The following is a 1,081,755-nucleotide window of genomic DNA, read 5'->3' as shown; positions in this document are numbered from 1 at the left end:
GGCACACTAGAATTTGTGCGTGTGTCAAGTCCACTGCAAAGATCATTCCGTTGAGTCCTCATAACACCCTTGTAAGCTAGCCATCATCACCCTCCCGGTCAAGGAATTAACAACCCCGGTCCGGAATTGTTCCTGAAAAGCGCCCCAGTCCTCCTGTGTGTCTCCCTCCCTCAGACGCCAGGGCCACACTCATGAGACTTCTGATACCAGATGTGGGGGGGCCCAACAGCAACTGTGTGACACCAGCTGGGGGTCTGACGATCTCACTCAGCTCTGACGTTGAGCACCTGCAGATAGCCTCCGAGCGATCCCACAGGTTAGGGCTCAGTCCTGGAAGACTGAAGCTACCCCCAGCCCCCAGCCCCTGCTTCGGACGACAGCCGCAAAGCCAGGCAGTGGTCTGTACTTCTGACCAACTGGCTGTAGATCGGAGGTTCCCACCACCTCTCCTCAGGTTCAGTTAATTTGCGAGAGCCGCTCACAGAAAGAGGAACATTTGACTTACTAGATCACTGGTTTATCACAAAAGGATGCAACTCAGGAACAGCCAGATGGAAGAGATGCACAGGGCAAGGGCTGGGGAAAGGGCGGAGCTTCCAAGCCCCCTCCAAGCCCCCCACTCTCCCCAATCCCCATGTGTTCACCCTCCTGGAAGCTCTCTGTACCCAGTCCTTTTGGGATTTTTATGGAGCCTTCACTATGTAGGCATGACCAATCATGAACTCTGGGGAGGGGATGGGGCCAACAGTTCCAAACTTCTCATCATGGCCTGCACTTCCTGGGGAGCCTCCCCCCATGCCATCCAGGAGCCCATCTAGAGTCGCCTCATTAGAACAAAAGTCACTCCTATCACCCAAGAAATGACACAGGTTCTAGAAGCTTTGTGCCAAGAAGCGCCACAGACCAATATACATATTTTTTCTATTATCTCACAGGAATCAAGGCTTAGAGAAACCCACTCGCATTGTTCTTGGCTGGGGCCTTGTGGCCACAAAGTGCATCTCTAACAAAGACCCTAGACAGCGATTAGCGGTTCGCTATGCAGGAGAACACCTGCCTGCTCTCTGGGGGGCTAAGATCCTGTCCCAGGAATAAAGCAAGCATGGGCAACGAGGTTTCCAATTTGGGGGTGCAGATCTAGTTGTTTTGGGAGAAAAGGTATATCTTGACTGTGGGAAAGTGAAGGTCATCTAGACCTACACCAAAGGGTGTATCATGTCCGGGCGGAAACGCACTCTTACTTCAGGGAGCGGGGTAAAGAAGCTCTGGGGAGTTTCACGAACCCCTTTGCTTCCGGTGGCTTGCGCAATCCAACGGTCTGTCCCTGGGTCTCTTAGGAAGCCTGCTGCTTTCTTGTCTCTCTGCTCCTTTTGCCCTGACCCAAGTCCGGTGAAACCCATGTCCTGGGGAGCAGGGCTGTCATCCTCCCCTCATCACCAGCCCTCCATGCCCAGTGAAGCCTCCTTGTTCCTTCCAGATTCAGGGTCTCTGTCCGGGTACCAAACAGTCCTGGGTAGAAGGGGGAAGCCGAAGAGAAAAGTAAAAGCACATTCTCCTAAGACAAACCGGAGCCGCCTCTCCACTGAAAGATTTTGCTGACCTTCCCCAGGGGGCTCCCTCTGCCCGCGCAGGGCAGCCCGGGGTGCCTAGCCGGGCCCTCAAACCACGAGACCTGACGACTCCTGGGTGGATGGCCGAGCTGCCCCGGGGTGGGGGGCGGGGGTCCCGGCAGGCCTGGCACCGTCTGGGCCCGCACCGTCAGGCTCTCTTCTGTCCCGGGAGAGGCCCGGGCACAAATGCGTCCTGCCACACGGAGGAAGCCATCTGAGGCCTTCACCGCACAAGAGAATATTGTGACAGAGCGTTAGCGTTGAAGCATTCATGATCTTTTCCTCTCTCCCTTTGCCCTTTCAGTCAGAGGGGCTATTTGCCCTTCCCTCTGGGGAGGGTGTGAAGGGGTGGAGGGCAGCAAAGAATCTTCCAGACTCTGGTTTCCAAAAGCTTAGCCCTTAAGGGCAAGGAGAGAGCTCTGGGCATAAACAGGATGTTGAGAGGGAGGGAGGAAGGGGGAGAGAGAGAGAGAGAGAGAGAGAGAGAGAGAGAGAGAGAGAGAGCTGTTCTTGGTTCTCCAGAAAAAGAGCCTTGGTCTCTGGTCTGTGCTTAATCATGGAGCCAGAGGCCAGGCCGGGCTGGGCAGCCTCTGACGTCACGGAAGTAGGACTTGCTGGGGGCCCATCGCCTCCACCTCCTGCTTTCCCGTGACCTTCAGCTGCTGTGCCTACCAGGTAGCTGTAAGCGAGTTAGTTCACTTCTCCCAGCCACAACCTTCCCACCTGTGAAATGGGGAGCCGGAGGCCACTCCCCGGTGCTGTGGTTGCAGCCTTGAGCGGGGAGGGCGGTCCAGCAAAGCCTGGTCCCCACACGCCGCCTCTCTCTGCTCACTGACTACCGGGTCCTTCTGCTGTCCCTATAACCAGCAGGACCGGGATGCTTCCTTCTGGGTCCCCCCACCCCCAGCACCGCACACAGCGGCTGGCGTGCAGTGGGCCCCAAGGAAGTATTTGTTTAGTAAAATCTGTCCATTTTCATAGGAAGAGGAGGAGAGTGGAGGGTGAGAAATAAAACCCCGGAAGACCAGGAAGACCAGGTGTAGCCTCTGCTGGGTGAGGAGTCTCCCGCCCACTGCCTGCCCTCTACCGTGGCCATGCGGATCCGGGGGCGGCCACTGTCCCTCGGCTGCGCAGCAGGTAAGGCTGCCCTTTCCCGTCACGGTCACCGGGATGGAGGCAAGGAGGCAGCCGGGCTCGGTGCGCGCCCAGGGCGCGGGTCTGATGGGAGGAAGGGCGCCTGCCCCGGAGGTTCGCAGAGCTTGAGGTTGAAAGGGAGACAAAGTGGAAAGAAAGCAGTGTTTTTCAGCTGTCAGCCTCAGCCACCTCCCCCCTGCTTGCCACCCCGGCTGCTGGGCTCCCCTCACCCCTTCCCCACAAACGCGCAGGCCCGGGCCCAGAACCTCGCTTTGCTGTGCTGCATATGCTTCCACTCATTTGTGTCTTCATGCAGGGTCCAAGCGGCCAGTATTTACCAAGTGCCTCGTAAGTCCCGGTCCGAAATGGTCCCGGACCTCCCCGAGCGTACCCTGTCGTGGGGGGAAAAACACGTGGCGGGGAGAGAACAAACAAGGTTATTAGAGAATGTGCCCCATGCAGGGCAAGATAAGCAGGGTGACAAGAAGGGAGAGTCCCAGGGAGTGGCATGGGGGGCATTCTGCAGATCCGGTGGCTGGGAAGGTCTCCCTGAACGAGGAGATTTGGGTTGGGCCTGGGGGGGGAGATGATGGGCTGCAGAGAATAAAGCAGGAGAAGGAGCCGAGGTGCAGGGAGGAGCCTGGGCCAGGGCCCCTCGCGCGGAGCCTGCGGTGTGTGCGGAGCAGATGCGAGAGGCTGAGGTGGCCTCCCAGGAAAGCAGCCGCCCGACTGAGGGCTGGCGGCCGTGGGAGGGAGCCGCTGTCCCGGGCGGGGGCCGGAAGGACCCGTGGGGTGGGAGGCCTATTGTGACGGCCGGGGGTACAAGCAGAGGCCAGCTGGGGCCAGGGCTGTCACTCCCAGAGAGGGGATGGTGGCTGGGCCCAGGGCGGCCGTGGGCGTGGAAAGATGTGGGAAGTTCAAGAAGGTTCCAGATCCAAGGAATGACAGGATTTGTGGTGTGATTGGATGCCAAGAATGAGAGACAGGGAGGGACAAGCGACGACCCCTGGGCGGGAGCTGGGGATGCCCATGTGAGCTGGGAGGCCCAGGACAGAGCTAACATCGGCAGGGGGATCTATGTGTGTCAGACGGACGGTGGGACGCAGACCCAGAGCTCAGCGCTGGAGGCTGGAGTCTGGGAGGCAGCAGGACACAGTGTTTTTAGCCGGTGTTTCTCAAACTGCGAGTTGTGACCCACTGGGTCCTAAAATCGACTGTGGGCCACAGTCAGTGATTTTAAAAAATTAAACAGAATAGGATAAAAAACATCAAAGTGAATCACACATCATAAGAAAGAGTGATTTCTTTTTTCCCGTTCCCCTTCTCCGATGCAGGGATCCTCCAACTTTTCTCAGCCACGGGCAGCATCTTGGACTCCGGTGGGTGTGAGGAGCTTCACCCCGTGTGGCAAGTGTCCCGTCAGCCCTTTCCCTGTCCTCCCGATCGTGCCCATGTCGGCCACTGTGTATGCCCAGTTCTTCAGTCTTATTTTCCTCTCCTAGGGCATCTTGCTTGAGGCTGATCCCTTAAGGCCTAGGACCCGCCCCCCCCAACCATCCTGGCCCCTCCACCCCCCCACACAGGCAGGGTCTGGCAAGGCAAAGTCGTCCTTGACGACTTCTGGGGGGACCCACAAGGGCAGGGAGTCAGGAAGGAAGGAAGCCAACATGGAGATTTTGGGGCTTGGGGTTGGCTCCTGGGAGAGGTTTGACTTGTTCATTAGTTCATTCATTCATTCATTCATTTTCAACACATTGAGTCCTTCTGGTGTGCTGGGCACTGCGAATATAATGATGAATAAGGCACGTTCTTTGCTCCCAAGTTGCTTGCACCTGGTGGTGAAGACAGACAAGCAAAAAGGTCCTTTCCCCGGGGGCTTTTACAAAATTCTGATGCAATCCCAGCAAATTCAGATCCTTGGTGTAGGGTGCACTGGGACATCAGTGTATTTGGAAAGCTCCCCAGGAGGTTCTAATGTGCAGCACCAGGGACGAGCCCCGCCTACCACAGGGCAATGCTGTGCTATGATCAAGGGCCCAGACCTGGGAACTCCACCCACGTCCTTACGTCCCACCTCCATCCCTTCCCACTGGGGGGCCCTGGCCAAGTCACTTACCTCTCTGTGACTAGGTTTCCTCATTTGTAAAACAGACATGGTAATGTCTATCCTAGAGAGTTGTTGGAAGGATTCAATGAGCTCCAGGCGCTCCAGGAGTGCTCAGTAAACTCGGGCTTTATTAAGCACTAACAGAAGCCACTGCAGCAAATGGAAGGGGCGCCTGCCCAGGAGGGGGCGGGGGGGGGGGGAGCCGTTAGTTGGGCAAAGGGAAAGGGGAGATGAGGGCATGGGAGAGCGAGGGACTGGGGGAGCAGGGCGTGGGGAATGGCCAGTCCTTCCAGGCCAAGAGGGCAGCCTGTGCAAAGGCCCAGAGGCAGAACCGCGTGTGAGTGGAGAGCCCACGGTACGCGGTGGAGTGCGAAAGAAGAGGCTGGGGAGGCTGCCTGTGTTGAGGCTGAAAGCTCTTTGGGGACCAGGGCTGGGAGGGGGCGGCCGGGCAGGCAGGCGCTGACGGCCTCTCGCGTCCCAGCCCGGCAGCTGATGAGCAGCGGCAAGAACTTCTCAAGGGTGGAGGTGGGGCTGAGCTGGTCCGAGGCCCTGCGGTACTGCCGGCTGCACCACACGGACCTGGCCGATCTGCAGAGCATGAACAGCGTGCGCGGCATGAGCACCCTCTACTCGCTCACCAGCAGCGCCCAGGCGTGGATCAGCCTCTTCTTCGACGTGCGCATCCAGGGCCTGAGCTGGTCCAGCGGCTCCACCTTCATGGCCCCGGTGTGGAGCTCGCTGCCCGTCTTCAAGGAGGGGGTCTGTGCCACCCTGTATTCCATCTCCATTTTCCCCAGCCTGGGGGCCGCCTCGTGCACGGCGCGGAAGCCCTTCATCTGCTACTACGGTGTGTTCCCAGTCCCATTCTCCAGAGCAAGGCGGGCGCGGGGGGGGGGGGGGGGAGGGTGCGGGGGGGGGCGTGGGGAACATTCTCGAGTCTTTCACGGGACAACTGACGAGTAGCCTAACCCCCTTTGCTAGAGTCCTCTCTGCAGCCTGAGGGTCTATCTCCTCTCATTCCTGAGATTCCGTCATCAGAGAGACAGGTGTAAATCAGGGTAGAGAGAAAGTAAAATCTGGAAGGTTCCACAAGTCTCCTCCTGCCAATTAGGGACTTGGGAGACGAGGAAAACGAAAGGGAGGAAAAAAGGAAAAGACAGGCTGGGGGTCCACTTGCATCTCTGCAGCAGTGAGAGCCGAATTCCGTCTCTTCCTGCTCCTCACCGAGCGCGGGGCTGGCTTTCCGTCCCCCGCCCGCGCCCGTGGCGGGGAGCGTGGAGCAGCCACTCTGCTCCTGGGAAGGAGTGAAGGGAGCCAACCCCTTCAGGCCTCCCCGCAGGAAATCCGGGGTAATCAACGCGCCTCCATCCTGCCCCCTGCTGGCCCCTCTAGGCCCGGCAGCCCCTGCCGCTGACCTTGTTAGGAAGGTGCTCGGATCTCGCAGCCGGGGATGCTTATAGACCTGACGGTAATTTTCTGGTCAAAAGTGCCAGTTTCTGCTTTTCTCTGTCAGCTGAAGCCCAGCCCAGCTCTTCGCCCCTCTAAGCCCTCGAATAGGGGCATGGAGCACCAACCTGATGTGTCCCCAGTTCTCTACCACACTGTGCCTGTCACAGGGCCTTGAAATGTAGCCCACAGGGGCGAGGTGTGACCTTGGGATTCCCAAGCCAGCAGAGAGATGTTCAGGGGTGGTGAATGTGCAGGGGTGGGAGTCCTCTCGAAGAAAGGGCCATGGGTGCAGGCTCTCCCCTCCTCCCTCTGTGTTTTGGGCCCCAGGGAGCCAGGTCCTGACTCCACCCACTTCTCTCCTTCTCCCCAAGCCCACCGCTGTGGCCTCTGTTGGGGAGGTGGGGGTGGTCTGCTCTGCCCCGACAGTCAGTTCTCAACACAGAGTGAGCTCCAAAAAATGCAAATCAGGTCACTCTGCTTGAACATATTCAGTAGGTCCCCTTAGCACTTAGAATCACATCCCTTCTGAGGCCAACCAGGCCTGCTTGACATTTCTGGCTTCCTCCTCATGCCGGGCCCTGGCCTCGCTGGCTGCTTTCTGCCCCTCCCATGCTCGCTGGCCCTTCCCACTCAGGGTCTTGGCCTTGGCTCTGCCCGTGGTATTCCTTCCTACCACTTTGCGAGGCTGGCTGCTTCTCATATTCTCTTCAAGAGCAAGGATCCTGCTTCTCTTATTTCTGCTCTTTTCCCAGGGCCTAGAATAGCGTCTGCCACAAAATAGGGGCACCCTCCCTCTCTCTGTATGTGTTTCTTAAATAAATGTAATAGGAATGGATGAGCCTTGAGCTAGGCTTCCCCTTCCCCAGTCTCAGCTCGGTGGCTCCTGTGCCTGCAGAGGATCCTGGGCAGTCCTCTCCCTCCCCATAACGCGTGGTCTGTTTCTCTTTTACAGACCCTGCTGTGGGTCACCGCATCTTCACGGAGCCTGCTCTCAGTCCGACCACCTTTCCAAAGCCAGGTACACACCGAGGAGCTCTGCCTTCCTTCTGACTCGTCCACCTGGACCTGCCGCGGGGTCACGCCACCTGTGTCCCCTCTGCTTCCCCGCACCTTGTCTGGCTGAGGGATCCCCTGGCTCTGCTGTCCCTAGGCTGGGCCCCATGGAGAGAATCAATCCAGTGTTACTATTCAGATTATTATTTTTTTAAAGATTTTATTTATTGATTTGAGAGAGAGAGAGAGCGCATGCACGTGCGCATGAGCAGGGGGAGGGAGAGAGAGGGAGAAGCAGACCCCCGCTGATCGTGCAGGACTCCATCCCACGACCCTGAGATCATGGATCATGACCTGAGCCGAAGTCAGAGGCTTACCCAACTGAGCCACCCAGGCACACCACCCCCCACCTTTTAAAGGTTTTATTTATTTATTTGAGAGAGAGAGAGTATGCAGATTATTTATTATTATTTTATTATTCAGACAAGGAGGTGACTTGCTCAAGGTCTCCAACCAGACAGTGGCATTAATGGCTGAGGCTGCATCCCAACCACCCCACTCAGTGGTTTGGGGGTGGGGGAGAGGGAGCACCTCTTCCCAGCCCAGGCCCATCCAGCGGGTGAGGGGGACTTCCCTTCTGATTATTACTACCCTGAACTTCTTTTTTTTTTTACTTTCTTCACATCTGGTGTAAAGAATCCATGCAAAGGAAATATAAACTCCTCACTCCATCTGCTTTGTAGAGTTGGTTTTCCGCATGCTCTGGAATGTGGAGTTGTAGAGTGAAGATGGCCCGGCTTCCAAGGCTGAATCTCGTCTTGCCGTTTAATATGGCATGAGTTTGGGCAAGTCATCACTGACCCGAGCCCCCCTTTGCCCACCTGTAAAATGAGGTTCATAACATCGACCTCTCAGGAGTATAGTGAGGATTTAAATGGATGACAAATGCCACACCATAGCTCGGGGCTGGGCAGCAGTGGTTGCTTAATAGAGGGTAGCTTTAAAAAATCGGTTTAGATAGGGAAAATTAGGGAACCATCAGGCAAATCTTGACGGGCTTAGATGAACAGGCATGTGTCAGAGAGTTTGGGAAGCCCGATTTGAATCTGAGGATGTGGCTCTCTGTTCTGCAAATAGAGGCATTTCCTTCAGCAGGGCTCCGGAATCCATCCCTCAGGATCCCACAGCACATCCTTTCCCGCCTTCCATTGTTTAGAATCAGATGTGTGGGCTTGTGATGAGACAGGACTGGCAAGGGGCAGGGCAGGTGGGGGCCGTGGGGAGTGGCCCAGGCCAGCCTCGGGCAGAGACGGGGGGTGGGCGGGTAGGGGCTGTGGGAGGCCGGCGTCCTGGGCTGTCTGAGCCCCACCAGCAGTCAGGGCCGCTGGGGACAGGCCCACTCTGCCTCCTGTCCGGCAGGTCTTCCCTCACCAGGCTCTTCTTTTCTCCCTGGCTCTCCTGATAGGAAGAATATCACATACTTTATTCTGCCTCAGCCTCCTGAGAGCAGCACCAGAGGCTCCTGGAAACCACAAAAGAGGCTGCCTCTAAAGTAGGATTATCCTATCTTCCTCATCACGTCCCCACAAAGTTTAACCACCATTTAATTAAGTGCTAATTATTTGCACGCGCTGTGCGAACCCACTTGTTTACAAGGTTCTCATTTAAGCCTTTAAATTCATTCAGGTGATACTGTTCTCCCCCTTACACAGATGACGAGATGGAGACTTAGACTTCACTTACGAGGCCTTTAGCCACGAGGAGAGCTCTTCACCCTTGCTTTTCCTAAATTTCTTGCTCCCCGCGGCTGCCCTGAGAACTCATCCATTCTCCCAGGCTGGTAGTTAGTCCTGTAAAATCAGGGGTTTCATCAAACCTAACACCCAGGGCCCCGGGGGGAGGGCCTGGGCCGGACCAGAGAGCTCTGTCCCCGGGGAGCAACGAGGCCTGGGCTGTCAGAGGCCAGCACCTCAGGCCGGGGGTCTCCCTGTTCTTTGCCCGCAGCCGTGGTCCAGGTGGGCCGACAGACCTTCCTGCGATTTGCACAGGAGGTGACGTGGCAGGCGGCCCGGAGTTACTGCCACAGGCACCACACGGACCTGGCCGACCTGCAGCTGGTGACCGACGAGGCGGGCGAGGAGGCCTTGAAGTCCATCACCAGCGAGACCGAGGCCTGGATTGGCCTCTACTTCAACGCGGCCTCCGGGGCCCTGAGCTGGTCGAGCGGCCTGGGCTCCAGCATCCCCGCCTGGCTTCAGGTGCCCGAGTTGGGGACAGGACTGTGCGCGGGGCTCCGCACCTACGCGCGCTTCTCCCCCAGAGTGTATTCGCTGGTCTGCTCTGCCCTGAAACCCTTCATCTGCTTCTCCGGTGCGTGGCAGCCCCCCCCCCACCCCCGACCCTGGGCTTGCCGTGGCTAGGACGGGACGGGACATGGGTTTACTTGGCAGCAGGAGACACTGAGGTTAGACCCAAGGAAGCGCTTCTAGACTCCGAGGGTAACAGGAGCAGGCTTTGCTTTAATTCTGAGGGAGCTTTCAAGAATGGAATGGACCCTATCGAGTCTCAGGGCATTAGCCAGCAGCAGTGGCTAGTAGGTTGGGGGCGATGCAGAGATGAAAAGCATGCACTTTGGAATCAGAGTCTACCACTTGCTAGAAATAAGGTGCAAGGCATCTCTGAGCTTCTTTTTCCTCTTTTGGAAAATATATTTAACAAAATGGTATTGGCGATGCCCACCTCCAAGGATGGCTTCAGAGACTGAATGAGAATGTATATAAAGGAGCTAGTAGAGACGTGGGCAGAGTAAGCCCCCAGCACATAGTAGCTCTTGTCACTGCTGCACCGTAAGTCATGGGAACCAGGGGCCCGCCTGGTTCTTCTGGATCCTGTATATCGTATGTCCTCAGCAACAGGTGGCATCCGGCTTTGCCATTTCCTGCTTGCTTGCTTTCTTTCTCCTTCCTTCCTTTCCTTTCCTTTCCTTTCCTTTCCTTTCCTTTCTTTCCTTTCTTTTTTTTCCTCCCTCCCTCCTTCCTTTCTAGCCTTCCTAATTTTTTGCAATAGCTTTATTGAGATACAGTCCACATACCTTAAAAATCACCCCTATGAAGTGTCTGACTCAGTGGGTTTTAGTAGTTATAGGGGGGTGCAAACATCACTGCTATCTAATTTTAGGACATTTTTATCACCCCAAAAGGAACTCGTTACCCTTGAGCGGTCACTCCGCATTCTCCCCCACCCTCAGCCCCGGCAGCCGCTAATGCACTTCCTGTCTCTGTGAATTTGCCTGTTCTTGGCTGTTTCTATTCGTGTTTTGGATTTGATGAGAACTGTGATCCTTATCTGTAAAGCAGGAAGGATGGTTCCTCCCTTGCAGGGCTCCTGTGAGGATTAAAGACCCCGCAAGCCCCCTCCCGTGATTGGCACACACAGGTGCATGCAAGCGCGGAGGTGGCTGAGATGGGGGCGGCTGAGCGCCCCCCCCCCCGGTGAGACAGACCTGGGGGCGCTCTGTCCCATGTCAGCCCTGCCCTCACCACTCTCCCTCCTTCCTTGCAGACCCCACCATTGGGCACCGGGAGTCTGCTGCTCCCTCCTCAAAAGTGACTGTGGAGCCAGCGCTCAGGCCAAGTACATCCCTGTTTTCTGTTCTGTGTGGGTGCTTCGGACCTGTTTTTGGCTGGGTCCCGGGGTCCCCAGGGCCTGCACGGTGGAGAGGTCGCCTGCAGGCAGCAGCACAAGGTCGGCCCCATGGGATCCTCCCTGAAGAGGATTTTCCAGCCCACCCCCAGCCCCCTGCGGGGCCAGCTGGGTTTGGAGAAGGGGGACTTGGTCACCATCAACCTCCTTCCTTGAACTGGGCCACTAATTTGCAGCTCCAGAGCCAGGAGGCTCCAGAGAGGCTGTGTGGCCCCCCGCACAGTGATGAGGCCCAGCCTGGGAGACTGAGGGAAGACGCTGGGCGGTGCTCCCCAGAAGTCATCAGAGGCCTTTGAGGTTTGGCATCTAGAGAGGGAAGCGCAAGAGAGGTGCCTGTTGAATCCCTTGTGATTTCGGGCTCTTCCGGGTGGAGAGAAGATGCGGGATGAGTTGTTGGGACTATGGGGGGACATGTTGGGAATGACAGTGATTGCATTCCTATAGCATTTTTAAATTCCGGAAACATCTTCACAGCTATTACCTCATTTTGCTTCCCAAGAGTTCTGAAGCTAAGTAGGGTAATTGAGGGTAAAACACAGTTCTCCTGGCGTCGTTCCAGATCCATCCATCTGACAAAGGCATTATTGACTTTGCTGAGGACACAGAGAAGTTAGGGGATTTATATTCTGGGGACACAAAGTAAAATCAGGAGGAGGAGTTAGCTCACAAAGGGGAGTGGGGGACTGATTGCAGGTGGAGTGGGGTGCTTAACGCTGAGTGGGGACACCCTGGTCCTGCAGGGGAACCCTCTGTGAGCTGCAAAGGAACGTGGCCTCACTCTGAAGGCAACAGCGCCAGGGCTGGGCCAGTGGTCAGATTTGGCTCAGAAACTGGGTGAGATCCTGTCATCTGCTTCCCATCTAAGGTCTAGCGTGGCCCCTGCCTGGCTGCCCCGGACCCGACCGGGCGGGCAGGGCCAGGCGTGGAAGAACCGGACGGCCGCGGCAGGGCCCCGAAGCCGAGGCCGGCGCCGGCTTCCCCACTCCGCGACGCACCCGGCGGGCCCGGTTGGGGCGCACCGCTCGTCCCGCCTCGGCCGCTGGACGCCACCCGTCGGCGTCCTCGGCCCGCGGCCCCGGCCTTGGCAGGGGTCGCGGGGCGCAGGGGCCCCGTCGCGAGCCTTCGCTCCTGCCGCAGGGACCAGCGCCCGCAGCCCCGCCGAGCTCGGCCCCCGCGCCCCCGCCCCTGCGGGCCCCGCGGCTTCCCAGCCCTGGGGGACCACGGCCGCCCCGGGGACTCCTAGCCCCGCGAGGAAGAGCCCCGGCCCCTGCGGGTAACTGTGCTCGCCCCCAAGCCCGCCTGGCCCCCCGGGGACCCTCTCTGTCCTGCAGGCCGGGCCCGCGGGGCCGCTCTGGCCTCCTCTTCGAGCCCTGCCCGGGTCTACGCGTCCCCGGGCGGGGGGGGCGTCACCCAGGGTGGGGGTGCCTCCCAGCCTTTCCCGGGAGCTCCCCGGGGACCGAAGAGAGCGCCCCGCAGCCTTTGGACGCACGCCGGGGAGCCCCCTGGGAGCTGGCCAGGGCCCGACACAGGTGCCCGCCCGCGTCGCTGCGGGTTGGGGACGCCACACCGGCCAGACCCCCAGCGCCTGGCTCCTCCTGGGGGTGACGGAGCCCTGGGCTCCACCCGCAGGCTGCAGGCCGGAGGCCGAGGGCGGGGGCTGTGTGTGTCCCAGTCCACTCTCCGGGGGACCGTGTGCCGCCAGGGCCCGTTCGCCCGCTCCTCCTCGCCGGTAATAATTTAGGGTGGGGGGTCTCAGGGAGAAGTCCTCGGTTTTGGCTGTAGGAGGCTGACGGCCAAGGGTTGGAATGTTGACTCTCCCATCTACCGTGTGGCCGTAGGCAAGTTTCCTAACTTCTCAGAACTTCGTTTTCCTCATTTTTAAAGCCAAGAAAAATACCAGTGTCATGAAGTGCCTTCCAGTGCCCGGCACGTGGCAGACCCTCAGTTATCAGCAGTAACTACCATTCTCATCTCAGTTCACTAGTGAAATGTTTACTGACTCATTCCATCTCCTGCCTGTGTCCCTACTCAGTAGACAGGGCTGGCCTCATTCTCGTTTTACTAATTATAAATGATTATGAATGATCAGATTATGAATTATTGAGACTGAGGAGTCTCATAGGGCAGGGGCTGTCTTACGCCTCTTTGTATCTTTCCCAGGCCTTGAATAGTGATTTACACGTTGGTGGATGATTTCATTCAACAATCACTTCCCGAGGACTGGGTGTGAACAAGGCACTGAACTGTGGGTACCACCATGAGCAGGGCCCGGTTCCTGTTTTTAATAGAGCTTGGTCTAATCAGGGACAACAGTTCGCTAAGGGCTGAGCCAGAGGTGTGACCCGAGGGCCCCTGTTCACTCTGCCTGGGAAGGTGGTGGCTGTCGGATGAAAGCTAACGGAGGATTTCAGGCAGCAAACACTAGCACATTCTTCCTGGCGGAGGGAACAGCATGGGCAAAGGCAAGTAGATGAGACAGCGTGTGGTTTGCGGATGACGAGCAGTCTGATGTGGCCAGAGTGGAGGCCACGTATTTGGGAAGGGAGTGGGGCAGGGGGAGAGGGAAAGAGGGGTGGAGTCTGAAGCACAGGACCCTGCAGTCCACAGAGGTGTCAGAGGCATCGAGCGAGCCAGCAAAAGGCTCAGCACTGTAGTTCACACCCGGACGAGGCGCGAATCAGGGTCTGAAAGGAAAAAGGCACGGTTCAGCATCATCCGTGGGACACACTCACACCACCACCGAGAGAAAACCACCACCCATGCTTGGAAGAAAATGCTGGAAGGAAATGTGTAAAAACCTTAACAGTGGTTACGTTCAGGTGATGAGACCATGAGTGTTCTCTGGTTCCGTGTTTCTGGATTTTAAGGACAGTGCTTTGGGTGGGGAGAGAGGGGGGCATTTGGAGAGGAGAGGCAGGAAGGGCACGTGGGGGCAAAGGCTGTTTCACCCACTGGGACGAGGGACTGAGGCCAGGGGTAGGCTGGCAGCGTGAGGAGGGCGGCGAGGGAATTGGTTTTACCTCGTGTACAAGTGACAGTAATTGAAGAAACAGAAATACACATTTTTAAAAAGGCTCAGCTTTGTTCATTGAATCACAGAAATACAAACTAAAAGCAAGATGCATTTTTAAAATAATTTTTTTGAGGAGGGGGAGGGGCAGCGGCAGAGGGAGAGAGGCAGCGGCAGAGGGAGAGAGAGAGAGAGAGAGAGACTCTTAAAGCAGGTTCCACGCCCAGCATGGAGCCCGACCCAGGGCTCGATCTCAAGACTCTGAGATCATGACCTGAGCTGAAATCAAGTTGGACGCTTACCCGACTGAGCCATGCAGGCGCCCCTTAAAATAATATTTTTACTTACCAGTTTGGTAAAGATTTAAAGGGGTGATAATGCTGGTGCTAATGTGGGGAAATCAGCGATCCCAGACCCTGGACAGGAATGTAGGGTGCTAGCCTTCTGGCAGTGTGTCAGTTCTGAGATGTGCAAACCCTTCCATACAGACATTCTATTTTGGGGACTTTATTAAGAAACAATAGGGGCACCTCAGTGGCTCAGTTGTTGAGCGTCTGCCTTTGGCTCAGGTCATGATCCCGGGGTCCTGGGATGGAGCCCCGCATCCAGCTCCCTGCTCGGCGGGAAGCCTGCTTCTCCTTCTCCCACTCCCCCTGCTTGTGTTCCCTCTCTCGCTGTGTCTCTCTCTTTCAAATAAATAAAAATCTAAAAAAAAAGAAAAGAAAAGAAACAATAGTACAAGGCGCACACATACCTATGCACCCTGCACACGGGGCTGTTTATTGCAGTGTTATTACGGTGAAGAACTGGAGGCAATCGAATGTCCACTGAAAGCAGGTGGGTTAAATACGGTATGGTACATTCAATGAAATACTGTGCAGCCTTTAAAGAGAAGAAGGTAGATCTTTACGCATTCAAATAAAAAACTCGAGTGTGTGAAGAATATTCTATAACAAACTGAACGGTGGTTGTCCCTGGGTCAAGGGAGGGGATACTTTTATTTCAGTAATTTACAATAATATACCACAAAAGCAATATGGTTATTTCCATATTTGGAAGAAAAAAATGACATCTGCAAGGCACTGACAGGACTTTGGTGACTGAACATGAGAGGGAGTAAGGAAGCAGCTCAGGGTACCTGGGGTCTCTGGGCCTCAGCAGATGGGCAGCCACACAGGGGAGAGGAGGTTGCTGAGGGGAGGCTGCACTTGGTTTTGGAATATGTTGAGTTTGAAGTGCTACCTCTTATTTTTTTTTTTTTTAAGATTTTATTTATTTGAGAGAGAGAGAACGAGCAGGGAGAGGGACAGAGGCAGAGGGAGAAGCAGACTCCCTGCTGAGCAGGGAGCCCGATGCGGGGCTCAATCCCAGGACCCTGAGATCATGACCTGAGCCAAAGGCAGATGCTTAACCGACTGAGCCACCCAGGTGCCCCGAAGTGCTACCTCTTGATGGAAATGTCGGGCGTCCCTGGCTGCCATAGTGGGGTCTCTGTGAAGCTGGCAGACAACATAAGGGCATCGCGCCCCTGGGGGCAGGGCCTACTGAAAGACATTTGCTGCTGGGAAGAATTCTCATACTGTTGCCCAAGCCCCACACATCCTGGTGGCAGGGCCACTGAGAACGGGGTAGGAACTTGAGGGCTGGGTGCGCGAGCCTGTGGGAGTAAGTCAGGGTGTGGCCGGGACTGAGCTTCCCCGACTGGCTGGTTTCTGCATCAACCAGTGCTGCCCATGCCTGGCTTCTAGCTCAGGGGCTGGCCCCAGTCTCAGACCCCCTTTGCTCCTGACAGACTCCTTCATTTTCCCTCCGGTAGCTGTGGCCACTGAAGAAACTGGCAGCGAGAGGAGAGACACGGCCACGGCCGCTCAGGCCCAGCGTCTGAGCGCATCTAAACACCCAGCGTCTAAAGAAACCACCGCGGCACCCGCACCAGGTAACTGCCTCTGGTCACCGGGGTCCCACTCTTCCCAGTGGAGCCGTCCAATCTGGACAGCCACTCCTTAGGGCAGGGCACTCGAGACCTTTTTATGACAGATGGCAGGAAGCGTTGGGAAGGGAACGGGAACAGGAACAAGGCCGAGGAGCCTGGAGTTAGCGCCTTGACTACTGCGAAAGCCTGGGGAGCAAACTCCCTCACTTCATTCACCATCTCTTCTTCCTCATCTGCAAAAGAGGGACAGGGAAAACTCCCCGGCGCACGGCCCCGGCTTGCTGCAAGCACCCACTGGGGGAATTACGCGAACGTACTGTGTATCGAATGCTGTGCAAACAGAAAGCAGTCCTGGCAGGAGGCTGTCCCTCCTGTGGTGAGGACGGTGGCTCACGGCCCAAGGCTGAGCTGGTTTATAGGCGCAGAGAACCCACTTAGGGTTTTCTGGGCGTAGAGCTGGCCTTTAAAATGTGGGTCCACGGAGAGGTGAGTATTTCCAGCGTGGTGTGGAGTATCTATCTAACAGATTTGTTAAAAAGGAGGAGGAAAATACAGGCGAGACAGAAAACATCGGCCTGCGGCCTGCAGCCGGCAGGGGGCCAGGACGTGGGAGGGGAGCCGACCTTACCGCACCGCGGCCTGAGGCCCTTTCCTGTCGGCCACTGGCTGCACCTTCTCCTGCCAGGCAGCTTCTTTCGTCTTCCTTTCTGAAATCCGAAATCACCATGGAGCGTCTGCGGTATCCACTGGGGGCAATCCTGACTGCTAAGAACTTAGTTTCCAAATGGCAATAGGATCATTTTCCCCCGAACCGGACAGCACTTTCTTTTCCAGGGCAACTCTTTGGAATCCTGAAAGCAGATTTTACCATCCCAGCTCTGATGGACCCAGAAGATATGAAAGACCAATTTTTGAGTGAGGTGAGACTTCAGACCACTTCTGATTTTGATCAGTCAGGTGACTTTGACAATGCAAGGCAATACTGTGGGAACCAATATACCTAGAGAAAAAGCTTTGGAAAATTAGCTCATCTGTTCCCATTGCCGTCACTCTGGCTCAGGGTGACAGGTTGGTGCATGTGCTGAGACTTTCAGATCTTTTTCTTAGTCTAACATTTTTTTCCTGAGTTTTGTTTTTTTTTTTTTAATCAAGATAGCATAGTCAGAAGGACCTGAATTGGGGTCTTGGCTTTCTACTTATTAGTTGTGTGACCTTGGGCAAATAACTTAACCTTTCTGTGTATCAGTTTCCTCATGAATTAGGGCCAACAAAATCTACCTCATATGGTTGGTATTGATTAAGTGAAATATTCCATATAAAGTGCTTAGTAAATTGGCACGTAGTAAGTGCTTGATAAATACAAACATTAACTGTTACTATCAATTATTATTGTTTTGGATATACATTTGTTCTAGGCTCCCCCTACCATCCTCTGTTCTTTTAAAGGATTATAAGGTAGGACATTGTGAAGAGGAAGAATCATTCCCAAATATTGCAACAGAAGCCTCAAACCAATTTTTGAATATGGCAAAAGGGCATATTTTTCAGTTATACCGGATAATAACCATAGATGTCAGAGCTAGAGAGTTCCTTATGGGTCATCTAACCAAATCATAATGTTACAGACAAGAGAACAGATTGGCATTTATCTAGTAGCTTACTGCAATTTATTCACAGGCCAAAGAAATAGCACCCAGGCAACTTGTTCTAAAACCTCACAAACTCAAGCGTCTGGAAAGAACAGCAGTGTGTGTGCGTGTGTGCACACACGCGTGCATACGTGCACTGGCCTGCCGGGGACTGGGGAGAGGAACTAGAAAGTTCTCGGTGCATTTTGCTATTGAAAGAAGAACAGGTGCAAACGATGCAATTCGACATCGGATAATTTTTTTAGTAGAAGTTCAAGTAATAAGACTGCAATGCTCAGTAGAAGGTTTTCAAAAGTCAAGGACCCTTTTTTGGGGGGTGGGTGGGGGGAACCAAACCAGAAATCATCTTCCTTCTGTTTCAGAGTAAAGCCAAAGTCAAACATCTTTGAATTCCATCTTTGTTAGGATGTATCTATTCCCTGTTAATGGAGAGAAGTTCTACCTCACAGATTTAAAGGATGGAAAGTGGGGACAATGTGTGTCTGTGTGTAGGAAGGTAGAGCATATATTATTGGTTTTAGCAGCATTTTAAATTCCAAACAGAAGGCGAGGAAACACCTGGAGCCAACTTACCCCAGTTCCAGGGACAGGGACAGGGACAGCGCAACATGGTGGCAGACACACACAGTGTTCAGGGCTCACTGTGGACCAGTGGTTGTTAACCCCAACGCAAGTTAGAATCCCCTGGGGAAGTGGAAAAAAGAGCTCAACCCCAATCTATAGAGAGATATAGTTAATTGGTCAGTGGGGGAGCTCAAGAGGCATCCCCCCTCTTTCCTGATTTCAAAGTTCGGTAGTGATTCTAATTAACAGGATTGAGAAGCCCTGAGTAAGTCCTTTGTTTTAGCCCCTTTGTCATCAGACTACCCCCCCCCCCCCCCCGGGCCCCGGGGCCGCGGGGTGTGTGTGGTAGTGGCGGCGGGCGAGCGCTGGCGGCCATAGTGTCCTAACCAAATTGATTTATGTACTTTCCCATTAGGGGAGCTGCTAAGGACAGAAGGCAGGCAACTGGAGGGGGGCTAAGAAAAATAAAGGGCATGGCTGGACATAAAGGGTAGAGGTGGGCAGTTTAGGCCAGGAGGTCACAAGAAAGCAACGGCAGTTTCTCTCTTTTTGATGTTTCAGATCCAAGAAGTCTTAAAGTTTACATTAGGTCATGAGCAATTCAGATTGAAATGGGTTGGCTTCGAAGTAAACAAAAAAGTGCCCACGTCGACTGATCTGGAGTCTCCTTCTCATACAATCTTCTCCGGATTTTGAGTGAATTTTAGTCTTTTCATTCCTGTAGATTAGACTACACATTTGTTCCAGACTTTTAGAAGTAACTCCAGCTATGTGAAGGGCTAACTGGTAGGAATGATTTCAGACCCGCACCTCACACACAAGAAAATTATGTAAGAGAAAAAAAATGGCCTTCCTGGATTTTATAGAAATAGGTAAGCAGAAGCAGATGGAAGCATTTGGGGACAGTAACCTGGAGAATGACAAGCAAACAAGAACACAAAACCCCAACGAAGCAACAAAAATCCTGACACAAACCCCATTAATCTACCTAGGGAATTAAGAGAGGACAGTAGTGGGCTGGCTGGGAAGCTAAGTGAGGCATCGCTTCCGAATGACGTGGAGGACACTTTCCTTCCGAGCCACGAGCTATTAAAGAGATTTCAAGTTCTTCCAAATGAGGAGTTCTCTAAGGGCATCATCACAATATAACATAATAATGCGAGCTATTTGTCCTACTACACGTAAATATTTTTTACTTGTCAATTGGGAAATTCTCTGACACATCGTTCTCAATGTTAAACTATTAACTTCAGAAAAAAAATATAACCTCAGAAGAATGTTCCTGCATACATTTCCTTTCTGGTTTTTCTCCAAGTGTTCTACTCACCCAGATACATGCTAGAAATAAGGTGGTAAATACGTCAAATACATTAGCAACTTTAGTCTGAAATGTTTAAAGTTTATTTATATTCTTTGTAGGAATATCAATAAAAGACCTCAAACGTATCTGTATCTGTACATGTACAAGAACCATCAAAAATTATTCACAGAACAAAAATAAATCTTCTTTAGAACAAACCCAGGTAATGAAATGCAGATATGGATCTCACGTATGGAACAATCTAAGTGCTACCAGCACAAAAATATGGCTTTAAAAATAAAATAAAATCTTGGGTTTTGTTTTTCTAAGGTGTACTTCTCTTTCTTGAAATAAAAAATAAATTATTTAGAGCTATCATTGTAAAATAGTCATGTGTATTAACACATTCTTATTAAGGCCCTGGAGATGAAAAACAGAATCAAATTTAGAAGGTAAATTCCTCACAGGTGTGACTCAGGTTAGTGTGCTGCTGTCTGTCTGCTTGGGTTAATTTTAATGTCACAAGGAAATATCTAAGCACCAGTCAAAATTTAACCTTTACTATTTATTTCTACCTTTCTGCAGGATAGTGGTCATTGAGTCAATTAGTATTTTAACCTTTTGGTGAACTGGGAACTGAAATTTCTCCCTTGAGAGTTTAGAAATGACATAAATACAATATTTATACACGAACATTTGAACCCCTCCCACAGATGATGGAGGCCCCTAAAACACAGCTTCTGTGGACATCTTTCTACAACAAGAGATAAATCTGGTTTTAGGTCCCAAACGAAAACACTTCCCAGTGGAACATGAGGGCATCTGAATGAAAAGGAAGAGAGGAGTAGGAAATGAAAATGCAGGCTGAGACACGGGCAGAACGACCACTTTGCTTTCCTGGGGTGGCTTGCTGTCATTGCCAAGTCCCGCTGGCTTGGTTTCTCAAACACCTGAGGATTAACTGACCAGGAACCAAAGCTCCTTCTTTCTGGAACCTACTCTCAGATCAGTGATATTCAGCTTTCTTTCTATGACCCTCATGGTATCAGTGACGATATCTAGGATTCTTGAGACAATGTCAGACCAAATCAACCTCAAGTCACTTTAACTTATATATACATATAACACATATGGTACATACATTTTAAGGAGGAACGAACCACAGTCATAACATCTAACAAATGAGAGCACAAAACCTAAAAAGCTCAAGAAAGTCTGGGAATCACTGTTCTGTAAGATGGACCAACATTCAGAAAAAAGAAGCCCTAGGAATTGTGTGTTTTGTGTGGCTGTGCACGTGCTGTCTCCAGAGACGGCCTTTCCACTTATCTGTGCATATTAAGATCAGGCAAAGGATATAAATCCTGTTTCCTCGAACCTTTGGGCTACTGAGACGGCTGCTGTCCCCTTTCGGATCATGTATCTTCCTCGCGTTCTTTCTCTCCTCATAAGATATTTATTCTGTCTCATGCAAATTTCATCACTTTTTTCTTTCCTAAACTCAAGAGAATTCATAACTGGGTCATGACAACAAGGGAATGCTTCTAGAACTAATAACAATCACTCGAACATGGAAAGAGATTCTATTTAAAAATTAACACCCCAACATATATCTTGCTTTTAAAAGACTAGTAAAATAGGTTCTTCCAATTGACAGATTGATAAGAACAAAGTATCCCAAATTCTTGGCTCTCAGGTAATGGGTGGGAAGGCAGATTTACTGTTGGGGCAAGCAGGCGATTTCACACGCGACTTGAGAAGGGAAAGGGGACTGGAGAGGGCAGGCCCTTTTGGTTTCCACAGTCCGTGCGAGAAGGTGGCCCCCGTGGGTGTAGCGGACAGCGCGCTGAGGCGGCAGTACGGCCTCAGGAGCTGCTGGGCCAGGCCCAGGGACCAGTCTAGTCTGGTGTCCAGCCTCGGCTCCGGTCACACGGGACTTAGGCAATCCCGAAGGGGGTTCCTTCCCCAAGTTCAGCCCCACAACCAGCCTTCTCAGGAACTCCAAACTGGAGCTAACTAGAACTCAATCCAGGCGGAAGGCAAAGCAAATACTAATGCAAACTCACTCGATGGCCACGGTCTTGCCCTGGGACGTCCGGAGAAGAATTGCTCCCTACCTGGGGCACCTCTGAGGGCACAGTGAGAGCCAGGGGCCAAAAGAACCACAGCTCCAAGAACAAAGGCTGAGGTCGACAAAGATCTGGAAAGCTCTACTTTTAAAGTCCAGCAAATTCTCAAGGTCATACAGCAGTCGGAGACAGAAACTCTTGCTCTTTCTTTCACTGTCTAACACCATCACAGGGAAAGGTCTCGGAGCAGACCAGAGAAAGCGACTTGTCACCATCTACAAACTGAGTGAAGACAACGAACAGCGAAGACAGCACAATGAGCTCATTTTACCATAGTCTCCTCACGAACGGGCTGCCCTGGACCCCGATGGCACCTCGGTGAGGGTGCCTGGGACACGGTGGGCGCTCAAGTGTCTGTTCTAGTTACCTGGATGCCATCTCCTAGGTCTCGGCTTATGTTGTAGAGACTCGGGGAATGCGAGGACCTGGTGGAAATGTCACTCTTTCTTCTGCTTCGGCCCAGAAAGCCTGTCGCTCCAGTGATATAAAAAGGGAGTATGGAAGCCCTTTCCTGAATTCCTAAATCCCACCCACGTTGTCCTTGTCAATGGCCAAGCCTGGCTGTCAGCTTAGACGAGCGCTTCGCAAGCACTTCCCCTGAACCCCAAATGCCAGTGGACCGTGGCCCAGCTGCAGCCCGCAATGTGGCTGATGTGTGGCTGAAGGAGGAGCGCGGCCACGGCGATCTTAACCCGCCTGCCTCGCCTCGACCAGGCCCTCCTCCTGCCGAACAATCCGGATGGAGTTATCTGGGCTGAAGAAAAGCCGAACTAAGCAATACCTCCATAAAAATTACCAGCTGTTTGCTGCAGTCTTATATACTTAAAAAATCTTTCGGAATAAGTTCTACAGATGACAGCTTCTCTAAAGAAATACTCAGAAAAATGTTTGGATAGGAACAGGCTCAAAGGATCATCGAAAATTTCACATCTGGCAACAAATCTGAACTTCTAGCTGACTTCTGATTTTTTTTTTTTTTTTTACTCTTTTCTCTTCATTCAAGATAACCTGATAAGAGAGGGCTGCATCATGTTTCCAAACATTTTGGGCATTAAATCTTCCGGAGCAGGCAGCCCTCTAAGGGGCTCCCACAATGCCTCCAAGCTGGAGGCAGCCATCAAGGTTTTTTTGTGTCTCCCCCAAACCCCCAATATAGGTAAGCTGATCGGCCCTCTGTAATCCATAACCAACACTTTGAGCTTCCAAACCTCAATGCAAGACATCCCCCGAGTTACATACTTAAGGCCACTGAGACTGACTCTTCTTTTACCAGGCTTTCTGCGGCACAATGGAAGGCTTTACAAAGAACAGATTAAATGTGACTGGAGCTAAGAACAGCTCTAAACGAGGACACCTATGTTTACATCCCCCCCCCCGCCCCCCCCAGCCAACACAGGGCACACCTTCAGAATTAGTAAAGTTGTTTTCCTAGTAAAGTGATTTTGACCGCAGTGTGCCCTCAGTTTCGAGGGAGGAGGTAAGAATTTGTAAAACAACTACCAGGGGTCAAGAAATGAACCAAGTGCCCAAAATCCGAGGGCATGAAAACTGTAGATCAGATAAGTAGGAGGAATAGCCCTGATTTACAGCTCCGACCGGCAGAGACGAGAAGATTATGAACAGAAATGTTTTAAAAGGTTGTGGGTTGGGGGCCGTTGGGAGATTGCTGAGATGCAAGGTCCAACACAGAGATCCAACTGGGAGAGGGCAGGGCTCAAGAGGTCCGAGCGAAAGCCGGGGGGTGCCTCGAGAGGGAGGCTATTCACAGATGTCGAGGCTGGGCCTCACCCAGCAGAGGACCCAATAAATGTCCTCCTGTTTCCTTATAATACTCTCTTCGGTAGAAACACTCACTCCGTGCATAGGGCTCCCTCGGGTCTTTGTTTTTTCCCTCTCCCTTTTTCCTTTTCTTTTTTAAAAATTTCCTTAAAGTTTATAATTTAAAATAAACATCCTTAACTTATTTGAGAAATGTTGTTGCTTTCTCAGGATAAAGAGCTGCTTAGATCTTGTTTAAAGAGATTCAAAACCCTTTTAACGTTATATCTGACAGCAGAGAAGGCATGAACTTTTCCTATTTGTGCAGTTTTATGTACATATGTGTGAGTATATATGTATATATATTTGTATATATAATGTCTGTTTTAACACATAACATTCCATACTTCTGATAATCAAGTTTGCATTCAAGTTGACATTTCACACCTCTGGAAAAAAGGAAGTAAATTAGCTTCCACGACTGTTTCCGTCCTACAATAAAGCCAAGGATGACAGTTGGTGAAATGGAGTGATTATTGCCAAATCTATGAAGAACATGGGAGTAATGACTGGAACGCATGGTCCTTGCGCTTTTAGTTTTCTTTGTTTATAAGCAGAATCGTGACTCCTGGATTTCCTTTCTAAATTTTAGTGAGGGAATTAGAAGAAGAAGCCATTTCAAAGCTAAAGACTGAGATAAAATTACCCTGCCCAGAGATTTACTAGTACAATGGATAAAATCTTTATCCCAAACAAAAATTGTAAGTTACAAATAGAAAAGTTGTTTTTTTTTTTAATAGGAAATATTCAGAGATTCCCGCTATGGTATGGTTAGCCCTTTTCTGTGTGGAAGAAAGGGTGTTTATTTTGGATGGCTTATGGACAGCATATTTGAACAACCTCTCCAGGGGACAGTGAACCCTGTTGGTGAAGACTGCTCCCACCAGGGGTTTGGAAAGGGCAGTGGGTGTGTGAAGATGAAGATGGTATGCAGAGACACAAATATTTATAGTTCTGTAAACTCTAAAGAGGAAAAAGAACACCCTTTATTACAACTGGGGTTAAAAAAAGCCCCCTATCTAAAATGGAAAATTCCCATCTGCTCTAGACAGAAGGAAATGAACATTAACAGGAGTTCAATAGAAACCACTCCTAAAGTCCAGTTTTGATGCAACAGCTCTTATCTGTGTCTTCTGAAACAGTGTATCCCCAAATCACATTAGCTGTCCATTCAGAACCAGTCTTGGTTGATCAATGGGATCGATTGTTTTGGTTGGTTCTTGGTATTTGCATGTTCTCCTAAAGGACAAGGGGGCCAGAGTGGGGTTTTTAGACTGGCAGATGAATCCCTGAAAAATTCATTCTGACGATGTCCTATTGCACTCCACGTGCTTCTATCCGATAGACACTTGGTCTCTACCTACCGAGCCCGTGGGCTCATCTCTCACTCACATGTCGTTCCTACTTTTTCCTCCTCTAACAACCTCAGTGCTCTCAACAAGAGGAAAACAATAATAAAAATAGTAATAATTAAAAAGGTAATCTACATTATTCACTTCCTTTTGGTATATTACAGTGGTATTTTCTGTACATGGCCCAGAACTAAGTTCCCTATGTACATAGAGACATGGGGGGAAAGCATCGACCTTGGAAGTCTTAGCCTTATGCCCTGAAAGACAAGGTTCCTTTCTTCATTTGAGAGTGTCTCGCCACTCTGCTGTTCGGAAGTAGCAACATTCTGTAAACCTGGGGGGGTCGGGGAGAGGGCTGGGGCCAGGAGAGCGGGGACATTTCCTTCTGTCTCCTCCCACAGTCTGTGTGGTCACAAAGGCCGTCAGCAGCTGCTGTTTTTGAATTCACCATTCTCCGTGATGGAAAGCTTGGTGGGGTTGGTGGGGGAGATGCCATTGCGGACCTGCATGCTGTACCGCTCCTTCACTTGCGTCAGCGCGCTCATCAGTCTGGTGTTGGCCGAATCCAGGGACACGATCCGCTTTTCCTGCAACACACCAATCGGGGCTTTATTCAGGCCACGTGCAGGAAACCACATGGTAATGCGCCACTGAATGACTGTTCTAATGCTTTCTATCAAACAGCAGTACGCATGATGCTTCCCAGACAAATGGAACGTCTCTGCCTCTTTCTGCACCCTACTCAGGCTCGGCTTCCCCTGAGCCCAATGCATCTGTGTTTCTTTTCTCTCTCTTTTTTCCTTTCAGCACAGCAGGACTGGTTATTAATAATCCCTTGGGACGCTAGGATGACGTGAACAAGACACCAGGTGTTACTTCAGACTGTGCAACAGGGCTGTCAAGCTGCCTTACGGTATTAAGTGCTTTGGGTCAAAATTAAAACATAGAAATCAGGTGGCAAAGAAAGAAGCACCAGAGGTTTCATTTCACAGAGGAGAAGTGCATGTGCTCTGCGGGTTCTTGGCCCCTCAAGAGGGCACATCAGTCACATTTGGAGAGAATTCACATTGTGCTCAAAATTAAAACAATACATGGTGGCAGTTTCTAGTCACCAACAAAGTGAGGATGCAACAGCAAGAGGGGAAAAAGCAGCCAGAAGCTCAGACCAAGGGGTCATTTGAATATGGGAAGGGAGATGTGGCCGAAGGGGGATGCCAGAAACATAACACATGAAAACAAACAGAGAACACAAGCTTCTCGACTCATTCCAGCTCAGAGTTACTCCAGGAAAGCTACCCAATAACGAGATTGCTTTCATTTTCCTTTTGAGTCTCTGGGGAAAAAAAAAGTGCCTTAGGACCAATATTTTGGAACCAAAGATTGTTGAATACACACACATGGAAAAAAAAAACAAAAAACAACAAAACAAAAAACCAAGAGAGAAAAAAGGGCCACCCGACCCCATCAAAATATGGCAATCTAAAGGGAAGTAGGCTCATCTCAGAAAAAAAATCATCCCGTCAAAATATTATCAGTCTCACAAAGATTAGGAGAGAACCCCTAATCTTAGTTTCAGCAGGTAGGGAGATCATTCCAGAACCTTTCCAACATGAAGTTGTCACTTTTCAGAAAAGAGGCTAACGCTGAGAGGGGTGGTCTTCACTTATGTCCATGAAATTAAAAAGAAAAAAAAACATGTGAGGAACAAGCCCGAAAGCCAAAAGCAGCTTTCCTCCCCTGGAGTATCTGAATTTACCCCGGGAAAAGCGTGGTAAGGCGGGTCACGGGGAGGTGCAGAGAGGGCAGGAAGGGCTGAGGGTTGGATGCTGCTCCTCGCTAGCGGGCAGCAGCCCCCCAGGGCCATGTCGGGGTGCTCCCAGCAACGCGCCACCAGGAGGGGGCTGAGGGAGGACCACTGCCCTCCACTGCCCTGGGGGATGCTGGAGGCAAAAGCATTACGGACAACAGCATCAAGTAATGCTGCCCTTTAATCTCCTACTTTGGGAATGGGTCAGGGCAGCAGGGCTAGGGGTTTCAAAAGTACGAAAAAAGACCCTTGTTACTGGCATTAAAAAAATGTTCTCCTTTTCTCTGATGGAGGTCTCAGGTGGTAAGATACATAAAATCAGCATTATTAGGTAAGCATTCATCTAGTATAAGATGCTTTTTATTTTGGGAGTAACTCATTTTGAGGGTAGGCAAAACTCAATGAAAGAAAGATCTGTGAGGCTTAAAAAAAATAGTAATTAAAAAAATCATAGCCAATGGAGTTTATTGGGATAACAAGTCTAGATCTTTAAAAAGCCAGCAGGTAAGGACTGGTCAGTGGTTACCAGGAAACAAGGAGTGGGGGGCCAAATACGATGGTTCCCCCTCTGGTTAAGAATGGTCTCTGAACGGAGTAACTGTTAATATCCTGAAATGATTAAAAAAGAAATTTCAGTATTAGGATAAATAAGGCCCCAATAAGAAGGAAAGTAGGATTCTTCAGGTTTAACCCCACCCCCCTAAAATTTTTTTAGGCATTTGTAAAAAGTTATTTGATTCTTAAAGGGTCAAAAAGAAGGCTAAGAATGATTGCAATTATTTATTTCCTACAAGAGTAACAGCTGAAGCCAAATAACACCCCTGCTGAACAGCTGAAAGTTTCCAAGTGGACAAATCCCCTTTTGTAATTCCCCCCACTGCCAACGTCTCAAAATAAAACAAAAAGTAAAAGAAAAATCATCAAATAGGGACTTTTGAAAGTCAAGGTCAGTTGGCAAAAGATGCTCTGACATTTTGATTCCGCTTGGGTTGACAGGCAAAGCAATCCACGCCTGACAGGAAGGCTTTCCAGGGTGGTTGCTGTAGGAGCTGGAATGGGTAGGAGGCCGGTGTCCTGGGCCAGGGCTGGGACTGCTCAGCTACAGAACGACCGGGTTTACTTGCCTGTTTGAATAATCTCATCTCCATTTATGACCTGTAATTTAACACAGCGGAGATATCACTTGCAACAGTAACTAGGCAGCTGCTTGCTTCTCAGAGGAGGAAGCCCTTCTCTGTTCTCCATCTGATTCACATGGAGAGATCCTGGGGGGGTGAAAGTGGCACAGTCCCTGGTCTGATGCTTCAGAAATGGTCCCCTTAGTTCCATCACCAGGATCCCCATGGCCGTGCTACAAGGTCCAAGACAGCTGGTTCTGGCCTGGCCAGTGCAATGCTCATCATCCTGCAGTGTAGTTAGAAGGTGGCTGACCCAGGCCAGGCCTCATGGCATAAAGTCCAGGAGACGGACAGGCTGACTTCAGCGACAAGCCTTGCCCAGAGGGGCGCAGGACTGCTGGCACAGATGAAAGCCAGTTCACTGGGCACCAGGCCTTCAGTGCTTTGGGAAATGCTGGGCTCAGCTCGAATATAAGGAAAGCAAACCGTATTCATAGGAGAAATATTTTCCACTACCAGTGGCACCAAGGAAGATGCCAGGGACCTAAAAGGATGGGCTACCTCACTGGGAAGCTTTCACCCCAAACGTGTGTGCGTTCTATTAAATGAGCCAGAAGGACTGCTCTGCTCCATCAGACACTTAGGATGTAAGATTGATCCCGACAAAGGACAGGCTCTGATGTAAAAAGTCATTCATTACAAAGGCTGCCCCAAGATGTTCAAAGGCTGCCCCAAGATGTTCAAAGTCTTTTGCTATAATAAGACTTGAATGTACCAGTAAGACAACAGCTGGAATTGGAGGTCATAATTTTTTTTTAAATTAGCTTTAGTGTTTATGATTTGTGCTATACACCGTACACTGTTTTTCAAAATGTGGTCCAGTGAATTCTCCAAGTATTCTTCAGGGATCCCTGGTGGGCCTCTGGTAGAAAGCTTACTGTACAGTGACGCCGTGTCTGACAAGGTAATTTACTATATTTAGCCAACCTCAGTGTGATTTCATCCCTGAGCTGAAAGTGGTCCTTGCTGGTGGTGCTCAGTACGAGCAGTTGGAAAGTGACCTATGGAAGGTCCCTCTGGTTTGACCAAAATAGTCCACGGAATCAAAGCATTTGAAAACCACTGCCTTGAGGAATGGACCCAAAATATCTAGTTTAGCCAGACCACAAGCTGACGCTGACTAATGCTCTGAGGATCACATTTCACCCGTCCCTGAACAGCAACACCCTCCTCCTGGTTAACTGACAGATGGTCCTTACTTTCCAGAGCTTTTGAGGCCTGATAGATCCTACTCCCTTCCTTGTGTTCACCGTCCATGCCTGACTCCAGCATCACACCCAGTCATCTGGCCCTCAATGTCAAAAGAGGGGACGGGAGGGGCGCCTGGGTGGCTCAGTCGGTTAAGCGGCTGCCTTCGGCTCAGGTCATGATCCCAGGGTCCTGGGATCGAGCCCCGCATCGGGCTCCCTGCTCGGCGGAGAGCCTGCTTCTCCCTCTCCCTCTGTCTGCCGCTCTGCCTACTTGTGCTCTCTATCTCTGTTAAATAAATAAAAATCTTAAAAAAAAAAAAAAAAAAATAGGGGACGGGAGCGGGTAGAAACGGCCAGAAGCTAATGAGGCTGTCCTGCGGGCAGCTGAGAAGAGGGAAATGCTCTGTGCCCAGAGCCACCACTGTGACACACCCAAGCTTCCTCTGCTCAAGACTGACACAGTTTTAGACCAGCTGGAATTATGAAAATGGTCCGTTTTATCTCAGCAGAACCAAAATCTCTCCTGGTGTGATTATTAATAGGACTCTTCCTGCACCCTTTTGTCACACTGAAAACCTACCAGTGAAAACTTATTAACAGTGGTTTTCCTGACTAAACTGCTTTCTGTATCCAGGTTGTTTCTCTGAAGGCTCTGGGATGAGTTTTTTATAGTATGTATGGCAAGATGGCCTTGTGTCCACTACCCCTCCCTCACCCACCTTGGGGTTTAAAAAAAGGACCAAGTCAGATAATTACAGCAGACCTTTCTTCTGATTCTTATGAGGTCCAAATATCCAGAAACTACAGAGTCCAAAATATTCCAGGAGCTACGCTGACGAGAGTGTCACAGCTCACACTGGCCTACAAGTTGGGTGTGTCTGTGGAGCATCGGGCCCAGGAAGCCTCCTGCCACGACTCTGCTTTCAGCCTCCCTCCCAACTCCTTTGAAAAATAAACCCCACCCCACATTAACCCTGTCAGGAAACCAGATAGGGGGTGTTAAGTGCATGCTTAATAATGCCAGGGGCTCCGACACAGAGGGTCCCCTATGCAGAGAAGGTCCCCGATAAAGTCCTTGCTCCCATTTTTATTCCATAGCTTGGGGATATGATAAGGTCTTTAAAGGTGAGAAATGCAAACCCGTATGGGTTGGGTGTTTCTAGGAAGGGGACACATTTGGTGGCTAGACCAGCCACTATCAAAACCGCACCTGCCTTTTGCTATTTATTTTGCTCTAAGAAATACAACCGTATTTTGCAATGATAAAAAGAAACCAAATCAGCAATGTTTCCTGCCTCCTGGATTGGCTCTGATCACTGATGTGCCCTGTGAGGTGCTCTTGGCAGTCATCATGCCATCAGTGTCGTAGGGATACGCTACAGCAAGCAGAGGCCCAGGTTCTGATTTCATCAAGACTAAGAGGTTCTCTAAGCACAGTGCCAACAAAGGAGGGCAGCCAAGCAAATCCCAAGCATCACTGCCAAACCCTGCACCGAAAGAACAGGAAGGAAAGGTACCTGCCACAATCCTGTCTTTCCCCTACAGTTCCACTCGTCTGTGGGGCTAGAGGTCGATGGCACAGTGGACGTGACTAACAAGACCGTGAACATCACAGCCAAGCAATGGGCAGTGGAGGTCACAAGCCAGACACATGCGGTGTACTTTTCACAGTTACCCCCTTAGAGAATGCCCTCCTTTCCATAAGGAAAGAAGGAAACCCCATCATGCATTAGGTTAAGATTTGTCCAGCAACTGCTCTAAGCACGCTAATACTTTGCTGGGTTAACAGACTTGTCACCAGTCAAAGAAAGAAAAAGTAATACAGGTCACATAGAAACTCTTTTAATCTTCAAAAGGTAATGCTGAGAACTTCCCAATGACCCATTTTTTGCAGTACATGCCTTGGGCACTTCCTGTCGGAAGTCAGGAAATTTAACAGTCATTATAAACAAGTGCCTTCTACTAGATTCAAGGCCTGCTCACCTGTGCATCGATTATTTTTTGCTTTGCATCAATAACTGCTTGCATCTCAGCATGATCCTTCTTCAGTTCCTCTTCCACAGCCATCAGCCTAGAACGTGGCAGCAAGGAGACATCGAGAACGTACGTCAAAGAGAGGCCAGCTGACGTAGGGGACAAGAAACCCAAACTCGGCAGAGTCCAGATTTCCACCCCTCCCCCATGAGAGGTCCGTGATCCTGCTTGCTTTCTTCTCTCCCACCTTGGAAGGAGCCATCCAAGGCTGACCTCTCTGCTGGTGACCAGATCCCGTGCATTTTCATCTCCTCTGGGACAGGGTCCCCAGAATCACTTCCTCCCTCTCCTCTGTCAGATCCTTCCCCCGGCACAGCCTGGTTCATCGCAAACTAGCAAACCACCCAGAAAAAAACAAATGACCCCCCTCTCATTCTCAAGTTCCCCGGGGACAGCCGTCCCTCTCTCCCTGCACGGCTGAGTTTCTCAGAGGGGGCTACACTTAGTCAGCCTACTTTCTCTCTCGGGCGCCACTCGCATCTTAACCCACAGACGTTCGACTCCATGAAACGGCTCCAAGACTGCTAATTCCCTCCATACTTCTGAAACGACAAAGCTTTTCTGTCTTCATTTTGCTTGACCCCTCGGTAGCATCCGACAGGAGTGAAGCACAGTGGTTCTGAGCCTGGGCTCCGGAGCCTGACTCCCTGGCTTCAAGTCCTGGCTGCCCCGCTAAGTGACCTCGGGCAGGTGACTTCATGGCTTCGGAGCCTGTTTCTTGATTTATAAAAGGAGAATAACGCCTGCCTCAGAGGTTGGCATTAAACACATCTTTATGGACAGATTAAACCAATTATTATTTGTAAAGTGCTTAACAAAAGTGCCTGGCCCAGGGTGAGTGCTATGTAAGTGTGTGGTAAAACTGATCCCTCCCGGAGACTCCCTGGACATCTCGGCACTCTCTCTCTCTCTCTCTCAGTTCTCTGGCCCTGAAGAGATCCAGTGGTGCTGCCCTTCCATGTCTCAAGACTCATGAAGACCTAAGTGACTCCTGGACATTGAATACTAAGACCTTTCAAGTGAGTCGCTACATTTTCATTTTTTCTGATTATTACGATGAAAGAAAAACCTACCACCTCTGTCTTCAAAGGAAGGGTAGGAAGGTCTCCCATTTAGAAAATGTTGAGAGATATGGTCATGCATCACATCCGTATGAAGTCCCAGAGCATATGCAGAACTGAAGTGGCTTCTGCTGCCATGACTTAAGGATTCTTTGGATCATCTTCCGATCTCTTTGTGCCCCTAACTGGCCCACACCCCCCAGCGGCTGAAGGTCTGACCTGCTGATGATGCTCTTCATCTGGCTGTCCTTCTCCTCCTGCTGCCTGCGCAAGCGCTCCTCGCTGTCCTCCAGCCTGGCCTTGTACTCCAGCAGCAGCTTCTGCATCTGCTGTTCCTGCACCAGCAAGCGGCGTTCATATTCCTCCAGCCGCCGGCTGGACACGCGCAGGCGCTCCTTCAGCTTCGTGATTTCCTGCTCATACTAGAGCATAAGACAGGCATCAAAGACAAGGGGGGGGGGGGAAACTGGAGTTACGTTGGTTTTCGAAATCAAGGTGGTTGGATGCTGTCTGAGCTGCCATTCCACGTGCTCCTAATATTCTTAAAAATGATCAAAAAGCATAAATGGTAAAGGAGCTCTGTCCTCTCTCCCCTTAAAATCACATTTTTAATCTGAACTTGGCATTTCGAATCTATATGTTATGTATCTCTTTCCACATTCACTACCAGTTGCTGCAAGCTACATCCAATCTGTATCAAATGGGGGCAGGGGAAAAAAAAAGATCAAGTACTTAGAAGCCTGATAAATCACTTAAAATAAGCCCAAAGCCAGTTGTCTACCAGAGAAAAGATCTGTGTTATCATCAGCTGTACTGGAGGCTCTCTGACACATCCTGGCTCATCAGACTCTCATTCCTTCATTCTACTAGAATCAGCCCTTTAGAGAACAAGCGAATTTTCTATACTGTTACGCTACTAACTCAATAAATAGAATCTGATGGCAAAGTAAGCTATTGCTGCTTTCTCCCCAACTATACAAGGGTAAAATATTTAGGTCACAAGCACTAAGCAAAAGGCCCACATATTCTCCAGGGCTGATTAATACTGCCTCTTGGCCCCTTTTCATGATGTGGTTCATCGGCTCAATTTGGTTCCGCTGGCTGGAACATATATGTCTGTTTTCTCACTAAAGCTTTATATAAATATATATAAACTAAAGCTTTATATAACAAATTCTCACTGAAGCTTTAGAGAATCCCAGCCCTTTCTCATACTGACAGTGCAGTAGCTGAGGTGTGAGTACACTGGAATGTCACATTTCTAGGTGAGGTGAGAAGCATAAGCTTTCTTGCATATGGTCTACTTAAATTCATTAGTAATTTATGATAAATCTGTACAGTAAAATGCAAACTATTTTCACAGAATATCCCATTTAATTGACAATCAGGCAGTTAGCTTCTGCTTACCCAACATCATGATCCTAAAGTACATTCTTTATCCAGAAGGTCAAAGATGACAATTTTCATGGCAGTTTAAAAAGGCAGACTGCATCAATAAGCGTATTTTAGGATCATGCTGCTAAGTAAGCAGGACGAGCGGTGTGGTGGTAATTAAGTGAGAGACTGCCATACATGCTGTCAAGCCTCTTATTTGATAACCCTTTTTCTTCATGTCAACTTTTCTTTAAAACAAAACAGAAATAGATAATATCTGTTTAAAAATCAATATAGAGCTAGAAGTTCTTTATCCAGTGAAGGCAAAAAGGCAAAAAAAAAAAAAAAAGACAAAATCATTAAACAAGATCTGGGAAAGAAGTCTAGTCCAAGGATAATTTTGGCCTTGGTTGAAGACTAACAACCAGTTTATAGAAACAATATTCCCCTTCAATGACTGGAAATGAATAGCAGAATGTCTCCAAATTAAGGTAACTTACGTGAAAAGAAAATTAATCCTCCCACCCCAGCCTAGTAGACATTTTCTGCATATCTTCGCACAGAGACACTGCTGACTTGTTATATACAGATGTGCATATGCTGGATAACGTAAGAGGGGGAGCTGAAACCGGGGAGGGGAAGAGATCATGTTGGCTAGACTACCCTTCTGGTGGCCTATCCCTGTGGGCGCCAGAAGTTAACAAAGACAGGCTAGTTCTACCTTCTCAGCATGCTTGGATTCATCTTGATTTTGCTCCGTCTCTTCCACATCCTCTTCATACTGCCCATTGTTCAGCACCCAGGCTGCTGTCCTCTCTACTGGGGACATCGTGGCAGAGTCCACAGGGGACTGCACCTGCATCAGAAACACTTATTAGCATGTCCCCAAACAGCTCACTAGTTCGGTTTCTCAAACAGAGTTATTCTTGGAGGACAAAACTGTGACCTAATAAATACTCTCAGTTCTAAGTAATATTTTATTAAAGACAGGGCTGGGGGTGAGGAATGAGAATATCTACTTGCAGAAGAATTAACTATTCTGAATAGAAATTCCTATGCATCACATCCAAGAAAAGAAAGCCAAGGCCTTAAAATTGTTCATTTGTCCAGTGGTCCAATTACCAGTGAAATTTCAATGATGGTAAGAATGAGAGAAAAGACCTGACCTGATGATTGCTCAGCTGAGGAAATGACTGTGTAACCCAGAGACGATCGGGAACCAATAAACTGATTAATGCTAAACTCACAGGGTACCCATTTATTTATCAGAATGCCAAGTCCATAATTTTCACATTAATCATTTAGACAAAGAGAAAAAAACAAGCGATACTGCTCATTTTTACAGAGTGCTGACTTCTTGATGGATGAAGACCACTCAGAAGTCTATATTTTATTTTATTTTATTTTATTTTAAAGATTTTATTTATTTATTTGACAGAGAGACAGCAAGAGAGGGAGCACAAGCAGGGGGAGTGGGAGAGGGAGAAGCAGGCTTCCCGTGGAGCAGGGAGCCCAATGCGGGGCTCGATCCCAGGACCCTGGGATCATGACCTGAGCCGAAGGCAGACGCTTCACAACTGAGCCACCCAGGCGCCCCCAGAAGTCTATATTTTAGACCAGTTTCTTGATGAATACAGGATCAAAACAATAGATATTGGATTAGTTTAAGGGATATTTCGATCCAGTTAGGATAGCCAGATAAATTGTCCTTTTCCAATATTAATATACAGAGTGATAAGAATTCTGGCCTTAAGTAGCAACCCTGGGGCACCTGGGTGGCTCAGTCGGTTGAGCGTCTGACTTTAGCTCAGGTCATGATCTCTGGGTTCTGGGATAGAGTCCCACATTGGGCTCTTTGCTCAGCAGGAAGTCTGTTTCTCCCTCTGCTCCTCCCCTGGCCCATGCTCGCTGGGTCTCGCTCTCTCTCTCAAATAAATAAAATCTTAAAAAAAAAAAAAAGTAGCAACCTGCCACTTAAACTATCCCTTAATCTCTTCAATACTCTTTTCTTAATCTACTGATTAGGGATATCACCACCATCACCGACACTATCACCATCACTCTCTGATACAGAGAGTTGAAGGGACGGAATAAGATAATGTATGTGAAAGTCCTTTGGAAACTACAGAGCTTGGATGTTACCATATTTATGTTTAGAAAACTGGAATTGGATATTACAATTTATATTAAGCTATTGAACATTAAAGCTTTCTCTACAAATGATGCTAGAAATATAAAACAAATTATTTTTCTCTGGTGTGCTTGCGAGAGAGAGAGAGAGAGAACGAGAGAGGCTGGGAGGGAAAGAAAGACGGAGAGAACACAGCATTGTATGTGAGTTAGCTTATTTATTTATTTATTTTAAAAGATTTTATTTATTTGACAGAGAGAGAGTGCGAGAGCGAGCGAGAGTGCACATGCACGAGCAGGGGGATCGCCAGGCACTGAGCCCAAGGCAGATGCTTCACTGAGCTACCCAGCTGCCCCTGAGTTAGCCTTTTTAGAATTAAAATAGATTTCTATTTTGAGGACCAACACTGTGTAATCTCATAATTGGAGGGAATTTTCTCTCCCATGCAGAGCTATCTACCTTAAGATTATCTTTATGTCATTCTGAAATAGAATCCAGTTAAACTCTCTATAGATAGCTATTTTAAAAGAAGGTTTTTTTTTGATGACTTTGCAATTTAGAAAGACTAGATGAAAAATACTGGTTGGGAGAAACTCTACAAAATACACATACACAAGTCATAGGAGGGTGGTTCTTAAAGGTGTGAAGCAGAACCTGGTTTGACTGATTTGCAAACAGATTACAGATATGTATCAATAAAAAGTGGCATCATGCCTGAGGCACAAGCAAAGCAATTGTTAATGGACTTCTAGAAGTTCCTCCTTTAAAGCCATTTTCTCCACTGTGTCAAGAAACATAAACATGTCTTAAATGTCAAGATCTTCAGTTTTTAAAAGTCTATTTCCATCTTCACTCTGTTATCTAGGTATGTTGCATACTTCATTCATTTGTGTATCACTTTATTATTTTTGTCATAACCACATCATCACTGATATATTACTTATCCCTTTAAAACAACTTTTTCCTGTCAGCGGAGTCCTTATGCTAAGCAATAACATCAGTACAATCATGAGTTTGAGGTTATATATATATTATATATTTATAAATATATTTTAATATTAATAGTTACATATTTTTCTAACACGTGTTAAAATAATGACGTGATTAATTAAATAAACATCTTGTATACTTAAATAATTTTGAGTATCAAACTTTGGAAACACTGGCCTATAGGATAGAGTATCATCTATAAAGGAAGGTAATAATTATCCACATCAGAAGTTACTATGAGAAACAAATGAGTCAGCATGTAAAAGCATTTTGGAAATGGCAAGGTACTTCACACACACACACACACACACACACACACACACACACACACACATTCTCCCCCTACTGGATTCTAAAAGCAGAGCACAAAAAATTGTTTCAGCATTGGCAGAAAAAAATAGTTTTACAAGAGGTTTAGGTTTTTATTTGATATATGTACACCTGAAAGACAAAAGAATGTGATTCTGAGTTTCAAAAAATTAATAGAAAGCCACTATTTAAAGGAGACAAACCCTTTTTAAATTTTATAATCTTATCACGTTAGCACATAGGGCACAGAAAAGCTGCTTGTCTATGAAACCAGGATTTTCTATTATTCAATAGTGGTTTGAGATAAAGCAGGTACTAAAACTAGTAACAACTTTACTGTTTGGAATTTATTATTTCAAGGCAGCTAATTCAATAGCTTTCTGCTTTATACAGTTAACAAGATGCTGCGTGAATGGACTTTCTTTCCCTGTGATTTGTCATGGGGTAGCTATTTATTGAGTGCCTATAAATGCACTGCACACTAAAGATATTCCTAAAACACACTAAGGAGAGATCTTAGCCCCTAAAAGCATATTAAAACAACAGTGACGACTCCTTAGCACAATCTAGGCTTTGACTGTTAAGTGAGAAGCTGTAAAAACAAGAGTTGGTTCATTCCACTGGTGATGGTGGTAGCTACCGTATCTTCAGAAGGACTAACAATGTCCAATGAATTATAAGAGATTGTGTGATGGAACTGGACATTTGGGTCTATTCCTATTTTATTGGTCGAATCTGATTTTCAACCACTTCTAATATATCCGAGCATTCTGCATGGCATATCGTAGGAGGTCATTAACTTTGAAAAAAATATTAACTATTCCTTGTATTCATGGCAAAACCTTTACAACATGATAAAGAACAGAAAAGTAATATTGAACAAATAAAAAATAGTTAAAATAGAGGGTTTTTTTTGTTTCTTTATTTAGAAAACTATATACTGTCTCTTCCTTTTTTTTTCCTATTGGTTTTATGTGTGCTGGTCTTATTTCCCAATTAGATGGTCAATCCTTGATGCATGGCACCATATTATACAGTTTATTTTTGAATGGTGGCAATGTAATTGCACAATATATGCTCAATAAAATATTCATTTATTAATACTCTGGTTCTCTTTAGAATTTATTACTAAACTATACTGTATTACTAAGAGAAAGATACTATATGTTTTTCCTCTAATCCTTTGGAAGTGCATCAAAGGCTTTTCTTCAATGATTGCTCCATCTCCTTTACAAGCTAGCAAAGATAGCAAAATTTGTTATCTCTAGTTTTCATTACTAGTAGTTATTTAGTTATTATTTAGGCATTATTACAGATAGGAAATTTTATTATCTCTAGTTTAGAGTCAAAGAGATTGGGAAAAGAGGTTGGGCAAGGGCTTCAAATCCCATTTTGCTTAGCTATAGCCTTAGGAAGAGTATTTATATCCACTGGCTTTCAACGGTGGATCATTAAAGAAAAGGAAGGATGAAAAAGACAAAAAGAAAAGCAGGAGGAATTCCTACTAGGAATATCTCTGCTTTGAGATAAAGCCGTCTAGGGTTTCTCTGGGAAAAATACTAATGCTTTAGGGCAAAAGGGCCTGAGACAGCAGTTTCTCGGATCCTGTCATCAGCCAAAGCCTGGCTACGCTGAGGACAATGGAGAACAGGCCAGTCCCCCTTACGTGCTAGTATTTACTAGCTATAAATAAGGCTTGTTGGTTTCAGCTTCTCCAAATCTGAAACAGTCTGGTTCTCATAGTGAAGAGCACTTCTGCTGTCAACACCAAGAGAGGGCTGACTAAAGTCAACTCTGAGGGTCCCTGAAGAGGCTGGTTAGGAGATGGTTCAACACATCCCCACGTGATAGCGGCAGCATCCTTCCAACAGGACTGTTAAATTTGAATTTTTTATTTTAAAAGCCTCTTCAAGTTTGAATTTTTAAGGTTCCGTAACATGCTATATCTGAACACATACACTGTAAGTACAGTCTATTATACACAGATAGTACATGATACATGAAAAACAAAATGGAGGAAAATGAGGGGGAAAAAATCCAAATAAAGGCTGAAAAGGGTAAAAAAATTTGAAGGCAGTATCCTGAAAAAAAAAAAAAAGACAAAACAAAACAAAAACCCCTCTCTTTCCTATAGATTGTTTCACTAGGAGTTTATTTCCTTCCTACTCAGTACGTATATGAAGACCAAAGCCAGTAATGCCGCCAACAATGGGCACTCCTTTGTGCTAAGATACAGATGGAATTTGCACGGGACAAAGCCACCGATAATTAGAGACGCCTACAGAACAATCCCCACAAAGAAATCCTCTAGTTTTGGGGATAGAAGAATTCCCCAACACAATTTGCAATTACAATATGCAAAGGAATTTGCCAAAAATGTGCTGATTATATAGAAATTCAGAGGCTTCATGGGAGTGAGAGGAGAAAAGCAAGAAACCAGAAGATAAGGAATAAAAAATAACAACATAAGTTTGAAAGAATAAACCATCTGCATAGAAAAAGCCCATGTAGAGAAACCAGAAACTTGAGCAATAAAAAACCCGTGATTTATGCTTGAACTGCTGTGATGGCGGCATTACCAGCAAAAGCATAAACAAAGATGAATACATAAAGCCGTACTAGGCCGTCTCACTCTGTGCCTCACTTCCACCAATGTAAAACAGACATACCCCAATTCATTGATGGCTTGTGGCACAAAACACTTTTAAATTGGTTTGTAGACTGTATGCATTTCCTGCTTCCCGTCTCTCCAGACGGCCTTCTATTCACCCATAGAAACATGTACTGACTGCTTGTGTGATGGGTGCTAGATTTTCCTACACCTAAATATTATAATGACAATTGGTTCCAGATGGTCCCACAGAAGGCTGTGTAATTTGTAATATTTATAAACCATCAGTCTGAGTCTCGGGCCCTGGGAACTGAGGACTACATGATACAGGGGAATGGGTTAGCATTCCTCTTTTCTGTCCAGGGCTGGGCCCGAGTCAGCTTTTGAAAAGCAGGTTGGAGGGCCCTTTCCGCTGTCCTGTCCCTCTCTGCCAATCCGATATTCTTCTCTACTCCCTATCCCATCCTCAGGAACCCCATGCTACAAACCCCCCCACCAGCAGATGCCTGCCTCCACACAGTACTTCATCTCTGAAATTACTTATCTTTTCTTTCTCCTCTCAGTAAACACTTCGATTCTCTGAAAGTAGTTGATCTCAACTAGAAGCTAGCATAAATGTATCGTGTGGAAATGATGATGATAAGGTGTGAATGACTGCCTTCTGACAAATTAAATATATTGATATAATAGGACATACATACGAAAGATATGGGTTTGCATAAGCATTTTCATTATATGTAATCTTCTTTCCTTTTCTTTAAATGAAAAAGCTTATTAAATCAAAAATGAATTGGGGGAGTGCCCGGGTGGCTCAATGGGTTAAGTGGCCAACTCTTGGTTTCGGCTCAGATCATGGTGTCGGGGTCCTGGGACTGAGCCCTGTGTTGTGCTCTGTGCTCAGCGGGGAGTCTACTCAAGGATTCTCCCTCTCCTTCTCCCCCCGCTCATGCTCACTCTCTCTAAAATAAATAAATCTTTAAAAAATCAAATGAATTGGGGAAATATAAACAAAATGAAAATGAAAAATTTAAGACTGAAGGAATTTCTCTGGAAATTTCTCCAGAAAGAATGACCAACTAGGAGGTTCTGCTCAGGAAGTCGGCTGCGGGAATCCGCTTAAGTTAGTCGTGCTTTTCATCTCTTCCTCTACTTCTGCATCCCAGGATTCTGTCAGTGTGCTAATTGTTTTTAAAACAATAACTATCAAACTAGGGGCAAGGCCTCTGATTACAGCAGAATGGAGGCAGAAGCAGCCAAATCAGTAAATGCCTTACCTATAAAAAAAGCCAAATATATTAAAAAGATACACTGGGGTTTTATTGCAGTCTCCTCTGACCAGTGGTTTTGCTGACAAAAGGATCTGTCATAGAACTCTTTCAATCACAAAGCTCCCTATTACTTATAAAGTATGATTAGGTTTCAAAAAAAGGTCAGCAAATACAAAGGAGAAAAATCTTTTTTATTTTTTTTATTTTTTTATTTTTTTTTAAAGATTTTATTTATTTATTCATGAGAGAGAGAGAGAGGCAGAGGCAGAGGGAGAAGCAGGGTCCCCGCGGAGCAGGGAGCCCGATGCGGGACTCGATCCCAGGACCCTGGGATCATGACCTGAGCCGAAGGCAGACGCTTAACCGACTGAGCCACCCAGGCATCCCGGAGAAAAATCTTTTTTAGATGAAAGATATTAATGTATACATATACATATACATGTATTGCTCAGGTTATTAGTTTGTTCCCAAAAGCAAAATATGTATTGGTGCCTCAAAATGTAGTATGTAGGGAAGTCATGAATAATTAAATTCTTGGGAAAACTTTTTATGTGTCAAGAAGAAAAGTCCGGAAATCTTAAGATTGGGTGTGACACTACCTGGGCTTACCAATGCAAATAGAAGGGATTTGTAAATGGTTAGTGTACCTGTCAACCACCTGTGTTTCTATCCTGTTCCCTCTCTCCTTTACCTTGCCTTTAGAGGTGTTCAGTTGTTTATTTTTCTAGTCATTTCCAGGAAAAGGCACATGAGACTTGTTATGTCCAGAGGGAGGTGGGGGATGGAGTAGAGAGCAGTTACATTAAATGCTTGGCTCAGAATGCCAAAGTTTATTCTGGAAACTTAAGGGAAAAAAAAAAAATTAAGGAGGATTAATGTTCAGATTCCCCAAATATATTCTAGTTGATCTGGCCTATAGGTTTCGTAGTTCATGTGTTCTAATTATTCATTCAACCCTGACCTGTTCTCAGTGCAAACCCAGGTAGCAGCTCAGCTGCTTGAAGAGAAGGAAAAGCCCTCTGCGTGGCTGTCAGTCTCCTGAGGGGAATGAGTCAAGCTACGTGCTGCTGCCTCACCTCGCCAGAAGCCTCCCAGACTTTTCACTTCCTCTTTCCATTTCAAAGTTGCAGAAACTATTTTTCAGTGGAAATGCTGCTAGCAATTGGGTTTCCTAATGATTTCTATACAAAGAACCAGGGAGACAGCTGGACCAGTAGAAGCCAGACCCCTCCAGCCCTCGCCCCTACCTGCTGTGTCTGTTGTCTCTGGATCGCTCTCACTTTGGGCACGGGGCTCTCTCTAGAGGAGGAGGACTGCTGCCGGGACCGGCTCCCGTTCTGCAGAGGTTCGGCCACCAGCGCGGCAGACGCCACCGACATGCTCCCCGTGCTCCGTAAGGAAGCGCTGTGCGGCAGGGACGGCGGGGCTTTGGCTCGGGCACCTAACCCAGCCTGGTCCATCTTCCGGATGGGGGCCTGCCCGGTACTGCTCTGCCGTGGCAGAGCAAGAGGTATGTGTCTGTCCGGCACAGTGTGCCGCCTCGAGAAATCCTCGCTCTGGGTGCTGCGTTTGGTGAAGTCTTCCATGCTGCTATTGCTGGGCCCGCTGAGTTTGAAATCTTCGCTGTTACTTTGGCTTCTGGAACTGGCAGTGCTTAGATTCTCCAAACTGGAATCCACAGAGGCCTTTGGCATTGCTGGAATTGGGTTATTGAGGTGATAGACAGGGTTCTGGAATGACAAGGGCTGGAGGCTGCCTGGCTGGTTCAAGGCTGGGTGCAGGGGCCTTCTCACTTGGGGTGCACTCTGGGGGGTGCTCTGGGTTTCCCGCAGTTGTTTGATGCTGGCCACCTGGGTGATGGAAAGCTGGCTTCCAGTTAAGCGCATAGGCACATCAAGCATGACAGACGCATGCTCTACTTGAGCAGTGTGAGGGTCCTGAAGGTCCATGAGGGAGATGCTCCGACCATTAGGAAGGCTACTTTCCTTTTCATCCTTTTCAGAGTAAGTCATGCTCTGGGAGGAGGCTTGCTGAACCAGCAATAATGTTTTCCCTCTGAAATAGCTATCTGTGTTGTCCTGGCTTGGAGATTTTAGCTTATGCAAATCACTGTGGAAAAAGAGGACCCTTAATTACTCTGGAGGCAAATTCAAAATAGTTAGGATTTCTCAATCCAAGGCATATGAACATTTCTGAAGGCTCCAGGCCCAATGTGGATACTTATGTTGGTTTCTAAACTCAGATTTCATCATTACAATTCTTAAAAATCCACATTTTTAGTTTCTCTCTGAAGGTGGGGAATAACACTGTGTATACCACTCCATCATTGTCTTTGATTTTTACTAGAATTCCAGTCATTTCCTAGTTAGGTTTTAAACCCTCCCGAGGTATTCCAATTCATAGTTAATTGGTTCTGTCTAAACCTTCAAGAGGAGGGAGCAGCGCTGTGTGTACAACCAAAGGGTGCCTGCTAAAGGCCCAAGTCTTGCCAATCCAGAAAAGAGGGTCAGTCTAAACATCAACATTGCATCTACCTATCCAGCTGACACAGTTAAAATGACATTAACTGAGGTTCTCTAGATTTTTGAGTGCTACAATATATGAAAATATAAATTTAATCTTCCCCCATTAAGGTGGACTTAGGTTTTTTTTATGTTTGTTGAATATAACTCTACAATATCATTCTAGAAAATAAGTATCCTAGATCTTGTGTATTATTATGATAAACAACTGGATTATCTCAGGCCAGATGATTCTTTCCAATTGATGACTTTCAGATTGTAAATTCAACAAATAAGTTAAATAGATTTCTGCCAAATCTCTAAGCATTATCTCTCTCTGAGACAACAGTTTCAATTCTCTCTTTCATACCTGTCAGTGGGGTCTTCAAATATTTTCTGCAGCCCAGAGGAGAGGCTTCCACTGACATTTGGACTGGAGTTATGCTCAGTGAAGCGTCTCAGTTGCTGTTGTATTGGTGTAGGATTAGTCAGAGACTTGGTAATATCAGCAAGAACTCGAGGCAGAGGTCCCAATTTTGCCACGGTCGCCTGTAGGAAGGAATTTTCACCCTAATTGGATAATAAGCATTGCGACATCCACCAAGGATTGTTTTTGGGACAACGATGCCCATTGATGGAGGGGTGTAGGTTGGAGGGAAGGGTAGGTGTTTGCATATGGGAGTGGCAGGTTCATAATGCATTGTTATGGAGCAGCAGAACCATGGCGTCGAGATGAATGGAGGAGGCGAAACAAGGTGCAGCAGACATCGAGGAAAGAAAGGAAATAGAAATTAGGATTATGCAAATAAAAATTAAAAGACATGCTCAAAACAACCAAACTATTGCCATTCCAACTAAAATAGGCATGCAAAGCAAACTAAATCTTTGGGAGGCTAGTAGATCAAGGTGGGGGGGGGTGGGTAGGGGAAGAACCAAACACCTTCTAACCAAAGGACTTCAAGACCAGAGGATTGGCTAATGTGATGGAACTTCCAAAGAAAAGGCATCGTGTGAGAAAAGAAATGCATGCCAACATACAAGAAGGTGTTGCATTCAGGGGTCTGGAGCACTGCAGGGCACACAGTTGATATTGCCATCCATTATCCCATTTGCTTTTGGGAACTCTGATCTATTGTCAACTGGGTTTGCATCAGCAAGACAATCTTTTTTTAAGCAGCAATATCAGGTAAACTCTCTCTATGGGATGTATCTAAGATTCACCCCAGTTCCCAGGACCAAACACAGATGAAAAAGGAGAAGTCATGTTTACTTAGCAAAGCCCGTTAAAAAGGCCTTGACCCTAAATCAACCAGGTCTATTTCACAAAATTACTGTATCCGCATCCCACTGATGCGGTTACTCGACAAAAGAGTCACTTTTTAGTATTGGCTTTATCCATCTCAATCATTTTCTTCTTTGGGGAATTCTTATTCTCATGGAGTCTTATGCGACTCCTCAACTCTAGGACAGCTTTACACGGCTGCTTCTGGGTCTCCTGTGTCTTCTCCACAACTGAGACTCTTCAACTCTGCTCAGATGGGTAGAGTGGCTGGTCAAATGCCACCCAAAGAATAGCCTTTACTTGCTCAACTTTCCTGAGCCATGATTCATATTCAAGGAATTTATCCTCAGTACAGCTGCAACTCAAAGTCTAGCTAGCATTTCTACAAGTGAAGAAGGGGTCCTCAAGAATACAAAACAGTTTATTATTTTACAAATGATAGGACACCCTACCATTTACATTGCCTCAGGAAAGTGGTCTTTACTAATAAGTCTTACTCCCCCCATTTTATTGGTACAACATTGTTAAGGATAATAGGAAAATGGAGGAAAACAAATACATTCTTATCACAAAAAAAAAACTTTGTCTTTTGAAGTTATTCTAACATACCACCACACCTATTTATGAAGTACCTGTAGCAAACAAAAACATCAACAAATAATTATTGTGATAACCTAGCTAAAGTCTAAGACTACTTTCCATTACAAATTCTATTTCTCTTTGAAAAATTCCAGAAGGAAGAAAATGATTGGCATGGTATATATTTAGTTATCAATATGTAATTCTTAGCTTATACTCAGAAGATAAATGATTAGAAGTATTTTGTTTTTTAAATTCATATCTGTAGAGAAAGAAAACATCAGAATTTTCAGATCCCATGTAACTCAGTAGTCCTAACAGTTATATTGAACCCTCTGACTTGCATAATAAAAGAGTCTCGTGAGTAAAACTAATTAAACACGATAATCTCAGCATTTTTCTAAGTCCACAGTTTTGTTAGAATTATTATAAGAGGTTTCATCACCTCATCCTGCTATACATGAATAAATCTGCACTTAGCAATGTTTGATGTTAGTTTCTAGGGAAGTTTTTAGACATGTTATATATAATGTTCCATACATATATTTATTTATTTATTTATAGAAATATATACTCCATTAATTCAGATAATTAGTTAAAAATATACGTTAATAATTTCACGGCCTTCTAGAATTTTTGGTTTGCAGGGCACATATTTTACTCGGAAATGATAACTATTTACTCCCAGACTTCTAGCACAAAAGGTTGCTTTCAACTAGCAGAAAGCATGAATGCTGTCACTCTGTAGATACTCTCCAGAATTCAGGTATATTCAGGTTCTCTAACTCCCATCTCCCATTATGCTTCCAGCCTACTTTACCTTATCAAGTTGGGAAACTACTTCCCACAGTAAGGAATGCAAAACTGAAAGCTCTCGGCCCAGATCAATGTAACCATCAAAGCCTGGGGTGTTTGAGATGGTGTCTGGATTAGAGATCTCCAAAAGAAAGCGCTTCATTCCACCCCATTCATGCTCTAAAAAATCATTCATGAATGCCATGTATTCTTCTTTGTTACCAAATCTGAAGTAGAGGGAGAGAAAATGGGAAAGGACATATTCAGGAAAAGAGATGTTTGAGTTGATTTTACACTGAGCTTTAAATTTTTTATTTATTTTTTTAAATTTAAATTCCATTAGCCAACATAGAGTACATCATTAGTTTTAGATGTAGGGTTCAATGATTCATCAGTTGCATGTAACACCCAGTGCTCATCTCAGCATGTGCCCAATTTTTTGTTTTTATGTTGGGGAGGTAAGTGACTAATTTATAATCTGTAAGTGATAAATGCTAAAACATACTTTCTTAATACTGATGTAAAACTCAAACACTTTGCATAGCTTTCTATTCTCTGTCGGCTAAAGCTAAACCTCTTTTTTTCTGGTATTTAAAGCTCTCTGTAAATAACCTTCATTTGCCTACCAAATGCTCATCAGTATAAACCTTCAATATTGCTAGCTTCTTCAGAGTCCCCCAAATATATGGTGCTTCTCCAAGCCTTTGCTCATGGTATTTATTTTCGTTATAGAGGAACTTCTCTTCTTTGTCTCTCTAAATTCTAGGTATCTTCAGGGCCTTGCTTAAGCCCAGAAAACTTCTTCCAAAATAAAATAGAAATAATTTTTACCAGAATTAACTCAAATAGGGTAAATATGTCTACTTCTGTGTTGGCTCTTAAATAGGATACACAAAGTTAAAATAGTGCACTTCTAAAAAGCCACTATTTATACTAGAAAACAATCTGTCTCACCGAAGTTCTAATTTTTTCCTTCAACACACTGCTAATAGAGAATCTTGTCTTTTTAGAAACAATGAAAAGTGGCAAGAAAAAGGTGTGAGTGGACACACTCTGCCACCCAAACATATCTGCTGTTTACAATTCAAGTGCATTTCCTCCCCAATGGTTTCCTAACTCCCTTTCAAAAAATTTTAAATCTATCAAAAAGTTGAAAGACTATATAACAAACAACCATATGCATTCGTCTACATTAACCAACTGTTAACATTTTGCCAAGTTTGCTTTCACTTTCTCTCTCTGCACACACTTTTTTTTGGCTGAACCATTTTAAACTAAGTTGCAGACATAAACTCTAAATACATTAGCACCCATTTCTCCAGAATAAGGAATATCTCTTACATAAACCAATGCCATTATCACACTAAAACTTTTTAAAAACATTATCCATAAATCATCTATATATAGTCCACATTTAATTGTCCCCAAATGACTTTTATAGATTTTTTTTTTCCAATTCAGATCCAATTAAGATTCAAGCATTGCAGTGTTTTAAAATCTAGAACAGTCCCTCTCCATCTTTTCAATTTTTCATGACATTGACTTTTTCTGAAGGGGACAAGTCAATTGTCTTAGATAATGTAAACATTGAGTTTTGTCAGATGGTTTTTATACTTAGGTTTTTGTATTAACATATTTTCTAGTATCCATTTTCTTTTTTGCTTAAGTTTTTAATAGCACTTTTCATTGAGTATAATTATATCTTCATCATATTCCATATTACTGGATATTTTTTATGAACACTGTGGTGGCTGCAAATATTCTACTGAATGCACGTACCATGGGTTATTTAACCACTCCTATAAAGTGAATATTTAAGCGGTTTCCTTCTTTTTTCCTTATTTTTAATACCACCGCGATGAAAATCTTGTAATATGAGTGATGAGGCTTCCCCACCCCCATCCAAATTTTATGTATCACGTATTTTTTAAAACAATGTTTTTAAAAAGTGCCTAAGGTAGTGACACCTACTTGGCAAAGTTAGCCAGGTTCTGAATGACCTTGGCAATCAGAGTCAGGGTACGAGATGTGCGGTCATCAGGATACTCCTGCATAAGGTTGAAGAGACTGGGAGACATGATGGCGGGGCACAGGAAACGGAGGAACAATGAGGCACTGATGAGCCGCTCACTGATGTCCTGCTTGCCGCGGTTCAGGCACTGCTGCTTCCAAGATGCAAACACTTCTTTCAACTCACGAGGGAAAACACTGGGGAAGGAAAAAAGATCAAACCTCTAAATATAAAAGGACCACAACCCAAGAAAACACAAGTGATCGCACTCTGGCCCAACACGCCTCTGCTCTAGAGACAGGCTAAGAGGAGAGCCTAGTAGAGAGAATTCTGCCTGATTCATGGCTTAGAGTTGGTGGAAAATTGACAAAAGTCCAGATGGAGACTGGAAACCCAAAGCTACAAAACTCAGGGATTAGTGTAAATTTAGTTTTGCAAAGTGGGAAAATGGCATGAGGCTCCTGACTAAACCATCTGGTTTAATAGAGCTTACCATAATCTCTCTAAAGAGTGTTCATCAAAACTCTTCCAAAAATCTCACTAATCGCTGGGGTTGGAGCAATGCAAAAATCATTAACACAACCGTTTAACACTAGTAAGTATTTTAGAAAGCCATTAAAATACTTTTGGTATTAGAGGATGTGGTGCTAAGATTCTGGGGAAATATATTTATGTAGAGAGTCAGTTCACAGGTACTGCTGCTTACACTGGAGATTTGGATCTTCGAGGGCACTCTATCAGGGAAACCTTCCATCTTCCCCCTCAGCCCTTCCTTTGGTTGGGAAATGGCACCGTTAACACTGTGATGACTTTTGCATGGAAAAATGTCAATTCCATACGCAGGGACGGAAGCATTGACACCTGCTCACCAGTAGGAGTTGATGATCTTGCAGAAAGCCAGCTCACAGCACATCTTCAGGTTGCTCTGATGGTCTATCAGTTCACTAGAGGAACACTTGCTGGGGTCCACTTCGCAGTTCTCATCTGACTCATACAAAGCTTTGATGAACTCCCCTGTTTGAAGAGAGAAGATGACAGACAGTACAACTATGAATAGTGTCCTCCTGAACAGAATAAAAGGATTTCGGATTTCTGTCCTTAACGTAGAATGGGAATTTCTTTCTGAGACCTGACGTGGAGGGCACAAAGGATTGTTACTGCTTTAGAACCCAAGGGTTACTACCTCCCATATATCATGTTTATTTTCCTCATCCTGGAAGTGGAAAAACTGCAATCACTAACATCACCATAATGGTATTTATAAAAATAATAATGATACTAGTTTAATCAATGATACAACTTTAAATCTATTATCTAAAATCACGAATATATTTTATTAGCAGGAACTCATTATTTGTTATAAGGCCCTTCTACCAGGGTGAATAATGTTATTATTTTAGAAGACAAAAGAACCCAAGCTTGACTGAATAGCCCACCTAAGGTTTTTAGTGCTAAAGCTGGTGCCAAACATAGATTCAAGTAAGGGTCTCTAGACTTAATCTCCTGTGAAGGGGACAGTCATTCAACATAGCACAAAACTGGAGCAGAACATTTCTTTATATAATGTTCGCCCAAATAAATTTAGTTTAGCAGCACTGTTCATATATTCCATCCTCTACAGAGATATGTCCATATTCCCTAAAAGAACAAATCCTTACCTTCCCTGTTTTTCCTCCACTATACATTATACCTTGTGTATGTTCTAGTGTTCCATGTCTCACACTGGTGATTATTTGTTTACATGTTTGTCCCATGTTCACCTCTCTGGGATGAATACCCTCGGAGGTCAGAGGCCTGCTTCGATTCATGGTTGAATTTCCAGCCTATCAAACAGCTCCCAAAGCACTGCAGATGCTCAATATTTATCAGAGATGACAGTATGTATTCTTGGGTTTTTATAGGTCTCTACGATCCTTTCAAATCTGCTTATATCTCTCGAGGTTTAGCCTAGTTCTAATAAATTTCACGAAGCGAACAAAAATTTCTGCAAAATTAAGTAGCAGCAGCAACATGCGGGGCATTTTCTATTAAAAGGGTTATAGTGAGGTAAGCGAAAAATTTTACAAAAATGCTATAATAGAGGCCAGAAAGTGATTATTTGGAGGAAAAGTGCTTGGAGAACAGGAATTTAGTGCATAGAAAAAGTAAAGGTTTTGGAGCCAGACAGATCTAGGATCTAGCAGAGAGGACCTGTACTTTCTTTCTTTTTTTTTAATGTTTTTATTTACTTATTTGACAGAGAGAGACACAGCGAGAGAGGGAACACAAGCAGGGGGAGTGGGAGAGGGAGAAGCAGGCTTCCCACAGAGCAGAGAGCCCAATGTGGGGCTCGATCCCAGGACCCTGGGTATCATGACCTGAGCAGAAGGCAGATGCGTAACCGACTGAGCCACCCAGATGCCCAAACTGGCAACTTTTAACTAAATTTTCTCTGAGAATTCTTCAGGCAGCCTGGAAACAGCATTTATTTTTTTGCCCAAAGTGCATGAAATATAATTAAACTTTAATTATTCTGAGTGCTCAGCTGTCCTTATTAATTTTTTGGTTTACTGAGACTTCACTGTGAAGTCTCTTTATATAATAATTATTATAAAACCTTCCTCAATTGTAGTATTAGAGGCTCCTGCCACAGTAATTACAGTTTCATATGCAAATAATTGAATTTTTCTCAGGTAACTGAAAATTGTGCAGTTCTTTCTTCAGGGTTACTATTTGAAAAATCGCATTACTATCTCAAACCATATCAAATAAGTCTGAATTTACACTGGCTCCAAGACACACTCTGTAAGTTGTTTTCAAAAGAGAGTTTTTGTCACAAAAGTAAAATATAGGAGAAAAAATAGCCACTGAGCATCTAGGATCTTAAGGCTAACTAGAAATGTGGGAAGTTAAGCGGGAAGAAGACAGTAAAATCTCCATCCTGAAGCATCTTACCAATTAATTTTGTTTATGCTCTTGTAGCCATTTTCACTACCTTGGTCCTTGCTCTTGGGTTATGAATCTGATCATAGAGATCTGTGTGGGGTTATTTGAGTTTCTTCTCATGCTCACTGAATTTTCATGTCTCATATAGTCCATCAGCTATTTAATTATTCTCTGTTCTATCAAAGCACTTGCATCTACTTTTCACTTTGGAAATTATTTATTTGGAAATCCTGTTTATTAGTACACTGAATGGCAGAATATAGATTTTGATTTTTAAGAAGTAGGTAGTCAACACATATTTATCCCTAGGTCCACAGAATGGAGACTATGGTTTGAGATGCTTCATCATTGCCTTTTATAAGGCAATACAAATCATTAAAGCAAGCCATGAGATATACTTTAGGATAGGACTGTAATAAGCCCTTTTGGTGAGACTATGAACCTCTCTGTACCTTTCCCAATATCAATGAAAATCCATTTTCACTATTTTTACAAATTCCCATTAGATCTTAAACTAAAGCACATGACTTAGAGAAAAGACTATGAAGCTAGGAAGCAGGAAGAGAAGAAATTTAATTCTGCAGAGTAGGAATTAATCGCTACTACACTGAGTCCACTTCATGTAAACACAGTGGGCCTATTTCTTGAACAGTCATTCATATTTTACCCCGTACAACCTGGTCCCTGTCCTCCTGATAGCAGTCCCAGCCACCACTAGTGATCTTTATTTTTTTTAAAGATTTTATTTATTTATTTGACAGAGAGATAGACAGAGCCAGAGAGCACAAGCAGAGGGAATGACAGAGGGAGAGGGAGAAGCAGGCTCTGCACTGAGCAGGGAGCCCGATGTGGGACTTGATCCCAGGACTCTGGGATCATGACCTGAGCCGAAGGCAGATGCTTAACCATCTGAGCCACCCAGGTGCCCCAATAGTGATCTTTAAGTTGCCAAATGTGATAGCCATTTTTTTTTTAACCTCTGCTTTCCTCAATCTCTGACTCTATTGATGCTTTCTTCTCTTTTGGTGTCTAAGAGTCAGTATTTTCTTGGTTTTCTTGCTTTGCCTGCATGTGTGCACACGTCCTTTCTCTTTGTGATCACTTCCCTGATTCCTCTTCTTCCTTCCATCTATATCATAAACCTAGGTGCACTGGAAGATCTGTAGCTTCATTTATCCCTCCACATGGGTAACTTAGTCCTAAATTTCCAAGAGACACCTAGACAGATGTCTTGGGATTTCTCACCTAGAACCCCTGGGATTTCCTACTAGAACTTCAAATTGAATACCCATGAAGTGGAAATATCACTTTCCATCTCTCAAGCCTACTGCTTCTGTGTTCTTTATTTCTGTCGAGAATCTCATCATCCTTCTAGTAACTCAAGGCCCAACATTCATTGTAATATCTGGTCTCCAACCCCTACCCCGGCCCATTCTCACAAATTGACAAGTTGCCATGTCCCCTCAGCTCAACTTCTTTAATATTTCTCAGATCCCCCTTTCCTCTTATTCTTGGTGATCACATCATTCAGAGGCTCCTGATTTCCTGCCTTCCTTCTTACAATGGCTTCTTAACTGGTATCTCTTTTCAGTCGCTTTCTTCACCAACACATTTTAATCATTTTGTTAAACTAATTCTCTTGAAAATACCCTGCTCAAAACTTACAGTGGCTCACCAGTGATTACTGTAAAATCTAAACTCCTCAGCCCAGCACTCAAGGCTCTCAACAAATTGGTTCTAATTGTTTTTCTTTTTTTTCTTTTTTTTAAAAGATTTTATTTATTCATTTGAGAGAGAATGAGATAGAGAGAAAGCATGAGAGGGGGGAGGGTCAGAGGGAGAAGCAGACTCCCTGCCGAGCAGGGAGCCCGATGCGGGACTTGATCCCGGGACTCCAGGATCATGACCTGAGCTGAAGGCAGTCGCTTAACCAACTGAGCCACCCAGGCGCCCCCTAATTGTTTTTCTAATCTTTTTTGTTGTTGTTGACTTACTTATTTCATTTTTCAGCTAATTAATTTTATTTCATACATGCCTGGTTCTCTCATACCTTTACGCCTTTTTGTCCGTGTGCTTCTTTCCCCTCTGCCAATTCCTACTATTTCCCTTATCCAATATCTGTTTTTATATAGCCTTTCTACTCTTCAAGCTACACACACACTATTTATGTATCTTACATGGGAAATTTCATAATTCCATCAGCTAGAATTAATTTCTTTAATTCTTTGGGAAAGCACAGGATCTCCGTCTCTCTCTTTTTGGTTATAGGGATATCCTTATCTTCCTCATCTCCCTATCTTATAAACTCCTTGAGGGCAAAAATCTCTCCATTCATTCAACATAACTTACTGTCTACTCTTGACCGTCACATGTGATTACTGAGCACTTGAAATGTGCTAGCGCCAATTGGAATGTGTAACAAATGCAAAATACACACCAAATTTTAAAGAGTTAGTATGAAAAAAAGTATTATGCCTCACTAATAGTTTTTATATTGATAACCTGCTAAATAACATTTGGATATACTGGGTTAACTATAATGTTATTAAAACTAAGTTTACCTATTTCTCTTTACCCTTTTCATTCTGTGACGACTAGGAAATTTAAATCACTCACATTATGTTTCCATACGATGGTGCTGCTCTACATTCTGTGGGAAGTACTAGGGATATGAAGATAAAAGAAATGACTATGTTCTTCAAGAAACTCGTGTCTGCTTTATCATGATGTATGTCACCCAGCACAGTGCCTTACTCTAGTGGTTTTAATGCCTGAATTTCATGACCAGATCTGAAATTCCAGGTAAGTGGCCTAGTCAGCAAGAACTACTGATTGGTAGGGGCGCCTGGGTGGCTCAGTCACTTAAGCATCTGCCTTCGGCTCAGGTCATGATCCCAGGGTCCTGGGATCGAGCCCCGCATCACTCCCTGCTCTGTGGGAAGCCTGCTTCTCCTTCTCCCACTCCCCCTGCTTGTGGTCCCCTTCTCGCTGTGTCTCTGTCAAATAAATAAAGAAAATCTTAAAAAAAAAAGAAAAAAAGAACTACTGATTGGGCAAAATGTAGTAATTATTAAAAATTCTAGAGATCTTTAAGGCAGAAATTGGGAGTTGTGGGAACTGGCAAGAGTTTTTTTACCTTTTGATGCATGATAACAAATGTTAACACTTTCAAGATTTCAGTAATATATTTATATCATAATGTAAATAATCAACACTTTGGGGGAAACAGGTACCATCAGATCTAGTAGTGACATCCACTCATATTGTGTATCTTAGTGTAAAGAACTTGAGGGTCCTGGGGGTAGCCGCATATGCTGATGAGCTTTCTCTTTCTGTACATATTGGAATAAATCAATGTGTAATAAAGCAGTACTACTTGTGAGTACTAGAGAGACTTACAGCTGAAAGTCAAACTTTAACACTCTCGTCAGCTAGAACTAAGTAACATGCTGAATTTGAGCTCAATTTGTTTGTCCTACGAGGGTGAAATAACAAAGTCGAAAGGCAAAAAAAAACAATGCGCTTCTTCTCCATACCCAATGCGTCATGAAGATACTGTTGTCCCACCAACTTAAGGTATTCCTCAATGGATTTGGTGGCAATGGTGTTCTCTCTGAAGATCAAGACGTCATGCTCTCCACAGCGATCCACCTCAGACATCACCAAGTCGGTGAGAAAATCCTGGTAGAAAAACGTTCAATGAGGCACAAAGCAAATGAATAAGTAATACACATTGCAAGAAACTGAGGAAATATCGGACATCCTGGGAATGCTGCTTTAAAACTAAAGCTGCCTGATTCATTTGAAAGAAAAAAGTCAATCAGGATAAAAGCTTAATCACCCCAACCCGAAGTTTAAAATTCCTCCAAAGGTTTTCCATTGCACTTTTGATAAAGACCATACTTCTGCATGCGGCCCACGAGTCCCTATATTTTCTGGTTTCTGTCCACCTTCCCAGCTTCCTCGTATACCATTCTCTCTGCATTCCATTCCAGCCGCAAGGGGCTTCTCTTTAGGCCCTTGAATAACACCAAGCCCTTTCTAACACATGATGCCGTCTATTTACCACAAAGCTTCTGCAAATACTGTTCTGCTTCACTCCTACCCTCGCTCCTGCCCTCACTGTCATGGAGTTAATTCCTCAAATCCTTCGGATCCTCATTTGTACCTCATTTCTTCAGTGAAGCCTTCTTTGAAGCAGCATCAGTCAGGTCTCCTATTCCCCACTCTCATAGTGCCATATATCTTTCCCCCCTCTGCATTTCTCACTGTAATCACACATTTATTTCTGTAAGTACTTAATTATTATCTGTTTTCCCCCAGAAGACTGTAAACCCCATGAGGCCAAAGACAGTGTCTATTTTTAGTCATTTCCAGATCTTCAGCATTTAACAGTTTCTGGTACATATTAGATGTTCAATATATAATAGTTATAAATTGGTCCATGGTGTTAACATGGAATTTCTTAAACTTAACACTTGAACTCATTTTCTATCTGTCTGTCTATCTATCCATCTATGTATCTCCATCCATCCATCCACCCATCTATCCAGAAAAAAGGCATAAGGAGAAATAAAGCCCTTAAGGAATAGTTGGTTCATTTCTCAATAGTCTTAAAGATTAACTTGATGTAAAATTCAATGTTTATTATTCTTTAGTTTAAATGCAGTAACATCATATGTGGAATGTTATATATTCATTGGATATTTCAAAGTCTCCAAAACCAAAAACAAAGGAAATATGCTGATTTACTTTTACTTGAAAATTAAGCATTTTGAACATTAAGGGGATTTACTCTGTGGCAGCTCAACAAAGTAAGAGTTACAAATGTAGGAATCACTATTACAATTCATGTGCTAAGGAACAGGAGGAAACTTACGGGGGTGATGGTAACATTCTGTATCTTGACTGTTGTGGTTTCCATGGGTGCATAATATGTCAAAACTCATTGACTTTCCACTTAAAAGGGCGTATTGTACATAAACTGTACCTCAATAAAGTTGTTTAAAAAATATCATATACATATGATATATATATATATATATATATATATATATATATATCTTGAACCTTAAGCAATGGAAGAGCAGAATGAACATATCCATACACTTTCAAAGATGAAATTCAAAATTTCAATGGCACCTCATCCCAAACTCATACGCGTTTGTAACACTAGAAAACTCAAAATTATAATCAAAACTTTCAACTACAAAAATGATAATCAGTAGGAAGGCATTTAGATAAGGGACTGTAGATTGAATATACTGATATATTATTCTGGTTTGTATCATGAAATCTTAAAAGCACTTACTTTTATTGTTTGGTTCTAAATAAATTATTCTAACTGTGAACTCTAGATCTAAAATACAATTTTACCGTGATCCATTTGCATACAATATAATGAAGACTCAGCCTAGCAAATATGCCTCACAGAGATGGTAATTATCATAGTTTAGGCTGATCAAAGACTATCAGTTGGTTGGTTTTCTTCATATAATTAGCATATTTCTCTTTTTCCATCTTCCTGAATTTTTACTTCTATCCAGGATGAAATGAGGTTAAGATTATCATGAAACAGCTACTAATCAATATCCCTTGGTATTTTAATTCCATGAAGACTCTTGTCGATGTCTACCGTGCTTCTGGAGTACCTCCTTCTGTGACTAGGGAATAGAGTCATCAGTTAATCTTAACTTAAAGTATAGCAAGGAGTATAACCATCATTCAGCACACTCTGGAACTAATCTTGAACACACTGTGGGATTAGCACACCAATGGTACCACTTCTTCTGTCAGACAATAAAGAGCTCGTCCTGGTATCTATGTTTCATGCAAATGGACTTTAAAGAAATATCTGCTCGTTTCTCCATGTTACTTCCTTGTTTTATAATCCCCAATCCTTGGATCTACTACTACTACTACTAGACTTCCTTCCTAATTTTTTTTTTTTTTTTAACCAATAGCAAAGCATACTTCTCCAATCTGGATCTCTACATGAAACATAGTATATATGCTTCTTCATAAAAGGTAGGGAAGAGATTTTGGCTAATGCAGCCCTCCTTTTCCACTTACCTTGGCTCTGCCAGTACTCTGAAGAATGTGCACTAAGGCACAGGCCAACTCCTCTTTATTTCTCACACTAATTACTGGTTCAAGGACAGAACACAGCATGGTGTAGTTGCTGGTGACAAATTCTGCAAATTCTTTGTATTGCTCCATAGGCAGAATGGTGATAGTTTGGAAACGTGATTTAATCCGAATAGAAGGTCCTCCTGTCTTTCCTTTGTTGGGTGTAGGGGTACTCACTGGATACCACTTTTCTACAAATTGGCGACCAGTCACACTGGCAGTGGGAATGTTGACTAGCCCTACATAATTATTCTTGTCTTTTTTCTTCTTTTTTTCCACATCTTTATAAATGTGAACTGTGATGCTATGAAGAGGTGGAAGGCTGTAGAATTCAAAATGTTCACCCCAGAAAATATTATCTGCTTTGGTCTTGCTGGTTGTACGAGCAAAGAGGGTATCATCAAGGCACAGTTCACAGAAATATTTCTTTTTAGGGGCAAGGTCCTTGGCTTCAATGATCCATAAACGAAGAACATTTTCAGCTCGTCTGCAATTGTCCTATAAAAAAACAACAAAGTAGAGTTGGAAAGCTGAAGTCCCAGAAAAACAACATTTTCCTTTTAAAGTAGGTGATACTGACCAGGCACTTTATTAAGGGTAGTCATTAAATAATGAAAGGGATTGCTTTCCCTTTGTTCAGGATAATAGCAAGCTCTAAATAAGAAGATATTAGAATCTTAGCCTTATACACTCAATTTATTTGGGTTAAAAAAAATATCATCCTGTAATGTAAGTTCTAATATAGCCAGTCTAGTGGCAACTGGCCCAGTTTATGCAAATAAAAGAAGAGATAAGTAGTTAAGAAACTAGTGTTCTAGTCCCACTTCCGTCATGCACCAGCTTCCGACCTGGGCACGTGATGTAACTTCTGAGTCTTCTTACCCACACTGGTAAAATCACAAAAATATCTGCAATAAGATTATTTTGAGTGTAAAGTGGCATAACACGTAAATAAAAATTAAGGCGTGATTGCCGCATTTATTTTCTATCAACTTACTGCTTATAGAGTTAGACGTTTTTTAGACACTCAAAGCCACTGTTACCTTATTTGGCTGAACTGTCCTACGAAGGTTTTCCATCCACTTATCTCTCTCTGAAGCGGAGTTACAGCTGAAGCATTTACTTCCACTTAAGTACGTAACCTTCAACATAAAGATTAGGGATAAGGAAAAGGAAACAGGGTTTGGGGGCTCTATTTTTGTGATTCTATCATTTATGAGTTAGGAATATGCTATGAACCCAAATCATAACACACAAAACGGAAATGATATTTTGTAGTCCTGTGATATCTCTATTCTACATCTGCATCTACTTTTTGTTCTCTCACGTAAGGAGCATCTGCACTCATTTCCAGGTAGGAGAACAAAAACCATTGAGAATTCAGGTCAGGAAACTAAAACTGGCCTTTGGTTCGGAAAGATCAAAAATTAAAAACCTTCCAGGCTTGTAAACAAATACACTCAATCCTGAGTGAATTAACAAAATAATAACTGAAAATGCAAGAGAGCCTCTAAAATAGCTTGTCAAATTTCTTGGGACTGCCTTCGCTATAATATTACAGAAAGGGTACTCCATGAAAGTGAGAAGAATTAGCAGTACTGAATTAATGTTTTGGAACCCATTTCTCCTCCACTAGGCAACCGGCTTGTTCATTTCCAGTTACTGACCACTATTATCGTTGTCCTTTAAAAATGAACTATGCTCTTTATATACTTAGCACCTAACACTGGGCCTGGTACACAGCCTGTTGAACTGAGCTCCACAAATAGGGAAAATCCACGTGACTTTTGTAAAAAAGAACACCAATAACTGACCTGTTCGAATACTTCGAGTGTGCTCACATATTAACTCAATCTATGGTTACAACCTAGTGAATCAGATCAGATTATGTGTACTGTTCAGTATGGTAGCTACTAGCCACATGTGGCTAGTGAACACCTGAAATGCAGCTAGTCCAAAACGAGATGTGTTGTAAACGTAAAATAGACATCAGCTTTTGAAGACTTAGCTTAAAAAAAAAAAAAAAAAAAAAAAGAATGTAAAAAAATCTCATTGATAATTTTACATTAGTTACCTGTTAAAATGATGATATTTGGTTTAATAAAATTTTAGATTTTAGATTACATATTTGGCTAGCATTATATTTCTGTTGGACAGGGTAGATCCATAAGAACAGGGGTCAAACACCTTTCAACTCCTACACGATCTATCACAGGATTCGTATTAGTCACTTAGTAAAGTTCATGTTAATTAATTAAATCTTAACCCTAACAATCATACATACATACATATATGTATGTAATATAATATATATGTATGTATACGTATGTGTGTGTGTATTTATATGTATAGTTTTACACTTTAAATTACAAATGGTCAATTGTGTATATTTAGTTTGGGAGGGAGAAATTACCTTATAAAAAGTGATGGTCATAATTTATTGGTGAAGAGCAATTTATTCATTCAAGAAATTAGGTACCTGCAATGTGCCAGGGACCAGGCTGTGTGCAGGGGATTACAAAAATAAATAAGACACAGTCTCAGATCTTGAACTGCCTAGGTTATAGTTAGAAAAATTATGGTTTTGGGTTAATCTTCTCAAAGAATCATTAAAATTGGGGGCTTAGGTTTTCAGGAGAAAGATAACACAGTGGGTGATATCTTTATCAAAACTAAAAAATTATTGAACATAATAAAAAAATAAATAAAAGAATAAAAAAATGTTAAAAAAGGAAAAAAAAATAAAAAAATTAAAATACCAACTCAGTTAAGTTATTGTTAGGCTTGTGACCTCTGCCGAGAATATAATAAGAACCCATTTATTTTGGAAAGCAGACTAGGCCAAAAGGAATGAGAAGCCATCATCAATAACTTTAATGACCAATATAATTAGATTAATAGATTTCCAACATTTTCCTATAAGTAGGCAATTTTCAGCAACTGAAAGTCACTTAAGACGATCAAATCATCAATACCATAATAATGAAATCATAAAATTATTGGATAGAAAATCTGTTTGGTGTTTAACCTCTCTTCCTTCTTTCTATACTTTTTACCTCAAAGCAGAAGTCTTGCCCAAGGACGCTACTATGGAGAGGTTTCACTGATACAGGCTCTCCTCTGCCGAGATCCAGACATTCCACTGCACTGCAAGGGCTCAGCAAGGACTCATGGGAACGTGACTCTTTCAGTTTAGGAAGACCACGAGCCCTAAAAGTAGAAAAAGATATTTTAGACAGTGTAACTACTTGGCCTACAATAAAATGAAGGACTAATGCACTGGAAGCTAACAACAAATGTATAAATTCCTAAGGGAAAAGTAAATAAGGAGCAAATTAATAGTTAATCCATAATAATAATAATAGTAGCCATAGTCACATGGCACATATAAACCACATATGTATTTGTGTGTGTACACACATATACACACTTTTTTTTTTCAGTACAACACAAAAACATATTATAACTTTACCAGTCTCAAGGGAGTTCAAAAAGCTCCACTACGGACATTGTTTTTATCCTCATTCCTATCTTGAAGATGAAGAAATACATACTATTCAAGGTAGCTTATATATTCTTTTTTCATGCAAAGGTATTATCAAAAGACATGTTTTATTTTTTTCCTTTTTTTTTTCACGTTATAGCTTGAACCTTTTCTCTCCTTCACAAAATAGTAGTGGCTGAACCCTCATTCTGTTTCTTTCTGCTTTGGCAGAATAAACACACTCACACACAGAGTCAAAGCCAAACTTTTCAGCACAAGACCCTGCCTTTCAAAAGATCTGATTTCCATCTCAATGCGGAATTCTTTTCTGGCAAGCATTTGGTCATATCCATGCTTTACTGTACAAACATGAATAAAGAATAAAATGCCCGAAGAAACCTCCCACCCTCAAAAGAAATGTTCAAACTCTCATCTAGAAGAACAAATCTTTGTCAACAACATTCAGGCATCCTGACCGATTCTGTTTCTCAGTTGTTTATTTTTATTTTTTTGTTGTTGTTTTATTTTATTTTTTTTGAATTTTTAAATTAACATATAATGTATTATTTGTTTCAGAGGTACAAGTCTGTGATTCATCAGTCTTAGACAATTCACAGCACTCACCGTAGCACATACCCTCCCCAATGTCCATCACCTAGCCACCCCCTCCCTCCCACCCCCCACCACTCCAGCAACCCTCAGTTTGTTTCCTGAGATTAAGAGTCTCTTATGGTTTGTTTAAAAAAGAATGTTGGGAATGACTCCTGCATGACAGGAGCTGGCCCCTCGCTGCCTTCCAGCTTGGGAAGAATTAATGAAGTCAAATGATATCAAGTAAAATATTCTTGGATCCAGAACTGGATAGCCAAGCAGTTTTACTCAGTAATTACAGAATTTATTGACTAAAATACCCAGAGTTAAATAGATATATGTTTCGAGTAGAACTACCCAGGAATAGGGATAAAAAGAAATGCCTGTGTAAAGACATTTGTTTTTGGAAAACACATTAAATAAGGAGCTTCACTTATTTCCTTGAAACGACTACGTTAACATTAATATCAGAGTGGCTTTCGGTTAAATTATAAAGCAATGAGATACAGGAAGCGAGCACTAAAGGCAGCTCTTTGCCTTTTGTCTCCATTCTCACACTGTTTCATCAAGCTCCATACAGTAAGAAACACCTCAAGCAGTAAGACTTCGCATCCGTTCTTCTTTCCACACACATGAAAAACAACTACCATTTAATGTTTACACTGAAAAACATGTGTTCTGATACTCAGCAGCCTTTCTAAGGTCAAAAAGCCAATATGTGTATTTCCCATGGATAATACAAAGCATGTACGAAAGGGACAAATGCCACCGAATGTTTTGTACATGAAAATATAACAAGGTGACATTTCTTTCCCTTTGTCCTCTTGGACAAGACAATGACATGTTATATACCGCAAACACAGCACCGCAACTCTAACTAAAGGCTACAACAAATTTTACTTTCATATAATTACCATATAACCTTTCTCAGTATGTTTCATAGGGAGCCAGTGGAGCGAACAGGGTACTGTAACGTTTTTAAAACACATATAAAACAATCATTGCAGCCCCTTTTTCCCAGCAAGAGCTAAGGAAAGCTGCTCGTGCTCTGGGAAGGAGCCTCCCGATAGGAAAGATGAAGGCCTATTTGAAATCGAAGCACGTCTGACAAAGGGCTTACTTCTATTTTGAAAATTCTCAAGGAAAATATTCTCAAAGCAGAAATTAATTTTGTTTTCACCAGAACAAACGCCTACCTACATGAAGCAATTGTACAGCCACCCAGCAGCGCAACCCCAAACCATAGCGGAGCCGCATGTCCCGGCGTCGTGAGGCACTTTCTGCGCTACCTCAGACAACAGCTCTCTGCTTAGGAGACAAGAACCAACAGAAGAGATTTTCCCTGCTGCCTCCGGTGACTGATAACATCTTTGGATAAACGTTTTCCAGGTGTAATTTCAAGTCTCCAATAGAAGTCGAACAGAAACCCAAACAAGGCAACATGAAGTCATCTTCCAAAGAGGCAGCAGGATAGGTAATATTCCTTCGTCTCTTCCTCAGGCTGCATCCAGCCAGCCCCTCAGGTAACACAAACAAGGTTCTGGGCTCTAGGCTGGGCCTGTTGCCATGGTGCTCCACCTAGAAGGAGAGCAGGGCTGGGAGGCAGCAGGGAGAAGCTGTCGTTTGAAGGACTCGGGAGCATGCTCTGCGAATGTGACCATTTTAAGACAGGAAAGAAGGAATGGCAACGTCCCTACTCATTTCCACTCAGAGTTTCTCAAAGTCAAAGGCTGTAGGAAAAAACCAGAGGCAACTCTGCGGGTGGAGGAGAATCTCTTAACTCAGGGACAAATCTGAGCTTTGGCTCGCCTCCTCCGTGATTCCCTGCCCTCCCCTAGAAGGTATTTGCTACATCCCACTTGCAAGAACAATCCTTCTCTCACATCTGTTCTATTTATTTTGCAGTGTTTACCCTAGTTTAGTGTCCCTAGATATTATTTTATACTAACTTATCTGGATTACACAATTTTTTTAAAAGAGAAAATTGGATAAAATTCTTATTCACTGTATTTCCAATGCTGAACAAATTTCATTTCAATTCGATACTCACATCTAACTTCCAAATGCAGCCATCAACAGATATTACAACCAAGACATCTGGAATTAGAATTCAAAACTTCTCCTCGGTATTGAAATTGCAATTATTAATATGTAGTTCAGAACCTCCTATTGTTCAGCACATATGTATGTGTGTATACACACATGTACACCCTCACACCCATGAATTGAACACCAAAGTCACTAGGATGTTCAACATTACTACTGAATAAATAAGCAAGCCCTACCTCTTTGGGAAGAAAGTCTCCGGGAAGACAGAAGTAATTCCCAGAGAAGCAGGATTACAGTAAACAGGAAGATCAAGCAGCCTGGGAATGGCCTGAGGTTGGGGGAAGGTATTATCTGGGTAAATATTTCTATGTAATAGCATTAGTAACTCAAGTCCCCTCTAAATCATGTTTACCTCCTCCTGTACCTTCATGTGAATGGATTTTTCTTAGATCTTCTAAGTAGAGAGTTTTAACAGCCCTGTATGCCACTGCAGGTACTTCTCTAATGTAAAGCAGAACGTGGATTTATTGAGAGAATAATTTGAGTTTAAAGCCATTTTTCCCAGTCCAGTCTGACAATGGCCTTCATCAAGGAACCCAGCCTTGAAAAGTGAACCTTGCGAATCCCTTGACGACTAGCCATGGTTCTCTTCCCACCACCTGCACTTCTACCCCCAACCCCCATCATCCCAAACGCTATGTAAGAATAATTCAGGGCTCCAATATAATTATTTCTTGGTTTAATTGGGAAACTGCTTTCCAGAAGCAATTTTACTTTCAGTTAAGGAACACCATATTCTTTACATTTTTGTTTTAAGGTGAGCAAACAACCTTGATTGCTATGTAAACTCCAAGGCCTCTAGCAACGTGATAGGTAAGGGTTAACAATCTAATTGCTTTGCTGATGAAGATTACCTGCTGCTTCTGACCTATTTAAGAGATAAACTACAAGACAAGAGAAGCCTTCAATTACTCACTATAGTGAATAAGTATTCCGTTGCTTTAACCCACATCCCTATCTTAAAATCAGTCTTAAAAGACGAAAGTGAAGGGTTGGGGGATGGGGAGCCAATACACACACCACTGGATAGACTGATAGACAAAAAAAAAAAAGGAGTCAAAGAACTCTGATTAGTGTGATGTTAAGTAAAACACAGCTGGATTTTTCTCAGCATAACCATTCAATTTTTTTAAAAGCCATATTTCCCCCAAAGTGCCAATGATGCTTGGATGTGTTAGCTCAATCCGCCACGTGTTTACAGATTCAGTTCCAAATCATCCGGGAAACTTTTAATTAAAAATGCTTATTGCCACACAAAATCCTGCACGCCAGCGCAGGTGAATTTCTGCTGGGCTTGGCAGTTATGATTCCAGATTGCTTCACTGAATTCTTGAAGAAACAGCTCAGCCATAAGGTGGGTGCAGCAATCTATGCTTATATTCACCAGTATGTATTCCCAAGGCACTTTACCTTGTTTGAGAATTTCCCAGGTAGTAACTAATAACGAGATTCAGTATCCTAATACTCTACCAATAAATATGCATAGGGTCCAATAAGGTTTTAAAAATTGCATCTGAGATCTCACTTTGGGAAAAATGTGGCTTTACGTGCACCCTACATTTTATTGTTTTTTGACCTGGCAGATCTATTGAAAAAGCAGATCTTTCCCTGTACTATAATTTTAAAGATTTCCTCCCTTGGACTAAAAAACAACAACAAAGAAGAAATTAGAACTCATTCACCAGAATTCTACTGTGGACTCAGAAGAATGTCCTCCCTGAGGATCCTAGCTGTACTGGTTTATCTGCTGCAGTTAAAGCCAGTCCCTCCTGCTTAAATTACTCACTGATTTTTATGTTAGCTTTAAAAAATATACCACACAACCACTCACACAGAAAGCTATTTATGGCAACATGACATATATTGCTGATCTTCCCTTTCCCTACTCTCAGCCTCTAGACAGGATGGTCTAATGAGCCCAATTGCTAATGGCAAAAAAGGATATTTGTCAGCCTGAGCTGTCACTTAAAACAAACAAACTCATGGTAAGGAAATTTATCATCATAGACAAAAATGACATTCAACCTATTTTGGTACATATACATGTATACATGCAATGAAGGAAGACACCAAAGAAAGACAAGATCATAAATATTAAACATGTTTAGGAGGGCAGAAAACTCATCTAACCTCCAATATGACAGACATTAGGAACAATCCCTTTACAGAAACTATACCAAAAAACAAACAAAAAAAAACCAAACCAAACCAAACCAAAAAAAAAACCCAGAAACTGTACCATACTGTAATATACCTATTACTTTTTTTTGTCCTTAAATTGCAAATGGAATAAGATCTCCCGGTGCCTATTAAATTAAACACAACTATACTGAATTTTTAATACCCATGAAATGATGTGGAGAAAAGGGAACCTTCTTACACTGTTGGTGGGAATGCAAGCTGGTGCAGCCACTCTGGAAAACAGTATGGAGGTGCCTCAAAAAGTTGAAAATAGAACTAGCCGATGATCCAGCAATAGCACTATTAGGTATTTGCCCAAAGGATACAAAAATACTGATTTGAAGGGATACATGCACCCCCATTTATAGCAGCATTATCAACAATAGCCAAATTATGGAAAGAGCCCAAATGTCCATCGACTGATAAATGGATAAAGAAGTTGTGGTGTATATACACAATGGAATATTACTCAGCCGTAAAAAAAAAAAATCTTGCCACTTGCAACAATGTGGACAGAGCTACGGAGTATTATGCTAAGTGAAATAATTCAGAGAAAGAAAAATACCATATGATTTTACTCACATATGGAATTTAAGAAATGAAATAGATGAATGTAGGGGGGAAAAAAGAGAGGAAGGCAAACCATAAAACAGACTCTTAACTACAGACAACAAACCGAGGGTTGGGGCGCCTGGGTGGCTCAGATGGTTAAGCATCTGCCTTCGGCTCGGGTCATGATCCCAGGGTCCTGGGATCGAGCCCCTCGTCTGGCTCCTGACTCAGCGAGGAGCCTGCTTCTCCCTCGCCCTCTGCCTCTCCCCTGCTCATGCTCTCGCTCTCTCTCTGTATCTGTTTCAAATGAATAAATAAAATCTTTAAAAAAAAAAACAAAAACAAACCAAGGGTTGCCGGAGGGGAGGTGGGCGGGGGATGGGCTAAACAGGTGATCGGCGTTAAGGAGGGCACTTGTTGGGATGAGCACTGGGTGTTGTATTTAAGTGATGGTTCACTCAATTCTACACCTGAAACTAATATTACACTGTATATTAACTAACTGGAATTTATTTATTTATTTATTTTTTTTTTTAAAGATTTTATTTATTTATTTGACAGAGACAGACACAGTGAGAGAGGGAACACAAGCAATGGGAGTGAGAGAGGGAGAAGCAGGCTTCCTGCGGAGCATGGAGCCCGATGTGGGGCTCGATCCCAGGACCCTGGGATCATGACCTGAGCTGAAGGCAGACGCTTAACGACTGAGCCACCCAGGCGCCCCTAACTAACTGGAATTTAAATAGAATTTGAAACAAACAAAACCAACTAAACCAAACCATACTCACAAACAACTCAACTAACATACTTATTAAAGAGTGATTGGAAAGACTAATAACTTTTCTCTTTCTCCAAATTAGGTTAGACTTTTAGTCTCATTATTGCCATAAATTAAATATGGGTGAAAGGAATATAAATGAGGAAAAACTGGTGGAATTCAATGACATTTACTTCTTACTCATTCTTAAACTCGTGACTATTTGCTTTCCCATTACTTTCTCCTTTGGTTGAATATGTATGTATGACCCCCTCTATCCATCCAACAATTACTTGGTGCACATTATACGTCAGGCACTATACTAGAGGTAGATGCAAGGAATACAATGGTGAAGAAGAAAGGCATGGTCCTTGTACTCACACACAGTTTACAATCTAGTTATCCATTACAACACAATGTGATAAGACCTATGAAAAAGGATGCGAAAGAGGCTCTGTGAGCATTTAGCAGGGGCACTGGATCTTAACTGGGGATTCAGAGAAACTTTCTTGGAAGAAAAAATAATGTGAACCTATGACCTCAACTTAGCTCCATGCAGACATGGAGGTGCAGTTCTAGAGGGAATGGCTAGCCTGAGAGAAGGCCTGTGATGAAAGTATACAAGTCTGGGGTGTTTGAGGAACGGACGAGAATTCAGCACTGTGGCTCTGGTGCAGTGTGGGTGAGCACAGGGGCTGAGAGAAGAGGGGTGGGGAATACTGAGGCTTAAGAGCTACCATGATGGGACTTATAGTAATGTGGGTGCTTCAATTTGATCAAAGGCCTGTGGATGGACATAGAAAGGTTTTGGGTGGTGGAGGGGGAACAACATGATCAGATGTGCCTCAGTAGGAGTACTTTGGCTAAGGTGTGGAGAAAAGAGGGGCACATGGAGAGGGAGAGAAGAAATGGAACACTTAGAGACTAAGTTCACAGATTATGGAAGTAACCTCAGTCAAGATCATGAACTATAGATTAGCAGAAGTGGAAAGAAGTGGATGGATTTGAGAGAGAATTAGAAGGTCAATAGGTCTTAATGATGGAATGTTGGAGCCATCAGGGAGAGGGTAGAACCAAGGATGAGCCCCTGGGCAGAAAGATGGTGATGTCCTTTACAGAGATGGGGAATGAAAGGCAACACTTGTTGAGGTGAGGGTGGAAACGAAATCAAGTTACATACAAGGTAAGTTCGAGGTTTTTCTGGGTAGATGTTTGCTGTAGACTGAATGTTTGTGTCCCCCCCCTCCATTTATGTTGAAATGCTAAACTCTAAGGTGATAGTATTTGGAGGGGTGACCTATGGGAGGTGATTACATAATGAGGGTGGAGCCCTCATGAATGAGATTTGTACTCTTATAAAATAGAACCAGGAGAGATCCACTGCTCATTCCCCCATGTGAGGACACAGTGAAAAGGTGGGACTTTTGAATCAGAAAGCAGGTCCGGACCAGACACCAAATCTGCCCAAGGCTTGATCCTGAACTTCTCAGCCTCCGGAACTGTGAGAAATAAATTTCTGTTTATTATAAGCTACTTAGTCTATGGTATTATAGCAGCCTGACTAGACTGACACTATGACTACTGCAAGACAACATGCAGATCAAGAAAAGGTCCTAAGAAAATAACCCAAGGAATGCTAACATCTAAATCTATAAAACTGACAAAAGAGACTGTAGAAGTTAAAAGACCGAAGGAAAATTAGAAGACTGGAATATCATAAAAGCCCAGGGAAGAGAGCTCTCAAGAAGTGTGGACTGTCCATTACTGCAGATCAGTGTGTTAAAATATTAATAGTAGCTACTGGATATACGGACTGAGAGATAATTGAGACTTCGGTAAGAGTAATTTTAGTGAAGCAATAAGGACAAAGATGGGATTGCAGTGGGCAGAGATAATGAATCGGATGTGAAAAAGTGGAGACTAACTCACGGAGTCTGACAGTGAAGAGGTGGTAACTGGGAAATAGCTAAGGGAGACATGAGATGGAAATGGGCTTGAAGAGTTTTTTTTTTTTTCCTAATTAATCACTTTCTTCCCCTTAAACAATGAAGAAATAAACACTCAGGGGTAATAAATTCCAAGAACCCAGAAGGATAGAAGGTGAAGAATATAAGTCAATATAGGTACTTTCCTCAATCTCCTGGAGAAAATACTATTAACAATGTGACCCCTCCTTTTACACACAACCAAATATATACACATACATTTCACACACACACATGTATATACGTATTCACACACAAATGGAATTCTACCATACTTTTTTTCCTTAAGAGTGTATTTTGGACTTCTGTCCATATTGGAACATATAGATATGATTTGCCTTTTTAATAACCATATAGTATTCCCTTGTGTGGACCTATAGTGGTTCAACCAGTCCCTGAGGACCATCTCAGTTTTTTCCTCTTTTCTTTTCTTTCTTTCTTTTGTTGTTGTGATCACCATCCAGTTTCTAAAAGTATCTTAGTATACATATCTTTATGCACATGTGCATGATTTATGGGTTCAATTTCTAGATGTGAAACTGCTAGATCAAGGAGTACATACATCTAAAATTTTGATACTGCTAAATTAATCTACACAAAACACGGCATCAATTTAAACTCCTACCAATGGAGCATGTTTCTATATGCTATCACCAAAACCGGATATGGCTGAACTTGAAAAACTTTTGCCAGGATAATTGGTGAAAAATGTTATTTCATTATTGCTTTCTTATGCATTTCTTTATGAGGTTGAGACATTTTAATATTTTATTGGCAATCTCAGTTACCTTTTCTGTGAGTTACAAACTGCTATTTCATGTTCTTAAATCTTTTTTCTAATTGTTGAACTTAACTGATATGTAAATGTTCTTTGTATGTTAAATAAATTAGTACTTTTCCTGTCATATGCATAGTTACTTCCCCCAGTTTACGCTTAGAAAGGATTCTTCCATTCCAAGATCATAAGAAATCCAGCTACTATATTTTCTTTTAGTGCTTTTATTTTTTCACCCAATACATTTGGATTTAGGGGGAGGAGAGATGAAAAGGAGTACAAAAGGGAGTCAGCTTTTTATTTCAACAAATTGTAGAAATATCATGGCCACAAATTGGCACATTCATCATCACTGCATTCTAGTCTACTCTTATTAAGAGCTGTTGTTTTGAGTATGTTTGTGTGTATGTCTATATGTGTGATTTTTACCTTTCATTTTTCCTTCTCAATCATTTCCTCAGCAAGTCAGGATTCCTATCAACACATGCAACAGAGAGTATAATGGAAAAGGTACTCAACTCGGAGCCAAAAGTATATATTTATGTCACCTCCAACCACTCGCTAGCTATATGTGATGTGGAACAAATAATTTATTCTTTCTGAACCATAGTTACCTCATTTGTAAAATGTGGATAATGATTTCTCTTCCTATACCTCACACAGTTACTGTGAGAACCAAATGTTATAACATGATTTCACAAACATCTCATAAACTACAGCACCATAAAAATGGGGCTACCATTGCAGACATGGGGCTTTTTCACAGTGATATGACATGTATGAGTTTATTTTATGTAAAGTATTCATCTGGTTGAGATCAAGATAGTTATTCTTCAAAATATTCTTTGTTGGAAGAATATGAAGACAGAAGGAATAAATGTACATAAACAACTTTTCTATTAAGATAAAGCATTCTAATGAATTATAAAATGCTATCATGATACAATTGGATTGGATTTTAGTTCATAAAACTATGGGATCCTTAATTGGCCTACAGCAGTAAACACTGATAAGAGAAACTATAATCTACAGCCAGACTGTATTGATTAATTAATAACCTGAAATTCAATAATTTCTGAGAAACTGTCCTTCTATCCAAGTATACCATATTAAAAAAGATTATTCTTTATTATCTAGAATTCATTTGCAGTCTTCTGTTTCAGGCTAACAAACATTAAGTTCCTTAATAGGACAGGCATTGTACAAGGGGATGAGGATACAAAGGCTGTCTGTACTCTTGAGGAGCTTCCAATCTGCTGCAGTAAGCAGAAACGTGAAAAGATAAATTCAATAGAAAGTAGCCCTATAAAAGTCCCATAAGTTTGGCCATTAGTGGGTACATGGGGTAGGTGCTTAGTTTAGGATGATGGATGGGAAGAACAAGGCAAAGAAGTCCAAAGGCACTGGACTCCTGATTTGGGTGGCATGAGTATGAGTTAGAATGTTATAAATTATGACAAAGGACAAGGGGTAAGAATAGGAAATGGTATTTGGGATAGAGAGGGCAGCAAGATCAAAAGCAAAGAAATACAAAACAGTGTGGTAAGTAAAAGACTTGTCATAGAGTGGTAGGAGACAATGCTGAGAGTTAGGTATGGACAGGGCCATGTTGCACTTTGTATGTTTTGCTAAAGACCACAGATTAATAAAAGTATTATATGCATATCTGATGAGATATCAAAATTGAAGTTTCAATTGAGACATTAAGAGAAAACAGATTTGTATACTGAAGTCAAGGACTAGACAAACTGTAGAATTTACAAAGGAAATGTTCTGGAGCCAGTTCTATTACCTTGAACCTCTCAGAACAAGACTATAAAAAGTGGTCAGAGGGGTGCCTGGGTGGCTTAGTCAGGTAAGCATCTGCCTTCAGCTCAGGTCATGATCGAGCCCCTCGTCGGGCTCCCTGCTCAAAGGAGAGTCTGGTTTCCCTCTCTCTGCCCCACCCCCAGCTTGTGTGCTCTCTCTCTCTCTCAAATAAATAAATAAAATCTTAAAAAAAAAAAAAAGTGGTCAGAGTGTAGAGAAGGGAAAGGATTTTGTGAGAGACAATTTTTGGAGAAAGCTGTGAGGCTCATCTCCCTGCCTCCCACCAGGGAAATGGCTAGATGATGCATATAGGGTGAAGTTTGATTGTATCTGGAAAATCTAGATGATAAATGATTAGCTGTTGGTGGCAGAACCTAAGAGGGTTGACGCTTTTAGATTAGCAAACCTAGAGGTTTGTCAGGGCAGAGGAATTGTGGATATTTCCTGTGGACCAAAGGACTAGAAGGACTAGAAGGGTAAAGAGACCAGAAGAACAAGAATCCCTCCCCAGAAATTGTGAAAGGAGTTGCTAGTGAACACCTGGGATAGACATATACCCACTAACCTCAATGAAACCATAGATGCGAGCTCCTCAGAGATGAGACATTTGTGAAGAATTCCGCAAAGTACCCCATGAGGGAACAGTAAGCTTTAAACATTGGCCAGGCTCAGACAGCATTATGGAAGGCTAAGATAGTACTAGAACTTTCTTATCCCCTTTTTCCTCCTTTCTGTCTTCTCTTGCCCAGGACCTTCTGGCAACTTCTAAAACCATGGTTAGTAAGCTGGAAGGGAAGAGCAGATCAGGAGAGAAGTAAGTAGTTTACAATATTTCCCTCTCCAAAGGAAGGCAGACTCCCTGTAACTGGCTTGGCTGGGGCAAGTTCTTAGTTTTGATATCTTGGACTGAACGCCAATAAGTTCTGAGTCAAGACCTTTCATTTAAAGCCAACACAAGATTAAATAAATGGATTGGCAACCTAAATACAAAAGCTAAAAATCATAAAACTTCTAGAAGACAGCATAGGTGACTATCTCTTGGGACATAAAAAACTGTAAACATAGCTGGTGGGAATGTAAAATGGTTACAGATACTCTGGAAAAGAATATGGCAGTTTCTTGTAAACCTAAACATGTGCGTGCCATCCTATCCAGCAACTACACTCACATGCATTTACACCAGAGAAGTGAAAACTTATGCATATGCAACTTTTCTTCATGTGTACCCAATGTTCTTCAGCGGGTGAATGACTTCACAAACTCTGGTACATCCATACAGTGGAATACTACTCAGCAATAACAAGGAGCAAACTATTGATAGATGCAACAACTTGGGTGGTTTTCAAGGGCATCCTATGCACTGAAAAAAGGGCAATCTTAATTGGTTATATGCTATATGATTCCATTTATATAACATTCTTGAAATAGCAAAACTATAGAGATGGAAAACAAATTAGTGGTTGCTAGAGGACAGGGATGGTTGTGGGGAGGTGGGTAGGACTGTGAAGGGGCAGAAGGAGTTCTTTTCTGGTAATGGAACAATTCTATATCTTGATTGTGGTGGTGATTACACAAATCTATACATAGGATGAAATTGCATAGAACTATGCAGAGTATATGAAAATTGGTGAAAACTGAGTAAAGTCTGTAGTCCAATTAATAGTACTGTACCAAGATCAATTATCTGGTTTTTATATTATAGTACAGTTATAAGATATAGCTATTGGGGGGAGTTGGGGGAGGGGTTTACAAGACTCTACATACTATTTTTACAATTTCTTGTGAGCATATAAATTCAAAGTAAGTTAAAAAATTAGTTCTAATTAGGAGAAACTCAAGAAGCTCAGTATATTGTCCCAAAATTCTCCCTACAAATGAACACCACACTTAACTTTTAGGTATCTCCTGACAATGAACAAGCCAACTGCTTTAAAACCATGCTTTGTCAGTGGGCCTCAGAATTGAGGACATCAGTGTGAAGGTTTTTATTTGAGGGATGTGTGAAGAGGTTAAGAAAATTCTACTCCATGTGTTTATCTTTACTTCAAGATCAGTAAATTTAAGTAGCGTTTCCAGGCAAGGTTGGCCACCCGGCAGACAGTTGGAACCTTGGAATGTCTGATAATGTAGTATGACCACTGTTCTTCAGCATTTCCTCATTTTTTAAACCTTTTAAAAATGCATTTGAATGAAAGGTATAAATATCAGTCTTCTCCTGTCCCAACACCCTTCCACATGACATGGCTTTAATTTGAAAATGTTGCCAATATTGATTCTAGGAAATCACTTTACTGGCTTTTATCTGATTAGATGGCTTTGGAACTATGATGACTTTGTGACATCCTATTGATTTCACCTCTAAAATGTTCCTCCTATCTTGACTCTGCCTCTTCATTCCCAGTGTCACTATCCTCCTTATAGCCTTCATTATTTCCTACAATAGCTCTTTGCTAACTGGTTTCCCAAACTTAGTATGTGCACACCAAGTCATTTGAAATCCCATTCCTGGATTAATCTATACATGGCACAATTCTGATTAGGTCATTCCCTTGCTCAAAAGTGTTTAAAGGCTCCCCACTGCTTATATGATAAAATCCAAACTCCTCCGTGTGACTGACATTCAAGGATTTCCCTGTATAAGGAATATTAGGTTGAAAATAATTTTCACTCAGAATTTTAAAGACATTTCTCCATCAACTTCCAGTTTTCAATATTTCTATGAGAATTACAATGTGATCCTCCCACTCTTCCTCTGTATGTAACCTATTTTTTTCTTTCCAGAAGCTTTTAAGATTTTTTTTTTGTCTTGGTGATCTGATATTTCTTGATGATGTGAATTGATGTGTGTGTGTGTGTGTGTGTGTTGGGGTGGGGGGTCTTTTGTCTTTTTTCATTCACTGTGCTGGGAATTTGATGGCCTTTCTAACCTGGACATTTATGTTTTTTTGTTTTGAGACATTTTCTTGTATTGTTTCTTTGACAATTTCCTCTCTGAAGTTTTTCTATGTTCTCTTTTCCTAGAATCTTCTGGGTTGATTTTCTCAATTTCTGTTCTACTTTCTGGGACAGTGACTTGACTTCAGCTTTTATCTTTTTAATTCTTAAGCTCTCTTTCTTGTTTCTTTGATGTCCCTTTTCTTGTATCATCTTGTTACTGTTTCATAGATATACAATCTTATCTTTTGAAAATATTATGCTTTAGGGGCGCATGGGTGGCTCAGTTGTTAAGCGTCTGACTTCAGCCCAGGTCATGATCCCGGGGTTCTGGGATTGAGCCCCGCATCGGGCTCCCTGCTCAGCGGGAAGCCTGCTTCTCCCTCTCCCACTCCCTTGCTTGTGTTCCCTCTCTTGCTGTCTCTCTCTCTGTCAAATAAATAAATAAAATCTTTAAAAAAAAAAAAAAGAAAAGAAAATATTATGCTTTAAAGTTGTTTTTGGCTCTGTGCAGTGTTTCTGTTTCTCCTGGGTTGTTTTTTTCTCCCTCCTATTTATTTGTTTTGCTCTCTTTTATGTTGGAGACTTTCCTCCAATATCTGGAGATTCTTGGTTATCTGTTTATATTTAATAGTAAAGCACTTAAAAAACACGATGGAAGTTTTGTGCACTGGAACGGAGCTTATAGACTAATGAGCTTCATTGTAGAGTATTTCTTGGCCAGCTGTTTCTTGTTTTTTTTTTAATTTGACATTTTTATTGAGGTTGAGATATGATTCACACACCATAAAATCTATCCATTTAAAGTATACAGTTTTCAGTATATTCAGATTTGTGCAATTGTCACCACAATCTAAGCTTAAAACATTTTCATTGCTCCAAAAAGAAGCCTCATGCCCATTAACAGTCATTCCTCATTCGTGACTCCCCCTACCTTATATCCCCAGCCTCTGGCAACCATTAATCTACTGTCTCTATAGATTTGCTTATTCTGGACATTTCATATAAATGGAATCATACAAAATATGGTCTTTTGTGATGGTCTTTTTCACTCAGCATAAAGTTTTCAAGATTTATCCATGTTGTAGCATGTTTTAGTACTTCATTCCTTTTTATGGCTGAATAATACATTTGGCCTTGAACAATGCATGTTTGAACTGTGCAGGTCCACTTACAGTGGATTCTTTTTCAGTAAATACAGTACAGTACTGTAAATATATTTTCTCTTCCTTAGGATTTTCTTTTTTTAAGGATTTTATTTATTTGACAGAGAGAGACACAGCTAGAGAGGGAACACAAGCAGGGGGAGTGGAAGAGGGAGAAGCAGGCTTCCTGCGGAGCAGGGAGCCCGATGCGGGGCTCAATCCCAGGACCCTGGGATCACGACCTGAGCCGGAGGCAGACACCTAACAACTGAGCCACCCAGGCACCTCTTTAGGAACTTCTTAATAACATTTTCTTTTCTCTAGCTAAATGTATTGTAAGAATACAGGATATAATATATATAACATACAAAATATGTGTTAATTGACTGTTTATGTTACCCGTAAGGATTCTGGTCAACAGTGGGCTATTAGCAGTTAGGTTTTTGGGGAGTCAAAAGTTATATGTGGATTTTCAACTATTACAGAGGTGGGGGGGGATGGTCAGCACACCTAACCCCTGTGTTGAGTTCAAGGGTCAATTGTAATGCATTGTAAGGATATATCATGTTTTGTATATCCATTGATCAGCTGATGGACATTTGGATCATAACCACTTTTTGGCTATTATGAATAATATTGCTATGAATACTCATGTACAAGTTTTTGCGGTGACATATGTTTTCATTTCTCTTGGATATACTTAGGAGTGGAATTACCATAGAGGTTTGTAAGAGGCGAACACAAATGTTGCTGTCTGTAGGTCTTTTTATCTGGGTTGGTTCAGTTTCTCAAATTTGCTATGTGACAAATGTAAGCCTGACTGCTGGCCTTCTAGAGCTGGGTGGGAGCTGAATCATTGCAGAATTCTGGAGGTGGGTGGGTAAATCAACCTCATTCTTTTGTTACAGACTGTTAGTTTTCTTTCAAATGTCCATCTCTCCCTCCTTCCTTAATAACAGACTCTGGCATTACTGGGGGGAAATGATGTACCCAGGTATAACATTTTCCAGCCTCTCTTGCAGAAAGAGATGGTAATGAGACACAACAGAAGTCACTGGATGGGGTTTCAGGGAAATGGCTTTAAAGGGAAAACACTTAGCTGGAAGACAGGTGCCCTTTTATGATACCTGAAACATGGGTGCTATGGCTGAAGCTTTAGTAGCTACACTGTATCCAGAAAGAGATCCTTGAAGACCCTAAGGATGGGAGAGGAAAAAGCTCACAAAGTGCCTTGGTCCCTTAACCCTGGACTGTCCACCTTCAGATTTCTTTTAGGTGAGGAAAAAATAATTTTACTTGTTTAAGCCATTACTATTTGGAGTTATCTGTTAACTACCAGCCAGTGTGAATCCTAAGTGATAGACTTCTTTTCAGAATTTCACTCTGTAGGCAACTAGTCTGATCGTCCCTTAATTTTAAGTAATCTATCATTCAGCTTTCTCCTCGTTTCATCTAAGATGGAGTTCATATTTCTTTTCTTATATTGAGTAATTTTTAAGACAAAAAAAGCAGAAGCTTTTTACCTACCAACTTCAAAACTGGAATTTTACCTTTCCAATCTTATTTCCTACCTTCCTGCTTTATATACCATGAACTATTCAGAATTTCTCTTTAAGCGCCATCATTTCTTATAATCTGTTTTTGCTCATTATTTCTATTCTGAGAAAAGCTCTCTCCCTGTATCTGTTTCTAAGTTCAAATGAGACCTGTTCCATTCATGGGCCACTGCCCAGTAAGGCTGTTTCCTGAATATCCAGCAGGAAGTCATCTCAGCCTACCCGTACCATCTTCTCCTGGACACTGACTTCTTTTACTGGACTCTCCTGAGGTCGGGGGCCATGTCTTTAGTTCTCTACACTCCTTTGTAGCACACAGCTTTCTGGAATGTACCTAACCATCACACATGTTACTGTATATCAAGAAATTTGGTTTCTAGAAATATTAATTGGCAAAAGCTGTACTTCGTATGCCTGTGCCCCACAAGTTCATAAAGGAAATTCTGAGTTTAAGGACTACTATAAACGGACCCAAAAAGCAACACTGGTAACCAAATTCCACCACAGCCTTATAGCAGAGTTTATGACCAGTAGATCATTGGCTAGACAAACCTGGAGCTGCGAGGGTCTTTCTGATCAGTCAAGTCTGCATGTTAAAATACCCTATTGTATTTTGCATAGAAAAGCTTACTGATCATATTTAGCAAAACTCATTTAAAACTGTGTCTCAGTCATCTTAAGCAGTAACTCAGACCTCATGAGAAAATTTTACCTTTTTAAAATGCTATGAGTGCAGATAAGTTTTGTGGTTATCAAAAACCTGTAAGAATTCCTATCATGATCACTACTGCATTATTCTCTGATACTTCAAGATAGAATCTCTCTTCGTCTTGAAGGGGGGAGAGATGAAGTGATTTGCACAGGATCATAATGAGAAATGTAATGAGAAATAGATCTCTGACTTCTTTTGTGTTCTGGTCAAATTTGTTGAGGTAGGTCATAAAGAAAAAGATTGGCATATTAGACCAAATGAAAATCTAACACTTTGGGCGCCTGGGTGGCTCAGTCGTTAAGTGGCTGCCTTCGGCTCAGGTCATGATCCCAGAGTCCTGGGATCGAGTCCCACATCGGGCTCCCTGCTCAGCGGGAAGCCTGCTTTTCCCTCTCCCACTCCCCCTACTTGAGTTCCTGCTCTCGCTGTCTCTGTCAAATAAATAAATAAAATCTTTTAAAAAAAAAAGAAAAGAAAATCTAACACTTCTATATAATTTACTGACACGATTTTAATTTTTCATTATTTATTTATGAGAGAGAGATAGTGTATGTGTGTGTGTGTGTGTGTGTGTGTGTGTGTGTGTGTGTGTGCAGGTGGAAGGAGGAGCAGAGGGAGAGGGACAAGCAGACTCCCCGCTGAGCGTGTAGTCGGACATGGGGCTTGATCTCATGACCCAGAGATTATGACCTGAGCCTAAATCAAGAGTTGGATGCTTAAGTGACTGAGCCACCCAGGCACCCCTAGAGACATGATTTTTAAAAGACAAGAAATAGACTGGGAGATAATTTTAGCAACATGCATAATAGTGGCTTACAATCCCTAGTAATAATAAAGCACTACTACAAATCAGGGAAAAAAGGACAAAACAGCTCAACAGAAAAATGGGCAAAGCAATAAATAAACAAGTCATAGAAGAAGTGAAAAGATGTTCAACTTATTAGACATTAGGGAACCACAAAACAAAAAAATGCATCCCCTTGCATCTTTTTTTGAGAGGCAATATAGCATAAAGTTTAAGAATGTAGACTCTAGAGCCAGACTTCCTGGATTTGAACCACAGGTCTGCCATTTTCTCACCTTGTACAATTTACTTATTTCTCTGTGTCTCCGTTTCCTCATCCTCAAAATGAGGTCAATACAGTAACTACCCCATAGGATTTGTTGTAATGATTAGAGTTAGTTTATATAAAATGCTTAGAACAGTGTCTGGCACATAGTAAATACTATATAGGTGTTTATTATTAGTATTTATTCCATCATATTGATACAATGTAAAATGTTATTTAAAAGATTAAAGTAATCCATGGGGTGCCTGGGTGGCTCAGTTGGTTAAGCCTCCTACTCTTGATCTTAGCTCAGGTCTTGATTTCAGAGTCGTGAGTTCAAGCCTCTTGTCTGGCTCCAAAAGATAAAAATAATCCTACTCTGTTGGTGGAAATGGTAATTACTACAGCTTTTTTGAAGGATCATTTGATAAATGTGCATATGCTATATCTAGTAGTTTTACTTCACAAATCTGACTCAATCACATAAGGACAAAAAAGGTGTATGTTCAGAAATGTCCACTATATCGCTAGTTTGTGCCCCAAAGGGGGAAACAATTAAAATATCTATCACAGAAGTGGAATATGTTACAAAAAACTGTAGCATACCAAGAAGGCAGCTGTTAAAATAATGTAGATTTACATGTACTGACATAAAAGTTGTCCAAAATATTTGTATTAAAAAGTAAATCACACAGTAATATGTGTAATATGATTCCACTTATATGAAAATAAGCAAAACATATATATGTGTGCATTTATGTATGGATTTTTAAAGAGGTGTGAAAATATACAAACTGCTAATGAGGTTATGTGTATGGAAAGATGGGCAGGGTGAAGGGGACTTCAGCTTTTTGATCTGTACTTATGTACTAAAACTTACTTTTTTAAAAGATTTTATTTGTTTTTGAGAGAGAATGATAGTGCACACAAGCCTGTGGCAGAGGGACAGAGAGAGAGAGAGAATCTCAAGCAGACTCCCTGCTGAGTGCTGAGCCCAGCGCTGGGCTCCATCTGAGCCACCCAGGTGCCCCTGTAGTGAAAGTTTTTAAAACAAAGACATATGCATTTTACTGTATAATTTAAAAACTGAAAAAAAGGGTTGCTTACTAGGTCTGCCTAGAGTTTCTATGGATTTGATATAAGAACAGAAATGTTTTGCTACTGAGATTTAGACACTATATACCATTTTGGAAGAAATGGCCTGACTTGGGCAATCAATGCATATAACCCAAGAAAACCACAGTTTTTGAAAAAAATCTTTGGTCTCACCTATAAGGGTACTGATTCAAAGAACTCAGTTGATTAATATCTTGTACCTTAATTCTATTTATATGCATCTGCAGATGATCTGAAGGCAAGAGAGCTTGTTTAAAAAAAAAAAAATTATATATTCAAACTCTAGTGAGTATATCCCTTTATGGGAAGAATAAAGTTTTTGAAAGCTTTCTGTATAAGAAACTTCTATAATTCAAATGGATTTGAAAAATATAAATATTTGAGATTTACTGGCACCTTTTTATTATGCTGTATTTGAGATACAAAGATACTATTGATTGAAGCAGAACTGCATGGAAGGCACACATAATGAATTTAGGTCATCGGAAAGGCTAAATAAAAGTGCACTAGCTATATAATAGCATATAGGAGACTCTAGGAGAATACAATCTAGTGGTAATTCAATCTAAGCATTCCTTTAGGCTACCTAAAGCAAAATGGAAGAGGAAGGAGCAATTCGAAATTATGAAAGTGATATTTAGTGTAAGTTTAAAAAATAAAGTACTCCTATAAAAACTATTTCCTTGTCACCCAAACATACACATGATGCTGCAGAGTTTAAGAAAGTGGCTACTGAACTGGGAGTGTTTCAGAGGTTGTACAATGTCCTTGTTCTTAAAAACCAATATTTTGGGGGGGGTGCCTGGGTGGCTCAGTTGGTTAAGCGGCTGCCTTCAGCTCAGGTCATGATCCCGGGGTCCTGGGATCGAGCCCCGCATCGGGCTCCCTGCTCGGCAGAGAGCCTGCTTCTCCCTCTCCCTCTGTCTGTCGCTCTGCCTACTTATGCTCTCTCTCTGTCTCTGTTAAATAAATAAATAAATAAATAAATAATCTTTAAAAAAAAAAACAACAATATTTTGAAAAAATTTGTCATTCCATTTTATTGAGACTTTAAAATGTTTTTAACTCTTAGAAAAACAATCAGCTTTTTAATGATTACTTTAAAACAAAGAGGTATAGGGCGCCTGGGTGGCTCAGTTGGTTAAGCGACTGCCTTCGGCTCAGGTCATGATCCTGGAGTCCCTGGATCGAGTCCCACATCGGGCTCCCTGCTCGGCAGGGAGTCTGCTTCGCCCTCTGACCCTCCCCCCTCTCATGTGCTCTCTCCCTCTCATTCTCTCTCTCTCAAATAAATAAATAAAAATCTTTAAAAAAAAAAAATAAAAATAAAAATAAAACAAAGAGGTATAAAAGAGATAATTAACAACACAACTTTTACACGGCAAATTGGACAGACTTGCAAATTTCACAGAGCACCTCTAAAGTGGTTCAGGGATAAGAATCGCTGATAAAGCAGTATACTGTCTCATCAGCTAAGTATGGGGGACAAGTTACTTCATCCATTAAAAAAGGAGAGGAATTCTCTGCCTGGCAAATCTATAATGTGCCATTACAGAGGCTGTAATCTATATTTGCTTGTTATGTAGATAACTGAAAATAATGGACTTACTAAAAGAAAAAAAATCCAGTATAAATAAGAGTATCAGATATGAAGGGCAGACAGAACTTCAAATCCAAGCTCTACCACCTACTAGCTGTGTGACCTTGGGCAAGTTTCTCAATTTCTTTTGTCTTAGTTCCTCATCTGTAAAATGAGGGTAATAACCATATCTAGGGTTGTAGTACATGAGAGACTACATTAAAAATGCTTGGCAAACAGTAAGCACTCAGTAAATGTTGGTGACGTGTCAAAATACAGCAAGTACCATTTCCTAAATTTTGAACAATGTGGAGATACGAAGTATTAAAAATGTGTTTTAAAAACATTCAACGATTTTACAAGGTTGTTATCCTTAATGAGCTACACTTTTGAGGGTTACTCAAGCTGATAGTCCTAATAATCAAAATCTTCCTTTTCATACGTTTTCTAGATGTGACTGCAAATCAATACAACTGATTCCATATGCTTTACACAAAGAACAATGGAGCAGTGAACAGCATGGACTTCAGCCAAATTGCTCAAGTTCAAATACCATTTTTGCTATTTACTAAGCTGTATGACCTTGGGCAAGATTATTTAATCTCTCTGTGCCTCGGATTCTTCATCTACAAAGTGGCTATAATAATATCTATCTTATAGGGTTACTATAAAGATTAAACAAGCTAATGTATATAAAGCATCTAGTGCAGTGCTCAAGACATGTTTACTATTGTCATCATCATCCTACAGTCATTCTACACAAGAAAGACATCTCTGACCACTAGGATTTGATTCTATAGAAACAGCACTTAAATTAGTTCTTACTTTCCAATATTGTAAGATTCTTAAACTGCCTGGGCATTTGAGCCAACACTTTGTACCTTGCCTCAATATGAACAAGACAAAAAAAAAAAAGTGAATTTAGTATTGCATCTTTCCATTGTCATTGATGCAAAGTCAGAGATGACTAAAAATGCCTTATCAAAACCCACTGTAGAACTGCTTTCCCTGTTTAAAACAAAAACAGAAACAAACAACAAAACTGCTTTCCCTGTTTTAAGAAAGCTTACTCCTACCTGTCATCTGCGTTACGAAGGGATGGAAGCCGAAAGCTAGTGTTTCTGTCAAGTTTTGATTGGCTTTTGGTCCTCTTGATGGAGCCTTTCAGGCGCTTGCTGAAGAACCCCTAGAATGAAAAGGCAGAAGGTGATGGAAGAGAAAACCAAAAGAGCACTTTGCTGTCTCCTTACTCCTCTGTACCACCTCTGGAAAAGATATTAAGATTTTTATAATGAAGACCAAAACAAGAATCCAGCTTTTAATTTTTTAATTTATAAATAATAGTTGCTTGAAGCCACCTGGTAATGTGATGAAAATTTTTTTTCTTCTAGGATAACTGGGATAATTCAACTTTTTGATAACACTTAACTTCTTATTTCTTAAACATTTTCTATACCAGCTATGGTAGAGAAACTTCTAACTTTGATAACAGAGTTTTAAAAACACAACAATGTAACAGAAAAACATATTCCTTTCTATGAAGAAGTTTTCAATAGAAAAGGGCATCCAGTAGGTAGTTTCCTGAACTAAATTAAGGGAGAAAAGGAAATGAGAATAGCATGTGCAAGGGCCCTGAGGTGAAAAGGTACTTAGTGCATTAGAGGAATTTTAAAGAATATACTGATAGTGAGAAGAGAAGCTTTATTATAAGAGCTCCCCGCCCCGCAAAAAAACAAAACAAAAAACCCAAACCAAAACAAAAACTCAAAAATAAAAACAGAAAAAACCCTACAATGCCCGTACAAAAATTCCTCAAACAAACAAAAAAGAATTATGTAATTAGTATAAGGTAATGTGTTGGTAGTCTCAAAAGCGTTAAAATTTGGTTTATATCACCTTGGATACGTTACTTGTAAACTTAAGTTTTAATGTAGCTAAACTATCTTGAAATAGGTATCATTTATGAAACTACTGAAACATCTAGACTTCAGAAGAACAAAGTAGTTTACAGTTTTTGGCCCCCTACTTGCCTCCTACCACTTTCACTAAACTATCTAGAGCTCCTTAAACATTTCCTAGTCTTAGCACCTGGCAAACAATGAGCATCCAATAAAAGTGTGTTGAATAATGGAATAAATGCGCGCATGAATGATGACAGTCACTGCTTTCAAGTAACAATTCTATTGTTGGCAAATGAATGGACATCTTATGGAAGCATATCAAAATGTCTTGAGAAAAAGTTCTAATTCAAAGAAAAGTATTTTGATGCTGGGAAAATGACTCTTTCTAATCACCATGAGATGAATATTATCTTATAAAAGCTATGTACAATAAACATTTCCATAAGGAAGAGAAAGAAATACTGGGTCAGGATCAGCATGTCAAATCTTTTATATTCTTTTAGTTATCACCAAAGCCCACTGTTTTGGGTGAAGACTGTATTAATCAAGATACACTGGGTTATGTTTATCTTATCATCTCAATATCTTAGTAGCACAAAACATGTTCCACATCTATCTATGAGCCGATCAACTAAGGGAGATGGGGGCTTCGCTCTGTGCTACTCTCACTTAGGGACTTAGGCTACAGGAGGCTCTTCCTCTGCACATCTAAAGTTGCTTCAGAAGAGAAAGGAAATGTGGCAAGTTATGTACTAGTTCTTAAACCTTTATGTCACTTCCGGTCTCATTTCATTGGACAAAAAGTCACATGACCACACGGGATCTCCCTAGGGAAAGGATATACGATTGTATCATGTATCCAGAAAGAAAACTGGAGAGGGGGTATAGCTCAGTGGTAGAGCATTTGACTGCAGAAAGAAAACTGGGAATATCTGGTGAACAGTAATGTGGACTACCACAGTGCTTACCCATGCCAAGTATTTTGCAAACACAGAATGCACTGCTCCTTTCATTTGAGAAAAATGGAAACAAACTTATTTGAATCAGAAATAAAACTATTTAGCTGACTGAAAAAAAAATGCTTATGTTATTTCTTGTTATTCCCGTAGCCCAAGAATAAGTGTAAAGACTCCTAGAAAATACCACATAGACATAATTCCCTAGGCTGTTTTTTATTATAGGTGCATAGAGATTGACTGGAGGGAAGAAAACAAGAAAACAAAAACTGTTTTTTAAAGTACTACATTTCTTTTTGGTTTTGTTTTTTAAATTTTTTTATTTAAGTTCAATTTAGTTAACATATAGTGTATTATTAGTTTCAGGGGTAGAATTTAGTGATTCATTGGTTGCATACAACACCCAGTGCTCATTACATCATGTGCCCTCCTTAATGTCCATCAGCCAGTTACCTCATCCCCCCACCCCCTCCAGCAACCCTCAGTTTGTTTCCTATAGTGAAGAGTCTCTTATGGTTTGCCTCCCTCTCTGCTTTTATCTTATTTTATTTTTCCTTCCCTTCCCCTATGTTCATCTGTTTTGTTTCTTAAATTACACATGAGTGAAATCATATGGTATTTGTCTTTCTCTGACTGACTTATTTCACTCAGCAGAATACCCTCTAGTTCCATCCATGTCGTAGTACATTTCTTTTCTTCTTTTTTTTTTAAGATTTTATTTTTAAGTAATCTCTATACCCAACATGGGGCTTGAACCTACAACCCCGAGATCAAGAGTTGCGTGCTCTACCGGCTGAGTCAACTGGGCTCCCCCCTAAAGTACTGTATTTCTTAGAGACAGGCATTTATCTGGTCTCCTGTCCAATCTGAGCATTGCTAGGGAAAGTCACTGTCATCTGTTCTCCAAGGCAAAGGCTTTATTTACTACTTATTATGATTCAATCAGAATGAGTCACCACATTTGCTCATAAATGTAGTCAGCAAACCAGACCCAAGTTTATGGAATGCTACTTGGACTGTTTATGGTTGGTTCCAAAACCACTCGCCTAAGTTGAGATTTGGCCCAAGGACCTGCCCAAATATCATATATAAATATATTTCTAGCAAAAATACAGTTAAGCAGTTAACTGAGAATGTACTAGTAGATGTTCACTCATGCAGTATTTTACTTTTTGTGGAACTTACTATATAATACTTTCTTGTTCTAATCCATTTATTTAATAAATATTTGTTTTATGTCTATTTGTTGTAAAGCACTATACCAGGTATTGTAAAGGAATCAAAGATAAAGCAAACACAAACTCTGCCCCCAAGGAGCTTATAGTTTAATATGGGATTTGGAAACTAAATATAATTATATATGACACAATTAGGGAGGTAAGTGTTCTTAATGTCTGGCATATTTAATCACAAAATACATTTCTTTGAATCTAGGACACCGCTGATGGTAAGTCATGTTATTATTTTATGTACACTAAGAAAAAAGCTGCCAATTAAACTATAACACAATGCTTTATCACTTAAAATTTTTATTTTGTACTAAAGAAGTTTTTAAAAGACTTACTTAGGCAGGTTTTGTCATATATAGCATAGTGTACACATAAAAAGAATATATGCAAAATAAATTGGTTAAGGTATTCCTAATGCTTCTTTCTTCTAAACTATTTTTTGACTTGGAGTTGTTCATGTTTTTCCACAGAATATCATTCTGAATCCTTTCAAGAATGTTGATGACAGAGTATCTTAAAAGAGTAACTTACAGGGATGTTAAAATGTGAAAAAAATGTGCATCTTAGAATTGATAATATGGTATTATTTTAGAGAGGTATATAGGAACTAATTTCAGGACTTCAGAAAAAGACAAGGTTACATCACCTGGAGAAATAAGCGGAAGTTATATGGAAGAAGTGGAATATGGTAGGTCCCAGTGGGTAGACAGGATTTGGATTTGGAGGTGCTGGGGAGCTAGGGTACTGTATGAACCAAAGCCTGAGAAATGTCATGGAGATAAGAACACAATGGGTATCCATTAAGTAGATTTAATCTGGCTTGTATATGATTAGAAGTAGCGAAAAATAAGGTTGGGAAAGTAGTTTGTCCACCTACTAATGCATACTTATTGCTCCCATTGGCCCTTAAGCGTTTGGGGAAGGTGTAATGCTATATCTATCTTAACATCTACCATAGTGTCTAAACTTTAGTAAGCACTCAATATATATGCGAAATTACAGTTGTTCTGGGAATATAGATAAGGGAAAGTTTAAGATAGCCCGGAGTAGTCAGTAATGTTTCACAGAGGTAGTAGAATCTACAACAAAATTCTGTTTTTATCTCCTTGATAAAATTGAAACATGGTTTTCACCTGAGAATATTGTTTAGCTTAGGCTATAAAGGTTGATCTGGCATCAGTCTATTCGGCCATGTGGTCTCCCACGTGTTCAGGAAGACCACTTAAGTGAACAGACGATGCCACTAAAAACTCACTATCTCCAAGCTAGCCTTAGCTCCTACTATGCCTCTGTCCTGGACCAACTATGCAGCGAGCCAGCCTTCCAGTGACATTACCCCCACTAGGAAACCTCGGAGTATAAGGCATGCCCACTTGCCCACTGCCCCTTCTGAGCAATTCCTTATGAACAGATCACTATCCTTTGCACCAAGTAATTCTTCTGCCCTGACTATAGCTTATTGGACCAAGGATGGATAACTGACCTAACAGTCCCTAAAAGAGGGGGCCTGGTAAGAGTTCTGCCTGTAGGATATGGTATCACCTGGTAGCTACTAAATATTCTAGCCTGATTCCTGGCCGTTCCCTGCTTCACGCTTTACCCTCCAGCAACTCTGAGAGCCTGAAATTTTCTACATTTACCATGCATCTCTGCTACTACTCATATTCCCTCCCTTTCCCCTGGCTAAGTCATCCTTTCAGACGCAGCTAAGGCATGATCTCTTCCAGAGTGTTTTTTGACACGTCCTACACCTTACTCTAGAGGAGGTGGCCCTCCTCTGTGCTCCTGAGTATTCCAAATAAATAGAGCTAATCTTACATTTAGCACACTGCATGTCCACTTATGTGCCAACAGCCTTCCCTCTAAATTCTGAACTCAGGGCAGGGATTAAACAATCTTTGCCTTCCCAGGGCAGGTCTGATAACAGGCAATTTGTAGGGGCTCAATAAGTGTCTGTAGAATGGAAATAAAATGGGCAGTGAAATGAATAAAAGCCACTGTTGCGTTTTTGATGCAAGTACCAGTGCAGAAAGAGCAGGCAACTCTGAGTCAGAAAGTGTGGCATCAAATCCTGGCTCCAACTTCTCCTATTGAATGACCTTGGACAAGTCATAACTTCCAAGTTTCGGATTTCTTACCTGTAAAATGAGGAATAAAAAATCCTCTTCCTAGGGCCATTCCAAAGAATAAGATAACTGAATGGAAAAGTATTTTTAAAATAATGGAAAATGGGTCCCTATAAATATTAACTGAATGTGAATCTAGGGGGAGAGACTACTGAGTAGGTGAGGTAGAATCACGACTTTCCCCCTTAGAAACTACCACATCAAAGGAAGGGAGGAAAACTGGAGGTAAGTTCTACAAATAGCAGGGATTTTCGGCTCTTCTGTCCAGCGATGCACGCCAGCGCCTATAGGGAACTTGGTACATCACAAGTGCTCAATCAACATTTGTTGACTGAATGAATTTACTGAAGGTTTCCTGGATATGAAGCACTGGCTAGGTGCTTTCCAATACGTAATACTGTGTAACTGATGCAACAACTCCACAAAATAGCCAATCAGCAACTTGCTTTAGGTCACACACTTAATAGATGAGGAGTCAGGATTTAAACCCAGTATATTGAAAACACTTAAAAAGTTTCATTCATTCATGTATTTATTAAGCACCTTTTATTGGTTTGAGGCACTTGAGATGCTATCGGTGAACAAAACAAACACAAATCTTTGCCTTCATTAGGCTTCATATACTAGTGGAAGGAGACAGACCATAAACCAAGAACATAACAAATTAGTAAAAGACAAGTGCTATAGAAAAATAGAGCCATGTAAAGAGCTGAGAATATAAAGTGGTCACGATAGGCCTTTTGGAGAAAGATTACACTGACTAAAGACTTGAAGGAGGTGAGTTAGCCTGCAGGTATGAGAAGGGAAAAGCATTCCAGGCAACAGGAATGGATTGGGCAAAGGCTTTAAGGCAGAAGAACTCCTGGTACGTTTCAGAAAGAGCCAATAAGTCAGTGTGGCTGGAGTGGAGAAAGCAATGGGAGGGGTTGTGGAAAATGAGCCAATGGGTAGAAGTGCTGGTCCCAGTAGCAGGGTGAGGGGCAGATCCATTGTGAGGACTTCACCTTTTACTCCGGTTTCTAAGGAAAGCAACAACAAGTAACAAGACCATCCAAAACAGTCATAAATAAGCATTTGTTTTTCTGAGAGAAATAACCTTAGCTATGAAAATAGAAATGTGTACTGATTTAATACGGTGTTAAGTAAGAATGTGCGTTATGTGAACCGTTCACTTTCTTTATCAACAGTAGATCACCTGTCAACAGCTGGGATACAGACACGATGTCTGACTTTTCCCAGGGCACATGGCTGCCAGGTGGCAGAGTACAACTTCAAGCCCAGGCAGCCTGACTCTGGAACCTTGCTTTTTAACCACTATACTACACTGGTTCTGCACATTCTCATTCCTCTTCAAAGTACTGTGGAAGGAGCCGAGATGGCCTTCAACAGATGAATGGATAAAGAAGATGTGGTTCATATATACAATGGAATATTACTCAGCCATCAGGAAGGATGAATACTTCCCATTTACATCAACATGGATGGAAATGGAGGGTATTATGCTAAGTGAAATAAGTCAATCAGAGAAAAACAATTATCATATGGTTTCACTCATATCTGGAATATAAGAAATAGCACAGAGGATCACAGGGGAAGGGAGGGAAAACTGAATGGGAAGAAATCAGAGAGGGAGACAAACCATGACAGAATCTTGACTCTGGGAAACAAACTGAGGGTTGTGGAAGGGGAGGTGGATGGGGTAACTGGGTGATGGACATTAAGGGGGGCACGTGATGTGAAGAGCACTGAGTGTTATACGCAACTAATGAATCACTGAACACTACAACAAAAACTAATGATGTACTACTCTATGTTGGCTAACTGAATTTAAATTAAAAAATACAAAATAAAGATATATTCCTACAAAAGGTAAAAACAAACAAAATACTCTAGGCACTATAATATAACGCATTTTCTCCATGTGTGTTGTACTTAATTTCTATGCATTTATTATTACAGAATTATATACCACAAAAAAGAAAGAAATGCACTATGACAATTTGAAAATATGAGGGGAAAAAAAGAAGACAAAATGCCCACTAGTGCGACATCTGACTTAGAAAAATTTGCCACCAGGGCTCCTCCCTATATAATTAAACTGAAGTAAAATTGAAACCCTACTGGAATTACTTTTATTTTTATTTTTTTATTTTTTTAAGATTTTTATTTATTTGTCAGAAAGAGAGAGAGAGCACAAGCAGGGGGAGCAGCAGAGGGAGAGGGAGAAGCAGGCTCCTCACTGAGAAAGGAGCCCGATGTGGGACTTGATCCCAGGACCCTGGGATCATGACCTGAGCCGAAGGCAGACGCTTAACGACTGAGCCACCCAGACGTCCCTGAAATTACTTTTATATGTAACTGATTCTGTAGTCACTAGGAGACAAAAATCCAAATATAAGATTTAGAAAGAGATGGATGTCAAGAGGAAAATGCTTCTCTCTTTTACATCAAGTTATGACATCTATGTCTTATGTGAATGTGAGGAGTAAATGATGCTGACTTTAAAATCCAATAGCATCAGTGGAAACAAAGGAAAAGACTACAAATAAACTGATTTCATCCTTCAGACACCAACCTAATCTGAAAACACACTAATAAAACCCTCAAAACAAATCCTACCTCATCCAGGCCTCCTTGGAAATACTGTAACTGCAAGCTACAATTCTGAAAAATAGTAGAAAGCTTATCATTTAAACAACTCCATTGTCATAAAGCAAATGATACAACTAAAATGACTTACTTTAATTAGTCGGTACTCCCTCTTTTCTGCCAAAATAAGGCTTAAATTTAGCAACTGCCAGTGAAAGGAAAAGCCAAATGTTGCCTTAATCTGGAGCTTGGGCAATGTTAAGAGAAGGATAAGTTGTTCACCACCTACAAACTGGAGTAACCCCCGAAGACTGAAATTGGCTATCAGGGCCTGATTGGTAACTGAAATGAAACGGCTGCCAGGCAACCACTCTCAGAAGCCTCCATGACGGTAACGAGAGCCGCTGACTTGCCCGCGTCCCTTAAGACGTGGAGAAGTGGAGGCGGAGAAACATGTCATCACCTTTCACACAGAAGCAGGGTGATGTGCAACACAAGGCCGGGGCCATCCTGTGTGAGACTTTTTCTAATCAGTGGCCACACCAGGGATTAGGGAAATCTAGGTGATTCAAGCAATTTTAAGAGCAGTGCCTTAAAATACTACATGACTCATAGTAAGAAAATGCTACCTTGTCAACTAGAAAGGACCCAGGTGAGAATGGTCTCATTCTGGCTTTTCTAAGTTTTAATTAGTAAATTCATTTCTGTGTATTTGTGTATTTTAGCAGGATGGAATTATGGATTGCAATTACCTGAGAAGGGTGATGTCCTGTATAAATTATTTCCTTCCTTACTCTTTTAATAGACCTTAGGAACTTATAGATGTTCTGAAAATGTTCACTAGAATCCAGTTGTAGGCAATTAACAAGGAAGAAGGAAAAGGAACGGTAACTGGAAACGTTAAACTCTACTTTCCAGTCATATTTTACTTCCTTAGTTTATCTTCCAGTTATTGGAAGTCCAAATACGAAGGGAGACTCTAGGTAACAAGGATAACGACAAAACAAATCATTGCAAAGTGCTTTGTAGTTAACAAGCACTTTCAGTGTGGGGATTTCCCCCCTAGTGGGGACTTTTGTTTGTTTTTGTTTTTTGGCAAATTAAAGTGTCAAAGGGAAAAAAAGAAGGTCCTATAATAAATCACAATTGTTTTTCTAGCCCAGAGCTGATGAATCACAATCTTTGGGCGTGAAGCACAGTGATCTGCATTTTTAACAATTACCCAATGATTCTCTGGATTCTCTGGATTATTACGTTCCTGTTAAATTTTTTCAAACCTTTTACTTTCAACTTTTGTTTTAAATGTATCTTTAAAAAAAAACATTAGGTCTATTGAGGTATAATTTACAAAAGGAAAATTCATTATATTTGGGTGTGCAATTTGATGAGTTTAACAAATGTATATACTACTGCAACCAAGATACAGAATCCTACCACCCAAAACATTTCTTTGTGCCACTTTACAGTCAATCCATTCCTCCCACCTCAGCCCCTAGAAACCACTAATCTGCTTTGTCCCTACAGTTTTATCTTTTGCATACTCTTATATAAATGGAACTATGCAGAATGGAGTCTTTTATCACTTAAGCACACTGTTTTGGGAATTGATCCATGTTATTGCATGTATCAGTAGTCCGTTCCTTTTGATTCCACATATGGATATTCCAAAATATGTTTACCCATTTGCCAACTGACGGGCATTTGGGTTGTTTCCAGTTTGGGTCTATTAAGAATAAATCTGCTAGGGGTGCCTGGGTGGCTCAGTTGTTAAGTGTCTGCCTTCGGCTCAGGTCATGGTCCCGGGGTCCTGGGATCGAGCCCCGCATCCGGCTCCCTGCTCGGCGGGAAACCTGCTTCTCCCTCTCCCACTCCCCCTGCTTGTGTTCCTGCTCTCTCTCTGTCAAATAAATAAATAAAATCTTTAAAAAAGAATAAAAAATAAGTTAAAAAAAAAAAAAAGGATAAATCTGCTAAAAAAATGTGTGAACAAGTCCTTACATGGACATATGGTTTGGGACCCACCAAGTTAAAAGCTTGGTTGGAAATTCACAAATACCATGGAGAGATGGCAACTTTTTAAAAGGATACGATGTTAGTGAGATGGAATAGTGGAAGCAACTTGAGAAGGGAAGGAATCCCTGATGTTTTTTCCTTTCTATGTAAAATAATTTTAGATTTACAGAAAATTTGGAAAAATAGTAGAGTTTTCTCTTACCAAACTTCCCCTAACGTTAACATCCTACATAACCATAGTAAAATTATGTAAATGAGAAAATGAACATAGGGTAGCATATCAACAAATTACAGATCCAATTCTAACGTCACCAGTTTTTCCATCGTATTCATTTTCTATTGCCACTGTAAAAAACTGTCACCACATGGTGGCTTAAACAGTACAAATCCATTATCTTACAGTTCTGTAGGTCAGAAGTCCAACACAGGTCTCACCTGGCTAACATTAAGGTGTCTGCAGGGCTTTATTCCTTTCTGAAGGCCCTAGGAGAGAATGTTTCGTGCCTCTTCCAGCCTCCAAAGGCCACCCACACTCCTTGGTTTATGGTCCCCTTCCTCCATCTTCAAGGCCAGTAATGTTGCATCTTTCTGAAAGGTTCTGTTTTTAAAGCCTGTGATTAAATTGAACCGACCTAGACAATCTAGGGTACTCTTCTCACCTCAAGGTCTTTAGCCTTACTCCTATCTGCAAAAGTCTCTTTTGCCACGTAAAATAACATATTCACAGATTCTGTGTCTTAGGATGTGGACATCTTGGAGGCCATTATTCTACCTTCCTTCCATACATAGTTTATGTAATTACTTTCTTACGAGTGGGCATCTGGGTTGTTCCCAATATTTTTGTAATTATAAACAATGCTGCAAAGAATACCTTGTGCATCTGTGTTTTCATATTGATGGATGTGTACCTTCAGGGTAGACTGCTAGAAGTGAGATTGCACATCGGTAACTTTGCCAGAATCCCCTCTAGAAGGGTTGTTCTAGTTTGTACTCCCATCAGCAATGTATGAGTCTCTGTTTCCCATGATCTCACCAACTAACTTTGTTGTCAAACTGTATAGTTTTTGCTAGCCTAAAAGGTGAAATAGTATCAAAATATTGTTCTAATTTGCATTTCTCTGGTTATAAGTGAGTTTGAACACTCTTTTTATATGTTCAGGATAATTTTTATAGCATTTGGGAATTACTGTTCATACTTTTTCCCCCCAGTTTTTCTATTGGGTTTTAGTCATTTGTCCCTCAATTTTTAATAGTTCTTTATATGTTGTGAATGTTTTCTCTCAGCTGGTTGTCTTTTAACTTTGTTATGATGTTTTTTTGCCACACAATTTTTAAAAAAAAGATCTACTTATTTTACAGACAGAGAGAGAGAGAGTGCACGCACGCACTAGGGGAGGGGCGGAGGGAGAGAGAATCCCGAGCAGACTCTGCCCCGAGCATAAGCCGGGTGTGGGGCCGATCCCACAACCCCAAACCAAAACTGAGTCGGATGCCCAACTGACTGAGTCACCTAGCTACCCCATCACAGAATTTTTAAAACCATTTTTGCCTCTGGCTTTTCAGTAGTAACCATTACCAAAAGTTTTTTCCTACATTAAGGTTATCAATGTTTCCTTCTAGTACTTGTATGGTTTATTTATTCATTTTATTTTACATTTAGATCCTTAATCCATTTGGAGTTCATGCTTATGTGAGGTATGAAATACATATCTAATTTTATCTTTTTTTTCCAAATGACCACTCATTTGTCCCTACACTATTTCTTTCAAATGCCAACTCCTCAGGAAGCCATTCCTGATCTCTCTAATAGGAGTTATAGTCTCTTGCCTCTGATTATCTAAACTCTTTTGTTTATATTACTGTTTTCCTCTGTCTTGACCAATAATTAGTTCTATTCCTATGCCATATCCCCTAGTGAGTCTTAACTCCTATTTTATATTCCCTACAGAGTCTTAACTCCTGAAGGCAAACATTATTGAGCTCATCTTTGTATTTCTTCAATGCTTAGCATACAGTGGGTTACTTAATACATACTTGCAGAATGCTAATGATTAACCTGAATTATTAAGAAAAGTCCAATACATTCAAGAAAGCGAAAATATCTAATACATTCAAGGGAAAAAACTCCTTAAAATGATTAAAATTAAGCTAAATCTGTGTTTAAAGAGGAAAAGTTTAGTATGAGGAATATTCACTTCTGGAGACCACCTCAGTTCCCGCTAATGAGATGTATGTTGATTTTCTTATGACTGGCAGAGACTGCGGATTTTAAGTTCAGCGAGTATGAATATAAGAAAAATGGCTTTGAGGGATAAAATAATGAGAAATGATGGGTCAAAACTAAGAAAGAGAACATTCTCCCAAAGTGAGGTCTATTAGTCTATTGGACAGTCTCCCAGAGGTTATCATGGAAGCCTGAAAAAGCATCAGATAATATAATGTGAGAGATACTTTTTCATTGTCAGGGGAGATGGACTAGATGAATTTAATTGAAGTTTTCCATCTCTCATTTCTAGGCCTCTAAGAATAAAAGCATCAGAGATGGAGGGGGGCTTTGGAGCCTAGTAGTTATTTAAAAAAATAAAATTCTTACTGTCTCTGGTGAAACAAAATGCACCTGAAACCCATATTATGGAAATGGCAGTAATGCAAAAGATACAAATAAAATAATATAATTATTCTTTACTAATGTCTATCAGGATGGCTTTTTTTTTTTTTTTTAATATAGAATAAAATGGGGAAGGGAAGGAGAAAAACATCATGGAAAGGATTTTATTAGGCATATTTATATAACTTCTAGCAGCTATTTCCTAACTGTACTGTTTATAATGCTGCAAATATTTTTTTTTCATTATAAATTTAGGCCCCAAATATTAACCTATTGATCTTTAGTATATAGTAGCTTTTTTTTTCCCCCTGCAAACCTTCAAGGATCTTAAAATACCCGTGTAGTATTTCATTACCATAAGAAAGGCATCATAGCCTTAGAGTAGGTCAAACAATTTGCTCTTGGTCACACATGTGAGACACTAACTAAACGTACATTAAACAAATACAGCTCTTCTCACTCCTTTGCCTGTTTAGGTACAAGTTCCTAAATGCTAATAATATAAAATCTGATACTCTGGCAGAATTCAAAGGCAGGTAACACAGACCCTAGATCATACGGTCAGAAGAGTGCAGAGCCTTTTCCAACGGTAGGCACCCGATTTTAATGGAGAAGAGCTCTTGAGTGACAACGGTCTCACTGACTGCATAAGATATGAGCCCAGGTAGCTAAGGACGGATCATGGGGTTCTGACCTTCACTTCTGCCGGAGCTATTGTCTTTTCCTCATTTAACTTGTAAAGAGTTGAGAGCAGACCATATTCCTATACATCCAATTATTCCTTGAGTAAGAAGCCAACTAAGATAGTCCCCATTAGTTACTCTATCATTTTTTTTTTTTAAGATTTTATTTATTTATTTGAGAGAGAGAGAGAGTGAGATAGAGAAAGCCCAAGACAGGGTAGGGTCAAAGGGAGAAGCAGACTCCCTGCTGAGCAGGGAGCCCGATGTGGGACTCGATCCCGGGACTCCGGGATCATGACCTGAGCCGAAGGCAGACGCTTAACCAACTGAGCCACCCAGATGCCCTAGTTACTCTATCATTAATCTCACAGGACTTCCACAGAAAGAAAATTATTCCCTTCTATTCACTACATTCCTCCCTTAATTCTATTTTACTTAACAGATTAATATACACCCTTAAAAAATTTCACAATGTTGATTAATTTTAAAGTAATGACGGAGATGTTACGGCTTAAGAGGTTAATGTCTTTGCAATGGGCGTACCTTAGGTAATCATGAGTCACCTATACATTAAGTGAGTTTTCATAAACAGGTTAGAAAAAAGAAAAGGTCAGTCCTGGAATTATAAGATTAACAAGATACAGTCCTGATCTTCTAGAAGACTGGTTTCTAAATTGTCTTGACTATGTATCAAATGAGTAAAATATTGTTGGTATGCATTCCTAAAACTGTTTACTTACAAAATACAAGAATGTTCTAATGTATGATTATAAAGCATTCAATAACATAACAATTTAAAGAATGAAATTTAAAAAATCAAATATTTCTTATTTTCTTTCTGCAACTCAGATGGATTATATTGAGTACCCTTCTGAGGTATATACATCCTATTCTGGAGACCACCACCTAGAATATCACAGGCCAGGGAAAGCAACCATGCAAATAATGACCCTACAATAAGGGTCTATATATAACCAATAAATGCACATTCCTATGGAAGGACAGGGAAGGTGAAGGCTAATGTTGCCTAGAAGAGGTAGTGAGACACTGGAGCTGAATTTTAAAGGATGAGAATACTTTTAGGAAGCATAGAAGGTGGCCTTTTTAGGCAGAAATGTGCAAATATAGCCGAAGAAACTTGTTTGGGGAACTCTTTAAGTTTGCGAAAAATGGAGCACTAAGATGGAGCACCCTCTAAGTTTGGAGGCTGAGAGATCTGGGGGTGGGGATGGGGATATTGGGTATTATACTGGAAGGGCAGCCAAACACTTGACAATGAAAGGTTCTCTATGCCAAGTGAACTTCGGTTTTTATCATCCTATAAAACATGAGTCAAACTCAAAAGCTTTCAGCAGGTGACTGATGCTTTTTGATGGAAAAGCTAGGTCTGTCTGGAAATATTTAAATGAGGGGAAGAAGGAAGGGAAAGAAAGAGGAGAGTGGAAAGAACTCACTGTGCAAGCCAAATAAAATGTATAATATTTGGTCATGTCCATGGGCACAGGACCATAGAGAACTACTAAATGACTTTGAGCAAGGGACAGTCAAGTAATGATCAGAGTTAGAACAGCAGTGCGAAGGCTAAAGTGGGGACAGAGGTGCTGGAGGCCAGGAGATGAGTTAAAGTCTCTACTGTACTAGATGGAACTGGCTACATATTTTGAGGGGTTCAGTGCAAAATACAAGGGCCCTTGTTCAAAAGGCAGGAACTCAGGGCCATTAAAAGTACTAAAAGAAAAAACTTTGCTTTCTTGGCCATCTCTCTCTCCATCTGCTCTGGTGTTTTTCATTCGCTATTTAATGTCATGCTCCCTCAGGCACCAGGGCAAGGGCAGATCTTCACAGGTACCCAGGGCCCCTGCCCACGACTCAGTATATGGGTGGCCCACTGGTTGCCAGGTTGCCCTTCCCTAGCCAATAAACCCACGTGCCATGCCCAGGCCCAGGGCAGGGAAGTTGAGCCAGGCTTCTTCCCTTCCCACGGCTGCCTCTGCAACTCACTAGGTATCTGACTTGGGGATGGGCAAGAGGCTTGCCCCAAATGAGTTGTGGCCTTTGGCCACCTGCCAGACACCAGTGAAGCTGACAAGCAGGAGCAAAGACAGTCCTGCCAAGCGCTGCCTTGGGGTGCCACAGAGTGTGCAGGTTAACCCCTATTTTTTTTATGCTTGTATAAAGGCCCATGCCAGGGTCAGAGAGTGACCGCTAGGGCTGGATGCGGCAGATGGGAGAGGCTGGTTGGGGTTCCAGGGGTGGGGAAATGGGCAGTATAGAATCCATCCCAGGGAGGCAACAGGAGGTGGTGCCAGGCCTTGGCTCCAAGTCCCAGCACATGCTCCACTGTCCCATTAGACCTCACTTAACAGAACATGAATCCAAAAACGGATCAATAAGAATCTTAGGATGGAAACCATAGAACATTAAACATGCATAAGGCCTTTCTGAGTCTAGGTCCTGTGCACTGCACTGGTCTCATGCTCATGAAGCAGGTCCTGGTACTGGTTCAGGGGAAGAATGTTTTAACAGGCACAGATAACTGAAGTAAGTGGCAGTGGGGCTGGGAAACAGTTGGATGGATGAATTTGAAGAGAGGAGAAGAGAAGAAGATCTGGTAATTGAATATGGGAGGAAAGAAAATACTATGGTTCTGGGAACTGAAGAAATAGTACTACAAAGTTGGAAATTCAGGGGGAAAAACATAAGTGAATACAGTTTGGTGTAAGCTGAATTTACATTACTATGGGACATCAGAACTAAGTGTTAGTTGAATCCAGAGGACTATTTGGAAGAAGATTCTCCAACAAAACAACATCGCTAGGGGCACCTGGGTGGCTTAGTCAGTTAAGCGTCTGCCTTCGGCTCAGGTCATGATCCCAGGGCCCTGGGACTGAGCCCCACACTGGGCTTCCTGCTTCGCAGGGAGTCTGCCTCTCCCTCCGCCTGCTGCTCCCCCTGCTTGTGCTCTCTCTGATAAATAAATAAATAAATAAACAAAAAAACACATCGCTTCCTATTTCCTGATTTGTTGATCATTAATTTCATTACTATACAAAAAATCATGGAAAGGTCCTTTGAATATCTCAGCTTTAACCCATTAAACGAGCCCACATCTAAAACATCATAAAAGACTCTAGAGGCAAAGGTGGACTATACACAAAATGAAAAAAGTCAAGCAGTTTATTTAATAGACATGAACTTATGGAAGAGATTATAAAGTATACTAGATAAGATACGAGTAACGAGATACAAAAATTTGCAAAAATTAAAAAATATTCATATGACTGCCATAATTTTTTTCTTTTATAACCAAATGTCATGCTTCCTATTTCGATATCCAGTAAAAATGTATGAAGCTATACTAGCTTCCCTATAGCAGGCAAAATTATGGTAGTTTGCATAAAAATGCAAATATGCAACGTATCACTAATGAGCACCTAAAAAGAACTTGTAGAAAAGCAGCAGCCAATATATAACGAAATGCATTTTGTTGTCCTTTTTCCTCACCAAAATAGATTTCATTTAACCCAATATTTCCAAAATATTGTCACTTCTACTTGTAATCAATATTAAGAAGTATTCAGATAACTGTCTATGCTTTTTTCTCAAGTTTTTTAACAGCTTTATTAAATTCACACACCACCAAACTCACTCTTTTAAAGTGCACACTTTAGTGGTGGTTGTCTATTCAGAGAGGTGTGTAACAGTCACCACAGTCTAATTCCAGAATATTTTCATCACTCCCCAAAGATATCCCGTATGAATCAGCAGTCATTCTCTCCTTAACCCTTGGCAACCATTAATGTAGTTTCTCTCTCTACGGATTTGCCTATTTTGGACATTTCACATAAATAGATCCTATACTGTGTGGCCTGTTGTGTCTGGCTTCATCCACTTAGCATCATGTTTCCAAGGTTCTTCCATGTTGTAGTGTATGTCAGCACTTCACTCCTTTTTATGGGTGAACAATGGAGAGAGCACGTTTTGTATATCCATTCTTCTTCAGCTGATGGACATTGGGCTGTGTCCAATTTTTGGCTGTTACAGATAATGCTGCTAGGAACATTCATGTACAAGATTTTGTATAAACACATGTTTTCAATTTTCTTGTATATGTACCTAGAAGTAGAATTGCTAGGTCATATGGTAAGTCTGTGTTTAATCTTTTGAGGAATTGTCAAGCTGTTTACAAAGTGGCTGCACCATTTTAAATTCCCTTCAGCAATATAGGAGGGTTCTAATTTTTCCACATCCTTGTCAACACTTATTATGTTCTCTCTTTTTGATTATCGTCATCCTAGTATGTATGAAGTGGTATCTCACTGTGGTTTTGATCGGCATTTCCCTAATGGCAAATGATGTTGAGCACCTTTTCATGTGCATATTGGCCATTTGTACATCTTCTTTGAGGACATGTCTATTCAAATCCTTCTGGAACCTTTTCTTTTATAGCTACAACAGACTGACAAAAAATTTTGTAGTGACATTATAATCAAATAATAACCTGGGAATGAAGTTCTTTTAAAATGAAATTAGTACGTGCTTAATATAAAACATACATTTAAAAACCCAGTGGAATGGTCCTGGCTGTGGTTATAGAATTAATGGGCCTGACAGTAGGAAGGCCCTCAGTGTTATTATTTACAGCAATGCTCGTACCCTGCTGAGTACAGGTATAGCTGAGAAGTACAAAAATATCTTCTTGTACAGCTAACACCAGCAAAACTGAAAAGTTGGCAAGGTTTCATTGCCCTATCTCTGGCTTCTTAAGTTTGGTCAAAGAGGAAAGCATCTAATATCAGTTGTACTTAGAGGTTAACTACTTGTTATTTTAAGTGGGCATTAGCCCTTCAAAACATTTATTTCTAATTGTGAAATGAAAGGTGTTAAGCCTCCACTCCCCCATTAAAGCAGAAGAAAAATATCTTTGCTTTGAGGAAGAGGGGCTTATAGTATACTACCCATAAGAATGAGCTATAAGTGAGTTCATCTCATTCTCTCTCAAATAGCCCTCTTTCTTCTCCTGGGCAAGATACACTGGCATATTCACTAGTTAGCACTGCTGCAAACCTATTTTATGAATAACCATAGATTGAGGAGAGTTCCCATCATTTTTTCGATTCTTTCGAGTTGAGAATCTTGGCAATATTCCCTGCCATGCCTGTTACCTTTTCCCCTGGGTTTTTTGCTATCTCCTTTCTATCTCCCGTAAGGGGTCATATCTAACCTTATTCCTTTTGTCTCTGCTTCAAATTTTATATTTTCTAGGATATTATTAAAAAAATTAAAAATTAGGGACGCCTGGGTGGCTCAGTTGGTTAAGCAACTGCCTTCGGCTCAGGTCATGATCCCGGAGTCCTGGGATCGAGTCCCGCATCGGGCTCCCGGCTCAGCAGGGAGCCTGCTTCTCCCTCTGACCCTCTCCCCTCTCATGCTTTTTCTCTCTCTCTCTTGCTCTCTAATAAATAAATAAATAAAATCTTAAAATTAAAAATTATACCCCTTCTGATTATAGAATGATTTAAAGGTATAGTTAATATTCAATATCTACAGACTATAATTTTTCTGACATTCTTGTTTATTATATTATTTTTACCTCTGGTAGTATTATTTTGATAGACATATAATACGAATATATCCATATATTATATATTCATACATACATGAATATAAATACACTCTCTATTAAAAAGAGGTACCACTGCAGGGTGATCCACTTTGGATTTTAACTCCATACAGATGGTCAGCAAAGAGAAGAAAAGTTGGATATAGAATCTTTAAGTAGCAGAGAACAGAACTTTAAGCGTCCAGGAATGCAGCTGCAACGAGGAATACAAAAGTTGAAATGGTATTGCACCTTGCTGCTATGAATTCAAATTGATTATTTCACCCCTAAGACTGAGATTCTCAGGCTGGTCAGAGGTCACTGTGCCACAATAAAGTATTCTGTAAATTTAGACTTGTCATCTGAACTGATGGTGTCAAACACTTGGAAGGACAACTAATATACAATGCAGCATTTGTGAGCAATAACAGGGCACTGAAAAAATATCGCTTATTAGTTTCTTATGCCAGACCTGAAGGTACAAAAGAAAGTACTGATGTCTACCAGGAAGACATGGACTAAAATTAAAATGTTCCTAATACATTAACCAATCATTTGGACAAACAGTTTCTCAACCCTGGGTACATGTTAGAATCACCTGCGAAGATTTCAAAAAATACAAAATACAGGGTTCTAGTCCAGAGATTTTGGCTTAACTAGTTTGAGGTGGAGCCCAGGCATCAGTTTTTTCCGTTTGTTTGTTGGTTGGTTTTGGAGATGTTCCTTAGGTGCTATTTAGGTAAAGCCAGAGTTGAAAACCACTGGTTTTGACAACGAACACTATTTGACCTTTATCAAGTGGGTATGAAGCTTCATCTCTTTGTTTAACTTGGAAAAACAAAAATCTTATTGAAGATCTTATTGATCTTATTGAGGATTCTATTCAAGACAGAGACCAATACCAACTGAGCCTCACATCTCAATACTTAAGAAAGAATGTAACATTTCTTTTTACATAAGAATTTAACTTAGTCTATATTTATTCTTCCAAAGCTTTGCTTTTTCTAAAAACTAGGCAAAGTTTTCATCTGTTGACAGTCTTCTGTATCTACTCTACCTTATCGGGAATGCTCAGGTGTCACTGTGACAGGAACAAGAAGGGTTACAAAGGAACAGTCAGCTACTGCCTTAGTTCAACTATGCTTTCTGGTTGTCTTGGCATATATTTTAGTGCCTGAATTCTTTCAGAGCCAAGCTCAAAGCTAATACAAACGAAGCAGCTGCAACTGCATTGTGTTACATTTACATGGAAGGCCAACTCAGACCATTGTGTTATGGAAATGAGAACACTAAGCCAAGCACCTGGCCCGGAACACAAGCAGCTTTCTTTTAGCCAAAGCTAAATTGATGGCACCGTCTAAGGAGAAGCGATATAAAAATCATAAATATCAATAGTCACTTTATAAATAGAACATTAAAGAAAGAAGCCTGTTCCAAAAACTCAGGCAATATGAAACAAATATATACAATTACAAGGCGTGATCATTTTCCCTTTCTGAATTAAATTTAAGTACCTGGATAACTTTCATTAGTTTACTCATTTCTTCCTAATCACCCCTGTAATATCAAACGAATGTAGTTTTAACATGTATAAGACATACAATGGATGTTTTACTTAAAGGAAAACACAAATATGACAAATGTAAAGTCTAGCAAGGTGCTAAAGAAAAAAAGTGAAAAATAGCATCTTTAAGAGGGGAAAAACTATTCAAATGACAAAGGGTTCTTGCAGAAGCTAATAGTCAAGACTCAGATCTGCAAAAACATTGTGAGCTTATACATATGTATGGCATCTAAAGGGCTCAAAGAAATATCCACAGAAACAAACCATTAAATAAAGAATTCTATGTAGTTTCACTTCCCAATGTAAGTAGACACAGTATACACTATATACATAAAATACCATAGCCCTGAATTCCAAATATATATTAAAGTCTCTCTTGGTTGAAGAAAAAATGTAACTATTCTGCATAGGTGTACTCATTTACTCCAAATGATCGCTTAGTGATTATTAAATGGTTTAGTAATCCATTCGACTGAGATATCATCAGTAATACTAAGAGAGTAAATGTGAGATACTCACTTGATGCTCGTCATTCAATAATTCACACATATCTTATCCATTAAACAATTATTTGCCCAGTGCTTACTGTGTGCAAAGTACTGTTAGGCATTGAGGCAGCCACAAAGATGAGAGGAGATATTTATTGTCTAATGAGGGACACAGTCCACAAACAAACAATTGCAACTGGAATTAAGGTAAAGAAATATGGAATGAAAAGAAGAAACAGAAAAACTACCCTGCAGATCTCTGCTTTTCCTTATGGCTATGATTAGATAAAAGTACAAATACACTGAAACATTCCTAAAAACAAAGACCTTGCCTTACCTATGCATTCAGTGGCCACATGAGTCCCCTCTTATGTCTATTTTTACTTTTTAAATTTATTGACTCTGCTGTCTACCACTGCTGTAAAGATGGCTTAGACTAAGTAAGAAATATACATGAATACACTGTTGTACTGGTTATCCATTTTAAGTTTTTAAAAACACACATTTTGGGAGATGAGAAAGATATACCAAGGTTTTGGGCTTCCCTGCTTTGGGTTCACCGCTATAGTTATTCCTTGTCTCCTTCCTGTCACACCAGCAGCACTCAGCAGGGTATAAGCGACTGCTACCCACCTGTTTCTCCTGGATCTCAAGCTAACCACTACTCTAGAACTACCAGCAGGCTCAGCTGATAGCCTGGGGGGGGTGCTGGGCTGGGCCTCTACTGAATGGCCGGCAGTCCCTGACCTATCACCCTGAGCTGCGACATTGACAGTAAGAGGGAAAGAGTCACTTGGGGAAAAGTTAAGTAATTTACCAGTACTTCCACAGTATTTATACAAATGGAGGTGGGAAGAAGAAGGCCCTTTTGGAGAGTCCAAGACTAGCTCCTTTTTGGTTTAGCTTTTGAGCCAAGATAAATATTTCAAAAAACAAATCCCTAATGCTTGCCAAATTTAGTTAAGCTTGACAAACAGTCACAGTCTTGCCCCAACCTACCTCCCCATCCTTCTCTCTTGCCATTTTTGCCTACATGCTTCTTGGCTCGTGCCTCACTGAACCCTTTCTATGTTCCCTGGACGCCTCAGTCACTTTATGAAGTGTGTCTTTCTAAAATGCTATTGCCTCAGCCTGGAATACTCGTCTTCCTGTCAATTATTTTCATTCAGCCTTTGAAACAGCCCAAATACTGGCTCCCCAGCAAAGCCTTAGCTTACACAATGCGTTGTTAAAAATCTGTGTCACCACGCTTATCCACCTCCTTATGAATCTGGTCATTTTTCTGTCTCTTGCTACTAGACTAGAAATGCTCTGGGAGTGGAAAATTCTGTTGTGTTCATTTCTGTTTACCCAGGACCTGGTGCCAAGAAAGTTTCGATAATTGGTGAATCACTAATACTCTGCCCAGAGTAAGCACTCAGTAAGTGTGTCACTGTCAATAATTTCAGGCAAGGCCTGCTAAAAACTATTCATCTGCTCTTCAGTATTTGCCTGAAAATGGAGCTGGGAAGAACAGGCCCTTTGGAGAGTCCACCAGGTAAGTAGTGAACCTGCTGTTCACCACAGTAAAGACACCTGAATCCTAGAACCACAAGAACTTATGCTTAAATCTCACTTCCGCTCCTTCAGAAAGTTAACATGGATCACTTCCATGGAAACAATCATGTTAATAACATGAGCTACTGTATAATTAACTTAGTTAAGTATCTCAAAGTTTGGTTCCTTTTTGTAGTGCTTTCCCATATTCAGAGACTCTGTTGTGATATTAACTACAAAAATATTTTGTGTTGACCTGAAAACTAGACATAATTCTTATTGGCATTACATTTAAGTAAGTCACATTAGCTAGTGGTATTATATAGAAATTTAAAACATACAGTGGACTTCCACAGACATCCAAGTACTGCAGTGCCTCATCTAGTCAGCATATTCTGGTTTCTTTTTAAAAGAATATAAATTATTTATCCAGCATTATCATGGAATAAGGTATTTCACAAACCAGATTTTTCTGGATAACAAGTTTTATAAGCATCGCATATCTTCTAGATTTAAAATACTCTCAATGGATATGTATCACACAATACTACACAATTATACTTAAAAAAAAAAAAAAGCCCAGCACAAGAAATATAATTTCACTTTCTTTTAATGATTCAGGATCATTATTATCAATGTCAATTACTGCACTATGCACCATCCATCCTGTAATACAATGGTACTCTTAAGGACTACTAATAAATATTGGGCTATCTGCCTTTATCCTAAGTGGATTCGGATTGTTTTTATGACTCCTTGCTTCTCATTTTCTCTGCCTCCTCCCTTAACTCACTGTCATCTTTTGAAAAATTACAACAGGGTGTTCTGATAGTTATTTTTCAACTAATTGTCTAGATAAGGACTGGTTAAATTCTCCTAGAGAGCTAAGTGCATGGGCTTAGTGACTGTAGTTTGCCAGTCAGAGGTCCCTCTTTCCTTCAATATTTCTAAACGCATGAGGTGGCTGAGATTGTCAGAAGAATAACAACTGAGTAAATGGTTTGTAAGTAGTGCCAGCGGTCATATATATGCATCATTGGTTTATTACTTTTACTCAAGAATAATTAGCTTTATTATTAAGGTAAACCTTAAATTAGCTATCACTGTTTAAATATAAATGAAAATTGTTGTTCTTAATTAATTTAAATTTAAAAAGCCCAGTCATGAACTTCAGATTCAATATAAGTACTTGAATGTTCTTTATTATAGAGGGATATCTTTCTTCAGTTATTGACTTTTAAAAAAATTTAAATTTATTCTAGCATGATGGTATCAATATTTCAAATTCTAACTCAATCCTTTTCACCACTTTGTATGTATAGTCAGTTTCACTATATTTGATTTCTGTTCCATCAGGAAAACAAGAAGGGGAGGGAAGAGGGAAAAAAAAATGTATTTTTCATTCATTAAAAAATAAAACAAAAACCCAAACATTTAAGTGGGAAGCCATGTCTATGGAACAGAGAAATTCAGTAAAAGGGATGAAATCTGTTATTTTATAATTCCTGTCATAATTTGGTTAGAATATTAATCCAGTCTTGCTTCTGATCTTTAAAAACGAGAGAACTGGTAAACATTTGAAAGGTGTCACAGTAACAGATATCCACGAACTCTACAAGGCACTGAGATACAATAAGGGCAAATCTTGCTCCTCAGGGTTAATCCAAAATAAAACATTCATTTTGGTTAGCTTACAAATCAATGCCAGCTTATATATCTCAAAATATTAGTTCAAATTAAAAAGTCATCCCAACTAAAAAAAAAAAAAAAGAAGTATTGGAATATATAAAGAATACAACATATTAACATAACAGAATTAAAAGAAAAGAATTTTTTTTCCCAATAGAAAAGTCTACTTCTATTCTATAGTGATTTCCATTGTACCTACAATAATGACCAACTTCATGGCAGTAATTTTTTTCAAGTTTAAAAACAATAAATTTTAATAAAATGATATAATTAGTCTATTTCTTATTCAATAAACAAAGAAAATGGGTGGATTAAAATCTGGGTTACTCAGAGTTATATCAAAAAGGTCCCGGACTGCAACTGGTGGTCAGCTGACCTGATCACTTATAGCCTTCCAAACTCAGCATTCAGGATTTAATACTGATTCTTAGTACTGCCTCGTCAGTTTAAGGAATATTTTAAACTGGGTTATTTCTTCCAGGGCATTTCTTAAGCACTTAGACGGTCATCTACAAGATGGCTTAAGGAAAGCACAGGCCAAGGTCTCAGGATTAGAACTCACAATTGTCTAATTCTCTGATAGTCTGTTCTGCAACTTTAGGAGTCCCATCATTCACTGTTTATGCTCCCGCTCAAGAAAAATAACACAAAAAACAAAAAACTCCTTCCATTTGTTAAAAAAAAAAAAAAAATCCATCTTTATGGAACCGTGACAGGTTTTCGCCCGTAACTTGATAAAAGGGCATCCTGCAAAGATTTGCACTCTATAGATCAGAGGACTTCGAATTTAACATATTTTGTTATACATTTTAGAAATTTCCCACAAGTATAAATAATTATTCCCTAAAATCTAATAAACCTCCTGCTGAAAGTAGTGGATGTTAACCACAGTTAATCTATGTAAGTTGATAACTCTGTCCTTAAACTTCAGTATTCTAAGGAAATTCTTGAGCAAAATGTTTTGATTCCCTAGTAACTGTCTCTAACTCTAAGGAGAAAGGAGAGAAAAGTAAAATATCTTTTAGAGAAGAGGAGCACTTACTGGTACTTTGAAGGGTGAGGTATTTACAGTGTCCATGGAGTTGGGTTTCTCTGATGTACTGGTCCCTGAGATGCTCCGTCTGCGGGGGGACCTTTCTGCCGGCACCTCTGGAAAAGAAGAAATAAATGCCATGAAGAAAACAAACTTGAGGATCTTTGACTACATTGTAAAATTAGTGGGATTTTCTTCCCCCACAAAAAAATCAGTTTGCTTTAAAGGTACATTACATTCTATCTCCACATGATTTATCTATCTCTGTGGTATTTGAACTATTGAGGCACTAGGGAGACCTGGTCATGCTTAAGAAATCTGCTTTAGCATGACAGGTTATAATTATATCTGTGCACATGTAAAAAGTAATTTTTTCTGAGCTATGTTTAATATCTATAAATTCATTTACTATTTCTATCTCACAGCGTATGAATCTACTTCTCTATATGTCAGCAATATAGGAGTTAATAGAATCCAAAGAAATTTTTGATATTCTTGTTAACAAAATACAGTCTGGTGTTGCATATGATTTGATGGTGTCTGCACAAAGGTCAAAGTTCAGTTCTGTGCAGATAAGATGATTCACCAGACTGCAGCCAAAGGGCCACGAGACAACTGAAAGCTACTGCTAGGATAAAATAACATATATGCCTATGCAGATATAAAAATAGATCAGCTTCTCCTTGTGCTGGCAAGATGACCTTACTAAAATCTTACTCTGGAATCCTAAATCTGTTCAAACTGACCTAACAAGCTTCGGATTTTACAGATGAGGTGATATTTTCTCATTTAATTACTATACACTATATTAAGGTTACATTTAAACAATTTTTTTCAGAGAGTGATATAAATATATGCATATATATATGCACATACACACGCACACACAGATGATAGATATATACATATTATACCTTTATCACAACTGCTTCCCATCTCCACTTCAACTGACAGACATATAGGAATCCAGCTTCTCAGATAACATTAGATAATCTCAACATGGACAAGGAAAAAAAACACATCCTAAAAAAAGTACTCTGTATTATCTTCCAGATCTTAAAAAATAAGCCGGAGACTGACATTTTGATTCCTGCTGTTCTCCCTTTAAAAGACAGATGCAGTTTAAACTTCCATTTCTGGCCTCCTGGCCCCTGGGATCCGTGCTACTTCCACTTAAGAGAAAGCGTTTTTTCTCTCGCTCCCTCCCTGTGTCTTGCTCTTCCCCTCCCTCTCTACAGCTTGCAGAGAGCAAGCGAGAAAGAAACACACAGGACTGCAGCTATTCAATCAATCGTTCCGAATGCACATCCTCATTAGTTACTTTCAGGCTATTAGCAGACGCCCAACCACTGCCTCCCCTCAGTTACAGAAAATTTCACTGTATTACACTAATCTGCAGCAAGAAAAAACATTTACTGAAATTTATATTCAGCTAGTGCCAAAAGGACACCATTTTACACAGACCTAGTAATGCACACAAATCAATCCCTCCCATGAAAATCCAGTTGGAAGTGCTTACCCTATTACTATCTTTGCATGATGGACACTGATTTCCTTTCCATGACTAAACATATCTTCTGTGTGACATCTTGACCCGTAAGACATAGGCCAAATTGCAACATTCCTAATGACTGAGAGGTTGCCAACATAGCGTCTTATCTGCCTGCAGTACAAGAAAGTCCCATGCTATCACTGTTTTAAAATTACAACCAATAACTGTAAGTCTCTCAACTTCTCTGTCACCATCAGTGGTTAAATGAGCCTTAATGTACAAAGTCATTTTCAGAATTAGACACACACGACTTCTAAAAAATGGCAGTATAATTAGCTAAAATTCACGGCAATGGCACACAAAGCACCAAATTTAAACAAATCAGTTTTGAAAGCACACGGAACAAGACCTTCAGACTTTAGGAACGTGACTTTAAAGAGTGATTATCCAAGTTAGGCATTTCTACTGTATGGGGGGCAGGCTGGTGGGGAGAGGGGCTGGTGAAAATAAAAGAAAATTTCATCCTTCCTCTGATAATGACCTATAATTAGAAGATACATGAGATTGAATATTACAGTATAACATATTTTAATATCTTAATAATTGATGGAGAAACCAAACTGGAGAAAATAAGTTCCATTAGCAAGAATAAAATGATCCGGTAAACAGTTTTCCTTAATTTGCAATGTTCTGGATAAGGTAAAAAATGGAACCTTATTTCCTCATTTTCTTTCAAATATCTAATTTTAGTTTTCAGGCATCTGAAATCACTAAATAAATATATTTCCAGGCTTTTAACAATGTGAAATTATACTGGCTAAAATGAGCAGCTACATTTTAAACTCTACAAATATGTTATTTGTTGTACTTCTCTTTCTCTTTTAGGTTCTCTTTCTGCATCATGAAAAAAATCACAACTCTGGCATAGCTTAAAGAATATCACTGGGTTCAAAAAGGAGAAATTAAATTTTTCTTGAAGTTTGAACAACTGCCACTAAGAGGGCAAAGAGGAAATAAGCTAAATCAACTACTGATGAGAGGTCTACACTTCCTTTCTCAGCCCCCACAACAATGCAACTTATCTGATGATGCACACAAGGCCCTTGAATACCCAAGTTCTTTCGTTTTCAGAAAATTCAGAACTATTTCAAAGCTGAGAAAAGAATATATACCCCAAGCACCAATGGCCACATAGAACCAGGTAGCAGCATCAGCAAGAACCGAATTAACAGCACGCTGGATTAGTCACAGGCAAGCCTGCTTATTAAACTGGTCCAGGTACCTTTAACTTTAAATCTCCAAGCAGAAAGGAAAGCTGCTACTATGCTCTTAAAGCCACATTTCTGCTGAGTTGGAAGGAAAATCTATACTGGTTCCAGTAGACCAAAATTAGACAGCTCTCTCCCCTGGCCCCACTCATGCTACATATACCACATTATTTTCACTCGCTGTAAAAATTATTGTTCCTTTCATAGTCATAATACTTAATCACAGTCATTTTTAAATAGGCTCACTCTCTAAGACTGAGACAGAGACTTACAATATTGTTTCAGTAAAGGTCTGAAACTGTTTTGTTCACTTTCTCATCCTCTAAAAATATTTTTCACCTTCAGACTGAAAGGTAAAAAAAAAAAAAAGTTATAAAATATAAAAGCCTGGTTAAGTTTTAAATTTATTTCTTTATTTCCTTTGCCACTGGGTATGAACCAAGGTAAGGTGACCACTTCTCTTGATGAGAGATAACCTGCAATACAGCTCCATATGGAACATGCATTGAACAAAGAGAATGTGTGGGTGCTTTTCTTAGCAGCTCTACCAACTATCTGTGTGATCCTGTGTAAGCCATCTCACCTTTTCTGCTCTGGTCTTCATTAATAACCTGGGTTATTCAGACCAACCAGAGATGAAGACAAGATGAATGAGTCTATATGCTTTGGTGCAAAATTAGCTTTTTCGAAGAAAGGGGCTCTCTAAATCCAAAGTCTGGTATCATAACAACATTTATTCTACGTAATAGCTATCTTCCTCTCTGTTGATGTGCCTTCTTTGGAAAGTGTGGCAAAGAAATTGACAGCTGGAGGATTATAGGGGTAAAGGCACTTTTGGTGGAGGATGTGCTTGTTCAACAGACAGAAGTCAACCTCTGCCTTTAGAGCCTAATAGTTGTGTTGTTCATGGCCTTAATTCACTTATCAGGTAGCAACTCTCAAAAAGTATTTCAAGGAGGACAAAAAAGTAGGACAGTGTAAGGGAGATGAAGAGGTGTAGTAATTTCATTACAATAATTATAGTGAATGGGTAGATGTGTTGAGAAGAGGAGATGTGGAAGTCATCCTTCTAGGTTTATTAGGGAAGAACACTACAGGCAGAGGGAAGCCAATACGAAACTTCTACGGTAAAGTGCAGCACGGAGGCCAGTGTGACTGGTGTTGGTAGGGACAAAGAGTAGCAGAAAGCCTGAGACTGGGGCAGGTGTGCTTGGGCCATGTAGGCTCTATAGGCCTATGTGTAAAGACCTGAGCTTTCTACTCTGAAGTGAAAAATCACCTGGTCAAACATATTTCACCAAAAGGTACAAATCACATAGAAACCTTATGGAGATATATTTACTGGCACTTTCTTAATTATTTTCTTTTCAGGACTTTGAAAAGTGACTGACTGAAATAATTCTGGAATATTATTACGTTTGGAAAGACAGTAAAGGTTAATACTTTTATCATATTGACTGAGGGTTAGGTTCCAAAAGCCTCTGAAAATATCTTAAATGAGAAAGGTATCTGTTATCATTATGCCCAAATATCGATAAGCATCAACTGCATTTATTTTGGTTCAATCACATTGAACCAAAGTTCGTATACCATCATGTCATATATGCATATACTAACCTAAATAACAGGGCTCAGATGTCATGAATTCTGATAGTCTGCCACTCTTGGGATGAGTTACCATTGTTAAGAAATGATTCAAAATACTTTCTCTAAAGAGAAAAAGAGGTACTATAAAAGTTATTTAAGCACCTCTTTGAGGCAGAAGTATTTTTATGATAATTTGAGCTAATACTGAGTGTTTGTTTTGTGCTAAGTGCTGGATCTGGAATCTATCTTTCTTCGTCCTTGGGGCAGCCCCTGAGATAGTAACAGTTATTACTCTCTTGGATGAGCATATCGGGGCCAAATTTAAAAGAAGAAAATAATACTTACCAATGTGAAAGTAATTTCAGAAAATTCAACATAAAAGATGAACAAAATGCAGAAAGACATTTATAAAGTTTTAATTTGGTGGACAATGATGTAAGAAACCAAAATAGCCTTCTTACAGCAAAATTCTCTAGTTAATGACAGATCAGAAAACCATTACATGCTCCTGGGTGCAGTCAATGTGGCATATATAGTATGCCTCAATACTTCCCATGAATGGCAGCCCAAGCCAATTCCTAGTAATTTTGTGTACAGAATTATAAAACATGAATGAATGTGAATGCTCTGCCAATTATAATTATTCACAGACCCCTTTAATATTTTTGGTATTATATTTAGGAAACAAGTGTTCTAGTATTATTCTCAAAAGGGGAATTCTTCAGCTCACTTCAAAAACCTTTTTAAAAATCAATAACATTCCAACAAAGCATGACAGAAAATTGAATACACACCAAACTGTGTTCATGCACCCATTCATGTCACTGAAATTTCAGGGTGCTGCTGTGAATGAGCCCACTTCACTATCATCTATTTGCCTTTATATTGTGCAAATGATGACAATAAATAAGACAGGATATGTCACTGGCTCAAGTTATTAATGAATAAAATAAACAAATAACGTTATTTCTTTATGCTATGAATTCTAAATTAGGAGGATTCTTTTTCCACAGGAACAGAGAAGATGTTTAAGGAACAGAATGGGAAGGAAGAAGTAGTATTGGGCAATGGGTTTGTATGGATTCAGTAAAGGACCTCAAAAACAAATGGCAAAAGGTGAAAGAGAAAAGGCTTCACGTAAACGGGATTGCATGTTTTGCTGATGGACTCCTAAAGGTAATGAGACCTTAAAGATTTGGGCAGAGAGCAATTTTGTAAAGGAAAAGTGACAAGAACAAAGAGAAGAAAATTACAGACTGCATTTACAGAGCTGCCAACACCATAGCACCTGGGCGTTTTATAGACTTCATCCACCTGCTTTTCAGTAGGACATTTTCTGCTGTATCCCATTTTTACAGCTTTAAAGCGTATGTACTGACAGTCACTACCATTCAGCTGCTCTAAAATACAAATCCCCAGAGCCACTTTAATCCATCCAATCTGTATCACTTAGACTGCAGGACCTCACTCAAACAAGCAGATCTTTCAAGTTTGCATGCCCTCAACACTTACTTCAATCTGAACAAATTGGTGATAAATACACAAATGTGGTGACTTCTCAGTAAGTAAAGCCATTCAGTCTCCCCACCTTTTCTTTACTTCAGCAAATTTATTCTTTATTTTATTATTTTAAAATTTTCTTATTAATATAATAGGAGGAAGGATTTCTCTCTGGTCAAGGAGTCTGGACACCCACAAGTATTCTATTTCTTCACATGATGATATTGGATGGGATAGTGGAGAATACTTTTAGTGCAAGTAACAGTCTCAACCAGAAAGGCTAAGAAAACAGCGCAGGGATGTTTACATGGTAGCTTAAGTTTCAAATACAAAGTGTATCTCTGGTTCTTAGTGATAACCAACAGGGATCTTAATAATTATAATTATGATAAAAACATAATAAGGATACCTGCAACACCAAACTATCATTTATGATTCCTTATCACATGCTAACTGTTTTATTTGAGTTATCTCTTCCATTGTCACAACAATTCTCTGGAATTGTTAGTGGGACTATCACCACCATTTACAGATAAGGAAAGAAAAAGAGGTTCTATTACTCTGCCCATGTTTGCACAGCTGGTCAAGGGCAGAATCAGGATTGGAACTCACGCAGTCTGGATCTAGAGTCGGTACTTTTTAATTACCATGCATGCTATCTTGTTCTCCCAGTCTTTTATATAATGGGCTGTAACGGAGAAGAAATAAGATAATCATGGAAACTCCAATTTTCCTCTTCCTAAAAATAACTCAAAGAACTTTAACAATATGCACACGATTCTTCATATTTTAAAGATAATTAAATCACTTAGCATTATATTATTGTGCTGAGCACCGAGTAATGTATAGAATCGCTGAAACTAATATGACACTGTATGTTAATTATCCTTCAATTTTAAAAAAGTGTGTTATCACATTGCATTCCACTTAACCAGTGATTTGCCAGCCTGGCTGTGAATTCAAATCAGCTGTGGAGCTTTTAATCAAACATAGATGCCCAACTCAGACCCACTGAATCACAACCTTTGGGGAAAGGGAGGGTATAGCATAGGCATAAACATTAAAAAAAACTTTTTTTTTTTTTTTTTTTTAAAGATTTTATTTATTTATTTGACAGAGAGACAGCGAGAGAGGGAACACAAGCAGGGGAGTGGGAGAGGGAGAAGCAGGCTTCCCGCCGAGCGGGGAGCCCGATGCGGGGCTCGATCCCAGGACCCTGGGATCATGACCTGAGCCGAAGGCAGACGCTTAACAACTGAGCCACCCAGGCGCCCCTAAAAAAAACTTTTTTTTTAAACTTGGCTCCAGGGGTGCCTGGGTGGCTCAGTTAGTTTAGCATCTGACTCTTGATTTTGGCTCAGGTCAAAATCTGATCTCAGGGTGGTGGAACTGGGCCTCGTGTCTGGCTCCATGCTTAACGCAGAGTCTGAGGTTCTCTCTCTCCCTCTGCCCCTCGCCCCGCTCACACTCTTTCATAAATAAATAAATAAATAAATAAATAATAAATAAATAAATAAATAAATAAATAAATAAATAACATCTTAAAGAAATAAATAAATAAACTAGGCTCCACGCCCAATGTGGGGCTTCAACTCACGACTCCGGGATCAAGAGTTGGATGATCTACCGACTGAGACAGCCAGGTGCCCCTGCATTTCTTTTTTTTTAATTGAGGTGTAACTGACATATACAATGATACTGGTTTCAGATGTACAACATAATAATTCAATACTCATATACATTGCGAAATGATCAATAACTCTAGTTACCATCAGCCACCATATATGTACAAATTTTTTTTTCTTTTTTTTTTTTTTTTAAAGATTTTATTTATTTATTTATTTGAGAGAAAGAGAGAGAGAAACAGCATGAGAGGGGAGAGGGTCAGAGGGAGAAGCAGGCTCCCTGCTCAGCCGGGAGCCCGATGTGGGACTCGATCCCAGGACTCCGGGACCATGACCTGAGCCGAAGGCAGTCGCTTAACCAACTGAGCCACCCAGGCGCCCTGTACAAATTTTTTAAAAAGACAGAATTAAATCATACTCTTTGAGGGATAATTTATTGCAAAAAAAAAAAAAAAAAGCCATCAAAGAAAACTCTCAATCCTGCAACACTGATGCTAATAACAATATTCTAGTTAAGAAACAAAGAGAAGTAAGGAAATGGGCTAAGGAGAGAGAAAGGTGTCTTAATGCAATGGTGAAAAAATTTGAACAAAACAGGAAGCAACTTATAAAAAATATCTACTACTGATTCCTTCAATTAAAAAACCCTCCAAAAAATAACCCACCCTTAGGTGTAGGGATGAATAGATGGAGCACAAAGGATCTTTAGGGCAGTGAAAAAACTCTGTATGATACTGTAATGATGGATGCATGTCATTATACAGTTGTCCAAACCCAAAGGATGTACAATATCAAAAATGAACCCTAATGTAAACTATGGACTTGAGGTGATAATAATGTGTCAGTGCAGATTCATCAACTGTAACAAATGTAATATTCTGGTGGAGGATATTGGTAATGGGGGAGGCTGTGCATATGTGGGGATAAGGGTATATGGGAAGTCTTTCTACCTTCCTCTTAATTTTCCTGTGAACCTAAAACTGCTCTAAAAAAATAAAGAATTAAATAAAATAAAACCCTGTCTTTCTATCCTCCTAGAGCAATCCTGAGTACACCTAAGTGGAGAGGTAACTACTTAGGCTAATTCTATGAGACAAAAGTAGATAAACAGCATTAAAGGCTCAGGTTTTACAAAGAATAATCTTTAAATAAGAAAACATTGTTCAGCAAAAAATGACATTTTTGAGCATTTCAACCTAGTTAGTTGTAAGACTTTCTTCATTTCACAGCTTCATTTTGGTGAGTAAGATTTTATGTTCAACTCTGGAAGGCACTATGTTTTCTAACTTTACAGAGATGTAAGAACTTTAAACTTTTCTACAACCAACTTAACATGTTCTCATTATTAGTATGCTTCATATATAATTGTAGGGATAATCTTTGATTTACTCATACCATGATTTCAGTATTCATCTTTAAAAATTAAAAAAAAAAAAAAAAAGATTTGGTCCTTGATTATGCCAGGGTCTTTTAAGACTAGTTCGTGGAAAAGAAACAAAACAGAGGATCATAGGGTAAGGGAGGGAAAAATAAAATAAGATAAAATCAGAGAGGGAGACAAACCGTAAGAGACTCTTAACTATAGGAAACAAACTGAGGGTTGCAGAAGGGGAGTGTGGGGGTGATGGGGTAACTGGGTGATGGGCATTAAGGAGGGCACGTGATGTAATGAGCACTGGGTATTATATGCAACTATGAATCACTGAACTCTACCTCTGAAACTAATAATATGCTATATGTTAATTAACTGAATTTAAATAAAATTAAAATTTTAAAAAGGACTAGTTTGGGTTTTATTCCAAAACAGACATTAATAGAAAGTACTTAAAAGTACTGAAGTATTGAAAACACAAATATTTGGCCTCTAATATAAAGATGAGAACTTAATCATGTACTGAGGGTCAAATATACATATAGCACTGTACAAAAACAAAAAATGTTTACATTGGACATCACTTCTTAGTGAAGGTATCAGAAAAGGGTGTAGCCTGCGATGTTGATTTGTACTCCTTATGCCATCAACACTGCCAAGTCTCATTTCAAAATGTCTGTTGACTTCATTTACACTACCATCTATAACCCTAGTCCTGGACTTTTTATCTTCTCATGCAGATCATGGCAGGACTGCCCTAACTGATCTCACTGACTCCTCTGTCTTTCTCTGCTGAAAGCTATCCTGCTCGCCATTACCAGATTAGTTTCCCTAAAACATTACTTTCTTGGTGTAATTACCTTCCTAGAGATCTTTAGACAGTCAGGCACTGGAAAAAAACACCTGGCCCCACCTTTCTTTTCTGTCAACACTCTCCAACAAATTGCCTTAGACAGATGATCTTTGATCTCAAACTGGCCATATTCATTCCCCTGCATTTGTGTTTGCTAATGGTTTTCACCTATATGCCAAATCTTAGGTGACCTTCAATACCAATGTCAGTTCATCTACTTCCATAAAACCAGTTCTAATTGTTGACATTTCTTTGATTTCCAATTAATACATTTGTAGAAGTTCATATTACTTGATTATGTGTTCTTTAGTTTCGGGTACCAAACTACATTCCCGCCCAGTACAGTGTTCTGCACTGCTGTCTTGAATAAGGTTTGAATAATGCAAGATTTGAATAATGGTGATCTTTGTCTCAATTTTTAAATAAAACAAGTTTCAGTAAAAAGAATTCTCTCCATTTTAAACATGTCTCCTGCAATGTTCTCATAAACCATTTGCATCAATTCTTGTTTGTTTGCAGGGAGTATAAAACAGAAAAGAATAGGGGCGCCTGGGTGGCTCAGTTGGTTAAGCGACTGCCTTCGGCTCAGGTCATGATCTCAGGGTCCTGGGATCGAGCCCCACATCGGGCTCCCTGCTCGATGGGAAGCCTGCTTCTCCCTCTCCCACTCCCCTTGCTTGTGTTCCCTCTCTCGCTGTCTCTCTCTCTGTCAAATAAATAAATAAAATCTTAAAAAAAAAAAAAAAAAACAGAAAAGAATAATTAGTAACAAATTTTAACTAAACAACTAAAAAATAGTTCAGCATAGTCTGGACACCTTTTTTTTTCTCCTTTAATAAACACATTGGGTCATATAGACTTGCCATTTTTTTGTATGTTCAAATGGTAAAATATCATTTCGTATACAACTTCATGTAGTTCAATTTAATACACAGTAAAATTAATAAATTTTCTAGTTATTTCTAATTCACATATGGAATTAAAGTGAAACATCTAGTTAAGTTTAAGAATCACTCTTTTTATGTATATTAGTTTGACTCTTCAGCTATAATTGAGATTTTGATAAATAAGCTTCATGAGAGCTTAGATTTAAAAGTTTTGAGGTGTTTCCTGGGATGCCTTGGGTGGCTCAGTCGGTTAAATGTCTGCCTTCGGCTCAGGTCGTGATCCCAGGGTCCTGGGATCGAGTCCCGCATCAGGCTCCTTGCTCAGGGGGAAGCCTGCTTCTCCCTCTGCCTGTTGCTCCCCCTGCTTGTGTTCTCACATGCACGCTCTCTTTCTCTCTCTCTCTCTCTCTGGCAAATAAATTAAAAAAAAAAAATCTTTAAAAAAATAAAAAAATAAAAGTTTTGAGGTGTTTCCTTCTATGCATATTCTTTTTGAAAATTCAAAATTTCCAGGTTCTCTTAAGAAGCACATTTAAATGTAATAAGGTTTAAGTCTTGATATCTTACTCATTTCCATTTTCTTTAGATATCTGTTCAGCTTGATTTTCTTAAATTTTTTATTTGCACATCCCGTTCAGAAAATTTTTTGAAAGAACTTTTTTTTTCTTTTTCTAAGGAAATCCCCTAAATAAAGGGTGTAAGACCTAAACACAAAGGGAACCATGACCACCTGTGGGACTCAATAGGGATTCAACTGCCATGTTTACGGGTTAACATGACTCTTGGGATTTTTTGCTTCTTTTTCAATTTAGATATCAGGATGTCAATTTATTCATTTCTGATGAAAAACTGAATTGCCACTGATTGGAAACAGTAATGTAAGTGTAATCCAGCATTTCTTTCTTTTTCAGAAGTCAAGCTACATGAGCAAACTACAATAGATGGTAGATTTTAAAATACTGATTCAATTTCTTTCATGGTTAAGTTACAAGCCCACTTGTATTTTCTGTTTCTTCCATAGTCAGTTTAATAAATTACATTTTTCTTTAAAATATCCATTTTCTCAGGGCGACTAGGTGGCTCTTAAGTGTCCTACTCTTGATTTTGGCTCAGGTCATGATGTCAGGGTTGTGAGCCTGTGTGGGGCTCTGTGCTGGGCATGGAGCCCGCTTAAGATTCTTTCTCTCCCCTTCCCACCTAAATAAAATAAAATGTCCATTTTATCTAACTTTTCAAATATCATAAAGTTGTTCATGATAAATTCCTATTTTTCAAGTCTCTGATTTTCTATAATTATGTTCCCTTTTTTATTTCTAACATTGTTTCTTTGTGCTTTCTTTTTCATCTTGATCAAATCTTGACAGTTTTATCTATTTTCATTGAACTTTTTAATAAAACAACTCTTGGCTTTATTGATTCTATTACATTTATTTCTGTCTTCCATTTCATTATCATCTGCTATTATCTTCATTATTTCTCTCCCTAAACTTTCTTTGGGCATGCATATATATATATATATATATATGTATGTATTTTTTTTTTTAACTTGTTGAGACAAATGATTAGCTCATTAATTTTCAGCCTTTCTCCTTTTCAATATAAAGCGTTAAGGCTGTTAGGTTTCACTTAATAACTATTTCACAATATCCTACAGGTTTTGATATGTACTGTTTTCAGGATGTTCAGTTCTGCTTTATAATTTTTATTATTATTTCTTCTCTGACTGAAGAGTTCTGGATAAGCAACTTTAAAAGTTTCCAAAAGTAAAGGTTTTTTTATTTTTTAAAGATTTTATTTATTTATTTCTCCGAGGGAGAGCACAAAGCAGGGGAAGAAGCAGGCAGAGGGAGAAGCAGGCTCCCCACTGAGCAAGGAGCCCGATGTGGGACTTGATTACCAGGGTGGGATCATGACCCAAGCCGAAGGCAGATGTTTAACTGACTGAGCCACCCAGGCGTCCCAGTAAAGGTTTTTCACGTATATTTTTGTTACTAATTTCTAACTTAGTTCAACTATGATCAAGAGAATGCGTTCTGTATGATATAAAGGCTTTAAAATTTATTGAGATTTGTTTATGCCCCCAGTCTATAGACTGTTTTCATGAAGATCCCATATGTGTACGAGAAGACTATATAATTGCTGGATTCAGGATTCTATACATGTCCATTAACTCAAGCTTATTGTGTTTTTTATGTCTAGCTTTACTACTTTTCATGGACAGGATTGTAGATTTATCAATTTCTCCTTATATTTCTGTCAACTTTTGCCTTATAAATTTTGAGATGTTGTTATTGGGTGCATGTAAGATTGTTATATCTTTCTAGCAATTTCTATATTTTATCATTAAGTGACCTCTTTTATTCCTAGAAATGGTTTTTGACATAAAGTTCCATTTTATCTTGTTTTCATGGCTATGCTAGCTTTCTTTAATTTGCCAAAGATATCTTTTTCCAAACCTTTTACTTTTAACCCTCCTGGGTCCTTATGTCTTTCTCATTCACAACATTAAAAAAGAAATTGAGTCTGGCTATCTTTACCTTTTAACATTTTCAACATTGTGTTCTCTGATGTAGTTGGATTTTATTTCTACCATCTTAGTGTGTTTTCTATTCACTTTGTAAAATGCTTTTTTCCTGATTTTCTGTCTGCTCAGATTGATCAAGGTTTAAAAACTCATTTTCTCCTCTACTGCTTTTGAAATCATGCACTCTATTTCTATTCTTTTAATAGCTGTCCTTAACATTTCAACACATATACTTAAAGCCTAATGCTAATCTTGATTTCTATCCTTCTCTTGAATAATTCAATGATACTAAAAAACTTCAGTTTGAATTACCCCCTTCCTATCTAACACATATATTGTTGTCCACTATTTTAGTTTTACCTTATCAGAACTGTGATTATAAATTCTCAGAGGATTTTTATCCTCTTCCCTCCCTGACCAGTAGTCCACTCTAAGATAAGGAAGATTTGTCAGTTTTTGTCACTGACCAGATTTTTTTTTTCTTATTTTTAGTCATCAAGGGACCCAGTCCTATGAGAAACAATGGGGTGAGGATTTTGGTTCCTTTTTTTGGTTTCTAAAGTTTTATTTATTTAAGCAATCTGCACACCCAATGTGGGGCTCAAACTCAGGATACCAAAATCAAGAGTCGCATGTTCCTCCAACTGAGCCAGCCAGGTGCCCCAAGGATTTCCATTCTAATTCCTCACTTTGTTTGGACCCCAAGCTCATCTCCTACCTTGTGGCTATTAAAACTTAACATTCTGGGGGTGCATGAGTAGTTCAGTCAGTTAAGTGTCTGTCTTCTGCTCAGGTCATGATCCCAGGGTCATGGGATCGAGTCCCGCATCAGGCTCTCTGCTCAGCCGGGAGTCCGCTTCTCCCTCTCCCTCTGCCCCTCCTCCCTGCTCATGCTCTCTCTCTCTGACAAATAAATAAATGAAATCTTTAAAAAAAAAAAAAAAAAAAAAAGGAAATTCAAAAACAAAACAAAACAGCAACAAACCCCAAAACTTAACATTCCGGAATTCTAAAACTGGCAAATGCCCCCGGGACAATTTTACTACCTGGATATTTAGTTTCATTTTTTTCTCTCCAAGAGGATTTCCTTTCTTTCCCAAGAGAAGAGGTCAACCATGTAGTTTAAAATGTTTGTTTCATTAATAGGACATTTCTAGCTGTTTCTGTTATTTTTCAGGATATCTGCCATTCTGCCAGAAATGAGAGTTTTAATTTTTGAATATACTTTCCCCTTGAGGTTAGGTATAATTTTAGGAATCTGATAATAGTTATCAATACCAAATAATTAACCATAGTCAGTAGAGTCATTTAGAAACTCGAAAATGTTTAGGTTTTAGGGCGCCTGGGTGGCTTAGTTGTTAAGCATCTGCCTTCGGCTTGTGATCCCGGGGTCCTGGGATCGAGCCCCACATCGGGCTCCCTGCTCAGTGGGAAGCCTGTTTCTCCCTCTCCCACTCCCCCTGCTTGTGCTCCCTCTCTCGCTGTGTCTATCTCTGTTGAAATAAATAAAATCTTTACAAAGAAAATGTTTAAGTTTTGCCAAAATTATATTCTTCTTTTATAGACCTCTTCTATCAAATAACTTCACTTAACAAAAAAAAATCACTTAAATTCAGTTTAGAAAATGCAAAGTAATACAAAATATTTGAGTATTTTCCTTCTTATTCTAGAATTTAGAAAACACAATTACAACCTACTGAAATAACTGCAAATGCTACCAATGTACCTTAAATGTTACTTGCAAATATGAGAATAGACAACAGTGTAGAAAAGGAGGAAAAAGGATAGCGCTAACAGAACAATTTGGTTAACTGTGAAAATGGCTGAATCTCAAACTTTTGGGTATCTGAATAGCATTCACTCATTCAAAAATTAAGTGTTTACTTAAGCACCTCTTCGGTGCTATTCTGGAAGATGCCAAAATATGAAGTGAAGGTCCCTACCATGCAGACACAGGGGAGTGCTAGGTGGACAGACAAATAACTAACCGCAATGCAAGACTGGGACAGTTACATGCTGTAAGATGACTACACCTGCAGTATCGCCCTCATCTTCCCTACTTGCCACTGCTACGTCTCTACAAGCATCTTTGATTCCTGTATGAGTTTCTCCTTTCAAAAGGTTAACGCTGCACCCTTAATCCCACACTCACTCTCAAACTCATAAAGGATTTTGTGCCCTCAGTTATTCTAATAGGCTCAATATCTTGCTCTCTCCTATACCAAAAATATGTACAAGTCTCCCCAATCTTTAAAAAGGCACTTTTCCTTTTTATTAGTCAACAGATTTCTCCAGGCAAGAGATGTAACCTGTGGCTTTCACTATCTCACCATCTGCTGTCTTTCTCAATATTATAAAATCTGACTTCTCTTCCTTCAACTCTAATGAATGAAATGGAACTGATAATTTCACAAGTTATCAAAAGTCTCCTAATTACCAAATCCAGTGGTCTTTCCTGACTTTTTTTTGTCTTTTGTAACCACTGACATTGTTGACCTTTTTCTACTTTAGCACTTGTAATACCATACCATCCTGGCTTTCCTTCTACCATTATGATCATTCCCTCTGCATCTCCTCTTCCTCTCTACCCCACCCCTACCCCACTCCCCCAAACTGGTGTTCTTCAAGGTTCAGTCCCTCACCTCTGTTTTTTCCTTGACAGTTTCTCAATAGTAGATCACTGACAGATGCTTAGAGCTTCAACTATCTTTCTTCTCTAGATGGCTCCCAAATGTTGCTCTCTACCTGTGACTTCATTTCCAATCATTAGAACTATATTTCTATCTGAATATATACCAGTCACCTCAAATTCAATATATCTAAACAGAACTCATCTTGTTCCCTCAAAAACTGGCTCCCTTTCCCAACTTTTCTATTTCTGTTAATAGTAACCACCATCCTCCCAAATTCAAAAAGTCTTTGATTTTCTTCCCCATTCCTCCAATCTGTCAGCAATTCTGTTGATAGATCCTTTGTAATCTCTCCATCTTTTCATCTCAGTTTTTCATATCAGCTGTGCAAATATTCCTCTGTACCTGGAGTGTACTGGGTGCTGAAAAGACAGGGGATTGAGCCCCCGTTATGGAGGCATTCACAATCTAGTTTCAATAACAAATAAGCAAACCACTAATAATACTATAGGGAGTGAAGTGTTAAAATAGAGGCACTTAGTCCATATCTGGACTTCCCTGATAGCTTTCAAACAGGTTTAACTGCTTCTGGTCTCATCCCCTTGTTGAGACACTTTCACATGTCCTCCTAAGAAATTATTTTGGTCACATTTTTTTTCTTACTCAATAATCTTTAATTCTTTCCAACTGCTTTCCGGATAAAATTGTTACTTATTAGATTGTCAGAGAAGGTCCTACCCAGTGAGCCACCAAACATCCTTCAAGTATTGTCTCTCATCACTTCTTTACACAAATTTCCCATTCCTTTCAAATCAGTTTGTTCATTAGACATGAACATAATTTAATATTCCTCATGATACTCTTTCCATACAGAAAACTCCATTTCTATAAAAATCTACTCTTTTAAGATTCAAATTAAATCCTATCTGTGTAAAGCAATTTTCAGTGTTCCTAATTGAAAATGATGTCTCCCTGCTTCAAATTTCCAAGGCAATTTTTGCCTAGATAAATCATTTCACAACCAGGTACTGCTTTATTTTATTTTCTCTGTTGTCTTGAATTATCGTTAAATCTTTCTCACTTAATTATACATAGTTCATGTTTTCTCTCCAACCAAACTCTACATTTCTCACAAGCAGCTTTAACTTATACCTCTTTATATCCAGCCACAGTACCTAGCACAGTATTTTGTTCATGAACAAGATCTGAAACAGGGGCAGGGTTATGGAAAGTTCAGTTTAGAGGAAGGGACACTGCCAAATAGAAGAAATAGCATGTGGGATGGTAGCAAAGGGCAACGTTTGTGTAAGATATAGAAAGTTAATCCACTTGGTGAACGAAGGGCCCCTTGGCCCCTCCTCAAAGGAATATGGATGTCAAATAGAAGGGCCAGAATAAGTTCCAGAGTAAGGTGTTTTGATTTTATCTGGTAGGTGGTGAGGGAGCCATGGAAGGCTTTTGAATAGAAAAATGCACAGCACAGTTTTATGAAGTTTCATCAAACCAGCATTGCACTAGATCAACAGAAAGGCCTGAACATTAGTTAAGTTGCTATTGTTCAAAAGTGAAGTAGTAAAGTCTAACCAACACAAAGAGCTTTCCTTTCATTTCCTCTCCTAGAGAGAAATCATTCCTTATGGAAAGAAAGCATAATTTGATAGGTTCTTTGACACAACTCTTTTGGTTCCATTCATCCTAGATTCACCATAAAGTAGATTCAGGTTTCTTATTTTTCTCTTGGCATCTTCATTGAGAAAAGTATGTTGTAATTAATGGTAACTATATTAGCCAATGACATCATAAGAGCTTTGCTTAATCCGCAAGCTATTACAAGCTATATTTGAGATAATTTTCCTCATTGTTCCTCTGGAAGAACTTAGTAAATTTCTGTTTATCCATATATGGAGGTGTTTGCTACCCATGTTCAGGAGAGAGATTCAATCCCCCAAATAAGACTTGCTGACGTCCAGGTTCAGCACTACCACAGTAGAGCAGGGGACCAATAGCTATCTACTCTCTCAGCAACTAAACTTGTAGCCCTTGAGGAGAATCATGACTGACTTATCTGTGTTTTATCTATTATGAATGCTAAGGTTTCCTCCCATTAGTGGATAATTTGTAGGAATTTGCATTTTTCTTCAAAGCATGTTCTAACATCCTTTGTCTTTACCACCTCCATTTGTGAATAAAGAGGAATTCATTAACTCTCCTAAACAGAGGATGAGAGTGAAGGAGGGAGGGGGCATAAACTGTAGTTACCTTTTATCTGCCCAACTCTGTATTTGAGTGAATTCTTTTTAGACATAGTGGGGTAATGGCCAAAAAAAGCAATAAATTAATCTTGAGGGTAGATAATTAGAATACAGAAAAGTATCATGCAAGATCAAGGGAAAGATGTTTAGCGATGACTCTACCTTCCTTTCCCATGATGCAATAGGGTCTAAATGGTTGGTTTTACTTAGGGATATTTGTATTTGCTTTTCTTCACTGGTGTTTCTCTATGTATGTGGAGGGGAGGGGAATGGGAAGTAAGTAGAATAGGATAGGCTTCAGAGAAATGAGGATTTAAGAAGTACACATATTTCTTAAAGTCACCCAAATACCCAAGACAAGTGAGGCTATGATAAACAAATTAAGAGTAGGATTAATATAAAAATATATATACCTGAGTCTTTATAGAACTAGAAAAGATCTGATTAGGATGACCCTTTACATCTAAACTGCACAAAAAAAGAAATCATGTACAGAATGTTAAGATTGACAACATAATTGAATTAAATAAAACGAAAACTTATGCTAAATATGATAAAAAAATTTTAAAGATAGATATCTTTTGAAATGGCAGAAGACTATTTTTAGGTTACAGGTAATACTCATGAGGAATAAATTAGAAGACCATAAATTTTGCTCATTTATAAGAAAGGTATATCTGTATTTAGTGAAATATATTATAAGACAAATCAAATTTATTAAAAAAATGTCAAGGCAATTATTAATCTAACAAAAGTATTCACAAACAGGATTTGTGTATCAAGCTCTCCTATTACACTGATGACACAATTGGATTTATAACCTAACTTTCTTATGAATTTATTATATCAACAATTCCATGATCAATAATTGCTTTACTCAGAAATTTATTAGAAAGCATCCATAAATGGGAAGTTTAAGTAACTGCTGGTCCATGTGTCCTATTTTATATACTCAGTAGAAATCTTGATATGAACATTACAAATATTTCACACCTTGCATAAAAGCTACTTCTCAATCCATATGTTGGCTTTTCTTGCACACAAAGCACACTGCCACTCTTACAAGGCAAGCCTCATCATCACTGTACAAAGAGGTATAGTAAAACAATAATGTATTTTGGCTGGTAGAAGTTGTCTAAATACCACGAACAGCTGACCGGATGATATAGTAAGCTTTGCACGGAGCTAGAACTCTTTGTTAAAGCAAAGCAAACTGTCTCTTTCTCATAGGCAATGTTGGTGACACTCTTTCTATAGACATAAACAAACCTTGAAAAGCAAACAACTTAAACATATCCTCTTAATTCCTCTACCCCCTTTTAAAAATATAAAAGTGGATTTTAGAAAATCTGGGGTCTTACTCCCCAAAGTCAGATAAGTTCAGACAACAAACGGTTAAAAGAACAAGCGGAGCCCTACCGTACCCAGAAATGACAGAAGGCTCTTCTCCTCTTCGGTGCTACTATCCAACCACTCGGCCACATCACCGGGGGAAAGGAGACTCATTCTCCAGCCAGAAAACTTTTCCATACAGAGCACAATTACTGAATGATGGAATGGGAAAAGAAAGACACAAAGACTAAATTCTTGGGGGTCCAACACTTAAATTGCTGGCTAGGCGGTAATGATGAAAGAGCAAATGTGATCCTCCCTCCACTCTGAATTCTGTCTCAGTGACATCAATCTAACACCAACGGGGGGAGGGGGAAGGAAACAGAGGGTTAAAAGAGGGTGACAGAAGAGAAGGGAAGGGAGATTTGTCCTTCTGTCTCTTAGTGTTAAGCTTTAGCCTGAAAGAGAAGCCAGGATAAAATTGAATAATGATTTGTGTTTAATGACAGGAGAAAGCAAAGGAAAATAAAGAATAAAGATACTCAAAGAAAAAGAAACAGGTTCCTACACTGAAGCAGCTTAGATAACCAGACAGCACAATAGCTAATCAGTTAAGTAAAGCATATCATCAAACAAAAACAAAGGCAAAAGAACAAATTCAGCATTTTGTTTTGTTCCGAGAAGAAAGGTTGTCAAATTTCCTTTCAGCGAACCAGAGAGAACTGCAGCCCCCTAACCCCTTCCTGCTTTAGCTATTTCAACAGCATCTCAGCCCCCTTGGCGAAGACTTCCTGCGAGCAAAGGCAGGTTGATAAATCCGTGAATAGGAAGCTCTCATCCCTCCTTTCTCCTCCTCCTCCTCCGTTCCTCCCCCCACCTCGCATGGCGACGGCATTGATCGACAATAATGGAATCTGGAACTGACTGCCAACAGCAACATTAAGGATATTACAAGTCCACTTCATAAGAATTCGAGCCGGTGGTCGGAACTTGGGGGCAACTCTGGGCTTCTAGTCAATAGCTCTGTCTTTCTTAGCGAGAAAGAAAAAGGGGGGGGGTGGGGAGAGAGAAAGAGAGAGAGAGAATAGGAAAGGGGGCTGAAATCTGAAAGAAGTCAGAGAAGTGAGCTTGTTGGGCTGAAGGTTCAGAGATCCGCCAACGTCGGGAATGACTGTCCTTCAGGTCCTATCACTTACACTGTCATTGTGAAGGAGTCAGAGACAGATGGATTTTCAACATGATTTACATTACATACTTACATGCTTGGATTTAAGATTATTTCACAGGCTTACACTTCATTAATAGGCAGAGAAAAATCAAGCAGTAGAGGTATTTTCAGAGACCCATAAATCACTAATATCCCTTTTCTCTGGAGATTGATTAGGTTTGCTATGAGAAAACAACACTCTTAAAAAGCTAAGCGTTTTCCCCTGCGTTAGCAAAACATTAGCTCTGTTCTCAGTAATCTACTTTCTTTCTATTCTAGCAGTCTGCCTTCTGTGAGAGAATTCTCACTGCTTAAGAGTTACCACCTCCAGATATCCTGAATCCAGACCCTCCTCTTTATATTGACTTCATTGTTCTCCATATGGACTCCAGTTAACTCTGACCGTAAGTTTCCTGAGGACACAGACCTTTGTTTTATATTAACCTCTATAATCCCAGTGGCTAGAGCAGTGCCTGGCACTTAGAAAGTGTTCGCTTAATATTTACTGAAGTTTTGTTTAGCTGCTTTAAAAGTATTAAAAGCTTCAACACTGGGAGGAGTTAACTAAATATTTTAGGATCTCTTTTTTTTAAAATTAGTCATTTTAACAGACAGCAACTTAAAAGTAGTTATAGCAATATTATCAATTGAGAAGACAGAAAATGTAAAAAATAAAAAGGTATTATGAATTCATGTTTAAATAAATCCAAACTTTATTATTCAAAATTACATAAAATTGAAAAGTAGTGACATATATATATATATATATATATATATATAACACATTTTATTAAAATCCACAGTCTATGTTTGCCAGTTTCTAAACATGAATTGATATTCCCTTTGTAAGAACCTAATGACACAACAGTATCTCTGGAGCTCCCAGGTTGAAACCACTGGCCCAGAGCATCAAGTTCAAACTTTTTGGTGTGACGTGGCTCCTTCTTCTTTCCTGATAGCAGCTCCCCCAGACTCTCCTTGGCTTACCTATGTTGTGGAATCTACCTCACTACCATGCATGTTCTTTGCATGTTCCACAAGAAAGTAATCTACACAATTCATCTGTTTTGTTCATTGGTGTATCCCCACTGTCTACAGACAGATAATGTCTACAGCATCATCTGGCACATAGCAGATGCTCAAAAATTGTGTTGATTGACTGGTGAGGTATCATTCTTTCTACCATGTACACCTGACAATATTAAACTGATCCACTGAGACTCAGCTCAAATATTACCTCTCCAGGTTTTCCCTGACACCTTAAGGCAGAGTTAATAGCTTTCTTATCCATACTTTCATTGTTATTGCTCCTATTACTTTATTGAAATTATTTGTTTACATACTGATTTCTTTCACTACACCTGGTGAATTTTAAAGGCAAAAACTGTGCTCTACTAACCTAAAACAAATGTTTTAGTGCCTAGCACACAGTGGATGATTAAATGTTTATTGAATGATTAGTGAAAGCAAGACTGTGATTCTATATAGATAAGTACTAAAAAAATCCATATATTCCTGATGTAAGGATCCACACCATTAGTCTCCAAATCAACAACCAAAAATAAAACCTGGGAAATGAAAAAAATAAATCTTTTATTTTATGTATTTTACTAAAGAAAAGGCAGTATAAGCAGAAAGATATCATCAAAATAATCCGGTACTAGAACCTTGATTTCTCTAAACAGAGTCAGCAAATGAGGCACCCCTAGAAAAACCTCTGGATTGAAATTTTGTCATAAAAGGCATCACACTGTTTTTCCTTGCTTACAACCAGAACATAGCATGAATTAATCCTCCTTATGTAAAATTTTCCTTAAGAATAAAGCAACAGGGGCGCCTGGGTGGCTCAGTCGTTGAGCGTCTGCCTTCGGCTCAGGTCATCATCCTGGTGTCCTGGGATGGAGCCCCGCGTCGGGCTCCCTGCTCGGCGGGAAGCCTGCTTCTCCCTCTCCCACTCCCCCTGCTTGTGTTCCCTCTCTCGCTGTCTCTCTATCAAATAAAATCTTTAAAAAAAAAAAAAAAAGATGAATTTTTTTAAAAAGACTTTATATTTAGGGGTGCTTGGGTGGCTCAGTCGTTAAGCGTCTGCCTTTGGCTCAGGTCATGACCCCAGCGTCCTGGGATCGAGCCCCACATCAGGCTCCCTGCTCCGCGGGAAGCCTGCTTCTCCCTCTCCCAGTCCCCCTGCTTGTGTTCCCTCTCTCACTGTGTCTTTCTCTGTCAAATAAATAAATAAAATCCTTAAAAAAAAAAAAAAAGAATAAAGCAATAAAACTTACCTGAAGATGTAAACATTCTATAGCAGGCTGTACATTTTGCTAAAATATGAGTCAAGGGCACCACAATACTGTGAGTAGGACTGTTAGAAATGATTGACTATAATCATCTCAACAAATGACCAAATCCCATACATTCTGGTGGTGATTATGTGTAGTACGTACTTACTATTGACATTTGTTGATTTTATTTTTATTCATTATTTTCCTAAAATATTGGTAAGTATCTGGAAAATGCTTGGTGACTGAGTGTTTCTATTTGAGGGTATGTACATTTCCTTGTATCCATGTGTATGTGCAATAGACGTGTGGGCACGTGACACTTATTGGGGGGCAACTTAAGTTTTTTAGGTACTTCACTAAGTGCTTTACATACAAAATCTCATTTAAAATTCTTAAACAACAAACAAGTGGGATAGGTATTATCTTCCTTTTACAGATGAGAAAACCAAAGATCAGAAAACTTGTCTTAGGAACAGGTAGTGATAGAAATGAAATTTGAATGTCTGAACGTTTGACCAAATTCCCTACTATACTATTCTGTATCCTACAAGGGCTGATATAGGCAGAGGACAGCAGTTTTTCTGTACAAGATCAGCTAGTAAATATTTTAGGCTTTGTGGGCCATATAGTTTCTGTCACAACTATTTTAATTCCACCACTGTAGGACGAAAACAGTCACAGACAATATGTAAAAGAATGGGCATGGCTGTATTCCAATACAACATAGATAGATAGATAGATAGATAGATAGATAGATAGATAGATAGATAGATAGATAAAGCTGTGGGTCACAGTTTACTGATTCCTGATTTAGGCCCACACTGTCAATTCAGTCAACATTTTTTGAGTACTTAATGTATTTGTGGATCCCAGCCAGGCCTTAATGATTAAGAAATAAACAATTATTTGCCTGGATCAAATAAAGTTTTCTTTTCATTTTAATGACTGTATAATTGTCTCTATTATTTTACTTTTAAGACACTAAAAAAAACCCCAGTTCTTTCTTTCTTCCCACTTCCTTAGTCTCACAGTCCTAGAGGAAACCTAAATTTCATTTGGAAAAAGGGTATAAAAAATGTAGCTCCCTCTTCAATTACTTATATTCCTGATTTTTGTTCACTCATTTACAACATTAGTGACAGTATGTGCCAAGCACTGTTCTAAGCCCTGGGATGCAGTTGGATAAAAGAGACAAAATCTCTGCCCTTATGGAGCTTACATTCTTGGGGGAAGAGAAGACAATACATGAGATAAAAAGGTAAAATATATATTGTGTTAGGGTGAACAGTGCCAAGGATAAGAATAAAACAAGGAAGGGGTATAGGGAATGTTGGAGAGCTTTACAATTTTGGAGGGTAGTTAGAGAAGGCATCTCTGAGCGACTGACTTTTGAGTAAAGGGTTGCTGGGTTTTGGCGACGAGGGAAAAAAGAGTTAAAAAGGCCTGGAAGCAGTAATAGTCAGGAGATCACTGCAGGTAAACTGGATTGACTAAGGTGGAAAAAAGCAGATGAGGTCTGTGAAGCAATAGGAAGCCAGATCACGTAAAGTTGTAAGGTCTTTGGCTCTTATCCTTAATTAGATAGGAAGACTTTGAGGCAGAGGTGCTTTGTTAGGCTTACTTTTTTTTTTTTTTTTACATGAGCCTTATTGAAATATAACTCCCATACCATAAAATTCATCCTTTTAAAGTAGTTTAAAATATATTCACAAAGTTATATGAATATCACTGCAATTTAATTCCAGAACATTTTCATCACCTCAGAAAGAAACCTTGTGCCCATTAGCACTCGCTCTCCCTTCCTCCCAACTGCTAAGTCCATAGCAACTGCTAATCTAAGTTTTATCTTTATGAATTTTCTGGTTCTAGATGTTTTATATACATGAAATCATATGATATGTGGTCTTTTGTACCTGATTTAATTTAGTTTTATCCATGTTGTAGCATTTATCAGTACTTCATTCTTTTTAATGGCCGAGTACTCCACTGATGGACATTTGGGTTATTTCCACTTTGCAATAATACAAATACAGGCATACCTCAGATAGACTGTGGGTTCGGCTCCAGACCACTGCAATAAAATGAGTATCCCAATAAAGGAAGTCAAATTAGTTTTTTGGTTTCCCATTGCATATAAAAGTTATGTTTACAGTATACATGTATTAAGTGTGCAATGGCATTACATCTAAAAAAATGTATATACTGTAATTTAAAAATACTTTATTGCTAAGCAATGCAAGTCATCATCTGAGCTTTCAGTATACTGTAGTCTTTTGCTGGTGGAGGGTCTTGCCTTGATGTTGAGGGCTGCTGACTGCTCAGGGTGGTGGTGGTTGAAGGTTGCAGTGGCTGTGGCAGTTTCTTAAGTAAGACACCAGTGAAACTTACTGCATCAATAGACTCTTCCATGTCAATTTCTCTGTAACATGATGCTGTTTGATAGCATTTTACCCATGGCAGAACTTCTTTGGAAATTGGAGTCAATCCTCTCAAATCCTGCCACTGCTCTATCAACAAGTTTAGGTAATATTCTAAATCTTTTGTTGTCATTTCAACAATCTTCACGGCATCCTGAGTGGGAGAATGAGGGCCTTGCTCTGGATAAGGGTTTGGCTTAAGCGAAAGCTGTGGCTGGTTGGATCTTCTATATAGACCCCTCAAACTTTCTTCCTATTTGCAGTAAGGCTGTTTCACTGTCTTATCATTTGTGTGTTCACTGGAGTAGCACTTTTAATTTCCTTCCAGAACTTCTCCTTTGTATTCACAACTTGGCTAACTTTGGTGCAAGAGGCCTAGCTTTCGGCCTACCTAGGCTTTCAACATGCCTTCCTCACTAGGCTTAATAATTTCTAGCTTTTGATTTAAAGAAAGAGGCGTATGACTCTTCCTTTCACTTGAACACTTAGAGGTCATCACAGGGTTATTAACTGGCCTAATTTGAATATTGCTGTGTCTCAGGGAATAGGGAGGCCCGGGGAGAAGGTGAGAGGGAAGGAATGATGGGTCAGTGGTACAGTGAGAAAACACAAAACATTAAGATTGCCATCTTATATGGGTACGGTTTGTGGTGCCCCAAAACAATGACTATAGTAACATTAAAGATCGTTGATTACAGATCAGTAGAACAAACATAATAATAATGAAAAAGTTTGAAATATTCCAAGAATTACCAAAATGTGACAAGAGACATGAAGTAAGCCAAGGCTATTGGAAAATGACACCAACATACATGCTTAATGCAAGGACTGCCATAAACCTTCAATTTGTTAAAATATACAGTATCTGCAATCATAACAAAGTGAGGAAGAATAAAACCAGGTATCCTTGTAATGCTCTTATAAACATTCTTGTACAAGTTTTTGTGTGCAATCCTTACACTCTAAGAGGATATCCAAATAAGATGTATTATATAATCTGCTTTTTCTGTACCAAGACTTTTAAAATGCTACAGCAGAAGAGAATTATTTTCCAATTTTACAAGCACCAGTTTTCCTTCTAATTCATCTGGGATTTCTATCCTTCTTGAAGAAACCAAAACTACTGACTTGGTCTCTTTACTCCTGCTCTATTATTCTTGCACACAGGAAAAGATTAATGCTAGATACTCAGAAATGAACAACGGCAGGTAACATATGACAAGAGAAATTCTCCTAAGTTGATAACTAAAACTGATAAAGTTGATGGATTTTTTTGGTTAATTTTATATTTTGATATGGTTTCAAACTCACAAAAATGGTGCAAGAAGAGTACAAGAAACATCATATACCTTTTATCCAGATTCCTCAGCTCTTTACATTTTGCTACCTTTGCTTAATCATTCTGTGTATATTTTTTATTATATATACGCATTTTTCCCAAACCATTTGAGAAAAGTTGGAGATATTATGGATGCCCTTTCCCCAAAACAGCTTCAGTCTGTATTTTCTAAACCAAAGGACATTCTTTTATATAACCCAGAAAAATTATCAAAATTAGGAAATTTAACACTGAAATTGTCTGATATTTTAAAGATAAAATTAAATATTCCTCTATGTGCAAAATCCACTATACGAATTCTATTTCAGTATCATACCAAGTCCTTTGTTTTTTGGTTGTTGTTATTTTTTAAAGATTTTACTTATTTATTTGACAGAGAGAGAGAGTAAGAGAGCACAAGCAGGGGGAGCAGGAGAGGGAGAAGCAGACTCCCCATCAAGCAGGGAGCCCGATGCGGGGCTCAATCCCAGGACTCCGGGATCATGACTTGAGCCGAAGGCAGACATCCAACCGACTGAGCCACCAGGTGCTCTCCACATCCTTTATTTGAAAAACGAACTGTCTTCAAGGAACAGTGACTAAGATATCAAAAGTATTGACTGCAAGTATAATTCAAAGGAATAGTCTGTATCATATTAAAATAATGTCTATCAAATTTCTGAAGGATTACTACTAAACTTATTAGTATTCAATATACTATTGTGATAAAGGATTGAAAGTAAGAATAACTAGTTTTCAAGAAGGGCAACTAAAGGACAAGTAAAGTGATCGATTGCATTTCCATCTTGATATTCCTTTGGATATGTCCAACCCTTTGCCCGAAAAAAGCTTAAAGTAAATACCAAAGTATGATTTTTCCTTATATTTTGGTGAGGAGAATATTTTACTGAAATAGAAACAGAGGTAAATCCTATGAAACTTATAGTTTAACACTTTAAATAGTACCCCAAATATATATATAAACCTGAAACCATTTACATACAAATTATATATCAATAAATGCACTCACATTGTTTTCATTTGCCATGTTATCTTACATGATTAGAGGTGAAGAAACTAATAAAGCTAAGGTGAATTTTTTGCTCATTCAAATTTAGGAAGCAATACTTCTGGTATGTGAAGCCATTGAGTACGAAGGTTATTATTATTAAAGGCATTCCTATTTAAAACATATAATAGAAGGTACTTTGATGTCCTCTACTGAAAAGGGGTATCAAAATGTAAAGTAGTTTAAAAAAAAAAAAAAAGAAGGTAAGGTTGTTAACATTATTATAAAACAGATGCTCAAGAGTAATGTGTCAATCAAAGACTAATAGCAATTCTGTTTAGGGAAGTTAACGACTATCTAGAATTTAAGATAATCAGATTCCTTAAACACTAAAGCTATTCTTTCAAGGAAAAAAAATGTAAATAAAGTGACAATTGTAGTTAATGAACAGGTAATTCCTTCTCAAAAAGATCCAGAAAGTGGCTAATGTATAATTATTTTTTTTTAAAGATTTTATTTATCTGAGAGAGAGAGAGAAAGAGAGCGAGTACAAGTGGTGGGGAGGGAGGAGGGGCAGAGGGAGGAGGGGCAGAGGGAGAAGCAGACTCCCCGCTGAGCAGGGAGCCCGAATTGGGGCTGGGTCCCAGGACCCTGGGATCATGACCCGAGCCAAGGCAGCACCTTAACCTACTGAGCCACTGAGGTGCCCCAATGTATAATTATTCTTGAAAGAATTATTTTTCCTAAAATAAAGTTAAACTTTACAACTAATTTGACTCAAAGTGAATGCAATTCTTGGAGTCTTATTATTTAGCACCAAACACACTATCAAGCAACTGTAGGTACTGACTATTTACTGAGTGGGCAGACAGATGCATACACCTAACGCATGTAAGATTATAACTACGGCATAAGTACACTGAAAGCCATTAGGGTAATATTTCCTCTAATCTGTCCCTACAACCAGCAATAATTTGAACATTTGTATCAAGAAAAATAAAAGATCAAATGTATTGTACACTGACAGTGTACTAGGTAATACATGAAGTGCTTTACCTGTTTAATCCTTTTACTACGGAGAACAAGCCTGCGAGGTAGTAGTAGCATTTTTCCCATTTTACATCCAGGAAAACTAAGGTTTAGAGAAGCAACAAAGTCACACAGCCAGTAAGGGGTTGGGGTGTTAGGACTTAGATATTTCTATTTCAGAGCTGACATTCTTAGCCACATTCTATATTTGAGTTTCTCTCTATAAAATTTTTAGATATTTTGGAAGAGGTTTGAAGGGTGAAGGTGAACAGTCATTAAGTGGAAAGTAAAATTGTTTTATTTGCTCAATGATCTAAGATACTGCAACAAGGTCAAACAAATTGTGTAGAAATCCAAAGATCCCTACAAAATCAGGAGGCCAGACCCCCACAGTCTCTAATGTGAAGGTATGAAAAGATCAGCTTGAATGTTTCATTCCTTTCCACAGTAAATGATTCTGATAACCTGATTGTTTTTTTATAAATATCTCTTAACAAAAGGATTTCACTGAACATTAGTGCAATGCTTGGCACACTGTAAGTGCTCATTATTTGTTAAATGAATGAATAAATGAAAATATTTTCTCATGCCTGCTCAGGATACTTGACATAGTTTGACCCGATGGGCATTTTAATGAGGCTGTCTGATGCTGTGCTTGACAAATTTATTATTGCTAATTTTACAATGGAAACTGTGTCAATTTTTATCCATCATTTTAAGTAATGTCTTTAAAGTTAGAGAATGTAACACATTTGGAGGAGAAAATAAGTTGGTTTTAAGAAAAAACTGAACTTTGGACATGTGGTGCCTGACAGAAGTTAATGAGTGCTAATAATATGAAGAATGTATATGGTACTACAGAAATGTTTTTGGCAATTTAAAAGAAAAAATCAAGTGGTTTCACACCTATGTTTTACATTAAAAACCGTAACTATCAAAACTTTCAATACATTTATTTTTACCTAGGTTGTTAAAACACTATATATAAATGTGCCCAGAAAACATCTCTGACTGAAAAAACAAACATTACCGTCAACTCTTTAATTTCTTTTTGGTTAGTATTTTTTAAAAAGATTTATTTATTTATTTGAGAGAGACAGAGACAGAGAGAGCAGAGGAAGGGGCAGAGGGAGAGAATCCTAATGAGGGACTCAATCCCAAGATCTGGAGATCACAACCTAAATAGAAATCAAGAGTCAGCTGTCCAACTGATTGAGCCACCCAGGCCCCCTGGTTAGCATTTGAATGTATTGCAAGTTGAGCTTTAGCATAAGAATAAATCGGAACAAAACAGATGAATCAATAGATAAATAAAACATGCTCCAATTGATCTTAAATGAGTTTCAATGACAGAACTTCTATAATATTATCTACCTGGGAAGTTTATTCACACAAAAATGGGACACATAAAATATGTGGAATATAAAGATGAATCAGAAAAAGACTTATTCTCAAGAAGCTCGAGGTCTATACTTCTCTGATGGTTTACCTTTATCACTAAAAAATGTAACTTCACATGTCTAGTATACGTACATTTATTTGTAAGTTATGTGCATGGGTTCCCACTATGTAGTAAATACTAGTGAAGTGTAGTTTTTCTTATTTTTGGTTAAAAAAGTAAAGGAATAAAAGCTCTTAGATTTTTCTTCTCACCCACAACGGACTGCCTTCTGCTTTATGCTGGGATGTACCGACTTTGGAGAGATAGCAAATATGGCGCTTAAGTGTGGCCTTAGCAGATATCCTGGAATGATGACCACATTCTTCCTTCAAAACTGAAGTACAGCCTTAGAATTCTTCGAAACCACAGTACTCTGTCAGTTACTATTGAGCTACCAGAGTCAGTATACAAATTGAAACAGATTTGCCATCTTTAGTCCATATCAATTTAACACTTAACAGAAGCAAGATAGGCAGTCCACTGTTTAATTCACATTCACGGAAGCATTTAAGTATACTGGACTTATTTTCTGGATACCTATTTATTGACAAAGCCATTTAAAAATGCTATATTTACTGAGGGATGCCCTCAGCCCTATCAACTACTGTCAGATTTGAAAACCTATCCAGATTTAAGGAGACAAAGTATTTTTAAGGTCTTTCTCATTTAAACTAAGCTGATCCCTAGTCAAGAGTACATTAAAAGAAAAAGTATAGGTACAATCTATAAGGGTAATGGAATACTTCATTACTTGAAGCAATTTTATGTTACAATTGTCTGGACAATCTACTCACTACAGTAGATCTGTGCACAGACTGACATGATTCTTCCCCTCCCTTTCTTCCAAAAAGAATATCAAGCAAGATAGTTCTTATTGCCCCCCAATTTTAAATAAACTCAGAGTGGAGTAAGTATCCCCACATTGCAAGGAAAGTGGAAAACGAGAGCCAGATTCCTCCTCAGGGCTTACCAGGAGAAGCCGCTCTCTGCTACCTCAAGTTCTCAGTCTTTATAAGCGGGGGAAGGAGGATTCGAAGATTACCTTCCAAAAAGTTAGTGCTGCTCTAGAAAGGAGTGCTTTTCCTACTTATCCTTCCCCCACAACCTAATGAAGAAGCACCAAAGAATCACTGATAAAGCCTGGGGGTGTCTGACTAGTAATTCATTCCAGGTTAGAAAGCCTAGGCAGTGCATTAACTGGAGAAAGGCAAGGGAGAGGAGAAGGAGGATGATAGGGTGAACTGTGTCTCCCCAGAATACATATGCTGAACTACTCATCCCCAGGACCTTACAATGTGGCATTATTTGGACATAGGGCATTGCAGTTGTGATTGGTTAAGAGGAGGTCATTAGAGTGAATCCTAATCTAGTATTACTGGTGTCCTTATAAAATCAAGAAGTCTGGAAACAGAAGCACTCATACAGGGAGAATATCATGTGAAAATGAAGGCAGAGATCAGGGTAATGCTTCAACAAGCCAAGGAACGTCAAAGATGGCCAGCAAATCACCGGAAGCTATGCCTGAGGCCTGCAACAGATTCTCTCTCACAGCCCTCAGAAGGAAGCAACACTGTGGATACCTTGATCTTGGATGTCCAGTCTCCAGAACTGAGACATTAAATTTCCATTGTTTAAGCCACCTAGTTTAGTACTTTGTACAGCAGCCATAGCAAAATAATACACTGACCAAGATACAGCCGAGGAGCAGCCTAGAGCCTTGTGATCATATGTCCAACTAAGTAAAAACCTGTCTCTTTTCTTCATTCCCCTTTCCCAGCTCCAACACCAAATGAATTAGAATCAGGAAAGGAAGGGAGGAGGTGGAAGGAGTGAAAAAATCAGCTGGGCATCTCCCACTCCAAGTTGGGGTGGTGGCAGGGGAGTTAATTTGGACACGAGACAGAATTTTAAATTGAAGTAGACTCAATGGACTGTTTCATTACTGAAAGTAACCAAAAATAACCATTGGCTCCCCATGGTATTATTAGAGAGCAGCTTTCTAGCAGTGATAGCACAGTTGGGGGCAAGAACTTGGGAAAACAAAACCACCCCGCTTCCCCGCCTCTTGGCTTACACTCAAAGCAGACTCAGGGGTTGTAGGGCCTGAAATTGGTTCAATTTGTAGGACTATCTTTAAGAAAAGTTACACCAAATTACAAACACAAATCTCTCTTTTCCTGTTTTCTCTCCTTCATGAAGGTCCCATACGCTAATAAGATCTGGAGGCCTGGAGCAGCAGACGCTGCCGTAAGACAGAGAAAAGTTACTTCAACAACAGTAAGGTAGTCAAAGCCTCATCAAAGTCCTGCTGCCATTTCTAAGAGTCATTCACAGTTCACCTAAAGACATCATCAACTGGCTATGGTGTAGCACCTATGGTAGTAAGTCATTGTCTTGCATTCCTCAAATGTATCCTTAGGTTTCAGCAGTGATGCATTTAGTCAGCATGAAGAGAGACCCCTGGGTTTTTCTGCAAATAATAAAACTTTAAATTTTGGGAAATTCATTAGTGATGTTTTATAAAATACAATTGGATAAGCAGAGTAAAATGATAAGCATAAAGGTCAATATGCTGGATAACAAAACACTTAAATAATCTAAGGGTTTTAGAGAATACTAAAAAGGATAATGTTTATATTATCAATGACTTGCTGGATTTAAGTTTCTTGCCTTTACATCTACGACTTGGAGGAAATGAATAAACATCTTAATATGATAATATTATGATAGATTAAAAGATAAAAACCCAATGATCATAGCAAGAGATGCTGAAAAGGCAAATGACAATGTCTAGGATCCCTTCTGATAAGTAATCTTAGAATATTTTAAATAGATGGAAACTTTCTTAATAAAGGATATGGACCAGTAACCAAGAACAATATTATGTACAAATTTAAAACATTAAAAATACTTTTATTAATGGTAGGAGCAACATAGAGATATGATTTTTCATATCTCTGATTTTTCAACAGGATGTGGGTTCACCAGGGTTTGTTATGTGTTACTGCTAAGAGGTTCCAGTCAATGTGGTTAGAAAAGGTAAGCAATATATAGATATCTGATATAGGTATATCTGAAAGAAGGGATACAGATATCTGAAAGAAAAAAACAAATGATAAATATTTGCATAAAATAAGATACATTCCTAAGTGAGGATGGCAGCAGGGGCCAAGAGAATCAATTGAAAAACAACAGAAGGATTTAGTAAGATAATTAAAATAAAGATAAACATACAGAAATTAAGAGTTTCCATACATACCATCAATTACCAAGTAGAAAAATTAATGAGAAAAAAGATCCATTAAAAAAACAACAAAGCTTAATAAGAAAAATTTAAGACAAATGCAGAAAAAAATATGAAATGTATGACAGGGTGCTGTGAGATCCATGGGGAAAAAGAAGGATTGTTCAATAAATATAGCAAGAAAAGTTCATCAATACATAAAAAAGTATAGAAGTATAAAAATCAACTCCTGGTAGATTGAGGACTTCAATGTCAAGAAGAAAAATTTCAAACTCCTAATAAAAAGTATCTTGAGACCTTGGGGTAGGAAATGATTTTGTAAATAAAAAACAAGAAATATTAACTATAAAATATTGATAGGTCAATCTATATAAAATTATAAACTTCTGTTCATCCAATGACCTTTAAAAAGGAAAGTATAAGACTAGTTACAAATTGAGAATATAGGGGAGCCTGGCTGGCTCAGTTGGAAGAGCATGTGACTCATCATCTCAGGGTCATGAGTTCAAGCCCCACGTAGGGTATAGAGATTATTAAAAAAATAATAATAAACTTAAAAAACTTGAGAATATATTCATAATACAACTGTTAAAGGATTACTATCAAGAACATAGGAAGAATGTACTGGGAAGAAAACTAAAAATCATGAAGCCTATATTTTTGGCCAAGATCATCCATTAATTTGGAGACTTTGCCTTAATTAAATCATTTGGTGTCTATCCTTTATGGTTCTTTTATAATAAGAAAACTTTTAAATAAACATCTTTATGATGCAGAAAAAGAACATATAAAGAACTCCTATATATTAACAGAAACAGCACAATTCAATAGGAAAATGGGCAAGAGATAAAAATAATTTCATAGAAGCATTAACATATATAGCTACAGACTTATGAAAAAATGTTCAGTATCACTGGTAATCCGATTATGCACATCAACTATTTTCATTACATGACAAAAATTTTTAAATTCTGACAATACCAAATATTGGGCAGAATGTGGATTCCTGAAGGTTTCATATAAATTGTCGGTTTGGCATTATTTGCTAAAGTTGACCATTTAGGACCCCCTAAGACCTAGAAGTTCCACTCCTAGAAATATAGCAAAGAGAAACTCCTGCAAATAGGTAAAAGAAAATATGTAGAAGAATGTTCACAGTGGCACTGATACTAATAGCAAAATTCTGTCAACAAACCAAATACCATTCAGTGATAGACTGAACCCCAATATCAAACTCAATCTAAACTCTAAATTCTTTTAGTATTTTCAAACAATGTAAAAATCATACAGTACTCAAATAAATGAACTATAGCAACAACATGGAAAGATATTAGTAATACAATATTTAAGTGAAGAAGTCCCAAAAGAATATATAATATTTGCCCCTCATATAAAGTTAAAAACAAATAAAACTTAGAAACATATATGAAAGCTAATTCTCCCCCAAATAATCTACATGTTCACTGTAATTATAGTTGAAATGTCAATACACATTTTTCTTTTTTTGGCTAGGAGTGGGGAACAACTTGATTCTATAGTTCACATGGAAAAATAAATGCATGAGTTATAAAGCCAAACACATTTTGAATGGAAGAACTAATTAAAGGGAATTTGCTATATCAGTTAAGAGAGAAACACATTAAAATCTATAGTCATTAAAACATTGTGATATTGATGTAGGAATAGAACAACAGATCTGTGGAACAGAAAAATAATCCAGAGAAAGACATGTAGACATTTAGCTGGTAATAAAGAATACCTTTCAAATCAGTGTGGAAAGAATAGATTCGTCAGTATAAGTAGTGTTGAGATAACTGACTATACAGTTGAAAAAAATCTCGTTTCACAAAACCAAAAATAAATTCCAGATAAAGAACCTAATCTTGTATTGAAAAAGGCCTTTCTAAGCATCTCACAAAAGCCAGAAATTACAATGGAAAAGAGAGACAGACTGAAAATCATAAAAATTAAAAGCTTCAAATAGCAAAAAAGACATCCTGAACAAATTTGTAAGGCTATTTTACAGTGTCTATCAAAATATGAAATGCAAACTACCTTTGATTCTGTTTCTAAGAACCAATTCTACAGAAGTATCAGCACAATGAACACAGACATATGTACAAAAATGTTTAACACAAAGTTGGTAATGGCAAAAACTAAAAACACTAAGCGTTCATAAGGAAGGAAACAGATAAATCTACAGTGAAATAATATGCAGCCTTGAAAAATCTATAGGTATAGATGTAATAAAATGAATTGGTCTTCAATATATTCTTTTCATTTATAATGTCCTACAGAAAAGACCATCCAACGTAACTATGGAGTTTAATGAATTATAATACCACCAAAGCAAGAATTAGAACATTGCCAGTAACTCATAATACCCTATTATCCTAAATATCCTATCCTGATTCCAATCCAGTTCCTTCCACCTTGCAGATAATGACAACCCTGACTTCTATAGTAAACATCCTTTGCTTCTATTTACAGTTTTAAAACCTGAATGTGTATCCCTCAATACATAGTTTTGTTTTCTCTTGAATTTTACGTAAATGGTATAAAAACAACATACGTATTTTTGCATTTGGTTTCTTTTACTCAAGATTATGTTTTTAAGATTTGTTAATGTTGTAAGTCACTATCGTTTCTTCATTTTCATTGCTGTATTCTATTGCATGACTATCTCACTTTTTAAAAGATTTTATTTCTTTATTTGAGAGATTTATTTCAGAGAGTATGTGAGCGCGGGTGGGGGGATGCTGGGAGGGTGGAGGGGGCAGAGGGAGAGGGTAAGAGAGTCTTAAGCAGACTGCATGCTAAGCACAAGCCTTCTTCGTGGATAAGATCTTAATCACAGATTCAATTTCTGTAATAGTTATAAGAATATTGGGGTATTCTACTACTTTTTTTATAATGATTTTATTTATTTGAAAGTGAGCGGGAGCGTGAGCATGAGCCGGGGGAGAAGAAGAGGGAGAGGGGAAAAGCAGACGCCCTGCTGAGCAGGGAGCCGGACTCGGGGCTTGATCCCAGGACCCTGGGATCATGACCTGAGCTGAACAGAAGACACTTAACTGACTGAGCCACCCAGGTGCCCCAGTATTCTACTACTTCTTGTATCAGTTTCAGTAAGTTGTATTTTCCTACAAGTTTTACTATTTCAACTGATTTTAAAATTAATTTTCATAAAGTTGTTCATAATATCTTGTAAATACTTTTATTGTATGCAAATTCAATAGCAATGTACCCTTTTCCATTCCTGATAATAATTATATTTTTCTTGATCAGTTTTGCGAGATTTCTCAATTTTAGGTCTTCTCAATTAACTGCTGATTTTCTCTACTGCATGTTTGATTTAATTCCTATTCTTTTTTAAAAATTTTTTTATTGTTATGTTAATCACCATACATCATTAGTTTTAGATGTAGTGTTCCATGATTCATTGTTTGTGTTAATTCCTATTCTTACCTTTCTTTTCTACCTTCTATTTTCTTTACTCTGCTATTTTTCTAACTTCAAGTTCTCCTCTAGCTAAATCATACAAGTTTTGATATGTAGTATTTTTATCATCATTCAGTTGAAAATATTTTCTAACTTCCATTACAATTTCTTTGTTGATCTTTGCGTTATTTAGAAGTGTCTTTTTGATGCTTTTAAGAAGATAGATTAAAAATATTTTTATTTATCCCACTAGTTGCTTTCAGGGGATTATTCAGAAACCCTTGCCCACCCTTACTGAGACAAACAGTGTACAGTATATTCTGAAGTGAAAAACATAAATTGAACTACAACATGTATTGTTTGATTCTGGTGAAAACAACACCCAGAAAAAAATATCTATACTCCTGTGCTATTCTCTCTCTCTCTCACACACACACACAGAATCTGGAAAGATAAATACTAATTGTTAATTGTAGTTACATGTGCAGAAAATAACAATTCCTGGAGTGTAAGGGAAGGAAGACCTTTTACACCTGGGCTTGATTTAAATTTGTTTTACAAGCAGCAGCTATTATTATTATTTTTTTAAATTAAGGTTTGATTTAAAATAGACCCAAGGCACCTGGGTGGCTTAGTCAGTTAAACGTCTGCCTTCGGCTTCAGGTCATGATCCTGGAGTCTCCGGATCGAGTCCCATGTCAGGCTCCCTGCTCAGTGGGGAGCCTGCTTCTCCCTCTGCCCCTCCCTCTGCTCATGCTCTCTCACTCTCTTTCAAATAAATAAAATCTTAGGAAAAAAATAAAATAAAATAGACCCAAATAATACATTCTATTATTAAAATAGATTATAAAACTATGCATCATCAGGGTAGCACTGAACTTGAGCCTTTATTCAATTAACTTCTTTGGCCTTCAGGAAACATATGAATTTATTTTACTTATGATGTCTCACAAAGAAGATCCTAAGACTCTCAGTTTTAGAGTCAAAAATCTGTATATGTCTTCTTTCTGTGTCATTCAGATTTTACATACTACCACATTCTCTTTTTTCCTCCCTTAATGGATAGGGAAAATATTTAGTGAAAAATACTGTTTTTATACAAGTTCTGTATTTCTGTTCTTCATGATGAACCACCTCAGTGTCTTTAAGTTTTCTTCAGAATCTTATTTTCTAGCCTTTCCATCCCAAAAACATGTCCAAAATTTCTTAGATATGGTACACAGAAAAGACCACAATGCTCTAATAGGGACTGTAAACTAAAACAGAAAGTTACTTAACATCTCTTAAATATTTAATGCTTATATTATGCATGTAAGTATCACCACTGCTTTCTTAACCATAATAAGGCATTACATACTGACTTCTTATCTACTGTGACCCTTAAATATCTGCATATGGTTTAACCTTTCTACCTTTTCAAAGATTTTATTTATTTGACAGAGAGATAGAGAGAGAGCACAACTAGGCAAAGTGGCAGGCAGAGGGAGAGGGAGAAGCAGGCTCCCCGTTGAGCAGGGAGCCCGACAACGTGGGGCTGGATCCCAGGACCCTGAGATCATGACCTGAGCCGAAGGCAGACGCTTAACTGACTGAGCCACCCAGGCTCCCCTAACCTTTCTACCTTTATTTATATAGAATTTTTCACTAGAAATTCTATTAACTGTCTTTGTTTTTCTGTGTTTGTAAGAGATACTTTCCAGGACTTAAAATTATACATTGAGCCTGTGAACAGCTATTTCTGCTGCTAAGTATTTAAGATGGCAACATACCAAGCATATTCAGAATTCAAAGAGTAATTGGCTTATTAGTTCATAATCTAATACAAAAATAAGTAAAAGTAAATATTCTAGAAAGATGAGTGACACAGGTTGTCAAGAATTATGAGGCATTAAATGAAAGGCATTTGTAAAGGTCTGTAATTGAAAGGCAGAATGGAAAATGGGCAGGAAACTGTCACGATGGTGAAAATATATAACATCTTTATAGGCCTAGCAGACTTAAGAGTTCCGATCTTTCTTTGACAGCAAAATAATTTGAGAAAAGGGGCGCCTGAGGGGCTCAGTTGGTTAAGCTTCTGCCTTAGGCTCAGGTCATGATCCCAGGGTCCCAGGATTGAGCCTCAAGCCGTGCTCCCTGCTCAACGAGGAGTCTGCCTCACCTTCTGCCCCTTCTCATGCTCTCTCTTTCTCTCAAATAAATAAAATCTTTTTTTTTTTAAGATTTTATTTATTTATTTGACAGAGAGAGAGATAGCGAGAGCAGGAACACAAGCAGGGGGAGTAGGGGAGGGAGAAGCAGGCTCTCTGCCTGAGCAGGGAGCCCGATGCAGGGCTCGATCCCAGGACCCTGGGATCATGACCTGAGCCGAAGGCAGACGCTTAATGACTGAGCCACCCAGGTGCCCCTCAAATAAATAAAATCTTTAAAAAAATAATTTGAGAATGGGTAGGTCTTTAACTTTTTAATTGTTTTTTTTTTTTTTAAATTCAGGACTGTTATTCATCAGTTGCTGATGAATAGGAGGTGGGGTCACATGTTCATCAACAGTTAATTTGGCATTAGCACAATTAAACACTTGTGTTTTCTATTTTATTAAAAATGGCTGGCAAACTGAATATAAAAATGCTGATATAAGAAAAAAACACAGGCCTCATAAAACTAATATAATTTAATATAATTTAATTGAAATAAAGATGAGAAATTTTTTTAAGATTTTATTTATTTGACAGAGAGAGAGAGCACAAGCAGGGAGAGTGGCAGGCAGAGGGAGAGGGAGGAGCAGGGAGTTCATATGTGGGGCTCAACCCTAGGACTCTGGGATCATGACCTGAGCCGAAGGCAGATGCCTAAATGACTGAACCACCCAGGTACCCCAAGATGAGAATTGTTAACCATGCTAGAATTGGAATATCATTAACTTCAATGGAACAATTTGCATGCAACTGTGAGGGAGGAAAAAAACACAAGAATCTTGTACACAGGCTTGGTGCTTAATATGTGGGTATGTATGGTACCCACATTCTAGTATAATCCCCTACCCTTGGGTGTAGGTGGGGCCTAGGATCTCTTAATATGATGGACAGCCACACTTGATTAGGTTACATTATATGGCAAAGATGATGGTATATTCACTCTCATGATTATGTGACGTTATATTGAACTCCATCACTGCAGACTGGAGTAAAATTCTCTCACTGGCTTTGAAGAAGTAAGCTGTCATATTTTGAGAGTGTCGTGGGAATGAGGCCCATAGATGGTTTCTAGAAGATAGTATTTATTTATTTTGAATATTAACCCCTTATCAAGTTTCATTTGTAAATATCTTCTCTCACTCAGATTTCCTTTTTGTATTTTTTTAAAGATTTTTTTTTTAAGTGATCTCTATATCCAACATGGGGCTCGAACTTACAACCCTGAGATCAAGAGTTGCATGCTTTCCCAACTGAACAAGCCAGGTGCCCCTCCTTTTAGTATTGTTGATGGTTTCCTTCGCTGTGTAAAAGGTTTTTAGTTTGATGTAGTCCCAACTATAAATCTTTGCTTTTGCTTCCCTTGCCTGAAGAGACAGATCCATAGAAGTACAGCTAAGACTGCTGCCCAAGAGTTTACTGCTTATGTTTTCTTTTAGGACTTTTAATGATCTCATGTCTTACATTTTTGTATATAGTATAAGAAAGTGGTCCAGTTTCAAGCTTTTGCATGTAGCTTTTGAATGTAGTTTTCCCAACACCATTCACTGAAGAAACTGTGTTTTCCCCATTGTGTGTTCTTGCCTCCTTTGTCATAGATTAACTGACCACGTAAGTGTGGGTTTATTTCTGGGCTCTCTATTCTGTTCCAATAATCTACATGTCTACTTTTGAGCCAGTATCATACTGTTTTGATTACTACAGCTTTATAGTATAATTTGAAATCTGGGAGTGTGATACCTTCAGCTTTGTTCTTCTTTCTCCAGATTGCTTTGGCTATTCAAGGGCTGTTCATTTTTGTTCTGTGAAAAATACTATTGGTATTCTGATAGGGATTGCGTTGAATCTATAGATTGGTTTGGGTAATATGGATATTTTTATAATATTAATTCTTCCAATCTATGAATGTGGAATATCCTTCCATTTGTTTCTGTCATCTCAATTTCTTTCATCAATGTCTGACAGTTTTCAGAGTATAGGTCTTGTACCTCCTTGGTTAAATTTATTCCTGGGTCTTTTATTCTTTATAATACAATTGTAAGTGGAACTGTTTTCTTAATTTCTCTTTCTACTAGTCTATTAGTGTATAGAAATGCAACAGATTTCTGTATATTAATTTTGTATTCTGCAATTTTACTGAATTCATTTATTACTTCTAATAGGTTTTTTTGGTGGAGTCTTAGGGTTTTCTATAGCATCATGTCAGCTGCAAATAGTGGCAGTTTTACTTCTTTCTTACCAGTTTGGCTGTCTTTTATTTCTGTTTCTTGTTTGCTTGCTGTGGGTAGGACTTCCAGTATATTCAACATAAAGAGGAGATAGTGGACATCCTTGTCTTGTTCCTGATCTCAAGAGTAAAAGCTTTCGGCTTTTTACCATTAAGTATAATGTCAGCTGTGGGTTTGTCACATATGTCTTTATTATATTGAAGTATGTTCCGTCTAAACCCAATTTGTTGATAGTTTTTATATGAACGGATGTTGAATTTTATCAAATGTGTTTTCTCTATTGAGATGACCATATGATTTTTATCGTTCATTTTGTTAGTGTAGTATATCATGTTGATTGACTTGTGGATACTGAATGATCCTTGAATCCCTGCAATGAACCCCACTTGATCCTAGTGAATGATCCTTTTAATGTATTGTTGAATTTGGTTTGTTAATATTTTGTTGAAGATTTTTGCATCTGTGCTCATCAGGGATACTGGCCTGCAATTTTTTTGTAGTGTCTGTCTGGTTTTGGTATCAGGGTTAATGCTGGCCTTGTGAATAAATCTGGAAGCCTTTCTTCCTCTTCTATTTTTTTGTAACAGTCTGAGAAGGATAAATATTAATTCTTCTTTAAATGTCTTGTAGAATTCACCTGTGAAGCCATTTGATCCTGGACTTTTGTTTGTTGGAAATTTTTTGATTACTGATTCAATTTTGTTATAAGTAATCTATCTGTTCAGATTTTCTATTTCTTCCTGACTCAGTCTGGGGAGATTGTATGTTTCTAGGAATTTATTCATTTCTTCTAGGTTATCCTATTTGTTGGTATATAATTCTTCATAGTAATCTCTTCTAATCATTTGTATTTGTGTGATGTCAGTTGTAATTTGTCCTCTTTCATCTGTGATTTTATTTGAGTCTATTCTTTTTTCTTGATGATTCTGGCTAAAGGTTTATCAATTTTGTTTTTCTTTTCAAAGAACCAGCTCTTAGTTTCATTGGTCTTTTCTAATTTTTTCAGTCTCTATCTCATTTATTTCTGAACTACATTATTTTCTTCCTTCTACTAACTTGAGCTTTGTTTGCTCTTTTTCTAGTTCCTTTAGGTATAAGGTTAGATTGTTTGAGATCTTTCTATTATCTTGAAGTAGTCTATAAACTTCCCTCTAAGAACTCCTTTTCCTACATCTCAAAGTTTTTGAACTGTTGTGTTTCCATTTTCATTTGTCTCCAGTTATTTATTTATTTATTTATTTATATTTGCTCTTTGACTTCCTTGTTGACCCATGGGTTGTTTAGCCTCCATGTGTTTGTGGTTTTTTCCAATTTTTTTCTTCTAATTGATTTTTAGTTTCATACCATTGTGGTCAGAAAAGAGGCCTGATATTATTTCAATCTTCTTAAGTTTACTGAGATTTGTTTTGTGGCCTAACATGTGATCCATCCTGGAGAATGTTCTATGTGCACTTGAGAAGCATGTGTACTCTGTTATTTTTGGATGGAATGATTTGTATATATCCATTAAGTCTGTCTGGTCTACTGTGTTGATCAAAGCCACTGTTTCCATATTGATTTTCTGTCCGGATGATCTATCCATTGATGTAAGTGGGGTGCAGTCCCCTACTATTACTGTATTACTTTCAATTTCCCCCTTTATATCTGTTAATATTTGCTTCATGTATTTAAGTGCTCTAGTGTTGAGTGCATAGATATTTACAATTGTTACATCCTCTTTCTTAATTGATCCCTTTACCATTATGTAATATCCTTCTTTGTTATTTATTACAGTCTTCCTTAAAGTCTGTTTTGTCTGATACAAATATTGCTACTCTAGCTTTTTTTCTCCATCTATTTGCATGAAACATCATTTTCCATCCCTTCACTTTCAGTCTGTGCCATTAGGTTTGAGGTTAGTGTCTTGTAGGCAGCATATAGATATGTCTTTTTTTTTTTTAATCCATTCAGCTACCCTATGTCTTTTGATTGGAGCAGTTAGTCCATTTATATTTAATGTAATTATTGATAGGTATGTACTGATTGCCATTTTGTTCATTGTTTTCTGATTTTTTTTTGTAGTTCTTTGTTCCTATCTTCTTCTCTTGCCCTCTTCCCTTGTGATTTGATGACTTTCTTAGTATTATGCTTAGATTCCATGCTCTTTTTTGTGTGTGTATCTATTATAGGGTTTTGATTTGTGGTTACCATGAGGTTCATATGTAACATCCTATGTATACGTACAGCAGTCTATGTTAAGTTGATGGCTGCTTAAGTTTGAACACATTCTAAAAGCACCACATTTTTACTACTCCCCTCCACATTTTATGCATGCTATATTATACATTTTTTATTTTGTGTATCCCTTAACTAATTTTAGTAGATATAATTGATCTTAGTAACTTTTGTCTTTTAATATTTTAATCTTCATATTAGCTTTATAAGTCTGATCTACTTACTACCTTTACTGTAGATTTGCTTTTACTAGTGAAATCTTTTCCTTTGATAATTTTCTTATTTATAGTTACGGACTTTTCTTTTTTGCTTAAAGAAGTCCTTTTCACATTTCTTGTAAGTCCAGTTTTGTGGTGATGAACTCCTTTAACTTTTGTTTGCCTGGGAAACTCTCTCTCCTTTAATTCTGAATGATAACCTTGCTGGGTATCATACTCCTGGTTAGTAGCCACCTTCTTCTGGCCTACAAAGTTTCTGTTGAAAAATCAGGTGATAGCCTATGGGCTTGTATAGCAAATGTAACCATTTGCTTTCCTCTTGCTGCTTTTAAGATTCTCTTGTACATAATTATTTGCTTTTATCTTGCTGCTTTTAAGATTCTCTCTTTAATTTTTGACAGTTTCATCATTATTTATATTGGCTTGAACTTCCTTGGGTTCATCTGGTTGGGGGCTGTGTTTCCTGGACCTGGATGTCTCTTTCCTTCCCCAGGTTAGGTAAGTTGTCAGCTATTATTTTTTCAAATAAGTTTTCTGCCCCATTTTCTCTCTCTTTTCTCCTTCTGGGAGGAAACCCTATAAGGCAAATGTTTGTATGTTTGATTCTGTTTCCCAGAGATCCTTTAACCTATCCTCATTTTTTAAAATTCTTTTTTGTTGTTTTTGTTCAGCTTGGGTGATCACCACTACCCTGACTTCCAGATTGATGATCTGCATCCTCTAATCTGTATCCTCTGCATCCTCTAATCTGCAGCAGATTCCCTCAAGTTTATTTTTCATTTCAGTTATTTTTTCAGCTGATTATTTTTAAATATTTTTTTCTCTTTTTGATGAAGTTCTCACTGAGTTCATCCATTCTTCCCTCAATTTCGATAAGAATCTTTATGGCCATTACCTTGAACCCCTTATTAGACAGACTTCTTACCTCAGTTTTGTTTAGTTATTTTTCTGAGGTTTTGTCTTTTTCTTTCCTTTGGAACATATTCCTCTCTTTATTTTAGCTGATTCTCTGCATTTCTTTTTTTTTTTTTTTTAAGATTTTTATTTATTTATCAGAGAGAGAGACAGAGGCAGGCAGAGGGAGAAGCAGGCTCCTTGCTGAGCAAGGAGCCCGATGTGGGACTCGATCCCAGGACCCTGGGATCATGACCTGAGCCGAAGGTAGAGGCTTAACCGACTGAGCCACCCAGGCATCCCGATTCTCTGCGTTTCTACATATTAGGTAGATCGGCTATGTCTCCTGGTCTTAAAACTAGTGGCCTTATATAGAAGGGCATCCTGCCCCCAATCATCAGAAGTAGGAATTCCAGGGGTGTCCCCTGTGTGGGCTGCAAGAAGCCTCCTATTGTGATTGAGCCGGGACAGCTGTGGGTGTGCTGGTATGCAGGGCTGGACTCTCAGCCAGCTGCACATGTTGCAGGTGTACTAGTGGGTGAGGTTGGCCCGTACCGCACTGGGTAGGAGTAGTAGGTAATCATTGTGGGGGGACATTGGTCCCGACTGAGGCTGCCCGCTAGGTGTGGAAGGGTTGGAGTCACTTTGGAGGGGCATCTGCCAGGGCAGACAGGTTGGGTGGGGCAGGTCCACAGGGGAATGCCAGAGCAGGGCGAGTGGCGCTAGTAAAAGTAGATGAAGAGTGTCAGAACTGACTCCTGCCAGCATCCAGCCAGCTAGGCTAAGAGGGGGCAAGAGAAATGGTACCCACCAGCATTTCTATTCCTGGAGAAAGTTCCTATAGAACCCTTATTTCCAGCACATGCCCTAAAATTAGTCAATAAATCTTCATGTATAACCCAGGTGCTTTTCCAACTGCCACCTCTGTGCTGGGTCTTGAACCAGGTGATATAATGTGCTGGCGCTTTAAGAGTAGAGTCTTAGTTTCCTATAGTCCTCTGGCTCTTCTGGAGTTAAACTCCAATAATTTTCAAAGGCAAACACTGTGGGAGCTCATCTTCTTGGTGCAGATTCTCAGGGTTGGGGGTGCCCGATATGGGGCTCGATCCCCTCACTTCTCAGGGAGGACATTCTATGCCTGTGATATCCCCCAACTTGTGGGTCACTGTGCCAGGGATTTGGTTCCTGTGTTTCTGCCCCTCCTACCATTCCCAATGTGGCTTTTATTCTATATCTGTGGAAGAGCTGTTCTGCTAGTTTTCAGGTCATTTTCAGAGTGAGTTACTTTATATGTAGTTGTATCCTTGGTGTGTCCATGGGAGGAAATGAGCTCAAGATCCTCCTACTCCACTATCCTCCCCCTTCCTTATTATAAAATATTTTTAAAATTGAGGTATGACATATGAAAATTAGTGTTTTATATGGTACACTCAGAGCTTGCAAAAAAAATCTATGATTTACATAGTGCAATTTTATTTTGAAAATATATATGCAAGTCTGGTCTCTCAGATACCTTCACCATCTAATCCTTTAAATGACCCAAAATGTAAAGTCCTTTACAGTACACACAGACTAGACAACTTTCAATATGAAAATAAACATGGCATCATTCCTCAACCCCTACATAAACAAAAAGGACTTTCAAAGAATATCAACATCTTAGAAGTTTGCTTAGTTTTCTGGTTTTGTTTTTTGGATTTTTTAAAATCAAGATGGAGAAATTATAGAAATACCTTTTCTCAAACACTTTGCTGAAGTATAAGATACACTCAGAAAAGTGTATAAATAATGAGTATACAGGTCAATAAATTTTCTCAAATGTAACTCATCCCAATAACCAGCATCGGGATTAAACAAAATAAGACAAAACAGAACATTGCCAGCAACCAAATGCCTCCTTTATATACCCTTTCCAGTCATTACCCCATACAGATAATCACCACCCTGACTTGATCACCTCCGATGAGTTTGAACTATATATAAATGGAATCATACAGTGTATATATTCTTTTGAGACTTTTTATGCTCAACATACATTTGTGAGATTTATTCTGTTGCATGAAGCAGTAGTTTATTCTTTGCCAATGTTGTAGAGAATTCCATTGTGTAAGCAAACCATTCTATCCATTCTGCTGATGAACATTTGGGTAGTTTCTGATTTTTAGCTGTTTTAAATGGTGCTATTATGAACATTTTTGTACAGGTTTTTGGGTGGGCCTATTTATGCATTCTTTTGGTACATAAATAAGTCTGGACTTGCTGAGTCATGGAGCATTGTTCAGCTTTACTAGATATTGTCAAACAGTGCTCCAAAATAGTTATAAAATTTATACTTCCATCAGCAGTATAAAAATTCCTTTTGTTCTAGATTCTTGTCAACATTTGGTGTTTTCTATTTTTCTTATTTTAGACATTCTGATGGCTACGGAATTCCATTTTGGTTTAAATTTGCATTTCCCTGATAACTAATAAAACCGAGTATCTTTCTGTACGCTGAATGGCCATCTGGTTCGCTTCTTTTGTAAAATGGGCATTCAAGTCTGACCTTTTTCTCACTGATGTGTAGGAGTTTGTTATATATAATCACTGGATAATAAAAATTTAAAATTTCTCTTTTCAAACAAAACAAATGAATAAGCAAATGAAAAGCGGAATCTGACCTATAAATATAGGGAACAAACTGATGATTACCACAGCAGAGGGGAGAAGGGAGTATGGGGAAAATGGGTGAAGGGGAATGGGAGATACAGGCTTCCAGTGACAGAATGAATAAGTCACAGAAATAAAAGGCACAGCATAACGAACACAGTCAATGATACTGTAATAGGTTGTATGATGAGAGACGGTAGTTACACTTGTGGTGAGCATAGTATAACACATAGAGAAGTTGAGTCACTATGTTGTACACCTGAAACTAATATAATATTGTATGTCAACTATACTCAAATAAAAAAATAAAATAAAATTTTCTTTTTTCAGATTGTCAGAGAAAAATGTAACATAAGCAACATCTGGATTAAACTGAAGAACGTTAAAACAGTTTCTATTCTCCTGTAACATGGGTTTGACAGGGGAAAAGAGAAATAAAAAGTCTATCTTTAAATATTTAAGAACTAAGCAAAATGAAATGGGATTATAATTTCTGACGCTGGGAGAAACCTAGTGGGAAACTGTCATAAATTACTGTACTTTGTAGCAATAAAATAGTCATACCCTGAAGCTCACTATTTCTTGTTAATTAAAATTTCATTGTCAAATACATTTTGCAGTTTGCTCACAGGAACATGTTTCTGAAAATAAAACAACAACAAATAAAACAACAACTGGTAAATAATTGGTTGGATCTTCCTTTTAAAGGACCAGACAAAAGCCTGAGTTCTGATTTTAAATACCCTTCCATTTAAAAACAAAATAGGGTCGCCTGAGCGGCTCAGTCAGTTAAGTGTCTGACTTTTGTTTCAGCTCAGGTCATGATCTTAGGGTCGTGAGATTGAGCCCCACGTCAGGTTCTGCACTGGGTGTGGAGTCTGCTTAGGATTCCCTCTCTCCCTCTCCCTCTGCCCTTCCCCCTGCTTATACTGTCTCTTTCTCTCTAAAATAAGTAAAATAAAATCTTTAAAAAAAATGAAAACAAAACACCCCACCCCACCCCCCAAAAAAACACCCCTGAAATAAAGTGGTGTCATCATGGGTTTACCTAAACAGTTCCACTGAGGCACCGGTGACAAACAAATCTAGGTCCACTAGGCTGCTGCCTTTCTCATTACAATAAATTCCCTCTGCATAGTATATTTTGGTTTTGTATTAGCTAAAAAATGTTTCTAAGGGAGATTAGTTTTCATTCCTGTAATGACAGCAGTAACTCCTAGGATTTTTTTCTTTATACCATGTTTTTGGTTTTGTTAATAAAAATGGTTGACACCAGGTCCAATTGAAAAAAATAAACTACTTTTTTGAAAATTTACCTTTAGAGATTGACCATCAACAAATATAAATACTGAGTGCTACATTTGTAAGGGAAGGAAATGAAGAAAATGACTAAAAATGTATTTCAAAATTTTAGCAATTGTAGCTATGCAAATATATACAATCAAAATAATAGTACTGGTAAAATAGAGTGACATTTATTGTTTCAGGAAACTACTGTGCTGTTTCACCGAACTTCATTCAAGTGGAGGCAAAATGCTTCAAGGAAAATCTCACGGTGTATGTAAGCAAATTCTATAGAAGATAAAATAAAGACTTTAATTCATTAAAACTCGTCTTGAATTTCAGCTGTGTAATGGTGACTCACAAAAATGAGACCAACTACTATGTGATGCTATTCCTCTAACCACATGAAGAAAACAATTAATCTGTTACCTTTCTTTGAATGATTATTTCTTATACTTTGAGAAAATGTTAATAAGAAATATTGTATGATCATACTGAGCTAACTCTTAGAAATGAGCTCTTTACAACAAGCTCTTGGTATGCAAAAGATGATTATCATTCCCTGTTAAGAGACTTATCATACCTTGTCCTGTTCTTTGACTGAACAAACCCATTTCTTTCTTTTTTTTTTTTTTAAAGATTTTTTATTTATTTATTTGAGACAGAGAGAATGAGAGAGAGAGAGAGCACATGAGAGGGGGGAGGGTCAGAGGGAGAAGCAGGCTCCCTGCCAAGCAGGGAGCCCGATGCGGGACTCGATCCAGGGACTCCAGGATCATGACCTGAGCCGAAGGCAGTCGCTTAACCAACTGAGCCACCCAGGCGCCCCAAACCCATTTCTTTCTATATATTCACACAGGCTAGATTTTTTTTCTGGCTCTTCTTGCACTCACTTTGACATATCATTCCTTTTTTTTAAAAAAAAAAAAAAGGAAATAAATTATTTTATATTCTATGTGTTTCTGGCAACAGGAGTTGTAGAAGTAGAGACCCAAACATCTTACTTTCTCCTATCTGACCCAACAGACGAGAACTCAAATCAACTACACTACACACCACCCATTTGAAGTATAATTTAACAAAAAAGTTACCAACTAGAATATTAAAGAGTAGAAGAATATCCAGTTTTTCTAGTCTTCACATTAACTAAAGGTATTGTCTATGAATAGTTAACTATGTAAAAGTGCTGTTAACATTTTTTCAAAGGCACTCCACAGTCTTTGGAATTAGATGCAAGACATCAGAGTTAGCAACTCGTCCAACAGGTTGGCTGTCCTATGTGACACCTGATCCTGAATGACACTTGCTTGATCCTGGCAGTTTAAGTTGCTTACTTTAGAAAGCCTGACATAAGAAAGAGCAAGCAGAACAAGGTAGCTTTTTCTTCTTCAAAGAATAGCACTGCACTAACTTAAAATAACTTTTCAAGTTGCTGCTTCAGCAATTCATTTACTCCTAAAATACTGTAAACCTGAGAATGACAGAAATATGGAATCTCTATAGAGTCAAATTATTCATAAGAACTCCTCACTGGTTCCCTCTCTAGTTTTTAACTTCATAGTACTCCGAATTCAACTGAATGGTAAAGTCTGAGTAGGGGCATGGAGGACACTAGAGAAGATAAAGACCATCTGAATTTTAATGACTGATTCACTAAATCTCTCTTACTTGTCAAGTATGTACAAAGAAAGTATTATCACCGGCAATGCTTAAGGCTTCCAAACACAAGCTGAGATCATACCCATAATTAAATGTGGAATCTGGTAGACTGAATCCCAATAAGCACTAAAAAAAAAAAAGGAAGAAGAAGAAAGGCAACTATAAGAGGAGTCATATTGCTGAGTCACGACTCATTTTTTTTTTTGAATCATTGTTCACAGTAAACAACAGAACATAATCATTTTTTCCCCTCTCTTCACTAAAAACTAGATATTTTAAGGAAATTTACACAACTCAAGTATAAGAATCTGGTGAAATTTACTTCACAATAATCAACTACTCCTTTACTAAAACCAATGTACAGGGAATTAAAAACAAGAACCGCCATGAACAACCACTAGAGAGCATGAAAGAACAGGAGAGAACAGAAAGAACAAAGCCAGACTGTAACACTTTTTCTCACTAGAGGCCAGTGAAGGTCAAGAATGAAGCAGAAGGGGAAATACATCCATCTTGTATACATAAAAGGATTCTCAGAGTTTTGAGTGAATAATCAGGTAACTTTTACAAGTAAACAATTAATCTGACAACTCAGAACGTTTTAGATGTCCAGCCTCAAGCCCTTGCTCTTGGTCTGTCTTTTGTTTGAAAAGATTTCATTCTTACAGTTTTAACTGGGATACAAAACACAAAATTATATCTAAGAGGTAGAAAGAAACTGCAGCGAGAAAGAAGAAAGAGCAACTCCTTTGAAAGAGACAAAAGTTTTAATCAACTATAGCCAACCTTTTATTAGACAAATGTCATCGCTATATTGCAAAGCTCTTTACCTTTGAAAATTTAGTATAAAAACTGTATTTCTATGGAGAGAGAAATGTATATATATTTCATGAAAAAATATTTTAAAGAAATTAATATCAAGGAAAAGCCATCAGGAGAGAAAAGGGGTCTGCCTCAAGAAAACACTGGTCAAAGGAGAATTATTTCATATCCATATGAGAGCTTCTTTCCTTATGCCACTCATTTCGCTCCACCCCTTCTATTCCCATTTAAATACTGTCTTTTGTCACACAATTGCTTATAATTGCTTTTCTCGACCATGTAAAGTATAAACCTGCATAATCTTATAACTGTATTCAGGAGAGGAAAAGGAATATGTGTTTCCTTCTAATATTTTCTCTTTCTAAGGCATGGTAGTGAGTTTTATAAAGGTTAGTTTGGTTAATAAAATAGCTTCTTTCATTTTAGATTAGTAAAATACCAGCACTAGATTAATGACATCTGACTGTTTCTGACGTGGAGAAATACACTCAGGCCAAACGTCCAACCTAATATCTATCCATCTATCTAACTATCTATCTATCAATCATCTATCTATCTAGCAATCATACACACACATAACACACACATATCATGGCAGTCCCTTCACATGCTCCATGAAGGATAAAAGACAAGAGAAAAATCTAAGCTGTGTGTAATACAACATGAACAGTGCTAATTGGAGAGAGCATTATGTCCTCATTCTCACAGTCATCAAGTCCTCTTATAAACAGTGTGCTTAAATAATGGATTCTGCACTAAGACAAACAGTCTCTTGTTTCCTACTGGGTGGAGAATGCACTTTGTAATTTGGTTTCCGATAGCCAAGAGCAGTAATGAAACTATTCCTTACAACTTACTGCTCATCCCACACAGACTTGTAAATCACCACACAGGCCCTGTCGAAAACTGGAATGAGCAGGTCAAGCTTTAACACAAAAGGGCCACATCCCTTCACTGTGCTTATAGCCACATTGAGCTAACTTGTTCCCAGGAGCTGTAAAGAGCCATGACAGATCCTTTTGACAGCGGCTATCTCTACTATTTAGCTCACTAGAATAGTGTGGCCTCTCTCAACCCCACAACGGTCTGTGCAAAAATGGAAAGGGCAGCAACCTTTTTTAGAGACTACATGAAAATGTATGAAGACAGATGTCCACTGTCTGTGGTGGCTCTCGAACTTCTCCACTTAAGTTATCCTCTAACACATAATTCATGAGAGGGAGTAAAAGAGGACCCTTACAAATGGAGAGAAACAGAGCTGGACCTTGGATAAGGAAGCAAGTGGTCCACAAACGGCTGGATAATTTAAAAACATTCTCTCACATTAAAAAATAATAATAATAAACACAGAGAAGGCACTGAATATGGAATAATTTTTTGCTTCCTGTAAATAGATACAAATCACAAAATCAGAGAAAAGCTTACTAAAAGTATACAGAAAATTGCTAAGTCCTAAAGTCTTCAAGAGAAATTAAAGTCAATTTGAAAGGATTTTAATTTCACATACAAATATTCAGAATATGCCACAGCTATTAATTGTTTATATAAAAGCAGAATGCACACTATAGCCATTTTCCTTAACTGAAAGCCATTTTTTTCTTCTGATACTTTGTTATATATTTTTGGTTTTGATTGAGAGTGTGGTATTAATACTGATTTGATGACATCCAGCCCCCAGTATCTCTTTCCCATAAGATTTTAATCTAGGTTTATAATGCATTTGATCTATTTATGCAATAACTCATGCTACTTGAGGCCAACAGATACAGTATAGAGAAAATATACACCCTAAAAATAACTGGTACCATGAAAACAACAGTAAACTGAAAATCAGGAGATGTAGATTTTCATTTCAATTCTGTTTCTTGAGCATGCACTAAATCCCCTAGTCCTCAATGTTCTCATTGAAAATGGAGAGACTGGCCTGTAGATGATCTCTAAAATCTTGTTCAGATTTAATTTTCAATGAGCTAATTGCTTAAAGTCTCTAACTTGTCATCTATTGGCAAAGGATATTAAAAGTCTACCTTGGACGGAAAGAACAAGCCAAGTTCTCATCTGAATGCTCTACTGTTGTGTACAGATCCAACCTGTTGAACTTTCTGAATGACAAAGATTTATTTATGTGCTTCTGAGACTCAAGCAAGGCTATTAAATTCTTACTGATGGTCAATATATTTTGTCTCCTTCAAAGAGAAATGAGCTGCATCCATTCCCAGTCATCTTAATATTTCATAAAGGATTTTGGGGAAGATCCAGAATAAGAATCCACTTCAAATTATTAAAGGAACAAGTAAATGCTGCATTGTTAATATTTTGCTATGACTGTTGCCCTTTTAATTTATCTGGCTCTTCTTGGGCTGGATTTTGTACTGGAATGCTGATAGCTTCCACACAATATTCCTGTGAACTGACAGGAATGAAAACCAACCTATTTCTTTAAAGCCAATAATCACAAAGGTTAGCAGTCATTGTATTTGTGTAATAAATATAAACCTCCACATTCCCTTTAAATATATACAAACTTAATTTCAGACTCAGACAGACTCGAGGAACTCTTACCTGGGACCTGCATTCTGCGAAGTTTCTGGGTGTTGCTAACATGATCCTTCCGGCATGCCAGTCAGAAATTCAAAACACTTGTATACCGTCCTCGCCCGAGCTCGCTCTGGCTGGCGCTCGTGCTCTCTTTTTGCTCTCGCTCTGTGCCTCAGACAGTTTGGAATGCAGAAAAGCCAGAGCCAATGCTAGTCAAACTCAAGCCTTTTTTTCTTTTCCCCAGTTCTTTTGCTACAGAGCGCTAAACAATAGCCACCCTTTCTTACTCACTGCATCTCACTTGCACAGCACTGGGTGCAGGCAATCTACTTTAGGAGAAGCAATGGATTTACCAAGCTAGAAAATTCATTTCTTTCTGTCCCAAGAGGCAGTAGGATGGATGTGTGCATCTCTGCATTTTAAGAAGGGACTTTTTTTTTTTTTAAAGAAATCTATTTCAAAATCTGTCATATTTTAGGGAAACAAAAAATAACACAAATTTCAGAGATGCTTATTTTGAATGTTACTATGATGAATTAAAACATAAACTTTTCAAAGTCCAAAAACCAGGTAAATATCTTACAACTAATGTGGTCTAATACACATATTAATATATTAAATTCACTCCGTAGATCACCTTGTTACAACAGAAATATTTCAAATGTGGAAAAGAAAAATTGTATATCCCAAAATCTTTCATTTAGCTCTTAAGCTAGAACTTCATTAAAAAAAAAAAGTTAATTTTATAAACCAAGTGGCTCTTAACTCATTAAGTCAACTAGATATGAGGAAATTATAGATAGTATCATTGTTCTTAGTTATCACTTCAACTTGTTTTAAAATCAGACATATTTCTAGGGTTCTGCCCCCCCTACATTCCAAAAAAGGAAGACAGGTCAATGATGTAATCTTCATTACTGGTATGATGACCTAACACATTATGCAGCCGCTCAGTTGCTGAGGTTAGCATGTCACGATTGATCAGTTAAAAAATTCGCAGTTTGAACCACTGAGCAGATCCCACCTGCCACTCCAGACAGAGGAACAGGACAGACATGAGAATACAATATAATCTGGTATCTACCATTTAACAAACAGTTCATGGAAAGACATATTCTCCGTCTAGCTATATTTATGTATATATTATATATGTAATATATCTCTCACATACTATCTAGTACACATAAATATGCACACATATATACACATAGGTGTGTGTGTGTGAACATATGTATATTACTTTTTTCCTCCCCAAGTCTCAAAGATTCAAATTTAAAGTCTCCTTTAATACCATCTGATTTGGTTTTGGTTATCTAGTCTCATCTTCCTTGAAAAATCATTAATGTTTTAACATTGCATTTTCCTCTGCCTTTACTTTTGGTTTCCTATTTCTACTTCAGATGAACTATTCCTTTAAACCCTAGTGCTACTCAGGTAAGAATAAACAAAAGTTGTACAGAAAGGAACAAACTACGGGTCTGACTAGGAGGACTTTCAGACCACAGATCCCACCTTGCCCTATATGAAACAACACACGAACAATGACTACGCTCTTCTCCCCAAAGGTAATACAGCTTTATCAGTATTAAATCATTTATAATCGACCTTAAAATTCTGCAAAGCACACTGAAATTATTTTTACTTGTTATTCCTATTTTGAAATAGATCACGATTTCCATAACCCAGGAGTCAGAACTGAGGACAGTGAGTCGAAGTTACAAGGCAGAGAGATTTCAGGTCAAGAACAGCAAGTCAGAGCCCCTGGAAATAGCTTTCTGCAAGGGCTCCCTGCTGTAAGAGACAGTGGCTCCCTAATTCTTCCCACACAGGTGACTGTCCATTTGCTGAATACACTGTAGTGCTGTAGGTCTCAAACTATGCTACTGAACAACGCTACTGCTCTGATGAGAAAACGGAGTAACAGCAATCTTTTCCCAAATGACAGAAAAAGTTCACGTATACAATTTTCTCAAGTGTGAATTTTTCTTCTTAAATATATTTTAAAATGTTAGAATCTGTTACTGTTAATTAACCTTAAAGAAGCCTAGACTGGCTCCAAAGTCAGATCAAAAATGACATTTTCAGATATATGAAGGTTAATTGTAACAATGGTTTATTGTGTTCTGCAAAAAGCACTTTTAATAACCTGGAGTTCTGATATCTGATTAAATCTGAGAACCACTGTTGACGACAGGAACCCAAATATGATGTTATTCCGTTATTCAACACTCTTCAAAGAGGCTCCTATGCCATACTTTATTTTTACACTAAATCTTTTTTTGCAATCTTTTATGCATTACTATTTTTAATTCCCGGTTTTATGCCTTCCAGCCTTGGCGTTGCTGCTTCTGTCTGGAAGTCCCTTCCTCACCTGGTCCACTCTTATTTCTCCTTCAAAAGCCAGATTTAAAATTATTTTCTTTACCTTATTTCCTACCAGAGTTGATCACATTCTCCTCTGTGCTTGTTTTTACACCCTGTACTATTTTTTCTCTTCACAGCCCTCACCATTACCCAACATTATATTACGTACTGATGTTTAATGTCCTTTTCCCCATCAGAATGTGAGGTAGATGGGGGATGGGGGCTGTGGGGAAACAAAGTGGGGAAGCGGAGGCTTTGTCTTATTTTCAGTTTATCCACAGAGTTTAGAATGATGTCTGGCATCAGCAGGTACTTAATGAATGATAGACAGATGGATAGATGCATGAAAGAATATATTTCACTTAGCAAACCTTTCATAAGTATCTAGAGTTAGGAGTACCTTGGAATATCTTGAGAACAGGGAGCACATCACACATATTTCTGATGCCAGAATCTAGCGCTGTATATGTCATGTGGTGAAACAAGAACGTAAAGGAATACATCTCAGGCTTGTGTGGTTTCAAGTAACTAACTGAAGGCAAAAGAATTATACACCAAGGGAGGGCAGTCATTTCATCATTTACCCATTTAGGACCTACTTGGACCAGGTGAAATCCTGATCTGTGAAAGTTGCTCGTTGGGGTCATTTTCCCCTTCTACCAACCCACAGCCATGTGTTGTGCTACTATGGAAGGGAAATGCAGCTTCTAAGGTAGAGACTGAAGAGACTGATAAAATCTTTTTTAATTTTTTTATTGTTATGTTAATCCTCATACATTACTTCATTAGTTTTAGATGTAGTGTTCCATGATTCATTGTTTCTGCATAACACCCAGTGCTCCATGCAGAAGGTGCCCTCCTCAATACCCATCACCAGGCTAACCCATCCTCCCACTCCCCTCCCCTCTAGAACCCTCAGTTTGTTTCTCAGAGTCCATCGTCTCTCATGGTTTGTCTACCCTCCGATTTCCCCGCCTTCCTTCTTCCCCTCCTGCTACCTTTTTTTTTTTTTCTTCTTAACATATATTGCATTATTTGTTTCAGAGGTACAGATCTGAGATTCAACAGTCTTGCACAATTCACAGCGCTTACCAGAGCACATTCCCTCCCCAGTGTCTATCACCCAGTCACCCCATCCCTCCCACCCCACCCCCCACTCCAGCAACCCTCAGTTTGTTTCCTGAGATTAAGAATTCCTCATATCAGTGAGGTCATATGATACATGTCTTTCTCTGTTTGACTTATTTCGCTCAGCATAATACCCTCCAGTTCCATCCACGTCGTTGCAAATGGCAAGATCTCATTCCTTTTGATGGCTGCATAATATTCCATTGTATATATATACCACCTCTTCTTTATCCATTCATCTGTCGATGGACATCTTGGCTCTTTCCACAGTTTGGCTATTGTGGACATTGCTGCTATAAACATCAGGGTGCACATACACTTTCGGATCCCTACTTTTGTATGTTTGGGGTAAATACCCAGTAGTGCAAATTGCTGGGTCGTAGGGTAGCTCTATTTTCAACTTTTTGAGGAACCTCCATACTGTTTTCCAGAGTGGCTGCACCAGCTTGCATTCCCACCAACAGTGTAGGAGGGTTCCCATTTCTCCGCATCCCCGCCAAAATCTGTCATTTCCTGACTTGTTAATTTTAGCCATTCTGACTGGTGTGAGGTGGTATCTCATTGAGGTTTTGATTTGGATTTCCCTGATGCCGAGCAATATTGAGCACTTTTTCATGTGTCTGTTGGCCATTTGGATGTCTTCTTTGGAAAAATGTCTGTTCATGTCTTCTGCCCATTTCTTGATTGGATTCTTTGTTCTTTGGGTGTTGAGTTTGATGAGTTCTTTATAGATTTTGGATACTAGCCCTTTATCTGATATGTCATTTGCAAATACCTTCTCCCATTCTGTCGGTTGTCTTTTGGTTTTGTCGACTGTTTCCTTTGCTTTGCAAAAGCTTTTTATCTTGATGAAGTCCCAATAGTTCATTTTTGCCCTTGCTTCCCTTGCCTTTGGCGATGTTTCTAGGAAGAAGTTGCTGCGGCTGAGGTCGAAGAGGTTGCTGCCTGTGTTCTCCTTTAGGATTTTGATGGACTCCTGTCTCACATTGAGGTCTTTCAACCATTTGGAGTCTATTTTTGTGTGTGGTGTAAGGAAATGGTCCAGTTTCATTCTTCTGCATGTGGCTGTCCAATTTTCCCAACACCATTTGTTGAAGAGACTGTCTTTTTTCCATTGGACATTCTTTCCTGCTTTGTCAAAGATGAGTTGACCATAGAGTTGAGGGTCCATTTCTGGGCTCTCTATTCTGTTCCATTAATCTATGTGCCTGTTTTTGTGCCAGTACCATACTGTCTTGATGATGACAGCTTTGTGATAGAGCTGGAAGTCCGGAATTGTGATGCCGCCAGCTTTGCTTTTCTTTTTCAACATTCCTCTGGCTATGCGGGGTCTTTTCTGGTTCCATACAAATTTTAGGATTATGTGTTCCATTTCTTTGAAAAAAGTGGATGGCATTTTGATGGGGATTGCATTGAATGTGTAGATTGCTCTAGGTAGCACTGACATCTTCACAATATTGGTTCTTCCAATCCATGAGCATGGAACGTTTTTCCATTTCTTTGTGTCTTCCTCAATTTCTTTCATGAGTATTTTATACTTTTCTGTGTACAGATTCATTGCCTCTTTGGTTAGATTTATTCCTAGGTATCTGATGGTTTTGGGTGCAATTGTAAATGGGATCGACTCCTTAATTTCTCTTTCTTCTGTCTTGTTGTTGGTGTATAGGAATGCCACTGACTTCTGTGCATTGATTTTATATCCTGCCACTTGACTGAATTCCTGTATGAGTTCTAGCAGTTTTGGGGTGGAGTGTTTTGGGTTTTCCACATAAAGTATCATATCATCTGCAAAGAGTGAGAGTTTGACTTCTTCTTTGCCGATTTGGATGCCTTTTATTTCTTTTTGTTGTCTGACTGCTGTGGCTAGGACTTCCAATACTATGTTGAATAGCAGTGGTGATAGTGGACATCCCTGCCGCGTTCCTGACCTTAGGGGGAAAGCTCTCAGTTTTTCCCCATTGAGAATGATATTCGCTGTAGGTTTTTCATAGATGGCTTTTATGATATTGAGGTATGTACCCTCTATGCCTATACTCTGAAGAGTTTTGATCAAGAAAGGATGCTGTACTTTGTCAAATGCTTTTTCTGCATCTATTGAGAGGATCATATGATTCTTGTTCTTTCTTTTGTTAATGTATTGTATCACGTTGATTTGCGGATGTTGAACCAACCTTGCAGCCCACGGATAAATCCCACTTGGTCGTGGTGAAGAATCCTTTTAATGTACTGTTGGATCCTATTGGCTAGTATTTTGGTGAGAATTTTTGCATCCATGTTCATCAGGGATATTGGTCTGTAATTCTCCTTTTTGATGGGGTCTTTGTCTGGTTTTGGGATCAAGGTAATGCTGGCCTCATAAAATGAGTTTGGAAGTTTTCCTTCCATTTCTATTTTTTGGAACAGTTTCAGAAGAATAGGTATTAATTCTTCTTTAAATGTTTGGTAGAATTCCCCTGGGAAGCCATCTGGCCCTGGGCTTTTGTTTGTTGGGAGATTTTTAATGACTGCTTCAATTTCCTTAGTGGTTATAGGTCTGTTCAGGTTTTCTATTTCTTCCTGGTTCAGTTTTGGTAGTTGATACATCTCTAGGAATGCATCCATTTCTTCCAGGTTATCTAATTTGCTGGCATAGAGTTGCTCATAATATGTTCTTATAATTGTTTGTATTTCTTTGGTGTTGGTTGTCATCTCTCCTCTTTCATTCATGATTTTGTTGATTTGGGTCATTTCTCTTTTCTTTTTGATAAGTCTGGCCAGGGGTTTATCAATCTTGTTAATTCTTTCAAAGAAGCAGCTCCTAGTTTCATTGATCTGTTCTACTGTTCTTTTAGTTTCTATTTCATTGATTTCTGCTCTGATCTTTATTATTTCTCTTCTCCTGTTGGGTTTAGGCTTTATTTGCTGTTCTTTCTCCAACTCCTTTAGGTGTAGGTACTTGAGACCTTTCTTGTTTCTCGAGAAAGGCTTGTATTGCTATCTACTTTCCTCTTAGGACTGCCTTTGCTGCATCCCAAAAATTTTGAATAGTTGTGTTTTCATTTTCATTGGTTTCCATGAATTTTTTTAATTCTTCTTTAATTTCCTGGTTGACCCATTCATTCTTCAGTAGGATGCTCTTTAGCCTCCATGTATTTGAGTTCTTTCCGACTTTCCTCTTGTGATTGAGTTCTAGTTTCAAAGCATTGTGGTCTGAAAATAGGCAGGGAATGGTCCCAATCTTTTGGTGCCGGTTGAGACCTGATTTATGACCTAGGATGTGATCTATTCTGGAGAATGTTCCATGGGCACTAGAGAAGAATGTGTATTCCGTTGCTTTGGGATGGAATGTTCTGAATATGTCTGTGAAGTCCATTTGGTCCAGTGTGTCATTTAAAGTCTTTATTTCCTTGTTGATCTTTTGCTTAGACGATCTGTCCATTTCAGTGAGGGGGATGTTAAAGTCCCCCACTATTATTGTATTGTTGTCGATATGTTTCTTTGCTTTTGTTATTAATTGGCTTATATAATTGGCTGCTCCCATGTTAGGGGCATAGATATTTACAATTGTTAGATCTTCTTGTTGGATAGACCCTTTAAGTAGGATATAGTGTCCTTCCTCATCTCTTATTACAGTCTTTGGTTTAAAATCTAATTTGTCTGAAAAAAGGATTGCCACCCCAGCTTTCTTTTGGTGTCCGTTAGCATGATAAATGGTTTTCCACCCCCTCACTTTCAATCTGGGGGTGTCTTTGGGTCTAAAATGAGTCTCTTGCAGACAGCATATCGATGGGTCTTGTTTTTTAATCCAATCTGATAGCCTGCGTCTTTTGACTAGGGCATTTAGCCCATTTACAATCAGGGTAACTATTGAAAGATAGGAATTTAGTGCCATTGTATTTCCTGTAAGGTGACTGTTACTGTATATTGTCTGTGTTCCTTTCTGGTCTATGTTGCTTTTAGGCTCTCTCTTTGCTTAGAGGACCCCTTTCAAGATTTCTTGTTAGGGCTGGTTTCGTGTTTGCAAATTCCTTTAGTTTTTGTTTGTCCTGGAAGCTTTTTATCTCTCCTTCAATTTTCAATGACAGCCTAGCTGGATATAGTATTCTTGGCTGCATATTTTTCTCATTTAGTGCTCTGAATATATCCTGCCAGTCGTTTCTGGCCTGCCAGGTCTCTGTGGATAGGTCTGTTGCCAATCTAATGTTTCTACCATTGTAGGTTACATATCTCTTCTCCCGAGCTGCTTTCAGGATTTTCTCTTTGTCCCTGAGACTCGTAAGTTTTACTATTAGATGTCGGGGTGTTGACCTATTTTTATTGATTTTGAGAGGGGTTCTCTGTGCTTCCTGGATTTTGATGCCTGTTTCCTTCCCCAAATTAGGGAAGTTCTCTGCTATAATTTGCTCCATTATACCTTCTGCCCCTCTCTCTCTTTCTTCTTCTTCTGGGATCCCAATTATTCTAATATTGTTTCGTCTTATGGTATCGCTTATCTCTCGAATTCTGCCCTCGTGATCCAGTAGTAGTTTATCTCTCTTTTTCTCAGCTTCTTTATTTTCCATCATTTGGTCTTCTATATCACTGATTCTCTCTTCTGCCTCATTTATCCTAGCAGTTAGCGCCCCCATTTTTGATTGCACCTCATTAATAGCCTTTTTGATTTCTACTTGGTTAGATTTTAGTTCTTTTACTTCTCCAGAAAGGGTTTCTCTAATAACTTCCATGCTTTTTTCAAGCCCAGCTAGTATCTTTAAAGTGATGATTCTGAACTCTAGATCTGACATCGTACTAATGTCCGTATTGAGTAGGTCCCTGGCAGTCAGTACTACCTCTTGTTCTTTTTGTTGAGGTGATTTTTTCCATCTTGTCATTTTGTGCAGAGGAGAATAGATTAATGAGAGAACAAAATGCTAGCAGGGTAACAACGTCCCCAGAAAATATACTCTAAACAAATCAGAAAAGACCTGAATCAGGGGGAAAAGAAAGGGAAAGAGAGAAAAAAGAAAAAGAAAGAAAAAAAGAAAAAGAAAAAGATAAAAACAAACAAAAACAGAACAAAACAAAACAAAACAAAAGACAGAATGTGATCAAATATGATCAGGCTGGTATATAGATCAGTGCCACTCACTAGATTTTGGGTGTATTTTGGTCTGTTCGAAGAAAGTGCCTCCCAAAATTTTAAAGAAAGAAAAACTTATATATGTACAAAAATAAGGGTTGATATGATGAAGGGATGGAATATGACTGTAAAGATGGAAATTATAAAAAATTTTATAAAAGGAATTGATAAGAAGTTGTTTGAAAAAAGAAAGAAGAGGATTTAAAAAAAAAAGGAAAAAAAAGGGAGAGAATGTGATCAGGCAGGGGAGTAGAAAAAAACCATACACTAGAGATTTAGGGTATATTTTGATCTCTTAGAAGAAACTATCTCAAAATTTTAAAGAGAGAACAACTTATATATATATGCCAGAAATACGGGTAACTACTATGAAGGGATAGAATATGACTCTAAAAATGAAAAATAAAAATGTTTTTTAAAAACGGGATTGATAAGTTGGTTGAAAAAGGGAAAAAGAAAAATTCAAAAAAAAAAGAAAAAAAGACAGTTAAAAAAAATTAACTTTGAAAGACTAAAGAATCATGGTAAAAAAAGCCATGAATTCTATGTGCAGTATTCCCCTAGCGCTGGAGTTCTGCCGTTCTCATTGATTGGTAAACTTGCTCTTGGCTGGCTGTTCTCGCTGATCTTCTGGGGGAGGGGCCTATTGCCGTGGTTTCCAAATGTCTTTGCCGGAGGCGGAATTGCCCTGCCCTTGCCCTGTCAGGGCTAAGTAATCTGCTCGGGTTTACTCTCCGGAGTTTTTGTTCCCTGCAAGCTTTCCATACAGCTTTGGAGGTGGAGAGTGAAAATGGCGGCCTCCCAATCTCCGCCCCGGAGGAGCCAAGAACTCGGGGCCCCGCTCCTCAGTGAGCCCCCAGACAAAAGCCGTCGGTCACTCCCGTCTCCCCGGTCTCCGACCGCACTCCATGCTCACCCAGCCTGTGACCGCGCGTTTCTATCTCTGGCACCCGACCCCAGGTGGAGTCTCCAAACCCAGCAGATCCCTGCGGCGCGCTGCCGTGCCGCTCCTCCCGGGGGAAGAAGGTGAGTCTCCCCGGATCTGCCACTTGTTGGGTCCCTGCTGGAGGAGCAGGGGCCCGACTGTGCCGCGGATCACGGTTTATGGCAACCCCGAGCTGAGAGCCCGCGCCTGGGCTCCGTCTCTGCAGCCAGCTTCCCTGCTCCGATACCTGGGAGCTCTGCCGCACTCAGGCACCCCTGGTCTTTCTGTGACCCCAAGGGTCCTGAGACCACACTGTCCCGCGAGGGTTCCACCTCCCACTTAGCCACCGGAGTGACGTCCCTCAGCGGAGCAGACTTCTAAAAGTTCCGACTTTATGCTCCGCGGCTCTATCACTTGCCAGAAGCGGCCGAGGGAGGCCCCTCCCCCGCCGTCTATCCTCCTGAATATCGCCTCGGATTCACTTCTCCGCACGTCCTACCTTCCAGAAAGTGGTCACTTTTCTGTTCAGAGAGTTGTTGCTATTCTTTTCTTCGATCTCCTGTTGAGTTTGTAGGTGTTCAGAATGGTTTGATCCCTATCCAGCTGAATTCCTGAGAGGAGATGAAATCCAGGTCTCCTACTCCTCTGCCATCTTGCTCCGCCCCCTGATAAAATCTTAATCTCCTACAACACTAGGGAGGAGTTCTCCAGGAGGCTAGAGAAGCATGAGTAAATATCTCACCCTTTAGCCATCCACTCAAGTTAGACATTGGCCGAAATTCATGTCCATGAAGGAGCTTGGAGCTGATGTATTGGATCTCAGATTCAGCATGTTCATTTTGGATATGTCAGGCCACTTAAGCCATTTTATTTCTGCTAATAATCACTACATTGTAATTATTTGGTTTCATATTTCTTCTCTGTATATAGAGTTGGGTAGGGTTGTCTTGACTAATCCATCTTATGTAGCCATGATCCAACATCATATTTAATAAATAGTGCGTTAGGTTGAACTACATGAAAATGCCATTTTTTGTTAGCCAGTCATGGTCAAATATCAGCAATGATCAAACGAATATTTAAAAACATTCAAGTGAAGGGTTGGACCAGATAATTTTCTTTTTTTTTTTTTTTTTTAAAGATTTATTTATTTATTTATTTGAGAGAGAGAGAATGAGAGAGCAAGCACATGAGAGGGGGGAGGGTCAGAGGGAGAAGCAGACTCCCCGCCAAGCAGGGAGCCCGATGCGGGACTCGATCCAGGGACTCCAGGATCATGACCTGAGCCGAAGGCAGTCGCTTAACCAACTGAGCCACCCAGGCGCCCTGGACCAGATAATTTTCAAGATCTCTTCCAGTTCTGGAATTCCATGATATTATAATTCAAACATAAATGAGAGAATCATTCATTTTCAATGCTTGGTCACCTTGACAAACTATGGTCCTCCTATTGCACACTAACATAGCACTCTGTTCTTGTCCGTTCTGGAACTTATCACAACTACAATTTAGTTATTCATATGCTGGATGTCTACCTGCTCCTCATCTTGGTGCCTACAAACTCCATGGTGGCAGGGACTATACTTGCTTTGCTCACTGATGTATCAGTGCAAAGTACAGCATCTGCCACAGAATAAGTACTTCATAAATATTTGTTGAATAAACAAATACTCTTGAAGGCTATATCTATGTGAGTTTCCAAATTCAGTATCAACAAATACTGTTTTTTTTTTTCTTTTTTAAAAAAGATTGTATTTATTCATTCATGAGATGGGGGGGCATGCAGAGGCAGAGGGAGAATGAGCAGGCAGAGCGGCAGGCAGGGGGAGAGGGAGAAGCGGGCTCCCTGCTGAGCAGAGAGCAGAGAGCCCGACGCGGGACTCAATCCCAGGACCCTGGGATCATGACCTGAGCCGAAGGTAGATGCTTAACTGACTGAGCCACCCAGGAGCCCAATACTGCTCTTTTTCCCTAAAAGGCTAGGATAATATTTTTCTAGTTATGAATCAAATAAGTAGCACGCTTTTTGAATTTTAATGAATAAAGATAGCATATTTCCCTGTACCCCTTACAAAAGTAATTATGAAATTTTGACTTTGGTATAGTTATAGAAGTCAATGTGAGAACCATTTAGACACCCTGACTGCATAATTTTCTGCAAATGCCTGATTTTCTGAAAATCAAAGAACACAAAAAATAAGCTAACTGCATATAATTAAAAATGACATGCACGTCACTTTTATTTCTTACCAAACAAATTAACAAATATAAAAAAAAAACAAAACAACCCTGTTAATACCCATCTTCTCCTCTTCCAAGCACAAACACATCTCAGCAGCAGGCAAGCTGAGGTACACACCAGCCTGTCTGTGTGCTTCCTCTTTTGAAGCAGGTGATCAGAAACACAGCTGCTTCTAACCATAAACACAATTTCTATTAAGGTCTCCCCATAAACCAGATTGGCATTCTGATACTGTGGTCTTCCCACGGCATTCTTTTTAGAGTTCATACTAGAAAAGGAAATCATTGTCTATAACTGGAATAACAAACACTAAAGTCACCCACTTCTTCAGAAATGCTTCTGAAATTCTCATTTTTATTTAAGTTTATTTTTGTATATTGGGACCACAACAAGCACACATACATATATGCTTCTCTTCTGATAAAAAAGCATTAAAAAGACTTGAAGACCTGTTAGTTGTAAGGTCTAGCAAAGTACTTATAAGTGTTTACAAAAGGCACATGCCAGTAAGTGACAATTATGACAGGCACACAATATTTCCCAAACTTCTGGCTAGGCAGTAGAGCTTTACCTTGCTCTTCCAGCTACGAGAATTTAGTACCCTGCATTTCCTCACCTGAAATGGCAACTGGCAGAGAGGAAGCATTATAGGGAGAGGGCAAAATCAAAGATCAGTCAATTTCCTAGTACTCAGGTGTTCATATGAATAGGACCGTATTTCAAAGAAAAATAAGCTAAACTTAAGTGGAAAAATACAAGCAAATCTTTTTCTAGTTCTATTTCATCATGTGAGTAAGAATATGCTACAGGTACAAAAGCAACACTTCTATTTCTATGGGAAAAAATCATTAAGAAACAACAAAAAGCAACTACAAGCATTCGGGGATAGGGTTGGGTATTAATGGACAATATCTCTGAATGTGCTCAGAGAGCCAAAGACAAGCCTGTGATATTGTCCCTCCTCATTTAAAAAGAGAGCTTAAATTGTACTTTAATAAAGCCTTCAAAAATTCATTTTCTTCAGCGGCTTCAAAACCTATTCACAATTATCTGTGAAGCTTGATAAGTTCCTATGAAGCTAATCCCATCACAACTGAAGCACTACTGGTCTACCTTTCCCATATGTTGCACATACTGTTTCCATAAAGTAAGTCACTAGGCATTTGTTTTTGTCTTAGTTTTAAAGAAAATTCACAACTGTGGGCTACTGTTTCCATAAAATCCACTTGGAAAAAGCATAGATGTGAGAGTATAGTCCTCTTCAGCATCCCCCTGACACAACAACACACACACATACTACATAATTCAAAATACTACTGCATACCTCAGGTTCATTCAGTTTCACTCAATTTCCATTATTCCCTTGCAACTAACTAAAGCAAGCTAAAATCTAGTAGAACTCCAAGAGATAAGTCATGAAGCACCAAAAAAAAAAAAAGAAAAAAGAAAGAAAAAATTAGAAAATTCTAACAGCAGTTTCCTAGGAAAAAGAGTTCTAAAGTAGACAACATAAGAAGTAAATGCTATTGTTTTGTCCATGTTACATGTGAGGAAATGGAGACACAGACAGGTTTGAGTGAGTAACATGCCCAAGGTCACAAAGTAGTAGAGCCAGAATCCATATTTCAGTTGGCTCTGGAGTGCTTTCTCTTAACCACTATGGTATACTAAATTAAACTACTTTTCCAGATTTATCTTAAGTGGCATTTTGGGGTTATTATTTTTCCTCTTCACAGCTTTCTGTATTTTCCCAAATTTCCTGTATTATTATTAATTTTATAAAAGAGCTTATATATTGCTCTAGATTTGGTTTTATCACCAGCTGTGGCTCTTTTCTTTATTGTATATGAATCCAGACATCATGAAACATATGTCTATTAGAACAATATACTGAATTTCATTCCACTTGTGCTGTTTCATTTCAGCAATCGGACACAGCTCTATTCCCCACAATCTGAGAAGAGCTCCTGACTTGAGAATGATAATTTCGAGTGATAATGTGTGAATGTTTTCTGAACATCTGGGTCCTAGGATATGGGGGATAGAAGAGAATAGAAGAAAGAAGAGAACACTAAGGAAAGGGGAAGGGAGATACTCTTAGTCACTTGGCCCCAGACCGTGTGTTCTCAGGAAAAATCCAATCAATCTTGAAATCCAAGAGAATGAGGGGCCCCTTTTCTCAGTTCTATGGATATTCTTTTTCCCTTATACAAAAAAAAAAAAAAAAAAGCTCTATACTATAAGAAATGAATTAGATATTTTTCCAGAAAAGGCATAATCAAATAGTATAAAAGGCACCAGAATTACAGCACAAGGCATGTAATCAATTCACGATCAATTCCAAAACAGTGATTCTACAAAAAAAACACAATGCAGTTCAGCAACACAAATACTGCATGCAAGGATATACCATTTGCTTTGAAACAAGCCAAATTTTTCTGTCTATCACAAGGCATAACATATTTTCTCTTGGCAATAAAATATGATATCTAAATTTATTACAAAAAAATTTCACTACCAATAAAAAACTTGAAAATCCTCTGAGGGATTTGTTTCAGTGACAGTAACAATGAATTCCAATAAAAACAAAGAACTTAGTTTTCAGCATATTCAAGAATTAGGAGTATATGGCCGTACCATTCTTTAACCTACTTTCAATATTAACAGATAAATCTGCCCCAGGATATAGTAAATTTAGAGAGCAAACGGCTTTGGTTTTTGAACTAATTTAAAATGAAATAATGTATTTAACCTGCTGGTCTTAAAATGTCATACTGACAAGCATAACAATAAGTGAAAAATAGCTATATTTTAGGGAAGCCTAACATTTGAGTGATATTTTATGGGTGACAAAAATTGAGAGAGAAAAAATGAGATTAATGAATTTGCTAAGGAAACGGTCATTGGTGACTAAGGGCAGAACCACACTCTCACTATTACATCTCTCAGGAGGCCATCCAGAGAAATAAGAACAGGGATATCTACGCATGGGAACTGGAGACATCCCTTTACCCCTCACGTCAGGAAATAAATAAAATGGTTTCCATGTCATTGGCAAGAGAAATCGGGCCACAGTATTGATTTTAAAAATATGGTATTATCCTTAAAGAAGTTCTAGGCTTGAATTGATAAGATTTGATTATTATAGACCACCCTTTATCCTGTAACATCAGTTGCTGCATAATTAAAATTATCCCCTACTAAGCTTCAAAATTTCTTACAACTTTTATGATGTACATTTTAAATTCTACATTATACCCATACACGTCAACATGGAATTTAAAAGAATATGATGAATTGGAGAATGCTGAAAATATACTGTGCTTTCTTGTTCCATGTTTAATCGTACTCGATATTAATTGAGTACTGTTAGTGCCAAACATGCTCGTTTGTTTGGTTTTTGTAAAGAAGTTCTCTAAATGATGCATGAAGTTTAATAGACAGAATTCATTCATCACCGGCTGCTACCCCAGCCAGCACATGACTGCCACCCTGAGACTACCCTTCACCAATATTCTGGGGATGCTCTCTGTCTTCTTCTCACCTTTCTCGATCTACCCCTTCTATTACTTGACAGATACGTTAGCCTGGAACACAATTTCAGGTTAGAAATCATGTGCACTTGGAACTTTATGGGATTCATACCCTTTTAAGAGAGACCCCAGAGAGCACCCGTGCCATCTTCCTGCCGTGTGAGGATACAAGAAGTCAGCGGTCTGCAACCCGTAAGAGGGCCCTCGGCAGACACTACACCTTGGACCTGCCAGCCTCCAGAACTGTGAGAAATAAATGCTTCCTGTATAAGCCAACCGGTCTAGGGTATTCTGCTACAGCAGCCTAAATTAAGACAAGTCCTACACCTGAATGTATTACGTAGTCATAAATACAGCAGAGCTGTTAAATTTATTGCTAAGCCTTGGAAAAGTTTATGAAAATAAAAGTGTAATTCTAATTTTAATCAAAGTAACACATTTAGTTGTAAAAGCTCATCTTTCACCTATAACCCTATGCTATATCACTGATGTCAAACCTTATTAGAGGAGGCCAAATTTTCTCCTCACTCCCATTGTGCCTGCAGTTTTTTTTGGGAGGCTTATTAGAACTTTCTAGTTGTGGTGGCTACTCCAAGGCTATTTTTATCTAATTCTTATGTGCACTAAATGTACTTTTCTGTCTCCATTTCCTTTCAGTCACAGTCAATGAATTACTTCCGTGGCTCTCTTCCCAGTTCATTTGGCTCCTAATACATACATCTGAATATTTCTCTACAATTCCTACTTTTGAAAATTAATTACAAAAAAGATTTGTTTAATATGTTTTTGACTCTTTGATGGCACTACTCTGATTAAAGTGAGAGGGAAAAAATCAGAAGGCCTTTAAGTGAAAAAATGTACTGAGATAAAATAATAATCTTTCTTTATTACCAGCTCTCTTTCTTTCTTATTCAGTCTTTTACTTCCTTTCTCTCTTATGAATTCATGTTCTTTTTACTCTTCTCTACCTTGAATTTCTTCCTGTTATCCTCTACTCTCTAGAGTTAGAAAAAAACATGCCAAACAACAGACAAAATACAAATTATTTTTTATAAGCAGATAGAAAAAACGAAATGGATGGAAATTTCCTGTTGTGCTATATTAAATATCAATTAAAATGGGGGAAAAGTTAACATTCAAATTTCTGAAGAGGAAAGAAAATGGGCTGTAGATTTCAGAGGAAAGTAAGTAATCAAAACAATTCAGTAAACACAACACCTTAATGAGAAACCTGGGAGCTTCTCATGTTAAGTATTGTTACTATAAAAATCAGATGACAGGTGGGTGTCAAGAAGGTCTTAACAAAACGTTCTTCATCCCTGGAGGCAGCTCCAGTCTGTTTTGGACACAAACCCAATAGATTTTCCACCAATCTGATTCATAAATCCTGTGTTTGAAGCATAAACTAAAACGGCTTTGGTAAATAGTTTAGTCAATCCTGGACTACCAAAAACGGGGGTGGGGGGGTGGGGGGTGAAGAGAGAGCACAAGTGAGAGACCAACTAAAGTAAGCAATGTTTAGTTAATTTTGTTCAAAGTATCTGAATCATATATCTTCCTTTTGGAAAAGGTTCCATGGCAGCCATGTTAAATCTCAAAAATAAATCTTGAGATGCATTATAAACAACTCCATCCCCATCCTTCTACCTCTATTATATAACAGAATGGTGTATTATGAATACACTTTAGAAGAAAGGAATTTGCCCAACTGTGCAAGTAAAAGTAAAAAAAACAAACGAGGAAAGTCATGAGGGACAGAGGCAGGATGTTTCCTAATATGTCACACTTCAAATTTCTTTATGGGTTGACTTAAACCCATCCAAGCAAACTGAGAAATATAATACCTACTCTATTATCTCACTGGTTCCATGATTTTATAAGAATCAGAGAAAAATGAAGTTTGTCTCAAATCAAAATTTGTTGTTGGTCCTGCATTCCTCTTTCAAATCATAATAAAAATCTCATCTGATAAGGAAGCTGAGGCTCAGAGTTAATGATGAGAAGAGATGGAATTTGAATCCAGGTTAGGGCAACTTCAAAGCTTGTGCCATTTCCACTGCCCCACAAGTGCCTCTGATAAAGGCAGTCCTTCCAGAAGAACAGAGAGTTCTATTCACAAACGTGAATTTTCTTTCTTAAAGCAATAAACCCTCTGTCTGTGAATTAGCTGCTAAAACTGCTCGTGTGATTTTGATATGCTAATTAATCGCTTAATAACCAAACTCCAACAATAGCACGCATGTTTATGCATGCTATCAAGCTCAAATGCAGCAAAAGAATAAAAAAGTCATTTTCTTTCATTGAAGGAATTTATTTTCTATTACATTCTGTATAGAAACAAGAAAATACCAAATACACACTATTTACTACTAATAAAACCCTAAACATAAGCGTAGATACCTTGCTCACTACCACAAGCACGACGTCAACAAGCAGCTCAGTGTCAGGGTTCCTATCTGACATCAGCAAACAGGCACACCCGACAGCGTGAGCTGCTGCCTCGGACCACGGCAGTTACCAAGTTGTGGCTGTGACGGTCCGGAGTTCTTGGGGCTGCACAATGATATTTATTAAGTCTCTAACTGCATTCGTAAAATATTTCTCTGGAGTGGATGTGGTTTTCCCTACAGGAAAAAAAAACATATTTCCCACATCTAAGATGATTTTTCACTTTGAAGCGCTTCACCTGAAAATGTCAAGCAAGGGTTTTGCTAACGTGTCTCACTCGGTCACTCACTCAACACACACCCACTAAGCCTGCAACAAAGCACAAAACCTGCTGGGGGCTGTGGCGATAATCACATGAAGAAGCAGCAGTCCTGCCTGCTAAGAGGTTCCAAGCTAGTAAAGAAGATACTACCAACAGCTTGCTGCAAACATTACGGACATACATTCAGTATTAGAGGGACAAAGAGTGGTTTCTCAGATGGAAATAAATGCTGGTGAATTCTGATAAGTGGAATGAAGAAAAAGACTGCCAAACTTCAGGATACATGGGGTTATCATACATACCCCCAATACTGAGGAAACACTAAAAAGTAATTTTCCCAATATTTAGGGGGAAAAAAAAGAAATAAAATTTTAACATGAGGCTAACAAGAGAACATTAGAAAGTAGTCCGGATTCATAAAATGGTGGTTTGAAATACAACAGCTGTCCAATAACCCTAGTTCATATTTTATTTAGTTTTTGTATAGGTCACTGGCAAATCTGTAATCTGAAGTGGGAAGCTGGGACCATGTTAAGAGCTGGAAGAGGATTATTTTGTTAGCCTAATATGATTTATGACTAATACTACTTGGAAAACTGTGAAATGAAACAAAATAAAATTACTTATAAACAATTTTTCTTACTAATGGTCTCTGAATTCTCATTATCCAATGTTATAAGAAACATAGTAAAAAATAATCCTAACTAAGGTAAAAAAAAAAAAACTGCCTTCTCCAACCTTCTCATATTTTACTATCGTGGTCTTTGGGTTTTGAATTTGTCTGAAGAAATACAAACAAAAAATGATACATTAAATCATAGGCACAGCATTTATGATCCACAAGAAAACTTGTTCCCCAGCATTATTTCAGTTAGGTCTTATTTAACAAAGAGGTAAAGAGAAGAAAATATCCTTTCTAATACTCCTGAAAAATCCAGTAGAGTTACTTTTATAATCTATTACGTTATAATCATCTAACATAAAAATGTCAAAGAGTTTCTAGTCTTCTTTAGTCAGAGTCAATTTCTCTTCTTCACTGGAGATAAGTAAACACTAAGCTGTTTTAATGGTCAACTTAACGTCCTGCTACAAATTCGTGACCGGAGGGTGAGATGAAACCTAGCTAATTTTAAAGCAGCGTATTTTAGTAATGTGAAACTCACTGGTTGGCATCAATATAACATACCTTTCCAGTTAATTGTATAAGATTTGAATTCATTGTTTTCCCTGTGTTTGAAATTCAACATAAAGAACTGAAATGTCCCTTTAGGACAGGTAGGTTTCTTCTTTCCCTTTCTCCCTCCCCCTCTCTCTCTCTCTTCATCTTTATTAAAGTTACGATTATTTCTGTCATTATTACTACTTAAGAATACTAACCCATTCATTGGATTGAAAGCTCAAAGGTTAAGAAGGGTCAGATAATGACGAGTTTGTCTCCCTCACATTCTGACCCATCAGGTCCCCAGTTTTCTCAGAAGCCACCTCTGTCTGCTAAAGGCTTCTTCTGTAGAGTTCTAGGTTACACACACACGTGCACGCATATACACTCACACACGGTTATGTGCATTTGGCAATTTTTACCCAAATCATAGTATAATATACACACACATTTCTGCACTTGCTCCCTGCCCCCAACTCCTTAACAATGTATCTTGGAAGTTGTTTCAAATTCCTACACATGGAGCTACTTCTCCATAGGTGCATGCATGGTAGTCCAGTATGCAGATTTAACATGATTCATTTAAAGAATCTCCTATGGATGTATATTTCGGTTGGGTCTGCTCTTGTGTTATTATAGACAATGGTACAATGACCGTGTGAGTAGATGTGCAGGACAAATTCTTAGACGTTAGACTGCTTCTGGAGCAAAAAGAGTGGTTATTCTTGCCAAAGTGCATCCTGCAGAGGCTGCCCTCTACAGAAACAATTTGGCATTAGAGGACTACAATGCTTGTTTCCTTCTATCCTTCCAAAACATTTTTAGATTTGCTAATCTTATAGGTAAAAATTGGCAGCTTATTGTAGTTTTAATTTGCTTTTGTTGACTATAAATGAGGTACAGCATCTTTTTCTTGTGTGTAAATGACATACTAATTTTCGGTTGAACTGTATGCCTTTCTGTTTTTTACGTTTTTATGTTAATAAAACATATGCACATAGTTTAGAGTCTATTAGTTTCACAAGACTTGTTAATATAAATGGCAATACCCAGCCCTCCTCTTCTAACACTGTTCTAACAGCTACTTTCATCTGTCTTAGCCAATTCTTTTGGTAGTTACCATCAAATCTTAAATAATATGGTTGTACTGATATTTACAATTTTTCCCATTTTAGACATTATCTTTTGACTTTCCACTGTGGAAGATGAGAATTTGATTCTTTCCTCCCCCATTACTACCCTAGAAGGTGCACAGACATTTCCTCCTCTCTCACAGTCCCTATTTAGTTCTGTAGTAATTTTGGTAAGGACAAGCAATATTGTGACTACGTGTGCTATACAGAATGCAGCCACACAGTGAATCCCATGTAGAATACGGCACTGTGGTCAAAAGGAGAGATCCTGAAGGCAGACTGCCTGGGTTCAAATCCTATCTTTGCCATTTACTAGCTGCCTACGTATTTAGACAAGTTACTTAACCTCACTGTGCCTCAGTTTCCTTACCTGTAAATCAGTACCTTTTGGATTTACAAAGACTAAAAAATTAATATATACAAAGTGCCTAATATATAGAAGGTGCTATACAACCATTCTCTATGTCCTGAACTACATTTTTGTTTTTCCTGTAATTGTTGCCTGATTATTCATTTGTTTAAATTTCTATGTGCTTGTTGCTGATAATCAATCCAAATTTACTTCAATCCTAAATCTCTTGTTTAAATTCGTTCCATTATATCAATTTTATCTTCTTGGAGAAGTCTTCACTATACCCTTCCGACTGCTGTAATCTGAACTGGTCGTCCTCATTTTACAGCTGGTATAGAGTTGTTTAACTCAGTTCTCGCTACAGTGTTTTCCTGAGGGGTCCCTTTGTCTGCTCCCCTGTGTTGGATCTCCTATCCTATATTCCACATCCTACTCACTCTTGGTGAAGAATAAATTCCATTAGCTTTAGGAGAAATGATGTGTAGGCGGTAATTTTTTAAATCTTGCATGTCTGAAAATGTCTATTTTATTCTCATGTGTGAATAATGGCTTATAGCTAAACATAGAATTCTAAGTTGGAAGTTACTTGCCTTCAGAAGTTTGAGGACACTCCTCATTGTTTTCTAGCTTCTGATGTTGCTGATAGGAAGTCTCATACCATTCTGATTCTGATCCTTAGAATATAATCTGTTTGTTCTTTCTTTGGAATTTTGTAAGACTGTCTCTATGTCAGGACACCTGGGTAGCTCAGTTGGTTAAGCGTCTGCCTTCGGCTCAGGTCATGATCCCAGGATCTTGGGATCAAGTCCCACACCGGGCTCCTTGCTCAGCAGGGGAGCCTGCTTCTCCCTCTGCCTGCCGTTCCCCCTGTTTGTGCTCTCTCTGACAAATTAATTAATTTGTTAATTAAAAAAGAAAGAAAGAAAAAAAAAAAAGACTGTCTCTATGTCACCAAAGACAAATTAAAATAGAAATTTCCCAAAAATGTGCCTTGCTATAGGACGCTCTTTCAATCTGGAAACTCCTATCTTTACTTATGGAAAATTTTCTTGAATTATTTTGCTAATGATTTCCTTTCCTTATTTTTCTTTTTCTGAAACTCACTGTTTTGATGCTGGACTTCCTAGACTGGCACTCTAATTATTTTATCTTTTTTCCTCTACTTTCTGGGATATTTCCTCATTTTCATCTTCCAATACTTCTACTGAGTTTTATTTGTTACAATTTTTTTCAATACATGGCAGCTCTTTGGCTTTGTATCATAATCAGTTCTGGTCTCATGTATGTACTATTTTATCTGATACCGATGCTTTTTCTTTAAGTTTTCTATTCCCTGCCTGTCTCTCTTCCTCCAAGTTTCTTTTTTCCTTTCGTTTTGTTTTTTCTCTTTCATGCTGGAGGCTTTTCTTCAGATGTCTGCTAGTGTTGGGAATGTCCGTATCTTGAGATCTTTCCTCTTGGGCTGGTTAAATACTCCAAACGGTACCCTTCCAATCTCTTGCCTGAAGGGTAAAGGCAAGTGAGGAAAGACAGGTGGAGGGGTCTCATCATTCTGTCTGCAGATGTTCACTTAATTTCCTTGTATTTGGTAAAGTGTTCCGTGCTCTCAATTTTGCCTGGTATGCCCCAATCCAGAGACTCTTGGATTCCCCCCCACACCCTGGAATTAACTTGCCATCTTATATTAGAATAGAGGCAGGGGTGGGAAGAGCAATTATTCAGTGGAATGAGGAAGAAGAGACCTAGAGACCTAGGTACCATTTGTTCCTCATACCAGCAATTCCTGAGCTATTTAAAGATTCTGTAGTAAAAATCAGGTTCGTTCTTAGCTTTCTTCATTGCCAGACTAAGATTTGGCTTTCTCAAGTCAGCTAGGTTATTTACCACATTCCATTTGCTTTTCAGCTTTGAATTTATTGTTGTTATTGTTGTTATTATTATTTTGTCTGGTTGCTTTCTTCCCTCTCATTCTCCTTATCCTTCAAGGATCATGTCTTTAAAAGAAAATCCCTTTACTATATAGTTATAGTGGGGTTTCTGGAAGGAATACAATTAGATGCTTATGTTCAAACCACCTTTTTTCTTCCCAGAAGTCCAAGAATCTAAAAACCATTCCTGAGTGCTCATGCCACTCAGTCCTCCTTCCCACTCAATTCTCCAAACACCACTGTGGTGTGCTATGATTAATATTGCATTAGGACTAGTCTAAAGAGGCCCCTCACCTGGGCATCACATGTTAGAGGATTCTACTCTAGTGCTCTTGGGCACGGATCCCCATAGAACTTGAAGGTACAGGCTGGGTTGTATTGAGTTGCATGTTTGTGGGGCTTCTCATGATGTGGAACCAGATTTGAAAATTCTAGCCAGGAATTCCAGATTGTTACAAAATATATAGTCAAGGTGGAGGCACACATCTATTTTATTTAGGTGTGTTAAAAAAAAAAAAAAAAGTTTAACTTATATTAAGACACAGGATACAGCTTTGTAATAAACCTAGCAAGCAGCTGGCCCACAGCTTAGTGTTGACTTCCTTCATGGTTTCTCCTTCCCCTGGTCTTCTGGCTTCATAACAACCGTGACAATAGCCTATACAAATGACCTACACAAGTCAGAAAAGGAATCTCTCATTTAGGAACTTTACTGCCATCTGCTGGGAATTTTATGAAATAACTACAATCAATAACCTGAGCCCACCCCTGGTTGTTCGGCAACAGCAACTAGCACTGCGTTGGAACCACCTTGACAGAAGTGAGCAAATCTCTGCCGTGCCGAGACAGGGGTGGGAGGAGATAAGAGAACAAATCGGGACCCCAAACTTGCATTTACAAGTTGGAAGGAATTGTGATCTGGCACCTGGACTTAAAATGAGAACTGACTTCCTCAGAGAAAAAAACTGTTCTGCTCATCTAAATCCAGCTCATACGAGTAAAATAAAGATTGGCTTTAGCTGGTTAGCTTGAGAACTTAAGTACTAGTTTTTTTACTTTATTCGTACTAGTTTTGAGTTCTAAATAACTTCCAAAAGAAATTTAGGAATATGTTCAAAAGTAACCAACATTTTGGAATTCAGTTGGCTAATAAATGCGAGCTACTTCTCTCCACTGGACAAACCTGATTAAATCAGATTGGTAGGCAAGTCGTTTCTGTTATAATGCCTGCTTTGAAAATGTGAACGTCACGCCACAACGGATATAACAGGGCACAGTCTGTGACTACGTGAATTTGTTTGTTTATGCATGATTCATCTGAGAGACACGAGGCGAACAAAGAACACTGCACCCAGCTGAAGCAAGCCACGTAGGAATACACAACATGCTCGAATACATACATACTTCGGACACGACCAGCTACCTTCACTTCACCGCATGTGCTCTGAGCCACACTCATGCACATCTCGTGTAACAACAATGTTCTTTTCAGTTTCCAAAAAATCCTCTTTCCATCACTTCACAGTCAACTTATAAACTACTCCGATGCCTACTACCATAAGTAAATTTCTCAGATTTTTTTTCAAGGTAAAGTACTATATTTATTGTAGTATTTATATATTTTGCAACCATTTAACACATGTAAAAATGTGCTACCATCTTTATTTAGTTCCTATCCTTTTTAATGTGTCATTGAACAAGTTTTTTAGTATAGTACCTCTGATCCCCCTGTCCCTTAAGCCCTGTGATTTTTATTGTACAATTTTGCATAGTGTTGTGATTTTTAGAAATACACATGTCACATTATAGAACTGACTGGGTACGTGGCTATTTTAACCTAGAGTCAAGCCCATTCTTCTAGAATATTATCATCAGTATTACCTGTTGTATCTTATAGAATCTTACAGACTTAAAAGAATTTATACTGGCTCATGGTTTTTAAGAAAACTCAAAACTACCCAACCAAAAGCTTCCAGGGACATTATTCTAGGGTCTTCCATCTTAATTATCCATAATATTTTTGATAATTCTTGAGCTCATTTGACCCTTCCTCAAATAACGTATGTTATCACTGAAATCTAGAAATTACAGAATGCAAGTATAAAGGCTAGATATTATGCAGCTATCTTAGCATGAGCTTACTTACTAGATGTGGGTGATATAGTCTTAGTTTATTTCTTAAGACATTTCAAAAAAAAAAAACCCAAGGGCTGCCATTATTCACTGAGCTCTAATGTTCTGAGCTAAAAACATCAGGCTACTGATTCTTTTTCATAACTGTTTTGGTCATTTAAATATATATTACCCTAAAGTGCAGCTCTGCCTCTATTGATTATATTATATATATAAAATATATCCAATGTATGTATGTATGTATATATTATAAATTCACTATATACTATGTCATAACATTACATATTAGATACATTTAATATATACATAAAAGTTTAGTATTAGCCAATTTATATTACCCTAAAGCACAAGACCTGCTTCTATATATATATAATAAATGTATCTATATATATATAGAACATATATAACATTTTATTATGTATATTTTATATATATGTTTATTAGCCAATCTAAATATTGAGTACTATGCCATACACAGGAATTATTTATTGGCATTTTTAATTCTATTGCTTGAAAAGTGGAAGGATATGTTTTTTTATAATATTAAATCTTCACTATTCACATGTCCCTTTCTTTCAATATTAGTACCACCCTATATATTTATAGAAAATTCTAGCACCTTGAAAATATCTCATAAATTATCTAGATACCCCTAATAATGTTTTGGGAATAAAAAGAGACTTATCAATGGTTTATACATAAAATTAGAACTGAGACTACTTTAATACAGAAAGAAGGTCAGAGTTAAAGCTAAGGTCTGAATAATCAATATCCTCTAATAATTTTGATTAAAAGAGTTAACTTTTATAATAATTTTATAAATGCCTTAGAGAGGACATTCTGCTTTAATATTAATTTTCTTCAAAGTTTCCTCAAATTTTTATCACTTAGGTTAATAAACTTAGCAACCCATAGGTACAGGGTTGGCTTTTCCTCAATGTTTTTCTAATTTGGTTCCTTTATTGGTGGTGGTATTTTAAAATTTTTGGCTCCTTCATTTACATAAACATAAAAATTGTGGACAGCTAACTTTGCCTCTAAAAGACTTGATATAATCTCTCTGAAGGCTTGCTAGTGTATATCAAAGGCGTACTATGTTAAATTATAATTTTATGCATATTTATCAAATGCTTCTGGGTTTTGAGGATTCCATGATAAGGAAGCATATTTACTTACCACAAGCACAGTTTTTCAAAAATCCAGGACTTTGTAAGTAGGACCACTGGGGAAACTTAAAGATTTTATCATAATATAATACAACACAGGCATGAGACTCTGCAGTTTTGAATCACCAGATGTCCGGCTTTGAATTTGCCCGTTCAGTTTGACCCTTCTGTCTGAGAACTGAGAAAGCATGGAGTTATATTTGGCATTTTCTAATTAAGCCAGCTTTTTGGTTATGTTTATGTTTACATTATGTTTATCATGTTTATGATGTTATCTGCAAACAAGTATTCTTGCTCATTTCAAGCTCCAACTTTGTACTGCCCATCTGAGCATGAGAGCATGAACCTTCCTGTCATGTCAGAAAAATGCTGTAAACAGAATGGACAGTTGCCAGCTCACCTGTGTGCTATCCACCAGCCAGGCATAGACAACATGCAGTAGTAGATAGTTTCTTCCATCAATGGACACTTCGTGAAAATGCTACCCACTGCTCAGCTTTCCCCTTTCCCCTATTTCACAGTGTTCTTGGAAGGTACCTGATGGCTTTTCTTTTTTTATGATTTTATTTATTTATTCATTCATTCATTCGTTTATTTTAGGAAGAGAGAGCAAGAGTGTGAGCAGGGGGAGGGGCAGAGGGAGAGAGAGAATCTCAAGCAGACTCCCTGCTGAGTGTGGAGCCTGACGTGGGGCTTGATCCCACGACCCTGAGATCATGACCTGAGCCGAAGGCAGACACTTAACTGGGTAAGCCACCCAGGTCTTTTTTTTTTTTTCTTTAAGCTGAATTCATGTAGGTTACATTGAAAATTAACCTTTACTAGTTCTAGTTCATACAGTTAATTTAGATACCTCCCAATATTGTTAGTATGCAAAGACCCCTAATATCTAAAGAAGTAATTTCCTTTTGAAAATTCAGCAAATCATGCTTTGCATGGTCTGAATTTGAAAAATCTCTGATGAACAAATTAAAATCTGTATATTGTCACCAAGAGTAAGTAGTTTTTGCTAGGTTTTCTAAATCTGGAGATGGGTACTCTAGAGATGATGTTCATATACCTTAAGAAAACATCTCATTTTCAGTGGAGAAAAATTTGGTGTATCAAAATCTGTGTCAAATGCCAGTGCATATGTAAATTTTAGTACCTTGGGTAATATGTAAACTGCTGAATGCAAGAGTCTGAGAAGTGCTGAGTGAGAAGTACATTCTGTGCTTAACCACTCCCCACTCTGCTGCCTCATACCCCATACACACTTCTTTTCCCTAAGTTTTTGACATTTATTAGGTTCTCATCAGTGTAAATTTGCCCATGTTAAACAGTGTAGGAGGCACAAATATATGCCTTCCCATCTTACATTCCAAAGTTCTTTAACCAGTTTGAAATCTCTGATGTACACTGGCAGCCACTACAAACGTTCTTCACAGATCCTTTAGAGTCCCAGAGCTCCTTTCTGTCATCAGTTCTCTGAAGTAGAGTAAAAGGGGTCTGTTTTTCATGAGTGGGCATTTCTCCACAGATGACTGTGTACTATGATTTGACATCTGCAAAACCAGATCAGTGTTTGGAGTTCCTCTACTGGAGAAGAGCAAAGAGAATCCAGAGCTTGCAAAGTGCAAGAACCATGCAAGACCAGAAGGTTTGCCCCATACACACTTGACACAACTGTCTTATCTGGAAACAAAATTCTGGATTTTTGTTCTCTTTTTTTTGCCACTGCTTCTTCATCTTCCTAACCTCTACAGGTCGTTCCAGGCCTTCATCTTCTACCTGCACACGTTTCCCTGGTGATTTCATTTAACCTCATAGCTCTGAATACCATCTATTTGCTAAAGGCCTACATTGTTATCTCCAGTCTGTATCTCTCTCTTGATTTCCACTTGGGTGTCTACTAAGACCAGCAAACTCAGTATGTCCAAAATTGAGCTCCTGATCAATCCCACTTTCAAATGTGCTTCTCCCAGTCTTTCCCATTTTAAAAAATCACAACTTTATTCCCCTAGCTGTTCTAACCAAAATTCTCCACTCTTCTGTTTCTTAACGTCCCACAGCCAATCCAACAAGCATATTCTGTTGGCTCTACCTTCAAATCCAGAATCTGGCCACTTCTCAGCCCTTCCACTACTACCACTGTGGCCCAAGTTCTAGCATCTCTAGTTTATTGCAATAGCATCCAAACTGGTCTTTGAACTCTCATTAGAGAGTTTTTTGCAATAGCATCCAAACTGGTCTCTGAAGTCTCATTCTTGCATCCCTACTCTTTATCTAGAGAAGCCAGTGGCTCCCCATCTCACAAAGTAGAAGTCACGACCCTTATCATGACCTATGACACCATCATGATCTGCTTGCCAAAGAGCTCAGTGATGTCATGTTCTACTACTCTCCTCCTTGTTCATTCCATGCCAGCCTCACTGGCACGTATGCTGTTCCTGTAACACCCCAAGCATATTCCTACATTATACTAGCTGTTCCTCTGGGTGGAACACTTCACCCTCAAGTATCCATATGCCTTACAGTCATTATTTTATCAGATCTTTACTCAAACGTCACTTAACAAGAGGCATTCTTTGGTCACCTTAGCTAACATTATACATCCTTGACACTTCCTATCCCCATTCCCTACTTTATTTTCTTTGTACTTATCACCATCTAGCACAGCATATATTCCACTTACTACTCTTGCTTATTGTTTGTCACTCCTCAATAGAATGTAAGCTCCACAAAGGGACAGATTTGTGTCTATTCTTTTCACTGTTGTATCTTGAGTGCCTAGAACAGCATCTGGCACATAGTTGTCACTCAGTAGCTATTTGCTGCATAAATGAAAGGGTTTTTAAAAAACAAAAAATAAAAGCCACACAATATAATATACCACAATTACAACAGGTACTGTAATTAGTCATCAATAATCTCTCTTCCTAACTACATAAGAATTTCCAAAGGCAGAAATCATATCTTACATCCCTTTTCATTCTTAGGGATTGGGACAGAATGTTACATATACAACAACTACTCAATTAAATACTTGACAGCAAGAAAATTTTGCCTAAAGACAAATCCCTAGGAGGCAAAAATAGAACAGAATAATTATCTAATTCAACATTAGACTGGCATGTAAGGAAGGATGGCTCTAAAAGCAGTCTTTTCCCCTCTGGTACTTATGAGCCCTAGCTTCCAGTGCTAATTTAGGACAGCCACTCCAAAAATGATCATGGACACCATGAGTCTGGATGGCTAACACACTTGTAGTCAAGGAGAGGTAGAAGGTTGGCTCTTCTAGACAACTTGGCCACTCATCTTAGTTTATCTTTGGGACCAGTACCTGGAATGGTGGAGATTTTTAAGAATCACTATATAGTTCTCTCTTCTATAAAACCGTAATAACTCTTCAGACTATGATTACACTTCCTCAAAAGCCACGACTTTTGTGGACCAAAGCTCGAACAGTCAATGGTCCGTGGAGAAGTGGCAGAGAGTCAGCAACATAACATTACAAATAATGACAGCAAAAGAGGTGAAAGAAGGTGACTCTGAGCCAGTCCGAGCCACATAGAACCTGTATGAAATATAAATAGGCTATAAAATGGTTACACCCAGACAGGTTTGCAACATAATTTAGGTTCACATTAAACTGGTTTGAACACATACTAAAGAAGTACAGTGTAAATAAGATGAGAGGAAATCTTATTTCTCCAAAAATGACTCTTTGGAGAAAAGTGTTTGCTCACCTGACTAATCTCTAGGAAACAACTAGATTACAACAACAAAACCCAACAAAAAACCAAGAACAAAAACAAAAAAACCCAACCCAAACAACCAAACCCTGATTTTCAAAAATACAACCCAAATCACAGAATGATCCATATTAAACAACATAGAGACAATAAATGATTCCATATTATCTACCTATGAAATGTCCATGACTTAATGTCTAGGTTCACTAAGCAAATAATAATACAACAATGCAAAACACCAAAACACTCCCTACTTTTCAAATTCTTTTATTTTATTTAATCTTAATTATGTTTCTTTAAAATTACCTGACCTGTCTAATAATCTAATGATATATCCACTGGTAAGCACACAAATCATCAAACAGAACACACTTGGTAGGAAACAGGGAAAAAGTTGTTTTGATATTGACATTAATTCCTTTGGTGTGTTAACAACTGAAGTGGTTTGTTTTTCTTTCCCCATTTCTCCTTTCTGTCACCCACTCCAACCATGCATATAACTTACTAAATTACCTGATCCGACATCACATAAGGCAGCATCAGTAGCTGTGTGAACAGGACACAAACTACGCAATACCAAGTTTCTACACAACACTGGCCCCCAACCAATCTCAGTGCTTCAACAAGACCACTTAATGCTCTTTCAAAATTTAAAGGCAAGGAATAAACTCAGAAACAACACTTGACCCAGGACTGGCAAAGGTACTAGCACTCAGATAAATGTTATCTCTGTAAAATAACTTTGTTGCCACTTGGTTGTAAAGAACAGAACTTTCTAATGACTATTAACTGTACATTAACATACTATATTTCAACGTCCTTAGCAGGAAAAGCAGGATGTTTTATGTTATTCTAACACTCAATAACAAGCCCATAAATTACCAGATAAAAGCTAGGAATTTTTTCCTTTTATTAGCTTACCCAGTTTGGTGGCGCCCTCTGGTGGGTACTCAGGAAACTGGCCCTCGGAAGGGACACTGACCGTTCTCCTCAGGCATCGCCCTTTGCTGGAATCCGTCTGTTGCTCCTGTCCTCCCTCCACAGGTATCTAATGGACCCAAAAGAAAAAGGAGATGAAACTTAATAGTGAACTTGCCATAACTACCTTCTGATTGAATAATATTTTTAGTTAATAAAGACAGGAGTTTGTATTCATTAGAGCAAAGTAAACAAAACTTAGAAATCAAGTATTTACAATGGTAAGATATTACCAACCCCTTGTCAGGAAGTTTTTCTTTAAAAAGAAACCTGAAAGATCAGGAAAGGTGAGTATGTAAATTAGCTTACCTAAGTACGTACAAGTCATACCCAGGTGTGTACCTGCTTAGGGAGCTCTGAAAACAAAACAAAACAAAACACCCACACAAATAAAAGATTCTTTTGCATCAGAAACTAGTTCACAAACTCCAACTCTGGCCAATGCTCAAGAAGGAAAATTGAGGGGCACCTGGGTGGCTCAGTCGTTAGGCGTCTGCCTTCGGCTCAGGTCATGATCCCAGGGTCCTGGGATCGGGCCCCGCGTCGGGCTCCCAGCTCGGCAGGAAGCCTGCTTCTCCCTCTCCCACTCCCCCTGCTTGTGTTCCCTCTCTCGCTGTGTCTCTCTCTGCCAAATAAATAAAATCTTTGGGAAAATTGAAATCAAAGCCAACCAGAGAGACTTAGCTCCCAAACTCCATTTAAAAAAGGTTTTGTTAGATAAAAGGAGTAAAATCAGCCAAATTTTCTTCAATTTTACAATTAAGCACTTGGAGATAGAGGATAAAACACATTTCAGCAGAAACTTGTATAGATACATAAAATGGCATATTTTCTTCTAAAAGTGAGATTAGTTTTTAAAATCCTAAAAAATTTTTTGCGGGCATAATTTCAGGAACATTTAAAGTGTTGTTTGTATATATGGAATAAAAACTATGAATGGTGCAAAAGATCTCTAATACCAATAACTATCTTAAAACTCACTCACAGGTTATCATTGTAAAGTAATGGGATGACCCTAAGTTCCTTTCTCTCTCTCTTTTTTTTTTTTTGGTAATATGCTAAAAGATCAAATCATTTTAGTTTAGTGGTAAAAGGCACAGACTTTTCACAAAGGTTTTTTTTTTTTTTTTAAGATTTTATTTATTTACTTGACAGAGAGAGAGACAGCAAGAGAAAGAACACAAGCAGGGGTAGTGGGAGAGGGAGAAGCAGGCTCTCCACCGAGCAGGGAGAGCCCGACGTGGGGCTCGATCCCAGGACCCTGGGATCATGACCTGAGCCGAAGGCAGACACTTAATGACTGAGCTACCCAGGCGCCCCTCACAAAAATATTTTACCAGTAACCTTTATCAGAATTAACAATAGCACTGGTAACATCTTAAATAGTCTGGCAAAATAGGTCAGTAATTAAACATAGTTTCCAAATTCTTCTGGCTCCAATACTGAAATTTCAACAAATTTCAATAATAATGATTAGCACTGAGTTCTTACTTTGCACAAGGCTAAGGAATTTACATGTGTGACATTATGAGCAAGCTATTTTTATTACCATTCCCTTTTTACAGATGAGGAATAATTTATATCTCCAAATGATGACAGTGGACACATAGGATAGACATCAACTAATCCAGCAAAATTGAGATAGATAAAGGCTTAACTGTATATGCCTCCTGCCTTGCCTCAGTAACCCAACTGCTATGACTGGGGTCACGGGGATGATAGCAAGGGAAACTCTCTGTGTTACAGAGAACCTGAAGGGCCAACTCCTAATGTCTTCATAAAAACTGAATAGGACCAAAAATTCCTGTAACTATGGTTACTGCTTGCACGTTGAGAAACCACAAGGCAGAATGAAGGAAAGGTAAAATTCTAAAAAATAAGAGACCAAATAATAGCATCAATAAAGACATGAACTCTTCCAAAAGTACTCTCTAAGACTTTACGAAGAGTAAGCTGAATCATCCATCCCTTTCAAGATAGAAATTATATTATCTCTACTTAAATAATTAAGAGAGTAGTACCAAGAGGTCAGATAACTCCTTCCTAGTAAGAAAAGCAAAAATGTATTCTCTACCCACCTTCAAAGTAGGATAGATGGGGGTAAGCTTTGGAAAAAAATAGTTTGAATCTTTGAACAAACAGATGAACCTAAATAAACACAACCATTTTTGCTATAGCTCTAAAAATGCCAATAATCTGAAATAATGAAGGCCTAAGCCACGCAGAAAAAAGACAGTGGTTATTTTTTATGTTTTAGGAAGGAATGACCCATTATGATCTTTTCTGTGGAAATTTATACTGACCATATCCAGAAAAAAGAAAGAAATAGCTTCTATTATCATATACTTTGTCTCTAACATATCTAAGGCAGAGAAAAATAAAATATATCAAACTATTTTGTCAAAGTTTTAATGTAGATTCTTTGTTTCCCATTCTTAAAATATGATCAAAGGTTTTATTCAAAGTATCACTCTTAAAGGTTAGGGCATTTAACTGCTGACTCAGAATATTGAGGGAGAACAGTGTTGACTTTTATTCTAAACCTGCATTTCTTAAGAATATTTTACTTTTACAACACTATCAATTGATTCTTACCTAAAATATTTTTTTAAAACCTATTGATCTACTCTCTGAAAATCAGAGGGATCATATTCCAAATATCTTCAAATGAACTAAGCTGGAGTTCACAAATCTTAGAACACAGCCAGAGAATCAGTTTTAGAAAGTCAATTTTAGAAAAGCAATCTTGTTCTTTCTGATTGCCCTAATTTAGTTTACTAGTCCACATTTGCTTGTTTATACTGAATAAGTCCTTAAATATTACATATCTTCCCAGTTTTAAAACATGAGAGGAATTTTTCTTTTTTTTTATTTAACCTCTTTGCCTTTATACTGTGGTTCTGAATGCTCTTTTTCCTCAGGGGAGTGGGGAGGATGGGTCAAGTGCTTTAATTCATTCAACTTTAAGGATTTATTTATTTGAGAGAGAGAGAGAGAAGGAGTGTGGATGGGGTGGGACGGAGGGAGAGAGAGAGAAAATCTGAAGCAGACTCCACGCTGAGACGGAGTCCAACGCAGGAATGGATCCCAAGACCGCGAGATCATGACCTGAGCCGAAACCAAGAGTCGGACGCTTAACCGACTGAGCCCCCCAGGCACCCCTTAATTCATTCTATTTTAGATAAGGAAAGAACATAGTAAGGTGTAAATGACTTCTCGGGTATCTAAGACATGTTAATAACAAAGTCAAACTGAATCTCTGACTCCTAGTCCTCAACAAAGTCAAACTGAATCTCTGACTCCTAGTCCTCTTTGTTAGTTCCAAACTATCAATGACAATGAGGAGCAATATGGCACAAATAAATCAGGTTACTTAGAAAACATTATATATATAACATATACCTCTATATTGTCTGCAAAAATCCCCTTTCATTTTGTTTAGAATTACATAGGAATTAATTTTGATTTCAATCTGAGTACATACAGATTACACAGATAGTCAAGTACAAGAAACCAAGATCACACTAATAGCAAAAGAAAGCAGCGCTGGGGCACCTGGCTGGCTCAGTTGGTAGGTAGAGCATGCAACTCAGGGTTGTGAGTTCAAGCCCCATGTTGGGTGTGGAGCCTACTTAAAAGAAAAGAAAAGAAAGCAGTTCCTAAAGAATGCTTAAAAAATGTTCGGGTCTACTATATCCTTAGAAGGACTTTTTAATCCTTTTAAAGAAAAAAAAAAATACTTCCTCAGCTTTCTTATCTCCTTAAGTAGTGGATCTCAAAGCAAGCGGGTGTCCAGGCCCCAGCATCAGCATCACCTGGGGAACTTGTTAGAAATACACATCCTGGGCGCCTGGGTGGCTCAGTTGGTTAAGCGACTGCCTTCGGCTCAGGTCATGATCCTGGAGTCCCTGGATCGAGTCCCGCACCGAGCAGGGAGTCTGCTTCTCCCTCTGACCCTCCCCCCTCTCATGTGCTCTCTCTCATTCTCTCTCTCTCAAATAAATAAAATCTTAAAAAAAAAAAAAAAAAAAGAAAAAGAAAAAGAAATACACATCCTCGGGGCACCTGGGTGGCTCAGTCGTTGAGCGTCTGCCTTCGGCTCAGGTCATGATCCGGGGGTCCTGGGATCAAGCGAGCCCCGCATCAGGCTCCCTGCTAAGCGGGGAATCTGCTTCTCCCTCTCCCACTCCCCCTGCTTGTGTTCCCTCTCTCGCTGTGTCTCTCTGTCAAATAAATAAATAAAATCTCAAAAAAAAAAAAAAAAAAGAAAGAAAGAAATACACATCCTCAGGCCCTACCCCCAACCTACCGAATCAGAAACTCTGGGGGTGCAGCCCAGAAACCCAAGTTTTAACATGCCTACAACTGATTCATATGCTTACTAGGGCTGAGAATCGCTGCCCTAGGGTGGTGTTTCTTTCCTTCCTATCCTGGCTAAGCTTCTCAAAGTGTCATCCCTAATAGAGGTTCTCAACCTTGGCTGCAAATTATAATCACCTAAGGGAGCTTTAAAAAACACTGACGCCTAGACCACTCCTAGACATTCTGAGTTCAGGGGCTGGAGTGTAGCCTGGGTATTGAAATGTTTAAAACTTCCCAGGTCACTCTAATGTGCAAGCAAAGCTGAGAACCACTGATCTATTCTCAGTACCTCCAGCTATAATTATTCGTTTATTAATCCTTGACCACCAGTACTATGTGGTGTGGAGGTATAAATGTGGCGACATAAATAAAATCACTTGGCTTTACTAAATCTCAACTTCTGCATTTCTCAGGCAGGATCTTTCTGGTCTCTCAGCTGGATGCCTGGGGTAAGGCTTTAAAGAAGTTTCTCACTGGCAGAGCAGGTCTCTGTCATTGTTCAGTACAACACTGGTATCTCTATTTTGTTCTCAACACTTCAGTCGCTCTCTGGAAAACCTAGGTAGTCTTGCCCTGAGCATGTGTAGTCCAGCCCTTGGCCAAAGACTTGCCAGTATCCTTTCCAGCAGATTCTAGCATGTTCCCCTGTAGAATTCTGCTCTCTGCCTCCTCAGTTCAGTGGGACTACCGCACTATGCTTGGACTTCAGGTAGAAGAGCACAGTTGGGAAATGGTACACAGCAGACAGTCAAGGCAATGGAGATGATCACTGTCTTTGGCTGTGTATTGTCCAATGCCTGAAAACATTATATATAAATATATATAATCTCTAGTTTTATGGTGTTTTTTTTCAATGGGAGGGCTAGTCTTGTACCAGTTAGTCCATCACGGCTAGTGCCAAAACCTCTTATTATCTCTTATCCAAACCACTAATATGGTTTCTTCATTGGTGATGTTCTGCCCCTTAGATCTATCCTCTACACTGTCATCAGAATATTTCCAAAATGCGAATTTGATCGTATCGCTGTGAGCCTTAAAGCCCTTCAATTGTTCTCCTTCACCTCTAGCAGTGGTTTTCCAAGGCGTGACAGTATGTTTGTGTGTGGAAGTATGTGAGGATAGGGAGGTATCTCTCTGCTTCCACCAGAGCATAATTCTGTGTTTATCTGCTATATAGGGCTTCTGCATAAGCTTCTCCACAAAGCAAAGGTTCTGCTAAAAGAGTGTTTTGAAACTATTATCTTATAGAGTAAGTGCAAACTCCCTAATACAGTATACCAGGTTTTCCACAATCTGGCCACTCAGTGTCCAGCTTCATTCAGATTTTACATTCTAGGAATACCAAATTGCTTGCATTTCCCTAATATATTCCCTATTTTGTAGTTCAGTGCTTTGCTTAGTTGGTTCTCTCGGCCTGAAATATCTTCCCTCACTTTCTTATCTATACCTGCCAAGCAAACTCCTATTCATCTTAACGCTTAGGACAGGCATCACCTCTTCCAGAAATCTTCCCCTTCCACTAATCCCCTAAGGGAAGGTTAAGGTACACCTCCTTGAGGTTCCTCCAATAATAGATCTTTCTCTGTCACTTATTACACTGAATTATAATTACTCATTTGTACAACTAATTCCTTGTCAATAGCTTCCAAGTCAATAGCTTGTACCTTAAAAGTCAATCCCAAACCTTAAAATAGCTCCAATCCACAAATGAATGAAGGAAAATTTGATAGCTAGAGATGGGGGCCATGTTAGGCAAAGGAAAAAACATAACATCAGCCAAGAAGTTGTAAACATATGACATTTGCTTTGTTTTGGAACAGGGGGTAGGCCAATTTATTAAGAGCCTCTAGAAGTGTGGTAGACTATAGAACACCAAAATATATTATGATTGCATTGGGAGGGTTTTAATACCAGGTCATACATAATTCAGGAAGCACTGGGAAACTACTCCAGTTTTTAGATCAGAGGAATGGTTGTCTCTTCCTTGGTCTGTCTCCTTCCTATCTCTCCCTTTTCCAAGACATTCTACAGATTAATATTCATAACACATAGCTTTGATCAAATCGCTTCCTTTTTTAAGCTTCCCTTGGTAATGTCCCATTGCCAATAGCATCTTAATGACACAGACTACAGTCCTTTAGAATAAATGAATTTATTTCTTTTATTCTACCAAGTTTACTTGTGCTATTTATCAAATGTCATTTAAAATCTGTCTTATTTCCCCAACAAAGTTTGGTATGGGGGATAGAGAGGGGAAGGAACTGTGTTTTATCCTTTGTAACTCCTCTAACTAGTGAATGCACAATACAGGGGCACATTATGTATCTGCTGAATAATCTGAAAGTGGTTCTGAAGGAAATATGCCATGGGTAGTTTACCCCAGGATAAATAATAGTTGATTTTTGGCTGTTTGAACAAAGCCTAAATGCTGTTTTCATCAATATATCTGAGTGTAAGTATTGCTTTCCAAAAGCAATAAAAATATTCTAAGATGTTTTTTAATTGCATTATTACTACCTTGCTGCCTATACGCTACCATCCAGCTTTCAAAATTCCCACTACAGAAAGTAGAATCTGGATGGAGAAAAATGGAGCCAGGTTTATCCTTCCTAATGGTTTATTATTGCCAAAAAAAAGAAACTCACAAATTCAGCTTTCTTTTGTATTTTTATGCTGGCTGTACCCTGAAGGGGTTCATGATTGTCCTCTCTGCCATTTCCCTCCACTCCTTAATCTCTCGTTTACTTGGTCCTATCTCTTGCAAGCAAAATGGAATTCAAATGGCCTGCTACACCCTCTTTGAACTGGGCTGGTGCCAAGCCAGCTGGGGCCTTTGCTGGCATCCGGGCAGGGAAGTGTATTTCATAACACATAAGCAATGTCTATTTGGCACAATCTGCATGAAGCAATTTACTGAACCAATGAGTCATTTCTCAAGGTGATACTCCTGGCAGACTTCTCTTTCAGCGTTCTGCCCAGACCTACCCTTCTGTTATATTCTCAAATTGGTAAGTGGTGTATTTAACACTCTTCCCATGTATATCCCCCAAGCAGACTTGTTCCCATTTCTGACAGGAAACATGCAGAGTTAGGAGAGAGCGCTAAAAGATCCCACACACTGAATACATGAGTGATACTAGACTAATATAATCCTCCCACATTCCAGCAGTGCCTGGCTAAGGCTTCAGTTTAAATCCTTATAGAATCTCTTAATTATCTTCTGAACACAGCAATAAACACCCTGGTGATTAGTTGATTAAGGTTTAAAACAGCCTTTTTAGGTAATTTTAGCAGGAAATCCCTTAAACTCCTTGTTTCAATGAATTCTAAATTTTCAATGCATAATTCCAAAGGTAAGTGTTATACTCTTCATGATAATGTGGGTGAAAGGTAGAAGCATGACAGCATACTCTGATCCTTCCACCAAAAAAGTGGCTTTCTAATCCTTTCCTGTAATGAAATTAACAATATATTAAGTTTATCATTTAAGTAGCAGGCACAGCAATGGCTTTACATTTTATCAGAGATTTAATCCAGTTTTTCCAACTTAATGGCAGAACACACCTGTCTCAGGGCATTAAACTGTCTCTGTATCTGCTTTGTACCTTCATCATCCCTTCATCATCCCTTACCAGGTCTACTGCAATAATCTTACTCATGTACTCATGTAGTTCCTTCCAATCCCTTCACTCAATTTTCCACATGATCAACAGAGTTACTTTTCTAAGAAGCAAATCTGATGATGTTATTGCCCTGTTAAATACCTTTCCATGGTCTAAATCATTTCCAGGATAACATCCAAATTCTTTAGCATGGCCTTCAAGGCACTTTATTATTTTGTTCTTGCCAGCTATCAGCTATTTTTTTTTCCTCTTGCAAACTTTATTCCAAAAATTCTGAACATTTTGCAGTTTGCCAAAGAGATATGTTTCTTGACTTTGTATCCTTACACATACTTGGACTATCCTTCCCTATTTTTCCTCCAGCTGAGCTTCTATTTGTCCCTAAAGACATGGTTCAATCAAAAATTTCTCTGTAAAATCTTTCTTGGCGTTCTTCATTTCACATCACAACCCACCCAGGCAATATGTCAGTTAATCCTTCCCTTATGGTTATAATTTTTGAAATAATTTATTGAGGTGAAATTCACTTAACCTAAAATTAACCATTTTAAAATGAATAATTCAGAGACATTTAGTACATTCACAATGTTGTACAGCTATCACCTGTTGAGTTCCAAATGATTATAGCTTTTAATTTACCTCAACGTGTCCCCAAATAGACTACATCTTTGCAACCACAATACTGCACACAAAATAGATGCTCAATAAATAAATAAAAATGAATCAAATATTCAACAATGGAAAAGCACCTTATGGATTATTTTTCTCCTTTTTTATTACCTAGTTTTAGAAAAAATATGGAATTAAGCCTCATGTTCTGGGAAGACTTATAACATAAAAGGAAAAGATAGAAAAGTCTCAAATTTATATTAAGGAAATGGATATTCAGAATCAAAGTTTATAATTTGCCTTTTAAAAAATCTATTGGACAAATATTTATTGAGAATTTACTTAGGTGTCAGGAACTTTTCTAAGCACTGAGGAATACAGCACTGAACAAAACAGACAAAATCCCTGCCCTAAAGCTTACATCCCTTGTAGGGGAAGGGATACAATAAACATAATAAATTAATTATAAGGCATTTCAGAAGGTGGTAAATGCTATGGGGGAAAAAAATATCAGAGCCAAGTAATTAGATCAAGGTTTTAGATGGGAGATATGAGGAGGGATAGTAATTTTAAATAGGTTGGTCAGGGTGGGCCTTATTGAGAAGGTGAGCAGGTGTAAGTAAAGAGCTGAAGGAAGTGAGAATGTGAGTCATACAAATATTTGAGGGAAAAGGCAAGGCTAAGGCCTTGAGGCAGGAACATGCTGATGTGTTCAAGAATCCTAACAATACCAGAATGGCTGGGACAGAGTGAGTTGGGAAAGTTTCTGGCCTTGAAAACTTACAAGAATGGAGTTACCATTAATGGAGATAGAGATGGCCTCTGGCAGGTTTGGGAGGGAAAATTAGGGGTCTAGTGTGAGGCATGTTAGAGATGACTATTTCTCCAAGTAGGGGTGTGATGGGAGATGGATATATGGGTCTAGAGAAGAGAGAAGTATAGGCCTGAGATGTAAAACTAGGAATCACAGCACTAGAGGGTACTGAAAGTCTTAAGACTGGATGAGATTCTAAAGAAGTGAGGCCCAAGGACTGAATTCTGCAGCACTCCCCTGTTAAGATTTAAAGAGAAGAGAAATCTGCAAAGATGACTCAGGAGGAAGGATGACTCCAGAGAGGCAGGAGGAAAACTAAGAGTGCAGGAGGTCACAGAAGCCAAGAGAAGAAAGTGGTTCTAGAAGGAAGGAGTAATCAACTGTATTAAATGCCACTGACAGATGAAGTAGGATGAGAATGGAGAACTGACCCCTGGATTTAGCGAGGTGGAGGTCACCAGTGAGCTTAACAAGAGTATAAATGGTGTAAGAATCTGATGGAGCAGGTTTAAGAGAGAATGAGAGAAGAGGAATTAGAGACAATGGGTTTAAAAGTTTTTTTTTTTTTGTTTTTTTTTGTTTTTTTTTAAAGATTTTATTTATTTATTTGAGAGAGAGAGAGAGAGAATGAGAGAGAGAGAGCATGAGGGGGGGAGGGTCAGAGGGAGAAGCAGACTCCCCGCCGAGCAGGGAGCCCGATGTGGGACTCGATCCCGGGACTCCAGGATCATGACCTGAGCCGAAGGCAGTCGCTTAACCAACTGAGCCACCCAGGTGCCCGGTTTAAAAGTTTTTAAGAATTTTTACTGTTAAGGGAAGCAGAGAAAGAGGAGTGAGATTAATCCAGGCTTATTTCTTCATTTAAGATGGGAAAAATAATAGTATGCTGATGGGGAATGATCCAGTAGAGAGCAAAAAATTAAAGACATAAAAGAAGCAGGGGAGAATTGCTAGTGATCCATCCTTGAATAGGCGAGAAGTAACGGAATGCACACACGTGGAGGGGCTGACCACTGGATTGTAGACAGGTCAACCATAGTTAAAAGAGACAAATCAGGATATAGGGAAATGCTTGCTGGTGGATGGGCAGACATGGTATATGGTAATGAAGTATGGAGAAGTTCTCTTCTGGGTGCTTGAATTTTCTCAGCGAAATACGCAGCAAAGTAACCAGCTATAAGAGGGTAATAGAGAAAGGATTAGAATAGAGGAGATGTAGAAAAAAAAAGTCATTTTATAATTTTTTTGAAAAGATTTTATTTATTGGGGGTGCCTGGGTGCCTCAGTCGTTAAGCGTCTGCCTTCGGCTCAGGTCATGATCCCAGGGTCCTAGGATCGAGCCCCACATCGGGCTCCCTGCTCAGCGGGAAGCCTGCTTCTCCCTCTCCCACTCCCCCTGCTTGTGTTCCCTCTCTAGCTGTCTCTCTCTGTCAAATAAATAAATAAAATCTTAAAAAAAAAAAAAAAGATTTTATTTATTTATTTGAGAGTGAGAGAGAGAGCGCATGCACAGAAGGAAAGAGAGAGACAGACCCCCCGCTGAGCAGAGAGCCTAATCCCAAGACCCCAAGATCATGACTTGAGCGGAAGGCAGACACTTAACTGACCGAGCCATCCAGAGGCCCTGAGAAAAAGTCATTTTAGAAATCATTTTGGGGGGCGCCTGGGTGGCTCAGTTGGTTAAGCAACTGCCTTCGGCTCAGGTCATGATCCTGGAGTCCCTGGATCGAGTCCCGCATCGGGCTCCCTGCTCGGCAAGGAGCCTGCTTCTCCCTCTGACCCTCCCCCCTCTCATGTGCTCTCTCTCTCTCATTCTCTCTGTCTCAAATAAATAAAAAAAAAAAAAAAAAAATCTTAAAAAAAAAAAAAAAAAAAAAGAAATCATTTTGGATTGTGCTACTCAAACTGTGGCCCAAGGTCTTGTGTAAACTGTTACTGGTCTGCAATAAATAATTTAACAGTGCAGAAATTGAGAAGTGTGCCTCATGTGATCAATGGGTTTCACTGTACAGCTCACTTTCCATGAACATGTACAATTTTCATGATTTTATTTCTTCTTTTCCTGTGTTATGGTTATTCTGTGTATATTTGTTGAATTATAATTTCATTTTGGTTAAATCTAATTAAAAATTGGGACTTGTGTATTTACATCTTTTTAAAATTTCAATTTTCTTAACTATTCATTTTATTGTATTTTGTTCACAGTCGGGTGGAAAAAACACTGGTCCTTCACCGCACATAGATTGAGAAGCATTAGTTCAGGAGACCTGGACAATAATTAAGCTAGGAAAATGCTTTGTGATTGCCACGCAGCATTAGGGGCTCACATGAGGTTTGCAGCCATTAGTTTAAAGACCGTCAGCATGATGGATCTTCTGCAGACACATTATGCTGCATGGAAGCAGGGCAAGACAGAAGAGGGGCAGGATTTGACTGAGCTATCGCGTTGCCAAGTAAGCATGATAATGCATGAGAAGGGCAAGGAAATAGTATGCAAGGGATTGATCAGAATGGCTGACCATGGAATTCAGGCTGGGTGAAGAGGGAAGAGAGGATATCAGAGGTCTAAGGGTCAGAAAAGGTTATAGCATCAGTGGACCATGGGTCTCAAAAGGACTGAAGGATTGTTGGAATAAGGGACGAGCTAGAAAGCAGAAGGTGATGAGGAGAGTGTAAAATGCGTGAAATTGAGAATATGAAGAAGTTGTAGCGATGAGGTGGGGTAGAGGAAAAGATTCTTGGAGGAGAGAGGTCAAGGACCTCAGACCCAGGGTGTTGGAAGAAGCGTCTCTGCAGATTTTGGAATCATCACAAAATAAGGCCAAAGTAGTGTTGAAGCTAATGATAATGAGCCAGGAGCTCAAATCAACAAAAAATGAAAAGGAATGACTGGGGGTTGGAAGATGACTATAAGAGGAGATGCAGGATTTGGACTTTTTAGGGAAAATGAGGGAGGGCAGGAAGCAGTCAGAAAGAGGAAGAACAACTACTACAGGCAGCGTGGTATGAGGGCTGTGGGAGAAAAACAGCCATCACTTGACAGGACCTCACAGAAGATGGTGTTCTCAGGGAAAACACAGGTTCTCTTGAAACCAAGAAGTTAAGGGATGCCTACAAAGAACAGCTGGAAGAAACAGCTGGGTTTGCTGATGATGGACTGTGACTTGCAGAGGGTATAGTGATAGGGTTTTAAGAGGTGGTAAAAGATAAGCAGAAGGCAGGGACAGAGAAGAGGATGTACAGAGCCATATACAGACTGGGAGATGAGGGGTTCCCCATTTGTCCAGGGCTACTCAGGATGACTGGCATAAAAACAAAGCATGCAAGATATTGTTTCAGAAAGTTACTCCTCATGGACAGTTATTTTATGAGACAAAGGTGGGGCCCAGGCCTGGAATACTCAATTGATCAGTAATCTTTAATCAGTGGATTTCATCTTGGTTCTAGATAGGGCATGTTTCTTGACCTTATGCTCTCTATCCTGACTATTTAATTTCTTACAGTACTAAATTGAATAAAAGGTAGATAAGGGCAGAAAGACAGCAAATGATCTATTCATAACACTCCTTATTAATAGCTCTGATAAATGACTGCTGACAAAGCAGGTTGGTTAAAATGAACATTTTCAATTATCTGTTTATTCAAACTGGATAACTAGAAATCTTCTATACTAATATTCACTCCACCAATTTTTATTATGTATTAACTTAATATAAACACAGCAACATGTACTAGACTATCCCAGAAAAGGCTGACCTTTATTACATTATTTTAATAAAATAAAACTTAATAATATTAAAATACTGGAAAAGGGTCATGGGTAGGGAGATGGTAACAAAAGCAAGGCAGATTTTTCAGTAGATGGAGAAAAAGAATAAGCATCATAAAGAGCACCTGAGCTAGGCCCTCGGAAGTAAGAATTAAAATAAAAGGGGGGTGCCTGGGTGGCTCAGTTGTTAAGCGTCTGCCTTCAGCTTGGGTCATGATCCCAGGGTCTTGGGATGAAGCCCCGCATCGGGCTCCCTGCTCAGCAGGAAGCTGGCTTCTCCCTCTCCCACTCACCCTGCTTGTGTTCCCTCTCTCGCTGTCTCTCTCTCTGTCAAATAAATAAATAAAATCTTTAAAAAAAAAAAAAAAAGAACTAAAATAAAGAAACTAAAATTCTTTTCTTGTTATTACCTTGGCTTTACTATATTAAAGACTGCTGAGTAAGAGAAGGGATGGAAAAGAAAAGGGACAGAGACGGGGGAGAAGAGAAAAGGGAGACAGGGATCCACAGCCGAGAGCTGAGAAACGTATTTGCTGTTCACTGCTGCCCCTGAACTCACTTCTCAGGAAGGATGACTTACTAAACTGATATTTTACCTACAGCTTTTTAGGTATTTACCTCTATTTTTGGCAAGTAATCTTTGTCCTTTGTTGAACCAGATCTTTTCTTCTCCTCCCCTCCCATTAATCCCTCTTCTTTGTCAAGAACGTATTGTTTATGCTGTGGAGGTAGGGGGTAAAGCGGGGTTATGGACCTACCAAATCAGAATGATCTCAACTCTCTGACAGATCAGCAATAAGCAGATGAGTTATTTGGATGTGGAAGGACTTGTACACTGTCACAGTTTGAGTAAAGTAGTAAATAGCATATGATAAGCTCAAGGGTTTTCTTCATTTAGAAGGACAGAGAGTTTACCGAGAGCTCGATGCCGGGCTAACTACATTCTGCCAACCTCTCCAGATGTACCCGCGGCCCTTCTCTCCCTTTGGTGCAAGAGCAATCTTGTTTTCCTCTGGCTTCAAGTTACGTCTGGCTAGTAGGTAACAACTGGCAAGAAATCAGAAGGCAGGAAAAGAGCTGGAGGGTTTCTTCTCCTTTGCTTCCTCCCTGCTGGCCATCTTTGTTTGGGCAGAAGCTGTGCTCTTCTGGGTAATGCTACACTAACTGCCAAGCAGCCCTCTCGTGCAACCCATCCTCTGGTTTCCAGAAGCACCGCTCCCTTCTTGGCCCTGAAAGTCTAGGGTGATAACAAGATTTCTGCTGTTACTAGTTCATGGTGCTTCACACTCTTTGGTGGGTCCCTTATGCTGTCCATGTCTCTGTCAATAGTCCCTTCATTAAACCTCTCTCAGTGAATCCCTGAGAGTGCCATCTATTACAATAGCTACAGGGACATCACGTCCCATAGCCCTTCCAAGCAATTTTTGGAGCCAGGTCTACCAAATCCAATCTGTTCTCATTCCAAAATACTCAACTCAATATCTATTTCACTGTTCCTCAGTGAAAATCCAACCCTATCTTGTTGAACTCGCTCCTTCATGACAAGTGGATATCATCATGACGCGAGCAACCCGTTAGACTTACAGGCATACCTCAGAGACATTTCAGGCTCAGTTCCAGACCACCACAACAAAGCGAGTCTAATGGATTTTTTGGATTTCCAGTGCACATCAAAGTTGTGTTTATGTTCTACTGTAGTCTATTAAATGTGCAATAGCAGTATGTCTAAAAAACAATGTACATACCTCAATTTTAAAAAACTTCATTACCAAATAATGCTAGCCATCATCTGAGCTTTCAGGGAGTCATTATCTTTTTGCTGGTGGAGGGTCTTGCCTCGATGTTGATGGCTGCTGACTGATCAGGGTGGGGGTTGCTGAAGGATGGGGTGGCTGTGGCAATTTCTTAAAGTAAGACAACAATGAAGTTTGCCACATCAACGGACTCTTCCTTTCTCAAACAATTTCTCTGTCGCATTCGATGCTGTTTGATAGCATTTTACCCACAGTAGAACTTTTTTTTTTTAAGATTTTATTTATTTATTTGAGAGAGAGAGAATGAGAGAGAGAGAGCACATGAGAGGGGGGAGGATCAGAGAGAGAAGCAGAGACTCCCCGCCGAGCAGGAAGCCTGATGTGGGACTCGATCCTGGGACTCCATCCCGGGACTCCAGGATCATGACCTGAGCCGAAGGCAGACGCTTATCTGACTGAGCCACCCAGGCGCCCCACAGTAGAACTTTTTAAACTTGGGGTCAGTCCTTTCAAACCCTGCTGTTGCCTTATCAACTACGTTTATATAATATTCTAAATCCTATGTAGTCATTTCAACAGTCTTCACAGCATCTTCACCAGGAGTAGATCCCATCTCAAGAAACCACTTTCTTTGCTTATCCCCAAGAAGGACTCCTCATCCATTCAAGTTTTACCATGGGATTGCAGCACTTCAATCCCATCTTCAGGCTCCACTTCCGAGTCTAGTTCTCTTGTTATTTCGATGACATCCACAGTTGCTTCCTCCTCTGAAGCCTTGAATCCCTGAGTCATCCATGAGAGTTCGAATCAGCTTTGTCCCCCAACTCCTGTTAATGTGGATATTTTGACCTGTTCCCATCCATGAATCACAGGCATTCTTAAAGGCATCTAGAACGGTGAATCCTTTCCAGAAGGTTTTCAATTTACTTTGCACAGATCCATCTTTGGCAGCTATAGCCTTATGAAATGTAGTTTTTGGGTTTTTTTTTTTTTTTTTTGAGAGAGAGAGCACGAACACACACACAGGTGGGGGAAGGGGCAGAGGAAGAAGGAGAAAGAATCTTAAGCAGGCTCTGTGCTAGGCATTGAGGCTTGATCTCACGACCCTAAGACTATAACCTGAGCCGATATCAAGAGTCAGTCGCTCAACTGACTGAGCCACCCATGAAATGTATTTCTTAAAGAATAAGACTTGAAGGTCAGAATTACTCTGTGATCCGTGAGCTGCAGAATGGACACTGCGTTAATTAAAACAACATGAATCTTGATATACATCCCCATTAGGATTCTTGGGGGACCAGGTGCATTGTCAATGAGCAGTCATATTTTGAAAGGAATCTTCTTTCCTGAGCAGGAGATCTCAACAGTGGGATTAAAATATTTCAGGAAACCGTGTAGTAAACAGATGTGCTGTCATCCGGGCTTTGTTGTTTCATTTCTAGAGCACAGGCAGAGTAGAATTAGCATGATTCTTATGGGCCCTAGGGTTTTCGTAATGGGAAATGAGCACTGGCTACAACTTCAAGTCACCAGCTGCATGAGCCCCAGACAAGAGAGTCAGCCTGTCCTTGGAAACCTTGAAGCCAGGACTGACTTGTCCTCTCTAGCTATGAAAGTGCTAGATGGCATCTTCATCCAACAGAAGGCTGTTCGTCTACCCTGAAAATCTGTTGTGTCGTGTAGCCACCTTCAGGAATGATCTTAGCTAGATCTGCTGGAGAACTTGCTGCAGCTTCTGCATCAGCACCTGCTGCTTCACCTTGAACTTTCATGTACTGGAGGTGGCTTCTTTCCTTCCTTAAGCCTCATGAACCAACCTGTGCTGGCTTCCAGTTTTCTTCTGCAGCTTCCTCACCTCTCTCAGCCTTCACAGAATTGAAGAGAGTTAGGGCCTTGCTCTGGAATAGGCTCTGGCTGAAGGAAATGTTGTGGCTGGTTTGATCCTCTATCCAGACCACTGAAACTTGCTCTGTCTCAGCAATAAGGCTGTTCCACTTTCTCATCACTCCTGTGTTCACTGGAGTAGCACTTTTAATTTCCTTCAAGAATTTTTCTTTTGCATTCATAAGCTGGTTTGGTGCAAGAGGCCTAGCTTTCAGCCTCACTTGGCATTCAACATGCCTCCCTCACTAAGCTTACTCATTTCTAGCTTTTGATTTAGAGTGAGAGATGTGAGAGTCCTCCTTTCACGTGGAACACTTAGAGGCCATTGTAGGGTTATTAACTGGCCTATTTCGATATTGTTGTGTCTCAGGGAATCTCAGACAGGCTAGAGAAGAGGGAGAGAGATGGGGGCAGCCGTCGGCGGAGCAGTCAAAACATACACATTTATCAATTAAGTTCACCGTTTTAGATGGGTACGGTTCATGGTGCCTCAAAATGATTACAACAGTAACATCAATCAAAGATCACTGATCATAGATCACCATAACAAATACAACAATAATGGAAAAGCTTGAAGTGATAATTACCAAAATGTAACACAGAAACACGAAATGAGCATATGCTATTGGAGATATGGCGCCAACAGACTTGCTCAGCACAGGCTTGCCACAAACCCTCAAATTGTTAAAATGTGGTATCTGCCAAGTGCAATAAAGTGAGGTTCAATAGAAGGAGGTATGCCTGTACTTATAATTTATCATTCATACAGCCTCCATTTCTATAAATGTCTCATAACAAAATGCAAATAAAAACTAGCTTTCAGGAATCTGGTCAGAAAGAGAAGTAGTGGGGCGCCTGAGTGGCTCAGTCGTTAAGCGTCTGCCTTCGGCTCAGGTCATGGTCCCAGGGTCCTGGGATCGAGCCCCGCATCGGGCTCTCTACTCAGCAGGAAGCCTGCTTCTCCCTCTCCCACTCCCCCTGCTTGTGTTCCCTCTCTCGCTGTCTCTCTCTCTCTGTCAAATAAATAAATAAAATCTCTTTAAAAAAAAAAAAAGAAAGAAAAAAAAAGAAAGAGAAGTAGCTTTCCTCAGAAATATCCATCTCACCTCCTTCTCCTTGTTGAGCAACACCAACTGGCTGTCTGTGAGGATGCAATACTTCCGCTCCCATGTTGTGGTCTCTGTGTAGGGTGACTGGCCACAAGACAGACGATGGGTAGGTGGCCCCTTGACATCTGAGTGACAAATATGAAAAACAAAAGGGAGAAATCAGTATCATGCTTACTTAGTAGACTAGTATTTCAAATGTAAAATTCTTCAAAATTGAATTAAATAGTTTTAAACATGAACCTAAATGCTAAGTTGAAAACTTAACCTCCTTTGAAGAAAATAAACTATTATAAACAGAGGGGAAAATTGGTGCTTTAGTCTGAAGAAAAGGCTGAAACCCTAGAAAGAATTGTTGGCACAAACCTGACACAGTAATCACCACTGTACATGTACTAAAACAATGGGAGGTTGCTTCACAGCTAAACTAACATCATTCAAAATAAAGAGGTGGGGATGACTCAGAGACAAGAACAAAAGAGAGAGCCTCTCGTCTTCAGGAGGACGACGTTGTACGTACACTTTGAGAGTACTGCTGACCCCAGACAAAGAATGAAGCTATTATCAGCCAGTGTCTTCAAAATGGCTTTATTTCTAGTCACGCGCAAAAATTAAAAATATTTAAACTATAGCATCATATTACCACTAGAGGCCAGTAAGATCTTAAAAACACAGAAAGCAACTTCCTCAAGGCAAGATCTAAATATATTACCATCAGGTCTCCTAGAGGTGGAGGTACACATCAGAGCTAAATGTCTGACTCTTCTCAAATGTCTCATTTCCCTATTAAATACCAAGTGGTTACTCTTACTTTGTTAAATTTTTTTGATATGAACTGTTTACTCATTTAGGCTGCTATAAAACTTGCAACACATCTTAATCAAAACTACACATTAGATCCGCTAAAGAAGGCTTTTATGACAGTTGAATATTAAAAGTTCTTTAGCCACGAAGGACTAATTCCTGTCAGGAATATACTGAAGGGATGATTTTAAAGACATTATTTATTACAATGTAGTTATTATGCTAGAGGAGCATCTCAAACTGGAGAAATTAGAAAACAAACACCTATGATGAGGGCAGGAGAGTTGTAAATCATAAAATAAGCACATTTTATCTATTACATGAGTGTTTTCGTTACTATTACTTTCTACAAGACTCTTTATCACAGGACGATAGGCATTGCTGGTACTGGCTTTGAGGAAATACAAATAATGTCCTAGATATTTTATATGATAATCACCCAAATAAGCAAAGGGATAGCCAGAATTCTGTCAAAAACAAACAAGTCCGTAACTAGGGCACTTAGGTGTAGGTCTCTCCTTTCGCATCGCCTTATTTTCATTGCTCCTCCTGGCTTAACTTCCTTTGCTCTCTAAAAATCTATCTAAACTTGTTGCTCTGCATATTTAGGGGAGCTTATCAACTACCCTACAAATAACTCAGTCACAGAACCCATGTTACTGGGGCTTGGCTGGACATGCTACTAATTCTTAGTTCACTGCTTTCCTTTATCCCCCCTCATTGTTCTGGGTCTGTCTCCTCTGCACTGTGCACAGAAGTACATCTATAGCTTCTCCAGTCCACAAACTCTCTTCCCTACCCTCAAGTCTCCCCTTGTATTCTAAAAGAGCATCTAAAATTATTTTAAAGTTTTCTTTAGACTTCAAAATGTCCTGAAATTATCACAAAAAGCTTGAAACGAGGTGACTCTTAATCCTTTTTGACACATATAGAAGATTCTTGCCTGTACTTAAAAGCCATGTCAAAGCTGATTTTCTTCACATGATTTGGACAAACAAATGGGTTAGATTTTTACCACAATGCAGGCCTATTTTTAGAGTCAAATACCAACTCCACTTCAACAGAGAGGGATGCACCTACTTTATGTGGAAATGTGGTGGTTTTGTGGCCTAGACAAGTTTTCATTCAAATGACTAACCTGCTTACGTAAGTTAGCCATGGGTGACCTAAGCTGCCCACTGTAATTTAATTTGAACAGTAATCTTAGGATCTATACTAAGCAAGAAGACACTGATAGCCTCTGTCCAATAAAATTAGAACACAGGATACTATATTTATAGCATAACTCAGGTTTCCTGACCAAACAGAAATCTGTATCAACACTGAATTTAAGAAAGCCTAAATTCCCTTCCCTGTGTCATCCTAAGTAATTCTCCTACAGTCTCACTGTCTCATGTTCTCCCTTCCTTCAACCTGGGCTTTGTTGTTGGTTTCTTTGTGGTATTGTGAAACAAGACAGTGTCTCACACAGCATTTTGGGACCCCAAACTATTCCTCCCCAGTGCTAAAGGTAGAATGAAGTAGGGAGCAATACCACTGTATTTAAAAAATAAATAAAAAAATATTCTGTCTAAAAGATGAGATTGGTTAGCCATGTTATAAATTTTACAGTTTCACATTTATTATCTAATACCCACTTTTTGATCACTTTGTATGAATGTATACCAAGGAAGAAAACATGAGAGAAGTTAGAATAAGTGATTTTGGGGGGGTTCTTTTAAGCACTTCTGGTGGATTAAGGTTTAAAAGGCATTTTAAATAAGATAAAATAAGATTCTAAAATAACCTATAGATTTAACTCATTCATTCTATCATGTCCTTGTTTCCATGTTTACGTGAAGATTTAACAGTACACTTGTAAAGCCTATATACTAAGATTATATTATATTACCACAGGACAGGCTCATCTTACCAATACTACCCCTCAATCAGTCAATCAATCAATCAATCAATATCAATCTCTCTCTCTCTCTCTCCCTCCCTCCCTCTCCCTCTCAGCTCTAGTAACATACTTCGAACTTTTGACTTCCAATTATATTTAGTGTCTAAAATTTATTAAAGAAAAGGATAACAGAATTACAAATAAGAATCTTAATAGCAAAACTGGAAAAAAAAATTTAGCTTTCCATTGTCCCAGTCCTATAAAGCTCCTAAGGGCACTGGATGCTGGCTTTACTACAAATATTGAATAATTTTAGAAACATTAAAAAGCATCAGAGGTGGGCGCCTGGGTGGCTCAGTCGGTTAAGCGTCTGCCTTCAGCTCAGGTCATGATTCCAGGGTTCTGGGATTGAGTCCTGCGTCAGCTCCCTGCTCAGTGAGGAGCCTGCTCCTCCATCTCTCTCTACCCCACCCCCGCCCATGCTTTTTCTCCTGCTCTCAAATAAATAAATAAAATCTTAAAAAAAAAAAAAAAAGCATCAGAAGTTACTCACTGGATCCCTTTGGAAAGCACTTCTCTAAGACTGGCTATTATCATGCGGGAACTAGTAATTCTCAAATTTCTTTTGATCTTAGGGTCCCTTTAAACTCTTAAAATTATTGACGACTTCAAAGACTTTTTATTTGTATGGGCCATATTTATCAATATTTACCATATTAGAAATTAAAACTGAGAAATTTTTTAAAAATAGTTATTTAATGGTAAGAAACCTACTGCATATTAATACACATAACATATTTTTAATGAAATGTAACTATTATCCAAAACAAACAAACAAAAATAAGTGAGAGGAGCGATACTGTTTTAAGTTTTGGAAATCTCTTTTTTGAAGTCTGGCTGAATAGAAGACGACTGGGTTCTTATATTTGTTTCAGCATTCCATCTATTGCTTCATGTTGTTTGGTTGAAGTATATGGAGAAACTCTGGGCTCACACAGACATGCAGTTGGAAGGGAAGGGTATTTTAATAGCATTTTTAGATAACTGTGGATCATCTTTTTTAATACTATACCAAAGCCTGACAAGAGGATACTTCGTAAAAGTGAGTAAAATGTGGAATCTGACACCACAGCAATGAACTTTTCATACTCTGTTACATTAAAAATCATTGGTGTACCTTATCTTTGAATGGATTTTTTTTACCCATATGCATGAGTTTTTAACATCATACACTGATCATTTCCAAAACACTGGGTTAGTTTTGCAGATTTTCCAAATTATGGCACTTTTCATTATGTAATATCAAAAAATCATATTCATTAATCTTCAGAAAAGTCTTGACCTTACCACAGAAGTCTTTACTGGGAAGCTATCAAGCATTTTTTGGCTTGAATTTTATCACTAGCAATAAATACTGTTGGCTTTTTCTCCTTAAATGAGACCTTTATGTCTTTCTTTTTCCAGAAAATGTCTGCCAAATAGCCAAAACCCAAGAACTATAGTCTTTCAGTTGTTGTTTCAAAGTAAAAGCGGTGTTCCATGAAAACAAGAGGCAAGTTCAGCCATTTGCACAAAATGCTTTCTGTTGTGGTAGCGGTCATACTTCAGTATGCAGCTCATGGGTGCTTCTCAATGTCATCAGACAGAATGTTAAAAAGATGTGAACTCTAGCGTTGAGAGTCAATAAAATTAAGGACTTTCGCTGAGTTCTCCAGGATTTTCTGAAAACTATCTGTTTGCCCCTCCTGTGTGTGGCGGAGAAGAATGCAATGACTGTTGATAGTTTGGAGGCACCTCCTTGATCTTACTACTACTGCCTCAGTGGGTCTACTCATAATTGCTTTTCCATCACCAGTGCCAAAGTCCATACAGTTTTTTTTAAAAAGGGCAAGTTTACTGTGAAAATAGTTTTAACCTAACAGATCAGGGGGATCCTTGGGTTCTAGGGTTCCACAGGCCATACTTTAAAAACCACTGCTTAGACACGGGAAGCCAGTGAGGATTCTAAGGAAATCTGGTAACAGCTTGCTAAGATAAAGTAAGCAGAAAAAAACCAGAGGTCTTATATAATGGATGGGAGACTAATGTAATGGCCTGGCATGGGATAATTAGGGTCACAGACTGGTGACAGTGAAATAGAAAGAAAGGGTTCATGTGACCCTAATTTCGAAATAGGAATTTAGCAGGGAAGTCCGCAACCAATTTTTTCAAAACAGGAATAAAGAAAACCTAAAGGGAAGCTTTTGAATTTGAAATGAATTAGAAGGAGTCACTGTAATCCATTATATCCAAATCACTTCAAAACAGCATTCAAAATGCCAGATTACTTAGTCTACCTGTCAATCTAAAAGTCAAACCCTGGGCCTCCTCAAGCACTAATATAAACTTAGTAACTACCTGGTAAGGAAACAACAGCAACAACAATTTTCTTGTGTATAACCCTTCCTCATAACCCTTCCTTGTAACCAGAGAAGGCGGCATCAGGGCCTGTCACACCCTTTGACAAAGATGATGAATAAAAATGGAAATTCTAGTAGGTATAATCTGTAACTAGTCTCGCTGTAACTTTTCTCTTAGAGGGTAAGCATCTTCTTGTCTCTTCCAGACTTAGAAAGCATCTCAAAAGACTTACAGTAGGAAAGTATTAAAGAGATCTGACTGAAAGCAGAAATAGGAGTAAGGAGAGTGGAAAAGAACAAGTCCATGACCAAATATGGAGAATGTCAAAGAAAAAACAGCTGTGAGAAATTTTATTATTTTATCATACAGCTCCATAGAAGTTCATCTGAGTTGCTTTTGTATCACATCATTTACTAGCCACATGTTCTTTTAAAATTCCAACATTATAAGTTAAATGCAATTGGTAAAATCCTAAACCTATTTGCTGCCATCCAAAGCAAGCTTTACAGAGTATTCTACAGAGAGACTCTTCCAACTAACACAGGCCCTAAGGTTTCATTCAATCTCAATAGCCTTTCATTGATTCTTAGTACCAACCTAAAAAAAGCAAAAACAAAACACGGTTTTGGGAAATCTATCTCTACAGGTGAGATTTTAATGTATTAAAAAAGAAACACATTTCTAGCATGTAGTTTTTATAAACTGCAGAGGTCTGAACTACTTAGACAGATCTATATTTTCATGTGTGTGTGTGTTTATTTCCAAGCCAGAGCCAACCCGGTTTATTAATGGCAAGTTCTTCCCAACATTCAAAATTCAATCATCAGACTCATTTTCATTCTGAATTTGGTTAGAATTCAAAGTCAAAGTATAAACATTACTTTATTAAGTCTCGGAACTGGAGTGACCACTTTTCTTACAGAAGTAAAAATACATCTAAATAACTTTACCACAGAGCTATGCCATTCAAACTAGCTAAGAACGTGTCAATTTCCGGAACTACACAAAGGGCTATTTTTCTCCTCACCAAAATGTTCAAAACAGTTTTAACAGAAGTTCAAGTTTAAATATCATTTATATTCATAGGCCAACTAACAAGCTATATTTTCAACAGATAGTTCTTTATTTTTCTAAAAAGAATAAAAGCCTTGCCCTGCCATACAGCTTTAAAAATGTGGTATATTCTTGGCTATTTTCTACAGGCAATTTCTGTTGCAACAGAAGAAATGTTAGAGTTGCCACGTGAAGACGGTTTTTAATCATAATGTCCATAACTGTAACATGCTGCTCAGCAGCAGCCCCCTGACGTTAGATATATGACCAAATAATTTTATAAATGTGTTAATGCTGTCTGCTCAAGACTTAATGTGGCTGCCATCAATTACTGCATCAATATATTTTAAGTCACTCTCATTTTTATAGTATTGAAAGGAAAGACAAAACCAACCAGGACATTAAAGTTTAATTTTCTTTATTTTCCCCTCCTTACATTTCCACCCTCCATATTCTGTCAAAATGTCAGAAAAATACCTATTTGCAGAATAAGCAAACAAAAATCTTATAATAATAACTACCCAAACATAAAATTATTGGCTATGCACTCTGCTTTGTCCTGACATGCAATGAACCCTTGGGCTGGCAAATTACATTACAGTGCATACAAATCGATGGCCCCAGTAGATTTAAATATGGTCACACTCACCTTGGTGAGTAATAAGGATACTAAGTAATAAATGATTCAGTATGTTTAAGATATAAAATCATTGCTAGGTTAGAAATGTTTGCCTTTACGGAAATACATTTTAGTCTATCATAAATTCACTATGAGACCGTAACTATTTGTTAAAATGAATTTATATTGTGTCTTTTATGCTTAGCTAGCCATTTATGTTTCCTTCTCAACTCTGGAGGCTTAATTGCCATGCTACTTGATCACTGGTGGCTAGTCAGTAAATCCCCTATGCTGCCCATTACCCTTTTTAAGAGAAAGGGAGGGCAGGTAGGAGACATCAAGGGACACTTCTTTCTGGTGAGTGATTTCCTTTAGACTAAGATTTGCAAAGGCTCCCTTTGCTGCCTGCCTCTCAGTCTCAGCAGCACCAGGGCCTACGCCTGGGGCTTCTACCTCTGCTCCATCACAGGCCAGAGTTACCTGATAACAACGTAGTAAGTTTCTTGAAGGCCTGACCTTTAAAGTAGACAATCAGATGTTTGATAAAGGTAACACTTCTTTTTTTAGAAGAACTAATTTTAATTGGATGCTATTATCTACCTATTTTAAAGAAGATGACCGGGGTGGGAAACGATTACCACGATGGTTCCACCTTGCGTCTCCTTCCATGTCACTAGTACAGTTTGCACTGCACCTGATCACGTGTGCCGTTCAAGAGCAGGCAGAACAGATGATACAGTTTTCTGCTGCTTTTCGGACATGCATTAGAAGGAATAAGTCTCATAATTCCCACACAGGGCCAAGTACTGCTTAAGCAACTCCATGGCTTGGGTAACTGAATGGAATGTAGTGGATAAGGCCACGTTTGGATGACAGATGGCAGTCAATCACATGCTGTACTTCAACCCCAATAGGACCACTTACATCTACAGTTCATACTCTCACCTAAACAGAAAAATATAAAATACTCAAAACAATTCACTTATATACTAATCCTTAGAAGGAAAAAAAGGTCTATACGCCAGTTTTTCTTAAACAGCCAAGTATTGTGCAAATTTAAGAAAAGTGTAAGAAAATACTAATCTGTCCCTTAAAACATAACCATGGCCTTATAGAAATGATCAAAACTCAAGATGCTTTTTATGTCTCATTGCTGCTACTGGTAGAAAAATGAACTATACTAAGAATCAATCTCAAACACCATGTAATACTCATTTCTTCTGTTATATTTAGCACCTCTTCCTATATTAATATACCCCCACGCTTGCCTCTTTTTGAATTGAATCTCTTCACTTTCCTTTAGGGGCAGCTGCTGTGGGGAAAGAATCAGAGCTTTAAAAGGAATGTGATTCTTAGTGGAGAAGGAAAAACAGAGTAGTTTACCACTATTGAGAGATCGGTTTCTGAGGTTTTAGCAATTGGTTATACAGCCAATACTGTAAGAGTATCTCTCTATCTAAAGGAGCAAAGAAGGCAGACTACATTAAAAATAAAACCTATCAAGAGTTTGGCAGCATTAAAAAATTTTAATAGGCCTACCTCTCTCCACAGAATCAACTGAAATAGAATTACAGAGCTAAATATGCATCTCTTCTGAATTGTGACCTGTTTGAGTCACAAATCACTGAGCTTACAGTGAAAACTATCAAAGAGATAATATAGGCTTCTCTAAAGAATCCTATCAGTCACTCACTGCTAAGTCGACAACCCAATTGAGTCAGCTCAGTCCTGACGCAACTTAGCTGACTTACATAAGGAGTGAAAAACCTTTCTTTTTATCAAAAACCACTGACCTCAAATCAGGCGGAGGGAACAAATACCTAAATATGAGACTATAAAGCAGTAAAAGGAAGCATTTAGCATATTCTCTTCAATACATCCAATACAAATAGAACTGACACCCCTCTTATCCAAATCTAATCCATGCCTGCAAATGTGTTGGATGGCAAATTTTCATGTAACAGGAGACTATATTCTGATTTTAAGTGAAAAAAGAAATTTAGTTCAAGCTCACCTAAAACTCCCAATTAATTTCCCCAAATATTAAGTATTCTTAATACTTCATATATACAATATTACAATTGTACATACCTATATGCAATCCACCAAAAACTTCTAAATTAAAAATAAACAAGCAAAATCATTAATATTTAATGAACTTGTTAGTGGGTATGTTTATGCACAATACACAGTATCAGATACAAATTACATTTTCCTCTTAGACTGCAGACATATACTGTAAGGTAAACAATAACCTGTTAAGATGCATAGTGAATGCAAATAGCACTACAAAATAAAATTAACAAGGCTTTCTAAAACTAACACCACTTCCATAATTTTATTGTTTCTCACAAATAGGTAAGAACCACATGCATACGTGCACAGTACATGGGGACATATGCACAGCAAAGCTTATGTCTTTCATCTTTTGTCTCTCATTAGCCTTTATCATCTCCATCATTTCTCCTACTGTAAGAGGTTTACTAATCCTCCTTGGCTCACCTACTTTTCACAGGCTTTTCCATTATCTTAAAAGATATTTCGACTGCATGAAACCTTTAAACAACACGATCACGAAATACTATCCTGTTGGGAAAACAACTGATATAGGGGATGGCAGTCTACTCCACTTTCTCTTACCCAGATTCACGTGCAACTTAATGTTTTTGGCCAGAATACATGTGCGAATTTCTTTTAATGGTACTTCAATTTGGATGGTCAATTTTAGGTTAAAAATTTCCAAGTCATTGTAGCAAGTATTTGGATGATGAGAGTTCACATATCAAGAGAGATTTTCGGGGCGCCTGGGTGGCTCAGTTGGTTAAGTGACTGCCTTCGGCTCGGGTCATGATCCTGGAATACCAGGATCGAGTCCTGCACCCGGTTCCCTGCTCAGCAGGGAGTCTGCTTCTCCCTCTGACCCTTCCCCCTCTCATGCTCTATCTCATTCTCTCTCTCAAATAAATAAATAAAGTCTTTAAAAAAAAAAAAGATACTTTCACATTACAGACAGTAAAGAGAAAAGAATGGATAGAGGGAAGCAATTGATGATAAGTGTAAAGTAGAAGAAATAAAAACAAAGGTCAATACAAAAAGAAATGCAGGTAGAGGGAGGTCCTTTGGGAAACAAATTAGAGTTGAAAGAGATGTTAAAGGCTAGTAAATCACACTCCTTCAGTTCATAGATCATTAAAATGAGGCTCAGAAAGAGAAAATTACTTGCTCAAAGTGATGCACTTAGCAAAGTTATCTTGTAATTTAGTTCTTTGATATGTAATCTAGAATTTTTTCTAGCATATCAGTAAAGCTTCTTCTTGCTTTTTGTTTTGTTTTTAATTCAGTGAGTATTTATTTATTGTGCATACAGTACTGTACTTGAGCCTGGGAAAATAAGAGTGAGCAGGACAGACCTACTCACTAAACTCATAGAGCTTTAATTTAGTAGAGGGGTAAAATACTGTACAATTAGAATACAGTTAATTTAAACAATTATGATAAACACTGTAAGAAGCAATAGAGGGTGTTGTGAGAGCATATAATAAGAGCAATGGACTTAAGTCTGTGGCATTGTAGCAGCTGGGAAGATGGTCAGTGGGAGGGGGAAATGTAAGTACTAGCATTTCAGGGGAATGAAATCACAGGCCCAAAAGCCTTTGAGGAAGAAAGTGGTTCTGCTCCATAGACACCTAAAAAGGAGGCCTCTCTGGCTACTGCACAGGGAACAACAGGGTAAGGGCAGGAGCTAGGAAGCTGGTGAGATAGCCTGGGCCAAGGTCATGCAGAGAGATCTTGGAACCAGACTAAGGATGTTTGTTGGTCTGGATGTTAGAAAGGAAAGGAAGCCCCTGAAGAATTTTAAACAGAAGAGTGACACTACAGATGCACATTTTTGTCAAGAGGTGAATGGGGTTTCCATTTACTGAGATTTGGAATTCTGGAAGAAAACCAAGTTTGAAGAGTAAGCTGATGAATTTAGTTTGGGTCCAATTAGGGCAAAAAAAAAAGATCAAGTCAAAGCTAGATCTGCTATCCAGGTCCAAGACCTCTAATCCTGGCCTACAAACGAACCTGGAATTGCTTCAGGGAGTCCACAAATGCCTTATTCAAATTTCATTTCAAGAAATACATGGCAGCTACTAAGGTTAAAATGGAAGACTGGACATATATAATTTCATTTCTTCTCAAAACTCCACTAAAACTAAAGATAAGTTTATATTTATAGATAGAGACAGAGCTAAAACTCCACATAGATGGAAAGAAACAGAAATAGGGGAAAAATTAAATAAAATTTTAGAAGCTATGAAGAATATGTTCAAGTGTTAACTGACTTAGCAGGCCTGAGAAAACTGAATCCTAGTCGAAGAGTGAGGAAAGCTAAGAACCAACCCAATTTACATCAGAGAATCTTCAAAAAGTTTATGGATAGGCTAGTACTAGGTATCTCTCAATGGGGAGGAGGGATGGTCTAAAATGAGACCTGGGTAAGTTAATTTAAGAATCAGTGTCCCAAGATCTTCTTTCCAATTAATTCTATAGGCAACTGTCACTCCCCAACCACCCAGGTGAAAGAATGAAGGTTTGCTCTCTTGGAAGGGTAAAATCAAGGATGAACTAAAGGATGACTGTCACAGTTGAGAAGAGCATAAAATGCTAAGAAGTGCTTTCCACAAAATTCTCTTAAAGCCACTCCCCGCCCCTCAACTGATTCACAGAACTGGCAGATAGACAAATTGCCCTGTGGCAATTAGAAGAACATTCTGTGGGTATCACATCAGCTCAAGAGGAAAGAACCAAAGGGAATTCTCCCAACAAATAGCTCATCTAGATCACCTCACACAAAAGCCTTCAGTAGACAAGCCCCAACTCTACACTCAGATCTTCTAGGCAAATTTCTCACCTACAATTCTTAATCTGGAGTAAAGATACCAGAGATCAAAGAAAAGTCCCTACCATGAGAAAACAGAGATCAAAACAAACAGGAAAAGGCAATATGAAGGAGACACAAATGATACCAGAAGAAAAAATACAACCAACCATCATTATCCTCAGAGGTATGAGAAGAAATAATGTCCATTAAACAAAAACAGGATGCTTTTTATAAAAAGCAACAATTATAGAACTAAAAAGAGCTTTTTGTATATTAAAAACATGATAGCAGAAATGAAAACAAAACTCAATAGTACAGTTAGAAGATAAAGTTCAGAGAATATCCCAGAAAAAAAAAAAAAGACAGAGATGGAAAAGAAAGGGAAAAGAAACTCGAGAAATTAATCCAGGAGATTCAACATAAAAATATTAGGAAAAAAAGATATCCACCAAAATACATCGCTAATAGGGCGCCTGGGTGGCTCAGTCGTTTAAGCAACTGCCTTTGGCTCAGGTCATGATCCTGGAGTCCTGGGATCGAGTCCCGCATCGGGCTCCCTGCTCAGCAGGGAGTCTGCTTCTCCCTCTGACTCTCCCCCCCTCTCATGCTCTATCACTATCTCTCTCAATAACTAAATAAAAATCTTAAAAAAAAAATACATCGCTAATAAAAAACAGTTTACATGAAAAAGCTCAGGAACAAGAATGGATCCAGACTTCTCAAATGCAACCCAGGAATTTGGAAGACAATGGAGTAATGTCTTTAAACTTCCGAAAGAAAATTATTTCCAACCTAAATTATTCACTTAGCCGAACAATCAAGCATGTGAATAAAATAAAAATATTTTTGATATTCAAGGCCTCAAATTTTGGGGAGTGTCCTACTCTGCATGGCTTCCGTAACAAAATACTACAGACTGGGTGGCTTAAGCAACAAAAATTTATTTTCCCATAGGTCTGGAAGATGCAAGCTAATTTGGTTCCTGGTGAGAGCTCTCTTCTGGACTTGCAGATGGCTGCTTTCTTGCTGTGTCTTCTCATGATGGAGAGAAAGAGGTATCTCTTCCTCTTCTTATAAAGGCACCAGTTCTATCAGATTAGGGCGCCACCCTAATGACCCCATCTAACCTTTATCACCTCCTTACAGTCTTATCTCCAAGATATAGTTACATAAAATAATTGGGGGGGAGGGGACACAAACTTTCAATCCATAACAGGGAGTAAACCAAAAAAACAGCACACCATATTTTTACAACAGGTGTTCTAAACTCAGGAAGAGAATCGAAGAGTATTTCAAAGTGATGGTGAAGAGAAATAGGAGGCTGATAACTATGCACCAAATATAAGCAATCCTGACTGGAACAGTGTGAATAAAGAGACTGGCATGCTGAAGACATCACACCATGCTTTTTGCTACTTTACCATTTTTTAAAATACTGGAGCTTGTGCTTGAATGAAAGGAGGAGGTAAATAAAAAGAGAGAAAGCCTTAAGATCCAGGAAATAGAGCTTCCACCCTAAGAAAAAGGCAAAGAGAATTCTAAGGATGATAGCAAAGCAAATACCTAGGATAATAGCTATGCAGGGAACAGTCTTAAATATAAAGACTAGGGGGATTCCAAGAGGGATGTCACCAAGAAAAAAGAAAATGAAACAAAATAAAGCTGGATCTGATGAATTACCTGATATTACTGACCTTGAGTAAAGACTGTATTGCACAACTACAAGAAAGCATGGGAAGAGTAAGTAATAGGTACAAAGAAACCTACACAAATGAAAAAAACAAGGCAATTATTAACCTCAGAAAAAAAGCAAGCAAAAAAAAAAAGGTAAGAAAGTAAACGTAAGGATGACATTCAACCATGCCCAGTTTAGGCATAATAGTGTAAAGTACTGAATACTGAATTTATATATATATATAAATTATGGTAAGGCAGTTGGGATGATTTTATTTGAAAGCCAACTCATCATCCACCATAACAAAAAAATCAATAAAATCTCAAGAATTGATGAATTAAATAAGCAGCAGTATATTCATGTTATTTAGAATTAAGGAGGTATGTAAATGCCAGAATGAAAAATTAGAAGAACCAAAATTTTTGCCTCAGAAAAAGGAGGATGGGGTGAGGAAAACCAATATATTCTGTTAAGAAAAAGGCAGACAATCCAATCAAACAATGGGCAAAAGACTTGAACAGTCACTTCATAAAAAAGAATATCCAGGGCTGGGTGGCTCAGTTGGTTAAGCGTCTGCCTTTAGCTCAGGTCATGATCTCAGGGTCCTAGGATTGAGCCCCATGTCAGCAGGGAACTTGCTTCTCCATCTCCCCGTCCCCTGCTCATGCTCTCTCACTCTTGCACTCTCTTTCTCTCTCTCTCAAATAAATAAATAAAATCTTAAAAAAAAAAAAAAAAAGACCATCCAAATGTCCATTTAACATGTAAAATGGTACTCAACTTCATTAATCATCAGGGAAATGCAAATTAAAACCACAGTGAGAGATTACTACTACATACCGACCAGAATAGCTAAAATGAAAAGATACTAAGTGTTGGTGAGGATGTGAAACAACTGCAGGTGGGAGTGTGAATTGGTACAATCACTTTGGAAAACTATTCAACAATATTTACAAAAACCAGACATATAAATATCCAGCAATTCTACTCCTAGATATATATACCCAACAGAAATAAGGACACATTTTCACCACAGGACATTTATAAGATTGCACACAGTGACACTATTCATAATAGCCAAAACTAGAAATGATCCGAAATGTCCACCAATAGTAGAATGGGTAAGTGAACTGCAAAGAGAGTGAAAGCACTACAACTAGATGGAACAACATGTATGAAGCTCGCAAATATGATATTGAGCAAAGGAAGTCAGATAAAGATGTATGATTTTGCTTATATAAAGTTCAAAAACAGGTAAAACTCACCTACAATATTAAAGTCAGCAACATAGTTACTCTTTGGATGAGCAGTGACTGGGAAAGGGCATAAGAGGGACTTCCGGGATGCTATCAATGTCCCATTTCTTCAGCAGGGTGCAAGTTACTCAAGTATGTTGCCTTTATGCAAATTCATCAAGCCGTACATGAATCTACAGGATTTGTGCACTTTTCTCTGTGTACATTATATTTCAATAAAAATAATCCTTTCTATTTTTCAAGTAAGCTCTACGCCCAACGTAGGGCTTGACCTCACAGCCCCGATATCAAGAGTCACATGATTGAGCCAGACAGATGCCCCAATAAAAATTATACCCAGTTCTACCACTTATAAGTTGTGTGACCTTGGATAAATTACTCAACCTAAGTGAACTTCAATTTCTTCATCTTTAAAAAATGGATAACAAAACACCTACCCTCAGGGATTTCTGTGAGGTTCAAATGAAATAATACACATCAAATACTTAACAAAGTGCCGCACATATACTAAGCACACAAGTTTGGTATTACGATTAACCATCTGGGCACTGAAAGGGGGGAGTAAATCATTATATAGTCTCATTTTGAATGAATTTGACTTACATGAAACACAACTTCAGCTGTGTAGTCAGATGACTAGATTCAAATCTGCCACTTACTATTTCCATGATTTGGGGCAAATGATTTAACCTGAGACTCCACTTTCTCAATTATAAAAGGGAATAATAAGATCATGGTCTTGTGTGTATATGTGTGCGTGTGTGTGTGTGTGTGTGTAGAAAAAATTTTAAAGTTAAATTAAAAGTGAAAGTTCCAAACAAAGAGTGTTTGAAATATAAGTGTATCTATATTTTCATGTGTGCATATGTGTAGGTGTGAATGCATTAGTTATTTAAAAATATGAAGGTAAGTAGTGGAGGAAAACTCTAAAGGAGTTACAAGTGTTTGCCTCTATGGAACAGAAACCAGCTCAGGCATTGGGTAGAGAATATAACTGTTCTTTTTCATTTCAATTCTTGTAGTACACACTTGTAATTATGTGCATCTATTACTGTGACTAAAGATTACATTTTTTTAAAGATTTTATTTATTCATTTGAGACACAGAGAGAGAGAGAGCATGAGCAGGGGGAGAGGGAGAGGGAGAAGCAGGCTCCCCGCTGAGCCAGGAGCCTGATGTGGGGCTCCATCCTAGGACCCTGGGATTATGACCTGAGCCGAAGGCAGACACTTAACCAGCTGAGCCACCCAGGCACCCCTTAAGATTACATTTTAAAGTGACATTATTCATTTTCAAAATATACAGCTAAGTCCTACCAAATGAGAAAATGGTTAAAGGGAGGCTCCACCAAACTAAGTTGATCAATATCAAGTTCATGGACAAAGAAGAAAACAAAGTTTAAAGCACTTCAACACATTCATAATTCAACTTCTCTATCATGATACATAGCGTGGGTAGCATAGAAATGCTAACTTTGAGTCCACAGATGCTTAACTTCCTCTATTATTAGTTAGAGAATCACCTGTTACTAGGGAACCACCTATTTTTAACTAGTTCAAGTCTACTTAAAAATCCTAGGAATAAGAAAAGAAATGCTGGCTATAAGGCTTTTTGTTTATTTTATTAATATCTAAGCAGCATTTGGAATATCAGGTTGAAACTTACACTTCTCATATGACTCTCTAAGGTTTTAATTTCCCCCATAAGATAAGTAATACAGTACTTGAATATGCAGGAAGGTGATACTAACTTAGGGCCCTGGTACATACTGACCTCTGCTAGGATTCTTATATAGAGCTGCTTAACATAACTCCATCCTGATTTAAGCACGTACAAACTGTTTACAAAGATCTCTTAGACGCTACCCAAGCACAGGAATTTGGCAGAGTAAGATTCAGAGTCACGGCAGGACCACGTCCCAACTTGGGTTATTTGATTAAGTGAGTTAACACACTAGAAAAAGATACGAACAGTTTCTCGATTTCTGGCACACAGGGAAGTGCTCAGTAAATGTCAGCTCTCATTATTATCCTTGCTACTGAGAAGCATCATGTTAAGAACACAAAATCTGGAGTCAGACTGCCTGAAAAGGAATGGCTGCTCTATTGCTTACCAGCTATGAGCCTGTAGTCAAGATACGTAACCTCTTGGGGCCCCAGCTTCCTCATCTTTAAAATGGGAACATTATGGGGCGCCTGGGTGGCTCAGTTGGTTGAGCGACTGCCTTCGGCTCAGATCATGATCCTGGAGTCCCGGGATCGAGTCTCGCGTCGGGCTCCCTGCTCGGCAGGGAGTCTGCTTCTCCCTCTGACCTTCCCCCCTCTCATGTGCTCTCTCTCTCTCACTCTCTCAAATAAATGAATAAATAAAAAAAATCTAAGAAAAAAAAAAAAGGGAACATTATGGTCTCTACCTCACAGCAATGTGGTAAGGATTACATGAGAAATGTCCAGCATTTAGAACAGGGCCTGGCATATATTAAGCCTTCAATAAATGTTAGCTCTTATTATTCTTTATACCTGCCACATCTGAAATAATGGGTTAGTTTCTTATTCCAATTCAAAACTACTGATGCTAAAAATACTGTTATGAAATGTCAGAGGGAAAAAATCCCGATTTAAACTATGAATGATCTTCAGGATTGTATGATGTACGTAAATAAATCTTCCTTGGAAATACTCTGAGGAAAAAAAACAACTACACAGGTTTGCTCTAATAAAAGGAAACTTCCATTGGAAAGGGTCTGGTACACCTCTGTGCCATGAATCCACACATCATTCTTGACATAAACAAAGGAAGAGCCAATAAACTTATAGGCTTTTGACCACAGAAACAAGATAAGAAGAAGTGAATATAAGGGCAGAAACACATTCTTTTATTTAAATTGGTTTGGCAATTTAATGTACATCAGTTAGGTCAGTCTACTGATGTACTTCACATATTTAAAAAAAAAAAGAGAGAGAGAGGGAGAAAGAGAAGAGGAAGAAATAAGAAAATAATCTTTTTAATGGCACTGTTTTAATCTAACCAATTAGTTCAAATACTCCCAGCTCTATAAGCCTCTTACAACCACACAGTTGATGGCTAAACTTGAGAAGAGCAATTAATCCTCATCTGTTTTCTACAAAAAGGTGTATATACTTCTCAAATGCAATTACAAGAATGCAAAACAATGAGAAATTTGGTGGGTGATATATTTTGCCTTTTTTTTTTTTTTTTTTAAAGAAAGTTGAATCCATCGGGGCGCCTGGGTGGCTCAGTCGTTAAGCGTCTGCCTTCGGCTCAGGTCATGATCTCAGGGTCCTGGGATCAAGCCCCACATCGGGCTCCCTGCCCAGTGGGAAGCCTGCTTCTCCCTCTCCCACTCCCCCTGCTTGTGTTCCCTCTCTTGCTGTGTCTCTCTCTGTCAAATAAATAAATAAAATCTTTAAAAAAAAAAAAAAAAAAAAGTTGAATCCAAATTCAAAAGATTAAGCAATAGAGAAAGGCTGTCACTGCTTCTTAAAACTAAAACCTGAGAGAAATCTCTCTCTCTCTCTCTCTCTCTCTCACACACACACACACACACACACACACACACACACACACACAATTAAGCCTCGATTCCTATGGGTATTCAGGTGCTTTCCCAAAATTGTCAGAACTCCTCTGTAGGTCCACAAACAAGAGCTCCATTGTGTGGATCTGTAAATTGTATGACATCATTGAAACACAAGCACCAATTGGTATCACAAACAGTTTGTGTTGCCAAGGATACCAGGAACTTTAAATACCCTGCAGTTGTACAAAGCCCAGGAGCACGACCTTCCGAACAATACCAGGAGCCTGCCCACTTTCTCTCTTTTTAGTCACTGTTTCCAACAGAGAAAGGACACTGATTTTGCCCCAATAATTCCTCCAAATAATATACTCAGGAATGTTCCTCAATCATTCAATTATTCATTTTTATATTCTCAACATAATGACAGCAAAGAAGAGGATTAAGAATTTACATAGGCCTATTAACGGCGAGACTCTCAAAAGGCCAGGCTGGAGTCCTTTAGTGAAACTTCACATTAGAGATTTTTAAAATGCAATGCACATAAACACTTCTGATTAAGCCCTACAGTAACGTTCCTCTATGTTATGGAGTACCCCTTCAGTAACACAGAAAATAATTTTTTCCTTGTGTGCCTTTCCTGGAAAAGTTAGTTTCCCTTACTTCCTATTAACTTTGAACTAACATATGAGTTTAGTATGTAAAATTGCTTATTCTAGCTAGAGTAACTACTACAACACAGAAAAATAGGCGAAGCGTGAGCTATTATTATTAACTATATTACTGTTAAGAGATGAACAAGTTTATAATCCTTTATAAAAGTAAGGTGGTACTTCGGGCCAAGTTGTTACAAAAGGCCTATGGCTAAGCTCTTCTCTAATATCTATCTATCCAGAGTTAGAACTATTTGTATCATATTTACATCAACTTTACTTGCGGAATGTTTTGGATTAATTACACGTGCCATTGAGATTTTAGTTCCAGAGTTCTTATTTTTCTATTGAGGAGATAAATATTTTATGCTATTATTTCTCAAAATGCAAGCTGCAAACTTACAAGGAAAACAGAAAGAACTCACAGAGACTGCAATTAGAGAGTCCCAAGAGCTGTCTGATGATGCTGGTGGCAGCAGGGAGCACAGAGCTAAATGAATGGAAAGACACACCTTGTGGCTTCTCTCTTTGTATTACCTCACATTCAGATTGTTACAATGCCAGGATTACAGGGCAGAGAAAAAGTATCTCTATTTAGAGATTTTTGTATATTTCTTTAAAACACCATCTTTTAGGGCACCTGGGTGGCTCAGTTGGTTAAGCGACTGCCTTCGGCTCAGGTCATGATCCTGGAGTCCTGGGATCGAGTCCCGCATCGGGCTCCCTGCTCAGCAGGGAGTCTGCTTCTCCCTCTGACCCTCCCCCCTCTCATGCTCGCTCTATCTCATTCTCTCTCTCAAATAAATAAATAAAATCTTAAAAAAAAAAAAACAAACCATCTTTTATTACAAACTCTTTCGAGTGAAGGCTGTATTAGATACTTATTTTATTTCAAGTTACTAAGTAGTGACTATATTTTAAGGAGCTTATAATTGCTTGAAACTTTTGAAAAATACATATTACATTGTTCTAACCCTTACAAAAGTCAGAATCTCAATGAAGATAAAAATGATTTACAATGTTGTGCAAAATTTTTTTAAATAAACAGTAATGGGAAGAATTAAATAGTGTGTGTAAAGAGCCAACTACAAATATAGAGAGAGATATAAATGTTAGGGTTTTTTGTTTTGTTTTGTTTTGTTTTGTTTTTGTTTACTTTAGAAGCCAGTGTGGGAGCTTTATATAAGTTCCTAAGAGATTCCAAAAGTAACAAATATTACCTTGTCATGAGTGTCCATATGAAACAAAATTAAGTGTACTTTTTTATAAGCAAAGTATGTTCAATCATATCTTATGATCGTGGTCTACTAGATAAAGAAACATACCCGCATATAAATGTTAGCTTGGTAAAGACAAGTGCCCTGGCAAAATTCAACTTAGTGAATTAGAAGGCACAGCAGCCATGATCTGCTTCTGTGTTCTAATTACTGCCACTGAGAATTATATTTTAAATTTTCTTTTGCTTCAAAATTATACTAGTGCTTCACTAAATTTAATATATACTTTTCTCTACCCTTCCTCATTGTCATAGAACACTTTAAAAAACACCAACAACAGGGGTGCCTGGGTGGCTCAGTCGGTTAAGCGTCTGCCTTCAGCTCAGGTCATGATCCCAGGGTCCTGGGATCGAGTCCCCACATCAACACTCTGGCTGCTGCTTCCCCTACTTGTGCTCACACGTGCGCTCGTGCGCGCTCGCTCTCTCTCTCTCAATATAAATAAAATCTTTTAAAAAATAAATTAAAAATAAAAAACACCAATAAAAATTAAGTGGAAGCATCTCATCTTTTTGTAAAATTTCAAAATTTCATCAATTAACCAGTTTTACTGTAAATGACAGTGCTTTCACACTGTCAAATTTGGGCAAAGGGAAATAGAGCAAGAGCAAATGGGAAAAAAATTAAGTCTGGAGCAGCTAAGAAGCAACTTAATCACTATTACAAGTCCATACTTTCCATTATACCCAAGGGGAGAGAAGGAAGAGTGGAAAAAATGGCCTGCAGCCCAATGTAACAGGACAAATGGAAGAAGCCATGTCCCCTGAAGCACAGGGCACAAAGAAATGTGGGATATTACTTCTAGAGGTTAGACACGTTGACTCCTTCCCTATTGGACAAAGATGCCACCTAGCACCTTCATAGCTAGAGAGGACAAGTCAATCCTGGCTTCAAAGTTTCCAGGGACAGGCTGACTCTCTTGTCAGGGGCTCATGCAGCTGGTGACTTGAAGTTGTAGCCAGTGCTCATTTCCCATTACGAAAACCCTAGGGCCCATAAGAATCATGCTAATTCTACTCTGCCTGTGCTCTAGAAATGAAACAACAAAGCCCGGATGACAGCACATCTGTTTACTACACGGTTTCCTGAATATTTTAATCCCACTGTTGAGATCTCCTGCTCAGGAAAGAAGATTCCTTTCAGAGTATGACTGCTCACTGACAATGCACCTGGTCCCCCAAGAGCCCTGATGGGGATGTATAACAAGATTCATGTTGTTGTCATGCCTGCTAACGCAACGTCCATTCTGCAGCTCATGGATCACAGAGTAATTCTGACCTTCAAGTCTTATTCTTTAAGAAATACGTTTCATAAGGCCATAGCTGCCAGATAGTCATTCCTCTGATGGATCTGTGCAAAGTAAATTGAAAACCTTCTGGAAAGGATTCACCGTTCTAGATGCCTTTAAGAATGCCTGTGATTCATGGATGAGAACAGGTCAAAATATCCACATTAACAGGAGTTGGGGGACAAAGCTGATTCGAACTCTCATGGATGACTCAGGGATTCAAGGCTTCAGAGGAGGAAGCAACTGTGGATGTCATCGAAATAACAAGAGAACTAGACTCGGAAGTGGAGCCTGAAGATGGGATTGAAGTGCTGCAATCCCATGGTAAAACTTGAATGGATGAGGAGTCCTTCTTGGGGATAAGCAAAGAAAGTGGTTTCTTGAGATGGGATCTCCTGGTGAAGATGCTGTGAAGACTGTTGAAATGACTACATAGGATTTAGAATATAAACATAGTTGATAAGGCAACAGCAGGGTTTGAAAGGACTGACCCCAAGTTTAAAAAGTTCTACTGTGGGTAAAATGCTATCAAACAGCATTGAATGCGACAGAGAAATTGTTTGAGAAAGGAAGAGTCCATTGATGTGGCAAACTTCATTGTTGTCTTACTTTAAGAAATTGCCACAGCCACCCCATCCTTCAGCAGCCCCCACCCTGATCGGTCAGCAGCCATCAACATTGAGGCAAGACCCTCCACCAGCAAAAAGATTATGACTCCCTGAAAGCTCAGATGATGGCTAGCATTATTTGGTAATGAAGTTTTTTAAAACTGAGGTATGTACATTGTTTTTTTAGACAATGTTATTGCACATGTAACAGACTACAATATAATGTAAACACAACTTTTATATACACTAGGAAACCAAAAAATTTATTTGACTTGCTTTATTCTGGTGATCCCACAAAATCACTGAGATACAGATATGTCTGTACTTGCATACCTTAAAAAGTATATTTTAAAATCACGCATATAAAAGTAAACCCATTGGCCAATTTTTTGATGTAGAGCCAAGCATTTCCTTGTGCTGTGAATATGCTCATTCATAGCTCTGCATGGTATTTTTGCATAAACCACACCCATTACAATCCAACTATTACTTCCAATTATTGTTTTATTTTTTGAAAACTTAAAGACACTGCAGAAATAATTGCAGCACAGAGTCCTCCTAGATTTTTTCCCATTTTTTATAGTTCATTCACCAGATTAAGAGCAATTATTCATAAGCAACTCCCTTAATTGAGCCCTCCCAAATTTTAAAATTTAACTTAATGGAATCGACTTTCTGTACCCACATTTCATCAATTCATAAATAATTAAAAATAATGTAGTTACAACAACAAGAAGAAACTGGCAGGTCTGGAAGCAAACATCACTGATTCTCTCTAAGCTTCCAACTTCAGTGAAGGGTACAGAAGTGAGTGGGCTTGTTGGAGAGCAGCATGCCAGCCCCAACCGTGAGGGCACTCTAACAGTCAGAAGGTGTCACAGAAGAAATGGGGAACTAATCGTAGCAGTTAATACAGCAAGTCTCACAAAATACTTTAGATAGTTCAGTGAAGTTGCTCACTTAGGATATACAAAGACTCTTGAGTTACTGAAATACAATAATGTAAAATAATTTTACTTGTAAGTGAATTTGTTTTTTCTCCTTCTGATTATAAAAAGGCACTGTGTGAATCATTCATATAATTGATTTTAAAAGCCGAAAGCAAAAGTCATAATGTAAAACATAATGAAAACTTTAAATGAATATATTGTGATTCAATCACCTTAATAAAAAATAAGATGAAGAAAAAGGATTCTAAAATCATAAGATCCATTACATTTCTCCTTCCCCTAAAACTGGGGTGGAAAAAAAAAGCAAACTTTTTTATTATACCCATTTTCTAAAGAACACTTGGTCTTTTATATATCTTTCTTTGGTTTACTATCACATCATCTTTCATATTCAGGTTTAAATTTCTACCTGACAAATGATGTTTTTCATGTCACTATTTAACAACTTGATTTGTACTGAAGTCTTAATGAGAACTCTAAAAATGTAACAGAAGATTGTAGGGGAAGATAAAACTGGAAACATGTACAGACAAGACAAAAGACACCAAATGTTCTTGGATCTCTGAGTGTGCTAAAACAACTATTATCAAATTTATTTTTAAAATAATAAAATTGATATATTTTATGATGGCCAAACAAACCTCACAGTTGAGGCAATTTGTAAGATCGCTAAGTCTAAACCAGGAGATATTTTTCTTTAGTAACTCAAACTGCTAAGTCTGTTTATGGCTGTACTCTATACTCTAAAGTCTAAAATGCAATATAATGGTTATAAAACAAACACTATCTGTGACATCAAAACACGTGTAATTTACTTGGGAAGACAAACATTTCTTTTATAACACTTTTGTTGAAATATAATTCAAACAAAATAAAATCCACCCATTTAAAGTATGCGATCCAATGGTTTATAATATGTTCATGGATCTGTGCAATCAATTACAGTCCTTGTTGATTTTAGAACATTTCCATCACCTCAGAAGAGAGTTTTGTCATGCTTTAGCTATCATTCTCAATCTCATCCCCCTCAGACCTAAGAAACAACTAACCTACGTTCTGTCTCCATGTATTTCCTTATTCTAAATATTTGATATGAATGGAATCATACAATCTGTGGGTTTTATTCTGCATATTATTTTTAAAAATCATTCGTCAGGGCGCCTGGGTGGCTCAGTCGTTAAACGTCTACCTTCGGCTCAGGTCATGATCCCAGGGTCCTGAGATCGAACCCCACATGGGGCTCCCTGCTCCAAGGGAAGCCGGCTTCTCGCTCTCCCACTCCCCCTCCTTGTGTTCCTGCTCTTGCTATCTGTCAAATAAATAAATAAAATCTTAAAAAAAAAATCATTCATGTTGTAACATTCTTAAGTACACCATTATACGGATATACCACTTTGGGCTCCCCATGCACCAGTTAATACACACTGGAGTTATTTCCAACCTTTTGCTCCTATGAATAACGCTGCTATAAACACTTGTGTACAAGTTTTTTTATGTTGACCTATGTTTTCATTATCTTCGGTAGTTATCTAGAAATGCAACTATTGAGTTATATGATTATTCTATGGTTATTGAACTGCCAGGACATTTTGCAAAACACCTTTACCATTTTACATTTCTACTGGCAATGTATGAAGGTTCTCTAGATCTTCATCAATATTTATTATTATCTGATTTCTTTTTTTAATCTGGCCATTCTAATATGTATGAAGTGGTATCTCATTGTGGAATTTTTTCCACTTTGATGAATTATAATTGACAAATAAAATTGTAAAGTATTTAAAGTGTTCACCATGATGATTTGATACATGCGTCACGGTGAGAGGTACCACCAAGTTAATCAACATATCTAACACCTCACATTTTTACCCCGTTTTTATGAGAATGCTTGAATTCTGTTCTCTTAGAAAAATCTGATTATACAATATAGTATTATCAACCATAGTTACCACATTATACGTATTAGATCCTCAGACCTTATTCATATAATAACTGAAAGTTTAGGGCCAACCTTCTCAGGTCCCCTCCCTCCTCAGGAGCTTTGTACTATCACTTTGCTATCGCTCAATAAAGTTGCTTTGCTGCCCACCCCCAAATAAATAAATATATATATAAATAACTGAAAGTTTATACACTTTTACCAATCTCCCCTTATTTCCCTCAACCTCTGCCCTTAGCAACCATAATTCTATTCTGTGTTTCTGAGTTCGACTTTTTTTTTTTTTTTTTTATAATTAGATTCCACATATAAGTGATATTATGTAGCATTCTGTCTGGCTTATTTCACTTAATATAATTTCCTCCATGTTCATCCATGTTGCAAGTGGCAAGATTTCCTTCTTTTTCAAAGCTGAAAGATATTCCATTATACATTTATATTTTATAACTCAATTTTTACATATATTGTTATGTATATATAAAATATATATACTTATTATACACATTTCTTTCTTTATCCATTCATCTGTAGCAGGTATTTATGTTGTTCCCATACCCTTGTTATTACAAATAAAAGCTGCAATGGATATGGGAGTACATTTGGATATTCACCCAAAAGTGGGATTCCTAAAATATATGGTAGTTCTATTTTTAAATTCTTCAGGAACCTCCATACTGGTTTCCATAGTGGCTGTACAAGTTTATATTTCCATACAGTATAAAAGGTTCCCTTCTATCCACATCCTCAGCAACATTTGTTATCTCTTGCCTTTTTGATACTAGCCATAACAGGAGGTGATTATCTCATTTTAGTTTTGATTTATATCTCTCTGAATATTAGTGATATTTAACACCTTTTCATACAATTCTTGGCCATTTGTATGTCTTCTGTGAAAAAATGTCTATTTAAATCCTTTGACCACTGTTTAGTTGGATTTTTTTTTTTTTTTTTGCTATTGAATTATATGAGTTCCTTTGGATATTAATCCCTTATTAGATATACCATTTGCAAGTGTCTTCTCCTATTCCATAGCCTGCCTTTTCATTTTATTGATGATTTCCTTTGCTGAGCAGCATTTTAGTTTGATGTAGTCCCACTTCTTTATTTTTCCATGTGTTGCCTTTGCTTTTGGTGTCAAATCCAAAAAAATCAAGACAAATGTCAAAGAGATTGCCCTCTAGGTTTTTCTACTAAAAGTTTTACATTTTCAAGTCTTACATTCAAGTCTTAACCAATTTCAAGTTGATTTTTATGTATGGTATAAGACCAGGGATTCAGTTTCATTCTTTTACATGTGAGGATCCAGTTATTCCAACACCACTTATTGAAGAGGCTATCCTTTCCCCATTATATATTCTTGATCCTCAGTCGAAAATTAAATGATCATATATGCATGGGTTATTTTCTGGGCTCTCTAATCTGTTCCATTGATCTATGGCTCTGTTTTTATGCCAATACTGTACTATTTTGATTACTATAGCTTTCTAATATAGTTTGAAATCAGAAAGTGTGACTCTTCCAGCTTTGTCATTCTTTTGAAGATTGCTTAGGATACATGGAGTCTTTTGGGGTTCCATATGAATTTTAGGATTGTTTTCCTATTTGTATGAAAAATGCACTGGAATTTTGATAGGGATTGCACTAAATTTGTAGGTGACTTTGCGTGATCTGGACACTTTAACAATATTAATTCTTTGAATCCAGAACACAAAATAACATTCGATCTATTTGTACCTTCTTCAACTTCTATCATCAATGTCTTATATTTTTCAGTGTACAGATCTTTCATCTCCTTTGTTAAATTTATTCCTAAGTATCTTTCTTTTTGATGCTATTGTAGATGAGACTGTTTTCTTACTATCTCTTTCCAGTAGTTCATTGATAGCATATAAAAATGCAATTGATTTTTTTATATCTATTTCTATACTGGAATATTACTGAATTTGTTTATTGGTTCTAGCAGTTTTTTGATGAAGTTTTCAAGGTTTTCTATATATAAGATGATATCATCTGCAAGGACAATTTTACTTCTTCCTTTCCAATTTGGATACCTTTTATTTCTTCTTCTTGCCTAATTGCTCTGGCTAATATTTCCAGTACTATGTTGAATAATAGTAATAAAGTTGGGTTTCCTCGTCCTGCTCCTGATCTCAGAGGAAGACAGTTTAGCTTTTCACCACTGAGTAGGTTACCTTCAGGGCTCTCATATACAGCCTTTATTATGTTGAGGCACAATGCTTCTATACCTAAGTTGTTGAGAGTTTTTATCATGTAGGAGTACTAAATTTTGTCAATACTTTTTCTGCATCTATTGAGATAATCATGTGATTTTGATCCTTCATTTTATTAATGTGATGAACAAAACTTATAGATGTGGGCATGTTTAACTACCCTTGTATCTCGGGAATAAATTACACTTGATCATAATGTATGATCCTTTCAATATATTATTAAATTTTGTTTGATGATATTTTGTTGAGGATTTTCACATTTATGTTCATCAGGGATATCAACCTGTAATTTTCTTTTTTTCTGGCATCCTTGTCTGGTTTTGGTATCAAGGTAAATTGAGTTTGGAAGAGTTCCCTCCTACCTTTTAGATGAGTTTCAGAAGGACTGGTATTAATTCTTTGAAAGGTTGGTAGAATTCACCAGTGAAGCTGTGTACTGGGCTTCTATTTGTTGGAAGATCTTCAATCACTGCTTCATTCTCTTGAGTAACTGATCTGCTCAATTTTTCTATTTCATCATGATTCAGTTTTCATAGATTCTATGTTTCTAGGAATTTATCCATTTCTTTCAGGTTTTTCAATTTGTTAGGGTGTAACTGAGCACAGTAGTCTCTTATCCTTTGTATTTCTGTGGTAAAAGTTATAACATCCCTTTCATTTCTGATTTTATTTGAGACTTCTCGTTGTTTCTTGATCAGTCTATATTTTTGTTTATTTTTTCCAAGAACCAGCTCTTACTTTCATCGGTCTCTTCTATTCTTACTCTTTATTTCATTTATTTCTGTTCAAATCTTTCTCATTTCCTTTCTTCTACTAACTTTGGACTTCATTTTTTCTTCTTTTTCTAGTTCCTTCAAGTGAAAGGTTACTTGAGACTTCTCTTATTTTTTGAAGTAGGCATTTATTGGTGTAAACTTCCCTCTTAGAACTGCTTTTGCTGCATCTCCTAAGTTTTGTTATGTTATGTTCCCATTTTTCTTTGATTCAAGATATTTTGATTTCTTCTTTGACCCACTGATTGTTCAAGGACATGTTGTTTAATCTCCACATATCTGCAAATTTTCCAGTTTTCCTTTTCTGATTTCTACTTTCATAAAATTATAGTCAGAAAAGATGCTTGATATGATTTCAATCTTCTTAAATTTATTAAGACTTGTTTTTTGTCAAAAGAGGTAACTGCCTGTGTTCTCCTCTAGGATTTTAATGATTTTCAGTCTCACATATAGGTCTTTCAATCCATTTTGTAGTTATTTCTGTGTATGATGTAAGAAAGTGGTCCAATTTCATTCTTTTGCATGCTGCTGTCCAGTATTCCCAACACCATTTGTTGAAGAGAGTGTCTTTTTTCCACTGGATAGTCTTTCCTGCTGTGTCAAAGATTAATTGACTATATAGTTGTAGGTCCATTTCTGGGATTTCTATTCTGCTCCATTGATCTATGTTCTATTTTTGTGCCAGTGCCATACTGTCTTGATCACTACAGCTTTGTAATATAAGTCTGGAATTGTGATGCCTCCAGCTTTGCTTTTCTTTTTCAAGATTGCTTTGGCTACCTGGGGTCTTTTGTGGTTCCATACAAATTTTAGGGTTGTTTGTTCTAGGTCTGTGAAAAATGCTGCTGGTATTTTGAAAGGGATTGCATTAAATGTGTAGATTGCTTTGGGTAACATAGATATTTTAATAATATTTGTTCTTCAGGGCGACTGCTTCTCTCTCTCTCCCTCTGACCCTCCCCCTGCTTGCACTCTGTCTCTGTCTCACTCTAAAATCAATCAATCAATCAATCAATCTTTAAAATAGAGAAAGTTGGGGCACCTGGGTGGCTCAGGCGTTGGGCGTCTGCCTTCGGCTCAGGTCATGATCCTGGGGTCCTGGGATCGAGCCCCACATCGGGCTCCCTGCTCAGTGGGAAGCCTGCTTCTCCCTCTCCCACTCCCCCTGCTTATGTTCTCTCTCTGTGTCTCTCTGTCAAATAAATAAAACCTTTAAAAACAAAAAATAAAATAGAGAAAGTTTCATTTTTTTCTTCCTAATCTGAATGCCTTTATTTCTTTTTTTTAAGATTTTATTTGTTTGAGAGAGAGAGCACGAGCGGGGGGTGGGGGGGGGGTAGGGACAGAGGGAGAAGGAGAAGCAGACTCCTTCTGCTGAGCAGGAGTTTCACTGAGCTCGAGTTTCACTCAGGCTCGATCCCAGGACGCCGGGATGATGACCTGAGCCAAAGGCAGACACTTAACCCACTGAGCCACCCAGGTGCCCTGAATTCCTTTATTTCTTTCCATTGCCTAACGACCCTGTCTTGGACTTCCCGTAAAATGTCCAGTAAAAATGAGGTCACACTGGAGTAAGACTCATGTTCTTATAAGGAGAGAGAGATCTGAAGACACAGAAAAGACACACAAAGAAGGCGGCCATGTGATGATGGAGAAAGAGATTGTAGTGATGAAGCTAAAAGCTAAGGACTGCCAATGAACACCTGAAGCTAGGATAAAGTCATGGAACAGATTCACCCTCAAAGCCTTCAAAAGGAACCAACCCTTCTCACACCTAGATTTCAGAATTCTGGCCTCCTGAACTGTGAGAGAATAAATTTCTGTTGTTTTAAGTCACTTGTAATGTAATGTAATTTGTTACATTAGCCCTAGGAAATAAATACAGAAGCTAAGATGGTCAACTGGAACCAGCATGGTGGTAGAAGAAATTTTAAAAAGGTCATAAAAAATAAATTTTTAAGTGCTAAAAACAAACAAGCAAAAACACACAAGACTTGATGATGAATTAGATTTGGTGACAGAAAGGGAAAATGAGGTATTAAAAAAGAAGCTCGAGTTTATGGATTAACAAACTGGATGGTAGACTGTGATTTCATAAAGTTTCTTGGCATGTGATCTATTTCTAAATATTATAATAAACTTTTTGCCTTTAATTTCTATCTACAAATTCCTTCTTGAGTTTTCTGGGCCAAAGCCTGTGTTCTAATCTTAATAATTAATAGACTATTTCATTCATCTTCTTTGGTAGCATTTCAGAGATCTGTAGCTGAAGCAAAAAAATATAAAGGGACTGACTGCCAGTCCCAAAACATACCAAAAAGTACTCTTAAAAACAAAATAAATATTACCTTTAATTTTCTAAACCTCATGCAACTATAAACATTAAAATATAGCATTTACATCTTATTTAAATGTCATTGTTCATATTGCCCTATCACTGAGATAAGTTATTCCTATCCTAACATTCTCTTTCATGTATAAGCGAAAAGAAAAATCTCAGAGTAAGTAAATTATTTGAATATTCATAACCTATACCTGGATTTTTATTATTCCAATTTTACATTTAAAATACAACATTTCAGGGATGCCTGAGTGGCTCAGTCGTTGGGCGTCTGCCTTCGACTCAGGTCATGGTCCCAGGGTCCTAGGATCGAGCCCCACATCGGGCTCTCTGCTTGGCGGGAGGCATGCTTCTCCCTCTCCCACTCCCCCTGCTTGTGTTCCCTCTCTCAGTGTCTCTCTGTCAAATAAATAAATAAATAAAATCTTTAAAAAAAATAAAATAAAATACATTTTATAAGTTTAGAATATAATTTTCCAGTTAATTTTATTTTCAAATCTTGAATTTCTTTCAATTCTTCAGAATTACTTTTGTAATAAAAATTATTCAGACTAAATCACAATCTCAAAGTGAATTATGGGGAAATTATCTGAAGAAAAAAACCTCCTAAGATAGTTTTTTAGATTACAAGTTTTCAAGCATTTTATTCTCTTTAATAATATAATTTTTTCCTTTATTAAAAAAATTATAAATTAGCACTGATTCTAGGGCACCTGGATGGCTCAGTTGGTTAACATCCAACTCTTGATTTTGGCTCGGGTTATGATCTCAGGGTCATGGGATGGAGCCCCATGTTGGGCTCCGAAGTCAGCTTGAGATTCTGTCTCCCTCTGCCCCCCACCCCTGGCCACTTGCGTGCTCTCGCTCTCTTTCTAAATAAATAAATACATAAAATCTTTTTTAAAAAATTAGCATTGATTCTGGACCCCAATGAGAAATCATCTGGCAAATTTGAAACTTTTATGTATATGTTTTCTGATCTGACCATTTGACTCTCTGAACCTTTTAAAAAATTTTAGCTAAATCTAGCTAATTTAAAATAGTCAAACTCTTCTGTAAGATTTTATTTCATATACTGCCTCTATTTCCAACCAACTTTGAAAAGATTAGCTATACTATTAATGATAATGAAAAATAGTTACATTTTTATTTTCCTCCTAGACTATAAGCATCTGAGGAAAATAACTCTCTCACCGTTTTTAGGCACATAGCAGCCACTTCATCAATAATTGAACTGAATTCATTAAAATACAATTCTGTGGCAGAAGCTAAATGTTCTTTTAACGTACTTTTTAGCGCATATTTTATTATCATTATAATTATTCAACCATTCCTTGTCACTACTTTCATCCTTTTTTGTTTTTGTTTTTTTTAAAGATTTTATTTATTTATTTGAGAGAGAGAGAGCACATGAGAGGGGGGAGGGTCAGAGGGAGAAGCAGACTCCCCGTTGAGCAGGGAGCCCGACGCGGGACTCGATCCCGGGACTCCAGGATCACGACCTGAGCCGAAGGCAGTTGCTTAACCAACTGAGCCACCCAGGCGCCCCCTTTTTTGTTTCTTTAAAAGAAATCAAAACTACATTTGAATTAAAACTAAGTAGAAAATAAGGAATTATTCACTTAATATCTAGAACTTATACACACTGATTTTTATGTAGATTTCTAATATAATGTGACAACAAGGAAAACACAAAAGGAAATTTTTTTTAAAAGAAGAAAACACAAAAGGAAATTTTTTTTTAGTTTTTTTTTTAAAGATTTTGTTTATTTGACAGAGAGACACAGCAAGAGAGGGAACACAAGCAGAGGGAGTAGAAGAGGGGGAAGAAGGCCTCCTGCTGAGCAGGGAGCCCGATGCGGGGCTTGATGTGGGGCTCAATCCCAGGACCCTGGGATCATGACCTGAGCCGAAGGCAGAGGCTTAACAACTGAGCCAACCAGGCACCCCCAAAAGGAAATGTTCTAACAGAAGTATCAACACTCCCACATTATACATATATAGTAGCTTTGGATTACTAGTTAAGCTGATTAAAAACTGTATACATATTTAATGAGCAAGTTAATGTCAATGCAGAGATGAATAAAGCTATCAATTTATATAGCACCTTTCTCTTACAGATCTCAAAGCATTTTCAAAAATTTTCTTTACCATCTTCCATGAAGTGAGCAGATGGTAGGACTCTTCTAGCTTTAGATGGCAAGATTTAGACACAAAAAGGTTAAGCCGTTTCCCAAAGAGTCCAAGAGAATCAGGAGCAAAACAGAAATAGAACCCCATACTGACTCTTAATCTCCCATTAAAACAACCAGACCTCACTTTTAACCCTTGTATTTTCTGATCCTAGAAGCTTACAAATAACAGTAGTGATAGCACCAACAAACATGGTGCTAAGAGCTAGCCACTGACTGTACGAAGGACTTTACATGCACAATCTCATTTAAGCCACACAGCAGCCCTGTTAGGTTGGTATTATCACTACTTCCATATCACACATAGAGAGACTGAGGCTCAGAGCATTTCAGTAAATTGATCATAGTCACACTGTTAATAAATAGTAAAGTCAGAACTTGAACCAAAGTAGTTTGACATATGACCACAATCATATGCTACATCTGAGTTACCCCCAGGAGTCAAAAGATTTGTAGTCTCATCAAACTAGATTTTGTACTTACTGGCAAATTGGTCTAGGTAGATGACCACTTGTCCCAGATTACACCTGTTGTCCCTAAGTAATTGTTAATGGTGCCCCTTTCAAACATCACAAGCCTCTCTGCTTAGATTATAAATTATAAGGTCAGCTTAATATTAGGCATGTGTTTTATCTTCTCTTGACTTTATTTTACTGAACGGTAGTTTGATTAGAGGACTTCCAAGTTTTTTTTTTTAATTCTATAATAATGTAACAACTTAAAAGCATAAAGACACAGGTATCTAGGAAGGTTTTCACTTATATAAATATTCACCATAGTCCTCACAGTTATAAATTTTCACAAAGAAATTAAAGTTTACCAAACACAAAAATGTTCACTAGTTAACTGACCCCTTATAAAAATCAATTCCCACTTGAACCCATTCCTGAACCTGTTGATCATTGCTGAATACTGTATGAGTGCAAAATAACTGCACAGCTAAACTGCTAGTCTTCCAAATGAGACAGAATTTCAAAAAACTAGTGAGATCTATGTTGGAAAAGAGCTCAGATCCCATGTAAAAGCTGTGATAAGGAAGGATATAGAAGAGTCATATCATTTAACAACTGCAGAAAACTGATATGGATGATGGCAAGCTAGTCTCTCTAAAGAAAATATGAGAAACGATTAAGAAAGAGTCTTGGGCCAGACAGCATGGTGTAGACTCAATTCTTCCTACTACTCCCTAATAAAGATCACTATAAACTTCGAAACTTCAAAAGGTAGCCACAGAACTCTGAAAATGGAGGGGCGCCTGGGTGGCTCAGTCAGTTAAGCATCTGCCAGGGTCCTGGGATCGAGTCCCACATCAGGCTCCTTGCTCAGCGGGGAGCCTGCTTCTCCCTCTCCCTCTGCTGCTCCCCCTGCTTGTGCTCTCCTCTCTCTGTCAAATAAATAAAATTTTAAAAATCTTAAAAAAAAAAAAAAGAAGGAGAAGAAGAAGAACTCTGAAAATGGAAATACGGCTGACATGCTGAGGGCCCTAGGTCTGGAGGAACACCGCAGCAGGACATCTTGTAACCCTTCTTCAGGAGAAGGTGACCCAGGCCTTGCCCCAAACCTAGCAACAGAAAGCAGCCTACATAGGCTCATTCCTTTCAACAACATTAGGCAAGCCTAACAGCACTGGTGAGGGCATATTGATAGGGAGTGCAAACTGAGCAGCCCAGAGAAACACTCCCCTCCCCCACTGAGACACACTAGGTAGCTAAGTGATGCACACCACAACATGGGCCCAGGCTGGGAACTGTTCTCCGTCTCCTACAGTCAATGGAATCCTGCCACAGCAGCCCAGCCTGGAAAACCTCTCTGTCCCCATGGGCTGGAGACAACTTTCTCCCTCCTAGAGGCACAGATGGCTTATTCTGGGGAAGCTCATTTCAATCCCTCACCTAACACCAGCAGGGACTATTAGGAGGCCCAGATAAACCAAGGAGACCAAACAGTATTGCAATGGATCTGAAACCTAAATTGTCAACGGAACCATACCCTTTAACAGAAAGCTTGTAGCTACATGCTAACCTAAATAGGGTGACTGCCTGCTAAAATAAAAGATTAAAAAAAAATTTTTTTTAATAAAAGATTTAAATAGGACCCAGAGTTTCCTAACATAATAGCTAATTATTCAAGATTCAATTAAAAAAAATTCTGTATTATACCAGAAAACAGGAATATTACAATTTGAATGTGACAATCAACTGAGATGAATCAGATGTTTAAATTGAGAAGGAATTTAAAGCAGCCATCATAAAGTGCTTCACAATCAATTGGAAATTCTGTTGGAACAAATTAAGAAAATCCCGACAAAGAAATAGAAGTTACAAAAAAGAACCATATACAAATTATAGAACTGAAAAATAAAATAACATTGATAAAAAGCTCACTGGAACAGCACAATAGTAGAATGGAGATGACAGAAGACAGATTCAGCAAACTTGAGGACAGATCAACAGAATTTACTAAATAATGAGCTACAGAGAGAAAACAGCCTGAAAAAATAATAAATTTCAAAAGAATAAAGACCTGCAGGACAATGTTAAAAGATCAAACATCCATTATCACTGGGGTCCCAGAAGAGGTGAAATAGAACAGGGATAAAAGAGTATTTGAAAAAATCATGGCTGAAGTCCTCCCAGAACGGTTAGCAAAAGATATAGGTCTACCCTTCAAGAAGCTGAGCAAACCCAGATAGGACAGACCCAAAGAAATTCAAGATAAGATGTATCATAATTAAACTTCTGAGAACTAGACAAAGAATTAATCTTGAAAGCAAACAGAGAGATACTACCTACTGGGGAACACCAATTCAAATTCCAGTGGATTTCTCATCTGAAACCACAGAGGCCTGACAGAAGTGAGACAACATTTTTCAAGTGCTGAAAGAAAAAAACTGTCAACTGCAAATTCTGTACCTGGTAAAACTACCCTTCAGAAATGAAGGGGAAATAAAAACATTCTCAGATGAAGGAAAACTAAAACAACTTTTTACTAACAGATGTATCCTTAGAGAATGACAAAAGGGAGTTCTTCTAACAGAAAGAAAATAACAAAAAGAGGAATTTTAGAGAATCAGGAAGGAAAAAAAATAGTGGAAAGAGCAGAAATATGACATATAATAGTTTATCCTCATAAGCTTTATAAATATTTTTTGATTGAAGCAAAAATTACAATACCATCTGATACTCAAGGCAATGATATTTTAAAGTGGGAAGGTTAAAGGGACCTAGATGGAAGAAAAGATTTCCATACTTCACTCACTCAAAGTGGTAAAATGTTGACACCAGTAAAGTGTGATGTCACACATGAATATTGTAAAAGCTCTCGAGCAATCACTAAGAAAACTATACAAAGTAATACACTCGTCTCCAGCAATCACTAAGAAAACTATACAAAGTAATACACTCGAAACCACTGTGAGCAAATCAAGAAACAAACCTATGGTTGAAATAAGGTCTCAATCCTGGTGCTCTGGATAGTGAGTGACCAACTGAATTGAGGAGAGAGCTAAAGATAAACACCATAGCAAGAGAACACAGATCTTCATTTGGAAAGAACTTTACAGACTAAGCAGTCCAACTACAGCCTCTAAATATACTTCTCTGCATAGGCATATGTGTTTGGGGAGGGAGGCAAAATTCATCTGTACTATTATCATCTGCATTTAACAGCCAAATGAAGAGTAAGTAAAGTCATCCAAGATACTGCACTGATATTGGTAGGTTGCTTGCCACCCTTTGATCACTTTTCCCATTATAATCTTTGGTCTATCTCTGTCAGAGGAAGGGAAGGCATTCAGTAAAAGTTACTGAATCTTACCCATGATCAAGGCTCAACTTATTGTAGTTAAATTAAAGATAGAAGAATAGAGATAGTAGATCGCTAGAATATTCAGGTCAAACTCTCAGGGTCTTCCATTTCTCATTTCTAAATCCAAAGTTGCCTTAAAAGGGGAAAGAGCTTCCTTCAGGAAATATATTTATCCCCACATACAAAATGTTTCTCCCCATAAAATAAACTTATTACTTTCTCCACAATGTACTTATTATGAAATAACACATGTGAAAGGGTCTAAAAACTACAAAGAACCCCCAAAATATGCAGTACTTTTGTTGTTTATTTTATAACATAGCTCGGAGATCTTTTGATATCTATAGATAGAGAGCATTTATTTATTTTTTTTAAAGATTTTATTTATTTATTTGACAGAGAGAGACATCGCGAGAGAGGGAACACAAGCAGGGGGAGTGGGGGAGGGAGAAGCAGGCTTCCCGCCGAGCAGGGAGCCCGATGTGGGACTCAATCCCAGGATCCTGGGATCATGACCTGAGCCAAAGGAAGACGCTTAACGACTGAGCCACCCCGGCGCCCGATAGAGAGCATTTAATTCTTTAATATAGTTACTCAGCACTCTGTATTTTACCCCAAGGGTTGACACAATTTACATTAATAATATTCATTTAGGATATATACATACTAAAAATATAGAACTCCACATGGAAGCATGATTATCAAAATCTAAATATTCAGATATATTCATAACTTCATCCTATTTCACTTTTTATAGATTATTAACTATTTATTCTTTCCCCAGAATTCTACCTTGTGCTTTACCTCTCTTACACTTTTATTTTAAAACTGTGTTGTTAAATTAAAACAATGCAGCAACAGAATATAGCACAAGGGCCTAGTTTTCCAATAAACTGAAATAGGTATAAATTTTAAAATGTAGAAAGAACTAATAGATTCTTCTAATGGTTCTGTTATATATACACATACTCACACAATTATATATAGTAATAAAATAACTGCACAGAGAAAGTAAAATGTGAAGAAGGATGTCATACTGCAATCGCACACCTTTGTTCAGAAAAAAAATTCCAAAAAAATTTCACTTCTAGTTCTTGGTTTATTTTAATAATGAATGCATAGTTGCAATTGCAATTATAACCCAAATTTTGTTTAAAATAAAAAACTTCCATAAATTCCCACTTCATACTTTTTCAAGATAAATTCTCAACCATCCACCACCTCCTCCCTCACCCACTGCCATACACACAACATATACATTATTTAGTATGAAATTCTGGCAACTGCTTTAAATTATTTAAGTGGTATTTTTCCAATACTATTTACCCTTGGATAAAAGGTCCCTTTGCATCTAATATTTGAAGTAATCTAATGCTGACAAAGAAAACCGACTAAAAATAACAAAAATGGTCCTATTAATAGGGTTTCAATAAACAGTCCTCATTATTTAAAAAAAATGTAATGAACACTTAGCTTCAGAAGAAATGGGATTCAGAAGAAAATATTAAGTTCCCTTTGGCTGAACAAAATGATACATTTAGAATTCAACAGAGGACAGGAACAGGAAAGCATTATTCAAAGGAATATAATCTCAAACTGGAGACTAACAGCAATATCTGAGGCATAACTGTCGATCCAATAAATTGGAGTATAAATTAGAGAGGATTAATAAACCAGTTACAATCATGATTTCTACTAGCAACCAACCCCTGTTCACTGTGGACAATAGGTATTCATAAAACACTGTTTGAAAAGCCATGTCCTACATGTTGGGATGAGCACTAAGTGGTGTATGTAAGCGGTGAATCATTAAATGCTACATGTGAAACTAGTATTACACTGTATGTTAACTGGAATTTGAATAAAAACTTGGAAAAAGGAAAAAAAAAAAAAAGCCATGCCCTAAAGCTAATTCATAGGCCAAAAAGCAACTCAACAAGTTACTGTTAAATATAAAATCATCAAATCTATAAATTTGAATTCATTTAAATACTTTATATTTTATTACAGACATAGCCAGTTACCAAAATGTTAAATATTTTAAAATTTTTAAATTGAAAACAACTTTTAAATGCCATCGATCTATTTTTAATAAACTAGAAAGGGACCTTTATTACCTTATTTTAAAAGCAGAACACCTCCATCCAACTCAAGGACCAGTAATATTACAAGAAGGCTTATTGTTTAAAACTCCTGGTTTAGGATGCTGTCAAGAGGATAGAGGTAAATAAAATATTAATACTAGAATATCAATGCCTAGTCTCCACACATCAGAATCATCACACAATCTTAAAAATGTTCCTTACTCTAAGATTCTGGCGAGTTCTACTGTGAAATGGATGAGTTCCATAAGGTAGAGTTTTCAGTAGTCCCTTGGATAGAGAGCAATGTCTAAACACTTTGAATAAAAAAGGTTCATTGTAAGTTGCTTAAAATACTATCACTACTACTTGGGAATGTTAATCATGCCTTTCTCAAAGACAGTTTGAAGAATGGAATCACTAAATACCCACGAACAGTGATCATTATATTGTCAGTAATTTGCTGTATATTATTCTGCCAGTAGTATAAAATCATCACTAGTATTTACTCTACATCTATAGTACATAAAACACTGTACTAAACATATACCAGGCATGGGCTCTGCCGCTCTTTTAAAAAAGCTTAGATCTGGGAATAAACCCACAAATGCTGACAGCAACTCATATGTTCTAACCACCAGATACCACTTTTCTTCAGAACAACAAACCACACACATAGCATTCAAAATACCCTTTATTTTGGCCAAGGTTATGGTTATATACTGTGCTAAGTTATAATTGTACTGGTATCCCTTAAAGCCTCAAACTATTTTGACATTTTGGTGACAATAAAGAAAAAATGGACAGAACACATGATTTCCGTTTTGTAAAAGCAAGTGAATAAATAATCATCATCAAATCCATATATTAGAAACTAAGAGACAAACTAAGGATACCTCAATGAGAAAATTCACATGAGAATGGCAGGAAAAAATGCCTGTGGTTTACTGACTCAAGCTCAGTCACTAAGAACCTGTATACTCATATGGATAGGGTTTCATAATCAAAGATTCAGAGTCATTACTCATCTTACTCCTCTCTTTGCTTCCTCACAAAGATATACCAGCCTTGAGCATGAGAAATTGACTAAAAACTGCCTGAGGCAGATAAAAATATGACAATCATCCTGGCAATGAAGACAAATTGCCATGTTCATTAATCAAGCTACCAGTGGGAAACACTAGATCACGATGAACTAAAAACACAAGTGTAGGAAATTGCTAATTACTCAAAGTATTCAAATTAAGACTAAAATCTTATAAATATCTTGCACATTTATTAAATGAACACACAGATATGAAACACAAATCAAATAGCAAAACTGTAACATGTTTAGATAACAAATGGAAAACTGAATATGATTAGAAGTCTCAAAACACCACATCCTTATTTTGGATGCAGGATAGATCCTTTACAAAATACAAGGGCAAATACCCAAGAGAAATGAAACACAGGTCCACATAAAAACTTGTTTATGAATGTTCATAGCAGTATAATTCATAATAGCCAAAAAGTAAAACAAGCCAATGTCTACCAACAGATGAATATATAAACAAAATGTATTATACCCATATAACAGAATATTATTTGGCCATTAAAGGAAATGGAAGTACTGACAGATGCTATAACATAGATGAACCCTGAAAACATTATACTAATAAGAGGCCATACACAAAAGGCCACATATTATAGGATTCCATTATATGAAATCTACAGGCACATCTATGGAGACAGAAAGTACTTTAGTGGTTACCTATGGTTGGGGTAGTGTGGTGGGCAATTGGAAAATGCTAATAAATACAGTTTCTTTTTTCATGTTATAAAATTTATTGCAGTGTGGTTACACAACTCTTTGAATATACTAAAACAATTAAATTGTACAAGAGGGAAAACATTGTGATTCAACATACATGAGATACCTAGAGTAGTCAAACTCATACAGACAGAAAGTACACTGGTTACCAGGGGCTGGGGAGAGAGAAATGGGAGTTACTGTATAATGGATACAGAATTTCAGTTTGGGAAGATGAAATACTCCGAGATGGATGGTAGTGATGGTTGTACAGAAATGTGAATGTACTTAATTCTACTGAAACTCTACACTTAAAAAGATTAAAATGGTAAATTTTATGGTATGTATATGTTACCACAACTCGAAAGTTCAGTTGAGTTGTATACTTTAAGTGAATAAACTGTCTGGTATGTAAATTATATCTCAATAAAGCTGTTAAATAAAAATAAATAAGATATATGTGTGTGTATAAAAGAAAGAATAGTAAGCCTGCCACCACAATGGGTAAACTCCTAATCTATAATCACAAAAGTTCAGTGGCTCTGCTAATAGACTCTGGTTAGCCTCAAATAAGATGGCCAGATGTGCCAGGGTCAGGGTGCTAGCCTTGACACTCTCACTACCCCCACAACCCCTGCCTGAGTGATTTCACCCACTCCTGTGGCTTCAGCATCCATGTGCTCATGATTCCCAAATGTAAATCTTCACATGGAAACCGATCTCTGCTGTTGAACTGCTGCCCCATTATCTCTCAGTGCTCAATGGGCAGATACTCCCAGGTTCCTGAAAACTTCGCAGACATCGTATGCTCAGAAAGCCACAAAATGGAGAGGTAAGAACGGGGGCTTGAAGTCAGACCTGGGATTCTACCACTTCCTAGCTGGGCAGTCTTAGAGATGTAACAGAGCCTTTCTGATTCTCTAATTCCTTACTTTTAAAAGGAGAATTCTTCCAACTACCCACAGGACTATTCAGAGGAGAAAACCAGATAAATGAATATAAAGTACTCAGAAAAACCAAGCATTTAGAAATTACTAAACACATATTCACTGCTTCCCCCTTTAAACTTGCTCTACTTCTTTATTCTCAAATTCAGTTAAAAATGTCATCATGTTCCAAATCTATAAACCTTGTTATTATTGATCTCTATTTGCCTTCTGAATTATTCTAGAAATTCTATCCATCTCAGAAATGCCTTTTTACTGGAATTTCTACCCTCATTTATTTTTGACATTTCTTTAATTTAGGCTTCTATTATGTCTTAAACTCTGACACAATTGTATCTCTTCATCATCAGTCCATCATCCATGCTAACATAAAATTGTCCTCCAAAAAATGAAACTTATCTCCTACTTTAAAATCTGTTACCTTTGAAATCCAAAAGCCTTAGCTTGGTGTTCAGCATAGAACTCTTTGAACACTAACTCGCTTTCCTTTGTAGTCACATCTACTCACATTCCCACCCTCTATGTTTTTCACTTTGTGAACTTCTCATCATTCCCTAGATGTACTCCTGACACATTGTTCCCTTTGTAGAATACCCCTAATTCCTTTCCTTAACTTGCGAGACTTTTATTAATCCAAACCTAATTCAAATGACATGTTGTCAGAGGCTGTGTTATTTATCTTTTACATATCCGCCTCCTCACCATGTTGTAAACTACCAGAACATGGATGATGGGCTACATTCATTCTGTATCACCCTTGGTTGCTGGTGATGAAGGAAAAAAAGAGGGAGTCAACACTGAAGATCCAGATCCAGTTACATTAAGAAATTTTTGCTCTAAGGTAAATGCCAGAGACAACTAGTGTTGGGTATAAATCACATCATAAAGTTTCAGCCAGTGAAATAAATTATTAATCACAATATTTAAAACCAAAACAGAATCCTGTTTTGTTATTATTGTTGTTTGCTTCTTGTTTCTTTAAGACTTTACTAGTAAACCAAGGAACAACTCATTTTTAAAGGACTGAGGAGTAAAAAACTGACCCAGTTGCAACATACATCAAAAAATATTTCTTGGATGACAAGGCAAGTTTTAGAATGGTTAATTGAGAATTCTACTGGTTTTTAGCCTAGGCCCTAACATTAGAATCTCTGATTTTGGAAACTGAGATTAATAGCAAATTCGAACACTGAGAGACAGGTACAAGTTTTTGGCATCATGCCCCTAAGTGGACCACCAGATTACTTACCTATGAAGAAATAAATTCTATCCTAGGTTAGAGGTGGCTCAGCACTCAAGATTAGGCATAGTCTTGAAAAACTACTCTATGGCTGATGTCACCATTAACTACCATTGACCACACTGGACTGGATCCTTTGCCTAATATCTCAACAAAGAATATCTTCTGATTATCTCAGGGCTTGGTAATGAAAGGCTCAACAACTCAAATTTCCAGATATTTAGCATGAAAAAAGATACTGGCAGCCAGAACATGGGATAACAGCTAAATAATCTTTTTTAGGAAATGAACTAGGATATTTCAGATAAATAAATAAATTGGCTAAGAAATTTTATTACTTAGGATACTGGGCTCTCTCTTATACATTTATTTCTCAACGACTTGGTGAATATAAGCTAAATAACTTTGTTTTAGCTAAAAAAGTCAAGCTAGCCAGCTTTTTGTTAAGGAAAGTCTTCGCACATAAAACACATATTTTTTTCATTTTATTTGTCAGATTGCTCAGAAATTGCAAAACCACATGGAAAGAGTGAAATCTGATCATTTAAGCATGAGACAAAAAGAACAAGAAAATTTTACTTTCAAGAATAGCTTCATTGGAACCTTTGGTACAAATTCAATAAGGGAAGTAAACTAAAAATAAAAGTCTTTTTTTTATCAATTATACCTAATAATTAGCTTGAATTTTTATATTAGTTGGATTTACTTAAGTATGAGGCAAAAATAATTATTCATTTTGTTAACACTGGAGGTACTTAGCACATATTAATGAACTAAAAATCCAGGTGAAAATAATTTTAAAAACATAAAGTACCAAAATGAAAAACAAGCAGAAAAAATTATCAATAGTGACTGCAAAAATTTAAATCATTTCAAAGTAAAATTGCTAAATAATAAAAGCACCATGAATGAATTCACTAGAGATAATTTTTTTCTTTTTTTCTTTTTTCCTAGTAGGCGCTGGGCTTGGCACCTAACATGGAACCTGAACTCACTACCCTGTGATCAAGACCTGACCTGAGATCAAGAGCCAGATGTTCAACTGACTGAACCACCCAGGCGCCCCCACTAGAGGTAATTTCTACAGCGTTATTTACATTTTAAAATTTAGAAGAGGATTACATTTTATTCAGTGGGCTAAAAAAGCAATACACAGTTCTGATCTCAAAATCACTTGATAATAAGATCCAAAAAAAATTACTGTGTAATCTGAGAGGTAGGAACATAGTTACAGGTGACTTACCAAAACAAAACTAAAAAAATGATCTTAGCAAAAAGTGCTAGCATACCTCAGCAAAAAACACCTTAAAATAATTGTCCACTGTACATAGGTTATCCCAGACATTTCAATGTTAGTTAAATAACAGGAAAAAGTATGATAAGAACAATACGTCTCAAGAGATGCCTATTTAATACAACTCAGTAGTCAACTTCGATTGATACTCTAAACTATCAAATATAGGGGCGCCTGGGGTGGCTCAGATGGTTAATCGTCTGCCTTCAGCTCAGGTCATGATCTCAGGGTCCTGGGATCGAGCCCCGCATCGGGTTCCTGGCTCAGCGGGGAGCCTGCTTCTCCCTCTCCCTCTGCTGCTCCCCCTGCTTGTGCTCTCTTGCTCTATCAAATAAATAAATAAAATCTTTAAAATAAATAAATAATCAAATATAAAATTTCTTAATGTGAGAAACATTTAAATCTAGAGTCAAAATCCTATTTTTTGTAATACTGGTTATTAACTCTAAAGATTTAAATAATAATAGGTGTTACCAGTGGCATGTTGCTAAAAATTTAACAGCTACCACTTCTGAAACACTACCACCCACAACCATTATCATCTTTTGATTTGCAACATTTCTGAGGTATTAATAGCCCCACCATGGTTAATTTGAAGGTATCAATGCAATGTCATTTCATGGCAATTGAGAATAGATACACATTAATAGACCGGCTTCTGCAAGCTGGCTCCAGTACATCACTGAGCATTAACTTCCACCGAGCTCTTACTACTTGACAAGCACTGTGCTATAGACTATACATAGCCCATTTCATTTAATCCTCACAATAACCTACAAAGCATATATTACTTCATCTTACAAATGAGGAAACCGAGCCTCTGAGAGATAAAGTAATTTGCCCAAGGTCACATTACTAATGAGTGGTAGAGCCAGAATTTAAAAATATTTTTAATCATTTTAATTATCATTCTTCACTCTGACCCATTGTTATTAATGGGTCTGATTTTTAAATGAACTGAATCCATTTGCCTACTTATTTGTAGTACTACAGTAAATATCAATATTTTTTGATAAGAAAAATGAGATGACCTGAACCAATATTTTTTATTGATATTTATTGTAGTACTATTACTGATGACGTACAAAGAGTTTAGAAACAGGTCTTCATGTCTCCAAAGACTGATCTTCTTTCCCCTAAAATATTATGCTTCTAAAATAAGGGATGCTGATTTTAAATATCAGATAAATAATCAGTAATAAAATAGAGCTCAGTACAAAAATCAACATACTTCATTATCATCTTTAAAATTAACTTTAAAGTATGCAATAAAAACAGAGCTCAATCACAAGTATAAAATATGTGATGGTTAATTTTTTCTTTTATTAAAAACATTTTCAAAATCCTGATGGAAAAAATAAAGAAGTCATGAACAAATGGAAGTATACATACACACACACAGCTCTTGGGTGGGAAGTCCACATATTGTAAAAAACATTGCAATGGTTCTTCTACTGACCAAGCAGTTAGTGAGTAAGAAGCTAAAATAAAGTACTCCCAGAATTTGAGAACATATTTAGAAAATACCACTTAGACAAAACTGGTTATCTTAAGAAATGATTTATAGGGGTGCCTGACTGGCTCAGTTGGTAGAGTACGCAACTCTTGGTCTCACAGTTGTGAGTTTGAGTCCCACATGGGGTGTAGAGATTACTTAAAAAATAAAATCTCAAAAAAAAGAAATGATTGGGGCACCTGGTGGCTCAGTCCCGTCTGACTTGATTTCGGCTGGAGTCATTATCTCCAGGTTATGAGATCAAGCCCCATCTCAGGCTCCGTGCTCTATGGGGAGTCTGCTTGAGACTTTTCTCTCTCCCTCCCCACCTGCTCTTTTGCTCTCTGTCTCTCTCTCAAATAAATAAATAAACCAGAAAGAAAGAAAGAAAGAAAGAAAGGAAGAAAGGAAGAAAGGAAGAAAGGAAGAAAGGAAGAAAGGAAGAAAGAAAGAAAGAAAGAAAGAAAGAAAGAAAGAAAGAAAAAGAAAAAAGGGTTTATAAATGTACAATTAAGATTGAAACATTTCTTACATCTACTCCAAGAAGATTCCAGGATGTATCCTCATGAACAGATGGCTTTATTTTTATTTTAAAGCTACTATTTTTTAAAAAAAATTTATTTATTTATTTGAGAGAGAGAGAGAGAGAGAGAGAGGATGAACGGGGGAGGGGCAGAGGGAGAGGGACAAGCAGACTCCCTGCTGAGGCAGGGCTCAATATCAGGACCCTGAAATCATGATCTGAGCCAAAGTCAGATGCTTAACCCACTGAGCCACCCAGGTACCCCTAAAGCTACTATTAATTGGGCTCCCACTGTAAGTTCAGCAAAGCACTTGACACATATTATCTCATTTAATCTTTGTTACAACTTCATAGCATCTATATCACAGCTCTATTGTCTTTTACTAAATTTTTAATTTTTATTCCAGGATAGTTAACATGCAGTGTTATATTAGTTTCAGCTGTAAAATAAAGTGATTCAACAGTTCTACACATTATCCAGTGCTCATCATGATAAGTATACTCTTTAATCCCCATCACCTATTTCACCCATTCCCGCCCCCGCCCCACCCCGCCACCTCCCCTTTGGTAACCACCCGTTTGTTCTCTATAATTAAGAGTCTGTTTCGGGGCGTCTGGGTGGCTCAGTTGTTAAGCGTCTGCCTTCAGCTCAGGTCATGATCCCGGGGTCCTGGGATCGAGCCCCGCATCGGGCTCCCTGCTCAGCGGGAAGCCTGCTTCTCCCTCTCCCACTCCCCCTGCTTGTGTTCCCTCTCTCACTGTGTCTCTCTCTGTCAAATAAATAAATAAATAAAATCTTTAAAAAAAAAAAAAAAAGAGAGAGTGTTTCTTGGTTTGTCTCTCCTTTTTTTTCCCTTTCCTCATTTGTTTTGTTTCTTAAATTCCACATATGAGTGAAATCATATGGTATTTGTCTTTTTCTGATTGAATTATTCTGCTTAGCATTATACTCTCTAGCTCCATCCATGTTGCTACACACGTCAAGATTTCATTCTCTTCATGGCTGAGTAATATTCCATTGTATATATATACCACTTTATCCATTCATCTATTGGTGGACATTTGGAGATAGCTCTATTTTTTTTTTTTTTATAAAGAAAAGAGAATTAGGTAAGTTATATCTACTTCACAGCTAAAAAGAAGAGCCAGAATTTAACCTCAGATCTAACTCCAACATAAGGACTAAGCAGTATATTACATAACTCTCATTGACCTGTTTAGTACCTGAAAATAAAATTAGAAATTTTAATTACTTAATTAAAATTAAAATCCTTAGTTTTTACTATGGATTATGACCTGTATTAATGGTCTTCCTTCTATTTTTCTCTGAAAAAATTTATACAATGATTTTTTACTTTTATAATTGGAGGAAAGTTTATTTGATTTTGCAGGGGAAAAAAAAAACCTTACTGCTTACAGAAATAGAAAAATCTGTGAAATAAGAGAAACTCCAGGAAACATTTTTAAACACAGAGACACTCAGAATATTTTAAACATATGCTGAAGTCATGTAGAAAAGAATAATTTGGTACATATTAATATACAATATGCAAATATTAATACTGCAAATATAAATAGCTAATATAAATAGCCAATTAATAGCAAATATTAACAGCTAATATCCTAGCAAGGTGTTACACTAAATCGCTGAAATGCAGTGATTTTTTTTAAAGATTTTATTTATTTTTCAGAGAGAGAGAGCACACACACACAAACAGGGGGAGCGGCAGGCAGAGGGAGAAGCAGGCTCCCTGCTGAGCAAGGAGCCCGATGCAGGACTCGATCCCAGGAATGAGCCAAAGGCAGACGCTTAACCGACTGAGCCACCCAGGCATCCCTGAAACGCAGTGATTCTTATAAGAAATGGCAGAAAGTAACATATTTCTCTGTATTTTGCAAACATCTCTTTTAATTTATAATGAAGAGTAAACAGAAGGTCCAATTATAGAGATCTGAGGCACTAAAGTTCTTATGCTAATTAATCCTCACCACTATTTATTAGATGTACATGTTACGAACTTACAATACGTTTATTTTTTTCTAATTTGGTTAATGATTTCCTATAATAAATGAGGAAGCTGCTAGTTACTTAATAAAATAATGTGTTATATTCCCAGCACTAAGAACAGTGTCTTAGGAATTCAATAAACAGTTGCTGAATTAATGTATAAGATCTTTTCCAGTAGGATTTTTTAATGAAAAATTTGTTTAAAAATTGAATGAGCATATTAAAAGAAAATTATCTAGAAAAAAAATAGTCTTCTAATTCCCAAGTTAGGGGTCTTTAAAAACATAATTAACAGTGGGGAGAGAATATTCTTATTACTATGGCATTATAAATAATGTCAGCTTAACCAGACATACACTGTAATCAGAAAGAGAGAACTACATGGGGTATATTTAATTTCCTTTTCTACTTTTTTTTAAAGCTTTCATTCCTGTATCTACCTACTGACAGAGGAAGAAAAACAATTTAGGAATGAAACTGTCTCCTAGTAACTTAGAGTTTACATTCCATGCATGTTTACAATTACCTGATTTTTTTCTAAGTTTCACATAGCTAGTAAGTGGCAACTAGTAGGCCTTATGATATTTTGTTGATTTGATATGCTGTGATGGGCTTATGGTTACTCCTCTCTTACTGGGTGTTTCAATTTACTTCCACTATTGCAAACATGTTGACTCAGTGCTTAGACATGGGCCCAAAGCAGTTGGAATTACTTTTAGCTATAAAAAGTTATTATTTTTTATATTGTATCATTTGACCTACATATTATCTGACCTACATCAGATAAAGGAATATATATCGCACAACTGGGGGGTTGAACATGGAATAGTAGTGAAGACTCTGAGCCTCTCCCTCTTAAATTGTTTAGGGACCCTGAGCATGATATATTTCACTGCTTTAAGCATGAGGGTAATTATGGTCAGCTAGGGCACAAGAAGCTTATTTATGCTCAGAACATACACATGCTCAGAACAAGTGTGGGTGCACAGAATTTAAGACTAGAACATTGCAATTTACTTACATTTGTTAATTTTAACATTCAACAATCAGGTATCCTCTTTCTCTTTCCCATTTAAAAAAAAAAACTCTATCAATGTAAGTTCATTTTCTTAACAGAAACAGGACCTAATATACATCGAACAAATGCTATGTGCCAAACACTGTTTTACATGCTTTAAATACATACTACATTACTTAATGCCTCCTACATCTTGCAGTTCATATTGAGGAAGAAAAGTAACAAACACTAGTGGGCTTCAAATTAAGAAGTACACTGATTTTCTTAACAGTCTTAAAGACATCTATGGTTTAATATTCCATACCTTGCCACAATACTATAATAGCAACCCTGATGAGAACACTTTTTATTCACATGGCATCTGTGAATAGATGTTATGTAAATTATAATGTACATAGCATTTTCAAATTTCATGTATCACTTGTGAGGAAGGAATAGTAATTCCACAAAGTGTAAAGACAGATTCAGAGATGAAACATCACAGATGGTAACTGGCATAGATGGAAGTAGAATTCAGGTCTCTTGGGCCACTCTTGTGGGGAATGAGAAATGCAGGAAGGTTAACACCTGCCGAAGGTTAGAAAAGCATGCACACGGACTCTCTGCTGGTGCGAGCTACTGCTCACTAAGAAAAGGAGATCTCCAGACAAGAATGAGCTCCAATCTTTGTATTAAATAGCATATTTCAGTTTTAAGAGCTTGAATCTTCACTGGTGAAGCGCTTAGGGGATATCACAGTGTTTGTTAATAAAAATTACTGATCTGACTAGAAAGAATACTGTGTACTGTTCTTTAATTATTGGACTTGAAATCCCTTCTAATAGCACCTTAAATGGTTTATGTTTCCACATGTATAATTATTCTATGATTATAAACGATGAAGAATATTAGGAAATATATTAGGAATATAATAAATACAGAATATTTTGTATCTCCTTAAGTAAACCATAAATGTATAAAAAGTAGGGACAGAGTCTTTGAGTACATCACACATACTAGGCAGACAACAGCTTGGCAAATTTACTAGAAACTGAAAGTTAACTACAAAAGCCCAAAATCTTTATGAACACAAATATTTAAAAAAACAAAACAAAACAAAACCCTAAACCCCCCAAACCATAATAGCTTTCTTTCATCAAATGCACACATATTAACTATTGAGAGGCACTGATCCTAAGAATTTATTCCAAGCTCTTAATTTCCTTTAACACTCCTTTACACCATCCTGTCATCACCTGACAAGGAAGCACATATACTGGCATCCAAGAAAATCCAACAACCTAGTTTTCCAAAAATTTCAACAGAATGTTAATACAGGCACATCAAAAATATTTTACTGTTGGTAATTATTTATAAGCCAAGGGTAAGAAGAAAATTTTAATACTATCATTAAAATTTACTGAGCAAAAGAAAATCTAGGGAGGACAAGGTTTCGGAGGAATATTGAATTACTGGCACACATATATTTGGAAAACTCTTTTCAGTGATATGTCACCCTTTTGCATTCTTCATCTTCATTTTAAAAGAAACTAAACTGTACTCCAAAAACAAAATTCTTCAACAACTCCCATAATTTGCTAAAGTGTTTAAACTTTCATGATGTGGTCAACCTTACAGTAAAGATAAACTAAATTATTCTAATAGCAAGAGCTTGTCCAAAAATGACCTCAATTGGATGGAGATACTATCAGAGTTTCAGTGCTGAAGTTTCCAAAAACAACAAACAAACAAACATGGGTTGTAACACAGAACTAAAATAGTTTAGCAGATAAGGTCAGTCATTTCCAAGGCAATCACATAAAACTTTAAGAGTTCTTTTTTTGGGGCGCCTGGGTGGCTCAGTTGATTAAGCGACTGCCTTCGGCTCAGGTCATGATCCTGGAGTCCCTGGATCGAGTCCCGCATCGGGCTCCCTGCTCGGCAGGGAGTCTGCTTCTCCTCTGACCCTCCCCCCTCTCATGTGCTCTCTCTCATTCTCTCTCTCTCAAATAAATAAATAAAATCTTTAAAAAAAAAAGAGTTCTTTTTTTGGATTTAATAATGCTACCATTAATATAAAACATTTTTAAATTTAAACAAGTCTTAAATGAGGTTTTAAAAGCAACTGATGATTCTTTTGTCTGAAATGAATCAAACACAAGCTTCTATATTGTCACCTAACAAATTCAAGATTTGCATCTCTTGCTTCCATATTCAAATTGTGGATTTTTATGACATAAGCAAATCAAATTCCAACCAATTAAAAGCTATCAATACAATTCGCCTCTAAATAGTTCTCTCTAATAATATTTGTTAGTTTTTATGAAAAGATAATACATAAATTGTTTAATTCTCAACTTTTGCATGAGGAAATTATTTGATTATTTCTCCTCTAAATCTCATTTAACTTGCAAAAGTATATCAATGGAGATAAATAAGGGTTAAAAAACAAAGCAAAACAAACAAAACCCTTTTACACAGGCTCCAAAATAGAATTCAAGAGTATACCATACGAAAAAAAAATTCCTTAATTTAACCAAATCTATTCTTTACTATTATTTACTAACATTCATTGAAAGAGGACCTCTGTAGTATTTATCACTTGTTAAAAATTATACAAATTAAATAAATTTGTCTTATTCTGAGCAAATACAATGGTTTATCTTATTATAAAACACAAATAATTAAAATTCCAATAGTAATTAAAATTGAGCCATCCCTTCTTTCTCCCCTTATTCATCACAATATACCTTCTCTTACTGGCTCATTGGTTGATTCTCCTTTTAGACTCAGCATCCTGGAGAAGCCATTGGAAAGAGTAGAGAAAATGCCACGGATGAAGTATCCCTGCTGCTCAGACTCCTCTGACCTCCCTGAAGTCGGCCACGGTCTAACAAATCTGATATTGCAGTGGGGTTCTGGCTCTGAAATAGATCTGGTGAATGGAACCCGAAGTGACCGAGTGTTGACCAGGTTCAGCTTCTCTGTTGATGTTCCAAGGACCTCGTTAGCAGAGGAAGAAGCATTATTGCCAACCATCTTTGGCAGGACCTTTTGTTGCAGTTCATCCAAGTCTTTCTTATTAGTCTCCAATCTCTCCCTTTTGCCCCCTTTCCACCTAAAGCTGGGATGTGTTTGCCACCGATAAGCACCCAGTGGCTTTCCTAGATTGGAAACAGCATGTTCATTTTTCTTCCTCTTGCTTTTCACTGGACCACGCCATGGATAGCTCTTTAAGCTTGTTCCTATCTCTGCATTTGCATAAGCAGGTTCTGACAAAGATCTTCGATAGCTTGGAGGACAAGGTGATGTCTGTCTTTTAAAGATGCTCATCTTCCACGACTCCATTTTTTAACAACTTCTCTAAAACCTTAAGTTTCCTCTACTCTGCAGTCTTTGCAGTCGAACCACACTTGTCCGTGCAGTCCAAAATATTCAACTGCTTAAGCAGCTTTCTTTGTGTGGCTTTGAACCACAGCAGATGTTGCTGCTTAAGAGTTGGTGTCATGTTATTACCCCATTTTCCCAGATCTCCGAAATTTCAGCAGCACCCAAAAATCTCTTGCCTGAAGCAAATAATCTTCAGAGTGTAGCAAAAGTAAAGATTTCCAGAAGATCATCTCGCTTCCTGCTGTAGGCTACATTTCTGTACTAAGTTTTCAGGAAATGATTTTAAAGAAAATGAGAAGTGAAATAAAAGCGACAAAAAACCCACAAACACCTTTATGGACCAATAGCAGTTAAGTGTTCACCATGCAAATGATAGTGGGTTAAAAACAGATTGTGAAAGTACTCAAGCTGACATCCACACTTGACAGAAGAAGAAAGAAAACTTGCCTAAAAGCCTGCCCTTTAAGCGACAACTCTTCAGAATAGTTTCTAAAGTCTGTATTTCAGAAATTTAATTTCAAGAAAATCACTGCTATTTTTACCACAACTTCTCTCAAAATTAATACTGTTTTTCAATCAATAGGTAAAGTCATATACTGTTTTGTTCAAGTAGGCACTACAAGGAGGAGGAAAAATGAGCAAAGGAATGCCAAAATTTAAAGCCATTTTAAAAATAAAATATACTAGGGAGAATTTTAAAAGCATAAACGGACAGAAAAGAGAACAGGGACAGAGGATATTTGCTATGAACTACAGCAAAGGAAAAGCAAAGTCTTGAGGCACTATCTTGTGGGAACTGGAACACAGGAACATACATATTTCGATGACTTCTAGAAGGGGAAAGTTTGCTTTGTAAATCTAGTTGGGATAAGCTGTCTGGAAATATATTCCCTATCTGTTTAAACAAAGAAATTCCTTTACTCTTCTTTGTGCTGCTTACAACTTTAAAAAAAGAGCTGACTATTCAAAATTTTGTTAAAGCAAGTACCTTATAGGGAACCAAGATCATGAATGCCAAGTTTTTGGCTGGTTAATTTTTTTTTCAAATGTCTGCTCATAAACTCCTGAAAACAGGGGTTTCAAATGGAAAACCTGACAGACTTGGGCCACCAATAAAAGAGATATAACATTGTAATCAAATCACTCTGCAAGCTGTAGAAAAAATAATTTCATCTGGAAAACTAAAAACCTATTCATGTAGTTGCAGAACACGTACAATGAAAAACCGTTCTCACACTAAGTCTCATTACTATAGAAATAGGAAATTTACTACCTTACCTATTCTTTTAAACATATTAAAATGTTCTAGTTATTTCCATCATCATAAGGCAATAGTCTCATTTTTGTTTGTTTATATAGGTTCGAAATGTATATGTCTATATTAAAGAAATGCTGAAGTACTTGGCTTTCCCAAAAGCGTAACACATCAAACTAGTAAAGTGTCTTACAATCATAAAATTTTCTCTTGTTTAAACTGAGGGTTGCTGGAGTGGTGGGGGGTGGGAGGCATGGGGTGGCTGGGTGATAGACATTGGGGAGGGTATGTGCTATGGTGAGCGCTGTAAATTGTGTAAGACTGTTGAATCACCTGTACCTCTGAAACAAATAATACATTATATGTTAAAAAAAAAAGTAGGAAGGGAAAATGAAGGGGGGGAATCGGAGGGGGAGACAAACCATGAGAGACTATAGACTCTGAGAAACAAACTGAGGGTTCTTGAGGGGAGGGGGTGAGGGGATGGGTTAGCCTGGTGATGGGTATTAAAGAGGGCACGTATTGAATGGAGCACTGGGTGTTACACACAAACAATGAACCATGGAACACTACAACAAGAACTAATGATGTAATGTATGGTGATTAACATAACATAATTAAATAAAAATAAATAAATAAATAAGTACAAAGTTAAAGAGTAATGTTTTAGAATCTTGAACACATCATTCAGTTTTAGATGATATTTATCCAAATAAAATTAAATGTCACTGGACAAAAAAAAAAAAATTTCTCTTGTTTAAGAAAAAAAATAGCAAAAAAAAAAACCCCCCAAAACCCAGAAACCTGACTTTGCACAGAGAAAAACAATAAACATTAAGCTCTAATCTCTATTAATGGCACATCACACCACCTACAGAAATTAATCTGTGATGAAAATAAACCTAAATGTAACATGTAAAACTGTAAAGCTTAAGAAATAAACCACAGGAGAATATATTTGCAAACTGAGGGTAGACAAAGATTTCTTAGAACACAGAAAAGTAATAACTGTGATAGGAAAACATGAATAAATATAAATGCACAAAAATCAAAAACTTCTGTTCAGTACAAGACATATTAAGAAAATCAATAAGTCATAAAATGGGAGAAAATATTCACAACACAAACATCTCACAATTTGTACCACAATATATAAAGAACTACAACTAATTAGTAAAAAAAAAAGAAACCTAATATTTAAAAGTAGTCAAAAAAGAGTTGGACAAACCCGGGCGCCTGGGTGGCTCAGTCATTAAGTGTCTGCCTTCGGCTCAGGTCATGATCCCAGGGTCCTGGGATCGAGCCCCGCATCGGGCTCCTTGCTCTGCGGGAAGCCTGCTTCTCCCACTCCCACTCCCCCTGCTTGTGTTCCCTCTCTCTGTCAAATAAATAAAATCTTTAAAAAAAAAAAAAAAAAAAAGCAAAAAAAAAAAAAAGAGTTGGACAAACCCTTCACAAAGAAAGCTATATGAATGATCAATAAGCATATGAAAAAGTACTCAACCTCATTAGTAATTAGAGAAATGCAAATTAAAGCTATAATGAGATATCACTGACATCCAATAGCATAGCTAAGATTTAAAGGGCTAAGAACACAGGTATTGGTGAGGATGTGGAGCAACCAGAAAACTCGTAACTGGTTAATAGGAACATAAAATGGCTCAATTACTCTGAGACAAATTTGACATTTTCTTTATAAAGATAGACCACATCTACCCTATCACCCTGAAGTTCTACTCATAGGCATTTATTCAAGAGAAATGAAAATATACACACTTGTACTTCAATGTTCACAGCTGCTTTATTTAGAACAGCCACAAACTGGAAACAACCCAAATGCCCATGACAGAAGAATGGATAAACAAATTGTGGTATTTTCATACAATGATGTACTACTCAGCCAGAAAAAGAATGAACTATTAACAACAAGAAAAATGTAGATGAATATCCCAGATACTATGACACCAAAAGGAACTGGACACAGAAGAGTACATACTGTATGATTCCATTTCTATAGAGTTCTAAAACAGGATAAACTAATCTATAATGGAAAAAAAAAGTCAAAAAAGCAGTTGTCAGTGGTGGAGGACACTATTAACAGGAAAGGGGCACCAGGAAGCTTTCTGGGGTGATGAAAACTTTCTAAGTCTTGATAGAGATAGGAAAATGTGGGTTTATGTAATTATAAAAACCCACCCAAGTATTCGCTTAAGATTTATGTATTTTGGGGGGCACCTTGGTGGCTCAGTTGGTTCAGCATCTGACTCTTGATTTTGGCTCAGGTCATGCATGATCTCAGGGTTGTGAGATCGAGCCCACATTGGGGCTCCATGCTCAGCATGGTGTCCGCTTGAGATTCTCTCCTTCCCTCTGCATCTGCCCCTCCTCTTGCTTGTGCACGCGCCGCACGCTCTGTCTCCCCCCCAGATAAATTATTTTTTTTTAAAAATGTATGCATTTTTCCATAAATTTTACCTTAAAAATTGTAAACAATACTGAACTTTTAGTTAGTAGGTTTGCTTAGCCAGTGTTACAGTTATCGATTCTGAAACCACTTTCTGTGTATTTTAGGCTTGAGGAAAGGAGTAAACACATCAAAAAGAATAAATGGATGGGGGCGCCTGGGTGGCTCAGCTGGTTAAGCGACTGCCTTCAGCTCAGATCATGATCCTGGAGTTCCTGGATCGAGTCCCGCATCGGGCTCCCTGCTCAGCAGGGAGTCTGCTTCTCCCTCTGACCCTCCCCCCCATTCTCTTTCTCTCAAATAAATAAATAAAACCTTAAAAAAAAAAAAAAAGAATAAATGGATGGATGAATAAATGAATGAATACATACATATATACTAATACTAGAACTAACACTATGTGCCTCCTGATATGTTGAACTGTGAACGATACATACTGTGTATTATTCTGCAAAAATACACAACCTAAATTTAATCTAATCACAAGAAATATCAGATAACCTCAAATTAAAGATCTACAAAAACTGTCCTTGCTTCAAAAATGTCAAGGTCAAGAAAATCAAAGAAAAGCTATGAAACTGTTGTAATTCAAAGGAGACTAAAAAGAGACTATTAAAAACAATGCATGATTTTGGATTAGATCCTGAACTGGGGAAAAAAAAAATAGCTATAGAGGACATTATTGGGACAACTGACAAAACTAAAACATGGATTATGGATTAGATAACAGAATCCTATCAACATTAAACTTCCTGATTTTGATAATTTTCCTTAAGATTGCAAAAGAGAATGTTCTTATTCTTAAGAAATTCACACAGAAGTATTTAGGGACATAGGGACATGATGTTTCCAACTTATTCTCAAATGATTCAAGAAAAAACTATGCATAGCAAAGTAGATAAAATATGATAAAGCAAATGGGGCAAAATGTACATAATTATTGAATGTAGGTAAAGGGTATATGAGAGTTTCTTGCATTCTAGCAAATTTTCTATAGGTTTGAAATTACATCAAAATAAAATATTGAACAAGTGAAATTTTTAATTCCACAACTATTTTGTTTGGGTCTATAATACAGGTAGAGACCATTTCAGAGTATCTTTTGACTAATATAAAGAAATATCTAGTTCCACAGGTTTTATGGGAGAGGGAGATTAATCAAGATCATCCCCTATTAAAATACCTCAATGGAAAATTAAATTAAGACTATAATTTTGAGGGGGCGCCTGGGTGGCTGAGTTGGTTAAGCGTCTGCCTTCAGCTCAGGTCATGATCCTGGGGTCCTGGGATCAAGCCCAGAACAGCGCATCGGGCTCCCTGCTCACCTGGGAGTTTGCTTCTCCCTCTCCCTCTGCCCCTCCCCACCCCGATTAGTGTGCTCTTTCTCCCTCTCTCGGCCCCCCCATCTCCCCCCTCTCTCTCACAAATAAAAAAATAAAATGTTAAAAAGACTAAATAATTTTGAGAAAAGTTGCACAGTAGGAGAACTTGAGCCCTGTAATCAACATTGTGAGACTCAATGTTAAATTAGAAAATTCTTTTATACACTAAATAGGTAAGGTAAAAATAATTATCATAGTTTCTAAACTCATCAACTCAATTCTTTTGAGGAAGTACCACAAACCTTCTTACCATAAACTTCCTTATTTAAGGAATATGGAATTGGAAAATACTAAATAACAGAGAAAAAGATTCAAGAGAAATCAGAAAGCAAAAGAACTATAGACCGAGTCAGTGACAGTCTCTAAGAATAGCTAAAGGAGAAGACTCATCTCTCTCATAGCTGCTAAAGTTTGAGTCAAGTGCTTCAATTATCTCATCATTATGAAAGCCTAAGATTATTTATGTTAGTTATTTCTCCAAGTTTTATCTTTTATCTGAATTTAAGACAATAACTTGCCACTCTACATTTTCTGAATTTCTCAAAATATATATAATGAATTCATGAATTTTTAAGAAAATATTCACAGGATTTATAGTTTCTTGAAATTAGAAACAATGACAGTAGTACCACTGAATTACCACATTCACTATAAATCCTACTGTAAAAATTGGCTGTGGACTGAAGTGTCAGTACAAGAACATTTCTACCTCAAATTTCAATCAACTACTTTAAAATTTTCACAATAATAATACGTAATATGTAAAGCACAGCTTTAGGAACCATTCTGGTTGCTAAGTCAAAAGAAACATGTGAATTCTCTAAATAAATATGCAAGTACTTACATCTGCATAGATATTTCAAATTGTAATTGAGCACCTACCATATATCAGGCACTGTATTAAGATTATAGGAACAAAAAGAGCACTGGGTGTTATACGCAACTGATGAATCATTGAACACTACATCTGAAACTAATGATGTACTATATGTTGGCTAACTGAATTAAAAAAAAAAAAAAAGAACAGGGCAAACACTGTCCCTATCCTCTTGGAACTGCCTATTGATCAGGAAACGCTTACATTAGGAAGGGAAAAGTATACAAGTGTTAGAGAGGTATGTACTAAGAGGATTTTTACCAAGTCTAAGGCTTAAAGATAGAACCAACTTCTGAGATTCTCTTGATCTTGAGATTCTATTATTATAGTCAATTCTACTATCATGTGACATGCATTCCTAAAAATCACCACACTATACAAAATTGCACAATAAAACTACAGAGCTTATGGGGAAGATGGTGTTGGGGAGCCACACAAAGGAACTGCAACAATGACACATAAGAAAGGTAAGAAGCTAATACAAACTGTAGACCATTTTATACATGTTAAATGGTTAAGAAACACCAATGTGCTAAAATAAATATGGCAGGTTAGTCTGAAAAAACCTTTAAGTTTGCCTGTGGAAGTGGGTGTCAGAAGGGTTGCAGCTTCTGCTTTTTCGTGAAGTAGTGGAAGGAGGGTTACCTGAAATCTAAAAGAGAGCCGCAGTACCCTGGGTGGATGCACGTGGCTCATAACTCAGTGGAGAACTGAGGCAGCTGCTAGCTGGCTGACATGTATACTTTCTGAGTATTTCCTATACGATATAGTTTAAGTGGATACAGTTTTCTGTGTTCATCTAGTGTTTCTCAGACGAATGGCATAAGCAAACACAAAGTTCACGCAATGCTCAAGTTGTTCCTTAATATCAAGCACATGGTACAAGCCCTGCTTTTGAAAACAAGCATGATAACAGAACCAACTGTGTTTTGTCTCCCCTTCCATACACAACTGACCACTGAATAACCACACAGGTCCACTTATACATAGGGTTTTTTGTTTTAATATAAATACAGTACAATACTGTAAATGTATTTTCTCTTCCTTGTGATTTTCTTAACATTTTATTTTCTCTTATTTTTTATTGTAAGAAAACAGTATATAACACATAACACAAAATATGTTATCGGTAAGGCTTCTGGTCAACAGTAGGCTATTACTAGGTAAGTTTTGGAGGAGTCAAAAATTATACGTGGATTTTTGACTACACAGGGGTCGGTGCCCCTAACCTCTGCATTGTCCAAGGGTCAACTGTAAAAAGGAGGTAAAAATCTACAGGAGACGTTACCACTGGCAAGCAGAATAGCAGCAAAGGAGAAGTGGCTCTATTTTTTTTTTAACTGAAGTATAATTAACACACAGTGTTATATTAGTTTCAGGTGTGCAATATCTCAACAATTCTATACATTATTCAGTGCTCATCATAGTAAGTGTACTCTTAATCTCCTTTATCTATTTCACGAATCCCCCCACCCCTCTCCACAACTGTTCTCTGTATTTGAGAGTCTGGTTTTTGTCTCTCTCTTTTTTGTTCATTCGTTTCTTAAATTCCACATATAAGTGCAACTGTAAGGTATTAATCTTTCTCTGACTTTTTTAACTCGGCGTGATACCCTCTAGGTCCATCCATGTTGTTGCACATGGCAATTTTCATTCTTTCTTATGATTAATATTCCTTTTTATATATATATACCACTTCTTTATCCATTCATCTATCAGTGGATACTTGGGTTGCTTCTAAATCTTGGCTATCGTAAATAATGCTGTAATAAACATAGAATTGCATATATCTTTTCAAATTAGTATTTTCATTTTCTTTATGTAGATACTCAGTAGTGAATTACTGGATCATATGTATTTCTATTTTTAATTTTTTGAGGAACCTCCATACTGTTTTCTGCACTGGCTGCCCCAATTTGCATTCCCACGAACAGTGCACAAGGGTTCCCTTTTCTCCCCATCCTTGCCAACACTCATTATTTCTTATGTTTTTGAGTCTAGCCATTCTGACAGGTATAAGGTGATAATCTCATTGCGGTTTTAATTTGCATTTGCCTGATGACTGGTGGTGTTGAGCATCTTTTCATGTGTCTTTCGGTCAGCTGCATTTCTTCTTTGGAAAAATGTCTATTCACGCCCAATGCCCATTTTTAATAGGATTATTTGTGGGTTAAAAAAAGGATTATTTGTGGGTTTGGGGTTGAGTTGTATAAGTTCTTTACACATTTTGGATATTAACCCCTTATTAGATATATATATCCTATATATATATAAATATATATATATGGATACCGGAGATATATATATATGTATCATTTGCAAAATTTTATCTTCTCCCATTCAGTAGGTTGCCTTGTCATTTTAATGGTTTCTTTGCTGTGGAAAAGATTTTTATTTTGGACTAGTCTCAATAGTTTATTTTTGCTTTTGTTTCCCTTGCCTGAGAAGACATATCTAGAAAGATGTTGCTAAGGCCGATGTCCAAAAGATTAGTGCCTGTGCTTTTTTTCCTAGGAGTTTTATGGCTTCAGCCGTCACATTTTGGTCTTTAATCCATTTTGAGTTTATTTTTGTGTTTGGTGTAAGAAAGTGGTCCAATTTCATTCTTTTGCATGTTGCTGTCCAGTTTTCCCAGTACCCACCACCCGTCACATTTTGGTCTTTAATCCATTTTGAGTTTATTTTTGTGTTTGGTGTAAGAAAGTGGTCCAATTTCATTCTTTTGCATGTTGCTGTCCAGTTTTCCCACCACCACAGGAAAAGAGACTGTCTTTTCCCCATCATATATTCTTGTCTCCTTTGTTGCTATTTTCTTTTAGTCATTTTCTTTTTTAACAATAAAATCTATTGAGATTTTCATATGTAATTTTACAATGAGCATGCGTATTCTGCTCCTTTTGAAAGCAGAAAACTTATATATATATAAAACTTATATATATATACATAAGGCTTTATACAAATATGTATACAGAAAATCGACAAATAGCAAAAATAAAAGCCTTAACATTAACCCAAAGAATCTGAATTAGAGAACAGGGAACTAGAAAAGTCATCAGAGATCAACTTAACCAACTCTTTCACATCATCAGACAAGGCCAGAGCGAAGAGATTTGTCCATTATTACTTAGTTAACAGCAAAACAAACAGACAAACGAACAAAACCATGCATATCCCAATTCCCAGTTCAGGATTCTATAATCTCCTTAAATTAGAATTTTCCAAATTAGCCCTCCCAAGAACACAGTTGAAAATTTTAGACTTAAAGTGCATAAGTGTGACATTAAGTCCAGTTATTGTAGTGTTAAAATTCTTTCTTTTTTAAAGTTTAAAATAGGCTACCATTTTGTCATTAAAATGTCCTTTCAGATTTACTTCATCTAAGGGAAGTAAGCAGAGATGAAAAGGCAAAACTTGAGCTTTCTCAGTGTACAGTCTGTCATCACTTCCTATCTTAAGACATACCTTTTCTACACTGAAATTCTATTCTATATATCCCACATGCCTTTTTGTAATAGAAGACATGACATATGCTACAATTAACAAAGAGTTCTGGAGTTTTGTTACTAGAACAAGAAAGTACATACCTTCTTAGATCGATTTGTGAAAAGCTTTAAAAATAGGAGCCATTTCTACTAACTAGAAGAAGACATCTTTCAAAAATATAAAGTCTTTGTTTATACAAAGCTAACTAATTAATAACAAAACATCCCTTTCCCATCTCCTATCACTGGAGCACATCTGCTTCCCGATGAAACACTTCCTGTGGCAAAAACTACCTCCCTCCTAAGTGTAAAAGTCAAAGACACACCTGACACGTACACAACTGCTTCTTGTTGAAGAGACAAAGATATGTCCAAAAGGCCAAAGGGAGATTATTTTTATCAGACAAGTGTTAGAATCAATGATCTTTTAAAATAAGGAAGCATTTTAAAATAAAAACAAAAACGATGATTCCTAATGCTATTATTAAAGTCTTTTTTAAAAAAATTAAAAATAAAAACTCTGGTTTCCTCTAACCTCTCTGATCACACCTTCTCTATCTAGTCGAAATGTTGGGGAGTTTTTCAAAGCTGGGTCCTTAGCACCCCCTCTCACCATGCACATCATTCCCAGTTACCATATCATATCTCCAGTTCAGACCTTGTCTCCACTGAGCAACCTACTCATATACTCAATTTGACATTTTGCGATCTCAAAATCAAAATGTATAAAACCTAACCCATGGTCTTTTCTTTAAAATCTGGTCTCATTCCAGTGTTCCTTATCCTAATAAAGGGCACCACATCCATTCAGCTATTCAAGCCCCAAACTTCAGTCATCCCCCTCTTACCATTCAATATACAATCCATGAGTCTTGTTGATTTTCCCTCCTACGTATTAATCTACCTACTTCTTGCCTTTTCCCCTAAATTAACCTACTATTATTTCTCACCTGTATTACAACAGCCTCCAAAATTCATCTACCTACCTCTACTATGGCCCTATATAAACCATTATTCTCACTATAGTCAAAAGAATCTTTTCAAAATACAAATTTATGGCATCCTGGTTAAAACCTTTCAGTGGTTTCCCACTACTCTTACAAAAAGCAACACAAAACAAGCCAAAATTCCTTAACATACCCTGGTCCCTACCTACCTACCCTTCAGCTTTCCTCTTTTTTTTTTTTAAGATTTTATTTATTTGACAGAGAGACAGTGAGAGAGGGAACACAAGCAGGGGGAGGGGGAGAGGGAGAAGCAGGCTTCCTGCTGAGCAGGGAGCCCGATGCGGGGCTCAATCCCAGGACCCTGGGACCATGACCTGAGCCAAAGGCAGACGCTTAACAGACTGAGCCGCCCAGGTGCCCCCCTTCAGCTTCCCTCTTAAAGACAAACTTAAATCCTTTTAGTCCTTCATACTAGCCACTCTCCTTCCCACCACAGGGTTCTTGCACACACTGCTCCCTCTATCTATGGAAGGATCTTTCTCCCCTCATCGCCTGCCTACTCATGCTTCTGATTGCAGTTCAAGTGTTACCTCTTGGAGGAGGCCTGTCCTGAACTCCCTCAGTCAGATCTCCCTATTATAGGCCTTCACAGCCTCTCATGCATCTACTACACCTGCATTTGTATTTGGACATTTCCTTGTGAGATTATTAATCAATGCCTGTTTTACCCACAAGGCTATAATCTCCATACGTTTTTATTATTCATAGAGATCCCCACTGCTTGGCAATGATGGGCACTCAATAAATATTAAATTAATAAAATCTGAGAAAGATCTAGAATTAAAGTACCTAACTTCAGACTAATAGCACCTACTTAACATTATCTCTGATACCATGAAGATCACATCAAAATATATACTGTGGGGAGAGAGGGGCAGAGTAGAGAGAGAAAACAGTCCTATAATACACCGCAGGCAGTTGTTTTTCCTTGAACCAAAGTAGTTGTTTCTTCAAGGATATGGATAGCAAGAAGTATTAAAGGAGGAAAATAAGAATAATGCAAAATGTAAGGAGGACAAGAAAGAGGCATGAAATACTCTTCTAATTGTTAAGAAATTTTTTTTCCAGAAATACAAATTTAGTTGATGCAGAAGCTATTATCTTAAGTCACATGTATGTACGAGGCAATATAGGTTGTAAGTTACAAGGAAACAAAGAGTAGATCCCTCTCAGGCCACGTCAATCTAAGTAGAGAAGTGGTATATCAAGTACCTGTGTTAGCTGCTGAAAGAAAAGAAAAAATTTAAAGAAACAAAGAAAGGTGAAAGAATTTTCAAATAGTATTAAGTTTTATGAAGCATAAGCCATAAAATCATGTCCTCAGCTTTTCAGGACAGTACTGATTATTTAATTTTCATTCTTTTCAATATAAAGGACTCATACAGATTATAAACAAAAGTAATTTATTTTACTGTTGTAAGACTTTCCAGCAAATAAACTTTTAATCAGAAAAAAAGACAGAAAGGAGGATTTGTGGCATTTATTGTGGTCTTTAACATTCGCTTAATATGTGACCCGTGTTTATCCTATGAACCATACTTAAAGGGCATTACAGAGCTGGTAGGTGAAGTTAAAATGTAACGGAAGATTATCAGTCAATGTTTGTGAATGACAATCAATAAGGATAATTACTACATGAATCTACACTGATTTATGTCATGGCAGAATAATCTGAAATTATTGGGACGGATTCCCTCAAAAGTGATCCAGATTTAAATCTATTTTTTCATTGCTTCCTGTTTGGCTACAGAAATCTGATCCTACTAAGGGCCTTTATTCCTTTAAAAAATAATTTCCCTGGTTCTCAAGTTGTGACTCAGTCTGACTGTGTCTATGTGCCTTCTGCCAGGGATCAGCTTCTCTGTGGGAACTGGAAATGTGTGCATACCCAAGAAGTGATGCAAGATCTGAACTTTCCCCAAGGGCAATGCCAGCATCCTAGGACTTCAGACTTCTATACTTCTTCCTCTCCTGAACCACTCTCTAGGAGATGGAATGCAAAAGAAATAGTTGTGCAGCCTCAGAGAGGGAAGTACTGAAAATTATACATTCATTTGCCTATTTAGTCACACTTTCAAGGGAAAAGACTGTAGGCCTCTACATTCCTTCCCATTTTCATCCCCCGTTAGAATCATTTTTAGCTTTGGAAGCTAAATTTGTCCATTTATTGACTGACTGATTAAGCTAGGTAAATATGATCCATGTATCTATTCCTCTATCTCTGAAGTACTGGATTTTTTATTAAAAGAAAATTTTAAATCCACTTCATTATAGATGTGTCATCTGTAACAGCTGTCCTAAACTTATCCCAGACTGACTCAGAAGAGACATAAAACTATGAAAAGCATTCTGTAAACACTTTTAATTGTAAAGTATTTTATATGTTTTTAAAATTTCTTCTTCCTTCATGCTTCTATTGTACTAATGCATTTTCCTTTGTCTTTTAGTTTCATGTATTTCTGACTTACAAGACTTTAATCTCCTCATGTTCAAGCTCCTTTGTATTCTCCAAGGTACCTAGCAGAGTACTCAGTAGGCTGTCATCAAATTTGCATTGCAATAAATTGAAGGAGTATGATAGCATACCAGACTTTTACAGTTGGTCAAGGAGAAGAAAAAAAGAAACATAGCACAAAGTTACCTTAAAACTCTTGGGGCACTAGCTTTCAGCCCATTCCTCACCCTAACATCTATCTCCTCTGCCAAAAATTATTTAAAACCACTGTTGCCAGCAAGTTAGCTTAAGTGGTTTGAGTTTTTGTTTTATTTGCACCCATGTACTTTTTTCTCCCAATCTGTGTTATACAGTTAAGATATGTGTGTGCGTTTGTCTTTCAATCAAGAGTTCTTTTTATAAGAACTTAATTCACATAAGTCTAACTTCTGAAACTAAGAAACTAGTCCCCCTTCTTTCCACAAAATGAAGCTTTCCTTCATCCAGAATGTGTAATGAGCCTTGACGTTTTGCTGCAATTTATTCATTCATTTCTCATCTCATTAAGCTGATTGTTTTCATATTGTCTGCTATATGCCACAAACCACCATAGGTCCCCAGTCTTAATGACTGTTTTTACATTTTATTTAAATGAAATATATAAATTAAAATGATAACTGATATAATGGAGGCCTCTATGGATGAAGTGAAAGCACAGAGGATGGATTACCCAAGTCAGCTTGAGGAAGTCAAAGAACATTTTGCAGAGAAGGTAATATTTCAACTGAGATTAGGCAGGTATTTACACTTAGTGAAGGTAAAGATGTAAACAGTAGAAAAGGAAATCTTATTTCAAATAATTTCTATTGAAATCAGCCCTATTCAAAGCTTGGTTCTCAGATCTCTGGAAGTCCAAAAACTATTTGCCATGAGGCTGAGTCAAGATGAATACAAAAACTGGGCACCTGGGTGGCTCAGTAAGTTAAATGTCTGCCTTCGGCTCAGGTCATGATCCCGGGGTCCTGGGATCGAGTCCCACATCGGGCTTCCCTTCCTCTGCGAGGAGCCTGCTTCTCCCTCTCCCTCTGCCTGCCACTCTCCCTGCTTGTGCTCACTCTCTGTCAAATAAATAAATAAAATCTTAAAAAAAAAAAAAAAGATGAATACAAAAATAGAGAATAAGTGTTTAGAAACCTTCACAGAAATGTAATACAGCAATTTTATGTCTGTTGAATCTAATAAAAAAATATAGCTCATTTTTTATTTCATCTATCTAGTTATTAATTTTTATTGTATTTTGCTAAAGCATTGGTTCCCAACAGATTGAAAAATTTAAAAAAAAACACACAGATAGTCTGAGTAAGGCTGTTACTAAAATGCATCTAATTCTGACTATACCTCTCAAATTGTTCCCTATTTTAAGCTTCTTTTTGGATCTGCGGGGAACTTGGAGAGGCTTATCCTCTGACTTCAGGAAGAACTTTATGTATCAATTAGATGATCTATTTTAATTAAAGGATCAAGCTAACAATTCAGCTATGCTGACCAAACTCCTTAAATATTTCAGTAGAGGGAGGAGCAGCTGGTTCACATTCTTTGGCACATGTTATCAAAAGTAGAAGCAACTAGATGGTGGTAGAATATTGTTCTACTTAATTTTTCTAATACTTGAAGCCATTAATCCTTGCCACTCTTTTGTGAAGTAGACCTTTGCACCTCTTTGGAATCATCTTTATTTAAAGCATACAAGTACATATAGAAATAAGACATGTTTGATTCAGATATAAACTCAAATAAGGACAGGTCTTTACTATCTAAAAACATAAGCTCTAAAATTGAAAACTCACAGTGAATGCCTATTCCTGCTATAAACAGGGTTTCCCCCGCTCCCCAGGGGTTGAAACCCAAAGTTGAATATGCACAGGATCATGTACCAAAGACACAGAAACTCAGAAATAAAAACTCAAGTTAAGTCTTTCACCAAAATCATTAGATCATATAGTCTTTGTTCTTTACTTTGCAAAACAGCTCATTCTAGCTGATGATGGCTTCTCTTCTGTCAATCTTATCAGTAGCCACCTTCTTTTTAGATTTCAGTGAATCAGGATACCAATTTAATTTATAAAATATCTAAGGATTTGGGAGGATACAAATACACAAGGTAGCACTTAATGAACATATTTAGGTAATCTCAGAAGTATGAAACCACACACATATTTAAGATACTACTATTTAGGGCTTCATATATTTTGTTACCTCTTTTCCTCTAATTATTCAGAATATTATTTTGGTTTTACAAAGTTCTGGATGTTTATAAGTACCTTCAATTCTTTTGGTACCTATTTTTAGTTATTAGAAAATATAGATACACACATAGGAAAGCCAAGTAGTTAGTCTATAGTGAGATGAAAAATAAAAGAAAGATAAGCTAGACTCACTTCTTTGCTATCTGTCCATCAAAGAATAGGAAATACAGGGACGCCTGGGTGGCTTGGTTAAGCGTCTGCCTTCGGCTCAGGTCATGATCCCGGGGTCCTGGGATCAAGTCCTGCATCGGGCTCCTTGCTCAGCGGGGAACCTGCTTCTCCCTCTGCCTGCCGCTCCCCCTGCTTGTTCTCTCTCTCTCTCTCTCTCTCTCCCTCTCTCTCTCTCTGACAAATAAATAAATAAAAATCCTAAAAAAAAGAATAGGAAATACAGTCTGTAGCAAGTTTTCTCAAATTCATTTAGGTGTAATCATTTTTTGTGCTTGTTAGGGTGTGTTCTGGGGAGAACTGTCCTGTGACCTGAATGATGTTTAGCAGCATCCATGGCCTCTATCCACTAGATACCAGAAACACACCCTTCACCTCCCTAGTCATGACCATCAAAAATGCTTCCATACACTGCCCCCAGTTGAGAACCACTGTTCAGTAATACAAAATAATAGTTTCAAACTTTTTTTTCCAACACATACCATCAGTTAAAAAAAATCTGAGCATACATCTCTATATATATTTATTTATAAGTTACATACATGGACTTGTACTAATGTTATATACATTGTAAAAAATAAATAAATTTAAACAGGATGAGATAAAAAATATATTAATAGAAGTGCTAATAAATTATAACCTGAACCCCAGAGGCTTATCTTCTGTACCTCCAGGGACGTACATACCACACTTGAGACAATCAGTATAAATTATATTCACAGGTAGGAGCATTGTTTCTTTTACTGGCTTAGTTACTGATTATGACATATTCATGCCATTTATAAACTGAATATAACTCTAATATACAGTATAAAGGGATATTTTGATCTTTGTTGAAAAATGGAAATTCTAAAGGTTCTAAGAAAATATATTAATTAAATTCTTGATATTGTGAAGAAGCATGACCTTGAGACCAATGATTGAGGATGAATTCTCTGGTTGACTATGATCTTTCCTTCTCGTTTCTGGCTCAAAAAATGACAGATGCCAGTACTCATACCATTTCCCACAAAGTTCCACAACGCTTATTTTCAAACTAACTCCACTACTAGACCAGCAATTAGTTATTTTATCCTCACATGACAATCAATTCTTATTACAAGTATTTTGGGTATATATACCTGGAATTGAGCCCCACACAGGGCTGGATGACAATAATTGCCACGGTTATTTGCCTTTATCTTAGATGCTTCTACGTGCCATATGGGTCTTAATTTTATAATGGGTGCCAATGAATGTGGCGCCACATTATTAAGCAAACTTAGTATTCCCATCTAGGAAACACTGAATGAAAACAAAAGAAACAGCTAAGGGATAGCACTCAATTTGAGGGGGGGGGGGTAAAAATTTGAGAAATTAGGTACTTCTCATGACACCTGTAGTTCTTCATCCAAGAACAACACAATCTAGTTCACATTTAGGCTAATATATAGATATTTATAAATACTAAGTATAATTTACCTCCTATTAAATAGTAATACTCAGTCTATAAATGTTTGAATTAAAAATAGAATCAGAAAGTAAGTTAAAGGATTTTACTATTGTTAGGTCTTATTTAAACATGCTTTGTGGTAGGAAATATTTTAAATAATGTGTGAAGTCAAATTACTTTAGTGGTAGACTTTTTGGTGACATAATTAATATTCTGCTAAAAATGAAACTGTAGTCATTCATTTCCTGCCATGACCAAGTAACTGATACTGAGTTTGCCATCCTGCTGTAAACAACTAGAAAACCAGACAAAACATTTGACACAAGTTTTCAGATATTAGAAAACAGGAAGCACAGGACTACGATCCCTAGTAGAAGGAAAACATATCAGATAAACCTGGATTTCAAGCTAGAGACACTTTCTGAATACTGGCATATGGAGAGGAACACAAGCAGAACACAATGGTCTCAGTGAATATGAGGAGACAGAAGTGGAAGTTCAGGGAGACCGAGGCTGATGGAATTTGCAGGGTAAAGTACTAGAGAAAAGGAAATTACACAAAGAGATCCAGAAATCTGCATGGGGATCTGAGTTACTGGTTGCATAATTAGGCTGCATGTGTGTAGGATTAAACTTCATGACTACTAGCAAAGAAAGCTGCTAAACAGCTATAAGCTGGAAAGTTTTCACAGCTCACTCAGGACTGGAGGATATTTGAAATCCCTCAAACAAAAGAAGACACCTTGTTTAATATCCAAAACATTTGTACATATCTTCAAAAGGTAACACATTGGTAGTAGAATTAAATTAGCCCAAGAAAAAAGGGTATTTTAGGGCACCTGGGTGGCTCAGTTGGTTAAGCGACTGCCTTCGGCTCAGATCATGATCCTGAAGTCCCGGGATCGAGTCCCACATCGGGCTCCTGGCTCAGCAGGGAGCCTGCTTCTCCCTCTGACCCTCTCCCCTCTCATGCTGTTTCTCTCTCTCTCTCTCAAATAAATAAATAAAATCTTAAAAAAAAATTTTTTTAAGGTTATTTTATTTTTTTAATTATTTTTTAAAGATTTTTATTTATTTATTTTGTCAGAGACAGAGAGCGCACAAGCAGGGGGAGTGGCAGGCAGTGGGAGAGGGAAAAGCAGGCTCCTCGCTGAGCAGGGAGCCCAATGCGGGGCTTGATCCCAGGACCCTAGGATCACAACCTGGCCAAAGGCAGCCACTTAACCAACTGAGCCACCCAGGCGTCCCGATAAAAGGCTATTCTAGACCCACGCATATACAGCTTGAAAATCAAGCCTCAAAATTAACAGCTGATTCTCAAGAAATGTAAACTCAGTCATAATTAAAGACAACAAAAAGCAAAAATTCAACAATGTAAAATTCACAATGTCCAATATCCATTCAAAAATGACTACCCATAATATGAAGTAGGAAAATGTGAAACAAAAACAGGAAAATTAATCAGTAGATAATATACCAGAAATGAAAGAGATGATAAACTGAGCAGCCAAAGACTATAAAAAGTTATTATAAATGCTTAAGGACTTAAAGGAAGATAGGATAACAAAGAGAAATGGAAGATAGTTTTTAAAGAACCAAATGGAATTTATGGAACTGAAAAATACAGTATCTGAAATGAAAATTTTATGTAATGGTCAGAAGAGCAGATTATATTTCATAAAAAAAAAATCAGTGAACATGGAGACAGAGCAATTCAAAATATAAAAATTAAAAAACAGGAGTTGGGAAGGGAGACTGAAAATAATGACCAGTAGTCTGTGGAACCATATCAAGCAATTCCTGAAGGAGAGAAAAAAAGAGAGGGAACAGAAATAAAGTTGAAGAAATAGGCTGAAATTTTTTAAAATTTTAACTTAAATTAAAATTTACTTAAAAAAAAAAATCCACAAAACCAACAACAAATCCCAAGTAGGATAAACCCAAGGAAACCACACCAAGACACATAATAATTTAACTGCTAAAAAATAGTTATGAAGAGAAAAATAATAAAGTCAGCCAGAGGGTTGGGAGACATAACAGGAAGAAGAACAAATATGAGAATGACTGTTGATTACTCAACAGAAAAAAATCAAACTTCAAGATGATGGAACAACATTTTTATGCAGAGAAAAAAAATCTGTTATACTAAATTCTATGTTTAGCAAAAAACCTATTTAAAAATGAAGGCAAGGGGCGCTTGGGTGGCTCAGTCATTAAGCATCTGCCTTCGGCTCAGGTCATAATCCCAGGGTCCTGGGATCGAGCCCCATATTGGGCTTCCTGCTCGGCCGGGAGCCTGCTTCTCCCTCTCCTGCTTACCCTGCTTGTGTTCTCTCTCGTTGTCTCTCTCTGTCAAATAAATAAATAAAATCTTAAAAAAAAAAAAAAAAAGAAGACCAAAAGAAAAAAAAAAGACATTTATGGAAAAAAACAGATGCTGAGTGAATTCACTGTCAATAGACCCCACTGGGGCCTAAAAGAAGCAGAGAAAAATAAAATTTGAACAGAAATCAATGGAATTGAGCACAGGAAAAAAATTGAAAAAAAAAAATTAACAAAACCAAAACCTAGTCTTTTGAAAGGAGAAACAAAAGCAATAAGTCTCTATTCAGGATAACCAAAAGTGAGACAAAAGACACAAATTATTAATATCAGGAAAAAAAGAGAGAAGTCATAACTGCTGATCACATGAACATTACAAGGATAATAAATGAATATTACCAACAACTCTTTGCTCACAAAAATGATAACAAATGAAACATTTCTTGAAAGACATAACTTTCCAAAACTGACACTAAATACAATAGATCATCTTAACAGTCTATGATATAAAGGAAATTGAATAATTAAGAATCTCCCAAAAAAACAGAAAACCAGGCCCAGATGGTTTCAATGTTGAATTCGACCAAACATACAAGGAACAAGTAATGCTAATTCTCCATAATCTCTTTAATAAAACAGAGGCAGAGAAACCACCTTCTAACTTATTTGACCAAGCCAGCATTACATCAATTCCAAAATCAGAGACATTACCAGAATGAAAAAACATCTCTCGTAAACAGACAATAAAAATCCTCAATAAAATATTAGCAAGTCAAATCCAGCAATGTATAAAAACTGTACACCATAAGCAAATGGGATTCCAGACATGCAAAATTAGTTCAACATCTGAAAATTACCTAAACCTACCATACAAACAGGACAGAGAAGAAAAATCATACAATCATATCATCTGAGGACAAAAAGAAAAAAAAAAAATTTGAAAAAAATATCCAATACTCATTCATGAATTAAAAAACAAACCCCCAGCAAATTTATTCAACTTCAGAAAGAACATCTACAAAAAAACTTATAGCTAACATCCTATCTAATTTGAAAAACTGACACTTTCTCCCTAAGATGGGAAATAAGGCAAGGATATGCTTTCTCTCCATTCCTATTCAACATCCTACTATAAGTTTTAACAAGTGCACTAAGACAAAATAAATAAAAGTCATCTAGACTAGAAAGACAGAAATAACACTGCCTTTATTTACAGATGACATGAATGTCTGTGGAGAAAAATGCAGAATCCACAAAAAATTGGAACCAATAAGCAGGTATAGCAAGGTCACAGGATACAAAGTTAAAACAAAAGTCAATCATTTCCCCTTATATCAACAATGAACAACTGAAATTGCAAATTTCTTTAAAAATACTGTTTACAATAGCATCTCTCCTAGACCTAAAAAAGAAAAGAAATACTTAGGTATAAATCTAACAGAATATGTACAGACTCTGTATGTAAAAACTACAAAATACAAATGAAAGAAATCAAAGATCTAAATAAATGAAAAGATATTCCATATTAATGAATTGGAAGACTCATTATTAGAAAAGTGTTAATTCTCCAAACTTGATCTATACATTCAATCCAATTACAGTAAAATTCCCAGCAAGTAACTTTTTGGATACCAACAAACTATTTCAAAAGTTTGTATGAAATGGAAAAAAGATTAAGAATATCCAACATAATACTGAAAAAAGAACAAAGATAAGAGGATCACACTACCAGATCTTAATACTTATTATAAAGCTACAGAAATCAAGACAGCATGTTACCAGCAAAAGAATAGACAAATATATCAATAGAACAGAATAGAGAGCCTGGAAACAGACCCATGCATATATAGTTAAGTGATTTCTGATAAAAGCCAAAAAGGCAATTCAGTGGAGAAAGTACAGTCTTTCAACAAATGGTGTTAGAACACTGGATGTCTACATGTAAAACAATGAACTTAGACACAGGTCTAACATCTTTCATCAAAATTAGCTAAAAATGCAAATGCAAAACTATAAAACTTCTACAAGAAAACATAAAAAAAATTCTACATGACCAGTTTCGATTAAAAAAAAAAACAAACCATTAAGTAGGACTTTATTAAAAACTGCTTTGCAAATGGACACTGCTAACAAAAAAAGAGAAACCAGAAACTTTGGAGAAAATATTTATAGAACACTTACCTGATAAAAAGACTTGTACTCAAAATACACAAACAACCTTTAAAACCCAACAGTAAGAAAATAACCCAATTAAATGGGCAAAGGATCTGAAGAGACACTTCACCAAAGAAAATATACAAATAGTAAATATGCATATGAAAAGATGATCATCTTCAATTGAAGAAATTCAAATGAAAACAACAATAAGATATCACTACACACCTATCAGAATAATTAAAATCCAAAAAACTGATAATACCAATTGCTGGTGAGGATGCAGAGCAACAAGAACTCTCACTCATTGCTGATAAGAACGCAAAATTGTACAGATGCTGTGAAATACACTTTGGCAATTTCTTACAAATCTTACAAAAAACACACATACACACACACACACACACACACATAATCTTATATAGTCGCACAACCCAGCAATCTTGCCCCAAGGTCTTTACAAAATTATTTAAAAACTTATGTCCATACCGGGGCGCCTGGGTGGCTCAGTCGTTAAGCGTCTGCCTTCGGCTCGGGCGGGTCATGATCTCAGGGCCCTGGGATCGAGCCCCGCATCGGGCTCCCTGCTCGGTGGGAAGCCTGCTTCTCCCTCTCCCACTCCCCCTGCTTGTGTTCCCTCTCTTGCTGTGTCTGTCTCTGTCAAATAAATAAAATCTTAAAAAATAAAAAAAATAAAATAAATAAAAAAACTTATGTCCATACAAAAACCTGCACAGGAATGTTCTTAGCAGCCTTATGTATAATAACCAAAAACTAGAAACAACCAAAAGTCCTTCAATAGATAGTGGCTATTCAACAAAAGAAAGGGATGAGCTATAAAGCCAAAGACATGAATTTTAAATGTACATTAAGTTAAAAAAAAGTACATTAAGTGCACAAAACCAGTTTGAGAATTCTATATAATCTATGATTTCAACTGTATGACATTCTGGAAAACAAAACTATAGTGATGGTAAACAGATCAATAGCTGCCCAAAAATTGAGACAATAGGAATGTTAAATAGCTGAAGTACAGAAAAAATTTTTTAAGTGGTACTCTCCTGTATAATACTGTAATGGTCAATACATGACACTATATATGTGTCAAAACCCATAGAAGTATATAGCATAAATGAGCACATCTTAAAGGATACATATTAAAAATAAAACATTTAGGGGGCGCTTGGGTGGCTCAGTCGTTAAGCGTCTGCTTTCAGCTCAGGTCATGATCCCAGGGTCTTGGGATCGAGCCCCACATCGGGCTCCCTGCTCAGCGGAAAGCCTGCTTCTCCCTCTCCCACTCCCCCTGCTTGTGTTCTCTCTCTCGCTGTCTCTCTCTCTGTCAAATAAATAAATAAAATCTTTAAAATAAATAAATAAATATACCGTTTAGGCAGCTGGGGGATCCCAGGATTAAATGCAGAATGTAATAAAACAATCTATCTCTAACATGAATGTGTGAAACAATCTCACTAAAGCAAGTTGGGGAGGGGACAGATGTTACCCTAAGTAACTCTGGAAATTAGTGAAGTCTGTAACACTAAAAGAAATTACATACATACAACATACTTTAGCAGATAAAGCTGCTTCCCACAGGGAGCTCTATTAACAATTCTGAGATCTCGGTGGCGCCTGGGTGGCTCAGTCGTTAAGCGTCTGCCTTCGGCTCAGGTCATGATCCCGGAGTCCTGGGATCGAGCCCCGCATCGGGCTCCCTGCTCTGCGGGAAGCCTGCTTCTCCCTCTCCCACTCCCCCTGCTTGTGTTCTCTCTCTCGCTGTGTATCTCTCTCTGTCAAATAAATAAACAAAATCTTTAAAAAAAAAAAAAACAATTCTGAGATCTCTATACATGTATATTGGAATTGAACAAGTAAACGGCCATCAGATTGTGGGAGCAAGGTTTCTCAGGGTTGGAATGGGAGTTTACAGATAAGCCATGGTAGGAAGGTAGAATGATCTATGCGGTAATAAAGGAGTTGGAGACATCAGCGTGAACTCATGTTTCTCATGAGTTTATATAGATACAGACGGTTATATCTGAAATATTTACTAATATGTGTATATACAAAGGTTAGTATACAAGCATCTGTCCACTGAGAGGGCCTAGAAGCAACAGTGCCCCAGTGTAAATAAGCACACACCGTGCCCAAATCTTGAGTTCTAAGACCATTCTCCAATAAAAGGAATGGGGCTCTTTGGAGAAATGGCTAACTCTAGGACAGGGGTAGGAAATATATTAGATGAGTCTGGAGCATCTTGTAGTGCCAGAAAGTAAAAGTGCTCAAACAAAAGCACAATGATGAGGTATGTCAAAAGGACAAGAAGCAAACTGAAAGCACTCTCCATGGCTAAAGTTAGAAAAATGTGAAGAATAGAAAATATAAAGTACTACTGAATTATAACCCAAGTATGAAATAAATATCCATGAATTTATAGTGATAAAAATAAATAAATGAGGGGGGATGGACAAGTAGGAAATAACAAATCTCCTATGCACAACAATTTCAAATAATTTATGTAGATGTTCCATCTTCAAGGAGATAGACATAACTCCATCATTCCTTAAGTGTACTGATCAGTGGACTTCCTTCCAACAGTATAGAAAATAAAGAAAAAAAGTAATTACAGTGAAGAAACTTAAACACTACCTCAGTCAGGTGATCAAGGTCAACACCAAAAGTGTTACAACATTTTCTTAAACCTAAGACCTGAAATAGTAACAGTACTAGATGAAAACATAGCAAAAGAACTTCTTGACATTGGTCAGGGTAATGATTTGGGGGACATGACCTCAAAAGCACAGGCAACAAAAGCAAAAATATTGACAAACGGGATTACAGCAAACTAAAAAGCTTCCACACAGCAAAGAAATAAGAGAGTGAAAAGGCAGCCTATAAATGGGAGAAAATATTTGCTTACCATATCTACTAAAGTGTTAATATCCAAAATGCATAAGGAACTCCAACAACTCATAGCAAAAAACCAAATAAGCTGATATTAAAAAATGGGCAAAGGCCCTGAATACACATTTCTCAAAAGAAGACATACAAAAGGCTAAAAGATATATAAACGGGTGTTCAACATCACTAATCATCAGGGAAATGCAAATCAAAACCACAATGGGGTATCACCTACACCTGTTAAAAAGGCGATTATCAAAAAGACAAGAGATAACAAGTGTTGGTGAGGATGTAGAAAAAAGGGAACCCTCGTGCGCAGATGGTGGGCATGTAAATTAGTACAACCACATGGAAAATAGAATGGAGGCTCCTCAAAAAATGAAAAATAGAACTACCATATGATCCAGCAATCTCACCTCTGGGTATATATCAAAAGGAAATGAAATCTGGATCATGAAGAGACATCTGCACCCCATGTTCTCTGTAGCATTATTCAAAATAGCCAAGATATGGAAACAACCTAAATGTCAATGATAAATGGATAAAAAAAAAATCTCACACATACACACACACACTCACACATACACACATACACAGGAATATTACCCAGTCTTAAAAGAGAATGAAATCCTATCATTTGCAACATGGACAAACCTGGAAGTCATTATGTAAAAAAAAAAATAAGACACAGAAAGTCAAATACTGAATGATCTCTCTTTTTTTTTTTTTTTTTAAAGATTTTATTTATTTATTTGACAGAGAGAGACACAGCGAGAGCAGGAACACAAGCAGGGGGAGTGAGAGAGGGAGAAGCAGGCTTCCTGCCGAGCAGGGAGCCCGATGCGGGACTCGATCCCAGGACCCTGGGATCATGACCTGAGCCGAAGGCAGACGCTTAACGACTGAGCCACCCAGGCGCCTGAATGATCTCTCTTATATGTGGAATCTAAAATGGTCAAATTCATAGAAACACAGACTGGAACGGTGGTTGCCAAGGATCAAGGATTGGGGGAAGTGAGATACTGGTCAATAAGTGCAAAGGTTCAGTTATATAAGATGAATAAGCTCTGGAGATCAACTGTACAGTACAGTAACTATGGTTAATAACACTGTTCTCTGGGACACCTGGCTGGCTCAGTCAGAAAAGCACGCAACTCCTGATGTCAGGGTTGTGGGCTCAAGGCCCACACTGAGTGTAGAGATTACTAAAAAAAATAAACTTAAAAAAATACTGTTTTCTATACTTGAAATTTGCTAAAAAGGTAGATCTCCTATATTCTCAACACACACACACACACACACACACACACAAAGGTTAACTGTGCGAGGTGGTGGATATGTTAATTAGTTTGGCTTCACAATGTATACTATATCAAAACACCAAGTTGTTTCCGGCTGGGTGGTTCGGCCCCCACGAACCACTCCACTGTGGCCCATCAAAGCTGGCTGGCACACCCAACCCAAACAAAGGATATCCCTTGAATGCCTGGCTCCAGTGGCCAAGGCAAATTGAGTTTCTGGGCCCTACTGGTCTGAAAAAATTGGAGAGAAAGTTCTTGGCAGGCTACTATCCCCAAGGCACTGCAGACAGCAGTAAAATACACACCTAGCACTCCTGTACAACAGGCCTATTTACTTAACTTAAAGCTTCAGGCTGAGGGGCAAGCTTAAGGTATACCACACACTTACAAGCTACAGAAGTCTTTTCATGGAACACAGGCCAGCAGATACCATCTTTGAGCTCTCAGATGGCCTCCTCACAGACAGAAGCTCATATACTTGTTTAGAGCCCCAAATTTTTTAACTGTCACTAAGGAGACACCTCAAGATTATTTGGTCTAGAGGTCAGCACAGTCTATGACTGCAGTCCCAAAGAACTGTATGTATTTGCATACTTTAAAAGCTGCTGCCTAGAGGTCTAGTTTCTAATCAGCCTGAAACTAGGTGCTGAGATCCTTCCCTCTGGAACAAGTCTTGGCACACCCTCAATAACTGGGACCTATCAAGAAAAAAATCAGGCTATTTATACAATCACAATGGCTCAAGAGACAACTAGGAGTTAGGACAAGATTAAATGATAAGGTTCATCTTCTACTCAAGGCCACTCATGCAAGACTGGGAGATAATTGTTTCTTGCCTACCACACAGAAAAAATACAGACTCAAACAAAATGAGGAGACAGAGGAATATGTCCCAAATGATAGAACAAGATAAAACCTCAGGAACAAAAAAACAAAACGTTAATGAAACTGAAATAAGTAATTTACCTGATAAAGAATTGTAAGTAACAAAGATGCTCACTGAACTCGGGAGAAAAATGAATGAACACAGCAAGAGCTTCAACAAAGAAACAGAAAACAAAAAGTACCAAACAGAAGTCTCAGAACTGAAGAATAAAATAAACTAAAATATACACTGGAGGAGTTCAACAGCAGATTAAATGAAGCAGAAGACAGAATCAGTGAGCTAGAAGACAGGGCAGTGGAACTCACCCAAAAAAAGCAGGTAAAAAAGAAGTGAAGATAGTTTAACAGACCTATGGGGTAACATTAAGTGGAACAGCATTTGTATTATAAGGATCCCAGAAAAGGAAAAGAAAAAGGCAGGAAACTTATTTGAAGTAATAATGGGTAAAAACTTCCCTACTTGGGAAAGGAAACAGACATCAAGATCCTCAAAGCCCTTGGGGTGCCTGGGTGGCTCATTTGGTTAGGTGTCTGCCTTCAGCTCAGGTTATGATCCCAGGGTCCTGGGATCAAGCCCTGCATTGGACTCCCTGCTCAGTGGGGAGTCTGTCTCTCCCTCTCCTTCTGCCTCTCCCCCATCTCAAGCTTTCACTCTCTCTCTCTCTCAAATAAATGAATAAAATCTTTTAAAAATATTTTTAAAAAAAGGTCCTCAAAGCCCAGAAAGTTCTAAAAAAGATGAACCCAAAGACACCCACACAAAGAAACACTGTAATAAAAATGTCAAAAGTTAAGGATAAAAAGAGAATCTTAAAAGTAGCAAGAGAAAAAGAACTTGTTCCATACAAGAAAATTCCCATAAGACTATCAGCAGACTTATCAGCAGAAAATTTGCAAGCCAGAAGGGAGTGGCATGATATATTCAAAGTGCTAAAAGGAAAAAAAAAAAAAAATCCCACCAAGAATACTCTACCCGGCAAAGTTATCACTCAATTGAAGGAAAGATAAAGAGCTTTCCAGGCAAACAAAAGCTAAAGGAGTTCATCACACTAAACCAGACATACAAGAAACATTAAAAGGACTGCGTTCAGCTGAAAAGGCACTAACTGCTAACAAGAAAAAAATATGAAAATAAAAATCCCACTGTTAAAGGTAAATATATAGTAAAGATAGATTAATCACTTATAAAGCTAGTATGAAAGTTAAAAAAGCAAAGTAGTAAAAACTATAGCTACAATAATTACTCAAGGGATACACAAAATAAGAAAATATAAAATGTGATAATCAAGAACATAAAACGTGTGGCACCTAGGTGGCTCAGTCGTTAAGCATCTGCCTTCGGCTCAGGCCATGATCCCTGGGTTCTGGGATGGAGCCCCACATCTGGCTCCCTGCTCCATGGGAAGCCTGCTTCTCCCTCTCCCACTCCCCCTGCTTGTGTTCCCTCTCTCGCTGTGTCTCTCTCTGTTAAATAAATAAAATCTTTAAAAAAAAAAAAAAAAAAAAGAACATAAAACGTGTAGGTGGGTAGGGAGTGAAAATGTAGTTTTAGAATGCCTTCAAACTTGGGGCGCCTGGGTGGCTCAGTTGGGTTAAGCGGCTGCCTTCAGCTCAGGTCATGATCCCAGGGTCCTGGGATCAAGCCCCACGTCAGGCTTCCTGCTCAGCGGAGAGCCTGCTTCTCCCTCTCCCTCTGCCTGCTGCTCTGCCTACTTGTGCTCTCTATCTCTCTGTCAAATAAATAAATAAAATCTTAAAAAAAAAAAAAAAAAGAATGCCTTCAAACTTAACCTGCTATCAACTTAAAATATATTGTTACACAGTTGACCTTTGAAGAACACACGTTTGAACTGCACATTTATATATGTGTGTGTGTGTGTGTGTGTGTGTGTACACAGTACAGTACTGTAAATGTATTTCCTCTTCTTTATGATTTTCTTAAAAACATTAATTTATCTAGTTTACTTTATTATAAGAATACGGTATATAATACATGTAATATACAAAATATGTATTAATCAACTGTTTATTTTATTGGTACAGCTTCCAGTCAATAGTATGCTATTAATATAGTTAAGTTCAAGGGGAGTCAAAAGTTATACATGTCTTTCAACTGTACAGGGTTCTGTACTTCAAAGCCCTGTGTTGTTCGAGGGTCAACTGTATACATACTGTATAAACTGTATATAAGCTGTTATATATGAACTTCACAGTAACCACAGGCAAAGACAAATGGTAGATACACAAAAGATAATAAAAGGAGAATGTAAGCGTAACACTACATAAAGCCATCAAACCACAAAGGAAGAAACCAAGAGAAGGAGAAAGGAACAGAGAGAAACTAAAGAGACAAAAAAACAATTAAAATGGCAATAAGTACACACCTATGAATAATTACTTTAAATGTAAATGGGCTAAATTCCCTAATCAAAAGATAGAATGACTGAATGGATAAAAACAAGACCCATCTATACACTGTCTACAAGAGACTTAAAACATACAAGGATACACACAGACTGAAAGTGAGGGAATGATAGAAGATGTTTCATGGAAACGGAAACTGAATGAAATCAGGGTTACTCTACCAGCTATACTCATATCAGACAAAGTAGACTTTAATACAAAGACTGTAATAAAAATTTAAAAAAAAGATGGGCATTACATAAAGGGGTCAATCTAACAAAAAGATATAACATTTGTAGATATTTATGTACCAAATGCAGGAGGATGTAAATACATAAAGCAAATACTAACAGACCTAAAGGGAGAAATTTACAATACAGTAATAGTAGGAATTTTAATCCCCACTTACATCAGTAGATCATCCAAATAGAAAATTAAAAAGGAAACATTGGGCAGATGAACTTAATAAATATATACAGAACATTCCATCCAAAAGCAGCAGAATACAAATTCTTCTCAATTCTCCAGGACAGATCATTTGTTAGGCCACAAAACAAGTCTCAATAAATTTAAGAAGACTAAAATCATATTAAGCATCTTTTCTGACCACTGGTATGAAATCAAATATTATTTACATGAAAATTGGAAATATCACAAATATGTGAAGATTAAACAATATGCTGCTAAATGACCAATGGGTCAATGACAAAAGTCAAACAAGAAATAAAAAAAAAAAATACCTTGAGACAAATGAAAATGGAAATGAAGCATACCAAAATCTACGAGATGCAGCAAAAGTTCTAAGAGGCAAGTTCATAGCAATGCAGACCTACCTTAAGAAAAATCTCAAATAAACAATCTAACTTTAAACCTAAAGGAACTAGAAAAAGAAGAATAAACAAAGCCCAAAATTAGCAGAAGAAAGGAAATAGTAACGATCAGAGTGGAAACAAATGAAACAGAGACTAAAAAGACAGTAGAAAAGACCAATGAAACTAAGAAGAGATTAACAAAATCGACAAATGTTTAGTTACACTCCCTAAGAAAAAAAGAGAGGGCACACAAAAAAATAAATTCAGAAATTCAAAAGGAGAAATTACAACTGATAACAAAGAAATGCAAAGAATCATTAAACCACTATGAAAAATTATAAGCCAAAACTGGACAGCCTAAAAGAAATGGATAAATTTCTAGAAACACAATCTTCCAAAACTGAATCCTGAGGAAATAGAAAATCTGAATAAAGCAATTACTAAAAGGATATTGAATCTGTAATCAAAAAACTCCCAACAAACAGAAGTCCAGAACTAGATAGTTTCACTGGTGGATTCTACCAAATATTTAAAGATTTAATACCTATCTTTCTAAAACACTTCTAAAAAGCTGAAGAGGAAGGGGGTGCCTGGGTGGTGCAGTCGATTAAGCATCCAACTCTTGGTTTTGGCTCAGGTTGTGATCTCAGGGTTGTGACACGTGGGGTTCTGTGCTCAACACCAGTGTGCTTAAGACTCTCTCTCCCTCAGAACCATGAAAGACTCTTAACTATAGGAAACTGAGGGTTACTGACCCTTGACATAATGTAATGAAAATGGCATTTTATCCATGTGTCTTTCTCCAAAAAAATCCCTAAGCCCAGTCTAATCATGTGAAAAACAATATACAAATCCCAAGTAAGGCACCTGACCATTACTCCTTAAAACTCTTAGGGTCATCAAAAGCAAGGAAAGCCTGAAACTGTCACAGTCAAGAAGCACCTAAGGTGGTATGGTGACTAAATGTAATGGTGGTATCATGGATAGGATCCTGGAACAGAAAAGGTACATTAGGTAAAAACTAAGGAAATATGAATAAAGTATGAACTTCAGTTAATAATAATGTATCAATACTAACTGGTTCATTAATTGTGACAAATGTGCATTAGTAATGTAAGATGTTAGTAATAGGAAAAAACAGATATGTAGTATATGGGAACTCTGTGGTATCTCTGTGATTCTATAAATCTAAAACTACTGTATCATTAAAAGATTTTTTAAAGAAATCATAAAAACATCAGTAATACAAAAAGGTTCTTTGAAATTAATAATATTTTAAAGCCTCTATGCAGATAATCAAGAAAAAAGATACAAATTACCAGTATCACAAATGAAATGGGGACACCACTACAGTCTATACACTAAAAAAATAAGGAAATATTATGAATAACACTATGTCATTAAATTGAACTTAAAAGGGAATGTGTATCTGTTTCTTATCTGATATGAAAGTTGGCCAGCAGAATTAAATTTCAGTGGTTTCTTTTCTCCAGTTTCAGTTGGTATCTTTGGTTAGGAGCTATGGTTATTTGTAACAGAGTAAACCATACTTCTTTTTTTTTAAAGTCTCTGTTCAGGATTACTTTAATATTTTTCTGTGTACAAACATTTTAGATACTTCTAGCTGTAAAACTAATTAAAAGGTGTGGTTAGGGTAGCAATGGTGCCCTTTTCCTCTTCTTCCAATGTCATGTTTTTGGTACCAGACAATTTTGCAAGAGTGAAAAAAGGAAAGATTTATAAAATTAACAATGTGTTGTGTTTCTTGTTGAGCATTACTGCTACTTGGCTCAACTCAGACTTTATATGCTTTATGAAAGAAGCTAAATACCATTAAGATAACTCAGACCATTTCAGTAAAATATATGGCCTTTATGTGACTGGTTATAAACACATGGAAAAACTAAAAAAAAAAAAAAAAAGAGAGAGAGAGAAAGAAAGAAATGTATGGAAAAGCTTTTTATCTGGCACCTTATACACCTCAAAGCTACACATAATAGGATTTTACTGTAGGTAGAGCATCCAGATTAATAAATATTTCACAATCAGTCTGAAAAATTCAAGTGAATGGACACTCATTCTAGATGTGCTTTGAAGTTTTCTCTCTCCTTGTTACTTATAAAAATAAGCAATTTTGTAAATGCTGAATGCAAGACAGCATATTTGGCTTTCTTTTTTGTTCCCGGAAAATTGTGGTTATTGTCTGTGTCATACAAATAAGAGATTTTTTCTTATCATCCACATTAGCTACTTTTGGTCTGTTTTTGTACCCAGTGATGTGGTCTCTGGTTGAAGCTGGTGTGACTAAGAGTGGCAAGAATAGATCATCAGTGACAGGAAGGGGGTTGTCTAAATACAATCCCACGTAAGACGTGGTAGGCATTATTACCAATTCTGTGTGCTGTGTTTTCAGAGTGACAAAACCACAGTAGAGTGCTACCTATTTTGATAAAACCTGAGTTACCACTTTAGCAAGACTTATGCTCCAACATGGTCTACATTGGTTGCTCTCAATTTTCAATCTTAAAGCTCCTTTCTTCCTCCTTCCCTCACTCCCCCTTTAATTTCTCTTCCCCCTGTCTCTTCTAGCTCTTTCTGTCCTCCTCAAGATTAAAGGGCAGTACTCTCCTATTTTTTATCCAGAAAGGAAAAAGAGTATTATAGAAAGAACACAGTGTTTAGAAGTGGACTGATCTGAGTGTGAATTTTGGCTTTTTCAAAGCAAAGTTACTTTGTTTTGAAGAGTCTCAGAAAGTGGTATGCTAGAACTGGCTCATACTGCTGGAGAGCCAACTTTCCCCCAATCCCCTCCACTGACTCCATTTTTTGGCAGCTTGATGGGAGCATTTATACCACAGAAATGAGCAAATGCCCAAATCAAAGACCCCTTTTTTTTTTTTTTTTAAAACCCAAGCAGCCAGTTGTTAAACATTCACGAACACATCATGAGCTCAGTTTCCACATTTCTCAAACAGGACTAATAACATCAATCCTGCAAATTTGTTGTAAAAATTTCAAATAATTTAAGTAAAATATCTAGAAAAATGCCAGATACACAGAAGACACTTAGTATATGATAGATACCAATATTGTTACAGTATTACAAACAGAGTCTGGTTATATGAAACCTCTACAAGCCATGAGACCAATAATGTAAAAGTATATTAGGGCAGTTGAATTTCATTTTAGTAGGGTTGTTGGGTGCTTTAGAATTTATACACGGAAAAAATTAGCAGAGTATTCCATATAATAGCCAACATAATTGTTAATGAGAACAATTTACTTTACATTTTTTCCTATTTTCCATGTTCCCTTTTAATTATGATCTCCACTAATCATCATATAAATACAACTTCTTGAGTAGTGATGTGGAAGGATTCAGAAAACCCCAAGACCTGTGAGGAAGTACCATGAAGGGTAAAGTCATAAAGAGAGGCAATTCAGTAACTATAATTAAGCATCTAAAGAACTCTTAGGTGACCACCTGTTCACCATTTCTTCTGACAGCTGAACCAGTATTTTGGCTTCCACTGGAAAAAGAGAAATTTAGATTGGCTATGGCAAAGCAATCTCAAAAATTAGCCTTATGTTCCAGGGCTTTTTCCTCTCTCATTGAAAGTATATGAAAACAGTGTGTGTGTGTGTGTGTGTGTGTGTGTGTGTGTGTGTGTGTGTGTGTGTGTGTGTGTGTGTGAGAGAGAGAGAGAGAGAGAGAGAGAGAGAGTGAGAGAGAGAGAGATTATCCTAAATGAGGAGGGCAAGAGAAGAGTATGACCAATAATCTTGGACTGTAACCTCCACTTCTGGGACTTGTGTTTGAGGCTTTCACAAATTCATTTTACTGAAGCCTTCAGAAATTTGAGCAAAATCATTTGCCTATAATTTATGCATAATAAAATGACTTGCAATAAGGCCTCCAAAGTGTCTCAGAGTAAAAAATGTTTATGAATCTGTTTAGAAAGATGCCATTTTCTCTCCCTTCACTAAATAATGATATTTTTTTAAAGATTTTATTTATTTATTTGTCAGAGAGAGAGGGAGAGAGAGACAGAGAGCAAGCACAAGCAGGGGGGAGCAGCAGGCAGAAGAAGCAGGCTCCCCGCGTAGCAAGGAGCCTGATGCGGGACTCGATCCCAGTACCCTGGGATCATGACCTGAGCCAAAGTCAGATGCTTAACCGACTGAGCCACTCCGGCGACCCTAAATAATGATTTCAATGGTATTTTATTTTAGCTCTTATAAAGAGATATGAGGTCTTCATTTCTGATCATCACTGCATTGCAAACATCACACAAGTAAAATAAATTATTAATTTGTTATTTTTACATTCTTTAAGTAGTCAGTACCCACATTTCCCATTCAGTCCTATATGTCCTCTGATGTTGATTTAAAACTTGTATTAGAGTTAAATTTTTTTTATTGTAATCTAATGTCTAAATGTTTGCCCTAGTGTGTTAAGCCCTCAAATTCCTTTCTTACCATTGACATGAGTCTTAAGATCACTTATGCTCTTGGGGCGCCTGGGTGGCTCAGTCATTAAGCGTCTGCCTTCGGCTCAGGTCATATCCCAGGGTCCTGGGATCGAGCCCCGCATCAGACTCCCTGCTCCGCGGGAAGCCTGCTTGCTTCTCCCTCTCCCACTTCCCCTGCTTGTGTTCCCTCTCTCGCTGTGTCTCTCTCTGTCAGATAAATAAATAAAATCTTAAAAAAAAAAAAATCACTACTGCTCTTAAAGTCAAAAATCAATTTAATAAGCAACACTGAACACAAAATTTGAAAACTGTAATCACAAGAGAGATAACAAAACCCTTCGACAACGAGATTCAAGTTTTAGCTATGAATAGTATGAAACTTTATGGAAATAATGAACATCAAAACTGGCTATGTTTTTCTAGTCTAAAACATAATTGCAGTATTGACATTATTATTAATTCCAGAAAGTATTTACAAAATATTTTAGAATTAATCACGTCCTGTCATTTAAATTATTTAGACTACAGCTGTAGGCCTGTTCCCTGCCTACCTCTCTGGAATCATCTTACACCACTCCCTCATTTACCCTCCACACCCAACATTATTTGCCTTTTTTTTTTTTAAGATTTTATTTATTTATTTGAGAGAGAGGGAAAGTAAGAGAGATCACAGAGGGAGAGGGAGAGGCAGACTCCCTGCTGAGCTGAGAACCTGATGCAGGGCTCAATCCCAGGACCCTGGGATCATGACCTGAGCCGCAGGCAGATGCTTAACCAACTGAGCCACCCAGGCGCCCCCATTATTTGCTTTCTTTAATTTTTCTAATACACTATTCCTCTTTATTCCACAGGGCCCTTCTCACGCTTTTCCCTCAGAATAGAATGTTCTCCCAATGCCCCCTCCACTTTAAAGCCCAACTCAAATATAACTGTCTCAGAGAAGGCTTCCCTTATCTCTGAGTGAAAGTCATATTCCTTTCCTTGACAGCAATTACCAGTTTATATTTATACATTCATTGTCCATGTAACTAAAATTTAGGCTCCACAAGAGCAGGGACCTTGTCTATTCCTACTCACCATTATAACCTTAAGATGTACGCACGGTCTCTAGTACGTGGTAGGTGAATGACTGACTGACTGAATGAATGGTATACACAAATTACTACAAAATTAGCTTCAAGATATATGCAACATTAGATGTAAGTTAGATTACAGCATAATTACAGAATCCCAAATAAAACTGATCTGGATAAAGTATTATGAAAACTTAACATCATTTAAAAAAAAAAAATCTCGGGCAGTATCACACCCTGTATTCATGACACTATTCTCTCAACTACTTAGGTTACCCACTGTTCCTTTAAAAACTGGAGGAAATATTCAGATGAAGGAGATTCTGGAGACAGAAAATTTAGATTGATTTCTGTATAAAGGTCTACACTGAGAGAATCCTCCAAACACATCTTTAAAATGGCAACTAATCTACATAGTTGAATATTACATGGTTACTAACTCTGATGAGTTGGTATTGGCTATCTAAAGCACATATGAAGAAAGATCCTGAGTTTGAATCTACGCTCAGGGAAGAGAGAGCTATGAGGGGGTATTAATGAAATATCAGCCAGGAGAGCAGAAGCTCCAGAGAGTAGTGGCATCTATGTAAGGTATATGCCCATGCCGGCTAAAGAGCACGAAAATATTTTATTTATGAGAGAATTAAAAATTTTGAAGTATTTTATGAATCACATTAAAATGTGTTCATGTGAATGTACAACTGGACTAAATGCCAGTAGGGGAAAATAGCATATGTGAAAGGACAGTGTGCTAAAAGGTAAAAAGGTGGTGTATTGAGAGGCATTAGCTACCTATATTACTGACTATCTATACAAAACAATGGATTAAGAGGCAAAGGGGCCTCGACCACATAATTAGCTCTGACAAGTTTCTTGGACAGTTTTTAGACATTAAATTTTTGACCCTGAAAAATATCACCTCACTTTCTATGCCATATGAAATAGAAAGTTTTGACACAATAAGTTTTTAAAACACTTGAACTGGGGCGCCTGGGTGGCTCAGTCGTTAAGCGACTGCCTTCGGCTCAGGTCATGATCCCAGGGTCCTGGGATCGAGCCCCACATCGGGCTCCCTGCTCTGCGGGAAGCCTGCTTCTCCCTCTCCCACTCCCCCTGCTTGTGTTCCTGCTCTCGCTATGTCTCTCTCTGTCAAATAAATAAATAAAATCTTTAAAAAAAAAAAAAATAAAATAAAAAAATAAACTATTTTCTGCATAAAACACTTGAACTAAGTGGAAAAAAACATTATGAAATATAATGTGCTATCACCATCATTATGTTGTTTGAAAGTGAAAATTCAGAAATGATATCACATAACATTCCCACTGTCTTTAAAACAGAAGAAAACTACTAACTGAGCATAATTACTTTCTAAAAGGATCAAAGTGCAGTAATGGTCTAGCAAAAGAAACTGCATTAATTAAATAATTTAGTTATAATTAAATAATTACAGCTATTATTATTCATGTGTAATTTATTTCAAAAGACTGCCAATACATACTAAGGGTGCCCGGCTGGCTCGGTTGGTGGAGCATTTGACTATTGATCTCAGGGTCGTGAGTTTGAGCCCCACGTTGGATACAGAGATTATTTTTTAAAAAAATTCTTTTAAGGGGCGGCTGGGTAGCTCAGTTGTTAAGCATCTTTCTTTGGCTCAAGTCATGATCCCAAGGTCCTGGGATTGAGCCCCGCATCAGGCTCCCTGCTCCGTGGGAAGCCTGCTTCTCCCTCTCCCACTCTCCCTGCTTGTGTTCCCTCTCTCACTGTGTCTCTCTCTCTCAAATAAATAAATAAAATCTTTTAATAAATAAATAAATAAAATTTTTAAGAATGCCATACTTAATATAAAATATAATAAAAATAAGGTAAAAATAAATATGTTTAGCCGGTACAAAGGGGACACACACATGCCTTTACAAATGTATGTGCTCGTGTATGCACAGAGTATTTCCGGATGGCTACAATGGCAATAGTGGGTAGCTCTGGGAGACAGGCCTAAGAAATGGAAGGTCCAGAGTAGGAAGTGGATTTCCCTATTATCATATACCCTTATAGGTATTAAAATGTTTTCCAGACTCATATATGACTTTTTCCCCAAAAAAAGTTTATAAAAATTTTCAAAGCTAAATGGATTGGATTAAATGGGAATAATTAATCATTGCTATACTAAGGAAAAAAATATATGTTAAAATCATGGAAGTGAAAGGGATCTAAGATCATTCTCTTCAATTTTATTAAGTAGAAAACTGAAACAATTAAGAAAATTTTGTTCTCCCAAAGTTAATAGTCAAGTCAGTGACATTAGCTCTAAAATCTTGAACCTCCTTATTCTCGAATAACATGATTCTCACTATCTTAGTTATCTTCATTACAGAAGTGTCAAAGCCTCCACAAAACAGTAAAATTTTCCTTAAAGTTTCCTGGGACTCTAGGTAAGCAATAGGCAACAATCAGGATTTGACAATAATTTTTACTGATTTGAAAACAGGCAACTCAGAAGCTGAAATCTGGCAAGGATGATTATTTTTTAAAGCAAGCTCAGGAAGCAGCTGAATTTAGCTCAAGAAGGAACTAGCTGCTGCCTGCAATTGTCCTTGGAAAGTAAATGCGAAAGTCAAAGGGTTCATGCATGAACCCTTTACACTGCTTAAATCTAGAGGCAAGAGCAGGAAACTAATTAGCCTCCCATTTATTATCTGTTTAGGCCTTCTTGACTGACATAATTATAACTCCTCTCAATGCAATCTAATCATTTAGGGAATTTAGTCTAGAAACACTTTAGCTTCATCTAACCTATGGAATTCACAACTCAGGTGCCACCCTACTAAGAGAAGTCCCTATTAACTCTACTTCACGTGAAACTCATCCTCACTTGAAAGCCCATGTATGTATGTTAGGGCATCATTCGGATTACATGTGTTAGGAAAGGATATCTTATGTCTCAGCAAAAATTAATACTTTTAGAATTTTCCAGCTTCAGAGAGTGGAAACTGTATTATCAAGCAAACATTAATCTTAGATGGTGAATAAAGAAGAAATGTGAGGAATATTAGAAGAAAGAATCTTAAAACCAGCTCCCAAATTGTTAGGAAATAGAGACAGGTTAAGACACACAGGTTGGAGGAGATACTCTATGACCTAAATTAAGCATTTAAAGAGAGGTCTAAGAATATTGCTGACATTTTCCAAGAGGAGAAAAAATTATATATACTAATGCTTTTTTCACCCTTGTTTATTAAGGGACAAAGATTTTTCTTTCTTTTTTTTTTTTTAAAAAAGATTTTATTTATTTATTTGACAGAGAGAGACACAGCGAGAGAGGGAACACAAGCAGGGGGAGTGGGAGAGGGAGAAGCAGGCCTCCCGTGGAGCAGGGAGCCCAATGCAGGGCTCGATCCCAGGACCCTGGGACCATGACCCGAGCCGAAGGCAGTTGCTTAACAACTGAGCCACCCAGGCGCCCAAGGGACAAAGATTTTTCTTGAAACTTCCTGGAATAAGTAACAAGCAAAAGGAAGAGGCTGTATCAACTAAGTAATACTTGTCCCAATGCACTGACTCTCTTAAAAGTAATTTCCATGGGCTATGAACCGTGGTCACTATATGGAAATAACTGGAAGAGTAAAAAAGTCATTTTTTCAATTTTCTTCTTTTAAATGTTAGACTTGATTGCAATATGAATTTTTTTTTTTTTTTTAATCTTGTTTGTCGTAACTGATATCCTGGAAGGCTATACACAATAATTAAAATTCCTCTCCTGGAATGTGGCAGGATAAAGACTCAATGACAATATGTTAGCTTTTCTTCTGAGTTTTAACGCCATGGTTTCAAGAGAGCTAAATTTTCAGAAACGGATTTCCTCAATTATAGCATTTTAATCTCTACTTCTTCTGGTCAAAAAGGATAGTAGTAGTGGTAAGGGTAAGGCTACTCTACTCTCAGTCAACCTCAGGGAGTAACACTGTGTTCCAAGGTTCAAAGAAAGAGAATAGACTCCTTCCACACTTGTTAGACTCCATCATGACCTCAGAGACTCCTTTAAAGATTTACTTAAAACTATGGACCATCTGACCAAAAAGAAAATACAAACAAATTGTGTAATTTCGGGAAGTACCCAAACTCTAGATTAGGACAATTTGCCCTAAAAAAAGAATAGCAGATTTATACACTTTCAGCCAATACAAATGCTGTATTTCAACGTAATGATGACTTTTTATATTTCACTTACTCTATGCATCTTAAGGTAAAGATCACTATTTCCAGAAGCAGGAATACTAAGAATGGGCTGCAAATGCCTTACTAGAGAAATATTAGACTGTTAGAACTATTTTCCCATTGATCATTCCCTTAGGGCAGTGGTTCAAAAAAAGGGGCTATGCATCCCAAGGAGACACTTTGGAAAATTGTGAGGGTGTTTTTGGTTACCACAGTAACTAGAGGTTGCCACTGAGCTTTATAGTTCTCTCTTGCCCCCAACCCTGGAGAGGGAGGATAAAAAAAAGGGACATGTATGTTAGACATCTTAGAATACATGGATATTCCCATGCAGTGAAGGATGTCCTACCAGACATTCATGTGTGTTAAACCAATTCATAATTATCTAAGCCTAAAACTTAAATCTGTTCTACACATAAAGAAAAGGTATTTTTACAAAATTTTAAAATACATTGAATTTCTAAGAATGCGATTACCAAATAAAGACTGTATTTTTTTTTGTTTTTTTAAAGATTTTATTTATTTATCTGACAGATAGAGAGACAGCGAGAGAGGGAACACAAGCAGGGGGAGTGGGAGAGGGAGAAGCAGGCTTCCCGCTGAGCAGGGAGCCCAATGCGGGGCTCGATCCCAGGACCCTGGGATCATGACCTGAGCCGAAGGCAGATGCTTAACGACTGAGCCACCCAGGCGCCCTGTATTTTGTTTTGTTTAGAACTTCACCATGGTTGTTTACCTTTCTGGAAAATCATGTACCAGTGGCAGCACTACTTGTGGTATTTTAACTGCCAATGAAACACACCTTTACCAATCTGCATTTGAGAATGCCGCAATCGTGATGATTCTATGTAGAGATGCAAGCATCTTAGTACCTTACCATGTCTTCTAACACAGTCATGCTTGAGCATTTACATAGTGAAATACATATTATTTTACTCTAAATTATTTTCCTTATTATTCCTCATTTATATTACTTAGGGCATTATAACTACTTTTAACTTACATGTGAGGTAAACCTATAAATGTATACTATATAAATATTTAATCTATACCCATACACACAGAGGGGTGTGTGTGTGTGTGTGTGTGTGTGTGTGTGTGTGTGTGTGTGTGTGTGTGTGAATTTTGTCTTAAGATAAAGAGAACATCACAAAACATTTGCTGTAAAATGGACCAGGAGTCTGATAGGGCTGAAAATCACTAATCTGGAATAGCAATACTAAATTTAAATGGAAAACCTGCCAAACTTCTTTTTAACAGCATTTAATATTATTAAATGGTGTGAAGGATTAATTTGTAGGGTTTTTGTTGCTGTTGTTGTTGTTTTTAGAGAGAGAGCATGAGTGGGGCAGGGGTGGGAGGGGAGGGGGAAGGAGAATCTTAAGTAGGCTCCACAATCAGCATGGAGCGAACCTGACGTGGGGCTCGATCTCACGATCCTGACATCATGGCCTGAACCTAAATCAAGAATTGGATGTTTAACCGACTGAGCCACCCAAGTGCCCCTGTAGGGTATTTTTTATCTACCTCATTATGATGAGGCTAGGGTTATAGTCAGCTGCTCTCAGTTCCCAACTATTTCTACAAGGTACCTAGGCCATAGTCAGAAGTAGTATTCCTGGGGCACCTGGGTGGCTCAGTTGTTAAGCATCTACCTTCGGCTCGGGTCATGATCCCGGGGTCCTGGGACCGAGCCCCACATCGGGCTCCCTGCTCAGCGGGAAGCCTGTTTCTCCCTCTCCCACTCCCCCTGCTTGTGTTCCCTCTCTCGTTGTGTTTCTCTCTGTCAAATAAATAAATAAAATCTTTAAAAAAAAAAAAAAAGAAAAGAAGTAGCATTCCTTTCACCTTGACCCTTGGGCACACTCTTACCTTACCAACTCATGGGTATAATTGATTTTGTGAAATTGGATGGGAAAATTAGATTAAAATGGCATAAAGGGCAGTGGTATGGGATCACACTATCTATGGATCAGATCACTGATGTGTGAATACACAGGGACCCCTTGAGCTACAGAAATCAGCAGGACTCTTAGGGCTCTGGGCCATGGCCAGGTGAGTACCCTAAGACCAGTAGGAGGTGCGGTGGGACTGTACTGTGGTCCTTGTACCTCTGCTCAGTGAGCACCATTCACTTAGGGGTGCCTGGAATTGAATTCAACTTTAATACGATCTGGGAGAAACTGACATCTTTACTATATTAAGTCTTCCTTTTTTTTTTTTTTTTTAAGATTTTTTTATTTATTTGACAGAGAGAGACACAGCGAGAGAGGGAACACAAGCAGGGGGAGTGGGAGAGGGAGAAGCAGGCTTCCCGCCCAGCAGGGAGCCTGATGTGGGGCTCGATCCCAGGACCCTGGGACCATGACCTGAGCTGAAGACAGACGCTTAACGACTGAGCCACCCAGGCACCCTATATTAAGTCTTCTAATCCATGAACAGAACATGTGTCTCCATTGTTTTAGATGCACTTTGATTAGATTTACCATCACTGTCCAGTTTACGGCATCCATGGCCTGCCTGTATATGTTTTGTTAAATATGCACCCAAATATTTCAAATTAACTAATTAATTAAAAAATGGCATAAAGGACTTACAAATACATGAAAGAGACATCTCTTTCATCTCCTATCAATTTTTCATTGACAACTTCTCCAAACAGGGAACAGTCAATAATAGTTTCAAATTTAGTTAGGCCTTGCTCAAGTTCAAGGTTTGAAAAAGACTGTCATGAATGAATGGAAGGAAGAAAAGAATGGAAAGAAGGGAAAAGAATGGGAAAGGGAAAAAGAAAAAGAATGTTCCTTGTGTTGGTAAGGCAAATATATGAAATAGAACATGACAAAGACTATGAGGAACATATAAAATGTATATGCCTATAAATTTAATTATTCAAAATCTACTAGGCATAATAAATCCTTTTTTAAAGCATTGAATAACAGAACCAAGTAAGAGAGCAAAATTATGGACATGGTTACTCATACTCCCATAAGAGACTATGAAAACAGAAAGCAATGAACACTCAGGAGGGTTACTGCTCCTAGCACTTCACTCTGAAATCTCCCCCTCCCCATTAGGCCAAACTTTGCAAAACATCTCCAAATCGGCCATCTGATTCAAATAGCTTATGTTTTGATTAAAATAGCTATATTAAGTACTGGGTGAAGAATTTTTTACCACAGAAATTGTTCATAACTTTTTCTCTCTAGTATGATCTCATCTACACTGACCTATTTATCCTAACTCCACAGGTACAAAATTGCCTGAGTGGACAAAACACCATTTTCTAATAGTCAATCCTGTTTCCTTCAAAATTATTAAGTGCTCAGATTCAAGTTTGAACTTCCCTGGCCAATATTTTAGGCAAGCTACTTACTCAGGTATCAATTATTATTTTCATTCTGCAGAGAAAGCTGTTCAGATAATACAAGAGTTTTACAGGTTTTATGAATGTTTCCTTAGCCTTTACTTTGTGGACAGAAAATCAGTTACCGATTAAACTGCCTGAGCTCCATGGTAATGATGCTTCTCAACACAAAATCAGTACCAATGTGAAATTTAAGAGTGAACAGGAACAACGTGCTGATAGATCAGATTACTTTAAAAGGCCTATGTTTCATTCCTCATCTTTTCAACTCATATCTTCAGGATTAGAAATTGGATGGCCCAGACATATAATACTCAAGATAAAAATAATCCCATACTCTCAGAAACTACTGGTGTAGAATGGTGTATAAATTTACTGACTGCTGATTAAGTAATAATTATTGATTATTAATTTATTAAGGACATAAAGACAAGTAAAATTATGCTGAACAAGAGTATGTGTCAAGGGGCGCTGGGTGGCTCAGTTGGTTAAACCGCTGCCTTCAGCTCAGGTCATGATTCCAGAGTCCTGGGATCAAGCCCCGCATCGGGCTCCCTGCTCATGCAGGAAGCCTGCTTCTCCCTCTGCCTGCCACTCCCCCTGCTTGTGCTCTTTCTCTCTCTCTCTCTCTCTCTCTCTCTCTCTGTGTCAAATAAATAAATGAAATCTTAAAAAAAAAAAAAAAGAGTATGTGTCAAAAAATTGGGCCAAAATGAATCTACTGCCCCCAAAGTAGCCAAGATAAAGTGTCATAAAAAGCAAATTAGAGGTGGCGCCTGGGTGGCTCAGTCGTTAAGCGTCTGCCTTCGGCTCAGGTCATGATCCCGGGTCCTGGGATCGAGCCCCGCATCGGGCTCCCTGCTCCGCGGGGAGCCTGCTTCTCCCTCTCCCACTCCCCCTGCTTGTGTTCCCTCTCTCGCTGTGTCTCTCTCTGTCAAATAAATAAATAAAATCTTTAAAAAAAAAAAAAAAAAAAAAAGCAAATTAGAAATAATGAACACTTAAATCAACAAAACTGAAAAAAGAGCTGATAATTTTAAACAGAAAAACACTCAGGCTGGTATGTATGTACATATGTACGTGCATGCATGTATGTGTGTGTTTAATTGTAAACAAATGCTGATCCATGAATGATTAACATCTGAAACCTGAAGATCTGAAAAAGAGCTAAATATAGACCAGAATTCCTGAATAAATAAGATATATGAAAAGAGCATGAAATATGAATGAGTGGCATGTCTTTCTAAGAAAAAAGCCAACAAAATCAGCTTAAAATGTAAACACAGAAGGACCAACTGTAAGGAAAAGAACCACCAAAGAACTCCCCTTGAAAAGTATGCTGTAAACCAGGAGAGAAAATTTTAAATAGCTGCACATGTGAATGAATATTAAAAATATTTTAATCCTTCTAAGAAGTGTGTTTCTAATTAGACATTCCCTTTTCTGATTATGTATTTTATTGCAATGGCGGAATTAACTATGACTTAGCTCTTTCCACAATAGCAGCTGTTAGATTTAACTTAGCAGCTTCCTCTTTTATGCTCCTACCAAAACATGTGTATACTATATATGTACACTTAACATACTTCTTCTAGGGAAAGACCACAGAATGTCTCTATCTCAACTTAGTTACTGGGGCAATTTACTGTGTCTTTTTCTCTTTTAAAATAGGGAGAGGAAATCCTTTAGTCTACTTCATAAATGTTTAGTTCTCTGGTCAACATTTTATTCCCTATAAAATGCAGGCCAAGAATCTACTTTCAAATGTCTTGGAAACTTTCTTAGCAACTAAGTAACAGAGAGTATTGCCTATTTTCAATTTATTCAGAAATGAGGAACACTTTAAACAAGAAAAGACAAATCTAAAAAATCAGGTGAGGAGGATGGTGAAGGAAACGCCACAGGTTAAGGATTTTAAGAGTGGAAATATATGTATTCATAATCACTTAGCCAAACTGCTAATCTATTTTAAACCTTCCATTCTTCCATGACGTGTATTTCTTTAAAATATAAAATGGAATGTTAAGAAGCCAGCACCCTGGCAAGCATAAACGCTCTAGTAATTTTTACAAATTGCTTTTTGGAAAGGCCCACCCACCTAACTCCATCCCCATTTTAAAACTGTTCTGTCCCATAATTAAATACTGTAGCCTTCATTTTAAAGGTTGAAAGTAGAAGTACAACTGCTCTCTACATTCAGAACTCAGCATATGGCTGCAAACCCTAAAACGCTAATTTCAATAATAAATAGAATGGTTGGGAAAAGGCACAAACTTGAGAATTGTAGAAAGAAATCTTGAATTAATGGGTGTGACATTAGAAGGACCAATAAGCCTTGTGCATTTCTCTTGGATTGTACCTCCTCTAAGGGTAAAAGATAAAGATCAGTTCTGACACCTATTCAGTAGTTAGCATCCTCATTAAATACCCAAAAAGGAAGGCAGTTAGTATCAACTGTAATGATTTAAAGAAACACCTTTCAAAAGTGAAGTCATCCAAGTATATGAACCTACTAAAAAAGTCAAGCAAGCCCTTATCTAAAAGACACATAAACATAAATGAACACTTCACCAAAATAAAATCTTTTAAAAAGAAGTGTCACCAAAGATCCCTTCGGGTTTTTCTAAACTATAAACAGAACTTGTCAATCATTAAGGGAAGAAAAAGCAACCATTACAAGTTAAAAAAGACTTAAAGATATTCAAATGTACAGAACAGATATTAGATTTTAAGTATTCAATGACTAAGGGAAGAGGTAGTCATAAAAATGTCAAAAAAATGATAAATGGCACATTTTTAAAGGGCAGGTAGGCATCTGTGTGTATCAATGTTGCAAATAATTTTAAGGTTAAAGATTATATCTTCTATTGATCTATTATTGCCTAATAGAAGATGAAAACTAAGGATAGTTTCATTGATTTGTCTTCATTGTCTCAGAATTCTTTTTTATTTTTATTTTTTATTTTATTTATTTGACAGAGAGAGACACCACGAGAGCAGGAACACAAGCAGGGGGAGTGGGAGAGGGAGAAGCAGGCTTCCCGTGGAGCAGGGAGCCCGATGTGGGGTTCTATCCCGGGGACTCTGGGATCATGACCTGAGCCGAAGGCAGATGCCTAATGACTGAGCCACCCAGGTGCCCCCATTGTCTCAGAATTCTTAAATGTTAAATGAAAAATAGTTTTGCAGTTAAAAAAATAAATTACAGACCCACAATTAACTTTGACATTATCATACATGTTCAAAAATATATTTAAGGACTTTGGTTTCCATATATGAGCTGTACAACATTTGACAAACTCTAAGACTCCACACATTAAAGAGCAGTAATAAGAATGACTAGAAATGACTTTAAAAATTAAAGAATAAACATAGGGGTGCCTAGGTGGCTCAGTTGGTTAAGCGTCTGCTTTCGGCTCAGGTCATGATCCCAGGGTCCTGGGATCAAGCCCGGCATCAGGCTCCCTGCTGCGCAGGAGGTGGGGGGGGTCTGCTTCTCCCTCTCCCTCTGCCTCCTCCCCCATGCTCATGCTCTGTCTCTCTCTCTCTCTTTTTCAAATAAATAAATAAAATCTTAAAAAAAAAAAGTGACCATATAATGTGATCCGCTACCCACTTCTCATGTGATGGTACAGACAGCCCACTGACTGCTGTGAGGTTGAACATAAGTTTGTAGGCAAAAATGTCAAAATACAGAGCCCATGGGGCACCTGGGTGGCTCAGTCGTTAAGCGTCTGCCTTTGGCTCAGGTCATGATCCCAAGGTCCTGGGATCGAGTCCCACATCGGGCTCCCTGCTTGGCAGGAAGCCTGCTTCTCCCTCTCCCACTCCCCCTGCTTGTGTTCCCTCTCTCCCTGTGTCTCTCTCTTTCAAATAAATAAAAAACAAAATCTTTTAAAATAAATAAATGAATGAATGAATGAATGAATAAAAGAAATACAGAGCCCAATGTACATTTTAACCAGCCTCCAGAGTTAGCAGTACTATTGCTGAGACCCTGCAGGCCACATTAAAGATAAAGCATACCACAATCCTAAATTTTACAATGAGACATGAAAGTGGGAGTGGAGAATATCATATTCAAAACAGGAATGCCCTCTCATAGATCAGCAGCGAAAACTTCTGATTACAAATCAGTCTTTAGGGGCGCCTGGGTGGCTCAGTCGTTGGGCGTCTGCCTTCGGCTCGGGTCATGATCCCAGTGTCCTGGGATCGAGCCCTGCATCGGGCTCCCTGCTCCGCGGGGGGCCTGCTTCTCCCTCTCCCACTCCCCCTGCTTGTGTTCCCTCTCTTGCTGTGTCTCTCTCTGTCAAATAAATAAATAAAATCTTTAAAACAAAAAAAACAAAAAACAACAAATCAGTCTTTAAAGGAAATAGCCTCGGGGTGACTGGGTGGCTCAGATGGTTAAGTGTCTGCCTTCGGCTCAGGTCATGATCCCAGGGTCCTGGGATCAAGCCCCACATTGGGCTCCTGGCTCAGCAGAGAGCCTGCTTCTCCCTCTCCGTCTGCTCATGCTCTCTCTCTCTATCTCTGTGTCTCAAATGAATAAATAAAATCTTAAAAATAAATAAATAAATAAATAAATAAATAAATAAATAAATAAAGGAAATCACCTCTAGAAATTAAGCTAAAGGTATGAAAAGAAAGAGACCTCTGGGAATGATATTTCTGATCAATTTTCTCCTCAAGGGTACATCTATATCTACAGATTTTGCTAGTAATAAGACAGTCTTCGTTCTGGTCTGAAGTTATTTTTTGTTTTGTCACAGGATCTAAAATAAGACTAAATCTTAGCTATTTGTATGCTATCTCTGATTTCCACTTTAATAAATGTTTGTTACCAAGAAACAGACTCTTAATTACAGAGGACAAACTGGGATGGTTACCAGAGGGGAGGTGGATGGGAGATGGTGAAATAGGTGATGGGGATTAAGGAGGGCACTTGTCATAATGAGCACCCGGTGATGTATGGAATTGTTAAATCACTATATTGTACACCTGAAACTAATATAATACTACATGTTAACTAACGAAGTAAAATAAAAACTTAAAAAATTAAAATTAAAAAATGTGTTTGTTAAAACTGTAGAGAGTACTTAAATTTAAAAATACACAGGGATCGAGTCCCACATCAGGCTCCCTGCTTGGTAGGGAGTCTGCTTCTCCCTCTGACCCTCTCATGCTCTATCTCATTCTCTCTCTCAAATAAATAAATAAAATCTTTCAAAAAAAAAAAAATAAAAAATAAAAAAAAAATAAAAATACACAGGACTGGGGCGCCTGGCTGACTCAGTTGGTAGAGCATGTGACTCTTGATCTTGGGGTTGTAAGTCTGAGCCCCAGGTTGGAGGTAGACATTACTTAAAAATAAATAAATAAATAAAATCTTTGAAAAAAAAATGAAAAATAAAAATAAAACTGCACAGGATTTTAGGAAAACTAGAACATATGCAGGTGGGTGCTTAAGGAATTTTCTCCCCATTTTGCCAGAAGCAGGGTGCCATCTGCTTGTGCCATGAATCAAGCTAACCCTCAGCAGTCTCCAAAGTTGACAGGAAAATCTGGTTGTTTAGTTACCACTGAAAACACACTCTAAATCTAAGATGAACTGTTATTTTTTAAACTGATCTTAGACATAGTTAAAAACTTATTTTTCCCCTTTAAAAGCAGCTATCTGTTTTTATATCGTTTCCTCATAAAACTACTTTCTGAAAAACTGAATTATGAAAACCACTGACTTCAAGAGTACTCTTCAAGTAACCGAAAATCTATTATTTGATTCATCATCTGAAAAATTAGCTCATCTTTTATATTGGGAATTATTTCTATCCTTTATAGTACAAATATCAACAAATAAGAAAAAAAGCAGAGCAAAATCATCTACATTATTATGATCGACAGTAGTCAAATGGAAAATATAAATCTTCATTCTCTCACCCTGTTATTGCTTTATCTAATTGAAACTTCAAGTCTTCTGGGCAGGGATAAAATCCACTGTTAGAGTGTCATTGTGTTTAAATAGCATAAAACACTACTAACTACTGGCTTATGCACATTTTAAATTAGTGTGCACATTACTAAAAGCCTAAAGAAAATACTCTTGCCAGATATGGGGAAGGGGGGATTCCAGACTGTATTGATTAGGAAAGTTTTGGTTTGATTATTTTGAATGACAACTGGAAATACCTTCCTCAGAACAGAAGCTAAAAAGACCTGTAATAAAACACTGTAAAAATCTCTGTAAAGGACTAAAAATCTAATTTAAACTAAGAAGTGATCTCCATACACTGTTTTTTTTTAAAACTTTTGTTTCCTCTGTCAATAAATATACTAATATTATGAGATAATCTACCTCTATCTTTTAAGACTATATAGAACTTTGGCCATATTTGGATATTACGTACCTATTGGTTTTAATTCCATGAGAATATCTGTCATCTCATGAAAAACTTTCACCTTAAAATTGTTGCTATTTGGATAACATGCCTAGAAGTTGTTGAAGTGCATTAATTTAAAACTCCATAACATGATCACATTGGTATTGTCACACAGCTATTATTTTCACACATTGCAACACTGAAATTGATCACAAGCACATGAGCCATGAAAAAAGATTCCTCCCAAGTCCCACGTTTCTAACACCTTTAGGAAATAAGGTTTTCTTGTCTTACTTTCAGGAAGCTAAAAACAGATGAATTTGGCTTTGGTGAGATCAGGGAATACTTAAGGGAAACTGGGTTTGTTGGCCCCTGCAATGGAGATGGGTACCGTGGGTCTGGTGGTGTGTGTGTGAGTCTGCATGTGCGTGCACACATGTAAAGGGGGGGGGCAGTGTGAATACAGTTCCACTCTCACATTCATTTATAACTAAGCCTTTAAAGGGCATGAGGCCAAGCAGTAAGTTAATGTTTCCCGTGGTGAAGATACTAGTAAGCAAGGCAGGAGAGGAACTCAGCTTCTTCATTAGGAAGGTCTACTTTTTTATAAGGTCCCTTTCAGTTCTAAAAAATCAAACATTCATGGAATATCAATTACTAGGAACATAAAGATGAATATAACATAGTTCTGGCCCTAAGGCTAATTTGATGAAAACTTAATCACCATGTTCACTATTCCTAAATAATGTTATACATACATACACACTCACACACATATATATGAAATGTTCAAAGAACAAAAGCATGTGTTCTGAAAAAACTTAAAACTTTGGTCTCATGAAATAGGAAAAATAACTGAAAATTGACAATATTATCACTCCACCAAAATAAATAATCTATCAACCACAGGACTACCCAAGAACAAGCTTTTAATACCACACTCAATACCAACCATCCACATTTTGTTCCCTTTAAAAAAGAAAAAAAAGGGGGCGCCTGGGTGGCTTAGTCGTTAAGTGTCTGCCTTCGGCTCAGGTCGTGATCCCAGGGTCCTGGGATTGAGCCCCACATCGGGCTCCCTGCTCAGTGGGAAGCCTGCTTCTCCCTCTCCCACTCCCCCTGCTTGTGTTCCCTCTCTCATGGTGTCTCTCTCTGTCAAATAAATAAAATCTTTAAAAAATAAAAAAAAACTAAAGAAAGAAAGAAAAAAGAAAAAAAATCCTGCACTCATAGAAGAAAATGACATCAACAAATGCCACTTCATACCCACTACAATGGGTATAATTTAAAAGGTAGACTGTAAAATTGTTGACAGGATGTGGAAAAACTGAAATCTTCATTCATTGCTGGTGAGAATGTAAAATGGTACGTTTTTTCATTTCCCCCAAAAAATTAAGCATAAAGTTAGCACATGACCCATAGATTTCACTCCTAGGCATATACCCAAGAAAACTGAAAACATGTCAACAACAAAACTGTTCATGAATGTTCATATCAGCATTATTCATAATAGTCAAAAAGTGTAAACAACCCAGATGACAACTGATAAATATGATACATTCATACAATGGAATATAATTCATCCATAAAATGGAATGAAGTACTGATACACACTATATAAATAACATGGATGAACCTTGAAAGCTTTCTCTTGAGTGAAAATAAGCCAATCACAAAAGTCTGAATATATGTTTCCATATATATGAAATGTACAGAATAGTCAACTCTATAAAGACAGAAAGTGAATAAGTAAATCAGTGGTTGCTAGAGACTAGGGGAAGGGAAAATGGGCAGTGACAATGCATTGGGGGTTTTCTCTTTGGGGTGATGAATGTTCTGGAATTAGATAATAGTAATGGTGGCACAAGTGACTGTGCAATACTAAAAACACCTAACTGTACATTTTTAAGAAGTAAATGTTATGGTATATAAATCATATCTCAACTTTTTAAATTATTTGAGAGCAAAAAAATGTTTTTGAGAACTTCATGGATGAAAAGAGAAAGTAAAAACAAAATAAAACTGCAGAACAGACACTTGGGGTAACCCTCACCTGTGTGGAACAAAAGGGAAAAAGAGACCAGAGAAGCAATCAGAGTATGTAGAACTTATTATATCCAAAAGGACACACAGTCAGCAGGGTCAAATTCTTTTGGGAACTGATTCTGAGTGATGAATATGCTTATTAATACAATGAGTCTCACCCAGTTTAAGTTCTCTCTCTTAAAGAAGAAGCCTGGTTATTACCCTAACCTCTTTCTGTAGTTGGGGCCAATTCTGCACATTATCTTCTTTCAAAATGTTCCGTAAGGCAGGCTTTTCACTGTCTGACCTTTTCTTCATTAGATGGGATTAGTAAATGTTTATTCAATAAGCATAATATAAATGGGATCCCTTTATTACCAATCTGATCCTGATCTCATTTCATGAATTTAGTTATTAAAAGAAAATCTATCCTCTTGACTAGCTTATAAATAATTTTATTACTTTATTGTTTTAAGTTATTATGTTTTTCTTTTCCTCTGCAAAAGTTCTACTGTAGTTTTCAATACCACAGAACAATTTTCCCAGGGAATGACTGGACATTTAAAAGTTCTAATCAGGGGCGCCTGGGTGGCTCAGTCGTTGAGCGTCTGCCTTCAGCTCAGGTCATGATCTCAGGGTCCTGGGATCGAGCCCCGCATCGGGCTCCCTGCTTGGCGGGAGGCCTGCTTCTCCCTCTCCCACTCCCCCTGCTTGTAGTCCCTCTCTCGCTGTGTCTCTCTCTGTCAAATAAATAAAATCTTTAAAAAAATAAATAAATAAAAGTTCTAATCATTTTGATTCTTGCTTTGGACATACTCATCCAAAATGGCATCTTATGGGGGATTAAGGAGTGCACTTATGATGAGCACCGGGGGTTGTATGGAAGTGTTGAATCACTATATTGTACACCCGGAACAAATATTATACTGTATGTTAACTAGCTGGAACTTAAATAAAAACTTTTAAAAATGGTATTTTACGGGGCGCCTGGGTAGCTCAGTCGTTAAGCATCTGCCTTCGGCTCAGGTCATGATCCCGGGGTCCTGGGATCGAGCACTGCCTCGGGCTCCCTGCTCGGCGGGAAGCCTGCTTCTCCTTCTCCCCCTGCTTGTGTTCCTGCTCTCGCTATCTCTCTGTGAAATAAATAAAATCTTAAAAAAAATAAAATAAAAAATAAAAATGGAATTTTATGGAATATATGCAGAAGGGCAAAAAAAGAAAAGATTTTATTTTTCAATAACTGTCTAATAAGTGAGAGCATCTCAGAAAAAGAACAAGTGCATAGGTAAATCAGTTTGTTTGGAGCCACTTTCCCTGTATTACACTTTGTTCTGTTTAATTTTATTTTCCAGGGCATCTGAAAACAGGCTGCAAGCAGCCTGTCTGGTCAGCCAAGACAAAGTCCTGGCACTACTCTGAAATAAGATATGCCAGGTCTACCCCCAGTATTATGTGACTGGCCTAGTTAGGGGATGTATATACATGACAGTCAGACATCATCAATATGGATGCTACGGTGTCATCATTTCATGAGTCATGTTTCCTGTAGCAATGATATGCACACTAAATTAGAAAGATTAAAATATGAATGATAATTTAAAAAAAAACCTCAACATATCTAGTGTAATACCAATTTGCACAATTTAGTTTGAAACACCAAACTCTCTTTTAAAACTATATTTTAGATTCCAAAAATAATTTTTAAATTAAGTCTTGTTTTTATATTCCAATTTTCAAGTTATATTTTACCATATTAGTTCCAGTATAATTAAGACTTTTTAAAGACTATATTTTGCCAATATAGAGCTCAAAAAGTATTATCCCATAGTCTGAATTTAAGCCTCAGAATCTAGAAGTCATCAAGAAACATTTCTATTACTATACTTTTTAACACTTGCATGTTGTCACATGCCCTATGATCTCAGAAATATTAGAATGACATTGATACCTATTAAGAGAAGCATCAAGTAAATTTTAAAGGAAAAATTCACTTAGATACCTGCACAAAGAACAACTTGAGCACCTGAATTATAACGGAAAAACACATGGAGGATCAAAGTAACAGGTACTATTAATATTTTGAGAAAGCTGCCATGATACTAAGGTTCTTCTGTTAACTCTGTTACAATAAAAATCACTTCCATTTATGGAGTACCTACTATGTGCTAGATGTTACATGTAAATTATTTAATTTAATCCTTAAAAATAACATTATTTTCCCCCACTTTACAAATGAGGTAAATAAAACTTGGTAACTGTGTCCAAGGACATACACAAGGTAGGAAACAGAGCAGGCTTTTGAATCCAAGTTGGTATAATTCCAAAACCTATTCCTTCACTAGACTATAATGTCCCACCTTCTGTTCTACAGCAGGGTTGCAAACCCAAATGCCAACAGAAACCCTGAAACTAAAATAAAGTGTATGCACTGAGTTAAAAAAAAAAAAAAAAAAAAAGAATAAAGTGGTTTTCCAACCAAGCATACACCTGCCTATCTAACCTGGTATACACTGTACAACATAACAAAGCAGCCAAATAAAATATGTCCATGGGCCACTAATCTGCGGACCCATGTAAAAAAAAAAAAAAAAAATCATCATTTGGGAATCAGCAGAAGAAAAAGCAATCCTAGTAAGAAAGTATTTTGAAATAATTAGTGATTTTCATATTAGATGTATAGGACTAAAACCAGTCATCATTGAACAAGTAGATAGAACACTGACTTCTTTTACTGTGACTCCTTTACTTTTGAACCTTATATAAAACCTTGTAGCAATAATAAACTTTGTAGTAAAGCATCATTTAATATTGGCAGTCCTCTTTTATATACAGCATTTCCAAAGATAAATTTAAAGGCTGAAAGTATACAAGTCTAAAAATACACATATATGCTATAATGGTCATTATGTTCCCAGAGTACCAAATGACACAAGCAAATCCCTAATTAAGGCTTTGAGGACACTACCTATTTCCTGAACACCACTCATCCCCCAAACCAGCAACCCAGGGAGCAGCAGATAACCCTCATAGGCACCTCAACCCTCTGTTCCCCCTAGGAATTTGAACCAGTTATTTCTCTTTCCTACAAGCCTATAGTCCTTCCCCTGACCAAGTCTCACTCTCCACAAAACCAGAAACTGGGTGGTAAAATGGCAGAAGGGTAACAGAAAGGAAAAGGCAGGACATGGGGTAATCCCAGGCAGATGGGCACCACTATAAGCAAACAAATTCCAAACCATGGCTATGCAGTGATCCAGAAAAACACCTGGGCTATCTAGGATAACTGGGAGGTTCCCTTCATGAGGCAGGACACAGTGAAAATATTCAGACCACTGTCAGCGCAACTGCCTAAGCTAAAAAACATTGTCAATGATCTGGGGTAAGAAATGCCATAATGCAAAAGTTCAAAATTATCGGGCGCCTGGGTGGCTCAGATGGTTAAGCGTCTGCCTTCGGCTCAGGTCATGATCCCAGGGTCCTGGGATCGAGTCCCGCATCGGGCTCTCTGCTCCTTGGGAGCCTGCTTCTCCCTCTGCCTCTCTCTCTCTCTGTCTCTCATGAATAAATAAATAAAATCTTTAAAAAAAAAAAAAAGTTCAAAATTATCAAGTCTCAGGAAATAGAATATGGAAGATTCAATCCCACATGCAGGAGTTCAGGAAGTCAATATAATGTTCAAAAATAGGTGTTTATGAAAGTCAAGACCACAAATATGTACTATCATTTTACATATATACAAAGGAGGCTAACCATAATGTAATACCCATATATTAAGAACAGGAGGTATTTATGAATAGATATTTAGGCTAAATAGAATTGCTGATTTATGGATGAAATACTACACTGATATAGGCATTCATGAAATGACACTGCCAAGTATCTTGCATATAATCACATTTTCAACCTGTTCTAACATTACATTTTATTTTACTTAGTATTATCCATCTATACATCATTGTATCAGGTTTATAACACTGACCTTTTTTAAGAATCATATATATCAGAAAGTCTAATAATATTTTATCCTTTCAGGTCATTTTCTCTTCTCTACCCATTCAACAGAGTCTGTTAAATGCTACCCATCTAAATATCCATCACTTATTCTTCTACACAAAATTGCTGAGCAGCTCTAAAGAAGTCTAATACTTTAGCTGACACTACTAATTTAGCCACTCTAATTTCATGTATATTTCTTTCAAATAAAAAAGTATGTTTCTGAGCACAGCTGACATTATAACAACAAAATCATACATATCCCCTAATCCCACCCACAACTTACTATAACCACCAAAATTCCTCACGAATACTCATATCATATTCTAAATTTATTGTTTACAAAGAAGCCACTAAACTAACACATTACTCATATGCAGTCTAGAACTAATTGATATAATGAGAAAGGGACAAGGGTAGAAATCACAATGCTTACCTAGAGATGAGTGATTGTTAAAATGTACAAAATGAAAATTAAAGGTAAATGAGGGAGGGGCGCCTGGGTGGCTCAATCGTTATGCGTCTACCTTAGGCTCAGGTCATGATCCCAGGGTCCTGGGATCGAGCCCCGCATTGGGCTCCCTGCTCAGGGGGAAGCCTGATTCTCCCTCTCCCACTCTCCCTGCTTGTGTTCCCTCTCTAGCTGTGTCTCTCTCTGTCAAATAAATAAAATCTTAAAAAAAAAAAAAAAAAAAAGGTAAATGAGGGAAAATTCTCAAAACAAACAATAATTGAAATCACTATTGTTCCTAAATCAATAGCTTGATTTCTTTGCATTTGTATATGTGCTTTCAGCAGCGAATAGTGAATAATTTGGTGGCTCCATTCAGGCATTTAATCTGCCTCAAATAAAATCATTTTTGAACTTCTAGCTAAAAATTTGGGTGCTGCAAGTTTCTATTACAAGGTAGTAATTATGAGCTCCCAGCTGTGAAGTAAATATTACCTGAACAGATCTTCTTAAAATGCTCTTTACAATTAAATACCTAGTAATCATTCAACAAGGCAAGAAATACAAGGTTTATGGGGGAAAAAACAATCAAACACTACTTTACAACAGGTTTCTGGAAGCTATGAACTCAACTGGCAGATTACTAATTACCGGAAAGGAGAAGGGATGTTGGTTCCAAGAATCGCTGTAACAATTTAGATACAGATGTAACAGGACCTAAATAAATTGCTCCTTGCATAGAACAGGGGTGCAATATTCTCAACAAAGTCCTGTAGGTTACACCCACAGTCTGTTGAAAGATAGTCATCAGTGGGAAAGCCATTCATGGGGGCTTGAAGTAGAAATGAGAGAGGAAGTCCAACATATTTAGCATTTTTTCTAAAGAGAAAGAAAAAATTAGGCTGGCAAGATGACAGCGAACCAGCAAGATCTGTCTCCTGTGTTACAAAAGATGTAGGAGGCTGCTTGAGAACTGACTAAAAAAATCCCCTGGAAGACAGTAACAGATTTTTTAAAAAGTAACATGTAAATTATAACAATAGGATATCACCACCACACTTCCAATCCTTTTTTTTTTCTTCTGCTTTATCATGTACTGAATGAGCTATAGTCTTGGGAAGGGGGGGCAGAACTTCCTCAAAATTTTAAAAATAAAGGGTAAGTTTAGTAGAGGAAATATATATAAATTATAATTAAGAAATTTGTTGGAAAACAATGTATGTAACCTGATGACCATGACTCAGAAATGTGTAGTTTACATCAGAATGGCATGAATGCCCTGAAACAGCCTAATGACCTGTGGGCCAAAAGAAGAACATGGGATCGAGGAGGACCTGTTTCCTGGTACTATATCAAGATTATCTGTCTAAACCCCTGTTTACAGTTTACAGATCTGGACTTTCAGAAAACTGAATTAATGACAGAACCAAAGTGAATGACTATTTCTTTTACTCATATAATTAGTCAACTAGGTTCAAAATCTGAAAGTTCCTTTTCCTTTCTTTTATGCTTTATAATTATTTAAGACTAGTAAGACTTCTCTCAAAATGTTTATCTAATCAGCATAGCCTCAAAATATCAAATATTGATTAATTATGTGGTAGGTTTAACTTGTGTCCACAAATTCTTTGACACACCTCCTTCTAGGAGGTGGAGCTTGATTCTCTTCCCTTTGAATGTGGGCCAGACTTGTGAGTTGCTTCTGCTGAACAGACTACTGAGAAAGAAAAAAGCGACTTTGCAGGGGAGAAACCTGGCATCATCACCTTACCAAGTGATCAAAGTTAACATCACCCGTAGTAAGTCATGTTGATACCATGTACCCTTGATATGACACAATGAGAAAGGTTCTTCACACATTTGTGGTATTCTTCCCCAAAATGCATAAGCTTAGTCTAATCGTGAGAAGACATCAACCCAACCCAAACTAACAGATGTTCTATGAAACATCTAAGTAGTCTTCTTCAAAAGTATCAAGGTCAGGAAAAACAAAGAAAGCTTGATAAACCATCATAGATTAGGAGAGACCAAGGAGATATGACAATGAAATGCAACATGTTTTCCTGGATTGGATCTAGGAACAGAAAAAAGGTATTCGTGGAAAAACTGATAAAATCTGAATAGTCTATAGTTCAGTTAATAGAACTGTACTGATGCTAATTTCTTCATTTTGATCTATAGTTATGTAAGATGTTAACACTAGGGGAAGCTAGGAAAAAGAAATATGGGAACTCAGTGTACTATTTTTATAACTCTTACGTAAATCTAAAATTATTTCAATATAAGGGTTATTTTTCTTCAATTTCTTAACCATATCCTCCCTTACCTTTACAGAACTGCCACCCTAGTTCTTTGGCCCTATCAGAGAGATTTTCCAGATTCTCATGTCTTTAGGATCTGCCCTCTCTGATTTATCTGATATGTACTGAAGGCTCAATCTTAACAATTTCTATCATCTCCCTACTCAAAAACCACAGACTTTCTTACTCAAAACTGTAAATGATTCCTCAGTGCCTCAGTATTATTTATCACTAAGCTTATCACTAAAGGGCATCTGCAAAACAGCCACACACAGCTTACCTAACCTTACATCTCTACTGGAGATACTTTTTTTTTTTAAAGATTTTATTAATTTATATGAGAGAGAGCACACACGAGCACAAGCAGGGAGAGGAGCAGAGGGAGAAGAGAGGGAGAGAAGCAGACTCCTCGCTGAGCAGGGAGCCTGAAGACATGGGGCTCAATCCCAGGACCCTGAGATCAAGACCTGAGTTAGAAGTCAAATGCTGAACTAACTGAGCCACCCCAACACCCCAGAGATACTTATTTTTTATCTTTTATCATATATCAGTGGCATTTTAAAAAAATTTTAATTTGGAAATAATGGGCATTCTGGGCAATAAATGGGGGGTTTAAAAGACAAAAGTATGGATTTTGCTTTTAGAAGACTTTTTTTTTATTAAAGATTTTATTTATTTATTTGACAGAGAGACACAGCAAAAGAGGGAACACAAGCAGGGGGAGTGGAAGAGGGAGAAGCAGGCTCCCCGTGGAGCAGGGAGCCCGATGCAGGGCTCGATCCCAGCACCCTGGGATCACGACCTGAGCCGAAGGCAGACACTTAACGACTGAGCCACTCAGGTGCCCCAGATTTACAATCTTCTTCAGTACATGATGGTTATGTATTTTATATTTTTATCTTATTTCCCATCACTTTAGTGAACTTTTTTAGTAATTTTAATAGGTTTCCTTCAATTGATTTTTTTGTTTTCTAAATATTTAATATCTTCTATAATAAAACACAATTTTATATTTCCCAGTATTTACATATCTACTTCTGACAATGGTTAAGAATCTGAATTAGTTCTCTTTTCACTTGAAAGTACTGATTAATTCGGGTGCCTGGCTGGCTCAGTCATTAAAGCGTACAACTCTTGATCTCAGGGTTGTGAGTTTGAGCCCCACATTGGGCACAGAGATTACTTAAAAATAAAATCTTAAAAAAAAAAAAGTACTGATTAATTACAAATGATGATATTATAAAATGGCACAGTAAACACAGCTTGACCTAGAAGGGAACAAGTGGTAAGAGAATTCCCAAATCTTATCATCACACCCTACGAAGCTTCCCTGAAAACTTACTCTTCCCTTTGCCAAGAAGCTTTTTTCAGTCCATTTTAGTGGACAAATAATTTTATACCTAACTTTAAAAATATTTTAACTATATCCAGCAAGTTATTTCATGGATATCAATGAACTGATTCTAAATTTTATATAGAAAGGCAAAAAACCAGAACAAGTCAACATAATACTGAAGCAGAAGAACAAAGCTGCAGGACTGATGCTGCTTGACTTCAAGATTCACTATAAGCTACAATAATCATGGTAGTGTGGCAATGGAAAAAGTACAACTAGTCGATAGAATAGAATTAGAAAGCCCAGAAATAGCCCCACATAAATATAGTCAACTGAAATACACACACACACACACACACACACACACACACACACACACACACACACATAGTCAACTGATTTTTGACAACGGAGAAAAGGCAATATAACAGAGAAAAGACATTCTCTTCAACAAAAAATGCTGGAACAACTGGACATCCACAAGCAAAAATGAATCTAGACATAGACCTTACATCCTTCACAAAAATTAACTCAAAATAGATAATAGACCTAAACGTAAATCACAAAACTATAAAACTCCTAGGAGATAACATCAGAAAAAATATAAATGACTTTGGATATGGTGATGCCTTTTTAGGCAAAACACCAAAGATACAGTCTATGAAAGAAGTAATTCATAAGCTGGGTTTCATCAAAATTAAAAACTTCTGCTTTGTGAAAGACAATTAAGGGAAAAGATAAGCCACAGACTAAGAGAAAATATTTGCAAAAAACACATCTGATAAAGGACCGTTATCTGAAATATACAAATAGGTCTTTAAAACTCAACAGTAAGAAAACCTGAAGAAAAAAAAACGAAAGGGCCGGGGAATGTGGGTGGCTCAGTGGGTCAAGCATGTGGCTCTTGGTTTCGGCTGAGATCATGATCTCAGGGTCGTAGGTGGGATCAGGTCCTGCGTCAGGCTCCACGCTCAGTGCAGAGTCCGCTTGAGGATTCTCTCCCTCTCCCTCTACTCCTCCCCCAGCTCGCTCACTCTCTCTCAAATAAATTTTTATTTAAATCTGTAAATAAATAAGATTTATTTATTTATTTGAGAGAGACAGAGCATGCACAAGCAGGGACAGCAGCAGGCAGAGGGAGAGGGAGAAGCAGGCTTCCCGCAGAGTGGAGAGCCCGATACGGGGCTCAATCCCAGGAACCCGGGATCACGACCAGAGCCAAAGGCAGACGCTTAACCAACTAAGCCACCCAGGTGCCCCAATAAATCTTTTTTTTTTTTTTTTCTAAAAAGGGCCAAAGACTGTAAAAGGCACCTTACCAAAGAAGGTATACATATGGCAAATAAGCATGTGAAAAGATGCTCCACATCACACATCATCAGGGAAATGCAAATTACAACAAGGAGATACAACTACACACCTATTAGAACAGCCAAAGTCTGGAACTCCAACAACACCAAATGCTGACAGGGATGTGGAGCAACAGGAACCCTCATACATTGCTGGTGAGAATGCAAAATGGTACAGCCACTTTGGAAAACAGTTTGGTGCTTTCTTACAAAACTAAACATACTCTGACCATTAAGCCAGCAACTACACTCCTTGGCATTTACCCAAAAGAGTTGAAAAGTTCCTTCTAAGAACCTTCTACGGAATGTTTAAGCAGCTTAATTCATAATTTTCAAAACCTGAGAGCATCCAAGATGTCCTTCTACAGGTGAATGGAAAAATTGTGGTACATTCAGAGAACAGATTATTCAGCACGAAAAAGAAATGCACATCAACCCATGAAAACACATGGAAGGACCTTAAACACATATTACTAAGTGAAAGAAGTCAACCTGAAATGGCTCTATACTATATAATTCCAACTATATGACATTCTGGAAAAGGCAAAATTATGGAGACAGTAAAAAGATCAGTGGTTGTAGTGGAGGAGAGGGATGAATAAGCAGACTGCAGAATTTTTAGGACAGTGAAAATACTCTGTATGATGATGTAACAAAGGATTTATATCATTATACATTTCTCCAAACCCATAAAATGTGCACCACCAAAAGTGAACCCTAAGGTAGATTGTACACTTTGAGCAATTACGAAGTGTCAATGTAGATTCATCCTTGGTAAAAATGTACCCATTCTGGTTGAGGGATGTTGATAATGGGGGAGGCTATGCATGTGTGGGGGCAAGTGGTGTACGAGAACTCTCTGCACCTCCCTCTCAATTTTTTGTCAACTTAAAACCACTCTTTTAAAAAGTGTTTAGAGGGGGAGAAGAACCATGAGAGACGATGGACTCTGAAAAACAAACTGAGGGTTCTAGAGGGGAGAGGGGTGGGAGGATGGGTTAGCCTGGTGATGGGTATTGGGGAGGGCACGTTCTGCATGGAGCACTGGGTGTTATGCACAAACAATGAATCATGGAACACTATATCTAAAACTAATGATGTAATGTATGGGGATTAACATAACAATAAAAAAAATTTAAAAAAAAAGTGTTTAAATATCTAATTATATTTACACACACACTATATATATATATTCCTATCTTATGTCTGATTCTTTATAACTGTTCTAATTCCTCACTTTGCTTCCTTTTCTCTCATTTCATTTGACCTTATGAGTCAATTAAACCCAAGTATTCATTTTGTCTTTTCAAGTCATCCTCTCTCCCTGTATCTTATCCTTTGCCTGGGTGCTAAAGATGTGGGTGTGGGCACTGATGAGAGTCAAGCAAACTGGGGTATGGATGGGACTCTGCTTATAACCACACAGCTTCTCCAACTTTTAGATTCTTCATCTCTAAAATGAACTTTATAGGAGCACCTGGGTGGCTCAGTCGGTTAAGCGTCTGCCTTCGCCTCAGGTCATGAGCTCAGCGTCCTGGGATTGAGCCTCGAATGGAGTTGGGCTCCCTGCTCAGCAGGGAATCTGCTTCTCCCTCTCCCTCTGCCCCTCCTTGCCCCCCCCACCCCCCGCTCATGCTCACTCTCTCTCTGTCTCAAATAAATAAAATCTTTTTTAAAAATAAAAAATAAAATGAACTTTATATAGTAAATGACCTCCCAATTCCTTCTAGCTCTAACTTTTTACAATCCTCAGTAATAGGGACCATTAAAATAAATGTGAAGGGATTCTGGGAAGATGGTGATGAAGGCTGCATACTTTTGAATTTCTCTAAATTCCCCCATTAAAACAGAACAACTAGGATACCTAAGTCATAATTTATGAACAATATTTATAACAAAACTAGATAACAAAGTATTCCTGTGAACCTCAAAATAGAAGCAAACAAGGAAATGACACCAACAGCTATAAGACATGTATAATCAAAGATTCTGTCAACACAAACTGACCTTAAAGCATATTGGCACATACTTTCATAAATATGCAAGAACCCAGGGAATACTGTTTCCCTGAGCCCTTTCTGAAAACATACTATAAAATGGCAATGTCGAGTAAAAATTTCTACAATGATGGAAATGCTCTCTTTCTATGCTGTCCAATATTGTAACTACCAGCCACATGTGACTATTAAGCACTTGAAATGTGGCTAGTATACTAAGGAACTAAATTTTTATCTTATTTTTATTAATTTAAATAGCTATGTGGTCAGTTTTTAATGGTACATGTACAGAATGAGGATTTGACAACTGAAAGGACTCGTGTGCCATAAGGACAAGCAAAGTATTCCAGATAATAAATGAAGAAGATATGACAGAACCAAAATGAATGAATGATGATGGTTCTACCAATAGCTGATAACATCCCCAACAGAGAGCCCATCATACACTATGTTCCTCCTGTTGGAACCATACAATAACTTAAGAAGTGGTCTTACAACATTTCCCCAAAGAAGATATACCAATGGTCACTAAGCACATGTAAAGATGGTCAACATCATTAGTCATTAGGGAAATGCAAATTAAAACAATATTGTTTTGGGGCACCTGGGTGACTCAGTCGTTAAGCGTCTGCCTTTGGCTCAGGTCATGATCCCAGAGTCCTGGGATCAAGCTCTGCATCGTCTCCCTGCTCTGCGGGAAGCCTGCTTCTCCCTCTCCCACTCCCTCTGCTTGCGTTCCCTCTCTCGCTGTGTCTCTCTCCGTCAAAAAATAAATAAAATCTTTAAAAAAAAAAATACTGTTTTAATGCCAGTAGAATAGCTATAATCAAAAAGTCACACATTAACAAGTGTTGCTGAGGATATGGAGAAGTTGGAACCTTCATATGTTACTGATGAGAATGTAAAATGGTACAGCCATTCTGGCAAAAAAAGTTTGGCAGACTTTTAAAAAGTTAATTATAGAATAGTAACATTACCAGCAATTCCACTCCTAGGTAGCTATATAAAAGAACTGAAAACATATGTCTGCACAAAAACTTGTATACAAAAGATCACAGCAGCATTATTCTTTTGTTTTTTTTTTCCCTCAGTCTTACTGAGATATAACTGGCACAGGTGTACAATATAACGATTTGATATATGTATATATTGCTAAATGATTACCATAAGTTAACATCAGTGACCTCATATAGTTACAATATTCTTTTCTTGTGATGAGAATATTTTAAGATTTACTCTCTTAGCAACTTCCAAATATATAAAATTGTTACCTATAGTCACCATGCTGCACATGATATCCCAGAACTTATTTATATTACAAGTAAAGTTTTACCTTTGGACCACCTTCCCCCACTCCCACCCCAATCCACCTCCCACCCTGCCTCTGGCAACCACCCATCTGTTCTCTTATCTTCAATTTATTTCTTATTCCATATAAAAGTGAGATCATACAATATGTGTCTTTCTCTGCTGACTTTATTTCACTTAGCATAATGCCCTCAAGGTCCATTCATTCATGTTGTCACAAATATCAGGATTTCCTTTTTTATTGCTGAATAATTCCACAGTATGTATACTATATATACACACGTATCACATTAAGTTGTTTCCATGTCTTGGTTACTGTAAATAATGCTGCAATGAACATAGGGATATAGATATTTTTTCAAGATAATGATTTCATTTCTTTTGGATATATACCCAGAAGTGGGATTGCTGGATCATATGGTAGTTCCACTTTTTATGTTTTGAGGAACCTCCTCCATACTGTTTTCCATATTGGCTTTACCAATTTACATGCCCACCAACAGTGCACAGGGATTCTCTTTTCTCCACATCCTTGCCAGTGCCCTTTACCTCTTGTCTTTTTGATAACACCCATTTAACAAGTGTGACGTGATATCTCATTGTAGTTTTGATTTGCATTTCCCTGATGATTAGTAATATTAAGCACCTTTTCAAGTACCTATTGGCCATTCGGGTGTCTTCTTTGGAAAATGTCTATTTGGTTCCTCTGCCCGTTTTTTAAATCTGTTTTTTGCTATTGAGTTATATTAAGCAGCATTATTCTTGTTTTTTTTCAGATTTTTAAATTATTTTGAGTTTATTGACCATTTCCTAATTATAAAAGAGAACTGTACCCAAACTCATCCCTATGCCAAACTGAGATGGACTCAAAAGCTTATAACTATACCCACCTCCTTCCTTTTATCGTAACTCACCAATATGGGGCTGGAGGGGAGGAATATATTCACTCATTGATATGTGATCCCTGACCTTACTCAAAATTGAATTAACTTGAAGGCACAATGGAGGGAAATGGGATAATGCAAACCAGGAACCAACGTTGACTCTGCTAAGCAGAATTATTCTTTTTTTTTTTTTTAAGATTTTTATTTATTCATTTGAGACAGAGATACAGAGAGAGAGAGAGCAGGAGCAGGGGGAGAGGCAGAGGGAGAGGGAGAAGCAGGCTCCCCGCTGAGCCAGGAGCCCAATGTGGGGCTCGATCCCACGACCCTGGGATCATGACCTGAGCCAAAGGCAGACACTTAACCATCTGAGCCACCCAGGCGCCCCTAAGCAGAATTATTCTTAATAGTCAAAAAAGTGTATCAATCCTTGGCAGAATGGTCAAACAAAATGTCGTATATCTATATAAGGGAACACTATTCAGCAATAAAAAAAGAATTACTGCTATATGCTACAAATGGACAAACCTCAAAAACATGCTCAGTGAAAGACAGATACAAATGAACACATATTTTATAATTCTATTTATATGAAATGTTTAAAAAAAAGGCCAATCTATAGAGACAGACAGAAGTAGACCAGTGGTGGGGCGCCTGGGTGGCTCAGTCGTTAAGCGTCTGCCTTCGGCTCAGGTCATGGTCCCAGGGTCCTGGGATCGAGCCCCGCATCGGGCTCCCTGCTCAGCAGGGAGTCTGCTTCTCCCTCTCTCACTCTCCCTGCTTGTATTTCTGCTCTCGCTAATACTCTCTCTCTCTGTAAAATAAATAAATAAAATTAAAAAAAAAAAAAAGAAGTAGATCAGTGGTTGCCGAGGCCTCAGGCAGAAGTAAGGAGTGATTATAAATGGGTACAAGGTTTCTGTTTAGGGTGATGGAAATGTTCTAAATCAGATTGTTGTACTAGTTGCATAACTGTAAATAAACATTCATTGAACTGTTCACTTAAAATCAGTGTACTCTATAGTACGTACATCATGCCTCAACAGTTATTAAAAAAAAAAAAAAGCCTTGCAAAAAATATCTAAATAAAATTAAGCCTATGGTTTTACCTACAAACATAAAGGAAGAGCAGGGGTAAGATAAGATGACATGTTAATAACACAACGGAGACACAACAAGCAAAACCAGACTACGGTAAACTGTAAAGAAAAATCAATTGTTTCTTCATTGAAACATTTTAAAGGGGAGGGTGGGGAAGGAGCTTTTATGCCCTTTCCAGGCACACCACCCTCCTAGCACCTCCACGTGTTTACTAATCTGGAAGTTCACCCAATTTCACTGTTCAAGAACTCCTAAAGTGGGTGAAGCTAAAACTTCCCAAGTTCTAATCACGTGGTCTTTCTGGTGACCAGCCCCATGGTAAGCACAACCAGGGGCCCCATCCTAAGTCACCTCTGTAAAACCTCAGGTGAGATTAAAAGGGGCTCATCATAAATAACAAAAGACACTGCTAACATTCAGGAAACTCCAAGGGTCATTGTCAGCTCTGTGCCAGGAAATGGGGACACCAATTTACCTATAAAACAGATAATACACAAATGCCCTTTTATTCAGCCCTCACAACTCTAAAAAGCAGGCAAGGAGGGGCGCCTGGGTGGCTCAGTCGTTAAGCATCTGCCTTCAGCTCCAGTCATGATCCCAGGATCCTGGGATCGAGCCCCACATCGGGCACCCTGCTCGGCGGGAGGCCTGCTTCTCCCTCTCCACTCCCTCTGTTTGTGTTCCCTCTCTAGCTGTCTCTCTCTGTGTCAAATAAATAAATAAAATCTTTTTTAATAAATAAAAAGCAGGCAAAGAAAAAACACTTAACTAAAATATAACCTTCAAAAAGCATCGTCACAATGGAGTGAGTGGATAGCTCAGTGGGTTAAGCCTCTGACTCTGGATTTCAGCTCAGGTCATGATCTCAGGGTCTTGAGATCAAGCCCCACATTGGGCTCTTTCTCCCTCTCCCCCTGCACCCTCCCCCACCCACTCTCCCTCTCTTAAAAAAAAAAAAAAAGCACCATCACAATCTAGGCACAGCTTTACAGCTTTACACATAAACTTCACATATTTTGAAAGCTGGATACAAAACTCATGTTTAAAAAAAATCAGAGGGGCGCCTGGGTGGCTCAGTCGTTAAGCGTCTGCCTTCGGCTCAGGTCATGATCCCAGGGTCCTGGGATCGAGCCCCACATCGGGCTCTCCGCTTGGCGGGAAGCCTGCTTCTCCCTCTCCCACTCGCCCTGCTTGTGTTCCCTCTCTCGCTGTGTCTCTCTCTGTCAAATAAATAAATAAAATCTTAAAAAAAAAAAATCAGAAAGCTACAGGTCTTTATAAATGTTGAGCTGATTCAAAACAGTGCTCACCACACTGCTATAGCAAGAGCACTGGAACTTAACGCAGGAGACAGGGATTACTGCACTGGCTTTTCTTATACGAGCTTTGGTCAAAGTATTTATCTTCTCCGGATCTGAATTTCCTTCTTTGAAATATAAAAAAAGCAGAAGCCAACACAAAAGATGAATTTACAATGCTTACCCATTTGGGGTTGTGGTAGTTTCCAAATTCAGTCCATCACAGCCATTCCTAGTCAAATTGTTTCCATTAGCTAATGAGGGAGGATAACCAATGGTCACACAAGAGATAATTAAGTATCAGAGTGATCTTATTTGCATGTTAAATGTAATCTATCCTAAGTGCAACAGAAAATCATTCAGACGGCATTATTTGATCAAATCTGCCTTCCATTTAGGAAGGTAGTGGAAGGAAAGATAATGGGAAAAGCATTTAACTATAATACAGCACAGTTTTGATTCCAGACAAAGAAAGAAAAGCATCCTTTTTAAAGTGACTATGTTGGGATGCCTGGGTGGCTCAGTCGGTTAACTGTCTGATTTGGGCTCAGGTCATGATCTCAGGGTCCTGGGATTGAGCCCCATATCTGGCTCCCTGCTCAGTGGGGAGTCTGCTTCTCCTCCCTCTGCTACTCCCCCTACTTGTATTCTCTCTCTCAAATAAATAAAGTCTTTAAAAATAAATAAAGTGACCACGCTGTTCCAATGTGGCTCACAGAGAGAACATGGAATCTCTCTCCTGGTGCATACACAAAAAGTTTGGCAAAAAGGTAAATTAATGACTAAAGTATGGGAAAAGGCAAAGGCCACAGACACTATGAGCAAAGAACAGAAAATTAAGAGATAAAGAGCAGTGGGGTGCCTGGGTGGCTCAGTCGTTAAGCATCTGCCTTTGGCTCAGGTCATGATCCCAGGGTCCTGGGATCGAGCCCCGCATCGGGCTCCCCGCTCTGCGGGAAGCCTGCCTTTCCCTCTCCCACTCCCCCTGCTTGTGTTCCCTCTCTCACTGTGTCTCTCTCTGTCAAATAAATAAATAAAACTAAAAAAAAAAAAAAGAGATAAAGAACAGAACAAGAGGTTGCCATGGTTGAAGAGGGAGTGACAGGAATACTGAGGTAAAGGAAAAAAAAATGAATTAAAATCACAACAGTTTAAGAATTTCTTATATTGACAATGTGTACAACAACCAGAAACAAAAATAATCTACCTTACAACACATGTTTTACTTAATCAGATTTTGGCATGCTCTTTAAGAGGTTAAAACTCCTACAAGCACCTAGTATGTTCCCTTGTATACAGCAAATACTCAAAAAATATTAATGCTTCCTATCTTATTCTCATAAAGAATCTCTGAAGGGCTTCTTATGTACCTAGCATATAAATTAATGAATAGTTTAGAGATAGCTTATGTCTTAGAATAATCTGCCTCAACAAGGTCATTTTACACTGGTTTAGATCATTCACATGGCAGAATCCTCCTTAATGAAATGCTCTAATCATCTATATTTAAAAGAAAGAAGGGAGGGGCGCCTCGGTGGCTCAGTAGTTAAGTGTCTGCCTTCGGCTCAGGTCATGATCCTGGGGTCCTGGGATTGAGCCCCGCATCGGGCTCCCTTCTCCACGGGAGGCCTGCTTCTCCCTCTCCCACTCGCCCTGCTTGTGTTCCCTCTCTCACTGTGTCTCTGTCAAATAAATAAATAAAATCTTAAAAATAAATAAATAAACAAATAAAATAAATAAATAAAAGAAGGGAAGGATCAAAAAAAAAGGAGGGGGGTTAGAGAGAGAGAGAGCAAGAACCTATCACATTAGTTGAGGGTTGTTTTTTCCCCCAGATCAGAGAAAGAGAAGGTAAGTGGAAAATTACAGTAAAAGAAAATGTAATTTGCAAAATTACAAAGGCAATCTCCAAGATTACCTAAATAAACCCACGTATTTACACTTTGATATTCATGTAAGTGTAGAGTTAACAGCCATGTTAGGTGGCCATGAACAACTCCCCAAATTTCTAAACTCTAAGCTAGTTAACAGTAAACAATGAAATAGATGTTTTTAAAAAATGAATTAAAAATAAAACTGAACACTTCAGTGACTTCAGTGTAGATGCTTATGATAAACAAAAAACTCATCATTTTGTGGTAAGGCCGAACAATGAAATCCACATCACTTCAGGAATAAAGTCACTCAATAGGTGAGCTCTCTGGATGTACATATGCATACAACCTAGTTCTTTCTATTAGTGCACAAAGACCATCAGGGAAAGAACATCTTGCCTTGTATAATCTCATTTATTTGCCAAAAAGAATCTGTGTGTTCATGTATATTTTAATGGTTTGTCATATGTACTTGCCCATTTTACTGCTCATATAAACTAATATAAGGAGAGTCGAATGGAAGGTAAAGATGAAGACAATTAAAATATCCAATCCTAATATAAAGTTCAAAATAAAATAATTTGGGTTGTTAACATAAATACCCTCTTCTGCATACCCAATTGAAAGGAAGATTTAATTACAGCTGTAATTTGCAACTTTATAAATAATCCAAGTTGTATGAAATCAATGGACCAATCTTGAAACAATGGAAATAGCCAAAGGCTACTGCTGGAAGGAAGCATTTTATGCTATTAAATAACTCTGGCATTCATGCCAGCCTTTATATAGACATCTCCACCCACAGATTAGCCTGACAGACACCATGCTGAGACTAGGTTGGTGTGGGAAAGGTTACTGCCATCCATCACTGTGAAAATTAATAGCTTTGTAATAGTTGAAGAAATAAAGGTATGGCACAGCAACCTTGTAGCAAATATAATTTGCTACCAAAAAAGCGTAGGCAAAATCCATTCATAACATTCCCTTCCCATGGCCACCTACAAGTTAATTCATTATTCAAATGCCAGAGACAGCAGCAGGCACACATACTCAGCCAATAAGTCACCATTATAAAAACTGCATAAACATTTCCAGCTCAATCATCTAAGAATAATAGAATGAGACAGGAACATGTTTTCCAAGTATCTCAGCTATAAAACTTGCAACAGCTTTGAAAACAACATGATTACAGGCAAAAACGGGCCCAACTAATATTTTTTTAGTGTCTCATGGAATAATGTATATATCCCAAGTTTTCTCTCATTTTCTTTTTGAACATCAAAAAACAAAGAATGCAATCTGACTAGAATTGGTAAGCATTAAAAAGCTAAATAAAGCTGGCAGGGCTACACCTACATCAATTTGCAAAGGATATTTCAGAACCCCGTGAGGACTCCAGGGCTTAAGTATGAGGAGTAAAATTAGTCTTCTCTATAGCAAAAAAATCAGAGTATAATATGTCTTATTTCCCAGAAGTATCTTTTTAAAGCTCGCTCAGTACAAGTCCATGGCAACTGTCCATGTTCTTTCCAATAAGGAATTCATCAGAAAGGTCTTGCTAATAGATGTCTAAAATTAACTGCATATTGGAAATAATCAACTAAATTTTCAGTTACCTACTATATCTCAGCAGAAACAAAAACTATTCTTTTCCTCACTTCAATAGAGAATGCTACTTTCCTACCCAACATGCACTCTCTCTTCCTTCCTTAATAATGGAGATCCCATAAGCTTGTCGAATCACTATGTTGTACACCTGAAACCAAGGTAACATTGTGTGTCAACTATATTCAATTTTTTTTTCAAATAATGGAACCCCAATTTTATTTGGGGCATCAATGCACCTAGTTTAGTTTCCCAGTTTCCATTATAGCTAGATGTGGCCATGTATCTAAGCTCTGGTTAATGAGACCAAGTGGAAATGGTGTGTGGGACTTCCTGGCAAGGTAGCTTTTTTGTAACTGACTCAACTCTAAGATGGGTCTTTTGGCCCTTCCCCCTTCCTCTTTGCTGCTATCTGTACTGACACAATGACTAAACTCCTGCAGTCACAGTGGTCCCATAAGGTCACCTGAAGGATGTTTCTTGGAAGACAAAAAAATTTTAGCTATTAAAATAGTTGATGGCCCTCCATAGGGTCACAGCACATGAACAAATGCACATTATATCTATGACATAAAATTTCACAATGGGATCTGAAAGGCTCCCTGAGATTTTTCTTTTCCAGTCCAACATATGAGAAGCTCAGAAATTCATAACTGCCAAAAATTAGATGCAAATAAGATGTCCTTCGGGGCGCCTGGGTGGCTCAGTCGTTAAGTGTCTGCCTTTGGCTCAGGTCATGATCCCAGGGTCCTGGGATTGAGCCCCACATCGGGCTCCCTGCTCCACGGGAAGCCTGCTTCTCCCTCTCCCACTCCCCCTGCTTGTGTTCCCTCTCTCGCTGTGTCTCTCTCTGTCAAATAAATAAATAAAATCTTAAAAAAAAAAAAATAAGATGTCCGTCAATAGGTAAATGTATGAACAAACTGTGCTACATCCAGCAGTGGAGCGTTATTCAGCAATAAAAAGAAATGAGCTATCAAGCCACTAAATGCCACGGAGCAACCCTAAATGCATATTGCTAAGTGAAAGAAGCCAGTCTGAAAAGCTACATAGTGTATGATTCCAACCACATAATATTCTGAAAAAAGACAAAATTATAGAGACAGTAAAAAGATTAATAACTGCCATCAATCAGGGGGAGAGGAGATAGGAGGAGGGATAAAGAGGTTGAACACTGGGCATTTTTAGGGTGGTGAAGCTATTTTGTATAATAGTATAATGGTGCATACAAGACATTATGCATCTGTCAAAACCCATAAAACTATACAACACCAGTGAAACCGAACTTAAACTTCAGTTAAAAATAATGTATCAATATTGGCTCATCAATTGTAACAAATGTACCACACTAATGATAGAAGAAATTGCACATGTTTTCCGGGGTGGAGGGTAAATGAGAACCCTCTATACTTTCTGCACAATTTTTCTATAAACCTAAAACTGCTCTAAAAAAAGGGCAGGGGCTAGCGGGTAGGTGTGGCAGGAAGAGGGGAAGTTAATGAAGAAAAGGCTAAGCAGTACTGATCTAGTCTGAAGAAAGGCTCCAGCTACTTAAGTTTGTTTTTTTTTCCCCAGCTATTTAAGTTTTAAACTTTAATCAGCTTTCAGAGGTTTTAGGATAATGCAGAACTGGGTTCAAATCCGAGAATTTACTAATAACGTGACAAGCTCTTTATCTTCTTTCAGTATTGTACAATGGAGGTAAAAATACCAACTTTACATAGAGTATATTTTTAAAGATGTTATGTACGGTGAAGTAAATATAAGTGCACACATAAAGTGCTCAGGCTTTGACCCAGAGGAGCTCAGTAAAAGGTACTCTTCTACTTTTTGATCATAAACACCAAAATCTATATATTTCATTCCCATAAAAGGTAATAAAGCATCTAGACTATTTTACCACTACTTTAATTTACCACAAAGAAAATCACCCTGAAAAAAATCCACATAAAAAAAAAAACCTGGGGGCGCCTGGGTTGTTCAGTTGGTTGGGCGACTGCCTTCGGCTCAGGTCATGATCCCGGAGTCCCGGGAACTGAGTACCACATCGGGCTCCCTGCTTGGTGGGGAGTCTCCTTCTCCCTCTGACCATACCCCCTCTTGTGCTCACTCTGTCACTCTCTCTCAAATAAATAAATAAAATAAAATCTTAAAAAAAAAAAAAAAACCTGGGGCACCTGGCTGTTTCAATCAGAAGAGCATGCAACTCTTGATCTCAGGGTTGTGAGTTTGAGCCCCACACTGGGTGTAGCGATTACTAAAAAAAAAAAAAAAAGAAAAAATTAACTTAAAAAAATAAAAATTAAAAATTTAAAGAAAATTTTAAAAACTTATGACAGTTGATAACTTTATATGACAATTATAATATGACGTATAGCTCACATGATTTAGTGACTGGTACAGTACCATACCAAAAAAACCAACTTCTCCATATTTTTTTTCCAGGCAACTTTTCTAGTTGGTAAAACTAAAGAAAATTTTGTTCATAGCTCTGTGCCAAAATGATAATTAGAATGAAGAACGGAACAATAGTAAAGTTACTTTTAAAAATTCAAAAGCTCTTATTATCACTCTGGATTTCTATTTTTACGTCAGAAGCGGTACATGCATCAGGAAAGAGGCCAGTAAAAAAGTTTATGAAGATAATCAGATAATGACTAATAATAATCTATTAGACTTAGTCTGGATCATCTAAAAATCACAATTTGAACAAAAGTTTTAATATTAAATTTTTCACAAACATGGTCCTCTAAGGAAAAAGGTTCTCTTATTCCCATCAGAAAACAAAAGAAATTTAAATAGAAAATGTGTACTACTAAAGATTGACAAACTTCCAAAAAGTCAGACTCCACTAGATATTTTCTTAAAATCTACTCCCTAACATCAATAGCAGAAAAACAAATAACAGAAACTTACATTTCTTGTATGAAGTATGAATCATAAAATCTTTGGCTTATTATCACCACTTCTATCACTTTCATTTACCTTTTCTACCCAATAATCTTCTCTCCTTTGTATCTGTTATATATCTACAACACTAAGGAATTTTGTTTTCTTTTTTTTCAAAATGTCCCATGGAAAGTGCTTGTGTTCCAGACAAAATTAATCTTAAAATTATAAATAAATCAGCCAATCATTGTTGTTATATTTCTAACAGATATTAAAAATAGCTAACACTTATACAGCATTTACTAGGTGTCAGGTTCTAAGTACTTTATACATATTAACTAATTTGATCCTTGAAAGAACTCTTTTTTGAGGTAACTCCTATCATCAAATCTATGAGGGTAGCTAGATGCTATGATACCAGAAGTATCAAGAAAAGATTTTCTTATAACTTCATCTCCATTATAATCTAGCTGACAGTCAGATACAACAATCATAAAAATACATCCTAATTTCAGAGCACCTAGAATGTGCGAAAAAAAAATGCCTACAGTTCAGAATCAAAGGAAAGAGATCATTTCCACCCCATTTTAGAGATGAAGGAGCTGAGAAATAAAAAGGTTATGCTACTTGCTCAAGGTTTTATGGCTCTTAGGCATAATCTTACAATCACTATCCACTCTAAAAAAAAGACCAACACAATGATGTCTATGATGCATTACAAAGAGAACATGCACAATAAAATCAGTTCTAATTCATGATGCTATTCTAAAAAAGTATTTTGTAAAAATCTTCTACATTTGAGAAATACCCACGAGGCATAAAAGAACCACCATTCTGATAGAAATGTGCAAGAGTATATGATACCTCTCATCTGACAATATCAGGGAACTTAAGGGGAATTAACTCATGACTTTAGAATGATTATCAATTACTATTCTCCCATTTTTATAAAGGTGGCCAAAAGATCTTTAGATTCCAAACAGATTTCTCCCTGTGAAGTCAAATGCAGACATCAATCACCATTTTTCTATTCCTACAATAATCAGAATACTTAACTGACATATCTAAAAATACTTGAACTTAATTTTAACCTTGTCATCTATGTGGAAAATTTGTGAAAAATAGAAGGGTGACAGGAAATTTAGACTAACCAGCTATAAGAGCCAGTAAGTAAATTTTCTCTCAATTGAATCTTGTCAATGACTTTATTTTCCAGGACTTCATTTGGGAACTTTTTTTTTTTAATTTACTTATTTATTTTTGAGAGAGAAAGAGAGAGCACGTGAGGCCGTGCGGGGCGGGGGTGGGGGGGTCAGAGGGAGAGAAAGGATCCCAAGCAGACTCCCCTCTGAGCATGAAGTCAGACACGGGGCTTGATCTCACGACCCTGAGATCATGACCACAGCGGAAATCAAGAGTTGGTCACCTAACTGACTGAGCCACCCAGGCACCCCTTCATTTGGGAACTTACTTAAACGACATAATGAGTGAATAAAATGCATTGATACTAATCTGATATTGGTTTGGACAAATCAGCTGTCAAGAAAACTTTGGGGCTAACTGGCTCATAAGATAAGATGAAAATTTACTGAACTGTAGAGGGAGTCAAGCTGGGGAAAAAATCAAGTTAACATTAAGTGTTCATACAATGGCAAGCTCTAAATGGTGGGAATTAACTTTTGCTTGACTAAAAATTTCAATAAAATATAATTTATATATTTTATAATTTTCAACAATGTGCCTAGACTGCTTCTGTAATAATAATTTTTAAGAAAGGGAACAGAAGGAAAAGAAAAAGAAGAGAAGGGGGAAGGAGAAGAAAAGAAGGACAAGGGCACCTGGGTGGCTCAGTTGGTTAAGTGACTGACTTGATTGTGGCTCAGGTCAAGATATCAGGGTCCTGGGATACAAACCCATCCTTAGGCTCTGCACTTAGCGGAGAGTCTGACTGAGATCCTCTCTCTATCTCTGCCCCTCCCCCCACTCATGCTCATGCTTTCTCTTTCTCTCACTAAAATAAATAAATCTTTTTAAAAAAATAAAGAATAAGGATAGAGGAGGAGAGGAGGGGGAAGGAAAAAGAAGAAGGGAAGGGAAAATAAGGAAGGAAGAACAGATATAGCTTCAGAATTAGACCTAGGTTCAATTCTTGACTGTACTATTTAAGAGATGAGTGACAGTGGTCAAGTTACTTAATCCCTTTAAACCTCAGTTTCTAGAGAATATTACCTGTGTTATAAAAATGTTTATAAGGATTCAATGAGATAATGAAGTACCTAATATACACTATCAAAAACACTAAGAATTCATTAAAGAACAGTCATCTTCATCCTCTTCTTTCTCCATAGCTAACAGAAAGTAGGAAAACATACCCGGGCTTCTCTCCTAAATGCTTTTGGAAAGTGCAGAGTGGGAGACAAGTGAAAGCATCTGTTTCCACAATGTCTTTGGCAATCCACAGGAGCAGAAATGGTGAATAAAAATGGTACTTACTCGAGACACACTATATATTTTTATATTAGTTTAAAAAGTATTTGGTATTGGTTTAATCAAATCATCCAAGTCACAGTCATGATCTTTTGGTCACAAATCATTTCACAAAATCCTTAACTCTGCTATTAACTATTTTGAAAGTCAAAATAGTTGACTTTATTTCAAAGTGTCAGTCAGCATCTAGGGTTGACTCTCTTCTGAAAAGCTCTTCCTTGTCAGTACAAGGTTTATTATTATGGGTAATAAAATTCCCATACTTTTAAAGTCATTTAGAAGTTAACAGAGGTCAATAAATTAACCCCCAGTATGATTCCCTACTTTTATCCCAGATGACAGATGCACAGCAATAGAATGCTGTTAGCATGAAGAGAAAAAAGGGGATTGGAGTATAGGTGCCTTAAAAGTATTCCAGAAAATCTGCTTAGCCAACAGCAAAAACTCCACAGAAAAACAACAGAGGGAGACATCAGAGCTCACTTCAAATGTTCAGTTCCTAACTTCCTTAAAAATGCAATAATTGGAAGAAAGAGGACAGAGGGAGAAAAGAACTTTAATTCTCAAAGCAGAAACAGAATGGAGAGGAGGGGAGGTTCTATCTCCATCTCTGTAGTTATTTTAAAGTTCTTTAAAGTTATTTTAAAGGATCATAGATCCACACGGATCTCCTCTACAAAAGTTTATTCACTGGATTTTCAAAGAAAAAAAAAAGTATCTTGAAACCAAGTAATAAACATTAGATTCTCAGGTTCTGAATAATAAAAGAAAAATTAATCCCCTTCTCCGGGATTAACTGCAGCCTGCTGTCTCAAAATTTGGAAAATCAGTGTTAGGGCCCTAGTAGATTTAAACTCTCCAATGGTTTCCACTAAACTCACAATTAAATACAAAAACATGCTTACCACAACCTCAAAGGGCCTTAAGATCTGGCTCCAACCCACCTCTGCAATCTCATTCCCACTATGTGCAGGCACAAAGTTTTGATTAGTTATTAAAACTGTCAAGCTTGTCTTCAACTATAGCTTTGCACGTTATTTCCACTGCCTGGGGAGGGCTGGATCTTTAGGTCTTAGTTTAAATATATCTCCTCAAGGAAACCTTTCCTAACTACCTTATCTTTTCATTCGTTAAGGGACAGGAGTAAATTAAGGTAACTAAGATTTACTGAGTATCTAAGAAACACTGGGCAAGCTTTCACATGATTTCCATTTAATCTTCACAATAAACCTCAGAGATAGATACTATTCTTATATATGAGGAAAACAGATGCAGAGATTGAATAGCTGGTCCAAGGTCACATAGATAATATATAACAAAGCAAAGATTCGAGCCCAAAGTTGTCAAATCCCAAACCCACAATCTTTCTGCAGCACTATATTGCCTCTCTGTTTAAACAGAAACCATTTTACTAGGAGGAAATGCTTAATTAAATACAAAGCTACAAAAAGGACTGTAGTTTATATAAAGATCTATAAACCGACAGTCTGGATAATTAACTCTGTATTTGGAACCCTCATTTGGTATCTGTATTTCTTTTATATTACCAATTACCTAACTAGGATCATTAAAGAACAATAGCTACTTCTCCTAAGACTCAAAGATTTCATAATATATATTTAAAATGCAGCTATTTCTCTTCTATACTTTATATATTTAGTATAATAAAGTAAATTACAGAATTTGAGTTTACTCCAAGGAGATCAGGTAATACATACTAAAAATGGCAATTTTTTGTTTTGTTTTTTTAATGAAGAGGCAAGATTTTTAACATTCTTAATTAAGGTTAATAAATTAGAACAATCCTGAGGCAAAGTTAATTTGCCCAAGTACTCTGGAAATATATCGTATTTTATCTTGGTTTCTTGCTGTTTACATACATGCCTAACTTTCTCAACCAGGGCTATAAAATTCCAGAAGGCAAGGTCTTTAACCTATACATATCCATAATACCTTGTGATGGATTGACTCAAAATATTTTTTTAAGATTTATTTATTCATCTGCAGAGAGACAGAGAGCATGCATACGAGTGGGATGAAGGTGAGGGGCAGAGGGAGAGAACCCCCAAGAAAACTCCCTGCTGAGCATGGAGCCCAATGTGGGGCTCGATCCCATGACCCTGAGGATAATGACCTGAGCTGAAACCAAAAGTTGGACGCTTAACCAACTGAGCCACCCAGCACCCCCTCAAAATATTTTTAAAATGCCATTTGAAAAAAAAAAAATCTATTTTCTTTTATATCCCATGTTAGTTTTTAAATATATCCACAAATTCTTTAGTGTTCCTCCCATTAAAACATGAAGCCTAATTCCCCTCCCCTTAAGGGTGGGGTTGACTCGTGACTTTCTTTTAAGGAAAAGACTATGGCAGAAGTGACTGTATATGATTTCCAAGAATAGGTCATAAAAAAGGCACTTGTGGCTCCCTCTTTTGGATTACTTGCTGTAGGGTAAACTAGCAGCTACGTCCTGAGAACACACGAACAGCTTACAGAGAGGTCCAGATGGCTCAGGACTAAGACTTCCTGCCAATAGCCAGCGAGGACATAAAGCCTCCTAACAACAGTCTTTTGAGTGAGCCATCTTCCTGCCCCAAACAAGCCTTCATATGACTACAGCCTGGCCGACATCTTGACTACAATGTTATATTGACACTCTTGAGCCACAACGACCCTGCTCACTGGCTTCTGAATTTCTGGCCCACAAACCTGTGTGAGATAATAAATGGCCACTGTTGTTTTAAACTGCTAAGTTTGGGGGAAGGGGATGGTTTGTTATACAGCAGTAGATAATGAATTAAGAAACCTCAATTATGAAATTCCTCACATTGTTTCCATGAACATCTGCCTCAACCTTTTTCCCTTCCCGACACTCATCAGAATCTTGGGGATCAAGGTAGTTATTTATTTAGAAAAGGCCCTGCCACACGATCCTGTCACACCTCTCCCTGATTCGACAATCACTGATAAAGAACATAATTATCTGAAAATTAAAGTATCCGTCAGATGTTGAGTAAAGTAAGTAAAATAAGAGTTTTTGCCAGACTTAGAACCCAGGCTCTACTTGGACTTCCTAACTGGGATGACTTACCTAACCTCAGGGGGATTCCTCCTACTTGCTCTTTCCCGTGAGTCCTATGAACAAGCTTTCATAGCAGGGCAAGAGCCCCACCCAGAATTTTTATGGAAACTCTAATAGACTAAAGTGCCTAATTCCACATAAGACAAATTTTCAAAGTTTTGTCAGATAGTATAGAACAACTTAAATTACTGCCCCTCTCACCAACACCCCCCGCCCCGTAAAAAAAAAAAAAAAAAAAAAAAAAAAAACAATAGGAAGCATTTTCTGGTGCCACTTTTTTTTTTTAAGATTTTATTTATTTATTTGAGAGAGAGAGAATGAGGGGGAGAGAGAGAGAACACATGGGGGCGGAGGGTCAGAGGGAGAAGCAGACTCCCCGCTGAGCAGGGAGCCCTATGTGGGACTCGATCCTGGGACTCCAGGATCACGCATGACCTGAGCCGAAGGCAGTCGCTTAACCAACTAAGCCACCCAGGCGCCCCATAGTGCCACTTTTTTAAGATTAAGAGAAGCAAATAATCTCTCACACATGGCACATTCAAGTCTGTCCTGCTGTTCATAAGTTGCCAGGTTTATTCATGGCTAATAATCATGGAAAAGCAGATGACAGGTGTGTAGAGTCAAGCCATTTAGGATCACCTGGGCTCATTCCTCAGGCAAGTTCCTAAGGAGCTGGAAGTAAGGAGAGCAACAGATGGATGCAGTAAAGGAAGGATGACAGGAGACAGTCATTGAGCCCTAACACAAACCAAATCGTACTCTTATCTCACGGATTTCATTTCCCTGCCCCAATCATTCTTGTAAAGGTATCATTTAAATTTCCAAATTGCAAGAGGTGAATGAAAGCAACATTAAAGATATACAAATCACAAAGTTATACCACTCAACCTCCAAACCTCAAGTAAAATCCATCCTGCTGTTCAAATTCTATCTCCAAGTTAAACACCCAGACACATTTCTCTCCCACTTGAAACAAGTATCGTGCATCAGTTCATCACTGGGAAACTGCTTCTATTAAAGTATTGAACTGTTACTTAAAGTTATTGTTATTTCTTTTTTAGGCATTTATTTATATTGTGAAAATAAAACAAGCTCGCTACAAAAAATTTCAGAGTACAAAAAGTTATATTCTCCCACGTCCAGACCTTAGTTCTATTTGCCAGAGCTAATGGTTATCAACAGTTTCTTGTGTGTCCATTCGATTAGAAATTATTTACTTTTCAAATGCTTGTGTTCTATTTCCTTCTGAAGGAAGGAACCATGCTTTATATTTATTTGTACCCCACCCAGCACATTGCATATAGTAGAAAATAAATATTTGTGGATTTAACTGTGACTTACAAAGTACCTGCTGTTCATTTATTTCTAAAATTAACAATTCCAATAAACAAACTTTGCTTGTTTACATACATTTCATGTAACTTGAATAAATCTACAAAAATCACGTCATAGCACCAACAAGGTAAACAGAACAAAAAATATAAGATACATGTTTAAATACAATAACGTATTTGAAGTATTTGATCCTTCTGGAAAAAAAAATCTTATGTGTCCTACATGACATCTTACTGCAGTAACAATCTGCATATCTGAAGGTAAATTATATAGTAATTTATGTTACCATTCATGACCTAATCACTTTCAGGTTAGAAACACTAACAAGCTTACACATCTGACTTCAAGCCAGAGAAGATTATAAAGAAATAAGAAGAGGGATGAAAACAGATATGCTACTTGATAGTAAGTTTTGGGGTTTTTTTCCCCACTGTGTAGATTTTTATTAAATCACTTTGACAGACATTCAGAGTTTAGATGCAAACATTCATAGGTGGCATCCAATTGTTTAAAATGACCCAGTGGATTATTCAGTATGTTAGGGAGAATATAAATTTGGCTATTGACATAGAGACTCAGGATGGCTTAGTCGAGATAGAAGTGTCTCTCTCATTCCTAACAGTCCTTGTGCAAATAAATGGTCCAGGGCTGGTGTGGCAGCTCCATGGTGTTGTTTCTGAGTGCTTGTCCAGCCACAGTAGTGAGTTTTGTGAGGTTTTTTTAAAGCCTCGAAATGAGGAAAGAATAATTGGAAGAGCAGATATAAAGACTCAAAAAAAAAAAATAGCCAAATCAAGATTTTAAAAATAGGGATGAACAGTCTTACCATGTCAAAACCCACAAGGACACTGTAGGAGCATGCAATTGTTGATTTTTATAAAGATGTCGAAGTAATGAAGCATAGCGATTAAGAGTTCAAGCTATATGGTCAGAATGCCCAGAATTCACAGTAACATTCTGCCACTCACAATTCATGTGACATTGGGCAGATTAAAATTATTTTAGTTCCCTGGGGATAACTTGCCTAATCCTTAGTCTAAAGATACAAATATCTAATTTGTGAGCTTATGAGGAAATAAGATAATTGATATAAAATGTTCAACTTAATGCCACATTTCTGGAAAAACCACCACCACCACCACCACACCCTACCAACAGTTATAAAGAGAATGTTAAATTAAATACTGTATATGCTTTCTAAGAGGGCAAGAAAATGAATTTGAATATTCCCATCCAAAAAGCTTGACACTTAATAGGTTATACTCTTATTATGTGCATATTTAATTATACAAATTAATAACCTAACAAAATCAAATTACAAATATTATTTTTTAAGTGTAAGGAAGAAGGAAGGGAAGAAAACAAAAAGGAACAAACACTTATATGACAAGAAAAGCAAAGTCAGAAGACCAAGATTAATATTTGATTATATCTGCCCAATAAGGTAGAGAAAAAAGTCTTTAGCTTTGGAGTTTTTCCTCCAAAGGTAACATCGCAAGACTGGATGGAACCAAATCAGATATAGTAGATGTGACATATAGCTTTTTGATATTTCCCATATGGTAAACTATTCAGGTTGGTAACACTGTAGTCAAGATAGCATTCAACATTTGACTTATAGAAAATATACAAAAATTAAGAATGATTCTCTTGGGGTGCCTGGATGGCTCAGTTGTTAAGCGTCTGCCTTCAGCTCAGGTCATGATCTCAGGGTCCTGGTATCAAGCCCCACATCGGGCTCCCTGCTCCGTGGGAAGCCTGCTTCTCCCTCTCCCACTCCCCCTCCTTGTGTTCCTGCTCTCGCTGTGTCTCTCTCTGTCAAATAAATAAAAATTAAAATTAAAAATCTTAAAAAAAAAAAAAAAAGAATGGAGGGGCGCCTGGGTGGCTCAGTCGTTAGGCGTCTGCCTTCAGCTCAGGTCATGGTCCCAGGGTCCTGGGATCGAGCCCCGCATCGGGCTCCCTGCTCTGCGGGAAGCCTGCTTCTCCCTCTCCCACTCCTGCTTGTGTTCCCTCTCTCGCTGTGTCTCTCTCTGTCAAATAAATAAAATCTTTAAAAAAAAAAAAAAAAAAAGAATGGATTCTCTCACACAGAGGTGATGTGATTAAAGTTCCATAGGATTATTTTAGGAAATAAAAAATGCTCTTCCACATACCAAAATAATAGGGGGTGCCCAGGAGAATATTTAAAGGCAACTTAACATAAAACAGAAAATTAAGCATTTTTTTTTTCAACTTTTATCCTCTGAGAATTGTATGAGTCAGCTTGAGATTCTCTCTTCTCCCTCTGACTCTGCCTTTCTCCCTGCTGGCACTCTCTCTCAATCAATCAATCAATCAATCAATCTTTAAAAAAAGGACAAGCCATAGACTGAGAAAATATCTTAAAATCATGTCTTCATAAAGATCTCATATTCTGAATATATAAGGAATTTATACAACTCAGTAAGACAAACAACCCATTTTTAAAAATGGGCCAAAGATATGAATTGACATTTTGCTTAAAAAGATATAGCAATGTAGGGGCACCTGGGTGGCTCAGTCGGTTAAGTGTCTGACTCTTGGTTTCAACACAGGTCCTGATCTCACGGTTGTGGGATGGAGCCCCAGGTGTGGCTCTGTGCTCAGTGCAAAGTCTCCTTCCGATTCTCTCTCCCTCTCACTCACTCTCTCTCTCAAATAAATAAAGTCTTTAAAAAAAAAAAAGATACAGCAATGTAATATGCACAATGAAAAGGTACTCAACATCATCAGTAACCAGGAAAATGCAAATTAAAACCACAATGAGATAGATACATTTCTGACCCACTAGGATGGCTACATAAAACACACACACAAATCAATGTTGAGGAAGATGTGGAGAATTTGAAGTCTCATATATTGCTGGTGGAAATGTAGAATGGCACATAGAAAACAGTTTGGCATTTCTGAAAAGGTTAAACACGGAGCTACCACATGACCTATCCCTTCCACTCCTAGATATATACCCAAGAGAACTGAAAACATAATATCACAAAAACTTATACATGACAGTTCAAAGCAGTATGATTCATAGTAGCCAAAAAGTAGAAACACAAATGTCCATCAATTAACGGATGGATAAACTAAGTGATGTTTCTATACAATAGAATATTATTCAGCCATAAAAAGAAATGAGGTACGGATTCATAGCTACAACATGGATGAATTTTGCAAACATGGTGAAAAAGAATAAAGGGGGAAATCGGAGGGGGAGACGAACCATGAGAGACTATGGACTCTGAAAAACAAACTGAGGGTTCTAGAGGGGAGGGGGGTGGGAGGATGGGTTAGCCTGGTGATGGGTATTAAAGAGGGCACATACTAAATGGAGCACTGGGTGTTATACGCAAACAATGAATCATGGAACACTACATCAAAAACTAATGATGTAATGTATGGTGATTAACATAATAAAAAAACTATAATAAAAAAAAGAAAACATGGTGAAAGAAACCAACCACATATTATATGATTCCATTTATATGAAATGTCCAGAAAAGGCAAATTTAGACAGTTAGAAGGTAGATGAATGGTTGTCTACAACTGGGAACGGGAATTAACTGCAAACGCTGATGGAAATGTTCTCAAATTGGACTGAAGTGATAGTTGCACAGCCTATAAATTTAGTAAAAATCAGTGAATTTTATAGAAAGTAAATTACACCTTAATAAAGCCTGTTAAACAACAAAAGACATACAAAAAAATGTACAGAGCATTATGTTCCAAATCACATAAAATGATTCTCTTCTTTGTATTATAATGTTACCAGTTTGAGATACTGAGTAACTCAATCCTCACAACAAGCTACCAGGTAGATTTCTATTATTATCTCCTTATCACAGACCAGGAAACTGAGACAAGGAGATTAAGTAACTTGCTATTCAGTTAATAAACTGCAGAACCAGGATTGGAACTCTAGTTTTATCTGACTTCAAATAACCAAAATTGATAGGTCCTTCATTTTTTTATAATGCCATAAGCATTCCCTATATGGACCAGTGTTTTTAATTCTGAGGTTTTCAAAGGGAAAGAAATTCTTTAGATCACTGAAAAGAGGATAAATACCTAGTTAGTGTTATAGAAAATACACTTCATCAGGGTCAGAAGGCCTGAATGGTAAATGCTATGTAAAAATGAAGGAACTGAACTAGACTATCTCTAAAGTCCCTTTCAATTTTTTTCCACAAAACGAAGTATCTTCCAAAGAAAAGAGAGGCATTTGCACCACTTAGTAAGGTAGCCACTACAGCAACCATTTGCTCCCTCCTAATTTTTTATAAGCTGTACTGAGTGGGGCAGAGGCCCTGCTCTCTATCTGACCTTCTTTTCCACTAGTCCTTCATTGAGACTTCTAGTCTTTTTTTTTTTTTAAGTAAACTCTACCAACATGGGGCTCAAACTCAGCATGGTCTACTGCCTGAGGCAGCCAGGAGCGCAGCAAACTTCTCTTCTTTAGAAACAAAGTAACAATAACAAGATTCAATTTAAGTTATGTGTAACTATCCTGATAGAGACTGCAAGAGAAATGCATCTATGGGCTAGGGAAGCACGGGCATGAAAAGTCTAGATTCTACACTAAGTATTAAGGGAAAACAAACAAAACAAAATACTAACCGCCTTACAAAAATCACGACTGTAGGAATATATCTCTAGCCTAAAAGTCACAAAGTTACAAAATATAATGTTCATTCCATTTCATCTGTAAGTCTTGAGTTTCATTTCTAGCAGGTATGTATCTCAATTTAAGTTCCAAAAAGAGGTGTTCTTCCCAAATAATCTATCCTTGAAATTTTAAAAATCAGAGAAGCACTATCAATGACACAAAGGAATGCTATATCATTTTTACTTACCATTTAGGGGATGGAAAAATTAATGCTTTTCTTGCTATTCCCACAGGAAAAGGGGGACTACCACTTCCTTGTGCTTGTAAATGCTTCCATTTCAGAACAGAAAGCACTTTTTTTCATGCTGCCTAATTTTTAAGAGGCTATATAACTCACTAAAATTTAAGAATAATTCAAACCAAGAGAAAACACTAAACTTAAACATACTTAAATATACTACCATTAAGTACTGGATAACAGTGATAGAATGAAATTGCTTTTAAAACATGAATAATCTTGGTAAGTTTCTATCTTCAAACCACTGTATCTTCCTATCTGTGACACATTCTGGAAATAATAAAATTAATCAAAGGAGAGTGGACTCAATCTATAATCTGTGGGTCACAATATGACTGAGGGGAAAAGAAGCTATATAATGAAGACCGAAGAATGAAAAACAGTCTTAATCTTGTAGCTGCTCCAAGTGGATGTTTGCTTCCCTGGTACTGCAGGCCAGGCCTCTATCAAACCACCGAGTCAGTTTTACTCAGACAGTCATGAGGAAGCAGACTGCACATGACAGCATGCTGTGTAATGCATGACACACCATTTCTGAGCACAGACCTGAAGCATTAAAACAATGTTCACAAAAGTCATTTATGAGATTGAATGACTGCAACTGTGCCTGTCTCTTCCATCTCTCCACTATCTCCCATGGGTTAAAAAAACAACTTTCAAGGGGTAATGAAAGTCGAAATCCCTGAAAAAGGCAGCTAAGTTATAAAATATACATACTCTTAAAGCTTTCCTACATTTTTATTTAAATAAACTAAAAACAGGGCCACCTGGGTGGCTCACTCGGTTAAGCGTCTGCCTTCGGCTCCAGTCATGATCTCAGGGTCCTGGGATTGAGCCCCAAGTCAGGCTCTGTACTCAGCAGGGAGTCGGCTTGTCTCTCTCCCTCTCCCTCTGCTCCTCCTCCTGCTTGTGCTCACTCTCTCTCTCACAAACGAATAAATAAAATCTTTTTAAAAAGAAACAAACTAAAAATGAGAGAATTTTGATAAACTAGTCAACATAACTGCATACACATGGCTAAATTCTTTTAAAATGAACAAAAAATACTGAGATGCCTGGGTGGCTCAGTCAGTTAAGCATCTGGCTCTTGATCTCAGCTCAGGTCTTGATCTCAGGGTTGTGAGTTCAAGCCCCCTGTGGAGCCTAGTTAAAATAAAATAAATAAAATAAAATGAAAATAAAAAATACTGCCTAAAAGAATGGTGTTTCTTTCAATCCTACTCAGAGTGCACATGCACAGTGCAGAGCCCAACCTAGCAGCTCACAACACTGCCAGAGTCTAAAATTCTGACTCTGTATTGCTGTGCTCATCTAGTCAACTAAATTGCACCCAACTTCCTACTTATTCCTATTTATTTATAGTTTACAGCCTTGGGGGGGGGGGAATATATATATATATTTTTACATGAGGTTGAGACTTGTCACCTTGACTAGACAATAGATTATTTGAGGGCAGGAACCATGTCTTCTACCTTCTAGTGTAACAGGTTAAGAGCACAGGCTCTGGAGCCATACTACCTGGATTCATTTTCATCCTCCACCATTTGCTTTGTGACCTTGACGAAGTTATTTACCATCTCTATGCCTCAGCTTTCTCATCTGCAAAATGAGGATAAAAGCATATGGTGGTTGTAAAAATTACATGAGTGATAAATTCTGAATGTCTAAAACAGTGTCTTGCACACAGTATACATTACAAAATATTAGTTATTATAACTACCTGTATCCCCGACAATACCTAGCATCAAGCCCTGCTCCTTTAGTAGGTGTTCAAGTATTTGCCAATTGGCTACAAAATGTACAGTTGTACCAGCAGTACAATTTCTCTCATCACCACCATATAATTTATGAACAATGAAGTCTCTACTGTTCAAGAACACCTTCTTGGGGTACGTGGCAGGCTTAGTTGGTGGGAGTGTGCAACTCTTGATCTCGAGGTTATGGGTTTGAGTCCCATGTTAGGTGTAGAGATTCTTTAAAATAAAATCTTAAGGGGCGCCTGGGTGGCTCAGTCGTTAAGCGTCTGCCTTCGGCTCAGGTCATGATCCCAGGGTCCTGGGATCAAGCCCCGGATCGGGCTCCCTGCTCGGCGGGAAGCCTGCTTCTCCCTCTCCCACTCCCCCTGCTTGTGTTCCCTCTCTCACTGTGTCTCTCTCTGTCAAATAAATATATAAAATCTTAAAAAAATAAAAATAAAAATAATAAAATCTTTAAAAAAATACCTCCTTTATGGAGCACCTACTTGGCTCAGTCATTAAGCATTTGCCTTCGGCTCAGGTCATGATCCCAAGGTCCTGGGATGGAGCCCCGCATCGGGCTCCCTGCTCCGCAGGAAGCCTGCTTCTCCCTCCCCCACTCCCCCTGCTTGTGTTCCCTCTCTCGCTGTGTCTCTCTCTGTCAAATAAATAAAATCTTCAAAAAAAAAAAAAATACCTTAATTCTTCAAAATGTTTTTCTCAATTAATCTAAAATGTAGCATCCCTACTTTCCAATCTAGTGCTAGAGTACTTTTCTTACATAGCTTTTAATAGCAAACTACTATGATAGAAAATGTTAAATATGTTATGTTTTTGCTGTAGTAGGGAGATTACACATGACAATGCAATATCTTTGTGGCTCCAAATCACAAGACCATAAAGTTCCTAAGAACTTAAACTCATGGGATGTTTGCAAAGAATGACTAGTCACAGCAAAACTTTGCACTAGGGGCGGGAGAGATGTGAGAAAAATCGTTTGTTTAGTAATAGAACTAGAATCACAGCTTTTGGAAACTAGTGAGTAAGATATACCCCCAGTGAAGAGGATGCAGATATATGTATGCTGGGAGAGTTTGAGGAGGAGGAATTGGAAAATAACCACTAAAGCACAGAACAGATTCTTCAGTTGTTTGTTCTGCATCTGTTCAACAGTCCCAGCTACTAAATATGAGAGAGCAGGAATCCTAGGACAATCCAATTTTAAGCTAGTTAAAATATCACATACATTATCAGAATGAGAAAGTTCATATATATTCTTGTGAAAAATAGTTTTAAGTTCTTAATCGCAAAAGCAAAACAAAATGAGATACTTGCAAAGACATTTTCCATTATATATATATATAAAAAAAAAACTTGTGGTATTAAAACCACAATGAGATACCACTTCATACCCAATAGAAGGCTATTATCAAAATAACAGAAATAACAAGCATTGGCAAGGTTGTGGAGAAACCAGAACCCTATGCATTGCTGGTGAGAATGTAAAATGGTGGAAAACACTATGGAGATTCTTCAAAAACTTAAATACAAAATTAATGTATGATTCAGCAATTCCACTTCTGGGTAGATACCCAAATGAACTAAATGCAAGGACTCAAACAGGTACGTGTACACCAATGTTCACACAAGCATTACTCACAATAGTCAAAAGGTAGAAGCAACCGAAGTGTCCACTGACAGATGAATGGACAAACAAATGTAGTCTCTACATACACTGGAATATTATTCCGTTTTAAAAAGGAAGGACATTTTGACACATGCTACATATAATAAGGATGAACCTTGAAGACATTATGCTAAGTGAAATAAGGCAGTCCACAAAAGGACAAATATTGTATGGTTCCATTTATAAGAGGTACCTAGAAGAGTCAAATTCATAAGCATAGAAAATAGAATGTGGGGCGCCTGGGTGGCTCAGTTGGTTAAGCGACTGCCTTCGGCTCGGGTCATGATCCTGGAGTCCCTGGATCGAGTCCCACGTCGGGCTCCCTGCTCAGCAGGGAGTCTGCTTCTCCCTCTGACCCTCCTCCCTCTCATGCTCTCTTTCATTCTCTCTCTCGCAAATAAATAAAATCTTAAAAAAAAAAAAAGAAAATAGAATGTGGTTGCCAAGGCTGGCAAGAGGAAGAATAGGGAATTACTGTTTAATGAGTACAGGGTTTCAGTTTAAAAAGATGAAAAAGTAGAGGCGCCTGGGTGGCTCAGTCGGTTAAGTGCCTGCCTTTGGCTCAGGTCATGATCTCCAGGTCCTGGGACCAAGCCCTGCGTCCAGCTCCCTGCTCAGCGGGGAGTCTGCTTCTCTCTCTCTCCCTCTCCCCCTCCCCACTGCTCATTCTCTCTCTCTCTCAAATAAAGTAAAAAAAAAGAAGAAGAAGAAGAACAAGATGAAAACGTTCTGTGGAAGTATGCTGGTGATGGTTGCACAATTGTGTGAATGTACTTAATGCCACTGAACTGTACACCTAAAAATGGTTAAAATGATAAATTCTGTTATATTTTACTATAATTTATTTTATTTTACTATGACCAACTTAAACATTTCTGCTTTCATAAGATTCTTAATAAGTATTCAATATGTAAGACAACAACTGACCATCTAATTAGAGTTTTTAAAAAAAAGTTTCTAGTTTTATCCTCCAAATTTACATTTTTGTTTTTTTTTCTTTTTAAGTAGGCTCCATGCCCAGTGTGGACCCCACTGCAGGACCTGAACTCACAACACTGAGATCAAGACCTGAGCTGAGCTCAAGAATTGGACGCTTAACTGATTGAACCACCCAGGGGCCCCACATTTTCTTTCTTTTTTTTTTCAAATATTTATTTATTTATATTACAGAGAGTGTGTGTGTGTGTGTGTGTGCGCACAACCAGGGGGAGGGGCAGAGGGAGAAAGAGAGATTCCTCAAGGAGACTCCCTGCTGAGCATGGAGCCTGACACCGAAACTCGATTCCAGGACCCTGAGATCATGACCTGAGCTGAAATCAAGATGCGTAACCAACTGAGCCATCCAGACACCGCCCTCCCACCACACATTTTATTTCTAAAGACAAAGGATTAAGTTCATCATGGCAATACCCTAGGAATAACCAAAGAGAGAGCAAAAAATTGAAAAATGGTCTATCATAATATAAATAGTTCTTTGGGAACTTACCTTACAAATCACAGTAACCAGACAGAGGTGGCAGTTTCCACACGGTGTGAACTCAGAAGTAATCTCCTATATATACTGAACTAGCAAATGTAACATCAAACATGATGATAATGCATTCTATTGCATGTAAAATTATTATTTTTCAAATATCTTTTATTTCTACTTAATAAAATCACTCTCCACCACTTTAATACTGAAAAAAAATTAAGTAAAATCTGTGTTAACCAGTGCAACTGACCATAAAACTGGGTGAAATTATAACTGCTAACTGCTGTTTTCTACATCCATAGAAAGCTTCGAGGTGCTGAATTTTCTACAAGATTTATGAAAAACTCCATGTCTAGTTATTAGATTCCTGACATAGGTAAATAAGTATATATGCTACATTGCTTATGAAGAGATACCATCCCAATGCCTTATGAAAAAAACCTAGGGAAAACTTTTAGGTAACGTAGTAAGAATATAGGTCCAATAATCCTCACTAATGATATTTAAATTTCCCCTGATAATAAAGCAAAAATGATCTGAAATGTGGTACACATAAATATATAATGCCACAAGACTTGGCTAAAATGTTACGTACCCACTAAAGAGGAAATTAGGTTGAAGGAAGCATTTGGGGTGACCAGAACTTTCTTAACATACTTTTCTAATTAACATTTGGGCATCAATTCCCCCAGGATATTTCTATGACTGGCTAAAAAAGGTAGGCAATAACTTCTCAAACCTAAAATGTAACATTCTAAACTCCAGTTTTTTTCTTGTCTCCCATAGCACTTCCCTAATACTGAATTAAAATGATGGTACCTGAACAGAAATATGTTTATGCCACCCAGGTACCCTGAGAGGGCAATTCTAAAAGAGAGGCTGGGGCACCTGGTTGGCGCAGTCGGTTAAGCATCTGACTCTTGATTTCAGCTCTGGTCGTGATCTCAGGGCCATGGGACCAAACCTCAAGTCATGTTCCCTCAGCAGGGAGTCTGCTTCTCTCTCTCTCCCTCTGCCCCTCCCGTGACTTGCGCTTGCTCTCTCTCTCTCAAATAAATCTTTAAAAAAAAGAGGTTATTGTCTTATGCAGCACACATCTAATAGGCTATCACACATAAAATAGAAATAACCCATTTTCTTATTAAAGATTTTTCCGAAACTGTTGAAAGAAAACTTATGTTTAATCAAAATATCTGCAAAATAAACACCCTTATGAAAGAGTAACCTAACAATACTATCATGACAATCTACCCAGCTACTCATTTACAAAAACATTTGCCTCTTGTCCACTGAACTCTTAGGTGCAGGGAATATGGTCTATAAACCAAATCATATTTTTAAAAACTTGTTTCATTAAGGCATGGTTTCTCAACCTAGGCACTACTGATATTTGCAGCAGGACAATCCCCTGTCATAGGGCCTGTCCTGGGCAATGTAGAATGTGTAGCAAGACTCTGACCTCCTCTACTAGAGACTAGTGGCTCCCCTCCCTCCACCCCAGACATGACACCCAAAAACGTCTCTAGACATGACCAAATGTCCCCAGGGGGGCAAAATTAACCCAGCTTAAGAACCATTGCTCTAAGGATTAAACAACCTTGACAGCACTTCAGACTTTCCTTTCTCTCTACTCATAATTTAATAAATATTAACTACTTTCCTTCCAGTGACTTTCAAATTTTATACCCAAAGCCTTTGAGTACCCAGAAGTACCTCAGGAGCACCCATGGATATAACCTGAGCAAGTCCACTTTCATTTTTTCTGGGGTTCTGGGTATTTTCCTTGAAGGGGTGGGGGGAATTTGAAAATCCTGACATAAACATATCATAATGCCAAATTTCATATACCATTAAATAAAAAATTTCATATTTTTCCCCCTCCTTTCTCTTTTTATATTTTAAATCAAGGCCAATTTTGGAAAAACAGACAGGTGGAAGAACATTGGAAATGAGAGGGTATATAGCGAAGGGGGGACCAGAAGGCAAGTTGAATGTGCAGCTTATTTGTATTTCTTCAGCCCAACAGGAACTGAAATGTAGTCTTTAGAAGACTTACAGTACTTTCTACCCTGCTTAAACAAACATCAGATGTTCAAAGCCCTGAATTATTAAAGTTGAAGTCCAAGTTGCATCCTCAGGAGGAACCGAAAAATTAAATTAATGCTGAAATTATATGTTAGCTTTGTTTTAAACCTCTAAAAAGCTATTTGATTCTTTTTCTCCAAGTGATAAAATTTTTTTCCAGTTTTACTGAGAAATAATTGACATATATCACTATATAAGGTGTACAACGTATTTGGTTCTTAAAATGAAAATAGATATTCTTGTTCTTCTCTGCCTTCAAAGATCTCCTAATTCAACCATTTTAAACAGGAGAGCAATATGTGTAACATATTGAATCTTCTGTAAAAGGTTTCAAATTTTAATGTGCAACCAAATTACATAGGTGCTTGTTAAAATATACACCTTAGCCATAGCTCCTGCAGATTTTGAATAGTGGGAGATGGGGGTAGGAAAGATCCAGTGATCTGCATTTTAAAAAGCATTCCCAGTGATTCTTATATAGATGGTCTAAAAAACTCATTTTTAATAACACTAGTTGACATGTTGAATTTGGCACCAATGTTATATGTTATAAAATTCTAGCATTCTCTATCAGACTATACCATATTTGGTATTTATTACCACTAGCCTCTGGTCAACTCAACTAAGATCTAAAAATAAAAATAAAATTTGAATACTATGCAATTAAATGGTCCAGAGTAATGTGTGAGCAAAGAAATAGAAAGTAAATATTACAGATTTTTTATGATCAATAGCTAGACTATAAAATCTGACAAATCTGTATCATTAATTCTTCACTAATGTAAAAACTACACTTATCCCAGCTGTAATTTTACATAAGATATGCCAAAAAAAATAAATAAAACTTCACTGGTTATAAAAATCCTAGCTCTCCAATAATGGTTTTTCATGCACCACAAATATACCTGCCTCTAACAAATAGTACAGTCAGTTCATGAATCAGTCATTTTGATTCATTTTGTTCCTGCATACACATTAGGATGACATGCTAGGATGTCAACAGAAAAATGACTTCTCAGGTCATTTTTGACATCCGATCATTTTTCCTGCATTCCAACTACAGTCTTCATTCCTGAGGACATGAAAATATTATTTAAGCAAATGGCCATGTCAATTTCATACTCTCCATTTTTGACTTAAGCACAGTTAAAGCAGACAGCATCATTTTCTTTTTGACTTAATGTGCCTTCCAAAATACTCTATTTTTTCAACTCTGATGTTAGTTTTAGAAAACTGATGAGCGGTCCCATACTTATCTATTTTTTCTTATACCAGACAAAAATAGGATTGCTGATAAAGCACACTAACGTTTTCACACTTCACCTAACATTCCAAACCCATTCAGTTCAACATTTCATGAGTCTCAGACTGATGGCACATTTAGTCATTGATTTTTTTTTTTCAGGAGTAGCAACAGAAATTAGCTCCATAGATTCCATGCTCCTTTAGGAAGACTCAGGGTACCCTTTGTTTTCAAGACAGAATACCATTAAAAAAATGAGGCAGGGGCGCCTGGGTGGCTCAGTCGTTAAGCATCTGCCTTCGGCTCAGGTCCTGATCTCAGGGTCCTGGGATCGAGCCCCGCATCGGGCTCCCTGCTCGGCGGGAAGCCTGCTTCCCCCTCTCCCACTCCCTCTGCTTGTGTTCCCTCTCTCGCTGTGTCTCTCTCTGTCAAATAAATAAATAAAATCTTTAAAAGAAAAAAATTTTAAAAAATGAGGCAATCCTAGAGCAAGGCTTAGCTTTTAAAAAGCATCTATCTCCAAAAGTTTCCAAAGAAACCCAGAAATGAAAAACAGTATCAGGAAGACTAAAACCAAAAATGGGGTAAGGTTAATGAAAAATGCTAATGATAAAAGAGCAGAGCTGAGGTTTCTGTTTTTGTCTGTTTGTTTTAAGCTATGTACACAGAAACATGAACAAAGCAGAGAAAGGTTTAGGGTTTGGGGGGGAAGAGTATAATGACAACAAATGACAAAGAGAAAGCAAAACTACTTGATTTCTATTAGCAGAAAGTAGATCCAACACTGGACTGGGGTCTCTAACTATGAGCAAAGTCACAACCTGTTTTAGACCCAGTTTTCTTACCTATAACTATTTATTTCACAAAATTGTTATGAGGAACATGAAGGGAAATGTATATCACACATGTCCAAGAGCTACACAAATATAAATTTTTAATCCTTTAGTGAACAAAATACATTTTTTTTTTTTAAAGATTTTTTATTTATTTATTTGAGAGAGAATGAGAGAGAGCACATGAGAGGGGGGAGGGTCAGAGGGAGAAGCAGACTCCCTGCCGAGCAGGGAGCCCGATGCGGGACTCGATCCAGGGACTCCAGGATCATGACCTGAGCCGAAGGCAGTCGCTTAACCAACTGAGCCACCCAGGCGCCCCAAAATACATTTTTTTATAAAGGAACATTAAGAGGAAATTGGAGGGTGCCTGGGTGGCTCAGTTGTTAAGCGTCTGCCTTCAGCTCAGGTCATGATCCCAGGATCCTGGGAGAGAGCCCCGCATCCGGCTGCCTGCTCCACAGGAAGCCTGCTTCTCCCTCTCCCACTCCCCCTGCTTGTGTTCCCTCTCTCACTGTCTCTCTCTCTGGCAAATAAATAAATAAAATCCTAAAAAAAAAAAAAGAGGAAATTGGAAAAAGATTAAAAAATGTATTCACAAAATTTCAGAAGGTGATCTTATATAAAGAAAATATCATACTGATTTTCAAAAAGCAGTTAGGGATAAGTCTTAGGAACTAGACACCAGTAAGTCTGATGACACTCACCTGGAAAAACTTGAAAATGTATTATGAAACACGTGATTTGTGAAAACTCGGGGAAAAGGAGGTTGCTGGGATCCTGCTTTGATTATCCGTTAACACTTTAAAAGAACTTGAAAGAATCATATTGTCATATTCCAAATTTTAATTGGGTTTTATTTATAAGATTTTGCTACTTCCTTCACTGAGGTGTATTTTATTTTTAAACATAAGTAAATCTATTTTAAAATGCAGGTTTACAAGTTACTTAGAAGACTCATTTAAGGACTTTTTTAACTAACATATGAAAACATCATACAGGGGCGCCTGGGTGGCTCAGTCGTTAAGCGTCTGCCTTCGGCTCAGGTCATGATCCCAGGGTTCTGGGATCGAGGCCTGCATTGGGCTCCCTGCTCAGTGGGAAGCCTGCTTCTCCCTCTCCCACCCTCCCCTCCCATTTGTGTTCCCTCTCTCACTGTGTGTCTCTCTGTCAAATAAATAAATAAAATCTTAAAAAAAAAGAAGAAAAAGAAAACATCATACAATACTTAATCAGAATGGGTTAGAGTTGAGTTCATCTCAGAAACTGAAACTGATTGAGATATTACCCCGTAAAGCTACTCTGGTCAAATCATCAAAAAGATTATGATTTAAACAGTTATCAGTTACTTTATTTCTCAAAGACTTCCAGTTAACTCTACTAAAGAAAGTAAAAAAGATTATTTTGACCTTTAAAAACACAAAACAGGGATGACTGGGTGCTCAGTTGGTTAAGTATCTGCCTTCAGCTCAGGTCATGATCCCAGAGTCCTGGGACTGAGTAGCACATTATGCTCCTTGCTTGGCGGGGAGCCTGCTTCTCCCTCTGCCTGCCGCTTCCCCTGCTTGTGCTCTCTCTCTGACAAATAAATAAATAAAATCTTTAAAAAAAAGAGAGAGAGAGAACACAAAATAGTCTCATTCCAAGGTCTTCAAAAGTATCCTTCAATATACGGCATGGCTCTGCAAAATGAGAACAATAATACTTTACCTCTAACAGGACTGTTATGAGATCAGATTGAGACATATTATGTGTGAATATGTTTTGAATGGTTAATAAGTCCTATACAAATGTTAGGCATTATATTAGCCTATGCTTAGCTCATCAACTGCAGACTGATGAATTAAACCGATAATGATAAAAATTAACAACCTGTTTTGTTAAGAAACTTTCAACAAAAGTATTCATATTTTTTTTTAATTTTTTTTTTTTTTTTAAGATTTTATTTATTTGTGAGAGAGACAATGAGAGACAGAGAGCATGAGAGGGAGGAGGGTCAGAGGGAGAAGCAGACTCCCTGCTGAGCAGGGAGCCTGATGTGGGACTCGATCCCGGGACTCCAGGATCATGTCCTGAGCCGAAGGCAGTCGCTTAACCAACTGAGCCACCCAGGCGCCCCAAAAGTATTCATATTTTTAAAAAGTATTATTTAACTGAAGTATTTATTTAAAAAGTTATAAAGTTTAATAATGGTTAATGATCTAAATAATGGACTCATAGAAGGCCTTTCTACTTCGGGCGCCAGGGTGGCTCAGTCGTTAAGCGTCTGCCTTCGGCTCAGGTCATGATCTCAGGGTCCTGGGTTCGGGTCCCATCGGGCTCCCTGCTCGTCAGGAAGCCTGCTTCTCCCTCTCCCACTCCCCCTGCTTGTGTTCCTGCTCTCGCTATCTCTCTGTCAAATAAATAAATAAAATCTTTAAAGAAAAAAAAAAAAGACCTTTCTACCATTATATTACTCTAATGAATTCTTCTTGTATGTTGATACCCTAATGTACACAAGACTTTTAATTTACTGCAATAGTATACTCCCTCATGGAACCCACACCTTCATAAGGCCATAGTATATGTTCATTTAAGAAACAGTTACTGTTAGTTATGAAACTATCAAAATGAACAACACTCCCTTTCAATAAGCAGTTTTCAAAACAATAAGGAAACATACACAAATAAGTAGAACACAAGTTAGATGATGAAAAATTCCATAACAGAAATATAAACAAAGTTTAATAGAAGTTCAAAGAAGGCAAAAGTTATTTTTTTTTTTTAAGATTTTATTTATTTGACAGAGAGAGAGATAGCCAGAGCAGGAACACAAGCAGGGGGAGTGGGAGAGGGAGAAGCAGGCTTCCCGCTGAGCAGGGAGCCTGATGCAGGGCTCGATCCCAGAACCCTGGGATCATGATCTGAGCCAAAGGCAGACGCTTTAATGACCCTCCCACCCAAGCGCCCCACAAAAGTTATTTCTAGCTATAGGGGAAGGTAGATAAAGAAATGTCAGGAAAGACTTCAAGAAAGAAGTCATATTTGTGCTGGGTCCTAAAGGATGCCTAGGATTTGGAAAAATCCCTAAATAAAATACGTATTTCTCTGAAAGAAAAAATGCTTCTAGTTCACTAGGGAAAAAAACCTGTATCTTAGTAAATAGTACCAACATCCCTCCAGTCTTTCTTCACCATTAAACTAGAAGTTACCCTTGACATATCTCCTCATACCGAGTGTCCCATATCTAATCCTTCACCAAATCTTATCCATTTTAACCTCCTAAATATCTCCCAAGTCTGTCCACTTCTCTCTTCTCCACTAGCCCATCATCTCCCTAGCCCAAATTACCATCCTCTCTTGCCTAAAATGCAATAACCTTCTGACTGGTCTCTCTGCTGCACACCAATCTATGGAACCTCTCCACCTGGAACTTCACCCATTCCTAATACCTTTCACCTAGTTAACTCCCATTCACCCTTTAGATCTCAGTCACTTCCTCAAGAAAGCCCTTTCCATTCTCCCAAACTGAATTAGATCATTTAGTTATACACACTCAGGACAGACACCATGTACTTTCATATACAGTATTTGTAAGATTATAATTATATATTTATTCTGTGTTTGATTAATAATTACTGCCCTGACCAAACTATAATCACTATTAGGACAGGGCCCATAAATAATTTTGCCTTAGGAGGTGCCTGGGTGGCACAGTTGGTTAAGCTTCTGACTCTTGGTTTTGGCTCAGGTTGTGATCTCAGGGTGGTGAGATCAAGTCCCGGGTCAGGCTCTGCGCTTAGCAGGGAGTCTGCTTAAGATTCTCTTCTCCATCTGCCCCTCCCCCTGTGCTTGCTTATTTGCTTGCTTGCTCTCTCTCTCTCTTCCCCCCCTTCTCTAAAATAAATAAATAAATCCTTAAAAAATAATAATTTTGCCGCCTTAGGTTAGACCTGCCAACATACATATTTGTTCCTAAGTCAATTTGTTTTTTTTTTCAGTCAAAATATCTACGGTGAACCAACAAGTATAGACAGCATTGCCCTGCCTGCACCACACCATGTAGTCTGTGAGCCAAGCACAGCCCCTTCACCAGCTCCCCACACCTTTGCTTACCATTATATATTTAGCAAAAATTACTGTTTTTAAACCTAATAGTTAGCATGGTATAGTAGCTAATTACTTGCTAATAAGAAGCTTAGGAAGTTTAGTCTAAACCTAGAAAAATTTACTTTGCTTGCCAAAAATCAGCACCTTCAAAGAGGGGAAGAAAATATTTCAGTGATTTATTCAGGTCAAATAAGCATTCCCAACTTCCACTCCACCGTTTACGGGAAGAGATGTGCTGTGAAATTTGTAATCAGGGTTGTGCCATTAATAGTTTGTGGTATATCTGGAGGAATTTAAAGTAGCGTATGAAGATTTTTTGTTGTATTGAGTTAGACAGCTATGTGAATGACAGGAAAGCGATGTGGTGACCTCCTTGGAGCACTGACTTTGAAAAAGTAAAAGGCACTAAAGAAACCCAACTTGTCAGAGCTCAAGATCATACATACCTGAGAATGTGCAAACACCAGATTTGAAATTGCAGAAAGAAAAGAATACTACTGATTTGCCCTTGGACGCGTTGTTATTCAGGCCCAAACCAGATATAGAAGGATGTCTGCTATCAGCCAAAATGGATTAGTAAGGACTAGATTTGCCCTTTGGCCTAAAGTAACTAAAATTATTATTTTCTTATATTAAATCTCTCTGAAAGATAAAACAAAAACAACATCTTATTGTGGGCTTCATAAGTATTGTAAAATGTATGACAATAGCACAAAGACCAAAAAGTGAGAAATGGGAGTATAATGTTATAAGGTTCTTACATATACATGAAACAGTATAATATCACTTGAAGGTAAACTGTTATAAGCTAAAGTAAATATACTATAAAGTAATCACTAAAATAATACAAAAAAGCTAGAAAGAATTACAAAAAAATACACGATTAATACAAAAAGCATTAAAAGACTAAGAGAGAAAAGAACAAATAGCACAAATAAAAAATAAATAGTAGGATAGATTTAAACCCAACCATTCAATTCAAACCCAACCAATCACATTAAATATAAATAATTAATCATATTAAGTATAGTCTAAATACCCCAGTTGCAAGACTAGATAAAAGATCAAGACCCAATTTTATGCTACCTACAGGAGACTTTTATTTTTTTAATATTTTATTTATTAATTTGACAGAGAGAGACACAGTGAGAGAGGGAACACAAGCAGGGGGAGTGGGAGAGTGAGAAGCAGGCCTCCTGCAGAGCAAGGAGCCCGATGCGGGGCTCGATCCCAGGACCCTGGGATCATGCCCTGAGCCGAAGGCAGATGCTCAACGACTGAGCCACCTAGGCGCCCCAGGAGACTTTAAATATAAACAATGAAGTGGGTTAAAAGTAAAAGGATGGAAAAAGATATTCAATATTAACACAAATCTCAAGAAAGTGGGACTGGCTATATTATTCAGATAAAACAGATTCCAGAACAAAGAATATCACCAGAGATAAAGGGACAGTTTATAACAATAAAGTACATAACATCATGTCTTCATCAAGAGGATACAATACACCTAAATGCCAATGCTCCTAATAAAGCGTCAATATATGGAGTAAGACCTGGTAGAACTGCAGGAAAAAATTGACAAATCCACAATTACAGCCAAAGACTTCAATAAATCTCTCTCAATAACTAATAGAAAACCAAGAAGAATATAGATTTGCACAATACTATCAACCAACTAGACATACTAAATAAAATAAAACACTCCACAGCAAAAATACATATTAAGTGTATACTACATTCTGGGCCATAAAACAAGTCTCAGTAAATTTAAAGGGATTCAAATCATACAAAGTATATTGTTGACCACAAATCAGAAATCAGTAATAAAAAGATATCTGGAAAACCCTCAAATACCTGAAAATTATATAACATACTTTTACATAGTTCATGGGTCAAAAACAATATATATATTTTTAAAGTGGAAGAGGGAGAAGCAGGCTTCCCGCAGAGCAGGGAGCCCGATGTGGGGCTCGATCCCAGGACCCTGGGATCATGACCTGAGCTGAAGGCAGACACTTAATGACCAAGCCACCCAGGCGCCCCAAAAACAATAATGAAAGAGAAATGAGAGGGGGCAGCAGGCTCCCTGCTACTCTGCCTGATTGCGCTCTCTCTCTCTCTCTCTGTCAAATAAATAAAAAATCTTAAAAGAAGAAAGAAAGAAAGAAAGAAAGAAAATGCCTTTACTAGAAAAGAGGAAAGGTCTCAAATCACTGGCCTCAGATTCTACACTAACAAACTAGCAAGCAAAGGAATAACAAATGAAACCCAAAGTACACAGAAGAAAAGAAAAAAGGATCAGAAGAGAAATCAATGAAATTAAAAACAAAGAAAAGAAATTTAAAAAGGCAATGAAACCGAAAGCTGATTCTCAGATCAGTAAAATTGATAAACCTAAACCAGACTGATGGGAGATAAAATAGGTTAAGACACAAATTTACAATATCAGGAATGAAAGAAGTAACATTGTTAGAGATTCTACAGATATTAAAATAAGGAAATACTGGGGCGCCTGGGTGGCTCAGTCGTTAAGCGTCTGCCTTCGGCTCAGGTCATGATCCCGGGGTCCTGGGATCGAGCCCCGCATCGGGCTCCATGCTCCGCGGGAAGCCTGCTTCTCCCTCTCCCACTCTCCCTGCTTGTGTTCCCTCTCTCACTGTGTCTCTGTCAAATAAATAAATAAAATCTTTAAAAAATAATAATAATAAGGAAATATTATGAACATTTTATGCTGATACATTTGACAACTGAGACAAAACTGACATAATCCTACAAAGACACAAACAATAAATGACCTTATATCTATTAAAGAAATTGGATTTGAAGTGAAAAATCTTCCCACAAAGAGAAGTCAAAGTCCAGATGTCTTCTCTGATGAATTTTAACAAATGTACAAGGAATAGTACCAATTCTATACAAACTCTTGCAGAAAATTAAACATGAAAGTAATACCTTAGGGGCACCTGGGTGGCTCAGTCGTTAAGCGTCTGCCTTCGGCTCAGGTCATGATCCCAGGGTCCTGGGATCGAGCCCCACATCGGGCTCCCTGCTCCGCAGGAAACCTGCTTCTCCCTCCCACTCCCCCTGCTTGTGTTCCCTCTCTTGCTGTGTCTCTCTCTGTCAAATACATAAAATCTTTAAAAAAAAAAAAAAGAAAGTAATACCTTACAATGCATACTATGATTTCAGCACATTCTGAAACCAAAGCCAGAGATATCAAAAGAAAACCACAAACCAGTATTTTTCCATGAATATAGATGCAAAATTATTTAACATAATTTTAGCAAAACAAATCAAACAAATTAAGCAACACATAAAAAGGTTAATAACACATGACCAAGTAAGGTTTATGCCAGAATGGCAAGTTGGTTTCAAAAGTCAGTGTAATTAGGGGTGCCTGGGTGGCTCAGTTGGTTAAGCGTCTGCCTTTGGCTCAGGTCATGGAACTGGGGTCCTGGGATCAAGCCCCGTGCTGGGCTCCCTGCCGCTGCTTCTCCCTCTCCCTCTGCCCCCCACCCCTCGCCAGGTCATGCTGTCTCAAATAAAAATAAAACCTTTTTTAAAAAAAATCAATGTAGGGGCGCCTGGGTGGCTCAGTCGTTAAGCGTCTGCCTTCGGCTCAGGGCATGATCCCAGGGTCCTGGGGTCGAGCCCCGCATCGGGCTCCCTGCTCGGCGGGAAGCCTGCTTCTCCCTCTCCCACTCCCCCTGCTTGTGTTCCCTCTCTCGCTGTGTCTCTCTCTGTCGAATAAATAAATAAAATCTTAAAAAAAAAATCAATGTAATTAATATTAAAAGACTAAAAGAGAAAAAATATATGATCATCTCAATAAAGAAAATGCATTTCACAAAAAAATTCAACATCCATTCCTGATTTAAAAAACAAAAAACAACCCTCTCAAGAAACTAGGAACAGAAGAAAACGTCTTCAAATTGATAAAGGGCATCTTACAGAAAAACAACAACAAAAAAAACCAAAGCTAACATCACACTTAAATGGTAAAAGACTGAAAATTTTCTTTCTTTCTTTTTTTTTTTTTTTTTTTAAAGTAAGTTCTACGCCCAATGTGGGGCTTGAACTCATGACCCGGAGATCAAGAGTCACATGCTCTACTGACTGAGCCAGCCAGGAGTCCCTGAACATTTTTCAGCTAAAAGAAGAAAGGATGTCTGCTCCCATCATTTCTATTAAGCATCATCCTGAAAGTTCTAGCCAATGTAATCAGGCAAGAAAAAATAATAAAAGGCATCCTGTTTGGAAAAGAAGTAAAACTGTCTTTATATGCAGAGAATATATATGATTCTCTATACAGAAAAGCCAATTTAATCTACAAAAAAATTCACTAGAGATAGCAAATGAGTTTATTAGCAAGTGTGTAGAATACAAGATGACATACAAAAATCTATTATAGTTCTGTATACTAGCTACAAATAATTGAATTAAATTTTTTTAAATCATACAAGCTGTAATATTATCAAAATTATGAAATACTCAGGGGCAAATCTAACCAAAAATGTGCAAGACCGTATACTGAAAACTTTAAACTGATAAGAACAGATACTACACTTGATCTTAGCCAAAAGGCCGAGAAGCGATATATACTGAAAACTTTGTAGAGAGAAATTAAAGACAAAATAGAGAGATGTACTGAATTGAAAGACTGATATTGTTATGATATTAATCCCCTAGCAGACTGACTCTAAAATTTATATGGGCATGGCAAATGACCTAGACTAGCCAAAATAACTTTTTTTTTTAAAAATTTTATATACTTATTTATTTGAGAGAGAGAGAGAGAATGCACGCATATGAGTGGGGGGGGGTGAGGAGAGTGGGGGAGGGGGGTGTAGAGGGGTAGGGAGAGAGATCATCACAACCCTGAGATCACAACCTGAGCCGGAACTGACAGTCAGACACTAAACTGACTGAGCCATCCAGGCGCCCTGGCCAAAATAGCTTTTAAAAAGAAAAACAAAGTTAGAGGATTTATACCTGACCTCAAAACTTTTTTTTTTTTTTAAAGATTTTATTTATTTGACAGAGAGAGCACAAGCAGAGGGAGAGAGAGGGAGAAGCAGGCTCCCTGCTGAGCAAGGAGCCCGATGTGGGACTCAATCCCAGGACCCTGGGATCATGACCCAGGCCGAAGGCAGCTGCTTAACCGACTGAGCCACCCAGGCATCCCTGACCTCAAAACTTATTATAAAATTATAGTAATTGGGTGCCTGGGTGAATTTTGATGATGTTGATTTTTTTTTTCCTTCTATGGGTTGTGCTTTTGGTTTTTATTTCAGAAATCTTTATCTCAGGGGCATGAGTTTGAGCCCCACAGTGCGTGTAGACTTACTAAAAATAAATAAACTTTAATAAAAAGAAAAATAAAATCTTCATGTAGCCCTAGATCACAAAGATTTTCTCCCTCTGGCCCTCCCCCCTCTCATGCTCTCTCTGTCTCATTCTTCTTCTGCTTCTCCCTCTGGCCCTCCCCCCTCTCATGCGCTCTCTGTCTCATTCTTTCTCTCTCAAATAAATAAAATCTTAAAAAAAAAAAAAAGACTTGTATACAAATGTTCACAGAAGCTTTATTTGTCATAGTCAAAAAAATGCAACCCAAATGTTCATCAAAAGGTGAACTGACAGGCGTGCCTGGGTGGCTCAGTCAGTTAAGTGTCCGACTCTTGATTTCCTCTCAGCCTGCATCGGGTTCTGTGCTCAGCAGATTGTGCTTGAGATTCACTCTCTCCCTTTCACCCTCACCCCCACATGCACATGCTCTCTCCCTCTAAAATAATAAATAAACAAGGTGAACTGATAAATAATTGTGGAATAGCCAATGGAATTCAATACTACTCAGCAATACAAAGAAATTAACTACTGATATGTGAAACAACATGGATGAATCTCAAAATGTTCTGAACAAAAGAAGCCAGACTAGAAATAAGTATATATTGTATGATTCCATTTATTCAAAATTCTTGAAAACCTAAACTAATCCATAAAGACAGAAAGCATATTACTGGTTATCTGGTCATGTGGCAGGAGGTATGGGGCAGTCAGATTACAAAGGGAGGCAAGGAAACTTTTCAGAGGAACTAGATGCTCATTTTCTTGATTGTGGTGATGGTTGCACAGTTACTAACATATTTCAAAACCTATCAAATTATACTTTAAATATGTATAGTTTGTTGCATATCAAAAACATCATATGAACTCATATTTTTAAAGATGTAGGAACTCGGGGCACCTGGGTGGCTCAGTCGGTTAAGAATCTGCCTTCAGCTCAGGTCATGATCCCAGGGTCCTGGGATCAAGCCCTGAATCAGGGCTCCCTGCTCAACAGGGAGTCTGCTTCTCCTTCTCCCTTTCCTTCTCCCTCTAACCACCCCACCCCCTCTCATGCTCTCTCTCTCAAATAAAAATCTTTTAAAAAAAAAAGATGAACTGATCAGAACTTAAGACTATATCTCACTTCCCCTTGCTTGTCCATAGCTCAAAAAAAATCACAGATTTTGAGAAATTACAATCTATTAGTAGGAAAGAAGTTAAATTTCAGAACCAATTCACACACTTTACTATGTATAAATCATCCTTTAAGTTTCTGAGTCCTTGAAATACAAACTTCAGGATAGATTAAAATTATAAAGCATATGTACCACAAGGATAGCCAGGTTCAAGAGGAACTAAGAGGAAAGCAGGTAAGATCCATCAAGAGGCCACTGTTCCTGGGCTTTTAGAGAAGAACATGTGAATTCTATAAATATCCTAAAATATCTGCTATCTGGCCAAACTCTGATCAATATTTGGTTTTACCTGGCTCTATGAAAGCAGATCCTCTTTTTAGAATTAATGATATTAAAGTGGAGAGCCACCTGAAATGTAAATCCTGGAATAAATAAAGCTACGTCCCAAATGAATACAACTCATGGTTCTTAAGACGGTGTGGTCTCTTAAATTTCAGTATTCTCAGTGTCTCGATCAAACAAACAACAGGCCTAGAAAGGCATTCTTTTATTTAAAAAACAATTTTCCTATTTTGTATTACTGCTAAAAATACATAAATTTTAGTTAGCTAACAGGCTTAACTTTTTTTAAATATAGCAATATCATGGGGTGCCTGGATGGTTCAATCAGTTAAGCATTCAACTCTTGATTTCAGCTCAGGTCATGATCTCAGGGTCCTGAGATCAATCCCCCCTTTGGGCTCCACACTGAGCGTGGAGCTTGCTTAGGATTCTCTCTCGCCCTCTGCCCCTCCCCACCCCCAGCCATGTGCTCTCTTTCTCTCTCTAAAAAAAAAAAAAAAAGAAAGAAATATCATACTATTCATCCACATACAGCTTTCTCATGTTGTATACAGTTAATAAAACTTGGACAATTCTACAAAGATATTCAGAAACATTGTAACAACATCCAAAGCATATCCAGCAGATCAAATGTCATCAGTTTACAGTTATGGTGGTATATAAAACACATAGGTAAACTACAGGTTCAAGGTTCAAATTAACAAACATCACACTTTATGCTTTTATAGTAACAGTTTGAATTTTTTATAGGTGAGAAGCCAAATTATATAGTAGTTAAGAACGTAACTCAAGAGCGAACTGCCTGGATTCAAATCCCACATCAGCCACTTACTTCCTATACACCATGAGCAAGTTCCTTTACAACTCTATGACTCTGATTCCTCATCTACAAAATGAGGGTAATAAAAGTATTTACTTCATAGGGTATTCATGAAGATTAAATAAATTCATAGGCATAAAGCACCCAGAACTGTGCCTGGCTCATCATAAGCACCCAAGAAGTTTTATTTTGTCATTATTGCTGCTGCTATAATTATGCTCCTGATTGGCCCTGTTACTAGAGTTAAGATTAGTGTATGGGATAATTAACACTATCACTGACAATTTAAAAAATACGAATATATCGACTAAGAACTAATATAAAACAAGGATTTGAAAAGACAGTTTTCCAAATAAAATCTAAAAATGGCCAATAAACACATGAAAAGATACTCAACACCACTAATCATTAGGGAAATGAAAATCAAAACCACAATGAGATACCACTTCACACCTACTAAGATGGCTAGAATCAAAAAGAATGGAAAATAACAATAAATAAGTGTGGGCAAGAATGTGGAGACACTGGAACCCTTGTGTATTACTGGTAGGAATATAAAAGGGTACAGATACTGGGGAAAAGTCTGGCTGTTTCTCAAAAGGTTAAACAGAACTACCATAAGATCCAGCAATTCTACTCCTAGGTACATATCTAAAAAAACTGAAAGCAACTTCTCAATGAGATATTTGCACACCAGTGTTCATAGAAGCATTATTCACAATAACCAAGAGGTGGAAACAACCCAGTATCCACCAACAGATGAATAAACAAACTGTTATATATACTTACAATGGAAAATTATTTGGCCATTAAAAGAATGAAATTTTGATATAAGCTACAAGGATGATATATGCCACCTTGAAGACATTATGTTTAGTGAAATAAGCCAGACACAGAAGGAAAAATATTGTATAATTCTACTTGTATGAAGTACCTAGAATAGACAAATTCATAGAGACAGGAAGTAGAATAGAGGTTACCAGGAGGGGAAAAAGGACAGTTATTGTTTACCAGGTACAGAGTGTTTGTTGGGGATAATGAAAATAATTTGAGTATAGATAGTGCTGAGGATTACACAACATTGTGACTGTATTTTTAAAAATAACTTTTTTTTGGGCGCCTGGGTGGCTCAGTTGGTTGAGCGACTGCCTTCGGCTCAGGTCATGATCCTGGAGTCCCTGGATCGAGTCCCTCGTCGGGCTCCCTGCTCGGCGGGGAGTCTGCTTCTCCCTCTGACCCTCCCCCCTCTCATGTGCTCTCTCTCATTCTCTCTCTCTCAAATAAATAAATAAAATCTTTAAAAATAAAAAAATAAAAATAAAATAAAAATAAAAATAACTTTTTTAAGATTTTATTTTTATGTAATCTCTATACCCAACGTGGGGTTCAAACTTACAACCCCAAGATCAAGAGTCCCATGGTCCACAGCCTGAACCAGCCAGGTGCCCCAGGACTGTATTTGAATTGTACACTTACAAATGGTTAAAATGAAATTTAGTATGTATATTTTACCACACACACACAAAAAGAATCTACTGGTTATTCTATCAAGCATTTTCACTTTTATTGCTGCAGTTCACCAAAGAAGAACTCGATATCCATTCTTAACTACATAACTCTGAAAGAGGCAGAGAGCATTAATAAGACCTACTGCTAAACTCTAAAACAACTTAGAAAAGAATTAAAATGCTACTTTAAACAGCTTGTGATACATTTTAACACAAATATATTAAATTGGAAACAGTAATTATGAACTTAGATAATAAAGATAGGGTAATCTTTCAAAAAAACAAAAAAGGTACTGGATTGGAACTGATTCCAACCTTACCCAGATTCTAATCTTACTTCACCAAGAATCTTTAAAGCATTAACTATTTCATGACTACTTCCCCCAAAAAATAAAGACTTACCATGTTTCATAAATTTGTTGAAAGAAAAAAAAAAAAAAACAGGCTATTTCAGATTGCAGGAAAAAAAGCAATTTTGTAAAAACATAATTTTATATAATATGCTTACAAGTAAATGGAATAACATTACTGATTATATAAGAGAAACATCATTGTTAGTTAAGTTTCAGAAAAAGAAAGATTACTGGCCAATAGCTATAACACAGTAACACCTCTTCAAGGTGACGCTCTGGCCTGACAATCAAGATTTATACCAAAAACATAACCTAAAGGGGCGCCTGGTGGCTCAGTTGGTTAAGCGACTGCCTTCGGCTCAGATCATGATCCTGGAGTCCCGGGATCGAGTCCCGCATCGGGCTCCCTGCTCAGCGGGGGGTCTGCTTCTCCCTCTGACCCTCTTCTCTCTGACCCTCTTCCCTCTCGTGCTATCTCTCATTCTCTCTCTCAAATAAATAAATAAAATTTAAAAAAAAAAAAAACATAACCTAAAGTGCAACTAACTAAAAATTTCCTCTTAAGACTTTCTGACTTAAAAAAAAAAAAAAAAAAAAAAAGACTTTCTGACTTAAACAAAACAGCAAGAAATATGGCCCTATCAAATCTTCTGGATTACCTTTCTATTTTAATAGGAATCACCACAGGGCGCCTGGGTGGCTCAGTTGGTTAAGCGACTGCCTTCGGCTCAGGTCATGATCCTGGAGTCCCGGGATCGAGTCCCGCATCGGGCTCCCTGCTCGGCGGGGAGTCTGCTTCTCCCTCTCCCACTCCCCCCTCTTGTGCTCTCTCTCTCTCACTCTCTCTCTCAAATAAAAAAAAAAAAAAAAATAGGAATCACCACAGATGATGCTGTTCTTTCTTAACCATGTTATCAAGCTATATTAAAAAATAGTCATATAAATCTTCATGTCTATAAAAAGGAAAACTATGAAGTTTTTATGAAACCAGAAAATACTAAAGAGAGTCTTTTCTTAGATATCAAAACATGTCTTTTGTTAGTATTGTCCTGGCCATCTTTTTCAAGGTCTGTTTGTTGCTACAAACTTATCCCCAACCACCTGGGAAAAACTAGCCCATTTCAAAATTGGAACATGCGTTATAAAGGCCTTGGGTTTCCTCATTCAGAGGCATTCTTGAAGTTTACAAATACAGGACCCCTGGGTGGCTCAGTCCATTAAGCGTCTGCCTTTGGATCAGGTCATGATCCCAGGGTTCTGGGATTGAGTCCCTCCCTCTCCCTCTACCCTCCCCCCTGCCCATGTTCTCTCTTTCTCTCTCACTGACTCTCTCGCTTGCTCTCAAATAAATAAAATCTTAAAAAAAAAAAAAAAATTTACAAATACAAAGAATTGTATGTAGTGAAGCCTAAGGGAATCATGGGAGCAAGATATTTATATTTTATATCCTGCCCAAATTTAATCTAAACAAAATTTCCTACAAGCCTCCACAAATATTAACTAGGTACAGGATTCCTAGTTTCACTTCCAAACTGCTCTATATCATTGTCAAAAGTTAAACTACTTTGTTCCTTTCTAAGTTTGCTCCTTTCTGACTTAGTAAGGCAAGCTTATGATTATATAATACATGCTAAATAAAACAGCTAACTGATAAAAGAAAATGTGGGTATGATTCCAACTATATAGAATTCTGGAAAAGGCAAACTATAGCGACAGTAAAAGTATCAGTGGTTGCCATGGGGTAGGGTGTAGGGGATATGAAGAGATGAATAAACAGAGCACAGAGGATAAAGGCAGTGAAAATATTCTGTAGGAGGGGCACCTGGCAGCTCAGTGAATGGAGCATGCCACTCTTGATCTCGGGGTTGTGAGTTGGAGCCCCATGTTGGTATGGAGATTACTTAAAAAATAAAATCAAAAGGAAGGAAGGGAGGGAGGGAAGGAAGGAGGATGGAAGAAAGGAAGGAAGGAAAAGAATATAAGGAAAAGAAAGGAAAAGAAAGGAGAAAAAGAAAGATTGATTGATTCTGTATGATACTAAAATAGTGGATACATGTCACTCATTTGTCCAAACCCACAAAATTTATACACCAAGAGTGAACCCTAGTATGAACTACAGACTTTGCCTGATAATGACGTGTTAATGTAGGTTCATCAACTGTAACAAATGTGTCACTCTGGCCAGAGATGTTGATATGCGGGGAGGTTATGCAGATGTCGGGACAAGGAATATATGGTAAATCTCCATACCTTCCTCTCAATTTTGCTGTGAATCTAAATCTGCTCTAAAAAAAGTACTTAAAAAAAAAAAAGAAAATTTGGTTAATTGGTTGTCTATATAAACTATGATTTTCCAGAGTCTAATTCATTTTCCTACCCTTTTTTTTCTGAAGAAAAGATTTTCAGTTAATTTTGTCATTAATGTTAATTCTCGTTGCCATTCCTTGAATTAGGCTTTGTGTGACATAATAAACCTCCCTAGAATATACCTAAATTAAACCCATGCTAAAACCTCAGTTCTTAACACAGTACTATATAAGACATACACCTTAGTTGTTCATCCAGCTAAAACTAAATGAACTTATATTCAAAACATGTTCAAAAGAATTTTGGGGGTGCCTGGGTGGCTCAGTTGGTAAAGCATCTGCCTTCGGCTCGGGTCATGATCTCAGGGTCCTGGGATCAAGCCCCGCAGCTCAGCGGGGAGTCTGCTTCTACCTCTCCCTCTGCTGCTTCCCCTGCTTGTGCTCTCTCTGTCAAATAAATAAATAAATCTTTAAAAAAAAAAAAAGAATTTTCATGAATGTCACTTCCTTCTTAATACTCTGAGAAACAAAGAGTAGAAGGAGGACACCAAGAGCTGAGAGGAAAGCCACCAACTATGTTCTTAGAGTATTTGAACCATTATGTGTCTATGTCAGGTTATTTCAGTTGGACTCTAACATAGTATAAATAAAGCCACGGTCATGGATTTGACCCTTAGCAGACCAACTGCTTTGACTCTATACTCATGCCCTTCCCTCTTTCATTTGGAAATATGCCATTAATGAAAAGGAATACCACTGGAAAAAAAAACTCCATTTTTTGAAGGGCAGTGTTATTAGCATTAGAACTCTGAGGACTTTTAATACGTGCTAAATAATGCTTAAGGCACTATATGAAAGCTACGCAAAAATACTTCAATATGTTGAAAGTAGCAATACAGAAGTAGGATTTAAATTACGGGCCATAATTTCATATATTTGTGGTAGGAATTGCTTTCCAGGAAGGTCACACCAATTTGGTACCAAGTCTCAGGCCTTTAAAGACATACTCTTCGGGGCACCTGGGTGGCTCAGTCGTTAAGCGTCTGCCTTCGGCTCAGGTCATGATCCCAGGGTCCTGGGATCGAGCCCCACATCGGGCTCCCTGTTCGGCGGGAAGCCTGCTTCTCCCTCTCCCACTCCCCCTGCTTGTGTTCCCTCTCTCGCTGTGTCTCTCTCTGTCAAATAAATAAATAAAATCTTAAAAAAATAAAGATATACTCTTCTAGTAATTCAGCCTAAGGGAACAGTGAGAAGTTCAATTCAAAGACTTGTGCACAAAGACAATCAGTAGACTATTAATATACAAATTTGGGAAAATGTTAATGTCTAAAATAGGATATTGGTTAAATAAGTTATATTAAATTATACTCATTAACAAATTATGTTTTCATATTATAAAGGCTTAGTAATAAAACAGTGTGATACTGACACATCAATATAGACAGACCAACAGAATAGAGTAGAAAATCTTGAAAGAAACAAAACATATAAATGGTAGTCTACCAAAGGATAGAGAAGTCATCTTAAACCAGTGGAGAAAAGATGAGTTATTCAACAAATGGTGTTAGGACAACTGGAAAGCCATCTTTCTAAAAATGAAATTGTAGGGGCGCCTGGGTGGCTCAGTCGTTAAGTGTCCGCCTTCGGCTCAGGTCATGATCCCAGTGTCCTGGGATCGAGCCCCACATCGGGCTCTCTGCTCCGCGGGAAGCCTGCTTCTCCCTCTCCCATTCCCCCTGCTTGTGTTCCCTCTCTCGCTGTGTCTCTCTCTGTCAAATAAATAAATAAATTCTTTAAAAAAAAAATAAAAATGAAATTGTATCTGTATCTCATACCTTATAGCAGGATGAATTCCAAATGGATCAAAGATTTAAGTATAAAAAATGAAAACAAAGAAGTACTTGACAAACCATGGAAGAATTATTTTATAACCTCAGAATAGGAAAGGCCATGCTAACTATAACATAAAAACAAAGAGCCATAAAAGAGCGGATACATTCAACTGCATGAAAATAATTTTCTTATAGAGAGGGAAAGAAAAGACAAATGAAAATACTGGCAACTCATTACAGATAAAAGCCTCCTTATTTAATAAGGAGTTCCTACAAATCACTAGGAAAAAGATCCAACAACCCAATAAAAATGGGCAAAAGATATGTACAATTCACCGAAAAGGATGTATTTAAATGGCTCTGTAAGACAATCAATGTAAGAGATATGAAAAATTAAATTTAAAACTATTTTCATCAATTAGATTGTCATATTAAAAACTTCTTGATAATTCCCTATGTGTAGAGAAATAGGCATTCTCATACACTGCTGGCAAAATAGAAATAGTTACAACCTATAACAAGAGCAATCTGGAAATATCTTTCAAAATTACAAGTACACATATCTTTGACCTAGCGACTCTATGAACTTTCTTACAAAAATATTCATACACAAGCAAAATGGCTTATATTCAAGATTATTCACTGTATTATCACTTGTACCAGCAAAACTTGGGGACTGGTTAAATAAATTATGATTCATTCAGGCATTATGCAGCCACAAAAAGAATGAGGAACTGCTTTACAAACTGACAGGAAACTATGTCAAAAATATATTAGTAAGTGTGTAGAGAGAGGGGATGTGAGGCAGGAATAACACAAGGTGCAGATAAATTCCTTTAACGGGTTATCATTTGTATAAAAAAGGAGAAAAAAGCAATATACACAGTAAAAACTATGATAATATCAATTCAGATATAAAGCAATTAACAACTGGCTCCAGACCCCCAGAACTCCCAGCCAACTTCCTTTGCGGGCCTGCTCCAGTCCATTCACTAACCTTGAAAAAAACATGACCTTACATTTTTGTGAACGAAATTTCTTGGACCCCACTCTTGGTGGAGTTTTTACATATCTATTTATCTGTTTCTCTGGGCAGGGAATAGGTATGCGAGCATACACAAGAATTTCAAACATTTATTGATTGTGTGGAGTGAACAATGATTGCCTGCCAGATGGTAAGTGAGGGGTATGGAGGAGGGGTGACAGAGATCTCACGGAATATCTTTTTATGTCTTTTGAATATTGAAAGATGGAAATGTTTACCTATGTTTTTAATTAAATTTAAAAATAAAAACATATTTGAAAAAGTTTTAAACTTTTTTAAAAACCTAAGAAAATACACTGTTAGAAACAAGGGAGGATTTAAAATAATATGCAATGATACCAAATACATACAAAAAAGTACAATTTTTGCACAGAAAAGACAAGGATAAAATACAACAAAATATTAAAAGAACAGTTATATCTGAGAGGTGTAATTACAGGTGACTTTAATTTTCTTTGGCTTTTCCTATAATTCAAATTCATTAAGCACTATTATACTCATAATAAGAAAAAAGGTATTAATTTTTTAATGCTATGAATCAGAGAGGTCAGAAATTTAAAAAGGCAGAAACTTATTAGGTATTATCCAGGTTTCTAAGCATCATAAATGAAACATTCAAATTTCCTTAAAACATTACTTCCAATTACAGAATAAAGAATTTATGGATAAAAAATTTAGAGATGAAAAATATTTAATCTGTCCTCTGCTCTACCTCTTAACAATCACATTATGAGATTATTCTCATCCTCCTACTTTCTGGATGTTTTGTCCATTTTTGTTTTCTGTTACCTAGGTAATGGTACTTCCAGCATTTCCCTTAAAGACTGTGAAACTAACAATCTGGTATTTCTCACTGTCCAGTTTTCCTGACCTTCAGTTTTGAAAGGCCATCTCCCTAAGGGAAAGCAGTAAGATCTAGAAGCTAAAACAGGAGGCTGAGGAATCTGAGGTTAGAGTTCTAATCCTGACAAACTGTGGAATTTGTCTCCAATTTTGGGAATAAGCTAAACTTCCTGATCCAGTTTCCTCAATGAGGTAACTTAAAGGATTGTTTTGAAAATATTTAGGACTATCAACTTTAAAGTTTTCTTTAACTTTCCACACTATTCTTTTGAATTTTGTTTTCTTGCCTTATGTCAAATATTTTCCTTTGTAAATTTTTGCTCTCCCAAACAGTATCTGCAAGTATTACCAGTCTTTTCAACTCAGGAGTCGGGTAAGGGGTACTTTTAGAAAGCCTACTGAAAATGACACAATATGGACAGAACTTGAGCAATGTTGAAGACAATTTATGGAGGCATAAGAATGCAATCAGGATCTAAATTGGACTCTTATGAGCAAAGGAGACTCGGGCAATGAATTAATGTAACCAACACTTGGTGGGAAGGCAAAACTCTGACTCCTAACATCCAAACCTGCTATAGAGATAAGATGATAAATTCTGTATCACAGCCTAGCAAATGAAGTTTTGTCATGCCTTCAAGGGTTCAACTTTAATTTTGTTTACAGCAGACCCACTAACACTACTTACTACCTGGACCTCAGCACATCTTCTTCTCTACCACTTGCATATCAGGTACTTCTTGATGGCTGCCTTCTCATTAGAAAATAAGCTACATTAAATTTGTAAGGGGTTCTCTACCTACAGGTCTTGTGAAGCACTTGATAGCCTTTGGGAAGAAAGGGGTTTTTACAAACATCAGAGAGCAATTATCCCTCTGCCAAGACAGGGTGAAGCAATTTCAGTAGTGCCCTCAGCACACTTCAAACTCCTCCTCCTGGTTAACAAGACCAAACACCTCTCCTGTTACTTAAAAGTTATTCCAATAGGGAGGGACAAGGGAGCAGACAACTGAATTTTTTCTGGATTAACTCAGGCATTAGTTGAATGCTTTTTTGTGGTTCACCTACTTTAAAAGGTGATCAAATCACTCTGTGCCACTGAAGAGAGCAACTGCAAAGAACAATTACATAAACCCTCTGCTTCAACTTACCTCATCCTTCTTTCTAATGAAAGAAAGCATTAGAAACCACTGCCCTGCCACCACTTCCTTAGTAATCTCAGTAAAACCTATGTGCTTTGTCATGTGAATTCCTTTTTTTCCTTAGCAAATCAGAGAAATTTATTTCATTCAACATAATAAGACACAATTGTACATCATTTTTTAAAGTACATGCACTGAATTTTATGATGTAGAAAAGATAAAGGCACTCTTTATAAGTGAACTATTCTCAAACAGGTGCATTCTAGAACTTTGCATTATTTATGTCAGAAAATTTGTACATATCCTCAATTCCATACCTCTAATTCCTAAATCCAAAAAGCTCTGAAAACACTTTCTTCATAACTTGTTTAGCAGTAAAATCTGACCCTCACTGACATAACACTATTTATAGTCTTAAACCATACTTAGTGTGGATTTTTACTTAACTACAGGAGTATTAATATGATTGATTCCTGGATGTTGCTCCATTAAGGGGGTTATGTCACTGTGTGTGTACACACACACCATATTTTCTAAAATCAAAAAAATTTTGAATTCTGAAGCACTCTAGTCTTAATGGTTATGGAAAAGAGATTATGTATAGTTCTATTCTTCAAAAATATTTTCATTCTTTGAAAATGAAATAGCAATAGACCAACATGATAGAGGGTAGAAAAATACTAAGATACGATAAAGGAAATTGTACATGTCTCTAACATTAACAGAACACACAATTTAAATGAGATATACTAATTTTTTCTCAAAGGAAAAAAAAGGGGGGGCTATTTGAAATCAATATAATTTAAAATAAACAGTATATTCCTAGGCATTCTTGATAGTTCTCTCTTGTTTCAGTGAACAACTGTCTACTCCTAATGTACATAAAATGTATTGAGAAATTAACGTATCAACCTTCAAAGCTAATGCCACATCCTAAGTACTGAACTCAAGCTTACAATCCCAAGAATTGCTAAAATATTAATAATCATTATAAAAGTTCAATGTATAGTATTTGAGGAAATTAAAACACTTAAGTAACATGAACATGTTTTGGGATGTACTGAGTACACGTTCACTGATTTTCTTCAAGCAATCAAGTAGCTAGAGCACACAAAACTTGAACAATTTCATTCATCCACACATTAATACAAAACAGAAGTCAAGCATGGGGTACATATTTAAGACATGTAAGAATGAGTGATTCACTGAGAATATTCAAAGTTAATTATGTTAAGAACATTCCTTATAAGGCCAGTAAATTAGTGACATCTTCATATGCACCAAAATGAAACAACTTCTTAGACTTGTTACTGGTTACAGTGTTTTAAGTAAATATAGAGGCATATTCTCTAAAAATGCAATGAAACCTGGGGCGTCTGGGTGGCTTAGTTGGTTAAGCGACTGCCTTCGGCTCAGGTCACGATCCTGGAGTCCCGGGATCAAGTCCCACATCGGGCTCCCTGCTCAGCAGCGAGTCTGCTCCTCCCTCTGACCCTACCCCCTCTTGTGCTCTCTCTCTCACTCTGTCTCTCAAATAAATAAAAAATTTAAAAAAATAAAATAAAATAAAAATAAAAATAAAAATGCAATGAAACCTATCTCATCCTTTGTCTTAATTCATGAAACATAAGCAAAACTATTTACTACAAACAGGGAAAACTGTCCCCCATCAACTCATATGGAGTTCATGAGAAATTCTTACCAAATTCTCATTTGTCACATTTCTAGAATTATATGGTATATGATGCAGTATGATTAATTCTTTTTCTGTTCTGCTTGCTGAAATAGTACCAGCCTTTGGAAAATTTCCAGCAGATCCCTATCAGTCATCAATAAACAATGAGCTATATACTAGCTTAACGCTAAGCAATAATGTTGATGTTATTTATTTTATTAAGTGAATATTTTAGGTAAGTCCTGCTTATACTATTAAAATCAAAACCATATGACTGCTTGGTGAGCACTTTAGTGTGATAACTTATTTCCCCTCTAGCTATCCGAGGGCACATCTGCGCACACACTCGCAGACCCGTTGTGCTGATGGCTCCAAAGCTCCAATGCAGGCACTAACAGAGACTGGCATCTTCAATGTCTCCCAGTGTCCTGCACTTGCCGTCCATTCATGGTAAAGTAGTTAATTTTAATGTTCTCATTGTTTACCAGAAAGCACAGACAGTGAGGCTGGCTTTGCCACTCCCGTTTCCTTTTGCTAGGCTGCTGCGCTTTTTCAGCCAATTGACTTTGCTTTGAGGCTATAAATATCTGAAAAATGTTCTGCATTTGATGCTCTTGGATTCTGCATCCATATTTAGCTGTTTGTGGCATGCCTTTGTTTAAGCTACTCTGCCACCCATACAATCAGTCAGGTTGAGATCTGGATGGTCAAAGGACACATGGATCAACATTCAACAGACACTGACTATGAGCAAGGTACCAATCTGCTAGACACGGTGACAATGAAGGGGTGGCAAGATAGGAATAAAAAGACAAACATGACAGACTTCCTGGTATCAAACATTTTATAGTCTTGACAGGGCATGGGCACAACTTATTATAAAACTGTAATAAAACAAATGAAACATTTTACAACTAAAAGAAAATGAAGGCCAGGGCAGCATATTTTCTCTTAGCTATGTCTTAATGATAGGCATTTGTGTTCTAAATATACATCTACCTATTATAAAGCTCGGACAGATTCCAGAAAAAGTTTTCCAATCCTGGCAATACACAAAACTCTAAATATATGTTTTATCAACAAAATAGTCGATAGCAAACTCAAAACAGTGCCTAGTCTTCAAATTTCATGAGGCAAACTAATAAAATATTATTTCCAAAAGTTTCTGTTAAGGTATTCAGTTGGGGGCGGGTGTTATTGCCGTTTGTTTACTTGTTTGCTTGTTGATTTCAAACATAAGTATATGGTAGGGGCACCTGGGTGGCTCAATCGGTTGAGTGTCTGCCTTTGGCTCAGGCCATGATCCCAGGGTCCTGGGATCGAGCCCCGCATCGGGCTCCCTGCTTGGTGAGGAGCCTGCTTCTCCCTCTCCCACTCCCCCTGCTTGTGTTCCTTCTCTCGCTGTCTCTGTCAAATAAATAAAATATTTAAAAAATAAAAGCTCTTGACCTGAAAATAAACAAACAAACAAACAAAAAAACGTAAGTATATGGTAGAGGATGTGAATCATAGCCAGAAGCCAGGAGCACTTAATACAGCTCCTTACTTTGTACCCTTTTAAAATCCACATGGTGGGGGCGCCTGGGTGGCTCAGTCGTTAAGCGTCTGCCTTCGGCTCAGGTCATGGTCCCAGGGTCCTTGGATCGAGCCCCGCATCGGGCTCCCTGCTCAGCGGGGAGCCTGCTTCTCCCTCTCCCGCTCCCCCTGCTTGTGTCCCCTCTCTCACTGTGTCTCTCTCTGTCAAATAAATAAAATCTTTAAAATCAAATCAAATCAGGGGCGCCTGGGTGGCTCAGTTGGTTGAGCGACTGCCTTCGGCTCAGGTCATGATCCTGGAGTCCCGGGATCGAGTCCCGCATCGGGCTCCCTGCTCGGCAGGGAGTCTGCTTCTCCCTCTGACCCTCCCCCGTCTCATGTGCTCTTTCTCATTCTCTCTCTCTCAAATAAATAAATAAAATCTTTAAAAAAAAAAAAAATCAAATCAAATCAAATCAAATCAAATCAAATCAAATCAAATCCACATGGCTATTTCAGGTTAGTGCTCAAAACTGAATAAGCTTCACCTGAGCAAGATCCCCTTTTCCCCCACCTTCCTATCTTGTCAAAACATTCCAAACAAATATACATCTGCCCTCAACATTCCTGCTTTCACAACTAAGTTCACTGACCTTTTGATAAAAGTCCTCCCCAGAAGCCCCCGACAATCATGATTTAAACTCATTAAGGGCTTTCTTAAAGCCTGTCCCCAAGAGTCAGACTGGAATTGGTAGGCTAAGTTGTAGGTAAAATAATAGGGCAGGCCACAAAATCAGACAACTCTATAGCTAAAATGGACCACAGATACCAATTAGTCCAGATTCTACATTTTATGTAGAAACCTAGAGCCACAGAGTTAAAATTACTTACCCAAAGTTAGACAACCAATTTGTGGCAAAGAAAGAATAAAAACCCCGGTTCTCAATCCCCAGTTGTATACTCTAGACTAGGTTTCTGAATTTCTTTTAAAAACATTAGACCACACTCATCAAAGTCTCCTTAAATTGTGTAAAAGAACCTAAATGTTCCAAAACAATCAGAATTGTGAACACACAAAACAAACAAGTAAACAACAAAAAAAACCCAAAAATGAACTAGTGTTTTCCAAACTGATTTTCTTTTTTTTTTTTTTTTATTTTTTATTTTTATAAAGAGTTTATTTATTTATTTGACAGAGAGAGAGACAGAGAGAGAGGGAACACAAGCAGGGGGAGTGGGAGAGGGAGAAGCAGGCTTCCCGCCGAGCAGGGAGCCCGATGTGGGACTCGATCCCAGGACCCCGGGATCACGACCTGAGCCGAAGGCAGACGCTTAACGACTGAGCCACCCAGGCGCCCCCAAACTGATTTTCTACATTCTATTATTATTTTTACTTCAAAGCTTTTCAAAGAGTTATGCAATAGGCAACTTAAAAACTAGCTAAGGACACAGAAAAGCCAAGAATCATTCAGATAGTTTTGGAATATTTACATCAAACTAAAGACAACAAAGGAGTATCCAGGATGAGTGGCCTTAGAGGAAGGAAAGTAGTAGTACTAAACAGTAAATAAAAACATCTGGTTAATTGATAGGGAAGACAAAAAAGTTACAATGCAGTGGAAAGTCTGCAACTTGACATTGAAATGCACAGTACATATGTGCGTGAGAAGAGAATATATGTACGTATATTTATCCATATATACTTAAGAATACCCACATATCCGTGTGTGTATATACGTATACATACCCCTCACAAATCTACCCCTAAAAATGGACAACAAAAACATGCACATATTTTTATGGGTTACACGCAAAGAACAGTAATTTACGCTAGGTCTGGAATACCCAAACAGAATAGTTTTGGACACTGAAATATATTCTTGCAGTAACATGGCCTATCTCTAACTTTATGTAAAAAACAATGTGCCAAAGAAATGTATAAGGATAAAAAGGATAGGATGGGAAAACGTAACTATAATATACTCTAATTCAAGCTCATTTTCAGGTTCTCATCAACCTTTGTTATAAGCTATCGGGTAACTGGGATCGGCAGGTGGATGGTAAATCAGGCACTAAAGTTTTTAATCTGCTGAGAATGAACTGGGTGACCTTGCATCATCTCCTACTTCTTTGCTTTAATTCTTTCAGGGGCTTAGAATAACATCAAAAACCACGTATAAACATCAAGCAAAATATAAAATGGTACAAATATAAATCCTTAAGAACTGGTTATAAGAACTACAGGATTTTTAAAACTGAAAGGGCCATTAAGAGATTATTAATCCAATTCGTTAATTTTACAGATGAAGAATCAGAGGCTTAAAAAAAAAAGTTACCTGATCTACCCCAAGTCACATAGCCACTTACTGGCAGAACCAAGACAAAAACTCAAATCTCTGAACTCCTTGTTCTGTGATCTTTCTGATAGTGATGGACTTGAAGTCTTGAAATCAACTGAACTATCCAGAGAGGTAACTTCTAAGCCTTGGTCACTCCTGAATAGTAAACATATACCCTCTTCGGAAGATTGAAGGAAAAAAGCATAATGTACTTGATCACTACAGGCTTAGATGCACATGACTGGAGGATAACATCTTAACGTTGTCTGTCTTTGATCCCAGGTGCTTCAAATTTGCCCTCTTATATTCAGCCACATCACTAATGTCTTGTGTTCACGTGAGTTAAGTGATAAACATCTTGACGTTTTAATATTTTGGGAAGCCACAGCTCAGTCCTGAATTCCAGGCTATAAATCCTTGGGCTAGGAGTTTTCAAAACTGGCATGGTTTTAATGCTGCCACAAAGCTCACCCTAATAGAATATCATCATTCAGTTTTAATTAAAGAGGTGGTTGCTAGGAATGCAGAAAGGGAAAGTTTTAGTGTGTTCATCACTTTTAACTTGCTGAGTAGCAACCCGGTCACTTTACAAAGAGAACCAGAAACAATAGTGCAATCTGACACAATCCACACCCCTTGGACTAAGTGGTTGCCTTTAGGAGAATGAGGTTCAGAAAGAGGTTATAGATTAGTCTGTTCCCACCAAATAAATATTTTTGGTTATTCTATTTTATTTTATTATCTTATCCACTGCTAAGCTATTTCATAGTATCTTAGTTTCCAGCCTTGCCTCACTCAAGAGAAAGAAATGAAACTCTGTTCGCTTGATTTCATTGTGTGTTCCATCAGACCTCCCTGAAATCGGTTGACAGTTCCCTTGAAGTTATCACCTAATATATTAAGTCTGCGTAGCTCAACTCCACCTTAAACTTCCTGCAGGTGTCTGAAAAGGTCCAAAGACCATACTGAATGACATCTCTACTCAAGCGCCAGCCTGGAGAAACTTGTCAGAAACGCATGCCAGAACAAAAAGGGATGTGGTAAACTGACCCAGAATGGATGGGGACTGAGAATAGGACTTGAGACTAGGGATGAATTTCAGCCAGAGCAAAAACACCAGCCTCTAGGATGGTCTGTGGTCCTTACCGTACACCCGGACCCAGCTCTGTTGCTGGCACACGGACTCCAGAAGGATCCGATCCAACATGCCACCAGCCACGGCCCCACCGACTGGGACAACCGCTTCCAGCTCCTCCGGGGGTAGCGGCGAGTCGGACTCCAGTCCTGGGAACATCTCCGGCCAGGACAGCGCCTCCGCGGCTCCTCCGGACGACGGGGAGAGCTCCATGGTGCCCCAGAGGGACAAGGCGGCGGCGGCGGGGCGGGCGCGCGACTCCGCGCCCTGCTTGCGGGAAAGGGAGGAGGAGAGCGCAGCGGCGGGGGCAAGGACCGGAGCGTCAGCCGGCACGGACGCGGCTCACCTCCTTCCCCGCCGCCCACTGCCCGCGGCTCCGGCGCTGCAGCCCACCTGCAGCCGGCGGGCGGGACCCAGGCCGGGAGGCGGATCCAGCGTGGCCCCGGCCGGGGGTGGGTCCGGGCTCAGGTGTGGGTCCCTCCCGGGAGGGGACGTGGAAGGACCCGGGAGGGGCGGCTCGCCCGCCTGCCCCCGCGGAGCCGCCTTCCTCAACGCCCGCCGGCGTCTCTCGCGGCCAGATCGGGCTGGGGATGGAGTGGGGCCGGGCAGGGCAGGGCAGGGCTGGGGGCGTCGCCGCCAGGGGCCGCCCCCTCTGACCGGCTCCCGCCGCCGCCGCCTCCGAGGCTCGGAGTGTCCGCTCCCTCAGGGAAGGGGGGCGGTGGCCCCGGGTTCTCGCCCGCCAGTCCTCGGCCCCCACCCCAGGAATGAGCCGGCCCGCCCCCCTAACTCTCAGGCCACGGCTCCCGCCGCGGCTCCGGCTCCGCCACCGATCCCACAAGCCCGGCAGCCGCGGCGGCGGCAGGCGGCATCCCAGGGTGATAGGCCCGAGCAATCGAGGGCCGAGGGCCGGGCCGCGTGTGCAATCGAGTAACGAAGCGGAGGAGGAACTGCCACCGAAGGCAGGAAAAATCGGACACCGAATTATTCATCTGGCCAGTCCCGCCTACTTTCTAAAGACCCTCTACCCGACCGCCCAGCAGCGCGCGGTCCGGGTCTCCAGAGCTGCGGCTGAAAGTGGGGACGACGTGGGGAGGCGGGGTGGAAAAGGGGTGCGGGAAATTTAAAAAGAAAGGAAAAGAGCTTCCCTTCCCCTCTTTCACCTCTTACCCTTCATGTAGCTATTTATGTATTCATTTATTTGGACCGACATTTCTTTCTTACTGGAGGAAGAGATTAGAGAGGCTGCTTTATTTTACAGTTGCCCTAAGGGAAACGCCTCCTTCCTTCCCAGAGGAGAGAGTTGGCAGCGGGGTCTGGATTGTGGGATCTGCGCTTTGCGCCCTGTCCGCGACGAAGCTGGACTTGTCATCGGTTTAGAATAGCATGGTTACGAAGTGTGGTGTGGATGGATAGACGGGCCTTGCGAGCACAAGAAATGCTCAAAAGCCCAGTATTAACCAAACATGTTTCTCTTTTTTTGCCTTTGATCTTTGTGCAATTATGTTGGCTTTTTTTCCTCTAATGATGTCACAAGCGTTTTATTTTTGGTCTGTTTGGAGACTGTCTCCTTTGACCTTGGCTTTAATTTTATGCCCACCCAAGGCAGTATTCACTAGTTCAGGTTAAAGAGAGTGCTGGCAAAGTGGTAATAATTTTTAAACCGAAAAGTAACAACTTAAACAGTGCCTTCCAATAGTAGGTCTCCAACAATGTTTCTTGAACATGCTGCTTAAAATAGAGGAGTTCCACAAGTATATGGTGCTTTTTTGTTTAGCACATGGGGGGCATCCCCCCCCCCCATTTCTTCCTAATTTGCAGAGACTGGTCTACAAGGGGATATTTTTGTTTTCTGGTCTTGTGGCATCCTGGTATGTGGTTTGGGCTTATCAAGAGCTATAAGAATGCATTTTGTAATTTTCTCCAAACTGTTTAGAGAAATAGTATTTCAAAGCAGGAAGTGACCTTCAAGATAATCTCATTTTGCCTTTTGTTTAATGGTTGAGGAAACTGAGGAACAGCCAGGTTACCTGGCAAATCAACCACCAGTACAGATAGGTCTGTAATGTCTCAATGATAATGTCTATTTCAACTTTGTTCCCTCAATAACCTTTTGTAACTGAGCTTGTTGATGCATGGTTTGGTGATGCATTGGAGTGATCATTTCTGATATCTAAATCCCCGATTTCTTACTATCTGACTCCGTAGTCAGATTTCCAAGGATAAATCATCATATTCTTCAGTGCTTGAGTGGACATGGGAAGGTAACAAAGCTGGGAGATTACAGGACCCAGCACTAAACAGAGCTAGAGCATTTTTATTTATACTAAATTACTGCTGAAGTCATGGTAACAGAAGTCAGAGAGCAAGTGGATAATGGGCATCAGGTGTACAAATTTGAGCACTCTTTATTAGTCAATATGTAAGGAATTTATTTAGCCAAGCAATTATCTCAAAGCAGCATTAGGAGTGGTGTATGAAACATTCACAGAGGTTTGTTTCTCAAGCTTATTTTCTTGATGGCGTCATCCATCGTTGAGCTGAAGAAAAAGCTCTCAGTAATCCTTTCTTCATCTAGACTCTCCAAATCCCCAGTCCCTGCTTCACCTCCCATCCGTCCCCAGACTAGCTGCAGTGATTATCTAATGCCTAAGTAATAGTATGTCTGGAATTTATCTAATGTTTATAACTTAAAGAGAAAATAGTTCACAACTTGAACAATTGTTCTCTGAGATAAGCAGAACCAGTATTTTTTAAATCATCATTGAGCCAATGAAAAAAATTGAAGCATAGAATTCTATTAAGCAACCTACCTAAGGTAAAATAGATGGTTAGTAGACAGATTAAAACCCTAGTCTCCTAAATTTTTAATTCATTGAGGGATCTGGATTCCTTAAGGTTTTTATTTTCCCCCCTTGGGTGAGTAGAGTTGTACTAACTGTTATGGAGCCAAAAGCAAATATTCCATGGTTTTTGCAAATTATTATCACTTAAGGGGTGCCTGGGTGGCTCAGTAAGTTAAGTGTCTGCCTTCGGCTAAGGTCATGATCTCGGGGTCCTGGGATGAGTCTGCTTTCCCTCTCCCTCTGCTCCTCCCCCTGCTTGTGCTCTCTCAGTCTCTCTCTCTCTCAAATAAATAAATAAATAATCTTTAAAAAAAATTATTGTCACTTATGAAAAATATTGGAGAAAAAACAAACACCAGTGACAAGCCAATTTGCATTGCAGGGAAGCAGTTAATCCTACTTAGATTTATACCAGGGGTATCTCCCTGGTGTAATCCCAGATCTTAATGTGAACATAAATCCTTGGCTGATAAAGTCTTAGTTTACATTGTAGTTTGCAAACAGGCCTTTGTGTGTGAACTACAATAGAGCTAAAGTCTCATTTCCCAGCCTGCCCTACCCCTCCTCCTTTTCCTCCCTCTAGAGTTTCAGACACTAAGCTCTCAGAGGTGATCTACATATTTATTGTTGTTGGAACTCAATTCCAAGAATCAAACCCAAGCCCCAGGACAAGTGGGAACTAAAATTGGGGAACTACGGAGGCGGAAAAAACTAATAAATTCCCCAAGTAACAGGCTGAAAAACAAAGGCTGAGATTTGCAAAAGAAAGAAAGAGGCCTTGGGTTCAGAGTACATATTACCAATACAGGTTTCCTGTCCCTATCCTAAAGTAGAGCATACCTATGAAAGCTTTCATAAACTGAAATGGCATAAAGCAAAGAAGCACTTACCAGTGATTTATATGGAAAATTTTTTGAGCATTCCCAGACCCAAAAAAATAACCTCTCTTAGGCTTTTCAGATACCCTAGGACCCATCTTGTTAACGGATGCACAAAATAAATCAAGATAAGCACAGATGCTCACAGACACAGTTCAAAGCTATGGTGGCTGGAGGCTGAGATGCTGAGTGTAGTTCCAGGGGAAGGAGTTTGGGGGCGCCACTCTCACGGGTCAGGGTGCACACTGCCTGTATTAAGGGCTCACTGCAAACGCTGAACGCTATTTTTGCTTTTCTCCTTTTTTCATACAGTGAAAATCCTCTTCAGATTTCCTTGGGTCAATGAAAACAGGTACTAATATAGGTCTTTCATAAAAGTGATGTAGCATAATATGAATTTTTGATAGATTCGAAAGATGCCAGTATTAAGGAGAGACAAGGATTTGGAATCTTGGCTATCACAAACTGAGGACTAGGTACGCGTTCAATTTTCTCCTCTGTTCACCTGTCAGCAAACACACACACATAAGAGGTTCCCTCATCACAATGGTCTTAACTATTTTCTTATAGCCAGTCCCTTTTAGGCTCTCTAGACACCACTTCTAAGCAGATAATCCCCCAAGCAGTAATGCAACCTTTAAAGTGTGGTTCACCAGCTGCTCCCTTTCAATATTCTCTTTCCCCTTGGACACAATGATGCAGCACTCTTCTGATTATACGCTATAACACTGACCGTGCCCCGTTCATCGTAAGGGAAGAATTTAGACATTTCTTGAGATTCTGTTGTCCGTCTTCGTCTTGCTCCTGTCTCTGTCTCCAATTCCCTGGTCATCTATTCACTTCTGTGGGTTCAACTCTCACTTGGATAATGTTGACTTTAAGATCTTCCTCCCCAGCCCCATCCACAGGACTGGGGGTCGGGTCAGGAGTCTGTAAATGTTGAACACCTCCACTAAGATATGCTTCCCGTACTTCAGACTCAGTGCATGGAAAGTGAACTCCCTCCCCCTGTCCTCGGCCCAAACACCCTTCCCTTTGTGGATCCTTTTTATGTTCAGTGGAACTGGTAGGTTCTACCTCAGACTTGCTTGAACATGGAGTTACTTTCAGTCTTCTCCTCCACCCTAGCATAAATCAACCCCTGCTTTCTGTTCCTAGTGACGCCATTCTAACGCAGGCTTGGTTAGCTTTCACCATGCTAAAAGCATTAGCTTTGTAGCTGTCCTCCTTCCCCTGAGGCCTTTCCACCTCCAGTTTATCCTACACTCTGCAGTAAGTGAATTATCCTAAAGCTCAGTTCAGACCAGGTCATGTCCAAGCTCAAAAAACAGCTCCCTGCTACCTATTAAGTAAAACGTATATTCTACCAAGATTAAAAGGGCCTACCAAATAGGGTCCCAAGCCCCCATCCCTACCTGCCCCGTTGCCTGTGACCAGCCAACACAAACGGCCCACTATTCCCCAAATACTTCCAGCACTTTCCTTGCTCCTTACCTCTCCTTGTTTCTGATATCAGGAATGGCCTTTCCTCCACCTCTGCCTGCTAAAAACTTGCCAACCTTCAAGCTCCCCCCTTCTCCTCCCCAGGTTAATGCCAGTGTCCTCCTCCTGCAATTCATTTCCTATCCTCCAAGCTGGCAATGATCTCTGCCCCCTCTGAGTTCTCATGGCATTTGTTCTTGTCTTTCTGCTGGAACCACCCATGTATATATTATGGTACAGTCCTCCGTGTAACTCTAATATCTGCTATTAGGTCATAAGCATCTAGAGGGCAGAGGGCTTGCATTATTCATGTTCATCCCCCATGGTGTCTTTCACATATCAACCCCTCAATGAAACCAGAAGCCAGGAAGCAAGAAATTAAACTGAAAAAGAAAACCTGGCTGGGTTCATAAATGTTTGGGGCTGCAAAAAACACTTAAAAAAAAAAAAAAATTCAGTGATCCCAGACATGCAACCCCCATTCTCCCCTGCCCACCCCCATTAAAAAAAAAGAAAAAGAAAAAAGAAACATTACCTAGACCCAGGAAAATGACATGACTTGCCCAAGGTCACCCAACGAGTGACAGAAGAAGTATCAGAATTCAGAGCTCCTGAATCCCAATGCATCAACCCCATCAACAGATTGTTTGCTTCCTGCTCCTTTCTGTCCTCTAACTGGATAATTTTCTTGTTGATAAAGGTTTCCTCAGTAAAGTAATTTCATTATTTTACATATTATTTAAGCTTAAAGCATTTGTGCCACATTCCTGGCCCCACATATAATTTTAGCAAAATTATACTTTTTTTTTTTTTTTTTTAAACCGAAGGACCAAACAGAGACATCAGAGAAACATCTGGTCTGATTCATCAGGGCAGCAGCAACATTTCTATTTATACATGAGCACAGCCCTATCTTTGTAGCTCTCAGCTGTTCCTCATTGCTCAGTATGTTCCCCTTTTCAACCTTGTCTGTCCCTCATCAAGAGAGCATCCTGCATCCTGAGTCTTAAACAAAATCTAATGCGATAAAGGAGAACATATTCCCTATTCTCTAGCAGAGGTCTGAATTTCAAAGGAACTGTTTCTTTCTCAGTCTCTTTGTTCAAGAGCATAGGACAGCAAGCCTCAAGTGGTTGGGTGACTGCCATTTGTTTCACTGTATTCTGGGTACAAAGAAGTTGGATAAAAAACCAAGCTAGGGCATGAGTCAAGTTTGGAAGCAGGTCAGGCAGAAAGAGCGTATTCTAAATGGGGAAACTGAGGTTGATGTAGAGAGCATAAGGAGCACTAACTCTCCTCCAGCAACATTTGAGAGTGGTATAAATTAGAAAATGTTTGATCGTAGGCATTCATCAGTACAAGAAAAGCTTAGGAATCTTCCTGGGTTTGTTGTTGTTGTTGTTGTTGTTGTTTTTAATACCAGACCCATGTCCCCTAAGAGGAGGTCACTATTTGTACCAACCAATAACAGTATCATTTGGGAAAGCAGTGGAACGGACCAGAGACAAACAGACCTCCACCAGTCATTTCTTCTTGGCAAACACTCCTCCAAAATAATGACCTCACCTCAGCATTCAACTACAGGAATGCAAAAAGAATAAAAACACTCAGATGGAACCACAAGAGCGCCTGACATCAGTGCCTAATTAAAACCTTTAGAGGTCCTAAACACTGAAAATAATAAGGTGCCCACCTCACCCCATGTAATTAAAAAAAATTTTTTTGCCAAGTGTCAGAAAGAGCAAGAAAGTTCTGATTTTTTTCAGTGATGACCACTACAGAACTTGTTTTAGAAATGGCAAACTTCAAACTTTTAAAAATGTTGTACGTGCTTCTGTGTGTTCCTACTTCTGCCAGTGTTCTAAACACATCTTTTGAGTAATCCAGCTCTGTCTGGAATACACAGTACCAACCATCTATTAACTAACACAATCTATGAAGAGGATAATCTTTAGCAAATTAATTTCTGTGTTTCTCTAGTAACTATAGAAAGGCCAACTTACTTCACCCTAGCCAAAGAAAATGATCACTTCCTTAGCTTTGTGGTTCTAGAGTCCTCAAAAGATGCAATAAGAAAAAAAAAAAAAAGCCAAATTATTCTAAAGGAGAGATTTTTAGAGTGATTCCACTGTCCTCATACTACCCTGAGAGCAATATTATAATTGGTCAACTTATGAAGGCTATACTGGCCCATTTTCATTTTGCCTCTGGTATAATCAAGGTGTCGAGACACCGATTATAACAGCCAAAGCCTATTTAAGACTCTTGTGAGCAAAGACATAAAATTCCCAAAATATATCTCCAGTTGCCCGTCATCTAAACATGGATGAAGATGACCATCATAGCACCTGAAAGTCTCACCATTATTGATCGGGGTTGATTGCTAGTATTAAGAATAAAAAATCGGGGCTCCTGGGTGTCTCGGTTAAGTGTCAGCCTTCGGCTCAGGTCATGATTTCAGAGTCCTGGGATCAAGCCCTGAGTTGCATCCGGCTCCCAGTGCAGTGGGAAGCCTGCTTCTCCCTCGTCCCCTAGCCCCCTCCCCCACGCGTGTGCTCTCTCTTTCAAATAAGTAAATAAAATCTCTTTTTTTTTTAAAGATTTTTATTATTTTTTTTGACAGAGAGCGGAGAAAGAGGGAGAGAAAGCACAAGGAGGGGGAGTGGCAGGCAGAGGGATAGGGAGAAGCAGACTCCCCACTGAGTAGGGAGCCAAATGCGGGGCTCAATCCCAGGACCCTGGGATCATGACCTGAGACGAAGGCAGACGCTTAACCGACTGAGCCACCCAGGTGCCCCATAAATAAATAAAATTAAAAAAAAAAAAAAAAGAATAAGAAATCTGGAAAGTTTTATTGGTCATTTCCCCATTGGACATCCTTAGCAAGACAACCAGGGAGGAGCTAGAAGTTTAGAAGCTAGTAGTCAGAAAGTGGGCCATTGGAATTTAAGATTGCAGAGGTGCAGTGTCTGAGTGATGACATGATATGGAAGGTGGTCCTGGGAAGTAGATAACTAAAGTAGAATGGAGGACAAAATCACTAGGGTTAAGGAGTTACAAAAATTGGAAGCTAAGTTATTGAACTCCAGGATGATGGTAGGAGGTGGGATGAAGAGGGCAGCTGTGATTTTAGTCTCAAGGGCTTTGGAGAATGAAAGAAAGCAACCAGGAGGTTGGTTAGTGGCAGGAAGGAGGAGAGTGGTGGAGCTCATCCTTAAGAGAAGGATGAGCCTTTACAAGAGAGTGAAAGAGTGATGGTCTGGAAGTAGCATTGGGCGGTCAGCCAAATGCCACCCCCTGCTTCCTGACTTCCTCTACCTCACAGCAGAAGAAAGAGAATAAACAGCCCCAACTAGAGGAATTTGCAGGGCAAATCTTAGCCTTGAAGTAGGCCCCTTAATTCAAGGCAAGGAGAGTACACTTCTAAGAAGAGATATTAAGAATATAAAGTATTTTATTTGCAATGGAATGATGGTTCCAGGTGGGTCAGTGGAAAGGATGATTAACAATGACAGACACAAGAGATGAGAAAGAGGGGATTCATAGTGATAAGCTGAAGAAGTGAGAAAGTACTAAACCATTAAGGGGAGAAGGGTAAAAGAGAGGATAGAGGACGGGGAGGGGGGTGGGAGGATGCGTTAGCCTGGTGATGGGTATTAAAGAGGGCACATTCTGCATGGAGCACTGGGTGTTATGCACAAACAATGAATCATGGAACACTACATCGAAAACTAATGATGTAATGTATGGGGATTAACATAACAATAAAAAACTAAATATTAAAAAAAAGAGAGAGAGAGAGGATAGAGGACTAGAAGCATTTCCTTTCCAACTGGTGACTAAGAATTATGGGGATGAGAGAGATGGGTTTCAAATATTATACTTTGGTGCATGTTTTTTGGTGCCCGAATTGGATAAAGTTTCTGTCAAAATAGAGAGATGTGGGGCACCTGGCTGGCTCGGTAGGTAAAGCATGTAAATCTTGATCTCGGGGTTATGAGTTCAAGCCCCACATTGGGTGTGGAGATTACTTAAAAATAAAATCTTTTTTTTTTTAAAGGTTTGATTTATTTATTTGAGAGAGAGAGAGAGACAAGCAGAGGGAGAAGCAGGCTCCCAGCCGAGCAAGGAGCCCAATGTGGGACTCTATCACAGGACCCTGGGATCATGACCTAAGCTGAAGGCAGACGCTTAACAGACTGAGCCACCCAGGCATCCCTTAAAAATAAAATGTTAAAAAAAAGAGATGTGATGAGGGCTGCAACAGGACAGTTCATAAGCCATGTCTTCTGCTCTGTGTGTCTGTGTTTGAAATGGTAGCAACAAGCCTATTTAGAACAAAATTTCTTTCCAAGTTTGTGATTCAGCAAAGGGGCCATTTCTCCATTTCATGAGAATTCAAATCTATCGATCTCTTTGTCTTATTCCTCGACGCTGAGTTCCAAGCCCTGCCTGGGACTAATGATTGCCCATCCGAAATATTCACACTTGTCTCTTCCATTCCCTTGCATCCTGTCCTGCTGCATCAGCTCTGGATCATTCCCACAATCTCTCTTCTTCCGCTCCTCCTTCTCAAACAGCTGAGAAAATCACATACTCTAGACTCTTATGCTGCTACAGATTCAAGCTCAACTGGCCCCTCAGAGACTCCGTCATTCCCTTAGTTTGTCTTTGGTCAGTTCCCTCTCCTGTTCTGTTCAGTAAATCCACCTAATCATTGTTTCTCTCCACAAGACTTAGTCAACTCCCAGTTCTCATTCCCAACAAATGTTTCTGCCTATGGAGGCCACTGAGCAAGACCTCCTTCAAAATCCCCACCCCTCCACCACTTTTTCCTTCAGCTTTAAGGATCAGTGGTTCCTCATCTTTTTCAAAAGCCAAACCCTCTCACCGATTTCAGGGCTGAAGCAATTATTTTCCCTCTTTTTTTTCTTTCAACCACACTTTTTCAACATTGGCTCCTTTCTTCAACTTAACGTATTAATCTCTCCCATATAATCAAAAAGCTCCCCACCAATGAAGTGCACCAAACTCTGCAACTTTCTTTGAAATGCATCCAAAAAATAAGATGGATTGATGGATGGATAGACGGATAGATCCATAATAAACCAAATATAGCAAAATCCTCTTTGTAGAACATAGGTGGTGAATACATAGATGTTCACTGTACAATTCTTCCAACTTACCTGTATGTTTAAAAATTTGTCATAATAAAAATGTTGGGGGGGGCTCCCAAATCAGCAGCCTCCTTAAGTCACCATCAAATCTTCTTCCTTTTTCCATCTGAACTTTTTGAAAAATAGATTATACTCACTGTCTTCACTACCTCTTCACCTCCCAGTTACTATTTTTAATACAGATCTTTAAAAAAGAGATAGAATGTTGTAAATATAGCGAAGTCCTCTTTATACATCACCCAATCCCTTTCTCTCCTGGGTAATAATAATATGTCACGACTGTTCTGTTGGTATGTATCTTTCCCATGCATGCACATGAGTGTAAGCAAATCCTTTGATGAGTTTTTCTATTAATGTTTGATTTGTCGTCATGAAATTGTCATATACATAATATATCCTAGAATTTCTTTTTGCGGTCAGTATTGTGCTTTTAAGATTTATCTGTTACTGGGTCTGTTACTGCTTCACAGATCTAGTCCACCCATTTTTTTTTTTTAAAGATTTTATTTATTTATTTGACAGAGACAGAGACAGCGAGGGCAGGAACACAAGCAGGGGGAGTGGGAGAGGGAGAAGCAGGCTTCCCACTGAGCAGGGAGCCCGATGTGGGACTCGATCCCAGTACTCTGGGATCATGACCTGAGCCGAAGGCAGCCGCTTAACAACTGAGCCACCCAGGCGCCCTCCACCCATTTTAACTGCTATATAGTTTTACACCATATAAATAGTCCACTATTAATTTACACATTCCACTACGGATGGTTGTTTCCAATTTTATGATTGCAAACAATAAAGCAGTGACCATCCTTAAAGCAATTTTCCTGGGCATATGTGTAAGTGTTTCTCTAGATATATGTCCAGAAATTGAATTACTATATAGTAAGGTACACACTTATTCCATGCTACAAAATATTGGCAAATTGCTGTCCATGATTGTTGTGCCAATCTACTGTTCATCAGTAGAATATAAGAGTTTCTTCACATCCTGACCAATATTACACATTATCAGATTTTTAAATTTTACCATTCTCATATGTATAAAAAGCAATCCAGTTTTACATTTTGCATTTTCCTCTAGAGAGTTTAGGCATCTTTGCATATGCTCTTGGCAATTTGTGTTTCACTTCTACGAATTGCCTATTCACATGCCTTGATGATTTTTTTTCTATTGCATTTTTGTCTTTTTCTTATTGATTTTTTAAAGTTCTCTCTCCATATTTGCTGTGTCCTAATCTTTGTTCAGTTATTTGAATTGCAAATATTTTCTAGCCTTATCTTTTAACATTGTTTATGGTATTCTTACTGAAATAGAAATTTTATTTTTAATTTATCATCTTTTTTGTTTATGGTATAAGTTTTTCATGTCTTAAGAAAGCCTTCCCTACTTGGAAGTAATGAATGTATTTTCCTCTATTATCTTCTGAAAGCTTGACTATTCTGCCTTTCACATTGAAGTCTTTACTTCACTTGATATTTATTTATGTGTACAGTGAGAAGGATCTAATTTTTCCTTATATGGATAGCCAGTGGACCCAGGACCATTTATTGAATAGTCCAGCTCGTCCTTTTTGCTTTGTACTTTCACTTCTATCATATACCAAGATCTCTCATATGTGTAGCTCTCTGTCTTATTTAATTGGTCTAATTGGTCCATTTATCTCTTTATGCTTTAGTACCACACTGTGTTAATTTCTATGTTAATTTCCACCTCTTCTTCTTTTTCTTTTTCAGAGTTGTTTTGCCTATTCTTAGCATGAAGTCTTCCACATGCACTTTATTTTATTTATTTATTTTTTTAAAGATTTTTTTTTTTAAAGATTTATTTATTTGACAGATAGAGACATAACGAGAGAGGGAACACAAGCAGGGGGAGTGGGAGAGGGAGAAGCAGGCCTCCCGCGGAGCAGGGAGCCCGATGTGGGGCTCTATCCCAGGACCCTGGGATCATGACCTGAGCCGAAGGCAGATGCTTAACCAACTGAGCCACCCAGGTGCCCCTAAAGATTTTATTTTTAAGGAATCTCTACACCCAGCATGGGACTTGAACCTACAACCCCAAGATCAAGAGTTGCATGCTCTATGGACTGAGCCAGTCAGGCACCCCTTCCACGTGCATTTTAGAATCAACTGGTCAAATTTCACAAAGCACCCTGTTGGTAATTTAACTGTAAATTTAACAAAATTCTCCTACATTAAAGAGAATTGCCTCTGTATAATATTGAATTTTCAAGAATATGGTATGTCTCTCCTATTTTATATCCATCAACAAAGTTTTATCATCTTTTTACATGGTGGTCTATAAGTGATCTGATGCATCCTTAGTGTTTCAACTTCCACCTGCGTAGAGACGAATTCCAATGCGGTGCCTCCATCTCAGCTCTCTCCCCTCAGTTCTTGTTTATTCTGGCTCATTCTGGCTGTCCTCAGGCAGCTGGGACTTGGCATGTTTATAATAGAGCTCTTCATCTTCTCCATTAAACTAGTTTCTCCTCCTGTAGACACCATCTTAGCTCATGACCTTGTTATCTATATTTGCCATCGAAGAGAGAATTCTTTGATAGTCTCTCTCTTTAATTTCTCAAATCCAATCAATTACCATGCCATTACTATTTAACTTCCTAAACATTGCTTGATCTATTCCTGCCTCTCCATCTTCACTATCCATCTATCCATGCCTCAGATAGGGCTCTCTTCATCTTTTTTTTTTTTTTTTTTTTTTTAGAGATTTCATTTATTTATTTGACACAGAGAAAGGGAGAGAGAGAGAGCACAGGTAGGGAGAGTGGCAGAGGGAGAGGGAGAAGCAGATTCCCCGCTGAGCAGGGAGCCCTTGCGATGTGGGGCTGGATCCAAGGACCCAGTTATCAAGCCCATGAGCTGAAGGCAGATGCTTAACCAACTGAGCCACCCAGGTGCCCCACTCTTCATCTTTTCCCTAGACTAGAACAGCAGTTTGCTAACAAGTCTCCTTTGTTTTGTCTGCCTTAAATTTGGTACAACCACAGATGCTACAACCCTTTTCCACAGTCACTGAAGTAATTTACTTAAAAATCTTGTCACGCCACTCCTCTGCCTTAAAACCCTCTAATGTTTGTCCATTGCAGACAGGATGGTCTACTCTTTTTTTTTTTTTAAGATTTTATTTATTTGGGGTGCCTGGGATCAAGCCCTGCATCGGGCTCCCAGCTCAGCGAGGAGCCTGCTTCTCCCTCTCCCTCTGCCCGCTGCTCTGCCTACTTGTGCTCTCTATCTCTCTGTCAAATAAATAAAAAATCTTTTTAAAAAAAAAGATTTTTTACTTATTTATTTGAGAGAGAGCGAGTGAGCACAAGCCGGGTGAGGGGCAGAGGGAGAAGCAGACTTCCTGCTGAGCGGGGAGTCCAGTGGGGGCTCAAACCCTGGGATCACGACCTGAATTGAAGGCAGACACTTAATGGACTGAGCTACCCAGGCACCCCGGTCTACTCTTCTTTTTTTTTTTTTTTTTAAGATTTTATTTATTTATTTGACAGAGAGAGAGAACACAAGCAGGGGGAGCCGCAGGCAGAGGGAGAGAGAAATGTAGGCTTCCCACTGAGCAGGGAGCCTGACCGTGGGGCTCGATCCCAGAATGCTGGGATCATGACCTGAGCTGAAGGCAGACGCTTAACCCACTGCGCCCCTGGTCTACTCTTTTTAACATAGCAGTCAGAGCCCACCATTGTCTAGCCCTTACCTTTCTCTCTAGCTTCATTTACAACTTACTCTTGCCTTCAGCAACCCAAAACTGCTTGGAGTTTCCTATGTAGCCTATGCATTTTTTTTCCTTCACAACTTTGTCAATGGTGTCCTTTCTAGAAGGCACATCTCCACTTCCATTCACCTCTCCTACTCCAACCCCAAACCTAATTTCCCTCCCCATCTCTACCTGACTAACTCTTCACATCCTTTGAGATCCAGCTCAGTTGCCAGCTCATTCAAAACACCATCCCTAACTCTGGCAGGCTTAACTAGGTGTCGCTCTTCAATGATCTCATAAATGCTGTGATTATTACCATATCTTGTGCTTACCATACTGCATTGTAATTATTTGTTTATATAACCCCATTGGACTGTGAACTCATCAAGAGAAGTATTTGGGTTTTATTCATTTAAAGTTCAAGAACCTAGTAGAGTATCTGGCACATAAATATTTGTTGAGTTCAATGAACAAATGATGTACTTGAATTGAATATGCTCTTTATAGAAACTTTTTGGTTTTCTATGTATTATTGCTTAAAATTTAGTTTTCACTAGACTTCTCCCACCACATAGAGTTCATAAATTTAATTTTTTGCTCTGGCTAACCAATTCTAGGAATAATAAAAAAAAACAGTGACCTCTCAGTGTGGCTAACATGGTCTAGGTTGGAGTATGGAACCATAGGGGAAAATAGAAACAAATAAAGCAAGATAGAATGAAGAAAGGAGAGTATCCAAATTGGAACAGGCAGAACCTATCATCTCTAATGAGGACTAATACTATGGTAAGGAGTGATTAATATTTATGAGCTGATTCACCTAGTCAGGGGCTCCTGGATTGTTTGCTAAGTGATATCACCTTGAGATTTACATAAGCTTATCTGGAAACCCCATCCCATGTCTGAGGGGAAAACCAATGCTCTCCCCCAACTCCCTGCAGCTTTTCTGAGCTCTCCATTCTCTTGGTAACCTCAGGGTTTGATTTCTGGCTTCTGTAGAATTCCCATTCTTCACTCTGCATCTTGCAGCTGTTCCTTTATGTTCAATTGGCAGTGACCCAAGGGTGGGTTGCAGCCTCTCTTCCTAAATTTCCCACCTTAAGTTCATGAGAGGCAGCTGTGTGTAGTAGACTCTTCCTGGAGATTCGAAGATAATGCGTGCCACATAGGGGAGCTACTTGGCAAATATGCAACACTCTTCAGTAGCCAATTTAAAACCGAAAACTTGATTTCCTTGCTCTATTTCCACCAACCCAAAGTTAAGCCTCCTGACACTTTGCTCAGTCTTCTTTCCCCATGCTTCCTCCTCAATTACTTTTTCTCTTTTCTTCCTGTATTTCCCAATTTTTTTTTAAAGATTTTATTTATTTGAGAGAGAGCAAGTGAGAGAGAGCATGAGCAGGGAGGAGAGAGAGAGGCAGGCTCCCCACGAGCAGAGAACCCGACATGAGGTTCAGTCCCAGGACCCTGGGATCATGACCTGAGCTGAAGGCAGACGCTTAACGACTGAGGCACCCAGGCGCCCCTTCCCAACTAAATCTTTTATAAAACTTTATGTAGGGGGTGCCTGGGTGGCTCAGTTGGTTGGGCGGCTGCCTTCAGCTCAGGTCATGAATCTGGGGTCTTGGGATCGAGCCCCACGTCGGGCTCCCTGCTCAGTGGGGAGCCTGCTTCTCCCTCTGCAGCTCCCTCTGCTTGTGCTCTCTTGCTCTCTCTCAAATAAATAAATAAAATCTTAAAAAACAAACAAACACCTATGTAAAAGAACACCTTTAATAGTTATTGTTTTTTTTTAAAGATTTTATTTATTTATTTATTAGAGAACAAGCGAGAGAGAAACAGCATGAGAGGATAGAGGGTCAGAGGGAGAAGCAGGCTCTCTGCTGAGCCAGGAACCCGATGTGGGGCTCGATTCCAGGACCCCGGGATCATGACCTGAGCCGAAGGCAGTCACTAAACCAACTGAACCACCCAGGCGCCCACCTTTAGTTATTGTTAACGATCGGTGACTGAACCAGGTGGTACCAAATAGTCACCATCCTGGTGTTCCGGTTGGGACAAAGTAAGCTGTAGTCTTTACAGAATTATTTAGTACTGGACCTTAAAATAGTCTTAATTTAATGCCTTTAAATAAACATTCCTCGGGGCGCTTGGGTGGCTCAGTCGGTAAGCGTCTGCCTTCGGCTCGGGTCATGGTCCCAGGGTCCTGGGATCGAGCCCGACATTGGGCTTCCTGCTCAGCAGGAAGCCTGCTTCTCCCTCTCCCACTCCCCTTGCTTGTGTTCCCTCTCTCGCTGTGTCTCTCTCTCTCAAATAAATAAATAAAATCTTTAAAAAATAAAAAATAAACATTCCTCATATTTGATATACGTATATATAGCCAATCTGAATGGGGTGTTTCTGAGCAACAACAAATATTGACAGTTCCTAAATTTCTGGAATCCCAATGAGATTTTCTGTTTTGTAAAGACTTGAATTCATTCTTTCCACCAAATACTTGTCAAGAGCCTACTGTGGGACAGGCACTGTGATAAATCCTGAAAACTGAGTGGAGAAGAAAAGAGTTCAACTCCCTGCTCCCATGGAGCTTATATTCCAGCAGGGGCCATGGTCAATAGGAAGGAAATAGATAATTATACATTGTTGTAAGTTCTATGAAGATAGTCATCACGGTGAGTTATTGGAGAACAGGGGAAAGAAAGGTTCTCCCAATAGGGTTGTTTGGGAAGTCCTCTCTGAGCCTTGACCTGTCATGAGACCTAAGTGATGAGAAGGAGCCAGAAAAGAAAGGGGGAGAATTGCTAAGAGGCCATTGCAATAGTCCTGGTAAGAGATGATGGTGGCTTAGATTAGGATTGTGGCAGTGGAGGACAAAGGAAGGCAATATAGTCCAGATATGTTTTGAAGGTAGAACTACAGGCCTACCTCGACTTACAATGGGTTTACGTCCCAGTGAACCTGTTGTAAGTTGAAAATATCATAAGTAGAAAATGTATTTAATACACCTAACCCACCAAACATCATAGCTTAGCCTAGCCTATCGTAAATGTGCTCAGAACACTTACATTAACCTACAGTTGGACAAATCATTTAACACAAAGTCTGTCTTATAATAAAGTGTTGAGTATTTTATGTCATTTATTGAACACTGTACTGAAAGTGAAAAACAGAATAGATGTATGGGTACAGGACGGTTGTAAGTGTACTGGTTGTTGACCCTCACGATCACATGGCTGAGTGGGAGCTGTAGCTCGCTGCCCCTGTCCAGCATCATGAGAGAGTTTAGTACCTCTACCACTATCACTAGCCTAGGAGAAGATCAAAACTCAAAATTCAAAGTATGGTTCCTACTGAACACATGCCACTGTTGCACCATTGTAAAGTTGAAAAATCCTAAGTCGAACCATCATAAGTTGGGAATTGTCTGTTTAGTAGTATTTGCTGATGGGTTATATATATATATATATGAGAAAAAGAATCAGGTGAGAAAAAGAATCAGGGATAACTTCTGTGTTTGTGGCTTGGGCAGCTACATAGTTCATTTGACACCAAGATGGAGAAGACTAGAAGAAGAACAGACTTGGGTAGGGAAATATTTTGGACCTATAAATTTGAGATGCCTCTTAGATATTCATGTAAGGATATTGGATATGTGAATCTGGCATCCTGGGAAAGGTTAGGGCTGGAAATATATATTTGGAGCAATCAGCACACAGATGCTATTTAAAGTCACAGAACTGAATGAGCTCTCCTAGGGAGACAGTTATTCTTAGAGAAGAGAGCCCAGGACTGAGCACTGAGGCACTCCAACATTTAGAGGTCAGATGGAGAAATGGAAGACAGAAAATGACTGAGAAGGAGCAGCCGGCGAGGCAAGATAAAGCCAAGAGAGCGTGATACGTCAAAAGTCAAGGAAAAGGTGAGACAGTTAAGTTAGGGACAGAGCCATGCTCATTCTATATGACAAACCCAGTGCAACATTCTGCCCGATCTATAAGCTTTCTGAGCCTGAAGAGACAGGTCAAAAAAGCTTTCTAGGGTCGCCTGGGTGGCTCAGTCGTTAAGCATCTGCCTTCAGCTCAGGTCATGATCCCAGGGTCCTGGGATCGGGCCCCGCATCGGGCTCCCTGCTCAGCGGGGAGCCTGCTTCTCCCTCTCCCACTCCCGCTGCTTGTGTTCCCTTTCTCACCGTGTCTCTGTCAAATAAATTAAAAAAAAATAAAATCTTAAAAAAAAAAGCTTTCTAATAGCAAACCTTCCAGGTTGGGCGGGGGGAGGGGGGGCATTGGCGCAGTGGGTAGAACATGTGATCGATCTTGGGGTTGTGAGTTCAAGCCCCATGTTGGGTGTAGGGATTACTTTAAAAATAAATCTTAAGGGGCGCCTGGGTGGCTCAGTCGTTAAGCGTCTGCCTTTGGCTCAGGTCATGATCCCAGGCTCCTGGGATCGAGCCCCGCATCGGGCTCCCTGCTCCGCGGGAAGGCTGCTTCTCCCTCTCCCCCTGCTTGTGTTCCCTCTCTCGCTGTGTCTCTGTCATATAAATAAATAAAATCTTTAAAAAATAAAAATAAATAAATCTTAAAACAACAACAACAACAACAAACCTTCCCGGAAAGGTTTTATAACCTAACAGGGGGTCTGAAGAGGCAGCAGTTAAGGGCATTTGCCTGTGGTATGGGTCTTCAGGCTTGTGATTGATCACAGGAGCGGTACGCAGTGGGCAAGTGACTCCAGTCTGCCTTAATTTCGTGTTGGCATAAATTTTTTGGCTGATTCTTAGTAGATAATTCGCAAAGATTTTTGTGATGAGAACAAAGTGTAAAGGCATGATTATAAAATTAGTATGGGAGTTTCACAATTTCCATGGTAAAAGCAGGATCATCTTTGTTCATTTGTGCCTAATTTTTTCTCACAGAAGGCACTAGATCACTAGGAATAAAAAGCGGTGCCTCTTTGTCTTCCAGTCCCATGTGGCGAAGTCCGGCTCCCAACTGAAAGGGGGAGCATCAATGGGAAGAAACAACTTTTCATCTTATCTTACACTAAACAGCACTGACATTCTGGAAACCATTCCTTTGATGGCAAGTCCTGTGCCAATGTCGGGCTACAGCCATTTTGATACAGCCTGTTTCGTTAGAGTCAATTTGCTGACACACAGCTTTGACACAGTCATTTTGATGCCAGGAACATCTTGATGTGGCCGCCTTGAAGTGGCTGTTTTGATATGGGAACATTTTGACTCTGCCTAAAAACAAACCAATAAACTTTTCACTCAGAAAACATGATTACCAAGTAATGTGCATCGACGGATCTCCTCCCCCATTTCCCGGAGCTCCTTCTTACCCCCTCCCCCCAACAGGAGAAGCCAGACTGCAGAGGTGGATGGTGGAAACCTTGAGTGGAAAAAAATCACCATGAGGGAGGGAGAAGGCTGGAACAGTGGACCCAACTCAATAATACAACCTAAGAGAGAGAAACATAATTTTGTTTGTGAACCCATCCTGACTCAGCCTTTTAAAAAAGTCAGTGCATCTCTATGGCATTGAAGGGGGTAGAGAGCACCCCAATCCCCTCCCAAGAGGTTGCAAGAGCTATGCCATGACCAGGCATTTCTTTTTCTTTTTTGTTTTAAACAAGAGAAAACCAAAAGATTTATTTATTTATTTTTTAAGATTTTATTTATTTATTTGAGACAGAGAGAATGAGAGAGAGAGCACATGAGAAGGGGGAGGGTCAGAGGGAGAAGCAGGCTCCCTGCCGAGCAGGGAGCCCGATGCGGGACTCGATCCAGGGACTCCAGGATCATGACCTGAGCCAAAGGCAGTCGCTTAACCAACTGAGCCACCCAGGTGCCCCAAACCAAAAGATTTAATAACATGTATATGTCCTACATACATGGGAGATACCTAGGAAAACGAAATAATTTTAATCAGGCATTTCTTGGACAGGACACACATCATTGAATGAAGGGTAGTACCATTGAGCGGGGAGATTAAAAAGAACCACGACCCTGAACACCCAAACAGGAGGCAGCAACCCCAGGCTGCCAAGCAACAGATGTGGGCCTAGAAGAATCAGATGGTTGGGTTGATCCAGGGGTGATATTTTGTTACTCAGGTGTAACTAGACAATAGAGAAGAGAAAGCAAAATGCCTTGGGCTCCTTGTCCCATTCATATTATCAGGGATCTATTATCAAGTGTCCTATTAGTTGAATGGAGACTATAAATTGACCTCCTCTAGGTAAATTCTTTTTCTAAGAATTCTCTTGAAGCACTAATAAAACTGAAATACTTACTCTGGGAAACCAGTTAAATCATTAATATGAGTAATGGTATAATTTCTCCAGTACTAGGTGTTCATATCATTTCAGCTTGTGAAATAAAATATTAAATATTTTCAAAAGATGAATCTCTATTTCTGCCACCAATATTCCTTTAAAGACTTAAAATGTTATTTAATTGATTTGAAGATGTACATGGAGGATACTGCATGATATATAATGTGAAAATCTACAGAGCACATGAAATGTTTCCTGGAAATACAAATTTCCCCTCTCCCAAAACCCACCTTTTATTTCAAGCATTTCCTATTTTGTTTTAGTTCCAATCCCTTCCAAACCCTCTGATTTCAATTTAGGTCAGCAGATATGTATTAAATACTACCACATGCCAGTCATTTTGCTCAGCACTACAGGGAACGAAAATATAAGTATGAATAAGAAATAGCCTCTGCTCTCAGGGAATATATTGGCGGAGATTAGGCTTGACTATAAATAAAATACAAAACAAATAGCGTTAGCACTAGGCACGCTTATGCTTTTAAATATCATCTGATAAATTTGGGATGCCATAAGCTGGCATAATAAAAATGATTTGGGACCACAATGACTGGAGCAATTAAACCCTACTGGGAGAAAGAAAGAGAGAATGGCCTTTAACTAAGATCGTCTCCTCTGTGATAAGCACTGTGCTAAATGTTTTACATGTCTTATCTCATTGAATTCTCCCAAGAGTCCCATTTTCCAAAGAGGAAACAGCGCTCAGCAACCCGAAGTACCTTGCCCAAGGTCACACAGCTCAGATTTGGTGTGGAGGCCAATTTCAAACATGGCAGACCCCCTACTTATTTCAGAGCCCTCAAGGAAGGCAGCAGGGTGGGTTACAGTTTGAGGCAAGAGAATTGGCAGCTCTTGACACTAACACTTGAAAGAATGACTTGGGGTTATTAAAGCCATATAAACAGAAGGTAAAACAAATGGGAATCATAGCCAATTTAGATCCACCACTGAGCAAGTCAGTGAGCACATGGATCAAAATGGCTATTTGGTAAATACAACTTTTTATAAGCTTTGTTGGGTTGTCAATGAGAGTAACAAAAAAAGTAAGAAAAACATAACCTTTACCTTTTAGAGTATAGACTACACCAATTCTTCAGCTTCTTGAATCTAGAAGGTACCTTTTCTTCCACTGAGAAAATTGATAATAATGACCAACATTTATTGAATACTTACTAGCGCTGGGCTCTGTGCTGAATATATAGGATAGAAGCTGAGATCATGAATTTAGAACCAGGCTGAGAGGTTTCAAAGCTTGGTTTCACCATCTATTATTTATTACCTTCACCAAGTCACTTAACTTCTCTGGACCTTAATCTCCTCATCTGAAAGGCGAGTTTTTTCATAGTTTCTGATAAATACACACCTGGTAAAATTAGCTATTATTATGAAATTGGAGTATGCTGGGTTTTTTTTAATTAATTTATTTATTTGAGATAGAGAGAGAGCATGAGTGGGAGGGACAGAGGAAGAGGGAGGGAGAATCCCAAGCCGACTCCATGCTGAACATGGAACCCCACATGGGGATCGATCCTGAGACCACAACCTGAGCCGAAACCAAGAGTTGGATGCTCAACCAACTGCACCACCCAGGCGCCCCCAACTTAGAGTATGTTTAAGTATAATCCCAGAGAGGAAGGGAGTTTCCTGAGTACACCTGCCCGTGGATAAATCCAGGCTTCCTTCTTGGGGCTCATTGCAAGATGGGAGTCATGTACACAAGGTTAAGCAGGAACGAGTGAAGTCACAGAGCTTGGTGGCCATCACTTCTGCTGGAAAGCCCTGTGTGATGAGGGGAAGTCTGCTGTTAAAGAGAAGTCCTCAAATGATGCCAAGAGGAAGTTGAACTGGCAGAGCCGTAGATGCGGAACAAAATTCCAGGAAAGTCAGGGCGGTTTGGTCCCACTCATGTCTGGCTGCTCCAGTAAACCCCTCACTATGTCTCTGATAGCCAGGCTCCAAAATAACCCTCACTGATCCTCATCTGGTAGTCATGTTCTTGTACAGTCCCCGCCCACGTTGTACCAGGGACATAATACAGCAGAAGAATAGGGCAGAAGTGATGATATGACACAACCAAGATTAAGTAATAAAAGACCCTGTGACTTCTGTCTTGGTTTCTCTCCTCTTCTCTGTTTCAGATTCCTTACTCTGGGGGAAGCCAGCTGCCATTTCTTGAGTACCTACATGGAGAGATGCACATGCTGAGAACCAGGCTTCGTGCTAACAGCCACGTAAGTGAACTCGGCAGTAGATTCTCCAGCTCCGTTCAAGCCTTCAGATGATGGCAGCCAAGCCAACGGCTTCACTGCAATCTCATGAGAGATCTTAGCTAAAATCGCTCAGCTAAGCCACTCTAGGTTCCTGGCACTCAGAAACTATGAAATAACTGTTTGCTTCCTTCAACTGCAAATTTTGGGGGTAAATTGTTACAGAGCATAGATCATTAGTAGAGTGTCCTCTTAGCTGAGTTAGCCCTCATTCCTATAGGCTTGGTTCTGATAAGTCTGGACTTCTCTCCAGTGACAACCTTCCCTCTTCCCCTACATCCTTCTCTCTCAGCTCCTTTTCCTTCTGTCCATGAAAGAGGGAATCTTTTCTACTTCTCAGAAAAAAATCACTTGCCCCAGAGACAATCTTTCTCTTGCTACTGGCTTCAGAAATATTGCCCGGAATAATCTTTTTTTTTTTTTTTTTTTTAAGATTTTATTTATTTGTCAGGGAGAGAGACAGAGCACAAGCAGGGAGAGAGGCAGGCAGAGGGAGAAGCAGGCTCCCCGCCGAGCAAGGAGCCCGATGTGGGACTCGATCCCAGGACCCTGGGATCACGACCTGAGCCGAAGGCAGACGCCCAACCAACTAAGCCACCCAGGCGTCCCTGCCTGGAATAATCCTATTAATGGTTTAAGGGATTTCCAAATTAGGAAAACACCCCTTTTCTCCTTTTTTTTTCTCTCTGGTCCTCCTTACCCTCTGGCCCCATCTCTACTTTATGGAATAGATCACAAGGAACAGTTCCAGGAAGGAAATTTGTTAATAACTTAAAAGTTAATATATCAATATATTATCCCACCAAATACATCGTCTCCATTAACAACCTTATGAGGTAAGTTTTCTTATCATCCTCATTTTACAGACAAGAGATTGTCTTGCTTTAGGGCATATGGCTGATAGGTAGCCTAATCAGGATTGAAGCCCAAGTTTGATTGACTCCCAAGTCTGTGCTCTTAACTATCAGTCAGTATCACCTCTTTATATCAGTTATTCCAATGTCATGATATTAAAATCTAATGAAAAGATGAGATTTGTGGAATCTGCATATCCACTATAAGCACAACACTTAGAATGAATCATTAATGAATCATTAATGAATATTAATTCTAAGAAATATTTATTTGTTCCAAGACCGGTCAAGTACCTGACATGTCTATGCATGTTTCAAACGTATTTATGGAGCAGGATAAGGTACTTTCCCAGGCAAGCTCCCGAGTCTCATTCAAAGCAGGGAATTTGGCTGAAAGTGTACATCTCAGTCGGGGAGGCTCTCCAACTTTACTCTAGACCCAGTTGGGACCCTTGTAACATGTTCTCTTCCATTCTCCAAATCAGCTCTCTCACATGTCCTCTGCTCTCTGCAAATCTGCCACCATCCCTCCCACCCACACGTGTCACTTCCCCTTCACTCCTAGCAAATTACTCAACATCTGCTGATAGGGAAAGTATAAGCCACCCAATGATAACCAACTCAACTTCCCACCACCATTTCTTTTTTTTTTTTAAGATTTTATTTATTTATTTGACAGAGAGACACAGCGAAAGAGGGAACACAAGCAGGGGGAGTGGGAGAGGGAGAAGCAGGCTTCCCGCTGAGCAGGGAGCCCGATGCGGGGCTCGATCCCAGGACCCTGGGATCATGACCTGAGCCGAAGGCAGACGCTTAACCGACTGAGCCACCCAGGTGCCCCCCCCCAACCATTTCTAAACCCTGGCCCCCACCAGGCATATCCCATCCTCCTGGGTAGAACCCAGGGTTTGGATTCCAAACCCTCCCACTTTCTCAGGAATCTTGCACTATTGATTGCTCCCTCCCTCTTCATTGTCTGCCTTCCCCTCACCTACTAAATACATTCATCAATATTGAAATGCTCAAATCTCTGCTTAATGAATAAAAACAAAAAAACCGGGGTGCCTGGGTGGCTCAGTCGGTTAAGCGTCTGCCTTCAGCTCAGGTCATGATCCTGGGGTCCTGGGATCCAGCCCATATCAGGCTCCCTGCTCAGTGGAGAGCCTGCTTCTCCCTCTCCCTCTGCCTGCCTCTCTGCCTATCTGTGCTGACTCTCTATGTCTCTGTCAAATAAATAAAATCTTAAAAAAAAAAAACCTCTCCCATGGCCCCTGCCCCATTCTTCCTCTTCCCCTTCTCAGCCAGAAGTCTTAAGGAATTGTCTACATTTGGTGTCATGACTTTACCTCCCACTCTTCACCCCACCACATCTCAGTTTATACCACCAACACTTCTTTCAGTGCTGACACCAAGGATACCAAAGACCTCCTAATTGCAAAATCCTAGGGACACTGCTCACTCCATTCATTTCTTCACCTCTCAGTATTTGACACTATTGTTCACTATCTCTTGAGGTGTTCTCTTTACTCAGCTGGATTTTCTTTTTACCTCTCTGGCTGTACCTTCTTCTTTTTAAGCTCCTCTTCCACTGGCTGTCCCTTTCTCTTGGGGTTCTGTACTGGGTCCTCTACCTTTCTCAATCTACATACTTGTCCTGGGTGGCCCCATCCTCTCCCTTGGCTTTAGTTACCATCTATTTGCCTGTGACTCCCAGATCTATAATTCTTCGACCTCCCTTCTGAGCTTCATACTTAAATCCATATCAATCTGTCTTCCAAACATTTCCACTTAGACGATTTATAGGCACTTCATGCTCTTCAAACTCAACTGCTCCAAACTCACCTGCTTTCCCCTCCCAACCTGTTCTTCCTGCCAGGTTCCCTGTGCCAGCAAATGGTCCAACCATTCAACCAGTTGCCTAAGGCAGAAATGTGGGTGTCATTCTCAACTTCTCCCTTATTTGTACCCCACTTCCAATCAAGTCTGACAATTAAACCTTCAAATATCTCTGAAATCCATTCACTTATTTCCATTTCCTAGCCCCTGCCTCCTCTGACCAGGATGACTGCAAGTGTCTCCTGATAAGTCTGTCTGCCTCCATTTTGTCTTTCTCTAATCTCCTCTCCATCGTGCAGCCAAGAGTGATCCCTCTAAAGTGCAAATCCTTCAAGATAAAACCCTAACTTCTTGGCATGGCATGCATGGCCTCTTGTGACCTGTCACCAACTCCCCTTGTTTCCACATCTCCCACACAGTCTTGTATCTGGCCTTGATGAACTGATACTGGATCCTCTGTTAGAACTCTGTCCTTGGTCTCAATCTAACTCCTCCTCTGGAACATCTCTCCTTCAACAACTTTTATGTCTGCATGTTTCTACCTAATGTGGATTACGCTGAAGTACTTGCCAGGCATGGTTTTCAGTCTCATACAAAGCTGGGAATTTGATTAAAAATGTATGTCATGGTCCCAAGTAGCATGGATCGATAGATAAATACTCTCTGATTTCTCACATTCCTTCAATCATAGTACATTTGTCTGTTTTCTCTCTTTAGACCCAAGGCACTTCCATGTCAATCAAGTACAATGGTTAAGAATTCAGGCTCTGGAGCAAGATCACCTGGATTCCAGTTTAGACTCTGCAACATCCTAGTTCTATGACATTAGACAACTGCTCACCTGTGCCTCAGTTTTGCCATCTGCAAAGTGGAGTTCATAACGGTATCTATCTTATGGAACTGTTGTAAAGACTGAATGAGAAAAGCTACTAAAATATTTCAAATGGTGTCTGGCACATAGTAATCACTCAAAAACTGCTATTACTTTTGAAGGCAGGTACTGTATCATTTATCTCTATAGAGCTACTAAACATGTATGAAATGAATACATGAAGGAAATGTTTGTATCTAAATTTGTCACCAAAATTCTTAAGGTAAACACAAAAGTGAATATTAAATACATTACTCTAGGCGTTATGCATAAAAATTACACAAATATGGTTGCTGGTCTCTTGGAGCTTTTTGGAAATGAGGTCATTCTATTTCTACCCAAGCACTCAGGGAATTATACTCCCTTGAGAAGGGATGTTGGGATCGAACAGGACACCTCAAGGTTCCTGAAGGCAGCATGACTGACTCTGAGGTAATGTCTTCTTTACATAAATGTGACTGTTAACAGCAAGGAAACATGAAGGTAACTGTTTTAACTTGTTTTCCAGTAACTTAAGACTCCTAGGCACTCTGTTCTCCCAGTGTCACAGACACCTGTAATCTCCCTCATCCTGTTCAAGGAGAGGGCTGTGTTGTGCGGGCGCCTTTCCTTTGAGTCATAGAAGTAGGCTTTAGTTCTCAAGCTTCACAAGCTTGTGTGATTTAGAAGTCAATTTTTATTTTTATTTATTTTTTATTTTATTTATTTATTTGAGAGAGAGAGAGCACTAGCCAGGGCGGGGTGGGGGCAGAGGGAGAGGGAGAAGCAGACTCTCCACTGAGCAGGGAGCCCGATGCGGGACTCCTTCCCAGGACCCTGGGATATTGACCTGAACCGAAGGCAGATGCTTAACTGATTGAGCCACCCAGGTGCCCCTAAAAGTCCATTTTTATTTTTTATTTTTTTTAAAGATTTATTTATTTATTTATTTGACAGAGAGAGACACAGCGAGAGAGGGAACACAAGCAGGGGGAGTGGGAGAGGGAGAAGCAGGCTTCCCGCTGAGCAGGGAGCCCGATGTGGGGCTCGATCCCAAGACTCTGGGATCATGACCTGAACCAAAGGCAGACGCCCAATGACTGAGCCACCCAGGCGCCCCCAAAAGTCCATTTTTAAAAAGTAGTCCCACCAGATGCTTAGCTCGGTCAGGGGTGAGACAGAAACAGAATAAAATTCTTTAATGGGATGGATTTGTTTCCCCAAAAAATAGTCTAAGCAGGAACTGAGGTGACCTAAGAGAAGTTTCAGGGTAAGAAAAAGCTGGACCAGATATATGTGTGGCACCAGGCTGCTAAATATACATATTTATGTAAATAAATATGCATCCCACTCGTAACTGCTTGCCTTCCTCATTGGCCTCCCGCCTCTTCTAGGGATAGACAGACACTGACACAGTATTTCTGTCTTCATAAAGAAAGGCTAGCATCTAGGGAAATGACCTTGATAGACTGAACTATAAATATACTATTAATCAGAGCAATTTGCTCTTGAATTGTGCCCCCTTTCTCAATATCCCAAAGCAACTCTAGGAGAGAGGCAAAAAAGCACAATCACTAGCCACTTAATGAGTGTGCAAGTAAAGGTCAACTATTCCAACACAGTGGGGAAATCACTTGAATCCTGTCTCCAGAGAAAGTTTTTCCCAGGATCGGCTAAATCTGAATAGATCCCACAGGCAGTGCCCCTTTGCCAAGTGGTCTTAGCATCCTAGAGCAAGGTACGAAGGAAAACAAGGTTAGGAGTTTAAGCCACACATAACAAGTCACCTTTGCTCTCTGCAAGAGTGACTGGCACAACGCTTACAAATGGCTGTCCTCCAGAATGTCTGGGGCCAGGAGACTGGCTAAGCGTAAGTACCAGCCTATTGGCATTAATGGGAAAACAAAGTAGCAATTCCCAATCAGAGCCTATTGGCAGTAAGAACAGCACATTACAGCACATTACATTCATTTGTTTTATACTCCATTGGACATGAACATTATTTTTCAGGTCAAATGAATGCTCCATGTCAACCAACCATGAGCAGTACTCTACATGTCCCCACAATAAATGTCATCAAACGGACATTCTCCCCAATGAAAAGAATATTTACAGCGTGAAGGTTGAACACAGAAAGGGGAGCCCCTTATTCCTCGTTGCCTAAGAAAGCCCCTCTATGGCCAATTCAGCTGCTGTTTTACAAGTCAAAAGGTGGCCTTTCAATTGCCAGCCCCGGTCCCTCCACGTGAGAGGAAGAATTGAGCTGCTCTCCTTCCGCCTCTAGTGACCTGCTGAGTAATAAAAGTTTGTGGAGTTGCTTTGTTCCTTTCTTTTTCTTTTCCTTTTTTTTTTTGTTTTTAAATCAGAGCTAAGCTGACAGTCTTCCTGACGGCGGGGAGGGCAAGGGCAGGTTAAATCCACCTCCAGCTCCGCGGGGAATGAAGACGCCGAGGCTCATTCCTGTCAGCAGGTATGAGTCTGACACACAGGGAGCAGCAAAATGGAGTAAGTAGGTGCCATTTTGTCCTCCATGTTCCCACCCCCACCACACAGAAATAAATAGTTTGAGAAAATGATCCAGGATGGCTGGGAGTCGGGCTGAATAGAAGGTCCCTGTTGAATGCTGCTTCATTATGCCACTTTTCCTTTCATTGAGGGATTCCAAGTCTTGGTGGAACCGATTATGACGAGGAACTGCTGACCGCCCTGGGAACCAGCAAACTGGCCTTTGATTTGTCGCTTTGAGGCCCAGTTTTATCACTGAATTGTTAATTGAGTGCAAGCGTGTGAACTTGGCCCGCCTGAGTCTCAGTTTTTAAATCTAGAGACTGGGATCCGTACCCTTTACCATTAACGTTTATAAATAGTGCCTGAGGTGACAGTATCAATGTGTCCCTTTTTAATCATGCCCAAACCTCCCTGGAGATACCTTTGTCTTCCGGTTTATTTTACTTTACTTTAAGATTATTCATTTATTTATTTGACAAAGAGAGAGAGCACAAGCAGGGGGAGCGGCAGGCAGAGGGAGAAGCAGGCTTCTTGCTGAGCAGGGAGCCCGATTCGGGACTCGATCCCAGGACCCTGTGATCATGACCCGAGCCCAAGGCAGACGCTTAACTGACTGAGCCACCCAGGCGTCCCGTCTTCCGGCTTATTTTACACCGAAGGCTTACCTTTCCATCTCTCCTCTCTCGTGGTCACTGCAAGAGGGATGGTGCTTGGCTTCATGTTTATAGAGCCCCCACGAGGTGAGCATCAAAGGCACCTACTCAGGACACAACTGTCCCGGAACCAATTTTCTAGCAAGAGAGATTGGAACTGAACCTTGTAGCTTTATCCCCTATCACTTATCATTTCTGTGCTGAAGCTTTAACTGTTTCGTAAGCTCTATGTAGTTCATTCTGGATACATTCTAAAAGGAGGACCCGGGGTACCTAGTTCATCCCAGACAGTGAGAGAGTTGTCTATAAACCCTTTCACTTGTTTCGTTATGGAGTTCCCAATTTTAAACACAGAACGGTACCAAATAGTATTTTACAGTTCTGTGATTATTCTCAAAGTGCATCAAATACATACTTTGGGGCCCTACTCCAAATCCACTAAAGCAGAATCTCTGGCGTTCTTGGGCAAGTGTAATTGGCAAAGTTGCCACCGCGTGACTGCGATGAGCACACGTGGATGAGAACCACAGAAAACGTTATTTAGATGAAATGGGCCCCAGCTGACCCGGGTGCAGCCTTCCCTGTCTCAGGTAATGCTTATTTCCTTCTGCCAGGTCCTCAGGCCAAAGGCCTCCGCATCGTCCTTGACTTAACTTTTATTCTCACACCCCACATCTGATCTATCAGCAAAACTAGTTGGTTCTCTCTACTTTCAAAATATATCCAGAGAGAAAAAAATAAATGTTTATATATTTAGGGTTCATGACTTTTGCTGATACTCTAATACAGTCTTTTATTCCTATCTAGCAGCCGGGGTGATTCCGTTAAAATTTAAGTCTAATTGATGTAGGAAAGACGTTATTAGGGTTCGAAGCCGACGACCAAGAAAGAATTCTTGAGACGTCTTTGGTGCAAAAAGGTGATTTTATTAAAGCACAGAGACGAGACCCGTGGGCAGAATGAGCTGCTGCAGCGGGGTTGTGAGAGGTGGCTGATTATACACTATGGGGTTGGGGGAGGTAAGGAAAAAGGGAGGTTTCAAAAGAACTTTCATATGCTAAGGAGGACCTACAAGATACCAGAGGCCTTGCCATTGTCAAGTTAAGGTTATTTTTCCCCCCTCTAGCAAGGCATTAACATTAAGATAGTTGGGAGATTCCTGGGAGAATGGCACACATGTCCCACCCAGGAGTCTGCAGGGGGAGGTTGCCGGGTGTCAGCTTATGCTTTGTCTTCAGCCAACCTTCTGCTCCCTCATCATAATCATTTCATTCCTTGGCTCAAAAACCTCCTGTGGTTCACTCCTCCTTTCACTCAGAGTAAAAGGCAAAATCCTTAGCATGGCATTCAGGGCTCTTCGGACCTAGAACCTGCCACCTGTCTGCCCTCTCCTCCCATACTCTCCTACTTCAGCCACCTTGGCCTCCTTGCTGTTCTAGGCATGAGCTCACCTCAGGTCCTTTGCACTGGTTCTCCTCTCTTCCAGAAATGCTGTCTTCCATAGACATCCACATGGCTAACTCCATCACCTCCCTTGAGTTGTCCAACGGTCACCTTCTCAATGACCACCTCCTGACTACATTGACCACCCGATCACAGCCCACTTCCTCCACCCCCACTCTCCCGAGTGCTCTTTACTCTGATCTACTTTCTCTCTTTTCCCAAAGCACTTATTGCCTGTTAATATATTACATAATCTATTTATTGTATTTTGTTTATTATCTTCCCTAGCTAGAGTAGAAATAAGCCCCGCAAGGACAGGAATCTGTGTTTGTTCCCTGATATAGCCCAAGCACCCAGGACACTACCTAGCACATAGTAAATGCTTAATAAATATTTGTAACATTTAATCCATGAAGATTCTCAAATCCTGAGAAAGCAAACCAGGAACGTGATCAACCTTGCAGAATACTGCCTCAACAAAGTTGGTTCCTAACTGTATTTGCCACTGTGGGGACAAGCAGAGCTTATATGATATTTTAAGAACTTTGCAGTGCAGGATAGGATACCAACAACTCAGAGTTGTTGAACTACTTCTACGTTGACAATCAAGAGCTAAATCAAAATAGTGGCTAGGGTTAACTATACTTCAATTAAAAAAAAATTAGAAGCTGCTAGAAATTTCACTTTAGCTTCAGGCCTGCATGTTATTATGTGAGAAATGGGGTGAAACAGAATATGGCATTAGTCCTGTGACCTCCAGCTCCTACCAGGTGGGTAGGGGTCAAAAGCCAAACTGTTGGTGGGTCCTTCTCTGAAATGAGTAATAAAAACTCAATGTATCGCAGAGAAAATATTAAGAAAAAAGAGAGATCTCACTTCACATATCTATTTTTATTTTATTGGGCTGTATCACAATCTCCGCGTAAAACAGCCCTGAGGGGCGGAGAGATCAAGAACATTCCAAAAGTGGTCAGAGGCAGTCTCCCTAGCCGGGTGGAAGCACGGTCTCTAGAACCTCCCCCATCCCAGGACAATGCTCGTAATTAGCCGCACCACATTTCCCAGAGAACAAAAGCTCCCCAGCCCTCACCGGAAAAGCTTTTCCAGGAGATATCTCATTGGGGAAGCGCCAGGCCCACAATAGGGAGAGGAGAACATACAGGCTGTTCTGAGCTCTGCAAAGAGACACAAACTGTGGATTCTCTAGGGAGTCGCAGAGGTTAGGGGCACATTTTATTTCCACGTGACAGGCATGTGCTTCACATACCCCGAGGTGGCCAACTTCAGAGGGCCCCTTCCCTCCTCCCTCCTCCCTCTCCCTCAGCCACTAGCTGGGGTTAGGAACCTCTGGGGTGGCAAAATAAATGGGAATAATCTTTAGAACTGAGCATCTGCAGGAGCAGTAGGGAAGGAACAGGGAGTTTATTTCAGGTGACAGACATCGAGCAGGCCCCTATTTTTTCCTGAGACTATAATAATATTTCTGGAATGGGGATGCTTGAATCATATGTCTCTTCATATCACTGTGTGGGAAGTCTCGGTTATGAGCCCGACAGTTGAAGAGAGGGGGTGCTTGTGGGGCTTGGGGGGGGCATGCAAAGAGTCTAGAAGCTGGGGGTGGGAGAGGAACCAGGTGCCAGCAGAGAAGGCAGTTAAGTGGGAAGGTGCGCCTCACCTGAGCCTGTCTGGGGAAGAAAAAGCATAGGGCTGAGAAGTCTTCTCTCCACAGCTTTGCTCCCCCCATTGAATGTGTTTTTTGAAAAACGCAGAGGAAAAAAAAAAACCTCGTTGAAGTGCCTCTTCCTGAGTAAGTCCACTGTCAGGAAAGGAAAATCCAAACGCTCAAATATTCTATTTTTGTGCCCATGGCTCCTGGCCCTGCACACAGACCCTTCCTTACTCTGAAGGAAAGGAAACTGGGCGCGAGGCCTGCTGTCTCCACGGAGGCCGGAATTGAGGAACTGTGTTACTCGAAGGCCTGTTCTCCACAAGACCTCCATTTTAGGAAATGAGGAGAGGGCGCAGGATGCCTGGGACGGGCATGAGGGCGGAGTTGGTAGGAAAGGAAAAAAGTGCCTCTCTGGTGATTCTCTAGGCAAACAATCGTGGAGCTAGACTTTAATTGGAAAGTTCAGTCAGCTGCATTAGTATTCCGCTTCTTGGGGGTGTCCTGGGGGTTTACTGCCTTCACCTGTCTCTGGGCTACCAGGTAGATAAGGATGGGAGGCCTGGTTAAGAGGTCTACAGTTTGATGTGTGGGCCAAGTGAAAGTACTAAGTCAGTAATAAGAGCAATAAAACAGCAGTTACGCAGGTAGATAAGGCTTCTCTTTGTTTAGTTCACATCAATTTTGTGCATCGATTCGCAGGGTTGTTGTTTTCCCTCTGGATTGCCTTGAACCAGTTCGGTGGTGGTGCTTAGGGCGTCCAACCTAGGAAACGGGGTTCAACCCACTCCTCTCAGTCCAGGGAGGCCCCGCCCCCCTCCCCACTTCGCCAGAGATGGCCTTTTGTGAGGACCCTCCAATGTGTGACAGTCCAGAAGGACCGTCCAATGTGTGACAGTCACATCTCTTGGGCTATTTCTGCCTCCTCTGTTATCTGGCCTGCAAGGTCGACCTTAAAAAGCGACCTCCGTGTTTAAAGGGTTTTCCTGGGAAGCTGGTGATTGAGGATGGAGGAAGGAAACGAGAAAGTTCCAATTAAAGAGACGGATGCCTCTGGCTTCGCTAGCTTATTAATACGCTGAGGTAGCCCTGACCCTGGCTGGCACAGGCAGAGCCCCCTAAAAGGCAGATCTGATCACAGCACTAACCCAGCTCACAACCCTTCCATGGCTCCCCAGTGCCCTTAGGGTAACCCTGGATGTCCCCAAGTGGAGTTACAAGGCTGCTCTGTGTGAGCTGGCACCTGCTTGCCCTGTGCCCCACCCCGCCCGCATTCCCTGTCCACCCCCTTCAGTTCCACTGAATTTCTTTCAGTTCCTCAAATGTGGTCTGCTTCCCCTCTTCCCCGACCTCCAAACGTGCCTCTTCTTGCCACTCCTAACTCATCCTTAAGTTGTTGCATTGAACATTTCTACCCCAGGGGAGCCATCCCTCACCCCCCCACCCCAGTTCTGGATCAGGTTTCTCTAGGAGCTTGCACAGACCTCCCCCTTAACCTGTCACTTACACACTACTTTGTAATTACGTGTCTATCTGTCTGTCTCTCCTACTGGCTTGTAAACACCTGAGGGCAGCAGTGAGGTGTCTGTCTTGCCCACCGTTGTCTTCCCAGTGCATGGCCAGTGCCGGGCACACGCTGGTGGCCCGCGAGTATTTGTTCACTATGTGGGCATTGCGCCAGTCGGACAACAGAAGGCCCATTGGCCCTTCCCATGTTTGCATTTGCCATGTTTATTTAAGTCCCTGCTGAGACACAAGGAAGGGCCCCAAATTAGAAAGGCATGCTGCAGTTGGGCGGCCCTGACCTCCCCTCTTCCTTCCCTCTCCTGTCCCACCTTCTCCATGATGCCTTCCCAAGGATCCTGGGTCTCTCAAAGTTCTCCCAGCCAGCTTAGGGCCCCTCATGGAGCTCCTGGTTTCTGTCTAGACTGGCACTGGTCTCAGTTACTGATTGGTTCTATTTTTTATTAATTTGAAAATTAATTTAATATTAATTAGAAATATTTTTCAGCGAGTTCATATTTATGCCTTATCTTCCCCCCATTTTTCTCGAGAGTAGGAAGAATGTCTTCTTTTATCAATCCTTTCTTTAATACCTCCTGTTGGGGTAGCTTCGTAAATATTTAATGAGTAATCCTAGGATGACTTGAAGTCTCATTTTTCTTGACAAGTTGGGTTTATTACAGCCCCACGGTGGAAGTGCATGCTAGATGTATTTGGTGATGTGGCAATTGGACGACGTTTCTTAAAGGAAACTGTGTTTCCAGGTTGGGCTTGGAAATTGCAGCCCAGAACTATGTGTAGCCCTGTAGGTTGGCCGGAGCAGAGAGCCCACAGCCTGGGAGAAATGTTGTTCCAGGGTGCCCTCTAGTGATCCAAGGCACCACTAGGTCAGAAAACCAGGGCCAGAGGCTCTTGAACTTAGGCAGGAAGCAGAATCATGGTGGGATCTGATAAAACTAGAGCTGCCAGGATGCCAAGCCAGCGGGGAGACCAGTCCTTCTAATCAGCATCTTCAGGGATTGGATGCCCGGTCTTCAGATCACACAGTGAAATACCAACTAGGTGATGCCCATCAGAGTAAATGTTCCAGATATGTAGTCTGAGGATACCCAATATCATTCCTCGGCTTATAGGGATGGATCACCGACTCCTTGCTCATAGCTTAAGTGTGGACCTCAGTGAGAAAGAGAGAGACACAGAGGCGCCTGGGTCTCTGGTATAAAGTACAGTCTAGGACACACAAGAGCAGGAAGCAGCATTTTTAGCTGGACCATTGAGCAAATGGTTTAGAAAGGATTGTGTTACCTTCGCTCTCTCTCTTTTTTTAAATATTTTATTTATTTATTTGACAGAGAGAGAGAGAGAGAAAGCACAAGCAGGGGGAGCAGCAGAGGGAGAGGGAGAAGCAGGCTCCCCGCTGGGCAGGGAGCCTAATGTGGGGCTCGATCCTAGAATCCTGGGATCATGACCTGAGCCGAAGGCAGTCGCCTAACCAACTGAGCCACCCAGGCGCCCCTGTGTTACCTTCTCTTGATGCCTATTCTCCAATCGAATGGATGGAAACCCCTCTTCTCTTTTTGTGCGCTTCCTGGCAATGGGCACCTGGTTTCTATTGAACACACTTTCCACGGCCAACACTATGTTAGAATGTTCCCACATATCGTCTGTGGAAGTCCCTGGAATCATCCCAAGTGAGGCATTCCTTATGCCATAGAAGCAGAGAGAAGGATTCAAATGTTTGTTGAACCTTGAAAGGTGATAAATGACTCTGATTTGCAGCCTAATACTCAAGTCTGATTATTTTATGTGCGTTTTCATGTACTAATAGCACCTAATGAATTCAGTTAAATGGTAAAACCACATTTATTGAGTGTCCACTATGTGTCTGGACACCGTGTTGGGCTGTGGAAATATAAAGGAGGTAAGGCCGAGTGCCAACCCCACCGGGCTCAGAGATTAGAGGGGACACTACCTCTGATGCGGTGTAATGATTACCCTACCAGAAATACGGACCCAGGGCTAGGATAGCACAGGACGATTACGTCTCTCCATGGGAACCAGTTGATAGAAAGAAATGCTATCACAGATCCACTCTAATATTCTAATAATTGATGAACATTAGTATTTTTCATGAGGGATTGGGTAAAACCATGTCATTCATTTTCAAATTATCTTGGACAAAAGAGTTATCAAATCTCTCTTCTCACAAATAACCGTATTTTCTTTCACACCCCCAGCCCCGTTATTATAATCTTTAAAACAAAACATGAGGTGCTGGCGGCCTGACGCCATCTGATTTCAGTCCTGCTCATTTGCTTGTCTGGAAAACTTTAAGCAGAGGCTCACCGAGCCCTTAATGAGAAAGCTCATTAGAAAGCCGTCTGAAATGGGGAAACAAATTACATGCACAACACAGTCCCCTCTTTCCTCCTCATTTCCTTCTCCCCCCGTCCCGGGGTTAGAAATGACAAGGCGAAGTGAGTCATCAGGTCAAAACAAAGTGCTGCCGAATGGGTCGGTCTTTACCTTGTTGCTTCATTGCAGCCACTAAAACGTTGCCCAAACAGCAGGAGGGCCTCGAGCATGTAATGACGGCCTTGGTAAAGCCTTTGATAGTGTCTCTTTGGGTGGAACTTGAGCTTGTAATTGGCGATGCACACAGTGCCTGATTTCCGAGCCTCTCCCTAGAAAGCTGGTTTATTCCTGGTGAAGGGGGAAGTTTCCTTCCTTCCAGGTGTATCTATGAAGGTTTCCTCAGGAGGATTTTTTCAGGGTGGTAGTGGTCGCATTCAGGGCTGGCCCAGCTGCAAAGGGTCTCATTAAGTCCCTCCCTACCCTTCTCAGATCAGGAGTTTCTCGAATGAGGATAGACTTCCTGCCTCCTGGCTTGAAAGGAAATGAGGGCAGTGACTGTCCACTGGGAGGAAGAAATGGGAGGTGGCTTGTTGGTTTTTTTTTTTCTTCTTCTCTTATCCTGGAGTTTGCAAAAGGAAGGCGACAAACACCAAACAATTCTTCCACACCTGGTAGCAACGCACTGTTTGTGGGGAAAAGGAAATCCTTCCTGCCACCTTGTCCGCTGAGTTCTAGAATTTGCTGGGGTTGAAGCGCTTACAATGAAATACTTGCAATGTGGCTCTTTTCTGTGCCGAGGTGGAGACACTGGCTCCTTTAAAGTCAGAAGACAAGGGTCCATCCCATACTCGCTGTTTGGCTCTTTCTAATTTTTTATTCTCTTTTATTTTTTTTAAGTAGGCTCCACGCCCAGCGTGGGGATCGAACTCTCACGACCCCGAGATCAAGAGTGGCAAGCTCTATCGACTGAGCCAGCCAGGTGCCCCCTAGAGGTTTGACTCGTGAGAATTTTTAAAACACCTTTAAACTGAAGCGCCTATCATGTGCCAGGCCCTGTGCCAGGCACTGAGAATGCAAAAATGGAGAAGTCAATGACTCCATCCTGAACTTGTTCGTAATCTCCTGGGGAACATGGACGCCCAAACAGTCTCAACACAACGTGATCTATGCTTTACTGAAGCTCGGAAGAGTGGCCAAGAAGGCAAGAAGAGGGGACTGTACATGTTCCTGAGGTGGGGGAGAAGAGCAAGAGAGGTGGGGACACTGCGGTGAGGGAGGCCCCACAGATCAGGAGCTGGAGCAGGATTTTGAAGATGAAAAGAGAGTTCATGTAGAGAGCGAGAGAGAAGGGTGGTAGAAAGAACCCTTGGTAGAAAGGGCAAGACTGAGAAGGAGTGGGCTAAGTGGGAGGGAACGGGAGAGACTGGATCCAAATGCTGTTGGAGGCTCATGATGATGGAGACTGACTGGCCTCCATTGGACTGATCGGACTCGGCAGATGGGACATCAGTGGTGACTGTAACAAGAACAACTTCAGGGCACTTAGGGGAGGATCCCAGAGGAGAATGAATGGAAGGAGAGCAACGGAGCTGCCTTCTTTGCCCGGCTGGGGGTGGGGGGAGGAGATGAATAGGGTGTTGGCTGGAGAGGGATGAGGGATGAAGGAAGGTCTTGGTTGTTTTGGTCTGTAATTGAAACTTGGGCATGGTTCTCTACCCCAGGGCAGGAGGCAGTGGAGAGAGATCGGATTAAATAGGGTTAATTCCTACCTTGTAGTCCTGAGGATTAAATGAGATCCCTCTAGGCCAGCCCTTTGTGTAAAGAGATATACACATGTGAAATATGATTATCCTGCTATTGAAATAAAACCTCCACGCAGCACAAGGCTGCCGAGTTGGGCAAAATCTCCCTTATCTCCCTTATCACTTGGCGGCCCTGATAGGCCAATCTCCCTCTCCATAGCCTTTTTGTGTGCGTGCTGCTTTCCTATTTCCTCTTGCCACCACTTTAGACCCAGAGCCCAAGAATGAATTGAGCCCTCCTTGACATTTCTTCCTGCCAACAACACAACTCGCCAGTTCCCCTGGATCACAACAGGAAGCTGGGGGCTGATAAGTGAGAAGCATTAAGGGAGGGGCACGAGCCTTCTTATTGTTAGGAGGTGGGGCTCCTGTCCAGACCTCTTGGAAACTTGCTCTGTCAGTCGATCAGCTTTTCATCAGATAACACTGGAGCCACCTGGGTTATGTGGGCTCTGAAGTAGACTGTGCCCTCATGGACACCAGTGGCCTCCTTTGTCTTCTTCATTGATGAGCTGCAAGTCCTACTAGGGCAGAGATTTTTGTCTGTTATGCTCGATGCTGTATCCCCAGCGACTAGAACAGTGCCTGGCACATGGATGGTATCTAATAAGTATGTGTAATGTGAATGAATTCACCCATTCATTCATCCTTTCATTGACTCCGTCAAAATGAGTATGTCCTGTGTGCCAACCCACCAAACCCATCCTAGAGGAACAGACAAGTAACACTTGCTACCATTTAAAAAAATGTATATTCCGTGCCAGGCGCTTTACATATAATAGTTCATGTAACCACAATCCCTTTACAAATGGGGACACTGAGACTCGGAAAGAAGACCCTTGGATGAGGGTATATGGTGGGGAAGTGGTGAAGCTGGAATTCCTGACTGCCTCACTCCCAAACCTATGCCCTTTCTACACACTACCTGCTTCTCCAGCCTCGTCTCTCAACCCATTCTCCAGCTCAAAGCCATCATTTTTGTCCTAGCTGACCACTTAAAATTTCTTGAACATGCCACATTCTCTCTCCTGCACTCTTTGCCTGGGACTCACTTAGCTGTGCCTTCTGTCTGCCGAATTCTTCCTCCTCTTTCCTCTGGGAGGCTCTCTTGAAATGAGGCTCTCCAGCTGGGGTAGCTTGACCTTCCCCTGTGCTGTTCCAGCCCCCTTTGTGGCCCTCTGTCATAGGACTTATCACAGGCATCTTTGATGCCTAATTAAGTGTGCCTCCCTCCATTAGATGGCGATAGGTTCAAGGGCAGGGACTGTCTTCATAATAGGAGCTGCCATTTATTGAGTGCTGCCATGTACCCTCTTACCTTGCTAAATTCTCAACCACCACCCCAGGTGGGGATTACTATGCTTGCCTTCCATATGAGGATATGGCAGCCCAGAGAGGTTAAATAGTTTCCCACGGTCCCAATAAGTAAGGAGCTAAGTCCAGAATCACACACAGGTGCATGTGATTTCAAGGCCCCAATTCTTTTCACTTTGCTATGCTAGTATCAGAACCATCCACGATGCTCACAGCTCAGCTGCTGGGATAGAAAGACAGATAAACACTACCTGAACAATGAGATTAGCAAGCGAATACAGGTTTATAACAAAGTTCTCTGGGGAAAACATATGGAAGGGAAGAATTTGTTCTCTCTGGGGGAGGAGGGGTTGGAAAAGCTTCATAAAGTTGCCAGAATGCTTGGGAACTTGTAAACTGGTTCCATAATTATGGTTTAAGGTGGAAAATAGATCCCGGCCTCAAAGACTGGTGATTAGTTTTGGGGGCCACGACAGCCTGCGTCTGGGCCACCACTGGTTCCAAATTCGCCCGTCGGGGTGCCAGGAATTTTGCACAAATGCCTGCTGGTACCTGCTGGAAGTAATGGCTGGTCACCAGGCAAGCCGGTCAGCACATTGTTTCATTAAAATCTGTGTGTGTATGTGTGTGTGAGTGAACGCTACTTCATGTAATCATAGTTTCGTTTTGGTGTTTTTTTGAAGATTTTATTTATTCATTTGAGAGAGACAGAGAGAGCACAAGCAGGGGGAACATCAGGCAGAGGGAGAGGCAAGCTCCCTGCTGAGCTGAGAGCCTGACACGGAGCTCCATGCCAGGACCTGAAGGCAGACGCTTAACCGACTGAGCCACCCAGGCGCCCCTGTAATCACACTTTTCATCTCACATACATACTTTAAATGAAATCGATACATTTTCAAGCTTCCAGCTACATGCATTAAGGTAGTAACTCCTACTTCTCTGTTCCCCTCCTGCTCCTGTCTCTCAACCGCATGCATCCCCTGGAGGCTGCTGTCTCTGTATTCCCTCCTTCAGGGAATTCCTCTTTTCTAGGCTAGAACTACTGTAAAATTCCTATAAAATTAAGCTTAAGCCCACAAGCAAAGCATGGCTTTAAAATGTCTCGTACAAAAGCTTCTTTGTCTGCTCTGGAGGCGGGTGTGAGGGGAGGCACAGCAGGCGGCTGGGTACCCGGATACCGATGTCGCCGCTCAGGCTTCCGGAGGCTGCTCAATAGCTCCATTTCCTAACCGTGTGGCCTTGGGCAAGTTACTTACTTCACCTCCTTAAGCCTACATTCCTGATCCATAAACGAGTGAAAATAATAGTATACCAGGAGCAGGACAATCCTGAGGACTAATGAAATAATGCAAAAGCACCTAGTGACTGGTTTGTAACGTTACCAATAAGTGCTAGTTGTAATGATTATTATTACTCTTACCGATGGCAGGATGAACCAATTTGGGTGACAGTGATTTGCAACCTACGAAGTGCTATAAAAATGCAAAATATTATTATTATGGTGTCTAGTGTTGAGCGAATGCCAAAGAGCTCGGTAGAAAGAGAAGCCAACAGGAAATCAGGAAAGCCAGATCCTTTTTTTCTTTTTTTAAAGATCTTATTTATTTATTTGAGAGAGAAAGAGAGCGCACATGAGCCGTGGAGGGGGAGGGGGGAGGGGCAGAGGGAGAAGGAGAAGCAGAATCCCTGCTGAGCGGGGAGCCTAATTCCAGGACCCTGGGATCGTGACCTGAGTTGAAGGCAGATGCTTAACCGACTGAGCCACCCGGGCGCCCCAGGAAAGCCAGATCCTAATGCTATTCTTGCCACTAACTCCGCGCAGTGACCTCGGGCCAGTCTCTCCCTGAGCCTCAGCTTTCTGGCTGGTAAATGAAGCGGTTTGATTATATTATCTTGAAGAGCAATCCCAGCTCTGAAATTCTATGATTCCATGAATGTTGGAGCAAATAAGTGACACAGCATAGTTTACAGAGTTCTTGGAATAGAGTAGTAGGTCCATATGTACTATGTGTGTCCATAGCCAAAGTTGATCTCTGAGGCTGACAAGTTAACCCCAACTGCAACAATCAGAAAGAGCCATTTGGGGGAATTCAGTGAAAAGGCAAACTACTCCACCACAGCTCAGGAATCTTGGAGGACACTCCTGTGGCAGAAGGTAATAATTTATATCTACAACGGCAGTACAAACTAGTCGGAAGAAAGGTCAGATGATACCCAGCAGCTGCATATTTAGGCAGGGAAGTGAGTCCAAACTCTTAAAATGTTTTGGTTCTGCGCCTTGGGATAGTAATGTGCCGGGAGCTCCTCCACTCAGCTTGCAGGGCTCCTTGCTTCCCAGGTTCGTAATGCACCAAGCACCTGCTACAGGCTAGACAGAGATCTGGTGGTGAGCTCTGGGCCACTGAGACCCAGTTTCTATTCTCGGGGAGCTGACAAACTGTTGGATAAAGCATTCTAACTGTGGAGTATACTTTTACCTTTTCAGCATAGTCCTGTACAGCGGTAATATTGTTTGTATATTATTTGTCCATTATTCTGTGAAAACATAGCTGCTTGTGTATTCAGCTCTGACTTGCTTCTCCACCCTCAGCCCTCTAGCAGCTTCTGGATGTTCAGTATTATCTCTTCATGTGAGTTGTACCAGAAGGAAGAGTCATCTGTTACTCTTTTACTTCCTAGGGAGCCCCTCAAACTGGTTTGCAGAGCAGCTCTGGGTTCTTTCTTTTTCTTCTCAGAGGACTGATCCGTTCAGATATCGCTGCTTGGTCTCAGTCTTCCCCAGGGCTCCAGTTTTATTCTTCCTGTCCACTCTTCCATCTTACCCTCAGTTAAAACAAAGTAATCAGAAATGACAACAAAAACTAGACAGTATGGTGTGGTGGCAGCTCCTCGATGGATAGGCTAAATATTTTTTTTGCTACTATAGCAACTACCATTGACTGCCTTGTCACTTACCTTTGAAGCTCTTCAGAAATGTGAAAGTTATTTTGCATATAAATGCTTAAAATCACCTCATTTAGTTAAGATACTTTCATCTCCCTCCAAGATTCTTCTTAAAGGGATTTTTACTATTTTCTTCAGATACTGTTAGACATGTAGAATGCCGCATTGATAGATTTTCCCAAAACTCACTGATTTTCATATTCCCTGAGAATGACAAGGCTATTATAAAAACCACAATAGAAAAAAATTTCCATAAAAATACTTAAAAATAGAAGACTTGATGCTTAAAGATACTTCCAGGGGCGCCTGGGTGGCTCAGTCGTTAAACGTCTGCCTTCGGCTCGGGTCATGATCCCGGGGTCCTGGGATCGAGCCCCACATCGGGCTCCCTGCTCCGAGGGAAGCCTGCTTCTCCCTTTCCCACTCCCCCTGCTTGTGTTCCCTCTCTCACTGTGTCTCTCTCTGTTAAATAAATAAAATCTTTAAAAAAAAAAAAAAAAAAAATAAAATAAAATAAAATAAAGATACTTCCAATTATCTGGAAAATTGATGCTAGATAATTGAGTGCTCATTTAACAATTCGTTAGATAAACATGTATTAAATGCCTAAAAGTGTTGCATGTGCAAAGTACTTCAAACATAAAGGAGATTAAGAAATGGTTGTTACTTTCAAGGAGTTCCATTGAAAATTATATCTTGTATAAATACCTAATATTTTACAAAACATTTTCCATATGTTAACAACTCATTTCGTCCTCAGGACAATGAACCCTTGTTTCACACTTCATAAACTTGAGATTTCTTGTTGCTCCGTGTTATTTGGCAACCAGAATGTTCATTTTGATTCCTGGCTTGATTTTATGTGCCCAATGACTAAGAGTTCACAGAGCAGTTCACTGGAAATAAACTTTTTTCATCTTCTCACTGTCTAGTCCTTGTTCCTTTTAGGCCTGAGTTCCCTCCTGATGGAGTCAAGGGCTAAAATGACTTTTCAGATTCTCTGGCAGTGACCTCTACTTAGCACCTGTGGTGGGGGCCTGGTTCTTGGATTCCTCTCCTACCCAAGCTTCTAGGCCGTAATCTCAGAAGTTCATTGCTCCTTCGTTTTTGCTCTCTATTTTCCCTTTGTTCCACCCCTGATCATTCCTTCCAGGTCATTTGCTATCTTGGACTATTTTCCACTAAAAAAACGAAAGAATTTAGCAATTCGGGAATGATCCTGTCTGATACTTTTACTTTATAAAGGAGGAGACTGGGGTCCACAGACATCAGTTGTAATGCTAAAGCCACACAGATAGGTGGTAGAGCTGGGCTTGAACCTGAGAGGCTATGTTCTTTGACCAGATGTCTTTTGAAGACACCAAGGTGTGTTTAAAAGCCATCTGTCAAATGAAATATTCTTCCCAGGATTACGTGCTTCTCTTATCTTGCTAATATATAAATATTTGGTTACTAGTGCAACAGAAATCTACCCAGTTTCATATTTCACAGATGATATTGTTTATGTTTTATCTTAGTTCACCAAGGAACTAAGTAGTCATCGAGTCAATTACTGCCGTCCGCTATGTGCCAGGCATCAGGAATATGAAAACCACCAGCTTTGGGCCTGCCTTTAATTGCAAGTATTCTTTGGATCTGTGTAAGAGCATTCAGCGGTGGATCACTAGTAACTGTATAGTTTTAGTGTAAATAGTCCCGCAAATATGAGAAAATTAGTAACAAGAATTGAACTCCCGCAAGGTGTTGAAGCAGACATTAAGGCCTTTCTTTACCTGTGCATTTAGCATTTCGCAGCGCAGAGGGACCCAAGAACCGCTATTTACATATCAAGTCTGGTTTTAAAAGTCTCCCAAATTTGCTAGTAAAATGTCAACAGAGCTTAATCTCTGCCGATCTATTCCTTTTATTTGTTTTCTTTCCTCTCCAGCGAGCTCCACCACCGGGGAGGCCGGGGCCCAAAGGGCTCAGACCCCCGGGGAAGCACGGCGCCCTGCGGTGGGGTGACCCGGGCGCGGTCCCGGCCGCCGCCGCCCGCCCGGGTCGGGTCGCGGCCCGTGGGCGCCCCGCCGGACGCTCTTCCGCGGTCCCCGGGGCCGGGGCGGGGCCGGCGCTGTGTCCCGCGCTTCCTGCCACCTCGGGCCACCCCTCGCGCGCCGCCCTGCCCCGGGCCATGGCGGCGGTGGCTCGGGGCCGGGGTCTCCCTCGGGCGTGGCTCTGCAGGTGGGGCCCCGACTGTCCCCTGGGCCCCGAAAGGCAGCCGGGGGCCCCCCGTAACCCGCCGCTTGCTCTGTGTTGCAGGAGGGCGGGGCCGGGCTGCGGCCGCCACTACCGCGCCGCGCTCTGCGCCCAGCTGAAGCAGCCCTTGGCCATCGAGGAGGTCGCCTCCCGCCCAGTCCGGCCTCACGAGGTAGGGTGGTGACTGGCCTCTCCCCGAGACCCCCGACGCTCCCTTTCACTCTCCCCTCCGCCGCCCCCGCCCCCGCCCCCGCGGGCTTCGGTCCTAAATGGAGTTCCCAAGTGCTCACCTAGGGGGCGACCGGGAGCCTGGAGCGCTGCTCCGTCCTGGGCCGGAAGGGCCCTTTCGGGGTTCACAAAAAGGCCACAATTGCTGAAGGAAGATTGCTCCCCCAAACTCAAACGTAGGCCTCTTGCTGAAGGCCCCGGAGCTGTTGCCTTAGAGACAGACAATTCTGATTTGCACAGGGCTTTGCATAGCCCCTTGCAGGTTATTGGTTTAATACACAGAAATGGACCCCATCCTTGGCTTCCTCTTCAGTGTCAGCATTTAATGTTCTGTCCTCCCTCCTCCCCTAGACCAGTCCGGTAACGTCTGTCCTATAATTCTAAGTACGTGCCTTGTGCCCTCCTCTGGTGAGTGCCCTGATGTGGGGTGGGATTAGTTTAGGATTGTGGGCATTTCCAGTGAAATGTGGAAGTCACTTTGGCTCTGCTGGGTGACCTCTCTGGTGACACGATGTCATCTCGAATGGAGAATGAGAACCTCTGACAAGGTGAAGCAAAGCAGGGAGCCTCAGTGTCAGGGACCCCTGGTGAGAGGGGGCAAGGCAGCCGCAGCCCTGAAGTGTCACTTCCCTAGCAGGGACCCTGCTGTGAAATGGATTGTTTGAGCATATGATGGCGGCCGGTCTGCTTCCTGGGATTCATGTGCTGAAAGACGTTTATTCTTGAATCATCCTTGAGGCGAGGTGGAGTGGCTTGAGGACCTACATGCGCCATACATGTCAACAGCTGGTGCGTCATGCACACAGTGTGCGCAGCCTGAAGGCTGGGCTCCTTGGTTCCGTTCTTTGCCCAGACACTGCCTCGTAAGGAATTAGCTCATGGGAGTTGGGTCTCTGTGAGTTTACTCACCATCAAATCCTCATACTCTGGAATGGTGCCTGGCACATGGCAGACACTCAAAACATTGTTGAATGGATGCATTTTGTCCATAGAAATGTCTCCTCACCAACATGGCTTCCTCTGTCCTAAATGGGAAATGTAAGCAAACAAAGAAATGAATGTCAGCGATTCTGTCTCTCATCCTTCATTTTCTCCTGCTTCTCAGCCCTGCTCTCAGCCTGTGTCAGAATCACTGGGGCTTGGTAAAACAGATTGCTGGGCTTTGTCCCCAGAGTGTCTGATTCCTTAGGTCGGGGTGAGTCCTGAGAATTTGAAAGTCTAAGTAAGCTCTCAGGTGACACTGAAGCTGGTGGTCTGGGAACCAGACTTGGAGAACCACTGGCCTACAGGGTCTGGAAAAAGTGCTGGCTACAATGCTGCAGGCCTGCCTCTGCTCTAGCCTGGGCATGAAGCACAGAAGCTGGGGATCTAGAACTGGCCTCCAAGATGAGTGCTGATCCCCAGAACAGCTGGTCATGTTACCCTTCTGCTTAAAATCCTTTAATGGCTTCCCACTGTTCGTACTGTGAAGGTTCAGAGCCTCAGTAAAGACTACACACCCTTGGATGGTGTGGTCCCTGCTCTGTAGCCCCATCTCTTTCTCCTCTTTGTGCTCTGAGCTCACTGGTTTTTCTTTTGTTCCCATCACAGGGCCTTTGCACATGCCATCAGGTTTGGTTGTGTTAGCACCATGTATTTCTCTCCTTAACATTCTGTGTAGGAGTTGTAATTTAACACATAAATCATCACAATTACTTGGCTGATGTCTGTCTTCTCCCATCCAAGTACTAACCAGGCCCGCCCGTGCTTAGCTTTCGAGATCAGACTAGATGGGGTGCATTCAGGTGGGATGGCCGTAGACAGATATCAGATATCTACCATACTCTTAGCTCCATGAAGGCAAGAACCTGTCCATTTTGCCTCATGATTGCACACGGGCACTTAGTTCAGTACTTGGCATATAGTAGATATTCAGGAACTATTTTGGTGCAACTGAATGAACTTTGTCTCCATGGACATGCACCACTCTGCTTTGCTGCTCTTCCCCTCCACCCCCCTCTTTTTTTTTTCCCTAAAGATTTTATTTATTTGGGAGAAAGCGAGAGAGCGAGCGTGACTGAGAGAGAGCAGGAGCAGAGGGGGAGTGGGAGAGGGAGAAGCAGGCTTCCCGCGGAGCAGGGAGCCTGACACGGAGCTCCATCCAAGGACCCTGGGATCAGGACCTGAGCTGATTAACAGCAGTTGATGAACCGACTGAGCCACCCAGGAGCGTCTTGCTGCTATGTTTCCTTTGCAGGTCAGAGTTGATGTCCATTTCTGTGGAGTTAATTTTGCTGATATTTTGGTCTGCCGTGGTCAGTATCAGGAAAAGCCCCAACTTCCCTTCACACCTGGTGAGTATGAAGGGGCCAAGTGACTGCTCGGGAGAGAAGCTACAGAGTTTTCGGAACTGCGTGCTTCTCAGGCACCATGCTGGTGTGGCTTGCCTGCCCACAGTGATGCTTCAGATACGTCAGCCTCCCCCCTGATTAGAAGCACTAGTGAGCCCCTTGTGGGAAGGTTCTATGACTGTCTGGCCCCTAGTTTTATCCCCCATCTTAGTATTGTGCCTGGCTCATAGTAGATGCTCAATAAAGACGTTAACAATGCACAAATGAACAAATGAATTTTTACGTATCATGTCCGGCAGAGTTCTGATCGGAATCCTCATTGGTCCTCGTCACTCCCTTTCATTCCTTGTGAGTGCCTCAGTATTGTTTTTTCACTGAAGGATCATAAACATGTTTGCAGCTAAAACTCTCAGTCCTCACAAACACATATTCCCAAAGAAACCTAATATCAGAGGATCAGAAAGAAGAAAAAGAGTTTATACATTTCTAGCAGTCCACTGTCTGATTTTAATTATGCCCAATCTGATTACATTTAGATCCTGAATATGTGGACAAATGACTGCTTTTTGTTCTTGAAATTTAGTTAAAGAGATAGAAGTACAGCTTATTGTGTATATAGTACATGTATATTTTATACAGACATACACTATTAAGGATACAGTGATTGCAAAATAGTTGCTGTGTTTTGGCCTTGGGGTGTTTTGTTGTGTCTCGATATTTGGAACCATTTCCCTCTGTATTTGCTGACATGCTGGATGGGGGGAAAATGTCATAGTTAATTGAGTTATTCCTCTGGCAGCTCAAGTGGGAAATGTATGATCGTTAAATTCAGAAATTTTGGAGGTGGAAGAGGAAAGAGCAGACGACATCAGTTCATCCAAATTGAGCCAAGTACTGTATGAATAAATACAGTTCATGTCCTTGAGGGCCTCACAGTCTACAAGAGGAGATACAGAAACAGATAAATACACTATGATGAACATTGTAATTGGGGTGCTGTAAAGAGCCCAAGGCCCCCGTGAGCAGGAGTACCTGTGATTCTCTGTGTTTTTGCCCATTCTTGAAATTTTCATTTGTAAATTGGTAAGAATGGGACCGCTATCACCTTTCAGGTTGTGATCATGAAATCTTAAGTTCATTTTCCTGTGCTTTGGGTACAACGCTCTTCCCTGGGGGGTCGTGGGGGGACACTTAAGCCCTCTCAGCTCTAAACAGCGGATGGGATGGCCTGTTGATCAGGCTTTTCTCATCTCCATGGTGCTGGGCTTTATAGATAACCTAGTGTTTAAACAATTTGTTTTAGGAATGGAGTTTTCTGGGACTGTCCTGGAGACAGGCACGGATGTCAGCACAGTGAAAGAGGTGAATGAGTTGAAATCTAGGGAATTAATGTGTGTGTAACCATGAGAAATGTGCTAACCTCATTTGCAGCCAAAGTGTCTTGCTTCTCTTGGCCTTTGCCAACAGACACCAGAGGGAAACCAAGATGAAGGGGGAAGAAACTAATTCTGAATTGGAGGAAGGAAGCCGGTGGAAGTTCCTGGCTTCGGAAAACCTTGTATTACTAAAGAAGGAGCACCTCAGTCTTCAGTTACTGAGAGGATAGAACATTCTCAAGTTTTAGCCTCTTGTGAAAAAGATTCTGGGATTCTAATGTATTTCAACTTTTTCCTTACTCTGTCCTGTCCAAAATGTGCTCATAGTGTCTTGGCATCCTGGTGGGGGTATTGAGAAGATGGTTGAATTATTTACTAAACATTAACTCTGAATAGATGATTTTGGCAAACCTGTGTCTTATGGGTCAGGAAGAAAGATTTTCTTTCTTTTTTTGATTAATTTGGTAAGAGGTAAACGGCAAGGCCATGCATTTGAAGAAGCCCTTAATGGTATTTTCTCTTCAGGGAGATCAAGTTATTGGCGTGAGTGGTTTTAATGGTATGGCTGAAGAATGCATCATTGACCAAAAGGTATTCCTAGCTCTCAGTGTGTCTGCTTGGAGATTTTTTTTCTCCTTTCTTTTCTTTAATCTCCACCTAGCTCTCATTCCTTGTTACCCTTCTCTCCCCCTTCTTTGTATTTGTATCTCAGCCAAGCACTTCTTTCTTTCAAATGCTAAAGACTTTTCTGTGTTGGAGTGACAACCCTGCACAGAGCTTTGTTTGTGTGGAGTGGTGAGATGAAGAAGGGCATTTTGTTTTGCGAGTCCTGGGGCAACTGGCTGGCTGTCCAATTGGACCATAGGTAGTTTTGGTAGAAAAACTGGTTTGGGGCATTGAGCTGGATATAATAGGTTTCTCCCCCACATCACGTTTGTGAAAGAGCTAGTCTTGGGAATGGAGCCAGCCAGGGTGGTGGGCTAGGCGTGTATAGGCTGTGAATGGCGGCCCCTAGTGGTGAAGAGTACGCGTTTTCTTCCCCACAGCTTTATTGAGGTAAAAAGGACATACAACCATCCGATTCATCGATTACAGTACAGTTCCATTCTCTGAAACTTGGTTCCATCCCGAGCTAGATGCCAGCCTTGGGATTTGTGAAGACCCATACACCCAGGTTTTGAACTCTGTCACAGCTTGCTTGGTTTTGACTTCTGGTGGGTTTCGGTTCCTGACAGGCTTGGTTCCTTTACAAATCAGTCACTCAATCGGATCATAATGTTTACTGAGCAGCCTTTATGAACAGGTACATGTGCTTAATCCCTAAGTTATCTCTTTTTACAGACACTGTGGCAGATTCCAGAAGGGGTCCCCCTCCGAGAAGCTGCTACCCTGCCTGTATCTTATGGCACTGCTATTTTGGCCTTGGAGCATCGGGCATGCACTCGGCCTGGGTAAGAGGCTCTGTAGACAACCCAGGGCTAGTATCTCCTTCTGAGATCAGAAGTGCCCAGCAAGACCCTGCCCCTTCCCCTCCCCTCCCTAACCTTTAGCTCTTGTTCAGTTGGTGTCAGGAAAGGCCAAAGGAAGGTAGTGACCTGAGACAGGGGTCCAGTGTCTGAGATGGAATGATAGACTGTGAACTTGGCCAATATGAATTTGGGGAAATAGCTCTTTCAAACCTGGCCACTTTGGAGATCACCTCCTAGAAAACCTTACATTTTCTTTCTTTCTTTCTTTCTTTCTTTCTTTCTTTCTTTCTTTCTTTCTTTCTTTCTTTCTTTCTTTCTTTCTTTCTTTTTAAAGATTTTATTTATTTATTTGGCAGAGAGAGACACGGTGAGAGAGGAAACACAAGCAGGGGGAGTGGGAGAGGGAGAAGCAGGCTTCCCGCGGAGCAGGGAGCCCGATGCGGGGCTCAATCCCAGGACCCTGGGATCATGACCTGAGCCGAAGGCAGACGCTTAACCAACTGAGCCACCCAGGCACCCCTCTTTTATTACTTTTTAAAAGATTTTATTTATTTATTTGACAGAGAGAGAGAGAGAGAGAGCACAAACAGGGGGAGAGACAAGCAGAGGGAGAGGGAGAAGCAGGCTCCCTGCTCAGCAGGGAGCCTGACATGGGGCTTGATTCCAGGACCCTTAAGGCAGATGCTTAATCAACTGAGCCACCCAGGTACCCCAAAAACCTTACATTTTTTAAAAAAGATTTTATCTATTCATTTGAGAGAGAGAGAGAGTGAAAGAGAGAAAGCAAGGGGGGGGGGAGGGTCAGAGGGAGAAGCAGACTCCCCGCTGAAAAGAGAGCCCGATGTGGGACTTGATCCTGGGACTCCAGGATCATGACCTGAGCCAAAGGGAGACGCTTAACCCACTGAGCCACCCAGGCGCCTCAAGCCTTACATTTTAGAGAGTTGGTTTCTGTAAACTTGGCTCAGTCTGGTTTTAATGGAGTCCTGTGATATTTGTTTCTGTGAGGCATGGCTGGGTGTGCCTAACTAGGGTATTTCAAATTCAGAGGTGCAGAAGTTTCCCACTTTCCCTGCAATATTTGCCCTTTGCCCTTTCCAGAGAGATCGGAATTGCTCCAGAGAGGTGACTTTAACTGAATAGTGGCCATTCCTTGATCACAACCTTCTAAACTTCAGCAACGTTTAGTATGAGTGTGATCTTAGGACAGAATTTCTGAAGCAGAAATTGGAGTGGTAGCCCAAAGGAAGAGTTGCCCTTGTCATGAGGAAGAGGCTCCCTAGAGAGATTACGGGATATTTTTCCTGGGAAGTCTTCAAGTGGACCAAATTGGCACCGTTCAAGCAGTCACGTACATAAGCCAGCCCCAAAGCCTGGAGAATGGGTGTCCATGAAGGGCTGAATGAGATGGCCTTTAAGTCCTCTTCTTGCTTTAAAATGTTCATGAAATCATATGATTGGATGATTTTTGAGGGTTTCTGAGGTAACGTTCGTCTTTCTCTGGCAGAGAAACTGTTTTAGTGACGGCAGCAGCTGGAGCCACAGGCCTGGCGGTGGTAGATGTGGCAACGAACGTTCTTCGGGCTCAGGTATTTGCGTGTTAGAGTCTCTGTTTACAAAAAAGCATACCTCCGGTTTTCAAACATAGAGCATATTCATTCACTCGTTCATAAATATTGTGGGCAAGGCCCTGGGGATATAAAGTAAACCAGGGTAGGATCTTGCCATCTGTTTGCCTGCAGACCGGTGAGGGAACATGGGCGTAGATCACTCGTCCTTCCAGTTACCGGAACCTGGTGAGAGCTGACTTGCTTTGTGGCCTCCGCAGATTCTGTTCCCTCGACCTGTAATGCTCTTCTGAACTGTCTCCCTCTGCACTTCAAATTTATTTATTTATTTTCTTTAAAGATTTTTTTTTTTTTAATTTATTCATTTGACAGAGAGAGAAAGACAGGACAAGCAGGGGGAGTGGGAGAGGGAGAAGCAGGCTTCCTGCCGAGCAGGGAGCCCGATGCGGGGCTCCATCCCAGGACCCTGGGATCATGACCTGAGCTGAAGGCAGATGCTTAACTGCTTAACCGACTGAGCCACCCAAGCGCCCCTCTACACTTCAAATTTAAACTTTGTCCCTCAGGAGATGTTAATCTCTCCTCTGCCCCCTCCACCCCCAGCTGTTTGTAGATGGTCTCCTCACATCCTGTACTTCTCTTTCATGGTGCATACCCCAGTGTGTGGTTAATCCTTTACTTGGGTCATGACTGGATTACTGTCGCCCTCCTACTTGACTGGAATCCCCATGAAGGCAGGGACAGTGTCTGTTTGGCTCATTACTGTAGTCCCAGCAGTTGGCATGTACCTAGACCATAGTAGGCACTCAGTAACTATTGTTTTTTAAAGATTTTATTTACTTATTTGACAGAGAGAGAGAGAGAGAGCACAAGCAGGGGGAGTGGCAGGCAGAGGGAGAGGGAGAAGCAGGCTCCCCGCCGAGTGAGGATCCTGATGCAGGACTCGATGTCAGGACTCTGGGACCATGACCTGAGCCAGAGGCAGTCGCTTAACCAACTGAGCCACTCAGATGCCCCTCAAAAACTATTTCTTGAATGAAAGAATAAACAAAGGAAAGAAAGACCCAATTCTCTGCAGGGGCATTGCTCTGAGGCTGTGGGTGTCAGATAAGGAGAGGATTTCTTGGAGACAGTAGGCATTTAAGGCAACTTCTGAAGGACTGGTAGCAGTTGAATAGAGGAAGAAGGGAGGTGAAGGCCATTTTAGTGGTGGGAGGGCATGTCAGAAGACAGAGACATGAGATCTCCCAGGATGCATTCAGGGAATTGCAAGTAGCATCTGTGGAGCAAAGGATCTGGGGAGGGGGCGTAGGGAGGGGAATGGTGGGAGATGACTCTAGGTAGGAAGACAGAGACATGATCATGAGGCGCTGAAGAATTTGAACCCTTATTGGAAGCTCTCAGGAGCCACTAAGGACTTTTAACAGGGAAGTGCCATGATCATATTTGCATTTTGCCAAGTTCATTCTGGTAGCAGTGGGGATGCGAGATGGGGGCAAGGTCAGGGGTAGTCCGGTGGAAGTAGAGAGCCTCTGAGAGCAATCCAGGCTGGTGATGATGATACTTGAACCAAGGCACTGGAAGCAATGAATCGGGAGGTACTAAAGTAGAAGAAAATAGAGAGTTTGATCCTCATACAGTTGAAAGAACAAGGACTTTGAAATTAGTCTGACCTAGGTTCAGAATCCAATGCTGCCTCCATCTTAATTGCTTCAGTTTCCTCATTGGTAAAATAAAGCTTTCCTCATATGGAGTCGTTGTGGGAATATTGAAATTACACGTGCAGTATGCCTGCTAGAGGGCATGGCATGTTGGTAAGAATCTCTTAAAAAGGGAACCTGTTATTATTAGACATTGAGTGGGAAGGAGCAAACTAGGTTAACTTGTGGATTTGCCGTTTATTGCAGTTGAGAACACAGGAGGGAATGGTGAGCTCAGTTTTGGAAGCATTAAGTGTGAGGTTTCTGTGGCGCGTGCAGTTGGGATATCCAGAAGGCACTGAGATACCCAGGTTTGGAGATAATTGGATTGCTCTGGAATTTCTTCAGGTGGCGTCGCTCCTTTCTCGCATTAAGTTCTCTTTGGGAAGGGCATGTGAGTTCTGAAAGCAATCTTAGCTACCAGGAGGCTCTCCATGGAATATTAACACATTTCATGTCAGAGCAAGGGCTTTTAGCACCTCTCAGTGGGGAGACCAAAATTAGTCTCTTTGTCTAGAACCACTGACTGTTTACCATTTCTAGGAAGATAAAATTGCACCATTTGTTTTGATTAGTGATAGTAGGTTAAGTAGAGAGAAAAATTCACTTCAACTCCGATATTAAAATTAACCCAAGCTGTATATACTTTTGTAGCCATAATGGTTTTCAGCAAAAGCGAACAACAAGAAAATAATAAAAATAACTTAAAAAATGTCATCATGCCACCTACTTGGAACAGGTTATTTTGAGAACAACCTCCATTCACAGCATTTCGTATTGCTTTCAAAGTGCCTCCACACCAATTATCCTACCCCCGATCCTAACAAACCCCTGGAGATGGGTAAAGTGTTTATTATCCCTATTTCACAGATAAAGTAAGGCACCAGGGGAGACAGGGGTTCGTGGCAGGTCTCACTGGCACCCTTTTGAGAATCTAAATTGGTGTCAACTCCCTGATCCTAGGCCGGTGTCTGCCCTCTGGTGTTGTGTGAAGGTACTTGAGGGCAGCTTTCAGGTTCAAATAGTTCTGGGTGAGTTTGAAATCTTCTAAGGGCACTGATGATCTTGTGTGTTTGAATGCAAGTTCTGAATGTCACCTTGGGGCCCACCTGCTTGGGCTGGTGGGTGCTGAGCCTGGGTTCATTACTTAACCTCTAGGTCTGTGACACCGTCTATAGAACTGGCGTAATTATACTGCCCCCGGAATGTTCTCATGAGGTTTAAATAGATTACATGATTGTGTATGTGTAACAATAGATTCCATTTATCTAGCACTTTATTTTTCAAGTGCCTTATGTACAGTATTCAATTTGATTTTTAAAATAAATCTTGTTTTACGGATGAGGTAACTGAAGCTTAGGGAAGCTGGTGGGCAGCATAGAGGTTCAAAGCATGAACTCTGGAGATGGACAACCTGGGCTTGATCCCAGTTCTGCCTCCCATTAGCCGTGTGACCTTGAGCAAGTTACTGAACTTTTTCTGCTTCAGTTTCTTCATCTCTGATATGGGGACGCTCGTAGTGTGTGTATCATTGGGTTATTAAGACTAAGTGAGTTATGAATATATGTAAAGCATTTAGAAGAGTACCTGGCACATAGTGAGCATTATGTAAGTATTACATTTGTCTTAGGTAACGCTGCTAGTTAGTAGCAGAGCCAGGATTTGAACTCAGGTCTTTCCAACTTGAAGATCTTTTTACCGAATCATGTTTTACCCTCTGAGAAGCCTTTCGAGATCTCGATCTAGATTGACTACCTCTCGTTTGCACTTCTGCAACCCTCTGTTCTTCCCCACCTTCACACTGCTGTATCTTGCTATCTTTTTTTTTTTTTTTTTTTTTTAAAGATTTTATTTTTATTTATTTGACAGAGAGAGAGGTAGCGAGAGCAGGAACACAAGCAGGGGGAGTGGGAGAGGGAGAAGCAGGCCTCCCGCCGAGCAGGGAGCCTGATGTGGGACTCGATCCCAGGACCCTGGGATCATGACCTGAGCCGAAGGCAGACGCTTAACGACTGAGCCACCCAGGCGCCCTGTATCTTGCTATCTTGACTCTAGGCTTGGGTATCTTTATTACTTGACTCATAGTAGATGCTCAGGAAATGACGGTTTCATCCATATTTGGAGAAGACTTTCTGAGTGTCTCCTGAATCATCTCCTAGCTAGATTCATTGGGGTTCCAGGATTCCTGGAAATGTGAATCTCATGGCCAGTGGGTGTGGAGCGGCCAGTGTGATGGTGCTGAGGGCTGGCCTTGACGTGTGGGATTGAGGCTGATGCTGGGGCAGCAAGGTCACATTGGTTTCCTCGGTTAGTAGCCTTCGGTGGGACGCTGGGTGGGTAGGGTGAGCCCCTCTTGGTACACATTCTGCATCATCAGAAGCTTTGTGTTCTCTGTGCAGGTGATAGCTGCAGCCGGAAGTGACGACAAGTGCAAGCTGGCGATGCAGAAGGGCGCACAGTCCACTGTGAACTATGGTCGGGGCAGCCTGAAGGAGGCAGTGAGGAAGCTGGTGGGCAGTGGGCGGGTGAACGTGGCCATCGACACGGTGGGAGGAGATGTCTTCCTGGAGGCGCTCCGCAGGTGCGTGTGGTGGTCTTTCCAGAGGGGGTTGGACCTGGGCGTCTGCTGAAACCTTTCCAGACCTGCCTGCCTTCTGGCCTTACTTCTCTTCCATTTTTGCTGCTCACTTTTCCTGTAGGCTTCGGTATCAACGAGAACAGCGGAGTGGGAGGGTGAAAAGGAATAGAAGCAGAGGGAAAATCAGGAAATGCTTAAATATAGAAAAACAAGATATCCAACTGGAAAATATCCAAAAAATGACTGCAGACTCTCTAGTTGGCAGTATTGAATGCGTTAGAATTTATGCATGTGTTAAATTCAGCTATGCTGGGCCCCATTAACTACTTTATATATGTCGTGTGGGTAATTCTTGGGATCATCAATCAGATGTTAGCATGACCCGGGGGCGGGGGTGGTGGCAGGTCCCTAGCTCACCATGCACCAAAGTACAGACTCTTTTGATCTCACTGGTTTCAGAAGCAGCCAGTGAGTTTTAGTGGGACTGTTTTATCCACACCAATTTTCATTCTGTTTTTAACCAGGGACTCTGGAGTGTTCCGTTAATACTGGTTTCATATCTCCTGTCATCCTGGCAAGCACAATTTTGTGGTTTATGTCAGTTTAAAGTTGAAGAAACAGAAGCAGACAGAACAGTGTACCCACAGAAGGGACCCAGTTGGTTCTCTGGCCCCTGAGCATCAATGCACCATGCTGGGTGCTGCTCTGCTCAGAGAAGCAAAGACAGGAAGGTGTTGACTCCACAGAGAGCCAGGACAGACAGCTGCTGGTTCTCACACCCCTCTTGCCTTTTGGGTAACGGCTAACAGTGTTATCACAAGCACTTCTCATTTCCCTCTAAAGAAAAAAAAGCAAAAAGCAAAAACCAAACAAAGATACACATATTCTGTATCAAAGATGTTTACAAATTTTTAAAGAAGATTTTTATTTATTTATTTGATAGAAGGAGAGAGCACGATCAGGGGGAGCAGCAGAGGGAGAGGGAGAAGCAAACTCCCTGCTGAGCAGGGAGCCCAATGGGGGACTCGATCCCAGGAGTTGAAGGCAGTTGCTTAGCCAACTGAGCCACCCAGGTGCCCTGCTTGTGGCTTATTTTTATGTTTTCCTACTGAAGAATCCAAAGTGCTATAGGATGGTTCACCCCTGCCAGTTTGTCAGGTCAAGAGGAATTCCCAGCTGAGGGTTTAATGCATGTTGCTTTTTTTTTTTTTTAAAAAGTTGTGGTAAAATACACATAACATTATAAACATTTGTTAATGTAAAATTCAGTGGCATTAAGTACACTCACAATGTTGTGAGTGTACTTAATGCCAGCAAAGACTCTATACCTGTTAAATAGTAACTGCTCCTTTCCCCCCCACCTCCCTGATAACTTCTATTTTTTATCTCTGTAAATTAATGTAGATTGCTTTTTTTATTCTCCCCTTTTTATTGTGATTAAAAAAACATAACGTCAAATTTGCTATATTAACCATTTTTTTACATTAACCATTTTTAAGTATATAGTTCCGTAGTGTAAAGTATATTTACACTGTTGTGAAACAGATGTCCATCACCTTTTCATCTTGCAAATCTAAAATTCTTTACCCATTAAATAGCAATTCCTATTTCTCCCTCCCCCCAGCCTCTGGTCACCGCCATTTTACTTTCTGTTTCTATGACTTCGAGTACTTTAGATATCTCATATAAGTAAATCATACAGTATTTGTCTTTTTGTGACTCGCTTATTTCATTTAGCCTAATGTCCTCAAGGTTCATCCATGTCATAGCATGTGACAGCATTTCCTTCCTGTTTAAAGCTGAACAATATCCTGTTGTATGTATGTAACACATTTTGTTTATCTGTCTGTTGGCTGATGGACATCTGGGTTGCTTCTCCCTCTTGGCTACGCTAGATAGTGCTGCTGTGGACGCAGGGGTGCACCTATCTCTCCAAGACCCTGCTTTCAGTGATTTTGGATATAGACCCAGAGTGGCATTGCTGAATTATACGGTAGTTCTATTTTTAATTTTCTGAGGAACCTCCGTACTGTTTTCCAGTTGCACCATTTTACAGTCCCACCAATAGTACATGAGGGTTTCCCTGTATCCTTGCTAACACTTGTTATTTTCTGTTGTGGCTGTTATTGTTTATAGTAGCCATTCCAAGGAGTGTGAAGATATATATGTTGCTTTTTAAAATAATTTCTTTTCCTTGTCCTTTCTTCCCAGCCTGGCATGGGAGGGCAGGATCGTGGTGGTGGGTTTTGCTGGAGGAACCATTGCTTCTGTGCCAGCCAACCTTTTGCTCTTGAAGAATGTCTCTGCCATGGGGCTGTACTGGGGCCGGTACAAAGAGCAGAACTTTCCCGTCTTCTCCAGAACCCTGTCCTCGGCTCTTCAGTACTGCCAGCAAGGGCTCATCCAGCCACACATCGGAGCGGTTTTTAAGCTGGAGGAGGTGAGATGCTCTGGAGGGAGGTGATGTGGCTAAACGCCAGGACCTAATCGGTGTCAAACGACTGGGCGGTTTCTCTCTGGGTGCCATAAATCCTCCTTTTATGGAATGAAAAGGTACAAACAGGGGCGCCTGGGTGGCTCAGATGGTTAAGCGTCTGCCTTTGGCTCAGGTCATGATCCCAGGGTTCTGGGATCGAGTCCCGCATCGGGTTCCCTACTGGGCGGGAAGCCTGCTTTTCCCTCTGCCTCTCTCTCTCTCTCTCTCTCTCTCTGACTCTCATGAATAAATAAATTAAAAAAAAACATTAAAAAAAAAAGAAAAGGTACAAACGCAGTGCAGAATAATGGGGTCTCACAGGCTGCAGGGTGACAGGATTTCTTCAGGCCTTCGGGCTTGTATGGCGGTCGCCTCAGGCCCAGGGAGCCACCGGGGAGGCTGAATTTGCGCAGGCCACAGAGGAGCTGGATTTCGAGGGCTCTCCCTATGTCACTGGTTTCTTAAGCAGAGGGAAGTGATGATACTTTAGAAAATCATTTACCCGTGTTTCTATGAACCCTGAACTCCATAACATACCGGTCTGAGAAGGAAGCATTTAACTTGACCTTTGATTTTAGAAAACAGCCGCTTTAAAGTACAACCAGATGATCTAAGCTGAGGTTCTGTGAACAAAACACTAGATCACTCCCCGCGTCATAGGGCTGTAATTCATCCATTAGTCACCGTACTGAACTTTGTTGGGTCTTCATTCCCTTTTTTCATTCCCCCTCAGTCCCATTAATGTGGCTTAAACTTCCTCCAAAGTGTAATTGTGGGCATGCATATGCAGTATAGTTGTAAATGTGAATCTGTTAGGCATTCACTGTGAAGTCCTTTTTTTTTTCTTTCTTCTTTTTTTTTTTTTTTGGTTTAATTTGCTTTAACGTTCAAAAGACTGTTTTGGTGACTCCAGCCAGCCGTCGATGGCCGCGCCGTTTTGTTCGTATGCAGATTAGTGAGGCCTGAGCTGTCAGTGCCAGACTTCATTGCCCGCCAGCCTTCCATTTGGATGTTTTTCCCAAGAAAGTGGTTTACTTTCTTCCTCTTCCTTTTCGTATGTTAGTCCAGAGGGTCACGTTGGGTGGGAAAAAGAGAACCGGACTGGCCGTCGGAAAACTGGTCGGATTCTACTTCTGGCTTTGCCTTCTCCGGTGGCAACCCTGTGGAAGTCTCCTCTCCTTTCTGACCTGCGGTCTCCACACCTCTGCAGGGGGTGATGCTTCAGGGGCCACAGCCAGGATGTGGGCAGGTGGAGAGAGACCTGAGCGGCCTGTGTTCTGGGGCCCCTCCGCTGCGGGGCTCTGAGTAGCTGCGCATCTTTACCTTTGCGTTCACCTTTTTCTTTTGTGAGAAGGTTTTGCGGCTTAAAAACTTGAAGACCACCAGTTTGAAGAATTTCTGAGTCCCGTTCCATCTTGTGGCTTTTATCATGTGTCTTGCGAGCCGAGGTTTGCTTCACCCGAGGCTCATGTATACCTGTTGATAGAGGATGAAGGCAATTAGGAAAGGCCTGCAAACGCTGGCTGGTTTGAACCACCTCTTCTTCCCACTGACCTATGTTCCAGGTGCTGCTCAGGCAGGAGAGAAAGCCAAACTGGGATTGTTGTTTTATTTATTTTTAAAATTATTTATTTATTTTTTTAAAGATTTATTTATTTATTTGTCAGAGAGAGAGAGAAAGCACAAGCAGAGGGAGAAGCAGGCTTCCCGTGGAGCAGGAAGCCCGATGCGGGGCTCAATCCCAGGACCCCGGGATCATGACCCGAGCCGAAGGCAGACGCTCAACGACTGAGCCACCCAGGTGCCCCAGAAACCTTATTTTAGAGTATGAAGTTTGTCCATCCATCGGAGAATTATCTGTGTGGAAGAGCTATCTTGCAGTTAAAACAACCAGGAATCTTGAACAGAACACTAAATCACACCCCGCGTCATAGGGCTGTAATTCATCCATTAGTCACCGTATAGGCACTACCAGAATTTATATATTTTGTTTTTTTAAAATGAAGATGATTAAATGAATGTATATAGTTAACTTCACTTAACGTGGGTAATATTTTTCACGTAAATCTGTTAATGTCTTAGAAAAAATTATTTATCGGAACCTGTCTGGGCTCAGAAAATGACCACTGTACGAATATATACAAGTATATACATATAATAACCAGAGACACCGTGCTTCCTAGCTTGCTTTTCTCCTGAATATGTGGGCTTATAGATTTGACCTTGATAGTTGATATTAATGACTACATACTTTGTACCCTAGCCTGTTCGAAGCACGAGGTATGAGCTCCCGTAGTACTCTGTGTGTCTTCTTTGTCTACTTGTAATTGTTCAATGCTTGTCATTCCCATAGACCGTAAACTCCATGTGGGCAGGGGGCCGTGCATCTCCTTGTCTCCAGCTCCTGGCAGGTACTCATGTATCTGTCGAATGACTGACTGAAAGTAGGAGGCTATCAGGTCAGACCACCTGAGTTCAGATCCTGGCCCTACCACTTAACTGGCTATGGGCAAGTTGCTCACGTCTATATGCTTGAGTTTCCTCATCTGTAACGGGGGCAGTAATATACTCTACGTACTAAGGTCGTTGTGAAGATTAAATAAGGTAACACATGTAAAAGCACATAGCAGACACTCACTATATTCATGGGCAGGATTAGAGAGATAGTCTTTCAATTTTGAATTTTAACTAGAATTTATTATTTTCTGAAGTGTAGCATCCGCGCCCTGACAGGTGGGCCACGCATGAGCCCCGTGATCTGTCCAGGGGATGGCCTTATTCAGAGGTGCCAAGTCTGCTTTCTGTAGGGAGATGCTCACACACGTCTCAGCCAGACGTAGGACTTACACCTCAGAGATCTGAACTTGTTTGTCATATAAAGGTCAGGGAGGTCACCACATGAATAGATTAGATAGATAGAAATTGTTTACTTGGAGTTTCCTGAGTATATCTATGGAATAGTCTTAAAGATTAAATTACTCTCTATGTTTGGAGACTACATTAGTTTGAGTCCACTATTCCAGACCCAGTTCGGGCCCTGGCCCCTTGTCACCCTTCTCTAGGGATGGCTCACACCACTGATCCCTGCTGTCATACACCGAGACCCTGTCCCTGCGGCCCATCTCCTAACCCTTGCGGTCACAAGCTTTCCCCAGCGGGAGAGCCGATCCTAGGCAGGGCCTCCACCGTGCTCTTCAAGGTGGGAGCTGCTGCGGCCCTGGTGCACGGTGCTGATCCGAAGGACCTGTTGAAGTGCTGGCTTCCCCAGAAATTGGATGCGGGGGTCTGGGTAACGCAACCAGGGAGTTGGGGGGCAGTTTACTGCATGGGGCAAGATTTGAAATGAAAGACGAGACAAATTGCTGCCTTTGTACCTCCTGATGGAGTATGTCAATAAGCAGTGGGCTCTATATGGCCTCTCTGGGGAGGTCCCCCGGGAGCTGTGACTGGTTCAGGATCAGTAACACACACCTCCTTCCTTGATTCACTTCACCTTTTCCCTCACCCTTGCCTCCCTGGGATTACAGTGAAGCGTTAGGGCATAGATTTTTTTCTAAAGATTTATTTATTTGAGAAAGAGAGAGAGAGAGAGGGAGAGAGAGAATCCCAAGGAGACTCCCCGCTGAGTGCGGAGCCTGACCCGGGGCTTGATTCCACAACCCTGAGATCATGACTTGAGCTGAAATCAAGAGTCAGATGCTTAACCTACTGAGCCACCAAAGTGCCCCTATGGTGTACGTTTTGACTAGGCTCTATTTTCTAAGGAACCCAGGCTGACACTTAGTTTTGAAGATTTATTTATATTTGTGTTTCATAATACATGGCTTGACTTTTTTTTTTTTTTAAGTTAGGTTTATTGACCTGTCATCTACATTTAGTAAAACTCACTCTGAGCTTTGACAAACACATAGTCATGTAACCACCCCACTGCAATCAAGATATAGAATGGTTCGTCACTCTGAAAAGTGCCCTTGTGCCCCTTTGTCATCAATCCCCTTCTCTTACCCCACAGCCCCTGGCAACCACTGGTCTGTTTTCTCTCCTCATAGTTTTGACTTTTCCAGAATGTCATATAAATGGAGTCATACCCAGGAGGTAGTCTTTTCAGTCTGGCTTCTTTCAGACCTGTGTAATACTTCTGAGCCTCACCCATGGATTTTTTTTTTTTTTTCAAGATTTTATTTATTAGAGAGCAAGCATGAGGGATGGAGAGGCAGAGGGAGGGACAAACAGACTCCCCCTGAGCAGGAAGCCCCACATGGGACTCGATCCCTGGACCCCAGGATCATGACCTGAGCTGAAGGCAGATACCTCACCGACTGGGCCACCCAGGTGCCCCGCCCACAGTTTTGCATATGTCAGTAATTTGTTCTTTTTTTTTTTACTGCTGAAGAGTGTTTCATTGTGTGGATGTTCCACAACTTATTTTTTCATTTATCAATTAATAGTTGTTTGATTATTTTTAGTTTTTGGTGATTATGAGTAAGCCTTCTATAAACATTCACGTACAAGTTTTGTATAGACTTTTTTTTTTTTTTTTTTTAGGACTGGGATTTCTGCGTCATGTGCTAAGCATATGTTTAACTTTTATAAATTTGCGCATTTAGTTGGCTTTATTTACAGAGCAGGTTTATTCCCCCCAGTCTCCAATGGTGCCTAGTTAACATCATTAGATAACAATGTCAGTTTAAAAGAAATCTATGCAGAATCCTACAAATGCCAGTTATCGATGCTCCTCAGGAAGAGGCATGCTTGACTGTGTCCACTGCTCTTTCTCTTTGCCTTCCTGTCTCTACCGCCCAGGTTTTGAAGACACGGCAACTATTATTGCATTCCTACCAAAGCCCATACATAGCATGTTGGGTTTTCTATTTTTTGGTGTATTCTAGGTGAGACACTGATGTTCCAGTATGCATTATCTGTACACTTCAGGATTTTGTTTGTACTGATTTGCTACTCTACAGTTAACTTTTAATAAACTACCAGCTGCTTATCAGAGTGGTGGTATTATTTCGCATTCCCACCGACAATTTATGAGAGTCTAGTTGTTGGGCACCTGCCAGAACTTCATACTGTCAGGTCATTTTCCTTCATGTTAGCCATTCTAGTAGGTATCTGGTGGTATCTAATTGTGGGTTTAATTTGCATTTCTCTATTGAATAATGATCTCGAGTATCTTTTCATATGCTTATTTGTCATCTGTATCTCTTTTTGGGTGAAATGCATTGACTGACTTTTAAAAGAAGATTCAGATCAACTTGTATTAGAGCAATGACATAATAAATATAATTCAACTGGGACTGTGTATCACTAACTAAACATTTTTTACCCTTTAAAAACAATCCCACTCAGTCCCAGGTATATTCATTCATTCATGAGTTCATTTTATTCATCAGCTTTCATGGGGTATTCTGTATGCCAGTCAATAAAAACTAAGACTTAAGAAATTTCTTTGTTTTGTCGGGAAGCTCTCAGGACAGGGTTATTATAGGGGGAAGGGATGGTTTCTAAGGAGGCATGAATCAGCATGATATATATAGGGAGCTATAGCTTACTCTGATTATTCCTGCTTGATAAGCTAATTAAAAATTCCAGCAGTAGAACCTAAAACAAAAGCAATATCCTCACCCTGCTCCCATGTTCTGGGTTGCGTATCTCCAGAGACAAATTGAATTATGGCTTCACCCACTGCGAGGGAGGGTTCTGGGGACAGCCTGTGGATCTGTCTGGGGAGCAGTATGGAGCACCTTCCCTTTCCACAGCTGGTAGAATGCAGAAGGAGGAAAATGTCCCCAGGCATCTGAATTAGCTATCAGAAGACTCTGGTCTAATGCCCTGCACTTTCCTTCTTAGTTTCTCACTCAGAGCCTTATCACACTTATTAAGCATCCAGTTCTTAAGGCCACTGGTTGTCTGTTTTCCTAGCCCCGATAGAAACCACAGGGTAGAAAGGGGACAGAGTTGGGTTAATTTTAGAAGCATCTACAATCACAGCAGAAGTGGCAACTGGACATAGAAGTAACAGAACATCTGAAAAACAGAAGGGAAAAATCACAGATCTTCAAAGTCATGAGGTTCCCAAATCATGGAACAAAAAGTGTATGCTTCCCACCAAGATTATCTTTCAGAGAAGTGAGGTAAATGTGTGCTCCATTTTTATAAATATTTATATGCAAAATGATTAAAAAGAAGCTCTAGCATTTAAAGGGACAATGTTCTTTTTATGTTAAGATTTACTTGTTAGGAGATTCCTTATTTCTCCGGGATGCCAGGTAAAAGAGGTATCACTATCTCGAATCGTGCTGGCTTTCCCGAGTATTTTCTGTCGTTGGGCTGTGACAGATCTCTGGGAACACGCGGCTTCTAACTGAGAGGGAGAGATGCAGCTGTGAGTCAGCTGAGCTGTGCCTCCAAGTGATCGTGATCGGCAGGGCAGGGGTGCATGTTTCAAAACACGTGTCTTAGACCTCTTCCACCTCCTTTGAGTATGTCTAAATTTGCATGGATTGGAAAGGTCTCCGTAAGGCACAAAGACCCACAGGACAGATGTTTTTTTTTTTTTGATATTGAAATATGCTTTATTAAGACAGATGTTTTTGGAACCAGAGATTTTGTGCTGCAGAGAATTGATTTGTTTGATTGATTGGTTGGTTTCTCTGCTTATTTTTATTTCTTTATTTTTTCTATGCTTTTGGGGAAGGATTTCAAGTGGGAAGGGTTGGTTATTCATATTCCTCATTTCAAGGCACATTTGCACGGTTGGACCATCTTTTGTTTTTACGTCTGTGTATTTCTGGATGTCTTTTTTAGTTACTCCCTTTATCCTCACTGCCCACTACTGTCCTCCACTTTTTTTCCTCTCCTCAGACACTCTCTGTAGTGTGTTTGGTACATGTCCTTGGATTTATATTTCCTTTTAAAACATATATATTTTTGTGCGCTAATTTATTTTCAAGTCACACAAATAAATAACAGCATAGGGTTGTGTGTAGACCTTGTTCTGTTTCTTCATTTTTCACTCTGTGCAGTCTTTCTAAGATCCACCTATGTTGCTGGTGCTGCTTCCAGTTCATTGCTTCCCACTGCCGCAGACGACACCGTGGCGTGCACCTGCCATATTTTACACATCTGCTTCCTAGTGATGCACTCTGGGGTTGACCTGATTCCCTTCCACCATAATCAGCGCTGTCATCCACAGTCTCACAGTCGGGACTTATGCAAAGTTGCTTTGGGAGTATTTTCCTGGGAGTAGGGTTGTTGGGTCACAGGATATATGCATACTTAATTTGTCAGCAAACTGCTCTCCAGGATGACTTGACCAGTTCATGCCCCTGCCAGCAGTGCGGCGAATTCTTTATTCGCCACCCTGTTGCTATGTAGCATTGTCCTACTTTCTGATTTTTGCCAAACTGATAGGCATGAAGTGGCATCTTATTATTTTAATTTGCATTTCCCTGATTTCTAATCAATGTAAGCATCTCTTTATAGATTCGGTAAACATTCGGGTTCAGCAATTTAAGCCCTTCATGCAGTTTTCTACAGGGCTTCCTGCCTCTTTCTTACCAATTTGCAAAAGTTCCTTGTGTGATCTGTAGTTCACAAATTTTAATGTGCGTAGGAATCACCTGGGGATCTTGTTAAGATGCAGATTATGATTCCGTAAAGGTGGGAGGGGGCTCAAGATTGTGCATTTCTAATAAGCTCCCAGATGATGCAGAAGCCTATGGTCCTTGAACCACCCTGTGAGTAGCAAGGTTCTAGATGTTAGTTTGAGACTTTGCAAAGGTCTGTCCTTCCAAATTTGTCATTTCTCTATCACCTTTGTCTCGATTTAATATAATCAAGCAAATTGCCTTATGGGTTAGTGCTATTTGGGACATGTTTAAAAAGTTTTTTGTCATATCTGGGCCACAATGATCTTCTCTATTTTTCTCTACTAACTTTTTTTTTTAAGATTTATTTATTTGAGAAAGAGAGAGAGAGTGTGTGTGTGAGCAGGGGCAGGGGCAGGAGAGGGAGAGAGAGAATCTCAAGCAGACTCTGTCAACTGAGCATGGACCCTGATGCAGGGCTCGATTCCAGGACCCTGATCATGACTTGAGCTGAAGTCCAGAGTCGGCTGCTTAACTGACTGAGCCACCCAGGTGCCCCTCTGTACTAACTTTATACTTTTATTTCACACTTAAGGATTTAATCCATCTTAAGTCACCTCTGTATTGGGTGTAAATCGGGTAACCAATTTTTATTTTCCCCCTTGTAGTGAGCTAGTTTTCCCGGACCAAATAGTTCATTGTTTCTCCATTGATTTGTGGTGCTCCCTTCATCTTATTTCAAGTTCCCAGATACACTCTGCTTTCTCTTCTATTCCTTTGGTTCAGATTCCTGTTCCTATAATAGTATCATACTGTTTTTATCTTTATAGCTTTGAAGTATGTTTTAATATCTGGAAGTGTCACTCTTCCATCTTAGTTTTTAAAATTTGATTTAGCTCTTTGTGAATCTTTATCCTTTTAGGTAAATTTTGTGGGTTTTTAAAAAATATTTTATTTATTTGAGAGAGAGAGATAGCGAGAGAGAGAACACGAGTGGGATGCAGGGCTCGATCCCGGGACCCTGGGATCATGACCTGGGCCGAAGGCAGATGCTTAACCAACTGAGCCACCCAGGCACTTTTAGTAAATTTTGGAATAGATTTGTTTAGTCCCTAAAAAATATCTGGCTGAAATTTGGAATGGAATTGCATTGACTTTTTAGATTAATTTGGGGAAGTATTGCTATTGATATTTTTACAATGTTAAGTTGTCTTATTTGTGAATAGGGATATATTGCCGTTTATTCAGCTCTTTCATGTTTTTAAATAGATTTTAAAGTTTTTCTCCATAAAGTCTTGTGGATCATTCTTAGTTATGTTAATTATAAGTACTTTACTGTTTCTGTTGCCTTTGAAAGCACTATTTTATTTCTGTTATATTTCCTAGTTGATTATTTTGATACAGAGAGATGTCAGTAATTTTTGTTAGCTGATCTTGTTCCTCACAATCTTGCAGACCTTTCTTATTTGCTTGTCCGTTGCTTTGGTTAGTTTTTCTATGTAGATTATTATATTATATGCAAATAATGACACTTCTGTTTTCCTCCATTCTTTGCTTTTTCAATTTTAATTTTTTGCATTTATTATTTATTTTATTAAATATCAGGAGACTTTGCTTTTTCAGCAGTCTTATGTTTACAGAAAAATTCAACAGAAAGTATAGAGCATTCTCCTACCTATATTCCTTCTCCCACCATCCAGTTTCCACTAGTTAAACATCTTTTTTTTTTTTTAATTTTTTTATTGTTATTCTTTTTTTTTTTTAAGATTTTATTTATTTATTTGAGAGAGAAAGGGAGAAGGAGAGTACAGAGGGGGAGTGAGAGGGAGAAGAGGCTCCTCGCTGAGCGGGGAGCCTGATGCGGGACTCGATCCCAGGACCCTGGGATCATGACCTGAGCTGAAGGCAGACGCTTAACCTACTGAGCCACCCGGGCGCCCCTCCACTGGTGTTAACATCTTGCTTTGGTGTGGTACATTTGCTACATTGATAAACCAATATTGATACATTATTATTAACTGAAGTCCATAGTTTACATTAGGGCTCACTCTTTGTGCTGTACAGTTCTATAAGTTTTACCAAGACAAATGTATAATGTCATGTGTCCATCATTATAGTATCATACAGAATAGCTTTACTGCTCTAAAGTATTCCCTGGGATCCACGTATTCACCCCTGCTCCCTACCCCAACCCCTGACAGCCACTGATCTTCTTACTATCTCTATAGTTGTGGCTTTTCCAGAATGTCATATAGTTGGAATCATATAGTATGTATCCTTTTCCGACTGGCTTTTTTCTTAACAGTCTGCACTCAAGATTGTCCCATGTCTTTTCGTGGCTTGATAGCTCATTTCTTCTTATCACGGAATAATATTCCATTGCCTGGATGTACCACAGTTTGTTTACTCATTCACCTACTCAAGGACATCTCTGTTGCTTCCGAGTTTTGACAATTGTGAATAAAGGTGCTATAAACATTTGTGTGGACCTAAGTTTTCAGTGTATTACCTAGGAATGTGATTGCTGCATCACATGGTAAGATTATGTTTAGCCTTGTGGGAAACTGCCAAATTGTCCTCTGAAGTGGTTGTACCATTTTGTATTCCCACCAGCAATGAATAAAAAGTTCCTATTGCTCTGTATCCTTGCCAGCATCCACTGTTGTTCGTGTTCTGGATTTTAGCTATTCTGAGAGGTGTGTGGTGGTATCTTGTTTTTGTGTGCATTGCTTTAATGACGTATGATGTTGAACATCTTTTTGTGTGCTTTTTTGCCATCTGTCTGTCTTTATGGATGAGGTGTCTGTTCAGATTTTTTGCTGCTTTTTTAATTGGGTTGTTTGTTTTCTTTCTGTTGAGTTTTTTTTTAAATAAAGATTTTATTTTTAAGTCATCTCCACACCCAACGTGGGGCCTGAACTTACAACCCCGAGGTCAAGAGTTGCACACTCCACTGACTGAGCTAGTCAGGCACCCGATCTTACTGTTGAGTTTTTTTTGTTTTGTTTTGTTTTTTAAGATTTTATTTATTTGACAGAGAGAGAGAGAGAGAGAGCACAAGTAGCCAGAGCAACAGGCAGAGGGAGAGGGAGAAGCAGGCTTCCCACTGAGCATGGAGCCCGACATGGGGCTTGATCCCAGGACCCCGGGATCATGACCTGAGCTGAAGGCAGCTGCCTAATCGACTGAGCCACCCAGGCGCCCCTTATTGTTGAATTTTAAGAATTCTTTGTATATTTTATATACAAGTTTTTTTTTTTTTTTAAGATTTTGTTTATTTATTTGACAGAGAGAGACACAGCGAGAGAGGGAACACAAGCAGGGGGAGTGGGAGAGGGAGAAGCAGGCTTCCCGTCGAGCCGGGAGCCCGATGCGGGGCTCGATCCCAGGACCCTGAGACCATGACCTGAGCCGAAGGCAGACGCTTAACGACTAAGCCACCCACGTGCCCCTATATACAAGTTCTTTATGAGACATGCATCTTACAAAGATTTTTTCCCAGGCTGTGGCTTGTCTTTTCATTCTCCTGAGTGTTTTTTGCAGAGCAGAGGTTTATAATTTTATGATGTCCAACTTACCAGTTTTTTCTTTTATGGATCATGCTTTGGTGCTCACTGCCAGATCCAAGGTGATGTGGATTTTTTTTTTCCTGTTTTCTTCTGAAAGTTTTATAGTTTTGCCTTTTACATATAGGTGTAAGATTGATTTTGAGTTAACTTTTGTGAAAGATATAGGAACAGTGTGTTGATTCATTTCTTTTGCATGTGGATGTCCAGTAGTTCTAGCACCATTTCTTGAAAAGACTATCCTTTCTCCATTGAATTCCCTTTGCTCCTTTGTTAAGGATCAGCTGCCTCTACTTGTGTGGGTCTATTTTTGGGCTCTAATCTGTTCCATTGATCTGTTTATCTATTCTTTTGCTGGTATCACACTGTCTTGATTACTGTGGCTGCTTCTTAATTTATGTTTTATAACCTTATACTTCTAAAAAAATAGGATTTGAGATAGATTGCAATTTCGGTTATGCTGGAAACAGGACAATTTTAATAAAAAGATAAAAATTGTAAAATATTAAACTATTGATTCTTCTGGCAGTGGGTATATTCCTTCAAAAACTAGAACACACAGAAATATTACGATAGAGTATGGACGGGCCTGAGGACTTCTTCCCTGCTGTCATTTATCTGACAACATTGAAAACTATACCTTAGACAGAAAAATTCCAAGGTTGGGTTATTCTTAAATTTTTTTTTTCCTATGAGTTTGTGGTGATTAATTATTTAGTTAGTATGGCAGAGTTAGCTGCATATAGTTCATTGGAGACACATCTTAATATTTTAGCTATTTTAAGACTCCAACTACCAACAACTGTTGAAATACACAAGTGTGACCACATTTTTTTTTTTTTTGAAATTTTTTAGGTCAATGATGCCTTCCTTCATGTGATACAGCGCAAATCCACGGGCAAGGTGCTTATCTCCCTTAAATAAATCCTCACCTCAGCAGCCAACTCAGCTTGTCTAAATCCAAACTCATCATCTTTCCAAAAAACCTCATTTCCCTCCTGTGTTTCTAAAGGTGTTACCACTTTCCTTATTAATCCGGGTTCAAAGTCTTTTAAAAGAGTCACCTTTGATTCTGTTTTCTTATTCCTCATAATTAGTGTGACATATACTTTATTGCCCTAACTTGGACGTCTTTGAGAGTGAAAGGATGCTATTAGTAGTTAAACCAGGAAGGCAAATGTCCCAGGCAAAGCGGGATGTATGGTCATCCTGTTCATAATGCACTAGTGGCCAGGTTCTGTCATCCCCACTCTAAGATATCTCTGACCTCCATATCCTCTTTTCCATTCTGCCTAATTATGTCTCATCTGCTAATTCCAGTAATTTCCTAACTGGCTTACTCCTCCAACCTTGTGATGCACTGTTCCCATGGTGACCTTCCCAAAGCACAGCTGTAACTGTGTTTGACTCAAAACCCACAACGGCTGCCCATTGTCTACTTGGTGGAGTTCAGACTCTTTGAGCTGGCATTTCTTTATGTCCTTGATTTTGCCCCACTCTGCTTTGCAACCTTATGTTACACGCCAGAGCCCCTCTGTACGCACTTACATTTTCGGCCAACCCTCCTTTGCTCTGCACAAACAATTACCTCTACTCCCTTATCTCTGTCAAACATAAGCCCTCCTGACCTCCAGGACTGACCTCTGCCATGAGCTTGTGGCCTGAGGAGGGCGGTCATTTCTTCCCTTCCACCTTCCTATAGCTTTTCCCCCAGGATTTGTCACATTCTGCCTTGCACCAAAGGGAGCAGCTGGTCCCTAGAATGAACACAAGATTCTGCATCTACGATGTGGGTTTGAATCCCAGTCTCACTTCACTTTGGAGGTGCTTACTGAAGGTCCTTGAGACTTCCTTTTCTCCCTGTAAAGTGGATATTACAATATCTTCCTCATAATGTTGCCATGAGCAATACGTGCAGTGATTGGGCAAAGTACCTGGTGCATGGTAAGCTATTAGCAAATGCTAGTCACTTTTACTTCTTTCTTTCCTCCTTTCCCAGTATAGCGTAAGTTCCTTGAGAGCAGGTACGATGTCTGATTCACCTTTGTACCTCCCACACTACCTAGCACAGTGAGTTACCCTTATTAAATACTCAATAAATGGAATTGATTTTAAATTATCTGCAAGTCTAAATTGTGGGAGTAAGTTAAGACTATGTTACCTTGGTAACCACCCAAATGTCCATCAACAGATGAATAGGTATACAGAATGTGGTATATCCAAACAATGGAATCTTATCCGGTCTTAAAAAGGAAGGACGTTCCGACACACGCTACAACATGGATGAACCTTGAAGACACTATGCAAAGTGACATAAGCCAATCACAAAAAGACAAACATGATATGATTCCACTTACAGGAGCTACTGAGAGGGGTCAAATTCATAGAGATAGAAAGTAGAATGGTGGTTGCCAGGGACTGGGGGAGGACACAATGGGGAGTTATTGTTTAGTGAGAACAGAGTTTTAGTTTGGGAAGATGAAAAAGTTGTTTTTTTTTTAAAGATTATTTATTTATTTATTTGACAGACAGTGAGAGAGGGAATACAAGCAGGGGGAGTGGGAGAGGGAAAAGCAGGCTTCCCGTGGAGCAGGGAGCCGGATGTGGGGCCCGATCTCAGGACCCTGGGATCGTGACCTGAGCCGAAGGCAGACACTTAATGACTGAGCCACCAGGCGCCCCAATGAAAAAGTTTTTGAGATGGATGGTGGTGATGGTTGCATGACAATGCGAATATACTTAATGTCACTGAACTGTCCATTTAAAAATGGTTAGAATGGTCATTAAAAAAAAAAAAGATTTTATTTATTTGAGAGAGAGAGAGAGAGAGAGTACAAGCTAGGGAGAGAGGCAGAGGGAGAGGGTGAAGCAGACTCTGCTGAGCAGGGAGCCCGATGCGGGGCTCGATCCTAGGACCCCAGGATCATGGCCTGAGCCGACGGCATGTACTTAACCAACTGAGCCACCCAGGTGCCCCTAAAGCGGTCATTTTTTGTGTTACATATATTTTACCACAATAAAAAATGTTAAAAAAAAGCACAACATATTACCCTCACATCTAAGTGAATCCATTAGGAGAAGAGAACAGAGAGTGTGAGTAGAGTGCCCAGTGCAGGTTGAAATAAGCTCCAGTCACTGCCTACAGTCTCTGGTCTGTGGGGCGAAGTCCTCTATATTTCTTAGTGCTAAACTCTGTTCTCTACTCCTCCTGCTCCAGGAGTGATAATTCCCAGAAAGGAGAGTGGTGGGGTGGTGAGAAAATGGACAGCTGACACCACAGGGATGGGTGTACCTTATTCTTGATGAGGTCTTCTTCCAATAAATGTGGTAAGAGGCTTTGTTTTCTGCTAAGTACCTCAGGCCATTTGGAAACACCAATCTTCTTAGGATCTCTTCACCAAAAAAGCTTTTGGAAAAATTGAATTGTAAAATAGGAAGTGAACATTTGGGGAAAGAATTTGAAACCAAGAAAGTAGCAGAAGGAGGGGGAGGGGAAACCACCCTTGTGTCTGTTGTGGGCCCACGTGGTGCTTCCATGAGGCTCAGAGCCCACGCTGCGCCTCTTCCATGCCTTCTGGGAGCTGCCTGCCTTGAGGTTCCATTTAATGGTCTGCCTCTCCTTACCTGCTCCCCCGACCCCCCCAAATTACTTCTTCTTAAAATGAGCTGTTGTGTATTTAAATGAAAGTTGGTTTTCAAAAATATCAAGACACAAACTCTGAGGCTAATTTAAGAATTTCCTGACACCCTGTGGGATAACTGAAGACGTGCTGGGCAGATCCCAGGAGAGATTGGGAAAGGTGCGAAAGCCCAGCTGGGAGCCCCCTTTCCGTCTGTTCAGAGCTGATCAGTAGGTGTCACTAGCCATAAAGATCGATTGTCCTCAGCTCACTAATGTCAAAATGACTTAGATTGAAAGAGGCAGTCATTAAGGAGAGTGAATTTCTTCGGGTTTAACCAGTACTGGTCAGAACCCCTAATGACCTGCTCTCTGCTTGCCATATCCCTGCTTCATTGGCATGATTTGGAAGCATTTGACTCATATTTTAGTCACCGTTTGGTTGTTCCACCATCTGAGCCATTAGTCTGAAAAAAGAATCAGTGCAGCTCCAAGTGACAGCCATTTATTCCATGTTCACAGACTTTTCCCAGCGCTTCCTTGCAGGCTGGCTGCTGGAGAAATCATGCCCACACACCTGCCTCTTCCTGTTTCCTGACTGTGGGCCTGTCCACCTGCACACACTTCTCTCAGCAGCCGAGGGAGGTTTTATGCTGGTAGCTGGGGAGTCATCTTGTCTCCACATCGCCAGTGTATCTGTCCCTGCTCCTCCTACAGTCTGTGGCTTCAGGAAGCTCTCTTGTCCCTTGGAGCTATGGTGAAGACCACAAAAGATTTGTTACTTAGCAAGCGAAGAGAAATAAAGGTGTCCTCGCGTAACTACTTGTATTCAACAACAACAAAAAAACTCAGAAAAATGTACGCTGTTCTTTCACTTATCTTCCTTCTCAGATTGTTAAGTGAATCAAAGAGCAGTGATTTTTCAAAATATTTATTGTTTAGAGAAGTCACGTGAAGGGAAGACCCAGATGAAGCAAACAAATGCTGGCCTGCCTGATTATTCTCTTCCTTTGGCATCTTTGTCACGGCCTATGCTCGACTGAAGCTCTGGGCTGCAAGTGTGCTGGCCTCTGGAACTTGCTATTGTTGAGGAATCCCATACGAAATGATAGTTATTATTTTTATTTTTTGCTGTATTTAGAAACCATTTCCTAACCTTCAGTGAATCGCCTCATTATTTTTTAAAAATGGATTTTGTTAAAATCATTAAAACAATACCACGTGGCCATTGAAAAAAGTCAAAGCAGCAAGCAGTTTATTAGATATTGTTATCCTATTTTTCTCTAACCTGTCTTATTCCCCTTCTCCAGGGAAAGCACTGTAAGCAGTTTGGTGCTAGTCTTGCAGGCCCTTTAAACACATACACATGTATGCATACACAGAGGGTTTTTTGTTTGTTTTAAGATTTATTTATATATTTGAGAGAGAGAGTGCGCGCACTGGGTGGGGCAAGGCAGAGGGAGAGGGAGAGAGAATCCCAAGCAGTCTCTGTGCTGAGCATGGAGCGTGACATGGGGCTCAGTCTCATGACCCTGAGATCATGACCCGAGCCGAAAACAAGAGTTGGATGCTTAATCAATTGCACCACTCAGGCACCTCTAGAGTTTTGTTTTGTTTTTTTTTAAAGACATACATAGGTTTTAAAAATAACTGATCATAGTATGCATACTATTGTGTAATGTACAGCTTTTAATCAATAATATGTTATGAGCACCATTCCATATTAGTAAATATAGATGTCTCATTTTTTAACAGCTGCTTATTACTGTTCCGTAATGAGGATGTGTATCATATGCAACCACTTCCTTGTTAGTGGGCTTATTCATTTATTCACCTTGACATAATAAACATAGCTGTGCCTCTGAGTGCCAAGCTCAGCGCAGCACAGGGAATATATGACGGCGAGCAAAAGCTTATAAATCTAGTAGGGGAGACGGACATTAATTAAAATCACAAAACCATGTCAGATTAGTGCCCTGCAAGATGTAATGGGGGAACGTAACTCAGGGAGGTCAAGAGAGGTTTCCCTGAGGAAAGACCCTTCAAACTCTGTCTGAAGATGGAGGCTTCTGGAACATTTAATTCTAGGAATTTAAGGAGGGAGGGAAGAAAGGGAGGAATGTTCTAGGGCCCTGTGGCAAATGAAAGCATGTGAGGGAGATGGGCTAAAAGAAGGGCAGTGGGGCTGGAGTGGGAGCAATGGAAACAGGTGTCATGAGATGAGGCTGCAGGCAGGCTGATGAGGCTGATGATGGGGAAAGAAATGAACGGGATAGAGAGCTCTGCGGGAGGCAAAAGTGTAAGGACTTGGTGTTAGATTGGATACGAGCAGGGTTGGTGGAGGGGAGAGGGAGGGAAATGTCAAGATGATTCCTAGCTTCCTGGAGAGGTATTTGAGAGGAGGAACATCAGAAGAGAATTGGGTCTTGGCAGTGGCAGGGGATATGATGGGGTCAGAAGATGAGTTTTTGTACATATTGCGACATCCAGATGTCAACTGTGTAGTTTTATGTACTTGTCTGGTGCTCAGAAGAGAGGTGTGGCCTAGAGATACAAATTTGGGTGTCATGTGCATGGAGGGTACTATCGGTACCTGTGATAAGATTGTAGAGACAGCATGGAGAGAGAGGGGACGAGGGTCTAGACCAACCGTAAACGTCCTTCCTCTCAATAGGGCTATAGAGTATTTTGTGACTGCGCTGTGGACCACCGAAAGGGACTTGGAGAGGGCTAGTTTGGTGCTTTAATAGAAATCACAAGAGGTTATCAGGAAGGCTGTATTGTATTGCACAGTGGATAAAGCACAATTCTCTCAATGGACGACCAGCAACTCAAGCTCTACTTCCAGCTGTTTGACCTTGGGCTAGACTCATCTTTTCAATTTTCTCATGTAAAAAATGAAGATCGTAATACGTTTTTTCTACCTTGCATGGTTCATGTGATGGTCAACTGAGATCATGTATGTGAAAGCGCTTTGTAAATTGTCGTTTCCATGATAGATTATGAGGTTGTCTAGTACCAGCCTGTTGAAATTCAATTCAGAGTTGAAGCAAAATGTATCTTTTTTCAGCATATGTTGGGCTGACGTGGAGCAAAGGAATGGTTTGATTTTTAAAAGTGTCTCTCAAATATTTCTACACTTTATTTTAGCTGAAGTCATTGTGCTCTTTTATACAGAGTAATGGACAAAGTGATGGGCGCCCAATGATCTGATGTACCTCAAAGACATACAGAACCTGACAAGGTCTAGGGAAGGATGCCTAAATTGATCCAGAGGGTAGAGAGGGTTCTTTTGTGAGGGATGATAAAAGAATTACGGCTCTTCATTCTGGAAAGATAGCCTGAGAGGAGAATATGATTGAAATTTATAAAATAATGAAAATCATAGAATAAAAATATGAACTTATTAAATCCCAGAGCTAGGGATAGCTTTATCATTTTAAAGAAATAGTTTTAGGGCAAAGTAAAAATAGCAGGTTTTTACATAGGAATAGCACACATATGGAACTTACTACTCTCAAAGATTGCTAGGACCAAAATCAAATATTTTAAGAGAAAGATGTGTATTTCTGGAGGATAGTTTCATAGGAGATTATAAAATGAAATTAAAACAATTTGGAGGGGCGCCGGGGTAGCTCAGTTGGTTAAGCGTCTGCCTTCAGCTCAGGTCATGATCCCAGGGTCCTGGGATCGAGCCCCGCCTAGGTCTCCCTGCTCAGCGGGGAGTCTGCTTCTCCCTCTCCCTCTGCCCCTCTCCCAACCCCCTCTCGTGCACTCTCTCTCTTGCTCTCTCAAATAAATAAATAAAATCTTAAAAAAAAAAAAACCAATTTGGGTAAATCTCCCTGATCTTGGAGGATGGCACCATAGAGAGTGGCCACGAAGCTTCCCTCTTCCCAATTGGTGTCCTTGTCCAGTTCAAGATTCCTGAGTGGATATATATGCTGGACAGGGCAGAGCACAGAATTAGAGCTCAGTGGGCCTGGCTGCAAGTATTACCTCTCCGACCCTAGAGAGTCACTTCTTTTTTTTTTTTGTACCTCAGTTTCCTAATCTTCAAAAAGAAAAAAAAAAAGGTAATAACATTAAAACCTGCCTAATTATTGTGAGAAATTCAACTGAAGGGGTGTCTGTGGAAGTGTTTTGTAGTTGATAAACATATCCGTATAAGCGTGAGAATTTCCACTTTTATTGTTGCATTTCTAATTCTATTTCCTTCAGGTGGGTTGACCTTCACCCTGTCCTTTCTGATCCTGGCCTCATTAGGGAGCAGTGTTTCCCAACTCAGAAATGAAGGAGAGCACTGAGGGCAGGGACAATCCCCTGTCCTCAAGGGAGGTGGAGAGAATGCAGATCTTTCTTCTTTCACCCCCTTTTCCTCCCTGTGAAGGTGGAGAAATAAAGGTAAGGAGAACTTTAAGCATCTCTCTTTCCACTTTGCCTGTTTTGGGTGGTAAGATGCCACCTAAAGACTAGGGTGTTCCTGGCTGGCTCAGTCAGTAGAGCATGCGACTCTTGATCTTGGGGTTATAAGTTTGAGCCCCACATTGGGTGTAGAGATTGCTTAAAAAAATGAAAAAAAAAGGTTTTTTAAAGATTTCACCTATTTATTTGACAGAAAGAGAGATGGAGAGAGAGAGACAGAGCACAAGCAGGGGGAGCAGCAGAGGGAGAAGGAGAAGCAGGCTCTCCGTTGAGCAGGGAGCCCAATGTGGAGCTCGATCCCAGGACCTTGATATCATGATCTGAGCCAAAGGCAGACGCTTAACCAACTGAGCTACAGATCTTGCAGATCTTAGGAAAACTAAAAAAGGCGAGTACAGGGCTGGATGAGAAAAACCATGGGGACTGGTTTCTTAATGGCATCTGTAGGTTTAGAATTTAAGGGAGAGAGAAAAATAATGATTGAAATTTCCTTTCAAGACGGCCACTGCAGTTCACTATGCCGGAAAGCCGATGGAGATCTGGAGGGAGAGACTGTGTCTTGCCTGGAGGGTCCTCTGAGTCTCCTGTGTACCCTAAGGAATCCGACTTTGGCAGAGGAGATCCAGGAACAGCAGGAAGAGAGAACTGATAACAAATAACTTCTTATTTCCACCATAGCAAATATGAACTGCTTTGCCTGGCTTCCAAGCACTCCACCCACCGTACCACCTCCCCTGACCTCATTTCCCGTGGGGTAGAATGGAAGGAGAATGGCCCAGAAGCCAAGACAGCCCTCGATTTGAATTTTGGCCTCAGCACTCATTAGCTGTGTGAGTTCAGCTTCGAGTCCATAAAACGGTGGTAATAGTAACCCCCTTATCCTTGAGTTGCAGTGAGGTCAGATGAGGTTATATTTGTGAAGCACTTAGCATAGGGCCTGGCACATCATAGGCCCTAAATAAATGTCGGCCTTTGTCATGACCCATCAGTACTCTCTATTCTAAGGAGATGGACTGCTAGATAATGAGCTCCGTGAGTGCGGGGACCAAGATGTGCTTTGCTCACTGTGTGTCTGTGGTGTAAGTACACAGAGCCTAAAGAAATGAATTTCTCTGCACCAAGCCCCTCTCATTCCTTTTCTGTGCAAGTTATATCCGTTCAGGGCCCCGCTGAAGGCTCATTTCCTCCAGGAAACCAGCTCATATTGATCTTGCTCGCTTAGGAACTCCCGTAGCACACAATTCAGCCCCTAGAGAGACATGGATTTGCATAGTTTCTTTTTGCCTTGTATATGTTAGTCTTAGCCTTCAACAACGTTCAGCATTTAGTGAACATTTGCTATGATCAGGGCCTTGGTTTACAGATGCAACCAGGGAGAAGTTCCTTCGTCTCAGGATCTTTATCTGAAGACACTTACCCCTGCATGGGACCCAGCGTAGCAAAGTGCCCATCTTGCTGTTCTTATGTGCTGCTTTGGACACGTGACACAGTGGGATGCTTTGCAGACACTTCTCCCGTTGAGGTCCTGGGAGACATATGTTCCGGCACTTATTGCGTCTTCCTTCCTGATGGGAAAGCTGTGCAGGCGGTTTGTATTATGGCTCATTTGTCTCAAAAGACATAAAGCAATACTCAGAATACTTTTTTCTCATAAGAGCATCATTCCCATGTCAAATGGTGTCATTCTCACTTTACCCAGGGCAATTGCTTAAAAGATTCCTCTTCCTTTCCTTTTGTTCTGAAATATGCAAAACACCAGCGTAGAAGCTGGATGAGGCCCACCTGACTCTCTTTCTCCATTACTTTTCCGAGGAAAGAATCAAGGGCAATGTCTTTTTTGAAGGCAGGTCCGGGGAAGCGGTACCAGCATCTGCATGTCTCCTGCCATTGGTTTCTGCTCCTGTCTCAGGCTTACTTTCTGATGTGGATTCCAGGCCACCTTTCTCGGTTCTGATGGAGCCGGGAACCACTGTGACCCACCAGGGACCCCTCCCTGCAGCTTGCAAGTCAGGGTCAATCACCTAGCTGTTCCCATTGAACAGTTCCCTTTTGACTTCAGCTTGTAAAATTTCTGAGATATATATATATATATATTTTTTTTTTCATTTTTATCCTCTCCTTTTCTTTAAAGGTTATTTTAAAGTTAAAAATAACCATAAGGAGACCTTGTGATCCTCTTCTCACTGACCCAGATATTTTAAGAGTTTAAAACAGCAGCTCCACATCTGGGGATATAGGCTGGCTCTCGGGAGCCAATTAGCTAAATGTAATAATAAAATATTAATCCTATTTCCCACACATAAAACACTCCTTGTTTTTCCCTTGCTGATCCAAACCCTACTCACCCTTCAATGCATTGTACAAAAAGCCATGGACTTGAGGATAAAAAACTTGGGCTTGGTCCCTAACTTAGAAACCTGCAAGCTGTCTGACCTTGTGCAAGTCACTTTATGTGTGTGGACATTGGTTTCTTCCCCTGGAAAACCGAGATGCTAACTGTCTCACAGAGTTAAGGTTGAAGGCTTTGGGTCCAGCCTAGTGCCTGGGGTCCCCAAAACAGATTCTAAGGAAATACTTATCAAACTCCAGGAAGCCCGATTTGAGTAATCCTGGGATCATTAATCTCTCCTATTTAGGGATTTCTGTATTACTGAGTCTGTCTACACCATAAATTTAACAGTTGACTAGACCTGTCTTTCATCTGTGGCTCTAGTGTTTTCACACCCTCAACTGCTGGATAGGTTCCTTTGCAGGATGGTGCCATGTGTTTTATTTTTCTCGTGTCAATGTTACAATAATAGGCACTTAATCCTTGATAATTGATTGATAGAGTACATCACCCATCTTACTAAATTTGGGTTCTGTAGCACAAGAGAGGTTATTTTCATTGTCTTTATCTCTCTAATTTCACCGCCTGATGCTAGCGGTGAGATCGTAGGAAATCTTTTAGGCTTTCATTATCTTGTCAATTTTAGCTTCTCATCAAATATGTGCTATCATTTGTTCAGGATACTGCTGACCTGCGACGAACACAAAGTTTGTTTGAATTGCTTATCCACCATAAGGATGGGTTTTCCACTGAATCGGCTTTGTTTTCTCACTCAGGCAGGGTTGAGGTCCTGGTGAGACCTCCAGCTTTCGCTGCCCTGGAACTGAGGTCTCTAAAGCAGGCCTATAGTTGCCCTCTTCTGTAGTGACAGGCTCTCAGGGGAATTAGAGATTTATTTATTTATTTATTTATTTGAGAGAGAGAGAGAGAGAGCATGAGCAAGTGGGGGTAGGGGCAGAGGGAGAGAGAATCCTGAAGCAGACTCCCTGCTGAGCACGGAGCCTGCCTTGGGCTCCATCCCAGGACCCTGAGATCACGACCTGAGCCAAAATCAAGAATCGGCTGCTTAACCGACTGAGCCACCCAGGTGCCCTCTCAGTGGATTTAAGAGCAGCCCCAAGAGCCTGTATTCTTTGGGTAAGAACAGTGCCCTGGCTGTCACATCCCCTCCATGAATTGCCCCATGAATGGTTGTGGGTTCACTTGTGTCCCCCCCAAAAAAAGGTATGTTGAAATCCTAGCCCTCAGTACCCATGACTGTGACCTTATTTGGAGATAGGGTCTTTGTAATTGTAATCAAGAGGAGGTCACACTGGATTAGGATGGCCCTAACACCATGATGGTTACCCTTATAGGTAGAGAGAGATTTGGACACAGAGGAGGATGGCCATGTGAAGACAGGCACAGAAAATGGAGTGATGCAGCCATGAGCCAAAGGATACCAGGGATTGATGGGAGCCACCATAACCTATGAAAACAGAAGGAAGTATTCTCCCCTAGAGTCTTCAGAGGGAGCATGGCCCTGCTGACACCTTGATTTTAGACTTTAGCCTTCAGACTTATGAGAAAATAAATTCCTATTATTTTAAGCCACCAAGTTTGTGATAATTTGTTACAGCAGCCTTAGGAAACTAATATACCGCCCAAGAGTCTAAATATAATACAAAAGGGAGGTTTTAATTAAAGTCAATTACCCATCTTCCCCTAAAAGGCCTTGCTGCTAATCCCATCATGCCTTGTGATTACCCTTGTGATTCCCTCAACCCAGCGCTCCTGGGTCTCCTTCCCCACACAGCTCGGTACATATCCTTATTTGACTTTATCTCCCACCCTCTGCCCCCCACCCCCTCCCACTATGTCCTCAGCCTCTTCTCTGAATGTCCCTCTCACTGTTCTGCTCTGACTGATACCCAGCTCACTCCTGAGGACATGGAGCTACCCCTCGAGAGTCCCAGGGCCTGATGGTGCGGCCGGTGTCTGCTTTGCTCGTCATGGCCGCTCCTGGACCATTGCTCCTCCCTGCCCCTTCCCCGCCGCTCTGAAGGACAGGCCATCCAATCTCCATAAACCTCCCATGCTGGGCCAGCCACCAACCCGAGGTCACTCCTCCAGCGCAGCCCGGAGCCCTGCTGGCTCACGTCCATGCTCTTCACCACTCCTCTCCTCAGGCCTGCTGGTTGGCCTGCTTAGACCAGTCGACTCCAACCCTGGCTGCCCTTCAGAATTGTTTGGGAAACTTTTAAAAAACCTCAGGCACTGCCAGCCCCACCTCTGAACCAATTGAGCCAGAATTAGAGGATCGGAGGCCCGTGTATATTTTAGGAGCTCCCCAGGTCATTCTAGTATGTGGCCAGGTTTGAGACCCCTGGTATGGGTGATCAACAATGCCTTCTCAGCCAACTAGTCTTACAGTAACACTCTGTTGCTTGTTAGTAGGACTTGTACTAGTACTAGTACTTGTGGATTTCTGGCACCCCTCTCTGGTTACTACCTTCTCACTTCCAGCTTGCTCCCTCTGGAACCCCACTCCAGCCATTGTTGGGTCTCACTCTCTCCACCAGGCCATCATCCCTAGACCTTGTCACCGTCCATCACGGCCCTCAGGCCTTCCCTCAGACACTCACCTGAGTCCATGGAGCAGGCTCAACGCCCTTGCCTCTCTCCCCTCTACTGCCTTTACCTGCCAAACCCCAAGATCTGGTAACACACTACTCACCTGCAGGTCTGCATCCAAGCACCAAATCTCCAAATGTGGCTAGATTAAAAATACGAAGCAGGCTTGCAGGTCTTAATTTTATGAACTCAGAGCTCGAGTGGATTCTCAGCGGTGCCTGGCAACACTGTCTTATTTCCCCAGTTAATTCACTTCCCTATTATTCAAGAGGCTCTCTTACACTTTCTCTCTCCAAACCAGCTCCCACCAGAATCCAAACTTCTCACTCCTCCGCTAGGCCAACCTTGTTCCTGTCTCAAGACATTTGCACTTAGAGTTCACTCTACCTTCCACACTTTTCCCCGGATCTTGCCATAGAACACCCCTCATTGGTTTTATCTCACCTTCTCAGGGAAGTATTCCCTGATTCTTCTACCTAAAATAAGCCTCCCACCTCGATCCTGACACTCCATCCTCTGACTTGTTCTTATTTTCTTTGTAGCACTTACCATCATCTGATAGGACATGATGGGTTTATTTTTGTTTGCTTATCTGTCTCCCTAACAAGCATACAAGCTGTATGAAGGCAGTTCCCTTCTTTTTTTTTTTAAGATTTTATTTTTAAGTAATCTTTATCATGGGGCTCGAACTCATGACCCTGAGATCAAGGGTCACATGCTCTACCGACTGAGGCAGGCAGGCGCCCCTGAAGGCAGTTCCCTTCTGATCTGCCTAGTTCATGTCTAGATCCCCAACACCAGGTCCAGTGCCTGGCACGCTGTAAGCTCTTAGTGAATGAAGGAGTGAATGAACAGACAAAGGAATGGGTCTATGTTGTGTATTTTTGAACTGCTGACTTGGGAGGCTGTGAAAACAGTGATTAATACATGTGCTGGATCCAAAGTCTGGTTCGACCAGGGCTGGCTGTGGGACATGGAGTGCATTACTCAGTCTCTCTGAGCTTCCATTTTCTGATTTGTAAAGAGGGGAGGATCTTCTTGGTTGGTGAATATGTGGAGATACAGGGGGAATGGCATGCGGAGAGAGGGCATGGAATAATAATAATAATAGTAATAACTAATATTATTAGGCTGCAGTTATAAACCATAGACTGTAGCACTTTTCTAAGTGCTTTACCTGTAATGACTCAATTGCAGTTGACTCTTGAACAACATGGGTTTGAACTGCATGAGTTCACTTATACATGGATTTTTTGGATAAATACGGTACAGTGCTGTAAATGCATTTTCCTTATGATTTTTTTTCCCTTATGATTCTTTTCATTTTTATGGTTTTATTTATTTATTTGACAGAGAATGATACAGTGAGAGAAGGAACACAAGCAGGGGGAGTGGGAGAGGGAGAAGCAGGCTTCCCGTGGAGCAGGGAGCCCGATGTGGGGCTCGATCCCAGGACCCTGGGATCATGACCTGAGCTGAAGGCAGACGCTTAACTGACTGAGCCACTCAGGCGCCCCTTTCCCTTATGATTCTTAATAACAACTTCTTTTTCTAGCTGACTTTATTGTAAGAATACATATCGTAATATAATAACATACAAAACGTGTTAATTGACTTTTGTCGCTAATGCTTCTGGTCAGTGGTAGGCTATTAGTAGTTAAGTTTTTGGGGAGTCAAAAGTTATACATGGAGGGGCGCCTGGGTGGCTCAGTCGTTAAGCGTCTGCCTTCGGCTCAGGTCATGGTCCTGGGGTCCTGGGATCGAGCCCCGCATCGGGCTCCCGGCTCAGCGAGAAGCCTGCTTCTCCCTCTCCCACTCCCCCTGCTTGTGTTCCCTCTCTCACTATGTTTCTATCTGTCAAATAAATAAATAAAATCTTTTTTTTTTTTTTAAGATTTTATTTATTTATCTGACAGAAAGAGACACAGCGAGAGAGGGAACACAAGCAGGGGGAGTGGGAGAGGGAGAAGCAGGCTTCCCGCAGAGCAGGGAGCCCGATGCGGGGCTCGATCCCAGGACCCCGGGATCATGACCTGAGCCGAAGGCAGACGCTTAACGACTGAGCCACCCAGGCGCCCCAAATAAATAAAATCTTAAAAAAAAAAAAGTTATACATGGAGTTTTGACTGCGCAGGGGGCTGGGGACTGGGCACCCCAACCCCTGTGTTCTTCAAGGATCAACTGTACTCTTCCCAACAACCCCTGAAGTAGTTACTATTAACCCCATTTTACAGATACAGAAACTGAGGTCCAGGGAAGGGAGATGCAGTGATTTACCCGACATCAGTGGATCCAGAGAGTGGCAAAGTCAGGACCCCAGCCTGGTGGTGTGGCTTCGGAGCCCGGGCACATGACCGCTGCGATATACTGCCTCTGCTCAAGATCTTCTTGCATAATCTCTCCTGGGGAGTTCAAGATGTTTTCCCATCACGTGACAGTCTTGTGGTGGGAAAACATAAGATTTTGGGGCTGCTGTATGTAAGTAGTTTAGTTCAAGGGATAGAGCTTACAGTTCTTTCAAGTAGAAACATTTGTACTTGTTTCCTGCCATGAATTTTGGATTTAGTAAAGTCAGAGCCAATACCTTCAATCGGTTGCTGATATTTGAAAGAACGTGCCTGCGAGACCCGAAAGGTATGTATTTGGGACCTAACCGTCATTGCATTTTTCCACATTGTATTCCGTTGTTTAGTTACATACAGGTCTATAACTTCTCCAATTTACCCAAGATATCTGAGCCAAGGAAAACGCAGGTTTATGAATATATGGATGTATGCTTTTTGCACATTTTCCAAATGTGTCTTTTTTAAGTCAGGGAAAACAAGACTGCAAGATTGTCGTCAGATCAGGGTCACGAGTCCTGTGTCACTTAAGGCCCAATATCATCAATACTAGCCTGAACAGTAAAAGTATTCTTAAGTAAGAAATCTCATAATTTGAGGGGCGCCTGGGTGGCTCAGTTGTTAAGCGTCTGCCTTCAACTCAGATCATGATCCCAGGGTCCTGGGATTGAGCCCTGCTTTGGGCTCCCTGCTCAGCCAGGAGCCTGCTTCTCCCTCTCCTGCTCCCCCAGCTTGTGTTCCCTCTCTAGCTGTCTCTCTCTCTGTGTCAAATCAATAAATAAAATCTTAAAAAAAAAAAAGAAACCTCATAATTTGAATATTCTTTCATATTTCTTTTAGTATTGATTTCTTTTCTCACCCCCCTCGAAATTACCTTATGCTTCTCTCCCTCTCCTTATCTCTTCTCACATTTACTACTGACATTCCACCTTGGGCACTTATTTACATTCTCCTTTTTATGGATCTCTCTATGTATCCTTCGTTTCTTATAGTTGAATAATTATTATCAAGATAAAAGACAGTACACTAATCGTAAGACAAGGTGGCAAATGCAGTTCATATTTAACTATTCTTTGCGTAAATCTAAGGAGGTGTTCTTTGCATACAAAGCAAGAATATGGTAATTAGGAGTGTCTTCTCTAGTTATGACAAGTCACGTTAGGCAGGATCTATCCTTAATATTTACAGCACAATGTTGTGGGATAATCTCTGAGAACCAGAGCCCTAAGTTCTACTTGTGTGACCTTGGACAAGTTATTTAAGCTCTCTGAATCTCCATTTCTATCCAAAATGATGGGTGGAAATAAAAATCCTTTTAGGATTAAAAAAATTTGACTCTACTGTGGGTTATTTTTGTAGTTGAAAGTGAAAGAACATTTCTTTTTAAAAAGTTGTTTTTAAGACAGTTCTATAATTCAGAGATTTTATCTAAATCAGTCATTTTCCTCATTTAAGTTTAAAATCAGGAGCTTCCCCAATTCCAGGATAATGAATAAACACCAACAAGATATGCCTTCTGATTCATACACATATCTACTTGCTACACAGCCCTTATGGAGAGGGGACATCCTGAATTTTCTATGATTGCCCCAGTTAAGAAAAACTCTGTGTTGTTGTTTACACAATAAAGATAATTTAATGTCTAAGTATATTCATATATCTCGCTTCATTTTAATCCAGAAAATGGGGCCAGTGACTACCTAGTGACCTTTTCCATGTTTTAATTATGTAAAATGTATTGGTTACTTGGTCACTGATCAATAAGTGCTCATTTCCCAATCTCTGGCTTTGTTACTGAAATGTAGGGATTGGTTGGTCAATTCCAGCTTCTTTCTTTTTCTCAATAATTGGCATGTTCATAAATGATTTCTGGCCACCACTACAGGCATCATCTGGGACAGTATGGATTACAGCATTCGGTAACATCGCTGTGCATGTGTGCACTGTGGAAACTTCCCTCTGCACCCACATCATGGAAGGGGGAAGAAGGGACCCACCTCTGACATCACCCTCAGAGAGAGGAGAGCTGTGTGAGGTCTGGGCTAAAAAGTATTTTACATTTCTCTTTGGCATGGCTTCTCTTCTCCAGAGAAGCACGAGAACATCTTTAGAATTCTTGAGTGTTTTGGGGACACACAGAGAAAAAAAAAAAACCCAAATCTATTTAAGATTCAGCAGAGGGGCTGAATAGTTCAGCCCCATAATAGTTCAGGCAAGATACCATTTGTCATAATTTTTACACAATAAAAATAGCTTTATTGTTTCTTCTGATGATATAAATAAAAGCTTTTCCTTGAAAAAAATCAAAGTATTGGGTGCCTAGGTGGCTCAGTTGAAGCATCTGCCTTCGGCTCAGGTCATGATCCCCGGGTCCTGGGATCGAGTTCCGCATCAGGTTCCCTGCTCGGGGGGTGGCCTGCTTCTCCCTCTGCCTGCCGCTCCCCCTGCTTGTTCTCTCTCTCTCTCTCTCTCTCTCTCAAATAAATAATCTTTAAAAAATTGAAGCATATATAAAATGATAGAGAATAAAATCAAAGTCAGATGGCATTCCAACACCTGAAGACATCTAACACTTTTGTGAACTTAACATGTACTTCTCTTTAAGCACACACGTCATTCACATACATATAATTTTACAGGAGTGATGTAATAAATGCTGCTTATTGTGAAGCCTTTAAAAAAGTTACTTATGCCCTTACCCACTGCCCTTGCACGTTCTCTCCCTCAAACAAAGGAAGCATTTTAACTGCCCAGGATGTACCTTTTATATTCTTTTGTCTTTGTAGATACAGAAATACTCATATAATTATGTATATGCATATATAATAACATATAGGATAATATATTCCTTTTCGCTCAAAAGATTTCATAACAACCCCAAATGGGATAATATTACATACTTTTTTTTGCTTGGTTAATATGCCATAGAAACCCCTCCAAGTGAACTGCTACAGCTCTAATTTACTATTTACTAGATATCCTAATATTCCATGACATAAATGTTGCAGAATCTATTCAACCATTTCCCTATTCATGAGCATTCACTTTCTTATTTTTTTGAAACGAAATTCACTTTTTTGAGAGGAAATTCATTTCACTCCAACCTCATGATTTTTAATTAATTATTTATTTTAAAAAAAGATTTTATTTATTTATTTGAGAGAGAGAGGGAGAGGGACACGCAGACTCCCCCCTGAGCAGGGGCCCGACACGGGGCTCAATCCCAGGACCGTGAGATCATAACCTGAGCTGAAGGCAGATGCTTTAACTGACTGAGCCACCCAGGCACCCTCCAAGCTCGTGATTTTTTAATGAACTAAAATCTATAATACTGAATCAACGTCTCTAAATTTTACTCTTTCATTTTCGAATCCTGCCTTTTTTGCTCAGTTGTTAACTTGCTGTCATGATTGTTTAGAAAGTCGACCCGATATTTAGACCAGGAAGGGGTATGTGTGGTTTCTTTCTCTCATCTCGGGTAGTGGCCTCTTTTACTAAGACCTTCTCAATATGGCGGTCAGATCATGTTTCCAGCCTCAGGGTCCACACAGAGAATCGTTCCGTTGGGAAACTGCAGCTGAAGCAGAAAGGTTCTGGGCGGCTGACGTGGCATCCCAGTTTCCAGGGTCTACCAGCTGTGAGAAACAGCAGGCTGTCAGGATGGGCTATAGCAGCAACAGCAACTCCTGATTTAGGGGCAAGAGATGTAAGTACTTATTTTCACCATTAACCAAACCAAACTCAAACTGAAGAATGCTGAGAGGGAATCCAATTCCCAGCAGAGACTCTTCTAACAGATTCATTTGAGAAGCATTTGGTCTTAACCAGAGTAGAAAGGCATCAAGCTGGCACAAGGTCTGCAGCCAAATGAAGAACCTCCCAGGGTCTTGTTTTACAAAGCAAACTTCAGCTGCGGCTAATGTCCCTTTCCAACCCCTTAAAGTGCCTGCGTGCCGCTGCAGGGGCTGTCCCCCGTGGGATGGCATGCGTTGCTAATGTGTGAAAAGAACATGGGATTTCAACTTCCATAAAAATTTTAGGCAGGTTCGATTATGGGACGATGAAAGGAGCCTCCGCAGTTACAGTGTCGGGGGGAGAGGAGAGAGCCTGTTAAATATTTTAAGGAGGATTCAAGTTGGTGAAAGCTGACTTGGAGGCAACGTGGAAACTTCTGTGTTCTCGGGCTCTGGCTTGGGGTGTGGTGTCTGCCAACCCAATGACAAATGAAACCCTGATGTGGATCCTTTAGCAAGCAGTGGCTCTAGGGCCCCTGCGGGGGTGGGGGGGCGCTTCCTTTATGAAACCTACCTCATGTATCACCTTCCACCCTGGAAGGCATGTCCAGAGTCTCCGGTGTTTTCCGAGTTCACAAACCATGTGTTTATGGGATGGTGACTTCTCTTTCTTTCTGTTGAGACCTTTTACTCTGATGTTTGGCTCTGCATGAAACCTCATGAATGATCAGTAGCGGACTGCTCTGAGTGTGGTTAACTGACAGATATTTTTGCTTGTTGCCTCTATGCTGGGGATATCTAAGTGAACAATATGGAAGAGGTTCCTGGCCCCGTGGGGTTTGCTGCCCAGCAGGAGAAACAGATGTTATGACAGGACAAATGAGCAGTGGGTGGAGAGTCAGGAGACCTGGAATCGGGTCCTGGCCTTGATCCCAATGAACCAGACAGCACTCTGGGCTTCGGTTTATTGCTGTAAAATGAATGGGTTGGGGAGGATGGCCTCTTCAGTAATTGATTCCTCACCTAGTGTGAGTTTTTCCCTTGCTGAACAGATTTTCACACAGCCTTGAATTTGCGCCACATCCAATTTGGGAAGGGGGCAGTTTGGCGGTGGCGGGGGGGGGGGAAGCGGGGGAGGCTTTCTTTATGAAACCTACCTCATGTATCACCAACCAGGCTTCATCAGATCATGATTTTCTGTAACAGAAACTTGAAGGACAATATCATATTGGTAGGAGGAAAGATTGCTTCCAAGAAAGAAGTCTTAAAGGTAGCAATTGCATACAGACTCATCTTAAATATCTGAGTTTCTATTTTCAAATGGTTATTGATTGGAACAAGTACTTTTCCAACTGCTGCTGATTTTTGAGGGGAAAAGACACAAAAGTCTGACACTAAGGAAAATGAAAATTGCTTGAAATAGGTGTGACTCACAGGCTACAGCTTGAAAGAAATTAAACTGAGTAAAAAATAAGCCAGGCTGTGGTTTCAGATAGAATAGAAAATACCATAAAAAAAAGAAGAAGAAAGAAAAAAATAAAAATACCCATCTTGGTGACTGAGCAGTGCATCCTCAGCGTCCAGAAACTTATCACCATCAGCTCAGTCGTTTTTGGCTTTGAAAATTGTGGGAGTTTCTGACATGTTTTAATAGAATGATAGATAAAATCAATTCCTTTAATATAATTAGCATGCATATTTTCTTTCCCCATCAGCCTTGCTTAGCCTAGGTCACAAAATTATCCACACGGGCATTCATACATCCCTCGCTGCCCTTTACTTTCTCAATGGCATAAATGTACTTCCTGACCCCTGAGTAATCCCTTCTCTTGGGCTATGAACTCCATACCCATTGGCCTCCTGGGGGGACCACATCCATCAGTCATTCCCTTTATTAACCCATCTCTTCTCTAATTGGCTTTCCACCATAGTGTCTCCCGTTTTATACCAAACAACCAACCAACCAACCAACCAGTCAGCCAATGAAAACCCCTCATAGTTTCTCCTTACTGTCCTATCCCTTTTCAGATCATTCCACCAACCCTATGGAATCCAGGGGATACTTTCAAGTTTTTATATAACTTGATCTCTTACTATATTTTTTCTCTTTACCTCTTCCTCTTTCTTGACACACTCTCCTTCCTTGACTTTCTTTTTTTTTTTCCTTCTTCCAAGATTTTATTTAAATTCAAGTTAGTTAACATATAGTGTAGTATTGGTTTCAGGAGTAGAATTTAGTGATTCATCACTTACATATAACACCCAGTGCTCATCACAACACATGCCCTTAATGCCCATCACCCATTTAACCCATCCCTTTACCCACCTCCCCTCCAGCAACCCTCAGTTTGTTCTCTTTAGTTAAGAGTCTCTTATGGTTTGCCTCCCTCTCTGTTTTGTTTTTTTAAGGTTTTATTTATTTATTTGCCAGAGACACAGTGAGAGAGGGAATTCAAGCAGGGGGGGTAGGAGAGGGAGAAGCAGGCTCCCCGCGGAGCAGGGAGCCTGATGCGGGGCTCGATCCCAGGACCCTGGGATCATGACCTGAGCTGAAGGCAGACGCCCAACGACTGAGCCACCCAGGCGTCCCTCCATCTCTGTTTTTATCTTATTTTATTTTTCCTTTCCTTCCCCTATGTTCACCTTCCTGTTCCTTAAATTCCTCCTTCCTTGACTTTCTTGATGCTGTTCTAACTCATGCCTTCACAGTCCACATGGACTTGTCTTTCTCTGTCTTTTACCTTAAGCTATTTTTTAAATTTATTTTGAAGTCTGTGCTCTTCCTTGACAATCTCATCCACATCCATGATTTTAATGATGAGTTGTGTGCTGATAACACTGAAATCAAAGCACATACAAATCTTCAGGAAAGAAGCAACGTATAAACGAATAAATCCCACCCACCACAAATGTGAGTTCCTGCAGACTTCTCTCAGGAGCTCCTGACTCATTCACTGCCTGAGACAACTCTGGTACATTGTCCTGCAGGCAACTCAACTTACCATGGCCACCTGAACTTTCCTTTCCACACAAAACCTGCTTCTTCCAGTAAAAGACAGTTCAGTCTTGATCAGGGACATGACCAGGCCAGAGCTGTGTAAATTCAATTACCCTCTAAATTTCATTTATTCTGCTTCTTTGTTCTGTCTTGGATCTGACGCCCACCCCCTGCTCACATTTGTCTTTCCTCCAGAGCTTTAGTTTGGCTTGCATTGACTTTAACAAGGAAGATGTTGGCAACTGCATTTTAAGGCTCACCCTGCCTTCAGTCTGGCACTCCCCAAACCATTCTCTACATGGTGCCTTGTGTGATTTTTAAAAATGCTCTTCATAGTATTTAGCAAAAATTCCAGATCTTCGTGATTCATTCCCAGCTTGGCCATATGGACTCCTTTCTCCCATTCCCCTGAATGTGCATTAGCCTCTAGTCTATTGAATATGGTGGGTCACCAGAGCCTGACCAACTGAACATCCCCTCCATGCCTTTGTACTTACCGATTCCTCTTCTGGAATCATCCCCATGCCCCAATTCACCCTGGTTAGTGCTAATTATCCAACAAGGTTCAGTGAGCGTTTCTACCCCAGGAAGCCTTGCCTGAGCTATCCTTCCCAGATGATATATTAATTTTTGTAACAATTATCACATTTTATTAAAGTGATTCATTTACTTTATTTGCCTTTCCAGTTGGTGGTGAAAATCTAAGAAACAGAATTATGTCTTATTTCTGTATCCCTAATGCCTACAACAGCATGGCACATAATTGTTATTCAATAACTGCTACTGAATGAATGAATTGTGGACAGATGGCTGCCTGAAGCTCCAGGTTGATATTCTATTATTTCAATCAACTCAAGGGGAAACACACTTCTTTCTCAGTAGTCCAAGTGTAAGTTCAGAGAGGATGCTTCTTGGACATGTCCCTGGGCATGTGCTAACTGCTGAATAATCATTGTGGTCAGGGAGCTGTGAGACTCTTACTGTCCAGGTATGAATTTTGTGTTGATTCTTAGAAGGTTGGGGGGGAGGTCAGTCCTATATGTGCTATATAAACTGAGAGGGGGCAGGGAAGTTCATCAGAGGTTAGGATGCTGGGGAGGCAGACATAACAATGTTCACCATCGTGTGTGCAAACAATGTAGATACTGGGGAGAGCTAGGGAGACCGTCTGCTCCATGTGGCTGGCTAAGGCAGCTAGGACAGTCTCTTCAGTCTCAGCTCTTACCACTGCTGTCTTAGTCTGCTTGAGCTGCTATGACATATTCCACAGACTGGCTGGATTATTAACAATGGAAAATTACTCCTCACAGTTTTGGAGGCTGGGAAGTCTAAGATCAAGTTGCTGGCAGATTCAGCGTGTCTGGTGAGGTCTGCTTCCTGGTTCATAGATAACCTGTGTCCTTGTGTCTCTCCATGAACTGTGTCCTCACTTGGCAGAAGGGGCGAGAGAGCTTGCTGGGGCTTCTCTTAGAAGAGTACTAATCCCTTTCAAGAGAGCTCTATCCAATGACCTAATCACCTCAAAGGCTCTATCTCCTAATACCATCACATTGGGGATTCGATTTCAACATACAAATTGTGGGGGGACGCAGACACAGTCTTCAGCAACTTCTTTTTGTGCCCGAGGCTCCAACCACACTGCACATAAAACCCAGTGATCTTATGCTGAATACACAGGCCCTCTTTACCTCTGAGCCCTTGTCATAGGCAGCCTTCAGTGGGGAACACGTCCTCTCTTGCTCTCTTGCTCTCCTTCCCCTCCTTCTAGGCTAATGTACTCAGTTTCTCACCCATTTCTTGGTTATTAAATAGGAGCAGGGACTTTTGGGGATCCTCTTGCTTTATCAGAGAAAGTATGTAGAGTCAGCTTACATAGGAGAAAATATTTTAATTACAACAAATAATGAATTAATATTTGTCTAACATATTATTTGTTGAATGATGGAAATAATATTTATTTATTTATTTATTTATTTATTTAACAGAGCGAGAGAGAGAGAGAGGGGCAGTGAGAGAGGGAACACAAGCAGGGGGAGTGGGAGAAGGAGAAGCAGGCTTCCTGCCGAGCAGGGAGCCCGATGCGGGGCTCGATCCCAGGACCCTGGAACCATGACCTGAGCCGAAGGCAGTTACTTAACCACTGAACCACCCAGGCGTCCCTGGAAATAATTTTTTTATAATTTTATTTTATTATGTTATGTTAGTCACCATACATTACATCATTAGTTTTTGATGTAGTGTTCCATGATTCATTGTTTGCCTATAACACCCAGTGCTCCATGCAGAACGTGCCCTCTTTAATACCCATCACCAGGCTAACCCATCCCCTCACCCCCCTCCCCTCTAGAACCCTCAGTTTGTTTGTCAGTGTCCATAGTCTCTCATGGTTCATCTCCCCTCTGATACCCCCCCTTCATTTTCCCCTTCCTACTATCTTCTTCTTCTTCTTTTTTAACATATAATGTATTATTTGTTTCAGAGGTGCAGGTCTGTGATTCAACAGTCTTAACACAATTCACAGCGCTCACCATAGCACATACCCTCCCCAATGTCTGTCACCCAGCCACCCCGTCCCTCCCACCCCCACCACTCCAGCAACCCTCAGTTTGTTTCCTAAGATTAAGAGTCTCTTATGGTTTGTCTCCCTCTCTGGTTTCATCTTGTTTCATTTTTGGAAATAATTTTTTTTTCACTCCAGGGGTAAGGCTATATACTCCAGTCAGTTTCACTTAATGACATCATTCATTCAATAAATGACATTCGGACCAGCACCAGGTCATGGTGGCATAATGTCAATGTCATACAAAGTATTGTATCTTTAGTGAGAAAGGAAACATTCTCGGGAAGCTTGTACAGAAACCACATCGCAGAAGCAATGTCGGGAAAGGCAGTAAGTAATTACTCAGCATGCCGAGAATCTCTAACATTCGTTTATGGGATCCTCCCAGAAAATAATGAACTTTGGCCATCTCCCTTGTGATACCTGCAGACATCCATGCTTAGAAAAGAAACTTCTCCATCATCTTGACATGCCCTTCAATGTCCTCCAGAAAATGAAGTTTGAACTTTGATTTTTGGCATCATAAGTGGCTCCTATGGAAGTTGCCCTGGTGTGCTAAATTCAGCATTAGAACAGCGCTCCTGGGGATCTTTGCTATATCTGCAGTCACTTATTCCAAACTGAGAGAACAGGGATGTGAATGCCGCTAAAATCCGTGTGTGTACAGGCATAGGCTATTTCTGTCCATGGAACAGTGGGCAGAGGAGGAGAACCAGCAAAGGATTGTGCACCTTTATTGACTAACAAAGGGGACAAGGAGAAAATACAGAAATTAATCTGAGTTCTTATTTTTATGATTATATATATGCATATATATACATATATATATATATATATCTCGGGTTGAATGAACCTATTTACACTGACTGATAGCTTTGAAGATTGTAATTATTGTATTCTCATGGAGTAGCTTTCTAAATAATTGCATTTTTTGCATTAAATGTGCCACATGGCTATTCCTAACCGTATGCTTTTCTGAACAAAGCTTTTTTTCTTTTTTAAAGATTTTTATTTATTTATTTGAGAGAGAGAGAATGATAGAGAGAAAGCATGAGAGGGAGGAGGGTCAGAGGGAGAAGCAGACTCTCTGCTGAGCAGGGAGCCTGATGCGGGACTCGATCCTGGGACTCCAGGATCATGACCTGAGCCGAAGGCAGTCACTTCACCAACTGAGCCACCCAGTGCTCCATGAACAAAGCTTTGACTAGAAGTCCTGTGGTTGATTTTTCCTCCACTTGATGACATACTGACACTGTGTGAATTTGGTGAAATCTCTTACCCTTTCTGGTCTTGCTTTTATTGTCCCTAAATTGACAAACTCTCTACTGATGCCACTGGGTAATGAAAACAATGAGCCAAGGATGGGCATAGATGGGGAAGACAAGCTATGAATGTAATGGATAATTATGATGAGAGAGAGGGCAGAATAAAAACGGAAACCAGTAACCTCAGATTAGATTCTAAGCCAATAATAAGGGACAGCTAGGATAAAAACTAGATATGAACTGCAATGATGAATGCTCAGTAAGAACAAATACCTGAACAGCCCAGAAGCTAACTTTACTGCTGTGCTCTTTTAAATAGCAACGTTCACAACAAGCATTTGTCGAACACTTGCTACATGTAGGTGCTATGCTAAGAGATTTTCCTAGGTCATGCATGGATTTATTCAACTATTAATCAAGCACCTATGAACAGTACATTATCTCACTTATCCTACAACAACTTTGTGAAGATATCTGTTATTATACTATCATTTAACACATGAGGACGCTTAGCCTGAGAGGCTAACTAACTGGCTTGAAGTCTCCCAGCTAGTCATGGAGATATTGGGACTCAAATCCAATTCTGACTGCCAAGCCTGAGCTCTTAACCACTGTTCGGCACCATACTCATGAGCTGTGCACGCAGTTTAGCTTGTCACACCTTTAACAGAATGTAAGGAACCTAGAAGAGGAAAGGCAAAGATTTTTTGAAAACCCACTTCCCCCATTTAACAGGCACGTTGGTGTTTGTCCTTGTATCATTTCATTTCACCCACATTACAGCCCTGTGGGGGTACTTTCTAGATTTCATTTCATTTTAAAGATGAGGAAACTGGGTCTCCTAGATATTGAGTGACACATGGCTGGGAAATGGCATAATTAAAACAAAATCCAAATTTCAATTCCTATTTTCTTTCCCCTGGGCCTTTGCTACTCAAAATGATTGAGGGAAGGACATTTTATAAGGAAATATCAACGTGATGGGAAGGAGAAGGCTGCTGAGCACCATAATGGCTGCTTTCACCTATTCAAAGAGTTAAACGAGAGTTTGAGTCACACATGTGTGTTAGACAGGAAGGGCATCTTTTTTTCTTTTAAGATTTTATTTATTCATTTGAGACAGAGAGATACAGAGAATGAGAACATGAGCAGTGGGAGAGGCAGAGGGAGAGGGAGAAGCGGGCTCCCCGCTGAGTCAGGAGCCCGATGCGGGGCTCGATCCCAGGACTCTGGGATCATGACCTGAGCCGAAGGCAGATGCTTAACCATCTGAGCCACCCAGGAGCCCCAGGAAGGGCATCTTGACTCTAAAATATTGGGGCGTGTTTCCGTAAGGAGCCTGAGGACCCACCTTCACTGGAGAGACAACACATCCTGCCCCAGGTGAACTGAGAGAGAGTCCCTGGGCTTCTGGGTCTCTCTGGTGTTTTATGCAACAGAGAATCTGAGTCTAGCAGGAGAGCTTGGAATGCCAGGGGTCTGCAGATGCGAAGAGCTGAATGTGAGTGAGGACTTGGCCTGATTCTCCCTGGCTTAAATATTGCTTCACCTGCAGGGATGGATGCTTTCTAGAGATTCTTTCCAGCTCATCAGTTAGGTGTCTGAATGTCTGCTCTTGTTCAGAATGAGTCTCTTACACATTTCTAGCAAATGGCAGGAGTGATCTGGAGGGTGCAGGGTACGTGGGTGTGAATGTGTGAGTGCATGTGGGTGTCTATTTGTCCCATTGCAAGTATGAAATTTCTTTGAAGTCTCATGCTTCATAGTAAAAAATTAATGCAGATTTGAATTGTATTCCTTAATACTCAATAATACCATATTTGCGTTTGTTTAAAGTTAAAATACATTTAAAAATTGCTTATACATTAAAACTGGTGCCTATCCTGTGGCATCCTGCACATCCTTCCTGGGGCTGCAGGTACTTTGGTGTGAGAAGCACTGGGCTGTACTTTGTCGAAGTTTCTAATTCTGATGATCTTACCTTAATCCATTCTTTTTTTTTTTTTTAAGATTTTATTTATTTATTTGACAGAGAGAGACACAGGGAGAGAGGGAACACAAGCAGGGGGAGTGGGAGAGGGAGAAGCTTCCCGCCCAGCAGGGAGCCCGACGTGGGGCTCGATCCCAGGACCCCGGGATCATGACCTGAGCCGAAGGCAGACACTTAACGACTGAGCCACCCAGGCGCCCCTACCTTAATCCATTCTTTTTGTCCTATGTAGTATTTGACATAATTTCCCCCGATCTCCTGGCTCAGTGGGGGTTGGGCGAGCACTGGATTAAGAACCTGTGGATTTCCCAGCAGTAATGGATACTCAATTAATCCCTTCCTGATGACTTGGGCACACGCAGTTCCTAGGCACTTTATAGTTTTTCCACGGAAATAACAGTTAACAGCTATTGAGTATTTACTATACCTCAAACACTTTGGAAGTGTTAATCTAGTTAGACCCTTATAATAACGCTGTGAGGTCACTTCTATTCTTGTCCCCATCTTACAGATGACGACAAGGAGACGCAGAGTAACTTGCCAGTTCACGTAGCCAGCAGATCGTGAAGCGGGAGCTGAGATTCCCTCCCAGGCAGGCTTATTCTGGGGCCGCCAGGATAAGTTGTCCTGCTCCTCTGGGGAATTTATGTCCTATCAGCGTCGCTGGCTCAGAGAACGCTCTGAGGATATGACAGCCCTTTATGTTGTGCAGTGGCTGTGTGAGTCACCTCAGCCCGTTGGCACTTGATGTGAGGTCAGAAGTCACAGCAGCATCTAGCTGCCACCCGCTCATAAAATGGGGGGTGGTAAAGTGAGGGGAAGGTGGGCCACCTCTGCCAACCCAGGGCTGCTAGGGAAGAATGGAGTCATTCTTTTTCTTGAGTGATGTACTTCTGCCAAGAGCTAAGAAGTAGGATGCAGGGAGGGCGGGCTTGCGGGCAGCCAGGCAGGTGGCATTTAAAGGACTGTGCATACACAGTGTTCCTTGGTCCTGGAGGAAATCTCTGTGCCCAAACATCCACTTCTAAGAGCCACAGTCCCAGGATTGGCAGGTGGCTGATGGTGCCTGTGCCAGCCTAATTGTCTCTGGCCCTCAGACCATGTTTTCCTGGCACACGTTCTCCCTGTTAACTGGAACTGCTGACTGGCACACGTGCTCTGCTTCTTGCCTGGCACCCGGCTTACCTGGAGGAAGGGGTCAAAGCCTTGGTGGCCAATGACTGGCCGAGGCCACGAGCCCCAGATCTCCAAGGCTGGCTCCTAGTGGTGGCTTTGCTGGAGTCAAGAGGCTGCTCTGCCCTAAACCTTCACCCCTTGACTCATTCTTAGAGTCAGAGATAGGCGATGCTTGCTCAAACGTGGTTGGAAATGCAGGTGTGGACATTATCCAGTCATGCCCACTGTGACTAAGAGGTTTGTTTGTTTGTTTGTTTGTTTTAATTGTGATTTAATGTTCTTTTTTCCCCCACCATCCCATTGGAGCATGTCTCTTAGATATATGTAGGGACCTCAGTTTAACAAGGTGTGCAGATAATTTGCATCTGTTTCTGTCTCGTCTCCGCATGCCATCCCTTTAGCCACTCTCTGGTCAGTCCCCTGAACTTACTGCCTCAACATTCTCTTATCCTTTCTCTAGAAACTCCATCTCAAAGTTTAGTTCTATGCTCAGGAAGTGAAAACTACTGGGTAAATCAGACGGTTAGACTGTTGCTGCTGTCACTGCGAGGTGTCCACTCATCTATAAATAAAATCTTTGCTGAGCCTGTGTCACTTGTCAGGCACCGTGCTGTGCACGGTGGGCGGGTGTAGCGTGGAACGAAGCGCAGCTGGGCAGGCTGCCCGTGGAGCTTCAAGTTCATCTAGGTCTCCAGTAACAGCTGCATTTCCAACCCGCTTGTTCCTCTGAGCACACGTTCGTGCGAAAGCCCATTCCCACCTTCCACGCAGGCTGATCCAAACCCTCATTATCAAGTCCCTTACCAAATGCTCCCTGATCTCTAGCCAGTGGAACTTGGCAGTTTATTCCACGGAGAATTCTCCATAGCTGGTGCCCATCTGTGCTCAGCTCCACCTCCCTAGCCCTTTCTTAAAGAAGAGGTGTCCTTCCTCTTAGCTGGGTTCACTTTTTGCTCCTATACTCCGCATCCCATATAACCAGCCTCTTTGGGGATTTACTCCTTCTGTAACTGTTTCTTTTCTGTATCTCCATGGGCATCAGCATGGAACTTTCTGTAGTCTTGTCCACACTAGCCTGGTTCTTCCAAGCTGAGTGTCCCATAGCAGCCCCAGCGATTGCCCCTGTTCTTCACATCCAGGCTTCTAGATGGAGGGATTTTCCCAGCAGTCTCCTTTTCCTTACCTTCCATTCTCTGCATAAGTGACTTCTGTGCTGAATTCCTCACTCCCTTGGCCATCGTTTGGTCAGGTTATGATCATCAAATCTCCTGGTTGCTAAATCCACTAATGTGGAGAACACTTCCCGCTGGTTGCCTTTCTCAACAGTTCCCAGAAGTTTGGTGTTGCTGAGCACGCTCCTGTTTTTGGAGCCATCACCTCCCCTGGCTCCCAGGACACCATCCACCCCTGGCTCTCTGCCTACCTTCCCGGCCCCTCCCTGTTCTCCTTCATGGGCTCCTCTTCTGTATCCAGCTCTTAGATGTCAGTGTTCCTCACTGGGACCTGTCTTCTAATTCCCAGCATTTTTTAGGCAACGCTACCCATGCCTGTGGCTTCAATCACCCTGTTTCCCTCCTCAGACCTTTGTCTTGAGCTCTAGACTCTTAGCGTCTACTACTTCTTGACCACTCTTACCGCTGCCCACAGACCCCTCCGTTAGCAAATCCAACACAGGAGGTGTCTCCCCCACCACAGTGGCTCCTCTTCCAAGATTATTATTCCCCCCCCCCCCACAAAAGGCAGCATGGTCCCCTCTCGACAGCCTGGAAACTTGGAATTGTTCTCCATTTCTCTTTCTTAATTTTCTACATTCAACAGAGTATCATTTCATGTCAATTCTGTTTTATAAACAAAAATACATATATATGTATGTATGTTATACACACACACACAGCCTGTGTGTATATATATATTGTTTCTCCCCTCTTCTCCATGTCTGAATATCTACTGCTCCACTGGACTGAAAGCTTCTACAGGGCAGGGATTATACCTTATTTATCTTTATCTCCTATGCATGTGACAATGCTGGGCATATAGTGGATGTTTAATAAACATCTGTTTAGTGAATGAATGACTTCTGGAATCTTCTTTCCAGAAGAGCAGGCTGAGCACAGTTAAGCAATCTTGGACACTTTGGGGAGTTACTGCCCCATTTTAGCATAATTGTTGCATATGGGTGCATAATCATTGCTGACGTGACAATGACACGTTTGGCTCGAATACTGATTAAAAATAATGTTAGTTGATTTTTTTTCTTTAAAAATAACATGTTTATTGTGGAAGAGCTAGGAAATATGGACAAGGAAGAAGAGAAAAATAAAATCATCCACAATCCCGTGACCCAGACAAATAATTGCTGTTAACTTGTTGACATAGGACCTCTCAGTCTGTTTTCTAAATTTTTACTTTTAGTAAAGGAATGGGGTCAAGCCTGGGGCACGTCTCAGCCGGTGGGTTGTCCCTTGCAAGAGTAAGCAGTCATTAAATCATAATGCTCACAGATTCATGGCCAATTTGACCTGGATCTAGGTGGGTGTTCACATCTATCAGCACTAGTCCGGTGGGGAGAGATTAACAGCGTTACTAGCAGCGATGATACTTTTGTTAGACAGGTGTCAAATCAGGGTAGTTACTCCTATGTGAAGCAAGACTTTCATCAGTGTCCTGGCATTTGGAAAGGGGAACAGAGATTGGGAAAGAAAATTCACATCAATTAGCAAGCGGCCCGGGTTCCAATTCCAGTGGATAGTTAGAATGAAGAGCAGGAGTCAGACATGAGGACAGGACACCTGGGGAAGGGGATAATGTGAAAACTGTAGCTGTTCCAGCATGAGGAAACCTATGGGATCATGCAAGGGCATTGCCACCAGGACTTGGGGTGACGGGACTAATTTTAGCCCACCTCCTGGTGGGGACAAGCTGCTAATGTACTGTCAAGCTGGGCAGATTTGGTTAGAAACAGGAGGAAATGAGCTGCTAGGTTAAAAGATTTAGTAACTGTAGGTATGTGGGGCTGGGAAAGGCAGAGATTGATAAATCCCAAACCTTTGAAGCGGTGAGATCCCACCACTATTTATTTCATTCCATGACCCATATAACTGTTGTATGCCATATGTCAGTATGAAATAATTGAAGCTAATTAAAATTAATTTTGGTTGGTGAGTGTTTGAAGAGTTTCATAATAACTCTTGAGATAATTAGAGATGCTTTGGGATGTCACAAAAAGAGCATTTGGAATAACTGGGCTAGATGTTTAAACGAGAGCTGTGCAATGAAAGCTAGTAACAGAATGATAATTCTGTAGTTGGAAGAACACTGAATCAGGAAGGAGGACTTTGGGGTGTCCTCAGTATGCTGCTAAACTGGCCCTCTGAAATCAACAACAACAACCTGGCTTTGTAGCATTTGGGAGTTTCTGTGTAAATCCTCCCACCATGGTGGATTCCAGATTAGCGGTAGTTTAACTACTGGCTCACACCATTCCTGAATGTTCTTAAATGGGCTCTTGGAAGCCCGGCGCAAGGTAATGCCAGCATACCACCGTAATCCTGACTGAGCCAGTTCGCTTTGCGGTCTCAGGTAAATCACTTCACTTCTCAGGATCTTAGTTTTATCATCAACAAAGTGAAGTCACTAGAATAACCTCAAGGTCCCGCCCAGAGTTAACATTCCAGGATTGTAGCTAGCTGGTGCTCAGGGCAGGACCAGCACCATGTCATAAGCCAGAAGAGTTACATCAGATTTTCAGGAATATTATTGTGATATACTGGAAAACATAATTGAATACCTGGGTCTGGGTCATAATCAGCCCTCTTCTGATTCCTGCTGCTAATGTGTGTGTCCTTCTCTAGTACCTCTTCTCAGGAGGATTAAAAAAGCCAATGGCTTACCAGTGGGGTAAGAAACCATTCCTGTGGTCAGAGAATTCTACACCCAGCTGCCAGGCCCTAGGAGTCAGCTGGGGGTCTGAGACAAAATCTTACAGTTTAGGTATGTTACCTTCTCTGACCATGAGACCCACCCAAGCTGGTCTTCCCTGAACTAGTAGCAACATGAGAGGTTAACTTGTTTCTGCTTTTTGAAGTCAAGGACTGTGTCTTTCATAGTTACCTGTCTCAAGTCCTGGCAGGTAATAGGCCCTCAGGAAGTGTTTGTTGAAAGAATGTGTGATTTGGGCCTTTTTAGAGCAAATTCTGAATTCTATTTATTTTCCCCCCACCTTTATTGAGATATAATTGAAATATAACATTATGCGAGCTTAAGGTGTCTAACATGATGATTTGCTGAATTTTAAAACAGTGATTCAAAAGTGGACATAAGCTTCTCTATGTTTGCCTGAAGAAATGCATTTTTAAAATGCAAACAATGATTTTCTTTTTGTAATAGAAAACTTCTCAGTGCCTTCAGTGCAATGTCGGGCATTTGCCTCCCATCTGCTGCCACAACCAGAACCCAACAGAGAGAAACACGAATGAGAAAACCCCGAACCAGACAAACCAGGTGATTACCACCCAGCAGTGAGGGCTCTGCCTGCCTCCACCAGTGGAATTAGCTCATCTTTTTTGAAAGGAAAAGCATCCTACTTATTTATAGAGCATATGTATTTCTATATCATGTGCCACTTTACTAACATCTAATCCTCATAATGACTCTCAGAAGCTAAGTACTGTTACTCCTTTTTTATTTTATTTTTTTAAAGATTTTATTTATTTATTTGAGAGAGAGAGAGAGAGAGAGAGAGAGAGAGAGAGAGATCATGCGGGGGAGGGGCAACGGAAGGGGGAGAAGCAGACTCCCTGCTGAGCAGGGAGCCTGATACGAAGCTCCATCCCAGGACCCCGAGACAAAGACCTGAGCCAAAAGCAGACGTTTAACTGACTGAGCCACCCAGGCGCCCCTCTTATTCATCTTTGAGAGAGGAGGAAGCGGACTCAGAGGTTGAGCGCTAGAACCCGCAGTGGCCGTGAGTCAACACCCCACAGGTGGTGTGCTTCTCCCCAGGCCAGGCTGCCTCAGGCTTTCTGCATTTCCTCTCCCTGCTGTCTCTGTTCCTTGTTTGCTCTGGGATTTGGATGCAAGCGACAAGGGCTCAGCCCATGACCGGGCAAATAGATGCACCAGCCTCCGGCGGGGTTCTGAGCAAATGCGCCCGGTCAGGCCTGTCCCAGACTCAAGTAGTGGGGCTGGACTTCGCCCTAGTGAATCAGCTCCGTGGAGGCTGGGCGGTTGCAACAGGCACCTGACGGGCTGGAGATCTGAAGGCCAGGTAAGTCTCGGTAGATGTGGCACCTGGACTTTGACATTCCCCAAGAGGAGAGAGACGCTCTTGGGCCTGGAGAGTGCTGGAGGAAGCGGCGCTGGAGGAAGGGGGGAAGCCACCCAGCAGGTGTGTGGGGACGCCAGCCCCCTTGCTCTCTTTCTCTTGGCTGTGCTGTACTGTCAGATTAGGAAAAGCAATTTCACCCCTGCTGGGGGCAGGGAGGGTCACTTACGTGAATGCAAAAATGTGGCTTGTCACCGTAGATGCGAGGTCTCCACTTTGAGAATCGTGGGTGCTTTTCATTTGGGGTCCTTAATGATAACCTGAGGTCTAACCTATGGGAGTTGATATGTCAGCAACAGAATGATGTGATTTCAGCCAAGGGATCAGGTATTGTGCCTTTGAGACTGAAGAAGGGCTGTCTAGTGAAAATATCTGGGGACAAGGCAAAAGAGGCTTTCTTCTTGTTGAGCTTACTTGCGTCCAAATGGTATTAAGTTCCACGGACCTTCAGGAAAGACCCATGTGCCCTTTCACTGTGTTGGGGCATTTGGCTTTTGCTGGGATTCGCTGGAAAAGGCTTGTAAGGCACCTGGCTATTTTCAAGGGAGGGGGCTGACACAGGAAGGAAGGTACAAGTTTTTCTGAGCTGTAATTGATCTTGAGGTGGAAGGCACTTCTCTTCTCCTATGTTCTGCTTATAGCTCTTGGCTCATAGCTTCATAGCTGTGGACCCTGGCCCCATGGCATTCAAGCACAGTGATATCTTGATTTCAACATATACCCTTTGACCTTTTGTTCTGATACAATTTTTTATGTTAGACTGGGAGTTTCAGGAGTGGGAGCAAGTTAACTGTATTTGATCAGAATCTTTCAACCTAAAACAGTTCCCAAGAGAGAAAAAACATGGGGTCTGACTGAGCTAATATATTCTCCTGAGGTAGGAGAATCCCCAAGCTTTCCCTCTGAAGGCAACTGGCAGTAGGTGCCCCTCTGTGATACGGGGCAGAGGAACTTGGAAGACGATATGTATTCAGAGCTATTTCTCATGTTGAAGAATAAGTGGGGAAAATTAATTTGACGCTGGGAGACTTCCAGATTTAAAAATTTCCAGCCGGGAAGATCACGGAGATATGGCTGGCTAGCTGGTCATGAGAGCAATCCCAAACTTGATTCCCTTGGAGGAGGGGCAGCCAGGGCCACATTATAGAGCCTTGTTCTTCTAAGAGGTTAAGGATTCAGAAAAGATGTCTCTTGAGGTCAATTTAAGCTTCTTTTTGTTTAGGAAATGTCTTCATCCATTCATACTGCCCTAATCTTAGCTCTGATAACATCAACTACTGTTACAACGAACAATTACCATATACCAGGCAGTGTGTTGGGCGCTTTTCATAAGTTATCACCGATTCTGACAATATCCCTGCAAAGCCAGTCCTTCTGGTCCCCATTCTATTTCTCAAGGAAACTGAGGCTTGAAAAAATTAGTGAATAAGTGGCAGAGTTAAGATTTAAACTCTGGCTAAGCTCTCAGCTCACCTGTTTCTCTGAGAGCTGAGGGCCTCCACAGTAATTGTTGAAGGAATAATTGCTGGTGGGATAAATGAACAAACATGTATTTAATTAGAATACTTTGATAGTGTTTTAGAGCTTTATCTCTGTTTGTTCTCTGTCTCCCCTGCCTCCCACATCTATTGTTGCTCCAAATATATATATATATATATATATATATATTTTTTTTTTTTTTTTAAAGATTTTATTTATTTACTTGAGAGAGAGCACATGAGAGGGGAGAGGGTCGGGAGGGTCAGAGGGAGAAGCAGACTCCCTGCCAAGCAGGGAGCCCAATGCAGGACTCGATCCAGGGACTCCAGGATCATGACCTGAGCCGAAGGCAGTCGCTTAACCAACTGAGCCACCCAGGCGCCCCACTCCAAATATATTTTTTAATTTTTAGTGCAACACCAGTATAATTGTCTAGCCTGTTATTTATTTCATATATCTGCTTGACATTTTTTCCCAGATATCTCTATATCAGTATCTGTGTGTTTTGTTTTAGATAAAAGATTTGAGGACCGTAGGTGCTTTTTTCGCAAAACCTAATCAGTCATCACGTTTGGATATAAGCCTAAAATGGTGACCTTTTTATTTTATTTTTTCGTCTGCAGGAAGAGAAAATAACTACACAACCGATTAAAAACACGAGAGTAATTCTGAGGGTCAGGGATGGAATTTTGGGCTCCCCAGTGGCCGCGGCAGCCATGGGGGAGGCCCACAGCACCAGCAAAGGATCCAAGCCAAGGCCTTCGGAGAGATGGAATTCATCGGCCCGTTCCTCACTCTTGGCACAATGGAGAGAGGTACCACGGGAGCCCCCCGTCACAGCAGGACCCCAGGAGAGACCACCAGCAGCCCCGTTACGTGTCCAGGCCTGGGGAAAGGCATCATCAGCCTGTGTCCGGGGTTGACTATTATGAAGGTGGTTATCCCAGTCAGTTGTATTCAAGGTATGGTTCTAGAGCTTGGAATTCACCCAACTCCTAAGTGCTTCTGAATAGACTATTCCTTTCCTTCTTCCTTTTCTTTTTATTCCTGCTCTTTTTCTTCTATTTCCTCCTCTACCTGATTACATTGACTTCGCTAAACACTTTCCTCTCCCACATTGGAGTTATGTGACGGAAAATAGTATTTCCCTCCTCTATGTCCCCTCGTGGGGCTTCTTGAAGAGGCTATGACAGTGTGACTGGGTGTTGGGGCCAGGGCAGAGGGCAGAAAGAATGGTGGATTCAAGGCAGCAGATGAGCCCCTCTTACTCTGGGATTGCAAAAGGTAATATTTGTAGATTTCGGAAAAGTTTGTCCTAGAAATTCCTATAAAAAGTTCTTAGCATTGTGAGCGTTGACATGACCAGCACCAAGAAGAGACCCTGTGCCTAGAACAGAACTTAGGGTGTGATAGACGCACAGAACACATATGTATTGGATGAATACATAGAACATTTGAGAAAATGAAATTAGCCTCAGAGAAAGCAGGTCTAGGGTTGCAGGCTCCAAGTTCAGAACGAAGAGGTATCAGTGAGGTAATTCTAGGAGAATCTGGAATTCCTATTCCTGAATTCTAATTGATAGCAGAAGATTTAATATTTTATGGAATATTTGAAGCCATCTATGTTCCACTTTGGCTTTTCCAGGTGGGATATTCACCTGCCTACAGACTTAGGTTGAAATAATGACAGTTATTGTAAAGCATTTGCTCCTATTAAATACTAAAGAATTAGTAATTGATAAAAAGACTAACAACATGATATTCCTTTCCCCAATCTTTTTGTATTGAATTCTCAAAGGAAAGTATGTTAAGGGCAGAGGCAATAAAGGCAATCAGATTTAAGAGAGTCCAATGTGACTTCTTCATCTCATTTCCTCATGTACGTAATATGCATGGGAATTACAGTGGTGCATCGGGTACCTACACAGTCATCTGAGGAAGGGGCATTCTAAGATAACATCAGGGCAGGGTAGGGGTGCCTGGATGGCTCAGCCAGTTGAGCGTCCTACTCCTGATTTTGGCTCAGGGCATGGTCTTGGAGTTGTGAGATCAAGCTCTGCATCGGGCTCCGTGATCAGCACAGAGTCTGCTTCTCCATCTCCCTCTGCTCCTCCCCCTGCTCACTCTTTTGCTCTCTCTCTCTCTCTCAAATAAATAAATAAATAACTAAAATCTTTAAAAAAATTAGGGCAGGGTTTTCTAAGATAACATCGTGTATTGTTGGATGTATTTGAAGAGTAGGAGGAATCACGGGGAAGGAGAATGAGACACTTGGCTATGGTTTTGCTATAAAAATCCCAACCTTGTTCTGAAACAAAGGCCCTACTTCTGCTCTGATTCTGCATCTTCTGTTTATAGGATCTAGAATTAACTGTGGTTTTAAAGCAGGTTCTAGACTGAGGTCACAGTTTTGTCCTGTGAAGTTGTCCAGTCCTCCACTGGTTTCTCTTTACCATCTCATCCTTGACTGGCTGGCCTTCTTTGCGGTATTTTAGGCCAGGCATGGAGGATCTGTATCGGAGCTATCATTCTTCAACCCTAAGGGAAGAATATGCTTATGGAAATTATTACTACCATGGACACCCGCAGCAGCTGCAGGAAGAAAGAGGTATGGAATAATCTCCATGGAGCCTTTGGGATGGTACAGCTGATCTGGTAGGCAGGGCCTGCTCAGAGCCTCACCTTGGCTATCCTGCTCCGCTGAGGTAGAGCCCCTGTCCTCACCTGCTTCTTTCTTGGCCAGATGAGGCCACAGCAGGTCACAGCAAAGACACTACTGCTAGATGTCTTGAGAAGAGACTGAAAGGAGCCATTTTTCTTGTACGTGTCGGTGATAGTACTGAACCTACCATTACATTACCAGGATTATGGATAGTTCACACTTCAACCCCATTTTTTCGTCTACTCCTCCTTATAGCCAAGATTATAGTCTGACCAAGTAACAGTGAAGTCAATTCTTTTTTTTAAATTTAAATTCAATTAGCCAACATAGAGTACATCATTAGTTTTAGATGTAGTGTTCAATAATTCATCGGTTGCATATAACACCCAGTGCTCATCACATCACGTGCCCTCCTTAATGCCCATCACCCAGTTACCCCATCCCCCTACCTACCTCCCCTCCGAAACCCTCAGTTTGTTTCCCAGAGTCAAGAGTCTCTCATGGTTTGTCTCCGTCTCTGATTTCTTCCCATTCAGTTTTCCCTCACTTCCCCTTTCATTCTCTGCACTATTTCTTATATTCCACATATAAGTGAAACCATATGATAATTTTCTTTCTCTGATTGACTTACTTCGCTTAACATAATCCCTTCCAGTTCCATCCATGTCGATGTAAATGGTAGGTATTCATCCTTTCTGTTGGCTGAGTAATATTTCATTGTATATATGAACCACATCTTCATAATCCATTCATCTGTCAATGGACATTTTGGCTCCTTCCACAGTTTGGCTATTGTGGACATTGCTGCTATGAACACTGGGGTGCAGGTGCCCCTTCGTTTCACTACATCTGTATCTTTGGGGTAAATACCCAGTAATGCAATTGCTGGGTCATAGGGTAGCTCTATTTTTAACTAGTGAAATCAGTTCTTAGCAATGCGGTTGTCCAGTGTGTGGCTGGGCTGTGATGAGTCTGACCATCATCGACCTTGAGGGTGGCAGATATGCACCAACAGGAATTTATACCCATTACTGATAATAAGGTTCTAGGGATGTGCTGTTGGCAGCTTCTGACCTGCCAGCCAAGGGAAATCTGTTTCAACACTGAACACACACACACACGATCTCCATGCTTATACAGTTGTACTGAGCCATGCTAATTGGTTCAGGGAGGACTGAGAGGTGTCTTGTTGACCTCCATCATTAGCTCTCACTTCTCTATTGTATCCAATTTGGCAAATACGTTTTCATACCTATGGTGCTCCAGTAACTCAGCTTCACAGCTCGAGGCTGTGAAGGCTGACCTTTTAGGAGTAGGAAGTGACCTGTCTTCATTTTTGTTTTCTCTGAGGGTGCAGTGCCAAGGGGAGAGAGTCCTTATATCTGGCAGGAAGATCACCGAGATCAGAAGTACCTCAGTGAGCAGCATCACGACAACCAGAGTAGTCTGTAAGTGTGAAAGGAGAGGCCAGCTCAACATGGTGCGGCCAAACTCAGGCTATGTTAGGCAAGTCTTATGGTGTCTGGTGCTTGTCTCTATCTTCAGAACCCTGTCTGCTTCTGTTCTGGCCATAGGGATGTGGAGTAGCCCAGGGTGACCGAGGCCAGCTTTCAGTGGAGTCTTAACTTTGACGGGCGGCTCCCAAACGTGGGGTCATCTGAGTCCTGGTGAGGTTACTTGAGGTCCACCTTACAGGAGGGCCTTAATTCTATGTTGGCCTCAGAGCAGAGGTGCCCTTGCAGAAGTTGTCAGAATTGGGTCCTGGCTGAAGCTGGGGTGTTTCTCCTCTGCCCACTCCTGTGCCCCGAGAATGGGATGTGCCCTGGGGTAAGGTGGGCAGAAAAGAGTCTTTTGCACAAGCACCTGCCCCGATGACCTTAGGCCTGGTGCCTTTACCTTGTCTGCCCAACTCGCCAACCCAGCTGCTCTGATTTAAGTCAGTCCAGGATGACTGGCTGTAGGGACCAGCCCCTTTCCGCAGGGTTTGGGGTGACTTCTAGTAACTGCACTGTGGAACCCAGGAGCTCCTGTTTTTCTCGTATTCATAGATCAGGGGAGCAAAGGGAGGACAGCCCTTTTCCCTGTGGCACTCAGGACAGCCTGATGCTGCCCACACTTTGCAGCCCAAGAGCCTCTGTGGAGAGCAGCTCAGGTTTGCTAGCTTACCCAGGACCCCCCTTACCTGCTGCCGTCATTTTGCTGCAGATCCAAGAGTCAGAACCCTTATAAAGACAGCGCTGCTTCTAACACTGGACAGGATCGGCCTGAGGACCTAGTTCCGGAGAGCCTGCTACCTGGAACCCAGAAGAATAAGGTAATCTGAAGTGATGTGGGGGCTCTGGGCTGTGACAGTCACAACCGACACTGAATCAGTGGCAGGGCGGGGCCTTTGGGAGGGGGGGTCCAGCGGCCAGCAGTCTGAGGGGTCCCATCCTCCCCTCTTTGCAGAGCCTCCCCTCAGACCTCCATCTTTTCCTGCCACCCTATTTCAATCTTATGGGTCTGGGGCCCTGATCTGGCCCTTTTGCATTTTTGTCAAATTGGCTGGAGCAGGAAATGTCACCCAAGTCGCTCCGAGCTGCGGGGCAAGAGGAGAGACTATTCCCAGTACCCCAGGGGACGGGCAATTTGGTTTACCTGGGAAGCGGGGCGTTGCTAGAATCTTTTAATTCAGGTCTGAAAAGCAGAGCTTGAAACCTGTCTGGACTCTTCCAACTCTCTCTTCTGAAATCTTACCGGGTATACCAGTGGGGCCACAAAATGGAGTTCTTAAATTTTTAAAAATAAACTTTTAATTTAATTTAATTTATTTTATTTTTTAAAGATTTATTTATTTGACAGAGAGAGACACAGCGAGAGAGGGAACACAAGCAGGGGGAGTGGGAGAGGGAGAAGCAGGCTTCCCACCGAGCAGGGGGCCCGATCCGGGGCTCGATCCCAGGACCCTGGGATCATGACCTGAGCCGAAGGCAGACGCTTAACGACTGAGCCACCCAGGCGCCCCTAAACTTTTAATTTTAGAATAATTTTAGATTTATGGGAAAGTGGCAAAGATACTGCAGAGACAAGCTCTTGATTTTTGACAGTCTTATATTAATTTTGTTTCCATGATGCAATCTATCTGCTTTTTTTTTAAGAGTTTATTTATTTATTTGAGACAGAGAGAGAAGAGAGAGAGAGAGCATGAGCAGGGGGGAGGGGCAGAGGGAGAGGGAGAAGCCCCGGGATCGTGACCTGAGCCGAAGGCAGACGCTTAACCAACTGAGCCACCCAGGCGCCCTGAGATCTGTTTGCTTTTTGAGAACATTTTCTTCTGTAAACCTAATGCTCAACAGGGCAGGGCACACACTGTGCAATATATGCCGACAGGAACAACAGCCACACACAAGAACAGCCCTTTACAGTGTGCAAAGGGCTTTTGCATCTATTTTTTTTATCCTCCTGGGTTGTAAGTTCCATGAATTTCTTGTACACCTGTATCCCCGGGGAAAGCGCAGAGCCTGGAGCATAGCAGGTGCTCATTCGGTAGCTGGTGAATGAATGACTGAGGAAGTACTTGAACTCTACAGGGCAGATATGATTATATTACAGATGAGGGTGCTGAGCTCAGACAGCCTAAGTCATTCATCTAAGGTCACAGCAGGTGTTGAAAAAGCTGGGATCTGAAGATTTATTTATTTTATTTTTAAGTAATCTCTACACCCCCTGTGAGGCTCGAACCCACAACCCCAAGATCAAGAGTCACATGCTCTACCGACTGAGCCAGCCATGTGCCCCGCCCAACAAAGCTAGCATTTGAATTCAGGTCCCCTGGCCTCAGGGCCTACACCCTTTCCACTAGGCCATCGTTCATTTTTTTCACAAACACCTGTTGATTAAACGAGCACTTCTTTTCCTTGCGACACATCCACATTTGATGTATTTATTTGAAAGTTTCGATTTTGCTGCTTTGAAGGAACACGTGGGTAGGACCATCTCTCTGAAAGTGCTTCTGGGTCTTCCCATGTGTTTTCATTGCCGGTAACTTCCAGCCACCACTGGCCGACGAGTCCAACCTTCTGCAGCAGCACGAGTCCGGTCTCAGCTCCAGCGCCTACGAGCTCAGCCAGTACATCGGCGATGCGTCTGAGATGTACGAGCCCAGGGCACCAGCAGCTTGGAGTCCAGTTCAGGCCGGTGGGTACTGAGGTGACCTAAGGAATGGGTGAAGTCTGATGAGAAGAGGGCCGGGTGGCAACCTCTGGGAAAGTCACCCTCCCTCCGTCCTTCCAAGAGTGGCTCACTGCCTGCCTCAACCACGCGTGGTGGTCTCCTGGGCAGAGGCACCATTCTGGCTCCATTTCTCACCTTTTCTCTTGTCCTGGAGATTGCATCAGAGCCGATTCTTGGAAGGGAACCCTGCTTCTAGCCATCAGGGTCAGGCTGGGAGAGGAGGCACCGGAGATACTTTTAAAATGTAACAGGTGCAGGAAGTGAAGACCAGAGTCAGTTTGGTAATGCAACGGCAGGCATACAAAACATAGCATAATTGTTTTGCTTGGAGGTAGGAGACGGGTCATGAGTACTGGGGCCATGAGAGCCAGAGTCCCCAGCTTCTCGCCATCATGGGGAGTCTGGGCCTGGTGCTTTCCCATTTGGACCAAACCATCAAATCCCCACCTTATATTCTGACATATTCTGAGAGGCTTAATTCTGACTTGGAGCACACGCTTCTTCTAATTACGCCACCCACCCAGAGGCTTATCTTGGCCCAGGTGGGATTTGGATAGAAACATGTCTGTGGTGTCCTTCTGCGGTAAAGACAAGCAGTCACAGGAATGCTAACAGGGTGCCCCTGTGTCTGTTGGTCAGAGGATGTCTCGGCAGCTGGTCCCAAGGAGCCCATGAAGTTCTACGTCCCTCATGTGCCAGTGAGTTTTGGGCCAGGAGGCCAGCTGGTGTGTGTGGGTCCCAGGTCTCCCAGGGATGGACAAACAGCCCTTGTGGAACTGCACAGCATGGAGGTAAACGAGATTCTGTGTCCCAGGAAGCTGGCAGGCTGCTTTCTGTTTCCCTCTGCCTGAGCCTGGGCATCTCTGGGAATGGGGTGCTCTTGGGGGGAAGGGGGCCATGCACTCCATGGATGGGGGCATGTCTTGGGAAGGAAAGGGTAGGGATCTTCTCTCAAAGAAGTGAGGCTAGATTTATGTTTCTCCTGAGATGCTGTTGGCTCCCTTTCAGCAACTGGAGAACTCACTTTTGTCCTCCTGTGTCCCGCACAAGGCACTGAGCCACATCCCAGGACGGCAGCCATGGGTTCTGATATTGGACTTGACTGAGGGGGCCTTGGGTGGACATAGTCTCAAACGCCAAATCTGATTTTTCGTTCCAGGTTATTCTTAATTACTCTGAGGAACAAGAAGAGCTGAGGACTTTCTCAGGACCCCTAATCAGGTAAATTATCTTAAGAGCTGCCAAGTGAGGGTTTTTGAACCTACAAAATCTGCCTGCCCAGATCAGCATTTTGGGGATTTGTTTGGCTTCCTTGAAAGAAAATGTCTATCCCACGTGGAGTAGAATACTCTGTGCAACAAGATAGAGACAAATGTGGCCTGAGCCATTTTGACAAGCAATTTGATAGTTGAAGGGCCGAGAGAAAAATTAAGATTAAAGATCTGAAAACAGTTCTATTTTGCAGGAGCTACACGGTAGGAGGTTTTAGCGTTCTGAGAACTTAATAGGTACTGGTAGAAAAGTGGAGCACAGCCTGGGAAATCACAGACAAGTGGTTTAGAGTGGGAAAAAAATTCTTGCCTTTTTTCTGGAGAGAGAAATAGCATGGTTCCTGTTGAGTTTCTGGATAGTGTGCACGTCTGCCCTCTGCAGGATTGAGCTAGAACTTCTTTTAAATTCCTAGTCCTGTTTCTGATAAATATTCAGGACACTCTTGCTGTGGAGAGAGTCCTGGCTGGAGTCAGAGGGCCCCGGTCCTTGGTCCCTGCATCCTACTAATTAGAGGTCCCATGGCGGACAGGTCAGTTAGTCCTCTCTGAGCTTTAGTTTGCTGTTTAGGAAATGAGGTAACACCACTGTGCCTGCTTTAAGTGTAGGGAAGCCCTGTATATATCATCACTACCATATAAACTTATTCTTATCCTGAAGCTTCTGCCACCAAGAAAAGCCCATAGTATTTTTTTAAAAGAATTTATTTGTTTACTTGAGAGAGAGAGAGTGAGAGAGCAAGAGAGAGAACACAAGCTGGGTTCGGGTGGGGGGAGAGGCAGAGGGAGAAGCAGACTCCCCACTGAGCAGGGATTCCCGAGGCAGGACTCGATCCCAGAACCCTGGGATCATGACCTGAGCTGAAGGCAAACACTTAACTGACTGAGCCACCCAGGTGCCCCAAGCCCATAGTATTTTGACAGTTCCTTCAAGTAAAGGTGAGCGACGAATCTTTCTGCACACAGGTATACGGATGTGGGGTAGATTGCCGAACTAGGTGTGTGGACACTAGGGGGTTGGTCCCAATTTGACTGATATTATTGAACGACCTTGACCAAACAATATTTGCCCATTTATTGATTACTTAGTATATGCTACAAAATTTCCTAATTCCTTTTATATGGAGGTAGTTTTTTTCTCATTATCCCTATTTTAGGGGAAAAAGCAGAGGTTCAGACAGGATAAGAACCTTGTATAAGCTGAGAAGTGGCAGGCTGGATTTAAACCCAGGGTTGTCTGACTCCAAAGTCTGTGCTCTTGCTTGCTGTCCCGTGCAGTCCCTGGGCCTCAGTTTCTTCATCTGTAAAATGGAGAGGGTATACGAAGAATCTCTGAGGTCCCTTCCTGTTCTACAAGGAAACTACAGACTCGGTACTCCAGCCCTGGGTTATCTGGCTCACCCTCTGCTGGCATCCTCATAATGCAGAAGGAGCCCGCGGTCCTGTGCAGAGAAAGAGTCTGTCCCTCATTCTTTGCTCCCTGAAATCTCTCCATAGGGAAGATGTACACAAGGTGGATATCATGACATTTTGCCAGCACAAAGCAGCTCAGAGCCTAAAATCTGAGACAGAGAGGAGCAGAGACTCAGCTCTACTGTGGCAATTGTTGGTTCTCCTTTGTCGGCAGAACGGGGTAAAGTATTATCGCTCTGGTGGGTGGGCAGGTGCAGGCTGGATTGAAATTGAAGTCTTTCTGGGATAGAGAAGATTCGGCTTATGGCATGATTGTAAAAGATAATGTTAAAGAAGCAATGAATGGCCCACAGGGGGAACAATTGCTCAGGTGTCAACCCCGTTTGCTAACGATAATCTTTTCCCTGCCCTTCTCCACTGGCCTGGGGTTATCGTACAGTTCTTGGGTCACTGTACCAACCACATAATACACCTGTAAGAGTGTGCATAGTTCTGGTAATCTCTGTGGCTTCTGACAGGCAGAAAGTACCTGAGGGTGAAGCTGAAGTTTGAAATACAACAATCCAAGAAAGGAAGGTCTTGTGTTTGCATGTCCTCCTCCTCATGGAGAAGGCAGGTGCCCTGGTGCTGGTGCTGTGAGCACAAGGACAATAGGATCCTCCCTCAGGCTGACCCTCTTTGCCTTGTAGTCCATGGTGGGGTCTGACATCGCGGAACTGCTGATGCAAGACTGCAAGAAGCTGGAGAAGTACAAGAGACAGCCGCCGGAGGCCAACCTCATCAACCTGACGGATGAGGACTGGCCGGTGCTGAGCTCAGGGACCCCGAACCTGCTCACCGGGGAGATTCCCCCCAGCGTGGAGACACCTGCACAGATCGTAGAGAAATTCACTAAACTGCTCTACTACGGAAGGAAGAAGGCAAGTGTGGCCCCTCCATGCTGGTTTTTAAAAAATAACCACACCCCCACCCCCAATTATATGAGTAATATATATTCATTTTTTGGCACTTAAGACGTTCAGTAAGGTACAAAGAAAAAAATTATATAGTCTTGTCATTAAAAGATAACATCTTTTGGGCCGCCTGGGTGGCTCAGTCGGTTAGGCATCTGACTTCAGCTCAGGTCATGATCTCAGCATCCTGGGATTGAGCCCTGTATCAAGCCCCGCATCGGGCTCCACAGAGAAAGACCTGTATCATATGACCTCACTGATATGAGGAATCCTTAATCTCAGGAAACAAACTGAGGGTTGCTGGAGTGGCGGGGGTGGGAGGGATGGGGTGGCTGGGTGATAGACACTGGGGAGGGTATGTGCTATGGTGAGCACTGTGAATTGTGTAAGACTGTTGAATCACAGACCTGTACCTCTGAAACAAATAATACATTATATGTTAAAAAAAAAAGTAGGAAAGGAAAATGAAGGGGGGGAATCAGAAGGGGAGATGAACCATGAGAGACTATGGACTCTGAGAAACAAACTGAGGGTTCTAGAAGGGAGGGGGGTGGGAGGATGGGTTAGCCTGGTGATGGGTATTAAAGAGGGCACGTTCTGCATGGAGTACTGGGTGTTATACGCAAACAATGAATCATGGAACACTACATCAAAAACTAATGATGTAATGTATGGTGATTAACATAACATAATAATAATAAAAAAGATAAAAACAAAGAGAAAACAAGAAAAACAAAACAACAACAACAAAAAGGTTCTTCACATATACACTAAATTAGTTTCCAGAAAATTTTTTTACAGATGATGTCCCCACCAGCTAGATCTAATGTTTGCCTACCAATATTGAATACTTTAATTTAACAGATGAAGTAATGTCTTGTTTATTGTTTGATATGTAAATTAGACAATTTTAATCTTTATATTATTTATTCAAAAAAATTTTAATTGAGGTATTTGACAAAATTATAGGATATTTAAAGTGTACATGATGATTTGATATACAAATATCACAAATACATTGTGAAAGGATCCTCCCCATGGAGTTAATTAATAACATTCATCACCTCACATACTTACCTATTTTTTTATGCCTTGTTTAATTTTGAAGTTGAACTCACACAAATAAAGATTTATTTATTTATTTATTTGTCAGAAAAAGAAAGAGAGAGAGAGAGCACAAACAGGGGAAGAGGCAGGCAGAGGGAGAACCAGGCTCCCCACTGAGTAGGGATTCTGATGCGGGACTCGATCCCAGGACCCTGGGATCATGACCTGAGCCAAAGGCAGACACTTAGCCAACTGAGCCACCCAGGCGTCCCTCACATTTTACAAAAGTCTTAAAGGAAATGTAAATATTGGAATATATGACGGAAATCAATTTGAATCAATATGATTCAAAACTCAAAAGCTAAAAGGGATATAGTGGGGAAAATGATGCCCCCATCCTCTCGGCCACTGAATTGCTATCTCTGAAATATCCAGAGATATTTTCTGCATACATAATTATTTTCTCCATTTTTAACAGCTTACTATATACCATTTCTTTTCTTTTCTTTTTTTTTTTAAGGTTTTAAGTAATCTCTACACCCAACATGGGGCTCGAACTCACAACCCCAAGATCACGAGTCAAAAGCTCTACAGCCAGGCACCCTCTATCTACCATTTCTTCACTTTTTTTTTCATTTAACAAAATATCTTAGAAAACACTCTATATTGGGATTGTTTTCTGTAAAAGGACAGACAATAAATATATATATATATACACACACATACATAAAATGTTATTGATTTAAGTAATCTCTACACCCAATGTGGGGCTCGAACTCCTGACCCCGAAATCAAGAGTCAGATGCTCTTCAAACTGAGCCAGCGAGGCGTCCCAGACACTAAATGTAGGTTTTGCAGGCCATTTGCAACTGCTCAGTTCTGCTATTGTCAGACAATATATAAATGAATGGGTGTGGCTGTGTTTTATTTATGGACATAGAAATTGGAATTATATATAATTTTCACATGTAATGAAGTATTATTCTTTTTTCGATTTTTTTCTCCAGTCATTTAAAAATGTGAAAAGTTATCCTTCGTTTGTGGGCTGTACCAAAAATAGACAGTAGGCTGAATTTGGCCTTCAGGCCACATTTTCCTGATTCCTGCTCCTTTTAACATATAAATACCTTCTTCATTATTTTCTATGGCTGCACAGATTTCTAAAGATAAATTATAATTAATTTAACTAAACCCTGATAGATTGACATGTAGATGATTTAATAGTCTTTTGCTATTACAAATAATACTGCAACGACAATGAAAGTCATTTTGCCATGTGGGAGAATATACATATGATTTCTAGAATAGTTCCTGGAAATAGAAGTGTTGAGTCCAAGGGTATATAGCTTGAAATTTTGAGAAAGTGACAAATTGCCTTTTTAGAGGTTTCACCGATTACTTTACCAGCAATACATGAGAGTGCCCATTTTCCCACTCTCACCAATTCGGTGTGTTTCCAAGCTTTTAATATGTGCCAATCTGAGAGGTAAAAATATGTATATATAATTTAGTGTAGTTATTTTCATTTCCCCTATTATAAGTGAAGTCTAATATCTTTCAATCTGACTTTTTTTTGTGATGGATTTTCTACATTTTTCTGTCTGATTTTTGATCTCCATTTATTGATTTGTAGGAGCTCTTTACTTTTTTAGGGCTTTCTGTACAAAATTACTTTTTTGGGGTGATATTTAGAAAGGCTTTCCTAGGGGCGCCTGGTGGCTCAGTTGGTTAGGCGACTGCCTTCAGCTCAGGTCATGATCCTGGAGTCCCAGGATCGAGTCCCGCATCAGGCTCCCTGCTCAGCAGGGAGTCTGCTTCTCCCTCTGCCCCTCCCCCCCTCATGTGCTCTCTCTCTCTCTCTCATTCTCTCTCTTTCAAATAAATAAACAAAATCTTAAAAAAAGGCTTTCCTACTTTAAAATTAAGTTATGAAAATAAAGTTCAAGTACTTTTGTAACTTCACCTTTATATTTGAATTTTTAATCTCTGTTTACTTGTATATGATGTTATATTTTGTTTATCTTTAAAAGATTTTATTTATTTATTTGAGAGAGAGAGGAGCACAAGTGGGAAGGGGGCAGAGGAGGAGGGAGAGGGACAAGCAGACTCCCTGCTGAGCGAAGAGCCAGATGTGGGGCTTGATCCCAGGAGGTTGAGATCATGACTTGAGTTGAAGTCAGGCGCTTAACCAACTGAACCACCCAGGCGCCCCAGTGATGTTATATTTGAAAATGAATGCAAGGCATGATACTCAGTGAAAATCAGTGGGATCATATGCTAGCCATCCCGTTCACTATATAGTAGGGACCTGCAATTTCACTAGTGATTTATTTATTCAGTAAACATTTATTAAGCAGCCACTACTTTTTTTTTTTTTTTAAAGATTTTATTTATTTATTTGACAGAGACACAGTGAGAGAGGGAACACCAGCAGGGGGAGTGGGAGAGGGAGAAGCAGGCTTCCCACGGAGCAGGGAGTCCGATGCGGGGCTCAATCCCAGGACTCTGGGATCATGACCTGAGCCGAAGGCAGACACTTAATGACTGAGCCACCCAGGCGCCCCAAGCAGCCACTACTTCTAAGGCGTTGAACCCTGTGGGGGATACAGAGATAAATCAATAATAATCTCTTTCCTTAAGAAAGATTAAGTAATGACCATAACAATAACGATAACAAAAGCAAATATTTAAAAAAATTTTCTCTGTACCAGGCACTTACTTAACATGTTCCATGCATTGTCTCATTTATCTTCATAGAAACCCCTGTTAGATTAGGTTCTATTCTTGTTTTATGTACTTACAAATGAGGAAAATTACTGAGTAATAAAGCCAGCATTCAAATCTAGGCAGCCTGATGTCTGAGCTTGGGCTTCTAACCATCCACCACACTACCTGTCATACCTGGGCCCAAAGGTGAGCCAGGGATAGGAAGAGTACTCTGGGATTTCAGAATGGCTCATGAGGGGCTGGAGACCAAAATATCTTTCATATCTTTATTAATATTTGACTGGCGTCTCATCTCTGGCACTGTGTGAGATTTATATCCTCAAGGTAATTTCCCAGTTTCTCCACTTACTCTTAAATTATATTTTTGGAGATGCAAATTTGTGAGCAAAGTGGTAATACCCAACCAATTATTAGTAATTCCCTTAAAAAAATACTGTTGTGAAATAGTTTAACATATGAAAAGAGTAACTCAATGTCATTTTTCCTTGTAGCGGATGTGAGGCTGAATTTCCTAATGGTAGTGGTTTAAATTTGTTCTCTCTCTTTAAATAAGATAGTGTGGGAGATGTTGGGATGATCAAAGAAATTTGCACCTGGAGTTCAAGTTACCTCATTAGTGACTTCCTGTCCAAAAATCACATTATTTTTGAGTACTAAGGAAATTATTAACACCAGGTCAAAACCTCAAATATAAATTAAGCTCTTACTAAATAATTCTGAAAATTGAATGAAAAGATGAGTGTGAGTGTGTCTTTGTGTGTGTTAAAATTTACAGCTTCTTACTGATCTCACCAAGTTAGCGGTGTCATTCATTAGGCATGTGAAGTTGATAGCTAACAAACACCTGGTTGTTAACAAGCAATTAGTTATAATATTAGGTGGGGCAGGTTAACCGCTATGCACACTGGCTTAAACACTTCTTTCTATTCACATGGGAGCCCTGGGCAGGTGAACAGAACGGCGGGGCAGCCCTCCTCCACGGAGTAGTTCAAGGACTCCGCGTGGAGGAAGCTGTACCATCTGAGCATCTTCCTTCCAGCCAGCCCGATGGGGAAAAGGGCATGCGGGACTGGGCAAGGGGCTTCCAGGAGCCAGACATGGAAGAGGCACACATCACTTCTGTTCTCAAGGGAAGGCTGGAGAAGGGACAGCTTAGAGAGAAATACATGCCAGTTAGAGCCCATTTCCCCACTATTGCTCTGGCACACTCACAGCTGGGGCTCTGAGTCTTCCTGGGAGCCCAGCGGGCATGGCTCGGGGGCGGCGGTACCCAAACACCATCACGTGTTGTCGGCAGAGGAAGATGAGGAGGGCCATGCTGAATGCGATGTGTTTTTGTTTTCAGGAAGCCTTGGAGTGGGCCATGAAGAACCACCTGTGGGGTCATGCTTTGTTCCTCTCCAGCAAGATGGACCCAAGGACCTACAGCTGGGTTATGAGTGGGTGAGTGAGCTGGGCGCTGGCAAAGGAGACCAATGGAGCAGAGAGGCCTCCCCCCCACCAAGGGAGGGGTGGTGGGGAGAAATGCAAGATGCACTGGGAAGCCCCACACACCAAGCATCCTTCCAATTTCTCCTTTCTGACCCGGACGTAGGATATCACTTCTCTAGGTTCTTATAACCTAGACCTGGACACATTCTTTCTACCTGCTTGATAAATAAACATTTTAGTAATATTTCTCAGGGTGTGTTCCAAAAGTTACATAGGTTTCTACAATCTAGTAGTTCTCTTTGGGAGGGGCTATTCTAGATAGTTCCACCAGTGAGAGAATAGGTGACCACTTATGGCTACCTGACAGGAGCTTAGACCCGAGAGTTAGGAGTTGTCTATCACTTAGTCTTGCAGTGGGGAATGTGGGTGCTGAGAGGAAGGTCAGGATATGGGGGAGCAGTAGGAACGGGCTTTATAGGACTGGGGATTGGATGTGGCAGTCTTCATCTAGGGCAGGGGGACATGAGGAGACCCAAGGGATGTGTTTAGTCAGAGATCATGCCGGCACATTGAGACCAGGAAGAATGCCCAAACCAGGACGAGACAGGATGGGAGGTTGACTACATGGCCAGGAGTTTGGAATAAGGGGGAGTAGGTGGAAGAGCTGGGTGTCGGGGTGCTGGAGAAGGAAGGGTTTCTGAGCAAGCTCAGATCCATGGGAGGGCAGGGACAGACATATGGTGGGGTGGAGAGGACTGGGGGCCCTCCTGTAAGGGGCAGGCTTGGATCTGACAGGGAGAAGGATGTTCCCTCAAAATGTTCATCTTCCTGTGTTGGTGGAAGCTGTGAAGCTGTGAACCTCTCAGCTGAACTCAAGTTTAAATTGGCCATAAATGGGCAGTTGGCTGGGAAGATCGCACTTGCCTTCAAGGCTGTCATGTTACCCTTCTCCATCCGTGGATTCTCTTTTCTACCCTAACCCTCAGTCTTCCCAGGGACTAGGAATGCCTCTGCGCACTTCATTATGCTCAGGGTGGTGAGGAGCACTGGAGTTTTATTATGATAAGTGCTCCGAGCTCCCAAGGCAAGGGTGCTATTAAATAAAAGACCATATTCTGAGGGATGATTCTCCTTTGGGTTTTGGAAATGAACATCCTACAACCCCACGTTAGAGCATACATCTCTGCTACAGATTTTTGCCTTGGGCCATTGATTTTTGATGGGGCTCAGTGAGTTGTGAAGAATATCTCTTACTGAGTGTGCTTAAATCTCAAATCAGCTATAGAGCTTATTATATCCTTGTTAAGCATATCCCACGGTTTGTCATCGGCGGGATCATTTCTGGTCCCTGTTCTACGCCTCTTTGGTTACTGGACATGGCTATTTAGTGCTTGTGCAGAAAAGCACTGCCGGGCCAGTCTAGTTGTGAGCCAGAGAAGCCAGCCTGAGTGCCGTAGGCGGGGCATGCGGGGGGCTGCTTCAGGGGAGGAGGAGCTGAGGGGGACGACTGGGGAGGAGGGGCCCACGGAGAGGAAGTTTGGGTTAACTGCTGGGGCTCTCCGGGGACCTGTGAAATGTTGGGGCATCATTTCCATGACAAAGAAAGCCTAGAGAAGTGGTTACTCAAGAGTTAGGGCATCAGTGCCAAAGTGCAGGAAATATCCCCCAACAGTGAGCTCTCTTGGGGGGGGTGGAAGGAAGATCCTGCCAAGCCCCCCAAAAGTGGGAGGTAGCAGAGGCACAACTGAGAGGCAAAGAGAAATTTGTATTCCAAAAGTAGGTGCTGAAATCAAATAGAAATATACGGGAGCTTTTGCGCCACTGGCAATGGGTAAAAGGCCCTCTTGGCTTGGTCACCACTAATGGTCACCTCTCTCTGCAGCTTCACCAGCACGCTAGCCGCCAACGACCCACTGCAGACCCTCTTCCAGTTCATGTCGGGGAGGATCCCACAAGCAGCCACGGTACTCTTTGTGACGGGACTCCTTCAATACCCCAGCATCCTAGGGGCTTAGGGGGTGGGGACAGCTCGGGAATGAGGTGATGACTTTAACGATTTTTCTTTTTATTTTTAGAGAGGGGATAGAGGGGGAGAGAGAGAGAGAGAGAATCTCAAGCAGACTCCCTGCTGAGCACACCTACCGTGCACTTGGCCCTGTGCTGAGCACTTGGCTTCATATTATTTCATTTAATGCACAGAGGTAGGAATTATTGTCCCCGTTTTGCAGATGTGGAAACTGAGGTGCAAGGGTTAAAATGACCTGAGATCACAGAGCTTGGAGAAGTGGAGCCAGGATTGGCTCAGGTCTGTCTGATCCAAAGACCTTGCCCTTTCCACGGTCGCACAGCTGCCTGCATGGTGTGCATGGATAGTGAGAGAGCGCGCTGTTCCCAGGCTTCCCGCAGCGAGGCTGCCCTTCTTTCCCACCGCTGCACACGGAGCCTGCAAAGCTGGACATATTCAATCTTACACGTTGTCTGGAGTTGGATATAGCTCAGGAGAAGTCTGAGGCCAGCCTAATGTTTTTCCCATGAAAACAGACTTGATCTTTTTGCCCCAAAGTACCCTTCTTTATCCTTGAAGTCGGTAACCTTACTGGGATCTATCTTGGTGTTGACTATCTGGGTCAGTTTTTTTCTTGGTACACAGCATGCTCTTTTAATATCTGCGTTCATATTTTACAGTTCAGGAAAGTTTTCTTGAATTATATCCTTCAATATTTGTTTTGTTCCATTATTTTGGTTTTCTTTCAGGAATTCCATGTATGCACAGTTTCGTATATATATGAATATATACATATACACAGGCAGATTATATGTATATCATTTTCTCTTTAATTAAAACACTTTTTTGGGGGCACCTGGGTGGCTCAGTCGTTAAGCGTCTGCCTTCGGCCCAGGTCATGATCCCAGGGTCCTGGGATCGAGCCCCACATCGGGCTCCCTACTCCTCGGGGAACCTGGTTCTCCCTCTCCCTCTCCTCCTGCTTGTGTTCCCTCTCTCACTGTGTCTCTCTCTGTCAGATAAATAAATAAAATCTTAAAAAACAAAACAAAACACTTTTTGTTTCCTTCCTTCCTTCCTCCCTCCTTCCTTCCCTCCTTCTCTCTTTCTTCATCCTCTTCCCCCCTTCTTCTTCTCCTTCTTCTTCTCCTCCTCCTCCTTCCCCTTCTTCCTCCTCTTCTTCTTCTCCTCCTCCTTCCTCTCCTCCTCCTCCTTCTTTTTTTTCTTCTTCTCTCATTTCCATCCTGTGTGTCCCTTACTGTGTTTTCGTCAGTGTCTCTTCATTGTTGTGCTCTTGCCATTTTTGTCTTGATTTCTTTGATTTTTTCCACTTCTTCCCTGAGCTCTGCAGGTCACATTTACCTCTTCCTCTTGTCCACTGTCTCTTTCTTGAGCTCTTGTAACTTAGCTTTAGGCCCTTGCTTCATAAGAAATTGTTTCATTACTTTACTTAAATTCATGATGAAATGTTTGCTGATATTTCTTTTTTTTTTTAAAGATTTTATTTATTTGACAGAGAGACAGCGAGAGAGCGAGAGAGGGAACACAAGCAGGGTGAGTGGGAGAGGGAGAAGCAGGCTTCCCGCTGAGCAGGGAGCCCGATGCGGGGCTCGATCTCAGGACCCTGGGATCATGACCTGAGCAGACGCTTAACAACTGAGCCACCCAGGCACCCCTGCTGATACTTCTTTATTTGTTTCGTGGTTAACATTTTTCCAGTGAGCGTTTTTTCTACCTTCCATTTATTTTTTCATGTTACTTCCCTCCTTTTATCTTTATAGTGAATTTGTACAGATTCTGTGTTTTATCCTTGACAGGAGTGAGTCTTCCCTGGGCCAACTGCTTGGGGTAGGTCTGTGCTGGGGAGGGGCCAGGGCCACAGTGCAGGCTGACTGGCATTTCCTACATGATCTGGAGGGTTCAGTGGGTATCTGTGTAGCCTTGGCTTCTCCCCAGCCAGCGGAGATGGCTGTGGGATCCTCTCCTTCTGGAGTTATCTTTCTGCTTCCTCCTGAACTCACTTTTGTTCAATCTCTACTATTTTTGGCAGCTTTTTCTTGCATTTCAAATTTTGGGTTTTTGCCGACACCTAGTTTTAATGAAAATGGACTTCACATTTTTGCTTTTTTATTCTTCTTATTGCTTCTGGACAATTCCTAGAAAAGAAAAGAGAAATGATGACTTTCCTGACCATGGTCAAGCCCACTGGCTATATGGGAACACAGAGTGCTCACGAATCTGCTGAATGGCTGTGCACGGCCATGAAATTGCATCATGTCATGAAGCAGGAAATGATATAATCAACATACGGTCCATTGGGTCTCCCAGCAAATGCTAAATGCTCCCTGCTGTTAGGTGAGAAAACTGAGAAGCCAGAGGTGATGTGCCAACACACAGTATTTGATCTTAGTGTTTGAGCGTTGCTTCGCATCATGGCATCCAGTAAGAGGCTAGTCTTTAGTTACTTGGAATGAGTGGAAAAAGCATGGCAACCACAAAACCCAGCTGTGGGCTTCCATCATAGGTGTAACCAGAGTCTACTCCTTCCTGTTCTGTGAACTTGGCCTTCTTACTTAATCTCAGAATGTCAGGCTTTCCTCTTTGCGGGCATTTTGATGCCTCACCAATAGAGTTATTGTGCAAATTACAGGAGAGAGAATATCTGAACACATATCAACCACCATGCTTGACCCATTGAAGTTAGTTAGGTGTTCGCTCTCTCTTTCGTGATCTTTCTCTCCATAGATCGGCTTTACAGTGGGTTTTTTCAAATCACCTAGGGAAGAGACAGAAGAATGACTTCTAAGTGTTTGTTCTTTTCAGTAAGGATTTTTCTTTTGCTCGTTCCTTTAGTTCCAGCAAGAAAGGGCCTGGCCGATGTGGGGATAATAATAGTACCCAGTGCATGTGATTGTTCACAGGAGAAATGCTTGGCACTGGGTATGGTTCACGGGCAGAGCACAGTGAGTGAGAACTGCTATTCTTGTGATTTATTATCATCATCCCCCTCATTCACACTGCATCACCCAGATAAACAAAGAACAACCATAAAATGCAGTTGGATAAAGTATCTTTTGTTCCTTGGGATAATTACAAAGACCAAATAATTATGAATTGTTCTGACCTCCAAATCTTAGCTATTACTACTGTCCATTTCCTTCCTTCCCTCCTTTTTTCCTTCCTTCCCTCCTTCCTTCCTTCTTCCCTCCCTCCTTCCTTCTCTCTACCCATTCTGTGTAACAAACTGGGAGATGGACTGGTCTGCAAATCACGTTTCCTTTTGCTGGGCTTCTCTGTGTGTGTGTGTGTTTGCACCTACGTGTCAATTATAAAGAGCAAACTAAGTGCAAAGCACTATGCAATGTGCTTTACTGGCTATCTTATTTTATTATCAACACTCACCCTGTTAGGTAGAAATGATGATCTCTATTTAAGAGATGAGGGGAAAAAAGGTTTTGAGAAACTTGCTCAAGGTCACAAAGCTAGTAAGAAGCAAGACTCCAGGGGCGCCTGTGTGGCTCAGGCGGTTGAGCAGCCAACTCTTGATTTCGGCTCAGGTCATGATCTCAGGGTGGTGAGATCGAGCTCTGTGTGGGGCTCTGCATTCAGCGGGGAGTCTGCTTGGAATTCTTCCTCTTCCTCTGCGCCCCCCCACCCCACCCCCACACTCTCATGCTCTCTCTCTCTAAAATAAATAAATCTTAAAAAAAAAAGAGGTGGTTGAATCCAGGGCCCAAGTTGTTTCTGTGATGTCATATTGTTTCTTTATTGATATTTCCTGTCCTGAAATCCCCCTTCATTCAGGAGAAGGGAGACCCAAGCACCATCCTTTGTGTGGGCTATTTTCCCACTTCCCCGGCTCTATGTGCACCCTACTGCCCCCTTGTGGAGCTCTGCTGCTCCTGCATGGTCGCCAGAGGGAGTGGGCGCAGCCTTCAGCTGAGAGCAAGATGAATGGGGACTGGGTGCTGGGCTGGGCCACGTGGCCTGCTTTCTTCGTCCTTCGAGTGTCGATAGGAATTGGACTTCTAGGGTTGTTGTGAAAGTTAACTAAGGTGATGAGTGTGAAAGGCCTTTGTAAAGCCAGAAAACACAAGCCATGCGGTAAGGTATTAAGGGTCTAGGGTTCCCCTGACTTCTAACTGGCTAATGTGGATTCTTCATATGAGTCAAGGATGTTTGGTCCTCTTTCTCCCACTGAAACATTAGGGTTTGTTCTGTTTTGTTTTTCTGGATGTTGTCCCTCGCTGTTGGGATCAGGAGCAGCAGGAAGAAATTGGAAAATCAGAAAGTGATCCATAGTGTCATTTTATTTACCTACCTCCTGATATTCCTCTGAATGTATGTAGGTGCACGTGTCTGTCTGCTACCCATCCTTCTAGGAGTCTTGCTTTTTAAAAGGAGATCTCGAAATCAACGAAGGACAGCACCGCAGGAAGGTGTAAGCACACATTCCCTGAACTCCGAGCTAGGAGATGGACAACTTTCGTCTCCTACACTCTGGCTAGCCCTACGTTAGTCAGTAAATCTCCCATTTTGTCTGCTGCCTTTCAGTGCTGTGTGGACAAGCAGTGGGGAGACTGGAGGCCTCACTTGGCTGTGATTCTGTCGAATCAGGGTGGGGACCCGGAGCTGCTTCAGCGAGCGATTATCACCATGGGGGACACCCTGGGTAAGCAGAAGCCAGCCCTGCTACCCTCTTCTGTAGGGAGACAGACAAACATCTGTCTGTAGGCTCTTAGGTGCTGTGCTGGGCCCGAGTCTGTGCCTCAGGCTCTCCTTTGACCCGGGAGCCTCCGTGTTTGGGGGACAGAAACTCCAGGGAAGGGAGGGTCATTCTTGCCTTCATTTCCCAGAATTTCTGCTGCAAGCCAATGCAGTCCAGACCCCCGAGATTTGGGCTGTGCGGCTAAAAGAAGCAACAGTTGGCTTTCTATCCCTGGTCAGATTCCCCTGAAGACGGAGTTAACACTGGGGGACCTCGGCTCCTGTTATGGTTAGTCGTACAGTGACCCAGCTCAGCCAGATAGCAAGCTCTGTCTTTGCCCGAACTACCCTGGGTAATTGTGTAATCTGTACTTGTATTCTCTCTCGTGAACATGGTCTTATAAACACTTAGGGGCTATTGGATGTTCCAGATCAGTGGTTCTCAGATTTGGTTAAGGGGCAGAACATCTAGAAATCATGATAGTCTTTGTAAACGTTGTGGTATAGCGTTCTGTTAAACTGAAAATAGCTGTGTGTAGGGTTTGCCAAGTCAGCTAGCAGGCTGCTCGCACTCGGGCAGAAGGGGAAGTAGGATTTGTTTAGTCCTTCCTGGGTGCCAGGCACTGTGCTGGGTACTTTACCTACTTGAATTAATTCAGTTTTGAGGTAATGGGAAATGTATGGGAGAACATTCTGGAAATGGGAACAAGGTGGTGATTATTTTGAATTTTATGAGCCCTGGGAAAAGTTTCCTATTGTTTGACTTTGGCAAGAGAAACATCAGTGCCCCAAGAAGCCTAATTTAAAAACGGCTACTCCCCATGGCCCCCATCTTTGCTCAGGTGTATGCATCTGCTTCCTTTTCACCCTCAGGAAGGACTAAAATGCTTACTAAATTCCTAATGACAAACACAGGAGGGGAACAGGACTTAGTGACCTATTCTGACCGAAGAACATTGGCATGTCCAACTGAGGCCAAGAACGCGGGTGGGAGGGGGTGTGCAGTTTGGGGCATGTGACTCCTGATGAGAGCCATTCTCCCCTGCGCCCCCGTGAGGACTCTCCCGTCTGACCCCCGAGCACCCCTGCCGTCCCTCTCCCATCCCGCCCAGAAAGTGGGTCCCCACACGGCATGCTCTGTGACTGGGGCTTGCTCTCCTCCTCCCGCAGCGGGGAAGGGGCTGGTGGAGGCTGCCCACTTCTGCTACCTCATGGCCCACGTGCCCTTCGGCCACTACACCGTGAAGACAGACCATCTGGCCTTGCTTGGCAGCAACCACAGGTACGTGGTCCTCTGGGGAAGGGAGCGGGAAGGACGTTTTCTGGGGGATTGTTTTAGCCCGGGCTGGGTTTCTTGGCTCCCTTTTCCATTTTCCCCTGTGAATTTCAGCTGCTGCTGCTCCCTTCCTCTGGGTCTTTCCTGCCCGGAGCTGGGCAGGCAGGTGCCCGGTGGGTGCTGCATCACACCACCACGGGGCCTCAGGCCCCAGTCCTGCTCCCCCAAACTGGCTTGTGTGCCTTTGGGGTGTATTGTGCCCCTCTGACCACTGGGTGGCACCCTGGCTCCATGAGCAGAGGTCACCTCTTGTGACTCGTTAGTGCTATCCGCGCGGCTTGCGGCTCCGTGTTAGGCAACCCTGGGCGGGCTCAGAGTCCGCCCTGGGCGGAAGTGGAGATTGGAAGACGTTTATGCTTACTCTTCACACCCCTACACCGACTTGGTGCACAAGCTACTCAAAGTCCCACCTGTTACTTATTCTTTGTTGGCCATAACATCAGGTTTTTCACGCAGAAGGATCTTCATAATCCTGTAGACAATGAATAAATGGACAGAAAGACCCGTTTGCTTCCTAGCAGTCCTCCGTGTTCTGGATCTCTCTTCTCCCCTCCCCGTAATAGTTAAGATTTCCTAAGCCCTTACACTGTGCCAGACATTTTATTTGCACTGTTTCCTTTAATCATTACAGATTGACCCTATAAATAAGGTATATTTTTAACCTTCACTTGATAGAGGAGGGGAACCAAGGCACAGAGAGGTTAAGTAACTAACCTGAGATAGCACAGCTAGTGTGGGGTCACCCTGGACTTGGAACCCGGGCTGTCAGGCTGCGAAGCCCCGACTGATCACTGTTGCGCCAAGCAGCCTACCTCTGCGGAAATGGCGGTCTCGTGGCGGGCTCTCTCCGGTCATGGTCTCTGATGGTGTCTAGTTGGCTTGTCACGTCCCATCTGTGCCCAGTGTGGCAAGAAATGCGTAGGGCTTCATTCGTCTCTCTCCTATGTTTGTGTCGCATGAGGGCATTTCTGGGGATAGCCGGGAGGGACCGTGAGTTCAGATACCACAAGCTGTCGGGGCACGTGGAGGCGTCTGGAAGCCCCTTGGATCACCTTCGCTCAGCCCGCTTCGTCTTTGGCTGAATGGACACCTGGCTCAGGGACTGTCATTTGATTTTTGGCTCAGCTGTCCTCCCCATTCTCGGCCACCTTTCTCAGTGCTCTTGGGGCCCCACGTCACTCCCTCTTCTCTTTTGTTCAGGCCAAGAGTGGCCTCGCACAGGTGCACGTTCTAGGCCTTCCAGGCACTAAGGTTCGCTCTCAGCATGTTTAAGAGGAGCACCCAGTGCCCCGCCGAGGCGGGAGGGAGAGCAGCTTGCCTTAGGGGACCCTCCAGCAAAGAAGGTGGAGGACCCCACCCTTTTCTGCAGTCTTTGCTCCCCAGCACCTCTGGTGCAGGCCTGTGTTCTGTTCCATCTCCAGCCTCAAGAAGGCGGAACGAGAGGAGGCCAGACATTCACTCTGGAGGCCCAGAGCGTCTTTCCTGCCTGGGAGCCGTCCCAGGGATCAGCCCAGGGCAGAAGGTCTACCACACACGGGTGCAGCTGGTGTTTGTCTGCTAGGATTGAAACCCCTCCCCTCCCACCATGCCTCAATTTCTTTTATTATTATTCCCTGGTTTTAGTCAAGAGTTTTTGAAATTTGCAACGACCGAAGCTATCCAGAGGACGGAAATCTTCGAGTACTGTCAGATGCTGGGCCGCCCCAAATCCTTCATCCCTTCTTTCCAGGTAACGCATGACCGTCAGCAGCTGGATTTCCAGCTTTACTATTTGGCACGGAGTAGCCGGGCTAAGTCATCGACAGCACTTTTCTTCATTAGCTTGAGTGTGAGAAGAGTTAGGATTTCTTCCTAGGTCTCCTAAAGGTCTACATTTTAAGATATGAAAGCAAAACATGGCAGCGCCCCCCTGCCGGAGGCTCCTGCCTCCCACCTGACAAATGGAAATCAGCCAGTGTCCTGGGGTCTCTGCTCCTCACATCTGCTCTGCAGCAACTTCTGCTCTGCTCTCCCCAAACAGCTCTCCCTTCTCCTCTGCCCCTTGGCCATCCTGCCGGGGGTGGGAGAAGGAGGCCCAGCCCAGGGGCTGCCCAGCCTGCTCCCTCCGTCTGACCTGCTCCTGCCCTCTCTTTTGGACCCCTCTGTCTTTGAGCTCTGAAAGTTCCTCCTGGCTCCGTCCCCGGCCCTCACCCTTCCTTCTTCCCCTCGGGGCTTCAGCTGTGCAGGTGAAGTGCACGCTGCGGGTTCTCCTCTCTTCTCTCAACTTCTCTGCTGGATGCCCTGTTGTCACCTCAGATTCATCAAGACTCCTTCAGAGCCTGCCCCTGGAGTGCACCCGGCCACACACACACACACTCACCCCACAACACAAAGCACAAAACCAAACCTTGAAAATGAGTGAATTAGTTATGAGAAGGGAAGTGACCCCATTAGTATCTTCTTTCGGTCTTTTACCGAAGACTCTCCTTCCCCGGCAAAGCCATGCCAGACCAGCTCCCTCTTGAACAGTCCTTTCATCCCTCTCTCCCTTCTTGGGTCATCCCCCCCTTTCAGTCTCCTCTGGGCTGAGAGTAGGGGATTAGCTAGTTTTAGTGAGTACGCTCTAGGTGCAGGCATAGTGCTTTTGTGTTTTTAGGGTATTACTTCTCATCCCGTGAGGTGTGCATGATTACCCCCCTTTCCCAAAAGAGGAAACTGAAGCTCAGAGGAGTTACATGCTCTTGGCTCACATCTCTTGCGTACCATTTGTTCCAAGACCTTTGCGTGGATTATCTAATTTAATCTTTACAACAGCCAAAGGGTAAATAGTATTATTATCCCCATATTAGAGTGAGGAAACTGAGGCACAGGGGGGTGGGATAACCAGCCCAAGGTGGCACACCCAGTATGGAGCTGGGATTTGACCTTGGACCTGTCTGATTCCCAAACCGTCACGCTCCATCTTGCTCTACCCCTCATGCTTCTGTGAATACCCGCCTGCTCTGCGTCTGAGTCATTTCTTCTTCCTTTCTATGTCCCCCCTGGTGCCTGGTCCTCCACGCCACCTATACCAGGCTTTCCAGGTGGGTGGGCTTCCTGATAAGAAGTAAGTAGTCTGGTGTATTTCGATGGGGACTCGGTCTACGGAGACTGAACTGATGGTGACTCCCATCACTCTCTCCATGATGCGGGATCTGCAGGCTGGATTTGAAATTGTGCCCATACCCAGATAGGATGCCCCGAATGGCACAAGGCCCTCCTTGAGATTTGGATGGCAGAGTTAATGGGAGCTGGCTTCCAGGAAGTCTTATCTGCGTTCCTCTCCTTCTATGCCTGCCTGGGTGGACTCCTCACTGGCCCTATTCCTCTCCACAGGTGTATAAGCTCCTTTATGCTTCCCGGCTGGCAGATTACGGCCTTGCGTCCCAGGCCTTACATTACTGCGAAGCCATTGGCGTGGCCCTCCTTAGCCAGGAAGACAGCAATCACCCAGTGCTATTAGGGGAACTCATCAAGGTGAGTTTCTCAAAGGGTTCTCTGCGGGTGTTTTATCTTCGGCGTTCAGAGAAAGCTATTGTAGAGTAGCTTAGACTCCACATCTCCTTGGAACATGCCGGAAAATTGGAGCCCATGGCTGTCTTTGACCACGTACGCGTGCCCAGGTGTGATAAGCCGAGTCCTGACACCACACAAAGAAACAGGCAGTGAGCGGACGGTGGTGGGATCGGGAGACGGGAAACCAGGCATGTGCTCTGCCAGAAACTTAGTCTTGCAACTGCTTTTCTGGGACAGTGAAACTGCACGTTATGGTGAACCATTCTAATTATAAACGCTGGACTTGGAAAATATATTTTAGTGATTAAAACAGGAAATGATCCTTATTAAAATGCTTTTAAATGCATGGAATATTTTATCACATGTGGGATACGTTTAAAAAAGAAAACAAAAACAAATCAACTTTTAGTTCCTGGGGAAGAAAACAATCAGGCAAATAGTAGTTCCAATTAACCAAAGAAAAATCCATTAGCTAGAGAGTCCAGCAGCCCACGGTCAATTTTTGCTTTGCTTTAGATGAGGCCCGAGGGTTGGATCCTATAGCCAACCCATCTGTGGTGCCGAGCCTCCTGCCCCTGAGGGGTCTGCCAACAGGCCGGGGGCTGTAGCGCCTCAGGGACCTGGCACGGAGGAGTTGGGAAGTTTGGGGACTTCATAAGGGAGTAGAATCTTGCAACACAAGGTAGTCCCTCGACCAGCAATGTGGGCATTACTTGGAAGCTGGTTAGAAATGCAGCATCTCAGGCCCCACCCGGAACTCTGGGATCAGATTTAGCATTTTAGCAACAGTCCAGGTGGTTCCCCAGAGCACTGGAGTTTGGAAAGCCTTGCTAGAGGCTCTACCCCTCTTTGCAGAGATGCAGAGCTGGGTAACAGTTTCTTCTTATATCTTATGGAGGATCTAACACCAAGATGGGTTAATTGTTTATTTATGTTGCAATTTCGGGAAGGTACCTGCTGAATATGCTACCTCTCGGTTATTCTTTGTAATCTAATTGGCAAGGGCGTGAAGATTGTCTTTATCCCATTCCCTTATTGCCTCGTTCCCCATTGTGTTTCTGTTTCTCCTTTCCCCTCTCTTACGTTCACCCCTGACCCGCTGGAAACCTGGCACAGCTAGCAGAGAGATTGAAGCTGTCAGATCCCTTGGTTGTAGAGAGACACCGTGGAGACGGGGACCCGGAGCCGGCCTGGCTGGTGCCCCTTCGCAGGCGGTTCGAGGAGCTGGCGGTGAGTGGGGTTGGAGCCGGGCCAGGGGCTGAGACCTTTGTTTCTCTCTTCGCTCCCCTAGCACCGAGTAGGCAGCCACTGACCTTGGCAAATCCCCGACCCCGTGGAGGGCCCTGAAGTCCCCCAGCACCCACGAGGCACAGGTTGACCCGGGCAGAGGTGGCGCTCAGCCTCCCAGCTTCCCCCCCCCCCCCCACCCCCGGTCCCTCTCTGGGTGGAAAGGGTTTCCTGTGTCAGCCTGTGAGACCTGGGGCCCTCTTGCCGATCCCCCTTGCCACCCTTCTCTGGGGTCCTAGAAGATACATTTTATGACCATTAAAGCTTTCATCTCTCTGTTAGGAACTACGGATCACAGTGGACCCGTGTCACTTTCATGTAATGTAGGGCAATTGCTTAAAAGATTTCCAGGCCTTTCCTTTTTGTTCTGACAAGTGCAAAAGCTGCCAGCAGTAATTGTAACATAATTGGAACGGGGCTGCCTCCATTCTCTTTCTTCCGCCGTCTCTGAAGACAGGACAGCATGGATTTTTTAAGGCACATGCAGCCCTGATTCCCGCCCTGTGCTACGCACACGGGGCCCTGGGCCCCGCGGTCTGGTCCCTTCCACTTGCCCCTTCCTCGGGGAGATGATGGATGGTGCTGGTGTCCTGGTCCCTGCCTGCTCTGAGCAGGGCTGAGGCCTCCCTCCTGCCCATGTGCCTCTCCCACCAGCCCTTGGGGTTCAGGCGACATTCCCCTACCTTGCCACTCCCTCTGAAGTTTCTTTTTGACTTGATTTTTATTTTTTAAAATATTTATTTATTTAAAGATTTCATTTCTTTGTCAGAGAGAGAGAGAATGCGCGAGTGCACTAGAAGGGGGAGCGGCAGAGGGAGAGGGAGAAGCAGACTCCCCGCTGAGCAGGGAGCCCGATGCAGGACTTGATCCCAGGACCCCGGGCTCATGACCTGAGCCGAAGGCAGGGGTGCTTAACCGACTGAGCCACCCAGCCACCCCCTGACTTAATTTTTAAACTGTTGTTCCCTGTTCTTGCTTTTCTTTGTGTGGCTTAAAAAGATTTTACTTTATTTTACTAGCACAAGGTAGCAGGAGACACTGGGGATCTTCGTTCTGCTCACTCAGATACTTCGGGAGCCAGAGGGACGGCAGGTACCCACGCCGACGACCTGAGTGTGGGGAGGGCTGACGCTCAGCACCTGGTCATACGAGATGCAGACCTTAGGAAACACTCTGCTTGCCCTTCCTGGAGCGCTTCCTTGCCTGTTTCAGTGTGACCCATTGGTCCAGGCACCTTCTCCCCACAGCTCTGGCCGGCCACAGGCATCCCAACACTGCTAAGTTCCTGCACTGTGAGAGTTTCTGCCTCACATTCAGGTTTTAATCCTCATTGTATTGTGTTGTGATCTCATGGTTTCGCCAGCCTCAGTAGCTTCCCCCCAGAGAGGAAGCCAGAGATGGTGGATTGTCCATACGTCATGTAGGTGTTGGAGACATAAGAAGATTTTTTTGAGCTATCAGTTTGAGTTTTGAGCATTCGATTGCTATACACGTGACATACGTTTCAAATTATTTCCAGCACGTCCCTCCTTTCCCCTCAGGCTTCCTCTGGGCACCGGGTCGGGCAGAAAGTATTACCCCCAGCTGGTTCTGCGCCCTTTCCTCCCGCTACCCCCCCATAGAGGGGTCAGGGCAGGGCTTCTTCTCTTTACTTCTAGCCGTTTCCCACCCTTTAGCACTTCCTTCACGGATGAGCAAGGGGAAAGCAAGGCAGGCAGGCGAGGTTTCTGCGCCTGGGCTTTGGCGCTATGTCACGGAACCTGTGAAGGTCACGGGCTGGAGGTGAGCCAGGCTGGGTGTTTCTGAACGCTGCTTCTGCTAGGAGGCAGCTGTGTCTCTCGTCATCCAGCTGAGCATGTGGGCCAGCAGCCCCAGCAGCCCCGTGACCTTGGGCCCATCACGGCACACGTCCACACCACCATCCATCTCACTGGCAAAATGGCAGAGCCAGAAGGAATACCTCCACGCTTGCTTCCAGGGCAAAGCCATCATGTCTGTGGTCCGATTCAGGTTTTAACTAGAAACTGTTCAAACACCCAAGTCCATGAGGAAATCCTTAAAGGGGAAAGTTTATCCCAAAGTAAAAAAGTATGGCATTAAACGAGGTGGTAATTTCTATCCCCCCAGTGCACTAATGTGCTCGTTTAAGGCTCGGAGATCATACACAGGAGTGAAGGAAATCATTTTGTCAACTCTAAGTCATAAGCAGTGAGAGGCGTTCCAATCACTGCTGGGTTGTACTTGTCATTGCATGAATGGCAGCCACATCGAGCGGCCTGTCTTTGTGACTTCTTTCCAAGGAGGACGTGGGCAGGAATTGTTCTGGTGTGATTGGTCCACTCTAATGCCATATTTCAGGTCTCAGCTCTTCTTCTTTGCCCTATGTCCTTAGAAAGCACTTTCTACCATGATCTTCCGGGACATCAAAGCGACTCAGGAGCCCTTGGGGACCGCTCAGCCTTGTGGCCAGCCCTAGAGCAGACGTGGCCATCCCAGCCCAGCCTGCAACAGCCCTTTCCCCACCCAGCAGGAGGAAGTGTGGGGCAGACCGGGGTCCCTGTGCCTCTTTACTCAGTTCCTGGGACTGGTGGCAGCCTGGCCGTGACAGGGACTCCTGGAGGACGAGCCTGGGAGGAAACCCAGCAGATACACCCACCTGTTGGTAAGACCTGGGTGAGGAGTTTTGAAGGGAAGGAAGCGAAGAGGGAGGTGCAGGAACCAGTAGGAGGAGGTGGGGTCAGAGCCCATAAAGCCCTGAATGGTGGGCGTGCGCCTGACTACGTGGCAGCCCTGGGGCTGGTACTTTGCACGCGTCCGAGGGACGCTGGTCCCTTCCTTTGCAGTCTGCCTCTCCACTGGGACAAACGACAAGGCCAACAGCAGTTCCTCCCGCCCTCCTCTTGGATGCATAGTTTCTAGAAGAGAGGTTGCAGGGTGGAGGGAGGAGGGAAATGCCATCTGCGCCTCCAGCTGTGTCGTCTTGCACCCAAGAGCTCACTGTCAGGGGTCGCTAGCAGAGGCCCACTCTTCTGTCCTGCTCCCAAGGGTGGTGATGGGAAACAGAGGGGCTGAGTGTGGTGAGCCGTGCTGAGTGACACCAGGGGAGCGCTGGATTAGATCTTCAACCTTCTAAGATAATGTCCTGTCCAAGACAGGAGGCTCAAATGGAGGAAAGTCGGGAGGATCCCTGTGATCTAGTTCCATGTGGCCCTGGTTTCCAGGATTCCTAAGGAATGGCTTGGCTTGGAGTAGAGGTCAGGTGACCAGCATGTCTTCAGGCGGCTGGAATTGAGAGGGTTTTGTATGTGGACTTCACATTAATGTGACCCACTTGGAGTCATGGGCTTGGACCTGCAGCTGCTTGGCAATTAGAAAAGCTGACTGTCCCATTCTTTCTTCAGGTTAGATAGGAAAAGCTCAAGTTCAAATCACGGTGTTTGTGTTTTGTGCCATAGGAGAGAACACAGTGTCTCAAGGAAGTTTCCAGCATCCTCATGGTCAAAATGTTGTTTCCCAACCCCAGGTGAGAAGACAAAGCACAGCAGATGCCTACTCTAATGCTTCAGGTTTTTTCCAATGGCCCAGATTTCTTAGCCATGTGCAGACTCCTTCTTCTGCCTGGTACCTGCTCTCCCTTCCACACTGTACCTTGTTTCACCAAATCCTAGTGGTGGGGAGGAGGGCCATGTTCTTGACACAACCAGTGTCCATGGGGGGAGGGGTGGCGGGGCCAAGTTTTGTTTTGGCCTCAGAGATCTCTCACATCCTTTCCTCACCTGTTGCACCAAACACTCACCACACCCTGCCCTGTCATGGGGGACTCTTGATGCTTATTTCTTTATTATAATTTTTACCTCACTTTTTTTCCAAGAAGGATTTATGGCCGCTGTGTCTTTTCTCCTCAGTTAGGCTGGAAGGTCTTGGAGGTGGCCCTGCCTAACTGACCGTGTTAGCTAGCAGTCCAACGACTGCACCCTTCCCCCAACAATGGGTATTTGAGATGTCCTTCAGTTTTGCCTGAAGGCTGGAGGGTTTCATTGTATAAATTTGATCACATAAATAGTGGTTACATCCTATAAATGTCTCAAGTAGTAATGGGGCTGTAGGACTTAAAAACTTTTATGCTTTCCTTATTTCTTTCTGACTGAAATGTACTGTAGTACATTATTGTTATAGAAAACTTGAAAAATAAAGAAAAAGTATCATAAATTATCAATCAAATATTACTCATATGTTTCTAAATGTGTATAGAAAACTTTATTTCCTATTTGTTATTTAATACTATAAAATGAGGTTTTCCATGTCATTCATAAATGATTTTTATTTTTATTATTTTATTATTTTATTTATTTTTATTTTTATTTTTTTTAAAGATTTTATTTATTTATTTGACAGAGAGAGACACAGCGACAGAGGGAATACAAGCAGGGGAAATGGGAGAGGGAGAAGTAGGCTTCCCGCTGAGCAGGGAGCCCGATGCGGGGCTCGATCCCAGGACCCTGGGATCATGACCTGAGCCGAAGGCAGATGCTTAACGACTGAGCCACCCAGGCGCCCCTATTTTATTTATTTTTAAAATTTATTTTATTATGAGAGAGAAAGAGCATGCCAGCCCGAGTGGGGGGGAGGGGCAGAGGGAGAGAGAGAAGCCGACTCCCTGCTGAGGGAGCCCTATGTGGGGCTCAATCCCAGGACCCCAGGATCACAACCTGAGCTGAGGCAGACACTTAACCGACTGAGCCACTCAGGCACCCCTATTTTATTTTATTTTTTAAGATTTATTTATTAGAGAGAGCGCGAGTGAGCATGCAAGGGTGGAGGAGGGGCAAAGAGAAACTTAAGCAGACTCTGCGCTCAGCATGGAGCCGTCCATGGGGCTCCATCTCACCACCCTGAGATCACCACTTGAACAGAAACCAAAGTCAGACGCTTAACCAACTGAGCCACCCAGGTGCCCCCATTAATGATTTTTAATATTGGTATGATCAAGTCCATTATGTGAAAGCACCATCATTCATTCATTCATTCATTCATTCATTCATTCACAAATCCCAAGTTCCTATAATGTCCCCAGCACAGTCACAGGGCTGGGGACACACAGGGAACCAGACAAAGCCTACTCCCATGTGCTTCTGTTTAGTGGAGGTGACTTAAATAAACAACCGTGTGCATGAGGGATTTTACTTTAGATGGGCTGGCCGGGGAGGGCCCCTCTGGGGAGGTCTTGAGCGGAGGTCAGAATGGGGGGGGCAGACATTTCAAGTGTGTCTCTCTTCCTTTTCTCTCTTTCCTCCTCTCTCTTTGATTTCCTTTCCCTTCCCCTCACGTGTAAAACACAGTGGTGGACATTCTAGTGATGGACGTGCAAGCCTTGTGTATTTCTTGAATTACTCAACCGGGAGAAATTCTTAGAAGGAGAGTCAGACTGCTGAGGTTTGAATCCTTGCTCTGCCATCTCCTAGCTGTGTGGCCTTAGACAAGTTGCCTAATCTTTCTGTGTCTTAGTTTTCTCATATGTAAAATGGGATGATAATAACCCTCCTCACAGGACAGTTGTAAGGATTAAATGAATCACTATATATGAGTGCTTAGAACAGTGTTTACTACCTAGTAAATGCTGTACTCAGAATAAAAATCGAAGCTTTTTCTAGATTTGCCAAAGTATTTCCAAGGGTTGTACCAATTATGCCTTTTTGGAGTATAAAATGTGAATATAACACAGAAGGACAAATATTGTGTGATTCTGCTTATATGAGGTGCCCAGAAGAGGCAAATTTATGGACAAAAAGAGTAGAGATGACTAGGGGCTTGGGGGGAAAGAGTAGAGATGACTAGGGGCTTGGGGGGAAAATGGGGAGTTAGTGTTTAGTGGGCACAGAGTTTCTGTTGAGGTTAATTAAATGTTCTGGAAATGGATTATTTATTATTATTTTTTTAAAAAATTTTATTTATTTATTTGACAGAGAGAGACACAGTGAGAGAGGGAACACAAGCAGGGGGAGTGGGAGAGGGAGAAGCAGGTTTCCCGCAGAGCAGGGAGCCCGATGCGGGGCTCGATCCCAGGACCCCGGGATCATGACCTGAGCGGAAGGCAGACGCTTAACAACTGAGCCACCCGGGCGCCCCGGAAATGGATTATTAGTGGTGGCTATACAACATTGGGAATATATTGATGCCACTGAATTGCACACTTAAAAATGGTTAAATCGGTGAATTTTATGCTATGTGTATTCCCCCCCCCCACAAATATAAAGGCACATGGGCATATTTTGCCCTTCTCTGTTGCATTTGTTCGCAGTTGATCTTGAACAAGTCTGCTAGGAATGAGCTCTCAGATGAGTGAGGGTCGTCTCTGTCCTTTTGGGTGTGTAGGTACCCGTGGGGTGTGTCCTGTCCCGCTTCCTCTCCACCGGGGGCCTTCCACATCCTCTGCTCCAGGCTTTAGCATAATTCTGGAACTTTGATGTGGGGAGGGAGCACAGCGGCCGGAAGCCCAGAGGATTAGGGGATAACACAAGGACAGGGATGGGCTCTGGCCTTGTCCTGCGGCCTTCGGCAAATCATTTCTCCTAGCTAAGCCTGATTTCCTCGTCAGTAAAATGTGAGCCTGTAAGGCCATCCCAGTGATTTACTGAGCGGGGCTGGTGAGGGAGAACATGTGATTTGCCCTCATAACCTGTCAAGTGCTATAAAAACGTTCGTTCTTATGTTCTTTAATTCCAGGAGCCAGCGATTCCCAGATCACGAAATAATTCTGAGAGTTCCACTGTTTCAGTCAAGGAGGATGAGGAGGAGTCCTCCGATGAGGCAGATAAAAAATCTTCCCAAAGCCCGGCACAGAAAGAAAAGCCGGGAGACGAGAAAGAGAACATGAAGGTGGATGGTCTTGTTCTGCCGTCCCCTTCCCAAATGGTGTGGGGGGCAGGCTTGGGTTCCCAAGGCTTTGGCAGGGCTTCCGACTCCCCAGCATCATACTGGGGTGGGCCTGTCTCCTAGTCAGTGGGAGAAGCACACCTGTAGGCCCTAAATCTCCTCCTTTCCCTCCCAGAGCTCCGGGTTTGGCTGGTTCAGCTGGTTTCGCTCGAAGCCCACCAACCACGCATCCGCCTCTGGAGAAGACTCATCTGACAGTCCCGACTCTGAGGTAAGTGAGAGGGCCCCAGGGGCAAGGACCCTTCCTCTCCTGTGGGTCCATTGGAGGAAGTTTCCTCAGAGCCTCTGAGGCCCAGAGCTGGCATCTGGCAATTGGCAAAGGCCAACTGGGTCTTAAAAATTAGGACGAAGAATATTAACTTTAGGGCACCAGTAGTTGATTACTGTGCAGAGGGGTGGCACGAGAGTTTTGGGGCGAGTCCCCAGCCACAGGTCACAGGTTGGGGCCGCTGTTGTGGGCATGAGTTCGTTAGTAACCAGTACCTCCAACTCTGTCTGTCTTTCTCCACGACGCAGGAGACCTCCAGAGCATCTTCTCCCCCTGAGGCTGGCCCTGGCTTCACACTGACCTCTCTCCCAGAGCCCCAGTCTCTGCCGGACACCTTGTCTGGAGCGACAGGTACCGCCAACCTCATGTCCTCTGGGTCTGTGGGCTCTCTGGGTCTGAGGCACCTCGGGCCTTGGGGGTACCTTCTGAGAGCGGGCCTTCCTCAGCCCTGAGCAGTGGAAACAGCTCTGACTCATTGCTTTCCAGGCGAGGGCCAAGTCCGAGGATCAGCGTCCTGTGGGAGAGCAGCTGAGGGTGCTGGGAGTGAAGGCCTGTCTGGGCCTGAGGTGAGGAGCCCCCAGGCTGGAGCTTAGGGCCCCACCAGAGGCCTGCGTGTGCAAGGACTGAACATTCAGTGTGGGCTGGAGGTGCCACCCGGTGAGGGCAGAAAGCTTCTGTAGTAGTCTGTTAGGGCCACCATGACAACATGTCACAGGCTACAGCTTAAAGTGATTTCCTCACAGCTCTGGAGGCTGGAAGTCTGAGGCAGGGTGTTGGCAGGGTTGGTTTCTCCTGAGGCCTCATTCCTTGGCTTGTAGATGGCCATGGCTTTCACAGGGTCTTCCCTCTGTGTGTCTCTGTGTCCAAACTTCCCCTTCTTATAAGGACACTGGGCATATTGACTTAGGGCTCACCCTAATGCCCTCATCTTACCTTAATCACCTCTTTATTTTTTTTTTAAGATTTTAAGTAATCTTTATACCCAACGTGGGGCTTGAACTTACAACCCCGAGATCAAGAGTCACATGCTCTACTGACTGAACCAGCCAGGTGCCCCCTCAAACACTTCTTTAAAGACACTACCTCTAAATACATTCTGAAGTACTGGGGGTTAGAATCTCCACGTAGGAAGTTTCAAGGGGACATGATGTAGCCCATAACGACTTCCTTAGGTGAAGTCTAGAGAACGGCCTCTTTCTGTGTCCCAGAGTTCACCAGGGACTTTGGCAAGGGCTGTAAAAAGTTCTTGATGAATCGTCCACATGGTACGGATTTCATGCCGATTGCTAGGAAAACATTTTTATTTTCTTGTGGTTGGGTTAGAGCACTCTTGCAGTATTTTAGGCCTTTCCGAGAATATGATATTACTTTTTATGATGCTATCAAGAGAATTGACAGTGGCTTTTTCTTCTCACTCGCTCCAGGTACAGCAGACCCTGAGCCTCTGCTTTTGCCACCCCAGACCCAGGGGTTGGCCGTGCCCACTTGAATCATGTTTGTTTGCTTGAATTCCCTGAGGTCTATCAGGAAATCCTTTTCATCTGTATCTCTTGACCAAAGTTGACACTCAAGGGAAACCCTTGATGTTCTGGAACCAGAAGCGGTGACTGATAGGATTTTCTATTATTTTCCATCACAGGCTGTTTCCTCTGAGCTTTACTTCAACCCTGGTGTTCTGCTTCCCCCAACTCCCTTGAAAGGAAGTGTTCCTCTCTACAACCCATCTCAGGTCCCCCAGGTAAGGGAGCCCTGAGGGAGAGGGGTTAGGAGCACAAATTTTGGATGAAGGCAATCCAAGTTTATATTCCTCGTTTGCCACTTAGTGTGTGTGGGTTCTTGCACAATGACTTACCCTCTATAAGACTCAGTTTCTGCATCTGTAAAGTGGGGTTAGTAGTAGCCACCTCGCGGGGGGGCGTGAGGATTAAATGGGAGCATGTGTGTGAAGGGCCTCATGCATGGAAAATGCTCAGTGTCACTATTAGTAATAGCACTCTTGACCTTCCACAGGTCTTGAGACTTTGAGAGACACATAGGTGTTGGTCCCAGTGGTGTGGAAATACCATCACTCCACTGGGGGTGTCGGGGATCATTGCAAACTTTGAGAGAAACTAAACTCCCTGCCCTTCAGTGACTTGGGAGTAGATTGATTGCTCTTATGTACCCATTTGGCCTTGTCTCTTAATAAAATTGAATTTCTTTTGCTATAGTTAAGAGGTGCAGATGTTGGGTGAAAGTAAATAATTAGAATATCACCATGGGAAGCCAAATGCAGCCTGAGTGTTCTAGACTCAGGATGCCCTAGCTCAGTCCAACCAGCCAGCCCTGGATGGAGTCCTGCTTGGAGCTATAATCTCAGGCAACCTTTTTTCTTTTCCAGCTCTCCATGGTTAGTAGCTTGAACCGACCGAATCGCCTAGCTCAGCGCCGCTATCCAACCCAGCCATGATGATAATGGCCACCCGTCCCAGGCTGGTCTCCTTCCTTGATTTCCAACCCCTCTGCCATATTGGGGCCCCCAAGAGGGTCCTGCTGGCCTATTGCCTTCACTGGGACAGGGTCTTCCAGGACACAGCTCAGTCCAGTCTCTTAACATTAGCTTCAGAATGATGGCTAGTACCACGTCGGATGGAAAAGCTCGGTAGAACAGCAGACCGGAGGTGAGCAGGTTGCCATGGCGGGAGCATTCAGGATGGTAGCTTCAGATCCTCAGGAGAGTCAAGCCAACTCGGAATTCCCTCAGCTGGAATCAAGACGAATCCACTGGGCTTTGCGGCAGGAAATTATTTGGGGGAGGCGCCCAGAGCGATATTCGTGACCAATGTTGATGCATTCCTCAGTCTTAGTTAGAGACCAATTCACAGCTCTAGTTAGCAAAGTTTATATGCTGAAACTTGATTATTGCTTCCCGGCAGAGCTCCCTCCTCACTGACATTTCAGCAGTTTCCCTCTTGGTCTAGTTTTGTGCACATTTTTATGTGCTTCAGATTAATTATATTTCTCTCACTTTCTTAGCTGGTCCTATTTTTTCACATTCTGGCATCTGGCTATCAAGTTAGATTGCTGTAGGCATCATATTGTCATGGTAACTACTGAACCTAATGATGCAGATGGATGGAACATCAGTGTAATAAATGATGGGAAATGTTTCCTAAAAATTCACCCCTTCCATAAGAGAGGAGAATGAGTGCCTGATAGTGTTAATACTACCCTTCCTACCTCAGGCCTTTGCAAATGGATGTTGGGAGGGTCACTGGAGCCAGAGGGAGGAGGGGGACATCTTGGAAATTTCCAGTTCTCTTTTCAAACCCAAAATAGGGATGACTCTTGCTGTTTGTCAGATTTGCTGAAAATTGCTCCTCACAAAGAACGTTTTTTCTATGTGTAATTGTACATACGGGTTTTGTACTCTAATGTACTACAGTTCTGATGTTGATAGTGATTAAACCAGATAATTTTATAGCAAATGCTTGTCTCTGGCTGATTTTTGCAGAGGGAGAGAGCACACTGAGCACACTCTTCCCTGAAGTGCTTCTAATAATGGTTTCATTGTGTGATAAGGTGCATGTAGCTAGAAAGAGCCCTTTGTTAATGAAGAATCTGGGGACTGATCCTCTTAACTTCCAAGTCTACTCTAATGTTATTTTTTCAATTTAGAAAATAGGGACAAAACACCTCTGATGCAAATCAGTCACTCCATTAACTAAATATTGCATTTTCTGTTCTCTCAAAAGTTTCTTCATCTCTCAGATTAAATTAGGAAATGTATGCATAAGTGTTTTTTGGACTGAGAGGGCCCTCGGTAAATGCCGTTGCCTTATTTCCCCTAAAAGACCTCTGCCTTCGGTTTGGTATGCTGACACCCAGTGGCGGTACCATGGCAGCTGTGTGTGAGTTTCAGAGGAACCAAACGATTTTGACTTGGATCTCAGCACATCCACAGTTCACCCACATCAGGCTCTCTGCTCGGCGGGGAGTCTGCTTCTTCCTCTCACTCTCCAACTGTGCTCTCTCTCACTCTCAAAATCTTTAAAAAAATTATTAGTAAACAATCTAATAAGTACAATCCAGACTGTCTCATTGCCTACCAAATTAAATTCTGGATCTTTCATTCATGATATAGGTAATGGAACAGTAATTTAAAACTACTTCTTGGGGCCCCTGGGTGGCTCAGTAGGTTGAGCATCCGACTCTGGGTTTCGGCTCAGCTCATGAGCCCAGGGTTGAGCCCTGCATCAGGCTCTGCACTCAGTGGGGAGTCTGCTTGAGATTCACTCCCTTTGCCCCTCCCCCTGCTTGTGTGTGCATGCAAATGCTCTCTCAAATAAATAAACAAAAATAAATCTTAAAAACCCTACTACTCAATAGGTATCCTAATTACTAAGCTAGTTTCTCTTCCTGCATCCTGCCACCAATGCTAGGTCATGTGGCTTAGTGCCCCTGGGAACAATGGCAGAAGGGAAGGCCTAAGAAGCTCTTTAGAGGAGGAGAGTGAGGACCGAAGAGGAAGGCAAAGACCTCAGAGGCCTGTGTACTCACTTCCTCCTCCCATTGGGGAAATTTCTGGAAAATCCGTGACTGAAGCATCACCAGAGCCGGCACTGAACTGAGTTACCTCCTAGGCAAGGGGCTACACAGCAGTGAACGACATTTCTGAGGGAAAGTCAGGGGGCTTTATGTGCTAGAAAGGGAGGAGGTCATGAGATTTATGCTAATTCACGATGGACAACTTGTGCTCTGCAAAGTCAGAGTGCATCCATTAATCTGCATGTGGTTGGTTGAAACAAGTCCCATTGTTCATCGGGCAGGAAAGAGCCCTCAGCTGGGTCCGGCAAGGCCTGATGACCAGGGTCACTCAGAGTTCTTGGTTGTTTATCAGCTTTTTTTAGTGGTGAGTTTGCTAAAGGTCCTGATTCTTTTATAGCTTCAGCTGGTTCGAACCAACTGTGGGGAAAGCAAGTGCATCTGTTTCCTTCTTTAGGACGTGAAAGCTTGGGGAGCAGAGCAGGTTGTGAGCGGAGCTGCTGGGGATTGGGGAGCCTGAGAGCATGGGGCTTGGGGCCCTTCCCTCATCCGTAGCTCTGGGAAGGCTGCCAGCCTGGAGAAGCTGGCTCGGACCTGGCAACTTGTCCAATGTGGCTTGAGAGTCACAGAAGCTTGGCCTCGGGGCTGGCCATGGCCTGAGGCAGAGCTGCTAGCCCCCACGGCCTGGCATATGTGGATGACTGCAGGGAATGATGGCCCAGTGTCCCTCAAGGCCAGAAGGGACCAGCTGTGCCCCAGCAAGGCAGGGCAAGGCTGGGCCAGATCAGTCACCTGCTTTCCCAACACCAGGAGCCGTTTTGGGGAGCGAGGATGAGCAGAATTCTCTAAGGGAAGCCTTTACCGAGAGACCCTGCTTGAAAGAGAAGAGCCTGAGATACTATCAATTGGCAAGTTTGTTTTCTCCCCTAGTCTTCAATGGGGCGTGAGCTTGGAGGAAGAATACTTACAGGGAACAAAGAAGCTCCATTTTCCTTAAACTGAGTGGTGATGTGCAAGCGAGATCCTGCAATATACATATAATATTTATATGAAAACATTTAAACTTAATGTTCAGTAATTTGTAAGAGAACAAACCATTACATTACATGTACTTGTCTTTATTACATATCACCATTCCAGGCTTCTGTCTAATCCCCTTATTCGGCTAGAAAACTGCAAACCAGCCCGGCTTCCTCAGTCACCTGCGCGCCCTCCCCTTTCAGCCTTAACTCAGGCTTTAGGTTACTCAGGATCAAAGCCTCTGCGAGCTTTTCTTCCCCCCCTGGAAATTTTTTTTTTTCTCTTTGCTCTCTTCCTCTGGGCAACCATGATGAAGAGCAAGAGGCTACATCCACCTCTTCACTAAAATCAGAGTATTTTCTTCCCAAGAGGAAATATGCAAAACAGTCTTCTGCTTGAAAAGAATAATAGGTGTATAATTTGGGTCTGTGCACTCATAGGTGTTTCTCTGATACTCCACCCCCCACCCCCCCCTCCCCCGGAGAGTGGAATGGAAGGGACTTTTCTCCTCTTCTGTTTGCCATCTTAAGCTGGAAATTGCCAACATCATGATCTGCACACCACAGGATGCGGGGCACTCACCTGAGGTTGCCGCTAAATGGGGCCCCCAACGCTGTCGGCTCTCATGAGTGCTCGAGCCAGGCCCCCGCCTTTCAGGGTCCTCCAGAAATGGCTCAATGAGATGTGAGGTTATTTTGAATGAGGGTTAACAGCATATTAAAATGTTTTATTACAAGCTCACTAAGTAGAGGAATCTGCCTTCCATACTTTCTTCCTTTCTGTATGAATCTTTCCAGGTAATAGCTCTTCACCGGAACTAGGTCAACAGCAGCATAACTGGGCTGACCTGAACAAACTGCTTGTTACTTGAACGTGAGGTGCTTTCCTGGTCTTTATCCACCTTAAAGCCGATTAAGTATTCAATTTTTAAAGAATCTCAAGAGGGGGATTCCACGGCTGCCCTCCAGGCAGCCCAGACTTTCACACCCTCGAACATTAGGAAGCGATTCCTAATACTTTATACCCAAATCACTCATGTGGCTCTTTAAGACTCTCAGCTGGTCCTCAGCAGAGATGGGGAGCAGCTGCTTACCACCACCTGTGCCCTTTACATTCTGGAAGGCCATTAAATCCTGTCTCAGCTTATGAAATGAAGGTTCACAAAATGGGACTTTCTTGACTAGAATTGGGGATGAAACGACCTAAAGGCTTGGAGTTTTCTGGTAGCTTCAGTGGCCAGACATCCTGAATTCAATAATAGTAATAATACTGAGTGTTTACTTTGTGTCAGGTGCTGTGGAATGCATTTAGTGCGGCGTCTGATATCATTGCAACATATTAGAGATGGAGAATCTGGAAACTCCAGAGAGATTGAGCAATTTGTCCAAAGGCACACAGCTGGTAAGGAGGGAGCTGGGGTCAGAATCCAGGTAGTTTTATTTTATTTTATTTGACAGAGAGAGTGAGAGAGCACAAGCAGGGGGAGCTACAGAGGGAGAGTGAGAAGCAGGCTCCCCGCGGAGCAGAGAGCCCGACGTGGGACTCGATCCCAGGACCCTAGGATCATGACCTGAGCCGAAGGCAGATGTTTACTGACTGAGCCACCCAGGCGCCCCTACAATGAGATAGTTTTGGCACTTAAACTACTCACAGTCTATGGAGGGAGACAGACATGTAGACATAGAAATTACTACATAATGTGAGAATTTTGTATTTAAAAACATATTCAAAGAACTTGGTACCTTGATATCCCTTAATAACAGAGTGGTTTCATCTATTTATATAACTTGGGGGCTAATATGTAATATGTTCAAATTGTACCACCTCTCATAGGCTAAGCTCAAAGTTCAGTTCGCTGCTCATGTATCCAATAGCACATCTGTCAGCTGACGTTTGAAGTGGCACTAAGGTGGGGTGGGTGTGCAGCCCGTCTGAACGAACAAGAGTAATAGTGTGCTGGGCTCACAAGTACGAGGGAACAATGACATTTGAAAGAGAGAGAATCTGATTTCAACTTGCCAGACTGCCACACAGCATCCCCTCTGGCTTCTTCCTGCCCTTTGCAGGATTCTGAGGCAGGACAAGACTGACTATTGCAGTGGAGCTCTCGGAAGGGAAGGATCCCAGGCGGGGCATGTGTGATTGTGTGTGTGTGCACATACGGGGCCGCCATCCCGGGAAGATGCCTTCTCAATGTATTTCTTCACCTAGGCTCCACCCCTGTCTTTGATTTCCTCTTCCTCACAATTCCTTTTGCTCCCAAGAGAGGATCATTGAGAAGCTTCTTCATTAAGCATCATCCAAGTGGCTGATACTATGTAGATACCCATGGAGTCCCATTGACTAGAATAGGATGTAATGGATCCTACGTCAATAAATCCAGACATTTGGCTAGAACATTTTAGCTCATTTCTTAGGTTCCTGCAAATGGGTTCTTGAAAATCAAACGTCTTGACTTCTAAAACTTGTCTCTGAGTTCTAGGAGCCCATTGGGGAAAGTAAGAGATGATCACTGACTGTTTTTTGATTTAATATTTCACTGTTCTTGTGTTCTACAATCATGATTTAGGATCACAAGGAGACCGCTTTGTCCTGGAGCAGAAATAATTTGAGTTTTGGGCTTCAAGATCTCATTGCCATTTCTTTGGATATTTAAATAAATACCCATGGATTAAAGAACAAAGCAGGGCCTCCCAGTCACAACTTTTTAATGTAATTTTTCAGTTTCTTCTCCTTGCAGACGGGGCAACAGCCCTCCAGCCCACAGATGGTGTTAGCCATTCCGATAATACACGTCAGTTCATAGCTGAAGTCAGGACCCAGCTGCACGTGCCTTGTGTGACAGGCATGTCGCCAACAAGTTGCAGATACACTGACATTCGCTAAATCAGTTTTTTAAATGCACTAGGGTAGTTTGCAATTTAAAGACAGTTCATGTTAAGCCCCTGAAAATAAAGAATTATTTGCAAAGGACACAATCACTCCCAGCTTAACACTCTGGAGAGGCTGACTTTGTAGTCTGAGGGAAGACAATGTAGCCAGAGTAAGAAGACATTCAGTTCTAGACTCACATCCCGCTAGCAAACCTGGTGACTTGAAGTAAGTTAATTGAATTTCTCAAAGTCCCCCAACTCCTTAGTCAAAACCTCCAATCTGCCCACTCAACCAACATTTATTTAGGACCTCCCACGGGATAGATAGATGAAAGTCAAGTACTAGTTCCCAAGCGCACAGATGAGTTGGGAGGCTGTCACCAAGGATGTCCCACGATGGTTGTTCCAGGTGCTGTTGATGTGTTGCACCCTGATTCTGCCTCCCAGGAAGGAGGTGGTGGGGAAGGTTCTGGAAGAGGTAACTTTATCCAGGAAAAGACCACGGCCCAGAGAGGTTGATCAATTTCCCTAAATCCCTTTAATTAAAATTCTGATTTCCAGGCTTTTTCCTTTGAATATGAAAACATAATTTAAAATGTAAAGCTTTTTTTATTTATTGCATTGGGGGTGTGTTTGTAGTAATAAAAACATCAATAATAATAAGTTTTCGTGCTAGGCATTGATACAAGAGTGTAAGTTTACATGTGTTTTTCATTAAATTCTCAACATACAACGAAGTGGGTATTTTGTAGAAATGAAGCACACAGTTCCAAAAACTTGCGTAACATTGCGCAGCCAACGATGGGGCTGGGCAAGCATCATGTTTGGTGCCTCTTCTTTAATCCTTAAAACAACTCGAAGAGGTGGATTTATTAGCTTCCCTTCTCGGAAGAGGAAATAGAGGCACAGAGAGTTTAGTAATTTCCTCAAGATCACACAGCACGTAGAGGAGCTGGGATTTGAACCTGTGTTGTCTGGCCCCAGAGCCCAGGCCCTTACCTCTTGTTCCCTTAGTTTAAGGTGGTCATGCCTGTTTTGCAAACCTCAGCGGGACCACTGAACCTTGTTCCCAGTCTCAGCCAGGGTGAATCTCTGTTCCTCCATTTCCCATCTGCAGCCGAGGGATATTACTCATGATCTTGTGTGTTTATGCACGTGTCTCCATTAGGCTTGTGACTTCTTAGGGACAAGGCGATGTAACTTACTCATCTTTTGATTTCCAGCACCTTGCGTAATGCCTATGCTTAATAAGGGCTCAAAATTCAAAATAGACCTGAATGAATAATTTCCTATCATGAGAACCTCAAAACTGTAAGAAAATGCCCCCAAATGACTTCTGGCCTAGAGGTTGCTGTGTGAAGTCATCTTATTGTTAGAATTTGATCCATCTCTGCATCTTTAGAAGCTGAGATAGGTCCTGGTATAGAGTAAATGTATGAATAGCTTTGTAAGGGAGGCCAGGGGCACAAATGAAAGGATCATTGCTGCTTTTGAGAAGCTGTCCATGGGAGAGACGATAGATGTTTGGAAGAGGAAGCCCGGCGCCCCTTGCAGAAACCCCCAGGCAGGCAGGTTTTATGGCAGCTGATGGAAGAAAGGTGCCCCCGCTTGAGGTCAAGGAGAGTGATGTCCTGCATTTATAACCCCTCATTCGACCCTCAGGGGTGCATAATTTTGGCAGAAGCGTTTCTTGGTTTTAAAAGGTACTTCCCCCCTTTACGACCTGTGTAATTGCTGTTGGAATGCTTTGCCCAGTAGTGTCTTATTTAGGTCAGATTTTATACCAAGGGCTTTGACTTAATCCTCCTGCATCTGCAATTCTAAGGTCCCCTACTCTTGGCATTGCCAGGAAACATTCACATTTTCTAGACATGGGACACGCTGACCCAGAGCCTGTTTTTTTTTTTTTTTAAAGATTTTATTTATTTATTTGACAGAGAGAGAGACAGCGAGAGCAGGAACACAAGCAGGGGGAGTGGGAGAGGGAGAAGCAGGCCTCCCGCTGAGCAGGGAGCCCGATGCGGGGCTCGATCCCGGGACCCTGGGATCAGGACCTGAGCCGAAGGCAGCCGCTTAACGACTGAGTCACCCAGGTGCCCCCAGAGGCTGTTTTTGCACTCTTCCAGGGGGTGGGGGTGCAGACAGGGTCCAGGAGAGGTAGGTGAAAGGAGACGTATGTGCCAAGAGACTCATCTAAATTCTTCTAAAAAGAAAAATCCCATTTCTAAGTTACCCTGCTCCAAGCACTGCTTGGATATTGCTTGGATAATTGTAGGATTCAAGGCTCTTCGGGTTCAGTTAAGTTACATACTTTTGCACTCCGTGCATTTAAAAAAAGCCACCTTTTTATTATCTGCCTTTTATCAAGCAGAATGTGCCCCTAGAGTTACATGATTCCTCTCCCCACCCTGCCACCCAGTAATAAGAAGTAAGCCATTTACCAAGAAAACAAACACAATATAAAAATTACACGAATACATAATCCCCGACCCAGAAGGAAAGAGCAGTTGCCAGTTGGCAGTTTAATATTTATCCAGAAGAAAAGTTCCCCCAACCAGCTGTAATTCCTCTGTGTGATGGGGGAGGCTGAAGGGAGGGCAGTGATGACAATCACCTGCCCAGGGCTGGTCTAAATAGGGACACGGTGGAAATCAATTCAGCGAGCTCGGTGTTGCTGTCCCCTGTTCCGGGTGCAGTCAGGAGGCACCTGAGGAGGCCATCAATCTGTCTTGTGAAAGGGGAGACGTGGGGGGAGAAAGGAGGTAATTGGAATTGAGCTTCACTTGGGACTCTTCCTCCAGCGGGAAGTGTGGCCATCCCCAAGGTAAGGTGAAATGGGGCTTGTGCCCCGGCCTTGGGGAGCAGTGCGGTGAGGAATGAAAATCTGCTCTGGCTATAACATTTCAGAGAAACCTCTTTGCTAACTCCCGGTCCGATCCTGGGTTGGGATCACGTTTTACTCCTCCCGCCTGAGAAGTGCACTTCCCATGGCCTCAGTTGACTCGGGGCTCGGCTCGTGCTGATTTATATATAACTTGCATCTAATTCCTTAATCAAATGCTCTCTGAGTGAATAGAAATTGCGTTATTAGAAATTGTGCAATGCATGGAAGCTAGTCAATCTTCCGTTTTATTGATAAATTGGAATTTTCAAACAACTGTGCCAGTCGATACGACAGTTCTTTCTAAGAAAGAGGCCGTTAACAGAGCCGTGTAAATCAGAAGTGTCCCGAAACTGTGGTTGGGGAGACATGATATGGCAAAATGTCTACCAATAAAGTGGAGTATTACAGCAAATTACCCGGTTTGTACATGCAGGCAAAGCTTCGTTTCTCATGCCATGCTTGAGAGCCAATTAAGCTTGCAAATGTGATGGGAGCCACTATTTCTGCCTCTGTGCAGCTGTTTATCAGCAGCTTTTTAACACATTTTCACATATTAATGAGGTGGCATAGCAGTTCCAGAATTAGAACAGTGGGATGTATCATTGTCTGCCTTATCTGAAGATATGCCTGCTGTCAGCGTCGTTACCAGGGTGTGCACAATGGAAATGGAATTTTGGTGGGTGCTGCACGTGCACACGGCCCCTCCTTCCCCCCACCCCAAGCCCCCCAGCTCTGACTCTGCTTGGAGAGACGCTGGCGCTGCGATGTGCCGTGTGCTGCATTGTCGCCCTTGCTCCGTGATGGATGGATCAGTAGGGCTCGAAGATTCTTCTTTGCTTCGCCGTTTCCTAAAACAGACCCCGGCATTCAGGAGGTGCTCCATAAATGAATGAATGAGTGGCTCGGTAGATGGATGAAAGTGTTTATTCTTCCCCAGCTGTACTTCAAGAAAGAAAAGAAAAGGAAAAAAAATAAAGTGTCCCCTCAGTGACCACCCTCTGCAGGCACAGTCTACCTGTCACTGTGGCTTCAAGAAGCAACATAGGTAGGGGCGCCTGGGTGGCTCAGTCAGTTAAGTGGCTGTCTTGGGCTCAGGTCGTGATCCCAGGGTCCTGGGATCGAGTCCCACATTGGGCTCCGTGCTCCGCACGTGGGGAGCCTGCTTCTTCCTCTCCCTCTGCCTGCCTGCCTACTTGTGATCTCTCTCTCTCTGTCAAATAAATAAATAAAATCTTTAAAAAAAAAAACAACAACATAGGTAGATGGCCAGGCTTTCCCAATGGCGAAGTGGCGAATGAGATCTCTAAGAGCTGACAGAGACATAAGGAATTCCCAGACACGGTCTACAGCTGTGGCCAGAACATCGCAAAGTTCTCACCAGCCTTCAGTGAAATGAGAAGAACAAGCACAATGTAGTGCATTTTCATAGAGCTACATGAATTTTCTGTTAGGTTTCTGAGATTAGGTCCTTCTACATTATTTGACATTGAAATGCCACTTCTTTTATAAAATTATGGTAATAGACGATACCATTTAAAAAAAAAATGCCTTTACTTGCCCAAACAAAAAGTTTGAGTTCTTCACATTTTTTTTTTTTTTTTTTGGTTGGCGGGGAGGGGAGGTTTAGTTCTATGAAATCCCAAAGTCTGGAACCATTGGTTTAACTCATCTCTGTCGCTTTGAAAAAAAAAAATCACTGAAATCACCTAGCAGCCTTAAGTGAGACGTCGGACTACTTAACATATTGGTTCATTTCAGCAAATGATAAGACAAGTCAAGTACTAGAGTACCTCTCTGTCTTGTCTCTTCGCAGCAGGGATCCAGGCTGGGTCACATGAATCTTGTAGTAATGCCATCACTGAGCGATAGGAGATTTCTTAAATACAGGTCAGTTGCTAGAACAGAGGAGCAAAGAGGCTGGTCTGCTAATGTCTAATGCATTCTTTTCTGCTGCAGATGGAGCTACATTTGTCTTTCGGTGGGCTATGTATATGCCCCCACTGTGCAAATGCAGAGCCCCTCTCAGAGCTATGCATGCGGATTCGGCTTGGTGTGAACTGTGAGAAAAGAAAGCTCTGCATAGACACACCTTCACTGTCAACGTCTCCTTTCTCCAAACTCGCCTAGCTCTTACCATCTATGCCGCACAGCCTAGCCCTGGGCTTTTATGCTGTCGTCTGTTCTGTGTTTTTTATTCTTATCTCTCCTAAAGAAGAGGAACCACACAACTCGAGTCCTGTTCTTAATTGAGAAACTCTTTTTTTTCCCCCTTTTTTGAAAACACAATCTTTTCTGGAGGCTGTTGGCAGCTCGTGGTTCTCCACGTGACAGAGAGATGTGTTTCTGTTGACCTGGTTTCCAGCCCTGGCTCTGTGACTGACGGATGACACTGGACGAGTGAGGGCTGAATCTCACAGACCCCAGATCCCTGTCGCTAAGAGGGAATGACAGGACTGACCTGCCTCACTGAGAGATGTGTCCTATGCATTAACTGCCTAATGATGCTAATGCTCTTCGAGAATATAAATGTGAAACATTATCATTATGGTTAATGCTAGTCTTCAGTTTTTACATTTTTTTTTTCCTCAAAGGGGAGAGGCAGAAAGATTATTTAAAGAAATAGTGAATAGAAGGCTACAGTTTGTGCTTAATTCATGACTGACTTTGATCAGAGCCGCATAAGCAGTAGGACTGTGGTCTTGCAGTCCTGAAGGTAATTATTTCTACTTCGGGGCATGAAGTCTTCTCTTTCTCCTCCTCCCATCAGGGAAAACAGAAAGAGCGAAAAAGCTAGGAAAGCTAATGCTCTTAAAAAATAAGACGATTTCTCTATGTCAGGTCTGGAAATTGTGTTTGCTAAAGCCCCTGCTACAAAAGAGGTCCAGCTGAGTCGATGGGGACTGGGGCAGAGCTGGCCTCCGCCTCCACCATCTTGCCACGGAAGGAGCCAGAAGGTAGGAGAGGCTACAGTGATTTTATTTTTTTAAAGCCCCTTTAGTTTCTTAGCATTTTAAGAGTAAAAGGAGATCCAGTAATCCCTGTCCTGTGTCCTCTCTACTTGTGACCGACATTGCTGGTTCTCCGGGTGTATGAGTTTCCTCTTGTTGTTATAAGAAATGACCACAAACTTGGTGGCTCAAACCAGCAACAAATTGATTTACAGTTCTGGAGACCAGAAGCCTGATAAGTCTTAGGGGGCTAAAATCAAGGTGTTAGCAGGGCTGGTTCCTTCTGGAGGCTCTATGGAGACTCTGTTCCTTACCTCCTCCAGTTTCTGGGGGCTGCCTGCATTCCTTGGCTTGTGGCCACAGCACTCCAGCCTCTGCTTCCATTATTATGTGGCCTTCCCATTTTCTCTGGCAGGTCTCTCTCTCTCTCTCTCTCTCTCTCTCTGTCCCCTCCTTGTAAGGAGTCTTTGATTACACTGGGCTCACCTGGATAATTTTGAATAATCTCCCATCTCAAGATCCAGGCCAAGAAAGTGGCAAGTGTAAGGGTCCTGAGGTAGGGCATGTTTGGTGTGTAACAGTCAAGAAGCCAGCATGCTGGGGTGAAGCAAGGGGAGAGGGCAGGAGGAGAAGAGCTCAGAGAAGAGGGCAAGGGCAGGTCATGTAGGATGTCTTTGACCTCTACTCCAAATGAGAGGGAAACTCATGATGGGTTTTGAGCAGAGGAGTGACTGACATGATCTGACCTACATTTTCCAAGGATCACTCTGCTTGCTGGGTGGAGACTAGATTCCAGGTGGGTGACAGAATGCTCTTGCCACAACCCTGGTAAGAAATCGTGGAGGTAGGAAAAAGGTGGTCACTGTGGAGATGGTGGTGGGAAGTGGTAGAATTCTGGATGTATTTTCAGGGTTGAGCTATTAGAATTTGCTGAGAGGTTGGCTATGGGGTGTGAGAGAAACAAAGGAGTAAAACCTAGGTTTTGGCGTCTAGCAGCAGGAAGATGGGCAAGACCACAGGAAGAACAGGTGTGGGGAAAAGATCGGGAGTTTGGTTTGGACATATTAGGCCTGAGATGTGTATGGTAATTACAAGTGGGGATGTGCCAAGTCCATGTAGCTGGATTTGCTAGTCCCGAGTTCAAGAGAGAAGTAGGTGAAAGTCTTCAGAGAATACTCAACCTAGAATGTCTGCTTATTTGTAAAAGGACACAGACCATGTCCTTTAATATGACATTTAAGATTTTCTATGACCTGGTTTCAGCTTCATCTCTCATTGAGCTTCTCCTACAACCAATGTTTCAATCACTGATATTCTCCAAACCCTATGCCTTTCATGTTTCATTGTCTCCACTCATGTTGTTCCCTTGACCTGGAATGTGCTTCCTTCCTTTGCCTACAAAATCCTGTTAATCCTGATTGCTTCTTCTGATTGCTCTAGTTGAAAGCCATCATGCCCTCCTCTGTGTTCTCGGGTAGACCGTGTGTCCTCTGCCTACTTACACCTGACTACTTGCATTTAAGTCTATATTCCCTCTAGATTGTATGTTCCTTGATGGTAGAGAAGGACCATGGTTCATTGATCCTTATATCACTAAGATGTTTCCAAGATGGAGGTAGACATGGCAGGTTTCAAAATTCTGAAAACCAGAATTCTCAATTAGTCTCTCTTCACCACTATTGGTTTTGAGGCAGATCCACATGGAGGACATGGCCAGACAGTAACACACTATTGATGACCACTGGTGTCAGTCAAAACCCCCATGAGGAACTCATGGCCTGGGTGAGCTGGCTTCACCATATATGAGTCACAGTGTCTTTGCCTCCTGAAGAGCTCAAACGCTGGACTAAAAACTAGCTTCCTAGGTTCCTTTCTCTGAGGCCCACCTCCAAGTCTTGACTACTCTCTGTGAAGGTAGAGGGCTAGGACAACTGAATCTAACAGAGAGAAGGTCTAGGGAAATATGGCCTAGAGCAGAGCTGGCCTAAGTCATGCCCCTGAAAGACTTGGGAGAGGGGAGTTGGTAGGAAGCTGGAGGCTTAACTCTTCACACTTAACCAGATATGAGGACACAATCTGGAAATAAAGTCAGGGACTAAATAAGGAGGAGAGAAAGCAGGTCAGGCAGGGATGCAAGAGCATCTAACTTCTTGTTCATTGCACAGGATATCCCACTCTACATTATGATACAGCAGTGTCCGAAGCCATGTCCCACATCTGGGGACCGAGCTGCAGTGGGGAGAGCACTGAGTCCCACCACCAGGTGGAGCCTGTCTTGCATCTAACCCCGATTTTCTCCGGGCAGGTGCCGAATAAGGTTTCATTGGCTCTGCTGAATTGAATAAAGCCTCGGGAACACACACATGTTCCCAATGGAAAGACAGGGAGGTTACTCTGTCAATAACAGCAAGTGAGAGAAAAATCTAAGAGGCTTTCTCTGTGATCCTAATATAAGATACAGTATAATGGAGCAGGTAGGAATGAAGGCTCTGGAACTCTGTGATCTTGGGTAAGTTAAACCTTCTGGGGCCTCAGTTTCCTCATCCATAAATGGGAGTAATAATATTTCTCACATCATAGAATTTTTTTGCATTAAATGAGCTAATACTTCTAAATACTTAAAACAGTGCTGGGCACAGAGGTGATGTTGGATACATTCTAGCTATTTAATGAAAGTGAGTGAGTTATAGAATGGCAGAGAGTAGCTACGTCAGGGGACATCTCTAGGTCTTTGTTTGAAGAAGGTTTGAAATTTCCAAAGAGGAAAGACGTAGACTTTATCACATTGTTAGTGTCTTTTACCTATTTCTCACTGCCACATGGCCCATTTCTTGGCAGCATGAATGACCCTTCTCATCCAGAGGGACCATCTGATTGGAGCTGGTTATGGGGCTGTTATTTGGGCAGCTGATTTTTGGCATGATCCCAAGTGAAATGTTTGAGCTGGCTCTTTCCTCAGGCTCCAAAGTCACCGGGCTGACGTGAACGCTGATGGTCCTGGGATGCTCAGCTGGCATGTCCGGCTGGGGTCGCACCGAGCAGGTGGTCTAGGACCAGGGGTGCCGCTGTTGGCAGGTTAGAAAGGCCTGGGAACGTTCCCATCAGCTTGCATGTGTGGCCTCTCCAGATGGGTCAAAGGGCTTGACTAGGAATCTTTGAGGCAGTATTTTCTTCCCTGCTTTTCTGGCTTCCGTTGTTCAGGATTTCATTTTTGTCGGGGTGGTTGGAGGGTGTTTTGCCCTGCAGCCCTCTGCTCTTCCTCCACCCTCTTAACACTTGTCTGACCAGTTAGAACTCTGACCTGGGAGCCCTACGTGCCTTTCTGATGGTGTCCTTTGAATTCTTTTATTTGCCTTTTTAAACCACACCCCCTCCATGCTTATTTCTGAGAAGATCATTCATTGTAGGAGGCAGCTGGAAGGGGCAGAGGGACTCTTAGGTAAATAAAGATTTTTTTTTGATACCTGATTAATTCAACCTCCCCTCTCTCCATATCCCAGTGTCAGTAACTCCTGCCACTTTCTGATTTCCAAGAGGAGATTTACTTTTGGACTCAGAAAAAAACAAAAACAAAAAACAAAATCAATGCTTAAAGCCTTCTCCGTTTTTGAACCCAATTTAGGTGGGTCAGTTATAATCTTTTATTTCCATGATAGGTTTTCCATAAGAACATTCATTCAACAAATATTGACTGTGTGTTGGGGAGACACAATACGTGCCGAAGTGGGAGATCAGAGTGAAGAAAACGCCGGGGAACAGCGCCCTAGGACCTCAGGACTTGTGCTCAGTTTGTAATAAAGGAACATCTTTGCTTTCTCCAGGGGTGGAAAGAATTCTGATGTCATTTATGTGTGAAGACTCATTTGTCCTTCCTAGTGTGCTCATTCAGAGCAGGTACCCGGATTTAAACCCTTCCCGGGGCATCGTGGCTCATGGCCCATGAGCCCTTTGGGGTGGACTCTGTGGCTGCCTACGGGGTCCCCTGCTTTCTTCTCAGACAAGCAGCGCAGTATGAAGCAGATCGAGACTCCACTCCTCCTCCTCATCCTGCTGTGTGCCTTTGGGTGAGTTGCTTAGCTTTTGTGAACCCCAGTTTCCTCGTTTGTGAAGCAGAGATCGTAGCACCTTCCTCGTGATCTAAAAATCAAAATGAGACCTCTGTATCCTACGTGGGACATAGAAAATGAGCAGTTAATGTAAATTCTCTCTGTTCCTATATCAAGATTTTCCTTCTTTCTTCTCTCTCTCTCTCTTTTTTTTTTTTTGGTTTTCTTTTCTCTTTTAGTCGGGGTGAATGTCAATTAGTTTTTCTAGGTTCCAGGCACATCTAAGATTAATATCAGCCAGAACTTGAGCCTGGTAGCCAAATTGTAAGCTCCTTATGCTGACATGTGGACCACATGAAGGGACTTTTCTCAGTGCTAGGTGATGCTAATTGCCATCTGATCTGAAGCCAGAGTTGCTTTCCTTTGTTTAATAATTTATATCTTCTCTGAGAACACTGAGCTAAAGTTTAAGATTACAGAAGGGGATGATTTCTCTAAATGCCAACAAAGCTAAACTGCAGTAAAATCACCCAAACCCCCCTCTGTGGGCTGCCACTCACTCACCGCCCGAAACGCCAGGTAGCATTTGAGGGAGTGCACACACGAGGCAGTAAGAGAGTTGAGCTCCTGAGATGTTTGGTCTCGGTCAAGGCTCGCTCTGTGGGAGTCACTGGCTCCTGCTGGCGCAGAAGCCTGGCGCGGCTCATGAAATGAGCACACGACAGCCCCGTGCCCCATGACCTGTTCCTTCCTGCACTGTCGTTTCCATTTATTCTTGTATCCGGCATTTACTGAGTACTTACTACACGGCGAGCCCTCTGCTGGGCATCCTCATGAGGCTGGAGATTGGTACTCTCGAGCTGCTCACAGTCAGAGTGCAGAACCTCTACACGAATGGCCAATGACCCCTTCCTTCCCCCTCCCCATCCATGCTCCCAAGTAGCAACAGAACAACCCCTCTTCCAGTGTTTTCCCTCCTTTGTGGCATTTTGGAAGAGTGGGAGTTGAGGAGGGTGAGGGAATCCGACCGGAAGAACACGAATAAGCGTTGAAAGCCATTGCCGTGTGTCAGGTAGAGTACTAGGCACTATCTCCATATATATTTCAGAGTGTCCCTTCCTCATCGGATTGAGAAACCCAGTTTCACTCCACAAACATGCATTAGTTAATAAAGGATTGTGCTTTGACCTTTGTGGGAAACTTGGTACCATAAACTAACCTTGATCACTCAGGGGCTTGACTTCTTCATTTTAGTAGGACTGACACCTGTCCCTGGGCCATCACCAGTTCGAGCACAGTGAAAATGAGCTCATCTTTGCGCTTTCAGTTCCCTGTCTCTGGAAGGCTGTTCTCCAACATCCTCATGGCTGGCATCCTTCCTTCCTGGGCTGACTGCAAGGATCCCCACCTCTCAGGCAGGAGTACCCCTGCTCCCTGACATTCTTGCCATTCAGTTTTTCTCCACAGCACAGATCCACATCTAAGATGACATATTTTACCTATTTATTTTGTGTGTTCATTTGTCTTCCCCATAAAAGGCAAGCTTCACACGGCCTGGGAGTCTTGTGATGTCTGCCCCCTGCGGTATTCCCAGGCTCTAGAACAGGCACCTGGCCCAGAGCACGTGATCAATAATTATGTATCGAATGAATTAACCTTGGTGCTATTAGGAAGCAATGACTGTGCTGCCGGAGGGTGGAGGGAGGTCTTTCCTACCGGCAGGATTAGGGAACGGACCATTCATTCACTGATGCATTCATTCCCCAGGTATTTATTGTGCCAAGCACGGTGCTGGGCTTTGGGGCCGTAGGTACAATGAGAGGCGGTCTCGGCTTCCAGAGAATTCAGTCTACTGAGAGCAAAGGACACAGAAATGATGTGAACGGTAATGATGATGGTAGCTCACACTGAAGGGAGCGTGCTGTGCACGTTCGTGTATGCAGTATTAACTCTTCGAACTCTTTAACACAACGAGGATTGCCCTTTGGCTCCTTTTGCAGATGAGGAAACAGAGGCACGGAGGGGCCACGTGCCTAATTATAGTACAGCGCGGGGAGTGTTCTGAGGCGTGAGTGGGGCGTGTGCACACAGCTCACGTTTTAGGGGGGTATGCCCGGCGTGCGACACCTGCGCGTCATCCTCGCTCTGCTGCCTAGCCCCACTGACCGGCTCTTTTGGTTGCTGCACACCTCGACCCTCCCGCACTCCCATTCCTGCTGCTGTGCACCTGGTCTCCCCTGAGCTCAGCAAATGCTCTCATTCTGACCCTTGTGACTCCCAGCCGTTTGGACCCTGAGTCTGAGGCCCCTCCAGTGCTCTGAAGCAGGCACGATGGCTCGGCCCAGATATTCCAGTTTGCCACGCTGTGCTCTCAAAAGCTGTGACCTTAGACACCCCGTATCGAGTCCTGGTATCCTCTGTGAGAGGGGAGAGACTGGGAACAGCCCCACATTCCACGACTGCTCGCTTTGCAGGGGCCCGTGAAGGTCTGCATTCACTGCAAGGGTCTGTTGGGAGTTTCCAAAATGAGAAAGTTTAACACCTTCAACCTCCTCACCTTGTCTGCTTTTCCCTCACTCCCTTCTGGGTCTTGGGCAACCACCCTTTGTGCTTCAAAACTCTAGGAGGTCACTTGTCTTCCTCACCTAATGATGTGTTACAGAAAACAAGCTTCCATTACTTGCAAAAGTGTGACAGGAACATGAATATTAATAACTCCCATGGGTTTCCTGCAAACATCTATCACCATGGCTTAGAAGGCTTGTTCTGACTTGCCTGGCATGGGGGTAACTGCTCAGCAGAACAATGATAAAGCATTCATGAACCCCTCTTAGGCGGAGCTCTTTCTGGGACTTTGAACTCCAGTGCTTCTGTGGGACTGAGGGGCAGAATGTGCTCTCCTCCACCTGGGTTCCCGCATGAAGATGTTTGACTTCTGTCAGGGACAGGATCCTGCAGATATGCCAGGACCCGGTGGAGCAGGAGCAGGGGGTTTTTCTTTATCAAAAAGAAAGTTCTCCTTGTTGACAGCATCTTGGTGAGCAGGTGCATTTGATTTTAGCCAGGTCAGGTTGGAGTGATGCTAAAATCTGGAGCTGGAGAGCTGGTCCAGCACAGATTCGTAGAACTGCAGAGCTCAGAGACCATCATTTTGGGTAAACTGAGGCCCTACAAGCAAGAAGAAAATCAGAAGCAGGGCCAGGAATAGAGAATCTGGAGGTGACCATTTCCCTTGGAGAATCCTAGGACAAGAGACATCAGGACAGTTGTCACCCTTGTCATTTATCCAGGGTTTCCATTGAAATCTTTACATGTCTTCTCAGTGAAAGTTGCTACACACCTCATTCTCTTATAAATATCCAAATACATGGCATTTTCTGTACCCTGGCTCTCCGGATCCCTCCTGAGGATCTCCTAGGGTTGACCTGGGCTGTGACAGAGCTCATAGGATTCCTGTCTCAGGCAGGCTTGTTCTAGTAAAAAGTGGTCTCAGGATCTGAAGGGAACAGTACTAGGAGGTTGGGGTCCCTGGGTTGAGAAACATGACGGCTCCGTTTCTTGAGTTCTGTTGCCCCGGGAACCTTATGTGATCTTTGGGGATTGAGCTCCTGGTTTGATGGCTGTTCGAGAACACTACAGCCTGGGTCCCCTAGCTGAAAGCCACTGATAGAATGTATTTGAATGTGTACTGTGTGTGCCTTTTTAAAAAAATTTAAGACTTAAAAATCATCCATATCTCTAGCTCACAAAAATGAAATAAAAAAGTCTTTTGGATTTTTCTCGAGAAAATGATCTTCTTAGGTAATTTCAATGTGATCAAGGCAGCATCTGTTTTGCTGAACTTTAGGTCACTCATCAAATCTATGGTATTAATGAAAATGCTCATTTTCCTGGGCAGAAGCATGCAAAATCTCTCCACTGTACATTTAACAGTGTTGGGGAGATCTGCCATTTCTTCTAGCTGTCAGATTCTCTTGTAGCTGGAATTCCAACATCTTGCATAGGATGCAACCATACAGATGAAAGTCATTGAAACGGTCATGACTTTCTCCCTAAAAGACTTCACTGCAGGAGGCCGTTCCCCCGGCAGAGTTCTGACCTAGGTTGCTTTGGGTCATGGCCATTTCTGCCTACCCATGTTTACTTGGGACGCAGCTTGGTATCATCGTGGAAGGAGTGAAAGAGTCGGAACCAAAGATCTATAATGAGAATCCTGGCCCTGAAATCTGCTGGCTGTGTGATTCTCTTTTCTGAGCTTCAGTTTTCCTGTCTGTAAAATGAAAATGTAGTAACAACAGCTCTTTGCACCTTATAGAATTGTCCTGAGGATAATAGGAAACCTTTGCATTGCTAAAGGGTTGTTGTTTTGTTGGATATTGTGTAGAAATGGAGTTAGGTGAAAATTTTCTCAGGATATCCAAGACCATTCTTTGAACCACCCATAAAATAGTTACAGGGTATATGCAATTAAAGCTGATTGTATGGGAAGAGTACTTTTCCAGTCAAAAGGGGGAAAAAATTGCCACAGTGATTATAGCAGATAATGTTGGCTCTGTTCTCTCATCACTCCTTTCTCCTTTGTGAAAGAACCCTGATTTTGTTTACACATACCTCCTCCTTCATCATAACCACATGTTTCTAGGGAGGTGGGTTTTAAGAAGAAGCAAATCTTGCTTGGTCTCAGCCAGTGGTTCCTAAACTTTAATGTGTACCAGAATCTCCGGGAGGGCTTGTTAAAATATCAGTTGTTGGGCTCTACTCCCAGAGTTTCTGCTTTCGTAGGTCTGGATGGGGTCAGAGAATTTGCATCCCGTGATGCTGATACTGCTGGTCTGAAGACCACGCTCTGAGTGCTACTGTCTAAGCCACTCATGGTGGTCCCATTCTCCTTGCCAGTCACTGGTCAGGTAAAGATGCATGACACAGTGCTAACCAATGGGATGTGAGTAGTCTGCTGGGGGCTTATGGGAGAGGTGTCCCCACTCTTCCAATGTAACCCAGGGAAGAGATGGCTTCCTTTTTACCTCTGGACCTTGTCTCCGGGTGGAGCACCTGGGACTACTGCAGAGATTTGGGACTATGAAGGAAGCAACCCTAAGGACAAAGGGGGCATCCTGAGAATGACTAAAAAAGAAAGATTAAGAGCATCTGGGTCCTTAATAATGTCATTGGGTTGTCAAAATCACTGGAGCTGTACATCTCTTATTTGTTGAGACACTTTGAGTTGGAGTTCTCTGTTACTTTCAGTCAAAGGGACCTTAATGGATGAAGTGATGATGTTACAGTTACTTTCCCCTCATGGGGACATTGGGGTAGGTTATGTGACAGGAGCACTGAACCTTATTTGAGGTGATGGAAGAGGCCTGGCGCTAGCGATTGTAGTCACCAGAAGCCATGTACCTATGTCAAGGTCTAACGGGAGGAGAGTCAGGAAGGGAATGATTTTAGGGAGGGGTGGAGGCCGTGGGAGCGAAGGGCTCACAAGCTGGGAGATGCGACCATATTGGAACAGGTTGGGGGCACAGAGTGGGTGGAGGGTACGCTGGGTGCCTTAAGAACAGCAAACTCTTGAGGACTTTGTGGTCTGGGCAGACCATGATGGGTGGGAAGGGGAGCCCAGGGTTGGAAAGGACAGCTAAAGAAAGGCAGGCTAGGTGGATCAGAACTGGAAAACAGAAAAGAAAAACATGGAGAGGGGACTTCAAAGATTATGTACTGAATGAGATTTTTATGTCCCCAAATGATACATTCTTTTCTGCTGTTTTGACACTGGTAACATTTTTGTCCATTAAAAGACAGCGTGGGGTCCTGGCGTGGCCTTTATCCAGTGGTATATATATGCCATCCGAGGCAGCCAGTGACTTCACAATAATTACTAAGAATTCTCCTTTCCTCAAACTCTAGCACTTGTTGTAAATGTGTGTGTTCTGGTGTGTTCCATCACCAGAAGCCTTGATCTGGACCCTTTTGGTATCTGTCCCATTTCCTTCCTCTTACTCTTTTGGGTGTGTTCAGTGGGCCAATACCTACCAAACCTACCTGGAAGCATTACCCACCGTAGGTCTGCCTTGCCCCTCTGCCCACTGCCAGGCCCCGGGGGTCCTCGTTCTCAGCATTAATGATGAAGCAATGAAAATACGAGAGCCTTGTTCTCAAGATGCTCAGGCCAGGGTAGCACTGTCCAATCGAAATACAATACAAGCCACAAATGTAATTCTAGAATTCCTAGTAATGATATTAAAAAAAGTAAAATGGTAAAGAGATATTCATTTTAATAATGTATTTTATTTATCCCAGTAGTTCTCAGCCAGGGAAGATTATTTTTTCCCCAGGGGGCATTTATGAATATCTAGTAATGTCACTTGACAATGTCATTAGGCAATTTTTGGTTGTCACACCTGTGAGGGTGCTGATGGCCTCTAGTAGGTAGAAGCCCAGGATGCTGCTAAGCCTCCTATGGGGCACAGGTCAGCCCCCCACAGCAAAGAATGATGTGGCCCCAAATGTCAATAGTACCGAGGTTGAGAAACCCTGACTTAACCCGATATATCCAAAATGTTTCATTTTGATATGTCATCAAATCTAAAAAAAATCATGAATCTGATATTTTGCATATTTTAAGGTTCTAAGTTCTAAAATCTTGTGTGCATTTTATGCTTACAACACATCTCCATTCAGGGCGATCATGTTTCTTTTTTCTTTTCTTTCTTTTTTTTTTTTTTTTAAGATTTTATTTATTTATTTGAGTGAGAGAGAGCACAAGCAGGGGGAGTGGGAGAGGGAGAAGCAGGCTTCCCGCGGAGCAGGGAGCCCGATGAGGGGCTCGATCCCAGGACCCTGGGATCATGACCTGAGCCAAAGGCAGACGCTTAATTGACTGAGCCACCCAGGCGCCCTGGGCTGTCATGTTTCAGCTGTTGAGCTGCCACACGTACCTAGCAGCCATAGCCCAGGTGTAGGGAGTGTCTAGTAAAATCGAGGCGGCTCTCCATGACTCCAGTTTTGTGGGCACAGCAAGTTTGGTGAGACGCAACGTCCTCTGGGTGAGTTGCAGGGTCCTATCACCGGTGGCAGATTCACATGATGAGGAATTGGGATAAAAGGATTGCACAGGGTCTCCTGGGTTATTAAACTAGGTAGGCCTGCAGGTGTGTTTCCGGCAACATCTATGCAACTCCTTGTGTTACTTCCCTGCAAAATGCCATCACGACGCTGTAGTTTCCTGCTCTCTGGAGGCAAAGGTCAGCCTACCCCCTTGGGAGATTAGTGAGCGAGAGTTTGCTTCGATGCAGCTTTTAGGATTTAGGTATTGACCACTAAGGCTTTCATGTAGTTAAAACAAACAACCAAGCAACACCCTTTGCCTCCTCCGGAGTACTCTATAATTTTATCCATTTGAACGATGAGAAATAAAGGTTTTCAGGTTAAAGAGAAGGTGATTGTGTAGTAATCAGAGCTTTAGAACAATCTCAGCCGACCTTGGTGCCCCCTGCTGCATGGTGTGATCCCCAGTTGGAAGGCTTCACAGCATCTCATTAGTCTGGAGGAGCAGCACAGATAATTCTGTATTGAGTGAGGAATTAAATGTGACATGGAAGCAGGCGAATGGTTTAGTGGCACACCCAGGGGTCCCTCGGAGGGGGCCTTTCCTGTCTCTGCCCATGAGGGAAGGCATAGAGAAGCTTTGCAGAGCCCTTTAGCGGGGAGCTGTGGTGCCAAGACCCAGCAAGATGTCCCGCGTGATCCCTGGGCCAGGGCAGCGAGCCAGTCGGTGTGGGGACAGGGCCTCAGGGAAGGACCCTTGGGGAAGCCAGGCCCCGTCTACGAAGCAACAGGACCACCTCTGTGGTGCTGCTGATCCTTCCTGGGCTACGGGGAACCTGTCCTTAGCGTTTCCTCGATCGGACAGGAGCCTGCTGTGTTTACCTTAAATGAGAGTGAAGAATGCCACCAATTGTTCCAGAACCCTCTGAAACCTGAGCACATCTGACAAGCCAGGCTTTGTCTCAAATGAAGGAAGACAAAAAGAGCATTTCCTCATTTTTATAGTATTGATAGGACACCTATTTTCCTAGAATGGTAGGCTTTCTACCTACCAGCAGTTACCAACTTCTTAGGCTTTTCCCACACACCTAAAAATCTACCCTATTTTTCCAAGTCTGTCAGGGAAGGAGTTTATAAAAATCTTTTTGGGAACAAATTCAATTTCTCATTAACTCTCAATGAAGATACATCGAGCACAGACTTTGTGTGGGGAATTAGGAGCCAAGAGATTAAAGGAAAGGGAAGACACAGCTTCTACTTTTAAGGAGCTCATGGGAGAGACATAAAAAAATGGGTGACGAGTGCCAAAAGAATGGCACAGCCATTAAGACCTGTAGGGCTTGAGAAAAGGAAGTTGATTTGGGCCTGCTGTGGGGAGGGACTTCCCGTGGTAGGGGAACTTCGAGTTGGTCTTCTAGGGTTGGGCAGAGGGCTCTCCCTACCCCTGTCCCCCACTTTTAAGTCGAGTTTCTATAATGTTCCGGCAACAAAGCCAGACAGCACAGCTACGCTGTAGATCAGGCTCTGTCCCAGACTCAGGAACTCACAACAGACCGACGCAAATTCCCAGAAACTTGATCTTCAATAGAGATGGGACTCAGCCTTACCTGCTCACTCGTTCAGATATTTGCTGAGCACCTGTCCTGTGCCTGGTCCTGTGCTTGATGCAAAGGATACAGTGGGAAACAGGACAGACACCAGCCCTGCTTTATAGAGCTCATGGTCTAGGGGGGCGGGAGATAAATAATCACAAGTGTGCTAAGAGTTATGAAAAGGGCTGGCAGCAGGTCCTATGGGTTGTACAGGGCAAGCTCTTCAACCTGGTCTGGGAGGAAAGGCTTCCTGTGGGAAGTCCTGTGTAAGCCGGCAGGTGAAGGTGGAGAGGAGAACACGGGGGAAGAATGTGCCCCTCAGAGGGAGGAGACTACACAGAAGACCAACTTTTGAAAAACCGAGAAGTTGTCCAGGATGGCTGCAGCAGGGATGGGGTGAAGCCCAAGAGTTTGGGCTTGCCCTTTTTGGGCTGGCAAGGGACCATGTGTTCCCTTGGTACAAGGTCAAAACAAATCAGAGCTAAAATAAGCATCCTGTCTTGTGTCTCAGCACTAGGTGTCGGAGAGGAGGCTCCTTCCTTGCACAGCTGGAGGGCCAGTGAAGACCATGTGGGTCTCATCTAGGAGGGTCCCTTCCCTGGTCCCTGCACCTGTTGCCTCCCCTCCTTCCCCATCAGCCTCTTAGCACTGGACTCATGGATGCCCTCCACCTATAAGCTCCACTCCACTGGTCCCTGGATTAATTTTGACCATGAAGGACGTGCTAGGAGACGGATTTTCTCGAGTGCCTGGTATGCAGGGCACTGATCGAGTCTGTGTGTGTCTGCTGTGCCCGGAGCAGTGCCTGGCATTCAATTCTTTCTTGCGGTAGGCTGAGCCCTGAGTAGCCGAGGAGGCTCCAGGTGGCAGTCTTTTGAAATGCCACTGAGTTCATTCATAAGTGGGCTTCTGCCTCAGTTTCCCTGCTTAATATTCCAGTTACTTGCCAAGGTTGGAGATTCGCCCAGAAACTCGAGTCTCCAAGGTTTACTGAGTACCTGCTGAGTGCAGAGACAGTCAGGATGTTGAGGATGGCGTACAGAATAAAAAAACATACCAGACGACCTGGCCTGTGACCACATACACCGAGCATTTGTAATAATTTAATGTGCTGGATTATCATTAGTGTTTTGAAAATGTGAAAATCATCTTTTTCATTACTTCAAAGGACAAAGTGGTTCTTAAGATAAATATGACTTTTAAGTAATTTCACCCTTTTTTTAAAAAAAAATCTGGTGGGTGTAGGTGCCAACAATTGCTTCTTTTGTCTTCCAGTTGACGGCAGTTCCAACGTTCATTATATTTTTGTTTGTGGAATCCACATGAGGTGGAAAGTGGCACTAGTCAGGAGGTGGAATAGAATCTAGCCTTCTGGATGGGACACTCAAAGCTTTCAACCTCCTCCCACAGATCCTCTCCATGTTCTCCACCCTCCAGCCTTCTTCATGATTTTGCTCAAACCGCCCCCTCTGCCTGGAATGCCCTACACTTTACCTTCTCTTCCATGAAGCACTCTTCTCTCCCATTTCCATTTGCTTTCCCTCTTTTCTTTTTTCTCTAACTTCTTCTTCTACCCCTGGTTTCCATATTCTTTCTCATCTTTCACCTGGTCCTCTGCGTAGATGCCTGTCCTCATAAATCAGCTATGTACAGTTAACACTGATTTTTGTGGGCTAGCCTAGAAAGCTGACAAAATATCTTCCTGAATGTACAGTTCAAACTGTTCATTTTTAAATTTAGAGAGTACGGAAGGTTGAAAAACACAAGGGTCTCCACTGACCGTGGAGGAGTGGTCAAGAGCACGCACTTCAAACTTCAGCTTTGTGATGTTGGACAAGTTACTTAGCCTCTCTGAGCCTTTGTAGTCTCAGCTATGGATGGAAAGGGTCAACCTCAGGTTGTGGGCTCGCTGTGAGTATCTCATGAATATTACATGGCAAATGTTTAGCATAGTTTCTCACAAGTAATAAGCACTCAATACTTGGGAACTATTGTTATGATAACCATGGTAACCATTTCAAACTCTTATTTATAATGTTACTTCTATTAAAAATGCTTTGCAGATTCCAACCAACAATCTTGTGAACTAAAATTTGGATCCATTCTGAGATCAAGCTGTGGACTGTCCCCTCCCCCAGAATGGAGAAGGGACTCGCCTTCCATCACAGAAGCATCCATGGTGTCGGCAGGAAGAGGAACAGACATACTTGACTTTCTTGTCTGTGCCTGACAATTGCGTCAGGCAGCTGAACAGTCATTTTGGCGTGAAACCAGCAGAAGGTGAGTACGGAGGGTTCAGTCACTTGATTCAGTAGCAGGTGCTGTTTATAGCACTCAAGTTCTTTCCAGGAACCTTCGTGACATGGGCCATGTGCTAGGAAGACTGCAGGCGTGCCCTGTTTTCTCACAATGGGATGCACCAATGGCAGACACAGCCTTTGGTTTAGACAACATGATGGAACCATGGGCTCCTCCTCATCCCACCCAACCTTCTGCCCTGGGCCACTAAGGCTGTCAGGATAACTGGCTCGCATCCAGTTGGGAAGAATTACCATGACCACTAATTGGGAGTTAGGGACAGCGACAGCATTCCAGTTTAAAGGCGTTCATGGGCCTGGAAAACTAGTGAATAAATAACCGTTTATCAGCCCGTCACTTAGAGGACATGACATGGAACGATGTTCCAAGACTTCCAAAGGCAGAGAAACCATATATCATAATGGAGCATAAAAGTTACGTGTGAATAGGCTGTAAAACTGAACAACTGTTTACCTCAGTGAAGGTTTTATTTACATGCCCTCCAGCAGATACTTAGCTGTACATCGTATGAGTCTGCGGATCGCGGCTTCAAGCAGAGCCTGATTAAGTGGAGCTGCGTAGGGTAGATGCCAATTGCAGTCTGATTTTAGGGGCCCAGAGAAGACCTCTCTGGCTCCCTCCAAAGCTCATTTTGCCTGCGTGATGCTTAAAATTTCTCGAAACTAAAGCTTTATTTCTATGATTACAGAAAATTCAATTTGACAAATTCAACACTGAAATCAATACGAAACACACAAATAGCTACATTCTTTACTGAGTGCTTCCATATGTGGACTCTTCCTACTCCTCAAACGCTCCAATAAGTCAGATCATTGCCCCCAATTATGAGGAGGAACCTGTGACTTGGAGAAGTTAAGTGACTTGTCTGAGGGCACATGAAGGTCACGGCAGAACTGCCTCATTTGTGATCTTTCCACCAGAGCAGGCTCTTGCATTAAAGTTCACGATTTAAATGCATACCAGCCTGAGAGCCAGTTTTGAAAGGTGGAGATATGAATGGGAGAGTTGGTTCAGCAGTCTTCTGGGGCCCTGCTCAGCTGGGGCAGGTCCCGAGATCCCCTCCTCCTCTGCAGTGCTCCCTGTCCATTCCTGGGCTGACCCTACCCAAGGCACCCACGGACCGTGAGTGTGCACGCACTTCGTCTGTGCTTGCTGTGTTCATCTCATCCCATGTTCGTATTCCTTGCTGGGACCAGAGTCCTGTTCTGACCCCCGGTCTCCGTGGCTGAAGTCCTGGACACCTGCCTCTTCCCTGCCAGTTCTCTCCCCTAGGAAGGAAGCTCTGTTCCTTCTGTTCCCACTCTCAGCTGGGCTTTTATTCTTCTGGACAAATCTGTCAGAAGTGAATGCTGATTGGATGCTTATTCCTTCTGACTCCTGCTATTGCAGGGAACTGCCAGTTCCTTCATTCACTGAACTCATTTTTATTGAGCACCTGCTACATACAAGACACAATCCAGAGATGATTTCCCTTGGCTCTCTAGGTAACCCTAATGAAACAGGAGTTTGCCACCTGCCTTTAGAAACCATACTGGGGGCTACTGCTGACTAGCTCACCAGATGCCCTAAGGCTGGGCCAGGGATCCCTACATCTCACATTCACTGTCAGTCATGGGACCTGACACCTTGGTGGGGACACCGAGAAGGCTGGAGGTCAGGGTGGGTGATGGCTGGGAAATGGGTTCTAAGAAACCTTTAAGACAATATGGGGATTTCTTTTTTTTCTTTTCTTTTTCTTCTTCTTTTTTGCATTAGTTTCAGAGGTAGAACTTAGTGATTTATCAGTTGCATGTAACTTAATATTGCCAAGGCCTGGATGCCCGCAGCTCCAGGTGACTCAGTGAGCAAGTGACCCTGCTGAGTGACAGTCACTGAGCCAAAGAGAAAATGGGATAATTTATAGAAAAGGGTAATAAGGAATGACCTTCAACCCCATTGTTTAATCATATTACTTCACAAGTTGCAACCCTTTAACTTCACAGATTCCAGTCATAGGACTTGAATGAATCTTATCTGAATTTCTGCCTTTTTTTTTATTTCCCCACTAGCTTCATTTCCAAAATCAGCTTTTCTGAATGACAACTCAATCAATTCAATAACATACAATTTTACACAGTAGGAACCCAGTCCCGTATCCCCCCTCATACTTGTAATTGTCAGCTGCTTTCCCCAACAGCCTGTGTGTGTTTCAAAGCCAAGTTATTTTCATCTCCTGACTCCCGAGGTAGGGTGACACTGTGGGATGGACATGATTCTGACTCAAGGCTGAAGATTCTCTCCTCTCCCCCTCTTTGTGCATGGGCATCTCTCACTCATGCTGCCAGCACACGTTCAATTTCCCATCAGTCCAGTTGTGTTAAGGAATCACCGGCTTGATCAGCAGCTTCATTTTAGAAGCTTTCTGAGAGGGTGGGGTTTTGTACTTTGCTTCCCATGCTTTTGGAATGCTGCCCAAGCAAATGAAGGTAAAATTAACATGTAGATCTTGGCTTTTTTTTCCAGGGCTGGGTAACGTGATGGACAGGATTGTATTACAAGAGGAATTAAAGAGGAGATGGGTTGCACACATTGGTTGATCCACAGAGTCTGTGGAAAACTGGGGAAAAAACTGCTGATTGAAAATTTGAATCATTAAAAGCTTTGAAATCAACAGCTTCTTTTAGAATTTCAATCTTCCGTGATTTGCTTAGAGTCCTTGCTGCAGTGGTCTGAGCCCCGGGCCGGATGGTCAATCAAAATGATCAGAGTTTGCTCACGGCCTCCGTTGTTTCAGAAATTACATTAAACACTTAAAAATGCTGCAGTAACTCTTCTAGGGCACCAGAGTGGCCATCACTCTATAGCACTCCCTGGACTTACATTGATTTAAAATTTGCATTTCTCATTATTTGCAAATGACCCTCCAGGTTCAAAATATATTATAATTTGTATTTTTGTTGAAGCATGAATTAGAATTGCACTTGCTGGCCAGGATGCTGGAGAATGAGTCTAACACCCTGCCCCCAGCTGCTCAAAGAAACAATGTTTTTCACTCATTGTATATGCATGTTATGGGGAACTTATGTGATCGAGTGGAACTTTGTGACTTGGGGAGATTTATAAAGGTCTTGGAAAGAATTACTCTTGAGTGTCATGCTATGCTGTGGGGTAGATCTTATTGTAATGAAACCAAGTACTGCAATGCCCTTCTTATCTGGATCCCAAGTTGATTCATATAAACATATTTCTTTGGTTTAATTTACCATGTTTCTGGTTCCCTTGATATATTATTGGTCACTTGGATTTCTCCTTCTAGGATTTGTCTGGTCATATCCTCGTCCATTTTACTACTGGGTTTCTTGTCTCTTTCATTAATTTCATAGAGTTCTATGTATATTTAGACATTAATTTCTATGAGTTTTAGTTGGTACGAGTTTATTCTGATATCTTTTGTTGAGATTATTTTGTAAATGGCAAACGTTTCATTTTAGAATAATTTTGGATTTACAAAAACTTGTAAAGATAATACAGAGAGTTCCCATGTTCCTTTTACTGAGCTCCCTCTAATGTTAACCATCTTATATAACTTGGCACATTTGTCAAAACCAGGAATTAATGTCGGTATAATACAATTAACAAAACCACAGATTTATGGTTTTTTTTTTTCCCCATTGATGTCCTTTTACTGCCCCAGGATCCAATCCAGGATATCACATTGCATTCAATTGCCTTATCTCTTTAGTCTCCTTTGATCTATGACAATTTCTCAGTCTTTCCTTATTTTTCATGATCTTCATAGTGTTGAAGCGTTTTGTAGAATGTCTCCAATTTGAGTTTGAATGCTGTTTTCTTTATGATTAGACTGGGCTTATGCATTTCTTGGAAGAACATTGCAGAAGTAAAATGTGCTTCTTATCATATATCAAGGGGTTTATGATATCAATATGACTTATCACTGGTAAATGTTAACCTTGACCACTTGGGGGATGTCTGCTAGTTTTCTCCATTGTAAAATTAAGCTTTTTTCCTTTCCATATGCTATTCTTGGAAGTGAGTCATGAGGTTCAGCTCACACTGAAGGGGAGGGGAATTAAGCTTCACCTTCTAGACCTTTGAGTATCTACATATATTATTAGGAATTCTATAAGGAAGAAGGGATTCTTAATTTTATTTTTTTATTTTTATTTTTTAAAAAGATTTTATTTATTTATTTGACAGAGAGAAAGTGAGACAGCACAAGTAGGCAGAGCAGCAGGCAGAGGGAGAGGGAGAAGCAGACTCCCCGCCAAGCAGGGAGCCCAACATGGGGCTCGATCCCAGGACCCCGGGATCATGACATGAGTCGAAGGCAGACGCTTAACAAACTGAGCCACCCAGGCACTCTGGGATTCTTAATTTTAATGTAATCAAAATTGCCAATTTTTTTTTACCATATGGCTTGTGTTTTTGAGGTCTTGTCTTTAGAGATACAAAAAATTGAGGATCTTGAGATGAAATTTAAGGGGATTACCTAGATGGGTCCTAAGTCCAATGACAAGTATCCTTACAAGAGACAGAAGAGGGAAAGATGGAGACATACAGAAAAGAAGGCCACGTGAATACAGAGGCAGAGAGGGAGTGATAGCCCCAGCCGAGGAAAGCTGAAGAATGCTAGAAGAGGCCAGGAATGGCTTCTCCCCTTGAGCTTCCAGAGCGAATGTGGTTCTGCCAACACCTTGATTTTGGACCTCTCGTCTCCAAAACTGAGAGAATAGATTTCTGTTGCTTTAAGCCAGTTTGTGGTAATTTATTAACAGCAGTCCTGGGAAACTAGATATAGATATTGATGGCTTTTGCCCTTTGTTTTTCAAAATTGTCTTTAATATTCATGGACTTTTGTTCTTTCATACTCATTTGAGCATCAGTTTGATGCCAGTTTGTGGTAATTTATTAACAGCAGTCCTGGGAAACTAGATATAGATATTGATGGCTTTTGCCCTTTGTTTTTCAAAATTGTCTTTAATATTCATGGACTTTTGTTCTTTCATACTCATTTGAGCATCAGTTTGATGAGATGTTTAAGAAAGCCTATTGAGGGCGCCTGGGTGGCTCAGTTGGTTAAGCGACTGCCTTCAGCTCAGGTCATGATCCCAGGGTCCTGGGATCGAGTCCCACATCGGGCTCCCTGCTCTGCGGGGAGCCTGCTTCTCCCTCTCCCACTCCCGCTGCTTGTGTTCCCTCTCTCGCTATGTCTCTCTCTGTCAAATAAATAAATAAAATCTTTAAAAAAAAAAAAAAAAAAGAAAGCCTATTGAAATTTTGTCTGTAATTCCATTAAATTTATGAATTAATTTGGGGGGAGAATTTATACCTTCACAGTGTTAAATAATCTCATCCATGAGCATTGGGTTTTTCTCCACCAATCAGAACTTATATGATTTAATGGGTTTTAAAAACTTCTCTATAAAATTTTTAACATTTCTCTATAAAATTCATGTGTGTTATTTTTGAAAACATTTACGGTTTTGCTTTTTTTTTTTTTTTAAAGATTTTATTTCTTTATTTGACAGAGAGAGACACAGCGAGAGAGGGAACACAAGCAGGGGGAGTGGGAGAGGGAGAAGCAGGCTTCCTGCTGAGCAGAGAGCCGGATGTGGGGCTCGATCCCAGGACTCTGGGATCATGACCTGAGCCGAAGACAGACGCTTAACGACTGAGCCACCCAGGTACCCTACAGTTTTGCTTTTTTCCCTTACAATCTTCATGCCTCATTTCATTGGCCAAGACACTGAGAACGCTGTAGAGCCCCTGCAGCAATAGTGAGCACCTTGGTTTTATTCTGGTATTAAAAGGAATGCATTTAAAATGCATTGATTATGATATTGTAATACTGTTGTATGTGACAGATGGGAGCTACACTTGTGGTGAGCACAGCATAATGTATAGAGAAGTTGAATCATCATGTTGTACATCTGAAACAAGGTAATATTTTGTGTCAACAATACTCAAAAGAATTAGAAAAAAAATGCATTGATTATGTGTGAGGTTTCCTCTGGGTTTTGGGGCAGATCTCCTTTCTCCTTTATCAACTTAAGGGATTTCCTTTTTATTCTTGATTCAAAGGGATGGGAAAATAGACCCTACATCTTGATAGGAGTAGCTGCAAAGTTACATTGCAAAGGTCAAGGACATAGTGACAAGTGGAAAATTGTGATCGTTTCTGCCCATTGTGACCATCTATCTACAACACCCCCACTGGGTAAGTTAGTAGCCGTATTTGGCACAGTAAATTTCTGGGTGGAAAAAAGGTGATGCGATTGGCAGTTGTGGCGTCAGAGACTCCTTCATCATGAGAGAACTATCCAGAGCTTAGAGATGGTGTTAATGCAAGCTAACTAATCACAACAGGGACATCATAGGGCCAGAATACTGCAAAATATTTTGTGATGAATTTTTTCTTTTTCAAAGAGTAGATTCCCAGGAAGTAAAACCTTTTATACTGTGGAATTGGCCAACAATTTGAGCACCAGTCTATCAGCAAATATTTAATAAGTCATTACTGCAGGCAAGGCACTATTATAGTGTCTGGAGAAATACAAAGAAAAAGACAGTTTGCCCTCAAAACACTTTCCATCTGTTAGGAAGGACAACAGTCCCCCAAAGGGGCCAAGTAATACAAAGTGAAATGTAACAGACATCAAAAGAGAGGTCCATAGAGATGGCAATAAAACATTCAGCTTTTCAGAGAGATTAAAAAAAAAAAACACCTTGAATATATCTTCAATATAATGAAAATCAGTGGAGAGGGCAATTCACTTTTCATCACTAGGCCTTCAAAGTATTTAAATGCCAAAAGCAAGGGACATTTATATTTAAATTTTGTCACCAATGGCACCCTACTAAGTGAATGTCCTAGAGGTATGAGAAAATTATTGGGACTTTGAAAAGAGCTTCCCACAATTTGGTTCTATGAATTAAATGTAAGAGACATGAACAGGTTTCCAAATCTTCTGGACTTGAGTCTCTCCACTTGCAAACCACGAATAACAAAACTAACTCAATGCATGTGTCGACATGAGAATTAGCTAATAGAAACCATTGCAAAGCACTGTGGAAATCTTAAGTGCTGTGCAACTAGGTCAATAATGGATGTTGGCTTTCCTCCAGTTGCTCCTGAATCGAGGGAGGAGTTCGATGACAGTTGAGTGACCATTTAACCTGCTAATCAGGCAACTGGCAGGATGCCTGGTGATAGACAGAAGGAGAAAATTTATGGAAGACAAAGATAGGGGCAGCAAAAAGAGATCAAATATCATGCCTCCCACCCAGGGCACTGCAGGCATTTTGGGCAGGACGAGTCTTTGCATGTGGCTTCTTAGTGTCTTGAGGATACTTGGCATCACTGACTTCTGTGGAAATAAACCCCAGTTTACCTACCTCACTCTCCGCCCCAACTTGTGAATATAGCAACTATCTCAATAAGAAATGCCAATTGACTTCCAAATCCTGTGCCTCTCCTCTGTTGAAAATCGTTGAGACAAGAGAGTTAGAAACTCTCAGGAAAGAATATTGTCGGGGGTTTAGAGGGACCAGAGTTTAAAGATGCAATTAATGGGGAAAGTGAAAAGTCTAATTAGAATGACAACAATAATTCAGTATTTGAGTGGTTTTCGAGTCAGTTCATTTTGCCCAGCTCTGCCAGACTGTTCTTCTTAAAAATTCGCTTGCATCTCATCATGGCTTTGCTCTAAAACCTTCAGTCACTCCCTATTGCTTACAAATACAGACCACATCCCTAAGCCTGACATTTGCCTTCCTTCTAAAACTCAATTCCAACCCCCATCTTCAATTTTCTCATGTAGACTTTTCTGGTTCCAGTTAGTAGAACCTGACCAAAAAAAAAGTGAATGATCCAGAATGACCAAGATGGGAAATCTTGAACTCATGTTGGACTATTTTATGATTGAAAATTTTATGAAGAGTTTCAAGTAGGGTCAGCCCCAAGGTGTAGTCCTTCATCGCTCTGGTTTTGGGACTTGTTAGGAGTAGCGCGGTCAAGTTGCAGCAGTTCACTTGCCCACTTTCTCCAGTGTTGTTCTGTTCACATTCCCACCATTGGGACCACAGGCATTTATCCTGTACCAAAATGACAGTCTTTGCTTCCAGATGGATCTTCCCCTTCCATCTGGTCTTCTTTGTAGAGGTTGTCATTTCCAGGGGACTGGACATCAGTAGTAGATGCTTCAATTGAATACAAGATCTATTGCTACCTGAAAAACTTGTCCATCTGAGGCTTCAGTATCTAGAAATAGGTATTTTCTTTGTTATCCATTTGGTATGATGAAACCTCTATTTAGCATTGTCTGAAATTTGAGAATATCTGTAATGTTGCACAGAAAAAGTATCATATAAATCTAAATACTCTTTTTTAAAGATTTTATTTTTAAGTAATCTCTACACCCAATGTGGGGCATGAAATTACAACCCCGTGATCAAGAGTCGCATACTCCACTGACTGAGCCAGCCAGGCACCCTAATACTCTTAGGATTTCTAACTTACCAATCAAATCTTGACTTTTCATTCATGACAGAAATCTGGGACTCATTCATCGCTGCCTCCTCTCTCTTCTCTTCCTAACGAGTCCCATATCCTGATGATCTCACCTCCTAAATAGTTCTGAAATGTCTTCACTCCTTTCAATCTTACCAATAGGTCTTAGTTCAGATTCTTACCAGCTCTCACTTGGGTTAACAAATAAACACCAAGTGTGTTGACTTTGGCTCTCACACCAACCCTGTAAGGCAATATTAGCCCTGTTTGCTGATAAGGAGGCAGTCTCAGGCAGGTTAAGTGATGCGCTCAACTAATGCCAAGCATTAGTAAGTGTCTGAACTGGGGTTTGAATACAGTTCTACTTAATTCCAAATCCTTTCTTTTTAACCCATACTCACTGCCTTTCCTGTATCATGCCTTCTCTTTTCTTTTCTTTTCTTTCCTTTTTTTTTTTTTTTTTTTTGGCTAGAACTTCCTTCTGAATCATTGAGGGAGAGCTGTGGTCTATTTAGTGGACGACACAGTGGGAACATTTTTCCAGGATCTGGGGGAGTATCAGAATAAGGAGCATCATGATATGCCACATACAAAAATAGGGTAGAATTCACTTTTAACTCCTAGATGTCTGTCTGCACTAAGAATCACCTCAAATACTGTCTTTTAAAAAAAATTTTATTTATTTATTTGAGAGAGAGAGAGAATGAGTTGGGGAGAGGGAGAAGCAGACTTCCCACCAAGCAGGGAGCCCCATGTGGGACTCAATCCCAGGACCCTGGGAATTATGACCTGAGCTGAAGGCAGATGCTTAACCAACTGAGCCACCCAGGCGCCCCTCAAATACTGCTTTTTTTTCTTTCTCACGTTTTCCACATGCTTGGGAAGTCAGTGTGTGAGCAAGAGCTGAGACTGCAGAGCCCAGAGCACTCCTATGTGGCTAGAAGGAGGATTCAGTGGATGCCCAGCTGGTGGGGGGCTGTGAGGCCTGATGGTGGAGATCCTGCCCGGCAGCTGGTATGGAGACGTCATCCTGAAAGCAAAGGGCACTCACACAGTATTGCTGAATTGGAGAGTGATGAAATCAATATGTGGATTTTGATGGATTTTATGTGGATTATTCCAGATTCAGGTACATGGTGGGTGGGGTCGGGGAGAGACTAGGAGACAGGGAGGAAGTCCTGCAGGAATGGAGACAATGGGATATTGGGTGGAAACTGGGCGATGGAGTGGGACAGATGGGAAAGGCATTAAGATGCCACAAAGAGGGAGTAACGGGACTTGCTTTGTTGTGGGGGGTGATGTGCCGTGAGATGAGAAGAATAAAGCATCATGAGAGAACTGGGGAGATCAGAAATGGGAACTTATTTGGGGAGGAAAAGAGCTTAATTTAAAACAGCATTTTGGCTTAGGGGGGCATTTCGGGGGGGAGAGGTAATTTAAAAAGGATCCAGTTGGAAGTATTTTCATTGCAGAGATCATCCCTTGCCTTTCAGAGACACCACCATTTGGAGAATGTGAATCTTTTACCCATCTATTCAGGACTCCCGAAGACAGAGATGAGCCTTCTGTTCCCAGTGATCACGGGGCCCCCAGATGAAGCCAGCCTCAGGATAATAAACCAGGTAATTATCTCCATCCTTCCTGTGACAATAATGGTGTTGAGGCAGGCAAAAATTCATCAGAGGCGGCTTTGCAAGTCCCCAGGGAGACTGAGGATAAAGGGGCTGATTGTCAGAATCCGCCTCTGCAGCATTACACCAGGGTGGCGTGATGACGGCCGAGGGCCACATGGTGCCCCCAGAGTAAAGCAGTGTGGAGATGAAAACGAGAAAGACACCTACATCCCAGCCCGGCACCCCACCAAGTCTGCGTGGATGGTCTGGATCTGTAATTAGAAACACGGTGCAATAAATATTGAAAGAAACTTCTGTAAACATTCTAGAGGACAATGAAATTAGAAATAATAAGCAGATGGGCTTTTATTCAAAGCATATCATGCCAGATGGACTCAGTACCTCTTTTCTTTCTTTTCTTTTCTTTTTTTTTTTTTTTGGATGAAAGTACAAAGTTGGTGGATGAAGGGAAAATGGCACGTTTGATGTCATATGTTTGAAGATTGTTAAAACATTTGAGTCTTCCAAGAAGTCTGATTTGCAGAACTGGCTCAGAATGCCTGGAATAGAAGCACATACCTGATAAAAAAAAGTTGGGTAAATGCTGCTAATTGGGCAATAGAAAGAGCTGGAACACTGGGCTGGCAGGACAGCCTCAGGAGGGGTCTTCCAAGCACCACACAGCTTTGGAGCCTGAAGGTACCTTCGAGATCATTGGTCCCAACCCTCTCATTTAAGCATAAGAAAACCCAGTGGAAAGGAGACAATGACTTCGCACCACCGGACTAGAACAAGGGTTAGGTGGTGATTAGCTCTGCAGTGTGGGTGAGAGGTCTCCTCCCTACCTGGCATCTCTCTTATCTAGGGAAGGAGATAAGTCAAGTACAATTCTTTTTTTTTTTAATTCAAATATAGTTATATGAATATAATTATATATTTAATTCAAATATAATTATAATACAGTGTTGTATTAGTTTCCAGTCAGGTACCATTCTGAAATAATTGGACCCTGGACAAATAAAGCTTGAGATGTAGATGGTGTCCCCCAAAGAGGGTGGGGCATCAGACAAAGTGGAGATGGTGGTTGAGAAACCATCTGGAAGCTTCACTACAGGCCATGTTCCTGAGCCCATGCGGTTTTCAAACCACCTGCAAAGGTAGTAATTCATCATTGCAGTGAAGCAAAAAGTGCCCATTTTGCAGGCGAGACAATGGCAGGACTGGAGGAGGTTCAGTGATGTGCCTAACTAGGGTCGGACAGCAAGCATGCAGCACAGCTAGGACGAAAGCCGATGACCCCTGATTCTAGTCACACTGCTCTCACCCAAATTTGGTCTTCCGGAAATTCTGAAGGAGGCCCAGCCTGCCTTCCTGCCCTGGTCTTCCTCCAGAAGGCTCCTCTCTTCTTCTGCTTTCCCAGCTCCTGTTGCTGCCCTGAGGAGTTCCCCCAATGCTCTGGAATTCCTAACTTCATAGTATTCTCTGGAACTTCTCTTATTCCCTCCCTGTGCCTTAGCAAACGTTTCCGTCTCCTTCCCCACTCCTGCCAAGCTCTGTGTTCAGCCCTAAAAGCATACAATTTGTATAAACTGAATTCCCACCATTGCATTTACAGATCATAGTCTCACCTTCAGAAAATCATTTTACCTTTGAGCCTGTTTCCTCAGTTAAAAAATGATACACCACAATGATGCCTAGCTTGTGACTCACGGCGCGTTGACTTACAGTGAGGACTGCGTGTGAACCCAGCCAGTCAATGCCAAAGACGAGTAGACACTCAGTATGCGCTTAGTAGGAGGATTTTAAGTTGGGAACTTTCCTCAAGGCCGCTCTCAATAGCTCTTCCTTCCTTCCTTTCTTTTTCTTTTTCTTTTTTTTCCTTTTTTTTGAATCTAATAAGGTGGTAACTCCAAAAATCAGATTTCTCCCCTTCCCTAGGGTTTACTGTTTTTGTTTTTGCTGAATTTTTGTTTGATTGTTGTTGGTGGCCTCTGCTGAGGACCAGCCTGAGCTGTGAATGTAGGATATTCTCGGGTGTTTTCTGATCCCGTGCGCATGCAGTGACTTTCTGATTTTCCCCCATATACACAGTTGCTTTTGAATATCTTAGTCTTTGATGTCTGGCTCTAAAAATTGGAAAAAGAGAAAAATAAAAGGGGAGAGAGGAGTGTGCCAGCCCTTTAAATCCCCCGGAAGTCACTTCCGCTGGAGGGGAGAGGCTTGCAACAGTGGAGGGTGGTACAAAAACAATGGCCACCCACCATTTTGTCTGCACCTCTGAGATTAAAAGTAGCCTTCAGTGATCAGAGCACTGATACGCAATATCTGAAGGACAGGGTCATTTTTGCCCATCCTGGCTCCTGCAAGCTGTGTACAAGCTGTTCCAGGAACACTGCCCAGCCGCCTGCCATGGGAATAGCTCTTCCTTTCTTATGCAGAGGAATCTATTGCCCCCAACTCCTATCTGAACACCCCTACTCTACCCGTTAAACAGAGAACCTTCTGGCTATCAGGATCTAGTCTTTTGGGTGGTGGCAGGTTGAAGTGGGAAAGTGGGAGGTAGAATGTTAATAAACGATTTTGTTACTTTCACACATAAATTTCTCCCTGTCAGGGTACGGAAGAGTTTTTGCAACAGGAAGCTTTTTTTTTTTTTTTTTTTTTTTAAACAGGAGTCATGAAATGTAGGTGGTGGGGGGGCTGGAAATGGAAGCCTGTCTGCATTTCCCTCTATAGCTGAAAAATAGTTCCCTGGTCTTCACTAGTCCAGGTTTTCTGCTCTGGGTGACCCATGAGGCAACACTGTTAAATAAAACTCAAACGTATTCTTTTTTTTTTTTTGCATTAAGCCTCCATGCATCCTGATTAGGAAACACCCCATTTGCCATCTGCTAGGGACTGAATATTTGGTCCTCCCAATATTCATATGATGAAATCCTAACCCCCAAGTTGGTGTTAGGAAATGGGGTGTTTAGGAGGTGATTGGGTCGTGAGGGTAGAGCCCTCATCAATGGCATTAGTGCCCTTAAAAAAAGAGAGCCCAGAGAGATCCCTCATTCCTTCTACCATGTGAGGACGCAGAGGAAAATACGGCTGTCTATGAACCAGAAAGTGGGTCCTTGTTAGATACTCAATCTGTTAGTGCCTTGATCTTGGACTTCTCAGCCTCCAGAAGCATGAGAGATGGAATGTCTTGTTTATAAGCCAGCCAGCCTATGGTATTTTCTTAGAGCAGCCTGAGTGGACTAAGGTACCATCTGACATCGTATTATTCTTTCTTTTGCTTACCTTCCACAGAGGGGGCACAAAAGCTAAAGAAATTCCCTTTCCCTTCACCTGAAATGGGAGCCGTTGGAAAGAGCAGTGTCTGGGAATTACTAGACCTATATTTTTGTCCCATTTGTGTCCCATGGGAGCCTCAGGCAAGTGTCTCAACCTCTCTGCTGCAGCTGGTCCTGGGTCAGTAGAATTTAGTACACTATGGTAGGAAATAACAGCTTGTTTATCTTTATAGTGCTTGACATAACAGGAACAAATTTAGTTAACATTTCGGGATCATACCTTTACGTGTTGCTGGAACACATCTTTATACATGCACATCCGTCACCAACAAATTTCACTGAATGGAGTGACCAATATAATCTTACATTATGTAACCTAATCATTATAAGAACTCTGCAATGAAAATACTATTATCATCACTATTTTGCGGGTTAGAAAACTGAAGCACCCTGAAGCTAATGTAACATTGTGTGTGTCAACACTACTTCAATAAAAACAAATCCCTGAGGCACTGAGATATTAAGCAAAGTCAGGATTTGAACTCAGGTCTAATTGCCTCTGTTCTTCTCTATATTCAGGATCTAAGCTCCTATTTAATAACAACACTTCACAATTGCAAAGGGTTTTTGACTTTTTAACAGTAACAGCCAAGAGGCTTCTTTGCTCAAAGATAGAGTAAGAAAGAGCCACAGATTCTTTTTTTTTTTTTAAGATTTATTTATTTTTTTTCAGAGAGAGAGCGCTTGAGGGGAGGGAGGGGCAGAGAGAGAGAGAGAGAGAGAGAGAATCTCAAGCAGACTCCCCGCTGAGTGTGGAGCCCAATGAGGGGCTCCATCTCATGACCCTGAGACCATGACTTGAGCCGAAACCAAGAGTCAGACGCTTAACTGACTGAGCCACTCAAGTGCCCCTCACATTCTTTTTTTTTTAATTAAATTTTTATTTTAATTCCAGTATAGTTAACATACAGTGTTAGTTTCAGGTGTACAATATAGTGATTCAACAATTTTATACATTACTCAGTGCTCATCACAAAAGTGCACTCCTTAATCCCCATCACCCATTTAACCCATCCACCCACCACCCTCCCCTTTGGTGACCATCAGTTTGTTCTCTGGAGTTAAGAGTCTGTTTCTTGGTTTGCTTCTCTTTCTTATTTTTCCCCATGCTCGTTTGTTTTGTTTCTCAAATTCTACATATGAATGAAACCATATGGTATTTGTCTTTCTCTGACTGGCTTATTTCACTTAGCATTATACTCTGTAGCTCCATCCATGTTGTTGCAAATGGCAAGATTTCATTTTTTTGATGGCTGAGTAGTATTCCATTGTGTGTGTGTGTGTGTGTGTGTGTGTGTGTGTGTGTGTGTGTGTGTATACACCACATCTTCTTTATTCCTTCATCTGTCGATGGACATCTGGGCTCTTTCCATAGTTTGGCTATTGTGGACATTGCTGCTATAAACATTGGAGTGCAGGTGCCACTTCAGATCACTACATTTGTATCTTTGGGGTAAATACCCAGTAGTGCAATTACTGAGTCATTGGGTAGCTCTATTTTCAACCTTTTGAGGAACCTCCATACTGTTTTCCAGAGTGGCTGCACTGGCTTGCATTCCCCACCAACAGCATAAAAGGGTTCCCCTTTCTCGGCATCCTCGCCAACATCTGTCATTTCCTGACTTGTTAATTTTAGCCATTCTGACTGGTGTGAGGTGGTATCTCATTGAAGTTTTGATTTGGATTTCCCTGATGCCGAGCGATGTTGAGCACTTTTTCATGTGTCTGTTGGCCATTTGAATGTCTTCTTTGGAGAAATGTCTGTTCATGTCTTCTGCCCATTTCTTGATTGGATAATTTGTTCTTTGGGTGTTGAGTTTGATAAGTTCTTTATAGATTTTGGATACTAGCCCTTTATCTGATATGTCATTTTCAAATATCTTCTCCCATTCTGTTGGTTGTCTTTTGGTTTTATCTACTGTTTCCTTTGCCGTGCAAAAGCTTTTTATCTTGATGAAGTCCAAATATTTCATTTTTGCCTTTGTTTCCCTTGCCTTTGGAGATGTGTCTAGCAAGAAGTTGCTGCGGCTGAGGTCACAGAGATTGCTATGTGTTCTCCTCTAGGATTTTGTTGGATTCCTCTCTCACATTTAGGTCTTTCATCCATTTTGAATTTATTTTTGTGTATGGTGTAAAAGAGTGGTCCAGTTTCATTCTTCTGCATGTCATTGTCCAGTTTTCCCAACACCATTTGTTGAAGAGACTGTCTTTTTTCCACTGAATCTTCTTTCCTGCTTTGTCAAAGATTAGTTGGCCATAGAGTTGAGGGTCCATTTCTGGGTTCTCTATTCTGTTCCACTGATCTATGTATCTGTTTTTGTGCCAGTACCATACTGTCTTGATGATTATAGCTTTGTAATATAGTTTGAGGACCTTTTTTTCTTTTTTAAATCCACTTTGTCATCCTATGTCTTTTGATTGGAGCACTTAGTCCATTTACATTTAAAGTAATTATTGATAGACATGCACTTATTGCCATTTTGTTACTTGTTTTGTGGTTATTTCTAGAGTTTTTCTCTGATCCTTTCTTCTCTTGCTCTCTTTCATGGTTTGCTGGTTTTCTTTAGTGATCTACTTGGATTCGCTTCTCCTTATCCTTTGCATATGTATTACTGGCTTTTCATTTATGGCTATCATTAGGTTTGTATATAACATTTTCTGCACATAGTAGTCTATATTAAGTTGATGGTCACTTAAGTTTGAACCCATTCTTTAAGGAGCCACAGATTCTTTTTTAAAAATTTTTTTATTGTTATGTTAATCACCATACATTACATCATCAGTTTTAGATGTAGTGTTCCATGATTCATTGTTTGTGCATAACACCCAGTGCTCCATGCAGAACGTGCCCTCTTCAATATCCATCACCAAGCTAACCCATCCTCCCACCCCCCTCCCCTCTAGAACCCCCAGTTTGTTTTTCAGAGTCCATCATCTCTCATGGTTTGTCTCCCCCTTCGATTTCCCCCCCTTCATTCTTCCCCTCCTGCTATCTTCTTCTTTTTTTTTTTCTTAACATGTATTGCATTATTTGTTTCAGAGGTACAGATCTGAGATTCAACAGTCTTGCACAATTCACAGCGCTTACCAGAGCACATACCCTCCCCAGTGTCAATCACCCAGTCACCCCATCCCTCCCACCCCACCCCCCACTCCAGCAACCCTCAGTTTGTTTCCTGAGATTAAGAATTCCTCATATCAGTGAGGTCATATGATACATGTCTTTCTCTGTTGGACTTATTTCGCTCAGCATAATACCCTCCAGTTCTATCCACGTCATTGCAAATGGCAAGATCTCATTCCTTTCGATGGTTGCATAATATTCCGTTGTATATATATACCACATTTCTTTATCCATTCATCTGTCGATGGACATCTTGGCTCTTTCCATAGTTTGGCTATTGTGGACATTGCTGCTATAAACATCGGAGTGCACGTACCCCTTCGGATCCCTACATTTGTATCTTTGGGGTAAATACCCAGTAGTGCAATTGCTGGATCATATGGTAGCTCTATTTTCAGCTTTTTGAGGAACCTCCATACTGTTTTCCAGAGTGGCTGCACCAGCTTGCATTCCCACCAACAGTGTAGGAGGGTTCCCCTTTCTCCGCATCCCTGCCAAGATCTGTCATTTCCTGACTTGTTAATTTTAGCCATTCTGACTGGTGTGAGGTGGTATCTCATTGTGGTTTTGATTTGGATTTCCCTGATGCCGAGCGATGTTGAGCACCTTTTCATGTGTCTGTTGGCCATTTGGATGTCTTCTTTGGAGAAATGTCTGTTCATGTCTTCTGCCCATTTCTTGATTGGATAATTTGTTCTTTGGGTGTTGAGTTTGATAAGTTCTTTATAGATTTTGGATACTAGCCCTTTATCTGATATGTCATTTGCAAATATCTTCTCCCATTCTGTCGGTTCTCTTTTGGTTTTGTTGACTGTTTCCTTTGCTGTAAGGAGCCACAGATTCTTAAAAGGAAGCTCCAATGGATATTGATTGGCAAGGGGAAAAAATCTTGTCCTTGAGATGTTTATCTCTAGAACCATCCCTCTAGAACCCCTCTGTCCCCTAGTACTTGACCCCGTTTACCTTGACTGGTGGGCTGTTTCAGGGTTTGCTCCCCTCCTGGGTTCAGATGCTCTCTTTCTCCCACTCAGCTAGAGACTTCTGTGAAGTCAGCACCGTTATTTAGCCCCTTAAATACATGTTGTATTGGCCCCGAGGATACCCTGTGAACAAGATATACCTTTTCTGTTTCTTCTAGGAACTTACAATCTAGTGGGGGGGAGGGGATGAAGAAGTAAGCAGTTTCTAGGAGGATATTCACCCTAGTGATTATAGGGTGCTAGGCAAGCACATGGTGGTGTCATGGAACTCAACCTTGGGGAGCTGGGGAACTCGGGCTATAGGAAGTGGTATCTGTGCAGAGACCATAGGATGAGTAGGCTAGCGTGGGGTGGGGCAGAAGGAACCATCTAAACAAAGCCTCGGAGACCACAGAGAACATTTTAGATTTAGAGACTAGAGGTTTCTTTGATCCCGAGCTGCAATATTCCAGGAAAAAAATCCACCCGTCCTTCCACCACCATTCCTCAATTTCATTTAAGAAGGCCACTGTACTTATTCTCTGGCTCTAAGATCAGACACTCCATCTCCTCCTCCGCCCCCAACCGGTAGTGTTTCCAGACCTATCAGGCACCAACTCCTAATGAGATGGGTTAGTCCTTTAGTAACTGACGGGCTCTATGGCACACCTGCTTCATACAGAATTTAGCCTCAGAACAGTAATACCACCTGTGGGAGCTGTCAGTGTATTTATCTGGCATATATTTTTACTCAGTGACAACTGAGTGCTCAAAAGTAGGCTATGATACTCAGCTTACATGGTTTTTTTTTGTGTGTGTGTAGAAAACACATAAAGAACATCCCAGGTGGCTTTTACTCAATTATCATGTTGCCTCTTAACCTTCACATGGCTAATAGTAAGCAAATCCTATATATATTTTTTCTCTCAAATCTTTCATTGCAATCCCCAACTGAAGTTTTTTTTTTTGTACTTCTTTGATAGGTTTGATTAATGTCTTTAGAAAAAAGAAAGATTAATTTTTCTCACCCCATAATTAGCATTACTGCAGCGGGAGACAGAAGCTGGACCCATGAAAGCAAGCCTTGGACAAGGGCTTCAGCTGGTGTGTGATCCCCACGCATGTTAATTAGGGCAGCCTCACTTGCATTGAATCTTCAAGTCTGTCCTAGTCCTTTGCAGCTAAAGATAAAATTCCTTCTATTTTTCTCTATGCTAGGAGAGGTGTCTCTCCAAATGTCCTATTGTCCCCAAAGCAAAAAGATTCCTCACAGTGTGAAATATTGCACGCACAACTTTTTCTGCTTTTCTTTTTCTCCTTTCTCCCCCCCAGGTTTTGCAAAGTAACTCTGAAACCAACTTCTGCAGTGAAGTGAATCTGCCCAAGGGATATTTTTTACCCTGAAAAAACACAAACTCCCCTAAGAACTGAAGAGCTTCTTTTTGCAGAGCTATCTTATTGTTATTTGGGACTGATGGACTGTCAGTCTTTTCTGCCAGAAATAGAAATGCTAATCAGGCTATCAGCGTGATGGGACTGGGGACTCACACTTCCATGCTTGGCTTAGGCCCACGTGGACAACAGTTTTGCTGAATCTTGTTTTTGTAGGTCCTTCTGGAGATGCGGTCAGTTAGAAATTTTGGCGATCAAGAGAATGTTGCTTTAACTGAGCTCATTGTAGTACATTTTTCACCAAATTACATTAGCATATAAAACTTGGGTTATTGATTTCTTCTTTACTTGTTGTGATTTCAGGGCAAAAGTCCAGTTTATAGAAGCAAAGATAACATCCACACACTTGAGTGGAGAGTCATTCCTTTCTTTATTTTCTTTACTTTAGAGACGGGTGACATGGTCCAGGAAAGTACCAAGTGTGACTTGGTACTCTGATTTTCTCCACCTAACACCTGCATCAGGCTGTGCTCAAGTCTTCCATGGTACAGGCCTTCCAATTTGAATCCAGAACAGAGGGGGAGGAACAGGCATTTGCCAGGGCAACCGATTCCCCACCCTCTGTGAAGCACCTGATGACGTGTCAGGCAGTAGATGGTGTTGTACTTACAATCCCTCCTCTGGTAGGTAGTGTCCTCATTTTGCAGATGAAGAAATTGAGGCTTGTTGAGGTTGAGGGGTTTGTTCCAGGTCACCTCAAAGCAAAAATGCAAGATTGGTGGCTATTCACTTTGGAAAATGATCTAGCGGATCCTCCAAATGTTAAACATAGAGTTACCAAATGACCCAGAAATTTGACTCCTAAGTATAGACCCAAGAGAAATGAAAACATACATCCCTACAAACACCTGTACACTGATGTTCATAGCAGCATTATTCATCACAGCCAAAAAGTGGAAGCAACTCCAAAATCCATCAAGTAATGAAGGGATAAATAAGGTGGGGTCTACCCACACAGTGGAATATTATTCGTGGTGAAAAGAAACAAAGTATTGATCCATGCTAAGCCTGGGCAAACCTTGAAAACATTGTGCTAAGTAGAATAAGTCGGTCATAAAGGACCACATATTGCATGAGCACATTTACACGAAATGTGCAGATTATAGAGGAAATAGATTAATCGTTGTCAGGGGATGGTGGGGGGAGTGTGGGAGAAACAGAGAGTGACTGCTAATGGTTACAGAGCTTCATTTTGTGTGATGAAAACTCCCCCAGAAGTGATTCTAAGTTTGGTTCTCAATTGGTTCTAAAAAAGAATTGGTTTTAAAGTTGATTGCCATGATGGTCGTACAATCCTGTGAATATACTAAAAACCACTGAATTGTATACTTTAAATGGGTGCATGGTATGGTGTGTGAATTACATCTCAATAAAATTATAAGAAAATTAGTGGCTACTGTCCACTGTTCTCATGGAGAGGCAATGCCGCTCAGATTGGGGAGTGACCCCAGATGCTCCTGACCATAGAAACCCACGTACCAAATAACAATAGCCACATCCAGCTTTCAAGGACTTACTGAATGCCTGGCACTGTGCTAAGTACTTTATATGCATCATCTAATTTAATCATCACCTAACCCCATGAGCTCAGTGTTACTCTTACTCTCATTTTCTAGAAGAGGACACTGAGGCTTAGAGAAGCTTAGTAATTTTCTCAAGGTCATGTGTCTGGTAATTACTGCAGCTGCCTCCTACTGAATAAAAACCCTGGAAACAACTGGTTTGGTTGTTTGTTTTGTTTTGTTTTGTTTTGTTTTGTTTGTTTTTTGTCTAAGTCCCAGCATTGTATAGTAATGGCTAAGAGAGTTGGATCCAAAAGTAGATGGCTTGGACTTGAATCAGAATTCTGTCTCCTGGGTCCTGCATAAATGTGAGCAAGCTGTTTAAACTCTGTACTCCACGGAGAAAGTAGGAACCTCACAGAGTTGAAGATTAAGTAACACACTTAATTAAGAAGGATGTGGGGCAGTGCCTGGCACATAGTGAGGGCGCAATACATGTGAGCAATTATTATTATTTTTTAATTTTTTATTGTTTTTTTTAATTTTTTATTGTTATGTTCATGTGAGCAATTATTATATGCATTCTCTTGTAGGGCTGGAGGGGTGGGAGTATAGCAAAAGAGAAGTCGCAGCTCGTGGTTCAGCCGCAGTCCGGTGGGGAAGACAGATGTAGACCCAAATGGGAAACAATGGCGAAAGCGGGCAGGAGGCTGAGCCGCATCTCGGAGGCAGAGTGACTTGTGACTGATAAGGGCCCTTCAAGCCTGTGGTCCTAGATCTTTCGTCTTTCCGGTGCTGGTAGGAGCGTGTTTACAGATGCAGGATTTTCCTTCCTTTCCCTCAGGTTTCACACATACACAAGAATTAGGAAATCTGGTTGGGAGTTTCATGATTGTGTTTTTCCTGACAGCTTGGTCCAATTTTAACACTTGAAAGGGCAGGGCCAAGAGAGAGTAGACACAGTCTTTTATTTGGGCTTCTTGAATATTTAAACATCGATTTGATCCTTAGGCTAATATAATAGAAACTTGATCAAGGGAAGAAGTTGGGAAAGGAGAGTGTGGGAGGTGTGCTCGTTCCCTCTGTGGGGGTTTCCTCATATTCTAATTACACGGAACCTCAGGAATATGTTGGAGATTAGCTCTTTATTGGTGAGCATGAGCTGTATGATCTACAAGTGGATGTGTCTGTGTTGATGTGTTGTGTATAGAAGTTGAGAGAGAGAAGGATTTCAGAACAGAAAGCTAGGCTTCCGAATCTGAAGGGGCAGAAGGAGAGGATTAGCAAGTGGAGACACTGATGTACGCGCACCGGCCTTGGTTCCCAGCAGCGCATCTGTCTGGTGTGTGGCAGGCAGTCACCAAATATTTGCTCACTCTGAATAAATAGATGGTTTATATTCTCGTTCATATGTTGAGGATGACCTCTATGACTGGCGGATTCTGGATTTGTTTACTCTCTGAGAATTTATTCAGGAAAACAAGGGATAAGTGAGACCACCTTTGTCAGAAGTTCCCTTAGAGCGGTCACCTATCCTTGTGAAGAATGACCCAGAGGACTTAGTGGGGGGAGCATCTGGTAGCCCTCCCTGGCTGTGGCTTAGAATCACTTGCGGAGCTTTTGAAAACACATGGTTGCCAGGCTCGACCTCACTCCAGACTGATCAAATCAAAATCTCTGGGCGCAGGGCCTGGGTGTTGACATTTTTCTTTTCAAGGACTCCCCAGGCGATTCTAATGGGATCCAGGGGTGCAAAGCGATGGACAAAGACGTCTGTAGATGGGAAGGTGGGTGGCATCTGCCAGAAGGCTTGGTTTGCAGTCGGCCAGAGGTAATAAACTGCAAGTGTCACCTGCATGAGGGTGGAAGTGTGTCGGCCACCACTTAGGCTTCCAGGATTATTTCCAAGAGACCTCTCTGAGCTTGGACTGAAGACAGCCCAGCACAGGGACAGGGAAGGCGCTGGAAGGATGGCTGCAGAGGAAGGAGGTAAGCTTTAGTAATTGGAACAGCCACTGAATTTTCAACTACTTCATTGCTATAATTTTGAGATTTCCTATAGCCTGAGGCTAAGTACCTGGTTGGGATGGGGGGGGGAGTGCGGGGGTGGGGGAGATGTAAGGAAGGGGAAGGGTGTTCAGGTATCCTGGAGCCCCACACCTGGTCTCGTTGAAGGTGCTGGGCTGGGTCAGCAGAAGGCTCCATTGCCTCTTGCAAAGGCTGCAGAAGTTCCCCTGAGATCTGGCTCCCCTCAGCAGCTGTGCTGCACCCTGGGACTCTCACTGTCAAGCCCATTAAGATGATCGAAGAGTCACTGGAGAGTTGTGAGAGCCTCTGAAGAGTTTGTGGAGTGTGACTGTGACCATGGGAGCATATTTCATCTTGCCCTGAACCGAACTGCTGAGGGATGATTCACTTGTATTTCCAACAGGACGAAGGTAGCAGTCAGTCACACAGCTCTGAGCACTCTTCTGGTTAGCAAACAGCATCCTAGAAAAGCTACCTGAATTTCTACAGGCAACCTGTCTCCTTCAGGATGTAAAGCCTCCCTCAATGTAGGATGTTTCAGGGTCCCTTACTGAGTTTGAGGAGACCAGGGAAGATGTAGGCCAGGGAAGGAAAATTTTCATTGTTCTCGAAGCAGGAGAATTAGATTATCAACATAAACCCTTCTCTAAAACGCATCTGAGCCAGCACTCTGTGCTTCCTGCTGCCTGCCTCCTCCTCTGGAATCCTTCTGCAACCCTCCCCATCCCCACCCCATTCCCTCTCTCCCGCTCTCCTCCCGAGGACAATTCCATCTCAACCGTATGCACTTGATAGAATCTCGCACACAGGCGCATTTATTATTGACCAGCTTCTTTATCTTGGATATTATGTCACAAGTAGTCAAGACTATAGCTCTTGAAGGTACTTTCACAGATTTAAGATGAAGAAACAGTATCCATATAGTTCCGGAGTCAAGAAGTCTGATAGCCAGCCAGTGTGAGAAAAAAAGAAAAAAAAAAAAAGAAAAAACGGGTAAGACTATTGGAGAGTGGAATTTTACTCACTGGAGCCAGCTTGGACTTTAGATATGAAACGTTTGATTTATAGTTTCTATTTCACTCTGATAGAAAACCCTGCTTACCCTTATTGGAAGGTCGAATGTATTAGGTTCTTTAGCTAAGGTAGCTGTTAAAATTTATTTCACATTCAAGGAAAGGGGCACTTGTTATTCACCATGTTCCCATTTTAATTATGATTTTCCTGGCATCATTTTTAACAAGAATAACCTAAGGCCTGCAAGGAGTGATTTCCCCTCATCAGTTCCTAAAGCCGCCCTCCCCCTCCAACGAGCCGCCGCCGTTCTATCGCCACAGACGAAATGAAATGGGGAATTGAGCAATTACCTGGTGAATCTGAACACTGTAGAGTCAGCAGTCAATTAGAATAGTTCAATTACAAAAATCTTTTTTTCTCCCTTCTTCTTTTGCTCTGTAGACTTATCACCTTAACTCCTGCTACTCCATCTGCCCTGCGTGGAGGCTCCTTCTCATCCTTCTGCCTCTGCTGACCCTGGAGCCCTCTCAACTGGATGGCCACGGCTCCTCGGCCCACCTAGCCCCCCTCTCCACTCCTTTCCGGTAGAGGCCTCAGGGTCGTACTCCCCCAGAGAGAGCGGGCTCAGAATTGAGCACCCCCTCGTGTCAGGCCGACCCCTGAACTGTCACCTCATTTCCTAGGTGGGAGCCCACAACCCCATTGGTTTCTCAGACTGGGGGCATTGGCTTCTAGAACATCCCTTATTCTGAAGATGGTCTTTGCACACCCCGTTGGCTCCTTGGACTCTTAATTCCTACAGGGATGCTGCTTATTCTTGCCAGCTTCCCTCACCAGGGCCTGGGGCTTCACCCTAGCCCGTTGTGACGAGGGTATCTGCTCCCAGGCACAGACCTCACAGGCCTTTTCTGTGTGTCTCTGCCCCCTGCCAGTTTGGGGCTTCCAAGGATTTCTTCTTCATCACAATGTCAAGCACCTGTCTGCCTCTTTTTTTTTTTTTTTAAAGATTTTATTTATTTATTTGACAGAGAGCGCAAGAGAGGGAACACAAGCAGGGGGAGTGGGAGAGGGAGAAGCAGGCTTCCCGTTGAGCAGGGAGACTGATGAGGGGCTCGATCCCAGGCCCCTGGGACCATAACCTGAGCTGAAGGCAGACGCTTAATGACTGAGCCACCCAGGCGCCCTCAGGGTTCCTTTTTCTTCACATCCTCACTAAGAAGAGTTAGCTCTCATCTTTTTTATTCTAGCCATTCTAACAGGTGTAAGGTGATATCACATTGTGGTTTTGATTTGCAGTTCCCTGATGATGAGTGATATTGAGCATCTTTTCATGTGTCTGTTGGCCATCTGGATGTCTTCTTTGGAAAAATGTCTATTCAGGTCCTCTGTCCATTTTTAAATCAGATTGTTTTTTTTTTGGTGTTGAGTTGCAAAAGGTCTTTGTATATTTTGGACACTAACCCCTTATCAGACATATCATTTGCAAATATCTTCTCCCATTCTGTAGTTTGCCTTTTCATTTTATTGATGGTTTCCTTTGCTGTGCAAAAGCTTTTCATTTTGGTGTAGTCCCGATAGTTTAATTTTGTTTTTGTTTCCCTTGCCTGAGGAGACATATCTAGAAAAATGTTTCTATGGCTGATGTTAAAGAAATTACTGCCTATGTTTTCTTCTAGGGGTTGTATGGTTTCAGGTCTCATGTTTAGGCCCTTAATCCATTTGGAATTCATTTTTGCGTATGGTGTAAGAAAGTGGTCCAGTTTCACTCTTGTGCATGCAGCTGTCCAGTTTTCCCACCATCATTTGTTGAAGAGACTGTCTTTTCCCCATTGTATGATGTTGCCTTCTTTGTCATAGATTAAAATTGGCCATATAAGTGTGGGTTTATTTTTGGGCTCTCTATTCTGTTCCATTGGTTCATGTGTCTATTTTTGTGCCAGTAATGTACTATTTTAGATTACTACAGCTTTATAGTAGATCTACAAAAATCTAGGATGGTGATGCCTCCAGCTTTGCTCTTCTTTCTCAAAATTGCTGTGGCTATTAGGGGTCTTTTGTGTTTCCATACAAATTTTAGGATTATCTGTTCTAGTTCTTTGAAAAATGTTGTTGGTATTTTGATAGGGATTGCATTAACCCTGTAGATTGCTTTGGGTATATGGCATATTAACAATATTGGTTCTTCCCATCTGTGAGTGTGGAATATCTTTCCATTTGTTTGTGTCATCTTCAATTTCTTTCATCAGTGTTTTATAGTTTTCAGAGTACAGGTCTTTCACCTCCTTGGTTAAGTTTATTCCTAGGTGACAATATATACTTCTTACCCTTAAGGAATCTGTATTTGTTTGCTAGGGCTTGCCTAACAAAGTACCATAACCTGGGTGAAATTTATAGCCTCGCAGTTCTGGAGGCTAAAATTCTGAGATCAAGTGGATGGGGGGATTGATTCCTTCTGAGGGCTATAAGGAAGAATCTGTTCCAGGCTCCTTTCCTAGGCTTGTTGATGGCCATCTTCTTCCAGTGTCTTCATATTTTCTTCATATTGTCTTCCTTCTATGCACGTCTATGTCTGTGTCCAAATTTCCCCTTTTTGATAAGGACACCAGTCATATTGGATTAGAGACCCATTCTGCTACAGTATGACTTCATTTTAACTTATTACATCTACCATGACCCTGTTTCCAAATAAGGTCACATGCTGGGGTGCTGGGGGTTAGGACTTCAGCATTGTTTTTGGGGGACACAATTCAACCCATAAGAGCATGCCTCATTTTATGGGGATGATAATGATAGTGAGAGATGTTCATATATGTTCACTGTGTACCCAGTATGGGGAATCATTCCCTTTTCTTCACTTTTCAGGCCGACACGCCCTCCAGACAGCTACCATTTATCAAGCAATAACTATGTACCAGGAACTGTTTGTATTTCTTGAGCACTTTCTGTCTATTGAACACTATTTGGTGATTTACGAGCATTGACACCATCCTATGAAGACACTGAGGCCCAGCGGGGTCAATACATAGCCCAGCTTCACATGGTAAGGAAAGAGAAGCAGATCAGGTGTATTTTGTAGGAACTGAATTACTTAACCATTCTACCCCTACCTTCCTGCAACACCAGGCTCTCTATGGAGGATCTCTCCATTGTTTTCGACCCTGCCCCTCCCAGGGCACAGCTGGCAGAGATTACTACTATGTGCAGAAGCCCTATTGCCCCAGGCTCTAGTCCGCATGGTCAGAGCCTCTACCCCATGTGCTCTTAAAATAGTCACCTCCCATCTATTTCAGATCCTATTTATTGCCTTCACTGTATCTTTCAAATAGAATTCTTTTATTCATTTGCTGACTTGCTTATTGTCTGTCTTCCTGATAGAGTGTAAGCTCCATGAAGGCAGGGACCAGCATTGCTGGTGCCTAGCACCCTGCTTGGCCCATAGAGGCATTCCAGAAAGACCTTTGAGTAAATGGATTCTGTTATGGAAAAAGCATATTTCTTTGGAACCTTCTCAAAAACAGGATTATTTTAAAGCACAGAATGCAAAAGGACTCTAGGAACACATATATTAAATAATTGAGTAAAAATGAGACATTTGGGGCATCATTGCTTGTCCCTAGCACAGATGTGGAGGACACCGAAGACATGGCTCTCTGCACTAAAGTCATATTACAGCATTATTGATAATTATCATCCCAACTGAAACAAAGAATGCTTATATAACTCTAGCAATGTAGCTCTTAGGTTTCAGTTTCATGGAGAATACTGACTTCTCACCCAGGGCCCCATCAACACTGTCTCTCCTAGCAGTGACCCACTCCCACCGCTTGTGAGAACAGGTCGCATATTCGAGGCAAACCTGACCGTCTGAGGTCACTATGTGGCCTGAGAACAGGCTGCATATTCGAGACAAACCTTACCTGTCAGAGTGTACGTGAATTACACCCTGCACCGCTGGGGTGGTGGAGCAGAGAGGGTGGGACTGGCCATTGGAAGGCCTGGGTTCTCACCTGTGAGCGCCCACAGGCAGCTCCTAATTTATGTTCACATTGGGTGTCCTCGTTTGGAAAAAGGGGTAAATGATTGCTGCCCGGTCTGTCTCGCAGACCATTGCAGGGTTCAATTAAGATAATGCACAGAGAAGTGCTTCTGACCCAGCATATATACATACAAAGAATAATTACCTGGGAGCCTCATGGCAGAGTGGAAAGAACAGAAGCATTGGGATCTGACAGACCTGGGCTCAGATCCTAATTCTACCACTTATTAACTGTGACTTGAGTTATTTAAACATCTCTGTGCTTCCGTTTTGTCATCTGTGAAATGGGGAGAGTAACATCAACTTTGCCTGTTTATGAGGATTAAAGGGAATGATATTTGAGAAGCCCTACACACATCGTAGGTACAGTAGTGATATTTTCTCATTTATTTTATTTTGTCATTTAATCAGATGATGCCATTGTATCGGTTTTCTAGGCTGTCATAATGAATAACCACAAATTTTGTTACTTAATACATATTTATTATCTCTTAGATCTGTAAGTCAGGAGTCCAATGGGCTCTGTTGGTTTCTCTGCCTGTCTTGCGAGACTGAACTCAAGATGGTGGCATGGTCTGAGGGATAATTTGCCTCTAGGCTCATTCATCGTGTTGGCAGAATTGAGTTCCATGGGGCTGTAGGACTGAGGTCCCATTTCCTTGCTGACTGGAAGCTGGGGAATTATTCTCAGCTGCTAGAGGCCCCCCACCTTGCTCGGCTTGTGGCCTCTTTCCTCCATTTTCAGAGCCAGCAACAGTTGGGGGAATCCTTCTCACGGTGCATTACTTTGACCTTTTCTGCTTCCCTATTCCATTTTTAAGGGCCCATGTGATTTGATTATATTGGGCCTACCTGGATAATCTGGGTTAATCCACAGCCCTATCTTAAAAGTCCATAACCTTAATTTCATCTGCAAAGCTCCTTTTGCATGTGACCATATTGTGCCAACGTAATACAGTCATGAGTTCCAGGGATAAGAACGTGGACATCTGGGGCGCCTGGGTGGCTCAGTCGTTAAGCGTCTGCCTTCGGCTCAGGTCATGATCTCAGGGTCTTGGGATCGAGCCCCACATCGGGCTCCCTGCTCCGCGGGAAGCCTGCTTCTCCCTCTCCCACTCCCCCTGCATGTGTTCCCTCTCTCGCTGTGTCTCTCTCTGTCAATAAATAAAATCTTTAAAAAAAAACAAAAAAAAAACGTGGACATCTTTGGGGGCATTATTCTTCCTACCACAACCAGATGTTGATGGCCTGTTTTTTATATATATTAATAATGTCTGCTCAATGAGATCTAATATTCAAAATACTGAACTCTGCCTGGTGTAGAGTAAGCTCTTGATCAATATTAGCTTCTGTTTTTGCTTTTGGTAAGCTCATGGTAATAAGTCTCTTATTTTCCCTGCAGGTCTTGGCAAAGCCACCAGATTAAGGAAGACCTCCTTTATGATCCCTCTTAGTTTTATCCAGAAAGTCTGATCCCAGACCTTGTCCATCAGGCTGGGTTCAGCGCTAATCCTCTGTGTTCCCAAATCACAGCACTTACCTTGTTTAATCCTTCATGTCTCTTTCCTTGCAACTCTTCCACCAGACCCTGAGCTTTTTGAGGACAGAAACTAAACACATTTTTTTCTGGTATCATTTAGTAGAGTGTCTGGTACCTAGTAGGTGCTTGATAAATGTTTATTAAATAAATGAATGAGAGATGCTGTACTTTTTAGGGAGTTGTCTTTACATAGAGGTTTCTTGAAAAATAAATATAGGTTGTGCTTTTGAATTGTTTAGACCCAGATCTTGTGGAGAAAGTCTTTTCTAAAACTGCCACAGGGGCGCCTGGGTGGCTCAGTGGGTTAAGCGTCCGACTCTTGATTTCGGCTCAGGTCATGATCTCAGGGTCGTGGGATCCGGCCCCACATTGGGCTCTGCACTCAGTGTGGTGTCTGCTTGTCCCTCTCCCTCTGCTCCTCCCCCCACTCATGCTCTCTCTCTCAAATAAATAAATAAATAAATAAATAAATAAAATCTTTGAGAAAAGGAAAATTGCTGCAGACTCCTGGTAACTACTGTACATGGAACTTACTGAATGATCTTGTCACTTTTTTTTCTCTGAATGCAGCAGAGAAGAACACAACCAGAGCATTGAAATGAAGCCACATCAGTTTGGCTTACTTCTCATTTGCTGACTCACTGGGTCTTAGTATATCTAACAGCAAAATTGAACCCTGGTGCCCTTTCTCTTGGAAATTCATAAGTAGCTCTTCCTGTTGCTTCTTTGTTGTTGTTGTTTTCCTTCACATGTCGAATGCTTATTCTCTCTCCATTCTGTGAAATGTCCTAAAGATACTGCATGGAGTGAGTGGTCAGTAATGATCAAATAAGAGCGATGTTCATAGGGTGGTATATTTACCATTGCTGCGTGTGTTTGTTTTCTGTATTTTAAAATGTTGTCTACTTTGGTTTGTCAACTTGCTCATGTTGACTCCAGATCAACCTGGGCCAGGATCCCTTCACAGCTGTTCTGAGCTTGGCTGGTCCTTTTGCAATAATTGCTCCCACTCAGGGACTTTGGTCTTGCGATATTTATTTTTAGGTTCAATATAGTCTCCATTATTTTAAAGGAACAGTTTTATTATCTGAAACAAACAACCACAAATGAAAAATTGGAGCCAAATCACAGGTCTCAGGACCCAGATGAGGAATAAAGAAAAATTGTTTATAGCCATAAATGCTTTCTTTGCAGTTTTCCTTCTGTCTATCGGGCTGGGGCACATTTCCTACCATCACAGACCAGTGATTAGGCATTAGATTATGTCTAGATGTTATAAATGTGCTGCCCTCTATTGGAAGTCTGGGAATCCTAATTTCCCTTGGATTCAGGGCTCCCCTTTGGAGTCACAGTGCAGTTCAGGTGTGAGGCTCACTTGGGCCATTGAACAGTTTTAGTGAAGCCCGTTCTCAACGGCTACCTCTGATTGACCACCCTTGCACAATGACTTGCAATGCAGCAAATGTTTATTGAACACCCACCGTGAGCCAGACATCACAGGAGGTACCTGATAGACTCGCAGATGCCTAAAACATGCTTCCTGATTTCAAGAAGCTTATGACTGGCTAAAGGAGACAGACTTGTACACAAAGAAGTAGAATGGGAAGCTGACTCCATGAAGGTCTACAGCTCCAAGAAATTTTAAGCAGAGGCATGGCTGAAGAGTTAGGACTTAGTACTGGACCAATGGTTGTCTCAATGCCTGGCATATGGGAGCTGTTTCATATGTGTGGTATGTGTGATGTGGGGAAGGTGATATAATTAGAGCACATCGGAGGGGGGCAGTGTCAGGAAGGGCTGCACCTCGTTGGCATTTTCCTCTCCTACTTAGACTCTGAGCTTTACTGGAAACATGGTGTGTGACTTCAGCTCTGGCAAAGAGGGTGGTGGCTTGTTCATAACTTGTCTTGTGAAGTGCCCCATGAAAAAGAGATCTTTTAGGATAATAATTAGAATAGTTAGAAAAAAATCAATTAGAATAGTTAGAATAATTTGGGGAAATGCTGTTTACTCTTTTCTGTTCATTCATTTATTCATCCCTTCATTGAATAAATATATATATATTTTTAAAGATTTTATTTATTTACTTGACAGAGAGAGAGAGACAGCAAGGGCAGGAACACAAGCAGGGGGAGTGGGAGAGGGAGAAGCAGGTTTCCCGCTGAGCAGGGAGCCCGACCCGGGGCTTGATCCTAGGACCCTGGGATCATGACCTGAGCCGAAGGCAGACGCCTAACGACTGAGCCACCCAGGCGCCCCTGAAAAAATATATTTTAAATATCTACCATGTGCCAGGCATTGTTGTGGGTACAGGAGACACAGCAGTGACTGGGAGAGGTCAAAGTCCCTCTCCTCATGGAGCTTACATTCTATCTAGTGTGACAGGCGATCAACGGAATAAGAACTTGAAGCATATGGTATTTTAGAGAAAGGTATTAAATACTACAGAGAGAAAAAAATAAAGAGGGAAAGAATATTGGAAGTGTGGGGGAGGGGCGTGTTGGAATTTTGAAAGGGAGGTCAGGGACATTCTCACCAGATGTTAGGTTTGAGGAGAGACACAGAAGAAGAGAGGGAGTGAGGTGGGTGTGTCTCTGGCTAACAAGCAGTCAGACAAGAGGGAGCCGTGAGCATCCAGGGTTTACAGAGGAGCACCGAGCCTGGTGTGGCCACAGCCCAGGGAGGGAGGGGAGAAGATGGGAGATGTGGGCAGAGAGGTCATGCAGGAGCAGTATTTAGGGCTTGGGATCATAGTCAGGACTCTGGCTTCCATTCTGAGTAAAAGGAGAAGCCACGTCAGGGTTTTAAGGAAAGGGGTGTGGTGACCTGTTAAAGTCAACGAAGCACTCTACTCGGGGGGGGGGGGGGGTGGGCTGGGAATAGACGCCATCAGGAAAGAGCAGAAGCAGGGACACTGGTTAGGAGGCCCTTTCAAGAATCTAGGTGAAGGATGATGGTGGCCTGAACTGAGGTGGCAGAGTGGGCTATGAGAAATGGTCGAATTCTGGATATAGTTTGAATGTTGAGCTGATGGGATTTGCTGCTAAACAAAATATGGGGTGTGGGAGAAACAGAGGAATCAAGAATGGCATTACGCTTTTTGACCTGAGTAATTAACAGAATGAAGTTGCTGTTGCGTGGGGAGGCAAGACTGAGGGAGGCGGTTGAAAGAATGTCAGGTTTCAGATGTCGCTCAGATATCTCGCAGGAGATTGGGAATCGGCAGTCTGGCGCTCAGAGCAGAGTGTGAGCCAGAGATACAAACTGAAGAGTTGTCAGCATATATGAGTAGTTAAGGCTAAGAGACTGGGTGAAGTCACCCAGGATATGAGTGTAGGCGAGGAAGAGAAGAGCGCCAGGGCTGAGCCTTGGGATGCATTGAGTCACATTTGAATTCTCAACTCTGACCATCCCTGAAGAAACGAAACAGGTTGAACCTGTCTTTTCCCAATCTATCTGACCACGGAACCCACATTCCTCTACATAACTGTGGAAATGATATTCCATTGAACACATTTTGAAGAAAGCCACTGTAGGCTTGGGAGGTAGCCTAGGGCCATGAGGTGAAGAACTTTCCATGCTCTGCTGGGGAGTTTGGACTAGATCCTCCAGGTGGGGGGCGCACTGAGGGATTTTAAGAGAAGAACTGTCAGGATTACATATTTTGGTGGCAGTGTGGAGGGTGGCTGAGGGAGGGGAGTCTGAAGGAAGAAGACAAGCAAATAAGCAATTGAAATAGCCTGGGTGAAGGATGACAAAGCCCTGAATGTAGCAATTGTGAATGGAGAGAAAGAATCAGATAAAAGGATATTTAGGAAGTTTAGAATCTGTAAGATTTGAAGACCAATTAGATATAGTGGGTGATGAAAAGATTCCATGATAACCCTAAGGGTTCTAGCTTGGATGGAATTTTCTATAATTACCTGAATCCCTCAGAGAGGTCTACTAATGCAAGCTACAAGCTAACATTCCATATAATTAACTTTTATTTTTAACATGGTTCAAGTTATATTTTAACAAAACAATGTGAATTAATGTCCAAATGATGGTGCCTTCCACTTTTGTTATTTATAAAGTCATATTCGTTTTTTGTTAACACAAAAGCATTTTAAAAAGGTACTGAATAGAGTATGATAAACTGTTTGAATGTGCAGGGGATTATAATGGCATTTTCTTTAACATTGATAGTTGTATTTTGGAATTGGTGTGTTCTAATCTCTTATATTTGCAGAATACAGATTTGAAAAGAAAACAGACTATTGACTAGAAAAATGTTCTCAGTGGTGGGGCGCCTGGGTGGCTCAGTTGGTTAAGCGTCTGCCTTTGGCTTAGGTCGTAGTCCCAGGGTCCTGGGATTGAGTACTGCTTCAGGCTCCCTGCTGGGTGGGGAGACTGCTTCTCCTTCTCCCTCTGCCCCTCCCCCTGCTTCTGTGCGCTCTCTCTCTCTCTGTCATGAATAAAAAATTGTTCTCAGTGGTTGGGTTAACAACCTTGTATATATACTTAGGCCCCATGCCCCAACACTGAAGAAAAAGTGAGAGACATTTCCAATATTGCTTATTTTGATTTTTCTCTGTTTAGAACGCTGATTGGGGAATGCTGACATTCCTCTGGCTACTCCGTGAGCCCTAGAAAGAAAGGATGTTTCTTTAGTGTAGCTCTGGTATGTTTACAGCTTTTTACCTTTTTAAATAGCCTCTTGCTTGCAATACTGACATCTCCCAAATGGCTTACATTCCATATCCTGCATTGAGAGGCAGAACCAAGTCGTTTAGGGTTTTATGAATGATGCATAACGTCACATCTCAATTGCTAATGAAGCAGAGAGGAAAGACTTCCGTTCTGACATCTAATTAATTCTTGAGAAAACAATGAACATTTTTGGGGTAGTAAATACTGGTTCTGTTCACAAATATTTCTGATTCTCTTCCCTTTAGGCTGATTGAACTTCCCCATCTGCATTCGAAAAGACTCATCATATGACTGATTTCAGCCAATGAAATGTAAGTGGTAGTGACATGCTTCACCTGTGGATGAACAAAAGAGCCAGTTTAGGATTTGTCACATTTCCTTTCCCTTGTCACGGTGACCATGATGCTCCAGATAATGGAGGCTCTATTCATTTTGTTCCTGAGTGACGCAATGTGAGGATGAGTCTTTAGTGGATTTGCAGCCTTTATTGTTTTAAGCAACTGAGGTTTGGGGTTTGTTTGTTATAAATCCCATCCTGACTCATATGCTTTTAATTCTTTATTTACACGTTTTTAAAATGCTGCTCCTATTTTCTGATTATCATATGTTCATCATGAGGAATTTTGAAAATACAGGAAAGTATCAGAAATAAACATGCACTGAAATCACCTAGAAAGAAATAATTTCTATTAATATTTTGATGTATTTTACTTCTCTCTTTCTCTTATACATATATATTAAATATTAAAAACTAAGATCACATTATATATACAATATTGCTTTTTAAATTTATATATATCAGTAGTCTTTAAAATATATACATTTGCTGCACAATATTAGTGAAGGAATGTTGTAATCTATATTTATATTATATATTTTCTACTTATATTATGTATTTAATAACAAAGTAATAGTTTATTTTTGTGCCTTTTCTTTCTTTTTTTTTTTTTTTTTTTAAAGGTTTTATTTATTTGACAGAGAGAAAGACAGCCAGAGAGGGAACACAAGCAGGGGGAGTGGGAGAGGGAGAAGCAGGCTTCCCGCGGAGCAGGGAGCCTGATGCGGGGCTCCATCCCAGGACTCTGGGATCATGACCTGAGCCGAAGGCAGACGCTTAACGACTGAGCCACCCAGGCGCCCCTGTGCCTTTTCTTGTTGTAAACAACATCCCAATGATATATTTGCTCAGATGGCTGTTTATGTCCTTAGGGTAGAACCTAAAGGGGGAATTACTGGCCAAGAAGTAGGAATATTTTTAAGACTTTGGCTACATAGTGCCAAATTGCCCAGGAGAAAGGTTGTACCAATCAGCTCCGTAGCAGCAAGAGACAGGCCACCTCACCGTCCCTGTTGACTGTTAGAATTCCTTTTAATCTCTGTTAATTTGATAGGTGAAAATGCTATCTTCTTGTTTTATATTTGCATTTCTTTGATTACAAGGGATGTCGAACATTTATTTCATATGTTTATGAGTCATTTGCATTTTTCCTCCTGGGAATTTTCTACACGGATTCTCAAGCCCCCCAAACACCAAACTGTTAAACAGAAAGCAACACAGGAAGCCAGCATCGCAACTCTGTTGCCACAGAGCGTCGGCTCGTGGTTTTGAAGTGTGAGCGTGGAACAGGCTTCTCTTATTCCCTCTCATCTTCCTTGTTTTTGATTATTTTCTCTCCAGTCATCTCCCTCCACAGCCTATGTGTCTCTCCAGCCTTGGCCATGCTCCAAGCATTTCATTGCACCAGGCGGCAGTCGTGAATGAACCTGAGATTTTGGAGAGACAGAGAGAGGGACAGATGAGATCAAAGTTAGTTTTAAGGGGAACAGCATTACTGTGAAAAAACCCACGAAGTGCCTGCCTTATGAAAATCCCTCCCTACCACCTGATACGTCCCCATGACCATGACCAAAAGGTGGTGGGCACATCCTCTCTTCTATTGGGGTCAGGGATGAAGAGCCTGCTTCTCTCTGGCTTTAAGGCTGGAATCTACCATCCCTGGTGGTAAAGCTTAAGTTACTCTTCCCAGAAGCGTTCTTGTTTATTTCATAGACATTGCATTACCCCACATTGTCTGTTTGGTGCTTTTAAGAAAGGAGAAGAAAGAATCTAAATCTCCCCAAAGTGAGTGTTAATTTTTAGCTAGTGTGAGATAAAAGACAGATTGAAATGGAGCCTGCGGGACCTGCCCTTCACCCTCCATCTTCATCGGAGTTGGAAGCTCACATTGGTATGTCAGACAGCAACTGGCAAGCTCTTTTATCATCATTAATTGTCCGCTGAGTTGTCACAAGGGGAGAGTAGAATTCAGGTTTAATTACATCTGTATCATCTCTGTTAAAGTTCGGGAGATTCTGCTGGTACAAAACAGGCGTGGGCCAGTGATGTGCCAAGGATACTCCATGAGGCAGAAGCCATGTGTATCCTTGAAGGGAAAAGGTGACTTAACTGAATTCCAAGGGGAGTAAGGCTTATCAAGGCTGGGCAACACTCATGAGATACGGTGATGGGGATGAGGGGGAGGTAAGCTGCCAGTGGCAATGAGCAGGCTAAGGGTAGTTTGGTTTATTTGGGGCAGGTGTAGTGGGCTTCACAGGAAACAAGCAAAGATCCCTTCAAGGAAATTTGCTTGATTTTATGGACAGTAACCAACTGCCAGACAGGGAGCCAAGAAATACATTTGGTTTTAGATAAAGCAATAGCACTCCCCCTCCCATTTCCTTTATGAACGAGTTCTCTGGATGGTCTCCGATTTAGTTCTGGAAATACTGGTGCAGAGTGAGGCTTCAGTGACAGGAGCTTTGGCTAAAATGGGAACTAAAGGGCAGCTTCATGGGAATGGTAAGGGGCAGGGGGCATGGGAGCTGAGTGTGTCAGTAGTTCGTTCTTCCACGAAATAAGGCAGGAAGTGCTGAGAGCCTACACCACACTTAGGACAATGTCCCTTCTGCCCAGTGTAGCCCACAGGGTCTTATTCTGATCTGTTCTCAAGCCCTGGGGACGCCCCTGTCTGCTTCTGTTCTCTCCTTATTGACTGACATCTGAACTTTGTATCTCAGAACAAAGCTCTGACCCCTGCTCATTTCCCTCCGTCAGAGCATGGATCTTGTGCTTAAGAGTGTTAGCCACTTGGTTTCATCTTAGCTCACTTCCTGAAAGAAAATCTGAGGCCATTTCATGAGCTCTCTCTTGTGGAATTAAGTTTTTTCAAAGGATTGTATAGATTGGCCATCTGGCCCTCTGCTTTTCAAAAGGATAATTTCAGTGCTACTCCCATATCTTAGGAAGAGCAATTTATTTTAGTCCTCAGGCCCTCTTTCAGCATTTAGAAAAAAAAAGTAGATCACTTAAATGCAACCTGAAAAATCTAAAAGTAATGATTGTATATGTGTGTGTCTCTGTGTGCTATACACAATAAAAGGGTTTTGCACACATTCTAAGTCTCTAGTTAAAGAAAAGTCTCCCTAATTTAAAGTTTGTGGTGTTTTATGTTAGGTTTCTCATTCAAACCACAAAACTAGTCTTTGCTCTGATTTTTATAGCCAGGAACAGAACTTACAGGGGTAAGTTTGGAAAAACAAGTAAATCAAATTCAGAACTCTCAGAATTTAAAATATGTTGACTAAGATACAAAAGAGGATTAACATTGAATACAAGAATATATATATATGTCAAAGTTTACATGTGATTGCAAGTTTCTTGAAGCTAGAAGCTCTATATTTGTACTTCTGTCCAATAACGCCAGGCACAGGGAGATGTTCGATAAATACGTACCGAATGTGTAGAGTAGTATGAATGTGTTCAACAGCCTTTGTGGTTACCAGATGCCCTGATGGGTTAATCATGTCAATTGAGGTGTGAGCAGAATAGATGCTGAGTGCCAAAACATGAGTTGTGGCTGAGCTCATCCCGGGTCATGGAACCCACCAGAGCGGCCCCTGAGTATGGGAGATAGAGGTGTCTGCCCAGGCCCCAAGGCTGGGACTTGGCGCTGCAGGAGCTGGTAGCTGGGTGTAACTCAGGTGGGTTTTCTACCAAGGTGAAGGATATATACATACATGTAACCAGGGAGGGAAGGCAGGTAGTCACTTGAGTTTGTCTCCTACTGACTTTCTAAGTCCACTCTGTGGGACTAATTTTTCTTCTTTCACCCGGTTAAATACAGATGTGCCCTAGGACCCTTCTGTCCAAGCCAGAGTAACTCAAATGTTTCTCCCATCACTTCAAGGCACCGACATCATCTCAGGATGGAAATCAGTGTATCTGATCCCATATTATAGTTAAAACTCAAATTTTGGAGGTGCCTAGCTGGCTCAGTTGATTAAGCATCTGATTTTGGCTCAGGTCATGATCTCAGGGTCCTGGGATCCAGCCTCGTGTCAGGCTTCCCGCTCAGCAGGGAGTCTGCTTGTCCTTTTCTCTCTCCCTCTGGCCATCCCCCAGCTCGTACTCTCTCTCTCAAATAAATAAGTGAGCACTGGGTGTTATACGCAACTGATGAATCATTGAACACTACATCAGAAACTAATGATGTACTATATGCTGGCTAATTGAATGTAAAATAAAAAAAATAAAACAAAAAATGAAAAAAAAAACCCTCAGATTTTGTTTTAAAATAAAAAAAATTCTCCCTTTCTCTCACTTCAGGCTTATTCCAGGCAGGAGGCCATGGTCAGGGAAACGGTGTTCTCAGACTCCTCTCTCCTCCCTGGCACTTTTTTTTTTTTTTTTAAGATTTTATTTATTTATTTGACAGAGAGAGAGAGACAGCAAGAGAGAGAACACAAGCAGAGAAGTGGGAGAGGGAGAAGCAGGCTTCCCGCTGAGCAGGGAGCCCGATGCGGGGCTCGATCCCTGGACCCTGGGATCATGACCTGAGCCGAAGGCAGATGCTTAACGACTGAGCCACCCAGGCGCCCCCTCCCTGGCACTTCTAATCCTTCTTCCACATTTGGCTAACTCTTGGATTCTGATGAAGGAGATCATGCAGCCTGGTTTACTCAGGCTGGTCCCAGTTGCTTGTTGCCTGGGCCTAGTTATTAATTGTTCCCCTTTGTGTCGTGGGTTTCCAGAGAATTAGAACCAATAGGATATATATTTATATATATATTTACATTATACACACACGTATATATTCCTCATCTCTTAATCTTGCGATCTTAACCCTTGATGTGAGTGAAGGGATTAAGTGTTGAATAGTTTTTGTTTCCCTCTTTTGAAATTCGATACCATAGCAAAATGATATCTCTGTTTCCAGACTTTAACTTAAAGCTCCATTTTCACATTCTGTACAGACACGCACAAAGGGACATACTGGTGTACATTTATCTATAAATATCATCAATGTGAGAACTCCCAGTAACAAAGAAAAAGCGGGTAAGGGGATTGTGCCTCATACTGGCCTTCTTTGTTTTCTCTTTCATACTGTCCTGGATGTGAATTGTGATTTCATTTCACCGGCAGGCATGTGTGTGTGTGGAGGGGAAGGGTGGGCAGAGTCTGCGTCTGCAGAGGGTGGTTAGTCTGCGCACTGACATTCCTGTGAGTTCAACCCTGCGTCTCGTATCAGGCAGGCTGTCCGGGGGTTCTTTAAACTAAGCAGCAGGATGGATGCCACTGGTCATATCAGCCTTGGCTACAAAGGCACTGAAAACAAGGCCCGAGGCAATTAGGACATCAAACAATCCCATTGCTCTTATAATACCTAAATATTAAATATTTAAAAGGTAAGCAGGCTTGAAATTTGTAATGGAGAGAAAATTTCCCTTTAAGTCATTAAGGAGTGTGTGTAGCCCCAAGCCTTTGAAAAATAGTTGGAAAAGTTTGAAGAATTCCTAACTCAAAAGAACCTCAGTTACATTCATAAATATGTAGAGCTCAGAGTAATAAAATAAGGGCCAATGAGGAGGTACATTTAGGAAGGTGACCAGATCATAATTAAAGTAACTGACTTCATAGCCAATTTGGAATTCTGTCTCCAGGAAAATGGTTACTATGTGATAGTCACAGACAACCCCGAGAAAATGAGCATCCAAAACTGCATCAAGGAAGAAAATAAGATGAGGTGGTTAGGAGAGCAGATTCTTTTTTAAAAAGATTTAATTTATTTATTTGAGAGAGAGCAAGAGAGCGAGAGATTTAATTTATTTATTTGAGAGAGAGAGGGATAGCGAGAGAGAGCATGAGCGGGGGATGGGGGGACAGAGGGAGAGGGAGAAGCAGACTCTCCACTGAGCAGGGAGCCTGACATGGGGCTTGATCCCAGGACCCTGGGACCATGACCTGAGCCGAAGGCAGATGCTTAACGACTGAGCCACCCAGGCATCCCCAGGAGAGCAGCTTCTATAGTGAGAGTGAACAGATCCTAATCTGCCTAAATGATTTATGATCTAGGTGGCCCTGGAAACAAGTAGAACTTTTCTCTGCCTTAATTTTCTCATCTGTAAATTGGAACCTATCTCATAGGGTGCTTGTGAGAATGCTGGCAGTGTCCTTGGTACACAGTAAATGCTCAGTAAATATTACTAAATCTGGTAATAATATTTTTTTCTCCTGGGGGCACCAAGAGTCTGACACAAAGATGAGCATTTCAAATAAAGAGAAGCTGTAAGATAAAACCAGCTCATCCAAGCTAGTAACAGACAGCAGTCCAGATTTTCTCTTGATTGGATTTGATTATATAATCACAAAAATAAATAACTGACTCAGTTTCAGATATAAAAGAAGTACAAGTATGACAGAGAAAGTGTTTACTTCTACAAATAGAGGGAGAGCTGTTCAGTTTGCTCCTTTTTTTTTAATGTTTAGTATAATAAATTCTTTTTTCTCCAGAAGAGAGAAAAAAAGTCCACAAAAGTTTTTTCATATTCTGATTCTGTTGTTTTATGTTGGTCTATAGATATGCCCATTATAGACTCAATTCTTGAGTCACGTGAAGATGTGACCCATATTAGTTAGAACTCACCATGTGCTGTAGTCAACATCCTCCACCTCTCATTGGGGGTTATTTTTTTTAAAGGTTTTATTTATTTATTTGTCAGAGAGAGAGAGAGAGAGAGAGAGAGAGAGAGAGAGAGAGAGAACAATCACCAGCAGGGGGAGCTGCAGGCAGAGGGAGAGGGAGAAGCAGGCTCCCTGCTGAGCAAGGAGCCTGATGTGGGACTCGATCCCAGGGTCCTGGGATCATGACCTGAGCTGAAGGCAGACCCTTAACCAACTGAGCCACCCAGGCATCCCTCATTGGGGGTTATATTAGCAGAGGTTCCCTTCTCCCTTGTGCCAGAGCCGCCTGGAGATCGGGCACGTCTTCGGAGGGCTCTGCTCCAGTGTTGATATGGGGACTTGGACACATTTTGTCCTATGGTTCCCATGTTTCCTAGGACTTTTTCAATGTTTTCCATTGGAGCTTCAGCTTTCCTCAGCTGATGAGCAAAGATATAGAATGAGGTTGATTGTGTGGGGTATTTTTTATCCAGCTTGGGAGTGGCGATCATCATTTATTTTCATATTCCTTTGGCCAGAACCTGGTCATATGGCCCCAACCTAACTGCAAGGGAAGCTAGGAAATGTAGGTTTTCTGTATTCCTATGATGGGAAAAAGGGACTGGCAAGCATTTAGTTAGCCTCTGATGCATGACTTTTGTTGATGTGAAATTAAAGAGATTTGTATTGGATAAGGCTTTATAGGGTGGTTTGCCACAAGGGAAGTTCAGAGACCTTGGCCACTAGATCAAGGCAAGAGCCTTTAGTACTTCAAAATGTGAATATGCACATTAATATGTACAGCAGTGAGGACCTCTTTGAGTAGGATGGCCCCTGGGGTAGGTGGAACTCATTTTTGCTTCCTTAGGTCAAGATGCTGAAGAAGTGGCAGTAACCTCATGCTTGCTAGATATTCTCATAACATCAAGACCCCTCCAGAGGATATTGAAACCCTTTACATCTGGCTGATCTAATTCAACTTGATGTTAACTTGATATTGCCCATCTCTTCTCTAGAATTTTCCCTTAACATGCTTCAACTTTTACATCTGAGTCTGTCTGGATCATCAAAATGATTCTTGCCTTGCCCTCCTCACTCACTCATTCATCCATCAAACAGCTATTGAGTATCTACTATGAAAAGACAATAGAATAGTTTTTGTTTATATCTTCAGATAGTAATGTGTCTTTACAAAGAGGTAGAAACTTTCAATTCATGAAATAATCTATTCAATAACAGTAATTTATAATTTAGCACAAGACAATGTGCTAAAGGAATAATCATGCTATATGGCTGTTGGCTTCTCATTTGAATTATTAGTTCCACGAAAGTGTGGGCAAATATGGTAGAGTGTTGATTAACTTTCAGAGGAAGAACTCAAGACTGCCCTCACAGAGTTTTCAAATGCCATTTGGGCTATGTGATGTATGGCTTGGTACTATTTTGGTCAAGGCTGGATTGTCTTGACCTTTAATATCTTTATTCCTTTGTTTCTCTACCTCAGTCAATGAGAAGCAGGATCCAGATAATCACTATAGCTCTTTGAGTCCATCATTTGTTTTTTCTGCCATCTAGTGCTCCTTACTTCTTCCCTTGTGTGAGCCCAAGAAAAAGGAAAAGCAATTTAATTTTAATGTTATCTGAAGTCAGACATAATTAGGAAGACAAATCTACTGGAAAAAAAATCTGCATTCCCAAGCCAAATACTGTGGTGTTGGCAGTCAGATCAAGCACCAACCAAATGCATTAACTGTGCTCTATGAGGCTTTCACTGAAGGTAATAGTTATGTTTCAAGAGGGCATGATATGACCCATGGTATTTCCAAATTCTCAAGAGTAACAAGCCATGAAAAAAATAGGATTTATTTGTGTGTATGAGTTCTAAAAATCATCCTTTGATTTTTCATGGTAGGAAGAGTATCAGACTGAAGCAATGTTATCAAAGGGCCATCTAGGATGTTGTTCAAAATACTAATTTGTGAGCCCCACCCTACACCTTATCAAGGCCAGATATCTGAGGTAGAACCCAGTAAATCTAAATTTTTAACAAACTCCCCAGTTTGAGAGTTCATTAAAAGCTTGGCAACCATTAAACAAGGAGTCAAATCCCAGAACTGTCCTCATCTGTAGAAGGAGAATATTAACACTTACTCTCCTGTCCCACAGGGCTGTGGTACAGGTTAAAAGGAAATCAGGGACCTGAAGTCCTCTGCCAGATGAAAATTTCCCTGCAAATATAAGCCTGTGTTGTTACTGTCAGGAGCAAAAGCCGAGACAACCAACCATCTTTTGCTTTTCTATTTTGTATTCCTCTCCCCTCAGGAGTTTAGGCACAGAGTATCAGAATGTGATGCATTTATTCAGGACCCCCTGCTTTAGTTGAGTTTATGTCAACTGCAGCAGCTCCAAAGCGTATGTGGAGTTAACCATAAGCAAAGTTCCACTGTGCACTTACAGATTTTAAAAGGGACAGGCACAATGTTCTGTTGATCAGGGACACAAACAAAGCTATTAGCTGTAGGTCTAGGGAAAGGGAAAAAAATCACTTTTCATATTGTGCAACCAACCCTAAATCAGGTCAATCTCTCCTTCGTTGCTGGCTAATATCCAAGTCACAGTGAAAAGCTGATGTTTTTGTTTAGAATGGATTTTTGCAGTGTTTATAAACCAAGACTCCTTGAAATTTTCATTAAGAGGATCATGCAGTTCACCTCTTGTCCTGCCCTTTCTCCTTTCTCCTGGAATAGTTGAGTGATTTTGAAAATTCTCACTAGTTTAATTGATTAGTAAGGAGAGTTACTTTTGAAAGTCACCTTCTGCAAAGCAGAACTGAGATTGACACACAGCAAGATTCTACGACCTTAGTGTATGCGTCATAGGGAATGATGAGAACATGACCTTCATTATAGCTTTGAATATGTGAGGAAGGGAAGGGAACTATCATATATGAACTCTGTGCCAGCACTTGGCTAGGCACGTGAGTCCTGTTATGTCATTGAATCCTAATAATTTATGAACCTGTGACATAGGTATATTCATAAACAAGGAAATTAAGGCTCAAAGTCGTTAACTTGCCAGTAGGTGGTAGAGCCAGGATTATTTCTGTGGGACAAACCACCTTAAAACTTGATGACTTACAAAGATAGTCATCTATTAATGCCCTCAAGTCTACAGCCAGTATTAATGGACAGGGCAGCTAGGCGGTCCTGCCAATCTGGGTCAGGTTCAGCTAATCTTGGTTGAGTTAGCTTCTGCATTTGCAGCCAGTTTGTCAGTTGGCTGGTGTGTGTGTGTGTGTGTGTGTGTGTGTGTGTGTGTGTGTGTGTGTCTGACTGGTTCAGGAGGACCTCATCGCGTGTCTGGCAGTTGGTTAGCTGTTGGTTAGGGTATGGGAGTGTGGAAGACTGTATTTTCGAAAGATGACCACCACAATATATCCTGTCTCGTGCGTTCTTTTTACAATGGGAGATTGCTGTTTCCTCCTTCCCCTTGAATCTGGGAAGAACTTTGTGACTGCTTTGACCAATAGAATACGTCAGAAGGAATGCTGCGCTAATTTCCAGGTTTAGCCTTGAGAAACTGGTAGCTTCCATTTTCTTCCCGTCATGACTTTTCTCTTGGAACCCACCTCCAGTGCTATGAGGAAGTCCAGCAGCCACAAGGAGAGGCTACAGCTGGGTGTCCAGCCCCACGGTCCCAGCCGAGGTCCCACCTGACAGCCAGCATCAGCCAGAAGACATGTGAGTGACACTTCGATGACTCCAGGTCCCAGATGAGTCACCCCCAGCCTCTGAGCTGCCCTAGCTAATGCTGTGGGAAGCAGAGATGAATGGTCTCTGCCAGGACCTGCCCAAAGTGCTCATTTGTAAGGAAAATGGATGATAATTGTTGTTTTAAGGCACTGAGTTTGAGGTGGCTTGTTATGCAGCAATAGATAACTGGAATGGTGTCACTCAGCAGGCTCGACGGGGCTTGTTTGCAGGGTAGCTAAGCAGGGTTCCTGCGGAAGTGCAAAAGGTCTCTTGAGGCCTAGGCTCTCAACTAGCTTACTGTCACTTCCACTGCATTCTGTGGTGCAAAGGACATGACAATGGCAGCCGAATATAAAGGAAGGGGAAATAGACTGTCTTTTGCTGGGAGGAGCTAAAGCCACATTGCAAATTGCTTGGATAAAGGGAGAAATAAGCCTTGTCACCATTTTGGGAATCTGCATTGTGCAACCTCCTAAAGCCTGTGGACAATTCAGGCCAGTAAGAAAGAGACTTTAAAAACCCAAAGAAATCTTAAGGATTGTGTTTCATATAACAATATATAGACAATAGGACCTGAGTTTTGGCAAGTTTGGCCAAATAGACTGTCACTTGCATGGAGAAAAAGTCAAGAAAATAGCTATCACAAAGCCCATCCATATACTTTACTGAGAGCGGAGGAATGCTCTCTCTCTCCAAGCCCTGTTGAAGTAGTGAGGAATAAAGCTTGGAAGGAATGGGAACAATTTTATTCCTTTATGCTGCAGAATACGTAGGGCATGTGTCAAAACTTGATTTGCATTCATTCATTGATTTATTCGGGAAACATGCATTCAATGGGCCTGTCAAGCAGTTGAAGTAATGGTCTTAGGACTATTATCAAGGCCCTTGCTGGGTCTAAGATCATGAACAACCACTTCTGAAGATGGGTTATATTGGGGAGTATAGGAAGCCGGGTTCACTGGGGCAAACACCGTATTTGGGCCAGCTTTGGAGTAAGTTTCCTGACTTCTGGTAGAGCCCTGGCTTGTGGAAAAGCTCCAGTCAGTCACCATCTTGCCGGGCTGGGGAATGCAAGAGGTGTCCTCTGGAATGGGGTATAGTCAGAACAAAGCCTCTTTTGATTTCTTCAGGCTAATCGAAACAGATCTACTTCAGTTTAATGCTACCCAAATTAACAAACTGTTCTTTGGAGAAGTGTCTATTCATGTCTTCTGTCCATTTTTTAACTGGATTATTTGTTTTTTGGGTGTTGAGTTTGATAAGTTCTTTATAGATTTTGGATACTAACCCTTTATCTGATATGTCATTTGCAAATATCTTCTTCCATTCCGTAGGCTGCCTTTTAGTTTTGCTGATTGTTTCCTTCACTGTGCAGAAGCTTTTTATCTTGATGAGGTCCCAGTAGTTCATTTTTGCTTTTGTTTCTCTTTCCTCCAGAGATACGTCTAGTAAGAATTTGCTGCAGCTGAGGTCACAGAGGTTGCTGCCTGTTTTCTCCTCCAGTATTTTGATAGTTCCCTGTCTCACATTTAGGTCTTTCATCAATTTTGAGTCTATTTTTGTGTGTGGTGTAAGGAAATGGTCCAGTTTCATTCTTCTGCATGTGGCTGTCCAGTTTTCCCAGCATCATTTGTTGAAGAGACTGTCTTTTTTCCATTGGATATTCTTTCCTGCTTTCTTGCAGATTAGTTTGCCAAAGAGGACATTCAGATGGCAAACAGACACATGAAAAGATGCTCAACATCACTCATCATCAGGGAAATACAAATCAAAACTACAATGAGATACCACCTCACACCTGTCAGAATGGCTAAAATTAACCACTCAGGGAACAACAGATGTTGGTAAGGATGCAGAGAAAGGGGAAGTTTAAGAGAAACTGTTGGTGGAAATGCAAACTGGTGCAGCCACTCTGGGAAATAGTATGGAGGTTCCTCAAAAAGTTAAAAATAGAACTACCTTACAACCCAGCAATTGCACTACTAGGTATTTATCCAAAGGACGCAAAAATGCTGATTCAAAGGGACACATGCACCCCAATGTTTATAGCAACACTATCAACAATAGTCAAATTATGGAAAGAGTCCAAATGTCCATCAACTGATGAATGGATGAAGAAGATATGGTATATATATTCAGTGGACTATCACTAGGCGATCAAAAGGAATGAAATCTTGCCATTTGCAATGGTGTGGATGGAACTAGAGCGTATTATGCCAAGTGAAATGAGTCAGTCAGAGAAAGACAAATATATGATTCACTCATATGTGGAATTTAAGAAACAAAACACATGAACATATGGGAAGGGAAGGAAAAATAAAGTAAGATATAAACAGAGAGGGAGGCAAACCATAAGAGATTCTTAACTATAGAGAACAAACTGAGGGTTGCTGGAGGCAAGGTGAGTGGGGGGATGGGCTAAGTGGTGATGGGCATTAAGGAGAGCACTTGTTGGGATGAGCACTGGGTATTATATGTCAGTGATGAATCACTAAATTCTATCCCAGAAACCAATACTACACTATTTGTCTGCTAACTTGAATTTAAATTAAAAAAAATCAACAAATAGTTTTTGAGCACCTCCCATGCTCCAGTCACTTTTTTGGGTGCTTAACACACAGAACTGAAATAAGATCTGGGCCGTGCTTCAGACGTGTTCATGGTCTTGAAATCACTTGGCAAACCACTTCTTGCCATTCAATGTTCTGAATACTTGATCATGTCAGAGAGGGTGTGAACAGGAAGCACTGGAGAGGGACACTGAATTTAATCGGTGGGAATGGGAAGGTTTTCTGGAAGCCTCCAGGATGAGAAGGACTTATGGGAAGTGGGAAAAGGTGCCTGTAGACAGGAGGAATAACATATGCAAAAACCCAGAAGCAAGAGGAAAAAGTCTAGATGTGTGTGAGAGAAAGTCAAGAAACAAACTCACAGAACAAGGCAGGAGCCTGAGGGAAAGGACAAGATCAGGTTTGGTTTTAGGAATCAGGAATATGGAGAACGGATTCAAGGAAGAGAGCTGGGAACTTTGAGAGGTAATTGGGGTAATTCAGGCCAGCAGAGAGTCCCAGACATAGTCACAGGGCTGGCATTTTAAGGACATTTGCTGTCACTGGATTTGGATTAAGTGGGTGGGGAGTCCAGGCTGATGGTCAGGTTTGGAACAGTGGGGAGTTGGTGCCACTGTTGTCTGAGACCGAGAGCAGAGGAGGACAGGCAGGTGAGGCTTGGGACAATGATGAGTTCGGCTTAGGACATGCCACGTTGGAGGACCCATGAGACATCTAGCCTGACCAAGTGGGCCCTGAAGACTCGAAGACTGTTTTCTGGGTTGGTGCAATTCCTATCTTCTCTCTCTCTCTTTCTTTGTCTGCTTTCATCCCTGCCTCCCCATACCCCACAAAATCCAAATCTCTGAACCAAAAGAGTGAAAAATGCATTTGAAACAGTTGCTATGTTCACACGGAGTGTTGTGCATGTCTCTCCTACCTCCTAGATGGCATTGTATCCTCCCTTGAGAGACCTGCCTGTGGACAGTGAGTGCCTTACATACCCATAAAGGACTGTACAACCTCCAAGCACACGTTAGCACACATCCTGCAGATTAGAGGCATGGGTTGGTCCGTAAACCACTCTGTATCTGCCTCCAAACCTGAAAGCTATGACAGAGTTTTCCAGTTGCAGTGCAGGGATATTTCCTTCTATGGTTTTATATATTTTATAATGTATAAATTACAAATCCAATGTGTATCTCACAACAGTCCTCTAATATCCGTGAGAAAGATATGAATTCCATTTTACTGATGAAGAAATTGAGGCTGAGAAAGCATGTGACTTAACTACTACGGTAGATCTGGAACATGCAGCCAGACCGGTTTCTCCAAGTCCAATGTTCCCTCTGTCCCAGCACCTTGTCCTTCTTTGGGCAAGAATAGCCCAGAAACGCTGTGCTCTACAGGGCCTGGAATCGGATCCTCTAAGTAAGCATGTTGTGATCTGACTTGGGTGATGTCAGCCTCTCCTACGGAAGGGAGCCTCCCCCATTGTATCTCCAGTTGTTCCCCTGGTCAGAGGCTATGCCTGGCTGTTGCATTCGTCTGTTGGGCCATTTACTGAGGTTGTATGGAGAGAATGGAATCACTACAATTCTTTTGGGAGCACTAATTAATATAATATAATATAATATAATATAATATGATGAAATATAATACATTACAATTATTCTATAATTATAATACATTAATTATATATACATAATAATATATGTATATGTGTATGTATTTATATATATGTATATGATAACTTTCTGCTTTTATGCATAGGTGCTATTTTTCCTTGCCACATATTTCTTTCCAGCTCAATAGCTAGGGAAACGCAAAGACCACCACTAAACTTCATGTCTGAAACTGACAAAGCAGATGTGCACCTTGGCAACCTTTCACTTACAGCCTAGGGTGATGGGGCAAGGGATCAGCAGGAGAAAGTTTGGGCTGAAAATATCTTACTTTTCTTGGTTACTTGTTTGATGAGCCTTGGTGTGCCATCTGCCTGGCAGACAGTAGACACAAAGAGTTTTCAGGAGAGGGTATATTATAAGAGGGTATGTTATAAACATTTGCTGGCAAACTCCATGTCCTTGGTGATATTATGGGAATGATATTACTCAGTAACCAGTCTCTTATGGCAGCAAGGCGGGGGGAGGCTAATGGAAATAGAATTATAAAGGACTTTAGGGATTGTAAGATAAAAGATGCTCAATGGGAAAAGATATGTTTAAACATACATATTAGAAAAAATGGTTCCCGAGAGGCATTCTTTGAATAACTGATGGGCCATAGTAAAGTTGTTTGAAAAATACAACACCAAGTTCCAGCATGAACGAATGGGCATATTCTCATGAGAATGAATGCCATTCTTGTTATTCATTCTGGGGCAAGATCCTCTACTACTTCTTCTTTTTTTTAAAAAAGATTTTATTTATTTATTTGAGAGAGAGAATGAGATAGAGAGAGAAAGCATGAGAGCGGGGAGGGTCACAGGGAGAAGCAGACTCACCGCTGAGCAGGGAGCCCGATGTGGGACTCAATCCCGGGACTCCAGGATCATGACCTGAGCCGAAGGCAGTCGCTTAACCAACTGAGCCACCCAGGTGCCCCGAGATCCTCTACTTCTTAAGAAATTGCCAAGTAATGGTGGTTTCCTGGGCTATATTTCCCTGCCCAGTGGCTCCCTGAGAGCCCTGGCGGTTGAGCATCACTTGGCTAGGAGTCAATGAACCAAATTCTCCCGTCTTCTTTAGGTCACGGGCCTGTTTTATGATCTCATCCCAATTTCTCATTAGTTCACTCTTTCAAGCAGGAATGTCATTGGGATACCTGAGAACAGTTTGGAGAGGAGGGATATAAAGGGGAAGCATGGCAGCTTCAAAGCCAAGCAAGTACTGTCTGAGAAGAGCCCCAGGGATGGAAGAAGCACAAAGAGGCCAGCTGGGTCCCTGGTCACTTCTCCCTGAAGCCCTTTGGGTTTTCATGGACTGGGCAATAGAGGAGACAGGCAACAGATGGGAGACAGCAGGAGACAGAAGAACCTGTGGTTTTTCATAGCCCATGGTCCATGCTCAGGATATCCTGCTCAAGTCTTTTGATATTCCAAACCATACCCTCTCTTTAGCTTGGTCTGAATCAGTTGAGAAATCGTTCCTTTGTTGAGAGGCAGGGTGGCTTCGTGAGAAGAGCCCAAACTAGCATCTTAAGTCTCTAGGTTCAGCCCCCTTTGCTGACTGAGTGACACTGAACAAGTCAGTATCACAGTCTCGAAGTAATTTCATATCTAAGATAAGGAATGAAATAATTATATATGGAGAATTCCTATCTTAATGTTTGGCTGCAATCAGAACTCAAAAACAGTGATCGTTCTATTTATTATTACTGTGGTGGTCAGTGGGGCTGGATGAAGGTGAGGTGAGGGAAAACCCCTTCCCTCCGTCCCCAGGCTCCAGAGCAGAACTTGCTTTCTGACTTCCTCTGGGCTCTCCCCTTCCCCGTCCCAGTCCCTATCACACTCTCACTGCTGGGCTTCCCTTGACGGTTCCTTGAGGAACTGCTCATTCTTGTCCCCTTGACAAAGATGATCACTCAGCTCTGTGAATGCACCACAGCACGCCCTGCCAGCCTGCTCCAGACACTCCCAAATGTGGATGCTTTTGCTCATTCCCTCCTACTCCTTCCCAGGGCTCAGTGTGAAGCAATAGAGAGGGGGATGTTTGGTGCCCGGATAGAAGCCTTTTGGCCAGGCTACAGATGGTTTTAATAATTAAAATGATAAAAATGTCAAAATAGATACCAATTATAGAGTATCTGCTGTGTTTAGGTGCTTTTCCTTATCATGTCATTGAATTCTTATCCTAATCCTTTTGGACTCCAAGACCATGTTTGTTCCATTAAACTTTGACCAAACATGGGGGCCAGATTATCCTGCCTTCCTTATGGAATCATCCTTAAGAATGGATTCCCTCTTTAATACCCATTACCAGGCTAACCCATCCCCCCAGGTATTAAAGAGGGCACGTATTGAATGGAGCACTGGGTGTTATACGCAAACAATGAATCATGGAACACTACATCAAAAACTAATGATGTAATGTATGGTGACTAACATAACATAATAAAATAAAATTAAAAAAAAAAGAATGGATTCTCAAGTCCTGGAGTTTTAGATCATTTATTCATTTGGAATCAGCTAAGGAGACACAAGACCATTAAGTTTCATCACCTGCTGGTCACGCCTGGTTTCCTTTCTACATCAATCAACACTCCCCAGCCCAGTCCCATGGGCACTATTTCTGGAGTCTAGTCTATCCCAGACCCCAGTAGACTCTCTGGTGTCAGCTCTCGGTACAGAGTTCCAGCCCCTCTCTGCAGCTGCAGGGCAGCTTCCTGTGGGGTGTGTGGTATCCAGGTGGAGGGCTTTTCATGACAATGGGAACTCCAAGGAATGTAGGGGGATCCAGGGCTGCTCCAGGAACAGCATCTTTTCTAAGACAGAGTCTGTGTTCTGAGCAAATGCCATAGGCTGGCAAATGCCTAGCAGAGGACCCATGTCTCCCCTGTTCCCCTCTTTGAAGAAGGTGTGGGGGGAGGAGAAGATGGGGAGGGAGGGTTTGAATGTGGTGGCTGCAGGACACTGGGGTTAGTCTCACAAAAGCATACTAGACCGTTCTTGTCACCGGAGAGTCATAGTGTGATGCCACAGTCTCTCCACAGGTGCGCACACACACACACACACACACACACACTTTCTCCTTGTTCAGCCATCCTCCAGAAACCAAATTGCCTGATCTCCCTTTAGGTGTACAGATGCTGCAGACCTCCTTCTCCAAATTTCTCCTCGTGCTTATTTCTGTCCTGGTCCTATGCCGTGCCTGACTTTTCTCCCCTTTGCTTTGAAGAGTGGGGACCCTGCTTTGTAGGATAACAAATAGAAGTGTCAAACACATCAGCGCTGCCGCCTGCAAAGATAAATGGGGCGACACATGGAGCAACCTCTGTGGATCCCGGGGCCCCAGCAGGAGCTGACATTGTGACAGATGGGGGGACAAGTGGCACTGACACAATCAGGTCATGTGAATGTCGAGGGGGTGAGGGTGGTGTCTGCTCCTCTGTTGGCTCCCCCTCCCTCTCTGCCACGTACATACTGTGTTGCTGGAGATCATAAAGAGATAGCAGGCAGGTCACTGCTCCTCCCCAGGCCTTATGAATCTTCCTGTCAGTGGCACAGGGCAAGCAAGCAGGCTGTCTGCAGAGTGTCCTGCTATCTCAGCAGAGACAACTGAGTTACCTTGCAAAGAAAGTTGGTCCGAGGCAAAGATTGTCCTGAACATTGAACGTCATCTTTTTCCAGGCCTGCCCTGTTGATCACACTTTCTTGTCAGTCCTTCCATATACCCAGGAGGCTCACCTCATCTCTGGTTCTCACCCAGAAACCCCTCCCAGGTCTTGCCAATCAGCCCAGGCAACGGATCTTTCCATTCTTTCCTCTTAAATTCTAGGTGGTAATTGTTCACTTTCAATTTCCTTCTTCATTCTGCCTAAAGAAAAGCTTTCCTTTACTCATAGGTGCTATTCTGAGCTGAGATCTTCTCTGGGCCTCTGCCTTCAATATCCATTGCTGATGGGCCACGTGGGACCCAAACAGTCAGTTTAACTCATTAAACACGGTTGGGAGAAAAGATTGGGCTCAACGTTAGGAGTCTGAATTTCATTCCATATTCAGCTGTGGGTTGGGGGACAGAATGCTACTTCACGTTCCATTCCGTCTCTCATTGCAGGATTCTCTGTGGAATTGGATACTGCCCTTAGAGATGAGGGAGGAAACAATCACACAGTTCTCTTGGATGCTTCATAAAAATTGGGGATGGTGAGCAGTAGGGAAAGAAAGGACAGAGGGAAGGAGCCAGTGGAGGGTGCCTCTGAGCGGAATGAATGTGCTTGTGCCAGCTACTTAACTCTTTCAGCCCAGTTTCCCTGTCGTAAATAGGGATAACATTTAACACCTGGCCTAACAGGGGGATAATAATACTTCCCCGAGAGGCTGTTGAGAGGCTCATTTGAGAAGATGCATGTGAAGTGTTGAGCACAGTACATCTCAATACCTGGTGGCTATTATCATGATTATGCCCCTGCCTCCTGATTGGATTTAGTAGGCAAAGCTCTCAGATACTGGGAATGGATAGCTGTATGGAAGGAGTGCCTGGTTTGTCCACAGAAATGATGCTGCAGAGGGATGCTCAACGTCTAGATGAGCAAGATCAATACCACTTTTGGAAAAGATTATATGCTATACTAGGCAGCAAATAGACCATTGAAACTGGATTTGAAAGCATTTATGGAGTCCATTAGAGACGGTTAAACATACCAGCACAGAGAAAAATAGTGGATATGCATGTGCTTGCACATAGGCAGCCTACTAACACTCTTTCTTTTTCTGTCTCTCTTTTTCTCCCTTCCTGCCTCTCCATTTTCAGGCTTAGGTGAGTAGGACTGATCAAGTAACCTCTGCTAAGAAAAATACTCCATGATACTGTGGCTGCGCAGGTCCAGCTATTTAGTGTGTGAAATTTCAGGAGCTGAATAGGAAGCAATACCTCAATTTATGGTGGGCAGTGGATGAGTTCTCCCTGACTGATAGGCTGATGGCTTTTCCAGGAATAACTTAGACCTTTTGGTTAGCTTTTTAAAGTTATTGGCGAGCAATTTAGTGCACTAGAGCGGTAATTTCGTGTCCTCTGGTGGCTTGAAATAATTAGATTATTTTGTGGAATGAATAAATGAGAAGTTAACTCACTGGCATGGATCAGTGTGGTAGCATGATTTATTTCTTGCAAAGGTGAATGCTCTAGGGTCTTGACCCTGCAAATAATTGTTTTGACTTCTTCCCCTTTCTCATTTGTAATATGTTTTGGGTCATTTTGTGGGGGAGGTTGCCCAGTGGAGTGGGAAAAGCATATGGACTTGGGGATCAGCCAAATCTTGATTCAGTTTTTACTGGGTGTGTGACCTTGAGCAAATCACTTAACATGCCAGACCTCACTTCCTAATCAGTGGTAATAATACTTACCTTATATGAGAGGTGCATGAATTAAGTCTGTTACTAAAAGTGCCTAACGCAGCTCCTAGCCCACATTAGAAACCCAAACAAAGATTAGATTCCTTTTAGTCTCCCTCCCCGCCATGTTATTTTAAAATGATTAATGTTTATACCAAGCATAAACATCCAGCACATTCTTAATTATGGTTTTATTCATTTGTTAGGTTAGAATACAACTCTGCCTTGATAAAGTGCTTTAATGAAAATGTTTACTGAGCCTATGTTTTTGGGTGAAATGAAAGGTGCTTGACCCAATCCAAGGCAAAACCTCTATCTTCAAACTAACCAAAGATTACCTTAATATAGAGAGTTTGAACAGAATCTTGTTTGGGGAATTGGTTTGTATTGTCTTCTGTTATGGCATTATATTCGATGGACATTGTACAGCCCTTTGATAAAGTACAGAAATGAAAAAATCAGTAATCAAACTGCATTTGGAGGTTGTAGGGCCATTAGTATTTAGGTGAGTTGGTGACAGAAGCAGACTTTGCTTTTCACAAGTTTGCTGGGATGTGATACTACAACAGGTCCAAATTAATTCAGCAGAGTGGGCTGGGGATATGTGTTCTCAGTTCCTGCTAGAACATTACAGCATTGGAATTCTTGTTACAGTTTATTCCAAGCCTCAAATCTGTGTATCACTTATCTGCTGAATTGAACAAATTGAAAGTGATCACATTTAGGAACTATTGGTGGGAGGTTGGTGCTTCCACTGCTTTAATAACATCTTGAGAGCTAACGGGGTTCACTGATGTTCCTCAAATCTATCCTACCTCCCTCTGCACAAATGAACTCAGTTGGAGGTCGAGTTTATTGACGTTTAAATGAGTATATTTGGCTCACTGTAGTGTCTATCTAAATGAACACTGCTTTGGTGCATTGAAACTTAATGATTTACTCTGCATCCAGGTGAGAGAGGGGGGATGTTGTGGCATTCAGGCAGGGATGAGGACATATGGAACACATGTCTTCCAACCAAGAATAGTTGCAAATTGAATTAATTTCTGAGATAGATCATAGAAGGTTATTTTGATATTGGGATAAGGGAACTTTAGGAATATCCTACTGAGGCTGGAAAAGTAAAGTAATAGCTGGGGTGGGGGCAGGAAATTAGGAGGAATGCCTAGTGAGACTACTTAAATCTGTCAGTGTTTTCCTACAATTGCATGTTTCCCCTTAGGGGACAAAAGATGTAACCCATTTGCTGATTGAGCTTAGAATTTCTGAGGTAAAATCATGGAAACCAAAGTTCACTTCCCATAAATACCAGTGATCAGTTATGGCAGAACTCCTTCCTTGGCTCCACATGCTCTCCAGCCACTGTCTCATTTCTCTGATATTCGTCTTATACAAATTTTTCAAAGGAGTTGTCTACACGCATTGTTACTATATCTGAACTTTCCAATCTCTCTTAAATCCACTCAAGTCAAACTTTTGATCCTACCAATTGGCTGAATTCAATTTTGTCAAGATTACTGGTGACCTCCAAGTTACCAAATCCAATGGTATCTCTTCATTTTCACCTTGTTTGAACCCTCAACATCTTGGGGCAATGTGGAGCATTTCCTCTCTCTTGAAACACTCTCCTTTCTTGGCTTCCTTGAAAATTCTTTCTTCCTGACTCTTTTTTTTTTTTAAAGATTTGACTTTTGGGGGGAGGAGCAAGATGGTAGAGGAGTAGGAGACCTGGATTTCGCCTGGTCCCAGGAATTCAGCTGGATAGGGATCAAACCATTCTGAACACCTACGAACTCAACAGGAGATTGAAGAAAAGAATAGCAACAACTCTCTGAACAGAAAAGCGACCACTTTCTGGAAGGTAGGACGTGCGGAGAAGTGAATCCAAGGCGATATTCGGGAGGATAGACGGCGGGGGAGGGGCCTCCGGCGGCTGCTTCTGGCAAGTGATAGAGCCACGGAGCACAAAATTGGAACTTTTAGAAGTCTGCTCTGCTGAGGGACGTCGATCCGGTGGCTAAGCGGGGGGTGGAACCCTCATGGGACAGTGTGGTCTCAGGACCCTCGGGGTCACAGAAAGACTGGGGGTGCCTGAGTGTGGCAGAGCTCCCAGGTATCAGAGCAGGGAAGCCGGCTGCAGAGACGGAGCCGAGGAGCGGGCTCTCAGCTCGGGGTTGCCATAAACTGTGATCCCCGGCACAGTCGGGCCACTGCTCCTCCAGCAGGGACCCAACAAGCGGCAGATCCGGGGAGACTCCCCTTCCTCCCCTGGGAGGAGCGGCGTGGGAGTGCACCGCAGGGATCTGCTGGGTTTGGAGACTCCACACGGGGTCAGGTGCCAGAGATAGAAACGCTCGGTCACAGGCCGGGTGAGCACGGAGTGCGGCCGGAGACCAGGGAGACGGGAATGATTGACTGCTTTTCTCTGGGGGCTCACTGAGAGCGGGGCCCCGAGTTCTCGGCTCCTCCAGGGTGGAGATTGGGAGGCCGCCATTTCACTCTCGTCCTCCAAAGCTGTATGGAAAGCTTGGAACAACAGCTCCTGAGAGCAAACCTGAGCAGATTACTTAGCCGGGACTGGGCAAGGGCGGGGCAATTCCGCCTCCAGCAAAGACATTTGGGAACCATGGCAACAGGCCCCTCCCCCAGAAGATCAGCAAGAACAGCCAGCCAAGACCAAGTTTACCGATCAATGAGAACGGCAGAACTCCAGCACCAGGGGAATATAGCACGTAGAATCCATGGCTTTTTTCCCATGATTCTTTAGTCTTTCAAAGTTAATTTTTTTTTTAACTTTCTTTTTCTTCTTTGTTTTTGAATTTTTTTTCCCTTTTTCAACCAACATCTTATCAATCCCTTTTTAAAAAGAATCATTTTTATTTTTCATTTTTAGAGTCATATTCTATCCCTTCATAGTAGTTAACCTTATTTTTGGTATGTATATATAGTTGTTCTCTCTTTAAAATTTTGGGATACAGTTTCCTCTAACAGACCAAAATATGCCCTAAATCTCTAGTGTATGGCTTTGTTCTAGTCTCCTGCCTGATCACATTCTCTCCCTTTTTTTTTTTAAATCCTCTTCTTTCTTTTTTCAACCAAATTCTTATCAATTCCTTTTATAAAATCTTTTATAATTTTCATCTTTACAGTCATATTCCACCCCTCCATCATATTAACCCTTTTTTTTGTACATATATAAGTTTTTCTTTCTTTAAAATTTTGGGAAGCACTTTCTTCTAACAGACCAAAATAGCCCAAAATCTAGTGTGTGGCACTGATCTATGCACCAGCCTGATCATATTTGATCATATTCTGGTTTTTATTTTTTGTTTGTTTGTTTTTATCTTTTTCTTTTTTTTTTCTTTTTTCTTTCTTTCCCTTTCTTTTCCCTCAGGTTCAGGTCTTTTCTGATTTGTTTAGTGTATATTTTCTGGGGACGTTTTACCCTGTTAGCATTTTGTTATCTCATTCATGTAATCTCCTCTGGACAAAATGACAAGATGGAAAAAATCACCTCAACAAAAAGAACAAGAGGTAGTACCGACTGCCAGGGACCTAATCAATATGGACATTAGTACGATGTCAGAACTAGAGTTCAGAATGATAATTTTAAAGATACTAGCTGTGCTTGAAAAAAGCATGGAAGTTATTAGAGAAACCCTTTCTGGAGAAATAAAAGAACTAAAATCTAACCAACTCGAAGTCAAAAAGGCTATTGCTGAGGTGCAATAAAAAATGGAGGTTCTAACTGCTAGGATAAATGAGGCAGAAGACAGAATTAGTGATATAGAAGACCAAATGATGGAAAATAAAGAAGCTGAGAAAAAAAGAGATAAACAACTACTGGATCATGAGGGCAGAATTCGAGAGATAAGTGATACCATAAGATGAAACAACATTAGAATAATTGGGATCCCAGAAGAAGAAGAAAGAGAGAGAGGGGCAGAAGGTATATTGGAGCAAATCATAGCAGAGAAATTCCCTAATTTGGGGAAGGAAACAGGCATCAAAATCCAGGAGGCACAGAGAACCCCTCTCAAAATCAATAAAAGTAGGTCAATACCCCGACATCTAATAGTAAAACTTACGAGTCTCAGAGACAAAGAGAAAATCCTGAAAGCAGCTCGGGAGAAGAGATATGTAACCTACAATGGTAGAAACATTAGATTGACAACAGACCTATCCACAGAGACCTGGCAGGCCAGAAAGGACTGGCACAATATATTCAGAGCACTAACGAGAAAAATATGCAGCCAAGAATACTATATCCAGCTAGGCTGTCATTGAAAATAGAACGAGAGATTAAAAGCTTCCAGGACAAACAAAAACTAAAGGAATTTGCAAACACGAAACCAGCCCTACAAGAAATATTGAAAGCAGTCCTCTGAGCAAAGAAAGAGCCTAAAAGTAACATAGACCAGAAAGGAACACAGACAATATACAGTAACAGTCACCTTACAGGCAATACAATGGCACTAAATTCATATCTTTCAGTAGTTACCCTGAATATAAATGGGCTAAATGCCCCATTCAAAAGACACAGGGTATCAGATTGGATTAAAAAACAAGACCCATCGATATGCTGTCTGCAAGAGACTCATTTTAGGCCCAAAGACACCCCCAGATTGAAAATGAGGGGGTGGAAAACCATTTACCAGGTTAATGGACACCAAAAGAAAACTGGGGTGGCAATCCTTATATCAGACAAATTAGATTTTAAACCAAAGACTGTAATAAGAGATGAGGAAGGACACTATATCCTACTTAAAGGGTCTATCCAACAAGAAGATCTAACAATTGTAAATATCTATGCCCCTAACATGGGAGCACCCGATTATATAAGGCAATTAATAACAAAAGCAAAGAAACACATCGACAACAATACAATAATAATGAGGGACTTTAACACCCCCCTCACTGAAATGGACAGATCGTCTAAGCAAAAGATCAACAAGGAAGTAAAGACTTTAAATGACACACTGGACCAAATGGACTTCACAGATATATTCGGAACATTCCATCCCAAAGCAATGGAATACACATTCTTCTCTAGTGCCCATGGAACATTCTCCAGAATCGATCACATCTTAGGTCACAAATCAGGTGCCAAAAGATTGGGATCATTCCCTGCATATTTTCAGACCACAGTGCTTTGAAACTAGAACTCAATTACAAGAGGAAAGTTGGAAAGAGCTCAAATACATGGAGGCTAAAGAGCATCCTACTAAAGAATGAATGGGTCAATCAGGAAATTTAAGAAGAATTAAAATTCATGGAAACCAATGAAAATGAAAACACAACTGTTCAAAATCTTTGGGATGCAGCAAAGGTGGTCCTAAGAGGAAAGTATATAGCAATACAAGCTTTTCTCAAGAAACAAGAAAGGTCTCAAATACACAACCTAACCCTACACCTAAAGGAGCTGGAGAGAGAACAGCAAATAAAGCCTAAACCCAGCAGGAGAAGAGAAATAAAAAGATCAGAGCAGAAATCAATGAAATAGAAACCAAAAGAACAGTAGAACAGATCAACGAAACTAGGAGCTGGTTCTTTGAAAGAATTAACAAGATTGATAAACCCCTGGCCAGACTTATCAAAAAGAAAAGAGAAATGACCCAAATCAACAAAATCATGAATGAAAGAGGAGAGATCACAACCAACACCAAAGAAATACAAACAATTCTAAGAACATATTATGAGCAACTCTATGCCAGCAAATTAGATAATCTGGAAGAAATGGATGCATTCCTAGAGATGTATCAACTACCAAAACTGAACCAGGAAGAAATAGAAAACCTGAACAGACCTATAACCACTAAGGAAATTGAAGCAGTCATCAAAAATCTCCCAACAAACAAAAGCCAGGGCCAGATGGCTTCCCAGGGGAATTCCACCAAACATTTAAAGAAGAATTAATACCTATTCTTCTGAAACTGTTCCAAAAAAATAGAAATGGAAGGGAAACTTCCAAATCCGTTTTATGAGGCCACCATTACCTTGATCCCCAAACCAGACAAAGACCCCATCAAAAAGGAGAATTACAAACCAATATCCTTGATGAACATGGATGCAAAAATTCTCACCAAAATACTAGCCAATAGGATCCAACAGTACATTAAAAGGATTCTTCACCACAACCAAATGGAATTTATTCCTGGGCAGCAAGGTTGGTTCAACATCCACAAATCAATCAATGTGATACAATACATTAATAAAAGAGAGAACAAGAACCATAAGATCCTCTCAATAGATGCAGAAAAAGCATTTGACAAAGTACAGCACCGTTTCTTTATCAAATCTCTTCAGGGCGCCTGGGTGGCTCAGTTGGTTAAGCGACTGCCTTCGGCTCAGGTCATGATCCTGGAGTCCCGGGATCGAGTCCCGCATCGGGCTCCCTGCTCAGCGGGGAGTCTGCTTCTCCCTCTGACCCTCCTCCCTCTCATGCTGTCTGTCTCTCATTCTCTCTCAAATAAATAAATAAAAAAATCTTAAAAAAAAAGAACAACTCTTCAGAGTATAGGGATAGAGGGCACATACCTCAATATCATAAAAGCCATCTATGAAAAACCCACAGCAAGTACCATTCTCAATGGGGAAAAACTGAGAGCTTTCCCCCTATGCTCAGGGACACGGCAGGGATGTCCACTATCACCAATGCTGTTCAACATAGTATTAGAAGTCCTAGCCACAGCAGTCAGAAAACAAAAAGAAATAAAAGGCATCCAAAACGACAAAGAAGAAATCAAACTCTCACTGTTTGCAGATGATATGATACTTTATGTGGAAAACCCAAAAGACTTCACCCCAAAACTGCTAGAACTCATACAGGAATTCAGTCAAGTGGCAGGATATAAAATCAATGCAGAGAAGTCAGTGGCATTCCTATACACCAACAACAAGACAGAAGAAAGAGAAATTAAGGAGTCGATCCCATTTACAATTGCACCCAAAACCATAAGATACCTAGGAATAAATCTAACCAAAAGGCAAAGGATCTGTACTCAGAAGACTATAAAATACTCATGAAAGAAATTGAGGAAGACACAAGAAAATGGAAAAACATTCCATGATCATGGATTGGAAGAACAAATACTGTGAAGATGTCAATGCTACCTAGAGCAATCTACACATTCAATGCAATCCCCATCAAAATATCATCAGCTTTTTTCAACGAAATGGAGCAAATAATCCTAAAATTTGTTTGGAACCAGAAAAGACCCCGAATAGTGAGAGGAATGTTGAAAAAGAAAAGCAAAGCTGGCGGCATCACAATTCTGGACTTCCAGCTCTATTACAAAGCTGTCATCATCAAGACAGTGTGGTACTGGCACAAAAACAGACACATAGATCAATGGAACAGAATAGAGAGCCCAGAAATGGACCCTCAACTCTATGGCCTACTAATCTTTGAGAAAGTAGGAAAGAATGTCCAATGGAAAAAAGATAGTCTCTTCAACAAATGGTGTTGGGAAAATTGGACAGCCACATGCAGAAGAATGAAACTGGACCATTTCCTTATACCACACACAAAAATAGACTCCAAATGGTTGAAAGACCTCAATGTGAGACAGGAGTCCATCAAAATCCTAAAGGAGAACACAGGCAGTAACCTCTTTGACCTCAGCCGCAGCAACTTCTTCCTAGAAACATCGCCAAGGGCAAGGGAAGCAAGGGCAAAAATGAACTATTGGGACTTCATCAAGATAAAAAGCTTTTGTACAGCAAAAGAAACAGTCCACAAAACCAAAAGACAACTGACAGAATGGGAGAAGATATTTGCAAATGACATATCAGATAAAGGGCTAGTATCCAAAATCTATAAAGAACTTATCAAATTCAACACCCAAAGAACAAATGATCCAATCAAGCAATGGGCAGAAGACATGAACAGACATTTTTCCAAAGAAGACATCCAAATGGCCAACAGACATATGAAAAAGTGCTCAACATCGCTCGGCATCAGGGAAATTGAAATCAAAACCTCAATGAGATACCACCTCACACCAGTCAGAATGGCTAAAATTAACAAGTCAGGAAATGACAGATATTGGCGGGGATGCGGAGAAAGGGGAACCCTCCTACACTGTTGGTGGGAATGCAAGCTGGTGCAACCACTCTGGAAAACAGTATGGAGGTTCCTCAAAAAGTTGAAAATAGAGCTACCATATGACCCAGCAATTGCACTACTGGCTATTTACCTCAAAGATACAAATGTAGGGATCTGAACGGGTATGTGCACCCCGCTGTTTATAGCAGCAATGTCCACAATAGCCAAACTGTTGAAAGAGCCAAGATGTCCATCGGCAGATGAATGGATATAGAAGGTGTGGTATATATACACAATGGAATATTATGCAGCCATCAAAAGGAATGAAAGCTTGCCATTTGCAACAACGTGGATGGAACTGGAGGGTATTATGCTGAGCGAAATAAGTCAATCAGAGAAAGACATGTATCATATGACCTCACTGATATGATGAATTCTTAATCTCAGGAAACAAACTGAGGGTTGCTGGAGTGGTGGGGGGTGGGAGGGATGGGGTGGCTGGGTGATAGACATTGGGGAGGGTATGTGCTATGGTGAGTGGTGTGAACTGTGTAAGACTGTTGAATCACAGACCTGTACCTCTGAAACAGATAATACATTGTATGTTAAAAAAAAAAAAGAAGAAGAAGAAGATAGCAGGAAGGGAAGAATGAAGGGGGGGAAATCGGAGGGGGAGACGAACCATGAGAGACTATGGACTCTGAAAAACAAACTGAGGGTTCTAGAGGGGAGGGTGGTGGGAGGATGGGTTAGCCTGGTGATGGGTATTAAAGAGGGCAGGTACTGCATGGAGCACTGGGTGTTTTACGCAAACAATGAATCATGGAACACTACATCAAAAACTAATGATGTAATGTATGGTGATTAACATAACATAATAATAGTAAAAAAAGATATGATTTTTTTATTTGAGAGGGAGAGAGAGTGAGCAATAGAGACAGAGCACAAGCAGGGGGAGGGACGGAGAGAGAGGGAGAAAGCAGACTCCCCTGAGCAGGGAGCCCAATGGGGCTCCATGCCAGGAAATGTGGAAAATCTACCCAGGTGCCCCTTTCTTCCTGACTCTTCTCTGACCTCATGACCATGACTTCCAGTCTTCTTGACTGGCTCTTTCTCCTTTACCCAACCTCTAAATACTGAGATTTGTTGGAGTTTAGATTTGACTCTTCTCTTGTTCTCTCCAAAGTCTTGTCCTAGCTGATCTACTCAAGTCCCATGTATTTAAATATGTTTACACTGATGTCCACAATATTTATAACTTTTGTCTCACCTCTCCTCTGAGTTCTAGACTTATAAATCTAGTTGTCTACTTGGCATTGCTGCTTATAGACATTTCAAATTGAGTAAGACCAGAAGGGTACTCTTAGTGCCTGTTTACCAACTCTTCACATCATATGCATCAATAAGTCCTGTCACTCCAAATTCTAGAATATACCTTGCAATGTCCATTGCCATTCCTAGTCTTGGCCTATATCATCATCTTCCACCTGGACTTGTACAGCCACTTCCTAATTGGCTTTTCTTCTTCCAGTCTTACTCTATATTACTGTCCGTTCTACACACAGCAGCAATTTTCCTACTCACAAACCTTCAAATTTTTACATTGCCTCTAGAATAAAACCTAAGTTCCTATAATGTGTCCTGCCTTTGCTTGCTCTCTTACCTCTCCAATTTTTCTTGCCATATTTTCCTCTTTATTCACCATGCTCTGGTCATGCTGGTCTTCTTTTAATCCCTCGAGCATATACTCCCTTACACATCAAGGATTTTGCACATGCTTTCACCTTTGCCAGGAATGGTAATTTACATCACTAACTTAATGGCATTTATTATGAGTGCAGACAGTTCTAAGTGCTTTCCATGGATTAACACATTAAGTTCTCCTATCACCCACACAAGATAGGAACTGTTAGTCTTTTATTTAACAGATGAGAAAATTGACTCACATTTACTCATCTGAATGCTCTTTCCCCCTTTTCCTGTAATAATTTCCTCTCGGTTTTCTTTTTTTTTTTTTAGATCTTAACTGAAATATCACTCTTCAAGGATGTTTTCCTTGATTCCCCTATCTAAAGTGCTGATTTCATTCTCAGTCCCTTGTTTTGACTTTTATAGCATCAATTATAACTTGCAATTTCTTTGTTCACTTGTGTTTTGTCTGCATGGACTGGGATTATGTCTTTCTCACTCACTCCTATATCCGTATAGCTCAGAACAGCACCTGACTCTTAAATCTTTGTTGAATGGATGAATAATGGAATGAATGACCACCTTTCATGGAACTTAGTCAATGATCTAGGGACAGGAAAGGGAAAGGGGTGAGAGGGTATGTTGTATGGAGACACTAAATGAATCATAGACATGGTACCCTGGTCCATATGACTTGCTCCATCTCATTCTATTCTTCCTGAAACAACGACAAAACAAAACAAGCCAACAAAAATGAGTGAGAAAGAGCTTAAAGGGAAGGCAGGTTACTCATATATATTTCTCTGATCATGGCATAAGCCCTGAAGTAACAAATACCCAGCAGGAACACATTCAGTGGGAGACATGGCATAGACACAAGTGTGGTGGCAGGAATCAAGGTTGAAGGGGTGACTGTCGCAGCCTGTCTAGGGTAGAGGGTTTGAGTATGAGTGCAGTGAGAGATAACTTCAGGAAATTAGGTCATGGCTCTGAATGCTGGCCTCAGGAGTGTGGATGTGAGTCATTGAAGGTGAAAAGCTACCGGAAACCTTTGTACAAGTAGTTTTGGAATTACTGAGAATCATGAAACCCTCGATATATTACAGATATTAAATTTGTGGTCTAATGGCCTTGCTGTTATGGTCTCAGCTTGTACTGAGGGAAGTTATAAGAAATGTATTTTCTCCATGCCACTTACTGTTTGAGGCATGAGGACCTACAGTTTCAGTGCCAGTAAAGCTATGTTAAATAAAGTTAGCATATATTATCTTGTCGCTAATTGTGTTTCTGCTTTTGCTAGGGCTAAAAGGAAGCTGGACCTCAAATTTAAATGATTTAGATGATTGTGCAGGTCTTTTAATCTTGCATTTTTGTCTACTATCCCTCCATGACTTCATATTACTGTTAGATGTTGATTATTTCTTTATTTTAATGTCACTATTTTTGTTTTTATTATTATTATATATTTTTCATATTTTTATAATCTCCCACATATCCTTTTTGGTACAGAGCGTTGCTCTTCGATTATATATACACAAAAGGAAGGTTTCATAGGCTTAGACATGATTTTTGGGTGCATTATTCTTGTCTTCACTAGCGTAAAGGTGACATTTATTTATTTGACATGGGATTGGTATATGGGTAATTGATTGTACCTTTTCCTTTAAAACAACTTCCTTTATCCTTGTAAGTCATTTGGTCCTCAAGAGGATGAAACAGGATTAATGGAGGAGAAACACTGGTATAGCAATGACCCTGCCTTAAATTTCATGGGCCCTGTGTAAAGAGTATTAAATGTTCCTGGGGAGTTGCTGTCCAACCTTAAAAAAATAATTAAGTGGTCATGGGGGGAGGCTCCATTCCGCCTTGACTCTCTATGTCCTGAATGGACATGTGTTCAGAGGTTTGACACACCCAGGTCCCATAGCATTTTCCTTTCCTTTTTAACTTTCCAATTTTCCTCCTCCCCCCACCCCCATTTGAAGGGAAGATTAAGTTGTCTTCAGAATAGTGGTTCTCTAAGTGTGATCTAGGGATCCTTAGGATGTCCTTGAAACCACTAGCGGGTCCCTGAGATCAAAACTATGTTCAAAACAATATTAAGACATTATTTACTATTTCTCCTTTCCATATTCTCACACTGTACCAGGGAATTTTCCAAAGGCTACATGACGTGTGATATCACAAGAGATTAAATATATAAACCAGACATGAGAACCTAGTGATTTTCTTTAAGCTGGGCATTAAAGATATTTGAAAAAATGTAAAACAATGCCATTCTTTTCACTGAAATGATTTTTATTTGAAAAATGTAATCTTTTTAAAAAGAAAAATGCTATATATGTAGTGGGTTTATTATAGCTATATTTAAATGAATAAATAAATACATATTTCTTATTTTTAATTTCAAATATGGTAAATATTGTTAGTGTTAACAGTTATTATGGAAAATGAAAAAAACTGCATTAAAGAAAAGCATACTGGTAGAAAATTTCCTTTGTGAAAGGGAGGATGATCGAAGAATTAATGAGATAGAATACAAAAGTGGTATTGGTGAGGAAGTTAGAATGGTGAGGGGCTCACATTAGACCAGGGCTCTTGGAGGGCAGAAGCTGTGACCTGCCTGAGCCATCTTTCTCTTTCCCAGTGTACAGCATTATATCTAGCACACAGGGCAGCTCAATACAATTTGGATATTGAATGAACAGGTGAATGAATGGTAAAACACAATTCATCCTGGTGAATAGTGCAGTTGACATGGTATACCAGGTCTAATTAGGGCCACTCCTGCCATCAGCAATCAGGTGAGTGTTCATTCATTCATTCAGGTTTTAATTCATCCATTTACTCAACAGTTATTTATTGAGTATGTATTATGTGCCAGCTTCTATGTATAAGTCACATTACGTCTTCGATTTTCTCATCTCTAAAAAGGAAGCTCGAATAATCTGTGAAAACCCTTCTAGCAATGTCTTCCTCTGGATAATACCAGAACTCTATCTTTGTCTCTCTTGGATAAGCTAACACAAGAAGGAAGATAACTTTCCTCAGGCAAAAAGCATTGTCTGCTTTAAGTGCTACTGTAGAAACTTAAGTGGCAGATGGTCTACTGCCTTGGTGTTTTACAGATAGAAACAGGTTTGGAAATGAAAAAAATTTAAAGTAACGAAATCAGCTAGCTCAATCTTATTTCCTAGATTTATTCAGTATTTGACTTCAACTGAATAATTTCAATTTAGAGAATTTGGAAACCCTACTAGTGCCTCTCCTCTACCAGAAAGATGATGATCAAAGGTCTTTAGTGAGAAATCTGAGAGATTTTGAGCAGTGAATGCAAGCGAGAAAACTGTATCATACTCGAAATGGACGATGACTTTGGGAGAATGAATGCCCCTTTTTCATTTGTCCACAACTTCTGTTCTGGTTGGCAAAGTCTTAGACATTAAAGCTCCGTTTGCCTGTTTCTTGGAGCCTTGTGCGAATAGGTTCCCAACTATATTAGTCAGTTTTCAGTAGATTATGTTGCAGTAACAAGCAACCCCCACATCTCAGTGCCTTACAATAGAAGTTTATTTGATCACGTTTCAGATCGTCTGTGGGTTGGAATGGCACTTCTCCTACAACAAATATATTCTTCCTTTAAGAATCTAGGTTGAAGAAACAGCCACCATCTGGGATAACTATTCTTACAGAAAATGAAAAAGAGATATGGCTGAAGCACACAATGGTTCTTATGAAGAATGTGGCATATGTCACTTTGGTTCACATTCAGTTGGCTAAAGCAAGTCTCATGTAGCCTGTGGTCAATGAGGACAGGGAATATACTTTCACAGGACATTTCTGTAAATTGATATTGCTTGGCAACGGGAAGGGATAGCATATTTCTCTTACAGAAAGGGGGAGGAAACAGTTGAGAACAATAATATAATCTAGCACACCATTTTTTTTTTAAGATTTTATTTATTTATTTGAGAGAGAGAGAATGAGAGAGAGAGAGAGAGCACATGAGAGGGGGGAGGGTCAGAGGGAGAAGCAGACTCCCTGCTGAGCAGGTAGCCCGATGCGGGACTCGATCCCAGGACTCCAGGATCATGACCTGAGCTGAAGGCAGTTGCTTAACCAACTGAGCCACCCAGGTGCCCCATAGCACACCATTTTTTTAAATCGAGGTAAAACTGACATGTAACATTTTATTAGTTTCAGATAGACAATATAATTATTCCATATTTGCACACATTGTGAAATGATCACCATAAAAAGTCTAGTTAACATTCATAACCTTGCATAATTACAAAACTTTTTTCTTGAGAACTTTTTAAGATCAACTCTCTTAGCCACTTTCAAATATGAAATACGGTGTTATTAACTTTAGTCACCATGCTGTACATTATATCCAAAGATTTATTTATATTCTAACTGGAAATTTGTATCTTTTGACCTCTTCCACCTATTTCTTCCATCTGCCCCCACCTCTGGTAAGCACCAATATGTTCTCTGTATCTATGAGCTTGGTTTTTTTGTTTGTTTGTGGTTTTTTTTCTCTTTTTTAATTCCACATGTAAGTGAGGTCATATGGCATTTGTTTTTCTCTTTTGACTTACTTCACTTAGCTCACTGCTCGAGTTTCACCAATGTTGTTACAAATGGCAAGATCTCATTCTTTTTAATGGCTGTATAATACTCCATCTTCTTTATCCATTCATTCATTGATGGACACTTAGGTTGTTTCCATTTCCTATCTTGGCTATTGTAAATAATGTTGCAATGAACACGGGGGTGCATATATCTTTTCAAATTAGTGTTTTTGTTTTCTTCGAAAAAATACACAGAAGCAGAATTACTGGATCATAGGGTAGTTCTATTTTTCATGTTTTGAGGAACCTCCATATTGTTTTCTGTAGTGGTTGTATCAATTTACATTCCCACCAACAGTGCACAAGGGTTCCCTTTTCTCCACATCCTCACCAAGAGCTGTTATTTCTTATCTTTTTAGTAATAACCATTCTAACAAGTGAGAGGTGATATCTCATTATGGTTTTGATTTGCATTTTCCTGATGATGAGTGATGTTGAGCACCTTTTCATGTACCTCTTGGCCATCATGTACCTGTTGGCCATGTCTTCTTTGGAAAAATGTTTGTTCAGATCTTCTGGCTGCTAATGACCAAAGCAACTGTTTTTGGCCCCCAGTCTCCTCCCCATCATCCCTACCCACACCCTAAACTCTAGCTTTGACAAACTACACTCAGTTCCCTAATCAGCCATCCTGTTCTTCAGCTCCATGCCATGGCCCATGTGCCATCTCTGGAATGCTTTTCCTCACTCAGTCCACTTGGGTGCCTTTGCTTACCATGAAGATGCATTTCAAAAGTCAGTCATAGTCTGATAATGCTACTGACCCTTCAGGAGAATTAACTGTTCCCTCCACTGGCACCCCTGAATTGCATCACTTCCAATACTATATTGTACTCTTTTCTTTTCATGTTTGTCTTTTCTGCTAGGCCATTAGTTTTCTGAGTGCAAAAACTCTGTCTTAATTATCTCTCCATCTGGTCCATATTGCCTGGGCTGTAGTAGGTGCCCAACAAATGCTTTTTCAATCAATGAATGTGATAACTGGAGTAAAGAAATGATAAACAGCAGAAAGGGCTTGAATAAAATGTAAGTTATGATAAGCAAAAGCCACACTGAGATTTTAGGGTTTGAGGCTTGGCGTGACAAAACAGAGAGTAGGTCTATACTCTGCACTGTGAGGGGGTCAACACAGCCTTGGGGAAAAGCAGCTTTAGTATATATGTTCTTAGGAAGATAAATTTATCCTGAAAAAAATATCCTGAGTTTAAAAGATCTACGGATTGGCTTTCCCTTGTTATAGTAAATAGGTCCTTTATAGATGTGCTCTTTAGTATCCTAAATCCTGAGATGTCACACCGCTCCGGGGGTAAGCCAGCCCCCTTAAGCTGAATAGGCGTACAAAGGTAAGATTAAACTAGTAATTCTATTTGTCTGCTGCACACACCATCGTTTAGCTAGAAAAATTGAATTCCTATTCAAGCCTCTCAGTGTGTTTAATAAATGCTTCAGGTGCATAGAACTATGTGAGAGGCAGGAAGGAGCAAAGCCATTCCTTGGGAACGACATATTTATTAACCTTGCTGAGGAATGCAAGGCCTGCACCTTGGAAATAGTTGAACCTGGCAAAGAAGGATGTAGAAGACCTTCCTGCAGCATGCTTGCTCTGTCTTCCATGCACAGAGTAGCTGGGAGGACGGTGCTTCTGTGTGAGCATCAGGAGCCCTGGGTTCAGATGCTAGCTCCATGGCTTTGAAACTTGTTACCTTGAACACATTACTTGTTACACTCTGCCTCCCAGTCTCTTCAGTAGTTGCCATGTTTGGAGAATCTTTTGTGTACGATGCACTGTTGTTTCTCTGCTTTAACCTTGTTATGTTTTTATTATTTTTTCTATAGTGGTAAAATACACATGACACGAAACTTGCCATTCTAACCATTTTTGAATGTACAAGTCAGTGGCATGAAGTACATTCACAATGTACTGCCTTCATCTGGCATCGACCCTATGAGGCCGTGTGATCATTCTCTTCCTTTCACAGATAAGGAAACTGGGGCTCTGAGAAGTTAAGATGATTATTAGAAGATTTCTAGTGCCCATCAGGTGCTAAATATGAGGCAGCTATAATTATCATACTCCTTTCAGGTCACTGCCCAGAGGATCCTCTTTAAAGCCTTGGAAAAGGAAAAGAGAGAATGGAAGTTCTAGATTCATTAATATTTCCTGAGGTAGGAGCCAATGAAGAGAGTGAAAATAGGCAGTACCCCAGCAGCCTTGCCTTCCCTGCACCAGGCAAATGGGTGTCCAGACTCTAGCTTCAACGCTGATCTCCCAGGGCCGAGCCATTCCAACCACAGCCCCTGGAGGAAGGAAATGAGTTAAGCCTCTCTTCAGACATGTTTGTATTGATTCTGTCAGTTTCCTGCTGCTTGCTGACAGGAGATAGATGGCTCATAACACAGCTGGGCACAGCACATTACGTCCCTGGCTTGGGGCTCCTAAATCATTTCGAAATTTTAAATTCCCTAATCAATATTTTATGGCGAGCACAAGACAGTGATCAGGCCTGTTTCTCTCCGGGGCGTGTGCACACACACTGGGACCAGTGGACATGAGTGGCTGGAGGGGTCAACCCCATCTGGGGAGGACTGCAGGCTGTGTCCTCCTGAGGACAGTCATTCAGCCAAGCCCTCGCAAGTCATGGGATCCCAGTGGACTCCTTTAAGGGGGAAGAAACCCGAGGACTAAGAGATGACAAGGTTGGTCTTTGATCACCCAGCTAGTTCATGGCAAAACTGAGCCCTGAACGTGGGTTGTCTGACTTCTAGACCAAAGTTGTTTCTGTGAAACCATGCCTGGCACAGTGCCTGGCACATAGTAGATGCTCAACAAATATTCGTTCAGTGTTGATCACATGTTAACACTCACAAAATGCCTAAGTTTGGGCCAAATAAGTTTTTATGCTTATTAAGCACTAAGTACCAGCCCCTGCTCTAAATTCTTCACTTGTAAAATGTCAGTCCCTGCTCACCCTCCCATGAAGTAGGGACTATCAGTATCTTTATTTTACATATGGCAAAACAGGCTCCGGGAGGTGGCTTGCCCAAGGTCATACAGCTGGCAAGTGAGAAGGAAGCTGCTTTGAAACCCAGGTGTTTGTGCTCGGACCCTGTGCCTTAACCACTGTGCTACATTACCCCTCGACCCCACCCCAAGAGACTGATTTTCTGTTCCCAGTTGCATTTGGACTCGTGTCCACAATGCACCTGTGTTTCATCACATGGAAAAGACAGATAGAAGAAGAAAAAGGATATTGGTTCTGTAACTAGCTGATAGATCAAAAAGCAAGCAATTGGCTGTGAGATCCAAGTTCTTGGATGTTACTGGGTGAAGAAAGATGCCAAAAGCAAAGGCCAGGCTCCAGGGTGTTCAGAGGAAGTAGCAGCTGGGTGGGAGGACACAGCCCTGGTTCCCTGAGGCTTGTATCAGGAACTAGGTGCTCAACAAAGGAATTTTTTATTTTCATTTTTTTTATTATGTTATGTTATGTTAGTCACCATACAGTACATCATTATCAACAAAGGAATTTTGATGATGCTGGCAATCAGCAGGCCTGTTTAAGTGCTGCAGCAGAGAAGGAAGGAAAGAAGAAAAAGAAAGAAGAAAGAAAGAAAGAAAGAAAAGAAAGAAAGAAGAAAGAAAGAAAGAAAGAAAGAAAGAAAGGGAGGGAGGAAGGAAGGAAGAAAGAAAAGAAAGAAAAAGAAGAGAAAGGGAGGGAGGAAGGAAGAAAGAAGAAAGAAAGGAAAAAAGAAAGGAAGGAAGGAAGAAAGGAAAAAAGAAAGAGAGAAAGGAAGGAAGGAAAAAAGGAAGAAAGGAAGAAAGAAAGAAAGGAATCCCATATACTGGCTCATAAAGCCTTCCATACAGGATTGGGTCCCTCCCTGCCTTCTCTTGCTGTTTGGCCCCCTGACTGCGTCCCAGGATTCCTGCATCAGGACCTGCTTTACCATCACTTGTTTTCTTGGCCTGATAGGCTCTTCCACATGATTTTCCTGTTTCTGGCTCCTTTTTGTGATTTAGATTTCAGCCTATAACATCACTTGTGCATAGAAGCTTTCCTTGTGCATCTTGTCTAAACTGAGAGCAGGGCCCTTCATCCTGAGTGTCTAGGACAGCGCCTGACACATAGGAGGTGATAAGCAAATACCGACTGAATGAAAGAAGGGATGCAGGGAGGTTTTGAAGAAGGCCCCTCAGGTGGCAGGCAGAGCACACCGCAACTCGAGCTGGGTAAGAAGAAAAAGTGTAAAATAGCCCTGCCAGAGCCTCGCCACACTCACTGGCCTGTGAGTGACCCTCTCCTGGGTCAGGGATCTCACTCACCACCTCCTAGGGAAGTTCATGCCACATTTGGGCAGCTCTGACAGCTGCAAAGTTCTTCCGTATTTGGGCATGAAACCCGACCTTTTGTAGCTTCTACCCACTTATTGGTCTTGGTTCAAATCCTGGGGCTCCCTGGAAGCTATGCTCCATCAGCAGAAAGCTCCTGAGGCACAGGGAGCCCCATCGTGGTGGGCCAGCTGTGCAGGGCAGGGACCCCAGGAAATAGCTGTCGGGTCTGAGCCTCGGGGATCCTTTGATACACCGTGTAGCAGTTTTAGCTGTCAGAGTTAGCTTGCTTTTCCAAGGAAACATGCAGAGAATTCTGGGTCAGTGTTCTTGCAATCCTCCCAGAGCAGTAGGAGGTTTTGCCAAGAGCAGGGAAGGAAAGCCAAGGACTTGGCTGTTTTCCCTTTAAAAAACCCTATTACAGATGTGGTGGTGAGAAAAGCATTCTTTTCCACTCTCATGTTGTTTGATGTGTTGCAAAGCCCTCTCAGGCATATGATGGGGTGCTCTCATCAATCTTATCACTGCCTCTGGGATTTGCCTAAGACACTCTGCCAGCAAGAGTTCAACACCCCTGCTCCTCCCCAAATGCTTTACTCACACACTAAGGATACTACGGATGATTTCAGGCTTATCTGTGATTACAGAGTCATGCTTCTCAAACCTGAGTGCATAAAAGTCACCTGGAATGTTTGTTAAAACACAGGTTCCTAGAGATTCTGGTTCTATAGGTCTGGGGTGGAGCCCAGGTGTAACAAGCACCAGGTGATGCTGATGCTGGGGTGCACCTGCCAAACTGGCTGCAGCCAGCTTCACACCGTTGCCTCTCTCTGAACTCCAGTAAGTAGCAGGTAAGTAAAAAGCATTCTGCATAATCAACACAAAAACCCCATGAGATAACTACATTTATTTTTCCCATCATCTGGTAAGTGGCTGAGACTGAATGTTGCTGGATGTCAGAGCAATGGATTTAACCACAATGCCATGCTCTTTCCTGGAAGTGAGAAGCGTTTCTGGCTAACTGGGTTTCCTATCCTCACTGGAAGAAGGGCCCTGCTTCCCACTGGGCACTGAGATGAAAGCTGAGGTCCCTTGAATTTAGAAAAGAGATGAAGCTTCCTTCTAGGCTTGTCCTGATATCTAGGTGCTCTCCATTCCACCCTAGTGCAGGCATCAGACCATACCCACAGGATCACTTTAAATTTCTGCTAAGCTCCAAATGCTATTATACGGGATGGAGCAACTTCAGGCAAGACTGCCAGGCAAGTTTGTTGTGGAAACCTCCATCCCTATGCACTGCTGCCTGTGCCCCTTATCTCCCCCTTCATCATCTCTTCCCCTCTCCATCCTTCCAACCCTCATGGGTTCCCCTTTGCGGGGTCCCCACTGCTGGCTCCTCCCTACCTTCCCTAGTAGACTTTTGGAGCTTCCCTGCTTTTTGATCTTTTCAACAGAATGACAATTATTAACTCTCAAATGAAAAGATTAGCAAGTTCATGAGCAGTTCCTTCCACAAGTCTTTGCATTTAAAAGAGGATTAAGGGAGAAAGCAATGATTAACCAATAGAATTCATTTCTAGATGCTGAATTTCTGCCATCAGGATAAGCAGGCAGGATGATTTGGGACAAGGGTCTTCCGCACTTTCCTCCTTCCCTTCATAGCACTGAGCATGACTTTGTCCTCTATTTGTGGGATTGCCTGTTTAACGACTGCCTTCTCGCTGAACTATGGGCTCCACAGGGGAATAGAGACTTCATCTGTTTTGCTCTTGCTGTTGCTCATAACTAAGACACATAGTGGGTTTGAAACTTAGTCACAACTCAGATGTGGAAAATGTAATGTTATTTTCTTACAGCTGTCACTAGCCATCATTTTTTGCTATTGTGAAAAGACTTATTCTTGACAATTAAAGGCAGCTTAGTCAAATTCTGGCGCGATTTGTAATCTTTTTCCACTAATTACTCAGTTAAAACTCACTTATTTTAAATGTAAACTTTCTATCAGCACCCTTGTCCCTTAGCAAGTGTTCTCTCTTCTACCTGGGATGGCACCTGCCTGCAGGTGTTACGGAATCACGGCAACAAGAGGTGGGAAGGTTCCTGTCTGGTTTGTGTTCTTCCCTCTGGTCCTGGTGGCCTTTGAGGAGGAGTAGTTGGTCCTACCAGGTTTGGGGGCATTACCCTCTGTTCTTACTGCTCTGGTTGCCTCCGTATCTGCAGCTGGTGTAATGTATGGTCTGTCCTTCTGGTTCAGAACAAGGGACCCTGACCAATGCCCAATCAACACGTGATAGGGGGACTTCCTTTTCACTCAGAAGTCTGTAAGCAAGCACCTGGAGAGGTGCCCTGGAAGGGACAGGTGGAGTCCTCTCAGGACATTCACCTTACATAACTCTCTACTCTGTGTTTTTTTTCTCGAGCTTCTCCTCCTTTAGTGGAGGTAAATTTTTCCCACTTCATGTCTTCCATCCTCCCTAGTCTACAGAATTCAGAAAGACTCTTTCATCTTCTCAAGTACCTAGTTCTTGCACTGGAAAACCAGGGCTCTCAAGATGAATATCTTTTCTGTGAATTTAAAAAATTGAACTTGAATGTCAAAGCCTTCTTCTTCTTGGAAAATTTAATTTCTTGCTCGCTCTTCTACTTCACCCCACCCCATGTCATGGATAACTCAGACTCTGAGGATGGAGGGCTGGTGGGCAATACAAGCTATAAAATTGTCAGAAATGAAAAATATGTAGAATAACATTACAAAAATATGGTTCTATTATTCTGCTTAACTGCAGGCAAAAGTATTTATGGACTAAACAATAATAGTGTGGATTCAGAGTAAATTCTGGTTTAAAATCAGGGCTCATTTTGAGGTCCTTAGAGCCTTGGGATGTTGAATAAATGAGGATCGATTGGCACTCTAAGATACCACGTGCTAGGGAGAGTCCAGAGTAACACGGTGATGATTATGACAATAACATTTCATTTACAAGTATTTTTTTCTGCAGACTATTTTATAATTTATCCTTTATTTTATTAAGAAATACATTGTGTGAAGCATAGGGCTAGGACATGTTCCTATGCAAGGAGACAAAATTTATTAAGTTGCCAGCATTTATAAATTTCCCTCTTTATTTCTCGAGCCCATCAAAAATAATCTTGTTATCTAGCCCAATTTTATCCCCTTGTAGAAATGCAGAGTCTTAGGCATACTTCCAGATTTGGTGAATCCAAATCTGCATTTTAATGAGTGAGTTATACTCATCATTGAGTAGTTGAGAAGCTCTGCTGTAAATTACATTCATTTGTGCCTTACCTTCTGACCCTGTGTCAGGTGTCCACGTGGCCCCTGATTCTTTGCCTCCTATCCTGTCCTCTGCCCCTTCTCTCCTGGGAAGATGGGAGCTGGAGATCCTTTGGTTTATCTTGTGAAGACTTGCCCGGCTCTGTGCTGAGAAGACATTTGCATTTCAGGGTCTTGTTTAGCTTTGCGTTGCACTTCAGCACAGAACTTGAAGTTTCTCCAAGCAATGGTTTCTTGGGAGAATGTCAGCATGAAGGAGTGAGGCAGCTTTCCCTTGGTGACATCCTGTCCCTGAAGATCTGGATCTGGGCTTCGTATCTGTTGCTCCCCAACTGTGCTGATGAGATCACTGTGATCCTGTTATTCTCCTTGTTGAGCACAAACAGAGCTCATCCAAGTTTGAACCTCCCTCACCCGGCTCCCCAGGTGAGGGTGGAGGAGTCTACCCCCTCCCCTCAGGGAGGTTAGCCCTCCCCTTGTATGGATGCTCCCTGTAGTCTACCTACCAGAGAGAGAGGTACTCAGTAGCTGCTGGCTGTTGTGCTCAGTTGCTGATTGAAATGAAGCGTCATTATAACAGTTACTTTTTATTTAGCACCTTCTGTATGCCAGGCATAGATTTTATGATTTCCATTTTACAGCTGATGAAACTAATTCTTAGAAATATTAGGTGATGTGCTCAAGGCCATATGGTTAGCAAGTGGCTGAGCTGGGATACAATTCGATTTTCATACTCTGAACTCTTAAATTCATACTTTTCCCACACCACTTTCTTTTAGACATGCTTCTCTTTAAGGGCTTACAGTTCCTAAGTTCTCTTAGCCAAAGGGACAGACTCTCACAATTTTAATCTTTGCAGGCCTCTAGTGGAGTGGCTCTTATATTTTAGTGCACATCAGAATCAGTGGGTGGGCTTGTTAAAACACCAATTCAACAGTTATGGGGTGGGGCCAGAGCATCTGCATCTCTCACGAGTTTCCAGGTGATGCTGCTGCCGCTTTCACAGGCCACACTTTGAGAACCACTGTCTTGGTGGATCAGGGAAGCTGGGAAGTGTGGGAAGCAAGGCACCCATTTTCCCAACCCCTCTGGTCAGGGGTGGCGGCAGGGCAATGCCGCTCCAGCACCTCTGGCTTGCTGAGTGCTTCCTGAACATTGTTTCTCAGGAGAGCAGAAGGGTGGTTATTTGTGTCTGTTTCAATTTGGTGTGTCTTCGGCTGGTCCATTGCCCTAAACTCGTGAGGGTCACCTGCTAACAAGCTGAGGACTTTAAAAGCATACAATAACCTAAGTAAAGGCCTGGAAACTGAAAGCATGTTGATTTATGGGCATTTCCCAGGAACTAGTAATCCACTTCAGAGGGGGAAAAAAAAGCCCTGGCTCATTCTTCCAACTGGATGGTTTATCCAAAATTTATGAGATTTGTAGAAATGAGATTCACCATGTGCCTTTCCTTAGAGATATATTTTTTTTAAATGTGCACAGCCAAGGTTCCCAACAGGGTCAACTTTGAATTTTTATCATGGGACATCAAGCATGTTTGGGTGGACCACTAAGGGTCTATCTACATGGCAACCCAATAGGCGTTCAGTCAGAGAGTCATGATGTATGGAGCGTTGGGGCTAAGAACTGTGGGCTGTGGAGTTAGATAGGGCTGTTATGAATGCTGGCTCTGCCATTTAACAGCTGAGAGTCCATAGGCATATTACTTAACTTGTCTGGGCCTCATTGTCTCCAGAATCGAGGCTGATATAAAAAATATTTAGCCAACAGATATGGCATGGGCATCAGCTAGTCAGAATGGATGGAAGCCAAATCAGAAGCAATGCCTGCTGTAAACAAGCCAGAACCAGTGTGGACTGGCTTGCATTTTCAAATACGGTGTGGGTTCCATCTGTGGTTTATCTCTGTGCAGGGGAAATGGGTTTTACTCAGTAAGGAGGAGGTCGGGGTGTGTGTGTGTGTGCGCGCGCGCGCACGCTGTGCTTTCAGTAAACAGCAAGAAGCTTTCCTTTGGAAGCCACACATACTCTCTGTTGCAGGGTCAGGAGGGATAACTCCTTTGGAAGCCTTGGACTATGGCCAGTTTGGCCCATCCCACTCCCTTTCCACAATCTGGTAGTCAGTGGATGTGAAATCAAGAATGAGAGAGGATCTCACTGGTTGGTTCATCTTACTATGCTATCTTTGGGGAGAGGCAAGGCCAGAAGCTTTTGAATATATAGAATGTATTGAATTTATAGAAACTATTGCCTGAGATATTGAAAAGCACAAAAGAGTGTATAAAAGCAGGACTCCTCCCCTAGACGCAGTGGAGGACCTGAACACCCTTTGTACTGTCACACAACCATGGGCTGCCTTGGTTTCCCTTTTCTGGGAAATAGGACAATACTAGTACCTACTCCATGGGCTTGAATTGAGAAGGAAATGAGCTAATCGATGTGACACAGCCAACACACAGTAGGAACTTAATGAAAGAAAACTCTGTGTTAGACAGCTGATCTCTCAGGCCATGTACTTAATGTGACAGGAGCTCTTTGGGGCTTGGAAGGGGCTCAGTCTACTGCCAAGGGCCAGTGGAGGAGGGGGTTTTACCTGGGATGCTGTACGGACCTTGCTCATTGATACTTGAGCAGGTCCTTATGGGAGACTTGTACTAAGTTCTAAGTGAGATGAGCTATTTATTATTCTGGGAGAATAAGTCAAATGAGAGTACTGTTGCATTCTAACAAGCATGGTGGAGGAGGTCTTCCTATTTGGGGCCTCATGAGAGAGTTTCAAGGTTGGTGGTGCAGTAGTGTAACCTCCGTGCAAATGGCTTGGGCAGCTGCAGAGGCCACGGTGTGGCTGGCAACGGGCTGAGTGACTGGGTCAGTGTCCGTGAGGATGAGGGAGGGTGGCCATGGAGCAGTTCCATACCTCAGTGTCCTCCCCAAGCTCAGATGTGGCCTCTGTCAGCCCTTGCAGGGGCACCCGGCAGCCACATGGGAGCAAGGTGGGAGGAGGAGCCACTTCGCTGCAGCTCTAGGGACAACCAGTGATTCAGGCCACTGCAGCCCCTTGAGAACCTGCGGGGAAGCAGGAGTCCAGCCACCAGGCAGGTGGAGATACAGAGCCAGAACCTTCTATTGTCTGGACCACCATTGCCTGGGAAACAGCCACCAACTCCACCTGCATCCTTGGACATTTCACCCTCTGTTGCTCCCCTCAGTTATCTCAGACACTTGTAGTCTTTACCTTACCCTGGGATTATTTTACAAGCTCGCCACTCTGTCCCCCATGAAGCTCTTTTATTTCTTGAATCATGTGATTTGCTCCTTTGATCATCCTCTTGGAACACCCCTCCTTGGAAGTCTCCTTCCTTCACCTGCATCTTTACCTTTGGTGCCCCTTCTCATTCTCACTCTGGGCAACTCTAGACTCAAGAGTTCAATTGCCCGGTGCATGGATGAGCCCCTAAATCTCCATCTCCATCTCCAGCCAGACACTCTTTCTTCAGTATTTGGATGCCCTCTGGATACTTCTCTTCAGTTCCTGCCTGGGTCATTGCACCAACCTCCTAACTTTGGTCTTGGTCCAGGCTCACTATCTTCCAAACCCACACTCTTTCTGTTGCCCAAGTGGTTTGTTTTGCTTTCCCCCAAAGTAGCCATTAGATCATATTCCTGAACAGCTTCAATGACTCACCAATACCAACAGGATAACTGCCTAGTATGGTGTCTTTTTTTCTTTTTTTAAGATTACTTATTTATTTGAGAGAGAGAGAGCACAAGCAGGAGGGACAGAGGGAGAGGAAGAGAGAATCTCAAGCAGACTCTGCCTGACACGGGGCTTTATCTCCCAACCCTGAGATCATGACCTGAGCCTCAATCAAGAGTCGGACACTTAACTGACTGTGCCACCCAGGTGGTCCAGCCTAGTATGGTTTAAAAGCATCTTGCTACTTGGGGTCTGCTTCCTTCCCAGCCTCATTTCTTATTACACTCCCACCCCCTAACTCCTACTCTGGCCTAACTGAACTTGTTCCAAATATACTGCGTATTTCCACCTCCCCATGCCTTGAGACATGCTGTTACCTTTTCCCAGAATGTTCTTCGTCCCCTGTATGCTGGTGACTTCTTTGTCTTCCCGGCTTGGCTGTAGAAGCGCCTCCTCTGTGAAGTGGTGTGTGACACCTGTGGACTCACATAAGACCCCATGCTCAGAAGACTCCCACATTTGGTTTAATGCTCTGCTCTCACCATCTTAAAATTCTTAGTAATTTTTTTTTTTTAACACAAGGCCCTGCATTTTTATTTTGCACTGGAGCCCATGAATTATGTATCTGGTTTTGCTGACACCCCCACAGCCCCGTATACACAGCACCTCATAAGGGTTGTAGTGCGGTGGTTATGAGATTGTAGTGCGGTGGTTATTATCTGTCTCCTTCATCCACTGGCCTGTGGACTCCTTGGGGGCGGGGACTGTGTCTTGTTCATCCCTCTTCCCCAGCCCGCAGGGCAACGGATGACACACAGTAGGGGCTCAATAAATGCTTGCTGACAGCATTAATTCACATCTATAGGTTCTTTTTTCCCTTAGTTTGTGAGGACAGCCTTTCCCTTTGAAAACCATTTGCCTTGTGAAATCAGAAACTGGGAGTTCCAGTTTCAATTTCACTTTTTTTTTTTTTTTTTACTTGGCCTTATGATCTAACGTAAGTCTGTTTGCTTCTTGGAGCCCCAATTTCCTGATCTGTAGAGTGAAGGGCATGAATGAACAGCCCAGCAGCCCCATGTTCCTGCCTGAGTCATTGCACCAACCTCCTAACATGGGTCTCGCTCCAGGCTCACTATCTTCCAACCCACACTCTTTCTGTTGCCCAAGTGGTTTGTTTTGTTTTCCCCCAAAATAGCCATTAGATCATATTCCTGCCCCAAATTCTGGGTCTCTCTCTCAGGATGCTTGAGGAGACTCATTCTTTGTCCTTGTTTTTCCTCACCTTCTCTCTCATTCCCCTTCTTTTGTTTTCCACCAAGAAAGGCAAGGCCAGACTCTTCACTCCGCAGAAGCAGTGTTTGTTGACATTTGGAAAAAAAAAAAATGAAGAGAAAAGTCAAAGATCCTTCAGAATCGTGGCGTTTGAATATTTAAAGACTATGAATGCTAGAAACATTGACAGGTCCTGTGTCAGGCTTCATTCTGATCCCTCAGCCCATTATTTAGTCTCTAAAAACAGAGACTTGCAGGGGCCTTGTGCAGAGCAAATGTGCCGTTCAGCCTTCCTGCCTGTCCGCTCCCTCCCCCGCCTCCCTGCCGCTCTGCTCTGTAGTTCTAGGACTGCTCCTCACCCGGCCTGTCCCCGGGGCTGTGGGAGGGGCATGGGATGCAAGGAGGACCAAGGAGGAGGACCTGGTAGATGGGCTCTGCGACCCCCACCCCTACCTCCACCGCCTTCACTGCTTTTCCGTATTGGGGTTCTGTGTAAGATTTCACTGGAGAAAAGGGGTTGTAGTACTAGAAAATGTATGAAAGCCTCTGTCTATTGACCCAGGGCCAGATCTCAGTGCGGGTGTCGGGCCCTAGCAGATTCGGGTGACTTGTGGCATGATTCTTGTCAATAAAAAAAGAGTACAATTTACTAATGCTTTCTGTTCTTACTCTTAGCCAAATTATTATGGAGGAGTAGGGTTCCTGGGCTGGCCTCCTCACCATTTTTTCCCTGGCCATGGGGCTGAATTTTGGCTGGGGATCAAGTTTCTTGGCCAAAACTAGGACGGAGCTGTTGATAACATTGGCTCCAACGTTAAATGGCCTTGGACCCCACTTCTTCACCTGAGGACTTGTGTGCCTCCTAGGAGGCCATGCAGAGCAGGACAGAGGGCAGGGGAGTTCTGCCAGTTCCAAACACTCCTCTCATCTTATCCCCAGATCCAATAATAATAATAATGATAATAATTTTTTTTTCTCAGAGAAACTTCCGGTCAGTCCAGCCATGGAAAACCATGGTGTCGAGCAGAGACAGTGTGGAAGTCCACAGTCTGACAGACCTGAGTTTGAGTCCCCGTTCTGTCCCTCAGCTAGCTCTTGAAGCAACTAAACGTGCCTGCTGCTATGTTATATCTGTGGGGAATAAAAAGGAATTTGCATTCTGGTTGGGGAGAAAAAAATCTTAACTTTCTGGGTAGCAGGATAGTTGTCTTACTCTCTTCACCTCTACCCCCTAAACAAGCCAGAGGGAAACCCAGAAGTTGAGGAGGAGGGGCTAGGCACCGTGTTTTTCACCATGCAGGATGGTTGGGAGGGGACAAAGGCTTTTGGCAGAATAATCAGCTCAAAATTGCATTAACAGGATAAATGTGTGTCTTTTTAGCCCCGGTGATGAGTTTTGGCAGGAAATGAATCCTTGCAGTTTGAGATGTATCTAGTATGTTTAGAGATTTGGGGAAAGAGCAAACTACAAACTTGAATGGTAAACCCTAAAGTCTTTCCTCCCATACATGGACCCAGAGCCCCAGAACACATGTCCAGCAGCAGAAATTGGGGGCAGAGTAGGCCTATATTTGACTCACCACAGACAGCAGAACCTGAATAATACAGGTCTTGGGGCTACGTGATACGTGGTTGGAAGGAGTGGGTTCTGGATGGGTGGGGGAGGGTAAGGAAGGGGAACTTCAGGAAAGGGTTAAATAAGATGGGGACTGAAGGAAAAGGAAGAAAAAGCAGTGTAGGGACAGAGGGCTTGGTCCCACTGAAGACTTCTCTGGGCTCCAGGGAGTGTCCATGTGCAAACTGCAAGCATTATGGGAGTTCAGCCTCAGAGAAGTGAGGGTTTCTTGAGGCACCAGGGATACCTCATGGAACAGGCAGGATTTGAGCTGAACCTGAAAGACCAGAAGATTCTGTAGACAGGTGGAGGGGATTGGTGAGGTCATTCCATGTGCAAGACTAATATGGCTTAGATGGCATGTTTTTAGTTCTAGCCTCTCCTGCATCCTCCTGTCTCCTATCCTCCTCCCCACTCTGACTGAGCCCGTACATTTCACTGGACCTGGCAGGGGCTAAGGCCCCTTCTCTTCACCAGCAAGCCTACAGCATTTATGCAAGCCTGGGACTGTCTCTTTTTGGGGTTTGGAGGAAACACAAACAAGCCGTACCCTGCCTCGGAAGTCTAAAGAGAGGAAGGCATATTTCACATTTCCAATTATGACACAATCTGGTCGGTGTGGAAGAGGGAGCCTGTTGACTTTAACAGCCCAGCTGTTCTTGTCTTCCGGACAGCAGTCGAAGTATCTTCTGAGCAGAGGGGCGAACAGTCTGAAGTTCTAATGGGAGTCCTCCAGGATTGCCATAGAAGAGCCGTGTGCTATGGTAACGTGGCCCTGGGGGGCCTCTGTGTTCTGCCCTGCACAAAGCATTCCTAAATGTCAGTATTTGCCAAGAGGAATAAGTCCCATATTTCTTATGATTCTCTAAGAAATGTTACTTATTTGGGCTTCCCATTGCCTTACTTTCCTGGCCCCTTCTTCCTCTCCTGCCCTCTTTAGGAGGAGGTAGCTGGAAAAAACCCTAATTTCTTTCTGACCATTACAAGCTGTACCCTGTCTGTTTTCCCCAACCCTTGGGCCTTTCTCTTTCTTCCTCCGATCCCTGTGTGCAGCTTTTCTCTCCACCAAGAAGGGGCAAGCCCCTCTAACTGCCAGGGTTTTTCAAATGTGGCTACTGAACCTTCTTTTGGCTCTTGGGTTTCTAACTTCTAATTACCTTGGAATGCCTCACCTTCTTCTATCCACCTCTTGAACCCTATTACTTGTTTCCCGTCTTATGAAAGAGGCCATCCCACAAAATTAATTGCAAAGCAATGGAAAATGTAAATGTAGTAGAAAATATGATTAATTCCTCTTCTAAAACTGACATGCGGTTAAAAATGGTTTATTCGTTTGCAGCTCAATCCTTTGTTCCGCTAGCAGCTGAGCTGACCAAAGTCTCTCACCAGTGTTCACATTTGAGGTTTTACTGTAAAGCAGTAAGTGTGATTTTTTAAAATAGAAATATACCAGAATTTTGTGAAATGAAAACTAACCTCTTCAAAGTTCTCAACTTTTAAGTACTCTCTACACATGCCACTTGAGTGTTTAGAATTGATAATGCAGTTCTCCATCAAAGTTTCATCTGGTTCTGTTCATAAACCACTGAAATATGTCAGAAAGTTCAGTATTTCAGCGTCTAAGTTATATTTGCAAGATAGCTTCCTCCACGTGAAAGTGGCTTAAAAAGTCTTTGTCAGCTCATGTGTCTCGATTTTTAGCTTCAGAAAGTATCACCACAGTAACCATACCCTCAAGTCCAGGGTGCTGCTCTTACGTAAAAACACCGATTGAACTTCAGCATCAGTTTATACAGTAAACCCCCCTTAACTGCCGATTTGCTTTTCACAGTTTCAATTACCCTCGGTCAACAGCTGTCTGGAAGTAGAGGATCCTCCTCCTGACGAATCATCGGCAGGTCAGTCGTAGCCCAACTTTACATCACAACGACTGCGTCATTTACCACGACTCGCTTGCTTCATCTCATCACGTAGGCATTTTATCAGCTCACGTCATCACAAGAAGGGTGAGTATAGTGCAATAAGGTATTTTGAAAGAGAGAGAGAGAGCACATTCACATAACTTTTATTACACATATTGTTGTAATTGTTGTATTTTATTATTAGTTACTGTTGCTAATCTCTTACTGTGTCTCATTTATCAATCAAGCTTTACCATAGGTATGTATGTATGTGTAGGAAGAACATAGTATATATAGGGTTCAGGACTCTCCATGGTTTCAAGGATCCACTGGGGGTTTGGAATGTATCCGCCGCAGATAAGGGGGGACTACTGTATGCCATACAAGAAAAGCACATTCATCTCTCCATTGTCATCCTCATACTGGTCCCCAAAGTTTTCTGCTTGCTTTACTCCAACGACTTTAGACCATCTCCTGTCTGGAGATGAAATTTTGCTGTATCTGAAGGTGTGGACAGATAGCTGCAGACTCTGAATAGGATTCATAGAGAGGAGTTCCAAAATATTCTGAACAATTGTCACATTGAAAAGAGAGACTTTGTGCGCAGGGGTCCACCTAGAAGGAGATGGTTATTAGGTAGGGGCCAGAGGAGGCATCTTCCCTGATGATATACACCTGTGTAGAGGGCTATCCTTTAGAATAGCACGGTTGGCCATTCTCCACTCTCTCCCCACCCATTCCCATTCCTGCCAGGAACAAAGGATAATTGCGTCTGACCTTGAGTTAGGGAGAAGGACTGGGCGTGGGTGGCTCCAGCCTCTTCTGGGCCCTACTTTCAGATCTGCCAGCGTGCAGATGTCTTGGTCTGGAGTAAGACACCCCCTGGGGAAGTCTATGTGGGTGGATCTGATTAACTTGGAAGTGAAGGATTAGTAAGCTCTCTTGGCCACTGATCTAAAACCTCACCGTCAATAATGTTGGTGATATTTTGAATTCTATCCATATGACTCCTGTGTATCTCTCTCATTTGGTTTTAATCTCCAGATGATAAAGAAAGAGGTGTTATTTATTAGCCTTTTAAAGCACCATCGACTATGTTCATTTGGATGTATACATTTCTGTTGCCTGTATTACAAGACCAGCTTCCTTGTGTTACAGTCATGCCTGACATGGTAAAAAGTAAGGAGCCACAAGAGAGAAAGTCTTCCTTGGCCCTATCCCTTTATTTTAAAAATTCCTCCAAAAATATGGCAAAAGAGAAAAATGCCCATTTCCTGCTTGTGGAAGGGGGTTGTGAACAGCTCTACTTGCCCCTTATAAAAGAGGATGATTTTCTCATGTTGGGTTCTTTTTAGAGTTGATGGAAATGCACGACTCTTGCTGTGATACTTACTTCCTCCTAGAACATAAGCTCCCACAGGGTAGGACTATGTTGTTTAATGTGATCACACCTTCTTTCACTGCTGGTTGTGTTGCTATCTCTCTTTGCCTCCTCACTGAGGCTCAAGTGTGCTTGTTGGAGAACCTTAAGTGGAGGTATTCTGGAGAAAGGCCAAAGGTTCATCACCCCTGAAGACCCGTGTTGCACCTAAACTCTAGGAAGACTCTCTTTTCTTCCTGGTTTCCTTGGGCCCTTCGAACCCTAAGAGTAGGGAGGACTTAGTTCACCTCTTCCCAGGGGCAAGGAGAACAGGACCCTTACCCAGGACAGCTGTAGACCTCCCCCTGCCTGTGTGTGTGTGTGTGTGTGTGTGTGTGTGTGTGTGTGTGTAGGGCAACTGTGCATATCAAGCTCTGCTAGGACCTGCAGGTTCTGAGCTGGGCACTCTGAAGCTGGGTTTCAGTAGAGGCCCCCAGTGGAGAAAGTTCCACCAGCTTCTCCCAAAGGGTCCCTGAAGGCTTCCCCCATATTCGTCCTGGTACCTTCAGGCTCCAATAGCTCCTTTTCTCAGGAAATAGAGGTAGTTGGAGATGGAAGTATGGGGGAAACATTGTGTGGTCAATCCACCATCTTTCCAAAATCCTCTTAATTCCAGCCTATTCCAACCAGGTATCAGGCCTTTGTCTGTCCCCAAGAAGCAAATACCATCAGTGGTTTATAGTAATCACCTTAGAATCCTCAGGCACTTGACAGTGTGTTTGGACCCAGTGCGGGAAAAAAAAATCAGGCCCTCTAGCAAGGGCTGATTTGATTGATGTGCAATATAATCTGATCCCTTCCTAGCTTGGGTCTGGTAATTTGTCCAGGCTGTCCTCTTGCCTTGATGGTTTTGGGAATCTCTTCTTATCTAGTCCTGTCTAATTTCCCTTTGGGCTTTCTCCACTCAGCTCTGCACTTCTGGTTTCCTTGCCTTTGGTCCCTCTGTCTCTGGACTTAGATTTGAAGCTCATTTTTTCCCTGGGTTTTGTTGTGTTTGCCCCACTAGATCTTGTCTCTGGTTGTAAGTGCCTTTTATAGAACCTAATTCCTGTCTTGGACCCTTGGCTGGGGACCTGGCTGGAGCCAGCTCTGCCCTCCCTGGGTGGTGGAAATCAGGCACGTGCCTGATAGCAAATGCGACAGAACTGGGGGCTGACATGGGGGAGCTTTGCCTTGAATTATAAGTAGTACCTTCTTACTGTTAGGTGTGCAATTGAGTGGCCACATTCTGTGACATTTTCAGAGTGGGTTTGGAAATAATGGTTTTGGATACCCCAGGTTGTCTCCAGTATTTTTATAGCTTTTTTGACATTCTCAAAACAAAGTTGCTTTTGCTTTTATTTTGTTGAGAACTGAACAATAAGGTGTAAAGCTGGTGAGCAGGAAAATAAGTAGGATTATCAAACTAATCAGAGACAACTTCTATAAGATTCCTTTCTGTCCTACTGTCCTTGTGTCTATGGCATGTGAAAATTAGGCCAAAAGAGGCTTAAGTAGGGAAAAAAGATTTTAATAGTAGAGAAGCCTTGCCTCTTGATGTTTTATTTTCTCTCTCCTCAAATACCAAAACCAGACCCGTAAGTCTGGGTGTTTAGTTTTTGTTTCTAGGACACAGAAGGGAATCTAGAGTTTTCAGAGCTATAAGAAAGCTAGAAGTGATTTGATTCGAAACCCCCATTCTGTACATGAAGTAACTAATAACCAAATTGGTGAGATGAGGCAGCCAAGGCTCCACAATCAGTTGATGGCAGGCATGGAGCTGGGTGCCGAGCTCCGGACTTCCCAGCTAGTTCTCTGTCGTCTCGTGTCCCTTCATGACCAGAGGAGGGAAAGGAGGAGAAATGGGGTCTAAATGTCCCTGCTCCCAAGTGGACACCAAGGGTGCTGAGTGGGAACTGAGAGGCGAATGTAGAGGATTGGTTAAAGAATGGCATGGTGCTTTTAAATGTCAAGCTTAGGTCAGCTGGTTAAGAAAAATGCAGAATTCATATAGAAGTGTTCACTAGATTGCTCTAAATTTTGCAATATAAGGTGTGTAAGTCATGTGTTTAAAACAGTATCCAAAAACCTCACAGAAGCAGTTATGAAATATTTTGTTTTACTGGCAATGGGACAAAAAATAATTGGGCATTAAATCAAGGAAATGGGGAAAAGGGAGCTGCAAATCAAGGGAAATGGTGGAAAATTAGGTCTTAGTGGAGAGAAATGTGTACATATGAACTGCCTGATGTTTCAGGGAAAGAACTATGGAGCTATAAATCTCCTCTTTAACCCTTTACACTCAAGGGCTGAGTTGTTCTTGCCTGACTGACAGTGTCTGGACAGCTAGCCACTGTCTGGGGGAGAGGGGGAGAATTGGCTTCTCCTTGTCCCACATTGTCAGAACTGAGGTGTGATGATTTAGATGCAGCTCCTGTTTTAAACAGGAGTTGGAGATCCATGCCGTGATCATATTCCTTGGACTATCACAACATCTCCCTTTCTCTTGCCTTCCACTGGCGGAGGGTGGTTTCATTCTGAGGGCAGCCTAGACCCAGACCCAGGGAGGAGAGTGTGTGACGCCCTTTGCTGGAGGGCACTAGGGCCCTGCTGATGTGCCACCTGGCTTCATTAAATCCCGCTGGAAGTGTGCCTTATTATCTGTCTACTATATACATAATTTCTATAAATTATAAATTAAAAAATAAATAATAAACACCTTTTTAATTGCATATCCTCTTTTTCTCTTGTCAATTAAAGTGAACTTGCAAAGCTGCTTAACGCAAAAAAGCTATGCAGACATCAACTCTTGTTAGAAGCAGTACAAGCTGTTACACTGATTTTCCCATAGCTGCGAGGATTAATCACAGATCATCATCACAAAAAGATCACACCCATATAAATAATATAAAAATAGCAAAATGCCCAAAGTGGAACTACTGAGAAAGAAGAAAATCACTTAAAAATGGATAGCTCTGAGTTACCACTTAGGGGCGAAGAAGAGGAAAAGGACAGGAATCAATGCTTGCTTTTGAAAAGAGCCCAGATCTTGTCCATTTGATTAGGGATTTTGGACCAGAAAAGTGGCTGAGTGACTGCCTCTGGGACACAGACAGGCTTTAATACCTTGTCCTTGATGATATTAATTTGTCAGAGAACAGCCTTTAACACCTGTTGCCTATATGAAATAGGTTGTGAAACTTCATAGAGATAGGGAATGTGCACAGCTGGGAGAAATGATTCAAAGCTTCAACAGAGTTCAGGTTAGACATGAGGGAGAACTTTTTTAGAGAAGGCCAAATGGTGACTTGACGACAGAGGAAAAAATGAGTTTCTTTGCCCAGAGATCTTTAAAATGAGTCAGTTCTCTCAAATGACTTAGGCTGGGTCTGGGTGGTGGGAAGGACAAGATGGCACCCGGGACTCCCCCTCAGCCTGGGTTCTGTTATGTTTGGGGAGGTCACTGAAAGGATGTGACCTCTGGTTGACCCATGAGATGGACCCCAACGCTCAGAGAGGCTCCTCACCCCAACCCGTGTCCTTGGAATATGGGTTCTATTTGCCTTTGTGGCTCTCAGAGGTGGCCCCAAGGACAGAACCTTGATATGGCAATGTGGTGTTGAGACCATCTGGATGGCATGCATGGCTGAACCCAGTGAAAGCCTCTAAAAAAGCCCTTTTAAGATGCGCAGACAGTTGTGGGGGATCTACTCATCTTGCGGCCATCCAAGGCAAGCCTCATTTGTAAGTTCTCTTGGCTTATTACACCTGGCACCTGCCAATTTGTATGGCTGCCTTTTTCTTCCATCTCTCCCTGCCCTCTAAGTACAGGGGCTGGTTTCAGATTACACCTGCCTGGGATGCTCCCTAGTTTCCAAACTAACACTCGTATCTTTCCAGGGCATGTGGCAACACTTAAACCAAGACCATATACAAGGTCATTAAAGAAATAGCTGTGACATACTGTCCGTGGCTGGTATTCTGTGGCTAGTAGAAACCCACATGGCTGTCTGGGATGTGACAGTCCCAGTGGAAGGACAGTCAGCATGATTACCTGCAGGAAGGGAGAAGAGGTAGGGGCAGGACAGAGCCCTGCTTCTTGCTCACAGTGGGGCTTCAACACATGGGACCAGGATGGGCAATCTCCCGTGCTGGGAACCAGCCGAAGGCCTGACAGGTTGAGGCCATATCCCAGCCTGCAGAAATTCCCATGAAATGCCAGAGAAGGGCTTCATCTTTTGCCTGAGACCCCTTCTTGCTATAGTTGCCCACCAGCCTTGGCAGGAAGCACATTACATACTCTACTTTAGGGGTATCTGGCTTGGTCAGATGGAGACTCTTAATCTGCGCTCAATACAATATTATCCTTTTCATTCCTTTTTGAGTGGGACACATGATGAACACATGAGGCACAGGGTAGGCAAGGAAAGGTATTCATCTTTCCACCTTGACTTCAAGGTTTCACAAAGTGATGGGGGGTTGAAGTCATTTTTGAAGCAAGAAAGGCACTTGCTCTGGGAAGAGGGCCTGGGAGCAAAGGAGCACCATAAGTGGGGAATGAAGATATTGACAGAATTATGCCATCTCTGAACCAGGCACTTGGTGACAGGACGGGCAGGCTAAAACTCGTGGGTGCTGGTTTGAACATTGTTCCACTGGTGTTTGAGGCTATCACGCGTGCCTTCCCTCTGTGGAGCAAAATGAGATGAAGCTCATGTGATATCTCAGCAGGTAAGATACACTGAGGTCTGAAATGCTGTCCTTCAGATTGTTGGCAAGAACTCTGTTTCTATTCAGACTGAACTGGCTCAGCTTTTGAGTTGAAAAGGCCAGCAAAGCAGCATTTTTCATCAACACTTGCAAGTTAAATTTTAAAAGGAGAAGTTTTGCCCCTGCATCTTGTTTCCTGACACCTGTACGGCTGGTCTTCCAGCATCTGGATAGAGAGCTTTACCTGCAGTCTGTGTTGGGATTCCCTTATGCGCTGATGGGCTGAGCGCCAGGTCATCTCCCGGAGACCCCTGTGATCACTGGTGCTCCCAGAAGCTGAGATTGGGGATGTCTTCTCAAGGTGTTCTGCATGTTGCTTTTAACCTTCGTGTAGTTCTTTCCTTCCTCCTTCTAATTTCCTGGTTTGCTTTGCTTTGGAATCATGTGGTTGTCAGTCCCGAAGATGGCAAGACAAGGCATCTGCGGGCTAATGAACAGCTGCGGGAAGATAATTAATGCTCTCCCACCTTCCTTGCAGCCTTTACCACCTCACCACGACACAGCCTGCAACATCTGTGCTTCCCAGCAGCTGAGCTGTAAAACACCCTTCCCTGCTCCTCACAAAACAACTGTCAGATGGGCCGGCACCCACGTTAAGGGCAAAACTTACAAAATGCTACAAAAGATGAGCTGTGTTACTCCCAAGTCACAGATATTGAGTCTTTCCGTGAGAAGACTGTAGAGAACTTGGGTTTGGGATGTACCTGGTTCTGGTGTGGTGTGGATGGGGAGGTAAGTGGGAGGGTGGGGACAAGAGGGGTGGTGGGGGAACTGCTTCCAGTCTCTTCTTTCAGGGAAGGTTGCTGAACCTGCAGACTTTTGAGCCAGTCCAGAACTGCTTTGACAATCACCAGAGGAGAGGGTGGGGTCATCTCAGACTTCTTAGGGTCTCATTCAGGGGCAATATTCAAAAGAATGAACGGAATAGCACAGAGACCATTCAGAGCAGACATTGGTGGTGAGCACTTGGCCACTGTGGTGTGTACTAGCTGCATAACAGCTTTGGTTTCATATTCCATGATCCTGCTTCAGCTCCAAATGTAGTAACATTTACTGAGTACCTTCTTTATGCCAGAAATGGTTTCAGGTGCTTTTGATAATATTGCTCATGAAAGGTATGACTGAAATTGCTTTAACAATAATGTTAATTTTGTTTCCTGGTTTGCATGTGCAAAGACTTTAGCCCCTCCTACATTTGCAGGATCGCAGCCTCTTTAAGGTCTTGCCCAACACCATCCTCCATCTGGGTATTTCTGGACATTTGCAGGGGGCATTTGCATTTGTCTCATCATTGATCATGAATGGCCTTTCATATCCTCCTGGTTCAGGCTCCTGATGGTATCTTTAACCCAAAAGACACTGCGAGGAGGGTACCCTATGGCTGGTACCCTCCATGGGAAATTGCTTTCCTGACTGGGCTGCTGTCTTCTGATACTTTTACCTGCAAACTCTCCTGACATTACTAAGCTAATAAAGTACATCAGGGTTGCACTTTGGTTGCACTTTGTCCTCTGTGCCCTAGTGTGGCACTCACGTGCCTGAAGTATTACAAGTATTCCTATGAAAACAGCGCCTTCACTTCTCCTTGTGGGCCCAGTGTGTATTAAGCAAAGCCCAACTAGAAATCTTACCCATAGGATCTTATTTCCTTACGTCCCTTATCTCTCCACAGCTGGAGCCCCAACTCTCTCTCCTTGTAAGCCACTTTCTCCCCATGCAAGCAAGTATCTGACATGAGAGCTATGAGTGTCTCTGGTCCCACGCAGGCCACAATCACCTAGCATCAAGTAATTCAACTAATGTCAAGTCTCAAATTGCCTTGCCCAGAGCATATTTACTGGTGGTGTGCAGGAAATGATGTGGCATTATGCAAATGTGGTCCAAATCAGTTTGAATCAGAGCAGGGAAAGACTTTCTCTACCGAACAGACTTTAAAACCACCCTTTGCCTAGAGTAATATGGCACCTTCCCAGAGAATCTACTAGTTAGAGGGACCATGGAAATGGAGCTTAGGATGGGATTTGGTAGTGTAGGCTTATAGAGGCACAGCCAGCATTTTGCAGGGAAGAAAAGAGCAGCACCTTTCTAGAAATTAACTGAAGTCAGTTCTTAAAAGTTTATTCACTGGGCAAGTGCCTAAGACAAGACTCAAACTACATTCCAGCCTTTAGGCAGAACCATGTGGGGCCTGCAGAAGAGAGCCCAAGCAGGCCCAGGAGAGTCTCTGCTTTACTGCTCATCACTATTTTTCAGAGAGGAGGCACAGGAGAGGAATATCAGAAATCACTGCCTCTCTCTATAAATTCTCAGTAAGTCCTTTTGTAAAAAAAAATCCTTAAGAAATTTCCATGTTAGAAAAACTCTTTAAGTATTGTTAAAATACAGATATCTGGCCAGAGAGGATACTATGTGACTAATAGAGGCCTCTGGTGCCTAGACTTTGCAAAACCATTCTCTATTAAAGAAGTTTAATTCTTTCTTTCTTTCTTTCTTTCTTTCTTTTTTTTTTTTTTGAAGATTTTATTTATTTATTTGACAGAGAGAGACACAGCGAGAGAGGGAACACAAGCAGGGGGAGTGGGAGAGGGAGAAGCAGGCTTCCCGCGGAGCAGGGGCTTGATCCCAGGACCCTGGGACCATGACCTGAGCCAAAGGCAGATGCTCGACGACTGAGCCACCCAGGTGCCCCTCTTTCTTTTTTTTTTTAAAGATATATTTATTTATTTGAGAGAGGGGGGGCAGAGGGGGAGGGAGAGAATCTCTAGCAGACTTTGCGCTGAGCGCAGAGCTTGAAAGAAATTTAATTCTTTCTGGATGTCCTGAAGGGAAACAGATTTTGCTACCCTAAGATATACTTCTCTGGCGTATTGATTATTATAAGCTGGTTATTTTTAAGAGACAGCAGACACAGGTGAAACTGTGAAACTGGGTAGCAGTTAGCCTTTTGTAAGAGATAGTTACATTTATAAAGGAAATCTCCCCTTCTAAGGGTGTCTCCGTTGCTGTGCCAGGAAGAGGGGGCTGACTCAATCTCCAGAAACACTTATCAGAGGAGCAGGCAACAATTTAAATCTGTACAACAACTATGCCCTTGTTTACCATGCTCTTCCTGCTCGCTTCCCACAACTGACTCCACATCCCCAACATCTTTCTCTTTAGCTGATGGTGGTATTTAAGGGGATGGTTTCAACCATTTTGGGGGTTATTTTTTCTGGGTTTCTCCCATGTATATAGGAGGTATATGTGTTATTAAACTTTTGTTTGTTTTTCTCCTGTTAATCTGGCTTGTGTTGATTTAATTATTAGACCGGCCAAAGAACCTAGAAGGGTATAGAGATTTTTCTCCCCAACAGTACCAAGTAATATTACTCTTCATTATCTTCATTATTTAACTTTGTTCCTTCTTTTCTTTCTTGATCTATGGATTCCATTCAATTTGAGTCTGGCAAATGAGTTCTTCATGATAATTTGCCCAAGGGGAAATGGGATGAAAGGCAAGCCCTGGCCCTCAAGTTGCTCATAGTTTAGTGGGGGAAATGGACAAGTAAACAGCATAGGGTATGATAGCTGTTATGCAGAAATGCACTAGGTGCAGTAACAACATATAGAAGAGATACCAGAACCTGATTTGACAGGGGAGGGTGGAGGGTAAGATTAAGGAAGACTTCAGAATGGAGGTGACTCTGGAGGTGAGCTCAATGAGTATTAATTAGATGAAAAGGATTCTCAGAGTGAAATGAACAACATATACAAAAGAATGAAGCCTTGGAGAGCATGGTGTGTCTAAAGAATTGTCATGAATTCAGGGAAATCGGAGGGAAAGACGAACCATGAGAGACTATGGACTCTGAGAAACAAACTGAGGGTTCTAGAGGGGAGGGGCGTGGGGGGATGGGTTAGCCTGGTGTTGGGTATTAAGGAGGGCACGTACTGCATGGAGCACTGGGGGTTATAGGCAAACAATGAATCATGGAACACTACATCAAAAACTAATGATGTATTGTATGGTGACTAACATAACATAACAAAATAAAATTAAATTAAAAAAAAGAATTGTCATGAATTCAATACAGTTTGAAATTTTTTTAAAAAGATTTTATTTATTTATTTGACAGAATGAGAGAGCGCAAGCAAGGGGAGCAGTAGATGCAGAGGGAGAAGCAGACTCCCTGCTGAACAAGGAGCTTGATGCGGGACTCAATCCCAGGAATCTGGGATCATGACCTGAGCTGAAGGCAGATACTTAACCAACTGAGCCATCCAGGTGCCCCAGTTTGAAATTTTGATGTGAGTGTATCAGGGCTGAGTTATGAGAGTTGGAGAGAAGCCTGATCATAGAGAGCCTTATAGGTGAAGGATTTCATTTTAAGGAGACCATGGTTTGTCCAAAAAACAACAGGATACCACTGACTGATTTTAAGCATAGGTTGACATGGTTAGAGATGCTTTTTAGAATGCTCACTGCTCACATAGGCTCCAAGTTTAATAGTAGCTGCATCGTTCAGTATTAGAGCTCAGACAGGAGTCTGTTGGAGACTCCAATGAGTATTTACATTTCCTGGTTTCTCCATGGTTTTTCAAAAGCACATGGAAGAGTAACATTGTCCCATTTGTTGGAGCCATGAGTGGGCTGCTATGAATCCTACAGGATTGGCATCTGAGAGACCTTGGTTGATCATTTTCAGTTTAAATGTTTAGGTCAGCTCCAGCATGGAGAGCTTTGGATGTGCCCATTTTTGACAAAGTGAGTAATTGAAGAATAATGTCAAAGGGCCTCAACTCTTTGTCCTTAGAGAGCTATCTTGGTCTTGGCAGAGGACAATATGTTGACATGGACTGAAATTATCACTCTGAATGAAAAAATTAGGGGGCTGCGAGTTGGCTTAAAGCAGCTTCACTGGCTGGTCGAATAATACAATTCTCAGCCTTATGGATTTCCAGAGTTTTTTTATTATCCAGCACACCATTATTTGGACAGAAATACTTTTTTTCACACTATTCTGAAAATGTGATGTATTCCTTCAGTTGCTCTACCTGCCTGGAAGATGTATTTCTAAAGTCAGGCAGGAAGAAAAGTGGATGCCTGCTATTCACAATGCAATTACCATGACAAGTATTTCTAATTGCCACTTCCCTTCCTCCAAGCCCTCCTTTTCTTCAGACATTGAGGATTGCTGGTAATCTTGGGTTATTATCACACTGAGCCGCTAACCTGAGTCTTGACACTCCTCCTGGAGACCCGTGTCAGAAATAATTACAGCTGAAGAGAGGTGATTCTTCCTTTGTTATTAGCAGTTGCCGGTGTTGGTGTGTAACACTGATTAGTGATTTGAAACAACGCATTCTTTGGGCTCCAACACACATTTTGTTTGTTCTCTGCCTTTGGAGGACAGCACACATTGTTCTTCGTGCCCTAGCCTCCTTTTGCCTGCTGTGTGTTTTGAGAAGGTTACTTTCATGCTCTAGTGATTTATTTACTTCTAATGTTATTTTCTCCTCTTTCTTGTTTTTCAAACAATTTGTTGGTGAAGTAGAGAGAATTCACCTCTTGGGACTGGACGCTGTGTGTGATTGTGAGAGTTCTCCGAGAGCTGAGAGAGGGCCATTTAGCACCCAGTAACCCAGGTCTGCAGCAACAGAAGTCAGAGAGGACAGGGAGAGATGGGGCTGATTTGAACAGGAAGGAGGGAAAGGCAGGGGGTGCTGCTTGCACAGATAGCTGCTTCCAGGAAGCCCACCTCTTTTCTTTGAGACAGCCTCTTACCCCACTTATTCGCTATGGAGACTGTGATTGCCATGGAGAGTGGGGGTGTGAGGAGACAAGTTTATAACCATAGCCCTGGGAGGGGTTTGTTCAGCTGTTGTTCTGTCTGTTCTGGAGGTGAGTGAAGGCACATACCCTGCTCAACAGATCATCATTAAATGTCACCGCTGTTCTGAAGAGAGGGTTTTGCATATGACTGTATAAAGTCAAAAGAACTTCAGGAAGGCAGTATGAACATAGGAAAATTCCTTATTGGAATTCTAATTCTTCCTTCCTTCCTTGAATGAGCTGAGCAGGAAAATGTCATTAAATTAGATGCTTTCTTTCCTGGTCTGTTTCTTCTTCTTAAAATCCAACAAAAGCCAGGATCATAGTGGCCAAGTATATTTTAGGTGCTTTTGTGCTATAATGTGGTTGCCGTGTTTTATTGAGACTCTTCCATACTTTAGTCCTTGGCTAGACACAACTTCCTTGACTCTACCTCCTGACTCTTGGAAAAGGCAACTGCCCGAAAATTTCCCTAGTAATTGGATTTGTTATACAATGGGGTTGGATGGCCACTGGAAGTCCAGGGTCTCAGTGTGGCAGTCTTATGTGACATGTGGTTTGTATGCATTTGCATTTTTTCATCCATTCAATAAACATAGATTAAAATAGTGCATCATACTGGGTGATAGTCTAAGCATTATTGATATTTATTGATAATCTGTCATGTTTCAGGAGCTTGCACACACCTTATCAGAGTGGCTGTGTTGCACTGAGGTTACTAATATGGATTTTGGAACTCAAACAGATCTGTTTGAAGTCCCAGTTCTTTTTTTTTTTTTTTTTTAAAGATTTTATTTATTTATTTGACAGAGAGAGACACAGTGAGAGAGGGAACACAAGCAGGGGGAGTGGGAGAGGGAGAAGCAGGCTTCCCGCAGAGCAGGGAGCCCGATGCGGGGCTCGATCCCAGGACCCTGAGATCATGACCTGAGCCGAAGGCAGACGCTTAACGACTGAGCCACCCAGGCGCCCTGAAGTCCCAGCTCTATGAGTTGGTACATGTGTGATGTCAGACATGGACACTAACTTTTCCAAGCCTCAACACACTTATTTGTGAAATGGAGATCATATTAATTCCTATCTGGGGAGGTTGCTGATAGAAATAAATGACTTAACGCATATTAAATGCTTATATTACCTGGCACATCATAAATTTATGTTGTCTGCTCTCATTTAATCTTCACAAGATCCTGAAGAGTAGGTATGATTATACTGCTATTCTACAAAGAGAACCCAATATTACAGAGTTGCGAGAATTTATGTCCTAGATTTTAGAACATTAAATCACTGTTTTATACTGGAAACAGCTGAGGACAAGAGAAGCCATGAACTGGGACTCCCAGGCCAGGTCTCCTTTGTTCCTCGATGTTTCCCCTCACTTGCATTACAATCTCCATGGCCATCTCTAAGGAAACTCTTTGAACTGTCTGCAAATGTCTGTCACTACTACTGTTAGCATCAGCCCACCCTTATTTGAAGGTTGACTGTACAGTTTATATTTTCCAGGCCATTTTCATCTCTTCTCTCTGTGTTCTTTGGGCCTTTCCATCCTCATTAACAACTCTACCAGAAAGGAAATGTAAAGGGAAATAAAACTTAAGCTATTCAGTTTTGCTCCTTATTAGCAGCTCTTTTTAAAAGATTTGGTAGATGGGGAGGCTGACTTTTAGCTATAGTGGGGTTTTTTGATTATAGCCATGGATTTAAATTAGCTGGGTTACCTTTCTTGTGGTTACCATGGATAAATGAGAGTCGATTGTCTGAGCCCCATTGGGCCTGTGGCCACAGAGAGACCCCCTGTCAGCCTAGCCAGCAGCTCTGGGCCTTCTGGCTTGTTGCTGTCCCTGCTTTTCCCCCTTTACAGACCCTCCACTAGGGGCTCCTCATTCCACATTAGAGACCGAGGAACCTCTCTAAGGTCACTGTGCCCTTGGCCATGTTAGTTAGGACCACCACATCACACTTGTGTAAGGAGACCTGGATTTGTGCAAGGTGGTGGCCCTGGGCTGACCTGAATCAGAAAAACGCAAAGCTAGAAATCAGAACATGTCAGAAATTTCCTTTCATTCTGGTTATATTTTAAAACCTAGCTCCCTCTCTAGCTACACTGCATTCTCCTTGGAGAGTGCAAGCTTTCCTTTGCCAGAAGGTCCTTGGGGGTTTCCCTGCTGCTTGTTATCTGGACCTCATTCGGCTATGGCCTGGGAGGGTAGCCTGGCAGCCACACTCCTGTTAACCCTGCCAAGCAGACCGCCTTCTGTTTGTTTTTGATCTTGGGAGTGTCAGGAGAATACAGTCCCCAAACAATTGTGCTCTTTTGGTCTACTCCACTTCTTAATTCCTATGACCAGTTTATCATAGACCTTTGACACCTCCTCTTACCTTTTATCTCCTAAAGGCTGTTTCTGTGACCTGATTTCCAGAAGCCAAGTATGGGCCGAATTTTAATGGTGGATGTGATGTTGAACAGCTACTTGGGAACTGGGGATGGCACTTTACTGAATGGTCTCAGTTTCCCTATCTGCAGAAGCATGGGGCTGTTCTAAAAGACATTTGGTCCTTTTGGCACTAACTGTCTATGATTCTATAAATGCTGGTTTTAGGAAGTTCCACTTCAGATTCGTGGAACCAAAAAGCAATATATAGGCAGGAAATCAGGCAACTGGTATGTAGGCTAATATTTTCATTAATCATATGATTTGAAATTCTATATCTCTTTTTTTTTTCTCATAGAATCTTCTGTTAAAAGTCTTAGCAGTATTTTAAGAAGAAATGGGATACCATCGGTGGAAAGTCTTTGAGGGTTTCATGAAATAATAAGAAAGTTATTATAAATCTAAGCTATAATTATAAGTATTTTAAGATTTCTCTGATGTAACAAAGGAGTAATTTATTTGTTTTTAGAGTCTCCAGGAAATGCTTCCCCCAGAATTTGGGGATACTTTTTTTCATCCTGTATACTTAGAGTTATAAATAATTGTTTTTGTTTTTTTATTTTTTTTAAAGATTTTTTTTTTATTTATTTATTTGAGAGAGAGAGAATGAGAGAGAGCAAGCACATGAGAGGGGGGAGGGTCAGAGGGAGAAGCAGACTCCCTGCCGAGCAGGGAGCCCGATGCGGGACTCGATCCAGGGACTCCAGGATCATGACCTGAGCCGAAGGCAGTCGCTTAACCAACTGAGCCACCCAGGCGCCCTAAATAATTGTTTTTGTAGTTAAAAGTTTTTATAAGATGTTTGAAAATTTTTGGTAAAATTAAAATGATTTCTTTTTCATAAGTAAGGAGATCAAATGCAGGGAAAGTGATGTCCTAGAGGAGAAAATACACCAGGCCAGAGTCAGAGGTCCTGGGTTCACATCCCAGCTCTGTCATAATTAGACTCTAAGCCCCTTGAGGGCAGGGCTCTGTTTCCCTAGCTCCCAGAAGAGCACCTGGACTGAATCCCTGCTGCCTGCGGTGCTCATCAATATAACAAATATCTAATAATAAATAAAAGAAAGTATAATAAATAAAATAATAAAAATAAATAACTGGGTGATCTTGGGCACCTTGTTTAACTTCCCTGTGTCTTATTTCATTAACCCAGAATACTCAAGGCTGGGCTGTGGGTGAGACGCAAGACAAAAAGTGTCCCTGCTCTTCAGGAGTGGGTAGTGTAAGAAGAGATTACATCCCCCTCTTCACTGACCTCAGGCTGTCTGGAGAAGTAAATGGGATGGGACCATTGTTACTGTTCACCATTCATGGGGATGTGGAGAAGCTTCAGGCATGCCTGTTCCTGGCACTTGCAGGTTTCTGAGAAAATCCTCCATGGAGTGGGGGCACTTCCAGGGACTTCCTGTTTTCATCCCTGTTTATTTCTACATCACCACCAGGTAAAATTCATCCTGCTGAAAAGGCCTGAGCCTTCATTTCTTTGGAGATCCTCCGCAAACAACTACTTGTGACCAGGGTCCAAGACACCCGTAGGTACAGCAGTCCAGCTTATCTGCAGTTTCTCTTCTGTGGTTTCAGTTACCTGCCTTCAACTGAGGTCTAGAAGCAGATGATCCTCCCTCGCTGAATTGTCAGGTCAATAGCAGCCTACCTGTGTCACAAGGCCTGCGTTGTTCACGTCACTTCATCTCATCCTGTAGGTGTTTTATCATCTCACATCATCACTAGAAGAAGTGTAACTACAGTACAGAGATTTTGAGAGAGAGGGAGAGAGAGACCACATTCACATAACTTTTATTACAGTATGTTGCTCTAATTGTTCTTTTTTAGTGTTAGTTATTGTTAATCTCTTACCTGCCTAATTTATAAATTAAAATTTATTATAGGTATGTATATATAAGGAAAAACAGTATTTATAGGGTTTAGTACCATCTGTGCTTCTAGCATCCACTGGGGGTCTTGGAATGTGTCCCCCATGGATAAGGGGGGCTACCGTATGCAGAATATTTAAGAAGCTTCTGTGAACACAGTTGGCCTTAGTGGGGTACATAGCCCGGACGTTTCTGATTCACATGCCCATGTTCCCCCCAACCCTCCCTTCCCCTTCGAAGAAACTTGAGTTCTTTTATTTTATTCTGTCCCTGGCTCCCACTGGGATTTGGATCTGAATAACATGTTTAATAATTTCAGAAAGAAAGAATTTGGGATCAGGGAGAAGAGAGAGGCAAGTTGGTCATCAGAACTGGAGTTTTTGGGGTTGAGCCTTGGGGAAAAAAAAAAATGGTGCTGTGTTTTGGGAGGAAGGATGCGGCCAAAGGATGAAGGGAGGGAGCGGGGACTAGGAGGGAGGGCTGGGGCTGTGGATGAGGGCTGGGAGCCTCAGGGGCTCAGAGCCTCCTGGGCCTGGCTGCTCCAGCATGGAGTTCCCTGGAGGGAGGCCTTAAGCCAGTACCCTATGAGTTGGGGAAGGGGGTTGAAGATGCCCTGGTGAACAGTGAGATCCTTCAGGGGGATGAGGGAGGATCCTGTATGCTATAAATGGAACGCACAACTTTTCCTTTCAGGAGCATTTAAGTTACTCTGTGTCTCTAAGAACCATAAATGTACTGGAAAAAGGAGTTAACAAACAGGTCCCTCACTTCAATTCTGGGAGACAGCCATGCTATATAAGCTTAACAAATATATTTTAAACTCTGCTGGGTTTCTGATTACAAAAGTCATGCTTGTTCATTGTAGAAAATACAAAAAAAGCATCTAGAAGAAAATAAAAATCACCTAGAACTCCCCTTCTGAGAGATGACCACTGTTAACATTCCGGCATGGAGCTTTGCAGTCCACACACATGCTTCCAACAAACAGGATTATAACACCTATGCCATTTTGTAACTTGCTTTTTTACTTAACAATAAATTCTGAACATTTTTATATGTCTTTCAATATTTGCCTTCAACATAACTTTTAATGTATACCCTGCACTCTTAGCTGGTTCTTCATGGCTGTCGATGCCACTGAGAAGCTTGGGGGCAGATAGGGGTTCACCAGCTTTGCTCTTCTCTGTATGGAAGCTACCTCCCTCTGCTTTGTCCCACCTCAGGGCTTGATGAGCCCTATGTCCTTGTCAAGGCAAAAGCTTCTACCCTTGCTCTTGATCGCCTTCCCTTCAAGGTACTTGCTTGGCCTTGTCTCTACTGCGTAGTTTTTCCTGTCCATGCGCATAACCCTTAGTTCAGGCCCCTTGATTCCTCCCACTTAGTAGTAGATTGTCATAAGAGAATTCTTACTTATCTTCCCCCCTCCAGTGTCTTTCCTCCAACCTGTTTTATATATTATTGGCCTATTAATCATATTAAGTAACAGCCATGGTCTCTCACTCCTCTGCTCAAAAGCATTTAGTGTCTCCCCACTGCCTACCATGTCAAGCCCAGACACCCTAGGCTGGCAGGCAGGACCTCTCAGGTATGCCCTCATTTCTCGTATGAGAGAGGAAACTTCAACCCTTCTCTTTCTGTCTTCTCACCAAATCCAATTAGTCACAGTATCTCAGTATCTCCTGTTGATTTATCCTGCTCTTACGCCACTGATTGGCTCTCTTTCTGCCCACTTTCTTTGCTCCTGCTTTAGCTCACACCCTCCTGATTATTGAATTATGACAAAAGACTTGTCCCTGTTTTTTCTGCCCCTAGTCCCTCCCCCTCTACATTGCTCTTCATACTATACACAGAAGGCTTTTCTAAAGTGAAATACAACCATTGTACACTCCTTTAAAATGTTTAATGGCTTCCCATAGTATCTGGAAAAAGTCCTAATTTCTTAGCATAACCTAAAAGCTCTTCCCATGTCCCTTTATCACCTCTTGGATATTGGGCTTAAATCACACTAAGTGCCTCCAGTCCCTCTGTATCCCAGAGGTGCCCTCCAGTCTCGTACATGCTGCCCCACCCCTCTTTTGTCTTCCCTGTACCCCTCTCTGAGACTCTGTCCCTGCCCCTGGGTTAATGGCCAGCTTAAGTACTTCCACAGCGATGGAAGTATAGAATAAAGGCATCACTCACATCCTCAGCTCCAATCATATTGCCCCTTTATCCTAGCTCCAATCATATTTCCCTTTTACTTGTCTGTGGAGTAAGGAAACTTATGATTCTTGAGGGCATAGACGGTGTTTTATTTGTCTTAGTATTTTCCCAACACCCAGTACAGGGGATACAGCATGTTTATTCAATCATTTTTGGTGATTGAGTGAATGGATAAGCATCCTGATATTCTACAGTAATGTATCAAACAGTCAGACACTGAGAGAACGGGACGGCGGGCACTTACGGTCCCTCATTGGTGATACAGCCAAAAGGACAGTTGCATCTAACAGGCAACTCCCATGGTTGCCCTAAGTATATACTCTCTTTCTGGGCTTTTTAAGTTTCAGGTTTCTTTAGGTGCTTGGATATGCATGGTGGCTGGGGCACAGTGCTGTCAGCTGTCATCCCAGAGGGGAGATCCTATGCCTGGGAGCTTGAATGGAGTCATCACTAGCCTAGGGCCATTTTGATCTTTGCCCGTGATTTGATAGTTTTGTTCCTGGGACTTGATGAGCCTAGAGTCCTCCTACTCTGCCGCCATCTTCCCTCCAAAATCCACCCATGATTTGATAGTGACGATGACGGTGATGATGGAAAAAACACACACACAAGTGTGTATCAAGTCTAGGCTGAGGATGTGAGTGATGCCTTTATTCTATACTGGTCACAAGGCACTTCCCTTATCAGTAACAAGCTTGACATGTCTCCAGTCCAAATCACTAAACGTGATCACAGTTGCTTTCTAAGAATCCCCATGCTTTCATTCTTGGCTCATGCCAAGAACATTCAGGTCAGGTTGCTCTTCATTTTAAGACCCTCTAGCAGCTTCCAGCTGCATTTGGATCTGAGCTCTCTGTAATTACCTATGAGTTCTTGCCATGATCTGGATCCTGCCCTCCATTCTGGACATATCCCACTTCCCTTTCTTCCTTAATCACCCCATTCCCGCCATGCCAGCCTTCTTTCACCCTCTTCCTTTAGTTTCTGATCTCTTTCCCACTTGAGTATCTCCTCTCTGCCATTCCCTCTGCCTAGAATTCTCTCTGCTTTTTGCACAGCTGGTTTCTTCTCTCACTTCATGTCTCAGCATGGGATACCCTGACCAACCTCACTAGTGCGCCCTCCCCTGTGCTCTATCACTGTATGCTTTGCATTTTCTTCATGGTGTTTCTTACCAGCTGCAATTATGAATTTACCTTTTGGTTCATTGCTACTTTTCAAATCTAAGGTCTGGCACTTACTGGCTGAATAACCTTGGGCAACCAACTTTCATCCACATAACCTCATCTGAAAATGGAGATAGTTTTCTTGAGAGCTATTACTTGATGCCAGGTACTGTGCAAATGATTTAACATGGATTGATTTAGGCCTCCCAACAGAGGGGCACAGAGAGACTACCCAAATTGCCCAAGGGCACACAGCTTGTTAATGGTGTAGACATAATTTGAACCCATTCAGTTTGGCTTCCAAGCCCATGTTCTTTACTGCTTTGCCAGGGTAAGTGCAAATGTTCGTTGAATACATAAATGAGGAGCTTCCTCATCAGCTTTCCTGATTTTTCTTTGAAAGTGTTCTGCATGATAGCAGAAGTGCTTGTCAGCTTTTCAGATCCATCTAGAATGCCTAGATGCCCCCCACCTTGTCGCACTTACCCTACTTGGCAGGAAATGTGGCTTCTTTGGCCCCCTGAAGGGTGGAAACCAAGCTCCAGCCCCTGGGATGGCCCTGATGAGGTGGAGGCAGGGACCTCCTGCCTTTGTGCAGCGGGAACCAGTTTCAGACAAATACGCTGTGTGTGCTTCTGGCAGCGTCTGCTGCCTACAAACATCCAGCTGTGCGGAATTCACTCTGGGTGGATTCTTCTTCTCTTTTCCTTGACAAAAGGCAAGAACTATGTGGGGAGGAAAACCTTTACTCTGAAAAGAATTGCTAAGTGCAGGGCCGGCCTTACTGTTCCACGGAGCAATTCAGAGGCCTCAGGAGCCTGGCAGCTGGGGCAGGCGGCTTGGCTCAAGAGGACCCAGGATCTGGAGCCACTGCTCCTGCCATCAGCCCCTGACCTGGGGAGTGAGAGGTGCTGCAGAGAGACAGGCTTTGCCTTCCAGTTGCCGATGACAGATGTCATCACACACAGGTCCACATTTTTCATTTCCAGTACCTGCTTCTCCTTTTTTTTTTTTTTTTTAATGAACAGAGTATATTGAGGGCCTACAGGGATTCCTTTGAGCATCCCTCCTAGTTGATGAACCCCACCTTTGGGGCTTTGCCTGCAAGTACTGCCCTCCTCCTCTAGCCTTCATTCTACTAGCTGTATTACTGTGAACCAGGCTTGCAGCAAGGATCCCCTGAGTGAATGTGTCACCCTCAGTGGCTCTCAGATGACCCTGAGCCTGTCTCTCCTGCAGGGGAAGGGCGTTGCAAAGAGAGGAGGTGGTGGGAACAAAGGCATAAGATCAGGAAATTGTGTATGTGATTAGGAAATAGTGAGCTCGTGCACTTGACAGAAGATAGGATACTAGGGAGGGAATGTCTGGGTTATTCTCCATGCCCCTGATGTCTATCTATTCTTTGCCTTTCTCATCCCTGCTCTGTGCCCCAGGAAGCTGACTTCTGTGGTTCCATCACAGGGACTCCCTGTCCCTGCAGTCTCCCATTGGAATTGAACAATAAGAGGCACAGCAAGCCATCAGAGGATGGGGGAAGCAGAGGTGGGGATATTTATTCCCTTCCTTCTCGCCTTCCCCTCCCCCCACCTCCAAGCTGCCGAGGTTCCTGCAGAGCTACAATCCACTGTCTTCTCTTCTTCCTTCACCTGTGACTCTCCCAGGGATTGGGGAACACTGTTCTTAGCCTTCGCTCCTTCAGACCTAGCCACAGTGTGGCCTCCCATCAGGTGCTGGTTCCTGTGGGGTTCACCTTCCCTTGCTGGGTCCTTAAACCCTGCTCACAGCCCTACAGACACTCCCCTGAGTGGATTCTCTGGAGTTGAAGCCTGTAGTGTGTGTGCCATCGGTTTCCCTGACCGATACAGAGAGTAGTGGGAGACTAGGCCCGAAAGATTGGATTTAGCTAGATTTTGGAGAACATTGAGGGCTGTGCTCAAGATTTTAGATACATATTTTTTAATCGGGAAACCTGGAAATCATTCAGTGTTTCTGAACACAAGAGGACTCGAGCGGAGGTAGGTGGCAGCAGTCAGAATGAAGAGCCGGGGCTGCTCTGATGATGCTCTGATGATGGTGTGACGTGGAGAATGGACAGAAGTGGGTGGCCGACCCGATATGTGGATGTGGAGAAGGAGCCTTTGAGGCTGGGTCCATGTCCCCAGGACCAGGCTGACTGAGGGCATGGTGGTGCCACAAGCCGTCCTAGGGGAGGGAGGGGAGTGGCCGTTACCTTCGGTTTGAGATAAGTTGAAAATGCCTCCAACCTTCCTCTAAAAATTGTGGTCATGGTTATCCCCCATCGGAGGGGCTGTGGGGACATGAAGTGTTTCATCAGTCACCCCCAGGCCTGTTGTAGCGCAGACAATACCACACAGAGATGCTGCCCTGGGGTGGTAGGGGGCAATACAGTGGTCACCCAGTATAGTTTGGGTACTTTAGGGGGTTAACGCACAGTGCCCACCTGGGGGTAGCTGGACCGCAAGGAGATCTCAGATCATTTTTTGTAGTCATGGTTTTTATTTAGCAAGGAGTTGGGGGAGCAAAACACATCAAAAAAGGACACTGTGAAGGAATGAAGGCTACTTAGAGAAGAGAAGGCTGAGGGGAAAAGGAGGTTCATTCCATGCAGCAGCAGAGGGCAGCTCCATGAGCCGTGAGTGGAGGCAGCAGGGAGTAGGCTTCAACTTATAATAGAGCCAGCCGGCTAGCGCTTGATTCAGTCTGCCTATTGGTGGGATGAGCTTCTCACCGACTGATAAATGCCTGGTCCTGAATGGGATTAAGTTGAAGCTAAATGCTTGCTGGTCACTGACTGCAAAAAGACTTCCTGGGTTGTGCTGTAAACTGGGCTGAAGAAAGTCACATCATATTCTATTTCCTTCAGTTCCAGCCCAATGATTCTGTGATTTTCCTGTTGCTTCAACACAGGTGCAGAGGTGGGTTGATGGCCACAAGGCTAAAGCCAGCAGCTGTCCAGGTTCTTGGCCTTTCATTACAGGTATGTTCTAGAGGAAATTGATAGCACAAAGAACAAACAAAACGCTTTGTGGGTCAGAAGTGGAATAATCTTATTTGTTTCTATTCCTCTGCTATGGTCATCTTTGTCTCCTTTAAATAATACTCCATTTCCTGTCAGTTGAGATTAACAGCATGAGTTTGATTGGTCAACCATGTGCAGAATATGTAGAAGAGAGAACAAATGTGCTTTGATTCCCTAGTGGTTCTACCAGCTGGGGAGTTTCAAAGATTTCTTTTTAAATCTCAATTGAAGATGGGATAAAGGACGTGTGCTGTGATGAAAGCATGTCTGGAACATAGAAAGGTGGCAAATGAGGAATTTCTTGCTAAATGGGGGCAGAGAAGAATCTCTCTCTTTGGGGTGAAAGGTATTAAAAAGATACATGCTTATCTAGAACCACGGTATCTTTTTTTTTTTTTTAAAGATTTTATTGATTTATTTGACAGAGAGAGACACAGTGAGAGAGGGAACACAAGCAGGGGGAGCGGGAGAGGGAGCGGGAGAAGCAGGCTTCCTGCGGAGCAGGGAGCCCGATGCGGGGCCCGATCCCAGGACCCTGGGATCATGACCTGAGCCAAAGGCAGACGCTTAACGACTGAGCCACCCAGGCGCCCCTAGAACCACGGTATCTTGAAGGAATTCGGAGATTTTTCTACTTCGGTCTTCCATTTGATAAATCATACATAATATTTATAAGCTGACTTTAAGTTTGTAGACTCTTTTATGTGCATTATCTCATTTTATTTTGTGAGGCAGATGTGGTAATACTTTTCCCATTTACCAGACGAGCAAACTGAGACTCAGAGATGCCATATTTCCTGTCCAAGGTCATACAGATCATGAGGGGATGAGCTGGACTTTGAACTTTAATCTTAGAGTCTAACTATCATGTCATAATGAGAGATTAGATTGTAAACCAACACGTCTTGTGTATTTAACTTATGCCAGACACTGGGCTAAGCACTTTACATGGGTTACAACAATTCCCATTTTCCAGATATGGAAGCTGAGAGTGCTCCCTCTAGCTTCTGGATCTACCGAAGCATAGACTACAATTGACTCTCAAGGTTGTTACAGGCTTACCTTATCTTTGACACTAGGATGAAAAAAAAATGTCTGTCGCATTCAGCTAGGCGAGGATGTGCATGTCTATGCGAGCACAGGGTATGTGGGTGCCAAGAGCCCTCCCAGAGCTCCACACTGTATCCGTAACTGCCTACTGGCCATGTCCACTTGGTTATACTCCAGGAAACTGAAATGCTCTATCTCTTAAACTAAACTCCCTATCTCCTCCCCAGTACTGTCCCTCCTTTTGCATTCTCTATCTTGGCCCAACGCCATGACTCAGGCTCAACACATACAGGGGGTGTTGGTATTGAAGGCTTCTAGATTTGACTTCACCAAGACTGCTCATGGCCATTCCAGCCTTTCCATTCCCACTACTGTGCCTTAGGTCGGACCCTCATTACCTGGCTTTGGCAGTACCTGTCTAATGGAGCCTTTCCACTCTTCTTCCATTCCTACGGATTATCTCAAGTTATATTTCCCAGAAACATTGGTTTTATCTAATTATTCTCTTTCTCTAAAATCTTCATCCTCTTCCTGTTATAGTCATTCATTCCTCTGGTGCTAATTGAGCAACTGCTAAGTGCCAAGCATTTTTCTAGGTGCTGGGCATCCCAGAGTGAACATAGCAGTTACAGAGCCACTTAAAAAGTGCACACTCTTCAGCCAAACATTCAATGTCATCTACAATTTGGCTTAGCTCATTTTTCTGGCCTTTATGGTCTCTCTGCACATCTGCAGGTAAGAGCATACTGGGCACTCCTTTCTTCATGCCTAGTTGGATGGTTACCTGCACCCAGAGCTCTGCTCATCTGTCCAGATTTCCTGTGACCCAGCTCACCCACGTCTCTTCCCTGAATTCCTTGCAGATCTAGCCAGAACTAGTCTCACTGATACTGTTAGCACAATGTTTCCATATGTTATGGTTATTATCACCGCCTGCATGATTTCTACATGTGTCTGTCTCCTCCCTTACACTGAGGTCTTTGAGGAGGGGAATGTCTTTCCTGTGTTTGTATTCTCAGCCCTTTGTTCAGTCCCTGGCACACAGTAGGCACCTAATAAATATTAGCCACTTTGAAATATTATAGTTCTTGAAAGAACTCTCCCCACCCCGCCCATCATCTACCTCCCCCTTCTCAAAGATCCTTGACAGGCTGAGTTACACAAATAAATACATCTTGCACACTATTGTACAAGTTCTGGAAGGCACTTTTAACCTCTAGGTGGCAGTGTTACTGTGCTCAAAGGGAGGGAGTTGCTCGGCAGACCAGGAAACCGTATCAACCCCTTAGGGTACCTGTCTTCCTGTCTCCTCTTCCTCTCTCTGTCTTTCCATCCTCCCTTTGGCCTTCCCTTCCTCCTTTCTTCTCCCCCCGCCCCCCACCTCCTCCCACCTCTGTTTCTTTTCATCTATTAAATCTCTTCACAGATTTTTTTAAAAACACCAGAGCATAATTGTAAGCACTGAGGAAAACCTACAAGGCTGCCTGGAGACCCCTGCCTTTTCCCTCACACCCTTCATGTAGAATTGTAAATTTTAGTATTTCTAATAGATCCAATTTAAGTTTTGGAGGTGTGGGAGATTATGATCTTCAGAGAAGGGGAGATAGGAAGCAGTTGTTTTTAGAAGCAGCCTAGTAAATAATTCAAAATGGCCTCACATCACGTCTGGCTATCTACCTCCACTCCTGGACGCGTCCTGGGTGTCTGAGCTGAGCCGAGCACTTGGCTTCACTGGGCAGGTCTGCAAACTGACTTGTCAACCAGGTTTAGGGAGGGCACGAGAGGTTGTATCATCAGGCCATGTTTCCATTCAACTCACGAGGAGGAGGGTGGCTGAGTTTGCTGGGAGGTCAACTTCACTGAGGGTGGCGGGGCCCAGCAGGGTGGACGTGGCCAGCTCCAACAAAGGCAGGGGAATGCAGTCGGGTTTTGCTCTCTGGTAACAAATCTAAATCTCTACCTGCCTATTTTTCCAGAATGCCCACTGCTCTAACAATTCAGCATTTTAAAGGAAGATGGTGGAGGAGGGAATTGGTAATTTAAGCATGAAAAATGTCATTTTGCCTCAGAGCAAACTGCCTGTCTCTGCCCTGGCTCCTTTTCTGTGGTTTGGATTTAGGCATATCTGGAAGCTCATTTGCCCAATACTAATAGGAAGGCTCACTGTGCTCATTTGTTATGAGATGTAATGGGACTTCCCTTTCATTGTGGGAATAGCAGCCACCCAGCACCACTGGTTTCTATTTTTCTGTCACCAAGAGAAACTCTCTCTTGCTCTCTCTCTTTCTCTCTCTCTCTCTCTCACACACATCCCAAAGAACTCCTGGATTTCTACTCACACATTTCTCTTTGAGACAATTAAAATGCATTCATCTTCCTCCAAATCCCATACTTGTATTCTTTCCCTGCCTTGGGTTCAAGGTCATTTGGTTTGGAAGAAAGGTCCTTTCACTTGTATGTGGTTAATTAATCAGACCCGTTCCTCCTGCCAAATTTCTCAATATCTTTGCTTCCTAAAAAGGAGCTGTTTTCCTCTCCTTTCTCCTTTAAGTAGCATGTGTTTATGATCCTCACTTTTGGGGGTCATACATTTATCCTTCAGTTCTTGAATTCACTGTTGTTAATTATAATTTTTTCTTTTTCTTTTTTTTTTTTGAGATTTTATTTATTTATTTGTCAGAGAGAGAGGGAGAGAGAGAGAGAGCACAAGCAGGTGGAACAGCAGGGCAGAGGCAGAGGGAGAAGCAGTCTCCCTACTAAGCAAGAAGCTCGATGTGGGACTCGATCCCAGGACCCTGGGATCATGACCTGAGCTGAAGGCAGTTGCTTAACCAACTGAGCCACCCAGGCGTCCCCATTTTTTCTTTTTTGATTTAGACACAACTCTAAGAGGTTTAGAGCTTTACTTGACTTTTCTGTCTCCTTATATAAGTATGTTCCTTTGGAGAAATCTTTTTTTTTTTTCCTATATTGCCCCACATTCTTTCATCAGTGCCATCAATCTCTGCCACCTCTGGGTGTTTTGAGGCCCATGTGTGAGGTACCATGTTCTCCAGAAACTGGCAAGGGCCTTGAAGCTCTCACTGTTGGACTCCCGGCAGACTCTGCCAGTTGTCTGTTGGAGAGTAAACATCTCTCCTCTCTATGCTTTAAATATGGGGGAGAATGAATAGAAGCATCTGTCAGATGGATCTGGAATATGGTCAAAGTTTTTATAGTTCCCTAAAGCTCCTTGAACCAAATATTATCTTTCTTTTCTTTTTCTTGCCTTCTCCAATGGTTTCTCAATGAGGCTCAAACTGCCTTATGCCTGGGCCATGGCTGGCACCCCGTGTGACTCGTTGCTGAGGTTCTCTTGCTGTCGTAGGGATCCTTGCAATTGGACTGGTGCTCCAGAGCCTCAAAAAACATAAGGAAACTCCCCACCTGCTTCTGTGAGGTATGCACAGCTTGCCTGCTGTGCCTCTCTGATAAAGGCTTTTCTAACAATTTTTTAAAAATTGGCTATGATGGGGGTGCCTGGGTGGCTTAGTCGGTTAAGCGTCTGCCTTCGGCTCAGGTCATGATCCCACGGTCCTGGGTCGAGTCCTGCATCAGGCTCCCTGCTCAGCAGGGAATCCGCTTCTCCTTCTACCTCTCCCCCCTGCTTGTGATCTCTCACTCTCTCTCTCCAAAATAAAAAAAAAATTGGCTATCATAGAAAATGAGGCTGTTCAGGAGAAGTCATGGCCCAAAAGGTCCCCAACATGTGGCTGAGCAAGAGGAATCAGACTGGCTCAGTAGTTGAGAGTATGGGTTTCCAAGTTGGTCTGTGTGGCATTAGGAAAGTTACTTAGCCTCTCTAGGTCTTTTATGTAAAATAGGGATAGTCATTGCACCTCAAAAAGTTATTCTGAGGATCACATGAGATAACTCAGACAAAGTTCTTAACCCTGTGCCTGAACCACGCCAAGTGCTCAGTGAATGTCATCTGTAATCTACAATTAAAATGATGAATTGTAAGGCTGGAAGGTACCTTAGCAATCTTCTACCCACTCCTTCCTCTTAAAGCTGAGCATGAGGCACTCAGGAGCGGTCCACAGTCACTCAGCCAGTGGATGAGAGCAGCTTCTGTTAGAAGGCAGGTCTCCTGACTCCTCGCCCAGCATGCTTTCTCCCTCAGTTGCAGATCCTAGACCTCCCATCCTGTTCCGATGATGGTAGCAGGTGGTGACATACTAGTTATGATTACATAGTCATTCACTCAATAAGTATGTATTGAGCGATGCAGTGACAAGAACACACAGATCCTGTACGGAGCAATCCTGCTGCATTTTGGGGGAAATAAAATATGCATCAGTAACTAAAATTCAGAGCACTGTAAGTACTCATTAAATAAGGATTTAAAAAAGTGCCAAGGAGGGCAGAGAAAAGAGGCCCCATAAAGCTGAACGGTAAGGTAACAGTGAACACGTATTGGGCTCCTGTTATGTGCTAGGTGCAAGGGGGCCTACACAATGTAAGAGCAGGAACGGTCTCTTATGTACCTTTGCATACCCAGCACCTGGCATAGTGCAAGCATGTGGTAGGTGGGCAACAGATATTTATAGGGGGAATGAGTGACCCGGGGTTCTAGCTTCTATCATTAGTCTAGAGGTCGTCATGAGGACTAGCTGGCAACACCACTCTCTCTGCTTCTCCTTCCTCTGCTGCTTGTTGCTTTCTTGTTCTCTGCCTGGGGGTGCCTACAGCAGGACGGCGGCCCTCAGAAGTTAGCCCTGCGGTGGGCTCCATAATTGCTCTGCCTTAGGGAGGACTCTGCTCCTAAGTATCTGACTTCTCCCCAGGGGCCATTCCCTCCTTTCCACCAAAGCCCTTGTGTCCTGCACCCCACGCCCACAGCTCTCAGCACTCTGCTAATCTGATCAATGATTCCATTTTGTCATGTTATTGCCCAGCTTGGATGCTCTGTTAAGAAGCAAGCTGAGAGGTATGATCTGATTTCTAGTGGGTTCTGCTACTTTGGCTGGAGGATTGAGAGGAACTGTGTGGGTAGATTTATTTCTCAAATAACCTTCCCCAGAAATCTGTGTTGGCTGTCTTTGTGGAGCAAATGGGTATCGTCAGTGTTATTGATCTGACCTCTTCCCTCTCCTGGTGGGCAGTGTCTAGGCCCTCACTGCTCTGTTCTCTTGGGTGCAGTGAGACAATTTAGAGCCATTTCTAGGAAACCCACTCTTCCCTTTGGCATTTTGGAGAAAGAAAAACATTTTTTTTAATTGAAGTATAATCAACATACAGTATTACATTAATTTCATGTGTACAACATGGAAAAAGATTTTTTGACATGAACACAAAATAACGGTGTTGCAATGCCCCAGACACAACTCTGGTTGTGTGGTACACTGGAGTCCATGGAAAATAATTTGGTGGAATAATGTGGGCTTTTATTTCTAATGGAGGTTCCTTGTCTGCTGGGAATCCAACTAACTGGTTGGGCTTTTCAGTGATTTGTGGGTGGTATAGGAAGGGGAACATTCTGATTTTTCTTTCATTCTGCAATGAGAGAGGAACGCAGGCTCAGAGAATTTTCTTTCCACTCTAATACTTAGGTTACTGCTGTCAGGGACACTGTGTGTTCCTCACGTGGGAGGTTTGGGGAAGCAGAAAGTGCTCAGAAGTGTCGGGCTTGGGTAGCATAATCAATTTTAAAAAGAATAACCTTTATATTGTTTTGGGTTTTTATTATGAAATTATACATGTTTATTAGAGAAAAAAACACTCAGCATTCAGGTTAAACAAAATCAAGAAAGAATTATTAAAACACCGCAGCAAGGCTAACAGCTTACAGATGTTTAGCTTTCCAGACTTAGCATGGCCACCTTCCAGGGTCAGAGGACAGAAGTGGCATAACTCCTTCTCCACAATCGATTAAAAATAACCAGGGCTGGGGTGCCTGGCTGGCGCAGTCAAAAGAGCATGCAACTCTTGATCTCAGGGTTGTGAGTTCGAGCCCCACGTTGGATGTAGAGATATCCTTAAAAATAAAATCTTAAAAAAAAAAAACCAGGGCTGCTTTATGTGAACTGAAGTTGATAATGAAAATATCTTATATTTGTATACCTTATTATATTTATAAAACATTTAAGTATATCATCTTATTTAATCTTTAATGACCTTCTAATTTAGGTTGTGAATACTCATTTGTAATAAAACAAAATCTAAAACTGAGATTCAGAAAGGTATAGTGACTTCCTCCAATTAAATAACAAGTAAGTGGCAGAGCTGGGACTTGAACTGAGGTCTTTTGATTTCTGAACGAAAGTGTAATTTACTAAGTTCCAGCCACCTTATCATTTTATGGGGGCCCTGTGTATCAATCAGTGATTGATCAGTTGCAATAATGCTGTGTAATAAACCACCTCAAAATTCAGTAGCTCAAAACAAGTATTCATGCTATCACTTATCGGTCCAAGATTGACTGAAGTTAGCTAATCTAGCCAGGCCTCACCTGGCTGGCCCTGCTTCAGGCTTCAGGTCGGCTGGATCTGGCTTAAGCCTATGTCTTGGGTTTACATCTGTTTCATGTGTATTTATTCTGAAGACCAGATAGAAGAGGATGCTCTTCTCATGACAGATCACTGGAATACAAGATCTATGATGAACCATATAAGCACATAGGGAAAGTCCCTAGTCTCCCACACCTGGTCATGTTCCATTGGCTGGAGGAAGTCACATGGCCACACCCATGCAATGAGGAAGGATATACTACCCAATAGGAGGGGAAGGGGAGTGAATAATAATATAAGCCATCACAATCTGGTTTTTTTATTCATTGTTTTGTGCATGCAAAATATATTTACGCGCATCTCAATACCCTTAAATGTCATCCAGTCAATATCAGGCTTGATGTCTAAGATCTTGAAATTATACCAAATCCTGATATGGCTTCTACTGACTGACTTCTATTTACAACATAAAGAGACAAATTATTTGCTTTTCAACCACCCAATATACAATATTGACATGGACAGAATAACTGAAATAAATATTCCTAATTGCAAAAGGGAAGAGGGGCTCCTGGGTGGCTCAGTCAGTTAAGCATCTAACTCTTGGTTTTGGCTCAGATCATGATCCTAAACTGGGTGTGGGATCCAGTCCTGCATTGGGCTCCCCACTGAGGGTGGAGTCTGCTTGGGATTCTCTCCTTCACCCTCTTCCCCTCCCCCTGCTCTCTCTCTCTAATAAAATGAATAAATAAAATCTAAAAAAAAAAAAAAGGAAGAATGGTAGTAGATTGCAGTCACTGACCCCAGCCATTCTGAAATCCTGCTCTGTATAGTCTAACCAGATTTCCTTATTGTGTAGGTATAGAGTCTTCTTTCACTAGGCCAGGCAACTGATCAGGGCTGGATAGTAAATATTTTAGGCTTTGCAGACCATGTTATCTGTTGTAACATCTCAATTCTGTGTTATGACAAAAGCATCAGTAGACAATATATAAATGTACAGGTGGGGTTGTGTTCCAATAAAACTTTATTTAAACTGGGTGACATAGGGTTTAGTCTGTGGGCCATGCTTCACTGACCCTTGGACTAGGCTCTAGTTCTTCTCCCTGGGTGTGGCTCACTGGTCCATTGTTCTTCATGGCTTTGTCTCCAATGTTTTCTAACACCATGCATGGACACTTCTGAAGAGAACTTTAAAGAATAAGCCTTTCTTTCTGGACCAGCAACGTTTTCAGCCTACTTTCTGCTTATAGAAATCTGGGAGCCAGAGATCTTTTTACATCTGAGACAGTTATAGTCTCAGGTTGATGGCATTTTACCAGTACAGGTATCTCAAAAATTTTGTGAGTTTCCTGCACTTGATTTTAGTCAACTCCATGTTTGTTACATCTATGATTCATTTTGAGACAAATCTCTCTCTTAAGACTTAATTTCGGCTACCTTGGGTTTATTAGGCCTCTGTGGGATCGTGCCTTTTATATTTCTGGGAGCACTTTGTCCAGGTGAAAAGTACTGATAGGCACCACTTCAGTCCTTTCAAAAGAAGTTGTAACAAAGCATGTGACAATCACATTCGTGATTTAGTCTTTGTCCTGAGGCTGATAAGATGGTAAGATAAAGATAGTTTAACTTTTCAAACCTGCAAGTCTTAGAATTTCTGGGCTTTCTACATTTTCTCTCAGTATTGCTCGAATACTGGTCAGTTTCCTTTACAAATTCAACTTTGTCTTGCAATCCCTTATCCAGCTGGTAACAATCAAATTGCACTATCAACATTCTGCCTCGACACTTTCTTGTCCAGTACTTCAGGTTCATTAGGCAGATTTCTGTCCTCCATGTTATCACAGATGAGTTTGGCCAAGTGCTTCATCACTAAATAACATGGATGGCATGTTTCCAGCTTTCTATAACACTTTCCTCATCATCTGCTGCCTAATCACCAAACCACAGTCTCATATTTTAGGTTCTCATTATGACAGTACTCTGCTTCTGATACCAGTTTCTCTGTTGGCCAGCTATTCCCCAGAACTCATGCCTTACAATCATAAGCACTTAATCTCACCTTTGCAGGTCTGCTGTTGGATTGTCATTCAGCCTATCTAGGCTGAGTTCAGCAAGGGGACTTGTTTTAGGTTGCTTGTGATTGGGTTTGGCTCCAGGCTGTTCTGGGCTCAGATCTTTTCCATAGGAGTTTGCTTTCAATTCAGGATTACACCGGGCATAAGCTCCTTTTACAACATATCAGTGGAGCACTCTAAGTTGAACCATACAACACATTTAAAGCTTGTGCTCGCATCATATCTACTAACTTTCCAGTGGACAGAGCAAATTATGTGCCAAGCCTAACATCAGTGGAGCAGGGAAGTATACTCTGTCCTCAATGGGAAGGGGAAGGAAGTGAGTTTTTTTGCTGAATAATAATCAAATGATCATACTAGGATTCCCTTTCAAGATGCTGATGTCAAAAAGACAAGGAAAAGACATTAATCCAATTCCTTACTCAAGGCATCTGGTTTTTCAGTTTATTCCTCATCACAACTTTGCGACCAAGTTGTAGCCAATGAGATACAAGTGATGTGTGCCACTTCAGGACTGTATCCTTAAAATAAATGGGCATGCTCTCCCACTGCTCCTTCCACCTGCTGCTGGCTGGAACATGACAGGGGAAGTCAAGGAGCCACTTGGATCCCCAAAATGGAAGCCACGTGTTGGTGATGGTAGGCTGCCTTCCTAGTCCTGGATTGTTATGTGGAAGAGAAACTTTGATCTTGTTTAAATCGTGTTTTTTCTATCTTTGTTACAGCAGCTTAGAAGTTACATAATACTTCTTCTAGATTGTTACACAATAGGGGAAAAACTATCATGTTTAAAACCACCACCCTTTGGGTGCCTTTGTTAAAGGAACTTTGTTCCTTCACAGAGATTATACTGCTACTATGGGTGGTTATTGAAGGGATTAAGTGAGATAGTATGAAAAAAAGAAGGAACCTAGGAGACTTTCCGAATAAATGGCACTTGTAATAATAATAATAACGTACTATATTAATAACATGATTGGTATAAAACAAACATATAATATAATGTATAACAATCCATTAATTCAATTAATATGATATAATATGATAATAATTATTATAATTACTACTGATCAAGTACTGGCCATATTTAGTGCAGATTAGCTAGCTCTATTGAACTGTCAATCTTAGTCCCCGGGGAGCTCCTCTTTCTTCTGCCTCCACCCCCCACAGTGTAGTGTTAGTAGTAGCTCTGTCATCTCCTTCAGTTGTGGCCCACTCAGATTTCAACTAGTATGTTCATAAATAGTCCTGAGAAGAGTGAAGAGTTAGAGATATTTGAGTGGAAGATCTCAGGCCTTGAGTGAGATGTATTGAGTGTGGTTGGGGTATTTAATTGGTTTCCAAATAAAGGAGAAGTGTTATGTGTTCTGTCCTGTTGGCACCACATTTTCTGGACTTTTAAAATATAGCTCAATCCCTGCCAGACCCCTCTCAAATGCAAGTAGGTGGTTCAAGGAAAATTCATCACCATTTCTGGAAAAACAGCCTTACATTTCATAGCCTATGGACAGAAGATCAATAATGTTCTCTGTGCAGAGGAAGAATAGTATATTTTCATTATATATTCAGGGTTTATAGGGAGATGTCATGAGACTGGCAAAAAGAGTGGCCCTTAGTGTCTCAAAGAAGAACCGTTCTTCATTCCTGCAGTGAGCACTTACTGAGCATTCTCATGAGTCAGGTGCTTCCCTGGGGATACAGAAATGAACAGGACGTGTTCTCTACCTACAAAGAGCTCACTATTGAGCAGTTGCAAGAAGGCAGTATATGTAATGCTTAAGAGAATGGACTATGGAGTCAGTCTAATTGGCTTCAAACCCTGGCTTTGATGCTTAGTGGCCTTATGAAGTTGGGCAATTTATTTTACAGATTTGTGCCTCTGTTGCTTCTTCTGTCATATGGAGATAATAAGGGTTAATGTACTTCATTATTAAATAAGTTCATATAGCTAAAGCACTTAGAACACTGCCTGGCATATAGTAAGTACCTCTTATGTGTTGGCCACTATTATCCACTGGACTGTAGGCTCTGTGAGGTCAGAGTATCTTGTCTGCTTTGCCCAATGCTGTATCTTTGGGAGCTAGACCTAGGACTTGGAACCAGGAAGCATTCAATAAATATTTGACTGAACTTGTAAATATTCAATAAATATTTGTTGAATGAATAGATGATTGGCATAAGCTTTTTGTTCCTTGCAGACCCTCTGCCCTCCAAAGAAAGGGTAATATTTACTGAGCACTTACTATCCTCCAGACTCAATGTTAATTGATCATTCAGTCCTCCACAAACTTTATGAGTTTGCTAACGTCATCACATTTTATAGATGGGGAAACTGAGGCTCAGAGGGATAAAGTAGCTGGCGGGAAATCACACAGATGCTAATTGACGGGGTCAGGATTTGAACACAGTGTGTTTTTTCAGGTGCTTGTGCCATTGAACTACTGCCCTGTCCCTACCCCCTGGTGTCCCTGTAGATGGCCCAGCTGATGGTTCCATCATCACGCTCACATGCACCAACTGTGTTTCCTTGCGCAGGTGCCATCTGCAGCATGAAAGGGAGCTGGGCATTATGGGAAAGAGAACACACAGAAACCTGCATTTGGCATCTTGGCTGCTGTTTAGTCTTCACGTGGTTTATCAGCTCAGAACCAGAGAACAAGCTTTGGCTCTTGAGTGCTGGATGGCTCATTGACTAGGCTGCTCTTGTCTTCCTTCATGTTCAGGAAACAGAAGATGCAGTTGAACTTTGAGCTAATGGGTTTGTTCCATTCGTTATTTACCCAACACAGCATTTTATCATGGAAGCTCCTAAGTGTTTGACAAAGAAGAAAGCATCTCATTAGTGCCTGGGAGGTTATGAGGTAGGCAGATGGTTACTCTTTTCTTCTTTTCTTGGACAGAAGCACAAATGACTCAGAGAATGTGGCAGCAGTGTAAATTCTGGGGGCTCAGCAAGCCAGTGGGATAATCCCTTTCCCTGTTTCCTTTCTTACTCTTTGTTAATTGTAAAATAAAACCCTTTCTCCCCTTCTGCTGTTATGCAGGCACGGTCAAGTTGGTATTTATATGAAGCACAGTCCTAAAAGGACAAGAGTTCCTAGATGTACTTTGATATACATTCTTGACTTAGCAGCTGCCCTCAGCCCTATGTGTGTTGGCAGAGTGGATGGGATGCGATGGTGTCTAAAGGTGACCTGGCACCTTTAATCCTTGGCCAGTGGACCTGGCCAATGATGTATACGTAATAAGATGACATATAGTGTCAGAAAATTCTACTTAATTAAATCTAGGCCTTCCATCTCCAGGAACCAATGGCTGAAAGAACCATGACCTGATTAGTTAATAATATCCCTCCTGTTGAATGGGAAATAAGAATAATCACAATAATAGTAACCACTATGGTAATAAGAGATAATATTTACTGAACGCTTCTGTATACCTGCATAGAGCTAAGTGCTTTGCATGCATTATCTAATTTAGTCATCAAAACAATCTTATGAGGTTTTCATGTAACAAAAATTAAACACCTGCTATATGCTCTTTAGTGTTTTAGGCATTTGGGATAGATCAGTGAACAAAACAGCAGGAGAGAATAAGCAATAGACATAGCAAATGAGTTATATGGTTTGTTAGAAGGTGGTAAGTGCTATGCAAAAAAAAAAAAAAAAAATAGAGCAGAGAAAGTGGTATTGGCATTAGCAGAGGGACAGTTTTCAATTTTAAATAGAATGGTCATGTTGGATCAAAGACTTGACAGAAGTGAAAGAGTGAGCAGTACAGAGAGCTGGAGGGGAGGGCACCACTAGGACAGGCCAGAGATGAGAGCCTACTGGGTGCTTTCAAGGAATGAGGGTGGGTGAGTGGGTGGAGGGTAGAGCACTAGGAAGTGAGTTGGGGAGGGGAGTAGGAGCTGGATTGGGAGAGGTGATGGAGGGCACAGATAGGGTGGGAATGCAGTGAGGAGCCATTGGATACTGTGAGCAAAAGAATGCTATGATCTCACTTACTCTGGCTGCTGGGGTAGATTATTAGTTTATCATTCCTGTTTTATAGCTGAGGAAACTGGGAGGTAGATGGGCTTGGTAACCTGTCCAGGGTGACAGAGCTTGTAAGTGGAAGGAAGAACAGGACAGACTCCCAGGTCTGCCTGACTTCAAATCCCATGGCTTTAATGACTAGACTATCTTATCTGTATAATACGATCAAAACCACCCTTTCTTGCAAACAGATAATTTTCTTTTAATCCTCATGTCTTCTCTCTGCTATACCTTCTCCCTCCTCTCCTTGCCCAGCCATGCTGGGCTATGGTAAGTTTTGGCTCAATCTTGTAAAAGGCTTTAATCTCTTGCTATTAATGTATCCCCTCACCTGTTTTTTTTAATTAAAAAAATTTTTTTATTACTGCCGTTGGCATACAACATTATATTAGTTTCAGGTGTATGGCATAGTGATTTGACAATTCTATACATTACTCAGTTGTCACCATGGTAAGTGTAGTTACCATTACCTGGTTTCTTAATTTGCCGATTCATCTGATACTAAGAATTCCGTGAGATTCCATTATTTTCTTTTGTTACCTCACTAAGGGAGTGGTGAGCATGTGCCCACTTTGGGACTAGAAGAATTATTCCAGGCATTGGACACTCTTAACGTCCTCTTCAGTGGCCCGGGGAGTTGATGGTAGAGGGATCATAACCACTCAGTGGGAAATTGGGGCTCTATTTCATTCCTTTTCCTGGAACTAGCACTTCTGTCTCAGTAGGGGCCCCTTTAATGAATCAATTAAGGAGGGTATTATTATTGGAAGCCATTTTCAGCCCAATTAAGACCTTGCGACATGTCAGTTGGGATAATAAAAGTGAGTTAAGTCTCAATTTTTCTTTATTAGGGTGTTTATTAGAAGATTGAAATGTTCATTAGGTGGAGTAAAGTGATACAGTCATCTTTCGCTCATCAGAAGCACAATGGGACCTGTGTTGCACTCAGGGTTAGTGTGGCAGCCTCCTTTTGACACAGAGTTGAGTTCTAACTCTGCTTCTGCTGCAGGTAAAAATAAATGTGTGAGCTTCACACTCAGTGTAGAATTTTCTTTTGCTTCACATGATCATGGAAAAGCTGACTATGTCTGTATGCTTAGGAGTAAGAGAGTGGGTCAATATTTGGAATATCGATGAGCCAAACATGAGGTTTGGGAGGGTGGAAGCTCATGCCAGCCCCTGAGATTAGCTCAGAGACTAAAATCACAGATTTTGTAAACTTTATAATTTTTGGCTCTAAAATTTTTCAATTATAGAGAAAAATATAAGGAGTAAATTGTTAACACTCATGTATCCTCCCAGCCTTATTAAATTTTAACATTTCTCCTATACTTGCTTCCATTTTTTGCTTAACATTAGATATAGTTGAAGCCTCTTATGTAATCCTCCCTATCCCCACTACCTGCCCCCACCTCATTCCCAAGAGTTAACTACTCTCCTGAATTTGGTACTATTGCTGCCCTTTTTATACCATCATTCTACAGACGGTAAGTGTGCATTTATAACAGTACAAAGTATTGCTTGCTCTCAAGCTTTGTATAAATTTTAGCATATAGTGTAGATATGTCTGCAGCTTCCTTTATTCATGTAATATTTTGTTTTTGATTGTTGACAAAATCAGGTTTAGTTTATTTTCTTTTTGTATGCATATTTACCTCAATTAATATATCCATTCTCCTGTTGATGAACTTTCAAGATATTTCCAGTTTTTCCTGATTACAAATAATACTGCAGTAAACTTCCCTATATATGTTTTGTTGCGTACACTTGCAAGAATTTCTCTAGGCTAGGGTTTCTCAAACTTAAAATAAAAAAAAGGAAGAGATGCATTTTATGTTGCAATGTAGTAACACGCACGTTTGCATCATCATGTACACACACACCACAAGTAAGTTTTATGAAAACAATATATTCTTCTATCCATGAAGCATTGTGATATATACATTGATATTTATCCTGTTGTCATAGCCTGTCCTTTCTTAATCTATTTATTCTGTTTCCTATTCTGTGTGTGTGTGTGAGTCCGTGTGTGTGTGTGTGCGCGTGCGTGCACACGTGTATGTGTGTCTTACAAAATGGATTCCATGACCGAGGAATGGGTCACAGAATGCAGTTTGGAAAACACTGTTCTGTGATATGTTACCAAGAAGTAAGAATTTTGGTCATCTTGAACTTTACCTAGATATTGGTAACTTGTTCTCCTAAGTGATGTACTCTTTATTTTAAATTTTCTGGGTGTTTTGCTTTAGGTGTGTCTGTTTTAAGCAATAATAGTTGTATTTAAAATAAATTCCAATATGCTATTCTTTGATGTTTTGTTGAAAATTTAATCTGTATACACACACAGTGGTGTTTTTGGACTTATTTTAATATTTTTATTTTGTGTTTTTATCATCTTTCCCCCTTCTTTTATTTTTTTCCCTTCTTGTCTTCTGTGGATTGATCAATTTTCTATATTTCCACCATCAACCTCTTACATTTCTTCCATTGGCTTAGAAGATAAAGACTGTGGTACTGCTCTTTTCTTGGTAGCTTCCCCTACCCTTTAAAAAATACACACTTGACTGAAGTCGTACAACTCTTAAACCCCCATCTCATTATTGTTGTCCAAAGTGTGGCTTTACCTGTTTTTTTTTGAGGACATTAGGAGAAGGAAGGGAAAAATGAAGGGGGGGAAATTGGAGGGGGAGATGAACCATGAAGACGATGGACTCTGAGAAACAAACTGAGGGTTCTAGAGGGGAGGGGTGTGGGGGGATGGGTTAGCCTGGTGATGAGTATTAAGGAGGGCACGTACTGCATGGAGCACTGGGTGTTATACGCAAATAATGAATCATGGAACACTACATCAAAAACTAATGATGTAATGTATGGTGACTAACATAACATAATAAAATAAAATTAAATTAAAAAATAAAACAGAAAAATGTTACCAATGTTTATGGCCAATAGTTAATTAAATTTATTGACTTAAATTATTTTCTGTTCTCATTTTTAATTTCCTGTGTTGCCATGGTTCTTTTCTTTTTTTTTTTTTAATTTTTTTATTGTTATGTTAATCCCCATACATTACATCATTAGTTTTTTTTTTTTTTTAAAGATTTTATTTATTAATTTGACAGAGAGAGACACAGCGAGAGAGGGAACACAAGCAGGGGGAGTGGGAGAGGGAGAAGCAGGCTTCCCGCGGAGCAGGGAGCCCGATGCGGGGCTCGATCCCAGGAACCTGGGATCATGACCTGAGCCGAAGGCAGACGCTTAACGACTGAGCCACCCAGGCGCCCCTACATCATTAGTTTTAGATATAGTGTTCCATGATTCATTGTTTGTGCATAACACCCAGTGCTCCATGCAGAACGTGCCCTCCTCAATACCCATCACCAGGCTAACCCATCCTCCTACCCCCCTCCCCTCTAGAACCCTCAGTTTGTTTTTCAGAGTCCATCGTCTCTCATGGTTCTTCTCCCCCTCTGATTTCCCCCCCTTCATTCTTCCCCTCCTGCTACATTCTTCTTCTTCTTTTTTTCTTTCTTAACATATATTGCATTATTTGTTTCAGAGGTACAGATCTGAGATTCAACAGTCTTGCACAATTCACAGTGCTTACCAGAACACATACCCTCCCCAGTGTCCATCACCCAGTCACCCCATCCCTCCCACCCCACCCCCCACTCCAGCAACCCTCAGTTTGTTTCCTGAGATTAAGAATTCTTCATATCAGTGAGGTCATATGATACATGTCTTTCTCTGTTTGACTTATTTCGCTCAGCATAATACCCTCCAGTTCCATCCACGTCGTTGCAAATGGCAAGATCTCATTCCTTTTGATGGCTGCATAATATTCCATTGTATATATATACCACCTCTTCTTTATCCATTCATCTGTTGATGGACATCTTGGCTCTTTCCACAGTTTGGCCACTGTGGACATTGCTGCTATAAACATCGGGGTGCACGTACCCTTTCGGGTCCCTACTTTTGTATCTTTGGGGTAAATACCCAGGAGTGCAATTGCTGGATCATATGGTAGCTCTATTTTCAACTTTTTGAGGAACCTCCATACTGTTTTCCAGAGTGGCTGCACCAGCTTGCATTCCCACCAACAGTGTAGGAGGGTTCCCCTTTGTCCGCATCCCCGCCAACATCTGTCATTTCCTGACTTGTTAATTTTAGCCATTCTGACTGGTGTGAGGTGGTATCTCATTGAGGTTTTGATTTGGATTTCCCTGATGCCGAGCGATATTGAACACTTTTTCATGTGTCTGTTGGCCGTTTGGATGTCTTCTTTGGAAAAATGTCTGTTCATGTCTTCTGCCCATTTCTTGATTGGATTCTTTGTTCTTTTGGTGTTGAGTTTGATGAGTTCTTTATAGATTTTGGATACTAGCCCTTTATCTGATATGTCATTTGCAAATATCTTCTCCCATTCTGTCAGTTGTCTTTTGGTTTTGTTGACTGTTTCCTTTGCTTTGCAAAAGCTTTTTATCTTGATGAAGTCCCAATAGTTCATTTTTGCCCTTGCTTCCCTTGCCTTTGGCGATGTTTCTAGGAAGAAGTTGCTGCGGCTGAGGTCGAAGAGGTTGCTGCCTGTGTTCTCCTTTAGGATTCTGATGGACTCCTGTCTCACATTGAGGTCTTTCAACCATTTGGAGTCTATTTTTGTGTGTGGTGTAAGGAAATGGTCCAGTTTCATTCTTCTGCATGTGGCTGTCCAATTTTCCCAACACCATATGTTGAAGAGACTGTCTCTTTTCCATTGGACATTCTTTCCTGCTTTGTCAAAGATTAGTTGACCATATAGTTGAGGGTCCATTTCTGGGCTCTCTATTCTGTTCCATTGATCCATGTGTCTGTTTTTGTGCCAGTACCACACCGTCTTGATGATGACAGCTTTGTAGTAGAGCTGGAAGTCCGGAATTGTGATGCCGCCAGCTTTGCTTTTCTTTTTCAACATTCCTCTGGCTATGCGGGGTCTTTTCTGGTTCCATACAAATTTTAGGATTATTTGTTCCATTTCTTTGAAGAAAGTGGATGGTATTTTGATGGGGATTGCATTGAATGTGTAGATTGCTCTAGGTAGCATTGACATCTTCACAATATTTGTTCTTCCAATCCATGAGCATGGAACGTTTTTCCATTTCTTTGTGTCTTCCTCAATTTCTTTCATGAGTATTTTATAGTTTTCTGAGTACAGATCCTTTGCCTCTTTGGTTAGATTTATTCCTAGGTATCTTATGGTTTTGGGTGCAATTGTAAATGGGATCGACTCCTTAATTTCTCTTTCTTCTGACTTGTTGTTGGTGTATAGGAATGCCACTGACTTCTGTGCATTGATTTTATATCCTGCCACTTGACTGAATTCCTGTATGAGTTCTAGCAGTTTTAGGGTGGAGTCTTTGGGATTTTCCACATAAAGTATCATATCATCTGCAAAGAGTGAGAGTTTGACTTCTTCTTTGCCAATTTGGATGCCTTTGATTTCTTTTTGTTGTCTGATTGCTGTGGCTAGGACTTCCAATACTATGTTGAATAGCAGTGGTGATAGTGGACATCCCTGCCGCATTCCTGACCTTAGGGGGAAAGCTCTCAGTTTTTCCCCATTGAGAATGATATTCGCTGTAGGTTTTTCATAGATGGCTTTTATGATATTGAGGTATGTACCCTCTATCCCTATACTCTGAAGAGTTTTGATCAAGAAAGGATGCTGTACTTTGTCAAATGCTTTTTCTGCATCTATTGAGAGGATCATATGATTCTTGTTCTTTCTTTTGTTAATGTATTGTATCACGTTGATTGATTTGTGGATGTTGAACCAACCTTGCAGCCCAGGGATAAATCCGACTTGGTCGTGGTGAATAATCCTTTTAATGTACTGTTGGATCCTATTGGCTAGTATTTTGGTGAGAATTTTTGCATCCATGTTCATCAGGGATATTGGTCTGTAATTCTCCTTTTTGATGGGGTCTTTGTCTGGTTTTGGGATCAAGGTAATGCTGGCCTCATAAAATGAGTTTGGAAGTTTTCCTTCCATTTCTATTTTTTGGAACAGTTTCAGAAGGATAGGTATTAATTCTTCTTGAAATGTTTGGTAGAATTCCCCTGGGAAGCCATCTGGCCCTGGGCTTTTGTTTGTTGGGAGATTTTTGATGACTGCTTCAATTTCCTTAGTGGTTATAGGTCTGTTCAGGTTTTCTCTTTCTTCCTGGTTCAGTTTTGGTAGTTGATACATTTCTAGGAATGCATCCATTACTTCCAGGTTATCTAATTTGCTGGCATAGAGTTGCTCATAATATGTTCTTAGAATTGTTTGTATTTCTTTGGTGTTGGTTGTGATCTCTCCTCTTTCATTCATGATTTTGTTGATTTGGGTCATTTCTCTTTTCTTTTTGATAAGTCTGGCCAGGGGCTTATCAATCTTGTTAATTCTTTCAAAGAACCAGCTCCTAGTTTCGTTGATCTGTTCTACTGTTCTTTTGGTTTCTAATTCATTGATTTCTGCTCTGATCTTTATTATTTCTCTTCTCCTGCTGGGTTTTGGCTTGATTTGCTGTTCTTACTCCAGCTCCTTTAGGTGTAGGGTTAGGTTGTATACTTGAGACCTTTCTTGTTTCTTGAGAAAGGCTTGTCTTGCTATATACTTTCCTCTTAGGACGGCCTTTGCTGTATCCCAAAGATTTTGAATAGTTGTGTTTTCATTTTCATTGGTTTCCATGAATTTTTTTAATTCTTCTTTAATTTCCTGGTTGACCCATTCATTCTTCAGTAGGATGCTCTTTAGCCTCCATGTATTTGAGTTCATTCTGACTTTCCTCTTATGATTGAGTTCTAGTTTCAAAGCATTGTGGTCTGAAAATATGCAGGGAATGATCCCAATCTTTTGGTACCGGTTAAGACCTGATTTATGACCTAGGATGTGATCGATTCTGGAGAATGTTCCATGGGCACTAGAGAAGAATGTGTATTCCGTTGCTTTGGGATGGAATGTTCTGAATATGTCTGTGAAGTCCATTTGGTCCAGTGTGTCATTTAAAGTCTTTATTTCCTTGTTGATCTTTTGCTTAGACGATCTGTCCATTTCAGTGAGGGGGGTGTTAAAGTCCCCCACTATTATTGTATTGTTGTCAATGTGTTTCTTTGCTTTTGTTATTAATTGCCTTATATAATTGGCTGCTCCCATGTTAGGGGCATAGATATTTACAATTGTTAGATCTTCTTGTTGGATAGACCCTTTAAGTATGATGTAGTGTCCTTCCTCATCTCTTATTACAGTCTTTGGTTTAAAATCTAATTTGTCTGATATAAGGATTGCCACCCCAGCTTTCTTTTGGTGTCCATTAGCATGGTAAATGGTTTTCCACCCCCTCACTTTCAATCTGGGGGTGTCTTTGGTTCTAAAATGAGTCTCTTGCAGACAGCATATCGATGGTTCTTGTGTTTTAATCCAATCGGATAGCCTGTGTCTTTTGATTGGGGCATTTAGCCCATTTACATTCAGAGTAACTATTGAAAGATAGGAATTTAGTGCCATTGTATTGCCTGTACAGTGACTTTTACTGTATATTGTTTGTGTTCCTTTCTGGTCTATGTTGCTTTTAGGCTCTCTCTTTGCTTAGAGGACCGCTTTCAATATTTCTTGTAGGGCTGGTTTCGTGTTTGCAAATTCCTTTAGTTTTTGTTTGTCCTGGAAGCTTTTGATCTCTCCTTCTATTTTCAATGACAGCCTAGCTGGATATAGTATTCTTGGCTGCATATTTTTCTCATTTAGTGCTCTGAATATATCCTGCCAGTCCTTTCTGGCCTGCCAGGTCTCTGTGGATAAGTCTGTTGCCAATCTAATGTTTCTACCATTGTAGATTACATATCTCTTCTCCCGAGCTGCTTTCAGGATTTTCTCTTTGTCTCTGAGACTCGTAAGTTTTACTATTAGATGTCGGGGTGTTGACCTATTCTTATTGATTTTGAGAGGGGTTCTCTGTGCTTCCTGGATTTTGATGCCTGTTTCCTTCCCCAGATTAGGGAATTTCTCTGCCATAATTTGCTCCATTATACCTTCTGCCCCTCTCTCTCTTTCTTCTTCTTCTGGGATCCCAATTATTCTAATGTTGTTTCGTCTTATGGTATCGTTTATCTCTCGAATTCTGCCCTCATGATCCAGTAGTTGTTTATCTCTCTTTTTCTCAGCTTCTTTATTTTCCATCATTTGGTCTTCTATCTCACTGATTCTTTCTTCTGCCTCATTTATCCTAGCAGTTAGTGCCCCCATATTTGATTGCATCTCATTAATAGCCTTTTTGATTTCTACTTGGTTAGATTTTAGTTCTTTTATTTCTCCAGAAAGGGTTTCTCTAATAACTTCCATGCTTTTTTCAAGCCCAGCTAGTATCTTTAAAGTGATGATTCTGAACTCTAGATCTGACATCGTACTAATGTCCGTATTGAGTAGGTCCCTGGCAGTCGGTACTACCTCTTGTTCTTTTTGTTGAGGTGATTTTTTCCGTCTTGTCATTTTGTGCAGAGGAGAATAGATTAATGAGAGAACAAAATGCTAGCAGGGTAACAACGTCCCCAGAAAATATAGTCTAAACAAATCAGAAAAGACCTGAATCAGGGGGAAAAGAAAGGGAAAGAGAGAAAAAAGAAAAAGATAAAGATAAAGATAAAAACAAACAAAACAAAACAAAACAAAAACAGAATGTGATCAAATATGATCAGGCTGGTTTATAGATCAGTGCCACACACTAGATTTTGGGTGTATTTTGGTCTGTTAAAAGAAAGTCCCTCCCAAAATTTTAAAGAAAGAAAAACTTATATATGTACAAAAATAAGGGTTGATATGATGAAGGGATGGAATATAACTGTAAAGATGGAAATTATAAAAATTTTATAAAAGGATTTGATAAGTTGTTTGAAAAAAGAAAGAGGATTAAAAAAAAAAAAGAAAGAAAGAAAAAAGGGAGAGAATGTGATCAGGCAGGGGAGTAGAAAAAAACCATACACTAGAGATTTAGAGTATATTTTGATCTGTTAGAAGAAACTATCTCAAGATTTTAAAGAGAGAACAACTTATATATATATGCCAAAAATACGGGTAACTACTATGAAGGGATAGAATATGACTTTAAAAATGAAAAATAAAAATGTTTTTTTTTTTTAAAAAGGGATTGATAAGATGTTGGTTGAAAAAGGGAAAAAGAAAAATTCAAAAAAAAAAGAAAAAAAGACAGTTAAAAAAATAATTAACTTTGAAAGACTAAAGAATCATGGTAAAAAAGCCATGAATTCTATGTGCAGTATTCCCCTAGCGCTGGAGTTCTGCTGTTCTCATTGATGGGTAAACTTGGTCTTGGCTGGCTGTTCTCGCTGATCTTCTGGGGGAGGGGCCTGTTGCCGTGGTTCCCAAATGTCTTTGCCTGAGGCGGAATTGCCCCGCCCTTGCCGGTCCGGGCTAAGTAATCTGCTCGGGTTTGCTCTTGGGAGCTTTTGTTCCCTGCAAGCTTTCCGTACAGCTTTGGAGGCGGAGAGTGAAAATGGCGGCCTCCCAGTCTCCGCCCCGGAGGAGCGGAGAACTCGGGATCCCGCTCCTCAGCGAGCCCCCAGAGAAAAGCAGTCAGTCACTCCCGTCTCCCCGGTCTCCGGCCACACTCCGCGCTCACCCGGCCTGTGACCGCGCCTTTCTATCTGGCACCCGACCCCGGGTGGAGTCTCCAAACCCAGCAGATCCCCACGGTGCGCTCCCGCACCTCTCCTCCTGGGGGAAGAAGGTGAGTCTCCCCGTATCTGCCGCTTGTTGGGTCCCTGCTGGAGGAGCAGTGGCCCGACTGTGCCGCGGATCACGGTTTATGGCAACCCCGAGCTGAGAGCCCGCGCCTGGCTCCGTCTCTGCAGCCGGCTTCCCTGCTCCCATACCTGGGAGCTCTGCCGCACTCAGGCACCCCCGGTCTTTCTGTGACCCCGAGGGTCCTGAGACCACACTGTCCCACGAGGGTTCCACCCCCCACTTCGCCACCAGAGTGACGTCCCTCAGCGGAGCAGACTTCTAAAAGTTCCGATTTTGTGCTCTGTGGCTCTATCACTTGCCAGAAGCGGCCGACGGAGGCCCCTCCCCCGCCGTCTATCCTCCCGAATTTCGCCTCGGATTCACTTCTCCGCACGTCCTACCTTCCAGAAAGTGGTCGCTTTTCTGTTCAGAGAGTTGTTGCTATTCTTTTCTTCGATCTCCTGTTGAGTTTGTAGGTGTTCAGAATGGTTTGATCCCTATGCAGCTGAATTCCTGAGAGGAGACGAAATCCAGGTCTCCTACTCCTCCGCCATCTTGCTCCGCTCCCCCGCCATGGTTCTTTTCTGTACTCACTTCTCTTTTTGTTGAAGTACATCCTTTTGTGCATCTTTTAGTAAGGGGATGTAGATGATATTTTTTTTGCCATTTTGTGACTAAAACTTGCCTTTGTTTTGTTCCCACTCTTGAACAGTATTTTAACTGGATCTGTAATTCTAGGCTGACATTTTTTCCTCAGCTTTTTAAAGACATAACCCCATTGTCATCTATCCTCTTTGTTGCTTGGGAGAAGTCTTCTGTCATTCCAAATGTCATTCCTTTGTAGGCAATCTGGCTTTTCTTCTGGTAGCTTTGAAGTATTTTTCTCTCTTTTCTCCCTGATGTTCTACAGGCTTACTAGTGTCAGATATGGATTTATCTTTATTTTTCTTGCTTAGCAGTCAGAGGGCAGTCTTGGCTTGGTGACTCTTGCATTACTCATTTTGGAAAATTCTTAGTTCTTATCTGTTCTGGAACAGCATTAGAAATCTCTCATTCCAGGAGTGCCTGGGTGGCTCAGTCAGTTAAGCATCCGACTCTTGATTTTCCTCAGGTCATGATCTCAGGGTAGTGAGATCCAGCCCCTCGTTGGGCTCTGTGCTCAGTGGGGAGTCTGCTTGAGATTCTCTGTCCCTGCCCCCACTCATGTGCTCTCTCTCTCTCTCTCTAAAATAAATAAACCTGTTTTTTTAAAAAGAAAGAAATCTCTCATTCCACTCTCTACATTTATTAGCTGCTTTTAATTTAGTTTTTGTTGCCAAAATAAGTCTAGTTAAAATCTGTCAACACACATATTTACAAATTCTTTTTTCTTGTGATGAGAAGTTTTACACTCTTAGAAACTTTCAAATACATAATTCAGTATTATTAGCTATGGTCACAATGGTATACATTACATCTCTAGGACTTATTTTATAACTGGAAGTTTATACCTTTTGAACCCCTCATCCATTTCTCCCTCCCCTCCCCCCACTGCCTCTGGCAACCACCAGTCTGTTCTATGAGTTCTTCTTCTTTTTTTAAGTTTCCACATGTAAGTAAGATCATATAGTATTTGTCATCCATATTGTCATAAACGACAGGATGTCTTTCTTTCTTATGGCTGAATAATATTTCATTTTATGTATATACCACATTTCTTTATCCATTTACCTGTTGATGGACACTTAGATTGTTTCCATATTTTGGCTATTGTAAATAATGTAATGAACATGGGGGTGCATATATTTTCAAATTAGTGTTTTCATTTTCTTCAGATAAATACCCAGAAGTGGAATTGTTTCCCACAGTGGCTGCACCAATTTACATTCCAACCAACAGTGCACAAGAGTTTCTTTTTCTCCATATCTTCACCAAAAATTACTATTTCTTGTCTTTTTGATAATAGCCATTCTAATGGTGATATCTCCTTGTGGTTTTGATTTACATATCCCCAATGATGAGTGATGTTGAACATCTTCTTATGTACATGTTGGCCAATACGTAGGTCTTCTTTGGAAATATGTCTCTTCAGATCCTCTGTCTTTTTTTAAAAATCAGATTGCTTATTTGCTATTGAGTTGTATGAGTTCCTTATATAATTTGAATATTAGCCCCTCATCAGATATATGATTTGCAAATATTTTCTCCCACTCATAGGTTGATTTTTCATTTTGTTGAAAATTTCTTTTGCTGTGTAGAAGCTTTTTAATTTGATGTAATCCCACTTGCTTATTTTTGTTTTTGTAGCCTTTGCTTTTGGTGTCAAATTCAGAAAATCATTATTTTCAAGACTGATGTCAAGGAGCTTACTGCTTATATTTTCTTGTAGGAATTTTATGGTTTCAGGTCTTATGGTCATGTCTTTAGTCCATTTTGAGTTATTTTTTGTGTATGATGTAATACAGTGGTCCAGTTTCACTCTTCTGCATTTCTGTCTGGTTGTCCCAACACCATTTATTGAAGGCACTGTCCTTTTCCTATTGTATATTCTTGTTTCCTTTGTCATAAATTAATTGACCATATACGCATGGGTTTATTTCTGGCCTCCTTATTCTGTTTCATTAATCTTTGTGTTTGTTTTTATGCCAATATCATATTGTTTTTCTTATTATGCTTTGTAATATAATTTGAAAGCAGGGAACATGATGTCTCTAGCTTTGTTCTTCTTTCTCAAGATTACTTTGGCTTTTTGGAGTCTTTTGTGGTTCCCTATTAACTTTAGGATTCAAATTATTGCTTAAAATTTTAATATCATGCTCATTCCATTTGTGAAATTCTGGTGTGGGCTTTATGCTTTTTCTGAATGATCTGACCTGAGAGCTTCACAGTTCTCTTGACTCATCTAGGTTGGTTTAGTCATGTGAACTCTGTAGTTTGACGTGAATCTGAATCTCTCAAGTAACCATTCAATGGCTGTGAGATCTTGGGTAAGTTACATGAATTCTATGCCTTATTTTTCTCATGTGTAAAATGGAGATACTAATTGAACTGGTCACAAGAGTTTATTGTATGCATTAAGTGAGATAATGCCTTTGAAATGCTTAGTTTAGTTTCTTGACATGGTAAGCACTCACTAAAATAAATGATGGCTAAAAAATAAAATAAAATAAATAAATTATGGCTATAATAACTATTCTTCCATTTACAGATGACCCTGAACATAGCTGGATGGGAAGATTGCTGGAGAACTGTTATGAATACAAGATGGGGACAAGCAGGGGGCAATTGTAAGGAAATTAACAGAGTGAGGAAAATTTAGGGAAAAGACCAGAAAGTAACAAAGGGATGCCCTCTGATGCATTTGTCTCCTTAATTTTACTAATTCCCCTAACATGAGCAGCTTTTTCATATTCCAAATGTAGCAGTTAATAGGAAAAAAAAGACATTCTAGTTCTATTGGACCAAAACCTGGAGCTTAAATCTAAAAGCAGCCAGGGGACAGCAGAAAGAGTACCGTTCTTGGTACAGGAAGATCTGGGTTTGAACTTGGCTCTACTTCTTTGGATCAGTCATGCTTCATGCTACTTCCTGAAGCTTCAGTTTCCTTCTCTGTAAAATGTAAATGGTAGTCCTGCTTCTTAGGGCCCTACCGAGGATGAAATGAGATCATGTGTGGGTAAATGCAGGATACCTAACAAGTGCTCAGTGATTTTTTAAAAAGAAAGTCAAAGAGATTTGATGACTTATGCCCCAAGCACTGCCTCCCTGGATCTCAACTTCAACTTGTATTTGTGTAGCTCCACCAGCAGACTGTCTCCTCTCCACTTTTCCAAGATTTCTGCAGGCAGGAAGCAATGTAGGGATGTTGTAAGTTGATAAAGAAGTACTGTGGAAAATGTGGAGCCCCGTTTCATATCTGTATGGTGCATACTGCTCTGTGGAAAAATGGTGCCGCATCGAGTTTTGTGTGTTCAGAGATGGGAGTGGTCCATGGACATCCTGAAGACTTGGAATCAGAGTGCTAGGGGTTGAAGCATGTGGCGTACCCTATTTTCTCTCTCTCTGAGTTTTTTCTCCCCCAATGTCAAACTCTACTTGGAGGCTTCTCATACTGTTCCTTACCCGATTCTTTTCCCTCCTTTTCTATACTCCCTTCTACCTTAGCTTTCCTCCAGTTTTCTCTTTCAAGTCTCCTATTTAATTTCCTTTGCACTGAAGAGTACACACAGGGTTGGGGAGAAAGGATAGACCACTGTCAACACCCAGGAAAGGGACTCTTTCATGGTCTTTGAACAGGGAGAGGACCAAGTTCTTATTCAAATTTTTTTTCCCCTTCCACTTGATTTCTGATTCAAGTGTGTTCTCACTGTAGTATACCTGGCTGGTGTTATTTCCAAAGGGAGTTCTGTGATCCTAATTCAATCCTAACCCTAGCCCTAAACTTTTTCTCCGAATCTTCAACACAAGTTTTCTTTAACTGTAAACAGGACATGCTACATACACCATTAAGAGGGATACTAGGGAGGAGGCATCAACAGTTCAAAGTTTGGCACCATTTTGAAAGAGGATGGTTGAAGGACACTACTGTAGAAACTAAGGCATTCCCATCAATTAATGCAAGAGAGAAATTGTCAAAATAAGTGGTTCCCCAAATTAGCTATGTATCAGAATATTCTGGGGAACCCGTTTTAGCTTCAGATTCCTGATCCCTACTTCAGATTTACTGAATCAGAATTTCTGTGGATGGGGCCTGGTATCTGGATTCAAATGGGGCATTGAGCAGGGCACAGGTGATTCTGAGGCAGCCCTGTAGTTGAGAAATACAGGGCTAAGTGATCCTAACATCTGTCAAAGTGTTATACTGAATTGGGAGTCTCACGGAGTCTTTTTAAAAAATTATTATTTAAATTCAATTAGCCATCATATAGTACATCACTAGTCTCAGATGTAGTGTTCCACAATTTATCAGTTGCATATAACACCCAGTGCTCATCGCATCACGTGCCCTCCTTAATGCCCATCACAGAGTCTCATTGTAAAAATATTTTTGCCCTCTTTCATTTTGGTCAAAGGAGGGGTGAGTTGGTTCATGTAATATCCTGACAGTTCTCTGAAAGACAAAGATCTTAATTCCCTAATTCACTAAAAACCATCCCTAAAACTAATAAAAAAAATCCCAATCCATCCAAAGCTAGGCAAATCATGAGTAGAACTGGGCTCTCACCCCATCAGAGGAGGGGAAAAGCCCATTGTTTGATTAGGGTAGGAGAATGGATGATAAATTTATTTCATACACTACAGCAATTATCCTCAACCTGGCTGAATATTAGAAACATTCTGCAGAGCAATTAAGTCAGAATCACTGGAGGTGGGGCCTAGTGTTGGTATTTTTTTAAAGAGCACCCCCAGGTGATTCTAATATGTAACTGGACCGAGAACCACTGCATTAGAGAAAGAGACGCGCTCTCAGGGGAAAGGATAGAAACGCAGGTAGTTAGAGCAACACAAGTGAATCTCCCTGGCTAAGAATAGCAGCTCCTTTCTCATTTAAACAATCAAGGTGGGTGAGCTTATTCTCTGGAAACTCTGAGAGGACTAGGCAGGGACTGAGAGGCAGAAGAAATGAAACAGACATGATTTGCACTTTAATTTGGAAGAAAGCTAGAAATGCTGGATGAGCTCTTTCTAATGCCCTAAAATGTGTCCCTGTCCTTATTCACACCCAACATCCCCCCAAATTACTAAGCTAATGACGCTGAAGTTTAATCCTAACCTCCAATAACCCAAAATAGGACAATATTTATAATAATTACACTGTGAAGCTCTTTTGAGCTAACCTATGAAGCAGGCCGATTGCAGGGAATCTTACTGTTACATTCTTTTTTTTTTTTAATGCCCGAAAAAAGCTTGATTGTTTCCATTTGGCCCACCGCTCCGGAGAGGGTGCAGGGTGGTCAGACAGCTGCCCAGTGCGGGCAGGAGAGGCTCCGGCAGAAGCCCTGGCTGGGGGTGGGGGTGGGGGTGGGCAGCGGGACCCCTCAGAGGCTGCTGGGCTCCGGGGCCCCTAGCCAGTGCTCGAGGGTGGGCCTCTGGAGGGGAACTCGCCGGCGCAGGCTGCAGAGGTGAGTCAGGTGCTGGGCGTCTTCCTGATGGGTGTCACCTGCTCGTGCCGGAAGTGGCCGACCGGAAGTCAGCGGCACCGGGCCCGCAGGTCCAGAGGGTCTGGTTCGGTTCGGCCCCGGGGCTGCGGCGGCTCCGGGGCTGCGGGGTGTGACCCACGCCCTGGGGAGCCACCTCGCCGCCGCCGAGTGGAAGCCCCGAGAGAGGTGGGTGCGAGGCCCGCAGGCGGTGGAGTCCTTCGGGTGAAGCTGGGAGCTCATGGTCCGAGGTGACGAGGAGGAAGCTCAAGATGCTCTGCTGGCTTCTCGCGGGGGCAGAGGATCGCAGAGAAGATGGTTCTGGAGGCTGCGCCTGCAGAAGAGGTTAGAGGCTGGGGGGAGGCGGGAAGAAGGGGCGTCCCTGGGTCAGTGCCGTCCCAACTCTGGGGAAGCCCCGGACAGGTCCAGGGGACCAGCGGCTGCTGCCTTATCCTTAATTTTTAGGAAAAAAATAAGGTAAGCAAAGTATGGAAGGAAGGGATAAGAACAAGTTTGGGGTCTGTTGAAATAAATTTCTGTTACAAGATGGAGCCGCTCCTGCCCAGGGAGCCACCTCAGCAAATGGGAATTTCATAACTTTCTTGTCCCTATAAATGCTCTGCTTGACCAGAAACTCTACCTAGCAGTCAATCCCCAAATGCCAAGCCAACTCTGGGGCTTCTCACTCCAAATAAGGTTGACTGGGTTGCCCCAGCCAATCGGATATATATATATAATATATATATATATATATTATATATATATAATAATTGTATTTGTCTCTTCCTTCTTTTTTATTTTTTATCGTATAAAAGCTTCTTTTCTTCCCACCCCCAATTTTGTAGTTCTCCTAAAGGAGACTGTTCACTTCAGCAAGTGTTAACGTTTGTTTGTATCACCTAAATTGTTTACTCCTTTTTTAACAGTTTTCGTACATGAGGAATGGGATCTGAAGCTGGCTACGAATGGCCTCCGGGACAAGACACACAGGCGAGGCGCCCCCTGAACCCTTTGAGTTCACCGTTCTCTCCTTGTTACCAAGGCAGGGCTGTGGGTAAGTCACTTTTGGATTTGAGCTCGCTCCCTTACAAGATGAGAACTTTTAAGACCTAATCTCTTAGCAACTTTCAAGCGAGCATTTCAGCATTATTAATTATAGTTGTCATGCTGTGCATTACACCCCTATGACTTATTTATTTATAACTGGAAATTTGTACCTTTTGACCCACTTCACCCATTTCTCCCACCCCACCCCCAACCCTTTGGCAACCACCAATCTGTTCTCTGTATCTTTGAGCTTGTTTTTTTGTTTTGTTTGTTTTAACATTCCATATATAAGTGAGATCATATATTTGTCTTTCTCTGTATGACTTCACTTAGCATAGTGCCCTCGAGGTCCATACATGTTGTTGTAAATGGCAAGATTTCATTCTTTTTTATGGATGAATTCCATTGTGTATATATGCCACATTTTCTTTATCTGTTCATCTGTGATGGACACTTAGGTTGTTTCCATATTTTGGCTATTGTAAATAATGCTGCAGTGAACATGGGGGTGCATATATCTTTTTGAATTTGTGTTTTTTTCTTTAGATAAATGCCCAGAAGCAGAATTACTGGATCGTATAGTAGTTTTATTTTTAGTTTTTTAAGGAACCTCCACACTGTTTCCCAGTAGTGGCTGGATCAATTTACATTCCAACCAACAGTGTACAAGCGTTCACTTTTCTTCACATCTTCACCAAAAATGATTATTTCTTGTCTCTTTGATAACAGCCATTCTAATGGATGTGAAGTAATGTCTCGTTGTGGTTTTGATTTGCATTTCTCTGATGATGAGTGATGTTGAGCATCTTCTCATGTACCTGTTGGCCAATACGTATGTCTTCTTTGTAAAAATGTCTCTTCGGATCCTCTGGCCCCTTTTCTAGTCAGACTGTTATTTGCTATTGAGTTGTATGAGTTCTTTATATAATTTTGATATTAGCCCCTCATCAAATATATGATTTGCAAATATTTTCTCTCATTTGGTAGGCTGCCTTTTTGTTTTGAGTTGATTTTTGTGGGTGGTGTAAGACAGCAGTCCAGTTGCATCGTTTGGCATGTGACTGAGTTCTCTGACTCTGCTTTGGAAGCAATTCTCCATTGATCCCAGCTCCACTCACCCATTTTAGCTGCTAATCCTATTTTTCATGAGGAAGCAGAATGGAATGTCTACCATCCTTTCTTGGCCGAGCGTGAGCCCCGGCTTCCAGGATGGCATAGCCCTCAATGAGAGTAGCAGCACCAGGGGATTGCTTGTTGGGAGGTGCTAACGGGCACTACTGTCCATTAGCTCCATTTACACTGTAGCAAAGGACCACGGTGTGCTTCTACTGGAGGGCATCTGTGGAGCAAGTCAGGGCCCAGGCCCTCTCTCTGTGCCTCTACCATGTAGACCTCCTGGAGCTTCTTCCTACCTCTGGCACCCCCATCATCTCTCCCGAACTCTGTTGTATGAAATCTGCAGCACACAGTTTTGTCCTTGTTAAATGCTGCCGGCTGTCGTATTGTGTCCTCTCCCTGCAATAGCTGCACGCGGAGGGCAGCGAACTTGCCCCCTCCGCTTTGTATCTGACCAAAAGCCCAGGGTGACAGGTGCACCAGGCATGCTTGCTGGTGGACTTCCTACCGTTGTCCCGCCTTCTTCATTTCCCCCTTCCACCTCTGGCTCCTGGCCAACAGCAGCAGCCTGCTGATAAAATGCTCACTCTGGGGAGAAGGGATTTGACCTGAGGGGCATAAAGACCTAGCTGAGGGGAAAACTTGACCAAGAGAATGTTAATGACCAGCTGAGTCACCGTCACAACATTGCATTGTGACTGCATTGAGGCTCCCGTTGGGGGACCTGCAGAAATCGCTTTCTTTTTGGAGGCACTGTGGGAAAGAGGGAGACTGAGCGGAGGAGGTACCCTGGGTTTGGGGCAGGCTGGTCTTTAAAGACCATGAAAGGCCAATGAGAAATGCATAGGAGCACCGAAGGCTGAAACCCAAGCATCCCCTCCAAACTGGAGTTCCCTGAGTGTGTCTCGGAGAAAGGCTGCGCTAGCAGGTTTGGAGAGGAAGCAAAGATGCTAATGAAGCGTGAACTGGCTGCTTTCAGCAGAGCCTTCTGGGCACCACGCCACCATCTCGCTTTCTTTCCTACCCATTTATTTATTTATATTCTTAATTAATGGAAATTTCAACTCCCATTAGATCAGGAGAAGTCAGTAATAAACAGCCACAGCTTTAAGCAGACAGAGCTACTGGGGAAGGGCAGAGGCTTCTCTTTCTGCTCCTGGATTCCAGTCACATGGCTGGCCTGAGCTCAGGAGAGAAAAATCCGTATGCTGGTTCTGTGTAGGAGAGCCAGGAGCCTGTGTTGATGGGCAGCTAACCTCCGTGGTTATCTATGAGTTTCTTTTTCTTTAAGCATCATTGAGACTTTCCCTCTAAATTCCTCTGTTGGAATCAGACAGCCCAGGTTTGAGTCCTGCCTGGCTGTGCAACCTTGGGCAAGTTAATTAACCTTTCTGTGTCTCAGCCTTTTCTGTTAAAGAAGGTAATAGTACTTATTTCATAGGGCAGTTGTGGGTCTTAAATGAGGTAATGTGGGTAAGCACTTGACACAGTGCCTCGTCCGTAGTGAATGCTCACTGGATGTTACCTATTCTCGTCATCATCAAGAACCCAGATGTGCACTAATGAGCATTGTTCCTCTTTCATGTGCCTCAAGCAGCCCAGCAGAAGCTCCTTCCAGGAGCAGGGCTCATGAGCACCCTCTTTCAGGAACGTCCCGCTGCTCCCTGCTCTGGGTTCTGGCACCTGATTTGGGAATAACATTGTGAGTCAGGTTGAGGTGCGGTTTTTGAATCCAAAGCCCTGAACCTCAGAACTATTGGTGTCATTTATGAAGCCTGAAAACCTCTGCTTGGGTATAATCTAGGGCTCAGATGTTAATGTGGGGCTTAGGTATAGCCAAAAAGCCCTTGATGCACTGAGACATGGTGGAGTGATGAGACCTGGAAGAAACAATCGGTATCCCATAGTGAGAGGAAAGCTCCCAGCCCAGCTTTAAAGGTAGGCTGCAGGGGGCTCCCAGATAGCAGGCTGAGCCTGCCGAGGCAGGGCCACAATCTGATGTCACACCTTCTTGGTTTGGCTCCTGGCTCCACAGCTTTCTGTCTTACCTAGGACAAAGCTTACAACCTTTCTAAGCCTCAGTGTCCTGACATGAAAAATGAGCATGAGAATAGCCGTGTTCTCCTCATAGTTGTGGGTAGGATGACGTGAGATACCATATGAAGTGATTTATAGAATGCCTGGCAAGTTCTCAGAAACTGGTAGCTGTTATGATTAGATCTGTTTTATTCATCTCTGTGTTTTCAATGCCTATGACGGTGTCTGCTTATAGTGAGTGCTCAAGAAGTATTTGTTAAGTAGTCAAACAGAGAATGGCATACTTGGGACAACCCACTAAACTTCTTGGGCTTGGTAGCCCTAATGGGGGGGAGTGGTGCTGCTAGATGGCCTTGAATGCCACATCCAGACCCAAATATAGGGAATCTGTGCCCAGTGCACAGTCACCTTCTGGGCCTGGGATCCCTGGGCCTGAGAGTACAATGCTATTTTACTTCAAGGAACAAACTTCTCTCTTTCTTGGGAAGATGACATTATGTATTGACAAATAACAAAGTAGCAAAGGTCCCCGGTACCGCTGGAGAGAGAAATTTAAACTTCCGAGTTTGACTCTTAAATTACTGGCACCCTTTTGGGTAAAAAGGATCTACTAGTTTTCTTGAATATGCTATTGGATTTCATTTTTAAAGGGAAAGAGTAAGTCAAAAGGTGAGCGAGACATTAGTCGGCATTAAGAAAGAACCGGAGCACAATTGGGGAAGAATTGTTATTCCATCAGGTAAATTTGCACTCTCTCTTCACCTTGACTACCAGCTTCACTTTGCAGCTCACCTCATCTCGGATAGGACACAGCAGAAATAGAAAAGGTCCCCAGAAGGGCAGAACAGATGGATATGGGGGACAGGGCGACTTCCACACCAAGAGAGATAACACATTTCGTTCTGAAAGGAGCGGAGGAAAGGGGTGAGCACTTTCTGAGGTGGCGAGTGTAATGAATGGGAGCAGCAAGCCAGTTGCAGGCTCCTTCTTGCCCTTTCCCCTAATAGGAGAAAGAGGCCGCACTTGACAAAATTAAAAGGGAGCAAATTTAGAACTGATGAAAGGAAGTGCTCTCCACTCAATGTGTAATTAACCTGCGAAGGAACCCAACCTGCTCACTCTTAACTGAGGCAAGCCGTGAGCTGGGCTTTCAGATGGCTGGAAGAATAACAGCCGTTTTGGCAGGTGCACTGGGTAAGCCTGCAGTTCCTGAGGTAATTCATCCTCTGCAGTAAGACATGACATGACAGCCAGGTTGAGAAGAGGCACGTCCCCTGGGATGCAAAAAAGTGGAGGTGAGATTGGGCCTGTAGACAGAGAAGACGTTAGCACGGAGGAGGCCATGCTAATCCTGGAAAGCTAGGAGGCTTGGCTGAGGTCACACAGCCACTTCGAGGTGGAGCCCAGAGCCCCAGCTTCCTGGTCCCGGGCCAGTGCCCTCTCCTGCAAGGTGTGTGGCCCTCATTCTGGAGGGGCTCAGAGGGTCACTGCCCTGACTCTTGTTTCTGCCTTGCTTTCTACTCCTGTCTGTGCTCACTGCATGGTTAGTGGGCAGTGGCCCCTTCCTGAAGGGTATGGTCAGAATCTGGGCCTGGGAAATCAGGACAGTTGACTTGGGGAGCTGTTCCGTGTGTGTTTGCTCTGGGCAGGAATTCTGACCCACTTCATGTCCGTGAGATCTTGAGTGTCTGGGAAAAAGCAAGCAGGACAATAGTACAGAACAGAGTAAAAGCCTGTTTTGTTTTTTGTTTTTTGGAGGATGTCAGTATTACCAGTTCAGGTGTATGGCCATGGGCGACTCACTTCATGTCCCCAAATCTCAGTTGCCTTATCTTACTACTGCCTTCTTCATACACGCGCGGGGCTTCACTGAGAAGCGTGCGGCGTGCAGTGGTGCACTAACCATTCAAAAACTGGCAGGTGGAATTATTATTAGAACTGGAATTAGCACAAGCTGACCCATTAAGAGAAAACCTTGCGTTAGTCTTTTAGACATATTATCTCTCTATCCTTTAACCTCTCATTCACTCAACAACTACTTTTTGGGCACCTAGGATGCACCGTGTTAGATGCTAGCTCTCCAGGTGTGAATGAAGCATAGTGCCCATCCTCTTGTGCAGAGGGGACACTCATGCCCCAAAGAAGAGAAAAACACACCAAAAACTGCAGTGCAATAGACACCTGCTGCATTGGAGGTGGAGATTTATAAAGCATCATAGGAGCTTTTGCCCATTAGATAAATATTTATTAAGCACTAACTATGTGCTAAGCACTGTGATAGGCATTCATCAAGTTATTTACTTGTCAAGTAAATCCTACCCTCAGGAAAAATGATGTCTTAGAAAGGCATTCTGTTACTTATTGGGAGTTTCAGAAAACATTCTAAGAATCTGAGCCTACGCTGACAGTGGAATCAAACATAGCTCCAAGTGAGCATTATTTATTACCAGAGGATATTCTGAGTCACTCAAAAGTGGTTCCCGATAGTTTTTGTTGTCTTGGTGAAAGACGCTGGTAGGAAGTCCCAGAAAAGGATCAAAAGGGACCCTGTAGGATAGCCAGGGCTCTTCCGAGGATTTTGTAGGCCCTGGGCCCTCTTACCCATGAAGCCTCAGCCCAGATCCTCTTAAACATCCCAGGTATGTGATAGGATCTGAAATGCTTCCATAGACCCCAGTAAATTTATCTTTCTTTTTTGCTATTAAATTTAAAATTATTTTCTAATTATGGTTTTAAAATTATTTACGATGGGTGATTTTTAGAAATTACATCCATATTCAAGAGTTCTCATGGGATGAGAAATCTTAAATGATTTTCTAATATAATGACTTTTTTGATGAATACTAAATTGAACAATTAATGGAGTTGACATAGTATTACATCTTGTAGACATTCAATTAAACACTTAATTTCAGTTTTACATTATCTTTTTGTATTTGGAGCCACCTCCTTTTGTTTTTTGTTTTTTTTTTTTTTAGGTCTAAGATATTTGTAAGATAAGTTGGGAAGCTTTCAGGCTGGAGGTCCCTTGGGGCAGCAGCGGACACCTTCCTCTGGCCAGCTCTTAGCTCCCGCCCCTTGTCTCAAGCTTGAGGACCCCTGGACACTATGAGTGAGCCACACCACGGCAGATTTAGGTCCTGTGCCTGGGTAGTAACCTGTGTGGCAGTTGGTGAGGACTTTTCCCAGCTCTCAAACGAAGCTCATCCTTTCTTTTCTTGGCCCGTCTTCCTCCCTATTTGTCTTTCCCCTGTTCTGCTTCTTTTCATCCCTTCTCTTTTACCTTCTCTCCTGCCTGTGGTTTTCTCTATCACTGGAGTAGCCATTGGCTTCCCTAGACCTGCCCCACTTTGCTGGTGCCGCTGAAGTCATTTCTGATCCCAGAGAGAGCATCGTGGAAGGAGGGATGGCCCCAGACCCAGCACTGGCAGAATTTAAGACAATTATGGAGACATTTTGCTTAAAACTGGACAAAGTGTTTACCATGTATTGCTGTACAAAACCAATGTCCTAACGTCTTTTCAAAGTAGCTAGTGTGAAATGAGCAGCTGAACTTTTGTCCTTGGTAAAGTTTTACTGAGCAGAGAGACTGCTGTAATTTTCTTGTTAGACTATATTTGAAGCATCCTTTGCTCCACCACGGTTGCCTCTGTGCAGAATGCCCTTCCCCTATCTGTCTCGTGACTGCTTTCCTCATATCTCAGCTGCAGGTCACCTCCCAGTGAGCCCATTCTTCACCTCCCTGGGATGATCTAGTGCTCTTTCTTTGGGGTTCCCATTGCCCTTAACAGTGTTCGCACATCCATTAAGGCAGTGCCCATCTTCTGTCATAATGGTTTGCTTTATTGGCACATCTGACTCCCACTGTAAGCTCTGTGGCCAAAGGCCCTGCCTGCCTCCATCTCTGCACCTTCAGCTCTGAGCACAGCAAGTGGCATATAGTGGATCTAGAGGAATGAGGTAACTGGTTAGAATCCATGGACCCTTCTTTTTGCACTGATTTTGAGTCCTTTTCCACTTTGTCTAGCCAGACCAGAGCGTGCTCGCTCTGTCTCCAGGAAGAAGTCATGATGAACATCTGTTCACCTTCAGTGTCCCTTCCTCCAAATGTCCCCGGTTATGAATCATCAGCTCCAGGATCTACCACCACCATAGATATTTTTAAAGCTGGGATAAAGAAGCATGGGTGCAAATAGGAATAAATACCTCTGGCCATAAAAATAAAATAAATCACTATCACTTCTCTGTGGTCAGAGATGCTTAATAGGTAAAGATTGCTGCCAGATTGTAAAAAATGTGTTTAGCAGGCGCGGAGGGCAAATTTAAGCTGTAGGAATGAATAGCCCACTGCTTTTCTCATCTTAGAACGAAACAACTTTTTCTTTGGCATTAGATGACGAATATAAGTCTGCACCCATGGACTTGACTCTGAAAGTACTGGTCTTGCTTCTGGGACCTAGGCAGTGTGAGCTGCTCAGGGTCACCAGCCACTTTCAGCTGGGGTTGGAGATGTCTTTCAGTTTCTTCTATCGGCCTGGGAGGCCCCAGAAGTCCATTACCAACCTCTTCAAATGCATCTTCTCATGCACCATCATCTGATTAGAATAGGATAAAATGCCTGCTGACACCCCTGTCTACCTTCCCAATCTTCCTTTCAAACTCCTTTCCAGGCATTTCCCCTGTAGGACCTCTGCTTAGGTCTCACGAAGCTCCTTGGATCTTCTCTGGATGTGCCCTGTGTGTTCTTGCCCACCTGCTTCAGGGTATATCTCTCTGTCAGCCTGGAATGTCCTTTTGCCCCACCTTCTACATGGGACTTGCTCTTCAAAGCTCAACCCAAAGGTCACTTTAATATATCTCAGTGCTCTTCTGACGAGGAACCCTCACCTTCCTGGAGGAACTGATTTCTCCTTAATCTTTGATCCTACATGACCTTATGTGTCCCTTAATTATGGCTCTTACCACATTCTGTCATAATTTATTTCTGCAATGATTATAATAATTATTCCATCAGCAAATCTTGTCAGCACTACCTTCAAAATATATCCCAAGTTCGATTACTTCCCACCACATCCACTTCTACCACTCCAGTGCAGACCAATGTCATTTCTCATCATTATTACTGAGCTCTGTTTGACCTGTTCTCCTTGCCTCCATGTCTGCTTCACTACAGTGTATCTTCCATGTGGAAGCTAGACATGAAAGACGAATTAAATTGTGTAACTCTTTGCTCACAACCATCAGTGCTTCCCGTGTATATTAGGATTCTCCAGAGAAACAACCAATAGGATGTGTCTGTGTATAGAAGGAGATTCTCACATGATTATAGAGGCTGGCAAGTCCAGAATCTGCAGTGTGGACCAGCGGGCTGGAGACCAAAGAGAGTTGATGGTGCAGTACCAGGCTGAAGGCCTGTAGCCCAGAGACCCAGGAGAGATAATAGAAGTCTGAAGGCAGGCTGCTGGAGAAGTCCCTCTTGCTTGTGGATGCTGGTCTTTTTGTTCTATTCAGGCTTTCAACTGATTGGATGAGATCCACCCACATTATGGAGGGCAGTCTGCTTACTCAGCATTCACTAATTTAGATGTTAATTTCATCCAAAAACACCCTCCAACTTGACACATAAAATTAACCACCAGACCATGTCACTTGGTTCTCATCATGTTTCCACTTGCCTCTCTATGAGTGAACAGCCTCTATCTCTCTTCTTCTCTGTCCCTGCGTTCCAACTGTTCTGGCCTCCTTGATGTTCTTTAAACACGGATGGCGCATTCCTGCACCTCAGCCCGTCTCTCTGCTCTGAGAGAGTGCTAAGAGGAACACTCTCCTCTCAGATATTAGCATGTCTGTCTTTTTCTCCTCCCAGATGTCCGTATTCAAATGACACCTCCTCAGGGAGGCCTTCCCTGCTCTATTTCTTCTCCCACATTATTAATCCCCCTGGCCCTTGTCATCCTCTGGTTTATTATTCTGTTTTATATTTCTTCATGGTTCTCACCTGACATTGTATTGTGCATTTATTCATTTTCTGTCTCTTCATCTAGAGTGTAAACTTCATGGGCGCAAGGGACTTCATCTGTTTTGGTCACTTTTGTATCCTCAGTGCCTAAACCAGTGCCTGGCACATTAGAAGCAACCAACAAACATTTGTTGAATAAATGAATGTGTTGAAAATGTATTAATAGCTAACATATTAAATGCTTATTATCTCCTTTTATATTTGTTAAAACCTATGGGGTAGACTCTGATCTTTTTCTAGATGGAAGGATCCATGAAGCCTGTGTTTTGTTGGTCTTGCTCAGTTCTGTTTCCCAACAGCTAGAACAAATAATATGTACTCAAAAATGATTTGCTAAATGAATGCATGAACAAGGCAACATTTTATAGAGTAGGAGATTGAAGCATAGAGAGGTGACATAACTTGTCTAAACCACTCAGTAAATAAGTGGAAGAGCCAGGATTTCAATCTGGATGATCTAACCCCACAGCACAACCTTTAATGATGCCTGTTTCCTGACTCAGCTTTGATCTCTATGCGGATGGTGGCTCCACTTGTCCATCTTTATTCCCCCAGTTTGTGGGACAATGCTGACGCTAAATACATGTTTGTGAATAGAATGCATTCTAGTTCCCTCATCTTCCAAGCTCTACTGTGACTGAGGTACACCCTGAGGGCTCAGAGGGCAGAACTCCTAGTGGGTGACATTGCACTCACCCTCATGCAGGCATAGGGATGAAGAACCACAGACTTTGCTGTGGAACAGACTGAGGTCCTTCTACTGGTGTGATGTTGGACCTCAATTTTTCTGACTGCACAATGGGGATTATAGTAAATGTCTACTTCCAAAAATTATTTTTAAGTTGAACCAAAATAATATATGTAGATCATTTAGCTCTGAGCCTCGCACACTAATTGCTCAACAAGTATTGGCTGTTGTTACTTGCTGACCTTCCTTCCTCTGAACTGCAGCACGTCTTGTTATTTGCACCTAGTATATCACTCCTCAGATACCACAGTACATCACTGGCCCCATGACAGGCCTCTGGGACACAGAGATGGGTAGAGACCATGCCTTACACTTTCATAGTCTTGAATAGAGTGATAGTGGTGCTTTGTGTCTTATGGTTGTTCAGTACTTAAATGAATTTATTCCTGCAGCTCCCACAAGGGAGCTCTGTGTCACCAGATCTTCCATGATGTTTCCATGAAAGTCTGAGGCAAGATTCAGCTGACAGACTTGGCAGTTTTTGTCTACACCAATATTCTAGGGAATCTTGGGTTGGGCAACAGTAGTGTAAGTGGCCTGAAAACAGAGTAAAAAATGTATCCCTCAGCACATTCCTTCAAGCTCTTGTCAGGCATTTCTTTTTACCCATGAGAAGAATCATAGTAATGCAAATGTCAAACAGAAATACTGAAAAATTCTGCTTTGGCCTCTATTCCCAAACACTTGAAGTGTAAAGTTAGAGCACCTGGAATTCCAAAAGAATCTAGACCATATTCACAAGAGTGGTATGGATAAGGGAATAGGGAGTAATGGAGGAGAAATATTCCATAAGATGGTCAGGGAAGGAGTCATTTGAGTAGAGATGTGAATGACATGAGAAACCAAGTTATGCAAATCTAGTGGGAGGAGGAGCAACCAGGCAGAAGGAACAGTATATACAAAGGACCTGAGGTATCAAATGTTAAGTATGTTTGAAGAACAGCAAAGAGGCCCAGGTGATAGGAGCCTAGTGAGCAAAGGGAAGTGGTTGGAGATTAGGAAGCTAAGAAATTAGGGGGCTAGATCATCTAGAGCTTCACAGGCTATGACAGGATGTTTGGATTATGGGCAGTCATTGGGGAGTTCCAAGCAGAGGAAAGACATAATATGACTTATATCATTTACTTTTCTTAAAGATGATTTACTTTTCTTAAAGCTGCTTTGTGGCTTGCAGGGAGGCTCGAGTGAAAGTAGGCAGAGCAGGAAGCTATGACATAGTCTGGGTAAGAGAATATGGTGGTTTGGTAGAGGTGGCAGTGATGAGAACTGGCTTATTTTGAAGTATATTTTGAAGGTAGATCTCATAGGATTTTTGGGTGGATTTGAAGTGTTTGACGTGGTGTACAGGAAGAAAAGAGGAGAGCGCCTTTTCTCCCCTCCCCTGGAGCAACTGATTGAATGATTTGATTCAATGAAATAGAAAGAAGACAGGAAGGAAAAAACTTTGAGGAGACAACTGGTGGAAATCCATCAATTTTGGATATGTTAAATTTAGATATCCCACGAGGGGGAGAAGAACCATGAGAGACGATGGACTCTGAAAAACAAACTGAGGGTTCTAGAGGGGAGGGGGTTGGGAGGATGGGTTAGCCTGGTGATGGGTATTGAGGAGGGCACGTTCTGCATGGAGCACTGGGTGTTGTGCACAAACAATGAATCATGGAACACTATATCTAAAACTAATGATGTAATGTATGGGGATTAACATAACAATAAAAAAATTAAAAAAAAAATTTAGATATCCCAAGGAGGTATTGAATAGGAAGTTGGATAAAGAAGCCTGAGGGTCACAGGGGAGGGCAGAGCTAATGATCTGTATTTTGGAATCATTATCCAAAAAATGGGATTTAAAGCCATAGAAGTGGATGAGATTAGAGAGTGAAAAGAAAGAAAGGAGGAATGATAAAGCCTCAGTCCTGTGGCACCTCAGCATTTAGAGGTTGGAAAGAGGAGGAGCCAGTGAAGGAGACTGAGAATCTGTAGTGATGTTGGAAGAAAACAGGAATGTGGTGTCAAGTTAAAAGTCAAGTTCTGTTAGAGGTCCATTTTAAAGAGGGAGTGATCAAATGTCTCTAGGAGGTCAGGTAAGGAGAGCAATGAGAATTGACTATTGGGGTCAATACAAGAACCATACAAGAGTGCTCACAGAAGCACTGTTTATTTCTAGCAAAATATTGGAAGCATTCCCAAATGTCTATCAATAGGAGAATGAGTAAACACACTGTGCTATGTTTGCACAGTGGAATTTTATTCTGCTGAAAAATGAATGAGCTAGAGTCATGTGGATGAATCCCACAAACACAGTAGTGAGGAAAAAAGTTGAGGAATATGAGCAGTTGAATACCACTTACAAAGTTTAAAGTATGCAGAACAAACATTGCTTAGAGGAGCCTACATAGTCAAAGTATAAAGAAATACATGGAAATAAAACATAGGAAATTTAGGATACTAGTTATTTTACGAGTGGGAGAAGAGAAAGTGATTCAGGAGGGTATGCACAGGAGACATTCAGCAATATTGGTAATACTTTGCTTTTTAAGCTGGGTGGTAGGTACACAGATAATCACTGAATTATTTATATTTTTTGCATAGTGTAAATATTGCCTAAGAAATTCTAAATGAAAAGAAAAACAATAATTTAACCACCGAATTTGTCAATATGGAAGTCATTTGTGACTAGGACAAAAGAATTTTCAATGAAGCATTTATTGGGCAAGCCGACTGAAGTGGGATTGAGAGCGAAAGGGAAGGGGAAAGTGAAAATAATAAAGAGATGACTCTGGAGTTTTGCTTACAAAGGGGGCAGAGAAATGGAGTGGTCGCTGGAGGGGGTATCAGATAAAGGAGGGTTTGATTGACAGAGTGACTCCAGATGTAAAGTTTGCTAAGGCCAAGCAAAGTAGGAAATTAAAATATAGTTTGTGCTTAATTATCTATCCTTAGCAGATAATCCAAAGCCCCTGGTTTCCCTTTGGTGTTTTGGCATTTGACTATTGGTGTTCATTAGCATCTTCACCAGAGGAGAAAGAACTCAAATCAGTCCCTTTGGATACTGGTGGAAATAATTTAGTAAAAGCCTCAGTTGGGGAGGAGTCGGAAACAACTCATTTAAATGAGGTTTGGGATTAGTTGTGGATTAATACAGCTAGAGCATTGAATAAAAACATCACACAGCATATACAAATTAGTTCAGGTGTTTTAGAGTGTATGGTCTCTGGAATTAGGAAGGTTGTTCAAAATGGTATGCCAAGCCCACTTAAAACCATAACTTACAAGAAAATTTCATGATGAAGGTGGGTTTGGGGAGGCTTTTAATATAATTGTTATTCTGCATGTAAGATCTGTTGCCATTAAGGAACAGGCATAGTGTTGTGATGGTGGTTATTGTTTCTCTAGTAGCTGGTGAGGATTTATAAAGATCCTTTCACCTTTCTCTTGAGGCTCATTTAGATCAAGGATACCTACTGGCAAGATAGTGATTCTAATAACAAAATATAAAGTATACATAAAGTATACTGAATATAATTTACAGAGAATCTGTTGTGGGCCAGGAACTGTTGGAGGCATTATGGATGATTTCATCAAACTCTTAACAGCCTTCATGCAGAGTAGGTTTTATCTCCATTGACGGTTGAGGAAACTGAAGGAGAACAGAGTTCCATAGGCAGTGAGTTCTAGGACTGGGATCAGAACCCTGAATGTCTAATTCCAAAGCCTGGGTCCTCTCCATTGTTCTCTGTAGCCTCGATTAGGCCCTGGACACGGTCCGTTTAACCCCCTCTATGGGGCTGCCGTTGCTGACTAAGAGGCCAGTCTTTTTGCTTCCTGGTGTTTTGTGTTGCTACTGACCATGAGACAATATGGGTAGGAGTGACCGCTGTAGGAAATAGAGCAGTACGTCAGCTGGCTGTTTTGAAGGTCTGCAGTGAATTGGGAATAAAACCATGACTGCACATTTTGAGGTCTTTTACTTTGTAGAACATCCTGTGTTTCTAAAACATCCACAGTGACTGTTGTTCTATATTATTTAAATGAGCAAGTGCCCTAGTTTTAGGAGGAAGAGATTTGTTTTTTTCATCAAATTTATTGCACATCTGTTTAAAGAATGTGGCAACAGTATGCATAAATCTCCAATCAAAATATTACAGAACAAGCCAATTTTATCATATTAAAAATGTATGGCCAGACACAATGTGCTGAAAATACGAAATTACCACGTGGTGCCTTTTCTGCTCTGCTTATATTGGGCTGTTTATCCCCAAATTAAATCTTGGGCAAAAATATACCAGACAAAAAGGAGTTAAACTTGGCCCTGAACAATTATACTGATGTTATAAAAGTATGTCTGTATAATATGCCAACATTGCAAATATATTTTTTATAGCAATAGAATTTTTGTAATATCTTAAAGAGATTTTGAAACATTCAAATTATATATGCCGTTACATATAATGGTGTTTTATGGATATTGGATAATATTATAATATAGATGAATTTTAAAACTCCTTTACTAGAAAATCTTCAAATGTTTTCTAAGTAACAAGAAATCTCCCTTTGGAGGATTTCTAGTACTAATTGGTATTTTGTATCTTTTGGGTAAGATCAGCAAGTCAGTGAAGATCCAGCTGGACTTTTATATAAGCAGGCTAAAACCTTCAGGTTTCAAGATAGGGATATCATCTTTTTTTTAATTAGGTTTTAAATTTTAATTCCAGTCTAGTTAACATACAGTGTTATATTAGATGTGCAGTAGGGATATCATCTTTACCTTCTCTCATGGAATAGCACCACGACTGTGGCCATCACACACGTATCTAGACTTATGATGGTCTTCTAGTCACAAGTACACTATTAGTCATCTCCTGTACATTTCATTCTCAAAGTGGCTTTATGAGATGATCCTTATTAGCCCATTTTATAGATGGAGAAACTGAGGTGTGGAAAGTTAATTAATTTGCTCTAGGCTAGACACCAAGATCTCTGCCTTTTAGAAGCTTACATGTCTGTAACATTTGATGATTTACAGCTTTATTTCAGCTGTATCATCTTGGATGGTTCTCACAATAGCTCTGCTCTAGGTGGGGCAGCTGAGGCATGCCCCTCAGAAAAGCCAAGTGGCTCTCTTGAGGTCACCAGTGGTGAAGCCTGGCCTTTGGATTACTGACTAGAGTTTTCTGCCAAACCTCACAGAAAACTTCACCGTAAAAAGAAAGCCCTTTATTGGGGTTTCTTTTTACGGTGAAAGCCATCTTGATCAGCTCCAGGGGAGATATGGTGACAGAGATGGGGAGTGGGAGTGGGAGTCAGGAAAGGCTCAGAGAAAAACACTCTGCAGATTTTCTCCACCAGCCAGTCTCCATGGCCTTATGGCTGAGTCCTATGAAGAGAGATTGCAAGCAGAAAGTGAAATGTGGATTTCACACAAACCCTCTGTGAAATGTTGGGAATACCCAAAAGCTCTCTTTCAGGATTACAAATTTGGATCATGGTTCCCTGGGGTATGTTGGGAGAGGGGAAGCTGAGGAAGCAGCTCAGAGTGGTACAGGCAGAGGGAGTCTTGGGGTGGGATCACACAGGAGAAATGGCTCTATCCCTGGGGGAAGTGTCAGCATGTGGTGCACGTGGCCAACACTGTGGCCAACACTGTGGCCAGGACTGGGGCAGGACTGGGGCAGGACTGGGGCAGGACCAGCCACTGGCTGCACCATGTGGTGTCATGGTATCCCTGGGTTCTTCCAGGGAAAGCCGGGAAGACTCTGGGGACGCATGGCACTGAGCTGGCTGTACAACAGTAATTCAGGACACACACACACCCATCCACCCATGCACACACCCACCCATGCACACACCCCTGCCTTTGGAGGAAGAGAAAAGTATGGTGTGTTTGAGACATGGGTGGGAAGTGAGATCAGGGTGATTAGAGGATACTAAAAATGGACAGGAGCAGAGGAGGAGAAGACCAGAGAGGTGTGGGGTGGGTTGGGGGAGGTTCTGGAATATGAGTCTCAGATGGGTAAAGTTACTTTGCTAGGCAATGGGCGTCACTTGACAATTTGTGAGCAGAGTAGTAATCAAAGCTCAGCCTTCGGCAAATGATTTAGGAAATGAGGTACTAGATGTTTTAGGGTGGGAAGAATATTAGAATAGGAAGATACTGGTTAGGAGTCTTCTGATAATACAGGGATACCCCATTTAGCACAGGGCATGGGTTTCTGAAAATGGGAGTGCTAACTGAATTGATTCTACAAAGACTCAATATAGCGTGTCAGCCAAAGAGTGATTCAAGTAATGGATTATGGAGTATAAGATGCATGGGGAGTGGGGAGGAGTTGAGAGATTAGCAAGGTCTGTGAATTGGAAGCCCCAGTGAACTGGTATAATGGGAGTCCCTACCTGAGGAATTGGATGGATGGCATGCTGTATGATTATAGGGTATACTCTTTGGAAATAAAAGAGTTTCTGGTGGAGATAAGAAACTAGATAGAGAAATTCTTGGGAGGTTAGAAAGTCAAAGAACTACTCAAGAGTCAGGGTGTTTGGGGCTGGTCAAGATGGCGGCAGACTTAGGGGAGGTCCTGCAGATTTCAGTGAATGAAGCACAGTGTCCATGAGGGCAGTGGATGACCAAGCTGAGGACTGCTCAGCTGCCACAGGGAAGGGAGCCGGGCTGGATTATGTAAGAGGGTGGAATGATGGTGGTCTGGGACTTGCTGGTTACTGGGTTTTGGACCTGGCTGCCAGTCTTGAATGGCATGGGGTGTTGGATAAACAGGAAGCCTCCACTTGAGATGGCTACAGGGGAAGTAGGGTTCTCAGGGGACAAGCATGTCAAGATAATGGAGTAAATGGACATTTGGTGAAGCTGAAGGTGCAAGGGAATTTAAGGAGTGGAACTTCCAGAGACATAGGGCAAGGATTTAGGAGAAATGGGAGTGCCAGAAGTTGGATCAGGGGAGAAGAAACACCCAGTTGCCTGGAAATAAGAGAAGAGGATGAACCATCATAAGGGCCTCAACTGAGGAAGGTAGAGTCATATGGCTGCATGTTTGCCAAGGCAAGAGGTCCTGACAGTCTGCTGGGGGTGAGATGCTGCTCGGCCCCCAGGACTCATCTGTGGCCTGAAAGGGAGGCCCGGTCTCTGGGCGGCAACAGGGTGGACAGGCATTCAACAGGTTGGCATGCTCTGGGTGCAGAGACCAAGCTGGGTGGGCGACATGCTGTGAGCATTTGAGGCAGGATACCAGGCCCCGAGATGTGGGGCTTGGCTCTGACAGGGTGATTTCGCATAAATAAATAAATAAATAAATAATCAATCAATCAGTCAATCAATCCATGTCACATCCATGCACAGAACCTCTCTCTTCTAATAAATAAATAAATAAACAAACAATCAATCAATCCGTGTCACATCCATGCACAGAACCTCTCCCTTCTTCCTAAAGTGAAAGTACTATACCATAGTTTACAAGCCCCCCGAAAACATCTGGCTCCTGCCTCCCTCTTGACACTTCTGTCTTGCCTCTTCCTTCACAAGGTGTGTTTCAAACATCCTCAGATGCTTATAATTTCCTGAACGTTTTCTGCAGCTTCTGATGGGAATTCTTTCCTTCCTACACCCCTTCCTGTCTCCAGTGCATGCTTACAGCCCTGCAGCCTCTACTTAGAAGATTTCTGCTCAGGAATCTCCTCTGCTAGGAGACTTCTCTTGACCACCTGATGTTGGAGGAGATACCTCGTCTCTCCTAGATCCTCTGTTATTATCAGTGCTCTCTTCTTACCTTGGTCACATAACGTGGTCGATCTCCTTTTTTTTTATTTTATTTTTTATTTTTTTGCGAGAGAGAGAATGAGAGAGAGCACGAGAGGGAGCAGGATCAGAGAGAGAAGCAGATTCCCTGCTGAGCAGGGAGCCCGATGTGGGACTCGATCCCAGGACTCCAGGATCATGACCTGAGCCGAAGGCAGTCGCTTAACCAACTGAGCCACCCAGGCGCCCCTCGATCTCCTTTTTATAGAAAGCCTCAACCGACAGCTCTTGACTCTGAGAAACTTTTGAGCAAGACTCATATCTTATTCACCTTCACATCCTCAGCATCTTTCATGATACCTGGCACATAGAAGGGTCTCAGTACGTTCTCAGAGAATGACTGAGATAGGAGGAGCTGAATTAGGTTAGCCCTGGGAGGAATCAAACGAAGGCATGGATTCCAGAGGCATCTTGATAGAGAATTGACAAGAATTAGCAAAATGTTTAGTGTGTGTGTGTGTGTGTGTGTGTGTGTGTGTGTGTGTGTGTGCACACTTATGAGTTTAGTGGAGGAGAAAAGAAGGTCCAAGGCCTGGGTCATGGGTAAGACTGCCGTACCATTAGCAGAAACAAGGAACACGGTGGAGACACAAGGTTGGGAACAAAACTGATGAGTTCAGGATTGAGGCTCAGGTAGGGCACACAGATGTCGAAGAGTAGCGGGGGGTGAAGGGTGATACATGCAAAGTAATGAAAATCAGGGTAGAGGAGAGACAAAAGGAGGTGGCTAATAGTGTTGTGACAGGGGAGCAGTCACTGGGTTTTCACTTTTTTCTACAGGCATTTAGTAGAACAGAATACTTGTTATCCTTCTTAATACATGAATGCCACAGATGGACATAGGCTTTTTTTTTTTTTTTTTAGCATAAAGCATAATAATCTGTTACTACCTCTCGACCTCCCAACAATTTTATGGGGGTAGATATTAGCCCCGTTTTGCAGTTGAAAATGAGACACAGGGTGATTACAGTCTTGGTAGGGGCAGAATAGACAGCAGAGTGGTTCTCCCAATTTCTAGCTGTTGCTCACTCCCTCAGACCACCCTCTGTCCCCTCAGAGGGTGGGAGACCTGCCCTGCCCTCCCCGCAGCCCCTGTCATGGAGAGAAGCCACTCTGGCAGTCTGCCACTCCGGTGGCATTTGGCCATTTGTAACCTCGAGGCCAACAGCTTCACAATTTCATCCTTGAGTTCCATCAGACCCTTGGATGGGTGCCATCTACTCCCCATAATTTATTTGTTTCTAATTTGCCAGTTGGGTCTAAAGCATCTAGTACTTTACCACCACATTTTCTTTTTCCCTAATCTCTAGGTTCTGAGAGACAATTTGTGGCTAAGACTTTCTTTAGCATATTTTTCAGTAAGCTACTTTATAAGTATAGTCGGGGTTTATGTAGGACCAAGACTGAATTTATATTGGCTCAAAACTCAGAATATTTTATCTGATGCAGTTTATATCCAGATAGGAAGTGGGGAGAAATATTCCTCTTCTGTCAAAGGTTGAGGTTGGGGATTGTGTAGAAATAGCAGTGGTCTCTTACTCATGTGTGATGTTTACCCCCTTTACTCATCAGCTCTATTATCCCCATCCTTCTCCTGAAACTATTATGAAAATCTACAAATGATCTCTTGAATATCAAACCTAAATGGCTGGGCTGGTATCTCTTTTGTTGGATTATCTGTGACATTTGACATTTTTTTTTTTTTAGGTCAAAATCCTAGGATTCATCCTTGATTCTTCTTTCCCTCTTGTTTCCATTATGTTGATGATCACCTGGTTTTTTGTTTGTTTGTTTGTTTGTTTGTCTGGCTTGTTAATATGGTGAGTTGCATCGATTGATTTTTGAATGTTAAATCAACATTGCATTCCAGGAAAAAATTTGATCTGGTCATAATGTATTATCCTTTCTATATATTGTTGATTTGTTAAAATTTTGTTTAGAAATATAGCAGCTATGTTCATGGGGATATTGGTCTGTTTTCTAGTGATGCTTTGTTTGGGGTATCAGGATAACATTGGCCTCATAGCCTGAATCGAGAAGTATTTCCTCCTCTGCAATTTTTTGGAGAAAATTTGTTTTAGAATTGATGTTATTTCTTTCTTCAGTGTTTTTTTAGAATGTACCAGTGGAGTTATCTGAGCCTGGAATTTTCTTTGTGGGTAGGTTTTCAAGTACAAATTCAGTTTCTTTAAAAAAATAGGTCTATTCACTGTTGAATCACAGATCTGTACCTCTGAAACAAATAATACATTATATGTTAAAAAAAAAAAAAGAAGATAGCAGGAGGGGAAGAATGAAGGGGGGGAAATCGGAGGGGGAGACAAACCATGAGAGACGATGGACTCTGAAAAACAAACTGAGGGTTCTAGAGGGGAGGGGGGTGGGGGGATGGGTTAGCCTGGTGATGGGTATTAGAGAGGGCACGTTCTGCATGGAGTACTGGGTGTTATACGCAAATAATGAATCATGGAACACTACATCAAAAACTAATGATGTAATGTATGGTGATTAACATAACATAATAAAAAAATAGGTCTATTCAGGCTACATATTTATTTATTGCCTTATCATTTTTTATTCCATTGAATTATATTCTACGTATTTACACTTGAGTGAGATTCATAGTTTGTGTCTTTCAAGATATTTGTTCATTTTATCTAACTAGTTGAATTTATAGGCATTATACAGATACTGATAATATTCTTATTATCCTTTTGTTATCTGTATAATCTATAATGATGTCACCTCTCATACCCAATATGGCAGTTAGTGTTTTCTTTCTCTTTTTTTTTCCTGATCAGTGTTACTAGAGCTTTATCAATGTTATTGATTTTTTTTTTTTCAAAGAACCAGCTTTTGGTTTCATTGCTTTTTTTTCTATTGTTTTCCTATTTCCTATTTCATTGATTCCTGTTTTGATTTTTATTATTTACTTTCTTCTTACTTTGGGCTTAATTTGCTCTTTGCTTTCTAGTTTATTAAATTCAAAGGTGAGGTCATTGATTTATGACTTTTCTCCTTTTCTAATATAGGTGTTTGTTTAGTGCTATAAATATCCCCTTAAGTGCTATATTAGCAGCATCCCACAAATTCTGGTATGTTGTGTTTTCATTTTCATTCTGTTCAAAATTCTTTCTAATTTCCCTTTTAATTTCTTATTTGACCCATGGATTGTTTAGACCTGTGTTATTTAGTGTCCAAATGTTTGGGGTATATTTTCCATATATCTTTCTGTTATTGATTTGTAATTTAATTCCATTGTGGTCATGGAACATACTTTGTATGATTTGAATCCCTTTAAATTTATTGAGACTTATATTATGGTCCCGAATGCTTTTTTAAAATCAGAGGAATTAAACTTTGGGGGTCACATTTGTATGGTCAGCCAGCAATGCCCTTGTTAGCAATTTACTGCTTTTCGGTGGGCAACATCCAAATGGGCTACTTCTCTTAAAACTCCCTTTGCTTCCTTGCTTCATCTCCCCAGTCCTTTATATCCCTCAACCTAGGACTCTTCTAGAGTAAGCATGAACTTCGCTTGCCTTATTTGATAGAGTGGGAGGGAGAAGTGTGGAGTTAGGCTGCATAAAGTCAGAAGAGAGGGAGACAGGGCAAATAAAGAAGTAACCCAAGGAGGGCTGAGCTGTAGCTATAAAGAGACATTTTATTCTTTGGTTCATAAGCTGACTCTGAAGGCAATTTCAAAAATGTTTTGAGCAATGGCAACATTACTGGATGAAGAATTGTAGCCTTAGAGACTACTTTGAATGACAGTACCTTTTTGGATGTATGAGTTCTTGAGTGCTTTAGAAAAAATTAATCATTATTTTTAGCTAAATATGTAATTATTTTAGTGAACATTCCAAACTCATTGCTGTACAAGCATGAAGCAGTTTTCCTTTCTCTGATCACTGCTTTTGACCATATTGTCCAACTTTTCCTCTCTCAGAATGATATAGATGTTTTCCTGTAGCTTTTTGGCCATTTTCAGTTACTAAGGTCCAGTAAAGTCTTGTTTAATTTGCAAGTCCCATTTCTTGGACTGACCATTTCCTGGAGGGATCTACCGTGAGGAAGAGGCAGGGCCCTTTTCAGCATTCCTTTTATCGTCTAGCATATCGGAAAGAGGACCAAGATCAACAGACCGACACACGTCTCCTTTTCAACTATTGCTTACCATCCTGCTCAGCCAAGTGAAGTTATTTTGGTGACAATGGCAGAGAGAGCCCCAAAGGATCAATTACAGAAACTGGGCGAGCCTGCATACAGGGGAGGGCTGACATCACGTGGCCCAGGTGAACATTTGCCTATGCAACGGACTTGATCTGCACTTAGGTAGAGTTAGCCCAGGTAACTTGGAAGGTCTTTTCTTTCGTCCCGCAGGAACCTCTCGCATCGTTGGCATCACCATGGAGGGTTAGTCAACTGAACTTCTACTCCTCTCTCTGCCTTGCTGTCTCCCTCTCATTCATTTTTCACTTGGTCAAATAGGCATCAAATCTGTTACATAAGCAGATAATTTAACAGAGGAAAAGAGGCCATTCTCCCTTTTTTGCTAGTATCCTCAGTCTCTAAAAATACTTCTCTTTGAGCCCCCACTTCTGGCTTGGAGGATGATAGGAACATAAGATGGAAGTGAGGAGAAAATAGTGTACTCCTTCCTTTAATGTAGTCAGGGTGTGCTACATTCTGATGGTAACAAACTCCCCTAAGCCTTGGGAGCTAAAGACAACACAGAAGAAAATCTTGTTTGAGTTACTTGTCCATTGCTAGTTGGTAGGGATGTTTATCATTGCTGAATAGAAGCTACCCTCTGAATGGTGCTGGCCGCTGTGTCAGAGCGGGGGAAAACAAGCTCTGGGAGGCCCCACACTGGCCATTTTCCACTCTGACCTAGAAGTGACATGTAATCTACAACTAGTCCCATGGTCCTATCTTGACCAAAGGGTCAGGGCCTGCAACCGTGCTGTATGCCCCAAAGGGAGAAGAAGCAGAAATGCTCCACTGATAGCACAAGTAACCACCATGTTAGTCTCCATGCCATGCTTCCCAGTGGTTCTCTCTGCTTCCACACTTCCCCGCATGGTCGTCTGCTTTCATAGACGGTTGGGACGTGGGGGTGGCATATAGGTGGTTGAGGCAAATGGTTAAGGAAGGCAAAATCTTATTCTACATATTGTTACACAGACATTCATGCAACACATTCATATGCATATGAGTGACTACTGTTCTCACAAGGCAACGTTCAAGACTAATTACAGGGATGGAAAAACTTGGGTTTGTGGATTCATTATCTACCTCAACACTGGGCATATTTGAATGCAGTTTCCATTATACATTATAGGTATTCCATTATCTATTATAGGTGTTTGAAAAAAGTTTTGTGGAAAACCATGTGGCCGAGGCTATAGGGATGAAGTAGAGAAGATTCGGTTTATACATTTTAAGACCCAGGTATGTTTCACGTAGAATAAGGGTCAGTGTGAATCCAGTGGCTGAGGTGAGGCTATAAAATTTGATGACATAGCAGTTTAAGAAACCTGAAATCCTTTTTACTTTTAAAATACCTGACTGGTAAATAATATGATTGCAACATCTATACTTGTGACAGGGATTTCTTTTGAGAAAAGTGGATAAAAACAAAAGTTAGTAAGCAGCCGGTGAAAAATCCTGAAGCCTTTTAAAATTCCGTGTCCTAAACAAGGGTGCTGTGCACCTTCTAATTTGTTGTAGTTAAAATAAAACCATCATTCCATTTTCCCTGCCAGATATCTCCTCATACTTTGGATGTTTTTGTTCCAGGACATTCTGCCCTCAGAAATATGGACCCCCTCCACACCACTGCAGCCCACACTCGTTCCTCCCCTCTTTGAACCATTGTACTTGGGGTCATTGCCACACAGCTGTTCCCTCTATGAGCCTCAGTGGCTGAGCTCGGTGGTGATTTGAGGGCAGGGGACCACACTGCGTTTGAAACACTACAGTGCAAGGATCTCATGGATATCAGAACAAGTGAAGGACAAAAGAGGATCTGTTGGGAGAGTTTGGGGGCTAAGAGGATTGCCAAACAGAGCTATGGTCTACTCACCAAAGCAGATTTTAGTTATAAGACAGACATTTCAGTAACATTTTAGTTTTTGGTGGGAGTGGGAGAGTGATATGTTGATTTTGGCATCTGGGCCTTAGACACATGGATTTACCAGGCTGTGGAAGTCGGCTCAGGGAAGATAGGTGTGGGGGAGGAGGAACAGGACAAACCTTAATCTCTTACAATTCCTATATTACAGTGTTTCAGCAAATATTTTGCAAAAGGATTTTCTGGATGAACTTCAAACTGTAAGAGGTTTACTTGGTGGCTCAAAGAGCTGTGAAAATGATTTTATTTTATTTTTTTAAGGAAATGAACATTGTTTCAGCTGACATTTAAACCTCTATTCTCTTTTACTAGCCTGTCACATTGCTTCATATGTTTTGGTCAGACATGCTTCCCAGAAGAAGAAAATGGTATTTATAGGATTGTAGGACTATAATATGGAATCCTGGTATCTGTCATTTTCTGCTTATGTAAGAATTCTAATAATAGGACCCTGACCAGCTTCTGCCTCTTTTTCCAAATTTGGTAGCTCCCGTGGAAGTAGCAATTTAAAAAACTAGTAGAGTTTCAGTAAGAATAACTCTACCTAGAGATCATTTCAACTCTATCTTCTCTTCCTGCCTGGAGTCTGAGACACTAAACCCACGGATTGTTTGAGACGGTTTTTGTTCTTTATTCTATTCTCTTGCTCACTAAAGTACACTGGAATTTTTCAGGCCACATAACAAGATTTTTGGATCTGTAAACAAAGTCTTCATAACAAAGAGTCCTTTAATGCAGCAAACTATAGCCCATGAGCCAAATCCTGCCCACCACCTGTTTTGGTAAATAAAGTTTTATTGGAACACAGCCATGCTTGTTCTTGTACATACTCTCTGTGGCTGCTTTCTTTTTTTTTTTCTTTTTTTAAATTTTTAAAAAATTTTTTTCTTTTTTCTTTTTTTTTTTTTTTAATCTGTGGCTGCTTTCTTGTTACAATGGCAGAGTTGAGTACATATGTGTTCTTATAAAACATTTATTTTTGTTTTGTATGCATGTAGTTTTAGTTTTTGAAAGAAGTATATGTCTTACCTTATGTATCTCATCATATTTCTGACTTTTCCACTAGGAAGTATGCTTAGTATGTATATAAATATCTGTTGCATCTAATACTGCATGATGCTCCATAGTGCGCATCTCCACATCTGAGGTACTCTCCCAGTGATGGATGACCAAGTTCAGGCCGTTGTACTAGGTTGTCATCTGTACCATTCCAGGAGTTGACATTTGCACAGACTACAAATAACCCTTATGGCAAATATCTTGAACTTATCCCCTTTTGGACTTATGTGAAAATTTCTTTTAACTATATAATCTAGGAGGAGATGTCCTAGGTCATAAGGTATGTACATTTAGTTTGTGTGGATAGCGCAAGACTGTTTCCCCTGAAAATGCTGATTCCAATATACCTGCATTCCCTGCCTCAGTGCTGGGCATTATCCAGTTTTCTAATTTTTGCTATTCTAATTGCTATAGAGTGAAATCTCAATGTTGTTTTAATTTGCATTTTTCTGACTACTGATGAATTTGAGCATCTCTTGATATGCTTCTCAGGTTTTGTATTTCCTCTTTATGAATTGTGTGTTTATATTAGTTGCCCATTTTTCTTTTTTTTTTTAAAATTTTTATTGTTATGTTAATCCCCATACATTACATCATTAGTTTTAGATGTAGTGTTCCATGATTCATTGTTTGTGCATAACACCCAGTGCTCCATGCAGAACGTGCCCTCCTCAATACCCATCACCAGGCTAACCCATCCTCCCACCCGCCTCCCCTCTAGAAGCCTCAGTTTGTTTTTCAGAGTCCATCGTCTCTCATGGTTTGTCTACCCCTCTAATTTCCCCCCCTTCATTCTTCCCCTCCTGCTATCTTCTTCTTTTTTTTTTTCCTTAACATATATTGCATAATTTGTTTCAGAGGTACAGATCTGAGATTCAACAGTCTTGCATAATTCACAGCGCTTACCAGAGCACATACCCTCCCCAGTGTCTATCACCCAGCCACCCCATCCCTCCCACCCCACCCCCCACTCCAGCAACCCTCAGTTTGTTTCCTGAGATTAAGAATTCCTCATATCAGTGAGGTCATATGATACAGGTCTTTCTCTGTTTGACTTATTTCGCTCAGCATAATACCCTCCAGTTCCATCCACGTCGCTGCAAATGGCAAGCTCTCATTCCTTTTGATGGCTGCATAATATTCCATTGTATATATATACCACCTCTTCTTTATTCATTGATGATGTCGATGGACATCTTGGCTCTTTCCACAGTTTGGCCACTGTGGACATTGCTGCTATAAACATCGGGGTGCACGTACACTTTCGGATCCCTACTTTTGTATCTACTATACCCAGTAGTGCAATTGCTGGATCATATGGTAGCTCTATTTTCAGCTTTTTGAGGAACCTCCATACTGTTTTCCAGAGTGGCTGCACCAGCTTGCATTCCCACCAAAAGTGTAGGAGGGTTCCCCTTTCTCCGCATCCCTGCCAACATCTGTCATTTTCCTGACTTGTTAATTTTAGCCATTCTGACTGGTGTGAGGTGGTATCTCATTGAGGTTTTTTTTTTTTAAATTTTTTATTGTTATGTTAATCCCCATACATTACATCATTAGTTTTAGATACAGTGTTCCATGATTCATTGTTTGTGCATAACACCCAGTGCTCCATGCAGAACGTGCCCTCCTCAATACCCATCACCAGGCTAACCCATCCTCCCACCCTCCTCCCCTCCAGAACCCTTAGTTTGTTTTTCAGAGTCCATCGTCTCTCATGGTTCTTCTCCCCCTCCGATATCCCCCCCTTCATTCTTCCCCTCCTACTATATTCTTCTTCTTCTTTTTTTCTTTCTTAACATATATTGCATTATTTGTTTCAGAGGTACAGATCTGAGATTCAACAGTCTTGCACAATTCACAGCGCTTACCAGAGCACATACCCTCCCCAGTGTCCATCACCCAGTCACCCCATCCCTCCCACCCCACCCCCCACTCCAGCAACCCTCAGTTTGTTTCCTGAGATTAAGAATTCCTCATATCAGTGAGGTCATATGATACATGTCTTTCTCTGTTTGACTTATTTCGCTCAGCATAATACCCTCCAGTTCCATCCACGTCGTTGCAAATGGCAAGATCTCATTCCTTTTGATGGCTGCATAATATTCCATTGTATATATATACCACCTCTTCTTTATCCATTCATCTGTTGATGGACATCTTGGCTCTTTCCACAGTTTGGCCACTGTGGACATTGCTGCTATAAACATCGGGGTGCACGTACCCTTTCGGGTCCCTACTTTTGTATCTTTGGGGTAAATACCCAGGAGTGCAATTGCTGGATCATATGGTAGCTCTATTTTCAACTTTTTGAGGAACCTCCATACTGTTTTCCAGAGTGGCTGCACCAGCTTGCATTCCCACCAACAGTGTAGGAGGGTTCCCCTTTGTCCGCATCCCCGCCAACATCTGTCATTTCCTGACTTGTTAATTTTAGCCATTCTGACTGGTGTGAGGTGGTATCTCATTGAGGTTTTGATTTGGATTTCCCTGATGCCAAGCGATATTGAACACTTTTTCATGTGTCTGTTGGCCGTTTGGATGTCTTCTTTGGAAAAATGTCTGTTCATGTCTTCTGCCCATTTCTTGATTGGATTCTTTGTTCTTTTGGTGTTGAGTTTGATGAGTTCTTTATAGATTTTGGATACTAGCCCTTTATCTGATATGTCATTTGCAAATATCTTCTCCCATTCTGTCAGTTGTCTTTTGGTTTTGTTGACTGTTTCCTTTGCTTTGCAAAAGCTTTTTATCTTGATGAAGTCCCAATAGTTCATTTTTGCCCTTGCTTCCCTTGCCTTTGGCAATGTTTCTAGGAAGAAGTTGCTGCGGCTGAGGTCGAAGAGGTTGCTGCCTGTGTTCTCCTTTAGGATTCTGATGGACTCCTGTCTCACATTGAGGTGTTTCAACCATTTGGAGTCTATTTTTGTGTGTGGTGTAAGGAAATGGTCCAGTTTCATTCTTCTGCATGTGGCTGTCCAATTTTCCCAACACCATTTGTTGAAGAGACTGTCTCTTTTCCATTGGACATTCTTTCCTGCTTTGTCAAAGATTAGTTGACCATATAGTTGAGGGTCCATTTCTGGGCTCTCTATTCTGTTCCATTGATCCATGTGTCTGTTTTTGTGCCAGTACCATACTGTCTTGATGATGACAGCTTTGTAGTAGAGCTGGAAGTCCGGAATTGTGATGCCGCCAGCTTTGCTTTTCTTTTTCAACATTCCTCTGGCTATGCGGGGTCTTTTCTGGTTCCATACAAATTTTAGGATTATTTGTTCCATTTCTTTGAAGAAAGTGGATGGTATTTTGATGGGGATTGCATTGAATGTGTAGATTGCTCTAGGTAGCATTGACATCTTCACAATATTTGTTCTTCCAATCCATGAGCATGGAACGTTTTTCCATTTCTTTGTGTCTTCCTCAATTTCTTTCATGAGTATTTTATAGTTTTCTGAGTACAGATCCTTTGCCTCTTTGGTTAGATTTATTCCTAGGTATCTTATGGTTTTGGGTGCAATTGTAAATGGGATCGACTGCTTAATTTCTCTTTCTTCTGACTTGTTGTTGGTGTATAGGAATGCCACTGACTTCTGTGCATTGATTTTATATCCTGCCACTTGACTGAATTCCTGTATGAGTTCTAGCAGTTTTGGGGTGGAGTCTTTGGGGTTTTCCACATAAAGTATCATATCATCTGCAAAGAGTGAGAGTTTGACTTCTTCTTTGCCAATTTGGATGCCTTTGATTTCTTTTTGTTGTCTGATTGCTGTGGCTAGGACTTCCAATACTATGTTGAATAGCAGTGGTGATAGTGGACATCCCTGCCGCGTTCCTGACCTTAGGGGGAAAGCTCTCAGTTTTTCCCCATTTAGAATGATATTTGCTGTAGGTTTTTCATAGATGGCTTTTATGATATTGAGGTATGTACCCTCTATCCCTATACTCTGAAGAGTTTTGATCAAGAAAGGATGCTGTACTTTGTCAAATGCTTTTTCTGCATCTATTGAGAGGATCATATGATTCTTGTTCTTTCTTTTGTTAATGTATTGTATCACGTTGATTGATTTGCGGATGTTGAACCAACCTTGCAGCCCAGGGATAAATCCCACTTGGTCGTGGTGAAGAATCCTTTTAATGTATTGTTGGATCCTATTGGCTAGTATTTTGGTGAGAATTTTTGCATCCATGTTCATCAGGGATATTGGTCTGTAATTCTCCTTTTTGATGGGGTCTTTGTCTGGTTTGGGGATCAGGGTAATGGTGGCCTCATAAAACGAGTTTGGAAGTTTTCCTTCCATTTCTATTTTTTGGAACAGTTTCAGAAGAATAGGTATTAATTCTTCTTGAAATGTTTGGTAGAATTCCCCTGGGAAGCCATCTGGCCCTGGGCTTTTGTTTGTTGGGAGATTTTTGATGACTGCTTCAATTTCCTTAGTGGTTATAGGTCTGTTCAGGTTTTCTATTTCTTCCTGGTTCAGTTTTGGTAGTTGATACATCTCTAGGAATGCATCCATTTCTTCCAGGTTATCTAATTTGCTGGCATAGTGTTGCTCATAATATGTTCTTAGAATTGTTTGTATTTCTTTGGTGTTGGTTGTGATCTCTCCTCTTTCATTCATGATTTTGTTGATTTGGGTCATTTCTCTTTTCTTTTTGATAAGTCTGGCCAGGGGTTTATCAATCTTGTTAATTCTTTCAAAGAACCAGCTCCTAGTTTCGTTGATCTGTTCTACTGTTCTTTTAGTTTCTATTTCATTGATTTCTGCTCTGATCTTTATTATTTCTCTTCTGCTGTTGGGTTTAGGCTTTATTTGCTGTTCTTTCTTCAGCTCCTTTAGGTGTAGGGTTAGGTTGTGTACTTGAGACCTTTCTTGTTTCTTGAGAAAGGCTTGTATTGCTACATACTTTCCTCTTAGGACTGCCTTTGCTGCATCCCAAAGATTTTAAATAGTTGTGTTTTCATTTTCATTGGTTTCCATGAATTTTTTTAATTCTTCTTTAATTTCCTGGTTGACCCATTCATTCTTTAATAGGATGCTCTTTAGCCTCCATGTATTTGAGTTCTTTCCAACTTTCCTCTTGTGATTGAGTTCTAGTTTCAAAGCATTGTGGTCTGAAAATAGGCAGGGAATGATCCCAGTCTTTTGGTACCGGTTGAGACCTGATTTGTGATCTAGGATGTGATCGATTCTGGAGAATGTTCCATGGGCACTAGAGAAGAATGTGTATTCAATTGCTTTGGGATGGAATGTTCTGAATATGTCTGTGAAGTCCATTTGGTCCAGTGTGTCACTTAAGATTTTTTTTTTTTTTTTTTTTTATTAGAGAGAGAGGGAGAATACAAGCAGGGGGAGTGGCAGATAGAGGGAGATCGAGAAGCAGGCTCCCTGCTCAGCAGGGAGCCTGACGTGGGGCTTGATCCCAGGACCCTGGAATCATGACCTGGGCCGAAGGCAGCTGCTTAACCGACTGAGCCACCCAGGTGCCCCGGTCCAGTGTGTCATTTAAAGTCTTTATTTCCTTGTTGATCTTTTGCTTAGATGATCTGTCCATTTCCGTGAGGGGGGTGTTAAAGTCCCCCACTATTATTGTATTGTTGTCAATGTTTCTTTGCTTTTGTTATTAATTGCCTTACATAATTGGCTGCTCCCATGTTAGGGGCATAGATATTTACAATTGTTAGATCTTCTTGTTGGATAGACCCTTTAAGTAGGATATAGTGTCCTTCCTCATCTCTTATTACAGTCTTTGGTTTAAAATCTAATTTGTCTGATATAAGGATTGCCACCCCAGCTTTCTTTTGGTGTCCATTAGCATGGTAAATGGTTTTCCACCCCCTCACTTTCAATGTGGGGGTGTCTTTGGGTCTAAAATGAGTCTCTTGCAGACAGCATATCGATGGTTCTTGTTTTTTAATCCAATCTGATAGCCTGTGTCTTTTGATTGGGGCATTTAGCCCATTTACATTCTGGGTAACTATTGAAAGATAGGAATTTAGTGCCATTGTATTGCCTGTAAGGTGACTGTTACTGTATATTGTCTGTGTTCCTTTCTGGTCTATGTTGCTTTTAGGCTCTCTCTTTGCTTAGAGGACCCCTTTCAATATTTCTTGTAGGGCTGATTTTGTGTTTGCAAATTCCTTTAGTTTTTGTTTGTCCTGGAAGCTTTTGATCTCTCCTTCAATTTTCAATGACAGCCTAGCTGGATATAGTATTCTTGGCTGCATATTTTTCTCATTTAGTGCTCTGAATATATCCTGCCAGTCCTTTCTGGCCTGCCAGGTCTCTGTGGATAGGTCTGTTGCCAGTCTAATGTTTCTACCATTGTAGGTTACATATTTCTTCTCCCGATCTGCTTTCAGGATTTTCTCTTTGTGTCTGAGAAACATAAGTTTTACTATTAGATGTTGGGGTGTTGACCTATTTTTATTGATTTTGAGAGGGGTTCTTTGTGCTTCCTGGATTTTGATGCCTGTTTTCTTCCCCAAATTAGGGAAGTTCTCTGCTATGATTTGCTCCAATATACCTTCTGCCCCTCTCTCTCTTTCTTCTTCTTCTGGGATCCCAATTAGTCAATGTTGTTCCGTCTTAAGGTATCGCTTATCTCTCGAATTCTGCCCTTGTGATCCAGTAGTTGTTTATTCTCTTTTTCTCAGCTTCTTTATTTTCCATCATTTGGTCTTCTATCTCACTGATTCTTTCTTCTGCCTCATTTATCCTAGCAGTTAGCGCCCCCATTTTTGATTGCACCTCATTAATAGCCTTTTTGATTTCGACTTGGTTAGATTTTAGTTCTTTTGTTTCTCCAGAAAGGGTTTCTCTAATAACTTCAGTGGTTTTTTCAAGCCCAGCTAGTATCTTTAAAGTGATGAATCTGAACTCTAGATCCGACATCATACTAATGTTCGTATTGAGTAGGTCCCTGGCAGTCGGTACTACCTCTTGTTCTTTTTGTTGAGGTGATTTTTTCCGTCTTGTCATTTTGTCCAGAGGAGAATAGATTAATGAGAGAATAAAATGCTAACAGGGTAACAACGTCCCCAGAAAATATACTCTAAACAAATCAGAAAAGACCTGAATCAGGGGGAAAAGAAAGGGAAAGAGAGAAAAAAGAAAAAAAAAAAAAAAGAAAAAGATAAAGATAAAAACAAACAAAAACAGAACAAAACAAGAAAACCAGAATATGATCAAATATGATCTGGCTGGTACATAGATCAGTGCCACACACTAGATTTTGGGTGTCTTTTGGTCTGTTAGAAGAAAGTGCCTCCCAAAATTTTAAAGAAAGAAAAACTTATATATGTACAAAAATAAGGGTTGATATGATGAAGGGATGGAATATGACTGTAAAGATGAAAATTATAAAAAATTTTATAAAAGGAATTGATTAGAAGTTGTTTGAAAAAAGAAAGAAGAGGATTTAAAAAAAAAAAGAAAAAAAAGGAGAGAATGTGATCAGGCAGGGGAGTAGAAAAAAACCATACACTAGAGATTTAGGGTGTATTTTGATCTGTTAGAAGAAACTCTCTCAAAATTTTAAAGAGAGAACAACTTATGTATATATGCCAAAAATACGGGTAACTACTATGAAGGGATAGAATATGACTCTAAAAATGAAAAGTAAAGATGTTTTTTAAAAGAGGGATTGATAAGATGGTTGAAAAAGGGAAAAAGAAAAATTCAAAAAAAAAAGACAGTTAAAAAAAATATTAACTTTGAAAGACTAAAGAATCATTGGAAAAAAGCCATGGATTCTATGTGCATTATTCCCCTAGCACTGGAGTTCTGCTGTTCTCATTGATGGGTAAACTTGGTCTTGGCTGGCTGTTCTCGCTGATCTTCTGGGGGAGGGGCCTGTTGCCGTGGTTCCCAAATGTCTTTGCCTGAGGCGGAATTGCCCCGCCCTTGCTGGGTCGTGCTAAGTAATCTGCTCGGGTTTGCTCTTGGGAGCTTTTGTTCCCTGCAAGCTTTCCGTACAGCTTTGGAGGCCGAGAGTAAAAATGTCGGCCTCCCAATCTCCACCCCAGAGGAGCCGAGAACTTGGGGTCCCGCTCCTCAGTGAGCCCTCCCAGAAAAGCAGTTAGTCACTCCCGTCTCCCTGGTCTCCGGCCGCACTCCGTGCTCACCCGGCCTGTGACGGAGCATTTCTATCTCTGGCACCCGACTCGGTGTGGAGTCCCCAAACCTAGCAGATCCCTGCGGTGTGCTCCCGTGCCGCTCCTCCTGGGGGAGGAAGCGGAGTCTCCCCGGATCTGCCGCTTGTTGGGTCCCTGCTGGAGGAGCAGTGGCCCGACTGTGCCACGGATCACGGTTTATGGCAACCCGGAGCTGAGAGCCCGCGCCTGGGCTCCGTCTCTGCAGCCGGCTTCCCCGCTTCGATACCTGGGAGCTCTGCCACACTCAGGCACCCCTGGTCTTTCTGTGACCCAGAGGGTCCTGAGACCACACTGTCCTGCAAGGATTCCACCCCCAGCTTAGCCACCAGAGTGACGTCCCTCAGCGAAGCCGACTTCTAAAAGTTCCGATTTTGTGCTCCGCGGCTCTATCACTTGTCAGAAGCGGCCGACGGAGGCCCCTCCCCCGCCGTCTATCCTCCCGAATATCGCCTCGGATTCACTTCTCCGCACGTCCTACCTTCCAGAAAGTGGTCGCTTTTCTGTTTAGAGAGTTGTTGCTATTCTTTTCTTTGATCTCTTGTTGAGTTTGTAGGTGTTCAGAATGGTTTGATCCCTATCCAGCTGAATTCCTGAGACCAGACGAAATCCAGGTCTCCTACTCCCTCTCTAGCTCTTTTAAATACTTGTTGGTCTCTTTAAGCTACCAAAGTCTTATTGTTATAAATTTTGGCATTTAAAAATTTATTTTGTCATATATATTCACTTTACATCTATTTTTCTTTTTTCTTTTTTTTTTTTACAGCTATTTTTCTTAATCCTTCCTTTTCATCCTTTTTCATGGGGAAGGCGTGCAACTTTTTTCTTTTTTTTTTCTATTTTTTTGACAAGTCTTGCCAGAGATCTTTATATTTTATTTTTATTAGGAAACAAACAAAACATCTTTTAAATTTGTTACTCTTTTGTTGTTGTGTGTGTTCTCCATATCATTGATTTTTGCCCTTGCTGTTCCTATTTTCTTTTTATTTTGGGTTTGCTCTAAGGCTCTTTCTCCAACTTATTTAGTTGCATGCTTAGCTAATTTATTTCTAACTTTTCTTGTTTCCTGATAATTTATTTAAAACTATAAACTTTTCTCTAAGCACGGACTTACTCATGTCCCACAGATTTTGACAGGTGGTGTTTTAATTATCATGCGGTCTTGAATATTTCTTAATTTCCTTATCTTTTTCTGTTTAACCTAAGAAATGTTTAATAAAATGTGATTTCATTTCCAAGTGTTACCTAAATTGTCCCTTTGTAGGTAATTTCAATTTCTATTTCATTATTGTTGAAGAACATAGTCTGTTTGATGTCGCTCTTTAGTAATTTATTGAGATTGCTTTAATGATCTATATGTGGTCTATGTTTGTAACTGTGGTGTGATAAGAACTGTATTTCTATTTACTGGGGCAGAATTTCCATATATATTCTTTATCTGCTTGCTAGAATTTACTGATTATGTCATTTAGGTTTTTTATATCTGTGCTGTTTTCTTCTCTTCGGTATATTGGCTTCTAATATATCTACCACAACTACAATTTTTGATTAATTTCTTTCTTCCTGTAGTTTACATGACTATTCCTTTATATACTTGAAGCTGTATTCAATGCATACATGTTTATGTTGGCTATACCTTTTTTATTTCCTTCCCCCTTTTATGAACTAGTGATGTTCCTTGTTCCTTTCAAAATTATTTAGCTTTAAATTCCATCTTGTCCAGATAATATGATCACTACTAAGCTTTCTTTTGGTTCCATATCTTACTAATACATCTTTTCTATCCTTTTATTTCTAATATATCTGTGTATTTTAAAGTCTGTATCTTGTAGCCAATATATTTTTGGATTAAAAAAATCAGACAGGTTCTATATTTCAATTAATGAGTTAATTTGTATTTATTCTAATTACTATTATGTTAGAATTTAACTCTATCATCTTATTAATTTTTTCTACTTACTGTCCTTTTATTTATTTTACTTCCTGCTTTTCATTGGATTTATTGATATACTTCTAATTTTGATTTTATGATGGTTGCTCTTAAGACCCAAATTTCTATTTATTTATCCCTATTGATTTTTAAAGCCTTTCTTCTCCCTCCCTCTCTTTCTCTTTCTTCTCTGTCTCTCTCTACCCCCACTAGTAACACAAATACATTGGCATGCTCTTACATCCTTCAGTATCTTAACCTCCCTACCTCCTAGGTTGTTGTTAGGATCAATTGTGATAATATGTGAAAATACCTAGCACAGATTTGGTATCTGATAACTTTCTTTTCCTTTCCCCTTTCAAAGAAGAGGTTTCTCTACTATTGTCCCCAATCTAATGTCTATAACTGAAAGTTTTTTTCTGTTAAAATAATCAGTATCAGGGTATTTATTGATCTCCTATGTGTTATAGTACCTGGAAGATAGAAAGTGGCATGTGTGCATGGCGTCTGAAGAACAGTACCTCTGTGCTGTTATTTGAATATGATGGGAACTTTTTGTAGTAGTCCAGATGACTTGACATATTTAAAGCATAAATGTGAAGACATGGAAGACACAGAGAGACATGGAGCTTTAATTCCTCTTTCTCTTGGTTCTTGGGTCTTCCTCTGCTCACTCAACAATGGTTAGGTAAAATCTCTTATAGAATCTCTCATAATGGCATCTAATGATAGTTGAGATTTAAAGTTAAGTTACTGAGCTATATGTTATCTATTTTGATAAATACATCTTCTATGGGAGATGTCTAGAGTAAGTTTCTTCTGCTTATAGCCAAAGGATCCTAACTGATACAGGCATTCTGGTACCACATATTGCATTTTATAGCACAAACTGTTTTGAGGTTTCTAACACAGGTTAGAATCCTCACTCTTACTCATTATAATAGCTCCTGGGAGACTTTTCAGTAACAAGATGCTAATTTAGTAATAGGTTTTAATTAAGAAATAACTATGAGCAATTGTGACTATTTACCCTGTTATAGATGTTTCAGAAGCATTAATCCTTTACTTCTTTATAACAGTCCTGAAAGGTAGATGCATAATCCCAGTAATTCAGATGGAGAAACGGAGGATCAGAGTGGTTAAGTAACTCATGCAGTCAGGTAACTAGTATGTGACAGAGGGAGGACTTGAACCTGTCTGTGCTGACGGTGGTCCTGTTCTTTTTCCATGGCACCACAGCTGCTCCAGCATTGCTTCAGAAAACTTAGGGGGGAAACCCTGTACGCTTCTGAATCCTCCCTCAGGGGCTCACTTAGACAACTTATCAAGGATTCACAGGTGGCTGAAAGGTCAGCATCCATCAAACTCATTTCACTTGTGATTCAAAATCATATTGAAAATCTGATCTCCTGAGAGATGAAATGCTGGTGGGTTATTGCATTTCTTGGTTTTCTTATTTAAAAATAATTAATCTTGTCCATAGTTCCTCATCTCTTTTTCTTTCCCTAGTGCCGAGGTGGTGGACTGGGCTGGGGGCCAGGGGAAGGAACTAGGCAGGGAGGCAGGTCCAGCTTTGCTCTTACTGGCAGTGAAGGCAGTTAATAGCTTAGGGAGAAGGGGATCCCTTGCTGAACTTTACTGCCAACACTGCCTCTGAGGCTGCAGGGGTAGGGTTGGGGCATGCTGCGGCCATGCCTTGGGTTTGTGGGGCGAGGATGCTGGGACAAAGGAAAGCAAGAGTTCTCCTTCTTTCTCTTTATTACCAATGGCTCAAAAAGGTAAATGAATGAGGAGGAGATTATAATGGGGAAAAGTGGACAACATCGCCCAGAGCCCATGCCCAGCTTGTCAGGGCATTCCCATCTGTTCCAGGTAGGCTGATGCCTTCTGTCCCTGACTCTTGGACCTGAAGCAAATCTCTCTCATGAGATGCAGAATCTCCCGAGAACCAAAGAGTGCAGTACATATTCCTGAAAGTCACAGTGACGGGTGGGAATGTGGCCAAATGTCCCACACCATTCATTCATCATTCCATGTAACAGGCTGCTGCCGTGCAGGGTTCCTGTGGGCCAACTTGTCCCAGCCGGCTCCTTAGCATCTTGACTTCCTTCAGGGAGCTGGCAGTTTTACCTTGACTGACCTTGGGCTGGGGTGGTGGAGAGTTTCCAAGAAGTGGATCAACTTTGTCAGAAGACCTGCCTAATGTTTCATTTTTTGCTACATGTACACAGTAAGCTCATTTCATTTTCCAAGTAACTTTTTACTTAAAGGTAGGTACAATTTCCCCTATTTTACAGAATCAAAAATTGAGGTCTAGGAAGTTAAATAAATTCTCTAAGACCCCACAACTAGTAAGTGATAGGGGTGGGATTCAAACTCATGTGTGGTTCCTTATTTTTGGTGACATTGATCCCTCTTAGCTGTGCTATTTACTCTGGTTGAGAGGACAGCCCCTCCCTTGCCCTTTAGAAATGTGATTTATGATGATAGTGATGAACAAGGGTGGTGATCATTCCAGGAAGAATGAATAAACCTTCCATTGGAAGCTTTTGGGTTTTGTTTGAATTTCATCTTGTCTGAGTTACAGAAATTAATGAGCTACTAGATCTGGACCTGGTGTGCTTTGATAAAAGGAGTTATTTTTAGTGCCTTAGCATTTAAAAGGATCTGTTACAATTTCATGCTTAAATAACACTAAATAAGGGTCTGTGCTTGTCTAGCATAATTGGAAGAAGTGAAGGAAAAGGGAAACAGTTACTTTCAAACAAACAGCATGAATGCATCTTGGGAGAAACTTGAAGATAGAGAAACCCCCAAACAAAACAAACACCGTGGGTTTAATTATCTTCCTTGGAGAGCTTTTCCTATGGGCCAGAGATGGCCTTCAAGAGCAGGAGGACCCACAGGCTAGGCTGGAGCCCTATGGGGTAGCAGAGGGAGTTAGCTGCCGAGGGCAGGGTTGCCTGTTAAAGAGTGATCTTATCCATCAAACAACCTCCCTGAGTTGCCTGAGGAGGGGGGGAGGACACACAGGAGCGGGTTTCCCTCCCGTCTCTAACTCTCTCAGGGATGATTTCTTGACTTGTCCTTTTGCCTTTATCACTACTGCCCTCCTGGCCTCTGCGACCACCCGTCTCAGTGCCCCAACCAATGGGGAAAAGTTGGCTGAAATAAAGAAGGATGGGACAGGGTAGACCCAATGGCATAGTAAAAGGGCTGCTCTCTCAGGCCTCTGGATCAGCCCACAGTCACTGAGTTCCTTTCCTTCTCCGCTCTAATTGCTTTCCCCTGCCTGGGAGCCTCCTAGCGGCGCATCCCCGGACACGCAGCGCCTTTTGGCCCCGCCCTGTTCATAGCCACGCCCCTCTCCGCTCAACCTGCACCCAGTCCCGCCTCCCGCCACCCTTTTTCTCCCACAGTAAAATTTTGCTCTCTTTGTGCATTTGCATTTCTGCTGACTGCAAGGATCAGTTTAATTTCATGGGTGTCATTTCCTTCAAGAAATCTCTCTGAGCAGCGGCCCATCGAATCCCCGATAAAACATATTTTCCTACAGTAATGATTTTATGGGCCCATAAGTCATGAATTTATTATGATTTCAGCCCCTGTTGCTGATTGCTGTAAAATGCAAAGTAATTAACAGCGAGCGGTAGCAGTTATTCCCACCTGGTAACGTGTTCCTTCGTTCGCTGATGGGTTTGATGAAAGTAATGACTAAAGAGTGAAGCCCGGCTGTAAAATATTAGCATGATTAATGCTGTATCCTAAATAAGAAACAAAACTAACGGGCACGGTCTGAGAAATTAAAAAAAAAAAAAACAGAGTCCTTCCCTTTCCACCCTCTCCCCCTTTAAGCAATTGTTCTGGCTCATTTAGAACATGTCTTCCTTCCCATTAAATAATGTATGGATTCCAAGGCCAGGGGCTGGCTAGCAGAGCATGTCACACAGTTTCCATAACATCTTAAGTGCTGGTGTTAATTTTTTCCCCTTTCCTCTTGGATTTGCAGAATGGAGCTTCAATGACAATATACTTTGAGCTAGAGCCTAAGTAGCTGCTGCAGGGTCCCTTTCATCCCTACATGGGGCTTGGGTCTTCATGGTCCACGCGGGGCATGAGTGAAAGAGGCTCTGGTAACTTTGCTCCTTTGGTGGACCAGCTGGAACTGGGAGAAAGTTGTGGGGTGAGAGTAAAGGGTTAGTAAAACCAACCTCAACCAGAGAGGGATGATAAAAGTTGCTGACCTTCAACTTCACCTTTCACAATGTCAGGAAAAACTTGTTTCTAGTGTGATTCTGGTCTGGTGACAAAAAATTCATAAAAATGCCAAGGGTGCTGCTTAAACACTTCGTCATCCTTATTCTGGTTGCTGCGAAGACGTACAATTTTCTAAATACCCTGCCTTCCCTGGAAGGCCAGGTTGGAGGCCCTCTTGACTATAGGCATGGAGGCAGTCAGTCTTGTATGTGGCACTCAGAGTGTCTTGCCCTCTCGTCTCTGAGGGCACCCCACACTCCAGAGAGCCAAGAGGCTGTACATGGGTGTGGCCCTCCTGAAGTAAGCTGTCGGCAGGTAGAGACAGGCAGGGGCTGGGCCAGGCTGAAGGAGGTGGCCTGCCGAGGAGGTCATGGACATATGGGAGAGATGTGCCTTTGCCCACCCCTACCCCATCCAGTGGCCCTGGAATTAAGTTCCCAATGACCTCTGACAGAAGGAGACAAAGGGAGACAAATCAGGATTTGCAGGAGTATGTGGGTAGGAGGAGAATCCTCCAGCTTTTGGCTCTGGAAAGATTTAGGAGGGTCTTTTTTATGAGAGGGTTGTTTGGCCAAGGGTTGGAAGACAGGGGCTATGAGAAGACAATCTCATTTCATTAATTTATTATCGGGCACCTACTATACACCAGGCACAGGGATCTAGTCTCTGCCATTAAGAAACTTCCTGGCTAGAAACTCAAAGGGAAGAGGACAAAGAAAACCTCACTGACAAAGGACAGGAGTAAAAGGAGAAATGGGAGTACTGGGAAGGGCCTCTTGGCCATCATGGCCTTGGGGAGCAGAGTGGGTGAGCGGCTAGAGAGAGAATGTCACCCTGCTACATAGGAGACAAGTGGCTCTCAGAGGTGATACACTTTGTGAATTTGGAAGGCAAGAGACCCCTCTCATGGGAACATTGGGCATCATTATTCTGGCTCATGGCCATGAAGAGCAGAGAGAACTGTGCCCTCAATCTACCTCTTTCCTTGTTTCAGGAGAGCCCAAAGCATTTCAAAATGCAACAAGGTCCCTGTGGAGGAAGAGATGAGACATGTATGGGACCATCTTAAGGATTCGGGGTCGTAATTATGAAGAAAGAAATGACTGGTCCAGAGCCTCTCTTAGTGAGGGGTCAGACCCTATTAACCAGTCAGTGCTCATTTGCATAGTGGATTGTGTTTCACATGCCAAGTTTATGGAGGCTATGCTTCCACACTGACGGGCCACCCAGCTGTGTTTGGGCAAACTATAAACAATGGCAATTTTCACAGCTCTCCTGTAAGTCCCTGGAATGTCACCTGTGCCGACTTGGGACAGTATCCAGCAGAAAGACATCAGGTTTTTCCTGTAGCAGAAAGACAGCTCCTTTCCAGGGGGGAGGTATTCTTGCATTTTCCTAATCAAGGATGAAGCAGTGATGAGGTGAGGTTGTGGGTCAGGTGAGAGGAAATCTGTAAAAATATTATTTTAATTTTCTTCTTCCCTTCTTAATAAATGAAAAAAAAATACGCTTGTTGCATGAGGTTTCAGAAAAAAAATATAGTAAACACGGGCCTTTCTGCCTTGACTCCTCCAGGCTTTGCTTCTCACAGGAGTAGATGAAGGAAAAGTTACTGGAATCGAGGTGCTGGTACCAGGAAGATAAATGCAAAGCCCTCTCTCTCTCCACCGCTGAGCAGGTCAACAAATGATTGCGTTGGGCGTGAAAGATTTATGTCTGCCGTGAGTCAGTCAGAGTATCGGGGTAAATCAAGGCTGACATTTTTAGCATCTGGGAAAAAGCAATTGCTTTTTATGTCTACATTTTGCTCGGCTAATCAAGGTATGGAAGAGACAGTCTGCCTGGGGAAACTTTTCCACTTTTTATTATTTAGGTAGGGTTTGGTTTTCCCCATAGAACCACGGAGAAGGTCTATAAAGACTTCAGTTCAGAGTCGGAGAAGAAAGGGAAGGGCCCTCCCTGTCAAATTTGATTTGGATAGATAAGTCGGCTGAGGAAGGGGATCTGGGGTGGAGCTGGACATGGGGGTCATCTGAGCCATCTTAGAAGCAAGGGGATGCATGGGGCATCTTTGTGAAAAATTTTTCCTCTCCATAGGTCTCCAGCAGGACCTCTGATACAACTGCACCATTAGGGAAAAACTCCTGCGGTTCGATGCTTTTGATTAAACTGGCCAGCTATTAATTGACTACTAATCAGTCCTTTAACTGAAGGCACCAGCAAAATAAGTAGATCACTTAAAACTGTTGAACTAGCTGATGTATATTGACATAGTTCAAGATCAAGCCACAGTTAATGTGTGCAAGGGGAAAAGAAAAATGAGCAAACTTACTAGTGATATTTCTTTTTAGCCTTCCATTTCCAAGGCTAATTATCGGTTTATCTAAGTGCTTTGCCTTAGTAAATGAGGATGTGTTTGGATTTCAGAAGTCTTCTATTTTGCACCAGAGACTAGATTCAGCAAATATACTTTCATGTGTTAATGTATAGTAATCATGATAGCTATTTTTTTTTTTTTGAGGGGGAGGGGATCTGCCATCTCCTTAAATCTCCAGTGCCTGAGGAGATAGTTATGATCTCTTTTATGGATAGGGAAACATGAGGCTTGGGGATATACTCCAGGTATATACTCAACTTTCTCTCCCTCTTAGAGATATGCTCCAGGTTATATCCAGCTCTTCCTAACTGGTAGGAGCTAGAGAAATTCTTTGAAAAGAGGCAATTCTGCCTTCACAGTTTTCATCCCTAACTTCTATGCCTGCTGATTCAGATTTAACCAAAGCAGAGATGCCCAGTTATTCTAACGATGTTGGGAACAAGAGGTTCAACAGAAATGGATTTCATGAATGACCAGATTTTTCTTTTCATGGCCCTGAAATAGCTTGGGAACCAGCCACTGGTCCTGGAAGTATGTACTTAGGATGATAATAATAGCTAAGATGTATCACCTCCTTGCCACGTGCCAGACGCCATGTTAAGCGTTTCTTGTGTAATTATTCACAGAGGTCCCATTGAGCCTTAACAAGTGGGCCCATTATGAACCCATGTTCCAGATGAGGAAGCTGAGGGCTGGAGAAGTTTAGAAACTTTCCCATGCATTTACTTAGGAAGTGACGGCCAGGAAAGGAGGTCAGGTGGATTGACCTCAGAGCTCCACACTGGTGGAGAGTGCTAGTAACAGCTCTGCCAGGCCAGAATGTGGTTTTGGTGAGACTAGTGTTGGCAGTGGTTAGTTTTTTGCCTGCCTTCCTTCGTGTGTGTGTGTGTGTATATGCGTGTGTGTGTATATGCGTGTGTGTGTGTGTATGCGTGCTCATGCCCACATCTTTGTGATATCTGTTATCAGAGATTTCTGAGTTTTCTTTAAAAATTTTTAAACCCTTCCTCTATCTGCACATATTTAATTTTAAAAGAAAGAAGTAGGAAGTAATCATCTGAGATCTCAGTCACTGCTTCCCTGCGCAGAGCCGGAGGATCCTTAGAAGTCCGTTAAGAGGGTGATGACCTTAAAGTTATCTTCAGTATATCAAAAAGCCAAACTAGAATTGATTTACTGATAATAAGGCATCAGGAGGTAACTCAAACACCAAGTTCATGGAATTATATTAGCTCTGTGAGGTAATGTGGATTATTGCGCACTGATTGTTCTTTGATGAATAAAGATAAGGAAATAGAATGTTCTTTAGTAAAGATTGTCAGACAAAAACATATTAAAAATAAGAAACCTTGTAGGGAGAAGAAAAAGGGGGTCTTTGGTGATAGAAAGCCTGGGAGCCCTGGATACAAAGGTTTTTTTCTTTTTGTTCACTCTAACTTGACTATTTGTTGAAAATGTTAGCAAAATATCTTCAAAGCCCAGTAATTTATGTAAAGTGTTATGCAAATACTAGTTTTTTTGTTATTAATATTAACAGTAATAGTTATGGAAATGATATTGCTTTGGAGCAGGTGATTTCAGGTAACAGTTGTATCAAGACGTTTATTTTAAACTTTTCATCTCCTAAGGTTAGATTGGTTCTCTTCTTCACCAAATCCAGCAGTAGCACAGGTGTGCCCTGAGTGCTGTGGGCTCTGTGTGTGTGGGCATGTGCGGTGCATGCATACGTGGTTGTGTGAGTGTTGTGTTGCCCTCACCTCTGTCTTGTGCAGCTGCATGTTACAAAACTCTGTGTTCAAAAAAGTTGCTTGAAAGGGTGATGAAGCATTTGGGTTGTGGTGTGGGTTTTTTACTCCCACATTTTGCCATTAATTAGACAAACCTCACCACCAAATCCTCTCCTGTCTCTGAGGGGGCTGAAGGGTCTATGAGAAACTAGATTTGAAAATCTGGCTGTCATTGTCTTGGGCCTGTGCCTATGCACACAAGGTGGTTTGAATGTCAGGAGGAGGTTGTGAAATCAGGTGTCTCCAGGTATGCCCCCAATACAACCACCTAATGCCAAAAATGGATTTTACTTAATCCTTCCTTTTTAACTAGTTTGTTTTGATGCACTTTGGAGACAGTCCGAGTAACACTATTAATTGGGCAGAGATTAGCACATAATCAAATCACATCTGCTTTAAAAAAAAAAAAAATCAGAGCCCTCTTTATTAAAATAGAATACAGTGTAAATTGATCTGTAGCAACCTAACTCTGTACTCCTGGTTAAAAAAAGGATATCGAGTGGAATAAGATTGGCTCTAATCTTTAATTGTTATCAATCACTTCTTAGTCTGCCTCTGTACTTCCTTTATATTGTTTCAAAGAAAGCCCTAAACATCCTCTTGTGATTTGTGAGGTTTACACAGTCTGTCTGCAGCTTCTCTGCCTGCCTCATCCTTTCCTTCTGCTGCTGCTTCACCTGGCCCAATTCTAGGCTCACGCTGCAGCAAGCCGGGGGGCCTCTTGAGCACCCCCAGCTCACTCTCAGGGTCCATTTCTTACTCCAGAGCTTTCCTCTGCTGCTCTCATTTGAATCAGGCTGTTTCTTCTCTTGGTGTGGCTTGGGTACTGTTGGTCTCCTTACAACATCTACTGCAGGGAGACATCCCTCCCTACCACCTATGTGAACACATGAGCAGGGTGCATTCGAGGCTGCGGTGGCCCCTTTCCAGTCACTGCGGTGTCATTTCTTCCTTGCTTTGAAGCTCATTATTTATTATTCACCTTTACATCGACTAGGCCTCTTCTAGAACATCATTTTTCAGAGCGTGCCAAAGAAGTTGTCAGGGACTTAAAATCATTGCACCCCCATCTTATTTCCATGACTTACGTGGGAGAGGGTGGTTAAAATCACAGCATATGGTGGTTTCTCCCAAAGAGGAAGCCCAACCATGACCTTCCAAGGGGTAACAGGCAGCTGTTCGCTGGGTCAGGGATTGAGCCAGGTGGGGACCTGGGTTGATTTGAATTGGTATTTTTCTTCATGGCAACCTCTGCTGATTTAGGGAGCTGGAGCATACATAGAATAACATGGTGGCCCAAAAAGATGTGCCAAGAGCACACTGCCTGTCAAGATGGCTAAAGTAGGAAGGTGTTAGGCTTTAGAGGGTGACACGAGTTCAAACCCTGATTCCCTCATTTATTAGCTGTGTGACCCCTAAGTCTCAGTTTCCTAATACATAAACTGAGAATGATGAAACCTACCTCATAGGTGTTATGGGGAATAATGAGAAGATAAGTTTAAAGCAGCGAGCAGAGCACATAGTAGGTCAATGGATGTCATGTGCTGTAGTAGATTGAGAGAGCTGGAAATTCTTGGGGTATGTGAAACTTAACAATTATTAGCGCAGTCATGCTTCCAATGAATTCTGAACACTGGTGAGAATAGATAAACATAGAACTGCCAGAAATAAAGTTTCTAAGGAACCACAGCCTTTACTACACACCAAGCCCTTTTTTTCCTGTGGGCAGTGGATGCTTGGGGACTTTACCCATTAGGTGGCAGTGAAGCAGGAGGGATAGAGCTATTCCAGGCTAGTTCGCCACCTTCAGGCAGTGCCTCTGGTAGAAAAAAGACATGACTCAAATTTTTAGAAGCTGGGAGAAGGGAACAGAAGATAAGTCTCTAGAAAGAACTAAGAGTCAGAGACTTAGAAGAACCCCAGAAGGGTAACTTCATAGAAAATCAAGTGCAAAGGTCTGAAGGTTGAAACATGGGGAAAAAAGAAAGATGCAAACCTAGGGAGACTGGAGGCACTGTACCTGTTGGAACTTTGGTGAAAATCAGTAAGATAATAGGAATTCATGGAGAGTTTTACACTGACCTTGGATATCAGTTGCAGAGGTATATGGGTGAGGGCACACGTGCACGTGCGCACACACACACATGCACACACACACCCACACACACAGAACAAGAGTGGTAATCACTCCCCTTGACAAAGTCTAGCTCCTTCAAATGTGCCCTGGATCCCATTATTTCTTACCTCTGCAGGGTCTTCGGTTTTCTCTTCTCTTTAGCATCACCAATTATCCCCTTTCTTACTGCATCATTCCTACCTGTTCACACACATGTTGTAGTATTTTCCAAGTTAAAATCCAATCAAAATAAAATCCTGTCTTGACCCCGTTTCGCATCAGCCAATGCCTCAATTCTCTGTTTCCCTACAGAGCCCAACTTCTAAAAGTTGTTGAATTGTATTTATTTTCTCTCCTCTTTTGGTCATTCTTCAGTCTGCTCCTTTGCCCGGCAGGTGGCTCAAGCTCCCTGACACAGTCCTTGCACTGTCCAAGGGTAGCTCTCATCTTCGTGTTCATGGTTCCCTGGCCATCATTGCCAGGGCTGGCCACGTTTCTTCTGAACACAGCCCCCTCCTGGCTTCCACGACTCCACACATTTCCTGATTATCCTTTTCCCTGCTGGCTACTCGCTTCAGTCTGGCCTCTTTGAGTGGGGCTGTGCTCTAGAGCTTAGCCCTGGGCCCCCTCGTGTGCCTACACTTACTTCCTACACGATCTCCTCTATCCCTGTAGCTCTCCGTGCCATCTGCATGCTGATGACGTGTACACTTACGTCTCCCGTCCAGAAATCCCTGAGGTTCAGACTCGTATATCCACCTGGCTACTTGACTTCTCTACTTGGATGTCATCACGTCCAAGGTGTCTCAAAAGACACATGTCAAAATGGAATTGTTCATTCCCCTCCCCTCACCTGTTCCTTTCCCAGAATATCCTGTTTCCATGAGTGACACCCATGTCAATGCAGTTGTTCAAGCCTGCAGCCTCATTTCATGAGTAAGTGCTGTCACATTTCTTGCCTTCATTTGTTCAATTAGCATCTATAGTTGGTTCTCGGTATTTGAGGTAGTTATGTGCTATAAAGTCGTGAGAACGCAGATTTAGGGAACACTAGCAGGAAAACATGGGGTTAGGTTCTTGTGAGGCTCTGGTCACCACATTTTTGTCAAGTGCTTAATATGTTTTATGTGTGTTTCTGTTAGAAGACACCTTCTTTAATCTATATTATTGATTCATTAACATTGAACTCAGAGTCAGCAGCATTATGACTCATTTCTGAACAAAGTTTATCTAATAGATATTTTCTCTGCAAGGCCCATCACAGCCACTTGGCACATAGGAACACTAGAAAACACTTGGACACTACACATAGGCATCCTTTGAAACAGTAGAAGCACCAGCAGAAAGCACAAAAAGGCAAAGAAAGTGGCACTAAGTATCAGTGAGAAGGACACCTGTTCATGAGGCATGAGCACTGAACCAAGAAACAGGTGTTGCCTTCTTGGACCTCAGCTGGGAACACGTGTGTCAGGCAACTCAAAGTTCTCTCCTGTCTGCACGGGTTCGTATCTGTGAATGATGGCAAAAGGGCCACGAATACTGATTTGGGGGTAAAGTTTAGCAAGTAGGCAAATTCACAAATATGGAATCTGTGAATAATGAGAATTGACTCTACTCATATTTCCATACTGGACACCGTGCTAAGGGAAGTTACACTGCTATGCAAAACAGACATGGTCTCTCTTCTCACGGAATACACTCTTCTAACTCATGAGTGTATTTTGAGTGCATCTGCCTTTCTCAGATTCTTCCCCCAGATACCCTAGTTCTTACCACCAATATTTCTCACTTAAGCAGTACTTATTAAATAACCTCCTTCAGTCTTGTCCCCTTCCATTCTGTTCTCCCACTATAACCAGAGTAATCCCTTCAAACGTGAATTATTCAGCTTTCTGCTTTTTATCCTTCAGTGGCTTCCTTTCCAATATTTACCGTGACAGCCATCGCATCTACCTCCGCAGCCTCATCTTGAACCACAGCCTCCCTTCACCCGTGCTCCCACTACACTGGCTTTCAGAGTCTCGTCTGTGCCAAGTTCTTTGTTGCCTCTGAGCTTTTGCATGTGCCTTTCCCTCTGCCTGTGCCTAGAGCACTCAGTAAACTTCTGTTCGCCCTCAGATCTCATGCTCTAGCTTTCCCTGAACACCTGGTCTGCCTTGTTATTCCCTCTACAAAGATACCCTGTTTTTTCATAAGGTGCTCATTATTTAACATACTTACATTTTGGCTTGTTTACTGTGTCACCCCCACCAGATTTGAATCCCACCAGGGGAGAGACCATGTTAAACTACCACCCATTCCTCGTACGTGTTTTACAATAAGCATGTACTCAGTATTTAGTGAATCAGCAAATGAATGGCTTAGAGAGTATACCAACTTGTGTCAGCTAAGGTAGAAAAGCCTTGTCTACATCCAAATTTCTTGTGCTGTTTCCAGTCATCTTAAGCAGTTTTATTCTAGTTCCTTACCCTGGATTTATAATTTAGCATTTTTGTTAGGTCTGGTCGTCCATCCTCTAATAAGCAGAACCAGGTATTTACCATCACAACCTACCTTCTTGAAGTAGGTGTCCATGGCTCACTGTACCACCATGGCCCTGTAAAGTATTCCTGATGTTCTCCTAACTAGTCAGTGCCTCTGTGGGCTCTTCCCAGACAATCCCACATGTTAGTACACTTGCCGATCTATCTGGCTTACATTAGGTCCCTTCACAGGTCAGCAGAAGCCATCATGGGGACCAAGTCTCTCTCTCTTTTTTTTTTAAGATTTTATTTATTTATTTTAGAGAACATGTGCATAAGTAGGGGGAGGGGCAGAGGGAGAGAGAGAGAATCTCAAGCAGACTCCACGCCCAGCACAGAGCCCAACACAGGGCTCGATCCCAGGACCCTGAGATCATGACCTGAGCAGAAACCAAGAGTCAGATGGTTAACTGACTGTGCCACCCAGATGCCCCAGGGACCAAGTCTTCTAAACCACTGTATGAAGCTAAGCTGCCCTATCAATCTTTTGTAGAACAGCCATAGACCCTGAAATACTGAGTTGCACATAGGAGAACTGGTATCAATGATCAGAAATTTCAGAAAGTCCTGTTTAGACCCAATATAATGAAGGACTTTTAAACATTCAGCTGACTAAAGATGAAATAGACTGAGTAGGTAGTGAGCACACACTCCTTCAAAGTGCTAGAGGGCTACTGTCTGGAATGCCACAGAGAATATTATATTTGATGAGTCAGTAACTTCAGAGTTTTCAGATTGTGGTCTGTGGATTATTTGCATCAGGATCACATGTGGATGCTAGTGGGGCAATGGGATTGAGTAGTACATTGAATAATTTGCACATCCCCATGTGGAGGCCCTGGTATGCTTGTAAAAAACCATTTCCTGGACTCCACCACAGCCCTTGACATCGATGCTCTGGAAGATGAAGCATGGGGAATCTCTGAAGCTTCAACATCCTGGCCTAGTCTCTAAGGTTATGTCCTGCCTTCAGAATTTGGCCCCATGATCCCATAATTATATATTCATCCATTCAACAAATGATTATTGTTAACCTTTAAGCATCAGTTTGTTCTTGGCTTTAAAGATTGTGATGGTTAACTTTATGTGTCAACCTAGATAGACCGTGGTACCCAATTATTTAATGAAACACATACCTAGGTGTTCCTCAAAGGTATTTTGTAGATGTGATTAACATCTACAGTCAGTTTAAGTAAAGGAGATTGCCCTTGATACCGTGGATGAGCTGTATCTAATCAGTTGAAGGCTTTGATAGTAAAGACAGGTTTTCTGGGGAAGAAGAAATTTGCTTCAAGACTGAAGCAAACTCCTGCTCAAGTTTCCAGCCTGTTTGGCCTGCCCTACAGATTTTGGACTTATCAGCCCTCAAATTGCATAATCTAATTCCTTAAATCTATATGTTAATACATATATACATATGTGTGTATATATATGCACACATGCATACATACAGAATTAAAAGTAAAACATAAAATATATATTTTATACAAGAGATATGTAATAGATAATATATAGGTATTTATTTCCAAATAATCTGTTTCTCTAGAGAACCCTGCCTGATCCAGAGATATAGCAGAGAACAAAAAATGTCTCTGATCTTAAGGAGTTTAAATTTTAGGTTCCACAGAGGGCTATTATATTTTCAGTGGTTTATAATTTATTGAAACTTCTTTTATGACCCAGCATATGGTCTGCTTTGATGAACATACCATGTGCACTTGAAAAGAATATGTATTCTTTGGTTGTAGGTCAAGGTGTTTGAAAAGTATGATTTAGATCACTTATGTCTCTACTGATTTTTTGTTGTTGTCTAAAGAGTTCTATCAGTTGTTGAGAGATGGGTGTTAAAATATCCTAGTATGTTGTAGAACTGTTTCTCTTTTAATTCTGTAAATTTTTGGTTTATGTGTGTTGTAGCTCTGCTGTATGTAGGTACATGGCACATTGATGATTAGTACGTCCTCTTGATCAATTGAGCCATTTATCACATTTTTTTTTTTTTTTTTAAAGATTTTATTTATTTATTCATTAGAGACAGAGAGAGAGAAGCAGAGGGAGAAGCAGGCTCCCAAGGAGCAGGGAGCCCGATGCGGGACTCGATCCCAGGACCCTGAGATCATGACCTGAGCCGAAGGCAGACGCTCAACCATCTGAGCCACCCAGGCACCCTATCACATTTTTTTTTAAAAGATTTTATTTATTTATTTGACAGAGAGAGCGAGAGCAGGAACACAAGCAGGGGGAGTGGGAGAGGGAGAAGTGGGCTTCCTGCTGAGCAGGGAGCCCGATGCGGGGCTCGATCCCAGGACCCTGGGATCATGACCTGAGCCGAAGGCAGACGTTTAACTACTGAGCCACCCAGGCGCCCAAGCCATTTGTCACATTGCAATGTCCTTTATCTTTAATGTTACTTTTTATCTTGAAGTGTGTTTTATCTGATATTAAAATAGCCACTCTAGCCTTCCTATGTTTTGCTATTTGCCTAGTATATACATTTTACATATATTACATATTACACATTTTCTTTCAACCTATTTCTTTTCCTTCCTTCCTTGCTTCCTTCCTTACTCCCTTCCCTTCCCTTTCTTTTCTTTCTTTTCTTTTCCTTCCTTCTCCTTCCTTCCTTCCTTTCTTTTGTTTCAAGTTTTTATTTAAATTCTAGTTAGTTAATATATAGTGTAATATTTGCTTCAGGATTAGAATTTAGTGATTCATCACTTACATACGGCACCCAGTGCCCATCACAAGTGCTCTCCTTAATACCTATCACCTGTTTAGCCCATCCCTCTACCCACCTCCCTTCCAGCAACCCTCAGTTTGTTCTCTATAGTTTAGAGTCTATTTTATGATTTTCCTCTCTCTCTTCCCCCCATGTTCATCTGTTTTGTTTTTTAAATTCCACACATGAGTGAAATCATATGGTATTTGTCTTTCTCTGACTGATGTATTTCATTTAGCATAATTCAGTAGCTCCATCCACATTGTTGCAAATAGCAAGATTTCATTCTTTTTTCAAGATTTCATTCTTCACACACACATACTACCTCTTCTTTATCCATTCATGAGTCAGTGGACTTTTTGGTTCTTTCCATAATTTAGCTATTGTTGATAATGCTGCTGTAAACATTGAGGTGCATGTGCCCCTTTGAATCTGTATTTTTGTATCCTTTGGGTAAATGCCTTGTAGTGCAATTGCTGGGTCATAGGGTACTATTTTTAACTTTTCAAGGAACCTCCATACTGTTTTCCAGAGTGGCTGCACGTTTGCATTTCCACCAATAGTGTAAGAGGGGTTTCCCTATCTGTTTCTGTTTAAAGTGGAATCTCCTATAGGAAGCATATGGTTGGGTCTTTTTTTTTTTTTTTTTTTAAACAATCTCTGACTTATATTGGAGTGTTTAGTCCATTGACATTTAATGTAATTATTGATATGTTTAGATTTTGGCTTGCCTTCTATTTGTTTTCTCTTTGTATACTTTGGTTTTGTTTCTCTTTTTCTCCTTTCCTGCTTTCTTTTGGATCAAATAATTTTTAGAATACCACATTAATTTCTCTATTAAATTACTTTTTTGCATTTTTTACTGGTTGTTTTAGGGACTACAATATAAATTCTTAACTTTTCACAATCAGCTAAGAGTTAATATTGTACCAGTTCATATAACATATAGAAAATTTGCAACTGTTTAGGTTCATTTACCTGCCTCAACCCCAATCAGGCATCTATGCTATACTTGGAATATGTATTAAATCTACATAAACCCTATAAGACTATATGTTATAAATATATAACCCTATATATTATAATTTTCTGTAGTCGTATGTATTTTATAGAATAAAAAGAAAAAATAGCATTTCGTATTTGCTCATATATTTGTTATTTCCAATATTCTTCATTCCTTCCTAAGGATATGAGTTTCAACCCAGTATCACTTTCTTTTATCCCTAAGAGCTTCCTTTAGCATTTAATATATTGCAATTTTGCTGGTGATGAATTCTTATTTTTAGAATACCTGAAAATACCTTAATTTTGCCTCATTCTTGAAGGGTTGTTTCGCTGAATAGAGAATTATGGGTTAACAGTTTTTCTTACAGCACTTTAAAGACATTGTTCTGTTATCTTTTGGCTTGCAAGGCTTCTGACAAGAAGGCTATGGTAATTGTTATATTTTATTCTTCTGTATGTTATGTATTGTTTTCCTCTGTCTGCTTGCAAGATTTTCTCTTTCTTTTTTGCAATTTGATTATGATATGCCTAGGCATAGTTTTCTTACAGTTATCTTACTTACATCCCTGAGATTCTTGAATCTGTTTATCATCAAATTCGGAAAAATTTTGGTCATTATTTCTTCGGATGTTTTTTCTGCTCCATTGTTCCTCCTATTCTGGCCCTCCAGTTATGCATATATTATATGTTTTAATACTGTCCCCCAACATTAAGGTTCTGTCCATTTTAAAATAATTTTTTCCACCTACTCTTCAGATTGGATAATTTGTGTTGATCTATCTTCAGGTTCCCTGACTCTTTCTTCTGTCATCTCATTCTGCTGTTAGGCACATCCCATGAATTTTAAATTGTAGAATCTATTTTTCAGTTTCAGAACTTCCAGTTTAAAAAAATAGTTCATCTGCTGAGATTTCATATCTTTTGTTCATTGTGAGCATATTTTACTTCATACTATTGAGCAGAGTTATAATAGCTGCTTTAAAATCCTTCCCTGATAATTCCAGTTTCTGGGTCGACTTGTTTTTAATCTCTGTTGATAACTTTTTTTCTTGGTCCTTTGAATTTTCATAGTTCTTAGAATTTCAGATATTTTTCTTTTATTGAAATATAGTTGACACACAATGTTAACATTAGTTTTAGGTGTGCAACATAGTTATTCAATAACTTTATATGTTATACTATGCTCACCACAAGTATAGCTACTATCTGTCCTGATACATCAGGACAGTATCATTACAGTATCATGGACTTTATTTCTTATACGGTGCCTTTTATTCCTGTGACTTATTCCTTCCATAACTGGAAGCCTGTATCTTCCACTCCCCTTCACCCATTTTGTCCATTCCCCACCCCTTCACCTCCGACAATCATCAGTTTGTTCCCTGTATTTATGGGTCTGTTTCTGTTTTTTGTTTTTTTTTGTTTTGTTTTTTAGATTCAATATATAATTGAAATCATATAGTATTTATCTTTCCCTTTCTGACCTATTTAAAATGTCAAATATTTTTTACTTTACCCTCAGTACTGTTGGTTTTATTGTGGACACTCCAGATTCAGTTATATATCTTTGAAGACTATTGACATTTTGGTTTACCAGATAATTACTTTGGTTGGATTTAAACTGCACATCCTGTATGTTGGCCAATAGCCAAATGTAGTTCTTTTATCCTTAGCTGAACTGCTTTTGAGTCCATCTGGTACTATGAAGGGTGAGCCAGAGGTTTGGGCAGGGTAGAGTTTATGCACAGAATCTGGGGGACCATCTACATAACTCTTTTGTTTCTGTGATTCTCTCTTTCCAGTGACTGTAAATATACCAAACTCTGTCTTCTGGTTCTTCAGGCCAAAAAGATTATGGTTTTCTGTTTTGACTACTTTAGCTTAAACAACCCTATAAAATTCTCTTTCTTAAATTTATAAGAATGGGTAACTCATTCCATGCAAATTTCCTTTTGACACCCCTCCAGAATCTGCCTGCTTTGGTTTTTCACTCTTCAGGTTATTTTTTTATTTCCCTTCTGGATTTTTTCCAGAGTTTATTGTTATCTGTGGGAAGTTTAATATCACAGGAATATGGTGTTTACTGGGCCACATTGGAAGTGACAGTCTGAGATTTACCTTTACTTTTGGACAGACATCCCTGCAGGCTCTTGTGAAACGTGCCTCAAATGAAGGACAAAGTCAGAAATCAAGGTTTCGGTTGCACCACCTCAGAAGGACAGAAGACATTGCTGACTGTCACATCCAGCATCCTATAAAAATTAATGAAGAAGGAAGTGTCTCTGCTTTTTGTGTGTGGTAATAGTTGGGATTAGAACACTCTTGGGCTTGGCAGTGAGAGTGATGCAGATCAACCCTGTGCCACAATTCATCTGGTTTATGACGATAGGTACAAGTTATCTAAGATTCCTCACTGGAAAAACCTACGTAATGATACCTATCCACGTGGTTGTAAAGATTCACTGGGATAGAAAATGCTTCAGGGCCTTTGGTACCTACAAGGTACTAGACATACTTTCCTCCTCTTCTCTGTAGTTTGGAAATGGCCTCGTTTGCCTTGCAGTGCACATCTCCTTATAGGATCTTGGGGAGAACCAAAGTTAAGCCAGGATTATTGATGCTTAAAAGGGGTATTAGGATTTCGTTGAGTTCTAGAGTGAGTTTTTATTTTATTTTTTTTTTTAAGATTTTATTTATTTATTTGTGAGAGAGAGAATGAGAGAGAGCACATGAGAGTGGGGAGGGTCAGAGGGAGAAGCAGACTCCCTGCCGAGCAGGGAGCCCGATGTGGGACTCGATCCAGGGACTCCAGGATCATGACCTGAGCCAAAGGCAGTCGCTTAACCAACTGAGCCACCCAGGCGCCCTAGAGTGAGTTTTTAGTATTATTATTTTTATCATATGGTAGATGAGCATGAACTGTGAAGTCAGACCTGGGTTTGAATCCCAGCTTTACCAATTATACACGATATAACTTGGGCCAGTTATTCTGGCTGAGCTGCAGTTTTCTATCTATGAAATAGGAATAAAATAAGTCAGTCAGAGAAAGACATGTATCATATGATCTCACTGATATGAGCAATTCTTAATCTCAGGAAACAAACTGAGGGTTGCTAGAGTGGTGGGGGGTGGGAGAGATGGGGTGGCTGGGTGATAGACATTGGGGAGGGTATGTGCTACGTTAGCGCTGTGAATTGTGTAAGACTGATGAATCACAGACCTGTACCTCTGAAACATATAATACATTATATGTTAAAAAAAAAAAAGTAGGAAGGGAAAAATGAAGGAGGGGGGAATCGGAGGAGGAGACGAACCATGAGAGACTATGGACTCTGAGAAACAAACTGAGGGTTCTAGAGGGGAGGGCGGTGGGGGGGTGGGTTAGCCTGGTGATGGGTATTAAGGAGGGCACGTACTGAATGGAGCACTGGGTGTTATACGCAAACAATCATGGAACACTACATCAGAAACTAATGATGTAATGTATGGTGATTAACATAACATAATACAATAAAAAAAAAACAAAAAACTCCCAAAAAACTTGCCTCATAGGGTTTTCTGCAGATTACATGAAAGAACATATGTAAAGTTTCTAAAGCACCCCCCGGGGCCTGCTCCATAGTAGGCATTCAGTAGATGCCAGCGGTTGTAATCATCATTGTTACCATTAAATAAAAATGGGGCTAATATAAAACCACTGATTTTTAGGCTGAGAAAGATTCATTGGGAAGGAGGAGGAACTGCAAGGAGGTAGGGGTAGGAGCAAGTTTGTTTTCATAAGTGGAGAGAAAAGAGGGTACATTTTGATGGTGAGGCTAAACTATCCATGGGAGAGAAATTGATGTGGGAAAATCCTGTGGAGTTTGGCTGGTGGAGTAAGTCAAGCCCACTCTGGACCTCAGGCTCTAGGGTTAAAGATGAGATTAAATATTTAATGTCCATTCATAATTAGGTCCTTAGGAACCCTGTGGAGCATTTCATGGCACAGTCGTTTTTCTCTCTCTATTTACATTTCCAGCTCTATGGGAAAGAGCATTGACTCTGCAGTCTAATGTGCCTGTGTGCAATGAGAGTTCCCCAGCAAAATCATAGCCCAGTTCTTCATTTGCAGGTTTAGAGGACAGAGGGTGGCCATGGTGGCCTAGGGATCTGTTTGCAGCCTGAGGCCAGGACTGGGGGCTTGAAGGAGGCACGGCACAATTTTGGGTTGTCGAGAAAGTGGATCTCTTCTAATATGTGTGGCATACAGGTGGCAGGAGAAACAGGAGAAGGGTCTGAAGAGAAGAGTTGCATCTGAGGATGCGAGCACTGATAACAGAACCAGGATCCTCTGTGTCCTCAGCAGGAGGAGCAAGAGGCAGAGAGAAGGGGCAGGTGGGCTGAGTACAGCCTTCAGCTGTCCCCATTGTCCTAAGCAAGGCAGTTGTTGGCACATATCAAGCCTGAAGGTAACAAGCTGACTTCAGTAGCTTCTGATTTATTCATCTATTTTGACTTATTTAAAATATATCTCTAGCTCTGGGGCCTCTGGATCTACTCCAAACTACTACCTGGCATTTAATGTAAAATCAGAAATTCCCTTTGATAAGGATACCAGGTCAGGAGGTTGGAGCTTTGGACCAAAACTTGGGGACCCAGCCATGAACTTCCTGTGAGTCCTTGAGGAATATCTTCTTTTCATGTCATGCCTCAGCATCTCTGCTTTTCAGTATCCTGCCAGTCACCCTCATCTTCCAAGTGAGGATGGGTACAGGGGTGTCGGGGACCATCTGACCTCTCCACCTCCCTCACTTCCTACAGGCACCTGAACCAAATTGATGAAAGAAAAACAGTGTGCACTATGGACCTCTGTCTCCTCTTATGTTTCCTCTCATCGGATGGTACCACCATCCCCTTTATAGAAGCATCTTGCTTGGCTCCCACCTCTCCCTTGTGTACTTTTGTTGAGTCTACCTCATATGGATTTCTGAATGTATCTACTTTTCTGAAACGCCACTGCTACTAACTTGATTCAGATCAGGGTCATTCCTTGTTTAGGTGACAATAGTTTCCTATTACTTTCCTCATCTCCACCTTATTACCTGTGCCCCACACTCTCCCAACCTGAGTGGTCTTTCTACAGTGTGACTCTCATACTGTTGGATGGAACTTGCTTAAAACCTTTCAGTGGTACCCTGCTGCCACCAGGTTAAAAATCAAACACCTTGCGTGTTAAAGTCCCAAGCCTTGGATTGGGCCCCTGCTGCCACCCCATGCCTCCCTCTCATTATATCCTGCCCGCCACTCGAAGCCCACACTGGACTCCAGTCTTGAGAAACCTCTCACAAAGATCTTCCTTATTTCATGATGGTTCCTCAGCCTGGAACACTCTTCTCTCTCTCCCCCTCCACTTCTTTTAGCCTGTATTAGCCTCATCTGGCAGATTTCAACTTAGTCATAACTTCCACAGGGATGTTTTCCCTAAGGTTTCGGGGCCTGCATACAGTGCCTCTCTTATGTGTGTTTATATCCTGGGCTTCTCTTGTCATTGTTGCAAGCGCTTTTGTCTTGTCTGATCTCTTCAACAAACAGTGAGCCCTGTAATGGCTGGGGCCATGACTGCCTTGCTCATTTCCACACGTCCACCTCCTAGCGCTGTGTCTGCTGCAGAACAGGGGCCTGATACGTATTTGTTAAATAAGCATATATCAAGAGTTACTCAACTATAAGTCATGTTTTTTTGAGTGGAGGAAATCTGTTAGTGAAGAAGAACCAAATAAGTTTGTTTCATTCTAGAAGATCATTGGCATTTCTCCAACACCCTGTGCCCCTTTCCAGGGTTAGGAAGGAGACTACATTGGTCACTCACCCCTGAAAACATTGTCTGGGGGCCTGTTTCATATGACTGGCTGTGTTAGTTTGTGAGGTCTAACCTTGCAGGCAGAAAATGGCTTTTGAGAAAATGCATGGTCCAACAATTCCTTGTTTGCTTGTCTGGTAGGCCTGTGAAGGAGGGTCTGGGAGAAATTGGCCTTCAGTGGACCAGTGACCCTTCTGTGACTGTAAGCAACTGAGCTAAGAAAGGGTCTGATTGATCCTAATTGCCCTGGCCACACATAGGGAGCATGTGCTGAGCCTCAGAACAAGCCTGCAGCTTGGTTCCCTCTGTTCCTGGATGATGAGCCTGCACCCTCAGGCTCCTGATAGGCTGCCAATCTCATCCATAATGTTTGAATGCTGCCCTGCTGCCAGGAGAACAGAAAACAGTACATATAAGCATGGAGCATAGGCCCACTGGGAAGACAGAAGTTGGGACAGAAAACTTTTTATTCTGTTACCTGATGTAAAATCAAGGTGACATGGTGAAATCACAGGAACTAGATTAAAGGAAATGTCTCTGGCTCTTTTGTGTACTATAGAGCTAGTCTAACTGTGGCAACAATATTATAGGTTTTTATAGCACCTTTCTTCCCTAGGGCACAGGGCACTTTACTGTCTATTAACAGGCTTTCAATTGAATGGGTTCTCCCAGGACCTCAGTTCTGGTATCATTTATTTATTTTGTAACATTAGTTTTTTTTTTTATTATTGTACATGAAAAAATGGGTTGAGAAATAGTCTATATTGGCATGAACAGAGCACTAGATAGGGGTGTGTGTATGTGTATGTATTAAATTCATCCATTAACTATTAGGTGGAATAAGAGAATATATAATGGGGAGGTGGGAGGATGGGTTAGCCTGGTGATGGGTATTGGGGAGGGCACGTTCTGCATGGAGCACTGGGTGTTATGCACAAACAATGAATCATGGAACACTATATCTAAAACTAATGATGTAATGTATGGGGATTAACATAACAATAAAAAAAAAAAGACATCACCAGAATAAGCTGGGTTTTAAAATACAAAGAAATTTAAGGAAAAAAAAAAAAGAGAATATATAATGAATAGAAGGGAGTTAAAGAAGAACTGATTTTGCACAAATCATTACAATCCAGTTGTGGCATTGTTGGGAAATCAGGGCCAGTTTATACTTTGGAAACAGTGAATAATTGGAAGGGGGGGGGTTCTTTTTTATGCACAGAGACAGTTTTTTCCCCCAGTAGGAAACCTTCCCCTATCTTTGGAAGTCATCACCAAATTTGTACATATGAAACATGTAAAATGGACTTAGAATGAGACCACCAAAATGTTTGAATCTTTGTCTCTGGTTCTTAAACTAGGCCAGCATCGATGAGCTTGCCTCTACTAGGACTTCTGTAATAATGTGATTTACAAATAGTGGAAACCAACGTAGAAAGAAAAGCAGTAAGCATTCATGGTATTTTCATGAAACTGTTTATTGAAGAAAAATTAGTGAAGCAGTAAATATATATTTAGGTGCAGAGCTAAGAAAGTTGTTGAGAATGACTTGAAGCTGTAGTACTGGAAGACAGATGGGCAGTCTGTGGCATTAGTCATGAAATACTTAGGGAGATGGTCATCCAAATGAGAGTTCTGTAGCAGTTCCAGTTCAGGTGGATCACTTCTGCTTCTGGCCAAGGTGGAGTAACAGAGGCTAGATTTGCCTGCTCGCATGAAACAGGTAAACACCTGGACAAATAGCGCAAAACAATGGCTTGTAAGATGTTAGGCATCAAAGAAAAGGGATATAGTGATCCCTGAGAGAGAGAAAACAAATGATGTGAGTCCTCTGATTATCCCAGTGTTACCAAGAGAAAATTTCCAGGCCATGGCATAGGAGGGGAAGTGCAGAAAAACCTTGGGGGTCTCCTTGGTTTGAGCAGACAGAGTTGCTAGTCTGGGGAGGCCAATGTGGCTGGACTTTGCAGGGCAGATGCTCCCAGGAGAGAGCTGCATAAACAGTCTCCCTTGAGTCTGCAGCTGGGTACTGATCAGCATGTGCTTATAAGGAAACTCCCCAAAGCTGGGGATGGAATAACTTGAGAGGATTGGAAAGGACAGTCTCAAAACTCAAACAAGACTGGGAATATAGTCTGTTTCCATCAAAGTGGAAAATATCATAATTCATGAGACATTGGGTAGAATAATCAGAAGGGTCCTGCTCCAGCAGTGGATTTGAAATTAGTCCTAGACAAAGCACTGCTATGATCCTGCCTAGCAAAGTTTAAAAGAATGGCCAAAAAAGGATCAAACTGCTTCCAAGTAAATTAATGGTGAAGCAGAACAAAACTCAAGATTATTAAAAGAAGTACAAAAATATCCGGCACCCAACAAGATAAAATTCACAATGTCTGGCATCCAGTAAAAAATTACCAGGCATGCAAAGAAGCAAGAAAATATATGATCTATAATCAGGAGAAAAATCAATCACTACCAACCCAGAAATGGCACAGATGACAAAATTATTAGACAAAGACATTTCATATGCCCAAGAAGCTAGAGAGAAGATGGAGCATATTAAAGATCACATTGTGGGAAATATATTTTAAAAACTTCTAGAGATAATACAATACATTAACAAAAGAAAGAACAAGAATCATATGATCCTCTCAATAGATGCAGAAAAAGCATTTGACAAAGTACAGCATCCTTTCTTGATCAAACTCTTCAGAGTATAGGGGTAGAGGGTACGTACCTCAATATCATAAAAGCCATCTATGAAAAACCTACAGCGAATATCATTCTCAATGGGGAAAAACTGAGAGCTTTCTCCCTAAGGTTAGGAACGCGGCAGGGATGTCCACTATCACCACTGCTATTCAAAATAGTATTAGAAGTCCTAGCCACAGCAATCAGACAACAAAAAGAAATCAAAGGCATCCAAATCGGCAAAGAAGTCAAACTCTCACTCTTTGCAGATGATATGATACTTTATGTGGAAAACCCCAAAGACTCCACCCCAAAACTGCTAGAACTCATACAGGAATTCAGTCAAGTGGCAGGATATAAAATCAATGCACAGAAGTCAGTGGCATTCCTATACACCAACAACAAGACAGAAGAAAGAGAAATTAAGGAGTCGATCCCATGTACAACTGCACCCAAAACCATAAGATACCTAGGAATAAATCTAACCAAAGAGGCAAAGAATCTATACTCAGAAAACTATAAAATACTCATGAAAGAAATTGAGGAAGACACAAAGAAATGGAAAAACGTTCCATGCTCATGGATTGGAAGAACCAATATTGTGAAGATGTCAATGCTACCTAGAGCAATCTACACATTCAATGTAATCCCTATCAAAATACCATCCACTTTTTTCAAAGAAATGGAACAAATAATCCTAAAATTTGTATGGAACCAGAAAGATCCCGCATAGCCAGAGGAATGTTGAAAAAGAAAAGCAAAGCTGGTGGCATCACAATGCCAGACTTCAAGCTCTATTACAGAGCTGTCATCATCAAGACAGTATGGTAATGGCACAAAAACAGACACATAGATCAATGGAACAGAATAGAGAGCCCAGAAATGGACCCTCAACTCTATGGTCAACTCATCTTTGACAAAGTAGGAGAGAATGTCCAGTGGAAAAGAGACAGTCTCTTCAACAAATGGTGTTGGGAAAATTGGACAGCCACATGCAGAAGAATGAAACTGGACCATTTCCTTACACCACACACAAAAATAGACTCCAAATGGTTGAAACACCTCAATGTCAGACAGGAGTCCATCAAAATCCTAAAGGAGAACACAGGCAGCAACCTCTTCGACCTCAGCCGCAGCAACTTCTTCCTAGAAACATCGCCAAAGGCAAGGGAAGCAAGGGCAAAAATGAACTATTGGGACTTCATCAAGATAAAAAGCTTTTGCACAGCAAAAGAAACAGTCCACAAAACCAAAAGACAACCGACAGAATGGGAGAAGATATTTGCAAATGACATATCAGATAAAGGACTAGTATCCAAAATCTATAAAGAACTTCTTAAACTCAACACCCAAAGAACAAATGATCCAATCAAGAAATGGGCAGAAGACATGAACAGACATTTTTCCAAAGAAGACATCCAAATGGCCAACAGACACATGAAAAAATGCTCAACATCGCTCAGCCTCAGGGAAATCCAAATCAAAACCTCAATGAGATACCACCTCACACCAGTCAGAATGGCTAAAATTAACAAGTCAGGAAACGACAGATGTTGGCGGGGATGCAGAGAAAGGGGAACCCTCCTACACTGTTGGTGGGAATGCAAGCTGGTGGAACTACTCTGGAAAACAGTATGGAGGTTCCTCAAAAAGTTGAAAATAGAGCTACCATATGATCCAGCAATTGCACTACTGGGTATTTACCCCAAAGATACAAATGTAGGGATACAAAGGGGTAGGTGCACCCCGATGTTTATAGCAGCAATGTCCAGAATAGCCAAACTGTGGAAAGAGCCAAGATGTCCATATACAGATGGAATGGATAAAGAAGAGGTGGTATATATATACAATGGAATATTATGCAGCCATCAAAAGGAATGAGATCTTGCCATTTGCAATGACGTGGATGGAACTGGAGGGTGTTATGCTGAGTGAAATAAGTCAATCAGAGAAAGACATGTATCATATGACCCCACTGATAAGAGGAATTCTTAATCTCAGGAAACAAACTGAGGGTTGCTGGAGTGGAGGGTGGGGTGGGAGGGATGGGGTGGCTGGGTGGTAGACATTGGGGAGGGTATGTGCTACGGTGAGCTCTGTGAATTGTTCAAGACTGTTGAATCACAGATCTGTACCTCTGAAACAAATAATGCAATATATGTTAAGAAAAAAAAAAGATAGCAGGAGGGGAAGAATGAAGGGGGGGATATCGGAGGGGGAGACAAACCATGAGAGACGATGGACTCTGAAAAACAAACGGAGGGTTCTAGAAGGGAGGGGGGTGGGAGGATGGGTTAGCCTGGTGATGGGTATTAAAGAGGGCACGTTCTGCATGGAGCCCTGGGTGTTATGCACAAACAATGAATCATGGAACACTACATCAAAAACTAATGTATGGTGATTAACATAACAATAAAAAATTAAAAAAAAAACTTCTAGAGATAAAAACTATGATTTCTGAGATGAAAAATACACTAGGTAAGATTAATGGCAGATTAGACAATGCAGAAGAAAAGATTATTGAACATGAAAACACAGTAGAAACTATCCAGAATGAAACACAGAGATAAAAGCCTGGGAAAGATAATGAACAGAGCCTCAGTTAACTGTAGTGTACTTCCAGTCGCCTGAGATACATGTAATTGGCATCCTCAGAGGAGAGCAGAGTAGCAAAAAAAATTTGAAGGCATAGTGACCAAACATTGTCCAAATTTGATGAAAACTGTAGATCCATAATTGCAAGGCTCACCAGTGCCCAAGAAACATGAAGAAAACCACAGGAGCACATCATAATCAAACTGTATAACATTCCGTGATAAAGGGAAGAACCCTACAAGCAGCCAGGAGAAAAAGGGGTACATTATGTATAGAGGAACAAAGTTAAGGATGACAACAGATTTCTCATCAGAAACAATACAAGAGAAGAGCGTGAGTCAACATTTAAAGTACTGATGGAACAGTAAGTGTTAACTTAGAATTTTATACCCAGTAAAAATGTTTCAACAGCTAATGTTAAAAAATAAAAAAGAGATTTTTCAGATGTACAGAAACTGAAAAAACTTGATACCAACATATTCTTACTATAGAAAAAGTGTCCTTTAGACAGAAGAAAAATGATACAAGGGAGATATGAATCTATACAAAGGAATAAAGAGCATTGGACATGGTAACTGTGGGTAAATGTAAGACTTCAAACAATTATTTTAATTTCTTTGAAAGAAAATGATCATTGAAAGCAAAAATAATAGCTGTGTTGGAGTTTATAATATAGAGAAGCAAAATGTATATTCAGTGGTATTGTAATAGCCATTGTGTGGTGACAGATGGTAGCTACACTTGTGGTGGGCATAGCATAAGGTATAGACTTGTTGAATCACTATGTCATTTAACTGAAATTAATGTAAAATCTTGTGTCAACTATACTTTATTTTTTTTCAACTATACTTTAATAAAATAATGAAAACGTATGACAACAATATCACAAAGGTTAAGAGAGAAGAAATGAAATTTTTGGTTGCTAGGTTCTTGAACTATAAATGAAGTGGTACAATATCACTTGAGGGTAGATTGGTTAAAGGTATATAAACTTTAGAGTTACTCCTGAAACAAAACTACAAAGAATTCTAGCTAAAATTCCAACAAGGTAGATAATATGGAATCATAAGGGATACTCAACGAATCCCAAAGTAGGGGTGATGGATATTAATGTTATCTTGGTTGTGGTGATGGTTTAACGAGTATATACAGATGGCAAAGCATATCAGATTGCACACTTCATGTGCATATGTGAATTTTACCTTAATAAAGCTGTTAAAAAAGATAAGATAGATTTAACTACTCAACATATCTAAAATAAAATATTTATTTTTAAACAATAAAGTGTTTCATAGTCCAGATTAATATGCCAGAAATAATGAACTTCACAATTTGTGAGAATAAATTGGAATTGTAGAAACATAGCATTTACAAGAGCTAGAAGGTATCTTAAAAACCATCTAGCCCTCCTTCTTCATTTCACTTGTATGAAAATGAAGGTCCAGATAAATGTGAGTTGCTTTAACTTACTATCAATCATCTAAGATGAGAGTGAACAATAGAAAAGAAGCCAATACTTATTTGATTTATCTTTCCGTGAAACTTCCTGGGTACAGATCCTCCATGGGTTATAGGCAAAACCACATCCGTCGCAGTGTGTCCCAGGACAGGGAGAGGACAGGGTTTTGATTAAGATGCTGGCAACTCAAGCTTAGAGTGGAATAGCAATAGGACTAACTGGGTTAGCAACAGCTGAATCATGTAGTTAAACCCAAGGCAGCTGCCTTGTTACCAGCAATCATGATCTTTTTGAATTCTTTAAGTAAGCAATGGCTTCAAAGACCGAGGGTATTAAACTTCAAAAAAGCACATTTGGGGAATTAATCAATCTAATAAATACGATGCAGAGGGAAGAAATATTAAAATCTATAACTGGATGGAATTTTGAACATCTGAATAGACACTATAATTAAAGCATAGTGGATTACAGTTGCTCTGGAAAAGAAGATTGGAGATTGCTTGCTCTTTGCAAAGTGGATTTACAAAGGGTGGCTTAAAAATCTATGAGTAAAGAAAAATCTGACTTGGAAAGGAAAGCAACAGGAGGGAATCAAATGAGAATATGCAACGCAAGTTAGGGCAGCCAAAGAGCAGGGTGAATTAATGTGAGCAAATGAGAATGAGAAAGGCTTTTCTGAATAACCAGGAAAAAATGGAGGCAAAGGAAAAGAGAGGCTGGCTGATGGATGAAGGCGATTATAAGACTAAAGATGACTTTGAAGGCTGCTGAGGTACAGCTACATTCCCTGTCGCCCCCTCTGCCAACTCTGCTTTAATAAGACCTATGAAGGAAATAAACTTGGACAATTAACAGGCAATGAACACTCCTCCAAAGGAGCATTTGATAAAAAGCAGGGAAGGAAACATGTTACACCTTTGGCTTTCCATTAGGAAATAGCCCTGCTAATCAAAACTGGAAGGCAATTCAGGGTGGGGAGCTCACCTTAGGAGAATTTTTGGTGTTTGTGTAGAATTTAAATAAACTCTTGGAAAAATATCAGCCTGTGGAAAAGCTAGAAACACCTTTGTAATAAATGTCTGCCAAAACTGATGTCAGTGTTTAGCAGAATAGTGGAATTGATTTGGACATAGAAAAAAAATCTGTAAAAGATAAACATTGCTATAGTTGTTAAATAGCCTAAGAGTTTAGGAATTTAAATTAAATTAGTCATGCCATACTTTAACTCTTAAGCAAAATTAAAAAGAAAGACTATATGGCATGAGCAGGAGAAATAAAATGATCTATCATAACCTCCTTTTCTAATGGAGGCGTGAAAATAAGTCCTTGTCCTTTTCCATTTGGGGCTTTAAGGAATTTGGACAATAAGCCCAGGTCATTCTCTACTTTGCTTGATATCAGGGATCACTGAATCCCACTTCCCCTAAAGTACTTCCCTTTTCCATCTGCCAGGAAGCTTGGGATTCTCCAGGTACATCTCTCATTGGATGAAAACATACTTGCAGGCTCAATGTAGTTATATTACCTGGGAAAGTTCAATTACCTGGCAAAATACATTGCCGTTAAATACTATTTAATAGATTGGTTTGGGTTGGTTTTCTTAAAGAATAACTAGGAGATATAAAGGCTTAAAGAAATAGTAAGAGCTAACATTTATGGAGTGCCCCAGGCACCATGCTAAGTGATTCACATAGGATTATCTCCAATCCTCTGGTCAATCCTTTGAAAAAGGTACAATATAATCCCATTTTGCTGAATGAAAAAACAAAGGCATAAAAAGATTTAGACAGTTAGCCAGGATCAAATAGCTGATGATTTAGAAGGATAGGGGACAGGGTGCTATAGAGAAGAAATGGGACCTGTCAGTAAAGGAGGGGACACAAAGACCAAAAATCCCACCTTTTGTAACAGTGATTTTACTGCACTGGGCTAGAGATCTTTATGGTCCCATGTTATGATTAGATCATGTACACCTAAAACTCTATGGCTCTACGGTTCTATTAGAGAGCAGGGTCCTAGGAGAATGAATTAGAAGATGGGTGAGTTTTGGTCAGAGGTGGGCAGGAGATTGAGAAAGTGACATAAACTGGGACAGGGTCCTTGCAATGAGAAAAACTGTCAAGTCTAGAGCAGCTCAAGGGCTCGTCTTAGTGGCTTCACTCCCTCACCCATGATGGCATGGAACTCTCCACTGTTTTCTAGATAAAACTCTTTCCCACAAACATAGGAAAAGACGCTGTCATTACACACTTTTTCATGAAACACCAATGTATTATCCTTAAGGCTCTGTGCATTTGTGAACCTTTCATCTTGCTGGGGCCCGGGGAGGAAGTAGGCTGTGGATGTCTGTGTAAGAGCTGAGAATAGGCTTGTGTGGGCAACACTGGGGACTCAGGCTGGGGGTGGGGGCTGATGGTAAGCCAGGCATGAAGGAGCCGGAGAGAAAAGCTATCTGGATGGCCTGGAGGCTCATTTCCTCCTGCTCTTGGTTGTGTAGCTAGAAGCTGGATCAACCATCTGAGTAAGCTCATTAGAAAGACTAATACCAGGAGCTGATCTCTTCACTTCTAAAGGCCTTGTTGTCACACAGTCAACTAGATATTCCTCAGCCACCTTTTCCTAGAAAATTTGTTTTAGAACATTAGGGGATAGGTTCTTTTTACTAGAGCCCTTTCCACTGTTTACCCAGCTTTACTCCACTCAGAAGCCTCTCCCCAGGTTGGGAAGGAACCTGCACACTCTGCTGCTTTGCTGATGAACTTCTCAAAAGAGATCTGATTTTATTTTATGTGGCACAGGTGGAGGTTGTACTTATATCCCCTTCTTAGGGCTGGACTATGATGATCCAGGTGAGCAGTGCTGGGAGGGTGCCCACTGGAACGGAAGAACAGAGTGTGCAGTGGGGTGGGTGCTCAGGCACCATCTGAAGGTGCCTGCAGTTACCAGCAGCAGAGCAGAGATCAGTCCTGAATTCTGAGAGGCAGCCTGGATGGTTCCCAGAAGAATGATCACTGAGTAACCAGGAGGAGGAATCCAAGCCAATGCTAGGACGATAGGAGTCTAGAAGTCTAGGTTTTTTTAATTTATTTTATTTTTTTATTTTAAAGATTTTATTTATTTATTTGACAGAGAGAGAGACACAGCGAGAGAGGGAACACAAGCAGGGGGAGTGGGAGAGGGAGAAGCAGGCTTCCCGCGGAGCAGGGAGCCCAATGCGGGGCTCGATCCCAGGACCTGGAATCATGACCTGAGCCGAAGGCAGACGCTTAACGACTGAGCCACCCAGGCGCCCCTAGAAGTCTTGGTTAAAGCACTCAGGTAACAGGAGTTTGAAAACAGAGGTAAGCAGGTGGGGATACTCACACAGCACTGGATGCAAGAAGATACTAGTGCGGCAAACAACCCCCTACTATGTGATGCACATGCATAGACCTTGTCAGGAAGAGCTGACATTGTCCAGACAGAGCAGGTTCAGGCATTGGCAGGCAAGGGTGTATGGTCAGGGCTGAGTGTATTAGAGTAGGGCAGGGAATAGGCAAGTGCCTGTCTGTACAAGGTACCAGAACGAGGCAGAAGCCAGGGTCAGTCAGGCTGAACTCGCCAGGAAGGCCAGAGGAGAGGTCAGCCCTGATGGTGTGTTGGGCAAAGCCTGTGCTGTCTAGATAGGAGTCTGAGATTCATTGCAGCTGGTCACGGTTACAGAGAGCAGGATGTGGTGTTATCTGAGGCCAGCTAATGGAGGATCAAAAGCTCAGCAAATTCCAAGAAGGTAAAGAGGTTCAAGCCAGATTAATAATAAAATACTCAGGAGAATGCTAAAGGAGCTCTGGCTTGGACAAGGTACCCTGCTGGGTGAGGATCTCAGCTGATTAGGGAAGCTCTGTTTCTCTTGGGGAGTGAGGGGAGGGAGGCATTCCCCCCATTCATCTTGATACATTGGAATCTGAATTCTGTGGGAGGGCATGGTCTTTGAGTGGGCATTTTGGGGCTAAATCCTGGAAAGGTGGTGGTCATCCTGTAGGGACTCAATCTTCTCCTTTAATATCCAGTCCTATTCTATCTTTCTATGACAGAAGTAGTAATCCAGTCACATAAGCCCTGAGGAAAATAATATTTGTTTATTGAGGTATTCCTTTACTTATGCATTCAGTGAATATTTATTGAAAATGCATAAGGCATGGTGCTGTGGAAATGATGGCCAACTAGTCAGTGCAGTCCCTGCTCTCTAAGCATCTTACAGCAAAGAGGGCAAGACAGAAGTGAATAGTAATTGTATTGCTGTGAGATCTGTGGGATACAACAGAGATATACATAGGTGCTGTGGGACCATAGGCAAGAGCTATCTAACTTGACGTGGAAGTTGGGAAGGTTCTAGGAGGTGGTCAGTCTTGGACTCTGAACTGCTTCTGGTGGCCTTCCTTCCTCCCTCCCTCCCCCATTCTGGCACCAAATTCTCTATTGCTTTCTAAGTGAACCCCCCCTCCCATAAATAGGCAAGACTGTTACCATCACACACATTTACCTGGAACACATTAATGTATTATCTCTAAGGTTCTGTGCATCTGTAAACCTTTTATCTCTAATTGTGGAATGAAAGATTATTTCTTGTTCAAAGGAATTTCAGCCTTCAGCAAATGGATATAATGGGTACTTTTTCCTATATTTTAAAAAAATTGTGAGCAGGAGAGTATGCTTCATGGAAAGTGAGCTCATGAAGTGTGATTATGAAGGACCCAGTCAGCCAATTTTTCTATATAGTCTAATACACCATCAAAATTAAAAGACAAGTTCCAAACTGGAATAAGTATTTGCAGCACATGTAGTAGATGAATTCTTTCCTAAATGCATAAAGACCATTTAAAAATCATTAAGGAAAAAGATAAGCATGTAGAAATGTGCGCACAGGACTTGAAAAGACAAGGTAGTCCTGCTAATTTATAGTTTTTACTTACACAATTCTTGCACATGAAGAAAGCTCAGAATTGTTATGGAAAATTTACAAGAAAGTTAATCTGACATGTTATAGTGATAGACATATTATTATTGTGTTGCATGATAATTAGAGTTAATTTGCATAAAGGTTGTAATTAGTATTACTTTTAGCTAGCCAAAGTTTCAGTTCTTTTTCTCACTTTTAAAGTTTCTTGGTAACTATAATTATTGTCAAAGACGTCAGTTTTTCCCTCAACACCCTCATGTTCTCTCTCTCTCTTACAGATGCACTTGCATATGAAGGGAAAGTGGTAAATATCCTAGATCGGGTTCCCGGGTCTCTGTTGGCTCTACCTCTCCCATGACTGAAGCTTCTTCTGTGATTACCTAGGCTCTCCTGTCTCTGGAGCTGATACTTCTGGAGCAGTGGGAGGTTTCCAGCTCTTTTCCTCCTCCCACAATTCAGGTATCCCTTTGTTAAAGACCTCAAGGCAGAGAACTCTGTGCTTTGAGGGAGTGGACAATCTTTCTAGAGGGAAAGTGGCAGCAGTGGGGGGCATTTGGTGAAGGGGCACAAACAGGTCAGTGAGGGTGGCTCTGGGGAGGGGAGATGGAGGGACAGAAGGACTGGGCTGTGTAGCCTCAGAGTATTAGGATGAGAGAGGATCCTGGAAGACCAAGGAAGGGGAGGGGGCTCAGATCCTCTTGTTCCAGGACCAGGAGCTGCAGTGCTGGAAACCAGCAACTCCAGGATCTTTTCCCTTGCAACCACTGCAGAAAAGAGCTTGTTAGGAAGCAGCACAGGTCTGTGCACCTGAGGACAGTCAAGGGAGCAAGGAAGCAGAACACTTATGCTTCTCTCTGACTCAGGCTCTCTCCTCTGACCTCCATCCCTCATGTTCCTGAAGCAGTGTCGGCTCTGGCTCCCCCAAGACTTAGTGTGATTTGTAGGAGCACTAGGAAGCTCCCTTCCACCTCTACCCTGCACATGGCTTAGTTGATGCGATAAATTCCTTTCATGGGAGATAAAATCCTTAATTCTACAATTAAAGATAAGAGGCTTAAAATTACCTAGGAGAATGAATGCATTATTATGAAAGTGTTTTATCAAGTTGTAAAAGACCTGAGGTTATGGAATCCTCTTCTGTTTTGATGGAAGCAACGGGAAGGCAGAAGGACCAGGAGATCAAGACTGGGCAGATGACATTGGAAAGAAGCACATCAGGGTGATTGTTCTCCTGGAATCTTAACAAGTCATTAAGAGTCTTTAAGAAATGAAAATGCCTGAGGCCCAGTGTCCTTCTGGCTTCCTATTATAGAAGTGATGTGTCAAATCCAAGCCAGAGCAGCGGATGAGGAGAGGTGGGGATGATCAAAAATAGGCTACTCTTATAGTAAACAGTAGTCTCCCCCCCCCCCCCCCCCCCCCCCGCCCAATATACTCAGGATACGCTTTCCAGGGCAACTGAAAACTCTGAAGATGAGAAACTTGCAAGGTTGTGAGGATCTCATTACCCTGCTTTTTGGTGGTTCTTCTTAGCACAGTTGTTGGCTCCTGCATTTTCTACTGAAGACAGCTGGGAGGGAGTGAATGTAGAGGTTTTGGGTGGAGAACCAGCTGCTAGATAATATGACCAAGATCAGTTTTTGTGTGACTTATGTTATCATCCATATATAGCCTCCTCTCTATCCTATGGCCCCCTCTTGATGTTTTATAGTCCTGTAATTACACAGGGGCTGGCACCCTGTTTGAGTAAGTGTGAGGACATGCCCGTTCTGTTATTTTAGTCTATGCAATAGTTTGTACTAAGATTATTAAATAGAAGTTATCAGACCCAAGAAACAGGAATTGGAAGGTTGAAAAGGTTAATGAGAGAGCCATAAAGAAGCTGGTGGACTGTTTACAAACATTGCTTCACACTGAGGTTATTTAGAAATTTGGAACCTATATGAGTCCCTGGAGGGAAAAGGGGATATTACATGCACAGATATTTTATTTATTGTCTTTTCCCCAAACAGTAAGTAATAAACAGATGAAACCACAAGGTTATAGAATTGTATTACCTTTTGGCTGTGGCCAAGTAAAACTTTAATTTTCTAGCTAGAGATAACAGACAACTCCTATTACTCAGAGGCAGGGGAAGGGCTACTGTAAAATCTTCACATAAGGGGATTTGTTCTGGGCTTTAGTGGCTCCTGGGGAGAAAAATGCACAGAGGACTGGATGATCTAGGGGAGAGTTTCATGGATTAGGGTAAGCTCCCTCCCAGAGACAGCCTAGGCAGGTTTATACAGTGATGCCTGAACATGAACCGAGCATTCTAATTCTAGTGGTAGACCATGGCTTATTTCCCCATTCCCAGGTCTTCGTGTCCAGCCCTTAGGCTCACATTAAAAGTTCAAAAGGCCAGTAGACCAGTGCTTGATTTCTTCTTACCATTCATGTCCTGTAGGATCTGAGGTTATAGCTGTTCCTGGCTATACAAGAAAGGTGGAGATTGCATGTGTATAAATCATGTTGGAGTAAACCATGCTGCAGTAACAAACAACCCCGATATGTCAGTGGTTTAACAATAAGAGTTTATTTTTTGCTTCTGCCAAATCCATTGTGGTTTCCTGCAACTATCCGGGAACCTGTCCCCACCCATCCACCTACCCATCCATCCATCTGTCCATCCATCCTGCTTCAGTAATTTTCGCCCTCCCATTGAGATACATGGCCCCCAAACTCTCTGCCAAGGGGAAAGATGGAAGCTGGAGAATGTCACTGAGACTTTTGCTGACTCATCCTGAATCACTGTGTGGTTTTGAAAACTTCAAGGTGGCTAATTTCATGATCTTCCATGTGCGCAGGAAGGAAAAGAACTGCACATTGGCGAGCCCTACTGCAGTCGGCCATGGTGTTCTTCCCATGTGCCATAATTCTGAAAACTGACAGGGGCTGTCTATATTATTATGTCTGTGTTTCAGAGCATGACACTGGGATTCAGAAAAGTTGAGGACTTGCCAGTGAGCCACTGGGTCAGGTCTGTTTGACTCCCTACATAAGGTATTTGTTTGATTTTTGCCTCAGGTAAAGGAGTGGCTTGTTTTGATTTGTTTCTGTGTTCTTGTAAAATGTGTATTCATGAATGGCCTATGTTCTTTCAACTGTGACATACCATCTCTCAAACCTCATTAATGATCTCTGGCAAGACCTTATAAGCATAGTGAAAGGAAGAGGGAAACAATTATTAGGTAAATGTAGTCACTTTATACAATTTAGGCAGAAGTTCCCTATTTTCCCTACACTGGTCTGGGGTGTATGTTTCCCTTTTAATAATGTACCCAATTGCCCCAACCCTATGTTTTGCCTCTGCTAGTTATAGTTAACCTTAGATAGGGTAATTAAAGAATGTCTCAGGGCCTCAGTTTTACCATCTATGAAATGAAGTCAAGGAGAGTTTCCCTGTACTACTAAGGGATGTCTTACTGTTTAATTACTTCAATAGACAATCTGGAAAGAGATCCATGTTTTCCTTGGAGGCTAGAGCTTTACAGATATAAACTCTTATCATCCTTATTTTCCTCATGACAGGTTTATAGCCTGTGGGACTCACTTGGTACCTGTCACTTACCTTCCTCTTGATCCTTTCCTACAGAGCTTTATCTGTCATTGCATCTCAGGATCAAAAGAGTATATAAAATTGGGCTCATGGGGGATGGCACTGGCAATGCATTGTTTTCTCCAGGACACCGTAGGTACTGGGCTGCCTTCAGCAGCAGGAGTCATTTTAGGAAAGACTGAAGTCTACTCTGGGGTCATCCAGCCCTGTGCATCACTATATTAAAAAATGTGAATACTTTCCCAGATAAGAGGACCTTATCTGATTTGTCTATCTTTCCTAGCTATTGGCTTCCTTGTCTAAACTTTCTAAAATAGGATCCTCTATCACTTTCAGTTGGGTCATATTTTTTCCCCTTAACGCTTTCATACTACATGACATCTTATGTATTTGTTTGTTATTTACTGTCCCTTTTCCCCCACTCCATCCAACCACATAGACAACTGGAATATAAGCTTCATGAGACCAAGGACTGTTGTATTTACTGTCACTTCTCAGGGCTCAGACAGTGCCAGGAACATAGGACACATTTGTTGAGTGAATGGTTGGTAGGTACTCTTGAACCCTGCCTCTTCTGTGTATCTGTCCCATGAATGTGTGTGTCTGCATTGTGTGTGCAGTGGGGAGAGAGTATATAAGAAATAACACCAATACCTCGCCTTAAGTAATAGCGTAGTTAGGGAACCAGGCCACATGGCAGGAGATGGAACTCCATGGCACTCCACGGCTCTCCCAAGTGATTCTAATTGTGTTCATTGTCCTGTGCCTTCTAAACTCCCCTTGTGCAGTACTTGTCGGCAGGCCATTTTTCTTTATTCCCTTTCTTAAATTGAGACTTTTTGCTCTAGCAGTTAACAGCTGTGGTGTTTTACCTCTGAGTTGTCGGGCACCCAGTAGAGTGGCGAAGTGATCCCTGTGTTAGCTTATCGATATCCACTTGTTACATTTGTCTTGTGGACTAGCTCCTTCTCAGCCTGCCCCAACTACTCTTTAACCCTGTAAGTCATTTTAACCTGAGGTGCTCTGCAGATGGAAGTTATGCTGCATATGCCATATAAATTAATATTATGATGCCGAGACCATTCCATTTGTCTAGGGATTTGCAATGATTTACTTTTTATGAGTAAAGTTTTATTCAACTCTTAACAATGAAACATAAAACTGTTACAATTGTAATGAAACCTATAAAAGCACAGAGGGTAGTCTCCAGCAAAATATCCCAGAAAGGGGAGGGAGGCGATACCTCCGAGAACAGATTGAGGAAAACTTTTGGTCCATCATTTTCAAAGGTCCTCTCAGCAGAGTTTGGGTGATTCAGACCAGGTCCCCAAACCAGTATGGTTTATAACTTTGACTCCCAACCTCTAAGCAACATCAAAATTTGATACTCCGTGTATTCACAGAGGGCTTAAAAATGGTCCTCAAAAAAGGTGAACTTCTTTCTAGGATTAAAAGAGGATATGACCCCTTTGCCAGATACAGAGCAGGTTGGGTGCGTCAGTCATTGGTGCAGGAGGAAACAGACCGGAGGATTATATCAGGATAATTTTAGGAGATTTTTATTAAAAGGATCATTTTTTAAAAAAGATTTTATTTATTTGACAGAGAGAGACACAGCGAGAGAGGGAACACAAGCAGGGGGAGTGGGAGAGGGAGAAGCAGGCCTCCCGCGGAGCAGGGAGCCTGATGTGGGGCTCGATTCCAGGACCCTGGGATCATGACCTGAGCTGAAGGCAGATGCCTAATGACTGAGCCACCCAGGTGCCCCTAAAAGGATCATTTTTAAAGATATGGTGTAGGCAAACTAAGCAGTACACTGGAGGCTAGCAACAGTGGGCTCCAGCACTGCCCCACAGTCTAACGGAGTGGTGAGACTGAGTGGCTCCTGGAGCCCTAGGACATTCAGGGCTTCTGGGAGCATCATTTGACTATAGCCAAGATTGCTGGAATGCATACAGCCCTAGAAGGCAACCCTTCAGGAGGGGAACTGGGGCAATTCCCCACTATTCTGGTCTCCTGCCATTACTCCTGATTGACCAAACTCCGCTGGAAGCCAGACGACAAGGGTACCCACGGATGTAGTCTACATAGGTTAGAACTTGTGAGAAACAGAGCCACAGGGAGCATAATTACGAGTGAATCTGCATGGGGACCGCAGGGGTGGAAAGGCTTCCTTTATGGGGAGGAAAAGGTCAGATCTCAGCCATTGTAGCAGTGAGGATGATACCTCTTCAAGCTGCTCTAACCCCTGGCAGTGCCCAAGTCCACAGGGAGGTTGTCTTAGGCTAAAACCAGTTATATAATTTTTGCTTACTGCCTGGTTTTCTGAATATGTCAAGGCAGGGCAGAAGGGCAGGAGAAAGAGAAACAAGAACCCTGGGAAAGTTGGACTCTACACCTAAGAGTAAGGCTATTTGGATATTTCACTAGTCATTAGTGTCACAAATTTCATCATTAATTAAAGATTTTACCTTTTTTACTTCCCTGTAGGTGTTAGAATTCCAAAGCTTTATTTTGCAGTTTAGGGTTAAGGGAAGTGTTTTGGCACCATGGCAGTTCTTTGTAATGTTCATCATTAGCTTGTGTCAGTCTGCATTAGCCTCTCATAAAAAGCTGTGGTCATCTTCCTAGACACTCAGAAAGGATTTAGAGAGGTGAGAATAAGCAGGAGTGGGTGGAGTTGGTGGTTCTCAGGGTCTTTAGTCTTGATGAAGAAGGTGTTCCAGAGACCGACCAAGTGTGTGAACCATAAACCAAAGCAAGAGTTTTCAGTTTTGGTTGGTTATTTGCTGCACATAGCTGATTTTGCCTTGCTCTGTCTCATCTCTTCACTGTTTATCTCTCTTCAGAATGCCATCGGACATAGGTACTTATGAATTCCTATCTATCTATCTATCTATCTATCTATCTATCTATTTTGAAACCTAATGAATGTTAAGTTATTCATACCCCTCCATTCACAATACATTATCATTAATCCATGTAAGGTTAGTTATTCAATCTTTCATTTATTTATTCATTTATTTCCTTTTACCCTATTTCCTTCTCGGTACCCATTAGGCAACCATTCTTTTTTTTTTTTTTTTAATTTTTTTATTGTTATGTTAATCCCCATACATTACATCATTAGTTTTAGATATAGTGTTCCATGATTCATTGTTTGTGCATAACACCCAGTGCTCCATGCAGAACGTGCCCTCCTCAATACCCATCACCAGGCTAACCCATCCTCCCAACCCCCTCCCCTCTAGAACCCTCAGTTTGTTTTTCAGAGTCCATTGTCTCTCATGGTTCTTCTCCCCCTCCGATTTCCCCCCCTTCATTCTTCCCCTCCTGCTACATTCTTCTTCTTCTTTTTTTCTTTCTTAACATATATTGCATTATTTGTTTCAGAGGTACAGATCTGAGATTCAACAGTCTTGCACAATTCACAGCGCTTACCAGAACACATACCCTCCCCAGTGTCCAACACCCAGTCACCCCATCCCTCCCACCCCACCCCCCACTCCAGCAACCCTCAGTTTGTTTCCTGAGATTAAGAATTCCTCATATCAGTGAGGTCATATGATACATGTCTTTCTCTATTTGACTTATTTCTAGGCAACCATTCTAAAGTCTAATGTGCATTCTCTTGTTTGGATGTATTATCTTAAGATGTAAATTATTGTTTCGTATACACGTACTTTCAATTTACACACTTGTATTATACACATATCAGCACTGTATATTCAGATCAATCCATGTTACTATATATGTACATATACGCTATTGCTTCTAACTTATTCTGTGAAGTGCATTCCTCTAGGCAAAGAATATCATACTGATGGTATTAGCTCCTTAATGGATATCATTATCCACAGTTTGCCTATCCACTGTCCATTGATGGGCACTTGGATGATCTCTGCTACCATCTCAAGCCATGCTTCAGTGAGTATCCTTGCACAGTGCTCAGGATTCTTATAATCCCACACCTTCACTAACACATTAACCAGCTTTCTGATTCTTGTCACTTTAATTGGTATAAAGTGACATCCTGTTGTTGCGTTAATTTATGGTTTTCTGATTACTAATTTTGAGCATGCCTTCATATATTTGGTAGCCATTTAGATTTCTTCTCTGTGAATTATATGTTCCTATACTTGACCCATTTGCACACTGATGTCCCTGTATATACATTTTTAATGTTGAGTTGTTACGAGTGCCTTGTAATATTCCAGATGGAATTTTTTTTTTATTTGAGACATTGGAAATATATTCTTCTAATCTGTTATCTCTTTATAAACTTTTTGATGCCCCACCCCCTTTTTCAAGATTTTATCCATTTGAGAGAGAGAGCACGAGCAGGGGTGGGGAAGCACAGAGGGACAGGGAGAAGCAGACTCCTCACCAAGCAGGGAGCCTGACACGGGGCTTGATTCCAGGACCCCAGGATCATGAAGCTGAGGCGGATGCCGAACTAACTGAGCCACCTAGGTGCCCCTGGTGTCCTTTGTTGAATAGAGAAATATTTAATTTTGTTTTTTTTTTTAAAGATCTTTTTTAGAGCAGTTTTAGGTTTGTAACAAAATTGGGAGGAAGGTACAGAGATTTTCTATAAACACCCCCACAACCATGCATAGCCTCCCCTACTATCGACATCACTCACCAGAGTGACACATTTGTTACCAAGGATGAACCTACATTGACACCCTGAAATTACCCAAACTTCATAGTTTACCTTAGGGTTCACTCTTGGTGTTGTACATTCTATGGGTTTGACATAGATACATCAGGTGTCATGACATAGATCCTTCATGCACTGCCCTAAAAGTCCTCTGTGCTCTGCCTATTCCTCCCTGTACCCAATTCCCTGCAACCACTGATCTTTTATTATCTCTATAGTTTTGCCTTCTCCAGAATGTCATATAGTTGGAATGATACAGTACATAGTCTTTTCAGATTTCCTTCTTTCCCTTAATAAAATGCATTTAAGTTTCTTCCATGTCTTTTCATGATTTGATAGCTTGTTTCTTTGTACTACTAAACAGTATTCTATTATCTCAATGTACCAGTTTATCCATTTACCTACTGAAGGACATATTGGTTGCTTCCAAGTCTTGGCAGTTATGAATAAAACTACTATAAACATTCATGTGCAGGTTTTTGTGTGGGCATACATTTTCAGATTCTTTGGGTAAATATCAAGAAGTACAGTTGCTGGATTGTATGATGAGATTATGTTTAGTAGTTTTAAGAAACTGCCAAAGTGTCTTCCAAAGTGGCTGTACCATTTTTCATTCCTACCAGTAATGAATGAGAGTTCCAGTTGTTCCATATCCTCAACAGCATTTGGTCTTGTCAGTGTTCTAAATCTGGGCCATTCTAATAGGTGTGTAGTGGTATCTCATTCTGTTTTGTGTTTTTTTTTTAATTTTAATTTAAATTCTAGTTAGTTAACACACAGTGCAATATTGGTTTCAGGGGTAGAATTCAGTGGTTCATCACTTACATACAACACCCGGTGCTCATCATAACAAGTGCCCTCCTTAATACCCATCACCCATCTAGCCTGTCCCCTACCCACCTCCCTCCAGCACCCCTCAGTTTGTTCTCTATCATTAAGAGTCTCATGGTTTGTTTCTCAATCTCTCTGTTCCCCCCATATATATGTTAATTCTGTTTTTTTTAAAAAAGATTTTATTTATTTGAGAGAGAGAGAATGAGAGAGAGAGCATGAAAGGGAGGAGGGTCAGAGGGTCCCAATGCAGGACCCCGATCCAGGGACTCCAGGATCATGACCTGAGCCGAAGGCAGTTGCTTAATCAACTGAGCCACCCAGGCACCCTGTTAATTCTGTTTTGTTTCTTAAATTCCACATATGAGTGAAACCATATGGTATTTGTCTTTCTCTGACTGACTTATTTTGCCTAGCATAATACACCCTAGCTCTGTCCACATTGTTGCAAATGGTAAGATTTCATTCTTTTTGATGGCTGAGTATTATCTTCTTTATCCATTTATCAGTTGATAGACATTTGGGCTCTTTCCATAGTTTGACTATTGTGGATAATGCTGCTATAAACACTGGGATGCATGTACTCCTTCAAATCTGTATTTTCATGTCCTTTGGATAATTACCTAGTAGTGCAATTGCTGGGTTGTAGGGTAGTTCTGTTCTTTTTGAGGAACCTCCATACTGTTTTCCAGAGTTGCTGCACCAGCTTGCATTTTCACCAACAGTGCAAGAGGGTTCCCCTCTCTCCTTGCCAACACTGTTGTTTCTTGTGTTGTTAATTTTAGCCATTCTAACAGGGGTGATATCTCATTGTGATTTTGATTTGTATTTCCCTGATGATGAGTGATACGGAGCACCTTTCCATGTGTCTGTTTGCCATCTGGATGTCTTCTTTGAAAAGTGTCTCTTCATGTCTTCTGCCCATTTCTTAACTGGATTATTTGTTTTTTGGGTGTTGAGTTTGATAAGTTCTCTATAGATTTTTGTATACTAATCCTTTATCAGATAGGTCATTTGCAAATATCTTCTCCCATTCTGTAGGTTGCCTTTAGTTTTGTTGATTGTTTCTTTTGCTGTGCCAGAAGCTTTCTATCTTCATGAAGTTCCAATAGTTCATTTTTGCTTTTGTTTCCCTTGCCTCAGTGATGTGTCTAGAAAGAAGTTGCTATGGCTGAGGTCAAAGAGATTGCTGCCTGTGTTCTTTTCTAGGATTTTGATGGTTTCCTGTCTCACATTTAGGTATTTCATCCATTAAAAATTTTTTTGTGTGTTTTGTGTCAGAAAGTGGTCCAGTTTCATTCTTCTGCATGTGGCTGTCCAGTTTTCCAAACACCATCTGTTGAAGAGACTGTCTTTTTTTCCATTGGATCTTCTTTCCTGCTTTGTCAAAGATCAGTTGACCATAGAGTTGAAGATCCATTTCTGGGTTCTCTATTCTATTCCATTGATCTATGTGTCTGTTTTTGTGCCAGTACCATACTGTCTTGATGACTGCAGTTTTGTAGTAGAGCTTGAAATCTGGAATCATGATGCCTCCAGCTTTGCTTTTCTTTTTCAGGATTGCTTTGGCTATTTGGGGTCTTTCATGGTTCCATACAAATTTAGGATTGTTTGTTCTATCTCTGTGAGAAATATTTAATTTTGATGCAATCATTTTTTTGGGTGGGGGTTCTTTATGACTTGTACTTTGGAAGTTTTGTTTAAGAAGTCCTTCTTCATACCTAGGCCACATAGATATTCTCATACAGCTTTTTTTTTCCTGCTTAACTTTATAAAAAATGCTGTTTGCATTTAGATCTTTAATCCATCCATTTTCCAGCTTATATGAAATATTAAGTAGAGATCTAGTTTTATTTTTGTCCATGTAGTGAGCTAATTTCCCCAACCTTATTCACTAAACAACCATTTTTTTCCACTTTGATTTGGGTGCCATCTTTATCATACATTAAGTTCTCATGCATACATGGCTCTCTCTCTCTGAACTACTGTTGTTCTCTATGGAACAATGCTTTTCCATTGTCTATATTTTGTTCTCGTGCCAATATCACCTTGTTTTCATTACTAGGACTTTATTACTATATTTAATATGTGGTAGAACAACTCTATGCTTCTATCTTTTAAACTTTTTTCAGGGCACCTGGTGGCTCAGTCAGTTAAGTGTCAGACTCCTGATTTCAGCTCAGGTCATGATCTCAGGGTTGTGAGATCAAGCTCCGAGTCAGGCTCTGTGCTCAGCAGGGAGTCTGCTCGAGATTCTCTCCCCCTCTCCCTCTGCCCCTCCGCCTCCCCCTCTCATAAATAAATAAATAAATAAATAAATAATAAATCTTTAAAATTCTTTTTTCAAGGTTGACTTAAATATTTGTGGATCTTTAATTTTTTATGTAAGATTTCAAATGAGCTTATTGAGTTTCTCAAAATTCCAACTGGTATTTTGAATGAGATTGCTTTGAGTTTATAGATTAAGATGGGGGAGAACTGACAGCTTCATGATATTAAAATCCTTTCGATTTTTATAAATTGATCTTGTACTTTACAAACTTGCTGAATTTTCTTTTTAATCTCTCTGTAAATAATGACATTTTATCTCTTTCTTGAAATGCCTTATTTGCCTTGTTTCTTTTTTTTTCTTTCAATATAGTGTTGGCTAGGACTTCTAGCACTGTGTTAAAAAGCTGTAGTGCTAATGATTAATTACTTTTCTTGCTCCCAATTTTATAGGGAAAACATCTAAAATTATCCATTAAATATAATGTTGCTATAGGTTCTCTTAACTTTAAAAAGTTAAGAAAGTTGACTGGATTTCTGATTTGATAAGAATATATTTTTTAAAATGTCATCATAAACAGGTGTTGAACCATGTCAAATACTGTTTCTGCATCAATTGAGAGAATCATATTTTTATTCTTAAATCTGTTACTATTGTGAATTACATTTATAGTTTTCTCTGATTTTTTGAAACCACTGTTTCAGTACTGGAATAACTACTTATAATCATTTTTAAATTTTTTCTTATGCAAAATTAAAAAGTACAGAGAATAATATAACCATCTCTTGTATACCCACCATTTGGGTTCAGTAATTATCAATTTATGGTCCATTTTGTTTCAACTATTGCCCTTTCTTCACATCCCTCCAGACTGGATCATTTGAAGCAAATTCCAGACATTGTATCATTTCATCAAAAAATGCTTCAGTATGTAACTTTCAAAGGAAAGATCTTTAAAACCACATAATCACTGTATCATTATGATGTATTTATGTTTAGTTGTTTAGCTAGACTTTTACTTAGTTTTTTTTCATCTACGTTTAACATGATTAATTTCTTATTTATTTGGTTTTATTTTATATTTTTTAAAGACTTTATTTTAGAGGGGGGGAGGGATGGGGGAGGGGCAGAGGGAGATGGAGAGAGAAAATCTCAAGCAGACTCCCCGCTGACTGTGGAGCTTGACATGGGACTAGATCCCAGGACCCAACACAACCTGAGCCAAAATCAAGAGTTGGATGCTAAACTGACTGAGCCAGCCAGGTGCCCCTTTTATTTGGTTTTAAAGAAAATGTTGATTATTGTTCCCTCATTAAATTAGCTGGGTGTTTTTTGCTTTTTCCTTTCTCTTGAAAAATTTGTACAACCTAGGAAATAGCTAATCCTTAGAATTTTGGCAGAATTCACTTCTAAAACAGTCTGAACATGGGGATCATAATTTTTTTTTTTTTTTTAGAAGGGAGGTCTTAAACCTGAGATATTGCCTTTTAGATATAGTTATTTGTTTATTCATGTCCTCTGTTTCACCTTGCACTAATTTTGGCACTTCACATTTTCTGTTTTCTAGGTCTCAGAAGTTATTAATATGTAGTTGACAATATTATCATCTGAATCCTTGTTGTATTTATAGTTGTTTGCTCTTTTCCCCCTGTATTTTATTTATTGTAGTATTTACAATATTTCTTTGATCAGATTTGTCAGAGTTTTCTTTCTATCGCTTATCGTTCAAAAAACCCAGCTTGAACAATGAACAATAAACATCAAGATATTTAACTATGTTTACTTTGCCTATCTCTTGGAGCATTTCTGCTTTTTTTCTTATTTGAATATATCCCACAAGAGTGTTTGTAGTGGGGATTTTTGTATGTCAAACCTCCTGAGGTCTTTTATAGTTGAAAATATTTTTATGCCCTCATATTTGAATTATAATAACACTCTAGGTTTGAAATTACATTTCCTTCAATGCTTGAAAATTATACTCCATTATCCTTTTTTTAAAAAATTCCATTATCATCTTGCTTTCATTGTTCTTGAAACTTTTTTTTTTTTTTTTTTTTTTAAAGATTTTATTTATTTATTTGACAGAGAGAGAGATAGCGAGAGCAGGAACACAAGCAGGGGGAGTAGGAGAGGGAGAAGCAGGCTTCCCGCCGAGCAGGGAGCCCGATGTGGGGACTCGATCCCAGGACCCTGGGATCATGACCTGAGCCGAAGGCAGACGCTTAACGACTGAGCCACCCAGGCGCCCCTGTTCTTGAAACTTTTAGTGTTAGCCTGACTCTTGCTACTTCACAGGGGACCTTTTTCCCTTCCATTTTGGAAGCTTTAAGTATTTTTCTGTGCTTTAGTATTTTAAAATTTTATTATAATGTGAATAGGTATGGATATTTCTTTATCTCTCCTCAAAGAGCCTTTTCATTCTGAAGGGTTTTATCATTTATTAATCTTGGAATATTTATCTATATTATTTCTTTAAATATTTTTCTTTTTCTATTTCTCTACCCCCATTCCTTCTGGGATCCTATTATCTGGATGTTAGTACTTCTCCATATTTCTTAGCTTTTAAAAAATTCTCTAATTATATTTTCTGTCTATTTTTTCCTGTTGCTTTTATGAAGGATTTCGCATTCTGATTCTCCAATCCACTAATTCTTTCTCTAGCTCAATTTCATCCTGTTATTTATTCCAATACATACTTTTTTAATATCTAGTATTTCATTTGGTTCTTTTTAAGATGTCTTATTCTTATTTTACTTCACTACTATCATCCCACATCTCCTTAAACATAGTTATCTTACTAATGTTACATTCTTCCATTTGTTGAAATGGTTCTGCTTCAGATAGTGTATGATGTTCTGTTTTTGTCTTTCTTTACTATAGTTATTTGGGTTTATAACTCATGCTCTCCTGTGGATATCAGGTACTCTGCCTGGTAATGTTTGTTGGAAAAGACCAAGTATCAGCTCTAGTCTCTATCTATTTAGACACATTTTAAAGAATGGGATGTGTCGACCCTAGGTCATAGCACAACAGGCACCATTAAAGCACTTCATATCATTGCCTTTTACTGCCTGTCCCCTGGGCAACTTCCCTGGGTAGGTTCTCCTTTAAATTGAATTATTGGGGAGAGGCAGCACTGGGATGAATCAGTCTCCACAGATTGTAATTCCTCCAGGCATGGGAGTTTGGGGGAAGAGTAAGTGGGGGTCAGGATACTGAAGGGCTAAGGCTGCTGCTCATAATTGTGCAGTTGGCTCCAACTCATGGGAGAGGGGGAACAGATGTTGCCATCAGCCTCCACTCCCCAGCTCTGTACCCTGGTGTGAGGACCTGCCTATCTGGAGGCAGGGGTGCCTTTCCCTAATGTACACAGTGTTGTATGTTCTAGCAGTGGCCTGGTCAGCTGCCCCTGCATTCAGCATCTCTTCCCCCAGCATGCATCTGCATTGCTTAATTATACTGCCAACAATTGTCTGGAATGTAAAAGGACTTTTGCAGGGAAGAGGTTGGTGGTGATAATTTTCTCAAAGCAATGAGGGAGAAAGTCAAGAGCTACAGCAAAGTGCTTTTCTCGAGTCTACTTTCTCACTGCTACATTTCACAGCCTTTTGTCTCAGAATGCAGTATATTCCCCACCTACCAGTTCAAAACATCTTCCAGCCTCCCATGAGATTCACATGCTCTTTTGTTAGCTCTGAACAGTCACATGTCCCACCTGCCTTGTCATGTACTCCAGGGTTGAATTTGAAGGAGTCAGCAAGTACTAGGTTATCGTCTTCATAAGATTCAGAAGCTAAAATGTGTATCTTTAAAAATATTACTTTATGTGACTTTTCTTTTGAAAAAAATATTTTGGGGGGCTATTTCCTGAAGACCTTTAAGGCAATTGGAAAGAAAAAAAAAAACCTCAGATGTCCCCAAATGAGGGTTGATTCGTGTATTAGTAAGGATTCTCCAGAGAAACAGAACCAAAGATAAACAAATAAATAAAGGAAGAATTTTATCATGAGGAGCTGGCTCAAATGATTATGAAGGCTGGGAAGTCCCACCATGTGCTGTCTTCAAGCTGGAGACTAAGGCTGAGCCTCAAAGCCTGAGAACTGGGTGAGCCAATGGTGTAAACCCCAGTGCAGGGGCATGAGAAGACTAGTGTCTCAGCTCAAATGGGCAAGCAGGAAGCAAAAGGGGTGAATTCCTCCTTCCTCCAGTTTTTGTTCTATTCAGGCCCTCAATGGATTGGATGGTGGGCACCCATATTGGGGAGGGCAGTCTGCTTTACTGAGTCCACTGATTCAAATGCTAATCTCATCTGGAAGAACGATCACAGACCCAGAAATAATGTTAATTTTGGCCCGGTCAAGTTGACACATAAAATTAACCATCACAATTGGGAATCATGGTGTTAGAGTTCAAGTTGGGTAGAGAAAAACAGACACTAACTGCCCAGATGACAAGACTCAGAAGACCATGACTCCATCCTCACTCAATCAGTTACTCTCTCTATCATCGTTTCCTTTCCTCTGAATTGGGAGTGAGAATACATGCCCCTGTTTCCCTCACATGGTTGTTGTACTGCTCAATAGGATAATATCTGTGGAAGGCACTCTGTACGCCACTACACACAGGAAGAGAGCACCAATATTTAACATGAACCAAAGAGCATTTGAAATGATATTAACTCTCAGGAGACAGGATGTTCTTTGGCTGGGAAGGCGGTAATCCCTCCCCTCAGCGACCTCAGTGAATTTCAGACAGATCTTCAAAGCAGATCAGGTCTCTGCAGCACAGAGTGGTGAAAATATTCCAAATTCTCTGACCTCCCTAAGCTGGAGAAGGTTGGCATCAAGGACAAAAGCTTTCAATTGCATTGAACATGGCCTGGACAGATTCCAACTGGGTAATTACTTTAAGTTTACTTACAGTTTCCCCTTCAACATCGAAGGGATAGAGCATCCCTCACTTCCTGGACTCATGGACTGTTCAGTGTTGCTAGGCATATGTTGAACAGCTGCCCCAGTCACCCACCTCAGCTGACACCTCATTTTAGTAATGAAGTCAGGGCTCCAATCGGGAAAAGACAGAAGCACATTTCTTTGATTAGTGTGCAGGACAAATGTGGCCTCTCTTTGAATGAAAAGGAGAGCGCTGAGCATATTTTTTCCTCACTCACATCAGAGGCAGGAGGAAACTGAGCAGGATTTTGAGAGTCAGCTCTGGGAGGTGCTCTGATATGAATCAAATTAAAATGTATTAATGTTGTCATGATCAATAACCACATCAGTTACTCTTTGATTATGAAGAATACATGCTCTTGAAAACTGGCGTGGAAAACAAAATTTAGTCTAAGGAATTGTGTCCTCTGAACATCTTATGTTATAAAACTGAGGATGTTTTTAGGCAGAAAAATGCCTCCAATCTGTAGGGGTGAAGGCAGGGTCTTTGGCAATGAAGGATTTCACAGGACTCCAGATCAGAAGTTTATTTTGAGTAGTCTCCAGTATGCTACCCCTCTGCCTCTCTCCCACTTCTCATTTTCCTCATCATCTAGTTAACATAGTGATTTCAGTGTAGGTGCTTAACTTCTCTGAGCAGCAAGGTTCTTTCATCCACAAAACAGGGATAATATTGGTGCCTATCTTGTAGGGCTCTTGTGACAAATAAAGGACTTTAAAACTCCTGACACATGGAAGGAGCTCAATAAATGTTAGCAATTATTACTGCTATTGTTATTATTCATCTTTCAGGTCTTAGTTTAAACATCACTTTCTTTATTACCACTAATTTCTGCCCCTGTTCCAAGACTAGGTTAGGCACATGGCTTTATGCTTCCACAGAATACCCTGCATTCCCTATAAAAAAAAAAAACAAAACATTTTTTGAGTATATGCCAGCTTTTCTGCACTATTTGAATTGTTTTCCATGTATAGACTACTACCCTGTTTTACAAATAAAGGAACTTAGGTACTGAGAATTCATATAGTTCATGAAGGATGGAATTTGAATATAGATATTTTTATTTCAAAGCTCATATTCTTAACAGTGACATTTATCACGTTTTGTGGTGATTGTTCATGTAATTTTCTTTTCTTTGCTAGACAGTAAGCTCTTTGTTTCCACCAGCCCCTCATCCTTTCCAAAGCAACTACTAAATTATGTGTGGTCTCCCTCTCTCCAAAACCCATTCATGCCCACAACTTTCTTAACTTTTGACTCCTCAGTTTCACCTCAACCAGTAACATCTTTCTCTGTGTTCTCCATTTCAAGGTCAGTTTAATCAATAGTGCCCTTGCTGACAACTAGATATGCTCTCATTCTTCTGACCATGTACCATACTGTGTCAGTCAGGAGTTTTGATTGCAAGTGATAGAAAGCATCTCTGATAATTGTAACCAGAAAGGGCATAGACTGGAAAGATATGAAGGGCTCAGAGAATTGATGAGATCAAGAATAGACTTAGAAAATTAGAAGGGACCAAGGATCCTATTACTCTCACTGCAGTGTCCACCAATCCTCACCTCCCTTCCTTATGTGTTCAGGATTCAAAATCCTAGAGTCTGATTGGCTGAGCATAGGGCCCAGTACCTATTTTCTAGGATGGCAAAATATGGGATGAACCAGGATCTGGGTTCTTTTAGCTTCTGTGATGGAAAATGGTAGTGGAAGGCACTGTGAATCACCCATGCCCAAGACCACATACACACAGGTAGAAGGATATTTCCTCACAGATTAAGAGAATGGATGCTTGGCAGCAAAAAAACATATTTGTCCACTGCACATTTCAGTTGTTACCTGTGGTCACCTCCACCAAACTGTCATTTCCCAATTCCATTTTCACAAGATCAGAAAGGCTCTCAGAATTCAGCCCAGATTCACTAATATACCAGGTGATCTCACTTAAGCTTCCTTGTGCTGAGTCCTTTGTGTCCTTTTGATTCCTATACTATATGCGCTATGGAGACCTGCCTGGTTCCCCAGGCTGAACACAGGCCTTCAAAATTGAGGGTAGAGAATGCCTTTGGGCTATCACAGTTATCCCATCTTATTTACACTTTCAGAAATGGCTTGGTGTCTGCCTACATTGGACCAGTAGTCTTTACTTCTCTTCACTCTTATGATGATTATTTCCACTCCCCTGACTTTGTGGTTCCAGACCTAGTTCATGAGTCTTATGTAGCTTCACTCTGGCCAACCAGATCTCCTGGGATTCTGTATCCAAACCCATCTGCACCATGTCTTAAGCCTATACATTGTCACTGCTGGCTCAATCCTTTTGGAGTTCCCAAACTCATGTTGATGGTGATAGGAGAAATTGATTTAATATGACCCTTGTAACTAGTTAGAGGCCCAAGATCAGTCATGTTTTTAAGTCCCAGTCATCTCTCACTCTCTCCCAAATTCTAATAAATGGCCTACTCTACCTCTTCCTCAAGAACTAATCTTCAGAATGAATCTCAATTCTAGTGTAAAGCTTTTGACTTGCTCCCTTTGTGCCAGTTCTGTTTGGTAATACCTCAGTGGTTTACAGGACTGTGAACTTGTCTTGTGTTAGATCCTGACATTGACCTTGAGCCCTGCTGGCTGTGACATATTTCTCTGGTGCCACCTGCTTGTTTGTTGATGCCAAAGGCCAAGCATACTTTTTTTTTTAAATAGTCAGCCAATATTTATTTATTTATTTATTTATTTATTTATTCATTATTTTATTATTTTATTATGTTGTTAATCTTACCATACATTATGTCATTAGTTTTTGATGTAGTGTTCCATGATTCATTGTTTGCGTATAACACCCAGTGCTCCATTCAATACGTGCCCTCTTTAATACCCATCACCAGGCTAACCCATCCCCTGACCCCCCCCCCCCAGAACCCTAAGTTTGTTTCTCAGAGTCTGTAGTCTTTCATGGTCCGTCTCCCCATCCGATTTCCACCCCCTTCATTTTTCCCTTCCTACTATCTTCTTTTTTTTTTTTTTTTTTTAACATATAATGTATTATTTCTTTCAGAGGTACAGGTCTGTGATTCAACAGTTTTACACAATTCACAGTGCTCACCATAGCACATACCCTCCCCAATGTCTATCACCCAGCTACCCCATCCCTCCCACCCCCGACCACTCCAGCAACCCTCAGTTTGTTTCCTGAGATTAAGAATTCCTCATATCAGTGAGATCATATGATACATGTCTTTCTCTGATTGACTTATTTCACTTAGCATAATACCTTCTAGTTCCATCCACGTCGTTGCAAATGGCAAGATCTCATTTTTTTGTTTTGTTTTTTTTTGATGGCTGCATAATATTCCATTCAATGTATGTGTGTATGTATATATATATATACATACACACATCACATCTCCTTTATCCATTCATCTGTCGATGGACATCTTGGCTCTTTCCATAGTTTGGCTATTGTGGACATTGCTGCTATAAACATTGAGGTGCACATACCCCTTCAGAACACTACATTTGTATCTTTGGGGTAAATACCCAGTAGTGCATTTGCTGGGTCATATGGTAGCTCTATTTTCAACTTTTTGAGGAACCTCCATACTGTTTTCCAGAGTGGCTGCACCAGCTTGCATTCCCACCAACAGTGTAGGAGGGTTCCCCTTTCTCCGCATCCCCGCGGACATCTGTCGTTTCCTGACTTGCTAATTTTAGCCATTCTGATTGGTGTGAGGTGGTATCTCATTGAAGTTTTGATTTGGATTTCCCTGATGCTGAGAGATGTTGAGCACTTTTTCATGTGTCTGTTGGCCATTTGGATGTCTTCTTTGGAAAAATGTCTGTTCATGTCTTCTGCCCATTTCTTGATTGGATTCTTTGTTCTTTGGGTGTTGAGTTTGGTAAGTTCTTTATAGATTTTGGATACTAGCCCTTTATCTGATATGTCATTTACAAATATCTTCTCCCATTCTGTCGGTTGTCTTTTGGTTTTGTGGACTGTTTCTTTTGCTGTGCAAAAGCTTTTTATCTTGATGAAGTCCCAATAGTTCATTTTTGCCCTGGCTTCCCTTGCCTTTGGCGATGTTTCTAGGAAGAAGTTGCTGCGGCTGAGGTCGAAGAGGTTGCTCCCTGTGTTCTCCTTTAGGATTTTGATGGACTCCTGTCTGACATTGAGGTCTTTCAACCATTTGGAGTCTATTTTTGTGTGTGGTGTAAGGAAATGGTCCAGTTTCATTCTTCTGCATGTGGCTGTCCAATTTTCCCAACACCATTTGTTGAAGAGACTGTCTTTTTTCCATTGGACATTCTCTCCTGCTTTGTCAAAGATGAGTTGACCATAGAGTTGAGGGTCCATTTCTGGGCTCTCTATTCTGTTCCATTGATCTATGTGTCTGTTTTTGTGCCAGTACCATACTGTCTTGATGATGACAGCTCTGTAATAGAGCTTGAAGTCTGGCATTGTGATGCCGCCAGCTTTGCTTTTCTTTTTCAACATTCCTCTGGCTATGCGGGGTCTTTTCTGGTTCCATACAAATTTTAGGATTATTTATTCCATTTCTTTGAAAAAAGTGGATGGTATTTTGATAGGGATTACATTGAATGTGTAGATTGCTCTAGGTAGCATTGATATCTTCACAATATTTGTTCTTCCAATCCATGACCATGGAACGTTTTTCCTTTCTTTATGTCTTCCTCAATTTCCTTCATGAGTATTCTATAGTTTTCTGAGTACAGATCCTTTGCCTCTTTGGTTAGATTTATTCCTAGGTATCTTATGGTTTTGGGTGCAATTGTAAATGGGCTTGACTCCTTAATTTCTCTTTCTTCTGTCTTGTTGTTGGTGTATAGGAATGCCACTGACTTCTGTGCATTGATTTTATATCCTGCCACTTGACTGAATTCCTGTATGAGTTCTAGCAGTTTTGGGGTGGAGTCTTTGGGTTTTGCACATAAAGTATCATATCATCTGCAAAGAGTGAGAGTTTGACTTCTTCTTTGCCGATTTGGATGCCTTTGATTTCTTTTTGTTGTCTGATTGCTGTGGCTAGGACTTCTAATACTATGTTGAATAGCAATGGTGATAGTGGACATCCCTGCCATGTTCATGACCACAGGGGGAAAGCTCTTAGTTTTTCCCCATTGAGAATGATATCTGCTGTGGGTTTTTCATAGATGGCTTTTATGATATTGAGGTATGTACCCTTTATCCCTACACTGTGAAGAGTTTTGATCAAGAAAGGATGCTGTACTTTGTCAAATGCTTTTTCTGCATCTATTGAGAGGATCATATGGTTCTTGTTCTTTTATTAATGTATTGTATCACATTGATTGATTTGCGGATGTTGAACCAACCTTGCAGCCCAGGGATAAATCCCACTTGGTCGTGGTGAAGAATCCTTTTAATGTACTGTTGGATCCTATTGGCTAGTATTTTGGTGAGCATTTTTGCATCCATGTTCATCAAGGATATTGGTCTGTAATTCTCCTTTTTGAAGGGGTCTTTGTCTGGTTTGGGAATCAAGGTAATGGTGGCCTCATAAAATGAGTTTGGAAGTTTTCCTTCCATTTCTGTTTTTTTGGAACAGTTTCAGAAGGATAGGTATTAATTCTTCTTTAGATGTTTGGTAGAATTCCCCTGGGAAGCCATCTGGCCCTGGGCTTTTGTTTGTTGGGAGATTTTTGATGACTGCTTCAATTTCCTTAGTGGTTATAGGTCTGTTCAGGTTTTCTATTTCTTCCTGGTTCAGTTTTGGTAGTTTATATTGTCTCTAGGAATCTGTTCATTTCTTCCAGGATTATCTAATTTGTTGGCATATAGTTACTCATAATATGTTCTTATAATTGTTTGCATTTCTTTGGTGTTGGTTATGATCTCTCATCTTTTCATGATTTTATGTATTTGTGTCATTTCTGTTTTCTTTTTGATAAGTCTGGCCAGGGGTTTATCAATCTTATTAATTCTTTCACAGCTCCTAGTTTCATTGATCTGTTCTACTGTTCTTTTGGTTTCTATTTCATTGATTTCTGCTCTGATCTTTATTATTTCTCTTCTCCTGCTGGGTTTAGGCTTTATTTGCTGCTCTTTCTCCAGCTCCTTTAGGTGTAGGGTTAGTTTGTGTGTTTGAGACCTTTCTTGTTTCTTGAGAAAGGCTTGTATTGCTATATACTTTCCTCTTAGGACTGCCTTTGCTGCATCCCAGTGATTTTGAATAGTTGTGTTTTCATTTTCATTGGTTTCCATGAATTTTTTAAATTCTTCTTTAATTTCCTGGTTGACCCATTCATTCTTTAGTAGGATGCTCTTTAGCCTCCAGGTATTTGAGTTCTTTCCAACTTTCCTCTTGTGATTGAGTTCTAGTTTCAAAGCATTGTGGTCTGAAAATAGGCAGGGTATGATCCCAATCTTTTGGTACCAGTTGAGACCTGATTTGTGACCTAGGATGTGATCGATTCTGGAGAATGTTCCATGGGCACTAGAGAAGAATGTGTATTCCGTTGCTTTGGGATGAAATGTTCTGAATGTGTCTTTGAAGTCCATTTGGTCCAGTGTGTCATTTAAAGTCTTTACTTCCTTGTTGATCTTTTGCTTAGACGATCTGTCCATTTCAGTGAGGGGGGTGTTAAAGTCCCTCATTATTATTGTATTGTTGTCGATGTGTTTCTTTGCTTTTGTTATTAATTGCCTTATATAATCGGGTGCTCCCATGTTAGGGGCATAGATATTTACAATTGTTAGATCTTCTTGTTGGATAGACCCTTTAAGTAGGATATAGTGTCCTTCCTCATCTCTTATTACAGTCTTTGGTTCAAAATCTAATTTGTCTGATATAAGGATCGCCACCCCAGCTTTCTTTTGGTGTCCATTAGCATGGTAAATGGTTTTCCACCCCCTCACTTTCAATGTGGGGGTGTCTTTGGGTCTAAAATGAGTCTCTTGGAGACAGCATATTGATGGGTCTTGTTTTTTAATCCAATCTGATAGCCTGTGTCTTTTGATTGGGGCATTTAGCCCATTTACATTCAGGGTAACTATTGAAAGATACGAATTTAGTGCCCTTGTATTGCCTGTAAGGTGACTGTTACTGTATATTGTCTGTGTTCCTTTCTGGTCTATGTTACTTTTAGGCTCTCTCTTTGCTTTCAATATTTCTTGTAGGGCTGGTTTTGTGTTTGCAAATTCCTTTAGTTTTTGTTTGTCCTGGAAGCTTTTTATCTCTCCTTCAATTTTCAATGACAGCCTAGCTGGATATAGTATTCTTGGCTTCATATTTTTCTCGTTTAGTGCTGTGAATGTATCATGCCAGTCCTTTCTTGCCTGACAGGTCTGTGGATAGGTCTGTTGCCAATCTAATGTTTCTACCATTGTAGGTTACCTATCTCTTCTCCCGAGCTGCTTTCAGGATTTTCTCTTTGTTTCTGAGACTTGTAAGTTTTACTATTAGATGTCAGGGTGTTGACCTATTTTTATTGATTTGAGAGGTGTTTTCTGTGCCTCCTGGATTTTGATGCCTGTTTCCTTCCCCAAATTAGGGAAGTTCTCTGCTATAATTTGCTCCAGTATACCTTCTGCCCCTCTCTCTTTCTTCTTCTTCTGGGATCCCAATTATTCTAATATTGTTTCGTCTTACGGTATCACTTATCTCTCGAATTCTGCCCTTGTGATCTAGTAGTTATCTCTCTTTTTCTCAGCTTCTTTATTTTCCATCATTTGGTCTTCTATATCACTAATTCTCTCTTCTGCCTCATTTATCCTAGCACTTGAGCCTCCATTTTTGATTGCACCTTATTAATAGCCTTTTTGATTTCGACTTGGTTAGATTTTAGTTCTTTTATTTCTCCAGAAAGGGTTTCTCTAGTATCTTCCATGCTTTTTTCAAGCCCAGCTAGTATCTTTATATTCGTCATTGTGAACTCTAGTTGCGACATCTTACTAATGTCCGTATTGATTAGGTCCCTGGCAGTCGGTACTACCTCTCGTTCTTTTTGAGGTGACTTTTTCCGTCTTGTCATTTTGTCCAGAGGAGAATAGATGAGTGCAATAAAAAAATGCTAAGAGGGTAACAATGACCCCAGAAAAATATACACTAAACAAATCAGAAGAGACCTGAAACTGGGGGAAAAGAAAGGGAAAGAAAGAAAAAAGAAAAGAAAAAGAAAAAGATCAAACAAACAAACAAACAAACAAAAAAAAACAGAATATGATCAAATATGATCAGCCTGGTGTGTATAGATCAGTGCCACACACTAGATTTTGGGCGTATTTTGGTCTGTTAGACGAACCTGCCTCCCAAATTTTTAAAGAAAGAAAAACTTACATATGTACAAAAGTAAGGGTAAATATGATGAAGGGATGGAATATGATTGTAAAGATGAAAATTATAAAGGAATTTATAAAAGGAATTGATAAGAAGTTGGTTGAAAAAAGAAAGAAGAGAAATTAAAAAAAAAAGAATGTGATCATGCAGGAGACTAGAACAAAGCCATACACTAGAGATTTAGGGTATATTTTGGTCTTTAGAAGAATCTGTATCCCAAAATTTTAAAGAGAGAACAACTTCTTTATAGGTTAATAAGGTTAACCAGTATGAAGGGATATAATATGACTCTAAAAATGAAAAATAAAGATTTTTAAAAAAAAGGATTGATAAGATGTTGGTTGAAAAAGGGAAAAAGAAAAACTCAAAAAAAAAAAAGAAAAAAAAGAAAATTAAAAAATTAACTTTGAAAGACTAAAGCATCATGGTAAAAAAGCCATGAATTCTATGTGTAGTATTCCCCTAGCGCTGGAGTTCTGCCATTCTCATTGATGGGTAAACTTGGTCTTGGCTGGATGTTCTTGCTGATCTTCTGGGGGAGGGGCCTGTTGCCGTGGTTCCCAAATGTCTTTGCGGAGGCGGTATTGCCCCGCCCTTGCCGGGTCCAGGGTAAGTAATCTGCTCGGGTTTGCTCTTGGGAGCTTTTGTTCCAAGCTTTCCGTACAGCTTTGGAGGACGAGAGTGAAAATGGCAGCCTCCCAATCTCTATCCCGGAGGAGCTGAGAACTTGGGTCCCACTCCTCAGTGCGCCCGCAGAGAAAAGCAGTCAATCACTCCCGTCTCCCCGGTCTCTGGCCTCACTCCGGGCTCACCCGGCCTGTGACTGAGCATTTCTATCTCTGGCACCTGACCCCATGTGGAGTCTCCCAACCCCACAGATCCCTGCAGTGCACTCCCGCGCCGCTCCTCCCAGGGGAGGAAGGGGATTCTCCCGGATCTTCCGCTTGTTGGGTCCCTGCTGGAGGAGCAGTCGCCCAGCTGTGCTGCGGATCACAGTTTATGGCAACCCTGAGCTGAGAGCCTGCGCCTCGGCTCGGTCTCTGCAGCCGGCTTCCCCGCTCCGATACCTGGGAGCTCTGCCACACTCAGGCACCTCCGGTCTTTCTGTGACCCCGAGGGTCCTGAGACCTCACTGTCCCGCAAGGGTTCCACCCCCCGCTTAGCCACTGGACCGATGTCCCTCAGCGGAGCCGACTTCTAAAAGTTCCAGTTTTGTGCTCCGCTGCTCTATCACTTGCCATAAGTGGCCGACGGAGGCCCCCTCCCCCGCCATCTATCCTCCCGAATATCGCCTCGGATTCCCTTCTCCTCACGTCTACCTTCCAGAAAGTGGTCGCTTTTCTGTTCAAGCATACTTTTAAAATGGTCTAGGAGGAAAATAGTTGCAGTTGTGGATGGCTTGATAAAAATATAGCCAAACATCCTGGGATGTTGTGAAATAACAGGGTACTCTGAACTTCACTAGTTAGAACTCTAATCCCTATCTCCTTTTCTGTTTTCTTTGAAGCTCCTCTTCCAGTCTTCACTATTCAGCTTGGTCTTTACCTTGGTGCTGAGCATTTCTCTCATATACGCTGGGATCTGATGTAACACTCCTCTGGGTTTTATTTTCCGTCTTTTCTCTACTACTCTGCCATAGGATGCACTTGGAAATGCCTTTGCCTTCCCTGTCAGTGTTCTTCATTAGCCTGTCTGGGAGAAACCAGCCCAATCACAGTGGAAGGTTTTATGTCATGTGTCCCTCATATATCTGCCCTGTTTTGCTGAATACAAGGACATCTGACATAGACCATGATCCAAGAAAGGACACTTTTGCATATTAGCTCTTCCAAACCTTCTCCACTCTCCTTAAGTTTCCCACATTAGCAGTCCTCTTTTGCTCTCAGCAAATGGCCTTGCTTTGTGCTTTTCTGAGACTATGGGAGCCATCTGTCAGTTTCTCCTTCTCCACCTGCTCCCTCAGAGTTTTTGCCTTTATCCTTCTCCTATCTTTGGATGAGGAGTCACCCTTTGCTAAGCTCACTCCTGGCCCCAGTAGGTACTGCTGGTTTCTATCTTCTCTTTCAGAATGATGTTCTATCTGCTTTTCCTGGGCATTTTCAGTCTCTCTTCCTCTTTGTGGGTAAATTCCCATCTGCCTTTAAACAAGCTTGATCTAGTGCTTCCAAAAGAATGGTACCCTGTTCTCTCCTTGCCAAACTTCTTGAATATGTGGGCTCCACCCACAGACTGAGTTTCCTCACTACTATGTCCCTCCAAATGCCCTGCATTCTGGCTTCTATTGTCACCATGTTTGGAAGTTCCTCTCTGAGTTCACTGTTAACCTCCTAACTGCCAAGCATAAAGGCATAGTCTCAGATTTTATATCTTTTATCAACAACACTGGTACTGTTAAAAGTTGACCCCATCTTTCCTGATTGAAATTATTATTATATTTTTTTCTTATGTTCAGTTTTTGGTGTAGTGTTCAATGATTCATTAGTTGCATATAACATGCAGTGCTCATCACAACACATGCCCTCCTTGATGCCAATCACCTCACTACCCCATCCCACCCCCCAACTCCCTTCGGTAACCCTCAGTTTGTTTCCTGGAGTTTAGAGTCTCTCATGGTTTGTCTCCCTCTCTGATTTTTGCCCACTCAGTTTTCCCTCCCTTCCCCTATGGTCCTCCTTGCTATTCCTTATGTTCCAAATATGAGTGAAACCATATAATTGTCTTTCTCTGTTTGACTTATTTCACTTAGCATAATCCCCTCCAGTTTCATCCATGTTGAAGCAAAAGGTAGGTATTCATCTTTTCTGATGGTTGAATAATATTCCATTGTATATATGAACCATATCTTCTTTATCCATTCATCTGTTGAAGGACATCTCATCTCCTCCCACAGTTTGGCTATTGTTGACATTGCTGCTATGAACATTGGGATGCATGTGCCCCTTCTTTTCACCACATCTGTATTTTGGGGGTAAACACCTAATAGTGCAATTGCTGGGTTGTAGGGTAGCTCTATTTTTAATGTCTTGAGGAACCTCCATACTGTTTTCCAGAGTGGCTGTACCAGCTTGCATTCCCACCAACAGTGTAAGAGGGTTCTCCTTTCTCCACATCCTCACCAACATTTGTTGTTTCCTGTCTTGTTAATTTTTGCCATTCTAACTGGTGTAAAGTGGTATCTCATTGTGGTTTTGATTTGTACTTACCTCATGGCTAGTGATGTTGAGCATTTTTTCATGTGTCTGTTAGCCATTTGTATGTCTTCTTTGGAGAAGTGTCTGTTCATATCTTGTGCCCATTTCTAGACTGGATTATTTGTTTTTTGGGTGTTGAGTTTGAGAAGTTCTTTATAGATCTTGGATACCAGCACTTTATCTGAAATGTCATTTGCAAATACCTTCTCCCCTTCTGGGGGTTGCCTGTTAGTTTTGTTGACTGTTTCCTTTGCTGTGCAGAAGCTTTTTATCTTGACAAAGTCCCAAAAGTTCATTTCTGCTTTTTTCCCCTTGCCTTTGGAGACGTGTCTTGAAAGAAGTTGCTCTGGCTGATGTCGAAGAAGTTACTGCCCATGTTCTCCTCTAGGACTTTGATGGATTCCTGTCTCACACTGAGGTCTTTCATCCATTTTGAGTTTATCTTTGTGTATGGTGTAAGAGAATGGTCCAGTTTCATTCTTCTGCTTGTGGCTCTCTGGTTTTCTTAGCACCATTTACTGAAGAGAGAGTTTTCTTTCCATTGGATATTCTTTCCTCATTTGTCAAAGATTAGTTGACCATAGAGTTGAGGGTCCATTTCTGGGCTCTCTATTCTGTTCCATTGTTCTATGTGTCTGTTTTTGTGCCAATACCATGCTGTCTTGATGATCACAGCTTTGTAATATAGCTTGAAGTCTGGCATTGTGATGCCCCCAGCTTTGCTTTTCTTTTTCAACATTCTCCTGGCAATTCGGGGTCTTTTCTCATTCCATACAAATTTTAGGATTGTTTGTTCCAGCTCTGTGAAAAATGTCAGTGGTATTTCGATAGGGATTGCATTGAAAGTGTAGATTGTGCTGGGCAGCATAGACATTTTAACAATGTTTATTCTTTCAATCTATGAACATGGAATGTTTTTCCATCTCTTTGTGTCTTCCTCAATTTCTTTCATGTAAGTGTTCTGTGGTTTCTAGAGTATAGATCCTTTACGTCTTTGGTTAGGTTTGTTCCTAGGTATCGTACGGTATTTTTGTGCTATTGTAAATTGAATCGATTCCTTAATTTCTCTTTCTTCAGTTAAATTGTTAGTGTATAGAAGTGCAACTGATTTCTGTGCATTGATTTTTGTATCCTGCCATGTTGCTGAATTGCTGTATGAGTTCTAGTAATTTGAGGGTGGAGTCTTTTGGGTTTTCCACATAAAGTATCACGTCATCTGTGAAGAGAGAGAGTTTGACTTGTTCTTTGCCAATTTGAATGCCTTTTATTTCTTTTTGTTGTCTGATTGCTGAGGCTAGGATTTCTAGTACTGTGTTGACCACCTTATTTTTGTTGAATATTTAAATGCTATTTAGATTTTCCTATGTTCTTTTATCTCTCTTCTTGCCAGCTAGATGTTATGTTCCTTAAGGCTGGGAGCACTATGTTATAGATAGATATACATTATTGTTTCAGGAGCACCTAACATCATGCTAATAGGTGTCTAATAAATATTTTCTAAAGGAATAATAGCACTATTCTGAGTGAATTATTCACTCATTCAGTCATTTATTTATTTATTAACAAATACTTAATATGTGCCCACTATATACAGATTGTTATATGCTGTGATGTAACAACTCATAAGGCAAGCATAAGTCCTGCTTTCAGAAAACTTATAGTCCAGTGAGGAGTGTATACACATAATACACAATTATAATACAGAATGGTAAGTGTTCTGATAGGTAAGTACTTAATTGGAGGAGTGGGAGTCAGGGAAGGTTTCCTGGAAGAAATAATGTATAAACTAAGAGTTAGGAGGGCCAAAGGAGTGAAGAGGAAGCAAGTGTTCCTGGAAAAGAGACAGCATGTTCAGAGGCTAGAGCACATGATATTGTCAAGGAACTTACTGAAGGGAAATTGGAGCCATGGAGTATAGTGTGTGAGGAAGATGAAGCAAATAAGTGTGTGGGTTGTGTCTAAATTAAAACTGGCATTTTACTTCCTTCCCCATTTTTAAGTATTTTACCACTGTTTACTATTTAATCTTTACAACCTTTTGAGTAGTAGGTGGCAGCTGTTTTATAGATGGAGAAACTGAGTTTTGTAGAACTAAAACTCACTAAGTCAATAGGAAGTCTGAAAATATCATCAGTTCTTGATGCAGCTTCCTTTTTTAACTGACCACCTAAGTAACAAGAACAAACAGGGTAAAATATGAAATCATAATTAAAACCCAACAAAGAGCTGAAGATGCAAAGAAACCTGTGTGAGTTATATTTGAGAATAAAAGAGACCCATAGTTGTGTTCCTCACTGGGAGAACAGTGGGAAAGTGAGGAATCCACCATAGACAGGTATAAAGAGAAACCAAGCTGACTGTCCATGGATTTTAATGACCACATGGGTGCTGGTGCAATGGTATCCTCAGTCACAGAATGTGTTAGTACCTACCTGCTAACTCCATCTTGAATCTTCAATAAGAACACAGAAAAAGAATTTCAAAGGTGGCAACTGGGCAAGAGAGCTGAGAGAAATTTCCATGATAAACATAGGGTCTTTCCTAAGTGAAAGGCAAGGACCTTCTCCAAGTGCAATGAAGTGGCCTGATGAATGCTGGGGGAGGGCATCTGAACTGAACAAATCCTCCACCTAGATGCATGGGGCCTTTCCTGAGTGCAAAGTAATGGCCCACTGAAGACTGTCACCAGGGTAAGAGAATTTATGGAAATCTCTCTAAGGCTCACTGAATCTATCACTGGCTCTTCCCCAGATGCACTGAAGATGCTCCCTGAAAGCTGGGGGAAGAGCAACATAGGTAGAAAAAAATCCCTCCTAGGCACTTCAGGTCTTTACCATTGCTATAGTTCTCTAAAAACTGGAGACGACATCAGAGTGCAGAGTGATCTCCTGAAGTACAGAAAGTTAAAAGTGGGCCTAAAAACAAAAGAGAACTCCCCAGTGACCCAAAAGCTCGTGGTTAGGCTGCAAAGCAGAGGTCTCTCATTGTTCTGAAAGTTGGTGACTGGGATACAAAGTGTAAAAAAAAAAACCTCCACAGTCTTCCTAGTGTTCTGATCCCAAGCTGTGCTGAAGGAAAAGTTCTGATCCTGCTCTCAAAATATTTAAATTCAGTTGTAAACTAAATCTAAGTAAAACTGCAACAAAGCCCAGTTTAATACAGATTAGATGGAAACAGACCCTTACAGTAGTGGCCTGACAGAAGAAGGGATGCAGTGTTTTCTGGGAACAAATATTTACCTATCAATCCATTTTTTTTTTTTTTTTACACACATTGTCTGGCATAGTAAAAAATTATGGGTCAGTGGAAGAAGCAAGAACATAAGACACATAATCAAAAGAAAAAGAATCAATAGAAACAGACCCTCAGATGGCCAAAATGTTGAAATTATCAAAGAACTTTAAAATGACTATAATAAATACATTAAAGGACCTAGTAAAACAAAGATGAACAACATGCAGAAATAAATGGGGTATTTCAAGGAGCAAAGGAATCTGTAAAAAAGAATCAAGTGGACATGCTAGAAATAAAAAATAAAAAATAAAATATAAGAAATGAAGAATTTATTCAGTCAGCATTTCAATTATCTATTGCTGCATTACAGGGTGCCACAATCAGGAGCTTGAAAGAATAACAACTTAAAGTTTTCTTATTCTGCTGTCTGGGCTGGGCTCAATTGGGTAGTTCTTCTGTTCCACGTGGTGTCTGCTGGACCTCAAATTTCCAAGAGGGTTTCTTTACTCATATATTTGGTGCTCAAAACTGCAGTTCTTTCACCAATGTAGTTTTCCAGAAGAGTTAGTAGCTGACTGGTCATCCTTCTCTCATTCTGTCAGGCCTCTCCAAGTTGCTGACTTTGGCTTTCTCATGGAATGAGGGTCCTCGAATAATTGGGTTTTTAGTATATGGTGCCTGATTTCCAAGACAGAAGATGTGGAAGCCACAAGTTCTCTTAAGGTCTGGACTCATAAGTCCTAAAACATAATTTCTGATGCATTCTTCTGTTCAGAGCAAGTCTCAAGTTCAGCCTAGATGTTACCACTTAGTATGTGGAGTAGCATGTGTGTATAGGAGAGGAAGAATTGATGGTGCCCATCTTAGAGACCATCTATCACACTCTTCTCTCTGACCACAATAATTCACTTCCCTCCCATGTGAAAACTACACCACAACCTCCCTTCCAAGGTCACCAAAGTCTCTTCCAATTATGGCATCAGGCTGAACTCCAGCATCTCATGATCTGCATCAAGTCCAGATGTGGATTAGGCTTCTCAAGTGCACTTCTTCTCAATCTGGAGAAAAAGTTACTGCCCCCCCCCAACACCCATATCCAACATAAAACAATAAGACAGTGATAGAATAACTGCAGTAGTCACTCCTATTTAAAAAGAAGGAAATTCATGTATTGCAATGAGCACTGGGTGTTATGTGCAAATAATGAATCATGGAACAGTACATCAAAAACTAATGAAGTACTGTATGATGACTAACATAACATAATAAAAAAAATAAAAATAAAAAATAAAAAGAGGGAAATGGAAGGCCTATGGCAGTCAATGACCCACAGCAATTATAAAATCCAGTTGGGCTTATGTCCACAGTATCCCCCTGCTCTGGGGACCATGGGATAGTCCGTGATAAAGGCACAGTTCTGGTCTTTGGTATTGGTCTTCTTCAGCTTTTGGCTCTGTCCTCTGGGATTTGGGCTGTGATCTCTGAGGTATCCTTAGGAAATGGTTTAATTTTTCAAGTGAGTTAGTTTTCTTAGTGTTTTGTATGTCCATAGAAGTTTTCTTTCTTTCTATGCATTTTAATCTGAACTTGTATTGCCTTTTATAAAATTATCTTTTAAAACTTTGTAAGTATTCTATGAATCTTACCAGGGGTTCACTTCATTTTAGAAAGGCACCTACAAATCTCTTTGAGTAGATCTCTTTCCAGTTTGAGCTGCAAGTTGGGTGCTTTGGTAAGATGCCTGAAAGATCCTTAGAAGGGTTTTTATTTACTTGAGGGTGTTTGAGACAATGCCATAAATCCTTTTGAACTCTTAACAAGAAGTCTTATAGCCACTCTTAATTTGATCCTTACCTTGAGGCCACATTGTACTGACAATGGTCTTTGCTCTGACTTTATTCTTACTTAAAGAACCTTTGCCAGCTGAAAAAGCTGGGAATTAAAAGAGTACCAGTAGAGTAAATATCTCTGTTCATTGAAATGACTCAGAAGCAGTAATAACCCAGCATCTATGAGCACCCCTAGTACCTAGCCTGTGTTCCCTAAATACTATTCTTAATTCAAAGAAACAAGGACTCCTTGGAGAAATGGCTGATTCCAAGTTTAGAGCAATAATTGTACAAGATTATTTTGAGCATCATGTTGTGCCAGAAAACTGGCAAGCTATCGAAGACTAATGGATCACAATGGTGAGAATGTGGAGAAATTAGAACCATTGTACACTGCTGGTGGTAAAATGGTTCAACTGCTGTGAAAAACAACTTGGCAGTTCCTCAAAAAGTTAAACATAGAATTACCATATGACTTAGCAGTTCCACTCCTAGATATATAGCCAAAAGAATCAAAAACAGGGACTTAAACAGATACATGTATGCCATTGTTTATTGCAACATTATTTACAACAGCCAAAAGGTGGAAACAATTCAAGTGTATGTTGACAGATGAATTGATAAAATGTGGTCTGTACATACAATGAAACATTATTCAACCATAAAAATGAGTGAACATAGATGGATACATGCTACAACATAGATGAATCTTGAAAATATTTTTTTTAAAGATTTTATTTATTTGACAGAGACACAGCAAGAGAGGGAGCACAAACATTGTTAAGTGAACTAAACCAGACACAAAAGGACAAATATGGTATGATTCTACTTATATGAAATATCTGGAATTGTCAAACTCATAGAAACATAGATTATTGGTTATTCAGAGGCTAGAGGTGTAGATGAAGAATTATTGTTTATTGGGTACAGAGTTTCTGTTTGGAATATGGAAAGGTTTTGAAGTAGATAGTGGTGATTATTTCACAACATTGTGAATGTAATAAATAGCACTGTACATTTAAAATGGCTAAAATGGCAAAATTTATGATATATATATATATTATACCACAGTAAATATATTTTTAAAAAGCTAATGGTCATGTCAAAAGAACAATGAAGCCAACTTGTAGAGCTTACGTTGGGAAAGTTGATCATTAACCACATTTAATTGAAACACATGAAACATACAAGAACCCATGACTTCAAACTGTTAATACAAAAATGGTCACTATTGGGCCTTTCTAGGGCACAATTCATTACTCTGAAGATTGGTTAAAAAAAATGGGTAAGAGTTAAGCCATTATCTTGCCTTTGCTGTAGGAATTGTATTCAGGAAAATCAATGACTGATAAAGATAGGTTCTTCTTTACAGAATTCCAATTAATGGAATTGAAAATTCCCATTTGCAACCTCTGATGAGACAATGGGTCATCAATTGATCAAGTGATGCACAATTTTTAGGTGAAAGATTAATGAAGAATATTATAATAGAGTGATCCACTGACCCCATTGTTTAATCTTAGCATCACTAAAAATGGGGCTCCAAATACCATGTACCTTATGATATGATGCAATAAAAAATATACAGCGCCATCTATGAATGCTTTTCACTTTAAAAAAACCCTGAACTTGAATCTCATCAAACTTTCAGCTTTAACCTCCAGTTTACAAGAAATATGGAGGATAGAAGAACAAGTTCAATAACACCATGAGGAAGCAATCAACCAAATTTGGAATATAGGACTTTTTAGAGAAGAACAAATGACCCAGTTTTACTAACCATTCTGGGAAAAAGGATGAGAGTATTATAAAATAAAACCTACCAACCAAATGCAATGTGTGCACCTTGTTTAAATGCTGAATAGAACAACCAGTTGTAAACTGACAACTTTGAGACAATCCAGGAAATTTGAAATGTTTACATGTTTGATGGTAATAAACACGTGTCAATTTTTTTAGGTTTAATAATGGCGTAGTGGTTATATAGGCATAGATAGATAGGTGATGTTCTTATCAGTCAGAAATCCATACCAAATAATTTTGGGGTAGAATGGCATGATGTCTTGGTTTTGCTTCAAAATATTCTAGGAAAAACGAAAACAACCAATTTGGGGAGATAGATAAAACAAGATTGGTAAAATATTGATTGTTACTAAAGGAAAATATGTGTGGGAGTTCATTATATTATTCTCTCTGACTTTGTGTTTAAACACAATAAAAAGTTTTCCAAAAATTGCATATCTTTTTCTTGAACAAGACAATACAATCCAAAAATAAAGATTAGGACTATGCTCCCACTTTGCCTGAGTTTTAAGCCATAGTAAAAGTAATTTGGAGAGCCATCAGCACATCCCACAGCAGGAAGGAACTGTGACACGTGGAGGCTCTGCTTGGGAACACAGAAATATTTTGAGCGGCAGCTTTGAGGAGCTGAGATCGAATTGAATTAAAAGACATGGCCTGCATGCAAACAGTTGGATCATGTCAGTGAGGACTTTATGTTCCTTTTGTGCTTCTGGCCTGCCAGTCCCCTCTTTGTGCCAACAGCTCTGTCTCACAAGCTGGAGACCGATTCTTCATTCAGTGAGTTAATTTTAAATGAAATGAAAACCCAAGTCATAATGTTTGGTTCACTACACAGGCAACAGGCACTGTCTGCCTCATTAATGATTAACACAGCAGCTGGTAATGTCTTGCAGCTGGTTGACCAGTTTAATGATGCCAAAATTTGGCTACATACTCCTCCTGCTCTGACCAATACAGAGATCAGCTTTCTCTACAGTGGCTCAAGCTTGGTGCTCGGTGGATACCTCACCTACCAATCTACATGGATTATCAAGAAGAAGGAGTAGTATTTCTTGTATTGGGACCAACTCAGGTGCAGAGGCTCTAATGTTTTTGCTGGGCCAGACACAAAGAATGTATGACCCAGAATGCATTTATCTGATGTTGGAAGAAACAGGATGTTAGCTACCCTAAGAGGCAAGGCTGAGTTTCAGAAAGAGTTAAGGGTCACTGTTACTAGATTCTGTCTCTGGAAGAAGGTCTAGGACGTCTCAGGCAAGAAAAGAATTAGGAAATTATTGTTCCAAGAGGTGCATATGGGGTCCAGAATTGAAGGTTAAAGAACAGGTTGGGCAGGCAGAAGTTTTGAAATGTAGGCTTCAGTAAGCTGCAACAAAGATGTAGCTTCCATAACTCTGTGATATGAATATTGAACTTACTCATATTACTGCAAAGTCCCAGATCTGAGGAAACCTGAATCCAGAAGTGTGAATGGGGAAATGCTTTCAGCTGACTGTGGCCAATCATCGCATTGAAAGGCAGGCAATGAAGATGAACAGGTGGGCTTTGACATCAACATCCTGAACTGGGGATCTGTCTTGTCATTCTCTGGAAGTAGGGACTAAGCTAGTTGGGCTTTCTGAAACTCTCACTGCCTATTCTGCCACAATTCACTAATTTCTTAGCTTCTCCTAGTATCACTGTTAGCTCTAGCATCTCTGATGATCTTGACCAGCTCCCCTTGGACCACTTTGCAGAGCAACTCATAATTTACAGCAGTGTGGCATAGCTTGTTAATTGAAGGTGCCATATCAGTGAGAACAGAGCTCCAACCTAGGTCCATCTTGTCCTGGCTGTTTGACTTTCTTGATACCCCTGATTAAGATACGCTGTCAATATTCTAGACTACAAAGACTGATTTTGAGTTAACTACTTGTACACTTAATTTGCTTTTACCTGATGCATGTTGTGACTGTGCTGTGTGCCTGTTCCGTGACCTGGGCTATTTGTTTTTGAGCATTAGAGTTTGCAAGGACATGAGAAGAGAGTAGGGTTTTAGGGATCACATGTTCTACCATCCCTGCCCCAACCTCCTGCTCACACAGGCACACAGACATGTGCACACACGCATATGCAAGCCTCCGCACTCTCGTGTTGGAAGGAAGCCTCGCTGGTGCCAGAACAGACACTATTTCACTTAGAAGAAGTGTTTCATTTCTACCCTTCTGCAACCTTGTCAGGGTAAGAAAAACGGAAGCTGTGACTTTTCAGTGCCATCTGGTAAGTTAGATTGAGCATCAGACTGGGGTGCGTATCTGTTGTGCTGAAACAGGCCTCTCTAGGATTGAGTAGCTGACATTCCCACGGGGCTGTCCAGGAAAGGGGGCATTTCTGAGTCCTGCCTCACTGAGAGGAGTGTCAGGAATTAGCCCCCCCCCCCCCCCCAACCATCAGTGTTGCCTTTTGGATGCACTCATCCTCTGAGTCATGCATGTGCTCACAGTCCCACACCACTTGCCTGGGGTCCTGGCAAAGCCCTAGTTCAGTTAATGAGGAGTTTAATAATCTCTGTGCATGCCAACGTGGGGCTAGAACATCTAGCTCCTTTTTATCCAACCGCAGGCAATTTTCCTTCGTTTCCACAGTAGCACTAGTAGAACACAGCTGATTGCAAGTCCCTGCAGTGAAACCCACTATCAAAGTGAAAATTGAGGATGAAGAGAGCCTTCCTGTCTGTGTCCTCCAGCAAGGCTGACTCCTCCCTCTATAAGCAGTCAGAGCTGAATAATAAAATGAACAAGTCCGCAGCCCAGGAGGAGACCGCAGACTCTGCCAGTGAGGTTGGCAAGATGATAGTTGGTGTCCCTTCACTGGTCCAAGTGCCCTGGGGTTGGGGAAGGAGAGGAGTGGAGGCTGTGTCAAGCCAGGCTTCCCTCTCCATCACTGGCCCTTGGCACATTTGGGTGACTCTGCGAACTCTCTCCCTCAGATGTGCTTCTGTGTCCTTCCTCCAGCCGTGTCAGGGGCCAGTCCTGAAAGCCTAGAGCTCCTGCTTATGACAAGACACCGTCTGCTGGCAGAGGTGAAGCCCAGAGCCTAGTCTTTTCTGGGAGAGAAGCTTTAGATGGCATGGTGGCTTTACAGTGTGTGGACTCAGGCAGGCTGAACTAGTTTCCCAGAACTCCCTTTCCTGTATGTTTCTTGTGCAGGTAAGCTGCTGGCGAGGTTCACGCAAGTGAAGGAGGGTGCCAGTGAAGCAGCAGCCCTTGGGTAGCTCCTGGACATCCATCAGTGAGAAGAAGCCACTGGGCCTGGGTTGTTCCACCTTCTTCTGGATTCCCAGCCTCCCTGACTCTAAGGCTAGATGTGTGTGTTTGGCTCCACGATAAAGGAGCCTGGCTCCAGGAGAGCCATGCCACTGAGGCCAGAGGCAAGAACTGACATGCCTTTCAGTCCATCGTGTGGCTTCTGAGCTCCTGCTCGTTCTTACTTTCCCCCACTGTCCTGACTGCCTGCCCCGTGGTCTCCAAGCTGCAGCAGCGGCTGTACAGATGAAATCCTTTAGCCAGGTTTCACAATTGCATCAAGTCAAATCCTTGTAATAAATCTGTCTACCCATCTATCCATCCATCTGTGCATCTGCCTGCCAGCCTGTCTGTGTATCTACCAGCTCTCCTAGTGGTTCTGCTTCTTTGAACCCTGACTGATACAGGTTGAAATAGAGATGTGAACCCCCATGAATTCCCTTAAGACTGCTGTCTAGGGACTTGAGGATAGCGTACTTGTGACTGGGCATACGCCAATGTGTTTTTCCATTTTCTGTTCTGGGAAATGGAGCCCAAATCTCACATAGTCTGCACATATAAGAAGTCATGTTTGCTGGGTGAAAAATGTATTAATGTTGCAAAAACCTCTTCCAGGTACCTATCAAGTGTCCCCCTCGATGTACACATTTTCTCCTTTTTCATCCCTGTTCCTCCTTCATTTAAATCTTTGGGAAATTTGAGACTGTCTGGTCCTGAATCATCCTAATCCTAAAAGACCAACTTCTCTGCAGGAGCCAGGTGGGTGCGAGACTTCAAGGAAAGGGCTCAGCTGGGAAGTTAGTGCAGCAGACCCTGTCAGCAGCCCCTCCTGTGCGAGGCATGCAGATGAAGGAGGGAGCATCATTTGCTTTCTCCTACTGCAGGTGGGAACATCACAGACCTGTCAGTCCAAGATCAGAGAAAGTTCCCAACAAGAAGCCGGCTTGGTCCAACTGTTTCCCCTGGTCCCCTGCTGATTACTGGGAGCTAGCTGGGAGAATGAAGGCTGACACTCCCTTCCCCTAGCCCAGGCAGCGGAAAAGGGGCCCCTTCTCTCCCATCACGGAAGGTAGAGGCTGGAAACATGGCTACCTCTGACTAATGTACCCTATGTCCCTTGTAGAGGATATGAAGTGTGTTTTGCATTTTGAGGTTTGATGGGTAGGTCGATGCCTTCTGGTAATTTCTCAGCACAGAAGAGTGACAGCTTGAATGAAATTCAACGGTTACTTTTTCTTCCTCCCCCCCCCCCCCAGCTCTTAGTTATTGTTTTGTGCCAGCTCATTACTTCCCCTAGTTAGAATTGGTAGCAGAAACAGAAGGGGTGAAATACTACCAGGGGGACTATTCCTTCAGTGTTGATAGCAGGTGTCTCCATTAGGCTTTTCCTAAGAGCCACATCCAGGTGTAGCAAATTAGTTAAGAGAGCCATGGGTTCATTTGCATGTGATCTGCATATGGTTTCTGAGTACCTAGATAAACAGTGCTTGTGCATTTCAGGCAATGCTAAGTTTAAATTTTGTTGCTTTTTCTCTGGTTTTTCCCTCTTTGTCTTTTTCTCTTGTTTCCTATCCACAACTCCATGATATTTGGCTTTACACCAGAATCCCCACAATCACATACATGGAAGAAAGTTGAAGGGGGAGGGGAGAGTGCAGAGAGCTACAGCGGGAAGATGTCTGTGCAACTGTGCCCCAGGGTCTGTTAATGCAGAAGACATAGGGTGGGGAGGGGAGTCAGAATTGCCGGAGCCTATTCTTGAAGGGTTTTCTCAACTAAAAGACCAACAATGATGAAAGCGGTGTTGATGATGATATTTGGGACAATGATAACCATTGAGTCTGGCATGCCATGAAGTTCCCACCGCCCCTGACCCAAAATACACTCGGGATTCATCCATTTGATTACTACATTAATGTAAATGCTGGCTTAAGTTACTGATCTACAGCCTCCATGGAAAAGTCAGTGGCTGAAGTCGGTCAGTGCCGAGTATCGCTGAGTAAAACACTCTGCATTCAAAGGATTCTTCTAGGATCCTTTAGGGAAAATTCAGTCATCTCTCCCAACTCCCCCACTCTCCTGTCCTCAATTTTCCATCCTTTCCTCCTTGCTACCATCGGATTCAGGGGCTGTTCTGAGGTTTATTTTCCTTGCCAACAGCCTGCAGGCTTAAAAACACAAGCTCACTCTTTCCTTTGGCTGAGCTAAAAGAATACCTCCATCTGATTTCCTTAGGGACTCGATACAGTTTTCTCTAACTTTTTCTTTTCTCTATCTCTGCCTCTGTCTTTTCTACATCTGTCTTCCCTCCCTGTTTCCCTTCCCCCTATCCTCTCCCCTTTCTGCTCTCTGCACAGAATCACACAACACTCAGTCCACAGGGCCCGGCAGTGGTGGGGAGAGGAGCAGAGCAGAGCGGTGCTAGGGACAGTCCTGCAGTGTACAGGGCAGCAGGGTGGCTAAGGAAGCTGGAGCCCTGTAACGACGGGCACGAAATCCTGTGATTACACACTCCATAAAACCTGCCCTGCTGCAGCTGGATTCCATGCCAGGAGGATTAAGCAAGTTTTGTTAAGACCCTTAAAGAAGCAGTGAGTGGCAGCAGTTACTGGAGCTGCAGGAGATTTGTTGGAGTAAAGCACCGCGAGGCTGCCTGGCCTGATTGGAGGGAGGAGAGAGCCATTATCTGGATCTACATTAAAGCCTGGACACTGGAGGGACATGGAAGCCAGGATGCCAGGGTGCGCTGGGATTAATTGACCAGTCTTTCAGTACCAGAGTGAAGCAGGCTTAATAGCAGACTCCAGGGAGTCTACAAAACAACTCGTTTGTATTCTTTCTGTTTGACTTGTGTTTAATTTGTTCTTTCTTCAAGTAGCTCAAAGTGCTTTCTATACCCCACACAGTATTCAATTGATCCCATTTTATCCTGCGTCTCCAGCTGAGGATGGGTGTGGCAGATGCCGGACATTCTGGATCAGGGTGTAAGAACCCCCATGTTTAGTCCCTGTGAAGTCATCTCTAATCCGGGTCAATCCTGTATCCTCTTAGAGGAGTGGAAATGATTGGCCACCTCATCTTACTGATAGGCAAAAACACCAATGGGCAAAAGGGACATTTGCAGAGTGCCTCTCTAGCAGAACCCCTTCCAAGAATGTGGGAGACACTCTAGTAATATATTCATGATTATACATTTTGGATATTAAGTTGTTTTTTTTTTTTAAATTACAGTTGGTTCAGATTGCTGTCTCTTTCAACTCCCAAGTTCCCCTCTGTCTTGCTGCCCTTGTGCAGGGAGATGTTGGAATGTCTAAGGGCATTTTGGAATGCTAAGGAGAAGCTGAGGTGAGACATTGAGTTTGTGTTTTGTGGGTCTGTTAATATAGGTTCCATTTGTAGTTATTTTATTGCCAGCTGCCCCAGTATAGGAATGGCTTCTAGAAATATTTTTGCCATCCCCGGTACCATCACCAGCCTCTAGAATTATAGGGCTGGAGGTCTTATCATGATATCAGGATGTGCTGTTTTGCCTGGTGCTGGATGTAGGTGGAGAATAAACAAGTTTTGAAACAGAAGCTAGTCTATGGAAAAGTCTTTTAAATCTTTCAGATCAAATATGAAAGAAACTTGACAGAAGTTTTCCCGAATTTGCCAACAATCCTAAAAATTTACATGACATTGATAGTTACAAGTATGAAGCTGAAAGAAACTTCTCTGAATTATTAATAAGAAATGGTCACCAGTTATAAAGACTGAATTGTCTTTCTGTTCTCTCTATAGAAACTATAACTGCCATACGAAAATGTGATTATGCATTTAATAATATATGGAAAAAGAAGCAATGTAGAATTTGTCAAGCAATTAATAGTATTAGGTTATTTTTCAAAATTTGAAAAATTTTTGGTATTTGTCAGCTTTTTAAAATTTATACTTTATTGTGATTTATTTTCTCATTCTAAACAAATATTTACCTTTACACTTACTTAACTTTGAGTTTGTCATCTTGTTTCTTTGTTGTTGTTGTGATTTTTTTAGTAATCTCTATACCCAGTGTGGGACTCAAACTCACAACCCCAAGATCAAGAGTTGCATGCTCTCCTGACCAAGCCAGCCAGACACCCTGCCTTGCGAGTTTGTCATTTTATATTCTTTTCTGAAACAGGAATTCCCAAGTTTATAAGCTTCAGGCTTGGTAAATCCTGAAAATCTGCCTGTGAGTGTTTGACTTGTCTTTGGGAATCCAGGCTCTTGGGAGCTCTCCTCCTTTCTAGGGTAGGACTCTGTCTGCCTGACTATAAGACGGGCATTAAAGCCACAGGCAGATCTAATAAATGGACCTTGTTTTAAACTCATGTACAGAATTAAAATCCCCTGGAGTAGCTTGCCTTTCCTAAGGCTTCCTCCCCCACCCCAGTCAGGGTTAAAGCCTGTGAGATTAAATGGAAATGTCCCTGGGATAATCTGATTCTAGTTGAACATCGGACACTACCTAATGGGGTGAATTTGACTAAATTGGTGTATCTTTTTAGATCCCAATTTCCTCATCTCTCATCTGGGCATAAATATGATAGCTGGGTCTTTCTTACAGGATTATAGTAGGTGCCACTGAGAGTAAATGAGAGGCTAAAGTTGTCTGAAAAGTACAGAGTGCTTTGCAAATAGAAGGGATTATGTTTTATTTATCAAGTCAAAGCAACCGTCCGTCTTCCAAACCTGAGATGTTAGTGCTTAGACTGGGATTCCATGTGAGTCAATACTCTGCATTTGTCCTGACAGTCACAACCACTTTGCATCTTACAGGTATGGTGCAGAAAGCCATGGCATCTTGATGGTAGCATGGGTGATGGGGCAGGCAACCACATCTCTTAGATGTTGGAGGTTACTGGAGGACTTGGTGTATCAGAGGGGGCTTAATTCACATTCTCAGGGGGCTGCTCCTTTGAGGTAAGCTCCTCCCCCATGCACTGAATTCTCTGATGCTTCTAATTGACTTGAAAGTATCTTGTCTCTCCTTTGAAATGTCACCTCGTCCTTCTCAAGTGCATTTCTAGGCAATCAGAATCAATACATTGTTTAGGTTACGCACACGAGATAGTGATCGACAACCCAAATATGAGTGTAGGCTTCACTTCCAGCATCAGTTCTGGTATTAGATGCTGCTGAAACCCATTCATATCTATGAGTAAGGATCAATGATCTAGAAGACAGTGTCTTGAGAAGAGATGTAGTGTAGAGTGGAGTTTATCATAGCTGGCCTTTAGGTTCATTTGTGTTGTATCTGTGGCCACTTTCCCACTCAATACTTCTATGTCCACTTACTTTTGGTTGCGAGACTGTGAAACACCTTTTGAGGGTGTGTCTTTGGACGTGGACCACCTTAGCCTGACCCATATGAGAAGTGACACACAACCTTGGCTTCCTCATGTTATGGCCCAGTCATTTGCCAAATCACAGTCTTCTGCAGCATCCCACCTTTGTGGGGGCTTTTTATCATTATGGGGCAGATATATATATATCTGTCTACATCTGGATTCTAGTCCCATCTCAGTCATAAGGAGCTGTTTGTTTCCTGCCCTTCTTTGACTCTGCCTAGGTACTTTCAATCAGGGTGGTGTGTGTCTGTGTGTCTGTGTGTGTATCTAGATGTCTTTATCTTGTAGGTAGAAGGCTGAGCTTTCTTGGGACAGACTCAGGAGGGTAAGGGATAGTAATGGCAGTGAACTTGGGACAGGCTGCCTCACTAGCAATCCTTCACTCTGTTCTTTCTGTCTGGCCCTGTTCCCTTAACTCCAGTTCCTGTGAATCTCCCCATGGCTGTCTGTTTATCTGGCCCACTCTGGCAGCTCTGGCAGCTCTCCTCATTGCTATTTTTGTGGACATTATGCCCAACTAGGCTTCTGGCTTCTCTGATGCCTGGATTTCCTGAGAGTTTATGCTTTAAGGTGACTCTTCTCATATGAAATGTGGAACGAGGGATATCCTGAGATGGGAAATCCTAAAATTTACTGAGACATAAGGGACACTAGAATAGGCACTAGTTAAAGGAGCTATTGAATAGAAAGCCCGTAGCATGGTCCTTTCAGATAGTATACTCTCAGTAAATCCTATTATTAGTGTTGGTAGTGGTAGTTGTAATGCTGTTATTTTTTTTTACTATTATCATCATTATCATTTTTTAACACCTGCTATCCTGTCTTCACTCTGCAAGAGAGAAGGACCAAAATAGTGCTCCTTGAATGTCAGTGTGCACACAAATCACCAGGGTATCTTGTTAAAATGAAGGTTTTTATTTAGAAGTTCTAAGCTTCTGAATTTTTAACAAGCACTCAGATGATGCTGGTGTTCCTGGTCCATGGACCACAGTTTGAGTAGCAAAGGTCTAAGGGACCCAGAAAAGAGCAGAAGACAAGAGGCAGGGTGTTGAGGAAAGAGAATATGTTTGGGATGTTCAGGTTATGAGTACCTCTGAGGTCAGGAACACTGACCAGACACAGTGCTGCTGGAAGCTTTGTAAGTTCTCCAAGTTTGTCATTTTTTTTTGTAATTACGGTTGAACAACTGCTTTCCTATGGAAATAGCAGAAAAACATTGAATGAAAAGGACACAAACCTTGTTGTGCATCATATCATAAAAGGAGACTCCATTCTTCCTAGCAGTCAGTGCTGGAGAAGAAGAACTTTTGTCTTGCCCTGGGTGTGTCATGGCAGGTCTCGAGAGGACCTGAATCTTTAGGCTCATGGAAAGAGAAAGGGGAAGGTTGTGGGAGGCCTAGGACAGAGTAGTGATCCTCTATGGGTCATATTTTGTGTGATCTGTTCAGTCCCTTAGGACTCTTGCTTCCCACTTAGTAGATTATAAACTTGTTGAAGAAGACAGACTTCAAACAGAAATAATTTGTTTCCTATTAGTGCTTTCCTAATATTAGTGCCACTTGCAATATTAGAGCTTGTTTAGGGCCAGATACCATCTCATGTAACCTGCATAACAATTCTAAGAAATAGGTGCTGTTTTATTTCAAGACCATTCTTACCATTGAACATACTTTATTTTGCTTATTTATTTTGTTCATTATCTCCCCCAACAAGACTGCAAGCTCCATGCAACTTTGTTCATTGCTTCCCAGTCCTTAGTATGGCACCTCACACATAGTAGTTGCTCAACATGCATTTGTCACACAAGTGATTGAATGGATGAGAAAATCAAGAATTAATAAGGTTTGCCTTAGGTTACCCATGTTAAATGCTATAGTCCAAACCCAAAGCCTGTGCACCTGGCTTTGATGCTCTTCCCCACTCTGTCGTGCATACTCCCTATCATTTTAGCTACTTCCTAATAAGCTCACTGCAATAAGCTTAGGTAGTGAATCCTACCACTCAGTTGAGTCCTTGGCTGCTAAGGCCAAGAACTATGGGTACCACTTTGGTACTTAATATTAGCTATCAGTGATCTCTGTGAGGTCACAGTAGGACTGACTGATAAGCCAGCCTCAGGTCATCTGTGCTCCCAGATAAGCCAGGGGGCACACACCCCAATATGCCAGCAGCCAGCTCAGAGTGAGGTGTTCTGTATAAGGCCCATTATCATCTTTTTCTTTATGAGGTTTGCCACTTATTCAGCTCCAGCAGAGGATTTGCTTATTCACTGTTCTTTTTGGCTCCCAAGGAAAATGTTATAAGGTACATGTTTGAGTCAGAGGGGGAGCAGTCAGGCAAGTCAAGAGTGACACAGATTCCATAGGCAGAGAGTGTCCTGCCTTCCCTATTAGACACAACAGTTGGATGCTGACAGTGGTCCTTCTGTGGAACAATAGGCAATGCTTTCACATGTAATCAGAAACTCAGGATGGCAGCTTTAGCAGAACAGCAGAAAACAAAATCAACTCATTTCCTAAAGCTAAGTTCTTGACAAAATTAGCATCTCATCTTGCCATTTGCAATGACGTGGATGGAACTGGAGGGTATTATGCTGAGCGAAATAAGTCAAACAGAGAAAGACATGTATCATATGACCTCACTGATATGAGGAATTCTTAATCTCAGGAAACTGAGGGTTGCTGGAGTGGGGGGTGGGGTGGGAGGGATGGGGTGACTGGGTGATGGACACTGGGGAGGGTATGTGCTCTGGTAAGCGCTGTGAATTGTGCAAGACTGTTGAATCTCAGATCTGTACCTCTGAAACAAATAATGCAATATATGTTAAGAAAGAAAAAAAGAAGAAGAATGTAGCAGGAAGGGAAGAATGAAGGGGGGGAAATCGGAGGGGGAGAAGAACCATGAGAGACGATGGACTCTGAAAAACAAACTGAGGGTTCTAGAGGGGAGGGGGGTGGGAGGATGGGTCAGCCTGGTGATGGGTATTGAGGAGGGCACGTTCTGCATGGAGTACTGGGTGTTATGCACAAACAATGAATCATGGAACACTATATCTAAAACTAATGATGTAATGTATGGGGATTAACATAACAATAAAAAAAATTAAAAAAAAAATTAGCATCTCAGAATTTCCTGACACAAAGTTACTCAGAGCTAGGTGACCTTTATTGAGCAAGCAGTCACATCCTGCCATACCACAACCTGGGCCAAGGATCCAGAAGATTGATGCTGGGGATCCTTTCCCATCCATGCTCAGAGGTATAAAAGTACAAGTGATTACACCTGCCACTTAACACATTCCAAAATGCCCTTGAACATAACTGGGCCCAATGGGCATGAGGCCAGAAATGAGATCCAAATTGATAGAAATGAAATGTGCCATGCCCTGAGATTGTTGTAATCAGGAAAGGAAGGAAGAAAAGGATGCTGTTCTGTGCCAGAAAACTGAAACTTTCCATTTTGGTTATTTTAAATAGTTTATTCTGTGATAAGGGCCACAATTCATGGAAAGTCAACATCAGAGAATTACCTAGATTTTTATCATGTAATCAAGACAGGACATCTTCTAATTGGTTCATTATGCATCTACAGTGGCCCCAAATGAAATTCTCAATTTATAATGGCTTTATCCAGTGAAAAATAAGATCTGTTGTTTTTATTGTGTCTCTTAGCCGAAAAGGCCTTCAAATTATCCTTGTGAGAAATTTTTGTGCCTAACTGGCTTCATGAATTTAGAAGAAGGACTTTCAAATTCCTGTAGCCCAGTATAAAACAGAATTTCCTATGGCTTGATGTCTCGATGAAGGAGTTAATTTTCAGAACCCTTCTCAATATATAGTAAATATGGAAACAAGAGCATGGAAAACAACTCAAATTTTGGATGATCAGTGGCTCATACCTTACCTTCAGCTCAGGAGTTCATATTGTAGCAAAGGTTGAGGAATTTTCTGTTTGAGATACATACATCACAACAATCTCCAAACCCAAATGAGGGCCTAGCTCCATCAGGAATAACAAATGTTTCAGATCATAATTTATTTCTGTGCCTAGAGTTCATCACATGATCCTCTACCACTGCTCATTTTCTGAAAATAATTTCTCTAGATGTCCATGGGCTTCCAGCTCTCATCACTTGAAACAGTAAAGAATAGCCACATCACTTCACATAATTTATTCCAGTGTCCACAAATCTATCCAGGTCTCCACAAACAAAGCAGAATGCAAAATGCAGAATACAATTGTTCATCAGTGCATGGGCATGTCTCCAAGTGCATAATAGAAAATGTGAATAAAGGAGAAAATTGTGGGCTTGGGGCTTTTAACCAGTGGCTCTGATTTTACCCTTGCCTCACTCTAAACTGTGAATGAGCTTCTGGCTACAGAGAGACTCCCCTTGTTTCTAGTATGAACTCCCCGTGGTAGGTGGTCTGATGCAGCTTGGTCTAAAATCAAACTGGTATCTTGTCTCAGTTGTCATGGGAAATACAAGAGGAAGTTAACAGAACAAGAATCATATTTCAGACCAGAAATAGGAAGTTGAGTTTAGACATTGTGAGAAAAGCATGTCCCACAACCATCTCCACGTATGTTTGCTTCCGAGTCACTGGTATTTATGGTCGGTACCAAAGTTATAAGAAAGAGATAAAAGGCCAGGAAATCAGGGGTATCGTGCCTTGAGTCAAGGTGATTACATCTTCTCTTGCAATTGCTTTCAGATAAATATTATGTTAGGGAAGCTAGAGGGGGAAAATTACAGTGAAAAATTTACCAGAAGTATCATCAAACTCAATAAAGCAAGTCCCATGGAAGAAGTCACTCTAATGTTGCTCTTATGTTTTAGGAAAGTAAATTAGATACAACCAGGGAATACCAGGAAAATAACTATAATCATTATTTGGGAATTTGTTCAACAAGAAGCAGTCAGGCACCTAGTTCCTGCCTACACAATTCCTTCTCCTATTTCAAGCCACTTATAGGTCATAACTAAAGAGTGACCATTGACTTTTTGACTGCCTCTCCTATCCTTCCACCACCACTCCATCTTTCCCCTGCAACTTCTCCATCAGCCAGAGAATTTATTCATCCCTTTTTGTCAATCATCCTGTCTTGTTCTTGCCACCACCCCCAAACAGTTCACTATTTTGTAATTATAAGCACCCATCTCTCTCTCCTTTTTGACTGTATATCAGTCATCTTTGCAACCCTGTGCCTAGCACACTGCTAGCCACATAGCAGGAGTTCATGTAAATTTATTGAGTAGATATATTTGGAACCAAGGAGAAAATCCCACTTTCAAATATTCTATGCTTATATTTATACATGTAATATATATGTAAAAATATATATGTATGTAATCTCTAAGCTATCTTTAGTAGATTGAAATATATAAGTTAATCATTAGCTATTCACTATACACAGGGCTCTTTGGTTTTTTCTTGATTATAAACTTGTTGCATATAGACACAGTTTTAAAAATTGTTTTTCCTCTCACCACAGTGCTAGCAATATATGAATTGGAATGGAACTTAAGAACAATCTTCCACCTAAAAAAGCCAAACTCATATAAACTCATATAAACAGCATAGAATGGTGGTTGCCAGGGACTGGGAATTGGGGGAAATGGGGAGATGTGGGTCAAAGGGTGCAAGCTGCCAGTTATAAGATGAATAAGTTTTGAGGATCTAATGTATAGCATGGTGACAATAGTTAACAATACTGTATTATATGCATGAAAGTTTAAGAGAGTGGATCTGAAATGTTCTTTACCAACCCCTTCCCACCCCACATACATACACACACAAGGTAATTATGTGAGGTGATGGAGTTGTTAACTAACCCTATTATGGTAATCATTTCACAATATATATGTATACCAAATCATCACATTATATACTTTAAAGGTAATTACATCTTAATAAAGCTATGGGGTTTGGTGGAGGAGAAAGAACAGTTTTCCATCTGGAAGTAATCTTTTTTTCTCTGTGAGTTACATTGTTTCTTTTCAAGGTGTTTGGAATAGCTCTTGCATCCTGGAATGGGCCATTTACTTAATAATGCCCTTTGCTGACAAATCCTAACTTTTCCCTAGAAAAGTATTGTGTTTTCTTTTTGTAAGGTGCTTCCATAAAATTCTAAAATTCTTTATGGCAGTAAGTAAGGAACTGTGGAAATTATTTGAACAGTAACGTTCACAACCAGTTGAGGCAAAGGGATTTGTCTTGTGCCCAATTATCCACCAGTTTGCTTTGGTTCTTTTCACATGAAGCTCTGTCGTGGGCTCTCTAGAGGTGTGAAGGCCCCAGGCTTAGGAAGACCTCACATCTTCAGTGAATATATCTACTCAGTAAATTTACATGAACTCCTGCTATGTGGCTTTCCTTCATTTCTGTCTCTCAAGTGTCCTAAGGCCTCTTTTCTCTTCCTTCTTTTACTTCAGGTGCCCTAGAAGAAATGAAACAAACACCCCCATCTTCCCTTTATTTGACCGAGTGGACCTGCTGTCTCCTGCTGCATATCTCTCTGCAATTAAGGGGTTGTAAGGGGCCACTTAGGGGCCACTACTGTGTTTTTATGATGGGTGGCAAAGTAATTTCTTATCTGTGGGTGTTGGACTATCCTTTTGCCCACATGCCAGGTGTCAGAAAAAGCCTATAATTCTCTAGACTGCTGTGCTAAGTGACCTTTGCCTTTTCCTTGCTCCCTTTATTTCTCTGTCTCCCCGGCTTTTTGGTTGACCTTGAATAGAATGCTTTCTTGAGTGTTGTAGGGCTCATCATATGGGTTGCCAGTGGTCGTTGGATGACTTGAGATTGCTAGTTCTATTATTTCTGCTTCTCTTTCACCCCCAATCTATAAAATATTGTTCTGTTTTTTTCTTCTTCAAGAGGATGAAGTGGATCCTGTCTTAAGAATGGAGAATGGGTGCCGACACATATGGTTAGCTTTCAGGAGATCGCTTGTTACGTACAGTAACTGTCCTCCTCCCTCCTATGTGGATGTGGGAGACTCGAAAGCTTACAGCCTTAGGCTGTGAGGCTCTCTGTCCAGCCTCAGGAGGCTGAAGGTGTAGCAGTAGCAGGAGGTAGAAGGGTAAGAGACAAGACACAATAAAGCCGTATCAAGTGTTATTCTTTCCACATGATAACCTCAGGCAATTTAACCCAATTATTTTATTAACTGTTATGTCCTTCAGGATGTATCCAGATCCCTCTCCCCTGGGTTTTTGGTTTTTTTTTTTTTTTTTAGCCTAGAAAGAATGCAATAATAACTAATTTTGGCATAATACTTTGCTGTTTCCAGTTCACTTTGGGATATTCTCTGCCATACTATTTTCAAAATAGCCCTGTAAGGTAGGCAAGGCTGGTAATATTATCACTGTGTGCACACTTCCTTCATCCTGCTTTTGCTTTCTATATTTATACATCAAAATCAAGTGAACTTTGAGCTAGCTTTTGCCATTCTGCTCCACAGGTAAGAAAACCGAAGCCCAGGAAGGTGAAGTGACTTGCCTAAGGTCCATGGATGAAAGTTAAAAAATTCAGGTCTCCAGCTCATGCTGTCCAGACACTTTTTAAAAAAAAATTAACTTTTTTACTTTGAAATAAATGTATATTCACATGCATTTGTACAAAATAATGCACAGAGATCTACATTACCCTCCTTTATCCAGTTTTCCTCAATGGTAACATCTTCCAAAACTGTAGTACAATATCACAAGCAGCATATTGACGTGATTTGGCCAAGATACAGAACATTTCCATCATCACGAGGGGATGCCCCTCCTGACCCTACCCCCTCCTAAACTTTTTATTTTTTTAAAGAATTTATTTATTTATCTTAATTTGAGACAGCGAGCACATGAGAGTGGGGGGAGGAGCAGAGGGAGAGGGACAAGCAGACTCTGAGTGCAGAGCCTGATGTGGGGCTTGATCCCACAACTCTGAGATCATGACCTGAGCCGAAATCAAGTGTTGGGCACCCAACCAGCCGAGCCACCCAGGTGCCCCCACCTGCTTAACTTTGGACAACCATTGATCTGTTCTCCATTTTTATAATTTTGTCATTTCATAAATTGTTATGTAAACAAAATAGTGTGGGACCTTTTGGTCTTTTTCACTCATCATAATACTCTGAAGATGTATCCAGGTTGATGCATGTATCAGTAGTTTATTTCTTTTTATTGTTGAGTAGCATTCCATGATACGGAGGTACCACCACAGTGTGTTTAACCATTCACCCATTGAAGGACACCTGGGTTGTTTTTAGTTTGAAATATCAAAATAAAGCTGCTATAAATGTTTAAGTAGGTTTTTGTGTGAATGTAAGTTTTCATTTCTCTGGGACAAATTCCCAGGAGTGCATTTTCTGGGTTATATGGTAGTTACATGTTTAGTTTTTTAAGGAAGTGCCAAACTGTTTTCCAGAGCTGGGTGTACCATTTTACATTCCCATTAGCAATGCATGCGTGATCCAGTTTTTCCACATTCTCCCAGCCTTTGGTGTCACAATTTTTTATTTTAGTCATTCTGATAGATGTGTAATGATCTTATTGTGATTTTAATATGCATTTCTCTAATGACTAATGATGTTAAACGTATTTTCATGTGCTTACCTGCCATCTCTATATCCACTTTAATGAAATGTCTCTTTGTCTTTTGTTTATCTAATTATATTTTCTTTTTTGTTTTTATTTTTTAAATTTTTTATTTTTTTAAGATTTTATTTATTTGAGAGTGAGAGCGAGCGAGAGAGAGGGAGAGAGCATGAGGTGGGGGGAGGGACAGAGGGAGGAGAAGCAGACTCCCCTCTGAGCAGGGAGCCCAATGCAGGGCTTGATCCCAGGACCCCAGGATCATGATCTGAGCCGAAGGCAGACGCTTAACTGACTGACCCACCCAGGGGCCCCTATTTTTTATTTTTTACTGTCGAATTGAGTTACTTATATGTTCTACATACTGGTTCTTCATTAGATATGTGGTTTGCATATTTTCTCTCAGTCTGTAGTTTGTCTTTTCAGCCTATTAAGAAGATCTTTTGTTGAACATATTTTTAAAAATTTTCATAAAATCCAGTTTATTAGTTTTTACTTATATGTATCATGTTTTGGTATCAAGTCTAAGAACTCTTTGCCTAGCCCTATATTCTGAAGATGTTCCTATGTTGTTTTCTAAAACATTATAGCTTTATATTTTACATTTAAGCCTATGATATATTTTGAGTTAAGTTTTGCTTAAGGGGTAAGACCTAGGTCAAGGTGGATTTTGTTGTTGTTTAATACTAAGAGTTGTGCAATTGATCTAGTACCATTTGTTGAAAAAACTATCTTGCTTTCATTGAATTACTCTTGTACCTCTGTCACAAATAAGTTGTGCATATCTATGTGGCCTGTATCTGGGTCTTCTTTTCTGTTTCAGTGATCCATCTGCTGATTTCTCTACCAACACCACACAGTATTGATTACTGTGGTTATATATTAAGTCTTAGAATCAAGTAGAATGTTCTTATAAAGATTTTATTTATTTGTCAGAGAGAACACAAGCAGGGGGAGCGGCAGGCAGAGGGAGAAGCAGGCTCCCCGCTGAGCAAGGAGCTCGATGCAGGATTCCATCCCGGTACCCTAGGATCATGACCTGACCTGAAGGCAAATGCTTAACCGACTGAGCCACCCAGAAGTTCCTCAAGTAGAATATTCTTATTATTCAAAATTGCCTTTAGCTATTGTAGTTCCTTCACTTTTTCCATATAAATTTTACAATAATCTTGTCTATATCCGCAAGATTTTTTTTTTTAAATTTTGGTAGAAAATGCATTGAACTTGTATATCAATTTGGAAAAATTGGCATCTTTACTATGTTCAGTCTTCTAATCTATGAACATGGTATGTTTCTCCATTAATTTAGATCTTTGATTTATTTTATCAGAATTTTACAGTTTTTAGCATATAAATCCTGTACATATTTTGTTAGATTTTTTTGAGTTATTGTAAATAGTGTTGTGTTTTCAGTTTTGGTGTCTGCATGTTTTTTGCTGGGATATAGAAATATAATTGATTTTGTATGTTTATTTGTATTTTCCAACTTTGGTGAATTATTCTATGAGTTTTAAAACATTTATTATATAAAGACAGTCATGTCATCTAAAAATGAGAGACAGTTCTATTTCTTCCTTTCAATAAGTATATATTTAACTTCCTTTTCTTGCTTGATTGTACTGGCTAGAACTTGAACTATGTTGAATAAGAGTGATGGAAGTCATATTTGTAGGACATAGCTAAAACATTGAAAAGAGGGAAACTTATAGCACTAAATACATATATTAGGAAAGAGGAAGAGTCTGTTATCAACCATGTAAACTCTCTCCTCAAGAATCTAGAGAAAAAAGAGTATATGAACCCAAAGCATGCAAAAGGAAGAAATAATAAAGAGCAGAAATCAATGAAATGGGAAAAAAAAAACCCTAGAGAAAATAGAAGAAACGAAAATCTGGTTATTTAAAAAGATCAATAAAATTGACACTCTTCTTGCAATATTGACAAAAGAAAAAAATAGAGAAGACATAAATTACCAATATCAAGACTGAGACAATTCTCAAGTTCTTCCAGAAAATAGAAAAGGAGGAAACACTTCCCAATTCATTTTATAAAGTTAATATTACCTTGATACCAAAAGTAGACAAAGACAGTACAAAAAAAAAAAACAAAAAAAACTGCAGTCAGATATCCTTCATGAGAATATCCTAACAAAATATTAGCAAATGGAGTTTAACAGTATATAAAAAGAATTATACACTACAACCAAATGGAGTTTATTCCAGGGATACAAGGCTGGTTTAATATTAAAATATCAATTGGTGTGATAGTTACACTTGTGGTAAACATAGCATAATGGTAGAGTTGTAAAATCACTATATTGTACACCTGAAACTAATGTAACATTGTGTGTCAACTATACATCAGTAAAAAAAATTAAAAAATAAAATATTGGGGCACCTGGGTGGCTCAGTCAGTTAAGTGTCTGCCTTCGGCTCAGGTCATGATCCTGGGTTCCTGGGATCAAGCCCTGCATTGGGCTCCCTGCTCAGCAGGGAGTCTGCTTCTCCCTCTTACTCTCCCTCTGTGTGTGCTCTCTCTCTCTCAAAATAAATGAATAAAATCTTTAAAAAAGTAAAAAATCAATGTGATACCATATTTTTGCTTACCTATCTTCCCTCCTTCCCCCTCTTTCTTTGTCTCTTTCCCTCCCTCTCTCCCTCCCTCCCTTCCTTCCTTCCTTCCTTGCTGATATTCCAGTTCTTTTGTGTTTAGAAAACATCTTCAGCTATTATTTTTAGGATAGATGTACTGGTGCCAAATCTTTAGATTTCCTTCATCTGAAAAATGCCATGATTTTCCATTTATGCCTGAAGGATATTTTCACTAGATACAGGATTCTGGATTGACAGTTCTATTCTTTCAGCCCTTGAAAAATATTGTGCTACTTCCTTTTACTTCTATGGCTTTTGAAGAGATATATGCTATCATTCAGATGTTTTTTTCTATCAGTAGACAAGTTATTATTATTCTCTGGCTGTTCTCAAGATTATTTCTCAGTTTTAGTTTTCAGAATTTGACTATGACATGTTTTTCTTTAGGTTTATCCTTTTTGGGATTTACTTAGATATTTTTTTATAATAGTGAAATACATATAACAAGGTTTTCCATTTTAAGTATACAATTCAGTGGCATTATTTACATTAACAGTGTTGTACAACCATAATTACTATCTTATTTCTAAAACTTTTATCACCTCAAACAGAAACTCTGCACTCATTAATCAATCACTCTCCCTTTCCACCTCCTCCCAGCCTCTGGTAGCCTCTACTTTACTTTTGGTCTCTATGAATTTGTCTATTCTACATATTTCATGTAAGTGGAATAGTAATATTTGTCTTATGTCTGGCTTAGTTCACTTAGCACAATGTTTTCAAGGCTCATCCATCTTTTTTTTTTTCTTTTCTTTTTTTTATTATGTAATGTTAATCACCATACATTACATCATTAGTTTTTGATGTAGTGTTCCATGATTTACTGTTTGCGTATAACACCCAGTGCTCCATGCAGAATGTGCCTCTTTAATACCCATCACCAGGCTAACCCATCCCCCCATCACCCTCCCCTCTAGAACCCTCAGTTTGTTTTTCAGAGTCCATAGTCTCTCATGGTTTGTCTCCCCCTCCGATTTCCCCCCTTCATTCTTCCCCTCCTGCTATCTTCTTTTTTTTTTTTTTTTTTAACATATAATGTATTATTTCTTTGAGAGGTATAGGTCTGATTCAACAGTCTTATACAAATCACAGCACTCACCATAGCACACACCCTCCCCATTGTCTATCACCCTGCCATCCCATCCCTCCCACCCCCCACCACTCCAGCAACCCTCAGTTTGTTTCCTGAGATTAAGAACTCCTCATATCAGTGAGGTCATATGATACATGTCTTTCTCTGATTGACTTATTTCACTCAGCATAATACCCTCCAGTTCCATCCACGTTGTTGCAAATGGCAAGATCTCATTCCTTTTGATGGCTGCATAATATTCCATTGTGTGTGTGTATATCTATATATATCTATATATATCTATATCTATATCTATATATACCTATATATATATACCACATCTTCCTTATCCATTCCTCTGTCAATGGACATCGTGGCTCTTTCCACAGTTTGGCTATTGTGGACATTGCTGCTATAAACATTGGAGTGCACGTACCCCTTCGGACCCTACATTTGTATATTTGGGGTAAATACCCAGTAGTGCAATTGCTGGGTTGTAGGGTAGCTCTATTTTCAACTTTATGAGGAACCTCCATACTGTTTTCCAGAGTGGCTGCACCAGCTTGCGTTCCCACCAACAGTGTAGGACGGTTCCCCTTTCTCCGCATCCCCGCCAACATCTGTCTTTTCCTGACTTGTTAATTTTAGCCATTCTGACTGGTGTGAGGTGGTATCTCATTGAGGTTTTGATTTAGATTTTCCTGATGCTGAGTAATGTTGAGCACTTTTTCATGTGTCCGTTGGCCATTTGGATGTCTTCTTTGGAAAAATGTCTGTTCACGTCTTCTGCCCATTTCTTAATTGGATCATTTGTTCTCTGGGTGTTGAGTTTGATAAGTTCTTTATAGATTTTGGATACTAGCCCTTTATCTGATATGTCATTTGCAAATATCTTCTCCCATTCTGTCGGTTGTCTTTTGGTTTTGTGGACTGTTTCTTTTGCTGTGCAAAAGCTTTTTATCTTGATGAAGTCCCAATAGTTCATTTTTGCCCTTCCCTTGCCTTTGGCGATGTTCCTAGGAAGAAGTTGCTGTGGCTGAGGTCAAAGAGGTTGCTGCCTGTGTTCTCTAGGATTTTGATGGACTCCTGTCTCACACTGAGGTCTTTCAACCATTTGGAGTCTTTGTGTGTGGTGTAAGGAAGTGGTCCAGTTTCATTCTTCTGCATATGGCTGTCCCATTTTCCCAACACCATTTGTTGAAGAGACTGTCTTTTTTCCATTGGACATTCTTTCCTCCTTTGTCGAAGATTAGTTGACCATAGAGTTGAGGGTCCATTTCTGGGCTCTCTATTCTGTTCCATTGATCTATGTGTCTGTCTTTGTGCCAGTTCCATACTGTCTTGACAACTTTGTAATAGGACTTGAAGTCTGGCATTGTGATGCCACCAGCTTTGCTTTATTTTTCAACATTCCTCTGGCTATTTGGGGTCCTTTCTGGTTCCATACAAATTTTAGGATTATTCCATTTCTTTGAAAAAAGTGGATGGTATTTTGATGGGGATTGCATTGAATGTGTAGATTGCTCTAGGTAGCATTGACATCTTCACAATATTTGTTCTTCCAATCCATGAGCATGAAACGTTTTTCCATTTCTTTGTGTCTTCCTCAATTTCTTTCATGAGTATTTTATAGTTTTCTGAGTACAGATTCTTTGCCTCTTTGGTTAGATTTATTCCTAGGTATCTTATGGTTTTGGGTGCAATTGTACATGGGATTGACTCCTTAATTTCTCTTTCTTCTGTCTTGTTGGTGTATAGGAATGCCATTGATTTCTGTGCATTGATTTTATATCCTGCCACTTGACTGAATTCCGGTATGATTTCTAGAAGTTCTGGGGTGGAGTTTTTTGGGTTTTCCACATAAAGTATAATATCATCTGCAAAGAGTGAGAGTTTGACTTCTTCTTTGCCGATTTGGATGCCTTTGATTTCTTTTGTTGTCTGATTGCTGTGGCTAGGACTTCTAATACTATGTTGAATAGCAGTGGTGATAGTGGACATCCCTGCCATGTTCATGACCACGGGGAAAGCTCTCAGTTTTTCACCATTGAGAATGGTATTTGCTGTGGGTTTTTCATAGATGGCTTTTATGATACTGAGGTGTGTACCCTCTATGCCTATACTCTGAAGAGTTTTGATCAAGAAAGGATGCTGTACTTTGTCAAATGCTTTTTCTGCATCTATTGAGAGGATCATATGGTTCTTGTTCTTTCTTTTATTAATGTATTGTATCACATTGATTTGTGGATGTTGAACCAACCTTGCAGCCCAGGGATAAATCCCACTTGGTCATGGTGAAGAATCCTTTTTTTTTTTTTAAATTTTTTATTGTTATGTTAATCACCATACATTACATCATTAGTTTTAGATGTAGTATTCCATGATTCATTGTTTGTGCATAACACCCAGTGCTCCATGTAGAACGTGCCCTCTTTAATACCCATAACCAGGCTAACCCATCCTCCCACCCCCCTCCCCTCTAGAACCCTCAATTTGTTTTTCAGAGTCCATCATCTCCCCCTCCGATTTCCCCCCCTGGTGAAGAATCCTTTTAATGTACTGTTGGATCCTATTGGCTAGTATTTTGGTGAGAATTTTTGCTTCCATGTTCATCAAGGATATTGGTCTGTAATTCTCCTTTTGATGGGATCTTTGTCTGGTTTTGGGATCAAGGTAATGGTGGCCTCATAAAACGAGTTTGGAAGTTTTCCTTCCATTTCTATTTTTTTGGAGCAGTTTCAGAAGAATAGGTATTAATTCTTCTTGAAATGTTTGGTAGAATTCCCCTGGGAAGCCATCTGGCCCTGGGCTTTTGTTTGTTGGGAGGTTTTTGATAACTGCTCAATTTCCTTAGTGGTTATAGGTCTGTTCAGGTTTTCTATTTCTTCCTGGTTCAGTTTTGGTAGTTGATACATCTCTAGGAATGCATCCGTTTCTTCCAGATTCTCTAATTTGCTGGCATAGAGTTGCTCATAATATGTTCTTAGAATTGTTTGTATTTCTTTGGTGTTGGTTGTGATCTCTCCTCTTTCATTCATGATTTTGTTGATTTGGGTCCTTTCTCTTTTCTTTTTGATAAGTCTGGCCAGGGGTTTATCAATCTTGTTAATTCTTTCAAAGAACCAGCTCCTAGTTTCGTTGATCTGTTCTACTGTTCTTTTGGTTTCTGTTTCATTGATTTCTGCTCTGATCTTTATTATTTCTCTTCTCCTGCTGGGTTTAGGCTTTATTTGCTGCTCTTTCTTCAGCTCCTTTAGGTGTAGGGTTAGTTTGTGTATTTGAGACCTTTCTTGTTTCTTGAGAAAGGCTTGTATTGCTCTGTACTTTCCTCTTAGGACTGCCTTTGCTGCATCCCAAAGATTTTGAACAGTTGTGTTTTCATTTTCATTGGTTTCCATGAATTTTTTAAATTCTTCTTTAATTTCCTGGTTGACCCATTCGTTCTTTAGTAGGATGCTCTTTAACCTCCAGGTATTTGATTTCTTTCCAACTTTCCTCTTGTGATTGAGTTCTAGTTTCAAAGCATTGTGGTCTGAAAATAGGCAGGGTATGATCCCAATCTTTTGGTACCAGTTGAGACCTGATTTGTGACCTAGGATGTGATCGATTCTGGAGAATGTTCCATGGGCACTAGAGAAGAATGCGTATTCTGTTGCTTTGGGATGGAATGTTCTGAATATGTCTTTGAAGTCCATTTGGTCCAGTGTGTCATTTAAAGTCTTTATTTCCTTGTTGATCTTTTGCTTAGATGATCTGTCCATTTCAGTGAGGGGGGTGTTAAAAGTCCCCCACTATTATTGTATTGTTGTCAATGTGTTTCTTTGCTTTTGTTATTAATTGGTTTATATAATTGGGTGCTCCCATGTTAGGGCATAGATATTTATAATTGTTAGATCTTCTTGTTGGATAGACCCTTTAAGTAGGATATAGTGTCCTTCCTCATCTCTTATTACAGTCTTTGGTTTAAAGTCTAATTTGCCTGATATAAGGATTGCCACCCCAGCTTTCTTTTGGTGTCCATTAGCATGGTAAATGGTTTTCCACCCCCTCACTTTCAATCTGGGGGTGTGTTTAGGTCTAAAATGAGTCTCTTGCAGACAGCATATTGATGGGTCTTGTTTTTTAATCCAATCTGATAGCCTGTGTCTTTTGATTGGGGCATTTAGCCCATTTACATTCAGGGTAACTATTGAAAGATATGAATTTAGTGCCCTTGTATTGCCTGTAAGGTGACTGTTACTGTGTATTGTCTGTGTTCCTTTCTAGTCTATGTAGCTTTTAGGCTCTCTCTTTGCTTAGAGGACCCCTTTCAATATTTCTTGTAGGGCTGATTTTGTGTTTGCAAATTCCTTTAGTTTTTGTTTGTCCTGGAAGCTTTTAATCTCTCATTCTATTTTCAATGACAGCCTAGCTGGATATAGTATTCTTGGCTGCATATTTTTCTCGTTTAGTGCTCTGAATATATCCTGCCAGTCCTTTCTGGCCTGCCAGGTCTCTGTGGATAGGTCTGTTGCCAGTGTAATGTTTCTACCATTGTAGGTTACAGATCTCTTGTCCCGAGCTGCCTTCAGGATTTTCTCTTTGTCTCTGAAACTCGTAAATTTTACTATTAAATGTTGGGGTGTGGACCTATTTTTATTGATTTTGAGAGGGGTTCTCTGTGCCTCCTGGATTTTGATGCCTGTTTCCTTCCCCAAATTAGGGAAGTTCTCTTCTGTAATTTGCTCCGATATACCTTCTGCCCCTCTCTTTCTTCTTCTTCTAGGGTCCCAATTATTCTAATATTGTTTCATCTTATGGTATCACTTATCTCTCAAATTCTGCCCTCGTGATCCAGTAGTTGTTTATGTGTCTTTTTCTCAGCTTCTTTATTTTCCATCATTTGGTCTTCTGTATCACTAATTCTCTCTTCTGCCTCACTTATCCTAGCAGTTAGAGCCTCCATTTTTGATTGCACCTCATCAATAGCCTTTTTGATTTTGACTTGGTTAGATTTTAGTTCTTTTATTTCTCCAGAAAGGGTTTCTCTAATAAGTTCCATGTTTTTTTCAAGCCCAGCTAGTATCTTTAAAATCATCATTCTGAACTCTAGTTCTAACATCTTCCTAATGTACGTGTTGATTAGGTCCCTGGCAGTCGGTACTGCCTCTTTTTCTTTTGGTGGAGGTGATTTTTTTCCGTCTTGTCATTTTGTCCAGAGGAGACTAGATGAATGAGAGAACAAAATACTAACAGGGTAACAAGGTCCCCAGAATATATACACCAAACAAATCAGAAAAGACCTGAAACCGGGGGAAAAGAAAGGGAAAGAAAGAAAAAAGAGAAGAAAAGAAAAAAACAAAAACAAAACAAAACAAAGAAATAGAAGATGATCAAATATGATCAGGCTGGTGCATAGATCAGTGCCACACACTAGATTTTGGGAGTGTTTTGGTCTGTTAGAAGAAAGTGCCTCCCAAAATTTTATAGAAAGAGAAACTTATATATGTACAAAAAAAAGGGTTAATATGATGAAGGGATTGAATATGACTGTAAAGATGAAAATTATAAAAGATTTTATAAAAGGAATTGATAAGATAAGTTGGTTGAAAAAAGAAGAGGATTTAAAAAAAAAAGGGGGAGAGAATGTGATCAGGCAGGAGAGTAGAACAAAGCCATACACTAGAGATTTAGTGTATATTTTGATCTGTTAGAAGAAACTGTATCCCAAAATTTTAAAGAGAGAACAACTTATATATATATACACCAAAAATAAGGGTAACTACTATGAAGGGATAGAATATGACTCTAAAAATGAAAAATAGAAAAGATTTTTTAAAAAAGGGATTGGTAAGATGGTGGTTTAAAAAGGAAAAAAAATTTTAAAAAAAGTAGTTAAAAAAAATTAACTTTGAAAGACTAAAGAATCATGGGGAAAATGCCATGAATTCTATATGCGGTATTCCTCTAGCGCTGGAGTTCTGCTGTTCTCATTGATTGGTAAACTTGGTCTTGGCTGGCAGTTTTTTTTTTTTTTTTAAGATTTTATCTATTAACTTGACAGAGAGAGACAGAGCTAGAGAGGGAACATAAGCAGGGGGAGAGGGAGAAGCAGGCTCCCCGCTGAGCAGGGAGCCCGACGTGGAGCTCGATTCCAGGACCCTGGGATCATGACCTGAGCTGAAGGCAAACACTTAACGACTGAGCCACCTTGGCTGGCTGTTCTTGCTGATCTGCTGGGGGAAGGGCCTGTTGCCATGGTTCCCAAATGTCTTTGCCGGAGGGGGAATTGCCCCGCCCTTGCCCATCTGGGCTAAGTAATCTGCTTGGGTTTGCTGTCGGGAGCTTTTGTTCCCTGCAAGCTTTCCGTACAGCTTTGGAGGCCGAGAGTGAAAATGGCGGCCTTCCAGTCTCTGCCTTGGAGGAGCTGAGAACTCGGGGCCCCACTCCTCAGTGAGCCCCTAGAGAAAAGCGGTCAATCACTCTCATCTCCCCCGTGTCCGGCAGCACTCTGTGCTCACCTGGCCTGTGACCGAGCATTTCTATCTGTGGCACCCGACTTGGTGTGGAGTCTGCAAACCCAGCAGATCCCTGCGGTGTGCTCCCATGCCGCTCCTCCCGGGGGAGGAAGGGGAGTCTTCCCGGATCTGCCGCTTGTTGGGTCCCTGCTGGAGGAGCAGTGGCCCGACTATGCCGTGGATCACGGTTTATGGCAACCCCGAGCTGAGAGCCCGCACCTCGGCTCCGTCTCTGCAGCCAGCTTCCCCGCTCCGATCCCTGGGAGCTCTGCTGCAGTCAGGCACCCCTGGTCTTTCTGTGACCCCGAGGGTCCTGAGACCACACTGTCCTGCGAGGGTTCCACCCTCCGCTTAGCCACAGGAGCGACGTCCCTCAGTGGAGCCAACTTCTAAAAGTTCCGATTTTGTGGGGCGCCTGGGTGGCTCAGTCGTTCAGCGTCTGCCTTCAGCTCAGGTCATGATCCCAGGGTCCTGGGATCGAGCCCCACATCGGGCTCCATGCTCTGCAGGAAGCCTGCTTCTCCCTCTCTCACTCCCACTGCTTGTGTTCCCTCTCTCACTGTGTCTGTCTCTGTCAAATAAATTAAAAAAAAAAAAAAAAAAAAAAGTTCCGATTTTGTGCTCTGCGGCTCTATCACTTGCCAGAAGTGGCCGACGGGGGCCCCCTCCCCTGCTGTCTATCTTCCTGAATATCACCTCGGATTCACTTCTCTGCACGTCCTACCTTCCAGAAAGTGGTCGCTTTTCTGTTCAGAGAGTTGTTGCTATTCTTGTCTTCGATCTCCTGTTGAGTTCATAGGTGTTCAGAATGGTTTGATCCCTATCCAGCTGAATTCCTGGGACCAGATGAAATCCAGGTCTCGTACTCCTCCGCCATCTTGCTCTTCCCTCAAGGCTCATCCATCTTACAATTGTATCAGAACTTCTTTTTTTTTTTTTTTTGGCTGAATAGTATTCCATCAGATTGCCATTCCACTTTTTGTTTATCTAGGTTTAGATTTTTCATATGTGGATGTCCAATCATTCCAGCCCCACTTACTGAAAAAAACTATCTTTTTTCCATTGTATTGCTTTATCAAAGATAGGTTGACTATATTTATGTGGGTTTATTTCTGGACTCTCTTCTTTCTACCTTTCTATTCTTTCACCAATGTTTGAATTACTATAGCTTTTTAGTAAGTTTTGAAATGGGATAGTGTCAGTCCTCCACCTTTGTTTTTGCCTTTCAATATTGTGTTGGCTTTTGGGTCTTTCCCCTCTCCATATAAATTTTAGAATGAATTTGTCAACATCCACAAAATAGCTTGCTGGATTTTTATTTGGATTGCAGTGAATCTATAGATCAAGTTGGGAAGAACTGATATCTTGATAATACTGAGTATTCTTATTCATGAACACTTATCTCTAATTGTTTGTTTTTGGCTTCTTGCACCAGAGTTTTGTAGTTTTTCTCATACAGATCTTGTATATATTGTGTTAGACTTATACCTAAGTATTTCATTTTTCAGGGTGCAAGTGTAGATAGTATTGTGATTGATTGATTGATTGATTTAAAAGGGGGGGTGTGGGGTATAGGGAGAGAGAGAATCCAGAGCAGACTCTGTGCTGAGCCGTGCATGATAAGGGGATTGATACATGACCCGGAGATCATGACCTGAGCTGAAATCAAGTCGGATGCTTAACTGACTGAGCCACCCAGGCACCTGTATTTGTCTATTTTTAAAAAAGATTTATTTATTTATTTTAAAGAGAGAGAGAGCATGTGAGCAGGGGGAGGGGCAGGAGGAAAGGGAGAGGGGGCAGAGAAGCAGACTTACTGCTGAGTGCGGAGCTGACACAGGGTTCAATCCCAGGACCCTGAGATCATGACCTGAGCTGAAACCAAGAGTCAGAGGCTCAACTGACTGAGCCACCCAGGCACCCTGGTAGTATTGCATTTTAAATTTCAAATTCCATTTGTCCATTGCTGATATATAGGAAGGCAAATAAATTTTGTGTATTAACTTTGTATACTGCAATGTTCCAGGAATGTTTTGTTGATTTTTTTTTATTCTACCTAGATGATCATGTCATCTTTAAAGACAGTTTTATTGCTTCCTTCCCAATCTGTTATTTTTATTTCCTTTCTTTATTTTACTGCATTTTCTAGGACTTCCAGTATGATATTGAAAAACAATGGTAAGCGGGGACTTCCTTGCCTTGTTGCTGATCTTAGTGGGAAAACTTTGAGTTTCCCACCATTATAATGTTATCTGTAGGTTTTTTAAATAGATATTCTGTATCAAGTTGAAAAAGTTTCTCTCTATTCTTAGTTTACTGAGATTTCAAAAAAAATCATCCGTGGGTGTTAGATTTTGTCAAATAATTTTTCTGCACATATTGAGATGATCTTTTGATTTTTTTCTTCTGTGGCCTGTTTATATGATGGATTACATTGTTTTTCAAATGTTGAACCAGCTTTACGTACCTGAGATAAATCACACCTGGTTGCGGTATATACTTTTTTTTTTTTTTTTTACATTTTTGGATTCAATTTGCTAACATTTTGTTGAGAGTTTTTGCATCTATGTTTATGGGAGATTTTTGTAAAATTTGTAGTTTTCTTGTCATTTCTTTGTCTGGTTTTAGTCAGAGGGTAATGCTGGCCTCATAGAATGAGTTAGGAAGTAATTTCTCTGCTTCTGTCTTCTGAAAGAGATTATAGAGAATTGGTGTAATATTTTTCCCTTAAATGTTTGGTGGAATTTACCAGTGAACCAATCTGGGACTGGTGCTTTCTATTTTGGAAAGTTTTTAATTATTGATTCAATATCTTTAATAAATATAGGCCTGTTCAGATAGCCTACTACTTGTGTGAGTTTTGGCAGATTATACTTTTTAAGGAATTGATCCATTTTATCTAGGTTATCAAATTTGAGGGCATAGAGTTATTCATAATATTCTTTGATTATCCTTTTAATGTCCATGAAGTCTGTAGTGATGTCCCCTTGTTTGTTTCTGATATTAGTGATTTGTGTCCTCTCTCTTTTTCTCTAGTTAGCTTGGCTAGAGACTTACTGATTTTATTTATTTTTTTCAAAGAACAGGCTTTTAGTTTCATTGTGTTTTTTTCCTATTTCTATTTTCAATTTCTGCTCTGATTTTTATTATTATTTTCTTCTGCTGACTTTGGATTTAATTCACTCTTCTTTTCCTAGTTTCCTAGGGTGGATGTTTAGATGATTAATTTTAGATCTTTTTTCTTTCCTAATATGTGCATTCAATAATATAATTTCTCTCTAAGCACTGCTTTTGTTGCATCCCACAGTTTGGATAAGTTGTGTTTTTATTTTCATTTAATTCAAAAATTTAAAAAGTTCTCTTGAGATTTCTTCTTTGACCTGTGTGTTATTTAGAAGTGTGTTGTTTAATCTCCAGGTATTTGGGGGATTTTCTAGCTATCTTCCTGTTACTGATTTCTAGTTTAATTACACTGTAGTCTGAAAGCAGACATTGTATGATTTGTATTCTTTTAAATTTGTTAAGGTGTGTTTTATGGCCTAAAATGTGCCCTGTCTTGGTGAATGTTCCATATGTACTTAAGAAGAATGTGTGTTCTGCTGTTTTGAGATGAAATAGTCTATAGATATCCATTATATTCAGTTGATTAATGGTGCTATTGAGTTCAACTATGTCCTTACTAATTTTCTGCCTGCTGGGTCTGTCCACTTCTGATAGAGGGGTGTTGAAATATCCAACTATAATGATGGATTCATCTATTTCTCCTGGCAGTTCTATCAGTTTTTTGTCTCATATATTTTGACACTCTATTCATAGGTCCATACATGCTAAAGGTTGTTACGTCTTCTGGGTGAATTGACCTCTTAATCATTATATAATGCCACCTCTTTATCCCTGATAACTTTCCTGCTCTGAACTCTGCTCTTTGTGAAATTAATGTAGCTACTCCTGCTTTCTTTTGATTAGTGTTAGAATGGCATATATATTTTCCATCCATTTTCTTTTAATCTATATGTGTCTTTATATTTAAGGTAGAGTTCTTATAGACAACATATAACTGGGTTTTATCTCTGATGATCTTTGTCTTTTAATTGATAAATCTAGACCATTGACATCCAAAGTGATAACTATATTGATATAGTTATATTTATATCTGCCATAACTGTTACTGTTTCTATTTGTTGCTTTTGTTCTTTGTTCCTATTTTGTCTTCCACTCTTTTTTGTGATCTTTGTGGTTTTAACTGAGAATTTTAAATAATTTCATTTTCTTCCTTCCATAGCATTTTAATTATACTTTTTTTTTTTTAACTTTTTTTTAGTGGTTGCCTTAGTGTTTGAAATATACATTTATAACGAATACAAGTCTACTTTCAAGTAACACTGCCATTTCACAGTGTGAGTACCTTATAGTAACAACATAATCTTGATTTCCTCCTTCCTGCTCTTTCTATTTTTGCTGTCATTCATTTCTCTTATACTTAAGCGTATATAACTCTCACTATATATATCAAATATACTAATATTTAAATATGTTAATATTAAACATATGTATATTAAATAACTATATATATATAAATAAAAACCACATATAATCAAACACATTGTGGCTATTAATATTTTGAACCAACTTATCTGTTACAACAATTAAGAATAAAAAGCTTCTATTTTATAACTTATTTTTATTTTATCACTTATTTCTTCTCTGATACTCTTCTTTCTTTGTGTAGATCTGAGTTTCTGACCTCTATCACTTTTCTTCTCTCTAAAGAACTTCTTTTAATATTTCTTGCAAGGCAGGCCTGTCAACAACAAATTCCCTCAGTTTGTTTTTGAGAAAGTCTTGATCTTTCACTTTTGAAGGATAATTTTGCAGGGCACAGAATTCTAGGTTGGGGTTTATTTTTCCTCTCAACAGTTTAAATATTTTACTTCATTCTCTACTTGTTTACACAGTTTCTGAGAAGTCACATATAGTTTCTTTGCTGTTCTATAGGTGAGGTGTTTTTTCCCTCTGGCTTTTTTGAGGATTTTCTCTTCAGTTTTGATTTTCTGTCATTTGAAAATGATGTACTTTGGTGTAGTTTTTATATTATTATTTGTGCATGGTGTTCTGTGAGCTTCCTAGATCTATAGTTTGGTGTCTGACATTAATTTGGGAAAACTAATAGTCGCTATTGTTTCAAATATTTCTTCTGTTCCTTTCTCTCTCTCTCTCTCATTTTTTTTTTTAGTATTCTCACTACATATATGTTACAACTTTTGTAGTTGTCCCACAGTTCTTGGATATTCTGTCCCGGTTTTCCCAGTCTTTTTTTTTTTTTTCCTGCTTGCTTTTTGGTTTTGAAGGTTTGTATTGAGATATCCTCAAGCTCAGAGTTTCTTTCCTCGGCATGTCCAATCTACTAAAAGCTTATCAAAGGCATTCTTCATTTCTGTTACAGTGTTTTTGATCCCTAGCATCTCTTTTTGGTTCTTTCTTAGAATGTCTCTCTCTCTGCTTACATTGCCCATATGTTCTTGTATGCTCTTCGTTTTATCTGTTGGAAACCTTAGCACATAAGTCATAGTTATTTTATTTTATTTTTTTTAATTTTATTTTTTTTAAGATTTTATTTATTTATCTGAGAGAGAGAATGGGAGACAGAGAGCATGAGAGGGGGAGGGTCAGAGGGAGAAGCAGACCCCCTGCTGAGCAGGGAGCCTGATGTGGGACTCCATCCCAGGACTCCAGAATCATTACCTGAGCCGAAGGCAGTTGCTTAACCAACTGAGCCACCCAGGCGCCCAGTCATAGTTATTTTAAATTCCTGGTCTGATAATTCCAGCATCCCTCCTATTTATGAGTCTGGTTTTGAGGCTTGCTTTGTTTTTTCAGATTGTGGTTTTTTTTTTTTTTTTATCTCTTAGTATGTTTTGTAATTTTTTCTTGGTAGAAATGACATGACGTACTAGATAAAAGAGAGTACCACAGATAGGCTGTTGGGCAAAAGGAAGTGTTCTATAGTCCTATGATTAGGTCTCAGCCTTTTACAGAATTTTAGTTTCTCTAGACTGTAAACTCCACATGTGTTTCTCACTCTCCCTTATTCCCCCTACTGCCTTTGATTGGGACAGGATGGTTAGAATGTGCTTGAGTTGGGTATTTCCCTTTTCTCATGGGGAAGGTTAGAGGGGGATGGTGTTGAGTATTTCCCTTTCCTCCATGTGGAAGGCAAAAAATGGCTGTTTTTAAATATTTCTCTTCCCATAGAGGAGTTAGCCTCTGATAAAACCTCAACAGCTTAGACTCTGGTTAAAAAGCTTCTTCTGAGGGCAGACCTTGGTAGAACAGAGCACTCAGACATTTTCTAAAATGGTTCCTTTTCCCTTCTCCCTGCTGGAAACATGAAAGGGATTTTGTCTGATACTGTGCAAACCAAGTCAAGCTCCTGGAGATAAAACTCAGAAACATGTGAGGCCTCCTATGAATGCATCTCCCTGGAGTTTTTAACTGTCAGGAGTTGTGCACACTGAACCTCCAGCAGTTGTCAATTACAATTCAGGCTTTCCTACCTGAGCACTGGTTTCTTTGGAAGTTTAAGCTCCAGGGTTTCTACTCAGGTAAGTCATGATTCTCTGTATTCACCCATCAATCTTTGCAGTTTTTTTTTTAAATTTTATTATGTTATGTTAGTCACCATACAGTACATCATTAGTTTTTGATGTGGTGATCCACGATCCATTGTTTTCGTATAACACCCAGTGCTCCATGCAGTACGTGCCCTCCTTAATACCCATCACCGGGCCAACCAATCCCCCCTCCCCCCTCCCCTCCAAAACCCTGTTTGTCTCTCAGAGTCCATATTCTCTCATGGTTCATCTCTCCCTCCAATCCCCCCCCCCATTTTTCCCTTCCTTCTCCTAATGTTCTCCATGCTATTCCTTATGTTCCACAAATAAGTGAAACCATATAATTGACTTTCTCTGCTTAATTCTTTCACTTAGCATAATCTCCTCTAGTCCCATCCATGTTGATGTAAAAGTTGGGTATTCAACCTTTCTGATGGCTGAGTAATATTCCATTGTATATATGAACCACATCTTCTTTATCCGTTCATCTGTTGAAGGGCATCTTGGCTCTTTCTACAGTTTGGCTATTGTGGACATTGCTGCTATGAACATTGGGGTGCATATGGCCCTTCTTTTCACTACATCTGTGTCTTTGGGGTAAATACCCAGAAGTGCAATTGCTGGGTCATAGGGTAGCTCTATTTTTAAATTTTTGAGGCACCTCCATCCACATTGTTTTCCAAAGTGGCTGTACCAACTTGCATTCCCACCAACAGTGTAAGAGCGTTCCCCTTTCTCCACAACCAATCCAACATTTGTTGTTTCTTTCCCTGTCCATTTTTGCCATTCTAACTGGTGTAAGGTGGTATCTCAATGTGGTTTTGATTTGAATTTCCCTGATGGCTAACGATGATGAACATTTTTTCATGTGTCTGTTAGCCATTTGTATGTCTTCTTCAGAGAAGTGTGTTTTCATATCTTCTGCCCACTTTTTGACTTGATTATTTGTTTTTTGGGTGTTGAGTTTGAGAAGTTCTTTATAGATTTTGGATACCAGCCCTTTATCTGTAGTGTCATTTGCAAATATCCTCTCCCATTCTCTGGGTTGCCTGTTAGTTTTGTTGACTGTTTCCTTTGCTGTGTAGAAGCTTTTTATCTTGATGAAGTCCCAAAAGTTCATTCTTGCTTTTGTTTCAGTAGCTTTTGGAGATGTATCTTGAAAGAAGTTGCTGTGGGCGATGTCAAAGAGGTTACTGCCTATGTTCTCCTCTAGGATTTTGATGGATTCCTGTCTCACCTTGAGGTCTTTCATCCACTTTGAGTTTATCTTTGTGAATGGTGTTAGAGAATGGTCGAGTTTCATTCTTCTGCATATGGCTGTCCAATTTTCCCAGCACCATTTATTGAAGAGACTGTCTTTTTTCCATTGAATGTTTTTTCCTGCTTTGTCAAAGATTATTTGACCATAGAGTTGAGGGTCCATATCTGGGTTCTCTTTTCTGTTCCATTGGTCTATATGTCTGTTTTTGTGCCAGTACCATGCTGTCTTGGTGATCACAGCTTTGTAATATAGCTTGAAATCGGGCAACGTGATGCCCCCAGCTTTGTTTCTCTTTTTCAACATTTCCTTGGCGATTCGGGGTCTTTTCTGATTCCATACAAATTTTAGGATTGTATGTTCCAGCACTTTGAAAAATGTCATTGGAATTTTGATTGGGATGGCATTGAAGGTATAGATTGCTCTGGGTAGCATAGACATTTTAACAATGTTCATTTTTCCGATCCATGAGCATGGAATATTTTTCCATCTTTTTGTGTCTTCTTCAATTTCTTTCATGAGTGTTCTGTAGTTCCTAGAGTATAGATCCTTTACCTCTTTGGTTAGGTTTATTCTGAGGTATCTTATGGTTTTTGGTGCTATTGTAAATGGAATCGTTTCTCTAATTTCTCTTTCTACGGTTGCGTTGTTAGTGTATAAGAAAGCAACTGATTTCTGTGCATTGATTTTGTATCCTGCCACATTACTGAATTGCTGTATGAGTTCAAGTAATTTGGGGGTGGAGTCTTTTGGGTTTTCCACATAAAGTATCATGTCATCTGCGAAAAGAAAGAGTTTGACTTCTTCTTTGCCAATTTGAATACCTTTTATTTCTTTCTGTTTTCTGATTGCTGTTGCTAGGACTTCTAGTACTATGTTGAACAATAGTGGCGAGAGTGGGCATCCTTGACGTGTTCCTGATCTTAAGGGAAAGGCTCTCAGCTTTTCCCCATTGAGGATGATATTCGCTGTAGGTTTTTCATAGATGGATTTTATGAAATTGAGGAATGTTCCCTCTATCCCTATACTCTGAAGAATTTTAATCAGGAAAGGATGTTGTATTTTGTCAAATGCTTTTTCTGCATCAATTGAGAGGACCACATGGTTCTTCTCTCTCCTCTTATTAATGTGTTCTATCACATTGATTTGCGAATGTTGAACCACCCTTGCATCCCAGGGATAAATCCCACTTGGTTGTGGTGGATGATTCTTTTAATGTATTGTTGGATCTTATTAGCTAGGATTTTGTTGAGGATTTTGGAATCCATATTCATCAGGGTTATCGGTCTGAAATTCTCCTTTTCGATGGGGTCTTTGCCTGGTTTGGGGATTAAGGTAATGCTGGCCTCATAGAATGAGTTTGGAAGTTTTCCTTCTGTTTCTGTTTTTTGAAACAGCTTCAGTAGAATAGGTATTATTTCTTCTTTGAATGTTTGGTAGAATTCCCCAGGGAATCCATCAGGCCCTGGACTCTTGTTTTTTAGGAGGTTTTTGATCACTGCTTCAATCTCGTTACTGGTTATTGGCCTATTCAGGTTGTCAATTTCTTCCTGTTTCAGTCTTGGCAGCTTATGGGTTTCCAGGAAGGCCTCCATTTCATCCAGATGGCTCAGTTTATTGGCATATAGTTGTTGATAATAATTTCTAATAATTGTTTCTATTTACTTGGTATTAGTTGTGATCTCTCCCCTTTCATTCATAATTTTATTAATTTGGGTCCTTTCTCTTTTCTTTTGGATAAGTCTGGCCAGTGGTTTATCGATCTTATTAATTCTTTCAAAGAACCAACTTCTAGTTTCGTTGATCTGATCTACTGTTTTTCTGGTTTCTAATTCATTGATTTCTGCTCTAATTTTAATTATTTCTCTTTAATGCGTGGCTTAGGCATCATTTGTTGCTTTTTCTCTAGTTCTTTAAGGTGTAGAGTTAGTTGGTGAATTCGGGATTTTTCTGTTTTTTGAGTGAGGCTTGGATGGCTATGTATTTCCCCCTTAGGACCACCTTTGCAGTATCCCATAGGTTTTGGACCGATGTGTTTTCATTCTCATTGATTTCCATGAATTGTTTTAAGTTCTTCTTTGATTTTCTGGTTGACCCAAACATTCTTGAGCAGAGTGGTCTTTAGCTTCAAAGTGTTTGAATTTCTGCCAATTTTTGTCTTGTGATTGAGTTCCAGTTTTAAAGCATTGTGGTCTGAGAATATGCAGGGAATAATCTCAGTGTTTTGGTATCAGTTGAGACCTGATTTGTGACCCAGTATATGGTCTATTCTGGAGAAAGTTCCATGTGCGCTCGAGAAGAATGAGTATTCTGTTGTTTTAGGGTGGAATGTTCTGTAAATATATATGAGGTCCATCTGGTCCAATGTATCATTCAAGGCTCTTGTTTCCTTGTTGATTTTCTGCTTAGATGATCTGTCCATTGCTGAGAGTGGAGTATTGAGGTCTCCTACAATTAATGTATTGTTATCAATATGACTCTTTATTTTGGTTAACAGTTGGCTTATGTAGGTGGCTGCTCCCATGTTGGGGGCATAGATATTTACAATTGTTAGATCTTCTTGTTGGATAGACCCTTTAAGAATGATATAGTGTCCTTCTGTGTCTCTAATTACAGACTTTAGTTTAAAATCTAATTTGTCTGATATAAGAATTGCTACCCCAGCTTTCTTTTGAGGTCCACTGGCATGGAAGATGGATCTCCATCCCTTCACTTTCAGTCTGGATGTATCTTTAGGTTCAAAATGAGTCTCTTGTAGGCAGCATATGGATGGGTCCTGTCTTTTTATCCAATCTGCAACTCTGTGCCATTTTATGGGAGCATTTAGGCCATTCACGTTGAGAGTGATTATTGAAAGATATGAATTAATTGTCATCATGTTGCCTGTGAAGACGTTGTTTTTATAGATTGTCCCTGTAAATTTCTGTTGTATATGACTCTTGGGGTCTCTCTCCTTTTATAGAACCCCGCTTAATATTTCTTGCAGGGCCGGCTTAGTGGTCACATATTCTTTCAGTTTCTGCCGGTCATGGAAGCCCTGCATCTCTCCATCCATTCTAAATGAAAGCCTTTCCGGATAAAGTATTCTTGGCTGCATGTTCTTCTCATTTAGTACCCTGAATATGTCTTGCCAGGCCTTTCTGGCTTGCCAGGTCTCTGTGGATAGGTCTGACATTATTCTGATGTTCCTCCCTTTGTACGTAAGGAATCTCTTCCCCCTAACTGCCCTTAAGATGGTTTCCTTGGTTCTAAGATTTGCTAGTTTTACTATTACATGCCGGGGTGTTGGCCTGTTTTCCTTGATCTTGGGAGGGGTCCTCTCTGCCTCTAGGACACGAATGTTTGTTTCATTCCCCAGATTAGGGAAGTTCTCAGCTACAATTTGCTCAAATACATCTTCTAGTCCTCTCTCTCTCTCCACCCCCTCCGGGATTCCAATTATTCTGACATTGGAACACTTCATCGTGTCACTTATTTCTCTAATTCTATTTTCATGGATTCTGAGTTGTTTTTCCCTGGCCTCCTCTTTTCCCTTTTTATCTATTATATTGTCTTCCAGGTTGCTTATTCGTTCTTCTGCCTCAGTTACCCTAGCTGTTAGATTATCTAGATTGGATTGGATCTCATTGATAGCATTTTTAAGTTCTGCTAATTTAGCTTTCATTTCTGCCCTTAGAGACTCTATGTTGCCATTAATTGATTTCTCCACTCTAGCCATTGTCTTCACAATTGCTAGCCTGAATTCCATCTCCGACATCTTGGTTATATCTGCATCCATTTGTAAATCTGCAGCATAAGTCATGATCTCTGAGTCTTTTCTATTTTGAGGGTTCCTCCTCCTAGTCATTCTGTTGATGGGTGTTTGAGGGAATGTATAGAGTCCAAATTATTGACCAGAACCCAAGCAAGATACACCTGTTTTCTTGGGACCTTAGGGTTGCTGGCCTCTTGTTTTCCCAGCCTGTCTTCTGGGGGAGGGGTCTGCCGCGCTGTTACTCAGGCAACCCTGTTTGGGCGGAGTTGCCCTGCCCCCCTGTGGCGGGGGATGGGCTCAGTGGGAATCAGTTTTTGGGGCTTTTGTTCTCTGGCAGCTTTCCCTGGCGGCTTTCTGCATCTCTTCCGTGAGTCAGAGCAGAAGAGACCATTTCCAACCCTCTGCCTCAGAGCAGAGAGACCATAGTCTGTTCTTCAGTGAGCTCTCCAGGCCACACTGTCTCCGTTTCTGTCCGTGCTGCTATAAACTGCAGCGTCCTGGGTTGTGCGCCCCTCCGCAGCGCTCCCAGTCCTGCCTCCAGGTTGGGGCATGTCTCTGCCCTTTGTGCTTCTAAAACCGCCAGCTGCTCCCAGTTCACCTGCGCGACCCCCGCCGCTCCGGGTTTCCGCCCCGGGGGCTGCCCTAAAGTCCTTTCCCCACAGCTACCGGTCTGCAAGTCTGTGCCCTGTCCCCAGCGCGCCAGGCTGTCGCTCACCGGGGGTATAGGTTCCCCACAGCCAGGCACCCTCCCGCTGCCGTTTATCCTCCGATATCTGCCCATGGAATCAGGGCTCCCCGCTTCGTACCTCAAAACCAACCACCTGCGATATTGTTTGTAGAGATCCAGATCTTCTTACATCTCAGGCTGGTTTTGTGGGTGCTCAGAGTGGTCTGGTAGATATCCAGCTCAGTTCCAGGGCCCAGTTGAAATAGGGTCCCCTACTCCTCCGCTCATCTTTCCTTCTCTCCAATCTTTGCAGTTTTGAGGTCAGTGGTTTGTCCTGTAACCTCATTTCTCTCCTGGATCCAAGAAGAGTTATTGATTTTCTGTTGTGTTCAGCCTTTTTACTTATTGTTAGGATGCAGTGGCAACTTAAAAGCTTATTATATGCTGGGGGCGCCTGGGTGGCTCAGTCATTAAGCGTCTGCCTTCGGCTCAGGTCGTGATCCCAGGGTCCTGGGATCGAGCCCCACATCGGGCTCCCTGCACCGTGGGGAAGCCTGCTTCTCCCTCTCCTACTCCCCCTGCTTGTGTTCCCTCTCTCACTATGTCTCTCTCTGTCAAATAAATAAATAAAATCTTTAAAAAAAAAAAAAAAAAGCTTATTATATGCTGAACAAAAAGTCAGAAGTCAAAGATGTTTTTTTTTAACTTTCCTTTTTTTAATTAAATTTTTAATTTTAATTCCAGTATAGTTAACATACAGTGTTGCATTAGTTTCTGGTATACAATATAATGATTCAGCAATTCTATGATTCTAACAACTCAGTGCTCATCATGACAAGTGCACTCCTTCATCCCCACCTGCCTCCCCTCTGGCAACCATCAGTTTGTTCTCTATGGCTAAGTCTGTTTCCTGGTTTGTCTCTGTCTCTCTCATTTTTCCCCCCTTTGCTCATTTGTTTTGTCTTTTAAGTTCTACATGTGAATGACTTTCTTTCTCTGACTTATTTCTATTCTATGTTCCAGTTCATTGATTCTTTCCTCTGCCATATTCATTCTGCTGTTAAATTTATATTTATTTATTTATTTGCTGCTGTTAAATTTTTAAATTTGGTTTTTGTACTTTTCAGTTCTAAAATTTCCAGTTGGTTCTCCTTTATATCTTCTATTTATTTGCTGAAGATTTCTGTTTCTTTGTCTGGAATTTATATTTTTTCGTCTGTCTCAAGCATGTCTGTAACTGGTAATTGAAGCATTTTTATGAGGGCTCCTTTAAAATATTTATCATATAATTCTGACATTTCTGTCATCTCAATGATAGTATGTATTATCTTTTTAAAATTCAGTTTGATATTTTGCTGTTTCTTGTCATGATGAGTGACTTTCTACTTAAACCTGACCTTGTGGGTATTACATTATTAGACTCTAGAACTTATTAAAACTCGTGTCCTATGGAACCCTTCTGGAAGGGAAGGGAGGTTCATCAACTCATCACTGACATATGGGGGTAGAAGTTCAGGTTTCCCACTAAACCTCCACTGACAACAGAGCAGAGGCTCCTTGTTAATGCTGGGCAGCGGTGGGAATTCTGGCTTCAGTCTGATACCTCTTGGCTGCAGGAAATAAAAGTTCCTCACTATTTATTCCTCACATGGTCTGCACCACATAGAGTGGGTGGTCTTGTTACCCCTGAACAGTGGTAAAAGTCCTGACTCTTCACTAGGCTTCCCCTGACACCACCTTAGTGGGAAGGGGAGGTCTGTCTTCTGAGTACTCATTAGTACCCAGAGGAGGTACCTCTGGGTAGAGGTAGAAGCCCAGGCTCCTCACCATATCTGCAATGTCACTGTAGATAGACAGGGATGAGAGGAGCTCATTACCATCCAGTTAGGATGTTATACTCATCCTTTTCTGATATCCCCACATTAGGTGGATTAAGGTGTCTTGTGGCTTAAGTGGGTTGTAATCCTGTCTAGGCTTTCCACTTGGCCTTTGCTGACATGGGTGGGGATGGGGTTGCAGTTTTACCTGTTGTCTTTGGCATAGAGTGATTATTATCTAAAAGTTTTCAGTCTTTGTAGTATACCCCTTTCTTGGTCCTTAGTTTAGAGAGAGTGGACTTTGTCTGCACTTGCTGCCATTTCCAGGTTGCCAGTTCTTCAGCTTCAAGTCTGAGACATAAATGAGGCAAAAAGAAAACCAGAGAGTTCAGCAGTATGCCATTCATTGGGTTCCCTAGTCCCTAGAAGTCTGCCACCTTCTCTCCACCTTTCAGGATTTTCTTATGTTTACTTTATATGTAATTTCTAGTTTATAGTTGTACTTAGTAGGAGGAATAGGGTAAAGTGCATCTTTTCTATCTTACCAGAACTGTCCGTATACTTTTAACAAAACTTAAACTTTCCAATTACTTTGAAGTCTGGTTTTCATACTCTCCTTTTCCAGACTAGTAGCTCCTTATCAAATATCTGGATCAGTATTTTTTTTTTTTAAAGATTTTATTTATTTGACAGAGAGAGACACAGTGAGAGATGGAATATAAGCAGGAGGGGTGGGAGAGGGAGAAGCAGGCCTCCCGCCGAGCAGGGAGCCCGATGTGGGACTCGATCCCAGGACTCCGAGATCATGACCTGAGCCGAAGGCAGCCGCTTAACGACTGAGCCACCCAGGCACCCCCCTGGATCAGTATTTTTAAAACTACAAGCTGTGACCCATTAGTGAGGCATAAAATCAATTTGATAGGTCATGACCAGCATTTTAAAAAATGAAGTAAAATATAATAGAGGGGAAAATAAAGTACCTCATACATAGCAAGGGAAATAATTGTTGCATCACCTTTTTGATAGTTGTGTGCATGTGTGCATGTATGTGTGAATACTGGGTTGCAAAGTAACATGTATTTCTTATGTGTGGGTTACAGTCAACAGAGTTTGAAAGCTGGTCACTGAGATGGCAAAGAATGGTGAGAGGGAGAGAAGAGAAGAATTATTTAAGCCACTTTAGATGAAACCTCCTGCCGCCCATAGGCACTAGCTGGGTTAGGGGATTGTATGTTAGCTGGGTACAGATTGGAGAGAAGGTCACGTTTGCTATTTGAAAGTACTCTCTGCCGCAGAAGCACTTGCCTGTAGGTTGAAAGGAAGAGAACTCAGTGTCACTGTTGGCCCTGAACCTGAATTCCTTCCATCCCCTGAGCTTGGCAGCAAGTAGGTTCTTATAGGGAATGTTTGGAGGAGATGCCTTTGTACTCCAGACATGGATTCATCTAAGCAGATTCTCTTAGGAAGAGAAAGTAGATTGGTGCCATCCACCGCAGCCCCAGACACCTACATCTCTGAGTTAAAAACAAAGCCTTGCTAGGTACTTCTTGTGCTCTGTTGGCACTGAGAGAGGCAGAGGCAGTAGGGAGAGACAGGGAACCAGAACTCTGGTGGAGAAGCCACAGGGCTATTCCTTGGTGGGGAGAGTAAAAGTAAAACCTCTCAAAATAGTAGCAAGTTGAACAGCAAGACCTGTATTACTGAAGGATAAGCACAGGAGGTTGGGTGTAAATCAGGTAAATCTTAAATGGCCAGAACATCTTAAATTGCCCTGGAGTTCTCCATATTATTTCACTTTAGGAGATTTGGTGTAAACTATTAACTCATAGGATCTCATGCTAGATGCAGTGTGTGTGCCCTGGAGATTCTAATAAAGAGTCTTGATTGCCTATTTTGGGCCAGACTCGATGCTAGGCACTTTTACATGGGTATTGTCTTGACTCCTTAGAATTGCCCTGTGAACAAGTATGATTTGCCCCAATTCACAGATGAGGGTGATGAGGCTCAGAGAAGTTCAGTAAATTGTCTAAAATTAGAGTTTGAATGTGGCAGGGTCAGGATTTAGAGCCCGATGCGTTAGGTTGAGCATGCATTGGACTGTACCATAGTTGTTTTTGTGAAATGAGGCTGTGCAAGAATGCAACCAGCCTCCCTGAGAACGAAGAGGCCCAGATATTTTTTAAAGGTCTGCAAGACCTACTGTTGATATGTAAGCCAGTGAAAAGGCTTCATGATATAGGACTTTTTCTGCAGCTTGACTATTTAAAGAAAATATATCATCTTCCCTAAAACAAATTTTACTGGTTAAAAAGAGATCACCATGAAATCTACCAAAGCATAAGACAAAATGTGAAATATGACAGGAGATATAAGCTATTTCATCTAATACTGAATGGTGCATTTTCAGAAGCAGCTGTAAATTAAATAAAGGAGCACACATTTGAAACTGTTTAAGCCTTTAACAAATATTTGGGACAGTGAAGCTGTTATGGAAACATACTGTCGGTGATAAAAGAACCAGTAGAGATAAATTCTGGTTAATAAATCCTGTCATTTTGTCAATGGAGTAGAAAGTACTTTCAATAAGAGGTTCATGATGCAGGACACATTCCAGCAACCCTCTCTTCAACACCTGGACTAGGTGGCATGGTCTAAACCCAAATATCAGCCTGCTGCTACCATTTCTGTTCTCCTCCAAGGTTAAACAACCAAAGAAAACCCAAGGGGATACCTGAACAATCCCTACCCCAGCATCAGAAATAACAAAGTGGTTCCTGAGCAGATTAATAGGGACAGTACTAAGGTGTAAAGTGCAGACTGAGCAATACAGGTAGAAACCTTAATAATTGACTCTATGTCAGCTCTGAGTGGCTAAAAGGATTCTTTGGGGACAGTGTTTTATAAGGCAACACAATTGCCTGAATCAGCTAGACTGACTCTCTTAGCTGAGGTGGTGGTAGTGGTGGTGGTAGTGGGGGGGGGGCGCGGAGGGGGGAAGATTTGAATGTCTAAATCAGGTGCATTATTCACTGTACAGAGGTTTAATTAAAAAAGAAAAAAAATCATACGCTGTAACCTTATGTAGGAAAAATGACTTTTTTAAAAACCATCATTCCAATGACACCTGGATCATTACAGCGAAGAAGAATTTAGAATCTAATTACCTACAGGGTGTTTACATATGTTATCACAGGAGCTTGGAGAGCAAATCAAGATAGACCTAGGTGGTTTTTACTTAACCTGCAGCCAGTCTTGTCTTTTCAGTTCCTCAGATGCAAATACAGTATCATTATGGAGGTAACTCAATTTACATAGATGTATTCCTGAAAACCAGATGTGCTGTGTGAAAGCCAAATTGTTGTGGATCAAATTATGTTTTATATCCTAAGGGAACTTGTTATTTAAGCATCTGTGATGCTTGCTATGACTTAAAGCGTTGGCATTTATAGACCAAATGGTTGCCTCTGTTCTAAGGTGGTGTGCTTGTGGTGTAGGCAGGGTCATGTTAGGCTATGCTGTGGGAAAAAAATAAGTGTCATTGACTTAACACAACAAAGAGTTATTTCTTGTTTTTATCAGAATCTGATGCAGGTTGGATGGCCCCCCATGCTGTTGTCTTCCAAGGACCCAGCGACTCAGGAACTCAGACTGTTTCATTCTTGCAACTCTGACATTTCAGTTTCATTTGACCGCAGATAGATGCACAGAGGCAAAAAGATAGTAAGGTGAGTGCTCAGGAAATTGAAAATGGTTTGGTGACCACGGTCTGCCACCCTGGTATTTATCACTGTGATTGTTTCTGTGGGTTTTGGAAGCATTGATGGGACTTTCTGGAATAGCCAATTGATTTTCAGAGCTCTTGGTACATTACACATTCAATAATACTTTTTGTATACAAATATAACTCTTCATTAATATAACGATAAAGGCAATCTCTTAGAAAGAATATATTGGCCATCAGATTCAGGAACCAGAGGAAGAAAATCCATGGGAAAGGAGTACAGGCTCTCAAAAGGAGTGTTGGCACAAAATGCTATCTGTGTAGCATATTAGTCATACAGTGCATGCTTTCTAGTTTCATTTGCCTTGACTTCATAGTAACCTCCTGGACTAGTCTCAGATTGCTCTTCTGACTCTGGTCCTCCTGTTTACTTGTGCTTTCCCTGCATGATCCTGACTTAGTCTCCAACCTCAACCTACAGGCCTGATCCTTACCTTCACTCTACATCCTTGGTTTGTAACTTGCTTATGTGGCCTTCCCAATATCTGACCATTGTCCATATTCTGCCCATATCACTGCTCCCATGTAGCATTTGCTGCTATATTCCCTAAAGCCTGCTCAAGGACATCACTCTGGCGATTCTCCCTTTCTCCTCCATCACCAAATTTCTCCTCTTTACTGAATATCCTTGTCTACTGCATATTAACAGTCCAGTGTTTCTCATGTCCTAAAAGAAGGGAGACCCCTCTCAACCTCTGTTCCCATTCTAGTAACAGTACTAACTCCTTCTCATTACTTTAGAGCATCTTAAATTTTTAAAAGTTAATTTCTCTCCTTCCATTCTCACCTGAAACTACCCCAATCAGGCCTTCACTACCGCTGTTCTCCTGAAACTGTACTTGTCAAGGTCACCCTTGATTTCCATGTTGCTGAATCCAATGGTTATTTTCAGTCTTCATCTTACTTAAAATCTCAACAGCACTTGACACACAGCTGTTCACTCTCTCCTCTGTGAAACTCTTTCTCTTCTTGGCTTCTAAGATAATTACACTTGCCTTGTTTTCCTCCCACCTTTATAAATGCTCTTTCTCAGTCTTTTTGTTTCCCTTTTCACCCTGTTTTTCTCCCCTAATTTCCTCACCTAAATATTGGAGTACCACAGTGCTCAGCCCCTGGATCTCTTCATTTTTCCTATCCATAGTCACTCTATAGGTGATCTAGTCTAGATTTATGCCTTTAAATAGCATCTCAGTGTTGATATCATCCAAATTCTTCAACCCAGTTGTCTTCTCTGATAAGACCCATGTATCCTACTGCTTATTTGACATCTACACTTGGATGTCTAATAGGGATTGCAAATTTAACATCTCCAAAGCTAAGCCCTGGATCTTTCTCCAAACCAGGTTTTCTTACTCTTTTCTCCATTTCAGTTAATGGAACTTCATCCTTTAAATTGCTAGGATAAAAAGTCATAATACTCAGCCTTAACTCTTCCTATTTTATCACAGCCTTCATTGATCTGTCAGAGAATCTTGACAAATTCTTCTAAAATTTTACCACTTTTCACAACTCCCATCACATCTCACCTGTGTTATCACATAACTTCCTACCTGATGTCTTGCTTCTGTGTTTGTTCTCCATGCCTCCCCTAAAACTATTCTTATCAAAGCATCCAAAGTAACCCTGTGAAAATACAAATCAGGTCATATCACTCTTCTGCTTATTACTGTCATTGGATTCCCATGTCATCAGACTGAAACCCAAAGTCCTCATGCTCACCTATGGAGCTCTGTGTGACCTGGCTCTTCCCACTTCAGCCAGTTTGCATCACTGCTGTCCTTGAACATAACAGGCAGTCTTCCCCTCCTAGGCCTTGACCTTGCTGTTTCCTCTGCCAGGCATTCTCTTTTCTCAGCTATTCACACGGCTCACTTACTCACTTCCCTCATGTTTTTATTTTAGTGCGTCATCTCTGTGAGGCCGTCCCTGATCACTTATTGAAAAACTGCAACTAATTCCCTGATATTTTCTATCCTTCTACCATGATTTATTTCCCCCTTACCATTATCACTTCAAACACACCATATTTTTAAAATTATTTCATCTTTTATTTTTTTTTAAAGATTTTATTTATTTGAGAGAGAGGAAGAGAGAGAACACACAGAGGAAGAGTGAGAGAGAGAAGCAGACTCCCTGCTGAGCAGGGAGCCCGACTTGGGGCTCAATCCCAGGACTCTGGGATCATGACCTGAGCTGAAGGCAGATGCTTAACTAACCAAGGAGCCACCCAGGGACCCCTTATTTCATCTTTTAATTTTATCTTCCCCATTTTAGTATAAGCTCTATGAGGGTATGAAGCTTGACTGATTTGCTTACTGTTGTACCTCTTCTGGCTCAAACAATGCCTGAGATACAGTAATTGCTTGAGAAACATTTGTTGAATGAAAGAACAGATCAGTAATAGGGTTGTGTTCTCAAAGGTAATTTGAAATTCCTCTCTTGGGAACATTATTCATATTTTCCTACATAAATAATGAAATTCCCACAGAAATGAAATAATGAAAGTCAGTCCTGTACTATTGGCTTAAAATCTAAGTTCTCCAATATGCTTAAAACTGAGTTCATTAGTTGAGGAATCATACAGTGTCCCCTAACTAGCTGTTGCCAATGAGACATACTTGGAAACAATTGATCACAATATAGCATTGTGAGGACTATAAAAGAAGAATCACAGAATCCAATGGGAAGCTCAGAGGAAGGAGGAGTGATTTTGGAATTGGAGTTAATTTCACAGAAGAAGTGGGTCTGTAAGAATGAATGAAAGTTGCCACAGAGAGAAAAGGAAGGAAATTTAATAGGCAGAAGGAATACTATATCAGATGTCACAAGTATAGAAGTGTATGATATATTCATAAAAAGGAGAACAAATTTTGTGTGACTGGAATATTGGTGAGAGAGGTAGGTGGGTCAAAGTTGTGGAAAATGCCATGAGCCATATTAGGGAGCTGAGATGTAATCTGTCAGCGCTAAGAAAGGTTTCTGGATTGAATGGAGTTTTGGAGACTGGTAAAGAAGCAAAAGCGCATTGCTTCTCTTAGAAATTGTCTTAACACTTTGTGGCTTATCAGTTGTTGGGTTCTCAAATTTCCTTTGGTTTCTAAGTAATTAAAAAAATAATTGATTGGGCTACTTCAAAGTTTAGGTAATGACTAGTATCTAAAATCTTATGTATTTAGGGACACCTGGGTGGCTCAGTCGGTTAAGCATCTGCCCTCAGCTCAGGTCATGATCCCAGGGTCCTGGGATGGAGCCCTACATGGGGCTCCCTGCTCAGTGGGGAGCCTGCTTCTCCCTCTTCCTCTGCCTGCTGCTGTGCCTACTTGTGCTCCCTCTCTATCTCTCTGTCAAATAAATAAATAAACAGAATCTTTAAAAAAAAAAAAAATAAAATCTTATGTATTTCTAATTCATTGTGATAAGTAATATGTTCACTTATACATTGTTTTCAGAAAGTATGACCTCTGGAAGTCCAAACAGGAATTTACTAAGTTTTACCCAAACATTATCTTTATGATATCCACATACATGGTGGTTGAGTACTGGTGTGTTGGGGCACTCTGATGGCTCAGTTGGTTAAGCATCTGACTCTTGATTTCAGCTAAGGTCATGATCTCAGGTTAATGAGATCAAGCCCCACATCAGGCTCTGCACTCAGCACGAAGTCTGCTTGAGATTCTCGCTTTCCCTCTGCCCTTCCCCCTGCTTTCTTTCTCTCCAAGTAAATAAAATCTTTAAAAAATACTGGCATGTTATCTTTATAGTCATAGCTACACAATAAATTCAAATTTGATCTTTAGGAAGAGACTGGTGACCTGGATAAAGGCACAGGTTTGCCTATTAAAAATGCAGATGCCAGAGTCCTGGGAGAGATAGCCAAGGGAAAAGATGAGGGAATCAAGATTCAAACTTATCTTGAGCCTGAATCCTGAAGACTGAGTCTATACCAAGTAGAGAAAATTTAAATGCAGAAAGCTTAATGTCCTGAGTTTAGGTTCAGAAATTTAATTATGGGAGCAAGATTGGGGAAGCTTGAGCTGGCAGCTGATAGGAATCTAAGTACCAGGTACTATTCTAAGAGTTCTGTGTGAGTTAAATCATTTAATCCTAACAGCATCCCTATGAGGTAAGGGCAATTATTCTTCCCATTCTACAGGCACCAAAATTTTCCCAATATCATGTAGCCACAGAATGGTAGAAGTAGGATTTGAACTGACAATGGTGACCACTATGCTATAATCCATGGCAACAGTTCATGTGAAAATTGTGGGTTTTTTTGTGTGTGTGTGAAAATTTTAGAATATTAGGGTTTGAAGGAAACTGGGAGATCAGGATGTTCAGGGATTTTTCCAGCTTTCTGGGCAATGCCTTAGAGGTCCCATCCACGAGCAGTGGGTGGGTAACTGAGTGAGCAGGGATCCAATGGCGCAGGCAAAACCAGCACACTTCCATTGGTTCTGTTTCCACGTTAGGGATACAAATATGGTCTCATTTGAAGTAAGAGTTCACATAACTTTTTAAAAAAGTGCCTTTGATTTTGTAGCCTAAGCACTTGTTCTGTTGATGAGGATGCCATGGTCAAAGTAATGAGTATAATATGAGCTAACAGTGAAGTGGGGCTTCTTGAACATAAAACCCATTCTTCTTTTTAGTATGACTCCATTAAAAAAAAAAAAGCTATTGTGGTAAGAACGCTTAATGTGAGATCTAACCTCTTAAATTTTTAACTGTACAATACATTATTGTTGACAATAGGTACAGTGGTATACAGCAGATCTTCAGAGCTTATTCATCTTGCTTAACTGAATCTTTATGCCTGTTGATTAGTATACTCCCCATGTTTACCTACCCCTTTCCCCTGGAAACCACCATTCCACTCTTCGATTCTATGAATTTAACTATTTTACATACCTCATGTAAGTGGAATTATGTATTATTTGTCTTTCTGTGATGGGCTTATTTTATTCAGCATAATGTCCTGAGGCTTCATTTGTGTTGTCACATATGGCAGAATTTCCTTTTTTCAGGTGGAATAGTATTCCATTGTATGTATGTATGTACCTAATTTTCTTTATCCATTTGTTTATCAATGGACATTTACATTTTTTCCATGTCTTGGTGGTTACAGGTAATGCTAAGATGAACATAGGAGTGCTATTACGTCTTTGAGATCCTGATTTCAATTCTTTTAGATAAATACCCAGAAGTAGGACTGCTGGATCATATGGTAGTTCTATTTTTAATTTTTTGAGGACCTTCCATACTGTTTACCAAAAAAAAGCTGCAGCATGATTTGTGTTCCAACTAACAGTGCATAAATATTCCAGTTTCTCCACATCCTTGCTAATGCTTGTTGTCTTTTTTTTTTTATAATAACCATCCTGACAGGTATGAAGTACTATCTTATTGTGGTTTTGATTTGCATTTCCTTCATGATTAGTGACAATGAGCATTTTTTTATACCTCTTAGCCATTTGTGTGTCTTCTTTGGAGAAATGTCTATTTAAGTCTTTGGTGACCTTAAAAAGGGCATTGTGTCCCACCTACTGGGGATAACTGTTCTTTCTTGCACCATGTTTGCTGTACTGTACTTAATTCAGGGGATACATTTAACTGGCCTACAAAGTGGTCCTGAGGAAGGCAATCAGGATGCTGTGGGGTCTGGAAACATACATAGAATGACTGAAGTGTTTAAGGATGTCTAGCCTGGAAGAGAAGTTAAGGAGAAGGCTGACAGTTATTTCCAGTAAGAAGGCCATTTTGTTCAAGAAGGAAAGGTTTTGGTATTAAAAACCTTTGGTCTCAAAATAAACATAAGAGTGCTTTAATAATAGAATTCCAGAAATGAAAAAGGCATCTCATGAGGTAGTAAGGTGCCTGTCATGAGATATATTCAAGCCAGGTTGTGAGCACTGTAGGGATGCTGTAGAAGTGGTTCCTCCAATGGTTGGGAGTTTTGACAAGTTAGCTTCTGAGATCACTTTAAACTGTAAGAATATATGAGTCTAAGAGGTCCTCAGTCCAAAAGGTAAGCCGTTAAATCTTTACACTCCATTTGATGTTACAAATACCATTTTAGATTAGATTCTTTATCCAAGGTCATTTACCATAACCCTTTATATAAATCAATAGATGATATGGTTTTGGCAATTCCCAGCTGATCTAACAATATATCAATTCTAAACATAGAATACACATTAGATTTGGTTCACAGATCAAAGAGTTTGAGAGCTATGAGCTATGAGGTCCTTAGAGATTGTCTGATCAAATCCTTTTATTGTAGGATGACAAAACTGAAGTTAAGAGGCAGTGTGTCTGCTCCTGACTTACCTAGCTCCTTACAGGGGCATAAGGGATGAACAGGCTCAACCCTGCCCTTTTCTAAGCCAGTACAAACTAGGGCAGGACACTTAGCAACAGTCTTTGGTGCACATTTGGGAAGGCCTAGAATTTGTTGAATAATGATAGCTGCAGTTTATTAAGTGCAAATGCTGCACCAAACACAATTATGGGTGTTTTGCAAACAATATGAAACTTAATTTTATGAGAGCAGGATTATTATTTTTATATTACAGATGAGGAAAATGAGGCTATATGCTTTACCCAAGATCACACAGCTGGTAGGATGGCCAACTTCAGATTCAAATACCCAAATGTTTAACCCTAAAGCCTGTGCTCTTAACCACTTCACATTGCCATTCAGTCATAGCCCATACCTGCCCACCTCACCTAGGGCACTGTCTTTGCCCACCAGATTGGATCTTCCTAGTATAGGCATTCTCCTGGATCATGCCTGATCTCACTCCTTTTGAGGACCTGCTCCTCAGGACCAGTCTTGGCAGCCAGGCCATCACCCTACCTTTGAGGTTGTGATTTTTACATAGTTTTCACCTTGAGTTAGGACAGGTGAAGTAACTTACTCAAGGATACAGACAGTATAGGAGAGATCTGGGAGATGGGTCCTGGAATTCCATTACCCAGCACAGTGCACATTCCTCTGTCCTTGATTCTGTTTCCCCATAAAGCTGTAAATAAGATATAAACTTTGTAATTTTTAATTCAAGATTTGCTGTAAAAAGTAAAAAAGTAAAAAAAAGCCATGAGTCATGCTCCATTGTCCTCTGGCACTGACTTGCTGTGAAGCCATCCAGGATAATGTGGGTTTCTAATATCCTTGTAGAAAACTCAATATTTTTCTCCTTGTATAAGGTCAATCTACAGATTCAAGCATTTTCTCATTAATGAAAGCTTTTTAAAAGTATTCTGGACCATTCTGTGTATTCTATTTGTTATAAATGATGAATCATGTATATGGTTGATCTCCTTTGTCTTCCATAGCTATCAGCTTCTCTTGAAGCATTTTTATAAAAGATTTCTATTCATTTCTTAGTTTATTTATATTTATAAACTACTTAAAACAACTATAGTGTTGAAGTTTTAACTCCAATAGTGGGTTTGTCTATTTCTTCTTTCAGTTCTGTAAGTTATTACTTCACAAATTTTGAAGCTCCATTATTATGTGCATGCACAATTAGGATTGTTCTCTCTTCTTGAGTTCTTGTCATTAAAAAAGTCCCTCCTAATTCATGATAATAGTCATTGTTCTGAAGTCCCCTTTTCTGATACCTAATATAGCTACTTTAGATATTTTATTCTGACTGATGCATATCTTTTTTCATTGTTTTACTTTTAACCAATTCATCCAGTTTAGTTTTTGATTAACATTAGCATGCTCCTTCTTTTTCTCTTCTCTTACTTTTGAGCTACCTGTGTTGTTGTGTTTTTCTTTTAAAGATTTTATTTATTTATTTGAGAAAGAGAGAGTGAGAGAGAACATGAGTTTGGGGGGGAGGGGGACGAGATGGGGAGAAGCAGACTCCCCATTGAGCAGGGAGCCTGATGCAGGGGCTCGATCCCAGGACTCTGAGATCATGACCTGAGCTGAAGGCAGATACTTAACCAACTGAGCCACCCAGGTGCCCCTGTGTTGTGTTTAAAGTGAGTTTCTTATAGACAACTATAGTTGGGAAATTTTTTAATAAATTTACTCGGTCCATTTCTGTCTTGTAATTAGTGTATCTGAACCACTTATATTTATGTTATTTGTATATTAGACTAAGTCTGCTCTCTTATTATATTTTTCTGCTTGTTTCTTCTGTTTCTTTTTTTAAGTTTTATTTAAATTCCAGTTAGTTAACATATAGTGTAATATTAATTTCAGGTGGACAATAGCATGATTTAACACTTCCATACAATCCCTGCTGCTCAGCACAGCAAGTGCATTCCTTAATCCCCATCACCTATTTCACCCATCCCCCATTTCACCCATCCCCCCACCCACCTGCCCTCTGGTAGCCGTCAGTTTGTTCTCTGTAGTTAAGAGTCTGTTTCTTGGTTTGCCTTTTTTTCCTTTTGATCATTTGTTTTGTTTCTTAAATTCCACACATGAGTGAAACCATATGGTATTTGTCTTTCTCTGACTGACTTATTTTGCTTAGCATAATGCTCTCTAGCTCCATCCACATTGTTGCAAATGGCAAGATTTCATTCTTCTTTATGACTGAATAGTATTCCATTGTATATACATACCACATCTTCCTTATCCGTTCATCAGTTGATGGACACTTGGGCTATTTCCATAATTTGGCTGTTGTAGATAATGTTGCTATAAACATCAGGGTGCATATATTCCCTTTGAATTAGTGTCTTCATGTTCTTTGGATTAATACCCGCTAGTGCAATTGCTGGATTGTAGGATAGTTCTATTTTTAAGTTTTTGAGGAACCTCCATACTGTTTTCCGGAGTGGCTGTACCAGTTTGCATTCCGACCAACAGTTGCAAGAGGGTTCTTCTTTCTCCACAATCTTGCCAACACCTGTTGTTTCTTATGGTGTTGATTTTATCCATTCTGACAGGTGTGAGATGATACCTAGTTGTAGTTTTGATTTGTATTTCCCTGGTGATCAGTTATTTTGAGCATCTTTACATATGTCTGTTGGCCATCTGAATGTCTTCTTTGGAAAAATGTCTATTCATGTCTTCTGCCCATTTTTAATTGTATTATTTGGTTTGGGGTGTTGAGTTTGATAAATTCCTTATATATTTTGGATACTAACCCTTTATCAGAGATGTCCTTTGCAAATACCTTCTCCCATTCCTTGTGTTGCCTTTTAGTTTTGTTGATTGTTTGCTTCACTGTGCAGAAGCTTTTTATCTTGATGAAGTTCCAATAGTTTATTTTTGCTTTTGTTTCCCTTGCCTCAGTTTCTTGTTGTGAGTTGGAATGTTCTGTAGATATCAGGTGAAGTTGGTTGCTAGTATATCTCCTGTCTTCCTTTTTTATTTTTTCTATGCTCTCTGGAGTCTCTTCCGCATTCTCTTTTGCATTTCCATGTAAATTTTGGAGTCACTTATTCCTTGTAAGACTGCTGGTGTTTTAGCTGAGATTGCATGAATCAATCTATCTATCTATCTATCTATCTATCTATCTGTCTGTCTGTCTGTCTATCTATCTATCTATCTATCTATCTATCTATCTATAGGACAACTGATATTTTCATTGTAGAGAGTATCCTTAACTATGAGTATGGTATAAATTTCCATTAATGTAGTTCTCTTTATTGTCTTTCACTTTGGGTTTATACTTTCTCCATAAAAACATTGCCCATATTTTGATATATTTATGTCCAGATAATTTATATATTTTTATGGTACTTCAAATATTTAAAAACATTTTGTTTATTGCTGCTGTATAAAATTACAATATTTGTATATGAATTTTAGTCTAGCCACTGCCATATTTTCTTATTAATTCTAGTAATTTGTCTGTAAAACTATTTGGGTTTTCTAGGTAGGTAATCATATCTGTTTCTATCATTCTAATCCTTACAGCTTTTATTTTCTTTTTATTTATTTATTTTATTTATTTTTATTATGTTAGTCACCATACAGTACTTCATTAGTTTTTGATGTAATGTTCCATTATTCATTATTTGTGTATAACACCCAGTGCTCATCTCAATATGTGCCCTCCTTAATACCCATAACTGGGCTAACGCATCTCCTCACCTCCTTCCCCTCTGAAACCCTCAGTTTGTTTCCCAGAGTCCATAGTCTCTCATGGTTCATCTCCCCCTCTGATTTCCCCCCCTTCATTTTTCCCTTCCTTCTCCTAATGTCCTCCGTGCTATTCCTTATGTTCCACATATGAGTGAAACCATATAATTGTCTTTCTCTGCTTGACTCATCTCACTTAGCATAATCCCCTCCAGTTCCATCCATGTCGATGCAAATGGTGGGTATTCATCCTTTCTGATGGATGAATAATATTCCATTGTATATATGAACCACATCTTCTTTATCCATTCGTTGGTTGAAGGGCATCTCAGCTCCTTCTACAGTTTGGCTATTGTGGACATTGCTGCCATGAACGTTGGGGTGAATATGCCCCTTCTTTTCACCTCTGTATCTTTGGGGTAAATACCCAGTAGTGCAATTGCTGGGTCATAAGGTAGCTCTATTTTTAACTTTTTGAGGAACCTCCATACTGTTTTCCAGAGTGGCTGTACCAACCTGCATTTCCACCAACAGTGTAAGAGGGTTCCCCTTTCTCCACATCCTCTCCAACATTTGTTGTTTCCTGCCTTGTTAATTTTTGCCATTCTAACTGATGTAAGGTGGTATCTCATTGTGGTTTTGATTTGAATTTCCCTGATGGCTAGTGATGTTGAACATTTTTTCATGTGTCTGTTAGCCATCTGTATGTCTTCTTTAATACTATTATGTGGGTTAGGCTCTCCAGTGCTAAATAGGAGTTCTTTTATTATGAAACTTTATCCTGTTACTGATTCTACAGAAAATAATTCTAACAATTCTCTACTGAGGTGATGTTTCTTCTAGGTTTATGGTAAGATGCCAGTTACTAGGTTTAGGAAGATATTGTATATACATACTGTTCATGTCTGTTTGCACAATTAAGTTCATACCAAAGAACTAAATCTACTCTAGACTCCTAAAATGAATGAAGAGTCTACTCTATGCCAGAAATTGCTCTAGAGATTTGAGATATAGCACAGAACAAAATATATAAAAATCCCTGCCTTTATTTTTTTAAAATATTTTGTTGTTCCATGAATATTTGATAGAATTTACCTATCAAACGGTTTGAGACCAGTGTTTACTTGGTGGAACATTTAAGAGTTACCGGCCCAATGACTTTTACTATAATTGTTTTTCTATTCTTTTTGATCCAGTTTTGATAAGTTATCCAGGAATTTGTGAGTTATATCTATATTTTAACACACATTGGTGTAAAATTAGTGATAATAATTGATATTATTTAATTCCTTGCTGTATTACTAATTGCAATGCTCTTTTATTTCAAATATTATTTATTTTCTTTTTATATCTTTATTTTGATTTATTTTGTGTATTTTTTGCATAGGTAATGTATTTACGTGGTTAAAATTCAGAAGGCAAAGAAGGATATGCAATAGGAAATCTCTCTCATTCTTGTTCTTCTGCCATTAAATTACCCTCTAATCACTGTTATCAATTTCTTGCATATCCTCCTAGGTAATGATACACAATATATAAGTAAAAATAAGTATATATAAGTAAACACTTTTACATTTTCTTAATAGGTAGTATACTTTTGTTCTTCTAAACTTTTATATTCAATGATATATGGAATAATACTGTTTCATATCAGGAAAGATCATTTTTCATTTTCTTTTGTGGATGCATAGTATAATCCTGTATGGATACACACACACACACACACACACACACACATATATATAAAGGTTATATATATATAAATTTATCAGTTTTTTTGGTCAAAGGACATAAATTATATCCAATCTTGTGCTGTTAAAAATAGCACTTAAATAAGTAACTTTGAACATGTATCACTCTGCACTTGTGAAGATGTATTTTAGGATAAATTCCTAGGAGCAAAATTATTGGATCAAAGGTTACAAGTTATATATTTTATTTTATTCATTTTGGATAGGCTGTATGTACATATGTATAAGATTCAAAAGAAACAAAGGAGTAAATGGTGAAAAATAAATCTTCCTCATATCCCTTTTACTAAGTTCCTCTTCCCAGAGGCAATTACATTTATCTTTCCAGAGTTATTCTAGGTATATACAAGTATATATGCATATATAGGGTAAATTCTCTTATGTTTCAGTTTGTGGGTATCAGAAAGGCTTTGGTTATTTTTTTGGCCAAAAAAGAATCATCAGGCTTAGTGAATCCACTTATTTTAGGAACTTATTCTTTGTTGTCTTTCAGATTCAGCCTGACACCTGCAACATTTGGACCCATCAGAGCAAATAATGTCTCTCTGTGGACTTTTATTAGGCCCATTCATATGTTTTACAAGAAAGAGTGGCTGTTTTTATGGGATCCTAAATTTTTTTGTCCAAGAATTTCATACATGATACAATTTGGATTGTTTGCCATCTTATACCTCTTCATCCATTATCATCTTGGGGATGACTTTCATTTTTCTTTGCATTGGGCTTTCATTTCTTGTATGTCATGTATTTGTCTTTCCTGCTTTACTTCCTAGCTTTGATGGGACACATTCTTTAGTAGCTTTCTGAGAAAGGATATGTAGAAGGAAAAAATTTTAGATTATCATGTCTGAAGATATCTGTACTTTTCCCACCCAAATTGGTAATTGTTTGGTATGGGAATTTAATGTAGAAAACATTTTCCTTCAGAAAGTCATTGCTAAAGTGTCTGTTAGCTTTCCATATTGGTATAGAAATATCTGAAGCTATTGTGATTCTCAATCCTATCTATGTCACCTGTTTTTTCCCTCTGGGAGTTTTAGGAACTTTTTCTACTCAATGGTCTGAAATTTTACAATAACATACCTCAGAGTGTGCTTACTTCCATCCATTGTGCCATACCCTTTTCAGTCTAGAAAGTTATGTCTTTCATTCTTGATAAATCTCCTTGAATTATTTCATTGAGGATATTCTACTTTATTTTATCTGTTCTCCTTTTGGATGCTGGACATATTGAAACGGTTTTCTAATTTTATTTTATTATCCTTTTACTTTATGGTAAAGTTTCTTAAATTTATTTAGCAGTCTCCCTTCCTGATTTTTACTTCTGCTATCATACATTGAATTTTGTTTCCTGCATGTTCCTTTTATTCTAACACTCTGCTATTTCTTCATTAAAGCTTTGACTTTTCTCATATCTCTGAAGATATTAATAACTTTTAAATTTTTATTTCTCTCTGAAGAATCTTTGCTTTATCCAAGTTGTCCACCTCCCATTCGTTCAATTTGATTTGCGTTCCATGTTATAGGCTTTCCTTATATATGTGATAATCTTGGGTGTATATCAATGATTGAGAGAGCTAGAGCCTAAAAATTTATTTGGAAGCTCTCAGCATTTGGTGAGGTTTTCAACTCTGAGTATCACTGTGGGCCAAATAGTGAGAGCTGTCTGTTGGGGGAATATCTTGTTAATAACTTTGTTTCTATTTTCCTAACTGTCCTTTGTAAACTACTTTCCTATACTTTATTCGGATTTATTCTCCTGTGTTTTTCCCCCCTCACTTCCTAAATTGTTTGCTTACCTTATTAGGTTTCACCATTTCCTCTTTTCTAAATATTTAAACATATAATTTTTTTTCTAATCATCACTTTGCCTATGTTCTACAAAGTGTGATGAGTGACAATAATTTCATTGCTATTCAGTTCTAAATATTCTATAATTTCTGAAGCACCTGAGTGGCACAGTTAAGTGTCCTACTTTTGGTTTTGGCTCAGGTCATGATCTCCGGGTTGTGAGATTGAGCCCCAATTTGGGCTCCATGCTCAGTGTGGAGTCTGATTGACTCTCTCTTTCCCTCTGCCCTCCCGCCCCAAAATACATAAACACATCTTTTAAAAATATTCTGTAATTTCCATTAGGGGTTCTTCCCTCTTTACCCATGAATAATTTAGAAACTTGTATGTGTGCACACATACATGTGCACACCCTTGTTTTCTATTCATATGTTTACTTTTTAAATTGCATTTTGGTCAGAAACATCTGGTCTTTGTGATAGTAATTATTGAAAGTAGTTGGATATTGCTTTATGGCTTAGTATGTGATCAATTTTCATAAATATCCCCTGTATGTTTGTAAAAAAAAGTTACCAAATTGTTGGTTGCAAATCCTGTATATGTCTTACACAGCCCAAGTGTCAATTTCTGAGCCCAAGTTAAAATTTCACAATGCCGTTGTAGATGTTCTTTCTTCCAGTAGTCCTTTCATTTTTCGCTTTATGCATTTTAAACTATTTTATTGGGTATATTCAAATGTAAAATTATATCTTTTCGGAGAAGTGAATTATGAAATTATGAAATTATTCTATCTCTAGTAATGCCGTTGCTTTAAAGTCCATTTTTGCCTGATGTGAACACAGCTAAATGATTTTTCTTTGGTTTATGTTTGCATCTTATGTAATTTTTCCATATTTTTACTTTAATTCTTTTGTGTCTTTATGTTTTAGGTATATCTTTTATAAACACCGCATAGCTTTTTTAAAAAAATCCTTTTTGATAATCTATGCCTTTTAATCAAAGTTTATTTTTATTTATTATAATTACTGATATAGTTTTATTTACTCTATTTTATCTTATGATTCCTTTTTGTTTTGCTCTTTCTGTGTTCTTTTTTCCTCCTTTCTTGCCTTTATTTGAATTGATGCAAATTTCATTCTTTTCTTCTCTAGTGCTTTTAATGACACTTTAAAAAAATTTTTTTATTGTTATGTTAATCGCCATATATATCATCATTAGTTTTTGATGTAGTGTTCCATGATTCATTGTTTGTGCATAACACCCAGTGCTCCATGCGGAACGTGCCCTCTTTAATACCCATCACCAGGCTAACCCATCCTCCCACCCCCCACCCCTCTAGAAACCTCAGTTTGTTTTTCAGAGTCCATCGTCTCTCATGGTTCTTCTCCCCCTCTGATATCCCCCCGTTCATTCTTCCCCTCCTGCTATCTTCTTCTTCATTTTTTTCTTAACATATATTGGATTATTTGTTACAGAGGTACAGATCTGTGATTCAACAGTCTTGCACAATTCACAGCACTCACCATAGCACATACCCTCCCCAGTGTCTATCACCCATCCATCCCATCCCTCCCACCCCATCCCCCACTCCAGCAACCCTCAGTTTGTTTCCTGAGATTAAGAATTCTTCATATCAGTGAGGTCATATGATACATGTCTTTCTCTGATTGACTTATTTCGCCCAGCATAACACCCTCCAGTTCCATCCACGTCATTGCAAATGGCAAGATCTCATTCCTTTTGATGGCTGCATAATATTCCATTGTATATATATACCACATCTTCTTTATCCATTCATCTGTCAATGGACATCTTGGCTATTTCCACAGTTAGGCTATTGTGGACATTGATGCTATAAACATCGGGGTGCACGTACCCCTTCAGATCCCTACATTTGTATCGTTGGGGTAAATACCCAGTAGTGCAATTGCTGGATCGTACGGTAGCTCTATTCTCAACTTTTTGAAGAAACTCCATACTGTTTTCCAGAGTGGTTGCACCAGCTTGCATTGCCACCAACAGTGTAGGATGGTTCCCCTTTCTCTGCATCCCTGCCAACATCTATCATTTCCTGACTTGTTAATTTTAGCCATTCTGACTGGTGTGAGGTGGTATCTCATTGAGGTTTTGATTTGGATTTCCCTGATGCCGAGCGATGTTGAGCACTTTTTCATGTGTCTGTTGGCCATTTGGATGTCTTCTTTGGAAAAATGTCTGTTCATGTCTTCTGCCCATTTCTTGATTGGATTCTTTGTTCTTTGGGTGTTGAGTTTGATAAGTTCTTTATAGATTTGGGGATACTAGCCCTTTATCTGATAAGACATTTGCAAATATCTTCTCCCATTCTGTTGGTTGTCTTTTGGTTTTGTGGACTGTTTCTTTTGCTGTGCAAAAGCTTTTTATCTTGATGAAGTCCCAATAGTTCATTTTGCCCTTGCTTCCCTTGCCTTTGGCGATGTTTCTAGGAAGAAGTTGCTGCGGCTGAGGTCAAAGAGGTTGCTGCCTGTGTTCTCCTTTAGGATTTTGATGGACTCCTGTCTCACATTGAGGTCTTTCAACTATTTGGAGTCTATTTTTGTGTGTGGTGTAAGGAAATGGTCCAGTTTCATTCTTCTGCGTGTGGCTGTCCAATTTTCCCAACACCATTTGTTGAAGAGACTGTCTTTTTCCCATTGGACATTCTTTCCTGCTTTGTCAAAGATGAGTTGACCATAGAGTTGAGGGTCCATTTCTGGGCTCTCTATTCTGTTCCATTGATCTATGTGTTTTTGTGCCAGTACCATACTGTCTTGATGATGACAGCTTTGTAATAGAGCTTGAAGCCTGGAATTGTGATGCCGCCAGCTTTGCTTTTCTTCTTAAGCATTCCTCTGGCTATTCAGGATCTTTTTTGGTTCCATACAAATTTTAGGATTGTTTGTTCCATTTCTTTGAAAAAAGTGGATGGTATTTTGATGGGGATTGCATTGAATGTGTAGATTGCTCTAGGTAGCATTGACATCTTCACAATATTTGTTCTTCCAATCCATGACCATGGAACGTTTTTCCATTTCTTTATGTCCTCCTCAATTTCTTTCATGAGTATTCTATAGTTTTCTGAGTACAGATCCTTTGCCTCTTTGGTTAGATTTATTCCTAGGTATCTTATGGTTTTGGGTGCAGTTGTACATGGGATTGACTCCTTAATTTCTCTTTCTTCTGTCTTGTTGTTGGTGTATAGGAATGCCACTGACTTCTGTGCATTGATTTTATATCCTGCCACTTTATTGAATTCCTGTATGAGTTCTAGCAGTTTTGGGGTGGAGTGTTTTGGGTTTTCCACATAAAGTATCATATCATCTGCAAAGAGTGAGAGTTTGACTTCTTCTTTGCCGATTTGGATGCCTTTGATTACTTTTTGTTGTCTGATTGCTGTGGCTAGGACTTCTAATACTATGTTGAATAGCAGTGGTGATAGTGGACGTCCCTGCCGTGTTCCTGACCTTAGGGGGAAAGCTCTCAGTTTTTCCCCATTGAGTATGATATTCGCTGTAGGTTTTTCATAGATGGCTTTTATGGTATTGAGATGTGTACTCTTTATCCCTACACTGTGAAGAGTTTTGATCAAGAAAGGATGCTGTACTTTCTCAAATGCTTTTTCTGCATCTATTGAGAGGATCATATGGTTCTTGTTCTTTCTTTTGTTAATGTATTGTATCATATTGATTGATTTGTGGATGTTGAACCAACCTTGCAGCCCAGTGATAAATCCCACTTGGTCGTGGTGAAGAATCCTTTTAATGTACTGTTGGATCCTATTGGCTAGTATTTTGGTGAGAATTTTTGCATCCATGTTCATCAGCGATATTGGTCTGTAATTCTTTTTGATGGGGACTTTGTCTGGTTTTGGGATTAAGGTAATGTTGGCCTCATAAAACGAGTTTGGAAGTTTTCCTTCCATTTCTATTTTTTGGAATAGTTTCAGAAGAATAGGTATTAATTCTTCTTTAGATGTTTGGTAGAATTCCCCTGGGAAGCCATCTGGCCCTGGGCTTTTGTTTGTTGGGAGATTTTTGATGACTGCTTCAATTTCCTTAGTGGTTATTTCTCTGTCCAGGTTTTCTATTTCTTCCTGGTTCAGTTTTGGTAGTTGATACATCACTAGGAACGCATCCATTTCTTCCAGGTTATCTAATTTGCTGGCATAGAGTTGCTCATAATATGTTCTTATAATTGTTTGCATTTCTTTGGTGTTGGTTGTGATCTCTCCTCTTTCATTCATGATTTTGTTGATTTGGGTCATTTCTCTTTTCTTTTTGATAAGTCTGGCCAGGGGTTTATCAATCTTGTTAATTCTTTCAAAGAACCAGCTCCTACTTCTGTTGATCTGTTCTACTGTTCTTTTGGTTTCTATTTCATTGATTTCTGCTCTGATCTTTATTATTTCTCTTCTCCTGCTGGGTTTAGGCTTTATTTGCTGTTCTTTCTCCAACTCCTTTAGGTGTAGGGTTAGGTTGTGTACTTGAGACCTTTCTTGTTTCTTGAGAAAGGCTTGTATTGCTATATACTTTCCTCTTAGGACTGCCTTTGCCACATCACAAGGATTTTGAACAGTTGTGTTTTCATTTTCATTGGTTTCCATGAATTTTTTTAATTCTTCTTTAATTTCCTGGTTGACCCATTCGTTCTTTAGTAGGATGCTCTTTAGCCTCCATGTGTTTGAGTTCTTTCTGACTTTCCTCTTGTGATTGAGTTCTAGTTTCAAAGCATTGTGGTCTGAAAATAGGCAGGGAATGATCCCAGTCTTTTGGTACCGGTTGAGACCTGAATTGTGACCTAGGATGTGATCGATTCTGGAGAATGTTCCATGGGCACTAGAGAAGAGTGTGTATTCTGTTGCTTTGGGATGGAATGTTCTGAATATGTTTGTGAAGTCCATTTGGTCCAGTGTGTCATTTAAAGTCTTTATTTCCTTGTTGATCTTTTGCTCAGATGATCTGTCTATTTCAGTGAGAGGGGGTGTTAAAGTCCCCCACTATTACTGTATTGTTGTCAATGTGTTTCTTTGCTTTTGTTATTAATTGGCTTATATAATTGGCTGCTCCCATGTTAGGGGCATAGATATTTACAATTGTTAGATCTTCTTGTTGGATAGATCCTTTAAGTAGGATATAGTGTCCTTCCTCATCTCTTATTACAGTCTTTGGTTTAAAATCTAATTTATCAGATATAAGGATTGCCACCCCAGCTTTCTTTTGTTGTCCATTAGCATGGTAAATCGTTTTCCACCCCCTCACTTTCAATCTGGGGTGTCTTTGCATCTAAAATGAGTCTCTTGCAGGCAGCATATCGATGGGTCTTGTTTTTTTAATCCAATCTGATAGCCTGTGTCTTTTGATTGGGGCATTTAGCCCATTTACATTCAGGGTAACTATTGAAAGATATGAATTTAGTGCCATTGTATTGCCTGTAAGGTGACTGTTACTGTGTACTGTCTGTGTTCCTTTCTGGTGTATGTTGCTATAAGGCTCTCTCTTTGCTTAGAGGACCCCTTTCAATATTTCTTGTAGGGCTGGTTTTGTGTTTGCAAATTCCTTTAGTTTTTGTTTGTCCTGGAAGCTTTTGATCTCTCCTTCTATTTTCAATGACAGCCTAGCTGGATATAGTATTCTTGGCTGCATATTTTTCTCATTTAGTGCTCTGATTATATCATGCCAGTCCTTTCTGGCCTGCCAGGTCTCTGTGGATAGGTCTGTTGTCAATCTAATGTTTCTACCATTGTAGCTTACATATCTCTTCTCCTGAGCTGCTTTCAGGATTTTCTCTTTGTCTCTGGGACTCGTAAGTTTTACTATTAGATGTCGAGGTGTTGACCTATTTTTATTGATTTTGAGAGGGGTTCTCTGTGCTTCCTGGATTTTGATGCCTGTTTCCTTCCCCAAATTAGGGAAGTTCTCTGCTATAATTTGCTCCAATATACCTTCTGCCCCTCTCTCTCTTTCTTCTTCTTCTGGTATCCCAATTATTCTAATGTTGTTTTGTCTTATGGTATCGCTTATCTCTCGAATTCTGCCCTCGTGATCCAGTATTTGTTTATGTGTCTTTTTCTCAGCTTCTTTATTTTCCATCATTTGGTCTTCTATCTCACTGATTCTCTCTTCTGCCTCATTTATCCTAGCAGTCAGCGCCCCATTTTTGATTGCACCTCATTAATAGCCTTTTTGATTTCGACTTGGTTAGATTTTAGTTCTTTTATTTCTCCAGAAAGGGTTTCTCTAATAACTTCCATGTTTTTTTCAAGCACAGCTAGTATCTTTAAAATCATCATTCTGGACTCTAGATCCGACATTGTACTAATGTCCATATTGAGTAGGTCCCTGGCAGTCGGTACTACCTCTTGTTCTTTTTGTTGAGGTGATTTTTTCCGTCTTGTCATTTTGTCCAGAGGAGAATAGATAAATGAGAGAACAAAATGCTAACAGGGTAACAGCATCCCCAGAAAATATACTCTAAACAAATCAGAAAAGACCTGAAGCCGGGGGAAAAGAAAGGGAAAGAAAAAAAAAAAAAGAAAAAGAAAAAGATAAAAACAAACAAAAACAGAACAAAACAAAAAAAAAACAGAATACGATCAAATATGATCAGGCTGGTGCATAGATCAGTGCCACACACTAGATTTTGGGTGTCTTTTGGTCTGTTAGAAGAAAGCGCCTCCCAAAATATTAAAGAAAGAAAAACTTATATATGTATAAAAATAAGGGTTGATATGATGAAGGGATGGAATATGACTGTAAAGATGAAAATTGTAAAAAAAATTTTATAAAAGGAATTGATAAGTTGTTTGAAAAAAGAAAGAAGAGCATTAAAAAAAAAAAGAAAAAAAAGGGAGAGAATGTGATCAGGCAGGAGAGTAGAACAAAACCATACACTAGAGATTTAGGGTATATTTTGATCTGTTAGAAGAAACTCTCTCAAAATTTTAAAGAGAGAACTACTTATATATATATATATATATATATATATATATATATATGCCAAAAATAAGAGTAACTAGTATGAAGGGATAGAATATGAGTCTAAAAATGAAAAATAAAAATGTTTTTTAAAAAGGGATTGATAAGATGTTGGTTGAAAAAGGGAAAAAGAAAAATTAAAAAAAGACTGTTAAAAAAAATTAACTTTGAAAGACTAAAGAATCATAGTAAAGAAGCCATGGATTCTATGTGCAGTATTCCCCTAGCGCTGGAGTTCTGCCGTTCTCATTGATCGGTAAACTTGCTCTTGGCTGGCTGTTCTTGCTGATCTTCTGGGGGAGGGGTTGTTGCCATGGTTCCCAAATGTCTTTGCCGGAGGCGGAATTGCCCTGCCTTTGCCGGTCCGGGCTAAGTAATCTGCTTGGGTTTGCTCTCAGGAGCTTTTGTTCCCTGCAAGCTTTCCCTACAGCTTTGGAGGCTGAGAGTGAAAGTGGTGGCCTCCCAATCTCCGCCCCAGAGGAGCCGAGAACTCGGGGCCACACTCCTCATTGCGCCCCCAGAGAAAAGCAGTCAGTCACTCCCGTCTCCCCGGTCTCCGGCCACACTCCATGCTCACCTGGTCTGTGACCGACCATTTCTATCTCTCTGGCACCTGACCCCGTGCAGAGTCTCCAAACCCAGCAAACCCCTGCGGTGCGCTCTCACGCCACTCCTCCCGGGGGAGTAAGGGGAGTCTCCCCGGATCTGCCGCTTGTTGGGTCCCTCCTGGAGGAGCAGTGGCCCGACTGTGCCACGAATCAGTTTATGGCAACCCCGAGCTGAGAGCCCGCGCCTCGGTTCTGTCTCTGCAGCCGGCTTCCCCGCTCCGATACCCGGGGGCTCTGCCACACTCAGGCACCCCCGGTCTTTCTGTGACCCCGAGGGTCCTGAGACCACACTGTCCCACGAGGGTTCTACCCCCAGCTTAGCCACTGGACCGACATCCCTCAGCGGAGCCAACTTCTAAAAGTTCCGATTTTGTGCTCCGCGGCTCTATCACTTGCCAGAAGCGGCTGACGGAGGCCCCCTCCCCCGCCATCTATCCTCCCAAATATCGCCTCGGATTCACTTCTCTGCACGTGCTACCTTCCAGAAAGTGGTCGCTTTTCTGTTCAGAGAGTTGTTGCTATTCCTTTCTTTGATCTCCTGTTGAATTTGTAGGTGTTCATAATGGTTTGATCCCTATCCAGCTGAATTCCTGAGACCAGACGAAATCCAGCTCTCCTACTCCTCCGCCATCTTGATGACTTGCATCGACACTTTTATTTCTATTCTTGAAGTAGTTACCTTTGAAATTTTTAAAAAATATGCATAACACAATATAAAGTTAATTAATATTTTTACCTTCCTCCCCCAAAATATAAGACCTTGGAATGGTTTAATTCTAGTCACCTGCAACCAGTGTCTAGATGTGCACCCTTTTAGCTCTCTCTTTTTTATTAGATCATAAATCAGACTTTTTATTAATGTTTTATAGAGTGAGCTTTTATATAAATTTATATATTTACTTTTTATTTCAGTTTATGTGCTGCTGAAGTGAGCACAATATAGTTACTTTTATTTCAGTCATATTCCTTCCTGTATGTTAGAACTTCTTTTACTATTTTCTTTCTTCTTGAGACACGTACTTTAAAATTTTCTTTAGCAAAGGTTTAATAGTGGTAAAGTCAGATTTTTATACCTAAAAATATCTTTATTTCATCTCTGTTCCTAAGACATAGCTCATATTAGTGTACAATTTTAGGATGACACAGTAAAACTCAAGCATAATGCAATAAGCATGAGCCCAATTACTCATTTTTATAAAACGCAGGGTCACATTATTTTAAGGTTGAGATAATTAAAAAAATTTTGTTTGTTAACATATAATGTCGTATTTGTTTCAGGGGTACAGGACTGTGATTCATCAGTCTTACACAATTCACAGCGCTCACCATAGTACATACCCTCCCCAATGTCCATCACCCAGCCACCTCATCCCTCCCACCCCCCTTCCACTCCAGCAACCCTCAGTTTGTTTCCTGAAATTAAGAGTCTCTTATGGTTTGTCTCCCTCTCTGGTTTTGTCTTGTTTCATTTTTCCCTCCCTTCCCCTATGATCCTGTCTTGTTTCTCAAATTCTTCATATCAGTGCGATCATATGATACTTGTCTTTCCCTGATTGACTTATTTTGCTTAGCATAATACCCTCTAGTTCCAACCACATTGTTGCATATGGCAAGATTTCATTTTTTTGGTGGCTGGATAATATTCCATTGTATATATACCACATCTTATTTACCCATTCACTGTTGATGGGCATCTAGGCTCTTTCCATGGTTTGGGTATTGTGGATATTGCTGCTATAAACATTGGGGTGCACGTGCACATTCGGATCACTACATTTGTATCTTTAAGGTAAATACCCAGTAGTGCAATTGCTGGGTCATATGGGAGCTCTATTTTCAACTTTTTTGAGGAGCCTCCATAATGTTTTCCAGAATGGCTACACCTCCTTGCATTCCCACCAACAGTGTAGGAGGGTTCCCCTTTCTCTGCATCCTTGCCAACATCTGTCGTTTCCTGACTTGTTAATTTTAACCATTCTGACTGGTGTGAGATGGTATCTCATTGTGGTTTTGATTTGTATTTCCCTGATGCCGAGTGACGTTGAGCACTTTTTCATCTGTCTGTTGGCCATTTGGATGTCGTCTTTGCAGAAATGTCTGTTCATGTCTAATGCCCATTTCTTGATTGGATCATTTGTTCTTTGGGTGTTGAGTTTAAGAAGTTCTTTATAGATTTTGGATACTAGTCCTTTATCTGCTTTGTCATTTGCAAATATCTTCTCCCATTCTGTCGGTTGTCTTTTGGTTTTGTGGACTGTTTCTTTTGCTGTGCAAAAGCTTTTTATCTTGATGAAGACCCAATAGTTCATTTTTGCCCTTGCTTCCCTTGCCTTTGGCGATGTTTCTGGGAAGAAGTTGCTGTGCCTGAGGTCGAAGAGGTTGCTGCCTTTGTTCTTCTCAAGGATTTTGATGGATTCCTTTCTCACATTTAAGTCTTTCATCCATTTTGAGTCTGTTTTTGTGTGTGGTGTAAGGAAATGGTCCAGTTTCATTCTTCATGTGGCTGTCCAATTTTTCCAGTACCATTTGTTGCAGACTGTCTTTTTTCCATTGGAATTCTTTCCTGCTTTGTCAAAGATGAGTTGACCATAGAGTTGAGGGTCCATTTCTGGGCTCTCTATTCTGTTCCATTGATCTATGTGTCTGTTTTTGTGCCAGTACCATACTGTCTTGATGATGACAGCTTTGTAATAGGGCTTGAAGTCTGAAATTGTGATGCCACCAGCTTTGTTTTGCTTTTTCAACATTCTTCTGGCTATTCGGGGTCCTTTCTGGTTCCATACAATTTTTAGAGTTATTTGTTCCATTTCTTTGAAAAAAGTTGATGGTATTTTGATAGGGATTGCATTAAATGTATAGATTGCTCTAGGTAGCATAGACATCTTCACAATATTTGTTCTTCCAATCCATGAGCATGGAACGTTTTTCCATTTCTTTATGTCTTCCTCAATTTCTTTCATGAGTATTCTATAGTTTTCTGAGTACAGATCCTTTGCCTCTTTGGTTAGATTTATTTCTAGGTATCTTATGGTTTTGGGTGCAGTTGTAAATGGGATCGACTCCTTAATTTCTCTTTCTTCTGTCTTGTTGGTGTATAGGAATGCCACTGATTTCTGTGCATTGCTTTTATATCCTGCCACTTTACTGAATTCCTGTATGAGTTCTAGCAGTTTTGGGGTGGAGTCTTCTGGGTTTTCCACATAAAGTATTATATCATCTGCAAAAAGTGAGAGTTTGACTTCTTCTTTGTCGATTTGGATGCCTTTGATTTCTTTTTGTCGTCTGATTGCTGTGGCTAGGACTTCTAGTACTATCTTGAACAGCAGTGGTGATAGTGGACATCCCTGCCGTGTTCCTGACCTTAGGGGAAAAGCTCTCAGTTTTTCCCCTTTGAGTATGATATTTGCTGTGGGTTTTTCATAGATGGCTTTTATGATATTGAGGTGTGTACTCTTTATCCCTACACTGTGAAGAGTTTTAACCAAGAAAGGATGCTGTACTTTGTCAAATGCTTTTTCTGTATCTATTAAGAGGATCACATGGTTTTTGTTCTCTCTTTTATTAATGTATCGTATTGAATTGATTGATTTGCGGATGTTGAACCAACCTTGCAGCCCAGGAATAAGTCCCACTTGGTCGTGGTGAATAATCCTTTTAATGTACTGTTGGGTCCTATTGGCTAGTGTTTTGGTGATAATTTTTGCATCCATGTTCATTACAGATATTGGTCTGTAATTCTCCTTTTTGATGGGGTCCTTGTCTTTTTGGGGATCAAGGTAATGCTGGCCTTGTAAAATGAGTTTGGAAGTTTTCCTTCCATTTCTGTTCTTTGAAACGGCTTCAGAAGAATAGGTATTAATTCTTCTTGAAATGTTCGGTAGAATTCCCCTGGGAAGCCATCTGGCCCTGGGCTTTTGTTTGTTGGGAGATTTTTGATGACTGCTTCAATTTCCTTAGTGGTTATAGGTCTGTTCAGGTTTTCTATTTCCTCCTGGTTCAGTTTTGATAGTTGATACATCTCTAGGAATGCATCCATTTCTTCCAGATTCTCTAATTTGCTGGCATAGAGTTGCTCATAATATGTTCTTAGAATTGTTTGTATTTCTTTGGTGTTGGTTGTGATCTCTCCTCTTTCATTCATGATTTTGTTGATTTGGGTCCTTTCTCTTTTCTTTTTAAGTCTGGCCAGGGGTTTATCAATCTTGTTAATTCTTTCAAAGAACCAGCTCCTACTTCCGTTGATCTGTTCTACTGTTCTTTTAGTTTCTATTTCATTGATTTCTGCTCTGATCTTTATTATTTCTCTTCTCCTGTTGGCTTTAGGCTTTATTTGCTGTTCTTTCTCCAGCTCCTTTAGGTATAAGGTTAGGTTGTGTATTTGAGACCTTTCTTGTTTCTTGAGAAAGGCTTGTATTACTATATACTTTCCTCTTAGGACCACCTTTGCTGCATACCAAAGATTTTGAACAGCTGTGTTTTCATTTTCATTGGTTTCCATGAATTTTTTTAATTCTCCTTTAATTTCCTGGTTGACCCATTCATTCTTCAATAGGATACACTTTAGCCTCCATGTATTTGAGCTCTTTCCAACTTTCCTTTTGTGATTCAGTTCCAGTTTCAAAGCATTGTGGTGTGAAAATAGGCAGGGAATGATACCAGTCTTTTGGTACCAGTGGAGACCTGATTTGTGACCCAGGATATGATCTATTCTGGAGAATGTTCCATGGGCACTAGAGAAGAATGTGTATTTTGTTGCTTTGGGATGGAATGTTCTGAATATATCTGTGAAGTCCGTCTAGTTTCCTGTTGATCTTTTGCTTAGATGATCTGTCCATTTCAGTGAGGGGTGGTGTTAAAGTCCCCTACCATTATTGTATTATTGTTGATGTGTTTCTTTGCTTTTGTTATTAATTGCCTTATATAATTGGCTGCCTATGTTAGGGGCATAGGTATTTATAATTGTTAGATCTTTAGGTGTAGAGTTAGGTTGTGTATTTGAGACCTTTCTTGTTTCTTGAGAAAGGCTTGTATTGCTGCTATATGCTTTCCTCTTAGGACTGCCTTTGCTGCATCCCAAAGATTTTGAACAGTTGTGTTTTCATTTTCATTGGTTTCCATGAATTTTTTTAAAATTCTTCTTTAATTTCCTGGTTGACCCATTCATCCTTTAGTAGGAGGCTCTTTAGCCTCCATGTATTTGATTTCTTTCCAACTTTCCTCTTGTGATTGAGTTCTAGTTTCAGAGCACTGTGGTCTGAAAATATGCAGGTAATGATCCCAATCTTTTGGTACAGGTTTAGACCTGATTTGTGACCCAGGATGTGATCGATTCTGGAGAATGTTCCATGGGCACTAGAGAAGAATGTGTATTCTGTTGCTTTGGGATGGAATGTTCTGAATATATCTGTGAAGTCCATTTGGTCCAGTGTGTCATTTAACGTCTTTATTTCCTTGTTGATCTTTTTCTTAGATGATCTGTCCATTTCAGTGAGAGGGGGTGTTAAAGTCCCCTACTGTTATTGTATTTTTGTCAATGTGTTTCTTTGATTTTGTTATTAATTGGCTGCTCCCATGTTAGGGGCAAAGATACTTAAAATTGTTAGATCTTCTTGTTGGATAGACCCTTTAAGTATGACATAGTGTCTTTCCTCATCTCCTTTTTTAAAGATTTTATTTATTTATTTGACTGAGAGATACACAGTGAGAGAGGGAACACAATCGGGGAGTGGGAGAGGGAGAAGCAGGCTTCCCACTGAGCAGGGTGCCCGATGTGGGGCTCAGTCCCAGGATCCTGGGATCATGACCTGAGTTGAAAGCAGATGCTTAATGACTGAGCCACCCAGGCGCCCCCCGTCCTCATGTCTTATTATAGTCTTTAAAATCTAATTTGTCTGATAGAACGATTTCTACCCCAGCTTTCTTTTGATGTCCAATAGCATTGTAATTTTTTTCCACCCCCTCACTTTAAACCTGGTGGTGTCTTTGGTTCTAAAATGAGTGTCTTGCAAACAGCATATCGATGATTCTTGTTTTTTTAGCCCATCTGATACCCTCTGTCTTTTGATTGGGGCATTTAGCCCATTTACATTCAGGGCAACTATTGAAAGATATGAATTTAGTGCCAATGTATTGCCTGTAAGGTGACTGTTACTGTATATTGTCTCTGTTCCTTTCTGAGCTATGTTACTTTCAGGCTCTCTTTTTGCTTAGAGTACCCCTTTCAGTATTTCTTGTAGGGCTGGTTTGATGTTTGCAAATTCTTTTAGTTTTTGTTTGTCCTGGAAGCTTTTGATTTCTCCTTCTACTTTCAATGACAGCCTAGTTGGATATAGTATTCTTGGCTGCATATTTTTCTCATTTAGTGCTCTGAATATATCCTGCCAGACCTGGCCTGCCAGGTCTCTGTGGATAGGTCTGCTGCCAATCTAATGTTTCTACAATTGTAGGTTACAGATGTTTTGTCCCCAGCTGCTTTCAGGATTCTCTCTTTGTCTCTGAGACTTGTGAGTTTTCCTATTAGATATCAGGGTGTTGACCTATTTTTATTGATTTTGAGGGGACTTCTCTGTGCCTCCTGGATTTTGATGCCTGTTTCCTTCCCCAGATTAGGGAAGTTCTCTGCTATAATTTGCTCCAATATACCTTCTGCCCCCCTCTCTCTTTCTTCTTATTCTGGGATCCCAAGTATTCTAATGTCGTTTCCTTTATGGTATCACTTATCTCTTGAATTCTGCCCTTATGATCCAGTAGTTGTTTATGTGTCTTTTTCTCAGCTTCTTTATTTTCCATCATTTGGTCTTCTGTATCACTAATTCTCTCTTCTGCCTCATTTATCCTAGCAGTTAGAGCCTCCATTTTTTATTGCACCTCATCAATAGCCTTTTTGACTTCGACTTGGTTAGATTTTAGTTCTTTTATTTCTCCAGAAAGGGTTTCTCTAATAACTTCCATGCTTTTTTCAATCCCAGCTAGTATCTTTATAATCATCATTCTGAACTCTAGTTCCAAAAATCTTAATAATGTCCGTTTTGATTAGGTCCCTGGCAGTCGGTACTGTCTCTTGTTCTTTTTTTTTGAGGTAAGTTTTTCCATCTTGTCATTTTTTCTAGAGAATAGATGAATGAGAGAACAACATGCTAAAAAAATGCTAAAAGGGTAACAACCCCAGAAAAATATACACTAAACAAATCAGAAGAAACCCGAAGCTGGGGTTAAAAGAAAGGGTGGGGGGGAGAATATGATCGGGCTGGTGAAAATAACAGAGCCACACACTAGAGTTTGGGTATATTTTGGTCTGTTAGCAGAAATTGCCTCCCAAAATTTTAAAGAAAGACAAACTTATATATATACAAAAATAGGGGTAAATACAATGAAGGGATGGAGTATGACTGTAAAGATGAAAATTAAAGATTTTTAAAAAGGAATTGATAAGAAGATGGTTGAAAAAAGAAAGAAAAAAATTAAAAAATAATGTGATCAGGTGGGAGACTAGGACAAAGTCATTCACTAGATTTAGGGTATATTTTGGTCTGTTAGAAGAAACTATATCCCAAAATTTTAAAGAAAGAAAAGCTTTGTATACACACACACACACACACACACACACACACACACACACACACTCTAAGGTTAAATACAATGAAGAGATAGAATATGACTCTAAAAATGAAAAATTAAAAAAGATTTTTAAAGAATTGATAAGATGTTGGTTGAAAAATAAAGAAGAAAAATTCAACTAAAAAAATTGAAAAATAGAAAAAGAAAAAATAAAATTAAAAAAATTAACTTGAAAGACATCATGGGAAAAAACCCATGAATTCTATGTGCTGTATTCCCCTAGTGCTGGGGTTCTGCCATTCTCATTGATTGGTAAACTTGGTCTTGGCTGGCTGTTCTTGCTGATCTTCTGGGGGAGGGGCCTTTGCCATGGTTCCCAAATGTCTTTGCCGGAGGTGGAATTGCCCCGCCCTTGCCGGCCTGGCTAAGTAATCTGCTCAGGTTTACTCTCTGGGGCTTTTGTTCCCTGCAAGCTTTCCTACAGCTTCGGAGTACAAGAGTGAAAATGGCAGCCTCCCAATCTCTGCCCCGGAGGAGCTGAGAACTCAGGGCCCCACTCCTCAGTGACCCCCAGAGAGCAGTCAGTCACTCCCATCTCCCCAGTCTCCGGCCACACCTCCATGCTCACCCGGCCTGTGACCGAGTGTTTCTATCTCTGGCACCCGACTCGGTGTGGAGTCTCCAAACCCAGCAGATCCCTGCGGTGTGCTCCCACGCTGCTCCTCCCGTGGGAGGAAGGGGAGCCCCCCCGGACCTGCCGCTTGTTGGATCCCTGCTGGAAGAGCAGTGGCCTGACTGTGCTGGAGATCACGGTTTATGGTAACCCCGAGCTGAGAGCCCACGCCTGGGCTCTGTCTCTGCAGCCGGCTTCCCCGCTCTGATACCTGGGAACTCTGCCGCACTCAGGCACCCCCGGTCTTTCTGTGACCCCGAGGGTCCTGAGTCCACACTGTCCCCTCAAGGGTTCCACCCCCTGCTTAGCTGCTGGAGCGATGTCCCCCAGCGGAGCCGACTTCTAGAAGTTCCGATTTTATGCTCCATTGCTCTATCACTTGCCAGTAGCAGCTGACGGAGGCTCCCCTCCCCCCTCGGTCTCTCATCACTTATATATCACCTCGGATTCACTTCTCTGCACATCTTGCCTTCCAGAAAGTGGTTGCTTTTCTGTTCATAGAATTGCTGCTATTGTTTTCTTCAATCTCTTGTTGAGTTTGTAGGTATTCTAAATGGTTTGATAACTATCTAGCTGGATTCCTGGGACCAGATGAAATTTAGGTTCCCTACTCCTCCGCCATCTTGCTTCTAAGGTTGAGATAATTTGATTGAACACCTGGCTAGGAGTTCCCAAGTTCTGGCTATATAATGCAAATCTATGTAGATATCAGAATTACTTAGGCACAATCTGCTGGCCAGGTGTGTACTTCAGCTTAAATATTGATGGGGTAATTCTGGGTTCCATGGTAGGCTGAGATTTTCAAGAGAGTAACAGTGATTGTAAGGATCTCTTACTTGGGGAAACTGGGAATCATCTTTTTTCCACTTGTCTCACCTCTTTAACCTTTGATCTATACATGGTAAGAATTGGATCCAGAGAAGGAGACCATCTTCAGGTGTATTATATATGTATTTACTTTATGAAGAAATGTGTTACTGCATGGGGATTTTACTGTACTTACTTTTTGTCATCACTTAGGAAAGATTGCAATATTATATTGTCTTCTGACTTCACTGTTACTGTTGAGATATTAGCTACAATTTAATTACTATGACTGTGCAGGTAATCTGTCTTTTCTCTGGTTGCTTTTGAGGTCTTTAGTTTATTTTTGGTGTTCTTCAGTTTTACTGTAATTAATCTTGGAATTGTTGAGATTTCTAAAATGAGATTTCATGTCTTTCAACAGTTCTGGAGAATTTTCACCTATTGGGTTTTGAATATTATATCTTTTCTGACTTCTAATTTCTGTTTCCCTCTGAATGCTTGACTCATTAAATCTGTGTTTGGCCTTCTGACTTTGTACTCTTGAGTTTATTCATTTCTATTTAATATTTGCTATTTTAATAATATATCTGAGCAGCATTTTGCATTTTCTTTATTCTCTAATTCTCTCTTGGATGTATTTATTCTGTTTAGTCCTTTCATTGAGATTCTTTTTAATAGAAGTATATTTAACATACAATGAAATATACAGTTCTTATAGATTTATTTGTTGAGTTTAGGCAATGTATGTAATCATGTAACAACAAACCACAACAAAATAGAAAACCTTACAATTACCCCAAAAATTTCTTGGCCTCTTTCCAGTCACTGTTGTTGAATTTCTCAGTTATTTCATTGTTAATTTCAAGAAGTTATATTTAGTTGTTTTTCAAATCTGCCTGGTCATGTTTGATAATCTACTGCTCCTTACTTATTTTATAAATTCCTTTCTCTAATTCTTTAAACATACTAAAAATAGTTATTTTATAATTCTCTATCTGATAATTCCAACATCTAGAGTCTGTTTTATTGTTGTCACTGTTGTTCCTAGCTGATTTTCACAAATGGTGGCTTTTTTACCCTGAGTTTTGTGACTTTTATTGTGAACTTATATTTATTGGAACACAGTCTGTGGGAGGTTTATGAGGCCTGAATTGAAGGAACTTTGCCAACACACCCCCTACCCCCAGAACATTTTGTGTTTGCTTTTATTGTTTTATAATATTCTCTGAAACTCTTATTTTTCTCCTTTGAATGTATGTTATATATGTTTGAATGTATGTTATACACACACACACACACACACACACACACACACACACAATCTTCTTCTTCATCCATTCATGAATTGATGGACATTTGGGCTCTTTCCATGTTTTGGCTATTGTGGACATTGCTACTATAAACATTGGGGTGCATGTGCCCCTTCGAATCACTATGTTTGTATCCTTTGGATAAATACCTGGTAGTGCAATTGCTGGGTCATAGGGTAGCTCTACTTTTTAATTTTTTGAGGAACGTCCATACTATCTTCCAGAATGGCTGCATCTATTGTTAACTTTTTGAGGAATCTCCATACTGTTTTCCACAGTGGCTGTACCAGTTTGCATTCCCATGAACAGTGCAAGAAGGTTCCTTTTTCTCTACATCCTCGCCAACACCTGTTATTTCTTGTGGTGTTGATCTTAGCCATTTTGACAGGTGTGAGATGATATTTCATTGTAGTTTTGATTTGTATTTCCCTGATGGTAAGTGATGATGAACATCTTTACATGTGTCTAGTGACCATCTGGATGCCTTCTTTGGAGAAATGACTATTCATGTCTTCTGCCCATTTTTTAATTGGATTACTTAGTTTTGGGGTGTTGAGTTGTATAAATTCTCTATATATTTTGGATGCGAATCCTTTATCAGAGATGTCATTTGTAAATACTTTCTCCCATACCTTGGGTTGCCTTTTAGTTTTGCTGATTGTTTCCTTTGCTGTGCAGAAAGTTTTTATTTTGATGTAGTCCCAATAGTTTATTTTTGCATTTGTTTTCCTTGCCTCATGTTTCCCAAACATTTTTGATCAGTAGTTTATTAACCAGCCTTTCCTGGATAATTACTTTTAAGGATCTTATTGAGGAACTGAGGAGCTATGCCAGCTTCTAGAATTCTCCTAAATCTTGGTCTGGATTTCTCAGTATTTGGCACATATGCCTCATTGTTTATAGTTGTTTCCTTATTCCACAAAGTTAAAAAAAATTTTTTTTTTAGTTTAAAAGGAGATTTATGGAGTAAAATGTGCCCTTACTCTACCAGCTTTACATGAAAACCCCTTGTAATGTTTACTAGCTTAACAATTTATCAAAATTAAGTAACCAGTTTGGGAACGAAAATTGTGGGAAAAGCCGAAGGATTAAAATATGTTAGATTACTTTAATATCTGTTTTACCTCATCTCTGGAGTCACTTATCTGCTCTTCACTAATACAAAATAGTAACACTTGGACCAGTATACTTACAGCCTGGCTAAGTCAGATCATCCTGGTTTGCTTTGGTATCTGTTTCTGTGGTGGAGATGACAAACTAACCCAGAAGTCATGCTTGTCCTTCCATAGTGGTGAGTTGTCACTGTAAAGTTGCTGCATTTCCAGAAATTACATTTCCCCATTCCTCTGCACCTAGGAAGGTCATGTAGCTAGTTCTCACCAATGGGATACAAACAAAAATAATGATGTCACTTTAAGGCCAAGGGTATTAAAAAGAGGTGTGGCTTTTTTGCATTCTATTTTTCCATCTGCCAGAGTAGAACAGATGGTTTCCAGGCTCTAGAGGAATAACAAAGGTACAAGGAATTCAATGGAACTTTTTTGAGTCCTTAATGAAGTTGCCTTTTGACACATGGCTTTATATAATGACATGAATCTCTTTAAGGTTTTATTTGTTTAGCATATTGCCTGGGAGATGTTTTCCTAATATAGTAATTAAGAAAGTACATTCTTAGTCCACAACATTTTTATGGAAGGACAGAAATACATCTTATCTCCTCAGGACATTTTATAAAATGCTTTTTTAAAATCCCAGGAATTTTACATATTTGATGTCTGTTAAATTTTTCTGTACCAAGAGTTGTTTTTATTTAATCTCTTCCTGAGACTTGATACATGCTCTAGTGCTATGATTTGAACCCTGTAATATTCCCTTCCAAGGGTTTTGATGAAATGTGATATCCTTCTCACTTTCTTCCTCATTCTGAAGTGAGAGCACAGTGGATCCCTGGCATAGATTTCTCTATCCATACAACAATCATTTATCATGATGATTTTAGAGAGGATAGTCAGTTGTGGACTCTTGCTATAATTGGATATAAACATAGGGTTTCATTGAGTTGATCAGATTCCAGGTTCACAGTTAGTGCAAGTAGGAAGGAAGAGGAGTTGGAAATCTTACTAGCTGTTTTGAGGTGGGAGGGCCGCTGGACTCTGTCTTTCTGACATTCAGAACTTTCCCTACAGTCACTGCTCACAGCACGCTGAGTATCCTGGAAGATGAACAGGAGAATGGATCAGGTGACAGCAGCCAGGAATTTTCTTATATGCCTTTATGCAGTGACTGAGTAGGCGTGAGTTACTGTTCCTGGCACTGAGACTTAGCAGGTGCAATAAGATGAAACAGGGAAATTTGTCCTTAGAATGACAGAGAGCACTGCCAGAGCTTGGCACAAGCAGACCTATAAGACTAGTGGTTCTGCTGTGTGCCCTGGCAGTTTGTCTAGTCTTGATGAGTCTCCCTGGAGCAGCTAACATGACCCAAGTGCTCCCTAGAGCTGGTACAAAGGAAGTTCATGCTCTATTCTGCCTCCTTCAGGATTATGTCGGGGCCACCCATTCTTCCCTTTTAAAGTTTCAAGTGTTTGATTCATGAATTTCTCATCTTAAAGCATTTCTTACTGAGTTGACAAAGCATAGGGGTTAATTAAAGCTGCAGAAAGAGGCAGGCTGTTTGGTTCTTCCTTACAGCCAGGCTGGGAGGCTGCAGTCTGGCCATTTTGAGCACAAACCTGGAGGGCCTCCCAACTGGAATGGAATCAAAGACTTCTGTGGCTTCAGGTTTGTTTACTTTTGGCATTATCCAATGTTTTCTGGCCTTCTGGTTTGGAGGCAAGGGGCTCTGAATGGCCCTGACCCAGAGTCCAGTTTAGCACTGGGAGGAATTAATGCAGTTGAGACCAGCAACATCCTGGTTGCTTACCCTGAAACACATAGGGGGTGAGGGCTGGGCCAGTTGTCTGAGACATCCCCTGAAAACTCCCAGTGCAGCTGGATTTTCCTCTCCCTTGTGCCAAGCAGACCTATCATTATTAGATCACACTGCTCTGGGCCATGTGACAAGCATACTATGGGGCAAATAATACAGTAAAGAAGAATGGAAAAGGAACTGCATTTTGTTTTCTTTCATTCTCTTTGCAGAAAGACTGCAAGTGTTATGCTAAAATCTGCCTATTGATTTGGGTATAAATAGCCCCCTTTTTCTAATCCAGATGCAGCCATGTGCCCCTCTGTTCAGGGTTAGTGATTCTCTGTTGTGTCTTGGGAGTAATAAGAAGATTCCACTGGAAAGAATGCAGGCAAATCAGCCCAGCTGAGATTACATAAAAGGAGAAGGAAAATTGGAGAAAGTATGTGATAAACCTCAGTATCTAGTTGAGTGTGATTTTTAACAAAAGACTCTTGCATTTAGCTCAATGACTTAAGATCTTTAGATAGTAACTAAATACATTTTATTCAAACTTTTCCAGTCCTGGGTAGGAGCCATTTCAGTAGGCAAGGTAATTCTACTGGAAAGGCATAAGCCGCTAAAATCAGAGACTTAGGGGTAGATTTCAGCTCCTTGGTGATTTGTATTTAGAACTTCAGAGCTGGGGGCCCTGCTAATGAGCAGCTAGGCACCTTATGGGAAGTTCTACTTCCCATATCTAGGAGAGAGGCCTCTTGTCTTGAAAGATCTGGTGAATCTTTGATTCATCCTTTTATTTTTACTATTCTATAGCTCCACTATTCTTGGACTCATGCCTGCCCTTTTTTTTTCTTTTTTGGATTTGTCTTAGCATCTGCTTTATTTCTCCATTGCTACCCATAGCTCTTTTTCTTCTGCCCTTAGATATTTTGGCCTTGTAGAGGAGCGTTTTCCATCAGATCTATGAGACTGCACAATAAAAGGCTTTATGGTCAATTTAGATTGAGAAATGATGCATACTTCACAACTCTTTTGCAAATTTGTAACATACTTTTTAAAAGCCACTGAAGGAAAGTTATTTTCATTTGTTTATATGAATATGTTTATATTTACTTATTTAATATCAAAGCATCTACTAGCTTCCTAAGAATTACTAGTTTTTAGAATTTTCTTTGGGCATTGACACTATAATACCCACAGGCTGAACAATCTGTCTAGCCCAGTAGACATGCAAGTTTCTGAGGAATGGCCATGGATCATCAAGTCCTCTGAAAAGGCTTTTGATGGCAAAGGATGAGCATTGACTAATCACGTAAATAGGAAATGATAGGAATCAAATGTTCAGTAAAGAACAGACTGGCTAAAATAAACTGGATTGGCTGCTGTCCATTAAGGAGGTGCTGAAACAGGGATGCTCTTGGTCCTGATAAAAATGAATCCCTGACCAGAGCCCTTAAAAAAAGGAATGACTCAGAGAATTCTCCATGATGCATGGAACATGTAGATGCAAAATCTGTGTTGCACAACTGTACAAGAGACAACAGGGGACGAAGAGGCACATACTGGATAGCGAATTAACAGACATGGGGGTTTGATCTTACTGCTCCTACTAATTATATATGTGAGCTGGGGCAAGCCATTAAATTTCCCCAAGCCTTATTTGTCAAATAAAATGACTAGACAGGATTCAAGTTCACTCCCAGTTCTAAAAGTCATAATATATAATGACTCTCCAAGTTGGAGCACAGTAGAAATCAAACTGATGCATATTTGCCCCAGGTCCCTGGGATTCTCTAGCCCCCTTTTATTCTTGGGAGAATATATGCATCTCAACCATATGTGTTGCACTAATTGGTAAGAGTATTCCATTCTGAGTCTGTAACAAATCACAAGTTTGGGAAAGGAGAGAGTGCCTGAGACAGGAATATTACAAGTATCATGCAAACTTCAGTTACCTCTATTGAGAAGAAAGTTCTGCAATCTAAAAGGAGTTATTTTTTAAAAAATAATGTGTGTAGCAAACATTTAATTAATAAATACCTATTATGTGCCAGGCTCTGTTCTAGACACTTGGGACAGAGTGTGTGTGTGTGTGTGTGTGTGTGTGTGTGTGTGTGTGTGTGTGTGTATGGGAGACCAAAAAAAAAAAAAATTATGTCCTTTCATGGAGCTTATTTCTTAGCAGAGGGAGACATAATAAACAATATGCCCAATAAGTAAAGTATATAGCAAAAAGTAAATTATATACTGTGTTAAAAGTTGCTCAATTCTATGGACGAAGGTAAGGGAGAATGGAAGGTTGTATTTAGAAATAGGGTAGTTAGGGTAGTTCTCATTGAGAAAGGGACCTTTGAGCTAAGACCTGAAGGAGGTGAAGGAGTGAAAAATGCCTATCTGAGGAAGAAGGATGCCAACAGCAGAAACAGTGCAGAGGCAAGAGTGTGCCTGACAGTTCTAGGAATAGCAAAGCAGCCTGTGAAACTGGAGAGGTGTGAGTAGGCAGGTATGTTGAAAAGGAGGAATCTGGGATGCTTGGTCTGGCTAGAAAAAAAATACCATGGAGCCTACTAAAACAACTTCCATGCCCAACAGCAGCATAGCCTGAATTCAGACTTCTTTTCCTTGTAGGAAGCCTTGTAGGAGTCTCAGGAATGGGATTCCCTGCCTGGCTTGAGATACCGAGTTAGCAGAATATCCATCCTTTCCCCAGCAATAAAGCATCCAGCCTTTGCATCTGTAACAGACTCCCCTGTAATTTATGCATTCTATGGTGAGTTTAAATGCTGACTCTATCATTATCTGAGTTTATTACCACTGCCATTTGCGTATGTTTGATGGGGGGGGTGGGGAGGCAGGAAACCTCTGGGCAGATTTCAAGTTGGAAGTCTGCATCTCTCTTCGCTCTTCTCCCCCCAGTTCTCTGCCTTCCCCAAGGCCTGGGCCATGGCCAGCTGTACATAATGCTATAGGTAAGTGTTCTCAGTGGCCCTGTTGCCCTCTTCTGTGTCTGCCTCCTTTCTTGTCCCTACCATGCCTCTCTAAACATCCCTGACTTCTAAGAACCCAGTGTGGTATAGGGTATCTGCCTCTCTCTCTCCACCCCTATGAACCATCAATACTGACTCTCAGCCAGGAACTGATAAATTTGCTCACATTAACATAAGCCTGGTGATTACCTCTTGTGGGGCAGGTTCTGCTTTTTGACGGGGAATAAAAAAATTACTCTTGCGTGCTGCCATTTCATGTGTCTTCAAGTTAGAATGGAGAGGATATGGGGGTGATGGGGAGGCTTCTCAGCATCCTGGAACCCTGAAAATTATTACCAAATGGTAGACAGCTACCTACTCAGAGAACCAATGTGGGCCCCTGCTGCCCACTTACCTCTAGCTCAGCGCTACCTGTTTTCCATAAATCACCTTTCTTCAGGATTTCACTGCCTTTTTTCTACTCTTTTTTTGGCTAGGAAACATTCTGTAGATAGTAAGATACATAGTGAAGTGTTTGTGTGAGCCTCTGAATTACTTTTCCTCTTGGGAGCCAGGAAACGGTTCAAGCCATAAGGGAGGGGTGGAAGGAATTGTTGCCCAGTGGCCAGCAACTTGGTTTATTTCACAAGATTATGTTTTCTGTGTTGCTTGCAGTGTGAAATAGTGTGCACAGGTGCCCCCATTTGATTCAGTTTCAACACTCATCATGATTGATGGTCCCACCTGATCACAGCCAGATCACTTTGCTGTTCGCCCTTGTCTGCTGGGCTGCAGTCTGAGTGGGGAGCCAGAGCCAGACATTTTAAGGACTCAGAATGAACAAGCGTGTCTGTCTCTCCCCCCTCCGAATGTTCACCCATTTAGATTTTTTATTCAATCAACAAAAGTCTAATCTACATTTCTTTGAGAAGAGGCACTGCCAGAGCACAGAGAGTGTCAAACTGAATGGAGGAGTTACAAATATTAGAAACACAAACTCCCTGGAAGAGCTAAAATGAGGAAGAGGGCATTTTGTGACCCATGTATGACCTTGTGTCCCCGTGTTCACACCATCACTGTCATTACTTTGGCGTCGTTATGAGTTAACACAATAACCATCAGTTGTTGAATATTTATTATGTTGTCACTTTTACAAGTATTTTATGAGAATAGATTCTTTAAATTATCTCAACCACCTTAAAAAGTCACTCTTATTATCCCCACATCTCGGATGACGAAACTGAGGTTTTGGAGAGGTTTAGTAACATGCCCCGTGTCTAAGCCAACCACATAGGCAAAAGTTTCTATAACCAAATAAAGATAAATAGTTAAAATGTGTATGTATAAATACAGATAGATTTTTAGATAGTAATACACCTTAGCAAGATTTGTCTATTGCACACTATTCATAAGATTCTTTACATAGGAACCTTTCCTGGTGCCTTAAGATAGGATTCTGTCACATGTTGACTGCTCAGGAACATATCTCCTGCTCCAGTAAACCACCTCTGCATCACCCTTGGCCCAATGCCTCCTCTCTCTTTGTTGGGTCTCTTTCTCTGTTTTTTTCTATCCCAATAGTGACATTTGGCTACTCCTGTGAAGGTGCCTATGAACAAAGGATGCAAAGACTTCTTTTTTAGTGAGTCTAAATACCACCTCCTCTGAGAAGCCTCCCTATCACCAAGGCAGAGATCTCCCTCCTCTGTGCTTGCAAAGCACATTGTTTCTAGTTCAGTTAATAAGACTGTTGATATTATTAATACATTGTTCTATGCAATGCTTGCACAGCCCTTCCTTGTAAATGCCAGGTTTTGTTCTAAGACTTTAACATTTACCAGCCCATCTAATCCTCCCAATAACCCTGCAAGGTTGGTATTATTGCTATGATACAGATGAGGAACTGAGGCACAGAGAGATCAGTAACTTGCTCAAGGTCATCTAGCTCGTAAGTGACAGGGTCAGGATTATGGAGCTAGGCAGTTTGGTGCCAGCACCTGGGCCTAATCACATTCCTTTCCATGGTGGGCTTTAGCGTATTCACAAGGCTGTTGTCCTAATGGGACTGCAGCCTCAAAGGCAGCGAGTGTATCTTATGCATCTTTTTGTCCTCAGCTCTGGGCACATTGCCTGGCACCTAGCAGCACCTGGGAGTCATTTGCTGGGTGAGTGGGTGAAAGAAGGATGGTTCCTAGAGAAGGACTGAGAGGCAGCTAGAGCAAACCACCCAGGTTTCTCTCTGCTTTAAGGCACTAAATTGCTGCTTGGGCTCTTAGTTTCAGGACACAGAAAGAAAGAGGCAGGGGAAGTATTGCAGAACAAGCCTTGCTTGACTTGGACCTTCTCTGACACTGTCCCTTCTTGTCTCTCTTCTGTTCGCTTCTAAAAACCTACCCTGGTTTTTCCCCACTTGGGCTGCACTTACCTCATTGTCCTTTGTCCTGTCAGTTATGTCTCCGTGTGGCACCTGTTGCACCTTGTCACAACAATCTGTTAGTGTCTGTTGCCTCTTCTTTGCCACCCTGACAATGAACTGCTTGAGGGAATGACCTTGTCTTTATCGCCTTGTGCCCAGTGACTGGTGCAGAGCCTGGCCCACCATAGGCCTTCAAGGCATGCTTTCTAAATGAAAGGATGCTTAGCCATTGCTAGACCTGGTACAGGTGGGCCAAGAAAGTATGAGACGGAAGGAATTGTTACGCCTTTGAAAAAAGAAACAAAAACACCTAATCTCTGGCCCAAAGAACGGAGAATCATTTACTTTTTTCTCATTGTCTTTCCTCTCTTTCCTTCTAGCTCTTGTCTTTTGATAAGCAATGCGGACAAATTTTTCTCTTAGGATTGGTTAAGAGAGGCTGGGAAGGTGGTTGGATTGGGTTGGGGGGTGGGTAGGGAGTGAGAGGAAACATAAAACAATGAAGATGATTCAATTTATATCTGATCACAGCAACCAGCTGGCTATGCCATCAATTATTACACCCTAGAAGTTATTAAAGAGCACCTCTGTCATAGGTACCTTATTAGCTAGGGATTTATGGAGCACAGAGCCACAGCAGGAAATACTGATATTTCTCTCATCACGTCACCTGTGATGTCTGGGTTGTCTGTCTCTCAGCCCTGTCTCTTCTCACATATCCTCATGCTTAGGCCCTATAGACTCAGGCTCAAGTCCCAGAATGTTTTGCTCCTAAAGCATGCGTGATGGAAAACAATCTCACACACTTGTGCTTTAATTCATTTTGTGTGTTTCGTACTTGTGGCTTATATTCCTGCAAAATATTCCTGGGCTTATTTAAATACTTCTAGAGTTTTCTGTATCATAAGTCACCTTCTTTGATAGGATGTCTGGTTTCAATCTACTTTTTAAAAGAAAAAAAAACCTAGACATCAGATCTCACTTTGTATGCAGTGGCATGAGTCCCAGAACTTGAGCCCTTAGTTTCATTGGCCTATGCTCTGTCTTCCCTCCTTAAAGCCCCAGTGCAAATAGGTCTCAGCCTTTACCTAAGGAAATTTCCAGGTTCCTTACTCAGGTCTCTGTACTTAATATAAATAAATAAGTTGCCTTGACATAAAAGGCACATTTCTTTTGAACACAATTAGATGCTTTTCTCATCCCTAGAAGCAATTTATTCCTAATTATAACCAATTATTATGTGTGATATTAGAAAAAAATCTACCAAATTGCATTTTAAAATTTGGAAACTTGGTAGGGAAGAATAACAATATGGAGTCATTCATGTCAGTTCAAGTCAATTGTGGAATTTTTCCTTTGAAGATAACATTTTTAAGAACTGAAAGAATTTCCACATTTTGATCTTTTGAAGTACCAAAGTGACAACATAGGTGGGAAGAGAAGACAAAGGAAAAGTAGCAATTTAGTTATTTACCCAGAAATACAGAGTTAGGTGTTATTAATGAGTGGCTAGATCACACTTGACATTTTACAAAGTGACTTACAATCACACCTATGCATGTGTGTGTGTGTGCGCATGCACACACACACACACACTTATATATACCACATGTGGAACAGAATAAGAGGATAGAACTGGGTCTTCTTCCTTAGAGGCAGAGTCAACTGTAAATAGTGCCCATCTTGGCAAGATGGAATGAGAGAAGGACATACATGAAATGGAGAGATCAGGAATGAAATCCATGAATGATGAACACTAGCTGGGCTAGTATATGCATACACATCAGTCACTCTGTTTACACATGTGTATGCATTTATATCCTTTTACAAGTCCTCACTGGGTCTAGATTGCTATTGCTGCTCTAATCTTAGGGTCAAAGGAATCAAGCTGTCTGTGGGAATAATGTCCAAAGTGGTATTAGACTTTAGAGCTCCAGATACTTATGCTTTCACTCAGCTGCCGAGCTCATGGTGTCTTAAGCATCAGCTAGGTGAAGTGGGTGGTGGGTTTGGCTCTTTATTATTTGTTTATTTCTTCTAACTTTATTGAAGTATAATTGACAGATAAAGTTTGCATATTTCTAAGATGTGTAACATAATTTTATGTACTGTAGTCCCCCTTTATCTGCAGGGAATAAATTCCAAGATCCCCACGGGATGTCAGAAACCATGCAGAGCACCCAACACTATGTATGCTATGTTTTTTTCCCCTATACATGCATACCTATGGTGAAGTTTAATTTATAAATGAGGCACAGTAAGAGATTAACAACAATAATAATAAAATAGAACAAGTATAACAATATACTGTAATAGAAGTTATATGAATGTGATCTCTTTCTTGAAATACTGTACTGTACTTACCCTTCTTCTTGTGATGAGGTGAGATGATAAAAATGCCTACCTGATGAGATGAACTGAGGTGCATGACCTAGGCTTTGTGGTGTAGTGTTAGGCTGCTGTTGACCTGATGATACGTCAGAGGAGGATCATCTGCTTCTGGACCATGGGTAATTAACTAAAACTGCAGGGAGGGAAGCCATGGAGAAGGTGGGGGACTACTGTATATGTACATTGTGAAATGATTACCACAGTGAAACTAATTAACACGTCCATCACCTCACATTGTTAACTTTTTTTTTTTTGGTGAGAGTACTTAAGATCTAGCAGATTTCAAGTATATAAGACAGTATTAACTATGGTCACCATGCTGTACATTAGATCCCCAGAGTTTATCCATCTTATAACTGAAAGTTTATACCGTTTGACCAACATCTCTCCATTCCTCTCACCCCCATGTCCCTGGTAACCACCATTCCCCTCTGCCTCTGTGAGTTTGACTTCTTCATATTCCACATATAAGTACTTGTCTGTGTTTGGCCTATTAAACTTAGCATACTGTCCTCAAGGTCCATCCATGTCACAAAGGGCAGGATTTCCTTTTTTTTTTTAATTCTGTTTTATATCTATCTATATATTTATCTATCTCACATTTTTCAATCTATTCATCAACAGATACTTAGGTTGTTTCCATATCTTTGCCACTGTGAATAATACTGCAATGAACATAGGGGTGCAGATACCTCTTCCAGATACTGACTTCATTCTTTTTGTATATACACCCAGAAGCGGGATTGCTGGGTCATATGTGAGTCCTATTTTTAATTTTTTTGAGGAACATCCATAATATTTTCCATAATGGCTATGTCACTTTACACTCCCACCAACAGTGTGCAAGATATTCCTATCTCCCTGCCCTTACCAACACTCATTATCTCTCAATTTTTTGATAATAGTCGTCCTAACAGGTATGAGGTGATAGTCCCTTGTGATTTTGATTTACATTTCCCTAATGATTAGTAATATTGAGCACTTCTTCATATACCTATTGGCCATTTGTTTGTTCTATTTGGAAAAATGTTAATTCAGGTCCTTTGCCCATTTTAAAATAGGGTTCTTTGGTTGTTGGTGGTTTTGTTGTTGTGGTGGTAGTGGTTATTGTTAGCTATTGAATTGTAGGAGTTCTTTTTATATTATATATTTTGTTAACCCCTTATCAGATATATGGTTTACAAAGAACTTCTCCCATTCATATGTTACCTTTTATTTTTGTTGGTTGCATCCTTTGCTGTATAGGAGCTTTTTAGTTCAGTGTAGTCCTGTTTGTTTATTTTTGCTTTTGGTTTCATTTCCAAAAAAAAAAAAAAAATCATTGTCAAGGAGCTTTCCCATATGTTTTCTTCAGGAGTTTTATGGTTTCAGGAATTACATTTAAGTATTTAATTTATTTTAATATTTGTGTATGATATAAGATAAGGGTCTTATGTTATTCTTTTTTTTAATTTTTTAAAAATTTTTTATTGTTAATCACCATACATTACATCATTAGTTTTTGATGTAGTGTTCCGTGATTCATTGTTTGTGCATAACACCCAGTGCTCCATGCAGAACGTGCCCTCTTTAATACCCATCACCAGGCTAACCCATCCTCCCACCCCCTGCCCCAGAACCCTCAGTTGGTTTTTCAGAATCCATTGTCTCTCATGGTTCGTCTCCCCCTCCGATTTCCCCCCCTTCATTCTTCCCCTCCTGCTATCTTCTCTTTTTTTTTTCTTAACATATATTGCATTATTTGTTTCAGAGGTACAGATCTGTGATTCAACAGTCTTGCACAATTCACAGCGCTCACCATAGCACATACCCTCCCCAGTGTCTATCACCCAGCCACCCCATCCCTCCCACCCCAACCCCTACTCCAGCCTCAGTTTGTTTCCTGAGATTAAGAATTCCTCATATCAGTGAGGTCATATGATACAGGTCTTTCTCTGATTGACTTATTTCGCTCAGCATAACACCCTCCAGTTCCATCCACGTCGTTGCAAATGGCAAGATTTCATTCCTTTTGATGGCTGCATAATATCCCATTGTGAATATATATACACCACATCTTCTTTATCCATTCATCTGTCGATGGACATCTTGGCTCTTTCCACAGTTTGGCTATTGTGGACATTGCTGCTATAAACAGCGGAGTGCATGTACTCCTTCGGATCCCTACATTTGTATCTTTGGGGTAAATACCCAGTAGTGCATCTGCTGGATCGTACGGTAGCTCTGTTACCAACTTTTTGAGGAACCTCCATGTTGTTTTCCAGAGTGGTTGCACCAGCTTGCATTCCCACCAACAGTGTAGGAGGGTTCCCCTTTCTCCGCATCCACGCCAACATCTGTCATTTCCTGACTTGTTAATTTTAGCCATTCTGACTGGTGTGAGGTGGTATCTCATTGAGGTTTTGATTTGGATTTCCCTGATGCTGAGCAATGTTGAGCACTTTTTCATGTGTCTGTTGGCCATTTGGATGTCTTCTTTGGAAAAATGTCTGTTCATGTCTTCTTCCCATTTCTTTATTGGATCATTTGTTCTTTGGGTGTTGAGTTTGATAAGTTCTTTATAGATTTTGGATACTAGCCCTTTATCTGATATGTCATTTGCAAATATCTTCTCCCATTCTGTCAGTTGTCTTTTGGTTTTGTGGACTGTTTCTTTTGCTGTGCAAAAGCTTTTTATCTTGATGAAGTCCCAATAGTTCATTTTTGCCCTTGCGTCCCTTGCCTTTGGCATTGTTTCTAGGAAGAAGTTGCTGTGGCTGAGGTCGAAGAGGTTGCTGCCTGTGTTCTCCTTTAGGATTTTGATGGATTCCTGTCTCAACTAGGTCTTTCAACCATTTAGAGTCTATTTTTGTGTGTGGTGTAAGGAAATGGTCCAGTTTCATTCTTCTGCATGTGGCTGTCCAATTTTCCCAACACCATTTGTTGAAGAGACTGTCTTTTTCCCATTGGAATTCTTTCCTGCTTTGTCAAAGATGAGTTGACCGTAGAGTTGAGGGTCCATTTCTGGGCTCTCTATTCTGTTCCATTGATCTATGTGTCTGTTTTTGTGCCATTACCATACTGTCTTGATGACAGCTTTGTAATACAGCTGGAAGTCTGGCATTGTGATGCCACCAGCTTTGCTTTTCTTTTTCAACATTCCTCTGGCTATTCAGGGTCTTTTCTGGTTCCATACAAATTTTAGGATTATTTGTTCCATTTCTTTGAAAAAAGTGGATGGTATTTTGATGGGGATTGCATTGAATGTGTAGATCGCTCTAGGTAGCATTGACATCTTCACAATATTTGTTCTTCCAGTCCATGAGCATGGAACATTTTTCTATTTCTTTGTGTCTTCCTCAATTTCTTTCATGAGTATTTTATAGTTTTCTGAGTACAGATCCTTTGCCTCTTTGGTTAGATTTATTCCTAGGTATCTTATGGTTTTGGGTGCAATTGTAAATGGGATCAACTCCTTAATTTCTCTTTCTTCTGTCTTGTTATTGGTGTATAGGAATGCCACTGATTTCTGTGCATTGATTTTATATCCTGCCACTTGACTGAATTCCTGTATGAGTTCTAGCAGTTTTGGGGTGGAGTGTTTTGGGTTTTCCACATAAAGTATCATATCATCTGCAAAGAGTGAGAGTTTGACTTCTTTGCCGATTGGGATGCCTTTGATTTCTTTTTGTTGTCTGATTGCGGTGGATAGGACTTCTAATACTATGTTAAATAGCAGTGGTGATGGTGGACATCCCTGCCGCGTTCCTGACCTTAGGGGGAAAACTCTCAGTTTTTCCCCATTGACTATGATATTCGCTGTGGGTTTTTCATAGATGGCTTTTATGATATTGAGGTATGTACCCTCTATCCCTATACTCTGAAGAGTTTTGATCAAGAAAGGATGCTGTACTTTGTCAAATGCTTTTTCTGCATCTATTGAGAGGATCATATGATTCTTGTTCTTTCTTTTGTTAATGTATTATATCATGTTGATTTATTTGCGGATGTTGAACCAACCTTGCAGCCCAGGGATAAATCCCACTTGGTCATGGTGAAGAATCCTTTTAATGTACTGTTGGATCCTATTGGCTAGTATTTTGATGAGAATTTTTGCATCCATGTTCATCAGGGATATTGGTCTGTAATTCTCCTTTTTGATGGGGTCTTTGTCTGGTTTGGGGATCAGGGTGATGGTGGCCTCATAAAACGAGTTTGGAAGTTTTCCTTCCATTTCTATTTTTTGGAACAGTTTCAGAAGAATAGGTATTAAGTCTTCTTGAAATGTTTGGTAGAATTCCCCTGGGAAGCCATCTGGCCCTGGGCTTTTGTTTGTTGGGAGATTTTTGATGACTGCTTCAATTTCCTTAGTGGTTATTTGTCTGTTCAGGTTTTCTATTTCTTCCTGGTTCAGTTTTGGTAGTTGATACATCTCTAGAAATGCATCCATTTCTTCCAGGTTATCTAATTTGCTGGCATAGAGTTGCTCATAATATGTTCTTATAATTGTTTGTATTTCTTTGGTGTTGGTTGTGATCTCTCCTCTTTCATTCATGATATTGTTGATTTGGGTCCTCTTTTCTTTTTGATAAGTCTGGCCAGGGGTTTATCAATCTTATTAATTCTTTCAAAGAACCAGCTCCTAGTTTCATTGATCTGTTCTACTGTTCTTTTGGTTTCTATTTCATTGATTTCTGCTCTGATCTTTATTATTTCTCTTCTCCTGCTGGGTTAGGCTTTATTTGCTGTTCTTTCTCCAGCTCCTTTAGGTGTAGGGTTAGGTTGTGTACTTGAGACCTTTCTTGTTTCTTGAGAAAGGCTTGTATTGCTATATACTTTCCTCTTAGGACTGCCTTTGCCACATCACAAGGGTTTTGAACAGTTGTGTTTTCATTTTCATTGGTTTCCATGAATTTTTTTAATTCTTCTTTAATTTCCTGGTTGACCCATTCGTTCTTTAGTAGGATGCTCTTTAGCCTCCATGTATTTGAGTTCTTTCTGAATTTCTTCTTGTGATTGAGTTCTAGTTTCAAAACATTGTGGTCTGAATAGGCAGGGAATGATCCCAGTCTTTTGGTACCGGTTGACACCTGATATGTGACCTAGGATGTGATGGATTCTGGAGAATGTTCCATGGGCACTAGAGAAGAATGTGTATTCTGTTTCCTTGGGATGGAATGTTCTGAATATGTCTATGAAGTCCATTTGGTCCAGTGTGTCATTTAAAGTCTTTATTTCCTTGTTGATCTTTTGCTTAGATGATCTGTCCTTTTCAGTGAGGGGGGTGTTAAAGTCCCACTCTTGTTGTATTATTGTCAATGTGTTTCTTTGCTTTTGTTATTAATTGCCTTATATAATCGGGTGCTCCCATGTTAGGGGCATAGGTATTTACAATTGTTAGATCTTCTTGTTGGATAGACCCTTTAAGTAGGATATAGTGTCCTTCCTCATCTCTTATTACAGTCTTTGGTTTAAAATCGAATTTGTTTGATATAAGGATTGCCATACCAGCTTTCTTTTGGTGTCCGTTAGCATGGTAAATGGTTTTCCACCCCCTCACTTTCAATGTGGGGGTGTCTTTGGGTCTAAAATGAGTGTCTTGCAGACAGCATATCGATGGGTCTTGTTTTTTAATCCAATCTGATAGCCTGTGTCTTTTGATTGGGGCATTTAGCCCATTTACATTCAGGGTAACTATTGAAAGATAGGAATTTAGTGCCATTGTATTGCCTGTAAGGTGACTGTTACTGTGTATTGTCTGTGTTCCTTTCTGGTGTATGTTGCTTTTAGGCTCTCTCTTTGCTTAGAGGACCCCTTTCAATATTTCTTGTAGGGCTGGTTTCATGTTTGCAAATTCCTTTAGTTTTTGTTTGTCCTGGAAGCTTTTTAGCTCTCCTTTTATTTTCAATGACAGCTTAGCTGGATATAGTATTCTTGGCTGCATATTTTTCTCATTTAGTGCTCTGAATATATCCTGCCAGTCCTTTCTGGCCTGCCAGGTCTCTGTGGATAGGTCTCTTGCCAATCTAATGTTTCTGCCATTGTAGGTTACATATCTCTTCTCCCGAGCTGCTTTCAGGATTTTCTCTTTGTCTCTGAGACTTGTAAGTTTTACTATTAGATGTCAGGGTGTTGACCTATTTTCATTGATTTTGAGAGGGGTTCTCTGTGCTTCCTGGATTTTGAGGCCTGTTTCCTTCCCCAAATTAGGGAAGTTCTCTGCTATAATTTGCTCCAGTATGCCTTCTGCCCCTCTCTCTCTTTCTACTTCTTTTGCGATCCCAATTCTAATGTTGTTTCATCTTATGGTATCACTTATCTCTTGAATTCTGCCCTTGTGATCCAGTAGTTGTTTATGTGTCTTTTTCTCAGCTTTATTTTCCATCATTTGGTCTTCTATCTCACTGATTCTCTCTTCTGCCTCATTTATCCTAGCAGTCAGCGCCCCCATTTTTGATTGCACCTCATTAGTAGCCTTTTTGATTTCGACTTGGTTAGATTTTAGTTCTTTTATTCCCCCTGAAAGGGTTTCTCTAATAACTTCCATGCTTTTTTCAAGCCCAGCTTGTATCTTTAAAGTGATGATTCTGAACTCTAGATCTGACATCATACTAGTGTCCGTATTGAGTAGGTTCCTGGCAGTCGGTACTACGTCTTGTTCTTTTTGTTGAGGTGACTTTTTCCGTCTTGTCTTTTTGTCCAGAGGAGAATAGATGAACGAGAGAACAAAATGCTAACAGGGTAACAACATCCCCAGAAAATATACTCTAAACAAATCAGAAAAGACTGAAGCCGGGGGAAAAGAAAGGGAAAGAAAGAAAAACGAAAAAGAAAAAAAAAAAAAGAAAAAGAAAAAGATAAAAACAAACAAAAACAAACAAACAAAAAAACAAACAAAAAGAAAAACAGAATATGATCGAATATGATCAGGCTGGTACATAGATCAGTGCCACACACTACATTTTGCGTGTATTTTGGTCTGTTAGAAGAAAGTGCCTCCCAAAATTTTAAAGAAAGAAAAACTTATATATGTACAAAAATAAGGGTAAATACGATGAAGGGATGGAATATGACTGCAAAGATGAAAATTACAAAAGATTTTATAAAAGGAATTGATAAGAAGTTGGTTGAAAAAAGAAAGAAGAGGATTTAAAAAAAATGAAAAAAAAAAGGGAGAGAATTTGATCAGGCAGGAGAGTAGAACAAAACCATACACTAGAAATTTAGGATTTTTTTTGATCTGTAAGAAGAAACTATCTCAAAATTTCAGAAAGAACTACTTATATATATATGCCAAAATAAGGGTAACTACTATGAAGGGATAGAATATGACTCTAAAAATGAAAAATAAAAATGTTTTTTAAAAAAGGGATTGATAAGATGTTGGTTGAAAAAGGGAAAAAGAAAAATTCAAAAAAAAAAAAAAAGACAGTTAAAAAAAATTAACTTTGAAAGACTAAACAATCATGGTAGAAAAGCCATGGATTCTATGTTCATTATTCCCCTAGTGCTGGAGTTCGGCTGTTCTCATTGATCAGTAAACTTGGTCTTGGCTGTTTGTTCTTGCTGATCTTCTGGGGGAGGGGCCTGTTGCCGTGGTTCCCAAATGTCTTTGCCGGAAGCGGAATTGCCCTGCCCTTGCCAGTCCGGGCTAAGTAATCTGCTCGGGTTTGCTCTCCGGAGCTTTTGTTCCCTGCAAGCTTTCCGTACAGCTTTGGAGGCCTAGAGTGAAAATGGCGGCCTCCCAATCTCCGCCCTGGAGGAGCCGAGAACTCGGGGCCCCGCTCCTCAGTGAGCCCCCCGAGAAAAGCAGTCAGTCACTCCTGTCTCCCCGGTCTCCGGCCGCACTCCCTGCTCGCCCGGCCTGTGACCAAGCGTTTCTATCTCTGGCACCCGACTCGGTGTGGAGTCTCCAAACCCAGCAGATCCCTGCAGTGCGCTCCTTCTCTGCTCCTCCCAGGGGAGGAAGGTGAGTGTCCCTGGATCTGCTGCTTGTTGGGTCCCTCCTGGAGGAGCAGTGGCCCGACTGTGCCGCGGATCACGGTTTATGGCAACCCCGAGCTGAGAGCCCACTCCTCGGCTCCATCTCTGTAGCCGGCTTCCCCGCTCCGATACCTGGGAGCTCTGCCGCACTCAGGCACCCCCGGTCTTTCTGTGACCCCGAGGGTCCTGAGACCACACTGTCCCGTGAGGGTTCCACCCCCCGCTTAGCCACTGGAGTGACGTCCCTCAGCGGAGCCGACTTCTAAAAGTTCCGATTTTGTGCTCCATGGCTCTATCACTTGCCAGAAGCAGCCGCCTGAGTCTCCCTCCCCCCGCCGTCTGTCTTCCCGAATATCGCCTCGGATTCACTTCTCCGCACGTCCCACCTTCCAGAAAGTGGTCGCTTTTCTGTTTAGAGAGTTGTTGCTATTCTTTTCTTCGATATCCTGTTGAGTTCATAGGTTTTCAGAATGGTTTGATCCCTATCCAGCTGAATTCCTGGGACCAGATGAAATCCAGGTCTCCTACTCCTCTGCCATCTTGCTCTCCCCAACTCCATTTATTGACAACACTATCCTTTCCCCATTCAGTATTCTTGGCACCCTTGTCAAAGATTAGTTGACTGTATATGTGGGGGTTTCTGGACTGTCTATTCTGTTCCATGGGTCTATTTGTCTGTTTTCATGCCAGTAACATATTATTTTGATTACTGTGGCTTTGTGAAATAGTTTGAAATCAGGATGTGTGATTCCTCCAGCTTTGTTCTTCGTAAGATGTTTTAGCTATCTATTATTAAAAAAAATATATGTTGGGGCGCCTGGGTGGCTCAGTCGTTAAGCGTCTGCCTTCGGCTCAGGTCATGATCCCAGGGTCCTGGGATCGAGCCCCGCATCGGGCTCCCTGCTCCGCGGGAAGCCTGCTTCTCCCTCTCCCACTCCCCCTGCTTGTGTTGCCTCTCTCTCTGTGTCTCTCTCTGTCAAATAAATAAATAAAAACTTAAAAAAAAATATATATATGTTTTAGCTATCTGGATTTTTTCAGTTTATTACAAATTTTAGGAATCTTTTTTCTATTTCTGTGAAAAATGCCACTGGAATTTTGATAGGAGTTGCACTAAATCCATAGATAGCTTTGGGTAGTGTGGATATTTTAATGATATTAATTCTTCTAATCCATGAGTATGAGATATTTTTCCATTTATTTGTGTCTTCTTCAGTTTCTTTCATCAGTTTCTTACAGTTTTCAGTACACAGATCTTTCACCTCCTTGGTTAAATTTATTCCCAAGCATTTTACTCTTTTTGATGCTGTCATAAATGGGATTTTTTTCTTAGTTTTCTTTCCAGATAGTTCATTGTTAGTGGATGGAAATGCAACTGATTTCTGCAAGTTGATTTTACATTTTGCACCTTTACTGAATTGATTTACTAGTTTTAACAGTTTTTTTTTTTTTTTGGTGGAATCTGTAGGGTTTTCTCTATGTAAGATCCTGTCATGTACAGACAGACAGTTTTACTTCTTCCCTTCTGATTGGAATGCCTTTTATTTCTTTCTCTTGTCTAATTGCTCTGGCTAAAATTTCTAGCACTGTGTTGAACAGAAGTGGCAAGAATGGGCACATTTTTCTTGTTCCTGATTTTAGAGGAAAAGATTTCAATTTTTCGCCATTGATTATGATATTAGTAGCTATGGGCTTGTCATATATGACTTTTATTATATCAAGGTACATTCCTTCTATACCTATTTTTGAGAGTTTTTATCATGAAAACAAATTGAATTTTGCTAAATGCTTTTTCTGAATGTATTGAGATCATCATATGAATTTTTTTAGAGATTTATTTCTTTGTTTGAGAGGGGAGGAGGGGCCGAGGGAGAGGGAGAGAGAGTCTCAAGCAGACTCCGCACTGAGCCTGGAGCTGGATGTGGGGCTTGATCCCACAACCCTGAGATCATGACCTGAGCCAAAACCAAGAGTTGGATGCTTAACTGCCTGTGCCACCCAGGCACCCCAGTCATATGACTTGTATCCTTCATTCTGTTAATTGGGTGTATCACATTTGTTGTGATCTGTGTATGTTGAACCATCCTTGCATCCAAAGGATAAATCTCACTTGGTAATGGTATATGATTCTTTTAATGTGATATTAAATTCAGTTTGCTAGTATTTCATTCAGTATTTTTGCATCTATGTTCGTCAGTGTTGTTGGTCTGTAATTTTCTTATGGTGTCCCTAACTGGCTTTGTATGAGGGTAATCTTGGCCTCTTAAAATGAATTTGGAAATGTTCCCTCCTCTTGAATTTTTTGGAAGAGTTTGAGATGGATTGGCATTAATTCTTTGGATGTTTGGTAGAATTCATCAGTGAGGGTATCTGGTCCTGGACTTTTTTTGGGAAGTTTTTGATTACTGACTCAATCTCTTTCAGATTTTCTATTTTATCATGATTCAGTCTTGATAGGTTGTATGTTTCTGGGAATTTGTCCATTTTTTCTAGGTTGTCCAATTTGTCGGTGTATAACTGTTCCTAGCAATTTCTTATGTGTTTCTGTGCTGCCAGTTGTCTCTTTATTAATGACTCCTGAGACTCCTAGGGTATTCCTTTCACAAAACAGGTGGCCAAACCTATTAAAGCCAAAATGAACCTAGAGGCTCTGGGTCTAACTCCCTCCTTTTAAAAAGAGGAAAGCTGGGTCAGAGAGGGGTCAGATCTGTTTATGGTCCCATAACTTCTCAGTGCCTGAAGTCAGACCTTGCTTCCAAGACCTCCTCCTACCATTGTGTGGTACTTTCTAGGCTTGCAGGGTTTATCACTCTCTCTTATTCTCTCCGTCCTGGAAGTGGCAATTAGTTATGTTGGTTGAAATCAACATCATTACATAGTTCCCCTTAATTCCAGAACAATCAGATGCACTGCACTCCTTTAATAGATCAAGAACTGTATGTACCTGTACCCTGAGTACAATACACTATAGAGCTCCCAAAATGGAAGTCTCATCCATTCAGGAAATATTTGTTGAGTGCCTACTCTGTGCCAGGCTCCTTTCATGGATTATAAATACAGCAGGTATGAGACACTCTCCACCCTCATGGAACTTATGTTATCATCAGGGAAACAGAATCCATAGCAATCCCTGGCTGCAGATGAGCAGCTGGTCATTTTAGGGAGGCCTGTGGCCCCTGTGGTCCACTGTAGTTCTTGGCATTCATTTGAGATATTGGTGTGTCCTAATACCTACCGGCTAATCTTATTTCAGTTTCTTGCCTGGCCTCTGATTTTTAAATCTCAGATTTTAAGTTTAAACCCCGAGTCACAACTTTATCCTCATAGAGTAAGAAGCTGATGACTTTCAACAGTAAGAAGCAGCATGATTTCAGGTTCCCAAGCCCCATCCAACTGGGTTCAGTCTCTGGATATTAGAGGATGAAATAAATCAGGCTTTGTGATCAGGACAGGTGCATGAGGAGGCAAATTTAGACTAAACAGGGGATACCTTAAGTCACAGCTGAGGGACATCAGAGGTGTGGGTGTTGGTGAAGGAGGGAGGGCAGCTTTAATCAGAGAGAGTGATTATGGAATCTAATTAGCCTCTTATTTTCATTTGCAGAAGGAACATTCAATTCACTTAACGCCACTCCACAGATCCTTCTACTCTCATCTATACCCAGGGGAAAACAAATTCCAGTGTAATAGAGCATTTGGACAGCAGCAGACTCTAGCAGGGAGAGTGTGTAGCTGAAAATGAAGGGGCCTGGGTTTCAGTCTTGGCTCTACCTCTAGTAGCTTTGTGACCCTGAGCACAATGCCTCACCCCTAGGGGACCCAGGGCCCATCTGCTCAGTATGGAGATTGGATTAAAACATTTTAAAGGTCTCTTTAGCTGAAAAATGCTATTCCTGTTTTTTCATTGCACGTCTCCATACTATGGCCTAGTAAGGCATGCAGTTACCATTTTGCAATTACTTGTTATAGTCCTGTTGATAAGAGCTTGAGCTTTGGAATCAGGCAAACCTGAAGTCAAGTGGTGACCTTGCCCACCTAGCTTTGGGCCAGTTACTTAATCTTTCTAATGCTTAGTTTATAGAACCAGAATAGTAATACTTGTTTTATAGAATTGTTCTGTGGATCAAATGGGCTAAAGCATTCAAAGCACTTTGAACTGTGCTCAGGGCATAGTAAGACTCAATAAATGCTTAGTTGTTACTATCTACTGATCTGGTTAACCAAAAGTTTTAGAATAACTTGGATATTTTATCTAATTTTTATTTTTTTTTAAAGATTTTATTTATTTATTTGACAGAGAGAGAGAGATCACAAGTAGGCAGACAGGCAGGCAGAGGGAGAGGGAGAAGCAGGCTCCCTGCTGAGCACAGAGCCCGATGTGGGGCTCGATCCCAGGACCCTGGGATCATGACCTGAGCCGAAGGCAGATGCTTAACCATCTGAGCCACCCAGGCGTCCCAGATATTTTATCTAATTTTTAAAAAAATTCTGGGGGGGGGGTCTCTTTTTTTAAAAAAAATTGCTTGATGACACAGCTGGGGAGGTTTAATGGTGCGTAAGCTAAGTGAGACAGAAATAGCTCCATGGAAACAAAGCATTTAATGTGGGAATAAATGAAGTTGCCACCAAGAACTAATAGTCAGAGTCCTGGCTGCGCTGTAATGAATGAATACAATGACCAAGATTTATAAGGATATTTTAAGAAGTAACTGCATTGCACGGAGCCCTGGGTTTTATGCCTGGGCTGAAGTAAGATCAATGGGAAATCCATTCAGTTCAAGATTTAATGGGTGGGCATGAGGCTTTGTCCCCACAGTTGGGGCTTTGTGCATAGTGGCTACCTGGGATATTTTCTTGGAGTAGAGGCCAAGGAAATGTGAAAAAACTTGTGGATCACTTGGAGCCAGAGGAGAAAGAATGATAACCCACACCTCTTTTCCTATTAGAAAACGCAGAGAAGCAACCCCCAAACTTTTCCAGAAGGCCTTCTCTTTTAATGCCTTAGATATATCCCATCTAGAAGGTAGGTTGTTTCCTCTACTTTTTATTTGAGGAAGACTTGGGACAGAAGTGCACTGGGTACAGCGGACCTCCCGCTGCCAGAAGTGTGGGCATCCCAAGGACGTAAGCTCTGGGTCCCTAAGATGGCAGATAAGCAAACCACAGGCCTCTGCAGGTGGCTTTGCTATCGGCAGGGATAGCTAGTGCTTGTCTGAAGTTCATTCCAGGTGGCCATTTGTACCCTGGGGCTCTGAGGTAAGCTGGGATTTTTTGACTTGCCTCATTTTCCTCAGGACCAGAGAGAGGTAACTCATAAAGTCCTTCTAAGACCTCTGCAGTGGGATTTGGGATAAAATGCACATATATGTTTTCAATTCTCCTTTTACTTTGTGCTCAAGAAGGACTGAAGAACCAGAGTACAGCTTGCTGAGTCTCCCTGGACTTTACTTCTGAGTACACGAGGCCAGAGAAACGTCTAATTTAGGCTCACTCCTGGGGAAGGTGATTTTCCATCTTCCCTTGGTCCATGCTGAACGCTTTTATGCTGCACCAGCTTTGTTCATGTGGTTCCTTCTGTCTGCATGTCCTTCTCCCAGGAGCCCAGCTCAGCTCCTTTAAGGGTCCTCTCCTGGGCTAGCAGTGACCTTGGCTGAAGATAAACCTGCACATTTTGTTCTCATTGTTCATGGATTTAATACCGGGCTCCCTGCATGTCACTTGCTTGCAATTTTTGTAGCTTCGTGGCCCTTTCTTTTTCATAGTTCACTCTATTCTTTAATCCTGCCTCTTATAAATACCTTCTTTGTGAAATACTCATCAACTACTTCCAAGTTTCAATAACAGATCTTTAGTTTTATTTTCTGAATATGATTCTTACATTTCTTTCTCAGTTACTCCAAGGGCAGAGCACCTGGTGGTGAGATCTAGCCCTCCATCAGTCCCAAGGATATATTCCATGCATTTATATGGAATTTTACATTTTATTAGTAATGTAAAAATGTAGCTTATATTCAAAATCTAATCCCCCCCCCCCCAACAATACTATAAAGTAACTATCATTATCTCAGATTTACAGATGAAGAAAAACAGAGGCCCAGGAAAGTTAGGTGACTTGCCTAAGGTCATCCAATTAGAAAGTGGAAAATTAAGACTTGAATATGCGTCTTTTGATTTTAAGTTCAGTTTCTAATCTACTGCATCATGAAGCTGGCCTAAGAGATTGAGGCTCCTGTGTGTTTTTCTCATTTTCTATGACCCGTAGTCTTTGGCTTTATATCAATTTCAGTCCTATTTTTTCTGTTTCTTCATCCGCTTGCTGAGATGCCACAGGTTCAGGCTACATAGCCTTTGCCTTTCCCATGACAAGTCATGCAAAAAAGTGTGGACTTATCCTAGAGGTCGGGCACCTAAATGGATTCCATCCCAATCAGTTCTCTCTGGTTGGTACCGAAAAGACAACTGAGTAGAGTTGTCTTACTAACAAAGGCAAGGAACAGATAATCTTTGTAAAAGAACAGATAATCTTTATGTCTGATAGGTTAGGAAATTACACAGTGAACCAGTCATTTACTTTGATGAACAGTATTTATTACATATCTACTGAACACCTAAGTATTAGGGTACCATTGGACAAGGGTACAAAGAAATAACTGTAAATAGTTGCTGAGGATCCTGGAATAACCAAGACACAGACTTGTCTTACCGAATCATAATCAGTGATGGGGGAGGAGATTAATGGAGATAAATACCTTTTAAATGTTATTACATAATGTATATGTGTATACACACATACACCTTGGGAAGGTGTATCTGAAGGGCAAGTCTATCTGTTCACCTCTCTCTCTCTGGTGCCTAGCATGGTGCATGGCGCATAGGCACTTTCGCCAACTCTTCTGAGAGTGAAGGAATAGAACCATGAAAGTAGAGAAGTGAATATATGACTTCCTTGGAGAGGTGTGGAAAAAGGGGATCAGAAAAAGGCTTTTCCCATGAGGTGATAAAGTGGGTCTCTACAAACGAGTAGGAATTTATTTTGGGGAGAAGGGTGAGGAGAGGGGAATGTGGGTTCTGAAAGAAGAGGACATGGGAGATGTGGCTAGAAAGGGAGTTGGGGCCAGGGAATGAAGGCCCTTAGGTATCATGCTAAAGATTTGATTCTGCTTTTTAAGTGCTGGGAAGCAGAGAATGTGTTAAGGCTGGGAAGTGACAGGGTTAGGCCTGCATTTAGAGTGGGGCAGAGACTGAAGGCAGGTCTCCATGAAGGCACCATAGGGGTTCTTCACTGCAGCCTTGTGGGTGTTTCCAGGACAGCACAGGATGAAGCATGATTGATGAAGATGCTATTAACTGAGGTGGGAAATTTAGAGTAAAGAAGTATTCAAGTTGTGAGCATGGGAGCAAGGGAAAGTGGGATGGAGGTCATGAATTTCAAATATATCATGCTGAATTCAAGACGCCTTTGGGAAATCCAAGGGGATGTTTTCAGGAGACAAGTTGTGACAAAAGACTGGATTTGTGGAGAGAAGTGGGATCTAGGAATTTATATATAGAAGTTATCAGCATGTAAGAATTATGCACTATTGGTATGAATGAAGTCACCTTGGGGAGAACATTAAGAAGGCTTAGAAAATGCTTCTTGGCATTAACCATCTCTTAGACTGATAAAGCAGTTTAGAGTATTGAGTCCCCTTTGTCTAGAAGCATCTTTTCTGATAAGATTAAAAAGACCCATTTTTATCTCTGACCCAGTGAGGTAGAAAATCTTGAGATTATTTTTTATGAACTTTAAAGGGAGTCTCTCATTCAGTTCTTCATCCTCACTAATACCATACAAATTAATTCAACACCCTGACCAAGCCCCTAGTATATGAAAGTCACTATATTAGGTATTGTAGAGCTTACAAAAGGAGGGAACCCTCCCTTCATGGAACGTCTAACTTCTATAGAACAGGAAGCAGGTGACTATAGTGCAAGGTGGAAGAAGAAATTACCGTTTACATTAACAAACCGAATGCTCTGGGTGTTCACAGATGAAGGAGTTCGTATGTTTGCTGAGGTCAGGAAATGCTTCATAGGGAAGGTGGTCTTGAAGAATGAACAGATTAATGATCAGCAGATAGTAGAGATTAGTGGTAGAAGAAACAATAAAATCAAAGTGACAGAGGATGAAGTTCAGCTGGTTTGTAGGAAATGGGCGTTAAACCTGAGAAGGTGGGTTAAGGCCTTGAATGCCAGGGCAGAGATTGTATTTGATTTCATAGTCTGAGGAACTCAAATTCTCTTTTAACAGTATTTCAGAGGTCAGTGGTAGTCCTTCTCCAGTTTTAGAACAAATGGGTGTTAGAAGAACTGTGGTTGGTCCTTCTTCAGGGAGAAAGTTAATCGATTGGTATTACACAGTCATCATACGTGGTCAACCAAAGTTGAAATCCACTTCTGAAGACAGATACTGTTTGTTTAGGACTAAGCCACAGCCCCAAATCCCTTCCCTTAGATCCAGATCTGTATTTTCTTAGCACATGATTCCCTTGAGGGGACTGCTCTTGTTTTTCTCGTGAGTCATTTGTTATCTTAAATATTGGCATCTGTGAGATAAGAGTTTTCTAAATCACATTTACAGAATGCTTGTAAACACTCCTCATGTTCAGAACAGGTTTCTTCATTGACCTTATGCCATTGATGTGCTTGAAGCTATTTCGGGGCATTAAATTCCCCAAAGCTTTACCATGGAAACATACTCCTAGGTCATAACTCTTTCCTCTGCCTGGGCGTGGGCCCCAAACATTTATGTGGTGGCTCACATAACCAATCCAACAGGATTTTCAGTAAAACGTGAGCTGCCATAGGGATACAATATTTCTTTTCCTAATTGCTCATCATTTCATCCTATTTCTTCTAACAGCAATTGAAGATGACATTACACTCCCTTTTATGTCAGTTGATAATGCATAATTCTCTCCTGGAACAGCCAATGACTGTATTTACTAACACATTAAAAAACATTGATGTGTATTCAGGCCACAGCCATTTTTATACCAGTAGTTTATGTGTGCATCAAATGGTGGAATTTTGAAAAGGGGCTTCATTCTTATAAAAAGCAGCTCCTACCCTTGCAGACAGAATGTACAACTGAAGGCCTGTGAATAAACAGACATACTCGTTATTCTCTGTACCATCCCCCACTGACTCCCACCCCAGCCCAACTCCATTTTCTGTCCTTCCCTTCCTTTCTGTGTTCTTGGGAGGCTGTCCACTGCAGACTGCATCACCTGGGCCCCTCTGCCCACTGGCCCCTGATTGCGTTTGGCCAGTGGGAGGCACCAGCAAAAAGACCAGAGGGCCGGAGGAGAGAGATTATGGTATTTCTTTCTTGCTCTCTCCCTGTTTTGCTCTCTCCCTGTTTCAATGTGGTGTTTCTGGCAGTAGCTATACCCTGCCACTACTGTAGCCTTCCTTGGGTTCTGGTTACACTAATTCTTCTCCTTGTCCCTTCGGCACTGGAAGCATAACAGCTTTCATCAGTTACCAGTCCCTGGGTGCCTCCATATCCCCATTCATCACTCTATAGGTAACCCCTTCACATAGGTCTCTTCATTTGAGCCATTTGGGGTGTATTGCATTTTCCACTGAGATTCTGATGGAAACACCAGATATTACAGTTTCCAAATAAATTATTTGGTAAGTAAGCTCTCTGTTCACCTTGCCCATAACCTAACTGGACCTTTCTTTCATGGCCATCAAGGGGCCCACTATGGAAATATCAAAAGTAATTAATTATAGAAAATTGAAGCTTATGCCTAAAAAAATGGGGCCAGAATATTCTACTTTGAATGAGGACACTATATTGTAGGTTTTATATGCATAGCTTATGGGAGCACATAGGATGACAAAGTTTTGATGTGAATAATGTGTTCGCTGATGAAAAAGATGAGAGGAAGAGGCATAGTGGATCAATTCCATGTGATTCAGCAGACATAGATTTTTAAGTGTGAAAAGAAAAGGTAGAGTAGATGGGACATTGAAAAATACCAAAAGCTTTTCCTACATATACTGGTTCCTGATAAAGTGTTGCTACTACTGATCTGCGTGATTAGTGTAGGATGGAAGGCTATGAAATTACATCCAATTCCAAGTGCTCTTTTGTAAGAAATGCATAGATTTCTTAGTATGAGAATTCTGGAGATCTAGATCCATTCTCATTTCTGCTGTGAGGGCTTCACCATGTCATTGAGCCTCAATTTGACCATGGACAAATGGGGATAATTATAACCATTTTAGCTATTGCACAAGATTGCTAGGATTATAAAATTTAATTATAGACATGAAAGCAGTGGAGTATACACACATGTTATCCACTACTAAAATAAGATCTTAATATATTTTATCTTATTATAAATTAAGCCTAAATGTTTTTCTTCCTTTAATGTGAAAAATTTAAATGATTTAGAAGCCAGGCTTGTTGCTTGAGGCTATATCTCACGGGGCTCAGTAGAACCCAGAGCTCCAGATGTAAACCCTGAAACCATTTTGTCTATTTGATGTCCTATACACAGAGGAGGCTCAATACCTATTTGTGGACTAGACTTATTTTATCTAGATTGGGCTGGGTGTAATTAACATTTTAATGACTGCAATGGCATAGACCTAGGTGACTCTTCCTATAATGCCTTAATTTTGATTGGATTACAGCTAAATTAGTTGGCAGGTTCTCATGTTCAGAATAAGGACTGAGAGTATAGTTCTCACTGGTCTTCCATATGATTAACAATACCGAAAGTGCTAGAAACTCTATTGTGTTCAGCGAGCCTGTAGAGCAAATCATGAGGGAGTATGCAGAAAATTCTGAATGTGGTAGAAATAATAGCAGGCTTTTAATAAAGAAAAATGAATATAATTGAGGTAATCTCTTCCCACCAAAAATGAGAAGAGAGAATCTTTACCATGAAAGAAACATTATAAAATCATTGAAATAGCATGATCACTGCCATCAGAAAAATCTGTATTGCTAACTGCTTGACCTTGGAGCAGCTTTTTGTAAGCCTCTCTGAGTCTCAGTTTCCCCATTTGTTAAATGGATGTAAAATGCCAAGGGTGATATATTTTTTAGTGCTTTCATAGATAAAGTGTGGAGCACAGTGCCTGGCATAGAGCAGGTCCTTAATAGCAATTATTATCAGTGAAAACAATAATCTGACTTCAACTTGCCATCTTTTCCCCAGGGTGCATTAATCAGCATAGGCTATATACTCTGTTAAAGTAATAAACTGAAATATCTGTGGCTTAATATGAGAAAGGTTTATTCATTCGTTGCCCATGTCATATTCTGACATGGATTAGGTGGTTCTTCTTTAGGAGGTGATTCAGGAATCTGGGATTCTTCCATCATGTAGTTACATCAACTGGGACCCATGGTTTCAATGGAAAGAGAAGCAGATGGAAGATACTGGCATGTGGCTTTTAGGGGCCAGGCCTGGAAGTGGCCACACATGTCTTCCATCTCCTTTTCATTGGTCAAAACAAAGTTGCATGGCCTCTGACCTAACTGTAAGAAACGCTGGAAGATTTAGTTTTCATATGTCCTCAAGAAAATAAGAATGATGTATCTCTGCTACACATGGGAGGTATAGATTCATTGATCCTAAGAAAACGGATTGATAAAATGCTCCTTTTGTATATTTGATAGTTTTTCCAATTTTTTATATTACAGTATGTCAGGACTTTGGTTTGTAAAACCCCCAGCCCTTGCAAAGGATCATGCATGTTCTAGTCTGCCATGAAAAGTGCAGCATGAAGGGAGCTGAGGCTCGAGCTTCTTCCCACCTCTGCCCTGGACAAGCAGGAGTAAAAAAAGGAGTGAAGGTTATCAGCCTGGAGAATGGGGGGCATGTGGCGAGCAGTTGTTTGGCTGCAGGGATCTGCCAGGAAGCACAGGTGATGTAAAGCTGTTTTGGGCTTTAGCAGATGAAGCAGGAGGCCAAGAAGATCCTCAGGGATTAAGAAGAAAAAAAGATGTCTCAGTGCTCTGGGGTTATCTTGGCAGGTAAAGCAAGAGAAGCTGTCGGTGCCCCTTGCTGAGGGTGGGGTTGTACTGGCAAGGTCTCATCAGGGTCATGACTAGTAGTAAAAAATCTCAGAAAATAGTCATTTTAAGACCCAGGAGGAGTCTTTAACTTAGAAAAAAAAAAGTTTTCATTCTGTACATTTTAAAAAATTATGTTGGCCCAACTATCTTTTGCAGCTTTTTTTTTTTTACTACCAATAACATTTACATTTGAAATGTTACTGGTGGTAGGATCTAGACTTTATATTTGACATTTTATTAATGATACAATTTTTGTGTAAAATGCGTGGAAAATTTGGGCCTCAAGCTCATAAGCATTGCTTGCTCCTATCTATGCATTTACTGTGATTTTTTTCTTATACTCTTTGTCTATCCAAATCTTTTCTTCCTTTTTTTTTTAAGTTTACCATAAAAATTGTTTTATTTGCATTTTAGAAAATAAACTGAATGTATCATTTTTTGGTCCATTCTAATTTATTTTATTTGTTTTTTTTAAATTTTTTTATGTTATGTTAATCACCATACATTACATCATTAGTTTTTAATGTAGTGTTCCATGATTCATTGTTTGTGCATAACACCCAGTGCTCCATGCAGAATGTGCCCTCTTTAATACCCATCACCAGGCTAACCCATTCTCCCAACCCCTCCCCTCTAGAACCCTCAGTTTGTTTTTCAGAGTCCATCGTCTCTCATGGTTCGTCTCCCCCTCCAATTTCCCCCCCTTCATTATTCCTCTCCTGCTATCTTCTTTTTTTCTTTTTTTCTTAACATATAGTGTATTATTTGTTTCAGAGGTACAGATCTGTGATTCCACAATCTTGCACAATTCACAGCGCTCACCATAGCACATACCCTCCCCAATGTCTATCACCCATCCATCCCATCCTCCCACCCCAACCCCCACTCCAGCAACCCTCAGTTTGTTTCCTGAGATTAAGAATTCCTCATATCAGTGAGGTCATATGATACATGTCTTTCTCTGATTGACTTATGTCGCTCAGCATAACACCCTCCAGTTCCATCCACATCCCTGCAAATGGCAAGATCTCATTCCTTTTGATGGCTGCATAATATTCCATTGTATATATATACCACCTCTTCTTTATCCATTCATCTGTCGATGGACATCTTGGCTCTTTCCACAGTTTGGCTATTCTGGACATTGCTGCTATAAACATTGGGGTGCACGTACCCCTTTGGATCCCTACATTTGTATCTTTGGGGTAAATACCCAGTAGTGCAATTGCTGGATCGTATGTAGCTCTATCTTCAACTTTTTGAGGAACCTCCATAATGTTTTCCAGAGTGGTTGCACCAGCTTGCATTCCCACCAACAGTGTAGAAGGGTTCCCCTTTCTCTGCATCCCTGCCAACATCTGTCCTTTCCTGTCTTGTTAATTTTAGGCATTCTGACTGGTGTGAGGTGGTATCTCATTGAGGTTTTGATTTGGATTTCCCTGAGGCTGAGCGATGTTGAGCACTTTTTCATGTGTCTGTTGGCCATTTATTTGGATGTCTTCTTTGGAAAAATGTCTGTTCATGTCTTCTGCCCATTTCTTGATTGGATCATTTGTTCTTTGGGTGTTGAGTTTAAGTTCTTTATAGATTTTGGATACTAGCCCTTTATCTGATATGTCATTTGCAAATATCTTCTCCCATTCTGTCAGTTGTCTTTTGGTTTTGTGGACTGTTTCTTTTGCTGTGCAAAAGCTTTTTATCTTGATGAAGTCCCAATAGTTCATTTTTGCCCTTGCTTCCCTTGCCTTTGGCGATGTTTCTAGGAAGAAGTTGCTGCGGCTGAGGTCAAAGAGGTTGCTGCCTGTGTTCTCCTTTAGGATTTTGATGGACTCCTGTCTCACATTGAGGTCTTTCAACCATTTGGAGTCTATTTTTGTGTGTGGTGTAAGGAAGTGGTCCAGTTTCATTCTTCTGCGTGTGGCTGTCCAATTTTCCCAACACCATTTGTTGAAGAGACTGTCTTTTTCCCATTGGACATTCTTTCCTGCTTTGTCAAAGATGAGTTGACCATAGAGTTGAGGGTCCATTTCTGGGCTCTCTATTCTGTTCCATTGATCTATGTGTTTTTGTGCCAGTACCATACTGTCTTGATGATGACAGCTTTGTAATAGAGCTGGAAGTCTGGCATTGTGATGCCACCAGCTTTGCTTTTCTTTTTCAACATTCCTCTGGCTATTCAGGGTCTTTTCTGGTTCCATACAACTTTTAGGATTATTTGTTCCATTTCTTTGAAAAAAGTGGATGGTATTTTGATAGGGATTACATTGAATGTGTAGATTGCTCTAGGTAGCATTGAGATCTTCACAATATTTGTTCTTCCAATCCATGAGCATGGACCGTTTTTCCATTTCTTTGTGTCTTCCTCAATTTCTTTCATGAGTATTTTATAGTTTTCTGAGTACAGATCCTTTGCCTCTTTGGTTAGATTTATTCCCAGGTATCTTATGGTTTTGGGTGCAATTGTAAATGGGATTGACTCCTTAATTTCTCTTTCTTCTGTCTTGTTATTGGTGTGTAGGAATGCCACTGACTTCTGTGCATTGATTTTATATCCTGCCGCTTGACTGAATTCCTGTATGAGTTCTAGCAGTTTTGGGGTGGAGTGTTTTGGGTTTTCCACATAAAGTATCATATCATCTGCAAAGAGTGAGAGTTTGACTTCTTCTTTGCCGATTTGGATGCCTTTGATTTCTTTTTGTTGTCTGATTGCTGTGGCTAGGACTTCTAATACTAAGTTGAATAGCAGTGGTGATAGTGGACATCCCTGCCGTGTTCCTGACCTTAGGGGGAGAGCTCTCAGTTTTTCCCCATTGAGAATGATATTCGCTGTAGGTTTTTAATAGATGGCTTTTATGATACTGAGGTATGTACCCTCTATCCCTATACTCTGAAGAGTTTTGATCAAGAAAGGATGCTGTACTTTGTCAAATGCTTTTTCTGCATCTATTGAGAGGATCATATGATTCTTTTGTTAATGTATTGTATCACTTTGATTCATCTGTGGATGTTGAACCAACCTTGCAGCCCAGGGATAAATCCCACTTGGTCGTAGTGAAGAATCCTTTTAATGTACTGTTGGATCCTATTGGCTAGTATTTTGGTGAGAATTTTTGCATCCATGTTCATCAATGATATGGGTCTGTAATTCTCCTTTTTGATGAGGTATTTGTCTGGTTTGGGGATCAAGGTAATGGTGGCCTCATAAAACGAGTTTGGAAGTTTTCCTTCCATTTCTGTTTTTTTGTTTCAGAAGAATAGGTATTAATTCTTCTTGAAATGTTTGGTAGAATTCTCCTGGGAAGCCATCTGGCCCTGGGCTTTTGTTTGTTGGGAGATTTTTTTTTTTTTTTTAAAGATTTTATTTATTCATTTGAGACACAGAGATACAGAGAGAGAGAGAGAGAGCATGAGCAGGGAGAGAGGCAGAAGGAGAGGGAGAAGCAGGTTCCCCATTGAGCAGGGAGCCCGATGCGGGGCTCGATCCCAGGACACTGGGATCATGACCTGAGCTGAAGGCAGACGCTTAACCATTTGAGCCACCCAGGTGCCCCTGTTTGTTGGGAGATTTTTGATGACTGCTCAATTTCCTTAGTGGTTATAGGTCTGTTCAGGTTTTCTATTTCTTCCTGGTTCAGTTTTGGTAGTTGATACATCTCTAGGAATGCATCCATTTCTTCCAGGTTATCTAATTTGCTGGCGTAGAGTTGCTCATAACGTGTTCTTATGATTGTTTGTATTTCTTTGGTGTTGGTTGTGATCTCTCCTCTTTCATTCATGATTTTGTTGATTTGGGTCATTTCTCTTTTCTTTTTGATAAATCTGGCCAGGGGCTTGTCAATCTTGTTGATTCTTTCAAAGAACCAGCTCCTAGTTTCATTGATCTGTTCTACTGTTCTTTTGGTTTCTGTTACATTGATTTCTGCTCTGATCTTTATTATTTCTCTTCTTCTGCTGGGTTTAGGCTTTATTTGCTGTTCTTTCTTCAGCTCCTTTAGGTGTAGGGTTAGGTTGTGTACTTGAGACCTTTCTTGTTTCTTGAGAAAGGCTTGTATTGCTATATACTTTCCTCTTAGGACTGCCTTTGCTGCATCCCAAAGATTTTGAACAGTTGTGTTTTCATTTTCATTGGTTTCCATGAATTTTTTTAATTCTCCTTTAATTTCCTGGTTGACCCATTCATTCTTTAGTAGGATGCTCTTTAGCCTCCATGTATTTGAGTTCTTTCTGACTTTCCTCTTGTGATTGAGTTCTAGTTTCAAAGCATTGTGGTCTGAAAATAGGCAGGGAATGATCCCAATCTTTTGGTACTGGTTGAGACCTGATTTATGACCTAGGATGTGATGGATTCTGGAGAATGTTCCATGGGCACTAGAGAAGAATGTGTATTCTGTTGCTTTGGGATGGAATGTTCTGAATATGTCTGTGAAGTCCATTTGGTCCAGTGTGTCATTTAAAGTCTTTATTTCCTAGTTGATCTTTTGCTTAGATGATCTGTCCTTTTCAGTGAGGGAGGTGTTAAAGTCCCCCACTATTACTGTATTGTCAGTGTGTTTCTTTGCTTTTGTTATTAATTGGCTTATATAATTGGCTGCTCCCATGTTAGGGGCATAGATATTTACAATTGTTAGATCTTCTTGTTGGATAGACCCTTTAAGTAGGATATAGTGTCCTTCCTCATCTCTTATTACAGTCTTTGGTTTAAAATCGAATTTGTCTGATCTAAGGATTGCCACCCCAGCTTTCTTTTGGTGTCCATTAGCATGGTAAATGGTTTTCCACCCCCTCACTTTCAATGTGGGGGTGTCTTTGGGTCTAAAATGAGTCTCTTGCAGACAGCATATCAATGGGTCTTGTTTTTTAATCCAATCGGATAGCCTGTGCCTTTTGATTGGGGCATTTAGCCCATTTACATTCAGGGTAACTATTGAAAGATAGGAATTTAGTGCCATTGTATTGCCTGTAAGGTGACTGTTACTGTATATTGTCTGTGTTCCTTTCTGGTGTATGTTGCTTTTAGGCTCTCTCTTTGCTTAGAGGACCCCTTTCAAGATTTCTGGTGGGGCTGGTTTCGTGTTTGCAAATTCCTTTAGTTTTTGTTTGTCCGGGAAGCTTTTTATCTCTCCCTCTATTTTCAATGACAGCCTCGCTGGATATAGTATTCTTGGCTGCATATTTTTCTCGTTTAGTGCTCTGAATATATCCTGCTAGTCCTTTCTGGCCTGCCAGGTCTCTGTGGATAGGTCTGTTGCCAATCTAATGTTTCTACCATTGTAGGTTACATATCTCTTCTCCCAAGCTGCTTTCAGGATTTTCTCTTTGTCTCTGAGAAACGTAAGTTTTACTATTAGATGTCGGGGTGTTGACCTATTTTTATTGATTTTGAGAGGGTTCTCTGTGCCTCCTGGATTTTGATGCCTGTTTCCTTCCCCAAATTAGGGAAGTTCTCTGCTATAATTTGCTCCAGTATACCTTCTGCCCCCCTCTCTCTTCTTCTTCTGGGATCCCAATTATTCTAATGTTGTTTCCTTTATGGTATCACTTATCTCTCGAATTCTGCCCTCGTGATCCAGTAGTAGTTTATCTCTCTTTTTCTCAGCTTCTTCATTTTCCATCATTTGGTCTTCTATATCACTGATTCTTTCTTCTGCTTCATTTATCCTAGCAGTTAGCACCCCCATTTTTGATTGCACCTCATTAATAGCCTTTTTGATTTTGACTTGGTTAGATTTTAGTTCTTTTATTTCTCCAGAAAGTGTTTCTCTAATAACTTCCATGCTTTTTTCAAGCCCAGCTTGTATCTTTAAAGTGATGATTCTGAACTCTAGATCCAACATCGTACTAATGTCTGTATTGAGTAGGTCCCTGGCAGTCGGTGCTACCTCTCGTTCTTTTTGTTGAGGTGATTTTTTCCGTCTTGTCATTTTTTCCATAGAATAGATTAATGAGAGAACAAAATGCTAACAAGGTAACAATGTTCCCAGAAAATATACTCTAAACAAATCAGAAAAGACCTGTAGCTGGGGGAAAAAGAAAGGGAAAGAAAGATAAAAGAAAAAGCAAAAAAAAAAAAAAAAAGAAAAAAAAGAAAAAGATAAAAGCGGAAAAAAAAAAACCAGAACAAAACAAAGAAAAAAACAGAATATGATCAAATATGAGCAGGCTGGTATATAGATCAGTGCCACACAGTAGATTTTGGGTGTATTTGGTCTGTTAGAAGATAGTTCCTTCCAAAATTTTAAAGAAAGAAAAACTTATATATATACAAAAATAAGGGTTGATATGATGAAGGGATGGAATATGACTGTAAAGATGAAAAGTATAAAAAAATTTTATAAAAGGAATTGATAAGTTGTTTGAAAAAAGAAAAGAGGATTTAAAAAAAAAAGAAAGGAAAAAAAGGAGAGAATGTGATCAGGCAGGAGAGTAGAACAAAACCATACACTAGAAATTTAGGGTATAATTTGATGTTAGGAGAAACTATCTCAAAATTTCAAAGAGAGAACTACTTATATGTATATATGCCAAAAATAAGGGTAACTACTATGAAGGGATAGAATATGAGTCTAAAAATGAAAAATAAAAATGTTTTTTAAAAAAGGGATTGATAAGATGTTGGTTGAAAAAGGGAAAAAGAAAAATTCAAGAAAAAAGGACAGTTAAAAAAAAAATTAACTTTGAAAAACTAAAGAATCATGGTAAAAAAGCCATGGATTCTATGTGCATTATTCCCCTAGCGCTGGAGTTCTGCCGTTGTCATTGATCGGTAAACTTGGTCTTGGCTGGCTATTCTTGCTGATCTGGGGGAGGGGCCTGTTGCCGTGGTTCCCAAATGTCTTTGCCGGAGGTGGAATTGTCTCGCCCTTGCCCTGTCCGGCCTAAGTAATCTGCTCGGGTTTGCTCTCGGGAGCTTTTGTTCCGTGCAAGCTTTCTGTACAGATTTGGAGGCCGAGAGTGAAAATGGCAGCCTCCCAATCTCTGCCCTGGAGGAGCCGGAGGAGCCGAGAACTCGGGGCCCCGCTCCTCAGTGCGCCCCCCGAGAAAAGCAGTCAGTCACTCCCGTCTCCCTGATCTCCGGCCACACTCTGTGCTCACCCGGCCTGTGACCGAGCGTTTCTATCTCTGGCACCCGACCCCGTGTGGAGTCTCCAAACCCAGCAGATCCCTGCGGTATGCTCCTGCGCTGCTCCTCCCGGGGGAGGAAGGGGAGTCTCCCCAGATCTGCCGCTTGTTGGGTCCCTCCTGGAGGAGCAGTGGCCCGACTGTGCCGCGGATCATGGTTTATGGCAACCCCGAGCTGAGAGCCTGCTCCTCGGCTCTGTCTCTGCAGCCGGCTTCCCCGCTCCGATACCTGGGAGCTCTGCCGCACTCAGGCACCCCCGGTCTTTCTGTGATCCCTAGGGTCCCGAGACCACACTGTCCCGTGAGGGTTCCACCCCCCGCTTAGCCACTGGAGTGACGTCCCTGAGTGGAGCAGACTTCTTAGAAGTTCCGATTTTGTGCTCCATGGCTCTATCACTTAACAGAAGCGGCCGACGGAGGCCCCTCCCCCGCCGTCTATCCTCCTGAATATTGCCTCGGATTCACTTCTCCGCACGTGCTACCTTCCAGAAAGTGGTCGCTTTTCTGTTCAGAGAGTTGTTGCTATGCTTTTCTTCGATCTCCTGTTGAGTTTGTAGGTGTTGAGAATGTTTTGATCCCTATCCAGCTGACTTCCTGCGACCAGACGAAATCCAGGTCTCCTACTCCTCCGCCATCTTGCTCCGCCTCCAGATCTTTTCTTTTTTAAGCCACTAGCTCAAGTACTGCCTCTTCCATAAAGCCTTCTCTGGGGATTCCTGCCAACATGGTCTACGGCTAATGAACTAATGTCCATGTGGTGTTACCAGACATTTAATCACACACCACCTTGTAAATTTCTTGGTTTATTTCATGTTGTTTAATTCTAAGATTATTATTGAGCTTCTGTTGTGATCATATCTGGGCTCTGCAACCTGAGCCCCAGTGCAAAGCACATAGTAGATGCTCCATAATTTCATGTTGTGTTGATGAATACGTGCCATAACCAGACAAGTTAGAGGTAGAGGCTGAATTATGTAGCAGGAAATGAAAACATGCCCCCAAGCAGAGTTGCCTTTGTAGGAGTTCAGATTTGGGAATGTGGTGTTGGAGTTATCTCTGTTGGTACTTTTATGCATCATTGAGAGGAGAGATGCTATTCACAGATGCATCATCCTTTCTTCTTTTGGTAAGTGAAGTGGCAGAGAATTAAGCTTGAGCCTCATCAAGCACATCTAGAAACACCCAGTTGTCAATCTCCTGTTGGGAGAATGAATCATACTCTGTACTTTGTGACTTTAAGAGGAAATTAACTCTATAGACATATATAATTTTTTCTGTGGTGGTTGTTATTATTCTTAGGATAACTATAAATATAAATGGATTTTCGACCTCATGAGAAATAGGATTTTCTGGGGACACGTGGAGATTGGAGAAAGAGAGCTTGTGGGATAGGCAGGCATCTGTCTACCTATGTAACAGCCCATTGGGCTGTTTCTGCAGTGCCCACTGGGTTTGAAATCCTACAGTTGACTATGTCAGGCCTGGGGCAGTCCCGATGCTCACTTCTCTCAGAGCAGCAGCTCTCTTAGACTCTGATCAGCACCAGATGGAACAACAAGGCCAACCACCCACAACTTCCGACTCCTCTGCTTTTAGTTGGATTGAATAAAAGCATATTGGGCATCAAGTGCACGCCAGGTACTGGGGGAAGAGAGCTAATTTGGGCCCCAGTGAAAAGACACATCAGAGAACATTAGTAAAATCACAGTTTTTAGAGTCAGATCTAAACCTCAGAATCCCAGGGCTTTGCATTCTATTTGTTGTTTATTGTGAGCTGTTCATTTCTCGAGTACTTACTGTGCATCTGATACTATGCTAAATTACATGTATTATCTCATGTAATCTGTACAATATCTATTTATTCAATGAAGATGTATTGAGGGCCTATCATGTGCCTGATAATGTTCTAGGTACAGGGAGTACAACAATATATATTATGGACAAAAATACCACCTCATATTGACCTTACAGTCTGGTAGTTGAAACAGATAATAAGCAAAATAAATAAATAAAATGATCAGTGTGTGAGATAGTGATAAAGTTTAAAGAAAAAAAATTAGGGCAGGGAAGGACAGGATGGCCAGGAAGTCTTCAGAGAGAAGGTGAATGAATGTTGAATAAAGACCTGGAGGAGGAAGAGAGTGAGCCATGTTAAGTACTTGTGGAAAAGAAGATTGCAGAGAGAGGAAGCCTCAAGTGCAAAGCCCCAGAGAACAGGAAGGAGGCCCTGTAGCTGTAGTGGAAAGAGCAGAGAGCAGAATACCTGGAGGCAAGGTCATGATGCCTTATAGGCACCCATAAGGAATCTGGCATTTACAGTGAGTGAGATGGAAAACCATCAGATGGTTTGAGCAAGTGAGAGATGCAGTCTGACTCACTGATTAATGGCTTGACCAAATGTGTGTGGGGCAGAGAGACAATTAGGAAATTTATACAGTAGTCTGCATGAGATGATGGTGGCTTGGACAAGGGTTCTAGAATTGGACTTAGTGAAAAGAGGTTACATTTAGGATGTACCTTTAAAGGTAAAGCCAACAGGATTTCCCTGCACATTGAATATGGGATATAAAAGAAAGATGATAATAAGGGTTTAGGGTCTGATCAATTAGAAGATGAAGATGCCAGGTACTTAGATCAGAAAAGAGGATGGGAGGAGCAGATTTAGGGAAATATTAGGAGCTCCATTCTAGATAGGTTCAGTTTTAGGTGCTGGTGAGATAGCCAAGTATAGATGTGGAGTAGAAGATGTACAAATGAGTTCAGGGAAGAAGTTCACATTAGAAATATAAATTTTAGCATCATCAGCATATGGATGGTGTTTAAAACCATGAGCTTGGATAGATAACCAAGGAAATAAAAATAATCATAATCATAAAAAGAATAAGGAAACTAATACTTGGGGCAGTTAAATAATTTACCCAAGATTATGTAGCAGTGGCAGATCAGGGACTTAAATCCTGGTCTATCTGACCACCAAGCCTGTGCCCTATCCTGCCTTCTTTGATGGCTGATAATGAATAGTTTCCCTGAACTTGGCCAACTGGAGAGTGGGGACTGATGGCAGAAAAAAAATGATCCATTGGAATTTGGAAGAGTCCAACATTGAGAAACCAGAAAGAGCTTCCCCAGTTCTCCTGAACATATTAGCGATAATGTCTTGCATGTAAAAAATACTTATGGTAGATTATACTCACAATCCTAACTCTTTGCTCCTTCCTGCATCCGTGCCCTTTGCCTTGAAACATTCCAGTTTCATCCACCACAGAGGCAGATCATGCCCTTCACCCCTTACTTCAGGTTCACCCATGTGACTTGTCTTGGCCAATGGAATGCTAGCAGGCATGATGTGAGCAAAGGCTTGAGAAGTTCTTGTGTGACTGCACTTGCCCTCTTATGCCTTTCCTATGGTCATGGGAAGAACATGCCTGGGCTAGCCGGCTAATTTCAGGGGGACGATGAGAAACAGATGGACCAGAGTTGGTCTGCCTCTCTGAGCCCTGCGTAGACCTGTCAACTCCAGTCTGACCACAAGACATGTGAGTGAAGCCAGCTGAAATTAAGAAAGCTGCTCAGTCAAGCCCTACTGAGCTTAGCCTGTATCAGCCAACCCACACATCAGGGAGAAGAAACTAATGCTTTAAGCCACCGAGTTTGTGGGTGTTTTGTTATGCAGTACTTTTTTTTTTTTTTTTGGCAATAGCTAGCTGATACAATGCCTTACAAAGCACATCTATGGACACATGGCAGTTTTGTGAGGCAGAATTTTATTACCCCCTTTCTACCTCTGGGGGAAGCTTAGACTCAGAGATGTCTCTTGACTTGCCCTTCAGTATGTACCTAGTAAATGGGAGAGCAAGAATACAAGCAGGGATCAGCGTCTGGTGAAGTCTCCTGTCCTCTTGAGTTCACAACTTTGCCTTCTTCTTTGCCAGAGAGCCTAGAGCTGACCATTTGGGAAGACAGTTTGCTTTAATGAGATCCTGGAAGTCGCATCTTCCTTGTCAATCTAGAGTTCCTGTTTTACATACCCAATTCTTGATTTATTTTACTGGCTCTTGATGACGCACACACGCAAGCACCTGTGTGTGCACCCTCGCACATACGCCCATGCACGCGCCCATACACGCTCATGCTCACTCACTCACTGGGTGAACTAAAGCCTGCTCTTCTCTTAATGGCTTAGGTGAATCTATTCAGGGCAATGACAGGGTGGAGAAGGCATCTGGGCCCTAAACTCATGGAAGATTCCACCCCATTCTCAAAACCCCCTGACTGAAAGATTTCTCTCACTTCCCAGGGCTCTGCTCCTACACACCCCACAGACCTTGCTTCTAAGTCCAAAGACATCTCTGTTTCCCAAAGCAGTTCTCCTGGGGAGCATGTTTATTCTGGGAAGACACTTAGGTGAGTGGCACAGTGGTTTGTCCATCTTATGATCCACTGTGTGAAAATTGAAGCCATCTTTGAATTTCTTGCCAATGAAGCAGTAGCTAATATATTGTCCACGGCAGCCTTTATTCTTATTTGTGTTCACAGGATGCTCCAAGTCAGAATGATGTAAGACTTTTGACAAATGAAAGTAGTTCCTCCTGACAAAAAGGTTGGAGTTTTTAATAGATGTTAAGAGTAATGTCAGCTCTCTGTGGCTGTGGCAGAGGGTGCTGGATGGGGCTGGGGGTATCCTCATAGCCAGGAAGACAAGGCACCCTCATCCTCACCTTTTCAGCTTCAATTTCCACTTCCCTACAAGGTGAAACTCCACTCCTGCCAGGTGAGCCTCTTCACTGCCTCCCTTCCTACCACACCTAGTGGTTTCCCACCTTTGTGATTTTGTTCACGCTGTTCTCGTGCCCCAGCATTCTTTCCCAGCCACCCCAATTACATGCCAGGCACTGTTCTGGGTGTTGTGCAAAAATAAAATAGACAAAAACTTCTTCCTTTATTCAGCTTGCATTTAAGTAAATGGAAACTCACTATAAACAAGTAATATGTCTGATGATAAAAAGAGGTGATAAGAGTTACAGAGAAAGAGAACACAGAGATGAGTATTAGAGAGTTGTGGGGGAGGGGGCTGCAATATTAATGGGCAGGGATGGTAAGGGATGCTTCACTGAGAAGAAGCCATTTGAGCAATGACCTAAAGGAGGTAAGGGTGAGCCCAGCAGGCATCTGAGAACTCCAAGAGGGTATCAGGCATGCTTAGAGAATGTTAAGAGCCTCAGTGTGATTGAAACAGAGTGGATAGGGGGTGGGAGGAAAGAGGTAGTAGTAGATGAAGGCTGAGGGCCAGATCATCTGAACCTTGTAGGGTACTATAAGGAAGGAGAGGAGAAGCCAGAGGAGTAACATGTCTGACTTAAGTTTTAATTGGACCTTCTTGACTACTGTGTGGAAAATAGTCTGTAGTGGGGGCAAGCCCAGAAGTGGAGAGACTAATTAAGAGACAATTACAGTTATCTGGGTGGGAGATGATAGATTTGTCCAAGAGGTAGCAGTGGACGGAGGAAGAAATAGTCAGGTTCTATATCTATTCTGAAGGTAGAGCTGGTAGAATTCAGATGGGCATATAAAAGAATAAAGACTCAGGGATGACTCCAGGATTTATGGATCTGCAAAGTGATACCTGTCTTCCTTCAAGGGCCAGCTCCAGGTGCCACTACTCTAGGAAGATTTTGTTGAGCACTTCAGAAATCTCTCTGTCTTCTAAACAAATATCATTTATGGGCCATTTATCAAATACTGTTCTGAAATAAGAGCTTTTTCTTTTTAATATTTCTATGTCTCATCTTCCCAAGGAATTTGTAAACTGTTAAAGAGCTAAAACTGTGTCTGATGCTTCTCAGTACCTCCCAAAGCTCAAAAAACAGTGTCTAGTACAAGAGGAATACAGTGGTCTTCTAATTATGAATTGATATAGGATTAGGAAGTCTTAGTATTTCTATCCTATAGACTTGTCACAGCCACAGGGATGGGAGTGTGTGAGTGGGCAGAATGCAGAGACAGACACAAAGGAGTGAACTCAGGGGAGTGCAGGTGCATCAGCTCTCACAGGAGAAGCTATGCCAGCATCTTCTTAACCAGATTGCACTCCGGCGTGGTGCATGTGGTATTAAAGAAAGAACTTTCCATCAGTGGTTAAATGAAGAGAAAAATACAAAAACAAAACAAAATGGCTCCAAACAAGGGCTGGAGTGATCTCTAGCTTGTCTTAGTTTTAATACTCAGAGTGGTTCAGAAGTTCTATTTACATTAAATGAGTCCTCTAAAACTTTGGGTCTCCAGCCATTTTTTTTTTAAGTTACTATTTATTATCTTGAAACCTTGTGAAATGTGTGTGTGTGTGTGTGTGTGTGTGTGTGTAGTTAGGCTTCAAGATTGATTGGTCATTTTTGATCTGCCACCAGTTCTAAATAGCCAGGTAAGGTGGCAGATGGACGAGGCTCCAGGAGCTGAGAGACGTGACTGCTCAGTCAGTATTTGTCGATAGGTTGATAAATGACCCTCAGGACTAGGAAGTGAGATCCCAGTCTCAAAGTCGGTTGAGAGGCTTAGAAAAAGGGGAATCTTCTTGTGGGCTATTCAGCTTCTAGACCAGTGTTTTTCATCTTCTGGATTGAGATACATTAGTGGGTTATGAGATCAATTTAGTGGGCTGCAACCAGGATTTTTAAAAAATGGAATAAAACAGGCTATAAAATATCAAAGTGTCTTCATGAATGGTTTTATTTTGGGAAACTCTATTTCAGTATTGTGTATTTATGGATGTGTATGTGTATGCCCTAAATGACAATGTAAAATTATTTCAAAGAAGTTTAAAATATATCTTAAAAAAGAAAAACCACTGTTCAAGACAATTTGGAGGCAAGCGAAAGACCTAATTTGGAGGGAGATGCTTCAGTCCTGGAGCCCCCTCCCCAATTGACAAACACGTTGAGTCCTGGGTTTTCCAGGAGGTGGCCAGCCACATGGGCCACACTCACATGTGAATCTCCTAAAGGGAATGACTGCTCCGTACAATCACAGATAGTCACACACGTGTCCAGCACATACACACACCTTCACTTGGAAGAGATCCCCCAGCTCTGGGAGACATCCCGAAGCCCTGGTAGATTCTCAGAAGTCGGCGTTCATCCAAGGATAAAATTCAAGAAGGGGGCTGTCAGTTTCTTACCTGAAGCTGCCTACAAAGCTTCATTAAAAAGGTCTCTTCTCTTTCCTCCCTACACATGCTCCTATTTGCTGGAGCCATGCATGAGCCCTTATTAAGCATGCACTTCTAAGCAAGGAGCATTGACTTCCTCTTAATTGAGGCATAATAATTAGAGCATTAGCACATTAGGAGGGTGAGACAGCATGTTTAGCTTTTGTGATTAATTATCTGAGGATTGTAATAAGTTGTTAAGACATTAATTACACTGGCATGTTTACTGCTCTAGGTTGCACAGGCAACGCTTTGCCGGGGCAGGTTGTAACATGTCTAAGGAGGTAGTCATGACGGGAGGCACGGGAGGGTTGGGTCACAGAAGTGTGTCTGTGGAGCCCCACAGCCCTGTCTGAGGGAGCCGGAGTCAAGGTCTGCTGCTTTTCTTCCTGGTCATGTGTGGACTCGGCTTTTCTTTTAATGCTGACTCAGTGAAACGAAGACACTGAGCTCTCCAAGTTCAAAGCTTCTTCAACCCTAGAGGTCAGTAAAAATGTGAAACATGTCACACCCTAGACAAAGACAGGCTTGTGGGTCTTCCCGTCAGGCACAAGAGTGCGTCTGTCTGTTGTGTTGGCTGAGGGCAGAGGGGACAACAGTGGGGAGGAGCCTGGACTCCTGAACTGGGCAGGAGAAAGGAGGGAGATCCTGGAACTTCTAAGGCGGAAGCATGAGGAAGAACGCACTCTCCAAGTGGTTTCTGATGTCACAGGGTGGGGCCACCTGTGCTGGAAAGGTGTAACCATAGGCTGGGTGTGCAGAATGTGATGGAGGCAGACAACGGTCCTTATAACTTAAAGAGATAACAGAAACTTATTACCAAGGGAGAAGAGCAGTGTGGGGAGCCTGTACCTGGAGAGATCCCTTACTAATTATGTTAGGCTCTTTGTGTAGACTTCCCTGGGAAGTGGTTACGTTCTTGCTGACAGGGGAGGTCAGGGACAGAAGTCTAAGAGGTACATGAAATGCACATTTTGGCCTAATGTTGAATGAAGCCACCACCAGGTTATAGAACTATGCTCATGCTCAGCTTAGGTAGGTGGACAAGTAGGAAGCATGGCTTAAAAGAAAGTGAATAGCTGATACATTTCTTCAAGGTTATTTTGTTTAATGTTGTAAGTGCCAGATTAAAAAAAAAAATCAGCAAAGATTAGAAATAGGATTTTATTTAATCTCTATTACTCTGCCTTGAATGGTTATTTATATTGTAATAAACATCTGTAGTTGCAAAAGGATGTAGTGCTCTTCCTAAAACTGTTCAGGTAACACACTCATATTAACTCCCCATTAATTTTCTCATTTTCCCATTTATTTAGCAATTTGAAAGTTCTAAATAATTAGTTTTGTTCTTAAAATTAACAGCTTTCACAATCACCATTAATTTTTGAAGCGTTTTACCCTTGCAGTAATAAATGTATATTTAAACCATAACTGATTGGTAGAATTTCAACACATAAAGCACATAAGGAGATGTTCATTTCAAAGTCCGTGTGCAATGTTTTTCTGTATTTGAAAGTAAAAGATGTTAACAATAAATTCAATTGACATGACTGTTTTTTCTTTTTTAACTGAAGGGTTTATCTTGACCAGAAAAACTGATGGAACTAGGTGATTACAAAATCATTGATCGCGCATACATTCAAGGGTCCTGGAAATTATGTTGAAGTGGGCCTTTGGTTATTTAGACTTCCACTGGCCATAGTCAGACAGAATAGCAGATTTTGGCCAAGCACCAAGTTCAAGGGCTGATTTAGGTGCATCCCAATCTCATTTGTGGAAATGCAGTGGCAGCTTCTGCATAGGATCAAACACCTTTATCAAGAGTTTGGGGCTAGTGTCTGTAGGGCAGGGTTGAGAAAGCATCATTTAAACTGAGAGAACGGATATGCAAGACCACACTGGGGGTGAGGGTAGAACCTAGACATGAGCTGCTCACTCCTGTCACCATCTTGCCATATAGACAAAGGAGAGTCTCTTTATCCAGCCTACTCTGGCCTGGGGAAGGAAGCAGAGGAAGGTGATCTGTCAGCCTGAGCTGGAACTGGTGGGAATCACCAGCCTTCAGAGTCCCAAGAAGGCCGGTAGCCTGGAAATGTGGGGAGGAATGAGATGGGCCCTCATACCCCCTCACCACAGAAAGTGTCTTTCTCAGCTTCCCTCAAGAATGTTCAGTTCTAAATGCAGAGTGAGTCTTTCTGAGCCTGTTTACCTTGGGTTTATGAGAGTCTGCCCTGCCAGGCTAGGCCAGAGAGAGACCTTTTAGACTGCAGAGCATATCCCTATTTGCAGGTGGAGGCCTGATGGGTCTCAGATCCTACAGAGCATACATTCCCTCACAGCTCAAAGCTTTCCCATTCACTTTCCCATTCTTTCTCATTGCCTTATTCTACTCAGAGCATTAAATGTGGTGTAGTCTGCTTATCTCCCACTAGACTACCACTAGAGCTTAGACGGTGGAAGTTATCGTTACTAAATACATTTCAAGTCTTCCACACATATCTGAGTACAGCAAACATTAAAAATTAATGCCTGTAATAATAAAACCCAGAATAAAAATTCTGTTATTACTAATTGTAATTTATTGCAAACTGGTAGTGTGTTAAGTGCTCTGAAGAACGTAAAGGTAAAAAACAGCCTTCTTTGAATAGGTGAGTGGGATGAATGATTTCCTCACTCCTGAGATTCACTGCACAACAATACTTGCGAGCTAACATCAGGAACACCTTCTTCCTGGTTATAGGCTGGGTCTGCCCCTTAACAGTGGGGGAGGAAGAAGGAGGTCTTTGAACCATTTAAAATGGTGATGGTAACCATTCCCTTCTGTGGTCCATGAGGCTATGATTCACATGGCTGGTATCAGCTGGCATTTGGTGTTATTAGTTATCCTTTCATATACGCTGTAAGTCTCTCTACTTAAGTAATATGTCACTTGAGATTTAGACTGTTTTATATCTTCCAGTGACTGTTACAGTGTCTTAATATGCATTATTATAAGTGCCCTTAAAATGGAATTGTGTGTATGTGTGTGTGTGTGTCCCTACTAAATTGTAATCTCTTTGAGGTTAAAGACACAATGTCCTACTTATCTTTGTATTCACTGTTCTTAGCAGTACCCTATCTTCTCTCTCAACAGGTATTAACTAGTTTTTTATAAAGCTATGTTAACTTTTCTCATAGCTCTGATATTCTTAAACATTAGTCAGACATGTGATTCTCTACCCATTCACTCATTCATTTATCAGATAAGTTTTGCATTATACTAACATCTATGCTAAGTGCCAAGGATAGAGAGGCAAACCAGACGAGTCTGTACTCTCTTGGAACTTAATTTCTAATAGAACAGATGATCATTGGATGAGCATATGAACAGGCAGGATAACTTCCAACCACGATAAGGGCTAGGTGGCAAACTGTGAGTCAAGGGCAAGGGGAGGTGGAGGAGGAGGCTACTTCAGAGAGAGCAGTCGCAGAATGAAGGAACCCGGACTGTGGCTCACTTGGTATCCACTCAGCTCCTGGCCCTGGGACCACTGTGTGCTCGGCCCTCCGTGACCATCTTTGGAACTGCATTGAAGAAAAGGGTGGAATGGAAGCTGCAGAGAGGAAAGGAAGGGGGAGGACAGGCAGAGAGCAGAAGTCACTGCAGACTTGAGCAGTTAGTTTAACGCTTTAAATAGGGCTCTGGGCATGGGGCAGTACAGCAGCCTCGTTCTTCATTGGAATTTACTCCCTGCAGAATTAATTGCTTAAGTACTTCAGAAAGCAGTGGGGAAGTATTACTTGATGAGAAAACATTCTGATTTAGTGAGGTTTGTGCTTATGACATATTTCTGAAAGGAGGAACCCGATTTTATAGCCTTCATATTTCTTGCAGAGCCTATTAGAGTACTTAATTTATACACACACACACATACACACTTGTGTGTGTATGTGTGTGTGTGTGTGGTTGGTTGATTGACTTTAGGTCTAGAACCAAAGAAGGAAAAGGATTTTTAGTTTCTAAAAGGCTGTACTTTCTGTCCCCTAAAAGAAGATGTGCCACAAAAGAATGTCAAAAGTTTAAAAGGAGAAATGCAGGATTATGCGTTCCTCCTGGTTATTGCATATAAATTGCTTCTTTGCCTGAAAGATCATGTTCCATGGGGACCAGCAAGTGACTGGCTTAATATTGTTGGTCCCTGTGCCACAGACTGAATTGAGTCCTTCTCCCCAGTAGTGGGGTGATTGTGTCTAGAATACCAAGCACAGGAGGTGGGCATTAATTAGGGCTAACAGCCTATAATTGGAGTTGCCTTTATTCCTCCTTCCATTCTCCAAGCCTGAGACTGTCAGAAGGCTCGTTTTCACTGAAGCGTCATAATTAACGCAGAGCCTAATGTGAAAGGCAGATGAGGTTGAAGCCCAGAATAACTCAGAGCTACCCAAGGGTGTGTATGTTCAGAGCTGGGGGGGAGCAGGTGTGGGAAAAGAGGAGACTGGCATGTGGGTTGACCTCCAGATGTTTTCCTTTCAGAGAGGGAGTTTGGGGGTCCACATTGCAGTCTCCCTTTCACATTCCTAAAAGAACTTGAATGTACTGAAATGCTCACTGATGGACTAGGATTTCAGAATCCTGGGCTCCAGAAGTTGCAGGAACCTCACCCGGCAAGTCTCAAATCCTCTGCTTTGCTTTTTTCTTGTTTGTAAGGGAAGGTTGACTACCTCATGGGGCTGACATCATTTTGCTGTGGAAGCACTGGGACCTGGGAGGTCTGGTAAATATAATAATGTCCACATAGCCATTGGAGTGTCTTGGAAGAAAATTCAAGGTATTTCTCTTATTAATGCTGGTCTTCCAATTCACCTGAACTCTGAGAACCCATTTAAGTGATTACTTCATGAGGAGGCAAGTAGAAAAGCAAGACTAATAGATTTCTTCACCTGGCAGCTCCCACACAGCAAAGGACCCTAAGTGCACTTACAATCACTATCATATTCTACTCTTTTGCCCTCGGTTCTGCTTAGAACGTAATGAACTAAAAACACCTGCAATTTATCTTGTAAGAAGACCAGATTTCATGAACTTTCCTTCAGGTGGCTTGTAGCACTCCTTGTACACATTTACACATATTTACTGAATTCTGTGCCATTGGAGAGTTGGGAGAAAGTAGGATGGTGGGGGTGCCTCTGCCACATCCCTACTCCAGGTCCCCAGTTAGGAGAGGACAGTGGTCTAAGTTCTCTACGTCAGGCTTCCTTGGAGTTTTCAGACAAAAAGTCATTGGCTTAATTTCCATCCTGAGCCGTTTATTAGAAGGGGATCCCTAAATGTATTCAGTTTCCCTCTTCCCATCAAGGGGAGGTACCAGAGGAGTGTCACATGATGCTAGGTGCAAAGAGAAAAAAGACAATATTTGCTAACTTGAGTTGGGGATGATTGGCCTATTGGGGATATTGTCTTATTGCATTTGCTGCTATAGGGTGACTTTGGGAAACTCAAGCCATGCAACTAGTGAAGATGGGAAACTAAACCCAGATTATTCACAGCCAGCTGCAAATCCATGAATGCTGGAGGCACCCATATGTAGAAACCAGCTGCTTTGTTTCTGTAGAGTGCTTGTTGGTGAGAGTGGGCTTTTAAAAAAATCCTTTCTTTTAGGCACTAATCTACTAAGTCATTACATTGCTTCATCAATAGATTTTTCTGGATTATTTGGGTTTTTATTCTCATGCTTGAGCACATTGGCAAAATTAGGGATAAATCATTTTCCCCATCTCAGAATAATCAGAGCATGAATTATTATAGACATTGTTTTCTGATTTTTCAAACTTCCACTGACATTTAGTAATTTACCTGAATTGCTTGCAAGTACAAATAATATGAGCCAAATCCAGCCAGTGTAAACTTCTTAACGTTACTTGGAAAAAAGTCACGGGTAGCTGTGAATGTGAGCTTTCGAGCTTTCAAGCTGACTGGGAATATGCAGCTGGGTGGAGAAGTGGTGTTGAGATGGCACACACTGGCTGATGTGGCCATACCGAACCTCTTCTGGTGAGTGGGTACCCGATATACTGGTTGTTTCATTGCTTGAATGTCACATCTGCATGCAGCCTGTGCTGTTTTGACAGTGACACCAAGGTGTTTTGAAGGAAGGATGGTGTTGCTGTCCATATACTGAACCTTAAAAGGCTGGAGATATGTACCTTAAATATATACAATTTTTGTTTTAAAAAAAAAAAACAAAAATGCTGGGGATAAAGCTCCAGATCTCTATGCTCTCTCCATGATAAATCTTTAGTGGGCTAGCATTATTCACTACTTTTTCCCCAACTTTTCTAAAATGTTGGAAGCTAGAAAAGCATGAGAAAGCAGGCTGCCTTTAGGAAACCCCAAGTTTCAGACGACTAGACATTAGGAAAGACACGTGGGAAGAGATTAGCAGATTGGGCAGTAAGTAGGCCCATTGTGAAGGGCGCTGAATATTGTGCTGTTGTATGGGAAAGAAAACCAAGGACGTGAATTAAAGTGTGGGCTCCATTGTTGGACTGCCCATGTGACTCTGGAAAAATCACATCAGCTCTCTGTTCTCAGTCTCTTAATCTGTCAGATGGGGAAGAGACCTCACTGAAAAGATCCAAGTTCTTTCCATATTTCTGTTCTGTATCCTCAGACTGTCAGATAATCTCTTCTCATGATGGCAGGAGAACTTCTGCAGATCCTAGCATCACAGAATCATACACAAATGTCTGAAGCCAAACACAGGGCCTGCTGTATCCCACAGTTTCTAAGATGTCCTTGGCTGTAAGATGCACCATTTTTTTATATAGCACCACAAAAGAAATAGCACTGCCAATTAGATTATGACAAGCTGTTTATTGTCACATGCATCCTGAGTTATCCAATCGATGAAATACAGTGTACAATATATTGTCCTCGTGTCTCTAAGAATGTCTCCAAAAACTCTTGCCATAGCACTCCCCCTCTATCAGCAGACTTCCCACATGCCAGCCCTGAAACTAATCCCTGGGAGTTCCACTGTAGCTGCCTTGTTTTGTGTTTGTCCTCCTGTTCTCTTGCCTCCTGGGCCCTGGGAGGTTTGCTGCCATGGCAGCACCTTGGCCAGTCCATGCAAGCCTACGCCATTTTGCCAAGTCTATGGCTTCTCCCACCATTTCTGCACTTCGGGGAAGCACCATGCCAGCAGTTACTCCTTATGGGCCAAACTCTTACCCAGTGGGAGACAGAGAATGGGAGTATGTAGATGTCCTGCCTGTGATGGCCAGTTCAGGAAGCACAGGTTTTTGATGTAGCTTGTTTGGAGACATCTGGAGTGCCTCAGTAACCTTGTGTCTCTTTGTGAAATGGTGACCAACCCAGAAGCATCAAATTTTAGTTACTTCCCATTTTTCCCTGTGTCACTTCCCTCTTTCTTCACCCTTTATGCCCTGGCATCACACCTCCCAATGACATGTTCACACTTCAGCCTTGCTTCATACCTTGTTTCTGGGGAAACAGGCTGATAGAACCATCACTGTTACCTCCCACAAGTCAGGATTAGTTCTAGCTCCTTGGGAGAGGAGTGGACTTCAGAAGAAAACTAGGGCTGTCCCAGCATGAAACAGAAATAACATGGTTATAAAGTGAGTAATTAACAGTGTTTGATTATTGTCTGCCCTGCTTTACTGAGTTGGTTAAGACTTAAATGAGATAATGAGTTGTGAAGGCACTCAGTCAACCATAAAGTAACATAAAAATGTAGAGTTGTCGGGGCGCCTGTGTGGCTCAGTTGGTTAAGCGTCTGCCTTCAGCTCAGGTCATGATCTCAGGGTCCTGGGGTTGAGCCCCACATCAGGTTCTATGCTCAGCAGGGAGTCTGCTTCTCCCTCTCCTTCTGACCCTCCTCCCTGTTTATGCTCTCTCTCTCTCTCCGTCTCAAATAAATAAAAAAAATGTAGAGTTGTCATTAGACTTATGACTATTCACAACTTCTAGAGTATTACTATTAATTTGCTCATTTAACGAAAATTATTCAGGAAGAACCTACTATTCACCAGTCATGTCGCTGGCATAGATAAAACCAGAACTCCTGCCCTATAGGAGCGTCTTGCCTATAGGGGAAATGAGCAAATAAATTACATGTGATTACAGTTTTCTAGAGGGAAATAGAGGGTGTGTTGTAAGTACTCCAGCTTGGGAGAATTAGATGGAGCTTCCAGGGCAAAATGATACATTAGCTAAGAGCTAGAGGATGACTAGGGGATAGGTGGTTGGGGGTGGAGAGGTGTGAGAAGTAGAAAGAAAGGCATATATGAAGGGGAAGAGATGAGAGAGAGCTTGCTATTATTCTCTTTGCCTAGAATGGTAAATGCTGGTTTATAAAGCATGGGTACCAGGAAGTTTGGATTGAATCATGAAGGCAATGAAGAACCACTGAAATTTTTAAGAAGGGTGGCTTTAGAAAAATTTCTTCAATAATGGTAGAATGAATAGACTTTTGGTGGGGAGAGGAGGCAGGATAGGAAGCAAGGAAGCAGAGATACCATGTTATGTGGTGTTTCCTTTTATTCGTATAAATCAATTTTGAGGGTGTTTTTCTTATTATGAATGTTTTTCATAATTTAGGATTTCATGAATATTACAGATTCCAAATAAGTCCTTAATATCCCCATATATGCCTCCTAAAGGAGAGGTTAACATTTTCAAGTAAAGGGAAGGGATCTTCATGGCCTTTACCCCAGACAATCATCTGCTTAATGGCTCTTTTTTCTCTGCACTGTTAGTTCTGATTAGACTGCAGGGGTACTAATGAGTGCAAGATCAATAATGTGACTCCCCAGGAGGGCTAATTACCCCTGCAGAGAAAAGAAACACAGACTGAATTTCTGTATGTGGCTGGTCATCTGCAGCTGTGAGCCACTGGGTATAAAGCATACGAGGGGCATATCTGCTAGTTCACTCACTCATCCCTATTTTTATTTATTTATTTATTTGTTTATTCCTTCCTTCCTCTCTTAGTCAACTCAAGCTTCCACAACAAAATATCATAGATTGGGGGGCTTAACCAATACACATTTATTTTCCCGCCACTCTGCAGCCTGGAACCAAGATCAGGGCACAGGCTGATTCATTTCCTGATGAGAGCTCTTTTCCCAGCTTACAGATGGCTGCCTGCTTGTTGGGTGGTCACATGGCCTCTCCTCAGTGCACATGGAGAGTGAGCAAGCTCTCTGGTGTCTCTTCTTATAAGGCCACTAATCCCATTATGAAGGCCCCACCCTCATGATCCCGTCTAATCCTAATTGTTCCCCAAAGTACCATCTCCAGATACCATCACATCTTGGTTAGGGCTTCACCATGTGCATTTTGGAGGCGTGTAAACATTCAATACACAGCTCTACTTTTTTTACTTCCTTTTTTCTTTCCTTTCTTCCTTAGTTTTTTTTTTTTTTAATTTAAACTGCATGTATTAAATATCTTCTGTGGATGAGTTACACTGTTAGGCACTATTGGCACAAAAATTAGCAGAGACCTTGCTTCAGAGAGGTCTAGTGGAGAAAGAGGAGTGAGAAAATCAAAGGTGCCACTGTGGTGTGAGCGCTATACAAGAGTGATGGATGAAGTGCTACGAAAGTACAGTCATAAACATAACCTTCGTGGTGGGGGCAGAGAGATGGAGGGAAAGGAGTACAAAGCAGTGTATTACTGAGGAGAGAGCATTAGGAAGGAAACTCTCTCTGAAGGACAGGAGATGCTTGAACAGAGTTTTGATGCAAAGGAGACATCAGCCTGGCTGGTGTGTTGGAGGTGGAGCTAGGCTTGACACTCCAGCTAGAGGGATCCCTCAGGAAGAGTATTAAAGTATGTGACAGCATGATGTGTGCAGGGAACAGCAAGCTTCCCATGCAAGGAGGGACCTGGGTGACCATGAGGACGGTCAACAGATGAGGCCAGGAAAGTGGGCAAAAATCAGATCATGAATGTCCCTCTGTGGCCTGGTATGAAGTTTAAATTTGTCTTGAAGATCTTAAGAGGCTCTGAAGGTTTTAAACAGGAGAGTGACATAAACAGATTTGCATTTTTGGAATGTGGGTGAATTTAGGAATGTGGAGGGCATTTGGGCAAGTTGGAAGGGAAAGACAATTACAGTGGTGTTCATCTGTGAATATACTCTCAATGTTATTGCTCCTGTTAGTGGAGGATCAGTAGCAGTATTGGTATTGGTTTTGCCCATAAAGGATGTTACATAGAGATGGAGGATTGAAACTACTGGGGTTTAGATAAAGAAAATAATGACTATAGACAATGTTCAAGAGAAGACGATCACCATATGTAGGGGATAGTTTCTAGAAGACTTAGTTACTATGGAAATTTATGGATTCTCTAGTGATAGTGAAATGTTCACCCCCTTTTAATCCCTTCTTTATCTAGCATATGCTAGATCAAGAATATCAAGCATTCTAAAAGAATGCTGTATCTAGGTTTGAGAAAGGGCCTCATCTCCCTCGTCAGAGAGCAGGGCTTGTCACCATAGATGGTGACTAATATTAGGAGGTCAGAACTGTGAGTGATGGTGATGACATGGTCATAAAAGTTTTCTTCTGACCTTGAGTTGTGGGACTAAAAAATAAATGGGAATATTATTAGATTTTCTAAAATTTCCCAACAAGTTTCTGTTTTGGAGTCACAAAATTAATATGACATAACTTGAAGCTTCCTATCTTTTTCAAGTGAGCATTTACTCAATGGGATTTACTACCATACGTTAGGTAAAATTCTAGTGAATGATATTTCCTCTCATGTTGTTCAGAAAAAAAATAAAGTGCTGTCCACTCATCCTACCCTCTCTGAATGAAGAACATTTAATCTACATGTCACTTTCTTTTGCCAGAAGTCAGTAACCCCTAGTATTTTTAGCTCCTTTTGAGAGTCCATTAGTAATGTTGCATTTATTTATTTATTTATTGACCTTTCCTGCCTTATGTACTGACATCAGTATATTTCTAGTTTTCTGCTTGGACCTGTGGGAGAGCATCTGGGGCTGTTCCTCTTTCATTCACCTTCCTGTTCATAAACCCTGACTAGATTTTCTTAAGTCTCTTCCTGTCTTTCTGCTTTTTATTCATTAAATCTTATTCTTTTCTTTATCCTTTCTTAATGGTGGAGTGTTTCTAGAATGTATGTCATTCCAAATAGCCACCCACAGATGTCTCAGATTCAGGCTCTCACACCTGTTTCTCTTCACTGATTGTGTGACCACCTCTCAGAGGTGGGACGAGAGAGCTGTATGGATTCACACTGTACTGACACACAGAACATGTAGGCACATGGTGATGAAAGCTGTATTCAAAACAGCTATAATTCTACTTGACAGAGTGTGATTGCCTGATTTTAAATCCGGGCAGATTATAGGGTGAAAGCAACTTCTGGTGGAAATGTCTTAATAGTTTTTTATTAAGCACTTAAGGGGAACTTAAAAAACTTAGTATAGAATAAGTGGTGCCAATTCGATCTGCTTCATCGATGAAGATGAAATTGGGGTTTACTGTTTGTGGTATGAGGTCAGAGAGAAGCAAATAAATAGAATGATTCTCACTCTCCTAACTGTTTCACCTGCTGTGTTTTCTGCAAGAGAGGTTATATCCATTAGGTGGAAGGATAACCCACGTATATTGGCATTAAAGAGTTAAAGAGTAAAGATCTAGTTATACATCAATAAAGTGAATTAAAGTTATATTTTATCACACATAACAGCTTTTAACTTCAATGTGTAGCTGAGGACATTTATTATGTGAGGCAGGAATAGCCACAGATAATCAGGCATTGCAGTAATGAGAGTTTTTCCAGGAAGTCCAGAAAATATTTATTCCTCATCTAGAATTTTGCAAGACTTAAAACAAAACTACTCTCTTGTGGAGGAGGAGTAGGCATTTGATGAATGATACAGGTAAGTCACATGGCCCATTAGCCTGCATTGCCAATAACTGTGCAGCGGCAAGTAAGAGGTGGAATTAGGAGCAGATGAGTTCTGGAAGTAGACACAGCGCTTCTGGATGAGCTGACGGATAGCTGCCCTCAAACGGAGGCAGTTAGCAGCACAGTACAGTTTCAGTACTAGAGGGCTTTTTTTTTTTTCTTTTTCAAAGACTGACTTCATTATCTCATTCAAAATATATGATGAATTTTAGATGATCCACTGATATACAAATATTAGGATGAAAACTTGCAAAGAAATGTTAATTTTAAAGAATTATTTGCTTTTTTTCTAGTGCAGCTTTATTCTGTTTGGTGAAGTAGAATTTACATAATGTTAGATTTACAAATTTTAAGCATTTTACTGAATTTTGATAAACATATACAACATCACAGTCAATGTATAGAACATTTTCTTCACCCACAAAATTCTCTCAAGCCGAGTCTAATCAGTTCCCATGTCCAAACAGCAACCAGCAACCTGATTCCATCAGGTTGTCTTGTCTGTTCTTGAGTATCATATAAATGGAATTGCACACACTAGGGTCATTCTTTTCTTTCTGGCTTCTACACAAGGCAATGTTTTAATACTTATCCATTTTGTGTGTTTCAGTAGTTTATATTTTTAGTAACGAGTAGTATTCCATTATATGGATAAATTAAAATACATTTATTCTCTTGCTTAGGACATTGAGATTTTTTTAATTTTTGGCTATTGTGAATAAAGCCACTGTAAACATTCTTATACAGGTCTCTTTGTGGGCATATGTTTCATTTATTTTGGTTACATAATAACCAAAATAAATGGTTACATGGTTACATAATAACCAAATAACCAAAATAAATGGGTACATTTGGTAACAATGAAATTGTTAGGTGTGGGTATATGCATATTTAAATTTGTAAGGAACTGGCAAACTTTTCTCTTGAAGTAATTGACTATTTTGTATTTCTGTCAGCAACAGTGCATGAGAATTCCAGTTACTCCACATTCTCAGCAACATTTGGTGTTGTCTGTCTTTTTAATTTTAGCTCTTTCAGTTGGTTTGAAATAGTAAGTGGTATTCTGTTGTCCTTTAACTTGCAATTCTCTGATAAATAATGGTTTTGAATACTTATGTGCTATTTATGTGTTAGATTTTATCCTCATACCTTTTTGTGTGTCCATGATGTGTCTGTTCAAGTCTTCAGTCTACTTTGTAATGGGGTTATTTATCTTTGTACTATTAGTTTATAGGAATTCCTTATATATTCTGGATACAGATTCTTTGTCAGATCTATGTATTGCAAATATTTCTACCAGATCATGACATGCCTTTTTATTTTCTTAACAGTTCTTAAACATGATTCTTTTTTTCTTATACATGATTCTTGACAGTAATAGTGCTTTTATTTTGTTCTCTGTAAGAAATATTTGGCAACCATAAATTTGTGAAGATATTCTCCTATCTTTACTTCTAGGAGTAACATACACACATAATATATTATATATATTACCATGTTATGGTAATATATAATTATATATATAAATATAATTCTTTTTGAATTGTATTTTTGTGTATAGTGTGAGGTAGGGGTTGTAATGTTAGTTTTTCTTATCCAGCTGGTCCAGCCATGTTTGCTGAAAACACTTTTCTTCTCCCTATTGAATTATCTTGGCGTTTTTGTCAAAATCACTTGGAGCTATCATGGAGTTTCTTTTAGTTTCTCTCCATTCTGAGACTTTAGCAGCCCCTTCTCACCTGCACCTCAGAGGGTTTCTTCTCTCCTTCTCTGACCCCATTTTTTCTCAAAATTACTCATCAAGGCCCATAGAAAAGGTCGAGGGTGGGTACAGACTCTCCTTGGGTCTGAGGCTTCCATTTGCCATGCCAACCCACACTTGAGTTTGAAAAATATAAATTCAGATATTTTCTTCTTTCTCTTTTGACAGCAGTTGCCTCCTACTGCTACCGCTACAGCAAAAACTCAAGCAACTCTAGGTCCCTTCTGAGGTCTTGCAACCTTTTAGACTTGACTTTATTATTTTTTTAATGACCTCAATTTTTATTTTGTGGATTATGTGTTAGAAGCCACACTCCCAGTAAATTATTTATTTCAGATACTTTACCATTCCAGTATGTTATCTAGATTTTCTATTTGGTTTTTACTTTAGTTTTTATTTCTGTGCTGAGATTTTCCCAATGGTTCACATATTAGTTCCATCTTTTCCTTAATATCATTGAGCATAATAACATTATGCAGCTGTTTTAAGGTCTTTTTAATACAATTTCCAGCATCTGTTGCTATTGACCTCTTTGTCTCTAGATTTGTCACATTTTCCTGCTTATTCATATGTCTAGTGATTTTAAATATTGATATAATTTTATTTGATTTGTGTTTTCATGATATAAATTTGCCATTCTTTTACATTTAACCTATTTCTGTCCTTATATTTAAAGTGGAATTCTTGTACACAACATGTAATTGGGTCTTACTTTTTATCCAATTTGACAATTACAGCGTTTGGACCATTCACATTTTGTGAAAATTGATACAATTGGGTTTAAGTCTGCTGTGTTGCTATTTGTGTGTTCCATCTGTTCCTTGTTCCCCTTTTCTTCTTTTACTCATTTCTTCTATATTAATTCAGTAATATTTATAATTCTATGTTAGCTCCTTAGTTTGTTTGGTTTGGTTTATTAGCTGTAACTCTTTTTTGGTAGTCATTGCTTTAGGGTTTATAGTATGCATTTTTAAGTATTTTCAAGTAATATTGTTCCTTATCTCATACAGTGCAAGAGCCTTACAGTATTATACTTCGATTTCCTCTCCCCATCCTTTTGATACTATTTTCATACATTTTAGTTCTACATATGTTATAAACTCAACACCCTGCTCTTATTTTTGCCTATTAAATAATCCATGATCTTTTAAGGAGATTTTAAAATTAAGAGAAAGTCTTGTTGTATTTATCCATGCATTTACCATTTTCAGGAATCTTCTTTCCTTTGTGTAAATGCTGAAATCCATCTGGTATTTTCTTTCTGATTGAAGGGCTATCGTTAACAGTTTCTGTAGTTCAGGTCTGCTTGTAATGAATTTTTTCAGCTAACATTTGGCGGTTCTTCAATTTTTTTTTTTCCTATGGCCTATGTCACTTCTTCTTTGGGTACTCAATGATACGTAAATTAGATATCTGAAGGTCATTGATGCTATTTCTTTTTCTTCTTTTGCTCTGTGTTTACTTGTGGTTATATTCTGTCACTGTGTCTTCAAGTTTATTAATCTTTTCTTCTATCTGATCTAAACTGCTTTTAACACCTACCAGTGTACTTTTCACCTCATACATTGCAGTTTTATCTCTAGAAGTACAGATTTGGTCTTTTTAATGCCTTCCTTATCTCTAACATTTGTAACTTTTCTTCTACATACTTGAACAAATGAAATATAGTTATAATAACTGTTAATGTTGTTGTCTACTAATTCTGTCAGCCATGCCATTTATATATCTTTTTCCATTGATTTGATTTTTCTCTTCATTATGGGCTTTATTTTTTGCTTTTTTCATGTCTTATAATTTTTGGTTAGATGATAGCCATTTTATATTTTACCTTGTTCAAATGCTGGATGTTTTTATATTTTTATAAATATTCCTGAGCTGTGTTTTAGGACACAGTTAAGTTACTTGAAAACCATTTGATTTCTTTTAGGCATACTTTTAAGCATTCTTAGGTAGCACCAGAGAAGCATTTATCTAGGCATAACTTTCCACTACTACTACAGCAGTACTCTTGTGAATTATGAAGTTTTTCTGTGCTGGCAGTGGGAACATGAATTATTTCTGACCATGTGTGAGCTCTGAGATTTTTTTTCCCCCTCTGTTTCTTTTGGGAGCTTCTTTCCTCAGGCTTGGGTAATTTTTTTACATGCATACTCTGAGAGTACTCAGCTGAACACTTAAGGCACTTCTCCCTCTTTTAGTGAAGATCCTCTTCAGTACATTGTCATTTGAACTCTGGTCACATTAGCCTTCCCAGTATCCCATCTGTATCTCTTCAACTCAAGGAAACTATTGGGCTTGGGCTTAGGCTTGGGCTTGGTTCCCTCTCCCTTGTCCTGTATCTTAGAAGCTAACTCCAGGCAGTAAGGTGCGACAATTGTAATTCTCCCCTGATAATGTCTCCCTTTTCTCATGCACCATTGTCTTCTACTGCCTGATATTCTATTTTTGAAAACCATTGTTTTATATATTTTGCACATTTTAAAAATTGTTTCAGGTGAGAGGGTGGATCCAGTCCCTGTTACTCGATGTTGGCTCAAATGAAAGTATATTTTGGTGTAATTTCACATGTACAGAAAAGTTTCAAAAATACTTTAAGGTACTCTCATGTACCTTTTACTCATTTCCACTGGTCATTTATATTTTACCATTTGCTTACATGTACTCTCTCTCTCTCTCTCTTTTTTTCTGGAAAAAAATTTGAGAGCAAGATCAAGACATCATGTCCCTTTATGCTTAAACATGTCAGTGTGTGTATACTAAGAACAAGGACATCCTCTTACATAATCAGATTGGAGTTATAAAAACCAGGAAATTTGATATTAATACAATAATGTCATCTCATCCTTTTTATCAACTGTCCCAATAATGCCCTGAATAGTAACTGATTGTTCCCAGTCCAGGATCAAATCCAGGACCCTGAATTACATTCAGTTGTCACATCTCTTTAGTGTCTAATTTAGAACAGTTCTTCAGCCTTTCTTTGTGCTTTTTGACCTTGATATTTTGAAGACTTTAAGCCATCTGCTTTGTAGAATGTTCCTCATGAGGTTTTGATTTGTCTGATGTTTCTTCATGATTAGATTCAGGATATGCATTTTTGGCAAGAATACTACTGAAGTGATAGTGTATTCTTCTCAGTGAATCTTATTAGGAGGCACATAATGTCAGTTTGCTCCCAAATTGGCTGTGTTAGCTTTGATGGCTTGGATAAAATGGTGTTTTTAAGTTTCTGTACTTAAAAAAATTTCCCCTTTGTAATTAATAAGTAACTTAATGAAATATTTTAAAAATCTATAAATATACAGCTATCATCAAACTTTTACCTATCAGTTTTCGCATCCAATGATAAATTTCTAACTCTATCAGTCTCTCTATATTTATCAGTTGGTTTTTACTATAAGGAAAAACAGTCTTTGCTCTCCTATTTGTATGTTTTTATGATGGCAGACTCATGGATTTTTAAATTTTATTAATGGATTGTAACACATTATTATTCTTTATTTATTTAGATATTTGACTCATCCAGATTTGAGGAGTGGAGAATCCCTCTATCTTCCCCTGTTATCTTTTAATAGGTCTTCATGTTTCTTTGAGTCTTTTTTTAGAGCTAAATGAGATACTCCAGACTTCGCTTGTACTTTCCCAGCATTAGCCCTGGAATCATCATTTCTTTTTTTTTTTAAGATTTTATTTTACTTATTTATTTATTTAGAGAGAGAGTGTGTGTGCAAGTGGGGAAGAGGCAAAGGAAGAGGGAGAGAGAGAATCTCAAGGAGACTCTGCATGGAGCCAGAGCCCAAAACGGGGCCCAGTCTCATGACCCTGAGATCATGACCTGAGCCAAAATCAAGAGTTGGATGCTTAACTGACTGAGCCACCCAGGTGCTCTTGGAATCATAATTTCTTGATGAGGTCTTGGTTTCTAAATATTATTATACTTACTATAAACCAAAGATATGGGCACAGTGTGTGCTTATTTTACCAGTGTGCCATCACTTGTAGGCCCCCAAGTGACATAGCTTGGAAAACTATACACACCCACACACACCCACCCACACACACACACACTCTTAATTCTAGCTGTATCTATGTATTAAAAAGTATGAGTTTGTTCTTATACCTTCAAATCAAATGCCACAGGATATATCTTATTTTTCCTTTTCCTCATATTTTAAATCCTTTCTCCAACAATGGGAAACCTGGCTCCAATATCCTCAATATATTTGTTAGTAGTATACTGGCAAATGTTTAATAAACTGTTCTTCAAAACAAAACAAAACAAAAAGATTTATAACATTTGCTTATTTTCATAGTGTGAATACTTACCCCATGGCCAAATTCAATCTACTAACATGACTACATCAGCAAACATAGAATTGGGAAGATATGTTCACAGTTGAGATGGGGTGAGTCAGTGGCAAAACCTACATAACATAGCGTGGAATGCAGGGAATTGTTATTATAATTGCAAACCCATACTTCTGTCAAAAGCAAATATATTAACAAGAGTTCAATATTTTATAACTTTTTGAAAATGTACATATAGTGAAATAAGTCTTATATGTACAATGTCAATGAGTTTTGATTTGTAATTAACATATATATTAAGATGCAAAATATCTTTTATCACTTTAAAATATTCTCTGATGCCTTTTCCCAGTCAATTAGTACTCAAAGGAAAGCACTATTCTAATTTTTTTCATCATAGATCAGCTTTGACTGTTCTAGATCTTCACTATAAATAAAATGATGTATATCTTTTTAAATCTGGATTTCTTTTTTTAATTTTTTATTTATTTTTTAAAGATTTTATTTATTTATTTGAGAGAGAGAATGAGAGAGAGAGAGAGAGCGCATGAGAGGGGGGGAGGGTCAGAGGGAGAAGCAGACTCCCTGCCGAGCAGGGAGCCCCATGCGGGACTCGATCCCAGGACTCCAGAATCATGACCTGAGCCAAAGGCAGTCGCTTAACCAACTGAGCCACCCAGGCACCCAAATCTGGATTTCTTTTTTCACTCAGAAAAATATGTCCGATTCATCCTTATTGATGCATATGTAATTGGGTTGTTTTATGTTACTAGGTAGTATTCAATTTTTTAAATATACAATAATTTGTTTATCCATTTTCTAGTAATGGGTATTTGCATTCTTTTTACTCTTTTGGTTATTATGAAAAAAGTCGCTATAAATGTTTCCATATAATTCATTTTGTGAAGAAATGTTTTTATTTCTCTTTGACATATATCTAAAAATGAAATTGCTGGTTCATAGGGTAGATGTTTGTTTAATTTTATATGAAGTAAGCAGTTTTTTCTTAATTGCATCATTTATATTCTCATCAGCAATATATAAAATTTTGGACCAAAGTTCAGTCTTTGCAGGCTTTTTATTTTAGCAATTCTAGTGGGTGAATGGTAGTATCTTATGGACTTATTTTGCATTTTACTAACTACTAGTGATGTTGTGGATTTTATATGTGCTCATTGACCATTGCACGTTATCATTTAAGTTTTTAAAAATGTAGTGCCATAATGTATTTTTCATAATAGTCTCTTAATTTCTTTTTAATATCTATAGGAGCTATAGTAATACCTATTTTTTCTTTTTTTAAAAGATTTTATTTATTTATTTGTGTGTGTGTGTGTGTGTGTGTGAGTGAGAGAGAGAGCAAGAGTACACAAGCAGGGGCAGTGGCAGGCAGAGGGAGAAGCAGACTCCCTGCTGAGCAAGCAGCCAGATGTTGGACTCCATCCTAGGACCCTGGAGGACCCTGGGGTCATGACCTGAGCTGAAGGCAGACGCTTAACGGACTGAGCCACCCAGGAATCCCTATTTTTTCATTATTTCTGTTGGTGATAAATTATTTCAGCTCTTTTATTTCTGCAAAGGATATTTTCTGTTAGTTTTTAAAAGATATTTTGCTAGATATTGAGTTTCTAGGTTGATAGCAATATTGTTTCACTATTATAAAGGTTTACTCCACTGTAAGCTGACTTGCATTGTTTCTGACAAAAAGTCTGTATTCTCATTTATATTTGCTGTATATGTCTTTTAAAAAAAATTCCAGTAAAGTTACCATATACTGTTACATTAGTTTCAAGTGTACCATATAGTGGTTCAACACTTCCATACAGTACCTGGTGTTCATCATGGCAAGTGTACTCCTTAATCCCCATCACCTATTTAGCCCATCTCCCCACCCACCTGCCCTCTGGTAACCATCAGTTTGTTCTCTGTAGCTAAGAGTCTGTTTCTTGGTTTGTCTCTCTCTCTTTTTTTTCCTTTGCTCATTTTTGTTGTTGTTCTCAAATTCCACATATTAGTGAAATTATATGGTATTTGTCTTTCTCTGACTTATTTCGCTTAGCATTATACTCTCTAGCTCCATCCATGTCATTGCAAGTGGCAAGATTTTATCCTTTTTTATCAATGAATAATATTCCATTGTGTGTAGATACCACATCTTTTTATTCATTCATCAGTGGACACTTGGGCTACTTCTATAGTTTGGCTATTGTAAATAATGCTGCTATAAATATAGGGGTTCATGTATCCCTTTGAATTAGTGTTTTTGTATTTTTAAAGTATAAATAGTAGTGGGAATACTGGATCATAATGTATTTCTATTTTTAATTTTTTGAGGAACCTCCATACTGATTAGCATAGTTGCTGCTCTAGTTTGCATTCCCACCAACAGTGCATGAGGGTTCCTTTTTCTTCATATCCTTGCTAACACTTGTTGCTTCTTGTGGCTTTGATTTTAGCCATTCTGACGGGTGTGAAATGATATCTCATTGTAGTTTTGATTTGTATTTCCCTGATGATGTGTGATGTGCATCTTTTTATGTGTCTGTTGGTCATCTGGATGTCTTCTTTGGAGAAATGTCTATTCATGTCTTCTGCCTATTTTTTAATTAGATTATTTTTGGATGTTGTATAAGTTTTTTATATATTTTAGATACTAACCTTATTTTGGATGTGTTATTTGCAAATATCTTCTCCCATTCCATAGGTTGTCTTTGAGTATTGTTGGTTATTTCCTTCACTATACAGAACCATTCAATTTTGATGTAGTCCTAGTAGCTTATTTTTGCTTTTTATTTCCCTTGCCTCAGGAGATATATCTATAAAAATATTGCTACAGCCAGTGTCAGAGAAATTACTGCCTGTGCACTTTTCTAGGATTTTTATGGTTTCAGTTCTCATGTTTTGAATTTATTTCGGTGTATGGTGTAAAAAAGTCCAGTTTCTTTCTTTTGCGTGTAGCTATCCAGTTTTCCAAACACTATTTGTTGAAGAGACTGTTTCCCATTGGATATTCTTTCCTGCTTTGTCAAAGATTAATTGACTATATAATTGTGGGTTTATTTTTGAGTTTTCCATTCTGTTCCATTCATCTATGTGTTTTTGTGCCAGTGCCATACTGTTTTGATTACTGAAGTTTTATAATGTAACTTGCAGTGTGGAATTGTGATACCTCTAGCTTTGCTTTTATTTTTCAAGATTGCTTTGGCAATTTGGGTCTTTTGTGATTCCATATAAATTATAGGATTTTTTGATCTAGTTCTGTGAAAGTGCTGTTGGTATTTTGATAGGGATTACATTAAATCTGTAGATTGCTTTGGTTGTATAGACATTTTAACAATATTTTTTCTTCCAGTCCATGAGCAGGGAATGTCTTTCCATTTCTTTGTGTCATCTTCAATTTCTTTCATAAATGTTTTACAGTTTTCACCATTCAGAGGTCTTTGACTTCTTTGGTTAGGTTTATTCCTAGGTATCTTATTATTTTTGGTACAATTGTAAATGGGATTGTTTTCTTAATTTCTCTTTCTGCTGATGCTTTGTTAGTGTATAGAAATACAACAGATTTCTGTACATTGATTTTATATCCTGCTACTTTACTGAAGTCTTTATTAGTTGTAGCAGTTTTTTGGAGGAGTCTTTTGGGTTCTCTCTATATAGTATCATGTCATCTGCAAATAGTGAAAATTTTTACTTCTTCCTTGCTGATTTGGGTGCCTTTTATTTCTTTTTGTTGTCTCATTGCTGTGGCTAGGACTTCAATGCTATGTTGAATAAAAGTGGTGAGAGTAAACATCTCTGTCTTGTTCCTGACCACAGAGGAAAAGCTCTTAGTTTTTCCCTATTTAGGATATTAGCTGTGGGTTTCATATACGACCTTTATTATATTGAGGAATATTCCCTCTAAACCTGTTTTGTTGAGGGCTTTTATCATGAATGGATGTTGTACTTTGTCAATGCTATTTCTGCATCTATTGAGATGATCATATGGCTTTTATCCTTTCTCTTATTGATGTGCTATATCACATGGATTGATTTGTGAATATTGAACCACCTTTGTATCCCAGCAATAAATCCCATTTGATTGTTGTGAATTATTATTTTTTTTAAAGATTTTATTTATTTATTTGACAGAGAGAGAAAGACACACAGAGAGAGGAAACACAAGCAGGGGGAGTGGGAGAGGGAGAAGCAGGCTTCCCGCGGAGCAGAGAGCCTGATGTGGGGCTCGATCCAGGACCCTGGGACCATGACCTGAGCCGAAGGCAGACGCTTAACGACTGAGCCACCCAGGCGCCCGTGAATTATTTTTTTAACACATGGTTGGACTCTATTTGCTAGTATTTTGTTATGGATTTGCATCTATGTTCATCAGAGATATTAGCCTGTAGTTCTCCTTTTTTGTGGTGTCTTTATCTGGTTTTGGTATCAGGGTAATACTCACAGAATGAATCTGGAAGTTTTCCTTCTTCTATTTTTTGGAATAATTTGAGTAGAATACATATTAACTCTTCTTCAGGTGTTTGGTAGAATTCACCTGTAAAGTTGTCTGGTCCTAGACTTTTGTTTGGTGGGAGTTTTTTGATTACTGATTCAATCTCCTTGCTTGTAATCAGCAAAATTTCTATTTCTCTCTGTTTCAGTTTTGGCAGGTTATATGTCTCTAGGAATTTATACATTTTTTCTATGTTGTCTAATTTGTTGGTGTATAGTTTTTCATAATATTCTCTTACATTTGTTTGTATTTCTGTGGGGTTGGTGGTGGTTTCTCCTCTTTCACTGGTGACTTTGTTTCCTTCCTCCCTTCCTCCCTCCTTTCCTTCCTCCCTTCCTCCCTCCTTTCCTTCCTCCCTCCCTTCCTTCCTTTTTTATGAGTCTGAGTAGGGATGTATCCATTTTATTGATCTTTTCAAAGAACCAGCTCCTAGTTTCATTGATCTGTTCTATTTTTGTTGTTTTGTCTTAGTTTCTATATCACTATTTCTGCTCTTATCTTTACTATTTCCTTTCTTCTTCTGGCTTTGGGTTATGTTTGTTGTTATTTTTTAGCTCCTTTAGGTATAAGGTTAGGTTGTTTATTTGAGCTTTTTCTTGCTTCTTGAGATAGGACTGCATTCTATAATCTTAGAACAGCTTTTGCTGCAACCTGAAGATTTTGGATTGTGTTTTCATTTTCATTTGTCTCCACATACTTTTTAATTTCTTCTTTGATTTTCTTGGTTGACCCATTTATTGTTTAATAGCATGTTATTTAACATCCATGTATTCCAGCTTTTTTCTTGCAGTTGATTTCTAATTTCATAGTGTTGTGGTCAGAAAAGACACATGGTATGACTTCAGTCTTTTTGAATTTGTTGAGACTTGTTTTGTGGCCTAATATGTGACTATTATACAGAATGTTCCATATGCATTTGAAAAGAATGTGTATTCTGTCTGTAGACTTTGTTTTAAACTCTATTTTGTCCAATAGAGGTATTGCTACTCTGGCTTTCTTTTGGCATCCATTTGCATGGTAAATGTTTCTCTATCCCCTCACTTTCAATCTGCAGGTATCTTTAGGTCTGAAATGAGTCTCTTGTAAAGGCAGCACATAGATGGGTCTTGTTTTTTTTTTTAAACACACTGTCACTCTATGTCTTTTGATTGGAGCACTTAGTCTATTTACATTCAAAGTAGCTATTGATAGGTATGTATGTATTGCCATTTTGTTATTTGTTTTGTGGTTGTTTTTCTAGTTTTTCTCTGATCCTTTCTTCTCTTGCTCTCTTTCATGGTTTGCTGGTTTTCTTTAGTGATATACTTGGGTTCTGTACTCTTTATTGTTTGCATATTTATTACTGGATTTTTCATTTGTAGTTACCATTTGGTTTATATATAATATTTTCTGCATATAGTGGTCTATATTAAACAGATGGTCGCTTATTTTTTAATTCATTCTTTATTCCTCTCCCCTTCATATTTCAGATTTTTGGTATCATCTTTTCCTTTGTGCTTCCTGTTTTTCTCACTCTTAGTTATGGTTTTTGTTTTCTACTCAGAGTCTCCCTTAACATTTCTTGTAGGGCTGATTTAGTGGTCATGAATTTTTTTTTTTTTAAGATTTATTTATTTGTTTGAGAAAGAGAGAGAGAATGTGAGCAGGGAGAGGAGCAGAGGGAGAGGGAAAGAAGCATACTCCCTGATGAGCATAGAGCCTGATGTGGGGCTCAATCTCACGACCCTGAGATCATGGCCTGAGCTGAAATCAAGAATTAGACACTTAACCGACTGAGCCACCCAGGCACCCTGGTCATGAATTCTTTTAACTTTTGTTTGTCTGGGAAACTCTTAATCTCTCCTTCTATTCTGAATGATAGCCTTGCTGGGTAAAGTATTCTTGGATGCAGGTTTTTCTCTTTCAGCACTTTGAAACCATCATGGCACGCCCTTCTGGCCTGCAAAGTTTCTGCTGAAAAATCAACTGATAGCCTTATGGGATTTCCTTTGTATGTAACTATATTCTTTTCTCTTGCAATCTTTTCTTTCTTTATCACCATTTTTTTTTTTTTTTTTTTCCATTTAATAATTATGTGTCTTGGTGTGGACCTCCTTGGGTTTAATTTGTTGGGTGATCTCTGTGCCTCCTGAATCTGGATCTGTTTCCCTCCCCAGATCTGGATGGTCTTAGCTATAATTTCTTAAAATATATTTTCTGCCCACCCCCTTCTCTCTCTCTCCTCCTTCTGGATACCTATAATGTGGAATGAATTCACTTGACAGAGTCACTGAGTTCTCTAATTCTATTCTTATTGTGCCATATTTGTTTATCTCTCACCTGTTCAGCTTGATTGCTTTCCATTACTTTATCCTCCAGGTCACTGATATGTTCCTCTGTTTCCTGTAGCTTACTATTTTTCCATCTGTTGTATTTTTAAATTTCATTTATTGAGTTCTACATCTCTGGTATGTTTTTATCTCTTTGTTAAGGATCTCAGTGATATTCTCCAGGCCCTTTTCTGAAGTCCAGTGAGATTTTTATGATCATTACTTTAAATTCTGTAACAGCCATATTACTTATTTCTCTTTCACTTAGATCTTCTGCTGTGATTTTTGTCATATTCTTTCATTTGGGACATATTTCTCTGTCTCCTCATTTTGTCTACCTCTCTGCATCTGTTTCTCTGTGTTAGGAAAGTCAGCTACATCTTGTACTCCTTACTAGTGGCTTTATGAAGAAGAGGTCCCTTGTGCCCTGCTGTGCAGCCAGTGTCCCCTGTTCCCCAGAACCTGGCACTTCAGGGGAATCTATGTGTGTATCTTGCATCCTGCTATTGTGCCCAAGTTGCTTTTTTTTCAGTCCCGATGTCTGCAGTGACTCTTTGCCTGTTGTGGTCTGTGCTTGCTCTCTGTGATGTTAGTGAGATTCAGGCAGGCTGGCTCTTAAGGGCCCTGACAGCAGACGTGCTCAGGGGCAGGATGGTGATGTTAGCAAAATTTGCAGCTGCTAGTCCTAGGCTTATCCTCTAAAGCATAGTGGCTGTGGGGGCATGGCTTGCAGAAGTAGTGGCTCTGCTGGGCACACATGTTGTTAACAAAAATTGCCCTGAGCCCAGGGCTGAAGCCAGTGGGCTTGGAGTAGGGAAGTCCTCAGGAGTACTGGACAGTTTGCACTGCTATCAGCTTTGGTAGCAAGTGTTTGTGCAGTGCCACCTCCTGCAAGCTGCTCTGTGTATGCTGTGGGATTGGGGCACAAAATGGTGTCTGCCAGATCCTTTGTTCCCAAAGAAGTCCCCCAACACACTTCAAAATCAGTATAAACAGATCTCCCTCCCATTGTGCAAGCTGTTGCTTCTATGTTGCCTCTCCTCGGGCAACAGCCCTCTTTAAGAGCAGGGACCTGGCTATCACTTGCCCTCACTGCTCACCCAGTGATGAGTCAGCAGACTTCTAAAGCTCCGTGCTTCAAGTCCTGCTGGTTATGCAAACTCATGAAATTCAGCCCCTCTGGTTTTCAAGGCCAGATGTAATGGGGATTCATTTACCCCTGTGGGCTCCCTGGTATTTTCTCCTCTTTGCACCCACAGTTCCCACCCTCCTGCAGGCAGCTCCTAACCACCATTTCTACCTTTCTTAATCTCTGTGATGCAGCTTCTTTTCTATATTTAGTTGTGGAGTTTGTTTTGCCAGTGTTCGGATTGCTCTCTGGTTTACTGACTTGGATATAAATGATATCTGGTTGTAAATGTGGACAGGGTGAGCTTAGGGCCCTCCTACTCTGCCATCTTTCTGGCGCATCTCCTATAATGTCTGTTATTCTCTGGATGCCTTTAAGATGTTCTCAGTGTCACTGGTGTTGAGAAATTTGATTATAATTGCGTTTTTGTAGTTTTCTCTTTTTGTGCTTAAGATTCATTGAGATGCTTGACTCTATGGGTTTATATCAGTTTTATCAAATACGAAAAAAATTTCAGCTATGATTTGTTTAAAAATTTTTCTGTCCTTTCTTATTTCCATTGAGGACTCCATTTCTGTATATCTTAGGCTGCTTGAAGTTGTTCCACAGCTTACAAATGATCTGTTCATTTAAAACTATTTTTAATAGTTTTTATAGCTATAAATAGCTATAAATAGCTTATATGCCTTTAAGTTTACTAATATTTTCTTCCACAATACCTAGTGTGCCATTATCCATATCTAGGGTATTTTCCATCTCACATATGTTAGGTTTAATTTCTATAATTTTGATTGAGCTCTTATAAAACATCTTCTAAGCCTGCGGTAAACATTTGAATTTTTCCTCTAATGTCTTGAATATGGGGCATAGAATTATAATAACTGCTTAAAAAACATTGTCTACTAATTCTAGCATCTGTATCTTTGGGGAGATAGTTTGAATTCATTGTTTTGTTTTGTTTTTATTGCCATGAGTCTTCTGCCTACCACTCTGCTTCTTTGCATGGTTCTAATATTTGATTGGTTGTCATACATTTGTAAATCTTACTTGTGGATGCTAAGATATTTTTACTATTATAAATGCTATTGAGGGTTTTTTTTTTCTGACACAGCTAATTTACTTGGAGATGGTTTAATCCTTTTAGGGCTTGACTTTAATCTCTGTTATTGTGGGAGCAGGACAGTGTTTAGTCTTGGGCTAATTTTTCTTCACTGTTGAGGCAACACCATTACACCATTCTCATGGTTCTACCTGATGTTTCCTGGATCATGAAGTATTTCCACTTTGGCAAGTAAAACTATAATCAGACTTAGGTGAACTCTGGGAACTGTTTCCCGGGTTGATTTTTTTTCCCTGACCTTGACATGAATATTAGGATAAATACTCTGAATATTTGGGAAAGCCCTCTCTTTTTCTCTCTTTCTCCCTCCCACCCCACACCCTTAGCTCTCTCCTTTGTGATATTCTGTCCTGTGTACTCTAGCTATCCTTGCCTCCCCACTCCCAGCTCTAGCTCATCAATTCAGAAAGTCCAATAGGTTATGTCTGGGTTCTTTCTTTTTAGCCCATAGTCAAGAAACTCTCTCTAGGCCCTTGGCTCAAGATTTCATAGGGTTTACTTCATTTGTTTCCATTATCTCAAGGATCTCTTCTTTTTACTGGCTTATATCCAGTGACTTGAAAAACATTGTTTCATGTATTTCCTCAGGTTTTTAGTTGTTTCAGGTGGGAAAGTAAATTTGGTCCCTTTTATTCTATCTTGTGTGAAAATAGAGACCCATATGTCTTTTAAAAATTTAAGTGAGGAGAAAAATGGCAGAGTAATGAAATCCAAAAGTCTATCATTCCAAAAAAAAAAAATCAGTGAGCAAAAAAACTGTTAAAAATTGACTGGATCAACACTTTAGGAACTCTGGAAACTAACCAAAAGCTTGCAAAAACCAGGGGATTCTTACTCAAGAAAACCCAGCTTGATCTAAATAAATACACTGCGTTTTGTGATATTTTAAACCTCCCTGATCCCATCCCCTACTCTCCAGCTCAGTTGTACCCTTGAAAATAACAGTTTATATTCTGGCACCAGAGGGAGCAGAATGGACTTCATTAGAAAAAATCTGTAATGGTTTTGATCTGTCTATTGCCTCCAAGGTAGGTCAGCTCAAAAGGCTTGCCTTTATCTTGCTAACACAGATTTATCTGTAGCAGCTACCCAGGGTGCATTTGTCAAAAATGTTTATAGGCAAAGATACTAGTTATTGCTACCAGAAGCAATGGATAACAGTTAAGGCAATCAATACCTAATAAAAACAGTTGGGAGGAGAGATTGAGAAATGAGATGTTTTGGGGAATAAGAAATCAGAAAAACTCTGACATATTCTTGAAAATATGCATGCCCAGGACTGTGCATACAATCAAAAAAGATCTGAGGAGGTCGTAAGCTCTCAGTTCTGTCTGATTTTCTGCCTTTGTTCAAGCAGGAAGTGAAGGTTAAGGCAGAGATGTAAGTTATGTGGCTGAATGTGGAAGACACACACACAGACACACAGAGCCCATCCATAAGACTGGGAAGTTTTCTAGGTTCCACACCTTTAGGGAAATCCCCCTGTTCCATCACTGTCTGGCCATTAAGCTAATAAAAAAGAGACTTCAGTGGCCACACATGACAGAACCTATAGGTTTTACAAAATTAGCTCAAAAAGTCACTAAACAAGCAACCAGGAATAACCACAACAAACAACAATGGCAAATTTCTGGAAGGGGGAGAAGAATATGATTTCCAGAGTTGCTGTATCATAGTATTCAAAATGTCCAGTTTTCAACAATTAGAAGTTATGCAAAGAAATGAGAAAGTCTGATCATATACAGGAAAGGAAAATTAATCATCAGAAACTGTTTCTGAAGAAGCACAGACATTGAACTGACTAGACAATGACTTGAAATCAGATATTTTAAATATGTTTAGCTTAAGGAAACCATTTGCAAAGAACTAAAGGTAATTATGAAAATGATATCTCAAATAGAGTACATCAGTAAAGATAGAGAAAAATTTTTAAGGAAGCAAATAAATATTTTGTATGGAAAAGTACAGTAACTGAAGTGAAAAACTCACTAGTGGGACTCAGCAGCAGATTTTATCAGTTAGAAGGAAGAATCAGTGAACTTAAAGTTAGGTCAATTGAAATTTGTCCAGTCTGAGGAATAGAAAGAAGAAAGAAGGAAGAAAAATGATCAGACCCTAAAAGACCAATGGGATACTATCAAGCATACAAACATATGCATAGTGGGAGGCCTAGAAGGAGAGGAGAGAAAGAAAGGGGAAGAAAGAATATTTGAAGAAATAATGAGTGAAATCATCCTAGAATTGATGAAAATTTGAATCTGTACATCTAAGAGTCTCCGTGAACTCCAAGTAGATAAACTCAAATAGATCCACACTAAGATGCATTATAATGAAACTGTTGAAAGGCAAAGAATATTGGAAACAGCAAGAGAAGTGACTCATTATAACAAAGGATCCTTAATAAGATTAGCAGCTAATTTCTCATCAGAAACCATAGAGTCTAGAAGGCATCAATATGGTATGTTCCAAGTGCTGGGAAAAAAAGAAAAAAAAACTGTCAACCAAGAATTCTATCCAGCAAAATTATCCTTTAGTGAATTAAGACATTTCAAGATAAACAAAAACTGAGAGAGTTCACTGCTAGCATACAGTAACTTGAAGGGACACAAAGAAACAAAGAACACCAGTTAACGGTAACTACATATGAAATTATAAAAGTTGTATTAATGTATTTTTGTTTGTACTCTTTTTTCCTATCTTATTTAAATGATAGCTACATAAAACTATAATTATAAATCTATGTCAATGGGCACACAATGTATAAAGACGTAATTTGTGACAATAATAACATAGGGGACAGAACTATATAGGAAGAAGTTTTTGCGTATGTAAATGTAGGTATTGAATTATAAGTTAAGATTGTAATAAGTTAACATTGTTATAAATATATTAATACCCAAGCCATCTACTAAGAAAATAACTCAAAACTGTATAATAAAAGAATTCAAATGGATTTAAAATGGAATTAAATGATACGCTAGAAAATATTTAACATAACATAAGCCAGTGATGGAGGAATTGAGGAACAAAACTGATGTGACATATAGAAAACAAACAGCAAAATGGCAGAAGTAAATCCTTATCAGTAATGATGTTAAATGTAAGTAGATTAAACTCTCCAATTAAAAGGTAGAGATGAGTAAATAGATTAAAAATCATGATTCAACTGCATGCTTTCTATAAGAGATTCACTTTAGGTTTAGATATTCAAATAGGTTGAAAATAAAAGTATGGAAAATACGCTCCTGAAAACAGTATACAAAAGAGAGCTGGAGTAGCTATACTAATATCATACAAATTACTTTAAGTCAGAAGTTGTTTTGGGAGACAAAGAAGGACATTAGATAAAGATAAAAGGGTCAATTCATCAAAAAGATATAACAATTATAAACAAATATTAAGCTAACAGCAGACCTACAAAATACCTGAAGTCAAAACTGACAAAATTGCAGAGAGAAATAATTCACCAATAATAGTTGGAGGCTTAATATCCCATTTTCAATAATGGATAGAACAACTTGACAGAAAGTCAACAAGAAAATAGCAAGGTAAATGAACTACGGTATAAACCTACTAGACCTAACAGACATGCAGACATTCTTCTGAAGTGCACATGGAACTTTGTATATACCCAAGATAATTGAAAATATATTCACACAAAAACTTGTACATGAATGTTCACAGCAATATTATTCAGCATAGCCAAAAAGTGGAACCACCCAAATATCTCTCAATCGATCAATGGACAAACAAATAGTAGTATATTTATACAATGGAGTATTATTTGTACATTATAAAATATATGCAAACAGAAAAAAAAAAGGAATGAAGTACTACTACATGCTACAATATGGATGCATCTTGAACACATTATGCTATGTGAAAGAATCCAAACATACAAATCCACAGTGATATACAACCATCACTACTGTGGTTGTATACTAAAAACCTCCAGAGATTATACTCTAAAATGGCTAAATGTGAATAGTATGTCTTTGTGAATTTTATCACAATAAAAAATAAATTTAAAAACTTAAGCAAAGAAAAAGTATAATCTTTTATATTTGCGTTTTTTGATGGTTATTATTTCTTTGTGTGGATCTGAGTTTCCAACTGTTATCATTTCCCTTTGTTCTGAGGAACTTTTTTATTCTCTAGTACAGTTCTGCTGGAGATGATTATCTCAAGAATTTTTTTTTTTAATATTTTGTCATCATTTTTGAAGGACCTTTTCATTGGATTTAAGATTCTGGGCTGACAATGTGAATTCAACACTTTAAAGATATTATCTGGCCTTTATTCTTTCTAATCTGAAGCTAGCTGTAATTTCTTTTGCTGTTTTTCTGGGTATTATGTATCTTTTTTTCTAAGACTATTTTTAAGATTGTATCTTTATCTTTGGCTTTCACTGGTATGATTATGATATGCCTAGATGAGTTTCTCTTTGTGTTTACCCTTATTGGGATTTTGGAGGTTCTTGGTTCTGTCACTTATTTTCCCCTAAACTTGACAGATTTTTTGCTATTATTTTTCAAGTACATATTCTTAACATTTTATATTTCTTTTCCTTCTGAGACTTTAATGAAAAAAGTATTAAGAAGATGAATATTTTCCTACATGTCACTTAATATGTTTATTTATATCAAATTCTTTCTGTTCTTTCTACTAGATTATTTGTATTGATACATCTTCAAATTAACTGACTCTTTCTTCTTTCCCCAATATGCTAGTAAGAATTGCCATTAAATTTTTCATTTCAGTGATTATACACTTTAATTCTAGTACTTTAGTTTTAATCTGTTTAATGGTTTCCATTTCTCTGCTGAGATTCCTCACATGAACATTTATTATCACAAATTCTTTTAAGTCCTGAACATATTTTATACAGCTGATTTAAAGTCCTTATTGGCTGTTTATAACATTCTTTTGAATATCTGTTTCTATTGAATGCTTCCTCTCTTGACTCTAGACATATTTTTCCATTTCTTTGTAAGTCGAGTAATATTTTATTCTAAACTGGACATTGTGTGTATGATGTCTTAGAGACTTTGAATTCTGCGCTTGCCCTCTGTGGAATGTTGATTTTTGCTCTAGCCAGTTCACTGGGCTGGATTTAAACTCCAAACAATATCTTCCCTGTTGGGTTCAGCTGAAAAAATATCCTTTCTGACTTTTTAAGTTCTGTTTTTACCAAGTCTCTTGAAGTTTTCTCCATGAATATGTATTCCAGGGATCAGCCAGGTATTGGGCAGACTTTATATTCAGATATAGGTGCTTACTCCATGCTGGGTCCATCCTTCATATAATTTTCTCCCTAACCCACCAGGGGCTTTGCCAGCCCCAATTTCTTCCTCTGATTCCTTAAGCTATAAGACTACAACTTTCTTCTACGCTACACCATATATATTGAGAAGTGGCCTTGGGTGAAAAGTCACCTATACAAATCTACCCTAGTGGACTTTGCTCTCCAAGAGTCAATTCCTAAAAAGTTTCTGCCTGCTCTTGATTACTCTATTAGTTTTTCAGGGATGCTGTAATGAAGTACCACAAACTGGGTGGCTTAACCAATTGAAATGTATTGTTTCATAGTTCTGGAGGCTAGAAGTCTGAGATCAATGTGTTAGCAGGGTTGGTTCCTTCTAAGGGCTGGGAGGAAGAATCTGTTCCATGCCTCCCTTCCAGCTTCGGGTGGTTTTCTGGCAATATATGGCATTGCTTGGCTTGTAGGTGAATCAGACTGTGCCTTCATCTTCACATGGTGTTCTCCCTTTGTGTGGGTCTCTGTGTCCCAATTTCCTGTTTTTGTAAGGACACCAGTCCTATTGGATTAGGGTCTATCTTTATGACCTCATATTAACTTGATTATCTCTATAAGGTATTATAACCTGCATAAGGTTACATCCTGAGATATTGGGGGTCAGGACTTCAAATAATCATTTTTGGGGGGAACTACAATTCAACTCATATCAGTCACTTTCCATTGCCTTCCAGTTATTGTTTATAAAATGTCCAGGTTTTATAATTATTTTTTTCCTCCCAGTTTTGCCAATCTCTTCACCTCCCTCCTCTTTGGCAAACATCAGTTTGTTCTTTGTATATATGACTGTGTTTTTGCTTTTGTTTAGTTGGTTGTTCGGATTTGGAATTTTTTTTTTTGATTCCACATATAAATGAAATCATATAGTATTTGTTTTCCTCTGTCTGACTTATTTCACTTAGCATAATGTCCTCTAGGTCAATCCAAGTTTTTTCAAATAGCAATATCTCATTCTTTTTATGGCTGAGTAATATTCCACTGTATATATATGTACCACATTTTCTTCATTCATCTTTGATGGACACTTGGATTTGTTCTATATCTCGGCTATTGTAAATAATACTGCAGTAAACGTAGGGGTGCATATATCTTTTCAAATTAGTGTTTTCATTTTCTTCTCATAAATACCCAGTAATGGGATTACTGGATCATATGGTATTTCTATTTTTAATTTTTTGAGGAACATTCATACTAGTTAGCATAGTGGCTGCACTAGTTTGCATTCCCACCAACAGCGCATGAGGGTTCCTTTTTCTCTACATCTTCACCATCACTTGTTTCTTGAGTTTTTTATTCTAACCATTCTGACAGGTGTAATGTGATATCTCATTGTGGTTTTGATTTGTATTTCCCTGATGATGAGTGATGCTGAGCATCATTTTATGTGTTTATTGACCATCTGTATATCTTCTTTGGAAAAATATCTATTCAGGTACTCTGCCCATTTTTTAAATTGGATTATTATTGGAGGGGTTTTTTTTTGTGGTGAGTTGTGTAAGTTCTTTATATATTTTGGATATTAATTCCTTATTGGGTATATAATTTTCAAATATCCCTTTCCATTCAGTAGCTTGCCTTTTCATTTTGTTGGTGGTTTCTTTTTCTGTCAGGTTTTATAATTGCTATCTGTGGATATTCTGCCATTATTGGAAATGGAATTTATCTGAAAATTTTTGTTAGTAGGTAGACGTTGTGGATAACATATGGTAGACCGTTTGGTTTATCTTGTCTTCCTTTATACAGCGTTAGTTTTGTTCTGGCAGAGAGTTAAATACCGACTCTCCTTAAAACTTTCAGATTTGGTTTTATACATTTCTGGGTAGCACTCCCTCTAATTTGTCCTTATGCTAGGCCATGGCCCTTCATCGAGGTAAAGGGTTTGCAGATATTGGCTCACGGGCCTAATCTGACCTGAAAACTTTTTTTGTATGGCCCACAAGCTAATGGTTTTTACCTTTTTAAGGAGTTGAAGGAGGAAGAGAAGAAACAAAGATGATTGTATGTAGCCTGCAATCATTAAAATATTTACTATCTGGTTCTTTACAGAAAATATTTGTGACCCCTACTCTGGGGCTTGCTCCTTGCTTCTAACTGTAGACTTTTTAGAGTCACAAATGAATAAATAAGTGCTCAGTGAGGTCTCTCCACCTAGGTTGTGTTGGAACTCCATCTCCCAGCACCACATCACCTTTGGTTTCTCCCTTCAACTTTTTTTCCTGTAGCAGCCACTCTGATAGGTCTCATGGAATCTCACCTTGTGCAAGCTCAGTTCAGCTCTGACTAAGAACCAAAGGGGAACCTCCCTCCAGATTTTGGGGCTGCATTATCCGTGCAGTTTGTTCTCCCTTTACAACCTTACATGCAAATTCAAGCTACCTCAACTGCCATAAACTCTCATCTCTGTCCCCTCAGCAGCAAGACCTTTGTTCTGCTTTGACTCTACTTCCCTACGTGTTCACCTGACAGAACTGTTGTGAATATGGGCTCAACTAAAGTGAAGTGAACTAAACCTCCTTCAAGGTTCTACTCTGCCTGTTGTTTATACCTATAAACAGTTGCCTCATATATTTTGTCGAGTTTTATAGTTCTTTAGAATGGAATGGTAAGACCATTTCAACTCTTACTTGGCCTAAAGTAAAATCCCAAGTCTTAACTTTTAATGTTTATGAAGGTACAAAAGATGAAACTTTGAACCTAAAAGAGGCAAATAACTGGGACTAACAGTGTTCCTTCTCTAAACACACACAAGCACATATAAAGTAGGAAGCTTTAGAATGCTATAATCTCAGTGAAAATGTGTATTATAAAAACAATCTCCCTAGGATCACAGGGAGATGACAAGTACATCTGTATGGTTCAGCTTGGCTTCTGGGTTGAAAAAAGTTGTACATGATTTATTTTAAGCCTGGGCCTATGAATCATAGAGGTAGTGCTTTGAATTTACAGGAGGTTCTTGTCCTGAGAGATGCCAAATTAAGAAATCAACATAAAATTCGGTCCCATGTGACTGATATTCTTGATATGACTGAGAGAATCAAATATAAAACCATTATTAAGACTTCTGGGGAGATGGTAGAGTAGGAGGATTGTAAGTTCACCTCATCCCATGGATACACCTTGATAACAACCACATCAATGCAACCAATCCATTGAAAACTGGCAGAACAGACTTTCCACAGTTAATCATAGACAGGAGGCCATATCAAAAAGACTAGGAGAGGGTGGAGACATGGTAGGGAATCAAACTGTCTGTGAGACTAACCACAAATGGGAGGAACACCACAAGCATGGAGAAGGGATAGGAGCAGACCGTATACCAGTCACTCCAGACACAAGGGACCTGCACTGAGAAGACCAGTCCCTATAACATTTGGTTTTGAAAACCAGTGGGGCTTAAATTCCTGAGTATTTACTACCAGTGGGGCTTAATTCTGGGTGCTTTAAAAATCAGTAGGCTTAAAAAAAAAAAAAATCAGTAGGCTTGACTTGGGGAGAGCCAGAAGGCAATAAGAAACTGAGTCTGTGCCCTTAGAGAAACAATCCCACTGAGATAGAGCATAGAAGTGCAGTTTGAAAAGCACCTGGGGTATATGTGAAGGGGATTTATTTATTAATCTCAGAAGATGTTCTGGAGGGGCAGAGATGTTTAGGAGACTTCTGCAAGAACAAAAGAGCTGGTGGGAGCCACTTCTCTCCCCCTCTTCCCAAGCCTAAATAGCTGGACACCTGTGGGAACCAGTGCAAACACCCTCCACCTGTCTTGCTAACACTGCATGTCCCACCCCTGTATTCTGCAGATTCACCCCATCCAACATGCCCCACTTGGCAGGAGTTCCTCCAAAGCAGTTCTTGCCGTGTCACATCATGCAAGCAGCCCTGGCAGGGACCAGCTCCACTCCAAAGTGACTCCTGCATGTGCTTTATTGTTGTGGCTGAGGCTTGTTTGCATTCAGCGCATTAGGCTACAATGGCCCACTTTGCCTGTTGTGGGCAGGTTTGGTCCCTGTGCTAGTAAGGAGTCAATATGGGGCCACTATGGGCTTGTAGTTAGGCAGTGTAGGCAGTCAGACCAGATGCTTGCCCTCAACCCCTTTGTGGGACTGTAGTTGCACTGAGCAACAGAGTGCTTTCCCTGTGTTGTCCCCTGAGAGGCTGGTGTTGGTGATAGGGCTGGCAGTCAGATCAGATATCTGCCCCCAGTCCATGTGCTGGGGCTAAGCTCTGGTAGTGCATAGAGAGTGGCCTGCTGATCATTGCACCTGCACATGCAACCTACATAGGAGACAACCCTGAAGCCCCTGGTTTTGGTGAATAGGGGACATTGTGCTAGAGTGCACCACAGGACCTCTTCTTCATAAGACCAGTATTTTCAAGATCAGAAGACATAACTGACTTTCCTAATACATAGGAACAAACACAGAGAGGTAGACAAAATGAGACAGAGGAATATATCTCAAATGAAAAAATAAAAAGAAAAACCATAGCAAAAGACCTAAATGAAATGGAGATAAGCAATATGCCTGATAAAGAATTCAAGATAATCATTATAAAGATACTTACTGGGCTTAAGAAAAGAGTGGAGGACCTCAGTGAGACCTTCAACAAAGAGAAAGAAAATATAAAAAAGAACCAGTCAGAGATGAAGAACTCAATAACTGAAATGAAAAGTACGCTAGAAGGAATCCATAGTAGATTAGAGGAGGCAGAAGAAAGAATCAATGAGCTGGAAAACAGAGTAATGAAAAGCAACCAAGGTGAACAGGAAAAAGAAAAAAAGAATAATAAAAAAATAGGAATAGGTTAAGGGAACTCACTGACATCCTCAAGCCAGGAGGCACAGAGAGCTCCCATCAGCATCAACCCAACCAGGTCCACACCAAGACACATAATTAAAATAGCAAAAATTTTATTCTCTCTAAAATAAATCTTTAAACTTTCTTTCTCTAGAATAAATAAATCTTAAAAAAAGAGGGGGGGGCACCTGGGTCCCTTAGTCAGTTAATCATCTGACTCTTGATTTTGGTTCGGGTCATGATCTCAGGATCATGGGATGGAGCCTTGCTTTGGGCTCCATGCTCAGTGGGGAGTCTGCTGGAGATTCTCTTTCTCCCTCTCCCTGTGCCCCTCCCCACTCTTTAAAATAAATAAATCTTTAAAAAATAATTAAAATAACAAAAAGTAGTGATAAAAAATTTTAAACGCATCAAGAGAAAAGAAAATGGTTGCATACAAGGGAAACTCCATAAGGCTATCAGCTGATTTTTTAGCAGAGAGTTTGCAGAACAGAAGAAAGTGGCATGATATAGTCAAAATGCTGAAAGGAAAAAACTGCCCAACAAGGCTATCATTCAGAATAGAAGGAGAGAGTTTCCCAGACAAACAAAAGTTAAAGATGTTCATCACCACTAAACAACCTTACAAGAAACATTAAAAGGAATTCTTTGAGTGGAAAGAAAAGGCTGTAATTAGGATTAAGAAAATTGTGAAAGGAAAAAAATTCACAGGTAAATACAAACATAATAAAAATAATAGATTAATAGCTTCAACTAGACAGAGGTTAAACCACAAAAACAGCAAAATCAATTGTATCTATAAACAGTCAAAGGATTCACAAAATAAAAGGATGTAAAGTATGACAGTATATGCATAACCAGTGTGTAGGGGAGTAAAAAGTTAGTGCTTTTAGAATGGGTTCAAACTTAAGCAACCACCAACTTAATATAGACTGCTATATGCATAATATGTTATATATGAGCCTAATGAGCCTAATGGTAACCACAAATAAAAAACCTGTAATAGGGTACTGGTGCAAAAATAGACACATAGGTCAATGGAAGAGAATAGAAAGCCCAGAAATGACCCACAATTATATGGCCAATTAATGTTCAAAAAAGCAGGGAAGAATATGTAATGGGAAAAAGACAGTCTCTTCAACAACTTGTCTTAGGAAAACTGGACAGCTACATGCAGAAGGAAGAAACTGGACCACATCCATACACCATACACAAAAATAAACTCCAAATGGATTAAGGACCTAAATGTGAGACCTGAAACCATAAAAATCCTAGAAGAGAGCACAGGCAGTAGTTTCTCCAACACTGGTCATAGCAACATCTTTCTAGATATGTCTCCTGAGGCAAGGTAAAAAAAAAAAAGCAAAAATTAACTAGTGGGAAATACACCAAAATAAAAAGCTTCTGCACAGTGAAGGAAACAACCAACAAAACTAAAAGATAACCTATGGAATGGGAGAAGATATTTGCAAATGACACATCTAATAAAGGGTTAGTATCCAAACTCTATACTTATCAAACTCAACACCCAGAAAACAACCCAGTTGAAAATGAGCAGAAGACATGAACAGACATTTCTCCAGAGAAGACCTCCAAATGGCCAACAGACACATGAAAATATGCTCAACACCACTCATCATCAGGGAAATGCAAATCAAAACCACAATGAGATATCATCTCACACCAGTCAGAATGGCTAGAAGCAAAAATTCAAGAAACAAGTGTTGGTGAGGATGTGGAGAAAAAGGAACTCTTTTGCCCTATTGGTGGGAATGCAAACTGGTATCGCCACTGTGGAAGACAATATGAAGGTTCCTCAAAAATTTGAAAATAGAACTATCCTGTGATCCAGTAATCACACTACTGGGTATTTACCCAAAGAATATGAAAACATTAATTTGAAGGAATATATGCATCCCTATGTTTATAGCAGCATTATTTACAATAGCCGAACTATGGAAGCAGCTCTTGTGTCCAGTGATAGATGAATAAAGAAGATGTGATGTATATATATATAATGAAATATTATTCAGCTAAAGAAAAGAACAAAATCTTACCATTTAACAACATGGATAGATTTAGAGTGTATTATGCTAAGTGAAATAAGCCAATCATAGAAAGACAAATACCATATGATCTCACATATATGTAGAATTTAAGAAACAAAACAAATGAACAAAGGGGAAAAAAGAGACAAACCAAAAAACAGACTCTTAACTATAGAGAATAAATTGATGGTTACCAGAAAGGAGGTGAGTGGGGTAATGGGTGGAATAGGTGAAGGAGATTAAGACTATACTTATCTTGATGAGCACTGAGTAATATATGGGAGTGTTGAATCACTATATTGAATGCCTGAAACTAATATAACACTGTATATTAACTATACTGGAATTAAAAAAAAACTGTAATATATACGCCAAAAATAAAGAGAAAGGAATCCCCCAAGCATATCACTAAAGAAAGCCATCAGACCACAAGGGAGGAGATGAAGAGAAGAAGTGAACAGAAAAGAACTACAAAAACACCTGTAAAACAAGTAACAAAGTGGCAGTAAGTACATAGGTGTCAAAAATTACTTTGAATGTAAAAGCAATCTTTTGATTCCTCCAATCAAAAGACATAGGGTAACTGAATGGGTAAAAAAGCAAGACCCGTCTATGTGATGCTTACAAGAGACTCACTTCAGACCTAAAGGCACATGCAGATTGAAAGTAAAGGGATGAGGGGCACTTGGGTGGCTCAGTCGTTAAGCATCTGCCTTCAGCTCAGGTCATGATCCCAGGGTCCTGGGATCGAGCCCCGCATCGGGCTCCCTGCTCCGCAGGAAGCCTGCTTCTCCCTCTCCCACTCCCCCTGCTTGTGTTCCCTCTCTCACTGTGTCTCTCTCTGTCAAATAAAAAAATAAAATCTTTAAAAAAAAGACAGGAAAGGGATGAAAAAACGTTTACCATGCAAATGGATGCAAAAAGAGAGCTGGGGTAGCAATACCTATATCAGACAAAATAGACCTAAAGTTTGTAACAAGAGAGAAAGGACACTACACAGTGATAAAGGGAACAATCCAACAAGAGGATATAAAAATTGTAAATATTTATGCATCCAACACGGGAGCACCTAAATACATACAACAACTGTTAATAGACATAAAGGAAGAAATTGACAGTGATACAATAATAGTAGCGGGCCTTAACACCCCACTTACATCAATGGATAAAGCATCCAGACAGAAAATCAACAAAGGAACATTAGCTTGAATGACACATTGGACCAGATGGCCCTAACAGATATATTCAGAACATTCTACCCAAAAACAGCAGAATACACATTTTTTTTAAGTGCACACGCAACATTCTCCAGACTAGATCACATGTTAGGCCACAAAACAAGTCTTAATAAATTCAAAAGACTAAAATAATATCACGCCTCTTTACCAACCACAACAGTACGAAACTAGAAATCCATCACAAGAAAAAATTTGGGAAGAACACAAATACATGGAGACTAAATGACATGCTCCTAAACAATGAATAGGTCAACCAAGAAAATCAAAAAGGAAATTGAAAAACACATGGAGACAAATGAAAATGAAAACACAATCCAAAATCTTCAGGTTGCAGCAAAAGCTGTTCTGAGATAAAATTATAGAATATAAGCCTACCTCAAGAAGCAAGAAAAATGTCAAATAACCTTATACCTAAAGGAGCTAGAGAAAGAAGAAAGAAAACCCAAAGCCAGCAGAATGAAGGAAATAATAAAGATTAGAGCAGAATAAATGAAATAGAAATTAGAACAATAGAACAAATCAGTGAAACCAAGAACTGGTTCTTTGAAAAGATCAAGAAAATTGATAAACCTTTAGCCAAACTCATCAAAGAGAGAGAGAGAGAGAGAGAGGACTCAAACAAAATCAGAAATGAAGGAGGAGAAATAACAATCCTCACCACAGCAAAGAAAGGATTATAAGAGAATATTATGAAAAATTATTTGCCAACAAATTGGACAAGCTACAAGAAATGGATAAATTCCTAGAACATGTAACGTTCCAAAACTGAATCAGGAAGAAAAAGAAAATTTGACAGACTGATTACTAGCAATGAAATTGAATCAGTAATCAAAAAACTCCCAATAAATAAAAGTCCAGGATCAGACGGCTTCACAGGTGAATCCAACCAAACATTTAAAGAAGAGTTACTAACTATTCTTCTCAAACTATTCCAAAAAAAAAAATAGAAGAGGAAGGAAAGCTTCCAAAATCATTCTGTGAGGCCAGCATTACTCTGATACCAAAATCAGATAGACACTACAAAAAAAGAAGACTACAGGCCAATATCTCTGATGAACACAGATGCAAAAATCCTCAAAAAAATATTAGCAAACTGAACCCAACAGTACATTTTTTAAAAAAGTGATTCACCACAATCAAGTGGGATTTGTTCCTGGCATGCAAGAGTGGTTCAATATTTGCAAATCAATCATATCACATTAAGAAAAAGGATAAAAGCCATATGATCATTTTCATAGATGAATTTGACAAAGTACAACATCCATTCCTGAGAAAAACTCAACAAATTAGGTTTAGAGGGAACACACCCAACATAATAAGGCCATATATGAAAAACCCATAGCTAACATCCTACTCAATGGTGGAAAACTGAGAGCTTTTCCTCTAAAATCAGGAATAAGAACAAGGATATCCACTCTCATGACTTTTATTCAACTAGTATCAGATGTCCTACCCACAGCAGTCAGACAATGAAAAGAAATGAAAGGCATACATATTGGTAAGGAAGTAAAACTTTTACTATTTGCAGATGACATGATACTATACACAGAAAATCCTAAAGACTCTACCAAAAAACTACAAAAATGGATAAATGGATTCAGTAAAGTCACAGGATACAGCACTTATATACAGAAATCTGTTGTATTTCTACATACTAATAATGAAGTAGCAGAAAGAGAAATTAAGAAAACAATTCCATTTATAATTGCACTAAAAAGAATAAAATACCTAGGAATAAACTTAACCAAGGAAGTGAAAGACCTATACTTTGAAAACTATAAAACAGTGATGAAAGAAATTGAAGATAATACAAACAAATGGAAAGATATTCCATGTTTATGGATTTGAAGAACCAATATTATTAATATGTCTGTGCTACCCAAAGCAATCTACAGATTTAATGCAATCCATATCAAAATATCAACAGCAGTTTTTACAGACTGAGAACAATTAATCTTAAAATTTGTTTGGGATCACAAAAGAAAAAAATTCTTAAGGAATAAATCTTTAACCTTGGCTGCACTGTATTTCCACAGATAAGCATCTATTGAAGATTAAATAAAAATTTAAATTATATAATACGGGGAGCATTCCACTAAATGCACGAGTCAGCAGATACAACAAACATCAGAGAATTGGGTTGTTAAGAATTTCAGATTATTCAACAATCTTAGAGGTATATGTGTAAAATGATTAAATAAAAGGAAAAAAAACATAGAAGAGCAAGATGCTATAAAAAAGACTAAGCAGTTTCAAGAAGGAATTGATTAAAACTTACATATAAAACTAGTTATAAATGGTCATTAACAAGGTTTTGAGAATGCAGTTTCTCATTTGCTGTGGACATGACCATAAAAAAATTTTCCCACTAGGTTTTCTTTCTTTCTGCTGCTTTGCTAGCATTCAGCCTATTGGGAAAATTTTATCAACCCTGTTCTATTTCCATCAGCTAGATCAGCACTGTCCAGTATAAATGTAACACAAGCCATATGTGATTTGGTAATAGTCATATTTCAAATTCTCATCTGACCATACATGGCTAGTATATTGAACAGCATGTGCCTAGATCTCTACTCTTGCAAATGTCTTTTGCTAAATCACTCTTGCTGATAACCATGCAACTTGTAATACAATAGATTTAACAGAGGGAGGCGGGCTTCAGTTTACATGATCATCTCTGGAACCTTTCTTTTATGTTCCTGTTATGTAGGACTGACAGTGACAACTGTGGATTGAACAAGTTCTTTTTAAAAGGGCTATTTTGAAGATCATGATTCTGACTTTGGAGGAACTACGGTGATTGGAAGCAGAAGGAATCACATGTAAAATTCCTTAAATAAAAATTTATTGACTTTAAAAAAAAACTAATTATATAAGATAAAACTTAATTGTTCTGTTAAATAAGTATATCCTGCCCAGCTGAAGAGATCATTAGTGAAATTAGAAAAAGCTTCTCAGTGGGATATAAAATTTGGAAAATATGACAGGTCAAGAGATGTAGCAAAGAGAATATTCTTTTAAAATTATAGAACCAACACTTCTGAAATAAAACAACTACAGTAAGTAAAAATTTAAAAATGTTAAATCCAAAAGAACAAACAGAACTGGGGAGGAGATGGTTTGTGAAAAGAAAGAGCAACAGAACTAGGAAGAATAGAAGATGAATGAGTTTTAACTAATACAGCACACTAGAGAAAGACAATGTGTCCTAATGCAATTGCAGTAAGTGAAAAAGAATGAAGACTCTTGACGCTACAGAACCTAAGAAAATCTTTGGAATTGAAGGCATCAAATGCATCTGCAGGCTGTGATATGGAGTGGAAACCAGGAAGAGATTGCAGTATAGAAAGTCCAGACTCAGGAATACAAAGTGCTGCTTAGGATGTTAGTGCTATGCAGAACATAACAGTTGCTAAGTGAAGTCTCCATGTGAGTGAGCAGGTTTCCACATCACCTGCCAAAGTGCTGGCAGTTGGGCTTACACACTATATGGAAATACATGAGCCTAATGCCCCCTGGTCCTCAGCTGTTTGGTCAATGGAGACTTCTGGATGTACATCTGTATGTCATCTCTTACTACTCTCAGCTGTTTTAGCTTCCTCTAAATGAGTCAAGCTTGATCACCTCCTCCAACATGGCAGGAGTCAAGGCAATTCCAGCACTCAGTCCCAATACAGCCAAACTCAGAGAGACTCTCTACAAAGTCTCCACCAAGTCTCTGGCTCTTTCTTCTACTTCTTTCCTGGTGATGGTAGTAGATCAGGGTATTCTAGGGGTGAGACAGTTGGGCAACCTACTATGGTTGTGCTTAACTTGTCTAATGAATAGAAGTTGAGCCCTGGTGAACAGAAAGAAAAGGAAAATCAGTTTATGAATAAAACTGCTATGAACCATCTTGTACATTTTTTTGAGGGGTGTAGGTTTTGTTCTGTTCCTTTGTTCTTCCTAGGAGTAAAATTTTTTGGTTACAAGGTAGACATATGTTTACTTTTATGATAAGCTGCCAGATCTTTTTCCAAGGTAGTTGAACCATTCAGTATTTCCACAGCAATGTATAAGAGTTCTGGGTTGCCACCATTGGGTATTGTCTATTTTTAAAAATTTTTAATTATTTTAACTGTATGCTTTTATTTCGTGGTGATTTTCAATTGTATTTCCTTGAGGACTAAAGATATTGAGTACTTTTTCATGTTTATTGGCCCTTTTCACATTCTCTTTTATGATGTGTCCATTCAGATCTTTTGCCTGTTTCTTATTAGGTTGTTTTGTTTTTATTAATGAGTTATAGGAATTTTTTATAATAACTAGATACTAATCCCTTGTGAAGTGTAAGTTTTGCAAATATTTTTTCCCTAGCTTGTGACTTACCTATTTTTTCTTAATGTTTTTTTTTTTTTATGGATGAGCAAAGGTTTTTAATTTTGAGGAAGCCCAATTTATAAATTCTTTCTTTTATGGTTATTGATGTCTATATTCAGTCTAAGAAAACTGCTTATCTCCAAATTGCAATGATACTAATAGTATAAAGAGTGATAATGATTAATAGTTTCAGCTTTTACTTTGAGACCATGAGTCACTGTAAATTAATGTTTGTGTATTAGGTAAAGTACAGGTCAGAGTGCATTTTTTTCCTATATAATATATTTAGTTGTTCATAATTTGTTAAGAAGATATTCCTTACCACATTGGGTTGCTTTGACATTTGCCAGAAATTAAGTTACCATGTAACTATGGGTATATTTCTGATCTTTATTCTGTTCCATTGCATTATCTTACTGGCTCTAATGCCATTGCCATGTTTCTTGATTACACTATCTCTGTAAGTCTGAAATCATGTGGTGCAAGTTGTGTAACTTCATTCTTTTTAAATATTATTTTGGATATTTAAGTCTTTTGCATATTGATAGATATTTTAGAATCAGGTTATCAATTTCTACAAATAAGTTGGCTGAGACTGTGATTGAAATTGCATTCAAGCAATTTGTAGAGAATTTTGGAGATCAAATTGTGGAGAACTGACAATTTTATAATATTTATATAGGTGGGTCCAATTTAGTTAACATTTTTAGTTTACATTTTAGAATTTAGTTTACTTACAATCTGTGAATCTGTGAAGATCTTTCTACTTGTTCGGTTTCAAATTTCTCTGCAGTTTTCTAGTTTTCACTTTACACCTATTCTTAAATGTATTCTTAAGTATTTTATAATTTTTGATGATTTGGGGAAGAGAGTTATTTTTCACTAAATTTTGTAATTGCTATTACAATGTAAAATACCACTGATTTTTATATTACTTTTAAATACAGCAATTTTGCTAAATATGTTTATTGGTTCTAATAGATGTTTTGCAAATTCCTTAGAATTTTCTGTGTTAATCTTGATATCCTTTGCAAATAGATAGTTTTATTTCTATTTTTATTTTTGTGTGTTTTATATCCTTTTCTTCACTTATTGCCCTGGCCATCACCTCCAGTAAAATGTTGAATAGGAATGATGAGAATGGACATCTTTGTCTTCTTAATAATCTTATGGAAAAAATGTCTAGTCCTTTATCACAAATTATTACAATATGTTTTGTTTTTCGTAGATGTCTTTTATCAGATCAATGAATTTCTATTTTATTTCTAGTTTGATGGGAGTTTTTTTTTAAATCATGAGTTGGCATTAAAATTTGTCAATCTTTTTTCCTGCATCACAATTATATTTATATATAAGTGGGTCCAATTTAGTTAACATTTTTAGTTTACATTTTAGAATTTAGTTTACATTTTACATTTTAGTCAGTAATTCTTGTTCTCTTTCTCTCTTTTCGTAATGTCTTTCAGGTTCTGGTATTAGCATGATTCTTGACACACAAAATCAGTTGAAAAGTGTTCTCTTTTTTTCTTAAAGAGGTTGTTTAAGTTTGGTTTTATTTCTTCCTTATGGTCTGATAGAATTCACCAATAAAACCACCTAAGCCTGTTTCCTTTGTGGAAAAGTTTTTTTTAATGATAAATTTAATTTCTTTAGCAGATATATGGAGTTTTTTTTAATGATAAATTTAATTTCTTTAGCAGATATATGGAGCAGTTTTATTTTATCTTATATCAGTTTAGTAATGTGCATTTTTTGAGGAATTTGCCCATTTTACTTAAGCTGTAGAATTTGTTAGCATAAAGTATATAATAGTCCCCTATTATCCTTTTAAATGTGTGTATAATCTTTAGGGAAAATCTCCTTTTTGTTCCTGATATTGGGAATTTGTGTTATGGACCTTTTTTTCTTGATGAGTATATCCAGGTTTTTATCAACTTTCTTTTTTCTTTTTTTTTTTTAAATTTTCTGTTCTCATTTTTATTATTTCCTTTTTTATAAGCCAGTTTCCTTAACTTTACTATTATAAATGTACAAAAGATATACCTCAAGAATTTTTTATAAGAATTAAATAAAAATTTTTTGGCACATAATACTAAATTAGTGATATTCATTATAATAATTATAGAGACTTCCCTGGTACTTCGTGTAAGGTTCTCTAAAATTCTCGTTAACAATGATTGATATTAAAGATTTTCATTCTGTATGTAGACAGAAATTTCTTTAAAAATTTTATTTGAGTATAGTTGACAGACAATGTTACATTTGTCTCAGGTGTATAACATATTGACTCAATATCTCTATGTTATGCTATGTTCACAAGTATAGCTACCATCTGTTACCACACAATGCTATTACAGTATCATTGACTATATTCCTTATGCTGTGCCTTTTATTCCCATGATTTACTTATTCATTCCATAACTGGTATACTGCATCTCCCACTCCCCTTCATCCATTTTGCCCATCCTCCTATCCCCCTTTCCTCTGGTAACCATTAGTTTGTTCTCTGTATTTATAGGTCTGATTCTGCTTTTTGTTTGTTTGGTTATTCATTTGTTTTTTTCAGATTCCACATGAGTGAAATCATATGGTATTTGTCTTTATCAGTCTGACTTATTTCCATCTGGATCCATCCATGTTGTCGCAAATGGCAAGATCTCATCCCTTTTAATGGCTGTGTAAGATTCCAGTGTGTGTGTGTGTGTGTGTGTGTGTACACCACATCTTCTTTGCCCATTAGTCTATCAGTTAGGCACTTAGGTTGCTTCCATATCTTCGCTATTGTAAATAATGCTACAGTAAACATAGGGTGCATATATCTTTTTGAATTAGTGTTTTCATTTTCTCTGGGTAAATACCCAGTAGTGGAGTTGTTGGATTATAATATATTTCTATGTTTATTCTTTTGAGGATCCTCCATACTGTTTTCCACAGCAGCTGTACCTCTCTGTTCTTACCAACATTTCATGAGAGTTCCTCTTTCTCCACATCTTCGCCAGTGCTTAGTTCTCATCTTTTTTATTTTAGCCCTTCTGACAGGCATAAAGTGATATCTCATTGTGGTTTTGATTGGCATTCCCCTGATGATGAGTTGAACATCCTTTCATGTGTCTGTTGGCAATCTGGATGTTTTTGGAAAAATGTCTATTCAACCCTTCTGCCCATTTTAAAAATTGGATTTTTTTTTTTTGATGATGATTTGTGTAAGTTCTTTATATGTTTTGGATATTAACCCCTTATCAGATATGTCATTTGTAAATATTTCCTCCATTCAGTAGGTTGTCTTTTAGTTTTGCTGATGGTTTCCCTTGTTATACAAAAGATTTTTATTATGATGTAGTCCCAATAGTTTTTCTTTTTCTTTTTCTTTTTCTTTTTCTTTTTCTTTTTTCTCTCTTGCCTGAAGAGACCTATGTAGAAAAATGTTGCTATGGCCAGTGTCAGAGAAATTACTGCCTGTGTTCTTTTCTAGGATTCTTTTGGTTTCAGATCTTGCATTAGGTCTTTAATCCATTTTTAGTTTATTTTTGTGTATGATGTAAGAAAGTGGTCCAGTTTCATTCTTTTGCATGTAGCTGTCCAGTTTTCCCAGCACCATTTATTGAAGAGACTGTCTTTTCCCATTATATATTCTTGCTTCCTTTGTCGTTGATTAATTGGCCATAGAAGTGTGGGTTTTTTTCTGGTGTTTCTATTCTGTTCCATTGATCTATCTCTGTTTTTATGCCAGTACCATACTGTTTTGATAACTACATATTTGTAGTTATATCTTGAAATCTGGAATTGTGATACCTACAGCTTTGTTTTCTTTTTCAAGATTGTGGTGGCTATTTAGGGTCTTTTATGGTTCCATAAAAATTTTACTATTATTTGTTCTAGTTCTGTGAAAAATGTTGTTGGTATTTTGACAGGGATTGCATTGAATCTGTGGATTGTTTTAGGTGGTATGGACATTTTAACAATATTATTTTTTCCAATCCATGAGCATGGAGTATCTTTCCATTTGTGTTGTCTTCAATTTCTTTCATCAGTGTTTTATATTTTTCAGAGTATGGGTCTTTCACTTTCTTGGTTAAGTTTATTCGTAAGTATTTTATCCTTTTTGATGCAATTATAAATGGAATTGTTTTCTTTATTTTTTTTATTAGTGTATAGAAATGCTGCTGATTTCTGGGTATTAATTTTGCATCTTGTAACTTTACTGAATTCATTTATTAGTTCTAGTAGTTTTTTGGTAGAATCTTTAGGATTTTCTTTTTCTTTTTTTTTTTTTAAAGATTTTTATTTATTTATCTGACAGAGAGAGACACAGTGAGAGCAGGAACACAAGCAGGGAGAGTGGGAGAGGGAGAAGCAGGCTTCCCGCTGAGCAGGGAGCCAGATGCGGGGCTCAATCCCAGGACCCTGAGATCATGACCTGAGCCGAAGGCAGACGCTTAACGACTGAGCCACCCAGGCGCCCCTAGGATTTTCTTTTTTTTAAGATTTTTTATTTATTTGGGGCACCTGGGTGGCTCAGTCATTAAGCGGCTGCCTTCGGCTCAGGTCGTGATTCCAGGATCCTGGGATTGAGCCCTGCATCGGGCTCCCTGCTCGGGGCGAAGCCTGCTTCTCCCTCTCCCACTCCCCCTGCTTGTGTTCCTTCTCTTGCTGTATCTGTCAAATAAATAAATAAAATCTTTATAAAAAAAAGATTTTTTATTTGAGAGAGAGAGAGCACGAGCATCAGGGAGGAACAGAGGCAGAGGGAGAAGCAGACTCCCCGCTGAGCAAGTAGCCCAATGCGGGACTTGATCCCAGGACCCTTGGATCATGACCTGAGCTGAAGGCAGACACTTAACCGACTGAGCCACCCAGGTGCTTAAATTTTCTATGTATGGTATCATATCATCTAAAAAATAGTGATAGTTTAGCTTCTTCTTTACCAATATGGATGCCTCTTCTCTTTGTTGTCTGATTGCTGTGGCTAGGACTTCCAGAGGTATGTTGAATAAAAGGGGTGAGAGTGGACATCTTTTAGACAGGAGAAATTTTAACGAAGTAGAGCACATCAGCTTAATAGTTTGAGGTCTTTACTGAATAAACTCATTAACATTTATAAGACTGTATGCCCTTCAGAATGAAAACAAAACAGGGACTGTTCCTACCTGAGTGACACAATCTTCTCTTAAACTGTAGCTTCAGTTGCTCACTGTCTGATGAGGACGTTTTTATAGAACTGTGCTGAGTTAGCATGCCAGTTCCATTTATATAACTTGAATGAGATCAGTCTTGTTGGAAAAGAGGGTAGGGATTTCTAAAACCTTATATCTATGACAGCCTTGAATGGAGAGAAAAAAAATCATAGAAGATTGGAAAGTCAAGAACAGGGAGGTGGAATGGAACTACTTCTAGTTGAAATGCAACTGTGTTGATGGGCCCATGCTAGGCACTTTATGTATTTTATTGCTGATACTCCTAATATTATGTGATGTAGATTATTATGTCATTTTAGAGATGAGTATATCCAAGGTTTTGTGAGCTATTTTGGGATTCAAATTTAGGATTATAGACCCAAACACCCATTTCTTAACATTGCATAGAACTTATACATAGCCCTCCAAAGTAAATGAAGAGCCATACACTTATTCAAGCATTAGTGTGGTATCAAATAGTGGTATCAACCAGAGTACTGATTAAATATACTTGTTAATGTTTGTCTGCAACCCCAGACTTTAAAATCTGGCATGATGCAAAGTGAGGAAAAAGGTCTACAGAATCTCAAAAAAAAAAAAAAAAAATTGGAGGGTAAAGGACAAGATATATACAGTAAAACAACTGTAAACCTTGTTTTATGCACTGGATGCATTAAATTGAATATAAAGCTAATATTTGTTTATCAAATCTCTTTTGACATAATTTTAGTGTTTTACTCCCATTAGAAAACACATACACTGAAATGTAAGGTCTTAAATACAAGACCTAATAAAAACAATGCATAAGCATCCTAACATTTACCTCAGAGAAGCATTTTGTCTCTATCAATATGTAGTCTACGGTGCATTTAATTCTCTGAGGAAATTCCTGTGAGCAGTTGGCTAAATCGATAATCAATCCACCTGGTCTTGCTCAGTTCCATTAAAGTATAGCTACAAGAACAGAGACACTGCCTCCCACAGTGGAGGTGGCGGGGGGATGGTTGGTGGAAGCTCTCGGCCCAAGTGGGGCATGCTCTTTGACCTCACTTTCCTTCGTGGTATGAAGGCCAGGAAAATGGCAGAGGACAGCCCATTTGCCTCTTCACGTGCTGAGTCTTCTGTTGTTTTAAAACACATGCTGTCTTTTTCATTGCACACCAACTCCTCAGTGGTTTTGTCTCTTCATTTCTCTCTCACTCTCTTTTCCTCTGCTTTTCCCCCCCACCCAGGCTACCTTTGGTCATTTTGGTGGGAGTTCTCAATAAATGACATTAGATATTTCTTGACTGTGTTAGTTATAATCTTACTCTAGAACCAATCACCAAAGATCTCAGAAACTGAAAATGCTACAAGAAGGTGCTGATAAAGACTCTCTTTTTCAGAGATAGAATGAGCCATAACTATTTTTCTCATTCACTCAACAAATTATTTTGCATCAAGCACTATTCTAGATTTTGCAACAGGGCAGTAAAAATAAAAGAAAAGCGGGGCGCCTGGGTGGTGCAGTCAGTTAAGCCTCTGACTCTTGGTTTTGGCTCAGGTTGTGATCAGGATCATGAGATGGAGCACCAGGTAGGGCTCTGCGCTCAATGTAGAGTCTGCTGGAGACTCTTACTCCATCTCCTTCTGCCCCTCCCCATCACACACTCTCTTTCTTTCTCTAAAATAAATAAATCTTTAATAAAAAAGGAAAGAAAATACATATACATACAGCGATTTATACTTGGCAGGAGATGGAAAGATATGTAATTAAAAAAATAAATTATGGGGGTGCCTGGGTGGCTCAGTAAACAGTTAAGTGGCCAACTCTTGATTTTGGCTCAAGTCATGTTCTCCAGGTCATGAGATGTAGTCTACGGTGGGGCTCCATGCTCAGCGCAGAGTCTGCTTGAGACTCTCTCTCTCTCTCTCCCTCTGCCTCTGACTCTCCTTTCTGCACTGGCTGACACATGCTCACTTTAAATAAATAAATAAATAAATAAATAAATAAATAAATAAATATCTTAAAAAAAATTACATAGTATTTTGAAGATGGTAAGTGCTGTGGGAAAAATGGAGGAGGGCATGAAGAATGGAAGTGTAAGGTTAGTTTTAAAAAGGGGTTTTAGTATTGGCCTTGCTGAGACGGTAACATTTGAACAAAACTTGATGGAAGCGGAGGTGAAGGAGTAGACCGTTTCTGTCTGGGAAGATTTGTGGAGGAGACAGCCAGTGAGATGACAGTACTCTTAAAGTATTTGGTGGAAAGCAAGGATATCCAAACAGTTGGAATAGAGTGAGCAGGTTTGAATTTCCTATTAAAGTTGCTGTTGAACTTTTATGCGTAATTTCTCAGGTGTTCAATAAGCATTTGTTGATACTAAAGACTGATTAATTGGTTTCAAAGATGAGCTCTTACAAGATCAGAAAGTATGTAGGTTGCTAGAACCAAAAGGGGTATTTAACAGGTTGTTGGAATATCATTGAAGGTTGAGGGAGGTGGAAATATCAGGCTAATTACCGGCACTTTATCAAATGTTTGCACATTAAATCATTGGAACCAGGCTGCATACCTCTAGCGGGTGAAAAGCAGGAAAACAACTAGATTTATCAAGGTCAAGAACACATTTTCTATATTTTATGCCTTGTTTTCTTCCTTCTCAGACTTTATTCTCAGCAAACACCTCCAACCTAGTTGAGAAAGTCATGGCCATATGACCTTAGCTTCCTCACCTTCCCCTCCATCCAGACCTTTTCCCATAGCCCTTTTCTTCCTTCTCACACTCTCTAGGACTCCCTCACACCAGTGTTTTTTGGTGTTGATCCCAAACTTCTTACTATCCATAGAAATTGCAGATTTTCCCATTTGATGAAATCCCTTCTTCTGCCTTCAGATATTAAGAGTTTGTGTTGCTTGCTATTAGATACTCAGAACCTGGTACTTCCTGATATCAAGTACGCAGTCCATAAACATTTGTGAGTGAAAAGGGTGATAGTTCTTTCTTGTCTTAAAGAAAATCTTAATTTGCTTCCAGAGGTAGTGAGAGGCAGATGTGCATATGGATGAGAAGCTCCCCTTCCTTTTTCCATCTGTCTCCTAACTCCCACTTTCCACTTTTTCTAAAGAGCAATCCTTCCTGGTGCCCTACACCTCAAAGTTGCACATGTGTCAAAGTTACCCATGTTTTGTCTTCCTCAACCAAGACCCCTGTTCCCTCAATGGAGGGCATTTTCCTGAGAAGAAAGAAGGGAAATAATCTGATTGAAGTAATTTACTTTGATGTTCTAATAATTACATCAGAGCCTGCTTGGGAATATCTGGATTTTCAAAAGAGGAGGCTTGTTCATCTACATGACATTTTTATCTTGGAAATATAAAAAACTAAAAGTGAATTTATTTTTTATTTTTATTTATTTATTTATTTATTTTATTATTTTATTTTATTTTGTTATGTTAGTCACCATACAATACATCATTAGTTTTTGATGTAGTGATCCACAGTTGATTGTTTTCGTATAACACCCAGTGCTCCATGCAGTATGTGCCCTCCTTAATACCCATCACCGGGCTAACCCATCCCCTCACCCCCCTCCCCTCTATTTACCTCAGTTTGTTTCTCAAGTGAATTTTAAAAGATGTCAGGTAGTTTGGAAAAATTATTGCCTGTTTCCCTTTATGAGAGATATTTCCTTAGAATTGTTTTTCTATGTTTTTTTTTCTTTTTTGTGTGTGAAACTTTTTTTCCTTCAGAAAATTGTAAATGCTCTGTCTGTGGCTCTCATCATGGTTATTTTCAAACATCCATTTAGAGATGTCTTTTTTCTGGCTGAGGCATTTCTGGGTGACATTTCCTATCAGGTCTGCAGGTGCATCTGACCGGCCTCTGTGATTGTCCCACATCAGTGCCATGAAGGCCAAGCAAGGCTCTGTGGTTGTGGGGTAGCAGGCAATCCCAGCCAGTGGGTTAGCTCTATTTCAGTCAGCATGCTCTTCAGCTAGAAATTCCTATTTTAAGGGCCACTCAAGGGGCAAAGGATATGGAGACAAAAGTGTAGCTTCGCCAATCAGCAGTACTATTATTTGATAGAGAACCATTTCCAGTGGTTTGGGAATCAGGGCAAGATATATCTGTCCTGAAGGGTCTGACATGTCGGAAGTAACTGCAGTGGCTCTCTAAATAGTAGAAACATTCACAGAATAAGGCCATGTGTACAGGAAATCTAGACACTTTCAGATTACTTTAACTTCTCTGGTTTCCTGCCAGATTGATTTCTCTCACTAGCGGAAGTTACTTCCATCTACATACCATTCTAGCCTCAGGAGGTAGGAGACTGATTTAGTGGTCTTAATATAGGAGTGTCCTGAATTTTCAGGAATTGATTGTTTAATATTTGAATGTCCATATGTGACATTTGGAGTAATAGACTTGATTTGGGTATAAGTCTTTTGTGAGTCATGCCTCAAGTTGAATTGGAAACACAGTTTCCAATTAGTGGTGCCACCATCTTCGACATCAAGCCTAGAGGTAACAGATTTGAACACTATTTTCAGCACAATCCCCATTTAAGACCAATAGTAGCTTTCTATTTCCTATATTCTCTGCCTTAACTTCCTTAGTTTCACATCAGAACCCTAGAATAAAGGTTACCTGACCTCCTGTCTGACCTCATCTCTCTTAACTCTGTGACTAGTGCCCTCAGTAGAGGCATTACTGTTCCATGCCTGTCTCTAAGCAGAGCTTTGGAAGTACAGGGGGATTTTAAAAGTCACTGTTACTTGGGGGCAGGACCAGCACTTGATGGGTGGAGTTCAGGAATGTTAAAAGTCCTGTGGTGTGAAGTCCTATAAGTGAAGACTTGTTCCCAATACCAAAGGGTATTCATTGATAAATACCACTTGTCTAATTACTGCCTCCATCCAGCAGCTTTATCATGATCTCTCTGCCCTTACTCATGTTCTTTGTCCTCATTCCTCATTTGTATCAGTGTTTCCCTCTCTTCTTTACACATCTATACCTATCCCACCGAGATATCTACTCACACCATCTGCCTCCTGAACCACCCTTAAAGGCTCAGCATTATTTCCACATATCTTGAAACCTCTCCCAATCATGCCACCCTGAGCAACCTCTCAATGCCAGGAGTCCCCTTCCACCTTTTTATGCTTCACTTTCAGGACAATCAGGCACATTCTCTTGTTTGTTTTTAAACATTTCATGTGTGCCTGCCCTTCCTCCCTGAGCTCCTAGAGAGCAGTCTCGTGTTTTTCCCATCTTTGATTTAGTCTATTTCTCTAGCCCTTTGTGCCAGCCAAATAGGTTGACTTTCCTTCTACCAAATACACTGTGGCAAAGACTCTGTGTGTTCACCACCATTCACTTCCTTGTCCTCCCTTGCAGTTAGGTGTGGTGTTGGGATTGAGTTCGAGCCAATGGAATGTGTGTAGAAGTGAGGCATATCACTTCTAGGCCTGCCTGTGAAAAATTGCCATGTCCAGTCAGTTCTCATTACTCTTTCTCTTTCCTATCCACCAGCTAAAGAGAGAAGACTCTATAGACCTAGAGGAGGTCAGAGCCACAAGATGAAAAGAGTTGTGTCCTCATACTCTCTGGGAACAACTGAATTGGACTCTATATGAGCAAGAAGTAAACTTTAATTTTGTTTAGCCACTGAGATTGTTGCATTTCTGTTATAGTAGCAAGTATTATTGGCCCACATGCCATGTACTTTCTCATCTATATCAACTTATTTGCATTGTTTCCATTACCCTGGAAGAATTTCCTCTTCACAATGCTTAAATTTTATGCTTCATCTAAATACCTAGATCAATTCCTACCTCCTCCATGAAGCTTTCTACAGTTTCACCAATCCAGAGTGACTTCTTCCTCCCCAAATTCTTGAATATCACACACACTGCTTTATCAATCAGCAAATAGTTTCATGCTGCACATATTTTTATTTAGCTTTAATGTGTGTATTCTGTCTTCTCTGGTAAATTTTAAGACCTTTCAAAATAGTGCTTTTGTCTTATGCTTCACAATATTAAGGATGTTGTAGGTGCTTGAGAAATAATTATAAAATGAATAAATTGTCTTATTTTACTCAGGTCCTTTTTTATATTTCATCCTTTCCTTTTGACACAGCTTATACTGTAATATTTTGCTCCTTCCATGGATGGTTTTTATGTCACTTCTTGCTTTTTTGTCTACTTCTCAGAAATACTGATGGAAGAAAATTATACCTTCCCAGTATACCTTCTTGTTCACCCTAATTTACTTCAATGCTACTTATTCGTATAATACATGTTAGTTGAATAAACAAGTCAAGTTCTTTCCTCTGAATTTAGGAAAGAATATAGGCAAAGCATCCTGAACCTCCTGTTTTTAGAGATATCAAAACACTGTATAGATTTCTTTATTTGCTTTGTTATTATGTGGATAATCACATGTAGGTGGCTGGCTGTTGTGTCAGGCAAATGTGATAACCACTACACTACGGAATCTAGGTGGCTGGCTGTTGTGAATGAGGTCAAGCATTACTATATTGACTTTTGTCTAACAAAAGAAAAGATTCTTCAGTCTGTTACTATAGTGTGATCATCAGTTTTGTTGGTTTCATCTTTTGAGTTAATGTATCCTCATGGATATGATATTTTTCAGGTTGGTGGGGTAATCTGGTGAGACTTTGCTTATAGGGACTTGTTTCCAGGAAAGCCTACTGAGGCAAAGGCTTTGCCAAGAAATCAAAGTTATTGACTCTGCTCTTCTTTCTCCCACATGGAACCCTGAGACCCCATTTAACAATCAGTAGTGACCGAAAAGAGGAGATACACAGGTCAAGTGTCAGGAGACCCGACCTCTTATTCCAACAGCTTGATCCTCAGCAGCTCACTTCTTTCTGTATCACTCTGTCCACAGGAAAGTGGGTCAATATATTTCTCACTTCCTTTTTGGTGTCTTATTAGAGTCAATGTGGCAATATTAAGAACCATATAGATAACTCTTGACTAATGGACAGATAGTAGGCAGAAAGTCCCATAATGGTGTTAGAATCTTTTTCAATCACTATTAAACAGATGGCTTAAGTCTCTAACTCATCTCAGTTACTTGGATGCATAAGACGTGGCTCTAATAACAAGTCTGCTTCCTTTGCTTACATCCCTGAGTTTCTTTCAACCCTGAAGAGGGCAATATTAGTTCAGAAGGAAGACCAGTGACTGGGAAATTTCTGAGTAACAAAATGAGAAGGCTCTTTCAGTGAAGAAGTGAGCAAGGAGTTAAGCCAGGGCTCCAGTGGTTGGTCCTATCAGGGAGAGTCATGTAGGAAGGAGACATTTATGGCAGAAGATAGGAACAGTGATGGGGGTGAGAAACATCCAGTGGCTTAGAGCAAGGCAATGCAAATTTATTAACTAATTAGAGTTTTAATTTAAAGACTGCCAGTGCTTTTCTATAAATGGTCTCATTCACTAATTATTTAATATGTCTATTCAACTTAAGTACCTGTTTATTATGGGCAAGAACCAGATTTGTTTAAGTCAACATTGTGTGTATCATGATGTCAACACAGGAGGAAATGTTTGATATATGCCTGCCAGAGGATTGCTATCTGGTCTTAGTTTCTGTTAGCTCCATTCTATTTTGGTTCAGATTCTGGGACATATTCTCATGGCTGCATTTAGGTATTCATTCCCTTATTCATTCAGAGGTTTTGTATTAAATGCCCAATAAGAGCTAGAGATATAGACAAAGTTCATACCCTCAGAGAGCTTACATTCTTGGGGGAAGGGAAAGTCTGTGTATATACATATGATGTATATATATGATATTTAAGCAGAGTCCTGAAGGAAGTGAAGGAGGAAGCCATGCAGACTTCTAGAGGGAGAGAATTCCAGGCAAAATGATTGCTTAGTGCCAGAGGGCAGGTATGTGCTTGCTATGTTGGAGGAGCAGCAAGGAGGTTAGTGTGACCAAAGTATAGTAGAGAGGAACAAGATGGTGGAGGAGTAGGGGACCTAAATTTCGTCTGGTCCCAGGAATTCAGCTAGATAGGGATCAAACCATTCTGAACACCTACGAACTCAATAGGAGATCGAAGAAAAGAATAGCAACAACTCTCTGAACAGAAAAGCGACCACTTTCTGGAAGGTAGGATGTGCAGAGAAGTGAATCCGAGGCGATATTCGGGAAGATAGATGGTGGGGGAGGGGGCCTCCATTGGCCGCTTCTGGCAAGTGATAGAACTGCAGAGCACAAAATCGGAAATTTTAGAAGTTGGCTCTGCTGAGGGACATTGCTCAGTGGCTAAGTGGGGGATGGAACCCTCTCTGGGACAGTGTGGTCTCAGGACCCTTGGGGTCACAGAAAGACCGGGGGTGCCTGAGTGTGGCAGAGCTCCCAGGTATCAGAGCGGGGAAGCCGGCTACAGAGACAGAGCCGAGGAGTGGGCTCTCAGCTCGGGGTTACCATAAACCGTGATCGGCGGCACAGTCCCAACAAGTGGCAGATCTGGGGAGACTCCCCTTCCTCCCCCGGGAGGAGCAGCGCAGGAGCACACCTCAGGGATCTGCTGGGTTTGGAGACTCCACACGGGGTCGGGTGCCAGAGATAGAGACACTTGGTCACAGGCCGGGTGAGCACGGAGTGTGGCAGGAGACTGGGGAGACGGGAGTGATTGACTGCTTTTCTCTGGGGGCTCACTGAGGAGTGGGGCCCCGAGTTCTCAGCTTGTCCAGGGCGGAGATTGAGAGGCTGCCATTTTCACTCTCGACCTCCAAAGCGGTACGGAAAGCTTGCAGGGAACAAAAGCTCCCGAGAGCAAACCCGAGCAGATTACTTAGCACGGACCGGCAAGAGTGGGGCAATTCCGCCTCCAGCAAAGACATTTGGGAACCATGGCAACAGGCCCCTCCCCCAGAAGATCAGTGAGAACAGCCAGCCAAGGCCAAGTTTACTGATCAATGAGAACAGCAGAACTCCAGCACTAGGGGATATTGCACATAGAATTCATGGCTTTTTTTACCATGATTCTTTAGTTTTTCAAAGTTAATTTTTTAATTTTCTTTTTTTTCTTTTTCTATTTTTTCTTGAATTTTTCTTTTTCCCTTTTTCAACCAACATCTTATCAATTCCTTTTTTTAAAAAAATCTTTTTTATTTTTCATTTTTAGAGTCATATTTTATCCCTTCATAGTAGTTAACCTTATTTTTGGTATATATATAAGTTGTTCTCTCTTTAAAATTTTGGGATACAGTTTCTTCTAACAGACCAAAATATACCCTAAATCTCTAGTGTATGGCTTTGTTCTAGTCTCCTGTCTGATCACATTCTCTCCCTTTTATTTTTTTTAAATCCTCTTCTTTCTTTTTTCAACCAACTTCTTATCTTATCAATTCCTTTTATAAAATCTTTTGTAATTTTCATCTTTACAGTCATAGTCCATCCCTTCATTGTATTTACCCTTATTTTTGTACATATATAAGTTTTTCTTTCTTTAAAATTTTGGGAGGCACGTTCTTCTAACAGACCAAAATACACCCAAAATCTAGTGTGTGGCACTGATCTATGCAGCAGCCTGATCATATTTGATCATATTCTGTTTTTTGTTTGTTTGTTTGTTTGTTTATCTTTTTCTTTTTTCTTTCTTTCCCTTACTTTCCCCCCGGTTTCAGGTCTCTTCTGATTTGTTTAGTGTATATTTTTCTGGGGTCGTTGTTACCCTGTTAGCATTTTGTTATCTCATTCATCTATTCTCCTCTGGACAAAATGACAAGATGGAAAAAGTCACCTCAAAAAGAACAAGAGGCAGTACTGACTGCCAGGGACCTAATCAATATGGACATTAGTATGATGTCGGAACTAGAGTTCAGAATGACAATTTTAAAGATACTAGCTGGGCTTGAAAAAAGCATGGAAGTTATTAGAGAAACCCTTTCTGGAGAAATAAAAGAATTAAAATCTAACCAAGTCGAAATCAAAAAGGCAATTAATGAGGTGCAATCAAAAGTGGAGGCTCTAACTGCTAGGATAAATGAGGCAGAAGAGAGAATCAGTGAGATAGAAGACCAAATGATGGAAAATAAAGAAGCTGAGAAAAAGACACATAAACAACTACTGGATCACGAGGGCAGAATTTGAGAGATAAGTGATACCATAAGACAAAACAATATTAGAATAATTGGGATCCCAGAAGAAGAAGAAAGAGAGGGGCAGAAGGTATATTGGAGCAAATTATAGCAGAGAACTTCCCTAATTTGGGGAAGGAAACAGGCATCAAACTCCAGGAGGCACAGAGAACCCCTCTCAAAGTCAATAAAAATAGGTCCACACCCCGACATCTAATAGTAAAACTTATGAGTCTCAGAGACAAAGAGAAAATCCTGAAAGCAGCTCGGGAGAAGAGGTATGTGACCTACAATGGTAGAAACATTAGATTGGCAACAGACCTATCCACAGAGACCTGGCAGGCCAGAAAGGACTGGCAGGATATATTCAGAGCATTAAATGAGAAAAATATGCAGCCGAGAATACTATATCCAGCTAGGCTGTCATTGAAAATAGAAGGAGAGATGAAAAGCTTCTAGGACAAACAAAAACTAAAGGAATTTGCAAACATGAAACCAGCCCTACGAGAAATATTGAAAGGGGTCCTCTAAGCAAAGAGAGACTGTAAAAGCAACATAGACCAGAAAGGAACACAGACAATACACAGTAACAGTCACCTTACAGGCAATACAATGGCACTAAATTCCTATCTTTCAGTAGTTACCCTGAATATAAATGGCCTTAATGCCCCAATCAAAAGACACAGGCTATCAGATTGGATTAAAAAACAAGACCCATCGATATGCTGTCTGCAAGAGACTCATTTAGACCCAAAGACACCCCCAGATTGAAAGTGAGGGGGTGGAAAACCATTTACCATGCTAATGGACACCAAAAGATAGCTGGTGTGGCAATCCTTATATCAGACAAATTCGATTTTAAACCAAAGACTGTAATAAGAGATGAGGAAGGACACTATATCCTACTTAAAGGGTCTATCCAACAAGAAGATCTAACGATTGTAAATATCTATGCCCCTAACATGGGAGCAGCCAATTATATAAGCCAATTAATAACAAAAGCAAAGAAACATTGACAACAATACAATAATAGTGGGGGACTTTAACACCCCCCTCACGGAAATGGACAGATCATCTAAGCAAAAGATCAACTAGGAAATAAAGACTTTAAATGACACACTGGACCAAATGGACTTCAGAGACATATTCAGAACATTCCATCCCAAAGCAATAGAACACACATTCTTCTCTAGTGCCCATGGAACATTCTCCAGAATAGATCACATCCTAGGTCACAAATCAGGTCTCAACTGGTACCAAAAGATTGGGATCATTCCCTGCATATTTTCGGACCACATGCTTTGAAACTAGAACTCAATCACAAGAGGAAAGTCGGAAAGAACTCAAACACATGGAGGCTAAAGAGCACCCTGCTAAAGAATGAATGGGTCAACCAGGAAATTAAAGAAGAATTAAAAAAATTCATGGAAACCAATGAAAATGAAAACACAACTGTTCAAAATCTTTGGGATGCAGCAAAGGCAGTCCTAAGAGGAAAGTATATAGCAATACAAGCCTTTCTCAAGAAACAAGAAAGGTCTCAAGTACACAACCTAACCCTACTCCTAAAGGAGCTGAAGAAGGAACAGCAAATCAAGCCTAAACCCAGCAGGAGAAGAGAAATAATAAAGATCAGAGCAGAAATCAATGAAATAGAAACCAAAAGAACAGTAGAACAGATCAACGAAACTAGGAGCTGGTTCTTTGAAAGAATTAACAAGATTGATAAACCCCTGGCCAGACTTATCAAAAAGAAAAGAGAAATGACCCAAATACATAAAATCATGAATGAAAGGGGAGATCACAACCAACACCAAAGAAATACAAACAATTATAAGAACATATTATGAGCAACTGTATGCCTGCAAATTAGATAATCTGGAAGAAATGGATGCATTCCTAGAGATGTATCAACTACCAAAACTGAACCAGGAAGAAATAGAAAACCTGAACAGACCTATAACCGCTAAGGAAATTGAGCAGTTATCAAAAACCTCCCAACAAACAAAAGCCCAGGGCCAGATGGCTTCCCAGGGGAATTCTACCAAACATTTCAAGAAGACTTAATACCTATTCTTCTGAAACTGTTCCAAAAAATAGAAATGGAAGGAAAACTTCCAAACTTATTTTATGAGGCCACCATTACCTTGATCCCCAAACCAGACAAAGTCCCCATCAAAAAGGAGAACTACAGACCAATATCGTTGATGAACATGGATGCAAAAATTCTCACCAAAATACTAGCCAGTAGGATCCAACAGTACATTAGAAGGATTATTCACCACGACCAAGTGGGATTTATCCCTGGGCTGCAAGGTTGGTTCAACGTCCGCAAATCAATCAATGTGATACAATACATTAACAAAAGAAAGAACAAGAACCATATGGTCCTCTGAATAGATGCAGAAAAGGCATTTGACAAAGTACAGCATCCTTTCTTGATCAAAACTCTTCACAGTGTAGGGATAAAGAGTACACACCTCAATACCATAAAAGCCATCTATGAAAAACCCACAGCGAATATCATACTCAATGGGGAAAAACTGAGAGCTTTCCCCCTAAGGTCAGGAACACGGCAGGGACGTCCAGTGTCACCACTGCTATTTAACATAGTATTAGAAGTCCTAGCCACAGCAATCAGACAACAAAAAGAAATCAAAGGCATCCAAATCGGCAAAGAAGAAGTCAAACTCTCACTCTTTTCAGATGATATGATACTTTATGTGGAAAACCCAAAAGACTCCACCCCAAAACTGCTAGAACTCATACAGGAATTCAGTAAAGTGGCAGGATATAAAAGCAATGCACAGAAATCAGTGGCATTCCTATACACCAACAACAAGACAGAAGAAAGAGAAATTAAGGAGTCAAGCCCATTTACAATTGCACCCCAAACGATAAGATACCTAGGAATAAATCTAACCAAAGAGGCAAAGGATCTGTACTCAGAAAACTATACAATACTCATGAAAGAAGTTGAGGAAGACACAAAGAAATGGAAAAACGTTCCATGCTCATGGATTGGAAGAACATATATTGTGAAGATGTCTATGCTACCTAGAGCAATCTACACATTCAATGCAATCCCTATCAAAATACCATCTACTTTTTTCAAAGAAATGGAACAAATAATCCTAAAATTTGTATGGAACCAGAAAAGACCCCGCATAGCCAGAGGAATGTTGAAAAAGAAAAGCAAAGCTGGCGGCATCACAATGCCAGACTTCAAGCTCTGTTACAAAGCTGTCATCATCAGGACAGTATGGTACTGGCACAAAAACAGACACATAGATCAATGGAACAGAATAGAGAGCCCAGAAATGGACCCTCAACTCTATGGTCAACTCATCTTTGACAAAGCAGGAAAGAATGTCCAATGGAAAAGAGACAGTCTCTTCAACAAATGGTGTTGGGAAAACTGGACAGCCACATGCAGAAGAATGAAACTGGACCATTTCCTTACACCACACACAAAAATAGACTCCAAATGGTTGAAAGACCTCAATGTGAGACAGGAGTCCATCAAAATCCTAAAGGAGAACACAGACAGCAACCTCTTCGACCTCAGCCGCAGCAACTTCTTCCTAGAAACATCACCAAAGGCAAGGGACGCAAGGGCAAAAATGAACTATTGGGACTTCATCAAGATAAAAAGCTTTTGCACAGCAAAAGAAACAGTCCACAAAACCAAAAGACAACCGACAGAATGGGAGAAGATATTTGCAAATGACATATCAGATAAAGGGCTAGTATCCGAAATCTATAAAGAACTTATCAAACTCAACACCCAAAGAACAAATGATCCAATCAAGAAATGGGTAAAAGGCATGAACAGACATTTTTCCAAAGAAGACATCCAAATGGCCATCAGACACATGAAAGTGCTCAACATCGCTCAGCCTCAGGGAAATCCAAATCAAAACCTCAATGAGATACCATCTCACACCAGTCAGAATGGCTAAAATTAACAAGTCAGGAAACGACAGATGTTGGCGGGGATGCGGAGAAAGGGGAACCCTCCTACACTGTTGGTGGGAATGCAAGCTGGTGCAACCACTCTGGAAAACAGTATGGAGGTTCCTCAAAAAGTTGAAAATAGAGCTACCATATGATCCAGCAATTGCACTACTGGGTATTTACCCCAAAGATACAAATGTAGGGATCCAAAGGGGTACGTGCACCCTGATGTTTATAGCAGCAATGTCCACAATAGCCAAACTATGGAAAGAGCCAAGATGTCCATCAACAGATGAATGGATAAAGAAGAGGTGGTATATATATACAATGGAATATTATGCAGCCATCAAAAGGAATGAGAGCTTGCCATTTGCAATGACGTGGGTGGAACTGGAGGGTGTTATGCTGAGCGAAATAAGTCAATCAGAGAAAGACCTGTATCATATGATCTCACTGATATGAGGAATTCTTAATCTCAGGAAACAAACTGAGGGTTGCTGGAGTGGTGGGGGGTGGGAGGGATGGGGTGGCTGGGTGATAGACATTGGGGAGGGTATGTGCTATGGTGAGCACTGTGAATTGTGCAAGACTGATGAGTCACAGAGATAGCAGGAAGGGAAAAATGAAGGGGGGCAAATCGGAGCAGGGAGACAAACCATGAGAGACTGTGGACTCTGAGAAACAAACTGAGGGTTCTAGAGGGGAGAGGGGTGGGCGGATGGGTTAGCCTGGTGATGGGTATTAGAGAGGGCATGTACTGAATGGAGCACTGGGTGTTATATGCAAATAATGAATTATGGAACACTACATCAAAAACTAATGATATAATGTATGGTGATTAACATAACATAGTAAAATTTAAAAATGAGGAAAAAAAAGTGTAGTAGAGAGAAAGGTATAGGAAATAAGATCAAAGACTTGGACTGGGACCAGATTACTTAGCATTCTTAGGCAATGATAAGGAGTAGGATTTATTCTAGGTGAAATGGGAAGACACTGAATGGCTTTGAGCAAAGGAGGGAGCTGATCTGATTTCCTTCTCAAAAGGTTTTTTCTGGTTGTAGTGTAGAATACAGATGTAAGGGGAGAAAGGTGCAAAGGGTTTCTTGCTTTGGTCCAGAGAGAAATGATGGTGGCCTGGAATAGGGCGTAGTGGTGGAGATGGCCTTCTCCCCAGTCACTTCCAATCACTGTCAGGGTAGAAGGATGATCTATTTCACAAATCTGAGTGCCTGGTCTACAATACCATATTGAAATTAGAGCACCCTGGATCTTGCTTTTGAAATTGTGATCTTGTTATTTTTAGGGCCTCAGTTCCTGATCAGAGCTAGACCTGGAATCTAGGAGTACAAAGGAAATGAGTAAGAAAAGTTGGAGGTGAAGCAGAAGGCAGAGAAGAAAGAGTAATGGGATCTGGTTTCTGGTTACAGGGACCCCTGATAATGCCCTGTCAGCCCGGAGGACATAATCCAAAATGGGCGCCGAAGGCTGTGTTCTCACATCCCATTTCCTTCTCAACCCATTGGCTTCCCCGCCCATCAGTGCATTAGATGCCTGCTTTGCCATGTCAGCAGTGATGTCCACATGGACATTCAACACAGCATTACGTTTATCACCTTCCTTGACTCTGCAGCCCTGGGCACTGTGTCTTCTCCTGGTTTCCAGAACACCACTCTCTACTGTTCTGCCTTCTACTTCCATCTTTCTCCCTCTCCTTTGTAAGGTCTGTCTCTGTTGGCTTTTCCAGTATTGGTGTTTCCCAGGGTTTTGTTCTCTACGCTTTTATCTTCTTACACTTTCTCCTGCTCCTGGGGCTCCCGTCCAGTTCTGGGGCTTAAAGTATTGTGTATGTGTGCATGCCCCCTCTCTCCCCATATTTATTCCTAGCTCTAACTTCTGAATTGAGCCTCAGACTGCTATACCAGCTGCCAGCTGGTCACTTGCTACCTTTTTGTCCCAGCATCACCTAAAATTGAATGTTTCTAAACCAACTTTGCAGTCTCAACCTTCTCTAGGCTCAGTCTGCTTTTCTCTTGTTATTCTGCTTCTTGGTTTGTGGAGCCATCCTGCATTCCTTCTCCTTTCCACCCAAGCCCTTCCCCTATCAGTCATTCACCCAATCTGGATGACTTTTGCCTCCTAAATACATTTGAATCCTTCCCTTCCCCTCCTTCCCTGCCGGCACTGTCCTAGCTGAGGCTCTAACTATCTCTCTCCTGGCCTCCTACGTGATCTCCTTGCCTCCCATCCATTGTCATAATTCCCTCAGGGATCTACCTATCCTGCAACCTGATCATGTCACTCCTTTGCCATAAATTCCAAAGGGTTCCTATCACATGTTGTGTACTGTCCTATTCCTCAGGAGACCAGGCAGGGTTGTTCACCTTCTGGTCCTTGCCCATCCTCCAGCAGGATGCCCTGCACACCTCTCCCCACCTTCCACTGTCTTTCTCGCTCTTGATCATTGTATCATGGCAATACTTCTTACTGTTGTCCAGTCACATCAGGTTTCAGGCTGGTGTTCATGCTGCATCCTCTGCCTAATAAGCCCTTCCTCCTCCTTTCTGCCTGGAGAGTTCTGAGTCTTTAAAACTCACTTCAGTGACACACATTCCCTGGATGCCTTCTTTAGTCTCCCCAGGATAGGTTCTATGCCCTTCCGCAGTGTCCCTGGTGCCCTCATAACATCCTGTCCTCATAATCATAGCATCAACAATCATAGTGCTATGCTTCTATGTCTGCTTCCCTTTCTGAACCTTCATTTCCTTATCTGTAAAATGGGGATAATAATAGCACTTATCTCAGAATATTGTTTGGAGGATTAAATAAGGTCATCCATGCCATGAATTTAGAAGAGCAAGTGGTGCATAGAAAACCTACTAATAGCTATAATCATAACAATATTATTGACAACAATATTATCATGCAATAATTAAAATAATTATATAATAATTAACATTATTAATAATAAAATTAGCACCCTATTGATGAAAAGGACCCCCCAAACAGTGCCTCTCTAACAGACCATTAGGCAGTTTGCAAGTGATATCACAAAGTGGACATGCCTGAAATAATGTTTTTCTTCTTTCTAAAGTCAGCTGTGAAGAGTTTTAATTATGGGAGAACATGAGCAATAGTTAGAGATGAAAAAACAGAATGCATCCAGTTCCTGGCTGCAACACAAAGCTCTTGGCCCAGTAATGAGAAAAGCCATAGTTTTCAAATCATGTTTCCAGTTCCTGAAAACAACATTGCAACAAGTTACAGGTATCAAAACAAACTAAATTACTGACCCTGAAGGGCTTGGTGTCCTAAGAATAAAGGCATACCAGAATAAAGTCTCATTACCAGAAAATATGCCAGACCAAGAAAAACTGGAGGAAGGGAAGAGACACTTACTGAACAGCTATTATGCACTAAGTATTTTACATATACTTGTCTACTTAATAATAACAGTTCCACAAATTAATTAATATTACCCTGCTTACATACGAGGCACAGAGAGACTTGTAAGTTGTCCTGCATTTATAAAGCTAATTTTGTGACGCCGAGAGGACTACTTGGCTTCAGTGGTCAGCTTCTGTTTGCTTTCCTACTTTGTTCAAATTCTTCAAGATTCAGTTTAAGTCCTTCCTCAGGAAATTTCCACACCTGGCCATGTCCACTGTTATAATTGCATCCTGGGCTTTTAGTCTTATCATTCTGTAATTTAGTGTGACTGTCTATTCTGCTCAGTTTGTAAACCCCAGTAGGGTAGGTACCTCTCTGGTTCACACCTTTGGGACCAAGAACTAGTACAGCACCTGGCTTGTAGTAGATGCTCAGTAAATGCTTGTTTAGCTTTCTCATCTTTAAAAAGAGATATGTGTTTATATATACAATGGAATATTATGCAGCCATCAAAAGGAATGAAATCTTGCCATTTGCAACGACATGGTTGGAACTGGAGGGTGTTATGCTGAGCGAAATAAGTCAATCAGAGAAAGACATGTATCATATGATACATATGATCTCACTGATATGAGGAATTCTTAATCTCAGGAAACAAACTGAGGGTTGCTGGAGTGTGGGGGGTGGGAGGCATGGGGTAGCTGGGTGATGGACACTGGGGAGGGTGTGTGCTATGGTGAGCGCTGTGAACTGTGTAAGACTGTTGAATCACAGGCCTGTACCTCTGAAACAAATAATACATTATATGTTTAAAAAAAAAAAAGAAGATAGCAGGAAGGGAAAAATGAAGGGGGAGAAATCGGAGGGGGAGACGAACCATGAGAGACAATGGACTCTGAAAAACAAAGTGAGGGTTCTAGAGGGGAGGGGCGTGGGGGGATGGGTTAGCCTGGTGATGGGTATTAAAGAGGGCATGTACTGAATGGAGCACTGAGTGTTATACGCAAAAAATGAATCATGGAACACTACATCAAAAACTAATGATGTAATGTATTGTGATTAACATAACATAAAGAAATAACATAATAAAAAAAGTACACTAAAAAAACTAATGATGTAATGTATGGTGATTAACATAACATAATAAAATTAAAATAAAAAAAGAAAAAGACAAACACCATATGATTTCATTCATATGTGGAATTTAAGAAATAAAACAAACAAGCAAAGGGAAAAGAGAGAGAGAGAGGCAAACCCAAGAAACAGATTCTTAACTATAGAGAACAAACTGAGGGTTACCAGAGGGGAGTTGGTGAATGGGTAAAATAGGTGATGGGGATTAAGGAGTGTACTTGTTGTGGTGAGCACTGGGTGTTGTATGGAAGTGTTGAGCCACTATATTGTATACATGAAACTAATATTGCACTGTATGTTAACTAATTGGAATTTAAATAAAACACTTTAAAATTAAAAATAAATAAATAAAAAGAGATATGTGGAGCATGTGACCTGTAATATTTCCTCCAGTTCTGTGTTTCTGGTGCTAAAGTTCAGACCTAGCAAAGGCAGAGATCTGAATAGGACTTAATGTCCCCAGGCGGCTGATGCTGTAGGAAGGGGCATGACCGCAGATGCTGTGGGCTTCACTTCTTGTCAAAAATTCCACCCAGGTCTTTTTACTTCTAAGCAGGTGCCACAGGGGCTTTTCATCTTCTTTTTTCTCCTTCCTGGAGAGCCTGGAGACAGCCTGCAGTAGCTTTCCTTTTTAGCACTGCTGCCACTCACTCCATCCTTGATGTCCTTCTCTCTCCAGATCTTTTTTTTTTTTTTTAAGATTTTATTTATTTATTTGACAGAGACACAGCAAGAGAGGAACACAAGCAGGTGGGAGTGGGAGAGGAAGAAACAGGCTTCCCACGGAACAGGGAGCCCGATGGAGGGCTCGATCCCAGGACCCTGGGATCATGACCTGAGCTGAAGACAGATGCTTAATGACTGAGTCACCCAGGCACCCCTCTTTCTCCAGATCTGGGTAGGAAGTGGGGTGTGGTCTTCCTGCAGAGACACACACACATAGCCCCTTTCACTGTACAGAGTTTTACGCTGATGTGTGAAACCATCGGTGTGATTGAGATAACCAAGGAAGGAAATGTAAATAAGACAGGAAGGCTTAGAAATGAGCCTTTAGGAATCTTAAATTTACTGGCCAGATAGAAAGATAAACCTGCAAAGTGGCTTTTTTATCCATTTTCCAGAAACCAAGGCTCAGGGGAGTTGAATAATTTGCCCAAGGCAAATGGCTAGCACAAAGGCACAGTTGGGGGAACTGAAATAGTAAATATAGGGAAGTTATAAAGCTTAAAATAATCTTTGCTAATTATCAGAGACCTGATTCTTGGTTCTAGTTTCTGCACATAAATGCTCTTAAGACTGCCTGGTTCTAATCCTAGCTCTTGGAACCTCAATTCCTTATCTTTAAAATGGGGTAATGGCATCTAGTAGATTGAGAAATATAAAACTGCCATTTTGGTAGGTCAAAGGGGTCAAATATTGACAGTTTCATATAGCTCAACATAATACATCATTGGATTGTTGTAGGTGAAATGAATAATGGATGTAGAGTACTTATCATAATGCCTATCACAAAAGTACTCAATACATGCAAGCTATGATGATCCTAATGATTTTTGTCTGAGACAGTGACTGAGGTCTTATTGGACTTCTGCCCTCAGTTCAATTTTTCTAAGTGGCACCAACCAAAAAAATGCCTAACTTTATCTGACCATTGCCAAAAGAGCAAGCAGGCAGCCCCTGAAGGCACTTTTCCCAGTATACTGTGTTGAATATGATACTGGAAAAGAATGACAAGAGTCTCGTGTCCCAAGTGGACATGTTCAATCTTCAAAGCCCTCTATACTGAAAGAAAACCATTCCCTGAGCATCTCTATACACTGAATGGTCACCTCAGAGGCATTTCCTCACACTGCCCACTTAATATTGCTGTGACCCCAACTGAGTCACTTAATATTTGAGTGGCAGATCATTCATTTTCATTTTCAAACAAATATATATTGAATATTTGCTAGGTTTCAGGTAATGCCATGCTGCTTTCACAAACAAAAATCTATCCTCATAGTAATATTATCGTTCATTTTTTATCTATTCCACAAATATTTATTGAGCATCTATTAAATGTCAAGGCTTATGTTAGACAATGGATACAGTGTTAATGAAATTAAATATAGTTTCTGGGAGCTACTAGGAGAGATAGTCTACTAGAAAGGATAGACACTAAACACATAATCTTATGCAAGTAAATATAAAATTGCAATTGTGGGAAGTATTATGAGTGAGAATATATGGTATTATGGCAGCAAGAAATACAGAGCTTTGACCTAGTTTGGGGATATAGGATAAGCTGCTAACTCACACCACACCTTTGAGAGAATTAGATGAAGATGTCCTAGGAGATGCAGGTCTGTGTCAGAATATAGGGATTGTGAGTGAAATGTGACTCAATTCCACCCATCACTTGCCCCTCAGCCAGTGCTCTTGTGTGGGGTGAAACTTGCACAGATGTACATGGCAGCTTGAGTTAGGGAGCTTCCTTGAGGAAATGATGTTGGAACTCTTATTTTTGGAAAGGGGTAAAATTAATTATAAATAAATGAAGATGCATATTTGTATTTTGTAGAGTTGAGAGTTGGAGTAATGCTCCAAAGAAAAGTGTGCAAAGGCCCTGTGGCAAGAAGAAAGAGGATCCACTTGAAAAATAGAAAATATCCAATGAAACTGGAGTTCAGAGGAATAGAGAACAAAATGGGAAGGGAAGCCGGAGAAATAAGAACAGATTAGAGCTTGTGGGGGTTGGAAGGGATTTGGTCTCCATCATGAGAGCAATGAAGAGTCACTTAACTGTTTGAAGTAGATGACAGTAACAGAACTAAATTTTTGTTTGCCAAGATCACTTTGGATGTTAGGAGGAAAATGGATTTGGAAAGAAGTGGCAAAAATGAATACAGGGAGACCAGTGAGGAGGATGTCGAAGGTGAGAAATGATAATTTGTAATAGTGTGACATCTAAGGAGATGGAGAAAATAGTACATATTCAATAAATATTGGAAGATAAACTTGATAGAGTTGCTTATGGATTGAATACTGGGGACAAGGAGAAGCAGTCAAGGATAATGCTGAAGTTTTTGGCTTGTGGAACAGCATTGGTGGTGAACCCACAGCCTGAGACAGAGAAGGCTGGAAGAGGGCCATGTGAGGTGGGGGAGGGGCTGCATTGGGGTTTCATTTGCAGGATACAAGTGGAGTTGCCAGGTCGGCAGTAGGACACATATATCAGCAAATCAGGAGAAATCTGTGTCAAGGATAGAAATCTGTCAGATGCCTGTACAAAGCTGATGTGTGAAACCATCGGTGTGATTGAGATAACCAAGGAAGGAAATGTAAATAAGACAGGAAGGCTTAGAAATGAGCCTTTAGGAATCTTAAATTTACTGGCCAGATAGAAAGATAAACCTGCAAAGTGGCTTTTTTATCCATTTTCCAGAAACCAAGGCTCAGGGGAGTTGAATAATTTGCCCAAGGCAAATGGCTAGCAAATAGTAAAGGCAGAATTTAGATCTGGATCTTTTACATTCTCGAATTCTCATTCTCCCACCATGTCACATTTTTCAGTCTTCAGCAATTAGTTTTTTCAAAAAAAAACTTTGAAGAATATTGCCATTATTTCATTTAGCATTGAATAACTCTATATTCTTCAATACAATTATTGTTTTAATACCCTAAAAGATCCACACGGCTGAGGGTGAGGAGAGAAAGGCAAAGTGGGTGCTATAAGGAAGGATAAAACACAGGAACTCATCAGCCCCTGGGAGCCTGGAGTTCACCAACTTGACATAATTAGCTGTTCACTTAACACTCAGTAATTAAATGACTTTACACCAACCTCCTTATGAGAGAAAAAATTAGTGTGAGGTGCAGCAGACACCTTCAGGCTCTTTCACAAAACCTGTCTCCATGGCTGGGTTCTGTCGCTGGCTCCTGCTGAGTTACTAACTGCACTGTCACACCTCCATGGGATACAAAGGCTCTCCTCTCTCCCCATCTCAGGTCAAAGAGCTGAGAAATGAGTCCCAGCAAGTTTTGGGAATGAGTTGCTGAGCCTCTGGCTGGGGGCAGTCGCTTCTCCTTTCACTAAAATAGATTTCCCCTGGGGCAGCTGGGTGGCTCAGTCGGTTGGGCGTCTGCATTCGGCTCAGGTCATGATCCCAGGGTCCTGGGATCGAGGCCCACGTCGGGCTCCCTGCTCGGCGGGAGGCCTGCTTCTCCCTCTCCCACTCCCCCTGCTTGTGTTCCCTCTCTCACACTGTGTCTCTGTCAGATAAATGAATAGGATCTTTAAAAAAAAAGTAAGATTTCCCCTGGCAGTGGACAGTATGGGAGTTAAATCCAGGGTTCTGTGAAGTAGACTGGGACCTAGAAAATTCTGGGAGGGGCTTTCTAGGTCTACCCTGTCCTCAGATGACTGGATTGCACTGGGTATGTCTTATAGATTCCTTCAGATTTCTCCCCCTTCTTTATAATTAAAGGTCAGAAGAGGATTCTGGCTTGGAAACAGCACCAAAAAGAGGGGCTTAAATAACATGGCTCCATATGACCACAGGCCCAGAAGGACTGAAAATTTCACTTTAATTTCTTTAGGGCAGGAAAGTGATTTCAATAAGGTGATTCAAAATGCCAGATAAACGCAAATAAGTTATTCTCACCTACCCACCCACTCAGACAAACAACAAACTTGGTTTTAAAATGTCTTACCTAGAAATAGAATACTTGAAAAGAGTCCAAATTGGGCAAAATTTGGGACTGCACAGAAATTGCAGACAAAGGTGTCCACTCTGGGATAGCCACTTGGTATTCCTTGCTTTGCAGCAATTCTAATTAATATTTAACCACCATGGAACTATCCTCTTCTCCCAAGAGCTCATTGGGAACCTGAAGCTGCTTCTGCCTAAAATGACCAACTTTCATTTGGTAATGATAACTTTGGTTGGCTTGCCACAAAAGCATTAAAATGTAGACCTCAGAACATGGAAGTGACTAGGAGCATTGGGCTGCTCATAGTCTTCAGGTTCTTTTGACATCTGTCAGTGTTGCTAATATGATGGTGTGGGTGGGATTCAGCAATGAAGAAAATGCTAGGCATGTAGTCCAGGGACTTTAAATTTCAGTCCTTGTCCCACCATTTGCCAGCTGTATGACCGTGGCTAAGTCATTCAATTCAGTTAACCAAACATGTATTGAGTGTGAGTAGGGAGCTTGACCACAGCTAAACAATGAGGTCTTACAGGTTATTATGTTAAGGAATTTGAATTTTTTTAAAGGACAATGGGGAGCCAGACAACTATCTTGAGCTGGAGAATGACATGATCAGATGTATACACTAGAAAGATCTCCCTGGTGTTGGTGTATAGGATGGATTGGACAAAGATAAGGATAGACACAGAAAACCAATCAAAACTTCTACAATTTTCTAAGCAAGAATTGTGAATATAAGAACTAGGGAAATGAAAACAACACACAAAGGAGGTAATAGATATGAAGTGTGTTAAGAAAGTAGAAAAGAGAAGACATTGTGAAAGCTGGATATGGATTTAAGGTAGAAGTAGAGATGATTTACAGATTTTTGGTATAGACTACTCCATAGATATGGCTAGCTTCATTAAGTTAATAAACAAAGGGAAAGGACCAGATTTTATGCTGATGATGATGAATTTGGTTTGGAGAATGCTCAGTTTGAGGTTTCTGTAGAGGATTCTAGATGGAAATGTATGGTGAACAACTTTGGTATAAATCGGGAGAAAGTGTGAATAAGAGGTAAAGATTTTGAAGCTATATTTATATATAGTAGATGAAATTGTGAACACAGGAAACTTCATGCAGAGAGGGTGTGCAGAATGAAAAGAGAAGAAGACTGAGAACAGAACCCTCTGGGAACATGAAGCATTTAAGAGGCAGATGGGGGAAGAAGAGCTATGAAGTATAAGGAGCTACCAAAGTAGGTGAAGGAGAATCAGAAGAGGTAATAAAGAATCCCAGAGAAGAAAGAGCTTCAAGGAGAGCATGGCCAACAGTATCAAATCACCAAGAATTCATGGATGATAGGAACTCAAAAATGGGTGCCTGAGATGGGTTGACAAGATGGAATGAGAGGTATGTGGAGACATTTTATAAGTTCACTTATCAAAAAAAAGATAAATTATATGGTAGTAATTACTATTGAGTGAAGGGATATTTTTATTCAGATCGAAAAGACTTGAGCCTACTCATAACCTCATGTGCTAGTAAGAAATAGCCAGTGAAGGAGAACTTGGATAGAAGAGTCTATTGATGGGGTTGGAGTCCTTAGGCTGGAACCTTGTTTAAGGAAGAAGGATATACTTTAAGCAGGTCTTTTTTTCCTCTCAGAACAATGGAAGGGAGATGAGAATGGTTGTGGATTTAATTATCTGTAACAGGGTGGGTAAGAATTCATGGGAAATGTTACCCACTGACCACTATTGTCCTTATCATGAGGATGGGAAGCAAAGTCAGTTTCAGAGTGTATAGGAAAAAAAGGGTAAATTAGGAGTTCAAAGAATGTGGCAGTTTGTAGTAGCTATGAATTGGATAGGCCCAGAGCAGGGAAATGCACAAAGATTATAGTATATCAGTGAAGATTCAGCAGGGGTGATGGCAGGGGTGGCATCAATCCATAGGATAGTGGATTTTCTCTATGAGAACCAGCTGCTGGAGTGTAAATATGCAAAATGTGGATGTGTCGATCAACCTATTTTGGGGATTTCCTTTAAGGTAGATAGCTAAAGAACCAAGGTAGAAGAAATTCAAGTTGCAAGCCAGAAAGATGTTGATTGATGAACCACAGAATACAGGCTCTATGTGAAAGGACAGAAGTTCACAGACCTGGTAGACTTGGAGAAAAGTAATGTATCAAGAGGTGGGATATAACCCATGAGATTCAAAAATAAGGATAATGGGAAAAGGAAATGAGAGAGCTGGACATTTTGAAGGTTGAGGTTAAAAAGGATGGAATTTAAACTTTGGCATGGAGCAGAGCAGGGTGTGCCATGGCAGAGCAGTAGGAATGGGTTGTCAAGTAGAGTGAAAGAGAGGGCTCTTGGACTTAAAGGGATCAAGGAAATCTGGAGCGAGGTTATTGAATTAATGGTCTGTAAATGGAGGAATATAGGATCATGGAGGGGCATGGGAGTGCAGAGAGAGATTGCTGAGATGTCACATGGAGATGGGGGTATTACCTTCAAATAACTGAATTATACTGTTGGGAGTTTTATGGGACCCTATAAACATCATCCTTTGTTCAATCTAAGTTTGAAACCAATTAAGAAAGAGATAAGAATTAAAACAGGGGTCAAAAGGCTATCTTTATTACTACTAATAGATTTAATTTTGGATAATGTGGCTTATATCTGCATATAAGTCTGCTGTCTAATATGGAACCATAGGCTTAGCCACCCAGGTTTAGGAAGCTGTGGACCCCTGAAGACTTCTGGGGAGTGAGAAGCAGACCCTTTTCAGATTATTAGAAAAAGGAAAGAAAACGTGCTTTGAAGAGAGGTTCAGCTTCTAAAAAGGGGACAGGAAGAGACGGATATATGTATGCTTAGGTCCATAGCCAGACTCATAAATCATTTAGATCACCCCACCTCAGGGACGAGAGAAAAAGAGTCTAGGTGTATAAAGCTAGTGATACTTTCTCTGCATGAAAGGAAGTATAAGGATTAGAGACAAAGATTTTTTTCCCTCTAAAATCTTGAATCAGAAAAACAGAAGATGTCCTAGGTGTTCCAAGTAGAAAGACTTTTTCTTTAAATTGAGATCATATTTATTTATAGTGGACACGCAGAATAGGAATCTTGGAAATAATAGGAAACTTGTAATAGCAAACTTCTCTGCCATGTAAAAAGGGCTAACAATGGTGGTGAATTACAACAGATAATTCAGCACATCCCCCCCTAATTTATAGCAGCAAGAAAGTGATGCAGATAGTGGTTGATTTAGATGTCAAAAGAAAGTTCTATGGTGAGGTGGGATACTAAAGTGGTACAGGGAGCTGGGAGAATGATGATTCCTTCTCATGGCTTCATGGCACTTATGGTGTGAGAGTGAGTACTTTCTCATTTAAATAAACTGAAAATGAAAATATGGTTTTCAGAGACAGCCTTATTTCCATTTAGTAAGAAATATAACAGCTAAAAAAGTAGAGATTTTAATTTTCCACAAAATACAGGTTCCAGGGTACGCAGTGAAAAGAGCTGGCTGGGAAGGAGGACAGTGGAGGGAGTATATGTCAGTGAAAAATGATGGAGGATGGAATGGAGATAACATGGTTAGCTTCTACCACAAGACAAGATGATCAAGGCTGGTCCAGCTTGACGTACCCAACCAGTGGGTGCTTGTAGAGCATCAGTGTAGCTCCACTGAAGAAGGAATCTAAATTGTCTTTGTCAGGGATATCTTGTTCGTAAGAAATAGAAATCCTCTGAAACTACTTTAACGAAAGGGATCAGAGAAAACTTAAAAAGCCCAGGGGAAAAAGGAAAGCTGGGTCCCAGGAACTAGAAGAATTGAAGCCTAGGTTTCTCTGTCTATCTCTCTGCAACAAATATTCCCACCCCTCCTTTTGTCAGCACATTTGCTTTGTTCTTTTCATAGAGATCAGGTTTATCTGCCTTGGCATATATGAGGTAGGAAGTGGATTCCATGGTTATAGTTCTTCCTTGATCTTTCAGATTCCATGCCCCCCATCTTTTTTTTTTGTTTTACCCACCATCTTTTAGCTAGGTTCTCTATGTCCCAACTTTAAGTTCCTAGGAAACATAATATAACTGGCTCACTTTGGGTCAATAAATCTATTCAAGATTTAGTTAGCTGTGTCCTGGGATAGAGGAAGGGTCACTTGGCCCCAACATGGAAGGTTGGTTCACACTTCAACAGGGTCGATGGGTCATGGTCAGTTCTCAGAGAAAAAAGCATGAGCTAGATATGAGTCCAAGAAGTCTCTATAACACAGACAAAGTCTAAAAGAAAAGTATAGATCCTGGGACAGGGAGATCACAGAAAAATAAGAAAAGAGGTATGGTCATAGAACCTATCTATTTAGTTATCTCTAAATGCTAGGATGAATTTATCAGTTTTCTCTGTTTAGGGTTGTTATAAGAATTCTATAGAGAAGTAATATGAAAGTGGGACATAAACATAAGGTTATTTCTTGAGACTGGATTAGGTGATTCTCAATCCAGAAAATTTGAAGTCATCTAGCTGTGTTCTAACCTGGGTTGTTCTTGAGTTTCCAGTCTCTTTCCTGGCCTCAGTTATTGGGAATCCAAAAGGAGTCACATATTTTATCTCCTAATCAGAATTTTTTGTCTTTATCTTCTTGATAAATATATCTTGATTGTTATACTCTATCTTGTGTGTGTGTGTGTGTGTGTGTGTGTGTGTGTGTGTGTGTGTGTGTGTGTGTATTTCCAGGCTCAGATCAGGTTCTTATTTAGAGCCGTTAACCAAGGCCTTTCCTATACTCTGGGGATGGCAGGATCCCGTCTTTCTCTGCCACCAGGTAGAAGAAGTGATCCTCAAAACCCCATTGGCCTTATGGTGGAAGTTATGCTTTGAGAATCTTCTGCACCTAGTCTATAGTTCTAACCATGTAGTGATTCACAGGGTGAGGCCACTGATGATCACCATGCTCCCTCACCACCCTATGTCTGACAGAGCCCCCATGGTGATCAATGTCCTGCCCTATTCCTGAACATGACCATCCCGGTCTTCTCACTGCATATATTAGAACCCTGATAGAAGTTCAGGCAGCTCTTTTCATGAAGAATGCACTGAAATAGTGCAGGGCAAGAGGACCAAGAATTGGGACCTTACCTCACTAATTCATTCTTGTACCACACAAGGGCTGGGGGACCTCTGCCTCATAGTTTAGGACTTTGGAAGAGATCCACATGAATACACCCTCTCTCCTGACACCTCTCTACTTCCTTAATCCCCTCTTGTCTTCTTTATGTATCACTCTTCATTTTCTCCCCACATGTGGGGTTGTCAATCTGCTCTTTCAGAAAACCCATGAGAAAGGATTCTAGAGCCTCTATATCTGCTTGCATTTTGGAAACATTAGTAGTCCAGATTTCAAGTGGATAAAAAGTAGATTCTTTCCTCTGCCTTGGGGTTGACTCTAAATAGGGACAGACTGGCTGTTTGAACAGAGTGATGGTGAAAAAGATGCTTTGATTCCAGTTCTTCACTGCTGAGGACTGGGATCATTTTCTTCCTGAGATTCCCAAATTCAAACATTTCTTGGTACAGATTGAAGACAATCAGTTTAGTCCCTGAAAAAGGAAAGCATATTTTTTCCTATTGACTTAACTTTAAATCTGCATCTTCAGAAATAAAAACCCTGATAATATTGTGTAAGGAGCATTGTGTAGGACTCCTTTTTTTTATTATTATTATGTTATGTTAATCACCATACATTACATCATTAGTTTTTGATATAGTGTTCCATGATTCATTATTTGCATATAACACCCAGTGCTCCATGCAAAACATGCCCTCTTTGATACCCTGTGTAGGACTCCTTTTATAGCCTATTTTTATTATAAAGAACCATCACATTGGTGGAAAGTGGTATCATATAGGACTCCGATGAAAATGGCACTCCCAAGTAGATTGTTTTTGATCCCTAAGGTTTTTATTTGATAGAAGAAAGTTTGTTCTGACACATTAAGATTTGTTCTTTTAGAATATCATGTATCTCCTATGTATGTGTGATTGTCATAAAATACCCCCACATGTACCCAACAGATAGGTCTTCCTGTGCAGGGTTTTGTTGCTAGCCCTCATGAATGAGGCTGTGGCTAGGTCTTGAAGAAAGCCCAGTCCTTCAACATTACTCTAGATAATATAGTTTCCCTAACATTCTGTCCCTATTCCTCTTGCGGTTAAATAGAGTAAATGTGCTCAATCTCAATAGTGTCTGGAATACTCTTCTTCAGTCTGCTGGAGTGACCTAGTGGATAGATGGAAGAGATAGGAAGAGAAGAAAAAAGAGAAGAGGAAAGAAAATTAAAGAGCTCAGGGTTTGAGCTAATTTGTCAATAGGAATTACATTCAAATGGAAAGAAATCCAATGCAGTTTAAAGTAAATGGGTATTAAAGAGGGCACGTACTGAATGGAGCACTAGGTGTTACACACAAACAATGAATCATGGAACACTACATCAAAAACTAATGATGTAATGTTTGGTGATTAACGTAACATAATTTAAAAAAATTATAGTATAAATAAAAAAAGTAATGAATCAAATGAATATTCTTTTCAAAATACAAAGATGATCTGCCTCATCACAGAGAAAACAAAATTTGTTTATTATGATCTGAACATTTTATGGGAAGGACAGTTATTTGAGGAGAGTCAAACTCTGCCCACAGCCATGTTAAATAGTATCGAGCTTGAAAAATAAAATAGGTAACTCAATTCTGGTCCTAAAGGAATGTAATTCTTGAGATTAGATTTATGAAAGGAACATACAGAAAACAGCACAAGTAGGTCATGTTAAACTTTATGTAAGCAGGAGCCAAAATGTGGACTATAAACTGTGGGATAACAGGAGAGAGTAACCCAGGTAGGTGGCCCATTGGTTTTTTTCCTTAAGATGCAGGATACCTCATTGGAGAAATATACCTCTTGTTTCAGCTGTGAGTCCCTGGATCCCTTCTGTGGGCCAGCAGTTTTGTTTTGATATGTCACAGAGAGGGTGGCCAATACCCATGGGTAATTCCTTCTCTGTAAACTCCACTCTTGGCAGAATGCTGGGTTTCTGATCCCTTTCTTTTTTACTAACTTGCTTCCTGTACACCTTTAGCTATTTCAACTTCTTGTTCTTTTTTGTTCTTGAGCTGTTTACTCTAGGGCTTATGATCAGCAAAATCATACTGAAAGAAAGAATAAGAAAGAGAAAGAGAGAAAGCTAAAGTTCAAAGCCTTTGCTTATAAGCTCCTACATACAGTTGCAGGGTATTTAGAATATCCTGCACAGTGTGTAGTGGTAAATGATAATGGTGAAGCTATACAGGAGCTTTAAGCGGGTGTCAATAGAATAAGAAGATACTATCTGCTCCCTATTCAGTTTCTAATTCTCTATCAATCCTGTTCTCTTGGTTGCTCCAAAGCTGCTGTCTCCTCCAGGTGATGTTTAAGCCTGTCCCTCTCCTCCTCTCCCATACCTTATGAAAAATGGTTGTGCCATCTGCAGCTGTCAGGAGGCTGTGGAGTAGGGAGTACGGCTCAATGAATATACAAATGTGCAGCTGGACCACAGCCCCTTCCAGAAGGCAGCTGGAATATAAATCACAGTGAGCTCACACTTCTCAAGTAGCAGGCTGCCATTGGGGGGCTGCCATGCATAAGGGACTGGAGAAAAATAGAAGAATGTGAGAAAGGTCTCAGTGGAAATAGGCCCTGCAATATGTGGAGAGGTTGGCTGGAAAGACAGAGTAGCATGTTCGGAAAAACCTAATTGCTTGAGCTCTTGCAGATCATGGAGCAAAGCTAAGCACAACATGGGGTTTATTGAGTGTTAGTATATTTGCTTCCCTTTGAGCTGATGGGAGTCTCTTAGGATCTCTTCTTGCCCCCCCCCCCCACCTCTCTCAGCACCTCCCATTTGCCAGGCACTGTGCAAGGTTCTGGAGCCACAGTTATAGTTCTTGAATCAAACAAATTCTCTGCCCTAAATTTTAATGGTGCAGGGGCATGGGGTTTGGCAGTGGTGATGGGGAAACAGACTTTATAATAATTACAGTTATAATAAATCAAAATGCAATGTGATGAGTTGTAACGGAAATAGATACCAGAATCTGTGAGATGTCAAGGGGCAGAATAGGTTTTAGTTTTTCAGAGGTGACATTTGAGTGAAATCTTCCAGCACGAGTAGACATTCCTTAGGAAGATCAGGGTGCAGCAGAGAAATAGTGGATGGAAGGCTGAGGGCAGGGAAGAGTGCATCGATTCTCTTTTGTGGCCAAAATTTTAATCAGCCCCAATTATTGAATGTTTTTCTTCAAGCCTCTCTTATTAAAGTCAGTGCAAATTCTACTTGTGGACTTGTCTTTCACACAACTGGCTTCACCCTAAACACATCTGGCCCACGTACCTCTGGCTCCCCATGAAAATAAATAAATATTAATATAAATTTAACTACTTTTCTCCCTTTTTTTTCTCTCTCTCATGCACACATGCACATGCACACACAAACATGCACACTAAGGAATGTGGGCAGCCTCTAGAGATGGAAAAAGCAGAAACTAAACAAAACAGATTCTCCTGAGAGTCTTCAGAAAGGAACGCAGCCCTGCTGACACCAAAACCTGACTTTAAACCCAGGGAGACCCATTTCGAACTTCAGACTTATTGAACTGTAAGATAATAACTTTCTGTTGTCTTAAGCCATGAAGTTTGTTGTAATTTGTTGCAGCAGCAGTAGGAAATTAATACAGACAATATCTAGAATGATGGGTTGCTGTGACAAATAAAAATGGAGAACTGGCTTTTGAATCAGGCAATGGACAGAGGCTGGAATGATAAAGTTTTTAATAACAAAAATGTGTGTGTTGATGATTCTGCTAGTGAGAACTCAGAAAGCAGTGAGGAGCATGGTAGAAAAGGCATGGAGTCTTAGAGAATATCTAAATTGTTATGAAAAGACTATTGGTAGAAATATGGGTGTTGAAGTCACTGCCAGGGGAATGAGGACTCGAAAGCAAAATGTATAAGCAGTGAACTTGGATATTTAACTAAAGAGATATCCAAGCAAAGTGTTGAAGGCATGGCCTGATTCTGTTGTTGTTTATAGCAGAATATGAAGGCAAAGAGATAGATTGAGGGAATATTGTTAAATAAGAAGGAGCCAGGCCTTGATAGTTTAGGAAATTCTTAGCCTATCTGGATTACAAAAGATAGTAAAATTTGGTGATTCACTGTCAGGAAAGTATGCTCTTGGAGAGAAAGCCAAGGATGTGGCTTTTCCTTGTGCCTCTGAAGGTTGGAGTATCTAGTTACACCAAGGGCTCTTCCAAGAGATTAGGTGCGTGAATCCCCTCAGCCATCTCAGGAGAAGCCAGGAATATAAATGAAATTATCTAGGAAAGATTTGTGAGGGAACTTCTTGTTTAATGGAGTGAGTTCTCATGACGTATACAGGAGATACACAAAATATTTGAGAATTTTGTACCATTAGAAGCACTGCTACCTTGGACTGAAAAGGACAGAAGGGGTACAAAATGAAAGAAGGTCATTGTACCCCCAGAATTCTGCAGGCAAGAAACTGGCTGATAAAATTACTCAGCTGTAAGTCCACACTTTCATTTTCATATCTTGGTCTATCTGTGTGAATGAGTATAAAATGTATATTCTATTGTTGGATATCATATTCTATAAATGCCAATTATCAAGTTAATTTATAACGTTGTTTAGGTCTTTGCTGATCTTTATATCTTTATTGATTATTTGCTTGCTTGATTTCTTAACTGCTGAAAGATTTGCTTACTTCTTTCTTCAGTGATACCAGCTTTTGACACTCTGTTGTTACATGCATACACATTTAAGATTACTCTGTCTTCTTGGAGAATTGACTGTTTTTCATTATAAGATGCTCCTCTTTATCCCTGATAATTTTTCTTGTTCTAAAGACTGATATGATTGATAATAAAATAGCTACTCCATTTTCTTTTGATTATTGTTAGCATGGTATATCTTTTTTTTTTTCTCATTAAAGAAAGTCTATTTGAGTATTTATATTTAAAATGTGTTTTTTGTAGACAACATAGAGTTGTTTAATTGGGTCTCTCTCTCTCTCTTAAATCCCTTCTGACAGTCTCTGTCTTTTCATTAATATATTTAATTCATTCACATTTAAAATCATTATTGATTTAGTTGAATTAATACCTATCATATTTGTAACTATTCTCTGTAAGTTGCATTTGTTGTTTTTTTTCTTTATGGGCTTTCCCAGTTTTTTTTTTTTTTTAAGATTTTATTTATTTGACAGAGAGAGACACTGCGAGAGAGGGAACACAAGCAGGGGGAGTGGGAGAGGGAGAAGCAGGCTCAGGAAGCCTGATGTGGGGCTCGATCCCAGGACCCTGGGATCATGACCTGAGCCAAAGGCAGATGCTTAACAACTGAGCCACCCAGGCGCCCCCTGCTTTCCCAGTTTTAATTGAAAATTTAAAATGAGTCTCTCTTAACATATCAATTATACTTATGTGAAAAAAATTAGTGGTTGTCCTAGACTTTGCAGTATACATTTTTAACTAATTGAAGTCCATTTTCAAATAGCGCTATGCTATTTCACATCATATAACTTCCTTATGACAGAATATTCTCAATCCTCCCCTATCCACTATGACGTTGTTGTCATTCATTTCACTCTATATGCTATGATCACCCATATCAGTTTAGCACAAAAAAATGTAAGACTTTGTTTTAACTTTATTCCCTTTCTGATGCTCTTCATTGCATTATGTAGATGTGTGTTTTGATGTAAATCATTTTCCTTCTCCCTGAAGAGCTTTAAAAACTTCTTTCAGAGAAGATGTGCCCAAGATACATTTCCTCAATTTTTGTTTGTTTAAGGAAGTTTCTATTTCTCCTTCACTTTTGAAGGATAGTTTCACTGGCTATTGGATTTTAGGTTGGTGTCTTTTTCTTTTAACTCTTTAAATATTTCAATTCACTCCCTTCTCACTTGCCTGGTTTCTGATCATAAGTCCACTGTAGTTCTTAGTGAAGGTGGTATTTCTTCTGATTTCTTTTGAGATTTCCTCTTTGTCTTTGTTTTACAGAAGTTTGAATATGACATGCTTTCGTACAGTGTTTTTGTTATTGTTCTTCTTATTATTTATCTTGCTTGGTATGTTCTGAGATCACTGAATCTATCATGTGGTGTCTTTACTTAATTTTGAAAAGTTCATTATTTCTTCAAACATTTCTTCTGCTCTTTTCTCCCTTTTCTCAGCTTCCAGTATTCTCACTATTCATACTCATACTCATCTCCTGAAATTGTCCCACATTTCTTGGATGTTCTCTTATAGGTTTGTTGTTGTTCTTTCTTTTTTTGTTTTCTCTTTGCATTGTAGTTTGAGAAGTTTTTATTGACCTATCTTCAACCTCACCCATTCTTTCCTTATTGTGTAGTCTACTAATAGTCCCATCAGAGGAATCCTTTGTTTATGTTACATTGTTTTTGATTTCTCACATTTCCTTTGGATTTTTTCTTAGTGTTTCCATCTCTCAGTTTATATTTTTCATCTGTTTAATTTTACACTTGAGCCCTTAACATATTAATCATAGTTATATTAAATTCCCTATTTGATATTTCTGACATTTGTGTCATATCTGAGTCTGATTCTAATGCTTGCTTTGTTTCTTCAAAGTTTTCTCTTTCCTTTCTTTCTTTTTCATGCTTTATAATTTTTTGCTACAAGCTGGACACGTTGTATCAAATAACCCAGGACTGAGGTATATAGGTCACTAGTGAGAACATTTATGTTAATCTGATTATAAGTTTGTCTATGCTCAATATTTGCTGTGGCTATTGGTGCCTTCAGATTGACTTCAGATGATCACACTTCAAGGTAACTTCAGATTCCTCAAGTGTCCTTGTTACTATTTCCTCCTCTTGATTTTGGGATGCCCTAAGCACTCCTCTTTTTTTTTTTTTTATTATGTTATGTTAATCACCATACATTACATCATTAGTTTTTTTTTTTTTTTTTTTTTTTTTTTTTTTTTTTTTAAAGATTTTATTTATTTATTTATGAGAGACAGAGAGAGAGAGAGAGAGGCAGAGGGAGAAGCAGGCTCCCAAGGAGCAGGGAGCCCGATGCGGGACTCGATCCCAGAACCCTGGGATCATGACCTGAGCCGAAGGCAGATGCTTAACCATCTGAGCCACCCAGGCGCCCCACATCATTAGTTTTTGATGTAGTATTCCATGATTCATTATTTGCGTATAACACCCAGGGCTCCATGCAGAAAGTGCCTTCTTTAATACCCATCACCAGACTAACCCATCCTCCCATCCCCCTCCCCTCTAGAACCCTCAGTTTGTTTTTCAGAGTCCATCGTCTCTCATGGTTCATCTCCCCCTCCGATATCCCCCACTTCATTCTTCCCCTCCTGCTATCTTCTTCTTCTTTTTTTTTTAACATACAATGTATTATTTGTTTCAGAGGTACAGATCTGTGATTCAACAGTCTTGCACAATTCACAGCGCTCACCATAGCACATACCCTCCCCAATGTCTATCACCTAGCTGCCCTATCCCTCCCACCCCCCACCACTCCAGCAACCCTCAGTTTGTTTCCTGAGATTAAGAATTCCTCATATCAGTGAGGTCATATGATACATGTCTTTCTCTGATTGACTTATTTCACTCAGCATAACACTCTCCACTTCCATCCACATCGTTGCAAATGGCAAGATTTCATTCCTTTTGATGGCTGCATAATATTCCATTGTATATATATACCACCTCTTCTTTATCCATTCGTTTGTCCATGGACATCTTGGCTCTTTCCACAGTTTGGCTATTCTGGACATTGCTGCTATAAACATCGGGGTGCATGTACCCCTTCGGATCCGTACATTTGTATCTTTGGGGTAAATACCCAGTAGTGCAATTGCTGGATCATATGGTAGCTCTATTTTCAACTTTTTGAAGAACCTCCATACTGTTTTCCAGAGTGGCTACACCAGCTTGCATTCCCACCAATAGTGTAGGAGGGTTCCCCTTTCTCCGCATCCCCGCCAACATTTGTCATTTCCTGACTTGTTAATTTTAGCCATTCTGACTGGTATGAGGTGATATCTCATTGAGGTTTTGATTTGGATTTCCCTGAGGCTGAGCGATATTGAGCACTTTTTCATGTGTCTGTTGGCCATTTGGATGTCTTCCTTGGAAAAATGTCTCTTCATGTCTTCTGGCCCATTTCTTGATTGGATTCTTTGTTCTTTGGGTGTTGAGTTTGATAAGTTCTTTATAGATTTTTGATACTAGCCCTTTATCTGATATGTCATTTGCAAATATCTTCTCCCATTCTGTCGGTTGTCTTTTGGTTTTGTGGACTGTTTCTTTTGCTCTGCAAAAGCTTTTTATCTTGATGAAGTCCCAATAGTTCATTTTTGCCCTTGCATCTCTTGCCTTTGGTGATGTTTCTAGGAAGAAGTTGCTGCGGCTGAGGTCGAAGAGGTTGCTGTCTGTGTTCTCCTTTAGGATTTTGATGGACTCCTGTCTCACATTGAGGTCTTTCAACTATTTTGAGTCTATTTTTGTGTGTGGTGTAAAGAAATGGTCCAGTTTCATTCTTCTGCATGTGGCTGTCCAATTTTCCCAACACCATTTGTTGAAGAGACTGTCTTTTTTCCATTGGACATTCTTTCCTGCCCTAAGCACTCCTCTTAAGAGAGAGTCTACACAGATGAATGGATAAAGAAGATGGGGTATTTATATACAATGGAATATTATGCAGCCATCAAAAGGAATGAAATCTTGCCATTTGCAACAACATGGATGGAACTGGAAGGTATTATGCTGAGCGAAATAAGTCAATCAGAGAAAGACATTATCATATGATCTCACTGATATGAGGAATTCTTAATCTCAGGAAACAAACTGAGGGTTGCTGGAGTGTGGGGGGTGGGAGGCATGGGATGGCTGGGTGATAGACATTGGGGAGGGTATGTGCTATGGTGAGCGCTTTGAATTGTGTAAGACTGTTGAATCACAGACCTGTACCTCTGAAACAAATAATACATTATATGTTAAAAAAAAAAAAAAGAAGATAGTAGGAAGGGAAAAATGAAGGAGGGGATATTGGAGGGGGAGACGAACCATGAGAGACTATGGACTCTGAGAAACAAACTGAGGGTTCTAGAGGAGAGGGGGGGCGTGGGGGGATGGGTTAGTCTGGTGATGGGTATTAAAGAGGGCACGTATTGAATGGAGTACTGGGTGTTATATGCAAATAATGAATCATGGAACACTACATCAAAAACTAATGATGTAACATATGGTGATTAACATAACATAATAAAATAAAAATTAAAAAAAGAGAGTCTACCTATTACAATTCTTTCAGCTGTGAACCACTGTTCTCTGGATCCCCATTGTGTGGTGGTCTGATATTGGGGAGAAGACGCATTCTATAATCCCACCTCTAAATCTCAGTCTTTTACTAGGCTTGTGACTCTGGACTGTGACTCTCAGAAGTGTTTTTCCCAGAGGCATAGATTTTTTTTTTCACCCCAAAAATGAGACAAGAAGGCTAGAAGGGGCTAGAGTGGGAGGAATGCTCTTCCCCAGCTGGGAAGATATTTTTCCCTGGAGTGTAGGTCTTCATGATAGAGAATGCTCTGGGTGCATTTCACAGTGATTTTCTCCTCCCTCCACCCGTGTGAGAGCCCAAGTGTATTTTTCTTGGCTCTTCACTTTGAGAACCTGGAGGGATGCTTGGAAGTAAAACCCATGAACATATGGTGAACCCCTTAGACTGAGCTCTTAGGATTTTCTCATTCTCCTGCTAATCCACACTCAACTATCAACAATTCATCAAAATTACCATTTAAGTGTTCCTATCAGTTGCCCCATCAGTTTCTGCTTCAGGTAAGCAGATCTTGATGTGTCTCTGAATGAGCCTGTGTATGCAGATTGTGGGGTGGAAGCCCTACAAACTCAGTTCTTTCTTGGTTTTAAGAGAAGTCATGATTTTCAGTTTGTCAAGCTTTTTCTTTTCATAAGGACAAGTGTGACAACTTCTCAACTTTTCACCTGTTGGAGCTGAAAGGGGAAGCTGTTACTGTTGTTTTTGTTGCCATTATTATCCCAACTCTTACAATAAGGTAGTTGTATTAGTTTAAGGGAGATGAGATAGAGCTGCTACTTTCTATTTCTCAGTGGTCAAATTCATTTTTGCATTTAGTGTGCCAAAAAGAAAAGATCAGGTTTTGATTATTCATTCCCCTATAAGCATTGATTTGAACCTGATTTATCATCAGAATGACTATACACATATGGAAAAAAAAAGTTACAGTTTTGTTTTGCCTTTCTGGAAATCAGCTGCCTAGCAATCCCATCTCTTTGGAGTGCAGCTGAAAACCAGAAAATAAGCAAAATTCTCCTGAATAGTTAATGTCACAAATGCAGGTGCTGAATTTCTTAAAATATAATTTTGATAGAAGCAAAATTATATGCAATGCATATAAAAGTTATGAAGTATAATGATGCAGTCATCAACTGTGAGTCCACCACCTGTCATAAAAGCTAGAGCATTACCAGGACTTCCAAAGCTCTCTCTCATCTGCAGGACTGCTGACCTCCTGGAGATGACTAGTCTCTGAAGTTTTAGGCATATAATTCATCTGTTCTTTGAAAAACATTTTCTTATGTATATATTCCAAAACAATATAATCTTGAGTGTTGTTTGGTTTTTAGTTTTATTAAAATAACATATCATGTTATATGTAGTTTTCTGGACTTGCATTTTCCATTTAATTAGTTATACGTACTCTCTGTGCCCAGGGACTCCCTCTGCAAAATGGAGGTAATAATAGTACCTATCTCACCGCATTTTTATAAGAATTAAATAAATTGATATTTGTAAATCACATAAACAGTACTGGGCATATAGATCATGCTTTATATGTTTGTTAAAGAAGAGATACATATATTCATTTACACTGTTGATGTTTTTGGAGTTCATCCATTTTTACTACTATATAATATTTTACATATACTATAATTTATTAATCCATTCTCATGTTGATTGGCATTTGAATGATATCCAACTTTCTGCTGTTACTAATAATACTGATCTGAACATTTTTATTCATGTGTTGTCATATGCCTCCGTGAGAGTTTCTCTAGGGATATATCAACAGAATTGCCATATTATAGGGCTTAAGCATATTGAGTTTGACAAAATAACACCAAAGTGCTTGTATACATTTACACCTCTATTAGTAGAACATAAGAGGTCTTTCTGTTCCACATTCTTGCTGTCACTTGGTATTATCAAATTTAGAAGGTTTTGCACTCTGGATGGGGTAAAATATGGTTTATTTTGTGCATTTCCAGAATTTCTAGTGAAATTGAGCATTTTTCTTTTTTTTTAATTAAAAAAAATTTTTTTATCAACATATATTATTTGTTTCAGGGTTACAGGTCTGTGATTCATCAGTTTTACACAATTCACAGCGCTCACCATAGCACATACCCTTCCCAATGTCCATCACCCAGCCACCCCATCCCCCTACCCCCCTCCACTCCAGCAACCCTCAGTTTGTTTCCTGAGATTAAGAATCTCTTATGGCTTGTCTCCCTCTCTGATTTCGTCGTTTCATTTTTCCCTCCCTTCCCCTATGATCCTCTGTCTTGTTTTCTTTCTTTTTATTTATTTGAGAGAGAGAGAGCACCCTAGTGTGCGCACGAGTGGCAGGGAGGGGCAGAGGGAGAAGCAGGCTCTGTGCTGAGCAGGGAGCCTGGCATAGTGGGGCTCGATCCCAGGACCCTGGGATAATGACCTGAGCCTAAGGCAGACGCTTAACAGACTGAGCCACCCAGGTGTCCCAATATTGAGCATTTTCAAATGTTTGTCCTTCAACGTTCCTTCTATGGTAAAATAACTATGTTGTTTGCCCACTTTTCTATTTTTGTGTGTGTGCATATATATATATATATATATATATATATATATATGTATGATTTTTTGTATTTTATAGATCTTCATATTTTTATTTTGTCAGTTAAATATGTTATAATTATCTCACATTCTATGCTTTGTCTTTTTGCTTACTTTGCAATTTACTTGAAAGAGAAGGCCTTAATTGTAAAGTGGTCAAATTAATATTTTTCATATGCTTACTGCTCTTTATATCTTCTTTAGGAAACTCTTTTTAGCCCAAGTTACAAATATATTCTCCTGTATTCTAAAATGTTTAAAATTTTGGGTTTCACGTTGAAGTCTTTGTAATTCGTGTTATATATGGTATGAGGTATAGATATAATTTATTTTATTCTAGGTGAATATGCATGTAGCCTAATATCCCTAATCCCTGTATGTATTGAACCATTCATTTTTTCCATTGATTTGCAGTGACACACAAGTCATATATAAAGCTTTCATAGTTGCAAGTGTCTATTTTTTTAGTCCTATATTCGGTTCCTTTGCTTAAATTATCATTTTTTAAAACATTTTATTTTTTTAAGTAATCACTGCACCCAACATGGGGTTCACATTTACAACCCCAAGATCAAGAGTTGCATGCTTTACCAAATGAGCCAGCCAGGAAGTCCTAAATTATCAGTTTTAACATCAATACCACACTAACTTAATTACACAGGTTTTAAACACATCTTGATATTTGTATTTTTCTCTTCTATAGGAGCGCCCTGGCCATTCTTCACTATCCCATATTTTTTCTTCCATATAGATTTTAAAATAGGCCTTCTAAGAACTTCAATATTTTATTGGAATTACATTGAATATAAAGATTAATTTGGGGAAAATTGATATAATACTGAGGCTCCTATCCATGGACATGGTGTGTGTGTGTGTGTGTATGTGTATTTAGGTTTCCTTTAATATCTTTAAATATTAAAGTTTAAAATTTTTTCCATAAATATTATTTTACAAATCTTTGATAAGTGCCTCCTTTTTTCTTTTCTTTTTTTGTTTTTTTGTTTTGTTTTTTGCTATTGTAAAGAATATCTTTGGTTTTTAAAAAACAATTGCTTCTGGCATATAGAAATCATACTATTTTGTGTATTAACTAGACATTTAGCAAATTTTTTAAACTTTTAGAAAGAATTCTAACAATTTCTCTATAAATTATCATGTATTTCTCTGTAAATAGTTATATCATCTGTGGAAAGTGATTATTTTGCTCCTTTTCCAATTCTTCATTTTATTGCACTGGCTAGAACATTCAGTAAAATACTGAACAGAGTCAAGTATAGTTCTATCCTTTTCCTGGTTTAAAACGGACTTCTAAATATTTCATATATAAGAATGCTGTATCTGTAGACTTGGGGTGGGTAGCCTCTTTCAGATTAAGAAGGTTCCCTTCTAGTTTGTTGTTATGATTAGGTATTGAATATTATTAAATGCTTACTTCCACATCTATTAACCTAATATAGTTGTACTGTTTTAATATGTTAATAAATGAATTTGCTTTTAGATTTTCTGAAGTTAAACTATCCTGCACTCCTGGAATGAAGCAAACCTGTTTATGACATCATATTTTTATATACACCTGGATTAATTTTTCCAATATTTTGTGGAAATATTTTAACTGCTGATTTAAGTTCTTTGATGGTTATGTGCCTTCCAAGGTGGGCTTTCACAACTTATATTTTTCTACAGTTTTGCCTAATTCAGATACTTTTTTGCAGTTTTGGTCATTAAGTTATTCACACCACTTTCTTATTGCTTTTAATATCTGTTTTTTTTTAAATAATTATCTTCCATCATCTGTCCTAGTGTTATTTTTCTTTATTAACTCACCAAGAGTTTGTCTCCTTCATTGGCCTCTTCAAAGAGCCATTATTTAATTTTGTTAATTCTTATCATTTATTGTTGTTTTCTGTATCATGACTGCTTGTTTTTATCTTTATTATTTCCCTCTTTCTACTTCCTAAGTATTTATTTTGAAGCATTCTTCCTATTCTCACCACTACTTCTTGTATCTCAGACCTTCCCACTGAGGCCATTTTCCTTATTCTTAATGTATATCCTTCGGAAGTCTCTTTATGAAAGCCTGCTGGTGGTAAACTTGCTTAGGTTTTGTTTACCTGGAAGTGTCTTTATTTTTTTCTCAGAACTTCAAATATTATTGCATGTCTTCTAACTTCCATTATAGATAGCTCCTGAGAAGTCTGCTTAAGTCTTTCATTCTTTTGTAGGTGATTGGCCTTTTCCCCTCTTTTTTAGGATATATCCTTTGTCTTCGGTGTTCATCTGTTTTACTACAATATAGTTACATGAGGGTTTCTTTGTATTTATCTTGCCTGTATTTGTTTTTCTTTATCTCTGGATCCTTGATATTAATAAATTCTAGAAAATTATCAGTCATTATTGTTTCAAATATTTCCTCTCCTTTCTTTTCACTGATCTTTTGATGAAAAATTAGGCCTTTTCTTTCTATCCACCTTGATTCTTGTTTTCTCTTTCATAGGTCTCCTTGTTCTTGTCTTTCTGCTACTTTCTGGCTAAGTCTGTCTTCTGTGTGCTTATAATTTCAGTGATTATATTTTTCACCTCTAAAAATCCAATTTTATTTTATAAATTTTCTGGTAGTTTCTGATTGGATTTTGTTCCATGTTTATTTTATTGTATCATTTTGTAAAGATGTATTTTATTTATTATTTAGAGAGAGAGAATGTGAGTGGGGAGAGGGGCGGAGGGAGAGGGAGAGAGAGAATCCCTCATCAGACTCCCTGCTGAGTGTGGAGCCCAGCATAGGGATTGATCTCATGACTTTGAGATCACTACCTGAGCCAAAACCAAGAGTTGGTCACTTAACTGACTGAGCCACTCAGGTACCCCTTTATTATAACTTTTTGAAAAACATCTTATTTGGTACTTATTATATATTCTTTTTTTTTTTTAAAGATTTTATTTATTTATTTGACAGAGAGAGAGACAGCTAGAGAGGGAACACAAGCAGGGGGAGTAGGAGAGGGAGAAGCAGGCTTCCTGCTGAGCAGGGAGCCCGATGTGGGGCTCGATCCCAGGACCCTGGGATCATGACCTGAGCCGAAGGCAGGCGCTTAACGACTGAGCCACCCAGGCGCCCCTATACTTATTGTATATTCTTAATTTGCTGATTCTGGTACCTAAACTCTTTGAGGTTCCAAAGTCTTTGATTCCCTCCCCACCAGCTTTTTATTCCTAGTAGCTTGTTTCCATGGGTATTTGGTGACTTTATAAAAATTATGAATCCAGGCTTGATTTCCTCTAATCTGTTTTAATCCAGAGGGTCTAATTTTGTTTTGTTTTCAACCCAAAACCTTTGTTTCCAGACAGGATTTTTATTGACTTCTTCAGAAGCTGGAGGTCACTACTGAGTGGGATTTCTTTAACCCCCTTAGAGCGTCCTGTCTTTCCCTTTTTCTTTTTTCTTTTCTTTTTTTTTTAGAGAGAGAAGGAGAGTGAGTGGGAAGGGGCAGAGGGAAGAGGAATCTATAGTGTGGAGCCTGACACAGGGCTCGATCTCATGACCCTGAGATCATGACCCTGAGCTAAAATCAAGAGTTGGACACTTAACCAGCTGAGCCACTCAGGTACCTCTAGAGGGTCCTGTCTTAATGCTGGTATCTCAAGTTGAGCTCCATCCCTCCTAAGCCCCGTACCTTGCAGCACACCCTAGTTGCATTCTCATTGTTCTAGGCTGTCCTTGGCATTTGTCCCCATGGTACATCTGAATTTTCCATTGGCTTCCATTCACCAGTTGGATTTCAGTACCTCCCACCCCTTACTTCTATGAAAGCCCAGAAATGCTTTTAAAATAATGTTACAGTTTATATAAGGTATAGTTTTCTCATAGTGGAAAGGCTTTCAGGGTGTCTTGTCTACCATAACATTAATACAGTCATTACCTTTTATTCACTTGACTCATAGTAGAGTCCTTAGACCCTTATTTTGTACTCATTTCTTTATATTTATGCTTAATTATATGATTTTCTAAACGGCAGCTGATTCAAAGTATAAATAAGGGAATAAGATGGGTTTCTAGAAGCAGGCTAACAGGAAAGAGATATAGTACCTTAACTTAGTAAGAGAAAACAAAAAAATAGGAAAAACAACAAAAAATCTGAGTAAGAACTCAAAAGTGACAGAGAATGCAGAGACAGGATGGCATGCATTGGGGCACACACAGGCAGGGCCCATCCCTTATCTTAACAGTCCCTTTGTCCAGCCCGCCTACCCTGAATTTTCCTGAAATACAAGAGGAAAAAAACTGAACTTGTTGAAAATAAGATAGAACATCAGTGATATAAATTGTGAAACATGGGTGATAATCTCTCTTTATGGAATTGTTAAAAATCACAACATTTTTATAAAGGGAAAAAGCAAAATCCTAGGTGTCATTTTTTGGGGGAGAACAACAGCTCATACCACTCTGGCTTCTCTTCATAGACCTCGCTAGTACCTTGAAGTCTTCATGTGACTATAGCACAGTGTGATCATTTTATGTCTGTTTTATGATCCTGAAAGAAAGGTTAAATCATGTTCTGTGTATTCTGTTAAAGGAATAGGAAAGTGCACAATGCCTTTTAGAAAAATTTCTGCCCAAGAGAGCAAAAACAGGAAACTGTTACAAAGGTTTTTCTGGAAACTTCAGAAAAAATTTTTTTTCTGGATGATATACTTCTGTAAGCATTCTAAATAAGGATTTTATTATGCACTTTTTTTCCAAACACCTTTCTGTCAGCTTTTGCCGGATAACATGCTACCTTAAAGTTTAGCGGCTTTAAACAACTGGGATTTTTTTTTTTTTTTTTTTTTCAGTTTACAACTTGGGCTGGGATCAGCTGGGCATTTCTGCTGGTCTCAACTGGCTTCACCCCTGCACTTCTGCTGGCAGTCAGTGCCTCACTCATGTTGTCTGGTGGTTTGGCTGATGGTAGACTGAGGTAGTGGGCTGTTTGTCTCTTGTCCAGCAGGTTAGCTGACCTGGTTCATGTGGTATGATTTCGGGGCTCCCAGCGCTCTTGAAGCTCAGGCTCAGAACTCAGGCTGCATCAGTTTTAGTCAAAGCAAATCACAAGGCCAGCCAGATTCAAGGGTTAGGAAATAGACATCTGTTAATGGGAGGAGCCACCAAGTCCCGTGGCCAGTTTTGCCACCTCGCAGTGCCCCTTTGATACAGCAGAGAGCCCTCTCCCTAACTGTAGGCTCCGCAGCCCTTCATGGGCCCTTCATCAGGACTCTGTCACGTTGCCTCTGCTACTGCCCTCCCACCTGTATAAGCACGGCTCCGGTGGAGCTGTGGCATTAACTCTGGTGGTAGTTCTAGGTGAGGAAGGGCGGGAGTTCCGACAGCAGGACCTGATCGCGAAAATTGCTGGCTCTTCGGCAGTTTCTCTTGATCTGGAGATGTTCTCTGATTTGAGACCACTCCTTCCTCTGTAAGTTGTGAGTGTTCGCACACAGTTCCAGGGGAGAGCCAAGAGGTGCGCCGTGTGTGAGTTCATTTGTCTGAACAGGTGCAGCATGCTGCCCAGCAGGGGTGAGGGGCGGTGGGGGGAGGGGAGCATAAGGACATAACCTCCCCACTTCCAGACCTGCTTGCATTCTGCCTCTTCAGATTGCCCTCCCTCATTCCCCACGCTGGGTAGCAACACATGGTGGGAAATCGCAACTTGTCACTTCTTTGGGTGTGATAGCAAAATCTTGGTTCCTTGAATAGAACAGTTTAATGTTAATTTGCAGGCAAAGAGGAACTGTAGATGTGTGTGTGTGTGTGTATGCACACATACGTGTGCGCAAATGTTTGTGGGGATGGAGGTTGATGTTCCTGAGACTGGATTCAAACTAAATCATGCTACATCTGTGCTAGAAGAGACATCCACCTAAAATCTTCCCAAATCCTCTTCCCACAGGATAAGCGCCATCAGACTGTCATCCCCCACCCCCATCCCTGGCCTTGAATTTCTTCCCTTTCTCCAGCTGAAATCCAGAGAGATCCTCTTCAAATTTCCTTAGGCAAATCCACCCCCACAATGTAACTCTAATTTTCTCTAGTTACAGTTAGCAAACTCTGCCCTCGGTTTCTTTATGTCTCTCCTCTTCCTACCACCTTGAATTTCAACTTCTTTTTTCTTATTCTGTGTACATTGTGGTAGTTTTCTTTCTTCTGTAACACACTTCTAAATAAACAACAAAGGGAGATGGAAGAAATAGCAAAATGCTAAGCAATATTTTTGACAGGCTTTTGTTCCTTATCAGAGCATTAAGAATCTAGCTATAGGCAATTCTGTAGTAGGTAACGTACAAAGCAAGTTACACAGATAGGATCCCTGGTACTAGAAATTTAATTCTTCTAAGGTATGTTCTCCTTGTATCTCTCTTAAATTCAGAGTGGCTTATGGGCAGTCATTTTATACTAGATTGAATTGTGTGAAATTGCTGGTGCTCAACAATTATTGACATACAAAATGGCAATTTCATATAGTTCAAACTAAGATTTTTCATCACTTATTTGGTGAGGCATTCTTCTGCTCAGTCTAGATTAAGCCAGAAAAGAAATCACCCCTTTCCCATCTTGCCTCCACTATTGCAGTAGCTTCCTATATGGTTTCTTTGCTCCTGTCTGAACCCCTGTCCACTTTCTAATCAAATTACTGCCCTCACTAAAAGCATCAATGATGCCTCAGTATAAAAACTAAATATTTAGTCTGGTATGCAGGTCTCTTCTCGTGTGAGGCTCCAGTCTAGTTCTGCAGCCTCTTATGCTATCACCCTGTCCCATAGACCTTTGGCTTTAGCCATAATTCTCCAAGAACTGAACAGATGGAACACATCAAGGCTGCCCCATATCCGTGATTATGTTTGTGTTTCCTTCTGCCAGAATGCTTGTTCACCACTTGTCTTCTTGGGAAACCCCTATGTACCCTGGGAAGCCTCACTTCTAACTTCACCTATTTTTCTCTCCTTCCTTGACCTACCCCAGAGTGGAATCATTGCTCCTTTCCCTAGATTCCCTTTAGATGGTACTCTTAAAACTATTATACCGTTCTCCCATGATATTATACATATTTGTGAGTATGTACACTTTGATGGTTTTGAGTCCTCTAAAGACTTGGCCTGTATTTCAATCCTCTTTATATTCCTTGCATTGCCTGGCCCATGGCAAATGCCCCATCAATGGTGGTGAAATGGATTCCATGTCTGCAAAAATCATCAATATTTTCATTTCCTATTCAGGATGGAGGAGGGGACTTGGAGGGCAGCAAGTTGCTAATATTAAAGTTAATGAGCTTGCAAACATTCCATTTAAGTTTGGATAGAGAGAAAATACTCAGGGCAATTTTGTTTTCCCTAAACCTTTACCTGTCCCAGCTGTGATTAGTTATTCTAGAAAAGATTAATATATCTTTAATCCAACGACATCACATATTTCTCACTTATTTTAAGCAGCAGAGGACACCTTTCAGATTTAATGTTGAAACATGCAATAATTTCTATTTAAACATCACTTTATAAGCAATGAATTTTTGTTTTCTCCATTAATCAAATTTAACTTAATCCTCACAGTACCTCAAGGGAATGCAGCTGGCCAAACATATAGTGGTTTGTTTAGGTGATGAAACGCCTGCTTAGTTCTGAGAGAATGAGATTTTTAAATTCAAATTCAAATTCAGTTTGGTTTTGAGCTAGCCCAAAATGCTAAACCCTGAATCTTAGTGCTCTTTTGCTTTCTTTGACTGCTTGGTCTTAGCAAGAGCCTGAGAAAGCTACCTGTTTCGAAGTTGAAAGAATTCAGCCACAGGAGGGGCCTAAGCCAGTGAGATTGTGGCTAAACTTCCCTCTGGCCCTGCCAAGGGCAGTTAGAAGCTCTGGGACCTGGGATGCAGAAGAGCAAGGGTCTGACCCAGTGGGAGGCTACAGCCTGATTCTACATCTTTTTTTTTTTTAATTTAATTTAATTTTATTATGTTATGTTAGTCACCATAAAATACATCATTAGTTTTTGATGTAGTGATCCATGATTCATTATTTTCATTGATTCTGCATGTTTTTCTGTGAAGGCTGGAGGATGGGTTGGGGGTGTGGGCACACAGTGGGAGAGCAGAGCATCTGCTGTGAGCGGGACTGGCTGGGAGAGTGCCGTTGCCAGCATCTCTGAGCTAACGATGCCCTCTTCTTCCCAGTCAACAGTAGCTCTGAGGCAGAAAGCAACAAAGCAAGTGTCCCAAAAAGACCCTTGGCATCTAAGCTCATTTAATCCTCTTTTTTATTATCTGTTCTCACCCCCAGTGATGGACTCTTTACTGAGTTGGGTAGGATGCTCTGATCTTTCATATGCTCTCCCCCAAACCTGTATCTGTATGGAACAAACATGAGTCTCAGAATCTTTCATTACTTTTGGGACATCTGTGTGACTGCTCATTTTGTGCAGTGTTTTTCCGTTCTGCCCAATACATTTTTATTAAAGGAGTATAGAAACTACTATTTAGGCTATGGTTCTGGGACCATTTTGGGGGGGGACTCTGCCCCACCCTACTTAGTATTCACCCTCATTTCTCACTTAGTTCAAATCATCTGGATCATCTCTTGGAGGAGGAGGGCAGGGGAAGAGAGTGAGTGTTGGAAGTTACATTGATGGTAGGGTTTCTAAAGCTTGGAGATTTAGACCAATTGGTATGTTGGGCTTGCCTGAGGGACCTGGATATTATTGTGTTTTTTAAAAAATTTACTTAAGCAAAAAACATGTAGGAGTTACAGACTCCAAGTCCACAAATTCAAATGTGCCAAAATATAATCTATTTTTTGTAACTTAGATCAATTATATCATATTTCTGCTGATGAAGAAATTTAATATTGAGCAATTCAAGATAAACTCGGTCAATCCAGTTTCTTCCCCTCCTACCTCTCTCCCCGGGGGCTTGTAAGTTTCCAGGGTCCTATGTTACATCAGTGAGTGTAGTTGAGGTCGTGTCTGGTCTTTGGTCTTTGCCACATTTTCCTGGCATCCACTGAGAAATTTGTATGCTCACGTGGTCTGGAGTGAGTGTTCCATTCGGATCATTCTGTCCCCTTCTCGTGGAAACTGGGAGGCTGTTGAAATTCACCAGTCCCTTGTGGGTTCCTTTCTCAGGTCTCTTCGGTACCTGAAGAAATTCCATATGCTTCCCCAAAGATACTTCAAGGATGGGGAAGGGGGCACTACTTAGGACCTTCCTTTCTATGTACTCACACTCATTTCTACCCTGATGCTGCTGCTCACGCAGACCTGGGGATCCCTGGTACCTTGGCACTTTCCTGGGTTCTATCTGGCCTATAAGGCAAGGGTCCTTACTGATCTTAGACTCCCAAACTCTTCTGGATTTTCTATCCTCCCCTTCCTTGAAACGTGGCATAGGGTACAGGCCAGGTCTTTTTCTTAGAGAACCCTTGGCATCTAAGCTCATTTAATCCCCTTTTTGATTTTCTGCTCTCACCCCCAGTGATGGACTCTTTACTGAGTTGGGTAGGATGCTCTGATCTTTCATATGCTCTCCCCCAAACCTGTATTTGTATGGAACAAACTTGAGTCTCAGAATATTTCATTACTTTGGTTTTGATACTCAAAAGCCAAGATTTTGGAACATAAAAGTCTTTTTTTCTCAAACAGTTGTCTCTGGTAATCATTTCAAAAAACTGTTTTGAGACTCAAAAGCTATGCTGCCCTTTAGTATTTCTGTTGTAACAATCTTCCCTTAATATAAATATGTATTTCTACTAAATGGAGGAGGGAATGGGCAATAAGGTCACTGGAAGTGGTAGGGGAACCACAGATAATATCTCAAATTGTTATTTTGTCATACTTGTATTAAGTTCTATGTGTTTATGAGAGCTACAGCGAAAAATCATTCTTCTGGATTCAACTTCCGAGATGGTCTAGGAAGCATTGTACACTGTTGTAGCAATCACAGGGAGCAAGATTTTGGAGGATCAGGTCTCTCACAAGAAGACTGAGTCCCTATGTCAAGCTATGGGATGTGAATATTGCTTGTTTAGATGAGTTTCACATTGCATTGGACCCCCTAAGTTGCTCTCAAAGTAGGCACCAGAAGAAGCCAAAGTATGGCTTCAAAAAGAGCCATTATCATCCCACTCATCACTAGAGCTTCATGAGACCATCATCAGGAACCTATCACTGGGAATGGGTGTTTAGGCCACTACTTCTGTTTTTACTTCCTCCTAATAAATACATAGTTCACAAAGAACTTTACATTAAAAGAGATTGATCAGTTAGGTAGAATTGGGAAAAGCCATTTCCCATATGCATGCATTTGCCTCCTGTGACAGGAAGTAATGAGAAGGAAAGTTGGTGATTGGAACAAATGACCAGGAAAGAATATATAGAAGAAAGGAGAGCAGGACCAAGGATGGAATGCTGGCATCAATAATATTTAAAAGGAAGAAAGATCTAGAAGTGTCTATAAGGGGAATCCAAAAATGGAAAAAGAGAGCCAGAACAAAAGATCTGCTACAAAAGTCAAAGAATACATTTCAAGAGGGGGGAAGTGATCCACTTGTTAAATGCCTCAAACGAGTCAAGCAAGAGGACTGTGGGTATAATTACTGGTCTTAGTAAGGACAGCACCAATAGAGTGGTACTGTTGGGAATGCTATCGAGGAGTGAAGACTAGGGAAGGGACCAGTGAGTGTAACTCAATATTTCCCAAAGCATCTACTTTGCTATTATTGTACCAAACAATATGCCATGAGAAGAGAGGTTCTGTTTGGTTCTTAATGTCTTCAGTTGTAGCAGATGTTCAAAAGTTGTCTTCCTCAATACAACCACATTTACAAGTTCTTCAGAGACCGCCATCCCATTGCCAGGACCTGCCTAAATATCCCCACTGGTCACTTTCACTTCTTTCTCAGCCACGATGACAAATCTAACTTCCGATAACCCAGCCCACAATGCTTGTGTTTATTGAGGTCACCTTGTTATCCTAGTTTGAGTGAACTCTTGGGTGAGGTTCAAGGTCATCTTCTTCCCACAGGTGCAGATGTGGTCCTTGAACAGCATACATCTTTCTCTGCTGACAGAGGCTCCCTTTGGAGGACTCTCTCCTGGCTCTGTGGTCAGGGGAAGGGCCAGGTTGCCTTCAGGCTTTTACAGAAAAACTCTAATCAGGGTTAGGGCTGCAGTCACATGGTTTGAGCAATCTGGCTGGACTCCGGGACTCAGAAGACTGAGTGCTTGACAAGAAAACTGAAGCAAACTCCTAGTCAAATTGGTTTCATGATAGATAAGTGTGTGTGTGTGTGTATCTTTTTTCTTTTAAAGATCTTATTTATTTATTTATTTATTTATTTATTTATTTATTTGAGACAGAGAAAAAGAGAGAGAGAGAGAAAGAGAGAGAGAGAACGAGCAGGGAGGAGGGGCAGAAGCAGACTCCCCGCTGAGCAAGGAGCCTGACACGGGGCTCGATCCCAGGACTCTGGGATCATGACCTGAGCTGAAGGCAGATGCTTAACCAACTGAGCCAGCCAGGCCCCCCTTGTGTGTGTGTGTGTGTGTGTGTGTGTGTGTGTGTGTGTGACTCAATCAAATTATTAACTAGGACATTTGTGGTGCTAACATCTTTTGATAGTTTTCTTTGTATTCCTAGTTGACCAAATAATTTATCCCAGCCATATACAAAAGATGCTGTCTTTTGTGGTCACGTTTCCATAGTCAGAGAAATCTAAGCCTGGAATTTAGCTGTAGACTCTTATGTTGGTAGCTGTCCATAATGATTTTGTAGCACATTCTCCATCTTTGGATTTTGAATCACCTCCAGTATTAATTGTGACATTTATTTGCTTGTTGCTATTGTGCCCTAAAAATTCCACTTCTCTAGATCATCATGATGTGAAGTTTCTTCCTCAAATCAAAATGCAGAAGTACAAATCTATGAGGGGTGTGTGCTACTGGCATTTATGGTACAGATACTCACCAAAATATGCCTTTTATTGGCCACAAAACATTTGAAAGGTGTTTTATGTTTTATCACCACACACCAACTGCTTTTTAAAAGCATGGCATCTTCTTACCTCGAATTTTCCATCCATGTATGTATATATTCACCCACCTGTACTCTCATTCCCTGTCTTGAATTTCTGGAGGGCATTCTGGGTTCAGGAGTTTAGAGGTTGCGGGAGAATACTGTTCACCTGTGCCTCAAGTGTGCAGAGTGCTTGCTTCTGCAGCCTTCCTCTTTGCCTGTCCTTTCCCAGCAGCCTGGACATACTGCAAAGAAAGCACTTCTCACTGTGAACCTCACGATCTGCTCATCTGTTTATGTACCCTTGCAAATACTCCCAGAGCTAAGGCCCTCCCGGAGTTTCCACTTACATATTGTTACAGAGCAGGGTGTGGTGTTTGTGTCTCTCTGTGTGTGTTGGGGGGAGTGTTGTGTTTGAGAAGGGACTAAGGAGAGAACTGAAGAGAAAAGAGAATACAATTCTTTGGCCTTCCTTATAAATTGAACTGAGAAGAACGTGAACTTTCTCCCTCCTCTGAACTCCCTCTGCACCTGCTGCCTGTACCACTCATCTTCATACTTAATTAGCACATTGCCTTAAATTAAAGTCGTCCAGGATCATAGAGGGGTCTAATCTGCATAGTTACCTCAGGAATTCTGTGATGCCACAGCAGGTTACATGGGGTTCTATTTTCACCAAGGCTCCTATATCACTGGGGAAGAACTGTGATGGAAACTTTGGAGACGCCCAGGAAAGAAGGTGAGGAGGAAAGGTGTCCCAGGAAGTCAGAAAATTTATCCCGATGTGGGAAAAAATCAGAGGACTGTGCTGGACCTCAGATCTCACAATAAGGAGCAAATGAGCAGAGTTTCTGATGGCTTTCTCTGGGATTGTACCAACTCATCCCTGTCCAGCCCATCTCAGAAATCAATGGAGTGGCAAACATTTAGCAAGTGAGCCCGGCTGCAAATGCCATTCCCCTGGGTGGGAAAACCTCCTTTTCACTCGGGGAAGGAGGCACAGGCATCTTCAGCAGAAACAGTTGGAGGGAGTCCCTAGGGGACAGGGGCAGAGGTGTGGGTGGTGTGGGTGGGCCCCAGAGCCTTTGTAAAGAGGCTGGCTGAAGCCTGGAGACCACCACTCTTCTTTTACTTCTTTCATTAAGTTGCTCTGGCACACAGAGAAAGAGGTGGATACGCTAAGGCCCTTTTTAACCCAAAGACCACCAGTGGTGATACTAAGTGTGTTGAGAGCCAAGGGAATTCTTGATGTAGGCTTGAGTCCACTTTCTCAGTCTGAAATGGACTGAGAAATTAAGGTGACAGTTCTTGTTTAAACAGTTCCTTTAATAAGTCTATAAATCATAAAATAACAAGCCAAAACAGCATTTTAGTGACGTCATCAGAGCCCAAATTCCAAGCCTGAGCTTTTCTCTGTTGTTCTGTTGTTGTTGTGATTATTATCACAACCTCTACCACCTGAATTAAAAAAAAAAAAAAAAAACATATACCTGATATATATTAAACAGTTATATCTTTTAACCAACACATATAATTAAATATACAAGACATTCCCTCACACCAGTTTGCCAAGGCAGTTGCTGTGATGCAAATTATTGCCCAACACATCCTCTGTCTGTTTCCCTCCAGAAGCTTGTCCTGCTTGTATTGCCTGGTGCTGCATTTTCTCTTTCCTTTTGCTTCCCACAGCCATGGTGGGGAGCAGGGCATGTATAAGTTTCAGATAATCTGCTACTTCTGATTATCTGCACCATTGCTTCCCAACATTAGCATGTATAATCAAGCATTGACTTTATATTTGTCCATTGTACCTCCTCAGTTAAGTTCACAAAGGACAAAGCCACTGTCTGATCTGCTGAGTACCTAGGATGGTGCAGAGCCAATCATGGGTGCCCCGTACCCACTAATTGGATGCCAGACTGAACGCCAGATGGTGGCTCTTTGATTTGGTGCCTCTCAGGTCTATTTAACCACAGTTCACATCCGCTGGGATTTAGATCCCATTTTATAACCCACATTCTTCTGATCTTGTTGTGAAGAATGTGCTGGAACAGCTCTTGACTATGATCCGCATTAATATTAAGAGCCTCTAACAGGGGACAGAGGCAGAGATGAGCTACGATTTTCCATCCTGGGCATGAGGACAGTTCAAGTGTATTAGTCCATTTCCTGTCACACCTGTGACTAGAGGGCCACTAGAGGGCCAGTCTTTTTCTTTGTCTTTCTGGGATGTTGTATTTCTTAAATGTAAATACCCCTAGATAGGTAACACAGTAAATAGTTATTCATTCCTTGGTGTAAGCCGGCTGAAGTACCAAATTCAAATGGGATATTTAAGATGGGAACTTGGGTAGAGATTACATGGTTATTTAAATATCTATGGCCAAAGGACCCATTCTACAGGAAGTGGAGACCAAAAGACATGAAGGCCACTCATTGTGGAAGGTCTTTCTGAACGAACATGGTCCAAGCTTTCCTTAAAGGGTAGTCAGTGTGTAAGTAGGTATGGTGGGCAAAATAAAAACAAGGAACAGGAATCAAATGTGGTTTTCAGCTACCATCTTAAGGGAAGCCACTACTATAGCCTAGAGACTAATGCTGTAGAAACTTCGAAGGACTTCTTAAGATTTGTAACTTCACTGTATTTATTGTCACTGTTAGTTTTTTTTTTTTTTTCCAGTAGTTATTAAAAGTAAACCCTTAAAACCAAAAGAGCCTTTATGGTTATCTTGGGGGAAAACAAGGAAGAGGAAATAGCTGAGCAGACTGTTTTCCACACCACTGCCAGATCTTTGGGAGAAAAACCACATAGACGATCCATAAAATGAAAAGAACAGAAAGGGGAGCAGAGGAAGCAGACGCAAGCCTAAGAAAAGACTCTGGGCTTAACGCTAGAAAGGCCCATTTGGGGGCAGAAACCAAAGCTTTCTACATCCTCCAGAAGCTAGAACAAAGCCATGTTGGAGAGCAGGTACCCAAGTGAATAGTAGGGGAAGTCTGTGTTGGCAGAAAGAAGAGCTAGGCAGGAACTAGGGGAGCTACCCCTTCCCATGCTGTTCTGTCTAAGGCTGGCCTCCAATAAAGCTCAAGGGAGTAACTTCCCATGAGGTCCAGGGGCCTCTAGAGTGGAAAGAAAGCTCTTGGTTTCAATTCCAGGCATGTACTTTTCTTCTTGAAGTGAGTTTAGATCACATTTCAGCAAGTGTCCTCCTGCAGAGAAAGGTCTTCATGTTAAAAATAAAGTTCACTGGAGACACACTTGATATTTCCAGTGGCATTTCTACCTGTCCAGCCTAGGGAGGTCTTAGCTCCATTGTCCATCACTGCCTCACCACACTCCCTCATGCAATTCAAGTTGCTGGGTTTAATCTATAAAGTTTTAACAGTATGGAACCTAATTGTTTCCGAGGTCATCCCTGACACTGTGCATCCCCAGCTGGATGGAACCACATTCCCAGTGCTGATTTGAACTTGAGAAGAATAGAGCTGGAGTGTTTCTGATGTGGGGTGAAAGGATGATGGGTGGGGGGTGAAAAGGTATCTTTCAACACCCTTTTCTTCCCCATGTGTTCAAATCCCTGATGTGCTACAAACACATTGCTTGTTCTTAGGCAGTGAGGTCAAGAGCTTGGTATCTCAATTCATCTGCTTTGCTATAGGATTCATGACAAGTTTTTTGTTTTTTAGTTTTTTAGTTTTTTTTTTTTTTTTTAAGAAAACTGAATAGAGTGAAAATATGGTTTGGTTGCCTCATGAGATATATATATATATATATATATCACTGATTGGATGTGCATTTTTCATTTATCTTTTGGTTGGCACGAATGTTCCATGGCAACTTTTAATAAATATAATCCCCTTTTAACCTAGGTTGGGTAGGTATTTCAGGCTTCCTTGTTGAAACAAAGTAGTAGGCAATAAGTACTTTAAGTATGCATACTTTCCAAATTTTGCAATGAACTTTGGATTTTTATAAAATGTGATATATTAGCACAGATTGTAAAAATACATGTGAGTGTAGTGAATGTCATTCATAGAATTCCATCCTTTTAAAACTGAATGGTTCTACAACATTCCACCTTACTTCTTCCTGGAGGCATCTTTTGAGAGCATCCTGGAGCTGGCTGCCCCTGATTGGATTGAGGGCAGAGTTGGACAAGTATGGACCCTGTGAAGGATACAGATGCTCAATTGCCCCACCCCTTGGGATGGGAACTGAGACCTTGTAAGATCTGCCTAAAATGGCAGCAAACTAATTAAATGGAGAGGGAGAGTTACACAATAAATCTTGCCTGGTACAAAGCAGGCTATGTGTAGGAGGGAGCGGGGGAGCCCTGTGGAGGGGTGGAGAGACAGTCAGGCCAATTTAGCAGAGATGGCACCACGGCAAATTTGATGAAGATGCTCTCAGAAGTAATTGTCACTGTTGCTTTTGAACCCTATGGAAAAATAACCCGAAGCACCAAGAGAAATGAATTTTCCCTCAAGTCACTAAGTGAAGAAATCCTCAAAATGATGATTTTATTCCTCACAGTGGAAGAGAGAGAAAAAGAAAGAGAACAGGAAAGAAAGAAGTATTTTGCTTTCTTCTGCTTAGAAGTTTGAATAATGAGGCCCACAGGCAGGAAGGGAGAGTAATTGGGTAGAGGGGATGGACACAAGAAGGAACTCGGATGGACCAGTATCTGGAGTGATCTCGCTCTAATTTTCTGCATGAGTGAGACTACGGCATAGGACCATCAATCACAGTCACAAGCAGCTCAGACTGCCACCTTCTGCTGCTGCTTCTCTCACCTCCTCCCTCCCAGCCTCCTCCCCCTTTGAAAAGCAGGTGTATTATGTGTGACTGGAAATTTGACCTGCTACTTTGATGCTATGTAATTTATTTTTTGTTGTCGTGGTGTTTTCTTTAAACTAGTCTTATGTTGCAGCTCATCTGGGTATTAGTACTTCTTTCCCTTGACCCTCAACACAGAATTCTTGCAGACTCACTTGGCAAACATGAATTGAGCAAGAACTATACTGCTCTATTAAAACCTGCTTGTAAGTCCTTCTTACTGAGGTCTAAGTGACCACTTGCTTAAAATGCCACTTCTTCTTGGAGATATCTGCATTTTCAAAGAATTTGAGGACTTGACTTACGGATGGGAAGTTATGTTACAGTCTGAGAGAAGAGAAACTTTCCGGGGCAATTTTTGCTGGGGAGAGTATTTGAGGTCAGGATTCTCCCTCACCTCCCATCGTGGCAGAAAAATGGCCTCCTTTCCCTCCCTAGGGGAGGAGTTGGGGAATAACGAGACTGCACTGTGGCAGGAAAGCAAATTCCTTGTCTAAGACTGACTGACCGGGGTTTTACTTTTTAAGTCATTGCTTCATTAGTACATCCCTGTCTGTCTCCCTGATCTTATATTTCAGTTTCTGGCAGGTTAATCAAGTGGCTGTAGCTAAATCATCTATTGTCCATGGGACACTGGCCACTTTCAGACGCATTGCCATGCATGAGAGCTTTCTGGCCACACTGGCTACATTCTGCCTTGGTTGCCATCTCCCACAGCCCCGCAGCTGCTGGTTACCATGAACACCTCCCTTTGGTTTTGTTCTCAGAATGTCACAGTGACCAGCTTGCAGGTGGCATCCTGCTATAGATGCTGGCACAGATTTCCAACCATTATGCTGCCTGTACTGATTTTTTCCTAGTATTTGTTGCCTATGAGAGTCATTTTGATCTACCTCTCCTCCTTTTCCCTTTCCCCATGCATTGGGCTCCTTCGGAATCACTCAGGCCCAGTAATTAGAGAAAGAACCACCTCCTTTAATGCTAATCCTAAAGTTTCTAGATTTCTTTGGACTCAAATTCTGCCATGAGCAGCCTGGGCCCACTACATCTTGCTGACCACTTCCTCCCTCTATCCCTATGCTCATGCCAACCCCCCAGTCTTCCTTGCTTCATGCCCAGTACAGACATGACTTTTAGTCCTCTGCTGAATCTTCTAGATGTGAAAATCACATGGGTCCCACTGACATCAGACCTTGGGTTGTAACACCCCAGGAGCCACCAACCCCTGAACAGTCCCACGGCATTTAGCTCTCTTGCTGCAATTCATCAGGAACAAGTTGATTTCATGTTGAAATAAATGAGTTTTGCAGGTGCTACAAATAACATTTGTTGTGTGTCAGTGGGAATATGAGTGTGGGATGGAGTTGAGAAGAACTTTAGATTTGGGGGGCCATTTAAGGCTCTGTGAGGAATGAATATGATTTCCTACGAGAAATAGCACAACAAAATGAGCTCTTCAGAAGTCCCAAGAAAACCCTCTGGAGCCATGTGGAAAGGGTATAACTTCTGTTGCAAGAGTGAACATCAAGGGAGCAGCAAGGAGGCAATGGACAAGCAGGATAAGAGATACAGTCTCACATCCAGCAACTATGTTGAGAGTTACTTTGTGCAGTACTCATTCTAACACCCAAAGAGCATGAATACAGCCAACATTTACTGGGCACTTACTCTAAGGCAGTGTTCTAAGTATTATACATGCTTTGTTTCATTTAATCCTGCAGCCATGCTACAGTGGAATACTGTAATATCTCCATTTAAAGAAAAGAAACCCCTTATCTAAAATGACACAGATAGTGAGTGTTGAAACCAAACTTTGAACCCAGATGGTCTGTTTCCAGACTTTTTTTTTTTTTTTTAAGATTTTATTTATTTATTAGGGAGAGAGAGAGAAAGCACAAGCAGGGGGAGTGGCAGAGGCAGAGGGAGAAGCAGGCTCCTCGCTGAGCAGGGAGCCGGATGCGGGACTCAATCCCAGGACCCTGGGATCATGACCTGAGCCAAAGGCAGACACTTAACCGACTGAGCCACCCAGGCATCCCTGTTTCCAGACTTTCACTTTTAGCCTATGTTAATTCCATTTAATGAGAACACTTCTGTCTCAGTGCCTTTTCTAATACTAGCATACAGTATGCTCAATGCTTATATGCTGAAAGAAAATATTTTCTCAAGAAAGAAAATAAAGCCAATTAAATTTTATCAGAGGAGGGAGTGAAGCATCTATAACAGGATGCTGTTAGCAATGACTTTGTCTCCCTGGGACTGTAGTCTCAACTGGGCAGGGTACTAGAGGTTGGGATTACACAGCACTATGGAAGGGATCAGGATGTCTATGTTTCAAAGGGTCATAATCTCAGACTTAGGACATGGCTTCTCACTCTATAGCCACTTCAAACCTATTACTGTTATCCCTTGGCCACACCATGCATAGTCACCCCTCCACATATTAGCCCTTGTGTCCTTTGCTTGCAGTCCTATTTCCCCACAGGACAAGCTCGTAATCATTGTCTAAAGATCACCACTTCTCTCTTGTTTTTTCTGACTCCCACTTCACCCTCTTGATTTAGAAGTAGCTAACTTTTCACATTTCAGTTTCTATAATTGTTTATATCCAGCCTTACCATTTTGCCATATACCTGTTTATGATCTGTTTTCCCCACTCAAGTGAGCTCTTTGCAGGCAGAGTCATATTGCATTCACCAACGTACCCACAATACCAAGAATATCTGTGATACTAAGCATAGTGCCGGATGCATACTGGGTGCTTATTAATACATATTACATTGAATTGAGTTTCTTGTTTGCTGTGCTTTTCTCCAGTTCTCCAAAAGCTCAGCAGGAATGCGTGGGTGCTCAGTGCCAGAACAATTGCAGGAAACTCTGGTCTTAACTGGCCATCAGCCACTTGCTCCATGGGAAGGTCAACTTGGTTTAAAGGTACAGGATTGAGTGGACAACAGGCACATGAAAAGATACTCAACATTACTAATCATCAGGGAGATGCAAATAAAAATGACAATGAGCTGTCACCTCATACCTGTTAGAATGGCTCTCACCAAGAAGTTAAGGTTCAACAAGTAGTGGCAAAGATGTGGTGAAAAGAAAACCCTTATATACTGTTGACGGGAATGTCAAGTAGTCCAACCACCATGGAAAACAATAAGGAGATTCCTCAAAAAAAACCCAAAAAAACCCAAAACCCGAATGTCCATCGATGGATGAATGCATAAAGAAGAGGTGAGGGGTGTGTGTGTGTGTGTGTGTGTATGTATGTACACATATACACACATGTATGTGCACACAAAATGGAATAATACTCAGCCATCAAAAAGAATGTAACCTTACCAATGATGTGGATGGAGCTAGAGTATATTATGTGAGCAAAATAAGTCAGAGAAAGACAAATACCATATGATTTCATTCATATATGGAATTTAAGAAACAAAACAGGTGAATACAGGGGAAGGGGAAAAAAGAGAGGGAAGCAAACCATAACAGACTCTTAACTATAGAGAACAAACTGAGGGTTGATGGAGGGAGGTGGGTGGGGAATGGGCAAATGGGTGATGGGTACTAAGGGCAGCACTTGCTGAGATGAGCACTGGGTGCTATATGTAAGTGATGAATCACTAAATTCTACTCCTGAAACCAATATTACCCTGTATGTTAACTAACTAGAATTTAAATAAAAACTTGAAACAAAAAAATTTAGATCAAAAACTTCTGCACAGCAAAGGAAACAGTCAATAAAACTAAGAGGCACCCCACAGAATGGGAGAAGATATTTGCAAATGACATTACAGATAAATGGCTGATATCCAAGATATATAAAGAACTTCTCAAACTCAACACTCAAAAACAAATAACCCAGTCAAAAAATGGGCAGAGGACATGAACAGACACTTCTCCAAAGAAGACATACAAATGGCTAAAAGACACATGGAAAAATGCTCAACATCACTCGCCATCAGGGAAATACAAATCAAAACCACAATGAGATACCACCTTGCACCAATTAGAATGGCAAAAATTTATAAAACAGGAAACAACAAATGTTGGCAAGGATGTGGAGAAAGGAGAACCCTCTTACACTGTTGGTGGGAAGGCAAGCTGGTACAGCCACTCTGGAAAACAGTATGGAGTTTCCTCAAGATGTTAAAAATAGAGCTACCCTATGACCCAGCAATTGCACTACTAGGTATTTACCCCAAAGATACAGATGTAGTGAAAAGAAGGGGCACATGCACCCCAATGTTCATAGCAGCAATGTCCACAATAGCCAAACTGTGGAGGGAGCCAAGATGTCCTTCAATAGATGAATGGATAAAGAAGATGTGGTCCATATATACAATGGAATATTATTCATCCATTAGAAAGGATGAATACCCACCATTTACATCGACATGGATGGAACTGGAGGGGATTATGCTGAGTGAAGTAAGACAAGCAGAGAAAGACAATTATCATATGGTTTCACTCATATGTGGAACATAAGGAATAGCATGGAAGACCATAGGGGAAGGGAAGGAAATCTGAAGGGGGAGAAATCTGAGAGGGAGATGAACCATGAGAGACTATGGACCATGGGAAACAAACTGAGGGTTTCAGAGGGGAGGGGTGGGGGGAGAGGGTAACAGGGTGATGGGTATTAAGGAAGGCACGTGTTGTGATGAGCACAGGGTGTTATACATAACTAATGAATCATTGAACACTACATCAAAAACTAATGGTGTACTATACAGTGGCTAACTGAACATAATAAAAAAATTAATGAATTAAAAAACAAACAAACAGATCTACCATAGGCTCCAGAAATTCTACTTCTAGGTATACACCCAAAGGAAATAAAAACAGGATTTCACCAAGATATATCCACACCCACGTTTATCGCAGCATTATTCACATTAGCCAAGGTATGGAAACAACCCAAATGCCCATCAATGATGAATGGATAAAAGAGATGATATATATACATAATGGAATAATATTCAGCAATGAGAAAAGAGGATATCGTGCCATTTGTGACTACATGAATGGACTTGAGCACATTATGCTAAAAGCGAAATCAGACAGAGAAACACAAATACTGTATTTTGTCTTTTATATGTGGAATCTAAAGTCAAACCTGTAAAAAAAACAGAGTAAAATGGTGGTTACCAGGAGATTCAGGATTGGTAAGACTGATGGTGTTTAAGGATACAAACTTGTAACAAGTCATAAATAAGCCATAGAGATCTAATATAGAGTTATAATGAGTATAGACAATAGTATAATGATGTGATAAATATTGCTTCAATAGCAGTCATATTGCGATATCTAAATGTATCAAAGTAACACACTGTATACCTTAAATTTACAAAATGTAACATATCAAGTATATTAAATACAAAAAAAAAATAAAGGTGCAAGATTGAGGAAGAATATGTCGTGAACTGGACTGAATGATTTTCTTAACCAGCTTCAGCCCATTGAACTGTCCCTTCAATTTTTTTAAAAAAATTTTATGTTATTATGTTAATCACCATACTTACATCATTAGTTTTTGATGTAGTGTTCCATGGTTCATTGTTTGCATATAACACCCAGTGCTCCATTCAGTACGTGCCCTCCTTAATACCCATCACCAGGCTAACCCATTCCCCACACCCCCCTCCCCTCTAAAACCCTCAGTTTGTTTCTCAGAGTCCATAGTCTCTCATGGTTCGTCTCCCCCTCCGATTTCTCCCCCTTCATTTTTCCCTTCCTACTATCTTCTTTTTTTTTTTAAACATATAATGTATTATTTGTTTCAGAGGTACAGGTCTGTGATTCATGTCCCTTCAATTTTAACTGTTCCGTCAACCAAACAGCTTACTCAGCTTTTCAGGGGCCTATTACTTGATCTGAAAACATTGGCAACATTTTGACCTCCAATCTGACTTTAAGCCTGTTATAGATAATGCGTTTTCTCTGGATTAGGTGACGTGTTTTGGTTGTATTGGAGAAACATCAGTTATGTCTATGTCTTGGCTAGTATCAGCCAGAATTGGGAGTGTGCCAGCTTTCACTTCATTGCTAACAGACTCCCTAATTAACCTGCTAAATCTAGTGCACCATTCACTGTTGTTTTAGAAACAACATGCATAATATGTACACTTTTTCTTCCTCTACACTTTTTATTTGTTCAGGTTATTAGATAGTCAAATTCTCTTGCGTTGTGTATTAAGCCTTCTTAAAAGAAATGAAGATTTGAGAAACACCCAGTGGGGTTTGGTTTCTTTTGACAAGACTTGCTGTTGCTGCATCTACCCCTTATAATAGAGTTTTTCTTTGCCCTAATATTTAAATACGTCAACTCACTTAATCTAAAGTGTCTCCTTTCCTTGTAATGTCTCCATTCTCATAAACTACTATTTGTAAAATAAAAGGCTGGAGAAGCCCTTTGAGGGAGTTTTCCTTTAAAAGGTCTGTATAGTGAGAGTAGAGGCCATGCCTTTTCATGATTCTTGGGCTATGCATATGCATGCCTCCCCTTTGTCATGCCTGAAATAAATTTGCTACCTGTGTTTACACTTCATGCTTTGCACATAGTGCCCCCAAATTGCTACTCCTTGGGAGGCTAAGCCAAGGACGTTGTGTTCCATTTTCATGATGAAATGCAGATTTCCCATTGAACCTAATCAACCTTCATTTCAGAAGGTTGACAAGGCAGATTCTTAAAGAATTCAGGTGGTTAAATTTATGATACTGAAGAGAGTCCATTCCAAGAATATTCTCTGATTCCTAAGCTATGGAATTTTTATTTGATTGTGAATTAAATTACATTTTTATCACTTCAAGTCCTTCTCAATTTTGTGTCCCTCAAAGAGAGACAAACTTGTTGACAGTCATCGTTGGTCTCTGTCACATTCTGTCCCAGATTGAAAAGCTATGCTTTATACCAGCTAATAGAACTGAGATTTTTGCATAAGAGAGCATGATATTGTTGTAGTCAGGAAGAACTAACATATCTTGAGTTACTAACCATGTGCCAGGGACTGTGCTAGATTTTAATATGTGCTAAATCATTTTCTAGCAACTCTGTGGGTGGGTGCTATTATCCCGGTTTCAGAAATAAAGCACCGAATGAATCATACATGATTCCATGCTTCCTTTCACATAGTTTGCCCGTCCATGCTCCTTAACACCGTTGTGTATTTGGTTACCCATCCAGGATCCACTTTCTCTTTGGTAGATCACATCAGCATCCCTTGCTCACCTTTCCCTCTAGCGACATCAGCAGCATCATCATACATCTTGTGCATTGAGCCTTTCACTAGCATGGAAGTTTTGTCCAGGAGTCAGGATATCCTAGACTGTGGGTGGCATATATGGCTTGAGTCCCAATGTCAAACAGCACAGCTTATGGATAACAGGAGTAAAAGCATACATGCCTTTCACACACACACACACACACACACACACACATACACACACTTGACAAACTATAACAAGGAGGTTTCTTTCCCAGTCTGACTCAACCTGCTTCAGAGCAGAGTCAACAGCAAGGCCTTGGTTTTTCCAAAGTGTAGAATAGGCTTGGTTCTGTGAAGTAGAGGGTACAGCTCTGGAGCCAAGCAGAATTGCTTTGCATAATGAAGGAGTAAGAAAGTTGCAGTTTCTGGGGCAAGGGAAGATCCAGGAGTAAGTGACAGGCAAAAGGGCAGAGCTGCGTGCCATCATAGGTAGGGAAACCCTCAGGATTGACATGGCTGAAAAGGGAATTTGAGTTCCAGTGGGAACATTTAAGAAGTTTGCAGTAAGATATCCTATGTAAAACTCTTTTTTCATCATTTGCTAATGCCAGCCCCTTTTTTAGGGTGATTGGATTTTTTGGTGGAATTTAGAAAGGTGCTAAGTTCTACACTGAGGATAAGGCAAAAACAGAGGGAGTAGGTTTGTGTGAAGGAGCTGCAGGAATTGAGGAAGGGAGGGCTCAAACAGTCTAAGAGAGACATTTTAGCCTTTGTATGGGATCGTTTGAATAAAGATATCTGTATTATCAAGTACAGCCTTTCCCAATCTAAGGTTCCTTGCCTAAAGCATAGAACAAAGAAAATGACTTTAGGAACTGTTTTCTCCGTTTTCTCAAGGTTGGTATGAGTGGTAGTGTTCTAGATGCACTGAAGAGGAGCCAAATTTTTACATGCCTTGTGGACGCTTTAGGCAAGACTTGTCAAAGTCGTACAGGCACCGCATTCAACCCGCTGCCTGGCCTCGTGCCAGGACCACTCTGCTTCTGTGTTGTCAATGGCAGCTCTCCTGCTGCAACAGCAGAGTCGAGTGGTCGGAACAGAGGATGTACGGCCCACCGTTGTGTGTCCTTTTATGAGATGATCAGGTGCCGCCACAAGAGGAACCACATGAGAAAGACCCCAGGGTGGTTAGGAGGCAAGAGTGGGTGGCAGGCTTTAGTCACTGCATTATTACGGTTCCTGCTGGAGGGGCAAAGCAGAGCAGAGTGAACAGTTCAGGGTTGGCTAGTGTGAATGCATTTCAGCAGGCTTCGGGCTATTGGGTTAGTCTCGGATTGTCTGCTTCCTGGACCTGGGGTGATTAAAATGGAAGCACATTGCCTCTTGGGGAGTGCTGGCCGGGTAGAGGAAGTATGGCTTTGGACTGCTTAGTTTACATGGCAAAAGCATGTTCCCAGTTGGACTCTTTGATTTCTCTAAGAACTGGCTCTCTCCTCATCCAGAAAGGTTTTTTTTTAAAGAAATCCAAACATTATAATAGGCAGAAAATTAAAAATAGATACAATACACCCCCAAAGTCTAAAATAGGTTCTATCTGGCTCTGTAAGAAGGTTTGCCACTGCTTGATTTAGGGCAGTAGGTCTTCACTAGGTCTTCATTTTTTTGTGAACCCCAGTTGAGAAAGGCTGACCTAGTACATCTAGTAGTGTCTTAGATGGAATAAGCAACTTAGAATTCGGCTGGGAATGTGTCCTCACCAAGAATGCCAGGATACATAGTACCAGGGAGTAATTATTAACTATGCAGAGGATGCTGGCTTTCACCAAAGACGATTTTCGAGACTTAGTCATATCTGAAGGAATCTAGACCAAAAAGAGGGAAACATCATGGTTGCACCTTTGCCAGGATGCTGCTCAATTTATGCCCTGACCTATGAATTTAAACCCAGCTGAGAAAAGAACTCTCTTGAAGGAGTCCATCATGGCCATGGGTTTATCGGAGCTGAGGGGAAACTCACATATACACATAGTCCCCTTTCTCAGAAAGATAGGCTTCATTTCCCAAGTGTACGCAGAGGCCGTGGCAGCAGTCTCAAGCATCAGTTTTATTTGAGACTGCTTTTTACGCATCCTGCATAAGCAAAACCTCTTATTTTTGCCTTTTCCCATTGGAGCCTTGTACCTGGCGCCTGTGGACAAAGGTGGGTGTGGGCTCTGTTTAGAGATCTAACCTCCCTGGGGCTGCATGTGCAAGATACTTCTCAGTCCTGGGCCTCAGCGGCCCCACCGGTGCCTTTCTCTGGGGCATTGTTTAATCCTAAGAAACTGTCTTTTTAAGAAGGCTTTTCCCTTTGCCCTGATACTCCTTTTAGCTAGAGCATTACCATTGGAAAACTCCTCAGCTGAAAGTTGCAGGTGTCATTTCTGAAGTCTATGCCCCTAAGCACATTTGCCATGTGATTCTCATTCTTCCTCTGCATTTGGATGTTACAGGCCTTAAGTAACGTTTCTTTCTCTCATAATTTTTTTTTCCTGCAATAATGGGATATGCCTCTAGTGCTTCCTTTTCCTTGCGAGTTTCCCTGTGCCTTAGGAAGTCCCGGCTAAGGCTTTGACAGCCTAACCTTCTTCTTTAGTGACTTCCTTTCCTTCTCTACCACATGGAAAGCTGGCCATATTTACTGGACTGAGCGCGCTCTTTCCTCTCTCCTTTTTTGATTTCTGGCCTAGACAGGAGTGATACTCAAATTTTCAACCTTCAGTATAGCGCGGGCACCAACCAATCCAAAGAGATGCTGGCTAGGTGAGGCATGAGGGTGTGTTGTTACGTCCCAGTGCACTGTTGCTGACAGGCACCACATTCAGCCCGCTGCCTAGACATCGGCTTTTAAAAAATGTATGCTTGTATATTTTTTTTCTTAAGGGGACCTTACAGTGAAACGTGAAAAATCAGTGTGTTCTAGTCAATAAGATCATGTATTTTCAAGCAATTCCTCATCCAACTTCTTAACCCTGAGTTGATTAAACTCACCTAGGAAGTATTATCACAGCAGACCCACATCTGAAGCAGTCCAGGACTCAGTCTTTTGTTGTCTTTTCCAGGTCCCTGTTAGTATGTTTTATTTGTTCCTCCCATTTCCCTGGAGGCCAAATTTCACACAATTTTGAGCCTACTCCAAAAACCGCCTGCCCTCACTGGTATGCTGGAGCTGCCTCACACAGGCTCACCAGAAGCTTGATTGCGTACATCTCTTCCCAAATCCATGTTCAGTGATACTGTATCGAATGCTTGAAATTAGCCATGGAGGGAGTATTCAGAAATTGGCAAACACTACAAATAAGGCTATTGTTACTTTTTTTCTGAGGAGTGGGTTGTTAAACATTAACCATCATAATACTGCATCTCCACCTACAATAACTGAGTGACCTTGAAACTCACCCCCAGTTAATGCTGTGAATATTTATGCTGGTCTTATATTAAAGTTGTCTTTTTCTGAAATCCTTTATATAACTGTCCCCACTCTCAAGCATATTTCCGCAATTGCTCTTAGAAGTAGAGACTATCTTCAGCTGAGCATTGAAACAGCATTTTCTTTATCTAGGCTCCCTTTAGGGAAACATTACAGGGAAGACTACACTCTTGCTCTCTTGTTCTATGGAATTTCTTTGGACTAGAACAACCCTTTTTTACCTAGGACAAGTAAAACATCCCTTTGCCTTTTCTAATCATCTCTTTTTGAGCCACTTGATCCAGGACATCTCTTTTTCCCTTTTATATCTATTTGCCCCCAAGATTTTATTTTCATATTCAGATTGGTCTAGGTAGTCCTCTGAGATCTCCTAAGGAATCTTTTCTTTCTTTCTCCTAGAGCTTCTGATATGATAATAAAATGTTGCATATTTTTAAAGCAAATAAGTTTCTATCCGGTGCAAACTTGATTCCTTGGAACTATTCAGACACAGGCCTTTTTTTGAGATTCTGTATCCTTTATGAAATAAAAATGTCCATTGATAAAATCTGCCAACTGGGGAAACTAATGGATAGCATAGTGATTATAGTTAATAATACTGTATCATATATTCAAAAGTTGCTAAGAGAGTAGATCTTAAATGTTCTCATTACAAAAAAGAAATAGTAATTATGTGACCTGATAGAGGTGTTAGCAAGCACTATGGTGGTAAACACTTTGCAGTATATCTAGCGTATCAAATCAAGGCACTGTATACCTTAAACTTACACAATATTATATGTCAACTATATCTCAATAAAGCTGGAAAAAAAGCCATTGTCCCTCTGTGGGTGAAGACAAAGTCTAGGTTTTTAAAACCTGAAGCCATGGTCAAAAATTATATATTTAATAAATAGAGTCAAACCAAGATCATGACACAGAAGGTAACCATTGGAAACGTATGAACATGCTGCATAATCTGGAAAGTGACACCCTCCCCTTCTCATAGTTGGCTCTGAATACAATTCAAAGTAATATAAAAGAGCTAATTTCTAGAATGCACATTCACCTCTTTTCTCCTAGTTGTCTTTCAAGTTTAAGCTCAAATATCACCTCTATAAAGACTTCTCTGACTCCCCTGGCAGAGTCTTCCTGTGCACTTTGTCCATTCTGTTTTATTACACTTGTGTAATAACTCTTTCTTCCATTCTTCTACAATACTAGGAAACCATCTTAGATCAGATACCTTTTATTCTTCTTTATATTCCCAGGACTTAGGACAAGACATGGCTGGAACTTCATAACGTTTGGTTAATGATAAAATGCAACATTTTTTTCCTAGGGTTTATAAAGGTTACATAAAAAATTAAGAAGTGTCATAGAAAACTAAAGTCATTGGATTCAGTGTTCCATTTGAGAGCTATTGATCCTTTTGTCTGATTCAGAGTAGAGCAAACTAAAGGTAGTTATGCTACCATTGAGATGAATCTTTGGTTTTCTTGTCCCTCTCTAGGGGGCTAAAAATGTACTTTGAGTTTTGCAACCTGGTTGTGGTGGTAGATAGGTGCAGAGTAGCATCTTGCTTTGATGATCCAATGTCTTAGGCCAATTGCTTAGCACACCCATTCTCTTCTGGCTTATTGAAATGAGTTTATGATTTCAGAAAATCTGGGTTTTCACTCTTGCCTGTGCCAGTTAAAGTTTATGTGTTCTTACCCACGTCATCTAATCTTGGTGAGTCTCTCTGGATCCTTATTCATAAGATAGGCTTAATAACATCCATACCCACGAGTTGATTTGAGGATCATACAGGAGACCTTGTAAACATTTATTCTCTAGAAATCAGTGTTTTTATATGAGTGATTATTGCTAAAGTCAGCTAGAGTTAACTGTGGATGTGGATCCTGAGCAATACAGAAACTCTGTAATTATGAGCCGTGTGCCATTTCTCCTCTGACATTTCAGGATATTCATCTTTCTCATCACACAAAAAGAGTTAACCTGGAAATGGCCATGATTCATGGCTTATCCTGAAGTGAGTTATTTTTTTTTCTTTTTCAAAAGTTTGAACTGATACAATTTCACCAACTTCTCTGCCTCTAAGACCACACAGGCTTTTTTTTTTTTCCCCTTCCAAGTCCCCCTCTCAAGTAAAATACTTCAATCTCTTTCTTGTGATTGTGTAACTCAGAAATGTCTAAAGCTATAACCTTCAAACTTGGCAGGGTTGTCATCTTCACTATGAAAGAAAAAACAAGGAAAATTTGAAGGAGAAAGCTTTCACTGTATTTTTTTTTCTTTTAAGTTAGTTAAATGTAAAAAAATAACGTGGAGTTGTTATTTACATGTTTTCATTCTCCTTGCTAAAAACATCATTGTATAGCCTGAGGAGATTTCAAAATCACCATCCTATTGACAAATAGGATAGAGACATATTCCTATTCTAATCAGGGATGGTGTATAATGCTTGTTCTAGTCTTGCAAGCAGTAAGTGTTTCTCATCTTCTGTTAGACTAATTTGTACCCAGGTCTAATATCAAAGTCAATTATGGTAAGTAAAAGAGGTGATTGTCTCCAGGGTACTGCCCCACCCCAGAACCCTCCCCTACTTTTAACACAAATGAAATTCTAACTTCAGATTTTCCTTTATCTAGACAGCTATACTTTTTTGCAAAAAAGGCAAATGGTGGTTATTATCTATGGACCACTTTGAACTAATAAAGAATCTGAAAAGAATTTTTGAAGGGAGTTGGATGAGGTTGTATATGTAGACTATGTGTGTAAAGATTAGCAAGAGGGGGCTCAGAAGATAGAACAAATAGGATGAAGCAGTTACCATTGAATTGACCTAGTTTGTATATGAAGGAAGGGACATACTTAACTGCAATTCACTTATAAGGAATGAGAACTCCAGAGGGCACTCTCAAATTTATAGGGACGATCTATAAAAACAAGGTCTTCACAGGCAACATGATGACAATAAATTCATATCTTTCAATAATCACTCTCAATGTGAATGGCCTAAATGCTCCCATAAAATGGCACAGAGTTGCAGATTGGATAAAAAGACAGGACCCATCCGTATGCTGTCTATAAGAGACTCATTTTGAACCTAAAGATACATCCAGACTGAAAGTGAAGGGATGGAGATCCATCTTCCATGCCAGCGGACCTCAAAAGAAAGCTGGGGTAGCAATTCTTGTATCAGACAAATTAGATTTTAAACTAAAGACTGTAGCTAGAGACACAGAAGAACACTATATCATTCTTAAAGGGTCTATCCAACAAGAAGATCTAACAATTGTAAATATCTATGCCCCCAACATGGGAGCAGCCATCTACATAAGCCAACTGTTAACCAAAATAAAGAGTCATATTGATAACAATATGTTAATTGTAAGAGACCTTAATACTCCACTCTCAGCAATAGACAGATCATCTAAGCAGAAAATCGACAAAGAAACAAGAGCTTTGAATGACACACTGGACCAGATTGATCTCATAGATATATACAGAACATTCCACCCTAAAACAATAGAATACTCATTCTTCTCAAGCGCACATGGAACTTTCTCCAGAAAGGACCACATACTGGCTCACAAATCAGGTCTCTCCGATACCAAAAGATTGAGATTATTCCCTGCATATTCTCAGACCATAATGCTTTAAAACTGGAACTCAATCACAAGAAAAAATTTGGCAGAAATCCAAACACTTTGAAGCTAAAGACCACTCTGCTCAAGAATGTTTGGGTCAGCCAGGAAATCAAAGAAGAACTTAAACAATTCATGGAAACCAATGAGAATGAAAACACATCAGTCCAAAACCTATGGGATACTGCAAGGGTGGTCCTAAGGGGGAAATACATAGACATCCAAGCCTCACTCAAAAAAATAGAAAAATCCTGAATTCACCAACTAACTCTACACCTTAAAGAACTAGAGAAAAAGCAACAAATGATGCCTAAGCTACACATTAGAAGAGAAATAATTAAGATTAGAGCAGAGATCAATGAATTAGAAACCAGAAACACAGTAGATCAGATCAACGAAACTAGAAGCTGGTTCTTTGAAAGAATTAATAAGATTGATAAACCACTGGCCAGACTTATCCAAAAGAAAAGAGAAAGGACCCAAATTAATAAAATTATGAATGAAAGGGGAGAGATCATGACTAACACCAAGGAAATAGAAACAATTATTAGCAATTACTATCAACAACTATATGCCAATAAACTGAGCTATCTGGATGAAATGGATGCCTTCCTGGAAACCTATAAACTGCCAAGACTGAAACAGGAAGAACTGACAACCTGAATAGGCCAATAACCCAGTAACGAGATTGAAGCAGTGATCAAAAGCCTCCCAAAAAACAAGAGTCCGGGGCCTGATGGATTCCCTGGGGAATTGTACCAAACATTCAAAGAAGAAATAATACCTATTCTACTGAAGCTGTTTCAAAAAATAGAAACAGAAGGAAAGCTTCCAGACTCATTCTACGAGGCCAGCATTACCTTAATCCCCAAGCCAGGCAAAGACCCCATCAAAAAGGAGAAGTTCAGACCAATATCCCTGATGAATATGGATTCCAAAATCCTAAACAAAATCCTAGCTAATAGGATCCAACCATACATTAAAAGGATCATCCACCACAACCAAGTGGGATTTATCCCCAGGATGCAAGGGTGGTTCAACATTTGCAAATCAATCAATGTGATAGAACACATTAATAAGAGGAGAGAGAAGAACCATACGGTCCTCTCAATTGATGCAGAAAGAGCATTTGACAAAATACAACATCCTTTCCTGATTAAAACTCTTCAGAGTATAGGGATAGAACATTCCTCAAGTCCATAAAATCCATCTATGAAAAACCCACAGCGAATATCATCCTCAATGGGGAAAAGCTGAGAGCCTTTCCCTTAAGATCAGGAACACATCAAGGATGCCCACTCTCGCTACTATTGTTCAACATAGTACTAGAAGTCTAGCTACAGCAATCAGACAACAAAAAGAAATAAAAGGTATTCAAATTGGCAAAGAAGTCAAACTCTCTCTTTTCGCAGACGACATGATACTTTATGTGGAAAACCCAAAAGACTCCACCCCCAAATTACTTGGACTCATACAGCAATTCAGTAATGTGGCAGGATACAAAATCAATGCACAGAAATCAGTTGCTTTCTTATACACTAACAATGCAACTGTAGAAAGAGAAATTAGAGAAACGATTCCATTTATAATAGCACCAAAAACCATAAGATACCTCAGAATAAACCTAATCAAAGAAGTAAAAGATCTATACTCTAGGAACTACAGAACACTCATGAAAGAAATTGAAGAAGACACAAAAAGATGGAAAAACATTCCATGCTCATGGATCGGAAAAATAAACATTGTTAAAATGTCTATGCTACCCAGGACAATCTATACCTTCAATGCTATCCCGATCAAAATTCCAATGACATCTTTCACAGAGCTGGAACAAACAATCCTAAAATTTGTATGGAATCAGAAAAGACCCCGAATCGCCAAGGAAATGTTGAAAAAGAAAAAGCCAGGGGCATCACATTGCCCAATTTCAAGCTATATTACAAAGCTGTGATCACCAAGACAGCATGGTACTGGCACAAAAACAGACATATAGACCAATGGAACAGAATAGAGAGCCCAGATATGGACCCTCAACTCTATGGTCAAATAATCTTCAACAAAGCAGGAAAAAATATGCAATGGAAAAAAGTCTCTTCAATAAATGGTGCTGGGAAAATTGGACAGCCACATGCAGAAGAATGAAACTCGACCATTCTCTAACACCCTACACAAAAATAAACTCAAAATGGATGAAAGACCTCAATGTGACACAGGAATCCATCAAAATCCTAGAGGAGAACAGAGGCAGTAACCTCTTTGACATCGCCCACAGCAACTTCTTTCAAGATACATCTCCAAAAGCTAGTGAAACAAAAGCACAAATGAACTTTTGGGACTTTATCAAGATAAAAAGCTTCTGCACAGCAAAGGAAACAGTCAACAAAAGAAGGAGGCAACCCACAGAATGGGAGAAGATATTTGCAAATGACACTACAGATAAAGGGCTGGTATCCAAGATCTATAAAGAACTTCTCAAACTCAACACCCAAAAAACAAATAAGTAAAAAAATGGGCAGAAGACATGAACAGACACTTCTCTGAAGAAGACATACAAATGGCTAACAGACACATGAAAAAATGTTCATCATCATTAGCCATCAGGGAAATTCAAATCGAAACCACATTGAGATACCACCTTACACCAGTTAGAATGGCAAAAATTGACAGGGCAAGAATACAAATGTTGGATTGGTTATGGAGAAAGGGGAACCCTCTTACACTGTTGGTGGGAAGGCAAGTTGGTACAGCCACTTTGGAAAACACTGTGGAGGTGCCTCAAAAAATTAAAAATAGAGCTACCCTATGACCCAGCAATTGCACTCCTGGGTATTTACCCCAAAGACACAGATGTAGTGAAAAGAAGGGCCGTATGCACCCCAATGTTCATAGCAGCAATGTCCACAATAGCCAAACTGTGGAAAGAGCCGAGATGCCCTTCAACAGATGAATGGATAAAGAAGATGTGGTCCATATATACAATGGAATATTATTCATCCATCAGAAAGGATGAATACCCAACTTTTACATCAACATGGATGGGACTGGAGGAGATTATGCTAAGTGAAATAAGTCAAGTAGAGAAAGTCAATTATCATATGGTTTCACTTATTTGTGGAACACAAGGAATAGCATGAAGGACATTAGGAGAAGGAAGGGAAAAATGAAGGGGGGGAAATTGGAGGGAGAGATGAACCATGAGAGACTATGGACTCTGAGAAACAAACTGAGGGTTTTAGAGGGGAGGTGGGTGGGGGATGGGTTAGCCCGGTGATGGGTATTAAGGAGGGCACATACTGCCTAGAGCACTGGGTGTTATATGAAAACAATGAATCATGGATCACCACATCAAAAACTAATGATGTATTGTATGGTGACTAACATAACATAATAAAATAAAAATTTTTTTTTAAAGTATAGGGAAGGAAGTAAGAGTCTGGCCAAGAGTCTGGCATAGACAAAGCAACATGGAATGTGAGATGAAGAGCAGAGAAATGTCCAGAAGATTTACATCTTTCTCTTTGTCCAGGAGTGACAAACATATGAGGCATGGCAAGTTTGGCTGGCTGAGGTTTCTTACAGAATGATGCCCAGTATCCTTAGCATATTTAGTCACTAGCCAGATCTCCATGTGCTAAAGACAGAGGAGATGGAGGTCCAAGTGGCCAGCTAATCTCCAGGTTACTCTTTTCTTAGATTTCCTCATCAGGAGCAATTTGCAATTTGTATTTGCTAGAAAGAAATAAAACAAGAGAGAAATCTAAAAACAAAAACATACAGTGTTGTTGCAAAATACATGACTTACAAATTCTGGAATTCTGGGATTTTATGTATGGGGAACTCATAGTTGAAAAAAGAGCATGGGGTACTTGGGCTGCAGGAAACTTGCTCAAGTTATATTAGTAGTGGAAATTTCTTGAAAGGGCACACATGACAGTAGAGAAGACAGTACGCTCACGGGAATCTAGGTACATTGATTACCCATGTTCCTGGATAGTGCTGAGCACTAGAGTCATCTCTCTTGTTCTCCTAGGAGCAAGAATCTATAGATCTGCACTCTGACACCATTAACAAGTCTCTGTTAATCTCTGTTTATGCCTCCCCTTCTGTCTTTTCTCATTGCCCGTCAACTATTTGGAGATCCAAAGTGACTAGACAGACTCTGGAGTTAAAATACCTAGTTTCAAACACTAACTCTATTCCTGTCTGTGCATGTTACCTAACCTTAGTCTTCTCATCTGTAAAGTAGGGATAATAATGGTACTTACCTCATTGGTTGTTTTGATAACTAATGAGTTCATATATTTAAAGCCCTATCGCTAATATAATTTCCTACTGTTCTAGCTCTGGAGAAAGATACTGGATGTCCTAGAAAATTATATTACCTCCATCATGTAGAGTTTTTCTTGCAAGAGTAACAGATGGGTGGTGACCAGCGACTGACCACACTTGGGTCAGATTTCTGTGATGTCTAATCCATGGCCAACCCTTGTTTATAAAACACCCTAAGGCCATTTTCCTTAGGAAAAGGCCGTGGGTAGACAATTTTCCTTAGAAGGGATGGTGAGTGTGGCAAGCTGTGACTGGCAAGCCCATTTTGGGAGGGATTAGTGTAAAGAGGATGCTTCATCTAATTAACTAAATCCATCCATCATGCTGCTATTACAATCTCTGACCCTTCTTTCTTTCTCATTTAACTCATGTAATTACTTCAATTATGCACTTCTTCAATTATTATAATTATGTATTTTTTATTGAAGACATTCTTAGATGGTATGATGTTGGCAAGATGATATCTAAGCTTCCTTTCTGTCTTGATATTCAATTAGGATGTCTTTACAATGATTCCTGTTAGTTTGGAGGGCAAGGGCCCTGTCTTCTTGTTTACGGCTATATTCCCAGAATTAGGATAGTGCCTGATGTGTGATAAGTGCTCAATAAATATTAGTTGAATGAATGAATAAAAAGGAGATTTGGAAGAGGGAAATGGTCAGGCAGAGTGATACTGGGCATACATTTTATGGTCTTTCTCTAATGTTTAATGTCTATCGTTTTTCTATTATAAGATAGAAAATTATCCATCACTCATATTTTACTGGTGTATTTTTCTTACTGGACCAAAATAAACCCTCTGGAGGTCAGTGCAATGAGCTAAGCCAGGTGCTGAACAGGCAGCAATAGGAGATGGAGATGTTTACAACCAGAAGTTGAACTGGCGTATTGCTGATAACTAGGAAAAGCATTACCAAAGTCACTCTGCAGTTGCCATGGATACTATCTTGGGTGCTCTGAGGTGTCATTACACAGTGGAAAGAGTCATGCAGAGTTGGGCTCAAATCCCAGGTCTGCTCTTCTTTGGCTCTATGTCCTTGAACAGGTTATTTAAACTCTAGAGCCTCAGTTTTCTTATTTAGAAGATGCAGAGTTAGATTAGAGATGATAATGGCGCTTACCATATAGTAAACATTTTCCATTACCCAGCACTAATCCTTCTTAATTATTCTGTGTGGTACATGTTATTATTCCTATTGACAGAGGAGACAACCCAGGTGCAGAGAGGCAAACTGATTTGTCAAAGTCATACAACTGATAAGAGGTGGAGCTAAGATTTAAACCAGGTTTGGCCTGAATCTCATACCTTGAATAGAGAGAATTTATGTAAACTGCCTGTGCCTAGCACACACAGCCATTTAATAAGGGGAAATGTTAAGATTAGTTCTCAATATGTACGGCCCTCAGGACTTTCTCATCCTCACCGTTTCTTCCCAAGTCAGAGAGCTTTAAAGACCCTCCTTCCCACCTCACCCCATTTCCTTACACAAACTCATGAGCTTCAAAGACCTTGTAAATGAAGTGAAACAACAGTGAACACAACTGGCTACTTTCTAGACAGTGTCAGGAAAGGACAGTCCATTTCCTTGGTTTGAGGATCATTTAGGGGTTAGTATGTGTCTTACAGTGGCATGCTCAGATCCCTGACAACTGGGTAAAAATGGGTCAGGTAGGCTTTTCTACCAAGTAAACACAGAAAAGTGGGTGTTCAAACCTTTCTCCCGCTCACCATCATGCATCAGCATTGCTTTTTCAAGTGTTCGGAGCTATAGCCATGAGAGATTCTTTATAAACCCAAATTTGATTCTGTTCTCTGGATCAAAGAAATGATTACACCCTGGAGGGCTTAAACTATTATACAAGAAGAAAGAGAAGAAGAGGGTAAATGCTGAGATGGAGAATAATTATTGCCAAAGGTGAAGGAGATTGACTGGGAGCATGATACCTGTATAATTGAGGCAAAGTGAATATAAAAACCTGTGCTTATTTCCAGCATGCACATTCAGAGGTCCTTGGCGACTGGCGTGTACAGCAGGTGGGGTGCTTAAATGTTGCTTCTCTTGGATCTTTGCTTTGATAATCTGCTTTTACAAGGCCTATTTAAGGAGTCCACTTTACTGCTGGCAGGGGAGTGGAGCACAATAAAGCTCTATTTAAAAAACAATCCCAGTTATCTTAAATTTCTTATGGCATTCTTCAAGTGTTAAATCTGCAGACGAAGATAATGGCAACTCTCTCCTGACCTTAAAAAGAATTTCCGGTAATGGTTGAGTTTCCCAGTATAAGCTCAGGTGGTGGGGTGAGTGGAATGGGAAACCAGAGAACCTGACCTGGATCTACATGCGTAATTTCCTGCCCCTGTGGGTTCTGTTCTTTATGAGAAGCTGGAGTTTTTTTCTGATTTTTCTAGGAACTTATTTCAGGGTCTCCTTCTGGACGCTGGGAAGGATTGCATCCCAGCCAACAAGCTGTATTAGACAAATAAGGGGCAGGCCAGGGTTATAGTTGAGGAAATTCTATCTCAAATCTTGGCTTCCTCACCTACCTTCACTTTCTAGATTGCCAGTTTCATTTCCATGGTGAGACTAGGGTCAGTCTGGATGCGATATGGCTTATTAAAGGGAATATGCCATGCTCCTTGAAGTTTAGAGCTCAGCCTGGTCTTTCCTGACCCCCTTTCCTCCTTCTTCTCTTCTTCCTCTTCCTGGCAGTCCTGCTCCTCCTTCTCTTCATCTGCTTTCCCCTCTTTCTCTTCTTCCCCTTCTTTCTTTGGTGTCTCAGTTCACACTTTTTTTTTTTTTTTTTAAGATTTTATTCATTTATTTGACAGAGAGAGACACAGCAAGAGAGGGAACACAAGCAGGGGGAGTGGGAGAAGGAGAAGCAGGCTTCCTGCAGAGCAGGGATCCCGATGTGGGGCTCGATCCCAGGACCCTGGGATCATGACCTGAGCCGAAGGCAGACGCTTAATGACTGAGCCACCCAGGCGCCCCCCAGTCTACACTTTTATTTTTCATCTACTCTACTTTCTCCACTTCATTTTTTACTTTCTCTTCCTCCATATTTCAAACCTAACTCATCTTTGTAGTTGTGTCCTTCATGTCTCTTCCTTTCCCCTCTATGATATTTTCCATTTTTTCAAAGTAGTAGTATTTGTTTATCACCTTTTTGAAAGAATTGACATCGTTAATGGCATGAAACCCCCAGGGGACAGAAGTGGAAATGAGAAGCTCTGTTCCTCAATACCCAGATGGACTGAGAGGAGGGGGGGAAATACAGCACAAAAGACTAGCCCCAGGGCCCCAGACAAATTAATCTGGGCTGAGTGCTGCCTACTCTTCTCTGGATGGCTCTGTTGGTCCCACTACACTGTTTTATCAACTGTCTGGCCCTCTATACCAAAACTTGGAATTTATTTATCTGTTGGTTTTTGTTCCCACCCCCAATAAGTCTGCAATTATTTGCTTTTGAAGACAAACATTAACATTGTTAAAAGCCTCCCATAGGTGCTTACCCTAAACTCACCATGCTCAGAAACCTAACTGGAGTGGCACCAGAGATAACACTGCAAATCATTGTTAAGGAAAGCTTTGCTTCTGAGGATAGCAGAAAACCAGTGATGAGAGCCAAACAAAATATCTGAGCCCTAGTCAGCAAAAGAAGAAAAGAGCATGAGGTGCAGACCTTGTGAAAGGTACCATGAAATGTACTGCAGCCAGAATGAGTAAAGAGGCAGGAGCAAAGCCCGTGTGGGTGGAGGGACTGACGCAATGGGCAAAGCAGGAAGGGGAAGATTGGTGGGCAAGAGGGCTGAGTTTAGAGACCTTTGATATTCTTAGAAATGCACTTCTCAGTCCTCCTTCAAAGAAGAAATTGTTGCCTTAGCTTCAGGGAATGCTGTCCTCTGCAGACAGTCTTCAGCTCTCAGTCCATTTAGGAATTGGATCAGCTGCAGACAGCTTCTTGTCAAAGGCCATACTTTCCTGAAATGTCGTACATCTAATGATTGATGGAGATGGAAGGAAAAAGACTCACCCACTTCAGGCCAATGCAGGACAACTCTGCCGGGACATTTTAGCCCTAGATTGGCCAAGGCTGTCTTTTTGGTTTGTGTTGTAGCTCAACCTCTCCCTCTACCCATTCTTCTTTCTTTTTTCTCCCAGAGGAGCTTCCCTAATGAGTATCCTCCATAGATGGAGTAACCTCCATCTTAGTCTGCTTCCCAGAGACTAGATGCCCAGTGGTCCAAGAAAGCAAGTATTAAGATGGAATTTTGGAGCCAGATGACTTATTTCCCATTGGGTAAGGAGGATTCCATCAATAAAAGAGCACAGATAGATAGCCTCTAGCACAAGGACAAGTTCAGTTATCAAAACTTTCAGCAGAATTGGATGGTATACTAGTGGAAAGGAATGCTATGTATTAAGTATTAGAGAAATTGTAAGTAGAATAACAAGGGAATTGACTGGCTATTGCTAAGCCCAATTGATGCACTAAACTACAGGGTAGCAAACCATGACTCATGGGTGAAATTCTGCCCATTGCCTGTTTTTATAAATAAAGTTTGATTGGAACACAGCCACACTCATCATTTATATATTGTTTATAACTGTGATTTTACTATAAAGGCAAGTTGAATAGTTGTGATAGCAAATTTATGGCCTCAAAGCCTAAAATTTTTAGTACTATGTACTATATAGCCCTATAAAGAAAAAGTTTGCTGACCACTGCACAAGAAAAAAGAGAAAGAGTTAGAATGATTAACAAGTAATTGCAAAACTAAACATGAAACCCAGAAGACCTTTTTGACAGATTACAAAGAAGCTCTCTTCTCAGGTATTGGGATGGCAGAGAGAGCTATAAAGCTAAACCAGGACTTGATCAGTGTAGTAACTGAGCTCCAAAGAAAGTTAAGCTCCCAGCCAAGGGAGGTCTATTATGCTAAGGTCAGGGCTCTGGTTAGGAAAGAAGGGGACATTAACACATTGGATAGGGACATCTGGATATCAATATAATAACAATTTTGAATTTCTAGAGTCTTCTGAACGCTTTGAGCCTGTAGAAGTAGCCCAACAATCCCAATTAAAAGCTAACATACTCCTTTTCTTGCTTGAAGAAAATGCAAAGACCTCTCCCTTAAGAAACAACATGTGCCCCCCCCCCTCAGGATCTGCCCCATCTCCCCTCTTGGCCCCTAAACCTATAACTAGCAGCCAGAAGAATGTAGGGCCTGCAAGGGAAGGAGAGACTATACTTTAAGGGAGCTGCAGAATTAGCCAGCATGTACCAGCAGGAGCTGGGAGACTATATGTGGCACTGGATTCCTGGGGTGCTTGATCAAGGGGACTAAAATACATGGTTAGATAAGGGAGATTTTTATTGAATTAGGAGTATTCTTCTGAGACACAGGATTTAATACTGTATAAAAGACTCCAGAGATATGGCAGACTTGTTACAAAGTCTAGAAGCATGAAAAATGAGTAGCCTACACTGAGTGAGGCTGAAATGCCAGAATTTCCATGGAAGAAGATGAAGGAAATTATTAAAAGACTCGGGGAAATAGCATGCTAAAGTGGATATACTATGTAAAGCCAAAAACCCCACGAGATGATTGTGTTCCATGGGAAGACCCAGAGGATATACAATTTACCAATGCCCCGAGGAAAGTTCTGATGCTACGGTCAACAGCATCAAGAAGTCCTGTGATGCCTCTCTTTTATAGGCCATGGATAATGATAGGAGAAACCATTACAGAACAAAGCCCACTGATAACAATGGTCTGATTCTATTCCTAATACAATTGAGGCCAGGTAGCAGCACTTAACTGTAGGAAGCCAAGTGTATGTAATTTACATAAAGAACAGCAAGGTTGGAATGGCAGCCCAGAAGATGTGATCTACAGAGTTGTGAATTGTTAAGAGACTGTGGTATCCCTAAGAGCAGAAAAGATGTGTATGCAACAAAGATTATTCAACTTGTATCATCAGAGGATACCAAGGATGGATCATCAAAAAGTCAAGGACAGTCACCCCAATAAAAGGTCATGGTTCTTGCCCATTTTCTAGGCCTGAGCCAGTTTTTAGATCCCAAACTTGTTGTTTAAAGAGGAAACAGAGCCTCTGGTACAAAAGACTACAACACCATGGCAACATATGCAGTAATGATTCTTCCAGTTCTTCCTCAAAAAGATTTATAGCAATTTACTCAGGGCATGGTGAAAAGGGAATACCCAAGTATTTCAAGGATTGTTGGACACAGTGTTGAAGTTAACACACTTGAAGACATGAAATATTTCTGTAGCTCTTCTATTAAAATAGAGACTTATGAGGCCCAGGTAAAACATGACTTTGACAAAGGTCTAGCTTATTGTATGTCTTGGGTTTGTGTATCACCCTGTGGCAATTTCCCCAGTCCCCAAAAGTATAATTGGGCTAGAAATACTTGGTAATTGGTGCAACCTCCTCATTGTGTTTTTGGCCAGTGGGGTAAGAGCCATCTGTAATAATGGGGAAGGTCAAGTGCAAGTGCCTAAACTTCCCTACCTCTGGACAAGATAGTAAGAATAAAAAATTACATTCCAGGAGTGGGGAAAACAGAAATTAGTGCTTCCATTAAGAATATAAAGGAATCAGGAGTGGTGGTCCCCATCATATCTTCCTTTACATTCCTAGTCTGGTACTAGAAAAACCAGACTGATCCTACCACAAATTCAACCAAGTTGTAACCTTGTGGTATGCATGCAACTGCCATGCCAAATGAAGTATCTCTTGCTAAAAGAGGTTACCATGGCCTCAGGTACCATTGATCTGGTGAATGTTTGCATTCCTATCCCTGTTTACAAAAAGAATCAGAAATTGTTTGCATTTCTGTGGATTGGACAACAATATATATTTGCATTTTAACTCTAGGGCCATGTTACATTTTCTATTTTCTGTCATAATATAAACCAAAGAGATTTGGGTCATCTGGATACCTCAAAGAACATCATATTGATACACTATATCAAAGATAGTAAGCTATTAGGGTTGAAGAAGCAAGAAGTGGTTGACATGTTGGAGACCTTGATAAGACACATGCTTTCAAGAAGGTGAAAGATAAACTCTATGAATATTCAGGGGCCTGCAATATCAGTAAAATTTGTAGGAGTCCCATGATCACGGGCATTTTAGGACATTCCCTCCAAAATTAATCAAACTATTGCATCTTGCTCCTCCTATCTCAAAGAAGGAAGCAAAGGCCTATAAGCCTTTTATGGTGCTAAAAGAATATTTCACACCTGAGAATACTGCTTCTTTCATATAGCAGGTGATACAAAGGCTTCCAGCTTTGAATAGGGCCCAGCACAGAAAAGGGCTCTTCAGCGGGTCCAGGCTATGAACCAAGCAGCATGCCATCTAGGTCATGTAATACAGCAGACTTTATGATATTAGAGATATCAGTGGTAAGAAAAGATGCCATGTGGAGTTTATGGCAAGATACAATAGGAGAATCACAAGATAATTTGGAGTTCTGGATTTAGGACCATGCTATCTGCAGTGAAGAATTATACTACTTCTAAAAAACAACATATGAGGGTGCTTGGGTGGCTCAGTCAGTTAAGCATCTACCTTTGGCTCAGGTTATGATCCCACGGTCCTGAGATTGAGCCCTGTGTCAGGTTCCTGCTCAGTGGGGAATCTGTCTCTCCCTCTCCCTCTGCGCCACTCCCCGGCTTGTACTTGTGCTCTCTCTCTCTCTCAAATAAATAAATAAAATCTTAAAAAAAAAAAAACCATCTGATGTGCTAATTTCACCCTAAAAAGCTAGAAAAAGATGAGCAAACTAAACCCAAAGCAGACACAAAGAAAGAATAAAGACTAGAGTGGAAATAAATGAAATAGAGAACAGAAAAACAATAGAGAAAATTAATACAATAAAAAGTTGGTTATTTGAAAAGATCAAGAAAATTGATGTATCTTTAGCTAGACTGACCAACTAAAAAAAAAGAAGACTCAGTTTGCTAGAATCAAGAATGATATAAGGGACATCACTACCAGCCTCACAGAAGTGAAAAGAATTCTAAGGGAATAGTATAAACAATTGTATACTATCAAATGAAGTAGCCTAGATAAAATGGGTAAATTCCAAGAAAGATAAAAACTAATGAAACTGACTAAAGAACAAATAGAAAATATGAATAGACATAAAATAAGTAGTGAGATTAAATTAGAAAAAAAAAAAGTCCACAATTAAAGTGCAGGCCCAGGTGGTTTCACTGGTGAATTCTAAAAAGTGTTGAAAAGAAGAATTAACACCGAACCTTCACAAAATCTTCCAAAAAACTATAAGAAGCAGGGATACTTCTCATCTCATTCTATGAGGTCAGAATTACTTAATACAGGGGCACCTGGGTGGCTCAGTTGGTTAAGCAACTGCCTTCGGCTCAGCTCATGATCCTGGAGTCCCAGGATCAAGTCCTGCATTGGGCTCCCTGCTCAGCAGGGAGTCTGCTTCTCCCTCTGACCCTCCCCCCTCTCATGCTCTCTCTCTATCTCATTCTCTCTCAAATAAATAAATAAAATCTTTAAAAAAAAAAAAAGAATTACTTAATACAAAAATTATCTCAAAATGGAGGTGATACCCACATGTAAGAGCTAAAACTATAAAACTCTTAGAAGAAAACAGATGTTACTCATCATGACTTGGATTAGGCAATGGCATTTAAGACACAACACCAAACAAAAGCTATGGGGGGAAAAAAAAGGTAAAATAGACCTCATTAAAATTAAACAAAACGAAACAAAATGTTTGCACTTTAAAGGACACCATTGAGAAAGTGAAAAGACAACCCATATAATGGGAGAAAATATTTGCGTATCATATATTTGGTAAGGGTCTAGTCTCTAGAATGTATGAAGGACTTCTACAATTGAACAATAAAAAGACAACATGATTTGAAAGTGGACAAGAATTTGAGTAGAAATTTCACCAGTGAAGATCTGCAAATGGCCTATAGGTACATGGAATGATGCTCAACATCATTAGTCATTAAGGAAATGCAAAATAAAACCACAATGAGATACCACTACACACAGACTTAGGGTGGCTATAATAAAGTTGGACCATAACTAATGTTGGTGAGAATGTGGGAAAATTGGAACCCTTATTCATTGCTTTTGGAAATGTAAAATGGTGCAACTGCTTTGGAATATAGTCTGATGGTTCTTCATAAAGCTAAATTTAGAGTTACAAAATGACCCAGAAATTCCACTCATAGGTTCAATAAAAATTAAAACATGCACCCTCACCAAGACTAAAAACTAAACACAAGAACTAAAAACCATGGAGATACTCACTTTGAAAGGTTGAATTTTGTGGTGTGTGGATTATAAATAAATAAAGCTGTCTAAAAACAAAAAGAGTGAGGCACCTAGGGTGCAAAATTTAAGGAGGCACTTACTCGTGTGCAAGTACCCCCTTAAATTTTGTGCCCTAGTTGTCTTGCTTGCCTCACTCTGGATCTGCCATTAAACTTCACTTCCAAGTTTCCCACTGAAGTGCTAGAGAAGCTGTTCTACAAAAGCATATGCACAAGTTGACCCAAGCGATAGGAGGGGTGGACTGTACTGGAGTTGGATACCTGCTTTGCCGTTCTCTTTGAGGAGGGCCTTGTTGTACCAGTAGCAGTGAGTTCTGTGAGAAGCTTTGTGTGTCTGCCTCTTCAGAGATCACCTGAGCTTCAGAAAGCCCCTTTTCTCAAGGCAGAGTGCCTTCTGAGATGTTCCACATTCAGTGATTGTAGAAGAAACAATCTAAAGGCTCAGCCATTCCAGCCCAAGGGGGGATACTCTGATGGGTCAGTCTAGCTGCACAACTTCCCTATGGACTAGGCTGAGGTGGTGGTTCAGGCCATCATCAGAGCTCAGTTTCTCCCTCGCCCATTCCAGCTTGCTTCCCTTCTTTCCATGGTGGTTATCCCAAGAGCACTCCCTAATAAACATTCTGCTCACTACAATCCATCTCAAAGTTTCCTTTCCTGAGAACCTAATCTGCAATAGGGCTTTAGGGAAATTATAAGCAAACAAACAAACAGATGAACAGCAAACACACAGAATCCATTAGCGTTAACCACTATCTTTTTCTTTAGGGCTGTGATACCACTTATAATGGTACCAGGCCCCAAAATTAGAGGATCATTCCACCTCAGTTTTTAACAACTATTCATAGAAATGGCCTAAATTCGTTTTCAGAATGAAATGAGGGAAGAAGGCAATAATAAATAATAACAGATGATTGCAGATACTGAAGTGCAGCCGCAGATACTGGCAGGAGTGGTGGAGCATGGTTGTAGGGATGTGGTGTAAGTGACCCAGAAAGGATACGCCACCTTTCCTGTCCTGAAGGAGCTCACAGTCTTTTCGTAGATGTGGGCGATGATCTGTATAATCATATAACGTCAGTGCAGGGCTGATGATTATAGTCTGGAACTCCTTTTCTTAGAGGTTTTCAGCTTCCCCTTCCTGTTTCTTCTCTCTCTCCTTCCCTCCTCCTCCACTCACTCCCTTACTCTGGAGCCCCTGGTTCCTGCTGCACCCATGCTTGCCCTGGGGGTGATGGAGGCCTTCCAGATCTGCCAAGGAGACCACTGTGGCATGGACTTGGATGCAGGCTCTGGGAGAAATCTATCTGTGATGAGAAGCTGAGGGTTTTTGATGAGCAGGCCACAGACCTCAGGGCATCAGCCAAGACCCCTAATCTACATATTAATGTGGTTTTGTAAAGAGTTTCCAACATCTTTTATTTCATGAACATTGCTTATAGACTAACTCTTACTACATATGGAATCAAGAGTCTAGAATCTGTTACCATTCTGCCTCTTAACTAGTCCTGGCCAGCCGGAGATCTAGAGGGAGAGACAGCAGTTGAAACAGTGCTATTGGGGGTTTAGAGAGGTCCTTTTGTCTGTATTCTAGCTCCATGGTTAGTAATGCTTTCCTTTTAGGCTTAAGGTTTTGCTTACCTATCCAAGCATAATCTTTCAAAAAAGGAAATGGAAAAAATTTTTTTAAATGATCTGAATTAAAGTTCTGCTTATTATTTATGTGAGTCTGGCAGTTACAAAACTGCTGCGAGCTGAAGTTTTCTCAGGTATAAGATGAAATGAGAGGGGCTCCTGGGTGGCTCAGTCAGTTCAGCATCTGATTCTTGATTTTGGCTCAGGTCATGATCTCGGGGTCATTGGGCTCCATGCTGGGCATGGAGCCTGCTTGAGATTCTCCCTCTCCCTCTGTCCCCCACCCTTGCTCCCACACATGCATGTGCTCTCTCTCTCTCAAAAAAAATATGAAATGGGAATAACTGTGGCCTCACAGGATTATTAGAAAGATGAAGGTAACAATGATGAGAATTTCATATATTGTCAAGTACTATATAATGGTAAGGGGTTATTATTTTCAGCTGTTCCCATTTCATCATAAATATTATAAATGATATTACTGTCAGTTTTCTTTCTTTATCTGGGGACATTACAAAGTGGGAGTTTTAAAGACAAAGAAGGAAAGGATGATTTGGGAGCAGTTACATGATGTACTTGTCAATGGTAAGTCTGGGCATGTGTCATTGAGAGGCAGAATGTACTGGATAAATCCAAGGGAGTGAATTAGTGGTGGAGAATTGCTGGCAACCATTAGTTAATCACCTTATAGTTCTCCAAGAGTGAGCCCTAGACCACATAGCGTCTAAAGAAAGCCAAGTACAGATAACCTCATTCATGCATGCATGCATTCATTCATTCATTTACCTCCTGAAGAAATAATTAGCCAGCTTTCACTTTGTGCTTGACACTGAGAGCATTGAACAAAAGCAGCCTCACAGAGCGGTGGCAGAGACAGGATGATAGATCACCCATTTCAGCACCATGTGGCAAAGCCGTGACAGCGGTAACAAGGCTAGGAGAGGAGCATCTAGATCAGATTAGGAAGCTCAAGAAAGGTTTCTTGGAAGAGGTGCTGCTCGATCTGAATTTAGAAGGATGAGTAAGTCTTAGATGAAGTGGGGGTGGATAGAGTGTTTTCCTAGAAGAGGGAACAATATGTGCAAAGACTTGGAAGCTGAAAGCAGTCTGTCGTATTTTAAGGAACCACAAGTAGTTTCAAATGACTGTTTTGAAGGTGTGTGGGGAGGGTGAGTGGGAGGAAGCAAGGCGTGTGTGAAGGTGGGAGAACAGAGAAATAGGAGAGGACAGAGCCAAAATACCTGAACTTGATTCTGAGAGTTTTGTGGGACCCGAGCCTGGGGGCAGTGACACAGTCAGCACTGCATTTTAGAAAGAGTAGAATTGCTAGGAAGGGGTTAAGCCCAGAGGCAGGAAGCTCAGGATTCTGCACAGCAGCTGTGAGGGCATGACGTGTAGCCTGGCCTTGGGGTTGGAGATGAGGGAGTAGAGCCGACAGAGTCTGCAGCAATTTATGGTACAGAGCTCTGTGACCAAGTGGAAGCATGAGAGTGACAAGTTAGAATGCCTTTCAGAAGCTGAAACATACAGAGAATTTGGGTTTGGTCACTTGACACTTACTATTAAAACCTTCCTCCCCCATTGGGAGTATAAATATCTGCTGATGGTCTGCCTACTTTCAGGTTCTGGGAGGAGGACCAAGCATCCAGCTCTTTTCAGTTAAATAGAGGACTTATCTCACCACCAGTCAGGCACAGTCCATGATTTACTCCAGGAAATCAAGCTCATTTAAAGCAGACTTGCACAGAATGGAGTCTCCGATTTCCCACATTCCCTGCAAGGCCCCAGATTCCCTGCCCTGCTTCCCCTACAGAGCGGTGTGTGGTTACCCTGAGCAGCGCCTCCATAGGGTCATCCCCTCCAGCTTATGCTTCCCCGTCCCAGCATGCACACCATCCTCTGTCGGGAGTGACAGATGACTATTTTGGTCTTGGGATTTCCTCTTCAGAGTGTGTCTGTCACTTCTCCAGTCTGTGATAAATGCATTCTAAAGAACTTAAAGGCTGTTTGACTGGGGCTGAGGCATCTATTTTAGGTTAGAATTGCTGACATTCCAGGAGCATTTTTTTTTTTAAATAGAAAAAAGAGTATTAGAAAGATATGCTCTGCTCTCTTTTACACAGCAAGACTTCTATGCTACCTAGTGATCTGGGGTGCTGTGGTGCGTTTGGAACCCGTATTGTGACTGTGGTGGATGATCAGAATGGCCAGTGTCCTCCCAGCACCCATGCCATTGCAGAGAGACTTTGTATTTCCTCCAATTAAGGGGAGAAAAAGGCTGCTTTTTCTCAGGGCAGTGAAAAAAATGGGAATTTTTTTTTTTTACTTTCATTTTTTATTGTTATGTTAATCCCCATACATTACATAAAAATGGGAATTTTAAAGGGAAGGAAGGAAGGGACGATTTGGGAGAAGTCATGTGATTAACTTGGCACTGCACTCATGGAGGGTATGTCTGGGCGTGCGTCTAACTGGGAGGCAGAATGTACTGGATCACAGTACACCGAGACATAAGGAACACTGGGGGGTTGCTGGGGAAAATAAATGAACTGCTTTGCAGTTCTCTAAGAGAGAGCCCTGTGCTAGTGTTCAAAAAGAGCCAAGTGCAGATCACTTCATTTATTCATCCATTAATTCATTAACTCATAAATCCATTAATTTAAAACCACCTATCAGCTGTCAGTTTGTGTCCCTTAGGTACTGTGAGAAGTGAGGCTGAGTGTACTATGGCAGCCCTAGCTGAGATGTGCTGAACGCACCCCAGCCTCGGCCAAAAGAGCCACCTGGGAGAATCATGAGTTAAATGATGATGAATTTGTAAGCCTCTAAGTTTTGGTGTGGTTGATGTGCAGCAAAAGCTAAAGCATGATCTAAATCTAAAGGATACCTATTTTGGTCTTCATTTCCCTAGAAACCTCCTTAGGCCTTCCCTGAAAATAGGTGATGCCAGATTTTAAAGTCAAAATGGCCCATGCCATAGAGCAGAACAAGAAAATTTCGTGAAAGCAGAGGAAAATGCTTGGACCATCACTGGAATGTAGAACACAACCAGGATTAATTTTTAAGGGTAGGCAAGGAAGGTTAGACCCCAATAACCTTTAGAATGTAGAAGCTTACAAATGTAATTAAAGGTATTGCTTTAATTTTTCTTATTGCCCTAGGTAATGATTGATTTGGTGATTTTTTTCTATTATCTTTTTATTAAACATTTTTAGCTCATAAAAACCTTACTCTAAGCTTATTTATCACAGAAAAATTACCTTTCTATTTCTTCTGGGTCATCTGCAAATTTTATTCACTTTACCAAAATGAACCATGTGATACCCTGGAACAATGTGAATCTTTCAAAGATTCTCTTTGAGAACAGTAATATAAAATATAAAAATAAAATATCAACTAATTATTACTGTAAATTTACTATAGACCAGATACTCTGCTTATGGCTCTACATTCATTATCTCATTCAATCATTTCATCAGCTCATATGAAGTAGAAACTACCCTCATTAGTGATTCCACTTACGAGGTTAACTGAGGCTCAGAGCCTCGCCTTGGGAGGAAGCCAGCAAGAAGCAGCTGTGGCATCTGAGGGTGTTGTGTTGTAGGTGCTCCACTCCTAGCCATCACTTGGTACTGCTGTGTTGGGACTGAACCCACACTCTGCTGTTGTTCTCCATTATTATTCTTGGGCCAGCCCTCCAAATTCTGTGCACTTCACGTTTCTCCATCTATAACATGGAGGTAACAATAGGCTATTAACTGTTAACAGTATGCAGAAACCTTGGGCTGAAATATGCCATTTTATATGATTATAGTAGTAAATATGGAAGCTCTCTGAGGACGTAAAATAGTATCTTGCACACAGCAGGAAATTCGTTTTTGTCCCTACAAAGATTGTCAAGACAAGCAATTAGAGTGTTGATCTCAACAGGTCTCCCCATTTTTTCTGTCTCTTCCCTCTTTCTCCACACAGTATTTGAAGGATATTCCATAAATATGAGTGTTTTGAACAGTTCCTGGTTCTGGTCCACTAGACTGAGCCCCAGCCATTTTTGACATGAACAGAAGACAGACCCCTTGTCTAGAAGCTCAGGGACACCAAATAATTTGTCATTGTCCTACGAGAAATACAGAAACTGGTAGCAACAAGGATGTCCAATGAGTGACAGTAGAGGCAAAATATCTGTGAAGATAAATGATGCTTACTGAGTGGGAAGGTTCAGGTAACTCACAGATGTGGCCAGTGTATCCAGCAGGAGGTAGCTGTTCCTTTTCTGCCTCTCAAAGAATGTTAACTTGTTTACAGGTGCACAGTGGATGAATGGGATGGGTGCTTAGAGGAAATAGAATGTTTTTTATCTGGCACTAGGATTTGCCCATTGTGTGGTCTCAAGTAGTCCCAACCACTCAGACACACAAACCGGCAAGCGCATGTATGCATGCATGTGCACACACACACACACAGATACATAGTGACTGATAGTGCACACAGACCCATGCACACATCACAAAAGATGCACTTAAGCAGAACTCCTCTATTTTTTTTTAATATTTAGCATATATGGCCAAAGGAAAAGAAAATCAATAAATAATACAAGATAAAATGAATCCTCAATTCCTTAACAAGGAGGAAGGGAAAATGTATAAAACGTCGACATCAGCCTCAAGGCCAGTGATGAGGGCTGCCTCTCTGGTCTCATAAATCCTGCCTAACAAGACAGAGATTACCAGTCATAAAGCATCTCATTCTCACATGGTGTCATTTCCATAAATGCAGTATATAAAGAACACAATGATGAGTGCTAACTCAGATCACTGGGGAAAAGACAAATGTTCATAAAGGAGCTTTTATTGTCAAAGTGAGGTTTTAGAACTTGTCTCAAAAGGATGTCCCAAAACTGCTATGAAGAAATAAACACACATTCGTGTGTGTGTGTGTATGAATAATATTTTTTTTCTTTAGTATGTCCCCATCAGCAGAAATCTAGACTGCTGAGTAAGGAGGCCAAAGGCACATGACCCTTGCATTCACAGCAGCATTAACTGTCCATTTTCCCTTATGTGTGTCCTAAATGATGTCACCAATATGCTTTTTGCCAGTCCACACCCCAGGACTGCTGGGATGTAGTTCAGGCTTGTTGGAGGATTCCTGCCCAGGTCCCTGAAGCCACCTTCTGGTTAACAGTGGTCTTTCTAATTAAGAGAACTTCCAGCAACCCTCTGTGCCCCATGAACAAGAGGGGGCCTGTCTAAAAGGCAGTGAAGCCAGTCTTCTAAATCTGTTATCTCCTAGTGTTTGACTCCTTGCCACCTTAGACAACTCCTAATATCCCAGTCTTATTTCTGGTCCTGTAGGGTATTTCATAACTTTGAACAGCTCCTGATTCTCTCAAATCCAGAAATCCTGAGGGTGCGGAGACAGCTCCATTAACCTCCTTCTGCCTCACCTCCAGAAGGCTGACAGCTGACCCCCCACGGACAGCTACAGAATCATGTAGATCATGCAAAGAACAGTTGGGGTTTTTTTTTAAGGAAGTTTTTTCCTAAAGGAAGAAACACTTCTCTTCTGCCTCACCTTCCAAAACAAAAACAAAAACAAAAATAACTCGACTACCCACTTAATTTTTCTACCTATCCACCTAATCTGTTCTTTTTTCTTATGTCCTATGGCAAGAACAGACACTTGACTATCGGGCATAGGTTAAGCTTTCATATTCCCTAAGCATCCTTTAAGATAGTTGTAGTAGGAGTTATAACCACACTTGGGTATACAGGGCGTTTGGCAACAGACCTGAATCCCTCTTCACTTAAACCTGTGTTCTCTCCCTTCCCCACAACAACTCTCTCCCTCTGCAAATCTGCCATCATACAAACAATCCACGTAGAGCACAGGGACACCTAGGTGACCTAGGTCTCTCAATAAGAGTGTCAGAGAACTGGGATTATACACATTCACTCATTTGTTCATCCATCCATCCAGTGGAAATTTATTTCAGGCACTTTGACAGGTGCTGTGACGTTTCAAAGATAAAGATGAAATATCTCTGCCCTCAATGAGCTTTAAACTCTGATAGTGACTTGGGATTACATTATACCTGAACTTTCCAAGATAATGTTTTCAGAGACTCATTAATAGGGGGGAAAACTCATTAAAAGGGGCCACTGATTTAAAAGAGGACAGATAAAAAATTGAAGGATTGGAAAATGGTGACTATTAGGGAAAGCTAGAGGAAACACACATCATTTAGCACAGAAGGAAAATCCTGAAGTGATGACTTAATGAGAGTATTTAAGTATATAGAGGATGGACTCCATTATGGATCTATCATCCATGAGTTTATCTAAAACCCTTTTTGAACCAAATTATCTTTTTTTTTTTAGTCTGTGCTATCTCTAGGGGTAATGAGTTCCTTATGTAGACTGCCTGCTGTGTGAAATAACACATCCTTTTGCTTCTGAAATTTCTTCCCTTAAGCTTATAGGAACTCCCCTAATTCTAGGTTCCCAGGGCTTGGTTAGCAGTCCTTATGTTGTGTGTCCTCCCTGAACCTGGCATGATTTTGCAAGCTTCTTTCATATCTACCTTCAAGCCCCTGTTTTCCTGAAGAGTCCTTGTTTTTCTTTATAGAGAATACCCTTTAGTTTCGTTATCAAATTAGCTACATAATTTGCTGAGATTTCTCCAGCTCTTGTGTGTCTTTTTAGGGGAATGCTAAAAACAACAAATGTATTAATTAATCTAAAACACACTTTCCCCTACATTTTAACATCTCTAAAATCAAGATATGTTCTGCAATCAGTGTTAAGAAAGAAATGTGTCAAAGTTTAATTGGCAGTATTTTTTTTCCCTTAATGGTAAGGAAAAAATAATGGTGTGCCTTGGCACTCACCTTCAATCATGAAATATGGCATTAATATATTGTTGGTTTTTGTGGGACAGTAAATGATAGGGTACAATAGTAATGTTTATGAGATGCCTTATAGATTGTGCAGGATTTAGTTAATTTGTGTATTTGTTCAATGTTTATTCAGGTGCTTTTTTTCCATCAACATCTTTGTTGTCTCAAAGGCCAAGCCAGCTTCTCTGTTATTTAAAACTCTTTGTATAACACCACATACCCATCAGGACCTACATGATGCTAACCAATAAAACTGGTGAAGAAGCACTGGAAACCTGGCTGAGATTCCTAACCTGGCTCCCCAAGTAAACCCTACAGGATATTTTTCCCCCATTGGTTCTGTCTAGAAGTATAGAAAAAGAGTCTTTACCCCTCATCCTCCGAACTGGGTTTAAATATAAAAGACAAGAGAATGTCAGGATGGAGCTCTGAGTTCCTTGGAAAAAGGAATTGTAGAAAACAGCATGATATCATTATTATTATCATGTTGACCATGTCCCTTGAAATCTCAGCCATTCTGGAGAATGGATTTTCAACACAAGTGCAGCTCTATAATCGGAGCTTAATTGGAGGCAGTCTGTTCAGCAAGCTTCTCGGCATGATTCTCCTTTCTAAGGCAGATTGTATTTCACTTTGCATAATGAGGCAATCTTTCTATTTACTGATTATTTCCTTATATAACTTGATCACTGAAAAGAAGTCACCGCTGAGATGTCAAACAACTGACTAATAAACATATTCCCAATTCCTGATGTGCAGAGCACTTAAGATCCCTCTTTTGCTTGCAGATTCGAGTTTGTGCACACTATATGTCAGAGGACACATTTTGCTAGAAGGCAAGGTTTATATTCCTGGCATTTTATATATAAAGCCAGGAGGAAAAGAACAAGGTAATGTCTCCAGGGCTGGCATCTTGAAGGTATGCGATAGGATGTGAAATTCTTAGAGTTGACCTAATGATCACACAACTAACATTTGTAGAGTGCTTTATAATTTCATATTAATTTATTCCCTACACCACCATGATAGAAATAAGCAAAACATGTATTATCCCACTTTGATTATGAGAAAGGCAATAATTGAAACCATTAACTTGTCCAAAAATACAGTTAAGAATTGGCAGAACCAAGAATTGAGTCCAGGTGTTTTGATTCAGAACCCTGGGTATCATGCTGTCTCCCCATGAAAACTGACTATATTTCCAGGCCTTCCCCCAGTCTTCCTGACAACCACAGTGGCGCCAGCAGTACTGTGTCCTTAATGATTCAGATAAGGGAGCCAACAGGTTTGTACCAGTTTCCTTAATTTCCTCAATCATCCGATTTGTTTTATAGCATGGACCGGAAAAGCTACCTTTATCCATTGTTCCTATAGCATCTCCTGGCTTGTTTTCTGTATAGAGCTTATCCTGATCTCTAACTTTCCTGTGTATTAATATGTCTCCTTACTGTCTGTCTCCCCTATAGAATGTTAGGTACATGTGGGTGTATATTGTTACACACAGGGCTCAGCACAGTGCATGACACATAGTCGACATCCAACAAATATTTGTTAAGTGAATGAATGAATAAAAGGTGACTGAAATGGCTAAATTTCCCAATCAACATTAAAGTTAATGCTTGGACTTTTGTAAGTGAGGCATTTTACTATAGATTTTATTTCCTTGAACAACAAATCTGTGTTCAAGGTAGTCATGGTATTTTGTAGTGTCAACCCAGCATCTTGAATCGTTCTGCCAGAAGCGCCATATCATCTGCATTTAATTATACATTTACTGTATTAAAAACCTTGGTTATCTCATTACAACTGGAGGGAAATTAAAAGGAATGCCAAATAGCACACTAGGGACCACTGCAGAGATAGAGTCTAGACTTCAGAATAGCAATGGCTATATTTATGATCTTCTTCCTGGGTTCAAGTACTTTCATAATTCTTGATATTAACTCAATGAACCCTCCAATTTCCCCAAACTTATGTAAGCAACGTTGGTATCGTGGTAAGAAAAAAAAAAAAAACAACCTGTATTCAGTGTAGCATGTATCTTGTACATTCGCAAAGCTAGCACTCTCCTCTGCCCATAACCATCTCTTGTAAAGCTCAGCAAAACTTCAGGAAAAATTTGTATCCTCTCCCAATAGCATCAAGTCCCTCTGTACAGATATTGTGTTGTGTTGGTCAATGTGCTTGTTAAATTGACCCAGTGCTTATGTTTTAGTTAGAACTGATGACAGTGACATAAGTCAATATTACTTATCACTGTCCTTGATCTGCTCCTCAGGATAGGAACTGCATGTATCTGCTTCCAACAGGTTGGGCGAACATCAGTAGTAAATAATACATTATAAATGTAGGTCACCTGCTGATTGGTGGCAGCCACTGACAACCATAAGTTTGCTTCCTGGACATATGAACCAATAATATTTCCTTCCTCCATCCTTTCAAACCACCCCCTTTCCAAATTTATCACTTTGTTTTTAAAGAATCTTACTCATCACCTAGTGTAAAAACACAAAATCTAAATTTAACCCGATCTGCCCCCCCCAAAATGTGATCCCTAATGTGAGACACTTTGGGATATATAGACATGTTTTTGTTAAGAAATAAAATGGCTTAGTGTCCTCCAGTTATGTGAATAAATATAAATTTAAATCAATGAAAATGAAACAACGTACTTGTCTTTAGAATCATAGTATATTTGAGGAATAGAAGTCCATGATCATCCATCTGCTCTAATAATCCAGTGGCCTCTAATTATGGATGAGGAAAAGGAGACCCAGAGAAGTGAAGTGGCTTGTCCAAGGTCATGTGGTTACTTAAAGGCAGAAACAGTGTTTCTTAATGTCCAATTCAATATGATTTGTGGATCCTAGAGAAGAGGATATGACCGGGTTTGTAGACTTGCCAGTCTTTGGCTTATTCTATTCACTAAGATTAGTATTTCTAACTTTTCTTTCTGAGTAGCCATTTTCAGTTTTTGTGAGGCTATGGTTCACTTGATAATTCTTTTTTTTTTTTTTTTTTGGTGATTATTTCTTTTTTTTTAATGTAATTTATTATGTTATGTTAGTCACCATACAATACATCATTAGTTTTTGATATAGTGATCCACAATTCATTGTTTTCGTGTAACACCCAATGCTCCATGCAGTAATTCTTGATGTAGCATGTTATCTTGTAGAGAATGCCTGTTCTTACTCCAGTTGTGTTACTAGAACAGACATCCCTTCATTATAGCTTCTGTTTGGCCTGACTCAGGAATAGGAATGGCTTAAAAGGAAACACCTGCCTGTTATGTTCTTCTTCAATTTCAGGTTAATTGCTATTGGCCAGTGCCCTTGATTTCAAAAGGCAGATGTTCTCTGTGAGGAAAAAAAATTTTAGATACATCCCCTGCATAATTTTGTTAAATCCTACATAATCTGGTTAAATCCTGAGATCACTCTTGAGAATTGAATGAAAATACCGTTCCCCATATTTATTATACATCTATAATAAAAAAATTAAAAAGATATTATTTGTTGTATTTATATGATAGGTCACCAAAAAATTAAATTTCAGTCTCCTATTTAGAGATTACGCTCATTTTTAGCTTTGAGGGCAGGGTAGCAGTAGAGTTTTTATGGAGGTGGATAGATGAGGAAATTGAAGGGAGATTCTTCTGCACTTTGATTGGTTCATCTCCACCTGACTCTGGTCTTCTCTTATTTCCTCAGAGAAATATGCCTGCAGTACTTCATGCTCCTGGAATTTTAGCTGTTCTATCTGATTCACATCCTGAGGCACTTTACAGTATAATGTGCCAGTGGGCTGGTCTTCATCACTGATTCTGTGAAGTTTCTTTAAAGGTGAGCATCTAGTGACTTTGGGCAGAATTATCAGCATGCAGTGATAAAACTTGGTGCAACCAATGACTGTGATTCATCCTTAAAACAAAAACAAAAACAAACTGAGGGTTATGGAAGGGAGGGTGTGGGGAGATGAGGTAATTGCGTGATGGGTATTAAGGAGGGCATGTGTTGTGATGAGCACTGGGTGTTACATGCAACTAATGAATCACTGAACACAGAGAGAGAGAGAGAAGAAATGACAACCCAAATGTAGTAAAATTCCAGACGGAGATTATGCTAAGTCTCCGGTTAGTATGTGTAGATCAAGAACTTACCCAATTCAAACAAACCCAGAATTTGACAGGGTTACTTTGTTGGTGATGAATGTCTAGGATGTGATGAATTGCTTTAGGGGTACCCCTCACTGTGGCAGTGGAGGCCAACTTTGGTAGCCCTGGGCTGATCCCAGCAGACATCCAGTATGGGTGGATTTTGGAGAGAAGGTGTAGCAAAGTGGCCAAGAGCTTGGGTACTGAAACAAGACTGCCTGGATATAAACAAGGGGCCACTGCCTATTAGATATATGACTTTAGACAAGGTGGTTGTGCCTCAAATTTCTCACCCATTGTCCACAAAATAAGAACAATAATATCACTAACCTCACAGGATGCTGAAATAACCAAATGTACTAATACATGTAAAGCACTAGAAAAATTCCTGGTACATAGTAAGTGCTTAAAATGTTAGTATTAATGATAATTAGATCAAACTATCTAATAGCAATGTTAAGGAGGAAGCAAACCATGAACACTCATCAATGTCTTGGCCTTCATGAAAACTGCTCCACAAGTACAGTGGAAGCATTGATTTAGAAATTATTTCCAGCTGTGCTATCTTGGGCTCATTAACTTACCTCTCTGAGATCCAGTTTCTTATCTATAAAATGGAGTACTAATATCTACCTCATAAGGTTGTTATGAGGCTAAGTAATATCATGTAGAGGAAACATTATGCCTGATCCAGAGTAATGGTCAATGCCTATCACCTCCTTTCCCTTCCCACCACCAACACCACTACCAATCCCCTACAGTCAAATTGAGTCAACTGGGAAAGAATGCAGTTTTTGTGTCAGAGTTTTCAAAATGAGAAGGAAAATTCATTTAATTATTAATCCAATGAATATTTATTGAGAACCTACAATGTGCCAGGTCCTGTGCTGGGCACTTGAGATAGAATGGACAATGGGCCCAGCTTTGTTGGAATTTGCATTTACTGGAAATGGTCAGGCTTAGTGGGTGAGAGATCCTCACTTTGATATTTAAGGTACAGAAGGAAACATTGTTGATTATTATCTCTTATAAAATATCGAAGGAAATTTTTGTTTGAAGAGGAAGTCATCTTTGGATTCTTCTCTTTCTTTGAATTGGACTGCCAAGCTCCATCACACCACAGCCTCTGAGCTGGTGCTTCACTCTCCATGGAGAAAATAGAAGTCGAAGGGAACTGCATGTCATTGATTAGGCTAACTTCAGTGTCCCATCTGTCTTCATGGCTCAAGATCTTCAGTTGCAGTTCCAAAATCCTTCAGAACTTAAGACCAAATATTGGTTCTCACTAAGAGCTTACTGGCTGATTTAGCAGAAATTTGAAAAGGTGGCTGCATGCCATAGTGCTTTGTAGAGCTCAGAATCACGATGTTCTTCCCCTGGGAATTTAAAGTTTAACTTTGTCAAAACTATCTCAAACCAAATGAGGAATTTACAAGAAGAAAAACTGATCTGTGGGAGGGAGGAGTATGCTAGTGTGAAAGAAGTATGACCTTGGAATTGGATGAACCTGGAATCAGGAGAGGAGAGGTTAGAGGTATAGGCTCTGGGGTTGGAAATATCTTGGTTCCATTATCTTACTAGCTATGTGACTTTGAGGATGGTAGTGAACCATTCTGTGCCTCAGTTTCTTGGTCTACAACATGGGAATAATAACAACTTCATTAGGTGACTGGAGAGACATAGTGAGTCTAATGAAGATCCACTTGAAAATGTTTAAGGGGGGGGCGCCTGGGTGGCTCAGTTGGTTAAGGGTCGGCTTTCGGCTTGGGTCATGATCCCAGGGTCCTGGGATTGAGCCCCGCATCAGGCTCCTTGCTCGGTGGGGAGCCTGCTTCTCCCTCTCCCTCTGCCTGCCACTCCCCCTGCTTGTGTGCGCTCTCTCTCTCTCTCTCTCTGTCAAATAAGTAAATAAAGTATTTTTTAAAAAAGAAAAAGAAAAAAGAAAGAAAATGTTTAAGGGAAGAGCAGGGAGGTGCTCTTCCAGGATTGTGCTGGGCAATACAAGTGGGGAGGGTGCTGCAGGCAGGGGGAAGCCGTGTGTTTATTGAGTATCGGGTATGTGTTATGTTCTTTGCTATGTGCTGGGAAAAGAGGAGATACAGAGTAAAAAGAAAACAGGAACTGATTATCTGAGTACCAGATAACCTCCCACACATTATTTAACTAAATTTTCATAACATCCTTAATAGATGGTAACTTATATGACCTGTAGTTTGCAGATGAGGAAACAGAGATTCCAAATGTTTATACAGCCAATAAATGACAGAGCTAAAACTCAAACACTAAGTGAACTTATTCCCAAAATCTATACTCTGCCTACTCTTCAGAAGGTGAACAAGACCATATTTTTTTTTCCAGTGCGCTCATTGTCTAATATGTTAAAAAACGCTATGATTATGCAGATGGCATGGATTTCATAATTACAGACTCTAGTGTGAAAATGAAACTTTATTTCCTTTTATCTGAATTTACCTTAAGTCTTAGATCTGAAATTCCACCAATGGGAGAAATTTTAATCTTACCTGCTTAAGGTAAACAAAGTCTCTTCTACCATTTTCCCCCTCAGGTTTTTTTTTTTTTTTTTTTTTGGAGAAATATTCAGTCAATTTAGGAATTTTTTCTTCTTTCCCTTAACCTAAAGGTATTCTAAATTCCAAGCACTCAAATAATGTCCTGGTATTTTGTATGTGTCCATTCTCTGACATTGCTCACCTTTGCTGAGGAGAAGTCCATCTACCTCCATAACCACTGCCCCTCTGCTGGTGCTCACAATCTCTTCATGGTCTAAGCCCCATCCCACCATCTTGAGAACCAATCCCCTTCTTGATATTCGTATGCATGCCCTTTTCTCATTAGACTTTTCAACACATTGCAGCTCTTCGGGAAAATATGGGATTCCTCACATAGGACAGTTGATGATTGGGTGTATAAACTATCAGCCTGTAAGTTGTGACTTTGGGTTTCACTTGAAAAACTGAGAGCTCTTCATATGTTTACAGCAAAGAGTCATTTTACACTCTTATCACACTTAATGAATAACATGAAATTTATCGCCTACATCTTGGTCTCCCCTACAAAGAGAGAGTCTTCAGGTCAAGAATTTTGAGAATCTGGCACACATCTCAATGCCTGGTACCTGGTGAGTATTCAATATATGCCTATTTTAAAACAATGTATGAATGAATTCATGAATACTGAAAAATACATAAAAATTATAGATAGGTCTTTTTGGGCAGATGTTAGTGATATCCAAGAGTTCTTTAATGATGTTATTTTTACTTTGCTCACCTCAAATAAGAGACCACAGGGGCTAAGTTAAGGAAGAAAGATAGAAAATCATAATTGGGGAGATTAATCGGGGAAAGAAACAAGGAGACCAATATAGAGTACTAGCTATGTGTGAGACGCAGTGTTAAAACATCCGCATTAACTCTGCAAAGAAGGCTTTGCCTGTGCTGATCAATTTTTGATTAAAACAAAAATAGCCGAAATTTTTTTTCTCTTAGTTTGGACAAAATTATTTTGGACATTTAAAAAATGCCTTTAACTAAAACTCAAGGGAAAACTTCATGACAAACCATCTCACCTAAGTAAGGATACAAATTTTCCAGAATGTAGGTGTTAAATCCAAATCTGGAAGAAATCTAGCTACTAAACTTTTAATCAAACTTACTAAATCCTGAAGCCCAAAGAATTAATTCTGGCTGGTGTTTCTCTGGTGAATTGTGACTCTGTTAGGAAATCACGTAAGAGAGTTAGCATGAGCAGCCATGTTTGAACACTAAGTAAAGACCAGGTAGAATATCCAGGAAAAAGGAGAAAAGAATTATTCGTATCTGGTCCCTATTAAGAACCGGGCATCTTAAATCATTTTCTTCTTACAACAACTTTATAAGATGGGTATTATTATACCCGTTTTACAAATGAGGAAAATAAGGTTTGGAGAGTTTAGAAAACTTGCTCATTTAGTAAGTAGCAGAGCCAAGTTTTGTACCTGTGGTTGTCAAGGGTTAGGACATGGTGGGGGGCATTGCAAAAGCTGAGAGCCTGAGTTGGAAGGGCAAGGCTTGATGTTCAAAAGGCCCAATTAGACAGAAAGCACAGGCAGAAATGTGACCAAAGAAGACCTCAATATCCAGAATCAGAATGTGTGTACAGATGAAACCTGATAAAGGCTTCAGGCTAAGCACAAGGTAAAAGGCAGAATCCAAACTATACCAGTTTGGAATAGAGTGCTTCAGGGCTTAGAACACTCCATAGCAGTATCTATTACACTGAGTATTGATGCTGGGGCATGGACTGTCTCCCTTATGTCTGGGTTTGAAGCTGCTTTCTTGGCATGAACAAACAAGGCAAGTAGGTGGATAAGGCATGGGTCTACAGATGCCCCTCCTCCGAGGAGACCTCAGACTTTCCTGGGTGACACAAAAATGAGTTTGATGATATATAGTAGCTTTAGCATTAGAAACAAATATTTGGATAAAAGTTTGTCTCCAAGATAGGAAACAGAAATGTGGAGGTCAGGAACACGGCGGGGCCCACGAATCTGCCTAACAATGGGTGATGAGAAAGAGTTAGGTCAGTGATAGAACTCTTGACCTGAACTTGGAATTTTCAGAGAAGTTCAGGGAGGGTGGATGGAGTATGGGATCTAATGTACCTGTCAGGTAACTGATGAAAAGGAACATTTATGTCCTAGATTTTGAAGGTATTCTTCATAGCACCTATAAAAGCCAATAACTTCTATGGTGGCTAAATAAAAGGAGCTGCCAGCTTCAGTTGTGAACTAGTTATAATTTGGTGGAGAGTGTCATGATGTGGATCATTCACTATAGAGATGGGGTATGGAAAAGACTAGGTTATGGGTCCAGATGCAGAAAGGAATTTTCTCTTCACTCTTTGTTTGTGACATTGGGAAGCCTTTAATTTGAGAATGACCTAGTTTTTATAAAAGTCAGAATTCCCCAGCTTCACCTAGGGCAGCTCCTAAGGTTTCTCATTTGAGAAATGAGATGGTGCTATATCCAACAAGCATAAAATACAAGAAGCCCATCCATTAGGTTGTTTATTAAAACCACAATAGGGGTGCCTGGGTGGCTCAGTCGTTAAGCGTCTGCCTTCGGCTCAGGTCATGATTCCAGGTCCTGGGATCGAGCCCCGCATCGGGCTCCCTGCTCGGCGGGAAGCCGGCTTCTCCCTCTCCCACTCCCCCTGCTGTATTCCCTCTCTCGCTGTGTCTCTCTCTGTCAAATAAATAAATAAAATCTTTAAAAAAAAAAAAAACCACAACACATCAGCCCATACAGGCTTACCTTTTACCTCCTACACTTGGCAACATTAGCGTAAGTCTTCCCTTAATGACAGCAAAGCCATCATCTGAAGAAGAACATACCTTGGCTTGGAGATGGGATTTTCAGTTTTCTGTGAAATATCCAACGCACAATCCAGTTTCTTCCCTTATTTTTGGGCTGCTGGTGTTGGTTTGACTAGAGAGGTGGCGTACTCCTCAGGTGGTATTTGGAACCACTGTACCGCCTTATTGAATGCCAGCCAGAGCTCCAAGTCCCTGCTGTAATTTTTTTTTACACATCTACCACCACCATCAGGTTTTATTAACAGGGGAGACAGCTTTCTAATGAAATATGGCCCTTAGCTTCCTTTTATATTTGGTAATATCCTGAACTCTTTATCCAAATGAAGCATAAAGCACTTACAACTGTGTTTTGCCATTGCACTGACCGAGGAATATGTTCATTTGCAGTAACATGGGATTCAATGGAGTGGAAAATAAGCTCTGAAAATTGCTCTTGCCACGAAATTGTATCAATAAATAGGAAAAGCCCATTTAGATTTCACTGACCAATCTCCCCCCATGACAAAAATTAATATGGCCAAGTAGTGTGTATTGAAGGTAAGAAGCAGTAGGCACCAGAGGCTGAGCAAACCATGTGTCAAGGTCTGCCTGGTATGGCTAACCTATTTTACTGTTCACAGAACCAACTGAGGGTGCTTTTGTGGATGTGGGGGGAGCAATAAGTGGAAGATAGGTATAAGCCTCTGGGGGATGGAGCAGGAGGAAAGATGCTGGAAGCAATCACCTTAGGTCATTGACCACACTCTTACTGTTGTGTCTCTGAGTGTGCATAGATTGAAACCTTTCCCCGAAGGCATCTAACCCAAGTTAAGAAAATGCAAAGCAGGCTCATATTGTACTTCTTTGAGTCAGTGTGGCTTCTGGCTGTTAATTTCAATACACCATATTCTCATAATAAAATTCTAGCAGACCCGTCCGAAAATAAGCACATGCTTGATGTGTGGTTTATCCATGTGGAGTTGAATAAAACATCAAGTTCAGGTGTCAAGTAGTCAATTACGATGTTAAAATTTTGTGGAAAAAATAAAGACTTGTGATTGACGATATGGAAGTAAAGTTAAACTAAGAGTCAGAACTGACAGTTTCTGCACGATTTTGTGCAAACCAAATAATCTCTTGAACTCAGTTGCCATATTTGTCAAATGGACCTCATAATGGCTCTGCTGCTTGCTTCTCACGGTTATAATTGAAAGAGATTGTGTGTGAGCATCTGTAAACATTTAAGGTACTCTTATTACTTTCTACCATCAGGACTAAGTTGAAGAACAGTAATCATGAAGGTAAACCATACCTTTCAGAAACTACTCCTTTGTGCCACAAGGGGCAAAATTTTGTGGTGAAAGATGATGGACTTGGGAATCTGAGGAGCTAGATTGGAGTACTACGTCTCCTGCTACAACATAGTAAGCCCTCAGGCAGCTACCTTAAGATCTCCCATTTTCCTATCAGTAAAATGAGATGGCTATACTGGATGATCTCTGAAATTCCTTTCCAACACTAAATTTTGTATGTCTTTGGTCAAAGAGGTAGCATATTGGAAACCCAGATCATAAGCTAAGAATGAAAGAACATCTGATGTAATTTCTAAAACAAAAACATCACAGGTGTCTTGCAATTTGATGTTAAAGGACAAGGTCATGGAGGAAATTTTGGAGAGGTTTTAGAGAGCTGTACTCTCTAGAGTGAAATTGTCTTGAACCACAATCACATAACTTGCACTGTTACCAGATTTCTCTTTTTAACCCCCTTTTGAATCATCTGTCCAATGTCAGTGAAGCTTGCTAGAGGTGGTGTTGACATTGTTCTTTCCTTTCCAGATACCCACTGAGATTCTTAAGTCTTGGCAAAGATGTAAAAACTATGCTTTCTTAGGCCCATTGCCATGCTGGTAGAAGCTGGCTATATTGTTTCCTCACCTTGCCAATAGAGTTGCTTTGGGGAGCTTCTTATTCTGGATTTGTACAATAGTATGCAGGAAAGTATCCCAGGCCTCTTGCATGTTGACTAAGCCCCCTCTCAGCCCTCTAAATGCTTGTCAGGAGGTCCTGACAAGTGGTAACTCCATGTGGCACTCAGCATGGCAGAACAAGGCTCTTTTCTCCCTCTATATGCTCTTGCCAGGCTGCCCCTTCCTCCCTGCAGGGTTTCTGCTGCTCTCATTAGAGTCTAGCAGATGATCACACAGACTTGTAGCAGGTGGAACATGGAGGGGAACAATGACTTGTAGTCTGTGTCCCATTAGCAGCAAGGTGGGTGAGGAGTCTGTGCTGTGTTCTGTGGCTCCACTTGCCAGTTATTCTCTTGGAGAGAGTGCAACTCCTCAATCAAACTTCGAGAAGCTTTATCAGTATAGAGTCATTGATTCTCAGCTCAATATGGTGGTCAGGGTTGAGATTCCAACTTTGGTTGCCTTGGTTAGACCATCCATGGGGTCTCTATAATCAGTCAATATTCTTTTGAATTTATGAATAAAATATATGAAAACATTCTCTCTACAAAAACCCAAACAATACAGACAAACTAAAGCCCATTTACCATTGCCCATCATCCCATGTCCCTAACCAGAGGAGAACACTGTCAATCAATTAGTTTTTATAAAATATGGCTGTATGTAACAGGATGATGAATGGGAGTGCAGCTGAGGCATCTTTGGGAACCTCTCTGCAGGATTCTCTAAGAAGCAGTAGAACTGACTCTGCTACCATCACCCTGTAGCTTTCTCTACCAGGTATGAGAAAGGAAGTGAAAATGTGATTTGTTGGTTTAGAGAGAGAGTACTGTGGGTCTTCCCTTTCATCTCCATGGGGCATCAGAAGAGGTGCTTTAGCCTAACCCTCAAGCCAAAGGAGGAAGTCTCCAGGAGAAGCCCACTTTTATATTTGAAGAATGTCAGCAAGAAGAAGAACCTGGCCTCTAATGCCCTAGCTGAATATCTGCTTAAGGAGTGGACTAGCTGGTCTTCACTCAACACCTATTTGAGCAGGGTGAAAAGAGAATTGGGTAGAGAAGGAAAAATGAGGCAGCTACATGTTGTTTGGTTTGACAAGGATAAAAGAGTTTTCTGTGCCTCAAGTGCCCATGGAGGAAGGTAGCTTGAACATTCTTGCTGTTACCCTGACTGCGATGGCTGACTTCCACAAGAGGAGACACTGCCTGCAAGGGAATGGGGTTTGAACCTTTAGGAAAGTGGGTCAAGGGAGGTCAGATCAGAGCTTTTCATCTGTTTCAGGAAGAATTCACTCATGGTCCTCAAAAAAGATGCCTGCCAGCTCAATGGCATCAAAGGCCAGACAGTGTCAACCAAGAGAGGACCTCAAAGGCACAGAGACTCTGGTTCCACCTCTCTACTCCTGATCACTGCAGGGGAGAGAGAGACCTAGAAGAGTGGGGAGGAAGACAAGCAGCAAAAGAACAGGCATCCTCCCCACTACAGGTCCCTCCAACTGGGGTCAGCCTGAACTAGGTGGGAGGAAGGGTGTGAGATAGATTATTTAAACCAGGATAAATGGAGAAGATTAACCTGGACTATTTAATGTGGGAAAGTAATTGGAAAGCTACGGGATCTGTCCTGCACATCATTAAGGGTTGGAAAGGGGAGATTCAGCACAGTTAAAGGTAGTGATTGAAAAAATAACAAAGCAATTCCATATCTGTATTACAGTGAATCAGATTTTTCAATAAACCAGTTATGTGCAAGATATAGTGTCGTTTGTGTTTTTTTAACAATAATAATGTCATAATGTATATATCATCCTATAACATGCTTTTTCTAAAGCAACAATATGTCTCAAAGATCTTTATATGTCAAAACACTTGGATTTTGTTATTTATAACTGCTGCATAGACTTACACAGTAAAACATTCCTAGAGTTTATTTAGCCATTCTGTAGCTGTGGGTTCTTAGCTGTTGTGGAATAGTGTGATGATTGGACATAGACTGTAAGAGAGGCCAGCGTTTGGCATAGATATCCAAAGTAGGGCCATACCTTCTGGACTGATTAAGAACTTGTCCAGGATTTCTGAATCTTTGAGGCAGAGTTCTAAGTTCTTGGAGATTGGGGAAAGTGGCAGAACAGGTTACCTAGGGATGGAATGGTCTTCTCTTCATCCTCCCAGTTATTGTTCTTCAAAGCCCCCATCGTACTGAGAGAGAAACAAAGCCAGTGATTTCAGGTCAACACTCTGTTTCCTCACCTAAAAACTGAATTAGTTCCTTTGCCTTCCGAATTTTGGTTTTGTAGCAATTAACCAATAATGTCAGAAAAGTACTTTGAAAATCCTGAAATGGAGATTCATTACAAACTCAAGGATTTCTTAAAACAAATTCCCTTACCAGTTGGATGTAATATTTCATATACATTTGTCAGAGACATATATTTTTATCTGTAATTTATGTTTATAAAGTAATGCGTGCTCATAACAGCAGAATATTTTTTCAGTGATACTTTGTCTCATTGCCAGTAATTACTGAACAGATGTAAGGGTATCCAAAAAACTATATGCAATATTAAACATACAATGCTGAGGACAGAATATATTAATGATTTCGTATTTTGTAGGACTCTAGTCATCATGGTCAAACACCCATAAATACATCTTAAAATTTAGTGAGCTCCTCTACCTAATGCTAAGAATTTTTTTATTGGCCGTTTACAGCCTCCCTCATGAAGCTTTAAAATGTGAGCATAGCATAATGTATAAACTTGTCAAATCATTATGTTGCACACCTGAAATAATGTAACATGGTGTACCAACTATACTCATTTAAAAATTTAAAAATAAAATAACGAAATAAAAATAAATAAATATGCCAAGCAAAATAAGTCAGAGAAAGACAAATACCGTATAATTTCACTCATATGTGGAATTTAAGAAACAAAACAGATGAATATAGGGGAAGGAAAGGAAAGGAAATAAAATAAGACAAAAACAGAGATGGCAAACCATAAGAGACTCTTAACTATAGGAAACAAACTGAGGGTTGCTGGAGGGGAGGTTGGTTGGGGGATGCGGTAACTGGGTGATGGACATTAAGGACAGCATTTGAAGTAATGAGCACTGGGTACTGTATGCAACTGATGAGTCACTGAATTCTACCTCTGAAACTAATAATACACTATATGTTACTTAAACTGAATTTAAATAAAAAATTAAATAAATACATACATACATACATACATAAAATGAGAGTGTCACACTTCTACCCAGTGGAACTCTTTCTCTAAAATATCTCTTCTTCTCTATTTTCTCCTAAGAGTAGAAGAATCTGGCATTGTTCTCCTCCCTCTATGAGTTTGGGCAGTTTTGACTTTTCCCATTGTCTTTTGTCTTTTGTTCTGTCCACCTTACAAAATCTTAGTGTTCATTTTTTAGCAACAAATACATTATTATTATCATGTACCAACCCAGGTTGCCTGATGGCATGAGTGTGCTTCTAGTCACTGTTCAGAGAAACAGCCACTGCAGGTATGTTCTTTTGATTTATAATTCTATTCCTGGCTCTCATTTGCAGGTGTCCGTCAAGTCCACAAGATGGTCACTGGGCATTTATAAGGTGAGGAAAAGCCTTCTTTCTCCTCAAAGCTTAGACCTCAGATGAGCCACCTGCCAGTGATTATAGCTTTTTTTTTCTCCTCAAAGGAAAAATAAATACAAATCACTTGGTATATCTGACAGCCTTCAATTAGAAGGATTTATAGAAGCACGCATCCGGAAGGGAAACTGAGAGCCCGTAGAGCTCATTGCCCTGTCTCAGACAGGTCAACAATCAGCATCCCAAGTCAACTAGCATTCTTTCTGTAGCTTTTCAGAATAAAAGATTACATTCTTGCTCTGGATGAATAATACGAATATTTAATAAACCTCATTGTAAGATGTTTCTCTTTTAACCTAAGCAGTAGAGTTGGAAATTACCAGCTCCTTGTCTGAATAGATCTATAGCCCCTGGCTGAGACTTGGCATTGGTAGGTGAGATAATTTTCTACATTTGAAGATAGTATCTTTTTTGATGCAAATGTATGGTATTTTTTTAAATCATTTTTGTGGTTTTCTTCGATACTTTCTCCAAGTGCCCAGGATCAGATCCAGAAAAGCTACCCCTGCAGTGTTACCATGGGCATAGCCAATCGAATGCTAAGAGGACTCTCAAGATTCCCTACAATAGGTATGTGTGGAAAAGATAGCTAGCTTCCTTTGTTTCGGATAGATTCCTACTGACTGAACGTCTGTGAGAGGAATGGAAGATATTTACTTTGAGGTCCTGTTTGTATCAGTAGGAAATCAAATGGAAACTTTTGAACAGTTTCCATAGAGGTGAAGGCAGATAGCAAGTCTGTTGCTTCATTCGGCTTTCCAGCCACCATTTCCGTCATCGTCATCGCTTGAGGTTAGGCAGAGCTTGCTCTATTGTTATATTCTTTGTGATGAAACCAGCCCAACCTAAAGCTAGTTAGCCAGAGGACTCAGGTCAGGCCAAGAAAACATCCTGGCAGGGTCACATGGCCTGTGTCCTGGGGGTGTATGCCACAGTACAAGGCGTGACTTCTCTCCTTTGACATTTTAGCCCCTCACTTTCATCTGTTCATCTCGGGGGAAGCAATCCTAGAATTGATAATATGATGAGTGATTAAGCATAGATTTTAATAATAACTCAGATTCTTTTTTTTACTATGAAGAATATGTATTATTAGTATTAGGGTTGCTTATGCCCTCCCATTTAGATTTCTTCCCAATAACAAGGTAACTGGGCACAGGAATAGTAATTTGAAGTTGCTCAGAAAGCTTAGAAAAAAAAAGGACTTGAAAAGTTTTATAAGAAATGTCACATACTCTACAAAAGACCAGATTTTTTAAATTTTTATTTATTTATTTTTATTTTTTATTATGTTATGTTAATCACCATACATTACATCATTAGTTTTTTTTTTAATTTTTTATTGTTATGTTAATCCCCATACATTACATCATTAGTTTTAGATATAGTGTTCCATGATTCATTGTTTGCGTATAATACCCAGTGCTCCATGCAGAACGTACCCTCTTTAATACCCATCACCAGGCTAACCCATCCCCTCCCCTCCCCTCTAGAACCTTCAGTTTGTTTCTCAGAGTCCATAGTCTCTCATGGTTCGTCTCCACCTCCGATTTCCCCCCCTTCATTCTTCACCTCCTGCTATCTTCTTCTTCTTCTTTTTTTTTAATATATAATGTATTATTTGTTTCAGAGGTACAGGTCTGTGATTAACAGTCTTACACAATTCACAGCGCTCACCATAGCACATACTCTCCCCAATGAAAGACCAGATTTTTTAAATTGAGCATATTTCTATTGAGCTGTTATTCTATGCCATGCATGACATAATATCTACCTTCAAGATCTTAGCCTATTCAGAGGGATCCGTTATAATATGTGATATATAATGTTAAATAATGGTATGGGAAGATGTTCCAGATCAGGTGTATCTGAGCTGAGTCTGGAAAAATGAGCAGGATCCAATTTGGTAAAAGAGAAGAGAAGGGCCAAGGGCAGGTGGTGAAGAAAGTGTGAGTAGCTTCTCCAGGAAACTACAAATTGTCCAGGATGGTAGAAGGTAGAGTGCAAGGAAGGGAATGATAAGATGAGGTTGAAGGGATATGTTGTGCAGGATGGTGGACAGTTTATAAAGCATTTGGGAGTTAGTTTGAAAGCAATAATGAGTCATTGCAGGGCAAGGACATCATCATATTTATGGTTTTAGAAGTCATTTGGATAGAGGGAGGGAGAGGTTTGAAGAAAACTGCACTGATGGAGGCAAAGTTGGAGGCAAGCAAACCATTTAGAAGATTGTTGAAGTAATTCATGAGATAGACCTGAATCAAGTAGTAGCATTTGTGATAGAGAGATCCTTATCAGATTTGGAATTTGAATCCTATTACAGAGGAAGAATTAATAGAATTTGATTGATTGCTTATGGCAATTAAGGAAGAAAGAACTCCACGTTTTGGTCATGAGGAGAAGGCACTGAATTGAGTTTTAGATTTATAAACTGTGAGATGTCTATGGGATATCCAAGTGGCAATGTCCAGCAGGTCTGGTTCTCGATTTGAGAGTCACCAGCATGTATTGGGAAGTGAAGCCCGAAGAGTGGGTGAAATTGCCCAGGAAATGTGCAGAGAATGCCTCACCCTTGCTTTTCCCTAGAACACAGCTCTTCAGGGACTGAACATGGGGGCTCAAAATTGACAGTGTCATTTCGTCTTGGACAGTGGTGCACACTCTGTTCTCTTTCCAGACTCTACCGTCACCTTCTATTATTACAATCTCATCAATATTTCATGATCCTTTCTAGTTTCCAGGCTGATAAGGACACATGTCGTCTTCTTTACAGCATAAATAGGTGTCTTGATTTGGATATTAGCCATGCTCATACACCAAAATGCAATGAGATTAAAGAAAAGCCCTTCCGCTGTATGTTGATGCCTCCAAGGCAGCTTCTCCAGTGACAGTTCCTTGCCTTGTTACTAGATGTGGAGGTGGTTGTTTTACTTTTAATTCTGTTCCTTGACTACCAGAACAAGATTCTGAAACCTTTGTCACTTGTGTTGGTTTCCACCGAATAGTCTATATATCTATTCATCCCTGACCACTTGTGAATTGTTATGAATGTTTACAGAAATGGGTGCGGGGAGAGGTGGGGCTCTCAAAACTTGATATTCTAAGGCCCGACAAAAGAGTAAATATTTTTAGATTAAAAAAGCCCAATTTCAGAGTGGCAAATAAATGCATCTCAGTGTTCTGATGATTCGAATGTTCTAAATGAGGAAGCACTGGAGCAGCATCTGTGCCTGTCTCATTCCCTTTGAGGCACTGGGAAGTAAGATGACCCTGAGCACCAATTGCTTGCAAATTTCTTCTTCTCTTCGAAATAAATTTGTGCTAGCAGGTCTCCCAATATGCAGATGCTGCCTCGTTGAGTCAAAAGAACATTTTAAGTAGAAGCATTTGCATTCTGGGGACTAGCTTCTGCACTTCTAAAATGAGATTGTTGAGAAGCCAGATATTCTTCCCAAATCTATTAGGATGGATAGGATGTGATTCCATTCCCATTTTTATGCTATTTTACTTGTGCTTGATTGGAGACCCTGTTGGAGATACATGCCTATGTACTAGAGAAGAACTTTGCCCTGATGATCTAGATGATTATACCAGTTCTCTGCCTTTTTTGGCTAGTAAAGATGAGGCATAGCTCTGTCGGCACATGTGGGGGATATGGGGGCAGGGTGGAGTTGTGGATCTGAGCTGGACTCTTGTGACTCACCCCTGACTAGTTTGATTTTGGAGACATGGCTTCTGTACTAATAAAAAATGCTGTCAATCACAGTGGTATATTGAAGGGTTCAGTACATTGTGTCCGGAAGAGTCTTTATTTAGATGGCAAAAGTGTCAGAAGAAAAAGCACAACCTGAGTCTAATGGGTTGATTGAACTCAAGGGAGAGGTAGCAGGTGGGAAGGTGGAGAGCAAAAGAGCAGTTTCTAAGCAGGAATATAGTAGCAAAGACAAGTTCTGGGGATGGACCAGCCATTTATCATAGCAAAAGGTCATATGAACTCATTTTGGAGTTCAGAGTGGTGCTGGAAACAGAATTAAAGAACTGTAAAAATGGCTCAAAGTTTTGGTAACATGTATCTGATTTGGTACTTATACCCAAGCATTTTACTACATAGGATGGGAAATGGCTGACTCTCTGTGACCAGAGAGGAAGCTGATTTATCCAGAAGCAGCAGCCTAGCATTAACAATGGCATCAGTGCCAGTGAAGATGGCAGGCAGCTTTCTGGGCATTGGCATTGCCAAGGGCATTGTTGGTACATATCTGCATAGATTTTTGTGTAAGTTAGAGTTGCAGCAGGTAAGTGCAGTGACCTGAAAGCTAAGAGCAGTCCAAACGAATAACTGTCTTTCCTGACCTCATTCCCAGGCTCAGGCTGGCAAATTATTTTTGACTTTATGTTATCTGTACTGTGATTATATACACTGCCAAGGCAGGGAGTGTTTCAAGTTCTCTCCCTCTCTCTCCCTCTCTCTCTCTCTCTACCATACACACATACACATCCCCACAGGTCACATGGCTTTGTTTGGAGGCTATCCAACTTCCCTGAATGACCCAGAATTTTGCTGCTATAGGTTGCCACCAAGCATGATGTGGCATGTTATAGACTATGACCATCTAAATACAGAAGGTAGGGGGATGCCTTGGTGGCTCAGTCAGTTAAGCATCTGCCTTCAGCTCAGGTCATGATCCCAGGGTCCTGGGATCGAGTCCCGCATTTAGGCTCCTTGCTCAGCAGGGAGCCTGCTTCTCCCTCTACCTTCCGCTCCCCCTGTACTCTCTCTCTGGCAAATAAATAAAATCTTAAAAAAAGGAAAGAGTTTAAAAAAATAAATAAATAAACAAAAGGTAGGGGTCTGGAACACCTTCGAGCCTGGTAGACCAAGAAAGATGAGCTTAAGTGGGAAGATCACCACATGAACCAGGACAGAGTGCAAAATAATTCTGGGAGCTAGAGTCAGAAATGGTAGGAAAACTGCTACAACTCTTTTACTTCTGAACTATATCTTTTATCACAGCCCTCTGGGCCAGCTATTATTCTCTGTCTTGGGTTAGGTTTCCTAAAAGCAGAGCCCAAGTCAGGGATTTGAGTGCATATGATTTATAGAGGGGAATGCTCTCAGGAAAAAGGGAATGAGGGAAGTAAGATAGGGCAGGGGAAAGAGCTAAGCAAGCATTTGGTCTCAGCTTGATTTCACAGGAGCTCTGGAATATGAATTGCACTGTGGAGTTGTTCTACCTTGAAGGAAAGGGGTTGTTTTTTGGTTTGCTGCTCTCCCTTCCATCATTGTCTGTACCCCCACAGCAGGGGTGGGTGTGACTCACCATCTTGGTGGCTTCTGAGGGCAGTTCTCCAGAGAGGATCACCAGGTAACATTCTCTGCTGGGAGAGAGTACTATAACCCAGGGCAGAGGATCTAACAGGTGCCAAAGCAGTGTTGACCCTACCCTTTATTTTATAGGTGGGGTAACTGAGACTCAAAGATAGGCTTTTGCTTTCAGCTATCCAACCAGTCCGCAGCAGAGCATGGACTCAAACAGAATTAGTGAACATAGATTATAGGATGGCAGTTGACTGATATTTGCCCTATACTATTTTGTCTATGCATATGATCCTGGGTCCAAAGCTAGTGTACATACCAAAAACAGAAATTAAGTCCCTACATGAATCCTGGCTCTGGCCAAGGCCAACACAGAGGGGCCAAAATTATATTTTATGTTATCAGTATACAATTCTCCGTAAATCTCTGGCATTTTCATACATGTTGTGAGAAGAACTGTCTTTATTCCTATCT

The 1,081,755-nt window shown here is 40.6% G+C and overlaps 4 protein-coding genes, 1 long non-coding RNA gene, 1 other non-coding gene and 1 pseudogene across 45 annotated transcripts; 5 read left to right on the top strand and 2 right to left on the bottom strand.

The window, feature by feature from the left end:
• The first annotated feature begins 2,346 nt into the window (after positions 1–2,346).
• CLEC20A (C-type lectin domain containing 20A) lies at positions 2,347–19,778 on the top strand. Its single transcript, XM_036120915.2, has 10 exons — positions 2,347–2,747; positions 4,079–4,123; positions 5,333–5,698; positions 7,253–7,318; positions 9,298–9,663; positions 10,855–11,283; positions 14,887–14,903; positions 15,638–15,941; positions 16,773–16,858; positions 18,713–19,778. The coding sequence occupies exons 1-10, from the start codon at positions 2,705–2,707 to the stop codon at positions 18,845–18,847; spliced, it is 1,857 nt and encodes a 618-aa protein (XP_035976808.2). The 5' UTR covers positions 2,347–2,704; the 3' UTR covers positions 18,848–19,778.
• A 4,584-nt stretch (positions 19,779–24,362) lies between these two features.
• RASAL2 (RAS protein activator like 2) lies at positions 24,363–383,936 on the bottom strand. Of its 12 annotated transcripts, none has more exons than XM_078078022.1 (19): positions 382,905–383,936; positions 209,183–209,310; positions 191,205–191,331; positions 107,286–107,392; positions 82,336–82,445; positions 59,982–60,135; positions 57,969–58,067; positions 56,869–57,423; positions 54,333–54,477; positions 48,741–48,885; positions 47,832–48,068; positions 45,886–46,087; positions 43,575–43,774; positions 41,951–42,812; positions 34,116–34,250; positions 32,240–32,442; positions 30,909–30,996; positions 27,682–27,712; positions 24,363–25,337 (listed from the first exon to the last, which is right to left on the bottom strand). In XM_078078022.1, exons 1-19 carry the CDS (start codon positions 383,104–383,106, stop codon positions 25,195–25,197), a joined length of 3,873 nt encoding a protein of 1,290 aa, XP_077934148.1. In that variant the 5' UTR covers positions 383,107–383,936; the 3' UTR covers positions 24,363–25,194. The 12 variants fall into 12 exon arrangements, with proteins under 12 accessions (XP_077934148.1, XP_077934150.1, XP_077934144.1 ...); XM_078078024.1 differs by having other exon boundaries at positions 43,575–43,753; XM_078078018.1 differs by lacking the exon at positions 382,905–383,936 and adding an exon at positions 260,463–261,358.
• LOC118525242 (U2 spliceosomal RNA) lies at positions 364,036–364,173 on the bottom strand (annotated as a pseudogene).
• Positions 383,937–427,431: 43,495 nt separating the features above from the next.
• LOC118525239 (quinone oxidoreductase-like protein 2) lies at positions 427,432–480,885 on the top strand. Of its 15 annotated transcripts, XR_013449849.1 has the most exons (13): positions 427,433–427,731; positions 430,024–430,120; positions 431,421–431,479; positions 432,019–432,084; positions 432,835–432,944; positions 434,470–434,551; positions 438,630–438,811; positions 441,020–441,248; positions 453,298–453,345; positions 460,328–460,465; positions 460,680–460,874; positions 460,985–461,316; positions 464,171–464,408. XR_013449849.1 is itself a non-coding variant. In XM_036075828.2 (11 exons), exons 1-11 carry the CDS (start codon positions 427,495–427,497, stop codon positions 464,243–464,245), a joined length of 1,323 nt encoding a protein of 440 aa, XP_035931721.1. In that variant the 5' UTR covers positions 427,433–427,494; the 3' UTR covers positions 464,246–464,408. The 15 variants fall into 15 exon arrangements, 13 of the variants coding, with proteins under 13 accessions (XP_077934139.1, XP_035931721.1, XP_077934138.1 ...); XM_036075828.2 differs by lacking the exons at positions 460,680–460,874; positions 460,985–461,316; XM_078078012.1 differs by lacking the exons at positions 460,680–460,874; positions 464,171–464,408 and having other exon boundaries at positions 460,985–461,607.
• On the top strand, positions 471,371–527,545 carry SEC16B (SEC16 homolog B, endoplasmic reticulum export factor). Of its 8 annotated transcripts, XM_078078009.1 has the most exons (27): positions 471,371–471,476; positions 485,880–485,993; positions 488,919–489,257; positions 490,791–490,903; positions 492,315–492,405; positions 493,163–493,271; positions 494,989–495,133; positions 495,809–495,960; positions 496,329–496,390; positions 497,935–498,070; positions 498,540–498,770; positions 503,923–504,020; positions 505,891–505,972; positions 510,568–510,685; positions 511,891–512,002; positions 513,680–513,785; positions 515,411–515,551; positions 516,707–516,820; positions 517,897–517,969; positions 519,270–519,539; positions 520,333–520,400; positions 523,601–523,753; positions 523,926–524,021; positions 524,327–524,429; positions 524,565–524,644; positions 525,718–525,816; positions 526,459–527,545. In XM_078078009.1, the coding sequence occupies exons 3-27, from the start codon at positions 488,977–488,979 to the stop codon at positions 526,525–526,527; spliced, it is 3,102 nt and encodes a 1,033-aa protein (XP_077934135.1). In that variant the 5' UTR covers positions 471,371–471,476; positions 485,880–485,993; positions 488,919–488,976; the 3' UTR covers positions 526,528–527,545. The 8 variants fall into 8 exon arrangements, 6 of the variants coding, with proteins under 6 accessions (XP_077934135.1, XP_035931714.1, XP_077934136.1 ...); XM_036075821.2 differs by lacking the exon at positions 485,880–485,993; XM_078078010.1 differs by lacking the exons at positions 471,371–471,476; positions 485,880–485,993 and adding an exon at positions 486,352–486,456.
• Positions 527,546–558,866: 31,321 nt separating this feature from the next.
• On the top strand, positions 558,867–1,076,536 carry LOC118519476 (uncharacterized). Of its 8 annotated transcripts, XR_013449843.1 has the most exons (12): positions 562,340–562,966; positions 563,331–563,459; positions 574,102–574,325; positions 637,882–638,056; positions 660,538–660,607; positions 691,102–691,229; positions 760,811–760,991; positions 840,368–840,513; positions 1,047,116–1,047,252; positions 1,064,555–1,064,686; positions 1,068,077–1,068,136; positions 1,073,087–1,074,036. It is a non-coding gene; the product is annotated as an uncharacterized LOC118519476 (long non-coding RNA). The 8 variants fall into 8 exon arrangements; XR_013449842.1 differs by lacking the exons at positions 574,102–574,325; positions 1,068,077–1,068,136; positions 1,073,087–1,074,036 and adding exons at positions 1,075,884–1,075,925; positions 1,076,440–1,076,536; XR_013449840.1 differs by lacking the exons at positions 574,102–574,325; positions 637,882–638,056; positions 660,538–660,607; ... (5 more) ...; positions 1,068,077–1,068,136; positions 1,073,087–1,074,036 and adding exons at positions 558,867–559,012; positions 559,193–559,268; positions 559,410–559,545; ... (1 more) ...; positions 587,028–587,109; positions 587,384–587,806 and having other exon boundaries at positions 562,727–562,966.
• LOC118519484 (small nucleolar RNA SNORA32) lies at positions 959,923–960,048 on the top strand. The gene has a single exon (XR_004909183.1). It is a non-coding gene; the product is annotated as a small nucleolar RNA SNORA32 (small nucleolar RNA).
• Positions 1,076,537–1,081,755: the final 5,219 nt, after the last annotated feature.

The sequence above is a fragment of the Halichoerus grypus genome, chromosome 7 (assembly GCF_964656455.1).
Source record: "Halichoerus grypus chromosome 7, mHalGry1.hap1.1, whole genome shotgun sequence".
NCBI classification, from domain to species: domain Eukaryota; kingdom Metazoa; phylum Chordata; class Mammalia; order Carnivora; family Phocidae; genus Halichoerus; species Halichoerus grypus.
This window is presented reverse-complemented; position numbering and strand designations above follow the sequence as displayed.

Excerpts from the sequence above, each read along its gene's own strand:
- CLEC20A (XM_036120915.2), top strand. The coding sequence starts at position 2,705 with ATGCGGATCCGGGGGCGGCCACTGTCCCTCGGCTGCGCAGCAG. Across the intron at positions 5,699-7,252 it reads GCCCTTCATCTGCTACTACG|ACCCTGCTGTGGGTCACCGC; the intron begins GTGTGTTCCCAG and ends TCTCTTTTACAG. Across the intron at positions 9,664-10,854 it reads ACCCTTCATCTGCTTCTCCG|ACCCCACCATTGGGCACCGG; the intron begins GTGCGTGGCAGC and ends CCTTCCTTGCAG.
- RASAL2 (XM_078078018.1), bottom strand. The coding sequence starts at position 261,060 with ATGGAGTCGTGGAAGATGAGCATCTTTAAAAGACAGACATCACCTTGT. Across the intron at positions 32,443-34,115 it reads AATCCAAGCATGCTGAGAAG|TATGAGCAGGAAATCACGAA; the intron begins GTAGAACTAGCC and ends CTTATGCTCTAG. Across the intron at positions 25,338-27,681 it reads AGATGAGATTATTCAAACAG|GAAAAGCGGATCGTGTCCCT; the intron begins GCAAGTAAACCC and ends GGTGTGTTGCAG.
- LOC118525239 (XM_078078012.1), top strand. The coding sequence starts at position 427,495 with ATGGCGGCGGTGGCTCGGGGCCGGGGTCTCCCTCGGGCGTGGCTCTGC. Across the intron at positions 432,085-432,834 it reads AATGCATCATTGACCAAAAG|ACACTGTGGCAGATTCCAGA; the intron begins GTATTCCTAGCT and ends CTCTTTTTACAG. Across the intron at positions 441,249-453,297 it reads CGGTTTTTAAGCTGGAGGAG|GTCAATGATGCCTTCCTTCA; the intron begins GTGAGATGCTCT and ends GAAATTTTTTAG.
- SEC16B (XM_036075821.2), top strand. The coding sequence starts at position 488,977 with ATGGAATTTTGGGCTCCCCAGTGGCCGCGGCAGCCATGGGGGAGGCCC. Across the intron at positions 523,754-523,925 it reads ACGAGAAAGAGAACATGAAG|AGCTCCGGGTTTGGCTGGTT; the intron begins GTGGATGGTCTT and ends TTTCCCTCCCAG. Across the intron at positions 524,022-524,326 it reads CTGACAGTCCCGACTCTGAG|GAGACCTCCAGAGCATCTTC; the intron begins GTAAGTGAGAGG and ends TCCACGACGCAG.